Source organism: Lodderomyces beijingensis (assembly GCF_963989305.1).
Source record: "Lodderomyces beijingensis strain CBS 14171 genome assembly, chromosome: 5".
NCBI classification, from domain to species: domain Eukaryota; kingdom Fungi; phylum Ascomycota; class Pichiomycetes; order Serinales; family Debaryomycetaceae; genus Lodderomyces; species Lodderomyces beijingensis.
Genome location: NC_089974.1, coordinates 1 through 978,490, shown reverse-complemented (window position 1 = coordinate 978,490; position 978,490 = coordinate 1). Strand labels below are relative to the sequence as shown.

Sequence of the window (978,490 nt, the reverse complement as noted above, 5' to 3'; positions counted from 1 at the left end):
ATCCTTTTCCCGCAGATTTTGCACACTTTATGATCGACGAATCAGTGCTCCACCCTTGGTGGCGCAATGGAAGAGTTGGAATTCACCAACGTCGTCATGTTGGCCCACTCTGTTGCTGCCGATGATAGTTATGATGGGGTTGTTGTTGTGTCGGTAGTTGTTGTGCCTGGTACGGCTGATCTTGCGTTTGCGAGATAAAATGAAATGGGAGTAGTGTTTGAAAAGTTTGAGCGCTTTGAAGATCCATCGGCACCAGGTTTCGGTTCTGATTGAAATTGGTTGGATTCGCCAGCATTTCAAAAAAGCCCTGTCTTTGAAGACCCAGTATCTCATCCGGTTGAGTTGCCGACATTGGCTGCATATGATGAAAAATTATGAGTTTGCTCTAGATCCGCTCGATAATGTTGATTTGGGAAAGATTCCAGTGTATTTTACCGGGGGGGGGAATTGGCTGGCGCAGCGTGTTTCCCCCTAGGAGACCGCTTGTATATTATCTGCTTGAGCATGAACTGCTTGTATATAAGCTGCTGGTGCTTGTTGATGCTGGAACAGCAGCTGCACTTGATATGGATCCAAATTCAAATCATCTCGAGTTTCGCATGTGGAAAGCCGTTCCGGGTTCACTAGAAACAATTTATTACCCCCAAATGCATGCAAATTTTGCGCGCATCTCGTCGTGATTACAATTTTTACGCAAGGCTTCGAGAACACCTTGCATGACGAAAGTTCCAATCTTTCAACTTGTTTGCGCCGCCAGCGAGTATTCTCTATCTGGTCAATTGAGGTGGTGCTAGCTGGAGGTGGTCAGAGAGTGCAAGAAGAAAGCGTTAGTCTACATACCAAGGTCAACACAACTAGGGTGTTGCCGTGTTGAGATCTGTCTCTCCAGCCCAGCCCCTCAAGTTGCGCTTTAAGCGGTTATTTCTGAAGAAACGGGTCTCCGCGGGCACAATCTTTACTATTGATCTCGTGCTTGCAAGTGACAACTCCACTTACAAAAATTTGCAAACTACATTGAGATCCCTTTCTTTTTGGGGGCTAAATTTTCAATATCACGTCAGTTAGTGCCAGGAACTCTGGTAAAAACTAATAATGAGCGTTGGACCTATCTATTGGGTGTTACGGTGTTGAGACATCGACGGTCAAATCTCGAAAAAAATAGAAAGTTAATAAACCATGTCGTTTCGCAATTTGCAGCCCTCCCCGGTAGATGGTATATTTTGTCGCATGACACGATGATCTGAGATATGGCCCTTGGACTTTAGGATCCGATTCGGTAACATTTCTCTCCCCTTTTTTTTTCTCACCCCTTTTACTTCTTACAAACGGTAATAACTGGCGATAATGAATTCGTCCTCCTCGAGAAAAACGAAATTTTTGCAATAGCTTGCACATACGAATTACATGCAACTATTCGTTACCATGGCACAAAATACACTCAGCGAGATACGGTTGCCCTCAACGTCACCCAACCACCCTTTTGTAAAGAATAGGTCTTTTTCTTTAAGGCTCGTCCATGTGCGGCACGTGCAAACTAATTTTCTGTTAAAAATTTACTCTGGAGGTGAGAGGTTTAGATTTACGCCGCCTGTTGAGGTGAGCCGTAAATATCGTCAACTGGATTCCCCTATTCAAGGCGACCATCGATATTTCCGACATGACTTGGGGGTTTAGTTGTATCTTTTTTTTTCTTTCTTTTTTTTTGATGTTGGAATAACGGTAATCTAAAATGGTGGCTTTGATCTGAAGTAGCTGGGGAATGGTAAACTATTGCGAACCACCCTCCCCCCAATGTCCCCCAAACTTTTGGACGTTGCATGCGAAAAACTTGAGACTTATGAGATGACTTTGTCGGAATTTTTTTTCTATTTACTAGATGTGTTCACTTCAGCCTGAAATTGAAGGTGGATCAAGTCTATTTGACCTGCTCCAAGACACCTGTAGACGCAGCGTCTTGCTTCTCCAACTACATATCTTTGAACAGGTGAAAAATCGTTCAAGCCGAGAGGTTAGCTTTTTGTCTTTTTCCAAACCCTCTGTGAAATTCCTAGCGCATGACATCAACAGCTCGTTTTATTGAACCGGGTTATGTTCTAGGAACCACTCCACCAGTACCACTTCTCTATTTCTCCTCCCCCCATTTTATTACGTTTACTTGAGATTTGAAACATCGGCACTCCTCCTTCATTGACATCACCACTTGCAGGGCAACATCTCACCAGCTCGAGAGATCTCAATTTCTTTTTCGCCTCTGCCTCCGTTTACAGAGGTTGCATAACACGCAAAACTATCTAGATACGAAACACGAAATGGACGGGTTGCGATGCACACCAGTGTGAGATCTCGAGTTGCGAGGCTCAGCTTGGCTCAGCTCAACTAAGTGCAAAAAAAATTTTCTGGTAATACGCACGATCTAGTGATCTAGTAATCTCGGGAGGCTCTCGAGAACGACATAGTCATGCTCTGTAAATCACCGTTTTTCGGAACCTGAAACAATCATTTGGCGACGTGAAGAATGGATATGTGAACCCTATTAGGGGGTGCTACATGGACACCTATATATTACCTCCTTTGCACTTCACAACAGGGACGCGGTTGCAAATTTTCTTTTTTTTTGCTTTTTTTTTCTTGCTCTTTTTTCCCCAGAGTTGGAAAGTAAGGGAGTCGACGTTTCAATGACGATGACACCGGCCGCGTCGTTGAACATAGGCTAAGGTAAACACTGCCCCCAGTGGAAAGGGGGAGTTTAAGGGGGGAGGGTAGAGAGGAGGAAAAAAGAAGGGAAGAGTGTTTCGACGGAGGAATGCGAGACAACAGAGGGTTGCAACTGCTTCATCTCAAAAAAAATAACAACTGGAGCCAAAGAGTACTACTGGACTGTTGGTTTGGCGGATGTGGGATCCAAAAGTTTACCTGGTCGTGCAAGACAAAAAAAGAGCACGTCGGGTTTAGTTCGAGGCAGGGCGATCAGGACTCATTTTTTTTTTATCTAGTTTAGCTTGCAGTAGGAGTAGAGCATCTAGACCATGCTTGGGCGTTTTTGGTTCTTTGTGCGTCGGCTCTTGTGACTTGTAGCATAGGCAGTGAAGGTTGCAATTTGATGATGAAAAATATTTTTGGGCGCCGAGTCAGAAAAAGAGAAAGAGTCTAGAACTCAGCCCTGAGATTGACTCTGGTGACTTTAGGTAGGTCTATACAGGGCCCAATAATATCAGTTTTGCTATCAAGGGATGGTTGAATTTAAAGTGGCATCACACTATTTAGCCTATGAAAGCTGAGACTCGGTCTGGGGAGCGAGGGTCACCATATGTGCCTCGGTGACTATGTGAGTGTATGCGTCCTCTGCAAGCCCATGTAAACTGTAGAAATGCATGAAATATGTGGAATGTGCGTTGATGTCTCTGGATTAGCACTTCGCTAATATTTACGATGCTCGATCTCGATCCTGTGAGCCTCACATATTCTCCATAAGCGTGGGTTAATAAAAAAAGGTCGTGCAGCACGGACAAGTTTTACACATTTGGTAGCACACGAGAATAATATATTTTATTCTGTATTTTTTTTTCTTGTTTGGGGTGAGGTGGAAAAACAAAAAACCTTTTCAACAGGGAGAGCCAGCTGGTGACAATTCCCACACAGGCAAGAGATTTACCTTGCAGAAAACCCCTTTTCGAGACTCATTTGAGACAAAAAGGGAAGGCTAAGTACCAGCGTTATGTATATAAGCAGCATGATCCCCCTCGGGCGTAACAAGGCGTAAATTCTGCTCCCAAATGCACGGAGTACAGACAAAACAAATGAACGAGCGTCAGCCTGTACCCCTATGGCAAATCACAAATCAGAAAACATTGATCCAGATCTGTTTCAGCGCTTAACAACCTTCGTTTATGTAGTTACTTGAGAGAGGGAGGGAAGGAAAGCATCATGGGATTGAAGAACAAGGAGCAAAATTTTAGATAATATATTCCCTCATTTACAACTAAACAACCAAACCGTTTCAGCGAAGATCTATGCTTTCGAAGAATAGCTAAAACTTAAGCTCAACGCAGCCGTAGTGCCGACGTCGTCTGATCCTTTCACACTGGCTAGTCGCGCGAATGCAAACTCCAGCTTGCACTGGACCAAGACCAAGACCAAGACTAAAATCCATGGAGGGCACAGAGAGAAAGTGAAAAAACAAAAAGTCAAAGGCTAAATGCCAAAATGCCAGATGCCGAGAGGCTTAATGCAACTTGAACAGGAGTCCTTTTTCCAAGATGGAAACGGTCTAGACTCTTCCCATGTGGGTTAGGAATCAAACAACACCGCTTTGGATCTGATTCGGGCAAACTAATTGACAAAATTTTTTTTCTCATCTTCTTCTTCCTCTCCTTTGTTCACACGGCATACGGCATGCAATCTACATGGGTAAACTGTGGATGGGGAAATCACTCTTGTCTGTTGCATTGCTTTTGCTTTTCCCCAGCCGCGAGTTTTTTTTTCTTGTACTGTTACTTCACAAATCATGGGCCATGGGGTTAACAAGAGATACCTCTAGGTTTAGGTGGTTGGAATAGCCCAATAGCCCATTGAACCACACACCTGGTTCAAAGCGACAAAAGAAGCAAACAACGCCAGTAATAAAATCACTTCCACTATAATCCACACTATTATCATCACTATTATCATCACCATTATCATCACTATTATTTTGTCTATTTTACACTTTACACATTACACGGTTATTTTCTGGGCCACGGTGCACTACCCTTTTATTTCTTCTCCAGTGAGCGTATCTATTAGGTAAGGTAGCGCTCCCGTTTCTAACACAAAGACACGAGGCTGCAGTGAGAATTTTAATTTTAAATTTTTTTTTTTTGGTTTTTTGCATCCACAACAAACAACAACAACAACGACAACTACAGCAGCGACAGGTTGGATGCCAAACACAAACAGTTATGAAACAAATTGAGTAGTGACATACTCGGACTCTTATGGGTTACATTTTTTATTTTCTGTTTCAATTTTGGTTAGTATTTTTTGATTTTGACCTTCCATGGTTAAGTATATTACAGTTGGATGGCTAAGCTTGATTTCTTATTCTATTCCCTCACCACATTATCATTCTCCCTGCCTCTCCCCCTTTCATAATAAAAATAAATTATACTTGTGTTCAAGGTCGAAATAGGATTATAACAGCGCCGGTGTGAAAATATACAAAATCGCAATTTCTAATATAAACAAATGCAAATTATCAACATTTTTTCAATTGTGCTCCCCTTACTTCTACTTTTGCTTTCTTCTTCTTCTTCTTCTTCCTTGTTTTCATACCCATTAGCCAACAGCTTGTTAACTCACTCAAGTCATTCCTTTATCAAACTGCGATCAAGTTAATAATTCAACAGCTGATCCTCTATCAATAACTACTTCTTCAAACCTTGCCAGCTATCTACACTCATTAAAGTCCATAACTTCAAAGGTTTTACACTCATTTAAAAAAAAAAGCAAAATGAAATTCACTCAAGCTTCCATCTTGGCGTCATTGGCAGCCATGGTCATGGCTGCTCCAGCACCAGGCCAGCAACAGGACCACAAGTTGGTCAAGAGAGAGCAACAGGACGGCGACTGCCAGGACCCAGTCTTCCACGGCCACCACAAACACAAGCGTGCCATCATTTACGACTACGCCTACATCACCGTGACTGTTGATGCCAAAGGTAACCCTCTCACCACGGTTAAAATCGAGTCAACCAGCACCACTGCTTCACCCGACCAGGCCCAAACCACCTCGACTGCCGAGTCCTCCTCCACCACCATTGTCCAAAACACCTCTGCTACTCAAAGCCACCCCTCACCTCAACCGATCCCATCCGGTACCAACACCGCTGTCCCTTCATCAGCGAACGGAATCTTTGGCGACTTGGCCGACTACCAGAACCCAACCCAGGAGTTCCCCGATGGAGTTTATTCCTGTGACCATTTCCCCGTGGGACAAGGTGTCATCGCTTTGGACCAATTGGGATTCGGTGGCTGGTCTGGTATTTACAACACCGACACCTCGACTGGCGGTACCTGTAAAGAAGGCTCCTACTGCTCCTATGCTTGTCAAAGCGGTATGTCCAAGACCCAATGGCCCGACGCTCAGCCCGCTAATGGAGTCTCCGTTGGTGGATTGATCTGCAAAGGCGGCAAATTATACAAGACCAACTCGAGATCCAACTACTTGTGCGAATGGGGTCTCAACAAAGCTGACGTCAAGAGCGAGATTGGCCAGAGTGTCGCTATTTGCAGAACCGATTACCCTGGTACTGAAAACATGGTGATCCCCACTGTGGTTAACCCCGGAAAAACTTCAGTCATTACCGTTGTCGACCAACATAGCTACTACACTTGGAAAGGCGGTGCCACCTCGGCGCAATACTACGTCAACAACGCTGGTGTATCTTATGAAGACGGGTGTTTGTGGGGTGAGCCAGGCTCCGGTGTCGGAAACTGGGCCCCATTGAACTTTGGTGCCGGATACGCTAACGGCGTCGCTTACTTGTCCTTGATCCCTAACCCAAACAACTACAGCCCCTTGAACTACAACGTCAAGATTGTTGCTGCTGACAGTAATTCCATCGTTAGTGGTTCGTGTGTTTACGAAAATGGTAAATATAACGGTCACGGCTCCGATGGATGTACCGTTGGTGTCACTCAAGGTAAGGCCCACTACGTCTTATACAATTGATTATAGAGAATAAAAGACAAGATCAGATATGATGAAGTTACCTTGAGTCGGCCGAGTGTGTGTGTGCTTTTTTCTTTCTTGCTAGTGGTTGCTTGAACTCATGAGATAAAAAAAAAATCATTTGATACCCGCCATAAAGTTTTTGTTCTTTTTCTTTTCATTTTCATCTTTCCCTGTTGTTCTTGTTTCCACTTGGGAAAAAATTGCACCACTCGAACCAACCTTGACTCAGTCAAAGTGTGTGTTTTTTTTTTTTTGTTTTTGTTGTTGTTGTTTTATATAGTTATAGCTCGTTGTACCACTAGGTTATACGCAAGCAAAGAACTATGCTTGCAGTAATTGACCCACCCTTTTTTAGAATAGATTTACTAGATTGATTTTGTTGAGAGAAAGTATGTTTGACTTGTAGATGTGCCACTTTTTCCACAGCAACTTTAGCATGTGGTGGTATGATTGACTATGCCGTCCATCTTGGAAAAGAGGCTTAGGCAGAAGTAGCAAACTTCACGGATCAAGTGCGAATTGTTGTGTGTTATCACCACCACCATAAACAGGAAGAAGGCTTTGGCGAGTTGCACGTGCTATGTTTTCTGACGTTTTTTCCAACGTCTCCGCAACACATGAACAGTTAAACCACGCTTTTTCAAATATGATTGGTGGCGGCATTTTAATCTTATCGGGAGTAGAGCTGTATGAATCACAGCTGCATGGTTTACATCTATAGGAGGGACATACCTAGAGAAGGTCTAAGCTCAGTCTAATCAGAGAATTACCGATTTACTGAGAAAACTGGATTGATCTTGGATTCCAAGATTTGCAGTCCCCACGCGGGTAGGTTCCCACTTTGTAGGTCTCGTCAGAGGAAGAGACAGTAGACAAGTTTGTAAACCCCAAGAAAATCTCAAGCTCGATGGCCAAGGCGCCTTGCCTGAAGGAAATCTCTTTCAGAGATTGCCCTCGATTACTTCTTCTTCCCCAGAAAAATTGAACCCTGATCTCGATTGAACATCAACCCAGAAACTTTGCAATATCTGACCGCTGGCTGCTCTCTTCAAGAAAAAAGAAACAAAAAAAAAAGAATCGAAAAAAGGAAAAAAAAGGGTTGTCCGTTTCTTGTGGTTGTGGCTGTTCGTAGAGATTTACTGCAAAAAAAAAGAAAAAAGAAAATTTCGAGATCTAGCCGCTGTGGAGAACACAGGCAAGAAACCCACATGGTTAAACCAATGTTTCAGGAAAAAAAAGGAACGACATCTTTTGGAGAACAGTAGGGGTTTGTTTAACCACGGCGTAAGTCAATTGAAAGACGCGAGGACAAGGTGGGGGATGAGAAAGGCAAGATGATATTTAGAAAAATTTGGTGCATTGCAGGCATATAATATAAACGAAAATCAAGATGCCATATAACCAATTGGCACTCACCCCGTCCAATTAGAAAAAAAGAAGATGTACAGAAAAAGCTCGTTTTTACCATGGCACACAGGAGAAAAGGGGCCCGCTCGCTATTTCCAAAATTGTGTCCCATGGTCTTACATACTCGACATCCCGTCAGCAAAATTCTAATTTGCAAGGCGAGTGGTGCAGTTCAAACCACACAGAGAAGAGAGACTTGCAGTGAGGCACAATCTCACATGGACACAGGGGTGGGGAGATCTGCAATATGCTCGGGTAGTAAAATGTTTTTTTTTTTCAGTTTTTGTGGTCAACCGTTCTTGTTGCATTACGCCAAGTTTCCGAGACGGTGAAAGTATGGAGACCAGATTGATCAAGAGATGCTTCCTGTACGGCATTTTGCAGCTTTTTTTTTCTTCTCTTTCTCTCGGATGTTTTTCGGTAATGTCAAGGCAATTTATGATTCTTTATTTTTTTTTTGCCATGACTTTCCCGCCGCCCTGCGCTCCCCCGCCCTAAATTCGCCTCCTCTCCCCTCGGTGTTCTCCCCAGCTTCCCCCCGTCCTCTCGCATTCTCGCCCGGAGCCACGTCGTTAAGTCCGCTTTTTTCGAGAGAAGAAAAAAAAAAGAAAGAGAAAAAATAGACGCAGCGATGAGGGGATATATACGATGAGATGGGCAGAAATTTACAGCAAGAAAAAGAGAAAGACGCGGCAATTGACCAGATTGAATTTTTTTTTGCCTTTGCTGATATTCAAAGATAAGGAATCTGAGTAACCTGGTTGATCAATCACGCGAGGGTTAGGTTTTTGCAAAATTGTGTCGCTTAGCGGTCTCATAATGTACTTTTTGCAGAGAGTAAAAAAACAAGGAAAGCTGAGCTGAGCTGAGGTGAAATGCTGCTTCTGCTGTCGCTGCTTGACGAAGCAACTGCGGGAGAACATCGAGCGGGGGGGGGGGAGATATTATATAATTGGTGGTGGGATCAGGCAAGAGTTTCTGAGCGCGCTTATTCACCTCTATCACACTTCTAGTGCAAATAAAAGAGGACGAAGATAAAGAGAGGGGGGGCAGTCCTATTATTCCCACCAACTCGGGGGTGTTGTGTCATACAATCTGGTGTGTTCTGAGCTCTTATCACTGGCAAAAGTTGCTTTTGAAGCTATGGGCTGTACAGGCAGCTTTCTTTCCCTATTGTAGCGAAAAAATTATTTAGTTTTTTTAGCTGCGAAATGAATTAAATGCAACTTCAAATCACCTGTAGCAAAACCATCGCAACCACTACCGCCACCACCACCACAACTGTTCGGCCACAGCAGTGTGAAAGAACCATATGGCACAGGTGAAAATTATAAAAGATCGTCTATAATTTAACGAAACAATGCAAGACAATAGGGCTTTACAGACTCCAAAAAAAAAAATTACCCTCCTCTTCTTTTCCCCCCCGCTAACGTCATGTCAGAAGGCATTTTCTTGTTAAAGTTACTCCAGCGTTTTCTTTTCTGTGAAAGTCGCCTTGCTAATATTCCACAAGCGCATTTCTCCGAGCTATCCTTGCCGTTCAAAGTTAAATGAGTCGCCCAACCTCCCTCTCTCCTCAACTGTCTAAACAAACCCACGGCACTGCTCTTTTTTTTTTATGCATTTGTTCCCAGAGTTAAGCAAACTCCTCTTTCAACCGTTTGCTCATCTTGACAAGACGAGAACCCCATCTCTCTTCTCGATATAGCCTCATCGGCGCATCGTCTTGCTTGATGAAGGGAGGGGGTGTTAAGGAGAGCAAAGAAAAGAAATAAAAATTGATGCCTTGGTTTTTTTAAGGCAACGTACTTTTTTTTTTATTTTGGTTATTTTGGCTTAAGTTGAGAACAGCAAGAAGGTGTAGCACGGACTATATGTCACACAAACAATTAACATAACATTACCGCATGCGAATTGCGACAAACGTCACAATAATATCAGAACTGGACGACGATTGATGATGATGTGTTAGTGTGTATCTGTGAGTGGGTGTGCGTTATCTTTTTCTTTGATCTCCGAAGAATATATATCTGGAAATTTCACCTCGATTCTGAATTTCTTGGAGAGATGCTCCGTTACGAAAGACTCGGTTCAAGCAGTTCCAATAACATTAGCAATACCCACCGACTTGCTGAGATCCAGTTGTTAGCATCGACACAGACTATGAATTCGCAGGAGAAGGATGCCTCTTCCGTGGCCACATTTAACGAAACCAACATCCACGCGAGCGAGTCCTCGTCGACAGCCATGAAAAAGAGCGAAAAGGGTCACGATCACTTTCTGACGCCCGATGATGTCTATTCGGAGCCCGACGCGGGCCTGGTGGCAGAAGTGCAACGAGGATTGAAAGCCAGACACGTTGCCCTACTTACAATTGGAGGAACCATTGGAACGGGGTTGTTTATATCCACAGGTAGAATGCTTGCTGACTCGGGGCCCGTCTTGTCTCTTATCAGTTTTGCGTTCATGACGACCATATCACTAAGCGTCACTCAATCCCTAGGAGAAATGGCCACTTTGATCCCGCTCCTGGGTTCGTTTGCCCAGTTTGTCACCAGGTGGGTGCTGCGTTCCTTGGGCGCCGCCAACGGTTACATGTATTGGTTCTCATGGGCCATCACATACGCTCTCGAGCTTTCCATAGTGGGACAAGTGGTTGAGTTCTGGACCGATGCCGTTCCCCTTGCCGCTTGGATCTCGATCTTTTTTGTTATCATCCCCATCTTTAACTATTTCCCCGTTAAGTACTACGGTGAAGTTGAATTTTGGATTGCGCTGATCAAAGTGGTTGCCATTGTCGGCTGGTTGATTTATGCATTGTGCATGGTGTGCGGTGCCGGCGAACAGGGACCAGTGGGGTTCAGATACTGGAGAAACGGGTACGCTTGGGGCCCGGGAATCTTGGTCCAGGATAAGGCTACTTCGAGATTCCTTGCCTGGGTCTCGAGTCTTATCAACTCTGCTTTTACGTTCCAAGGTACCGAGTTGATTGGTGTCACCTGTGGAGAATGTACGAATCCAAGGAAAACCGTGCCCAAGGCCATTCGATCGATTCTTTTGCGAATCTTGGTGTTTTACGTGCTTTGCATGTTCTTTATGGGTTTGCTCGTGCCATACAATGACCCCAAATTGAGCGATGGAAACTATACCAGCACTTCGCCATTCATCGTGGCTATGCAAAATAGCGGCACCAAAGTGCTTCCGCACATTTTCAACGCCGTGATCTTGACAACCATTATTAGTGCCGCCAACTCCAACGTCTACACCGGCTCGAGAATCCTTTACGGATTAGCCGAGGCGGGCGTGGCCCCCAAGTTCTTCATGAAGGTCAACCGCGGGGGCGTTCCATACATCTCAGTGACAATCACAGCTGCGTTTGGTGCGTTGGGCTACTTGGCCGTCTCGGAAGGAGGCGCTAACGCGTTCAACTGGTTGTTGAACATCACCGCCACCGCCGGTTTGATCTGCTGGGGATTCATCTCCGTGTCGCATATCAGATTCATGCAAGTGTTGAAGAAGCGCGGCATCAGCAGAGACTCGTTGCCCTACAAGGCCATGTTTATGCCCTACGCCGCATACTATGCATGCTTCTTTATCTTTTTAATCACGTTGATCCAGGGTTTCAGTGCATTCTTTGGCTTTGACGTGAGTGCGTTCTTCACCGCGTACGTCTCGTTGATTTTGTTTGTTGTGTTGTGGATCGGGTTCCAGTTGTTGTTCCATGGGTTCAGTCTCAAGTGGAGCGACTACTTGGTGCCTTTGGATGACTGTGACATTGACACCGGAGTAAGGGAAATCGACGAATTGGACTATGAGGAAGAGGAAAAGCCAAAGAGCCTTTGGGGCAAAATTCTTGACTTCGTATCGTGAATAAAGTGCGAGGTAAAATGTACATTAGGGACAAATATATATACATAATTATAATTAGAGGGAATTTTTCTTTTTAGGCTTTACTTCATTTCACTCAAACTGGCGGACGCTTCATGATAATGTAAATGACGTGAAGATTTGGGGGTTTTGAACTCACACCGTAGCGGAATGAGTCGTCAGTGTGAGATAAGGACAGACTTTGCGACGCAATGTGGAAACGCCACTGATGAGTTTGGGTGTGGAAAGAGAGGGCCCTCTTGAAGCTGCGGCAACAACTTGCAAAGAGGAGTAGGAAGTCAATCACCGACAAAGTCCTTCTCTTGAAAATACTAAGGAGCCCAATCAACGCCTCATTCGTGCTTATTTTTGATGCTCTTCTCTTGATAAGAAAAAGAAGAGGGATGTTACGAGAGCGTTCTAAACAAGAGGAAAAACAGATTTACTGAAGCTTGAAAATTGGGAAAAAGAAAAATTAGCAACACAGACTTGAAGAAGCAATGGATATTTGAAGAAATACGTATATGAAAGTGACTGCGCTGCTCTTGTTTCTTATGGGCAATGGGTGGTGGCTGGTAGACTGCTAGAGAGACGTGTTTCTTCTGGTGTTTCTCCCTCTCTCAATCCTCACTGTATCTTCCTCTCTACTACGATATAATATAAGATCTGCTCTGTTCCTCTTCCTCTCTCTCTCTCGCTTTTTCACTCTCTACAATTCTGCTTCCATCTGTTGCCAAACATCGAAACAAGCAGAGTAAACAAGTACAACCGCTGCTACAACCACCACTATAGGCATAGCCGCGTAGAAAGACCTATCGCTATACTGAGAGGAAGAAGAGGAAGAAGACGGCACCATTATCGCTAGGTTCCGACTCAGTTTAAGCTACATATCGCGTCGATTTTCACGCTCGGCAGCAGTTCGACTCCTACCATATTTATCACCAATTGAAAAACTCGATACTAGTGCTGGATCTAGTATAAACAACGGCAACCACGGCAACAACAACAACAATAGCAACAGGAACCCGCCACCAAGGACTTGCGCCTTTAGGATGAGTGACTCGGAAGAAGACGTTGCTTTATCTCAATTGACGTCAAAGTCAGAATCAGAATCGCACTCAACAAATCCTACTTCAAATGACTCAGATTCAGATTCAGAGAGAGATGAGCTCCCCTTGTCTCGAGCAGCACGTAAAAAGAAGGCCGTTGATTTGGATTTTGAATCTGATGACGATGAAGATGAGAAGCCGCTAGCCAAACGAAGGAAAACCAGCAGTGCATCCACGAAGGCTAAGACCAAGGCTAAGGCCACCGCCAAGGGCAATGCCAATGGCAAAGTCAAAGCAGAAGCGCCAAAGAAAAAGACAACCACCAAAACAGTTAAAAAGGAAAAGGAAACGGGAACGGGCACTACGACCAAGACCAAGGCAGGTTCAAAAAAGACTGCTGCTGCTGCTGCTGCTGCTGCTGTGTCCAGAGTCAAGAAGGAAAATGGTGTGAAAAAGGAGCCCTCTGTTAAAAGTGAGACACCAGGCTCTGAAGAAGACGAAGGATACAAATGGTGGGAGGAACAAGATGAACACAACGGTGAAATCAAATGGACTTCGCTTGAACATAATGGGGTCATGTTCCCGCCTGAATACGAGCCATTGCCTTCTCATGTCAAGCTATACTACGACGGCAAGCCGATAACATTGCCACCTGATGCTGAGGAAGTTGCTGGTTTCTTTGGGGCCATGGTTGAGACAGACCATGCGAAAAACCCCGTTTTCCAAAAAAACTTTTTTAATGATTTCAAAGAAGTTCTCAAAGAATGTAATTGGGATGGAGTTGCTATTGTTGATTTCAACAAATTGGATTTCAGCAAGATTCATGCCTACTATGAAAAGCAAAGGGAAGACAAAAAGGCTCTTAGCAAAGATGAAAAAAAGAGGATAAAGGAAGAAAAAGAAAAGACCGAAGAACCGTTCAAGACGTGTTTGCTTAATGGCAGAAAGGAATTGGTTGGCAATTTCCGAATAGAACCTCCAGGTTTATTCCGAGGACGAGGTGCTCACCCAAAAACGGGGAAATTGAAAAGAAGAGTTAAACCGGAACAAGTCACCTTGAACTTGAGTGAAGGAGTTCCTGTACCGGAGCCACCCGCGGGACACAAATGGGCAGAAGTGAGACACGATAATGAAGTAACGTGGTTAGCCATGTGGCGAGAAAATATCTCGGACTCATTTAAATATGTGCGATTTGCAGCTAATTCATCGGTGAAAGGGCAATCTGATTTCAAGAAGTTTGAAAAAGCCAGAGAACTCCGCAAATATGTCGATACGATTCGAAAAGATTACAATAAAATGTTGAAGTCCGAGAAAATGCAGGATCGTCAGATGGCCACTGCTATCTATCTTATCGACGTGTACGCGTTGAGAGCTGGTGGCGAAAAGGGTGAAGATGAGGCCGATACTGTTGGTTGTTGTTCTCTTCGATACGAACACTTAACGTTGAAACCACCCAACCAGGTGATTTTTGACTTTTTGGGTAAGGACTCGATCAGATTTTACCAAGAAGTTGAAGTTGATCGACAAGTTTTCAAAAATTTGAGGATCTTTAAAAAGGAACCCAAAAAGCCAGGAGATGATTTATTTGACAGGATTAATCCTTCCTTGGTGAATAAACAATTGCAAAATTACATGAAGGGTCTAACGGCAAAGGTTTTCCGTACATATAATGCTTCGAAAACCATGCAAGACCAACTTGATCTCATTACAAACGAGGGTACCGCTGCTGAGAAGGTTGTTAAATTCAATGCTGCAAATAGAACAGTGGCTATTTTATGTAATCACCAGCGTACCGTGAGCAAAAACCATGAAAACTCAGTGCAGAAAATCAATGACAAGTTGCGAGAATTGGTTTGGCAAAAGATTAGACTCAAGAAGATGATTCTTGAACTAGATCCAAAGTTGAAAAAAAAGGATGCCAAATATTTCGAAGAGTTGAACGATTTATCGAAAGAGGATATTGAACACGTTCATCATTTAATTATTGAAAGACAAACGCAACAAGCTGAAAAGAAGTTTGAGCGGGATAACGAGAGATTGAAAATGGAGAAAAAACCAGTTTTAACCAAGAAGGATTTGAAAGAGAAACTAGACAAGATCAAAGAATTGGCCCAGGAGTACAAGAAAGAGTTGAAAACGGGCAAGCCTGAACTACCTCGCGGCGCAACAGTTGACAAGTTGAAAAGTCAAGTAGAGACGATTGAGAATAGAATTGTTAGTACAAGTTTCCAGTTGAAAGATAAAGAAGACAACTCCGAAGTGTCATTGGGAACTTCCAAGATGAATTATATTGATCCTAGGTTGACTGTGATGTTTTCCAAGAAGTTCGATGTGCCGATAGAAAAGTTATTCACCAAGACCTTGAGAGAGAAATTTAAATGGGCCATTGAGTCAACTGATAAAGACTGGAGGTTCTAGCTGTCACCGTTTTTTTTTCCCACCTTTAATTATTTGTAAGAATTAGAAATAAAAAATAGAATGAAAATGAATAAAACGAATCAAACAGAATGAACAAAAGTGTTGAATGTTGTCTTGTGAGACCACACGTCCGCAAAAAAAAATAATGGGTATTCCAAAACCTTCTCTGCAGATATTGTTGAAAACTAACTAGCTAACTAATCGAATGACAGTGCTCTCTCTCTGTCTCTCTATCTTTCAGTTTACGATTAACAATACAATCCCAATTTGCAGACGTATATTTACGACCTTCCACATCAAATTGATGAATTGACAAATTTCATCGCGCTGTTTCTCAATTGGATGATGCATGCTGTAGTGGGCTTTTTTTTAACGCGCGCCCTACTCAAGATCATGATTGGTGGGTACATCAAAGTTACACATCCAACTACCGCATCCCACATCCCGTGTCATCTTAACCGTATCCTCAAGACCCCCCCAGCTGAGAAAATTTTGATTTCTTTACTCCTATCATCTCTCTCTCCTCACCAAATCCCACCCTAGGCCGCCTACCACCAGCGTCAGTGCAACAATCGCAATCTCTCAATCTCCCTGTACTTCCCTTCGCTCTGGAAAATATATTTGACGCGACAGGGACTAAAATCTGACAACAACAACAACAAAAAAAAAGTTCAAGACGTGTCAGTTTTTTTCTTTTAATTCTTTCCTTAACCACCCAGATACACCCATACGGCTCAGTTGTTGTTGTTGTTGGTGAGGGAAAGGGAGAGAGGGGACCGTTACTCGTCGCTATCGACCCGTAACGCAACACGTAAAAACGATGTATCGTTTCCTAAAAAAAAGAGGAAAAAAAAAACGAACCCAATAAATAGCAAACAATGCCATACCATATCATTATTACTGGGGATTGTGAAGGTGTGAAGTGGTGGACTATGTGGAATTCGGCCATTTGCCTCAAAATCTTGAGATTTTCCAGCTGGTGTTACCTATCACATACACACCACAAGTTTGAATAAAAAGCAGTTGGAATTTCCTTCTTCTTCCTGGTCTTCGTCACCATCATAGTCATCATTGTCAATATCGCATTCCTCTACGTTTGAAAGTTGACATAGAGACCTTGACCCTCACAAACACAACGCATTGAGAACATGACTGCGATACTATATCACCACAGACACCACAAAAAACGGGCGTCCATGCTATCCATTACGCCACTAGCGCCATCGCCGACGAGACTAGCGCCACGAGATAATGATGACTCGAATAGTCCCACGGGGATGCCCACAATATCGACTCAGCAAGATGCAATAATCACAGTAACCACAATACCAATGAGATACAACCCCTACATCAGCAACCCGACAGCACCACAGGGTCTAGTATTTATCATCGTGGGAGCTATAATTGGCTTCATTCTACTTGCTTCGTTAGCGTACCGAATAGTGACCCATTTCTACTACTCGGCGAAAGCGCAAAGGGAAAAAGAGACGTATTTCGTCAATGAAAACCCCCAGCATGGATTCGTCGATGTGCTACTGAACCATTATAGTTTCCCTCACCATAGATCACATTCGGCGCTTTCGTTATCGACAAGCTCGACTTCGTCTCAGGGCAAGAGTCTCCAGAGCCACTTGTTGAGTGATAAAAAGCAGTATCGCCGGCCGATGTTTGAAAACCCGAGTTTGGACTATAAGAAGTTGGACTTGCTGTTGGGCGATTTGGCGAGTGGCTCGATGGGGTCTGCGCTGACGTTGTATGCGCACAAGAACAATTCATCTGTGGGGTCGTTTATGATGATGAAGCAATTTGCAGGCGGTGGTGCTACTGGTGGAGGAGGAGGAGGAGGAAAAGGAGAAGGAGACGGGCTCATGCCGCAGATTTCTGTCAATGGGATCGAGATGAGGGATTTGGAGTCCGGTGCTGTGTCGACTGTGGGAAGTACCACGGATGCTAGTGGGAATAACCATAATGGCAATGGCCCACCTGCCGCCATTTTGAGACCACCTTCTTTATACCTTGAAGATTTATTGAACTAAGCACCTTCCCTGCGTTTTTCATTTTCGAGTTGTGGTTTCTAACTTTTTTTTTTTTTTTCTCTCCTTCATTTGAGAAAGAGAGGTGAGGATGGAGATTTTTGATATAGAGCTTCAATTGATGACATTTACAATTGGATATGGAAGTAGTAGAAAGAGATCTACATCATCATTGGATTATGTATTTTGGAGGTAGACATCACGAGCCGCATCTTGAACCAAATTTGGAAGTGCTACCACCTTTCTCCTTACTCTCCGCATTTTAATATTGCTCCCCTGAGCTGCCGCCTGCCGACGTAGTGTCTCCCCGGACGGAAGGAGATAGAGAAAGAGGGAGAGAATTATTATTGATGTAACGTTTATTACCAATGCGATTAATACAACGACAAAACGTTGACAAATTTGATCATTTACCCGAACATCGCATTTAAACCACCCACACCCACCGGTCCAAAACTGAAGAACAGCAAGACGAAAAATCAATTGATACATATCCAATGTTTAGAACATCACTCAGGTCACTCGCCACCGCGAGATTGTTCCACACCACGAGAGTCAATTTGGCCAAAGGCGACTCTTCCACCATCGACTCGTTCAAATTACCCTCGCAAACCTCGATTAACGAATGGGAGTTCAAATACGATTTCATCCCCAAGACGTCGCAACCGAAAGTTCCCCCCGTGACGAAAGAGGCGGTGAAGCAGGACATTGCGCATGAGAAGGCCAAGTCCGTCGAGCGCGAGCTTTTTGCGAAGGAAAGCAACTCGTCCGTTAAAGTTGAGGCCAACGATGCGAATGTGGTTCACGGGGGTGAGGACGTGGGAGCTGTGCCTGAGTTGCATGAAGATCGCGGCAATGCTACCCCCGTGGACGTGAGCCGTCGCAACGTGGGAGGCGGCGGTAGCAGCGGCAAGCCCCGGAAATCTGCCAACCATGATCGATACGTGCAGTCTTCTGTCAATCCCAAGATTAACGAGGCGGATGTTGTCAATTTGGGCGATAATGAGGTTGATCACAAGACTGAGACGGTTGGCAAGCAGACTCCCGTTGTTGATGATATCGAGCATGATAACTTGACTCACCAGGGGCAAACGTTGCCGGATAAGAAGAGCGATGCTGCTGGTAGCGGTGGAGTTGGCGGGTTGTTGGTGTTGTTGGGATTGGGCGGTGCCGGCTACTGGTACTACTCATCCTCGTCATCGTCATCGTCTGAGAAGCCAGCTAAGAAATGAAAGAGAAAACACATCTCACCAACATAGATTCATATAACAATAAATATTCCGTCTTTTTTTTTTTTTATTTATTCATTATTTTCAACCTACTATATCAGTTCTATATAAACAAGCGACTTTCACCTCATCTCCCCCTTTTAAATTTTCTCTTAGTACTGTCTAAAAGCTTCTTGACATGCTTTCAATTGTTGCAAGTAGAACCCACAATTCTGCACATTTCCATCGGTTTCCTCCAAACATCTAGTAAAGTTTCTAGCGTCCATGTCACAGTTTCTATTCTGCTCTTGGCTCTGGTACTGTGCAGGCTGTTGTTGTTGTTGGTAAGCAGCAGCATCCTGTTGCTGAGCCGGCGCTGGTGCTTGTTCACGCGAGCCGCCGCCAAACATACCCGTGATCCCGGCACCCAAAGTATGGCCAATGGTCGATCCCACGGCAACACCAGCAGCAGTGGAAGCCATCTGGCCAAACAAGCCTGGCCCTTGCGAAGCCTGCACTGGTTGAGCTGGGTGTGCTGCTGGGGACGATGGCTGATGTGGGTGTTGTTGGTGGGCTGGGTAAGATGCGGTATGTGCCGATCTGGTTTGCTGTCTTGGAGCTGGAGCCGATCTTCTTTGTCTAGGCATGTTTATTTTCTTGTCTTTCTTGCAAGTTTTCTATATCTACAAGTTGTTTACACCGATGGCGATGACTATGCTATGGAGTGGATCGGGGAACTCGGGAGAGTTTTATAGGGAAAGTTTTTTTTTTGGTGGGAGCCTAGTGGCGACGAACGTGGTGGCACTTGGAAAGAAAATCGTGCACGTGGGACCAGAAATGTCGGTCCTATTTCCTCCCCCCCCCCTCCCCTTCCTCTTCCTCTGTGCCCTATGACCTCCGAGCATCATACTGACCTCCCTCAACGTTTCCAAAAGCCGGAGGCGTTGAGTGTGATGTTGAAACAGCTGGTGACAGGTAGATCTCTTTGCTGGTGGATTTGCAAAGAGGAAAAATGGACGTAGTTTGGGTGGACATTTTCTCGAAGCAATAGTATTCTTCAAACTCCTGGTTCCTAGGCCTCCTTTACGCAAAGGCCATCAGAAATCAGAAAATGCACATTTTCGAGTCTTGCAATCTACTGGCGTTTGAATTGATGTGAAGAAGACATAGAGCCGAAAAGAGCCAAACCCAACGCCTCTTGTATTTAGAAATTTCTTTCAATTCGACTCTTGTCAATTTTGAAACCTGGGGTAAGTTTCAAATCGAACCGAGCCAATGAAAAATTAAGATATGGTAAGCAACGTAGACAGCTTCCGGTACATACGCCTTTGGTTTCAAACATGTAAAGAGTTCCAAAGCAAGCAAGCAAGATACAAAAAGAGAAGATACAATGTAGTTCTGCTTAACGTAACAGCTGGCCACTGGGAGCTGAACCACCCAATGTCAAGCTGAGCTAAGTGCCACCCCGCGAGGGCAATTTTTCATCAACAACCCACACACACAACAGAGACAAGAAGTGGATAGCCCGAGCATCCTGTACTTTTACACATGTCGACACGTGTAATCTTCTTTCTGAAACTGGTAAATGCCTCAAATGACGCTCTTGGTGAGAACGGAGGCTGGTGGCTAGTTGCCATTATCTCGACAATAGCCAATTACCTCGTCCTTCAACATTACACACGCACTAACAGGCAAACATGGCTTTTGCAAATACACTTTTTGTCACTGGGCGAGTGATTTTTAAAAAGTGGACATGTCTGCTCTTCCTTCCTTTCCACCTTCTTCTACTTCATCCTCATCCTGGTTGTGTGTTGTATTTTTTTTTTGGTTGTTGGATGGCGTTCTAAGTTAGTGGCACACTACTCATGGATACTACTGTTGCCACCAACTTGTCCCAACCGCCGGAAATTGATCTAGAATTGTTGAGCAACTTTTTCCTTTAATTTTTTTGATCACAAGATTTACATCCACAACTGCCACCCCCTTTCTCCGCAATCAATTCTCCAACCCACCCATTCCAAAAAGGTATCAAACAGCCGTGATGGATTTTGAAGAACGTTTAGAAACTGCCGAGAGATCAGAATCGCCCTCCTTGGTGGGTGCCTCGATTAGATCAGCCGATGATTCTCCGCATAGAAACTATATTCACCCTGAAAAATACCAATCTTCTAGATCAAAGTCCAAGACTAGACACAGTAAATTGAACCAAGCCATATCGGCTTCGTTAGACGATTTGATCAACGAAGGCGCATTGCTAAACTCCGATGCTGACTTTGATGAATTCTTGGATAGTGACGGCGGAGTCAAGAAAGATGCTCAGTATACTACCAAAAAGAGAGACGACCAAGCCACCAAGAACGAAATCGAAAAGGCGTTGGAGAGCAAAGAGCCAGTACGCGCAAAGACGGCAAGAACTGCTGTCAACAAGGACAAATTGGATCGTGAAAGTGCAAAGAAACCAACTGATAACTCAATCGAGTCTTCAGCCGACTCTTTTTCTTCAACCACCGCCACAAAGCCCACGGCTGCTTCGCAGTTTTATCAACAAGAGGACTATTCGACCCCCAATTTGTCCGAGTATCAATTGGACCAGGACATCAAAGACCACAAGGACTTGTTGAGCCATGTGCAATCGTATGACTTGGAGAAGTTGCCGCGCTCCAACTTGTCTTTGAGGCAGGAGGACGACAACGAGCAGCCACGGTCAAGGCCCTCTGCTAGATCGAATCAAACATTGTCGACGGTGCAGCAGCAAAGATTAGAGGGCAATTTGCACACTCCAGTGTTTCACACCGATAGAGCTAGGTCTAGATCAAGATCAGCTAACCCAACTGCAAGAGCTGCCGATCGCTCGTCTTCTAGATCATCTGCAAACTCGTCGAGACCGCACTTGGCCAGAGGTGACTCATACAAGAATGTTCATGGCGAGGAACCTTCGAAATACGAACTCCCACCATCATTCTCCACCAAGGAAGAGCAATTGAAAGAGGAGGATGAAGTTGAAAAGAAAGATGGTGGTGATGGCAGTGAAAATGACGGTGGTGATGGCGATGGTGATGATGATGATGATGACAGACGCACGAGACATTCTAGACCTACCATGGGAGAATCAATTGCTGCTGCCGAGGCTAAAAAGGCTGCCGAATTGAAAGCAATTGACGAGATCAAAAAGAGAAACCCTGCTTTTGTATCAGACTTTGAGTCCAACCCAGTCACCAGGGACCCGTCGTTGGTCACCTCCGGTGATTACACCAACTTTGAAGTTGACTCGCCTTCGACTGAGTTGCCAGCTTCTGACCACTTGTACGCAGCAAGATCACAATCGTCGACAAATTACTTGAGGTCCATCTCAAGGTCAAGATCGAGAGCTAGACCACTTAACAATGCCCAAGATGAAAAAAATGATGCCAACACCGATTCTTTGATTGAAGAAGGTGCTCTTGTGACTGATGACCCATATGCGTCGATTACTCAGTTGGATACGATGGTGAACAATGTTTTGCAAGGTAAAGAAACACCTGGAGTAAATTTTTTACCGTTGACCGAGGAGACAGAAAAGGAAGTGGAGGCTGAATCGACAGGAACCGGTAATAATTCAGAGAAGAATCACAAGAAGGAAGAAGAAAGAAAAGAAAAAGAAAAAGAAAAAGAAGAACCCGTTCAAGAGAAAAGTGTGACTGTTAAGCCCAGTACTGATGCAAAAAATACAAAACCATCAAGCGAAAAAAACCCTCCGAAAAATGCAAGCCATGCATCAAGTAAGCCAGAAAGTGAGAAAACCACCTTGGAACTGGATACTCACGAGAAGCCGATTGACGAGGATATCGAAAGGGCAAAAATCCATAGCAATGAGAAAGACGACTCAAATACCGACAATCTCAAAGCAGAGGGTGCGCTAGTCAGCGATGATCCGCTAGAGAACGTAGAAAAGGTGGACGAGGCGGATTTAGAAAAGGAAGGAGTAACCAGCGGCAAGGACGTGTCTCAACAAGAGACCGAATCAGAAAGAAAGACTGAGACTAACAGCAAAGGGAAAACGCCGAAATTGGAGCACACTAAGAAGGACCCCAAGGAAAATTTGTTGGCTGCCTCGGGTGATGTCGATGGGCCTGAAGATCTAGAAAAAATGGAAGAAGAGGCAGAGGGAGAAAAAGAAATCAACTTGGAATCGGCCGAGGAAGCCAAGGGCAAAATTCCGGCCGACGAAAAAGCCGAGTTGGAATCGGCCGAGAACAATGAAAAGGAAAGCGAATCTGCAGCGGCAAACCACAAAGTCAGGACGACTGAAGTAACCAAGGACGTCAAGTATGATTCAGAAGCAACAACACCAAGCAACGACGGCGATGACGGAGAACAAGATGACGACTTGGAGAACTTGAACGTTTCGCCTGAAGAAATCCGTAAACATCTTGAGTCACTCCCCATTTACATCTTTACTTCCCTTGCCGGTGGAATGCAAATCATGCCACGAACCAATAGATTGGCTACAATCTTGCAAGCCAACGGCATCAAGTTTGAGTACAGAGACTTGGGTACCGATGAAGCTGCCAAGAAGATCTGGAAAAGACAAGCTGAAGGCAAGACGCTACCTGGTGTTGTACGTGGTGACGATTTCATCGGCAATTGGCAAGCTATCGATGAAGCAAACGAGGAGTACAGGTTGAAGGACTTGCTCTACGAGAATTTCTAACCTACTTACATACGACTAAATTGATCCCATTCGGTTTTATGATTGACGAGTAAAAAGGCTGCCACTCGCTACTCTCTTGTCCCTCTCTTCTGCCGACGTTGAGGGTCCCAATTTTTAGCCTCTCTGTTCTAGCTCCACTTCATCTTAAACCAGCCTGGCTGCAGCTCTCAAGATGCAATTTCTAGCGAATGGAATATGCTCACTCACGCTTAGATCAACCCCATACGGCGCTACAAAAAAAAAAAAGAACACCTCTAAACCTTACACCAAGTTGACCGCTAAAGGTTTTCCTTAAAAAAAATGCGCAATTTCCCGTTGATCAGAAAGTATATCGCTAAGATTAACACACAGCTACATTTCAAGTGGCTCACGTGACACGCCTCGATGCGCCGCATCACTCCCACTAGAGCTCTACTCTCCGTATCGGAATTGGTTGCCTATTTTGGACCATAAGAATTTGCGCAAACTACTAGCCACGTCAGCCGCACCACCTGCCCCTTTCAGCCACGGAAGTTGCTCACTCTCTCAAACCCGCTTTTGGTCTTGTATAGTAAACCCTCGCAATGGCATGTTATGAGCAAATAAATTATCCATCAACCTCCTCCAGCAGGAAACACCAATCGATGCAAGTTTTTATACCAGGAAAAGGTCTCTCCACTTTGAAACATGTCGGATGCTGATTAAAAAAGCAAACCCCTTCTTTTCTCTTTCTTTCTTTCCTCTCGTTACGGCTTGAAACACATTGAGCAAATAAAGTCCTGGTGCAAGTCACAAGATTGCAAGAAGCCAACAAGTATATAAGTACACCAATCCAGCACCTGTCCCCTGGAAGATCTCGATTTGAATAAGCATATCAAACAAGCACTGTTGAGTCCAACTTCAAGTCAGCATTTAAAGGCTAGAAAAAAACAAAAAAACCATATAGATACAGGTAGAGTTTCAGCATGAATTTTGCAAAGAGACACGGCGATATGTCAATGGACATGGCGACATCGACAATGGCGATGGCGATGGAGACGGCGTCAGCAGCAATGGACATGGCGCACGCCCACGAGACGGGGTCAACGGAATCGTCGTCCGGCATGGGGATGCACATGTGGTTCACCGCCGAGTTCAAAGATTACCCCGTGATATTCCGCAGCTTGGCCGCTTCCACCAAAGGTGAAGCGTTTGGCATATTCATCTTGTTGTTCGTGATCGCGTTCTTGGCGCGCTTATTGGAGTTTGTCCGCAATTACTTGGAAGAAGTTGTGTGGCACAATCCGCAGTATCTGGAGTTTGATAATGGCGTCGTGAACCATAGCGCCAATTTGAACCCTACTCAAACTCAAACGCAGATTGGTGCTACAAGGACCAGTGGCGATTTCTCGATGGATAAGACCTCGGGGGTTAATGACGAGGCGCATTCGCAGCCTACCGTGACTAACACCAAGACAAATGTCGGCACGGCGAGCCGGGTGGTTAGAGATGCCATCAGATTGGCCTTGTGCATCATCCCGGATCTTTTCGGGTATACTTTGATGTTGGCTGCTATGACTTACACTTTGACCTACTTCTTTGCGGTTGTGGTTGGTTCTGGTGTCGGTAGGTTCACAAGTGAGAGATTGACTGAAAGGTTCAGATTGAAAAGAAAAATCCCTACTCGCTGTGTTTGCTAGGAGAATTATATTGAGAGAGTCAGAGGCGGTATGAAGATAAAGCCGTTTGGAGTGGTTTTCAAAATGTAATTAAATTAATCAAGGATTTGGTAAAAAAATTCCTTCTCTTACTCTTTTGAACTCTTTTTTTTTTAACTCTTTTGCTACTTTTGTTTTTTATTTTTTTTATTTTTGGCGGGGTTCAATGATTGACTATGATCTGTTCAACAGTTCATCCAACTTTTTAACAAGCTCACTATACTTGCCCTTGTTGAATTGAGACCCGTTACCATCAGCTAGTTTTTCACTGTAAATCAACCGGGCAAGATTATGGTACTGTTCTCTAGTGAAATCATGGCTGTTGGCCTTGGCTCGATTCAATAAACTAAACTCATTCAAGGTAAACATCTCAAAATACTGCGATGACTTGTTGAAGTTAATGTTCTCGGGATTGGCAGCAAGACTTCGCAACATTTGCTGCAAAGTTGAGATATTCAACAAGATCCGTTTGATACCATTCGCGTTGATCTTTTTCACACTCGAGGATTTATGTATCACCAAGTCGTTGAGAAATTGGCTTAGACCGATAAAGATCCGGTCCTTCTCGCTCTCGTCCAAACTCTTGGCCAACTTGTTATCCATGGCAAAGACTTCCTGATTCAACGTGACAATGTAATGGTCTGCGTCGCTTGGCTCAGTTGCAGGTGACCAATCAACTAGTGAAAACGACAAGTCGACGTAAAACGTGGCCCTGCTTCTCAACTCGTATCTCAACGCGAGCATCGCTTGGATGCGGATATCTTCAAACGTGGACACGTGGCGCTCAAACTCGAGCACTTTCTCCTGGTTCAACGCAAGGAAAATGCTGTTTTGGGTAATGTCGCTCGTGTTGGCAGTAAAGGTGATTGAAGGACGGCCATTTTCTAAAAACGACCAGTTGTATCGCAACTTTTCAACAACCGAGATATCCACCGACTGGTTCTGGTCGTCGTCGTAGATGCTATAGTTGGAAACTTTCTTGACCAATTTAAGCCACGATAAGATCCACCTTACCGTGATCATGAGATGCACAATCTGCGAAACAGAGTCATTGTCAAGCAAATCATCTTCCCTGATGACCAAGTTCCTGTTTTGAAACAAGAGCACCTCGTTTTCCGTGTGTATTAGCGGTAACAAATCCTCAACCTCGTCATCTTCCTCAGCGAAAAGTATGCTTGTGCTGACATCTTTCAAGTGAGTACTATTATTACCACCACTGCTGTTATTATTATTCATCCATTTGCTAACTTGCAGCACGGGTCGACTCGAGTGCGCCGCTTCGTTTGCTGCCACTATGTCCCGGAAGAGTTTGCGGTACTCGGTTGCAAAACTTGCCACCGTTTTCAAGGCTAAGCTGGAAATCTCTTCTCTATAAGTTAGCGAAGTGTTTAATATGAGGCACAATTCAAGAAAGAGTCGCTTGAAATTGTATGCATTCTCAAATACAACATGGCTCGATTCGGCTTTGCTCAACGTCGGATCACCAAGCATCTTTAACTCGGAATTTTGATTCAACGAGATAAGATTAAGTCTCAACCCCGAGGGTTCCGATGCGGGTGTTGAGCCAGAGTAGGCATAACTGCCTCCAACTTGCTCTCCAAAAGCCAATTGTATGCCATCTTTGAGATATTTCATGAAAAAATTGTTCATAAAGGACTCGAAAAATTCAAATGCTAGCCCCTTTTCTGTTTTTTTATCTTCTTCAACAAAGTTTTCAAATATTCGGTTGGACCCGTCAATGAAAATAAGGAATGGCTCCAAAATGATTCTCATATTGAACAAGCTTTTCGGCACCAACACTTCAAGCAGATCATTGAACGCCTCGTCTTCAAAGTACGGAGTTTTCAAAGTCAAAGCCTCTTTTTCATCCTCTTCATCAATGTGGAACCCGGGGAAAATATCACTTAAAGAGGTTGCCAACTCCTGTGCCGATTTGGTTGATCCCCAATCGACATTTTCAAATTTAAACAACATTTTCGGCTTGAAAGAAGATGTGATGATCTTGTTATCACTGTGCTCGAGAAGCTGCTGGGTGCCTAAATTGAATTTTTCTTCGTCGTAGATGTAGCTCAATATCAAATTTTGAATTTCGGCTTTGGTAGTGTTCCACACGTGAAGTAGCTCTTTTGAAGGTTCTGCTTCTCTACTGGAACCACCTGATAACAATTTAACCACTTCGTTCGCCACCTTGTGCTTTTGGAAAGTGATCAAGCATTTTACAATTATTGATCCAAAGAGCTCCTGCAATACCACCACTGCCGAGTCGCTAAACGGACTACGCAACATCAGATCGAACAACGAATCCTTTTCCAAATGCAGGTACTTGGACATTTTCGAGAGCGCATACCCGTTTTTGGACTTGACTTCCTCTGTTGTCCTATTGATTAGCCCCTGCAATTCCAGCAGATTGTTTTGGAGCAAGGACGCGACTACTTGCTTCAATCTCCCCAACTTGGCAGCAGTCTGCAATAGTTTGTATATGTAGTAGTACGACTCGGTGCTCGAGTTCAGCGTGCTCCCCAACAACACCTTGTAGTTTATCTTGGAGTCCTTATTAGTGCTGTGGCTGTGCAATTCGGGCAACTGCTCGAATAAGAACTGCTCTAGAGGGCTAGTGAGGAAATTGACAACTTCAGAAATGTCAAAGTTTGCCGAGTTGTACACATATTGTTTCAAGCTCTCCAGCTTTATCAACGCAACAAATGACGCCATTTGCGGGCTGTTGGAGGAGATCAACGTCTGCCACACGGAAGCGCCGCTAGTAGTAATCGACCGGTCGTTTTTCAGGTAAATTTCATTTTGCAACTCATCAACAATCATATCGTGCAATCTGTTTGTTTGCTCCTCGAGATAAACCTTGATCCCGCTCATTGCCGGCAACGACCACAAGCTGTACCGCTCAGCGGTCTTGTAGGCGTCGGCAATCACGTCGTAGATTTCGTGAATCTTTTTGTCTGCGGTCAACTGCTCTACTTCTTCGGGGATATCGTTCAACGTCTGCATTGCATCCAAGATCTCAATCATTTCCTCGTACTTGACCGAAGACTGGGACAACTCCTTCAACACCGAGTTCCTGTCGGCGACATCCTTTGACGAGGTTTCCAAAAACAGTTTGATGTTTTTCGAGTCCTCTTCCGATTGGCCCAAAGTGGACAACAACATGTGGTAGGACCCGATACTATTGCTGAATAGCTCATAATGTTCATCCACAACGTTGCGCAACACGCCTTCTGTGCGTTTCTTTACCGCCAAAAACTCTTTTAATCTGTGCGCTAAGCCAACCGAGGTGTCATCTAGCAACGAGATCGCCGTTTCGATAGGATTGGCATCGGCTTGCAAGACCTGTGGCCAGTCGTATTTGAGTTCGTTTAAAAGCATCTTCAAATCGGACACGGCATAATCGGCGGATTTCAACTGACTCTCCTGTGGCGGTAGCACATACGAGATCCTTCTGCGCGCCATTGTACTTCTCTTTTTGCTTTTTCCTTTTGGTCTTGCTTTGGCAAAACCGGCGACCTAGTGACTTGATGACTTGGTGTTAATAGAGTGTATCCCCTGGTGACAAGGTTGCACATAAAAGTCTCTGGTGACTTTGAATATCTCACGCAGTTGGTAGCGCGCCCTTCTGACTGGGGAGCCAAGTGGGTTCGAGTTTTTGGTTTGAACAGAACCAGGATGGTCACATAGTACACCCGTAGCCCGCCTCTCCGTTCTTGAAAGTTGCTGGTGCGAGTTCAGATTGTTTTGAATCAAGAGTACTTTGTTGTGCTGGAACGGAACTTGACACCGGATCAATACAGTCGGTGTCAGATCGAGTTTCCTAGAGTGTGCTTCATGATCTTGTCAAGAGAGAGCGGCAAAAAAGAACGCGTCCCCGTACCTCGTAAATCAAAGACAAGGGTGCTTTGAAGATCAATACAGTCTGTAAGTGCCCCGTACGCTTTCCATATGAAGGTTGGGCTGGAATCACGGCTGGTCGAGACGCAAGAAGGGCTGAACCTGAGTCTACCGGGGGGAAAAGCTCCTGCTCCATATGGCAACCCCATCAAGACCACCACCCCTTCCGTATTGCAACGCGTATCCAGATCGAGCAGTTCCAGTGCGGTGAGAAACCCTGCGTCCGTGCGAGCGCCAGCTCGGCCTTATGCACTGGCAGTGGCAAGGGAGTACCCGGCTCTGGCTGCGGTGCCTGCCAGGAATATAAGAGTCAATGGCAGCATCAGGCCTCCTCCGCCACAAATGAATGATTCCCGGCCTCAAAATAACACACCGCGATATGGTGTTTCTAGTGGGCCTTCTAGCACTTTGAATGCTCTATTCCATCGTCCTTCTGCTGGTGCTGCTGCTATTGACGATTTCGACCAAGTCTCAAGTCTGTCAATGTCATCTTCCCCACATGTGCCCAGAAATCGCAATCAACCACACAAACAATACCACCAAAAACATCAAGAACAAGAACAACCATCAATGCATCAGGTTGACGTCCCGACAAATCGTGAGTCCCAAGAGCATGCCGTGACCTTTGTGGCCAGCCAGTCTAGTCCCGCTTCACATGCAAGTGCCCAACAGCAGAGCCCCAAAGCGCAGCCATTGCATCTCACACCATCACCAGCGTCAAAGTCAAAGTCAATGCCAATTTACTGTCCGAGTGCACCACGGTCTAATCATGGCGCAGGTACTTTTGTTTTGCCAATCCGGCAGGAGCCGACTTTTTTCCAAATGAGTTCATCCCCACTAACTCGTCATGTCGTTCACGCGAGTAGCAGTACCGATGAAAATCGCAAGTCGGATGTTCACGAGGTCCAAAACTTGTACATGTATGGTTCAGTAACGCGGAAAAGCTCAAAAGTGAGTGAATCTTTTGAAATTGAAGAGATTTCCAATTCATCAACTAGTCATGTTCACCGTTCCCACCCGCTGCTGCCTCCCGTCGTGGCTCTCGTCACCAAGACGGCAAGTGCGTCAGATAGCAGAAGAGGTTCAACACCCAGTAGAAGACCACTGCTACGAATATCGGGAGATAAACCTTGTCTGGACAGTGAAATTGAAATCATTGACCTTTGCGATGACGAAGAGCCCGAGAGGGAAGGACAAGCAATGGAGACGAGGCTGACTCAGGTTCAGTGTCAGGCTCAAGTTCAGGTTGAGGATGAGGTTGAGCATGCGGTTGTCATTATTGACAGTGACGAGAACGACTACGACGAATCGGAACGCAAATCAAGATTTGCCGTATCCAGCAAGAATGAACCCCAAAATGGCCCAAAGTCTTTATTACCTAGAGAGCTTCCAATATCCTCCCCCATTGTTGTTAGCAGACATTTGGAAGTTGCACAGTCCGTGCAGTCGGACGTAATTGTGGACTCTTCCTTTACATTCCTGGATTTGGTGGGTGATGAAAACGGTAAGACCAACGTAAACAAAGATGGAAACTTGAATCAAAACGGCTCACTTGCTATTGCAGATGTTGTTACTGTTGGGAACGATGGTCACAAGGCTATCGAAAGTCAAACTAGCCGTTTCAAACCCATTTACAAAAAGACCGACCTTCCCCCAATGCCGCAATTTGTTAAATGGATGAGTTCAGACGAGGAAAAAGTTGAAGATGAAGAAGAAAAGAATTATGATCCACTTTGTCAATATCGACCAAAGGCAAGGAAGAATGCGCCTTTGCAACCGTGTGACTTGGAAAAGGAACGAGTACAAATCTCGAGAATTGCTAGATTGTTTGCCAACAACTCAGTGGTGAACACCAGCTCACGAAAACAACAAGAATGGTTGTCTTCTTCCACCAAGAATACCAGCGATGCATCAGTCACTGTTCACGTTTCCGAGCCTGCTTCTGCTTCTGCTTCTGCTTCTGCACCTGCTTCTGCTTCTACATCTATTAATGACAAAGATGATGCCACGGGTTCGTTTGAGACACAGGCTAAACTTGCAAAGAGAACCAGATCAGATCCGGAAGGGAAATTGAATAAAGCACGCAAGGCAAAAAAGACCAAGCCCGAGACGTTGTTTGCCCAGTTGCCACAAATTGGCAACTTTAGATACTCAGCAAAGCAGCTTCAGGAAGCCAATAAAGTCAACAGGACAAAAGACGAATTGCATGCAGAGATGAACTTGTATGTTGCCTCGAAACCTCTAGCATTGCTTCGTGAATACCAACAGGAAATCAAGCTGTCGATGCACGAGGTACCTAGCGATGTGCCCATTATCTATTGGAAAAGAAACATCAAGGCCGAGTATATTCCCGAGAAGGACTATTTCATTCCCTGTACACCCAAGATGGTTATCCAGAGGACATTTGTAGTGTACTACTTGGCTCATGATCTCATCGCTGGACTCCAACAGGGTTCTTTGAAAAATGACATTACCTCGGCAATAGAGCACATGCGTCTGTTTGCCCCGATTCAGTACCACGTGATTTTGATGGTTGAAGGGTACGATCAGCTCGTGGGCAAGATCAAAGCACACCGGCAACGGCAATTCAAGTCGCAAGTGTTGCAAGGCATGAACGGAACTGAGCAAACAACAAGGAAACGCAAAGAAACCGATGAGCAAATAGCCAAGTATCCCGATCCGCGTCAAATTGAGAAATTGATCAACCATGCGCAATTGGATCTCAAAGTCAACATTTTCACGGTGCGGTCGCGGGAGGAGTCGGTCAATTGGCTAAACTCTTTTACATACACGATTGGCTCATCCTTGTATGATAAATATGAGCGAAACCAAAACTTGGCCAATTTGGGCACGGTTCGTTCGGGAAACGACACCAAGGCTACTTTTTTGAAATCGATCCTGCATTTCACGAGAATGACTGAGGCCAAGGCTGAAATCCTCCACGAGTCGCACAAGTCCATGTACCTGTTGTATACAAAATTGAGAGCAAGTGGAACGTTGGGCAAGGACAGATTGGGCAGGAATGTTGTGCCGCCTACAGTCGATAGTGCAATGTTGAATTTTTTCACAACCGATGACCCAAACAAGGTCATCACTTGATAAATATATTTATAACTTATAGATAGAAGTATGTTTAGTGTTAATTGTTATTGTTATAGAGTTACTCTAGGGTTTTTGTTTTGCACCGTTCAAGTCATCAATGTTGAGTTTGTCACTCAAGCCCTCCACGACCTGGATACCTCTATCGACTTCATACTGCTCTTTGTCGGTGTAATTGTACTTGTCACGGTTCAACTCCGAGATTATATTCAACGACTTGTCAACCACGCTAGTGACCGAATCCAAGTTCAAATACGCAGCGAGATGATGAACCAAATTGAGGTCTTTAAACTGCTTCTCCAAGTCGACAGTCAATCCATTACTCAATGCAGACGAGACCAAAGACAAAACCCTCAAGTCATATTTCGCATCAATGCTGTTGCCGTTGTTGTTTTCGCCAAATTGAACCAATTTCCATCCATTCAACTTGTCAAACTCCTCGTACCCAGGCTTGTAATTTCTTATAAACGACGAGATGGCGTAGAGCGCTTTCAACTGCAACTGCTTATCTTTGGTAGTGCTTGCAATCTCAATCAACGCCTCTAACCCTTTGGTTTTACCGAATGCCTCTTGCGACTTTGGGTTATTCTGCACGGCCACACCAACGATGCCACACGCCAAAACCCTCAATTGAGAAGCAGCACTGTTGTCGCTCAACAAGCCCACGATCTGGCCCCAGAGCCCCAAATTGTCGATATTGTTCGCGTTATCCAAATTCTCAATCAACATTTCGAAGTTCTCCAATGCAATCACCTTGTCCTTTTCGTCGACTTTGGGGTTTGTCGCTACGTGCAAGCTCTCCTTCATCAAGGCCGCTTCATCTGGGCCGCCGAATAACTGGTTCAACGCTTTTTGATCCGGTTCGCCGACTTGGTCGAGCGCTGCCTTGTCGCCGGATTGCTGTGCAATTGACCAATGCAACAATTTCTCCATTATGTGGTTAATTCGTGGAGAGATGGGATGACGGAAAGAACAAAAGACTTTTTTTTTTTTTGTATTGGGGGGCTATACAAGCATCAACAACATTCAAAAGACGGCGTTCAACTGAAGAGCTTATATAGGCTTTCAAGGCTTATCAAGTTCCGTGGTTTCAATTGCTACTGTTCGAGAAGGTTCCTCTCCATCTTCAGGAGGGGGCCCCCATACTAAATTTCAAAAGTGTTGCAAATCGGGTGTCGTGAGTTGTGTCGCGACATTGCATGATTTTCGAATTTTCTGGTTGCTGCACAATGGCAGTGGAGCGGAATCATCAACACCTGCTACATATTGGGTGCGTGGATGGTGGTGGGTTCCAGCTAATTCATCGATATCGAGGCAAAAGCAGAACAAGCAACCCATTGGAGTCCCGTGGGCTCTTCAAAAGCCACCTCTGCGCTTTCTGCTATATACATACACGTATATATATGTATAACACGTAGCATGTGGTTTGCGGCAATCTGAAACCCGGGGAAATCATCCCTTGCTCTTTTTTTTTTAGAGGAGAGAGAGAGAGCACACATGCGCATGAAGGAGCTGGGGGGGGGGGGGGGGGGGGGGGGGGGTTGACATTGGCCCGAAAAACATTCGATGAAATCGTGGGGGCTGCTCTTTTTGACAGCTGGGGGGGTCTACACAACACGTCACTATCTTCAACCCGTGTAGTCACAGTTCCAGAGCAAGACCACACCTTGTCTGTTCCCCATCTCTCCCTCTTTGTCTCTTCGTCCACCCTCTCGTCGCGGTTTCTTCCGTTTCGCATTAAAGTGGGTTTTCGAGTGTGTGCGCTACCAAGTGTCGCACCATTGTTGATTCGCTGGGGCGCTGGCGGGTCCTTGTATTTAAAGCAATTGTCCGGTCCCTATATCCCATTCCCCAGGAACTTCCGATACCCTTTCCCGTGTCCTTCTTTCTTCTTTCTTCATTTTTTTGAACGGTTATCAGCTCAATTGCAAAGAGAAAGACCAAATAAGCCCTCATCAGTGACAAAAAAAGAACGCTAGAAAAAAAATGTCGTTATCGAAGAAATTATCAGTCAAAGACCTCGATGTCAAGGGTAAGAGAGTCTTTATCAGAGTCGACTTTAACGTGCCATTGGATGGTAAAACCATCACCAACAACCAGAGAATTGTTGCTGCTTTGCCAACGATCAAATACGTTGAAGAGCAAGGCCCCAAGGCTGTCATTTTGGCTTCGCACTTGGGTAGACCCAATGGTGAAAAAAACGACAAGTACTCGTTGAAGCCCGTTGCTGCCGAGTTGGAGAAATTGTTGGGTAAAAAAGTCATCTTTTTGGACGACTGCGTGGGACCAGAAGTTGAAAAAGCCGTCAACTCGGCCAAGGATGGCGAGATTTTCCTTTTGGAGAATTTGCGTTTCCACCCGGAAGAAGAAGGCTCCACGAAGGACAAGGACGGCCAGAAACACAAGGCTGATCCAGCCGACGTTAAGAAGTTTAGAGACCAATTGACCTCATTGGCCGATGTCTACATCAACGATGCCTTTGGTACCGCCCACAGAGCACACTCGTCCATGGTTGGTCTCGATGTGCCCCAAAAGGCGGCCGGGTTTTTGATGTCGAAGGAGTTGGAGTACTTTGCCAAAGCCTTGGAAAACCCAAAGAGACCGTTCTTGGCCATCTTGGGTGGTGCCAAGGTGTCCGATAAGATCAAGTTGATTGACAATTTGTTGGACAAGGTCAACTTGTTGATTATTGGCGGTGGTATGGCTTTCACTTTTAAGAAGGTCTTGGACAAGATGCCCATTGGTAACTCCCTCTTTGACGAAGATGGAGCCCAGAAGGTCGAGGACTTGGTTGCCAAGGCCAAGAAGAACAATGTCGAGATCATCTTGCCCGTGGATTTCGTCACTGCTGACAAGTTTGACAAGGACGCCAAGGTGGGCACCGCAGACGACAAGGAGGGTATCCCTGAAAACTGGATGGGTCTCGATTGCGGTCCAAAGACTGCCAAGTTGTTTGACGATGCCGTGGCTAAAGCCAAGACCATTGTCTGGAACGGTCCTCCAGGTGTCTTTGAATTTGACAACTTTGCTAAAGGTACCAAGAACTTGTTGGATGCCTGTGTCAAGTCCGCTGAAGAGGGAAACATTGTCATCATTGGTGGTGGTGACACTGCTACTGTTGCCAAAAAATACGGCGTTGTCGACAAGTTGTCCCACGTCTCCACCGGTGGTGGTGCCTCGTTGGAATTGTTGGAAGGTAAGGACTTGCCAGGTGTCGTCGCCCTTTCAAACAAGCAATAAAACTAGTATGTAGTTTGTTTATGAAAAAAAATCAGAAACATGGTATTTTGAAATTAAAAAGAAAACAAAAAAGGAAATGAGAAACCAGTTGACATTCTGACGATAGCAAGGTTTATCTTGTATCTTGTCACCCTAGCTCTTCAACATTGATGGTGTGGGATTTAATACACCAGTCTCTCAGATAAGTTGTTCTCGAGTTTTTCGTTTCTATTTTTCACTCTAACAAGGTCTAGGTGTATTCTGTAACAAAAAAATATATATATAAATAATATAGTATAATATAAGAGACTTTATCTATAATTTTGCTTTACCGGCACAGATTTTGTTCCAGTCTTCAGCAGTCAACTCCTTGTAATGCTTTCCATCTAACCAGTAGATCAATTCTTCTCCGCTGTCACCCTTGGGCAATTTCTGATTCTTGAATTGGTTCTTTGGAACCTTGTGATTGTGCGAGACTTCAATAGCACCAATCTTGATGAATGCAGGCTGAGCATAAGAAGGCAACGACACTTCCACGTGGTCCTTGATCTTTTTCAAAATCTCATCGTGTGTCAAGTCGTCCTTTGGCTCAATAACGGCGAAACAAGCTCTACCTTCGTGGTTGGGGACCTTGACACCAACAACAACCGATTGTTTAATCGCGTTGGATCCCATCAACTCATTTTCAACTTCGGTGGCAGAGACATTTTCCGACTTCCAGCGGAAAGTGTCACCTAATCTGTCAACGAAATAGAGCAACTTGTCCTCGTCCATCTTTAACAAATCACCGGTTCTGAACCAGGCGTCACCTTTCTTAAACACATCGGTCAAAATCTTGCTGCTGGTGGCCTTCTTGTTACCATAATATCCTTGGAAAGATTTCTCAACGTTTTGAGGGTTCAAGATTCTCATCAACAATTCACCGGGCTCATTGTAGTCGGCCTCCACGCTGAACCCTGTAACGGGGTCCTTGTAGATTTCATTTTCGTCTTCTGGGTCCATCTTGAGCAAAACTTGCTGGGTGCCCAACAACAAACTGATCAATGAGCCATATTTACGACAAGCGCCTTTGCCATATTCACCGTATTGCAAGTTGGTCGTGGCAATTGGCGACTCGGTAGCGGCGTAAAACTCGCCGACACCATCAATGTGGAATCTCTTTTTAAAGTCCGACCAGATATCACGACGCAACCCGTTACCATAAGCAATTCTGACATTGTGCTTGTCCTGGTCTGGGTGAGGCTGCGAGTTCAACAAGTAACGGCAAACTTCACCGACGTATTGGATGTGGGTAGCACCAACCAATCTAGCCTGGGTCCAGAAAGACGTTGCTGAAAACTTTTGTGACACCGAGACACAGCCACCAGACAATAAAGTAGGGCAGACACCCAACATGGCTGCCGTAGAGTGGTACAAGGGCATTGCCGTCATCACGTTTGAATTGTGGTTGATTTTCATAATGTATCCAAAGAAAACCGAGGCCATAAATGCTTTCCTCCAGGACATGATCCCGGCTTTGGGCAAACCCGTGGTACCCGAGGTGTAAATCAAGGCACATGCAGACGAGTCAGTATCCTGGGGTCTTCTACTCTCGTCTGGTGCTCTGTATTTAGGAGTTGCCTTCAGTTGGATTCTGGCGAATAAAGTAGCCTCGTCGATATAGTGCAACTTTACACTGGGCAACTCGTCGTGGAGTCGCGCCTCGGTATCCCTGATTGGCCCCGCGCAGTCGGGGTCGACAAACACCTGCGACACGTTTGCAATCTTGAGACAGTGCACCAAGGGCTTGTCCTTGGTGTTGTAGTTCAAAAACGCGGGCAAGGCACCAATGTTCCACAAGGCCAACCACAAGACAATAAACAACGGCTTGTTCATGCAGTCGACACCAATAGTTTGCGCCGAGGTGACTCCATACTCGTTCTTCAAGATGTAGGATAACCTCAAAACCATGTTGTACAACTCCTTGTAGGTGTAGCTCTCAACGCTAAATTGCTCGTCATAGATCTTGAATCCATCGGCATCAATTTCGAGGGGCGGCGGGTTGGCCTTTGGTCGTGGGAACGCCAACGCTTGGTTGTCCTTGTACTTTCTGCACGAGTCCTCAAACGGGTACCAGTACGACGCCTTGCCTCGTGACGCTCTCCACAAGTAAGGAAGAGCGTTTCTCACAACGTGTTGAGCCAAGGCCAAGTCATCCTTGATCAAGTATTTCGCTTCCAAAAGCTGGCTTCCAAGAACCACGGCTGCGGCAATCTCAAGCCCGGACATGACCAAAATGTTATTCACTGGACAACGATCTTTTTATCGAAAAAAGCTCTAGAAAAAAGCCAAACTTTCCTATCTGAAATACGTTCTTCTCCAACTTTCGAAAAAAAAAAAAAGGAAGAAGATCGAGAATTTGAGAACCACGATTCTAAACCCGTTTTAAATCTGCTTCTTGCAAACGAAATGAAGTCGAATTGGGACAATAGTGAAGACAACTCTTTCTTTTTTTTGAACCTTCCACTGCGCAAAGTGTCTGTTCTCTCAAATAGTTATCAAAGAAAGAAAGTTGAACTTGTGCTGACGAGAATTGTTGGAAAAAGATATCACCGGCTTAAATTCCCCAGTGATTGTGACGGTGTAATATAACCTTCCTTGTTCTTCTTCTTCCTCCACATGCTATCTCTATTTTTTCTCCGCAAAATTAAACCAACCAAAAAAAAAAAAAAAATAACCGTTGTGAAAACTCCTCCCTGTCAAGCACCATACAGAAAGTGCCCCCCCTCGTAGAAGAAAAACAGTAAGCAAGTGGAAAAGAAAATATAGCAAGGGCAAACGAACCAACAGTTGCAGTAGGAATCTAACGTGTTAAATCCGGTATCATTCACCGTTCTAAGTAATACACACACATGCACTCACTCACTCCCTGGCATATATGTCGAGATGATGGCGGCGTGAGGTCCCACGCTTGCTGTTGAGTTTATGGACTTGCCGTCGGTAATTTTGCCTTCCCCTCTTCGCACCTCCCCCACTGTGGAATAGCAAAGGGCCCCTTTTATTGGTTGTTTTCTTGTTGTTTATTTGAGCCTGCTCAAGCTTGCCCATGCGGACTTTGCTTTTTCTTTTCTGTATCGCCTTGCTTGCATGGCAGAGCCGAGGTCCCCACGCTGCCTTTCGAGCGTCGGCTTTTAGGGTGATATTTCCTCTCTTGTTGGTGGGTTCCGCAATTAGCCGAGCTTTGAGTTGGGCCCCCTTTTTCTCCCTTTTTCACATGGTAGTTGGGTCAAGCCGACCGGGCAATGTCGTATCGTGATAATACACACACGCACACACAAGGGGGGAGAGGGGCAAAATCTCCAGGCTTTCGAGACACACGCACGACCGAGACTCAGTTAGCGTGGGAGGACGGTAGTAGAATTAAAAGGGTTCGCGTCATCTACGTTTATGTCGAGTTGGTTCGATCCAAATTAAAGAAAACAAAAAAAAAAAAGGGAAAAATTGAATAAAAACAAGTATGAAAGAAAAGTCACTTTGTAATCGTGGGAATACTTTTATTGTTAGTCCAAAGACCCGTTTTCCAGGAGTCGGAGCTGTCATTATCGAGCTGGGGTAGCTCTTTCTCCGTCGAGTTCTCGGCTTCTGGAATGGTAGGGGTAAAGTATTTCTCCACATACTCACTGGACAAGGGCAACGGGGACATCATGCTCTTTTCCTCGCTGTTCAACTCAATGTTCCATGCTTGTACTACAGAGTGGTCCTCAAGCAAAGTTTCGTAGATCTCGTAGGCTTTCCTTCTGACTCTCTCCAGATGGAAAGACTGGATTCCGCTTTCAATCAAAGCCTTCAATTCCAAACTGGGGTCCTGGATAATCTCGTTCATGCAGCATTTGCGGTGTTTTGCAACCAAAAGTTTGGTGATTTGGAAAAAAAAATACACAATCTCATCCCTGTTTGCAAGTTCGACGGCTCTTGTAATCAACGGGATGTAGTTGATATAGTCATTGCACATGCTCTGGAATATGAAGGTTCTGGTGAGGAGCCCCAACTTGAATTCGCAATCGTCATTCTCGGTGCCCACCGTGTACATCCCCAACTGCAAGTTACACAAAATCTTGAAAATGGTAGTTTTCGACTGCACCGATGGCAGGTGGATGTTCCATGCTCTAAACTGCTCCTTCATCGCAGCGTATCGACTTTCATAGTCCAAGATCTTGTTATGGGACCAGCAATAGGTGAATAAACACTCGAATATCAAAACCTTGAGTGTCACGGGGCAATTGGCCAATGTGTCGAAAATCAGACTCGAGTCTACTAGTTCTTCAATGCACTCGTTGAATGCATGTAAAAAGATGTTGGGGTTGTCAAGAAGGGTGTCGCCTCTACCGATGGAGCAAAGTTGCAACGCAGCCAATGTTTTTTCCATTGTACATTGAGATTCACTTAGAATCACCTTGATTTCCAGGATCATTCTCGATGCATTCCATGCGTTTCTAAACCTCGTGGCAGGTAACGCAACGGAGGAGCTAATCAACTTTGACATTCTAAGCTTTTGTTTCCCAATTGCTTGTCCATAGGAAATGTTTGAAGTCTTGATCACGTTGAGCTTGAGCATCTCCTCCAACGAGTACTTTTTCGTTTCCGGGGCAGTCAAGTCGCGCTCATTCAAGTTGGGCAACAAGGGCATGTATTTTTTGCGGTATTTCGTGATGGACTTGTCGCTGAACCCACCGGTATTGGCGCTGGAGTTTTTGTCGGAGATGGTGCTGATGGCGCTCACAATGCGACTTTCAAGATCAAACCTTCTCAATCCAAACTGCAGCTGGCTCTTGTCGCTGCCCATAAACCCATCGTTGAACTTGGTCAAGCCTGTATCTGCGTTGCCGCTATCCTCGGCGATTTTCTCGCCATCTTGAATCACATTGCTCAAGCTTTGCATGTCGTCGTCCTTTTTGGTGATTTTCAATTGAGAAAGGTTCCATTCGCTAAACTTTTGGTTGCAACTGTTGCCCGAGCACTGTCTCCTGCGAAGGTTGAGGAGATACTCCCTGAGCCCAAACAGCAACGCGGCTAAAATGATCACCACCGCCATCATTGTCATAAAGATGTAAAAGGCACGCGTGATGACCAGATTGTCAAAATTGATGGCGCTTGAAATCACCCGAGGCTGCGACGGTTTGTTGTTTGGCAACCCGAGTCTCAAATACGCCTGCTCATGATGCTTTCTCAAATACCAAGGCACCTTGTTGTCTGAAAGCAAATGCTCATGCGGCAAGCCTTTATCCTTTAAAAAATCCCTATAATGCTCCAATTTGGACCTAACGCTTCGCTTATCAATGCGATTCATGACCGTCTGCAACTAAAGAAGCCCTTCAAGATTGAATTGTAACCAATAAATCAATGTAGAAGCAGTTGATCTCTGGGTGGGTTTTTTTTACAACCAAAATCAAAATTTGTATGGGGTACCATTTGGTAAGCACAAAAAAACCCCCCTCCCCCTACTATGTACGTAAGTATGGATCTTTGTGCCAGAACCTCTTTCCTCAGTGGAAAATTCAGTTTTGGTGATCCACATCAGCTCATCATTAGCATCAACACCAACTCCACCAACAACATCATCACCAGTAGGACTGAGACATTTATTTTCCCTATTCCCCTTTCCTACCAAGATGTTTTCAAGGTCGGGTTTCTTCTTCACGAGGAACTCTTCAATCTTACGTTCGCTCGCTCGACATCCCGGCTGCAATCAGTCGATATGCGCTCGGCCATCATCTCGCTACTTTGCCAGGACCAATTTATGGAAACTTTTCAACGCAGTAAAGTCCAGGAGACTGTACTCTTCAGTTGCCCAGCTGTCAACACCAGCACCAGCGAAAGCAATCTCAACGTCGTCGTCCATTAAGACCGCCGCACGGTTGCCGCCGCCGCCGGTTGTACCCCCCAAATCTGTGGGATACTGGCTCGTGGGGACATCCACTTTGATATTCGGTATTGTCGTCTTGGGAGGGCTCACGAGATTGACTGAGTCCGGGTTGTCAATAACAGAATGGAAGCCCGTGACAGGTGCGCTCCCTCCCATGAATGAGCAGGACTGGATCGATGAGTTCAACAAGTACCAAGACTCGCCCGAGTTTAAACAATTGAACTCGCATTTAACCCTCGAGGAGTTCAAATTCATCTTTTTCATGGAGTGGAGCCACAGATTGGTTGGAAGAGGCATCGGCCTCTTTTTCATCTTGCCTGCGATTGTCTTTTGGACCAGAAACAAGTTCACGCCGAGATTGACGAGAAGAGTCGTGGGCTTGACGGGGTTGTTGGGGCTCCAAGGTGCCATTGGTTGGTGGATGGTCAAATCCGGCTTGGACGAGGAGCAACTAGCTGAACGGAAATCGAAACCTACAGTGTCGCAGTACAGGTTGACCACGCATTTAGGAGCTGCGTTCTTGATGTACCTTGGAGTACTATACACGGCGTTTGAGATATTAAACGAAAACAAGCTCATCAAGATGGTTCAAACGGGTAAAGAAAATGTCGCGCAAAAGGTTATGGCGCAATTGGAGAGTCCCGCTTTGAAAAGGACAAAAATTATCGCTGCCGGCCTTTTAGCATTGACGTTTGTCACTGCCATGTCCGGCGGAATGGTTGCTGGATTGGACGCGGGACTCATCTACAACACGTTCCCGCACATGGGCGACGACTGGATCCCGCACCCGAACGAGTTAATGTCGCCGATGTTTGCCAGAAAAGAAGATTTGTCAGATTTGTGGTGGAGAAACTGTCTTGAGAACCCAACAACTGTGCAATTGATACATCGAATTTTGGCAACGTCCACCTTCTTTGCGATATTTGCTGGTCATATGTATTGCAATAGGCAAAAAGCCATCATCCCGCGTGCAGCTAATAATCTGATGAAGACAATGATGGGATTTGTAACGTTGCAAGTTGCATTGGGCATCACGACGTTGATTTACTTAGTTCCCATCCCACTAGCTGCAGCTCACCAGGCTGGTGCATTGGCATTGTTGACGACAGCGTTGGCCTTCACTGCGAAATTGAAAAAGCCGAGACCAGAGTTTGTCGCTTACATAAACAAGTTGATGAAGGATAAGTTGATCAAGGCAACACGTTAAGAGAGGTGGTCAAAGCGTAAAAAAAAAATTTTATATTTCCATTTGTAAATAGAGACATATCATGTATATAACAAAGGACATAGGCGAGGAGAGTGGGTCAGACAAATGTCACCATATTCGCTTGCTCGACATTTTATACCTCATCACCTTGGACAAACCTTCGTCTCCATCATCGTCCCTCCAATCATGTTCATTTAGTGGCCCATTGAGTAGTTGGTTGTTTCTTTTCTCTTCCGGTGTAGGAGGGACAACTTCATCAGCATCGTACAAATGAGCTCTGGTGCTGGGGTTGATGGAAGAAGTCTCCGGGTTGGGGGAGCCCGGTAAAAAGGATAAATCGATGGGGGAAGAAAGCAGTTCCAGAGTCACGTTGACTTCTTTTGGTTCCTCTTGGGCTAGATTTGGCGTTTCTGGTTGTGGTACAGGTGGTACCGTGGGAGACTCCTGGTTTTGGCCGTGTAAAGATATCTTCAGTTTTAGTTCGTCTTGTATTCTTCTATGCCTGGTGACTGCACTAGTTGCAATTTTAAAAATGGCCAAAACGAGGAGAATCCTTAGTAATAATAAGGTCAAGATGATGGCGGCCATCATGCTAAGCGTCCCCAAGAGGTTATAAATGGGGCTGGACGTGTTGAGCACGACAACGTGTTTGAAATCGCCCAACGTCATTCGCAAAAAGCAAACTGCAGATGCCAACAAGGGCAACCCGATTCTCCTGGTGAGCACAATATAGTCGGTGAATTCGTGGTTCTTCTTTTTTTCACCCTCAGCGTTGAATTGAAACACTTGAAGAAAGTCCAAACACGAAACGTACAAAAAATTGCGGTAGACTTTTGGTTTAATCTTGTTGAATTTTGAAATAAAGCAATGCTTTAGCCAATCGACAAACAATTCACTGCCAATAACAATGATAAACGGTTTTAGTATCACGCCAATGCAAATGTTCCACGTAGTCCAGCTGCTGCTCAGTGTAAACCCGTTTGATGCTTGAAATTGCAACAAGTTTCTAATTGCAATTATCCCCAACATGACAGTCAACTGGAATCTCTCGGATAAATCCGCCATGGTGATTTGAAACAATCCTTCTCGATCGATTTTTTTAAAAACGGAGCTTTTAAGCTCGGCAAATTGGTTTGACAATAGCAAGGTAAACAAGGCGTTTGAGTAGGAGTTTGCAGCAACATTTAGTGACACAGCTTGGTAGATCAAGATGTATGCGTGAAATGACAAGTAAATCACCGACATCAAATAAAAGAGGGTGAACCGAAAGCGATGGGTATCGGAGGAAGTGTGATGCAAGATGTTGAGCAAGTCCTGGCCAATCGAGGAGCACAATTTCTCGGCAACTTCAAGCACACCAAACATGACGTACAACTTTATATCGGCTTGGCCTCTCACATCGTGGTACATTTTGGAAATGTCAAATTTGCCCAAATATAGCACGGCTAAAGATGCAAAGATGAGTGTCAACGTGATGACATCTTTTCTCACAGTTGCAAGCTTGCATAGTCGCTCAGTTTTGGACTCCCTGTTGAACGCACCCCTGATTACTTTCGAGATGACGATTATAATCTTGATTGGAGCCAATGTGAATAGCGTGAGGAAAGAATTGAAGCACACGATTAGGCCAAAAATCATAAACTTTTCCAAATACCACGGGATGCTCAACATATTGACCAATTCTTGATATGACTCTTCATCTGTTAAGTTGTTCGCCTTCACCTTGGCGGGGTCCGGCGCGGCCTTTGAGTCGGATTCTTCATGCACAGAAGTCAAGTTCAATTCCATCACGAGCAAAGTGTACAACGAAATGCCGTCGCCATGTCTTTGCGGCGGTGGGATCGAATTGGGAGCAATGTGGCTGAACAAGTATTCAAGCATCGACCTCGACCTAGAGGTGGCGCGAGGCCGTATTGGCCTCGCGCACGCGCGATCATGTGAGCGGACCAGCTCTTCTTTCTTGTCACTTACCAAGGGCGTGTCGTTGGTTGTCACTGTTGACAGCTGTTTCCCTTCAGTCGATAGTTTCCCATTCTTATGGCCTGCACTGTTTCTTTTCCGACTCATCAACTCGAATAAAAACCGTATCTTTTTCCTTTGTCCTTGCTTGTTCAAGTCATAGGGGCTTGTTTCGCAAAGATGAAAAGAAAGGGTGGCGATGTCTTTGTTAGTGTAGGGGGTCACCGCTGTGGTTGGTTGTCTGGTGGATGCTGCCAAAATTGCACGAGAGTGATAGGTATCGATATACAATTATATAATAGCGTACACGCCGTATTGCTCCAACGTGGAGGAGAGACAGCCGGAGAGACAGACATGAAGAGATGGAGCAACATGAGTCGAGCTGAGCTGAGTAGAGTTAGAGGTAGACTTCGATACTAGTTCCTGCTGCTAGAATTGGGCGCTTTCTGTGGCTGCTGGACTGTGCCGGGTAAGTTGCGAGAGTGCGCTCATTTGGGTGGATGTTATGATATGCTTTATCTCCTTTGCAAAGACCTTCTCTTCTTCGACCCTTTGCTAGATTTGCCATCTTCTTCTTCTCTTTCTGCTTCTTCTTCCTCTTTTTCCAACCAACTCTACATTTATGACTTCAGTATCTCCACGACAAGTTGAAATCCAATTAGTATTGAATAAAACAAAACGAGTGGAACTGAGTCAAAGTCTGCTGCTAATACCTCTGCCATCGCCACTACCACTGCCACTACTACTATAGCAAAACACGCATTTTTCTGCCACTATTTACTGCCTCCAACACCCGCCACCGCTGACTTTCTACAAGTGAGTTCTGAGTGTGGAATACGGACTGTAAACCCACTTGAAAGAGAGGAAAGAAAGAGAGAGAACCTGAGCGACGGCAGCATCAAGCCCATCCTCAACCTCCTTTCCTCACTGCCCCCGCTTCCCCACAAACTTTTCAAAAATTACTTGTTCTTCTGACAGCTTCAAAGAATCAGCGAAAAACATATAGTCACATACACGTCTATATTGCTTAGAATCAACTAAACAAGACACATTAGAAGAGTTATAGGAAGAAGAAGAGGAACCAAATTTTTTTTTTTTTTTTTATATATATATGAGATTGAGGATGGAGTTGTTAACGTTGGAAAAGTTTATACCCTTGTTGGAACCTTTTGCCAACAAAGAGCACCTTTCACCAGCCGAGTCGATACAATTGACTTTGTTGATCACGGAGATTTTGGTTGACAACCACATCGACTTCAAGTTGTTGAAGTTTTTGAGTCGGTATTTCACCCAACAATCGTTTGATGATGTTATCGAGGAACGCAATATCGAACACCAATGCGGTTATGTTTTGTGTAACAACCAGCCCAAGCTGTTGGTGAGAAGGTTGAGCTTGAACAGCAACGGCACAACAACAGCGCAGCTCTCAGATTTTGGAGCTTCAACAAGATACCAAATCTATAATAGAAAGCCATCGATTATACTACCCAACACTTATTTAAGCCAATTCTGCTGCAAGGAACACTACCAAGCGAGCACGTTTTACCGAAATCAATTGTCAAACGAAGCCCTATTTACAAGAAAAAACATCACGGTGATACCCCCGTTTGAAGGCGGCAGAATGTATTTTGAAAACTCGATAACCTTGCTCGAGGAAGTCTTGGCGAAGCACAAGGAGTTGAAAGAACAGGGCAGGACCATGGCCGAGGTTATAGCCATGATGAATGGTTTGAGCATTGATGGAAATGAAATGAATGACGAAACAAACAAATTGATCAAGATTATTGAAGATTTTGAAATTGTCGAAAAGGAACCTGAACTGCAATCACAACCGGTAATGTTCAGGAATAGTAATAATAACAATCGATTGTTTGAAGTGGGTGATGAGGCAACGAGTGAGGAAGACCATAGTAATGGTGATGATTTAGCACATCGGCGTATCGAAGGTTACGCTTCAAAGAGTTTAGGAAGTCATGTGGTGTAGAATGTATCCCCAAGAATAGTTTTAATGACAAAGTTACGAATCATCTTGAATGTTTTTTTATTTTAGTAGTTTTATTTTCATTTCACCAACGACGACTCAACTCTTTCAACATTTTATCGCCATCTTTTTCAATGACATTGCCAAATTGAAACGAGCGCAACTTGTGCAGTTTCATAAAGTCGCCCAATTTCATTCCTCTACCAGCACGATCTTCCGCACTATAATATCGCTGGGGCATCTTGAGTTTCGCTTCAACCGGCACCGCCGAATTCGGCGGCGAGACAATCTCACTATGCTTCAACACCTTGTACTTCTTTAGATCCAGAATCAATGCATGGTACCGCTCAGCTCGAGCGCAATACATCTCATCGCACAGTTTTTGGAGTCTCTCTTGCTCCAATTGCAAATCAAAACTCAACGGCCGACCGCACGCGTCAGCTAGCTTATCTCCAATCATCTGCGTCACGGCAGCCAACTCGCTAGTCCAATCAATCGCCAGCCCCATGTCCTCTTCCTCTGCTGCTGTTGCTGTTGTTGCCTCGCGTTGCTTCGTTGCACGCTCCAAAAACCACTCATACATCTCTTCATCCTCGCCATAACGTTGATAAAACAGGCGCGGTCTAATCAACTCGTCATCGCCAAACCCTTTACTGCCCTTGACTCCATACATCCCCGACTTGTCCATATTTTCCTCAGCCACTGGCTCCGTGGAGTTCCAAATGTTGAGTATTCGAGAGCACAAGACCTGTTCCTTGATCCTTTGACTAACTTCTTTCCTACCGATGGCATATTTAAAAGGCGACATTAAATACGGCACCCCGCGAACGCCAGCTTGTGTGACTTTGGCGACGGCTTGATACGGGCCATGTTCATTCACTACCCGCTGGAGCTGGTTCATGTACATATCGTTGATTTCAAACTCCATATCGGGCACTAGCAAAGCCTCAACCATGTCTTGGTCAAATGCTTCATTCACCAGATCTTGATTCAGCGCGGCTACCACGTGCGAACTGTGGTAGGAATCTCCCGATGCTCGCAAGTTGTCACTGGTATATGGCAATAGTTGCGGATTGGGGATCTTGCCGTCAACGATTAGTCGATTAATGTATCGTAGCAACAACATTTGACCATTCTTGCTAGCTTGATGCCGCTTGCTTTTCAACAAGTCTAAAGTTGACAATTTGGGACTTTCAGTCAATGGCTGACCGATTTTCTGCCTCTTTAAGTGGGCCAAGGAGTAAGCCTTGCCTCGTTTCAAATTGATGCTCCTATCGTTGATTTCTTTCTTGTTGTGCAAAAATTGCACTCGACGTTTCTGCCATTGCCATAGCGAGTCGTGGTAGTCCTGGACCCACCGGGTAAGAGGCGCCCAGTTGCCAGTATCAAGCGCTGCATCTAAGTGTTCCACTAGATGGATTCCACGTTGGACGCCTTGAGCAATGCCAAACGTGGTGTGGTAATTCTTGGTGAATGCTTCATAAGCCCCGATTTTCAATTCCCAGTAGAGTGTTTTGCCTCGCTCATCTCCACATTTTCGTAGCCTCACGGCCTTGCGCAAAATCACTCGGTATAGATCGCATATCGCTCGTTTATGAGCTGGATTTGACTTGAGTTGACTTAGCACATGTTCCATGGTCTGAATATCATGGAGTAGATTTTTTTGTTTTTGCAGCGATAAGATATGCTTCCTATTCTTTTTCTTTCTTGTTAGTGGGTTTGACACTTTCCATCAGAATATACGCGATCATTTTTCACCCTAGCTTCACGGCCGTAGACAACTCTCCCCACTACAACTTCACGAACATGGTACGTTTCAGACCAATTGATGATTGAGTAACCCATCAAGACCCATGACTAACTCGACGAAAATATGAATTTAGCCGCCAAAGAAGAAACTCGCAACAATAACCATCCTCAAACTCAAAAAGGGGAAACTCACATATACGCTAACGGTGCAACCACCAATAACGCTCGACGCGATCAAGACTCAGCTTGCCGTTGCTATAAACAGCTCAGGAGGCTTGCAATCTGCAGAGGAGGAAGTGGTGGATGAGGAAATAGACGCCATTGAAGACGACATAGTCGCCGACGCGGATGGAGAAGATGAGGAAGATATACCCGTACCGAAATCCGAATACATCGAAGAAGAAGAAGAAGAAGAAGAGGAACAAGGGGAGCAAGTGATGGAGGAAGTGAGTGGGGAAACGGTTGAAGCTGACGATATCAGAGTTGCCGTGCCGCGAAATCCCGCTTCTCCATATGATAACGAGTGGGTAGAATTGGATGACTCGAACGTCGAGGAAGTGGCGTTCAAGGACTACTACATTCTCGCGTTTGCGACTATACCGGGCGAAGAGTTTTCCATAGTTGAAGCAGCTTACGAAGAATAGATTTGGAAGAGCAATAATATACGCCCTTGTTTCTTTCTCTTTTCGTTCTCATTTATTTATACTATATTCTATACTTTCTTGCCGCTCAATTTTCTGACTCCCCCCGAGTTGACTCGACGGCCAGAGTATGATGGGTGCGACCCCAGTTCTATTCGTGGCTTTGTCGATCTCGATTTCGAGACTCTCAAGCCATTGGATGGTGACGGTCCTGGTCCAGGCGACGATGACATTGCCGTGCTTGTTGTTTTCGTTGTTGTCACCACGGTGGTTTTAGTTGAATGGTGTTGCTGCTGGTGGATGTTTGCCGACAAGGAGCGTAGGGCGCGCCAGTCGGACAGTTTTCTATAGGGTGTGCTCTCGGCGAACCTGCCAGGGGAGCTGTGCACTATTCCGTGCATGGTGTTTTCGTCATCGGAATTATTGGCCATTTCAACGCTGGGCACTTCTCCCTCTCCCTCTTCTTCTACTTCGTCTACTCCTCCGTGTTGTTGTTCTTCTTCTTCGTCTGGTTCCTCGATGTATTTTCTAGGTTGACCTGGAGATTCCAAGGGTACTGCCGTTTGAATCTTTGTGGCAAGAGCACCACTGATCTTGCGTCTTCTGATTGGCGTTGTCGAGAACGAAGAGTCGTTGGCTATAGAGGAATTGACTTGGCTCATGAGCTGCATCTGCTGCTCCCTTTGAGCTCTCTTGGCGTCTCTCATTCTCTGCTTGAAATCTTCGTAGGCACACAAGGGATATAAATTACCAATAAATTCATCGGGTCTGTTATCCAACACCATGGTGTGTCTCCAGTCCCTGAAATAGTTCTGGTTGAGGTAGAGCCAATGCTGCTGCGGCCCAACAACCATCCCGGGTCTGATCATCCGCATGTATGCTATGCACTCGTTTGCAGTGAATCCGTGCGTGTAGATCAAATGGGCTCCAATCAAGCAGCCGGTACGGCCCAAGCCGGCTTTGCAGTGCACGGCGATTTTGCCGCCCTTGTTGATGATGCATTCTGCCGCGCCAATGAATTTCTGCACGTACTCCAACGAGGGGCAAGTGCCATCTTCAAAGATCATATCAATGTGTTTCATATTCCTCTTGGTGAACTCGCGAGCATCGTACAAGTGGGAGTTTAGTCTCACCACGAGCTGCACATTGTTCTCGACAAAATAATTCAAAACCTTTTTGAAGGGCTCATTCAAACTCGAGCTTCGTTTCCCCTGGACGGGAGATGCAAACGCAATAAAATCCTTGGATATGACGTTGAAGTCGCCTTGGTCGACTCGTTCATACTGTTCGTACTCTTCAAGATTAAACGTCGTCAAATTGATCATGCCTCTTTCCTTGGCTCTCCACATGGCGTAAACAATGTCCTGGATGGTGATTTCGTAGTCGGCACTCGAGTACCCGGCATCTCTGAAGCTCGAAAAGGGAGGCTCAAATTGGGCTATCGGCTGCAAGACTTGGTGCGGCGACCACGACTGCACTAGTATCATGTAACAGCATAACAAGCACGCGGCATTGGCGCGCTGCTTGGGGCAAGAACTGCTGTAAAAGACAACTCCTTTCCCCTGGTTCTCGTCTTCATTCAAGATATTGTGAAGCACCACTGCAAACCGATACAAGTTGCTTATGTTTAGAGGACCAAAGTCCAAGTGGAACGCATTATAGGGCAACGCGTCCTCCACGGTGAAATACACTAGATCCTTGGTGTCGGCTGGCGCATAGTCGTATGCTCCGAGATAAATCCTATCTAGAAACGACTGGTTAGTCAACAAAGCTCTTTTTCCACCCGTCTGGTTCTTCTACTTTTGTTGTAGCTGCATGGGTCACATACTCTTTAAGAATTCAATAAGTGGAACACTGATCTTACTCTTTCCCATTACTGATACAATTCACCGAGGAAAAAAAAAAAACAAAAAAAAACAAAAAAACAACAAGAAAACACTTGGGAAATGGCAAGGTTTGCAGAGGAAACAGATTGCTATTGTGGGTATCCGGCAAGAGCTGCTCTTGAATCAGTAGAATTGTGAGATCTTTTGATGTTCAGATGAAGTTTCCTTTTATTTGATCTTTGAAAGCTGCTCTAGTACCATATTGCAAAACATGGGTGTTTTGATTTTTCCAGCGGGAAACTGTGTGTTTACATTGTCCACCAGTTGGGATCGGAATTGTGCGCCGCCACACGACCTTGCTATTGCCACCTCTCCTTCCACAAGTACACATTTCGCGATAAGATTGGCCCAAGCCAGAGACAACGGCCAAACAGCTTGAACAAGCCCAACGAACCCCGAAGAGCCTCGTACCCGGACTCCATATACACATTGCTATGGTATGTATCGCGCTAGGAGCTGCTAGTAATTTTGAAAAAATTACTAACCGGAGTTGCAGTCATCGAACTTGTACTCATTTTCGTCAGAAACATTGTCTGATTTGAAGAAGTTCAGATTCCAAAGCGCGAGGGTGGACAAGATCCAAGCAGTGATATGTATGCAATAAAGGACTGTTGAAACGAAGCATGTTTTTTCCGAAAAAAAAAGGAAGAAAGAACAAACGAAAAAGGAACCACTCTTGCTAACTCTTTTTTTTTTTTTTTTTTTACCAGATTCAATTGATAAGGAGTCTCATGAGATTAGGAAAGAGGATGAAGCTGAAGGGCCGGTAGACTCTACGGAGTCGTTGGTTGAAGAGTTGCCAGATAACAGTCCGCGATACGTGGTGATGTCATACCCAATCAAGACCAGAGACGGGAGACCTCAAACGCCACTCGTGATGATATACTGGATTCCACGAACCGCAGGCCAAGCCAGCCGGATGCTCTACGCTGGTGCTGTGCAGCAGTTTAGAGATAGAGCCGGGGTCTCAAAGTACGTCTAACTGATTCATTTTTTTTTGCCTTTGTTTGAGAACAAAAACATTGAGGATTTAGAGACCGACTAACTAGGTTTTGCTTTTAGGCTTATTCAAATAGAGGAAGAAGAAGACTTTGATGATTTGGAATCGCACTTGGTGTGAATTTCCAATCTTCTAGATGGGGGGGAAGGAGCGCAAGTCGCAATTTAGCCAGGGCATATTCATTTTGGACCGCATTTACTGATAGAGAATAGTATAGAGGGTGCAATAAAGGACGGTTCTTGGAATGAGACGTGTTTGCGTTGGTGTTGGTGGAGGTCAAGTTTGGCAGCACAATTTGGCAGCACAATTTGGCAGCACAATTTGGTGATTGCCTGTCCTGGGACGAATACTGCATGCAAATCTTCTCACGTGACTAGTCGCGGGGTAGTGCACTTTTGCACCAAAAATGAGCTCTCATGAAGTTTTTTTTTTCTCTCTTCCCAGAGGTAAAAATTTTTCACTTTTGCTGAAACACTTTGGATCTAGTTCAGCCCTTCTTTCCTTCTTCACCAAGTCAACTCAATAGAAAACAATCAGTCATCATGGGTCGTATGCATTCATCTGTATGTGGCATCCACTTTCAAGCATGGGGCTAAACCGCCTTTCAAAAAGATACAGCTTTCTTAGCATGCAACTGGATTTAGACATGAGCCTCGATGCTTCAAGGATCTTTCTCAAAGTAAACAACTCGCCTACGGTCGATAGTCTTTTAATGTACCTAGAGTTGTTGCTATATACGCTTTGATTACTTGATACCCTTGAACGTCTTGCAGGATTCTTTTGTTGGACCTTTGACCTTGTGCGCTTGACACTGGACTTTTGGACGTGGAAAAAAAACTTTTCATCGTCGGTCCGGGACCGGGTGTACAGGTCAAGGCCATCTGTCTTCAGTTTGGCACTAGTTTGCTTTACCTTTCTCATTGTTGCGTTCCCTCCCTTGCTACCTTTTTTTTTCAGTTGTAAAGGGCTAGGGTTTAGGGTTGGGATCTGTGCTACTTCAGCGTCTTCTGCAACTATTTCTACTCTGGGACGAAGTTTACTAACATTTTTTTTTTCTTTTTTTTTCAACAGGGTAAAGGTATTTCCTCATCTGCTATTCCATACTCAAGAAACCCACCATCATGGTTCAAATTGTCTGGTGATGACGTTGTTGAGCAAATCATCAAGTACGCCAGAAAAGGTTTGACTCCTTCTTCCATTGGTGTCATCTTGAGAGACGCCCACGGTGTTTCTCAAACCAAGGTTGTCACTGGTAACAAGATCTTGAGAATCTTGAAATCAAACGGCTTGGCTCCAGAAATCCCAGAAGACTTGTACTTTTTGATCAAGAAGGCTGTCTCAGTTAGAAAGCACTTGGAAAGAAACAGAAAGGACAAGGACTCCAAGTTTAGATTGATTTTGATTGAATCAAGAATCCACAGATTGGCTAGATACTACAGAACCGTCAGTGTCTTGCCACCAAACTGGAAATACGAGTCTGCCACCGCTTCTGCTTTGGTCGCTTAAGGGTGCTGTTGAAATATATCTACATATATGCATCTATGTGTGTGTGTGTGTCATCATTTGTATATTCACTTTTAATTGTATCTTAGGGCTTTAATTTCGGGGTTCTGTTCTATTTGAGTGTTGGCAAAGCTCTTGAATATTCCTCTCGATGTGTGTCGTTGGCGTCTTTTGTTTGAAATGTCGATGTCTATGTCTCTATTGCAGTTGATCTGCGTTGGTGCATCGTGATGTATTCTAATCGCGCTTCAACGGTGAAACCCGCTCGAGCAACAAACACCACCACCACTACCACTACCTCTACTACCATCTGCAGCCGACGGTCATCCTTCCCCCCCCCCCACAGGCAATGGATGCGATAACAGAGAGGATCTTCACTGAAACGTCGCTTGAAACAACAACAAATGACGACCCTTCTTTGCTTGCAATCATACTAGATGTGTCCCCGCAAGGATGGTACAACCTACGCAACACAATAACCCTCGTTGATGTGGCCAAATCCCTCCTCGTCTTTCTCAATAGCCACTTGTCACTAAACAATTCCAACCAAGTAGCATTCCTAGCGAGCTCACCTTTGAAATCGGAGTTCTTTTACCCTCATCCGAATGCCAAGTCCACCACCGTCGAAAACTCCAGAATCTCCGCGGGGATGTATCGCCAGTTCAAAAACGTCAACGAAGTCATCATCGAAGAGCTCATCAAATTCCTCGAGTTGACATCGAAGCAGGAATCCTTGCACAAAGTCAATAATCGTCATTCAACAATCACGGGTGCCATCAGCATGGCGCTCACGTATACTAATAGAATCCTCACTTTGGATCAAAGCATCACCACCACGATGGCATCAGCAATGACCACGGCCTCGATGAACAAGTCCGGCAACGCGAGCAGCGGCTCGAGCGGCAACATCTCGACTACGTCTGCAACGCCGATGAAATCCAGAATTCTAATAGTCAGCGCCAGCGACAGCGATGACAATTTAAACTATATCCCGCTCATGAATTGCATCTTTACGGCGCAGAAATTAAAAGTCTCGATAGATATCGCGAAATTGGGTTTTAAAAACTCATCCTATTTGCAACAGGCAAGCGATGCTACAAATGGCGTCTATTTGCACATTGAGGACCCGCGCGGCATCATTCAAGTGTTGTCAACTGCATTTTTCATCGAGCCTAGTCTTCGGCCGTATGTGATCCTCCCGACTAACACACAAGTCAATTATAAAGCTAGTTGCTTTCTAACTAAAAAACCTGTGGATTTGGGGTACGTGTGTTCTGTGTGCTTGTGTATCATGAGCAAGATCCCCGAGGACGCCAGGTGTCCTGCTTGTGCTAGTGATTTTGACAAGAAAATCATCCAGTCCTTGTTGAGGGATCCTCAGGTTGCCCCCAAGAAAAAGAGGAAAATAGGCGATATTGCAAAAGAGGATGGTGAGGAGCCAAACAAGAACGGCGAGGGTGATTTGGTGTGACCTAGTGTGACCTAGTGTGACTCAATGTCAAATTCCCGTTGTTGTAATCTGAACAAATGGATAATCATGCGGGTACTTGTGTTTTTGGATCAAATGTAGTCTCCTCTCGTAGTGGTTGTGAAATTGAGCGTCGCATGTTTCGACAAAACAACGAAACGTCTTTACGCCGCGTGATTTTCGTTTCAATTCAAGAATCGGATTGTGGACTTCATCAATGTGCAAGTATAGTATATGTTCACTGGGGAAAACCTTGTCACATGCTGTACATGAATTTTGATGCGCCATGATGATGTGGGACTCACAATGCAAATACGTTCCAAATTCGAGTCCACAGTATAAACACTTCTCCTTCAAACTTTGGGTCTTGTAAACCACCCGTCTATTTTCTTCTTCATCGTTGTCTTTGTCCTCTTCCCTCCCACGTTTCCTCATGGTGGTGGTGGCATCATCATCACCATCGTCATTATCAACAGCACACTGGGGCACCGAAATTACACTCCAACACGAACCAACGCTACCTCCATACGTCACGTGCAGATATCGCCAACTCCGCCATAAAAGAAAACTGCATCTCTTGATTCACAATCGACCTAAGCCCTACACCTATACCTTCAACAGGCTCCTTTGAAAACCTCTCATACTCCAATATCTTCATTCCAGCACTCGGGATTTTCGCGAATAAACTTCTGCATCAACTCCCTACATTTTTCATCCTTCAAATTGACAACTTCGACTCCTTTCAGTCTCAAATAATCCTCTCCACCAACAAAAGTTTCATTTTCACCCATGACGACCCTCTTGATGCCGTAAAGTAATATGGCACCAGTGCACATATCACAGGGCGATAACGTGGTGTACATGGTGCAGTTCTTGTAGGTTTTACCAGGCAACCGCCCGGCATTTTCCAACACGGACATTTCACCATGTAATATGGCTGACGATTTTTGAACTCGTTGGTTGTAGCCTCTAGATAAGATTTTGCCGTCTTCGGCAACGAGACAGCCTCCTATGGGTATGCCTCCTTCGTTGTATGAGATTTGGGCCTGCTCGTATGCGATTTGCATGTTTTGTTTGTCGTCAAAGGTCATGATTGCCGATAGTTGAACGCTTGCTTCTTTATGAATTTTCTGTTTCTGGAGTGAAAACACTGGCGGAAGTTTAAGTGTATATATGTATTTTGACAGTAGGCGCTGGTGATAGGATGAGGGGGGGGTCAACTTGATTGAAGGTAAGCCGACGTGTTTGCGATGGGCGACGTATATCTCAGCTCCTTCCTGCCCCCCACCGCGAAGAGCGCATTGAATAAATTTCAGTAGCTGCACCAAGAGTAGAACTATAGAGTATTCTGAGATTACAAAAAAAGAAAGATAGCTGATCCCGGTCCAGAATGTCCATTAGTGAAGCTGTTTTTCATTTTGTTCACTCTAGTCGAATGAGTCGAGAGCAACGGGCTGTCTTTGCGACCTATATATATATTGAACGCAGGGTGTTTTCACGGGGGTAAAAGCTATTTGGTGAAGCTAGATCCCATCGTCGAATAGGAATAAGCTGTTAGGTTCAACTTGCGCTTTATTTCTCGATTAGGGCGTCTTTTTGCTTTACCAAATGTTCACGTATAAAATTTTGCGTGGGAATAGTGTGAAATATGACAAATGGAGTCAAGTCCTATCAAGTTTGGACCACATTTTTAAGTCAAAGAGGTGTACCAAGTTTGCAATTGCCCAAGTTATTACAGTGTGACTGTGGAATACAACTATGCTGGCGGCATCTTCTATTCTCATTGCATTGGAGGGCAATTTTCATCGGTTTTGTTGAGTAATTTAGCTGCAAGGAGGTAGCGATTCGCCGCCCCCTACCTTCTTCCACCTCCCTTTCCCAAGTACATGATATATGATCTCGACCAAGTTGTCAAATGAAAAAAAAAAGACAATTTCTTGATCTTTTCACTTTTCACCGCATTGATCCAACAGATAAAAGAGACGTTTATAACACAACACGATTTTCAATCACTTGAATCAAGTCATACAAAAAAAAAACCAGCTATAAAAATTCAATTGCTTTTCGCGCGGACTGCTCCTTTGTGACTTCAACCAACACGCATTTATACGGAAGCACCACCCCGTTTCTTTGCAAACTACTGCATTCCATAGAAGGTATCTCCCAAACGCTTTGCATTTCCTCAAGCTGGCTTTTCATACGAATATGCAACCGGCCCTCTTTGTTTTTAACCTTGGCATCCTGTAAATTGGGGAAAAGCACCTTGACCGAGGCGATTGAATCAACCAAGATCTTGCTTTCTGAGCTCCTAATCTCAATCTGCCACGACTTGAGCAAAAGTTTAAACCGCAAGTCCCAAAGCGACAAATAGCCCTTTTGTGTTGCCACCACGAGCCAAGTAGGGTACGCGTCTCCCAAGGCAAAGTCGCTAATCAATCCAAATGCAAGTGGGTTCTGAAGTGAAAACAATTTTTCCATGGTTATCATGTCGTAGACGATGATTCGCAGCTGGTAGTCGATTGCGTAAATGAGATTGCCACAAGTGCCCAAGTGAGTAATGAAAGTTGGTGACAACGCCTGGCGTATAACAACCGGCTTGGCAATTTTGGAAATTTTGCGATTCTTGTTTCGGATAACGTCGAGCTTCAAGATTCGTATCATGCCGTCTCTCGTGGTGACAATTAGGCAAAATCTGTTCTTGAGAAAAGTCAAGGAGGTGATTCGTGACTTAAAGTCAACCGATTGGCTCGGGTATTTCGCTCTTGCAACGTTGTCCAATTTGGCGATATCCCATACCTTGACAACACCACTCTCGGAACCAGTAGCGAAAATCTCCAGATTAGGAGCCATGGTCAAACATGTAAACGCATCAATATCTTCCGATGATCTGTGCACATTCAAGTCAAATATACTTGGCTCCTGCGGACGCACAACGTTGGGTCTTGCCTTAAGGACTTTCCCAAAGCTGGGAAAATCATTCAATGTTGGGGTCATTGGGTAGCTTTTCAAGAAATTGAGTATGTGAGGGTTGGACCCGTTATAGTCGTGCTTAATGTGGCACGTGGTGATCTTCGAGTCGTCGGCGTGGAAAGTCTTGTGGAAAATATTGGCATCGTTCAACCACGACGGCTTTGAAATTAAACTGGTGCTTTGTTCCATTTCACCGAAAATGTTTGCTTCAACCGTTTGCACTGAGGCCAAAACGCGCTCCATGTTTGGTAGAACGAGCATCGGCTGCTCGCCATGCTCAAAGCTTCTCAACGACACGGCAGCCTCATCGTCAGACTTGCGCACAAACTTTTCGTTGCGCGGCTGATTATTCGGAGCCAACGCTTCTGTTTTGTACACCACGTCGAGAAAGTAGTTTCGTGGCGTCACCAACTTGTCCTCAAAGTCAATGGCTTGGCTCGGCGGAGCTCTGCTCACACGAAAAATATACTCTCTTAACACCAACAACTTCCAGTACGATTTTTCCTCTAGGCCTAACGATTTCAATTTCAAAAGCCACTGTCTGTCTTCTGAACTTAGCTGCATACTATCCTTGCTTCTGCCGTTATTGTATGAAATAACGGTACTGGGTTTCGGCAAATAAACTGAGCGACCCATGCTGTTTGATATCCCCGGCTTTTTCCTATCGAAGCCCTCGCGATGATTCAATAAAGAAAAACTGCCCTTTTGCTGCCAAAACAAAGACTTTGTCGTGAAATTTAACGCCCAACTTTTCATCATGTCAAATGCTTGCTTGCTGAGTGGCCGAGTCAAGCTAGGGTAAAGGGTAGACCAGTTGAACTGGAACAAATCAAACTGCAAATATCCCTTGACCAAAGGGTATAAAAAACAATACCGGTCGGCATCACTCAAGTTGTCGCTGATTGAAATGATCAAGCACACAATCGACTGGCGGATCCATTCATTGGGGTGAAGCAATAGGAATATCGAGCTTGACAAGATTTCCGTGTATATCTCCAAGGCATTAAACTCCAACTTGGAGTTGATGAGTTTCTCCAGCACGAAAAAATTGAAAATCTCGAGCACTTTCAAAGCAACCAATTGTTCTCCTTCGCCCACCGTCTGGATCAAAAGCGGCAAGATGTATTGCTCAAAGGACAATGCTCCAATAAAAGGTCCAATCTCCAACACTGCTGAAAGAAACGCTAATCGCAATGTTGGCGTTGGGTCGTTCAAATACGATATCAAGTGCGGCAAGACTATATCGTTGGTTTTGTCCTTGCCGAAAAACTGGCATAGAGGAAGAATGTTTTCAAGCAAGCTGACCTTGACCGAGGCCTCGGAGTCGGTCAAGATGAGCAATGTCAATTCTTTGAATTTCAGGTCTAGCTGGCTCTTTGAAATGTTCATCGTCGTCACCGACTTCATGACATCGTCGGGAGAATGCATGGTAAAATGCGTTGAGTTGCCAGCTTTGAATGCTTTCGACATGATCCAAAATTTTTTGGCAACAATGGCGAGATACGGTAAACACGTTGCCACGCATCCGTTAACGAGCCGCTTCGAGCGTGCATCGACCTTTATATTCAACAATGCATGTACTTTGGGCAAAAGGTACTCTGGAAAAAGAAGCACGTTGATTGGGGTGATGTAGGAGCAAGACATGACGAGCGTGGTGATGGCGTAAAGTGCGGTGCAAACGACTTTTGGAGACATTTGTTCCGTTTTTTGAAAAGCAGCACCTTCAATGTACTCGTCCAACATTGAGCAAAGGTACGGTAGCGAGCGGTCCAATTTTGACTCGTCGTTTATGTGGTCTGAAAAGGCTAGAATCAACTCGCAGCATTTGATTTTAGACTCGACCAATTTCAAAGATCTCGACAAGGAATTGACAAAGTCCATGATGATGAGTGCCGACTCGTGTACGTCCTCGTCTATGTATCGCTTGGTTGTCATTCGGTAGTTCTTTGGTATTCCCGGCAAGATGAGTTTCATCGGCAAAGGGTCATTTGTAGTAGTGGAAGTAGTAGCAGAATTATTAGTTTTATTATTGGTAGTAGAAGTATTCGTAGTGGCATTTTGGTCAGCGTAGACAAACCCAAGGCTTTCACTTATGTCTTTGAATCTATCAAACACATAGTTTATTTTCTCGTCACTGATTGATACCTCCTCATTTCGCGAGGCCATCTTTGGCACAACAAAGTTGCTTCCGTCATTCAATGTCTCCATCAATTCGTACAAGTAGGTGTAAAAAAACGTTGGGAAACAAATTCCTCTAAATTCTTCAAGCAACTCCCTGGCGCCGGTTCTCTCCGTGGGGTTGACTTTTATCAATTTTTGAACAAGTCGAATCACTTGCGGGTTTTGAACACTCGATAGCTCGGGCACGTAGTCGCCTTTGATGAATTTGAAAAGCTGCGATAGCGTAAACGTGGGCTCGCCATCTAGCCAGAGTTCAGCAATCACGCAGCCCAAGCTGAACAAGTCCATCTCGTCGGTGATGGAGTGGCGCAAGTTGAATGCGCCATCGTCGGTAAAATTCAGGATAGTCTTGGGATTTTCCTGGCTATTGTAGAACCGCTCGGGTGCGATGTAGCACACACGTCGGTCCGAGCTGTTAAAGTAGAATGAGTATTGGCTCGGGTTGTCCTCTGGTAAGTAAATAGGTTTGATCAAGCTGGCAAAGTCCGTGAGCAAGATCCAGTTTGAAGACGTGACTAGAATGTTTTCCAATCGTAGGTCTCCGTGGTGGACATTCAACGAATGCAACTCGCTCACCGTCTTTAATAGCTGGAATGTGATAAATAGCTTTTCAATTGGCTCTAGAAAGGGCCGCAAGGATAGTCGGTCGTATAAATTGATTCTGCCCATGGGTCTGATCAAGTAGCCAGCGCGATCTGTCTCTATTAGCTTGTGCCATGCCAAAACGTTCTTAAAAGGGTACAAGATTGATGACTGTTTGACCAAAAGCTCCAAAATATCCTGGAATTGTATAGTGTAGGAATCTGTCGAGGGCTTGATTAGGATCTTGATGATGACGAGGTACCCCGAGGTTCTATCGATCGCCTTGATGGTCTTGAGGAATCGCGAGTCATTGAGAAGCTCAACAAACTGGTACCTCTCTAGCGCATCAACGTAGGATGAGATGGCCACTGTAGGAGCCGATGGTGCTAGTAGTGATAGCCTCTGGCCCATTGGTCACTTTGTTATGGGGCTTTGGGCTTTGGAGAAGAAGGGAACTAGCTACTGGTGCGTTTATCACAACTTCAACATTTTGAGCGGCGCCATCGGGCTCAACATCGACGAATCAACACTCCCAGTAGAGAAAGGGCGAAAGGGCTGCTATTCCGTCACTCTCTACAGAAATGCCTTATCATGATGACGATGACAACGGAAAGAATATCCCCGGTGCTGCTATAGCTGTCAACGACGCCAATGTTGAGAAAGAGGTGCTTAGATACATGAAAACCGTGCAACATGAAGCCGACGGCATAAACTTGTTCACGTCCTCAGGAACCACATTCACCACCTCCAGCGCCAGTACGCAAACTTCAACAACGGGGCTACGTGACGCTGGAACTAATGCAGGGGCAAGAGAAACCAGAACCAACCCGTGGTCCCTGGAGGTGATGAATGAATTTTTGAGGCTCAAGAGTGAGATACTACAGTCGCAAAGCAACCTGCCCAGAGCACCCGAGCGAGTTCTGGTCAACCTCAATTCCAATGCCGTGTTTACGAAACAGCCTCCCGAGCTCAGCTTTTTCATCGGCCAGTTATCGCGGCGGAAAAGCTTTGAGGCCTTGCTGAAGATGACCCAGATAATGAGCTCCACGACGACGACGAACGCTGCATTCAGCAGATGGATTTGGAACTTGTTCCTCAAAATCGACTACATCTTAGAGGCAAACGAGTGTTTCATACTACGAGATTTGGCCAAGAAAGCCAAGGCCCTAAAGACACAGTTGCTAGAAGGTGGAAAAGACAAAGAACCGGCCTCGTCCGTCGCCTTGTTCACTTTGGATATGATAACACTACTTGTGGGCACTTATTATCGCCAAGCTGACCTTCTATACAACACCTCCTTTGAATGCTAAATTATTCTCCTCTCTCTTTGTCTTTCTTTTGCTTCCGTGGGAAGGAGGAGGGTGCTGGTGGTAGATTGTAGACGCTTGGTGGTGCAAGTTCCCTACAATCTCATCGGGTCAACGAGAACTCTCAACCATTGCATTTTTTTCAACACTCACCACCCTCCACGCCCGAACAGCGCAATCAACCACCACGAACGGCAACAAGATGTCATCAAAGCAAAGAGAAGACTTGGTCGTACCGTATGTTCAACAGCCAGCACAATGGGGTCCCAAAAAATAGGACAACAGTGCAGTACTAACGCTCATTCGTTCAGTTACAAGCATGTCGCTTCCAAACCCAGAAGAGACGCATCCAACATCATAGCGCAATCGTTGCCCATGGCAGCGATGTTCATGAAGAACAAGGTCTTGGCGTGGGCAGCCTTGTTCCTCGCAGTGCAATCGTATTTGCAGGAGCCGATCAACAAGCCCCAGACGGATGACAAGGGACAAGCTGAACAACCAGCGTTGTTGAGAATTTTGTTTGCTGTGGCTGCAGTGGGAACTTGCTATATGGACCTTTTCTTTCCCTCGACGAATCCAGCGTTGAGAAAGGCTGCTAGTGTTGCAACGGAAACAATGACTACGATAGCTGCGGCTGCTACTAGCTAAGAAAAGGTGAGATTAAATTTCTTGATTAATACATATTGATACATAATTGAAATGACAGATGATGAATATGAAAATGATGATGACCTTGATCTATTCCCCAATGGTTGCAAGAGCGTCAATTAAAACACTATCTAATCCGACGTATGAGGCAATCAATTTTCTAGACTGTGTATCCCATTTTAGATCGCACAATCCCCTTGTTGAGTCATCTTGCGTGCTTTCAGGGATCGGAGGTGCATAAATGCCAACACATTTGACAAGGTTTTTCTCCTTCTTCTTTTCATATCTCCCCTTCCTTTCCTTCTCCTTATCTTCCTCCGCCTTCTCTCTAGGCGACTTCTGTTGCGTGACATCCCATATCGTAATCTTTCCCAAATCATCCCCGATGGCTAAAAGCTCGCCACTCGGTGCAAGTGCCGAGATGAGAACTAGCGCATCTTTATTTACAAGTGAACGTTCGTGCTCGCTGAAGTTGTTTTTGCTTCTGAATAGCTCGGTACTCTTGATGACATCACCGGTGTCTGCATCCCATATATTTAAAACGGCATCCATTGAAACCGATAGCAAAATGTTCCTGCTCTTAGCTGGTATCCACTCTAAATCAATAATCGGAGCGTTATGTAGTTTGCAGAAAGGCTGCTTCTCCAACCGAACGTTTAGATTTAAACTCGTTTGACTCGATGCTGAGCTCCACACTTTGATTTCGTAATCAAAATCGGAACAGGAGGCAAGTAGCTTGGCTTCATTGTGGCTGTTCAAACTTAGGAGCAGAATTGGATTGTCGTGTCCCAATAGCGTACCAAGAGTGTGCACTTCGTACAAACCAGCTCCAAATGGCGGCGGTTTAATGTCGTTGATTTTGATGGTGTTGTTAGTCGACGAGATTGCAAATTTATCGTCGGTAAGCCACGCCACCGCCAGGAGCGGCGAGTTGTTTGCGTCTGTTTCATTCTTGAGCTGGCCGATAAGCGATAATGTCAGTCCGTCAAATATGCTCATCACATTTTCGCTATCCACAGTCATGACAAATCGGCCCAGCGGGCTCCAATAAAGATTAATAACAATGGTTTTCTTGGCCTCCTGCCGTAGGTCTTCAACAAACGCATTAGCAATGTTCTTGAGCCGGCCCTGTGGCGACCAGGCCCGTAGCTCGCTGAATGCACCCGCAGTGACAATGAGGTCGCCCAGAGGCGCCCATGATACCACGTTGATTTCGTTTTTCACGTTCAAAATATCGGGGTGACTCAATTGTATCGACTCCACGACCGCGCCCTGCCGTATTGTGCTTAGTGTGGCCTTGCCATCACATCTACTATACGCAAACGCCTGACCGTCAGGGTTCCAGGAGGCATTTACACTGGGGAGGAAACTGATCTGGGGCGACATTTGGCGAGTTTCGAAATCGCGAGAGTCCTGCTTGTCACCGTTGTTTGCATGGCTTCGATGTATCGGCTCTTTCCCGTTGGCATCGTGCATATCCACATCGTTTTCAAGGCCGTTGACGCTGGTTTCATTCTTGAGCTTGAACCTTGCTTGATCCACTATCTGCGAGCTCGAGTGGCCACCAATGTTGTTTTCGATGCTCTTCAACTCATTTTGAACTAGCGAGCCCAAAAACGTGTAATCGCTGTCTTCTTTCGCCTCGGCTTCCGCTATGGTATACAAGATCCCCTTCTGAACAAGCTCTACTAGACACCCCGGCTGTATCTTCTCAATGATTTTGAAATTATCGTCGTTTTCATAACTCAGACACTGCGACTGGCGATCAAATGTGTAAGCAGACAAATCGTATCCTGTTTCCTGGAAATACCGCCATATTAGGTAGTTTAGTTCCTTGCTTGTTAAAGACATCAACCCTGTGAATTACAGCTTATCAAAGTAAGGAATGAGTCGACTTTGCTGTACTTGTACAGATGTATATGTGTATATACCCTCCTGTGGTGGTTGTTCTGGCTTCTTGTTGGTGTTTTTTTGATCTTTACTGGTGTCGCAAGTGAGATGTCGCATTTGGTTTTTTCACGACACCGTAGGCGCCCACTGCACTCAGGAACCACCAACCCATTATTGAACCGCTGTCACAATGTATATCCGCAGGGGCCTTGATCAACAACAACAAGAGCAAGAACGACATCTACGTCTATCTACTCGTTGCATGGGAGTCAGAATGAACAAGATAGGAGAGAGGCGAAAGAGCAGGGCAACGTGGCAGAAGGCAGAAGTTGTCAACAATAACCCATATGCCAACAACAATTTGACTCGAGTGGAGACTAATCGAAGTGTCTTTAATGCTCCTGAACGTGGAGACTCATTTGGTGCTGGTAATGGTGGTGGCGGTGGTGGTGGCGGCGGTTTTGGTGCAAACCCATATGCCAATATCAACACATTGCAAGTGCCTGGCGCGAACTCGGAAGCGAACCCAAATAGAGCCCAGAGCAGAAGATTGAGTATTCACGTTGCAGCACACCAGAATGGCCGGTCTTTTTCACAGGGTGGGGAAAACTTTGACGTGTCACGGGCTCCGCCACTCCCTGACAAGTTTGTGTCGAGGCCATTGACCATCAAGCAAAAGATTTTTCAAGAGTTGGACCAGGGATCGGCAGCCGAGATTGATGACTATTACAAGACACTATTGAAGCAGAACCAAATCATAACGCGAGATATCAAGGAAAACATCAACCAAAATCAAAAGAATATTTTGGAATTGACAAATGACTTGAAAGAGACCCAGGAGGAGTTGTTGAATATGAGAAATACCACGAGCGAGCTTTTCAAAGTCTTGGAGGAGTTTAAAGAAACTGCCGAGCGCAGATTGAATTTGGAGTACGAGCCACAGCACCAGCAGCAACTACAACTGCAGGGAAATGTGAAAAACGTGCAAAACAAGCTCAAGGATAGGTCCTCTGTGCTTGTTCTTGAAAATGCATGGGCCAAGCAGATACAATCCTTGTTCAAAAACGTCGAAGGTGCCTCAAAGTTTATTCAGCCTTTACCCGGGAGACACGTGTTGGCCGAGAGCGGCAGGTGGCATGAAGTAAACCCCGGTACTTGGAAACGTGGCAACCCGAGCCACTTGTTTGTTTTAAACGACTTGATCCTCATTGCGGGCAAGAATGCAGCAAGCAATGCCAATGGAGTTATTGATCCGAGGAACAGTGCGCGAAAGTCAAGTAAACTACAAGCACTACAATGCTGGCCATTGACTCAGGTTTCGTTAGCTCAGGTGAAGCCTCCCACGGAAAAGGACTCGTTGTACTTTATCAGCATCAAGACGAAATCCTTGAGCTTCATCTACCAGACTGAGAGGTATGAGCATTTGGTCAAGATCACTGATGCTTTCAACAAGGGCAAAAGCGAAATGATCCACGAGCAACGAGTGCAGCGTGGAAGCATCAGCGTGGAGAATAGGCGTCCGTTATCAGTAAACGAGTCGAGAGACGAGAAACGACAGTTGAGAGAAAGTTTGAGAAATTCAGGATCACATGAAACGGGTGGCATAGTGGATGAGCAGGGTAAGAGAAGAAGCGGTGGCGGCATTGTGAGCAGAGGAGGAGGAGGAGGAGGAACCATCCATGGCAGCCCAAGCAAGAGAAACTCTTCCGATTTTGTTCTCGATGATATCAGTGCGCGAGTGCATTCAAGAAACCGGTCGCATGATTTCGGCACCAGCGGTGGTGGTGGTGGCACGATCAAGTATTCCGGTTCCGTGAATGGCAAATCTGATTTTTTCCACAATATCAAGAGATTAGAAGACAGTCTAGACGATGTCGATATCGAAATCTCGCACAATGATTACCTGCACGCGGTCGACTTGCTCGCCACCATCGAGTCGAAACTCTTGCATTTCGAAGCAGTGTTGAATAAACAGAAGAACACCAGTGTGGCATCCAGTGCCGCTGACGAACTCTTGCTTATTGATGTCACAAAATTCAAGATTTCCAACAGGAAAGACGAGATCATCCAGTGCCTATTTTTCGATCTCCTGAATAAAGTCTGCCAGTTAACGGCGCAGGAGATATCGCGAATAATCAAGATTTTTGATCAACTAGATAGTCTCGAGCCTGGTATCCAGGCCTATTTGACCTCGACCTCGCTCCACCTTTCCAATACGGTGTCGAAATTGATTGTGGGGCTCCAGGGAAGCACCAAGATCGACGTGGTCAACTACTTGTCCAACTTGATGGTGATCAACGTGGCCATCGTGAAGAGAACGATTGAAATCTACAATTCGAAAATCATCCCCGTGTTGCGCAACTCGCTGACAAAGAGAAAAAACACGCTTGACTCGTCCGGGTTGATATTTTGGTGTCTAGAGGAGTTTACCAAGTTGTGCAAGACTATAAAGAAGCATTTGTATGGTACATTGTTGATTATCGATGGGCACAACTACGAGACGGATGAGCCCGTTTACAAGATCAAGGATGCTAAATTGTATGCTGATTTCTTGAATATCATGCACGAACAGTTGGATGAGTTGAAGGATGTGGGGTTGGATGTGGATTTCGTTTTTGAAAGTATTTTAAACTTGGAATAAAATGGCCATGACTTTGTTGCAAATATCTTAAAAAATTCTTTCTGGATTTTGCTCTTTTATAATTTATCATAAAGCATCATCAAGTCGTAGTGTTCTCGGAAATAGGCACCGCGACGTTTCAAGTAGACCAAAATCACACTGGCAACAGTCAAGATGCCCATCAAGATGGAAAACAATATCCCCGGCCCAATGGCGCGAAGGAGCGGCTCCACGATAAACGTAGCAATGGCAGCCAAGATCTGCCGGATCAAATTGTTCAACGCCACCCCCGTGGCGCCCTTTCCCGGCAACGAGTCCACCAAGTAAGTCACGGTGGCACCAATGACCAACATTGATGCGAAACCACATATCGCGGTGCCAATCAAGGGCACGAGCCAAAACTCGCCATACTTGATGGTCCAGCCAAAGATGAGACACGCCATGGGGTACAATATCACGGCGAGGACCAAGTTCCACGAGATGCGCGACTCTGGAACGAGCTCGCCGTGTTTCTTGGCGTACTGGTTGAGCAAATGGTCGTTCCAGCGGCCGCCAATCATCGATGCCGCGAGGTAGGTGACGGAGTTGGGGATGTACATTAGCCCCACGATGATCTGGCTGAAATGATAGGGCTCGCGCGCGTACTCGTACGAGATGGTCATGTTGAAGAAGTAGATTACGGCGAAGGATATGCCGGAGTAGATGATGACGAGGAGTACGGGTGGATATCGGAGTAGGACGAGGGAATGGAGCGGGCGTATGAACAAGTCGTAGGCGTTTGTTCTAAACTCTTGCATTTTGGTCCTTGGTCTTGATTCTTCTTCTTCTCCTTCTCGTTCTTGTTGGCCTCCTTCAATGTTCAGTTTGACTGACGGGGTCGCGGTACCGGCACCGGCAGAGATGCGTGGTTCCAATGGCATATTGGACATGGAGCGACGGATTTCCCCCGCGAGATAGTTCTGCTGTATCCTTCGCAGATAGTTTGATCTATTCGTGGTGAGCCGTGATAACGTGGGCATCACTGGATCGTAGATGGGGCCCTCTTCTTCCTCTTCTTCAATAATGGATCGTATTGATCTCGTGCTCGATCTGCGGCTCATGTTGGTGGCGACTCTTTGCAACTCATTGTCGTCTATAGTGTCTGTAGTGATGCCGCGGGGCTCTACGTCGTGAGGTTCCAATTTCTCGCCTTGCCCGCTCGAGTTGCTGCTGCCGCCGTCGGCGTGTTCCTCCTTCTTTTCATCAACGTGCTGGTGTTGATCATCATGACGCTGCAATACGCTTTTCAACACTGCCAAGTTATCGAGCTTTCTTAATGTCTCTGGAAGCATAAAGGTGATGCTGAGCAAGTTGCAAGCAGCGAAAATCATCAATAGCCACTGGGTGGCTCGCCAGCCCCACGCTTGCGAAACGGCACCACCAACAATGGGAGCCAAGAATGGGCCCATCAAGGGGCCCAAATAGTACCAGCCCATGGCTTTGCCTCTCTCTTGCGGCGCAAACAAGTCAGCAATGGTTCCAGCGCCTACTGCTTGGACACTAGCAGACGAACCGCCTTGAAGCACTCTCAATACAATCAAGGCACCAATACTGGGGGATAATGACGTTCCGATACTAAACGCCACGAAAAGGACAAAACTGATGAAATACACAGAGCGTCTTCCAAATCGTTCGCTAAAGGAAGACCACCAAAGTGGGAATATGCCCAAGGACAATAAATATATACCAACGGAGACGTTAACCATGGAGGTTGTTGTATGCAATTTGTCCACAATGTCGTCAATGGCGGGCAACATGATGGAGGTACCCATTGGTCCCGTTATCGATGCTAATGCAATGATGCAGACTATAAGGTATTTTATTCTTAGTGGATAATCTCTTGCATCGTGGTATTCTGGAACGATTACTAGACCTGCTAATAATCCTCTTTTTTCCAGATGTTTGACGCGAAGCGATTTTCTCGAACTTTGCGTGAGATTAGTTTTAGAACTTTGGTTTGTTTTTGCAGTTTGAAATCGGTCTAGTTTCGCCTCTTCTAGTTGTTGTAGTTGTTGCTGCTGTCTCTGTTGCTGGCGTTGGAGTGATTCAAATGACGTGATACCGCGCTCGAGGTCTGCCACTGGGCCTAGTATGGGGTTTGGGGGCTCATGCATGTGGTCCTCGTCGTCATCGTTGCTATGAGAATGAGCAAGACTCCGGTCTCTTTCCGTGATGGGTTGAATCGGGTGGCTTGCAGATGCCGCGTTTGATGATACCGATGCTAGCGAGGCATTTTCTTCCGTTGGAGCTTCGTTGTTCCCAAAATCATGGTGACCACTTGCAGAGGTCGCTAGCGAAGCTGAGTCTGTGGGTTTAGGTGCTCCTTGGGCCATCGCAAGATTTCTCTACAAGTTTTTTTCAATTTTTCTCTTCTATTGAAAACAAGCCGTCTATTCTAGAATGAAATGGTTTGGTGAGTTAGGTAGAAATGTAAAAGGCCTAACTACTTTGTCATGTGTCAAGCTAAAGCCGTGGTTCACAGTGAGAAACAATAAATGTTGAAATTCTGAACAGAAAAGGGCACAGTGAAAAAAATAAGGCAAGAGTGCCAATGCGGGGTGGTGGGTATGAGTCAAAGGAACCGATCTCAAGACTTGCTGGAGTCTATACCAATCTCAAACAACACGCACTTTCAAAAAAGTGCTCAACAGACCAAATGCTGGAAGCGAAGCGAAATGAAAAGAAAGTGAAAGAAAGGGTGGTGAAATCAATCACCAAATTCTCAATCGACTTGCTTCCTTTGCTTTAAGAAAAAAAACAAAAGGGGAAAAAGCGGAAACCTGCCTCAATAAAAGACGCCAGAAAGCAGAACAACAGCACTACAGTACAACTGCTAAAGAACAGCTAGCCTGTTGGTGCATGTGGTGGAGTTGGCGGAATTGGCGGCAGAAGGAGAGGCAGGTGAAACGGAGATGTATCATGGGCGGCAGTGGGATTATCTTCGGCGGAGAAACGGAGTTATAAAAAAAGCCCCTTTTGGAATCGGCTCGGGACAGTGCTCAGCACCAAGCGCACGTCACGTGACATTGGCTATAACGCCACGGGGTTGGCTTGCGCCTTTTCCTCCATGCTTATGCAATGTGTCAAAATAACCATGGAGCTGCCCCTTGCCACATTTATGGCTCTTTTGTTTCAAGCAACGCATGTAAAAAGAAAAGAAGGACGAATCGAAGAATAGCTCGTGTGTTGGTCATCGCCGCTGTCAATTTGAAGAGAGCGAAATAGAGCGAGTTGGCTTGCTCTCCTGGGCTCGTTTGTTGGTTTGTATGTGTGTTTAGCCAGAGACTGTGCAAGAAGTGTGGCATCTGTCATGGTTTTTTCCTTTTTGAGCTGATCTACGATCGTTTGGGACTGCCATCGTCGGCAATAGTTTCTGGCTGTAGCGAGTTTTGCTCCCTGCGTTCAACCTCAAAGCTTCCCAGCTGTCAGCAGGAAAGTTGATTAGCTATAAACGTTTGCGACGCTGCTAAGCTTCAACGGGGCATCGATGATGCTACTAAGCTTCAACGGGGCTTCGACGCTGCAGCTTCACTAGTGCCAGCAACAGAGGAGGGCCACGTTTATAACAACAGAATACTTTCCATCATTTCTATTTGCTGCTAGACTTATAGTGATGTCAAAAGATTTGATATCTCCAAAACCCGCAGTCACGTGATCTTGAGTTTCAGTTTCCACTCGTTCGTAGCAGAGAATATCATCATATGATACACAGCTCTACCCCCATGCTCTGTCACCTATCAAGGTAGCTGACATCTCAGCTTCAGTCCCCCCCTCTCTTCACATCTTCATCACTCTCCGAAGTAATAATTGATGAAACCGAGGCAGTCTAAAAAAAAACGAGTTTTGACTGCGTTGGCTCACGACGTCGATTAACGAGCCAAAATAGCCCATAATGTACCAATGTTTTTCAAGCAGAATCGACGTGAACTTCCTAGGTTTGTTATTCGGCTCAAAAGTCGCGTTGAAGAACCGGCTCTATGCCACCGGGGGAGGCGTACCTTACATATACTTACATGACACCGCGGACTGCAGCATCACGTTGCGTGAGGAGTTCCAAATCAGGTATAAACGCAGGTTCAGATACAGGCTCCAGTAGTAGTAGAGTAGAAGTCGCAGACGTAATAGCTACTCGATCCAATACCAGTTAATAATCACATCTCTCGTGAGGAGGTTTGGCTGTTGCCACTTGGGTGTGTTTGTTGGGAGAACTCTCTCTCGTGAGTGAGACGCGTACAGCTCACACTACATGGATCTTGTTTCCAGGTCAACACTCGCAATACATGAAATCCAAAAAGTAGACGTACGAAAACACTTGTAAGTAGGACCTTTTGCTCTCAACAATCGTAAGCTACAAGCTGTCATTCCATCTCAGCAGAATGGCTGATTTTTGTGGGGTTCACATTGAAAACAAAAAAAAGACCAAACTCACAGTTGGTTCATTAACAACATTTGGTTAAAGCCGGGCAGAGCGAGCCTGTGACATCAAGGCCCCAGAATTGTTGGAACCAACAAACGCCATCTGCCAACAAAACAATTCAATTTAATACATAACAAACGCACTACACTTTGGCTTCCTCTACATTCACTCACTCATTCACTAGATTGGCCATTGGCATATAAAAGCTCAGTTAGATAGAGAGACCTCGCATCCCAAGATCAACATCCACTGCAAAGAAAACCAAAAAAAAAAATAAAAATAAAAAAAAAAAAGACTCCCAACTCCCCACGATATTTCACCAGAGCTATAGATCACCTAGATCTACGTATAATTCTTCGCCAGGTCGCCACGGTTGCCACGGTTTGCCACTCTTACACCCCGCCCTTCTCACTTGTGTCGTTTTTGAAGAATGAGTCTACAGCAAATAGCGCCACTTGCCTACCTAAGAGCAGCCATAATAGCCCTTACCTTTGCCATTGGAGCACTATGCATTGCATCCTTCCAATGGATCTGCGTGCAACTACTCCAAAGCTCCCCATCGACACTATACGCGATAATAAGCACCACCAAGACCCATTTCGTCATCTTGTTGGGGTTCTTGACCTCGATAGTGAATCCATGCAAGATTGCAATCACCATAGACACGCAATCAGTGCCACATAGTCAGCAGTTTAAAGTCGATTCCACCGGCCACATCCACACTTTTCTCGACCCAAACTCGATTTTAATCTCAAACCACCAAATATATACCGACTGGTTGTTTATCTGGTTCCTCACGTACACGTCCAACCTCAGCAATAGCGTCTTTATCATCCTCAAGGACTTATCGAAAATCCCCGTGTTGGGCTATGGCATGAAGAACTTTAATTTCTTGTTTCTTTCGAGGAAATGGGAAAAGGACAAGGTGAAATTGACTAACCAGTTGTTGGAGATCGATGCCAACGCGAGAGGATTGGGTCCCGCCAACGGCGTCTCGATTCTAAGTTCAACCGAAAAGGAAATCAAGAAATGGCCCAAGGGGACTTGTTCAAAGCTGAAAGATCAGGCCGTATGGCCATACGAGTTGATCTTGTTCCCCGAAGGAACGGTAACGTCGGATCGAACCACCAAGAAATCGGCAGAGTACACCCTGGGCAAAGGTTTGCCTCCCTTGAAACACGTATTATCTCCTCGGGTACGAGGCTTGTACTTGTCGCTCAAGAAATTGCAAAACACAATAGAGGAAGTTTATGATATAACCACCGTGTATGGAGGCTTGCAACCGCACGAGTACGGAGAGATTAAATTCTCACTAAAAAATGTCTATTTACGCGGCCAAGGACCACCTGTGGTCAACTACTTTATCCGTGCCTACAAGATCAAGGATATCCCCGCATTGGGTGCGCAAGATGACGAAATCGACGATCTGACGCATGAGCAATTGCAAGAGTTTGAGAAATGGTTGTTGAAGATTTGGTATGAGAAAGATGCTTTGATAGACGGCTTCCACAAGACGGGGCATTGGCAAACCGATTTGAGTACACGCAAGATTGTGGGAGATTTCAAATTGAAGAACCCGTTGGAACTTGTGAGACCCTTTTTGCCCATCGCCACCATCGTCCTGGTCTTAATCACAATTGGCTACTTTGTTTCAGTTTTGCTAAGGTCGGGACTTGCCGAGTATCCCATCATGGAGTAAGAAAACCAACAACTAACTGTCTCCCTCGAGATTCTCACATGTATCCGTATACATGTCTTGCTCATTGCTAGCTTTTCAAGAGTATACATAGTTGGCGCTTGTTTTAGAATCGTAGAGGATAAGCATTAGATTTTTGTTTTACATACATACTATTTATCTTTGTGTCATTGGACGTAATATGTGTGGCCGCGAGTGTGCGCTGTGTGACAGACTTGTTTTGCACCCAATGTGAACAATTGCAAAGCTTCAACGAATTCTAAACTTTCGTCCCTGTCCCCCTTTGAGTTGGTTACCTAGTATATGACTGGGAGGAATTTCCCGCCTACTCACCAGGGGGATGAAATGAACGCACCACACCCGGGCTCAGTCATCCACAACTGAGATGTTTTTCGTGTCGAAAATTGCACTTTTCGCAACACTTCTAGTCCAGTTCATATCCACGGTGCTCCTCGCTTTCCTCCTCCTTGGCTGTATAGACTCTTCATCAAACTACTCCGACGTTTACTTGTTCAACTATTCATTCAACTCATCGTCAACCTTGTACCAGGAACTCGCACTCAACTCCTCCGCCACCTCACCAAACTCCACCACCACCTCACCAAACTCCACCGCCATCACCGCAACTAATAGCCAACTATCAGACGTCAATGTACGCATCGGCTACCTCGCGGCATGCATCGTGATCCAAGACGAGTCAGACTCGAAATACTGCGCCTACTACACCCACCTTTCGCAAATCCAGGAATTCGCCATCTCGTTCGAGGACAACACCACCAACTTGCTCGATATCGCATTGGCTTTCAGCAACGTGTGCCACTCGCACCTCTTGATGGCGTGCATCTTCTTGCACTTGTTCATGGACTTGATGCTATGCTACTTGATGCTCCCCGTGATGTGCTTCAAGCCCATAATCGAGCGGGTAGGATTAGCGGTAGCGTTCGTTAATGTGTTGTGTTGGGGGTTAGGCGCCATGTTGCAGTATCAGAGCGTGAGGACTACGAAGCGGATGATTAGCCAGGCGAGTTTCGGGACCTTGATGGGGAGCGGGGGAGGGAGAGCTGAAGCGATGACGTGGACTGCGTTTGCTTTTTGTCTTGTTGTTTTGGCTAGTTTCTTTGTTGTTTGTTGGGGCAGAGGGAGAGACGAGAGGGCCAAGGCGAGGGTTGACGCGGACAAGCTTGGTGAGCCTGCTGGCTATCCTGCTGGCTATCCTGCCGGTTATCCTGCCGGTTATCCTGCCGGTTATCCGGCCCAGTATCGATATGAAAAGGCTTAATGTAGAGGTGAGAGTACCGGTTTATATAGGACATTTAAATTTAAAAGAAGAACGATAACCCCCCCCCCTTGCTCGAATTTAGCGTGTAAGGGGGACCTAGTCTTGCAAGTTTATGGTGAAAGAATCCAATCTCTTGATTCTTACATGTAACACCTATTCCCTGCTTCGAATTGAACAAAGTGGCTCTTCGGCTTGCTGAAAGTACTCGTATCGGACCAGCACGTGACTTTCACGCCGATCTCACGTGACTTTGAAAAGTTTTGGCAAAGTCGATTTCCTCCCTTTTCCTTCAGAATTTTTTGCAACTGATAGATGTATAATACATACACACAACAGACCAGCCCCACGCTAGCAAGCTCAACCATAAACACACACACACGCAGATAGATACACTGCTGACGCCTGGCGGAGCAGTCTTTTTCCTTTAATTTATCCATACCATGTCGCACACACTGCAACTAGACGCGTTCGTGTGTCGGCTCCAAGAAAGTGAAGGCGATTACCGGACCAAACTCTCGATTCTTTCAGAGTTGTTGGACACCATTGAGACCTTCAATGGTGCCTCGGAGTACGAGTACTTTCTCAAGATCCTTATACCGATTTTCCTCAAGGAGCTAGATGAAGTTTCCATCTCGTTTGTATCGACGAGCCCCGAGCAGAAGTTGAGAAACAGTATACTCGAAATTTTGCATCGGTCCATCATGAATGAAACTTTCCAGCCTTATGCAAACCAGATCTTGGAGACTTTGACCAGTATGCTCACGAAGGAGAATGAGGAGAACGGGGTCTTGTGCATGAAGATCATCACTAGCTTGCACAAGGCGTACAAGGCCAAGCTTGCTGAGAAGGTGCAACCGTTTATTAAGATCATCGAGCAGATTTACGATAACATGGACGAATCTGTGAAGGAGGTCTTTGCCGATGACTCTACGAGTAATGCTGCTGCTACTGCCGGCGCGGGTAGTGCAGACGACAATAAGGAAGATGCCGATGAAGGAAAAGTAATGTCGCCAGCAACCTCGTTCAACGAGGAGACCCCGACCAAGTCATTGCGGAAAGCCGTTTACTCGTTCAAAACGCTAGCAGAATGCCCGATAACAATGGTGTCCTTGTACTCGTCCTATAAACAGCTCGTGGCCACCTCGCTATTGGAATTCCTCCCCAAAATTATTCACATTCTTCAACTTCAAGTTGAGCAACAGAAACAGTACCGTCAAGAGTCACCCAACGAAATCGTCACTTCCATCTCGCCAAAGATCAAGAATAGACAGGCGTATAGCGATTTCATCTTGGGCCAAGTCAAAGCTGCATCGTTTCTCGCATACGTCTTTATAAGAGGCTACGCAAGCCAATACTTGAACCCGGAAGAGAGCAAATGCGTGCCCGATGTGATTCTAAGACTATTGCAGGATTGTCCCGCAGATTTGTCGGTGGCCAGAAAAGAGCTCTTGCACGCCACAAGACACATTCTTTCGACTCCATTCCGAACCCAGTTTATCCCAAAGTTGGAGTTGCTCTTTGATGAGAAAATCTTGATTGGTGATGGCTTGACTTCGTATGAAACGTTGCGGCCATTGGCGTATTCCACCGTGGCTGATTTCATCCACAATGTGAGAAACGAATTGTCGCCTCCTCAAATTTGGTCAACGGTCAACATTTACTGCGACCTTTTAAAAGACGATTCTTTGGCGTTGACCGTGCAAATCATGAGTGCCAAGCTACTCTTGAATTTGGTGGAAAAGATTATGAAACTCCCAAACAAGTTGGAAGGCAGACAATTGTTTTTGATTATTATCGATTCATATGCCAAGCGATTCGAGAGCTTGAACCGGAAATACGACTTCATCATCTCCAAGCACGAAGACCACGAAAAGAAGAAACTTGCAAAGGAAGAAGACTCCAAGTTGGCGATTGAGAGGTACTCGTCGAAGCGGGATAGAAAGGAGAGTCAAGTACACAAGGTGGAGGAAAAAGTCAATGATGATATGGAAGTGGAAAAACTGGATGCTGAAAAGGAAGAACCCCCAAATGCAGATGCAGATGCAGACCCCCAAAAGAGACAAGAGGCTTCTCCTTCTACAGGATCGGAGCTCAATATCTTTAATCTCGACTATTACTCGCCCATCGCTACTTCTTCCGTTTTGAACAACTCGGATGTGCTCAAAGACGCGCGGTACCTTTTCAAGACGTTAATGACTTTTTTGAAATCAGTGGTGTTTGGATTAAAGAATTGCAACCCGCCGGTTCCTCCACAACCAGTGTCCACTGACCCTAGCAAACAACAGCAAGTCAACTACGACAAATGGAACGATTCGGCAAAATTAATCTCTGTTGAAGAAGTCAGCATCTTGCGCTCTTTGTTCCGAGGCGGCATCAGCTGTCTCAGATTCTTTGCCGCTTCTAAACCGAAAATTGCCGTGCCTCAAAAGGCGTTTGATTATTCAACGGGGGGCACCAACTTGCCCATCACGTCTTCCAAAGAGGAAAAAGACTTGATGGAGATATTCGCCACCATCTTTATCAACATCGATCCTGCCTCGTTCAACGAAATCGTCAGCAACGAGTTGCCATTCATGTTTGACTCGATGTTGGAAAATGCCGCGCTATTGCACTTGCCGCAGTTTTTCCTCACGAGCGAAGTCACCCTGGCCAACTTCTCGAGTATATTGATCTCGTTTCTCAAAAACAATTTGGCTCAATTGGGCAAATCAGACATTGTTAAAACTAGCATATTGACTAGACTATTCAAACTCTGCTTCATGTCGGTGAATTTGTTCCCCGCGACAAATGAAGCGGTGTTGCTACCGCACTTGAACTATCTCATTTTGGAGTCGTTAAAATTGAGCACGATGACCGAGGAGCCCATTGTTTACTCATACCTTGTGCGTTTATTATTCCGCAGCATCAGCGGCGGCAGGTTTGAAAACTTGTACAAGGAAATCATGCCCATATTGCCTATACTTTTGGAAAATCTCAACAAGATGATTGCTAACGCCAGACGGCCATATGAACGGGACATCTATGTTGAATTGTGCCTCACAGTACCGGTCCGGTTATCGGTATTGGTTCCTCACTTGAGTCATTTAACGAGACCGCTTGTTTACGCGTTGAATGGCTCGCAAGAGCTAGTTAGTCAAGGTTTGCGCACTTTTGAGTTGTGCGTGGACAACCTCACTGCTGAGTATTTCGGCCCCGTGATTGAGCCGGTCATCGATGACATCATGGCTGCCTTGTGGAAACATTTGGAGCCCGTTCCCTACCATCATCAGCATAGCCACACCGCGATCCGGATATTGGGCAAATTGGGCGGAAGAAACCACAAAAAGATTAAGTCTTGTGAACATCTAAACACGTTGAGTGACGTTGACCAGCAGATCAAGGCGTTGGTCCAAGTCTATGGCTTAGGCGACAAGCTTCCCTTGTCGGTTACCCCGGGGATCGAGTCAGCTATCAAATTGTTGGACGACCCGAGGTTGAAAATGCACTACCGGGTAAGTGCGTTCAAGTACCTTGCCAGTATATTGAAGCTATTCATCAACACCACGCCCATTCCGGACAACTTTGTCCAATACGCCCACGAGAGCGTTGAGTTTTTGAAAAAGGAGAAAATCGAAGATCTCGACGTTCAGTTGCAGCCGCTGGATATCAAAGATGCTGAGAAATTGGATCGTCAACAACAGTTGTTTGCCAAGTTGCTCGAAAAGCTCTTTTATGCAATCTCGGTTCCAGAGTTGAACCAAGAGGCCAAAGAACTCATCGATGGCTTAACCGTCCATTTCACCTTATTGCATCTCAGCAGCTCCGTCATTGACAAGATCAAAAAGGAGCGCAAATTTTCGGTGCAGGATAACGAGGGCAAGGCCTACATCAGTGAAAACGCGTTTCTCAGTGCCATTACTTTTGCTTTAAGCTTTTGGGATAAAGACGTGCGCCAGATGGGGATAGAAGTAGTCAAAAGAATTTACGACACAACGGTGACCACTTTTGGCTCTGAAGAAAACGCGTTATATTCATCCATCTTTAGGTCCTTGTTCTACAAGTTCACCCACTGCTGTTACAACGAATACTACAACGTGAAACTAGGCGGCGTGATTGGTCTCCGCACCATTTTCCGCGACTTGAATATCCCTCATTCGTGGTTTTACAAGAGACAGTTTGAGCTTGTTCGTGCTTTATTCTTTATCCTCAGAGATACGCCCGACACCGCCCCCGCTGAAGTCCGCGAAGCGGCCAAAGAATTGGTACTCGAAGTCTTGCGGAAATGCAACGGCGATCTCACAAAGGAAACCGTGATGGACAAGCCCTTTCAGACGCTTGTAGGCGCCATGGTCTACGATTTGGCTAGCCCCACGCCCGCAGTGAGGGAAGTGGCTCAGGAATGCTTAAAAGTGTTGTCTGAAGTCACGTCAACTCCAGTGGCGTCCATCATTGGACCATGCAAGCATTTGCTTTTAACTCCAATTTTTGGGAAACCTTTGCGAGCTCTTCCGTTTCCGATGCAAATTGGGAACATTGATGCAATTACATTCTGCTTGGGCTTACCGGATACCTTTTTGAGCTTCAACGAAGAGTTGAACAGGTTGTTATTGGAAGCGTTGGCGCTAGTCGACGCCGAGGATGAATCGTTGGCCAATGTCCATCGCTTGAGCGAGTATCGAACGTCGAAGCAGTTGATTGAATTGCGAGTGGTTTGTATCCGATTGTTGTCGTTGGCGTTATCGAAACCAGATTTCGCCATTGGCTCCTTGGCTGAGGCCAGGATCAGAATCTTGGGGGTGTTTTTTAAAGCCTTGTGCAACAAGTCCACCGAGATTATCAACGCGGCGCATCAGGGACTTGCGTCTAGCTTGCAAGAAAACGCCAAAATACCCAAGGAGTTGTTGCAGAATGGGTTGCGTCCGATGTTGATGAACTTGTCCGACCACAAGAAATTGACGGTTTCGGGCCTCGAGGCACTTGCACGATTATTGGAATTGTTGATCTCGTATTTTAGAGTAGAAATTGGAAGGAAATTGTTGGACCATCTCATGGCGTGGGCTCAAATCAATACACTCCGTCAAATTGCCGGTCAGAACTTGGGCAACAACCACACTGTGCAAGTGGTGATGGCCATATTGAACATTTTCCATCTATTACCCGCCAAGGCATACACATTCATGGAGGAAATCATCAACACGTTGCAATATTTGGAAGGACACTTGGATCGTCATCAGGACTCGCCATTTAGAAAACCAGTCTCGAAATTTCTCAACCGGTTTGCTGAGAACTGCATCGAGTATATGGTGAAGAATTTCAAGAATAGGAAATTGGGAAACATGCTTGCCTCAATTGCCGGCACCGAGGGTTGCGAAAATCTCCGCAAAGCTGCTCTGGCCCAGATCCAATTCTTGGCAGGCGATCTCCGTGCAGAAACCGACCCTGAGACCAAGGTGGTTAAATTTGCAAACTTGATTGACCTTGTCGATGCTATTGCCATCCACGACAAGGAGTGGTTTGGCAACCAAAAGGATTTGCTCATTGGATTATCTGGAATTGTAGGGGACATCAACGAGATAACGCAAGCACCAGTGTTGACGGCTGCTCATTTTCAAGGCGACCAAGCTACTGCCAAGTTGCAGCATCTCGTAGTGGAGTTTTTAAAAGGGAATGCCAAGAATGCCACCGATCTTCTTTTCATTGTCGTTGATCGCCACTGTCGCTTGAAGCGCAAAATTACCAATGAACTAGAAGATTATATTTTTAACGGCATTGTCGCTTCGAGCGACTTGGAGTTGAGAAACACGTATTTGACCAAGACTATGGAGTTTGTTAGCAACTCCAATCACTCGTTAAAGTCCAAGATTTTCTTTTTGAAGAAAGTCTTTGGCCCAATTTTCATTTATGAATCTGTAAAGACCGGTAACGTGGACATATTTTTCAAAAGTGGTGATTCCGATGAAGGAGAGACACCTGCATGGCTTGCCAACCTCAACAACAACATTTGGAAATCTCAAAACGATGTTATAACGGGCCACACCTCGGGCAAGTTGGACAGCTACCGGTACGCGCTCTTGGAGATTACTGCGTTGCTTTTGAAACTCGCTTCGGTGCAAGTGGGCAAGTTGCGCAAAGAGATTATCAAGTTTAGTTGGAACTACATCAAGTTGGACGACAACATTACCAAGCAAGTTGCATATGTGACCACGTCTTATTTCATTGCTGCATACGATACACCTGGTAAATTAGCGACGCAGGTCTTTGTGGCGTTATTGCGGACCCATCAGACCGACTCCAGGAATTTGGTTAGACAAGCCTTGGACATCTTGGCGCCGGTAATGTCGGAACGAATGAAGGACGAGTCGCCCGACAGTTGGTTGAAATGGCCGCGTCGTATCATATCCGAAGATGGCTTTAATGTCACCCAAGTGTTGAACGTCTACCAATTCATCGTGCAACACCCGGATTTGTTCTTTATAGCACGAGAACACTTTATTTCCAACATCATTACCGCCATGGGCAAGTTGACTATATTGGCTAATCCTGCTATCGAGAACCAGGTTTTGGCTATCGAGCTTGCCGAGTTGATTCTTTATTGGGAAAGGAAGGCCAAGGAACAAGGGGATAGGAAAAAGATAGAAGCGGGAGAAGACGATCAGCAAATGGAAGACGAAGATGAGCAGCAAAAAACAAAAGAGGAGAAGAACCAGGCGGACGGAGAGAAGCAACAAGAAACGCAACAAGAAACGCAACAAGAAAAGCAAGGAGAGGAGCAGAAGAAGGAAGAAGAGGAAGGGAGCAAGGCAGATGTCGTAAATGAGGAGATCAAGAATGCAGTTAAGGAAGTGAAAGAAGAAGAAAAAATAGGAGGAGACTTTAGCACTTCTGCTTCCTTCTCGGTTCCTTTTGGTCAACGGGAAGCATGCGTTACGTTTTTGATTAGATATGTCTGCATCAGTCCGCAAAGAGCATCTGAAAGTGAATTGGGGCAAAAGGCATTGGGCATTCTTTACGACTTGCTAAGTCCAGACTATTGGCCAGAGGTGACAATCAAATTGAGCTTTTTTGAGAAATTCTTGCTCTCAAATGACCTCAACTCGAGCAACTTGATAGGCTACTGTTTGAACGCGTTGGAAGTGCTTGGAGTTGTATTAGAATGGAAAACTCCCGAGTGGATTGTTTCCAGCATTTCCTATTTGCACAAATTGCTCGAAAAATGTATCAAATCGGAAAACCATGATATTCAGGAAGTGTTGCAGCGAGTCTTGTGCACAATCTTGGAAGCGATAAACGATCAAAGAGGCACAGAGGAAGAGGACGACGACGACGACGACGACGACGTCAAGGAATTCATTAACATGTTGACCACGTCTGTGTCTGAAGACTTGGGTGAGATGCCCTCAGTGGCCGCTGGCGTTACTTTAGCATGGACGTTGGCGCAGTATAGACCGGCCACATTGGACCCGCTCCTTCCTACAATAATGAAAACTTTTAGTAAGCTTTGCAAAGACCACATAACAATCACGCATCAAGGATCACAAACATCGTCATCCAACAAGGACAACACTAGTCAGGAGTTTGAGGCCAAAATGACAACCAAACTTTTGGAAAAAATCTTAAATTTGTGCTCGATGAGAATCTCGAACCTTGGTGACCAGAGGAGAATCTTTTTATCCCTATTGGCCCAATTAATTGAAAGGAGTTTGGACAAGGAAACGTTGGAGAAGATTATCAAGATTGTGAAAAACTGGGTCTTTTCAAGGACAGATTTATTCCCGACTACAAAGGAAAAAGCGGCAATCTTGACCAAGATGATGGTTTTCGAAGTTAGAGGTGAACCAACGTTGTCAAAGGAGTTTTACCAGATCATTGTCGATATTTTTGAAGACGATTCTTTTAGCTGCACCGAATTGACGGTTAGGATGGAGCAGCCATTCATGGTTGGAACAAGGTCGCTTGACGTGTCAATCAGAAGGAAATTGATGTCTATTTTGAACAATAGTCTTGAAAAAGACATTGCAAAGAGATTGTACTACGTGATACGCGAGCAAAACTGGGAGTATCTAGCCGATTACGACTGGTTGAACCAAGCCTTGCAGCTATTGCTTGGTTCTTTCAACATGGATGCGAAGATTGAATTTGCAGCCAATGAGAACAAGTTGGCTCCTATTGGGACATTGCCAATCTCGTCATCAACCGACAACATGGAAGTTGACTCGAATCAAGAGTTGAAGGAAATGTTGGAAAAACACGCGGGTTTTTTGTCGAGGACCAGTGCTTTGAAGGCGTCCGACGTGTTTGAACCATTGATTGACATGTTTTATCAAAGCAGCGAGTCGATCCACAAAACATGGGCCTCAATTTTCCCCGTTGCATTCCAATCGATTCCGAGATCGGAGCATTTGGACTTTACGCGATTCTTGGTGATTTTGTTATCCAAAGACTATCACACCCGTCAAACGGACATGCGTCCCAATGTGATTCAATCTCTTTTGGAAGGCATTGCGCGCTGCTGGAACTTGCAACTTCCGCCGTTTGCTGTTGAGTGCCTCGCGGCAAATTATGAGTCGTGGTCACAGGGACTCCATATTCTTGAACGCATGAATGAAGAGTCTGTCAATGCAAATGCAGACGTTCGTGATGTGATCCAGGATGCGTTAACCAAGCTTTATGCCACGCTCAAGGAAGACGATATGTTTTACGGCATTTGGAGGAGAAGAGCCAAGTACAATGAGACAGTGAGCGCGTTGTCGTATGAGCAAATTGGGCTCTGGGACAAGGCACAGCAGTTGTACGAGACTGCGCAAATCAAGGCTCGAAGCGGTGCTTTGCCATATGGCGAGTCCGAATATGCATTGTGGGAAGACCATTGGATTTTGTGTTCAGAAAAGCTCCAGCACTGGGACATTCTCACCGACCTAGCAAGGCACGAAGGTTTCTCTGATTTGTTGTTGGAGTGTGGCTGGAGAGTTGCTGACTGGTACAGCGACAGGGAAACGTTGGATCACACCGTGAAGAACGTTATGGATGTTCCAACGCCTCGTCGCCAAGTGTTTGAGACGTTTTTATGTCTACAGGGATATGGTCAGGAAAAGGAAACGCTACTGGATTTGTCTCGATTGTGTGACGAAGGGATTCAGCTTGCGCTTCGAAAGTGGCACGGCTTACCGAAAAGATTCACCAATGCGCACATCCCACTTCTTCACACTTTTCAACAGTATGTTGAGTTTATGGAAGCTAGTCAAGTGTATTCCAGTTTGGTCAGCACCAATGCTCAGAATTTGGATGTCAAATCGCAAGAGTTGAAGCGAGTCTTGCAGGTGTGGAGGGAAAGATTACCCAACATCTGGGATGATATCAACATTTGGAACGACCTCGTTACTTGGCGTCAGCACGCGTTCCAAGTCATCAACAAGGTGTATATGCCGTTTATCCCCGTTTTGCAGCAATCGAATTCTGGAAGCAACGCCAACTCCTACGCATATCGAGGTTTCCATGAAATAGCCTGGGTCATCAACAGGTTTGCCCATGTAGCGAGAAAGCACAATATGCCTGAGGTTTGCATCAAGGAGTTGACAAGAATATACCAATTGCCGAACATTGAAATACAAGAAGCTTTTTTGAAATTGAAGGAGCAGGTCAAGTGCCACTACCAAAATCCAAACGAGCTCAACACTGGTCTCGATGTTATTAGCAACACAAACTTGGTTTACTTTGCAACGCAACAAAAGGCTGAATTTTTTACGCTCAAGGGAATGTTTTTGAACAAGTTGAACCAAAAGGATGAAGCAAACAAGGCATTTGCCACCTCGGTTCAAATCGACCTCAATTTGCCTAAAGCCTGGGCCGAGTGGGGTATGTTTAACGATCGCAGATTCAAGGAGAACCCTGACGACATGGTTTATGCCAATAATGCAATCAGTTGCTACTTGCAGGCAGCTGGATTGTACAAAAACGGCAAGACGAGGAAGCTACTTGCGAGAATCATGTGGTTGATAAGCTTAGATGACTCTTCGGGCACTTTGGCGCAAGCGTTTGAAAATTTTAGAGGAGAAGTTCCCGTGTGGTATTGGATCACGTTTATTCCGCAGTTGTTGACCTCGTTATCGCATCGAGAAGCCAAGTTGGCCAAGCAGATCTTGGTGAGAATTGCAAAGAGCTACCCGCAGGCTTTGCACTTTCAACTCAGGACAACGAGGGAGGATTTTGCAGCGCAGCAGCGGCAAGCCATTGAGTTGGCTCGTCAACAGGCTGCAGCTGCAAACGCTGCCGCTGCAAATGCTGCAAATACTGTAGCGGCTGCCAATGCTGCCAATGCTGGAAATGCCTCTGGCAATACAGTCAACGGTGGCAACGACAAGGACGGAAACGATCAAGCAAGAACGGATTCCCAGGGAGGACAACAGTCGCCCAAGTCCAATGTCTCTCAATCACTATCGCCAGGACAAGGTGGCTCGCAACCACCGCAACCATCGCAGCCATCGCAGCCATCGCAGCTTCGTGCACAAGCCCAGATTCCTTTATCTGTTCCCGCGTGGGTGCGTCAACCGTTGGAGCACGTGGAAGAAATCATGGCGATATTAAAAACCGCGTATCCATTATTGGCGTTGTCATTGGAATCTCTTGTCGACCAAATCAACCAACGTTTCAAGTGCACTCCTGACGAAGACGCCTACAGATTAGGAGTGGCATTGCTCAACGATGGTGTCCAGTATATGAACAGACTTGGAAATCCCAAAGACGATGCCAAACTTCCACCAGTAACCGAGGCCAACATCACCAGATTTGCCGAGACTGTTTTGCCCAAGCAAATCAGAGCTGAATTTGAAAAAGATTTGGTTCTTTCAAAGCCAAACTTGAAGACGTACGTTACAAAGTTGCGGAAATGGAGGGATCGGCTCGAGGATAAATTGGACAGAAGGTCAACAAAAGTCAACTTGGAGAATTTGTGTCCACATCTAAGCGAGTTTCACCACCAGAAATTTGAAGAAATTGAAATACCGGGCCAATACTTGTTGAACAAGGACAACAACAGTCATTTCGTCAAGATTGAGCGGTTCCTTTCCACGATTGATTTGGCTCGTGGCACCAATGCGTGCTACAAGAGGTTGAGGATCCGCGGCCACGATGGAAGCTTGCACACATTTGCCGTGCAATTCCCAGCTGCTAGACATTGCCGTCGTGAGGAGTCCGTTTTCCAATTGTTTCGAATCTTCAACGATAGTATATCAAGAAAAGTCGAGACTAGACGGAGAAACATCCAGTTCACTTTGCCCATTGCCGTACCCTTGTCGCCCCACATCCGAATTGTCAACGATGACGTTAGCGATATCTCATTGCAGAAGATATATGAAAGTTTCTGCAAAAAGAATGGCAAGAGCAGGGATGAGCCATTTATCTACACCGTGGACAAGTTGAGAGCCGCGTACGACCCGAGATTGCCCAAGCCCGATTTGCCAAGTATCCGGGTTGAGATATTGAGTGCCATTCAAACATTGCTCGTGCCCTCGACGGTCTTGAAAAACTACTTCTTGGAGCTTTATCCAAGATTTGACGATTTCTGGTTGTTTAGAAAGCACTTCACGTCGCAATACGCCTCCTTCATTTTCACCACGTACATGATGTGCGTCAATGCCAGACAGCCGCAAAAGATACATGTCAGCAAAAACTCAGGAAACGTTTGGACTTCAGATATGCTCCCTTGTAAGATCCCCAATAGAGCAGCGATTGACCCCAACAATCCACAAGTGAAGCAGCCGACCCCCATCTTTGTCAATGCCGAACAAGTGCCATTTAGATTGACTCCAAACATCCAAAAGTTGATTGGGGAAAGTGGCTTGGAGGGGATCTTGGCAGTCAACGTGCTTTGCACGGCACGCGCGCTCTTGGAGCCAGGTTCAGATTTGGAGCAGTATTTGACCTTGTTTGTTAGAGACGAAGTTATATCTTGGTTAGCGCAGAGCAAAGAGCACAAGCACGCGTCGATTGCAGCCCAGGATAAGCAATTGCGAGACGTGGTCAAAGTCAATGTTGAGAGTATCACCAAAAGAGTGATCAACATGGGCCACATTCCTTCCAATGGGGCAGTCACCACGCAAAACATGCTCGAGTTGATTTCTCAAGCCGTCAATCCTCGAAACTTGGCAGCTGCCGACACCTTGTGGATGGGCTACTTTTAAAAAAAAAAAATTGAAAGATAATGTATCAGAGTCGAATATGTATATATCCTTTTTAGCATTATTGTGTTCGTAGCATAAATAAATATGTACCATTAGGAACCAACCTCCTACTTGCATACCGGACCTCGGACCTCACATCATATCATTCACATTGCAAAATACTTGTCTTGGGAACGGTTAAGCCTAGCCAAAGAGAAACTACTGATCAAGTTCTGCGTCTGCCTCGTTGCCTTGATCGTTCTGCGGTCGACTTTGCAAGTGATGTACTCCAAGGCTCTCTCACAGACAACAACAAGTCCAAAACACGACATGGTGGCCAAGATTGAGAAAACCATTGCTCCAATACTAAAAATGTTCACGTACAATTCGACATTGGTCCTGGTGATCTTGGCGGACCCCCTCTGTTTTTCAATTTGGAACATTTCGCCCGCATTCAAGTTTTGAATCACTGCCGTGATATTCAACGACATCCCGACTGCCTCCAAAATAAATGAACAAAATAAGCACCTCAATGAAAGTAAAGTAGGTATAGTGCTGGAACATAGTGGAAGAATGGACGCATTGATTGCAAACTAAATAGAAAACAAAAAAGGAAAAAAGAAAAAGAACAAATGGTTAGCAAAAAAAAACGAAAAGGGTCTTGACACATGTGGTTCTGGGAGTTGCAGAACCCTGTTGATCTATATTTTTTTCGTATCGGTTTTCTTTTTGTTTCACGTACCATGATCAATGTATAGATGCTGGCAATGACACACATTGCAGGTCGATTCTCAATCTCTTCCAATGGGACACACGCATAAATCAAAATGTACTGAACCAACAAGAATGTGAAATACATAATGAACAAATTCTTAAATAGCTGCAAATTGTATATGCTCTCTATACTCTCAATGATTGTATTGTTTCCCACATTGATTCTTTGACCCTCGGGGATTGGAGGATCAAATAGGACGTTGTGAACCATGGTCGTTTCTCATCAATGTTCAATGGTTCAAATGTTCAAGGTTCAAGAGTCGGTTGGCGAAAATAATATTCCCTGGAAACCGGAATCCAATCGCTGTTTCATGGCATATATTAATAAATTAAGCAAAAAAGTTTGGCAACCTGGAACTTAGGTTCTTCGTATGCAATCGTTCTGTGCAAAATGCTTGAAGCATATCAAAAAAAAAAATTGAAAAAAATTAAAAAAAGTGAAGTCCAAGAAAATTCCATTTTATGATGTTTGTGAAGTTTGTGAAGTTTGAAAAGTTTCCTCAGACCTGTATGTCTCTCAACCTCAATCTCGGGCTCCAAGCGATTTTTCCCTCGATTTCCCTTGAATGTAAGAAAGAAAAACTGAATTCGTCTAGTCTATTTCCACTGATGAAATTCTTCTATTCTGCATTTGCAGGTGTAGGTGCTGGTGTTGGTGTTGGTGGAACCCAGGGCGCCGCTGGTCGTGAAGTAACCAATCGATTGTACAATTCCCGCTCTAGTTTCGGGAACATCTTGTTGCTCAATTCCACCCCGGTGCTGATCCAACATCCCCAGCTCCCCATCATATTCGCCATGAGCATGTCTGTAAACAACCGGTCGCCAACAACAATGATTTCGTTGGGTTTCACATCGAGATCAGCAAAGTACCGCTTGATTTCGTCCAAGCAACCGGGCTTCTTGACACTGTGGCGCAAAACCGTGACCCCCGTCTTTGATTCGAGAACTTGGGCTTGCTCATGGTTAACGTCATCGTCGGTTCCTGCTGAATTGCTGACAATGAGTAGATTCCTGGCCGGGTAGGTGTCTGTTAACTTTTTCCACGCTTGCTGCAAGAAAAGTACCCACTTGTTAGTATGCGGCGACCATTCTATTGAAAACACAACGGCGTAGGAATCAGCGTCTTGCCGCTGTTTGTTTTTTATTACGTACTTCATAGTTGGGCCACACTTTATCGTCGTGGTCTCTGGCAAAGCAGTTGTCCTTGTCTAGGACCACTCCTTTGATCCTGACATCGGGACGATCTGGTATCTGAAACGGTATCGTCAACTGGTCGAAAGACAGCGCTGTGAGATGCGGAAGACATAACGCGGGGTTGTAAAGCAATCTAGACGCATTCAAAGTGGCACTCAAGTTAAAAAGCTGCGGCATTGGGAGAAGCAAGACGAAAAAGGGCTGTTCCAGCTGTATCTGTTGGCAATCGACCTATGTCTGTAATCTCATTGCAAGATGTAGTGCCATCCTTCGGGTTTCAGCAAAAGTGTTGAAAAATCCCCCCAGCGAGTGGGTTGAGAAAAAATTGAAAAAAAAAAAACTTGATCAACATCCGTTTGGAAGATTTGAATAGCATAAAGCTCTACACTTTCACCGCTTTGGCACCATAACGGAGAAGTAAAGGTATGTCGCCGTCCGAAGATTCAATTCAGCAACCTAATGGTTCTTCCACGTCTGCCAAAACGCGCACGCTGCGCACCGGCAGAGGGGGCAGAGCAGCGGGTTCAGGACAGCGAAGAGGTGGTGGTGGAGGAGGAGGATACCCTCGGAACGAGGAGGTTGCATCGTTGGCACCGCCACCGGGTCTCGCCAGAAGGTCCGGAATTGAACAGGACGAAGTGGTGCCTGAAGGCGAGCAATGTGTTATTTGTGCAGAACGGATTGAGTATGCGGCATTGACCCCCTGTAATCACACCACGTGCCATAAATGTACATTCAGACAACGAGCGTTGTATGAAAAGAACAACTGCTTGATTTGTCGTAGCGAAAACGAACGTGTTGTGATGACGGAGTTGCTCGATAAGGAGTATGACGAGGTGAAACAGCTGGGCGTGGTAAACTGCAGCGACGAAACTTTCAACATTGATTTTACACAAGAGTACGTCAAGAGGGACACTTTGAGATTGTTGGCAAACGAATGCTCGATATGCAATGAGACGCTTGCAGCTTTTAAAGACTTGACTGAGCACGCGAGAGACGCCCACGGTAAGTACTATTGTCTCATCTGTTCCAGGTTTAAAAAGGCATTCAAGATTGAACTTAAACTATACAACTATAAAAATTTGCAAAAACACCAGAGCCAAGGCGATGAGTCTGGATTCGGCGGACACCCCGAATGCAGGCACTGTCGAGGCAAGCGTTTTTATTCGGAGGACGAGTTGAATGTACATATACGCGAGCGTCATGAGAGATGCCACATTTGCGATCAAACCACACCCAAGACGGCCGACTATTACAGAAACTACGAAGAGTTGTACAGGCATTTCGCGCAGCACCACTACGTTTGCACAGTTGCTTCGTGTGTGGAAAAGAAATTTGTCGTGTTTGGGGATGACTTGGACTTGACGGCACACATGTTGAAAGAGCATGGTGGGTTGAGCAATAATGGTAATCGAGTGGTTATCGGCTCCAACTCCCATCATACACACCAATACCACCATCATAATAGTAGTAGTGCCCCACGTCAATTTGGCCAGTTGTCGACGTTCAACAATGCGAGATGGTTGAGTTCAAACTCAGACCAAGAAGAAGACCAGCAGTCGCCCGAGATCAAGAAAAGAAGATTTGAAGAACGAGCAAAGCATTACCTCAACTACGACCACAACAAGTACAATGAGTTTGTCAAGTTGAACGAAACGTTTAAACGCAAAAGGATCAACGCCGAGGAGTTGTTGCAAATTTACAAGCAAAATTTATTTATTCATCAAACGATCGAGGAGTTGAATCTTTTAGTAAAAGAGTTTTTGGAGTTTTTCCCCGAGGGGAGCGATTTGCAAAAGGATCTTCTTTCTATCCTAGTTCAAGAAAACGAGGAGACTCCAACTGAACAGTTCCCCATACTAGGAGGCAGGTCAGCTGCAAATGCTTTCAGCACCGGTGGCTGGTTGAATGGCAATCGCTCGGCATCGCCAGTAGACAACTTCCCACCGTTGAAGAAGCCAGTCAAGGTCAACTACATCAATCCCAACGAACAGCCCATCAGGTACACCACGGTGGTCAAAAAGACACCACAACCAAAGAAGAAACCCGCTGTCACAATGGCAAGCCCGTATCTCCCAAATTATCTCGATAACACGAGATCCAAGTCCAACCCGTCCATAAACGAGACGCCGCGCTTGGGCCAGAGTGGTTCATCTTCGTCTTCTGCATCTGCATCTTCATCGAAATTGAGCCTGATGTCTAACCAGGGCATAGATGATGGCAAGTTTCCCGCATTACAGAAGAAGAGCACAAAGAAGGTCATTCCTCGAGTCAACGAGGTCAAGGTGATGGATCCTAAAAACTGGGGTCAGCCGCAAGCTGAATTTTTAGTTGGTAGTTCCAACGGCAATGATAGTGATGATGGCGGCCTTGAGATTTTCGACAAGAGGAAGCAGAAATTGAAGAAGAAACAAGATAGGCTTTTGTTCAGTAACGCTTTTTAAGGACTCCATTGCATCTACGTTAGTTGCATAGTTTATACATGGAACATGGAAATGATATTTATACAGATGAGAAAGACATGGGCGGGGCCTACTCCTTTCTTTTTTGTAAAGAAGTAACTGGATGATTGCTAGTTATAGTCTGCGGTACCTCCTCTCTCACCCACACGTCTGAGAAATGCTTTCTTTTTTATTTCCTTTAGTCAAATGGAGACGAGGTCCCTACTGGTTTTTACCTGGCAATAGCAAGCCCCGTGCCGTCCCCATTTGATGAGAGCAATGTTTTCACCGCAAAGGTGAAGTTCTTTTGTGCGACGCGGTATCCAACCAGCCAATGCCGGTGCTGGAGAATAACCTCGGGCAATAAACACACACATAAACGCCGGCACATTGCATTCTTTTCTGACAAAATGCACCCCTAGCCCTCTTCATATCAGGGAAACATGCTACTCAGATCGAGGCTCAACTGCAAGAGGGAGAAAAGAAAAGAGAATGAAAAGAATGGATATGGATATGCCGTTGCGATTTGTTCTGGAATGCGAAATCTCGTAGATTCCGTAAATCCCGCTCGACTTTGTGTTCTTCAACAGTTGCCGGCTATTTGGGGGGGTCCATTCAGAGACTCCTCAATTTCCACACTTCTTGAGACGGACGATGGAGGTGACATTGGACTGGCTCGTCATACTCCAGGCTCTATATCTAATAGCGAATAGTAGTCAACGAAGCCACTGCAATCGCAGAATGCAAAAAAGCAAAATGCATCCGCAAAATGCCAAAACGCAAATGGACAAGGGTCATGAGATATTTTCCGTCTTCAAACCTTGCATTGTCAAATAATACTACATTAAAAAAAAAAAAAAAACAGAAAGCAACTCCGGTTCTTGTTCAAAGTTACCATAACCATATGGCCTTCTATAACCATCACGGCTGCAGTGGCAAATAAAAATCTTGACAAGATGGTGGTTGATTTGCCGATGTTGCATACACAACAACGACAACAACAACCTCATCGTCGGGAAACATAAATAGATATATAATGATGTCGATATCCTCTAAAATCTTTGCAACGGGGGAGGAAGTTGGAGGGGGGAGAAGGAGAAGGAAGAGGGTCCTACCGTCCAAGCTCAAGATGCCATTGGCGGAAGCAGTGCTCAAAGAACTTGCAATCAACTCGCCAACGGGGCAAAGACTCCAACAGCAAAAAAAGATCAAGACCAAATACTCCATCTTTTACACCCCTTACAAATGGTTGTTCAACTATTATTACTCCTCACCCATGATTCTTTACTCGGCGGGTGAAACGGTGCTTTACAATTTGATTACGCTAGGTTTGTTTTCGGTATTGGCGTTTTATGTCGTGTGGGTCTTGCCTGCTGCTTTGATTCAATCGTTGGAGAAGTTTTATTTTTACTTGACTGGCTCTCATTACCAATAAGTGCTCCGAGACCCACGCAACACTCCTTCCAGTTAGATCCGGTGTGTTTCTGGGGGGATAACTCGCAGAAGACTTGAGTCATAAGTACGAATTACGCTAACATTTTTCAGTTCATAAACTTTTGCACGAGTGTTTCAAAGAACAAGATGTAGGCGTTTTTGAAAAAAAAAAAAAAAAAAAAAAAACAGAGAGAGGGCAAGTCAAGGAATTATTCATTCTTGTTTTTTTCTTCTTCGTCTCTTGCAATCTTGGCATCATGGTTTGTCCCTGATGGCTTCAACTCTGGTTCATGAACTGGTTCTTGGATTGAAACAACGCATCCGTCGGTTCGTTTTGCTCTCCCGACTTTGTGCAATCTCTCGGAATTAAATCCGTCTCCCGCTCCGGCTGCTCGGGTTGATGCCGACGCCAATCCTTTTTTCACACCCCAGTCTCTTGCCTTGCGCTGGTCTGTTCCCAGCAAGGTATATGCTCGATAGACTTTGAACCCCTAAATAGTATCATTTGCGTCGCCCGCGCGACTTGCTTTTTCCTAGAATTGAATCGACCCGAAATCTCTTTGTAAATTGCTGCAAAATTAAGCCAAAAAAGCGTCGACACCTACTTGTTTGAACTGAATTACCTTGATAAACATTTTGCTTTTGCCGTGTCAAAAACTCGTTCTGGGCTTTTGCTCAAAATGATTAACCAGGTGCAAACTGACTCAACAAGCTGCCGTTGTGAACTCACAATTTGCAGCAATTACCCAATCGGGCAACCCACGCGGCGTTCGCCTAAAAATGCCAAAAAGGGCACCAGGGCGACGAGTATACTGCTGACATGTATCTCAATGCGCCCACGGATACTCCTTGCCACATTTTGCAAATTCCACCCTACACCTTATATCAACTAATCTTTATCGACAGATACATATATATAACCTCCAATTCCAATGCAGAGACACCGAGCAACAGTTTACTATCCAAAGCTCAGCCAGCACAACCTAATTGAGTCGCTAACGTCCACAAACCTCAAACTTCAAGCGCCACCAAATGAACGTTTTGCAATCGAGAATAGGTATATGTTACCTATAGCCACCAAGCCTTTGGTGCACATACACCAATTGCGCATCCAGTCGAAGCCACCGCCACCAGACACAGCCACGGCAACGTCGCTGGAGCTGGAGATTTTCCCCTTTGAGTTCACACCCGGGTTGAACATCCACGTCATTCCCAAAAACACCATCGATGATTCCGATAACGATGAATTCTACGCCGAGTTGAAACTGGTGCTACTTGATTTGGTTGAGATTGAAATTGGCGATCGAGAGTGGACGTTGAGCAACGGTGCTCTTTTCCATTTCTCGACGCGCGCAAGCCCACTCCACGCCAATTCAACGTTGTTGAATGTGCCCAATTTGCCAAGTTTGCCAATTTACGACTTGATATATAATGATGGACTGTTTGTAGTTCGCAACTTGGATCTTGATGTCGATGGAGTTGAGTACGAAATGGAGTTGGGCACGTATAAGGAGATTGGCCTTTTCGCTAAGGACACCAAGGTTTCCATCAGTAAAGATGACGTTGTGTTGAGTGGGATGCGAGTTGTGCTTGATGGTGTCACTGAACAACAACAGCAGCAGCAGCAGCAAGCACAGGAGGGAGAAAATAGACACAAGACTTTGTTCCATTTGAAACCGAGACATCGTTATTTGACCAACAAGGTCGAGTCTAGGGTTTTGTCTGCGGGGTTGCATCCCGTTCTCAGCACGAGTTTCGAAAGAGACGCACCTCTTTTAGGTGGTGGTGGCGGTGACGACGATGTTGAACAATGCCAGTTGTTTTACTATCTCAATTTGAACAGGTCGTTGATTTTTGATGAGTACCAGGACGTTCCAGCAGATGCAACGTTGTTGGTCAATGAAGGCATTCATAATTTGGAACTGCCAGAGTACAAGATCGAGCAATGGGGGAACGAATTGATGTTTGAACTAGGCGAAGGCAGTGACAACGCCGGAGCACCACCACAGGGAGTCAACTTGACGCTTCACTCGAGGTATCAACTCCCGCGAAATAACGAGTCGTTGGTGTACACGGAAATCTACAATGCCCATCCACAGCTATTCTACGCGTGTCAAGTCAAAGAAGGGCATTTATTAGCGAAGCAGCCATTTGACACCAAGAAATTTAGCAGGTTAGGTGGCAATTACGAAGGATACTTCAACAATGACACTGTCTTTTACCATTTTGAACAAGTGAACCCTAGTCCGTTATTGTCATTCAATATCCCCCATGGCACCACCACATTTGATAGAATCAATTCATCGACATTCATTACTTTACTAATTGGAATTCTAATTATCCTAGCTGGAGTGTGGAAGAAACTCGCCAAGTCAAGTACGCCAGTATCTCAAAGCAAAAAGACTGAATGAATACATCAAAGAAAAAAAAAAGCAGCACCACGAACAACAATCAATCAATTTGCCATCTTTTTGAAACCATCTAGGCAAATAGATCCCATTCAACAACTTTAAACGATTCGCATGTATTTTTAAAGAACCGGTAGTCTTCAAGAACCAACTTTTCAACTTGACTCCTTCCCTTCTCATCCTCCTCTTTTTGTCCATCTTTTTGAAACCATCTAGGCAAATAGATCCCATTCAACAACTTTAAATGATTCGCATGTATTTTTAAAGAACCGGTAATTTTCAAGAACCAACTTTTCAACTTGACTCTTTCCCTTCTCATTCTCCTCTTTTTGTCCATCTTTTCCATCTTTCACGGCGTTTTCTTCTTGTACAAGTTTCCCAAACTCTACATCTTTAACCCCATCCTCGCTCTTGAAAGGTATATTATACTGCACAACGACGTCAGTCTCAACAGAAGTCAATCGAATCAAACATATAAGCAAAATGATCCACTGAGCCTGTCCCTGCGCCTCTTGTCGTTTATATTCAGGCTTGAACGAAACATAGCTGAAATATCGCTTGATCCCTTCGAGTTCAACTTGTTGAACTGAGTGGTTTTCAACGTTTGCAGGCGCTATATCTTGCATGTGTTCCGCTATGGCCATGGCGTAGTCCACTGAGCTGACTTGCTCCAACAAGTCAAATATGAGCGACTGGTCGTAGCATACTGCGGATTCTGTCGTTGCGTCGTCGGGGATCTGGTGGATGAATACCTCTTGCGTATCTGGCACTTGACGGATTGTGGATACGTCTATGAACGAGGGTGGTAATTTTGCAATTTCAATTGCTCCTCCGTATAGTTTGTCAGTGGCCATTTTTTCTTCAGTTGCTGTTGGTGATGATGCAGCCGAGTTGAGTCGATCAACGGGTTCCAGTGTTTTTGGTATAGGAACAAGATTGTATCCTTGATGGCTGAAGCAGACGTGGGTAGAGATGTGTGGTGTGAATTGAGGAGGCTTGGATCACTGGAATGTCATCAAGTTATACCTACATGTAGCAGATGAAATGAGATGGATAAATGTATATTCTCTGCCCTTCTTCTCTTCTTGTTCTTCTTCTTCTTCCCCGCCGTCGTCTTTGTCTTCTCCTATTTTCACAAGAAGATGAAATGGTGTACCAGTAGTAGCAGCAGTAGCATTGTTGGGGTCATTGCGACTACAGAGACAATGGTAAATAGGAGTAATGGTCAAGCAGTTGCCGTTGCTACATCTTCAAAGCTACAACTGCCTTGCATTTCGTATATCGCAAGAGAAGATTAAAATCACACATGGAAATCGGAGATTGAGAGATCCCCACCCTCCCCTCATCCACTATCAAGCCGACTGAGCACAGTCCGGGGGGGTGGTGCCATGATGCAACGATCGGCCCTCCTTTTGGTCGAAGATACGACGTTCGTGACCCTGGAGTGCATCTTTATCCATATAGGCTGGCCAACGTGAAAAGACATATATACATTTACCGCCATCGTCTCGAAAAAAGTTGCCAGGACGAAGCACATGGAACATCCCCCTCTTCAGCTCAGCGCCCGTCGTTTTATCCCTCGCCGTTGAAAGAGGAAGCAGAGAGGTAGACGAAGGATTCATGCACGTTGATGCAAGACGAGACGCCGACACCGACAACCACGGCAACAGCAACAAGGCCAAGGCCAAGGGCCCGACCCTCCAAGAAAGCGCGATATTATCGCGGACCAGAGACGATTATTATATGTAATTTGCACAGACAGATAGAGGGGGACGCTGATTTGTAGTTTGCAGCCACACACGTGTTGAAAAGCTGTCAAAGTTGTATCTAGAACTCGAATACAGTAGAAGGCTGCTGGGGACATCAGAAACTCATCCTTCTGGTGGACATTTGCCCATGGTGGGTTTGGAGAGCGCGTTTCTTGGATGAGGGTTGCTGGCGTGCTTTTCCATGGAAGTGTCCCCCCTTTTTATTATGAAGCAATGAGCCTCGTCTCTTAAGCAAGAAGAGGCTAGTTGAGATGGGGCCATTCTGCCTTTCTCTCGACAAGAGTCTGTCTTGTCGAGACCGCTTTCCTTTCTTGTTGGTTCCTTCAAATACTACAGACTTGCAGAGGGCGGGTAAGAAACTGAAGGTTAGGAAAAAAAAAAACAAAGCCAACGACGATCTTTCACGAGATCTCACCAGATCCACTTGCAAGACTTTTTGCTGCTACAACAAGCTTATACACGGGCCGCTTCCCTTCCCGTCTAGACCAGTACCCCGGATTCTTTGATCCACTTGCTAGAACTAAATAGGCTTTTCATTCGCTATCATCTTTTTCTTTTTTTTTTGGCTGCGGACGGAGAAATGACCAAATATCAAGGCCAGAGCGGCAACGGCAGGAAGTTCCTTGTGCTGTTCACGATACTCTTGATAATCGTGGTCAGTCTAGCATTTCTCAATTTTTCGTCGCTAAACTCGGCAAAGGATATTCTGGAAGCTATCACTTCCTTGCCCAACGACAAAATTTTGGGCTTGTCGAATTTCCTAACATCGGAAAACAGCAGAAACCAGGACGAGCTTCTCAACAAGATTGAAAAACTCAACAAGAGATTCTTTCAGGATCAGGAAACTCGAATCATCAGACTTGAAGAGCAGAATCGGGCTATTCTTCAGGAATTGCGGCTGTTGAAAAAACCGCCAAGCGATGCTTCCATTAGGGATAAATTGATGTACCTTTACAGTTACGACTCGGAGCTGAAATTCCCAGCTTACATCTGGCAATCGTGGAAACACGGGTTGAACGATGAGAGATTTGACCCCAAGTATAGGCAAGGAGAATCTCAATGGGCTTACAAGAACCCCGGTTTTGTTCATGAGTTGTTTAACGATGACACAGCGCACACGATGATTAGATACTTGTACAAGCAAATTCCCGAGGTGATTGAAACTTTTGAAATCTTGCCCGAGGTTATCCTCAAGATGGACTTTTTTAAATATTTGATTTTGTTTGCCAAAGGAGGTGTTTTCGCCGATATCGATACCTTCCCCTTGCAACCAGTGCCGAACTGGACACCGGAAAATGTCAGTCCCTTGGATATAGGAATCATTGTTGCCTTGGAAACCGACTCATCTTCGCCAAACTGGAGAGAAGATTCCGTGCGAAGATTGCAGTTTGGACAATTTGTCATTCAAGCTAAACCGGGCCACCCCGTGTTGCGTGAAGTGATTGCCGAGATTATCGAACTGACCAGGGTCAAACGTGTCGAAAGCCAATCCTCACCCGGTGGAGAATCGGCTTTGAAACTTACCGGCAACACCAATCAAAGATCAATGAAGATCAGCCAATGGACTGGCTCTAGTATTTGGACCGATGTCATCTTTAAATATTTCAACGATTACATTGTTTCATCGGTGTTTCAAAAAGTCACCTGGAAAGAATTCCATGAATTGCAAAGACCCAAACTAGTAAGTGACATTCTCGTGTTGCCTGTCAAGTCTTTTGCTAGCGAGGTGGAAATCACCGATGAAGGCAAGATTACCGATGATCCCTTAGCATTTGTCAAGCACTATGCTGCCAAAATCTGGAAAGGTGAAAAGTAGCAGACAATTGAGGTGATAGCCTAGTACTCACAGCGACTTTTACTCAGTCTTAAAGTGCCAATTTTTGATCAGTTTATTCATTTCACTTTATTTCATTTTATTTCATTTTATTTAATTTTTTTTTTTTTTTTTTTGCAGCCATTTTTGCAAACTTTCCATTTTATGGCATAACACATCATCATCATTACCAGAGATCCATATATTTTTATACAAGTCAAACACATTCATTCAACAGCTGATTTTCATCCTGTTTCTCTCTACTTTTTTCATTATCGATTCTCCGCCACCCCCCGCATTCTGATGTCGAGAAGAGTTTCATCAATTTCGATTAACCTGTACGACGAAAACGCCAGAAGTCGCTTCAATTTCGACCCGCCAAACGATCCAATCCTCCATCCAACAACTCCCAACCACGGCAGCAGCACCGGTCACAACAACAACATCAAACACAATACCTTTTCAGGTCTTGCCAACATATCAATGCCGATTTCCACCTCAAACAATGAAAATTTATTATTGTCACCACCAACGCCACCACCACCGCTTCCACAACCCACCATCGCATCGATTCCATCGATGCTTACCCCAATCCACTCCATGTTCACCACCAAGATGATCTACCATCCACCGAGCTTCACCCGGTTCTCAGAAAACCACAATTCATGCGAAGCCAAGTTGAAAAACATGATGATGCTGGATGAAAGCTACGATTTCGTGTTGAACCCCTGTTGTGACCGGCCAAGCTGCAAATTTGTTCGCAATGCCATAATTAAGCAAAGCGAGAAAATGGGCGGCAGCATCGTTAGTTTCATTGGCTCAATTGACTCCGAGGAGAACGACGAGAAGGAGGAGAAGGAGGAAAACAAGGAGAATGAAGGAGAGGAGGAAGCGGTGGAGGAGCACGATATGGAGATGAGTGACGTGGGTCAAGATGGCAACGAGAGCCTGGAACTCGCCCTTTTGGCTAAAGCCGGATCAGGTGAAGCCGAAGAGGACGACGACGTGCCTGAAGTTGACGCGATCAGAGTTGCCAGACGTGAAGAAAGGGAATGCACCGTTGCGCCATTGCGCACTGATTCAATAGAAAAGATTCTCCGTTTTAAATCAGTGAGTGATGCAAATGACGGAGAAGACGACGAAGAAGAAGAAGAAGAAGAAGTTAAAGATGGTTGTTCAGCTTCGATTGATGATGTCGATGGGTGTATCAGACAAATGACATTCCAGGCTCAAGTCGATGAAAAATTAAAGAAATTAAAGAGTATTTTCCGTGGAAGAGGCTTGCATCGCCATCATAGACATCGGGCCAACTCAGTTTCAAAAGCATAGGTTAGCGGGGGAAATCATCCATCCACTCAGCGGGTTCTATAGTATCTGGTCTATTCAACATAAACATCTCTACAAATAAACATTTCGATCCTGTGAATCTACTCGTTAAATGCTGAAAAATTGGCACCTGAGCTACTCCTTTTTCTTTTCCTTTGAGTTTCAACTTTTTTAGAACCATTATAAAGGCCTGGCTGCCATCTTTTGCAACACACTGGATTCTCAATGGCATGTGTGATAGAGATGTTTGCTCACTCCAAGAGGAGAAGGGAATGGACCATTGGAACTTGAGCTCAAAACGTAGAGCAAATTGTTGATAAACCGTGCACTTTGAAAGCAGGGGAGCAACACAACTTTCAAGAACCAGTCAAGTAGCAAATATCGAGTCAATGGCAGGCACCAAAGAAAGAAAAACCCAAATTCACCATGAAGCGAAACTCACGAGTTATCATCTACCGCAAATCATAACCAGGAAACTTGTTCAAAATGAATCGTCTACACAAGTAAAATTATCAACCCGTTTTCGTCGCTATCACCGCTCAAATTTACACCATATGTGTTGCGAGTTATCACTCCACCCGAAAGATAAGTTGAGTCCCCTACCAAGGGGTCCATATACCCCGAAATTGAGTCAATCATCTCCTTCCGTCTTGCCCATCCATTCAGTCAAATGGGACTTGAACGTTTGAAACTAAACCGTCCCGAAATCAACGCCGATTTTCCTCCGCGGACCAGGAGGTTTAAAAGTAGGTCCTCTTTTGAAACACCTTCGTTTGCAACACCGACACGCGCAGCTCAGGATTTTCCAGCACCGTTGGACTTGCCTCGGGCCTTGAGTAATTGTCGCAAGTGAAGGTGAATCCAAGTTATGAACCAAAAACTTTATATATTTTGCTCAAATTCGCAATATTTTAATAGTCACAGGTTGCAACTTAGATTTCCTAGTTCAACAGAAGAACTTCCTCTAATGATATCGATTTTGACACTTTTGCCGCTTCTTTCCAAAACTTGCTCAAGTGCCGATCTCCAGAGTCGCAAGCAATAACCACTATGTTGTGACCGGGTCCATATTTCATTGCAGTTTTCACCGCAGCAACGCAGTTCACCGCTGCCGAAGAGCCCCAGAACAAGCCATCGTTCATGCAGAGATACTGAGCCATGCTGAGCGCTTCTGCGTCGCTGACTTTGACAGCCTCGTCGATATAAGCTTCAGCTTGTTTGAAATTCTGCGTTAATCTGCTCAAGCCAATCCCTTCAACCAAAGTGTCGACCTGGTGCCGTCTCCTCGTGCCCTCCTTTTCCACACTATCGTACAACACGCCAAAATTGACTCTATTAGCTAGCCCGCTTCCTTGTGGGTCAGCCAAGACCACCCTAGTTGCCTCGTTATGCTCTTTCAAAGCTCGCCCCACACCAGCAATGGTGCCGCCCGTGCCACTGCCATTGATAAACACGTCGACGCGATCCAACTGCCGCAAAATCTCGGGCCCCGTCGTAGTGTAATGCACGCGCCAATTATGCAAGTTTTCAAACTGGTTAGCAAACACAGCTCTACGAGGATCATTGGCATCGTTATTGATCTCGTCCGCGCCGCGCTTGGCGGCATTGACATACTGGTTGGGGTCAACGATGCTCGCGGGCTTGACTTTCTCCACCACGGCGCCCAACGTCTGCAACAACTGGACTTTTTCCGGGGAAGTGTCATCTGGAAGACAGATGTGAGCCACGTAGCCTAGCGCGTTCGCCAACGCCGCGAAGCTGATCCCCGTAGACCCCGACGTGCCTTCGAATATCACGTCGCCCTGTCCGGGCACCAAGTCGCCGCGAACCTCAGCGGCGCGGATAATCGCCAACGCGACGCGGTCCTTGGCGCTGCCGAAGGGGTTGCAGAGCTCCATCTTGGCGTAGATCTTGCATCCTGTCTTTGCCGATAGCGATTTGATTTCGATCAAAGGCGTGTTGCCGATGCGGGACTCGATGCCTCGGGTCGTGGGCGGGAGCGGCGTGAGTGTGTTTTGCTGCTGCTCTAGCCTGTTGTATGCTCTCCGGAGCTCATTCACGAGGAGGAGGAGGGATATTACTGTTGCTGACGCTTGTAGTGTTGATCTCCACGGCATTTGCTCATCGGGTGACGCTATTGCAAACAATGTAGCTGGTAACTCTTTTTGTTTTTCACTACTGTTCCTCGGCCGAGGTTTTCCGCGGAGACATAGAGGGGGGGGAGGGTGAAAAGTTGCAGAACTAGTGATTCAAGAAACTCGGTTGGTTCTTTTACTTACGTGGGTTCCGTTCCTTATGGCCTTTTCCCAGAGTAGATCAATGACTCGGCAGCTAAAGCTTTTTACTCGAGAGACGGACCATCCCCGCTTGCATGGCATGATTGCACGTGTGCAAAATGCGTTTCATTCTAGGATCATCCACCATCTGGCTTCTGGAAGACGGTGCACCGCCTTTTTCTATGTAGCCAGAGCTTCAGAATCACCAGGAGATTCGGCATCTTCTAGTTAGGTCTGTATAGACACATTTTTCATTCAATCCCTGCAATTTTTGCTTCTTGGATTTTCCCCTTTTTTTTTATTTTTTGTTTTTCGCAACCACGGCTTGAATGAAGATCTCCACCAATCCCAAAACCCCGAACTATGCTCAGAACATGAAAGATGTAATAAGACAAGAGCTGATTCTCAGCCCTTGTCCCTAGACCAGGCTTATCACCGTTGGTGTAATTCCCCTTCGGGGGTCGTTGTTGGTGGCTCCATTTGGTCCTGTTCGTTTGGCTACCCCGTAGCCAATGAAAACAAGCCAAACGTAGCGGCCCTATGCCCGCGAAATCTCGCGATGTTGGGAGTCCGGGGAGAAAATGAAAAAAAAAAAAAAAAGTAGACAACGAAATCTTCAACTTTCTTCAGAAAGCACATATTTCGGGCATTTTTTTTTAATTAAGGAAGTATTATTGGGATACCAGGATGTCAGTTGAAGAATTGAAAGAGACAGTAGCTAAGTTGCACGACAGAATCCAGCAATTGGAAAAGAAAATTGGCATTGTCCCAACAGGCGCAGGGCCAGATTTCGCTAAACAGTTGAGATTGGTGTTGATCGGAGCGCCCGGCTCAGGTAAAGGCACTCAGTCCACGGACCTCAAGGACAAATTCTGCGCTTGCCATTTGGCTACTGGAGACATGTTGCGTTCGCAAGTTAAACAAGGCACGCCGTTGGGATTGGAGGCCAAGAAGATTATGGACCAAGGCGGATTGGTCAACGACGAAATCATGATCAACATGATCAAGTCGGAGTTGGAAAGCAACAAGGACTGCAAAAAGGGCTTTATCTTGGACGGGTTCCCCAGAACTATCCCTCAAGCCGAGAAATTGGACTCGATGTTGCAAGAGAGAAAAACTCCTCTTGAAAATGCCATTGAGTTGAAAATCGACGACGAGTTGTTGGTTGATAGAATCACCGGCAGATTGGTCCATCCTGCTTCAGGCAGATCCTACCACAAGATCTTTTCGCCACCAAAGAAGGAAATGACCGACGACATCACGGGCGAGCCTTTGATTCAGAGATCGGACGACAATGAGGCTGCTTTGAAAAAGAGATTGGTGACTTATCACGCGCAAACGGAGCCAATTGTGGAGTACTACAAAAAGACTGGCATCTGGCTGGGCATTGATGCTTCTCAAAAGCCTGCCAAGGTCTGGGGAGACATTTTGAAATGTTTGGGCCAGTAGAGCCTGTGGATATTTTGGGGTCCCCAGAGTGTTGATACTGTCACTCTAAAAGAAAGAGAGAAAAGGAAAAGAAAATGAAAAAAAGATTAGCCAAAAATTTCTACGTACATATATTTTTTTTAAAAAAGAAGGGCTTCTTCTCCTCATTTACATACATGCACACATGACACGGTTTAAATCTTTTCTCTTTTGATGTTGAATGGGTTCAAGTCGGTATCAGCGGCTCTTTTCCTGTCGTTATAGCAGCTCACATGCACAATTCTTCGCAGGTTTTTCTCTCCCGACTGTCTCATACAATCGTTCCAGACCCACTCGCCGATTTCGTCGTTGTATTTGGCACGAACTTGTTCTCGACAAATGAGGCATCTGTTGTTCATGTTGGTGTCGTTTGAAGGAACAACAACGTAGGAAGCTTGTCCTCCAGTGCCGTTACCGGCAGCACCAGCACCAGCACCAGCACCAACACCGTCTCCTCCACCTCCTGCTCCTTCATCAGCAAGGAAAGAGTTTTCCTTCTGATCAGTTCGCTGTAGCACGGTTGTATTTTCGTCAAATTGAACCCAGTCTACGTCGTCAAGATACCAATTTCGCGATTGGATATTGCCTCCCTTAACGCTCAGTTTCTTGTTCATCCTGAAATGCCAATCCAAATGCAACCTCTTGCCTGTGGTGCCCTCGGCATCGGTCGCGAACCGTTTGCCACAAATGGAACATTTGGAAGGCTTGGCATCGTAAAGTAGGTCGGTTAAGCTAGACGAAGGCTTGTTGCTGTTGATATAGTGCTGCAAGTCGCCGTCGGCCGTTTTCTTCATCACATTCATCAATTCGACAAACTTTAACTTGTCATACTCCGATCTTGGTATCGAGCTGCTTTGAAGCAAGATATCTTCCAAAGTGTCTAGATCCATCATGCCTTGATCGCGCGAGTATTTTTCTTCTGGGAACATCAAGGTGTAAACCGGCTTTGAGCCTGGTATCGGCTCCTGCTCCTTTTTCACCAATCCCGACAAGATCAAGTCTTGGAATAACCCCATGGCAGGGTTGACTATAGCTGCAGGCGATGGTTGTGGGTGTGGTGGTGGGATAGGAGTGGTGGCAGGAGTAACTGTCTGGGCCTGGATGTTGACAATGTGGGTCTTGATAGCCTCCAACTCCACCGGTTTCATCTCCTTCGACAGCAACAAGGTCTTGAGCTTGTTCAACGCCTTGAATCTGTCGTGAACCTTTGCATCTCGGTTATTGTTGCCGCGCAACTGGGCTTCAAATATCGGTATCAAGTGATCAATGTCGTTTATTAGCGATTGCTGAAGCGATACTCCCGGTCGAGGAGGAAGAACCCCCGCCGCCATGGCCACCGGTGTTCGTTGTCGCGGACTGGTCACCACCGGTCTTGGGTACTCGGCCTTTTTCAAAAACTGCTCAATCTTGCTGAGCTGTTCCTTCGGGAAAGTCAAGATGTCTGTGTTTCTCAACGTGCTCACTTTCCAAGTGTTGAATAACCGGACCATTTTATCTCGAATCGTGTCGTTGTTCATCTGAAACACATGGACAAAGATGCTGTAGATTTCGTCTCCAATCAAGATGTTGTAGGGGTTGCCTATCACTTTGCAAATGTCATCGAGCACATACAACGCATAAAGCTTCTGCTCGGGAACGGTATGGTAGATCCGCTCCGAAACCAAGTCCATTATTTGGTCTGCAAGTTCCGGGTGCTGTTTTGCCTTCTGGGTCAACTCTGTTATGATGGGCTGCGAGTTGAAGCTCAACTCTGAGAGCTTATTCTTGTACTCGGTAAGAACATCCGTCATATCAATTCACGACCGCCGCCAATCCAAGTTCTGGCTATTGTTCTTGTTGCAACTAGAGCCAGCGGGGAAGAAAAGGGCAGACAGGAGATGCTGGTTTCATAGACATTGGTGTTTTGAAAAAAAAAGTGTGAGAGGTGGGCCTGCCAGTTGGAGCCGCATTGTCCCGTTTCGGACACCGCTTGTCGTGAAAAAAAAAATACAAGTCGCGACACGACACTCCCATCTCCCTTGCCTTACTACTAGCTGAGCCATCTGAAGGCAGGAATCGGGCCTTGTGGGAAGTCCATGGGTTGGACTTTATAGAACTAGCAAAGTAGATCTGATCTTAGAATCGCCATGGGAAGAGTAAACCAGAAAGAAAGGAAAAAAAACTAAACTTTTTTACAAACTCGGCACGGCTGTGAGTGCAAGCTTTGTTCCTTTTGTTGAAAGGGAGAAACCTCATACGTTCCAACCACGTTAGTCCTCAGTCTTCTATTCGTTCTACCAGTCCTGTTGACAGCCGTGGTCTCCTGGCTTATTCAAACCTGTGGAGCTTACAAGAGCACCAACATACGGTGGGAAATTCCAGAAAAGGAAATCCAAATTCGCTTGTGATTTGAGCTAACCGCGATGTGCAAAAGACTCACCCGCTCCCTCACTCTCAATCACTGCGAAATTTTTCAAGCAATTTTTTCTTTCTACTTTTCATATATCCACAATAGACCAGGTCCATTAGCATCAGCACCACCAAGGAATGTCTCCTACTGCTCACTCTACCAGCGACAAGAAGACCTCGGCAGCAGCCAGAGTTCTCGGCTCTGCAGCTGCAGGTATCGCCGAAATTGGAGTCTTTCACCCCGTCGACACCATCTCCAAGAGATTGATGTCGAACCACACCAAGGTCACCACCTTGCACGAGTTGAACCAGGTCATCTTTAGACAAGCAGCCGCAGAACCGTTTGTCAAGAGATGCTTCACGTTGTTCCCCGGCTTGGGATATGCTGCATGCTACAAAATTCTACAAAGAATTTACAAGTACGGTGGCCAGCCATTTGCCAATGAGTTCTTGACCAAGAACTTTAAAGATGACTTTGATGGCTGGTTTGGCCCCAAGAACGGCAAGGCTTTGATGAGCGCCACTGCCGGGTCCCTCATTGGGATTGGTGAGGTTGTCTTGTTGCCCTTGGACGTGTTGAAGATCAAACGTCAAACAAACCCCGAGTCGTTTAGAGGCAGAGGGTTCTTGAAGGTGCTTGCTGATGAAGGGTTTGGGTTATATAGAGGCTGGGGATGGACAATGGCTAGAAACGCGCCGGGTTCCTTTGCGTTGTTTGGGGGAAACTCGTTTGCCAAGGAGTACATTTTCGGATTGAAGGATTATAACCAGGCTACCTGGACGCAAAATTTCGTTACCTCGATATTTGGTGCCAGTGCTTCCTTGATTGTTAGTGCGCCATTAGACGTGATCAAGACCAGAATTCAAAATCGAAACTTTGACAACCCCGAAGGAGGTTTCACCATTTTGAAAAACATGTTTAAAAACGAAGGCATCACGGCTTTTTTCAAAGGATTGACTCCAAAATTGTTGACCACTGGTCCTAAATTGGTGTTTTCATTTGCCATGGCTCAATCTTTGATTCCTGCATTTGACAAATTGTTGCGTAAGTAGAGACTTTTTTTTTTCATTTTTTCTTCGATGGTTCCTAGGTTATAAATTGTCGAGTCTTGTACATAATATATAGAATTTTGATTTATACAAGTGAAAAACAAAATATTTAATTGGTGTTGTTTGGTTTTTTGGACCAGTGTCCAGTCGGCCACTAGATTTCGGTGTATGTATATGTGCCATGTAGCAGTTGATCTGGCGGAATTTAACCAAAAATTTCGGTAGGAAATAGAACGGAATTGACTGGAACAAGAGTAGAGCAAATTCAAAACATCACGAATACTAGCAAGATCAGCAACACGTAAAACACGACAATTGCGAGAATTGTATATATTAAATGGTCCACAGCTCAATGATATTGTCTTTGACACAAGTGTCAAGCTGTCACGAGACCCACAAGACATCACTTTTCCGGTGGGGAAATAGCCTCTGCTGGAGTATTTCCTCAAGTACACCAGAATGAGGAGCAAAAAAAAAACATCATTCACGGAAATGATAAAATACATCAAGCTTCATCTCACGACTCGGATCTTCCCCCTCCTGATCTACATCCTTCCTTACCCCGTGATTGACTCTCAAGTTCTGGCGGTGGGGTGGTTGTGGGTGCTGTTCACCTGTTTAGTACCTCGGATATAGTCCCAATCGGGCATCCCCACGGAACTCGGCTCTTACCCAATACGGAACACCCGCGCGGCCCTCCACCCAAACACGTGTTTCCTCTTTCGCACCCTGAATTACCCGATTCGTCTCCGCCGCACCAAAAAAACGTGACTTGCTTTTGTCTGTGTCTCTAGGGGGCCGTTTCAAGATGATATAATAATACCACGAACCGTAATCTCATATCAGAGAGCAAGACGAACAACACGAGGGTATTTTGCCAGATACATATAATAGAAGCATCAATAATAATATATATAGGAAAGACAACCACCGTCGTACGTCAAGTGAAAAATTTTTCGCTTTTTTTTTTTGTTTTTGGCTTCTTCCTTAGCTAATTCGCCAAATCAGCATCTGAGCAAAGCAAATCACCCACTTTTGCATAAAGTTCAAAACGGCAGCGTAAACTTGAGTCAAGGGAAATGAAGGTGGCGTGGATCATACATCTAATCAAGATAAACATCGTACAAGTGGTGTTGAATAGCTCGAGGAACCCCTCGATCAGTCTACAATATCTAGATTCGCCCATTTTCGCGAGCCGATGCTCGCCTGCTGAGCCGGTTAATGGCAGCGGTGCCTTTGCCGAACAGTACTACAACAATTACTGGAGCAACAATTTCACTGACATACCTGATGGACTTGAGGATATCGTTGTTGAGGTTGGCCATGCTGACGCGCTTGATGTCCCGGTATAGCATTGAACAGTACTTTTAAATTACTTTTTTTCATTTCATTTCATTTGGTTTTGGTTTGGTTTCGGCTGAGTTGGGTTGGCTTTTTGGTATTAGAGCTGGTTATTTAGATACAAAGGACCATCATGACGATGTCATTTTCATAGTATGTTTTTGAAGCTTTTTTTTTTTTTTTTGTTTGTTTTATTCCTGCTTTATATAGAGTCAAAATATACATTATTTTATACAAGGGTTTTCACTCCGCTGGCAAATGGGCAATGAGTGAATCATAGTAGCCCAAGTTCCTGATCTCTGGCACCTGCTTGATCCATCGGGGCCGCGTCATTATCTGGTCCAACTCGTCTATGCTGCTCTTTCCTTCAATCAAACACAATCTGAATATGGCTTCGCTCAATTTCGTGTCTCGATTAATCTTTTCCGTTTGTCTCTCACGCAAACCGCCACTGGTATTGGCCAAGTTGGCAGCTGCTTTAAGCAAAATCTTGACATTTTGCACCAATTGAGACGCGTGAGATGCCGAGTTAGGGAAATCAGGTATGCGGCTCATTTGAAAATTGATATCGGCTCGAGCTATTTTCAAACCGGCAATTTGGACTATTATTGACCCAATACCTAACTCGACCCCCAGTGGTGCTTTTCGTTTCGCAGCTAAAGTTTCAGAAAGTTGAGCCTCAGCTGATTGGAGGGTTGCATTTTGGAACTTCAACGCCTGCCAAAACAACTGCTTGCCAGCGTCCTGGGGTTCCTGGGGTCCCAAGATTATTAATTTATCCAATCCCACCTCGTTTCGCTCTAATAGTGTCTGGACGTTATCCGACGCGACCATGTATTTTTCGGCAGTATTGGCGATGGGCGACAGCTGCCACATTTCAACCGCTCTCAGGACGTCATTTTGACTCAACACCGCGAGGCTCGTGTGGGAGATTGCCAAACTAGACAACTGTTCTTCACTGATATTCTCAAGCATACTGTTCTTGTCGGTTGCCTGTGCGCTGAACGATTGAGTTAGCACGCGCGTTACGCCGTTCATCAATTCAAGACACAGGCTCAGTAGATTTCGCGAGTTTTCAACTTGGTCCCTGTCTGAACTCTCATATAGAGCTTGAACCAACCGGTGTCCAAGCACAATGGTCTCGTACAAGTCCACCGGCTGGGTAGTTTCTTCACTTTCATACTCTTCTTCCTTTTGCCCCAGCTGGGGCGCGCTGTTGTTGGTGTCGGTGTCGGAGCCTTGCGGCCGGGTGTCTGTGATTTTTGCCAATTCCTCAACGAAATTCTCCAACTCCAGCACCTGTCTTTGCACCAACATTTCCAAAAGCACCCAAGCTTTGCTGAACACAGCGCAAATTTCTTCATAACTCGCACCGCCATTTTTGGACTGGTCAGACTCCAATGCCTCAACGCAAACGGCAATGGTATTGAAAACCAAATCCGACAGCAAGTCACCCAATGGTTGCAATATCTCTAAGCATTTAAAATGCAAGTCGTAAATCTGCGATAGTTCTTGAACTACGGAATCTTGAGCAAAGATAACCTCGTCGACATTCTCCAACGTCTCCACGTCTAACCCGTCATTGTTCTTGAATAGCAAATACACCTCCAATGTCAACCGACATAGATTGTAGTATGCATCGGGATTGCTCGTCGAGCTCAATCTGATGCATTGTTGATACGATAAATAGGCCTTTTGGTAAAAGCGCAATGCTTTGGATACGTCGGAGCCAAGCCATCTATCTCCACTTTCTTCATCTAGCGACCCTTGCTCCAAGATGTCTTCAGCAGTCACCGGCTGCGTCGTGGTTGATTCTGTTTTGGAAGCCGACTGTTGCTTTTTGGTAAGCTTGGGGATTTTCTCTAGCGGATCATCAGTATATATTTGGAAAAACTAAAAGAATCGTAACAATGAAGGTGTGAGTTCGGGGTGTCTTACGTACTCTTCATTGATGAAGTTCGTTGTTTTCGACAAAGTCAGCCAGCGGTGGTGGAGGAGGGGGGGATTTTTTTGACAGAAAGCGCATCTCAAATCTCGAAATATATCTGAAGCCCATCCATCATCACCACCAACAACATCACCGCCACCAGCATCGCCACCACTCATCCATTCATTTAATTATTCATTTACTGTTCGCTTCCTAAACCTCCTCACCAACTAGCCGCGGGTCTGCTCAATTTCGAGAGAACACCAGAATAATGGCGCTCAAAACAACAAGAACAATACACCACGGCCCGCTAAATACCCTTCCGTTTCCCAAGCAGATCCAAAAGGAGACGCGTATAACCTTTGACATACCAATGATAATAACCTACATCAAAACATGGCCCCACGAAAACTCCACTTCGTTATTCCTCATCACCGACCTCACGACACCGCATCGACGCACATGCGTAGCCCAGAATGTGCTACCGCCAAAAGTCCGCGCCGAGTATTTCCCCATGGACCAAATCTGGGACAAGTCGCAGATTTTCAGCTTGGAGATGGATTCGAGCCAATTTGAGTCGTTTGTGAATTGCGAGTTTGCGAATGTCGGTGGTGAGCCTCGGGATCCGATCTTTGCGCGTGGTCGGTTTGATTTGCGGGTCAAGAATTCGACGTGTGTTGATGGGTTGAGCACTCGGGTTGAGTTGCTCCAGGGGAATGATCCGCGCACGGTTATGCGCGGGATTGAAGTTGAGTTTGTTGATTTGATGGATCGGTTCAAGAGGCGTCGAGGCGAGAGGGAGTTTGCTTCTGCTGTGCATTATTTCGGGCTTGCGCTGTTTCTAAGGGAGTTTGGCGCGATGGAGGATATGATTGAGCTGATTTCGCAGTACCCGGGGTTCAAGGAGAGCCAATGGTTGGGCGAGACGCAGAAAGCGGGGGAAGAAGAGGGGGAAGAGGAGGAGTATACCATTGATGGCGGCGACGAAGACGCCCTTGCTCAAGGTCACGATTTTTCAAAGGAAAACCATGAGATAACATCAACGACGCAAGTAGCTTCGACTTTTGCTGATGTTGACTCCACGTCGCATGAGAAGCGGCCGAGTCATCAAACGACTGTTCAGTCGCAGATCCCCGCTGGGTTGGATAATGATAGCGATTTCCAATTCCTGGATGACGATTTGGATGTAGAGCACGTCTTGAATGCAACCACCACCACAGCATCATCATCATCATCGCCATCGAAGCAATGGTCAACTCTGAGTCCGAATGTGCAGTCATCGCAACCAACCCTGGATCCCCCATCATTCAACATACCCGAACTAAAACAAATCAACTCCAAACCGGATCAAGTTAAACTTGTCAACGTGCAAGTTGCCGGAATACTCCCATTCAAGATCTTCACCTTGCGACCCCATGGCCAAACGATGCAATTTGCACCATTCAGAATCATTTTGAAAGACGAGGCGCAGCAATCGACTCTTTTCGTGGAAGTCTCAACCGATGACGAAGCATGCTATTTTTTCGGCCTTGATAAAATCAAAGATGTCTTGATTGGAGATAGATTAGAAGAGATGTATCATGCGATGAACCGCTTCGTGACTTCGTCCACTCCCATCGACGTTGAGGTGAAGCAGGCTCTACGACACCTAAACGGGGGGCTCAAGATGCGGTACTGGACCTTTGCTTCAACTTTCAATCAGCTACTATCACGACAATAAGTAAAAAAAAAAAAAAAAAGAATAGAAGTACATCACATGGCAAGAGCTTGCATGCATATCTATATTTCTCAACCCGTTTCAGATTATATATATTAATAAATGTACAAAACGCTACTCTTGTTTCCCTCGTCCTACCAACTTCGACTCGATTAGATGTAACCAATCTTGTTGGCAATGTCCAAAGCATCGTGGTCAGCAGTCAACTTCAAAAATGCCTTCTTGGTGCCGTTGGGTCTGATCAAAGTGTTGACATAGTCGACATCGACATCGTACAATTCCTTAGCGGCAGCCTTGATCTGGTGCTTGTTGGCCTTGATGTCGACTTGGAAAACCAAGGTGTTGGCGTCCTCGACTTTCTTCATGGCGGTTTCACTAGCAATTGGCGAGATGATGATCTTGTAAGCATCCAATCTGTTGTAGTGTGGTACGGATTTTCTCTGGTATTTGGGAGAACGGGCCAACTTCAAGGTCTTTGGCAATCTGAATGTGGTCGAGGTTCTCACCTTGGTGACTTTTTGGGAGTTTGTACCTTTAAGAGCGGCTTTCTTTGCTGCTGAAGCTTTTGTGGTTGCTAGAGATGGGATATTGTTAGTAACAGTTGTTGGAGGGTTTTTTCCTGGAAGAAAGGAGAGGAAAGGGAGTAGACTGAGACGTGGAACTGGGGACTGCGGACCGGATCATAATAGCTGGAGGAAAGACCCTGGCACACCATGATTTCCTCGACCAAATGATTCAATTTTTTTTTTTTCGAATTTGAACTTGGTCAGTACACCCAGATTGTTGCCCGTCGATTTGGTCCTCACTTTGCATTGCATCGCCAGTACTCTCCACTAATAAAACCAAAATCCTTCATGAGACCCTCGCCTCTTTTTCAAAAAAAAAAAACCATAAACAGCGTCTCCTTGCACCTAAAGATGGTCATTCCAAGGAGGTGCATGGTGGTTTTTTTTCAGTCATGAACATCAATGATTTGCTTGTTCTCTTTTTTTTTTCCAAATTGTCGATGCTCCCACTCATTCACATGTCCTCAATCTCCCCTACTCTTCCATTCAAACTGCTAGTGTCTCCGAAACATACGAGCCATTTTTGATGATGATGATGAAACGAACTGGTCAGTTGAAGGTCTCTGGATATAAAAAATTTCAGTACTGCCAGAATATTTTTCGCTTCGTGCGCCCACTGCGGGAGAGAGTGTGGCACGGGCAGAGGCTCTACCGCGAGGAGGCGCCGCGCTCGGGGTACTCCGTAGCGAGAGTACTGCGCGGGAGAAAATTACGCTACCACATGCATTCCAATGGGGTCGTGCACTGGGCTATAGAGGTTGATTGCACGTGCACGGAGATAGGGCTTAGGGCTTACTGCTGAGGGGGGCTTGATCACGTGATTATTTGGTAGTCAAGTATACTCGGAAAGGAAGTTGTTATTTGTAACTTGTTTCTTGCGAACCAAGCCTGGCTAAAGTCAAGGTGGTCAATTTGGTTACTCCCACAACAACAACAACAAAAAAGGGATTTAAGATATATATATACAGACTGTCGGATGCGCCCAGGCCACTCTTTTCTCCAGCTTCCTTGTTGCAGCTTACAAACGACGTAATTTCTTTGCTCTGTCACCGCCAAACTTGAGCTTGGTGCCTTCAACGACCCTGACGATGTTCTTTTTGATCCTCGAGCCTTCCTTGCCCAACAACGCCGCTTGGAAGGCTTCACGCCCCTTGCCGAAGTTGGTCAAGACCAACTCGATCTTGTCGTTGGGACCAATGTAGCCTCTTTCTTCGATGGTCCTGAACATCTTGGCGCTGACCTGGAACGCAGCCTCGTACTCCTGTCTCTGCGACTTTTTGAACCCCAACATACCGGCACTGACGTTGTATTTGACCTTGTGGGGCAATTGCAAGTAATAAAGCACCTGGTCGTTGTAAGACAAATGCTGGTTATTTTGCATAAAGTTCAAGTCTTCCACTACGGCGACCAAGGTGCATCTGGTGTTGTGTCTGTTGAATCTTGCGTAAAGTTTCCAAAGCACGACTTTTTCATTGGCCTGGGCCTTGGTGGGTTTGGACGAGGAGAAGGCAGACGCTGGCGATAATGGCGATGGCTCAGGTGAGCTTCGTTCTGCTGCTTGTTGTTCTAGTTTGTCACTCAAGCTGGCTAGCGAGCTTCTCGTGGTGCTGGTGCCAGTGGCAGTTGTTGCTGCATCTTGACCGCTTGGTTTCGTTGTGGAAAAATAGTGTGTTGATGGTGCCAACGTCGGTGGAGTTATGCGTGTTTTGAGGCCATGCCTGAGTGCTGGGGTTATTATCGATGAGCCTCTATTTAGACACCCGAGGCTTCTGTGGAGAAACATTGACCTATGTGTTTATATATTTGTTTTGGCGCTTCGACCAGGCTGGGTTTCCCTCGTTGGCCTCTAAAACTCGTCTCTCTGCACGGTACGGTTTTGAAAAATTGATCCGTTGATCGCCCCAAGCAGCGGTGCTACCAAGCGACCTTCCTTTTTGGATCTACATCAGCTGTAACCCGAGGCACGGTATATGCCTTTTACGAGTAGTTCCCTTATCTTTATGCCAAAATGAAACGATGGGGGGGGGGGGGGGGGATAGGGGGGGGGAGGTTGCTATCAATAATTCCAATGTCAGCGAGGAGACCACGAGAGGGAAGCCTCTCGCGGGGCCTGTCGCCTTTTCCAATTTGGTGGTAGTAGAGTCCCTACTTCTCAACAACAAGTCAGCTATTGGACGAGAGATCATGCTACTAAACAGGGCGCTGAAAAGCAGGAGAATGTTTGAATGAATTTGAATTTGAAACGACGGGGGTGGTTATCAACAATTTCAATTTTAATTCCAGCGAGGGGAGTGTTTTTGGGCAACCTCTCGTGTTTCCAATTTGGTGGTTATTCGGTAGTAGAGTCCCTACTTCTCAACAACAAGTCAGCTATTGAACCAGAGATCATGCTACTAAACAGGGCGCTAAAAGTAGGAGAATGTTTGAATGAATTTGAATTTGAAACGACGGGGGTGGTTATCAATAATTTCAGTTTCAGCGAAGAGACCAGGAGAGGGAAACCTCTCGCGGTGCCTGTCGCCTTTTCCAATTTGGTGGTAGTAGAGTCCCTACTTCTCAACAAGTCAGCTATTGGACCAGAGATCAAGCTACTAAACAGGATGCCGAAAAGTAGGAGAATGTTTTAAATCTGTCGTGGTGTGTAGCGTCAACTCTGTTCCACCAGTATCGTCTTGTTGGCTGCAAAAAAAAAAGAACAGGTGAATACGAAGCGCGTGGCCGGGAGAGAGAGACAGAGAGGCGCAATATCAAGGGTTAAAGGATTTGCAAACACTTGAACCACGCCATCTTTCAGCAGCTCTACAGAGATCCAAGGTAAAAGCAAAAACATCCGCGGTAGTTTCCAGGTCCAAATTAAACCTTGCTTGTTTCACCAGCCACGGCAGGGGTTTTCCCTGCCTAAAAACGTGGATAGAGACTTGCAGATCTAGTAAAGCGCCATAGATCCCACTTGAAAAAAAATCAGCTAGCTTTGGTCTTAGTCTAACGCAACTCTCTACTGCTGCTTGTCCATGGCTTATTCTCCCACTGTGCCTGTAAAACCTCACTCAAGCTCACCCACGAACTTGATATCGTGGGCGAGAGGGGGGGGAGTGCCCATTTTCTCTAGATAAGTCGTCTCTTCAACCAATATATACTTACTTTCACTCCCACTTTCAGCCATTCCAACTAGTAAATCTCAGTCTGCTGGGTCACGATAGCTCCTCACCCCCGCTCTAACCACAACTGGTGCCCGTGACGTGGTTCTCCTCTACAGTCCTGTGATAAATCAATAGCGCATTCAATGAGCCGCAGGGGGGGGAATCCGAAAGGGCGTGTCGCGACACACGACGCGACACCAAAACGCGACACCAAAACGCGACACCCACCAGTCGATCAAAAAGACACCAACTAAAAAAAGCCCCAGCGGAGTCCAACGACTTCATTGCCACCTACAAACACCCAGTCCATAGAGTCACCAATCAACAGTCACCAGGGACTCTTTATCAGCTGAGATAGACACACGCTTGCACCCAGTATAGTCGCAATACACCCTTGTTAGAGTCGGAGGATACCCCTGCCAGATCAAGGAGCAACCATCCCTCACACTTGCCGCTTATCTAGGAGACCAACGAGCGCAGTAGCGGGTTCCTTTTTTTATTTAGAGAAAGGGCAAATTTAGATTTACATTTTTAGAGACACCACTCAGTTGAACCCTCCCCTTTACCCTTGGCCGTTATCTCCTACAGCCACACACTCAAACACGTCTACATATACCCTATACACACGCGATCGATTGCCTGGCAAGTGGTTGGATTTCTTCGGGCAAATTGAAGCAAGACAATACACCTACAAATACATTACAGTACAGATACAGATTAGAAAGAGAGAGAGAGAGAGATGGCGCAGACGGCAGCACTTGTCAATGAATACACTTTGCCGCAGGTTTTTAGCAACAAGACTTCGGCGCCGAGCCGAATGACGATCAGAGAGTACAAGAAGATTGGTGAAGGAGCATTTGGAACGGTGGTCGAGGCGGTGTTGCGCTACGAAGATGGCGGGGTTCTCTCGGAGCAGAATAGCAGCAGCAAACTGGGGGCTAGCAACAAAAACCTCAACAATGGCGGTGCAACCACAAGCAAAGACGAATGGTTGGGACCATTTGCCATTAAGCGAGTGCCCGCTCAAACAGAATACAAATCAAGGGAACTTGAAATCTTGCGCGTGGTCCAGCACCCAAACATTGTCAGCTTGAGGTTCTTTTTCGACAAAAAAAGCTCGTCCGATAACAAAATCTACCAAAACTTGGTGATGGAATGCTTACCGTCCAACCTCCAAACAGAGATTAAGTTTTACCGACAATCGAAATATACCATCCCTTACCCACATATGAAAGCCTACACTTTCCAGTTGGGAAGAGCCATGTTGTATTTGCACGGGTTTGGAATAAGCCATCGAGACATCAAACCTTCGAATATCCTTGTTGACCCCAACACGATCAGATTGAAGATATGCGATTTTGGATCCGCCAAGAAACTCGAACCGAATCAACCCTCGGTGAGCTATATATGCTCGAGATATTATCGAGCCCCCGAATTGATTGTTGGTTGCTCTTTATACACCACCAAGATTGATATATGGGGGTTGGGCTGTGTTGTTGCCGAGATGTTTTTGGGGAAACCGATTTTCCAAGGTCTGTCGCCGGAATCGCAACTCAAGGAAATTGCCAAATTGTTGGGTCCACCACCAAACACTTTTTTCTTCAAGAGCAATCCGCAATATCGTGGCAACATGTATACAACGAAACTATTCAGCTGCACCATTGAAGAAAGATTTAGACAGATTTTCAGTAATTCGCCTGCGGATGCAATTGATTTGTTGATGAAAATCTTGGTTTACGATCCTGAACAACGAGCAAGCCCAAAGAGAGTTATGGCACATGCATTTTTTGATGAATTGAAAAGTAGAGAATTTAAAGTATACCCGAGAGGTTCTTCGACCCCGATTGAACTCCAATTGTTTAACTTTAGTGATTTTGAATTGGGGTTATTGGGTCCATACAAAGATGAACTAAAGATACATTGACCACCCTGAGCTTCCACCCCCACCATTTAACCACAACCCAAGGCCACAACTGTCATCATCCACACCACCAATGCCACCCTACTAGTTCACCTTTCTCCCCGCTCTTCCCTTCCCCTCTCGCCTTCCTCCTTCCAACCCCATAGCATCAAATGATACCTTTACTTCTGCTATGATTCTAGAAATCTCTCGAGTATTAGTTAATGAAATTTACAATAATTTATAGAATCCTTAAAAAAAAAAAAAAAACCTAAAGGTCCTCTCTACAGGCAAATCATTGAAACATGACAATTGCTAATCTTTCTTTCGAATCAAAAAAAAAGGAGAACCTCTGCCTATAAAGCCAAGCTATAACTATACTCATCCTCGATGTTTTGACTCAACCACAACACAATGCAACTCAACATCACACACCCATTACAAACAACATTGGCAACCCCCATACTCAACGTGGGGAAAGTATAATGATTCATCAAATATTTCAAAATGAGAACCATAAAACTGCCAGCCAAGCCACCCGCCAACAAACTGAACCCCAAGAACAAGATCACGCGAGCTGCCCATACATAGTTCCCCTGGTCTCCAAACATCCCCGCTTGTTGCCCATCAAGATTATTATTCATCAAATTGTGTTTCTCAATCGAGTTGACAATCAACATCCCCAAGCCCGAGCAAATAAGGGGAATCCAGTCTATGAACGTCACGTGCACGTCGCTGGCGTTGACCGTCTTGGAGTAGATTGACGCATCTATCAAGGACCAGAAGCCGATGGAGAATAACGCTCCTGATAAATAAATTCCGAACGAGCGTAACCTTGCTGATTTCGGAAGGTGGAGGTTTGATAGGTTGAATTTGAACAAGTTGTTTTGGTATTCCATTCTAGCGTCGGTTGTAGTCTCTGTTGTGGTGGTAGTGGTTGCTGTTGAGACCGTTGGATGTCGGTTTCAAGGGTTCGCCTTTCGTTTGTCATGTTGACTCTCGCAATTATCAACAAATTTGGGGATTTCCGAATGCGGCATCCCGTGCGGCTTTTTGCTTCAAACCTCCCTTCACCATCTGAAATGTATTCAAAAGAAGTTGGCGCATCTCCCACCACCGTTGCATCATTAACAGAGCCCACGAATGACAGCAATGGGTCATGTGGGAAATCGGGACCCGCTAACGTCGCAACTATACACACTCAAACACAAATTGCAAGAACTGGCCCCCGTCACCGCAGCACGAATATCACCCAATGGCACCCACTTGGCACTCTCCACATCGACAAGCATAAAAATCTACTCTCTAACGTCTTCTACGGCACCATCACCCCCCGTCCTCATATGCGAGCTCCGGGGCCACACGCGAGGAATATCAGACGTGCAATTCCTGCCCCACAACCCCGAGATTCTCGCCTCCTGCTCCGACGACACCACCATCAAGCTCTGGAACGTGCCCACCGCGAAATGCATCAAAACCCTCCGCAAACACACCTACCACGCCACCACGCTCCAGTTCGCCCACCGCGGCAACCTCCTTGTGTCAGGCTCATCGGACGAGACAATCACGATATGGGACTTAATTTCGGGTCGCCCGCTCACGACGCTCGCAGCGCACGCAGACCCCATCTCGAGCATCTCCATCACCCCGGACGACTCCATCATTATATCGGCGTCGTACGATGGCTTGATTCGGTTGTTCGATACTGAGACGTACCAGTGTTTGAAGACCCTCACCACGAATAGCTCGCATGGCACGGCCACGTCGAGCTTGGCGCGCATGGATATGCACGCGGTGGGGTACGTGGTGGTTAGCCCGAATGGCAAGTATGTGTTGAGCTTGTGCTTTGATGGCTGTTTGCGGTTGTGGGACTTTGTCGCGAATCGCGTAGTCAAGACGTTTGTGGGGCCGGAGCGGACCAAATCGCCTGAGACTCAGAGCGGAGCCGCGGGGGAGGATCAAGAGAAGGCGAGTGACGAGATGGAGAAACGGATAGATAGGACAACGACAACAACGACGAAAACGGCAGCGATAACGCCAATCTGTGAGAAATACAACTGTGAAGCTCGTTTTATTACCTATGGTCTGAACGCGTTGATCGTCAGCGGCAGTGATTACTCGGGGATATTATGCTGGGACATCAAGCTGAAAAACCTAGTGTGGCGCCACCGTGATGGTGATCGCGGCCACAATGACGTTGATGACAACAACGACGACACGGGCAAAAGCTCACCTGTTTTGACTTTGGATACGTTTGACGAGGGGCGGGTGTTGGTTAGTGGCTCGCTTGATGGTGTCGTTCACATCTTCGAGATGAATCGCGAGCCACCCAAGAATGGCTCGCATGATGAGGGTGTGGGTGAGGTGAAAACGGGCGGTGATGTTGTTAATGGCGGAGACTCCACCATGAATGGCAGCGGTGCAAATGAACATCCCGAGCGAGACCTGGAGATGAACGGGCAGACTAGCGAACGTGCCGAACTTGCTGATGATTCTCATGATGATAAAGATTACATGAATGGAGTCGCAGAGGATACTTAAACAAGATCAAGACACACTTTGACGTGGGTGCCTGGTTGATGCAAATGAAAACAAAAAAAAAATTTTAATACAATTTGGGTCTAATAAACGCACATGATTCAATCATCCTCCTCTAAGCATGAAACACACGAGTGCGTCTTTTTTCGAATCTGTCGTCCTTTTTAACTTCTTTATCCATCATCCTGAGCGCGTCATCCCGGCAAAGCACCCGATCTTCAAAAAAGTAGTAGTCGCCACCTTCGCCGACGTCGACAACAGCCTGCTTACATTCAGAACAAGTCAAGCATTGAATATGCCATTTCTGGCTTAAATCATTCTCAATGCATATCCCCTCGATACCAACTCCACATGAAAGACACGTGGACTCATTCAACAAGTGGTAGTGTTGGAAACAATACGGCGAGTCTTGGAAAATATAACATTGCTGATTCTTGTTTGAAAAATGTATAGTGCATCCATTGTACGAACATGTGAAGCAGCCACGGTGCCATTGGCCCAGAAGTTCGCCCGGGGTACGTGTAAATATTGGTTTGAGCGACCCTTTTGCACCAGGGTCGATTATACCATTACAGGCACGACACGGACCCGCACCTGGCGCATAAATTTTCCCCTTCATCATCTCGGTGATACTACTGTTACCGCTATTCTTGCCAAATTCGTCGTGTTCTGGTGGAGGTGAACGCGTAAAAGCGAATGATGGAGTTTCGTTATCTGCGCGCATTTCCTGTTCAATGACATTCAACTCATTGATAATCTTCTTGTACTCTGCCGAGTCCTTCCTTGTCATATTCGTGGGGTCATCCGACGCGGGCACAGGTTTGCGTGTGGGTGATACGGCAGAGGGCGACACTGCAAGCGGTTGGATGGATTCAATCGATGCAATCGACATTTCATCGCAATTACTGTCCTTGTCATCAGCGCCATAGCCATCGCCATCGCCATCGCCGCCAACATTACCACTGCCGCCGTTTCGTTCGTCAGTGAGACGCACCCCGCGTGAAAACACCCCACGTGAAGGCACCTCCACTGCCGCTGGCGAGGTACCGCGAGCGCCATCGTAGACGGAATAATCGTTATTTCTCTCGGCAGATCGCTGGCTAGTAGCAGCACTCTTTAACTGATCATAGCTTCCAGCATCCTTCAAGCTTCTCAATCTATTCTCAAGCTCTTCTTCAATGCGCTTCTCTTTTTCCGCCGCGGATGAAGTTTTAGAAAGGATCGAACTAACAGTCGACAATTGACTTGCCCTATTTTCCCTGTTGCCATTTTCCATATCGCTGAACGCGTCTAGATGCTCATTCCCGGACTCATCGTAGTGAGAAGTTGGTGCTTTGAAACTGTTATTGTTTCCGTCGTGCTCCAAACGCTGGGGAAATTTTGAGAATCCCAGCATGCTGGGAGACGAGTTGGGCAACTCCGGTGATTGTGTCTCCATTTTTTCTTGTCCTTCTCCTCCTCCTGCTCCTCTTTCTCCACCTCTGTGTTTATGACTTGCAATGTCGAGTTTCAAGTCATCCAAAGCACCGGAAAGTTTGTCATCTCTGATCTCAGAATATCTTGCTCGTTGGGTGTTGGCAGTGAGTGCAACAAACTGTTGTTGCTGTTGCTGTTGTTGTTGTTGTTGTGACTGGGAGTGCATCATCACTGCTGGAGCTCTTTCTTGCAGCCTTGGCGGATGACTATACCCCAAACTCAGCTGAGATTCTTGATGTCTCTGGGAAAAACCTTGGCTTTTCAGGTCCTGCACGCTAGGAGCCGTGGTAACACGTATTTGAGGCATTGGATGTGCTTGCATTTGAGGCATCAGTTGCATTTGTCTGAGTCTCGGGCTTGAGCCATTTTGATGGTGCATATGAAGAGGCAGCTTAGGTCTCCCGCTATTAAAGGGTTTGTTAACAGGAGTCAATTGTTGAAATGGCAAATAACCGCCCTGGGCCAATTGTGGATTAGCGCCCATTTGTCGCTCCATGTGATACTGCTGTTGATACTCCTGAGTTGTTGGAGAGCGATGACGCTGCTCAGGGAAGCTGTGCTTCCTCGGCGTTAGGCTCGCCATTGGTTGTTGCGGATGTTGTTGCTGGTATTGCGTCGGCTGAGCAGAATAACCCTGGGGTTGACCATAAGGTGCCCGATTTTGTGGGTAGTACTGGCCCGCACCTGCTGGTGCCAGTTGAGGCTGCTGGTGCCTCAATCTTCTCGGGTCAAATGGCTGTTGCTGTTGCTGTTGCTGTTGCTGTTGCTGTTGAGGACAACCAATTTCGATGGATGTCTCCTGGTTTTGAACATGGTACCCTGATTGACCATAAATGTCTTGTGCGCCATTTTTCGACGCGAGCGCTGAAGGGTATCCAGGCGATTTTTCAACGCGCCCGTTGCCAAAATTAGGGTCTCGCGGGTGAGACAGTAGGTTGAGTGCTTGACTATGGTACGATTGTTGCGAGGATGAAATTTTCGAATGCATCGATTGAGAATCTCCGTTTTCCAACTCTAGAGTCAAGTTCTTGACATTCTTTTGCGAGCTTGCACCGGAAGACACTGGGCTGATTGAATCGAGTACGCCCGGATGCTGCACCTGGTAAAGGTTGCTGTTGGACGACATTCTTTGGCTTCTTGCGCCCGTGGACAGTCCATTTCCAAAGAGTGTTTCCGAGGGGGTTCCTGCTGTCAAAGGGTGGTCGTAAGAATTGTGGAACGAGGTGACTGTTGTGGAGCAGTAGATCATGTTGTTGCCGTTGTTTCTGCCCATGAGATTTGAGCTCATAGACAGAGACTTGCTCGATCGTGACGAAGACGAAGAAGCTGGCGCCGAAGCTGGGGCCGAACCGGAACGGGAACCGGAGCCAGATTTTCGCAATGAGTGTAGCGAGTCAGCAGTCCGCTGTTGGTGCAAGCCAGATGAGATGTTGTTTTTTTCTCCTCCTCCTCCTCCTCCTCCTCCTTCCTCCTGTTGCATCGTCGATTTCCCAATTGGCTGGTGTTGCAAAAAAGTCTCCGACCTCGAAGTCATTGGCTGCAGAGGTTTGCCGCTGCCATTGTCTGAAAATCTATACTCCGAGAGCGGCACACTGCTGCTGGAATCATTTGCATGGCGCGGTTTCCCATGCTGCCCCCTGTTGATGTCAAACCCGGCTCTCTCGTACACGCTTTTGTAGTGGTACTGCGGGTTAAACGCCGGAAACGCGTTGTCCAACGGTTTTGTATTCTTTTCCGGCGCCCGGATAAAGTTGGGGAACGAGTACATGGACGGAGATTGGTTCAACAGCATCCCCTACTTCTTTCCTCTTTCCTTGAAGTTGTGGTTGGCAACTTGTCGCTTTTGCCCTGTGAAAAAGGAGCTCAGTCGGGGAAAAAGGTGATGACGTTTCGAACCGAGCGGTAACAGCAACAGCTATAGCAGCAGCAGCTTCACTTTTGACGGGTCTTGACTCGTGGTGGCCCTTCCAATGCTGTGGTTGTCAAAAATGTGTAAATTGTGTTGCCAAACCGTTACTTGCAGTAGGAAAGAAAAAAAAAAACTGTAGGGAGCGCCTCTGTTTTTTTTTCACCACCAGTGCTATTCGAGGATGGGATATTGAAACGAAACGACCCTGAATTGACAAGCAAAAAAGAGAAAGAAACAAAGGCCAGTGGGGTGGGACAACGGCCAGAGAGTGGGAAGTTCGATTCAACAGGTTGAGTTTAGGCCAGGACTGGGTCTGGGGCTCGGTTCGAGTTGCGGTGTTTCTTTCTGTTTACTTTTAATATTTGTTGTTGTGGGCAATTTTGCCGTGCATATTCTCACCTGAACGCAACCACCACCACCACTGACACCAGCACTACTGCTACTGTCACTACAACCACAAGCTCCTTTCCCACTTGGTAAAATCTTACAACTGCAGACTTAATGGGCTTTCTTTGCTTTGTTTTTTTTTTCTTTTCCTTCTTCTTTTTTGGCCATTTTTCGCAAAATGAAAGCTCTTGGAGGGGGGACGGACAAGCGAGAGGAGAAGCATCTCCCATTTGGAAGTCGTCTCACTGCTAAGTGCTCCGATCGCTCACTTTTGACTTGCAGAGGTGTGTCTATGTTGTGTTGGATTGTCTACTTTCAAGTTTTGCAGTATCAGCATTACAGTATGAAAAGAAGCGTCGTTGTTGGCATCCACCAGCAGGGTCTTTCTCCCGTACAAGTGAGGTGACACAACTCCACTTGGTTTCAAGTGGGGTGAGAGGGGAGAGGGTCGGTCTCCTTTCCTCCAGTTGTTTTTATCCATGTTGGGACAATTTTCTTTCTTGCAGTGTATATTATCTTTGTTTGTTTGGTGGTGAGAAGACGTGTCTGTTTTAATTTTGCACCCATTCGCAGGAGCTGCAAAAACTGCAATTTTTGGCTATTGCATTTTTCCACTTTCTGCTATGACTCCTACTTGCTGCTAAATGGCGAGCTAGCTCTTGCGAGTTTTTTCTGTTTTCTCTAACCAGGATGCAAGATTGTCGGTGGCAATCATGCAATTTTGGTTATATTGTAGGGAAACTTGTTAATTACGGGCTTTTTGCGCTGGTGGAGTCTCGTCTTGCAAAGAACTACGCTGGCCATAACATTGTTTGTTTCCTCTTGCCCAAGAAAAGTCGAGTACCCCCCCAAAAAAGACCGTTTGACTTGGCATTCGTTCCTAAGGCTTGACGGATTATAACATGGCCCCGAGTGAACAAGCGACCGAGGACAATGACTTTCTTGTTGTTTGTCTTGGTGAAATAGGCTTCACCCAGCTCTGGGTAAACAACTAAACAAAAACCGGCTCTAGGTTTCTAAACGGATGAAACATTTACCTCAGATGTTACTCAAAAGGACACGAAGAACACAGCGTGGGGGGGAGGGGGGTGCTTGCGTTGCGTTGCATTCAGTGGATTGCGCTGACTTGTGGGCTCTCTGTGCTATGGCACGTCTTGCTGAAAAATACTGTCGCGTTTTTATGTCGTGAAAATGTTGCGCTACCAATTGCTGATTCCGCGACATTGCAATTTGGCGAGTGTCGTTTATGCTGATGTCTCATTTTTTCGTTTCATTTCGCGACAATAGATCACGACACTGAGATCCACTGATAGCCTATCTATGAACCACACCTATGTATCACTTTACTTAGTAAACGCCGCCATGGACAATGTGTATACTGCGTTGTCGATATCCTTAATAGCTAAGCGAAGACTCGTCGTCTCATGTGAGGACTCGTGTAAAGCAATTCCGCATTTTACAGCAGCTGTCTTGAAAAATTGCGGGCTCGAGCCCGAAGAGTACACCGTGGTTGACTTGCTCCAGCACCAGACTCTAGAGGCGATAGTCGACAAGCTGACTCTGGTTGCAAAAGACGGTAAGCGCTACTTTAAGCAGATGATCGTGTGGCAGAACTTACAGCGATCTAGCCAGGAGTTGCAGAAGCAGTTGTACCAGATGATTCTACAAATTGACCACTATGAAATGAACAAGGCCAAGTACATGGACAACCCACCGGCCAGTGTCCACATGGGCAAGAGCGTGGTCCAGATTTACAAACCAGAGATTTTTGCCATTGTGCCATTTCTCGAGTACCGTTTGTTTGACGAGGCGAAGCTCTACATCTTTCTAAAGGAAAAATTTTGGCAGAGCGTCAATTTCCCCAATTTCGACGATGCATCTATTCCAGTCTCAGTCTCGGCTGGCTCGACCCTTGGCCCGGATAGATACAAGCCCACGATCCTCGAGCTCCGAGCCAAGATGGCGTCGGTCTTTATATCCCCGGATATCAAGGGCTACATCTACTCCTTGATTGTGTTTATCCGGTGCCATCGAATGGCGTCGTTGGCCCCGAAACAAGTGCGGGTGCCCACCATGACCATGGACTATGTCAAGGACTTTTGCCGCGCATGGATCCTATGGAAAACTCACCTTTTGCAAAAGCCCACCGAGACCGAGCTTGCGTCGGCGGTTGACCGGTCAAAAACTCTGGCGCCCGCCAAGAAGGCCACTTTGACCGAATTCACAACCAAAACCGAGCAAGAGGAAGATCTTTTCGTCACCCCGGAATATGTCAAGCTTGCCGTTCACAAGATCTGCTACTGGCTAGTTGATTGGCAGTACAACAAGAAGTTTGCCGCTACCGACGATCCCGATCTCGATGCCAAAGGTAAACTGGAAAAGGAGATCAAAGAGGAGGAGAAACTGATAGCAAACAAAAAGTTGGAGATCAGCATGCTCACGGGCGACTGGTACGGCAGTGAATATCTTTTCGTCAACGAGTACTTGAAGACGCAAAAGATGGAGAAGGACTACAGCAGCCCCACCGGTTTCACTAACAAGATTGTTGACGACTGTATTCGATCGGTAAGGCCCCCATTGTAAAAAGAGAGCCAGCTCAGCTCTCTTTCGATACCAAAGGTAAACTGGAAAAGGAGGTCAAAGAGGAGGAGAAATTGATAGCAAACAAAAAGTTGGAGATCAGCATGCCCACGGGCGACTGGTACGGCAGTGAATATCTTTTCGTCAACGAGTACTTGAAGACCCACCGGTTTCACTAACAAGATTGTTGACGACTGTATTCGATCGGTAAGGCCCCCATTGTAAAAAGAGAGCCAGCTCAGCTCTCTTTCGATACCAAAGGTAAACTGGAAAAGGAGATCAAAGAGGAGGAGAAATTGATAACAAACAAAAAGTTGGAGATCAGCATGCTCACGGGCGACTGATCGGTAAGACCCCCATTGTGAAGAGAGCTAAGCTGGCTCGTGCTAGTCGCATGATATAGATATATAGAGGCGTAATCTATTCCTCCCTTCGGCTTGTTTCTTACCTTGCTATTCCCTCAAGGTGGATGGAATCGAACCGGTGGCGGGAGAAACCACCAAAAAAAAGAGTGTCAAGTTTTGGACAACGGCTCGAAAAAAGTGAACAACAATCTTACAACGCTTTTCCCCTACCACCGCTAGAACCATTCATTTTACATCACCATCCCCACATTCAGCCTTCAATTGATAGAGCAAAGAGTAATAGAGTGATATAAATACAAAAGAAAGAGACAAAATCTGGGTGGTGTTGAACAAGTGGGAGTTTTTTTTAGGGAAAAGAAACAAATACGATTTCCAAGCACCACGATTCCAATTACAAGGAAAACCAACCAATCGATAACGGAACGGAAAAAACAAGAGCAACAAGGCAAGCAAGATGGGCGATATTCCTATTGATTTCACCGAGTTGGCGCAATTGACCCTGTTGGGTATCTCGCCCTCGTCTTTGGACTTCAAATCCACCACGATTGAGTCGGACCACTATGTGTGTTGCCGTGAACAGGGCCCCCAGGGGAATACGGTTGCCATTGTTGATCTCACGAACAACAACGAAGTCACGAGAAAGAACATGACTGCCGACAATGCAATCATGCATCCAACCGAAAACGTGATCAGTTTAAGAGCCAACGGCACGACTTTGCAAGTGTTCAACTTGGGCACGAAGCAAAGATTGAAGGCGCACACCATGAGTGAAGCGGTGATATTCTGGAAATGGCTCGATAACCAGCACTTGGGCTTGGTCACCCAGTCGTCGTTGTTCTTCTGGAATGTCTTTGACGGCACCAACAACGGGCCGGAGAAGTTGGCAGAGAGGCACCACACGTTAAACAATGCGCAAATCATCAATTTCGTGGCTGAGCCCGATTTGAACTGGTTCGCGGTGACCGGTATTGCTCAGGAAGATGGCAGGATTGCCGGCCACATCCAGTTGTACTCCAAATCAAGAAACGTGTCGCAGGCAATCGAGGGCCATGTGTGTAAGTTTGCCTCGCTCACTTTAAGTGGAGCCTCGCAGCCAACCAAGGTGTTTTGCGTTGGTAACAAGAATGTTCAGGGCCAAGGTAACATGCACATTATCGAGATTGACCACGTGAATGGCAACCCTGTTTTCCAAAAGAAGGTTGTTGACATTTTCTTCCCACCAGATGCATCAAATGATTTCCCCATAAGTTTGCAAGCTTCAAACAAGTATGGTATTATTTACATCTTGACCAAGTATGGGTTCATTCATTTATACGACATGGAGACGGGTTCGAATTTGTTTGTAAACAGAATCACCGCTGACCCCGTGTTCACGGCGACTAGCTACAACGATGGCACGGGTATTTTGACCGTCAACAAACTGGGACAAGTCTTGAGCGTTGAAGTGAGCAGAGATAAAATTGTTCCATACGTTTTGGAGAAACTAGCTAACGTGCCCTTGGCGTTGGCATTGTCATCGCGTGGTGGATTCCCAGGGGCAGAGAATTTGTTTAGCCAACAATTCCAAACTTATTTGAGCCAAGGCGATTACACCAATGCCGCCAAGGTTGCTGCCTCATCGGATCAATTGAGAACTCAAGACACCATCAACAAATTGAAAAACATTACACCACAACCGGGCCAGATCTCACCCATCTTGCAGTATTTTTCAACCTTGTTGGACAGAGGCACCTTGAACAAGTTTGAGTCGATTGAATTGGCCAAACCCGTTTTGCAACAGGACCGTAAACCTTTGTTTGAAAAATGGTTAAAGGAAGACAAGTTGACCTCTTCGGAAGAGTTGGGTGACATTGTCAAATCCTATGGGGACACCGCTTTGGCTTTGGCAGTTTACCTCAGGGCCAACGTCAACATAAAAGTGGTGTCGTCGTTGGCGGAATTGGGTCAATTTGACAAGATTATCCCTTATTGCGAAAAAGTTGGTTATAACCCGAACTATACAAACTTGATTCAGAATTTGGTTAGAGTCAATCCAGACAAGGCAAGCGAATTTGCCACTTCCTTATTAGCAAGTCCCGATTCGCAAATCAACGTTGAGCAAATTGCTGATTTGTTCTTTTCTCAGAATTACGTTCAACAAGGAACTGCGTTCCTCTTGGATGCATTGAAAAACGACCAACCTTCTGAAGGACATTTGCAAACCAAAGTGTTGGAGATTAATTTATTGCACGCGCCACAAGTCGCTGATGCAATCTTGGGCAATCAAATGTTTAGCCATTATGACAACCCCACCATTGGCAAATTGTGTGAAAAATCGGGATTGTTCCAAAGAGCATTGGAGCACTACAATGACTTGAAGGATATCAAGAGAGTCATTGTCCACACCAACGTGTTGCCAAGCGATTGGCTTGTGTCATACTTTGGCCAATTAAATGTCGACCAATCCATTGCCTGTCTCAAGGAATTGCTCAGCCACAACATGGCCCAAAACTTGCAAGTCATCATCCAAGTGGCTACCAAATACTCTGACTTGATTGGTGCTATGAAATTGATCAAGTTGTTTGAAGAGTATAAATGCAACGAAGGATTGTATTACTACTTGAGCTCGATTGTCAATTTGACGCAGGACCCCGATGTTGTCTTTAAGTACATCCAGTCTGCGGCCAAGATGGGCCAAACCAAGGAAATCGAAAGAGTTGTTCGTGACAATAACGTCTACAATGGTGAAAAAGTCAAGAATTTCTTGAAGGAGGCCAAATTGGACGATCAATTGCCATTGGTTATCGTTTGCGACAGGTTTAATTTCGTTCACGATTTGATCCTCTACTTGTACAAGAACCAATATTTCAAATTCATTGAAGTATACGTGCAATCGGTCAACCCTTCCAACACTCCGCAAGTCATTGCTGGTTTGTTAGACGTTGACTGTGACGAAAGTGTCATGAAGAACTTGTTGATGTCGGTCTTGGGCCGCGTTCCAATCAAACCTTTGGTTGAAGAAGTTGAAAAGAGAAACAGATTGAAAATCTTGCTTCCATACTTGGAAAAAACCTTGGAAGGAGGATCCAACGACCAAGAAGTGTTTAACACTTTGGCGAAAATCTACATTGACTCCAACAACTCCCCTGAAAAGTTTTTGCAAGAAAACACTCAATACGACACTTTGGTGGTTGGTAAGTACTGTGAAAAGAGGGACCCATATTTGGCATACATTGCATACTCCAAGGGCGGCAACGATGATGAGTTGATCAACATCACCAACGAGAACAAGATGTACAAATACCAGGCCAGGTACTTGTTGCAAAAATCCAGCCCTGAATTGTGGAATAAAGTCCTTGATTCCGAGAATATCCACAGAAGACAGTTGGTTGACCAGGTCATCTCGACTGGTATTCCAGAATTGGACGATCCAGAGCCAATTTCAATCACAGTCAAGGCATTCATGGAGAATGACTTGCCCGAAGAGTTGATGGAATTGTTGGAAAAGATTATCTTGGAACCATCTCCATTCAGCGAAAATGCCTCTTTGCAAGGATTGATGATCTTGACTGCAATCAAAGCCGACTCTTCTAAAGTTTCAAACTACATTGAGAAATTGGACAAGTTTGATCCTAACGAAATTGCCCCCTTATGTATCGACAATGGCTTACTTGAAGAGGCCTTTGAAGTTTACGACAAGTTTGAACTTCGATCCGAGGCAATGAAAGTGTTGGTGGAAGACATTGTTTCTCTTGATAGAGCCGAGCAATATGCTGAGAAATATGACACTTCAGAGTTGTGGTATCAATTGGGTACTGCGCAATTGGATGGCTTGCGTATCCCCGAGGCTATCGAGTCATATGTGAAATCCAAGAACCCAGAAAACTTTGAACAAGTGATTGATATTGCCGAGCACGCGGGCAAGGAGGAAGAGTTGATTCCATTCTTGGAAATGGCCAGAGAAACTTTGAGAGAGCCCGTTATTGACGGTGCGTTTATCAACGCGTACGCCACTTTGGACAAACTCGGCGACATGGAGAAATTCGTTGCTGGCTCCAACGTTGCTGATTTGGAAACCATTGGTGACAAGTTGTTTGAAGCTAAAAACTATAAAGGTGCCAAGATTTTGTACTCCAACGTTTCCAAGTACTCCAAATTGGCAACCACATTGGTCTACTTGGGCGATTACCAAGCCGCGGTCGACTGCGCGAGGAAAGCTTCAAACACCGAAGTGTGGAAGCAGGTCAACAATGCATGTATCGAAAACAAAGAATTTAGATTGGCTCAAATTTGTGGTTTGAACTTGATCATCGATGCCGAAGAGTTGCCCGAGTTGGTCAGGCTTTACGAGTACAACGGTTACTTTAATGAATTGATTTCCTTATTCGAGAGTGGGTTGGGATTGGAAAGAGCCCACATGGGTATGTTCACCACCTTGGCCATCTTGTATGCCAAGTACGCTCCACAAAATGTGATGGAGCATTTGAAATTGTTCTGGTCCAGAATCAACATTCCAAAAGTGTTGACTGCTTGTGAAGAGGCTCATTTGTACCCAGAATTGATCTTTTTGTACTGCCACTACGAAGAATGGGACAATGCTGCATTGACCATGATTGAGAAATCCGAAGTTGCATTTGACCACTCTTCGTTTAAGGAAATCATTGTTAAAGCTCCAAACTTGGAAATCTACTATAAGGCAATTCAATTTTACATCAACGAGAACCCATCGTTGTTGGTTGACTTGTTGTCAGTGTTGACTCCCAAATTGGACTTGCCTAGAGTTGTAAGAATGTTTATCAAGAGCGATAACCTTCCCATGATTAAACCATTTTTGATCTCGGTCTTGGACAAGAACAACAGTGTGGTCAATTCTGCATACCACGACTTGCTTATCGAAGAAGAAGACTACAAGTCACTCAGGTCCTCGATTGAAAATGAGTCCAACAATAGATTCAACAAGTTGGATCTTGCCGAGAGGTTAGAGAAGCACGACTCGATTTTCTTTAGACAAATCGCGGCCACCTTGTACGCCAAGGAGAAGAAATACAACAAGGCAATTTCCATCCTCAAGACCGACAAACTATGGGCGGACTTGTTGAGGGTGGTTGCCATTTCCAAATCCACCAAGATTACCCACGAAGTACTCGACTACTTTGTCGAGACAGGTAACTATGAATGTTTTGTTGCTTTGCTTTACACCTCGTACGAGTACATTGCCAACGACTATGTGTTGGAGTTGTCATGGTTGCACAATTTGGCCAACTTTATCAAACCTTACGAGATCTCCATCGTGTATGAGAATCAAAAGAAATTGAACGAAGTTTACGGTGACTTGAAAAAGAGACAGGAAAGAGAAAATGGAGATGCCGAAGATGGAAGCGGCGCTGCTGCCAAGACGCCATTGATGCTCACGAATGGACCCTTGGGATTCCAAAGCACGGGTTTCCAGTCTGCTACCAGTAGCTTGGGATTCCAGCCTACCGGTGCAGGATTTGGAAATTCCTTTTAAGAGATGAAGCTGGAATTTATTTCCAAACATGTTGATTAGATAGTTTATGTAAAAAAAAACAAAAAGAAGAAAGAAAGAAAGAAAGAAAGAAAGAAAGAAAGAAAGAAAGAAAGAAAGAAAGAAAGAAAGAAAGAAAGAAAGAAAGAAAGAAAGAAAGAAAGAAAGAAAACATGGTGGTAGTAATCTGAGTAAGCCGTGCGCTGGATATTCATGGTTCCCCTTGCTCTACTCTTTCTCAAAGAAATGCGCAATGCACGGATCAAAGTATGAATGCTTGATAATGGGCACCTCCCAATCCAGCTCATTGGGAGCCTGAACCGCGGGCTCCTTGCCTCGCAGTTTCTGGCTTGGTCCGGGCTGGTGTTGCCGCTTCTTTTTGAAATCAACAGCAGCTTTTCCCTTGGGTCCTCCATCTTTAGAGGAGTTTCCAGACTCCTTTGTAGTCACGGAGCCGTTTCCCATTTTCCGGTTTTCATTCGGCTGTTGCTGGTGCTCTACTATATGCTCTTTGAGATGGTGATGGATTCAAAGGCAAGCGGTGAGCTATCAAGGGCGGGAGGGTGAGCGCCTGTTGGCCTTGATCTTGGTCTTGATCTGCTTGATGTCAGGAGCACCAAGACGTGTTTGTTGAGTAAAGATGATGCTGTGTTCTGGAAGCTCGAGAATTTGCCTAATGCGGCTCAAACTTGATACTGCGAATCATCCCATTTGCAATCAATCATCCCAAACAACCAACCTAGGTTATCTCGTATAAGATCATTCCATTCTGCCCCCCCCCCCCCCCCTCAGTCAATCCGCCCTCATCTTTCAGAGCTGAAATTGAGTAGAGGTGCCCCTTAATCCTCAAAAGTTAGCTTAGATGTCCGACTCCTTTGCTAATAATTTCTGGACCGCAGATTTCATCACCGGGTTGAACCAACTCCAATCACAATCGACAACATCCATATCGCAACTACATGAGTTTCGCAAATTGGTATTCAGTTTACTTAAATATTATCACTCCAACAGCGAGTACTTGACTCAAACCAGTACTGAACTCAATTCGCCGAATGGACCATTTCGCAGCAACAAGAGCGATGCCGAACGACTAACGTTGGACCTTTGCTTCAAGAGTTTTATTGATCAAATGGGAGTCGAGGCGATAATTTTGATGAACTTGGCTGCTGATATAGACAAGCATGTGCTTGATGACTTGACGCAGTACCTCAAGTACCATGAGTCAAAGATACGCAGGGAATTTGACAGGTTGGAGACTATCTATGGCGACTACTTGGATTTACTGGAGAAGATATCAAAGACAAAGAAAAAGTACTTTGAGCAGGTGCGGTTGCAGGAGTATGCTGAGCTGTCACGGGAAAGCGGCCATATAGAAGCCAATGACCTGGCGAGGATGAAAGAGGAAGTAAAGGATGATGAGAAGGGAGACGAGGAAGAGTGGGAAGAAGAAGAAGAAGAAGAAGAAGAAAATTACAGTAGTGATGGGGAGTCGTATGCGGGAGAAGAAGAAGAAAATGACCCCAGCATAGCTAGTCAAAGTGGACCCGACAAACTGTTTAAATTCCCCTTGCGCGTTGGACCAGTTGTATTTGAAAAAGTTGACGAGTTGCAAAAGACCCTAGCTCGGCTCATTTCAAAAGTACCCACTTCCAAAAGGTCAATAACACTTCCAGGTTACAAAGCCGACATATTTTCAAGCGATTCATTGTGTGAGATCTTGGTGAAATCTCCCGTGAGCGGCTTGGTGCCGCCCTCGCGGTCAAACTTGGAGAAATTTGGACAAGCGTTGGTGGATTTGAAATTGATCACCCCGACGAGCATTTTCCTGAAAAAATTTAAAAGTGAAGGTGTCTGGTTCGAATGGTCGGATTTGGCATCTGACATTGCCACTGCGAAAACTCAACTTGCTCCACCAGCGGCGACACCTGCAAGACTATCAGGAATAACACCAACTTCCACCCCTAGCAGTGAAAATAAATTTTTGAAAAGAAACAAAATGGCTTCGCCAGCTGAAAAACTCAAAAGCGATATCGCGGAGACGACTGCCCGATTCAATAGTATGTTCTCTTCGGTCAAGAGCTCAATCATGAAAACAAACCACGCTGAGTTGATTCGCAGTTTACTCGAGCAGTATAACAAACAGATTCTTGAACTAGAGGATTGCGTTTATTACTTGGAAAGAGGACTCATTGACATTTCCCAGTATTTGGAAAAGTTTGAGAACAAGAAGTTGGAGATTATATATGACAGTTCTGCGAAACTACTGCAGATACTCAGCAGATCTTTCCAACAGCAATCGGGGGAAGTTACAAGATACGCAAAAGCTGTGATTGATTTTAATACGAAAGCCAACATTACTCTGGATTTCAAGAAAACCCTCGACAGTCACAAGTCGGGGCTTTATTTCCCAGTTTCGCTCCCGCAAAAAGAGCGCGAAGCTATTGGGAACTTGCCACAGGATTTAAAGAGCCAATTTGACCTATTTAATGATGTGCAGTTGCAAGTGTTGAACTCGCATCTAACCCCAGAGGAAACGTCGATGGCCAAATCGTCAGTGCCGGTGCTCCTCGATAGTATGCTTCTTGAACTAAAATCAAGAGATCTTGCCCGTGTGAAACTGTCATGGTTGCAACCACTCGATTTCCAAATGCAGTGGAGATTAAAGCAAGAACTCACGCAATTGATTGGATCAAACATTCAAGACACAAGCGATACGAATGCCCATATTAGTGAATCACCACTCATGTATGTAGTGGTTGAGAACTTGAGAGCTAAGGAACCTGAGGAAATAGTAGCGTTTTTGAAATGCTGGTTATTGGAGATGAGAGATTCCACAATTCCGTTTCTCAATTACGAGACCATCACCGCCGCGTATTCGGGAGCTAGCGAGCAAAAGGACCGGTCCAGTGAGTTGGTGATGCATTTGTCTACTGTGCCGCGAAGTAACTTGGCCTCGTTGATTTGCATCATTGAACACATCTGCCTTGCATTTGGCCTTGCTTCGTTGGAGAACCACGTCGAAGAAGAGGAAAAAGAAGAAGCAGCAGCAGCAGCAGCTGAAGATGACAACAAATTGGCCCTGATATCCAAGGAGTTGAACCTGATGGAGGCAATTGGTGCTGTTCCCTTTATGCATTTGCTAATGAGACCGTCAACTACGAAACACGCCACGGGGTTCAAGCCACCATTGGAAACGTATGAGGCTGTGTTGATCGATTTGTTGAGCACAAGGATCCGTCGCGAGCTCTTGAATATCTTGGTAAAGAGGGAGTTGGAAATTAAAGAAAAGAAGGAACACGAAAAGAAAGCCGCGCTTTCATCGAGGAAAAAGATTTCCCATCAAGAGGTTCCCAGGACGGCGGACAATAGTGTTTTGTATGATGATGTCTCAGAGTTGTATGCGGATCCTGACAGCCCGTCGCCGCAAAAGATGGCTCACCGCCACACGGCAAACGCAAACGCAAGCACAAGCATGAACCAAAACGTGGATATCAAGGCTCCGCGTCACTTGAGTGCTGATGCATTCGAGTTGAGACCGTTTAAAACCCGCTCAACTCCACTTCCCTCGCCTCAAAGTTCCCCCAAACCTTTGAAAGAGTCCACGTTTGACATCCACAAGGCAACTACACCCTCCAGCGCTGCCTTCTTGGCACCAAAGATGGATATTCAATTTGAAGGTAAATAAATAATTTCTAGTATTAAAATCTTTCACGGCGAGCGAGCTTTAAAATTGGTCATGGTTATTTTCTCAACTTTCTTCAACTGCTTCAAGGAAATCAACAACAACACAAGCAAGGAAACGCAAGAACACACGACAATTGCCTCAAATCCACCGTCTGACTCCTCGATGAAATTCTCCAAATTCATACCGTACAACGCGGCCAAGTACAACGCAATTCCCATCGAGAGCATCCCCGTTGAGAATTTCAACCCAAGTAGCATTAGCTCGTTTCTATTCGAATCCAAGACAATGTTGATAATCTCTTCCGTTGTTTTAATCTGCGATCTCAAGTTCTCCACCGTTTGCACAATCTCATCCGTGTGCGTGTAGTAGGACTCTAGCAACATTTCAATCTCGGCGTGGTCGGTCCCTACTCGGGAATCAGTCAAGTACAACTCATTCAACTCGTCATCGCGCTCGAGCAAATCCTCTAATAAATCCCGAATCAAAGTGACCTTTTGTTGAAACAGCGCCAATTTCTTCAGCTGGATCAATAGGTACCGCAACTTGAACCTCTCGATGCCCTCGTCCAACCCAAGGAGCACATTGCTCACCACCGTCTTGTGCACTTTCATCTCGGTGGTCAAGTTGGCAATGACTTGCATGAGAATAGCCTCCAACGCTCGAAACTCGTAATATAGCTCTGCTTCTTTCTGAGTGACGTCGTCCTTGTGTTTAAGCTTATCGCCCAACTCTTGCAAGAACTGAATCTGCGACCTGCTTTCATGGACTCGCGTAGAGTGGGTGCTGCTTGCGGTAGAGTCAAAAATAGTCACCTTGTCCTTTTGAATCAAGGCCCGGATATTCAACAAGTTCAACATGATGCACTGTCTCCGGGTCACTAAGCTGGGAACTAGCTCAATGCCATGCATCGAAGATTGTGTCGTTGTTGTCGTGGTGCTATGTTTGGAGAGTTTCCGGAAATCGCGAGGCACCAAATGGTACTGTTTCATAAACTCTGACTTGGCGATCTCCTTGCCGTGCACAATCATGTGCCCATCGCCATCAAATATCGTGCAGCGAATAAGCTCGTTGTCGGTGCTCTTGGCGGAGCTCAAGGTGTTGTAAATGTACAAGTCATCGAGGTTCTCTTGCTTGGATTGCGACTGCCGCAGCTGCCCGCTGGTTGTTCTCGATAAATGCCGACCCGCGATGCAAGGACCTAGTAGTCGCAGTAGCAGTAGCTTAGCAATCGGGCTTTTCAATCCAACACTGAGCAGTAGCGTTATCATCGGTAATAAATGGTTGGTCTTATCTTCAAATCCCAGATGGATCTCAGGAGGGTGGTTTTTTTTTATCGCAATCCATAACCGCCAGAGCCTTTTTTTGCGCTCTCACCAGGAGGACTACATGGAGGGAGGGAACCAAATGGCAGATTCACCCACCACCGGCAAAAAGCCCTCACGCAGCCAAATCAAGATCAACTCGATTGACCAAGTTGAGTTGTATGAAGAGATAGGACGCGGTGGGTTTGGGGTGGTATACCGCGGAATAGAGAAAATTGCATCGACCGAAGTCGCAATCAAGGTGATTGACTTGGAACAGGACGCGACCGATTTGATTGAAATCAACAAGGAGATCCAGATTTTGAGTGAGTGTCGGTCGCCGCAGATCACTTCTTACTATGGCTCGTTTGTCAACAACTACCAGCTATGGGTGGTGATGGAGTACATGGACTGTGGCTCCGTGTTTGACTTGTTGAAGGCAGGCACGATGGACGAGACCACGACTGCTGTCGTCGCCAAGGAGATCTTGTTGGCGTTGCATTACTTGCACGACCTGGGCAAGATACACCGGGACTTGAAGAGCCAGAATGTCATGGTCAACTTCAGGGGAGAGGTGAAGTTGACCGATTTTGGCGTGAGCACCCAGTTGAACTCGAATTTTTCCAAACGAAACACCACGGTGGGGACGCCGTATTGGATGGCTCCCGAGATCATCCTCAACTCGAGTGGCGGCCACAGTTTCAAAGCCGATATTTGGTCGTTGGGGTGCTGTTGTCATGAAATGATAACGGGGAAACCGCCTTTGCAAGAACATCACCCCGCGATGAAGGCCTTGCGCATGATATCCCAGTGCGAGAACGATGGCGATTACGTCAAGATGATTGGTTTGGCTGATAATTTAGATATGAGCGAACAGCTCAAGGATTTCCTAAGGAGCTGCTTCATTGAGGATCCGCGGGCCAGATTTAGTGCTCGAAAGTTGTTGAGACACAAGTTTATCACTGCGAACACCCCTGAAGGGTCTGAGGGCCACCATTTGGTCAAGAAGATGATTGAAAGGAAACGGTTGTGGGACCGGCTGAATTCGAGTGGCAGGGGCCCAAAAAATTTCTACGTGTCTGCTGCGAAGAAAGTGCCGTCGCCGGCAACAATAGTGAAAGAACCCAGTGTGGCGCGATTCGTTTTCGACGACCACCATCATTCTGTCAAGGTTAATCGGGAAACTGAAAGAGTGCTAGATAAATGCTTGCAGAAATTGGAATCGAAAATAGCGTTGAGCAAAGAAGAGCGAGACGTGGTATTGCGACTAAACCAGGGCTTGGGTAGTTTAAGCAGCGAGATCTTGACCACGTATGTCAGGATATTGTTCAAGATGACGGCGAGCGAGGAGAGGAATGGTGAGCAAGGGAAATCCACGAGAAGAGACAAGAGGAGGCGACTGGGCAAGAACCCCAAAATTGAGGAAATTGAACGCAATTTGTTGAATTCCTGGATCAAGAAAATGAAAGAGTCGCACTGATACCTGGACCAGGGGGGGGGCGTGGCGTGGGGTGTCAATTGAGCTGGAAGGGAAACAAACTAAGCATTACCGCGGGATACAAAAGTTGACTTTGAACAATTTGACATTAATGTCTATCGGGTTGGTTCCACTTTTGAATTTAGGAAAATGTTGATTGAGAAAAACCTATTAAATTGGAAAGCCATTATATAGATATATATATAAATGTGTGTTCGCATCTTTGTAGTGATAACTTCAACTGGGTTGGTGGACAGTCTCTACAGTTTCGATGACTCGATGTGCTTTCTTTTTGTAAAATCTATCGGCGATATTTCATACATCCTAGAGACAAAGCTAGTACTGATTGGTATGAAACTCGGGCAAGTACTCGACCTTGACATAAGAACGGTACTCAGGCTTCCACATTTGAGACTCGACCCATTTTAGACAAGCGTCAAACGTTCTAGGCACCTTGACGTTACCGCCACCGGGCATTTTCTCAGTTTCAACCTTGGCTGTGCCTTCTTCGACACTCTGCAACACGACAGCAGTAGCAACGTTGGCGCTGACTTCGTGGATCTCTTCGATATCGGGCAACAATCCCGCCTTGGGGTCTTTTAGTTTGGGTGACATGTTACTCAACATCTCCACGGCAGCGGAAATCATCTCGTCAGTGATCTTGGTGGATCTAGCCAACACCGAACCGAGGACGATACCGGGGAACGCAAAGCAGTTGTTGTTTTCCGAGATGTTATAACCGTCTACTGGTTCAAAAGGTGATCCGGTGGCAATGAGGGCTTTGTTGTCTGTCCATTTCATGATGTCAACGGGGAAAGCCTCGTGCAATCTAGTAGGGTTGGAAAGGGGGAAAACCACTGGTTGTTTGTTGTACTTGTACATCTCTTTAATGACTTGCTCGTTGAATGCCTTGGGCTGAGTCGAGCACCCAATCAAGATTGTAGGCTTGATGTGTTCCACCACCTTGACCAAGTCATGCGTGTCGACTCCTTCCCATTCCTTGTCGGGCTTGGCAAAGAGATGCTGTGATGGAGATGCCTTTGTCGATTGGGTGATCAATCCAAATCTATCCATGAGCCATACGCGAGACCTGGCTTCCTCGACAGATAACCCGGAAGTCACCAAGTTCAACACAATCTGCGACGCAATACCCATACCGGCAGAACCAGCGCCATAGATCAAGATCTTGCTATCGGTAAACTCACGGTGGGAGACTTTCAACGCGGCTTTCAACGACGCGACAACAACGCAACCAGTGCCTTGAATGTCATCGTTGAAGCAGGCCAACTTGTCTCTATACGTCTCCAACAATGTCTTGGCGGCTTCGGTGCTGAAATCTTCAAAATGCAAAACCGACGAAGGGAAACGTCTATGATAGGCCGTGATGACCTTGTCCATAAAGTCATAATATTCTTTGCCTTCAATTCTAGGGAATCGGTTCCCCATGTACAACTCATCATCCAACAATTTCTTGTTATTGGTTCCAGCGTCAACCCCAATGGCAATAACTCTTTGCGGGTCAATGCCGCCCGCCAAGGTGATGATGTTTCCCTTACCGACAGCGATCAAAATCCCCTGGATCGACCAGTCACCAATTCCCAAAATGGCAGATCCATCGGTGATAACAGCCATATCCACGTCCGTATCGGTGCCAAAGCAAGCTAAACTGGCCTCGATCTCGTCTGGCTTGGTAATGTCCAAAAAGCAGCCCTCGGGTTTCCTGAACCGGTGCGAGTATCCTTCAATGGCGTCGCCGATGGTGGGTGTGTATATAATAGGCAACATTTCCTTGATGTGTCTCTTGACCAATTGGTAAAACAAGACCTTGTTCTGGACACGAAGCGAGTCCATAAACGAGTTTTTAGCCAAGTCATCGGCCCGGATCGAAAACTGGTCGTAGGCTCTGTGGACCTGTTCGTCGAGCGTGTTGACTCTCGAAGGCAACAACCCCACCAAGTGGAACGCTTCCCTTTCCTCCAAGCTGAAAGCTGACCCTTTGTTGTAGAATGGCGAATTGAGCAACGCGAACCCTTCCAAAGGACAGTCGACGGCACCTTCAGTCGACAACCTGGTGGTCTTGGGCTTCAACAGCTGGATTGCTGCCTCGCGGCCAATGGGGGTCTTGACGGCTTTCATCGTCGCCGTGGACGACCGCCTGTGTATAACCCTGGACATGTTTGACGTGAACGTTGCTCTACTCATCATAAAAACAACTCAATCGCAGATAGGTGTGAGCCTCCTGCTCTATCTATATATCTTTATATATTTGCGTATATATAAATAACGAACAAGAAGGAAAAAAAAAAGGGATTAACGATTAATTTGCAGAATCTTGCTTGAGTCAACGTCAACGTGGTGGTACTTCAATGACGTTGTTGCTAAAATTTTAAAGTTCCAGACAAATGCCGCTCTTCAAAGCCATCTTTTGCTAATTATACTGCTCTCCCTCTCTCCCTTTCTGCCCCTCTATCTCTCTGTATAAGATCTACATAGCAAGATTAGCAATCCCTGAGAACCCACCAGAGAAGAGCCAGTTGTGTGGGAGAAAAGGGGGGTGTGGCTTTGTGTCGCGAAACTGCCAAAACGGAACAAATGATTGGCTCGGGCCGGAGATGATCCGACGGAGAGTTTTTCCCGTTTTGTGTCCCATCTGTCAAAAACGCCGACGGGAGAGGGCGTGGGGCCTTTATCGTTGAGCCAGAGATTGCAAAAAACAGCCATCAGTGGGTGTCTCATTCAGGCAAAACCCCATTGAGATCCGTTGGAAAGTAGGAAGTGGTCTTGCATGAGTTTTGCTTTTTTTGAAGTATAGATCCAAATCATACTATATCCAACGCACCTTAATGCGAGGGAGGGTCTTCTTTTTATAGGGGCTATTAATATATGGCTTGATCACCGCCAGTGATACGATCTATGTTCCTTTTTTTTTTTGTTTTTCTTTCTTTACTATCTACATGGTCAACAGGACACATTGAGACCGCGATCGAATATTTTCTACGCTTCAACTACGTTTTCTTTCGATTGACATAAAAGAAGTGCCCATTCCTTCCCTCGCTTGATAGGTGCGCGAATAAAGAAAACAAAAGCTTCATGAAGCTCTTCACGTTCTCACACAATTGCAATCCATTTCCATCAAATTCACCTGGTGAATAGCCAAAAGAAAAAACAGAATAACACCAGTGCGATTAAAGATCTTAACTGGAGAATAACAGCGCATGATCAGCTATAGTGGAGCAACTTTGTTCAGTGCATGGCACAGTTCATATACACCTGAAATACCTTTTTATTCAATTCACCGCATGTGTTCATAATGATATGGAGTCATTGGGAACAGCTGGCTGGGCTGCAATCTTAGTCAGAGAGAACTATCTTGCAAACTAGCGTGAAAGAGCCTTTAAGTTCAATAGCATCAGCAAGTCTAGTTTCGTCTTTCATAAGGGGGTAAAAAGGGGTTGTGGGTTCCTACAAAAATACTCTTTATAATTTTTTTTCATTTTGTCTTCTAGTAGACTTGTACTTTACGGTCAACCAAGCTTGAATCAATGTTTCCCTTCTTAACCATGCTCGTGATGAGCTCAAACGCAATTTGGGCACCGTTGGTCGACGTGATTTCAGCAATGTCGTATGCAGGGGCCACTTCTACAACATCGGCACCTACAATGGTCAATTCATCCACTTGACGCAAAATGTGAAACAACTCCCTAGGCATCCATCCACCGGCTTCTTGCGTTCCTGTGCCTGGGGTGAAGCCTGGGTCTAAAACGTCAACGTCAACAGAAAGATACGTTGGAGTGTCCTTGGGGATCGTTTTCAAGATCTGGTCCACCACATACTGCGGCCCTTTCAACCAGATGTCGTCTGCTTCAATTCGCAACCAGTTTTGAGAATCGTCATCTTGGTAATCTTCAATCCCAGCAAGCTTGGTGCGGATGCCAGCGTGCACATTATTCTTGGTGGTCAATCCTTCTTTATTGGCGACCCAGAGCATCGAACCATGGCTCAAGTCGTTCTGATCGGATTTCCAATACGAAGGGTACTTGTCGGGACTCCACGTGTCCAAGTGAGCATCAAAGTGCAAAATATTCAATGGCCCGTAGATTTTCTTCAAGGCTCGAATGTGAGGCAACAACACCGAATGGTCTCCACCAAGGGCAACGAATCGGGGCGGAACTCGCGTGTCATTGGACGAAGATCTCGATAGCAACTCCTCGAAAGCTAGATCCATCTGCGTGAATGCCAAGTGGTTATCCATCGGCGTCACCGGTATATCTCCACAATCGACAACTCTCGCCCAGCTCTTGTAAGGGTTGAACAAGGCCCGGTGATTGAATCCACGTAGTCCATATTGACGTTGCGAGGCATCCCTGATTGCGCGAGGACCAAATCTTGCGCCTGGCCTGTAGGAGACAGCTGTGTCGAACGGCACGCCAATCAACGCCACGTCAAAAGTCTGGTTTGGCTCAACTAGACACTGGAAGTGGTCCAAGTGAGCAAACGTAGACACGCCTTGGAATTGCCAGAGACTGCCCCATTTCTCCTGCAAATCAGAGCCACAGCAAACGGTAACGCAAATGGAAAAAATGAGAAGAACAAATTTCCACATTTATTTTCCGTCTTTTTGAAGTAAATTCGGTAGATGTAGGTTTGAATCGGCACTAATTGGTATTTTTCTACTTTTAACTGCATTGGAAACTGCATTCCTCTCTCTTTATATATATACATTTAAACCGTCAAGCCTGATGACGCGGAATTTTGCAACGGGAGCAACTTCCCGCGTTATCGATAGCAGAAAGCGCAATTTTGGGGGTAGATTGCGTTGGTTTCCGAATTCGGATAAATTTTTCCGGGAAAGCTGTGCGGAACAACTGCTGCTGTTGTTGTTGAATTTTTTTTCATTTGGTTGAAGCAGCTGGAAGGGTATTGCTAAATGATCAACTAAAGTTGAAGAAAGGGGTTGACAATATGGGCTTTAAGGACTTGAGAAATGCGTTTGAACGTATGAACATTCACCACCATAAGGAACAGAGTGCGCTGGGTGCACTGAATACACCGTTCCAACAACCGTTTCAACGGCCCCTCGACAACGCCGATAGGGTTTCAGGGATTTCTGACCCCGAAAATATATTTGCGACCCCAATTGCCACGGGAAAGCCACCAGAGATCTTTAAGCGGGCAAAGCATAGCGAAGTTCCCCAGGGATGCACATTGGACGAACCGATTCAGACAAACAACTTTTACAATAACCTCACTTTGGGCGACCAGTGCTGTCCAGTGTGGACTTTGCCCTACTCCCTCTGGTTAACAAAGGACCCCGAGCAAAATCATGGATTAGCATTTAATCACACAGAGGCAGCGCAGCGTGTCTTTGGCCCGGAGCCCAATGCAAACCCGGCACAATTCTACTTTAATCCACCCAGAATAAAATCATTTGTTCTATCAAGCGACGATTTCCGTCATGATGATGACATCAGATTGACTCTCCATGAACATAAAAAGATGTCAGTCACGGCAAGATTAGAGAATAGCAAAGGTTGCATTGTGGTGCCCTTGGTGATGGGGATGGGATTTATCACCGCAATGTATGACAGAATTTGTCCCTTGATAGCTTCACAGGTTGGATACCAAGAGTTTAAAAAAATCGATTGTGTTGACGCTCTTCAAAAGTACCTGGTAAAATTGTTTAACCAGGTGGTATGGACCATCTACAGTGACATAGAGTTGAAGTTGCGTGATCCCAACCATATCGTTGGTGCCAGTCCGGGAACCATCCAGATTGCGCGAGGTGACTCGCTGCATTATGATGATACCGCGGGTTGTTACCCAGTGAGTATCGACTTGACGGGCAAAGTCGAGGGACAAGTTGGCGAATATAGATTTGTTTACAATACAGTGGGTAGATCGAGATCGGGTGACACGTTGGTATGGACTTTGCCTCACCAACTGGAAATTATTGCCTGCTCTTCAGGACTGCGTCTTGATCTAGTCCTCGACTCGCCAACAAAGGGGCCCATGACTGCATTCAAAACCAAGGAGCTCGTGATGCGAGAAGAGGAGTTGCCGGTTGACATTCAGTGGGACCCTTGGAATAGCTGTTCTAACAGCAACAACAACAACCCAACAGGATGGTCCGATCAAGCCAAATACGCTTTGATCCGGCAAGCAGCTGCTGAGGAAATTCAACAGGATGTCATAGGTATGGCCAACATCGACTCCATGTACACCTCGGGAAAGATACTAGACAAGTTTGCCTATATTGCATATGTGTGTCATTTCGTTCTCCATGACGAGCAATTGACAAGCAATATCCTCTCCAGAGTCAAACAGGCCATCGAGATATTTGCCAAAAACCAACAGAAATTCCCGTTGGTCTACGACACCACATGGAAAGGTTTGATAAGCTCGGCTGAGCCCGGTGCCGATTTCGGTAACTCCAACTATAACGACCACCACTTCCACTATGGCTATCACATTCACGCCATTGCACTAGTTGCCAAAATCGACAAGAATTGGCTTTTCGAAAACGGCAACTTAGTCTACAACTATGCAATCGCCCTCTTGCGGGACGTCGCTAGCCCGCAAGCTGACCAATATTTTCCACAATCGCGCTCCTTTTGTTGGTTCCACGGCCACTCTTTTGCCCACGGGATATTTGCTCTGGGTGATGGCAAAGACGAAGAATCTTCTAGTGAAGACTATCATTTTGCATACGCGATGAAGTTGTTTGCCCTTGTCGTGGGCGACTCGGCGATGGAGAAACGCGCCAACTTGATGCTCGCGATAATGAAACGGGCGATGAACATGTACATGCTCTATTCCAACGACAACAAGATCCAGCCTAAGCAATTCATCCCGAACAAAGTAGCGGGTATCTCTTTCGAGAACAAGATTGACTATTCGACGTATTTTGGACGCGGAACTATTGGCGACGAGTGGATCCATGGTATCCACATGTTGCCAATTACGCCCGTATCGAGCTATATAAGAGGTCCCACGTTTGTCAAAGAGGAATGGGACGAGAAATTGGCTCCGATTATCGATAGAATCCCCGATGGGTGGAAGGGTATATTGATGTTGAACAAGGCATTGTTTGACCCCAAAAGCTCGTATGAATGGTTCGCCAGCGAAAGTTTTAATCCGGCACAAATGGACAATGGAATGTCTAGGACATGGTCATTGGCCTACACTTCTGCTTTCTTGTAGGAGACATAAACTGAAAGATGTTAGTATTTATTAGGAAAACTGCTCAATGTGAAAAAATATAGTATACACTTCAGTTCATTTCACAAATAACCACCGTTGCTTTAACTGAAAGAGTGATGTTAGTTGAGCCGTGGAAGTTTTATTTTCAAAAGAAAAAGGAGCAATCTCGAGATATCACCAAAAAAGAGTAAGAAAGCCGGTTTTTTTTTAATTATATTCTACTACTGTTGTCTACTCATGGCTTTTATCCTAGCACTAGTTCTAGTTTTCACTGTTTTATGCTCCCCGTCTTTGCCATTGCTGACTGAGGCTTGATCAACTTTTTGGCGTTTTGAGGAAGTTGGTTTCTTTGGTTTACATGGTTGACTTTTGGAATCTTCGTCATCGTGTGACAGTAAAAGCCGCTTCCTCTTCAGTGTGGTCTCTGTCTCTGTCTTTACAGCAACAGGCTTCGGTTTCCCCACTTTTAGAAACTTTTGCACCTCTGGCGCAAAGCAGCTCGTTCGACCGCCGACGGTAATGTGATCCAAGACGTGCCCCTCTTCTGTTTTCGACGGACCTTGCCTCTTTCTAGCCTTGCCCCATCGATGCCGCATGAGCCAATGTTTCGGAAACTTTCTAACCGCACCTTCCACTTTTACCGACTCCTCACAGACGTAAATCAAGGAGTTGTACAAGTTTTGGATGACGGGATGTATCAGGTCTCCTTCTTCGTGGCTTATTTTCAGCGAGATCACTTCCTCGGGGTGCAACTTTGCGTGAAATATAACCTCGTCTCCTACCCAGTTCCCCACTCCTGCAAATAGCGCTTGATCAAGGAGCAAGGTCTTGATTGCTTTTTTCCTCGATAGCACAAGTTTGCTAAACGCCTCTACCCCTAGCCTGGGTCGTCCATGATGGTCTGGATCGGGATCGCCAAACTCAAACGCAGCAGCCTCAGATGATGGTGTTTTTGTGGTTTTTGCGACATGCTGTGCTTTACTATAATCCGGACCTAGAGCGTTCAAGGGCGGTAGCTTCAAGAGCCCCTCGTCGGTTTGAGCTTTGTCATCCTGTACAAGACGTGCTCTACCGAGTCGTCTTGCATCTACAAAGGCAACTTCCAACTTGACGCCGTCCTTGAGCAATTCCAACTCAAACTTTGTGAACCTCGGCGGCCAACTCGTATCTGGCTCTGCTACTTCCTCTTGCAAATTAGCCGCCATTTTCTCTTGTTCAACCAATTTTTTGTCCCCGCCGTTCTCCATAAAGATCAAGTGAGACTTTACATTTCGGATCTTGATCATTCCCGTCATGCCAAAGTGCATGAGCAACACGTTTGTACGGTCAACATCTTTGGGTTTCAATCTCAACCAAAAATACTTGCCATGCCGACCAGTAGAAATGACGCTTGAGCCTACCAATTGCGTTTTGATTCTTTCTGCTTCATCTTCAGCGTTCGAAGCTGCCTTTATCGACGGCCATAGCAAGGAGTCAACCGGAACTGAGGCCCCAACAACTCGGAAACCGAGGGTTTGCCTTCTCAACAACGCGCAAACATGAGCCACCTGGAAAGCACAGTTAGAATTACCATTAAAAGTTTGATTTTTTTTTCAACTCGGCAATAGAAAAAGTGATCTTAAACATACCTCGGATACCTCTGGCATTCACCGCGTGTTTGGGGTTGGGTGGTGGTGGTGAATGTGGTGGTTCTGGTAGGTTATACAATGGCTGAACCCATGTAGAAGCTGGATTGCGAACCGCAAAATAAGCGGCTCTTTATACCCTTTTGGGCGTTGCTCGAAGATGAGAATCCAAACCAACCCAACCCGATCCAGGTTCATTAAGATTGATGAACTTGCCATCATCTATCTATACACCCAACCCCCATCCCTATCCTCCGCGCATGGATTAAAAAGTGAAAAATGAACAGACTATTTGGAACCAAGAGCACTACACCGAAACCATCGTTGAACGATGCCATAAAAGGAATCGAGGACCGCGTTGGTTCCTTGGATGTTAAACTTAGCAAGATCAACTCCGAATTATCTACATATCAACAGAAGATTGCTAGAATGCGAGATGGCCCAGGCAAATCTGCTTTGAAACAAAAGGCATTGAAGCTTTTGAGACAGCGGAAGCAGATAGAAGCGCAGAAGGACCAGTTGGAGAACCAATCCTGGAACATGTCGCAGGCGTCAATGACGACGGACAATTTGCAAAATACCATGGTCACGATAAATGCAATGAAAACGGCAAATAAAGAGTTAAAGAAAACCTACGGCAAGATCAACATTGACGAGTTGGAAAACTTACAAGACGAGATGCTAGATATTATAGACAAATCGAATGAGTTGCAGGAGGCTTTATCCACCAGTTACGATGTGCCCGATGAAGTGAGTGAGTCCGAGTTGGACGCTGAGTTGGAGGCCTTGGGCGAGGAAATGGATTTCGAGAATGAAATGGCCCAGAGTGGGATAGGTGCACCCAGCTATCTAGATATCAACAACAACAACAATGCTGAGCCGGCAGATAAACTCCCCACGTTTATTGACGAGGAACCCGAAAAGGAAAAAGTTGCCAACTAATATTTCCGTTGAATGGCCATGAAGTAATTCCCCACATCTGGACATGAGGTGAATTTCCAACCATAAGCTGGTAAATAGATGCAGCCTTTAGTATCTTCAACTTGAAACTGTCTTCTTCTCTGTGAATCTTCCTCGAGCCAGTCTCTGATCTCGTATTGATTAATGTATTTTTCCAATGTATGTGTTCCAACGGGGACTATTTTCAAGACGTGTTCGCCCATAAAGATTGTTGTGAACCAACTTATCGGGTCGCGGTTTATCGTAGAAAGAAACAACCACCCACCAACGTCCAACCGCAGCAATCCTTCTTCCAAAACACGCGCAGGGTAGTCGACATGTTCCAAGACCTCAAACATGGTGACCACGTCGTATTTTTCGTCTTCAGGTACACCCTCGATTGACGTTTGCTCGTACACCAATTTGTCGGCCAAGATGGGGTCCTTTTCCCTATGCAAATTGGCTGCTTCGAGCACATCTCTGGACAAGTCGATGCCCTTGACGCTTTGCACAAAGGCAAGTCTGGCCATCGACTCGGCCAAGATCCCGCCACCGCATCCGACGTCCAAGACCCTCAACCGAGTATGTTGCAAGAGCTGTTCCGTCCTCAACTCCTGGTCCTGTGCAATGCGACCCCTCACATGCGGAGGTAGCAAGTCGACATTGAAAGGCGGGATGTAGACGTCGTCCAACTCTGACCCGCTATTGGCATTGAGCTTGAGATGCAGCTTCAAATTCTCGGTGATAAAGTCCATGCGCAACCCGTTCATCTTGTGGAGAATACGTTGGCTGCCGTTGACGTCCCACCAAGTGGACGCTAGGGCGTTGAAATGCGACATTTCAGATGCCGACGACTGCGTGAATTTCGACCCATTCTGGTGCAATCTAGCTGGCGTCCTACCAAATAACCGGATGAACTGGCATTGACCTCGCTGCACAGTTTTCATGGAGATACCCTATGTGTCTTGTATGTTTCCCTATTCTTGGAGTATGAATGATGGGGAGGAAAAGTTTCAACAAAGGGTCATTTTTGGTGGGTGTGCGTGAAATGACATCTCGCGGGTTTTGCAAAGGACTACTACCACCCTTTGTCTTAAAGCACACCAACACATTAACACACGCAGCCCATTTTTGCATTACACTTATGAGCGACTCGGAGGATGAGGAGATCTTTGAGAGTCTAATAGCGACAAGGGCAAGGCGTGCCAATGCCGGGTCAAGGTTGAAGCAGTTGATAGAGTTGGAGGAACAGGCTCCTGAAACACAAGCATCTGCGAGCCGGCTCATTTCAGAAGATGACGAGAACGTGAACTTATTGTTCCAAGAAGACGGAGACGACCAGGATTTTATTGACGAAGATGTAGAAAATGCGAACCTAGACGGGTTGGATGAGGAAGAGGGAGAAGAGGACGAAGAAGAAGTTGACCAGGGCGATGGCGGCGAGGAAGATACCAAGGGAAACTCGGATGAACAGCTCTCCGACTCTGACCTCTCCGCGTCGGATTCAGATGAAAGCGAAGGTGAAAAAGAGCTTCAAAAGCAAGAGAAGATTCTGAAACGGCGAAGGAAAACCGTTATCCCAACCATCAAAAAGACTGCAGAAAAGTCTCCGGCCAAGAAAAAGAGAAAGATTGAGTTGGTGACGTCTGAGTCGCTACTTTTATCAAACCGACGGTCATCTTCGCGAGCCTCGGCTTTGGAAAGTAAGCAGGCCCTCATTGACAGATTGAAAGAAAGCGAAAAGAGAAAAGAGAAATACGTGCACGTTGAGCGCAAGAAAGAGAAGGCCCTCACGCAAGAAGAGCGGTTGGCGCAGGCTGTAGAGACAGAAAAGGAAAATATCGAGTCCCTCAACCGGTTTAAGGAACAAGAGATTGTCAAGAAGGAAAGGCAACGGCTATCGCTCTTGTCGAAACGAGTCAAATTGCAAAATGTCCTCCGCTTCACTACTAGAGCAGAGTTTGTGACTCCGATGGAAGAAGTTGCTGAAGCTCGCCATCAATATGAGCTCTATATGAGGAAAAGAAAGAGGCTAGGGAAGAAGAAGAAAGGGCTGTTTGTCGACGAACTGATGCATTTGCAGATGCCTTTCTCTATAGACTATGATTCTCCTTATCAAAAGGCATTGGCGAGGGAAAGAGACGAGAAGATGAAGAAAGAGTTGGACAAGTTGGAAATCATGAATACAACATTGATGGAGAAGTTGATTGACAAGGCGGAGGAAACGTCTGAACTCTGTGAAAATTCGGCAGCAAATAGCGGGGAAAAACAGATGGCCCCGGAAGAAATGAATGCACAGGAACTGCATGCCAATGAAGATGGTAATTACGACGATAAGGAGAAGGAGAAGGATGAGCAGAAGGTGGTGGGAGAGGAGCAGGTTGGTGAACTTTGCAACCCGCCTTCTGTGCAAGCAGTACCACCCAGCAATGAGAATGCAGACCCACATGATGAGTTGGCTGCAGTACAGAGCAAAGAACAGACGGTGTCTGACATTATGCAAGACCTGAAAAGCGAGAAGAAGAAGAAAGTTGAGACTATCTCAGAGGATGTTGTGGACAAACACCAGCAAGATAAAGAGCTTTCTGAAGTGCAAAACAGTAATTCCAAAGAAGGAGAAGTAGAATTGGCAGACCTGCTAGGGCCCGAAGAAGTTCCAACGGAAGATTTTGTTGACACTCCTCTGGGGAATCCTTCTGAAACGGTGGACCAAGTAGTGAAAATCGAGGATGCTGCGGTAGTGCCTCCGACAGATGACAACTTGGAACTTGTTTCCGGCCGTGTTCAAACCTCCAGTTTAAGAGACAAGCAAGGGAGTATGGAGGTTTCTTCCACGGAGTCTACACCGGCACCTTCCAAACGCGTCAAGTTTGTAGATGAAGTGACTGACACTTTGTCGACAGAGAATACCCCACATCCTGAAGAAGCATCGAAAAAAGAAGACAATTCACCAAGCAATGATCAGGTGGATTCAATTGTCACTAACACCGCCGCCAGATCTGACGCTCCACAAACAGAGAATACATCACCACCATCACCAGCACCAGCACCAGCAGCACCAGTTGAGGTGCCTAAGCCAATAAGCCCACCTCCGCAAGACGTCGAGATATTCGAAGGGCCCTTGCAAAAAATTGCACGAAACTTGATCACCTTGGTAGACTTTAACGAAGAAAAAAGAGATCTTAGATTGACACCGTCCAACATCAAGACTATATTCTTTGGTAAACAATCCCTACTACCGGCATCACGAAGGTCGAACGATGTCAAGACTATTTTAACCATCGGAAAGAAAGAAAACCCTTATGCGACACCCGAAGCCGAAGTGAACGATGCCGATTGGATATTCACGCCGGCTTCCCGCATCACCGAGGACGATCCCATGTTTGACGAGTTGAAAAAATTGCCTCGACTAGGAGTCAATCAAGACATTGTGGAGATTGAAGAAGACACGGAAGTAAAAGACTCGGCTCAAGTTGTCATCCACACGGAGGCACCAACCGGGTTGTACCTCCCTAATGGGAACAAGAAAGCATGTATGATCACGGGGACAGAGGTGAAATATTTCGATCCTTCAACGGGTATACCTTACAGCTCAGTCGAGGCTTACAAGACCTTGAAGTTGATAGAGCAAGGACAAGCGCAATGGTTGAGCTTAGATGCAGATGCCAATGACACTGGTGCCTTTGATCTTTACTTGGGCTTTAAGGGAGAGAGTGCCAGGCATGCCAAGGGCGTTCCAGAAGGCTTTGACGGCTAGACCAAAAAAAAAAAAAATTCAAATCCTCACCACCCACAAAACAACTTCTTCTATATCTGTAGTTCTTGATTATCTATATATATTCGTTTGTATGTAAATAAGTTTATGACTTTCGTTTTTTGGTTGTTTTTTTGTTTTTTTTGTTTTTTGTTTTTTTGGTTTTCAATTGATGACAAGTGATGGTATTTACTGATCTGATGCGTGTTGCACGTCCTTAGCATGAGCATCTAGCAAGTCCTGTTGGAATCTCATCAACTTGGACCTCAACACCGGCACGAGCGATTTCCTAATCTCGGAAACATGATCACCCGAGGACTTGATCTCAAACACGTACTCGTCTTCTTCTTCGTCATGGACAAACTCGGGCAAAGTGATGGTCCCGAGAATAGCCAGCGCATCGGTTTTCTTTTTGTCTGAGCTCGATACCGAAAACTCGAGCCTCATATCGTATATACACAACACTTTTCCCTTTCTCTGCGTGACGTCGCAGTCTCCTGTCACTGAGTCTACCTCCGTTATGATGAACTTGTACTGCTCGTTCTCAAACGTGGTGTCCTTGATGTTGGCTTGAAAATAGTCCTTGGACCATGGAAGACAGTTTTTGTCTATCCAGTGCCTTTCTTCAACGTTAGTTGGTATTCAATTTTTTCACTTTTTTTTAAAATAGAAGAACAAGGTATTTGGGTTTTTACATACCAATTATTTGGGTTATGTACCACCATGTTGAAGTGAGTTGGTGTGTTTCTTGGTTGGAGGAGAGGTTTTCGATGAAGGTCAAGCCTCTTCGACTTTATGGTTGTGAAGAATTTGGAAGGTTCCAGAAATGATGATGTTCCCCGTATCCGGGTGCGCTCGCGTTCGCGTTCGCGCTCGAGCAGACATCGAGACTTACCACGAGTGGAACCACCGAAAGGAATAAAACCCTATAAGTTTCATAAAAATCTATCAGTTCGTCTTTCATTACTCTATCCATTTTTATCTCTATAACTCCTCTAATCAGCTTTCGCTCCAGGCATAGGGGCTTCGTGCTCTTAGTTTGTCGCCGTATTTATAGAATAGGAAAGGTACGGGTATCAAGAGAACTGCAACAAACGCCAACAACGAAGTGGCCCAATGGATGCCGATGCCTTCATACATCTGTTTCCCAAAAAGCGGAAAGGCTGCAGCCATTGCAGAGCGCACAAATGAGTTGCACGCCATACTTGACGCGGCGTAGAGTCGATACGCTTCGACGGTGTAGGAAAAGATTCCGTTAAACACCAATATGGTGCCGGCACCATAAACAGCTGAGCCCATGATTGGTCCCATCCAGTGTACGTGTGAGTACGAAGTCCATGCAATGATAAAGAGCCCCACGGGTACAATGAATACGCCTCCTATCAAAGGTATGAATCGAAACTCTGGTCTTGAAACGCCATTGTTTTTCTCCATCAAGCGCAAATAAATCTTGTCCACAAAATACGGCGATATGGCACATGTGACCAACATACCGGCAATTAGTCCGAGAAAGGACATCCCTTGCGCTGCCGTGCTGAAGTCGTACACTGTTGAAAAAATGTAGGGAAACGCCACGAAAAACATGTAAACGATGGCCATTGTGAATCCCGTGTAGAAGCAAAGCACCATCATCATATTGTCAAACAATAGCAACAATATGGGCCGCTTGGAGCTGGTAAGCACACTTTGGTAAAAACTCGTCTCGTTACGTTCAACCGGGGCATAGTACCGATCATCACCAGTTTCCTTTCTCAACCTCTTGGCTTTCCTCTTTAAGTTTATCGGTTCATAAGTCTCTGGAACAAACAAGATGACCAAAGCAAGAAGCAAACACGACCACATGATGAGCACGTAAAAAGTCCATCTGAAACCCAAGTTGGAATTAATAAACCCACTGAGCAACGGGCCAAGGCCAGGCCCAACAAAGGGTGAGACTGAATAGACAACCAATGCCAAGGCAAGCTCTTTATTAGCATCCAGCACTCCCTCCGTGTTTTTGTTGGCTTTGAAAAGGTCGGAAAATGAGCCGGAACAAACACTCATAAAACTCAGGCCAAAGAACCCACTCATGAATCGTCCAAAGACCATGGCGCCAAAGTTGTTTGTAAACGCCGTGAGGAACTCAAACGCAATCATGACCGTAAGTCCCAATATGTAGACAGTTTTGCGTCCGTGGAACTCACTAATCGGTGAAAGGAAAATCCCGCCTGTTCCCAAACCGAAAATGAAAAACGATATGCCCAAGACACTAGCTTCATGGCTCACTTGGAAATGCTCCATTATGTGCGCCGAGGCCAAGGACCACGATGAAGATATGCAAGTGACGCATAGTCCACCAAATGAGATTATCGCCACAACAATCCATTTGTGGAATCGGGAAAGCCTCGCGGCGTCTTCTCTATCGTCGGAACCGTCAAAAGCCACCAAAAATTCGTCTTTCTTGTCAACCTTGTCAACCTGCACAATCGAAGTCAGTTCTGAAATTAAGGAAGAGCTTGGATCTTCTGCAGACACGGTATATAGTTCCAGTTTCCCAGTTTCGTCGACCTTTTCATGCAACGACATTAACACACTTTCCTTTTTTTTTCTATTTTCCTTGGTCACAACGACACTTTTCAGCAGCAGAGGCACCTGAATTGAACCAAAAAACTAAAAAATGGGAAAAAAAATTGATTCTGCCTCACCTTCTTCTCCTGCTTCTCCTTTTCCTTATATGATGTAAATGTTCTGTTTATTGTGAAAAACCAGTTCGGATTTTCATCTATTATATAATATTGAATCCCATGGAGAAGATGAAGATGAAGATGAACGAAATCAGGAAGCCGTTTCCGCGATATCGGATCGAGCGAACAAAGTACGTTTTACGGGGTAGCGTTTGCATAAGCCGTGGCCAGGAGCCACGAGCCAACCCATAAATATGGAAACAAGCCTTCTTTTCGGTTTTTTGGCAGAGAAGTATGAATGTTACTCACCTGGATAACATAGTTATAACATAGTTGTAGTTTCAAGAAGCTCTGGCTCTTTCAGCGGGAAACGTACCTCGAATGAAATTGCGAGTTCAAAAAATTTGACCAAAGTGTTGCAAAACTCATAAACTCTCCTATAAAAATAAAGCGACTCTATAAAAACCCGGGGTTGCTTCCCACGCGTTGAGCTCCTCTTTCACATCAGAGCTCCAGCATTTCGGGACAAGCAGCAGCTTCCAGCAGTGTATTGAAGATGGATTGGTTGAACCAATTCCAAACTCCCACTGAAGCATGGGCGGTGGAACGTGAGAATAAAACAAAAAGAACACTTCATCAGAATTACTTCCCCGAGACTTTTCTCTCTTTATATATTTTTTGCGCCTTGGATGAAACTTGGAAATTTCAACCGTCCTAGGGACAACTAGCACCTCCAATTACTGTTCTTTAAGCTGCCGTCCCCCCTCCCGGTAACGATTTTGGTCTTTTTATCGGCTTGCAATGACTTTGCCCATGAGCAAGGAAAAGATCAATCTCGGTGATCTCGAGAAATCATCGGGGACGTTTTCCCCATCGTCAACCAGAACCGCACAAGAGCACCACCACCATCACTTGCATCCGAGCTCCAAGCACATTCTCAAAAAACTATACCTGGCAATGCTCATAGAGGCAGCGATATCAATCACCATATACTACAACTATCTGCGCATTGCCTCTGTATACCCCATGGTTGCGCCCACGCTATTGGGGTGTTCTACTGCCGCGTTGGCACAATCAATTAATCAGTTTCTGAGGAAAAAATTCACTTTGAACAAGATCTTCAAGTTTATGGTGTGGGGGTGCATAAATGGGTACTTCACAGTGGCGTGGATCAACGTTCTCATGGTCAATTTCGATAACTTGTTTCTTCGCATATTGGTGGACCAGTTGGTGGGCTCGCCAACGTTCCAATTGGTGTTCAACGTCTTGAGCACAATATGGGACCAGGGAGAGGTGTTTTCAATAAATGCATACATAAAGTCGCTCAAGTACAGTTTTTGTTTCTGGCCCATTTTCAGCACAATCTCCTTCACATTCATACCTCAGGGGTTGATGTTCCCGTGCAATTGTCTAGCTAGTCTAATCTGGAACATCATATTGAGTAAACTAGGCTAGAAAGAAACAAAAAAAAAAAAAAGAGGAAGAAAAGTGTTTCTATTTCGTCTTTTGCACAACTGGTAAAAGTCTAGAAGGGTTTTCTTATACTAGATGTAAATAAACTGCATTGATTTTATATTTATTTATGGCGTTCTTGTTTCTTTTCTCCGTGTTCACTTTTTAAAAGACTTTAATGGATCGTGCTTCTTCTTGCCCTTGCTTGCCTTTTTACGGTGCTTGTTTACTTTGTTTTTATGAAACGGCACAAACCCGATATTCTTGACGTCCAGTCTAGCGCTCTCAGGTAGAAGATACTGGGGCAAGCGCTTCAAGTGCGGTTGGATTCTCGTGGGGTGGAGTTCCTTATCGTGTCTTAAACTGGCCAAGTCCTGAGGGTTTTCTTGGAAAAACCTCTTTAATTTCTCAGAGTTGATCAATTCATTCTTTAATTCTTTAACCCTTGCTTCCCTGATTGCAGTCTGCGTCACGGCTCTAAACGCATCGTCAGCACGGTATCTGAAACCTTCAACTTGCTTCATGTCGAACTGGTATGGTTTCACCTCAAGGCCATTCTTCAGCTGCTGCTTGACTACTCGATTTAGGATCTTTTCGTCCTTCTTGGCTGACGCAAGCGATGCAGTCTTGTGTTTGCCAACTTCCTTTTCGGGCACCACGAACGAGAGAGCCATGCCTGATTTTCCTGCTCTTGCAGTTCTCCCGACTCTATGCACATACGCCTTGGATGTGGTGGGCAAGTCGAAATTTAGCACGCATGCAACGTTGCGGAAATCAACTCCTCTCGAAACTCCATATTCCTTGTCCTTTCTCGATTTTTTGGTCACCGCTTTGGACTCCTTATCTTTGCTCTTCTTGTCTTGGGACTCCTTGACTTTGGTCTCCTCTTCCTCACCGTCGTCGCCGTCATCTTGTTCCTCTTTCTCCATGGACAAATCGTCCGTTGCGATAAGTAAATGATACACATTCTTGTTGAACTCCTCTACAACATGCAACCTCGAATTGATTGGTAATTCACTGTTTAAAAGACAACACCTGATGCCAAACTGCTCCAAAAACAACTTTAACCTATAGCCTCTGTCGATATTATTGACAAACACAATCGTTTTGCCTTTGATCAAGTTCAACTTGAAAATCACATAGCACAACAAAAACTTATCAAACTCGGTGGTCCTAGCATAAAACTGCACCAACTTGTTGGCGCTGCTTTGGGCGTCATCGAGTTTCAAAATGGCTGGCTTTGTGCAGAATTTACTCTTGAGGTCATTGAGATCATCATTGATTGTAGCAGACATAAGGAAAGTTTGTAAATTCTTCTTTACAGGCAAATATTTTTCCAACTTTTCTAGATCCTCCTTGTACCCAAAGCTCAAAATCAAATCCACCTCGTCGATAGTGAGACTTTTGACGTTGTTCAAATCGATAATCGTACCTTGTTCGTCACTAGCCTCCAAGGTTTGAATCAACTTGCTTGGAGTTGAAATTATAACCGCGGGTTGACTCGTCAATAGCAATTTCAACACTTGATCACTATAATTCGACGCAAGGTTCAATATGCCAATCTTGTTATTGCTAAACTTGATGAGTTTCTCCATAAATTGGTACACTTGATTCGAAAGTTCTCTCGTGGGGACAAGTATGATAGCTTGTGTCCCCAGCAGCGACTTGCCATCGGTGCAAGCCAAGATGTTCTGTATTATAGGTATCGCATACGCGGCAGTCTTGCCTGACCCAGTAGAGGCTCGTGCAATGATGTCTCTCTTTTCATCCAACGCCAAGGGTATAGCACTACTTTGAATCAAAGTGGGACTTTCAAATCCCAACTTGTCTATAGCCTGCAAGAGCCTCGCGTCCAAGTTTAGCGAGTCCCAAGTAGTGTCTTCGTCGAGATACTCTGGAGACGCAGCTGGTGCAGTAGTCAGAGACATTGGCTGGTTATTTTACTGATTTTAATGATTTTAATGATGGAGGGGATCGTGATGAGATGGGGGATCACTGTAAATTCGCACGCAAAAATCCCTATAATTTAATAATTCTGGCGAGAGATGCGATTTCGAATCCCGTGAGTGTTGTACATGCAATTAACTGTGTGCTTAATAGAAGACGAAATAGTCACAACCGTTGCAAAAAGACAGAAATTCAAAGAAGACAAGGCATGGTAAGCCATGGCTTACCATGCCTTGGCTAGTCTGAGTTTGGACTGCTATTTACACCAATAGGTGTTTCGTACTTTCTAAAAAACTTTCACATAGTTCCATACATTTTCATCAATTTGCAGCAATATAAAACCAAAAAAAAAAAAAAAACAAAGTTGGCCAGTGGCACACCATGAAAAGCAAAAGAGCGTCAAGATTGTTGAGAGAAAGAAAGGCATTAATAACAAATCAATGCAAATAATATACACAAGGTAATCTCTGATGATCTCTTTCCATGAAGAGGGTATTCCCTTAATCGAGGATATTGTTGCAAAATCCGCAAAATATATTCTATAAGTTAAACACTGGTGCAACTTTGTTACATAGTGGGGCGTATAGCTCAGTTGGTAGAGCGCCTGCCTTGCAAGCAGGAGGCCTTGAGTTCGACTCTCAATTCGTCCATTTTTTTTTTCATTTTTTTTTTCCAGTTTCATCTTCATTATTTTCCATCACTACGGCAAAGGGGTTGTGACTGCATCCATGGTTCTTTCGTATTTTCTATTTTTTTTTTTCCTTCTTGAAGTTGATTACGGGCGTTGAAAGTGACGGGTGAGGGAAAAGGATTTAGGTGGCTTGCGTAAACAGCCACCCTCCTGTTTTTAAGGGGCTTCACAAGAAGTTTTGCAGCATGCAAGACAGTGTTTTGACGAACCTCCCTGTACCTTGTTTTTACATGTCAGAGTAGTTTGTGCGTATGCGTGCGTGTGTGTGTGTTTGTTTCGTCTAGGAAGCAATTTGCTGTTGACGAGTTGTTCCCGAATTTACTCTTAGTTTATTACAGACACTACCAACATCACCATTATTTTTATCTAGTTTTCTTTATTAGCCAAGTCGTCATCGTGTAAAAGCAACGGCTGGTTTCAGAAGCGGCGGGCTCGTACCATTTGTTTGTGAAACAGTTGACTCCAAATCATCCGGATGTCTTCTACCAACACTCGACCTGCTGCTCATGAAGCGCCTCAACTGATTCCGAATAGAAGTGGCTTCAATTTGAGGTTCTTCTTCGCCGTCATCAGCAATACTCACCCGCTCGCCTCTTTCTTGCCCCTGTTTTTCGCCATTGACATCGCCTGCGATGGTCCGTTCCTTGGCATCAGGCATACCCATTCCATAAACTGGGAAAACCCCCTTTGGTGATCTGGCAGATCTCAGCGACGTCGCACTGCGAGTTGTATCGCGCGTTCTACTTTTTTCAAGCTCGTAGTTCCCGTCACTGAAAATCGGCACGGGAGCAGCATGTTTATCAAAAGACCACTCACTATCCGGCGTATTATCTCCAAGTTTTTTGTCGTCGTCGAGGGGATACCCAGTGCCATGCTGCTCAACAACATCTTGGTCAAACTGCGGCTTCTTCTGCCGAATGACCCGGGAGTCCTGGTTCTGTTCCGGTTGCTCATCCCTAAACTCGTACTCGGGGAAATCCAAGCGGTTTCTATCCATTTCAACCACATATATATGCAAATACCAACAAATTACAATGCCAAAGAAGGAGCCCCCGATGATGTTTCCCAACGCTGCGGGAAGAAAAGTTTTCCAAACGAGCAACTTCATCGGCACGGGGGCACCTTCGATTTTGCCGATTATTAGCACCGTCATGTCTGCCACGGCGTGAGTGAACCCAAGAGACACAAACGTAAACACGGGGAGCATCATCATGAAAAACTTGACGTGCAATGGCTTCACCATCATCTGGAGGTATATAGCCATGCACACGAAGAAATTGCCAGCGATGGCTTTCAAAAGGGTTTGCGTGAATGAAAATGCCGCCTTTTGCATCACAATCTCGCGAGCCGCCCTCACAACGTCTATGCTTGTGCCTGGTGCTGTTTCATTTGAGTAATGGAAAATGACGTATCCAATGAAAATGTTGCCCACTAGATTGAACCAGTAGCTGATGAACCAACTCGTCAACAAGTCAACCACCAACACGGCCCTTCGACACAAGGCACAGCTGAAAAATAGAATATTGGAATTGAACAAGTCGACACCCATGATGACCACGTAAAAGAGTCCAATGGGATAAAAAAGACCGTTGAGCATGTGCAACATGCCCGGATTCAGGTTATAAACCTGCGGCAGCTGCCCCTGGATCACTATATGTAGCATCCCACCGGCACTGAACAACATTCCTCCAATACATGAATTGATAATCAACACTTCTAGTCGTAAGCGAGACTTCTTCATGGCCGTGGCCACGACAGCCAATGCGGCCTCGTATGTGGTGAGGTACGAGTGGTCGTCCATTTAAGGCGGGGGGGAATAAAAAATCTAAGACTATGCGGTTTTTTGCACTGCAGACCATGAGAAACCTTGTAACCAAATAACAGGTGGGACCTGGTGTCTACGGTTCAAGATCTAGGTTCTTACGGGGCATCCGGTTCAATATAAAGCGAAACCGGCGAGGAAGAAGAAAAATATGTCATTGCTGTCAAAAGCCGTTGCGCATCGCATGCCCCGATTCGGATAATTTTTGCTCGGGCTCTGCTCTGCTCTGCCTGTTTGTTATCAGATCAGCTGATAGCATCAAGCAAAAGATCTAAAAAATAAATTGAAAAATCGGAAAAATTCACTCGGACCCAGGCGTATGAGCCCGGCCACCAGGCTCTTTGTTGTACGGTAAAGCCTTGCAAGAGTAAAAGAAGAAACCTTTGATCCACGGCTCAATAAATGCCGTAGACACACGCATAGAGACAAACACGCTTTATAATCTTTTTTTTTTTTTTCCATTCAACATCAAAAAAATTATTCAATCCTACCTCTGAGAGCATTGCTTCTCAATCCTCAAAAAGAAAACTACTCTCTAGATCTTGAACTTCACCAGCTGTTGCTTTCTCCACGCTTTCTCCAGGTTGAGGCTCCTTCTCTGCATGAGTTTCACCAGAATGCCCATTGGATTCACTTTTTGACTCACTTTGTGCATCGGCTTGAACATCAGTCGTTCCATCCTCTTCTTGTTCTTGTTCTTGTTCTTGTTCTTCCTTGTTTTTCAAAATGCCATCCTTATTCAGGGCAACTTTATTCGACATTGATTTTCTCGCCAGTTTCACCAAGTCGTCAAATTCCAGCTTATACTCACTAGTCCACTCACTGACCAGGAAATTCTTATCGCTAATCGAGCGACTGCTAAGCAGTCCATTGCCAAACCCAGAACTGCCGCTTTTTTTGCTAAAGCTCAGATGCGATAGTTCCCACTTGTGGAGCCTTTGCCGCAACACTCTTTCCAGTACGGGATGGTTACTATCAATGTTGGAGTTGAAAAGAACAAAATATTGGTTGTATCTCAACTCGAGTTGGTTGCGATTGCCACTCATGGGGAGATGCAAATGTGCCAATTTTTCTTTTAGTTTCACGGTACTGAGTGAGGCAAAGTCTAGTTTTGCTAGTCGTTTGGCTTCTTTTGGAGGGTGTCGGGAACTTTCTTCAAGACGAGCTGAAAGGTCTTTCGAAACGGGCAACACCAGTGGAGCCAGTGGAGCCGGGGGAGGCGAGGGTGTATTTACATGTTGAAAAAATGATGAAATCGGTTGCTTTTTAGACCTGCCCACGGGATGCGGACTAGCCGGCTTGGAAGCTTGGCCACTCAAGCAAGCATCCAAATGCGTACCTTGCAACTTTCCTGCCGTCATTCGTCGCGAGCAAACAGGACACGCAACTAAACCGTCATCAATAGGTTCAACAACATCAACTTTTCGCCGTTTCAGCGCGGGTTCATCACCACCATCATCATCATCACCTGCTTCCTCATTGGTATTTCTAACGACAGCATCGGAATTGGCCAACTTCCGTAAAGCAGTTGCCCCTGCGTCGGCCAGCTCACCGCCATTTGCCGCATTCAGAACATCATGCGAGGCGCCCTCATCACCCCTTCTCAACTCGCTCAACAAATACGGCCGAATCCTAGCATAGCATCGCACAATCTCCTCCAAAAGTCCATCCTTCTTCAAATTACTCTCGTAAACTTCGCTTTTGCACAAGGGACACGAGTTGTTAGTGATCAAGTACTCTCGAATACACTGCGAGCAAAAAGTGTGATTGCAAGACGTGATGACAGGCGCATTGAAAAACTCCTTGCAGATGTAGCATCTTTCCAAAACATCCAACTCTTCTAGTGCCGGTATCTTGCTCGTTCTAAAGTCTGACGGATCGGTTATATCGTCAAGACTGCTGGGAAAACGGGACATAGATGAGACTGAAAATGGTATATGTTTTTCATCTGACGAGTCGACTGGGGATTCGTGGTGTCAAAGGGCCCCAGATCCAGGTTGCTAAATTTTTCTTTTGACGGTTAGGCGCGTCCAGATATGTTTTCGCTTAAAGATCTTTCCTTTATCCTGGATGGCTTTTTTCAAATCAAGTTTTCCCGTTGAGGGTGAGACAGAAAGAGAGATACGCCACTTTCAAGAACATCCTCGTCTTTTTACCTTTCAGGAACAAATGTCACATTTCTTCTTTTTTTTTAAAAAAAAAACTATCATCAGGTCTATGCTATAAACAGTACAGGATCTACATATTCTAAAGTTCATCCTTTTCAGCGGGGTTACTTGTTTTAACTCTTTGCTTAGTCACGGTTCTGGTAACTTTTTTTGTTTTCTTTTTAGTTGGAGTCACGGTTGATGCTTCTTCCACTGGGGGCTGTAGTTTCGCCAGAGATGATGCAGCTTGGCTTGCTGCTGGAGTTGACAATTTGACAGCCGGTTCCTGTAGCTCTTCCACAGGTTGTGGTTTTGGTGTTGGCTCGTCACGGCCGGTTCCGGCCTCAGATTGAGATTCGGTATCACGCTCAATGGGTAGTGGCTCGGGTTCTTCCGGTGTTGCTTCCACTTTTTCGGACTCAGTTGTTTGTTTTTTTCTTTCATTGGAACTGGCCTCAACTTTGCTCACTTCAGGAGATGAGGCTGATGCAGGGGACGAGCTGGTTTCAGTCAGACCCAGGGCAAGTGCTGTTTTTTCTTCAGCAGCATTTGCATTGGCATCTGAATCCAAATCTTTGGTGTTGGCTTTTGGCTCGTCGACGACGATAGCCTCAGCTTCTGGTTCAACCACTGTCTCCTGAACCAATACGGTGGACTCGCTTTGTCCCAGACGACTTGGCTCTTCATCAACTTCCTCAGTCTCAACTTTGTCCGCAACAACAACTTCCTCAGTAGGAACAATTTCTTGTGAAGCCACCAAGACCTCAATGGAAGATGAAACAGGTTGCAAATTTGCAGCGGAAGGTTCTTTCACTTGCTCACTAGCGTCAGACAGAGTGTTCTCTGGGATTTTTTCAACCGTAGCATCTTCAATCGTTGCCTCCAGTATCTGTGTTTGTGCTACTTCTTCTGGAATCTCGGGCAAATCTCTCTCATCGGGGGTTTCTTCCAAAATCACTTCCTCGATGACTTCATCTGCATCAAAGTTATCCATTTCGGGAACTTCACTTTCCTCGATTTTCGATGCAACACTAAACGGGGTATGCTCGTCAGTTTCATATTCTTGAAGGAGCTCTTCAATGATAACCTCGGTGTCGGAGTCTCCTTGGTGCTCGAGTGGTGACTCCAGGCTTTCAACAGAATTATCTACCGGCTCTTTAGATAACACCGGGGATTCATGCACATCAGCCAGTGCATTGGCACCAGTGGGTTGACTTTCAGTTTGCTCAATCTTGGTTTCGTCATCTTTCTCTGGGCCAGTCTCGTACACTTCCTCAATAACCTCTTCAAACTCATCTTCATCTTCAACTTCATCTTCAACTTCAACTTCAACTACAACTTCATCTTCAACTTCATCTTCATCTTTGACTTCAACTACAACTTCAGTTTCTGTTGACACATCGTCTGTGAAAGTGGATGATTGAGGTTCGGTTTGAGATTTGGACGATTCCACAACTGGCAACTCAGCACTTTTATCGACGGGTTCCAGAACTGGCAACTCAACTTCAGGTTCAACTTGTTTGTCCTTGACCACGGGAGTATCACTCACGTTTTGTGAAAGTTCAGCGTCAATAGCAGTGTCATTTGCCGCTGGTTCAACTTGGCTATCTTCAAACTGGATGGGCTCAACAGATGCTTTCGATGCTATGGTAGTTGAGGGGGAACTACTAACAGTTTCTGTCTCTGTCTCTGTCTCAACCTTTGTCGATGACAACGTCTTGTCCTTGCTAATGATAGACTGAGTGACAATCTCTTCCTCGAAAAATTGTTCACTATTGAAGTTGGGGCCACCTGTAATATGCTCCACATCCTTTGTTACTTCTGTCACAATGTCATTCAATGTGCTTTCCGCAGGAGCAGAATCAACAGCAGCATCAGCAGAGGAGGAAGTGGAAGAGGCAGTTTCCGTGCCAACTTTGTCTTTGTTACTAAACTCCTCGTAAAGCTCAAGCGCCTTGTGTGCATACTCTTTTGCCTTGACTGCATAGTCCTCGATGTAAACTTGGGCAATGTCGTACCCAATCTTGCCGTATTTTTCCGCCAACTGGTACCCGACTTTTGCATATTCCAAGCCTACTTCGCTATACTGGCCCAGGTACTGCATCAATTCATTCAATTGGCCATTTTCGCGTCCCTTTTGAATTCCAATTCCCAATGCCAAAACTAGAATGATTGTGAACAAATACTGCAACAAGGTGCCAATAAGTGATTTGCCCGAGGCGTAATTCGGCGGGATGCGCACAACGTGTAGGATATTTGCTGCACTTCCCGTGGCCAATTTATTACCATTCGGGGAGAAAGCCACACTTGTGATTGCAAACGGATGCAATTTCTTAAACACATGAAGGACTTTTAAATTTGAAAGTTTAACCAAGGTGACTGATAAATCGTTCCCTGCTAGCGCCACGAGGTCCTGGGAAATGGACAAGTCAATGGCAACCACATTGTTGAATTTTTTCGAAAGCTGTTGTTCCTGAACGATTTTCTGCGTCGAGAGCTTGTACTTGAACAAGACCGCCCCCTTGCCATCCTTGCCACTGGCGGCAATCAATAGCTCCTCATTGCTGATAAATCGAACTTTTGATAAAACAAAGTTTTGCAATTGCTTGCTTAACGCAATATTTGCTTTCGAAGTAAAAGTGGTCATGTTTGTCTTTGTTGACAAAGTCACGATGGAGTCCAGAGTGATGTAACAAAAAGTTTCTCCACCTCGCGGACTCAACGCAAAGTCCTTGATCTCAACTGGCTGTTCTGGTATGTACTTGAACTTCAACTCCAAGGCATTGGGGTTGAAAAAATATATCACCGAGGGCACACTCGAAGTCATCATGCACCCGACACTGTTGTCCTGGGCAAGCTTGATAATCTTTGGGTATTCCTCAGCGTCGCCGTTGATTGCCTCTTCAAACTGGGCCGCGTCCACAAAGGTCAAGTGCTCGTCTTTGTTGTAGGAGTATTTTCTCACATTGTTGTTGATGCTCATCGACTTGATCAACTGGGAGCTTTGATTGCACCCAATAACAACATTGAACTCTCCTTCGTCGACGAGTTTCGTGGTGTCGATACACTGCGGAGAGTCCTCGTTTGATGGTAGTTGCACTTCTCGGAATTTCTGTAGTTTCCGCTTGCTATCTTTCACTTTGAAGCTGCATTTGACCGCCGTGATTTTGTTGGGGATACCGTTGTTGCCCTCGCCTCCTCCACCGGTGACCAATATCGTCTTGTTGTTGACGAATTTGGCCCCCATAATGGGGTAGCCAACATCAATTGAAACCGACTCCTTAAGTGACATACTTTTAAGTAGAAGATGATAATGACGGACTTTGGATTGTCAATGGGTCGACGTCGTCGTTGCTCTTGAGGAAATTTGCAACCTTGGTTAGCCGATGATGATCTTGTGGTGGTGGTGGTGGTGTGGGAGAGGAGAGGAAAGAAAGATGTGTTCTTTATATTTCAGGTTGTATACAAAAGATGTACGGGAGCTACCAATCGAGCACGAAGACCACTTTGAAATGAGCTGGTCATCAAAGTACCTACCAGACACAGACATGTGAGTAGATGACGAGGCCGGATGCAAAATGACATGTGACGTGGTCTACTTCCTAGAGCTAAAATGGTAGGGTAGGGTCAAACGAGATCACTAAGCCAAAAAAAAAGTGTTTTCAGTGTGGAAAAGTTGTGCGTTTGAGCCATCCACTGATAATCTCATGAAAGCACGATCTCACTAACAGCTTGTAACAACTACCCCCACCACTTCTCCTCTTCCCTCTATGGATCTTTATCGCCGATTCTTAAGAAGATGGAGGCAGTGTTGGAGCTGCTTGGTTTGTTTGTTTAATTTGTTGATTGTGAGAGGGTGAAAAATATCATGAACTTCATATGTGAGAATCGCATATAAATCCCGACTCTGCGCGGCAAAGTTTTCAACTCACAGACCCTTCAGACTTTACCATCTCCGCCAAACAGACAGGGGGGTAAGGAACAGGGGAAAAGTTACAAGAGACAAGAGTAGATCCTTTTTCCTTTCCTTTTCTTTTCTTTTCTTTTTTCTTTTTTCATTTTCATTATCATGAAGACGTTACTTTCAATCCTGTCGCATGTGGTGCACGGCTACGTGGGCAACAGAGCAATCACATTCCCCTTGCAGTATATGGGGTGGGATGTAGATGCAATCAACACCACCAATTTCTCGAATCACCCCGGCTACGGCTCGTTCCAAGGCTCGAAGGCTAGTGAAGCTTCAATTGAGCAAGTCATTCATGGACTAGCTGCCATTCTCGACTTGGGAGGTTTTGATTTGATCTTGACTGGTTACTGTCCCAATGCTGATGTGTTACTAATGGTCAAGGAAAAGATTGTGGAAGTTTTACTGGCACGGACACTGCGGGGCAGCAGTAGCAGTAGCGGTAAACCACACTGGGTCGTGGACCCCGTGTTGGGAGATAATGGCAAACTATACGTGCTGGAGGAAGTGATCCCGGTATATAAAGAGATATTGTCGACTGGTTTGGTGTCCTTGATCACGCCGAATCAGTTTGAGTTTGAAACGTTGAGCGGATCCAAGATTAGCGACTGGCCAAGCTGCAAAGATGCATTGGAGAGGTTTTCCACCGAGTATCAAGTGGCAAACATTGTGATTTCCTCGGTGGCAATTGAGAACCAACTCTATTGTGTTGCGTACAGCCTGCCGCATTCTTTTTCCCACTTACCGATAAAGAGGATAGATTGCCATTTCAACGGCTGTGGCGACTTGTTCACTGCCTTGGTTGCTGATGAGTTTCACAACGATGGGCACCTCATTACTCCGCAAGGGCTAGCGAAGGTATTGAGTAAACTACACAATATCTTGAAATTGAGCTATGATATAGAAGTCAAGTCAACAGGGCAGGCACCCAAGCTTGTTAAAGATATCAAGCTAGTTGCAGCAAAGGACTTTCTACTAGAAGAATAAGGGCAGGAAACGAACTACAAGGTTTACACACATCTCTATATACAAATAATCATATATAGCCACCATCGATGGTGATGTCTCTTTCTTATCATCTATTTATCACCATCTTGCCACTGTTGGCGGAGAGAGGGTGATAATATAACGGCAAGAGGGTCTGACTATTTCTCTGTTTTTCTCTACGAGAGAAATCTTGCCCTTCGATAAGCAAAGAAAGGCCAGGTGCTCTTTTGCCCCAGCTTCAACTTCCAAAACAGAAGACCACTGCTACTTCCATTTACAACTTTATGAGCCATAGATTGATAGACATTGTACAGTTTTGATAGAGGGAAAGCGATATACACACACACACACAGATATATAGACCCACAGCATGTCCATGGAGAAGCAAACACTGCGGAGTTTAACCAGACAAGCCACCACATCAGCCAAATACGTGTGGCTTTGCCTTCTTTCAACATGCGTGTTGGCGACATATTACCTACTCAAGCTTCTACCGATCTATCATACAAGTTTAGAAATCCCCGACTTGCCGCTGCTGGAACGTGGTGACGCGGGCGATTTTTTGCAATTAAAACACATTTTCCATCATGGCACTGGACCTAGGGACTACAGGATCCACAAGAGATTAGACATTACCCCAGAATACCTTGGCAAACACGCGGGATTTTTCCAAAAACAGGCACAAAATATGGCGCACGAAACAAGGCCAGGGCCAACCGATGCTGAGGCACTGGACTCGTCATACACCATCAACACCAACGACTACGACTGGCCGCAAGTTTTCGCAGGCAAGAATCCATTCGACATTCGACTCCCCTTTAAGCAACAGGATGGCACAATCACGAGACTACGAGATAGGAACGAGCCCGAGTTTGTCGAGAGCTACTTGGACTATGCGCGGTCCGTCAATGGCAACGCCCAGATTCTAGACAAGATCAATTTAGCATGGATCGATGACGAGGTATCGATCCCCAATATCACCGATAAGGACACCATAGTCACGCTAGCTACGATTTCGTCGAACGCGTATGTGCGGTTCCCGCAAGATGACGACGAAAAAAAGAAGTCGGACTGGACCGATGTGGGAGGCTGGCAGCCCGATGAAAACCACCGCGATGTCAATTTCGGATGGCAGGACATTGGGCTCCGCGGACACGTCTTTGTGAGTCTGGATAACAAAACGGTTGTTATTGGCATCAAGGGCACGTCAGGCGCGGGGTTGCCTGGTGGCGGAAGCGACGAGACTGCCGGCAACGACAAGACCAACGACAATTTGCTCTTTTCATGCTGCTGTGCTCGTGTTGGGTACATGTGGACCACCGTGTGCGATTGCTATGAGAAGGCATATACTTGCAATCAGGACTGTTTAGAACGAGAGCTTCGGCGAAAGGACCGGTACTATGAAGCTGCGTTGGACATTTACAAAAACGTTACTGCTATATACCCAGCTGAACTGACAGAGATATGGGTCACGGGCCACTCTTTGGGCGGGGCATTGGCGAGTCTATTAGGCAGGACATATGGATTGCCTGCGGTGGCGATTGAAGCACCTGGTGAAATGTTGGCGATGAAGAGATTGCATTTGCCGCAGCCCCCCGGGTTGCCCAAGCATTTGGAACACATTTGGCACATTGGCAACACGGCCGACCCTATTTTCATGGGTGTGTGCAATGGAGTTTCGAGCAGCTGCAGTCTTGCTGGGTACGCCATGGAGACTGCGTGTCATACTGGGTACCAGTGCGTGTACGACGTTGTCACTGATTATGGCTGGCGGGTGAATCTATTGAACCACCGAATCCATACCGTGATTGACGACATCATCTTGGTTTATAACGAAACGGCGCCATGTGTATACCAAGCTCCGTGTCGGGATTGTTTCAATTGGCGGTTCGTGACTCACGATGAGTATGAGTAGGGAAACATTACCCATGGCTGCATTTGGAAAATAGATTTATTTATATATACACATGTATTTTCTGTTTTGTTCATTTGGTTAAGGTACAGAAGTTGAGAAGATAAATATATAAACCTTTATATTCAAATAACCGTCAAATTTACCGAATAAAAAGGCGTGGGTTCCAACTTGAGTGCAACGAATTTGAGATTCAAATTTAATTTTTTTTTTTTTCGAAATTAGGGGTAGAACAGAATATCAATAATGGAGCTCTGCCCCACACCCTTATCTCGAACTTTCCCCAGTCGCTCAACCGTTGAAAAATAGGGGCGGAGAGAAAGGGACAGCTCCTAATAATAACCACTCCCAGAGGCTTAAAAGTTGCTCACAACTACAAACGGCTGTTTCCACCTAACTCATGCTCTCTCTTTCTTTTTAGTCCCGAGGCATAACAGAAGCAAAGACGAACGGCGCACGAATAAACCCGTTGCTCCCATAAAAAAAAACCACCTGAGACTGAGTTGTTGTTCGGTGTACGAGAACTAGACGAGGTTGTTGTCCGTTAAATGCCGCGCATGACTTACGCTGCGCTAATTGTGCGCATTACCATGGCGGAGTTGTCGAGCTGAATCCAGGGTGATTAATCTCGACAATTCGGCTGTGTTTATGTATGTTTTCCCTTTTTTTTTTGATTTCTCGGGTTGGGCCAGGGTAGGTGCTTGATATCATCCATGCGGAAGTTGGCTCTCTAGGCGCAAGGTGTATCGAGTAAAGGGATGGGTTGAAATAAAAGATGCCTTGAGCTGGAATACCCACTACTAGCAATGCATTTTTTGGTCCCGTAGAGATTGGGGATTCGACTAAATCAACAGCCGCGTGCCCTTGCTTTTATTCACTTGCTGAAGAGAACAAAACAAAAGAGAAAAAAACAAGAGAAAAAGAATGCCAGAGCAAGGGCAGGTATGGCATGGAATTACTTCATTTGGACTCGTATACTAACCATTGCATGAAAAAAAGTTAGCTCATGTTGCCTATGGACCATGCCTGCTGTGATTTGTATGGTTGTATGGGAACTTGCCTGTCTCTTGTTAGCAAAGTTACTTCTATCTATTTATCTTTGTTCTCGATTAGGCTGCGAAATCTCTTTTGGAGAGCAAAAGACGGATGCATACTACACTAATAAAAATACAAAAAAAACCAAAAAAAACATGTCTTTCTTTTAACCACTCTGTTGGTAGATTCTTCAACAGCTCGATGGAACTTCTTGCTAAAGATAGCCCTGGAGAAAACGAAATAAGGAAGAGGGGGTTTGAATGCTTGAGTTTGTTTTCAACTGCTTGGTCACTGCCATGCCAAAGCGGCGGAGATCTTGGTAGCGCTTGATGCTATAAAAGGAAGAGGACATATGACACAAAGCCAAATTTATAGATTTCACCAAGAAACAACAACAACCACAACCCAGCTCAAACCCCCCCCCCCCCCCCCCATTACAATTCCAGCCAAAAAAAGTGGGCTCCTTGAGTAGAAGGGAATGAAATGCTGACGTAGCTCATGCATGCATGTTTTTGCCCGCAACACTGCTACTTCGCCTAATAAGGTTTTTTTTCTTTTCTTTCTTTCTCTCTGTTAAGACGAGTGCGGTGGTGCTGCTACGCTGTGCAAAAATAGAAGAAATAAAGTGGGAAAAAAGTGTAAATAATAACTCATTAATCAAAAATTTCATCGACATCATTCACCTCCGTCAGTCATCTTCCTTGTCACCAATTTCCATAGCCTCTCGATGTTTTTCAGAATTATATATATGTTAAATTACTCACATTTCCCTCTCTCTCTGCTTGCTTTCTTTTTCTTTTTTAACCTTGTCAGTGTTCATTTCGCCTTTGTTTGCAACTGGATACTGTTGTTGAGTCCTCACTTAGTACTACTACCCACGATGAAAGTAGCAGTAACCTTTGTCAATCTATTTTTCCTTGCAGGGGCCATACTTTTGTTACTATTCACCGTGTTATCGGGCTCGTCCAAGCACTCTCCGCTCGATAAGTTCTACTGGCTCGAAGCCGACACCACCAACATCAGAAACGCGCCCGCTAACCGATCGGCCTGGACGTTCTGGGGAGTATGCGATAAAGAAGACTATTCCAATTGCTTGTTGGGACCAGCTTACCCCATTTCACCGGTGGACAATTTCGACACCACGGAAAACATCCCCGATTTTTTCATCAACAATGAAGCGACTTTTTACTATTTGAGTAGATTTGCGTTTGCGTTTTGCTTGATTGCATTGGCATTTGCCGGATTAGCGTTTATCATTTACCTTTTTGGCTTCTGCTTCAGTGTGGTTGACAAAGTCACCATCTTGTTGGTCACGGTGGCGCTTTTTTTTATGGCTGGCTTTGCCTCGTTCCAGACTGCCGTTACTGTCTTGGCCAAAAATGCGTTTGGCCAGGAGGATAGATACGCGCATATTGGAGCCAAGTCGATGGGGATGATGTGGGCTGCGTTTGTCTGCTTGCTCATTTGCTGGGTGCTTACATTTTGGGCCAATATCGTCAACAGCTATAACAAGCATCTCGACAGGGTCAGAGAGAAGAAAGCAGGTGCAGGAGGCGCGGATTCAAATCAGAAAAACGGGGTAGCTCGTGATGATTCTTCCTTCACGAGAGCTCACCCTAAACAAGACCACATTGCTGACAATTCTGATACTGGTGGCATTAGATTCTTCAAGATCAAGAGAAACAAGGTCTCCGATGACGAATCTGCATAATTCAAGATCGAATAACCGCATCGTTGGTTGTTTTGTTTGGTTCAAGACTTGTTCCATCACGGACTCTGGGATTAATGGATAATTAATTGAGTATACCACATAACTTTCTGTTGTTTGTTTCAACCTTCTCTGCCACGCTGTGTATAATTCTAATTCACCCTCATAATGCTTTTTTTTCTTTTTTGCAGAACCTCTCTCTCTAACCAACAATTCACAGCCATCATCGTTATCATCACCATCACCACCACTTGCACCACCACTAGGGCCTTGTTTATCGACGGAGTTGTCACTTTCGCGCAAATCCGTCCCTCCAGAAGAAGAGAAACGAGAAGAGCTGTTATTTTTTCTGTATTACTGTTCCTTCTGCTTTTAATATGTATTCCAAACAAGACGAGCTCTCCTTGTTTGAAGCCCTCGAGGAACCCCCTCGGAAGGTCCTCGATTAGCGAAAAAAATACAGCCCTGCGCCGGAAAACAATAGTGTGGCGAGAAGGCGTCCAAAACAAAAAGACAAAAAAAAAAAAAGCAAAAACAATTGAACGTTGTTGCTGCTGTTGTAGTTGTTATTGACAGGCATTTTGGTGCAGCAAGAGACAGGATTCGAAAACCACAGCCTATGGAGAAACCAAAGTTGTTGTTGGTGATAACAAGACGCGGTCCGAGTTTCATCTAACGAGCCTTTCCCCCATGACTTACAAAAAAAAAAAAAAAAAAAAAAAGGTAACCGGGATACATTGACTCGCTTGAGCAGCATCACAGATCAAGATCAGTTCATTTTTCTCTTATCCAAAGGCTCGTTTCCTCGGGAAATTCGTATCTGCTTGAGGTGGCTTTTTTAGTTGTTGTTGTAGTTGAATGGGTAGAGATTGGTGGGAGGACTCGAGGCGGGAATGGGTCGAGATCGAGCTTTAAGCTTTCTCGTAGTAATCTCCATGGCCTCACCATCACCATCACCAAGGGGGTAGATGGTGGTGGTGGTGGTGTGGTTGTCCTTGTAAATACCATGAGCTCATTTTTTTTTGGCACATGTGCCCTCTCTCTTGATCGATTCTCTTTCACAGCCCTAGTCATAGTCATGGCAAGAGTGCAAGACAATCAGCAGACTTTGAAAACGACGGAGCAGGCGGAGGAGAAGGCGGGGAAAAGAAATCATTCACTTAAGCGAAAGGATGTAAGTTGGAGGAGCATTTCACCATTTAGCATGCAGCAACCGACAAGAAAGAAAGTAAGAAAGTAAAAAAAAAAAACGACTCATCAACCAAAACCCACGTTGGCGAGAGATTGCAAAGTCCACCTTTCATTAAATGGCTTTACGTTGTAGGTTCCTAAAAAGAAGCGGAATGCACATAAACTCTGGTGTAAGGATGAACTTGAGTTTACAGTAGAGATGGATGGGCCATCACAGCGTTGAATAGATCCTCTTGTGAAAGAGCAAGCGCGGGGGGGGGGGGGGGGGGAAGAGCGATGGTTTTGGAGATTTATTTTCTACTGGATGAGACATGGCCTAGGATCTGGACTGAAACAGATGCTCGACAGACTCTAGCTGTAGTCGATCCGATCACTCTGCTCGGAACAGATTTTGAAAAGCCGCCTGGAACCATGCTCGTGTTAAAACGTGGGTGGGGGGAGTTTTAAAGTGGCGAGGATCTCGCGGGGGCCACGTTCCGCAGATTCTTTCTGACAAATACAAACCCACCACTGATGCTACTGACGCCACGAAGGTGTCGTGTTAGTAACGAGAAGCAATGGGCGGTGGCTTGTACAAGATGGCGGTTTCGTTGACAAATCGAGATGGGACTGTCTCTGTCTCTGTCTCACTGCTTTGGCATCCGTATCAGTTCTACGCCAGTCGGAGTCAAGTTTGCTGTTTCCACCCAAGGTAAATAAGCTGACCTTTTTTATTAATTTATTTCCATAATCTCTCCCTAACTCCACCAACCACCCCTCCACCAACGCTCTTTCTCCCGAAAGTGATTGCTGTGTTTCTCCTAAAGCGATCCTGCTGCCAGGGAAAATATACGAGTTTCAACTAGTGCCTATTACTGACAATAGAGATATAAAACAAGTTGAATTCCACTACTTTTGTCATCATAAGCCGTCAACGCTAGACACAATACATATATATAGCTACATTTACACCCACATATATATCTATATCTACCAAGGTTCAAACCAGATTTATTGAGGAATCCTCACCATTGCACCGCGTCGCGCCACCACCACATCCACCACAGTCTTTGCTCTCTACAGTCTACTTGTCCATTGAAGTCAAAAAGTCAAAATTTTTTTCTTCTTTTTTTCTGTTCTTTTCAGTTAACGAAGCCGAAGAAGAAAGAATATAATTTCGACTAATTACCATCTCCTCCATCATCAGCTTCAGCATCACCTTCATCATAGTAATAATAACACATCACCCGCTAACTTCATCAACCACCCGTTTGCCAGACAAAAAAAAATATTCCAAGGACCTCCTTTTTTAAACAACTTCATACAAGCAAAAAAAAAAAAAGGTTGCAATTCGAGCTGAAGACCTTCAAAAGAAGAGTAGAGGAGATTAGAGAGTCAATTATTCAACTCACAAATATTCAACAAGTGCATTGCCCACAAAGCTCCATCCATAAACTGCCCTCCACCACGAGCATCAAGCGCAGAGTTTTCCCGACTGAAACTGTTTTTCCGCCAATTGACCCACCATCATCATCATTATTCGAAATAAGGTTTACAATCACCGCAACTTCCACCTGAGTTCAATTTTTTTTTTTATACTTAATTTCATTTTGGAAACTTGGTTGTAAAAGAAACTTTGCAAATACAACCCTGGATTCGACAGAGATTATCAAGTGTATAAAATTTGGTTTTTTTTTTTTTTCATAAAAAGTTCAAATTTGCAATTTCAAAGTTGATTGCAGGAACCCCGTTTTATACTGATAATTCTGGGAATCTAGAAGCTGTCTAGAGAGTAGAGAGCAGCAGAAAGATGACACAGACCAAGGAGCATATCCATCATGGACTACAGAAGTTGTTCAAGAAAGATGAGGTGCCAGCAGGAGCTCTAGCTGCGTCAGAATCAACTTCATCTTCCCACACGGGGCTCTCCAAACTATTCCATCATCATCATAGCAACAAGGACAAAGAAGCACCATCACCAGCACCACTGCCGGCTCCGGCACCACTGCCGCAAGGGCCAAAACGCACGGCATCGATGTTTTCACTAAAACGTAAAAACACCAACCCATTGAATATGAATAGCTCGGCCAACGAAAGCCGGTCGCGAAGCAACTCTGCTGTGCAACAACCTACTCAGCAGCTGCAACTACATCATCCTCAACCTCACTCTCCGCACGTGGGACCGGCTGCGGGACACAAGAAACTTTCGAAAGCGGAAACTTTTGCTCATTTGCAACAGTTGGATACCAGAAACGCCGCAAAGCAGCAATTGAGAAATAGCCGCATCCCTACTAACCAGGGTAATAATGGTTCTCCCGCTGTGAATTCACCCGGGTTGCTCAATCACGAAAAGATTGTTTATAATCCCTATGGGTTGAACAAGTCCCCCACCGTGGAACAGCCTCGCCATGCAAGTTTTTATCTCTCGGGTGTGATTGATGGAGAACGGGTCTTGTCCAATCCAGTGGCCAATCCTAATGACTATCTTCCTCCTAATTTGCAACAAGCACATAATAATTTGTTGGAAGATTTTGAAATTGATGTTAGCAGCAAAAAATTGGGAGATGGAGGCTCGGCCGATGTCAGAATCATCAACTCGGCAAGCCATAAAAAGGACTTTTATGCTTTGAAAAAATTTACATTGTTGAACAAGGAAACCGACGAGGATTTTTATAAACGGGTGCTGAAGGAGTATATTATCCACCGCAAAGCAGCAACGTCTCGACACGTTGTTGACGCCATGGCCTTGCTACGTATCCAAAGCCAAGGCGCTTTAACGCGAGGCTGGGGTGTCGTTATGGAGTATTGCAGTTGCGGAGACTTGTTCTCCCTCATTACTAGACCCGGTTGGAAGCTGGCTCCCTTTGCTGAAAAATACTGTTTGTTCAAGCAAATATCATTTGGATTAAAATTTCTTCACGAACAAGGCATTGCTCATCGCGATATGAAGACGGAAAATATCTTGCTAGACGCCAATGGAGTTGCTAAATTGTGCGATTTTGGTGTCAGTGATTATGGCCACGAAATACCGGACGACTTGAAGAGCCCCGTGAAAATGTCTACCTCGTATGTTGGGTCGCCACCTTATTCAGCGCCAGAAGTAATGCTTTTAAAAGACAAGAGCCACTCTGAAGCCAAGAATTTCGCTTACAACATGTTCAAAGCCGATTGTTGGGGGTTGGGAATGATTTTATTCTGTCTTGCTTACGCGGGTGTTCCCTTTCAACAAGCCAGCGTCAATGACCATCAGTACCGCGACTATCAGTTTAGCCACAAGAGATTTTCATCCGATCATCCTAATTTCAAAAACAACAAGGGTATCAACAAAGGTCCCGGCTCGGAGTTTAAATGGGCTGCGAAATTCGAAAGCACGGGGGCTTCCCGCGTCGCTTGGAAATTGTGTGACCCAACGGTTTCTTCGAGATACACTTTGGATATGTTGGTTGAGGACCCATGGTTTGTCGGATTGGAAATGTGCATATTCGAAGATCCGGATCAAGAAGTGAACCCATTTGTCTTGCCTGGTACTGGTGAAAATGCACCTTTGTCTCCGGGACTGGGCACTTCTTCAGCTGCAAACTCACAAGCTCCTTCAAGAAGGTCAACTTTCGTGGGCAGAAACAGCCATGTCAATAACAACAGCATCGACAACAACAACAGCAATAACAGCAACAGCAGCAACAACATTAACATTAACATTAACAGCAACAGCAACAGCAATAACCACAACGGCAATAACAACAACACCAGCGGTGTATCTCAAGAAGCTTACGATAGCAGCTACGATGAGTCGAGCCAGATCAACAATTCATTCAAGAGCATGCTAGACTTGAACGAAGTTTCAGAAAGGATGCAAGAACACAACAATAACATCAGCAGCAACTCCGGCGCCAAGAATCCGGCTTCAGTCTCGTCTAGTAATGCATCGGTGCATTCCAATGAAAGCACACCAAAAGTGCGCTCGATGCTAGATATGGCTGGAGGAAACAACAGCAACAATGCATCAGTTTCCTCGTCGCCTCAAATCCAAGCACAACCACAAGCACAGCCTCAGCATTCATCACCCAGCAACAACAAAATGCCCGCTTTGGAAGAGAGCGATATCGAGCATGAACCAGAGTCGAGACAAGAAATGTTGGAGCAGCAACAGTTGACACCACAACGGCAGCCACATGGAGGCCATGTGCCTCCATCACCTTCATCCTTGACCAACTATGACTCTTTTCCCTTGCCGCCGCCAGCAGTGCAAAGCGATTCACTTCTGTCCATGCCTGAATGTGATGGCGAGAAGCCTGGCGATGCGAGTGTTTATTCACTTGCTGAGCTAAAGCATAAACCATTGAGGAGCATCAGTGATTTGAAATTGAGTAATGATGGCACTTGTTGCTTGGGTTATAAGTTAAGGAAACATCACCACTGCGACGTTAGTAAAGTTGCTAATAAAGCTATAAAAAGGTGATGCAAATAAGATTTACATCCATTGATTCATTCCATCAAATTTCATTTTTTTTTTTTTTTTTTTTTACAATAGATTACATTCGTTCATCTTTTACCTTGCTTTAATAGAAATCGTGGCATCTCAAAAGAGAGGTATTAGCTAGTATTTATCTCTATTGAAATTCTTTTTTTGTATGGGCTTGGAACCAGACGACACCAGACCTAATGTGTGTGTTTCCTGTCCTCAAGTGATCGACTCTGGGACCGTACGGCGATAATCACAACGAACAACCCCTCCACATCTCCCGTCTCTCAACCGGTTCACCTACCAACCGCACTACAATCTGAATTCCAAAACCTACTGTACAAAATATCATTCATTATACAATGCTTTACAAAAAAAAAAAAAACGAAAAAAGTTATACCCAATAACTAATTACAACAACAACGACATCATCGTCTTCTATTTTGCTAACCACTGAATAGCAAGACTTAGGCTTCAATAGAGACTCTTCCCTTAGGATTAGTAACCTTGACACCAAACTTCTTAGCCTTGGCAACAATTTCAATTCTGTTCTTAGCACTAATGTTGCTAGCGATTTCAGCAGCATAAGTCTTTGTGTGCAACAACAAGACGTCCAAGTCACCAATGTTCTTGACTAAAAAGACCTTGTGTCCCGAAGGGGTCATGAACTTGGTCTTTTTGTTGGAACCGTAACCAATGTTTGGCTGTGGGATGGTGCCTCTGAATCTTCTACGGACACATGAGTCGATACCTTTTTGCTTTCTCCAGTTCTCGGCGACTCTGTCGTATCTGTCGGAGTGGTGTCTCTTGAACTTCTTGGTGTATTTCTTGACGATCTTTGGGTGTGGTACTGAAGCGGCCACTAGAATGATGGGGGAGTTAGTATTTTTTTTCAATTTACTTCTGAGATGAGGTCGATCAGGGAAGATGAGGCACGAAAGACGAAGGTGGGTTTGAGAATATGTTTGAAGTGGAGTCAAGTAGTGTTTTTTTTTTCTCTTTGAAAGTCCTGCTATTGCTGCATGGTTGAAATGGGAGGTGCCTTCTCAAGAATGGATGTTGATGAGTTGGTCGTGGATCTTGCAACTGGACAAAGACACTCCATCAAAAATCAAGTCAGACCTGGACCATATAGACATGGGTCTTGCCTTCCGTTCTTTTGACGAACAGTGCTCTGCTGGTGCAAACACACATGGACGTTCGTATTACCCTATTCTTCGATGAAGATGACATATTGTTTCTCACTGGTCTTTTCCCACGCTTCCGTCCCCCTTCCCTTGCTCTTCTCTCCCGACTTGACGCCTTGAAGTCTCTTGCACATACTCTTTGTTGTGTTGGTTATAGGATGAATAGGTTAGAACGCGGATTCGCAATATTCCATATGTATATGAATCTTAGTGGCCCCTAATCAAAAAATTTTCAGTGAAGCGGGAGCGAGAGTCTGGCGCACCCACTGAGACTGCGGGAAAGAGAGCCAGGGAGACACACACACGGCGCGCAGTAGAGAGCACGTGAGGCAGCGCGCATGTGGTAGCACCACGTATGGGAAGTCCAATACATTTAATGGTTAATGCACGCCTCTGTTTTTCTCTCTTTCTCGTTGGCTAGGGCTTAGCCCTACTCTTGCGGCGCGTGTCGCTTTTCACCGATTTCTTGCTTGTCACGACACTGGAGACGCATTCACGACAATGCCAAACTTGACACCACTTACGACATTGCGGTTGCTTGAGCACACAAACATAGCTAGTGCGAGTTTTGCACCCAATGCGGAAGTCAAATTAGAATACGACTACGGCCCAAGACAGGGCGCAGGGCAAGATCCTCTCCGCACATCGTGGGTGCTGACACATCATACACCACAGCAATGGTGTCGGTTATGCATTTTGCTAGATAGCTCCCAGTGCGGTTCTCTCTCTCTCTCTGCTCGTTACCCGAAGATTGCGCCGGATAAAAGACACTTTGACGCACTATTCGATCTAGGCAATGTCCGCTACAAACCAGGTAGGAGCAGCCCCTAGACGCAAAAGGACACCACGTCCACTGGCTCGACCATCATTATATCGTCTTTGCTTCTGCTAGCCCGCCACCTCTTATTTTCCCCCGTGCGGGTAAGATCTTTGACCTTTAAGTTGTCCAGCGTTTTATTTTTTTTTATTTTCGTGCTTGCCGAAGTTTCAATTTCTAGACGGATCCGTACTGAGTGCTCGTAATAGCAAGCATACACATTTCACCACCAAAATACCCACCATAGACCCCCCAAAATATCCCTCACCTCCTGGCCCTCCCCCCAGCAGCAACAGCAGCAGCAAATGTGCATAAAAATATATATTCCAAAATGAACTAGCATTATTTTGCGATTTTGAGAGATACTAGAGACCCCTTTTCACCTTTGAGTTGGATTGCGTATAGAAACTACGTGTTCTACAGATAAACAGTCGGGGAATCTACACATAGGCACACCAACCAGATTTTTTGGCAACCACATTTGACTTGTTTTTTTGCTTTTTTTTTATACGAACAACACCAACGTTTTCAACCACTCGGTGTCTGTTGAAGCGATTTCTCAGTCCTAGAGAGAACAGGAGTTGGGGCTGGTCCTTTTTACCTTGTGCTTTATCCATGAAATGACACCCACATCCACCATTGGCACGAATGGGTTGCTTTATTATCTATTGCGGTTGGTGCTTGTTTGGATAGCCCTGTGGTATCTCGTGTATTTGGTCACCGGCTTCCACCTCCAGACAATTACAATCAACAATGGGATATCCTTCAACGGAATCACGGTAAAGACGAAAAAATTACAGATCAAGATTAGATCGCTCCGGTTTCGATTGTGGGGGAACTCCAAATTGACCATTGTGGATGAATTGAGCGTCAAGCTATATCCTAGGGATAAACCGAAAAAGACAGATACAAAGACAAAGACAACATCCACAACAGAAAACAAGTGTGATGGCTCGAGTGAGCAGAACTCATCTGGAGGCAGCAGCAACGACTCGCACATTTGCCTATTTCCTCAGCGCCGGATACTCAAATCCATAGTGGGCTTGCTTTTGCGCAACTTCCCCAAGGTTGACCTCGAGTTGAGAAACACAAACATCATATCTGCATTCAACTATACAACCACAATCCAATACCTCAGATTCGACTTGAGTTCCAGAAAGAGCCGAAGACACGAGGACAAAATCAAGTTCAACACTGGTCTTTCAGTCAACGAGGTTTCGCACAAGATTGTGCCTGGGGACCAAGACCGAATCCCATTCCAGTTGGGTGCATTCAGACTCGATATCAAGTTTCTGATCGATAAGCGCTCGGGAGTGCTCGACTCCTTGATTGGCAAAGTGACAATTTCAGATGCATACGTGCTGGCTTTCAATGCTATCAAGTATTATCTTTGGCACGACGAGTTGAAGCAAGAAGATGCCCTGGCGGAAGCTGAAACTGAAACTGAAACTGAAGCTGAAGCAGACCAAGAGCCTAGTGGCGAAGGTAAGCGGAGAAAAGGAAAGCTAGACAAGTTGGAGAAAACTTTGAGATATCTCTATTATCTCGTATCTGACATCACCATTCATCTCGAAAACGCCAAGATATCGGAATTGCCATTTGTTTTAATCAACGACAACTTGAGCATCAAAGAATACTACAAGAAACTGCGACCGAAAACGTCGTTGGAGTTCTTTGCCAAATCGTCATCATTTAACTTGACTCGAATATTTGAAGATGCCGCGGGGTTTCAAGTTCTTTTCAATCCAAAAACAGACCATCCTTTCCACTGGACGTGCACCGTGCAATTGGTCAAATTCTTCTTTGTGCGAAGAGTCAAATTACCCACTGGCCACTTTGGGCATGAGACTGATGAGATTTTGAATATCCCGAATCTTTCCTACACCCACAAGACCAATTTATTTGGACAGCTAGTAAGAGACCAGGGTTTTAAAAACTGTGTTATGGAGACCTACTTTTCGGCAAGCACTCCCATATTTGATATCGACGCTTGGCAGTTGAGTGCTATTCTTTATAACTTGGTGTTGCTTAAAAAATGGACTCAATTGAAAAAACTACGCAAGAGCTCCGGTAACGGAAAGGAAGTTCTGGCGAACAGCAGGGGAATTGACTCCACTGGCAAAGATCAACAACAAAAGCCACCCACCGAGGTCGAATCATTAAAGGAGAAAATATGGAACTACGTTTACGAGTACTATCCACGATTGGATATCAAAGTGGTGGTTGAACAACCAAGATTGGTCTTGCGGCATCACGTGCCGGGTAAGAATACCCAAATCTTGAGCTTCTCCTACTCCTTGCTAAATTTCAATTTGTCAACCACAGAATCGAGAGATTACTCATCGGTTTTTGGAATCTTGTACCCCAGTATTCTTTACCACGAGAAATCCGCTCTCGATGCACCGGATTTCAACAATGAAATCATCAAGAAATACATTGCCAAGTCGGATTACTTTAACATCAAGTTGGACATTTTCAAAAACTTGACCTTGAAGGCATCTGTGGAATTGAATAAAACTTTTATCAATTTGACAAATTTTGAAATCTTTAAAGGAATCCATTCATTGTTGATGGACGTGACAAAATTATCCGAGACTGATTTGCAAATTGGCGTGATCAACAAGGCATTCAATGAGGAAATCGATAGTATCAGGGAAAAGCTCAAAAGGCGTGTGAGCTCTGGACAGCAGCACGCCGGAGCCTCTGAAAGTGTCAAGAATACTACATTGGAAGAGAAACTCTTTAAATACTTGCCATCTTGGGTGACCCAAATAGACGTCAAGATTGACTCATTTGACGCGCTCATTGGAGCCAGGTCCGTTTTGATACCCACGGCCGACTTGTTCCGCTCAAACCTGCCTGAAAATATATTGGACTATGATACAGACAAGAACAAGGACTTGAGAAAAGTCAATTGGAGATTCAAATCGTACACAACAACGATTTTGAATCACGCGGCGCTGAGCTTGCTCCGCAAACGTAGCCCCAGCATGAGCTCACATGACTCGGAAGAGTCCCTGAAATTACTGGACTCGCTGGAAACGCTTACTTCTTTGCATGAAAACTCGTATTGGTCGGTGTATTCGAATTTGAAGGAGTTGCAACTTTTGATGCCCGATGATAATAGTGAAAAACACTCGGCAACGATTCCATTCTTTGAAATTCCGTCTGTTGAGTTTACGGTGAACTCCTTGTCTACCAGCAACGACCAAAACCAGCTAGTGCTCAATGCGGATATGGACAAAGTAGATGTCAACTTCAACATGTACAAGTTATTCACGTTGGTTGGATCTATCTATCTAATTCGGGAGTTTATCATTTCGCCTCTCAAGTTGATCAAGCTGAAAGTCAGAAAGGATATGAAAAAATTCGACAATGACGACGTTGGAGGCGAAACGCCAAAGTTGCAACAAGCGGCGCCATCAAAGTCACTTTTGGACTTTTTGCTTTTAAATTTCACGCTCAATAACCTGGATTTCAATCTCAAATTATCCGAAGACTTTACATTGAGACTTCAATTTTCAGACTTGCAGATCGACTTGGCTCACAAAAGAGCCAAGCTTGCGCTTTTTTTCATCCGTTTACTTGCTAACTCTCCAATTGTGGAGCACAAGTGGTGCCGCTTGTTATGCCTAGACTCGTTAGCAGTCGGTGCAGATATACCACAAGTCCGCGATGATTTAGTCATCAATGTATCTACAGATGCGATTAGATTGATACAGCCTCACAACTTTGTGGTTTACAAGTTGTTTCAAAATGTTTCGATAGTGCAGAAGCTGGCTAAGCACTTGATTAAGCTCCTCCAAGCTGGCGACGACAAAGAAGGAGCCAATGTGGTTCATCCTCACGCACAAAATCCCGTGCCGTTACCCGCTATCAAGATCAAGAGCAGGCACTTGAAATTTGCCATGGAAGACGACCCCTTTGAGACCGAGTTGAACATGATATACCAGCTAGGTCTTGTTGAGCAGAGGAAAAGACTCGATCTTTACGATATCTTTGAAGCAAGGGAAAAACAGCGCGGCGACAGTAAGGACTACTTTGACAAGCTCAATCGTTTGCAAATAACGATTGCACGGTCGTGGATTCGAAAAGTGCACACTTATCAGCAAAAGTTGCGCCAGGAGGTAACGGCTCACAAATGCTACCTCTTTGGCAATGAGACAAGGTTTGACTCGGACTATAACAAGGATGTTGTTGCCTACCCGTACCGTGCTCCATTATTAACAATCGGCTTTGAAGATTTAAATTTGGAAATTGAAAGACCGCAGTTTGGATTGGACCATGTTGCCGATTTTATCCATGACATTGGCCAAGGAGTACCAAAAGACACAGTGTACTCGTTGTGCGTTCCCATGTTGATGAACTTGAAAGTTGCCGAGATGCGAATGCAGCTTAGGGATTACCCACTCCCCTTGTTCCACTCACCGCGATCCAAGGATCCACTTAGTCCAAGTTTACTGTTGACTGGACCGTTGATAATCACGGAACAGATGGTGACGGCCGATGAAAACTTGAACAAGATGGAGATCCCCTTGGTTCCCGTTAAGGACGAGGACAAGGACAAGGACTTGAATCGTTTTGATTCCTTGCTAGTTGAAAAGACAATGTCGAGCGTGAAGTTGTACACGAATTTGCGCTGTCACTTTGACTCAGACTACCCAACGCGAATCGTTTGGGGAACCTCGTATCAATTTGGAATACAGCAGTTTATGTTGAAGTTTGACTCGTTTTCCAAACCGCCACTCGACCCTTCGCCCAAGTTAGGATTCTGGGATAAACTCAAGTACATCCTTCACGGGTACTGCTCAATCAAGACCCGAACAAGCCTTGAGGTTGGATTCAAAGGATCGAGGGACCCATACGACTTGTTGGGAACATCAACCGGGTTTGTCCTTTGTTTTGAGAATAATGTGATTTGGGATATCAACAGGGACGACGACCCAAGAACCTTTTTTGACATTCACGCTGAAAAGGCCTCGTGGTATATTCCAAACTACTTGGGAGCGCCCTTGTTGGCATGGACTAGAAACAGTCTTGATTCTGTTTACTTGCCAGACTCGCCCAACTTTATCAGTTCTTGTTTTGCATATTACCTCGATGATTCCACCACAAAGCCCGACTTGGACCGCTTGAAAGATGTTTTCGCTAAGGACTGCATCAGTTTGAGTGGAGGTATAAGATACACTGTGGGTTTTTTGTTACAGCGGAAAGTCGATGGGAAAAGGGTGGATTATTTCAAACCGCATTATCAAGTCCAGCTTATGAATCCAGATTTTTGCCAAGAGGGACACCACGACTCTTACGAAGGATTCCGAAGTCAATATATACACATGGCGATTTCGCTCACTGCAGATCATGAAAACACCTATAACACCATCCATTTGAGTCCCGGTGCCTTTACCCATTATTTTGCATGGTGGAAGATGTTTGCTGGAAATATGATGTTGCCCATCAGAAGAGGGCCCATATTTGGCGAGACCAAGAACTCGGTCAAGTTCTCCCAGCACTTGTTCACAAACAAGTTCTCCTTTTATCTAAAGTCGTTGTTCATTTCCCACATATATCGTGACGAAATTGTTGATGTCGACAAGGACAGAATCGAGTGCGTGGGGCTCAGAGCCAGAGTCGACGAGTTTACTGTTGACTTGCACCAGAGGAAGCAGCCAGTGACGTTGTATCACGAGACACTTTCCAAAAGCTCAAAAGTGTTAAAGATGGTTTTCAACATTGGTGAGGTTTCACTTGCCGGGATCGACATGCGCGTCGTTCACACAACTTTTCTGCAAAATTTCTATTCTCAGCGCGGCGACAAGTATGATGTCAACAAGCAATCAAAGTACAATATCTTTGGTGGAGACAAGCAATGGTTTGACATTCGAGACTATGAAGAGGCCTTCTTGCCATCTGTTAAGGAGTGTCCTCGCACAGTTGTAATATATCCATTGGGGTATTCGCGCAAGTTTACGTACCAAAGAGACACCGAGGATGATTCGAGCCACCTTGAAAATGAGGACCCATTTGGCAACGAGGATATACATTTCTGCAGATTAAACACTTCGAATCCCGTTGAAGTCAGAATTGGCATCTTGAAACAACGGCTAGCAGCTTTGGAGCAACATATTCTGAAAGTCAAGGCGAAGAAAGGACGCTCGATAATCACAACACAGTTGGAAGAGAGGGCAAACTTCTTGCAAAGGGAGATCCACGGCGTTACCAAGGAACAAAAGATACTTTTCAAGCGCACGCCCACGATGGCGTCGATTGAACCAAATGAGCATTTCCACAACAAGTTTTCCTGGCTCAGTATGCAACTTAAATGGAACATTAAATGCCGGGATTTGATATTGAAATACTCCCATTTTGTGCAGTTGAAATCCAATTTGAGGAAATATTTGTCGCACGACTCGATTTCCATGCTTGATAAGGTGATTGATAAAGCAAACAAGATGGCCGAGAGCGATCTGTCGTCGCATGAAACTCTGGATCAGATGGCGATTGTGGGCGATGCCAATGTTTTCAAGTCAAAAACCAAATCAGAAGAGAGGAGTTCTGGAGAACGATTTAAAGCATTCAACAAGATCTTGAAAGAAGTCAACAAGGCAGAGTCGTTGGCTGAAGACTATTTTATTGAAATTGTTGGCCCGCAGATCCAGTTGCAGAGTGATGAAGCACCAGACTCGGTTGTGATTATCTCTGCACCAAGCATCAGCACCAAGATTGTGTCGATCTTGGACTCCAAGGATGAGGCTTCTGCGGATGTGTTGGAGAAGCGGTACGGTAACGTTCTTCGCAAGGCCAATGTGTTTGTGTTGAACAAGAAAGACGTGCTTGAACTGGACAATTTCATCACTGTTGAGCACCCATATGGAGCCGAGTCCAACTGGCCGCCTTGGCTAGGGGCTGAAATCACCGATAATGGCGAATGGGCCGGCGAAAACCAGTTGCTTATCAAGAACATGTCAGTGATGGCTTTGCTTTACGAGACGGAAGTCTTGGGATCCAAACTAGCAAAGATGAATAATGATGCTGGTGGTGGTGCCACTACTGATAATAGCACTACTACTCCATCCCATGGTGGCGAATCTGGACTCAACAACGCCAAGGGCCTAGAGGCGCCGAGAAGGCTAAAGATTGACATGCCGTCCATCATTTTGACTTCGACATCGACTCAATATTTCACACTATACATGATAGTCATCAGCTTGCTATTCTACAGCGAGCCCATGAGCAAATTCATCAAGGACAAGATTGAAAAGATGAAATTTTCCATAGATTTCGACAACATTCACTCGATCTCGGAGCAAATACGGCAAATGCAGGCATATTACCACGTATTGAGGAGATTGACAACCAACTACAGCTTCAGGGCTGGCCATCTCAATAACGAGGCCTTGAATGAATATTTGCAAATCAACCTTCAAAGTGCAGACACAGCCAGCGACGTTTATTTAATGTTGCGGACTTTATTCACGGGAGACTTTTTTGACGATGCGTCAAATAACCCGCAAATGTCGTGGTTGATCCGAGCAGATGAGCTCATTTTGCATATTTTGGAAGACGACAGGACCCCGATCTTGGACTTGGCGATGGCAGATGGCGTTTACGAAAGGAAGGAGTTGGAAAGTGGGTCAAACATTAACAAGATCCAAATAGGAATGATGCAGGGTTTCAATTTGATCAAAAACGCGCGGTATCCCGATTTCATTAGTCCCTTTGATTTGGGCAAAGACCAGTTGAAAAACTTGGTTGACTTGGAGTGGACTATGAATCGATCCGTGGGTGGAATCAAGATTGTCGAAAACATTCAATTGAACTCGTTACCGTTGAACATCAAGATTGACGAGATCACTGGTAAGAAGCTTTTAAAGTTTATATTCCAGAGTGACTCTCTTGATATTAGAGAGAGCAAAGTGATGAAATTGACCAACAATACGCAGGCAAAGAAGGAGAAAATTGAGGACTCGCTGGACAAGGAGGACGAGTTTGGGTTTATGCTTGAAACCCAGGGAGCTAATAAGAGCTCCAAGTTGGACAAGGGTTTGAAGCAAGAGCAACAAAGCAGTACTCAAAGCTCACAAAGAAAGTCGAGACTCAATTTGACAAAAGTTTCAGATAAGCAGCCGCTGACGATTAAGGATCCGCAGGATGATGACGAGCAAATCGATGAGATGGTTGAAAGATCGAAAAAGTACTTCTCCGTTATTTCATTGGTGATCAGAGCCATTACCTTGCGAATCACAATCAGATTGAACAAGGGCTTTAGAAGAATTTTGAATGTAAACAATTTCAAACTAGATCTACCCGAGTTGATCATCAGAAACAGGATCATCTCGTTTGTCGACTTGACAGATATGATGAAGAGAATCATCATCAAGACCTTGATGAGCCATCTCGGTAAATTGATATCTAACAAGTTCCAAAGCAGCGCTGATGACCCTGATGCTGATCTAGGTCTGTTGAGACAGATTAAGCATTACGACAAGTTCACGCCAATAAAAGCATTAACCGTGGCTGATTCATTTACAGCATCACCCACAGCACCAGCAACACCATCACCCCGAAGTTAGATTTACAAAAAAAAAAAAAAAAAAAAAAGAAAAAAGAGAAAAATTCCTTATTTATTTGCATTAGATGTATAAAAACTGAATACAACGTAGCATTTTTTGAAGATATATTCGAGATGTCTCCCGGATCTATTTCCCGGTAGTATTCCCTGGTGCTATCTCACGGTGCTATCTCACGGTGCTATCTCACGGTGCTATCCTTGAGTGTTCACGTCAACGTGGGCCTCGTGTCTTGCATGTGCATATGAAACCACACCGGTGTGGTTCATACAAGGCTTGACTCAATCTAGATACACAGCAAATAAATTTTTAGCTCTAATTCCACCACATCAATCTCTGGTCAAACACGCTGCCTCTTCAAATCGCCACCGCTGCCAACACCAGCACCGCCCAACTTCTTCTTCCGCTTGCCTTTCCTCTCATCATCATCATCGCCAGCACCGGAATCAGCAGTGATGGCCAAATCCGCCGGATCAAACCCCGGTATGCCATGCAAGGGCGTCTTATCGAAATGCAACGCCTTGGCAAGCACCTGGGCATCTATCTCCTCGATGATATCGGGGTACTGCGCAATCATGGGGTCCATTAACCCCACCGCGATCTGTTTCAGCGGCGGAATCTGATGCTTTCCCGGTAAGTCTTGGATGTGGGCCTTGTATGACTTGCGCAACTTGACGTTTTTGGAGCCGTCGGGGTTGGTCCGCGCTAGTTGTCGCGCTGTCTCTTCCAAGTTGTACAAGTGGAGGAGGTTCTGGAGCGGCGTGGGACTTGATGGCTTGTAGGGTGCTGTCGTGGTTGGAGTTAGTAAGTTGCCATCTGAATTGAAATGGCATGGGATCGTGGTTGGAGATGATTTACGTACTTGAGGCGGTGTCTATTAGATAGAACTCCTGCTTGGCTTGATCACCAGCTTGCATGATCGACGAATGGGTGGATGGGTGGATGGAGTTACCCCGTTCATCAATCAAAGGTCCCAAGACCGTGCTACATATTTTTTTTTTGGCAATGTTTGATGCGCGAGTTACATCTTCAACCTTCTTTTCGTTTTTTTTGCAACTTAGTAAAATTTCTTACGTATAAATACATTACTTACAGCTAAATCTTGATTCTTCGCCAATAAGACAACAACCTGAATTGAAACCAATGCATATTGATCAAATCCTCGCTCTTTTTTATTAATCTGTTTATCTGGTTTTTTTTTTTTTTTGTTTGTTTGTTCTGTTTAGTATAAATGAAGAAAAAAGTATGTAAGGCGCCCGTTGCGTGTTGTGTCTTGCGTGTGTGTGTGTGTGTTCATGGCTCTATAATGGACGAAAATACATAAATCACGTGTCTCTACTTCTTGCCAACCACTTCCCAATCATCTTCATTTTCAGTAGCTGTTGTTGTTGTTGTTGGTGCTGGTGCTGGTGCTTGTGCTGGCGCTGCCGTCAGTGCATCGTCTGAAATGGCCAATTTTGCAGTAGTAGCTTCCAACCCAGCAGTCACTTCTTCTTGTCCGGCTTCTCCTTCTTCCTCATCATCATCATCACCTTCCATTGATAACACGCTATAGACAGATTTCTGCGGACCCTGAGCTTTTTTCTCTTCTTCCTTTTTCTCCTCCTTGTTGTGTCTATTTACATGCTGCGATGATCTCGTGCGCAGCTGTATTGGTTGTCCCCTCTTCCAATCCAAATCAGGCTCGGATTTTTTACCACCAGCGCCGCTTCCACCGCTGGAGAAAGACCGGTTGGATCTTTCTCTAGGAGGTAAAGTTGCAGTTGTAGATCTAGCAGCACCCCAGTCAAATTCAGGCTCTTGCTTTCTAGGTGTACGTGACGACTGCGAGAATCCATTAGCTTCATTGCTGCTGCTATTGCTGTTGTTGCTATTGTCATTAGTATTGGTGTTGGTGTTGTTATTGTGATGGTGATGATGATGGCTCCTGTTTGATCTTTCTCTTGGTGGCAACTCAGCCTGTGTACCTCTAGCAGCACCCCAATCGAATTCGGGTTCGTCTTTAGGCTTGAATTCTCTTGGTGGTCTGTCGCCACCACGGTCTGCTCGGTTGGATCTTTCTCTTGGTGGTAACTCGGCTCGAGTGCCTCTAGCTGACCCCCAATCCAAATCCGGTTCATCTTTAGGCTTGAATTCTCTAGGTGGTCTGTCGCCACCACGTTCTCCTCGATTTGATCTTTCTCTTGGCGGCAAATCCGCCTGTGAGCCTCTAGCAGACCCCCAGTCGAAATCATCACTCCTGGGCTTGAATTCTCTTGGAGGGCGATCACCACCGCGGTTCGAAAACTCCCTCTTGGGCAACTCAGCCTGGGTGTTTCTAGCAGACCCCCAGTCCAACTCTACAGCAGGCTCTCTAAGGGCTCCCCCGGGGCCACGGTCACGGCCATCGGAAGGAGGAGCAACATTAACAAAGATTCTCCTGCCATTGAAATCCGATCCGCTCAAGTTCAAGGTCTCTTCCAATAATTCACGCAGGACAAAAGTGACAAACGCGAAACCACGAATCTGGCCCGTTTCTCTATCCAAAGGTAATCTACACTCGGAAATGATATCCTTAGCCTGCATTCTATCTTCCAAATGACGAACAACGTCAGCATCGGTGATGTCCCAGGGCAAATTCGAGATACGTGCTTGGTATGGTGGACGGTCGGGAACGGGGTATGTGACTCTCTCCCTCTTCTCGTAGCCTAAACCAGCACCGGAGCCAGAGCCCGAAAAGATGGGGGCACCGCCAATTGGAGCCTCGGTGGTGCCGCCGGAATTGTCAATGTTGAAAGCAATCGAGCTCATGTCGACTTCTTCATCGGCCCACGAGTTCCCGCCTCCAAATGAGTCATCCTTCAAGAATGAACCCAAGTCCATTTTGATGTTTTTCTTTGGTCCCATATTTGCAGCTTTAGCTTCTGTTTCTTAAGATATATCTTGGGCAAGTCTTTTTTATTTGAAATTTCTCTACAGCACGAATGTAGTGCGAACAAGTGCTGTTATAGATGATTTTATTATCCTCGAGTAAAAAAAAAAAAATGTCGACAGGTATTACTAGTTGAAAGTTTGAATCCCCTCCCCTGTCTTGTTTTTTTGTTTTGTTTTGTTTTGTTTGTATCAAACGGATGTTTAGATGGAGGTTTCAAGCAAGATATGAGAATCTGAAAATTTTTCGTTTAAGCAGAAAAGTGGTGATTCTGTGTGTGATTCCTACTTTCTTTTTATTTGCTTTTCTTGTGTCGTTTTTTGGTGTCGTTTTTTTCGCGTCAATGGGAGGAAGTTTCATTCGTCATATTGAGGACTTCCCATGATACAACTCCATTTCTATACCCTCTGCACCTCCTCTGGGTTGAGATAGTGATGGTTCAGAGGATGTTTCGATAAGCAGGTAATATCAAATTAGCTACATACATGTCGCAGGCAAAGCAAAAACAGAAGAATAGACCAAATTAGGGCTCAGGTATTAGAAACAAAAACCCCGGCCCACCCACTCCAGGAAAAAAAAAAGCAAAGCCTAACCGTGTTTATGCAATATCTTCAACCCATCTCACACTGCTTCCTCAATTTTCTTCAAATTCCTTTTTTCAAACCCTGTTTTCGATGATTTCCATGGTTTCTCTGGCATTCTCCGGGTTCGATGTTTCCATTGGCGAACCGCGGTTGGAAGCTTCTCCGGTTTCTCCAGCGTTGGCGGTCACATCCGTGGTGTCAGTAGCACCTCTAGTGCCCGGATGCAGAGAACCAGCCCCCGTTCCAGGCTCGAGATTTTCAACGACACCACCGGCACCGCTGTCTTCTTCAGCTCCCGAGTCTCCAGACGACAGTTCTTCCAGGAATCGATGCCCCCTAGCCAAATGCAAAACAGCCCAATGGTACAAATCGAATTCGGAAACTCCCATCAACCTCCACCAAAAGCGACGGAACCAGCCACCATATTTCCTCTTGGCTAGTTCACCAGCTCTATTTTCCAAGTTCAAGTCAGCATACCTAGGATCGTTCAAAACCAAGCGAGCCCGCTCTGCAATGGGTAGGAACTCATGCATCATACGCAATTGGCTCGAGTCGAGACTTGTATTGTCATCATCATCGTCATCGTCTTCATCATCTTCATCATCCTCTTCTCCCTGTCCCTGTCCCTGTCGCTGTTGTTGCTGCTGCTGTTGTTGCTGTTGTTGCTGTTGTTGCTGTTGTTGTTGTTCTTCTTCTCCTTCTCCTCCTTCTCCACTGGCATTTTGCCCCCCGGTAAGATCTCCATCCCGATGGAAATCGCGCTCGAATAAATAATCCCGTTTACACATGGGACAACATGCACGGCGTTTGGTGAGCCATGGGTCTAAGCAGTCTGCATGGAACACATGACCACATATGAGCCCACGCACCAAGTCATCTTCTTCAATCAACTCAAGACAAATGGCACATGAGCCGCAGTCGTAGTGTATGCTGTGTGCAACATCAATTTCGTCTTCATCAGTGACAAATGAGCGCCTTGCTGTGTAAAGTTCAGTGGAGGTGCTCTTGGAACATAAAGTGGAGGTATGCACTTCGTCACTCAAGTCAATTTCTTCCACTCTGGTGGCACAGCTCTTTGATTCCGCTTCTTTGATGCTGCTACCAGCACCGCCATCAGCTTTCAATTCCAATTCCTTCAGTACGTTCGAGTCCGCACGTTCCCTAGCGAGATGGTATAAAGTATTGATAGAAGCGCCATCTTTTTGTTCCTCCACCATTTCATTCAAGCTTTCTTCCTCTTGTAATCTGCCCTTACGTTTTTCAACATCGCGTTCCTTGCCGCCATGTAGCCAATCATAGTACAGCTTACGCGGAAACAATTTTTCAACTTCCTCCTCCGTCAATTTCTTCATCTTGTTGAACCTACGGTTTCTTCTTCTCCTTCTGCCATTTCTGCGTCTGCCTTGATGATTTTGATGTCCCCTATTCCTCCTATTCCTACTCCTATTCCCCCTCCTTCTAGCCTCGCTGTCTTCCGCACCTTCTCCATTCCCATTGACATCGGCGCCGAGTTCATCGTCTCTATTCCTGATATATCCCAGATGTTCCTGATATTCAGTATTGGTGAAAATATGAGTAAAAGCACTCACACGAGTCCGCCCACCACCACGACTCGCCAGATCGTCACTCGAGTCACTTGAATCGTTAAAGAACCCAGCACCAAGCCTACCGCTACCGCCGTTTCTCCAAGCACCACGGGGCGGAGCAGCAATTCCATATTTAGCCCGGATGAAACACCTCACGGTAAAGTATATAAATAACAAAGCAATAAAAATGCCCGCCCCTAAAGCAAGAAAGAAGAGAATGGTAGATGGGGTGCTGCCGATGAATGAGTAATTGCTCAGGTTGTAATTTGAAGAAAAAGCTGAATCTGAATTTGAAGTTGAGCCTGAACTTGTACCGTTGCTGTTGCTATTGGGCCAAGTGTAGAAGTAATGGTCTCCTGCTGTCGCTGAAGTCGAAGGTTGGTATAGTTGATGGGTGTGAGTCAGGTGAGAATGAGCAGCAGCAGCACCAGCAGCAGCAGGAACCACGTTGGTTGTAGTTTGAGCGGAGTCCATTCTGATGGGTTGATGCAGGTACAAAAGTTGAAATCGGGTCCCGCCAATCAATCTCAAAATGGCGCTGGCGCTGATCAATTGATCCCCCGTTTCTAGCTCTCCTCCTGTTCTGGCCGTTGTTTTTGAAACGAAATAAAGTGAATTGAAAACCGGCAAGTTGTCCCCCCCTCCTCAATTGAACTTTTGTAAATTATCGAGAAGATATGCGTGTGTGTAGGTGTGTGTTATATTCCCGCCTCGTCAATTGAGTATCAATGTTGCGAATGAATTAAGCGGCAGTGTTTATACAGTGATAGATCAAGCATTCATCCTTCTACCACCACCACCAGCGTAGGAGTATACGTGTATCTCTTGTCTGTGTATGTGTGGCCGTCAAAACAGAGGGGGGAAGGCTGCTGGATTACGGGGCGCCCCTGCGAGAAGCAATCGGGATAAATTATACACTTGTAAGCAGACGGGTATATCGTTGTGTCAACACCCCCAATTTGTTCAAATTGGGGAATAACACATTCATCTACAACACACGCAGAGACAACGCTTTCAACCCCACCACGAGTATACGCCTCTACACGATTCCTGCGGTTTCCATCGAGCTTGTACATCGCGTGGTGGGTGGCAAACACAACTGGCCAATGAAGATGGTTTGTCACTTCTTTCGAGCCCCCCTTTCTTGCCCCTTTAGATCAAATATAGGGGTACCAGCTAGACTAAGCCGCGAGCGCTACCATATGTCCCCCCCTCGCAATATCCCAAAGCGGCATCCACAGTGCTAAAAAAAGCACCCTTTGAACCTCCTCCTCTCTTTCTCTACTGTGCAAGTTAGCTCATATGGCCAGTGGATGAACAGGTCTTGAAGGAAAAGGACCAAGTAAGAAAGCCCACACGGGAATTCACAAGCAGCGGACGAGGATGTTCTCGTGGATTTGACTAGAAACGCTGTTGCCTTGACGATGCCGGATTCGCCTCCCTTGTCACTCGCGGCGCCGTTGATCTCTAGCTCTTTCTCACCTCTCGCAATTGACGTGTGGCTCTCTCCTCTAAACCAAGCAAAGCCGTAGTTTTCCAAATGACAACTACATGTAGCAAGACAGCAGGTTTTTAAAAGTTTTTAGCGTGGTTCAGAGAAGAAGAAGGAGAAGGGTATGGCGGTAACGGGAAGGTAGGGTGCCTAATACTCTCGTGATGCCATACTATATTGAGCCCTGGCTAAGCTCCGCCAAAAAAAAAAAAACATCACGAAGTGTCAACCAGAGCCCTTTCCAACTTGATTTTAAATATACAAAAAACAGAAAAAAAAGGGGACCTTAGTTCAAGTTTTTTTGTTTCAGTACAAGTGTAGATTTGATGAAATTAAGTAGAACAAGTATATATATATCCCGAACACACAAACAATCATTAAATATTCGTTTTTTTTTTCATTTTTTTCATTCATTTACAATACATCAAATCTAGTTTTCTACCAAAAAAGACAACAGCAAATTACTTCTCACAACAAAACCAAAAATAAATGAACTTACGCCCCCCACCCAATTAAACGATACCACTGGGCCAACAATAAAGGAAAAAAAAAATTCAAAGGTGTCCTCGATAAATATGGAAACACAATCTCTCTTTTTTTCCCCTCTTTATAACGCGTAGTATAAGGGCGAGCAAACAGATTGTTTATTGTTTTGGAGCATCTTTGAATGAGATAGCAGCTTCTTCGCCCATAGCAGAAATAATAGAAACGATCAAATCCTTCCCTTCGTCAAATTCGGATTGGATCTTCTCGCCCAACTCGCCTTCTGGAACCTTGACGTCATCCTTGGTGTCGCCCTCGGGGGTCATCAAGCTCAAGAAGCCGTCGTCAATGTCCAACAATTGGTATTCTTGTCTTCTGACGTTGGGGACCTCCATATTGTGGGTGGATGGCGACAAATCCTCCAACTTCTTGCCGGTAAAGATATCAATGGCCACCAAGTGGACCTTGGCGTGTCCGTGCTTACCGGTCTTGGAGGTGGACATGTCGACAATCTTGCATGGTCTGCCCTTGATGACCACATGGCCATTCTTTCTCAATGCGGAACATTGCATTGGGAAAGTCAAAGCGGCACCGGCATCGGCGGTCTCGAAAGTGTGCTACAAAACATGGGAAAAAAACCTGTTAGTATCAAATCGGGAAAAGCCATTTCCACAAGTCCCTCCCGCTCATCTGCTTGTTGGTGAGAAAAAAAGAAGGAAAAACAAAAAAGGGAATCCATCGACGAGGAGTAACAATATTTAGGGGGGGATCAGATGAGCAGAACCAAATGATGTTCCTCCTCACGCCTTCCTCTCCCCTTCCTCTCCCTCGGGAGACAAAGACATAGCTTTGACCTTGAGTTGGAATGAGACAACGTCATCAAGACAAGTTTTTTTTACTCTTTCAAAATGAAAAAAAACTTATTGATCAATTTGCCTTCTCGTTGCTGAAAATGCCAAAAGAGACTTTCACACTTGACTAGAACTGCTGTTCCACTTGTCTTTCCGTTCAAAAAAATATTGCCCCCCTCCCCTTCTCCCCTTCTCCCTCTCTTTTTTTTTTCACACAGGGCGATAACGCGAAACTAGACGACCAGACTTAAATGCTTTGGGAATAGAAACATACATCTTCTTCAGCCATGGTTGTTAATTTTTGTTCTTGGAATCTCTATGGAAAAGGGAAGTACTAAGGAAAGAATCAAATTTTTGCAAGATTGTTGAATTTTCAATGAAAAAAAAAAAATTCTCTCTCTCTCGTTCTCTCTCTTTCTCTCGTGAAGACATAGCGACACACACCTATACACACACACGCACACGCACACTACTCTCCCACTCGCTAGCGTGTTGGCGGGGTAGTGCGCGCGTGTTCAAATTGGCCAATGGTTGATCCAGCGAGCGGCGAGTTATTACTAGGCACATATTCCATTCGCACGACTTCTAATTGGGTTCAAGCGCAAGGTGTGTTTCAAAGGTAAGGGAAGCAAGCAATCTCCTTTTTTACGTTAAGCATGCGTTTTAGTTGTTGTCAGTATCGGTAATAGTACAATAATATACAAAACATTACAGGTGGTAGATATATATAGAAATGGGATGCACTTTAAATTCTATGTAGAGAAACAAAACAGCAAAAAAAAAAAGTGGGGACTTTTACTCCCCGCTGGTGGAACACTTTTCTCAGTTTTTTTTTTTTAATCGGATAAGCATATCTTTGAGAGTATCGGCAAAGTTCAGCTCGAGGGTTTTGACGTGTTCTTTTTGGGTAGGTCGGGTGTGGTTAGTTGGGTTTCACGTCAGGACGGCATCGTATTTCGCCCTGGTTTCGCGAGGAGCAGAGGCTGCCATGGGTGAGGGATTGTTTTTTTCTGCTTCAGCCGTCTTGTGCTGCAGCGCATTCTCGTCGCCATCTTTTTCTTCTCGTTTATCCTGATCTAGTTCCGTCGCGTTCAGAGCGTTCAGGGCATTCACTTGGTGGGATTTGTCTTGAGTGCCGTTTTTCTTGTCTTGTGTGCCATCCACATGGGCTTCGTTTACCAGCACATCAGTTTCCTGTTCAGCCTCGCCCTTTTCGTGTGCGTCGGTCCCGTTTTCCGCTTGAGACGGCTGTCGCATCAGCTCCTGCTCTCCTTCGTCTTTTGCCTCTCCGTCTAGTTCCGCATCTGCGTTCTTCTCCGGCTTTTCTTCCCCGTCCACATCCGTTTTCTTGTCCTGGTTTTCAGATTCCTCCTCTATAACACCATCAGCTTTTGGTTTCTTATTCTCTTCTTTTTCGCTTTTCGCATTCTTTGCAGTCAAATCCTCGTCTTCATTCTGCTCATTCTGCTCGATATCAGGTAAACTTTGCTCGATTCCACTAACTTCTGATTCTTCCAAATTGGTATGATCACCATTTTTGATTGCAAGAAGCTGCGAGCTCTTCAACTTCTGATCTCCCGCACCCAACTTTGCCTGCTGTATTCGTTTCTCCTCGTGTATTTGCTCAATCAAAGGGTTCCACTCGCTTAAAAGCTCCTTACATCTCTCATGTAGTTTGAAACTACTGGGATACTCCAAATTGGGGTCTTTTATAATGCATTTCAATACTTTATGGATTTTTGATTTTTGCAACAAACCTTTGGTCATGGTGAATTCGGATAAGCGGTACAAAATCAAACGGCAAACCAGTAGATCGTCGGCTGAAGGCGAATCAGGTATATATGTCGGCTTATTTTCTTTCGATGTAGGAGTCCGCGGTTGCTCTCCAGCTTTTTGCTGTTGCTGTTGTTGATCTTTCGAATTTGGTTGATGCCTTTGGATTAATATGGTCTGAAGTTTATATCGGCAAGTAAACAACTGTTGAGATTTCTCTGCCTCGGTCAACTTTTGTTTGGTGTTTGTCAGCGATGCCGCGGATGCTGCTGCTGCTGCTGCCGCCGCTACACTTGTAATGTCGTCTTCACTGCTACTATCCGCTTTAGCTTTCTTTGCAATCTGACTCGTTGGCGTAGTATTTTCTTCCAAATTTCGCTTTCTACCATTCTTTGATGATGGAGGAGGTGTCATTTCGTTTCTGCTGCTTTTGGCAACATCTTTTGACTGCTGCTGTCTTGAACCTCTCCTCACCCTTCGCGACGACTCCGAAACAGAACTATCATCGTTTCCTTCTTCAACATCTCCATATTCTCCTTCGTCTTCTATTTCCTTACCATTTAACGGTTTCTTGATTTTCATTGCTTTGCCCTTGGCCAGTTTCAGTTTCCTTGATTGAGCTTTTGGCTCAGAATCTTGCTCGGGAACAACATCCTCCATATTATCCTCCTGATCTTCTTCCTGTTCCTCTTCCTCCACCTCTCCATCTTTTTCTTCATTTCCATTTGCATCTCCATCTTCATCCTCGGAGTCTCGGAAAAGGTCCATAAAACTATCAAAATCTAAGCCAGATGTCGCAGCAAACGCCTCCAGAACAGTGGTGGCTCTCTTGTTTGCAGCAAATCTTCGTTCTTTAATAAATTTAAGATTACCCCATTTCTTTCGCAATGAAGCATCAATCTTCTTTACTTCCTTATCTAGTTCTTCCTGACTTAGAACCTTGATTTTATCCTTGCTCATCCAATAGTAATCTCCATCAGGTATGAAAACCACACAGATATTGCTGCCTTTCTTTTTATGTTTTCGGACTTCATCGGGGATATACTCGTCTGGTGTTATAAACGAAGGCCATGCTTTATAACCAGGCATTTTGCTGGTGACCAATTGCTTTGGCTTGAACATCCTGTCTTATACAAAAAAACTGACTCTTTCTTGACCTAGTTTTTTTTTTTTTTTCCTTCGTTGAAATTGGAGTCAATTGGGCTGCCTGAGATCTTGAACGTGGTAAATTTTTTTTCTCTATTCTTTTCTTTCTGATCTTCTCCAACTGCAACAGATCTCTTCTGACAGGTCTTGCTATAACTGAACACAACCCAAAAATTTAGTAGAAATACTATGTTTGCTTTCTTTCCTCTTTGCAAAAGACTTGAATATTCAATATCTTTGTAGATTAAAGAAGATTTTCAGGATAAATAAAAAAAAAAACAAAACTTGGTTGCCACTAACAACGTATTTTTTGGTCAACGTAGGAGAGAGCGTCTGTTGAACTTTTTTTTTTTCGGAAATTGATTAGCAAACAACCAGTTCGTTTTTGTTGTTTGTTTTGAATGGCGGCAGGCTAATTGAGAGAGAACCTTTTATAAAATGGTCGGTCGAAGGAAACTGATTCAACTAAAAATGGTGAGAAGGGCGAATGAATGTGGACGTGAATGTGGGTGTGGATCTGGATGCACGTGTAGGTGTGAGTGCAGGTGTTGTTGATATATTGCCACAATCTCCTAGAGTATTGGTGAAGATGGTGTAAAAAAAAATTAGAAAAGGAGGTTTTCAAATAGGAATTAAAGGGAGGAGAGACAGTGTGTCGGAGAATGAGATAGAACTTGGTAGCGATGTGGGGGTCGTGTACTTTTGTATCAAACAACAACAACAATAACAATAATAACAACATCAACATTAAGAGAGAGACTCCAATGGTACCTCTACTTCTTCAACAAACTAACCAACTACAGGAGCAACTAATTAACTAAATAACTAACTGTCCTCTCTTCTTTTCTTTCTCCGGTCGAGGAACGGAATTGAGTGCCTCGATGAATGCGCTACTTGTTGCCAAATTCTTTTTTTTTTTTTTTTTGTTTTTTGTGGTTTGCAATGATTCTCACGGCAGCAATCTTATTGGAAAATTTGATGAAATTTTTATTTCTACATTGTATCCAGAATACGCCAGCTTAGAACGCGTGGCTTCCAGAGTCTTACATCACTGGCTCGTCAAAGAGCCCGTCATGTAAAACTGGTTTAAAATCTATCCCAAAGCTACACCACCTCGACCAGCAGCAGCAGTATCCTTCTTTTTGATCTCTGGTTTCAACTATGCGAAAGCCATGAATATGAGTAGCATGATAAATGCGGTGGCTCTCTGTCTTACCCCAGAGATGCTCAATCCAGTCAATTGACCACTTGATAGAGGCCTTTTTGCCGTGCTTGATTTGTTGAAATGCTGTCTTGGTGTGTTCTTGGTTTCTGTGTGTGTGTGAATCGGCTCCGGAAAAAAGAGCCTTGGAATCGAAAAGAAAGTGGGTGCGAAAACGGCAAAAAAGTTAGGGGGTATTTTTTTGGCGTGCCCATATTTCACCCGGCGCTACCAAATCTACCCCCTTTTACTCCAAACCTCCTAGGTGATGTAGAAATTTCAACCTCATCCACCTGCTCTTCTTCACTGAGGTCCCCTGTACATTGGGTATCAAATCAGTACTTGTCCCGAAAACTCTAAGCTATTTTTTTTTTTGTCAGTAAATTTTTGGTCTAATTTTTTGGTATTGAATTTATTGCAAACTGTTGTAGAAGCATGTGTTTTTGGTCACACCAGCTTGAAAACTTCTCTCCATTACTTGTTATCCTATGGCAACAGAGAGTCTTACACCGTTAGGGGGAACATTCAGAGGCACCTGGTCTTCACAAATCGTTATCTCCACTGACTTGTGCCAAAAAACAACTAAAAAAGAAAAATAGTCACCAACTCTGTATTGGCTTTTGAGAGATTTGAAAACTTTGCAACCCCTGTTTCCACTCTTTCCTCATAGAAGTTATTTTTGAGCATTCCCTCTTCTATAACGTTTCATCTTATTAAGTGAAAGCGCACTTCTTGTTTTACAAGGTTGTTATTCTGATTAACCACCAGAAACAAGAGACGAAGGTAACGAAAGTAGGGAAACCTCAAATCTCAAGACTGTTCTCTTTTTTTTTTTTTATTTTTTTGGCACCAAAAAAAGAGAGAGCCAAACTTTACGGTAAAGAGTGCACACCTTCTCTTATTTTGCAAGCATATATTTAACCACCAACTTCACCATCTTTCACAACCAACAGGGGGACAGGCAACATAACAACCTTTAGTTTTCCCTCCCCCCTCTACCTTCAGAATTCGTATAATACTAGAGACTGCATTTTACATATTAATAAGAAAGAAAACTGAATAACAACCACCGGGATAGCGCTTTTTTTTTTTTTTTTTTTTTGCCCCAGAATATATCCAGCTTTATCGGCATCCAAAAGATATGGATCATTATTCCAATGTACGCAGTTTTAAGAGGCCAAGTCCGTTTGAAATACCCACCAAGGAACAACTAGTCGCTATTTTCAATCCGCCCATTAAGAAAAGGAAACATGGACAAGACCCGGCTGCAACAAACACTTCAATAAAATCCATTCCTTCACCTGCATTATCCCCACAACAATTCCCTGGATCCAGGAGAATTTCTTCTTCTTCTTCTTCTTCATCGTCGCCATCATCATCGTCAGTATCACCATCATCAAATTCGGTGGATGCAAAAAAATTTAATGAAAATGGCATGACGACGCATTTTCACCCAATGACACGAGTACCCATCTTGAATGCGGTACCGCCCGATATCATCCCCATAATCCACCCACCTTCGATAACATCGGACTTTTTCACCGATATCAAGACAGACTTAAGCGATCGCAGGACGTTGGAACAGGTTTATGGTATATTGAAGAAATTCCCCCCGCCATTACCGCCACCGCCGGTGGGGAAACCTTTTTCCTTCATGACTGCAAAAAAGGAAAAACCAGAGAGTCTAGCCTCTGCGAAAAATGGTAATCGACGGAAACCTCGTTTTTTGGAAGGTGGTGAAGAAATTGAAGATTTAACCAACAACAACAACAACGACAATGACAATGACGAGGCACTGGCAGCAGCAGATGGCGATGGCGAGGGCGATGGAGAAGGTTATGGTGATGGCGAAGAAGAAGAAGAGGAGGAAGAAGAAGAGGGAGACGAGGATGCCGAGGATGATGAAGACGACGAACAAGAACAAGAACGGTACCTGGGCGGTGTAATGGTGCCATTCATATACCCGCCTCCTCCCGTAGTGGATTTCGACGCATTGCCATTCTCACTCGGCGCCTACAAGAAGCGATACGAGGAAGCACTCAAAACCTTGAGTGAGAATGAGATGAAGGAATTGATAAATGGCACTTCATCGCCCATCCCCGAGGATCACCGGTATCCTGAACGAGTCATTCTTAAAAAGAGGGCTCTGGCGTTGAGGAAAGGGTCAATGAGCGCAGAACCACCTTCACCGGAAGAGAGCACCAGCCCTCAACCTAAGTCGTCAGCGTCGCCTGAAAAGAAACAGGACAAACCATCACCATCAGCACCATTACAGTCACCACCACCACCGCCACCACCTCAACAAACACAACCACCGCTACAAAAACCTGAAGCTGAAGTCAAGGTTGAAGCTGTGAGCAGTCAAAGATATATTCAAGCTCCCCCATTACCATTTCCACCGCCAAATTTCATGGCGTACCCCTTATCGGCACAACATTCAACAATGACCCCCGAGGATGTATTTGAGGCTTTCCTTGACGCCAATCTGAGACTACCGCGTACAGACATGGTCGTTGCTAGCGCTGCTGGCTCGATTGCCGATATGAGGAAGCAGGCGACAGAAGAAGGCTTCAACCTACGGGATCAGAAGATATCGAACCGGGTAACAAAAGGAGAGCAAGCTGAGGATGAACCTTGTGAAGTCAGTTCAGATAATGATGAAGAGGACGAGGAGTTGAGCGAGGGTGAGCTTGAAGAGCGGACCTACTACGATCGAATAAGCACAAATGTCTACGAGGACCTATACGCCGAGGAGTGGAAAGCAGAGGACGAGAGCCTGCAGAAATACACGGACCCAAACTTTGCACATGTTGATGCCAGACATAGCGACATCAAGCACGGGGAAAAGGGAACTACCATGCATATCAAGCAGAGGCCCGTTGAAGACATTTATTCATTCTCTGATCCTCCTCCTCCGCCTGGTCCAACTTCTAGATCGGGATTCGATCGAATCAATCGCATGGAAATATTCCCCACCCATTATCGAGAAATCACCTTGAGCACGGGCAACAATAAACAGCGCAGAAGGAAAAACTTGCGGTCTTCGTTGGACACGTATGAAAACTGGGCTCGGGAAAACCGAGACAGGATATATCGCGCTAAAAAGAGCCAACTCTTGCGTCGGTTGAAACTTTTGCAACTGACGCGAATAGGATTTAGGGAAACTTCAGCAAGTATTAAGGACCCCGAGTTGGCAAATTTTGTCCATCAATGCGAAGTTGAGCGGGACTATGAAATTACACGCATCAAATTATCTGAAAAATACCAATTGTTGAAAAACTCGTTGATTTTTTATCATGATTCGAATCACGTTTACAAACACATGAACTCACTCTTGATTAATAAATTGGAAAAACTCAAGAACTTTTTCGGGTATCAGCGTGATTTATTTGAAAAGTATTTGAAGAACCCCGATTCGGATATTTTCGATATCGCAAGCAAGGATTCTTCTAAGTTGTTTCACAGTATTGCGACGTCCTGCGATGGTAATGCCAATGGTGGCGTCAATGGCACTACGAGTTACACGCACCCCGACACGCGAATATCCAACCTCGTTCAAACAACATTCAAACACGCCATAGTCCACGACTTCATGCCATTGATAACCCAGCGTGAATTTGTCCTCATAACAAGCGACTTGCACAAGAAAAACAAGCTGGACGCTAGTAAAGCGGGCAACTCGATGAAACACAAGATTTTCAAAAACCCATTGTACATGACCTCGGGTTCAGATACAAATGCCAGTGATAGCAATGCCGGTGGTACGACTGGCACGAGCGCAGCAACTTCGGGCAAGAGCCCCGTTGGTCACCCCCCTAAACGTCGTGGCCGTCGCGCCGCTGCCGCCACCACCAATACATCAACATCATCAACAACAAATGGTGCTGCGAGTGCTAATAATAGTAATAGCGCATCGGCAGCAGCGGCAAATCAAGCTGGGTCCGTCAGTGGCTCAGACCGGAACTCGTCGCCGTTCTTATTCGATTTGGAAATTGGCCGAGATGAAGAAATCAGCGCCAAGAGCACCGATTCCAAACATGCCTTCTTGATGAACCGGATCCATAAGCATTGGCAGCCCAACTTTGGCGCCAGCAGCGATGAAATCGACCACGATTTCAAGTTGATGGGCATCGAGACGAAATGGCCCGTTGCAAAATGAAAATGAAAAAACGAAAATCATATGATTCTAGAGTTGATAAACGCGTTTGATTAAAGTACATTTATATATAATGTATAAAAAAATTAAGATTGCAAAAAAAAAAAAAAATATATATATATATGTGTGGATATATATATTTAAAACACCGACTATGATGAAATTTCGGATCCAAAGCTGCAAATCTTCGTTTCTCTTCCTCTCATCTCATGCTTTTTCTTCCTCAAAAATAGAATAAAGTAAGGGGGGGGAAGGGTGTGTGTATTTGTTTCTCCTTTCTCTCTCCTTCTGCTGTTGTGTAGGTATATATGGGGTTTGGGAAAACGGGGAATAATCAGAAATTAATAACACAATTTATTCAAATATGAAGTGAAGATGAAAGAAAAAAGCAACATTAACAGCAGAAAGAACAGCAAAAAATGAAAAAAAAAGCAAAATGGCAAAAAAAGCAAAAAGCAAGTGAAGAATTTCTTCAGGTTTGAAAATTGTCTAATCCTTGTCGTTGAGATTGGTAAGAAGCGATAGTTGTTGATAAAGATCATCATCATCATCATCCATTCCTCTCGTAAGATACATATAACCGCGTCGCAAAAACACTTCTCGCCTTCTCTTTTTCGTCTCCCCCCTCGTAAAAAACAACAGCCTCTTCATTCACTGATGAATTTGGTTTTCTCTTGCTTTAAAATTCTTCAAATTGGGAGTACAACACAATCAAGACATTGACACCACCTAAAACATAAGGCAAGCTGCCCAAGGTGGAGACAAAAGAGTGGTACAAGCCCAAGTGCATCAAGAACTTGTTGAAATAACTGCTGCACCAACATTCACCGGTGGAAAACTCAATCATGGCGCTTTGTCCCACCAAGTAGTAGATCAAAATTTTGGCAAGGGCAAAGATGAAAGGGTCGAATGAATGGTATCTAAACACAAACTCTTCGTCGCCGATCAAGACCACTCTCGAGGTGAAGTTGACAAAGTAGGAAATGAGCGAAGGCAAAATCAAGGCCGAGACGAACCAGGTTAAACCCGTGGCGATTGCCTTGTATTCAAGCAATCCCGCGATTTCTAGTGATGGGATGGTTGAATTGGCGAGCAAGGGTAAATTGTCGTGGAAGATCTGGTGAATGGCTTTGTTTTTGTTCAAGGGCACAATTGAGGTGAAATTATACAAGTAGAAGGAAAACTCCAATAATAACTCAAAATAGTTCAAGGTCACCGTGGATGATAACTGGTCTCTTAATCTCTCGGTGTATTCAAAGAAGGAAATGCTGAGGGAATCGCTCAATTCGTAGATTTTGTCAATGGCTTCTTCTCCTTTGGCCAATACGGGATCGAGTACGGTTTCTTTCAAGTTCAAAGGTGGAGGCGCATTGTAGTCTGGGTCTGCCTCTTCGTCGTCTTCTTCACCCTCCTCTCCTTCACCCTCGCCCTCTTCATCCTCCTCCTCATCCTCTTCATCATCTTCTTCATCATCATCATCTTCTTCTTCTTCAATTTCCTGGACTACTTGGAGAACTTCTACACCTTCTCCCACCTCTTCTTCGTCATCGTCGTCGACATCGGCCTCTTCAACAACGGTGACTTCCTCCTCATCAACCTTAGAAGCTCCAACTTCTTCCAAAATGGCCTCGACCTGCGCCAACCCTTGGGGGTTCTTGACGAGATAGTTGTCCAACTTCTCAACCATGATTTTTTTAGTATCCTTAGTTAACGAGTGAACTCCCAATTTCTTCAAGACTAATTTCAAATCGGCTTTCTTAAAATCGCCAAAACTAGACATCGTTGTAGTTGCAATAGTAGTTCTGCTGCTGTTTTTTATTTTTATTTGTTGTTGTTGCAAGTTTGCTCAATTCTTCTCAGACGGGGGTGGTGTTGGGGGTGAATACGATATAAAATTGCTTTCGAGCTCGTTTTTTTTTTTCCACAACCACCTTTGCTGTATCCACTGGTGAGATTTTTTTTTTCCGTGGGGGAAGGACGGAGTACTTGTGATGAATTGAGGGAAAGGGGGGGGAGTCAAACGAAATTTTTATGTATCTGGAGCAGAGGATGGAGGTTTTAATTTCGGTGATAAATTTATATAGTTTTATAATTTTAAGAGCAGAGCAGGAGCGGTGGCATCAGCAGCAGTAGCGGTGGCAGCAGCAGCAGCAGTAGCAGTAAAAGCAAGACCGGCCTCCTGCTGCAGTTGTTGATGAGATTTGTTTTGGTTTCGAGATTTTTTTTTTTTAACTTTTGTTTGGAGGCAGAATAATTTTTATTCCACCGACGTCTGCTTGCTTCACCCAACGGTTTCCGGGTTTCTACCTGAACCACTGGACCTGAAGAGAGATGGGGAGAGGGCTAGAGACGTGTCTTGTGTTTGGAAAGAGAGAGGTCTCACTGTAGAATACCCTTTCGAACAAGAAGGCAAGTTTCCACAGTGACCTTTTTTTTTTTTTCACAACTTTGCTCCTTCGTACCCTCATCCACCGGGGTTTGACGTCATTCATCCCCCGCGTCTCTCTCTCGCTCTCCGGCCAAGGCAAGGGCCCCTTAACTTCCTTCGTAGGCGAGGGCAAAATAGAAAAACGAGTCTGAGGTCTTTCATGTGTCTATCCTCCCGCTGCTGGAGCTGTCCGGAGGATACCATGAAAGGACGCTCCTATGCTGGTGGTTGTGGCTCTGTGCCTCGTAAAATTTATTTTTGCTGCCTACCCGGCCTATTTTACCCGCAGCTCCCCCCTAATTCTCGCCCCCGCGTGGCTGGCCTCTCGACGTAGGGGGCGGGCAGATTGGCGAGTGCGCATTTTTTTTTTTCTCGCTCTCTCTTCGCGATCTCGAAACGGCCGCGCGCTACCACATGCACGCGCCATCTGCTCCTCTGTCGCGGTATTTTGAAAGTCGACTAATCGGGGAGGAATGCGACATTCACACTTGTTGTTTACACTTTGGCTCCACTGAGATCCCCAGCTTGTCCCAACAAAGCTCTCCGTGTAGTTGGGGGAGGTGCTGCTGGTGGTGGTGGTGGTAGTAGAAGCACCGATGAACGTTCCTGTTGAAAGTGTCAAAAAAGAGAAACAAAAAATTATGACAATTGATCGTTCCAAAGTGCATCTGATCGGCGTGACCATGCGTGGCTTTATATATATTTGACAGATTTTGAAAGCTAAGGACGCAGCCAACCGGTGTGGTTTTCCCCCCCCCCCCTCCATCAAAGCATCCGGTGTTCACGCTGAACCCCTTTTATGTTTCCTGTTCTTCGATTTCATCGCCGTCTCTAAATCTGCTCCATTCGTATTTGCTTCTTGATCCCCAAAGTGGTTTTGACTATGGATCCAACTTTGTTGCGCCAGAGGGGAGCTACCAACTGTGCGCATGAGATTTAACTTTCGAGACGGATGCAACAAACACCCATGAACAACCAGGAGTAGAGTTGCCATCCAAGACTAACAGAAACCCCCCCGTAACTTCTCTTTCTTCAATACTCTTTCTGAAAACCATTGGGAATACATTTCACAAACTATTCTACTTGATTACCGCTTCTCGACAGTTTCAAGGGGAAGAAATCAAAAAGCCGAAAAAAGAATCTGTTCATTCATTCTTTTTTATTTTTTTTTTTTTTACAACCAAGATTCTGTAATCCTGTTGCTGCCAAACGGACCCAACTTCTTTATGCTAGATAGATAGATAGATAGACAGACACCAGTTCAAGCTTCCGGAAAAGAGAAAGATCTATTGAGAGAGAGGGAGGCACAGACCATACACATATACGTTTACCGATGAGCCGACGGCCGTGTCGATATACAAGCCAGCTTTTGCAAGGGCTACGATGGAGAAGAGCCCTTACTACTTCTATACAGTTACAAAACGCAGCACGACAACCATCCCTGTTACAGTTCAAAGAGGAACCTCGGATAAATCAAGTTGGTATCCAGTACTTGTCAAAGCAACTCCACGAAAAAGTTTTCCCAGGGACCAAAACTGATGCCTATCTCACCCCAAGGCATCGCGAACTACTAGAGATATCCAAGAGACATTTAAAAGAGAATGAGTTGCTAGGCAAAAAGACTCAACTTCGAGAGCCCATCAACGTGGCAAACTTTCCAGATTTAGTTGGCAAGTCCTTGGATGAGCATTTCTACAAAATTGGCAAAAATTCATCAGAACCGTACTTGACTATGGCACAAAGTTTCCTCCTGCCCGATAGCCAGATCCCACCAATTCCCGCGCAAGAGACATGGATCATGCAATCTGGATGGACGAGATATGCCCCAGGAGAAGAACCTCACCAAGTGCCGTACCCTTTGGAAGACGAGTTGGTATTTGACGTGGAGGTATTGTACAAGATTGACAAATTTGCATGTCTCGCCACTTGCGCTTCTTCAAAAGCGTGGTACGGCTGGGTCTCACCGGCGCTTATCGAAGTCGAAGAGGGCAGACCCAAGAGTAAGGTCGACTGGCACCACTTGATACCCATGAACTGTGCCAAACAACCAAAATTAATTATAGGTTATAATGTGAGCTTTGACCGAGCACGAATATTGGAAGAGTACAACGTCAAGATGTCGAAAGCATTTTATTTGGATGGCATGGCGTTGCACGTGGCTACTAGCGGCCTATGTTCTCGCCAGCGGCCGCAATGGATGAAATTTGATAAACTGCGGAGAAAGGGAGAAGAGGAAGATGAGGAAGATGAAGAAGATGGAGATGGCGGTGTTAGTGCTGGTACCGGTACTAGCGATGGGTTATCTCTTGAGCAGTTTATTGAGCAAGACCCATGGTTACTTCAAGGTACAATGAATTCCTTGAGCAGTGTTGCCAAATTCCACTGCGATATAAACATGAAGAAAGAAGATCGAGAATTTTTCGCCTCCCAGGACCCCAGTGTTGTTGTTGAAAATTTCAACTTGTTGATGAACTATTGCGCTCACGACGTTGATGCCACCTTCAAAGTCACTAGGAAATTGTTTCCCGATTTCTTTGCAAAGATTCCTCACCCGGTTTCCTTTGCCGCGTTGAGGCATTTGGGAGCGTTGATCTTGCCAACAACAAAGAAATGGTTAACCTATATTGAATCAGCTGAAGCCTGCTACAACAAGAACAGATTGGAAGTGACGCACACGTTGGAAGAATTGGCTGCCAATCTCATCAAATATATCAAAGAGGATAAACCAGAGTTGGAGCCAGACCATCAAGAAGACCCTTGGCTTGCCCAGTTGGATTGGACATTGAAACAGCCCCGGTTAAAGAAAGATGGCACTCCAATGAAAAACAACGCCTACATGTGTGGTTACCCGGAGTGGTACCGAGACTTGTACAAGACCCCTGGAGAGCCTGCCGGCACGGTTATGTCATTGACACTAAAGTCCAGAATCACTCCGCTCTTGTTGAGGTTGAAATGGGAAGGGTACCCTTTATTTTGGGTCGATTCACAAGGATGGTGTTTCAAAGTACCTTTTGACGAGGATATTATGGAGTCTTTGAAACAGAAACACTATGTGCGAGCCATTTTGACTGAGGAGGAAATTGACGCAACATACGATGCGTTGAATCAGCTTGGAAAGTCTTTTGTTTTATTCAAGGTGCCACATCCCGACGGACCCAAGCTGAGGTGCACCTCGGTGCTTTCCAAAAGTTATCTCAAGTATTTTGAAAACGGAATAATGACCTCTCAGTACGAGTACGCCACCAAGATTTTAAAACTCAACAATACTGCTTCGTATTGGACGGGAAACAGGAGACGCATTATGGACCAATTTGTTGTGTTCAACGAAAAGGGCAAGAACAAATTTTTCGACACCAAAAAGGAAAGCGAAGAGCATAAGCAAATGGGGATCATCCTTCCCTCATTGGTTTCCATGGGTACTGTAACTCGCAGAGCAACGGAAAATACTTGGCTCACCGCGTCCAATGCCAAAAAGGATCGGATCGGGTCGGAGCTCAAGTCGTTGATCGAAGCTCCCCGGGGCTATTGCTTTGTAGGAGCCGATGTCGACTCGGAAGAATTGTGGATAGCTTCGCTCGTGGGCGACTCGATGTTTGAAATGCACGGGGGAACAGCGATGGGCTGGATGACGTTGGAGGGGGAAAAATCGGAAAAGACCGATTTGCATTCTAAAACAGCTGCTATTTTGGGGATTTCGCGAAACGATGCCAAAGTGTTCAACTATGGAAGAATTTATGGCGCAGGGTTAAAATTTGCCACACGACTATTGAAACAGTTTAACCCGAGAATAAGTGACGAAGACGCCGCTGCGACGGCCAAGAAATTGTACACTAGCACCAAGGGTATGATCCAGGGGTCGAAATTGTTGGAGAAAAAAGTTTATTACGGTGGAACGGAATCCATCATGTTCAATGCGTTGGAAGCCATTGCTCAGCAGCAGGAACCACGAACACCCGTTCTTGGTGCCAAAATCACCGACGCATTGAAAGTGGAGAATTTGAACAAGAACACTTATATGACCTCTCGTGTCAACTGGACGATTCAAAGTTCAGGCGTTGATTACTTGCACTTGTTGATTGTCTCGATGGAGTATCTCGCCGCAAAGTACAACATTGAGGCGAGGTTGGCCATCACCGTGCATGACGAGTTGCGATACCTTGTCAATGAAAAGGACAAGTACGTTGCCGCTTTGTTGTTGCAAATTAGTAACTTGTGGACCAGAGCAATGTTTTGTGAGCAATTGGGGATCAAAGAGCTTCCTCAATCGTGTGCGTTTTTTTCCGAAGTTGACGTTGACCATGTGTTGCGAAAAGAGGTTAGTATGCCGTGCGTAACGCCATCTCACCCGGAACCGATTCCAGTTGGAGAATCATTGAGCATTGAAACTTTGCTCGAGAAAACCAACGGTGGTGACGCATTAAAGGAATACGATCCGAAACCGTTGACGTTGAGAACAACAAAGTATTCAGTGCGTGATCCAATAATCCACGACTTGAGTAAAGGGTTGTCAGCAGAATGCAGAATTGCTTTGACGCGACTTCAAACAGCTTTAGATAAGGAGGACTGGAGGAGCAGTTTACGGAAATACAGAAGCGCCAAGAATTTTGCAGACTCCCAGCTTCGAAAAGGATTCTCTATGGAGGTGATTGATGCTAGAATGAGAAACAGAGACGAAAACAGCGCAAGCGTTAAGGAGGATGAACTTTATCACAGGAAAAGAATATCGTCAAAGACTCAGGCAATGAGTGCTGGAATAGTGAGCAAACGACGCAATGCTTCAGGAGCATTTATTGCTGAGTACGACTTGGAAGAAGAGCACAAGAAACAGATGCCAAATGGAGTTGCAGGGAAGCCCAAATATAAGAAGGTTCCAGACAAAGTGGCAAAGAAGGACTCGAATGGTGATGTAAGTAGTTTTGCACCCAGAAAAGCTACGACAAGTGAGGCCAAACCAAAGAAAAATGTCACTTTTGACAAACAGTCGAAAACTAAGAAGACCTCCACCTCGACTTCAAGTCGCAAAAATACAAGAGCGGAACCAGCCATTGCAACAGCTTCCGCTTCTTTTTCTTCTTTTTCCCCACTAAAGTCCAACGGATCAAAACCTGCATCTGGCACAAGCTTGGCACCTAGTAAACGAAATCAGCAGGGCAATACCAACTTCACACTCCCATTTATTCCATTATTACATGCACCACCACCACCGCATCCATTACCACCACATCCACCACAAATGGGCAATGCAGCGCAAGCGGAAACAAGTCAATTTGTGGTTGACTCCGGTTTGCTGCATAGTAGGCACACGCACAAGCACACAGCTGAGATTGACCGAGGTCACCTTGGACGGCGACGACGAGAAGAAGATCAAAGTTTGGAATCAATTGGCAGTCAAGTTCAGGATAAGATATCATTATCTGCTGCAGATGGATACGAGCCGCACGTAGCAAAAGCGAATGAGGCTCGCAAAGATGAAAAACTATACCACAAACCATTTCGAGATAGATTTAACCAAAGTGGGAAACTATTGTTATGATGATGTTTAACGATAAAAATTGATGATGAGGATGATGAAGAAGACGATGATAATGATGCTTGATGAAGATTTAGTCCAATGAACTTTTTTTTTTTTGATTTATGGCCAATGCCGTGACCTGCCGAGACATTAGCGACGTTGTTTTATTATGAAGATATAACGTGTACCATTTTTATTGCCTGGTGGATGGATTTATACCTGTGTGTGTGTGTGTGCGTTTTTCCCCCCAGCTTTGTTTGATGAACGCCGCTGTTGCTCCAGACAAGTTTCACCCACTATCAAAACCAACGACATCAACGCCATTGAGATAAGATAAAAAATAATAGGAGAGAGAGAGGATACATGAGATTGCAATTGATTATAGATGTTTTTTTTAAATGTGAGCCATGGGATATACAATCATTGGTTCCCCAAGCAGGGCGATTTATTGATCATTGACACATGGAACCTGAAACTCCGATCCAATGCACAGGAATGCTCTTTCATCGATGAATGTAAAGAGGAAGATTCCAGTCGTTTATAAGTTTTGCTCCACGGGGTATAGTATATGTCCTGTTACCACAACCCCACACCCCTCCAACCATTACAGTACAGTTCCTAAGTTTTTAGATTCTTGCTTGCCCATTTTTTCAGCGACTGACCAAGATGATGTGGCGAGGACTGAATTGCGCTTTGTTCTGTACTTAGGTATGTGTATAGATGAAAAGAAGAAGTATTTAAATGAATAGATGAATGAGAAGACGGTACATTTCAAGATTAAAATAGTGCAACTTATTTTAATGTAAGAGCTTCATAACCGTCGAAACTAGACGCGACAGAGTGGAAAAATTCCCACTTGCATCATCTCTATCATTTACTATCGACACGAGATCCCGATATATCGAAAGAACCAAACGTCAAAATGATGAAGCCGATTTTATTTTTCAAATTGGTGCCGCTCCCATGTGAGAGAAGTCACTAAGCAAATTGACCCATTACAAAGGACAATTTATCCATCACGGCAGGCAAACCAGGCACCCGATCACTAGTATTGTTTCCTTTTTTCTTTTTTTTGCAATTGTTTCAGATGGGAGGGTATAAAGATCCGGACAGAACTATGCTCTTCGAGTGTGGGATCTATCTGAGGGTTGTCTGAGCCCAAGACACATCGATCTGCGCTTGTCCAAACAACAAGGGAGAGGAATTTTTGAAGGAATTTTTTTTTTTTTTATTGCCGACTGGAACTTTGCAACCTCCGAGCGATGTACGCAATTTCTGAACTTCTCTAATGTTGGATGGTTTCGGGTTTTATCACGTAGGTTCTGCTCGCATGGCTCCAAGATGAGCCAATGGAGCAGCCAAGAGTGCAGAGGGGACGGGGAAAAGAGGGTGGGGGACGTGGTGTATTCATGACATCAGCCATAGCGGCAGGCTTGTCTGCTTGTGAATACACGCTGCTCTTTCGTTTGGGACCGAGATTGCAAAACGGTGCGAAATTTCTTCTTCTCTCTCTCTCGTGAGTCGAGCCGCGACGGGAGTGCGCGAGGTGCAGAACGGGAATGTCTTTATTCCAAGACCATCTTTTCAATTACCATGTCCTCGGCTCGATTCGAGATTTCGAAGCTATCGATGAGACGTTTACTGCATTCAGCAAAATCCCGAAAGCTGTGAACACCTCCTTCCCCAGTGAGCTTTTGCCCGTACAGGATGACAAATAATGGTTACGTTAGGGCCAGGGCCAGGGCCAGGGGACCCAAATTAAAAGATGCTGTATTCTTTGTTCACGAGTGCATCAGCACAACACAATGGATGCACTCGGAACCGCTTGACAGCAATAAGGCCACAACGGATCGTCGGTAAATGTAGAGCTGTGCTAGACATGTACGTGCCGATGTCATCGCCGTTGTTTTTATTTCGTCCCGCGATAGCCGTTGTTCCCTACTTTTTTTTTTATTTACGCACACCATGGGGGGAAAAACGAAAACTAAAGTTGATGTTTAGCACGGACTTTAGCCAGCGGAACACGGGTGGTGATGAAATGGGCCATCGCGTCCCCCTCTCTGCACTTCAACAATTCGACAACAGACGTTGGATGCCGGTCGGATTTCTAGATATTGAACGTCCAACGGCGCCACAGGTGTACCTGAACCACGTATAAACTCGACATGTTTGTATAGATACATCCTCGGAGTTAAGCCCAGCCAATACCGGGAACCGTTGATAATACATCAAGCATGATACAAAGAAAGAGAGTAATCCCTAGATGGGAAAGCCCTCATAACGTAAATAAATACCAGCCGTGATATAAGCGGCTATCTTTGTAGCGGGCCTATGTGTGTGGTGTGGGCCAGACAGCACCATCTAGGCTGGCATATACACCAGCAGCAGGTGCTTTTTTATTTGTTGATAAATTGACTCTAACCGAACCTCGCGTGGGCAACGTGCACGACCCCAGCAGAAAAAAAAAATTAAAAATCGCTCATTTCTAAGAAAATTCCACCCATCGCAGTGCGTCTTTGTTTCTAGCGTACAGTACGGTGCTCGTCTATTATCTGCTATTATCACTAGTACAGCAGAGAGCGGACGCTAGGCTAAGTGAGGCAGGCAACTAGCAAAAATACAACCAGTGGGTGGTAATAAAATTATTAGCGTTGATTTTTTTTTCCAACAACAATTTTTATAAATTCAATTGCTTTCGCTTCTCCTGCTTCTTTTCTTTTCTTCTCCTTCTTCTTCTTCCTTTTATTCTGTCATCAGCCCGACGTTTTTGGTTTCCTTGGTTTTTTTTGTATCTAATAGCCAACGATGTTCCCAGCTGGTGTTATTTTAGTCTTTTGTTTGATCTTTGTTGCCTTCTTGATTGTCACTGGTGTGTTTATCGCCAAGAACATGAAGAAGAAGAAGTCCAACCAAAGATTCTAAACTAGCGTTTGAAAAGAGACTTCCAGCTTTGCCATGAGGTTGAACCGTTCAGACGTTGTTGTTTTATTTATCACCACTTGGAGAGACGAGGGTGCCTGAAGCACGGGGTGAGCCATGGGGCATCCATTTTTTTTATATATATATCCATTATTTTCAATTACTTCTACAAAAATATTTGTCTAAATATCATTTATCGTTATCATTGTCAAGTCCATTTATCAACTTGATTGGGGAATCAAATTGACCAAATGTTTTTTTTTTTTTGTACTAGGGGGTCAAAACAAAGTCAACTGGGAAAACATATTGGTATCCATGGGAAGTAAGAAGAAAGAACGAAAAAGAAAAACCATATTTCATATTTAATTGCGTCCAAGAGAGAATTGTGAAAGCGAAGAAATGATTTTTTTTGAAAGAAAGAGGAGGGTTTAGATGGGTTTCTATGGTGGAAGTGAAGTTTGAAGGGATTGGGGAATCCTGGATTCATTTTCCACCTGGAAACTAGTCTACCTCTTATCTTTTTTATCTAGTTTTTTGTCACACATGGTTGAAAATCTTCTTCTTGGTGTGGTTTGTCATTGGCCAAAGTTGTTTTTTTGCTTTGGAATTTTTTTTTTGGTTGGAATGATTGGGGAATCGTTTCGACCATTGAGTAATTTTTCCAAAGCGTTGCTGTCCGTTAGGCAAGTCATGGAAGATGCAACCCACCAACACTCTATCGCTATTGTTGATTGTTCGTTTTTATATATATATATACATATATCTTTACTTTTCATAGCTAATACTAATTTACAAAAAAACGCCTAAACTCAATTGCAGCCGTGTAGAGTAACAAGAGCAGATTTCAGGATGTTTCTCCTTGCTGTTGTTGAACAATATGCTATTAGCCACGAGAAAACTCAGGAAGTTGAACTTGTACGCCGTTCCTCAATGGGAGACAAACACACAGAATTTGCAGCTTGCGATTGCGATTGCGACTGCGCTAGAGATAGACATTGCCGTGGGTCTACCGTTCAGCGGCAGCAATTTCGCTCGCATATAGCAAGGAGATCCGACCAATTAATAACCAAAAAAAAAAAATAAAAATCTTCTTCTCTCTTTCTCTTTCCCTTTCGTCTCGCTAATGACGGAACATGATATCCCACTTTCATCTCATCAGTTGGCCATTTACATATACTACCGCTCACCTTCTTCCAATCACGAGGTTGCAATATGGCGAAAATCTGGACAACTGGATTATCGGCTCGTTGCGTGCGACTAAAAGTCTCGGCTCGATATTCTCTGCCAGCGACAGCGAGAGCGAAAAAAAAAGAAAAGAGATGGAGCGAGAGCGAGGGGGTATCGACGTTGTGCGTGGTAGAGATTGTGCAACATCGATTCTATTCATTAAAGCCTTGTTATTAATTGATTGGATTGGGTTTTTGACCAAGAGATACCGGTAGGACAAGAGAGGCGTGGGGGATTAAGTTTGAACTTTGAGAATTAGAGTTGATAGACTTGCTAGCGTGCTGCTGCTCAGGTCAATCTTTGAAAGTCTCGTGGGAGATTTCGAACCGATGCTTGCCCTGTATCTGACAAAACGCATTCCAGGCACTTAGAGTTAAAAATTTTTTTTTTCAGCCGTTGAGTTTTTTGGCGGTTGGCTCCGTCACAGGTAATTAATTCCCTTTCTATGTTAGAGTGAGTTGTACAGTGGCCTCTTTCGCTGAGGCATTTTCTAAAGGGAGACGTTTTTGTCCTTCTCCACTAGATCCAGGGCAATCTCGACTTTGGTCTGGTTTTTTTTATTTAGGATCAGCCGTCCCGAGTTGCGTTCCCCGTTATCGTCAAGATCGAAAAAATTTTTTTAAAATTTTCTCTTGTTGAGGTCTTGTTTGGAATAATAATTTGTAGCTTTGCTGTAGGTACGTGCACGTGACATCAGGACGTCAACTGAGTGAGCGAGGCCATCCAGCTCTTCAAGAGCTAGTTGTGGCGTCGTTTGTAGGAAAAAGGGCAATGTGGAAGTTTGAGCTTAGGGTTGGTTTTTGGGTGCAAAAACCTGGTGAAAACACTGGGGATTTTTTGCAAACTTTTTTTTTTTTTCGCATTTTCGCAGCTACTTACCTACCAATTTTGGATCAATTTGTGAGAGATAAAGCAAGATGACGCTTGCATCTATATTTTTCTTAAATGTGTCTTGAAGATGATTTCGAGTCTATTAGGCTTGACTAGTATCGACATCTCAGACTTTGTGATTCACACCCGCGCGTCGCTATTACTTTGTTCAGCTCGATAAAAGGACTCGGACGAGACTCGCTTTCGCTATGGAGTCAATTCGCAGCTTTTTTCCTTACAAGACACCCCTTCTTCATGTAATATGTCCCTCCCCCTCCGACTTTCCCCCCCACCCCCTGCATTTAATCACCTGAACCTTGAAAATGCAAGCGCCCGGCAAAATACGAGATTTTCTTCACAATTTGAAATTTATCAGTGACATCAGTAGCATGTGGGAAGCCACGGATTTGGACTTCCGCGCGGAATTTGGTAAGCAAAAACCCAGGACCCTTCCCTAGCGACCGAACAACCCCCCTCCTCCCCTCTCAAAAAAGAAAAAAAAAAAAAAAAGAAAAATATTTTACCGCTTACCCCACGAGATTTCAGAGAGGTCGGAGTTGTTCAGCATGAGCATCTATCTGACTCTGTCTATTAAGTTCTGCTTTCAAAAACCGTCCACCGCAACCGTTCAAAGGAAAGAAAAGCAAATACAAAAGGTAAGGGCTGTTGATTGAGTGTTCCATTTCTCAAAATCGCGTGCATTTCAGGAGCTACCAAAAAGAGCAAAAGCGCATCTTGGTTTCGTTTTTTTTTTTTTTTTTTTTTTTTTTCAAGTCGAGCGATTTCTTTTACACACATCTCAAGATAACTGACGCTAGAAAGATGACGAGTCAGTTCTACCACAATCTCTCCAGTAGTAGAGTTCAAGCCGGAAGAGGATGATGATGGTTCCACGACGCAGTAAAAGTCAAGAAACGCTCACCACGCTAATCAATAGTACCCACGAGACTGCCGCCTCGCGGACAAGCGCCGATGCCTCGTTCGATCAAGCGTCACTAGTATCATCACAAGATACGCTAATCCAACCGACAACCAAGATATTCAACCATCCCATCTCGCAGTTCCACAACTATAAAAAATTACCACTAACTTCATGCTATCTACGCCCGGGAATAACGCTATATTCCCCCGAAAATCATCCGCAACAACAGCCCTTGTTAACGCGAGATCCCAAGCTCTTTTCCAACTTGTTCAACTTTACCTCGCCATTCCTCGCCATTGAGACCCCCACCAAGCAGCAATACTGCCGCTGCGACTTTAAAATCTATTCCAACCACATCACGTACTACATTCTCAACTTCCCCACCACCAAACAAGTCTTGTATTTAATCAACAACAATAGCCATTATCCGAGTGTAGATTTCGCGATTCACGGCACGCACATGCGGATAACCCAAGGGGTATCGGGCACGTCGACTGCGTTCGCTTCCAAGTCCGGCGTCATTGAGATCCACGTGATGCGCAACGCAGCGGGGATGTTGACGGAGGGAATGGTGGTTGATGACGCCAAGAGGAAAGTCAAGCTTGATTGTGAGTTGGCGCGGTTGATCCAGCTGCAGAACAGGCGCGGCATTGATGAAGTGATGAGGCGCGCGCGGGATAATGCGGTTGTGAGTGAGCCGCTTGCTGCGTTTGTCGATCATGGCGATATTAAGGTGAAAGGTGATGGGGGAAGTTTCGTTGACCATGGGGTGATTAAATTGTGGGATTATTTGCTGCTGCTGCCAAATGAGCCAGAGGGGTTAGAGGGGCACGCTTCAGTGAGCGAGGAGATGATGATGATTTGCTGTGTCTTGTTGGTGTTGCGGGAGCAAGAGAGCAGGAAGCATAAAGGCGATAAGAAAACCGGGGGCTGCCATGGGTTGTAGGAATGGAGTCCCCCCTCCTCGAGAGATAAGGCCAAGGTCAAGTCACTTTTTCGCTATTGACGTTGTTATAATAGTGGAAAGTAAAAAGAAGAAGAGCAAGGAAAGCCCATCATCAACCCCACTTTCTCCCATGACTCCCACCTCTTATTCTCTGACTTCACCGCCCCTGAAACCAGAGATAAGTAGCTGAGCATCCACCATCCACACGCGCGCATATCGTACATATGCTTCGACTTAGAACCCCCCAGCACAATTGCTAGCTACGATAGTGTTGTCCTGAACACAGTCCTTCTGAACGACCTTTACTTTCTTGCCTTCATGGGGCGCCCCATGCCGTAAGTTTATCTCTCTGATGTCAGCCAAGTGGACCCTCCCGGATTCCGGACCCCTTATTTCCACTACCAGAGGGAGAATTTAGTGGCGCGTACGTTTAGAGCAGAGCCTAAGTGGGGCAGCGATGTGGTCGAACGTTGCCATGGGGTGTGAGCTCCAGCTCCAAGGGCAATGCTTGCGACTAGAGAGCAGGGCAAGGGCGGAGGCAAAGGGTGGGCCATACAAACGTACGTTTTTTCTGATTTTGTATCCCAGCGTGTTTGCTGACGGATCACTTGGTGATAAAGGCACTTTTCTTTTTTGGTTTTGCCTATTGAAAATGTTACCTAGTGGTAGTTGTTACTCGAGCAACAACGAGATCTCGAGTGCTGTTTTCTTGAAAGCCGCTAAAAGGAACCAAACCACCATCTAATTATAATCGCGCTTCCCCCTTTTTTATTTCTGTTTTTTTTTTTTTTTTTTTTTTTTTGGATTTTGCAGTTTTTACTCAACTGGGGCAAAAGTTTCAACTTCCACCTCCAAGTTGGGGCTGTTTTTTTTTTTGAGTGAGGGGGGTATCAACCAGAATTAGGTGTGGGAGATGGAATTCAATCCTGGAGCAAGGATCGTCGAGCAAAAAGCTATAAAGATGAAGTTGAGAGAAAAATACCGCGCACGGATAAATTCCGGGAAGAGGAGCTCACTGCCATTTGCTTTTGTGCGGATTTTTATCCCGTTTGGACACAAGGATCTCGCAGACAAAGAAGATGCAACTTATTCTTTTTCGTCCGTATCGCTGTTGTCGATTCATCTGAATGCAAACTCTAATTGTTCGATTATAGAACGTCAGTGGGGCGATGGAGGAGGGCGGGGGGAGGGGGGGGGAGGGCGAGCTCTACATCTCTCTACATCTCTCTCTTTGTCTCTGTCGTAACTCTAAATTGTTTGTTGGATGATGCCCCGATAGTTGGATTAAATCCTAAAGCTTGTTGAGCCTTACACCCAGACTCAAAAAAAGCTTAGTTTACGGGTCTCACCGCCATCACTAAAGATCGAAAGCTTGTGTAAAAAGGTTTTTTTTTTTTCACTCCATCCTCCAAGTTGAGGCCTGTTGCATACTTGTGTTTCACTTTCCGATGGTTCTTTGGGGCCTTTTCGTTGTTTTTTTTTTTTGGGCTCTTTTGCACCCAAGAGGCTAAATGCTTGCTTCTTTGTTTTTTTTTAATTTATTGTTTTTAGCTCAGGTTTCATAACCAAGAAAACACAGCACGGATAAAACCTTGTGCAATGGATATACTCGTAAACAACATGAGACCTGGGGCCATGCAAAGTGGAAACTTTTCGTCGCTTGAGATAGTTTTGCCTAGATGAGACAATACCCGTTTGGTTGAAAAAAAAAAAAAAAAACGTGGTTGTAGGGTATCAAAGTGGCAGGAAGGAAGTCAAAATTTGTGAGCGTTGAAAACAAAAAGTTATTATACTTGTCCTTGTTCGTGTGTGTGAGTCGGGCACAGTCACGAGCTGCCTTACCCCACTGTCTTTTGGCCCTAGTTGCCAGCCAAATGAACGTTTGTCCATGTACATGTAAAATATCCCACCCTTTATATGACTTACCCACCACCGCCCACCAAAACGGCGATCGAAATTAGGGGGTTACAGGAACCAAAAAAAAAAAAATTTTATCCCGCTAGTAAATAATGTGGGATGGAAGTAAAGAGAGGGGCAGGCACGCGGTTGAGGTGGCTTGGTATGTGCACCGTGGCCCTTGCTTACACTCGATGACCCACCCGTAAAAGCTCATATCTTGAAAATTTTTCTGGTATACATCCTCCCACCCACAGCTGGAAGGATCTACGTATCCCGGGTGGGTTTTACGCTGCGTGTGGTGATGGTGATGGCGATCGACTAGGACTAATTTTTTTTTTTATTTCACGCGAAATAAAAAAAAAAGAGGGAGAGAGTGGGGAGGGCAAGGAGGGGTGGATTTTTCAAGGCAAGAGAGCCCGTGAGAACAAACCATACGGAATTTTGACTCTTCAACCGTCTTCTTTTATATATTCATGTGTGTGTATATATATATGTATGGAGTTAGACGTATACATAACCATGTCAATTACTTGTACGTAATATCTCAAATTTTTGGTTTGAACCCGTTTTATTCTTTGAAAGCGGAGGGCACTTATATACTCACCTAGCTGGCTGGCCTATACTACTGACTTGAGCTGCGCTTGATTGGGGTAGAGTATGGGTGTTGACGGATAACAACCTACACTTGACACCTTGTATACACATATTTTCAACCCACGATCCTACTCGTTTCCAGCTCCGCCACAGACTCAGCATACATATATATATATATTCGTCCTGGGACCCAATTCAGTATCATCCTCGTCTGCAATCAAAAGCTGATTCCCGATTACCGACCCCCTGTTGCCCTCCCTGCCCGCCCCTTCGCGTGACTCACGAGAAACTTTATGCCACTGAAGCTGAAAATCTTGCGCCACCCCCTCCCCACGTCAGATTTGAAGAAACAGCTAATTTCGTCAAAACCCTGCAAAATTCCTCCATAGGAACGGATACCAAACACTCGTGTGATATAGATTGTTTTTAAAGGAAAAGATGCCCCCTCAGAAGAAGTACATTTGCGGGTTTTGCGCCAAGGCATTTACTCGATCGGAACATAAACAGCGCCACGAGAGATCCCATACTAATGAAAAACCATTCCATTGCTTGCACTGTACTAGCTCCTTTGTTAGGAGAGATCTACTCCAGCGGCATTGTCGAACCGTGCACCAAAGTCGCAGCCAACCCCACGACCGCGATCTTCTTGCTGGAGGTGGTGCTGCTACAAACGGCGACGGTCACGTGACGGAACCTCCTACGCTGAGGCTGCGGCTGCAGCTGCAGCAGTTGTTACCGCCACTACCACAGTCGACACCAATGCAACATCTGACGAGCACGCCTCGGCAATTCACTGACCCAAATCAGATGTTTTCTCCACTGCATCCTGATGGTGCCAATTCAACACAACAGCAACCGCAACCGCAACCGCAACAGCAACCGCAACTACATCTGCACTCGCAACTGCAGCTGGATTTTGCAGCCATCTTGTCCCCGAAAAGTACTGCCGATGGAGAAACTTATCGACTGAGTAAAAAACGCAAGAAATCTGAAAGCTTGGACTCGCCGAGAAGAGCATCGGCGTCAACGAGAAAAGACCATGAATTGATTAGTCTCTTGTCAATCACAAAAAAATTGGACAAGTTGATAAGCACCTATGAAGGCACGCAGCAGCAGACGCACACCTCTTTGATTTGCGAAGGTTTCCTCATTGGCTACGTTGCCATACAAAAACACGCGTTGAATTTCCCAATCTTTGATCAAGTATTGAAGGATTTGATCCACTATCTCAACACGTTTGTTCATCTCGATAGAAGCGCTACCAAGTACCACCCTAAACGCCACCACCACCACCACCACTCCAAACAACCCCCTGCCACGTCGTTGTCATTGCCGCTATCATCATCATCGTCTTCTTCATCATCTTCATCATCTTCATCGTCTTCATCATCGTCGTCATTGTCATCCCCCGCGTCACCCTCGAGTGAAGTGAATCTTTTCAAAATTGGCGTTATTTATTCAATCATCTCATTAGGGTGTATCATCAATAAACAGCCGAATGAAGCACTAGTATTTTTCAAAAAGGCATGGATCCTTCTTATCAAGAAACTCATCCCCAGATATAACAATCGGAATGTTTCATTTGACCAAATTGAAATCACCAGCAGTTTATTCTTGATATCGTTTTTGTACCTTCATTACGACTTGGAAATCTACAACATCAACGAGACCCCCTTGGATAGCAACGATGAAGACCCCGAGAACCGAGTCTACCTCAACAACAAGGTGATTCTAGATTATCTCGACCAAATAAGCTTCATAATAATCTCCAATCTCACCGATTTCAGCAACCCAAAGGAAAAAATCGTGGACGGGAATATCAAGTTGTTTTGGAGCGTCTACATTATCCTATCGACTTACTTACACGATAGAATTCCCAAGATTCATGAGCATTTCATGCACAAAGTTGTTGGTAGTCGCGGCGAGGAGGAGGAGGAGGAGGAGCAGGAGGAGGAGCAGGAGGAGAAGCAGCAGCAGCAGCAGCAGAGCCAGGAGATGACGCTCGTGCAAATGATGCACAGGTTCTCAAAACAACATTGCTTGATTGAAGAAGAGTTTCTCAAGATGATTATTGTTTCGGCAATAACCAATGAGTTGAAAATACGCTATTATGCACCAACTTCGAAAGAGGGCAGCAAGGATCTTCGTGTGTATGACTCAAAAAACACCTTGCACAACTCGGTTATTCTCATCAACAAGTCGATCAATTTTTTCCCGCAATGCCAGGAGACCCACAATAACTCCATCGAGGTGAAGATGTTTGAATTGTTTAGAAAACACTTGATTGTGTCGAGTCCTTTGAAATTCCACGAATTGCTCAGCAATTACCTTTTCCTTCCTGAAAATTTCTACAATTGGCAATTGATCCATTCGACATTGAAGGAAACCACATTAAACTTCCCGCTCAACGAAACACTACGCGCGCTTGTACAAGACCAATCATTTTTCCTCAGCGTAGAGAAAACCCTTCGCCAATTTTTAAGTTTCAAGACAATTTCCTTGGATATCAACAACAACATTTCAATTGTCTCGATTCCAATCATCTTTTTTGCCAAGTTTTTGGACCTTGGCATTCTCAAGAGTCTCGACGATTTCAATCTCCTCCAATTGCAGAGCATGTTTTATTTGATCACCGAGTGGTATATCGTGATGAACAAGGTCTTGATCATGGTGTGGTGCGACGATTTCTGCCCTTTTGAAGAGGACTACATCTTGCAAACGCTTATCTTTATGATCTTGGACGATAAGTCAGCTTCGCTTCTACAGAAGTTGAAAATTGAAAGCAATTCAATCACATCGCCGCCCCCGGACGCTGAAGATGAGTTGAAACTCAACAAGAAGTGGTTTTGGATGATCAAGACTAAGCTAGACCGCATTTTCGAGCAATGGATATACCATGTAAAGGCCAGGCTCGTGCAAAAAGGCTTTGGAGGAGAAGAGCAGCAGGGGTTGACGATGTGCACTCTTTTGATTAGCAAGTTTTTCAATGAATATCTTGCGTTAGAGGAAGACCTTGTTTTCAAAGAGGCCGACATTGACTTTCGTCCACCAGCAGGAACCGCACCAGCAGAAACAGCACCAACAGCAGCAATGACAGCAGTACCAGCACCAGCACCAGCACCAGCACTAGGAACAGCACCAGCACCTACAGCACCTACAGCGACGACAAACGCAAGCACACCAAACCTCAACCATAGCATCCGTAACGAGAGAAGCCTCTCAATTGCATCTTCAACCAACATGAACCCTTCGTTGATCAATTATAGCATACCTTTACCACAGTCGCGCCAGCAAAGCATCACCACCGCGTTAATGACGGGCTACGGCTCTTTTTCATTTGGATCAACAGCAGCAATGATGAGCCCCTTGAACCATTTCGACAAGAGAAACTCAGTTGTCTCCAATGATTCAAGCATCACCACCACCACCAACGGTGGCGGCATGGCTTCCACGGCAATGAGACATAGCATCAGCTCACAGTCGCATCAGCTGAGTGTACATGGTTTATATCTGAGCCAACATACCCCTTATAATTATGCACCCATGCCTCAGACTCAGCCTCAGCCCCAGCCACTAACTCAGATACAGCCGCAGCTGCAGCCGCAGCCTCAACTGCAGCTACATCAACAGGTGGTGAGGGATTTGGTGTTGCCTCCGTTGAGCAGTGAGCGAGTCAAGGAGAAAAACGGGATAACTCATAGGGGTTAGGGTTAGAAAGCGAAAATATTTAATTTCCAAATGCGTCTATGTATAATCTAGTTTCTTTTATCGCGTATCTATAATTTTGAAGGCTCAATCAAGATTTCGGTATGGAACGGCTTCAATTTCCATAGATCTGCAATGTTGGAATCGACTGGGACCTGAGTCACGCCGTTGAGGATTTGGTCATAGCAGTAATTGATCATCTCCACGGGCAAGACAAATGTCAAGTCCGTCATCCTCTCACTCTCTGCCTTAGCTTTAGCCTCCTCTTTTTCATCCTCCTGGAATCGACGCGGTTTGGCCACTTCAGCATTGGAGCAAATCAACCCCAAGAATTCGCCCTGTGTATTCATCAATGCGCCACCGGAACTTCCATTCCAGCACGAGGCGGAAGAAATAATCATCCCCTGAGGATATATCTGATTGATTATACCTTGCGAGATCAAAGGTTGCAAGTGCCCTTCATTCAAAAATAGCCCGAACGAATGCGTTTCGACGTTGTCGCCAACTCGATAAGATGAAGCCGGCTGTATTTGATGGTGATTCAATTGTTTCTCGTGAAGGAAGATGAAAGCGAGGTCCAAGTCACGCGAGGGAACCACGATGCGGTCACGATGCAGCAAGCTAATCGTTGCGTTTCCCATCAGGAGCACCACCTTAGCTGACCTTGAGCCGCGGCTCGAGTTGACAAAGGGCGATATGACGTGAGCATTAGTAATTAATACTTGGGGCCGATACCACACGCACGTCCCCCACGTGTTCTGATTCCTTCCATCGGAAATCAAAATCGGCATCACGTTTGTGGGTTGAACTTCACCACCCTGTTGACGAGTCGATGGTTCAGCGCGAGATAGAAGATGGGTGATTTTAAACCAGGGTAAAATGAGCACCACGTCTCCATCGCCGTTCAATTTGCGCAAGTTCCCCAATACCAACCCCACGGCATCACCCTCGAGTGTGAGCACTACGCCGCCGTGCATATCGTCAAGATACTTCATGTCGCTCAAGTAGAATGCGCCACCACCGAAATCGTATATGATCGACGCCAGACTGGTGAAGTCGTGGAATAGCATCGAGTTGGTGGCGTTGAAGGGCGAGCTTATAACTTGGATTTTCGCACCTACAACAACATCGGATCTCCCCCTCACCGCCTGATGCATTATTTGCAAGGGACGCGGTTTTTTCGTGATGTTGACGTTGGCTTCAATTATGCGTAGTTGGAGAAGGGAGATGCGGCTGGATCCGGGGATGGCATCGCGGGGAAATATCGCGAATTCACGCCGCAAAAAGCTCAATTCGTTGATGTCAACGGGGCATTCCCTGGAGATCTTGCATCGATGCCACAATGACACGCGTGCTGAATCATCATCACCAGGACCATCAGCGGGACCGAAATTGACGTAGATGCGAGATCGGAAGATGGAAGGGATGTGGCTGATGGTCACAATGTAGCAGTCGTCGCTGGTTGTGATTTGGATCCCCGACGATGCGTATGTTGTTGAGTCATCGATGAATTTTATTGCTGCTGTGGTATAGTTTAGCATTTAGTTGGTGATGAAAGCTGTTGTACGTGTGTGTGGGGTAGCCAACGGCTAGTGTGGGAGGTGCGTGCAATCCTGCGGGGGGGAAGAAGAAAAAGAAGTCGGCGGCGGTGGGGAAAGTTGACGATGTTGGCTTTGATCTTGGGCTGCACATCACCTTTTCATTCCAAATGTGGTTCCTTTTTCAATGATGATCTGTTGGTTTAATCCGGAGATAAAGTATCTGACCAGCGATTAGCGGCAGAGGACATGTCACGTGATCTTCGTAACGCTAGTCACGTGATCTCCAAAGCATTGGTCACGTGATCTCTGAAACACTGGTCACATACTTGCAAGCTCAATACTGCCCTACCAGTGAAGCTCCGAATTTCAAACTATAGCAGGCTCGATCCGAAGCATATTCCGCGAGATCTGAGATCTGGCGACGCCACTTGACCCAAGCGCTAGGTGTGAAGATAGACACCAGACACCACCAAACCAGTTGCGGCCGTTGGCGGCGGTCCTATTACCCAAAAGCGGCAACCCGAGCTCCGACAAAAAAGGGCAAAAGGTCGTGCACCGTGCTACCAAATGGTTTCTGTCGGAAGTTCTCTTCTTGCAACTGTTGACGTGTAAAATTTCACTACCAAGAGTCAAACCAACAGTGCAGAGACCGTGGCCAGATTGCAAAAAAAAAAAAGACAAAATAGAGAAAGACCCAACCCAGCCCATTCCACGTTGAGGAGAAAAGCTAGCACTGCCAGCCAAGTCCATACCATCCACATTAGCATAAAGAGGGTCTTCAAAACACAAATAAGTTAGTACCCACAATGCAAATCACGTTCATTCTATCGACGATACTTCTATCGCTTCTATCGCTAGCGGTAGCCAAGAAGGATTTCTACCAGATTCTAGGCGTGTCCAAGCTGGCGCTGGACAAGGAGATCAAACAAGCATACCGTCAACTCACATTGAAGTACCACCCCGATAAGAACCCGGGCGACGAAGAGGCCCACGACAAGTTTATCGAGATTGGCGAGGCGTACGAAGTGTTGAGTGACGAGACCAAGCGATCCAACTTCGACAAATACGGCGACGCCAACGGCCCCGGCAACGGTGGCGGACACGGATTCGACTTTGGCGACATGTTTGGCCAATTCTTTGGCGGACACCATCAGCAGCAACAGCAGCAGCAGGTGAAAAAGGGCGCCAACACCCAGATCGAGTTGCATTTGTCGTTGAAAGACTTCTACACGGGCAAAGACGTGCCCTTTGACGTGGTGATGTCCAACGACTGCGAGGCGTGTCTGGGGACGGGCTCGCTGGACCGCAAACGACACACATGTGAAAAATGTCGAGGCACGGGCCAGATCACGGTGCATCATCAATTAGCTCCCGGTTTCGCGCAGCAGATCCGCATGGTGTGCGATGCATGTGGAGGTTTGGGCAAGACGGTGACGTCGCCGTGTAAATCTTGCGCGGGCGCGGGGGCCGTTCGCGGGCCCAGGCATTACGAAGCAAATGTCCACCCGGGCCAGCCTAGAGATAGCCACATTACGAAACAAGGCGAAGGAGATCGAAATCCGCAATGGGTCCCGGGCGACTTGATCATTATATTCCGCGAAAAGTTTGAGCAAAGTTGGGGCTATAGGAGAATCGGCGACAATTTGTACCGGACCGAGGTGTTACTGTTGAAAGAGTCGTTGAATGGCGCATGGGTGAGACGTATTCCGTTTTTTGGCGATGGGGATGACGACGATGATGAGCATCATGAGATTGTGTTGCAGCGGGCCGCGGGGGTCAGTGTTTTGGATGGCGAAGTTGAGGTTTTGAGGGGCAAAGGTATGCCCATCATGACCGATCATGACGAGGAGGAAAAATATGGTGATTTGTTTGTGGAGTATAGAGTTGTTATCCCTGGTGGTGCTGAAGCTGGCAAGAAGAAGAAGGAAGTAGCAAAGGATGAATTATAGAGGTGGAAGACTTCCCTGTGTTGTGTGTGTATATATTTTGTAACTTGCATGAATTCGATAGAGCTTTTATGACAGATGCAGGGGGAAGAAGCAACGGGGGGGGGATTTGCCAGGAGCTCGAGCTGAGCCTAAAAAAAAAAGGAGCCAATTAAGAGATCCGTTGATCCCCTTTAGCTTCAACCCTTGGATCGTTCTCTAGACTTCTTCTTGCAAGTTGCGTAGCTGCAAGTCAAGTTACATGCAAGGCCGTGCATCAAAAGCCGAGATGCCCCAAACACACAAGATCAGAATCAAAATCTCGCTCTTACGTGAGAGAATTTCTTCTCAGTATCATCCACAAATGAAAGAAAACGCACTATCAGATATCCGACGGCACATTAAAATTAAAAAAAAAGTCCCTCTTTCTTGAAGCTGGAGTCTGGAGAGTACAGCACCCCCCCTGCAAGCATAGCCGTCTTAAGCAAAAGCAGTTACTTTCTTTATACCTCACGATAAGGTTTCCCAGGGGGTGGGGGATACACTTCACCATCACTATCAGTTTACTTCTCTTCTTGTGTTTCATTCCATTAGTTTCGTGAAGGTTTAATTGCTACGGAATTCGTGTGGCTAATTTTTCCCTCTATTGTTCCTCTGCCCCTTTATTTCTCGTGGATGGCGGTGAAAGCTGGATCCAACGCCCCCCCCCCCCCCCCCCCTCCGTTCTCCTGCCCCTTTTTTTCTTCCTTCCTGATTGTTCTGTTTTTCAAGAAATGACGACAGCAGTTGAAACGTCTAGACCTTCACCTTCCCCAGAACCGATTCCTTGCATAAAGGACATAGAGTTTTATTGCTCAATTTGCGATGAAACCGGGCAAACAGCACGGCGTTTGAGGATAAATTTCCAACGTGGCTAGAGCTCTCTAACGTCCCAGCACGAGTCTAATTGTCATGGTTTGTACAAGGTTTTGCCTAGGAAGGGGACACCCATGCTATACTTACTTGCAAATCATACTTTGGGGGCGAGGCAAGGCAATAGGCGGTATGGGTTGAAGCCCAGGCTAGGCACGGGATTCAGGTAGCGCAACCGATCGCAAAGTCCACCAGAGGTCTGGGTCATAAGTTGTGGTCCAGCTTCGGACTTGATTTTACGAGGGGCTAGAGCAAAAAACAACAGCGCCAGTCCGAACGGAGGTCCACTTGCGGTTTTGGCGAGAGATTCGTCTCGCCTGAATGAAGAGGAGAGACAGACACGAAACATGCTTGTCTCTTTTGGTGGTGGCGATTCAAGTCCTCCGGCTAATAACAATGCCAAAGAAAGCTTTGCTATCCCGACTGTAGCGAGGGCAATGCGAGTGTGTCTAATAGCTGATCCTTTTCTTGAGTCTCCCTCTCTCTCGAAGCCGAGACAAACCCGAGGCATAACAACTTGAAGCCACTCTCCTCTCTGGCCCCCTTTTCCGTCGAAGCGCATGGTCAGGATTGATGCAAACGACGCACGATGCAACAGCACCGGCATCTAAGCCAGAGGATCCAGAAATCCAGAAACCATTGGAAGCAAACCCCCAAAGCCCTGCGTTGGTAAAACCTCTTGATCTTTCATCCGCACATAACAAAGCCCCCTCTCGCCAAAAATACCGCTTAACCGCGCGAGGCTTACCGGCTTCACAAAGGGTTCCAACAAAACAACAGCGAGAGAGGTCTGGAGAAGAAGAGAAAAAAAAATTGACGCGAGCGAACGGAAGAGGCTCAACAAAAACAACCGTGACGACGAGGAGGAGGAGGAGGAGAGGGAGGAAGTGACAGAAGTCTGCGCCATTCTCCGCCCTGGGGCTTTTTTAAGCTGGTTCTCAACACTCGCCAGCTGTAATTCTCTTTTTTTTTTTTTGTTGTTCTTGCTACTTATCAATTTCCCCCATCAGCATGTCAAAAACCCGTATTTCGGCACGGCTCCAATGAGATCTCCCACGTTCGGCTCGACCTGAGATTGGATGAATCTTCTCCCCCCTGCGATGAAGTCGTCGCCAGTTGGTCAAGTCTCACTCCAGCTTTGGAAAAGCACAGCTTTCAATGCCGTGGTGAGGCCGACGATTCTCATCAATAAAACAAAAGGCGGGGAGGAACTGGAGAACAAACAACATACAAGAAATGTTAGAAAAGAAAAAAAAAGACAAAGCTCATGGGGGAGAGGGTGGAAATGTGGAGCTACAACAAATTCCAAGAACAATGTCGAATATTCTGCACGAAAAGTAGATTTGGGGAAAAAGGAGCACCCACACCACCCACAAATGCAAAATTAAAAGTGGTCTAGAACTTACGATGTCCCATAATGAAATTTTTACCAAAAGTCCAAGAACTCAAGACCCCAAGAGCTATTTCTCCCCGTGGCGGTGCTTTTTGGAACTGTGTGCTTATGCGCTGGATGAGGTTTTCCCTTGCGGTTTGCTTCTCTCAGTCCAAACACCCCCATCTGCACTGCCCTCTCCCCTTTGAAAACCGGTAAAAGTGCAGCGCTCACGGAAATGTCACCGGGTCTAGACAATCCAGCCCAGTCTAGAGACTGCCGGAGAAATACTCGGTGTGTGCAAAAAGTTGTTTGTTGAAATCGTTCTATTTATTTTTAAATTTTTTTTTTCTCCATTTTGCAGCCTATGTATTTTTTTTTTCGATCGAAGGAGGCACAACTACATCGGCACGGGACGGGGGATGCGCTGAAAAAAAAAAGCCTGGAACTCCAGCATGAGACATTGTGGTCACTACTATTGGGATGTGGTTAGGCGGGGAGGGTTTGTAGGTTTCAAAACCAAGCCAGAGCTACTCTGGGGTGAAAACTGTTTATACGTAGCAATTATATCCTCCCCATCAGAAATTCTCAGCAACTAAGTTTTTTTAAATTGTTAATTTTGGGGGTGGGAAACGAGTGAAGAGGTAGAGGAATAGAGGCACAGGAGGTGGAGGTAAAGGAGGGAGGTGCATCGATGCCTATGTCCATCTTATACCGAGCTTTTTTTTTTTCTAATCTTTAATTTAATTTGGTTGTGTGTTCGGGGTTCAGTGTTGGTTACGCGATTTTACCACTCCTTACATGACTTTTTGCTCATGCTGGGCGAGCTGAGCATGAACCTAGCTTCACCGCATGCTCGTGGTGGAATGAATAGCGAGCATTCGTGCATAAGGCGACTGGACTGACAACATAAATCTGATACGTTCGAACTTCTCTACTTCTTTTTATATATATTTTTTATTTTGTCTTTGCTTGATTTCATGATCACAGGTATATAAGTGCTCGACCTTTTCCATCTCCACATTACTTATCTGCTTTTCGAACCTTGGTCCAATTGAGATATTATCACACTTGACGTTTTTCTTGCATTTTGAATTTCTTCTTTTTGGTTTTTTTTTTTTTGCAATCAATCAACTACTTTGCACCGCAGCTTTATCTAGTACACTATTCAAGATACACCGTTCTACAATTTTTGATACAGTTACAGAATCAAACTTCGACTCGAATAACAATACTTTGATCATCACAACCACCATGTCTGTTCTATCTGCCCAAAGCATCGTGGCCAACAACCACCCCACAGGCAAGGTTTCAGTTAAAAACATACCTAGTCTCAAGGACACCTTGCCCTTGTCGTCATCATTGTCCTCTTCACTACCAGTAACGTCACTTCCAACACCAACAACACCAACAACACCAACAATACCAACAGTGCCATCTGCAACCCACAAGGATATAGCCACAGCTTTCTTGTCGCTACCTGTTTCGCCCCAGCCAACCAAGCAGAGCCTCACACCTACCAACCTCCACCACCTTGCAAATTCGATTGCTCACACGGGAACAGACCGCAGCCTAGACTCATACTACAATCGCCGGTTTGGCAAAAACGAAGATGGAGAAGAAGAAGAGGAGGAGGATGAATCAGAAAGTATTGCATCAGACGTATACAGTCTCCTTACGCCGGACTTGGCTAATGACAGAACATACAAAGCACAAGAGACTCAAGTGCAGAATGACATGATTGCTAAGGCGGCCTTCATCAGCGATGTGAAACAAACGCTTCCCTCGATTATTTCCTCCTCGTCGCATCCCTCGCAAGTTTTGGAATCCTATTTCTCAAACCAAATCTTTTACGCCAACAACCTCATCAACCTCTCTCAACACTTTATCAATAACGAATTCACTAGTTTCAGCCACGAGTTGGTCCTCAACCCCAACATCCCCAAAAATCCTGCATTTCACGAGGAAATAATCAATAAACTTGATCTGTTATACGTATCCTCCGTCGAGTTGGTATCTGTGATAACCATGTTCAACTGCTTCATTAAGAAAGTAAACTACCACGATATCACCTTGACCAATCTCAAGACGATGAAATCGCAGTTTGACTATTTGTTGGATAACCACTTGAGCCAGCACGTGCATGAAGTGTTGGACACTATAATTGACGCATTATACGAATACAATTTGATGATTGAAGAGATGCTTGACAAAGAAGCTGGCCTCGAGAGCAAGACTAAGAACACCACCGACACCACCGGTAGTATCTCGGAAAAGGAGAATTTGGAAATTATCCAGGGCTACTATCACGAGATTGAATCTACGCTTACTCTCAGGAATGACAAGTTGACTCAACAGGCTTGTGGTAAACTTTACGATTTCTTGGATGGCGAGATTATCAGAAACCCCGCGTGGATGAACTACATTGACTATTTGAAAACCATTGTGTGAGATGGCAAAATAAACAAAAAAGGGCAACTCTAGTTACCAACGATGGCAATTTTCATATTTTTCCTTTGCTAGTTTGAAAAAATTACGTAGGAGCAGAAAAAAATAGTTTTAAATGAATGACTTTATGACTTTGAACTTTGAACTTTGACTGTAGAGACGTTGTAGGTTTGCAACAAGAAGATAATCGCGAGGCAGTGCTCAAAAGAGGGGGGGGTGTGATTACTAAGATTGCCGGTGTTTGCAACACCCAGGGGTGTTGTGCACGTTAAGGGGGTGGGGTCAAATTCCGGCCATCTCTATCTTCAAAACGTTTTAAACAACATGCCTCGTGATTGTGCAATCAACCAAACACACACACACACGGAAGCTGTTTTTTTATTTCCTTTATCCCCAGCACAAGAAAAGGTCCATCACGTCATATGTGATGGTGTTTTTTGTGTTTCAACTATTTGTAATCCATCGAGATGCCCTCAGCGAGTTCGGCCGTTTTTTTTCTTTGGGAGAGTGGCTTGTGTTTCCCGCTCGGGAGAGTTTCTCCGAGGTTCCAGATCGGCAACCTCACACAAAAGCCACGGAAAAATAAAACCGTTGAAATATTATATGTGTCTATATATTACAGTTGCGAAATCTCTTCCCACAGGGGTATCCTTTTTGCTCACCACAAGGAAACCAAAAGGAAAAGAAAAGAAATCACCACCATGCCAGAAGGTAAAGAGCAAATCACTGCCATCAGGGCATTGGGAGACACCGAGCTCTTCAAGCCAATCCAATTGGGTCCAAACAAACTCGCACAGAGAATAGCATTTGCCCCATCGACAAGGTTCAGAGCAACTGAAAACCACGTTCCCACGGATCTTCAACTCGAATACTATACAGCACGAGCACAAGCTCCAGGAACACTCATCATCACCGAGGCCACGTTTGCCTCGCCGCAGGGAGCAGGCTACGCTCACGTTCCTGGGATATTCACTCAGGAGCAAACCCAAGCATGGAAGAAAGTCACCGACGCCATCCGCTCACAGGGCTCCTTCTCATGCGTGCAATTGTGGCACTTGGGCAGGACCGCTGAGCCCGAGAACTTGAAAAACGAAGGCCAGGACTTTGTCTCTAGCTCAGCGTTGTATTATTCCGAGGAAAGCAAAGAGAAGGCAGTTAAAGCCGGCAACCCCATCCGCGCACTCACTGAGGCGGAGATCGAGGATATGATTGAACATCAGTACCCCACCGCGGCGCGAAACGCGTTAGATGCCGGTTTCGATTACGTGGAGATCCACTCGGCGCACGGGTACACCTTGGACCAATTCTTGAATGCGCTGAGCAACCATCGTGAGGATCAATGGGGCGGCTCGATTGAAAACAGAGCCCGCTTGCTCCTCCGCGTCATCGACAAGCTTATCCCCATCGTGGGCGCTGATCGTCTCGCGGTGCGATTATCCCCCTGGGCCAAGTTCCAAGTTGACGAGTGCGACGGCGCTGAGGTTCATTCGTATGTTCTCGAGCAGCTTCAAAACCGGGCTGAGTCGGGCAACCAGTTGGCGTATGTGTCGATTGTCGAGCCGCGGGTGTCGGGAATATATGACGTGGACGCGCAAAAGGGTGAGAGCAACGAGTTTGCGTTGAAGATATGGAAAGGGGTGTTTATCCGCGCGGGCAATTTCACTTATGATGCCCCCGAGTTCAAGAGTTTGATCCGCGATGTCGATGATGGAAGAACGATTATTGCGTTCTCGAGGTTTTTCTTGAGCAATCCTGACTTGGTGCACAGGTTGAAGGTGGGGTTGCCCTTGACTAACTATGATAGAGATACTTTTTACCAGTTTTACAACTGGGGGTACAATACTTGGAATGGCGAGGCTGATGCCGACAAGAGCTACGACGAGGAGAAGGAGAAGCATGTCTTTGGGAAAGCGTTGGCGTGATTCGCTTGGGAATGCTGCTTGTTTATATAGAGAGCATAGAAAGTGATGGAGTTTTCAATAGACCTCAAGTTTACATACAAATTGCAAAGGTGTTACAGCGCCGGGCTGGTGCCGATTTTGCAGCCTCCTCTCATGCTGGGACACACGTCTGCGGATGGTGCGGGTTTATCGTGAGTTTTTTCTGTACCTTCCGTGAGCCGTTTTTCCGTTTCCAGATTTCTATTTTTTGGCAGGAGCCCTCAGGCCTAAAACAATATGAAAGTGATCTAGTGAGTCAAGAGCTTTGCTAATTGGCCAGATCCAAGGTCAAACACTCTTGCTCATCTTTTTTTTTTCAACATTTTGGTATCTATTACTCATACTGTTCGTGAAGCATGGCAAAGATTGCCAAGACCAACATTAAACGATCTCGTAAAGGGTGCCTCAGTTGCAAAAAATTACGAATAAAAGTATGTTGATGCAAGATTTCATTTAAGGGCCTCCCTGCCACTTGCCCCTTACCCCTTCCCAGCAAGGACTAGAACTAACCAATTTTACTCAAAGTGTACAGAGGAGAAACCCGCATGTGAATACTGTGTACACACATCTAGAGAATGCGTTTACCCCTTGTCCTGTCAAGTTCAGTCTGCGCCGGACCCTGAGCCAGTAGCAGCAGAGCTCACGGCTCTGCCTATAAGTGAAACTGTGGACCACCAGTCTCGGTTTTCAAGCAAGGGCAGTACTATCAGCCACACATCGGACGCGGTGCACCCCGCCGATGACTCCGATCGATCCACCGCTTCACCAACATCTTTGGAGAGAAAAACAGACATGCAATCATCATTAACCACAGATTCATGCCACTTGGTGGACACTGTTGTTGTGGTTCAACCCCACCAGAGTGGACTCGATAGTAACCAGCCTAGTGAAGTGGATCGACTTATGCGAAACTTGATGCTCACCCAGGCTTCAACATTGTTGGGGATCCTGCGGTTTGAGCTCCGACTATTAAAATTCTTTGACGAGGAGTGCGCCCAGGTGTTCTCCTACGGAATCAGCAGAGAGATTTACGATGCTTGGAAATACAAAGTGCCGCCGTTGTTTCTTGAAAGCTCGTTGGTGAGACAGCTGATTTTTTCATTTGCGGCCTTGGGGCTAAGCACCAGAGTCGACTTGAGATCGCTCCAAAAGAGCGACAATGGGATTAACCATTGGGTTTGGGAGAAAATCGCACCCAAGAAATTTTCAAATTTAAAGTCAAGCTTACCTGTGAGTTTATACGATGCCTATGCTGACAATGGCAAATGTCTCTACGTGAAAACGACAAACTATTTCTTGCAAGCATTGTCCAAGTCGAGACAAAAGCTCAGTGAGGCAACATCATTGGTGGAGAGGGATCTTGCAGCCATGGGTTCGTTTGAAAACCCCGTGGTGGCCAAAGAACTCGTGGTGTCAAGTATCTTGATGTTTACCTTTTTAGGCACCCAACCCCACGGCTTGATAAAATTGATCAGCTTTGACGAAAGCGAGTCGGACTTTATATCGATAGCAGCAGGCTGTCGAGATACAATTGCCAACTACAGCAACGCGGTGCTACAATCCGACCTGCGCGGGTTTCTCTATTTCAAAGTCGAAGAAGATCAGCTTGAAATCTCATTAAAGGAGTGCGAGTATCCCGTGATTATGGATTTGGTGCATCATTTGAACGACTCAATGGGTACAGAGATAAGTGGAGAATCGTCGCATATCACGAGCACATTGCAAACAGCAATTGCATCCATGGCGAGAGCACTAGTTGCGTGTCTGCATTTCAAAATGCCCATCCCCGTGTTTCGTTTTATCATGATCCTCAGTGACGATATGAAGCACTTGCTACATAGCAAACACGCTTATGCACTGAGGATTCTATACGTGTACTCTTGCCTATGCTCGATAGCAAGACTTCAAATGTTTGAAGACCATAACATCTGGAGGGACTACATCTTGTGGTATCAGGGAGAAGCCGTGGCCCAGAACTGGGCATGGTATCAAATGGATGAAGCGTTGTACGTTTTGGTCATCAAGAAGCATTTCCAATTTTTGGACTTTGCCAATTTTGCAATGATCGATCCTGTCGCGCTTCGTGATTGTGACATTGACGAGGATGGCGAGCTTGTTCACGGGTATGAAAAGCGCACATCTATACAGCCGTAATATCATGAAACCGAGCCATTCTTATAATTATAAAGGGGGTTGCGAGAGAGCTCAACACCGTCACCGTAGATCACCAAACACAACAGTTCCAATGAACAAAAATCAAAAAGAGAGAAGGCTGGGACAGTTCCCCAATCCGACTCTTTTTTTTGGAAAACCCCGTCCCTGGTGTGGTTTCGCTAGTGCACCGAAGAACTCAGCTCATCTCAAACACTCAATTCATCCACACATAAATACACACGCTTGTATCCAGGGCTCGAGATGCTGCGAAGCGCCATTCTTCTACATGAAGAACAATTGAGCCTGTTCTTCTCTAAATTTAAACATAACCATCGTACCACGCGCTAGCGCAACTCGATCAATAGATGAAAGCCGTAGATGTTGAAGGAAGGGTCATATAACAGTTCTTCTTCTCTTCAATCCAGAACTTCACATCCCTTATTAAACTCTCTGCGAAAATGGGGATCAAGAGGTCTCGTAAAGGCTGCGTGAGCTGCAAAAAATTGAGAATTAAAGTATGTGGATGGGGCCAACGATGAGAGACCGAGCTTTGCAGTTGGCTCTTGTCATCTGACCTCAAAATATGTACTAACGTTAGCAACCAGTGCACTGAAAAGAAGCCTTCGTGCGAGTATTGTATTGTTTGCATACCTCTAGAGAATGCGTCTATCCAGTCGGGCCCACTTCAAGGAAACCGTCACCGCCAGCAGTAGCACCAGCAGTGGCGCCACCGCCAGCAGTAGCAGTAGCAGTAGCAGTAGCGAGTGTGCAGATGAGAAACGATCAGTCGCAACTCACTGAATTTGATCGGCTTACAAGAGACCTTGTGCTAACTCAAGCATCAACCATGTTTGGCATTCTGAGATTTGAACTTCGCTTATGGAAATACTTTGATCTGGAATGCGCAAAAGTGTTTTCGTATGGCGTCAGTCAGGAAATACACGATGCTTGGAGAATCAAAGTGCCCCCAGCTATTCGTGGAAAGTTCGTTGGTTCAAGCATGAGCAAGTCAGCACTCAATCTTTACACATCATGACCCACGTTGCAATCAGCAATTGGATCAGTCATGAGGGCGTTCGCAAGGTGTCTGGATTCCAAAGCTCCCATTCCGCCATTCCGATATATAATGATGCTACGCGAAGATTTACGAGACCTTCTATACGCAAAGCACCCATATGCGTAGCGATTTTTGTTCGTTTATGCGTGTGTATGCTCGATTGCCCGGTGACAGATGTTTCGCGACCATAATATCTGGAGAGATTATATATTGTGGTATCGGCGAGAAGTAGACGCATTAATTGATGTTAATTCACCGTAGGCTGCGGGCTGTACCCTTCTATTTATTCTTGAGCAATGTTGGCAATGGCACGAAACGGATGACGCCTTGTTCGTTTTGGTCATTGAGATGCATTTCCGTCATTTGGATTTTGCCAATTTGCCGTTTATGGACCCTATCGCGCTTCGTGATTGCGAATTGGACGAGAACGGTGACCTTGTTTAGTGTTGAATGAAGGTTTTTTAGCATTTTCAGGGATAGAATCTTCGGCCCGAGAAGCCATTGTTTTAAGATTCCTCTACTACTGCGCCTGCGCATGGTTCTTACAAGCAGTCTGGGTTGACTCATTGACAATGTAGTAGAAACAATCAACGGTAAAACGGTCTCGTCGAAATCGGATCAAATGTTTCTATTTTTGCGCGAACATCTTACGGCCGCTCCAGATCTCCTAACCTCACTGGTCGATTCTATTCAACAACCAGAGATCAGTGAATTTTATTTCTTTAATACAAGAGACCAACGACCCTGCGCTCTTTCTGCAGGTATCAAGCAAGTTGCTCTTTACTTGCACGGCAGTGTGACGCAGTGTGACGCATTGGGAGGATCTGAGATCTTGAAAATCAAAAAGGGGCGGCTGTAATTATCTATGCTTGGCAACGTCCGCGTTATCTCCGCCCGGAGCCGCATGGTTCCGTTTTAGGGCGCACGTCACAGCCCCAGGGAAATTGGTATATCAGGAAGCCATACTCTTCCATGTTATACATCACCAAGCCAGCTAATACACAGACGACATAATGACCAAGGTCACCAAACCCAGAGCCAAGAGGTCTCGTAATGGCTGCGTAAGCTGCAAGAAATTGCGCATCAAGGTATGTTCGCTGGTCCCCCCCCCCCTTCGATACTAGAGTTGTGTCTCTTGATAGTTCAAGTATACTGACTGAATCTCAAAACAAAAAAAAGTGCAGTGAAGAGAAACCAAGTTGTGAATATTGCTTGCACACAGGCCGCGAGTGCGTTTATGCGTTGAGTTCTGCATCGTCGTCGTCGTCGCTGATATTGGCACCTCCTAGCGTCCCGTTAGAACCAAGATACTTGCCCAGGTTTGAAAATTTAGAGCCATCGCCATGTTGTGCGAGTGAATGCTCGACAGAGCACCCTTCTTATCAATCCAGTGTAGCATACGATGATTTCCGATCCAGCAATTCATCATCATCACCACCAACAGCTCCAACATCAGTGCTTGATCATTTAACTCCTCAAATGAAAGCCATGTTGTTACATAGAAAACGGTCCATTGAAGAAGGCAAGCCAACGGAACTCGACCGACTTACCCGCGAGTTGGTCTTGACTCAAGCTTCAACAATGTTGGGAATACTGAGATTCGAACTACGACTATTGAAATTTTTCGATGCTGAGTGCGTTCAGCTTTTTTCGTTTGGGATAAACGAGGGCATTCACAATGCGTGGAAGTTTAAAGTTCCCCAGCTATTTTTGCACAGTCATCTCGTTCGACAACTGATGTTTTCATTTGCGGCTTTGGGGCTAAGCACGACGATGGACTTGGAGTCGCTACAATTGATCGATAATGTGGCGGCAAGTGGCGATGAAGAATGGTGGGTTTGGAAAAAATTGGGTCGCGATAGCGACAGCGATGGTGACTTTACTGAACCCGCTTCAAGTATCGCGTGCTACGACCTTGACAATAAGAATCGTGGTAGAAGCCTATATTTGCAGACTACCGCGTATTTCTTGGAGGCATTAGCGAAAGCCAGAGAGAAATTGGGCGAGGTTGCCGCCGCCACAACAGCAGCAGCAACAGCAGCAACAGCAGCAGCAGCAACGGGTGCTGCTATGTTTCAAGACCCCATAGTAGCGAAAGAATTGGTCATTTCCAGCATCCTCATGTTTTCATTCTTGGGGGCACAGCCTCACAATTTGATCAAACTAATAAACTTTGACAAACAGCGCCGGGATGAAGAATCAGATTACATTTCGGTTGCCGCTGGATGTAGGGAAACGATCAAGAACTGCGGCAGCACAATCCTCCAGACGGATATAAGCGGCCTCTTGTTCTACAACCCCGAAAAAGAATTGCTTGCTCCTGGTTTGAAACAATGCCGATACCCCGTAATTCAAGATTTGCTTTTGCAGTTGAATAATTTCACACAACAAGTACAACTAGAACAGCTAGAACAGGATCAGGTTGTGAGCCTGCAAACGTCATTTGAAAGAACCACATTGAGACTCACAATTGATACGCTTGTCAAGGCCCTATTTGGCTGTCGGCAATACAAGATGCCAATACCTATGTACAGATACATTATGTTGTTTTCTGATGACTTCAAAAATTTGCTATATAGCAAGCACCCGTATGCGTTGCGAATATTGTTTGTTTACGCTTGTCTTTGCTCGATTGTCAGGTTTCAAATGTACCGAGAATACAACATATGGCGCGACTATATCTTGTGGTATCGGGCGGAAGTTGATTCGCAAAACTGGGCATGGCATGAGATGGATGATGCCTTCTATTACTTGGTGGTGGAGAAACACTTTATGTTTTCGCAGTTTCCAGATCTACCGTTTTTGGACCCGATCGACCTTCGAGGGAGGGAGTTCAATGACGAGGGTCAGCTTATCGATTGATGGATAGGGTAAAAAATATACAAGTAGGCTGTCGCTATTTTTGTGTCACACATCCTGCAACTGTGACTGCGACTGCTCCAACACACATCAAACACTTGATCGGATTGTATATCTATATCTTCTCTATAATTTCTCTATCTGTCCTTTATATTCTCTATACTTGCTAGCGCCAAAACAGCTAAGCCAAGGCCCTACCAAACACCCGCCTCTCGTGCGCCTCGTCCCAAACTCTATCCTCGTCATGCGAGTTCCAAGTATTATACCCCCAATTATCCTGATTATAAAACGTATCACGCTGATAATGATTCAACGCAACACCATGCTTCAACCTCCAAACCAAATCGGGATTGCTGATAAAGAACCGCGAAAAGCCAATAATGGTGCGATCATCATCCAAGTCACGTAACAAAGTGTCAAACTGCGGCGCGTCGTAGGTATAGTTCCCAGCGCGGATGACTTTCCCTTGCCATATCTTCAACGCAAACTCATTCGATTGCGTTACGGAGGTATGCGCGTCAACGTCGTAGCTCCCTTGCACGCGCGGCTCCACGAGCGAGACGTACGCTAACTGGTTCCCTGAATCAGCACGGCGTTGAAGCTCAGTGAGGATGTACGCGTGCGTCTCGGGGCCCACGGCAGATGTGACTTGGAACTTGGCCCAGGGGGATAATCGCACCGCGAGACGATCAGCGCCCACGATGGGGATGAGTTGATCTATGATTTGCAAGAGTACGCGCGTGCGGTTCTCGATGGATGCTCCCCCGTATTCATCGTGGCGTTTGTTGGTTTCCGGGTTCAAGAATTGGTCCAAGGTGTACCCGTGCGCCGAGTGGATCTCCACGTAATCGAAACCCGCGTCCAACGCGTTTCGCGCCGCGGTGGGATACTGATGATGGATCAAATCTTCAATTTCTTCCGTGGTGAATGGCCTCAATTCGTTGTCAGCGGCGTGCGCAACACGGTGTGATTCATCCAGGACGTATTCCGCTGAGGGAGCAACAAAGTCCAACCCTTGCGACTTCAAGAGGGCGGGATCAGCGACTCTGCCCAAGTGCCATAATTGCACACAGGAAAATGAGCCCTGTGAGCGGATGGCATCGGTGATTTTCTTCCATGCTTGAATTTGTTGAGATGTGAAGATCCCGGGAACGTGCGCGCCGCCTCCTGCTTGCGGCGAGGCAAACGTGGCTTCGGTGATGATGAGCGTTCCTGGGGCCTGGGCGCGTGCCTTGTAGTAATCCAACGAGATGTCCGTCGCGACGTGGTTGGAAGTTGCTCTTCTGCGTGTTGATGGAGCAAATGCGATGCGCTGGGCGAGGGTGTGGCGGCCTACTTGGATCGGTTGGAACAACTTTGTGTCGCCCAATGCTCGAATCGGGGTGGTTTGGGGCTTATCCTGGGGCATTGCTGCTTGGTGGAGGAAGAATATATTCGGTTGGTCTTTATCTGGCTGCGAAAGTTTCACACTATATATATTTCACAGTGGGAGAAGTTGGCGAGAAGAATGGCTTTAGCAATTGCAAAAGCCACAATCTATTTGTAAGCAACCACATCAACAATTCCGCAAGAAACAAAACAAATCGGGAAAAGAGTTGCGGCACGGGTAGAATGGATCATCAGACGGTATTTCACTACACGAAATAGTCCAATTTTATTTTCAGGGATATCAAGGATAGCAAACAAAACACTCTCAAAAAGGCTTGGATCTGTTTTTCCGGTTTGCTTTTTTTGGGGGGGCAAGTGTCCCGCAATCTTCCAATTGAAGTCTTTTTTTTTTTAATAAAAGGCAAGAATTTGAATTGAAAACAACGTATCATATACATATATATATGTGTGTGTGTATAAATCTAACGCACGTTGCACCCTCTAGTCTTGTATTTCCTTCACCATCTTCAGTCTCGTCTCTCGGTACAACTTGACACTGCTCAAGGCACTAGCAGCAATACCCATCCAGATCTGCCACGTGGGGAAAGGCAACGCGATCTTGAACACGGTATAGGTGTTGAATCCCAAGTCGGCCAAGTTTTTATAAATATCTATCCAGGCGTTGTTCTTTTTAAACTGGATCTCTACTAGTTGTTTTTGGTCTTCGCTGTTGGAGCCTGGGTTGTTCTGGTGGAGTATATTGGCTCCGCCCAATAACTGCTTGGAGAGAATCTTGGCTTTGTTCTTGACTTGGATAGAGATCTTGAGATCCATTTCCTGCTGCGTTAGATTCGAAAGGTTTTCATACGCATTGTACAACGCAATCCACGTTTCTGCGTACCAAGCGTAACTTTCGTGTTTCGCGGCAAAGTCCTTGTAGCTGGCATTGGTGAGGAAGTTGACCTTGTAAAGCAAGAGCGACTCGTCGTTGATCCCATAGTACAACGAGGCAAACATTGCCAATGTCTTGCGGTTGAAAATCTCCGATCGGTTAATTTGCAATTCGTTGTTACTCTTGAGTTGAACATTTTGTTGAAATTTGACTACTATATCGCGGACTCGGAACGGGGTCTTGCCGAATCTGAGAAATTGCCGATACATGCCTAGCCCCGTGATCAAGCCAGCGACCCTGGTTTTAAATATCGAAGACACGAGAATAACGATGATCCGGATGAAGTCGGCCGGGTGTTTGATGAAGTTGCGAATCAAGTCCAATTGCTTTTCCGAGTCATTGTATCTTAGATTTATGCTCTTGATGTTGAGCACGTCGTCGGACAAATAGTGTTGGGTGGAGTTGGCGTGGAAAACCAAGAGTCTGAGAGTGTATTGGCCGAGTTTGGCAAATTTGTCCTTGCCGACAATATCATTCAACATGGCCCAAAAAATCTTCCATTGACTAATTCTAGCCCCTCCCCGCTGCTGCGTCATTTGTTTTTGTTGTTGCTGTAGCTGCTGTGATGGCAAAGTCGAAGACGAGGCTAGGCTCGCGTTGGAGTTTGACATGGAAACGTCTGCCATCGGCTGTGGATCCAAATCCACGACGCGATCAGACACGGGCGTGATGTAATTCAATCCCCGCGACATCGACGTGGAGATAGCTGCTGCTCCTCCGTCAGCTTTCAATTTCAACGGCGTGGTAGCCATGGTTTGAGCAGGTATAGTAGTTGCAGTTGTGGACATTTTCGCTTCAAGGTGATTTTTCTTGCCCGTTGGTGAATTTAGCGGGGATTGGATATCGTCGTCTAGCCACTCGGAGTTGAACACTTGCGGGGGCTGCGAATATAGCTTTGAAGATGGATGCAACGGCGATTGCCGGTAGTGTCGAAGATTAGGCTGGTTCCACGCCGCCAGCGGGTTCTGATGAGGCGGGATCAGACGGATACTGGTTGTGGTGGTGCTTCGTTGTGGTTGAGTATGTAGCACCAGCGGTGAGGTATTCGCGGAGACGGGCGATTGTTGCTGTAGTGGTTGCCGGGGCTGGTTTAGGTGCTGGTTCTGGGCGGAGTGAGACGGATCGAGCTGGCCTTGGCTGTAACTCTGGTTGATATGGTTACGATTACTAGGATAAAACTGCGAATTGACCAAGGGGTTCTGGCGTTGTATAAAGGTATTAGATGGCGACGCCGCTGAATCTATATCGTTCATCATATATAAACATAAATATTAAAATATATATATATGTATATGTGCCAGTGTATTTTTATAGGAAACGTGGTTGGATCTGTTCAGATGTGGTATATTGGCACTGAAACCCTCCTCCAGATGGTTGAATGTTGGCATAAAATCTTCCAACATTTTTCTTTTGATTTTTTTTCCTTTAAACTTCGACCCTACGCCGTTGCCATACGCCATGCGGTAACATCAACCACGAGGGGGCCCGCCGTGAAACAACCAGTGTCTGACAACCACTACTGCTACTGCTACTGCTACTTTACTCATACACTAGAGCATTGAGTACACTGCAAACCCAAGTGTACCAAGTCACTTCAAAATGTGGTAACAAGAAAGGAAAAAAAAAAGGAAAAATTAAAGAGCCGGTTCATACGGGGAGAAAGTAGATCCTCCCCGCGTGGGCAATTCAACTAACTAACTTAAAAAAAGGAACCCCCACCGACATAGGTGTGTTGATTGGTTCAACTCTCTAGCTCCGCGGGTGAAGAGGAAAGACCCGTCTCTAAACTCTTGGTTCCGTGACCATACCATCAGAAGCAAGAGCGCGATATCCATCCTTGGAACCACTAACTGTCCCCTTCATAAATCTTGTATTTTGCAACTGATCCCTCACACGAGACATCTTTTTTTATTGCTTTTCCAGAAAAAGCCAGGAGTTTTGCATTCTTAGTGAAACTGTCCACATGTAGCATGGACTTGACTGAATGTTACATTCTACAAAAGAAAATTTAGAGTTGATGCTGCAGAGTTCCTTCCAGCATGGTGGTTGCGAAAAAACCAAAAAAAAAAAAATTAACAAAAAGGAGAATGGAAATGAAAAAGCAAAATTGTCCTCTTTTCCTGCTTTCTTCAACCCTCCTCCCTCCCCTCTTTTCTCTATCCGGCACTAACAGTAAAGTCAAGCTCAAACCCAGTGTAGTTCCTTTGTGTCTACCGAAAATCAAAATACTTTTCAATAAATAGGTGCATTATTTTTGCAGGGGGGAGCCCCGAATATATATATATAAATACAAACTAATCTTCGTAAGAGCTAATAAAATTTTAATTCCCATTGCGTTGCAGCTTCAACATTTCCCGCTGCTTGTCACGCTCGACGTCGTTAAAAGCAGGCCCCATCATAAAGGCACCCACACTGCCCAAGAAGCCTTCGTGTCTCAAGAAATAGCTCTGCATGTCGCCATTTGACCAGAAATTGACGGCAAAGCTTAGTGTGTGTATCGTTTGCATGTGGCCCGAGATGTAGCTGCCCCCGAAATATATCCGCTTGAGGTTGAATCTCAAGGCTTGCAAATAGGCAATTTGGCCGATATTGTTGGAAATGGAGAAAAGAAGCGAACGTGCAATATCTTCTTGCTTGAACTGGGCCAATTTGGCGGCCGACGAAGTAGGCTTGGCCTTGTTTTCATTGGTGAAGCGCAACTTTTTAAACACCTTGGCAAACGACGAGGCAATGTGATTTGCTTTCAATCCAATCTTGTTGTAGTTGGTTCCGTAAATGTCGCCAACCAACAAGTCGATATTCTCGTTATCCCCGCGCTGGGCCATTTCAAGCATCTCATTATAGTCCTTGGCATCGGTCAAAAGCGAAAGTAGACCCCATAATGTTCCGCCCCCGAGTGAACTACCGCCAATTCTTTCAAACCCACCAGGGCCGGGGCCCGTGACTTTGATCATGGAGACCCCGCTACCTATATTCACCAACAAATATGGGTAAATCTCATTTTCCTTTTGGAGCGGCTGGAATTTAGTGGTCACCTCTTGTAAATCGTAGATGAATATCTCCTGCGGGATCTTGGTGATGAGCCAGTCCAAGCCGCGAATCAAGCATTCCATTTCATCCTTGGCTATAATCTGCATCGGTAAGTTGCGCTTGCGGAAAGTCTTGGTCATCAATTGGTAAAACTTGTGGGCGCCGCCGCCAGTCGCCATGATATAAGTGATGGGTGGTCTTTTACTCTGTTTTGAAATCAGCTTGGTGATCAATTGGATCATGAATTTCATAGCTTCATTTTTGAAGTTCTCCGTTTGGAAATCTCGAAAATAAATCTTACCGCCGCCGCTGCTGGCGTCGCTGCCGCTCGATCGATGTCGAGATTTGCGGAAATAGACCAACTTGGTTAATGTGCCGCCAATGTCAACCGAGATGTGAATGATTTCCTCGTTGTGCGAAGGCAAGGTGATGTTATTCTTGGTGATAACCTCACCGCCAGAACCACCGCCATCGCTTTCATCCTGTTCATCCGCCACGTTGTTAGTTGCCCTTGCGCCTGCGCTTGAGACTGCTCCATCTTCGTCGTCAGAGCCAGCATTGCTCAGAATCGGTGAAGGCGAGCCAGAAGGCGAGCTCGAGCCGGAGCGAGAGCTGGAGCGAGAGCTGGAGCCCGCGCTCAGCAGCGACGAGGACAGCAGCACATCGGGTTCCATCACAATGGAGCTGCGCAACAAGTCGTCATTGGCAATAAAGGCTCCGCTGCAGTCGATTCGGATGGTGCCGGGGTCGACATTCTCGAAATTGATATCCTCGTGCGATACACTGAGCCGATGCCGACTTAGCGAACTGTGAACATGCGACGTGTTTGTTATCGTTGTATGAGTGGTGGTTGCAGTGGCAGTGGAGGTGGAGGTGTGTTTGCTTTTGGATGATTCCGGCGTCGAGATCTTGGCTATGGGACTATAGCTTCTGGGAGCTTCTTCACTCTCTTGTTGTTGTTGGTGGTGGTGTTGTAGATTTGGTGGATCGATTAGTGATTGCATTTATGAGTTTGGATGCGTTGGGGGAAGAGGACAATGCTAATGCTAATGCTTGCGCTGACGCTAATGGCGAGGAAAAACAAGGAATGAATAGATTGGATAAATTGCAAAGGAATGATGCAATTGCACTGTGAATGCGTATAAATAACTACAGGGGGGGATATGGACAGGGAGTGGATAATTATTCGTGGGGCCGTGGGTATATATTTGGCTGAATAAATTGTATCATTCAATTTTCAAACTTGTGGGTTGTGAATTTTTTTTTTCACTTCCACTTTACATTTAGGTACAGGTGGTGGTAATGGCGGAAGCAGCCAGTGGAGAATAGCAGGAATTTACGTCGAAGTGGTACTTGGGGTCGGTAGATGTGTCCCCTGCTTCTGCTGCTGCTGCCTACTGCCTACTGCCCACTGGCTACTGGCTACTACGCTCGAGTAGTTGGCTCGTTTTCAACGGGGATTTTGTAATTTTTGTTGAGTCAAAAGATAACCGCTATGTTTGAACCACCAAGCCGCCAAAACGCTCGTACACCAGAGTCTCCCAAGAACAAAGCACTTCCTCGACTGCCGGATCCGTTGCTCAAGGCCTCTATCCAAATACAACGCTCTCCGTTGTCTCCTTTATCTCCCAAAAGAGCGTCTCTTATCCGTCTGTCGTACAACTCACACTAGCTCTGTTTCTGTTGTTTTGGCTCCTTCTTTTTTGTTGGTTTTTTTTCCGAGGTTTGTTGCCAAAAGAGGAAAGCGCCGCACTCCGGTTCACGTCCAACTTGCGCCCGCGCGCGCCCGAGGGCCCGCCATAAAGAGAGAGGAAACCCCGTTGCCGAGAGCCGCCGCGAGTTTCGGCCGCGATCATCACGAGACACCAATTGCAGAGAATATGGTCATTCAAGTCCCCCCTAAACCCCCACCAATCCCTACTTCCTAGCTTCCCGACTCTCTGACTGCCCTCCACTATGGTGTTTTTATCTTTCTGACATCTATCAAGTCCACTGACACGGGGCTTTCCTCACGAAAAAGACCTCTCGTATCATATATGAAGAGTCCGATGATGTTATTTTCTTTTTTTTTTGCTTTTGGTATTTTATTTTTACAGCGGACTTTTCAGGAATGCCATCCCAAAGCTGTCGCTAGACCTTGTTGTCTTCTCTTCTCTCCCTTTCGCCCTTGTGGGGGTTGTAAGAACGAGGACATTTGGTCTCGTACGAACAAGCCGACCTGAAGATAAAAGAGCGTACCTCTCATCTCCAAGCGCGAGTGGTGTCTCTTCCATTCCCCAAGTCCTAAACCCCGTTGGATGCGCTATTATGCAATGAGCCCATTTTTTCGAGTTGAGCAACTATCCGCTCAACTACCTCTGCTCGTATCAGCTCCATAATTACCCTCTTTTGCATTCTGTCAAAGGCTTCATCTTCCTGTGTGTGGTTTTTCAAGAGCAGCCTCAACCTCTTGTAACGGCCCTAGTCGCGTCTCAAATTGGTCAATGTGGAAAGTCTTGAACTTCAAACGGTTCTGGCTGCTTAAGGTTTTAAAGCACTAAAATCGTCATCGTCTTCCTCCTTCTTGTTGTCGAGTTTCATCATCGTTATCCTGGGATCCAAAACACGTGAACCCAGTGTCGGCATGAATCAATCTCCATCTCCTTCGCCTCGTCATCGTTTGCACATAGCATCCGCTAAGAGCAAACCTACTCTTTTTTACTGCTTTCGTTCCATATGATAAGCAAAAAAAAAAAGGAAAAAGAAAAAAAAAAGGACATTTTAGAACTTTGTAGATTTTTTAGTAGGTCATTATCAGCGTCGGCTCAATTGGTTTAGTCTTTCCTGGTATAGTTCAGAAAAATAGGACCAGATCTTGGCCCAGACCCGTATATGTATACGATACGGTCCATTACTGGTGTAATACGGAGCTGTCTTGAAATTTAAGAGAGTTACGGAATGTATCTGTGTGCATAGCACGTCCGTTATAATTTAATTTCTCGCTATCGTTTGCACGTGACCTGTTCACGATAGAACACCAGTCTCGAACTTCACGAGAGAATAAGGTTGGAACCAAAAACCCACATGGCAATTGCACTGGAGCATGTGATCTGTCAATTAGTCTTTATTGAATATGCAAGGATTTAACTTTGTTGAGTCCAAGAATCTCATCAATGAAAAAAGAAGCTGGATATCTCTTGCCCCCCTTCTTGGTGCCAACCTCTTTTAGTTCTCGAGCTAATGAGAGTAAAAACTTCCAAATTGTCAATTTACTTTCTTCTTGCTGACGATAAAAAACAAAGAGACAACAGAGCCTGCACTAAATTAGTTTTGAGACCTAACAGACCTAATATCATCGGCATGTGCAATGCGCGTTTTGAAAAAGCCCACCTTCCTTCGACAAGAGAGAAAAGCGAGTCTCATGAATTTCTGAATTATGCACATCATGCAGTATGGTGGCTTAACGAAATTTTTCTTCAATTTTTGGGCTGGTGCCCATTCTCGAGTAGACAAGTTTTCAAGTTTGCGTGGTTGTATGAACTGCAAACTATTCATGTAGAGAAAGAGGTGGGGGGCGAGTTCCAAGAGTGTTTGGAGCTAACTATGTCAAACCGCAAACACTGTAAATCACCAGAAAACGAAAGTAACCAACGTATATGTATAAATAATCTCTCTCTCTCTTTTGATGTCTCTCTCTGAGTCAAGCAGAAGCTAGTCTATGTACGAACCGCGACGTAAAGAACTGAAGTAAAAAAGTGAAAAAACGAATGAGTCAAGTTTAAAGTAAAAAATGTTTCAATTTACTAACTCGGGTATATCAACAATATGCCAACAACAACAGCGGAAAACAAAGTGTCTTACTTTTTATTTTTAAAATTCGGAAAAAACAAAAGCGAATGGATTGAATTGAAATGAACTGAAATGAACTGAAATGAACTGAATTGAAGTGAGATGGTATGGAACGAAGCAAGTCAAACCAGTTGACTCTCCCCCCCCCTCCAACCACCACATGCTAGACTCAAAAAAAAAAATTACACCACCATAGCTCCTTTCTCTCAAATATCCCACGAAATATCAGACTTGCTAACAGCACTCAAGATGCGATGCGCCAACATTTCATCCACGTCGTCATCATCGTCATCAATATCACCGTAGCCGCGCCTCAGACCATACCGACGCGCATGGCCATGCTTGAAATGGTCGTCGCTGCAAATCGAGCTGTTCTTGGAGTGGGTTGTAGTAGAGCATACAGAGTTGAAATCGTGGATATCGGGCAAGGGCGGTATGATGGTCTCTTCATGGAAATGGAATTGGTCGTCGTGATGATGGCGGCATTCGTGATCTTGATCATGATCATGGTGATGGTGATGATGGTCGTGGTGGTCACCGCTTGCGAAATCCTGCGTCTGTTTACGATAGTGATCATGGTCGTGGTCCATGCCGATATAAGCGTAGTCGAAAGCGGTCGTCTTGCCGAGGTAGACTTCGTCGTATACCGGTTTCGTGGTCTTGGACCTGTGGCTATGGATCCTGATGAGCGAGTTGGAGAGCGACCGCGTGCGCTGCATTGCGGTTGGTGATCGAGGACTCAAGTCGGTGACGGAGTTTGAGAATTGGCTTGCTTGCCAGAGCAAAGGCGAGGTGTTTGCCGATTTGCTTCCGGTTAAATTGTCAGTGCGATTCGAGTGTGAGTGCGAGTGCGAGCGGCTGGACTTGAGTTCACCTCTAAAAGATTGGAGTTTGCTCTTGAGGTTGAGTTTGCCCTGTGGTTGACTTGTCATGGTGTGGTTTTGCAACTGTTTTCGTGGAATTTAGGCGGTAGTGGTATCGGTAAGTCTGGTTCTCAGTTAGGAGGCCGCTAAAAAGGCCCTGCGACAAATGACAATAAGCCCGGCCTTTGGAATAGAAACCTTTTTTTTTTGAGCTATACAATTGAAGAGTCGACTAAAACACAAATGAAAGAAGGTCTATTGTAAGAAATGTTTTGATGAATAGGTTGATCGTCACTGGAGTAGTAATATAGCCAAACGGAGGAGGGAAAAGCACGGGAAGAGGTTGTGAAAAAAACGGAATGAAGGCTTTTTTTATAACTTTTTTTTTTTGTTTCATTCAATACCACAAGTGTAAGGCTCCAAGTGCCCATTTCGGGTGTGTTTTAATTTCTCTTTTTTATTTCTCCTGAGTATAAGTTAGATACATTTCAGCTCTAATAGAACAAAAGCCAGTCTTACTTGCCAGCTATGCTGAATGGAAGTATCAATTACAACAACAAGAGCATCGACATATTGCATCCACTGGTGAGTATTTTTCCCACTCAGACATTTAGGCGGTGGAGAATCCTTTTTTTTTTTTTTTGATTTAACCGCCGCTTTCAGTTTTGTGCCACAAAGCAAAAACCTGGAAATGCGACTTGAGAGCAGCGAGTTTTTTTTACAATTTGGGGATTTTTTTCAGCAAAAGTGTAAGAAAGGGAGGTAAAGGGATAAGAAGAGAAAGCCAATTCACTCACCTGTTTCTTTCTTTCCCAGCTCCCGTGTCGATCAATCTCCGTCAAAAACGAAAATAACAAAATGAAATAAAAAAAAACCCCACTACTCCGGCGTCAATCCCCTTGTAGTGTTTTATTTTTTTTATTTCAACTTCACTTGTAAATCTCCGTAACTCTTTTTTAAATGAATGTTTGTTTTTGATGGATGAAATCTAGAACTGTCTCAATAATCTTGTCTTGGAAAGAGAGAGAGAGCAAGACTACCAATTTAGTCCGAATTGGTTGAATGGTTGGTTGTTAGGAGGAGGTGGTGCTGGTGGTGATGATGGCAGTGGAGATTCTTCTTCTGACATTTATTATTCAGCTCCAGCTGATGCTGCATTGAAACAACCACCCCTCTTGTCTCTACGAAGGCAGAGCATTAGGGAACTGAACCGAAAGGGAAGTTTGGACGTTGTCCTCCGGCTGCTTCGCCTTTACCCGTACTACCGCATCGACTTATAGCTCTTCTTACTCCTCCAACGTTGGCCCTCTCCTTTCTTTTTTTTTATATATTTTGTTGTTGTTCTTTCTTTTGGAGAGAAGAAGAAGAAGAGGGACATCGGTCTGATTGTATCTATCTAATCACCCTTTAATTACTTCATGCCGTTTACGCATAAGTCGTGGTTATGAACCCATTTTTGGGTCCTCTGAATCTGTCTCCCTCCCTTTTTAAAATGAAAATGAAAGAAGAGCCCGGCTATTAAATACCACGTATATTTCTGTTGTAGCACGATACCCCTATTGTCCCGTGGCATTGCGAGGCATTGTTTGTCCTTTTCGATGGTGATTCTGGCCAGACTGGGGTGAAAAGGATTCAAATTCGAAGCCGAAATATTGTGTTTCAGCGCCAAAAAAAAAAATTCGTGGGATGATGGCGCTTACTGTGTTGTTTCTTTATTTCTTTATTTCATTTCGTGGATGGGGTGGGCCACGGGCTCACCCTGGAGCAACCCCCCCCCTTCCCTCCTTGCCATTGCGCAAAAGACTTGAGACTGGGTTTGTCGACGCAAGTTATCGAAGCGAATAGGGGGGGGGGGGGTCGGCGGAGGATCTACAGGGAATTAGAAAGAACTAAAAAAGTTTCAGACTATAGACACTTCAAACCGCAGACCCCCCAAAACCCGCAAACCGTTAGGAGCCTTTCAGTGGTCTTTCAATTGACTGCTCTCGCCCTGGTCTCTCGCCCTGTCTCTGTCAAGAAGTAAACAGCAGACTTGAATCATGGGTGATTAGCTCTGTTGAGATTTCGCAAATCGCAAATCTCACACTCTCTCTCGCTGTCTCATTTTAATCAAAACTATCCAAATACAGGAAAGAATACACACCAACGTGACACTATTTAGGAGTTAAGACATGCACTTATTACATGTGTCTGTCTCTCTCTCTCTTTCTTTTCAATTGTTTCCAACCTACGTATGATGAGCTCGCAGCGAAACAAAGAGCCAGGGGGAAGGGGACGAGGGAATAGAGGACGCGGGGTATAGAATCTAGATCATCATGCTTCGAGCTTTTGCTTCGTTCTCAAAATGGAAAGTAATGAGAAAACCCCAAGAAGGCAGTAATGTAGAACTATCAAGCACTAGCAAATACCAGAATTGGACGACATGAACATGAAAAATAAAAAAAAGGGTGCGTTGAGTTTAGTTTTCTCCACCCTTGGCCCCCTTCCTCACTTTCTTCATTCATGGTCCCAGGGCGGCTTTCAGTTCGTCTCTGTTCTCGCCTAATCATGATTGTAGCGGTGGAGTGGGTGATAGTGGGGGAGTTTGCCGTTTAGTCAAAATCTTTAATCTAATTAACTCTTAGACCATCGTCTAAATGATGTCCATTTGGTTCAAAAGCAACCTTATTCCCGATCAACAGCGAACAGCAAACAGAGAACAGAGAACTCATCATACGGAGATGGAAATATCAATTTGAATTGGCGTTGAAAAAAATGCAAAAAAGAGGGCAGAAAAGATAAGACAGTTGTTCGTTAGACTTGACATCCCCCGTCTTCACGCCCCACTTCTCCCTTCTCCAGAGATTGTGGAGAAAAATAACATGATGCCGTCCGATCAATGGTCAATTTGTCCTAACCCTTGCCTCGTCGATAACAACTTCTGCATTAATAAAAAAGCTGTGTTTCCCGCGGTGTTGTCGCCACAACTGACATGTTTCTTTTCAATGTTTTATATAGTTTTTGCTCAGTCCGCAGCCAACGGAAAACAGTTTGAGGCTGTTGGTGACCAACGTCAGCGACGAGCCCCACCAGACAAACTCTAGAACCCGTAGGGGTCGAAGCCTTGCAAAAGCAGAAAAAAGGGCAAGAGGGTAGAGCAGTAACCAAAGCAGTTTCAGCATACCCATCGTAATCGATCTCCCTCCAGCTCCCATATCCCCCGTAAACCATCATTATAGTGCTCAAGGATCACTCTTCTGGTTCAGTCAATCAAGTAAACACACTACAACAACAATAACCATCAACAAGGCTAGATTCATTTATCAACCCTGGTGAGATCTTGAGATTGTCGAATACTTTATTATATTCCAACGCACGGGACCAAAAAAACAACTTGTACAGCTCGTCCGTCCGTATGTCGCCTTAATTTTAAGCGATATCAATATGTTTTGTCTTTCTTTTCAGCCTGGTGCCGTTTATTAAAGGTACATCCTTCAAAATGAAATAAATGTAAAAAAAGGAGAAGATTTACCGAGCCGTGTCAGCCACATCAACCACAAGATGTTTATAGGATCTTGTGTAGTATTATCAACCTGGCGAAAACACAGCGGTTACCCAACTACAACCGCTTCCCACCTCCCCTCCCCCCTCTTTCCTCCTCTTCATAACCAGCCTCGAAAGATGTGTGGTTAAATTTGCAGGAGACAACAAACGAGGCTGAAAAAAAAAAACGTGGCAAGATTTCACTGAAAAATTTCCACAAGATTCATCAGATGTAAATTGGCAAAGAACCGCAATCCCTGAGACATTTGTCAAATTTTTTCACAGCCGATCCTCGTTGATGCTTGATTCGGAGCTAACGTCGTTCAATTCATCGCCTCGTTGTAAAGCAAAGCAAGCATGGGAACAACAAACTCTGGTGTAAAATTTCACAGGCGTAGCGGTTACACTACTGTGCTTTTCCCCAGAAGCCGAGGGCACAATTTTTTATAAATCTAGAACAAAGCAAGGCTTGCCTTCACTTTCACGAACGATGAATCTTGAAAGATGAAAGGTGAAAGGTGAAGAGCGAAAACAGAGCACACCCAAACATATTTTCTTTATCAATTGTTTTCATGAGTCCCAAAACGCTGGGGTCGGGAAAGGGGAGAAGGAAAAGGGAGAAGGAAAAGGGAGAAGGAAAAGCAAGGGCCACGACGTTGGTTGTTCAAGTGACAGTTTTGACACAGGTATCGACTAAATGTTTTCTTCCTTCGTTTTTCATTTTTCACCTCTTGAAGCCACCTCGGCAAGGACGACTTTTGCAGCTAACTCAACAACTGACTACGTCTCTTATCTAGCTGCGTTCTAGCCTGTGCTTTTGGATCCACCAGCAATGTTTCAAGTTCCTCTTGTCTGATTGACAGCAGCTGCCCTTGCTTTCGTTGACACCAGAATTATATCGCCAATCTTTCATCCATCCATCGCTCTTGCTCGTAGCTTGCGTAAAGCAAAAAGGATTCACAACCGAGGTGGATTTCGTCTCAATTCGACTATGTTGCTAGTTGAAATTTCACATTCCCTGAGAGAGAAATAGAGTAGTCCCTGCGTTTTCTGTCAGATGAAGAAGGGCGCGGTAACATATCTCAACCTATTCTACGGCAACAGCAACAACACCATTCTACATGTTTCGTTGTTGTTGTGGAAACTTCGTCATACTCGTTGCACGGAGATCACGTCAGCTTCGCCGTCGCCAAGCGACGGAAACCTTTATTTTTTCTTTCAATCTGGGCTCATCCACCAGATATTGGATGAGAAAAAGGGACGGGACAAGTGAAATTTCTCTAGCCCCTTGCATTGCCCAGCTGTTAACTTTTCAGCAGTTCCTGCCTTGTGTTGTGCGGCCTTCAATTTTTACTCAGGATCGAGCCGGTTTGTAAACTATTTCTTCATCACACGGCAAAGTGTTTTAGCGGCTGCTGAATGTAGATCGAAACGTTTTCCTACTTTGAGCCGTGGATATGATAAGATCAAATGTAAACTCTAGTAAGGTTTCCAATTAGGAGGTGAATTTCTGAAATTTCAGTAGCCCTCTTATCGTGAAGAAAGTTCTGATGGTTTTGGCTGCAAATCCAATGAAAAAAAAAAAATTTATTCCTCGGTGCATCCACAGATGAAAACTATCACAGCAGGAAGGAGCCAGGACGATGATCGCCACGCACCCCCCCCCCCCCCACCACGCCAATTTTGGACTGATCTGATGAACCCAACTGAAACGTTTTTTTTTTAACAAAAAAACAGTGCTTATACGAAAACTCTAGAGGGCGCTTTTTTGTTTACTACAAGTGCTGAGAGAAAAAAAATCAACAAGCTAGAAGATTTAACAGATTACAGTGCTGCAGTGTACCTCATTAGTAGCCACAAGTGGACCTCAAGGATCCGTCTCCTTGAGCTCAAGATGTCTTTTGTTAAATTTGCAGTCGTTCATCTTGGTTCAAAACATTGTCAGGAGAGGTTCTGGTCACGTGAGGAGTTAACAAAGACAATCTCGCTGGGCTCGTCTATCAAGAACTTGCAATTCCAAGTTCAACAACCTGGGAAGGTCTGTGTTGGACAGTTTACTCTGGATGTTCTTGCTGCTATACTGCCAGCAGCAGAAACTTGTAGCTATTCAAATGAGAGAGTATGTGTGTGCCTGGATACGCTGTTCTTGGTACCTTCATGGCTACACCCGCGTTGACTTCGGATCACGGCCGAGACATTTCCTCCGAGATTTTTTTCCTCTCTCTCTCCCGGTCTTCATCAGATGCATAGAGACTTTCACTCTGGCGTAATAAATGGAGGTGCCAGTAGCGGATATCTTGATGGTGATCAGTTAGGCAAAAAAAAAAAAAAGGCAAGCGCGTCGATACATCTGTAGTTGATATCATCGCCTCTACTTGGTTTGCGTTTGTCCTTTCGTAGACGTGAAGTTTTACCTATTCACTCTGACACTCTGACCTGCCATGGTGCCAGGGGGTGACATTCATGGCAGGACCCATCCTCTAGCAGCACATGCCATCTGATTATGCAGGAATGAAAGTAAAGGGAGTGTGTCTAGGCAAGACTCTCATCGAAGATGATAATACACATATTTGAAGCGTTTTCCAAGAACAATCACGAGGGGTTCTGGCTGCGAAAAGAACTTGAACAAGCATCTTCAAAGAGCCAAAAGAGTCAAGCACCAGGCCGGATGAAATTTAGCCCAATAAGGCCCATGGTTGGCTAGGCATCTAGAGAATTGGTTCAGCAACGTAACGCTTCTTGTTGCTTCCAAATACCTCTAAAATTGGCCGTCCTGAAGCAGTTCAAACATGGGCGAAATGAGCGTGAAAAAGATTGGGAATTTCAATGGGTGAAGGCGGCCGCATACACCCACAGTCGAATCTATACACATCTGCCACCCGGCAACAGAAAAAAAAAAAAACAACAGAACCAATTTTTTTTTCCTCAATCAACATCCTGGGGTTTTTTCTCAATTTTGTTGCTTCTTTGCCCCTGCTGAATCCACCTTCCCAAAAGACCACCTTCTCCTCCACCTTTCACCACTAGAGACCGCAGCTACTTCTTGACTTTGACAGCCACTTGCTTCTGGCCATCTTACATTACATAATTGCCACAAAACACGCACAGGTGTGTGAGATTTTGCAGCTAAAAAAGTAAAATTAAAAAACGGTTCCATGCATCATCATCATCAGCTTCAACAACAACAATAACAACAACAAGATCGACATCGACAACGACATTGCCGGCTGACAACAACTTTGAATCTATTTACCCTTTTTTTTCAATTTTATATACATCTACTTTGGGAACAGACGAAAGAGACTTCCCCCCCCATTTAGAGATTGGATCGTGTTTGATTTTTGTTTTTGGTGTTTTTTTTTGTTAATTGATTGTTTCATATTTTTCCATGGTGTTGTACAAGAGGAAACAAGTGCCCTTCACGGCCCCTCCCGAGGTCCCTCTGGACTTGACAACTCCCGCATGGGTGATCCCCAAGACACGAGAATGGTTTCTCAGCTACGAAGACTACCTTGCGCGATTGGATTTCTACAACAAGCGCAAATTTGTCTGCGAAATCACCGGCAATTCGTGTCTCACCTATTTCGAAGCCTTGGAGAGCGAGGAAAACGAACGGAAGGAAGTCGATAAAAACTTCCCCGAGAACTTGCGCGAGCACATTCTCCGATATTTGCAGTTTAATCGCGTGTCAAGGTCGGATCTCTTGGTTGACACCGTCTACCAGACGTTTAGAAACGACTATTTCCCCGGAGAGTCTGTTTTTTTAAAAGGTCTCGATCAAAAGGACCCGTTGGCAAGACTGCGAGGCATCGTTAGGGAAAAAGTGCAATACGGCGCTGATCAACCGACAAAATATTTGGTGGTTAGAGCGAGCGATAAACACCAGGCAATCGTGACGGGTGATGCCATTTCGCGAGATCGCAACCAGTTTACCAAGTGGTTGATTAAAACGTTTATCAAGCTCACAATGTCGAGATCGCACAAGGTGGGCGCACCGTGGGTGGTGAAAACTAATTTTGCCAAGCAGTACGGTATACCCATGACTTATCCCGAAGATCTTCGACAGTATATCGAATCGACACCAACTGGAGAGCCAATATTCATGCAGCCTAAAAAGAGGAAAATTGAAAAGCAACCGGAAGTAAAACCGGAGAAAAAGGCACCTCCTGCAGGGGTGGAGCATAAAAAAAGGAAAATCGTCAAGGAAGAACAGGCAAAAAACTCGGCGACTCCCTCGGTGGATATGGCCGCCACCATTCCGTTTAGAAAGAAGTTTCCCACTCATCACATTCCGGAATCGTTGCAAAAGGAAATCGAAGAAGAAGAACGCAACGGGTCGCAAACCATTGTCCTGTCGCTGTTCCAACCCACAAAGAAAACCATTGTTGATGATCTTGCCATCAAATTCGATATCCAGAATTCAAAGCCCACGGCAAAGAAACTACAAGTTGTTCAATACGCGGGGAAAACACTAGATGGCAAGGACGAGAGAAAAAACGTGATGATCAATACCCCGGTTCAAGTGCAAGCGGTGCTGGAGGCGTTGCAAGTGTGGGTGTTTATGAATGTCTACCATACCGTGTTAAACATCGATGCGTTTACATTTGACGACTTTATCACGTCTTTAAACCTTGAGGGGATGAAAAACACCCCTCAGCTCGTGGATGAGATTTTTTGCGCTTTGCTTTGCAAGATTATATCTAATGAGATCCCGAGCCAAAAGGAATTGAAAGAGGCAGAGGCAGAAGGTAAAATATTTGGATTGAAAGTCACGATTCCTGATAAGAAGGATTTTGCAGAGGCAGAAGAAGAGGATGAGGAAGAGGAGGAGGAGGAAGAAAAAGAAGGGGCTGAGGAAGAAAAGGAGGAAGAAGAAGAAGAAAAGGAGGAAGAAGAAGAAGAAGAAGAAGAAGAAGAAGAAGAAAAGGAGGAAGAAGAAGAAGAAGAAGAAAAGGAGGAAGAAGAGGACGACGACGACGACGACGACGACGACGACGAGGACATGGCGGACGAAGATACCATCGACACCGAAGAAAGCAAAAATGGCGAAAAAAACGGCAAAAAAGTAACTGCGGTTGACAAAGATCCCAAGCAAAAGCTGCTTCATTCTGCATATGATCTACTCAACTATAAAGGCATCTCCTGGCATGATCGATTGAGGAAAAGGAATTTCAAAGATGGGGGCTGGCAATGCCTGCTCTTGGGAGTGCTATCCTTAGTTGAGCACGTCCCCAAGTATAAACCAATCATCAACGAGATTTACCAAACTTTAGCACCAAGAGGCACGCTGCCCATTCTAGCTTCGTTAAAGACTAATTTTTTTGAAAACTTGGGACTCGATTTGAAATTACACGCATTGTGCATTTTGACTGATTTGCTCATACCGACACCCTTGGTGCGCAACTACATCGAAGAAAGTCTAGAGAATCAGACCAACTATAGAAGAACACGGCTAGAGAATATTAGAGAGTACAAGGTGTACTTTGACGCTGCAAAGGAAGCCCATGATTATATCTTGAAGGAATTGCCGCTTGAGCCAGAAAAAGCAGAATCCACTACCGATACTCCAAATCAAAATGAAAATCAAGATCAAGATAAAAATCAAAAGCAAGATCAAGAACAAAATGAGTCAAACCCTGGTAAAGAAGGAGCTATCCCTGTTGCGGGGGAACCCGCAACATCCCTAGCCACAGCACCTACTAATCCGCTAGCTTTGAAATCGGTGGAAATGTCAGATCAAGAGCGAGAATATGCAGCAACGCATCCTGAATTTGCCGCCAAATGTAAAGTCCGAAAAGAAGCTCTACTCAAGATTAACGAAATCAAGGAAAACAAAAAATTCATTGAACAGAAATTAAATGAACTCGATTGTCAACGAGTGAAATTATTGGGTAAAGACCGCTTGTTCAATCGATATTGGTGGTTTGAAAATAACGGATTGCCAACGTTGCATGCTGGCTCCAGCAATGATGAAGACGACGACGAGAATGAAAATGAAAAAAAGAATGAAGACGAAATTGAATCGCACGACGACGGGATGGATGAAGTGCGAGATGAAAGCTATCTCATGGGGAGACTATGGGTCCAGGGTCCAAGTGACAGTGACATTGTAGCGAACTTCAAATGCGAAGTTGCTCATATTAATCAACTCGTGGAATCGCTTAGTGACGTCAATTGTGCCGTTGTCGATGCTGCTGCTGATGTTGTTGATGGCAATGGTGAAGCGGTGGAGTTTGCGGGAAAGACCAAGATTAAGCAGATGAATTTCAAGAAATTGCCTACATCGTTGAAACAAGCCGCCAAAGGGTTTGGAGTTAATTTCACTTTGAATGAGATTGTCAAAAATGATGATGGCGAGGGAAAAATAAAAGAAGAAGAAGGATTAAAAGATGCAAAAGATGCAATAGCAAAAGCAAAAGCAAAAGACTCAATAATCATTGATCATGAAGGTTCGCTATTAGCTCCAGTATCTCAAGTCCAACCGATGCAGCGCAAATTCATTGAAGAATATCGAGATCCGATTTTAAACAGCGATTCGTGGCGATATTACGACGAGCCTCAAGATATAGCCAAGTTGCTTTCATGGTTGAACCCCTGGGGCAAACGTGAGTCCGTTTTACGTAAGGAGATTGTGACGCTTAAAGAAGCGATAACTTCAAGCATGATTGCGAGAAAGAAAGCCCTTTTCATCGGAGTAGCGTCACCTGACGAGCAGGTGATTCTCGATGATATAACCAAGCTTCGCAATAGACTTTCTGAAATCCAAAATGCTGATAACGATAATAGTGGTGGTGGTGGTGGAAGTTTAGTCAAACAGGAACCACAAAGTAAAGCCAATACGCCAGACGCAGACGCCGACGAATCCAGCGACGTAAACTCGAGACGTAACGTGAGACCTAGCAGGAAACGAGGCAAAAACATGAACTTGTTCGAGAATATAGTGAAGTATGGAGATGTGGAAGATATCACAACCCATCTCAAATTACTCGATGCCAAGCTTGAGTTGGTGAAGCAAGAAAACGAAATCAATCGAGTCAACGAATGGGTCAACTCACTGGCTTTGGAACAGTTTAACAAGACATTGTACGAAGGAGGCGACAAGCTGAAAAAGACCAAAAAGAAGTAACAGTAACAGGACTACAAAGAGCAGTAGTAGTAATAAATAAAAAATATGAAATGCAACGATGTATGGATAAATACATCAAAAAGAGCCAAATTCAATATCTCCTCCGTTTATTCCTTCTCGCAATCTCACGAATGCGAGCTTGTCGCTCCTCAGCCTCTAACCGATCCCGCTCTGCCCTCATCTCGTTGCGCACCTGGATCTCCCGACGAGCCGTGGCGTCGGCGTCATTCAAAGCGCGATTCAAAGCACTCAACTTCTCAACATTAATCATCTCTTCCCCTGCTTTATCCTCCTCCTCCGCCTCCACCTCGCGCACGCGCTTACTTCCCATCATACGCTTATCGAGCCCGATCACGAACCCGTGGTTGTTCTTCCAGTTCGATATCGCAGCAGGCACATCCCATTGCGCGCGCTCCTCCTTGCTCAACTTCGCGCCCGATGAGGCATCGTCTATCTTCAATATTGGCGTGGGGGCCAGCGGCCGTTCGTGTCTGTTTTTGCTTAGCTTGTGCTTCGGCGGCAACATGGGGTCCTCCGTGTATATTTTGGTGCGGCCGTCGTTTGCGACGTATGTCGTTCCTGCTTTGTGTGGTGATGGAGCGGGGGGAGATAATTTGAGCTCGAATGTGCGTTTGGTGGCTTCGATTACGTCGTGGTCGGGTTCGGGGCGCGGGAAGTTGTGGATTAGGTTGGGGAATCGTCGTTTGAGGGGGATGGTGGAGTCGTATTGTGTGTGGTGTGTTTCTGTTAGTTTCGATGTCGTTAGGATTTGCGTGTTCTTTTGGTGGTGGTTGGGGTGGTGATGGGTGGTTGTGATTCGGGATAAGATTGGTTCGGGAGAGATGTACTCTGCATGCTTTGGTTTCGGTAGGAGTGTGGTTAACATTTAGCTGCTTTGGAGTTGTGGATACGAGGTGTAGATGGTTGATATCTCTGAGATGGATATATAGATGGTGGTGGTGATGGTAGCGTTTTTTTTGAAACACTTACCGTAGAAGGTTTCCTCCTGGCGAAGCGCAATCTGCGTACACGGTTGACCAGCGACGCCAAAACAATCTTAAACTTACGCGTACCATGCCAGCTTGTGTGACGATGATTAACTGTATTGTTGCCCGACAGGAGAGGCCAACCGCTCCCGCCGGGGTGTGGGTGAAAAAAAAAAAAAATTCAAGCTCTCATTGAAAACCTTTATTTCCTGGATGGAGTTCTAGAGCGGACACTTGGACTTTGAGTAATCTTCCTGAGCAATCGGTCTCGAGAATTGAGAATTGATTTGGCTCTCTTTTTCCCTCCCTACACGGCATTGCCAATCCGCCGGTGATCGTCTTGTGCCTGGTTTGGCCCATTTATTCTTTGACCTTTTGTCCTTTTGACTGTTTGTTTTCTATGGTTGCAAATTGCGCTTTCTCCCCAATCAGGGAAGCGGAAATTTTAGGCTCTTTTAGGAAGGCGGTGATGCGGTTTTCCTCCACCTCCTCCAAGAACCGTATATCAAGGCTTCTTCTTATGCTCATCACGTTCTTTTTTCTTGAATCACGTTAAAAGTGTATATATATATACCGTTGGACTCCTAACCCAACTCACTAGGGCGTATCTCCAACTCAAACAAAACTCGTGTTTTTTTCTTTATTTTTGATCAAATTACAACTTTTGCTGGTGTACAAGATCTGAAAACGTTATGTCTGATTTGCAACAACAACAACAACAGGAAATTACAAAATATCCAATGTCAAGTTCCGCAAAGCTGAATAGTATACGTCAGTTGACAAATAAAGACGTGACGAAAGCAGCATGGACGCTATTAGAAGCATTTGAAGAGGACTCGCTTTCAAAGCTCTTGATGAGGCACATCACCGACATAAGAGAGCGTAAATTCTGCGAATTGAGCTTGTATGAGGCGTATTTGAGACAACATATAGCCAAAGGGATCGTCTTGGGCCAAGGGGAAACAAGCGCGGGGTTTGAAACTGTGAGTATATGGTCTACTCCCGACAGTGAAGCCCGCGGGTTGGATTCATTCACGAATTTGATGGAAGCCGGTTATGGCAAAGTTTGGAATTTGAGTGGTGCTGAAGGAAGAGAAAAGATCTTTAATGGCATGTGGCCCTTGCTTCACGATTCCTGTGAAAGAATCACTCACGGTGACGTCAGGTTCAGGGGTAAAGGTGTTTACACCTTGGTTTACGTTGGCTCAACCGTGGCTGCAAGAGGCAAGGGCAATTTGAGGAAGATGTTCAGCTACATGTTTGAAAACTACGTCGATACTGGAGCTGGCAGCTTGACTTACTTGGAGAGTTCATCTGTCGTCAATATCCCCATCTATGAAAAATTTGGTTTCCATGTGGTGGAAAATATAATGCTTGGGGAGAAGTTTGAAGGTGCTGTTGAAGGGGAACACTTTGCCGTTATGAATGTAATGATTAGAGGCATCAAGGGCCATGACTGGACTAAAGACAGTGCTGACGCTGGCAAATTATAGAGAAAACTGTTTTGAAATAATGAAAATGAAAAACGGGAGTCCTTTAATTCCTTAAATATATATACATTGATTTTTAATGGAAACAAAAATGGGACGAAAAACACGGGGCACAACAAATGATTTCTTCTTTTTTTATTTTATCACTCGTCCATTGATAAAACAGATTGATGTGATGGTTGAGTCATTTGAGCGAATTCAGCTTTGGTTTTTTCCCTTATCAACTCTTCTTGGTGTTTGGAGATTGGTGTAACCACTTGATCAGGGGGCACAAACCTGAATTTCCCGAAACCAAAGGCTCGATCCGACATCTTGTTCAACACATACAACTGCGACCGGACATAAACCAACAAGGCCTCCACGTGTCTCACATCCACGTCGTCGCTGGCACTAAACACATTTCTCCACAAGGCGGAAGCAAGCGTGACATCATCGGTCATCAACCCTTCGTCGTAACTCAAAACACATCCCAAGAGTTGGGTGTGGAAATCTTTCAAATAACCTTCAATGATTCTATTGGACTTGATTGCCAACTCGGTGCTCATTCTCGCTTCTAGATCGCTAAAGATACGATCGACAAGTTTCTGTTGGTACTGCTTTGAGTATTTAAAAGGCAACGCTCTCATCCGAACCGATAAAATCCAGTAATGCAAAATGATAATCAGCACCTGCTGTGAAAACGACACCGGTAAGCCCAAGGTTTGGTAGTAGAATTTGGCAGTATCGCTCATGGGCTCATCGGGATAAATAAGCGCTTGCCTCTTGCACTCAGCAAAATATATACCGCCGGCAACGGGCCCGCTTCTCGACTTGTCCATATCCATTCCAAATGTTGAAATGACCCATTGCCCAATCTTTTGTTTGAATGTTGATAAATGTGCGTTGGGATCATCTTCCTGCTCCGACAAAAATGGCGCTTTAGTTGTCGGCTGACGCGGGGCGACTTTGAAATGGTGTTCAACTGGCGCTAGGTGTGAATCTTTGGCCATCTCGATTGGCGATTCCGTAGCTTCTTGCTCTTGTTTCAAATTCTTGAGTATCGATGGCTTCGACTGGAAGGACAAAATCGAGCTTCGCGACAAGTGTCTTGTCCACGGGCTACAAGCCCTCGAGTACGTTCTGAGCATCACCTTGAATCTGTCTAGGCACCTACCAAAGCTGGAAAACCGTGAAACTTTTGGAGGTTGAAGGTTTGACCGGTGAATATTTTCTTCCAGTGTGTGGGTATGTCTTGATGGATACCTCAGCTGCACGACTCACATTCTCTCGCTGGTGAAAAATTTACCAGCGGGTAAGAGAAAACAAAGGGATTTGGTGTATTTAAAAGTCCAACGATCTTACCACTTCCAGGGCAACCTGCTACTTTTTACTTTTCAAAAGTCTTGCAGCATTGATGAGTTCTGCAGTTGTTGATGCGTTCAACAGATTGAACCTTCAATTAGGCTCTAGCCCATCAGAATACGAAAAAGTGTACGGAGTTTCGTACGAATACTTGTCAAAAGTAAAGAACTTTGACGATTTGCAAGCATTTAAAAACTGTTTGGTGTCCTTGATTAATCTAGACCAGTATGGAAAAGCTGAGCAGCTCGTTGCGAAAGTGCCCAAGTCGTTGGAGAAGCTGTTGATTTTGGAAATCTCGTACATTTACTACAAAGTTGGCAAGTGCTCGGAAATTTTGAAACTTTATGAGACTTATGAGTCCCAAGTCGAGTCAAAATTCATACAAGCAGGATTGGTTCATGTCCTCATACAAACTTATTACAAGCTTGGCGACTATGCAAAAGCATTGCAATTGAACCATCGTCTACTTGGGAGTGGTGACAGTGGCGATGAAAAGTTGGACTTGGCCATCAACGAGAAAGCAATCGCGTCGCAATTGATCTTGCTGACTGGCGAGTCTGTTGATTCCTCTTTGGAGCTAGCCGACGAGAGCAGCTACGATTTGCTATACAACGAGGCTATTGTGCAATTGGCCAAGTCGAATTTGGCGGAAAGTTTGAGCTTGCTTCAACGGGCGCACAAGCTTTGTTTCGATAACCACGTACCGGAGCAAGAGTTGGAGGCTGAAATTCTTCCCATTAACCTTGCAATTTCCTACGTTTACCAATTAAAAGGAGACCGTGCAAAAGCACAGGAGATTTTGGAGTCCATAAGTGTGGACAAAGTGGCAGACGCATTGCTCAAACTTATTGTGCAGAACAACTTGTACTCGCAGAATAGTATCCAAACAGGCGTTAGCCCCAATTTTATTGAAAGGGAGCTCGACATTCAACAAAGAATTCAGCAGTTGAAACAAAAATTAACCATTATTCAGTACGACACCATCTTGCACAACAGCATACTTTTGAGATTCGCAACTGGAAGCTTGAGCTCCTGTCAATTGAAAGCGCCACTGCTTGCTCGGGGCAAAGGTTTAGTTGCGCAGGCTTACAAAATCTTGACAGCACTCGACATTACTTACAAAAGCATAAACGACCCGTCTCAGACCAAGGCAATAGGAAGGAAACTCGTGCGATATATCACCCAGCAAACCGATGCTCAAGTAAAAGAGGCCAGTGTGTTGCTCTTGGTGTTTGTAAATTCCAAATGGGGCAACTTTGACCAGAGCTTACCAATTTTGGAGAAAATGGCGCAAGAATCGATGAATACAATGGCAATTTCTCCTGGGATCGTGGGCACCTTGGTCAATGTCTATGAAAGTACGCAAAACATCAACAAGTTAAAAACTCTCCTTCGAACATTGGTTGAGAAATTCTTGTACAGTCCACCAGATGCCTTCAAAAAGGCAGATTATTTCAACACTGCGAAAATCATTGCAATGAAAAACATGGCATTTAGCAAAGACTCGCGACAATTGTTTGAGTATTTGCATGAAGCCAATCCTCAAGACGATCTCATAAACTCCGTTTTGTCAAACTCCGACGAGAAGTTGACACCGATAGAAGAGCTCGCATCGAGCAAATCAGTAGAGGAGCTTTTAGCTGTCAATATTGCAGATTTGATTCCAAATAAAACACAACCAATCAGAACCGTACACCTGAAGAATGCACCCAAAGTCACAAAGAAACAACGCAAGCCGACATTTGGCAAGAGCAAAGTTGTAAAGCCAGAGGGAGAATTAAAATTGGATGAAGAGAGATGGTTGCCGATGAAACTCAGAAGCTACTGTAAGCCGCTGAAGAAGAAGAGAGCTGGTGGACATCAAGGTGCAGTCGAGCCAACTGCATCTGTCCAATCAGCAACATCGGCGCAGGGCACTTCTTCTTCTACTTCTTCGAGTAGCGGGAATAAGAAAAAGAAGAAGAAGGGAAAGAAATAGATTTTGTAGAGATGAGTTTACTTTAAGATCACTGTGACTTTTAAGAAGAAAAAAAAACCCCCCGGTGGAGCGCAAATTTGCAGCTTCTTCTATTTTTGTCTTTCTTTCTTTGTTTTTTTGTAGGAAACAACAAGAACGTTGTGAATTGAGCCCCTGAAAGGAATAAAAGAGTGAAAGTCTTTGTATGGTTCTCTGACCGCTGAACGGTTGAGCAATTTGCGTTCTTTGAAGCCATGATTTTGTGTTGAATGAGATTTACCAGAACGACAACTAAGATAATGACAATGACAATGACAATGATAATGACGATGATGAAGATGACGACGACGATGTACATCCTCTTGAGCCTCCTTTGCCTTTGCCCATTTGCCAATTGCTCGGTGCTAAATCTTCTTCCACCAAGCCAAGATCCATTTTACCAGCCTCCACGCAATTTAGCAAACTTGGACCCGGGAACCATAATCAAGCATCGCCCCACGCCACAGAAACTATCCAACGTCTTCTTCACCTTCAACTTGAAAAACTCATGGCAGTTGATGTACCGAACAACAGACACATTCGGCAACGCAACAGCAACAATAATCACGATCATGGAGCCGCACAATGCCACAGCGGATAAAGTCATCTCGTATCAAACAGCCGAAGATTCAGCTCACATAGATTGCAGTCCCAGCTACGGCTTCCAATTTGGAGCGCCGCATTCGACATTAATGACGCATTTGGATATGCGGTTCATGATTCCGGCGCTATCACGCGGGTTTTACGTGATCAGTTCCGACTACGAAGGTCCCAACTCGGCATTTTTGGCGGGGATGCTGCTGGGTTACGCCACGCTAGACGGCATCCGCGCTGCTTTGCAACTGGGGAACATAACGGGAATCAGCAACGAGGCCCGCGTGGTGATCTGGGGGTATTCCGGCGGGAGTGTCCCCACTGGGTTTGCAGCGTGCTTGCAGTCTAGCTATGCGCCAGAGTTGCTGCGCTCGTTAATTGGATGCGCCATGGGTGGCATCGTGGTCAACATCACATCAGCAGCTCAGGCAGCTGATTGCACGGTGTTTTCCGGATTGATCCCCTTGGCTTTGAACGGGTTATGCAACGAGTACCCCGTTTTCGAGCGTGAGATATATGACAACATCGGCCCCAACCATCTTGAGAATTTCATATGGAGTCAGACAAATTGTTGGATCCCCGGGATGTATCATTACCAATACACGAATTTCTTCACTGGCGACAACCGGACTTTCCAGCGTGGTTTCGATATTTTGCAAGATGCGCAAATTCGCCGCATTGTGAATGAAAATTGCCTCATCAATTTGAACCAGAGCTACTTGCCTCAGGTGCCCGTGTTTGTCTACCACGCCTTGCTTGATGAAGTCACGCCCTTGCAAGACGCGTTGCAGTTGTACCGTCAGTGGTGTGACTGGGGGATCCGTTCATTCGAGTTTGCCGAGGATTTCTTGAATGAACATGTTTCGGAACAAGCTTTCGGAGCAGGCGCCGCCTGGACTTGGATCGAGGCGAGATTCGACGGCGTTGAACCCGTGCTGGGTTGTGAGCATACACTGAGATGGAACAATTTGTACTACCCTAATGTTAGTCAAGACGTCCGCGACCTCCTTACCGGGTATAATCACACCTTGATTGACTTGTTGGTTAAGGATGAGAAATGGGAGGTCTAGCTAGGAAAAAGGTTGTACCACGATCAATTTGGTGTTTCAAGTGAGTATCTCTTGTACAACAAAGAACGAATCTTCGTCGCTCCCTCTCTCCCTCTCTCTCTTTAGAACCCTACGGCGTTAGAACTTTGACTTGCCGTGTTCCTTCAACACGGTGTCCGTTACTACTAAGCGTTGACTTTCCTCCCTCATCGGTGGCAAAACCGTGATGCGCAAACGTTTTCCCAAAATGGTTAACATTTCCGCTCATCGCATAAGAGGCACGTGCCAGCGCGATTGCACCAGATGCCAAATCGAAGTCTAACAATTGCGAGATCAACACTACACATGAAAACTTGATTTATTGTGAGAACGGACGGAAGTTTAAGTCCTATGCATATTTTAGTGATGTGTCTGTTTGCTTGCTTGCTGGGGTTTGGCCCGTGGCTAAGGCGATTCACATGAACATATCAGCCACCAACGGTTATAATTTTTTCCATAGTCTGCCAATCAGGAAAGTCAATCTTCAGTGCTGGTTATTTTTTTTCATTTTAGATTGTTTTTTTGCTATCTTAGTTCATCTTGACGGTTTTCACCCTGATCTTCAAAGAAATCGAATTGGCAAAAGTTTCCCTCCCCCCTGCGCGATTGAGAATAGCCGATATCAACACCTTTTAACTCGACGTGCATCCACAGAGAGCGGAACCGACGTTGCAATACGTCGCTTTGTTCGGTGGCCAATAAGTTGCTGCTGCTTCTGCTGCCGATGATGACAAATTGAGAGTGGAGGGAACGGCGATGACGGTGGCGGCGGTTGTGTTAGTTGTGTTGGGGGGAGGAAACTGGGAACGCACTATAAATTGATTGGCAATGCCGCCCCGTTCCGATTTGGGGAAAAAGAAGACCATTCTAACGACTCTTTTTCCACTCGTCATTTACAAGAGCTAGAAGGAACCCACCCCCTTATTATTGTTTTTTTTACCAGAATGCCCGAAGCAGTACCAGATCAATTCCAGGGATTTGCCGTTGACAAGAAGGAAAACTGGAATAGACCAAAATTAACCTCGTATGACAGAAAACCCATCAATGCTCACGATGTCGTTTTGAAAAATGAAACCTGTGGGTTGTGTTATTCGGATATCCACACCGTGCAAGCCAACTGGTCGCCCATTGCCAGGGATAATTTGGTTGTTGGCCATGAAATTGTCGGTAAGGTCATTGCTGTGGGTGACAAGGTGACGGAATTCAAGATTGGCGACCGTGTTGGAATCGGTGCTGCATCATCCTCCTGTCGTGAATGCAACAGATGCAAGAGCGACAACGAGCAGTATTGCAAGACCCAGGCGGCTACTTACAACTCCAAGGACGTTCGATCAGATGGCTATGTGACGCAAGGTGGCTACTCGTCTCATTCCATCGCTGATGAGCTTTTCTGCTTCAAGATCCCCGATGACTTGCCTTCGAAATACGCCTCGCCATTGATGTGTGCCGGTATCACTGTTTTCTCGCCTTTGATTCGTAACTTGGGTGGAGCTGACGCCAAGGGTAAAAACGTGGGCATTATTGGTATTGGTGGATTGGGCCACTTGGCTTTGCAATTTGCCAATGCCATGGGTGCCAATGTCGTTGCATTTTCCAGATCGTCATCGAAGAAGCAGCAGGCTTTGGAGTTGGGTGCGCATGAATTCATTGCCACCGGTGAAGACAAGGACTGGGCCGAGAAATACGACGATTATTTTGATCTTATTTTGAACTGTGCTAGTGGTGTCGACGGGTTGAATTTGGAAGAGTACTTGTCGGTTTTGAAAGTTGACAAGAAGTTTGTTTCTGTTGGATTGCCACCCGTTGAAGAAAAATTCGAGGTTAGTCCTTTTACATTCTTGAAACAAGGTGCTAGTTTTGGCTCTTCATTATTGGGCTCAAAGGCTGAAGTTCAACAAATGTTGGACATTGCTGCCAAGCACAACGTCAAGCCCATGATTGAAGAAATTCCAATCAGCGAGGAAAACTGTGCCAAGGCATTGGACAGATGTGAGGCCGGTGATGTTAGGTATAGATTTGTCTTTACCGATTTCGACAAGGCCTTCACAGCCTAGAGCTAGTTATTTATATAAGTATACATTATAGAAGTATAGAATAAAATTTAGAGTCAACCTTGATAGTAGCCACAAGGGTGCATGACAAAAATGCTCTTCCTACAAGACTCACGAGAAATGAGAACAGTCATATTTTTCACGAATAAATTAATGGATATCATATTAAACCAGCAAAAGCAGAAAGTAGAACTAAATAAGAAGACAGAAAGGATATTAATTGCCAGGCTTGTTTTTTCATGCTAACTTGAATTGGACAAGATGGGAAAGCTGTTCTTCTTAATCAATGTCCGTTTCATTTCGTTCTTACCCAAGGACATTGACCTTGAATGTTTTTGAACGCGGCCCAGGATTTTCTCCAGCGACAAAGACCTCACCAAATACTTGCCGCGGTTGGTGCGACTAGGCGTCACGAATCCCGGAGCATCAGTGAACTTGTGCAACGACTTGAAATCGTTGTTGAAATTGGCCGGTTCGTACAAGGTGGTCAATTGCTGAGTCGTAGACCCTTGCGTCACGTAGCCTCTATACTTGTTGACGCTCAAGTCCATCAACGGTTTCCGGGCACCGATACTTCTGTACACGGGCACTTGTTTAGGTTGGAGGATATTCTCTTGGTCGTTATGGTTCAATTTGTTTGACGTTGCAGGTGGGAAATCACGCGCAGAAGCGGCTGCAGGGGCGGGTTTCGGCGAGTCTTCCCATATTGAAAATCCCAAGCTTGGCGATATGGCGACTTTTTTATTAGGTGAGGGACTTGCGGTTTTGAAGAAATTGAAAGAGTTGGTGCTGCTCAACGATTTGGTCCTCGGAAGCGATGATGTACCGGATTTGCCTAGCGGCGACTTCTTGTTGTTGACGGCATTATTGGACGATTTGGGTGAGAGTGCTGGTCTTTTACTTGGTGACGATGAAGGAGTGGACGACATGGAATTGTCAAGCATTAATGAAGTAGTGGGTGAAAAAAAAAGAATAAGCTGACAGACCAAGGGGAAAGGCAGTGGAATACAAGTTGAATTTTATAAGATTGGTTTGCGGCCTAGAGGCTTTCAGCTTTTGCAGTCTTGCGCTCTTGCGGTCTTGGGGTGTGTGTTTTCTTTAACTCCTTTGGAAGTCGCCAATTCGTGTGCCTCGTGAACTTCGCGATATTGACAAAATGCCTAATCGGGTTTGTGCGATATTCTCAATTGCTGCAAAATAAATCAGATCGCGTTCCTTTTTTCCTTTTAATCTTTGGCCTTGAATAATCCTCCTCCTTTGCTTTTATTCTTTTTGTTTAATACAGCTTGGAACGTGGACTGTGGAATGGAGTTAGGAGGGAAGACATGTATACTGTAGTACGAGTTTTTTTTTTTTGCAGTTTTGGAAGAATTGGAGATTATTTTCCTCTTAAGGACCATCCTTTCCCTACAGGTTCCAACCGCGTTAATTCGAACGTCCCCCATTTGGCGCATCTTACCGTGTTATATATATATATATATCTACATATATTTGTCAAATTTTATAACCCGTCACGCTGCGTGTCACGGGCCCACAGTGCATGGGTGCCTTCAAAAAGTTGTTTCTCCTTCTATGCAGATAGAGCTGGCCAGGTTATCGCGATTTGCAAACTACACGCTGTGGTTTTTCTACTTTTTTTTTTAAAACATCCTTTTCTCCTTTTATTTGTTTTGCTTGTTTTGCTTGTTGCTCGAAACTTGGGTAAATCATGGTTTATATAAATTACTTGGAACAAAGGGCAACTTTGCAATTACCGCATCCCTCAACTTGCCCCTGATTTCAATCTTTACATTGGAGCCAATCTTGTGCTTTTTGTCAATGTAGGCCTGGGCAACATTGCCTCCAATGGAAGGCGAAGGCGAACCCGAGGTAACGTACCCAATTTTAGTTACACCATCCTCAGCGAAAATGGTGTTGCCTTCTCTAGGAGAGGGCCCCTTTGAAGTGATACCGATCCTTCTACGCGTAGTGGATTTATCCTTGATTTGGCTGAGAATCTTTGCCGCGCCATTGAAACTAGACTCGTTCAATTCACGACGGGTTTTAGGGATAAGCCACGTCAACGATGCTTCAATGGGAGTAATGTCTTCAGCCAACTCGTGGCCGTATAAGCACATGCCTGCCTCTAGCCTCAATGAGTCTCTCGCAGCCAATCCAATCGGCTTGACGATATCGGGGTATTCTTGAATCAAAGTGTTGAAAAAATTCAACGCTTGCGCCTGCTCTTCGGCATTTGTCGATGGGATAGACAACTCAAAGCCATCCTCTCCCGTGTAACCGGATCTAGCGAGATGCACCGTGGCTTTGATGGGCGACAAGTTCAAGAATTTGGTTTGTCCGAAATAAATCTTGCTCAAGTCTTCATTGGTGAATTTTTGCAACAATTCCTGTGCTTTTGGCCCCTGGATGGCCAACAATGTGCCTTCAAAAGTCTCGTGTTTGACGCTGTTGAAACGCTCAGCTTCTTTCCTGAGAAAGTCCAAATCTTTGGCCCTGCACCCGGCATTTGTAACCATGTAGAATTTGTCGTCCCCATGCTTGGTGATGATACAATCGTCGATCACCCCGCCTTCATTATTCAACAATACCGACAAACTGGATCCATTCTCGGGCAAGATGCTGAGATCAATCGGGGTCACTTTTTGCAAGAAGTTTGCGGCATCTGGGCCGGAAACGTTGTGCTGCAACATGTGGCTGACATCAAAAAGCCCAACTTTCGACCTGACCCAATTGTGAGAGTCCACGTGTGATTGGCCCTTGTACAACACGGGCATCTCGAATCCAGCATAATCCACCATCTTGCCTCCCAACTCGACGTGAGCGTCATAAAGCGGTGTCCTCAAGAGCCCCGCCGTGGAGGCCAATCTCTTTTGAACAATGAATGCGGCTTGGCCCTTGATCATGTCTGAGCTTAACTTCGTGATGCGATGCGATCCTGTGCTACGCTATGCTGCGCTTGACGGTATTAGAAAAAATGGTTATACTCTTTATACTACTGAAAATCCGGGGCAATAGAAACCAAAAAAAAAAAGTAGTTGATGAACTGATAAATGGGAGAGAGTGTGGCATACTTTATACTTTGACTTCTTCGGCCGAAGAAGTCAATCTTTTGGGGGAGGACCAACCGCTGTCAAAAAAAGAGAAGTAGATTACAACGCATTTTCTGACTTCTTTTGATGACTGCTATCTCTCTCCCATTCGCACTTCTTGTTCTTTTTGCAGCCATTGCAACCCACCCCACCCCCATCTACAGCTGAAGCAGGTAGAAAAATTCACCAGTTCCAGGATGAACAGGGCGCATGAAACAGAGCAGGACAACTATAAGCGCAAACAGGGCGTAAATCACCATAGCCAAGACCAAATGTGAAAACCATTGCCAAAGCTCCTGCCTATTTCTCCGGTGCAAAGCAGATCCGCCAACGTCGTGAAAGACGAACCGTTTCTTCTTGAAAGTGGACCCCATTTGAATGCAACCATCTGGTTCACTTTTCATTTTTTCGCCTTTCTGAAATAAAAGTGTGGTGGTTTTGACAAGACAGTAGATCCAAATCAAGGGGACTATCGAACCGAAAATCCAAATAAACACTTGGCTGCTCTTCGTGGCTTGCCAGAACGAGCAGGGCTCACACAGGCAATCTTCCTCATTGAGGGTCGCAGCATCGTCACAGTCCAAGAATCCAACACCATACGACTCTCTGCGCGGAAATTCCGTTTCGTGAAGGACAACCGTGTCGTCGTCGTCGTCTTTTTTATCTGGTAGCATCTTGATTGTGTTGGCAACAGACAAGTTTTTTGGTTGGTGTATCCATGGATATGTTTTCAAGAAATCCTATTCATTAGCACCTGGATGATTCAAGACTTATATAACAATCTCCCCAGAACCACTTACTTCAACCAAAATCGTGCCAGGAAATCTGGTGTAGCTGCGGAGAAAGTTTGAGGGGGTTTTGCCTAATTGAGAGGTGACAATCAAGACCATTTCCCACGCTATCCAGACACGAGAAGCATCAAGCATTCAAATGCACTATATCTATCTGGACCCTTACACTTTACAATCTTAAAAACACCCCCATTTGCTTTCTTTTTCACTCTTTTTCTGGCTCAAGGTCAACATTTCTGTATCGTGAAAGCAGGCCTGCAAATGGGAGATGAGCGATTCTCACGAACTTTTTATTTTTTCGGCTGCGCTACCATAGGGAAGTTTCTCGCTCGCGCGTCTCTCTGAACTCCCCTTTTCAATCAGCCTTCAGGGAGCAGCCAACCCACCAACCAAACAAGCAACCACCTCCTTTCCCACGACAGCTATGAGCAGAGCTCATGACTCCCTTAGATATTGCCAAGTTGGCCTCGTCACTACAGTCAACGAAAGTAAAAGAGCGAAATGACGCGTTGGCGCAACTTGAATCTGTTGCTGGCTCCAAGTACAGGTTTTCCCTGAAAGGGTTGCGAAGTTTGGCAGCAGCCATTTTCAAGCTGATTGAACTCGAATCGCGAGCTTTCAAAAGCAGCCAGCTGAATTCCAAGTTGTCATCTTCGGTCGACTCTCGGCTCAACTTGGCCAGCTATTCCTTGCGTTTGGTTGTGGAGAGGAGCATCGAGGACCGTATAAATATCAAGTACAAGGTTTTCATGGAGATTTGCGCCTTTATCAAGCTCTTTTTCCATGTCAACGGAGAGATTCTTGCCCCGTGTGCTGTTGACTTTGCCAAGATCTTGTCCAAAGTTCTTGCTGTCCGGTACTTTACTGAGCATCTCAATAGCAAAGAGTGGACGACTTTATACGTGTTTGTCATCTCCGTTATTGAGCACGGCCTAGATGATGTGCACTTGGACGCGCACCTTAAAAGGTCCCACGAACGAATAGGCACCGAGTTTTGGAAAGCAATGGAAAACCTCTTGATGTGCGATAGCTCGACCTGTTGCATCCAAATGTATCAGAATCGACACTATCTCAAAATCGTGCCGCTAATGAAGAAAACAGCAGCGGTTTTCCGCAAAGAAAGCCCCATCTACGTGAGTCTATTCAAGATAATCAACAAACTAGTGCCAGTGATGGCAACGGAAAACTTTAAATTCGTGCACAACTTGATAAAGCTAGGTTTCAAACTCGCTGTCACTTCGCAGCTGACTAAATGGGAAAGCTTGCAAGATGTAATCTTGACATTTTTCAACTTATCCACGACGCATCGCTTCATTACTTTAAACAACCTCCCGAAGCAAGTGGGAGGTGAAGATGTGTTTTTGCATATGGTGCTTCCTGATGAGTCCCTGGACTCTTCCCCTCTTTCGCCAGCAGGTAAGGAAGACGAGGATCAAGAAGATATGATTTCCCGTCTTGAGCAGTTGGTGTTGTCCATGACTGAATCAGGTGGTGCAAGTTTATCGCCCGAGTCCGTGGGCGTAAACCCACCCAATAACGACGACGTTGATTGGTTCAAAACAACAAACATCCACCTCCTTCCAAGGGTTGATCCCAAGCCGTGGTTACATGCTCTAGCGGTAACCAAGCTCCTTCAATCTTACTTTAAGCTCAAAAAGAGCGCGTCTCACTCGCTGCTGCTGCTGCTGCGATCGCTAAAGTACCTACGGCGGCCCCATTTAGACGTAATTCAAACGTGCCTCTTCAAATCATCGAGCGTTTTAGAGTTTTGCAATGAATTGTTGAATACACGGGCCATGGTTGAGATTCAGATTATGGGTTTGAAAGTATTGACCTTCTATGTTGAACTTTTCCACTTTCCAAAAGAAGAAGACTGGAGACTAGATACAAACGATATCCCGCAAGCTGATGTGGCAGATGATTATTTTACCAATAGTAAAAACAATAATAACAACAGTAACAACATCAACAATAGCAAGGATCTAAGTTTTGACTTTACGCTCAATGACCATCTGGGCACTGACTTCACGGTCCAGTCGTTGCTATGTAGCATCGTCAGCACTTTTGATCTGGACGCGGCAAGATTTTGGAGCCTATTGCTGGCAAGATCTGTGATTATGCAGTCTTTGCCCCTGGCTGCGAAAGATTTCATCAGGCTGTCCTTTTTGCGACTGCTGTTCATGTTGGCCCTAAGTTTGCTCAACAAAGAAAACACCTACGTCATTGCGTCAAACTTGATTTTCAACATAGTCGAGAGCAACGCGATGAACCTCAACACTGTGTTGGACGAGTCTTCGCTCACTCAGTTGGATGCGATTATAGATTTACCCGAAATCAACGGCCCCCATAGCATCCACGACGAGAGTTTCAAGTTTTGGTACGCCTTGCATAAAATGACGTCTCAACTAAACTTATTGAAGCGTGCACTCTTGCCTCGCAAGGTAGAAGATTGGCTCACGTCCAAATGGAACAGCACTTTTTGTTCGACAAGCAAGCAACTTTCCCAGTGCATGACGATTCCCCTGTTTTTACTCTGGTTGGAGGGAAGCGACATTGAGCTCGTTGAGACAAGTGATGCATGGACAGATTTCTGTGCGGGTGATTTTTCAAACAACATTTCGATCCTTCAAAAAAGAGAACAGGACAATCTAGAAAGATTCTTGACATTGGAGGCCCCCGTTGAAAAGAGGTGCCCCAGAGTATTTAAATTTGGCGGGAGCTTAGGTTCCCGACACGAGAGATGTTGGATCAAGGTTATTGACACATTTAAAGAATTCAACTGTGAACGATCCAGCGAGGAGAATCGTCTAAGATGGCTCTTTATCATCATGAGCGTCCATGACATGTTGACAACAAAGGCCCACGCCCACGATCACAACCACAACCGACAGGATTTTTCATCGGTGGTTGAAGCATTAAACGCGCAAATCACTAGCGGTTACGATGTTGAACCCGAGACTGACGTTTTCGCGACAAACACTCACGATATCATCCAGGTATGGCTCCGCGATTCGCCTCGAAATAAATCTCAACGCAACACGTCCTCAGTGAAGGTTTTGTATGAGCGCATGAACCAGATGTTGGATGCTGAATATGTCTCCGGTGTGGATTTCAAGCGGAAACGAAGATTGCAGCAGCACGAGAATGAGGAGGACCAGTATCAGGATCAGGATCAGGAGCACTACATTGACCCTGAATTCTCCAATGTGCGAGTCTCCAACTCAACTCCGTCCGAGGTTTCTATAAACTGTGACCTTTCGTATTTGGGTGTAAAATACAACGAACCAGCTATTGTTCAAACTTTTAGATTCAAACTTTTAGCATCCCGGATTGAAGACAATGTTGGGTGGACTGGAGTCTTGTCAAACATTGTGCGTTTTATGGAAAAGTTGAGAGATGAACACCTTTTGCCAGCACTATTGTTCACTGTGGAAGAAATTTTACCCGATGCAGTTGAATCTCCAGAGCTGGCCGACTTGGTGAATGCATTGGTGAAACTCATCGGTAGCCGCTTGTTGTCCGAGCAAAAATTTGAAAAGAATGAATTGGTGTTGGTTGCTGTTAGCAAGCTTCTAACAACTGTGTATCCCGTGCTATCGAGTTTTGACAATGCTGAACTAACCCAGAATTGCAATGACGTACTCTCCTGGATCCATAGATTGGGAAGTGAAGGTTTCATCACCATGATTGATTCAAGTTTGGCTTACGTGAACTTGCTATTACGTCTCGCGCTAGTAAAGGATGCAGACCACTTCTGTGTGCAAACCGGTGTCGAGGAAATTGGCCGTCAATTCAGTGCAGCAACAAACAGCATGAAGGTTGGATTGGTTAATGGATTCTCGAGCCTAATACACGGTCTACTGGTGCTGCTGTCGCTGCTGCTGGCACTGCTGCTCTCTCAGCAAGAGAAAATTTACGCGACTGTATTCAACGCATTTGGTGACCCACAGTCGTCGGTGGAATTGGGAGGCTCTTACATGATGTTTTTCTCGAAACTAGCGCAATCGCTGCTGGAGATTTTCCGGTTAGCCTTTTTCAACTTGCTCGAATGTTTCAAATTCCCGTTTCTCGTCCCCTATTTGAGAATGGCATTGCAACAGATGATCAAAGGCTCGCAATTTAGGGATGCACAAGATGTCTTTTGCAAGTACAAGATGGAATTGTTCAGGAGCTGGTGGCTATACGGCTCCTTTCCAGCTTTCCCTTTCCAGGTTTTCGGTTATGAAACTTTGGAGGACTTTATGACTCAAAATTACCGGGATCTCACTGCATGCGTGCTTGCCACAAAGTGCCCTCAAAATGAGGAGTCGCGACTCGGTGGAGACGAAACCTTTTTAAGCAAACTAGCCGGTTTGATGAAAGTGGAAGTGAATGTTCTCGTGGCTGATAGCATCCCGCTTGCTATCGCCCAATCATACACTAGAGATGGAGCTAAAAATCAAGTGTTTGAAATATTGGCTGCTCAAGTCAGCAACTTGAGAAAAGAAGTTCAAACTCAATTACCCTTGATCGTGTTGGAGATCATCAAATTGATGGGCTTCCTGCGTGAAGCTCACATTGATGTGCAGTTCCCCAAGAACAAATTGGTTCAAAGCTTGATTGATCCAGATTCCAGAGACATTACTAGCTCATCCAACTTGGTCGTATCTTTAAAATCGGGAAAAGATCTAATTGAACAACTAACGACTAAATATTGCCCAGCGCCAACTCCCTTTTGGTCTGCAAAAATGGTGTATTTTTTGCTTCGCCGAGTGTCAATGATGCTCGGTTCTGAATGTATTAGCTCAGAGCAGCGCCTTCTTGTTCTTCGGAGAATTAAGTGGATAATATTGGTGGCGGGAGACGAGGCATTACTACTCCCACAGACGGTGAAAATGCTTGCCTTGAGCATTTCACCCCTTTTGACTGATGATGTAATGACCAGCGATGTACTACGCATTTTTGCCCTGTTTGGTAGAGTTTATTCGACTTGTTGGGCCTCGCCGGAGACCTTGAACACGGTGATTGAAGTGACTAATGGCTTGATGTCTATTTTCAAACCCGGGTTTTGTCCTCTCCGGTCCACAATAGTGGGCCAGATAGAGGAGTATTTGCATAATTGCCAATCCTCAGGTATAAAAGCAAACCCAGCGATTCGGATCATTGAAGGCGCGATCAAGGTGCTCAACCAGCAGCAGCAGTTGACACTGAAAGTTTCCATTGAAAGCGTTATGGCGTGTCTTGGCCGCAATCCATCAAAGTCACTCTTGCTACTTGTGTCCAATATATTCGACCATGTCGACTCAAAGCAAGATCCCTCCAGCAATTACGGTCCCTCTCCAGAACTCGAACTCGAATTCGAACTCGATCTTAGTCTCGACCAAGCCGTCACAGAGTACTTGGTATCACTTCCAAACTCGCGTTTGAATATCTTGTCTGAATCTTTCAGGCTTTGGATTTCGACATATTTGGCAAACTTTTATTTCAGCTGCCAAAACGCCGAACAGTTGGATGTGGTAAAGAACCGGGAGTTTGAAGGCCTATGCAACTACGATGACCCCCCAGAAGTTTCTCACTATAGCGATGCAATCTTGAAATTGATGGAATATGCAGAGAGCGACAGTTGCAATTGCGAAAACGCAGCCACAGCTGAATCGATCATTGCAGTTCTCCTAGATTGTTATTATGCGAGGCCGCAAGACATACTGCCATTTGTCAACGGGCAATTGTTGGATGACCACTTTGCGTTTTTCATCTTGCCCATGAATCTCCGCGTTTGTGCGCTACTTATCGACGAGCCCAAAATCAAGTACCCACACATTACTCTCTCTGAGTTTGCAAAGGACTTTGAAGAGCTGCTCTTCACTACGTACCGGGACAACAAATGGTGTGTCCTGTTTTACTTGGCAATCTTGAGTGAAATTTCTGCCTACACTGAAATTGGTATGATAATGGGCGCATTCGTGATTAAAGTCCCCAAATTTGCCGAGGAAACCCTTGATTCGCTTATATGCTGGTATCTAAAGCTTGCCGACAAAAAAGGAGAGGCCGACATCATCAAAATCTTGAATGCATTTCCTCGTGTGAAAAATGCCCCAATTTCAGCAACTAGGATTTTCCTCAAGGTAATACTCAGCATCCGGCTGCTCGGGAAAAAAAGCACAGAGAAAGGATGCCATCTACGAGTGTTTAATCAATTAAATGTAGGTCAATATTATCAATTGGCCTCAAAATGCAAGGTTTTCAAGTCTGCCATCATGTTGTTTGAAGACGTCTTTTTCAATGCAGAGGATGCCCAGTATGCTTTGGAAAGCCGCTATGACGACTTGCAACGAATATATGAAAATTTAGACTCGCAAGACTTGGTTTACGGCTTGCCTGTTCGGACAACTTTGGATCATGCACTCAGCACGATCAACAGAGTGGGCATGCCGCAGACTAAATCACGCTTCAATAGTGGTTGCGTGGATGTGAGCTTGAAATTGAACGAAGCTCCCGACCAGTCTTGCATTCAATCAATGGCCGCGTCTGGAATGTTGGGCATTTCTCAACTCATGAGCAAAAGCCTAGATAGTTCAATGGGCACAGACGAAAGCTATGAATGGAGTTGGAAGTTGTCGAAATGGGACATGCCAGCTCCAGCACATCCAACGGGAACCAACGAGACTGTTTATGCGGTGTTGAAACGCATCCGTGACAACCCTTTTAAAAGCAACGAAATATGCAAAGATTCGTTGTTGAGTATCATGAGCAGGCAAAGGGGTGAGGAAAAGATTGTGAGCCCAAAGGACTTGAAGCTAGTGACAAGAGACTGGATCAAGTCTCTAGCGGTTGTTCACTATTTTTCAAATGCTAAAGTTGGCTATGACGCTGTGCAAACAGCAATGAAGGGCGAAATGGGATTTGAAATGGTGGAAGATGCGGTTCTTGCACGGCAAACTTATTTCCAATTGATGGCAGAAATCGATCCAGCGCAGAGCAGTCTGAGAAAAAAAACTGGTGTCTGGTGGAAAGAGTCGCTCATCGAAGTAGTCAAGTACAACAACTTGGCTCGAGTGGCCAACGAGGAGCAGAAAATGATCTCATCGGCGTTGCTTATTGATGGCTTGATCAAAAAATTGCAGAAATTTGACACCTCTGCTCACCGCAACATGATGAATCTTGCGATTTTCCAGCAAGCGCAAACATTGTGGTCTCAGGGAAACGCCAATGTTGCCGTGTTAATGTTGAAAGAATTGTACAATTCGGGTGGAGTTGATGCTCCAGACCCAATCTTGAAGGTGGACAAGTTGCTCATTTTGGCGATGAGGACGCAATGGATGTCCGAGTCTCGACAAGAGTTGGCTTCCTCATTGATGGCAAAAAGCGTTTTACCAACGGCCGAAAATGCCAAGAAGCTAACCGATCCTAGGCAGCAAGTCAGGATATTCCACATTTTTGCCAAGTTTTGCGAGTCTCAGTCCAAATCAAAGCAGTTTTTGGAGAGCATCAACGTGAAGAAGAAACGGGTCCATGAGCTTTGGAAAGATTTCAACGACACGAAGCGCCATCCGCCGGCTACAGTAGAAGAGATAAGAAGTTTTAATCGATACCTCAGCAAGATGAAAGCAGTCTTTGAAAAGGAAAAACAGGAACTATATCAAGCAGAGAATGATGTTAGGCAATACTCGATGAAGGCAGTCGAGTTTTACTTGGAAAGCTTATCGATGGGGAGCGATTCCGAAAAGGATTTGGACAAGTTCGTAGCACTCTGGTTGGAGTTGTTCAATGTGAAGGACTTGCACAATTTTATCTCCGCCAAGCTTCTTGCTTTACCGACGGCAATGTTGTTGAGCTGGTGCGCGCAGTTGGTTTCACGTCTTGTTGACGAGCAGCTGCCATTCCAAGCAATCTTGAAGAGCATCATTTCCAACATGTGCTTTGATCATCCTTATCATTCCTTGCACATGCTCATCTCGCTCAAGATGCAAGAAGAGCTAGCAACCAAGGACTCCAACGCCATGCTCCACTCGAGAGTCAGAGCAGCAAATTCCGTTTGGGACTGCTTGCTAGCAAGGCAGCAGGAGCCGCGTTACGTCAAGGATGTGTTGTTGCCTGTACACCGTTTTGCACAGGAATCGGTGACATTTTCGAAATGGAAACAGAAGAGTAGTGGAGGAGGCTCATTTCAATTGGCAAGACTGAAGTATGCTCATTATTGGCTCGAAAACTTGGACGTGGTGCCACCGCCAACGATGACAATTAAGGTTGAACAAAGTCTCGATTATAGTAAAGTGCCCTTTTTGAGCAGCATGGACAAGACTGTTCGAATTGCTGCATCTGGTCTTAGCCATCCCAAAATAGCCAAGTTCACTTTAACCAACGGTTTCCAGCATGTCATGATATTTAAAGGAGGAACCGATGACTTGCGCCAAGACTTTATCATGCAACAAGTTTTCCAAAAAGTGCAAAATCTCTTCCAAAGAGATGTAAGTGGTAGGAATACCACTAGTGGTAATATGAATCTTACAATAAGGACATATAATGTTGTGCCACTTGGACCTTCGTGTGGGTTGATTGAATTTGTGCCCAACTCGGGTGCATTCATCGAATGCATTCAGCCGTACCATGACAAGTATGACAAAATGCGCGTTGCTGATGCTAGAAAAGCCATGGATAACGCTAGGGCGAGTGGTCGAGGTGCTCGCTTGTTGGCGTACGAGAAAATCGAGGCAAATATCAAGCCCGTCTTACGGTTTTTTTTCCAGGATTCGTTTCGAACACCGGAGACGTGGTTTGATAGCAGGATCAAATATTCCCGTGGTCTTGCAACATCATCGATTGTGGGGCACATTCTTGGCTTAGGCGACAGGCACTGCAACAACATCTTGTTGGATAAGCGGAGCGGCGAGCCGATCCATATAGATTTCGGGGTTGCGTTTGACCAAGGCAAGAACCTTGCTATACCGGAAACCGTGCCCTTTAGATTGACTCGAGACTTAGTCGACGGTTTGGGCATAACGGGCGTCGAGGGTGTTTTCAAGAGATCCTGCGAGCATACAATGAGGGTTTTACGGGAGAACAAGGAGCACATCATGTCGTTCTTGGATGTTCTTCGATGGGATCCCTTTTATTCCTGGACTTTGTCCCCGCTCAGAAAGAAACGATTGCAAGATGAAGAAGGTGGTCTTGGTTTACAGCCGGAGAAGGACGGCTCGGAAGCTGAAAGGGCACTCCTGACAGTTTCCGAAAAGTTGGACGCCAGCGGGTTGAATGTGGAGGCTGCTGTTCGCGAACTAATACAAGAGGCCACCAGTACAGAAAACTTGGCGGTGATTTTCAAGGGCTGGTCCCCCTTCTTTTGAAAAAAAGAAAAAAGGAAAAAAAATGAACAAGTACTTTGTTTTCTTCGCATAGAATTAGATAGAAATATATTCAATCTGTAATGTATTTAATGACGCCTCACTGTAGATTAAATGAAACTCGCCCATGTGATAACACCTTCAAGGAAGTACAAAGTACGCGATTCATCCAAGAGCATAAAGTATCAATCATTCTCATTGTGTAGTTGGCAATGGGAGAATTGCACGGGCAACCAGTTCCAGGCAGTTCCTGAAAGCTGCAAAAAGATTAATATACATCATGCATTTCAAGCACGGCGCGGTTCAAAATTTTTCATACGTTTCGAACATCTCCCGCTCGAGAATCAATATTGTTCTATTCCACCAATGCGAAAGCTAGCCGGTATTCGAGTAGTAATAAAGATGAAGCCCACCTTGACTCTTGAGGATTTCATTCAAAGATAAAAAAAAAAGAAGGAAAAAAAAGTGTGGACGAATTGAGAGTCGAACTCAAGGCCTCCTGCTTGCAAGGCAGGCGCTCTACCAACTGAGCTATACGCCCATTCACATGAGTGAGGTGGTCCCCGTACCAATGTCAGGTAAGCTAACATTAGCTGCTGCTATTCAGATTTTACACTGTCATTGCTAACCAAAGTGAAAAGCAAATAGCATTTCACAACCATTAAACTCAATAAATAAATATACATATATAAATATATGACATGCCTTATAAATATTAACGACTTTTAAATATTAATGACTATTTTTTTTGCTTTTTGCAACCACCCGTCAAGCCTGCTAGCTCTCACTCTTTTTCCTAAGTTTGTTGACGATACTGGTGATGTTACCTCCAGCTCCAGCACCCGCTGCTTCTCCAGCCTCATTACTAACCAACTCAGCACCCAACTCGCCATACATAAACGCATCAAACAACCCCGTGAAATAATCAAGTGTTGTAGAACTAGCATTGGGGTAAAAGAAATTCTGTAGCCTTGCATCATGTTGACACCCACGAACCGGTTCTTCTCCAGCGAATCTCCGTTCAAGCCACGTCCAAGCAGCAGGCGCACCAACCAAAGTTTCGGTAATGTGCGTGCCCAACACGCCCTCGGTAAATTCAAGCGATTCAATTCCCCAATCGCACCAATTCTTATAAATGTTGCGCACGTCCTTGATGGGGATAACTTGATCCAAGGTTCCATGGTATACAAACACGGGCATTTCGGGCACATAGGTCTCGTTCATGCACACAAGACAGTTTTCGTGCAAGATTTCCGCTATCTGTGGATGTTGCAACAACTCCACGCCGCCGGGGAACATGGGCGACTTGCCTTTTAAAATTGGTGCGGCTACATAGTTCAACACTGCGCCGAACAAGCACTGGTGTGCAGCATAATCCAATGCGTCAGCCTGTGCTGGATCAACATAGATATCCATCAAGTCTTTCAAGTGCGGATATTCATTAGCCAAGCCGTGGAGTGCTACGGGTATCAATCCTGAAAATAACCCATTGTCGACTGCTTCGGCCACGGCAGTGATGTTGGCCACGAGTCCACCGAGGGCAACTCCAATCAAATTTTCCTTTAGTTCAGGAGCATAGCGCAGCTGCAACGAAGCTGCCCATCCACTAGCCACCGAGCCACCACTATAGCCCCACATGGCGACTTTTGCATCGTTGCTGATACCAGTAAAGTTCCCCGAGTGTAACGTAGCCCGAATCGAGTCTAACGTGGCGTATCCAGATTGTCTCCCCACAGCGAACGTCGATTTGGGGCCTTCGTAATCCGGCGAGACGACGTAGTAGCCGCTTTGCAACGCCAAAACCACAAACGTCATGTCGATTTGTGTAGCAAGGGTGGACATGGGAGCTCCTTGAAGCATACCGTACGATGGTGAGCAGTCTATATCTGCACTATCTTGAAAAGTTTGGTAGCTCAATACCTTACCTGGGTCGGCGTTATAGGGCTCCATGATGGTCGTAACGATGTAATTCGGCTGGCCAAACGAGTCCAGCGATCTAACCATAATCTGCCATGCGTTCTTGATATTGATTGGCAAGTATATACTTCTAAGATCTCGAGGCGGACTTCGTATTTTCAAAATCGTTCCAATTTCTTCATCTTCGAACCTAGCAGGAGCTTGGTAAAACTCATCTTCGCTGGGCGGCACCAACGGCGGCGGTGCGGCTGCAAAAGCCGTACTGACAAAAAAAGCGAGCAAAAGAAAGGGATTCATTTCAGGCCTGCTTTCTCCCACTCAATCAAACTGCATGTTGGCTAAAAAAAAACCCGCTTGGAGGGGGGGAGGGATGCCTGGTGTGTAAGTGCTACTTTAGCCCACATTTTATAATATAGAACTATCGTAGATCAGCTGCAAAAAAACACACACTCACACAACATGGTTCCCTCGTCCCTGAACAGTTGAAACCCAGATTAAAGCGATGCATTTTTTTCCCTCTTTTTTTTCTTTTCTCTTATTTTTCTTTTGGACTCATAACTAGTTATGGGCAACCACCCTCGGAGCCATATATGGAATTGTTTTGAACAAATGTCAAGCTTTTGAGGGGGGGGGGGGTACCTTGTAATCTTGATAATTGTATTCTTTGTAGCACGCTACCACTATTTCCGAAACGAGATATCTTTAAGATGAAACTCCTCTCACGGCGACCACGCGACGATTCCGGATCGCGTTGGCGGGGAACGCCAGAAGAACAACGTAAAAAGAACTGGTTGCAGTACGAGCACCCGCGTGCGCACCGACCGACGGGCTTTGCGCAGGGGCTCACTTTCAGTGGCGGAGATAAACTATCAGCGACTCAACAAACCCAAAAAATAACATTCATCGTCAAAAAACGTGAACCTGGTTCAAGCAGGTTCAAACAGGGTTCTAAACGATTATAACAGCCTGGATAATGACATGTGGGTTTTCCCTTACTGATAAGGTTTTCCTTTTTCTCTCTCTTTTTTTCTTTTTTTTTGTTTCTTCTGAGTGGTGATGCCGGCGGTTGTTTGGGAAGTTAATATACCCACGAGAATGACCACAGATTTGGCGTTTTTCTGTAACAAGAAGACCGCGGTAGACTTCGTCAGTATGTTGGAAACCGTGGTTGCTCAATGAGGGGGGGGGGGGGGGGGGGGTGTAACCACCCACACACCCGAAGCGCTTGCTTCTTTTGAAAACAACCCAATAAGCAGTTCGTTTGTCAAAGGTTGATATCGACGTAGTGGTTCAGCGTTACATACCAATTGAGAAACCGGATAAAGACCTTCCTCGATTGTGAAGCTTTCCTTTTTTTTTTTTTCTTTCTTTCAAACATAATGGGTTTTGATACGTAGCTCAACCAGCGGGTGTCGACTGCTATCGCATCTCGACGTTGCTTGCTCGTGAATACATTGGAAAAATTTTGAGTATATATTTCAAGCAGCAATCATTCATGAAGGTTACAAGTGACAACAGTGCCATCGTTGTAAGTAACATACAACAAATAACTGCAACCACCATCGTTATCGTTCTCGTCATCACCAGCGAACCCGACACCGTCATCGGCATTCCCTCTTTTCCTTGCAGACAATCCAATAATAGTACGGTAGCCATTAGGTCCAACTGCCAAACTCATGGCGTTGGGGAAAACATGCTCTTGTCTCATGCCATAGACTCCCCGATAGGTGCATAACCGCATGATCGCCACCAAGCCTTGTTGCGACACCGCGATAAAGCAAGACAATTCTGGGATAGCCATGGCGATGGATAATCTGTTGGAATGCTTGCTTTCTTCACGAAAGGGGACGTTTAAATTGAACAAACGCAGAGTGGCACTACAGCAGTAAAGCGACGTGCTGCGGAACAAGGCAACTTTTTTGGCAGTGGTGACAACGAGAAATTCCATTGCATCTTCTGATCGTGAAGCTGTCAACTGTTTATGGATCCTGCGATATTCGTCATTAATATTCGTCATTTTCACAGGGTCAAGATGTGTATTGAAGTACATTGCTGTAGCATTGGTGGCATTGTCATTGGTGGTGGTAAAATCAATGGTGGCTGGCTTAAAGAATTGAAAAGATGCAGCGGCACCTAGACTTGCACTGGTGCTGTGCCAATCACCGTGGTTCTCTAAAGCCGCGCTTTCTTTCAAGATTCGTTCCGTTTCGTAATCTTCGTCAATTTGGTCATCGCCAAATACGCAGCTCAAGGAACCAACGGGTCGGAACCAGCTGGCTTTGAAGAGTTTGATTGTCCAGCAATCTTCATTCATCACGCATCGCGAAATAACTCTTGGGTCGTCGAATGTGACTCTACAGAATCGACGAGTTTGATTTGGGGAAAAATTGCGCTCCGAGGCCGTTGATGGAGTGGTGTTGTTGAAGAAGGTTGTTGCTGTTGTTGTTGTTGTTGTTGTTGTTAAGCCGGGGTTTTCGCGAGACTCCATTGTTTCAACAATGGGATCGGTATAATATACTTTTCTTGATTGGAAATGTTCAACTTCATCCTTGTTTAATGGACCTTGGTTGATGACAAATTTAAACACGAAAATCACCAACTCTCCCGAAATCGAAGCACAGGCAACTTGAACTTCATCTTGGGCAAACTTGATAATCGAAACGTCGGGGATGTTATGGAGCACTTGGTGCGATGTAATGTGGTAGAATCGGTTGTATGTCGGATCAAAATAGATCAACACGACGCTTTGCGAGTTGTCCGAAGCAACTATAACATTGTCTCTAAAGTCTAGCCCCCATAGCGAGGCGCTAAGTTTGATCTTGTGATCCGGGTTCATTCTCAACCGCGAGAAGTCGGGAACTTTACCATCGACGCGAGCATATTTCTCAATCTGGTGCATGATCTTTTCCGTATACCAAATGAGAAGTAGTCCATCATCAACGCACGCGAATAAAGTCAACCGGTGATTAAACTCTCCGCATTTAATGTAATTTATCGTATGCGGGAAATATGGCCAAGTAGAAATCAACCTATCGGTGCTGGACGTAAAGGGCGGCCTCGTATCAAAGCGCAAGCACGGCACAGGCAGCGGCAAATGGGTTAGTGGATCGAACATGTAAAAAAACAATTCCGAGTTGGAAGCAATGACTAGTAGCTCCATTGGTCCAGAATTCATAATGCATGTTAAATTGTTTTTATATTTCTTGGAATCTTCAAAGCCAGCAACCCGTCGGAACCCAAGTGATTCAAGTTTCAAGCCGTTATGGAACTTTTCAGCCGGTGAACGCTGCACCAATTTCACGGGATCATGCGATTGGGCATTGCCAAAGTCTTGATTGCGAAACTTGTCTGGTTGGAAAGGGAAAATAAACTGCTTATTGTCGGAGATTTTGAGATCAGCTGGTAAAGTAAAAGCAGCAGCACTTGATCGTGCATGCACATAATGAAACTTGTGGTCGATATCGTTAGATTCCGCGGATGCTGATGCTGATGCCGATGCTGACGCTTCGTGCGTTTTGGGAGGCACATTGTAAAAAGTACGGGCAATACGGACCTCTTCGTTTCGATCGAAACTCTCTCTTCGTGTATCATAGAAGTGGTCAGCGTCATCTTCATCTTCGTCGTCTTGGTCGCCGTCATCCCCAATTGCTATACCTCGATCCAAGAAATGATCGCTATCTGAAATGTACTCCATAATTTCCATCATTTCAGTTTGTAGATCGGTGATTCGCTCGTGTGTAGGAGGGATGTCGTTGCCGCCATTGTTGTCATCAACTTGCACTTCATTATCGTTTCTTATATTGCTCACTAAGAATGGGTTGCCAAGATATTCAATCGAATGAACTTGATCTTCCATCTCGCGGTCACTCTCAGCATCTTCCTCCTCCTCTTCCTCCTCCTCTTCTTCTTCATCTTCTTCTACGTATTCTGCTTCGTTGCTACTGCTATTGCTTGTGGTTGTAATTGCAGCTTGGTGACGATTCCTCTCCCTTGATTGCCGCCGAGGTTGACTGCGATTCTGGTTGTTTCCGCGCAAAGAAAGTCGTTCGACACCTCTAAGGGCTAGAAAAAGCTCAAATCCATCCATAGTTCAAACACCATTTAAATCAAAAGAAATTCCCTTGCGTCTCTTGCAATTGACGTTTCAATGAGTTGAGACTTTTGCAACCTAATTGTGGACCTCAATAGTAAAGGCTGTTTTCAACTTTGATAGAGGGTTTCTCCTGACACTTGGTGCGGGATCGATAAGACGGATATAGCGCGCAAAAGCCGCACCACCCGTGTCACGTGCGCACGTGATGCGTACAAGACATCACGAGATCCATCTCGATGCCTCACCAAGGAGGGGTCCCCCGAGCCAACAACACCATCATCGTCACGATTCGTTTTTGAAAAGCTGCATTAGGCTATGAGCAAGCTACACTGATCTGTATCCACATCCAACCACCCGAATCACCTCGTCGCCAAAAGTGCCCCAAAAGCCAAACGCAAATTTCCGCACTTCAGAAGCGCCACACTCGAATCAATCGAGATCCCCAAAAGGAAGGTTTATAATTTTTTTTTTTTTATTTCAAGGTCAGAACCATCCACCACCTTCCAAAAAGAAAACCTCTAGAAACTTTTCTTCCTCCTTTCTCTCCCATCACTCAATCTCACAATGGGGTACCACGCAGACTACTCCTCAACCGAGAACCTCACCAAGAAAGAAACCCTCCAGCACGTGCTCGACTCCTACACCGCGCTCGAGACCTCGAACTGGGTAACCAACCTCTCCAACTGCTCCTCGCTCCTCTGGCACGCCTACCACTCGCTCAACGTCCGCGTCAACTGGACGGGCTTCTACCTCGCTTCCGGTACCAACACCCACAGCCAAAGCAGGGAGTTGGAGTTGGGGCCCTTCCAAGGTAAAGTCGCGTGCCAGTCGATCAAGTGGGGCCAAGGTGTATGTGGCGTAGCGGCGCTGTTGAAGGCGACGCAATTGGTGGCGAACGTGCATGAGTTTCCGGGCCATATCGCGTGCGATGGGGAGACGCAGAGCGAGGTTGTCGTGCCGATTGTCAAGGGGGATGATGTTGTGGGTGTGATTGATTTGGATTGTTTGCTGTTGCTGGGGTTCGATGAGGTTGACGTGGAGTATTTGGAGAAGTTGGCTGAGTTGATTAGCCGTTGTCTCTAGCTGAAGATGAGGTCAGGATCACGATGATGATGGACTCCCACGCTGCTACGCTGCTATGCCGTTGCAAAGTTGTCTCTAACAACTAATGAGGCCATGTTTATCGTTCATAATAAAATACAGTTGGTTAATTACTATACACACATGAAAAAAAAAGAACTCAACAAACAACATCAACATCAACAACACCAACACACTCTCATATATATATAAAAGGGGGACATACAATTTTTTTTTCTTTCATTTTTCATTTTCCATCTTCATTTTCATTTTCTCTTCTCTTTTCCACTACATCCCAAAAAAAAAGAACAAAAAAAGTGAACTTACTCGCTAGCTTCGGCTCTTCTTTGCTCTTCTCTTTCCATGTTATGATATAATAACCCCTTGGCTTTTTCAACAGCTTGCTGGGTTCCCGTAATCGTGAATACTCTTTCGTCGGAGCCGTCGGTAGCTTCACTTATGCCAATCATGGCACCGCTGACTTTCCTTACCCCTTGGATTCTGCTGCCGTTTTTACCAATCAAAGCACCAACCATGTCGTTAGGGAAACTTATAGTGGCAGTCGACTTGCGGGTTAATTGATGGCTTCTAGGAATATAGTAAGTCGTGCCAACGCTGGAGCTGAAGTCTTCCATTAAGCATCTGGAAATCACTCTCAAGCAATCGTACAAGTCATCGACGGTACCTTGCAACTCCACCAATCTCTCGTTTGATCCGGGCAAAAACGATTTGGAAGCAATCATGGAAACACCAAAGTTTTGTTGAATCTGTTGGATTCTGGCGCCCTTGGATCCAATCAAGGTCCCCATTTGGCTATTGGGGATCAACAATCTCAAAATGGTGGTTTCACCTTCTACACACGGAGTCGAGCTCAATTGCTTGAGTGGGAAGTAGTTGTAGACTTCAATTGGTGCATTGCAAAGGGCCTGAGCGAAATAGCTAAGCGCCTTGGCACTATCGTCCAATTTCCCCGAAACAGTCAAGATTCTTTCGTGAGTTCCTGGGGTCAACCTTGAAATGCCCGCCTTGGTGTTGGTTTCGTTTCTGATGGAGTCAATCACTCCACCGTTTTGGCCAATCAAGCAGCCTGCTTCCTTGGCCGACACCAAGACACGGTAATTTATCAACACGTCCGTGTTGGACTTGTCGTCCAATGATGGCAAGGAAGTAGAATGATCATACCCGTTGCTATCTGCATGGGACTCTTCTTGGTCAGCACCACCAGCACCGGCGGCTGACTGAGCGGCGGTGCTGTCTGATGAGACATTGGCGTTGCTGTTGTCAGTGTCGTTGCCGTTATTGTTGTCTTTGGTGGCGGTGGCTGCAGTTGAAGCTTGATCAGCAGCTGCTGCTCCTGCTGGAGCAGCTGCAGCGGCGGCAGCAGCACCAGATGTGGGGACCGTCGATGGTTTTGGCTCATTTTCAGACGTGAAATTGGTGTCAAATAATGATTCAGTCATGTTAGGAGAGTCGAAAGATGAAGATGGTTATCGATGAGGAAAAAAGGGGGGAGAATGGAATTGGAGGGTGGCGGAGGGAAAAATCGGAAATCGTGGGCGCAGGGGGTGGGTTATTGCTATATCGTGTGGCTGTTCGTGTGTGTAGTGGCAGGTTGGCTGTGGTGTAGCAGTAGCAGTAGCAGCAGCTGGTGGTTGTAAGTGTACTATATGTACTGAGTTGAAGCGTACATATTTTGTTGTTGAAAAAAAAAAAATTACTGCCACTGACGACCGAAGGCTACCAAGTGTACGTGTGTGAGTACACGAAGTGCGGCTCTTTCCTGTTCTGGCGCAGTGTCGCAACAGCGTGCGGTGTCGTGTAGATTTTCGCGACACTGAACGTTACCCCTGCTTCCTACCTAGTTGCTGCTTCTGTTGTTTGTACACTAGAGAGAGAGATCCGGGATCCACCACTACAACTCTTTGTTTCATCGTTGATTCATAACTCATTGTAGATAAAAATATTGAAAACACACACCCACACACGCTAAATAAAAAAAACCTCGCTCGGATCGACACCTCTATCCTCAAACTTAAACTCCAATGTAATCTTTGGCACTGATGGTAGCGTAGCTTCCTCTTCTGTTTGGTGGGGGTTCCCTAATCAGACCAATACCGCTGCCAATATGTGCATCTAAACTTGCAAATTTCCTTGGTTTACTCAAGGGGTCAATTTCATCGTCATCGTTGTCGTCGTCGTCATCATCATTATTATTGTTATCATTAGTTTTGTTACTTTTGGTCTTGATTTTATTCTCGTTATAGTCATCGGCTTCCTCATGCAAATAAGCCAATCCTTCTTCGTCTTCGTGGCTTATCATGTCGGCAAATGAATAAAACTCAATAGCTGGCGAAACACCGTTGGTATCGGCGACCTCTCTGGGGTTACTTCTGGAAAAGGGAGTTGCTCCTGCAAAACTCGATGATCTTTTTGTTTGGAAAAACAGGAAAGGTGGAGGAGGAGCAGTCTGGTGGAGTTGTTGCAGTTGCAGTTGCAGCTGCTTTGCACTCAATTGAATACCTGGGGTAGATTTCGATAGATTCAGTTTGCAACCTGCGTGATTACTAAATTTCGACCCATCCAAAGTGGAAATAATCAGTTGAGATATAATGCTTCTTGCTCTAGGTCTCAATGTTGGCGATAACGAAACAGGAGGACTCAAGTCTGCAGGGGTCACCGAGTTTTGACTACTATTCTCGGGACTGGTATGAGTTCCTGTATGACTCCTGTAAAGAAAATTGTTGCCTTTAGCGAGGGTGATCTCGTCGCAGTAGCAATTCAATCTCACTTGGTCTAGTTGAATATTTGGATTTGTCAAGATTTCAGTTGTAGTATCTAAAATGGGACTAGTGTAATTCTCAATGTTATAGTGGATGGGCGTCTCTGGGTTGGATAAACAAGTCAAATGGTCATTGTTTGAGACTGATCTTTCAAATATGTCACTTGACGAGGAGCTACACGAAGCAACTGAGTTGTGATGGCGTGAAGCTGGAGGACTACTCATGGCAAGCAAATTTTGCAGTTGCAGTTGCTGCAGTTGCAGTTGGTGGTGTAAACGTGGTTGAGCTTGAGACTGTGACTGAGACTGCAGAGATTGCAGAGGCTGTTGATGATTTTTCTTTTCAGGGGTTGTCAACGACTGGTGATGCCGAATAGCTGGCGATAATTTAAGTTTATTAATGGTTTTTCTAACGAAATCATGGAGTTTTTCAATTTCATGGGGGTCTTCTTTGAATCTGGCGGGGTTATTTACATGGGTATCTGATTGACTCTTGCTAGTGGTAGGAGCAGCAGCCGCACTCACACTCGCTCCTACCCCGGCTCCTACCCCTGCCCCTGCAATATTCTGAGCTTGTCTTGACGAGGATGAATTTGACGATTTCATGGTCTTGACATTGGGACCTGTATTTGCAGAGTTGAGTTCATCTACCGATGAAGACAGATTACTGTATAGATTGAAGTTGACATCATGCGTGGACTGCGACATTTAAAATGGTGGACTATATTTGAATGAAATGGGGGGGGGGGGGGGGAAGAAAGAGTTTAACAAATCTCTTCCAAAGGGTGTATTAGTGTATTAATGGAGTAGTGACAGTAGTGATAGCAGTGATAGTTGTGACTTGTGCACGGTGACGGTATAGATTGTTGGTTGGTTATACTTTAGCGAAAAAAGTTTAAAAGAAATCGTGTAGATGCTGTGTATAAAGTTGAAGTACGCGGCTGGCACAAGGAGGGGGGGGGACCTAACGAACAAGTTGAATAAATAGGGAAATAAGGAAATACTCGAGGGTGATGATTATGGCTGATTATTATGGCCGAGTGTCTCGAGTAAAGCTCTGTTTAAGTGTTTTTGTCGGTGGACTGAAAAGATAAGAAGCCTCTGCTGTGGTGATATGGATATAGATATAGTAAGATATATATATATAGATCAATGTTGAAGTATATGTAGAAGTAGTAAGTGCAGAAGTGAGTAGGCGTGACTTGTTGGAAAATGAAATGTTGTGTTGTGGTTGTATTTGAAGATGACGATAGATGTTGGCTAGTGTGGTAGCAGCAGTAGTAGTGCTATGGTATCACCAGAAGTATCACCAGTAGCCGAGAGAGCAGTTGAATAAGTAATCTACGGCAAAGAAACTATGGGTTTCAAAAAAGATGATAGTGGTGAATGTGGTGAATGTGAGGAATATGGCAAAGAAAAGACAAATGTGCTTGATGATATACGTCTCTCGGAGACAGAGTAAGGAACGATGAGTCTATCTATGTAGGTGGTGTCGAGGGACAGCGTGACAGAGAGATGCCAGGGATGGACGATGTGTAGCAGTAATGTGAAATTGCCAGTGACTGAATGGAGAGATCATCTCCATCTGTTCCAAAATTAAAAGTAACCACAACCACAAGCGAAGCAGCTCAAGTAGCTCGAGGCATGAAGCAGAGAGATCTACCAACTACCAACTACCAACTACCGCCACTGCACTTGCTTATAATAATATCTGGGTTATTATTACAGCACCTGTTGTTTGTTGTGGTTGTCGATGTCATTCATTTTGAATTTGGTCCAATGGTCCAAGCAACCAACAATCCCATCATCGTCCACTTATAAATATATAACCACATCGAGCACGATATGGTGATTTGTGCATATTTCTCTCTCTCTCTCGCCAGTCAAGGTTGCAAACTCTGATACCAGAAGGCAAAGAACCCCTTCCACAAGAGCAGGGCAACAACTCAACATCCCCTACATGAAAGAGCAGACACGCCGAGGGCGGTAAAAAGTGGAGACAACAGCAGCAGCAGACTCTTGTTGAGGAGTAGGATATACAAGTGCTCTGTATTGGGTGTGTTGTGTGACCTCCACCTTCAACTCTCACCGAAATTTCTAAATTTCTGAAACGGCTACGAGTCCTCAACCACGCCACGTCCTCTTTTTCGTAAAAGAAAAACATAAAGCCAAAGTTCTTGCGCTCAAGACAACTCCTGCTTTGGAAATATACCCCTTCCAGTTTATGCAGTGGATCAGAGTGCTCCGTATCCTTCCTCGTCCCCTCTTCTTCCTCCTTCACGGCTCTCAAACGTTTTCGACGCATCACCCTTACGGTCTCTCTCGTCTTTCTCAACCTCCATCACCCCCGCCCCTCAGCAACGAAGAAGAAGAAAAAAACAAGGGATTCTCAGTCAACAAGACTCGCGCGTTAAAGTTGCTGGAATGATAAAACCCAAAAGGGATGATCATTTTTAAATTGGTAAAAAAAGGTTCAACAAAGGAGAATAGGAGATGGAGAAGGGGGAGGGGGGGAGAAGAAGAAAGTAGGAACAAGAAACAAGGAGGTAGATATGGCTGACGTTCTTGCAATTTTGCCAAAAAAGAAAGGAAAGAACCAGCAGTTGAAACATCTGCAGAGACAAGGATTGCTTCAAAAACAGCAGCAGCAACTGCCACCACCTCTTACCTTCTCCCCCCCTCCTCTACAAGTAAAGATTAACCTTTTTGGCAAACTTCGTCGCTTCCGCTTCCACTTTCGTATGAACAAACCACATTGAGTTAATCTGATTGGAGAAACCAGAGTCCTCTTTGGCTGAAAATCTTACCAGAAATCGGTCTAAGGCCCTTTCTTTTCCGGACATCTCTGTTGAAAGATTATATTCGCCGGTTAGTGCTTGTCTCTGGTAAACTGTTTCAATCTCGTGACGACATGGCACTTTTTTTGATTCATCGACTGCAGCCAAGGTGGTCTCTCACTCTTGCAAGCAACACTCTCTTATCAAACGGCACTTGAAAACCTGGGTGAACAGATGCCAGGGCCAGGGCTCCTCGCCTCTCGCTTACAACAACACTGCCACATTGGTTGCTTGTTTTTCTTTCGTTTGGTGCAACCAACATACCGATCCCAAGAGAGCCAGCGCAAAAACCCTCAACTTTTTTGATAATCGATAAAAGTGCTCGTTATGGCGCTTGCGTTGGTTAAACACGCCATTTCTGTTGTTCAACCATGAGTTTAGATTGCACTTTCATCTGCCACGTCACCAATTTTACGAAAGAGAAAGAGAAAAATCATACGACGGCGATGTTCATATCGCGGTTGTTTGAGCTGAGTGGATTGCATATTTGCATGAGGATCGGAGTTGGTTCATTCCAAGGCAACTCTATCTTGATTCACCACCAGACTGGCAACCCCAGTGGTACTTTTTCTCTAGTTTTTCACACCAACGACAGCACTTTTTCTTTTCCTGAAAGTTGCTTGAAACAGGGCGGTGCCCAAGACTTAACGTCATAACGCAAACGGACTCGTACTCTTCAACCAAAACTCTCAGGGGTCCAAGATAACCTTGTCCAGCGTTCAAGACTTGTGCCGTGTAGCTCCTCACCCACCTCAGTTGTTACTCCTCGAATTGCACGCAGCCCTTCAGTGAAAAAAAAGGGCCGCGGCATCATGAACTCTAACAAAATTCCACATAACCCCACCATCAAATGACAAGCACCAACAAACTAGAAAAACAGATTCTAACTCGATGCTACGACTCGCAGGCTGAAATATTGGCGATTTTGGAATCGAGGTACTCAACCACGGGCACTCAAAAACCTCACATCTTCTTCAAAAAGACAAGCACCACCAATACCACTCCCTCCACCCTCAAACAGACAACCACAACCATTAAGAGGCAAGATGTATCGAGCCAGCGTCGAAAGACAACACGCACAGAAGTCAAATCCTACATCACCGCAACCCTCAAATCCCAACGCAAACTAATCAAAAAGATCCAAGCGAACCGCAATTTAGCGGTAGAAGAGTACTTGCACCGCTACAACATCCCCAAATTCGAGCATTTTCTCGAGATGAACCACCTCTGGCACCAATACATGCAGAGCCTCCTCCTGCTTTCCAGTAGTGGTGCATCATCGTCGTTGTCCATCCCGTCCCAATCGATCTTGCCCAAGTTGGCCAGCGCCGATTTCAACGGGTGTCTAGTCTCGGTGATCCAGTCGCGCAATACCAATCTCGTGGGCATACGCGGTATTGTAGTATGGGACGCGCAGCATAGCTTTATCTTGGTGTGTCCGCGCGGTGAAGAGTCGAGGGAGTGGAATGCTGGTGTGGCGAGAGGCGACATTAGTGCCGGTGATATCGTTGGTGGGCTTAAGATTGTACCCAAGAAGCATACATTATTTGCATTCGATGTCGTCTTGCCCTGCGATGATGGTGCTGGAGACGGAGACGGGGTTGGTGACGGGGAGGTGGAGAGCCTAGGCTTTACTATACTTGGATCGAGATTCGAACTTCGGAGCGTGGATCGCGCCGCTCGAAAGTTCAAGAACCATGCCGTGGATGATATTCTATAACAAAGTATATACATGTACATATATGACCTGTATATTTCCTCCGAGGTTGATCATTTCTAAAAACAATTAAATTGGATGGCTGTGCTCTGCAAATGGATCTTTAAAGCCTCTTCGAGCTCGTAATCACCATGATGCACCTCAGCTCCAACACCGGCACCATCTTTCCGCATACTTTCAATTTCATTAACGAGCACATCGTACAATTTCTTACTCGCGTCATTAAACCGCAAAATATTCGAGCCTTCAAAGATTTCCCACAAGAACCACACATCAAGCATCAAATTCGATAATCGCGCCCTTGACAAATGTTGCTGGCTGTTCCTCACACAGTCCAAGATGTTCTTGAGAAACGACAGTTGAAGCTCATTCAAGATCGTGACAAACACTTCCTCGCTCGTTAATGGCTTCATTCGAAACACAAGCTTAACGAAATGCATCAACACTTGATAGACAAACCCGTCAACCATGGGCATATTCTCCAACGGCTCAATTCGTTCGCCGCGATCTCCAAAATTGCTAGGGTCGAATTTGGCAAAGAAATCCAGGGTGAGGTTTGACACGTAGCCCTTTTCGTTACTGAGGATATCTTCAATAATAGTCAAACTGGCTTGATCAATGTCGGAAAATAGCTTCAAGTTTTGCTTCGATAAACTCTTGGTGTACTGTTTATCAAACTCAAAAATTAAGCGAGGATACGTGATTCTCGATAGCTTGTCGAAATTGTTCATGGTTAATATCTTGAATAACTCAATATTGGCCCCCTTGGCAATCTCCGTTTCGTTGTAAATTTGCCGGTCGATATTGTATTTTTTCATCATTGAGTCAACCACAATGTTCAAAGTTCTCATAAATTGAATCTCGATACTCATTAAAATCCGTTTGCTTGGATAATTGGCAACCACGGCAAATTCCGAGTTGATATTGCTATTACTACCAGTGTTATTGTTATTGGTATTTTCCTTTGCGCTCGTCATGGTGATTTTAGCAATCTTGCGAATCATGTAAAGCTGATAATACTCAATGATATTCATCAATTTCGTACATGATCCATCCTTCGTATTGTACTTGTCTTCAATTTTCCAATCTTCCATTTCGTAAAATTGAGAACAATCGTTAACCCACGTTGAGCACACAGCTTCCAAGATCTTTTGATTGATTTGAAGCGATGAGTTTCGAAGCTGCTTGAGGTTGCGATTGGTATCCTGGAATTTGCTAATGTTGCCAATCACACCAACAATGTTGCCCAATTTCTGCATAAAGTTATTGATTAGCACCTGGATCCTGCCAAGATGGTAAACCGAGGATAAGGAATTGGCGTAACAGGGCACAAATTGTTTATAATTGGAAGGCGACGATTCCAATTGGTTGACCCCATCTGCATCCTTGGTTTCATCATCAAACAAGGTGGTCAAGATCGCCACCACTTGATTGATCATCACAAAGAATTCATCGCGTATTTCACCATTGGGATCAACTCCCAATCGGTAGTAATGCGAGTAGTTGTTGACAAACTTATCGGCAAGCCGAAGAAACAACACCTCCAAGTAGTTTAGAAAGTTGAGCAAGACCAACCACGTCTCATTAATCAAGCTCAAATCCAACGAGTCGTTGCTTTCAAAGGCCTCATCTATCGTGCGCAATTTTTCGTCATTGGTTTTGGCAAACTTAATCTCCTCTTTGTATTTTTCATACTTGTCGGCAATGTAATTCACATGCGAGCCGCTTCTTCTCTCGGCTTTAAGCGAGGAAACGTAATCGACTAGCTTGTTTTGCATAAGCAAAAACCTGCTATCGAATTTACCAACTTGATATTCAAAGTCCTTGTTGATAATCTCGATTTGCTTCAAGAGGAAATCCCGAACTGGACCAAGCTGGCCAACACCGTGACCCTGGCCTTGGGACTCGGGGCTTTGGGAAGTCTCCTCGGTGGTCAACTTAAGCAAACTTTCAACAAGAGTCATAAACTTGGCGTTGTCAGTGGAAAACTCAGTTCCGTTTTTGTTTGCCTCGTGGTCCAATGACAAAAGCTCGGCGTGCACTTTGTTTCTATATTGCCGGGCAATCTCATCGACTTCGTTGAAGACCGTACTGATCAATGCCAACTTTAACGTATTGTCATTTTCAGAATCTTGTACAAAAGAAGCATCAGTGTCAGCAGCCGAGCTCAACTGCCCTTGGCGATTATTTTTGTCCTTTTGCGTTTTAGACATGTCATTCTCTTTAGCTATGTTCGATTGAAACTTTTGTAAGAAAATCTCCTTTTCCCTCACGTATCGGTTGTACTCATTTATAAACTTGTTATCATCGTTGCTTGAAAGTGCCTGGATCAAATTGGCCGACAAATTGAAAAAAAAACTGTTTTCCTTGACAAATTCCACAATGGTGGCAATCTTCCCCTCTCTGGTCCTGTTATCAGAAATAGGCCGCAACATGAGCGAAGTTGAAGTTATCAAATTATTCAACGAGAGCTCCAACTCAGAGGACAATTCTTGTCCGCCCGCGGGGCCCCTGCCCGCGATCTTGTGTCGACGAGGGTTGAAAACCTTGGAGTTGTCCTTTTCCTGCTGCATGCGGGTCTTTTGGTTGACAAACTCATTCAACGACCGATCAATTCTCTGTTTACAATCGATGAATCTGTCAAAGTTTTGCTCAATCGAGTGCTTTAAATCATCGGTGTACAAATGTATCCCATTTTCCAAGATTCGAAGTGCTCCATCCAACTCCTGCAAGGATGTATCCTTGTGCACACTATTGAGATACTTGTATGCATTGAAATCTCGTGAACTCACAAGGAAACTTTCCAACCTGGGATCGTCATGAGCCTTGACTATTTGTTTCCGGAGCAAATCCTGCACGATGTTCGAGCCTCTTCCCTTCAAAGGGTCCTCAAAATCATGTGTGTGGTTTGGTACCTCCTTAACTCCCGAATCGTGTAGTTTTTCTAGTAGTTTAAACTGTTCTTCTGTTGACAAACTGGTCAAATCTTGCGAGTAGTTGTTTTCAATTCTGGTCAAGTCCTCTCTTGCCGTGGGATTTAACGTTCTTAATCCGTAAACTGCTAGCAATTCGTTATCCGTTGGTCGATATTCCAACATCTCTTAAGTGCTTGTCTTCAGCTCCTGCGCCTCCAGATGTGCAAATAGCGGGAGGACGAAGAGGGGGGTGGTTCTCTTGATATACACTCTACAATATTCACGTATCGTACCAAACTCGGCGGTATACACCTCCGGTGGGAACCAAAATGAGACCAAGCATTTTTGGCAACCGCTGCACTACCTTGTCTCCAGATCAACAAACAGAGCAATGGTTGAAACTGATCCAACGAAGCCGAAGCAGTGCCATCCCCCATCCAGTTACTCTTTGACGTGACCACTGGGTGTAAATTGAAAGCTGATCCATAAAAGAGCATTACAGGCTTCTCAGATTTTTTTTTTTTCATTCACCCGACCTAAAATCTCTATTTAAGTTTTGGACGTTGACTCATCAAGGTTCTGTTTCACAATCTTTTGGAATTTCATTTTCGACGATTCCTTACCATTGGTATTATTCTGATCACCAAGCGGTAACACCTCGTCTCTGAGATAATTCTGAAAGTCCTGCATTTGCCAGCCAGGTTTGTCGCCGATATCATTTGCATATTTCCTCATTAGCTTCCCCCATTGGATATCATCGGCCGAGGAATAATTCTTCTTTTTTAATCTCTTCAAAAGCCAGAGTTTGTCCAAGTGGCCCATACGCGGTGGATGGATCCTACTCGCTGTCTCATTGAGCAGCAGCCACTTGTCTCGGCACTGTAATCGTGACCTTTGTCCATCCATTTTTTCACTCACAATTGTCCAATTGACTTTTTCCGCACTCAATGGTGAACTATCGCCAAGCTCTCTCAAATCCTGTATTATTTCATTTACTGCGTCAACCAACCGCTCTTCTTCGTCGCGCGACCACCGCTGCGATTTCCTGGCATCGCCACACTTGAGATAATTTCTCCATCGATCTCGACAGTCCTCGGGCATCCTGCCCATGATTTCGCCAATTTTTTTCCATTGGCTCGGATTTACAATGGCCAAATTCAGTAATTGCGCGTCTTCGTCTTTGGTCCATTTGCCTCTCGCGTCAAATATGTGGTATTTCCTCCTGATGTGTTTGTAGATGCTGGAGTTTGATCGATAGGGAAACGCCTTGCGGACATCGATCCAGAAGTTATCAGTTACACGTTCATCGTTCCATATTCGCCGACACAATTGGTCGCGATTCCAATTCCTGAAATGGCACACGCCTGCAAGGTAGTAGTCGATGATTGCGTTCTCTTCGGCTAAAAAGGGTCTAGACTTGGTTTTCGTCGGTGATGCAGAATTTTGCTCAAACCATTCGTTGGATTTTTGTGCAGTGATGGACACGAGATGGTCCTCGTCTATGACTTTGTTAAAGTCGTGAGATGAAGCTTCAGAAGAGGCCAGCGAGCCTCCAGCTTGAGCCTGTTTCAGTGGCGACTGTTGAACTGAATTGTTACCCTCTTCTTTTTCTTCAACCAAGGAATGCGCCGCATTTGGAACTTGCTGTTGCTGCTGTTGTTGTTGCTCGCTGGACTCACCTGACGAGTCCCGTTGTTTACTCTGAGCAGGTACTTCTTTTTTCATTTTTGGATCGGACTTGTTTCTGCTCTCCTGGGGCTTTTCCACTTTTGCAACACTCGGCACTGCGCCATCAAACACGTCCTGGTTTGGTTTAGATTTCTTCAGCTTCTTTCTTGGGACCTCCTCGTTGACCTCCAGTTTCTTTTTTTTCCTCTTTTTATCATCACCTTTTCTTGCACGATTTCCGCCTGTTATATCCACCACGTTCTGTTTCCTTTCGATAGGTTCTTGTTCAGTTTGAACTGTGCCTTCAACTTTTCCTTTTCCGCTGTTCGACCTTACTTGTTCAACACTTTTCACGTCATTTGCCTGCTTGCGCTTTGCTAACTTTGCCTCATGATTGCCTTTCTTTTTGGACATCTGTTGACCATTCGTTTTTACCTTAAACACAGGTTTCGTTGCCCATCTTAGCATTAGGTCCCGATGATTCCCGCGTTCAACGCATTCGCTGGCGATGAGTTTCGCTTGCCAGGCCCCGATGGATGGTTCATGTGTTGAGGTTCCAGCAGACTTGCCAATGACGCGAGGCATCAAGTTTCCCGTTGCTACCATTTCACTCTGCCATACCCCACGGTACGAAGCTCTGGGACCACCACCAACCTTGCACCTTGCACCTTCCGCTACTTTCAACGAGCCCATCTCCCATCATGGCACATTACTTTACCCAGTATCTCCCGTCAATCAGTATTCCACCTTCGATCAGACTGGGGGAGGAAAAACTCGCTGCAGATATCCAAGTCCAACAATGCCAGATACTGCATATGGCAATATTTTCAACACATGATGGTGGTGACAATCAAGGAGGAGGAGGAGAAGATGCTGCTGGAAACAACGCACCAGCAAGGTCAAATGATGCTGAAGAAGAATTGAATCGGCTGATCCTCATGTTTATTCTGTGTTTGGAAAAGGAAAAAGAAGAAAGAGAAGGAGAAGGAGACGCAGACGCAGACGAAGACGAAGAAGATGAAGCAAATCTGCTGGGCAACAATACCGGGGCGAAAATGCGAATGGTGGGGTTGATGCGAGGAGTCAAGGCATTTGCACAGCAGTTTCAGCAAACAATTAGAGGAGCAAGTGGAGATAATGCCATAAAAAACCCCGATGCCTCGCTCGTGATCAAGGCAACTACGGGCTCCTTCTTGGTTCTCGAGTTGGAGAAAAATTATCATCTCGTATGCTGCATATCATCAACAGATGAGATTGTGATGAAGCAATTGGAGAGTTTGATACGACAAAGATACTCAGCATTTAGCTTGCTGAACAAGTCCATTCCGGTCTTGACGAAAGATATTGGTGCTCAAGCCGTGGGGGACACCCTTGGCAAATTCTGGCTCCACTTTATGGCGTCGTACAACCGCGCCAACGTCAAGGTAGAAGGGATGAAATGGCCCAATTATTTAAATCCAGGCGGAGCTTTAACACTTTTGGCAGAAAGCGGGAACATCAAACTCTTGCACAAGAAATCCTCTTTTGGCCTACAGCCAAGACTTCAAGATGAGTTTTTGAAAATGTTGAAGAATGAAAACACCGTGCCACAGGGAATAATAGTCAACTGCATTGACAGGTCAAATTCGAAACTGCTAGGCTTGATATTTGCACGCTTAGTGACAGATTGCAAACTCAGGGAAGAGTCGCTTATTGGTTTGTCTAATTACATCGAGGAGGAAGTCATGAGCGGCGGAAGCACGGATCCCAGAGACGAGAGTGCATCTTTGCACGAGTCACCATCGTCACCATTGTTAGCACCACCACCACCACCACCGTCGTCAGCATTACCGCAGCCTGGCCAAGCGCAGGACTTGTCTCTTTATAATCCGCTCAGATACACCGACACTTTGATGAGTCCCTTGTACTCGGTATCCAACATAATGAGATTGAAAAATGTATATGATCCTTCAAACCTGGCACCGGAGAGAGAGCTGGAAGTGAACGGGAACCACGTGCAGGAACAACAAGAAGCAGGTGGAAGGTGGTTTTCAATTCCTGCCGTGTTTAGCAACAAGCTTGCGTCGCAACCACAGGGCCAACTTCAACACGGACCGAGTGAAGTTAATGGGCTTCTCAACAACGTTGATGCAAACACGGATGCAACCGAAGAAGGCCATGACGAAGCGCAGCATGACGTTTCAGAAGAAGAGGAAGCGGAGGAGCCCGCCAGTTCCGGGATCTTTATTTTTGGAAATAGGGCCAATGATACTACGACGAAACGCAAGATTATTTATTTGCCTTTGCAGGAGTCAGAAGAAGAAGAAAAAGAGCAAGGAGAGGCATTTTGCGAATGTGAACTTATCAGCTATTCGCACGACGGCATCGTGGTGACTTTGATTTATCAAACACTGCAAACTGCACCTGAAACTGAAACTGGAGAGTTTTATGACCAGTTGGCAGAGTCGATATTGGAACCCTTGATAGAAGAGATCCATGGTGAAGTCAACAACGGCAGTGTATTTAGCAGGAATCTCGCCAGCAGCATGGGCTCATTACGAACATTGAACATACCGTATGAACTGGTGTCAAGAGTCGATAACGATTTCTTCTACGCCATCTATGATCTCCGTGACAACTCGTATCGATCGTCACTACCGCAATTGCCACTCGTGAAGCCCAACAATGAATCAATCTACCACATTCACGACCAGTTGGTCAAGATCCTAACTCCCGTTTTCAAGCTGAGAAATGAGGCGAGTGCCGTTAATGAATATTTCCACAAGTTCACCACCAGTTACAAGAACGACTGGATGGTTTACTATATCAAGTACGGGCACAAACTAATCCTAGTCATAAAAAATAAAAGCAAAAATAAAAATAGCAGCATCAAGAACAAGAACAAGGCATTGAACGGCACAAGTGGTGCTGAACTCAACATCGACAAGGGCTTATTGGATCAGATGACTGGAGCATTTTCAGAGTATGCAAATTTGGGGTTTTTGGATAACTTGGGTGACGATGTAAAGTATTGGCTAGGTTTGGTGGCCGAGGATGCAGAAACTTGAGTGCCAGGAAGCTCTTTGGCACTCGATTCCATTGCCAACACCGGGGATTGGACTTATATCTTATCTCCTCGGCGAATATATCATAATGGCAGAACTCAATTTTTTCCCCTGAATCGGATCATATTCTAAGCCTAAGGACAGGCCATGTGGCATGGTGAACTTTTCTTTTTCTTTTTGGCTGCCGTGGGCCGCGCGGGGACGGAAAAAGCTCAATCTGGAAATTTTCCGAGCAACAATAGTTGCTCTGAGCCGCACAGGCAATGTCTACAGTCCAGAGCATCTTTCACTTGCTATACAGTGATGCTCTATTGCTTGCCAAATTGTCAGATTCAAACTTTCATCGCATTTTCAAAAATTTCGCGAATCACTACAAACGGTACTTACTAGCCAGGACATTGAGCATTGGGCATTGAGCATTGTTGAAAGTTGACTAGAAGAAGGTTTCGGATTGCTAGACGTTCCACAATTGTTTTTCTCAATATTTTCAAGTTTTCCAGACACCTCCAGTTTCGGAGGTTTATTTCCAGCATGAGAAGCATCAAAGAGTATAACGTCGGTATGACCATCGAAGTCAATGACAGGATGCAAAAGGACTACTCCTACAAATTGACGGAAAAGATGGGCGACAAGGCTGACGACTATGGAGACGCTGGATTCGAGCCGGAGTTGACACCAGAGGAGATGTTGGCGGCGGGCGTATTTGAAGGAAAGTACTTGAACGACTGCACCGAGGAATTCCCCAAGGAATGGTTTGAAAAGTCCAAAAAGAAGCGCGTGGAGGTAGGGAAGCCGCCCGATTATAAGTTGAATCGGTTCAAGATCAAAAGCCGACAGTCGTTGGTGATCTGGCAGGAAAACCACTGGGTCTTGGGCGACGACCCTCGTGGATGGTTCCAGTGGTACTGCAGGTACTGGCTAGGCCGGCGTGCGGATGTGGACGGGTTCCAAAAGAAGAGGTGGAAGGCGTTCAAGCGTCACCGGGGCCAAGTGAAGCACAACTGCGAACCCGGTGATTTGGAATGCCGTCCCAAACAGCGGCAGGCATTGCTTCAGTGGGCCTATGACCCATACATCTGACTCAATATAACAAAAATAGAATCCGTTTTTGTTCCAGTTGCATGCATATGGAAGATTGACCCCGGGGACGTTTGATCGTTACTACACATTTGCAAAAAAAAACAAAAACAAAAAACAAGTAGACAAAATAAACGACCTCATCTCTTGCGCAATGGCAAACACACTTACGTTGAGCTGTAACCCTTCCAACCTCTTGCTGGCGGGCTTCCCGTCTGATGGTTGTTCGACATGTCTCCGTAGTTCAAGTGTCGAGGCCGAAAGGCTCTCGCCCTGCATAGTGGTCGAAGGTTCGAGAAGGAAAAAAAAAAAGACGACCAGTCGCTTGCACCTCGACTTGCTATGAAGATCTTAAAAGACCAAACCCCCACCACCACGCTTGAACCAGGACAGGTTTATTTGAAGGAGGATAAGTCTGATCCAGCTCTAGGTTTTAAGCACGGCGAATAAGGATTAGCAATTGACCAGTGTCAAGGCGAAAGAAAGCTAAGGAAAGAAAAGAACCGAGGAAAAATTGAGAGATATAAAATGTCGACACACACCCCCACAGTATTATGGGCACAACGCTCCAGTGATAGCGACGCAAGCAAGAATGTGCTCTTGTTGACCGTTGAAATTGTCGACGCCGCCGACTTGAAAATCGAGTTGAAGCCCACTCATCTTTCGGTCACGGCCAAGTCGCCAAACTCGCCCCAGCCTTACGACTTGACGATTGATTTCTACGACGAGATTGATCCCGATGAGTCGAAAGTCAACACTGAAAACGGCAACCATATCTTTTTCGTGTTGAGAAAGAAGAAGTTGCAGGCGGAGTACTGGCCCAGATTGACCAAGGAGAAGTTGAAGTACCACTACATAAAGACGGATTTTGACAAATGGGTAGATGAAGACGAACAGGACGAAGTGAAGAACGACGACGACGACATGATGGCCGGCATGGGCGGCGGAATGGGCGGTATGCCAGGCATGGGCGGTATGCCAGGCATGGGCGGCATGGGTGGTCCAGGTGGAATGGACTTTTCGCAATTATTGAGTGGAATGGGTGGCGGCGCTGGCGGTGCTGGCGGTGCGCCAGACTTGAGCGCGTTGGCTAGCCAAATAGGAGCCGCGGGTGGTGCAGGAGGATTGGACCTCAGCGGGTTGGGCGGTGACGACGAGGGTGATGATCAAGAAGAAGGCGAAAGCGAGCTTCAGGAAGAAGTGGAGACGAGCGGCGATGGTAAGAGCACCCTGACTGAGAAGCTTGAGGAAATCAATTAGCCAAACATAGCAAAACATGGCATACCTTGCTACGGATTAAACAAAGGAAAAACAGAAAAGGAAAAATTTTTGTATTTTTATCAGGTTTTACCTAGACCCAGTGTGGACTCTAATATAGCAAACCATTTTTGCATTGAAGCTCTTAGCGTTGTGTGTATTTGTCCCCCTTTCAGAGAGTAGACATTCGGGATCACAACTAGATCGAGCAAAGCCTCTGTGGAGTTGTTGTAGCTGTTTCTTCTTGTATCTTCAAGCGCTAAAGACGGATGGTCAGCCATGAGCACTTGCACATTGTTCCTAGCGTGGAACGTGAACAACTTGTGGAAGTATTGGTTCAATTCATGAGCGCTGAATTGATCCTCCACCATAAAGTCCATTGACTCTTGCAAACCCTCTTCGACAAACCTGCTTAAAATCCCGTAGAGAGCCACCACCTTCACTTCTTGGATCGTCTCGAGCAACTCGTACATTTCCAGCCAGGATTCAATCAACACCATTTGCAACGCATCACACCCGTGGACGAGACGCGGAGACAACTCGGGCAACTTCAACTGCGCATGATATAGGTCTGCATCGGCCACCACGATATAGCCACGGCCCGGGGCAATAGCGGCAGCTAGGAGGATAAACTCTTCAAAGTCGACCTCTTCAAGAATGTACGTGAGCATTCATTCATTCATCCATTCGTTGGTTCTTTCATTCATTCCCCGACGTATTGGATGTCGCAAATGTCGTGTGTCTTGTTCTACGCAAACGAGACACTGAAAAATGTGAATTTTTTTTTTGGGAGTCGACCTGTTGTTAGACCAATTGTAAAAACCCATCTCCTTCTACACCACCACCGCTGCCGCTAAGTGTCACGACAGAGATGAAGAGGATACTCTGTGGCACCCCGTCTCCGTTAGGGAGACTGTTTCTGAGGAGTTGCGTTAAGCTCAATGCGCAGGAGGCTCAAGCAAAGATCATGGAGCACAAACTTTCCAATAAGGAGTTGAGAGAACAAGCTATCGCCGATGCATTAGCCAGGGAGGAAGAAGCCATAAAAAAGGCCAAAGAAATCCGTGAGTTGACCGCGCAGTCGCAGGGGCTCATTGGGACGTTGAACAAAACCCCTACTGAGCTAGTCAACGAGCGGATTCGCCAGTTGAACCGCAGTCTAGCAAAGCTACCCGAGGAAAAGGTTAAGCAATTAGATGAAGAGTTGCGCGATTTTATAATCAAAAACATGCAATTACCTCAAGATATCGTAGCGGACCGCCCTTGGGCTCAAGCTAAACTGTCTCAAAGAGTATCGCGCACTGGAGAAGGAACCACCACCGCAACCACCACCAGGAGTCCAGAGTCGAATGAGTTCATTTCCCAGTATCCGAACTTGAAACCCACGCCAGATTACAAGAGCTACTCAGAGCAAGAGCTCTACATTAGACAGCTCAATTATCTCAGAACTACTGGGTCTCTCGGATCCAAATTGAGCGACATATACAAGCCGCAAAGAGATACAACCCACCCGGCCAAGATCTCGGAAACATCGCTAAATACCTTGCTCGCTGCTGGCTGCCATTTGGGCCACGCTACCGCGTCGTTTAGGGCTAGTTTCCAACCATTCTTGTACGGAGTCTACAACGGTATCCACATTATAGATTTGAACCAAACGTTGAAGCAATTGAAAGTCGCTTGCAAAGTGATTGAAGGGGTCAGCGAGAAAGGCGGCATCATCTTGTTTGTTGGTACCCACAAAAACTGGTCTATTCAGCAATCCTTGGTGGCTGCCTCCGAGAGATCCAGTGCTTACTACGTGTCAAAGAGGTGGATCCCAGGTACAATCACCAATTACATCGAGGTGACTAGTCAGATCAAGGACCCGCAACTGAGACACAGAGCCGATATGACAAACAAGATCGTCGAGTCGGGCAAGTACATCCCTCAATCGGTGATCAAGCCCGACTTGGTTGTGGTTTTGAACCCAGTGGAGAACAGGAACTGTATCAAAGAATGCATTGCATCTTGCATTCCAACGATTGCGCTTTGCGACACGGACATGGAGCCAAGCTTGGTGACGTACCCCGTGCCATGCAACGACGACAATGCGAGGTCCGTGAACTTGATGCTTGGAATAATGTCGAGAGCCGCCGAGGCTGGCTTAAAGACAAGACTCAACGTCATCAAGGAGTTGAAAGAAGCAGAGAGGCAAAGAAGAGCCAATGAGCTTGCAATCCAGGCAAAGAGAGAAGCAGAAGAAGAGAGAGATGCAAAGATCGCTTTTGCTGATTTAGGCGTCGACACTGTGGCGGCATAAACATTTGTAAATAGAATTTTATCCAAGTTTTTTTTTTTTCAAAAAGAATCAATTAACTCTTGCTTTTATTGCGCCTTAGTAGGGAAGGGGATAGGAGCGGGAAGTGTTCAGCTGGATTGGGATCTTGAAAATATTACGCGTGTACATCTACTTATAATTTCTGTCTAAATAACTCTGACACTTGGTCAATAGCTTCGTCGATACCACCTGAATTGTCCCCAGTTCCTTGAATGATGTTGCCCTTACCACCAGCTTTGCCACCTACTTTCCCACTGACAACATCGGCCAAATCAGTTCCATTTATTCCCTTGGCAATGGCCTCGTCACTGATGTAGCATCCATGTGCAACCTTGTCGTCGCCGCCCGTGAATAAATAAATTGATCTTGTCTTGTCCTTTTTCTTGACAAGATTGAATGCTTCGGTGATGGCTTTGGAGTTGGCGCTGATGGGGACACGAGCAACAAGATAAGCCTTTGGGTTTTCCTTGTCGTCGAGCCACTTGTTCACCAACTCGGTCACTTTCTTGGTTTCTTCCTTTTGTATCTGCTTCAAACTGTCCTTGACAGATTTGTCTACCTTGTTGAACTTGTCGCTCAACTTTTGCTTGTCCAAGACCGAGATTGTCAATTTTTTCAAAGCAGTTCCCAACTCCTTCACTTTGCCTTCCTTGGCAGCTCCGTTTGGCATAGCATTGGCAGCATCCAATTCGGATTCAAACTCTTTGGCTGCTCTTTGCACGGCATGAGCGTCGTGTCCAGTAACAGCAACAATTCTCCTTATTCCCTTGGCGATACCTGATTCCTCAATGATGACCAAGTCTTTGATTTCGCTCGTCTTGGCCACGTGCGTACCACCACAGAATTCGATGGAGATGGATCTCCATTCCTCATTTTCGGGGTCACTCAACAAATCTTCCACAGGAACACCAATGGAAACTACCCTCACAGGGTCAGGGTATGCCTCGCCAAACACAGCTCTCAACCCATTGATTGCCTTTGCCTCTGCCAAGGCGACATCTTTGTAGTAAACTTGCTTGTTGTCCCTGATGTATTGATTGGACACTGCCTCGACATTTGCCAACTCTTTGGGAGTCAACGCTTGCTTATGACTAAAATCAAATCTCATCTTTTCTCTGGCAACCAAGGATCCTTTTTGGTCTACACTGTCGCCAAGAGTCTCTCTTAAGGCGTAGTTTAACACATGAGTACCTGTGTGGTTATTCCTGATTGGCCACCTTCTTAATTCGTCGTATGCGGCAACAACGTCGTCTCCGACGCGCAAGCCTCCTTCAAGAAGATAACCTGTGTGTAGCACATATCCTCCGTAAACTTGGACATTCTCCACGTTAAACTCGGTCTTTCCGTCAATCACTAGTTTACCAGTGTCATACTCTTGACCACCTTGCTCAGCGTAAAACGGCGTCTTGTCCAACAAAATCCCGCATTGCTTAGGTCCCAGTATAACTTGTTCTTTCCCCTCGGCATTTTCCTCAGCGTTATTATTATTATCCTCCTCCTCCTCCTCCTTCCGTTCGATCGAATCAACAAACAGGCTGCCGTCGTAAATTGCAAGAACTTTGGCCTTGATATTGTCAAGTCCATACTTGGCCTCATCATCAGTCTTGGCCACACCTTTGCCATCCAACTCAGATAACGCGTGCACGTCCAACTTGACCAATGTCGCACCGTCTTTAGCACCTGCGCCTTTCGAGGCTTCTCTTGATGCTTCTTTTGCAACTTCAAACCCTTCCTCATCAATCTTTAAGCCGGCTTCTTCCGCCATCAATCTTGTCAAGTCCACGGGGAACCCATATGTATCGTATAATCTCCATACATCTTTACCAGACAAGGTCTGCTCGGGAGTTTTTGAAGCAATAATGGCGTATTGTTCAAACAATTTTTCACCACGGTCCAAGGTCTTTGCAAACGAAAGCTCCTCTTCGTTCAAGATCTCTTTCAAGTCTGCAGCACCGCTGCTTATTTCGGGAAAAATCGCCTTGTTTTGGTCAATCACAACGTCGACCAACTGCAGGAAAAAAGACCCAATGGGATAGTTCATGTATTTACGAACATAACGCGCTCCTCTCCTCAAGATTCTTCTCAACACATAGCCTCTGCCTTCGTTATTTGGCACACCGCCGTCGCAGATTGCAAATGTCAAAGTTCTCACGTGGTCGGCAATCACCCTATACGCGGTATCAATACCGTCAGTGTCCTCAAAGCCAAATTTCCCAGTGTATGGTCTGACGCCGGTGATGTCTCTTATCTTCTCGAATATCGGCAAAAACACATCGGTATCGTAATTCGAAGACTTGTTTTGCAAGACAGACACCAATCTTTCAAAACCCATACCGGTGTCAATGTGCTTGTTTGGCAATGGTCTCAACGAGCCATCGGCCTCACGGTTAAACTGGATAAACACCAAGTTCCAGATCTCCAACACGTTGGGGTCGTCCATGTTCACCAAGGAGGCAGCGTTCCTGCCTCCAATTCTATCATAGTGCACTTCGGAACATGGACCACAAGGACCTTGGTCGCCCATTTCCCAGAAATTGTCCTTGGCGTTACCGGGCAAAATATGGTCTTCGGCAACACCGACGTCTAGCCACAACTGCTTAGCTTCTAAATCTGGCTGCAACCCCTGCTTGGCGTCACCTTCAAAGTAGGAGACGTACAATCTATCCTTCTCCAAGCCATAAACTTTGGTCAAAAGCTCCCAAGCCCAGCCAATGGCTTTCTTTTTGAAATAGTCTCCAAACGACCAGTTACCAAGCATTTCGAAAAAAGTGTGGTGATACGAGTCTCGACCAACATCTTCCAAATCGTTGTGTTTACCGCCGGCACGGATACACTTTTGCGAGTTGACGGCTCTCTTCAAAGAAGCAAAGTCGCTCGCAGGGTCCACTGTTCCCAAGAAAATTGGCTTATACTGGTTCATACCGGCGTTGGCAAACAACAAGGTAGGGTCATTGTGAGGAACCACCGACGACGAAGCGACATAGGTGTGGCTGTTGTCCTTGAAAAAGTCCAAAAAAGTTGACCTTACAATGGGTGCGGTCCATTTCTCACCACCAGGTGTACTCAAAAGGGAAGACATTATCGTTCGTGTTGCCCTCTTTGCCATACAATTGCGACCTCGTCTCAGGAGGGGAAAAGACCAAATTCTTTCTTATTTCTAAAAAGAAAGGAAAATAATTCCTTTCAAGTTTGATCAATGGGTCTGAATCAATGTGGATCTGGAGGAGACGATATACATTCCATCAAAGAAAAAAAAAATGCCTTTGACGCAAAATCTCGTGTCGCGTTTTTTTCGACACTGCTCAAATCTGGTGTCATACCACATTAGCCACCACTTGCACTTGAGAAGAGTAATACACTGACATTGAATGAACGTACCAGGTTGATTTTTGTAAAGAAGTTCATTGTTGAGGTGGGTGGAGTGCTTGATAATGGAGCGGCTTTGATTTTGATTCTAAAAACTCGGACTGGCTGTTGGAGAGCAGCATCGAGTAGCAACCTCGATCTCAAATGTACGGCTTCCCGACTTTGGGAAGTAAGCCAATTTTGGAGGAGGAGAATTTAAAAGAGGGAGAGGAGGGTCAGCTCTATCAAGGTCTTATATTGATTGTTCTAAACTTCTTCTATAATCTTCAAGTGGTGGTGGTGGTTGTTGTTGTTGTTGTCCCCTTCATCTTCATCACTATCAAGTTTCTTCCTTTTATGTCGGTTTGAGTAGAGCCAACAAACCTGGCAAGCTGATTTGATCTTTTGTCAAATCTGAGCCTAACCCGGCTCCTGTGACAGCTTTCAATGCACTCTTGAAGTACTCCAACACCGAGGGCGCAATGCCAGGATACTCAAAGTTGGAAAGACGCTTTGATTTGATGCACCCAGAAACAGGTTGCTCGCCATTGAACCTCCTTGTGATCCAGGTGAGTGCCGCGGGAGCACCTACGATTGTCTCTGTAATGTGTCCATTTGAAGCGTCCTCGTTGAATTCACCAGACTCAAGTCCCCAGCTGCACCATTGTTCAAAGGTGGTCTTTGAATTTGGAAGCGGAACAACCCTATCCAAGGTCCCGTGGTATATAAAGATTGGAATCTTGGGTAAAAACTGCTTGGGCTGGTAAATCAACCCATTGGCTTCGATGATGGATTTTGCGGGTGCCATATCCATCAAATTCCATCCATCTCTAAAGTATTTCACGGGTCCGTTGAAAAAACTGTGACCAAAGAAAGCAACGAGCGAGTCGGCCAAGCAATGGTCGTCGATACCTTGAAAAGCGACCGATAGCAACGGGCTCACTCTTTGGTTAAGAAACGTTTTCAATTCCAGGTACTCGTTTGTTAAACCGGCGAGAGCATTGGCCACGATCCCGGCAAAGGGGGTCCCGTCAGTAGCCACAGCGGTGGCGGTTATGTTGGTGACAAACCCACCTAGAGCCGCGCCGAGCAATGAAGGGCCCAACTCGGGAGCATACTGAGGCTGAAGCGCTGAAGCCCAACCTGATGCTAGTGATCCACCGGAGTAGCCCCACATGACCACTTTTGCAGCTGGACTGATACCCGTGGTGTTGTGAGATGCCAATGCCGCGCGAATCGAGTTGAGTGTTGCTCTTCCTGCTTGCACTCCAACTGTAAATGCACTTTTAGGACCTTCGTAGTCGGGTATGACCACGTAGTAACCCTGTTCCAACAACGCGGCAACGAAATACATCTCCGCTTGAGTAGCAATGGTGGAGATATCTGAGCCGTACTGAATAGCATAAGAAGGGGAACAGTCCAACTTGCCAGAATCTTCATAAGCCTGGTAGGAAACAACTTTCTCCTTATCGGCTGCGAAAGGCTCAACAATGGTGGTTACAATTGCATTGGGATTGCCAAAAGTATCCTCCGATCGGACGAGTAGTTGCCATGCATTCTTGACCTTGACTGGAGTAACGACGCTAGTCAACGGGTTTGGAACATTTCGCACCTTCAAGATTGTGCCCAACGGTTGGGACTCAAAGTTGGAGGGAGCGTTGTAAAATTGGTCCTGAGTGGGCCTTTTGGGAAGCAAAGTCGCAGCCAAGCAGCATGTGGCATAGATAAGCAAAGCAGCAAAGTTCATTCTGTCTGCTTTTTCTAGTCTTCATCATAGTTGTCAAAAGGCATCCATCATCATCTTTTTTATATATTCATTTCCTCTTCACTTCTTTCCCTCCCGGTTCTCAGCTCTGACTTTGTTTTTTTAGTTCCAATTAAGGACATTTTTTTAATAACCATCATCATTATCACTATAATCAAGCCCATTTTGATGAGGGAGAGAGGAGATTGGAGGGGGGGGTTTCCAAACTTTGTAATTTCTTGTGAAAAAAAATAAAGCATCTAGCACATCCAAGGTTTTGATCGGCGGGGTCTCCGTCATCGGATGACAGGCAACGCTGGCAATACCCCTAATGAGGTGCGGGGTGGGGTCTTGACTTTGGTTCCATTGTGGACGGCCAACGTCCTCACTGACTAGTCAACTATTTTAGTTCTATTGTTGGGAAAACATTTTGCGCTTTATCTTTTGAGATGTAGTAGTTAGGACAAAGAATTCCACTTCACCGCCACCACTAGCAGAACCAAATAACCCAGGTCTAAACGGGTATAGCCTTGCCAAGTATTCTTGACATGAATTCAACGCTTGGATGTTTCCCTCAACTCTCAACCTCAAGAGAAATTGGTGAAATTAAACGAAATAGCGAAACCGCTGGCCAAAATGTAACCGGTTTTGAGTGTTCCAAAAAGAAAAACGTTTGAAGCGCATCACCAAAAATTGTACGTTTATACCCCACATTCTTGATACAAACTTATCTCATTAATGAACGGCAACAGCTTCGAAACCTTGCACAATTGGTTGAACATACCAAACTGAAACCAACTCGTGTTACTTTACAGGCTTTTGCAAAATTTTGTTGAAGGGTTCTGAGCAGGACTCTCTCTCAATCGGAATAAAATCCTGAGAAAAGAACGCGGCTTTCGAAGTGTGCCTCCCCTTTCCCAACCTCTCTCGGTGTAGACAGAAGCACGACATGAAAACGACTGAACAGTTAGATGTTGCATTTCGTAGAATCAAAATAGACGAAGCTGGAGAAGCTTGATCATAAAAGTTATTGTAGTACATATAGTAAAGTAAAAAAAAAAAGACAAAAACAAAAAACAAAGGGGCTGTTGTCTGTGAAACCTCTAGACTCTCTATTCAGCAATACCATCTTCTCAAAATTTTACAAGTGCGTCAAGAATTTTGTACAATTTCGATGGGGAGATTGACATCTCCTTTGAGAACCTTTCTGCCCCTAATTCCTTGTAAGTGAGTGATTCCTTCATGCCTTTGAGATAGCCGATTAGATTCTTGGTTCCACCTGGGTAGAAGAGGTTTCCCAATCTCTTGGTATGTTTACAACCCTTAACGGGAGCTTTCCCCGCAAACCTTGCCTCTATCCAAGCCCACGCTGCTTGCGCTCCAAAAGGAATCTCCGTCGTGTGGCCGTTGATTTTATCCTCGGTAAATTCCAACGACTTGATCCCCCAGTTGCACCACTGTTTGACAGTTAATTTCACATCAATAATCGGCACAACTCGATCCAATCTGCCATGGTAAAAAAAGACGGGAATCTGGGGCAAATAAGTCTTGTTCATGTACAACAAAGAGTTGTCTCGCAACGCTTCTGCGATTGGCGGCTCAGCCAACAACTGGTACCCATTGGGGAACAATGGGTTTTTCCCCGATAAAATGGACCTTCCGAAAAACTTCACCATTGCTGGGAAAAAGCAAAGCGTATGAGCCATACCAAACAAATCAACTTGTTTCGGGTCAACGTAAGCCTCGAGAAGGTCATGTATCTCGGGGTATTCGTTTGCCAAACCGATAAGGGCCCTGGGAATCAAGTTTGCATGCATTTGATTGTCATTGCTGATGAACATGCTAGTAAGATTCATAACAGCGCCTCCTAAAGCAGCTCCAATCAAATTTCGACTGAGCTCGGGGGCGTAGCGACTCTGGAGCGCCGCGGCCCACCCCGATGCTATGGCTCCACCGCTAAAGCCCCACATGGCAACTTTTGCATTTTTGCTTATTCCAGTGAAACTTTCAGATTGCAACGCGGCCCGGATTGCATCCAATGTTCCATATCCAGCTTGTCTCGCTGCCGTGAACACCGATTTGGGGCCCTCGTAATCGGGAACTAAAACATAGTAACCTTTGCGTAGCGCCAACACTGTAAACGAGATATCCGTCTCCGTGAAAAGATGTTCAATTATTCCAGCTCCTTTAAGAATACCATACGATGATGCACAATCCTGGTGCACACTGTCTTCAAACGTCTGGTAGCTGATCAACTTCTCAGGGTCTGCATTATACGGCTCCATGATAGTAGCAACGATATAATTGGGGTCACCAATTGAGTTCAGTGACCTAAACATTATTTGCCACGAGTTCTTGAGGTTCATGGGAAGGGCAAATGTTCGAATGTGTGCTGGGGTAGGCCGTTTCTTTAAAATCGCTCCAAGTGGCGCATCTTCAAACCCTGGTGGTTCCCTGTAGAAATCGTCTTGGCTTGGAGGTAGCAACTTCGTGAACCCTCCATAAACGGTATTGAACAAGAGACTGAGTAAAAGTAAAAAAATCGTTTTTTTTTCCAAATTCAGGACTGTCAACATGATGTGCTTGAAGAGGCAGCACTTTTTTTTGGTTTTTTTTTCACTTGCATCTTCTTACGCTTCCCTTTTATATAAGATTCTTCTACTCCCGGTCTTTTGTCCCCCCCCTCCTCCCCTTGAGCGACATTATGTCAAAAGCTGGTGGAGTAAATCAAACCGCAACCTGCAGCCTCCAGAAACCTTTGATAAATGCGTCACCTCGTTGACCTTGGCCTTTCTCAGAGCTATCCTAAAAGCTGTTCTCAAAGAGGCCATAATTTCAAGCAATTCGCTTTAGAGCTGCCAGAATTTATGCGAGATTGGCAAGTTGGAGTGCTTTGGGCATTGAAGAAACTAAAAAAAAAAACTTTGCATCATTTTGCAGCCTTAATATAAAAGATCCACGATCTTGATTGTATCGCGCACAACAGACGACTTTTGTAACCAGCAACCATTTTGATTTTTTTTGTTTCTTTTTTTTTTGTTTCTTGTTTCTTATCCAGAGGAGTCAAGCAAGATCTGGATCGCTTGGCACAATCATGGAAAAGCCATGGGGCAAGAATAAAATTGGAACAAACTACGATCTCTTGCTTTGTTCCGACGTTGATATCTCTTATTTCTTCCTTAACAAAAGTGTTTAAAATAAAAGAAAAAAACAGCCGCCCAGATTCAATTTTTGCTGGAATTTTTTTTTGTCCAGTATTGGCTGCAAAATCAAATCAAAACTGGTAAAACTTCCTTTCTCCAGGCGCATAGCTTCCTCATTTTGAACAATTGCGAAAACTTACAGCTCTTTCAACTTTTTGCTATTATCTATGCCCTTTTGGTTTTCAATTGGAGGAAAAAATCAGGCTAATGAAAGCTAGAGGGCAGTTTTTTCTTTTGCTAGTTTTCCCTAGCAATTTCCCTGCAGAGATTATAGTCAAATCAAAACTACCGTTCTGTTCATTTTTCATTCAAAGTGGTCAGTCACCCCCACACATGAATAAGGGAAATTTCAATCAATCAACAATTTCCAAAAATCGTCTAGCCACTCATTAGTGGGACATTTCAAGCTACCGGAGAGATTACATTTTCTACCCCCTTTCTATTTTCACATTCTATATTGAACAAGAGTTTCATCAAGCCTGTTTAGACAAAAGTTTAGAGTCTGGCTCAGTGAAATAGTCACTGCCAGAAATCAAATCAACAACATTGGGAACATCTTTAACGAGGATACCGGCCAAGGCATAGTTTGAAGCCCAATGAGGAATATTGCCACCGGCGCCGGAAGTAGAAGCAATCAACCATTCAGCAGGACCATCTCTTTCAGCTTTCCAGCTCAACTCTTCAACAGTGACAGCTTCGCCCAACACGGAATCGGGAAAAAGCGGTCCCTTGATGGGCAAACTGACAATCAAAGCCCATCTTTTGATGGGGTCAACAAAGACGTGGACCAATTGATTAAAAGTTCTCTTGCTAAACGGGAAACTGAATGAGTACTCGGTACGAACTTTGTAGCTCCAGCCATTAGCGAAAGTGGTGAATTGTTCACCTTGGACTTGCACTTGCGAAATCTCATGCTTGTAGTGTGGCTCGTAATCGGAATGGGAAAAGCCCGCTTCTTCAGTGCCAATGATGGCTTTGCGTAATCTTTCCAAGTTTACATCCTGAAAGTGGGCCTTGGCTGCAACCCAGAAATCGTCATCGATGACCTCGCCTTTTGTTTCCGTCTCGTGGGTGGTGCCTTCAAAAAATGTCTTTCCCTCTTTCCATTTGGGAATCGTTTCGAGCAAAGCTGTTGCGTCTTGGAAAATGGTCTCGCGAGGAGTGTCGACGCTGTACTGTTTCAATTTCATGGTGGCTGACATGATGAATTTGACTTTCAATAGGAAAAAGAAAAGGAAAAAACAAGTAATAAAAAAGAAGCAATAAAGATTTAGAGTCTGAGTCTATATGTCCCTCACTCTCAAGCTCTTTGTCGAAATGTTGGAAGGAAAGGGGGAGAGGTAGGGGATCTTCTCCTAGTTAAGTATATGGGCTGAGTCTATTGAGGTTGCGAAAGATTGAGTTCAAAGGGGGATGGGAGGAGGGAGTAAGACACTACCAATCAGAAATCGATGGAATTACAAAGAAGCATGCACGCCATACGCTGTTTGGTTCAAATTGGAGAAAGAATCAAGTGTAATGACTACAATTGAACTCCCGTAGCAGCCGATTAAATAGATTGGCAGTGGTAAGCCTCTGAGCCCTACTTCTTTTTTGCTTGATTGCTGCTCTGGTTGAATGCATTTCAAATTGCAAAAGTACAGCGACAACGAGGTAAAGAGAGATGGAGAGACCGGGAAAGACCAAGAGAAGAGCGTTTAATGATGCAACCTACTAGGGCCTGATTGAGATCCTCCAATTTCGCCGTCATTACATCTTTTTTCTAAATAACGCTCATAAACCCGATGACCCATCCTCTTACTCCTTACAACAGCTTCTTGAAGTGTCCTATGTAAACCCTCTCTCTATCTTTATTTCTATCTCTCTCTTATTCAACATCCTCAAAGTGCTTCGAGTCGCCAATCAACTTCAAAATATTCGGCACGTCCTTAACCAACGCACCAGCCAAACTCATATTCGTCACCCAGATAGGTACAAACCCACCAGCGCTCGACGTAGTAGCCACATACCAATCGGCACTCGCGTGCTCTTCGCTCCATATCAATTCTTCAACAGCAACGTACGCACCCAAGACCGAATGATCATAAAGCGCGCCTTCAATAGGCAAGCTGACAACCAACCCCGACAGTTTCCCCGCATCAGTAAACACGTGAACCACCTCATTGAATGTCCGTTTGGCTAATGGGAATGGGAACGTGTATTCTACATGTATCGCATAACTCCATCCGTCATCATACGTGTGCAATTGCGAAATTTCCACCTTGGATATCTCATGCACGTATCGTGGTTCATAATCCGTGTGCGTCGAAGTGCCGATCTGGGTAGTTCCAATGATTGCCTGGTGCAATCTCGCCACGGCGATGTTATCCAAGTGCGATTCCCTCAAGGCCCAAAAGTCGCCATTTATGGGCCCCAGTTTGGTAAGCACTGGATGCAGCGATGACTTGTAGTATGTTTTGCCGCTTGGCCATTGCTTGGTTGTTTCGAGGAGCGATACGGCTTCCTTGTAAATGGTTGCACGGGGCGTGTCCACGCTGTGCTGTTCTAATTTCAAAACTGAGGACATGGCAAGACGTAGTGGGAGACAACCAAGGTTTTTTTTGAGAAAAAGAGACGCCTATTAGAGAGGTCTTTGTCTCTGCCTCTGTCTCTTTTTTGGGAGCTCTGTTGGGTTTAATAAAATCGCGTTGATGTGAGCTGGGGGCATTGTTGTGGCTGATCTTTCTATGATTGCTGTTGAGAGCCAATTTCCCGTGAACGATGAGGAGAGAAGCTTCAAACGCATCAGCCCTTAATTTTATGTCATGGAACCCTCCCACCCCCAAAAGCCTCCTAAGATGCAGGTTGCTAGGGTTTTTTCAAAATATAGGATTGGAGCTGGAATTGGAAGTATTTTCGATGAAACATGGGTCCGCTCTCTCTGTGTACAACAGTTTACCCATGTGATGTAGGATGATAATATCCAAGGGAATCGAGTGTGTGTGATGTAATTTTGGGCGCAAGCAAGGAACAAAGAAGACGTCTTTAGCACTGTTGTCGTACCCGATCTCATTAATCCCCAGAAATACATATAAATAGCTACAAGTTGATAGCAAATCTGAGACGTGGATTCCAAGAGACTATTAGTTTTTGAGACCAACCAAAACATCGCCTTTCAGATGTTTTAAAGCCAAATTTTAATCCAGAAAAGAAAAAAAAAAAGAAAAAGGAAAGATGAATTCATACAAGCCTCTATCTATCAACCAGTCCCCAAACGCAAAAAAGAGCACAGCTCTCCTGCTTTCACACGATTATAAAAATACTTTTCCCTCTCACAAATCACTCGTCATCGCTTTCTTCATCAATCAATTGCAAATATTCAAAATAAAAAGCAATAATTTGCAAATGCGAATCAAACAAAATATGTTCATCAACACCATGAGCATGGCTTTCGACACTGGTCATCAAACCAGGTCTGTACCTGAAAATGTTTCTCGTCAAGTTCCAGTAAAATTTAGTGTCAGTGTTACCAGTTGCAATCCCCGGAGCAACAACCACAGTTTGGCCATGATATTCCAGTTTGGGATCACTGAATGCCAACTGCTCATACACGTGACGAATATTGCCCGAGAACAATTCCCATACACGTCCCGTTGTTGGTGTAACTGGTGCTGGAACAAGTGTACCTGACGATCTAATGGTAAAGTAGCCATTCTCGGTGGGCTCTCTCAATGTAGTGTTTTCGGAAATGACCCCCAAATTGAAGCTTTCAGCAATTTGATTCACGTGGTACAAGTCGTGGTTGTAAACTTCTTCAACTGTTGATTCAACAGCGACACGGTGGTTTATCACCGCTTCCACATATTCTGGTAATGCATTCGACTTGACTCCGCCCTTGATGATATCAATGGCCTGGGACAGCGAAATCAAGTAGCGTGAAAGCAACGACTTGTCAAAGAGCCAGTTTTTGGCAACGCGGTTGGCGCGCGGGTTATGCTCAGCTTGTAGTATGCCCCATTTCAAATGCGATGGCAACGAGGAAGAGTACTTGGCTACGCATTGGTACTCATGGAATGTTGGATTCTTGGGGGTAAAGATTGGTGGGAACGGATCCTCTTCCAAACTCTCAAGCAATTTGGAAATTATCCCAATCGACGTGTGGTTTGGAGGCACACTGGAATGGCCGCCGGGAGTGTTTAACCCGACATGGATGTTTGTATACCCTTTTTCGCCCGTTCCGGGCAATGCGAGCAACACGTCATTTTCATAAGCGATACTTTGTCCACCTTCGTCGACAATGGCATAGAATGAATCGTCGCCGTATTTGGACGTGAGGTGGTTGGCAATGGCGCCAGCGCCGCGGTCACCGCCAATCTCCTCGTCAAAACCAAATCCAAGCACGATTGACCTCTTGGGTCTAAACTTGAACACATACAATTGCTCCAACGCTTCCAATAATCCAACAAGCAAGTTTTTGCAGTCGGAAGAGCCACGGCCCCATAGCTTGTCACCGTCGTATTTACCTTCATAAGGTGGATATGTCCACTGGTTCAAAGTTGAAGGCTGGATAGGAACAACATCTTGATGAGCAGTAAGCAAAACCGGCTTCAACGATGAGTCCGAGCCTTGCCATGTAATTATGATCCCATGGGAATTGACCAACTCCACTTTAAAGTGAGTGAATGCAATGGGGAATGTCTTGTTGAGATAGTTGTAAAAAGGTTCAAACTTGTCTTGCCAATACTGGGGGTCTTCCTCCACACTAGGATCCTCATCGTACACGTCAGTAGCTACTTGCACTGCACCAGAAAGTTTTTTCGCTGATGCGTTCCTAAATGTAGGGTCAAATAAAATCTTGAGCACCGTCGAGTTATCCTTCTTGTACGAAGCAGGTGACTTGTAATCGTACTGTTGACACACTTCAGTGCGCAACCCAGGTTCATCAAGACTGAGTGAGCTGAAAATCTGTTCTTTGCTGCCGGATTGCTCCCAACTGGAGAACCGATGTGTGAGAAATAACAATACTACCGTGGCTAACACTAGAGTGGTGACAAGGGCCGTTAGGCGATGTGTTGCTCTGTGTCTCTTGACAACTGTGGATCCATTACTGGGACGACCTTCTTCTATCCAATTCTTTTCCCCTGGCATTGCTCAGTGAAGGAAAAAAAGAGTCCTATTAGAATTGAATGAATGAAGAACAATCTTGAAGTATTATACCTCTCGAAATATGAACAAAAGAACGTGGTTCGCCCTATCCCTCCCTCTCTTGGTTGTTCCTGCTTCTATTACGAAAGTGCAAGCAATCTATTAACCACGCCGCACATCACCAAAAACGATCCTGTCCGGAAAAGGAAACTGAGGCTCAGGGGGCCAAAAAAATGTCACGTGATAATCAGGTGACCTATGCAGCACAGGTACTACCAGTCGTCTCTCCAAGATCCAGATGATGAATGAAGCATCGCAAAGAAAAAGCCCCACCGATACACTTCCCCTCCCCACTTCTTCTGCCAAGTTGTCTGTCTGTCTGAATAAACTTCAACAACCTTTACCATTTTCTTTTTTTTTTTTGATTTTTTTTATTGCTTTGCTGAAGGAACTTGTTTTGATGTACCGTGGAAAGAGAAATTGCAGACGCAGTTGCAAAAAAGCTGATGATGACATCAGATGTTTCTCTCTCTATCTCCCTACCACATAGTGTCGGTTAAAACCCGAGAACAATGCACAGCTGGGTGGTCCAGTTAGTACAAGATACATGATGTTACATAAATCTGGGGTTTTCCCTCTGCTTTTCTTTTTCTTTTCTGTTTTTGCTTTATCTCACTGCAGAGTACGTTGGGGATATAAATTGCTCCGTTCGACCCACTTTGTTGATTCTTATGCACTTTTTTTTTTTAGTTTTTGAGACGACGAAGGAGGACTAGAAGGAAGGGCTATATATCTGAAGCACTACTGCTCTCTCTTCTCTTCTGCCACACTTTGAAAAGCTTTCTTTGTTGAGAAAACTGTCTTAAGGCCCGATTGCTCAACTTAGGTTCCTTTTCACATTCATCTTCACAGAACAACGGCTTAATCTTTCCTTTCGGTGCTACCAACTTCAGCGGCGAATTCCATCACCCCCCATCCCCGCTATTATCAATCAAGTATACCATTTAATTAGAATCTCCACCAACCAAGGCCCCATTCCCCAAGATAAAACATTAAATCAGCCTGTCAAGATGTTAATGAACCTACCGTTGGAGATCCAGATGAAGCTCCTTCACATGGTGCCGCAATCGAATCTCAAGTACGTCAACTCCCATTTCTACATTCTATATAATGACTTGTTTTACCACAAGATGAGACATGCGTTTGGCGATGACACTTTGGAGGTCGTCATCAAGGTTCTACCTTGGTTGAAGCCCTATATCAAGTCATTAGACTCCTTTAGATATGAAAATAGAATGATTATTGCCAACCGGTTGAATTTGGTTGACGATTTGGATGTTGGTGATGGCGATGAGGCATTAGATGGAACAGACGGAATAGATGGAAGGTTGAATGGAGCGAGTGGAGGAGTAAATGGACTCAATAAACTTGCAGGACTAGACAGAGTCGGTGGAGAGCTAGGCAAAGTGCATCAAGAGCTGAATCCGTTGAATGTGCAATTTATCAAGGATTCATGGAAATATGTCTATTCGATATTTAGAAACAAGAGACTATTTGCCGAGTATTCAGACTACAAGATCGACGAACCGTCCAATTACATCTATAACCATTTTGTCGAGATCAACAGAACCTATCTCCTTAGCTACTCCAAGTACGTGTGGCTTGCTCCTGGAACCTACAATTTGAACATTGGCTTGGCAGTAAAACACGGCCATGGGTTGGGCACAACAAAATTTGAGATCAAGTACAGATTAGATGACGATGATGCCGTGGAGAGCGATAGCGAGGCGACATCGAGTGCAGAACCACTACAGGAACCACTACAGGAACCACTACAGGAACCACAACAAGAGCAAGAACAGGAAGAGGCGAAAATAGTGGTTAAGCTGTTTTATCCACCCACAAACATAAACGAAATCCTACCCAAGAACCAATTTTGCTTTTTAAAAATTGGCTCATTTGAAGTGCCAGCCAGGAAAAACGCCACGACCAAGTCCAAGAACAAGTTGCGCCGCGTCGAGATCAAGATGGAGGAGATTGGCCTTTATTTGAAAAGCGGATTCCGCATCTATTTCATCGATATAAGCCAGCCTTCGCTTCTTTACGATGAGTTTGACTTGCTATACTACACCATCAATGAAACCAACTATAAACTATTCATCAACATCTTGCTCAAGAACCTATACAAGGCCATCAACTTTGTCCAGAATGGCGGGTGTTCGGACAACACCAGTATTTCGTGCGCTCCCCATGCATATGGCAAGGGCGACCCTTATCAAATATGGAACCAATACGACAAGTCCTTTTTGAAAGAGTACAACACGTCGCGTCCAGCGTCAAAGTCGGGTTCATGCACTTCAATGTCTTCACTCGTATCATCGTCGTTGTCGCACTCTTCTTCCACGTCATTGAACCAGCAACACCAGCATGTCCATTTCCACTATGATTTGCAGAAACTAGAGAACTACGCTCGATTTTATGTCAACTCGACTCGAAACACCAAGAGGTATTTCAAATTCAGCACGATTTACCAGCAGCGGCAGTTTATCAATCGATATGGCGATTATGATTTAGACTGGAAGGACGACTTGGGCGAAGAAGAACACGGTTTTAAGAAGATTAGCGAGATTGACGAAGATGGCAATGAACGGCAGAAGCAAAACTCGCAACAAGGCAATGGATCTGGCGAGAGTTTGATGCTTGGTATGGGTCTCAATGCGATTGACGAAGAAGAGGCCAGCACCCCGCGGTTGAGTATGGAAGTTGCCGGTAGCAAAAAGAGAAGATTGTCCAAGAGACGATGCCGGTACGACCGACACGGGTTGAAGTGGAAGATACCGATAATTGGAGAGTTGTAGAAGCTAACGACACTGCAATGACTGCAATGAATGAATTAACGAAAAGGTCCGGGGGGTTTAGTGGTGGGTCTAAGAACATGACGTTGCATGGATTTTAGAATCTTCTTCCTTTCAAATCAAATTCTATAAACTGGAACCTTGCTCTGCCCTCTATAAACTGCTCTATCAAGTACACCGTTCTTGTTACTCCCTTTTCAACCCATGGTTGCCCCGGTAATCAACGACTTTAGGCTCGCTCCAACCCTTCAACACCGCAGCCTCATCATCCAACAGATAAACCTCAATCTCCAAAGGTCGACAACAATCCCTCATGTCCCCCTCTTCGCCCTCTCCCGTCTCGCCCCACCCCCACAAACTCAAATCGCCACCCGGGCACGCACTAATCGCAACCAACAACTCGACCTCGGCAAACATCTCCAAATAATCTCCAGCTCGCGCAGGACACGTCTCCATGAAATACTGATCGTATTCATTCAACCCCGTCACCTGAAACACATTCAACACATCATGCACGTCCATCTCCCCCAAGCCCCAACGCGTAACGGCGCGCGTCAAGTTCAGATGGCAGTGGTAATCGTTGTCTTGCCCCAGGATCAATTTGTCGACGTAAGGATCACAGCGCGTACCCAAGGTGTCATGCACGCGCCCGCCGTGCTCATCATGCCGTGCGCCCGATGCCGCCATGGTGTCGTGCGTGATGGTGCAGAGGGGCCGCAAAAAGGGGAGGTTGGACCACAAGCGGTCGAACGTGGATAGGTGCGCTGAGTGGAGTTGACGCGTGCGCGCGGCCCAGAATCGTTCTCGGGTGTCAGCGAAGGACCAGATGTTCAAGTCGCATACTTGTGGTCCCAGGGGGGTCGTGATGCGGAAGATGGATTTGGCGGGGATGCGGACCGCGATGCCGGATCGCGGTTCGCAGCGGTGGCGCGATGCGAGGGTCTTGCGGGCGTCGTGGATCGCGGTGTAGAGGGCGCGGTTGGCGTAGAGCGGCGAGTTTTCGTGTGGGTAGTATGCTGGTTTCGGGCGCGGCAAGTTGTAGGTGGTTTTGGTGGGTGTTTGCGATGATACTGCTGACTCTGCTGTCTTTGCCTCGTGTGACATTTTTCTTTTCTTTTCAAGTGACTGGTGATAGTGAGGATGCAAGTGAGGCTATGGTGGTAGGGAAGTTGTTTTCTTTTATTTCTGGTTCAACTCGGCGCCGTTGGGCGGTTCGCAGTGGTCCATAGTCGACTCAATAGCCATTTTCCTTGTTGCACGAGATATCGCGAAGATGCGCGCCGTAGATCTCTGGCGCAAACTAATTTTGCGCTTATTGCCTAATTTGGGGTGCCACAATTGATCGTCTGGTTGGTTGGTTTTTCCCGTTGATAACTTGGGGAGGAATAGGCTAAGCGAGGACTCAAATGGTGACTGTCCTTGTTGTTTCAATCAATTGTGTTTAGGCTAGCGAGGACTCAAATGGTGACTGTCCTTGTTGTTTCAATCAATTGTGTTTAGGCTAGCGAGGACTCAAACGGTGAATGTCCTTGTTGTTTCAATCAATTGTGTTTAGGCTTTCTCGCAATCTCTCAATGGCCATGGCTAATGCACCAGGCACTGGTCACTCCCAATTCAAAGAGTTGAAAATGATGATCCAGTGATCCAGTCCGCGAGCTTCTCTACGAGTCCTTAAAAGTCTGGTGAAAAAACGAACCAGAATCATAACCAAAATCCTACGTTGTTACTTTTAATTTTGATTGCCATGCTTCAAAGTCAAAGTCCAGCCAACCGTGGACTGGATTCCGGCTCGGGTGGGTGTAAAACATACAGAATTCCTGCAGCGTCACGTGACTCACGCCAGAAGAAAAAAATAAGAGCGAAAAAATCACGTGCCGAGAGGAGGGATATCATATCGTTTCCAAAGCCCCAGCCATATTGTTTTTAACCCGCTACAAATGTTTGAATTGCCGTGGGAAGGACGGGATAAGCACTCGATTCGTTTCCGGTGGAGACCGCGGCGACGACGACGACGACGACGACGACGACGACGACGTAGGAGGGGGGAATGCTTTACTTGTAGCTGAAACTGGCTTTGGCAGGTGACCAAAAGTTATAAGATCCACCCAGAGAAACCCCGTCACTCCTCCCCACCGCACTTGCTCTACCCATCTGCCTAATAAATAGTCGAGAGTAGAACGTCATCCAACACTGTTCTGACCTTCATGAAACGTGTGAATATGGACTATGAATGCATGTGTCCATATCCAAGGGTACGAGTGTGCCAGTGCGTGTGAGGGATTGTTCCGGTATCGGCCCCACACGGGAACCGTGCCGTTTTGTACGACTTCCCCGCTTTCTTTCACGGTAGGGGCGCTCAAATATCCGGGGATAATAATTCCTGCTGCCGTTGCCCTCTTCGGCGGATTAGCCGCCAGAGAGAACCTGCCCTCGACAAAACCTTCTCGCCTAGTTTAAGGTGGCCTAAGCTGGCCTAACGGACTCAAGCTCGGAGCATGTTTGTTTTGTTTCGAGGAAAAGTATAATAAACAGGTGTCAAAAGCATGGAATAATTGTTCCTCTAGGTCTAGCGGTTGATGGATCCCGAGAACTTTTACAAGTCATGGGACCTAGGGGGATCTTCGCTAGCTTTAGCTTTAGAGCTCTACTGTGGGTGTAGTTAGTTCTCGCACGAGCGATGAAAACTTTTCCTTCTTGAGGAAACAATTGCAAGTTGAACCTGCACTCCATGCACCTTCAAACAGCGAATAACGTGTACGTGTGTGGGATACACCACGGTCAGAAGGCCAAATATCGAAACCAAAGCAGCGGTTTTCTAGCTCCTCGCGCTCTAAGCGGGAGACGACTAGGCCCAGAAAAGTCACCACCAACTGAGCTTGCTGGTTCGCCGGTTATTGCTGTTTTGCTTGCCGTTGGTGGGGCCTCGGGAGCTGCAACTGCAACTGCAACTGCAACTGTAGCAGGGACTAAAACCAAAAAAAAAAGAAAAAGCACACTCTTTCTGATTTTCTCTCAGATTAAAGCCGACCTGTCACGAACAAGTCCTCCAGTGAGGTCTCTTGGAGCAAAAACGGCCATATTTTTGAAACAAAAGGTGTAACTGTGGTAAAGGTGGGAGCCCCGTTTCCCCCCCCCCAGGAATCGAATATATAATTCAGTGTGACACAACTAAAAAACGCACTTCGCATTACACGGCATCCGCCCTTCCCTTTCTCTGGACCGTGCCCTTCCCCTTCCCCCACGCCTAAACATAAGCAGCAGGTGCAGCAGGTGCAGTAGGTGCAAAAAGGTGCAATTGGTGCGAGGTTCCTCCCGCTTCTCCTGCTCTGGCTGTACGTCTAAATTTCACCCCTCTGAAAAATTTCTTTCCGTGTCAGCAGCACTCGTTGTCTATATAAAGCTCCACATATACCCTCCCTCTTATACCTCCTCCCCCATACACTCTTTCACATACGCTAGCTCTTCAAGACTTTTTCCAGAAAATCCCCTACACCATGTACAGAGCACTTTTCCAAACAGGCAAACGCTCAACCAGCCGGTTGACGGCAGCAGCTTCTTCCCCACACGCCAAACACTTTTCCTCGCAATCGCACCTCCTCACAAACTATGGCTTTGTCGGCTTGGGCCAAATGGGCCAGCACATGGCCCGCCACATTTACGAGCAACTCGCCCCCGAGGACTCGTTGTACGTCTACGACACCGTGCCCGAGGCCGCCGCCAACTTTTACCACACCGTGACCTCGCAAACCCCGCAGCACCAAGAGCAGCTCACGGTGTTGCCCGACTTGAAGTCGTTTATCACGGGCGTCAATGGCCAGTTGGACTTTATCGTGACGATGGTGCCCGAGGGCAAGCACGTCAAGGGCGTCGTTGAAGAAATCGTCACTGCCTACGAGCAGAATGGATATTCGCCAGAGTACAGGACCACCATTATCGACTCTTCCACGATTGACATCCCCACCTCGCAGGCGGTGCACCACTATGTCAAGTCCACCTTGCCCCAGTTTGACTTTATCGACGCGCCCGTCTCGGGCGGTGTCGCTGGTGCGAGAAAGGGCACCTTGTCGTTTATGCTCTCGCGTGAAAACCACGAGGACATCTCCCCCGACCTTGTGACCCTCCTCAACAAGATGGGCAAGAATATTTTCCCGTGCGGCGTGAACCACGGCACGGGCCTCGCTGCGAAATTGGCCAACAATTATCTCCTCGCCATCACCAATCTCGCTACTGCCGACTCGTTCCAGCTCGCTAAGGCGTTTGGGTTGAACTTGCAGAATTACGCTAAGCTCGTAGCGGTATCGACTGGTAAATCGTGGGCCTCTGTAGATAACTGCCCCATTGAAGGTGTATACCCCGAGAACAACTTGCCCGCGGACGTCAAGTTCAAAGGTGGCTTCATCACCAAGTTGACGAGAAAGGATGTGGTGTTGGCTACCGACTGCGCTAAGCAGCAGCACCGTTTCTTGTTCCTTGGCGACATTGGCAGACACTGGTACGACAAGGCGTGCGAGAGACCCGATGTGGCCGAGCGCGACTTGGGCGTGCTCTATGAGTGGTTGGGCGACTTGGAGCAGAAGCCTAATGGGGATATCGTTGATGTCAAGAGGACCTCGGCTTAGATCTTACTAGATGTATTTAAAAGATACCGTTTGAAATAAAAAGAAAAAGAGAAAACAAGCACAGAGAGGAGGGAGAGAGGAGACTCTTTCTTGTAGAGAAGGTTTGTCTTGCGAGATCACTTTGTTTATCTATTTTAAAAGGTTTTTGATCGAGTCGGGGGCTGGGAAGGGGGGGACATCCCATATCATATCTAGCCTCAACTTCGAAAAAGAAATACCGCTTAATGCCGCCTAATTTTTCTCACCGGTAGCGCGTTCACCCAAAAGAAGAAAGAAGCGAGGCGGGGTTTCGGCTGATAACCTGGGGTTATTGACCAGAGACTGAACAACGGCTCGTATTTTCTTATCCCGTCGATAAGATCAACTTGGTTCATTTTCTCATGGGATGAACCATATTGGTCTCTACCCGTTCCCGTTTACCTACACTTGCAATTCCCAAAACACACTCTCTGAATAAATAGTTTGTTCTAAAGATGAACGTAAGCTTCTTAAGCTATACAATATTGTGTGTTCAGTCTATAACGTATCCGATTTTGAATCCTGGTATGTTGGCCGGCACACCGCCGGTAGCAGCACCGCCACCAGCGCCAGTACCTGCACCTCCGCCACCACCAGCACCAACAGCACCACCACCACCAACACCTCTCCGTTCACGACTCTCATTCGTCTTGTCCATGCTTCTTCCACCTTCAACTCCACGTCCCCTATTGTCGTAATAGTAGTGATGTTGACTCACTTCGTTGGAATTGACACTCGAGTGTTCTTCATTCAGATCGTCTCCCGCGGTGTCGGCGCCTCCCGCAGTGATGGCGTCGTAACTGGTTAATCCGGGCGAAGGTGAACGCGGTTTGGCGGCGGAAGTGGACGAAACTGGCAACGTGGCCAAATCGCCCTCGATTTCCTTCCCTTCCTCCTCCTCGTATTCCTCTTCTTCTTCTTCTTCTTCCTCTTCTTCATCATTGTCGCCATCATCATCATCGTCAACTAATGTGTCCTGATAATGCGTTCGCAATCTCGGGTTACGCAAATTCTTTAAACTTGCCGACTTGTGGAACTCGTCGTCGTTGTTCAAAAACTTAGCTGGTTTCAACCCATGCGGACCCACTTGGCTTGGCCTCCGCAAGGCGAGATCGTAGATGGATGACGCAATGGAATGGTTTCTTTCCTCGTCTTCGTAGAAGGATTGTGGCAATTGTTGTGATTGCTGTTGGAAAGTCAAGATGGAACTGTTGGAAAGGTTGAGGAGAGGCATCGTCTGCTCAATGGGCGCGGTGTCTGAAGTGACTGACGAAACCGACGAGGATCTCGAGGACCGGCCACCATTTACTTGGTGTTTCGATTGGAAGGATGATTGTAAAGGTGAAATTGAGGCAGGTGTTTGCTGATGTTGATGATTGCCGTTGATATTATCTTGGAGAGATATTCTTGTGGGTGATGGTGAGAGCTCGTGCCGGGTTCGGCTCCATTTACGTGCATGGTGCACGGGAGGTAACCTAGGTGAAATGGGTGAGATGGGATCATCAGCAAGATCTTCCTCATCTTGCACTGCTTCATCCTCGTTCACTTCATTTTTTGGTGGCGCGATGCTACTTCGTTTAACCTCTGACGCTTCGTCTGCTTTAAATATGGAGATTTCTGGCACAACCAGAGAGCCGCTTCTTCCGTTGATTGCCGGAGTCGTCGAGTCTGTGTGCTGTTGCTGCTGTTGTTGACTATTATTAACGCTTGCACGACGAGTAGATCCGTTCAATTGCAGAAATAACAAATCACGCACCGGTGTCACAGATCCGCCCGTCTCGGTGGTGATATTCAATCCCCTTTCTATGCCGTCTTCTCCACCGGCATGGAGAGGATTGGCGAAACTTTGCTCGCTAACCTCATCGATCCGCAAGGGACTCAAACTCAATGAGCCTTCGTCTCTCTCTTGATACGTTGGCGGATGCAATGGCCGATCACCCTCGACAAATGGTGGCGGTGCCGTCGACGGCTGTCTGATCAAGTGTATCGGTCTCTGGACAGGAGAGTTTAAAGGTGACGAAAATGTGCCGCTATGGGGCTTGGCCTGCGGCGAATTTATCGCGGTAATAATCTCCTCATCGTCTGGCTTGTACAAATTGGCCTCCAAGTGCATGTCTGCGTCTCTCTCGACACCTTCAAGGTCAAGAGTCGAATTAATGTGCTGAAACTCGATTGACCTTGCTGGCGACCCAACGTCACCGGTCAAGGCAGAGTCAAGACCAACCGAGCTGGATCTTCTGCTTCTGGCACTATTGTTAAACATGGATCTCACGACCGCTGAGGCCGAGGATGCAGAAGAGGACGAGGTTCCCGTGCCGTTTAAAACATGGTCAACGGGGATGACCTCGGGGGACAATGGGTGGTTGGAAAAGTCTGGTGGGGTTGTGGTCAGATTTGGAGGTGCCACTGGAGGCACGAGATCGTCGTATGCGGGAAGCATGGTGTTTCCGTGGGCTGCAAGTGGGGACAAAATATGCAATGGTGAGTCAATGGAGATCTCGTAATGTTTTCTCTTTGCTGGATTCTCGGGGTCAGTTTTGCTTATCCGGAGACAGATTTTAATCCAATGATGAGCCTGGATGTTCTCGTACGAGGTATCCGGGTGGATTTGAGCTCCCGGTTTGCCACTCACGTCTCGCGGCACATATAGTTGAAATTCCAACTCCTTGGGTAGAACATCATCTTCATATTGATCCAAGCCAATGTCAGATTGATCATGAGGGTTCTTTTGTAACAATGACCTCCCTTTTCTCGCCTTGTGCTCCAACAACAAGTATTTTTTGGAAGGTTCCATTCGATGCACACTTTTATTATTACAATAGTACTCGAGATTTTCCGTCAAGTAGATGCGGATTCTATGCAAGGCCACTTTACCCCACAAGGGCACAAATCTAAAGGCCAATGGTAAATATGAGTTTAGCACAACCGATTTTGCTCCAATGACAAGATCGTAGCGGATCTGGTCTTCCCAATCTCTAGTAATGACGATGGATTCGTTTTCTTCCAAATTGGATTCCGATGGCGTGCGAATAATGTTGATGGGCAATCTCCCCGAAAGATTCGATTTGAACGTGCCCGGTCTTTGAATTGAAACTTCCAAATGGTATTCCGTTGAGCCAAATGTCACTTTACAGGATTCCGGAATCGAAGGTGGAAGTGGATGTTCGAAATTGTACAAGTAGTCGCCAGGGACAAATGCCATATTGACATTTGGGTCGTTAACGCCTGGCGATATCGAAGATGTCAAGTCGCTGAGGGTACTAGCGTCAACCGAACCAATCGAGGGGGATTTCGCTCTTCGCATGAAATTGGGCGACAAGTTCCTGCTGAAGAAATTGTCATGCACCGATAACGAGTTGGAACTGTTTCTCTGGCGGATATGGCCTGACGGCGCGGGAGAGTTTGATCGCACTGCACTTAGCTCCTCAAGGTCCTGTTGATGCGGAGTGCCGTTTTTTTCAATAAAAAGATCGGCGCCGTTATTCGGTAGAATCGCGGCGGCGCCATTGGCGGCCTGGAAAAACGGCCAAGTGTGGGTGATGATGTCGTTTGACTCGTGAAACTGGTTCTTCTTTGGCGGTATACCTTCGGGCCATTCTGTCCTTTGCACGCCTTTGAACGACAAGTTGATTGCCTTGATCTTTGTAGGCTTCAATATCCTGATAAATAGGGCGCCTCGTAAAATCGTGGGTGGTCTAGACGAGTATTCCTGTTGGTCAAACCCTTGAACAAACAAGTTTTGCTCCGAGGGGACGATATATGCAGCAATAGATTGAGTCGAAGCTGTTGGTTTCTCCGGCAACGTCGGTATGAAGATGTTGGGGTTGTGCGCCGTGTTGTGGTCCTGGTTGGTCAATTGCAGGGGCGGGAACAACGGCGAGTTTGAATGCTGGTGCAGATGAAGCTGATGCATGATGTGGGGGAGACGATAAGAACGGAAAATGGAAAAGAGCCCTAATGACTACCTCGTTGAAGGCCCGGGGAAATGAGTCTTGTAAAATGTGCCCAACCGACAAATATCGTCGATGATGGAATGAAATCAAGTAAAATGAAATGAAATGAAAAAAAAAGAAAAAGAAGGAAGCCAAAAGAAAGCCAAAAGAAAGCCAAAAGAAAGCCGAAAGAAAGCCCCCAAAAGAAAAAGGGGACGGGCAGATTGGATATCAAGCGCAATCGAAAAATCTAACAAAGTTGGGGTTAATTTGGTTGATTCAATATGCCATGAATATGTGAGATGTCTCTCCTCCCTTTTTTTTTTTTTTTTTTTTTTGAACAAAAGGTGATCTCCTTTTCAAAAAAAAACGTCTCCCACAAGCGAACAAAACAAGAATTTTGAACCCTACTGAGGCAGTAGCCCACTTGAAGGTGATGGATTGGGGAGGACGAGTCGTAAAGAAAGAAGAGGCAGCGGCGAAGTGTAAAGGTTTTTTTCAATTTTTGTCCAACTCGATTCAACGCTAAAGGTGACGGCATTGGGGCTCCCGTTGGCTTTGTGGCTATTGTAAAAAGCGGAATCGGAATTTTCTTGATTGCGTTTTGAGCGCCGCGTCCAAAGTGCACGACCCGCCCTTTTCTCCGTCCGCCCCTGTAATCTCCGTCCGAAAGCACTCTTATCAGTTCCAGTAACAACCAGTAGCAGGCAGGCCGTAACGGCCATATAGCGACTAATAGAGCTAGGCCCTAACCAGACATCTATACGTATATATGACTCACTAGCGACAAGAGAACACAACGGAGTTTTTCAAACTACTCCTATATTTCCAGATTTTTCATTCTCATGCGAGTTCATGTACAGGAAGAGATGGCCATCGGAGATGCGATGTTTTCTTTATTTTTGACATATTAAATGAGAGATCAGGTGTGTTATATTTTGGTTTGTGGTTCAGTAAAGGGGCGGTTGGTATGCAATTACCCGTTGCAGGCTCAACTTTTTCCCTAGCGTTTAGAGGTGGTCGATATCCATTTATCGTGGTGTTCTTTTTTCATTTTTTTTTCGAGATTGGAAAAAGATGGAAACTTTTCGGTCTCTCTCCCCTTACTCCGGTGTTTGTAAACCAAAAGTATGTGTTATTCATGCTGTTGCAGTGGGTGCACGTCATCGCGGTGCTGAGATCGGTCAAAATTGTCAGGTGACACAATATTTGATTGCTGTCCCAGGGGTCTCCGGCCTGTCGTCTTTGCTCGTGCCCCAAAATAGAAAATATAAAACGTTAGTTGAAAACCTTTGTTTGATTAAAAAGGGGTGGCTGTGGCCCTCCACTGTCGTGGTACTTGAAAAATACGTTTATCCACCTCTCACTTGCGGTCGAGCTCGTGATGATATCGCATCTCTCTGTATATATTTTTTTTCACTCCTATTTTTTATTTTCGGTAGTTTTCTTTTTTCTTTGCAACATTACATTTGGCTCAGATGGCAGAAGATTTCCAAGCCAAAGCAAAACAGGCACACCGATAGCCGATTCCAAACCCACAACGCACAGGGTGGAAGCAACTACGATTTGCAGAGGGTTCTTTTTTTTTTTTTCTTTCTTCTTCGCCAATCTGGTAAAAAAGAACATTGAGATTTTGCGCTTTTTATTTTTAAATTGGGGGACGACCTTTAGACAGGTGCGGTGCCCTTCCGGCGAACTCTGGGCTGCTTAACTAATGAGCACGCTCTGTTCTTTTGCATATTCCATCTTGTAAGGTCCAATGGAACAATAGACGATCAATTGTTTTTCCGGCAACACAGTTTATAACAAGTTGGTATATACCATTGAAATGGGCCAGCAAAGTCCTCGATCGTGGGGCATACTCAGTCTGCCTTGATAAATGGTATAGGTTCAACGCAACTCTTTCCCCAGAGGTACCACCAGGATTGCAACATCTTTGAATTTCCGGCCGTAAAAAACTATCGTCTTCTCTACAATTTCAAGTATACTCTCAACTGTGGAAGAACTCCGTCTTATTCAACTGGTTTCACTTAAACCTCGTGTAGGAACGAAAACTGCTCTGAAAGTATCGATTTATAAATATTTTGCGCGTGAAATTGAAACAATATATGGTTGCAAGTTCTAATCAAGTAAACTGTTTTTTTTAATATTTGCAGCAAACAAGGCTTTTTCACCAAAGTCACATCTACGATACAGGGAATTTACATAGGGACTAACTGATGTCAAGTGCGAGATACTCTTCCCATGGCAAGTGGAATGTACTCAACCGGGTCGGTGTTTGAGGGCCAGAACCTGTCAAATTGTATACTCGACTCCACTCCACTCCAACTCTAAGCCTCCTTCATGTCAGCAACAACCCAGCAACAGCCTATTGTGTTACACTTGTAGACAACTCATTGCAGCTTCTTCTGCTTCAGAATAGGTCAACAATGGAGAGGGTTTTTTGTTTTGATGATGGTGGTGTCTACTCCGCAACGTTGGTCCACTATATTTAGCAAATTGCGCGCGATGACAACTGCGCCAAAAAGCGAAAAAATTTAAAAGAATCTCGAGACTCATCACGACAACATCTTCAACTCCCATTACCTAGACCTCTCTCTTTTTCCCACAAAAAAGTTAAACGAATGCTACGATATTCCACTAGATGCACATGTAGGAGGTTTTCGAGAATTCTGGTATTACATACACCACTGCTATACAGGCCGTACACAACTGAAACTACTACTACTACTACTACGACAACCCCACCACCAGTAAGATCAGCTGCCGACTTGACAAATGAGCTAGCGAATATATTCAGACCGGCACTGATTAAAGAGAAGCCTATTAGACCTTCATTATTGTGGCGGAAAAAAGGAGGAGAGTTTGACCCGCAGAGATTCCCAGACCAGGCCTCGGCCATCCATACCAGTTTAGGATGGTTCTTTATTCCACCACAATGTAATCAAAGTGCCGATAACGCCAAGGAACTAGACTTGGCTTTAGCGCAAACAGAGTTTACTCAACAGACTAACCGTGAAGAAGTCCAGAAGTTTGTATATGAATGGTGCGCAGATTGTAGCAAACAGGCGGAAAATGCACCCCAACGGAACCCCAGATCATCAATTGAACGGAAATCAAGGGAACGCAATAAGACCTTGAATGAATTGTATCAAGAGCAACTTGATTATGGCGAAAATGATAGCAACAACAACGAAAGCAAAAATGGCATAAATCATCTCGAGCCTCAAAGACTCTTGAAGCGTGCCCTCAGGGACCCCGAATTTAAATTGCGATTCAAATGCATAGATGCGACCAAGGGCAAATATGAAGTCCGGGGCTTGTTATTGGAACAAGACGTGTACAAATTCTACGAATACATCAAGAAGCAAGAGCTGAGCACTGGTGCAATCGGAAAGATTGACTCGATTAAAAAGAGCTGGGAGCAGTTAACCGGTGCTCAACAGATGGAATATGCCGAAAACTACCGCGAGTTATTATCAGATGGAAAAGCCGTGGCTGGCAAAATGGCCATCGACTTGGCATTGGCGCTAGACACGAGCCAAGTTCTCGAAGATGGGTGCTACTACCTCAAGCCTAAGCTGGTGCTACGCAAATACGCCTCGGAACTAACCATGCAAGAGCAACTGCAATTATTGCTCAACCATAAAGCTAAACGTGAAACGAGCAAGACGAAATACGACAGAATCATACCGTCATGGTCGGAACAGAAAGCTATGCGCGATGCCCACAAGGCAGAACAGGAGTTGAAAACAGCCGAAAAATTAGCTATCAAGCAAGCAGAGCTTGCTAAACGAAAAGCCGAACGACAAGCTGAGCGACAAGCTATACGCGAGGCAAAGCTAGCAGAGAAGCAAGCGGCTGCAGAAGCCAGGGCTGCCGCTAGATTGGCCAAAAAGGAAGCGGCTGCAGAAGCCAGGGCTGCCGCGAGATTAGCCAAAAAGCACGTGGCTGCAGAAGCCAGGGCTGCCGCGAGATTAGCCAAAAAGCAAGCGGCTGCAGAAGCCAGGACCGCTGCAAGATTAGCCAAAAAGCAAGCTGCTAAAGACGCAGCCAGAGAAAAGAGTGAAGATGGGAGGAATCCAAGCGAATAAAAATGGAAGCTGGTGCTGCTGCCCGAAAAAAAATTGAAAGAGAATGAAAAGCTGCGTTGAAGCAAAAAAAAAAGGAGAATCGTGATTGTACATAGACTTTTAAAGTTCAAGACTTTTCTTTCCCGGGGTGTGTGGGGGAATTTTGACCAAGAGTACGTAGAAACATGTAAATAAATCAACTTCCTCAACCTTTTGATGTGGGGGATGGATTGGCTCCTGCTTTGACCAATCAGTGCTGATGCTCTCCGTTTAACTTCTACCCCGTCTTTTCCAACAACGTCAAAAGTGTGATCAGCACAAATCCACTTGGAATTTGGTCCAAGACGAACTACTCTTTAAATTGTTCCCTCTGTTGGTAATTATCAGAACATACAACACAGCAGCCATTTAGAGAGAATCGTTAGTTGTTGACACTATCAGGAGACCACCAAAGACGATATTCATCCTTGCATTCATAGGAGAAAAGAACACACACACGCAATCCCAGATGGAGAAACTCCACGTCGTCAGCCCCTTGCTCTCCCTCTCACTCTCACTCTCGTGAACCTTTTTAGCTTTTTTCTTCCTTGCAGCCCAGATGACCAACTCAATTCAGATACTAGAGGGGTTGTAAGCGAGCTGTAGATGGGGGGGGGGGGAGCAAGTGAGCGCAAGTATAAATACACTTCGTTTTATTCCTTTCTGTTCCCATGTCGGTACAGCCATGAACAGCTAAATAACTCACGAAGAGAGCGGTTTGTTGCCAACTATAGCAATGCCGCGATGCCGATACTGCGGATACGTTACTCATAGCGATAGAGACTTGAGGTGGCACGTTTATCATTGGCACAGAGGAAGTTGATAATGTGGATGTGGTCTGGCGAGTGAATCGCGATTATGTGGGGAATATGTGAGGCAGGTGGTAAGGGGAAGGGGTGGAGCATTTTAGGCGGTATTGTTTTTGGCGGTGGACCAAGGGTCCTTCTTCTGTTTCTTTGGTGTATTTTTCTTTAACGCAATAAAATGTTGACTGACTTTTTCCATGAAAACCATACAAATTGTCTTTTTATCTCTCATTGCTTTGAGTAGGTGAGAGTGTTGTTGGCTGAAATTACGGCCCTGGGCATCTGGATATTGGCTCTGTCTTTGGCACTCTTTGCCGTTTCCAAACGGGCTGCAGATCTCGTCTGCGCAAGTCGTGAGGATCTTGACTCGAAAAAAAAAAAAAAAATAGACAAACATCGAGTATCTGTTACGTCCTAACGACTAAGCATGCTTCAAGTTTTTCAAGTGAACCAGAGATCCGAACGTAAGTGAACGTTCACTTGTAGTCTAAAATAAAGGAAGACATTGATATCAGAAGGCTCATTTTTCACAACCGCAAGCTGTCAAAGACCAAACTCATCACTAACCTCGTCCCAAAGCTAAAAGAACAAGATGTAAAGAGATACTTTGTCGCTTTGCGAATAGCGCAATCGGCACCAACTATGACCGAGGAGGCCAAGTTGGCGCAGGGCTTGAATGCATGGCACCAGAAATCGTCAAAACAAAAAAGAGACATTGGCCAAGTTTTTGAAAATGTTGTGGCTGACAGTTTGCGTAAACAACGATCCAACATGAAACAACTTGAGACTATAGAAACAGCAGAAACAGCAGAAGCAGCAGAAAAAGAGCAAGAAAGAGATGTCGATAATATTGCCATTTCTCGAGTTAAAGTCACACGACTAGGGCAAAATGACCGAGACAAGTCCGGAAGGCGGGTGCCGTATCAAACGGCCAAGTACTGGTATAATGCCGTGGCCGACGTGCGATATATCAAGCGCCCGATTTCCAGTATGCGAGCACTTCAATTTTTCACCCACTTGCAACTACAAAAAGAAAAACAAAAAGAAAATGGCAATGCTGAATTGACTTCAGTTCAAAGAGCCAAGATCATCCAAAAGTCTACGAGGACATGGGCGACGTTTCTGTCTTTTCAAAGAAATCCATTTTTCTTGATGCTCGAGTCGAATTTGTTGTTGGGGTATGATATTGACCGCGAGTATAATCTAGTCACCGTGGAGGAGAAAGATGGATATAGCTCTGTGTTGAAGAAAAGGGCAGGGATGCCCGAGCCTCGCGGTGGTGCAACAGGTGAAACCAACAAAACCAACGGCAGCGGTTCGAGGCGAGTTTATGGTATTGACCAACATGTGCCGAAGTTGAGGCTTCTTTGCATTGAGCTGACGGGTTTCACTCTTGTTGATGGATTAACCGACGTCCACCTCTGGAACTATTACTTGGGTAAGCAGTTTCGGCAACAAAAATCGGAGATTGAATTGTTTACTTGGCGCAACTACCAAAGCGATGGGGCGCAGTACGGTGAAGTTGTTCGAGAAATCGAGAAAACTTGGTTGGAAATGGATAAAGCGGGAAAGGAAAAGCTACGACTCGAATATTTGAATCTTCTCCATCAGGGTAAAGACATGTATGAGGGTGAGATTGTCGAAGTGGAATTTAAAAACAAGATGATTCAGAACCGCGCGAGGTACGTTGCTCACAAGGTTAGATTTGGCGACCCGTTTCTTCAACTTGACAAGGGGAACAGTATCCGACGGACAAATATACTGCGACAGACACAGCTACGTCTCGTCAAGAACTTGACAGTGGGGACTATTTCTATAATTGATCAGGTCAAACCTGTACACGCTTGGAATTTCTACATGTTTAAGCATTTACTGAAGTTGCAACAACGACACAGCACCACCACTAGTGACCGAGAAGGTTATTATCGCAAGCTAGTTGCTCGATGGGAAAACACCCCCGAGGAGCATGAACAATGCGCCAAGGAATACAAAAACTTGCTACTTTCAGGCCGCGATATCTACAAGGGCCGCATAATCCAACTTGCATCCAGTCAAGCTGTTCACGAGATGTGGGGACGACCAGTTCAGCAAGTTTACGAGAGCGGCCGATCAAAGAGACTCGAGCCCCTTGCGATGCTTGTTCATCCTCAAACTGGGAAAGTGGAGATCCTCAGTCGAATAACCGCGGACCATGCCTTCAACTACTATTTGGCAAAGAGATTGAACGAGTTGGACGAGACTCACAACTTGCCAAAGCGGAATACGCTAATACCAGACTTGGAATTGGAGTGGCTGCGAAAGTCCAAAGACGAGATGCAAACTTTGGCGTTGGAGTATCGACAACTTCTCCAAAGCGGGCAGGATTACCTCGAAGGGAAACTAGTGCCTCTTGAACAAAAACAGGAGCGGTGCGACCAAATGAGAATGCTACGGGGCCGTGGCACCAAAGCCGCGTTGCGATCGCCACTGGAGACACTTTGGGCGGCGGAACAACAAGCAAAAAGGAACGGCCAGGCGTGGCAATATTACAAATACGCGAGAATACAGTTTGACCACGTCCACGACGTAGACGAAATCACCAAGGAATGGGATGAGATGAGCATTGATGAAAAGAATGACGTTTACGAGAGTTATAAAATGTTGGAGTCGAGTGGTAAGGTGTTGATCAACGGTGAGTTGGTCACTACCAATAGTAGCTTGAACGCGGTGACGCTGCTGTAAAAATAAAAAAAAAAATAGAAAAAAAAATGAAAAAGAGGAAAGTTACGAAAATTATAGACGAATGTGTAACATGATGGTGGTTTCTCTGTTGACTAGTGACTGGGCATATAACGTTGATTTTGAAAGGTCCACGTATAATTTGTTGCCTTGCCCCTTAGCTGTCCCGCGCGTCACGTGATATAACCACTCGCACTGAAACTTTCATTTCCCGTTCCGATGGCCTCGGCTCTTCCCCTCCCCACATTCCTGTTAAGACAGGGTTCCTTTTACCCGCAGCAGCCGTTGGCTCGCGTCCAAATTAGGCAACTTTAGACGCCCACAATCAACCACGACGCTACCAACTGTCAATGCTTCTTTTTTTTTTTTGTTTGCCAATTTCACATTCAGTTTGGGAATGGAGATATTTGGATTTCAGACGGAATCAACCGTACATACTTCTCTTGCTTTCCCACAGTCAAAACCGACAAACCACACACTTTCAACTGTTTTACTGGTCAAAACCCCAATCTGGTCTGAAAGTTAAGACAGAGCACACAGACGTATACACACAGCTGAAAAATGGTTGCCGACACAGTACTTTACCACCCAACATTAACCAAGTTGGTTAAATTCTGGGACGTGACACCTCAGAGAGAAAAGACCTATAGGTTATTGGCTTACCTTTCCAGGTTTCTCGGCTACTATGCCTACAGAAAAGGCTACTCCAAGGAGACAATCGACATGTTCATCAACTTGAAGAACCAGTTTTCTTTCATCAGGAAAGGGATGAGATTTTTCAAGCCAATCTCACATTTGCAAGCGGCCGCCAAGGCCTTTGACAACAAGTTGATGGACCCCGTGTTGCAAGCAACCACCGTCATTAGAAACTTGGGCTACGCGGGCTACTTGACCATTGATGCGTTCTTGTTTGGCAAAATGTTGGGCATTGTCGACAAGTCGAGATTCCCCGAGGCCGCGAAATACGCCAGCAGATTCTGGTTGCTTGGCTTGGTTGCTGGTGTCGTTAACTCGTTGAGAATCATCTACACGTTGAGCAGCTACGAGCAGAACCCCGAGGATGAAAAGAGCGCCACCGACTTGGCCACCATCAAGCAGAAGTTGTACCTGGCCAAGAGGAAGTTGGTGTGGGACTTGCTTGATTCCTTCATTGCTTTGAACTCCTTGGACTACTTGCACTTTACTGAGGGTGACGTTGGCTTGGCTGGTGTCTTGACCTCGATCATGGGTTTGGAAGACTACTGGAGTGCTCAAAAGGCTTAAAAACTGGGGGGTTTTTTTTTTGGCTTTCCTTTTTTTGGTTTTAGTTTTTGCAGAAGTGGGGATGAGGGATGAGTCAGATGACGTTTGCTCAAGAGTGTTTGTGTAAATTGAATTGATAGAATATAGTTAAAATTTGTCGGTATGCTCGATCATCATCTTGACTTTACGTGTATGTATTCTGATGTGCAAGTCAGTTTCAACTTTGCCATTTTGCTCGTGTCTACACCTACTAGCAGATCTGAATGCACGGTGGTTGTAGAGATTAGAAGGTGTCCCCACAAATCTGTTTTTCTAGGAGTAATACACAAGCTCGCCTTTTTTTGGTTCCCAGCAGCCCATGTCCATCTTTATTGAAACTAGCGAAATCAGGGGTGGTATACATAGGAGGACCCTTGAGTTTCAGCAGCGTGTCAAAAAAAAGTCCCACTAGCAGAAACAAGGGGAAAGAATTTTTGGCTTTAAATCACGCTTGGTCTGTAGACGCCACTTTCCCTTCCCAACAAGCCCTGAGCTCCAGGCAGGTGATGCCTTTTTTTTTTTTGTTAGCTTTGTTTAGGTCAAGTTTCCCCTTAGTTCGTACCCGGCCCAATAATATTTCGCGAGCAAGCTCTTCAACTCCAGCTTCAACTCCTCGCAATTCGGAGTCAGTTCAATTAGTTCCAGAAGCAACGGGATCTCGTCTGCCAAGTCCATTTCACGAACCTCACTTGCATGATCCAGCGGTGTGTTTGCAACAGCTTGATACTCTGCTTCGACATGGGGATCACTTGCTAAGTTGTTTGACTCTGCGTACAGCTTATATAGTTTATGCCACGATCTCAGTGCTTCGTTATCCAATTGCGACATCTTTAGCGTCCACGCGAGGTTTCTGATGCCATGGGTCGATGGTCGAGGGTCTTTCTTGGGAGGGGGTTGGTTATAGGTTCGAAGTTGCAAGGCCTCTCTTTTTTTTTTTTTCCCTTTGGTTCTCCATGTTGTGACGATTTTTCAAGCATCGCGTAGATCCCAGGGTTTTTCCATTTTTGACAACCAAAAGATTGCACATCACGAGGGGATATCAGTGCTCAAGTCAACGTTTCCTGGGACTCGATAGTTTGAAGATGGCGGATTTGAAGGAGATAAGGGTTCACATAGGTAATATTTCGCCGAAGCTTCGAGCGAATAGCACGCTGTTGGAGCAGAGACTCACGAAATATAGCGACTCGATCATCTCACCGCTCGAGTTCCACACCAAGCCTTTACAAGATAGCTATTTTGCTTATGTTACGATTCTGGCTTTGCAGCTGGAATTTGAAAAATTGAAGCAGGCGCTTAATGGCGTTGTGTTTATGGGGATGAAACTCAGTGTCGGCGTTGCGAAACCTTTGTTTGCAGAGAGATTAATGCGAGAACGAGAGCGCAAGGAGAAGTTGAGCCTGAGGAAGAACTTGGCGAAGAAGGTGAAGGAATCCCAGATTGTTGAAGCGAGGAGGCAACGAATCCAAGAAGCTCGAACTCGTTTCCCTACCAACGATGTAACGGGGACCGTTCGAACCTCCACGTATTCACCTCAACTTGACATTGTCTCGAAATCTGAACATACGCTCAACCTGGGTTCCTTAGGCAGTACCAGTACTAGTGCCTCAACAAGAGACAAACACATGACACCAACATCGCGTAGGATTGACGGTACCAAGTCATACGGAGCATTTACCAATAGCCTCATTTACAAATATCGTTCAGGGAAATCGAATAGTGTCATCAAGGGAGCCCATCGACGCACACCACGCAAGGACCCTCGTCTGCAGACCTTGCGTGTGTTGGTCAACGGCGAGCTCAAGACTTTTAAACATTTCAAGACGAAGCTATGGGGGGTCGAGAAGAAAACCGCTCGAGATTTGACGTATCTGTATGATCCCAACTTGGGATGGAAAAGTGGCGATGGCCATGTAGTTGAGGCAGCTGCTGGTACATCGTGTGGAATCAATGGGAGACAAGCTATGAACTATGGTCGGGATAGTGATATTGAGGGGGTTGATGGCAGGGGGCTAAATGATACTAAGGAGGGCGACGAGAGTAGTCAGAATAAATCGGTGTTGGCTCTGATTTTGAAAGATTATGATTTCGATAAGCCGATGGAATTGGATGATGCTGATGATGACGAAATGGGAGACGATGGAGATGAGATTGAAGTTGATTCAAGGGGACGCAAGAGGATCCATCATTATGACTACGAAGTCGAGGGAAAAATAGATGATGAGCAACGAAGCGCAAGCATGGAGAAACAGGCGGATGTGGATGTCGATGTGGATGACGTCATCAAAGTGAGCACGCAGGAGTTGGAGAGACCAAAGGAGGAAGTTTACTATGATGAAGACGATGAAGGGAATGATATTCTGGATTTGCAGTTTATCGAGAATGCGAGGGCAGACCCCTACCTGGAAGAGCCGACGACAGTACCAAAGCAGTCTCCTTCTTCGACTACCGGAGAAGCAGCAAAAGATGAAGAAAACCAAATAGAAGAGGATGACTCAGATTCAGAGTTTATGCCCACGTTTGGAGTTCCATCGGAACCAGAACCAGCGGGAACCACCGAGTCGTTGCGATCCTTGCTTAACCCAACCACAGCAGCAACTTCCAACCAAGAGACAACGGCACCGGCAACATTCACACTAGCATTAGCAGAGGACGACGAGGATATAGACGAAGCCAAAGCCGAGGCGCAACGAGTCCAAGATGAAGAGCAACGTCAACTTTTGAAGCAGATCCAACGGAAACAGCAAGAGCTACTCAACCAACAACAACAGCAACAACAAGAACAAGTTCTACAAAAAAGACGCAACCAATTTGGTTTGTTCTGGCCTCATTTTGACTCGCCGTTCCTTTCGACACAATCGCAATTATCCAAGATTGGCTCAGTTGACGACGAGTATAAATACATGTGGGCAGTCGAGTCGAGTGGTCCTGCCGGTGCCACGGCAATTGACCATTCTCATGAAGGAGAACTGGCGTATGAGAAGTGGTTCTGGAGTATCCGGGGTGAGATGACACGGGAATGCAAACGCCGGAAACGAGATTTGATGCGGCACTTGCGCAAACGAAAATAGAAAAAAAAATTATATCGCATATTTCACCTAGCCATAGTCGTCTTCCTCTTCCTCTTATTCCTTGATAGATCTCGATTTCAGCATTTTTTATAGTTATAGATAGACGCAATGCCATCGACGAAAGACATCGGCGATGGAGAAGTCGCCGCGCCGCCGCGGCAACAAGACCTACCCCCCAAACTCACCCCGTTGAACGTTGGAAAAGACATCATCACGGGAATCCAAGCCCTCCTAATCAGCCCGCAAGCCCTCCGGATCATATGCCCACTCGTCATATGTCTAGCTTCGCTCGTGTGCAAAGTCGTAATATACCAGATCCCCTACACCGAAATCGACTACACCACCTACATGCAGCAAGTCGATCTAGTGGAGAAACAGGGCGAGAGGAACTATGCTGAGATATACGGCGATTCGGGCCCGCTTGTCTATCCCGCGGGGTTCATCGCGGTGTATAGCTGGATCGAGTGGCTTGTGGGCGACCTGATCCGATCGGCCCAGCAGATTTTCGGGTACCTCTATACGGCGAGTGTCGCGTTGAGCTGTGTTGTCTATGGACAGGTGTGGGATATGGTGCCGTGGCCTATTTTGTTGTTGGTGGGGAGCAAGCGGCTCGTTAGTGTTTATGTGTTGCGGTTGTTCAATGATTGCTGGACTACGGTAGCGATGGTGGCGGTGGTGGTGTTGTTGCAGCAGGCTGCAGTTTACAAAGAGACTAGGAAGGTGGGAAACCGGGGTGGTGAGGTTGTTGTTTCGAGTCGATGGCTTGATTTGAGCTTTTTGTTGAGCTTGGTTGCTGCCGACTTGTACAGTCTCGCCATCTCGATCAAGATGAATGCATTGCTTTATTTGCCCGGGTTTGTCATTGTGGTGTATTTTCTAAACGATGAAAACTTGGTCAAGTTCTTGATTGTTGTTGCTGTAATACCGGTGATTCAAGTCGTTGTGGGTTGGAAGTTTCTTGTGCCTTTGTATCACGATGAGACTGCGCGAGAGATTAGATGGAACTACTTGACGCGTGCCTTTGACTTCAACAGGAAGTTTCTATATGAATGGACGGTGAATTGGAGATTTGTACCCGAGGACATCTTTAGCAGTGACGTGTTCGCGAGGGTGTTACTTGCTGGGCACGTTGTCGTGCTTTTAATGTTTACCTTCACGAGGTTCCTCAACAAGCGAATCACGGGCAAGCTGGTGTCTCAAGTTGTGCTTGACGCGTTCAAGCCGTACGCGACCATGTCGCCGCACAATATTTTCAACAACCGCCAAACTGCTCCTCAGATCATCTTCTACATCATGGCAATTACAAACTTGATCGGGGTGCTATTTGCTAGATCGTTGCACTACCAGTTCTTGAGCTGGTACGCGTGGTTGCTACCGGCGTTGTTGTATTTGAACTTCCCCATTTACATCGGCGTGCCGTTGTGGTTTGCTCACGAGTGGTGCTGGAACGCGTTTCCCTCGACGCAGCTCAGCTCGGCCTTGTTGGTCGCTTTGTTGTGGGCCGTTGTTGCTCTGAGCTGGTTGAATTTCGACGCGTGGTTCCCGCTGCAACTGACTTTGGATGAGTACGACCAATGGGAAAAGAGCACCAAGCAGAAGAAAGACGAGTAGAAACTAGTTTGAAGAAACTTTATAACTTCATAGAAGTTTCCTCTAGCTGATAGAGCTGTAAAGATCTCCGAAACGTGTTTTTGACAGAACTGGACGGACATCTCGAGAGTGTGTTTTAAGTGGGTTCGCAGATGCGGCTGATACTCAGACACTCATCGGTAGATGCATATATAAACACACACGGCAATCGTGGCGACGAATCTCGATACATAATATACGACAATGCAGACCAAGATCGACCACCATCACCAAAACCACCACCACGGCTGACTAATGCCAACCAAGACCAAGACCAACAAGAGAGCGACAACCGATGAGGACGATGATGAGGTTGATGACAAATACACCAGCGGCAGTGCATCACGTGACACCACCCATAATTTTTTTTCTTTTTCTCTTATTTTTTTCAATGGGTCAGGGGGTTTCATTTAAATAGATCGCCATGTGCCTCTATTCCAGTTCTCATGATGCATATCTCTCCAAACTTTTCTAACCTCATAGAAGACTAGAGATAGAGAGACAACGACACTTGCGTGGAAATGAGATTGATAAGCAGTAGATTCCGGTCGGACTGGAACCAAGTCTTGAAGGAGATGTCCCTTTTGGACAAGCTCCTTCCCTTTTTAATCATCCTCGCCATGATCATCGGGATACTTTTATCGATATACGTGCCTAATTCCAGGAGGGTGTTCACTAGCTCCGACGGCGAGAACAAGTTGACCACGGTGTCGATTCCGTTGACGGTGGGGTTGATCATCATGATGGTGCCCCCCTTTTGCAAGGTGCAGTATGAAAAGTTGCTCCAGTTGAACAAGAGCAGCACTAGGCATACCAAGTATATGCAGGATATCTTGATTTCGCTTGTGTTGAACTGGGTCGTGGGCCCGCTTCTTATGTTTGGGCTCAGCTGGGCCGTCTTGTTCAACGAGCCCGAGTACCGCGTGGGGGTGATTATGATTGGCATGGCGCGGTGCATCGCGATGGTTTTGTTGTGGAACCAGCTTGCGTTGGGGCTGAATGAGCTATGCGCCATTTTGGTGGTGTTGAACAGCTTGTTGCAGATTGTGTTGTATGCGCCCTATCAGATTTTGTTCTGTTACGTCATCACGGGCGAGCCGATCGATTTCGACCTGCTGGTGACGATGGGCGATTTGTTCTTGATGGTGTTGAAGAACATCGCCATCTTTTTAGCGATGCCGTTGGCTTTTGGCGTCTTGATCCGCGTGGTGGGGTTGGTTACTGTGGGGCGCGAGACGTTTGAAACAAAAGTTATGCCCTGGATTGGGCCGTGGGCACTCGCTGGGTTGCTCTATACCATCCTCATTATATTCATCACCAAGGGCGACACCTTCATCCATGAGATCCACGAGAGTTTGAAATGCTTGATCCCTTTGCTGCTTTATTTCTTGATCATGTGGTTCGGCACCTTCTTTTTGATGCGGTTCGTTACGAATTACCGCAACTTGCGCCAGTACCGGGCAAAGAATAAGCACAACGAAGAGGAGGAGGTGGAAGAGGAGGGCTTGTTGACGTGTGGATGCGAGGAGAAGTTGACCATTGAGCAGCGCGAGAAACTGCACAGCTTGAAATGCAACGCCAATTACGCGAAAACGGTTACTCATCTGTTCACCTCGGCGTCGAATAATTTCGAGTTGAGTTTGGCGATGGCGATTGCCTTGTATGGCGACCATAGCAAACAGGCAATTGCCGCAGTTTACGGTCCGTTGATTGAGGTGCCTATCTTGTTGCTCCTAACTTTTGTAGCTAGGTATTTTAAAGTCAGATACGTTTGGCACGATGACTGATCTAGAGTGGGGTTGCTTAAACTGTTTTATATATATATAGTAGTTGATATTTGCAAATAACCATCTACTTAACGTTTTTTTCTCTGCGCTTATCCTATCACACCAGAGTTTGCAAGAAGTACCCGTCCGCACGTGATCGTGTAGCAGTAGGGCTACAGGGCCCCAGGGGCGTGAGAGTTTGGTGTTTTGCGTGTAGCTTCCGAATTTTTGCAGCCACAGCCGCTGGTGGAAGTTTTCCAAATTTTCCAGCTAGAGAAACGGAGGCAGGATAGAGCTGATAGGGTTGGCAGTTGGGGGTTAGACGAAGGCGGGCAAGGAAGGCAGGCGGTGGGGAGGGGAGCGGAGTGCGAATGCGCGGTAGGTGGTGGTGGTGGTGGTGGTAGTTCCAGCGGGGAAACAACAACTTGCTTATCGCTAACGTGGGCAATTCGGCACGTGAAGATAACCTTGCCCCTGCCTCGAGACAGCATGCTGTTTGAAGGAATCGAGCCTTTTCAGCAGTTTGTACGTTGAGTTTGTACGTTGAGCAGATACGAAAAGAAACCCCCCCCCCCCCCCACAAAAAAAAAAGGAAAACAAAGCACATTCTGAGCTGGAGGGAGCTTAGGTTGCAACATGGGAGAGATGACAAGGTGGGCACGGGCCCGCCTTTGCATCTCGTGGTCGCTGGTGCGTGAAGGTGTGCTGCACAAGCAGAGCCAGCCATACCCAGCCCAGTTCAACCGAGCGCAGCTCCAAAATTTTAAAACGCATTCTTTGGCAAAAGCCAACTTTGAAGTGCCAGTAAAGTTTTTTCTCGATTTCAGTAGAGGTGGTGTCCCACTATAGCTCATGATAGAGAGGGTCTGCTGAGAAGACGCAGGAGCAGGGGTCTCTCTGGTATCAGGTCTATCAAGTGGGAACCAATCAGGTGATAACGCTGTCACGTGACCCCCCTTCTCTCTCTCTTTTCTATCCCTCTGTTGCTGCTGGTGTGTGGGCTGGGGGCAAAGATCCAAACATACATAGTTACCAGTAGCAGTCGAGTTAAAATTGTGGCAGGAGTGCACTACTCGGCCGCCTCTCGGAGTGCAAACTACGCTGCTGATAGGGGCGTATTCACCGGTAGATGGGCACAGAGAGAGATAACAAAGAACAAGGGCCAAACCCCACGGGTCAAAAGTAAGCTGAAGCCAGGAATTATATGGCCCACTAACGAAACAACAGTAACTACGGGAGTTAGATCCCCCCTCCCCCCCTCTCTGGAATCTGTCGACTTTACTTTGCGTGAGTGTGTGGGAAATACCTCACTAGTGCGGTGCCAGTTGGTAGCACAAACCACCACGAACCAAAGACAGAGAGAGAGAGAGAAGACACTCCAGTGGAGGAAGACGGAGAAAGGCAAGAAACCTCTTCTAGCAACCCCTTGTTCATCCCTACTCTCTTTTGGCCTCTCTTTTGACCTCTCCACCTCTCGGTTCTCTCCTAAACCGACCAACCCTCTCGCAGCAGGTATCACCAGCGTGGTTTCCTCTCTTTCTCTCTACTCGGAAACAGCGTCTTTTATTTTCTCCCACCTTATTTTTTTTTTTTGATTTTTGACGACCAAAATTGCCAGTGGCATTATCACCAAATTAATCACTACGGGAAAAACAACAGAGAGCCAAAGCCAAAACCACCCACCCTTGTTGTCTCCAGTCCCCTTGCCCATCTTGCAACAGCACCCTCCCTATCCGCTTCGCAAGAGAGACCATCGGCACCACCACCCGCTCCCCTTTTTTTTTGTATACTGCCTTTGACACCACAATCCCTGTTCCTTTTTTTTTTTATTTTTTCCACATCAACGTCCCAACTACTTTTTAAACTGTCCAAGCTGTGAATTAGAAAATCTGTCTAGTCATTTGTCCGTCACTTTCTTGTTTTTGTTTTTGACTACGACCACTCCAACGACAAAACCAACAACAACAACAACAACGACAACGACGAAGAGCTCATCAGAACACCATTCGTACTAGTATGAATAATATCAAAGGCAGACCTCCTCCTGGTGCTCCTCAGTCGAATTCCATCAATAATAATCTTCACCATAGCCATCAGAATAATGCCCAGGGCAACTCTCCCAGCATCAACAGCAACATCAGCAACAACAACACTAATCGAAGTACGTCGGTAAACAAGGCATTGGACCTTTCTTCAGCAACATCTTCGCCTGCTTCCTCAATCAGCGTTTGCGACTCCACTGCTGCAAATGCCAAACAGCTCCTAAATGCCTACATTTACGATTTTTTGATCAAAAGCAGGCTACCTCAAACAGCCAGGATCTTTGTCAACGAGGCGGAAATACCCTCTATTGCCTCGTCTGCAGTTGTCAAGGATAAGCAATATGAAGCACCCACCGATGGCAGTGGTGGTGGCGTCAGTTCACCCGGTTCACAGCTGATGCAGTCTCCACTGCAATTACAGTTTTTCAAAGATTACAATTTGCCCCAGATGTCACTAACGATGGACTCGCCTCGAAGCTTTCTCTTTGAATGGTGGCAGATCTTTTGGGATATGTTCCAAGCTAAAAACGGGGGAAGAACCGATCAAGGCGGTAACAATACCAGCAACAACAACGGCAATAAAGCCAACCTTGCCATGAGGTATTACCAACTACAACTATTAAGACAGAGACAACAACAACAGATGCTATCAATGGTTATTCCTGGCTCGGTTGGGAATTTCCCTCCCCAGCAACAACAACAACAACAGCAGCAGCAACAGCAGCAACAGATGGCCAATCAACATCCTCAGTTCAATATGCAAGCTCAACCTCAGCAGCAAATGCAGCACCCACAACGACCCCCATCTCATGTTCAGCAGCAGCAGCAACAACATCTACATGTTCAGCAGCAACAGCATCCACCTGCTCCTGCTCCTCCTTTTCATCAACAGCAGCAACATGCAATGCACCCTGCACAGCAAGCACAGACACAATCTCAATCTCCGAATCAGATCCATCCTGCTCAACCTCAACCTCAAGCTCAGACTCGAAACCAGCCACAGGTGCAACCACAGGGGCAACCTCACTTGCAAGGACAGCCGCAGGGACTTCAACCGCAGTTGCAACCTCAGTTGCAAGCACTGACTCAAGCCCAGTTCCAAGCAGCTCTCAATCAACAACTCAACCAAAACTCCATGGTTGTACCTACTTCTGTCCCTCCTCAACAACAGACGCAGCCCGTGGCAACGCCGCAACAACAACAACAGCAACAGCAACATCCGGGCCAGCCTTTGAGGAATCCAAATTTCCCCAACATGGTACCTTCCAACGGCCAGCAAGCTTTCATGAATCAACAATTCCAGCAACAGGCTGCCATGAATCAGAATGTGCCCAATGCTCAAATTGATCAACAGAGAATGATGCTTCTAATTAAGCAACAGCAGGCGGCTGCTGCTGCACAGAGACAAATGAGTATGAATGCCGACCCTAACCACCCACAGCAACAGCAACAGCAACAGCAACAGCAACAGCCTCCCCCTCCTCCTCCTAATTCACAGCAGCAGCAGCAGGCAATGATGAATGCCATGGCTGCGAATCCTAATATTACATTGCAACAGCAACTTTTCCTACAGCAACAGCAGCATCAGCAACAGCAACAGCAACAGCAACAGCAGCAACAACAGCATCAACAGCAGAATATGCCAAAGAATACATTCCAACAGCAAGCTCAGAATCAGATGAATAGCTTGAGACAACAAGCTGCCGTGGCTGTTCTGCAACAGCAAATGGCACAAGTACAAGCTCAGGCGCAGGCTCAAGCTCAAGCTCAAGCTCAAGCTCAAGCGCAACAACAACAACAACAACAACAACAACAGTTTCAACAGCAACATAGTCCACCACCAGGAAGCTCGGCTGCAACTCCCATGACTCTGGCCCACAACGTTCCTCAAATGATGAGATTGAATTCCAACCAAGGCGCGCAAAAGAAAAACATCAAACTCAACGGGAAACCCAACAACGGCAACGCTAGCAACGGCACTAATTCAAACGGCCCACCTGGTGTGGGCAACGCGTTCAATGTTCCTGTAAACATGAACCAGGCCAATGGCAGGTCTGTGAATGCCTTGCAAGACTACCAAAACCAGTTGATGTTGCTCGAGACGCAGAACAAAAAGAGACTAGAGATTGCACGCAACACCGCGGGGTCCGACACCAATCTCATGGCTCTCGGCATGACGCAAGGGCAACTTCCTTCCCAACAACAACAACAGCAACAGCAAATGGCTGGTTCTTCGCTGCAGTCTCAACAGCCGACTCCCTCGATGTTTCATGCACCTGTGCCATCGGGTCAGCAGTTTAACCAAAGACCATCGCCTGCCGGATCAATTCAATCGCCCATGACCACTACAAAAAGTCCAGCAATGGGCAACAAGAAGCCTAAAAAGGAAAGCAGCAGCAATGGCAAGAGGAGCAGAAAACAAAGCGTTAACCTTGCCAATACTCCGAGCAACATTGAACCACCAGCACCAGGACCGGCACCTCAACAACAACAACAACAACAACAGCAGCAGCAGCAACAGCAACAACAACGCCGGGGATCGAATACTCCCAATATTGGCAAGAAGGATTTCATACCACTTACTCCTGTTAGCGAGCCAACCGGTGTAGATGCAAAGAAAAAGAGAAAGATGAACCTGGTGAATGAGTCTCCACGGAAGCTGTCTGCTCCCACGCCAACTTCAATCTCCAACTCTGCCAAAAACAACAATAGTGGCATGGCCGACAAGAAACATCAGCCTCCCATGATTAAAGAAGAATCGAAAGAGTCCAATAGCTTTGTCAAAAAAGAAGCTGGCGAGGATGATTTTGAAAATTCATTGATACCTCCTGCAGCGCCCACTCAAGCCACGTTTGACCACGACTTGCCATTCCGCTCCAGTGAAGCTACCGCTGGCATTGCCGGAGGCAACAACAACAACAACAACAGCGACAATTTCTTCAATGTGGACATGTTGTCGGACACGCCGCACAATCAGCACCACAACCACAGCTCGAGCAACGATAGCCTTAGTGGAAGGGGTGACGTCAACGTCGGGAACGGCGCTAGTCTATTTGAAGCGCCCGGCGGAAGCAGCGGTGGGTTTGACGATTTGGACTTTGACATTAACCAGTTGTTGGCCGAGGATGACGTTGGTGGAGACGGAAGTGGAGGAGACGTTGGTGGATTGGTGGGATTCAACTGGAATGTCGATTCGGCAATTGGGAATCATGAGTGAGAAAGGTTACGTGGAGGTAAACCAGCAGTGTTTGCCACATGGGATCAAGCTGAATCGCGTACTGGATCGAGGATCCCACACATTTTTTTCTTATTGGGAAAAAAGAATCCGGTAGTCCAGAGATTCAAGATTGAAGAGTCGCTTCTTGGTCCACGACTGTCGGCAGCTCTCAGTTGCCAGTTCCCACTTCCCAGTTCCAACCTCTCAAGAGCAAAAAGGCATACAATCAACAAAGAAAAAAAAATTTTTAATAAAAAAAAGATAGATCAAGGTCATACAACGCATGCAACATTCAGGATAGAGACATTACACATCATATTAAACATTTGTTACCCCCCCTCCCCCCCATTAGAATGCAAGGAACATTTTTTTTTTACAAACATTTCTTTAAACATTTTCTTTTTTCGAGAGATATTTTCCGTATCGTTTTATTCATTCAAAGTTTGAAAGATTTCCCTTATTTTCTTTTTTTATCCCCTTTTTTCATCACTTGAATTTTTGTCTATTTGCATCTCTTCATCGTTGAAAAATAGCAGAGATCGGGATGAAGATTGCCTAGGTTGTATAGGAATTGTTTTTCAAAATTGTATTAATACAAGGTTTTCATGTTTTGAATGCTACTAGTTTATTTCAAGAGCGGGCTTTGTCTATTTTTTTTTTTCGCTTTGCGTAACGCAACTGAACGCCCCGTGTAAATGTCTGCAAATCAACAACACACATAAACTCTGTTTCATGTGTCTGGTCATATACATCTACATGCGATTCTATCGACTTCACTTCAGATCTAAACAAGTACATGTAGAAAAGAAAAGCGTGCCCTCTTTCACTCCACTTTTTCACTCTTTTCAGTGTTTTTTTTTCTTGTTCTGGATGGAATAAACAGCAGATTCGTATCGGACGCCACCGCGACTCCAACCCCAGCGAACTCAACCATGGATCATTTGCGCATATCTAGATCTAACCTTGACCTCGAAAAAATTCCAACTGCCCCAAAAAAGACACGGTACATGCCGCAGGAAATCGACGTGGTAAAAAAAAAAACGCCATGTTCGAAATATTTTGACACTGGGTGACGCGTGAGTTTCGCCTCGCTAATGCGCATTCGAATTCCAAGCTGGCGTTGCTTGTTCTCGTTGGAGTTTAATAGTGGGAAGGTGAACTCTTGCAATTGACGCAAGGAGGGGGGACGGCGTCGATCTACGCTTTTGTACGACTGGGCGTTCCCAACGGTTCCCAACGGTGCCCAATCCATGTGGCCAGTATATCAACACTTGCAAATTTGGTCACGCTCGCGCAGTGAAGGTTTAATTTTCATTGTCACATCGAGGAGGGGGGGGGGAGCTCAAGCAACAGAGAACGGTTCAAGTGGTTCCATACCGATAAGATCTCTTCTTTTTTTCGTTCTTCATTCTGGTGTTTTCAATAGTGGGGAGGTTGATCGACGATTGCGGGATATTGGTGGCGACGGTTTCGTCATCGGGAAGCCAGGTTGTTAGTCACACGTAGGAGCACCTTTTGAGATCTTGGTGTTTTGGTAAGCTTGCGGGTCATTTGACCCAGACTTGGGGATAAAAGGTGCCATTTGAGGTGGGTCCGCTTCGTCGTCTATTTCGCACGACGAGATATCGTCTGGCTTGAAGACTAGATACGAGCGGTGGTGACGGTGGTGGTGGTAGGGTTCAGGCACTGCAGCGCTGAAATTCACAAATGTGCGATTCTTGAATACCCTGGGGTCAAGTCGCGATTCCTCAAGATTAGCGAGATGGGTGCTTGAGGTTCGATAAGCTGAGGGGTATTGATTGCGAGCTGTGGGTTTTTGGTAATGCGCTGGGGGAGTTATATACTTGAATAGTGTTGTTTATATGGGTATATGCATGTATACCCCAATTCTGACCCCATTATTGGGCGGTTTTTCGTATTTGTTAGACCAATTGAGCTGATCCGAAGGGGTAATTCACGCTGTATCTCCACTTTTCTCCTTCTTCTTCAGCCTCATTCACCCTCTTCCTGCCCTCCTTATCTCAAAGGGACGTCTCCGTCCGTAACTTGCTTCCTGGTTGTCTGAGTAGTTTGCAAGGTCTGGCGTTGTATAAATAGTTGATGGGAAGCACGAAAGCGATGATAATAATTCCTCCTCCCCCCAAAAGAGAAAAGTGATAAACCCGAGACCTGTCAAACCACGTCACCTTCAAGTGGCTCATATCTTACCAGGCTGCACCACCACATCCTCATGCTTGGAAAGCCTAAGATTCCGCTACTATGAATTCTTTCCAGCTACTCAAGGGCCCATCTTTCTCATATAGTATAGAGGGAGACATACCGACATTGACGTATCGCCCGCCCAATCACCACGCAGGCACCACTACGACTGACACTACAACTAACAATGACACTGACACTGACACGGCTTCACCCACAGAGCAGCACCAGTCGCATACATTCACATCACCAAAGCAGTACGAACAAAACACATTTATAGACTGGAGTCGAGAAAAGCTCTTGATTCCACACTTGAACTCATTTGGGAAGTCGATATCTTCCTACTTGAACATTTCAGAAAAATGGATCACGGTGCTTGTCCTGGCGATCATTTTGGGCTACGTGGCCGCTGCGATTGACTTGGTCTCGGTGTCGCTAAATGATTTGAAAAAGGGGATATGTTTCACTAGCAAAGCTGCAGAATGGAGCATATTGAACCCCTACCTGACCTGTTCTGGTGACGATTGGTATAGTTGGCTGCGGCTATTTTTTGATTCCACGGCGGTTTGGAGCAACGTTGTGATAAATTTGCCGATATATTTGGGATTCGCATTGGGGTTTGTCGCCTTGGCATCCTACTTGACCCTCAACCGTGAACACTTGATTCGGCAGTCTGGTATCCCCGAGATCAAGTTGATCATCTCGGGCTTCAACATGAACTTGACGGAGTATTTAGGCACAAGGACGTTGCTTTACAAGATATTTGGCTTGATCTTTGTTGTTAGCTCCGGGTTGTGGTTGGGCAAAGAGGGTCCGCTTGTGCATGTATCGTGTTGCGTATTCAACATCATCTACGGCGTGATTCTGAATTTCAGAACCAGGGGGTTCAAGAGCAGGGCCAATGAAGCGATCAGGCGAGAGATTCTTAGCGCTGCTACTGCCAGTGGCATATCGGTTGCATTCAATGCTCCCATTGGCGGTGTTTTGTTTGTGTTGGAAAGCATGCCGAGTTATTTTTACCCAACAAAGACCATGTGGATCTCGTTTGTTTCTGCTACGATTGCCATAATTGGCATGACTGGGTTCAACGCATTCACCGATGGCACTAGCAATTTCTTGGAACAGGATCTTTTCGAAGTTATCTTTGGTAACTTTAGTTGGTTGTTTATGGAGATTATCCCCTTTTGTGCCCTTGGTTTCGTTGGTGGCATTTACGGCTATGCGTTTATCAAATTGAACCAGAAGTTTCAACTGAAATCTTACCGCAAAAATATTCAATCCAAATTGGCCTCGCAATTAAGGATGGATGAAAAATTCGGACCTTATTTGGAAACTTTTGCTATTGTGCTAGTCACTTCACTTTTGAACTTCCCGTTGGAAATCGCCAAGTTGCCCTTGGGGGCATATTTGAAATTGCTTTTCAAAGAGTGTCCCAAAATCGTTGAAGATCAACCAAATGCAACCAATTTCTTGTGTCAACCTTCTAATGGCATCACCGTGCTCAAGCTATTTTACATCCTCGTCCTGGGTTTCTTTCTTACATCGTACACCTTTGGCATTGATCTCCCCGGTGGGATCTTGATGCCGACGCTAGTGTTGGGGGCCACGACCGGTAGGCTTTTTGGAATCTTGAGCCAGATTCTTCAGTCCAAGTTCAACTGGGACTCGTTGGCTACTTGCACCGAGAAATCGTGCGTCATTTCACCTTCATCGTACGCGGTGATTGGAGCAGCGTCGTTCATGACCGGTATCACCAAGCTCACAATGGCTGTTGTGGTGATTATGTTTGAAGTCACTGGCGCTGTTTCGTATGTCCTACCAATTATGTGTGGAGTCATGACTGCTAAATTTGTCAATGACTGGTTGTGCCCTTCAAACATCTACGATGCGTGGTTGCAGAACAACTACAACCAGCCGGGGGACCCTGAATTTCGCGGCAAGGTCAATGAAGGGAAAGGCACTGGCTTGGTTTCGTTTTCCAACTTGACCACCACTATAAAATCGAAATTACCTGACGTAACGGTGAAATCATTAATGGTTCCCTTTGAGCAGATGAAGTGTTTGTGTTTAATTAGTGAAGATGAGCCTTACACAATGAGCTCGCTATCCAATTTCATCAATGACGATGCCCATGAAGGATACCCCATGATTGTCGACTACACCAACCCGATCTACATTGGATACGTTTACAAATCAGAGATTGCCACGAGACTCGCCGGCTTAGATAAAGACGATGCGCATCAGCCAATCTCGATTCAAGTCGACAACTTGCCCAAAAGCGCATTATCCATACAATTGCATTACGAGCGCAAGCTCGAGAGCTTTATAGAATTTCACGTGAGCGTCGAGCCATCGTTGCTTTACACCAACGACTTATCACCAGCTATATTGATACTCGAAGAGTTTGAGAAACTACACTTGAACCATTTGGTTATTTTCAACCATAACAATATCCATAACAAATACATGGCCGGCTTTATTGACAGATTTATCCTTGCGTCAACTGTAAATGACAAATTTGGCAACTTGGTAAGCGAGTTGAATGACTTTGAGGCTATCAACGAATACGATTTGGAAACGGCAAATCTAGTGAGGCATGATAACGGCGGCAGAACCGGCGGCGACGACTTTGACGAAATGATGGTTCTTCGTCTTAATAGAAAGAGTATAGAGTTGATAACATGAATTGATTCTCTCTGTTCGCTGGTATGATGTCACGTGCATGGTGTCACGTGCATAAAGTCACGTGCAGCCCCGGAACCAAAAACAAACGCCAGAGTCTACATCAAGAGATCTTTACTGCCAGTACCCAGACCGCCGTTTGCAGCACATTTTACAACACTTTTCAGGGGTCTATACCCACATCCTTATTGATATACTAGTCTCCCACTTGTGAGCCAATCCAGTTCCCATTTTACAGAAAAGAAAAACAGATGGCCAAGAGTATACTCAAAGACAACACGTTACCACTACTGCATAATTCACGACGCGTGTCATTCGCGCCGGAAGTCACCCTACATACCTTCCCCGACCTTGAAGCAAACATTAACCCGCACAAGAGGCGGAAAACCGATGGTGGCGCTTCGTATGGCGATATCCAGGTTGGCCAAGAATACTATTATTCCGGGCCTCTGTCTTCGTCATCGTCATCTTCGGGGAGCCAGGTTGATGAGGTTGAGTCTTCAGAGGGAGAAGCTGAGATTGATAAGCCATTGAGTGATAGTTCAGATGAGCGTGAACGTGAGGATGAAAGTGACCAGAGTGATGATATTGATACGGATGACGAGGCTGTGAAGGATGTGCGGCGCTCGATTCAAGTGATGGAAAAAGTTGAGATTGTAGTCACAGGACGTCGACTCAGTGAGCAACAACAAGAAAAAGAGCAGGAGCAAGAGCAGGAGCAAGAGCAGGAGCAGGAGCAAGAGCAAGAGCAAGACATGCAAATTACTGAACCCTTGAATGTTCTACCACAATCGAAAAAGTTGGAAGATGAAGTAACGATGGAAATTACTCAACCGCAGCCATTGCCACGGGCACCACAGGCACCACAGGCACCACTAGCTAAGAAGGAAGGCGGGGAAGAGGTGACGATGGAATTGACCGGATCTATACCTGCCACTGTGCCCAACTTGATCCCAAGACCCCAACTCGAAAACTTGCCAGAAGAGAATCTGTGGTTTCATGAGCTGGCTGTTGGCAATGGCGACGAAGTTCAAGATGAAGGACACGATGGGGAGATGCAAATAAGTATGGAAATTACCGAAAGGGTTTCTCGCAATAATGTCACAGATTCAGCAGTTGCTCCAACTGCGAACCTACGGACATCAATAACCGCGGGAACAGCCAATGACCACGATGTAGATGTGGGCGTGGATGTGGGTGAGCAAGAAATGGAGCTTACAGAGCCGGTGAAATCAACCATTGTCAGTGGCAAAGATGCCGATGCTGGAGACAACGACGGAGCTGAGCCTATGGGGATTACAGAGCAGTTTAGGTTGTCTCCCATTCAAAGACCAGCGTTGATGGACATCAAACCGACTTTTGAAAACTTGCCATCTTCTTCGCCAATGAAACTATACGAGACGAATGAAGGTAAAATAAAGGAGAAGGATCGCGATGGTAATTATGATGGCGATAAAAAATTGGATGACTTCAAAGCACCTGACGGAGCACCTGGCGAAGCACCCGTGGAATCAGTGACCTCCACTACTCTATCTCGGGAGACTACTCCTTCAGGTGAGACCTCCGGGGAGCTAAACCCAAAACCAAAGCTAAACGAAGAAGTATCTGCGACTGGAGTTGACCTGCTGAAGCAAACAACATTGGCAAACGAGACAACCGCGAAGCAGCACCCGAGCTTGGCCAAGTTTCTCAAGGACATTTCCGTCAACTTCTACATTGAAAAAGTAAATGACTCATTTTCTCACAGTGCCAGTGATACCTCAATGCAATATGGCAACAACGAAAGTGATCCAACATTGGTTGACTATATCCTTGCTAAACCTTACTTGGATCTCTATGCCCAGTACCAGTTCTGTTGTCATGAACTTTATCGAAGGATAAACAATTGCGACAAGGCGTACGAAGAATATGTCGATCTCGTCGAACTGGATCCCGAGGCAGTCAAAAATATAACCGAATATTACAACCAAGATCCGCAAGAACGGTCAGCCACGAGTCTTCAGTTGCAAAACGTGCGAGATATCGCCATTTTGCAAAGCAAACAAAATTGGCACATCTGGAGCGCCGAACTAGCCACCACGATAATTGATTCGTTGCGGGTGTCGAAGAACGAGCTTATCAAGGATCGAGATTTGTTGAGGCAGGATAAGGACATGCTCCACAAATTGAATCAGGATGCAGCTGGCTATGTTGCAAAACTAAAGACGAGGGTCGCCAGTATTGTTAAGGCCAAGAACGAAATCGAGAAGTTGACTGACCCTGAAGACTTGAAACGGGTCAAGGATGATTTCAATCGCATGCGGTCGGAGATGCGCAATTTAAAGTTGGAACTACTGGAGAAACAAGCAAGGTTGATGATATTGGATGCCAGGATCAATGAAATCAACAAGAGCAAAAGAAACCGTGAGCTGCAAATTGCCGATCTCGAATTTGAACTGGACCTAGTGCGCGGCTTCACTGCTTCACAAGCTAATGACATTAAGCGACAGTTTCAGTCCGTTTCCAAACAGACTAGATTACAGTATTTGAAAACCACCCCCGAGATGGCATTGGTGTTTCTATTTGATCAAAGTCTTGAAATGACCTTTGATTTCAAACGCAAGAAACTTGAAGTTGTCGAAAGCAACACCAACAACTTGCATTTCAAGCAATTGCTAGATTGTGCATTCCAATGGCCAACTTTGACGCTTGATGAAAGGGGCAACAGTGTACCTGTTGCTGAACGGTTTGCATATTTCGTCAAGTTTTGGAACTGTTTGAGACAGTTGGATGACAAGTTGTATTTCATATCTTTCAAATTCCCCGTGGTTGTCGAAGTCAGTGATGCCGATAGTGGCAACGTCAATTTCACGATTGACTATTACAACTTCCAGCACCTGATGAAAGTGCCCATATTTGGATCGATTGCTATTCACGATGAGTCCTTGCTTGATTTGGAAACCAAGTTGCAATTCGAGATCAAGTCTTTGGTTGTTCCCGCCGAGACCCGGGCTGCAATTGTTTCCGATATGGTCAAGTCGTTGCGGTATGATGCTATTGCCAACGTTGCATGGGTTATTTAACAGTTTGCTCATATATGTTTTCTTGAAACGACGCAAACGGCTTTTCCTCCCTCGCTTTCTTTCACCTCCCCTCTAGAGTAGCTTGAACCACCATTTTTTCAGAAACATTCCATCAGGTCATGTCAATTGTGAAGAAAAAGAAAAAGATCTATATATTGTATATAAAACGCAACCTCCCATATCTTACAGAGACATTTTCAATGAGTAGCCCCAAGCAATAAAGTGGCACTTAAGCAGATAACCATAACTGCGCCGCCCCAAATCGCCAACGCCAACCCGCCATACTTGCAGAACTTTTCCAACGGCGTCAACTCCACCTGCGGCAGCTCGTGTTCGCCATCCGAGGGTTTGATCAACAAGTAGCCAAAGAGGCCCGGCAACAAGAAGCTGATGCTGACGCTGCCGGTACTGCCCACGAACGCCAACACCTTCGCCAAGTTCGTGACGCTAATGGCCACGGCGTAGCTCAACACCACGATGGCGGTGGTAATGGCGTAGAATTTCCTGGTTGTAAGCGGCACCACGATGGGGTCGTGGCCCTGCGTGTCGTGTGCCCCTTCCATTGGCGTCGTCGAGATGAAACTTTCATCCGCCTCCGTGGCTTCAGTAGCTTCGGTGTCGGCGCGGCTCGATGCCACGGACTCGATGTCGGAGCTCAAGCTCGTGTACCCCGCTGTTGTGTTGTTGCGCTTGCTCTTTTTCATCTTGAGCGAGTCGACTCCATGCTGGATAAAGTGGATCACGTGGTTGACGGATCCGCGACACGGGTGGCATTGGAGCGGAAATGATAAGCTCACCATCACTACGATGCAGAGGCGGCCCACGAGGCTCGAGATGGAGGAGCTGGGGTACATTGATATGATGTTTGCGTTGACGGTGGATCCGAACGTGAGGTAGCCGAATATGCCGACGACGAGGTAGGAGGCGAGCGCGGTGGCAATGGCGTTGCGGATGATGAGATTGGATTGGCGCGTCTGCGAACCCAGGGTTGGGTGCGGCTGGAGCTCGTTTAAGATGGCAAACATGTTCTGGTGGCATGTGTATGCAAAGACAAACATGGGGAATGAGGAAAGTGTTTTCTGGAGTGAGCGCGGGCCGAACCAGGTTATATCCTGGGGGATAGCCAGCGCAGCTCTCACCATTAAATCCGTGGTAGTGGTGGTGGTGGTGGTGGTGGTGGAAGTTGAGGCATTGCCCATCAACACCAAAGCGAAATATTTTTCCACCACCAAACAGATCAAATACGCCACACTAAACAAGGCAATGAAGCTAGTGTACTTCAAGCTATCCATTTTCTTGAGATACGAAAGCGGCGTAACCACCACCGCCATAAAGATCGTGATCCAGAAATTACGATGCATGAGCAACGTGTTCTGCCCCTGGCCCAACGTCTCCATGATTTTCGGCATCAAGTCGCCAATGACCACGAGATAGCTCACCCCGACGCCGAAGCACTTGATCGAGATGGCCAGGTCGAACAAGATGGAAAGCTTGGGGTACGTCAATTGCGCCAAGCTGAAGTACAGCACCGTGCCGCGCTGGTCGGTGTACTTGGCGACTTTGTTCTGCAAGTAGAGGCCAAATGCCGAGGTGAGCGAGGACCACACGATGAGGACGAAGCCGAACACTAGCCCGTTCTGGGCTAGACCAAAGGGCATGGCTAGGATGCCTGCTCCTATTATTGTGTTTAGAAGGTTGATTGTTCCTGACTTCACGGTGGCTCTACCCATGTTGATTTTCTGATTTTTTCGTTTTTTTGTTTTTGAAAAGTAGTGCGGCTCTAAAGCTGGAGCTGCATGTAGAAATCCAGGTTGTCAAAGTTTCTGGAGGGTTGTGGCGCCGTGGTGGTGAAGCTGGCGGACGAGTAGTAGCTTTGTTGATCTTCTACAATTGGAGTTTATGGCTGTATGAAATAACAACCCCCAATGCAATGTCGCGACACGTACATTCGCGACACTTGCTATCTTGACATTTGGCTCCACATTCATCAGGTTGCGAAAACCTCACGGCCCACTCTCCGAAACTGAATCAAATTGATGGCAGATGAAATTGAATACAAATACAGAAACAAAAAGAAAAAACAACATTATGGGCAACAGCGTGATAATACTATAAATAAGCAGAATAAGAAACTTTATTCAAAAAAAAAAAAAATGGTTAGCTAAAAGGTCTGAGGAAGGGAGGTCTGGTTGAACAAAACAAAAAGAAAAACAAACAATATTGGTGAAAGTTATCAGCAAATAGCAAAATATAGCAAAGATCTTTCTCCTTTGAGCGAGTAATGAAACCCCACTACAAAACCTAATCCCCGCTAGCGCTGTGTTTTTTTTCTTTTTTGTTTGCACTTAAAAGACCAACCAACCGACAAGGAAGGAAATCAAAATCAAAACCAAAGCAACAGGCAATGACAAGCCGGTAGCAGTCAAGTCTGAGTCAACAATAGCGGAGACTGGGCTACGGGAAGCGGCTTTTTCGTTCTGGTCCAACTTGTTGGACAAAGTTTGAACTTGTCTTGCCAAGGCTTCCAATTCACGTTGGACAGCTGGGGACGAGGCTTGCTGTTGTCCACCAAAACTGTTGTAGCCACCTTGTTGTTGTTGGTAGTGTTGCTGTGGAGGTGGTTGTTGCTGGTAGCCGGAGTAGCCATTAGAGCTATCGTTGGCGGATCTAGGTTGGTTGTAGGAAGCGTCGCCATTTTGTTGGTAGTTGTAGCCAGTAGATCCGCCAGCAGTTTGACCAAATGGGCTTTGTTGTTGCTGTTGTTGCTGAGGAGGTGCTTGTTGGTGGTGTTGAGGTGGTTGTTGTTGTTGTTGTTGTTGTGGGGGTGTTTGTTGTTGTTGTTGTTGTTGTTGTTGTTGGTAGTGGTTAGCGGCTCCGTAGGCACCAGCACCACCAGCAGCAGCTGCTGCTGGGGCAGCTGAGTCGTGGTGAGCTTGAGCTGGCTGTTGTTCCTGCTTATCTGGACCAACAAGGTAGCTGACTCTCAATTTCTTGGAAACAACTGCGCTCTTGTTTTGGGCCTCCAATCGGGGCCAGATTTCGCTGACTTTTGAGGCATCAGCGTGAGGAGGAGCTGGCACGGAAACTAACAAGAACTTGTCTTTACATTTGTAGTCCTGGGGCAATGGTTGAGAAAAGCCTTGCAAGATGATGGACACTTGCTGGGACTCACCTGGTTGGAGAACCGAAGCGTTTGGTCTGACACAGTACAATTTGGGTGCGGTGGTCTTGACCTTAAAAGCCAAAGGTTGTCTCGTTGGATTGGATAAAGTTAAATACTCAGTAGTCTGTTTGGTGAAGGAGCCTGTTCAAAAAAAAAAAAAAAAAAAAAGCAAGACGTTAGTAAATGCAAGTTGGATTTTTTTGGTTAAACACGAGACACATTGGCAGAGTCTTGGTGGATAGTTAAGCTCAAGTGCAGTCATGTGGATTCTAAAGAGCCTATTCCACGATAGCCGAGAAGAAGAAAGCAAACACGAGCCGTGAATGACCTTTTGAGGGTGGACGCCCCCTATTTCCTTGACTCCACCAGTTCTTCTCTCGAAAAATTTAACGAAAGGAGGGGCCGGTTGGCCAGTTGTATGCCCATGAAGTAAAAAAAAAAAAACATACCTGTGAACTCCAAAGCGCCTGGTGAAACTTCCATTTTTTGATATCTTTGCTTCTATATTTGTCCGCGTAGCAGATGCCCGTCTATAAAAAAAAAATCCCGAACGATATATACTCAAGTACTGCCGAATGGGGTTGATGCCAAAGGATGAAAACCAACAGTAGGTAGGAAGAAAGAACCAAAAACTAACAAAATGACCGGGTCGCTTGAAACGTTGTGGTGAAGTTCCTCTGTAGTATATATATAAGAACCAAAAAAAAAAAAAAGTGTGGTGATACCGGCGGCCATATATACCCCCCCGGCAGCCGAGTCTCCCCTCAATTTTCGGGAAGGCGGCGTGTGTGACCCAGCCCACTTGCAGCAACACTATCCAGCGAGAGAGACTTTCACCGCAATGCGTTTAATTAGAGCCAAGATCATAAGCCAATCTTGGGATTTGCCCGTTACTCCATCAACCCATCCACCAGTGAAACTGCCTTGACCTTTTCCTCTTTCGACACCGGTGTCTTGATTGCGGGAAAAATAAACCACAATCAAAAAAAGGGTTCAGCCATTATCACCTCCAGAAAGCTCCACGGTATTACCTTAAACGGTAGTGGTTTTTTCACCTCCATTTGGTAGCGCCTCTATTACAACCCGAAGCCGAAGATGGGCGTTTTCCTTCTGGCACCACTAGGTTCATTCCAGCTGCGTATGATAAAGTCGAGTGCAACAACAACACAACAAGGGCAACCTCGCCAGAGATATGCTCCTGCCAATCGAAGAGGTAAAGTTGGGGCCCGCGTGTTTTTGTGCCTGTGCTAGAGAGACAAATTGCACAAATCGCCAGAATCTCCGTCTTTCGCTTCCCCGCCACTACTAAATGACCCCACAAGCTAGACAGACGGGGAAAGCCAACTCGCAAGAAGAAGAAACCAGAAACCAAAAGACAAGACAAGTGAAACGCTGAAAAAAAAAAAAAAGAAAGAAAAGCCCACCAGGCTTCCAATTGGTTCAAGCTTGCTCCATTTCTCTCCGATTACAAGCTTGCTAAAATATTTCACTGACATGGAAAAGAAATGGGACCTTGTCTGCCCCGGTGGCTCTCCACTTTGATTTTCCCACTTTGTCCAAAACGCGCATGCGTCAATGCGGACTTAAAGAAAACAAGGCACCGCCAGCTGAAATAATAATATATGGATTATAAGCTGTGCTGCACGTGACTTGTTTCTATTATATTTCACCCACACTTTGCACAACCGATACGTAATAGCTACTGGAAACAGACACCAAGTGTGCAATAACCCACAGGCAGAACCCAAGTGTGCAATAACCCACAGGCAGAACCCAAGTGTGCTATAACCCACAGGCAGAACCCAAGTGTGCTATAGCCCACAGGCACAACCCACTTTAGCTTGTTGAAAGAGATACATAAAGCTGAGATTTTTTTTTTATTTTTAGTTTGAGGTTGTCCATCAATCACAGACCCGCAAGCGTGAAATTTGTAAATTTATGCTATATCCGCGACGTTGGGCCGTTTGCGGAATTAACCTGCTGGCACATTTCTCTCTCTCTCTGGAGATTATGTAGAGATGGTGGGTGTGTGAGATTAGATGGAGTGACTTTACTAGGCGTCTTCTTGCTGCAAAGTTTAGATTCGAGGTGCTTGGATTTGAACAAATCACGTGCTCAGTTGGAGTAAGTTCTTGTTGCTGGACAAGTCTAACATCGATTTCGACTACACTCACAATCTTCACCTCTAATAATCATCTCCCTTGGTGACAACCTCCTTCCGATGCGGATGCAAGATGATCGTATGCTCAAACTGGGCCGTGTAACTGCCGCGCTTATCCACAATCGGCGGGTAATCCTCAACAACACCGGCACGCACCAACTGGTTCAAGGCAAACAAGTACTTTTCCTCGCCTTCCCGCTCCAAATACCGTCTACACCAAGGCAAGGTGCCGAAACTGGCATCGATCTTGCTAAAGAGCGCGCGGGCCCGCTCGCTCAACCCCTTGACGCCCGCGTCCATGCCCGCGTTTAACGCATAATGCGAACACTCCCCCTCGGGCACCACGTACCCTTGGCCCGTCAGCCCAAAGGTCTCAATCGCAAACACCTCGCCTTCTTCCATCTTGGTCATGTCGCCATTGGCAATGATAGGCACCGACTTGCCGCCGTGGATCACGTAGTCCCCGATATTATGCCCATTGAGGTTCCTAATGCACTTGATGGCGGTGCCGTCGCGTGTCTCGTACGACTCCATCACTTCTTGAATCGCAGCGCCAACATCGTTCAACCGCACGTCGATCCCGGACTCCCGCACTCCCGTGTACGTCGCGTCGCGCACCGCAGCCAAGATCTCGTCGTATTTGCCCGTCTCGTCAAACGTCATCGTGAACGCCGAGTCGCAGATGCGCCCGTTCACGTGCACGCCAATGTCCACCTTCATGATGTCCGAGCTCGCCAACACCTTCTTGTCGCCCGTGTTGGGCGTATAGTGCGCCGCCACGTGGTTCAACGATAACCCGGTGGGGAAGCCGACTCCTGCAACTTTGGCAGCAACGTTCCCCGCGTATGTGCGGATCGACGATTCGATAATGTCGGCAATCTCGAGCATGGTCATACCGGGGCGGATCTGCGACTTGGCCTTGGCGCGCACCCGGCGGTGGATCTCGGCTCCCTTGCGGAAATCTTGCCATTTGGCCATGTTCTGGTTGTCCAAGTAGCGCATCTCTTCCAGCGTCGTGCGGTAAGTGTTGCTGTCCATGGGGTGGTCGAGCCATTGGCCCTCGGGGTAGATGCCGTCGGGGTACGAGTGCTCGATGCTCACCAATTTCTTCTTCTTGTTGCTCTTCTTTTTCTTTTTCTTGTTTTTGGGGGGGTCGCTGGTGGTGTTAGCGGAAACTCCTCCCCCGTTGTCGTCTTCTTCATCCTGGTCATCCTCATCGCCGTCTTCTCCGGTTTTCGTCGTCAGTGGAGAGGCGTTGGCGTTGGATGCGGATTTGGGTGTAGTTTCGACTGAATCAAGTTTCAACCCATCCGTTTTGGCTTCTATATCTTTGACCTCCGTTGATGCCATGTTCTTTTTTTTGGATGTTTATTCTGATGAAAGAAGATGAAAAGGAAGAAATGAAATTTTTAGTAATATCCGCTAGAAATCTCCTCTCCTTCGGCAATTCAGAGGAGCAGAGAGTGAAAAAAAAAGAAAAAAAAACTGTGCAACCAACCACTTCCCGACTCCACGGTTGCAAAAAAAAAAGGCCGTCACGGATACAAATTTTTACAATACAAATTTCTAGATATTCTTTTTTTTTTTTCCGTTTTTTCTTCCACGTCTAAATATCTCTCATACTGCCAGCCGACCCAGTAGTAGTAGCAGTGGCAGTAGCAGTAGCGGTAGCACCAGCACCACCAGCGTTACTAGTGGTGGTGGTAACGTTTTCAACGTTAGGAGGAGGAGGAGCGCCATGATTATTAAACAACACCTTGTTGAAATTCCACAATTTACCATCGCTGCGCTTTGCACCTGGCGTCTGACCACTTAGACCCCCGGCGCCGCTGCCACCGTTGATCACGCTGTTGAAATCGGGAGTCCGCAATAAATTCTGTTTCAACGCCTGTCCAGGTGACGGGGTGAAAATATTGACATAGTCATTCATGTTAAAACCCTGCGGCGTTAGAGTCAACCCCGAGGACGGTAAATTCGACCCCAAGTTGCCGCCCAAGAAGGGAGTCAACCGGTTTTGAGGTGTTCGTGCGTTGCTAGGATGATGCTGGCTTATTCTCTTGGGCGTTGCTGGTGGTAAAGGAGGTGGGACAAAGGTCGTGCTAGCCAGGAGCTGACCTTGTTGTTGTAATGGTTGTGGTTGTGATTGTGGGGCAGAAAGCGGCTGCAATTGCGGTGGGTGATCGCTGGGTTGTGGGTGATTTTGTAATGTGGCAGGCACATCGTTAAACGAGACGCGCGGTTTATAGGCTTTGGCGGGACTAGGCGATGTGGCAAGGTAGATTAGCAAATCGGCACCCTCGGTGTCGGCAGGTGCCGGCCGGGGAGTCTTGGTGACATCATGCGCTTCTCTCGTGCTTTCGCTGCTTCTCCTCCGACTTTGCGAGGGTCGAATTGGAGATCTGGACATGTCCAACGAGGGTTTCAATGCTGGGGTGTGGCGAGGTAATTGGTGGGACGACTGCAGACTCGGTGCAAGTTCAGCCAAGACCATCTTTGTAGGCGAAGAAGCACTGGTGCTAGTATTGAGTCCGGTTTTTCTTCTCTTTGTTGGAGAGTCGCCCATTATTTCATCGCCATCTTGGCCAAACGTTGTTGTGTTTTTCAAAGGGGACGAAGAAAGAAACACTGCTGCTGGTGTTTTCATGTGTGTTGGAGATCTGTGGCTCGGGGAGTAAAAATTTGGAGAGGAAGATAACGTGGTTGTGTCGTTTGCTCGTAAAGGTGAGTCTTTGTATTTGCTCTTGGTGGCACTGCTAGGAAGGTAATTTTGCAAAGGTGAGGAGGCCGAGGCCGAGGCCGAGGCGCTTGAAGGGGGCAAGCTGCTCTTCATGTTTGTTGGCGACAATGTCTGCTTTGCCGCGATGCTCGCCTTGGAGAGCTTTTGCTTTAGTTGCCGCGCGATCTTGTCGAGCTCCTCTTTTTTCAAGGGAGTCTTGATTTTACCCCCGCTCGAACTAGCACTTGGTGTAGTGGTGGTGATTGTTGACATGTTTCCACGTGGTGATGCTTTGGTAGTAGTTTTAGTTGAAGAGGACGGAGACTCAATGTCGATATCCTTACAGTGCATACACCAAAGTAGGTCCTTGGTTCTAGTGATGGTTTGGTGGTTTGATGGTTTGAAGGTGCTGAAATATTGTCAATATATAACAGCAGTCTAAATTTTTTTTTTTTTTTAGACGTGTCGGTTGATGGGAATGTTCAGTTAAAAGTGTCTCCTTTCAAATGTAGTGTTTCTGATACTGCAAAGTGACCAATAGTCTGACGAAAACTCACCCACTCGCTGGCAATTATGAGCAGTGCGTCCCTGGGCTGACTCGAGGATATATTCAGCGAGTAGCGGATCCTCTCCTGTAGTAGTAGCCAAGTGGGATTCAGCCGTCGTCTGGTTGTTACTGCTACTTGCAAAAGACCAAAAAAAAAATTGCCGGTGGTATTTTTTTTTTGGTTTAAATTCAATGCGACTGCAGTCGAACTTCGCTCCAACAGTTTCGCGACGGGCTAGTGGGTGGGAAGAAGAAAACAAACAGAGTAAGCGAATGTGTGGTAAAGAAAAGGAAAAACGAGGTAATTGAAGTTGAACGGGATAGGTGAGGTTTTAAAGTATAGAAGAAGGAGAAGTCGAGGCTTGTAAATGGCAGGTGACGCTGGGGAAAGGGTAAAGGTTGCTTCAGAGGAACTCCACTGCGTCAATTCCCGCGAGAAAGAGAGACGCGTAGCGAGACGTGTTAGCGACGTTTGGTAGCGCGTAATTTGGCCCAAATAAGCAAATCTAGCGGCGGCATTGCCGAAGGAGCCATATTTAATTTGATACTTGTTTGGCAGCATGAGGATACTGTTGGATTCGGATGAGAAAAACCCCCGTTCGTTCGTCAAATGTTGGATTTGCATTTGCGTCTTTTTTTGTTGAAATGTCTAGATCTTGGCAGTATTGTGCGGATACATGTCTGGTTACAGTTTGGAATTTGTATGAACCTTCATCCGACTTAGCCACGAACCGCGTTTCGCGCGGTTGACTGAAGATTTTTTTTTTCATCAAATTTTGCAGCCAAATCGCCAGTAACACTCTTTGTTAAAACAATTCAAAGCAAAGTGAAGCAGCGAAAAAGAATGCTGTAGGGTCGAGTATGCTCTCTTTGGTAGGCGTTGTGACTGCTTTGATGGACTGGGCATTACCCACAACCGTCATACGAAGTTTTGTTTTTTTTAAAAAAAAGTGGATACACCCTCTCATCGGCTGTCCCTACCGTGTAGCACTACACGTCCGTTGCTCTACTTCCTTGGTAACGACTGTTTCCTTTCAAAAAAAGAACAAGGGATCAAAGACTGGAGTGTTTTGTCTGTTTTTGCAACTTTGAACTTGCAAACCGGTAGATCACGTGACGAGCTTGCAGCTCTCAGGGTGGCACATACGGCTACGATTTAGGAGAGAGAGAGAAGAGAAGACCAGGGATGTGGGGACTGAACCTGAGACCTGAATGCAAAGAGAACCTCTTTTTCTCTTTCTATCTCAACTGAAAAAAGGCGTCTTGATTCGAGTTGTAAACTGGGCGATATCCTGTTATCGTTTGCAAAGGATGGGCCCTCGCAGCTGGCCGAAATTTTTCACCTTCACCACACAGGGAGAAAGAGCGAGAGAGGATAATAATTCGTTATCGCTTTCACGGACGCTAATCTCGCGCAGTCCATGATATACACCACAATTATATAAAACTAGAGAACCTCTTTGGTTGAGCTTGCCAAACACTCTTGTTGTCAATTTGTTGAACCACCACACAAGCTTTAGAAGACCCGTGCACGATGTTGTTGCTAACAGCAGTGCTTTTGGCCGTTTACCTCGCCTACCAGCTCTTCAACAGCATCCTCCCTCATTTCCTTCTAGTGCCGCCGCAAAGATGGCAAGACAAGTTCCTCAAGGTGATGAAGCATGACAAACCGATATATCTCAAGGTTGGAATGAAGCGTCTGAGCATGAGGAGGAGACTCGTGTTGGCTAGCAGTGTGCCGTCATTCTACACCAATTTCCGTAACAACAAACTAAAGATTTCGCCGCAGGATTCAGCCAACGAAAAGCAATTCATGGAGGAAACGCGAAGACGCGATGTCGAGGATCCTCAGCGCAGGATCATATATGGGTTTTTCCATCCATATGCAAACAATGGTGGAGGTGGCGAAAAAGTGCTTTGGCAGGCGGTGCGTGCTACACTTCAACAGGACGCGAAAAATATATGTGTCGTATATACTACAAACTTGGATGCCGAGCCATTGGATATACTAAACAAGGCTCAAGATAGATTCCATGTTGGGCAATTGGACTCTTGTCGAGTTGTGTTTATTTACTTGAGACAGTTTGGCAAATTGGTTGATGGCGCATACTGGAAACGTTTCACCATGATTGGACAGCTTGTGGGTACAATGTTGCTTAGTTTCGAAGCTGCGTTTGAACTTTCGCCCGATGTATGGGTCGATACCATGGGACTACCTGGCAGCTACATCGTGGCAGCCAAAGTCTTGCGGGTCCCAGTTGTTGCCTATGTCCATTATCCGATTTTGCAGGAGGACATGTTCAACAAGCTCAAGTACCGTAAATTGGGCGACTTGACCCTGATTCGCAGTGGTTGCGACGTGGTGAGCTACGGAAAACTCATCTACTGGTCAGCATTGTACTATTTTTACGTCTATTTGGGCTCGTTGGTGGACTTGACACTTGCCAACGGCACTTGGACGTATCGCCATTTGCAGAAAATATGGTACATGAACAAAGGCATGGGCCACTCGATGGAGATCTTGTACCCGCCATGTGGCACCGAGGAATTGACCAGTGGCACTACCAATACCAAAAAGAAAGAGAATAGGCTCTTGTATCTTGCACAATTCCGTCCTGAAAAGCGCCATATTTTGGTATTGAAAGAATTTCAACAGTTCCTTGCAAACAACTACCCCAACCTCGGAACCAAAACCTCACCCACGGCGGCTCACAAGGACGAAATACCAACTTTGGTCTTTGCCGGCTCGTGCCGCACAAAGGACGACACGGCAACGTTGGAGTTTTTAAGGTCGCAAGTTGACATTTTGAACCTCGGCGGGTTTGTCACTTTCGAAGTCGATATACCGTATGCGCGAGTCGTGGAGTTGTTGACGAGCTGCAAATTCGGAGTGAATGCCATGTGGAATGAGCATTTTGGAATCGGCGTGGTTGAATACGTGGCAAGAGGCTGTATCCCAGTTGTGCATGCTTCAGCAGGCCCCTACCTTGATATCGTGTTTGGTGGTGGTGGTGACAACAACCAGAGTTTGGGTTATTTTTTCAAATCTTTTGCTGATCCTGACTTTGATGGAAAAATCCAAACTCGAAACGAACCTGAGGGGTACTTGACTTTCAAAATCAACGGAGAAACAAAACAATTTCCAACTTTGGAACATCTCTTGACTGAAATGTTTGTCACTAACAGGGAAATGGTTCTGGATAGTCTCTTGGAGGCAAAGAGAAGATTGGGGCAGGAAATTGTCAGAGAAAAGTTTTCGAATGCCAAGTTTGACACGCAGTGGGTCTCATACATTGAACAAGCTGACGACCTCGAGAAAAGCTATAGAAACGATAGACGTGGCAAGCTAGTAAAGGTGTATTAGGGTTGGTATAGCTCTTGAAGATATCATGGTTGGGGGCCACATCTGGTAGCACCCCCATAAGTAGTGTATAACGTGTCCAGATTTTTTTTGGCAGTACGAGAGACGACCGAATGAAATGAACTCGAGTGTGGTGAGAAACCACAACCAGTACCTAGACGACGTTGATTTCAAAGGAACACCAGACCACCCAGACCTCCAACCAAGCAATTCATTGCGACACACGCCCACTCACGACAACAGCCAACCCGAGATCCCGTCACACGAGGTTTTTTCCGTCTCACAGAATAAACAATGAAGTTGGACATCTCAAAGACATTCAGCCACCATTCCGATAGAGTCAAAGGTATAGATTTCCATCCAAGCGAGCCCTGGGTGTTGACGACGCTATATAACGGTAAAGTTGAAATCTGGTCGTATGCAACAAACGCCCTCGTCAAGTCCATCCAAGTCACCGAGCTTCCAGTCAGGACGGGAAAGTTTATCCCGCGCAAGAATTGGATTGTGGTGGGATCAGACGATTTCCAAATCCGTGTTTACAACTACAACACGGGGGAAAAAGTGACTCAATTCGAAGCCCACCCGGATTACATTCGCTCCATCGCTATCCACCCTTCGAAGCCTTACATCTTGACCTCGTCGGATGATTTGACCATCAAGTTGTGGAACTGGGAGCACAATTGGAAGTTGGAACAGGTGTTTGAAGGGCACCAGCACTATGTCATGAGTGTCAATTTCAACCCCAAGGACCCCAACACGTTTGCTTCTGCGTGCTTGGATCGTACAGTCAAGATTTGGTCCTTGGGCAGCTCGCAGCCCAATTTCACTTTGGTTGCGCACGACACAAAAGGCGTCAATTATGTCGATTACTATCCGCAAGCCGACAAGCCCTATTTGATCACTTCGAGCGACGACAAGACGATTAAGGTATGGGACTACCAAACCAAGTCCTGTGTTGCCACGTTGGAAGGCCACTTGCTGAATGTGTCTTTTGCCATCTTCCACCCGGAATTGCCCGTTATCGTGTCGGGTTCCGAAGACGGTACTATTAGATTTTGGAACTCCAACACTTTTAAATTGGAAAAATCCATCAATTACAGCTTGGAACGTGTTTGGTGTGTTGGCATCTTGCCCAAGTCCAATGTCATTGCCGCAGGGTTTGACTCTGGGTTTGTCATTATCAAATTGGGCAATGAGGAACCCTTGTTTTCCATGGACTCCAACAATAAGCTAATATACGCAAAAAACTCGGAGGTTTTCCAGTCGATAATCAAGCCCAATGCAACTCAGGGTTTGAAAGATGGCGAGTCCTTGAATTTGCAACAAAGAGACTTGGGCACCATTGAGATTTTCCCGCAGTCGTTGCAGCATTCGCCTAATGGAAGATACGCCGCCGTGTGTGGAGATGGCGAATACATTGTTTACAGTGCGTTGGGATGGAGATCGAAAACTTATGGCAGTGCTCTTGATTTTGTTTGGAACAGCCACGATACTTCTGCCGCGTGTCCATTTGCCATTCGAGAATCAAACGTGAGCGTAAAAGTTTACAAGAATTTCCAAGAGCATTTGGCGATTGACTTGTTATATCAAGCCGACCGTATTTTCACTGGTGCTTTATTGGGTATCAAATCGGAAGGATGCATTTCGTTTTACGATTGGGATCGCGGAAAGTTGGTGAGAAGAGTCGATATCGACGATGACATTGTCGATGTCACCTGGTCCGATAACGGTGAGCTTGTCGCTATTATAACATCAACTTCATCTTCATCGTCATCGTCATCGTCAAACACGGGAGACAGATCAAGCGCAACTGCCATTTTGAAAAAGGGGGACGAGGCATATTTTTTGAGCTACAATCTGGAAGTGTTTGAACAGGCTTTGGCCAATGACGAATTGGACCCTGAAGAGGGCGCCGAGCTGTCGTTTGCTGTCTTGTACACTTTGCCAACTTCAGAGTCGATATTATCAGGGAAATTTATTGGTGATGTTTACGTCTACACCACTGCGTCAACAAACAGATTAAACTATTTCGTCGGTGGCGAAGTAATTAATTTGGGACATTTTGATCGTAAATTCTACATCCTCGGCTACAAAGCTCAAGAAGGGAGACTATTCCTCATTGACAAGGCATTTGATGTCATTTCCTGGTATTTGAATGCCCACATGTTGGAATTGCAAACTTTGGTCATGCGAGGCGACCTTGAGCAATTTGCCACTCACAATGTCTTGGATGAAGAGACTGGCGAAGAATCTCCGGACTTGAGCACCGTGTTGGCTGAAAACTTGAGCGAAGAATATACCAATTTGATTGCCGAATTCTCCAAGACGGAGTTGAACCAGTTATCGAGGTTTTTTGAAAAATTGGGATACTTGAACTTGTCGTTTTCCTTGTCGCAGGACTTTGACTCCAAATTCCAGATATCTCTAAACACGGGAGATTTGAAACAAGCATATGAGTTGTTATCCACGCAACAAAAGGAACAGCCTTCACTAGCTTCAGTCAATGTGTTTAAATGGAAAAAATTGGGAGACTTGGCGTTAGAGAAGTGGAATGTTGCATTGGCCCAGGAGAGTTTCTGGTTGGCCAAGGACTATTCTTCGTTGTTGCTATTACTATCGACCCTGCAAAACAAGGCGCAATTGATTAAATTGGCAGAACAGTGTGAATTGAACGGCAAATACAATATTGCATGGCAAGCATGGTGGCTAGTTGCTGATATCGACAAGTGCTTTGATCTTTTGATCAAGAGCGGGCGATACACCGAAGCGATCGTGTTTGGTACAAACTACGGCGTAGATAAGGAGAAATTATCAAACTCAATGAAGGAGTGGAAGCAGATCTTGAGGACTGAAAAGAACAAGGCCAAGATTGCTGACCGATTAATTGATGATTTCGCAAGTCTAGGTTTAAATGGTGAAGAACCAAGTGCGGTTGAGCAGCCGTTGTTAGACCTTGAGGAGCCCGTGGAAAAGCAAGAGGATGATTTAGGGGAAGCTGAAACCGAGCAACATGAAGTAGATGCCGTGGAAGCCGATGAAGAAGCCGACGATGCTGACGGTGACGCTGAAGAAGTCCAAGTAAATGGCCAATAACTTGTGAATCAGACATGAACAAGCAAGTTTATGTACATTACAGTAAATAATGTATATATTTACATATATATTGAAAACAAAAAAAAAAAAAAAATTAGATAAGCCGATTTTGAAAGATTTCAACTTTTTTTGTCCTTGCATATGAAATTAAACTCATTCTTCATCTTGATTTCATCAACGCGGTGAAACAAGTGATGCAATCTCCGTCTCAAGATCTCAATCTCGGAGTCCTCGGTGTCAATCCGGGTCAACCTCAACACAAACGTGCCCCCACGCTGAAGCACCAGATCCATCAACCCGACAGACGCATCCGCAAGATCCAAGCTGGCCTTTGTCGGGTTCAACAAGACCAGATTGAGGCCACGCTTGGTGTTGTAACGAGTGTAGGCGTTTGAAACTGAGTGGTCATAAAACCCGCTCTGTTGGCGTAACGGGGCTGCTAAATCGCTCAACACCAAATCGACTTTCCAGTCGTCATGATTATCACAGTCGTGATCCAGCAGCTCTGACTCCAGCGCCAGCGCGCCATCTACCCCATCCTTTCCCAGTGCATCGTCAATTTTCAACTTGCCCATTTCTACCGCTAATTCTCTCACCATGGCCTCCTGCCGCTCCCGATCGAAATAACTCATCTTGACCAACTCATCATCATCGTCCCTGGTTTCCAAGTCAGCAGGCACAGCGCGCTTCCGCTTCCTTGCCGCGTCACGGAAATGCCCCTCCACCAACCCCCGCGAAAACTTGCTGAACACATTACCCTGAATGGAACTCGCGCCCACCGGTGGCCGGCTGAACAAGATATCAAACCCCAAGACCATGATACCGCGCAAGTGCAACTTATCTTGATCCACACGGTGGATGTCGCAGAGTCGGTCGATGATATATTGGAGAAAATGGCCCGGGGCAAAGCCTATTTCCAAGATCTTGGTGGTGGTTGAGTTTACGAGGTTGTAGGTGTGGTCCAAGTGGTGGATCTTGTATTGGTATTCTTGGCCTATGGCTTCTGCTTCTTCTCGTCGCGTTAACTTGCGGAATTTGTCGAAGCTTTTGTATCGTGGTGGTTCTTTTTGCTTTTGTAGGGGTATGGTGGTGGTGGTTGTGTCATTTTCTGGGGAGGGGGAGGCCGACATGCAGCGGCATAGGAGAATGGTGTTTTGTTTCGGTTGTTGTCGCAGACGGCATGTGTTTTTGAATATAAAGATGGGCCTTGTGAGACTTTGACGAAGTAGCATTCTGAGTGGTTCCCGGTGTTGATAATTGACTATTTGTATCATGCGATATTTGGTGAAATATTCTGATGGATAGAGACGCCGTAAACGCGTCAGGATGCGTGCGGCTCACGATATCAACTGTTGCAGCACGTGATCAATTGGTGTCGCACATCTCGGTGTCGTGAAAACATATTTGCGACACTCGTTGACGCCAAGTACAGAAACAGCAGTCACAGCGCATGCACGTGACTGTGCACGTGATTGTCATTAGGTTTCTAGACCGCGTCAACTGGTAGCACACTGCCCTGCCTTTCGCACCAAGGTTCCCTCCGCCGTCTGCTCTCTCTCTTTTTTCAATTTTTCACCCATCGCTTGTCCCATACCTTTCCTTTCGGCTTAGCTCCTCATCCTCGTCGAATCAATCACATTTACCAAAAAGGTTTTTTTTTGGGAGACGAAACTACATCACGATGTCGAAAATCACCTCCTCGCACGTTAGAGAAAACGTCAAGAAGTTGTTGGAGCACTCCAACGAAACCAAAAAGAGAAACTTTTTGGAAACTGTTGAATTGCAAGTTGGTTTGAAAAACTATGATCCTCAAAGAGACAAGCGTTTCTCGGGTACTTTGAAGTTGCCTCAAGTGCCAAGACCAAACATGACCTTGTGCATCTTTGGTGACGCCTTTGACGTTGACAGAGCCAAGTCCCTTGGTGTCGACGCCATGTCGGTTGACGACTTGAAGAAGTTGAACAAGAACAAGAAGTTGATCAAGAAATTGGCTAAGAAGTACAATGCTTTCATTGCTTCTGAAGTCTTGATTAAGCAAATCCCAAGATTGTTGGGTCCTACTTTGTCCAAGGCTGGTAAGTTCCCAACTCCAGTTTCCCACAATGACGATTTGTACTCCAAGGTCACCGATGTCAAGTCCACCATCAAGTTCCAATTGAAGAAGGTCTTGTGTTTGGCTGTTGCTATTGGTAACGTTGACATGGACGAAGATGTCCTTGTTAACCAAATCATGATGGCTGCTAACTTTTTGGTTTCCTTGTTGAAGAAGAACTGGCAAAATGTTGGATCTTTGGTTATCAAATCCACCATGGGTCCTTCTTTCAGAATCTACTAAGCTTACTTTTTTTTTCAGCTTTCTTTTTCTTTTCCTTTTTTTTTTTTGGTTTAGGATGGTTTTGGTCGTTGAACTATTTATTTAGTCTGTTCAAATGTAATGTATAATGATCATTTTAGCTCAATTTTTGCTTTGAAAGTAGTTTGACACCCCAAGTTGGTGTCTGGTGTGCGTTCATGAGTGTCTTCTCGGCTTTTTGTTCTGAACATAGAGGGAAAAGGTATGTTTTTTACAGGGGAGAGATGTCGTAAACCAAGATGCATTATATTTATAATTGTCCCCTTCATCTCTAATACCCTACCACTCGAACTTTCTTGTCTTGTTTCTTGTTCTTCTTGTTATGTTTCTTGTCGGCCTTGGTGGGCAACGATATGGTCTTTTTATGGAATGGCGAATTGATCTTACCTTCGACGTTGTTTAGGGCGAAAAACTCCTCATCGAGCTCATCACCGGCGCTTTCCAATTTCGCCTGCTTACCACCGTAAAACAATGTTCGTGCCTGCTGGGGCTTGTGATCGGCATTGTTTTCGTCGTCGCCTACTTTGCCAATGTGCATGGAGAAGTTCAACTTGGCGATATCTTTCAGTAGATCAAAGTCATCAACGGCGATATTTCTAGTTTTCATCGCTTGGATAATTTGATGTTTTCGAGACTCGGGTAAGTGATTCAAGGTGTACAAGTCACGATTGAATTCTCTCAGTTGCTGCAAGTCGAGAAGTTGCCATTGGCCATCTTCACGTAGCACCGGTGGTGGGTTGACGTAAAGAAGTTTGCCGTTGACATAGTCCTTCAAGATGTATCTAGCTGCACGAGGCTCATCTGCGGCGCCAAAACCCTGAGTCATGTAGCCACGAGCTCTGGCATAGGCATTCAAAAGTTCTCTCGCGGTAGGGTATTCTCCATTCCCCCCATCTTCAACTTTTTGTATAGGTATGTGGATACCATACACGGCTTCAAGGAAGAACTTTGGTACACGTTGACACACGAGGGCCACTGGAGGGATATGTTCTCGCAACTGGTCGATGGGCAAGACACCGTTGCATACTAGTTCGGCATTGGTGTATGCGAAATTGGGGAATACTAGACCGGGACAATCGCAAAGGAGGACATCTGGTGTGAGATGTAGCGTTTGAAAGTGCTTGGTCTTGCCCGGCGTCGATGAAACGGAGACTTTCTTGGACCCAATCAATGCGTTAATGGTGGACGATTTACCAACGTTGGGGTAGCCGACTAACCCGATTTGTAGTTTACGGTCGGGAAATTCGGGATCTTGTTCAAATGTTGGTGCAGAGTCCATGAATAGTTGTTCCAACTCCTCAATCTTGAGGATTCTGATCGACTCATCATCCACAATTTCATCAATATCGTCATTTTCATCAATATCGTCATTTTCGTCACCATTGCCATTGCCATTTTCAGCTTCATGCTCTTCTCTCTTTTGCCCCAACTCTTCCATTTCCTCCCTTTCCTTCTCCAATAAATCATTCGCTTGCGCCGCAGAAAAGAAAACATAGCTAATTCCCTTTGTCTTGAAATACTCAGCCCACGCAATTCTCTGATCACGCGTTAGCAAATCAGCCTTGTTGACCAAAAGCAAATTGCGCTTTTGGTGATTAGCATCGGCATCGTCATTAAAACCCTCAACATACTTTTCCAAATCGACTGATCTGAAAAATAGCGGATTTCTAGCATCAACAATCTGCACCACCAAATCGCACCTTTCAACGACCCTCCACAACTGTTTCCAAACTTCTAAATTTCTTTCAAAGGGCGTCAACAACAAATCATTGTTCTCGGTTAAACTGGCTAATTCCCTCCTCCAAGCCAAAAAGGCCAAATTCTCTTGCCGTTCAACCTCCAATTTGCTCTGCAGCTTATCCCATCGGGGCCGCTTGGGGATGGTCAATTTGTTTTCAAACATCATGTGCTTTTGTCTCATGGCCAACATCTCGTCCGTGGTCAATAGCCCGTTAGTGTTGACGACGTTGGTGTTTCCAACTTTGATAATCTTGACCTGCTGACTTCGCTCAGCACTGAAATCGGTGTCGGCCAATTGCGCCGTGTTCAAAAACTCATCCAACGAGTTCTCTTGAGTCACCGACCTTAGTTTGACCCAGTTGGGGTCTCTCTTGTCTGTAGTGAACCGCATTTCTCCATCTGGCAAATACTGCACTTGGTTTTCCTTGGATCTTTGGTTGGCAATGCTTCGTCCTAGCCCAATCAAGTTCTTGTTCTTATGATGCACTGGCTTGGGGCCCTTGGGGGCCTTCCATTTCTTGGGCTCCGGATGAAGCGCCCCTTTGTTATTACCGTCACTCATATCTATATATATTGTGCTTTTCAAAAAGAAGAAGGCAGATCGGTGCAAGTATAGTGAATGGAACTTGACCGCAATTTCGTAGATGGTCCCCAGGTCCTTCTTTAAAAGGGAGATGAGCCCAAATTGCTGAAAAGAAAAAAAGGTGAGAGACGAAGCAGTGGGTTGCAGGTCACGTGACAGTTTGCCACATTACGTAATGGCAATTTTGCAGTGCACCTCCCATCTCATGGCCGAGGACAACTACTCTGGCTTTTATGAAGTTGCCCATAGTCGAAGAGCGATGTTGAAGTACGAGTAACACGTTCTAACAATGGTTGCAGTGTGGGTGAGTGAGTCGACCGATTTGTGAAAAAGAAAAAAAGAACGAAAACTGTTGGTCGGAGCTGGAGGCAAGCAAAAATGTTTACGGGGCCTGTTTCCCATTTTCAGCACTAATCTCCAGCTTTTCATTCATAAAGGTGAGTGCCAGAAGTTTTCAAGCAAAATTCAAGAGAGCTCCGTGTTATGACCGTAGCTCTATTACAAGTTAACTTGCCTGGAATCAGCTGGGAATCGTGCGGCATGAAAACAGGAATTGGACATTGACAAATCGTAAAGTCAACTTTGGCTGCACCTGAACTAAACGACGTCAAAGTGACAAACTCTTGGATTCTAGAAGCCCGTTTTTCTTCAGCAGAAACTAGCGACTAATGAGTTTGAGAGCAGAACCCCCACCTATTTTCCCCCTCGCATCTGAAGCGTTGAAATAATCTCAATTTCATCGGTTCACCACCATTCTCTTCTTCTATGTGCGGAAAAAATAGATACACGCAGATAGACCATCTTTTTCTCGAACGTATGCCCCAACCTTCCCTTCCCGTGCCTGCTAAGAGTTTCACCAAATTCGCAGTGTATTAACGAGAGAGAGAGGGGGGAAGGGAGGCGAATGTTGAAAAAAAGATATCAACCAATAGTTGAGTCGCTTGCAACGTGTACAGTTAGTGGCCCACCCGCGGAATCTGGCATGGAACCCCTTCATCCATGAACATTTCAGCACACATCAGCACGTTTGACCTTCTTTCTGCCATCTCATGTGGATGAGATCTGCGAAGACAAAATCTCGTGACAAAACGCCAGCTTGCCACGAGGAGAAGTGGATACGCGCGCTCTTTTTTTATGTTGGTATCTTTGTTGTTGTTAGCTCACAGCCTTGTGATCAGCTCATCCAACAGACCCCTGGGAGAACAGTTCCCACAGTTTCTATCAGGTATGAACTCTCAAAAAATTACTGATTGTAGTGGGTCTGCCATTTCTTACTTTAAACATGTGAAGTTTTGTTGTTTTTTTCTCCTCCCGCTTCCATTTAAGCTCCTTCTTTGTTGCCTTTGGATTCTAGAAAATGGGTTGAGCTACTCAAGAGCACTGCTGAGTAGGAGCCAGAGTTGTAACTTCGAAATTCAACTCGCTGGCAATAAGACAGAAACCTGCCTCATCAACCAGCCTTTGTTTCATTTTTCCATCTCTCACAACATGCATGTATCGTACGTTATATATCGTAAAGAACGGGGACCATTGAAAAAAAAAAAAGACACCTAAAGAATACAGTTTCATCATCAGAGTTGCCTAGCACATCCACAGCACAACAAAGCGTTTTTTCTCATCCTCTCTTCATCTAAATGTACTGAGATAACCATTTAAATGCTTCTCCGTAACCGGACCTCATAACAACAGAAACCATAAATACTTCAATAGGTCTAGTGCCATCGGGCAATTTCCCGGTGTCCTTACCCGTAGTGTTGTACAATCCCAATGCGTTTTTCAACTCCATCTCGCCGACGGCAGTGGGCACGTCGATCTTGTTGCCCAAGATGACAAAAGGCACAGCGCTCAATTCCTCAATCTTGAATAACGACTCCAACTCAGCCTTGGACTCCGCAAATCTCTCGGGGTCAGCAGCATCCACCAAGAACACAATTCCATTGACTTCAGGGAAGTAGTCCTTCCATAATCTTCTAGCCTGTTGATGTCCTCCCAAGTCGAAGGTCGTGAATCTCACCGAGCCAATAGCCAATTCTTCCGAAGTGGGATGCAAAGTAGGTTGTAAAGTTGCCAACCTGTCGTTCTTCAACATGTGCAACAAGGTGGTCTTGCCGGCATTGTCCAAGCCGAGGAATAGCAATTTGGCGTGTTTATTCCATAATCCTAATGACGCCAATACGTCTTGGACTGAACAGTTGATCAAATGTTAGTAATCTAAACCGGGAAAGGGGGGGGAAGAAGTTGTCGGGCGAGGAGCCAACCAAGTTTCGTTTCGTTTCGTTTTGTCTCGTGGGTGACGGTAAAGCTGGGGGGAGGAGCGGAAAAGCGGGACGTGCCTCAGTTGACAGTCAATTTCAAGATATACATACACCAATCGAAAATCCACATATTGGACGACGGGTGTGATGAATCAAAAGTGTCGTTTGCTCGAAAATGAGGTTGTAGGTGTCCCTCTCGTGAAATGACAGCCGGTCATTTTGGGAGTTTTTTTGGTGAGCAAAATTTACACCGAGGCGCCAACGATAACCACTGTGGCACGTGACAGAGCGCTACCATGCGTGTGCCATCAATCCAACAATCAATCAGCCACCACTTGTCGAGCTCTTGCTTCCTCTCGTGAGCTCATTACTTGATATCGACAGGTAGATGGCTTGCTGGTTTTGTCTGAAAGAGAGGGCTTTGGACTGAGATACCCGTCAATGGCAAAACGAAACGGTCCCAGCGTTTTTTTTTTTTAAAAGTGAATTCATGACGTGTCTAGAAACGCTACTCTGTTGAACAAGCGACAGTGCAAAAGAGCTGACTTGGCCAAAGCTCCAACTACATGCTTACGTCTCAACTTGATATCTTTTGAAAAGGCAGGACCGTTGTAGAGAATCACCGTTTTTTTTTTTTTGTTTGCTCAGTTCACTAGCTTTTGGACCACCATCATGCTGTTGTCAAACTGTGAAACTCGATACGAATTGCCCTTTTCCGAACCTGGTGATTCATGCATTTCAACCGTTATTTGTTGAAAAAGAACTGATACGTTCTAGTTGCTTGCCGGTTTATTCTGTAAAAGGTGTCCCTGATTCAAAGTGCAACATGCCTCGCGGAGATAAGAACCAGGACACTTGCGCGGAATCGGGAAAATCGAAACTCGCTTCTATTCCGCAATCGAATATCGCCACTTTCCCTATCTTTAAATCCCCCCCGAGTCTTTTCAAGCTAGCAATGTTGAAACTGCGTTCGACTCAAACCTCGCGTCTTCTACGGCTTCCGACCCGTCTCTGGAACCGTCACCAAACAACAAAGCCCTCTGGCACCACCACCACCAAAAACGCGAGGGCATGCGATGATGACGAAGATGTCACATCGTCATCACTCACAAACGAAGTGAACTCCGCAGTGGTAGATCGAATGAAACAGATCCTAGAAGAGAAAATCACGTCGCAGCTGAGCATCACCGACCTACGCCGCTCGCAGGACCCCGGCATCCAAACCATCCTCACCAAATACGACTATGGCTCGCAAGACTCACACACGCAAGCACAGTCGTATATCAAGAGTGAGCCCTTGCTAGCGCATAATAAACACGCACGCGACATATACAACGCCAAGCCCTGGACGGGCACCGAATCAACCCACGATGCAAATTTGCGGATGTTGGGGGACTCAGCTCCGCCGCGGCATGGCCCCGTGGGCGCCGTATTGCGCAAGAGACAGGTGAGCCCGCGGGAGAGATTGAGCAATGCGCGTGATGGAAGCTTAAACTATAAATTGGAGAGCAACAAGAGCTCGCGCGAAGAAGATGACAAGTTTCGCGAGATGTACCGTGAAAAACTCCTTGGACCCGCGGTGCTCCTCACCCCGTCAACGTCGATTGACTTTGTCAATAGTCTCGCTGGCAACAGGATCAATGCCGCGATAAATCAGCAGACTGGCAGATTCGATCACGCGGAGATGGAGTCTGTGCGAGGCAAACCTTTGACGCAGGAGCACTTGAACAACTGCACCGACCTGAACTACTTTATGAACCAGATCTTGAACAAGCAGGAGGTGTTGCCGCCGTGGATCGAGGCTCAGCAGAGCATAGATCGCAACGTGCGCCAGTTCCGCGTGGCGGTCGATGAGATGTGGTTCAAGTGGATCGTGAATCTGAGCGTGATGAAGCTGGTTGTGGATCGTGCGCACGTTGTCGATGAAATCTTGCACTTCTACGAGGTCAACGTTGCCAGGATCACGTTCCTGGACAGCAACACCTTAGCTGATCTGGACTTGAAATACATCGAGGCGAAAGTGAAATCGTTAAATGATCAAGTTCGCCATTATAATTTACAGTGTCCCAGCCTAAGTGGACATAAGATGAAGTTGGACGCGGCAAAGGAAATTAGGGATTCCTACTGGCGAAGTTTGGAAGATTTCCCCGAGCGCATTGAAAAATGGTTCCAAGTGAACAAGATGACGCGAAAGTCAAACTTGGTTGACAGTTCATCCTCCGGTGCCTCGAGGATGTTCAAGGCGTTGAGCATCAAGAACGGGCCTGAAGTTCACGTCAATAGGGACATCGACACCCGGTTGCATCTATGGAAGGCAATCAAGGATATCTTCAAACCTCAGCCACACCGAAGATACTGACAAACTTGCAAAATAAACAAGAAAATGAAATAGAAATGCATTTTACCCTGGTACCTTGGGGTTCTGTTTTTTTTTTTTGTTTTTTTGTTCTTTTTGTTGTTTACGTACATGTATATATAACGAACGCAATGAACGCTGCAATGAAACCGGGCAAAACCACAACCCACGCAGGGACAATCTTGGTTTTCGCTTGTTTCGAAGCCAACTCCAAATTCTCCATAAACTCAAAACTAGTTTCTGTGCGCGAAAACTTTTTGATGGCTCGCTTGTACCCGTTATCGCCCAATTGTCTCTTGACATGGTCGCCCGTTTCGTTATAGTACTTGATGAGTACCTTGGCCCACTTGTCATAATCACCTTCCTCGATGAACCCCGTGGCTTCATCTAGATTCTGTCCGTCGTAATGCACCACCGTCTCCAAGGGACCGCCAAAGTTTCTCGCTAGCACGGGGGTCTTGAACTGCATGCTTTCAACGGGCACGATCCCGAAATGCTCTCTTCCAGGGGTATATAGTAACAACTCGGCGTTTTTCAACAACGAGTTTTTAAGCGAGGTTTTGATTGAAGGCAAGAACAACACATCAGTTGACGGAGGCATGATTATAAGCTTCCCACGCACGGTGAAGTTGGTCAACTTGAGCTCATCGCATAGCTGAGTCAACTCCCGCAAGTACTCGACATTCTCCACCACTCGCAGATCGTAGCCTCCGGCTACAACAAGCCTGGGCTTGCCAGGCAAGATTTTCTTCAGCTTGGCAAACGCGCGAATCGCCAACCCGATATCCTTGATCCGCTCAAACCGGTTCACGGATAGGAAATAACGCGAGTCGCGGAAGAAATTGCACACTTCTTCATCAGCAGGCGTGATTTCAATCGTGCTCAAGCTGGCGTTGACGCAGGGGTAAATCACCCCCGGCTCCACGTGGAGATTCTTGAACGTCTCGTGGAATATCCCCCGGGTGAACTTGGAATTGACCACGATTCGGTCAGCGCACCCCGTGCTCCACTCCTCGACGAAATCAAACGGCACACGATACATTTTCTTCACCCAGCTCTGGCGACGCGTCAAGAGCTGGTCGGGGAAATGGCAATAGAACAAAGTTCGACTCGTCGCGTTGCTAAACATGGCGAGAATCGGCACGCAAAAGGACAATTGGTCCACTATGAAATAGTCAACGGCGCGGATCTTGCCCGTGGTGATCAACGTCACCACCAAATAAAATTGCCGTAATATAGCACACAAGATGTGGAATCGCCTGAAGACGTGGGTGGGTAAGAAATCCCCCATCACTTCCACTTTCAACTGGCCGCTGCTGACTTCATCGAAGCAGTGGGCAAAGTCGCAGTGCGACGTGTAGATTATGACGTCGTTGCCTAGCTCTTGCAACCCCACGGCTGCGTCTACTACTAATCTTTCGGCTCCGCCTATTCCCAAGTCGGGGTGAATGAATGCTATTCGTTTTGGTGGTTTAGTGGATTTCCTCACCATTTGCTGTTGAAGTGTCTCTGTGTGAACCAGTGGTGGTGGTGGTGGTGATGGTTGTAGTTACAGTTGTAGATTGAAAGCACGGGGCAATTGGTTACAAGCTCGGAAAAACTATCTCTTGACGTTTTCTGGGTTTTTTTTTTTAGTGAGAGTAAGGCCGTTGAGACGTAAAACGATCACGTCTCTGACACGTTCCAGTAGTTGAACTTACCCCCTACCATTCTCTTTTGAAATATAAATAACATGAAAAGAAAACTATATAGCTGTAACGGCTTCTGCTTTTTCCTTTTCTTTTGCTTCTTCTTCTCGTGCCAATTTGTTCTTTAATTTCTCCGCTTTTCTATCCCATCTCGTATCAACAGGATTGAACCCAGCTTCAGCTGAACCCCAAACTGCCCAATTGGGAGTGGGTTTCACATAATCAATATCAACGAAATCCTGACCGGACTCCAACAACTCAAAGAATCTAGGATAATCAATATGGGTGTGCCATTCTCCGTTGATTCTAAACTTCTCATGGGCAACAAGAATGCAACAAGAGTGTGCATGCTCGGCCGCAATATCGTATGCAAGCCCCCTCTTTTTCAACTCGGTGCTGAGGTTCTCCACAAACTCCTTACACTCGTCGTAGAATGGAATGTTTTGCATCGTTAGCGGGTTGCCATTGCCATTGGAAGACCCACAGAATGTAGCACCTTTGATTTCAATCTGGGAGGGCATGGCACGTTCAACCATGTCGGCGTAACTAGCAATATCACCCATGTTAAAACCCTTAACCAAGGTGAGTCTGAATACAGTACGTTGGTGCGATTGCACGGTGCGAAGAATATCAAGACACGACATGAGTCGTTCCCAGAAATCGCTATTGAGTGGACGATCGACTTTTTTCAAATCGGTTTTAGTTGGCGCATCAATACTCACGTAGAGCTGGGTGACTTTTGTCAATTTCGCCAAATTGTCTGGATGCTGCGCATTGCATACGAGGAACGAACTTATATGCTGATTGTGCAACATTCCAACAAACTCGTTGATGTGCGGGTAAAAGATTGGTTCGCCCACGAGCGATAATGCACAATGTCTAACTCTGAATGCTTCTTGGAAGCGGTCCATTTGTATTCCCGGCACACCTCGCATTTGCTTGATCTTTTGGTAGTGTCCCTGTAGTGCTCCCTCCATGACTTTTTCAGGTGGATCCAATTCCCATCTCCAGTTTGATTTGGCAACTGGGTTGGTTCCGTGTCTCCAACAAAAGACGCATTTGTTTGAACATGCCAACGATGGGGTAGTCTCCATGCACAAGTGACTCTTGATGCCGTAAAAAGCAAACTTGTAGCACGAGCCACGTCCACGCAAGGCCGATTTTGTCCATCGGCAAATCTTGACTCCCGAGTGAGATCCCACTATGGTGTATCCTTGCTTTGTGAGTGTCTTGTACGTTGGCGAATCCTTTGCGACCATCTGCTTAATTTCCATCTGAGCAACCGGTTTCTTCTGTGCCGCCGCCGATTTACGAATTATGGCACCGATATCTTCGACATCGACCAAGGTATCAGCATCATCACTAGTCTCGCTGTTTTCGTTTTCATTATCACTATCGTCAAACATCGTGTCGTCATTTTCATCAAGGTAAAATGGTTCTTCATCATTCAACAATTCGGCGAAATTTTGGATCCATTCTTGCGCTTTTGGCTCTCCTTGGTATTTCATGCAAACAGTACCTACGGGGTACAATCTTCGACCTCCGAGTTTTCCCAACCATTTGTCAGCTAGTTTCGCCTGCTGGCAGAATTTGTCACCACTCCAGCTTTCACTGTCACCCAATCCCAAGACTGCAAACCCGAGCAACGATCGAAGTGGGTACTTGTCGACTCTGAAATCTTGATAGGTATCAATCAAATGCTCAAGGAAATAATCTATGGGCGAGTCGGTGTCGTAGGAAGGTAGCACCAACAAATAAATACTCTTTGTATCAGCGGCAACACCACCGCCTTCATTTTCTTTACTTTTTTCATCTTGATCCTCGCTTTTGGGAGTTTTCAAGAAATATTTTTCTAGATCATCCACATCGTCATCAAGACTCATCAACTTGGGACTCCACTTCAAATCCAACGCGGAGAGTTTTTCGTTTAATTGTTTAGCTATCCGCAATGACGATCCAGTCAATGTAGTATAGAAAATGTAAATCTGAGTTGATTTCAAGTCCACTTGGGATCTAGTCAAGATTGGCGGATTGAGATTGCTCTTGCCAACTGGTGGTTTTTGAGCTTTGATGATTTTAGGTGATCTCCTGGCTGTCAGTCTGACCTTTCTGGGGAAGTTCGTGGTTGCAGCAGCATTGGCTGGAGTCGGAGTGAATGTTGTCGACGTGAAATCTACCGCGTATATAGGAGACTTGTCTGCTTTAGTCAAGGGTTTTGCAGGAGATGGTTGTTCAACCTCGCCGTGCAGGGTGTGCTTGTTTCTCTGTTCGAGTTTATACACGTACGATAGCACAGCAACTAGCAAAACAATCGACCATCTTCCTCCATGTAAGAGATAGACTATGCCACATGCAGCTAGTAGTATCTGACCCGAACCCATGTGTGTGTGTAGCTGTTGAACGTGAACGCCCCGGTGGTGGATTATTTGGCTGCAAGATGGGGAGGTTTTGGTTGTAAAAAAATTTCGTGTGAGATCACGTGACGGTCGCGCAGTCTGTTCAAAACTGGAATGAAGAAGGGGAGCAATGGCTGTTACCACCAGAGGATTACTATCGATATGTATACAAGTATACGTGGATCAGGTGTTGTCGTCCAATGTACGCGTTTCTTGAAGCTTAGTCTGAACCCTCTCTGGGAGCATATATGTATTTTCATGCAAATTGAGAAGCAGGAAGCGGGAACTGGAGTCAGCGAAGGAGCCTGACCTCGAACAGCTAGCCAGGGGAGGGAGAGGCCAAGATGTCAAAGTTCGGCAATGTAAAGTCTGCAACTTTTTGGAATCAGCTAAAGAGGGACGCGACCCTCCGTTCTTTCTCTGGTGTAAATACCCCCTCTCCAACAGTCACGTCTCTCGTGACATGCGCATGAAACAACCTTCTGTCCACCCCTAGCTGCACCTTCAACCACCTCATCCCCTCGCTCCTCGCGTCACTCGCTCGCGTCACCGAGGAGCAACCCCGATCCTCTCGCTCTTGGATCTGGTCTGGCGCTCCAGAACCGTGGAGTTGTTCAAATCGGGCAAGATATCGTTACCGCCAATGTCGGCGTTGTCCAGCTGGCTGTTCATCTGCTCCTGCAAGATATTCGAAGAGTTAAAGTCGCTATTATTCCGCGCAGTTTGGTTCTGGAAAGTAGACTGACTTTGCTGCTGCAGCTGTTGCAATTGCTGTTGTCCCTGAGCTCGAGATAGTTTCTGCCGTTCTAACGACTCATCGTACTCCAACACATCTTCCGGCGACAATTTGATTGTCGTGGCTTCTCTTCTTAGCATGAGCGACACTAGGAAATGGCGATGCTGGTGGTGGTGAAAGAGGCAACGGTGTGTGTGGGGGCTGGTTTGGTGAAATCAAAGCGCAACTTCAAAACAGAAAAAGAAAAAAAAATGAGCCACAACCTTTTGATAGTGATAGACAAGTCCGAGCAACCGGTTTCTAATCACGTTAAGCCAGTGTGTTTGAGATCTGTTTAGTCTGTGCGGGGACCAACCAAACACTAGTCAGTACTTGAAATCACCGGTCCACTTGCAGAGAGAGGCTGTGGAAAACGCTTGTGTGCTGAAGACTAGAAAGATTGTTTTGGTGCACACGTATATGGTGAAAGGAGAGGGGAGTTTATCAACACTACCATTCACCAAACCATCGTCGTTTTCATATATTGCACACGTCTTGCGTCGGAAGTTTTTGGTGGAATTTGGCCTGGAGCTCTTTTTGTTTCAACAACTGCAGGTGCTTTATCTACACGATTTAGATCGAACTATTTGCTTGTAAGCCCACTTGAAAGACCGTGCCGTCCCATCCCGTCCAGTCCAACACCGACCCACGGAAGAAAGAAAGAAAAAAAAAAACAACAAGAAAACAGCTGAAAGCTAGCACGCCACGAGCATCTCCAACAAGATAATGACCACTGCTTCAGACCAAGTGATCACATTGCAGCAAGTTAACAACAGTTCAGCCATTGATTCTCCTCAGAAGTCAGTGATTTGGAAAGATTTTGGAAATTACTTAGATAAGAAGATTGATATTGCAAGTGCGACTACCACTGCTAGTGCTAACAACGGCTCTTGGAAACCTCCGTTACTAGCATTAAATTTCAACTCGGAGCAATCGATACTTTCGCAACAGCCTATACCTTACAAAATCTGCAAGTCGTGCCGTCGACCAATCGGCTACCCGAGCTTAGACCAACATTACTCAAAGTGCACTGAAATGAAGGCTAAAAAGGAACAAGAACGAGCCGAGATTGCTGCTAAGCAACAACTGCAGCTGAATGGGAATTCCAGTGGCGGGAATAAGAAGAAAAGAAGCCGCATGGCCGCCGATTTGGAAGGCGGTTCCTCGGTGGATAGCTCGAGGAATAACACCCCGGGGCCAAATGCTACAAAGGATATGTTTGAAGGTGGCGATGGGAGTAGCAATGGCGGTGCCAATGGACTGGCAGCGTCGAAGCCGAAGAAAAAGTATAAGAAATCGCAGGCTCAAAAGGAGAAAGAAGCTGCCAATGCAGCAGCAGCAGCAGCAGCAGCGGCGGCGGCGGCGGCTGCATCTACGACCCCTGTGGAGAAGCCGGTGAAGAAAACCAAAAAGGGTTCGACTAGTGTTCAAACTCAATCTCTGCCGGTCTCGGCTTCATCTTCTACTTCTAATCAACACACCCCGCAAAAGACACCCGCGAATCAGCTGCAACAACAACTGCAACTGCAACTGCCACTGCAACCACAACAACAGCAACTGCTGCAACAGCAACAGCAACTGCAGCAGCAACAACAACAACAACAACAACAACTGCAACAACTGCAACAACTGCAAGCGAAACAGGCAGCCAAACCAAAGGGACCCGTTGACGTTGAAAAACAGTGTGGTGTAGCCTTACCATCCGGTGGGCTCTGTGCCCGCTCATTAACATGCAAGACGCACTCAATGGGCGCCAAGCGTGCCGTATTGGGGAGATCAGCGCCCTACGACGTTCTCCTTCAGCAATACCAAAAGCGTAACCAAGCCAAGATTGCCCAGAACAACGCCCTAGCAGCGCAACGGCGTGAAGCAGCTGCGTTCAACGACGAGAACGACTTGCTGCACGCTAGCAGCGCTAGCAAAGTGCTCGATCCAGATGAAGAGACGCATTTGGTGCTTGAAGGATTGAGCAAGAATAACCCGATCCCGTTGGAGCGCAAGATTATCATGCCGGTGAGGTATAGGCATCGGTTCTTGCAAGCGCGCGAGTTCTACGCTAATGCCTTGATCATCTCGGCCCAGCATACGCAAGCCCAACAACAAGCTCAACAGCAACAAACTCAACTGGGTGTTGGTGGAGGTGGAGAGCAGCAGACGTTAGCGAACCAGGCCATCTCGGGGTCGATTGGCGGCATGCAAGGACGATGCGCCTTGATCAACGTCGACGTGCCCTTGAACTCAAGCGAAGATTCGCAGACACAAGCATTCAGCGCCATCGCCGGTGAGATGTACCAGGTGCGAGCACCGAGCAAGGCCATTGGTAATACGGCCCAGCATAACGTGATGCAGCAGCAGGCGTGGCAGCAGCAGTATATCAAGTATCAGCAGGCTCAGCAGCTGGCTCAGCTGATGATGCGGCAGAGACAACAACAACAACAGCAGCAACAACAACAACAACAACAGCTGAAGCAGGCGCAGGGCCAGGCGCAGGCGCAGCTGGTTCAGCCGTGATTGAAGTTACAGCTACAGAAAAGTCGGGAACGGGTGGCACTCGAAGCACACGCTCTATCGAATTGAATCGCGAAATTTTATCTATGCTTACAATCCATATATCCCATCTCTTGCTCTTCTCTCTTTTCTTTCTTCTCTGCCTCGTCTCTGCCTCGTGCTCTCCCGCGCGACACATTGCAAAACTTGGCCAAAGTGAGCAGTGCGAGATTTCGTCAGTTGTTCCGGGTCGGCCACTGAGGCATGTGCTTAACGATCCACGGATGCTTCAAAACCAACCCTAAGCTCAACCGGTCCTCGGGTTTCTTCCTTAACAACCGCGCAATCAAGTCGCGCGCGTCCGGTTCAACGTGCTTATGATGGAGCGGGAACTTCAAATCGACCGCCGCGATCCGCTTATACGTGGCGTTCTTATCCACTTCTTCAAACGGTGGCTTACCTACGAGAAACTCGTAGCATAGGACGCCGAGGGCCCATATATCGACGTGGTGGTCGTGCGGTTTGCGTTCAATCATCTCCGGTGGGAGATAGTCGATTGTGCCGCAGAAGGTCAACCTGCGGCTGCTATAACTTGCAGCTCCATTGGTGGTGGTGGAGGAGGAGGAGGAGATTTTGCGTTTGGTGTATACGCTCCATCCAAAATCGCACAATTTCACCACGTCATTTTCGCAGCGCATGATGTTCTCGGGTTTCAAATCGCGATGCACAATGTGTCTGCGGTGCAAATACTGGAGCGCCAAAGCGATTTGGTAGATGTAGTAGCTCGCTTGCAAGCCCGTGAATCTCTTGCAGCGTTGCAAATGGTTATACAACTCGCCGCCTTCGCCGTATTCTAAAACGAGATAAACGTTGATCTCGTCGTGGAACCACGAGTATAACCGGGTGATGTTGGCGTGAGATAGCACCAGCTGGATCTCGATCTCGCGTCTAAAGTTGCGTTCGATTTGGTTCTGTTTGATCTCGGCGATCGACATCACCTTGAGCGCCACGAGGTAGTTGTAGGGGCGGTAGAGGGCGCAGTAGACGCGCCCGAGCTTGCCCTTGCCCAAGCAACGGCCAATTTCAAAATGGTGAAAGTTCAACGGGGTGGTGGTCGGGGCTAGCGCTGAGGCTAGTGATGGGGGGCGGTGCGTTTGAGGATGTTGAAGTGGCGGTAGTTTCGCAGCGGACTTTGTGCTGAGCTGATGGTCGTGACCGGCATGAGGCGTGTTCAGCGGTGCTGGTTCTTCGACAAAGGGCGACGATGACGATGAAGACGAGGGTGACCAGGTGGACGATTGCAATTCGCCGCCCCTGGTGGCGCGAGGAGTAGCCATGCCATGGTTGCGGTAATGGGAAGCTGGCTTTTGATTGACGGGGGTTTGCAAGACTCGAAAGGGGGTGATGGGCGTAGTGCTGGCTGTGCCCAGCCCGAGATGCTTGTCTCGTCGGCTCGGTTTTTTACCACCTTGAGGATCCACGTTTTCTTTATCCTTGCCCTCTCGGGTGTGTAAACTCTGCAACGAGGTCAGCTGTTTGTGGATCTTGAACTTTGCCGGGTCATTCTTGGCGAGTGGTTTCCTTTGCGGTCGGTGCGGGTTATTGATATATGAGCCACTAGACATGGCTGTCTGGTTGTTTGGTTATGGTGTAGACTTTGGTTGTTGATGTCTTATACAGAGGTGTGGTTAGGCTAAGTATACAAATTGGTTGGCACGTGCACGACCCTGCCAAATTCTGTTTTTTCACGGGGCCCTCTTGCGGGACATGTTCAGAGATTTTGCAGCCACGAGTCTCTAGACAGCACAGTCAACTCTACTGCTTTGATAGAGGCAATCTATGTCTTGCAACTAAAGTAGGGCATTGGCTTGGGAAAGTAGGATATTGAAATTGTTGAAAATCAAGCGGATTTGAGACAAGAGACGGGGGGGGGGGTGCGGCGCCTTTTCCAAATCTCCAATTGAAACTCAGTCTAGTCTCGGTTTTTTTCCCACCTCGACCGATCAAGTCAAACCTCTCCTACTTGAGAGTTGGTCTCAAGGGCAAGAGGTCACAAACTAGCAAGTCAACCAACGTAAAAGGTGTCTCTCACCAGCAACTTTGTAGAACTAGAAAAGTGCCATTTTGTTTTGTTGTGTCATTTTATCAATTTCGCGACACGACAGAGGCAAGAAGTTGCAGCTATACCAACAGCAATCGCCATGGAAACAACCAATGGTTGGCACACCATCCAACGCGTGCTTTGAGCTCCACCAAGGAAGAACAACCGAGAGAAGCAACGCCTGAACCACCCCTGGCGCGCATTGGGCACCTGCACTAGCGTTTGTGGAAGGTTCCGCCACGGCCATGAACCCTCCTTCCAATATAGCTCGCGTGCCGCTTACTGTCTTTATTTCTGACGCCGCTTCTTGTTTCAGAGTGAGATGCCCGGTAAGATTGACCAACTGCGAAACGCACCACGACAATCGAAGCAGCATGGCCAAAAACAAACGTCACGCCGCGTCTCATCTGTCTCTCTTGAAGATGACGCATGAAATACCGCGAGCCTCCCCTGCGGAGGTGGAGGTGGTCTAGAATTTTCTACACGGCTTACTCAGCGAGAGAGCTGTCTTTTCTCGTCTTTCATCTTCATCCAACTGTAGGAGAAAGAGATGCTATTGCATGCGGGATGAATTGACCACCCTGGTGTCAATTGAGAGGAGGGGGAGCGCGTCTCTTTTATTTTTCCATTGTTTGTGGTCCAAGGGGAGCGCATACGCGTCCAGTACAAAGATGACCACCGTCATGATAGTGGGTGGTGGTGGTGGCGATGGTGATTGTGTACCAACCTAGTAGTCGGGTGACTTTTGGCGGGGGGTGGGCACGGCGCTATTGAGGCACAAATGTCGCGTTGTTGTCGTATGCGGGTCGTGCACCGGTGCCGTTGCCCTTTTGTTTAAGCTTTGTGCTGACGGAGAAAATGGCGTGCGTGTGGAACAGCCGCGCGTAACCACTACTTGGAAAGAAAAAAAAAATCCCCCCCCCCCGTGCTGAAGGAGGAGAAAAGAGGTTCCCCAACAGATCGGAGAGGACGATGGTTACCGAGTCGACGGGCCCTCTCCGGATACCGAATGACTGTCGCTGTCCAATTTCTGGCACGGTTGAGCTGAGGAATGTCGACCAACTCTACCGGGCGTTAGCCAGTGGGGGGTCGTGTGCCGCGGCACAATCCGAGGGTCGCTGTGGTGTGACACTTTTTTCTGTTTTTAGACCCAGATTAAATTTTGGATTTTGACAAGGTACACGCAACCGGTCCGCAGAGGGAAATCGGAAACAGCCGTGGCTCTGCCTGCTCTTGTCCAAGTCAACTTGAAACAGATGTGGTCATGCAAACCTTGCCCTGTGGTCCTACCACCAGACAGCGCGCTGCAATTGCTTGCAAATTACTCGATAAAGTTAAACTCTGGGCCGAGTTAGTAGCACCTGCGCGGGTGGAGGGGAATGCTAGTTTTTTGTCTTGTCAACTTTCCTTTTGTTATTTTATTTTATCGCAGTTTATTTTATTATCTTGTTTTATTATGCTGTGCAGTTGGCGAGAGGCGCTGATGCTTCAAGGGGGATTTGCTTTCCACTCCCACTTAAACTCACACTACACGTCTCTCTCTCTCTAAGAGTCTCAAAGCAGAGTGTGACAATCGGCAGAGAGTATATATTAGAGCTCGACTTTCCTTAAATTTTTCTGGCAAAAAGCACATTTCCTGTTTTCATCTTTCTTCTTCTTCTTCTCCTCCCTTGTTGCTGTTTCAGACTATTGATCCATTTTTCTGCTCTCTTTGTTTCCCCCCGGAACACTCACTACAAGAGGCGCTATCTATTTATCTATTGCAAAAGAAAAATAGAAAAAAAAAAAACCTTTAAGGGGCAAGAATAAGACACTATACCACCTTATCGCGACAAGAGCCAGACAGCAACACCCACACTTTTTTTTGGTTCAAATATTCAACTTCCGCGAGCCAGCCAGTAACCATCCACCGAGACATAAATATATCTTGCAGGAACAATGACAATTAAGGACAAGGTTAGAAGAGTCTCCAAGATCTTCCACTCGGAGTCGAAGGAGTCGTTGGACAAGGTGGCTGCAGAAGGCGAAACCGCCGCTGCACCAGCCACAGAGACCGTCGAGGTTCCTGAGGCTGCACCGGCTGACGCGCCCGTCGAGGCGCCAGTCGAGGCGCCAGCCGCTGGAGTTGAGACCACCGAAGCTCCGGCTGCGGCAGTTGACGCACCGCAGGTTAAAGACGCAGAAGCTGCTACCGCTGCCGAGCCCGAGGCAGTCGATGCCACCAAGCCAGTTGAAGAGCCGCTTTCTACAGAAGTTGCACCAGTTGTGGAAGCAGCTCCCGCTGAAGAAGCCGGCGAGTTGGTGACTGAAGAAGGCGAAGCCGCCGAAGCAGCAGCGCCAGAAGAGGCGGAGGCTGCGGCTGAGGCACAGGAGGCAGCCGCGTCGAAAAACAATGCATTGAAGAAACCCCACGACTTCTTTAAGAAGCTCTTTGCCAAGTTCAAGAAGCCCGTTGTCGCCAAGGCCTAATTTTCCAAACTCGACCTTTTACGGAGTGGGCTTTTTAACTTTTGCATTACCTTGTGTATAATAGACTGACTTTTTTTTTTTTTTAATTTTTTTTATGCGATTGGTTGATTGATTGAAATTGAGAGGATCAAGGATGAAGAGAACCACAGTGCCAGAGACAACCGTGGGTATTTGGCATTGGGGGTTTCCAAGATTCGATTGTTCAATTTTGTTTTTTTTTTTTGGTTTTTTTTTTATACCATTCTTTTTCTTTTTCGGGGGTGGAGGGTGCTTTCTTTTGGAGGTTTCAAAGGCTTTGCCAATATATATATACTTACTTATATATGTACATATATTAATGAATAATTTCTCATTTATTGGGTTTCATTTAGCAGGATCAGGGAAGAGGTTAAACTGTGAATACCCACCTCTCACTTGATCCGACACGGGGCCCCAGCAGCAGCGGCATGGCACACTCTACGGGCCAAGTACCACCACTAGATGAAATCCAGCCAAGTTAACTATATCCTCATGCTAACATGGGTGGAGTCCTGGAGAAACGGAGGGTTAGCGAGAGGAAACACGTTTCCGTTGACTGCAAACTACAGTACAGTGGAGTGTGATGGATATACGCGGTTGAACCCAATTGCTGTTCTCTCTCTCCCCCCTATGTGTATATCGTGATTGCTGTCTCGGGTGATTTCACGATCCCTATGGTTGCGCAAGCACAGGGGGCACGAGAGAAAAATATATACATGTATACATGTGTGTATATATATAGAGCTGCAATTTTGGTTGCCAAAATATCCCACTAGGCCTGCTATTTCTTCATTTGATCCGGCCCCAACCTTTCGTATTCATGGAACGAAAGCAGAGACCACGCGAGGGTTTGATCTAGACCAGATCTTGATGGTCTTTGTAGTTTTTGTCCAAATTGTCGCTTTACCCTCTCTCCCTCTCTGATGCCTCGTTATCCGTACGAGGCATCTCCTGATTTCAATTTTTAACCCCATCCCCCCCACCCACCAAACTTCTGGCAAACACTCCAGTCTGGGCCAACACCCAACACGCTTCGTGGCTGAGACCAAGGCCCGACGTCCTCTCTGGTTCTCTGGTTCTGGTTGTTGCCTCTGCTTCTCCCTCACCACAAGTACACGACCCCCTTGCAATCCACAACTGCTTCTTTGAGAATGACCCACCACCATACACACGGACCCCCGTCCGTTACCACAGCGGAGTAATGGCACAGCAAAGATGATGAGCTGTCCACTTTGACCTGCCCTTCCCCCCACGAGTCGGCCACAGGCACAAGTAAAAACAGATCCGATCTGCTCTGTCTCTCCATAACAATTTAAACCCACCCAGTAACCCTTTGGCCTTGTCTCTCTCTGCGTGGCAGCAAAAATAAAAGAGGCAAAAAAAAAGACGGCAATGACAAGGGCCTCCCCTTCGCCCCCAAAAGCAGCCTCTGAGCTATCTCCCACCCAGTGCGAAAGTGAAGCAGCAGACGGAGAAGAAGAAGAAAAAAAAACGCCTGCTCTTGAAACCCACTCGCTACACACCAATAGTTACATCTTTATACCTTTGCCGCTCTCGACACAGGTCTTGCCTTTGTGAAGGTCTCGTCCGTTTATAACTACAGGGTATTCATCTAGATCTAGACTTTCACTTTCACCGCCAGCGCCGTTGTAGTTGTCGTTGTTATTGTTTCTGTCTGCCGTTTTCCCCCCAGCAAGAGTGATTTACCCGCCATCGGCGTCCCCCCAGGATGGACTTGAGAGTGGGCAAAAAGTACCGCATCGGGCGCAAGATTGGCTCGGGCTCCTTTGGCGACATCTACCTCGGCACCAACATCATCTCGGGCGAGGAGGTGGCCATCAAGTTGGAAAACACCAAGGCCAAGCACCCGCAGTTGGAGTACGAGGCCAAGGTCTACAAGGCGCTTAGTGGCGGCGTCGGCATCCCCTTTGTCAGATGGTACGGCACCGAGTGCGACTACAACGCCATGGTGATCGACTTGTTGGGCCCCAGCTTGGAGGACTTGTTCAACTACTGCAACCGCAAGTTCACCTACAAGACGGTCTTGTTGTTGGCCGACCAGTTGATCTGCCGCATCGAGTACATCCACGCGCGCTGCTTTATCCACCGTGACATCAAACCCGACAACTTCCTCATGGGCATTGGCAGGAGAGGCTCGCAGGTTAACGTGATTGACTTTGGGTTGGCGAAAAAATACCGCGATCCAAGAACTCATTTACATATCCCTTATAGGGAGAATAAGAACTTGACCGGTACTGCGAGATACGCCAGCGTTAACACCCATTTGGGCATCGAGCAGAGCAGAAGAGACGACTTGGAAAGCTTGGGGTATGTCTTGATCTACTTTTGCCGCGGCTCGTTGCCTTGGCAGGGCTTGAAAGCTGCAACAAAGAGACAAAAGTACGATCGAATCATGGAAAAGAAAATGACCACCCCCAACAATATCTTGTGCAAAGGCTTGCCCTCGGAGTTTTTGGATTACATGAATTACATCAAGACGTTGAGATTTGACGATAAGCCCGATTATGCCTATTTGAGGAAATTGTTTAGAGATTTGTTTAAAAAGGAGAATTACCGTTATGACTATGTTTTCGACTGGACTTTGTACAAGTTTCAACAAGAAAAACAAAGAGCTCAGGGCAACAAGGCCATCGAAGGTGAACAGCTGCAACAACAAGCCCAGCTGCAACAACAAGCCCAGCAACAGCAACAGCAACAAGCCCAGCAACAGCAACAGCAACAACTGGGTCAACAAATGCAAAATGAGGAACTGTCCCAACAACAACAACAACAACAACAACAGCAAAAGTCTGCGCAACAGTTGGCTGACCAACGTTACCAGAACCAAAAGGCCGTCTACACCCCAAACCTAAACTACTCCAGCAACTACCAGGAAAAACCCAAGGTTCCCCAACAACAACAAAATCAAGGTAACCCAGCATGGCTTTAGAAAAAGAGGAGAGTCTTTTTTTTTCATGTCATTGCTAGCTGATAAGTTTTTTTCTGAGACTATCGCTACAACCAAACAGCCACCCACCAACCGTTAAATGCACATGTCCTCAACATAACCACCCCCTTACAAATACACACGAGTTGTTAGAGATGATACTACACAAGTGTTTTCATCCTCGTTAATGATGCTATCCAATGGTTCTTTGCATCAGCCGGTATATGTGCTATAACTTCCCCCCCCCCCCAAAACACCCACAGGAAGGTGTGTTTTTTTTCCTCAGGATTTACATCAGTATAACGCAACGCAGCGTTGCTTGGACTTGATTTTGAAATTTGGAAAAGGAATAAAAAAAACTTGAAAAAGTTTGCCAGATTGAGATTAAGATTGAGCTTTTCTCATCGAGATTTTTAATCAAGATGGTTGATCTTTTGTGAGTGTGAGTTGCACGTGTTGTTGCTAACCCCATTCCCCATTCACCCAACTCCCTTCTTCCCCCACCTTTTTTTTTTGATATCTTCAATTGTATTTTCCGATATGTTTTGCTAAAGCCCAGCTACGGATGTATGACTTTGGCCTTTCGAGTTTCCGCTGCCTTTGAAAATGGCTCAGGCGGCTTGCACAGTGCCAGTTTCCCAATGTTTCTGTGTGCGTGTGTGGTATTTTGTGAAGTTTTTTTCATGCGTTTATGGTATATATGTATGTCCGAAGTGTATATCCTGCTAATCCTATAATGCTAGTTTGAAATGGCGCTGATGACGTAGTAGAGGATTCGCTGTGGTTACGGTTGGATGAAGGTCAATAAATTAACGTTCTCCATTTCTATACAAGTGTAGTATACCTCCCAGTTTTCAATCTTTCTTCTCATCCTCTTTACCGTCAACTGTGTTACCGTCCACTGTGTTACCTTCAACTGGCTCTGCGTCATCATTTTCGGCCAGCTCAAGATAATTATGCAAGAAATCGAATATCGTCGTGACATTGCCCCTCGCGTCCTCCGTGTCAGGCAATCGCCAATTGTCAATGTATCCGAAAAACAGATAAAACGTGTTATCCTTGACTTCATCAGCGTAGATCTTATCGTAGATATGCCTCATCTTGAACGCCAACATCTCCTCGTGATACTTGCCAAAATCAATGGCATCGTAGGCATTATCCTTAAGCTTGACGTTGTACGCGTCAAACACGGGGTTCTCCAATAACAACCCCAACGCTGGAGCCTTGGGGATGTTGATCTTGGCATTTTGGAAACACATGGGGATGACTTTGGCAGGTGGGAGGGAGCAGCGCACGACGAGCGCCGCCATGCATATCATCTTGCGGATCTGGTGCAACATGAACGACTGTCCGTGGATCTTGATCGAGACCCACTGGGTGCCGTCAATCACAAAGGGGTCAGATACGTCGGTGGAGATGATGTAGCGGCGTGCGCTGGTGTCGTGGTGCGGTTTGCCCACCGTGAAGTTGTGGAAGTTGTGCGTTCCCTGATACTGCGCCATGGCGAGTTTGAACGCCTCGAGACGGTGATGCGAGATGCGATACGAGCGGCGCGCTTGGTTTTCAATCTGCTTGACCTTGCGCCATATGGGATCGCTACTGTCCAAACTTTCCAGTGACTCCTCGTCTATGAGGGATGACATGGACTCGAGCTGCGCTGGCGTGATGCCGCTTTGCAACAATTCCAGCTGGACCCCACCCCACCACGCGTCGCCCTCGCCGCCATCATCCATGAACATCTCCCGCGGGTGCTCCCTTTGGGCCTCGCGAATAAGCGAGCTCAACCGCGTGCCGGGTCTCGGTTTCAACAACGAGTAGCACGGCAACAAGTACTCGTAGACACGCGACGAGCACATCTTGCGACAATCGAAACCTTTAGTCGTGCGCTGGATCCCCCACACCCGGATCTGCTCGGGCAAATGCAGATTGATCTTGTCCTTAATCTGGGCATCCTCGATGATCATCTTGAGACTCACGACGTTTCCCGCGGCATGGACGCCCTTGTCGGTGCGTGCTGTGCGCTGGAAGCCGGATTTCTTCAAGTCAAGCGCGTTCTCGCGGGATATGGCGCCGGCGCGATGCATGGCGTCGTAGAGATCGCGCTCGATGGTCTTGGTGGCGGGGTCCGGCTGGATCTGGAGGCCGTTGTAGCCGGTGCCGCAGTAGCCGATCATCACGGCCACTTTGCGCTTGGGCTGACGTTGCGATTTGGGGAGCGGCTGTCCGTTCTCGTCTAGCTCGGGAGTGTATTCGCTACAGGAAAAAATGGAGTTAGTATACGGCATTGGAGGTGGTTGACTGTTGAAGGTGATGTTTCGTACCTACGATTGATCGTATTTCTGACGTGCTTGTCTTTCTTTCGCGGCGTGTTTACGCGAGGCGATACCGGCGGAGGTGGCTGGTGGAACCGGAGTAGCTTGGGTAGCCTCTGTTTCATCCATCTTAACATCTTGCTCTGCTGCTGCTGCTGGTGTTGGTGTTGGTTCCGCCATTGACTCGCTAGGTGGTGGTGATGGAATTTTTATCCATCACTGAAATTTTTTTAGTGCGGGCTGAAGAAGGTGATGGCTGGAAGTGTTGAAAGGGTGGACCTCTTCAACGATTTGCAGAAAAAACACCATGGTCCTTTCTCCAGCAAAGCTTGAGGACTATGCTAAGTAATGTGATATCAAATCGACAACATTTGCTCCTTCTTTTCCCCGTTTTTCAGCCTCAATTACAATTGTAGCCAGCTGCTTTCTTCGCCTCATCTCGCGATGAGGCCAGTCCCATCAGCACCTCCATCGCGCGCCCTAAAATAAAAAAACGAAAAATCTTCCAATTCGAATCAATCATCTTCGTCTCACCACCACCAAAGCCACAATGAGACCACTAACAGAAGAAGAGACAAAAGTAGTGTTTGAAAAACTAGCGAACTACATAGGCCGAAACATCTCCTTCCTCATAGACAACCGCGACAACCCCCATGTGTTCAGATTGCAAAAGGACCGAGTCTACTACGTCTCGGAACACGTCGCCAAGTACGCCACCAGCGTATCGCGTCAAAACTTGATGTCGTTGGGAGTATGCTTGGGTAAATTCACCAAGACGGGCAAGTTCAAATTGCACATCACCAGCTTGAGCTACTTGAGCCAGTACGCGAAATACAAAGTGTGGATTAAACAAAATGGCGAAATGCCCTTTTTGTACGGCAACCATGTCCTCAAGGCCCATGTGGGGAGAATGAGCGATGATATACCGGAGCATGCGGGGGTCATTGTTTATAGCATGAGCGATGTGCCCTTGGGGTTCGGCGTGAGTGCCAAGCTGACGAACGAGGCGAGGAATTTGGCACCAACGGGCATTGTCGCTTTTAGACAGGGCGATATTGGTGAGTATTTGAGAGAAGAGGATACGTTGTTTTCGTGATGATGATAGAAACGTGTCGGGCTTTTTTTTTCTTTTTCTATTTACAATTGTTTATTTCGTTGTATATGTTGGCTTAGTAGGATAATAAGTTTTGTTTGATTAGTCCGTGGGGGTTACCCTGTGATATCACGTAGCTGGACTTGCAGATTTTCTCAAACTGCTCGTCGGCGTCGAATTCAGCTTTCGGATTTTCAGCTGGGAGATCGCCGTTGTTGGTTGTGGTTGTGGTTGTGGTGGCGGTGGCAGTAGTCGCAGAGTTTATGGAAAAGTCCTTTTTATGGAAGCTTTCTCTTACAAGCAACACATTTTGGTCTCTCCAAAACGACATCAACGCCCTAACTTCCTCATGCGTCATTGGGTCCACCCTAAATGGCTCAATCCTGTGTGTTTGCACCATCCTCTTGGCCAACTCCAAATCCAACTTTGGTTTCTTCAAATAGGGATCGACTTTGGGGTCTTGGTACACGGCCAAATGCACGGTTTTCCTATCGGGGCACACATCCTGCGACTTGCCCAATAAAACACCACCATGTTCGAATCGGGATTCTCCACTAACATATCTTAGTATGTAATCTGCCAATTCGAATTCTTGAATATCAATAGGCGCGTGGTCGCGATCAAAGTATTTGGTGATTGGTTGATCGGCCATGGTGTTGAAATCGTCAATAGCTAATAGCACAGGTATGCTCTTGGAGTGCTCTTGAATCTGCCTCATTATGAATTGGAAAGCCATCGTTGGCTGACCCCTGTTGATCTCCCGATTCGTCGACAAGTAGTCATACAAGGAATGCTTCCCCTTGCTCATCTTGACCTCCTTCTTTTTCTCAACAAATGTCACGTCCTCGGTGAGTTTCAAAGTCTTGAATAGCGCTGCATTCGAAGCGAGAATTGAAGTTAGCCATCTTTTGGTCGCCATTGGCTGCTGGTACAATCCCAATTTCTCGTTGCGGAAATAGTCCGAGGATCCATTACCAATCAACTCGGCCGTGTGTAGATGCAAAACAATGACCTTGCCGTCGTATTTGTCAAGCGCCAATGCTATAGCTTGATTCATTAACGTGGATTTACCACATCCCTTGGCACCATCGAGATAAACTCGATTATCGATCGAGTTTCCCTCTAATTTTTCAACAAAGCCATCGTTGATCTTAACGGTGTTGGACGTGACCAACGAAACGGGTTTCTTGAACATTTCGTGGTATTGAAATTTCTTGAACGCCTTCAGTGCCCTCAAACTGTCCTCTGTCTTCTGGGCGTATGTAGTCACCGTGCCCGTTTTCAACTCATTCACGCTCAAGTCCTTGACCCCGGTCAATGAAGGCGCCAAGTTTTCAAAACCCAAAACCCGAATCGCGTCCCTGAAATGCTTTGGTGTCAACGCTGTGGTCTTTTTCACCTTTTCCCTGGGCTTGTCATTTTTCCTACCCATGACTTGCTTGGCCTTACCTTCCTTTTGACGTGGGGCGGCATTCAAGATTGACAAAGTGGTGAATGAATGAGCGAAATTGAGCGACACGCAAACAGACGAAGCGCCTCTACCCTTGGCTGCACTTGCCGCACATCTCAACATCTTTATCTTTAATCCCTCGTGGAGCTTTTCTTTTACTTTATGGAATTGAACCGTCGACTGGGGGTGGTTGACTTGGTTTTGAATGGTATCGATTCTTGAAAAATTTTGGTAATGGCAGACGAGATCAAATACACTACCAACATTTGATTCTTCCAGAGAGCACATAAAATTTTTCACTCTTGCAATTTTTTGCATCCACATCGTACACCGTCTTTCTTCTTGCCCTTAGCCAGATGTTCAATCTACGAATACGATGTAGCTCCCAGCTTCGATCTTCAAGCCTTCAATGTGCTTATTATCAAACGAGATTGCTATCGCGGTATTCTTCCAAGCTGAAAACGCGAGCCAGACCTAATGACGCAAGAGGTGGCCATCGCAAGCAAGGGCAACAGCAGCTGAAGCAGCTGCGGCGGGGGACAGACGCTAGAGGATCAGGTATGGAACCGCTGCGGGTGTTTGAAACGGGCAAGTTTTCACAACTATACAACAACGCGCCCAGCTCAGCCGATGCCGCGACGAGCAAGATTACAAATTTCCAACAACTTCGAATCTTCCCCATGGTCCGCGAAGCCATGATCAAGGAGATCAAGTCACAGTACAACTTGAAAGGTCCTCGACACCAATCGGTGGATGAAATCGAGATCAAGCCTACGCCAGTGCAAGTTGCTGCCATTCGCAAAATCAACCAAGTGCGCAAGATTAGAAAAGACGTGGATGTGGATGAAATGACCGAGGGTGAGCGGATACAATATGAATTGCAGAATGAAAATGAGCTGAACAAGACCAAGGTGTTCACTATTGCTGCCGAGACTGGCTCGGGTAAGACGTGGGCCTATGCTGCCAATATCATGTCGAAGCTCAAAGAAGATGATTTCACCTGGTTTCAGAGGGACCGCGAGCAATATGCCAAATTCAAGAGCTCGGAACAAGTGCGCGCGGTGATATTGGTGCCCACGAATGAGTTGGTTGATCAAGTATATGAATCACTTCACAGGGCTAATAGTATGGCGTTGGATTACAACAACAACCACGATGGTAAAATTAAGGTTCCCGCGCATTACAGGGAGTTTTGTGAATTGCCAGGGCACAAGAGCTTGGGGTTGAGCATCATGAAGCTTTCCGCCGGTGATGCCCCCATAAGTGTCTACAAACGGTTGCGCAATCATGGCAAGATTGACATTTTGGTCACCACGCCAAGCAAACTCACTGGATTCTCCAAACTTGAAGCTGTTGACCGGCCATTCAAGATCTTCAAAAGTGTCCGGTACTGCGTGCTCGATGAAGCGGACACTTTGTTTGACAAGTCGTTCCTCCAGGATACCACTTCCGTGGTCAAGAACTTCCCCAAATTGCTTGATTTGATCTTGGTCTCGGCTACAATTCCCAAGGAATTTGAAAAAACGTTGGGCAACTTGTTCCCCGATGGCAAGTCGTTGATCAGAGTGGCAACACCATCACTACATAAAATCCCCAAGAACATCAAAATCTTGACCTTGGATGCAGATTTGGCCCCCTATAATGGCTCCAAACCTCGCTGCTTAGCACAAGCGATATATGCGATTTCGAAAGATGGCACCGAGCCCGAGCACGTGAAACGTATTATTGTGTTTGTCAATGAGAAACCGGAAGTTGAAGGCTTGGTGGATTTGTTAAAGACCAAGTTCCACGTTCGACAAGACGACATTGTTGGTATATCGGGCGAAATCAACGCCAAGGAAAGGAAAGAGCTACTTGAGCCCTTTTTGCGGCCAGCGGAGTTGTTGAAAGACGATCCCGTGGGAAGCAAAGTCAAGATCCTCGTTACCACCGACTTGTTGGCTCGTGGATTGAACTTTATTGGCGTCAAAAATGTCATCTTGATGGGCTTGCCCAAGAGCTCGGTTGAACTTGTGCATAGACTAGGCAGAACGGGCAGGATGAACCAGCTGGGACGTGTGTTTATCATTGTTGATCGGAAATCCAGAAAATCGTGGGTCAAAGGGTTGGGCACGGCGATCATTAGAGGAGTCAGAATCGGCTGAGAAGAAACGAATCGTGGTTTTCTTTCGTTTTACCATTAATGGTATGTTTTTTTTATGACCGTGTTTCCAGTTTCTCATGTGATGATATAAAAAGATATTTTTTCAGACGTTAGACTTCCTAGTTTCCACCTTGAGGAAGATGTCTAAGACAGCTGACTTAAAAACTGGAATTGCATTTTGCAAGAGATACTAACCCATGAAAAGTTTTTACGATATTTTGATTTTTTTTTATTTTTACGACAACGACGGCCTTTTCTTGTTAATAGACTAGACGGTATGTTACGAAAACCAAAAACCTCCCCAATTTGCAATGATGGTTGACTATGATGAAATACCAAACAGACCAAATTTAATGAACGCTTGACATCCTACATTTATCGTGGGGAAAAGTCTATTAAAACCAAATCTGAATCCATCATTACTTCAAGAGAAGGGGAGAACCAGGAAGTCGATATACTAACTATTTTTCTTTCAATTCATAGAATGCATGTACATATGGACATATGGATATGATGGAACTGAGATGATCACCATCAATCGTAGATGAGAAAAAAAAACCCTGGGATTAACCTTTGTCCATATACCTTTGAATTTTTACCCCATGGTATATTGGACTATACGCCCCAGGGAAATTGAAACTTTGTCAACTTTATACACTTTATACGTGGAGGACTCTTCCGTTCCTTGCCATGTACTGGAATTAGCTTGATACAGTACCTCTTGTAGAAAAGAACACAGCTGCTAAGTAGAATTTTCATTTAAAAGAAAGAGTATATGAACAATTCTGCCCCGGTTTGAATGGAGGTGGCCGTGATGAGGGTGGTGGTTTTATGCCAGTTGGTAGATCTCGCACGACGATCTCCTTCCACACGGAGACCGCAACCGGATAAATCTCTTAGCCGCGATGTCGAAACCCCCCCAGCTCGCCATCTCTCCCAACACTCCAACACTCCAGCAAAGAAAACCTCCTCCTTGAGCAACCACCAAGCTGTTTTCATTTCGTTTCCTTCACTTTTCCATTCATACAACAGCCTCCTCTCGTTCTACATATTCAAAAAATAGTTGCAAAGGCCAAAAAAAAAAGGAAAGAAAATAAACAGCTTTTCCCTCTCTCTTTGAATCTTCAATTACATGGTAAATAAACCGCCCTTCCGCATAATGTCACATTCGATCCACTCATCAATCAAGGAGATTCAAAAAGACATGTATTTCGGGACAGAAGTGCTCAACCGAGTCTCCTTCTTGCGCGAGGATAACGAGTTCATCACGCGCTCGTTATTCCACCCCAGCACCAGGTTCATCTTTTTCAACAGACAGCAGCCGTTGGTGTACAAGAACTATGGCACAAAGTTGGCGATTTTGACCAACGGCAACAACCAGGTCAACATTGACGAGTTGACACCAGGAGTGCATGACAAGTTGGGGGTCACGGGCACAAAGTTCCTCGCGAATGGGTTATACGAGGGTATCCCCGGTTGGAAACTGGTGTTGAACACGTGGAATGAGGATAATAGGAACCACGATAAGGAATTGAGAGCTGGCGGGAAGCCGATTTTCTTGTTTATGGGGCTATTGGACGAGTCAATTGGGTTAGATGTCAATTCCTTGAAAGGTGAGTCTGAGCCTGCTGTAAGCGAGGACGACGATGGTGAAAAGTATTTGGACCACCAGGGCCGGTACCAAGGTATCGCGTACTATGCAGTTGACGTGACGAGAAATCAAGAATTGAGCCAGCAATTGATTGAATTTGTCAACAGGTGCGTGAATGAACAACAGGGAACCGCCACAAGTAAGCCGAAACTGGCAGAGGAAAATGGAGTTTACTATACCCACTCGAGAAAACACTTTCTCCTGTTTGAACATAAAGAGGCAAGCTTGTACAGCTACGGCGCCATGTTCTTCAACTGGCTCAAGACCAACAAGTTCTGCCCCGGGTGCGGCCACCCCACCATCCCCATCCACGCTGGCGGCAAACTAGCATGCACCAACGACGCTAAAACCGAACCCACCGCGGAGAAACCCGAGCCCAGATTCATCTGCCCCGTGCGCAGCGCCACCGTGTCCAACGTCTCCTTCCCGCGCACCGACATGGCCATCATCTCCATCATCACCAACCGCGACAGATCCAAGATCTTGCTTTCGTTGGGCAAGCGCCACGCCATCACCAAGATGTACTCGTGCACGGCGGGGTTCATGGAGCCGAGCGAGACGGTGGAGATCGCCACTAAGCGCGAGATCTGGGAGGAGACGGGCGTCAACTGCGCTGAGGTTTCTATCGTTATGACTCAGCCTTGGCCGTTCCCGCTGAATTTGATGATTGGATGCATGGGTGTGGTTGATTTCAACGGCACCGATGAGGTTATCCATTTGGGCCACGATAACGAGTTGTTGGACGCAAGGTGGTTCGATACTTCCTTTGTGCGGAAGTTGGTTTATCCCGACGAAGTTGCTGCTGGCGAGGACGAGCTGTTCAACCCTGAGGGGATCTTGATTCCCATGTCGGAGAGTATTGCGTTTTCTTTGATTAAGCTTTGTGTGGATGAGGCGAGGAACGCGCACAAGTTGTGAGTATGAAAGGGGTAAGAAAAGATATGTAGTGAGCTGTTTGATGTTTTTTGGGGTAACTTGCAAGGTCATCTTGGAACTTGAGAGAGTTTCGCTTGAAGCTTTGGATGAGATGCAAACGTGGATGCGAAAGATTGGATATCTCAGGTGACTGCATGACACAAAGAGAATAACCACCACAACTGAAACAATTTGCGAAAAGCCTAGTCTGGTAGATTCCACCCCTACAACCATTTTATAAAACAAAACCTCCTCTCCACATCTTCACTTGTAGTCTCACCATTTAACAGATGATGCCGTTTTGCCGTGTTTTTTGTTTTTTGTTTTATTTTTGACTGCGGGCGTCGAAAGTTGCCGCTTTACTGAAGCAACCTGAGCGCTATTTTCAAGAGATGCGCCATTGCGCGGTATAGAGCTGTTGCAGACATAATACAAAGCACCGCTGAGCTTGTATAGGAGCTGAAACATGTGAGGGATGATAAAAAAAAAGTGCAAAATACGTAACTTACTTCTATTCGCGACAGTCTGTCGCTGGCACGCTGGCATGCAGATCGCTCATACGCTGCTTCTTTTTTTTTTTTTAAGTCTTGTTTGATAAGTCCGAAAAGATCTAGAAGAAAAAGAGTTAGCTCCGCTTCATCGTGTTAGGCTTGCTGCTAGACACTCCCAGAAGTACCAGTGAGAGACGTGAAGGTGGAGATTTCGGCTGGCTGGCTGCGAACTTCATATAGAACGATAGCACGGTTCGGAAAGCAATCTAGTAATGGGAGAAACATTGGCTATTGAGTCCCAGACTGACTCGGATATAAAGGGACTTGGGAAGCAGCAGTACGTCATATTGCCCCGTATTGCCATATTGCCCATACTGTCATGGTGCCATAGTGCCATCCACTGCGTACGTCAGCCCCGTTTCTTTTTAATTTGCAGCAAGGGGGATGCCTTGAGCCGAAATGATGGAAAGTTCGGTTAGGGAGTAACAAGTCTCCAGGCGCAGTCGGTGTGTATACGCCGACGCTGATGGCGCTGCTCATACTCCCGGGCCCCACTCGTTTCACCCTGGAACACCCAGCTCTGCTAGTTGGTTGTGGGAGCAGTCGATGTGTCATAGTCTCTTGAAGCGAGTGGAGGTTGGAGGAGGGACGCACGTGCTCTCCTCGTTTATTATCATGGGATTATATGCAGTCCAGAACAAGGGCAGTGGTTAGATTTCCCCCTCCACACTTTTGGCGCCCATTTGACAGCGGTATAAAACACCCTCCAGATCCACCACCCACATCCGCTAGGGCTACACTCAGGAGAGGAGGCTTGGTTGGAATGTGTCAGTAATCACGAAGGTGGTGCCACTTGTCAATTTTACCAGATTTCGCCAGAGAAACCCACAGCTGGTAAGTCATACAGGTTTATTTTTTTTTTTTTTTTTTTTGAAGAGAAGTTGTCTTTTCCACGGTTGTTCACCAAGCTACTCACGTGTAAAATGAGCCACAGCTTATCCTCGGCACCCAAACCGTCGTCGATATCGCCGGTGATTGTCGGCCACCGCGGGTTCAAGAGCCAGTACACCGAAAATACGGTTATTGGGTTCACCAAATGCTACGAGTCCGGCGCCACTGTGCTTGAAACCGACTTGTGGCTAAGCTCAGATAACGTGATTGTGATCTCACATGACCAGCTGACGAAACGGATATTTGTCGACTCCGAGGGCAACGATACCGACTACGTTATAACTGAAACGCCCTTTGACCCCGTGTTGAAGAGTTTGAAAACTAAAGAAGGCGGCTACCCGTTGCTCGCATTTGTCGACTTGGTCACGTGGTACCAGCAGTATGTCGCGAGCCACGAGGAGCCCCTGGATGACTTGTTCAAGTTGCAGTTGGACATTAAAAAATTCAACCCTACAAAGATTACCAAGAACATCTTGACCGACTTGTTGCTGGTGCATGACGATTTGAGCTATTGGTATAGTAGAGTGCAATTTGGCATTTGGGATTTGAAGTTTTTGAAATACTTGAACCAGGACGATTTCTTCCAACTGGAGATATTTGGCGCGGTGGACGCGTGGGGCAATCGCCAATTTGATGTCTTCCACATTAGTCTCAATTGGAGAGACTCGATCAACTACATCAACTACAACTACTATTTGGATGAAACAACTCCAAAAGACCGCAAACTGTTGAAGTTGACGGGGGTCTCCTTATTGTACATTTCGACTTGGTCGACTGAGTTTTTGACCAAATTCATCCCCCTCTTGCAAATCCAAGGCTTGAAGTTTTACTCGTGGACCATAAACAACAAGTTCCAGTTTCAGTACTTGAACAAAGTCGGTGAAATGGCAAAGTTGGTTGAATACGGTATCATTACCGATTCGCCAGATACAATGGTTGAATACAAGGATAGTTTACTCAGGCAGAGACTCGAGAGTATCGAGCTCCACGCGTCAGACTCAGCAAGCTCGGAAAAGACCTTGGTTGACTATGGCAGTAACCAATACTATAATGAAGATGGCGACTTGAATATCGAGCTCACGTTGAGGCAACAGGTGTTGTATTGGCTATACACGCAATTCACCTTGCTTAATGGTTCCAACAGGAAAATCAAGACCGAGTCGCAAAAATTCGCATACCCTGTTGATGGAGACAAGGTTGAGCCCAACAGAACTAACCCCTTGGCTTCTTGGCTTTTCCAAACTTGTCAAAAATACGGCATATTTTAATTGAAAATGGATAGAGACGGATTAGAGTTATAGAGTGTCACATAAAAGGTTTTGCTAATACATACTATTTGCATTTTGGGGTTCGCTTTGCTATGTTGTAGTCTCAATTACCTCCATTGGATCCCTCCCAGCCATGAATGTGTCTTGATTTGTATCGATATTCAGAAACAAGGCTTTTTCAAGTAAAGGAAAGCTGATAATTGGGAAGCCTTGTGAAATAGATGTTGGGATCTGATCATGGCGGACACTCGAGCTGTGAAAATCCTGGCCCATTGCATAGTTAACTATCACGTGAGAGCCGCATAAACTGCGGCTTGCGATAGCGAAGACAACAGACTCCTGTGCACGTGATATGCGCCGCAATTACCGCGTTGGGACAATTCAAATGTGTTTTTGACTTGCAACTATTCAAATCCAGAGACAGGTCTTGCCACGCCATCTCGAAACAAATTCAGAGAAAGAACAATCTAGTATAGAGAAACAGATCCATCAACATTCATCGACGCCATTCGAATTAGCAATGCAAGTTACACGATTCAATTCTTCTGTCATTTTGATCTCTAGCATCAAAAAAACAGCGTTGACCATTTTTGGGTGTGGGTGCTCTTTCTTCCTCAGTTGTTCAAAAACGAATCCATATAGACAAAATCGGCCTCCTCCTCGTAGTTCACCTTGCCCAAATTAAAATCAAACAAATTGTAACCCTTAGTCCTCTCCAAATACTCAAAGCTCGCCTCGGGTATAACCCCGCGCAACTCCTCCACGGCCTTAATATACCCTCGTTCACTTAGACTCTGTCTAGTGCACTTGTACAACTCGCCATGCTCATCGTGCCCAACTTGCTCAATCTTGTCGTCAAACACAAGCAAATTGCATAGACTCTGCACGTCATTCAACTCCAACTCCACCTGCAACACATTCGAGCTCGATAAAAACTGCATGATTTGGTCCATGTTTGCGCCCGGCGACCGCGCATCGTAGCTCGATTGAAGCGCGTTGCTCTCTTCCTTGGGGAAAGTGGCGCTATATATGAACCGCCAGATTATCATCAGCACCGTGTCGATGAACTCGGTGTCGAGCTCAGAGTCAGTGAACCATGCCCCGCCAGTGACTTCCAAGCTCGGCTGCAAGTTGTACAACATGTAGATCTTGCGCGTGGGGTACTTTACCGACTTGATCGACTTGATAAAGCGCTGATTCTCCAAGTTCTTCAAGCATTTAGTCACGATGTGCTGGTGCAAGTTGGTCTTGGCCTTGAGGGTCTTGGTCCAGATGCCTTCTCGGTTCAGCGAGGCTATGTGCGAGTATATCATTTGTTCGTCGGGGGTCATTTGCGAGATTATACGCGCGTAGTCCTGCGACACGGCTTGGAAGTGGAGCTCGTCGCCCTTTTTTATGAGCTTGACTTGGTTCGATGCTAGAAGGTCCTGGAGGAGCTGGAGGAGATCGTGGGGCGAGTCGGTTGGGACCAAGTGCGAGCATTCTTCCTGGCTGAATATCTTTGAGCTGGGCAACTCTCGCATTCTGGTTATTAGCATCTGGGCTTTTTCTGCCTGGGTCGACATTCTTGCGTGGTGGAAGTATTGATGATCTGGCTGGTGGTGATGATGGTGATGAGGGTGATCTGGAGAGTAATTTTTTTTTTTGTTTTCGGAGCGCATCGAGAGCGCAAGGAAAGATTGATAAACAATTACCACTGTCACATTCAAGATCAATATAACGCTACAAGTTAATAGGAGAGACTACGTTGAAGATGGATGAAAATGATTTTGATGAGTTGAGTTTACCACTACACAGATTCAACAAGTCCAAAGTTGTCTTTAAGAAGAAAACAATCACCAAATCACCACCGTCAGGTGTTTCAGGCACGAGAAAACGACGACCCGTGTTTGAAGAAGAAGAGGATAAAGAGGAGACGGAAGAAGAAGATGATGAGAGAATTGATGAGCTTGCTCGAGCCAATGCAGCATTGAAAACTTCAACTGCCGGTCGGTTCAAAGGGAAGGAAAAACCGGGGGTTTCCACTCAAACTACAACAACATCGAAACGACGAATGGACTTGTCGAGGTACATGAGCTCTAGCACGCCGTCAACCAATCCGCTAGATCCACAATCATCCTTGGAGAATATAGACGGAGAAGAGCTCAGCTTGCTAGAGTTTGACGAAGACGACCCCGAGAACAATCCCGTGATCGCCAACCTTGAAGAGTTCGATATCCTCCAGCTACCACCGCCTCCACCACCACCATCACTTCGACGACCGGAACCGCCGCGCGATCCACCCAAAAAATACGTTCCCATAGAGACAAACTCCATGCTTCGCACCTCGAAAAGACAGTACCTCACGGACTTGGGCAAGGAGTACCAAGATGAGCGCAATTACGATGATGGCACCGGCGATGCCGAGCCTAAACGACTCGACGAGCTTAATCGTGGCAACAACAACAACAACAACGACGACGACGTTCACGCGGCTGACGATCTCAGTGATACCGATATGGGGGTTTTGCAGAGCCGAGGCATTGATTTCGAAAACAAGTTCAACCGCGAGATTGCCAGCGATATCGAAAGCGATGACGAGACCCCCAAATTGAAAGTTGAAGAAGTCAAGATCTATACTGCCCGCGAGCAGATTGAGCGTATTGGGAGAATGTTGGAGATTGCCAAGCGCAGGAAAGAAGAAGTTTTGAAGAAACGGGCGGACGTACTCAGGATGAGGGACGCGGTGAGACGTAGTCGGGAGGACTTGATTCGACGGTTGAACAGCGTGAGCATAGAGTAGAGCTGCGGCAGCATTTTCTCTTTCGTTAGTACGTACATGTAGTGCACACGTGACTAAAGAACACCTTGTTGTCGTTGGTGGTGCACGGGGTGCGGATCCCTTGGTATAAGTTGAGCGCGCTTAGCAAATAGTCCCTGACTCATTGCCCAATCGGGCCACACACCCACAGATGTATAAATTTATACATAAAAAAAAAATTGAAAAAAATTTTTCAACATACATATCCTTACGCCAGGTTGTCCCTCCTCAGCTCCAGGAAATCAACTCACTTCTCTTTCTCTTGAGCCATCTGCAAAAAGAGGAAAAAAAAATTTTTCCTCTTTTCCTTTTTGATTTTTCATTTTTTGAAGCAGGGTATTATAATTTGCATACCCACTTTTCGCCCATTGCAAGAGCAAGAATTTCTAAGGAAAATCAGCTTCCCCGTTGAAGAGTGAGAGAAAGAAAGAAAGAGGGAGATGTCAATTCGAACCATATTGAAAGCCAATAGACTCATGTCAACTACAACTACTCTTAAAGCACCAGCCACAGCGACATCGACAAATGTCCCCACCAAACCTCGCCATTTGGTCAACATCTCGCAATTAACCAACGATGAATTCTCCAAGATCCTCAAACGAGGCCAGCAGCTCAAGCAAATCTACAAATTGGGAGACCAACTGGCGGTGTTGGCCAACCACCAGAAATTGCTCGGTAAGCTCGTTGCGCTTTTATTTTCTAAACGATCAACTCGTACTAGAATCAGCACCGAGGGAGCTGCTGCGTTTTTCGGCGCACAGCCCATGTTTTTAGGCAAAGATGACATCCAGTTGGGCGTGAATGAGTCGATGTACGATACTACTCGAGTGATAAGCTCGATGACCTCGTGCATCTTTGCTCGTGTCAACAAGCACCAGGACATATTGGATTTGTGCAAGGACTCGAGTGTCCCCATTATCAATTCGTTATGTGACAAGTATCACCCATTGCAAGCGATTGCTGATTTAATCACCATCAAGGAAAGATTCGGCGACAACACGCGCGGGTTGAAGTTGGCGTGGATTGGCGACGCCAACAATGTCATCAACGACTTGGCCATTGCGTGCTTGAAGCAAGGCATCAGCGTCAGTGTCTCGGTGCCAGACTCAATCGAGTTTGCTGAAGATGTGGCGCGCGATGCACGCGAGTTAGCTAGGGATGGAGGAGTCAAGTTTGAAGTTGTCCATGACCCCAAGGCGGCGCTCGAGAATGCCAATATAGTCGTTACTGACACTTGGATCAGCATGGGTGAAGAGAACCAAAAGCAGGCAAAGCTTCAGCAGTTTAAAGGCTACCAGATCACGCAGCTGATGGTTCAACAGGGCGGTGTTAATCGCGATTGGATCTTTATGCATTGCTTGCCTAGACACCAAGAGGAAGTTAGCGACGACGTGTTTTACAGTGACAACTCGGTGGTTTTCCAAGAGGCGGAAAATAGATTGTACGCTGCTATGGCTGTTATTGATGCCTTTGTTGTCAACAAGGGTGACTTGTTGAAGTAAAACACCGTGGAGATCGAGCCTATACGTAGGGATTTTAGTATAGATTTCAAAAATAGAGCGACAGCTCTAGAAAGAAATACAAGCATTATCATCTTACACGAACTTGGCTTTGGCTCTGGCTTTGACAATTGGCCTCACTCTTGGTTGAAACATAAAACCTGTTACAAGGTAAAAATAAAAAGTAAGCGGTACGACGATCCGATCCGATATGGGCATACGGATAGTATCTTGCTTGAAACCAACGTTGTACCGAGGGCTTGCAGATTCTTTTCTAAGCGGCTAATTTGCCCCCAGACTGAAACCCACTCACCAGCGTAAGTTATTCGGCTAGAAGGTTATGCCAGCAATTGCCCTGGGCACCTCACTCCCAAATTTCCGTCGTAACCACCCACGACAAAGCAGTTTCCTTCTGTCGATCTACTTCAAGGGGTCCTACAGTTAAGCTTGAGACCTGGATCTCGTAAATGATGGATCTGAGAGAGAGATATAGCTTACTATTTCTAGATCCCGCCCGCGCTTTGGCTGATACGGAGCAAAGGCTGGAACTTCCTCTTTGTAGAAAAAATATCCACATCTCGGAATTACTCCTCCTTTCCTCCATCCACAGTTTTGTCGGAATTATCCTCCATCCAGAGCACATATATAAAGAGCCATGAAAATTATTTGAGAAAACAACCAAAAAAAAAAAGTCGACGATAATTTCCACCTGCTAGGTTTCCAGTTTTTTCTTAGAATCAAATCAAGTTAGTCTAATGCCAGCAAAGATCATCTTATCGGGAGCTACCGGCTTCATCGCCCAGCACATAGTCAAGGAGTTGCTAGCCAAAAACTACACCGTGGTTTCAACGGTGAGATCGATTGCCAAAGGGGACCACTTGTTGCAATTGTTTGGGTCGTCGCCCAAATTGTCATACGAGATTGTCGAAGACGTCGCCAAGCCCGGTGCGTTTGACCAAGTGTTGGAGTCCAATCCCGATGCCACGATTTTCATCCACACGGCATCGCCATTCCACTTCAAGACCGATGATGTCGCCAAAGACTTGTTGACGCCGGCAGTTGAAGGAACCAAGAATGCCTTGAGTGCAATCCAAAAGTACGGCAAAAACATCAAGAGGGTAGTGATTACCTCGTCTTATGCCGCGGTGTCTACCGCTAGTGAGCAAAACGACCCCAAAAGAGTGTTCACTGAAAAGGACTGGAACCAAGTGACTTGGGACGAGGCGGTGTCGAATGCGTTTATGGGATACAGAGCCTCAAAGACCTTTGCCGAGAGAGCAGCTTGGGATTTCATCAAGGAGAACGACAGTCAGTTCATCTTGACCACCATCAATCCAAGTTTTGTATTTGGTCCGCAGTATGCTGACGTGAAGGAGAACTTGAACACTTCCTCCGAGGTCATCAACGCCATCACCAAGTTGAACCGCGACGACAAGATCCCCCCATTCAAGGGAGGCTGGGTTGATGTGCGTGATGTCGCCAAGGCCCACGTGGCCGCGTTTGAAAAACCCGAGGCTGAACATCAACGTCTCTTGATGAATACTGGTTTATTCACCGAGCAAACCATTGTGGATTTGGTGAGGGCCAAATTCCCCCAGTTGGATATCCCTCAAGGCACACCAGGCTCAGATGTTGAAACTCTTGCTGGATTGGCCCAGATTGATAATTCAAAGACGAAGGAGATCTTGGGTTGGGAGTTTATTGGGTTTGAGCAATCTGTTTCCGACTCGATTCAACAGATTCTTGATGCTAGAAAGAGCACTGCAAATATGTAGAGAATAGACTTTGATGAATTGAAGAGAGTGGTTAGTGCTGAGTGTTTTATCAGGTGAATGTGTCTGATGCTCTCTTTCTTTAATACATTTTGCTGCTCTTTTCGAGCTTATCGAGGCTGACTAGATGAAATTTTATTCAGCATTTCAAGTTAAACGGTTTACATAGAAGGCTCGAGCACGAGACAGATTAACGTGGTGCAGTTGTCGCCGGAGCCTGGGGCTTGAAGCTTCAAGACCGCCCATGCCGTTTCTCGTATTCAGGCTCAGTTTTTTTGAAAAAAATACCCGGGAGGGCAAACAGCAACTCTTGCTTCCTTCCAAAATCGCCCTTTTCCCGAAGGACCCTTCTCCAAAGGGCCCGAACAATCTTGTGAACCTTTGTCCTCTTTTTTTCGACTTGTAGAAGCAGGTTACGGATTTTTCCCTCCCATCCCTGCAGTGGTACAAGTCTGAGAGGTTCAAGCATCCTAAAAACGGTTTGTTTGATTTTTTTTTGACATCGGACTTTGAGGATATGTGACGCACTGAGTGTTGACGCAATTGGCTTTGTTTTTGGTTACTGCGAAGAAGAAGAAGAGCAATTACTTGAAAGCGGACAAGAGCCATGGCTCGAATTTGGCGGACTTTGCCGTCGCTTTGTTTCCCTTCTGTTTCCAAGGCGGACAAAGCAGTCCGCTCAGGGAATTACACTGCAGGTTTTGGCTTGCACGTGATCCTGCTGTCCCAGCCAAGAGAAGGCACGTTGCTGTTGCTGTTGTTGTTGCAACTTCGGCCCCATTATTGGACAAGCAATCTCCTGAGCCAGAACCACCACGTTCCCATCCCCCCTGGGCAAGTCTCGCAAACAAACAGATAAAAACGAAAATGAACGCGTTTCGGTGACATTCTGCTGGCTGGAATCATCCAAATCACCGGGATCTATCCAACTCACGTAAAGAAACACAACTTCACTCCGGCAAGAGCAAAAAGTGCATGCGTCTTGCTGTCATGTGTAGAGCAAGTTGCGCAACTGTAGCAATGGGAGCCAGGCACGTGACCTGCTTGATGTTCAAACCAACAAAGAACAAACGCGAGAGACGAGAGAGCAGGTTGTGGGTTACGAGCCATCCGTCTACTTACTAGTACTAGACACATGCCATATCTCATCTCCATTGCTTGAAAAGTCGGATCGCAGATGGGCTTAGCGGCGTATAGTTAAAAAATTCGATGCATCTACTATTACTACCATTGTTACTGTCACTTTTAGAACTGGTATATTAACTGAACATTTGCGAGCTTATTTTTCTTTGCTTATCTGTTATCCATCACGGAATTTTTACTTTGCTTCATACCAACAACTTCCCACAACTTTTCCCAGTGCCCCTCCCTGCGGTGCTAATCGAGAAATCCCTCCATCCGACAACATTCTACTCAGTCCTCCAATTTTTTAATTTTCTTCTTCTTCAACGCTGAAGCCAGCAGATCCCAAAACCAAAACCAAAAAAAAAAAAAAGGAAAAAGGAAAAAGATATCGAAGCCATAGCAACAAAAAAGAAAGGATGCTAAAGGAATTGAAAGGGAACCACACAAGCTCGTTCTTTAGGAGGTATCTCCCCTTGTTTCCCAAGTCTCGTTACATAAGAAGGAGCTATATACTCGTGCCATTCTTTGTCGCGATAATTTTTTTCCTACATTACATCAGCACCACTGACGTAGTGAGACTGCTAACTTTGCAGCTAACCACACCCAAGATCCCCATTAGTTCATTTCGTGTCGACGACGGCGGAGGTCTCGTGATTTACCCGTCGAATTTCGACGAAAACACGCCTGGACTTGAGGAGCCGGCGGAAGAGTCGGAGAACCAGATTGTCCAGTTTAATGGCGCCACGGGCCCCTTGAGCAGCTATATTAGGGACCAGAAATTCAAACCGCACGAGTTCACCCTTTTCGCAAGCAAAATCGAGAGTGCCAGTGAAGAAGAAACGCATTTGCGGATGGAGGAAGTTTGTCAAGGCATGAAGATCAAGAAAAACGTCACCATCACGCAAAGTATTCGCTTAAAAGAGGACTGGCCTTTTATTGTGGGCACGTTGATCAAACAAGTCAAAAATGAGCGTGCGTTTCGGGAGTTGCTGGATTTCTTTCAGGGGAAATTGCAGAGTTACATCGATAAGGATGAGTTGGATGAAAAACATTTTTATAAATTTGCCAGTACAAGCGTCTGGCTTGCCAAACACGGCGTGCATTTGATGGTTAGCCGTGTTTTGTTTTCACAAACCGCGAAAAAGGACGATCCGCAAATCTCGCTTCTTTACGCGCAATTGTGGGATGAAAATTGGAAAGAGTTGAAACGAGTCGAATTGGTTGTTCCCGTGATCAACGAGCATGGTGAGCGGATCTACGAAAATATGGAGTTTCCTCGATTCATGCCCATTCCCTTTTACCACAATGCCGACAGGACCAAGAAAAGATGGTACGGGCCAGAAGACACGCGCTTGCTCCTAACCAAGAACGAGTACGGCGACGAAGAGCCAATAGTGATCTTTAACAGCTTCCACCGCCAAGTTGTCGAAATCTCCAACAAGGCCTTGAATGACGATGTTGTACGCACCAAGTATGGATTCTTTAGAAGCATGTTTATGGGGTATTTGTTTAGGTACCAAATTGGCAAACAAAACACCGATGGGCAACAGGACAAGAAATACGAAAAAGTGAGGTATAATAAGGTGGCAGAATTGCGTATCGATGAGCAAAATAGGCAAAAGACGGAGAAAAACTGGACCCCTTTTATCAATCCCTCGGAAAGATCGACAGCTACTCACTATGGCGACAAGTACATGTACATTGTTTACCAATGGGACCATTTGAAAGTGTTGAGGTGCGAGTTGGCCAACCCGGGTCCAACGTCGCGTTGTACCGAAATATTCAAGCAAGATGACACGGCAATCAGAGTTGGTCCCGTGCGAGGCGGCACCGAGCTCATCCCCGTGACTCTCAAAAACAAAAAGAAGGTCAACAAGGGCTTGAAACAGGCCTGGATTGGATTCTTGAGAGCGCATTTGAACAGATGCGGGTGCGGGAAAGCCATGTACAGGCCAAACTTTATTGTTCTTGCCCAGCACCAAAACGGCAATTTCCAAATCTCGTACTTGTCGTCTTCAATCTCGATGAACATCCCCGTGGTTGGCTGGAATGACGCCAGTGTCCAGTGCGCTAGACGCGACCCCAACGTTTTGATCCCCAATGGAATCAGTATGTACGAACCACAATTGGACTACTTGACGCTCACGTTATCGGTGGCCGATAAAGATGACAATTTGGTGCATTTGAAAGGTATCCAGCAAATGATTGAGAATTTGAACATGAAATGGGATGGAAATTTGGGTCAAAGCAAGCAAGTCGAGTGCGTTGTGGATGAGAGTATTGATTTCTGCAAGAAGTACGCCGACTTGCAGGATAGTTTGGGTTTGAGTGAAGACCTGATTAATTTGGCCAAACAAGCCGGTAAGATTAGTGATAAACCACCCGCTGGAAGCCTGCTCAATGGAGAAGAAGCAGAAGAAGAAGTATTTCAAGAAGCATTTGAAGGATTAGACGATGAAGAGGGGAAGAGCCATCAACAGGATGAACATCCAGGCGAAGACAACAGGGATTCTGAGAAGGCACCGCAGGCCAAAGAAGTATCGAAACCAAAGCTGGAGAAGGTGAAGGGAAAGGGAAAGCCGGTGGAAAAGGAAGAGGATGACAAGGGATCAAGCTGGTGGTGATTTTTTGGTTCACGCATAAATTATTTATTTTTGTTAAAATTCTATCACATACTTAATAGTTTATTCATAGATTTTTATTTTAATTTCAATTTCATTTGCATCATCATCTATCTCAAGGCTGGAGTCGTAGCTGCTGGTGGTGAAAAAGACTGGTTCACTGCAGTTGCATGTATTTTTGAAATTTTGCTACTACTACCACTTCTGTTTATTATGTCAAGTTCAATTACAGCACATGGTGTCTCGCAGCCCACTAATGTGTCACGGCTAGGGCTCGATGTTTCATGGAGTCGAAAGACGCACGATGCAATCGCTGAATCAGACGCGTTCAAGCAAATAGCCCCAGGAAAGACATGTTTGATAGGTGTTTTTTTTTTTTATTTTCATGTCAGTGAGTTGTGAATATTAACTCAACTGCCCAGAACTCTCTTTTGCTCCCTCTGCTTGATATAAAAGTTGTTCGTCGCGTATCGATCGAGAGGACACGAAATCGGCGTTGCTTGGTCTGGTGATATTATCAAGAGGTTTCCCGATTTTTCGTCTTTTTTTGCAGCAAAAAGCAGACGGTGGGACCCTTCACAACCAGTGGGGTTTTGAGCGTCTCACGGGGAAGGACAACAAATTTCCCAGGGCGCCCAAGTTCAAATTACTTTTCCATTCATGTTTGCCGTCGTCGTTGTTTTGTTCTTCTCCTCCTCCTTTCGCTATTGCAGAATCTGTATCTGGAGTATGCCCTCTCGATACAAAATGACAAACCAGTAAGTTTTCGCAGCGACGACGAAACTGTCAACGATCAGGTGTTTGATGTTGATCATGCCACCACCCAGCCTTTGCTCTTGTTTCCGCATGGCTTCCAAGATGTGGCAGTTTACAAGCTGCGATATCAACCGGATGACAAATTAGTCATGGTCCATAAAGACAATTCCAGCGCGATGGCTGCCGACGTGACGGATTTGCCAACCAAGCGACACAGCATCCAGATTTCAAGCTCCTTCAAAGATGGCAGCTGCGAAAACTTGGAACTGGATAAGAGTTAATCATCAGTGATGATTTCCTATTTAAAGACGATCTCACGAGCATGATTGATATTCTCATGCCGCAGTTGCGAAACGATGCTGCATTCACGCATCTTTTGCCGTTTTTCGCTGCGAATTTGTTGCCGCAAATCATCAAGGCGCAAACTGCACGTACCCATTTCTTCAAATTCGCTGGTGCTAGTGTATGGCTCGAAGCTTATGGCGTCCACTTGATGGTGAGCCGGGTAATGTTCCTGCGTCTAGGTAGGAAATGGGAACTGCCAATCTCGCTTCTTTACGCGCAAATCTACGACGCCAATTGGGAAGAGATTACCAATATCGAGCTAGCCGTGAACACCATGGGCCCCGCGGGCGAGAGAAGCTGGAGGAATTTGAAATTCCCGCAGTTTCTACCCGTGCCATTTTACCACAATAGCTTGTTCTTGAAACAGCGGTGGTACGGTCCCGAGGATCCGAGGATGATTCTCGTTCGAAACGAGATGGGGCAAGATGAACCGTTGATTGTGTCTAATGCCGACCACAGAAACATCAAGGACTTTGTTGAGCGTAAAGGTAACATTGAGAGCGGGGGCAGAGTTGTAGGCGGCGACTTGGAAAATGAAGATTAGGTTCGAGATCAGCCGCAGCATGTTTCTCGGGTGGCCGTTCCGGTACCAATTGGGCAAAGCCAACATTGACGGGATGAGCGATGCAGATTACGACGGCGTAGAGTTTATGAAAATCATAGAGTTGAAGATTTTTGACCGGCCGAGGAAGAGAACAGAGACCGTTTATTGGTCCCATGGAGCGTAACAACATCCGGGGCGGGAACGAAAACGGAGGCAAAACCCAAAGCAGAGGTGAAACCCAACACGAAGGCGAAGATGAAAACATTTACCTTGTCTACAGATGGGATGAACTACAAGTTCTAAAATGCGAATTGACCCGGTTTGTCGAAGGTGACGTTAGCAAATGTGGATTTATTTACAAACCAATCCGCTTGCACGAGCAAACGCGCAAGTCGGCCCCATTAGAGGTGGAACTGAAATCATCCCCTTCTCCACAGTTACCAAAAACAACCATGAACACGCCAATATCTACATTGGCTTTTTAAGAGCCCACTTGAAATATTGCGGTTGCGGCCAAGTAATGTATCGGCCCAATTTGTACATTTTGCAACGTGACCCCGTTGCAGGAACTTTCAAGGCTCTATATTTATCGTCATCAATATCGTTCGATATACCTGTGTTTGGGTGGAGGAATCGCAAGTTGCTATGCAGCTCCAATGCGCCTTCGGCACTCATACCGAATGGAATCTCGTCCTGGGTAGTCGACCCGGTGACTGGGAAAGATGTTTTGACACTAACGCTCAACGTTGCCGATGAAAATAACGAAATTGTATACCTCTACAATCTCAAGTCGTTGGTGGAGGAGTTGTTGCAAGATGCAGAAGAGTTGGGTGGGGACAAGTTAGGTGAAACTGGAGAGTCTGCGGTTGATGCAGAACGGACACGAAATGACCAATTTATGGATTGTGTGGTGCGGGCAAGTACCAAGTTCTGCAAGAATTATGGTGATGAGATGACGGTATTGGTGCTAATGGAGAAGGCATATGCTGCTTTCAGGAAGAAAGAAGAAGAAAAGGAGAAACTTCGAAAAGGAACTCAGACCAAAGATACGAAAATTCAAGTGGAAATGGAAAAAAAAAGGTAATTTCATTATAACAGGCTTGGTCCACAAGTGCTGCTCTGTCCACAATGTGACCAGTTGAACCTTTATTCAACTCCTCTCCCCCCCCCCCCCCCCCCCTTTTAGTAGTTGTCCAAGTCCAAAATTTAAAAATTGGGGTTTCTTCAAAGCAGCAGCATTTCTGGAATTTGCAGCCAAAGAAAAAAAAATAAAAATAAAAAAAAAAATTAAAAAAAATAGGAATCATGTCACGTGCAGATATACTCCAAAAATTTTTCAGATGTTGTACTATCAATGCACAACCCGTGATATTCCTCCCACTTCAACCCCCCCTTCCTCGCTGCCATCATGACAAAGAACGAAATCACATCGCTCAATGAGAAACGACTAGAAACATTACACCACTATGGCCCGGTAACTGCGCTCAGGATTTTTGGTGAAAATCACATCTTGGTGGGCTACGGCCCCATACTCCACATCTACAAACTCGAGCAAAACCTCCACCACGACCAAAAAATGGAGCTCATATTCAGCCGGCAAGTGTTTAAAAGAAGCAAGATCCACAGCATATCAGTCAACCTCCATACGAAGCTCGTGGTGCTAAGTGGAGCCAAGTCATTTGCAAGTTTCAACTTTGATGATCTTCCTCATGCACAGTTTAAAGAACGCGGAATCCATGAATGGATCATCACGCTGAGTTCGTTAGACGACGGGACTATCATCTTGCTCAATGCTTACAATATGGTCTACCAGATTGGAACTGATGGGAAAACCTTGGAAAACAAAATTCATTGCGGGGAGAAATCAATCTTGTACAGCGGATCCATCAATCATACTGCGAGCGGCAAAGTGGTTGTTGCTGCGGGCACCGTTATGAACGGCGTGATATTATGGGACTTGAACTCTCGTGAAATCTTGCATCGCTTGGTAGACCACGAAGGATCGATATTTGGAGTCAAGATGGACCCAAGTGGCAGATATATCATTTCATGTTCTGATGACCGAAGCATCAAGTTGTATGAATTCGAGTCTGGCCATTTAATAGCGAGTGGATGGGGCCACGGAAGCAGGATATGGGGGTTGGAGTTTTATCGAGTGCTGGATGATGACCATTTGGAGATTATGAGTATTGGTGAAGATTGCACGATGCGCATGTGGCGGTTTCACAGCGGCGATGAGAGCCTAACCGAGATTAAATGCATTGAGAATTGTCATAAAGGCAAACATGTATGGAGCGGTGACGTTTTGGCGCAATTGGGGGTATGCGTCACTGGTGGTGCCGACGGACGCGTGAGGCTACACGATTTGAAGCTGGAGAACCATGAAACTCGTCAAATCACATTGCTGGAAATGAGCACCTCAGTGAATATTCAATTCAAAAAAAGCGATTTCATTCGCGATTATTTCGAATTGAGCAAAAAACTGAGCAAGTTTTTGGTGTGCTTGACATCCAATGGCCATGTTGTCGTTTACGATTACAAAACACTGGCGTTTGAACATTTGGGATTTTACCAAGCATTGAATGGATTTGGAATCGTGCATGGATTCGAGGATATAAGCACCGTGGTAGTCTCGAGCCGGACGGGGGATTTGCTCTGCATCACCTTCAACCACGACGGAGTGCCATTGCACCACAAATGGATTGCAAATTCCCAGGAAATGAAGATTACCAACATGCTAACATCCTCGCCATGCGCCGGCAAGTATTTTGTTTTACTAGAATCGCCAAATCCGCAAATTCCTTTTATTTGCAAAGAGTTTAGTAGCTTTGGTGAGGGCGACTTTAACCTTGTGCAGATTTTGCACGTGCCGAAACCGACCATGGGCAATTTCCTGGTAACAGCCATGACGATTGACGCCAGAGGCTGGTTGATACTCGCATCCAAGAAAATGTCCCTTGTTGTGGTGGACATCCATAACCTCCTGCGGTGTTTGTCGTTGAGGAAAATCGCTCCAGGTGACACAGTCAGCTCAGTTTCCGTTATTGACACGGGGGACAATTTCATGGACGCGTTGATACTAGCGAGAGATGGAACCTATCTCATTGCACGATTCAGTGCGGAACACACTGGGTTTGCGTTTACCATTCCCCAAGAGAACAAACTAACTCGAGGCTTCATTGAAGGTGGATACTTGGACCAGCAAAAGCAATTAATCTTGTACGGATTTAAATCTTCCTACTTTTATCTTTGGAATGAGACTAAGCAGGTTGAAATCTTCAGTGAGCATTGCGGAGGCAATGGGCATCGCCATTTCCATTTCCAAAGGACAACTCGCGAGGAGCGTTTCAGCTTTGTCTATCTGTTCAAGAGCGACGTCTACATTTGCTCGCATCTTTCAAGATTTGGCAATGTGAACCATGGCTTGATCCATGGTGGAGTCCAGGGACGCGAGATTCGCGATTTGAGCATCCAAAGACGAGTGCTAGATGACAACTCACGGTTATTGGTCTCGTCAGCTGAGGACTCGACCATCTTGTTGAGCAAATTGTACCCCAATGGCGAAGTTGACGGTATATGGAGTATGAACAATCACATCTCGGGAATGCAAAAAGTCGAGTTTTTAAACAATGACTATATATTGAGCTCAGCTGCCAACGAAGAGTTTTTCATTTGGCAACTTCTGTGGTTCCAAAATGTTCCAACCATCAGGGAAATTGCCAGGTTGAAAAGCGATCAAGAAGTGCCGGATTTGAGAGTAATGGACTTTGACGCTGTTGAGCACCCAGACTCGATATTCATCGTCACGGTGTTTTCAGATTCCCAGATTAAACTCTGGAACTTTGACAAGAGCAAGAAAACTTTCCAGTTGATTAACCAGTGGTGCTATTCCACGTGCTGTATTTTGAATTGCCAAATTTTGGAAATTGGAGACGGCGAGGAGTTGAAAAGATGTTTGATGATTGGAACTACGGATGGATTTGTCACCACATGGAACATCACCGATCCAACTCATGCCGAGTTGCAGAGTACGGAGCAACTCCACCACAGTGGAGTCAAGGCCACATGTTTGATCCCGGGGGACAATACCACGTATTTGGTCACTGGCGGGGACGATAACGTGTTGGCTTTAAGCAAGATCAACGAGGACTTGACAATCACGCCGCTCACGCACGAAATAAATGCCGCTTCAGCTACAATCACTTCCATTGCGCCCGTATCCAGAAAAAGGAGTGAATTTGTTGTGGTCTCAGTGGATCAAATCGTTCGCGTGTGGTCACTCCAAGATGAAAAGTTGGTTTGTCACACTGCCAAATATACTACTGTGGCTGATACGGGATGCTGTGATGTGGTTGATGATTTGTTGGTTGTGGGTGGCTCGGGGTTGACTGTAGAGAGAATCGGCGTATAGACAAGACACACACCATTTAAAACTGTGCACAATATTCTTATCGTTTCCTATGCTGATTTTACGCTCCATCTATTTCCGGTATGAATTGGCGATGATCACCTCTTTGCAAAAGTTCGTTCTGGTACTGTCGAGACACACGCTGGACTGGCTTGCAGGCTGCGTTGGACTATAAGTTGTATGGACGTTGCGATCCTGATATTTGGGTCTCCAATCCTGGTGTATGGATGTGCCAACTCGGATATATGTGTGTGTGGATGTTTTGAAATCCTGGTGTTTGGGTCTTGAAATCTGGTGTTCGGGTCTTGGATCCTGGTGTTTGGGTTTCGTATCTGGTGTTTGGGTCTCATATCCTGGTGTTTGGATGTTTCCAGATCTGGTGTATGGATGTTTCAAGATCTACTAGATATGCATCCGAACACCAGCCTTTAAACACGCACAAAATCTGATGTTCGAGTCTCGAATCCTGGTGTTCGGGTCTTTTGTCTGATGTTCGGGTCTTTTTATCTAGTGTATAGATGTGGCAATTCTAAAGTATGTGTATGTGGATGTTTATCAATCTGATGTTCGGGTCTTGGTCCCTGGTGTTTGGGTCTCATATCCTGGTGTTCGGGTCTCCTTCCTGGTGTATGGATGTTTCCCGATATGGTGTTTGGATGTTGCAAGATCTGCCAGATTTGCATCCGAACACCAGACTTTTTGAATAGGCGTGAATCTGGTGTTTGGATGTTGCAAGATCTCTCACAAATGCATCCAAACATCAGACTTTGTGCAAGTGTAAATCCAATGACATACTTCTCCAGTTCAGGCACCTACTATTCGATTCTGTCAAATCTAACATCAAGAGAGTTTTATCCAAGCAGGAAAAAACATCCACCGAAAAGTTTCAGCGTCTAAATTAACGAAAAGCGTTTGCAATTTTATTTTTGCAAGAGTTGAGACAAGCACAGCTCCCCCATGAGTTGGCCAGTAACACTTTTTTTTAACCCTACTTGTTTGTATTTCAATCCCAAAAAGGTCTAATTTGCAGCATCGTTGCATCGTTTATAATTACAAAAATTCTATGTAGAGTTTATCATTCGTTTAAACTCTGAGTAACGACAAGTTAAACACAGTGTCATTGATGGTCTGTTCTTCCGTAACAACAACGTCATCTTCGTCACCGTCAACTTCTTTCAATGGGAATTTAGTAGTCTTGAGAATCAACTCTTCATTCGCACTAACACAGTCTTTAAAATTCATTTTATCCTGAATGAGCTTGTAAGCAACAATGATGTCGTCAGTAGACTGCAATCCTGCCTTTTTACGTAATCTTTGAATACGATTAAGAATTTCTCTAGCCAATCCTTCGCTTTCCAACTCTGGGTGAAGATTGGTGTCAAGCAAAACAAGCGTGTCTTGAGACGAACGGCACTCCAAGCCATGAGCGTTGTCGCCCAAGCCTTTTTGAATTTGAAGATCAGTGTCAAACAAGTCAACTCCATCAACTGTAATCTTGCCGTTCCTGGCAAACTCCTTGACTTCGTCAGAGGTGACATTGGGTAATGCAGCTTTGACTTTTTTGGAGTCACCCTTGAGTCTCTTACCCAACACAGGCCAGTCTGCGAGTAGGGAATAGACAACGCCATATTTGTCTTCGTCATCTGTGATGATGATATCACGAACATTCAACTCGCCGCTGATGTATTCCTTCAAAGATTCAACGTCCTTACGGTATTCGGGGTTGGAGTTTATGATGACAAGGGTCTGCAAAGGTGTCTTGAGTGAAATCATATTCTTTTCCCTAATGTTTCTTCCCAAATCAATGACTTTTTGCATTCTTCCGACAGCAACTTCAATTTGCTCATCGAAAAGCTCATTTCTTACACTTGGATACGACAAGAAATGCACAGAGCCGAAATCTTTAATCTTTGGGTTAACGGTGACGCCTGCCAATGTCTTTTCACTGAAATACTCCTTGATTCTTTGGTAGATACCGTCAGCCAAAAATGGAGTGAAAGGGGCCATTGCTCTCGACAAGATTAACAAGGCTTCAACTAAAGTGTTGAGACCTTTTTTGGTGTCATCGATATCCTCGGCTGCGTAACCCTTGATTCTACGACGGTTGAATCTGATGTACCAATTGGTCAAGTCGTCGATAAAGTGAAGCAATCTTGGAACAACAGTGTATAATCTGTAACCCTTCATCTCTTCGTGGATAAACTGGATCAAAGATTGGATCGAGGCCAACAACCATCTATCCATCACGTTTTCCGATTTCAAGCTAGCGTCGTAAACAAACTTGGTGCCGGTGTTTTTCTCAAACAAGTCGGCACTATCTTTGAAGAACTTGAACGAGTTGTACCATGGCAAAAGAACACTCGAAACAATCTCCTTGACACCTTCCTCTTTGAACTTTAACGTTTCCGCCCTCAAGACAGGCGAGTTGATCAAGTACAATCTCAAAGCATCTGCACCATACCTCTCCAAAACGATGCCCGGGTCAGGATAATTCTTCAACCGCTTCGACATTTTCTTACCATCGGCAGCCAAAACGATACCTGTGACAATAACATTCTGATAAGGCGCAGTCTTGAACAAGTGAGTACCCAAAACCGTTAAAGTGTAAAACCAACCTCTGGTTTGATCCAATCCTTCAGATATAAAGTTTGCAGGGAATGCGTTCAAAAATTTATCCTTGTTTTCAAATGGGTAATGCTTGGATGCGTAGGGCATGGAACCGGATTCGAACCAGCAATCAAACACTTCTTCGATTCTCTTTAAATCGCCTTTACCCTTCTTTGATGGGATGGTCACCGAGTCGATGCTCTCACGATGGATGTCAGTGATGTCATCACGACCAGACAATTGCTTCAACTCGTCAATGGAGCCCACACAAACAATTTCTTCAAAGTCGTCACTGACCCAGATTGGGATCGGGGTACCCCAGTATCTGTTTCTGGAAACATTCCAGTCTCTGGCATTTGCGATCCAGTTTGAAAATCTCTTTTCCTTAATGTTTGAAGGCACCCAGTTGGTTTTCTCAACATTGTCCAACATCTCTGGAATAACTTCACCTACTCTAACGAACCACGCGGGAACCGTTTTGTACATCAAGGGGGTATCTGATCTCCAACAGAACGGATACGAGTGCTTAGATTGAGAGTTGACCAAGATTCTACCTTGGTCAACCAAAGTTTTGATGATGACCTTATCGGCATCCTTGAAATACATTCCGCTCACCAATTTGGCATCGGCCGTCATTTTACCAACATCATCGACGATGCTGGGAGGAGGTCTCTTTTCATTAATGACACCAGCAGCGGTGGCACAGTTGAAATCCTCTTCACCATACGATGGAGACTGGTGCACAATACCAGTACCCGAGTCGTTGGTAACGTATGAACCTGGGATGACTTTGAAACCATAGTCCTTGAAAGTATCATAAAAGTAGTCAAACAAGGGCACATATTTCAAGCCAACCAACTTGTCGCCAGGGATCTTTTCCACCACCTTGTACTTTGCTTGAGCTGGCTTTTTGTAGAGCGTGCTGATCAACTCTTCCAAGAGAATATAGTGCTTTTTGGCCTTTTCATCGTAGATCTTGACATAGGTGAATGCAGGGTTGACTGCCAAGGCAATGTTTGCCGGCAACGTCCATGGAGTAGTTGTCCAGGCAACCAAGATGGTATCTGGGTCATCGACCAAGGGGAATGCAATGGTGATGGCCGGGTCATTGACCTCTTTATAATTCTGTTGCGCTTCGAAATTGGACAACGGGGTGGTACAGCCCGTTGAGTAGGGCATGACTCTTAGTCCTCTATATACAGCATCCTTCTCAAACAATTGCTTGAACGCCCACCACACCGACTCCATAAACTCGGGGTACAAGGTCTTGTAGTCATTGTCCATATCGATCCACCTGCCCAATCTCTTGATGGTTCTTCTCCATTCGTCGGCATATCTCATAACGATGGACCTACACTCGGCATTGTACTTGTCGATACCCATGGCATAAACGTCCTCCTTGGAAGTGATGCCCAATTTCTTGTCGATCTCGTGCTCAACTGGCAAACCGTGGGTATCCCACCCGAACCTTCTTTCCACATGGTACCCATTCATTGTAGCGTAACGAGGGATGATATCCTTCACTGTAGAGGCCAAGATGTGCCCATAATGGGGAGTTCCTGTAGCAAAAGGCGGACCATCAAAGAAGGCAAACGGTGGCAAATCCTGGGTGAGTTGCAATGTTCTCTGGAATGCATCCACTTTATCCCAGTGCTTGATAACTTCTTCTTCCTCCTTGGGGAAACTGAAACCTCCTTGCGGAGTAACACTCACCTGCTCCTGATCCGTCATTGTTCCTTCAAAAGAGTATTTAGACTATCCAACAAAGGAAAGAAAGCAATTGTAGTCTTGGAAGTGGATGTGGAATGATATTTGGTTGTAAAAAATTTGGTTGTAAAAAAATGGCAGCCAATGTGTGGCTATCGCAGTCAGTGTGAGTCAAATTTTTCCAAAACTGCATAGAGACCTCCAGTGACTGATAATTGCATTTTGCGACACTACTTTTTTGCGACATACACACGCATATATTAGTCACGTGACGTCTTCTCTGGTACACTATTCACTCGTTTACTCGTGTGGGCATTATCTGCAACCACTGGGGAAGAAGAGGGGAGGACATCTTCACAAGCGACATGCCAGTGAACATATGACAATAACAACTGAAGTATTTGGGGAGATTTTGGCAAAGTACTTTGACCGCAACTTGCCTGCCAGAATAGGCATTGGACTCTCGGGCGGACCCGATTCGATGCTTGTGACCTATCTACTCAAGGAATTCAATCAACAGCGATCGCCAAGAAACAGAATAGAAGTGCATGCTATAACCATAGATCACAATTACAGGCGCGGCTCGACTGAGGAGGCTAGAAGCCTAACTGCTCAGCTTGAAAAATGGGGTGTGAACCATGTTGTGAAGACGCTAGACTATGGCAATGTCGATCCAAGAACCATTTCAAATTTTGAAGAAGTGGCCCGGTTCAAGCGGTACGAGGCAATAAACGCAATCTGTAACGAGAAGGCCATCCCGTATGTGTTTTTGGGACACCACAATGACGATCAAGTGGAAACCTTCATTCAGAGACTACAGGGCAACTCGTCGATTTACGGGCTAGCATGCACAAGAGCCATCTCGCCGTTGCCCACCAGCAAGGACTTGTCGCCATGCGAGCTGGAACGGCTGAAGCCGGTCCATTTGGCTCGTCCTTTGCTAAGTTTTGACAAAAGTGCCATTGTGGAGGCGTGCGAGAAATATGGCGTTTCTTTCGTTACTGACATCACGAACAAGGACCCCAATCTCACCAGACGCAATTATTTGAGACACTTGTTTAACGAAATACTACCTGAAATGCATCTGGTGAACGTGGAATCAGGAGTCTCCGGAAAAGGCTTCCGCTTTGCATCAGTTTTAAAGAATGAATTGTCAAACTCGCAAGGTCAATGCCTTGATCTAGTAGAATCGTTCGAAAGCAAAGCTGATACCTTGCATCGACAATTGCTTGCGGAAAACAAAATTTGGGAGGAAAAACAGTTTGGGCGTTTGTCCTTGGAATTACCGGCAAAGTGTTTTCTAGAGCCTCATAACCTTGTCACGAGCAGATTCTTCTATCAGATGCTCTACCCCTACTGCACTTTGAAGCACTACCATTGGGCCTATGCCAAGCTCGAGCGAAATGTGATGCCGCAAATTGAGCAATTTTTGAGCCAAAAGAATAACCCTTTGGATAGTTGCTCGATAAACATGATGAACTTGATGTTTCGAATCAGCAAGATCGAAAATGGTTCTCTGCTCCGCATTGAAATCTCGCGGGCGCCGTTGACTAGAGACGAGGCCAAATTCGAAACAAGGGTAACGCTTCAAGATACCTGGAGCAAATGGGTATTGTTTGACCAAAGGTTTTGGCTCTCCCTCAGATCAAATGCAAGGCCTATGAAAGTCGTTCAAATCGTGCCGTACAACCACAAGCTGCAAAGCCAAGTCATCGACGCTGACTTGAAGAGATACACTCCTGTACAAATAAACCAGAGCTTAAACACGCTACCGGTAGTGGTTATTGACGGGGTGGTTCTGGCTTTCCCAACGTTGGATCTCGCGTGCCCTGGCGTTGATATCCGGTGGCAGATGAAAGAAAATCGGTTCAGCTACTGCAACCCCAAACGCTTCGATTCGGTGTGATGACCCACCACCGAAACCTACATGTGGGCATATGTATATATAACTTGTAAATAGATATAGAGTAGACCTTTGCAGAAGAGGAGCCACGGGAGAGACGACCCAACTAGAGGGATGACGACCCAACTAGAGGGATGTGGAGGTTTCAACCAGCAGACTCGTCTCTTGCAAAAATGCCCAAAACCGCTACCATGTGCTGGTAACGGTTAATTTTCGAACTCCAATGTTGTGACCTAAGCTTCTTTCCATACGGGCAAGACGAGGTAATACATCAAACCAGAAAGAGCACATCACAGGTCTGTGGTGGCTAGAGATAGACTATGCCATCTACTACGGTACAACATGGACCTACAAATGATGATGTATCCGCAAGGTATTTTGGACCGGCAGCAGCAGCAGCAGCAGCAGCAGCAACAACAACAACGGCCACCACCCCGAGGCCAAAACCTTTGACGGTGTTATCGAGTGGCCCTGCGTCATACACACAACAATTGAAAGTGGGCCACCAAAAGATCAGTATTGATGTGGACCTTGCGTCGAATTCGGTCGAAGGCGTGACCGAGGTAACAGTGCTACCGCTATCCAACAAGTTGAAGGTGATTAAGTTTGATTGTCGAGAGATGAAAATCAACGCCATATATGTCAACGGCCATCGACATCATAACTACATCTATAACGACCTATTGTACATGGCAAGCGAGGGAGAAGACGAAGAAAAAGATAAGGAAAAAGACATAGAAAAGGAAAGGGAAGAGGGCAAGGGCAAGGACAACGGGAGCTACAAGTTGAACTTGTTTGACCTATACACAGACAAAATCGGCATCCACCAGAGCCATCTCATCAAACTGAAACTATCATACATCTTCCGAGAATCATACTCCACCGACGATGAATCAGGCACCATTTCTACTGGAATACTCGGGGATACGCAAGAGCTCAAGATCTTACTACCCGATAACATGAAGTTTGAACTAGTTGACTTGAATTCGATAGGAACCCCTCGAGGGAGTCAGCCGGGGACGGTGACCCCGTCTCACCTCAAATCAAAGGCCACAGCGAGCGAGACGTACTCTCCCATCGAGATCAAAATAGAGTATGAACTCAAGAACCCCAAAAACGGATTAATTTTTGTCACAAACAACGATCTAGATAAGCGACTGTGGCACGCCTACACCACAAACCCCGAGTACAATATCAGCACGTCGTCGTGGGTGCCGTGCATTGATAATTTAAACAGCCGAAATACGTGGACTTTGGAGGTGAGCATTCCGAGAACGTTGAAGGATATTGGGAACCCGAGAATCATTGGATCCAAGGAGGCCATCCAGTACCAGAAGCAGATCAACGAGAGGTCGCGAAAGATGAAGATCAGCGGCGAAGAAGGAATTGATGACGAAGACGAAAACTCGGACTTGATTGCGTGCACGGGCGATTACAGCAATACTCGAGAAACGCCGCATCCGATTGATTTGTCCAAGAAGGTTGTTTCCTGGTCTATTTTCAACTCAGTATCCGCCCACCACATTGGCTGGGCTGTTGGCTGTTTCAAAAGCTTTGTTTTAAACGCTGCCACCGTCCAGGAAGAAGATGAAGCAAATTCCCTAGATAATAACGATAATAATAACAACAATTTTGGTGCCAACAACAATGGTGCTGATGATCACCGTCATCATGATGACGATGATGACACCAATGAAAAAACAAGCATGAACTGCCCCGTTACAATTTACGCGTTGGAGGAAGACCTAACGTTTGCGAGGGACATCTCGGCCGTTACGAGCAGAGCTCTTGAGTATTTTCTGAACGAGTTTGGTTCTTTCCCGTTTAGTTCATACAGCATTGCATTTGTCAAGCATCCAGTCCAGGAAAGCAATTCTTTTGCAGGCTTAACGCTCTTTTCGGCGGACGTTCTTTACCCACCAGACTTGATTGAACCAATGTTTTCAACGACGGACAAAGTCTTGACGGCGTTGGCGACGCAATGGTCGGGTGTCAACATCGTGCCCAATACATTCAACGACATGTGGTGCACCGTGGGAATAGCCGGGTTCATGGCCATTTCCTTTCTTCAGAAATTGATGGGCACAAATGAGTACCGGTATAGAGTCAAGAAGTTGATTGAGCGTATCGTGGAAGAAGATGTCAATCAGAGACCCATTGGCGACCAATTTTTGAAGTTCCCCGTTTCCAACCAGGACTTTGAGTTCATGCGGCTCAAGGCTCCCGTGGTGTTTTTCATCTTGGACAATAGAATGACCAAAACCGACAAGTCGTTTGGGATGTTGCGTGTGATTCCAAAATTGTTTCTTCATGCCATGTCGGGGGAGCTCCCCAATGGCACTTTGAGCACGGATCATCTTCAACATGTGTGTGAAAAAGTCAACCGAAACAAGTTGGAGAGCTTTTTTAAGCAGTGGGTATTTGGCGCGGGAACTCCCAGCTTTATCATCACACAGCGTTTCAATAGAAAGAAAGGGATGCTTGAGATGACTATTCGCCAGGTGCAGCATTTGGAAAAGGGAGATAACCAACACAAGATGATGAAAAAGGAAACGTTCATCGATGACGCTCTTTGCTACCTCAACAACGAGCCAAGCCGTCCAAAGCAAAACGTCTTTACAGGACCCATGACTATCAGAGTCCATGAGTCTGACGGTACGCCATATGAGCACATCATTCACATCAAGGAGTTGAAAACCACGATGGATATTCTGCTTGCAAAGAAGGTGCGAAAGATTAAAAAGAAGGACGAAGGTGTTGATCCGGGTATAGGGTTTAATCAATTTGGTGATATTCTCCCCACTGAGAGTAGTACTGGTAACAGCGGCGGTGGCATCAGCAGCAGCAGCGACTTTAATCTCCAAGATTGGGACAAAAGAGATGAAGAATCTTTGAGTTCGTTGCCCTTTGAATGGGTTAGAGGTGATGTTGATCTCGAATGGATCGCCAAAGTTGATGTCCGGCAACCGGACTTTATGTTTGCCAGCCAGCTCGTATACGACCGAGATGTCGAGGCCCAATACGATGCCGTCCAGTTCTTTGCCAACGTGGAAAAGCCGTCCGTCATATACTGCACTTCCTTGTTGCGGACTTTTTTGGATCGGCGATACTTTTACGGGATCAGAATCGAAGCAGCACGTGCTCTCGCCATGTGTTCCAACCAAGGCAATGAGTTTATAGGCGCAAAATACTTGATCCAAGCATTCAAGTTCCTTTACTGTTTTCCCGGAAGCTTGATCCCCAAGTCCAACGACTTCTCCGACATCAAATCGTTTCTTGTCCAGCGGGCCGTGCCGGGTATTTTGAGTACAGTCACTGATCACGACGGGAGAGTTCCTCTGGAGATCCAGCAATTGTTGTACAATTTGATCAAATTTAATGACAACTCGATGAACCAGTTTCTGGATTCCTTGTATGTGAATGAGCTAATCAAGGCATTGGTGACGAGTGCAATCAGTGGTTGGCGCAAGAACTCGGCAGAAGGAAGCATCAGCAGCAACAACACTGAGTTTGCCGACAAGGTGATGGTTGAAGTAAGTAAGCTACAGAAACTAGACGAGTGGCAGCCGTCCCACCAGAGATTGGTGCAGGTGACTTGTGTTGAGTCCAAGGTTCAAATGGCCCTTGCTGGTGCTGCGCTGTCCTTACTGCTAGAGGATCTCGTAATGTTGACTTTGGATAAATACCCAGTCGATGGTAGAACTGCCTCGTTCAAGGGTCTCTTGCTTTTGAGTGGGTTGAATCTGCTGGGCATTTTGAAATACTTTCTGAAGGTTGCCTTGCTCAGTTTTGGTCGCCCCAACTTGAAGAGGAAACTAATTGGTACCTTGATTGATGCTATCGTCACCATTGCAATTCATGGAAGCTATACGCAAGAGAGCAGAACGCGCGAGAGAATTCCGCTCGCGAGTGGTGGCGCGCAGGAACACCTGAGTATGGTGATCATTGAGGACAGTTCCAACTCGGGCATGCAGCAAAAGCATGATCAGTTGGCAAGAGCCACTATCAAAGGTTCGATTGATTTAATTCGACGTGACCTTGCCCAAAACGGCGCATTGAAACAGACCATCTGGGAATTGCTTCACTCGTCGTTGCTTAGCACCTATGAGAAACGGAACGTATTTTTGATTACTGCGATTGTATTTGAAGAAGTAGACTCGCTAATGGTTAAATTGCCTATTCCAAGTTTGCCTGTTGCCGAGTTGAAAAAGAAGATAGTGGCCAAGCAAGTCGGGGAGACGGAAATTGTGTTTCGCAGAGAAGGTCGTTTCAAGATCCAGTTGGTTTCGAGGAAACCTTCGCTGGCTGCGACTGCCACCAGAAAACTGGTCAAGGACGAGCCTCTGGCTCTGCAGCATAAACCTTTGATTAAGTTGTCATTAAAGTCAGCACCTGCTGATGCTGACATTGGCGATGACTCAGAGCTTACCCAAAACCCGGAAACCGAGCTGGTGAGAAAACATACCACCAAGCCACAAGTCCATTCCCCTCCGAAGCCATCATCGTCATCATCTGCAAGGTCTTCGGTAAAACAACACACAAAGTCTTTTGGCAAGGTCAAGTCAGAAGCGGGTTCTGCAGCTCAATCACCAACCAGACCCCCCGCGAAAGCCGGCCGCCGCCGCAGCATGGTATCCTTGGACCATTCGCGTATGAAAGTGAAGCTCAGACTACCTGGTGAAAGACTAGCGCAGTTGCAATGGCGCCAGAGGCTGGAGTTTGTGGCAGTGTATGGATCATCGGTCAGAATCAGGCTACCTAAACGCATGCTTGGCCAAGATGACGCTCGTGATGTTCATGTTCATCGGTATGTCAGGATAAACACGAGAAGGAAAACTGTTGAAATATCAACCGACCCATTCTTGGCCTCGGCAGTTGAATCGGGGACACAAGAAACACAAGAGAGCGTGGCGAATGGATCGGCGAAACCAATGGCTGGTCTGCCAGCACCGAAGGAAGTGCAAGTGAAAAAGGAGCCTCAGGCCACGAATGCCAATGGCGAGCAAGTTGAACACACTAATGAAGAAAAAGTTGGCGCTAGTGAAGTGAGCACCAATACCGATACTCGCGCTCCTATCAAGACCGAACAAGAAGAAGAAAAAGGAGGAGAAGGAGAAGTTGTTGCTGCTGACGTTTCAGAGACGAAGTCGGGAGACGGCGATGCTGAAAAGAATGAACCTGTTTCTGTCCTTCAAAACGACAGCCTTCAGAATGAAGCAGACAGCTACACTTTTGCGCATTCAGAAGAGCCGGATTCGAAACCTGAATCATTTCCACCAACTACCCCAAAGGCAGAGTCTGACAACCTCCCAGAGAAATCTGCCTCTGAGCCGATCCGCTCGATTTCCACTTCTCCCGAAGGCAAAGCCGACAATACTAAACGCAAATTCTCGCTGTCCGAGCCGTCAAACGGGGTAAGAAAGAAGCCAAAGATCTACATCCACTTTGGAGGCAAGAAAGGTAAATAGACTATTAATTTTTTAATGTACGTTAACGACTGTAGTATATATTCATAATAATTAGAAAAAAAAAGATCAAAGTAAAAGATCAAAAAAAAAATCCAACCAGCAGCGGCAGTAGTTGTAGTAGTAGCAGTAGATAACCCTTGCTTGGCCGAAGACGGTCCCTACTACCGATGGTCAGCTAGAGAAGACGTGTTGCTGCACTGTGCTAGAATTTCCTCGTGGGGTGGGAGCCAAACGGTGGGATCACGAGGGACACTGGCGTGGTAGTAATACATGCGAAATGCAAAATGCGCAAATCAGTTTGAATTTAAACGACCTGGGACTTCTTGAAAGTCAGGTATCGGGATTGGGAGCACTATTTTGGCAGATACATGGGATACACACCCAGGATCAAACTCGAGTCTATCTGTATTTGGTAATATAAACCAGCTACGTGTTCTCCGTGCTTTCTGCCATGTCCTTCAATAACCTCGCATTCAATGTATCAAAGTCGACGCCAACAACTTCAACATCGACAAATTATGCCGATACAACCACATCTGCCGTGGGCCGGACATCGTCCAAACTACATACAGGCGAGACTTTAGGATCCAAGTCGCCCAAACTCAACAGCAAGCAGCTGTCGGCATTAGATCAAGGCGTGGGGAAACCAGCTTCTCCCGACCAAGATTCACACTCCCATGCCGTGGGCGGCTCCGATCACACGAAACCGCATGTGCAAAACAATCCCATTGACACGAAAACAGCAACTACAGCGACAACGGCAACAATTTCCCAGCCAAGATCGTCGTCGTCGGCAGCAAGTTCGAAATTGACCCTCAGTCCCACAATAGCTGCCCCCGCAGTAGTCACCATCAGCAACGAAACCAAGAAACTGGAAAAGCCCACGTCCAAAAGCTCAAACTCGTCCAAGACCGACTTGATTGGGCTATTTGACAAGTTTGACTTGAAAGGTAACTCAGAAGACCAAGTTGAGGCCCAGCAAGCCGCCGGGGCCGAATATAAGGAGAATGCCAATGAACACAACCACGGCCATGACCATGAGGAAGTGCGGGAGAAGCCACATAATGAATTAAAGATTGAAAAGATGGACTCTGATCTTGAGGATGAAGAAGACGATCCTGTTGTACCTTCAGTCATTTCAGAGAAACTGAAGCATCATCCTGTGGAAGACCATGAGCTGATTCAAAAACCTAAGCAAACCGTGGAGAAGGTAAACAGCTCTGCGCATTTGATGATGACTATGCAACCTTACTTTCCCCCCAATGAGCGGTCGCCAGAGGTGGATCTCGAGCTGGAGCTGGAGCTGGAGCTGGTCAAAGTCAAAGGCAAAGACAAAGACAAAGACAAAGACAGCGAACCTTTATTGAATGTTGAAGGCTCTGCCAAGAAAGACGGAGACGAGCAGAATGTCATAAACAATAATAACAACGAAACTAACAATGCTTTTGACTCTACACCGAGTCGAAATGAACACGTCCAAGACTCGGCACAAGACTCGGCACAAGACTCCGCGCAAGACTCGGCGCAAGACATTGACGCCAAGGACGAGGTTGGCATCGTCAAACACTTGCACGGCGATACCACTCCAACCCAGAATGCACCAAATGAAGAAACATCCAAACTCGATCGAACCGCTGCCACAACCGAGCCCGTTTCTGAGGATGAACAAGGCACACCGCAGGCTGGTAATTCTCATGCAACGCCAGATAGCACTCGCAACACTCCCAAGTCGTCGACACTTGAAGATATCGAAGGAACCGAGACCGATCGCAGTGGGAACGAAGACATCAAAATCAAGTCTGAGGATTTGCCTGTAATGCCAGACGAACCTAAACCCAAGGCACCATTGCACATTGAAAACAAAATCAACCCAACCGAGCAGCATCAACAGTCTCACAAGGCATTTGACTTTCAGACATTTTTAGTGCAATTGAGAAAGAAATCCGCCGATCCAATCGTTCGATACCTCCGATCTTTCTTAGGTTCTTATATCAAACAGGGAGCCACATTCACTGCCGAGCAACGAATCAACGTTATCTTTGACTTCAAACTCTTTTTGAATGATAAATTCAAACTATACGAACCGTTCAAGTCGATGGACAGTGTCGATTTGGAAAACTCCCGCGAAGGATTGGAAAAGCTTATAATGAATCGGTTGCACGACTTGTGCTTCCCACCCGAGGTGCTCAAGAACTCAATCCACCAGGAAATTGAAATACCAGAGGTTTACAGGCAGGACTTGCTACAGGATCGTGAATTTGCAGCACAGTTGGACAAATTCAGCTGGGTCAATGGGTCTCATTTCGATATCGATATGACCCAGTTTAGCGCTGTTAGCATCAAAGATGGCCAGCATTTCCTCGATTACGCGATAATGGAATTGAACAAAATCAACAAATACCGGGCACCTAGAGATAAGATCATTTGCATTCTCAACTCATGCAAGATTATATTCAGTTATTTGAAGATTAGCAAGAAGGAGACCAACGCGGATTTCTTTGTGCCCTTGTTGATCTTGGTGATTTTGAAGGCGAAAACCCCACACTTGATCAGCAACATTCACTATATTGAAAGTTTCCGTGGCGAGGAGTGGTTGCTACATGGCGAAACCAGCTACTACTTGTCCTCGATCCAGGGAGCAGTGAACTTTCTCACAAATATGGACAAGGATGACTTGACTATATCGCAGGAGGAGTACGAGGCGCACATGGAAGCATGGGAAGCACAACAGAGGCAATTGAAGCAGCAGGAGGAAGAGGAAAGGGAGAGGAGAAGATTGGATTTGCAACGCAAAGAAGAAGAAGACGAGAGAAAGAAAAATGAAGCACGAGCTAGGGCTCAAGCTGAAGCTGACTTGGACGCTAACACTCAAGCACAAGCACAAGCACAACAGGCTCCGGACGAGACACATCTTCAAACTCAACCACTAGCGCAACGGCAGAGGCTGAACTCAAAACCGCTGTACCCACGACGCTTATCACAGCCCCAGCCACGCCATATTCCAAATAACCACCGGCCCATGGCCATGTCCGGCTCTACGCCGCCTCAAACCAGCGGTCTCTCGCCATCAAATGTCCTATTCTCTAGCGCCGAAATGTTCTCAAGGTCAATCTCAAACTTCTTATCTCCGCTGCCTCAATCTGGAAGTCCCGTACGCAAAGACCACTCCCAGAACGCGCCGCACACCCCAATCAACTCACCGCCTCCACCTGCACTACCGCCTAGAAACCCACTGTACAACCACACCAACCAAGGGGTCCTGGCTCCAGCACACCAAAACATAGAGTCATTAAGAGAAGAGTACCAACCAGCACTGCCTGCAGAAGAAGAAATCAATGCCGAACAAATGAAAAACACATATGACATCTTAAAGGAGGTGTTTCCCACGCTTGACCAGCACATACTCAAAGATGTGGTTTTCATAAATAGGGGAGACGTTGATGTTTGCATAGATGCTTGTCTACCTTTAGTTGATGGATAGATATATATCAATATTTCCAAGGCCACTTTCTCCAAGTGTCACTTTACTTTTACTTTTACTTTTACTTTTACTTTTATCTTTTTTTTTTTCAAATTTCTTTGAGGATCCTGTGGTATCCTGTGCAACCCCAGCTGTTAATACCTCTGTGGGTGACGAACCCTCCCCTCCAAGACCCCCTGAGAAACTATTAATTTTTTTTTTTTTATTTATTTTACGCAATTGATGCCTCTATCAAGTAAGGAACCCTATCAAGTAAGGAACCCTTTGGCAAAGTGATAATGGTGGGCTCGACATGCACCATGCCTTTGGGGGGCTACACTGTCCCGAAAGATAACCGCGCCAATAGCTTCCAAATTCGGTCTTTGTGTCACTGCTTTTTGCAGCCATGGAAATTGCAGCCTAATCAGGAAAAGATATCCTCCGCCACGTTGAACCTCGTCTCTCCACTCCTCTCCCCTTTCCTTCTCCTCCCCCAAGAATCGACTTATAAATACCACCTCCAAGTCCTCATCAAAGTAACCAGATTAGAATTGATTTCTTATCGCCAACTTTTTGCTTTTCTCTAGGAAAAAAGATTGACAAAAAACTCAAAAAAGAACCCTATTTCAAGATGCCTATGTTATATAAACCAGCAGCTGAAGCCCAGCAAACTAAACCACCACAAATCCCATCCCCAGGCAATAACTCGTTCTTGGGTGACATCTTCACCTCAGACGCTCCAGAAGATAAACAGATCTCGTGTGGTTTCTACAAGCAAGAAGCTGGTGAGCCTTTGGTCTACCACTACTCATACGATGAAATGAAGATCATCTTGGAAGTTGAAGGTGAATACACCATAACTGACGAGACTGGTTACAAGGTTAGTGTTTCGCCAGGTGACGTTTTCTACTTTTCAAAGGGCACCACCATCACTTTTGAAACTACCGGCTACGGATTGGCGTTCTTTACTGGTTTGAGACCAAAAGATGCTCTTTAAATCATAGGTCCTATTTAGAAATATATACAAAATGATTTTTGGTGAAATTTTTGGACAAGGAAAATAAAAATGTATCATTTTTTGACTATTTGAAAAATAGACAAGTAAACATGTAGACTCTATCATTGACGTGGCACTTCTAGTTCTGACTTGATGAAGTTCGGGGCGAAAGAGTCAGGGATATTCAGAGGGGGGGTATGGGGAGTATGGGGAGTGTCGTGGTTCGTAGTGACGCGATTTGCGTTTCGCGACACGTACACTGCCTGAAGAATAATCTGGAAAATAAAGAAAGCCATTTTGGCAAACTTGCAACCACCAATCGATAGACCACCACCATTATCTCTTTACCCTTACTTGACCACTACCACGACCAAAGATACAGAACTCAACGATGCCCATTGATTATTCGAAATGGGATAAGATAGAGATCTCAGATGACTCGGATGTCGAAGTGCATCCGAACGTCGACAAGAAATCGTTCATCAAATGGAAACAAAGAGATATCCATGAAAAGAGGGCGCAACGTAATATCGAAATCAAGTCAATCTTGGTGCAATTGACAATGTACGCCAAGTTGAATGAACGGGTTGAGTATTTGTTAAAGGAGCTTAGACCCGTGCAGCTCTTGGACCGCGAGTTGGTGGTGTCGAAACTCAACTCGCAATTTGATCCCAAAGAAAAATTCAACTACCAAGAATTGATCAAGTCAAAGGGGGACTCGTTGAGAAAGGGGTTGAAAGATTTGCAATTTGGTAAAGAAGAGACGGAAAACACTCCGCCTTACAATGAAATGATTGAAGACTTATTCACCCAAGTTCAAGATGACCACCCTGACGCAAAAACAGATGGTGTGAAATTGGTTGAGTATTTGAAAGAGCACCGGGCTAAGATTGATGATGTATTGAGTAAGCAAACTGTGAAATTGGATGACTTGTTGCATGAAAAGGCGCAGTTGATTGTTAGCGACGATTTGCACACGGGATTCGACAGGTCTTTTATGAACAAGGATAAGGAGGAAGATGATGATGGTAATGCTCGTGGGGGAGCTCCCCGGGAGGCAGCAGCACCAAAGAAGAACAAGACTGTCACAACTACAGAGACGCTTAACTCGCCATCATCTGCATCGCAAAACCAGCAGCCTGCTCCATCGCCCCAAGAGACAAAATCAGACGCAGAACTCTTGGCCGAATTGAACCTCGACCCCGCCACGGAGCAGTTTGGCAAATTATCGACACTGGACCTTCTGGCATCGGCCAACTTCTTAATCAAACACACCAAGATATGCACCGAGCAACAAAAAGACGCGTTGATGATGTCGGCATTCGATGCGCAATTGGAAAACAATCCGCAACGCGCCAAACAAATCATCCATCAAGCTATAGTGTTGCAGTACGTGGTGCAATTGAAAGGCCGCAACGTATCGCGCGATGACACCATACGTGCCATCAAGCTATTTTTCAGCAAAATCGAAAGCGGAGAAAAACTACAGCAGTTCTTCCAGGAAGAATTCACAAACACCGTGAACCATATAACTCAAAGATGCGAAATTATCAAACGAGAACAAGCTGAAAGAAGAGCAGCAGAAGGCGGCGCCGCGGGAGACGAAGAAGGCGAACAGTTGATCCAACTAAGGGCATTGGATGATAACACGACACTCTCGGTGAACATCCCCGAGGAAGGCACTCATGAATACGAAGTGTTTAAGACGAAATTGCCTGTCGAGTTCCAAGAAGCAATCAAAACGCAAAGCTTGGATAAAGTCAATGAAGAATTTGCCAAATTGAATGTCGAGGATGCTGAAAAGATTTTGGAGATCTTCAATGAGTGCGGCGCTATTGGCGTCAATGGATACTTGGAGAATGAAGATGAGTTTGAAGAATTGAAAAAGGATTACGATAAACAGGAAGAAGCTCTCGGTCATGATCATCAGCATGTAGATACAAATGATGAAGTAGATTGATTCTTGCAAAAAAGTGAAAAAAAAAAAAAAAAAAAAGAAAAGAAAAGAAGCACTGTTAAAGTAAGAAATTGTATAAGTTTCAGCTCATATAAGCAACTCGAGAGAACATCAGCATCTTACTTTCTGCTCAATTTCTGTAGAGTTTCCAACAACGACTCTTTCGAATTCTGCTGCTGATACTGCTGCTGGTGCTGTTGCTGCTGTTGTTGGGGTGGTAGTGGGGCCTGTTGCTGCAGCTGCTGTTGAGCTAGGATTTGAAACTGCTGCGCAAATCCCATCGGCTGCTGCAAAGGCGGCTGAGAGTTGAACCCAGCTCCATATTGCAACTGAGAGAGTAGTGCATTAGCCTGGTTACCGGGACTCTGATGCTGCTGCTGCTGCTGCTGCTGGCTCCGTGGACCCAGCGGTCTGACCAGCCGCGGAGCCAGATTGAAATTCGGGGGAGGCACATTTCCATATGGTTGTTGCTGCGCTCCCCTATTTCGATTGTTTCGAGGATTGCCTCCGGAAAATCGAGCGTTGCGAGAGCCGCCGCCATTACGATTGCCGTCACCATAATTGATTCTGGGCGGTTGACCGTAAGGTTGCGGCATTTGCTGCTGTTGCTGCGGATGCTGTTGAGGCTGGAGAGAGGGACCTGTTGGTTTTTGTTGTTGTTGTTGTTGAAGCATGGCAATCATACCTTGTACTTGGTTTGAGTCAAGACTTTGCAATAATTGCATCACGTTTGCATTTGGGTTTTGATTTGGGACCTGATTGGGAATTTGGTTGGGGATTTGGTTCATGACGGGATTAGTAAACTGATTCAATTGCTGCTGTTGAGGATAGCCATATTGTGATGGCATTCCCGAAACGACCGGCACTTGGTTTTGCATTTGAGAAAATGCTTGTGGGAACATTTGCTGTTGCGGTTGTGGTTGTGGTTGCGGCTGTTGCTGTTGCTGAAGAAAAGGTGAAAACTGATTAGGAAACTGTTGCTGTTGTGGTAGTGGTGCTGGGGCTGGGGCTGTGGCTGGTGCTGGTGGGAATGCATTGTAGTGATTTTGATTTGGCAGCAGATGACTTGGGTAATACCCCATGTTGTTTTTACCTTGCCCGCCACGATTTTTGCCACTTCGATCGTTCCTGTATTTATTGCGTTCTCGACGGAGGTCACGACTCCTGTCTTCACGAGAACCACCCTCATAGTTGTCCGTTTCAGATTGAAAATAAGGAGGTGGGTTTCCTTTATATCTGTCGTTTTTGGCCCTGGCTAAAACTTGTGCTGCTTCCTCTGGCTCAATGTCGGCATACTCATCAAACTTGATTTCGTCATCGGCCGTGCTTTCATACGTTTGAACATCCACCTTGTGTTCCTTCACAACACAAACTCCAAGAACGCCAGAGTAGGCTGCGTCACTTAATACATCATCAATGTTTTTCTGCGTCACATCTTCAACGTCGATAGACACTTGCGCCGCGGCCAAGGCCTTCTTGACTTTGCGAACAAAAAACACCGATGACTTGCCATTGACAAAAACGATGCAGTCGACACTTTTCCTTCGTTTCTTTCTTGGTAGATCGTCATCTTGCATCATCTCTCGATCTCTTCCCCTTCCACCTCCAGTTCCAATTCCGCTGCCACTTCCATTCCCGATTCCGCCTCCACTGCCGCTCATATTGGGATTGTTGATTTCCGGGTTTCTTCGCGATTTTTGAGGCTTTGATGCATCGAGCCTCAATCCTTTATTGTGCAAGGGCACGTTGGTTTCGCCCTTGACGCACTCGAGGCAGCTTTCGGCGCTTCTGAATTGGACAAAGCCATAACCTGCTTTGATGGCAATCTGAATCACTTCGCCGTACCTGGTAAAGATTCGAAACAAGTCCTGTTTCGAGATGGTGTTTGCCGGTAAGTTGCCTATGAATAGCCTCGAATTATCAGGGAACTCATCCCAGTTTTGTAAATTCAAGTAATAGTTTTCTCTCTCGATAAATGACTCGTATTCATTATCTTCCTCGGGAGTTGTTGGCAACGTGATATTGGGTCTGCGACAGAATTCATTAACGGGGATCAATGGGATTGGGTCCTTCAAATTCTTGAAAGGTTTGTTGTAAGAGTAAACCTGGTCATAGTTGGCAAATGAGCCCTGGAGGTCGATGCCCTGTTTGGCCAACTCTGCCAGTATTGTGCGGACTTGATCTTCTTGCGACTCCTGCAAAAAGTCTTTGTTTTTAGCAAGTTCGGCCTTCACCACAGCGTCATAGGCATGTTTAATTCTCTGCTTCATATCGTCATGATCGCTTATAGTCGCCGTGGAAGGGACGGTAGTTGCCTTTACAGCTGGCTTAGGTGGGAGTCCATGCACAGCAGGTGCAGTAGATGTAGAGTTTACAGTACCGGAGTCTGGTTCATGAGTTTCCTCGTCTTCATCGTCGTCGTCGTCGTCGTCGTCTTCTCCTTCCTCTTCTTCTTCTCCTTCTTCCTCTTCTTCTTCTCCTCCTTCCTCTCCTTCTTCTTGTTCTTCTTTGACGTCTTCATACTCATGAATGTCGACTTTTTCATGTGCATCGACCTCTTCATGACTATCATCTGTCTTTTCGCCACCATGCCCTTTTTTGGAAAAGGCATGACCTTGGTTTCCAGTTACAGCTGGAGGTGATACCTGAGTTGCCCCTTCAACTCCAAAAGTCTTTTCGTCAAGGTTTGGCGAACTTAGACTCTCTATATTTTCTGGGTCATAGTCATCGTCGTCGTCGTCGTCATTGCCTTGCGCTGCAATTTCTGGCGAGCTATCGTTACCTACTGAAGCTCGGTCGTCTAGTAGTTCTGAAGCATCAGCATCAGCATCAGCAGCTTCAACAGCTTCAACAGATTCAGAGCTATTACCTTGCTTCTCGTCGGAATCAGCTTTGTTTTCAGTCAGGGGTTCATTGTCGATATGAGTCGTCATAGAGCCATCAGAACCGTCGTTAGTAGAGGCAGCATCGAGTTCCAGCGCCGGCAATTCGCTTACATTCTGTACTGAAGACCCTGTTTCATTTGAATATAACTGGTTATTCAGATTCGCTTCGTTGCCAGATAGGGAGGGCTCATTCATTTCGGATGATCCACCATCTTCCTTACGTTTCCTGTGCAAGGAAACTGGAGTTACTTCCATGAGTGTATTTTCTGAAAGATTTTTTCAAAGTTAGCTAGAAACACGGACTGGACTGGTCTGTCTGTCTGTCTCTCTCTCTCTCTTTCTCTTTTGCCACAACTCTTATTGCTTTCGTTCACAGAGCAAAGAAGTGGTGAGTATAGGTGTAACTTTCATTCATCGGAATCGTCCACTGGCGATTTTTACAACCAAAGGCTGAAAAAAAAAAAAAAAAGTGTCTGTCGCAAAAACGCGACATTGGAAGTTGCGACATCCCGACTCTTGACTATAGATCATACCAATAGAGTTAAATTCAAAACATACGGAAATCACTTACTTCTTGTACTTCTCCTTCTTCTTCTTGTTCGTCTTTCTTTATGTTTCATTGAAATCGGTTTTTTGTTAAATATCAAGTGAAAGGTTTATTCTCAGTTATTGGTTTCTTCATTATCAAGTCCTACATCCACCACAATGGCGCTTTTTCAGAGCTTCAATACGCACTCATTAAGATCAACAAGAGGATTCGTGCTTAAACAGCCATCACCATTGTCAAGTCCACAGCACCAACAACAACAACAGCAGCAGCAACAGCCCACGCCGCTACAAACGTCGCTGCCGCAACAATCCCAGGATGGAACGCCCTACCAGACAGTAAACAAAGCGCCAAACCAGCAAGTGTCCTCGCATAAAGATATCAGAAACTATGCAGAGCAAACTTTGGGTTCGGATAATGCCTTGATCCAAGCGGTTAAACTCCCCAAAGACGAAGATTTGAGTGAATGGCTTGCTATCCACGTTGTTGATTTCTACAACCAAATCAACATGCTTTACGGTGCAATCACGGAGTTCTGCTCACCCTTGACGTGCCCTCGGATGATTGCCACTGAAGAATACGAGTATTTATGGCAAGATTCCAGCCCCACGAATGACGGCGGTTTGGTTTCGTCGACTTCGCCCAAGAAACCCGTTAGTTTGCCCGCGTGTGAGTATATTGAGAACTTGATGAACTGGGTCCAAAACTTCTTTGACAATGATAATATCTTTCCTTCCAAGATTGGTGCGCCTTTCCCCACACAGTTCCCCCTGCTTGTGAGAACTATTTTCAAACGAATGTTTCGTATTTACGCGCACATCTACTGCCATCATTTTCATGAGATCAGCGAATTGGGTTTGCAGAGCCATTTAAACACCAGTTTGAAGCATTATGTTTTGTTGGCCAATGAGTTCGACTTGATTAGTAGGAAGGACTACGGGCCATTGGAAGATTTGGTCGATACCATGCTCAATCGATAGAGTTGGCTTGGTTCTTTTTTTTTTTTTTCAAGTTCAAACGCGTGACAAAGGGAGTTGGGGGATGAACAAATGGCAAGAACTCAACGTTGAAACTTTTTTTCAATTTTTGGAGTCTTAGAAAAGAGATTACCAAAGAAAAAAAAAAATGAATGTTATGAAAAAAAATCCAACTTATTCAAGTTCGATTTCAGCCATTATGCAAAGATGATCAGAAGGATACTGGTAAATTCTCGGCTGGCCGTTGGGCTTTGGTCCCATTTCTTGTGCCGTAGGTAGTCTTAATAGCTTTTTTAGTTTGACATTGTAATTTTTAGCTAGTTCCAACGGAGTATCAACCTGTTTCTTGTTTTGACTCTTGTCCCACGGCACAATCACCAATATATAATCAAGCAAGCCGCTCCATTTGTCGACCCAATTCGAAAATTCGGCCTCTCCACGAGTGTTTTGGGCATTTGCCTCGTGGACAAGTTTATAACCCGCAGAATACAATGATATGGCCCTCAAGTTCATATCATTATGTGCTTCACATAGCTGTTGGATCAACGTCTCCTGTTCCTGCGTGGGTTCAAATTCGTCCGGTTCGGGATCATCGGGGTTGTTGCGCTGTCTCTCCATCTCCTGCCCTTCCTCCACTTCCTCCCCCTTCTGGGCCGCAGACGACGACGACGTTGACGATGATGATGATGATGATGATGATGATGAGGGGGAGCTATTTGCTTTAGTTTCCACCGTCTCCTGCGATTCCTCGGATCCTTCGTCTTTTTCGTCGTCCTCCTCGTCATCTTCATCATCGATGGCTCGTTCTTTCGAAAACGTGTAGCTTAGTGAACAACCCAAAACGTTTTTCGTTCTGCCCAGGTACTGCACAGGTTTATCGACAAGACTCAAATACGGAGCATCAAACGGTTCGGCATTCAAGTCGCCAGTGAAAAAAGTGTAAAATGGATAATCGTTGCGTGCAAGGACACGCATGGTATGCTGAAACTCGCGGATCTTATCTAGCACAGTATACATCTGTCTAGTACGCTCATAAGTCCCAAAAGGATGCCAAAAGGCATGTGTTGTTCCCACAATCACCCCATTGCGCTGGCGCAAATACGGGAATTTCTCAAGTGTAGAGCCTGTGAACTCGAGTAAGCACAAGAGTCCGACATTCTTGGTTTGAATCCGTGCAGGTGGAAGCTTCGACTCCTCCTCAGTCTCTTGATCATATTTGATGAAACTTTGATGCTTGACTTGGAAAAGTTCAGTTTTATACGCGATAACGAGTCCGTGGTTCTTGGTATTGTAGTGGTAAAATTTGCACTCGTACCCACGCTTCGCCAACTCTCCAGTCCAGAAATTGTGATATTGCAACTTGTCGGACTCTTGCAAACATAGTATCAGCGGGTCATAATGGGCGATTTCAGCGAGTAGTATCTGCGAGCGGATGTACCATTTCAAGATCTTGCCGTTGGTGGGGAAAAGCGAGCGGCGGATTAGACATTGCGCCAAGATGTTGTATGTCATTATCGAAATGCAAAGTTTCGATTCATCGTCTTCTGCGCCGGGGAGTCGGAGCATTGCACGCTTGATAAACTTCTGGGATGGTTCTGGAGTTGGGGAATCGAATATGCCCTGGGCTTCTTTTTCTAGCTTTTCTCTAGCCTTGCGTTCTTCTCGTAATCGTCGCTGCTGCTCAATGTATTCCGGGGTGAGTAGATTGGGGTCAATGGACTTCTTGGTGCCTTTCTTCTTTGTCATCTTTTGCTTGTTTAAGAAACACTAGGGTGTGCTGCTGCTATAGGACCAAGTTTCTGGGGAATTGCAAATAGTAAAATATAAAAAAAAGCCGGAGGTGTGAAAATTGGCAAAAGTGTGAGAAAGTTGAAATATCGCCAGCAGAACACGGCGGGACGCGATGGGAATACTGCTACGTCTGGGGGGGAGGTATACACTTTAAATAATAAGCAAAAAAAAGAGAAAGAGATGGACATTTATGAAAGACTAGATCAATTGCAAACGACAATCTTTAATGATTTGGATTCGCTAGTGCAAACGCTAGACGAGCCCGAGGATGAGCTCAAGCAAGCTACCGAAGCAATTCAATCGCAGATCAACCATCATTTACTCGAATTCAAGGATCTACTAAGTATACTCAAACTCCAACAGAAGCAAAAAACTACCGCCACCATTTCTACCAAGAGGAATTCTGCTTTACAGATTTACGAGTTGAAATATGAGTCGCTCAAGAAGAAATTCCGCAGTTTACAAGTATACATCAACGAAACTCAACAGGGTAAACTCCACGAGTATAGATTAAAACGTTTCAATCTTCTTCCGGAAAGTAGCAGTGGCGCCACTAACACCACCAACTCAACTAGTGAACGAGACCAGCTTTTCGCCCATAGATCCCACCGCAAACCAGACGAGAAAACATCCATCGCCCAGCAAATCAATGCGCAAAACACCAAAATCACAACCTCATTACAAACCTCACGCAATTTACTCCTGGCATCAATCTTGCAGTCGGAATTGAATATCGACGCAATAGACCAACAGTCGAAAGACTTGATGAAGTTGAATGAAAATTTCATCAAGTTTGGCGACTTGCTTCAGAAGTCTCAAGGCATCATCAAGTTTATTGAAAAACAGGACAAGGCCGACCGGCAACGGATTTACTTGAGTGTAGGGTTCTTCTTGTTGTGTTGCTGCTGGGTCATTTACCGTCGTGTCTTGAGACGCCCCTTGCGTGTTTTGTTTTGGAGTTTGTTTAAAATTTTCAACATCTTTGGCTGGATTTTCGGTGGGTTTGGGAGAAATATATCAGCACCCGAGTTTTCGCAGGAAGCAGCTGTTAAGGAAGGAGAAGATGATGTTGTTGCTGCTGCTGCTGCTGTTGTTACGAGTATTATTGACGCGTTGAGCACTACGTCGTTGGTGGAAGAGATCTTGAGCGCGGCAACTTCGGTGGTGACGGAGATTTTGACTGAGAGCAGTGGAAGTTCGGTAGCAAGTGAACTGCCATCTGTTAGTCTCATCGCGACAACAATAGAGAGGCTAGTTGATGAGCTATGAAAAAATGTATCAAGTCAATCTACGTTAATTCTAATTTTATTCTTATTTTTGATTCTAATTCATTTCTAACTCTAATACTCTTATGGCTTGCACCATATTAAGCGGATTCCACCTCGACATTTGATCCGCCATTCTTGGAACTTTCCAAAGCTGCTGCAACAATGGCCAAATGCTGGAACGCTTTTCTTGGTGTCACTTTGACTATGCTCTTGTCGTTCTTTAGCACGGCCTCGGCGAAATTCGTAAACTCCTCAGCAAAGGTGTCGACTTCATCAACTTCAATCGTCTTTTTCCCGCTGCTGCTCTGACCACTAGTGCCCAATTGGTATGTGATTGTAGGTTTGCTCAACGCGGGACTCCAATCGTAAACCACTGAGCCTTTAGTTCCAAAAATGGTGAAGAATGTCGATTTGTCGGTGGCACCAAATGCTGAGCCGTAAGTGAAAGTACCAATGACTCCAGATTTTAATTTAAACGTAGAGAATAAGATATCATCGGTGCCGCTCTGTTCTTGCACTTGTTTAGTAAGCGCAGAAACCGAGGCGACATCGCCCAAAACATCGGTCAATAATGCAAGTTGGTGGACACCACCATCGCTCAAGAACCCTCCAATATGCTCGGGCTTCAATCTCCAGCCAGTAGCTAAATACTTGTTATTTTCGTTCCAGGGACCCGTGGCGTGATAAGTGAACCCAATCACGTCGCCCAATTGAGGCAAGATTTCCTTTTGCAAAATGTGAATCGCGTGACGGAACGACCAATTCTCCAACACTCCGATTGGCAACTTTGTGGATTCGCTCAATTGCACAATCTCCTTCGCTTGTTGCAAATTTGCCGCAAGGGGTTTTTCAAAACATATGGGCTTGTCGTTGGCGATAGCCAACTTTACCGCCTCCAAATTGAACTGGACTGGTAAAAGCGCATCCACAAACTGAACTTGAGGATCCTTGAATGCCTCTTCGAGCAGGCTGTAGACTTTATCTGAAGGGATTCCAGCTTTTGTAGCGAACGCCTCAGATTTAGATTTGGTTCTATTGTATGCGGCAAATGGTTTGATTATATGAGCGAGTTTCTCAATTGTAGGCAAGTGGGTGTCAGTGGCAAAGATACCTGTTCCGACAATGGCTACGTTCAACTGTGTCATCTCTTGAAAATGGGGATAGACTTGGTTTAAGCAAAAAAAGAAGAAATTGATTGAATAAAAGTGTCGACAATGGTGAAAAACTGTGGGTCCCTTTTCTTTAGTAATCAAGAGGGTCCCTTGCTCCTCCCCCCCGTCCCTCTTCCCTCTTCCTCCCCTCTTTCTTTCCTCAACGAAGAAAATGCCCCCCCCCCCCCCCACGTCTAAATTTATCCGAAATTGGGGGACCCTGGGATGAACTGTGTGATCCATATTCTGAAGCCACCCTCCCAGTCCCCTCTTTTGGCTCCACCCTCTGCCTTGTCAGCTCTACATCTAGTCATCAGCTGTCTCGATCAAACGCAAAAGGTAAGGACCCACGACGCCCTTGCCCTCGAATCTCTCTCTCATATCTCGCGACCCTGCACCATGACGATGCTCGACACACAGCTGCAAAACAGTATATTTTGTCCGCACAATATCTGCCAATTGAGCCAACCCACCCCATTCGTAGCCAACTTCAATCTGCAAAATCTCGATAAACTTCCTCGTCCAGAATAGATTAAGCTCAATAAATTTACGCCCGGCAACGGAGAAAATGCAAGGCTGACGCGACTCCATTTGAACGTACCATGATACCAACAAGTAATCCCACGCTTGCATCAACTGTTCAAACTCAATCTCACTCGAATCTCTCGCTAAGCAACTCAACGTGAGGTGTTGCGTCCTGGTGGTGGGAAATGCGTTTGCTGGAGCTTGCGCAAAGATTGTATCCTTGCAAGCGATGGTGAAACTGCTGCACGAGTCATCCAGAATCTCAACTGCAACGTCATACTTGGCCATCTGCCAAAACTTGGTAAATCGCGTTGCTATTTGACTCACTACATTGTCATAATTTGTCGTGCGTAGCTGAATGTTGTTGATCATGAGATCAATTGCAATGCGCATTGTTGGTGCTGGAAGCACCAACGTGGATTCATCTGGACTGTTTACTTCTGTTGAATAACCTAGCTTAAAATACCGTTGGCCTTGTCTTATTGCAATGGACATTGTAGTTTGATTGGTGTCTGTGTGTGTGTGTTCGTGTGTTGTGTGACTTTTGCAACCAAAATGTTGAAAAACCAAACGCGTTGTGAAAAGGCAGCAATCACACAGTCTAGTCAATAAAACTACTCAACCAGAGTTGAACAAAGAGAGTGATCAGAGCGGGGGCTGCCTTTCAAAGTAGACATTCTCCTCCCCATGCAAGGTCACTTGTAGAGATTGCGGATTGGTTCGTTTTTTATCCGATTGGCCAGGTAGTAACAATCACTTTTGCAACTTGCTGATAGAGAGCCTCGAGACTTGAGAGTATAATTTACATTGGTAGTGCGATCAACTTTACCGTGCATTTACTCTTACCATTGCATTGTCTTCATGAGCAAAAGCAGTCAGACTCTTGAGCTCATCGTTTGTAGATCGTTGAAGTATTTGAGATCTTGGAGATGTGAGACTTTAGTTTTGGTTGTTTATTTTGACCGAAAGAGGTATTTGCGGCGTCTCCCATTTGCAAACCCTGCATTCTGTCAAAAGATACCATTTCCAAATAGGGTAGAGTTTACCGCGAGCGGCGCACAGATCTGCTAAAACACGTGACTGCAAATTATAAGCTCGGAAAACTTTGCCCAGTTTGGACAAATTGTTCCGAAAACCAACTTTGAAGCCGCCAAATACCTCCTAATTTATTGCCCAACTTCCAAGCTCCAGCTTTCTGCTATCGAAATGTGCTTGTTTTCACAATGACTTTCCTGCTCAAACGGCCCAACGCTTCAAGATCCGGCAGAAATCGTTTTGAAGTTTCAATGGTGGGGACTGCAAGTCCCGACATAATGAAGACTTTTTAGCCCAGAGGTTGGCGGAAAAAAAAGAGAGAGATGATTAACTAAACTCAATTACTACACCAAGAATACACATAAACACACTTGAGTTTATTCTCTACCCCCCTCCACCCCAATAACATCATCGAACCACTCACTTATTTTCCCACCCAATGAGCTCAGTCAAGTTCAAACTCAAACAGCACAGCCGAGCGCTACTATTCACCCAACCAGTAATAGACCTCGCTCAAACCCAACAATCCATCAAATCGCTTCCCAACTTCAAATCAAAACTTCGAGCATATTACAAACGATTCTATAAACTCCGCAAGTTTGAGATCCCACGGCATTTGCGCCTGACTTCAGACATACCAAACCAGGAAACAGACCTCGACTCCTATGCCTACGTTGCATTTGTACGCCGCCAATTCCAGCACCATTCCTACAACACCAAACGCCAGAAATTCCTCAACCTCGAGCCGCTCGACGACTCCCAGCTTGAAGAACGAATGGCCAACACACTAGCATTTGTATTCAACCACAGCGTGGGGTCCACTAGTGACTTTTCCGATGAGCTAGTGGTGACAGTTGAAGACGAGATCAAGTCGCGTGTCGATACCGTGGAAACAGGGATCCTAGCGACGTTGATGCGGATGGATTACGATGCGCCGGCGGAGATCAAGTATGACTTCCAATTCAGATGGGTGGATGAGTACAGGAAGAAGATGTCGCCACAGGGCACGGGTCTACAGATTCAGAATCGGATACAGATCAAGACTAAAAATGAGGGAGTGCTTGACGACTATACTTTGATAAAGTATTTCATGCATGGGGAGACGGTTATGCGGTTGAATGAGAGTATGAAGCTCTGCTTGTGGTGATTAGAGGATTGGTGGGTAGGTTCTGGCCTGTGACAGGCGAAAAAGTTAAGAGTTGCTGGACTTAAAGTAGTCGTTCCTCGCACATTAAGCATACAGATGGGTGGTGGTGATCCTCCTGGCACCACCTTCTACATCTCATAGTGTAAGTAAATAATTTAGAAAAAAAAAAATTTGATACAGACAGAGTTCCGTCTCCCTGCTAAGAGCTTTTTTTAACGACATCTCTTCTTCTCCCTCTCCTAATCTCGTTGATCGACGTCTCCCCAATAAACATAATATCTGCTGGAAAAGAATTCCACCAAAAATATTATTACCTGAGTCAAGAAACGTTGTCAATGAGCGGAAAATTTCAGAATTTGGAAAATTCCGAGCAACTGAACATATTCTTTTAATTTCAAAAAAAAAAAAAATAGAGAGCAAACCTCCATTTCCAACCCAACAGACCCCTACCCCAACTCAAGCCTGTCAATTGTGAAATAAAAAAAAAAGATAATCATGGGCTGGCTCTCATTCGGTTCAACAAAGGAGCAACCAACCTCGGCTCCACCACCTGCCTACCCACCAGCGCAACTTCAGCAACGTTCACACCATCAACTTTCCCCCACGCCGCAGCAGACCGTGCCTAAGCCTCCAGCAGGTGCAGATTCAGACATAGAAACAACATTGCACCAATTGAAAGGCACTACTCCTTCGCACGACATCAAGCTCCATACAGCGGACGATGCATCCAAAATCGGGGACTTTATAGCACACTATCCCGTTTCCAACATGTTTATAATTGATGGTGAAAAAGACACAAGGCAGAGCATTATATGTACAAGTAACCAGCTGGGAGGCAAGACTTGTTTGAAGTTGGGCATATCGGCCATAGAGCTATTTCGGACTATGCAAAAGCTCGAGTATTTCTGTTCATTGCCCAATGACATTAATGCTACTTATTTTGAATGTAGAAAGATTCAATAAAACAACAAATGAATGAATCATTGAATCAATGAATTAATGAATCAATGAATGATTGATTGTTCGTTTATTCGTAATAAAGTATCAAAAAAAATATGAACTTTACATCTAATCCTAGCTCCTCATACCATGAAACTCTCCCCGCAGCCGCAAGTTCCTTTACTATTGGGATTCTTGAAAATAAACCGCGAGCTCAATTTATCATCGATCCAGTCCATTTCGCTTCCCACGAAACTGAATCCTAGCTCCTCATACCATGAAACTCTCCCCGCAGCCGCACGTTCCTTTACTATTGGGATTCTTGAAAATAAACCGCGAGCTCAATTTGTCATCGATCCAGTCCATTTCGCTGCCCACGATACTGAATAGCGCTTTCGAGTCAATCAAGACTTTAACGCCATCCTGCTCAACCAACTCGTCGAATTTCCCGGGTTTATCCACGTAGTCCAAGTCATACGTGAGGCCAGAGCATCCTCTATTGCGCACTCCTATACGGATTAGCTGTGGTGTAGGTTGCTGGGATAGTGCAGCGAGATGCGCTATGGCGCTCGGTGTTAGTGTGATTAATTGTTTTCTGGGACGAAGTGTTCTCTTGAGTTTCTTTGGTGTTGACGCTGGTGCTGGTGCTGGTGCTGGTGCTGATGCTGGTGCTGATGCTGGTGCTGATGCTGATGATGCTGGGGTCGTTGTGGCAGATACCGACGGCATTGGCGTTGATTTAGGCCTAGGTTCAGCAGCCACTGTCACGCTAGCTGTGCTTTCAACGTTCTCTGGCCCTGGGGTACTGCCATGGAGGCTATTGAAGTCCGAAACCGTCTCCTTCTTGAACCTTGCCGTTCGTGGTCTACGCTGAGCCACCTGCTTCGTCTCTTCTTGCTGTTTGTACTTTGGTAGTTCTTGTCCCGTCGACGTAAGTGGATACGGAGTCAACGTAAACGGCTGTGACGATCTTTGCTGTTGTAGAAGTGATCTTGAAACTGTGCTAAATGACAATGATGTTGGTGACGATGATGATGGATTTATCCAAACACAGCGGAGCCGCCTCAATGACCTTGCTCCAATCATATTGTAACGGTTATACAAGTCCTACTCTAACGCTATGAGTATGAGGATCGAGTGCTAACTAGGTATTAAAAAGTCCTGATCTGAGATATGAATTGCTGTCAAGTTAAAAAAAAAAAAAAGAAGATGGTAGATTATTACAGACTTGTTCTATATATATTTAATAGAGAAAAAAAAAAAAAGACTTACAGTATGTATATGGTTTGGTTTCTATGATGGTGTTTGTTAGCCTTGGCCAAGTTGGCCGTGGGAGGGTTTCTTGTCTACTGCGCAAAAGTACACTACCCTCCCCCGTTTGCAACAAGGTGTGCTCCATAAAGCGGATGACTATTTTATCCAGCAAATTCCAGTCGTGGTCAGCTTGTTCTGGAGTAATCAGCATTCGGTCCATCGTGATTGGCTGCATTGAACAGCGGCCATTTTCGCATCCGAAAAATGGCAAAGGTCCAGATTGTCGTTTTCAGTGTCGCAACACTTGCATCTTGCACGTGACAGAGTCTCGTGCAAATCACGTGACCACGTATATTTGCCACTCAAGTCTTTTGCCTGGATGCACGAAGATGATTTAGTAGTAGAGGAACCACTCTTAGCTGGGTGTAGCTCGGTTTCACCAACTCTGGAAAGCTAGACTACGGTTACTGCGATTGTTTTACAAAAGGGAAATGAAAACCAGGCGTTTCTCACCGTGGAAAGTTGGCTCAAGTTTCGATTCTGTAGCATGTAGCTGCTATGCACTTGCTTAGTGATGAATTCAGAATGTAGAGGTTGGAAAATTACTGGTTCATCGATCCCCATCTAGAAATCATGCTTCAGCCTTTGATTTGTTTTCCCGCGGTATTGTTCCTCCAAGGAAATTTTGCCTCGACGCACAAGGTGGTTAAGAAGGGAGGAAGCGGGGCAGATGCATGTGCCAACTTTCCCAAAAACAAAAAAGAAGAGGTTTACCAGATTCTAGTTGGAGTTGTTTTTGGGAGAGGCGATTCAGCAATGAATGAGATGCGCGATTGATTACACATCATCTCTATGACTGTCTATTGTCGTTCTTGTTGTTGTTGTGACTATCTACACCAAATCCTTTGCCACGTCCACTTCATCTCGCGAGTCTGGTGCGCTTTCGTTCCTCGTGCTGACATCATCGTCGTCGTCTTCGATCATAAAATTATCCGTGTCAAAGTCGGCAGAATTGATATCAATCTCGTTATGACTCTCCATCTCCAACTCATCTTCAAAGTTGCCAAACACCAACACATCATCCGTGACCATGCCTCTTTGACGGAAACTAGCCAACTTAGCCTGCATTCTAGCGTAGATCAAGTAGGTGGCCAAAGACGCGGCCGAGCCTGTAACGATAATGCTGATGACATCGACTACTTTTGTCATATTCGAGCTCTCTCCCTGTCCAATCTCTTGTAGTTTGCTTCCGATGTACAAATGGATCAATAGTTTAGGAGAGGTGATGACTGTAGCGAGGAAATAAGTCAAGAGGGGCAACTCGGGTATACCAGCCAATGCTCCGTTTGATAACGAGTAGGGGGTAGGGCATAATCTGATCAAAATGAGTAGAACAAGCGAGCTATCATCACTCAAGATCTCAGCAAACGCTTGGAATATCTCATTGTGATTGATAAACCGCATGGCCTGATTCCGTAGCAAATATCGGAAAACGATAAACGAGGCTGTCGACCCCAGCACGCAAGCAATTGCCAATAATGGCCATCCATAGGGGAATCCGTAAACCATCCCCGTCAAGAGACTCAATGCCGTGAACCCAATCATGGGCGGGAAACTAATGACGAATATGAGTGTGAACAAGACAAGACTTCCATATCGCGAATCTCGCAACTTGTCGGAGAATAGTATGAGTAGATGGATAAGATAGGCGTGGAATATGAGGAATAAGATCCCCATGACACCAAGCATCACAAATCCCACCGCGATCAAGATCCTAATCGCCACGGATTGGGCAAAATACCATTGTTTTGCGAGGTGAAATTTCTCAACTAGGAGATATTTCACATTGGAAACTGTGCTGGTTGTTGGTCCACGGCCTTGAATATGCCCACGCCCTTGCCCATGGCTATGGCCATTGTATGGGCGGTTATCATGACCCTCGTCTTGTATCTGAGGGGGCATTAGTTCTTCTTTCGGAATCTCCACACCCAGTTCTTGCTTCTGCTTTTTCTTTTGTTGAAGAATGGGGGGGTTAATCCAGTGTGTAGAGTGAAATTTTGATGTATTATTTCGATACCAGTCGCATCTTTTGGATCAAGTTGGGAACTCGTTAACAGAAAGAGCAAAAAAAAAAAAGAGGCGAAAGCGTAAAAAGGGGATCTCTAAATCTACCTCGAAACTTTTGGCAACAACAGGGTCTTCTATTGTTGTTTGAAGATGTTGCCGCTATTTCTGCTCAAGAGCCGGTACACATACAGCAAGGAGGAAAAACAATTGAGGTTTTTTTATTTTCTTGCTAAGCTAGGCGGAAACAATTCCTGTTGGTTCAACTGACTTTGGCTATTTGGTGGAGTCCCAGCTTCAAACGACACCATCCACGGCCACGCTATTACCAGCCCCGGGCACCTCACATTTTTGAAGGAAAAGTCTGTCTTTTTTTTTTTGCTGTCTTGTCAAGCAATCATCGTGGAACTTAAAGTTGAACCCTGCATTAGCGTTGACGAAAGACTACTGGAAGGGAAGTGCGGGCTTCTGGAAAATTGAAGGGACCCTACATGAATGTGTGGATTAATTTTGGTGTTTCAAAACCGTTACCCTTTTAGTCGCCCCTCCACGTTTGACGCAACGTCTATAATCGAAGCCCTTAAAAGATAGAGAGAGAGAGAGACACGAAAGTCAGTAACGAATAACCATGCGAAACCCTTTGTTGCTGATGCGAAACCCTTTCTTGCCGTTGCAAAACTTTACTTTGACTCGAACATCAAATTCACAAACACCGAAAATGCATTGCCTAAAATGAACAAATGCGTAAGATTCGAGAAGATGTGCAAAGGAAAAAGCATCAAGAAACAATGTGTTTGCCAGTTACTCGAAGTACGCGCTCATGCATGCAACGGGAAGGGTCGAGTTCAGAATATCCCAAAACGAAAATAAAAAAATCACTTTTTGGCGTATCGAGAGTTAAACCAACCCAACCCATGCTCGTCATGAAAAACGCATTGTCACGGGTGTTGCAGGTGTCGTTATTGATCCGTGCTTGTTGTCTACCAAGCCTGGTTAACAATAAATCCCCATTTTGAGCAGTGCAATATCCAAAAGAAAAGCAATGGGTGTAACGACGTTCAAAGTGTGTCGGATCGGCGTGCTTTACCTCCAGATGCTTGCAGAGTAATGCCAACATGAATATCACGGCAGGAGCACAACACCACAGGATTGTTCCCGTCACTATTGAATGCTAATATACACATATATTAATCACGGTTTTTCCCCCATGGATTCATTCCCCCCATGCAAAGTGAGAAAAGAATGTTGATGCTTCAGTTTCAACACATTTTCACTTACCAGCCACTTCATCCACATTTGCAGAAATGAATCTGGGACTTGTCCTCCTGTTTTTTTTCCTTGGTTACGCCGTTGCCATTTCCTTCTTCAAAAGCAGCAACATTAGTTCATACGCTCCCCAGAAAGCAATATGCCCGCTGGGCCAATTGACAAGGTCGTCTACCACCGGGTTGAATTCCAACGAGAAGCTGTACATCGACAGCAGGTATCCCATAGCGAAGCTGAACTTGGCAACGTTTTTAAAAGATGCCAATTTGAAAAATTTCAGTGTGGACTCGTTTTTGAATAACGCAAACCCAACCATTGGCCTCGCATTTTCCGGCGGAGGCTATAGAGCACAACTCACAGGAGCGGGCCAGTACGCTGCCTTGGACTCGCGCAACCAAGTTACAAAGGGAAAGGGGCTTGGTGGGATCTTGCAACTGGCTAGTTATATCGCAGGCTTGTCCGGAGGCGCATGGCTAGTCGGATCCGTCGTCAGTAATGATCTCATTTCCATCGACGATTTGGAATCGCAGAGCAAGTTGTGGCAAACACAAACGTCGATCCTTGACTATTATGGCGTTTTCGATGTTTTGGACAACCAAGGGATGTGGCTCAACATTGGCTTTGACGTGCAAGCAAAGCAATTTGCTGGATTCGACACGAGCATCACCGACTTGTGGGGCAGAGCCTTGAGTTACCAATTGCTCGCAAACTACCCCAATAACGGTGCCGGTTTCACCTTCTCAAGCGTGATGGACTTGCCGCTGTATCAGAGCCACCAGGCGCCATATCCTATTTTAGTGTCGCTAGGAAGGGAGCCCGGCACTTCAGTCATCAATGTCAACAGCACCATCTTCTCCATGACACCGCACGAGTTGGGAAGCGAGGATCCCTCGCTTCAATCGTTTGCACAAACAAAGTACCTTGGTTCCAAACTCGACAATGGCTACCCGGTTAAAAACTGCTATACTGGCTTTGACAATGCCGGTTTCTTTATGGGCACGTCTTCGAGTTTGTTCAATTCCATCATCACAACCTTGAGCAGAAGCTTGGTCCCGAAATTCATCCAGGACCTCATTACGAATTTCGCAGTGGATGCATTCGAGGGGCTCAACACTGATGTGGCAAACTACAACCCCAACCCATTCTACAAGAGTCAAAACCCGTCGAATTCAATTGAGAAATCCCAATCTTTGCATTTGGTTGATGGTGGCGAAGACGACGAAAATATCCCGTTGGTGCCCTTGGTGCGTAAAGGCTTGAGTGTCATTTTCGCCTTTGATGCTTCTCGTGACGTTGCGGGTTACCCAGCAGGCTCTTCGCTAATCAGCACATATCAAAGACAATTTTCATCGCAGGGAAACTTTGCTTTCCCCCACGTTCCTGACCAAAAGACGTTTAGAAATTTGAATCTCACTGCAAAGCCTTGCTTTTTCGGCTGTGATGCTAAAAACATGTCAGACTTGAGCTCAAACCCGTTGGAAATCCCCTTGGTGATTTACTTTGCCAATAGACCATTCTCGTTCTGGTCAAATACATCGACTTGGAAGTTGGCTTACCCCACAGAAGACCGCAATGCAATGATACAAAACGGGTTCGAAACTGCAACTCGCTTGAATGGTACCCTCGATGACGAATGGAACGCTTGCGTTGGCTGTGCAATCATTAGAAGAGAACAAGAAAGATTAAACATCCAGCAAACCGAGCAGTGTCGAAAGTGCTTCCAGAAATACTGCTGGGATGGACTGTACTACACTGGAGACCTGATAGGAGATAATTTCGATTACAACGGGATGACAGAAAATGGCGATGTATTCAACGCGCAATCCATTCCAGGGTTTGACGACACCGGTGCCGATGTCAGCGTACCGAACCAATCGAATTAAAAAATTAGAGCCCATGTTTGAGGAGAGGAGAACAAAAAGAACAAAAATAAAGGAAAGGCTGGTCGTGATTACAAACATCCACGGGCAGCAGCAGGGGCGGTACTTCCACCATCTGGGTGTTGTGGGGAGGAAAAAAGGGAGGACGTCAAAAAAGTATACATATACTCTAAAGCTGTTTAATTTTTGTTTTATATTTTTCCAAGATGGTTTGGACCATCTAACTAAGTACGCTTTTTTCATTTCGTTTAATATCAATAGAATACATTCAACAGTTTTGAGGAGCATGACTTAGCTTCGGCCTGAAGCGTAGAAAGACCTCATGATGCTAATAAAAAGAAAAGAAGCCATCTAAGATGGTGAGGAGGGTCGCGAATTTCAATCTCTCTATCTCTCTCTTCGCCGCCTTTTTCCTTTTTTGATTTATCGCTTGTTCTCCAGAGAAGCGCATTTGAATGACATTCTTATTCGATGTCTATAATGTCTCCATATTGGCCTTGCACTGCTATAAGCCACTGCTTTATGGGGCCAATTGGCTCGTTGATAGCGTGACTTGCAAATGAGAGGATGCAAAGTTTTGGACCTTTTGAACTTGAGAAAGCGTGAACTATAGACGGCCTTTTTTTCAGGGTCCCGATAATTTTTCCACCCTCCGCTTCGCCATATCTCCCGATATCAACATTGGTCACAGTTGCTTGAGGAGCTTAGTTTCAATAGTGATATGATGACTAAAACAGAAGATATTTTGAAAGCGGAACTCTCCGGTGGAAACTGGCAGTGAATCCTCGCTATTGGAAAAAAAAAGTCGTTTTCGCTGATTTTACATTGCGCCAATGTCCCCCTCCCTGAGACGTGTTGGCTGTTATGAGACCTGGACTGCGTTGCATAGAAGAACTGTTGCGATGAACGTTAGCCTGGCTTATTATGAGAAGGCGAGGCAACAGCTGAAAGCTGTCACGCGAGAGAAAGGGAGAGGGAGGAAGAGCACGGCGACGTACGATGCTTGAGAGCCGTTTCGATCGCCAGTGTCTGCGATATCTTACTACAGCAGGATTCAATGCATCATTCGATGCATGATTTGAGAAGGCTTGGCTGAACATTTCGAAGGTGAAGAGCTCGCAAAGTCGGAAGACCGAGTGTGTGTGTGTGTTTTCCTTTCATTGTTCATGTTCTAAGTGATGGCCTGAAAATTTGATTTCGACAAGATTAGCGACACCTGCTAGAGGATGCTCAATTGATAGGAGTCGGTAAAAACATCGAAACACTCTTTCTACGTGCCGTTGGATACGATCAAAGAGAGGAGGCATGGTTACGCCGTACGACATCTTTTTTATCCGAAATCGGGTTTCCAACAATTCGCTTCTACAACTTACCAACAGCATTACGCTGTTATTGTATCATGCTTCCAGGTGCAAGGTTGAGACGTCTCCTTTCATGATGTGTAGAAGCTCCTTCTACATCATCCATCAATGGCGTGGACAAGACCACCACTGAACCGCTACAGTGATATCGCTACATCTCGAACCATCACGTGACCTCAAGTATTTATACCGTGGCCAATTTTCCTACATAAATTCGGTTGCAAAAAAACCTCACACCTTTGCCTCCTCCTCCCAGGTCCTCCTCAAGATCCCACAGATCTCTCCCCTAGTTTTACTTTCATCAAATGAAGATATCCAATTGGCCATGTCTCCTAATGCCCACCTTCTGGTGGAATTTGTCGAGCCCTGCAGGTTATCCACCGCAGACAGTCACTTGCCCTCTGGGCCCCTTGACACGAAGTGCTTCCACGGGACTCAATCCAAACGAGTCGAGCTATATGGAGTCGAGATACGCTGTTGCTAAAGAGAATCTCAGGACATACTTGAACTCAGCCAAACTTGAAGACTTCAACGTTGATGGGTTCTTGATGGATGCCAACCCCACCATCGGGTTGGCTTTCTCGGGAGGAGGATACAGAGCACAACTTGTTGGAGCCGGGGAATACGCCGCGTTGGACTCGCGAACTTGTGTCACGAATGGAGTTGGTCTAGGTGGGATATTGCAGCTGTCAAACTACATTGCAGGTTTATCGGGAGGAGCGTGGTTGGTTGGTTCTTTGGTCAGCAACAACTTGTTTACTATTGACAACATGTTGTCCCAGGACATCCTATGGAACACCCTGAACTCGGTCTTGGACTTTTACGACAACTTGCTTGAAACATTGGAAATGTGGGTGTTGATTGCTTTGCAGGTGGAGTCAAAGGAAGACGAAGGGTTCTCTGTGAGCATCACCGATTTCTGGGGTCGAGCCTTGAGCTACCAGCAGTTGGCTTTCTTCCCACACGAAGGTGCTGGTTTCCTGTTTCCGAAAGTAATGGAAGTCCCCGTTTATCGAGATTTTTATGCCCCCTTCCCGATCTTGGTTGCCGATGGAAGAGAACCAAACACGACGATTGTCAATCTCAACAGTACTGTGTTTGAATTGACTCCATTCGAGTTGGGAAGTGGCGATCCGTCCTTGGAGTCATTTGTGCAAGTACAATACTTGGGATCGGAGTTGGATGGGGGTTTCCCAAGTGGCCGCTGTGTAAATGGTTTCGATAATGCCGGGTTTTTCATTGGCACGTCGTCGTCCTTGTTCAACGAGATTCTCATCACGATTAATCAGGAGTACATTCCGGTATTTTTGCAAGATATAATCGAGGAGGTACTCATCAATCCGTTTGAAAAATTGAATGTTGATGTTGCCCACTACAGTCCGAACCCATTTTATGTCAGCGGCCAAAATGGAAATATGTCGAGTCCAATAGAAGCCTCTGAAACATTGTTTTTGGTTGACGGCGGTGAGGACGGCCAGAATGTTCCGTTGGTTCCCCTTTTGCGGCGCAACTTGAGTGCTGTTTTTGCCTTTGACAACTCGGCCGACGAAAACAACTGGCCAGATGGCACGGCATTGATTCTGACCTACGAACGGCAATTCACCCCGCAAGGTGGCGATATAGCGTTCCCCTATGTTCCAGGCCAAAGCACGTTCATCAACCTAGGCTTGACGTCAAAGCCTACATTTTTCGGATGCGACGCAAGCAATTTGACCTCGCTAACCGCAGACATTTACAACGTGCCCGTGGTGATCTACATTGCAAATCGCGCCTTTTCCTTTTCGTCAAATACCTCAACGTTTCAGTTAGAGTACAGTATTCCAGAAAGGAATGCGATGATCACGAACGGGTTTGAAGTTGCCTCGAGGATGAACGGCACTCTAGACGAAGAATGGGCAGCGTGCGTGGGGTGTGCTATTATCCGAAGAGAGCAGGAACGGATGAACATGGTCCAAACAGAGCAGTGCAAAAAGTGCTTTCAAGAGTACTGTTGGAACGGCACCGTTTATGAAACGTCATGATTGGCAACAACAACAACAACAATGAAATTGAAAAGTAACCGTCCCGTACGATTTTGAAGCCGTGGGAAAGGTTGCGGTGTTGCTAAACTACGCTTGATCTCAACAGAGCTTGGTTTTTGATTTTTGACTTTTTACGAGCTTTCACTGGTGCTAAGCCACCTAATTACATCAATTGTTGACCACTGAAGCATTTTGACTCACTCTTGGGTCCTATTCATGCTTTTGCTTCCATTATGAAGGGGGGGGGGGGAAGAGGGAGGAGTGTCTTGCCATACACTTTAGATGCTTGCTGGTGATACCCGTGAAGCTCATCGGTTTTTCCCTGTATATTTCACCAAAGATTGTCTTTATTTATTAATATATAATGATTCCCCATTCGCAGCCCTCCTCGCAAGGGTCTGCCTGTTTGGCGTCTGATGATTTGCGCTTTTTCAGATGCTTTTTTTTCTCTTTTCTCAACACTACGCGTCGATATTTGAGCTATTTTTATGCCCCACGAGGTCAGGGTTGACGTTTGAAACTTTTAGCATTTTGCAGAACTAGATTATTTTTGAGCTATTGTTCAACAAGAACATATGTGTGTGTGGTTTGGAACTATGGGATAGGTCTTGATAGGACAAAGAGTTATAGGGGGGTTTGGCAAGTGTGTGCGTGATGGAGCATTGTCTCGATCATCAACGCGTTTCGTTTTATACAGCCAAAAAAAGAAAGAAAGACGTTGTTGATCTGGTCAGCTTGTGTAGGCCCAACCCAGGAATAAACGGATTCCTCGTGTCGTTGATGTGCCCCAAATTAGCTATTGTTTTTCAAAAAGTAGGCAGCTATGCCTCATAAAAATATCATCAATGAGAGTGATAGCTGCGAAGAAAATTGATTAGAATGGTGCAGTCAAATGATCGGTGGGTTTTGGCAGACGAATAAGGAGCATATCCTCGCAACACAATGCTTCGAGTCCAAAGCACGGGTCTATAACTCCGATGTGAAATGCATATTAGGAGAACGGGTAAGGGATTGGCGCCTACCATGCCGCACAGGAATTGTTTTGCATTTTGGAAATTGTGGCCCAACCCCAAGGTGGAACCCTCGTTGCATATGAACGTGGTGTAACTTTTCAATTTTTCGATAACTCTGAGATGAATGGGAAGGGGAAATGCCTAACTTGCAAGAATTAAATACGAAAATCAAGTTCCACATTTTAACGTTTTCCGCGTTTGCTAAATGTGCATATTTAGATGAAGTTTAGAAACAAAGAAACTGGACTAGCTTCAAAAAAAGAAAAAGAAAAGAAAGAGTTTATGGTTTGGATGTGGTTCTTATGATCGTCAGAGCAGGAATTGAGATATAAAATGTGATCGGCATGCCACCTTTTATCCAACCACATGCCCGACCGGTATGTAGCCGCTCGTTTTGTTTCTTTTTTTTGTTTTGTTTTTGGTGGAACGCTTGAAGTTTCTGTTTCGTTTGGGAAAGTTTGATGCTTTGTCTTTTCATCATTTTGATTTTGGAGTTGCAGCTAGCATTTGCCGGCGATGATGGCTACGCTCCAACTAAAAGCGCTTGTCCCGGAGGCAAGTTGACCCGTGCTGCCCTGGAGGGGCTCAATCCAGAAGAAAACGCATACATCCAGCAGAGAAATGCTGTTGCAAAACAGAACCTAGCATCGTATCTTAAAGGTGCCAACTTGCGAGACTTTGACGTTGATTCATTCTTGCGTTCGGCAAACCCCAGCATCGGTCTTTCGTTCTCTGGCGGTGGGTACAGAGCTCAGTTGACTGGAGCTGGAGCATACGCGGCTTTGGATTCAAGGACCGCAGTTGGCAAGGGAAAGGGACTTGGCGGAATTTTGCAATCGGCGCAGTATATCTCCGGACTAAGTGGTGGTTCTTGGCTCGTGGGTTCACTAGCCAGTAACAACATGATCTCCATTGACGAATTGTTGCAGCAAAATACGCTATGGCAGACAGAGCACTCCATACTTGACTTCTACGGAGGTATCCATTTCATCAAGAACACGGAGATGTGGATAGACATTGACGAACAAGTGCATGGAAAGAAAGACGCTGGATTCGACGTTAGTATCACTGATGTGTGGGGACGAGCCTTGAGCTATCAGTTGCTAGCAAACTCAAACAACAAGGGAGCCGGAACCAAGTTTCTGGATGTCATGAAGCAAGACCAGTTTCAAAACCACAAAGCGCCTTTCCCTATCTTGGTGGCTGACGGTAGAGCACCAGATACCGACATTATCAACTTCAACAGCACTGTTTTGTCTATTACCCCGTTTGAGTTGGGCAGCGAGGATCCTACTTTGCAGACATTTGTCCAGTTGAAATATTTGGGAACGGAATTAGATGATGGAACCCCCTCTGATCCAAACTCATGCGTCACCGGGTTTGACAATGCGGGTTTTTTAATGGGCACAAGCTCCTCCTTGTTCAACAACATTGTGTTGTCCATTGATAAATCCAGCTTACCTCTGTTTTTGAAAAACTTTATCAATAACGTGCTTGTGACCCCGTTTGAAAAATTAAATGTTGACGTTGCCAAATACGACCCAAATCCATTTTACAAGAGCTCCAGTCAAGATTCGACAATTGCCAAGTCGAAAACACTATATCTTGTCGATGGTGGTGAAGATGGAGAAAATGTCCCCTTGTTGCCCTTAGTGCATCGGAAAGTCAATACTCTTTTTGCCTTTGACAATTCCAACAATGATTTGACATGGCCATCGGGGAAAAGTTTGATCAAAACCTATGAACGGCAATTCACTCCTCAGGGTGCAAACTTTGCGTTTCCCTATGTTCCCGATGAAGCGACTTTTTTAAACTTGAACCTTACCGCCAGGCCAACTTTCTTTGGCTGCGACGCGAAGAACCTCTCGTCCTTAACGAGCAACATTTACGACGTCCCACTTGTCGTTTACGTCGCCAACAGGCCTTTTTCCTACTGGTCCAATACCTCAACTTTCAAGTTGGAGTATAGTCAATCCGAACGTCAAGCAATGATCACCAATGGGTTTGAGTTGGCAACAAGATTGAACGGAACGGTCGATCCAGAGTGGCCAGCTTGTGTAGGGTGCGCGATAATCCGGAGAGAACAGGAAAGGTTGGGGCACGCGCAAAATGATCAATGCAAGAAATGCTTTGAGCGCTATTGCTGGAACGGCAAAGTTTACCGTGGTCCTTCCATAGGTGACAATTTCGATGAAAATGGACGTACTGTGGATGCAAATGTTTATAATTCCAGGAATGTGCCGGGCATAAACGATGGCGGTCCGCTGGTTAAAAGGAGAAAAATTTGAAATGACGATTGATTTGTTGGGACTTAGTTCGACCTCGGTGTACTTGTGAAAAAAAAAAAACCCAGTTTGTAGAAAATCTAAAAGTTTGATATTCATTGGACCTTGTCTGTTGTGTAGGGGCGAGGGGGGTTTGAAGCAAGGACGCTGAGCCTAACTGGATAAGAGTATGGCTTTATGATGGCTGCTGCTGCCCAAGGGTTTAACAAAAGTTGATGACTTTGAAAGTCTAATGTTGAGACTTCTTTGAAAGGTTCCATTTCAATCTCGATTGCACAGTGCAATTTCATGACGTCAAATTGGGACATTGCTTAGCTTTATTGCAGAGGCAGCTTTGAGCACATTTCTGCTTAATGTTGCAAAACACAATCGCTTTTGAAAATCAAGATTGGCTGAAGGATCGTCTTTTTGAGTTGATACTTATGAGATCCAATCCGTTTACGTTCTCACCCTACCAGACGTCGAGTTGAAGTGAACTTCCCTCTAATGTTTCATTTCTCGAATCTCATTCGTGATTGAGTGAAATCCGGAAATGGCGATGCTGCCAAGTACAAAGCTGATTACTTGCCTGAAATGTTCATCAATCCACGATGCCAGAGAAATTGCTCAGATTGTCCAAATGTCCACTATTGCAAAGATTGGACCTACAGGTGCAACTAAAGGGCCGATAGAGAACTGCCCTTCAATTTACCCACGTAATGTAATGAACAAGACCACAACAGGAAAGGGTAGCATCACGTGATGGTTGCAACCTATTCAATTTGTGTATTTTTATTTTCTTTTTTTTTCGCAGCCAAACCTGGGAGGGGCCGGTCGAATTCGAAAGTAGTAGAGGTGAGAGAGAGAGATGAAAAGCTCACGGCCTCGTCCCTCGCAATTATCTCATCTGGAAGCTGACCGGGGCCTTCAGCCCACACCCTCTTGCAAAGAAGATTGCCGACTTCGAGCTCGTTAGTGTTAGCTTGAGGCCTTTCAAATCGCTCAGCTGAAGTTGAGAGAATTCCTACAAACAAAAAAACCAATCAAGTTAGACAAAAGGGGGGTTCAAATATCAATTAATATGCATAAATATAAAATAGGATAATAAATAGCAAATATAGTGAAATCACTCTAGAATCAAGGGTGCCTGTTTTTGTTGGTGTTGGACTTGGTGATGGTGTTGAAACCCCATGACTCATCCATATATCCGAATCCCATGAAGACTCTTCCATATTTTGTTGATGAGGCAGCACGCTGCTTCTCACGGGGCACAGCTTTACTCTTGTCCACCTCGACACACTTGTTAACTAGTGCCTCTTCGTAGTTCAACCAGGAACGTCCGGGGTTTCTTAAAGTCTCGATGCTTTCTGCAGATAATCCTTCGGTGTCAAAGAGTAGTCCATGGTTGGACTTCAGCTTAATTTGAAACCAGCCCGTCATCTTGCTTTGCAACCTCATGAACTTTGCCTTGACTTTTTGGACGTGGTAACGACACGGCTGAGGAACCAACACTTTCTGTTGTTCTTGCACTTGCACTGGTTGTTGCACTGGTTGTTTTTGTTGTGGAGATTGTTTTGCTTGCACAGGTTGTTGCCCTTGTTCATCATCATCGTAGGTGACTTCGACGAACTCATGTTCAATCACATGTGGTGAGAATTGAACTAAGCGGGCTCGGTTCTCAAAAGCATCAAGAAGCCTCATGGATTCTTCACTGTGGCCATCAGCGAATAATTCAAGAAACTTGGGCTTGGTGTTTGAAGACTTGGAGCTTGAACTGGAGCTAGAGTTTGAATTTGAACGTGTAGCATTTCTTTGATATGCTTTGTTTGTAGTTCCAAAAAGGGATGAACTATCAAAGCAGCTCAGGTGGGAAACATCGCGGGCGGCGTTCAAGACAACTGCATCTGGTTGGAATTTTGGAGCAGCTGACTTGATTGAGAATTGTCCGGCAGTGAATGATTGGACCTTGACAGACTGACACTCGGACACGGACACGGACTCGGTCACAGGCTCAAACTTGGTATGCTTTTTAATACATGGTCTCAACAATTGCGCGGCATTAACTGATTCGGAACGGGACTCAATCTTGGTATGCTTCTTAAACACTGACTTTAAGAAGCGGCGCACACCAAATGACTCGACTGTGGTATGCTTCTTCTTGATAACCGACTTTAACAATTGGTGGACATTGAATGATTTGACTTTGACTGACTCGGACTCGGACTCGGACTTGGTTGAACCATTGTCCTTGGTGCCCTGGTTTGATTGAGGTTTTTCAGCTTCACCAGGTGCAGTAGTTTTCTTAATCGTAGTTTCCTTGCAGTTCAAATCAAAATCGGCATTAACATCAACAGTAACAGTTGAAGTTGGTAAACCCTTAAACTTTGACAAATCGTTTGGGTTTGCTTTGAAAAAGCGTTTAAAACTCTTTGGGGTGGATGCAGAAGGTGCATTCAAAAATTGCGTTTCGTGAGTAACTTGCATTTCGTGTTTGTTTGTTTGGAAGTTAGTTGAAACGCTGATAAAGTATAAAACTTGTTTGTTGATGAAAAGGAGAAAGGAAGGAAGGAAATAAAGAAGATATACAAACTGGATTGAAAGCTGAAATTCAAAAGTTGTCCTTATATATTGTTGTTCTGGGACTAACAAAAAATATTTTGCAGCCATTTCATAAGTTGCGTATGCCTGCAAAAAATGCAGCTGGTAGCAGCACCCAGAGGCCGGTGTTGCAGTAGAGGTACATGGTCAAGCAAGACTGGGCTCCTTGAAGAATAAACACCATCCAATCCGAGTTTCCCCTTGGCGGTTTATGCTTCAAGGCTGCTACAGATAGCAATTGCGAATAAGCATTTCTCTAGGCTTGGCTTTTTAGCACTATTAATGTTTCTTTCTCTACAATAATAGGGGTCTCTACAATAATAGGGGTATACGAAACTAGAATTGGAGCAAAACTGCGCCAAAAATAACAAAATCACCACCAGCACAATCAAGCTATGCAACATCAAATGACTCCTTGCCAAAGTCGGGCTTTCCTCCCAAGGTTGCAAAAATGTCACCCACGTAATTCGATGAAGCGTAAACTTTACCTTTGGCATAAACAAAGAGGGAGGATACGCCACAACCTTGCGTTGGTACTTTTTGGAGAAATATTCACCCTGCTCCGTCGACCCTAACAAGCCGTACTCTTCTCCGTCGTAGCTGTGCAATATAATGGTTCGCTTGAATTTATGCCCGGCTTTTTCCAACTCGCCTAGTGCTCTGGCCACTTCCAATAACGTCGAAGACCCGGTGTTTGGTTCTTCGGCCCCACCTTTGACCTAAACAAATTTTGCAGCAATTGGTGCCAATCATAGTCCGACCCAGCATATCAAACCTCTCCATCTTGTAAAAAGAATTATTAAGGCTACGGCATTCCAAACATTTATTGAGCCTGTAGATTTATTTTCATGGTTTTCTTCTTTTTTTTTTCTACCTTACTCCAATCGACAAGTCAGTAATATTCAACTAGCTTTTTTCTGAAACTGTCTCGAAAATGACCAACGAAGAGTCCATAGAAGTCAAATTGGTCGAAAGCTTGAACTTGATCAAACTATGCTTAGCCTTGAGAAAAGGCGAAACACACACGTCAAACCAAAACCAAAATCACGATTTCACCGCCGGTACACACTTGAACGAAACTCCAGCTATACTTCTGTCCGTTGCCACAACAATTCCGAAAAGTTCAACAAGTTGTTTACTTTAAAGCTGGAAATCAGAGATGATGAGACGGGTGTCCGTTATTGGAAGAGATACTGCTGTGAAATGGAACAATGCAAGTGAAGATGAATGTGCAGTGGTAAATGCGCCAGATACAGAAGCTGTTTTATCTAGTAACTCACGGTTAGATGGCGATGTTGAGGAGGGTTCATGCCCACCTGTGAAGATTAACAATTCGGTTATTTCCGCTGTTGGAATCATACACCAGAGACAAGCTATGTTAAGATTTTTTGGATATATGCAGCACACACATTTTCGCGAGAACAAGATCTTCCTGATGGTGATTTTTTTGGGTCACCAAAAGTATTACCCCCCACCCCCCACGGAAACACGGGTAACCCCCCCCCCCCCCCACGGCATAAAGTGACTGAATTTTATCACTTGTCTCGAATTCGTGCAAGAAGAAAAGAAGAAGGGGAAAAGAGGGGAGGAAAGATTGTGATCCACCATCCTTCTTTCAATACCAAGCGTAAGGTACTTGTGTGAAAAAGGCAAAGCTCACGGTTTATAGTTGTAATCTTGCAGATTCTGAACGGCTGACACAGAGTTGCCAGTTTTCCAAAAACTCAGTTAATGAAAGAAAAACCATTTTGTCATTTTCTTTAGTATCATCGCGGGCCATTTCCAAGCTCTCTCCCCTCTCCACTAAGCTTAACATTTCGTTTCATGCCGTTAACACATACTCGCTGTCCTTGAAAATAGCCAGCACCTTTACATAACCTTCCAACAATAGCAGTGCAACGTTTACTACTGCAAAATTAGTGCCATTTCAAACGCGGTTGAGCTTCCAACTTCTGAGTCGTTTTCCCTCTTTCTTCAACGGAGGGGAGTAGTCAAGAGACTTGACCATGGTCTTTGTATTCAAAAAAAGAAAAAACGAAAAAAGAAGATGAAACTCTGCCGAGATCTAGACCCAGTGTGTGCCTGAGATCTCGAAGGAGCCAAAAAGAAATACAACGGTTACACAAAATCACATTTAGCAACCATAATTTTTTTTTATTTATCCGATGACGTCGTTGGGATGAATCGGAAGAAGTGAAGGTTTTTCAAACTTGAGTCAAATCAGGATCGAAATTATAACGTCGCAGGTCAACTGAGAAGCCAGGTTGAGTGAGCTTTGAGTTTTCTTCATGTGGGGGAGGATAAATGGGTGAAATGAGGAGACCAAAGAGAAGCCGTCATTCGTGTGGTGGGTGTGGACCAAACGGATCCTTCAATTGTTTCCAAATTCAAGGCAAGAAGCAATTGCATCTCCTTTCATCCTACAGATGGTTCTAGGTCCTCTACCTTCTCTCTCTTCGTATCAATGGAACACTTGCGTTGTTGTTAGTATTGTTTTTTCTTTTTTTTATTTTTGGGTTTGCATTATCAATACGCGGTGGATGCTGGTTTCAAAAGAAACTCATCTCATCCAGGTGGTAAATGCCTCATCCAAAAATATACTTAGCATTCACAACCCAAAAGCTCAACTTCACCCCCCATTCTCCTCCTCCCCTCAGCAAAGTAGGTAACCTTTTTTTTTGCGAGAGAAAGAAAGAGAGGGGTGCTGCTGCTAAGGGCAATCTTTTGAATAGATGACTAGACAATTGGGGGCAGGCTAGCCCCTCCCTCACACTTTACTGAGATGGCTCGAAATCTGTTCTTTTGTTGAGCAAGCTGTCGTAGACGCCTGGCAACAGATACGCCACGTAGCTGTGTGTTATCCCATGAAATCTACTGCTGTGTTCGACACGGTTCAAATTTGTCCCAACTTTGAGCAAGAAAAGCCTGGGGCTGTAGGGCCTCAAAGTCTGAATACGTCGTAGCTAGCGTAAGGGCACTTCTTAAGTAGATGGACTTTGCACTTTTGTATTTCTCGGAAAAACTTGGCCTAGGGCAAAAAAATTTAGAGGGGTAGGAGGAGGAGGGGGGTTTCTTTTGTGCAATAGTGCATACTGCGTATGCCGGAAGATAAACACCCATCTCTTGATGTCGATGTCGTAGCTGTTACTTGTACCATAACTTATTAGTTGGAATGAGATCGCATACAAACATATATATAGGGGCATCTCCTCCTAATCTATTTCTTTTCCCTCTGTTGAATGTGTGTTCTGCAACTCTATCCCATTTTATAACATTCATTATCCGAAAACTCATCCAAAAATGACAGCTTCTACACCATATGAAATTGAAAAACCCTTCAAAGTCAGTATAATAGGCTCCGGAAACTGGGGCACAGCAGTAGCCAAGCTAGTAGCTGAAAACTGTGCTGAGAAACCACAGATTTTCCAACGTGAGGTCAACATGTGGGTGTTCCAAGAAGATATAGATGGCAGAAAACTCACAGATGTGATCAACACCGACCACGAAAACGTCAAGTACTTGCCCGGCATCCAATTACCAGACAATTTAGTCGCCAACCCCGACGTGGTTAATACCGTCAAGGATGCAGATTTGCTCATCTTCAACATTCCTCACCAGTTCCTACCCCATGTAAATAAGCAATTGAAGGGTCACGTGAAGCCCACCGCGAGAGCAGTCTCGTGTCTCAAGGGCTTGGAAGTGGACGCCGAAGGGTGCAAGTTGCTATCCACGTCCGTCACTGACGATTTGGGCATCTACTGCGGTGTCTTGTCCGGCGCCAACATTGCCACCGAAGTGGCCAAGGGCAACTGGTCCGAGACCTCCATCGGGTACACCGTGCCTCCCGACTTTAAAGGCCCCGGTAAGGACATTGACGAGTACGTCTTGAAGCAATTGTTCCACAGACCCTACTTCCACGTGAGAGTGATCCAGGACGTCGTGGGTGCTTCCATTGCGGGTGCATTGAAGAATGTCGTTGCCTGTGCCGTGGGTTTCGTTGTCGGCGCAGGCTGGGGCGACAATGCCAAGGCTGCAATCATGAGAATCGGAATCAAGGAAATCATCCATTTCGCCTCGTACTGGGAGAAATTCGGTATCAAAGGTTTGGCACCACCTAATCCAGCTACCTTCACCGAAGAGTCGGCTGGTGTCGCTGATTTGATCACAACGTGTTCTGGAGGCAGAAACGTCAAGGTTGCCAAATACATGGTTGAACACCAGGTGGATGCTTGGGAAGCTGAAAAAATCGTGCTCAATGGGCAAAGTTCCCAAGGTATAATCACCGCTAAAGAGGTTCACGAGTTGTTGACTCATTTCAAATTGACCGAGGAGTTCCCCTTGTTTGAAGCTACCTACAACATTATCTACGAAGGCGGCAATGTTGAGGAATTGCCTCACTTGTTGAACAAAGAAGACGAAGAGCGATAAAGGAAGAAAAAAAAACTGGAATTGGTGGTTAAATTAGAGTAGAGATAGAGATTTATACAGTAATATACTTTTTTTTGGCTTTTTTTCAGAATAGTAAACCTGTCTAGATGTCTGCTTTTGTAAAAGACCAGTCGTATATATTTCTATCTAACAAGTACTCAGTAAATACCAGATATTTCTTTTTCTTTAATGAAAGTCGTCGTCGTGTCTGTAGTCGCGATACATCTCGTCCCAATGATGGTCAACAATCTGCCCTTTTCTCCAAGGTCTAGTCTGGGGCCTAGCCGTCTGCGCGTCATTCGACAACCAATCATCTTCATCCATCCAGTCCCTCGTTTGCACCTGTCCACCACTAATGATTCTAGCCGCAGCAAGCGGCTCGACAATTCCCTCCAATTGCCCATCAGCCACATGCGCCAACGGGTCAGGAAGTCTATTTTCCTGTCGAGGCTGCGGCTCACTCTGTTGTGGCGGAAGTTGCGTTTCCGGGTAATTGACAATCGCGTAGCGATTCCATTCTACGGGAGATGCATTCGAGGCAGCTCTGTTTCTAGTTAGTCTGGAAGCTGGTGGTGGATAATTCGGGATCAGTTCGTCTCCCCAGTCTTCCATATCTTCATGCACGGGCGCATGGTAATCGACATCATTGGTGAATTTCACTTTTGGTGCTTGCGCCGTGGCAGAAGCTGAAGCTGCAGAAGCTGTTGCTGATGCTGCTTCTTCTCTGATGTCCTGCTTGTTGACTGCGTTCACCAACGCGTCATTCTGCAATTCAACCTGTCTATTCCCAATCGAGCTCATCAACTTGAGGAAATCCGAGTTTTTAAACTTGGAAGCCATGGCCGCGTCAGTGGTGTTCAACGAGTTCATCGAGGCTTCAACTTTTCGAGCCGTCTGGGCAAATAATTCATTGTCTGCCGTATCTTGAAGATCCTGTTGGAGCTGTGCCTCTGCCTGTGCCTCTGCCTGTGCCTGAACCGGTGCCTGTTGTTGCAACTCTCGTTCAATAGCATCAAATTCGCTTTCAAACTGTTTCTGCTGGTCATTCAACTTGTGTGCCTGTTGGTGTTCAGACTGTTGCTCATACTGTGGCACAGCATTAACTTCGGCCATCCGCATACTCCCCATGGCAAAATTAGGCCCCATATACTGCCGACTCTGCTGGATCAAATACGGTTGCTGCTGCTGCTGCTGCTGCTGCTGTTGTTGCTGAAGATGGTGGTGTTGCATGGTTTGCGCCCCTCCCTGTTGTGCAAACTGCTGCTGCCAGTTATTCTGCACCGCCGAACCTTGTTGCCGTTGATCTATACTCATCTTTGAAAAATCATTCACCCATCCTTGCTGATGTTGTTGTTGTGGTAGTGGCACATTCTGCATCATCTGCGGCCTATGCATCTCTGCAAAATTCTGGCCCTGGAAATCAAGTCCACCGTTGAACTTTTGGAAGTCATGATTTAGATTACCATCGACTCTTTGGCCCTGCCTGAAATCATGTAACCCTGGTTGTTGCTGGTGTTGTTGTTGTTGTTGACCGGCGTGTCTCTGGTGAATTAGTGACGAGTCTCTTTGAGCATGCTTATTGAGGTTTTGTAATGCACTTGAAGGTCCACAACTTGCTGCATCCATCTTTTATCCTGGATCCTTTATTGTAGATGATAAGGAATTGCATTGAGGGCATGGCCGATTTGCCGTCTCCACTTGTTCACTTCCCCAAAGAGATTAAACCGAGAGAGTGAGTCAGGTGATCAGCGGGTAGATGGAAGGAAAGAAAGGGAAAAAAAAATAGGGAAAGGTCATGTGATAAGCACGTGATATGTGTACTCCGCATAAAACTATCACTTCCTATAACCTGAATATACTACTATCATCAAACAACTCCAAGAACGCCTCATGGATAAACTCGTGGATGTTGGAAGTTTGCATAGACCGGCCGTATTTTTTGTAAGCCTTACCCGCGGCAACCCTCACTAGCGAACCAGCAGCATAACACGCCAAAATGTGAGCCTCATTCGCATCGAGCTCGACTTTATTATCCCAAAAGGAATCTAGGTAGTTGTTAGACCAGTTGACCAAGGTAGCTATGGCTCCAGTTAGCGTATCCCCCTGGCCCCCGACTCTCTTGTTGGAGCCAGGACTGTTATTGACCACCACGGTCTTCGTATTGGCGATGATGTCATTCTCGCCTTTTCTATAGACCAAGACATTGCCCAATTTTTCAGACACGCGTTGCGTTTGGTCGATTAGCACTTCTTGCGAGTAGGCCTTGGACAAGTCGACTTCAATGTCAAAATTTTTAGCTATTCTTTGGAATTCAACCACGTTGGGAGTGATGATTGCCTTGGCATAGTTTTTGATGAGCTGCGGCTGGATCGAGAGCAAGTATAGCGAGTCGGCGTCCAATACGATGGGTTTGTTCAAGACTTTGATCTCTTCGATGATCCGCACTAGTGTCTTGAGCATCAAGGGGTCCCTCCCGAATCCTGGCCCCACAACAACAATGTCGATTTTCCCTAGCAAAGTCTGCACTTTTGGTAGTATCGAATCGTCGATAATCTTGTTCAACACGCCATTGTTCAGCTGCAAGATCTCCTGAATCGACAAGGACTTCAAGTTGTTCAACTCGTCCTGCCCGATATTCAACGCCGAGTTCTCCAAATTGAGCAAATAAGGATGGACCATCAAATCTGGCGTGTATGACTTGATCACGGTAGCCGCTTGCTGTTCACATATAACATGAGACAAATCGGCACCAACCAAAGCAGCCGAGTGGCTCGAAAAAAAGGGTGCTCCCGTGTAGTCCTCGCTTCCGCCAATAACACATACTCTCCCAGCTTGGCCCTTATGGAAGTTTGGCAATAGCGGCTGAATCAATTGATGCGACAAGTGGATCAACTCCTTGTGCGACTTGTTGCGGAGCATTCTTGTGAAACTCGTTGGGGTAGCTGGCAAAAACGGAGTAAGATATTTTAGCGACAAAGTGGCTCTATTTGTAATCATCTACTAAAAAGTAGTAAGCCGATGGAATGGGATGAGACGGGACAGGATGGGACGGGTGTGGATAGAGATTTATCATTTCAATTGCTGTGAAGAAGTGTGCTTCTACTGCCTTTGGGGCCTTTGGGCATGCTCAATTACGTCAGCATGTGCTACAGGATTACGTAAAAAGCTCGGCCCTAAGACTCTCGGAATTCGGGATTCGCTTCTACCTCCGTCGTCCTCTAGAGGGATGGGGAACTGTGGATGGACGACGAGGGTCCAAATGTTCCAAGGAAGGGTATTAAAACTACGTCTTTAGGAACAGGGTGACAACCCTTTATCTAAGCTCTTCTTTCTGCTGCACACCGTTCTTCTTTGTCTTTTGTCTTTTGTCTTTTTGTTTGGTTGCCAAAGAAGTTGTGGTTCTCAGCCTTTAACCAATAAATTGCTCCTCCTCAGTACTGCTGCTGCAATGCGCTCTCTCTCTCTTTTTTTTTTCCCAGTCCCATCCACAGAAATATTTCTGCGGTGGACGATTTCCAGTATAAATAACGCAATTGGCACCCGCAGTTTTTATATTTTCCAACCCCCAAGGCAAGGTCAATTGCATTTCCATTCGGCCCTCAGGATTAGATAAACTTCAATTCACTTGTTCTAGAGGATGTCAGTTTCAAGAATCTTTCTGCCAAGGTTCATGTGGCCATTGGCAGGCGTAACAGTAGCCTCCCTTGGGTTGGCTTACTATTCGACCCAACCACGTTTCCAGATTAGCAACGAAAGCAAGACTTTTACCGGTGGGGACCAGCAATGGGTCGACTTGAAGTTGAAAAGCAGCGAGCAGTTGTCGCACAACACCAAGCACTTGACTTTTGAGTTGGCCAATCCGCAAGACGAGTCCGGTTTGGTTGTTGCTTCAATGTTGATGACCAAGTTTGTCACCCCCAAGGGCAACAATGTCATTCGACCATACACCCCTGTCTCTGAGCCAGAGCAGAAGGGAACCATTGATTTTGTCATTAAGAAATACGAGGGTGGCAAAATGTCGACTCATATCCACGACTTGAAACCAGGGGAAACTTTGTCCTTTAAAGGTCCCATTGTCAAGTGGAAATGGGAACCAAACCAGTTCAAGTCGATTGCTTTGATTGGCGGTGGTACCGGTATCACTCCCTTGTACCAATTGTTGCGTGACATCACTGACAATCCCGAAGACAAGACCAAAGTCTCCTTGATTTACGGATCCAAGTCTCCAGACGACGTTTTGCTCAAGGACCAAATCGACGAGATTGCCAACAAGCACAAGGAACAGGTTAATGTGACTTTTTTCGTTGATGAGAACAAAACCAACAAGGAGTGGGATGGCGAAGTTGGATATGTTACTAAGGAGTTTTTGGAAAAAGAGTTGGACAAGCCAAGTCCCGACTTTAAAGTCTTTGTTTGCGGTCCACCGGGCTTCTACAAGGCCATCTCCGGTGTCAAGGTGTCTCCATCCGATCAAGGTGAAGTCGAAGGTGCTTTGAAGGACTTGGGCTACAGCAAGGAACACGTTTTTAAATTTTAGATTACAGATATCATTAGATCTGAAAATAAAATTCTAGTATAGAAAAGAGGAAGAAAACAAGAGTTAGAAAGATTGTGCCTGGTATGTATTGCCTCTTTGTGGAGGCTTTCTAGACATCTCTCTCGAAAGTGATACTACCGTTAAAAACAACAACGTAGTATTTGTTGTCCATTTATCTACGATAATCCTTCTCTTGTCTCTATCGTCTCTATCGTCTCTGTCTCTGTTGGTTCTATCGTCTCTGTCTCTGTTGGTTCTATCGCCTCTGTCTCTGTTGGTTCTATCGCCTCTGTCTCTGTTGGTTCTATCGCCTCTGTCTCTGTTGGTTCTATCGCCTCTGTAGTGTCTGTCTCTATCGTCTCTGTCTATAAATTGGCATCGCCGTGGCCAATGGCCTTGGCGTATCTCTGTTTCTCTTGTTCTTCATCATAATGGCCGCCGTCATAAGTGTTGTACCCCCAATTATAAGGCTGATAAAACAACTCCCGGTCATACTTGACCAAACTCATAGGATCATCCCTCAACTTATAAACCAAGTCCGGGTTCGAAATGAAGAACCTCGAAAAACCAACCAAGGTGCGCCCATTGCTGACATCGTGCTTGATCTGGTTGAATTCCGGCGCATCATACGTGTAATTGCCGGCTCTCAACACGATACCCTTCCAAACTTGGTCCACAAACTCGTTGTTCCCCTTCATGGTGCTCATGTCGGCAGTCACGACTCCCTGAACACGAGGCTCGACCACGGAAACGTACCCCAATTGTTTGCCCGCGTTGGCTCGTTTCTGCAACTGGTCCAACAAGTACGAAAACTGCGGGATGGGGCTCGTCTGTTCTTCAACACCCTGGATCTCAGCCCAGGGCGATAACCGAATCGCCAATTTCTCCACGGGGATCACGGTGCTTAAATGGTCAATCAACTCCAAGATGAACCGCGCGCGGTTCTCAATCAGGCCACCGTACTTATCAGTGCGCAAATTGGTATTTTCATGCAAGAAAGTATCCAACAAATATCCATGCGCTCCATGCAACTCAAAGAAATCAAACCCGGCGCTCATGGCATTCTGCGCCGCCACTGTGAAATCCACGTGAATGATCCTGTCGATTTCATCCTGCGTCAACGCCTCAATCTCCAACCCTGCTTTTTGGGCAATATGCTTAGAGCGCCCATCGGGGTACAAGGCACTAGGCCCAACCAACTTCTGCCCTTCCTTTTTCAAGACGCGCGCATCGGCAACTCGACCCAAGAACCAAGCTTGACAGCTCAAAAAACTGCCTCGTTGATGCACAGCATCGACAATCTTGCGCCAGGCGCGAGTCTCGTCGGGTGTAGCGATCGCGGGTGCGCCATCGTATCCGCCAGCGGCACGGCTGACGAAGGTGGCCTCCGTGACGAGAAGCGTGCCCGGGTACTGTGCGCGTTGCGTGTAGTATTCGAGCATGAGGTCCGAGGGCATGTGGTGGCTTTGTTCATTTGGGGTCTGCGCTGCTCTGAATCTGGTGGTAGGGCAATAGACTATTCTGTTGGAGAGCGTCACGGGGCCGACCTGGATTGGATCGAAGACCAAGGTGTCTTTGAGTGGGCTCGACGGCATCGCTGGTGGTGGTGGAGAAAGAAACAAAAAAAAAAAGAAAGATAAAAAAAGATAAAAAAAAAAGTAGGTGATGGGACTTGGGGCAAGTTCGTTCTTGAAGTTTTGGTTGCGAAATTGTGGCGGCTGCTTAGATCTCTCTCCACCCCGCCAAAGATTCCCCAACCTCCACTAACCCTCGGCAAGCGGGAAAAGTGAAAAAAAAAAAGAGAAAGGGGGAACATTGCAGTTCTGAAATTTTGTCAACCCATGTCTTCCACCACCATCAAAATTGCAATCCAAGGATGCTGCCACGGAGAGCTAAACAAGATCTATAGCTCGATTCCGCGCGACACGCAACTCTTGCTAATATGCGGCGACTTCCAAGCGTTGCGAAACCAAGCAGACTTCCAAGCACTAAACGTGCCCCCCAAATACCAAAAACTAGGCGACTTCCAAGATTACTACAAGGGCAAACGCCAGGCTCTTGTGCCAACTATATTCATCGGCGGTAACCATGAATCGTCGCTGTACATGCAAGAACTCGCATATGGAGGCTGGGTGGCTCCCAATATTTACTACTTGGGCCAATTCGGCAGTGTTTGGTTTCGAGGCATTCAAATATGTGGGTGGAGCGGCATATACAATCACAACACTTTCCATCGAGATGAGCTCAGAGAGAAGTTGCCGTTTGATGCGTCGTCTATACGAAGCGTCTATCATCAGAAACTAGCGAGTTTCATCAAGATGTACTTGATGACGAGGGCGACGGCGACGAGGAACCAGCGGATCGATGTCGTGTTGAGCCATGATTGGCCCGTGGGGATTGAAAAATACGGAAACGCGGCGCAACTCTTACGCCAGAAGCCGTTTTTCAAAAACGATATCAAGTTGGGCCATTTGGGCAGTCCATTGAATCGGATCTTGTTGCATCATTTGCAGCCTCGGTATTGGTTTAGTGCCCATTTGCACGTTAAATTCGTGGCGAGCGTTGGTAGGAGATGGCACCTCCAAGAGTCATTTGCAGGTGCAAGAGGTGAGCCTCGACGGAAAGTAAAGAATGCCAATGAAATCGAGCTAGATATGGATAGTGCTTCTGAAGAAGATGACGGTGGTGCTGAAAAATCCGATTCCAATTGCAATAAGCGCCGCAAAACAGATCAGGAAATGCCGTGTGATAATACAACGTCTTTTATTGCTCTAGATAAATGTGGAGCCAGGAGGCAATTCTTCGAAGTGGTCAATATGCAGGTGTCACCGCAAAACACGAGCCATCCCTCGGTAAACAGCGACAGACTATACTATGACAAGCGTGCCATTGCCATTACCAAGCTCATGGACAAGACTCTGGGCCCGGAATTTGATTCCGTAATCCAGGATTTAGACTCGAGAACCGTGGTGAAGAAACCGGAAATCTTGAATCAGTTGCTCCCGTTGCTTGAGAAAGAGATGGATAAGTTGGACCACTTGAGTGATGATGAGTTTATCGTGCCTGAGAATTTCGAGGTTGTGGCTCCTGCCGATTACAGTGGCGAGCTAAAGTATTTCCGAAATGGCCAAACTGACGAATTTTGCAACAGATTCGGTTTAACTGAGTTGGAATTGTGATGGCGTGAATAAAAAAAAAACAAAAAAAAACTTATATTGAGCGCAATATCGAGCCCCCAGTTGTTGGTTTGATTTTACGAATGTTATTTCAAGCATCTACGTTTAATGACAGCAGCAGCAGTAAAAGAAGAAGAAGAAGAAGAAAAAGAAGTTCCACGACTAGAATAATTTGATTCTTGACCCGACTCAGCGTAGATTTTGAGGGGTCCAAGTTGGCTGTTTTTTTTGTTTCAATGAATAAGGCACGTGCCCGGCCAGCTAGAATCGGGGGAGCGTGTTGCGCCAACCAAGTGGATACTTTCCTCGGTTTCAAAGAATTTAGGCTCTAACCTTTTCTCAGTTCATTTTGCCAGTATACTTTGTTCTACGCCAGTCTTGCCTTGCCGCTGGATGGGCTGGTGTACGTGCAGCCAAACACACTCTCTGGTTCAGCTACGCACCAAGTACAAGATCTCAGCGATTATTATCTACTTTCAACACCGTTTTCTTTTCTTTTTTGTTTTTTTTTTTTTTTTTCCTTTTGATAGGATGGTGAAACCAATGACGTTGTCTTATGAACAAGTCTCTTATTTTCAACTATAACTATAAAGCCGTTGTGCTCGAAGAAGTAAGTCAGATTTAAGAAATTATTTTCGTCTCAGTGGCAATTTTTTGGAACTATAGAGAGAGAGAGAGCGAGAGGCGGGCCAAGGCAAAGCAACGCAAAGCAACGCAAAGCAACGCAAAGCAAAGCAAGACAAGACAAAGTCAAAGAGCCATACGCTTGACACTCGCACCCGTCTCAGCCTGGATTTTCTTCTGTCTCAATCGTCGGTCGAAATATACGCTGCTCCAGAAGCAAGCCCGTCGCTTAGGCTACCTCGGCAAGATCTCGTCTCCATCCGCCGCGATTTGACCTGCCTCTTTTCTTTTTCTTATCTTTTTCTTTTTTGTTTTGAGCCAGCGTGGATGTGTGGTTACATCCCATGCCCAGCTACGGGATCTACTCTATCGTGTATATGTTGAAGTTAGGTTTCGTCAGCTGATTACGCTCTCTGCCACGGGGTGCGTGTGTAGAAGAGAGGGGGGTGTTTTGGTGTGTTGTATGCTGATGATAATTTAGCAGCTGGGTCATGTGCGTTTTTTCTCTTCCAAGGGAATTTTCACTGGTGGCAAAACCGCGGCTGGCGAGAGTGCTGGGCCGGGAGGAGGGGCTGGGGGGTGACGATTGGGCTGAGAGGGCTGGCGGCTGGCGGCGGGCGCGCGCGCGAAAAAGGCGAGGCAAGGCGAGGCGATGTGGCTTTGAAGTTTAATTTTATTCTTTTTTCTGCTGTTCTGCTAGCACGACTGGTGGTATCTCGTGGTGGTAGTAGTGGTACTGCCCGCACGAGGAACACTGGCACCGCCATTTCTCTAGCACGGAAGTATCTACGCACCTGTTGTTATGTTTTCATGGTTTTTTTCTTCTCTATTACGGCGCTGTGTATTGGGATCTACACCAAAATTAAGCAACCAAATTCCATTTCCATTTCCATTTCCATTTCCAACTTCAGCTTCAGTTTCTGAACATTTCTACCAAAACACCCGGGCTTGCTTTGCCTAGCTACATCTCGTCTTGGTCAACTAGCTTTGCTCAGACTCAAACAATCATTTCCGTTCCGTTGCTTTCTGCCATCGTTTCAATTCCTCATTCTCCATTCTCGATAATAATCTCCTTTCAAGATGCCCTACGATACGCACAACCCTTTGACGGTGTCACTACCCTACAATTTTGTCAATAACCATGACTATCCAACCGAAGTCATGGCCAACCGGTTTTCCGCCTGGCGAGCTTTCATCAAGGAGATTTTGAACTACTTTAAGGAATACTCCAGCGTGCAAGAGGAAATAGTGCGACAACAATCTAGACTTCAGCAATCCCTCAGTGCCACTGCCCGGAGCTTACTAGTGCCTAATGGAGGCGGGGGCGGAGGATCTGGAGGAATAAACTTGCCCACGTCGCCGCTACTTGGCGGCGGCGGCGGCGGCGGTAGTGGTAGTCATAATAGTAATGGTTCTCAGGATATTGAATTGATTAACAAATTCTTTTTACCAGTTGACAATGGATCAGTCCAGGATGTGCCCAATGTCTTGTTCAAATACCACCAGCAAAACGTGGCATTGGCATCTAGAACGTTGAAAGATATCAACACGATTATTATTCCGAAATTAGAGGAATTGCGCAAGGACTTGTTAGTCAAAATCAAGGAAATTAAAAACCTACAAAATGACTTTAAGAATAACTTGGGTAAAGAAATGAATGAAACAAAGCTGTGCATTGGACAGTATAACCAAGCTATTGACACGGCTGGCAAATTGGATAACAACCACAACTTCCACACTGACGGAGATCCAAGCAAGTATGACCCCTATTTGGTTAAAATCAAACTAGATAGACAGTTGAAACGGCAACTAGTCGAAGAAAACTACCTCTACGATGCATACTCCAATTTGCAGACCGCGGGGAAGCAATTGGAAGGCATTGTGGTGACGGAGCTCCAAAGCTACCTCCACATGTTTTTGAATTTGGTGGGGGAGGAAAACTCCACTTTTACCAAATATTTGGTGCCCCACATTACCGAGGGCTTCCTTTCCAAAGAATCCAACTTTGAATGGAATGCATTTATCGAACGCAACTTGCCCACGAATAACCTCAACGTTAGTGCCGTGGGCAATCATACTACTTCCTCGATTAAAAACGGCACCTTTATTGATTTGGACATACCAAAGCGCCATTTCCTGGATATCATCATCAACAATTACTTCTCCAACTTGAATGTTGCCGTGCGTGAAGGGTACCTCGAGCGGAGATCCAAATTTCTCAAGAACTATTCTAGCGCGTGGTATGTCCTCACATGCTCATTTATCCACGAATTCAAATCAAACGATCGGAAAAAGGATCCGCACCCAGTGATGTCATTGCCATTGAACTCGTGCACCGTCAGCGACCACTCCAAAGATGACGGCAGAAACGAGGGAGCCTACAAGTTCATCCTTACGTCGAAACTGGCGAATGCCTTAATGCACAAGACTCATAAATGGGTGTTTAGAACCAGCACTTATCAGGACATGATTGATTGGTTCAATGACATTCTCAAATTGACAAAACTACCTACCCCTTCGTCTCGAGCCAGAACATTGCCCGAAAGGTCTCGTGAAAACCTTCAAACGGCTGCCTTGGGGAAAACCATGACAAATTCTTCGTCTATACGCTCCCCGCCAAAGTCCTTGAGAACTTTTGAGTCCAACCAGTCACAGCTCCAAAGGGGCGGGTCTCGCAGCGCACGAGCCACCTCGGAAACCACCTCGAACGTGAAACGATTATCCTCCACGTTTTCGCAAAAGAACCAGTCTCCAAGAATCGCCAATATGGTCAATAGTGACGGTACAATTATCACCCCGGTTGATACTTATGGCGACCTCAAACGTAATTCGAGTAGAATGAGCCATCACGATGTTCTTTGCTCCGAGCAGAATCAACACCAACAACAACATCAACAACAGCAGCAGCAGCAGCAGCAGCAGCAGCATTATCCAAATATCCCTCGTAGCCAACTGCCGGCTCTTCTGTATCAACCATATCATTTGATCCCCGTTGAATCTATGGGTGGTGCCAACGGCGGAAATCATTACCAACACGAGCAACTGTTTGGTTCGAACCCAGCAAGTGTACCCTACTATATTCCATCGACACCACAGCAATTCTACGATCCAGTTCAACAGCAGTACTATACCATCACCCCTTCAATGCCCAGCACGGCTCAGCAGCTGTCAAGAGCTCCATCCTTGATGCAACACATCAACCCGCAACCGCAGCCTCAATATTTCAACTCGGGCCCGCATGCAGGTTCTGATCCAACTGTAACGAGTTCACCCAACGTACAACCATTTGGCTCGGCTTATTTTGCCAATTACAACAATCAACAACCCCTCCAGCAACAACAACAACAGCAACCACCCCATCAATCGCACCAAAGTGCAATGCGGAACCCTGCTGCTGGTGAATCTGTCCCATACCCAACGTCCGACCCGTCCAATAGCGAAGTGGCAGAGAACTCGGGTGAGATTGCAAGTCAAACACTCGTCAATAACGAGCAACTCTCAGCTGAAAGAGCACAAGCCCCCTTGAGTGTACCACGACAATTGTCAGCAGATGAAGTCTCGACGTTGAAAAGCTCAAATCTCCCTCAACCTGAAAGCGTAATTGGTAACGGAAGCGGAGACATCAACATCGTCATCGCCAAAGACGACTGATACGCTAAACCTGGGCATTACGTAAACCAAATCTTACATATCGCATTAACTTTGCAAAATTTATAGCAAAGACTAGTTGAAAAAAAAAAAGAAAGAAAATCAATTTCAAATGTTTGTACCTTTATCTTATATTAAAACAAATAAAATCCATGCTATATTCTCTCAAAAATATTTTCATCCGTCCCCGCCGCTTTTCAAACAACAACACCAGAGTTTGAAGCGATACGAGGCCACAAGTCGGCACATTCTTTAGCAACAGGGCCAGTAATAGCAGAACCCTTCATTTCACCCTTGGGGTTAACAATAACACCAGCATTGTCTTCAAAGTACAAGTAGACACCATCTCTTCTTCTCCAAGGCTTGGATTGTCTAATGACGATAGCGGGCATGACCTTTTTACGCAATTCGGGTTTACCCTTCTTGACGGTGGCCATGACCATGTCACCGGCTGATGCAGCTGGCAACCTGTTCAATCTAGCGCCGATTCCCTTGACGGCCAAGACGTACAAGTTTCTAGCACCGGAGTTGTCTGCGCAGTTCATTATTGCTCCGACTGGGAGTGCCAACTACAGTTATATCACGTTAGTATATTTATGTATATTTGGAGATTTGCGGTGGGTGGGGAAAAGGCGGAGCTCGACGTGACTCCTCGAGAAATAACGACTTTTTCAAATCATCGTGGTGTCTTTCCAATATTTGAGCATGGCTTCATCCTGTTCTTGAACAATGTAATTCACGTTATCTCCTCCAGTTTTGAACTGTGTGTCTCCCCCGATGGTGATGGTGAAGGGGGAAAACACGATCGATCCGTTAAATTTTTTTTTTTCAAACTCCATCACTCAACCAAGATCCAACATTCTTGCTCTCCCAAGTCGCTCATTCCATTTGAGGTAGTTTCGGTTTCATATTTCACATACTGACATACGGAATTTGTTTCCTGAAGCTCCTGATCCTGACATTATTGATGTATATGCTTACTCGTGTAGCTAGCGTAGAAGTGTTCGTACTGGAATTTTTTTTTTAATGGCTGATGATAGTGTGGAAAATTTTCAGTGCGAGAAAGGGCGAGAGACACCGTGTGTGTGTGTGGGCGAGAGAGAGCAGCAGCGGCAGTAGTGGCAGTAGCAGCGTACGCTGGAGGGAGATTCAGAGCGTCGATGGCGTGCTACCAGATGCTACTGAAAAAAGTGCCGTTTTGAGAATCGAATGCGGCGTCGAATAAATTGGGTAGATTGGTGGTTGTAGCCCTATACATCACGTGACATCTTCAAGAACTTTTTCGCATTCGCCCACGGCCAATCTCATTGCACTCTCTGGCATCTATGAAGGTAAGTCGATTGGAGAGGACACCAGAAATATTTGAGACACTTCCGAATCAGCCATGGGGATTTGAAAAAAAAAAAGGAGCGCAAGATGAGCGCTTAGATAGTGGGCCATCAAGGTTGTTGCAATCTTTTCGTAGAAGGAGTGTGTTTTTGGAGAGATTCCCGGCTATTGACTCAGAGATAAGCGTTCGGAAGCTCCTGTACAGTGCAAGCGTTGCGCAGCACGGCCGCACGGCCGTTCAGATTTGGAAACACCATCTTGTAAACCCAAGCGAAGAAGATTTCTCACAATCTTATCGTTGTCGATGATACTCGATTCTTTCAGATTTTGATTCCAATTTTTTGGTTGCAAAATTTGGGGGGTATAAGGTTTATGTACTTGAAATCTCTCGTGATTTCTGCCATATACTTGCTGGGTCTAGTTTGAGAGAGCTATTGTCTCCTCTGGTATCTTTATCTCATTTCCGCGATGAAAGCGCAACGGCCAAGTTTTATTCCACTCACCAGTCGTGATGTCAGCCTAATCGGGTAGTTTGCGACGTTCTGATAAGGCCCGTTTCAAACAAGAGCGCCAATGCGCAAGTTGCAATTGTTGATGTGCGTCCATCGCCCTTTCTTATCCTTCTCCTCCTCCTCCTCCTCCACCACTTTCTCCCCCACGCAATTCTCTTCTCCACGTTTAATTGTATTGATAAACATGAAGACAGTATAAGAAGGAAATCAAATGCCCCGAGTTCAATATTGAGATGCTAGGAGGGGACCTCATATCATGGGCTATTCCAACTTCACCAAACCATTTGCTGTCGTGCGAAACGCACTATGGGGCGTCCCTCCCAGTGATCCCAAGGAGCGACGCTATTTGCTCAAACTAGACATCTTTGTGCTATCCTACGTGTGTCTCATGTACTGGGTCAACTATCTAGACCGAGCCAACGTTTCCAACGCCTACGTCTCGGGGATGAAGCAGGATTTGAACATGGGCGGCGATGACTTCAATTTGGTCAACACCATTTTCTACATAGGCTACATCATCTCCATGGTTCCGCACAATATGATCTTGTTGAAAGTGAGACCTAGGTATTGGCTAACCATCTGTGCTGCCATCTGGTCGATCTTGACGCTTGCAACGTACAAAGTCACCCACTTCTACCAACTTTGCGTGATTCGCTTCTTCCAAGCCATGTTTGAAAGCTGCATCTTTGGCGGTGTCCATTTGATCTTGGGATCCTACTATACAAACAAGAAGGACTTGATAATCCGGAGTTTTGTCTTTACATCGAGCGGCTTGGTGGGCCAAATCTTTTCCGGGGTGATCCAAGCAGCAGTGCACAAGACCATGAACGGATGGCACGGGCTAGCAAGCTGGCGAGTGCTCTTCATCATGGACTTTATCTGCAGCTTCCCCATTGTCATCTACGGGTTCATCTTTTTCCCCGACGCCCCCGATGTGGGTAAACCGTTCTACTTCACCGAGGAAGAACACCAAATGGCCCTCGCGAAAATGACCAAGCCCAAATACGACAAGTTCAACACGGACTTGATCCGGCGAATCTTTGGCCGCTGGCACTGGTACCTCTTTAGCATGCTCTGGATCGTGGGCGCCATCAACGAATCCTTCGCCACCAACAGCATCTTTGCCCTTTGGTTGAACCACTACAATTACTCCGTCGAGGATCGCAACCATTTCCCCATGGGCGTATTCGCCGTTGGTGTTTTGGCGACGGCATTATCGGCGTACTATATCCGCTACGTGGGCAACGGCAAGCTGCATTGGCACGTGAGCCTCGCTATCGCTGCCGTCATGGTCATTTCGCCCGTGATCCAACTATGCAAGCCCTTCGACAAAACGGCCGTGTTTGTCGCGCAGTATTTGCTGGGGGTCAGCTACGCGGCCCAGACTGTTTCCTTCAGCTGGGCCAACGTGGTATGCGCTAATGACTTACAGGAGCGTGCCATTGTGATTAGTTCCATGAACATGTTGGGCAACTGCATGAATGCGTGGTGGTCCATCACGTTTTTCGGCGCAAAGACAGCACCTCGGTTTCGAAATGGTGCTATTGCGTTGATCAGTTCCGCTGCTGCCACTTTGTTTGTCGTTGGTCTTATTGCCTGGTTGCAAATGAGAGAAGACAAGAGGAGAGGTGGAATTGTTGATACTTTTGACGCTGTTGAGGCTGCTGAAAGCGGCGAAGATAGCACTTGTGGTGGTGGTGATAGTCTTGCCGAATTTGACGAAAAGAAGTTGGCTTCTTTGCCTCGCGTGGAGTACTAACTGAGAAATTAAAATAAAAAGTGCTATACTTTGAAAGCCACTGGGAAATGGTATCGTGGTCTCAAAATGCTGTCAAATTGGATAAAATTCAATAAAACTCGCTGTCCTTTTTGAGGCTGTTCATTCAGAGGCTTTTTGATTTCATCGCTGACCAACAGAACCAAAGTTGCAAAAAAAAAAAAAAAAAATTCCATTCCTACTTGTATCATGAGACTAGATTAGGTGAAGTATGAGCATGATTTGCGAGACTGGGAAACTTGATGCGACGAGAAAACGAGTTTATACACCCCTCCTCCTTCCTTCCTTCCCTTGGGCTCATTAGAAGTGAGTCGTGCTACTTGTATAGCTACAAAGTATACTAGGAGAGCATTTATCGCTTGTATGCTGCGTCATGTGACGGATCTTGCATCTTTCCAGTCTCACCATGTCGATGCGATCCGTGGTGGTGTCTGCACTCGCTGATTCACTTTATAACGTTTACTGCCGAAAAATTTCTGAAAGGTTTTTATATCCAGATACGTTTTAACCTTCCTAACCCCTTGGCTACCTGACTTTTGCAAAACCGCAGGTATTTTTGACGTCCTTTAAACACACATGGTTTTTTGTTGTTGTTTTGAGTTGTTCTTATTTTCCAGTCGGATTATGCCCACAATAGCGTAATCCATTCCCAGCCGTGCAACTTTTTGAATGGAGGCTCGGGCTTACTCTGCACATCATAAAAGAGAGGCTTCAAGCTCACTTCGCTTGACCTGATCCATTTCGTCTTGAAGAAAAACTTGGCAAAAATGTAAAACACCAACGTCAAGGGGATGATAAAGTATGCACTGAACAATGTCGAGAAAGCCCAGTATCCATGGATAAAAGTCGAAAAGCCTCCCGTCAACAAGAACAACGTGGAAAAGAACAACGAGTAGTAGCCGCAGTATGAACCAATCTTGAACGTGTACGGCAAATCTTTTCTCGAATAGCCCTGGACTTTCAACGCGCGGTTTAGTCTGATGTGGTTAACGGCAATGGCAATCCAGGTGATTAACAAGTCGGAAGATGTGATGTTTTGGAACCAGGAGAAAACGGTTGATGCGGACTTGTCCACGGACATGTAGGCCAACGGGAGGAATATACAAGGCACTGCAACTGCAACCCAGGGTAACCCGTTTCTGTTGACTTTTAAAAAAATAGCAGGCAATTGGCCTTTGGAAGCGAGGGCAAAAATGTTCCTGCTTGCCTTGATGATGCCTCCGTTCGATGCACTGAGGGCCGACGTGAGAACAACGGCATTTATAATGTGGGGCAAGATCTTGATTCCTGCTAATGAAACAGCTCTGACCCATGGTGAACCAGAAGCTGTACCATTGGGATGAGCAATGATTTTATCATTGTGGGGCACAATCATGGAAAGGATAAACACCATGAGGATGTAAATGACAAAGACCCTCGTAAACACCCGTTTAGCAGCACGGTGGATTGCCCTGCGAGGATACTTGGTTTCTCCTGCCAACATGGTGATATTTTGAACACCGCCAAAAGCATACACAACGGAGCTCACTGCTTTCCAAAATCCCAAAAACTTCCCCAACGACCCCGTGGCGTACCTTTCTGCAAAAGGACCCGGGTTTCTCCAGTACTGGAAACCAAGTCTATGCTGTCCCGGAACCCCTCCCAAGTCAATGATCAACCCAACCAAGATCAATCCAACACATAGTAACAATTTGATGCATCCAAAGAAAAACTCAATCTCACCAAACCAACGAACATTGTAAATGTTAGTAGCGACAATAAAGAGACCGAAAACAGTAATCCATATTGCCGGGCTCAAGTCTGTCCAATATGTCATGAGCACGCTCACCGCGGTCAATTCGCTAGGGATTATTGCATTATAAGTGCTCCCCATACCCCAGGCAAAGCCAAGTGCCTTGTCAATGAAATGTTCCGAGTGCGCAATATAGGCACTGGTGGCAGGGTATAAACACGAAACTTCCACCATGCAAATTTGCGATGCGAAAACCACGGAGCCGACTAAAAGGTACGCGAGGATCATCCCCACTGGCCCTGCTGTTGCCAATGTTCCACCACTAGAAAGGAAACTGTTTAAAATAGAAAAGGGAATATGTTAGTAAAATTGTTGCCCGTAACCAACGATACAAAAAAAGTTTTCATTTCATATCATTTCGTTTCATGCAGTGTACATACATTCCGGTACCAAAGACTCCCACCAAGGATATCATGGCAATCAACCTGGCGTTCAAGCTAGAACTTAGTCTCTCCTCATGAAAGAAGATCTCTTTCGACTCCTCAACCACTTCTTTGGAAAACCCAAGAAGTTCACTGTGATCGGAGTCGCTGTAGACACTAACCTGTGGATCATCTTTCACTTCTCTAGTTACTGACTTGGATACTTCTTTAGACATTCCTAGTACTTGTTTTGTTTTGATGTTTGTTTCGGTGCACACGGTCTCCAGTCCAAAAAGACTATTACGTTGGAAATTTTGCAACCCTTTTATCTTGCATCCCAAGCGCTTGTCATCCCTGGAAAAAATGGTGGCTTTTGGATCTCAATGAGCACACCACGGCGATCGAGAAACAATATAAGTGGAATGAATATGGAATGCAATTTAAAACCCACAGAAGGGAAGGGGAGGAAACGAAACGAAATGAAGCGAGGGGAGGCGAAAACTTAGCAACATTGCATGATACCGACGTACAGTTTTCTTCGATGGGAAATCATTACTTTTTATGACTACACCTTCGTCATAATCGGTGTAGTTTCCTCGCAAATTCAAATGAATTAAGATCCCGGTTCCCCCCTCGTATGAAAAAAATCTTCTTCTTGAGGTGAAATGGAGGCTTTTATCAGCCGAGAAGAGAGGGAGGGAAGGAGGAACAGGGAAGGCGACGAAGTCGATTCACACCCCCCTGGTCAATCAGCAAAATCCACTTTGAACATTTCTCTCCAAACACCCATGGTCATCTAGCTGACAATCTCCTGCACATACATCTTATGCGTATCTAATAAATATATTGCGAATTGTGGATGTTCAAAGATATGGAAAAAAAAAAAAGAAAGATTTGACAAGAGCGCAATTTGTAAATTGGATACGAAATTGATACTAAGCGCACAAGACTGTGGCATTAGTTTAGATGCGAGATTGCTACTGATAAATAATAGAACGATCACAACCTGCAAGCCATGCTCAGGTAAAAGAGCAAACTGGGCCGTATGTGCCCTTTGGAAAATTGTCGTAGGCGCTGTCTATATGCGCCACAGACTATTGCAACTAGAAAGCAGAAGTGGGGGGGGGGAAGGGGGGTTTGAAAAGAAAAGTGTTCATTGACGTTCGCTGAAGGTCACGTGTTTTGCTCTGTTTAATGGTTGCAAATTCGTAAATGTGGCTGTGAAAAAAAAAAAAAAAAAAAAAAAGAAAACGAAAAAATTTAGGTGGGCCGAGAATACGTTGAAATTTTTCAAAAGCATGAAAGAATTGCACTTGTTATCTTAATGCATCATGGTCCTCGTAAAGAACTGGGTATTACTCATCTGAGGTAGGTCAATTGCTTATCAGCGACGTGTCATGTCGCACTTGGTCCCGCAAGCCTGTGGTTTTGAAAGAGATAAATGGAATTCCAGCCTTTGATTTCCTGTTCGAGACATTGTGCCGGGTAGGTTTGCATTGTTTTTTTCTTTTTTTGTTTGGAAAGCTGTGACGAATAGATTTGCTGGAGGTGAAGGGATGAGTTGACACACTCAATCAGCGAATCAGAGTTGACGGGTGCGTATTGCACTTGTGTAGTAGTCTCCACTAAGTTGGTCTGAACAATGATAGCTCCCCGCAGGCTAAACCTCTTGCGCCATCTGAAGTTGAATTGCTTGCAAAAAAGCCTACTCACTGCCACACACAGCAGTCCCTAATTGTGATCCTCTCGTGAGGATACCTCCTTGAACAAGATCTCTCACAACCTCATAAAGTTTTTGGTTTTGCTTTTAAAGTTCAATCAGCAACTTTTGACTTCTGAGTCATTAGAGTATAGAGTAGACTGAGAATGGTTGAAATTTTGGATTCATTCATTGGATAGCTTCTTTGGACTATATAAATTTTTTTCAGTGTGTGAATGTTTTCCTTAGTGGTGCCTGCTCTTGCACTATCTTCAGGCAGGTTTGATTCTCTGCGATTGTCGGGGGCTTTGGCCCAAAAAAATAATGAGAAGAACCATCAGAGTGGTGTGAACGCCGCAGCGACCACCAGAGCCTGGGTCGAATTGGCAGCATCCAGTGGTATACCAGTTATCCCAGAATAGAGGTAGAGGAGACAAAGACTACAAGAATCAAGGTAATTCACAACAAGCCAAGGAGAATATGACAACCAAAAACAAACCAAAGCAAACAGCAATAAACCAGTGACCCACCAAATATATAGCCAACGCCAGCCAGCCAAAGCCATCGAGCCTTATTCAATTCATCGAACCTTACTGAATTCATAGAGCCGTATCCCCCCGCCGAACCATAACCATTAAGCCATATTTCAATGAAGCCTTATACCATCCAGTCTTTTTTTTTTTTTTTTTTTTTTTTTTTTTTTTATGCAACCTTATCCCGTCCAGCCGTTTTTTTTTTTTTTTTTTTTGGGGCAGCCCTTATCCCGTCCAGCCATACTTGGCAGCCTTATCCCATCCAGCCATAATTGGCAGCTTTATCCCATCCAGCCATAGTTGGTGCAGCTTTATCCCGTCCGACGAGAGATCCTGCAGCCTTATCCCATCATCGAGCCATTCTCCCCCTCCTTCCCCTACTCTCCTCGCGCAGCCATGACCATCCAGCCCTATATACATATGGCCCTATATACATGCAGCCCTATCCCATCCGACAAACATTTTTTTTTCTTCAACAACCCTATGCCATCCTTCAATTGTGCACTGCACTATTCCTGGCTGGGGTTTTTTTCTCATTCCTGTTCGTCTTCCGGTTTAGTTGCCCCATCTGTGTTTTGGCTTTCTGGTCTGGCTCCCCACTCTCCTCATCCAGCCATGACCATCTAGCCCTATATACATGTGGCCCTGCAGTCTTATCCCATCCGACAAACATTTTTTTTTCTTCAACAACCCTATGCCATCCTTCAAGTGTGCAGGTAAACCATTGGCCCTGCAGAGAATTTTGAGCCGTTGCAGTTTCCAACGGGACTCGTTGATTCGCCGGCTGAATCGAGAGTTGGTCCGAAGGTCGGCTGGCTCATTTTCGTCTGCTTTACGGGTCTGTTCGTTTGGCCTCACTGCACTATTCCTGGCTGGGGTTTTTTTCTCATTCCTGTTCGTCATCCGGTTAAGCTGCTCCCTCTCTGTGTTGGCTTTCTGGTCGGGCTCGCCACCTTTCCTTTTCCTTTCTCTCCCCTTCTTTTTTTTTTTTTTTTTTTTTTTTTTTTTTTTGGCTCTCTGGTTGAACTGCTTTGTCCCTGTTCGTCTTCTGGTTTAACTGCCCAATTTCTGACCTTCTGGTTTAGCTGCCCTGTTTTTTTCTTTTTCGGCCTTCTGGTTCGGCTGCCCTGTTCTTGCTTTTTCGGCCTTCTGGTTTAGCTGCCCTATTTTTTTTTTTTTTGTCGGCCTTCCGGTTTAGCTGCTCTATTGATTTTTTTTTTGACCTTCTGGTATGGCTTCCTTATTCCTGTTTGTAGCTCTCTGGTTAGGCTTTCCTTTCCCTGTGTTTGGCTGTCTAGATTGTCCCATTCCCCCTTTTTTTTTAGCTCTGATCTTTTGCTGCCCTGTGCCCCCCTTATGCTCACGAACTAAAAAGTGTGCAGAGAATCGCACCACACCCCATAAGCACGAGCAACCATTGCATATGTCGTAGGGGTTCGTATCCTAACTGGAGCGATGATGGGGGGAGCTGGGTCAGCTTTTGGCTTAGCACGAAAACAAGCAACAAGGGATTGAACAAGCTCAACTATTCTCCTAGCTATTGACTTTTTGGTTTTCTTATTGTCAAGAGCTGAATCAACGGAGGGAGCACGTTCCATTTTTCGGTTAGCTTCGGAGGAATCAACATTGTTTGGTTTTTCGGCCTCCGGTTCCTTGTGTCTCGTTGTTTCAACGGCTGTAGCAATGGGGGAAACAATCTCATTTGGTTTGACAGCCTCTGGTTCTTTGGGTGATTTGGAAATAGCGGCTTCACGTTTGTCAGCTTTGGATGTAGGTGCACCTCTCTTCTTAGGAATAACTAGCTTTGGCGTTTCACGTCCCAATGCTGAATACTGGTGCTGGGGCTCGTCGCTGTTATTGCTGCAAATGCTTAGCAAGTCCGCATCTCCTTCTTCTTCCTCAACCTCTATAGCAAAAGGCAGCATGGATTCTCTCAACCTGCGGAGAATTCTGTCTTCCAAGCTATGCGAGGAAGACTGACCATCGGAATAGCAACTGGACGATGTTTGAAGTTCACGTGGCTCATAGGCCTCGTGATTGTCCAGATTGGCAATGTTTGTCTCAGCAGGTCTAGGTTGAGGTTGGATAGCGGATTCAGCAAATGTAGTGGGTTGAGCAAATGCAGCCAATGCGGTGGGTTCGGCATACTCAGCGTACTCAGCGGGTTCAGCATATGCAGTGGGTTCGGCATATTCAGCGTATTCAGTGTATTCAGCGGGTTCGGCGGGTTCGGCGGGTTTTGCGTTATCAGCGGCGGGTTTGGTGGCGTTTTCAGCAGGTTCATCCAAATTAGCAGCGGGTTCAGGATGATCCAAATTAGCGGTGGGTCCACCAACTGGTGGACAGTCATTTTCTTCAATCGATGCAGATAATGCATCAGCTTTCTCAACTTTTTCTCCTTCAGCGGCAATTTCACCAACTGGTGAACATTCATTTTCTTCAATTGATGCAGATAATGCATCAACTTTTTCTTCTTCAACAGCAGTATCACTGGCTGGTGAACATTTCTCTTCTTCAATTGATGCAGATAATGCATCAATGGTCGTAGTTTTTTTCATATGGAAAAACTTTCTAAACTTTTCCTTTTTTGAGATGTGCTCACCGCTTGGTGAACATTCTTCTTCTGATGCTGATGCTGATAAAGCATCAACTGTCTTGGTTTTCTTTATTTTGAAAAGCTGCTTGAGCTTTTCTTTTTTTGATTTGTGCTCATCGACTGATGGGCACTTTGTTTCTGTAGTTGATGCTAATGAGGCATCAACTGTTGTTGCTTTTTTGAAGTGGAAAAGTTGTTTAAACTTCTCCCTCTTTGACGTATGTTCGCCAGTTGGCGAACATTTGGTTTCGTCTGATGCTGATGAGGCATCGAAAATTACTTGAGTTTGATTGATTCTTTGCATTTTTATCTTCGAAATGCAGTAAAAAATTTTATTGATTGGTGAAGAAGGAAAAGAAGAAGGGAAATAAAAAAAGGTCCAGTTGGTGGAATTGGAAATGGGTCCCAAAGGTTGTTCTTAAAATATAGTTAATTTGCAAACCATTTCACGTATTTGCGTATGCTGCTTGTGGGGTGGGGGTGGAAAAAAGCAGGAGCGAAATACATGGGGTTTTTTGCAACCATTTCATTCATTTGCATATGCTGCTTGGTGGGGGTGGAAAGAAGCAGGAACAAAATACATGTGGTTTTTTTGCAGCCATTTCGTATATTTCAGTATGCTCATTTCCACCCCCAAGCAGCATTCGCGTAAAAAAAATGTCTTGCATTATCTCGACAGTTAGTAGCACTATATGTCACGTGGTTCAACTAGAAAAGTACACCAGAGCTGCACACCATCCTGACTACTTCTGGGTTCAAACAATGACTTGCTCAATCAATCCAGGACCCTGACGCGCTTCCCTCAATACATCCAATTGCAACGATATAGAAGTGGTGCCGCTGTCGAGTCCAGTCGGCTGACTGGATGTAAATATTCTCGCCGGCTCCCGTGGCCGATTGAATCTAGTTGAGCTTGCAAACCGTTGCATGATTCGAAGCTACAAAACAATTTGTATGATAAGTATAAATGAGTATGCGACTTTGTCACGAATCACGCATTTCTCTCAAGACAAAAGAAAAAGTTGGCATGAGTGTCACGAGTGCCTTCGCTTCTGTTACAACCCAAAAGCGCAATCATCTTAAGCATCTTCCATAGTCATCCTCTTTTTTTCACGTAAACCACACCGAAAATACTATTGATTTCTTCCCAAACGATGATCACACACATTTGGATCATTTTTTTTCCTCTCTTTTTTGACAGACATTGTGCCGGGTAGGTTTGTAGTAGTTATTCTTCACAATTTTTTATGCCGGGTAAGTTTGCATTGTTTCGAGACTGTGCCGGGTAGTCGTGAGTCTTGAAAGTGTCTGTGCCGGGTAAGTTTAGTTTCTTTTGGAGGAATTGTGTCGGGTTGGTTTGTGGTTTTTTTTCTGATAGATTATCTGTGTCGGGTACGTTTTGTTTCTGGGTCCGACAGTTTTTTTTTTCCACCAAACGGGCGCGAGTCAGTAAACTCCGAGCGGAGTTAAGAGAGATCCAGCCCACCCACATGCCTATTGTTTTTTTTTTCAATTTGACATCATTTAACTAACCTATTTGTCTACATCGAGTACTTCAAAACTTGATCCCATCCCAACTATGTCTTGCTCTTGCTTCGCTTTATCTTGTTCAAGGCCCTTGTGTCCCTATTTCCGTCTCAATCGATCTAAATGTTATGAAGCAAAGTGACAAAATATGCATTGGTATCGCTTCTTCCGCAATATCAATTTTTAAAGTCTAGATGTCACAGAGATAAGCCAATTATTCGATTTTTTCGCAACTTCAAAATATTTCGTTTCAAAGGGGAATGTCAAAAACAGAGCGAAATTTACATCTAGCTTGCATGCGATCTTACAGATACTTACTTTCAAGTTTCTTTTAAACAAGAGCATCTTCTTCAAGTATATGTCGTATGCATCAACATCACCAAGTGAGCATGAATAACCCGTTAATAAAACATTTTTAAAAAAAAAAATAATGTAGCTTAGTAGTAGCCAAGTAGTATAAAACGCCCTACTCGTTTTCGTTCAACGTTGAAAGATTTATTTCCATAAAGAATCAAAGAATAAAAAAATAAAAATAAAAAAGTGACAAAAAATTTCCATGGTGTCCGTTCCTTTCCTCCTCGTAGTCCTTTGCTTCCTCCATTTTCCATCTATCTTCTCCTCCTCCATGCATTAATGTATGATGAATCTCTTCTCATTAGTCAGATGTTAATTATTGACAACTTTCAAAGATCCAGGTTCTCGAGCAATCATATCCGGCAACGATCCATTACTCAATTTCCTCCTGGTGTAACCGGGTCGCGGGGTATGTAAATGTCGGGCATCATCGTCGTCATCTACGTCGTCGTTATCTAGTAGTGATCCATACGGATGAACCATTGGTGGATGTTGTGATTGGTTAATAGGTGAAATCGAAGGTGATGAATAATTAACGTTGTTGTTGTTACCGCGACTTGCGGCGTTATCTTGGAAAAGGAGCAAGTCATCTCCATTCTTGTATGAGTTCGTGCCTCCCAGAGAGCTATATCTGTGGCTATTACTGGTATTATCTCTTCCTAATGCTGCAGTTGCCACTTGAGATACACTTGGCCCACGGGAATGCTGTTGTCGCGGGGTACTAGCATTTAGATTATTTTGGTGATGCTGATGATGATGATTACTTGAAGAATCATACCGCTGTTGCTGATGAGATGGTGACTGTTTTTGTTGCTGTGATGTATCAAAGTGGTATCCTCCGGCAAGTAGGAATGGATTAGGATCTTGTTTAGTTGGAGCTGGAGCTGTAGGTGATGGGATTGCTCCCTTTTCTGGACCCGACAAAGTGAACTGATCGTCGTAGTAGTCACCGTATTCGTCGTTTTCTTGATTTTTTCTTCGTCTATACCAAAGGAATCCCAATAGTAATGCAATGAGGCCCACGCCTCCAACTGAACCAACCACTGCCCCAGCAATTACACCACCTGAAGTGCCCTTGTTTTGATTCTGGTTTTGGTTCTGGTGTGCCAGTGCAGCGGCGGAGGACGATTCGGTTGAAGATGGGTTGGATTGGAGTTGCGAGGGTGAGTTATTATCGTTTCTACTGGGTGAAGACGTTTGTGATGGCGAAGTAGATGGTGTTTGAGTCACTGTTTTGAAAACTGTCGATTGGCCATTTCCTGAAGCGGATACGATGGTTGAAACAACGATTATCGACTGGACTGGCGTGGCCGTGGTTGTAGAAGCCTGAGGTGTAGTTTGAGATGCAGATGATGGAGATGATGTTGAGGTGATTGCACTATTTGACAGCGACGAAGTAGACTGGCTAGTCGTGCTAGACTGCTGCTGTTGTGTTGACAAAGTGCTGTCACCACCAGTAGAGGCAGAGCTGGAAGAAGTCGAAGCACTTGTCGAACTAGATGACGAGGATGATGATGATGATGATGATCTTGATGATGTGCTTGAGCTTGAGCTACTATCTTCATTATTTTCTTGATTTGGCACGGCAGTATTGACAAACACGGTATAATAGCCATCACCACCACACACAGCTTTATCATACCCGGTACACCCCATGTTACAGTTTGATTCATCCGCTTTGTTCAGGGGGTCACTATCGCCGCAAAAGCATTGGTTACCATTAATCAAGGCTATAATTCTCTTGCCCGGGCACTGTTGTTGACAATAGCCCGAGGACTGCCAGATATACGAGCCTTTGGAGGATAAAGATGCAACATCGGATGCCTTAAAGCATCCTAGTGACGACCACGTATCCGTTGCCGAGACCAATGGGATGAAAATGAACGGGAATGACAACGGAATAACGATCAATTGTCCGGTCTTCATTCTGGAATATGTGGTGAAAACTCTGTCTAACTTTCTCGATCTATCTATCTGTTATTTTATTTTCTTGTTCGTTGGTTATCAAAGGCACGCCAGTAGGATGTGAGATCGAAGCTATAGGGACATGAAAAAGGGGGGAACGATGGAAAACGAAATGCGCTGATTGATCTTGAAAAATGAAGGGGAAAAAAAAGGAATCAAAACAAACGAAGTCAAGTGGATATGTGGATATGTGGATCTAGGTGGGTGTGAGTGGATGAGAAGTGGGTTTCCTGGAGTTGACGGAATCAAATCGTTGAAGTCTTTTTTTTTTTATGTTTTTTCTTTAGAAAAATTGGATCAACGAAAAGTCAAAAACAAGCGTCCAAAGTCGAAGGTCCAGCGTTGTGCCTGTTATCTGACCGGGTGGGATGAGGGCACTGGAGTAAAATCTATGAGGGTGGGTGGTTGTAGTAAACGATGGGAAAGAATCGTAGTTTTCTTTGAAAATTTTCCAGTGTTTCTGTTCCTCCGTGTGTGTGTGTCTGTTTGTTCATTCATTCTTCTTCATGACTTGTGACTACTTACTAACTTACTAACTAACTTAGTTAGTAGCACCCGCTGTGTCTGTTACTACATCTGCTGCTGCTGCTGCTGTTGTGTTGTTGTTGTTGTTGTTGTTTATGTTTAGACGCTGTTATGAGCCTCCTTCCTTTTTTTTTTTTGCCCGACTGTTTAGTGGGCTATTTTTAAGTCGCTTTAAAGTTTTACCCTCGGCTCCCTTTCCGCGCGCTGTTACCTAGCTCGACCTAATTTCCTGAGGTGGTAGTGGGCCCCGCGCAGAACTATGGACTGACAATTTCAGTAACTACATGATACTCTTCCACAGCCACCTCCTCCAAATACAACATCTTTCGACAAAACCTCCTTGAAAAAAAGCCAAAGTGTACAAAAAAAGCTTAAAAGACCAGCAAGATATCGATGTCATCACGAATCGTATTTCCGTCGCTCGCGGTGTTGCTTTAAGTGGTTATTGTTGTTGTTGTTGTGTTTCTTCTTCTATAGCCGAGTTTAAAAATAAGGGGCGATATTTCACCACCCTATTTAGACAAAATTGCATCATGGAAGAAGACCTTAACCAAGAAAAGCTTCTAGTGGTTACCGGTGCTGCTACAGCTGCTACGACCACTACTACTACTATGCTTTCCCAAGGGTTACCATCGTGCCTATAAATAAAGTATACTTTTGGAGCGGGATGCCCATGACTTGGCTTCAACCACCTTGAGGTCTCCCATTAATTACCATACGCCTGCCGCCTCTTCCTACCGCCTCTTCCTGCCCCCTCTTCCTGCCCCCTCTTCCTGCCCCCTCTTCCTGCCCCCTCTTCCTGCCCGCCTCTTTTCCCCTTTTCTTCTTCTCTTTAACCGATTCAGGGAAACACTAGTGAGTGCAATTTGGTGGTGAAACACTCGAGGCCCGTTTTAAGGGACCGAGGTATCAAGAAATTTAAATAAAAAAAAAATTTAGAGTGCCACTAATGAGGGCACCCTCTGAGTTTATATCCACCTATTACCAACGCTTTACTCTTGCTGCTGCTGCTGCTAGAAAGAGTCTGGAAACAACCCCGACTAAGGAGGGCAAGCAGAAGGCTCGTGGGTCTGGTAAAGACTGACGGGGGTTGCGTTTGTATGTATTTTTCCAGACACGAAGGTTTCAAGACACGCAACATCCCCCGGTAATTCTCTCAGATCATCTTGAACCGCGCAACACATATTTTTATATTTATATATACACACATGCGTATGTATGTATGTATAAATGTTGACCGATATAAACCTTGTCATCTTACATGCCAATCGTGAAAAAATACATAAAGTCATCTCTTCACCCCTTCACTTTGAGGGTTTCTCCTCGAGCTAGCGCTTTCATATATGCGACCCAAGTCCAATCACCTAGATGCTAGCCACACCCCTTCCACCAACTGGCAACAGAAGATCGCAGGATAGCAGAATCGCCTGGTAACATGCCCCTTGTGCTAAACAGCCACAACCAGAACCAGAACAACAACAACAACAACAAAAACAGCAGCAGCAGCAGCGAGAAAAGACTTGCTACTGAAAATTTCACATTTATTGCTCGATTCAGATTGGAAGTCCATGCACCAACTCTTGAGTGGAATCTAAGTTAGTCCTGGCCAATTTCTAATCGCGGATTTGAGATTTTTTTTTTTTTAGATTCTATTCATTGATTCCACTTATTGATTCGCTATTGACCGCAGCAATTTCCTCCAAATATGGTTTCATTTCTGACACGAAGTAGAATAAAGGCAAGCAACGCAATCAAGAACCCCAGAACCCCTTACTGGTGCCCCCCTTCTGCCGGCTCCGCTGCCTCCCTATATAATTGTTACTACTTTTAGGACCCTGCTCTAACCTACATGATCTGGCATCTTGACACCACGAGCGAAAAAAGAAGGTATATAATATAAAATCGTGCCCGTCAAGTCGCCAACCTATCTACGGTCAACACCACCCTTCCCTACCCTTTCCTCCTCCCTACTTCTAAATTCTCATCTTTTTTTTTTCATTATCAACATAACCTCTGAAGTGAACCGATTTAGAAGCTAGAAACGTGGATCGACGCATCAGAGTCGTCCTTGTCCAAATCGAGTAATCTCCAAATCAAGCCCAGTCCCGAAAAAGAAAAAAAAAAAAAAAGGAGAAATGGGGAAGGGTAGGGAGTCGAAACACCCCCTTTCGTAATCAGGGACAATTTCACTCCTTGGTGTGAAATTATGGTAGACGGGGCTCTGAGACTGTGATTCGCGTGCCCCGGGTATATCGAATGTGTGTTGGATTGTCATTGAGATCTTAGCTTGAAACGTCAAGGCCCAGGGCCAAGCCAAGGGAAGAGGGGTGCAAGTGAAAAAACGCGAAATCCCTCGTCAAGTGTGCAAGTTTCGGTATATCTTTCACAAGAGGCTGTATATTGTACCCATAGCAAATGTCCAGAGGAGCGACTGTTGCTGCAATTTAGAACCTTGTGGGTGTTTTTGGTCTTTGCGATGTTTCCAATGATTTCGCAACCAATCACTCCAAAAGTTCACTTCAGTTTGATAACGAAAAAAAAAGATTGCACTCTAAGAAGCGATATGTGGTTTGACAACCAATGCTCGATCGAACTACTACTCATCACTTGTAGCTATAACATCGCCGAGAACCACAGTGTGTTTGTTTTCCATCTTCCATCTCTATTCAAGTTGTGGTCCCTCGTCATTTCGAACCCCGGCGATGTTCATCCAGAATATATTTTCGTGAAGTAAACTGGTAGTGACACAACAATTGCCAGCGAGTTTTTCTTTTTTTTTTTTCTTCTTGAATTTCTTCACCATCCATTTCACCTCTTTTCTCTTCTTCTTCTTCTTCTTCTTCATGTCATATAGGAGATAAAGAGACTACAAACTGGAAAGATTTTAGATTGCCGTTTATTCACGCGATCGATGACATACCTTGCTGAATCTTTCTTAGACTCCTTAAAACAAACCTCAATCCAGCCCTTTTCGCTAACCACGATCATTATTAATTTAAAATTTTTCATTCGTAGATCGTTGTTTGATAGTAGTTGGGCTTACATTTTTTCCCTGTTTTTTTTCTTCGGTAAAAGATGTTCGTAGCCATGGGGTAATTCTCTGTAGACAGTATATGGGCTATGAGCCATATTTGTGATTCTTGAAATTCATCTCGAGCTTGGAACTCAACTGGCGGTGAATTTGAAGGTCTAAGCTCTAGAATATCTCTCTGAATTGTTTGCGCGACGAAAAGTCCCAACTTGAGCCCGTAAACTTTAGTCCGTGAAGCTCACGAAGGTACTGTACCCCCCACACATCAAAACTGATATAAATGGTTTCAATACAAGCAGCAGAGACAATAGTAGACAATTACTCAAATGAAATCACCCAGTTGAACTTGCCAACCCTCAAAACCCTACATCATCACCACCACCATCACGATGGATCCAACACCAACACCATGCCATATCTAAACACATCGCCCTACATCGCGAAATTCAAGCTTCAGCTCCTTCAAAACTCCCTCCTCCAAATCTTGTCCCAGTTGAACAACGACCATCTGAAATCAGCCAAAACGAACAAGTCTCTCATGCGGGTGAAACTCAAGCTCGAACATTTGCTAGTTGACGAAATCGACGAGAAGTTGTACGTAGTGGATGAATTGATCAAACTCTACAATTTCCAAAACACCCCGCCCGTGGAAACTGAGCCCCTAGGTGACCTAATAGAGCTGAACCCGAACACGAACCTGAACCTGAACCTAGCACAAAAGCTAACGCGCCGATCCACCTCTTCGTCAACCACCATAACGGGCGACGAAAACCTCCTCGAGTTGAAACAGCGACTCCTCTCCAACTCAACCAAGCACCAAGACACCGCACACCAGCACCAGGACGACGACCCCGAAAAGCTCAACGCCTACCACGAGTCGCTCCAAGAAGACATCTTGCACGAACTATCGCAGCTCACGTCGCTGTTGAAACAGAGCGCAATCACACTAAGCTCCAAGATCCTAAGCGACGACTTGCACATCTTGAACGAAACCAACGAGAACATGATCAAGAATTCCAACTTGTTCAAAGTCATCGACCGCAACTTGAACCACTACCTCGAGAACAAGACTGGCAATCGCATCAGCTTGTGGTTCTTACTCAAGCTTATCGTGGTTGTCGTGGCGGTGTTTATCGTGATGGTGCTCTTTGTTGGTGTTGTGCCTCGTATATTGTAAAATGAATTTTTCAACTTACAAAAGGAGCAAGATACTCTGTCGTTGATGTATGTATATCTTGTATATATATATGGTATATATGGTATATATGTATGTAGCTTAAATAGTAACCGTCTGAAAGAAACATAATCTCATTAGCGTTATTGTTATTATTATAAAAGTTGTATGTAATTTTGTTTAAAAAAAAAAAAAAAGTTTGAAGAAAATGATGAACCAATGCAAATGAATGTATATATATAGTATATAGTTGGAAAGATAGTTTATAGCAAGATTTTATTTGAGTGGGTGGAGAACGGGGAACAAGGGGGAAGAAGGCAGGGACCTTTCAAAAAAACATTTATTGTCCATTAGTTTGAATTTCAAATCCTTCCAAATTTTGCAATGATGGTTGATGTTGCTGTCCCTGCTGGAAAGATGAAGGTGTGCCTCCACGCTCGCCTTCTGAAAAGGGACTTGAAATTAACCCACCTTGGTCTCCAAGAATACCCAAGGCTCCACCATTCAACGCCATCGAATGCTGCTGTTGCTGGTTTGCATCCGAGTTGGGCGTTTGTTGACCTGGGTCGTAACCTTGGTTCTGACCATGTGACGAGTTGCTATTATCATCATTGCTATTATTATTATGATAATGGTGATTTTGATGATTGTGATTATGATTATGATTATGATTGTGATTGTGATGGACATTATTTTGAAATTGTCTCGGTAAATTACCACATCTATCCTTACCAAAATTAATCTTCAAATTCTTATAATCAGCAAATGACTTGATTCCATCAATGGCCTTGATGGCATTGGCGATATTTACAAAATTGATAAATGCACAATTCTTCTCTTCCAAATAATTAATCTGCTCAATATCTCCAAACTTGGAAAAATCGGCCCTGAGCTTTTGCGGGTTGTACAATTCAAAATCATTATTCAAGTTCCCAATATAAATGTTTCTAGAGGCACCATTCGAAACCGCCAAGCTCAAGGCATTGCTCAATGGTCCCGAATGCTTGCCCCAGCCAACTTTGATTCTTCTATTGTGGATGGTTAATCCATGCAATTGACACATGGCAAAGAATTGCGCAGCAGCAATGGGATCAATAAACGTAATGAAGCAAACGTGGCGTTCCTTGAGAAAACGTATGCTTTGAAGCAACCCTCCGCGAACAACATTGCAAATCTCCTCAACCGAAGATTCTTGATGCAAATTGCCCAAGTAAACAGTACGGTTCCCCAAGTTATTGGCACCGCCAGCTTGCGTGGCAATCTGGGCAGCTGCTGCGGACTGTTGCACCAATGCACTGGAAATGAATTCGCGGTCGGCAGCAGTGACAATATGTTCCATCCCTGGCGCCAAGCCCAAGTACTGAGCGGCATTATGCTGTTGCGTCTTGGTGATAAAAGCGCATCTATCCTTACCGTAAAAGCACTTCTTGTCCAAGTATTTTTCCTTGAGTGGCAAGTTGGCCACGCATCGTATAGCACTCAAGATTCCAAGAAAGTGAATAAACGCAATGCCCTTCTCGGGTATGATCTTGATCGAGTCAATGATGCCAAAACAGGACAAGTCTTCTCGAAGTTCCTCCTCGGTGATCAACTCACCCGTAAAAGGATTATTCAAGTTGCCCAAATAGACATTTCTCGTGGCACCATCGCGTTGGATTGCTTCTAAAACAGCAGGCAAGATTTGGGTGTTTTTGCCCCAGCCGATTCTAATGTCGTGGCCTTTGATGTTTAATTTCTTCAATATACAATCCGAGTGGAACAATAAAGCCAGTTGGTGGTCAATAAAAGAAATGAATGCGCAATTCTTGGCGGGGATAATCTTGACGTTTTCCAAGATTCCCGAGCGCACATAGTCCAACAACTCGTTGGGTTGAATGTCGCCGGGGATATTACCCAAGTATACCGTTCTTGAAGGTGCAGCAGCAGAAGGCGCATTAACTTCATGATTGGCAGCTTGAAAAATCTCTGGCTGCTGTTGCTGCTGTTGCTGCTGTTGTTGCTGTTGCTGTTGCTGTAACTGCTGTTGGTGTTGAAGCTGTTGAAGCTGATGTTGTTGTTGTGGTTGTTGCTGCTGATGTTGTTGATGTAAAAACCCAGCATTATTTGCACCTTCATTGAAGTCCAACGAAGATGGATTTTGATAATTCAATAGTCCATTTTGTAAGTTATGTACATTGACAAACGCGTCATCGGTATAAAACTCACCGCCAACAGTAGTGCCAATAGAAGGAGCATCGAGTCCACCATTGTTGCCGTTGCCGTTGCCGTTGTTGTTATTGCCATGAAATCCCAAATTAGAATCATTATAAAACATAGCCGAGTTCAAATCGACTCCATTATTACTGTAGATATCAGCCTCCATCATTTGACGATTGATATTGTCCTGAGACGCACCATTTTGGAAATTGCCGTCGGATCCATTATAGCCATCTTCGCCTCCCAATTGAAAGCGCTCGCCGCCAACGTCGTCATATTGGCCCTGTTGGGGGTAATATTGCGGATAAAACTGTTGGCCAACATATTGCTGGGACATTCCTTGGTAAGGATCGTAAAATGACATGCTGTTCCTTTTCGTGCTTGCTTGCTTGATTTTTTTTTTATTTAAATTTCAATCTCTCTTGAAATACCAACAGTGCAGTTCCTTTGGATAATGCAAAAAACAAAAAAGAAAAAAAGTTGATGATATAATGCAACAAAATATTCAAAGAATCAAAGATTTTTTTTAGAATCGAAGGGCCCGTTTTTTCTGAGATGACAACAACGTCAGGGCCTCTTTCTTTTTTGATTTTGATTTTTTCGTTCTTTTTTGAAAAAAAAAAAAAAAGATTGTATAAATGTATGAAAATTTTAATCAAACAAACCAAGTGTTTTTATGGTGAAAAACTTTAGGAATGGGGGGCTCGAAATGAAAAATTTTATCAAAAGTACCACCAGAATGAACAAAAAAAAAAAAAAACAAAAAACCAAATTTTAGAAAAGATTTATGAATGTATATATTAGTTTTATGCAAATAAGTAGATAGGAAATTTTGAAGTGAAGAATGGGAGTAGGTTTTGTTTGGATTGGATTGGATTGGATGGGATTAATTTGGTTTGATTTGGTCAATTTTTTTTTTTTTTTTTTGGGAAAGGGGGAGAAGGAAAGTCAAGTCAAAAGTCAAGTTGAGTTGATTTATTCTGAAAGTTCTGACTCCACCTGTTTCCTGATTTGATCTTTATTCCTTTCTCTTTTTTTTTTTCTAGAACCTGTTCGTGGTGAAGAATGTGGTGTGCCAGTTCCAGTTGGAGTTGTCGTTGAAGTTGGTTTGGGGAAAGAAGAAAGAGAAATTTATGTTGAAGAGAAGTTGTCTTGAAAAATTTGAGACTTTTTTTTTTTTTTTTTTTTGATCTGGCCTCTGACCGTCAGCGTAAACCACACCACCATCACCGCCGCCGCCGCCACCGCTTTCGCCTACACGCCAAAAGAGACACGTACCGCCCACCAACGCCAACATAAACCCTCTCGCTTCCCCTGCTTTACTTGCAGGGGTTACTCTGGAGTTTATGGCAGTTTCAGTGCTGCGCCAACGTCAATACATGTACATGTAAACGTCTATATAGAACTCTCAATGGTGGGGAATGCTGGACGGAAGCACTACTTACTACAACAGCCTAGTGGCTATAAACTGCTTATCCAGACAAGCATGGTCATGGTCATGGCATCCAGGTTGGATATCTTTGCATTTGGGGTCGGAGTAAATACTCGGTAGAGATAACACAACATATTATTTCGAGTCCCTTGCGCTAACTAGAGGAGATCTTGTCAAGATAATTTCCAGCAGCTGGTGCTCTCCTAGTGTTCTCCTGTGTCTGGTTCCTGCGCATATTCTCTTCTATATAAACCAAAATTCCACTTCTGCTGCTTCTTCTACTGATGCTGTCATTGTTCTTGATGTTGTGGTTGTTATCGTCATCTTTACCGTGTATCAAGAGTCAATCTGATAAAGAATGCCATGCAAAAAGACAGCGGAGAGATTGTCTATTTTTAAAACACTATCTCTGTTGGATCTCCGGCACAAGCGTCACGTGACAGTCTTTGTTTTTTACTGTTCGCTTGCATACACACACTATACACACCCTCTCTCAATGATCACTTAACCATCTTCGGAACTTCCGTAGTCAGTTTCGACGTCAGCTTGACTCCGATCATTATTAGAGCCGGAGCCGTACCCAGTTTCTTCTACTTCTGGAGATTGCGGTCTTGCCGAGGTATTCATCTCGCTCTCCTCGCTCCCCGGGTATTCTTCACTACCTGGAGTTTGCGATCCCGATCCCGATCCTTTTCCTTGCCCTTGCCCTTGCCCTTTGTCAGCGGTTTGCAATCTTGAATTCAACAAGGGGCCTTGCCAATTACTCCGCAAGTGGCTTTGCTTGCTGTCTTTTCGTGGATCGTTCCCCAAGTCGCTATTGGAATCGTCCTCAATGTCGTCGTTGGCATCAGCTTCTTCATCAGACGAGGAGCCAAGAGCTTCACGCACAAGCTCCCTGTCCGACCTGCCATTATATATATTCGAGCGAAAATGCTGTGACGAGGACGCTGCGCCATCGTTTACTTTCATGGCAGGAAACTCGGCCATCGTGAAAGAATCCGTGTTCTCTCTCTCTTGGCTCACTCCGGGCTCTTGCTTCACTTTTATTTGAACTAACCTTTTGTCGTCTACAGTTTCTGGTGGCTCCAAGTCATCCTCACTTGCTCTTCTTCTTATACTCAAGGGTTCCTTCTTAATCTTGGTATGTGGAAAGGTTTTCTCTTCTTCAGATTCGTGGTCTTTTTCATCCACGTCGGTACTTTCGTCAGTCTGATGAATGCTGCTTTCCTCATCCAGTTTCTTTTTCCTTCTCTTCCCCCTCCCCTTCCTACTTGACGCCGCTGTTTTCCGTCGCTTTGGAGTCACGTTTTCCGTTGGTTTATATTTCCCCCTTTTTTTCTTAGTGTCCTCTTCATCTTCAGAGGGCAATGCATGGTAGTCGATATTTCGAAGTTTGCTATATTTCTCAACAAATCCCCTGTTTAATCCGATCAACTCATTCTGCGGCCGAGACTCGTATGTTAACTGGTAGATAACGTCCTTTTTGGCATTAAGAGCTAGATAAAACTTGGATTCCAAGTCAGTTGCAAGATTGTCAAAATCCCGTTTGGCGGCTTGGAGACTCTTTTGTAGCAACCTGTTGTCGTCTTCTAGCCTGCTATTCTCCAATTTGCACTGGACCAACCTGTCAACCAACTCTTTGTTCTGACGGTTATACAAGTCAAGCCAATTGAACGTGTCTGTCTCGTCTTGGAAACTGCGGCGATCCACAAGCTCCTGCATTTGAAACTGGCCCACAGTGGGCTTAAATTTGGAGTTGCTCTTGATCAAAATGCTGAGATTACTCCCACGCGACGCACTTTCGGCATTCAACTCGCCGTTTTCATCATAGTCCTGCCTCCTGCCCAAGAGCTTGGCACTGACGAGCAAATCCTGGTGCACTCCAACTTTCTCCTTGCTTTCCAACAAGTCTTCAAAATCAAAGGGAAACAAGTCGGTAAACAAGTCGAAAGCGTCGTCAACTAGCCCATCTTTTTTGAACACAGCTCCCACATTCCTTTTGGTAATGGTAGCATGATAGAGCCCATCGATGAAGATGGCTACAATCGATATATTGGTGAACGCGGGGTCGGCACTGGGCTCGTAGTCGGCTTTAGTAACATGAAGCCATATCGCAGCGGTTTTGATCACTTCAGACGTATCTTCATCTTCAATCGTCAACGGCACTTTCAAAATGGTACCTTCAAACACCTCATCTTGCGCGTCGCTCATAATTCCCCAAACCAAAAAGGACCATGCATGCTGCCAATCGCGTATATACACCTCTCGATTATCAAATAAAGAAAAGAGACTTGGGAGGTTCTCGATGTAGAAATTAGAAAATCGAGCCGCACGTCATTCCTCTTTGGGCTTCGGGATTTTCTTACTCAATAATTGTACAAAGTCAACGCGCGGAAAGACATTCAATGGATTCACTGAAAGTTGTCCCTACGCTGTAAAACCACCAAAGTACGCGTTTCGTTTAGATAAAACTTGGCCAATTTCCCAAGAAAGGGCTGTTCAAATGACTTGGTTAATCACTATGGGCGAGGGATGTAGACGAAATAAAAAAATAGGGAAATTGCTAAGGGGCAAAAAAGATGGATCACCTATCTTTTTTCCCACACCGAGTCTTACAGTCCATCATTTACGAAGCAAGGTGAGGTTTGAACAAAAAAAAAAAAAAAACAGTTTCTTTGACGCCATTAGCAGCCGACATCTCACTCGTGAGCAATTCACTACAGGAGTCACTCTGACCAAAAGGTAATGAACATTATCATTCGTCACGGCACAGGGCCTTTTTTTTTTCTTCTTCTTTGATAAGATAAATATGTCCTTGCTTCATATTACATAAAAATTAAAGTGCATCAAGTTGCAAAATAATTTGGGCATTTTGCGACTTAAGCCCATAAAAATGGATCAGGGGAGGTATATAAATATAACGAATCGCAATCTCATGTTTTTCCTACCGTATACCTCCTCCTCCCGCTTTAGCCATCTATTGATATCGAGTTGAAAAAACCCAATTGCACAAATGTCATCTGCTGCTAATCCTAGAGAAGCAGTGGTGCTTGATGCATCACTTGATGTCCCCGAGGCATCCTACGAACACCTCACTCCCCTTTCAGCCAACAACATTCCATCGCGCTCCCTATCACCAGCCATGTCTCCTCCCAGTCGAGGCACCTTGTTATCCGACACCGAGCATACGGTGATTGACAATGAGCGAGTCTTGAGGGGCGACTTGCAGAAGCCCTCGGCAGCAGATTTCAACCCGGGCTACTCGAAATGGCCCGTCCACCAAATGGGTAACGCCGCATCGATTGGCTTGGCTGGGTTTGCCTTGTCTGCATTCTTGGTGGGGCTCTACCTTGCTAAAGCCGGAGGTATCACGGTGTTGAATGTCATTATTGCCCCCGCTTTATTTTACGGCGGCGTAGTCCAGTTTTTGGCGGGCGTTCTCGAAATGATCAAGGGCAACACCTTTGCCGGCACTGCCTTTGTCAGCTTTGGTGCATTTTGGTTATCGTTTGGCGCATTGATGGTGGACAGTTTTGGTATTCTTGCCGCGTATGGCGACGATACCGAGCAATATGGCAATGCCTTGGGGTTCTTTTTGTTGGGCTGGGGCATTTTTTCCTTTCTCTTGCTCATGCTCGTGTTGAAGCTGACCTGGCCCTTTATTGGTCTCTTTGTCACTTTAACCATGGGCTTTTTTATGCTTGCTGCTGGCTTCATGACCAACACTTTCAGAGTGATAAGAGGCGGAGGCATTTTGATTCTCATCAGCGCCTTGTTTGGCTGGTACTCAAACTTCTCGGGTGTCTCCACAAGACAAAACACCTATTTGGTGTTCCCCACGGGTGCAGTGCCAGTATCGCACAGGAAGGTGCCTATCTACGCATGACGTGCTTCTTGATCTGGAGATGTTGCTGACACCATTCTTCTAGTTTATATGCAATAAATGGTCATAGTTTCGATGATTCGATGAAACATGGGGTATTTCACTTTTGAGCCTGTTGGCGTCCAGTAATGTCCTCTCAGCATTCCCAAGTTGACCGAGATCAACTCGACAAGAAGAAATTTTGTTTTCTATGCATCTTTGGGTACTCCACCTCTATCTACCTCATGTAATTAGCTTTCTTTTGGAAATATTGAAGTTAACGATTGGCTACAGACTCGGTCAAATCTTTTGTGCTTCAACCTTTGAGTCCATCGAAGTCCATTGAAGTCCACTGAAGTCCACTGAAGTCCACTTTCCCCATTATTTCGTTGTTGTTCCTCAGTTATTTAATTATGTGTTTAGTGAATCGTTTCAGGTGGTGGTAAAAGTGTTTATCAACTAAACTAACGAAAAAAAATCACCACCACGCCGCCCTGCCGACTTTGCAGCATACAGCCAGAAGGAACAACGACAGAACAATACTCCAATACACGATACCCTCCACGAGAATGACATTAAGCTTATCCAAGGTCAAAGACGAGTACTTTCAGCGTCTATTCAAGTCTAGTGATGTCAAGGGAATTGGCCAGAATCAGCTAAATAACGAGACCTCAACAAAAAGGCCCAAGGTCTTGCTTCTCGACAACTACACCACCACCGTGATTTCCACATGCTACTCTCAGTCACAGTTGCTAGCAAGCGACATTGTGCTAATAGAGTTGATAGACTCGTCGAAGGATCTCTCCACAATGAAGCACTTGGACTGCATTGTCTACATCAAGCCCTGCAGCGAGTCCTTCCAGCTGCTCCTCGCGGAACTACGCTCGCCCCATTATCGAAAGTATGAGCTATATTTCAACAATACAACCAGCAAAATTCAGATAGAGCAATTGGCACAGGCTGACGAACACGAAGTTGTCGACAAAGTTGTCGAGCTATTCCAGGACTATTCAACGTTGAATGACGATCTTTTCTTGATCAACCCTTCGACGCAAGCAGTGAACCCCATACTACAAGAAGCCGAGAGTTTAGCCAGCTTGCTTCTTTCGTTGAACAAGACGCCCTTGATCAAGTTTGAGACCAACTCCATCGAGTTGAAGCGGCTCGGGTCGGAAATCTTGTACAATATAAATTCCAACTCCAACAACAACCTCTTTGACGACTTGAATAGAAACTCGGACGCGCCGCCGATCCTATTGTTGTTGGACCGAAAGAATGACCCCATCACCCCTTTGCTCCTGCCCTGGACGTACCGGTCAATGATCAACGAGTTTTTGAAAATCGACAAGAACGTGGTCAATTTGAATGGGAGCCAGGTGGTTCTCTCCGAGGAGGACCAGTTCTACTCAGAGGCCATGTATTTGAACTACGGCGACTTGACCGAGAAGTTCAAGCAGTACGTGGAGAAGTACAAATCCGAGACAAAGCAAAGCTCGATTGATAATCTAACGTCGCAGAATTTGGCAGAGTTGAAGAAAGTGATCACCAAATTCCCCGAATACAAAAAGTTTTCCGTCAACGTGTCGACCCATTTGAGCTTGATCAGCGCCATCGATGCCCAAATTACGCAAAACCTGTTGTGGGAGATTGGAGAATTGGAGCAAACCATAATTGCTGAGTTGGACCAGCAACTGAACATCAAGCCGAAAATTTTGCAGATATTGGAGAGTAGGAAAGCTTCCACTGCCAACAAGATCAAGTTGATTTTGCTCTATTCCTACAAGTTCCACAATCCAACCGACCTATCCGTTTTCATAACGAAGCTCAACAACCCCGAGTTGACGTCTCCGCTCCCCACCTTGAACCAGCTCGAGTTGTTGAAAAAATTCGCCACGCTATACGACACCAGCAATATACAAGCGGGCCAGAGCCAGCAACAACAACTGCAAGGGTTGAGTAACATTTTCGCTAACAAAAAGGTGAATATCCAAAACATTTTCAACAGAAATACCGGTGTGACCAACGACAACATCTTTATGCAGTATACACCGAGGTTGAATGGCGTCTTGGCCAATTTAATAGATCCCGAGAACAACAGCAGCAATAACAACCAAGCACTGCGCAACAGCTTGTCGACTTTGACTCCAGACAGAGTCAAACAACAATATGGAACAACAGCGACAACAACTTCAAAATACACTGCACGTGACATTATAGTGTACATCAAGGGAGGCGCCACCTATGAGGAAGCAAGATTAGTTCACGAGCTCAGTCAAAACAACAAGCATCTCAACATCATCATTGGAGGAGACGCAATGTTGAACAGCTCGCAGTGGCTAAACATCATGTGCGATACAGTTGCGCGAAACGAGCACGAGGATCATGACAATGATGACGACGCCAAAGCACAAACTCGCGGAACTGCCGCAGGTCAGAATAGGCAGGAGATGCTCCGTGATATCTTGTAAGAAAATTAGGAAAATAGGAAGTTAAGAGAATAGTATAGTATAGTATATAATATATATATATATAACTTGCTAAGATGGTGCGTATTTCCCAAATTGCAATTCCCATTCGTTGATCTTTTGTCTCAATTCGTCAATCATGGCACCTTTCAAGTCGAAAGATTGCTCCAATGCCCTTTTCTCCTGCTGCACCTGGAGCGTATCGGGAGTGAAGGAGAACAATTCCAACTTGTGCAGTTTTTCATCTTGCAACTCGCGTTGCGTGCGAGCTATCCATTCAATGATGGCGCTTGTGCGTTTGCGGAGGTCGTGGAAGGTGGCCTTGTCGTTGACGAACCGGGGCTTGAATGGTAATTGTATGAGTTCTTCTTTGCTCGTGGCTGACTCGGCGTTATCTGACTTGTGATTATGTTTAGCACCACCACCAGACACTGATGATGATGAGGAGGAGGACAGGGACGAAGAGACCGTGGATGTTGAAGTGGGGTTTGGATTGGACAAAGATGAGTTCGAAACAACGGATTTCTTGCCGCCACTATCTTTCTTCTTCTTCTTTGATTTGCTTCGTGATTTCGGCACGTCAGCTGCAAGAATCTCGCTCTTATTGCTAGTGCTTGCTGCCTCGTTTTCAGTTTCGGCTTCCGTCTCCAGCTTGATGCGCTTTGGTCTTGAGCTTGCCATATCGTCCACTTGCTCCGAGGTGCTTTTTGAATTCGAGCCTGACCCCGTGGTGCTTGCCCCTGCTCCTGTTGCAGTTGCTGTTCTGTTTGGTCTCTTTCTCGGTGATATGCGACCACTGGTATCGGCCTCCTCGACAGTGATAATCCCCGACTCCTTTGCGCTTTCCCGCAACGCCTTCTGCAACTGCTTATCGTACTCATCCTCGTCTTCATGCTGATGATGCAACCTTCTGTCCTTGCGTTTCTCCTTGACTGCAGCAAGGGTTTTTTTCTTCTTGTCCAGGGTTTCAGGTTTGACGTCTTCAGGCTTGCCAAACTGTTCAATCTTTTTCCGATGATCATTCACTGGCTTGTATAAAGTTCTATCCAGAAATGGGTCCTGGACAATGATATGTAGCTCGGGTTTGCACCTTTCACACCAGTACTTATCGGGGACATCATCATTTTCGTAAAGTCCCACACAGTACCCGTGTTGCCAAACGCTACACTTGTCGCATTGAATGAATAATCCCTGGTCGATATCAATCTTGAACTCCTTTCTCAAAAACTGAGCCAACTCGGGGTTGATGAGATTGTTTTGTAGTTCGTCTTCTCCACATATACACCTCGTGACTTCCTCTTCTTCTTCTTCTTCTTCCTCTTCTTCCCCGTCGCCGTCGTCTTCTTCGGCTGAGATCTCTCGTTCATGGCGACGATCTCGTAAAGATGCATCGGTTTCGTGCAAGCCTAGCTCAGACCGCACCCCGCTGCTCTTCTTAGAGTCCAAATTGACTGACCTCCTACCTGAACGACGGGACATTGTTTCGCTTTAGTTTTGTTTTTGTTTTCAAAGTGGTTGTAGTTTTTACGAAGTGATTGGCGTTGTGGGTGAATAGATGAGGGAGCTCTCTTGTGAGAACCACCACGCATTCCACTTAACTGAAAGATGCTTGTTTATCGGGGCCTTTTTTTCAAAACGAGTGTCGGGATTTCAGTGCCGCGAAAAAACAGAAGAAAATGCGACACCCAGGCTGGACTCTTTGGTGGGGAGAAAAAAGAACCAATTTGCTAAACCCACCTCGATAACCCGATTGTCAGGGGAAAGGCAGCTAGCTTTTGGGTCCACAGCGAGACGTGATTTGCGTTTTCAGTATTACAAGCCAGAACCGGGATACGCCTCTTTTCAAGTAATCTCAACGTCAGGGTGAATTCATGTTTTTCTCCGTGTTTGCATCTATCGGTGACAGAAAACAAGGATTGTTTTTCTTTTTTTTTTTTTGAAAACCTCAAAGAGCCTCAATTTATTGCCGAGTTATCGTTGTCGATTCCTTGCCTTTTGCTTCTTCTCCCTGCCCTGTTCTTCTCTTCCATCCTCTGGTATTTTTCAACGTTCAAAAGTTGCCCATTGCTGCCGCCCGGGGGCCTCCTTGAGCGAGATGCAAGATAATCAAGCGTGCAATTCTCCATCTATTGAAAGAAAAGACATCAAGCTTCTTCGAAGCACTACAGACTGTAATCGCTGGTTTGTCGACACCACAGTTCCTCGGCGTCGTTGCAAAAACGGGATTGGTGTGGGTTCCTCTTACAAACCAAACAAAAAAAGGGGATACTATTCTCTAATCCGTTTCCGATAAGTGGCCGTGCTTTAAAACCGAGACGTCGAAATTTTCCCCGAGGATTACGAGCGACAGCTTCCCACAGCACTTACATGATACCCTGATATCATGATACCCTGATATCATGATACCATGGTATCATTTTGTTGAGCCGATGAAGCTTCGGTCCTTGTCTATCCTTGATTTTTTTTTGTGGCTAGTTGTCACTTTGTTGTCTTTGTTGAGGTACAGTCATCTGTACCAGCAACTGCTCACTGTGCACACAATATTGTTGCTGTTATTGTTGCTGTTGCTGTAGTCGTTACCCCAAAGAAGCAATCAACAAACTGGTTTTGACGGGGTTTTTTTCCAAACCCCGTCAAAACCAGTTCCTTTTTTTTGGTGGTGGTAATGGTGGATGTTCCCCCCTTTTAGGTTTAAATCCGATTATTGCATCGGATTTAAAGAAGAATCTTCGCCCCCACAGTTTTTAGCAAGGTATCCAAAGCAGAGTCTATAACCACTGGTCATCTCACTGCATTGAACATTTCAACCACATCGGCGGAGTAGGTTCTAAAAAAAAAAGGACCTTTAATGTTGTAACTATGTGTCTGCCTAGTCTACTTCGAAGCCCGAAAGTGTGTCCTTCCCCCGCCTCCTTCTTTCCTCCTTCTGGGTTTCTTTTTCGCATCTAGCTGTCACTTCAAGCATACCCCACATTTTTCATTTCCTGATGCCGACGTTTCCCATCTGATCTATCTCGCTCTTATCGACTTTGGATGCAAAAAAAAAAAAAAAAAAATTCCTCGACGACGAACTGTGTTTAGTTGCAAATTAGTATTTTGAAGGGGGAGGGGGGGTAGGGGGGGTATTGGGGGCATAAGGGAAGGAACAGCGAGTTGATGCACGACGTAACGAGAAGGTGGACGCAGAGGACACATAATCGAGTTCAGTCAGTAGTTGGAAACGATGACTTCGCACGCATGGCCAAACGACGCAAGCCCACAACGATACGTTACTATCGTACTAGATCTAACTTCAGGGAAGGGGGAAAGGCAGTGGTAGTGGGAGTAGTGATAGTGCTAGCGGTAGAGATGGGGCAACTAAGCTGCGTCATGGATTATGTCAAGTCCGTCATGCTTCTTCACTTCCTCCCCCGCGCTTAACATTTCTCCCTAAATCATGACGTCTCCAAGCAAGCAAGAGTTTCAGTGTCGCTGTGTTGTTGCTGTTATTGGTGTTGCACTGTCTATGGGTTCGCGACTATCTCTTGCTCTAACTCTCCCTCTCGCTAACTAATTTGAGAAAATGTGGGGAAAGGTCGCGAGGAACAAAAAAAACAAATAAAAAAAAAAAAAAGAAAAAAGAAAAAGTCGCGAGTGAGAGGGTAATCAGAAACGAGAAATGTCGTACTGATGATGATGGTGGTGACGGTGATGATGATGAAGCTCGGCAACAATGGAAGCATGCTGCAATTGGTTGGAGATAGATCTACGGTTGAGTTGTCAGCATTTACCAGCTTGTCCGAGAAACTGAATTCTCAACGTAAACGGTACCCACCAGTGTATAAATCGTGGTACTATTCTATGCGATCAAGTTTATGTAAAGAAAAAAAGAAAAAAGGAAAAAGGGCCAACAAGAATAAATAAAAGGATTGGTTTCTAAAATCTAACTGTAAACAAAAAATTAAGAATTTTTAAATAGTATATTGGAAAACTCGTCTCTATCCAACAACACCAAGAAGAAGAAGAAGCTTGGTCTGCTTATGCTTGTGCTTATGCTTGTGCTTGTGCTTGGGTTACCATGTCTCATCAATTTCACTTCATTCTGATTCTCTAATATTGTTTGTGTGGTTGTTTTTGTTTGTTTGTTTGCGTGTGTGTTGTTGTCTTTTCTTTTTCTCTAATGTCCCACGGTTAATGAGTGATCTCTATCATAAATACCTGGATTTCTAATATAAGGATCTAATTGAATGTAGTTACTTGATAATGCAATGTTCAAATCAATCTTGTCTTTCAAATATCTGTCTGAAACTTGAGGGTTGGTCGATTCAATCCATTTCTTGGTTGTTTCGTAGAATCTAGCAAAAAGCAAATCTCTTTCTCTTCTCAATCTGGCATACTCAGCATCCTTCTTCTTTGGTGGATATTCATCTTGTGGTTGTGGGATTGGGTAAAAACCTTTGGTGGTGTCTTCACCGCCCAAGTAATCAGGGATCAAGCTAGGGTCAATAAATTTACTCATCTCCTTGGCATTCTTGGTAAAGTGAATCTTGGAAGCAACAACGGGATCTAACCAGTTCTTGATAATGTTCCAAACGGTGGAGAAAATCCAAGGGGCATTGTGGATCAAAATGAAACCCAAAGTCTCGGGGTAGTGAGCTTCAAACACATCGGCCAAGAACTTGATAGTAGCATAATCGGCATTCTTTAACGAGAACCCAGTCAAGTCAAAGACAATGGTACAAGTGTCAACAGATTCACTAACTTCTCTCAAAAACAATCTAACCCATTCGATAGTGACAACGGCATATCTCTGATTTTGTGGCAATGGTGAATCTGAGGTCAAATGTTTCTTGGCCTGGAAGGTGAAAATTGGGTTATTGTTCTTGTCTCTACCTTTGATCCACGATTTTTCAGTGGTGAAATTCTTGATGAATCCCTGGTTAGTACCGTTGCAGTACGATGGCGCATCACCTTCCATAACCCAGTCGTCACTGGGCATTTCGTTGGCTCTCCAGTTCAACGACTTGGTCAACATTTCAATGGCCTTTTCCGTGTCCCATTTTCTAGCTCTAACGAATTTAAGAATCAAATTGTCATACAAATCGTTACGGGTGACCTTGTATAGAGCCAGGTGGATTTCTCTGGCGTTGTATTGGCTGAACTGTGGAAGCAACCCACTGTCAACGTTAACCTTAAGAGGGCGGCCAGAAGTAGCTTGGAAAAGGTCAATGTCCGTTCCAGCGGCACCGCCGCCATTTTGTTGCGGTGGTTGCTGGTGCCTTTGCTGATTTGGATGTCCGACTCTTCCGCCATATGCTTTACCATTTTGTTGCTTACCGTTGCTAAAGATATGAGCTGGGTAATCGTCATAATCGGTTAAAGTGGTCGATGCAGTAACAAAACTTTCAATTGAAGCAGCATCGTCATTGTCATAGTTGCCGTTGGAGAAACCGCCTGCTCCGCCAGCTGTACTGCCGTCGTAGTCGTCGGCATTTTCAAAAGCTTGCTTATAGTAGTGAGCATAGATGGAGTAGAAAATTTCACTGGGGACCTCAACAGGCTGGTACTTTTCAGCCGAAGAGTGAGATTGGATTTGCATCATTCTCTTTGAGTTTGCAGGGGGAGAGTCGCTTGCAGTACCGACATTTGAGTTTGAAACACTAGCACTGGATTTTTTCGAGCCAAACAAACCTTTTTTCTTAGAAGCAGTGCTTTGCTGAGAGTTCAAAGAGCCTCTAGTGTTTGACTTGCCCAAGGCATTGTTGGTAATACCTTGCGACTCGTCGAAATGGGCAGTGGAAGTTGAAGCAACAAAGCACTGCCTGTATGCCAAGTCTTGGTCACTAATATCAATGGGGTAGCCCAAATATTTCAAAAGATAGGCCCAAACCTGCTTTAAAACGACTTCCTGGTCTCCGGTAAGAGTCTGGATTCTTGCCAAACGGTACTTGATGTTCTCGTTGGACATTTTTCAGATTTTAAATGCTGTTGTTATGGTAAAAAAAAAAAAAAAACGGTAAAGGGGTTGTCTTTTTTTCTTTTTCTGTAAATATTCTAATAAATAAAAAGGAATCGTAATGGAAATCTCTTTTTTTTTTTGTTTTTTTTTTTTTCTTTCTTTCGTTCTTTCTAATCGCCAGATCTCAAAAAAATTGTGTTTTTTTTTCTGTAAAGAATGAAGAATTGAAAAAATTATCAACACCTATCACGCTATGGCTGTATCGGAAAAAATGGGGGAGGGGGGTAAGAAAAAAAAAAAGGAGTGTGTGAGACAGAATTGGGGAGTGTAGATTTCAATCGGATGGGTGAATTGTCTCGAGTGGGTTGGCTAGTTGGTTAGTCGGTTGGGTGATCTAGTAGGAACCGTCAATTCGAAATTGAATGTAGCAAAAATGAAGCAAAAATAAAGATGATGAAGGTGGAGATGAAGATGAAGATAACTTAGTTTTCTCTATATATATATAAAAACAGAAAACCAACAAAGGGGTGTCTCTTCAAGGTTCAACTGAGTTGGGGTTCGTCGGTTGGTTGGAAATTGTCAAATAAAAAGTAGTTATCAAAAATTCCGGAAAGGCCAGGAGAAAATCGCCCTTATATATATATATAAGTATATGTATATATGTATATCGCTCTCTCTACTATATGGACAAGCGCCGTCGGGTCAGTCGCAATCTTAACTGTGATAATTTTTTTTTTTTTTTTTTTTTTAAATTTAATTAAATTTTTTTGGCCACTGCGTAAAAATGTATTTATTGCGGAGGGGTTTGGGGAGTACTGCACTGTGCTGCCTATACACTGTGCGCTGTGATGTGTTCTGTTGGCAGTTGGCAGTTGGCAGTTGGTAGCAGGGTTTTGGTCGAAATCGGTTTAAATTTTTATTTTAATTTAATTTTTTTTTTTTCTTTCTGCCAATTTATCACCAGTGTGGTGATATCGCCAAATAAAGTAATTTTTGCTTTCACCACTAGTGAACCAACCAACCACCACTTCCTGCTTTGAAAAAAACAGAAAAAAAAAAAGAAAACAAGGAGACAAAGACGGTGATACAACCAGTGGCTATTGATTTGATGAATGGACCATTGAAAATTCATATGCTTCCGAATTGTCAATTGTGTGTTTTTTTTTTTTTTCACCAGCCTCCTCCGGCAACCAGTACACATATTACTCTCGCTCGCTCGTTCTCTCTCTCGCTCCCTCTTACACACACTAAATCTAGCGATTTCAGATCTCATAATTTACTACTACTACTAACAATACTCGTGTACTTGCTATTTGGTCTTTGCTGGGTACTTTCCAAATAAGTGAAACGTCAAGACTCGGTTCATATTCACAGTCCCTTGTTCTGCAACTCAATATAAAGCAAATTGGAAAAAAAAAAAAAAAGAGACAGTAGTTAGGGTCCCCCCCCCCTTGATTCAAGCAGTGCGGATCCTTCCACCCTATTATTAACCACCAATGTCGCGCTCCGTATACTCGCGACATTTTTACCTTCTATTATTATTATTATTATTATTATTCGATTGGCGGTGGCGATTGCTGGGTGTTTCTTCCAAACTTTGACAGCTTATAACAGCTACACGAAGCACACCTGAGAGCGTATATGCCCCCACTGTAGCCATGGTGAATGCTTCAACCAGGGCCAGCAAGGAAGAGAGAAGGGGGGGGTAAACGACGCTTCTTAGTAGCAAACAAGTCGGTCAAGTCGGCAGGTTTACTGCATGTTCAGTCGATGCTGTCACCCCAGATGAGAAGATAGCTCGGCTTTTTTCTGTTTTTTGCCTGGGGTTTGCTGCCAATTTCAAGACAAAATTTCAAGGTATTCCTTCCGGCCCTACCCCCTCCTCTTCCATCCGCTTGATCGAGTAGTTTACTTCTCGTGCCTTGACCGAAGCTCGATACAATTTCCGCCCGCTGCAGTGAATGTTTTTCATCCCCTATTGTCTGGTACGTGTTTACCTTGCTAGCTTGTTTCTGCCTGTTTGTTTTCTACCTGCCTGCCTGCCTGTTTGTTTGTTTGTTTGCTTGCTTGCTTGCTCTTTTGGTGTTGAATTTCTTCTTCTGCCCCTTGTCTCCGCACTCACTCACTCCTCCGCACAAATTACAGCCATCAGAGTTGGAGTCTTTTTACATGGGAGAACGCCCTTCACCCGTCAAGCTTTCCAGGCTCCTCGGAGGGTGTCTCGGATCGAGGACACCACGAGCACTACAGAGAAAGAGCGAAATGGAAACCCACAAATGTCACCTTGCGCTCCTCCCCACAGTTGGTCAAAAAAACTCCGCGTAAAACGTACTAATTGGATGGCACTTGGTTAAGAGGCTGTGACATCATCACCATCATCGTCGAAACCCTCAACTACTCTTTGTCGACCAATCCACTCCACAATCTTACATAAATTTCATTCGAGCAATCGATCACATGACTGCTGCTTCTGTTTAGCCATCTAAATGTGAAAAGTTTAGCCTCATCTCCCCCCCCCCCACCTCTATTTTTCTTCTTCATCTACTTTCTGCCGTTTCAACCATGTCCCTTCTTGTTTTGCAACCCTGCGCAAACGCATGCCAATACAGACAACTTTATTTTATATCCACCCCTCCCCCCCCAGATTATATTACTTGAAACAGTATTTGAAATTTTATTTTGCAGCTTGTTTACGCACAAAGGCCGCCGGTCCTCATCTCCATCCCCGTCGCCTCGCCTCGCCTCGCTTCCCCTCCTCAAGGACATAGCACCCGAAATAAAATAGAGATCGTCTCCCTTTACCTCTTTCTACCTACTTCTCAGAAAAAAATGAACTAAATTGGTTTGTCTCAGCGCAGCAAACATAATTTACTTTTATGGCAATCAGGGACCAAAAAGAAAGTGAAAAAAGTGGAAAAAAAAAAATTTGAACCCCTCTCTCTTTCTCTCTCTCACTCAAGGTGATACAAGTATTTCATTGCATCTTAATACCCACAGCATTAATTCCCTTAATTCCGTCCATATTAAGACAAAACAAAGAAGACATATATCCAGATCTTCCTCATTGACAGTAACCATATCGACTCGACTGCAACGTTCATCATTGGACGCTGGCATCCAAATTGATTACAATCTTTTTTTTTTTTAATTTCATGGCGCATATGCTTCAAGGGAGTGGGAATTTACATTTCCCCAAGTTCCTCACCACCTCCACCATTACAACTAAAGCCACGGGATCTAAATTTCATGTGTTTTCTAGCATGTAGCACGTTTGTAAAACACCACCGACGATATCGAACTCTAAACAAAATCTTCGCGCGTGCACGTGAACAGTTACCAGAATCAGATTTTCCCCTAGTTGTCACTGCCTAATGGGGAAATTGTTCATCGGGTCTGCCCTCTTTTTTTTTTCCATTTCTTTTCTATTCAGCACTATGGGTTGGAAGATTGGAGTGGTTGGGGTACTGGTATCAACAGCCGTTTATCTGATTTTGCTCTTTGCCAGTGAAAACACCTGGTTGAGTAGCGGTTAGGCCACCTCTCGCCAAAACGTAGACTTTCAAGGGTGTCTACACTAATCATTCTCTCTTTCTTTTTCCTCTAATTATCAGATTAAAAAATGGTATATTCTCTACTGTATAGCTACTTGATTCGTTTATCGTGCTACGAATCCCAAGTCAAAAAAAAAAGAAATAGATGTTTACCTTTTTCTCGACTTGGGGATGGCGACTCGTCGCGGATTAGCTTGAGGTGGAGTCGGAGCAAAGGGCAAATTCGGCGGTTGAGAAGACATCCCCATACCCATGCCCATGCCCATGCCCATTCCCATGGGGGCCATGGGACCCTGGCCCATAGCCTTGTTTCCAGCATTGGCACCGCCAAAACCAAACGAAAAGGGCGTCGGCTGAGCTATTCCCATACCAGATTGTGCTTGCTGCTGCTGTTGTTGTTGTTGTTGTTGTTGTTGTTGTTGACCAAACAATCCACCCTGCTGGAACGCCAGCTGCTGTGGCGGTGGTGGCTGCTGGCCAAAAGCAGGAGCAGACGATCCAAATCCTCCAAATGATGTATTCTCCCTGCTAGCACCACCAGCAGGAGCAGGAGCGTGATTACCAAATATAGTAGCTGGATCAGGCGTTGCTTCTTTGCTTCCCGTGAAGTTAAACAGGGGCGCCGTGTTTGGCTTAGTGGCAAGCCCATTGGTACCGAAATTAAAAGCGGGGGTCTTGGATCGCGTTTCAAGCGGCTTATTAAAAGCGGGTGAGTTATTGCTGGTTCCAAATGCAGAGTTCGTCGAGAAGCCACTGCCTATACCTCCAAATGGTGAGTTTGTCGTGGCGGGGGCGGTGGTGGCGGTAGTGGCAGCTGGCTTATTGGCGAAAGCATTGGCGAATCCCGAAGATGTCGATTGACCAAACCCGGGATTGACGTTGGCCTTGGCGTCCGTCGAAACGTTTGGATTCGCTGCTGCTGCTGCTGCTGTTGTCGTCGATGAAGAAGACGATAATGATGACGCAGGTGCAGCTTGACTGAATCCTGAAAATACACTCGGCTTGGTCTCACCAGTGGTTGAACTCAAACCTGACCCAAAAAGCTGAGGGGGCGCCGATGCCTGCTTCGGAGCTGCCACTTGCGGTTGCGGCAGAAATTGGAAAGGCGACTTTGATGGCGTGTTTCCCGAACCAAACAGGATCGATGGCAATTGAGAAGAAGATTGAGGAGCAGCAGCGGCAGTGGCAATGGCACCAGGCGCAAACTTAAATTCGCTCGATGTAGTCGACGCGGGAGACTCTGATTTCTTCTCCACTCCCGCCTCGCTACTCTTGACCAAAGATTGCACATTCGGTTTAGCAGCAGGGGTGAATGAAAACGGTTGGCTTTTCCCACTGTTGGCGCTGGCACTTTCCTCTCCTTGCAAAGGTTTGAAAGAAGAGCCAAACGTAAAAGACGGCGTGGGCTGTTTATCTTCCCTTGGCGCCGACGTTCCAAACAGAAATGGAGGCTTGGCGGGCTCACCAGCAGGCGATGGCGACTCTGTCGTGGTTGTGGCTGGTGCCAGCTTGACCGCGCTGCCAAAAGAAAACAACGGAGCCATAGCCGTACCTGTAGGTGCAGCAGGTGCAGCTGCGGGTTTTGGCCCTGCTGTAGCTTCCTCGGTGCTCCTTTTATCATTATCATCTTCATCTCCGGGCTTGCGCTGCTTATCAAACGAGAAGGTCATTGCACCGGGAGATTCATTTGGTTTATTAATCTTGTCCTCATGTAGACCTTCTGTGTCTCCCGTTGATTTTGCAGTGTCAGCATTTGCAGGTTTTTTCCCAAATTCAAACAAAGGAGACGGTGAAGCAGTCAGCTCTTTCTTTTCGAGGTCCAAGTTTGCTTTTGGTCCTAAATTAAACGAAAACCCACTAGAAGCTGGCGGATTCTGTGCAAACTTGAATTTTTGGGTTTCAGCATTGTTTTTATTGCCATTTCCGCCAGTCGGTGCTGCATCAAATGTGGCCGGTTTAGCCCCAAAGAGCAGCGGTTTGTCGAACAAGGAAGTGCCCGATTTTGGTGCTGCAACAGATTTCTCCTCGTCTTTGTCTCCTCCTCCAAATCTCGACCTTTTCCTCAGTTGCTCCTCGTCGCCTTCGCCTGTGCCCTCGTTTGCTCCAAGGGGTGGCTGGGGGCTAATGTTAAACATGGGCTTTGACGAAGGAGCCGGCGCCATCACTGGCGATTCCCTGTGTTCTGTAGCTTTGCCCAAGTTGAAAGTATTCAGCTTAGAAGTCGAGCCCGAGGCAGAAGCATTTCCGGAAAACGAAAACGAAAATGTCGGTTTCGTCAGTGCGCTTTCAGATCGAGCCGAATTGGCAAAAAGTGACGAGGTTTGACTTGGATCTTTTCCAAAACTGAATTGGCTCTCAGATACTTCTTTTCCACTAGCCCCAGGTTCTGAGGCTTTAGCACCATTATCAAGCGAGGTGTCGCCAGCACCAAGTCCAGCTGCCTTGACATTGCTTTCTCGCTTCTCAATTCGCAGATCCTCCTGGCTGGAGTCGCTCAAAATCTTCTCGACTGCTTTGCTGTCAATGTTGAATTTAAACGACGAGCTCGGCTTGGAGTGCAGTTTCCCCTGATCCACACGAGGCTGCTCCTTGATCTTGATGACGTCTGAAATGGACCGTGCTTTTTGCACATAATCTTGCTCCAAGCTCAAGTTCAATTTTCCCAGTGCAAAAGGTCGATCGGCTTTTGATGATTTTGCAGCCAAATCAAATCCATTACCACCACTAGCACTAGCACCATAACTGCCACCATTGCTACCACCACTGTTATCGTCATCCTCCTGGGGCCTAATATTCGTCAAACGCACCTCATCTTTCTTCTTGGTGCCAAACTTTGGTCTAGGAATCTGACTCGCATAACTAGCTGCATCCGCTTTCAGCTTGTTTTCCTTTGGCTGCAGAACGTCGTAGTATAGTTCACCCATGAAAAAGCCCTTTTTCTTGGGTCTCTTCGCGGTGGGGGTGGTGGTGGTTGTTGTTGCGTGCGAAATCACGTCACTGATGCTTCTCTCGCGCTTTTTAAAGTTCAAACTCCTTTCTAGAAACACCACATCTCTAGTTTGAGTGCTGGTATCGACCCGGTTGGTGGTCCTCGAAGATTCGCTCACCGTTTCGTTTGGATCAATCATATACTTCATCTTCTTTCTAGTCAGTTCGAAGATGTCCATTGAGCGCTGGAGTCTTATTCTCTTGTTCCTTTGATGTGGATCGATATGCAAGAACCCCGGGCGGATCGACCGTTGCAGCAGTTCCTCTTCCTCCTCCTCTTCGTCTACTTCCTGCTCCTGCTCCTGGTCACTAATCAGGGCTGTTCGCAGATCAAACATGTCGTAGTTCTTTCCCGCATGCGCTAGATTCGACTGTGGCAAATTAAAGTAAGGAGACTCGCCTCGCTCAAAAATGGAGTCCTCGGCAACTGCGAGGTTGCCATTCAAACTCTCTGTCCTCAACGACTTGCGTCTTTCCAAATCATTGTTGAGCTCCTGCTCGTTTGTATTGTACGTGCTCAAGATTGTCAGATAAGAGCGACTGGCTGCACTGTGCTCTCTCCTCGGTTGTGATATGGACAACGAGCGCGGAATCGCCGCGACGCTGGGGTGCCCTTGTATCGAAAGTCTCTTTCTCTTCTCGGAAGAGTTAAAGTCACTCACAAGCGGTTCTGTCCACTCGATGTCAATGACTTCGCTGGGTTCTGCGACGGTGCTGTTCTCGGTTGTTGATTCTTCTTGGTTGCGGCGCTGGAATAGCACCCGTTTGATTTTGTCGAAATAGCCACCTAAAAAAGGCTCAGCTTTGGCACCCTTTTTCGATTCGCCGGAATCATCAGCACGGCGGTCTCGTGAAGCCATGAGGGGGGAAGGATAGGTGGATGAGTAGGTTCTAAGGTTTAAAAAAAATTGCTATTGACAATTGCAGATAGAGTGAGTGAGCGAGCGATGACATATATTCTCGAGATCTCGGAATTTGAGAGACGGCCTTGTTTTCGCGTCTCTCTCTGTTTTTTGGCCTCAAGCCTCAAGCCCCAAATTTTTCAGACTTCCAAACAATTATGATACGACATCATGGACGACTCACCTCAAGCCATTGCATTCGCTCGGTCTTCAGCGGATGTAGCCGGTGTGCTTCAAGTACTCTGAAGATTGATTTTAAAGCTCTTGACGAAAAATGGAGGAGCAAGTGGGAAGATGACTCGTTCAAGACCAAGACCAAGACCAAGATCTCAGATGGAGACAAGGGAGACTTCTACTCCTTGGTCATGTTTCCTTATCCGTCAGGTAACTTGCATTTGGGACATCTTCGGGTCTATACTATTAGCGACGTGGTTGCCAGATTTAAGCGCATGCAAGGGTATAATGTCATCAACCCGATGGGCTGGGATGCGTTCGGGTTGCCTGCAGAAAACGCGGCCGTTGAAAGGGGGATTGATCCCGCGGTATGGACAGAGAGCAACATTGCACTGATGAAGGAGCAAATGCGGTGTTTTCTAGCGGACTTTGACTGGGACAGAGAGATCAGCACTTGCTCGCCGGAGTATTACAAATGGACGCAAAAGATCTTTCTTTTGTTGTTTGCCAAAGGTCTTGCGTACCAGAAGGAGGCGGAAATAAACTGGGATCCTATAGACAAGACGGTTCTTGCCAACGAGCAAGTGGACGCGGATGGAAAGTCCTGGCGAAGCGGAGCCGTTGTTGAAAAGAGGAATTTGAAGCAATGGTTCATTGGGATCACCTCCTACGCCGATAGACTCGTTGACGATTTGAAGCATTTGGAAAACTGGCCCCAAAGCGTCAAGACAATGCAGAAGAACTGGATTGGGCGCTCGCTGGGAGCGCTGATCAAATTTCCAACCAACGATGGCGACCTCTTGAAAGTCTACACCACGCGCCCTGAAACTCTATTCAGTGTCCAGTTTATCGCACTAAGTCTAGATCATCCTAAAGTGCAGCAATTGGCAAAAACAGACAAGGAGTTGGCTGTCTTTTTGGACAAGGCAAAGGCTCTTGATTCAAATTCAAAACTGGGCTACAAGCTTCCAAACTACAGAGCCTCCATCCCGATGGATGTCGATGACAGCAGTCGCCAGCAGTACGAACTTCCCATCTATGTGGCACCCTACGTGTTGGGCAGTTACGGTTCGGGCGCAGTTATGGGTTGTCCTGGGCACGACGCCAGAGACTATGAGTTTTGGAGTCTACATGAACCGCACCAACGTGTGGTTCAAGTTCTTGGTCCCAAATCAATCAAGAATGCGGAATTGCCCTATGTCTCCAAATTCGGCGTGATGCGTGATTCTGGTCCCAGTTCTAGTTCTGGTTCTCTCGAACACGGTCTTGGTGACTTGGGCAAGTATGCTGGAAAACTGGGGTCTCAAGCTGCCGAGCTTGTTGTCGAAGCCCTATCTAAGCTCAAACTTGGGGAAAAGACGACTCAGTTCAAGTTGCGAGACTGGTTAATCAGCAGGCAAAGATACTGGGGCGCGCCGATTCCAATCATCCACTGCGACACTTGTGGTCCAAGTGCAGTTCCAGACGACCAGCTCCCCGTGCTACTCCCCAAAATCGAGCGTCAGCACTTTGCCAGCGGTAATCCCTTGGAGAACGTGGCTGAGTTTGTCAACTGCAAATGCCCATCGTGCGGGGGCGAGGCGAGAAGAGAAACGGATACCATGGACACGTTTATGGACTCGTCTTGGTACTACTTGCGTTATTTAGACTCGCGCAATGAGAACATGATGGTGAGCAAGGAAGCTAGCAACGCCATGCCGGTCGACTTGTACATCGGTGGCGTGGAACACGCCATCCTTCATCTCATGTACTCCAGATTCATTGCCAAGTTTTTAAGAGACGAAGGTATTTGGAGCGGTAAAAAGCCCCATGTAGACGAGCCGATAACAACATTGATCACCCAAGGGATGGTGCACGGGAAAACATTTGTTGATCCAAGCAATGGCAAGTTCCTCAAGCCGACGGAGCTCGATTTCACAGACTCAGAAAGCCCCACGATCAAGGGCTCTGGAAATAAACCACTCGTGACATACGAAAAGATGTCAAAGTCCAAACACAATGGAGCAGACCCCGGTGAATGCGTTCGAAAACACGGCGCCGATGCCACGCGGGCTCAAATCTTGTTCCTGGCTCCCGTTCCCGACACGCTTTTATGGAACGAAGACCAAATAGCAGGTGTGGATCGATGGCTCCGGCGAGTCATCTCGCTATCGGCTCTCGTCGCTGACTACGAGCCGAACGGCAAGGACAAAGAAAACAAAGGAGGAGAAGGAGGAGCTGTTCATGCCAGCGTTTATTTGCAGCATGCGAAAAATGGCGTGAAAGTAGACCTTGGCGAAGCCGATTTCAAGTTTTACAACGAGATACAGCGCTTGATACAGAACATCAACAAGTCTATCGGCGAAGTTCAGTCACTCAACACGGTCGTTTCGGATTTGATGAAAATTACCAACATTATCCTGGAGGCCACCAAGGAAAACCAGTGCCAGAAGGAATTGATCAGAGACTCGTATCGCACGCTATTGGTTTGCATGGCGCCCGTGACCCCAGTAACGGCGGAGGAATGTTGGGAGTTGCTAAATTCAATTGAAAATCGCGAGCAGGCATCGATTTTCCACGAGCGTTACCCTACAGGGCAACTCCTCGAATCCTCGTTTGAAAAGTACAACATATTTGTGAATGGGAAAGCAAAAGGAACGGTGGTATCTGAAAAGAGTCTCGTGGACCAGACTGATGACTGCGTTGTTGAATTCATTCAAACAAACACCGACTGTGGGCGTCTTATTTCTGGGCAAATCAAGAAGCTCATAAAGAAAAAGGGGTTGATAAGCATAGTGACTTGCAAATAACGATGGAGGTCTAGATATTCTTTTATGTGTATATATTTAGATTAAAGACTTTTGTAAATAGTTGAGTTCAACAAGAAGAAGTAAAACTCGAAAAATCGTGATGGGGAGGGCTTAACAATGTTTCTAATGCTGTTGGGAACCTTGAGGATCGAGAACCAAACGCTTACAACATCTGGGATACGAGACTCGTGACTCGCGGACTTGTGTTTCGAATAATATACATTGGGGAAATTCCCCCCCCCCCTGCGGCAACAATCTAATCCATATCTATTTACAATTCTAAGCTCGCAGGTCGAGATGAAGATCTGTTCCATCTCGGACTCTGCTTGCAACAGTGGTATCCTCAACTCCTTTCCATACGCATTTGAGAAATGAATTCTCTCACTCTTTCTGCCGTTGTGCGGTCGCCTATATTATCAGCTGCATACACCAAAAACCCGAGTTCTTTCCATCCCCATTGGAAACTTTCCTGAGACAGAATAGCGACAGCGAGGGCATCGCTGAATAGACCCAAATCCGCATAGCAATGCACTAGGGACTTTGCAAAATTGAAGTCCAAATCCACCTGTTTTCTTATAGGGAGAGCCGCGTAGGACGGAGATTTCCTGTATAAACCCCTCTCTGCAACCACTTTTTCGGCAAGGGGAAAACTTTGGAACTTAGCTGCCGCCTTGAGCGCTAGACTATAGAGTGCAGTCTCCCTTGGAAGCTTGGCCGAGTCCCGGCTTTGATTTGCGGCAGATGAATTGTCGAAATTGTCCAACTGCGCTTGAGATGAATCGGAAGCTTCTTCTCCATCTAGACTTTGTAACCGGGTTTTTCCAACGTTGGCGTATGAACATTTATCAAACAACGACTCGAACTCGGACAAGGTTCCCAAGTTGATCGTGGTGGTCAAAAGTGAAGATATAAATGGGAAAGTCACAAAATCGGGCTTGTTCTCCAGCACATAAGACCAAACTGCCAAGCACTCTGCCAAAATCGCATTGCCCTCAGGTAGTGTTTTGCTGGGGAGAAACGGAAACTCGGCAATGGGGTTTGTTTCGAAATCGACACTATCCAAAACGCTTTGTCGGAAAAGTCTACCGCGGTCAGTTATCGTAATAGTTTTGAACCGATTGGTCAGCTCCAGTGGGCTGAATCTCGAGTACGATAGCATCAAAAACGCAACGGCTTTCGAAGTCACTGATCCGCTCTGGAGCATCTTGTAGAAGATGGCTCTTGCAAGGTCAACGTCTCCGTCTTGGGAACATATGTAGATCATGGCTTCGTAAGTGGCCAAGCTTGGCGACCAGCCCAAGTCGTAGATTTTAAACACCAACTCCCAGGACTTTGCTCTGAGACTCTTTTTCTTTGAGCACCCCACGGCGAGGGACGACAAAACTTTCTGATCGACATCCACGTGGTTTTGCAACATCTCCTGGTAGAGGTCCAACGCCTTTTCGGTCTTATTGTTCAAGACACAGGCGTTAATCATATCTCCGTAATTCAGAGCATCCGGCTCCGTCTTGTCGGACAAGAACTTCATGGCGTCGAAAGTTTGCAACGCCTTGTCGAAATCTTTTGCGTAATAAGTGTATCCGCGAAGAATTGCGTTAAACACTGGTTTCCCAATCTCCAAACCTTTGGTCTTCATATCCTTCAACAACTGCTCAACTTTCGCCATGTTCCCTGTCTTTACATAAGCTAGCACCATGGTTTCGTAATGATCTGCTTTCAACCGATTCTCCCCGGCAATCATTTCAAAGTACCGCTCCAAGTTGCTCACCTGCGCATCCAGTAGAGCTCTTCCGCTTGCAAAGGACTTGAAGAAAAGCATTTCCAACTTGCGCAGTACTGGTATAGCTGCATCTTTGCACATTCGCTCCAAAACTGGATATTGTGTCCTGCGCTCGCGAGGTGGAATCATTTTTGCCAAGCGATAAACAGACTCGGGTGTAACTCCTTCCAAGCCCCCACTAAAACGTAGCTGGTCGATGATAAAGCTCCAGTTGCGCTCTTTGTTGTATTCAAGAAGCAGATAATCCAGTAACAACCCCAATTTCTCTTGAATCTCCGCTGGCAAGGGCGCTAGGTCCAAATCCAGAGAGGCTAAAGCTTCCAATCTTGGCTCTTCCTCCTTTATCGCATCGTACACTGTTTCAGCGGGAATCTCCCCCGAGCCCAGTTGAGGATTGTGAATTTGCAACGCCATTTCTTGTGACAAACTTCTGAGGCCGCTGAGGTCTGGCTTCTTCATTTTTGTGTTGAAATCCGTACAATACAAGGGGTTCTTTTGTCGTCGCCTACGCGTGGGTTTACCTCCATGCCGAGTGTCTCCAGTCTTGTCGAATCGTGGTGGGTTTTGTAGTTTAACTTTTCCTTTTACACTTGGCGATGACTTGCGAGTGAATCCTGGTAAGAATAGACCACGGGAAAAGCAAACACAAACAGGGGCAGAAACTAATGCACTGGTGGCTGCTTTGCGAAGCAAAAACTTGTTACTCGCAGTGTTCAACAACCATTTCATACCGGCTTGCCACTCAATGTCCGTGGAATTGATCGAGTAAGATCTTGTTCCTCCTCCTCCACCCAGTTTTGCAATCACTGATTTTTTGCAAGATGCAAGATGAGACGACATCGCTACCAATTTCTGTCGCTCTTAATTTTAGAATAAAATTTCATACGTTACTCTAGCGAGAGTGTGTGAGTGTCTGTCTCATGATCCTCCCATTCTTTCCTTTCTTTGCCAACTCCACTTCTTGCCAATTTATTCTTTTTAACATTCCCAATAGACGGTTTTCAACTTCGTTGACAAAAGCAACAAGTTGGTGGAGCATTTGAACGAGTTTGGCTTTTTTTTCTCCCCCCCCCCACCTCCCCGTTTTCATTATTATGGATCTATGTCGCAATCCAATCTAAGTCCAATATACCCTTCATCGAGACAGAGATCTATTTCAGAGGCAACGATTCATCCAGACTTGGGCACACTTACAGCGAAAGACCCGAGTTTAATGATGGCTGACACTTCAGGGTTATCACCCGGCGTCGGGCCCAACGCTATTGCCGGAGGAGCTACCGATATACCCCCGGACCTTGCAATACTACTACAGAAATTGGATGAGGACTTTTTGGTCAACAAGACCATCGACCAGTGGAGTTACATCAACAGGCGCGAGGCCATCTTGCAATCAATAGACAAACTCCACAAACAGCAAAACCAGGAATATTTCCCGCTAGATCCTTCAAAGTTGGAACTACCGTTGAAGGCACGGAAGCCCCCCACCACAACCCCCGACGGCAAAGTCACCGATGATTTGATCGACATTTTGGCGTGCAGGGCCAACATCTACAAGTCGGACTTGGCCTTTGTGGTCTTGGATGCGAGAGGAAAAGAGGTCAGTTCCATAAGCTGGGAGAAGATCTACCTTCGCGCTGTCAAGATTGCTTATGAGATCCAGCACAAGGTGTCCATGAAGAACAATGACACCGTTGTTTTGCTTTACAAGGACGGAGAAGTTGCCGAGTTTGTCACCGCGTTGTTTGGATGCTTTATAGCCGGAGTTACCGCGATTCCGATACATCAAGACATTTCGTTGAATGAGGTCATCAGCATCTTGAACTTGACGTCATCCAAGCTTTTGCTTTACTCCGAGACGGTGGCGAAGGAGCTAGAAAGACTCAATGCGCAAAGCCTGCGCATCCAGTGGCCCTCAAAACTCATACGGTGGCGCACAACGGACCTTGGCTCTGCCAAAAAATCCGAAATCTCGTATTGGAACATGAAGCGGCTGCAAAAGAGCAGCGACAAAACCTCCAGCATGCATCTCGCGTACATAGAATTCTCAAGGTCACCGGTGGGAGAGTTGCGGGGAATTGCGTTGAGCCACAGAACCATTTCCCACCAAATGTACTGTCTTGAAGCAGCGCTTCTGAGTTTGCCGAATTCGGGAGGCGGCTTGCGCCGAAGCTTTCGCGAGTACCGCGGTAGCAAGAAGGTTTTCCTCGCCACCTTGGATGTTCGGTTCTCAATAGGACTCATCTTGGGGGTCTTGTTCACGGTTTATACTGGAAACGCTCTCTTTTGGGCGCCCCAGCGAGTTATGGAAATACAAGGGTTGTACGCAAATATAATCACCAAGTGTCGAGCGTCGCTTTTGCTTACCGACTACTTGGGTTTGAAGAGGGTGACCTATGATTACCAGCAGTCTCCGAGTGCCACGCGGTACTTTTCCAAAACGCAACGAGTGGATTTTTCGTCTGTCAAGTGGGCGTTGGTAAACGCTTTGACGATTGACGGGGAGTTTATGGAGATATTGTCGCAGCGGTACCTTCGTCCCTTGGGCTGCCAGCACCCAGAGAATGCCATTATCCCGATGTTGACCTTGAGCGAGTACGGAGGAATGGTGATCTCGTTGCGGGACTGGATTGGACTAAAAGAGCGACTAGGGATCACGTTCACAGAGGAGGACTCAAACGAGCTTTCGTCGGTATTGATTGACAAGGAGGCTCTCAGCCGGAACCTTGTCAAGATTGTTGAAACCAACCCGTCGACCTCGGATGACATTGCGAGCGACCTTTTGCGCGTGGATGCGTTTGGATACCCACTCCCTGACGCCACTTTGGCTGTTGTCAACCCCGAGCTGTCGACTTTAGTGCAAAAGGGCGAGTTGGGCGAAATATGGATCGACAGTCCTTGCTTGTCGGGAGGCTTTTATGGCTTGCGGAAAGAATCGAAGCTGATTTTCCACGCCAAGTGCCGTGGTCCCAATGGGTTGTTGGAAATGGATTTCTTGCGAACCGGCTTGTTGGGTTTTGTTTACAACGGGAAAGTCTACGTGTTGGGGTTGTATGAGGACAGGATCAGGCAAAGGGTCAGCTGGATTGACCAGGCAATGTTCAAAAAGATGGGCAAACCTCTTGAAGGCTCAGGGTCGCGGTACCACTACTCTTCGCATCTACTCGCAACGCTAGCCAGCGAAGTCAAGCAGCTTTACGATTGCACAATCTTTGACATCTTTATCGGCAACGAGTATCTCCCGGTGGCCATTGTTGAAGCCGAGGTCATTCGCAGCCAGTTTGACGAGCCAAACGACGCGGAAAATGCCACCAGCGGCCAGAAGTTGAAGAATGGCGAAACCGACAACATCAGCGGCGCCCCGCTCAACGAGCCGGTGTTGAACGCCATTGCTCAGAAGTGTTTCGATACCCTTTACAAGCGCCATTTTTTGAGGCTCTATTGTGTGTTGGTGCTGGACTGTGACACTTTGCCCAAGATTATGAGAAGTGGCGGACGAGAAATTGCAAACATGTTGTGCAAGAAGCGGTTCCTTGAAGGCACGTTGCGTGCCGACTTTGTCAAGTTTTTCGTCCGCAAATCGATAAGTTTGATCCCACACGGGGAAGACGTTATCGGTGGTATATGGTCGCCTTATGTATCTGAGCTCCGCAACAAGGCGCTTTGCAACTTTCCGGACCAATACTCGACCATAGACTACAGAGCCAAATCGGTGGACGACAGAACAGGGAAGCTGTTGTCTGATTTTGCCACCATCCAGGACATTATGAAGCTCCGGGTATCTAAAATGGGCGACTCGGTTGCCTTCCACAGCGTGGACGTTAGTGGCAAAAGCAAGCCGCTCACTTGGAAAAAGTTTGAGCACAAGGTGTATGCCGTTTGCCAGTACTTGATGGAAAAGACCACTTTGAAACCCGGGCAGTACGTTATTTTGATGTATTCGCTTTCGGAAGACTTTGTCGTTGCTTTGTACGCTTGTTTGATCTGCGGTATCATACCAATACCGATGCTTCCGTTTGACTCAAACAGAATCGGTGAGGATTTCCCAGCTTTCATTGGCGTGATTCGCGACTTTGATATATCCGAGATTTTAGTCAACGACGAGGTTGAAAAATTTTTGAAAAACGGACCGATTGCGGACTCGTTGAAGAAGGTGACGCACAAGAAGGTCAAGTCGTTGAGAATCAAAAACACCACAAAGCTCAACAAGGTTTCCAATTTGAGTTCTTTGCAATCAAAGATCAACCAGAGCACTGGGCGACACACCGATGAAAAATCAACTGTTTTGATCTGGCTCAACTTTACTTCGGACCACTACCGGATAGGCGCAACTCTTAGCCACAAGGACATCATCGGCATTTGCAAAGTGTTTAAGGAGACGTGCAACCTCAGCTCCAACTCGTCTCTTGTTGGCTGCGTGAGACACGCTTCAGGAATCGGCTTTGTCCAGACCTGCTTGCTTGGAGTGTTTTTGGGAACCACCACTTACTTGAGCTCGCCGGTGACGTATGCCGAGAACCCGTTGTCCTTTTTCTTGACGCTAGCCAGACACAAGGTCAAGGACGTTTTCGTGACTGAGCAAATGCTAAAATACGCCGCGATCAAATTTGCTCCGAAAGGCTTTAACTTGTCCTCGTTGAAGAATATGATGATCAGCACGGAAAACAGAGTCGAGGTGGACTTGTTGAGAAAGATTGCCAAGGTTTTCCAGCAGACGAAATTGAGTGCCGCGTCCATGTCCACAGTGCACAGCCACTACTTCAACCCCATGATATCAACCCGGTCTTATATGACCGTTGCGCCCGTGGACTTGTTCTTGGACCCTATTGCGCTACGCCAAGGTTACGTGTCTGTGGTTAACCAGGCCGAGGTGCCCAATGCTTTGCACATTCAAGATTCCGGCATGGTTCCTGTTTGCACCGAAGTCGCGATTGTCAATCCTGAAACTCGCAAAATATGTAAAGAGGGCGAGTATGGAGAGATTTGGGTTTGCTCAGAAGCAAATTTGTCGTCTTTTACAAACGGGCCCAAGGGCCCCGTGGACCAGTTCAGCCAATTGCAGTTTAATGGAATCATTGAGGACGGTAATCCAGAGGTGACTTATCTACGAACTGGCGACTTGGGGTTCTTGCACAACATCTCCATCACAAGAAACAGCCGCGATACTGGCCAGCAAGAAGTTTCCTCGTTCCAGCCACTTTTTGTTCTTGGCAAGATTGCCGACACATTTGAAGTCATGGGACTTCATCATTTCCCCATAGACATTGAGAACACGATAGAGTATTGCCACGCGGACATTTACAAGAACGGTTCATGTGTCTTTCGGTGCGCCGACTACACTGTCGTTGTCTGCGAGTCGAAGCGGACGCGCTATTTTGCGTCGATTGTGCCTTTAATCATCAACACTGTGCTCAGCAAGCACCACCTTGTGATTGATGTTGTTGCATTTATCAAAAAGGGAGAGTTTCCGATATCTCGATTGGGGACAAAGCAAAGAGCTAGAATTGTTGATGCATGGGTGCAAGGGGTCATCCCCATCAGTGCGTCCTACGGGGTCAATTATGGAGAGAACAGTATGATCAAGCTCATCAAAGAGATTGACAAGGCATCCCTCGATGATCCATTTATCGGAATCAAGAACCCTGCTCTTTCGTATTATGACGCAGAGGACTCAAACGTTTTCGACGGAGATGGGAATCTGGTTTTGAGGTTGAATGAGGCCACGACTTCGTAGCGTGGCTGTATCGGTATTCATTTTAATGTTAATTTTTATTTTTTTTTTTTTTTTTTTTTTTTTTGGTTTAGACATTAATGGAGCAGCTTTTCAATCGGTTCCACCGCCGCCACCACTACCACCATTACCAGCAGCTTTTTCCAATCTCTGTCCGACCAACGACTTTAGCGAGGAAAATAGCAAGTCGCCCACGCCGGGGAAACTCTCGTCCAACATTTGTAGAGTCCGAAGATTAATTTCCGCCGGTGTGTACGGTAGCCAGCTGTCAGCTTTCATGATACTCTCTTCTGTCACCGGTCCTTCATGGCGCGCACCAAGATTGTCATCTACGTCTTCCATGGAGCGGAAATTTGCAACTGAAAGAAACGTGGTTGCTGGGTTAATGAGTAATGCTCCGCGTTCTCCAAGCGGGACGGGGTCGCTCAGAGTGCCTCCGTCAACGGTGCCTGAGATTGCAGATCTCAAGTAGAAAGCCTGCTGTTTCGAGTTTAGCTTGCGGTCGAGATGGAGAAACTTGTTCCGCCATAGCATGTTTAGGCAGTCCATGATGTACGAGTTTTGTATTGCCCGTGCCACCTGGCCTTCGCATCCGACCTTCTTGTTGAACGCGAGCACATGGCAGATGAAGTCCAAATGGTTTAAGTCCCCGGAAAGCACACCTGAATACACCAACGAGCGGGACAAGGGTATCCGGACTCGGCAACTATCCTGGGACTCGGCATTGAACCTCTGTAGTAAAAGTATCAACACTGAGCTCAAATCTAGTTTACTATCCCCACAAAACTGGCATAGTTCAATGAGTTTTTCTAGAATGCAAGATTTTCTCTGGTTGTCAGATTCCATCGCAAGAATCGGCCGGATCAGACTCTGGATAAACTCCAGGCAAGCCTTTTCACCGGCATGCGGATCCTCAAAGTAGAGGGACTTCAATGCGGATGCCTTCTTTGCTAGAATTTCTTCGACCTCGCCATCTGCGAGGCGGCCAAGTTGCAACCACTCAAAACCACATGTTGTCGTCGCCATAATTTCAGGTCGTTCTTCTTTGTCGCGTGAGCCCATAATGTCTGCGTAGGCAATCAGGGGAAAGTTTATCTCACCAGCGCTATACGAGGATATCATCTTGAGTACTTTTGACTCCACCACTTTCCTTCTTTTTTCGTCACCGTCCAAATTCGCAAGACTTTTGGAAATGGCGTCATCGAGAGCAACATGTTCGTCTGGGTGCTCAACCACCCTTCCAACCAACAGAATGCATTTAGTTGAGTTTGAAAGAAAAGAGTCCAGAGCGAGGGAGTCGCAGAGAAGGTCCCGCCAGAAGGCCTCGTTGGAAACCGACAATTTTCTCCTTTTCAAAGGCGGATCCTCTCCAGGTTCTCGAGTGTCGTCCGGTATGAGCCTCGACCCGACTTTTCCTGGCGGATGGATATTTGTATGCCGGTCAAAGTTCTTAATTTCTTTACTTGATGGCAAGCTGGAGCATTCTTTGTTTTGGCCGAAATTTGGATCCTGAGGTGGTACTATTTCCCTATGCCGGTTCCGTATTACTTTGGCCCTGATTTTTGACAGAAACTTTTTGATCAGGTCGAGTGCAAGCGTAATGTCGTCACGCAAGTAGACAAAGTTCAAACAGCGCGATAAGCACGGCACCAATACATGATGAAACTCTTTAAATTCCTCAACATGTTGGACAAGTTCTTGTCGAACCCATGCTGCCAACGCCACTTGGATCCGCTCTGAAACCCGCCTCTCTTGCAAGGTTCTTCTCCTTCTTCCCCTGCTTCCCTTTGCTGGTGTCAATTGCAGTGGCCCAAAACTTGCCGTGATTTGTAAAATCAATCTGCATGTTAGCCTGCCCCGCGGTCTGGAGCAGGAGCTGATCAAGTCAAGCTTGTCCTTCTCGCTCAATGGCATTTGTGTGTCCAAAACAACGGTGAGTAGACGCGACACCAACGGTTCCAGAAACGTCTGCTTTGTCAATAGCGAGACCAACTGTCCATACCTTGAATCCCTTTTAAGCTGCAGCATGCTATTTCCCAAAACCCTGCTGTGATGTTTTTATTCTGGCCTCTGGCATTAGCAGGACATCCGTGGTAAAACACACGGCACTCACCCCTTTCTTTGATAGAATCCCTCGAGAGCGGCCCTACTTCCTCGCGGGGGTGGAGGGAAGGAGGTTTTCGTTTTGTTTGTTTATTTTTTTTCTTCTTTTTCTCTCGCTCCCCAAGGCATGTCACCTCACCTGACGATGCGAATGTGTCAAAGTGCTCGTAGACAGAGGTAGAGGTAGATAGACGAGTCAGGGCCCCTCGGCTATGGGAGACGAATTTGACAAGGCTTGGTCATACAGGAGAAATGAAGGTAACTCTAGCGTTGTAGAAAAATCTGGGAGGAAAAGTAGCCCAGAGCTTGTCACTGCACGTTTCCCGAACTTTCGGTTATATCAGTTTGAATAGTGCAGGTGAGAGTTGAGCCAATCTACGTAGTTGCAATGAACCTCTGAAATCTCTCCATACATAATTTCTAGCAGACACAGAGCATCCCTGTCCTTCCTCTTAGGAAGATGTTCTTGCGTGTGTGTGCAATGCTAAGAAGTTCAAAATCGAACTATGGCTTGGAGTATGGTTGCCTCTGGACTCTTTTTGTGCTAATTTGCATCAAATAGGTGCAAAATTTCAACGCTTACGGATCAACTTGTCAACCCTTTTTTCGCTATCACCATTGAGAAAAGAAGCAAATTTCTTTTAAAGCTTGACCACTCTCTCAGAACTGATTTTCTTCCCCTCCCCCCCTCTTGCTTGCTTGAACACACATACCAGTGTCCAGATGATGGAAAGTTGATCGATTGAGCCTGTAATTAGGTTCTCAAAAAAAAAAAAAAAAAAAAAAAAGCCTCTTAAGACGAGAGAAAATTGTTGCATTTCCCCGGTAATAAAAATCGACGCAACTCAGTAACAATAGCAAGAACAACAAGAGTTCTCTTTGAAAGATACCAAGACGCTCCTAAGCAACCATGACAGACTATCAGATTCCGGCAGACTTCCTTGAAGTATTAAGAAAGAAATACGACGACGCCGTCCTGAACAATTTTGTCTTGTATAACGGCGAAAACGCCGTGCACGAATATGAAAAAGTTGCCCTAGGTGCCTTGACGGTTCACTTCCAGTTGACATTGCTCACGTCTTTGGTGCATAGACCGGAATCAGGAAACAGAAACGAGAACCCGTTTGAAAAGCCAGAGCCGGAGTTGACGGTTGTTCCAAGTTTTGGACCGGCAGGCGAGTTTCGGATCGTTTTCAATAAATTCCCAGTTGTGCCGATGCATTTTTTGCTCGTGACAACCAAGTTTGCCTCACAAAACACCCCCTTGACACCTTCTGAGTTGTTTGCTTCGTTCCAAATATTGAAGAAAATTGAAAAGTCAGAGGCCGGTGTGTCGAAATGGTTTGCCTTTTTCAACAGTGGTCCTGAAAGCGGTGCATCGCAGCCACATAAACACATTCAGTTTATGACCGAGCCCCTGGACCTGCAGTTCAAGTCAATTGCGGATACAATTGCAGAGCAATTGAGCCAGTTTGACGCTTACAGCGAGTCACCCCTGGCCGCGGAACCGTTCCTGGCTAAGGGCATACCCTTTGCACATTTTTTAATAAAGTTGCCCACTGGAGCTGAAATCTATGAGATGAGACTAGCCACATCTTTTAGTGCACTTTTGCAGCGCACGCTCAGCGTACTAAAGCTCAATGACCAAGCTGGAATTTCGTACAATTTCATCATGACGACAAGATACATGTTCATGGTTCCCCGTTCAAAGAGTAAATTTGAGGATCGGATTGGAATCAATTCGTGTGGTTTTCAAGGGCTTGTATTGTGTAAAAACGAAGAACTATTTGAATTTGTAAAAAAGACCGGCCCGTTAAACATCTTGAGTTCAGTATCTTTGCCAAATATACCAGACGATAGAGAAGGGGTTTCTTATTACTAGCACCAACACAACCCGAGTCTTGCAACCTTTTTTTTTTTTTTTAGCTTCTTTAGATAGATAGATTGTACATAGAGTTCCATGAACATATTTGAACCACTGATTGCTTTAGCCTTTGATTTCAAGCTGTTGCTATATATAGAGACAGAAAATACTTGAAGTGTTTCTCCATGCTGAAGAGGATGAAACGGAGGTTTTACAAAAGGTGGAAAGAGACAATGTTGAGGCTATTCTTGTAAACTGAAAACAGTAGCTCTAGCTTCAGCTCTCTCGCTCTCAAAACTATGCGACTTGATGATTGTTGATGGATTGACCTGGCGGATTCTGTTGGGACTACATAGGTTGATCAACAAGCCTATCGGCCGATAGACGTGCTTTTCATTATATATATAAACCTTGCTCGTGTGTACAGGCTACGCGTAATACATTACCAAATTTGGAAGTCTACACATTGAGCCAATCGTGTAACAACGAAACCTGATTATTGGAGGGGAGAACAAAAAAAAAAAAAAAACCAAAACCAAAGAAAACCAGTAAATCGAACTGAATATTGCTCAAGCAAACCTTGAAGGAAAGTGTCGATACACACACAGAACTGTTTAGAGAATGCTGTCAATCACTTCCGTCGTAAAGGCGGCCAACTTTATAACATCCAGACCCACATTGGCCAAAGTGATCACTCCCTTGGCTAAGAAATTCACTGAATATGCCGGATACAGGGAAATGGGATTGAAGTATGTTGAAAATTAACTAAACCAGTCAACAACAACAACTACAACAAACACACACAGACACACACACACAGAAAGAGCACTTTTGTACTAACAAATCGTCCTAGGTTCAACGATCTCATCATGGAAGAGACCCCCGTGATGCAAAAGGCCATCAAAAGATTACCATCATCGGAAAGCTACGCAAGAAACTACAGAATCCTCACGGCACACCAGTTGGCCTTGTCTCATCAGATCTTGCCCGCTGATAAAGCAGTGAAACCAGAGGAAGATGACCACTATTTGATTCCATACATATTGGAAGCAGAAAAGGAGGCATTCGAGAAGGCCGAGTTGGACAACATCGAAGTCAAAGCTTGATCGGTTATTGGTGAAAAATTAATAAAAATTATAAAAAGATAAAGGACAAGGTGAGACCGCTTTATTGTCGGGGGTCATATCGGAGCAAGCATACAGTCTATTTTATCAATTCTATAAGTGTTCTATAAATGGTGTTGCAGTAGTAGTATCCCTTTTTCTTTATTTTTTTTTCTTTCTTTCTCTATATGAAGCCTCTGGTCACATCATCCCCACCCGGAAATTCCTCAATTGCTCCAAGACCAAGAACGTCACTATCGTGTGCGGTCCCAACCTCATGAACGATGGAAGCCAGCCTCTAAACATGAATCCGACCCCTTCATTCTTCAATGCCGACTTCAAGATGGAGAGTGCGCCCTGCCCGCTGCCTTTGCTGTTCATGATTCTGGTCTTTACAACATCCGCTGGAGAGCACACAGTCGTGGCAACCAAGCCGGCAATTAGCGATGCACTGAAGTGGGTGGATTTCTTTGCCGGGTCCATGGACAATTGGTCCATTAGCACGCTCTTTGCTCCGTCGTAGGTAACCACCTGGGACGCGGTCATAAGCACGCCTCTCACGAGATTAGGGGACAAGCCTCTGAACAAAGAACGCGGTCCTTCGCTTTTACATATTCTGTACAACCCGTCAAACGCGTTTCTGTAGTTCCGTTTCTGGTCCGCTGGTAGAGTCGAGTCGTTCTGCATTCTGATATTGACCACGTCCGACGGATTCCCAACTAGACCGCCCAACGCTCCAGCAATCATCGAGATCGGTAGCAACACCGACATCCCGGGCGTGCCGTGCATGGCCTTTATGTAGCTTTCTTTCAAAAACTCATATACCCCAAAACGAGTGGTGGAATAAGTAGCTTGTCTGAGAAGAGATGCCGTCAATCCAGAGTAGATCTTCGTAGGCCCTTCTTTCGCCACAATCTGGTAGATCATAGAAAACAACGACTGGCCCGGCTTCAGCGCCGTTTGGAGACGCACTTTGGCGAGGTCGAGCGGATGTGTCACCAAGCAGGCGACCATACTGGAGGCACCCCCATACCAGAATCTATCGCGAAAGGCTGTTAGTCTTTTGGTTGTTTTTTTTTTTTTCATTTTTTTTCTCCAATTGTTTTTAAGGTTTCAAATGTTCAAAACTTTAAAAATACGTACGGATACTGCGTCTTCAGATTTGCAGATACCATGAGGGTGGACTTTGGTACTATACTCGAATGAAAATCCTAGTCTCCTTATCAGATCTCTTCACATTCCATCCAGTGACGCAGATACGAGTAACAGTTTTTTTTTGTTTTATTTTTTCCAAATCCGCACCATCTCTCGCTTCTTGACAGAAGAGAGAGAGTGCGTGTTCGAGAGCGCATCTGCAATTCAAGGAGATGTCCGCTCCTAGGACTTTAAGCCTTTAGTTGTGTTTCCTACGACGAGTCTGATCGAAAAAAAAAAATTGGCGTGGTAAATTTAGTGGTCTTCAAGGGGACTGAATCTGGGCTGAATGAATGAGGAGAAGGCAATATCAAGTTGAGTGGGGAGTTGTTGATCGGTATCTTTTCCAGTAGGGAAGGGGGGAGGGGAAGGACGCTTTGATGAGACACAACACAATTTGAAACTAAACAATGCTGTTACTGCTCATATCACACTAATATTATCGCATCGAGCTCCGAGGAATGGATAAAGGCACAGATCAATTGGAAATCGCCCGAGAAAAATCATAGATGTGTACCAATCGTCGTACCTGTCAATTTAAAAATGTGCAACAGCAGAGAACCGACTCGTTGTCCTCTCAAGGTGTATGTGCTCATTTCCTGGGCAACGTTTTGCCATCAATTGGTTATCAGAGCTATCCCAGCCATAAAATGCAGAGGCGTTGATATCCTCAAGCCAATATAGGCGGAGGACATTATACTCGTCAGCTACGTCTGCGGATCGAAGAGAAACACAATTATTGGCTGATCAGCATTATCTGGAGTCATGTGGAGGCCCACTTTTGGAAGGCACAATGGCAGGCAGGCTATCTGGATGGCTTGGGTTGTTTTCTGGAAACACCGCTGATGGAGGGCCTTTGCCTGTCACCCGCTTGAAACTGTGGTTCAGCCGTATTTGTTTATTGCCCAAACTCACCAACGACCTCATTCACCCATGCTAGCGACCGATACCATGCGAACCTAATACAAAGGATCTACCGCATCATTCGCACTTATGGACCTACATAAACTTCAATGATCTACTCCGTGAAAGTCCACAGGCCTTGCGACACATTCCACATTCTCAAGTGATGTATTTCGCAAGGAAACACAAGTAGCACCGCCACCAAAGCATTTTTAACTCGCAGTAAGCTCGTTTATCGCAAAATTGGGCACACAATGGGAAATCCACCACACACACACACACATGGCCAAAAACATCAATCAAACATAGATATGGGGAAAATAAGTATCAAGCAACAGACTGTCTGTGTGGATTGCACCGTCGAATAAATCATCAAGCACAATTCTGGAGGGACTACTTGAGGTATTACTTCCACTTCTACTACCTATATATTGCATGCATCGTGTCGTGTGGAACGATCCTCACGTCTTGTGCCGGGATCGCTCATCTTCAAAGCTATTCACTTCGGACGTCGCTTGTAAGTAAATATCCCCCCTCGCTTCGTCCTCCGTTTCCCTCCTGTAAGCATTTTTTTCCCATTAAGATGAGAATGGAAGGGAAGAATCAAAGGAAGGGTAAACCGAAAAATTCAGTGCGTTGTTCTGGATACTCCAGGCTTACAATACACATTTTCTCGCAAATACAAATGACAAAAGGCATTTCCTTCGGCACAAAACCGCTCACAACAGAGTTAAAGATGATTTCACGAGTGACTGTTTCAAGTCCAGAGTGGTTTCAGAATGAACTTACTCTCTATCCGCCAACAGAGCCTGTGATTGTTGACAGACAACAGCAAGGGACAGAATTCACTCTCGAGCAAAGCGCAGAGTTAAATCCCAAGCAACTGGATGATGATGCTTTCAAGAGTCGGTGGTAAACACAACGACCACAATTAAAAACCCTACCTTGATTAGTTGTCGCAATTTATCTATACCAAGGGTATCAACAATTAGTGCCTGCGCGCAATAATCGAACAACGATTCACTCAACTCATGGAGATCTCCGAATCCAAATAGCCACACAGAACATACTATGGGGCACGATCCTCTACACATCAACACACGAAAATTTTTGAAAGATGATATTCGGGTGTCTAGATATTCATTTGTAGGACAAGCCAAGCAGAGAGAGTGCGGAATTGATTTACGAACCAAACTTGAACAACTTCTTTGCAATTTTTAATCATGAACCCAAGCTCTGATGGCCTTTTACTAAAGAACTCTTCCATCAATTTTCACATTGCTGTGTGAGTGGCAATGACCTTCCATTACAAATTGCTCAAGTTCTATGCGTGAAGTAGTCCTGTTAACTTGATGATTTTCATTGCATCGTTTGGCTTTATACCGTAAGCAATTTGCCAAGAAGAGATCCAGCGAAAAAGTCAGCATGAAAAAGAAGGTCAAGATGCACCAAAAAAGCAAAGTTAAAAGTCCTCGGTCTCCCAAGGAAGACGAAGGCGAAGCACCTACTACCTATTTATTGGATCGTCAAATTGGCAATACTTGGTACGCCATGAGCAAGATTTCAATCCAATTCTAATTGAACAAATTCACACCCAGATCTGGTCGTACCACCGATAGAAACGACGAAAACTATGCAATCAAAAACTTTGCAGGAATAATTCAAGCATATGATTTAGCAAATGCCGAGATTCTTAATGGATAAGCTCAAAAACCATGAGTCTCGTTGTCATAATAAAGGAAAAGTACTTGATTGAGTGCAACAACATGAACCAGTCGTCAAGGTTAGCTCCATTCTTTTATTTTTTTGATATTTTGAATGGCACCTTCCACAACTCCATACTTTTTAAGTGGAATGACCAGGTCCTCTCTACATATTGGACATGGATATCAAGCGTAAAAAGCTGCATCGATTTTGGATCTACTGTCCCTATTAAATTGAAAGTTAAAAAACATCCTAATCGATCTTCTTTCAAAAAATATGCGGCCTTTTTGGGATCGTACAAAATCAATTTTATATTGAAATTTGCACAATCATTATGCGACATATCAAGCAGGATAACAAAAATGAACCTCTACATGCTAAAAGGCACAATTTCATTCCCGTAAAATCAGCCTTTGACAGTAAACTCAAAATCTAATGGACAAAGCATAGAATAGAATTACATTGTCACCAGATGCATACTAGATAGAAATGTTTGCGTCCAAATCATTCTAATGAGATTTACTAGCGCAAATTTCATTTGCACGAAATATAATCGCCCCTTCTTAATCGAATGAAGGGGCCATATAAAACGAACACATAGCGCCAATTCTGTTTTTAAACATCACTTGTAGTCAGAGAACACAAACAGAGAATCTCCATCAATATACTATAGATTGACCAGTAATGTAGAACAAGCAACAACCAATAAACTCTCATCACAATTTTGAAGGGTGCTAAAATGCTACTTGAGCTAGTGAACAACCGATATCACTTTAATTCGTAAGTGAAAGTAATCTTCATGCTACTTAAAGCAGCAATTCCCTCACAAGCAAAGACCCCTTATGTTTCTAAAGTCTGTTTTTGCCTGAAGGTACGCACAAAATAGGTCTTCAATTCACAAGATCCTAATCAAAGCCACAAACGTGAAAATTTTCTTCTCAGATAACTTGAAGCGTAGGACCAGAAAACATGTTTAAAACAATTTATCACACAATATGCAGAGAAACAATGGGATCGAATGCGCACAGTGAAGACGTACTGGACAAAGATTAGTCAGTATGTCATCCAAACCACTATTTCAATATTAAATTACTAAAACGGCAACGGGCATCACAACAACGGCAATTATAGCATTGAAACTCGTCATCCTCGTAAGCTGTGAACAGCTGAGAGTTCAGGAATTATGCAGGAATCTGGTGTATCAAGGATGATGTTGGGTCATGAGAATGGTAAAAGCACAGAGGGCAGCAGCGCATTGTAAAGCTCGGCCTGCAATTGCCGTCACTTTAAATCGAATTTGTCTTTAAAGATGCTATCGTTATCCTGAGAGTAAATTTTGGGCCTTCATGCCGATGCATTTTTGTATAAAAATAGGTGATTAACGTATTACGTTTTACAGTATGGATGCTTCATAGATCACTTTGGGTCTTAGCGGTTGCCAATTTGAATGGTGAATTTAGAGTAGGAGCTTTAATCTCTACCGCTCTTTACCCGTTGTGCGAAAAAGCCATTTTCCCAGTCCAAAATTCGGGTAGGTTTCACCTTGCGAAATGTCCGGAACATTGAAATGAATGGCTCGCAAAAATCATGAAATTGTTTCAGCAATGACAATCGAAAACAGCAGTGTCTGCGTTTCGTCTCTGTCAACAGTGCATTTGGGAGACGACCCTGTGTTGCAGGAAACTGGTTTCAAAAACTGCGGTATGATCGTTACCGGGACGACAGAGTGATCGGAATTCGCAAGCTTTTCGGCGGGCTGCGTTCGAGGTTACGAACTTTGTGGAAAATGTGCGTGGAAAATTTTCTTTTACTTTTGATTTTCCTAGTAGTCCAAGGTTCTACGTGATGAGATGTAGGTTGAGATTCGGGTTATTGAATATTTTGTGGCGTTACGAGTAGACTCCGAACAATCTTCTGTTACGAACCGACTCGGGTAGAAGGAGTGGATGGACACTCATGGCATGTGTATACTTTGACAGGAACTTTTGTTTTGTTTGCAGTAGTTTCCTGTTTAACCGACAAGCCCATGTTTGAGTTTTTCGTTTTTGTTTCTGTGTTTAAAACAGGTGACTAGTTGCGTGGTTTTTGTGTTGAAAAGATATGTTGCATGTAGAGGCTTTTTTTTTCAAGTTGCCAATTTACTGGTCCCCTCTTGCGGAACACAGGATACATTTCTGTATAAAAAAGTAGAATTGCATATTCTTGAAGAAGGTTTGTTCACTGTCTTGCTCAACTGACAGCTTTTCTGGCTTGCTTGATGTTTTTGATATATTCGACACCTTCTAGGGTCGTTTTTGACATACCAGTGATTAGAATGTAGAAATATGATCGTCATGGGGTGCGTTTACTTCCTTTAACTAATTAAACTATCTAATTACCCTCCGCTTTATAGCCCTCCAACTTTCTTACATTTTGAGGTACCAGAGGCTCGGTTGTTGCAGCGGCGACACTCAGAGTCATTGGTGCTTCCCTCCTTGAAAATCCGGAGATGGGTCTGAATTTGCGAGTCGATGTGAAAAGCGTTGGAAACCAGCGATGCATTCCGAGACACATCTTTCTCTGTTTCAGAACCGAAGTTCTCCTTGCCCATAATAGGTAACCTCTGATATATATTGGGTTTGCCCAGCCCACCTGGTAAAAAAAGATTGCTTCCCAATACTCAAGGACTCACGATGACAGGTTCTCCTCCTGCCTCGATTTAGTCATCAGCTCTCTCATGCACTTTCAAATTTTCAAAATTTTCTGCTTCAGGAAAGTCGCATAACCTTTGGGGAGGGGGGCATCTAGTTTAGTTTGATCAGTCACTAATTCATCGCAACCTGGGATTCATTTCACGAGATACTCTGTCTGATAAAGAATAGTCTATTCAACTCTAGCTAGTCTTTTTTCAACGGTTCCCTTCCCCCCCCCCCCCCACGTTTCCAATTCACCTCAATTTATCTTCCTCCTCCTGTGAAATCTCTTTGGCGTCTCCTCCAACATTTTCTATCAAGTCTCCAACTATTCCGTTCAAAACGCTTGGGTTTTCGAGGTCTTTACCTATGATGCTGATTGTGTTCACCTTCAGGTCCATGTGTGGGTAGCTGCCGAGCTTCACTACCCCTTCACCGTGCTTGGCTATGCAATCCTGTTGTAGTCTAGTGAGATAGGGAGCTAGCTGGGTCTCTCCCGTCTTTGTCACCACGTACCTCCGGCTCAAGTTTGTGGGAGCAACTCTCCTTTTCAAAAATGGCTCCATGTCATTTAAAAGCTGCGTAAAGAGTTGCGGCACTCCAGGCAAGACATATACCGATTGGTCTATTTCCAAAATGGGGAACCACAATTTTTCATCAAAGAATAGGTTCTTTGTTGAGATGGGGCTATCCTTTGAAGCCACGGGCAATGTCGCCATTCGGTAGAACGCACCCAATTGGTCTTTGCTTAGTGTTGACAAGTACCCGTCTCTTAGCGAATGCATTTTCTTCACCACTTCCTCGTCTAGTTTGTAGTCGAGATTGAAATAGCTGGCCAACACTTGGTAGGTGATATCGTCATGCGTGCTGCCCAAGCCGCCCGAAGTTACTACAAAGTCCACTTTGTCCTGCTTGAGCAACACGTCCAATGAATTCTTTATATCGAGCTCGTCGTCCCCACAAACGATGGTCCTTTTGAGGGGAATTGCCAAGTTGTTGAAACAGAAGCGGGCAAAGTGGTAGGAGTTGGTGTCTAGTATTTTCCCGTTCAAGATTTCGTCTCCAATTATCAAGATCGCCGCGCTTCTGATTGGCTTGAGTGTAGAAGGTGGTGTTGTCGTTGTCATTCTCCGTCTCACTAGTCGTAAATGAAGATCAGTGCGTGTTGTTCTTCTTCCTCTTGCTGCAAGAGAAAGCATCAGGCTCTAGCACCGGGATGTGGGGACAATTTTGTTGCTTGTTGCGATCAAGTTTTTTAGCCCCGCGGGCTCCACGTTTTTTTCTTTTTTTTTTTTTTCTGTTTTCTCGGGTTTCATCTTCGGGTGAAGTTCAGTAAGCTACGGACTTGTAGCAGAGATGAGAAGGAAGAAGTAGAGAGGTAGATATCATTGTAGGGTTTTTGAAAGATAGACCGCCGAAGAGGATGTCAAATTTGCAAATTAGAGACTGCAAACTGTGTATTGACTTTTGGTGCAGATTTTGCTGCAAATTCCGCCAAAACAATCATCATGATGATGGGTCTTCTGCAGAAATTTACTCAGAGTAGATGGACCTAACCTGGTAGTAACCGTGGGAGAGATTTACGCCTGAGATCGATCCAGTTGGCCTTGGTTGTAGTTGTAGCAGTTGAAAAAATTGAAACCAGAAACCAAAAGGAACCGTGGGGGGTTAGTCAAAGCCTTGCCCTTGTCTCTCTCTCTTTCTTATTCACTCACTCATAGGGGTAATAATTAACTTTGCATGAGATAGCCAATCAGGAAATACCCGAGATTTGTTCCGATAGCTGGTGGCTTGTGTTATTAGCGTGTGACACAATGGCCACCGCACATATCCCCTCTGAAGTCTCAGGACTAGAGCTGGTGGAATCAGCGTTCCCTGACAACATGTCCACCTTCTGTCCATGTGAATGAACCTGAGTGTGGCGTATTTGTCCGAAGCTACAGCGTCCCATAAACACGTTTTCCGCGTAAAATTGTATACTTTATTGAGTGGCGTTTTACTCGTCTAAGACACGCTTTTCTCAACTACAATTTGCCTCCCACTACGCCAAGAGCATTGAGTATTTGTTGAAAGCTGCGAGTGCAAGCCTAGTTGTAACGGTTACTGGTGAGAAATCCTTCTTCGTCGTCTTCTTCATCTTCTTTGTTTTCTTCGTTTTCTTCGTCTTCGTCTTCTACGTGTTCTTATACTTGTTCTTCTACATCGTCTTCTCTTTCTTGGTGCAACAGAAGGCAAAGAAAAAAAAAAAAAGGGAGACTTAAAATTGTTCTCATCCACACTTCAATCACCATCACCACCACACACATAGCTACTACTAATACTACTACTAATACTACTATTACTATTACTACTAAATAGCGCACTTTTTTTTTTCATAAATCAGCGCTCTTCGTCTACTTCAACAACACCAACCACCGACTTTCTCTCGTTCTTCTTCTTCTTGTCCACATATCCTTATCCCAATACCCCAACACCCTAGAAAGACAGCTAGGTTTTTTTCCAGCAGTGAGAGTTTTTGTTTTTTCTTTTCTTTTCATTTTTGAAATTTTACGAAATATCAAATGGGAAATAGCCCGTCCAAAAATGAACCCCTACCGAGATCCTTAAATTCGAATACAACAATAAGAGGAGGAAATGGCACAGGCGACTCCACCGCTTCCGCCGTGGGTGGAAACAGTGATTTGGATCCAGATGATATAGCCCTTGGGCTGTCTATATCATCAAATAAACTCCAGATTCCACCCCAGAATCACGCAAACAAACCTGCCGTGGGTGCAGCTGCAGCATCTGCAGCTGCTGCGACTGCTACAGCTACAACGACTGGCACTGTTGGTGGGAAAAGCAGTCAGCACGCTACTTCTGCAGCTATCGAAATCAAAGGTGCACGTCCAAATTCAGAAGCTGATCGTGCTCTAGGCTTACCTCCGACAAGCAAGAAAAGCCAAGCTGCGAGATCAATCAACAGCGTCAGTGGTGGCAACCACGTGAGTACGAGTAAGTCGAGGTATTCGCCTGTGCAAGACGTCACTGCGGAGCTTGATGCTGAAATAGGCACGTCGATGGCGAAATTGTTGAGGGAGCAGCAAGATGTTTCTTCTTCAGTGGACTCACTGGAAGGATCTGTTTCATCTCCAGTGTTTACCACGATTGGTAGTGATTTAAAGGATACCGACCTGCTCCTGTCTTTGAACTCAAGTCCTGGAAACTTCTATGCCAACGGCAACGGCAAGAGCCTTTCAAGTTTGGATCATCAAGATGCTGCAACAGGGGTTGTAACTCGCTTGGACTCTATTGCAGAGAATAGCCCGTCTTTCGAAACCGTTCCTCAAGTGAAAAGGCTTTCCAAGGAAAACTTGAGGATACTCAATACCGAGTCTGTTACCAACAAGTCTACTGCCTCGAGATTAACTAGACCCCCGTCTTCGGCTTCAGCTTCGACTTCGGCACTGTCGATCCCTACAAACAAGAAGCTAGAGGTGGACATTGACGGTATCATACAAAGATTGTTGGCCACAAAGAAGCGCTCGAGTCTGCGCAGGGCCAAGGACAGGCTTGACGTCGATACCAACGACATCAAATACATCTTGGGTAAAAGTCGACAAATCTTTTTAGATCAGCCCACCTTGTTGCGTCTTTCACCGCCAGTGAAGATCGTGGGCGACATCCACGGCCAGTTCCACGATCTCATCAGAATTTTCAATTGTTGCGGGTACCCACCTCACTCAAACTACCTATTCCTTGGAGATTACGTTGATCGTGGAGAAAAATCGTTGGAGACCATCTTGCTTTTGCTTTGCTACAAGATCAAATACCCTGAAAACTTTTTCATGTTGCGAGGCAACCATGAGTCGGCAAACATCACCAAAATCTATGGCTTTTACGACGAATGCAAAAGAAGATTGAAAACACCCAAGTTGTGGAAAAACTTTGTTGATGTGTTCAACTCGTTGCCAATTGCCGCAACCATCAACGAGAAAATTTTTTGTGTGCATGGCGGTCTATCGCCAGAGTTGGAAAGTTTCAAGCAAATCGAAGACATCAAGAGACCAACCGACGTTCCCGACCGAGGCCTCTTGGCCGACTTGTTGTGGTCTGATCCAGATGCGCTGGTGAAGAACTTTTCACTAACGAACTGGCCAAAGAACGACCGCGGGGTCTCGTACTGTTTCGGTAAAAAGCATGTCGACTATTTCTGCTCCAAGTTCAAGTTGGAGTTGGTTGTGAGAGGCCACATGGTTGTGGAAGACGGCTACGAATTCTTCAACAAGCGAAAGTTGGTTACTGTTTTCAGTGCCCCCAACTATTGCGGCGAGTTCAACAACTTTGGAGCCATCATGAGCGTCGATAAGAGCCTATTTTGCTCTTTTGAGTTGATCAAGCCAACTTGAACTCGGCTGATCTTTGCATTACCTCTCGTGCATTCTCGATCCTCTGCATATATTCTTTACATAGAATGAAGTAATTCGAGGTAAATTTATCGCCTTTCTTTTATCTTTTTTGCTATTTATGTTCTTGCCTCGAAATCGCCAAAACAAAACAAAAAGAGCAAACGGGGACGGGGACGAGGACGGGGTCAGTCTGTTTTCCCTGGAACACTTGCAAGATTAGCGCCTAGTCTCTTTTGTATCGTTTTAGAAGTAAGCGACGTGATCTTCACTAGCTTGGCAAATCGAAGGACGTAGTATAGCACCATGCAGATCAAGGTGTTGAAAGCAATGTACGCGACGAAAAAGCTGATGTTCCGCCATCTAAAGGAAAACTTTGCACCTAGTGTTGCCAAGAACTCGTCGGCATTGTTGAATTGGCAATATCCACAATTGGAAGAGGCGCCAGGATCCGATAAATACCCTCCAGCACGATTTAGAAACCCACCAGCAAACTGCTGGCACGTTTGACCCGGAGGCGGATCAAAATAGGCCAATTCCTGTTGCGTGCAATTTATCTCTCGCCCATGCAAAAATGACGTTATCAAATTCTGGATAAAGTATGTGTATGGGGAAACTCTATTCATGAAAATCCAGAACCCGGGCATCAACTCGGTTGGTTGGACAATGCCCGAGAATACCACAATAAACGTGTACAAGAAGGAAACAAGCACCGCGGCACTTTCCAAATCAGGCGCAATGTACAAGACCATCAAACCAAACGACACGGCAAAGCCTTGCAAAAAGATACCCTGCGTAAAGTAAAACATACCCGAGTGCAGTGGTTGTCTATCTACTTGAGTCGGAAAGTAGACGGTAACAAACATGAAGGCCCCGCCAATGAGCAAGTAGGGCATCTCGTTCAATATCTGGGAGATGATCATCAAGGACCAGTGGTACGTGTTGGACAACTTCTCTCGCACTTCAAACAAGTCTCTACCGGCAATTGCCTTTTCTTGGATTTGATTAATGACGGGTGCAGACACCACCACCGTCAAAAATGCGCAGAACATACCATTCTGGGCACCTGTTCTGGTATACTTCAAACCGAAAAACGTAAATCCTATGAATAAGCCTGATATGGTCATCAAGAACAATTTGGCCGCCACATAATCTGGGTCCCGGTAAAACTGCAACGCGCCTCTATTGCATACCCACCTGAACTGGTGCCAATACGGAGTAGCATATTTATTTTTCAACTCCTCCTCTTCTTCCTTGCTTAGATCGGATTGCGCCTTGCTCAACCTGTCAATCAACTCATCTCTCTTTTCATCGGTTGCTCTTTTTTCTGGAGAGTCTGACCACGTTTGGAACCAATCAATATCGGTTGAAGCAGTCGCACCAGCACCAATCGCCTCGAGGATGTATTCGGCTGGGTTCTCGGTATCAGCACAACGTCTTGCTCCGTTTCGCTCAAAGTAGTCCAAAATGACCTTTGAGCGCTCACCAATGTCTCCAAAGTACACAGTCTGTCCTCCTTTTCTCAAGAGCAAGAGCCGGTCAAACTCTTCAAACAACGTGGCCGAAGGCTGGTGGATGGTGCACAATATCGATTGGCCGGCACTGGCCAAATCGCGAAGTAGCTTGATGATAGCCCATGAAGATTGCGAGTCCAACCCAGAGGTTGGCTCATCAAGAAACAACAATAACGAAGGCTTGGCCACTAGCTCAACCCCAATGGACAATTTCTTCCTTTGCTCGACATTCAAACCGTTGCCTGGTCTTCCGACAATTGCATCGGCATAGTTGGTCATGTCCAATACCTCAATTATTTTCTCAACATACTCCAACTTCTCCGCGTCGCTCACCGTGTTTGACCGTCTCAACCTTGCTGCAAACTGCAATGATTCGCGTACAGTGATTTGGGCAACGTGAATGTCTTGTTGAAGAACATACCCAGTCCTCCTACTAAAAGACAAGTCCAACGGCTTGCCGTTGACCAAAATGTCTCCCGATACAATACCAAAATCGATCCTTTGCGCCAACGAATTGAGCAAGACAGTCTTACCGGCACCGGACTCTCCCATCAAAGCAGTCAAAGTACCTGGCTCACAGTAGCCGCTGACACTGTCCACAAGCTTCCTTTGCTCACCGTCGTACGGGATATCGTAGTTGACGTTCTTCCAGACAAAAGTGTCCTTAACTCTTAGGTCTCCTCCTTCCAGATTAAAGCTCCTCTCGTGTTCAACCAAGTCTTCAATCGAGGGTCCTTCGTCGGGACCTGCTTCGGAACCTGCCTCGCGTCTGTCCTGGTCCACAATTGTGTATGGCACTTTTCCCCTCAAGTACAAAAGTTTGTCACCGCCGCCTGTGATCGGCTTGATGTATTCGGTTCCCAATGATGTTATTGCCAAAAAGAACGCCAAAAATCCAATCAAGATTCCAAAGTTTCTCCAAACATGTGCAAAGCTATATGTGTAAGCCACTCTCAAGTAATCGTCGCCCAAAACCCAGTCTCTTCCAGGAACAGACCCCGGAAAGAAGCAGACTTGATTGCCCGGCTCTAGACCCTCATAGCTCGGTCCCGACGGTACTAGGTATCTCCCTGTGCAGGTCATGTGGCGTCCGTGAAACTCAGATGTAATGATAGCTTCGAACGCGTACAACACGGGGTTGATGTAGGAGATCCACTTGAACCAAGGGTGCATGGAGGGCCGCTGGATCATGTACGAAGAATACATCAAAGATGCCAACACAAGCACTCCGCCCAAAGCGTTAGCGCCCGCCACCGACTTGTTGATGGCTGCCACTGCCTGGAACATTGAACCCATCGTCAAATGTAGCAAAACGACAAAAAGAAAGCAGATGAAGAACTTGCCCGCTTCCCTGGCCAAGTTTGACAAAAAGTACAAGATGACGACAAAGCAAACATTGACGAAAATGCTGATGGGTATCGATGTGACAAAGTTGGAAAGCGAATCGGCTGATGGATGGTACATGGAGTAGTTTTTCTGCTTCATCAAGATTGGTCGGCTGGCGAAGGAGGCCGAGATCTCGGCTAATCCCATCAACGACATGAACAAGACGGCAAAGAACACGACACCTCCTCGTGAAAAGGCTCCCGTGATATCCTCGGGCGTGTTGTAGTATAAAGAGCCAGCAATAAACGCTTGGCATACACCGGCTCCCACAAGAGTCGCCGTGTACGCAAAGTCTCCCAAGATCCGCTGGACGCTTCTCCGACTACACAATTTCAATTGTTGTAGAAAAGATATCTTGAATCTCGAGGATTTGCGGGCTCCCTTCATCTTCTCCTGCTGTACCGAGTGGTAATAAGCCTTCCTGACTTCATCGACGTCGGTAGAAGCATTGAAATCCAGAATCTCACAAACTAATGACTTGTACTCTTGCGAGCGCAACCAACGACTTTCAAACTCATCGGCGGTTTGAGGAACTTTCTTCTCCCAGCCCGACTTTGCTCTCCTGCCCAACGGGTCTGTCAATGCCGTAAGAAACTCCGCAGTGGTCTGTCTTGGCGGACACTCCCACCCCATGTCCTCAAAGTACTTCTTGGCCTTGTTTGCGGGGCCAAAGTATATCTGTCTTCCGTGGTACAACACCGTGACCTTGTCAAAACATTCGTAGATGTTTTCTCCTGCCTGGTAGATCGACACAAACGACGTGGTCTTGAGAATCTTGGTTGAGGTTCGGATAGCCTGCGCAAACTCCAACGCAGTCGAGGCATCGAGGCCCCTGGTGGCATTGTCCCAGCAGTATATTGTCCCGTTGCACGCCAAAGCCTCGGCGATGGAAACCCTCTTTCTCTCGCCTCCAGATACACCTCTTACAAAGTCGTTCCCGACTTTGGTGTGGTAGGTGTGTCTCAACCCAAACACCGTGGCCAAGATTTCCTTCTTGGCCTTGACAAACTGCTCCCGGCTCACTCCATCGACCCTCACGTCCGGCGTCTTGCATCCAATGGCAAATGACAACGTCTGGTCCACCGTGAGGTGCGGAAAGTGCACGTCCAACTCCGGGTTGTAGATCAAGTCGTTCCGAAAGTGCTTGAGCATCTCCTTTTGGCTCAATCCGTCGTACCTGACGTCCCCTTCCACGCCTCGGTAGAGGTCAAAGTCGGTCCCGCTCACGCTTTTCAAAAAAGTGGTGCACCCGGCCCCTGGTCTGCCCAACACCAACACCACTTCGCCAGGCCGTGCCATTCCGTTGAGGTTATGCAAAATCTTTTTGGGTGGGGTCCTCAATCTGGATATGATCTGTTGCAACCCTCCAATGGGTCCTTTCAACAAATCAAGCACCGTGGGCACCACCGCAAACGTCTCGTCGGTACCGTAAACAGAAAGATCTTGAAACGTGATTCCGCTGCTCCTCAATGCAATCCCTTGCTTCTTTGAGAAGTAGACAAAGTTTGACAAGATTCTGATCAAGTTGAACTCCTCCAACTTCAACTGGAGTCCGCCCTCTTTGTTCGATATCTGCCGCGACAATTCTCTTGACATCGAGTCCAATTGATCGCCTCCGTCTTTATGACTTAGCGAGCTAATAGTTCTCACCAAGCATAGCCTTCTGCTCTCGTAATCATTGTCGTCGTAGTTATCAAACCCGCTAAACTCTACGGCTGGATCATTGGTTGCGTTCTCGTGTCTGTCGCTCCCGGTATACTGCTCAATTTCCAACGGGGAAGGGTCAGTTAAGGGTCTTTCAGTCATATTTTTGGCGGACCCGGTCAAACTTGATTAAACACAATTTTTATCCTAAGACCCCCCTAGTTCCCACTTTCTTTACCTCGCTGCCTGTTGCTGCAAGGTTTCGGCTGATTATCTAATGGCTGCCGGAAAAGTGAGCGCTGAACAAACTCAAAAAAAAAAACGGGATTTGTACTAGTTGTGCTCTGTACCAACGAGTGTCTGGACCAACTATCTGTAAGCGTCAACTGTTGAGCAAGATTTTCAGCAGCTTGTATTTCCATCGGCCTCGGCAGATCCAACCCTCGAGTAGATTTGCAAACCTTTTATTTACTTTATTTATATTATTTTTTTATGTTTTGACCGTTGCAGAAGTAAAATATAATGGGTAAAGCATAAAGCTTAAATGGACTGGCTTCAGTCCACGAGGAGCTCATGTCGTCAGATCGCTTGTTCTGGTGGTGCGATGGTAAGGGTAAGGGTAAAGGGGGAAAAGCGTTGCGTACTTTATGGTGAAGTTGGAAGGAAATCTTCAAGGCACGCGGAGAAATTCAAATCACAAAAACGGAAATGTACGGCTTTAGCTCGGAGCCGAGATGGCCAGCGACACGGTGCAAGCTTGTAATTAAGGTCTACATCCCACCCACCCCCCTCGAGACGGATTCAACGTATTAGAGTTAAAGCCTTTTTCTTTCACTCTTTTTCCGCCCGCGTGCTCTTTTTCCCCTTTTGCCGTAAATATCAAAACTCGGGAGGTCACCGGGTTCCTATCCGTTGTTTCTTTCCCCAGTCACGGCCGAGTTCTCCACAGCATTCTCAAACATTGTGTTTTGGGCCGCCGACAGAGTCTAGTGAGGTTTGGGTTGGGGGGTTTTTGTAAAAGTGTATCTAACAACAAAAGGTATCCAAATTTAAACTCTATAAACTCTATAAATCCGCGATAATAAACAATGTTCTGTAATTTCCGTGCTTCTGCTCATCACTTCTTCGCCTTTTTGAAGCTAATCTTTGATATTGAACCCTTAATTTTATTCGTGAGCTTGCTGAACCTGAACAAGTAGTAAAGCACCAAGCAAAAGATGATGTTGAAGAAGATGTAAGCGAAAAAGAACCCCACGTTTCTCCATCTCAACGAAAACTTGGCCCCAAGGGTTGCCAAGTATTCGTCGGCGTTATTGTATTGACAGTAGCCACAGTCTGAAGTAGCACTAGGGTTGGACAAATAGCCAGTGGTACGTTGCAAAAAATCACTAGCGTATTGCTGACAAGTTTGCCCTGAAGGCGGATTGAAGAACGACAATTCCTTGTTGTTGCAGGTGACCAGCCGGCCATACAAAAACGACGACACCAAGTTCTGAATAAAGTATGTGTACGGTGAGACTTTGTACATAAAAGTCCAGAACCCGGGCATCAAGGATGTTGGTTGGACAACACCGCAAAAGGCAACAATGAAAGTGTACAAGAAGGAAACAAGCACCGCGGCACTTTCCAAATCAGGCGCAATGTACAAGACCATCAAACCAAACGACACGGCAAAGCCTTGCAAAAAGATACCCTGCGTAAAGTAAAACATACCTGAGTGCAGCGCGGTGATGTCGACTTTTGTGGGGAAGTAAAGCGACGCAAACATGAATCCTCCACCAATGAGCAAGTAGGGCATCTCGTTCAATATCTGGGAGATGATCATCAAGGACCAGTGGTACGTGTTGGACAACTTCTCTCGCACTTCAAACAAGTCTCTACCGGCAATTGCCTTTTCTTGGATTTGATTAATGACGGGTGCAGACACCACCACCGTCAAAAATGCGCAGAACATACCGTTCTGCATTCCGGTTCTGGTGTGCTTCAACCCGTAGAAAGTGAACCCGATAAACAAACCCGAGATGGTCATCAAGAACAACTTGGCCATGACGTAATCTGGGTCCCGGAAAAACTCCAACGCGCCTCTATTGCATACCCATCTGAACTGGTGCCAATATGGAGTAGCGTACTTTTGACTCAATTCCGCCTCCTCCTGCTGACTTAATTGCGTTGGCTTATTTCTCAACTCCTCGATCAACTCATCTCTCCTTTTGTCGGTGGCTGCTTTTTCTGGAGAGTTTGACCAAATGTCAAACCAGTTGCTGTTTGTAGAAGCAGTCGCACCAGCACCAATCGCCTCGAGGATGTATTCGGCTGGGTTCTCGGTATCAGCACAACGTCTTGCTCCGTTTCGCTCAAAGTAGTCCAAAATGACCTTTGAGCGCTCACCAATGTCTCCAAAGTACACAGTCTGTCCTCCTTTTCTCAAGAGCAAGAGCCGGTCAAACTCTTCAAACAACGTGGCCGAAGGCTGGTGGATGGTGCACAATATCGATTGGCCGGCACTGGCCAAATCGCGAAGTAGCTTGATGATAGCCCATGAAGATTGCGAGTCCAACCCAGAGGTTGGCTCATCAAGAAACAACAATAACGAAGGCTTGGCCACTAGCTCAACCCCGATGGACAATTTCTTCCTTTGCTCGACATTCAAACCGTTGCCTGATCGTCCAACAATTGCATCGGCATAGTTGGTCATGTCCAATACCTCAATTATTTTCTCAACATACTCCAACTTCTCCGCGTCGCTCACCGTGTTTGACCGTCTCAACCTTGCTGCAAACTGCAATGATTCGCGTACAGTGATTTGGGCAACGTGAAGATCTTGCTGCTGGACATACCCAGTTCTTCTGCTGAATGATGAGTCCAACGGCTTACCATTCACCAACATGTCACCTGTGATTGTGCCAAAGTCGATTCTTTGCGCCAAGGTGTTCAACAAGGTCGTCTTACCGGCACCCGACTCTCCCATCAAAGCAGTCAAAGTCCCCGGTATGCAGTATCCGCTAACGCTATCCAAAAGTGTCCTCTGTTTGCCATCGTAAGGAATGACGTAGTTGACATCTTTCCAAATGAATATATCCTTGACCTCCAAGTCGGCGCCGTCGGGGTTCATCTTGTCAACCCGGTCATCCAAATCCTCCATGGCGGGCCCTTCCTCGAGGTCGCCCTTTCCCTTTTCGGCAGCCAGCACAATTGTATGGGGCACTTTTCCTCTCAAATACAAAAGTTTGTCACCGCCTCCTGTAATCGGCTTGATGTATTCGGTTCCCAATGATGTTATTGCCAAAAAGAACGCCAAAAATCCAATCAATATACCAAAGTTTCTCCAGACATGAGCAAAGCTGTAGGTGTATGCCACCTTCATGTAATCGTCTCCCAAGATCCAAGTTCTGCCCGGAACGGATCCGAAAAAGGTACAAACTTGCTCACCTGATGCTAAGTTCTCGTACCCGGGTCCCGATGGGGTAAGGTACTGTCCCACACATTCCATGTGACGTCCGTGAAACTCCGACGTGACAATCGCTTCAAACGCGTACAACACCGGGTTGATGTAGGAGATCCACTTGAACCAAGGGTGCATGGAGGGCCGCTGGATCATGTACGAAGAATACATCAAAGATGCCAACATAAGCACTCCGCCCAAAGCGTTAGCGCCCGCCACCGACTTGTTGATGGCTGCCACTGCCTGGAACATTGAACCCATCGTCAAATGTAGCAAAACGACAAAAAGAAAGCAGATGAAGAACTTGCCCGCTTCCCTGGCCAAGTTTGACAAAAAGTATAAAATAACAACGAAGCAAACATTGACAAGGACACTGATGGGTATCGATGTGACAAAGTTGGAAAGCGAATCGGCTGATGGATGGTACATGTAGTAGTTTTTCTGCTTCATCAAGATTGGTCGGCTGGCGAAGGAGGCCGAGATCTCGGCTAATCCCATCAAAGACATGAACAAAACGGCAAAGAACACGACACCTCCTCGTGAAAAGGCCCCTGAGACATCATCTGGAGTATTGTAGTATAAAGAGCCAGCAACGAATGCTTGACAGATACCAGCGCCCATGAGTGTTATCGTGTAAGCTTTATCTCCCATGATTCGTTGGACACTTCTTATTCCACATAGCTTCAACTGCTGTAAGAATGAGATGGTAAATGCGGATCCTTTTCTAGCGCCCTTCATTTTCTCTTGCTGCACCGAGTGGTAGTATTCCTTTCTGACTTCATCGACGTCAAAGGAATTGTTAAAGTCCAGGATATCTTGAAGAAGCAGTTTAAACTCTTGCGAGTGCAACCAACGACTTTCAAACTCGTCGGCGGTTTGAGGAACTTTCTTCTCCCAGCCCGACTTTGCTCTCCTGCCCAACGGGTCTGTCAATGCCGTAAGAAACTCCGCAGTGGTCTGTCTTGGCGGACACTCCCACCCCATGTCCTCAAAGTACTTCTTGGCCTTGTTTGCGGGGCCAAAGTATATCTGTCTTCCGTGGTACAACACCGTGACCTTGTCAAAACATTCGTAGATGTTTTCTCCTGCCTGGTAGATCGACACAAACGACGTGGTCTTGAGAATCTTGGTTGAGGTTCGGATAGCCTGCGCAAACTCCAACGCAGTCGAGGCATCGAGGCCCCTGGTGGCATTGTCCCAGCAGTATATTGTCCCGTTGCACGCCAAAGCCTCGGCGATGGAAACCCTCTTTCTCTCGCCTCCAGATACACCTCTTACAAAGTCGTTCCCGACTTTGGTGTGGTAGGTGTGTCTCAACCCAAACACCGTGGCCAAGATTTCCTTCTTGGCCTTGACAAACTGCTCCCGGCTCACTCCATCGACCCTCACGTCCGGCGTCTTGCATCCAATGGCAAATGACAACGTCTGGTCCACCGTGAGGTGCGGAAAGTGCACGTCCAACTCCGGGTTGTAGATCAAGTCGTTCCGAAAGTGCTTGAGCATCTCCTTTTGGCTCAATCCGTCGTACCTGACGTCCCCTTCCACGCCTCGGTAGAGGTCAAAGTCGGTCCCGCTCACGCTTTTCAAAAAAGTGGTGCACCCGGCCCCTGGTCTGCCCAACACCAACACCACTTCGCCAGGCCGTGCCATTCCGTTGAGGTTATGCAAAATCTTTTTGGGTGGGGTCCTCAATCTGGATATGATCTGTTGCAACCCTCCAATGGGTCCTTTCAACAAATCAAGCACCGTGGGCACCACCGCAAACGTCTCGTCGGTACCGTAAACAGAAAGATCTTGAAACGTGATTCCGCTGCTTCTCAATGCAATCCCTTGCTTCTTTGCAAAGTAGACAAAGTTTGACAAGATTCTGATCAAGTTGAACTCCTCCAACTTCAACTGGAGTCCGCCCTCTTTGTTCGAGATGTGCCTGGAAATCTCCCTTGACATGTTGTCCAACTTGTCCTTGCCTTCTGATTGGGCCAATGAACTGATTGTCTTGACCAAGTGCAATCTTCTACTTTCAGGGTCATTTTCATCGTAGTCACCTTCAAAGCCGGTGTCGCCCTTGATATCTCCGTAGCTAGTGATATTGCCCTGTACTCCATCATAGTTTACGATTGAGGACGCAGACGAGTTCGAGGTGGTGATTTCTTCCATCTCGTAAGCTTGTTCAAAAAGGAATTGAACGAATCTTTTCCTTGCTTGTTTGTTTGTATCTGGGTCAATTAAGCCTGCTGCTTGTCGCTTCAAAGATGGTTTGTATATCTACGTGTGTGTTGTCAAAAGGACCCCGTTCGTTATGGATCAGAGGTGGTTCCTGTCGTTCCTATTAAAAGAAATTGAACCCATCTCCCCATAGAGGGGGATCTTGGACTGCTTAAATACTTAAGTACTATCCATGTTGTAATAGACGCTCGAGGTGGAAAAGCCTTTGCGCTTATGGGGGGGTCCTTGAAAGAACGGAGATTGGAAATGTCGTGAAGTGCACTAGTATTTTGCAGCAGTGCTAGCACTAAGAGGAAAAAACCTTTGAGTGCTCTGCAATATTATTTCAGCGGAAACTGTTATGTATTTCCATGCACTTAGTAATGAGATTAGAAAAAAAAAAAAACAACAAAAACCTCTCTCATGCAAACAGGTACAAGTTGAGCAACTGAAGCTAGAAAGGTAACGGATTGCTTCTTCAGTTCCAACGGTTGGAATCCAAATGCGGACTTTTAAACGAAATTTTGTCGATTTTCGAAAGGTTTGCAACTTTGCACAAAGCCACTATTACTAATGGTTCCCTGTCAGATTGGGTAAAAAAAAAAAAAGGCATATTGCAAGATGGAAAGTGACAATCCAGCTTGTCGTTACTTTATTCACTGCGAGATCCAGGGAGTATCATCCTCATTGGGGGCCACTACAAGTTTTGATGTCGGGCTTGCTACTTAAGCAACTGGCGAAATCACTGGGGGAGAAGTCGGCGCGATTTGGGTAGATCTCAAAAGAACTAAAAAAAGACTATTTTTAATTTTATTTTCAGCCGCCGAAGTTGCTGCCCACGTCAATCGACAAAAACCATTGCTACTAAAAGTGAAGTGTGTCTCATTCGCGACTTTATTGTGCTTGGTATTTAGTTTCAACATAGTTGGCATTTCGCAACATAACGGTAACTCTGTGTATGTATGTGTGTATGTGGCTGCCTGCAGCATCGATCCGACCTTCCCCCGTCCGCCGAAAAATGAACCTCTTCTTCACAAATGAAGAGTTTTTTTTCTGCTGGCGACATTGCTTATGTCGCATCTCCCAACAGTTTATACCAATTCAAGTGAAGTTGAACACCGTGTGACATTTTTTCCTTAATTCTTTACCATCCATGTTAGATTGCAAAAAACAAAAAAAAAAGGGAAGGGAATGTCCATGTCGCGTATCGCCGGCTGCTTGTCGCTTGTTGTGTGTTGCATGTCGCTCCGACATCGCCGTCTCTCTCAGCGATGAGGTGAAAAATGGCGTATTAAGTCCGAAGTGCGGAGCTAGTGCTCCTGAAACCGCGGCGACATTTGCATATTAGAAGGCTATAGCATAGGAGACAATGCAGCAAAGAGACAAAAAGCTTAAAACCCTTGGCATCATGGCCCCTTCAATTGCCGATGGACACCGGCTAGCTAGCATCCTCTCTCCCATGTGGGTTTTCGGGTGAAATTTCCCTATAAAATACGGATATCCAAGAGCAACAACTGAAACCCCAAATTTGGTACAAGTCAAGGCCCGAGTCTGCTACTACTCTTTTGTATTTTAGGGAGCATCTCCTCTCCTGAATGGGAAGCTGCTGGATACGGTGTGATTAGCTGCAACGTCTTCTTCCTTCTTTTCCATGGCATGTGTATTTTCCTTCTTTGAAAGTAATATGTGCTTGGAATTGAAAGTGCCATGTTGAAGTGCATCATCAAAGATCATCATAGACGTGACCTTGTTCTTCGCAGGTACCACTAATCACAAAACATGAAGCTCCTTGCTCGCTGTCAGCTCGAATCTGTTCCCGCTTCAACGCCTTAATTTTTGCAACACGCGAGAAATATTGATGCAAAAGTTTTTTTTTTGCACCCAAAAACTTGCCAAATTTTTGCAAAACTATAGTGGGCCCTACGGTAAAAAAAAATACAGTTTCCGCAACTTCGTAATTTGACAGCAAAGTGTGGTTCAGTTTATTAGGTTTCGAATCTGCATTCTAACACCACTCCACAAAGCCGCCTATGATGGTTGAAGTTTCCCAGTGGGGTCTATGGGACCAAGTGCCCTGGGAGAAAAAAAAGAAGCAAACGAAAGAAGATGCAACTGCGAAAGATGCCAAGGTTTGAGTACACTTTGGAAATGGTGGTGATGGTGATGGTGATGCACTGGTGGCTACCGCACCAGCGCCAGCTTATACTTCATACAGTTTCTATACCATGTATATATATACCCTTCCCCTCCCTTTCCCCCTTATCAATCACTGCTGTATCTTCTTTTCAAATGAGGAGACGATACTCCATTTAGGCTATTACCGTTCTTGTCGTAAATGCGGAAATCAGGACCAGTGTTTTTAGGATGGTAACCATACACCTTGACGTTTTCCTCGTCGTTCTCTGCGTCCCTCTCCTCGTAGTCATCCTCGCTGCAGTAGATTTCCTCGTCTTCGTCGTCGTCATCATAGTCGTCATCGTCCTCGCCATCGTCATCGGATTGGTCATCATCATCATCTGGCTGAGCCAGATCTTCCCCGCCATCTTCTTCATTGACTTCTTCCGATTCGCCAGAAGAATCTCGTTTGCTGTTGATGTCTGCTTCGTCTTCTTCTTTCAAAAAATGCAACTTTTTGCATGCGCCATTGGCGATTTCACTTTCATCGTGCACAGTGTTTTTACCCATCAACTCAATCAACTGACAATAGTACAATTTCAAAACGTCCTTGGCATAGTTGATCTTGTTTTTCAAAACACCAGAGGATGGATCAATTTCTTGCTTTCCCGGAACACATCTCCAATCTACCCGCGATAGAAAATCCAATTCCAAGCAGTTTAATTCGCTCAAGGCTACACCTCCAACTTTAGCGTAGTGGTCGTTGGTGTAAAAAAAGTCCTCCAACGATTTTTGGGCAATCATGGTTGCAACTAGTAGAAATCTATGAACTGTCCATGAGTTTAGCGTGAAAAAGGGCTGATACTGGTGCGATAGCAAATCGATGTAGTAGATGGTTGTTAATAGAATGGTGGGGTTGAAATTGTTGAATTTCGTCAAACGAGTCAAATAGGTGAATGTCGAAATCGCGGGAGGTGTTCGAGAATGATACCTCGTCAAGAGGTTGTTGGTAGGCTGTTGCGCAGTTGACACCGAAGCAGCCGGCGGGTTTGATATCGAGGTGGGGACAGATTTGTCATTTAGCGTGATCAACGATTTGAGCATTCTCGATATCAAAATGATTAGAAAATCAATGGGGCAGTCCATAAACTCGCTAGTTAGTCGTCTGGTGATTATAGGTTCAGTAATGGACGTGTCTTCTCTCGTGTATTTCAGCTTCTTGGGCTCGCCCGGCGGTGCCTTGGTTTCCACATCACCTTGACGCCTGTTCAAGGTTTCTGTGCGAGGACTGATACCGGGACTAATTTCCTTGACATATTGTTGATAAATGATATCCTTTTTGTTTTGTTTTTGAAAGTAAAGATGGTATTTTTTCTGGGTGTTTTGGTTCAAGTACTGTTGATAAATATCCAACGGACCTAGTTTTCTTTGCTTATCGATCGACTTGAAATATAGCAGGTGGTCGTTTAAAGTAGTCCTCATGTCGGGAGACTTTAAATAATGTGACAAAAACTCATCGTCGTTGTTGTTGTTTTTGATTGTTAAATGAGACGATGTTGTGAGACCACCTGGGTGATGGTGGTGACGGCGAGGGCTCTGGTCATGGTTCTGACTCAAGTTCAGGTTCAAGTTCAGGTTCAGGTTCGAGCTCAGGTTCTGGTGATGGTTCTGGCTATTGTTACTGGAGATGGATAAAGGGTGGCTGCTTCGTCGAGGAATACTGGATTTTCGTGATAAGCCTGTTGGAGGTGATCTAGAGCAAGATTCAGATAGCGCCATTGAAGAAGGTGATAAAGATCTAATGTAGTTTCCGGGACTAGGTGTGGTTTTTGTTGAAGTTGTATAAATCATCTTCGAGTGGTCAGTTGTGGGCTCATAGGTATATTAGAGTGTCATTTGAGATGGACTTTGAAAAGACTGATAGTTGTGACAAAAGGTGATGAAATGCGAAGCAAAATACTTGAAAAAAAGTGATGGATAGCCTTGTATTTGTCTTTACTTTTTTCTGTCTGTTGTTGCTGCTGCTGTTGCTGCTGTGCTGATGATACTGGGGATGTTGAATGATGATGTCGATGGTGGATCGTAATGAGTATAATAAAATTTCCAACCCTCGTGCGTCCCTCTCTCTTCTCTTTCTCCCTGCAATGTAGTGAGTGCGTGTTGGGTGTGCGTGGGCCCTATCTGCCGTTAATTTCTTTTTGTATTGGTGTCACGTGTTGTGTGTCGCAAAACTAACGACAATCTGCAAAAAAAATTCAAGACACTGCCGCCGGATCCGGCGAAGTCGGCATTTTTGCAACAACCGAGTCTTGAGTATACATTTTTTCAAAGCGAAGCTATTTCTTATGAAACCACTTATGACACCCAAAATCCAAGCTCTTTGAAAAGTGAAAAAATGCTAATTACAATTACAGGGCCCACAAGTGGCCCATTTTTATTTCCCTAGTTTTTTGGAGAGATTATCCGGTAAAATTGTGGTCGCGACACGTGACCTGAAGTTTGCAACCAAAAGAGGGAAAGCACGAGCTGGCGCAATACTGTCAAAGACGCAAATCCAACTCGCTCACTGACCCCTTGCGCAACCCCTTCCCTCATTCAACCAAGTGTTTAGCGCTGGTAGAGTATACTGAGCTGAACTGAACTGAACTGAACCAGATCACGTGACAATTGCTATGTCAAAAGTTGTATTAGGACACGGGGTAGTGCATAATGTACAAAAAGATAAACAAAATCAAAATAGACCAAATGTGGACGTGTAGAGAGAGAGAGAGAGAGAGAAAGAGCGACTATCAAAAGAGAAACCCTCTTTTTGGTGACACTTCAAGGTAAACACTCTCCATCAGCAACCTCCAATCCATTTCAGAACCCAGTTGAAGCTGAAACAAGATGGATCACCTCCAGCCAGGTACGTTATAGACACACACACAGATACGTGTGTATACTTGTTGGATTTGGATTTGGATTTTGGGATCCACATTACTAACACAACGTTTAATATATAGGATTTAACCCCGCCTCTGTTTCAACGGCCCAGTTGCGAAAAATCCTCAATTTGCATACAATCTCATACCCTAGCTCTGCAAAGAAGTCAGAGCTAGTCCAGATTTTTGAGAATGAGGTCAAGCCCAATGCTGGCAAATGGTTGCAGGAATACGAATCGAAAGTCGAGAATTTGCATGACCAGGGATTTGTCAATGCCGGTGGCGCCAGGCAGCAGAGACCGTCTCCGAAAACCCAGAGCAAAATCGAAGGGCCAGTGGTTGCTAGTGGCAAAACCGCGATTAGGAATGCCAGCTCTCCAAAAGCTAAATCAAAATCTGATGTCAAAACCGAGGCTGAAGACAGCAACTTTAGAATCACTGCTACTGCACCACCAACACCTGCAGCAGCAGACCAAGAGGGACGCGTTTTAGTGAATTCGGCTGAGGAAGAAAAGTTTAAAGAAAAAGAAGGAAACGAAGTGAAAGGTTCCGGCAAGGAACTGAGCAAACTGGTGGCAAAGTCACCCACTGTAAGAAAAACAATAGCATCAGCTGACAACAAAACAAAATCACCATTGGCTTCTAAACCACTTTCAGAAGTAGAGGATTCGCAGGATGAGCACAGAGACTCAAGCACATTCAGCAGCGACAACGTTTTCCAGTCGAAATCAGACTCGGCTCGCAAACGGAAGCGTAAACGTGAAGCTGACGAGAAGCCCACCAGTAGCGCACCGGGCTCGGCCAAAAAGATCAAATCGCCGTCGTCCGGTGGTAAAGGCGATTTTGAACATTCGCTTGACAAGTCCATATATGACGACAGCGACTCTGAGATTTTCCAGTACTCCATCCTCAGTAAGAATGAAGTTGACAAGCTCAGAAGCTCACCTGCAAAATCCGCCACTCCCAAGTCCCCAAGACAGAGAACTCAAGCACAAAGCCCGATCAGCTCGAAACCTGGCTATCAGGTGGAAACGGGGCCCGATCAGTCCCTGCAGGGTGCCCTGAAAGGAGCCCTGAAAGATGCACCAAATTCGAATTTAGAAAAATCACAAGAAGGTGCGTCTTTACCCACGGACGAACTAGCCAGGCTGTTGGGCGTCACTATTCAAGGTTTCCAACAAAGGCCCGGCTCGGCGCTGAATTTGACCACGCAACAGCTTTCTGATAAATCAGAGCTGTCCAGCCAGTGGCACCCAAACCCCAGTGAACTTGAAGAGCCCGATTTCCCGAAGCAGGAGGAGCCTCAACCAGTTGAAACCCCCAGCCGTGAAGCAACTGGCCGCGACAACAAGCCCACAATAAGCTTGGGGTCTGTCAGAAAGTCCGAGGCAAAATCCACCCCATCTACCTCTGAAGCCAAGACTCCAGATGCAAGAACTCTTTCATCGAAAAAGCAAAGAGTCAAGAAGCCCGAGTCGAGAAAAACCAGTGCAACTGCAACACCAAAATCAACCAGGACCTCCGGAGGTGCAGGAGCCACTCCTGCTTCCGCCAATGCCAGCTCGGCAACAAGAGCGAAAAGTGCTGCAGCTACCCCTGCATCCACAAAGAACAACACCCCCGCGCAAGCTTCCAAAACGACTCCAAAGATAGGATCAAGTGAAAGGTTGGCCAGAAGCAAAAATGCGACTCCGTTATCGTACAAGACTACCACCACCACTCCCAAACGCATTCGGACTCCCGTTGGCAGGTCTGCATTGACACCAAAACCCCGATTGCTCTCGATTAGTGCGTCCAAGATTGAACTGGACGATGAAGAAGAAGAAGAAGAAGAAGATGGTGACACGGAGGTTGCTGCCGCTTTGGGAGAAAAGAAAAAAGAGACCAAGTCGCTCGTCAACAGAAATTCATTGTCGAGTATGCTCGCCACCTTATTGACATGGACTGTGGTAATCACAGCTGCGTTATTCGGTTATTGGTTCCACGAGCAGAAGTATTTGGTGGGGTTCTGTGGCGAGGGAATCGACCAGGGGAGGACGCTTGGCAGCTATCACAACGTGGTTTTAGATACCTTGGGGGATGTGCTTGTCAAGTACTGCCAACCCTCGTGCGTGCCATGTCCTCCGCACGCTAGATGCTTCCCCAATTTGGAAATTGGGTGCTACGAAGACTTTGTTGAGTATCAGCCTTGGTACGACGTTTTGTTTCCGGGCCACAAGAAGTGCATCCCAGATACAAAGAAAGCCGAAAAGTTGGAGATCATGATTGATGTCGCGCTCGATTTGTTGAGGAGCAAGAATGCCCAAGTCCAATGCGGCAAGGGGCAGGATGATTGCGAGAGTGGGATCTTGTTGGCGGATTTGCACGATTTGCTTTTGTCAATGAAAGCCTCGTATATCACAAACGAGGAATTTGAAGAGCTCTGGTCGAGATCGGTTGTCGAGTTGGAGAAAGAACCCGAGATTAAAGTAAGGCAAGTACGAAACATCTAGAGAGAATCCCAATTATTTCAAAAAACTTACTTACTAACATATTTTTTTTGTAGTCCAAATTTGACTGTGTTTTGCAAGCTGGACAAGACGCATTTGGTGTTGACGACGCTGAAGGAGAGGTACAAGAAGAGGACAAGGTTCTTCGATCAACGTCCTTATCAAACATTAGCTTGAAGTGCCAGTTGCAGAACAGCATCATGGGAAACTTGACCAGGTACAAGTACAAGATTTCCCTCGTGGTTTTGCTCATTGTGTTTTTCAAGTTCTTGCAGTACAAGTACCGGAAATACCAATTGCTGCTTGTTAAAGTGGACATTATATACCAAGAAGTCATCAGCAAATTGACGACGCAGTTGAGACTCTCAAGAACCAGTAGCAACATCAAGCCATTCATTGGGTCGAACCAGTTGAGAGACCTCATTTTGGGCAACGAGCATAATTTGGGCGAGAGGTTGCGATTGTGGAACCAGGTGAGCAATAAGATTGAAAACAATACAAACGTAGCTACTAATGTTGTTGAAGATCACGGCGAAATAATGAAAGTATGGGAGTGGGTAAACGAATTGTCTTTAGAAGGGTGTATAGATTAAAATAAAATAGAACGACAAACCAAGAAAAATTGATTGTTGAATATAAATATTGTACTAGACAGGACCAGCTTCAGCGCCAGCTGGCGGAGGTCTCTGTCCCACATGCTCAGCCACGATATTGGGCATGCCCCAGCACAGGTACCCCAAGGGCTTAGCCAAGTAGCAGATCCCTTCAGTTTCAATTCCATCGTAGCCCTCGGATCTATCCCACGTGGTGCCGATGATATAACTAGTGGGGAAAATGGCGCCTTGTCTGAAGATGATTGACTTCATGAACAAGACGGCACCTCCCACGGAGTCCAAGGGCTCGAGATGGTTCAACTTTAGCTTTTCAGGGTCTTCGTTTCCAGACAAGCTTTTGAAATGGAACATTTGATCGGGCACATCCATGGGCACATAGTCGAATTTGTCCCATTGGTCCGAGTCCAAAAGGGACAATTGCTCCGGTGTCGGTTTTGTTCGTTGGCCACGCCACGAGTTTAAGTCGTAATCGGGGTTGGGATCGTGGCCGCGGATAACGACGCGGGGCACGATGATGTCCTTTTTCGAATTGTAGAAGATGTCGAGTAGTTGCGGTGCTTGGTCAAAGGATACGATATCGGTATCGAGGAACAAGATGTACTGTTGGTTTTGCAACGCTTGCAGCACGAGAAAGTTTCTGCATTGGGCAATCAATCTTCGACGAACTCGTTGAAAGGCGTCTTCGTGGCGCATCTCGCGTGATACCCCGGCAATCTCTTCCAAGGGGGGCGCATGCGCCAAGGTCATCTTGGAGAAATACTTGGATAGTTTGGCATTGTTCTTGTTGAGGTACTTTTGCACCTTGTCGTGTTCGTTGCGGAAGTTGCTCAAGATTCCAATGGAAAAGTCGAATTTGGATAGATTACCGTCGAGTAAGGTGAAGATGGTTTTGAAAAAATCGTCTACGCTTCTATCTGGACCGTAGGGCTCCGACTTGCCGATGGTCGACAAGATCAAAATGGTGGGCTTTTCGTGGGATGATGATGATGGACTCTTCTTTTTCACCTCATACTCGATTTTCTTGAAATTGAATGCTTCGTCGAAATATGAAGTTGTAGTATATGGAGAGCCGTCTGCTGCTGCTGGATCTGCATTTGGATGAGGCGACTCGGTAGTACCCTTGGACGAAAGGTGAGCACTTGAAGTCGACGGGCTTATGGTTAAAAAATTATATATGGATCCAACAGCAAGCACCACTAGCACCACGGTGAAAAGCGACCAATATCTACGGAACTTGAAATCACCCATGGTTCTGAGCATTAAAAGAAAAGGTTCGATACGAGATGCAAAATGCTGTACTTGTTGGTTCTTTTTCTTCTTTCGTCAGTTGAACGGGATCGGATAATCTTGCAGTTGGTCTAAGTGTAGATTTGAAGAAAGGGCGACAAGACCATGTGTTTAAATGCAAAAAGACGGTAGAAAGAAAAGAAGAAGAAAAAAAGACCAAGTGGCTATAAGTGATGCCAGAATGAGGGCACACGCTCACACACAGGGATAGGAGGTGCAGTGCTATCTCAGGTTTATCAAGAGTAGTAGTAGTGGCAGAAGCAGTTACAATGGCAGTGGTCAAAACAATGCCGATCTCATAACCATTTCTCTTTTCTTTCTTTTAAATAATGTGCATACAATCAACAAAATGCAGCTATTAATAATTCGGGTTGTTTGACAAACAAACGCCGCAGAAGAGGCAGAGGGAGAGGGAGAAAGAAAGGGAAAGGTAAAGGGAAAGGGAAAGGGGAAAGGAGGCTGTTGTTGCTGTTACCGTGGCTGTTGCCATGGTGGTGATGGCATGTATGTACCACTACTACAACTGTGAGGTCAGAAGAGGTTGGATTCAAAAAGTGCTGAGCAAGTCAAGCAAGCCGATTCCAGCAGAAGCTAGAAGCCCTTTTTTGCCACCAACTGCCCCCGGCTGGTCCTCCAATTTTTTTTTAAAAAAAACCTTCTTATCAAACGATGCAAAAACCTGAAACCTGAGACAAGTCGAATGGATGGTGTTGTTTGTGATGATCGACACTAGTGGGGACTTTTGCCGTGCGGTTCGTCAATATGGGATTCCTCGTTCATTAAGGGGCACACACTGCTTCCATATACACACAGCAGCGCCGATATGCGAATTTTAATTTCACCGGAGTTTTAAGTGAGTGGGCGGCAACAAGAGTCACGTGACATGGGAATGATTACCTTCCCTCCGGAGAAGTGGGCGTGGAGCCCCACACAGTCGAGTGCGAGACTTTTGACCGATAAATAAGGCTGTTGGAGACGAGACAAGCAACGACAAGCTTTTCCCGGAGATTAAGCGTGAAAACTACGCTACTTCTTCGGTAGTCATCTGTTAACTCTCGAGATTCGAATGGTGGCATCGTCCAGTCTCCCATAGTCGTTCCCAGCGTGATCTAGAGCGATAGAGGTTGAAGTGTGAGAGTTGCAGCGGTGTGTTGTTCAAGCATGGGAGTTTTAAGTGAGTGGGCGGGAACAGCGCGTCACGTGACATGCAAATGATTGGAGAAGTGGGCGTGGAGCCCCACACAGTCGAGTGCGAGACTTTTGACCGATAAATAAGGCTGTTGGAGACGAGACAAGCAACGACAAGCTTTTCCCGGAGATTAAGCGTGAAAACTACGCTACTTCTTCGGTAGTCATCTGTTAACTCTCGAGATTCGAATGGTGGCATCGTCCAGTCTCCCATAGTCGTTCCCAGCGTGATCTAGAGCGATAGAGGTTGAAGTGTGAGAGTTGCAGCGGTGTGTTGTTCAAGCATGGGAGTTTTAAGTGAGTGGGCGGGAACAGCGCGTCACGTGACATGCAAATGATTGGAGAAGTGGGCGTGGAGCCCCACACAGTCGAGTGCGAGACTTTTGACCGATAAATAAGGCTGTTGGAGACGAGACAAGCAACGACAAGCTTTTCCCGGAGATTAAGCGTGAAAACTACGCTACTTCTTCGGTAGTCATCTGTTAACTCTCGAGATTCGAATGGTGGCATCGTCCAGTCTCCCATAGTCGTTCCCAGCGTGATCTAGAGCAACAGAGCATGGTGGGTGAGAGTTATGGCGGTGTCTTGTTCAAGCATGGGAGCTGGGCGGCAACAGCGAGTCACGTGACGTACAAGTTTGCTCCCCTCCGGAGAAGTGGGCGTGGAGCCCCACACAGTCGAGTGCGAGACTTTTGACCGATAAATAAGGCTGTTGGAGACGAGACAAGCAACGACAAGCTTTTCCCGGAGATTAAGCGTGAAAACTACGCTACTTCTTCGGTAGTCATCTGTTAACTCTCGAGATTCGAATGGTGGCATCGTCCAGTCTCCCATAGTCGTTCCCAGCGTGATCTAGAGCGATAGAGCATGGTGGGTGAGAGTTATGGCGGTGTCTTGTTCAAGCATGGGAGCTGGGCGGCAACAGCGAGTCACGTGACGTACAAGTTTGCTCCCCTCCGGAGAAGTGGGCGTGGAGCCCCACACAGTCGAGTGCGAGACTTTTGACCGATAAATAAGGCTGTTGGAGACGAGACAAGCAACGACAAGCTTTTCCCGGAGATTAAGCGTGAAAACTACGCTACTTCTTCGGTAGTCATCTGTTAACTCTCGAGATTCGAATGGTGGCATCGTCCAGTCTCCCATAGTCGTTCCCAGCGTGATCTAGAGCGATAGAGGTTGAAGTGTGAGAGTTGCAGCGGTGTGTTGTTCAAGCATGGGAGTTTTAAGTGAGTGGGCGGGAACAGCGCGTCACGTGACATGCAAATGATTGGAGAAGTGGGCGTGGAGCCCCACACAGTCGAGTGCGAGACTTTTGACCGATAAATAAGGCTGTTGGAGACGAGACAAGCAACGACAAGCTTTTCCCGGAGATTAAGCGTGAAAACTACGCTACTTCTTCGGTAGTCATCTGTTAACTCTCGAGATTCGAATGGTGGCATCGTCCAGTCTCCCATAGTCGTTCCCAGCGTGATCTAGAGCGATAGAGGTTGAAGTGTGAGAGTTGCAGCGGTGTGTTGTTCAAGCATGGGAGTTTTAAGTGAGTGGGCGGGAACAGCGCGTCACGTGACATGCAAATGATTGGAGAAGTGGGCGTGGAGCCCCACACAGTCGAGTGCGAGACTTTTGACCGATAAATAAGGCTGTTGGAGACGAGACAAGCAACGACAAGCTTTTCCCGGAGATTAAGCGTGAAAACTACGCTACTTCTTCGGTAGTCATCTGTTAACTCTCGAGATTCGAATGGTGGCATCGTCCAGTCTCCCATAGTCGTTCCCAGCGTGATCTAGAGCGATAGAGGTTGAAGTGTGAGAGTTGCAGCGGTGTGTTGTTCAAGCATGGGAGTTTTAAGTGAGTGGGCGGGAACAGCGCGTCACGTGACATGCAAATGATTGGAGAAGTGGGCGTGGAGCCCCACACAGTCGAGTGCGAGACTTTTGACCGATAAATAAGGCTGTTGGAGACGAGACAAGCAACGACAAGCTTTTCCCGGAGATTAAGCGTGAAAACTACGCTACTTCTTCGGTAGTCATCTGTTAACTCTCGAGATTCGAATGGTGGCATCGTCCAGTCTCCCATAGTCGTTCCCAGCGTGATCTAGAGCGATAGAGGTTGAAGTGTGAGAGTTGCAGCGGTGTGTTGTTCAAGCATGGGAGTTTTAAGTGAGTGGGCGGGAACAGCGCGTCACGTGACATGCAAATGATTGGAGAAGTGGGCGTGGAGCCCCACACAGTCGAGTGCGAGACTTTTGACCGATAAATAAGGCTGTTGGAGACGAGACAAGCAACGACAAGCTTTTCCCGGAGATTAAGCGTGAAAACTACGCTACTTCTTCGGTAGTCATCTGTTAACTCTCGAGATTCGAATGGTGGCATCGTCCAGTCTCCCATAGTCGTTCCCAGCGTGATCTAGAGCGATAGAGGTTGAAGTGTGAGAGTTGCAGCGGTGTGTTGTTCAAGCATGGGAGTTTTAAGTGAGTGGGCGGGAACAGCGCGTCACGTGACATGCAAATGATTGGAGAAGTGGGCGTGGAGCCCCACACAGTCGAGTGCGAGACTTTTGACCGATAAATAAGGCTGTTGGAGACGAGACAAGCAACGACAAGCTTTTCCCGGAGATTAAGCGTGAAAACTACGCTACTTCTTCGGTAGTCATCTGTTAACTCTCGAGATTCGAATGGTGGCATCGTCCAGTCTCCCATAGTCGTTCCCAGCGTGATCTAGAGCGATAGAGCATGGTGGGTGAGAGTTATGGCGGTGTCTTGTTCAAGCATGGGAGCTGGGCGGCAACAGCGAGTCACGTGACGTACAAGTTTGCTCCCCTCCGGAGAAGTGGGCGTGGAGCCCCACACAGTCGAGTGCGAGACTTTTGACCGATAAATAAGGCTGTTGGAGACGAGACAAGCAACGACAAGCTTTTCCCGGAGATTAAGCGTGAAAACTACGCTACTTCTTCGGTAGTCATCTGTTAACTCTCGAGATTCGAATGGTGGCATCGTCCAGTCTCCCATAGTCGTTCCCAGCGTGATCTAGAGCGATAGAGGTTGAAGTGTGAGAGTTGCAGCGGTGTGTTGTTCAAGCATGGGAGTTTTAAGTGAGTGGGCGGGAACAGCGCGTCACGTGACATGCAAATGATTGGAGAAGTGGGCGTGGAGCCCCACACAGTCGAGTGCGAGACTTTTGACCGATAAATAAGGCTGTTGGAGACGAGACAAGCAACGACAAGCTTTTCCCGGAGATTAAGCGTGAAAACTACGCTACTTCTTCGGTAGTCATCTGTTAACTCTCGAGATTCGAATGGTGGCATCGTCCAGTCTCCCATAGTCGTTCCCAGCGTGATCTAGAGCGATAGAGGTTGAAGTGTGAGAGTTGCAGCGGTGTGTTGTTCAAGCATGGGAGTTTTAAGTGAGTGGGCGGGAACAGCGCGTCACGTGACATGCAAATGATTGGAGAAGTGGGCGTGGAGCCCCACACAGTCGAGTGCGAGACTTTTGACCGATAAATAAGGCTGTTGGAGACGAGACAAGCAACGACAAGCTTTTCCCGGAGATTAAGCGTGAAAACTACGCTACTTCTTCGGTAGTCATCTGTTAACTCTCGAGATTCGAATGGTGGCATCGTCCAGTCTCCCATAGTCGTTCCCAGCGTGATCTAGAGCGATAGAGGTTGAAGTGTGAGAGTTGCAGCGGTGTGTTGTTCAAGCATGGGAGTTTTAAGTGAGTGGGCGGGAACAGCGCGTCACGTGACATGCAAATGATTGGAGAAGTGGGCGTGGAGCCCCACACAGTCGAGTGCGAGACTTTTGACCGATAAATAAGGCTGTTGGAGACGAGACAAGCAACGACAAGCTTTTCCCGGAGATTAAGCGTGAAAACTACGCTACTTCTTCGGTAGTCATCTGTTAACTCTCGAGATTCGAATGGTGGCATCGTCCAGTCTCCCATAGTCGTTCCCAGCGTGATCTAGAGCGATAGAGGTTGAAGTGTGAGAGTTGCAGCGGTGTGTTGTTCAAGCATGGGAGTTTTAAGTGAGTGGGCGGGAACAGCGCGTCACGTGACATGCAAATGATTGGAGAAGTGGGCGTGGAGCCCCACACAGTCGAGTGCGAGACTTTTGACCGATAAATAAGGCTGTTGGAGACGAGACAAGCAACGACAAGCTTTTCCCGGAGATTAAGCGTGAAAACTACGCTACTTCTTCGGTAGTCATCTGTTAACTCTCGAGATTCGAATGGTGGCATCGTCCAGTCTCCCATAGTCGTTCCCAGCGTGATCTAGAGCGATAGAGGTTGAAGTGTGAGAGTTGCAGCGGTGTGTTGTTCAAGCATGGGAGTTTTAAGTGAGTGGGCGGGAACAGCGCGTCACGTGACATGCAAATGATTGGAGAAGTGGGCGTGGAGCCCCACACAGTCGAGTGCGAGACTTTTGACCGATAAATAAGGCTGTTGGAGACGAGACAAGCAACGACAAGCTTTTCCCGGAGATTAAGCGTGAAAACTACGCTACTTCTTCGGTAGTCATCTGTTAACTCTCGAGATTCGAATGGTGGCATCGTCCAGTCTCCCATAGTCGTTCCCAGCGTGATCTAGAGCGATAGAGGTTGAAGTGTGAGAGTTGCAGCGGTGTGTTGTTCAACCATGGGAGTTTTAAGTGAGTGTATCCGCTCTGGTTGAGCTGTAGGCGGGATCCGATCTGCTTTGCAGGGGCAGATATCAAAATTTTATTGATTTAGGATGTGGTGTGTAGATGCCTGTCATTGTACAAGATGCATACAAATATATATCTCGGTAGCCGATGCTCTCGGATACTCCGCTGATTTCACGAGGAAACCACGTAGGATTAAATAGATTCGAGCTGCAGCTGTTTTGGATACCGATACCGATACCGATACCAGTGGCCTGGACTGGAGTTTTTTGGTGCCATCTTCCAACAACAAGTTTTCCTTTTCTCATCCAGTTGATGGTCCATGTCCCAATGGTACATTTCAATCTGGTTAAAATAGGTTGATATCTCGTTAAATTCACCACCCAAGGACCTTGTTTTGGCGAGAGAATCAATTTCCCGGCTCATCACATTTTGCTCGTCTTTGCCCTAGTTCAAATCTACCCCATAAGTGATACAGTCATAAGATTGTTGAAATAAAATATACAGAAGTGTTGAAACCTAAAAAACATGAAGTGCTAAAACCCAGAGTTGTTACGACTCCATTTGGGAGTAGCAACGATAAAAATTACTTTAACAAAAGGCAAAAAAAACGCAAAAACTTGATGCGTTGCGTAAAACGGACCTCAACAACCTCAAAAAAGTGCAAAGAAGCTGTTGATTTTTCTTATTTTTGTTCTTTTTTTAAACAGCCAAGGGGAAAGAACCAGCCCATTCGGAAATCTCCCTTTTGGCATTTTCCAAGGTTTCATCCGATTCATTCAACACTTTGTTCTTGAAATCCTTCAACTTGTTGGCATCCTTTGGCAAGTTTTGTTGAGTTTGTTTAGCGTAGTTGACAGCAAAGTCAATGTAATCAACAATTCTCTTAAAGTCTTCTTCACCCAAGCCTCTGGTACTCATAGCGGGGGCACCGATTCTGACACCACCGGGCACCAAAGCTGATTTATCACCGGGGATGGCATTCTTGTTCAAGGCAATGTTGATCTTTTCACAAACGGTCTCGACTCTTGAACCATCAATCTGCTTGTCCTTCAACGAAACCAACACCATGTGGGAGTCGGTACCGTCACTGACCAATTTGTAGCCCTTGGCCTTGAATGCCAGTTCCAAGGCCTTGGCGTTCTTCAACACTTGTTCTTGGTACTCCTTGAACTCGGGAGTGTTGGCTTGTTTCAAAGCAGTTGCTAAAGCAGCAATGGTGTGGTTGTGGGGACCACCTTGGTGACCGGGGAACACGGAAAAGTTGATTGGGTTCTCCAAGTCGTACATGATTTCTTGGCCATTCTTGGGGTTGACTGATCTAACGCCTCTTCTAAAGAAAATCATGGCGCCTCTTGGTCCTCTCAAGGATTTGTGAGTGGTGGTAGTGACGATATCGGCGTATTCAAATGGCGATGGGATAACGCCAGCGGCAATCAACCCGGAAATGTGGGCCATGTCGACAACAAGGTAAGCACCAACCTTGTCGGCGATTTCTCTCATTCTCTTGTAGTCAATCAATCTACAGTAGGCACTGGTACCAGCAACCAAGACTTTTGGTCTGTACAACACGGCGGTCTTTTCCAACATGTCGTAATCGATCAATCCGGTCTCCAAATCGACACGGTAAGGCATGGTTTCAAAGTAAGTGGAAACAGCACTGATTTTTCTCAGGTCAGTCTGATACCCGTGACTCAAGTGGCCACCGTGGGGCAAGTCCAATCCCATTAAACGCTCGTGCGGTTTCATGATGGCTTGGTAGACTTGCAAATTAGCTGGAGATCCACTCAAGGTCTGCACATTGACTCCCCACTTGTCCGGGGTCAAGTGGAAGGCTTGCAAAGCTCTTTCTTGACATAAAGTCTCCATTCTGTCAATGTGTTCGTTACCACCGTAGTATCTTGCGCCGGGATAACCTTCAGAGTACTTGTTACACATGGGAGTTCCCAATGCATCGAAAACTGCAGTGGTGGTAAAGTTTTCACTGGCAATCAACACGATGGAGTGCTTTTGTCTATCGACTTCATCCTTGATGATTTGGTCAACTTCGGGGTCGGTGTCTTTCAAGTGACCCTCGGTCAATTGTTTGTGAGTTTCAGATAAAGCATAAGATGACATCCTTGATAATTATATGTTACTTTTTGAGGGCTTGAAATCGTCTGTGGAAGAAGATCGCAAAAAGGGTGATGCTGAGAGGCGGAGATGAAAAAAGAACGAGGTATATTTTTCAGTCATCAGTAGTACGATGTGATGGTACCATCAGAAAAGAGATCCCACGTGACATAAACTATTTCACCTACTACTGCAAGATAGAGAGAAGTCAATAATCAATAAACCCCTCGCCAATTTAGTAATAAAATACCCCATCCATCTCAATCACAACCCCTTTGCTCCTGTATCTCGATGATCTCTGAGATGAATCTCAATGTTGCAATTTTGAGGTCAAGACACCCAAGCTAAAGGATAACTAAGCACCATCCAGAGTATACTTTTTTTTTTTTTTTTTTTTTGGACTTGTAAACATATATCCAAGGGTTAGTTTTATTTAAAGAACGTAAACAGATATAAGTATATATATATATAATTCTCGAAAAAAGACCCACTCAAACCCAACTAATCTAGATGCCCTCATCTTACTTTGGATCCACGAAAACATCAGTTGAATTTCATCTCTTTAAAACCTTTCAAGGTAGGTGCTGGCAAATTGGGAGGTTGGCTTTTTGCGGGCTTTTTAGAATAGAGTTACTCTCAATCTATGGGCAAACGCCAACTTTGGAACCACAACGCAAAGGCAACTGAGACCATTCAACAAAAACAAATATAGGTTATACCTTGAATAGTGGGTACTAACCAAAAACAATCCAATGGGCACCAACATCAAAAACTTCTTGGTGGGAGTATACTGATCGCCATTGTCAATCTGCTCCCACATGGTCAAGTTGTCGTACGCACCGCTGTTGAATTCAAAAGGTGTCCCTTTCACTTGATGAAACATAATATAAGATCCAATGTCATAGGTTAAATTGGTTAACGTCCATTTCCAATCGTTGTCCAACACGCTGATAAAGTTGTAAGAAATCTTGAGCAATATGATGATGACAATGTGGATGATCCAAGCCCCCTTTTGATGCACCCAGTTGGCATTGACGTTGGGGTTCAACGCTTGGTCAATCTTGGTGTCTAATGTATCTGGCTCCAAATGCTGTATCAACGAGGAAGACCTGCGTTGTCTCGTCACGATGTGCGCGGGCTGGTGGTGCGATGGCGTGGGGACCAAGTCGGGGTCTCCTGGCGAGCTATTGCTTCTATTGCGTGATGGCGATGTGCTGGCGTTGGGGATGTGACTGCTTCTTCTCGACCGAGGCGAGCCTCCGTTGTTATAAGCTGCTGGTGCAGAGGCAGAAGCAGATGACGAAGAACCAGAAGCGGGCCCGAGGGTTGATGAGTTTGCTGCTGATGATGATTGAGCCAAGTCATTGACACTTGTCTGCTTGCCGTTGGATGACCCAGAGTAGGATGATAATCTTGCAATCAAGGGAGGCTGTCTCAACTCCTGCTGTTGGCTAACGGGAGGAGTGATTTTGATCTCAGAGGGCTTCAGCAAAGCGGGGTTTCTATTATTTGGTGATACATCAGTCATCCTTGTATAGTCTATGAATCAATTCCCTTTGTTTTTTCTTTTCTGGAGATGAGATGTCAGGTTTTGATTTTATTCTATAAAGCAAAATGCAAAATGAGACTCGTCAGTGTTGAATGGTAATGAGTTGGTCCTTGAGAAAATCAAATAAGCAAGTCAGTCAAATTGGAGTTTCGGGGGGAAACGCAAAGTTTGGTAAAGTGGGGGGGGGGTTGATTTGGGTGTTCTTGACTTCAATTAGTTAATTGCGGTGAAACGGCGGTGATTGTTTGGCTGGTTGTGTTGGTTGTGTTGGTTGTTGGTGAAGTGGCGATTTCGATTTCTAAATATAATCAGTAAATTTTTTTGTTGGTGGGTGTAAAAAATGTAGAGTGTACAGCACTTCTCTATCAAGCATCACTACCACTACATAAGCTTCGCACACCTACCTGTAAATTATTACGATTTAGACAGTGAGATTCCACGGTGTTGACTTACATCTGTGATGAGTCTCTTGGAAAGGAGGGGACCGGATACAGTTATCAATTGATATTAAGTAGATATACGGACTCTACTTGCTCTTCTCCTACAATATGCCAGGGTTTGGAAGGGATATCACTCAACCAACGGCTCCAACGCCGCAACGCCAAAAAAAAGCGACTGCGCTACCTGGGTCATGATGACAACGATAGCTCAAGCTTGTCAAATCACCATGGCCACGTATTGTATTGGCCCACGAGCTTTCTACTTAGTACAAGTTTGTTTATTCCTCATTTGGAACGTATACGCCACCGGAGTGCCAGCCACTAGCAGCAATGCAAACCCACTTGCCCTTCTCCCTATTTGAATCCCTCGCCAGACTCCGATACGGGTCCTTGACTTTCATCGGCAGCTCGAGCTCCAAATTGGCGCCTCTAGCAAAACACGTGGTTGGATGTTCCTCTAGCGCCAATTCCCTGGCTCCGATCCCTAAACATCCACAGCTTCGAGACTCGGTTCCCCAGCTCAAGATGGCGCCATCGTTTGTCAATGCTAGATAATGATAATCGCCAATTTCAATCAGCTTTATGTTTTGGCCTTGTAGTTGTGGGATTATGATCGGGGTTGACCCTTTTGCAGATGATTCTGGCTCATCCTCCATCACGTATTGCAAATGGTCATCGAGTCCAATGAGGACTTGGTCATGGTTGGTGAACACGACAAAATTGGCCATGCAGCTGTTTAAACGAGTGAATTGCACATTTTCAACTTGATTGTCCAACCAGGTGTTGAAGTTAGCCATGGGGTAGACTTTGGAGTTGAGTTCCTCCACTTCAATAACATCATCTGCGTCTCGTGACGCAAATTCATGGGCGTTGAATCTAAACTGATATAATCTCGAGTCGGATTTCTTGATGTACAACACATAGTCAGCCCCAACAGTAAAGTCAACCACATCGTTGTTTGTATGCGGTATAACAATGTAGCTTGCTTCGCATTCAAACTCTTGGCTTTCGAATTGCTCTCTTGTTGTAGGTTTTCTCGTGTACCACACCACTAACCCTACATTGTCAATTAAGCACGAGGACAAGTTCCAGCCCGCGGCAATCTTGTTGATCAATAGCTTGTTGGAGATGCCCTGGAACTTGACCTTGATGCCGATATTTGAATTGCAGCCCGCGTCCCATGTATAGATATTGTTGTGATTGTCCAATGCGATGATATGTTCTCTTCCCGTGCTGATGGAAACGAGTTTCCTAGCGTCTTTTGAATTGAGCGAGACAAAACCCGCCATGCTTTTTGGTGACAGTGGTGGTGGTAAGAATAGCCTCGATAGAAAGTTTGTTTCTTGAATGTTGGAGGGCGGATGCGTTAATGGCGGCGACGGGGGCTGGAGCTTGCGCCTCGACTGCGGGAGATCTTGCAACGACGAAGAACCTTCATTTGTCACCTCTTGTGTATCATCATCATTATCATCACCGCTGCTGCTGCTACTATCTTGTGAGTATCTCATCCCCATCAAGGGGATGGGCATCACTCCAAATCTCCCGTTGCCGTGATTATGATGGCGATGTTCGTCACGTCTGAGGTTCCTTCTACCGCCAATGTTGTCGTCTTGGTTATTTCTGCTTATACTCAACAACGCCGTTGTGCCAGGGTTAGGCTTGTAGTCCTTGCCACTGATTGGCCCCGGGGTCGATAATCCTTGCTGGGGTCGTTTCCAATCCATCCCCGTGAACCAGAGCTCTCCATTGTTCAATAGGATGATGAAACTGTATCCGTTTGCTTTCAAGTCCACAACCAAGTGGTTGTTGAACTCGGCAATGTTGGTTGGGGTGTGGACCGACCATCCGCCTAGCTTTTTCGAAACGTGAGACTGGTCGATTCTTGTGGAAAGGTATCCCAACCGGCCCCCGTTGCTTTCGCCCCAGGTAAACACCTGCTGCGCTGGGTTGCATCGCAACAAGAACAATTGCTTCCAGTTTATCTGGTCTTTCAAGCTCAACGTGTAGTTGTTTTCATTGTTGGTGAACTTTTTGTTGTACAAGAGTTGGTAGATCGTGTTGGAAGTGTCGTAGATTTCATATAGTAGCTTGTTGAGGGTGAAGAATTTGAAAGTCTGCTCAGGGGTTAGGTACTGGGCAATGGCAAAAGTTAGTATATCCTCCCCCAAATCTGTAATCTTGAGAGACAGTGTCATAATAAGGTTAGTGGTGGATGGTAAAGTGAATTGATCGGTGGTGGTGATGGTGATTTGCCATCGACTTGCTTTATCCTTATTTGAAATTGTGCGACATCAAACCCCCTTATTTACTTAGTCAGTACCACTACCCGCTCACTCACTCACTTACATGCGATGTCTGTATCGAGGCCAGGGGGGGACCATAAGAGATAGAGAAGATGGATGAAATCAAGAAGAGAATAATGTAAAAACGCTATCATCAGGACCGTCTGGGGCGTAAAATGAAGTCGATGGCCGTTCCTCTCCTTTTTTTTGCAGCAATTTGGCGCGAAAAAAGTCATATCCAAACCCCAAATCTGCGGCAATGATTTTGATTGGAAAGTGTCGTAATTGGGATCTCGGTAAAAGAGAAGGTTTCGAGTGCTAGACCGGGGGGTGGCCTCGCGATGGAGATCCACCTGATCCCCCACTCTAAGAATCCTCAATTTGAAACCTAGAATCATAGGTATAATAGGATCCCCAACAGGCCAGCCTATAAGCTAGAGATTACTCGTTAAAAAAGCATTGCATCTGGCCCGTGACTGGTAAGGGGGATTTAACTAAACATCCCACCGTGCCCGTAACCCAGCAATTTTACTCAAAGTTGTCCAGATTTGAACACACAGCTAGACCGGTCATTTTGAAGAAGGGCACACTAATCATCAACGAAACCCAAATTTTCACACATTGAGGACAATCACGGCCAAATCTCATTTGCAACATATGCCATCCCGGGTCGTTGATTTAATGGCCTTAAAGTTGGGTGCTGACTTCCCCGTGCTTCTCAGCCTAAAAAAAAAAATTAGACTCCTTCATCCACTACAAATACACTCTACGACATGTGGAACTGTACCAGCGATATAGCTGATTGAACCTAATCCCAATTCATTTCGAGTCATCACCAAACTCGGTACCTTTTAAAAACCGTCAAGGGCGACGGACAGGACAGAAGAAGTCTCACAACGACGTAGCCTAAAAACCAAAAAGAACGGAGGGAACGGGGGGGGGATCCAAGAAACGACCGTTGTGGAACCACCGGGTTCATCTCCACAGGCAATCAAAGCGAAAACCTAACCTGGACACGGCACCAAAAAAAAAAACGCTACCCTCCCTCCCGCTTCATTCACTCCCTCTATTTTCACGAAGAACTAAAATCTAATCTGATTGAATCTTATCAGTTTCGATCAGCGCACGTGACGTATACCGAAGCAGTCCCACCTCGTCTACATATGCGACAACAAATGAAGCATGCGGCATGTAAATTTTCCGACTAGAACATTAGGCGCCGTTTCATCCAACCACTCCACCTCTCTTTTTGTCCATTCCCGAAGCTCAATTTTGGCTTTGCTTGCACCGGCTATGATTGGCTGGATGCACCTTGAAAACTTCAAAGCCTCTTTTTAAATTACTTGACATTTTCTTTTTCCAATACAGCGGATGCTATCTTGATGGGTGGGAAACTAAGATGCATCGGCTGCAAAATTGAGAGAACAGGGAGTAACGACACATTGGTTTACGACAACTACGCATACATTTAGATGCAAATTATATAAATACCCATAGAGTATCCACATGGAAGCCACTTCAAGTTGGAGGGGGTTTCTGGTTTCCTCACCTGCCCCTCACCCCATTTCCAGTCACATACAACTCCCTTCAAAAAAAAAAAAAAAAAGAAAAAGCTTAGGATAGGATGGTTAATGTATTCAACGTGCAGATCTTCTTCATCGTGTTCCGCGAGTGTCTCGAAGCAGTAGTAGTCGTCTCCGTCCTCCTCGCCTTTCTCAAACAAGGCATAGGCAAATCATCGAGCGACCCCAAGATCTACAAGAAGCTACGCAGGCAAGTGTGGCTAGGGGCCATCATTGGCGTCGCGATATGTATCATCATCGGGGTCATCTTCATTGCGTTATTCTACACTTTGGGAAACGACATCTGGTCCAAGTCCGAGGATCTATGGGAGGGGATCTTTTGCATGATTGCCACTGTGTTGATCTCGATGATGGGGATCGCCATGTTGCGCATCAACAAGATGAAGGAGAAATGGAGGGTCAAGTTGGCCCAGGCGTTAACTCGGCCACCGGCACATAAGAAGGACCGGTTCAAGATTGGGTATTTGACGAAGAAATACTGTATGTTCATCTTGCCCTTGATTACGTGCTTGAGGGAGGGGTTAGAGGCGATTGTGTTTGTTGGCGGGGTGGGGTTGAACTCGCCCGCTACCTCGTTCCCCATCCCCGTGATCTGTGGTTTGATCGCTGGTATCGCGGTGGGCACGATATTGTATTTCTCGGGCTCGTCGATTAGTTTACAGGTTTTCCTTATTATATCGACGGGGATCTTGTATCTTATTTCCGCGGGGTTGTTTTCGCGTGGTGTATGGTATTTCGAAAGCCATGTGTTTAATAATCAAACGGGTGGCGATGCCTCGGAGAATGGATCTGGCCCGGGCACCTACGATATTAACAAGTCGGTGTGGCATGTCAATTGCTGCAACCCCGAGATTGATAATGGGTGGGATGTGTTTAATGCGTTGTTGGGATGGCAGAATAGCGCCACTTACGGCTCGGTCTTATCTTATAACCTCTACTGGTTAGCCATCATCGTGACGTTGTTGTTGATGCTTTACGAAGAGAAAGTGGGCCATTTGCCCTTGTTGAAGGGGGTCACTTTGAGATCGATGAACCCGATGTACCACATTAAGAATAAAAAGAAGCACGAGTTGACGCAGGCCGAAAAGGATAAGTTGTTTGCCGATTTGCGCAACGCGAGGTTCAATGCTGATGGCGGGGTCGAGTTGGATGATGTCGACGAGGTGAAGAACGAGAGGGTCAGCTTGAGCTCGGAAAAGCGTCCTTAAACGATCACCACTTGACAGACGCCGAGGGGTTTGGCTCGTGGCCTACAGCTGAAACACACACACACACACACAATGTAAAGCTGGGTAGGTCCACGAGCTAACTCTCACGTCGTTTCAAACTCGTCTGCTTTTAGTTCATTCAACGTTGATTTTTTTTTTTCGTTTTATTTTGGCAAGAGGTATATATATTTTGGCTGAATAACGGGAGGGAGACCGGGGGGCGGTCGCTTTCTTTTTATATCTCGTTTGAATTTTAATATAGTCACCGTGGTAGACACTGAAACTGTAATACTATTCGCTATTGAAGGCAAGCTGTGTTGCGAGATGAGGCCCCGGCCCCAGGCACAATCTCCCACCGTCGCACATCCCAGAGTTTTAGGACAAATCACTACAAAGTCATTTCTAGTAACTTCTCAACAGTAAAATTTATATACTAAATCTCAATCCAAAAAAGTCTAGTGATAGCATCCTCTACCTGATGATGAAAAAGTTTTGAAAAAAAAAATTAAAAAAACCATTTATAACCCTGTTAACTCAATGATTTCAAAAAAAAGTTCTTGAATAAATAATTTATGTATGTATGTACATATATCGTCGCTGTTGAATGTTCTCTTGTCCCATGTTTCATTATTGTCTTTTTCATTTTTTTTTTTTCATTAATCCTATTTGTTGATTTTTTTCATTGTCCTACTTCATGCCAACAAAGACACCGTCTTCAAGGGACATCGTCAAGTGGATGCATTTTTTTGGTGGATAGGTGTCGTCTCTCGACTCCAAAGTGGGGAACAATTGAGCTAACCTGGCAATGACATAGGAGGCTTCAGTCAAGGCAAACTGCTGGCCCAAGCAGATTCTAGGACCACCGTTGAAGGGCAAGTAGGCCCAGCCCAAACGCTTCATGTCGGCCCATCTCTCAGGTTTAAACTCATAAGAGTCCTTACCGTAATATTCTTCCAATCTGTGGGTCTTGTAGATAGTGTAAGCCACAGTCGAGCCTTTGGGGACAAAGATGGGTGAGTTGGCGTCGGGGCCACCACCGCGGGGCAAGGTGGTGTCTCTCAACGCGGTTCTGAAATTGATGGGCACCGATGGGTATAATCTCAAGGCCTCATTCAAAATCCACTTAAGGTACTCGCATTTTTTCAAAGTTTCAAACGAAATCGAGTCAACTTCAGCCTCGGTGGCACCAGCTCCAAAGTTTTCGAAAACTTCTTCTCTCAACTTTTGCCATATCTTGGGGTTTCTAGCCAATTCATACATGGTGAATGACAACAAACCAGCAGTGGTGTCTCTTCCGGCAACCATAATGTTCAACAACTGGTCTTGCAAAACCTTGGGGTTTCTAGTCTGCTTCACCAACTCGTAAAGGAAAATATATCCGCCTCTCGATTTTTCTTCAATTTCTTCAGGGGTAAAGTTTAATGCATTATTGACAAAGTATTGAGCCAAGTGGTGGACCTTGGCATTATCCTCACGAAAGCTCTTGCTGTTGAACAACCAGTAAAAGAGTTGGGAATAGGTTCTAGTGGCAAGGTAGTGCTGCGATCTGTTAAAGGCATCGGCAAAGGCTTCTCTTCCAGGAATGTCATTAGGAGGAGGAATGCCCAATTTAGAGTCGTACAACGAGTGAACCGACTCACCAAACAAAAACTCAGTGGCAGTGTCAACGGTGAATCTGAAAAACAACTCTTGCAAGTCAAACGTCTCGAAGTTGTGCATTCTAATGTGCTTAGCCAAGACTTGAATATGAGGTTCCAAAGACTTGACATGGGCAATTTGTTCTCTAGCAAACTGGGGTCTCAACATTGCCCTAGAGTCCTTCCACCCGCTGCCGTCCAAAGTGAAGATGCCATCACCCAACAAGGGCAAAAAATGAGCATGTCTCGTGCCCAAGCCGTAATCGTTAAACTGGGTAGCCAAAACTGCCTTGATGTTTTCCGGGTCAATGGTAAAGACAATCTTCATGATACCGCACACCTTGACGTAGATGGTGCCGCTGCTATACTCACTAAACCACTTATCGCCAAACTCAGCCAATTTTCCTTGGTTCTTGGCAGAGACAATCATGTATAAACCATTGACTCCCGTGTATCCCGCGGGTGCAAAGTGGGCGGGGTTTTTGCAGCCCAACTTCCAGCTCATAAATGCATCCTTGAGGTTGAAGGAGACAATGTAGGTGACAATCAAAAGGGCAATGATCGAGTACCATCTGGTCAAGTAGGGCAATATCTCGTGGCCCAAGTTTACAACTTGCTCCGTGAAACTAGTGGACATTTTTTTATATATAGTTAGTCAAATACAGCAATGATCTTGCTCAGTTGTTGAATGAAAAAAGAAACAGGAAAAAAAAAGGAAAAAAGTGAACTAGAAGAAAGGATTTTTGTAGTTATTGGTGGTGGGATGGGTTTTGTAAGAAGGACAAGACGGTGGAAAATAGCCTGAAAAGAGGGTTCATGGGCTTAGAAGGAGGTGGGGGAAATTGGAGCTTCTTTATAGTAGTCTCATTGGGAAATTAAATTGAAGGTTGGTGGGCTATCCCACTGCCTGCTATTGTTCGTTTACCCAGCTTGTACTAACCACTCCCAATGTACCAATGCCTACTATTTTACAACCCGCACTATCATAGTCCTATAGTGAGTACTAAGCAGTAGGCACAACACAGTAGGCAGTAGGCAGTATTGGCTTCCTTTGCGTTCAGATCAGCTTAAGCTCAAGCTTCAGGTTTTTTTTTTTTTTATTTTTTTTTTTTAAATTACAAAATTGGGTTTTTTGGAGCTGATTGCACGACCCGTACTTCTCACAGAGAGGGAAATTTCCATGTGAAGGAATAATGCAGGGCGGGGTATTATTTACCCCACCATTTTTTTTCACAGTCACTATACACAGGTGTTTGTTAGTGGTAGTGAAGTAGGGTTTTCTAGTTTTCCCGCACTGCGCGTCTCTTTCCCTATCCAGTGCATGTTTGTGTAATATTATCGCTGAGCACATGACATATTTTGTTTTTTTTTTCACATGAATTAGACTGGCGGGGGGTTACGTAATTAGTTGCTCTCACTGCGAGCAACATTTAACGGGCGGGTTTTTAGTCCCACCAAACTAAACGAAGCAATAGACAAGAGGGGAGATAACAGCAGTTTACTAACGACACGACACTGGAACAAAGACAAGGCTCCAACTTCCACCACCCACAAGACTCAGCACGTGATGGGGTTACGGGATAAAAGGGGGATTAGAGTTTGCCCCAGATTCCAAGATCGAGATGGAAATAAAAGCATAAAACTCAAATGTCAAAGTCTCCCCATGAGTGGGCCAGAGTAGAGTGAGGGTAGTGTTGGAGTTTGCGCGCTTCGGCATACCCCATCTTTTTCTCATGTTGCATCGCATATGGAGTTAGCGAGAGAGACAGTAAGAGAAAAGACACCAGGTGGAGGGAAGTATCGGGATGTGCACAGATTGGAAAGGGGGGAACGGTTTACCCCAGTTCCAACTGCTTTCTGTAAAGTGTTCTGTGACCATACCTTTATGAGGTTGCAAGTTGGCACTTTGGCTACTTTTCACAATACCAAAGATTGGCACCAGTGAAGTGCCTGCTACTGGGTGGGTTTAGGGCATGAAGTGAAAGAAAAGAGAGTCGTGTTCTTTGGCTGTTCCCACTAAAAAGAATGCGGGGGTTAAAGAAACAAGAGGGCGGTGACTACAGTGTTTAGGACGGAGTTGTTTTTGCTTTGTTTGGCAAGAGCACGCCCCAAAAGAGGAACCCAGTGGGAGGGGAGGGGGTATAACTTGCCCCAATCGCCTCATCGCATGTTCAAATTTGCTACGTCCGCCCCCATCACTTTTCATACCTTGAGCCATCCAATCAGAACATGAACTGAGCTGAAATTAGGGGAGATGATGAGTTATGGTGGTTCTTTTCAGATCCATCGAGAGATCTTCTAGATTTCGATTCGAGGCTTGATGTGCCCCCCCCCCCCCCCCCCCGTTTTCTCTCGAGAGTTTCTGCTCCAAGGGCGTTGTTTCTATTGTTCGCTAACACTAACAGCAGTAACAAGAACTGACACATGTGCAGTACTCTCGGGGAGTCTGGTAATAGGGGGTTGCTTCTGGGTTGGCGTCTGCCTCCAACAATAAACAACCACAAGGCATTCTTTTCTGACCTTGCGCCTAACCATCGCGCTTTGTTCGACAATAATACCCTTATAGTCAATATGTGCCTCTTTGTCGTTGCTGCAGAATTGCAGAACTGGTAGCGCACGCACACGCACACGCACACACAGACTAGTTTGCTGCAAATGGAAAATTCACATGCATTCTGTTTGTTTGGTAACTTTAAAACAAAGCAGTTTTACTTGTGATTGTATTGGCTGGTTGGATGATTGGTTAATGCATGGTGTGCTCAACATTTTCATGGCTTTGGAAGGCTCCAGGTTATAACGCAGACATAGCCTCTGAAGATGCAGGACTGAAGCTGAAACTGAAGCTGGTGGCAAGTTTGTCTGAGTCTCACCCGATGGGTATACTAATAAGGTCACAATGAGTTCGTTTCGATTGGCCGCAATAGAGCAACACAGGCCTCACACCACTAAACAACAGTGTCAGAAAAGGGCAAGAGATGGAGATGGCCACCAACTAAAGTATACAGCTTTGGTGGTGGTGGTTGTGTCAAGAGACGAGCGGAAAAAAATATCGCCGGTTTTCTTAAACTCCGTAGATTGCGTCAGGCTTAGTTTGATTATACGATTTACCCCTCAGTCCAACGCTTACCTCCGTGTTATCTCCGGTACCCCCTCATGCTCAACAGTCACAACAATCACCAGCAACATCATCTGTCATCAGATGTCATGAAAGTGTAATTGTAATGTCATGAAATGAGGCAAATTCGAGTGATAGAGACACGTCACGTGATCGCTCCCTTCACCCCCCCCCCCTTTTCCCCGTCACTCGAAATTCGAAAATACTATGTTGTTTTCCCTCTCTTCGAATCCTCATGAGTTTTAATAAAACCCACCGGATCGTGCGTTTCAACAAGTTTGAAAAGTCTGTGATATCTCAGACACAGCTGAAACACCACCAAAGCACAATAAGACACCCAATTTTTTTAACTTCCCCATCCCGTGCTTCCTATCTAGTAGCTATTGTCTCTAAATTGGGAACACTACTTGAGTAAGCCTAACTCTCACATGCTAGTTGGAGTGGGTGTCAAGTTTGAGATAAGGTTGATAACCGTCGATCTTCTTTTGGCTCAACTACTAGGAAACCTCATCAGATGAAGAAGAGTAACCACGTGTTGAGCGTCACGTGATGGTCGTTGGTGTGACCCGCCAGAATCATCTTCATTGATGGTGATGTTTTTTTGTTTTTTTTTTTCGCCACGATTGAGTGTGAAGTACTAGAGTGATGCTCACCACATGGAGTATATGTAGATGTAAGTGTAGTAGATAGACGTTGAAAAAATTTCGAGCGAGAGTAATACCACACCAACGCCCATCTCTTCGCATCATCTCATCTTATTATTGCAATATTGCATCTTTATCGCGGCCATGATGGTAATCACAACAGAAGAAATACTAATCCGCGCACCACCATACATCCAACCATCACTATGCCGCGTGAGTGACATCCACGCTCGGATAGAGCACAGCTTGACTGCACCACCACCACAAACCACGATCAACATTAGCGACGTTGTGCTCGACGTGGAGAACTTAGCTGATTGGACCCACGACGAGGTGGTGGACTCAAATGAGGCTAGCGAATACATCGAGTTTCAGAGGTTGCACAAGTTGAAGTTCTTGAAAGAAGTACGTGATCGCGGCTTGGTTTTGACTCTGGATCGTAATGACGAGGGTGGTGGTGCGAGGAGTAATTTGGCGCACACGTTTATGAATTACTGATGTGATGTGTTTATTCATCTATCTATTCAACGCTTATTCTACCTACTATCTATCGATGGGGCAATTGGGCAATTGAACAACTGGGCGACTGGGCAACTGGGCAGTGAGTAATTGGGCAATTTGGGTTATTTTGGGTTAATTTGGATCAGATGTATTCAAAGTCGGTGCTCAAGTCGATCTCCTCCTTATACTCATGGCAATAACTCCCATACATCTTCAAGTCCCTAGTTGGGATAAGATTCATGTCCAAGTAGTTGCCATTGTGGGCATCGCGTATCCGTGTAACTAGCTCGCTACAATAGAAATTATACATCTCCTGGTCCTGCGCCTTGGGCTTGAGTTTGGTGGTGCTGGACATGGACACGTTGGATGATGCTTTTTGCATTTTTTGTCTTTTCTGGTTCATGATTGTACTGCAGTCGAATTGCGCTTGGTATAGTTTGGCGTCTTCGTCGCTGACTCGAAAACGCCAACACCCAACTTCATCATCATCGCCATCATCATCTACTTGTCGTTCTGGTTCTCTTCCACCTCTTTCTTGTTCGTTGTCGTCACCACCGTTGGAGTTGCTCTCGCGCGAGCTGGGCGAGTTGCCATCCCTCGAGTAGGCCCCTATCGCGGCATACTCCCTATTCTTCAACTTCAGCGTAATCTTCGAAGCTAGGAAATTCTTGATGTTCTTGGGATTGTACTTGGTCATCGAATCGTCGGCCTGCGCCACATTGTCACTGCTATCGTCATGCTCGAGATACGACAATTCCTGCTCGCCAACCCGCTTATCGCCATTGCGAAACTTGCGGCTTTCAAATGGACTGTAATCGAAGCAAACCAATTTGCCGGCGCCGTTGGCCTGGAGTCCCTGTACTCCGCCCAGTGGGAAATACCGCGAGTTGGAGTTCATCCCGTATTGGAAAATCTCGCCAAATGATTGGTACTTCCGAGGAATGTAGCACTCATTGAACCACTTGTCGCTTATATCGGTAACTTTAGGGAGCTCATCTTCCACCTCGCCTCCTTTTGTTTCTGGCTTCACGTCGATTCTGAATCTCCCCCGGTCGAGGTTTCTTTCGTTGTACCAACACGTATAACTCCTCTTGGCCCGCGAGTTGTAATCAATCGACAAGTCATTATGCAACGCAAAGTCACTAGCCAAGTCCCAAAGTTTCGGCATATCAGGCGAATACTCGTAATTACCCAAAAAGAGATTGATCGACTCTTGCCGTATCGTGTCCATAAACGAATTCGAGTACATCCGCTTGATACTGTTCAACATGTCCCGCGTGTGCGACGACCACTGATTAATCCGCCGGTACGAGTCCATGGTGTTGACCAAATTGGATCCGCCGTATTGTATCGCGATAGTATCGCCATGGTCATGAAATATTTCCGTCAAGATGTTGATCAAGTCCGAGTCGTAATCGAGCGTCTTGTCCTGCGAGATGATTTTCAAACTTTGCAACTGCTTTGTGAGGGCCTCTTTGCCAATGATAAACTGCGCCGCGTTGGTCCGGTCCAAGCAGTCTATACAGTTGGTGCGAATGATCCCCAGTTGCAACTTGGTCCGCGCCAAAGTGGTGCCGTTGTGGAAAATGCCAATTTGGTCGATGGCCTCAGTGGCTATATCCTGCAAAGGGGTAATCACATCAAGGTTCTTTTTCGAGTGCTTCGACATGTCAAACGCATGATACTGGAGTTTACTCTCCTGGGGGAGAAATTGGTTGAGGTACCTGATGCAGTTGATATACTGCACGTTCAACTTCAGCTCCCGCGGCTGTTTCTCCTTCTGTTTGATCAAGTTCAATATAATCACCGGCGAGCCGTACCGGTAAAACAAGTTATCGAAATGGAGAGCCGAGCTCTGATAATAGGGGTCGGGCAAATTGACCTTGATCGGCGGTTTGGGCAATTTGTTCATGTCTTGAGTCCAGTACAACGGGATCGAGCCTCGGTGCTGGACAAAACTGGTGTATCTGGGGTTGTTGTACATGCCGTACTTGGTATCGTGGAAACTCGTCGTCAACATATCGCTGACAATCTGCTCGGTCTCAATCTCGTTGGCCACATTGCCCATATTGTTGGTGCCCCGTTTCAAGAACCGGGCCCCGGCAAAGTGGTGCGATCGTCGCGCAATGATGGTGATGTAAAACTTTTTGCCGTAGATGCTGATGTTGGCCTGGTCGATAAAGCCATGCACGATGGGCTGGAACCATTCGTACGTTGCCACGTCTTCATTCTGCAACGGCGGCCGCAAAAGCAAATTGTTCCACACAAACCTATCGTTATGCTCAAAGCTGCGGTAGAGCTCATTATTGTTGCCGCAGCCGCAGCAGCCGCTGCTGCTGCTGTTGTTGTTGTTGCCAGATTGAGCCGAGTCATCGTGGTTGCGCATCTTGTGCCGCATGATGTTGGTTTGCAACGAATTGGTAATGTCGTAATTGTAGCTGAAATAAAAAGTCTTGCCCAAGTCCATATACCTGAATATCGACAATAGCTTATCCTCATCGCTGTATTTCTCGGGTTTCTTGTAGTTGGTGCCCAAGGGCACAAGCTTGGTCTCGTCGATGTGATAAATATAATGGCCCCCGATAATGGCAACCTGGGAGCATTTGGTGATTAGACTTAAATAGTACCCCTTGGTGAACCTTATGAGGCCAAGCAAGCCATAGCCATGCGCCAACTTGTGAATGCCCCCATCTATCGAATCGTTTAAAGAATTGAGCAACTCAATGACATCCTTTCGCGTATAAAAATAGTTCTTATCTTCAATGAAAGAAAGCAGCGTTTCGTCCTCGGAGTCCCTTCCAATCTCCATTATCCGGTACAAGGACTCCTTGGCGTTGCTCCCGACTATGTAGATGGTATTGGTGGAGTTGTAGATGGTGAACCGCTGGAGCAAGATCCGCTTGTGCACGCGGTTATCGTCGCCGTTGCGTCCGTAAAAGTCATCCTCGTCGTTCCTGGCAAAATCGTCGTACCTCTTCTCCGGCTCAATGGAGGCGGCCGTGGCAGTGGCAGTGGCAGTGTCTGGTGATTGCATGAATGCCCCAAGCTGGTTGGTTTCCACAAAAAAGAAAAAAAACTGCGTGGGGTTCGGGCTAGGAGGTGATGCCTTGGTGGAGCGGGAGGAGGAGGAGGTTGCCTCGGGATATTGGGTGAATCAGCGTATGTGCGTATATGTGAGAGAGAGTGTGTCGCAGATACAAAATCTCTTGAAAAGTCTCTCCCTCGCAACGATCTCGTTCTAACCGTTGGGGAGTTTCGGGTTCATATAAAATAACGAGACCAAAAGAGAGAGAGAGAAACCAACTCCAAAAGGGCCAGTATATATATATATATAGGTTCATTTCTAGTGTGTGTGGTCTACTATAAAATCTATAAATGGGAGTGTTCGTAATAGAATTTAGACAACGCGCAAACAGGCTTGGGGAAGCCACCTGTTGAGCGTGCGTCTCTAAACTCATCCACGGATCTCACCAATTGCCCCGTTGGGTAATTCGCCGGTATCGGCTCTTCAATCAAAGATTGAATCTGGTTGCAAAACTCCTGATAGTTTGTCGGTTTCCCGCCTCCGTTACGCTCGACTTCGTGAGCAAACTGCTCGACAACCGACTCGATAGCAAGATTGTCCGAGGAGAGCTTATCGATAAACTCGTGATCCACCGTTGCTCCGTGCTTGTAGCAATAATTGGCCAAGGCACTTTGGATCCGCTTATTCTCACTCACTTGGGCATCAACCTGCGACTTCAAGTGGATGATCAACTTGCCTGTCTTTTGCATCAGCCTGTCGCCAAGGTACTCGTTATAAAATTTGATAAACTCCGCCTTGGTCACGCTTTGCAATATCGACACGTGTTTCAGTCTCGAGTCAAAGTCATAGTATCCATCGGTGATGGAGTTCCATAATCTATTGGTCTCTTCTGAGAGGTGCTTGATTCTCTGCAACTTCAAGTCCTTCAAAGCGTTTTTGAACTTGGCAAAATCCTCTTCGGTCAACTCAGAGTTGACAAACTTGCCAAATTTTAGCAAAAACTCGTCGATTCGGTACTCCAAATAAGCGCTGGGACGTTCTGACTGCACGAGTATTCTGAACCCTAACGAGGTTCTACCTTTTTTCAACCCAGAAAACACCACGTATCCCAACTGCTCTTTGGTTCTCAATTGGTCAAAGCACGGCTCGCGTATAGTCACGGCCAAAAGGTCAATCAACACACGCAATCTCGCGTCGTCATTGTGCGGGCTAAACTGCAAGTAGTACTCGATGCACGAGTTCAAATTGTCCTGGTCCTTGAGTGTTTTTTCGTAGCGAACAACCTCGCCTGGTTGCAAGACAAAGTTTTGCAAGTGCAACTTGTCCTCATGGTCCAAGCTGCTGCCATCGTCAATTGGCCTAATCGAAGCAATGTGATTGTTGATCACTTCTTTTATCTCATTGGCATCTTTAATGTCAAAGTTACCATGAATCAACACTTCAGCAAAGACACCAGCGTCCCAGATGGATCTACTGACAAACTCTTTAATGTGGTCAAACTTCAACTCCTCCAACACTCTGATACGGTCCTCGTGCTCGTACACTTTTTCATTAACCAATTGCAAATGGAGCGAGCTCATTTGATAATAAGGGACCTGGTAGCCAAAGTTTTTAAACTCCTTCAAAAGCTTGAATATGCTTGGATCGAACCGGCTTGCGTCGGGCTCGAAGTTGAAAAAATTGTCCAATACTTGGCCAAGCAAGAGAGGCAACTTGTCGTTATACCCAGTAACCACAATGGCAAACCCGTCACGCCAGGTGTTGATGCCAACTTTCAATCCAACCAAGGAAGCATAGTAGGTGATTTGGTTGAGATGATCAGTCAACATCTCTACAAAGACAGCCGACTTTGTAGCAGAAACAAGATCGGCATTGGAACTAGGGAGGTGAAACACAACTTCAATCGTTCCCTTTGGAACTTCAAACTGGTCATCTTGCTTAAACCAGACGTGGGTCTTTTCATCGTGAGTAATCAAGTACGGTGCAATCTGAGGCTTTGCCACTTTTCTTTTCGAAATCTCGAAATTCGTTGGCACAAAAGGGTTTGGCTCGGGATAGTGGAGATGTTTGTTAGGCTGTGGATGCAGTATTGAATCGTACAACTCCTTTGACATGTCCTCAAACTCGTATTCCGTACCGTACCATCTTTCACGCCTAGTCAAATCGGTCAAGTTCTGCGACACCAACGAGATGCGGAAGTTGTCAGGGTTCAAGTATCGACCAAACTCCTTGATTGCCTCTGGATCAAACTTGCGTAGGACAGACGAGTTCAACAAGTTTTCCGCTGGGATGAAATTGTCAAATTTGTACAACGTGCTGCTCATCTGAGAAACAGTTGACGACGCATCGATTTTCTGCCTGAACCGGAAGTTGACCTCTGAGATATTTCTGATTTCGTCCCAAATCTCCCTCTTGGGCTCATCTTTGAGGATAAGCTCAAGGTACTCAAATGCCGTGACTACAACCTTTTCCCAGTTTTCCAATCCACTAGGAGTAAGCTGGAACTCGAGCATATACACCGAGTTGCCCTGGCAAACCTTCATATTCCCTGACGATAACTCGGTGACCCAACCTTTGGCCTTGGTATGGTGCAAGATGGAACCCTCGCTCTCGTGTCCTAGCAAATGGGAAAAATAGCCCTGCGGCTTGCAGTCCCACTTGTCCTCCAAATCATCGGGGATCATGAAACTGAGCTCCAACTGGTGCAATTCCTTCACGGGCTTGGCCTTGAGCAACTTTCCCAACTGCTCTTGTTCATAGATCAACTTGCCTCCGTAATGGGGCCGTGGCAATTGCTTATTTAGAATAGGTGAGAATTTTTCAATCGCCCACGCCGACAACGTGTCCAAGTCCTCCTTGCCCAATATAACCAAACTCATCAAATTGGCCGAGTAGTTGTCCTTGTGGAACTTCATCAACACGTCTCGCACATTGACGTCGCGCAGTTCGGGCTCAACGTGCAACGTTTGATAGTTCCCAGTCGAGAATCCATTGTAGGGGTGCTTTGGGTTACTCTTCAGCTTGTCCAACTGGTACAACCTCCAGTTGTCATTCTGCAAATTCTTTTTGTTTTCAGAGTCAACCGCATTGATTTCTCGGTCTTTGCAGCTCTTGCTGAACAAGGGCGAAATGAAAAACTGAGCAAACCTGTCCAAGGCTCCTTCCAAATAATCCGAGCCGACTTGAAAGTAGTAGTTGGTGTGTTCCGACGAAGTGTAAGCATTTGAATTCCCCGAGTGCTTCGACAAAAAGCTCGAGTACTCATTCTCTTTGGGGTACTTTTCCGTGCCCATGAATAACAAGTGTTCGCAAAAATGAGCTAGCCCCGGGATGCTATAGTTTTTGTCTGCAAAAGAACCAACATTCACGTCTAGTGCCGCCGCCGACTTGTCTGCCTGCGGGTCATGGATCAAGAGCACCCTCAAGTCGTTGGAGTTGAGTTTCAAAAAACGGTAATGCCTGTCGTCAATAATCGGCTTGCTCACCTGGGAGTCATCGGCAAGAATAGTGTACTGATCGCTCAACTGCGACATCTTTTCCGCTGGATTTTGGTAATCTTGATAGGCCTGGGCGTTGAATATGAATTGGCTTTGCGAGGAAAACGAGGAGGAGTTGGCGGAGTTGGAGGCGGAGGAGATGGTGCTGTATGTTCCTGCAATTTTATTTATCGACGATGACAGTGGCGGTTGTTTGAAATTGGCGATGAAATATTTTCGTATGGCCCAAATTAACATCAAAAACAGCAAGGCCCGTGTTATACTCAACTGATTTCTCAACAACTTTTATATAATTTATCTTCAATGGCAAACAAGAATCGCAAGTAAGAAGTTTGACCGATTGCGTGTTTGAAAAACCTTGAAGGTTATGGAGGACTATACTTGGAACCCCAACTTTTTTTTCCTATTCTCTGCAGCGATAAGTGAATATATATTGCACGTCTGAATGTGCAACAACAACTACAACTACAACTACAACTACAACTAAAGGTACAACTACAACAGCGAACAGCGAGCCGCGAGCCGCGAGAAGTTAGCAGTGAGCAGTTAGCAGTTAGCAGGCAGCAGCAGCAGCAGCAGAACAAAACTGAGCACGTCATATCTTTCGCATACATTTCGAGAGAAAACAGCCTTCTAGAGTATGCACCTGTACAGCTCTATTCCTACACCGTCTCAAGAGACTTACGTTGATAGACAAAAAGACAACACGCTCTAGTTGGTGGTCTACTGTGCCATGCTACTTCTTATGACCAACTCGGGATAAGTAAAAACCTTTTGTTCACTTGTTTTTTCCCGCTTTCCTCTACCCGGCCCCGGCATAGTCGAACTAATAATTGTGGGGAAGCAGGAAAAATAATAAAAAAAAAAAAGAAAGCAAGGCACGTGATATAGATATATATATATACATATATATATGTACATATATCCTTACGCGCATTGATACTGCTCAGGGCCAGCCCGCTTCAACCGGTCATCATTCAATAACATGTCAAATCATTCAAACTTTTCAAAAACTTTCTGATGAGATACTCGATGGTGTCCAACTTGGTGAAGCAGCTCACCAACACCGGGTCTTCCGTAGACACCTCGAGCTTTTTATTGACCATGACGACGATGCCGTCATAGGTGATGCATCGCGTGATATAGTCCATCGGATCGTATTTTGGTTTGAAATGACTCATGACGTTGCTCAAGAACCCACCAGCACTTGCACTGCTGTCGTCTCTTCCGTGCGCTGGTGGCTTCTCCAGCACTTCAGAGCCGTGCTCGACTTTGGACGACGATCCCGTCGTGGACACGGAATCAGATAACGACTCCAACTGCCTGTCCTCAGGGGCGTGCACGCTACTGGTACTGCTGCTTGATAGTTTCATCTCGTCCCTGACTTTATCAACGTGTGATTTCCCCGTTCTAGGGTCAACTTCCGACCAGGGCTTCTCGACGATTTTGTATAAACTCTTCATGTCAATGCAAATTTCAGCCTGGCTAATGTAAAAATCAACTGTTATTGTCTGCGGGAGTATGGGAGCAAACGCGTCCGATGGGGTGATTTTCAACGGAAACACCAAGTTGGGATCGGTCGGTAGTTGTAGGTTGGTTTTTGCGGTATGGATGTTGCTCAATAAGTTTTCAAACGATTTGATCAACTTCTTGTGGTAGATATCGTGGTCCTTTTGGTCAGCTAGCGTCTCTCTCATATTCGATAGGTCTTGCATCAACTGGGTAGAGTCATCAATGGCAACCTTGGTATTGATGATCTGGTTCAACAAGATTGGTTTCACCAAGTGCACTTTGTTAAAGTACCTGTTGAAGTAAGGGTCCCGTATGGCAACTTGGAATTGTGTGATGTAAGCTCCATCTCTTACAACTATGCCCTTCAACGACTCCAGCTTGCTCGAAGACACGGGGAGTTTAATCGCGGGCCCTCTTTCGATCCTGTTTTGGGGATCGGGATGCTGCGGGGAGTTGTATAGGAGCAAATTGGAGCAAATGTGTAGCGTTTCCACAATCTGGGGAAACTCAGGTATGACGATTTCGTCTACGAACCAGTGTAGCTCGTTATCCTCGCGTTGATTCTGGATCTCCTCAACGAGTTCTTTGAACCGGGATTGCCCATGAACTGACATTTGAACTGACATAGGAGCAGCTAGAAAAAAGTATCAATAGGGAGGGGGGGATCACGGATCACGGGTTCACGGAAAATTCACCCCAGAATAAGCACGTTTCCGAGTATTGAGTTTGTTCGGAACGGGCCATATAAAATTTCAATGTCGCGTTTGAGCTGTATGTAGACAGCAGCTCTGAAATTTCGTGTCTACACGACAAGAGGCGCGACAAAGGCACGTGAGTGGCAACGACTGAATATGACCTTAATCCAGGGCAACTATGGTCATAACCGTCGTTTTGAACTAAATTGATCTGGTAATCACGACCCGAGCCAAGGTGCCGATGGTTGAAATAAATGGCGATCCAATCTATGCGAGACAGCACGTGAGCCTGGCCCTGCCACTTGTCCCCGCCCCTCCCTGGTGCATAAACAACATCATTTCCGCGTGTAAAACCGGTGTCCTTCTTTACACTAACAACTTCAAAACAAGCTTATCTAAATGCAAAAGCCAATTATATCGCTATAGAGCTCCCAAAACGCATACTGGGTCGTTGGTAAACCTCTCAATGGGCTCTCCCTGGAGAAGAGAAACACGTCTTGGTGTTTGCTTGCTTCATCCATCAGACAGTACAGTGGCGTGGCCCCTCTCAGATGGTGTCGAATTTGCCATTATACACGACCCTGTCCAATGGGAAGAAGAAGAAGAGGAGGAGGAGGGTCACCAGCACAACAAATTTACATTTTCTGTCGGGCATCATTTTATGATAACTGAGAAGGGGGGTCTGCTTTGACTTTTCTCTTTCATCCATCATCCATCCGTTCGTCAAGTGTGATCCAGAGCAAAGCAAACCCTACCTGAACTTTATCTGGAGGCAAAGATTTCACCTCACAACTTTCCCGCTTGACAAAAGACCAAAAACACGCTAGCAATCATCTATACAGGATCATATCTTGTTCATCCTGCAGACTAGTCCACCACATTTGCAACACACACTCACACCCACACACAGAGAATACTCAACGGCAGTAAGATTTGTATTTTGCAGTCATTGATTCCAGTCAAATTCCTTGAACTCATTCTTGAACTCAGAGTTACACCTTCAGCCCGGGCCTCCATCAAATTGTTGACTTGGACCGGTTGAAGGCCTGGCAAATTTTTTTTTTGCTTTTTCTTCTTTTTTTTTATTGAAAAAATAGAATATCCCGTGGCAGCTTGTTGGTGAACTGACTTTTTCCAGTCATGTCAGCTAATCCCAATAGAGTCCGAGGCAATAAGGTCAATCTGAATGAGGTCAAGGATGTCTACGATCCCCATGTGTCGTATTTAGCTGCGGCAACCGCCGAGGATCCTGCGTTGGCCTTTACGCAGCATCCATCTCAACACCAGTCTCCCCATCAGCATAACCCGTACGCTTCGTACTCTGCAGAGTTGCAGCACCGGGCCGAGTTGCAACGAAGACAGCAACAGATACAGCAGCAGGAGTTGCAGCATCAGCAGTTGAAGCAGTATCAGCAACAGCGCAGAGAATTGGCTCACGCCCAGGCGCAGGTTCAACAGGCGCAGGTGAGGGCACAAATGGAAGCGCAGGCCCAAGCCCAGGCTCGTGCTCAAGCTCAAGCTCAAGCTCAAGCTCAAGCTCAAGCTCAATCGAAATCTAGAGCACGAGCCCAGGCTCAGGCTCAGGCTCAAGCGCAGGCTCAAGCTCAAGCTCAGGCACAGGCGCAGGCACAGGCGCAGGCACAGGCGCAGGCACAGGCGCAAGCCCACAGTCAAGCGCAAGCACGAGCTCATGTCGAAGCTCTTCAAGCTCAGGCAGATGCTCAAATACGAGCTCAGATGCAAGGTACCAACACGCCGCAGCCGCAATACCAGACAAACCAACTCGTTGGTGACCCGTCCCAGCAACAACGACAACAACTACAACTACAACTACAACAGCAACAGCAGCAGCAACAGCAACAGCAACAACTGGAGCAACAGCTGGAGCAATCACCACAACAAGCAGTAGCTGGGCTCGGCGATGATTTCAATCCCAATGCAGATTTGAAATCGCGATATTCCGAGAATGAAATCATCAAAACGTTTAGCAGCAAGCCCGACCTTGTCAAGTACGTCAAACATGTGCTAGGCCCAGAAGAGAGCAGCAGAATAGTCATAAATTCCTCCAAGGCAAAAGCTGTGTATTTCCAATGCGAAAGGTCGGGCTCATTTCGAACTACGGTTAAGGACCTTGAGCTGAGGCAGCGGATTGCCTATACCAAGAGAAACAAATGCGCGTTTAGGTTAGTTGCCAACTTGTACCCTTCGGAGAAGGAGCAGCAAAAGAGGAACCCCAAGTTGGAACGGGAAATTGGCGAATATAACGAAATCAAAAGTCAACACCCCGAGCTTGATGGCGGGTTGGGCGAAATGTGGATTTTGCGAATGATTAACCCGCAACACAACCACCCTCCTGACCCTTCGAGCAAGAAGAAGAGACAGAAAACGTCGAGGACATTGGTGCAAAAGCCAATCAATAAGCCACCGCAGAGATATCGACATCAGTCTAGTTTGCAGGACCAGCAACAGCAAATCACACAACAACCACACCACCACCACAACCACCTCAACCAGCAACAGCAGCAGCAGCCACGTCCACAGCAGATCCAACTACACCAGCAGCAACCGGCTCCACAAATGCAAATGCATCAGAACCACATTTACCAGCCGCAATCACAGCACCTCGAAACTGCGTTATCCGGTATGACCGCCAATTATTCCGAGTTGATAGGACATTTGAGCAATAACTTGTCTCATCAGCCTCTGCAACAGCAACATCAGCAACATCAACATCAACAACCGCAACAACAATCACAACCACATCAGATGCTACAAGCAGCCCCGCAAGTTCATCACCTTCAGCAACAACCGCAACGTGTTGGTGTAGTTGGCAGTAGTGGTTCTGTTGGTGGTGGCTCTGTCGGCGGAGGCGCAGGTGCACTGTTGGACCCCACGGATACATCCGTGTATGCGGCATTGGAAGCATCTGCCGGCGAGGGGTCCTCGTCTTCGAACCAGACGGGTTCAAATAGCCTTGCAGCAGCAGCAGCTGCCGCGACTGCCGCTTTGAACTCCCAAAATACCCCGGGTTTGGATGCTTCACTTGACCCTAACGTTGATCCTAATGTTCAGGCTCATGACCATGCGCATGGGATGAGACCGGGGGAACTTTTGTAGAGACATGAATTAAAAATATATTTTTGACGATATTATGGTATGACGTTTCTTGCGGATATCGGTTTGAGATTAGAATTCTGTACTTTGAATGTATTACTAGTGGTGAACTACAATGTATGAATCTGAAGTTGCCTCTGAGACGGGGCGGATAGCCATCGCTATTGCGTTATCGCAAAAGCTGCATTAATCTTCTCATTGAAAATTTGTGCCGGGTAGGTTTGGGTTCTCTGTTTCCCAATCTGGAAAGGTTGTGAATAGGTGGATATGCTGGACGTGAATGAACGAATTGACACACTTACTCAACGAGCCAGAATTGACGGGTGCGTATTGCACTTGGTGTAGTAGCCTTCACTAAGTTGGTCTGAACAATGATAGCTCCACGCAGGCTAAACCTCTTGCGCCATCTGAAGTTGAATTGCTTGCAAAAAGCCTACTCACTGCCGCACACAGCAGTCCCTAATTGTGATCCTCTCGTGAGGATACCTCCTTGAACAAGATCTCTCACAACCTCATAAAGTTTTTGGTTTTGCTTTTAAAGTTCAATCAGCAACTTTTGACTTCTGAGGCATTAGAGTATAGAGTAGACTGAGAATGGTCGAAGTTTTGGATTCATTCATTGAATAGCTTCTTTGGACTATATAAATTTTTTTCAGTGTGTGAATGTTTTCTTTAGTGGTGCCTGCTCTTGCACTATCTTCAGGCAGGTTTGATTCTCTGCGATTGTCGGGGGCTTTTGGGGGCTTTTGGGGGCTTTGGCCCAAAAAAAATGAGAAGAACCATCAGAGTGGTGTGAACGCCGCAGCGACCACCAGAGCCTGGGTCCATTTGGCAGCATCCAGCGGTAGTCGAAAAGTCATTTGAACATGTTTAGCGAGTACTGACCAATACCACTTATCCCAGAATAGAGGAGACAAAGACTACAAGAATCAAGGTAATTCACAACAAGCCAAGGAGAATATGACAACCAAAAACAAACCAAAGCAAACAGCAATAAACCAGTGACCCACCAAATATATAGCCAACGCCAGCCAGCCAAAGCCATCGAGCCTTATTCAATTCATTGAACCTTACTGAATTCATAGAGCCGTATTCCCCGCCGAACCATAACCACTAAGCCATATTTCAATGAAGCCTTATACCATCCGGTCTTTTTTTTTTTTTTTTTTTTTTTTTTTTTTTTTTTTGCAACCTTATCCCGTCCAGCCGTTTTTTTTTTTTTTTTTTTGGGGCAGCCCTTATCCCGTCCAGCCATACTTGGCAGCCTTATCCCATCCAGCCATAATTGGCAGCTTTATCCCATCCAGCCATAGTTGGTGCAGCTTTATCCCGTCCGACGAGAGATCCTGCAGCCTTATCCCATCATCGAGCCATTCTCCCCCTCCTTCCCCTACTCTCCTCGCGCAGCCATGACCATCCAGCCCTATATACATATGGCCCTATATACATGCAGCCCTATCCCATCCGACAAACATTTTTTTTTCTTCAACAACCCTATGCCATCCTTCAATTGTGCACTGCACTATTCCTGGCTGGGGTTTTTTTCTCATTCCTGTTCGTCTTCCGGTTTAGTTGCCCCATCTGTGTTTTGGCTTTCTGGTCTGGCTCCCCACTCTCCTCATCCAGCCATGACCATCTAGCCCTATATACATGTGGCCCTGCAGTCTTATCCCATCCGACAAACATTTTTTTTTCTTCAACAACCCTATGCCATCCTTCAAGTGTGCAGGTAAACCATTGGCCCTGCAGAGAATTTTGAGCCGTTGCAGTTTCCAACGGGACTCGTTGATTCGCCGGCTGAATCGAGAGTTGGTCCGAAGGTCGGCTGGCTCATTTTCGTCTGCTTTACGGGTCTGTTCGTTTGGCCTCACTGCACTATTCCTGGCTGGGGTTTTTTTCTCATTCCTGTTCGTCATCCGGTTAAGCTGCTCCCTCTCTGTGTTGGCTTTCTGGTCGGGCTCGCCACCTTTCCTTTTCCTTTCTCTCCCCTTCTTTTTTTTTTTTCTTTTTTTTTTTTTTTTTTTTTTGGCTCTCTGGTTGAACTGCTTTGTCCCTGTTCGTCTTCTGGTTTAACTGCCCAATTTCTGACCTTCTGGTTTAGCTGCCCTGTTTTTTTCTTTTTCGGCCTTCTGGTTCGGCTGCCCTGTTCTTGCTTTTTCGGCCTTCTGGTTTAGCTGCCCTATTTTTTTTTTTTTTGTCGGCCTTCCGGTTTAGCTGCTCTATTGATTTTTTTTTTGACCTTCTGGTATGGCTTCCTTATTCCTGTTTGTAGCTCTCTGGTTAGGCTTTCCTTTCCCTGTGTTTGGCTGTCTAGATTGTCCCATTCCCCCTTTTTTTTTAGCTCTGATCTTTTGCTGCCCTGTGCCCCCCTTATGCTCCCAAAACAAAGACGCGCAGATGATCTGGCCACACCCCATAATTAGCAGCAACCCTTGCATATGTCATAGGGGTTCGTATCCTAACTGGAGCGATGATGGGGGGAGTTGGGTCAGCTTTTGGCTTAGCACGAAAACAAGCAACAAGGGATTGAACAAGCTCAACTATTCTCCTAGCTATTGACTTTTTGGTTTTCTTATCGTCAACAGCTGAATCAACGGAGGGAGCACGTTCCATTTTTCGGTTAGCTTCGGAGGAATCAACATTGTTTGGTTTTTCGGCCTCCGGTTCCTTGTGTCTCGTTGTTTCAACGGCGGTAGCAATAGGGGGAACAATCTCATTTGGTTTGACAGCCTCTGGTTCTTTGGGTGATTTGGAAATAGCGGCTCCATGTTTATCAGCTTTGCATGTAGGTGCACCCCTCTTCTTGGGAATAACTAGCTTTGGCGTTTCACGTCCCAATGCTGAATACTGGTGCTGGGGCTCGTCGCTGTTGTTGCTGCAAATGCTTAGCAAGTCCGCATTTCCTTCTTCTTCCTCAACCTCTATAGCAAAAGGCAGCATGGATTCTCTCAACCTGCGGAGAATTCTGTCTTCCAAGCTATGCGAGGAAGACTGACCATCGGAATAGCAACTGGACGATGTTTGAAGTTCACGTGGCTCATAAGCCTCGTAATTGTCCAGATTGGCAATGTTTGTCTCAGCAGGTCTAGGTTGAGGTTGGATAGCGGATTCAGCAAATGTAGTGGGTTGAGCAAATGCAGCCAATGCGGTGGGTTCGGCATACTCAGCGTACTCAGCGGGTTCAGCATATGCAGTGGGTTCGGCATATTCAGCGTATTCAGCATATTCAGAGGGTTCGGCGGGTTCGGCGGGTTCGGCGGGTTTGGCGTTATCAGCGGCGGGTTTGGCGTTATCAGCGGCGGGTTTGGTGGCGTTTTCAGCAGGTTCATCCAAATTAGCAGCGGGTTCAGGATGATCCAAATAAGCAACGGGTCCATTAACTGGTGAGCATTCGTTTTCTATGTTTGATGCAGATAAAGCATCAATATTCTCAACATTCATAGTTCTAGCATCGTTTCCACCAACTGGTGAACATTTGTTTTCTTCAATTGATGCAGATAAAGCATCAATATTCTCAACATTCATAGTCCTAGCATCGTTTCCACCAACTGGTGAACATTTGTTTTCTTCAATTGATGCAGATAAAGCATCAACTTTTTCTTCTTCAACAGCAGTATCACTGACTGGTGAACATTTCTCTTCTTCAATTGATGCTGGTAAAGCATCAATGGTCGTAGTTTTTTTCATATGGAAAAACTTTCTAAACTTTTCCTTTTTTGAGATGTGCTCACCGCTTGGTGAACATTCTTCTTCTGATGCTGATGCTGATAAAGCATCAACTGTCTTGGTTTTTTTTATTTTGAAAAGCTGCTTGAGCTTTTCTTTTTTTGATTTGTGCTCATCGACTGATGGGCACTTTGTTTCTGTTGTTGATGCTGATGAGGCATCAACTGTTGTTGCTTTTTTGAAGTGGAAAAGTTGTTTAAACTTCTCCCTCTTTGACGTATGTTCGCCAGTTGGCGAACATTTGGTTTCGTCTGATGCTGATGAGGCATCGAAAATTACTTGAGTTTGATTGATTCTTTGCATTTTTATCTTCGAAATGCAGTAAAAAATTTTATTGATTGGTGAAGAAGGAAAAGAAGAAGGGAAATAAAAAAAGGTCCAGTTGGTGGAATTGGAAATGGGTCCCAAAGGTTGTTCTTAAAATATAGTTAATTTGCAAAACCATTTCACGTATTTGCGTATGCTGCTTGTGGGGTGGGGGTGGAAAAAAGCAGGAGCAGAATACATGTGGTTTTTTTGCAGCCATTTCATATTTTCCAGTATGCCCATTTAGTATGCCCATTTCCATCCCCCAAGCAGCATTCGCGTAAAAAAAAATGTCTTGCATTATTTTACAGTTGGTAGCATCTACTACATCACGTGCCTCTACTTGAAGAGTGCACCAGAGCTGCACAGCACCCAGATGTCAGAGATAACTGGTTCAAGTAGTGACTGGCTCAATCAATCCAGGACCCTGACGCGCTTTTCTCAATACATTCAATTGCAACGATATAGAAGTGGTGCCGCTGTCGAGTCCAGTCGGCTGACTGGATGTGGAAATTCTCGCTGGCTCCCGTGGTGATAGATTCGGGAAAGCTTTCATGCCTGTTCAACAACACCAGATCAGTACGAGGTGATTTAAAAGATAACCCCAGGGAGATCAATTAAACAAAGTATCAAAGATTCAACTGCAAATTTGGGCTATTTTGAGTAGTATATCAGCAGTAATAGATACCTACACCAACAACGGCACAACTTTATCTTCAACTGCTCTCAAAATCAGGCAAGACTCGTATCACTAGTTGACTCAAAATCTGTCTATGTAGTATTTGAAATTTGCAATAAAACTAGCCTACGTGAATGGCCAGACAAGTTTGAACCTTGTTGTCTTATTCAGAGGTTGTGCCGGGTAGGGTTAGGATGTGCCGGGTAGATTTAGGATGTGCCGGGTAGGTTTGGGATGTGCCGGGTAGATTTAGAGTGTGCCGGGTAGGTTTGGGCTGTGCCGGGTATGTTTGGGCTTATAAAATTTCGACTTGAAAGGCCATGACGAATAGATAAGTCGGTATCTTCTTCTAAATTTCCTTATTGCATTTCAATCTATAGACAGGACTCTAAACTTTGCTCGTCATCATCAGCTCCTCCTTGTGTTGTTCAGCAGCGTCGTTACTATTACTACTCACATCATCCTTAGTCTCAGCGCACTCCTTTTCGAAATCATCATCGTCTTCAAACAATCCCAACTCTCTACCGGCCTCATCGATTTGCGCATGATCCATCTTGGGCGTCGTAGCGGCGACTCTCCAAGGCTGTCTCTTTTCCACGTAGGCCTTAGCAAAGATGATGTCGATTTCCTCCAATGATCTCCCTGCTGTTTCAGGGTAGAAGAAGAAAATCACGGGGATGAAAGCGAAATTCACGGCGGCGAAGAACAAGTAGCATCCCCATTTGGACTGTTCGAGGAAGCGAGGCACAAACATGACCACGGCGAAATTCATCAACCAGTTGGTGCATGTCGAGACGGCCGAGGCATAAGTTCTCGTTTTTAACGGGTTGATCTCGGGTGGGTAGATCCAAGGTAAGGGCAAAATGGTGAATGCAAAAAAGACAATGAACAAAAAGATTCCAACGGCGGCACCTTTGGCGTTTTCCGGGGTGGGGTTGACTAAGCACGCAAAGGAAATGGTGAACGCGACACCTTGACCTGCGGCACCAATAAGGAACAAGTTCCTGCGTCCCAAGCTGTCAATAAGGAAAAACGAGGGGATGGTGGCAAGGGCGTAGATTGTAGCGAAAACACCACCCAAGATCATTGATAATCTGTACTGCGAATAGTCAAAGATGGTTTGGTAGAAAAGCAACGTGGAGTAGTAGATCGCGGCATTGCACCCTGTCAATTGCTGGAAAAACTGGGCACTGGCACCAATGGTCATTCTTTGCCAGTGGGCCGTCTTACCTCCGGTGAACAACTGGGAGATGCCGCCTTTGGCAATTCTAGAGAATCGCTTGACGGAGTCGAGAATTACCGAGGCTTCAGCTACAACGGCGTCATCGTCAACGGCGACCCCCTTCATTGCCGCCAAGACGATATTGGCGTCGGCTTCGTGGCCATTCTTGATCAACCACCGGGGAGACTCCGGCAAGCCCCACATGCCGAGAAAGACAAACACGGCAAAGAAGCATTGGAACGCCACGGGGAACCTCCAAAGCACCGAGGTGTTAGTGTAGGAAAACCCGAAATCGACCCAGTAAGCGACAAATGTGCCTACGGCAATGAAGGCACCTTCCATATTCACCAAAAACCCCCGGTTTTCAGCACGCGACATTTCCGACTGCCAAACTGGGATCGTGGCCGTGTTGAGCCCATTGCCGAGGCCAGTGACGACTCGCCCAACGACGAATTGTCCCAATGGCCAATGCGGCCTCACGGGAGTTGCCGAAATGATGGCGCCAATGATGATCAATACGGACCCCACGAGAACAAGTGGGCGTCGTCCGGTACGTTCACCTTTAATCAAGGCGAACAACGCGCCGAAAAAGCAGCCAAGTTCGTAGGATGCGGTCACGGCGCCTTGAATGGTTCCGTTGTTTCGCGTGGCGGGGAATTCCTCGTTGAACTTATCGGCTGAGATCAACCCCGACATGAGACCTTGGTCGTAGCCGAAAAGCGAGAACCCACACACGGCAGTGGCGGTGATGGCCATGCGGAGCGACTTGCCCTTGAGTCCCGATGTGTTTGTTCTAGTTTGGAGAAACCCGAGCACCATTTTCGTCCGTAGTTATTGATTTCATCAAGACTGGAATCTTGAGGTTGCAAGAAAATGCAACCCGTTTTTATACTTGACGAGGAGGCTCCATGTTTCTTCAAAAAAAAAAAAAAACCTAGCATGTGGAGACATCCATTTGCCTTCCAAAGCGGCCAAGAAAAAGCATCTGAAGGCAGTTCTCGACAGCTAACTAACTAGCCTGAGTCTGCATAACCGGGGTCTTTAATTTTGACTTCTACACGAAGACGAGTGGTGGAGATGAAAAAGGTGACAAGGTTCTAAAATTTTGCAACTGCTACCTTGTACTATAGATTGTCGGCAACTCGTTTAAAACGCGCTAGTGAGCGGGACAAGAAATTGACAGGAGAGCCCAGAAGCCAGAAACGTACGGCAAATCACGGCCTCCTAACCCCACCACCATCCCCCACACGCACTCATTCCGAGGGTTCTTGGCTAGTTCAGCCTTGGCAGGAATGGCTGCAACCCTACAACAACAACAGCTCTGAAGTTGTATCCAGCGAAGAGCACAGCAAATGACGTAATGGGAAAATCACTGTGATATTTGACAGTTGACAGTTGACAGTTGACAGCTCAACTTCACCAAACTGGGGGAAGTCAGACCAGGCCAAGCCCGGCTCGGCCGTGCCCTGCATACATATGGGCAAGCCGCCTAAGACCATGCCGCATCTTGCAGCACAGCGAAGCGCAAACCAATTTTTGTCATTTGCAGTCACATTTCGCAGAAAAAGAAGGTCAATATCTGTCATTCTATTATTACTGTATTCGTCTCTCTCTATATTTATATATATATGTGTATCTCTACTATTTAAATTTTCTTCCTTTTTTTTTTTTGAAAAAAAGAACGGCAGTATGGTGGGTCCTACCAATTTTGGGAAAAAAACAGAAATTAAAGCGAGTTATTCAAACATCATGAGGTCTCGACGTTGGAGTAGCAGCCTCATCGTCAAATTGTTCTTCTGTGTTTGGTGGTTTTTCAAAGACTCCGTGGTGTTGAGCACTAGAGTCGTCACTAATGTCTTCCTTAGTTTCGAAATTGTCCTTTTCAAAATCGTCGTCGTAAAGACCCAAGTTCCTACCTTCGTCCTCAATGTCTTGTAATGACAATTTGGGCATGGTGGCGGCAACTCTCCAAGGCTGTCTCTTTTCCACGTAGGCCTTAGCAAAGATGATGTCGATTTCCTCCAATGATCTCCCTGCGGTCTCGGGGTAAAAGAAAAAAATCACGGGGATGAAAGCGTAGTTCCAGCAGGCAAAGAACAAGTAGCAACCCCAACCCGATTTCTCGATAAATGCTGGGGTAAACATGACAACGGCAAAATTCATCAACCAGTTGGTACAGGTGGACACGGCAGAAGCGGTGGTTCTTGTTCTCATGGGGTTGATTTCTGGTGGGTACAACCATGGCAAGGGCAAGGTGGTAAATGCGAAAAACACAATGAACAAAAAGATTCCAACGGCGGCACCTTTGGCGTTTTGTTCGGTGTCCTTGACCAAACATGCAAAGGAAATGGTGAATGAGATGGCTTGGCCCGTGGCACCAATAAGGAACAATTTTCTTCTACCCAAGGTTTCCACGAGGAAGAACGAAGGGATGGTGGCAAGGGCATAGATTGTGGCAAAGACACCACCAAGGATCATCGATAATCTATATTTGGAGTAGTTGAAAATGGTTTGGTAGAAAAGCAACGTGGAGTAGTAAATAGCTGCGTTACATCCGGTGATTTGTTGGAAAAACTGGGTAGATGCACCAATGAGCATTCTTTGGAAGTGCTGGGACTTACCACCCGTGAACAAGTCTTTGAACCCGGTTTGAGCATTGGCAAATCTCTTGACGGTATCGATAATGGCCGAAGCTTCAGCAATGACTTCGTCGGAGTCGGGCGCGATGTTATTCAAGTATCCCAACACTTCAAACGCCTCCGGTTTCCGATCGTGAGCAATCAACCAACGAGGCGACTCTGGCAAGTGGGTGATCCCGAAAAACAAGATCAAGGCAAACACGATTTGGAACGCAACGGGGAATCTCCACTGCACCGAGCTGTTGATGTATGAAAAACCGAAATCGATCCAGTAGGCCAAAAAGGTACCAATAGCAACCACGGCACCTTCCATATTCACCAACTTACCTCTATTCTCTGGACGCGACAACTCGGATTGCCAAACGGGGATAGTCGCGGTGTTCATACCGTTACCGATACCAGTAACGACTCTTCCGATAACAAACTGACCTGTTTGCCAGTATGGCTTAATTGCAGCGGTGGAGATAACAGTACCAATAATGATGATCAAGGAACCCATCACTATAATGGGCTTTCTGCCAATGGCGTCACCTCTAAACATGGCAAATATAGCGCCAAAGAAACAACCCAACTCGTAACATGAAGTCACGGCACCTTGGATAGTAGCATTATCTTTTGTAGGAGGAAACTCGTAATTAAACTGATCACCGGAGATCAACCCGGACATTAAACCTTGATCATAGCCAAACAACGAGAATCCACAAGTGGAAACGAGGGCAATGGCGACTCTAAGTTTTCTGCCTCTTAATCCTGCCGTGCTTGTTCTTGCTGAGAACCAGCTAAATTTACTGGCGTATTTCCCCTTAGGTGCCATTTTTCTTCTATTTTTAGCAAGAAAATGCAGAAAAAAAAGGGTATTGATTTCACCTAGTGTAGGGAGGGGGAGTAGGTGCTTGATGAGGAAACCTGGTTAGTCGGTGAAATTAAGCGGTTCAAATATTGGGACGCGGAATAATTTGCGTTTTCTTTTCTGGGCAGGAGAAAGTCTTGGAACAGATAAGTCTTGGAGAGGAGACGAAGTGTGGAGAGGTGGATCGGTTTCTATATTTATAAGTCCAAACCCTCCACTCAGTACCAGTCAGAGTTGGATCGCAACTCATTGCTCTATGTTAGTTGTCTAGATTGTTATTGAAATGTATTGGTTTTGCAAAAATATCAGATTTTCTTTTTTTTTTTTTTTTATTTTCCAGTGGTGCAAAACGCAGAAATAAGAACGTATGTAGCACGCGCTAATCGAATTAAACCCACCCACATCGTCTTCTTCTTTTTGTTAATACAACAGGCAAAGAGAGACGTGAAACAATTAGCTGTGGTTCAGGGATATGACGTAGCTCGTGGACTGTATACAGCTCGGACTTGTTGCCAGCTGCAAAAGAGAGGAATAGCGAAAAAGAAAAACAACGACGCTGCTGGAGATAAACAAACGTTTGTGTGTTGAATAATCCGAGGAAGCACTGCAGTGCAGTAGACTTGGCTTGGGAAGGTGGGGAAGGAGAGATGCTCGGAATAGTTCGTTCTTTGGGGTTATCTTGGGGGTTACTCGGGTAAGAACTGGAGGAATTTTTAGTGGGGAGAGACACACAAGAGGAAAGCTGAAACCACCAGGGCTCGAACAAAAAAAAGAAAAGAGGCCAGCAGTGAAAAAGACGGTGGTGGTGGTGGTGACGGTGATGTAGTAGCGCATAGATCGACCCTCTAAGTACGACTGGGAACGGCAATATTGGTGCGTATATATGGGAAAAGTTTTTTTTTTGTACAATTGCTATTTCACGTCAAGCAGCAATTATGTGCCATCAATATAGATAATAGCGTCTCAAGCCGCTGGGTCTTATGTTATCTCTGTAACTAGCAACCAACGAGGGGGTTTCTTGGTTTCATGGGTCATAAAAAATGAAGCAGCCAGAGCCGAAGGTTTTCAAGCGAAAATTTTTCCTTTTTCTTTTTTGTCCACTAGATGCTCCTGTAAGCTGAGGACTAAATTTTTCGATGCTATTAAAAGATGGTATTATGAACGTTGACCTTCCTCATGGAGTGTATATTGACGACGATTCCGTTTCCTTTTCTCCAAGAATAGCTTCGACTTTTCTAACCTCGAATCAAAGACACTATTGTCTTTTGCTTTTTTTTTATTTAGAAAACAGGTTTCGCGTGGTGGTTTTCGCAATGGGGAATCTGGGGATATTACCGTAGATTCCAGGGTTGAGGCGAGGAAGCACTCAAGTCCCACAGCAAAGACAGAGATAAACTTTTGAGTATGTTTTTTTCAGAGATCCCTCTTATCATTTCCCTAGGGGAAGAGACCTGAGCGGTTTCAACAAGCTTACCCTCATCTCGAGTGAGGTCTGCTCTCGAACTGCCCGTGGTGGTACACAAAACAAGGCTCTGTTTCCAGCTAATCCAATTGGCTGGAGGCGGGGCACCTCTAAGCAGTGGACGGAGACTCTTCTTTTACACACACGTATTTTAGGGCTAATAAAAAAAATGTACCATGTGCTAAAAGTTCAGGTGGATGGGGATAATAAATACATATGAGGTGGAGGTTTATACAATAGAAAGGTGGCTCTCCCGTACTGTGCTGGCCTGTCCTGGCTTTTGACCCCCCAATTCACTCTCACCGCGTTCCAGAAATACCTCATCACCTGACCATGCTCGGTTTTGTGTCACTTCTGACGACATCTAAGGGGGAGAGGGAGGAAAAATTGTTACTTTACACAAAACGGCTGCTGCTCTTGGCAAACTGCGAGGCAATCTGCTTGAAGCAGAAAAACAGAGGCACCTCTGCCGTGCCCTTGCAGAGTGCTTTTTTCAAGAGCTGTCCAAGAAACCATTATGGAGTAAAAAAACAAAACAGCTTCATGCCAGACCTCTGATGTTGTCTCGGGGTGGTCTTCAGGTGTTTCAAGATACTCAAAACAAGAAACTAAACTAAAAAGTAGAGATGTGTGTGGGGCACGATGGTTTCTTTTAACATTGGTCAACTATTGAAACCAGAGTTTTATGAGCTATGGGAGCCATGACGTAATTTGACATATCTTATATTTACCGCCTTTCCTAACAATTTTGTTTTTTAACTTTTATTTTCAGAAATTTTTGACAGATATCGTCCCGGCTAAATTTTTTTTTTCACAGTGGGTTAATATAACCATGCGGAAGATCCCGAGCACAAAAGTTCTGACTGGGACCACATTGCTCGACAATTTGCGACAGCCCTTCCCTTTCCCTGTAGATTTACACCATCAAGCTTGGGAAAACAAATAAAAGAACAAAAGTGTGATGAGACAAACTGCTATTGTCACTCGTATTCTAAAGAACTCAAATTTTTAAAGCCTATTCTATCTTGATTGTTCTCGTTAGTAAGCGGCATGTGGGGATGCGTGTATATAAGATATGAACTACAATCACCACCACCATAAGAGGAACCACGCTGTCGATCGTTTAGTGTCACGAAGGAACGTGTTTATCGTCAAGTAAACGAGCACCATAACGTCATTCAACTTCCGTCCTCCCCACCACCACTTACCCCCCACTTCATTGCAATATCAAGCACCACCCGATGTGTCCAGTACAAGCTTCATTGAAGGAGCTTGGGGCTTGACTGGGGAAGCCTTAGGCCAAGGTCCCAGTGTAGAGAGGTTAGTTACGAGAAAACTTACTGATGAGAGTAATCTTTACAAAGACCAACTCCAGAGCTGGTCAGAAAGGAGTGTCTCCCTGACTGGAGGAACGAGTAACGAAATGAAAACTAGACGTACTGGTCCTCTATATTTGTGAGAAGAGAGTGGGGAGAGGGGAGTAATAGTTCCATCATCACGATCGCAGCAATTGCATCACGTGACTATGTGTCGTGAAACACCCAGGGGCTGCCCGGAAACACGACAGAGAGAAATTCGCGACACACCCAGAGCGAGTAGCTCAACAAAAAAAATAAAGCGAGCGGATTTCTCTTCGTTCCCCGCGCTTGTGAAAGAGATTTGGGGACGGAGACCACTCTGGATGTTTCTTGGGTCTCAGCGAGGAGAGACAGTTAGATCCAGGCTGGATGTCTCCTGGTTGGTGCTGTCTGTGTGTGTGTGTCTAGGCAATGTAGATGTCAAGCTATTGCATCTGGATAGTCAATCGACCTGAAGAAATATGTGCTGGTATATAGGGACCCCAGGGCCCAACTCCCAGCTGAAATTTTTTGGCAACCCCTTTCTCCTTCTCTCCTCTCCTTTCACCGGCTTTAAGATTCACATTCGACTTTTTTCTTTATTCGTATAAATTGAACACCACAACCACCAGTGACGAACTACACCTCAACAGTCAGCTCCCCCCCTTTGCCATTGGATCAACCTTTTCCAAAACCTCCCTCCTCCCCCCCTGTTCAATCGCTAGACTCCACTTGCTTTATATATATATTTTTGGTTTTTTATTTGATTTTTTACCACCACAGATGACGAAATACGCCTTGATAACAGGAGCCTCTTCAGGTATCGGCTACTGCTTAGCGGAGGGGCTTTCGCAGCGCGGGTACACCGTGATTGGATGCTCCCCCCCGCAAGTCTTGTACGGGCAGAAGCCATTGGAGAAAAAATACGGCTTGATCTCGATCCCGCTCGACATCACCAACGTGGCCAACATTGACGCCGTGGCTAAACAAGTGGGCGAAATCACCCAGGGCAAATTGGCGATCTTGTACAATAACGCCGGTATATCTATCGCGGGCCCCGCGATTGAGATTGACGAAGACGCGTTGGACAAGTTGTTCCAGGTGAATGTGCTTGGCCACATCAACGTCACTAAGGCCATGGCTCCCTATGTCATCAACGCCAAGGGCACGATCGTGTATACGAGTTCCGTTGCTGCGCGTGTGCCCTTGAGTTGGGTGAGTGCATATAACGCCACTAAGGCAGCCATCGATGCCTATGCGCAGACTTTGCACGGCGAAATGAAACCTTTTGGCGTGCGTGTCCATAGCGTGATTACTGGTGGCGTCGATACTGCCATCTGCGACGCTAATGTGAGAACGTCGTTGGGCGAGTCCTATTATGAAGTGCCCGGGGTCTATGACTCGATTAGATCTTCTGCGATGATGAGCCGTGATGTTAATATCTCTCCCGAACAGTACGCGAGGGAAATCGTGGTTGATTTGCATAGATGGAGAGACCCAGGGTTCAATTTGTACCATGGCGCGAGAAGTTATTTGTTGCATTGGGTGAGTCGCTGGTTGCCGTTGTGGCTTGTAGAGTTTGGTGTCCAGTACCATTTTAAGCAGTTGAAGGTGTTGAACTATGTTGCCAAGTTGGTCAAGCTGGGTAAATACACTAGAAAACACATCAAGGAGGATTAAACAGACAAAACAACGGGGACTAAACAGAAAAAACACCGAGGACAAAATTTTTAATGGTTGCAAAAAAATTGCCGTTTAGACAAAAGTCTTGATACTTTAGCGTATTTACTTCCCCCATAGTATATACACATACATTCCCATTCCCATAACCCAAATTACGTATAAAATAAAAAAAAAAAATCTGTCGAGTCAATACTTTTTCATCATGTCAGCGCCAAGATTAGCCAACCGATCAGCTTCTTCATTCCCCTGCTCCCCCGAATGGCCCCTGACATGATGGAAAGACAACGGCAGCCAACCTCTATCAACGTACATCACATCAATCTCCCTCTTCAAAGCCACGGCCTCCTTGATGATATCGACGTTCGCAACCGGTTGGCCCGTCAGAGTTTTCCATCCGTTGCAGCTCCAGCGCGGGGCCCAGCTGCAAATGCAGTCCATGGCATATTTGGAGTCGGAGTAGATTGCGTATTGCACCAGTTGCGGCTGAGCCAGCTGGAGCATCTCGCGATGGATGCATTTGAGAGCGTGATTGATGGCGTGGAGTTCTGCCCGCTGGTTCGTTGCTCGGTGGGTTTTGATGTTGTCGATGGCGTCGAGCGGTACGGCGGCGTTGCGCGGGTCGTTGGGTCCGTAGTAGACGCCGTAGCCTGAGGCTGCTGTTTTCGATTTGCCGTTGCCGCGGGATGCGCCGTCGACGTAGATTCTGTGCCTCGAGGGAGATTTGGACGTCGATGTGGATGTGGATGTGGATGAAGGTGGTTTCGACGTTGACGTGGATGTCGATGGCTTTGAAACTTTGTATTTCGGCGCATGCAACGACGATGACGAATCAGAAGAGGAATGAGATGGTCTCGATTGTGTGCTGCTTGAACTTTTTCCGCCATTGACAAACAGTTTAGCTTCGCTTAGCGTGGTGAAGCTCTTGAAAGACGCGCCGCTGTAGCCTTGCACTTGCACTTTACACTCGTTCCAACTTGAGTAAACTCCTTTGTTTCGGCCTTTGGCTACTGCATAATACTTGCCACTTTTTCCCATCTCGGTGTTGTTAGCGTCGTTATTGTTGTTTTGTTGAAATTTTTGGAATTTTCGGAGGGAGCGCGTAATGTATAGTGAACGTGGTGGTATACTCGTGATTAGATTTTGGAGTAGCAGGATTGGAGTCTGGGACATGTGGGAAACGTCAGTGATGATTTTCCTTCCTGGTGGGGGGGGTGGTGTTCTCGAAGGTCAATCTCGTCCTGGCTAGGATGTTTTTTTCGATCCGACCTCTCTTTTTTATCAAGTTTGAGGTACGATGTAACTCTCGAGAGATAGCTGATCTACTTGTGCACCGGAAGTGGAAAAGGTCTTTGTCTCAAGCTCAAGTGCTGTGAGTGTAAACCATTGCCAGAAGGAAAAAGAAGATGCACATGCCGCGGGCGTGATCCAACCACAGTTGCAACGGAAAATCTGAAACACCAAAACAGTCCCTTAAAATTAGTTATACAACGAAATGAACTTCACATACTACATGTCTCTATTAAAAATTATCTCTGAACAAAACGATAGTGTCTTTGTTTTAATCAAGTTTGTAAATCGTCAAACATCAGCTTAACCACAAAGTAATGTCCCACAACCCCCAACACGACGCAAACGTGCCAGATGTTATGGCTCTGCAAGGCGTAATCGACCCACCACAAGCTTCTAAAGTCGTTGGCGTAGGGGGTCTTGATTGGCTCGTTGCGGAAATGCTTGTTGACCAACTCTCTAAACTCGCGTTCGTCTTCATCTTCAATAAGGAAACTTTTATCTGGGTCGTCGTCGTTGTTGCTGTTGCTGTTGTCTATCTCGTCCAATTGGTGGAGAATATCGTCATTGTCCATCTCTGATAAACACATCGAGCTCGATCTCCGATGCGATGATGATGAGGATGCCAAGGCGCTGCCGGCTTCAGCGTCGACTGCAGCTGCTGCTTCGTTGACGTCTTCCTCAACTGCAATTGCTGGAGCTCCAGTCTCGTTATGATGGTGGTGGTGGTGGAGATGCAGTTCTTGTCTCAAGTCCCTCAATTCCAACTCCAACTCCTCCAATTCTTCACGGCCTGCATGGCCCACTCGGTCTTCCAACACATCTTCAATTCCATAATGGTGCTGACACGTATTAGCCTCCAAATTGTTTTCAATTATCACATCGTATCTCCATCTCTCTGGGATCAACCCACCGTAAAACACCACTCCAAGCAAATACCAAACAAAGCTCTTGTAAGTTAGCGGGATGAAAAATTTCAACGCAGCAAAGACTCCATCGTAGTAGGCCTTGCACAACACCGCGGTGGCGCCACATGCACTCAACCCGATAAAGAACCCAATCCGCAAGCTTCTACACTCGGGCCTGTCGAAATACGACGACCAGTTGAAGAAAAAACCAAACAAGCCCATGGCTAAACTGAATCCCATGTAAAGCCACAAGAGATTGGGGTGGTTATACAATGCACAGTATTCCACCGCTATAATGGAGCAAGTGATCAAAATGGTGATCCCCGTGTAGTCGATGCAGGCAAAGTTTTTCCGCATGGGGTAATGGGCAAAACACGAATAGGTGTGCCACACGGATGAACTCACGAGACAAACCATGGCAGCAGCGAGAAATTGGTACATGGCCAAGTTGTCGCCCCATGTGTTCTTGTGGAATGCCAGGCTTTGCGGGAAATTGACGAGGGCAAGGTATAGAACCACGCCGAGCCCCGCCAAGTGGGACCAAATGTTCATGGTTTCGTTGTGCCAATGGAAAACTGATTTGAGCATTTGGCTGTGTTTCAAGCTAAATCGGTAGCCTTCGATGATGTACTTGTTTTCTCTCCAGCTGAGGGGGAGTTCGTAGTAGTGGATCAACCCTGAAGGGTTTTCGTTGGCGTTTTTCAAGGCCCGGTTAAAGTTGAAAAAGCGGAGTTTGTTGTAGATGGCATCGTTGGTGTCGAGGTCAAAGTCAGCCGAGGGGGTTCTTTCCTTGATGTAGTCGTCAATCTTGACCAACTTGGCGTCAAAGTAGCTGATGGTGTTGATGATTTTCTTGGAAAGGATCTCCCGGTTCGACTCTGGTGGTTCTTTTGGCTCTTTGGTGCTATCGTTTTTGCCATTGTCATTGTCATTGTCATCGTCCGATTCAATGTCAATGGCACTGGAAGTGCTGCTGAATAAATAGTTGTATTGATCGTCCAACAACGCGTATAAATAGTCCAAGTTCTCCAAACCTTTGCTCAAGACCGACTGTTTGATCAATCTCAACCGTTCTTGAACCAAGTTGAGTTTCAAGACGCTCACGTCTCTGAAACTGACGAGGGAGCTCGTGCTTCCTCTTCGACTGCGGCTGTGGCCGGCAAGTTTGTTATTTTCTTGTCTTTTTGTTTTAAAGTAGGAGTCAAAGTGGTCCAACTTGATTTCAATCGAACTGACAAAGTAGTCCAATTTTTCAATCAACATTTCCTCCATCTGGGAAATGGCTGACAGGGGGCTATTCCGCTTGTAGCCTGAGCGGTGGAACCTGTTGGTGAGGGTCGAATCCTCCTTTATTACCGTCTCTGTAGCTGTAGACATGGCTTATCTGATATTGAGCTTCGCTGAAGGAAAGAAACGTATGGTGCGTGCTTGGAAATGTCAATGTCTATGCTTTTATATATATATGCCGTGTATATGCTGTATATATGCTGTCTGCTAGGTGATGAGAGTGGGAAAGGCACGGGGCGTTGGAATAATGTCTCAAATGTCTCAGAATAAGAAACCTGATCGTAGCGGGGGGGGGGGGGAGGCAGAGGCGTGAGATGAAGTGAGGTGAAGTGAAGTGAGGTGGAAAGTGCTATCAAGAACCCTGGGGGGGTGCAAATGACGTCTGTTATAAATCACTTGAAGATAAAGCAGCCGGCTCCCAAGGTCAAGTGAAAAAGGGCCATTGTCGGGGGAGGGTCGCGTAATTTCCACCAAGCAATTTTTTATCGCCAGGGAAACGAGAGACCAAGAGGTAATAATTATCTCCCTCCTCCTCGCCCTATCCCCGCCGCAATCGGTTGAAACATGTGCTGGCCGTGGTAGTAGGTGGCAAGTGAGCGAGTGAGCAGCATCTATCAGATGCTTCTCCCATAACCAGTGCGGGATCTTTTCCGCCAATCACCGTGAAGAAGAGAGATCCGCTTCCAGCTTATCCTTATAAGCGTGCCCATCTTTTCCGATCCAATCCTTTTCGAACTTTTCCCAATCCCCCTTTCCTATTCCCATGGGAGACTGTTATTGGTCCTACTACTACTACTATTCCTCGTAAACGCTTATCATCTGGACATTTACTCTAATCAAACATACGAGGTTATATTCATTTCTGGAACTGGTTCTGAAAGGCGATGCTGACGGGAGAATAGGGGTAGGGGTATATCTGGTCGTGTAATCTCGCGGGTAGTGCACTCTGGGACAAATACATATGTAGCAGATTAAATTGCTTTTCCTTTTCCCACTTGCAGCCGAGCTATACACACGCCCCGAGAGCACGTGCTGCCACGGCACCTGTGATGTTGATAACAAGTCACGTGCAACTATTTACTAAGAGAAAAAGAAAGAAAGAAAGACAGACTATCTTTCATCGCTTACTCTATCGCCATTTCCAACCTGAGAGAAAGAGACATGATTATCTTTTTAGGAAGCATACGGTAGGTCACGTGCACGCGCTTCTACTGCCGAGAATATCAGTTCAAGACCGCGTGTTTTTACTTCTGGCATTGGAAGCGTGGTGGTCTTATAGTTAGTACTTGGACTTATTAGGATGAAAAAAAGATGGCCCATGTGGGAGGCAGAAGGAGAGAGGGTCCGTTGAGCAGTACCAAGTACTAACCAAAAGTAGCAGCATAAAACCGAAAAGAGCACCGCAAGTTGGCCAGAACTATGCCCAATTTGTACGATGCAGCTTCTTGTTCAAGTTCAGCCAACATCCATATATACGTATACGCGCCACTTCCACATCCATTCATACACACTTTGGTTCTTTGCAAACTCCGCCCACGTTGGCACCAGTCAGCTGGCTCTTTTCTAATTTTGGGTACATGTTGGACTAAAACAGCCCTCTCAAGAGATACCCACCATAACCCATTTCAATCTAACAATATCGCTTATATTTTAGTTTGTTCTTTAATATACAAAAAAAAACGGCGTCTATCCCTTCCACTTCCTAAAAAAAGCATATATATATACTTTGCTATCTATTTCTATGATACTTTGATCTTTCTAAATGTTCATAATCCCAGAGAGCTTTCCGAAGTGGTTTATTTTCAATCTTTTTGAAATACTGGTCCACCAACTTGTGATACTTGGCATTGTCGCCAATCAACATGTACTCCATCTCGAGATCGTGCAAGTCGGTGAATTTCTTGGTCTTGTAATACTCAATCAAGATCTCATCAATCTCCAACAATTTGAGTATATGGTCATCGGTCAACAAGTCGAGCTGGAGCAAGATCAAGTCCTTTTCGCTGGTTTTCCCATCTGGCGAGGGCTGGATCGCCGATGCGGGCAACACGGAAACCAAGTGGTCGCGATGGACCCACAAGTTGATTTGCTTCACGTAGTACCATTTGGCATACTCATAGTCGCTCAACCCCTTACTGTACTCAAATTGTAAGCGCGAATTGACTTCCAGCGGCACAAATACAGGTATACCTTGCAACATGGAGTACTTGAGCGGGCTCAATTGGTCCAATTTGTAAAAATGTTTTCTTCGGTCGTTGTAGATTTCGTCTTCTTCGCTTTGTTTGTTGAGTTGGATTAGTTCCAAGTTTTGCAACTCTTCCTCGGTGAGGGAGTCCTTGGGCATGGCTTTGCTCTTGCTTAAACCGGTGATGTCGATGTATATCCCCGAGTCGACATCGATGAACCGCGCATCGATATAATTGTCGCCGCGGGACATGTCACGGTTATAGATGTATGTCCCCACGTCAATGAGGTACTTGCCATACCCCTCGGTGGGATCCTCCACCACGAGCGTCTGGTTATAGCTCTTGGCCAACTTGTACAAGTCGGAAACGGGCATTTGGATATCAATGTCGACATCAAAGGGGAACATCAACCCATTCCAGTACCACGACAAGAGCGGGCCGTGCATGATCCACCAGACTATCCCCTTTGTTTGCGCGAATTTCGCCCAGTTTCTCAATAACCGGTCGAGGATAATTTGGGTACGATAGATGTTTTCTTGCTGGTTCCAGCCGTCTTTGGCATAGTTTAAAGCACCATTAAAAAACCGCCAGTCGTAATGCCAGCCTCGGTCGTAATCGACATTCTTGGGGTCATCGATCCTGATGGTGGCCATTTTGAAATATCGAGGCTCAACATTGTTCAAATGCTGCAGACAATCAACGAGCCCTTGGTAAAAGACCCGTTCTTGCGGAGTCAACAATTTCATCTTTTCAGCTTCGGGCAAATCGCTTCTTCGAAATTCCTTGGGGAACGACAACATATGCTCAGCGATAGGGACGGGGTGGAACAGACTTTCACTCAAGTTATACTGGGTTAAAGTCATATCCAAACCGGTCTTGGCGCGTGAATAAGGGATGATCATGCTTTGCAAGTGTCTCAACTCGTTGATATGGTTCAAAGTGACCTCGGGCACGTCTTCTCCGATTCGGTTGATATTCAAATACCGCTGCCACATCCGGCCCTTTTCAATGCGGTTCCTGTTATTCTGGTCAACGTCAAACTCATAAGTGCCAAACTCGTCCAATATAATCACCTTTAAAGGATTAGGGAGGTGGATCATGGCGTAGCTTTTGCTCATCAATACTCTTTGATCGTTAAAAGAACGGCGATTATGGGGCTGGTGGCCAAAGAAAATGTACCCGGGCAACTGTTCTCTTGTATACCCCCAGTTTTGCAAGTCCTGCTGCAGCACACTATCCAAGTTTTGGCACCACTGTTCCATAAACACTTGTTGAGACTCGGTGAGTTCTCGAATGCTTTGGCAATTTGGTCTTGCTTCGGGCGGCATGCGGATATTTTCATTTAAAATGGTTAGATCTATCCAATCGTACCAGTTGAACGGCAACGTTATTGGCGTGTCCAACTTGTTCAAGTCCACCGTGCGCCCATGAGCCAAGTACTGGATTTTCAACTCGTGCAAATACACCAGCAACGTGAACCTTGGGTCATAGTAGATCAAGTTGCTCTTGGCTCTTTCCTGGGTATGGTTTCGATGCACGGTGATATCAACCTCGGTCAAGTCGCTGTTGATCATAAAGAACCGTCTTTGGTTCTCTGGCTGCGTGAGTAAATCGATTTTTTTCAGCAACTGCTTTGATATGGGTCGAATGTTTAAATCGTCCACCAGAAGCGAGTCTTGGGTCGATTTGAGATTGAGGTAGCTTTTGCCGACTATGGCTTTAAAGGACAGCTTCAAGTCATATTCCGTTAGTATTATGTATGTCAAGTTGATCACCACCACGGTGAAGAATAGGTATCTGAGTAATTTCAGAGGCTTTGTTACCCCAATATTTGCAACTTTTAGCATCTCTTTTTCTTTCTTTTTATTAGTTTTTTTTTTATGAGATGGACGGGGTATGAATCATATAAAGGCAACTAAAAGTGACTTGTTGATAAGAAGGGAAAGAAAGAATGACGGGTCTGGCTGATAATGCTGATGGGTGGTTGGTGAAAAATCTGAGATTTTTCTTTCTTTTTTAAGATTTAAACGAATGACTTAAAGTGAGGTTACTTCAGCTTAGCGATTGAAGCAAGTGAAGCAAGTAAAGCAAGTGTGTTGGAGTTAATGAAAAGTTTTGATCAAGATTTTGATCAAGAACCAAACTGCTGGAAATGGGCTGCTTCTTGGTTCAGTGTACTTGAATATGCAAAATGCAAATTTGAACAACCTAAAACGAAGGAAAAAAAAAACCCCCGACGACGAACTAAGTAGTCTTTTTTTTTTTTTAATCTAATGACGGAGAACTTTTTGAGGCTAGGGATTGGGAAAAGGTGCTCTGGTTCTGCCCGAATTGTGATCGTGTGACGTCTCCTTGGATTAAAGATGGCGATAATAGCGTAATGTGTGATTGGTGATGAAATGTTGTTTTTTAAGTATAAGAAGGTCTGGCCCAAGCACTTTTTTTTAGTTGTATATAAATATGTTATACTTTATACTCAAAGTTCAAGCGCCTCTATCTTTGATGAAGATGTACCTCATTTTATTTTAAGTAAAAAGAAACTACAACTTCTTGGTGGTGGTGGTTGTTGTTGTTCAAGATATTATTAAACTTTGTCCAGGCCTTGTTCAAGTAAATATTGACAAATTTCCCAGTTTGCAAGGATATTATTTAACACAATTAGTGAGCGTGAGTATTACAAGACTCGAAAAGGGCAGTCCAGAAGAGTATTAGTGGTAATAGTTGAACATCCAACTACAGAGAAAGAGGAAGAGAAAGAGAAAGGAGACAACCAGACGTGCTTGTAGGAGTTTTTCAGAACCGGGAGTCGTTCGAGCCCACGGCTGTTGAAAGAACTCTTTCATGCGGGTGTGCCACTTCAAAAATCAAGAGTCAACATCCAGGATTCAAAATTTTTGACTCAGTAGCGTATATAGCTCCAACGACCCCTTTAGGGTTGTAACAAGCTTTACTTTTAAATTTCGTTACCCATCAACTAAGGAGCCACCGGCAGAGAAGCCCTGGGTGTGTTTCCCCAGAGAAACACCGAAGTAAAAGAAGGAAGCATGAAGAGAGGGCTCTTCTTGCCCCCTCCCCTCAAGGAACTCAATTAAACCGCCAGGACATGACCATCAACCAACTCTAAATCGAGCTCAATCATTAGCTTTTACTCCACGCCTTGGCTGCAAAAACGAGACAATACGAAAACTGTTAATTGGTCTTGGTTATGAGCTTGTTCTCGCCGTCTCTTTTTGTTTTTAATTTTGGCTTTTACGCGTATCTGCTGCTGAAGGGGTTAAAGTCACGTGACCTAACCTAGAAGCAACAGAAACTTTCTTAAGATCGTGTGACCCACCATCAACCAATAAATAATTCTACAACAACAACACGAACAAGAACAACGTCAGCAACTATGATGGTGACAGTAACATCGGCTAAGAGCCAAACATTTTGACTGATCACCGATATAATTTCATATTTTGCAGAATCAGCAGTTTACTTCTTGCTTTTTCACCTTTATCTCTGTCTCGTTTTTTCATTTTCTTTCAATCCCGTAGTGCCAGATCCAATGACGTGTGGGGGTTCTTGAAAATGCTCCAAACTATATACATCCAATGTATGTTACAGACAAGTTTTGCAAGCAATCACGATGATGTTCAACACTTTCTAGCTCAGTGCGTTTTTTTATTTAATGCAACCTGGTTTTCTACGGGCTGCAACATCCACGCGTTCAGATCCATACACGCGACACCCAATTCACGCAATTCACGCAATTATTTTCGTCGTTCACCTCATTCACTTTTGGCCTTCTCCTCCCCCCCTTTTTCCAGTTATTATCTCAACTGGTGTCCTGTCACTGTCGAGATCCATCTCTCGAATTTTTTCCACGCAAACAACGCGTTCACTGCAGGGACAGCTTTGGTCACAGCTGGTTATTATAAAGGGGGTTTCGCTCGAAGATAAAAAATTTTTTCTCTCTTTTTCTTTTGGCTTCTTTCTCGTGGTGTCTGCGTCATGAGCGCACTCCATGGGTCTCTGGGATAGCATCTGTTGATATGATGTATCTTGATGCAAGGTGTTTTTTTTTTTTGTAAATAGAATACATCTTGAAGGAGGCTATGTGGTGGGATGGGTAGAGGAAGAGAAATAGGGAGAGAAGTAGGGAGGGGCCAGTTTGAGACTAGTATGGATGTTTTCATCGGCAGTGGTCGCTATAAATGGTCATCTGATGCTTTCTCTCGATAGAATTCAGCCCATTTCAGCTCAGTTCAGTGTAGTGTAGCTTGGTCCAACTTGCTTATTCGGCGGGGGATGTGATCTAGATAGCCAACGTTCACCCATTTTTACTTGACGTTGCTCCTCCCCAAAAAACGGGGACCAACCAGAGACTGTCTAGTAGCCATACCACATCTGCATCGGGACAGGAATTCAAAATGGGATGGTAAAAATATAAAAGCCAGCTAAAAAAAGGTTGTCCGAAACTTGTCTCTTCCTCCATATCGACGCATGTTGAAAAAAAAATGTCGAGTTGATGATTTAGCCTTGGGTCGACTTATCAGCAGTGAACAACCGGTTTTGCTTTAGAGGTAACGTCGTCTCTCTCAAAGCAGAACCAGTAAAATCTAACCTCTTTCGATCCCGCAACATTCACAACACGAACTACGTAATAATCACACATGTCAAATTTCAAACGTCTCCATTAAGTCATACTTCAGTCCTATAAAACGAAAATCATCGTATCCTCATTCATCATCATCCTCACTCTTCTTTGTTTTTTCCGCCAGTAACAAATTTCCAAAGCAACAACACCACAACGAAAATCAAGATCCAGCTACTCAAACCCCACTGCTGTTGCTGCAATTGCGGGTCGAGCTCAGCATCTCCTAGTCATTTCGCATCTCCCAATTTTGGAGGATAACCTTCCAAAGCAACCGAGCCACTAGCAGGCTCACAAGTGCACCATTGGTCCTTGGGAAATGCACTCATGGCTTGTGGAATATGGCAGCCACATCCGTACCATGTTTTACCTTCTAGAATAAAAAAAAACGTGAATATGTCAGTATGGAAAAGAATTGTTGGGATGCCGCGGGCATGGTATGGTGATGGGGAAATACATACGACACACTTTGCAATCTGCTGTCTTACACATCTTTTTTTTTTTTGAAACCTTGATTTGATATTCTTATCTGATGAGATTGGAAGTGGAAATGGGGTGGGTGGGCATCGTCTTCTTTTTATGCTGCAATGGTTGCTGGGTCTATTTGTAAGCAACGTGGACCAAATGTGCACGACTCTAACTCTCATCCTCCCCCAAGTTTTTCGAACTCCCCGCTCTTCATTTTCATTATCAAGAGACTTAGAGCTACGAGACTAATTTCAATGCAGGAACATGATCTAGCCAGAGGCAGCAAGGGGAGTGGGGGGTTCGAGTAGGGAACGGCTTTTTTGCATGGAGAAGGAGAGAGGGGCAATGGGGGCTTTAATCCGTTGCCATTGCCCGAATTCACCGACCACATTCGCATTCGCACTCGCCGTCGCTCGATCCTCGGGGAACTTTCCACTTCGGTTTCCAAAACAGAACAAAAACCCGAAATGAAAGAGCGCATTCCATTAAGCTTGTTTTTTTTCTAAGTAAGGGAGGGTAAGTTAGTGAAGGAAGAACGCAGCGGGATGCAAGATGATGTACTCGTAAATATATCATCCGCGTTTTCGGTGGTTTGTTCATTTTCGCATGTCTTCCATTTCGGGGAATGGATTTTCAGCCGAGCCGCGTTTTGATAGTCTCAACTCAGAACCCGAGAACAAAATCTCTACTTACTTTTTTCAGGTAACTTTCCGTGCGGGAAGGAGGGCCTCTATCCGAAAAGGCATCAGTCACCACTCGTAGTCTGGTCAGCTAACTCGGATCTTGGTCTAGAATCACGCAGCCGTTTTCTTTCCTGAACCGGATTCTTTCTGCCCCACTGGCTGGATTTTTCATGTAGATCATTTGTTGAACTTGTTGCTGCTGCACGGCGGGTGGAGGCTCACAGCAGATGCAAAAGAAAAGGGGGCTTGTTGTACCCTGGGGAGTAAATTCAAACCTCGGGGGTACGTATTTCTCAGGTTTGGTGAGTAGACCATATATTTCCCCCATGGTGAAATGAGACAACTCGAGATGTGTATCTCGGAATAGATGCCCATTGTGGCTGTCACTCTCCGTTGTGGAACTCGATGAATCAAATCGGCCGGTATTATATTATACAAGCTATATTGAGCCGTACCGCCGAGGCGCTTTTTTCTTCCGCAGTTTAAAGAGACAGCATTGCTCCTCAACTTTATAGCTACGGCACCGTGTTCTTTCTAGATGAAATCCCAAGTGGGACATACAACGTCAACCTTTAGTTTTGAATAATATTACGAAAAACCCATGTGTATACAAGCAAAAATCCAAGCGGGCCTCGTTAAAGCATTCGTAGTTTCCCTCTATCGCCTATCAAGTCGGAGCCTGACTGACTGCAGCTAAAGCATCAACATATACGAAACGATAGCCAACTTAAACCACTGCGTCTCGGCCCACTGAAATAACACTAAGCAGGCAATATAATGACGTGCTTGATAAAGCAAAGCGAGCAACATTGGCAACTAGGAGACTACCAATCCGTTGAAGATAGTTTTCAATGAGTAGCTTAGACAAAGAAACGAAAAAAAAAAAAAAAACAAATGAAAAACCCTTGGTTGAAATTTCAGTTTTTTTTTTTCATTTGGAAATTTAAGGGTTCTCAGTCGTCTATTTATGGATGTCCATGTCCATCCTCGAAATTGAGGTATAAGGGGTGAAGAGGATAGCAAGGGGGGGAGTAGGACGAGTAGGTGGGTTTTTTGGTGGGAGTGACGTATAACACAAAGTTAACTCATATTTCCTTTTCTCCCCTCTTTTATGTATACGGCGGAGGAGTGCGAGACGAGGCGAGAAGGAAGTAAAGAAAAAAATGGGCTCACTTCGTGGTATATTCGGTAAGTTTTTTATTTGGCTCATTTTGGGAAGTGGGTGATGGAAATGGTAGTTTATGCTGTCACGGTATTGGAGCAATTTCAGCAAAGAGTATACTCTGGCAGGAGGTGTTTTTTTTTTTGAGGAGCACTGCAGAATTGGGACTCAACAAGATATGTGGTTTGATGGTCTTGGTGTAAGCTGTCGCCGTTAAATAAAACAAACAGGCACTTAAACTCATGAAACTTGTCAAGATGTCAAATTGTTTTGTTTAAAAAAAAAGTCTATTACTACTTCCCTCTTCACCGATCCACACCATTGCGTCTCTTTTCTTCCTCAAAGATCTTCTTCGCCTTCTCTTCTTCCTCTCGGATCCTTTCCTCCTCTTCATGTTTCAATTCTTCTTCAATGTCCAAATTTTCCTGAATGTTCCATAATTGAGCATACAAGCTGTTTTCATCGCTCAACAACTCGGCATGTTTGCCTTCCTCTTGCACTCTGCCTTTGTTCAAAACGATAATCTTGTCAGCGTCAGCAATGGTTCGCAATCTATGAGCAATGGAAACATTGGTCTTTTGGTCCTTTTTGAAAATGCCACGAATGGTCTTGAGAAGCGATTGCTCCGTGTGGGTGTCCAAGGCCGAAGTAGCCTCGTCGAAAAAGGTGATGGGGGCGTTTTTAAGCAAAAGACGAGCAATGGCCAAGCGCTGTTTCTCGCCGCCTGAAATCATCATTCCTCGCTCACCAACGATGGTATCTAATCCATCGGGGAGATCATCTATAAGTTTTTCTAGTTGCACTGCCGAAACGGCGTCGTTGATCTGTTGGTCACTAGAGTCCAAGTCTCCATATCGGATATTTTCCCTGATGGTATCGTTGAAAAGCGGTGTCTCCTGTGGCACAACCCCGATTTTCCTTCTCAATGACTCCAACGACACTTTGCCAATATCTTGACCATCAATCAAGATTCGCCCTTTGTCAACGTCGTAGAACCGAAACACTAGTCTCAAAATTGTAGATTTCCCGCTACCGCTGGGACCAACAATGGCAACTTTCTCGCCTGCGGGGATGGTGAAGGTTGCATCTTGCAAAATAGGTCGATCTGGATGGTATCCAAATGTGACATTTTCAAATCTGATTTCACCGGGGAACTTGTCATGCAAGACCAAATCCGAGGCTCCTTGTTCGGGGTCCTTGATTTTGATTGGTACATTCTGCAACTGAAACAAGTTTTCCATATCCAAGAGACTTTGCTTCATATCTCGATAGACGCTTCCCAAAAAATTTAGTGGCACGCTCAATTGGAACACCAATTGATTAATCAAGACCAAATCACCCACGGTCAACCCGCCACTTACTACACCTTGACATCCCATATACATCATCGCCGTCAACGCCAGCGTGAATATAAAGTTTTGCCCCGCATTCAAATAGGCTAAACTGGTGGCAACTTTCACGCTAGCCTGTTCATATTTGGTTAAGGCCCGGTTGTATTTTTCGCATTGAAACAGCTCATTGTTGAAGATCTTGACACTTTCGTAGTTGATCAACGAGTCGAGTGCCACTGAGGCCGCTTGGTTATCGGCATTATTGGCCTGTCTTCGAAATTTCGTTCTCCAGGCCGTGGTCTGGATCGTGAATATCAGATATGCGAGCATGGTGGCAAACGTCACTGCTGCAAACGAAGCACCGTAGTTCCAGCTCAATATCCCGCACACGATGCTGATTTCAAAAGTTATCGGGATGATGTGGAACACCATGGCAGACAAAACCAGGCTGATCCCCTTGGTACCACGGTCGATGGCTCTAGTTAACCCGCCCGTTTGCTGAGACAAGTGGAACTGCAAGTCCATGTTCAACAATCTTTGGAAAGTGTCGGAGGCAACTCGCTTGATTGCACTTTGCGCAACCCCAGCAAAAATTGCATTGCGCAATTCTCCAAATAGCACAGCACCAAATCTTGCTCCACCATAAGCCAAGATGAGCGAGCCTACGACTGAAGCAAGTAGCCCCACATCGTCGGCCCAGTTGACGTTCATTTGGTCTATAATCTGTTTGAAAAAAAATGGCACTTGCACATTGAGTAGTTTTGATCCGATAAGCAAGGACACGGCCACAATGACTCTGATTTTGAATTTGGGGTTGTTCTTGGGCCAGATTGTGCGCACGAGCGAGCGAAGCATGGACAATTCCGAGGTTGACACTTTGCGCCCGAATAATGTGTGCGGAGACGCCGAAGCTGATGCTGGTTCCTGGGGCTTTGCCTGCGTTGCAACGTAAGGGTTTGCAGCAGGCTGGCTTTGATCTCGAGGTAAGTTTGTCGTTGGTGCTTTGCCGGGCCGTTCGGGCTGCTGTTTATTGGCCGTGTATTTCAAGAAAGTGCACGATTGGAAAGATCGGATCGGCTGACGGTGAAACTTTATTGAGATTGAACTTGTAGCCGCTCTCATGGAAGCTACGCTCAGCCCGCGGCTGCTGCTGCTGCTGCTGCTGCAAAGAAGCTGCAGTAGGCCTCGTATGTTTGCGCTTCGTAGGAGCATCCTACTGAAGCTTTACAATCCTGTATGGGTTGGTTGAAACAAATGGAATTTTAAATATTCTGAGTTCTAGAAACCACCATGGTTGAAAAAGGAGATTAAAGAAGTGCATCTAGTTTTTTTTTTAAAGTGGTTACGAAAATATCTCGAACCCGATTCCGGAAAAATGGTTCATGAAAAAAAAAAGTGTGGCTTCAGGAGACTAGACTTCGTGTGACGTTTTTTTTTTGGTTCCTTTCTGAAAGCTAGGCGGGTATAGCAGCAGCGAACCATCGCTGGGGTTGAGGTGTCTTTTTTATTTTTGATCGACTCTAGTTACCCTTGCAAGAGATGTTGGAAACGATGTTGGAAACTTCCAAGCCGTTGCCTTGCGTCAAGTGTTTTTTTTTTGGTGTCCTTTTATTTCAATTTAGTGTTAGTGTAGTTCAATGTCTATTTACTGCTTCAATTCCTTCAACGACTCTTCCAAGGCTTTTGCAAAGGCGTCAAGGTGGCCAGCATAGGATGAGTAGCCCATGTGGCCAACTCTGAAATACTTGCCTGGCAATGCCTTGTGGATTCCACCGGCAACAACAAAACCCTTTTCGCTCAATTTCTTCAATAAAGCTGGGCCATCGACACCCTCGGGGAAGTACACGGCAGTCAAACCATGAGCAGCAACTTTATCGTCAACAGGCAAGATGGTCAAGCCTAAATCTTTACATGTCTTCTTAAACTTGTCGGAAACTTGAGCCTGCTTAGCAAACCTCTCGTCGAGGGACTCGGAGAAAATCTCATCGAGCGAAGTGCTCAATGCGGTGATGGTTTGCACAGCTGGCGTGGCAAAATATGCTGGCTTGGCAGCTTCGTATGATTTCATAATTGGGGTCCATCTCTTTAACGAAGCAAAGAATGTCGTTTCCTTTTCCCTGTTCAACGCCTTGGCCAATGCCCGTTCACTAATGTAGAAAATCGACAAACCAGCAGGCACACCAATGGCCTTTTGAGAAGCGGTCAATGCGAAATCAATGCCCCACTTGTCAAACTCCAAATTCTCGACACCAATGGAGCAGACACCATCGACAATAATCAAGGTGTTTGGGCTCACCTCTTTGACAATCTTGCTGACGCCTTCAACGTCACTTACAACAGAAGTCGAGGTGTCAACGTGGGTGATCGTGATTGCGGCATACTTGGTCTTTTGCAACGCGTCCTTGACCTGGTCTAAAGGCACAACATCGCCAACTTTTGCCGTGATGACATCAACTTCGATACCGTAAACTTTCAAAGCCTCGGCAAACGAGTCGCTAAAGAAACCAGTCGACAAAACCAACACCTTGTCACCTGGCACCAACAAGTTGGCGGCAGCGACATCCCACCCCAAAGTGCCCGATCCACTCAACACGTAACCCTGAGAGTTTGGATCGCTGGACTTGAACAATTTACGCAACCTCTTGAGCACGTATTGGAAAGTGGCAATGAACTCTGGGGAAGTGTGAGCCTGCGAGGGAGTAGCCATCGATGCCAAGACATCGTTGCTGAACTCAATTGGACCCGGGATAAGGGTGAGCTTGTGCTTGGGCTGTTGGTATTTGAAAGGTGGTGGCGACATTTTGTTGAATCTTAAACTTGATGTGGCAATTGCACGAAATTGGAGTCTAGAGTGTGAGGTGGCTGTAGTAGGCTTGATCAAGCTCTTGTACATATATGAAGAAGGAAAATAAAACGGGCACACGCTCTCTCTGTCTCTTTCTCTTGACTTGAAAGAAAGAAACGGTTTTTTAAGTAGTTGAAGAATAGATGTAAAAAGGGTCCTTCTTTTTTTGCAAGAGCAACTATTGGTGAAAAATGTGAGAAATTTTGTGGAGAGACAGTGAGAGTAAAGTGACACGAACGTGGGGGTTTGGGCTTGGGGGAAAGAAGACGGAGGCAGAAAATCTACTATTTTTGGGGTCAGAAACAGGACAAAAGACAAGGGGACCTTGGTGGTATATATCGAGATTTGATAACCACAGGAGTGAAGGAGAGATAGATACCGATTCATCCCCAGTGGTGTAATGGAATTCAACTGGCTATCTCGTGGAGAACCACATGCTCAAGAACATTTTTGGTTCACTCCTGGCTCCAGATTTAAACGTAGGGCGGGTAGGTGAATGATGGTGTTCTTGCCAGCGGGGGGGAAGTTGAGCGAATGCGCTCACGCGGCGCGGCTCGTTGGTTCCGCTCTATCGGCGACGGGCATATATTCCTAATTCAGTTAATGTTTACGCAAGTGCCCAGCAACAATAACAATAACAATAATAACCTATTATATAAGATCATGGCCCATTCTCATAATCGTCAAGACAATAAATAACCATTGCCAATTGCACATTGAAAAAAGAAGAAAGCTCCGCTGTTGATGAGAGCGAGTTTCCCTCGATTTTCTCATTCTCTTCTCGATCCATCCGCAACGGGCATATTTGTGTTAACAAACACAACCAAAATGAAAAAAAAAAAAAACTGGGGAATCCAAACACATCTTTTGCGATTTCACAAATCAAGATTTTGAGCAGCAGCAGCGGGTTTAAATAGGGGGTCATCTGTCCCACTCCAGCGACGAGTCGAGGACAAACGCAGATACGCTTTGGCATATTTTTCTTAGTTCGTCGATAATAATGGTCAATACGCTTGCTCCTGCTCCTTCAAAGAGCCGTCGTTGTTTGCAATTCGTGCCCCTCCGTGCGTTGTTGCTGCCGTGGCCTGGAGCAATAGGAGTCTGCTTCATATATAACTTATACTTTATTAGATTGTTGGTGGCTTTTTTGCGTAAATCCCCGCGAAAAAAAAGTTCAATTTGGGAACGTGAGAGGTAGGTAGTGGGGGTGATGAGTGCAACTGTCAAGACACCGACCCTCGCTTGGGCTTTTTGACTTTAAGTTTTCGGTTTTGGGTTTTCGTTGCAACTGGTGTTGGCCAAATTGATGCACTGTCCTCGGCGCTGGTGATAGGAGAATTGTAAAGAAAAAATGGCTGCAAATTTCCACCAGTAACAATTTCTCGCTCCTCCCCTCCCCTCTATCCCCCCTCTCTCCCTCTTCACTATGTTTTTTTTTTTTTGCAACCTTTAGGAAACAACAAGGTAATATGCAACAAATTCCAAAACTTCGCCATATAAGAATCCAGTTTTCTTCCAAACGGATGGGAATGCATCAAGTAAACAATACATTTTTGTTATGAAGGAAGGTGTTAAGGATACAAGCGAAATTTTTTTTTTTTTTTTTCATTCTGTATTTTTTTATGGGGAATTTACTCCGAATCTACAAACAGCTGTTTGTTGAACAGACGCAGTAATGAGTACAAAGACCCCGTTCCAAGTGGGTTGGATTCGGGGAAACTCTAGAATATTTGGCCAATGGTTACTTTAAATATAATTGAAATCTTCCTGCTCATGTATTGGAGCAAACAGGAAAGCAGTCACCAAAATAAACCAGAATACCCACCACTACCACAACCGCCGCCACCATTTGACACCAGCACCAACACCAACACCAACGTCACCGCCGTCTTCATCATAATCTTCATCGTTATCATCTTTGTCTTCGTCATAATCTTCTTCTTCTTCTTCTTCTTCTTCTTCATTTTGAATAATTTATCCCACCCGCAACGCATCAACTTGAAAAAAACAACAATCACGTTCGCTTAAAACCCCCTCCCCCTCCCCTCAACTGAAATTTTTACCAAAATTAGTATTACGTTTGAAGAAAATAATCAATCTTCTTGATGGTGGCTCAACGTATACTACCACCGCCAAGCCCTCCGCCTTTTCCTCCAGCGTGGAACAAGCAGTATAACAATGGGGTCCATGACCCACCGCCGGATATCATCAGTAATATGAGTGACATTGAAAGTGTCGATCCCGAGGTGAAGGAGTTGATCAAGGGAAGGGAAAGTTTGACTTTTGGCTCTGATGCTGGATGCACCCATATTGTTGAGGAACCTTTGATCGAAGACCAGCAGCTTCAAAACACGGTAACCAGTGAAGACTCGAATTTGCCCTCGGCAACGTCGCTGTCTACGAGTATCAACGAAGTTGGCTTTAATCAAACTCGACTAATGGATCAATATGGGAATGTTTTTACCTTGCATCCGAATGGATTTGTCACCCCTTTTAAGCAAGCTACGGGCCACATTGGTGGCATGGGCTACACCAATCATTTCCACTATCACCAGCAGCAGCAGCAGCAGCAGCAGCATCATGCGAGCCACCAAAATCGACACTATCCATTCCTGCAAAACACAATTGCCATGTCATCGTCTGCAAGACACTTTAATCACTCTGCACTTTCATCCTCAATGTCATCCATCAATTCCCCTTATCGGAGACAACTTCAGAAATTCAGAAATTTGGCGTCGCAGTCTAGTAAAGCATCTTCACGTCTTTATTTATTCCAGAATCATATTTTGAAACAAGCACAGTTTTGCGGAGACTTGGATTTGGGCACTTCGAATCGATATGGAGATGTCGATTCAACTTCCATCATTATCAATCTGAGCAGTGCCAATACTAGCTCCAGGTCGAGTTATAGAAACAGTTTACGGTCAAGCTCACGAAATTGCACTAGCTCGCGGGGCACAAAGCTGCCTCCACTGTCCAACAATGACGATATAAAGGAGGTGGACGAGGAGGAAGACGAGGACGACGACAACGAGCGGGAAGAGGACGGCGAGCCAGATGAGGACCATGAACAACGTGAGCAACGTAAACAACTCGTGGATAGAGAATTGAACGCTGTAAAACCAGTAGTGTCAGCGCCCAGACCAGTATCAGCGCCAGTACCAATGCCAGTACCAATGTCAGTGCCAGTGCCAGCATCAATGCCAGTATCAGTGCCGGTGCCAGCCTCAGTACCAGTACCGCCTCCCATATCGAGCATTGTAAACGGGGCGAGTCAGTGGGTTCCTATGCCTATGCCACAGGATGCTTACTCCAATGCAATTGTTGTTGACGATGAAGATGCAGACGTAGATGAGAATCCAGAGCTTGAGCAAGCAGGCTTTTGTAGGTAATAGTTAATTTATAGTAAAGCATAGCATTAGAACACTCATAGAACTTTCTTTCATGGCAGCCGGTCTAAAGGGTGGGAAAACGCCCCCGTTGTCCTTCATCATCCCCCCGGAATGAGCCAGCCAGCCAGCCAACCAAAGGTATCAGTTGTAACTTTGAACATACAATGAATGAAATCCAGTATTACAACCACCATTCTCTACATACTCTGCTGCCTCACAGGCCAAAAATCGCTGCTTGAACTTTGACATTGAAAAGGCAACCAAATTAGCCTCGCGAAGTCGTGAAAGTCGTGCGATAGAAGAAATATAAAAAGGGGATGATTCGGATCAGTCACAGTGAATTGGTGAAACTTCCGCAGGCTTATCACACTTCCTCCCCATTAATGGCCAAAAGGTTCAAATCCGCGTCGCTGGTGCTTTTATATTTTAAGATGAGAAGAGCAAGACTACAAGTTGGAAGAAAATGTTTTGGTGGTATTGAGAGGTGACTTCAAAACTTTGGTGTCAAGTGTGGAAATTCGGCAGCCAAAATTTTTGATGATGTGTTTCGACATGTCACCAGGTTGAAAATGGATGCGCTCAAGATAAGCAACGGGCCTCGATCAATCCTGTACTCTTCAATCTATCCAATATTGAAGACCTTCTGAATGTCTCAAGGCTCCACATTCTTCAACTCCAGAGGATAATGGATCAAGCTACAAACGAAGTTTTATGCGCTACCAAATGAGAAATATTCCCGCCTCGAGCACACACAAAAAAGTACAAAAAATGATGGGTGCAAAAAATGATCTATATTCACAATGTTTAAGCATAAAGTTTTTTGAGATCAATTTACAAATGCAAAAAAAAACTACAGATTTTAAACATAACGATTTTTGCAAATCACATCCAAATGCAAAGAACACTATAGAGCCTTTTTTCCATCTTTCCACTCCTTCTTATTTTACATCATCAATCAATTCAATTCTTGTTTCAATTTAAGGATATGTATTATTGAGACATTTCATTATTAACATAAACAAGCGCCGTTTATCCAATCGAATTAACCTCGAAATATAAACCACTTAAATATTCAACGAGCTTCACGTAATTGCAACACGATGCAATTCACATCAAACTCAACTAAGTCATCCACCAAGAAAATGTCCAGCGAATCAGCAAACAATTCGCCATTTACACCAGCTGGACCACAATCAGCAACCTCGGATGAGTCCGATAAATCTGTGGACGGGTTCAAGCACTTTTTCCAGCTCGCTAAGCAGAAGATGAAAAAATTTTCAAAACCTTCAACTGCCACCACCAAGAACATCCCCGCCGGAGGTTTCGACTGGGATGAGGTGGAAAATAACAATCACAACAATAGCTTTAACAATAACAAGCCAATTCCCCACGAGCAAGAGCTCGTTCTCAACAAAGGAGATCAAAACATTGGCTCATCTACCGGTGTATCTCAAGCTGATCCCTATTACGCCCTTACGTACCAGCCAAGATGACGCCTTGAAAACTTATTGCTATAATAAAGTCACCGAAATTCTCACAAACCAGCAAGTCCGCATGGACGCCATCGCCAATGAACTTGAGGATATTTGTCTCCAAGGGAAAATAGGCCAGAAAGCTATTAGGGAAGATCGAATGCCATAAAACCAATGATGAAGAACCAGCACCAATTAAGCTATACGAGACTGGAGAACTGTCGATTCTGCAACTTTTCGACAAAATTAATGAGTACCAGAGAGAGAAAGGAAAGCAATCTCCATTCCCCAAACAAGGACAAATGATCCGAAAACGCCTCCTCCTTTTTTTTCCCGGACGGAGATGCTTGAGCAGCTTCTTAACTATCATCCACCAAGCTGTAAAACAACAGAAGCTGCCGACTCCGAGGACAAAAGGGCACCACTCCGGATCCCCACCACCGCCGCTGAAACATCTGAAAAGACACATGCCCCCGAAGAAACTTTGCCAGCTCCAAAAACAAGGCTGCCTCAAGACAACCACGCTACAACCGTTGCTGCCAACCCGATGACGAGTGGGCACCGCTCCGCATAGTCAAAAAAGATATGGTTGCTCAAGAACCAGTCAACCGCAGTATGAATCCAATGACGCGATTCATCCATTAGTGGCGACAACAGCGAGCCAAACATTCACGGGGAAGACAACAATTGCTTGACTATATACTTGTCGGATATGCAGGTGTTGCTTGTCTTGAAACGCAGCCACTGGAGCAGATTAAAGCAATACTCCAAAAAGGAGGTGAAAAAGACCAAGGGCTTTTTCAGTCGACATTTCCATCGCAAAAGCAAATGAGGAGTCTGCTCATGAACTAGCTAGAATGAAATGGGCACTCCTTCGAGTATTCTTCTTTAATCAATTACTAATCAAAAGCTGGGAAAGGGGGCATATGGCAGCTAAAAACCACAGCTAAAAAAAGGCGGTATGGGGCAGCCAAACCAGGAGGCCAAAAACAGTAATAAGGAAGTCAAACCAGAAGGCCAGAAATAGGGCAGCTAAACCGGAAAGCCAAAAAAAGGGAGGGGAGAGAAAGAGGGGAGCCAAACCAGAAAGCCAAAACACAGATGGGGCAGCTAAACCGGAAGACAAACAGGAATGAAGAACAAAACCCAGCCAGGAATAGCGCAGTTAGGCCAAAAAAAACAGACCCGTAAAGCAGATGAAAAATGAGCCAGCCGAACTTTGGTCAACTCTCGATTCAGCCATCGATGACCAGAATGGCGAGTCAACGAGTCCCGTTGGAAACGGCAACGGTTCAAAATTCTCTGCAGGGCCAGTGGTTTACCTGCACACTTGAAGGATGGCATAGGGTTGTTGAAGAAAAAAAAATGTTTGTCGGATGGGATAAAGCTGCATGTACATAGGGCTGGATAATTATGGCTGGATGGGATAAAGCTGCACCAAGTATGACTGGACGGGATAAGGCTGCATAAAAAAAAACCGGCTGGACGGGATAAGGCTGCATCAAAAACACGGCTGGATGGTATAAGGCTTCATTGAAATATGGCTCAATGGTTATGGCTCTATGGCTATGGCTGACTGGCTATGGCTGGGTGGAGGGTATCGCTTGATGGAGAGGGGGTTGGCTTGACGGACAGAGGGGGGGGGAATGCTGCTGAACCCGAACCAAACCCAATTGGCTGCTGAACCTGAACCAAACCTAATTGGCTGCTAAAAAAATGAACCACCAGATTTCAATCCGATTCTTAAGTCGTGGAAGTTCACAATGACGGGTGATAGAGTCCCTTTGAAAACAACAGTGGTTTCATTTAAATATTGGGAGAGTCGCTGGTTCCTTGCTGCTTGCTATTTGCTGTTTGCTTTGGTTTATTTTGAATGTCATATTTTACTTGGTTTGGTTTGTTTTGTTGTGAATTACCTTGATTGTTGTAGTCTTTGCCTCCTCTATTCTGGTGGGGTGACTGGTATTGGTGTGTATGCCACTGAACACGTCCAAACGATTTTTCAAAACTACCACCCAATGCGCTACCAATTTGAGCCCCCCCCCCTCTGGGTGGTGCCTGCGGCTTTCACACACCACCCCCGATGATGTAGCTTCCCCGTTCCCCGACATTCACGAAGATTCAAGAACAAAGAACAGGCACACCCATGAAGGAGATCTCACAGACCACAGAGAAGCTACGATTGGAAATAGTTGGCCGGTCCACACCGCAAATTCCACTCGTGACTGTTAAAATAGCCAAAAACGACTCGATGAAATCGAAAATTTCAACACTTCTCAACTTGCTACTGCCCCCGGAGTCCAACTCTGTCTTGTTGGAAGGGTTTGCTCGAGATATATCGAAATTGATTTCAGTTGTAGAGATTGTGAAGCTGAAGCGACCGGGGTTGCGTCAGTATAATCGACTTTTGAAGTACCTGGATGAAACGGACCCGTATGCGAAGGAGGGGAAGCAGCAGCTGCAACGGCCGATACATGTTGTGGGAGGTGATGACATTGACGTGGAGGCTTCTGAAGCAAGTGCCGTGAACGACGAAGGAGCTGAAACTGGAGCTGAAGCTGAGGCTGACAGAGTTAGGCAAGTGGCACAGGAGGTTAAAGGTGCGAAAATATTCGACTTGCCTGTTCTATACATTCTACTAAGTCCCGTCCAATTGGATGAGTTTCTTGACGAAACTTGGACTGTGCAGAGCTGATTCCAAAGGACTTTTGATAGCAAAGTTTAAAATATCTTCTACGCTTCAGCAATGTGTAAAGTCGGCTTAATATTGCTTCGCGGCTGGAACTGAGGAGAGCGAAACAACACTGCTAGCAGCTTCTTGAGCTTCAAATAGCTCAAATAGCTCGACCAGGCGGAATAGCCCATAGGCTGTTCTGTTCTTGGAGTTCGGTGGGTCCATACTTGGGAGGGCCGTTATTATTACTGGTGTTGTTCCGGTATATGTTCCTGTATAGAACCCAGTATCCAATAAGATGTACAACTTCTCACCTGACAGAAAATCTCAATGGCTGCCTCTCAGCCCAGGGCACGCTGGAAATTAAAATTCACCTATCGAGACAACTACAAGTGCTTACAACTAGTAACTACTACTACTACTACAACTACAACTACAACAAGATGGCAATTGACGCAGCTACTTTCAAATTCGAAACTCCGCAATTCGACCCAAGATTCCCCAACCAAAACCAGTCCAAACACTGTGCCCAGTCATATATTGACTACCACAAATGTGTAAATGTCAAAGGTGAAGAGTTTGAGCCTTGTCAAATCTTTTTCAAGACGTTTACCTCCTTGTGTCCTTTGGCATGGGTTGAGAAATGGGACGACCAGAGAGCTGCTGGAACTTTCCCTGTCAACTTGGATGCTTAATGTGATTTCCCTGGTTGAGCTAAATACAGGATCTGAAAGATGAAAGATGAAAAAAGAAAAATGGATTTATAGGAGAAAGAGAATAGAGATGTGAGTTGGATAAAAGAGGCATGGACATGAGATGGGCATGAGGATGAAGAGAGTGGGAATTTGACTTTTTTTTTTTCTATATATATATCTATCATCAATTTCATGATATTTTTATGATCCATTGAGGACTTTATGAACACTCCAGTTGTCCCTTTTGATTCTACCTGGGAGGGTTTTATTTTTTTGTAGATTAAAAGGAATATCTCGACGAGTAGCTTCTACCAGAAATCATCTTCATCTTCCCAGTCAGCAGCCCTCCGGTTGTTTCTACTCAGTTGGATATTTTCAGCAGAAAAGAGATCAGCATAAGGGTCATTTTTCAGTTTCTTCTCCTCTTGCCACTGTTTCGACAATCGTTCTTCCTCTCTTTCTTGAAGTTTCCTCTCGTTGGCCATTTCATTCGCGAAATCCTGTTGGTTCTTGACAAACTCTTCCGTCGAGCCTTCGGTTTTCGTCTTGTTTAGCTTATTCAAGACCGCGTTCTCCTTCTTGGCGACGTTGAACCGCTTGAGAAGTTTGGGGTTGACGTATTCTACAGTTCCAGCATCCATCGACCCATCGGTATGCAAGTTTTCCACTGGAGTATAGATGATGGTGACGTTGTTTAGCTTGTTTCCCTTTATGCTGTTGGCTTTAGTCAACTGACATAGCTGCAGCAATAGTTCTTCCTCAATTTGAAATTGGTCAAAAGACTTCCAAGATAAAATCTCGGGCTTGGTCAATTGTAAATATATATGAGCTGAGCTTAGATTGTCCACGTGAAACCAGATGTTCTTGGGGTGCGAGTGTTTTATCAAAGGTACATTTTCAAACTTGTCCTTGCCCATGTATATCTTGTATTCTTGAGTCTTGGGGGGATCTGTGGTTATATAAGAGTCCAGGTCATTGTCTTTCCTAGTGATTTTAGCTGTAAAGTAGTAAACCATGGCTCGAGATGGGAGCAAAGATGCAAGAAGATGGTGATGATGATGATGATGATGATGGTGGGAATAGAGGAAAAAATCGCGAGGTGTATCATATCTGCGCGAGATATGTACAGTGCACATAGTGGAGGATAGAGATTTTGCAGCCATGTTGGAATCAAACAAGTAGGTGCCCACACGTAGGTAATGTGTCACGTGAGCCGTTGTAAGGGGGGGGGGGGGGCAACTACTGCCATGGGCTGAATATTCGAGGGCTACGTCCATGTCAAGGTCGAGATCCAGGTCCAAGCCCTGAACCAGCTTGTTTGCAAAAGCCGTGCTTTTATTTGCGCGAAAGGACCTCGACAAATGTGGATGGATGCGGGAACTTTCAAAGGATTGAGAATTGAAGTTTGAGTAGTTGTTTAGCAATTACGAAATGCCCGGCCTCAACCACGAAGATTGTCCTAGCTATCCATGATAGCGCCATATGTCAACAACTTTAGCCCTGAGCCCGAACCTGCCAAAGATCAAGGTCTAAGGAAGGCAGAATTTTCAAAGACTTTGACGTGAAAAAAGAGGGGAAGTTTTTTTCTTGTTCTTCTTCTTCTTTCTTCTTCTTCCTCACGCTTTCGTTGTTCCTTGACATATACCTCATGTTATGATTGGTATAGTCCTCCCCCCTTTCTGATTCAAACCAATATGTGTGTTCGCGTGTGTCTTTTTTGGAACAACTGGCGACGGTGTTGTTGTGGGTAGGTGGATTGTTGATGGTCACGATGGGCAAACTGCCCGAAGGAGTAAAACACGACATTTTTCAGGCTGCAACTGGTAGCACCCACAGCCAGCTGCCAAATACAACAAACAAACAATAGCTGCGAATTCCCGTAATGGGAGTAGGGAGTTACGCCAGCAGCAGCAAACTTGATCTTTTGATATATATTCCAACTGACTTTCAATTACTGGCAAAATTCCCCTTTTTTTGGGTTGATAAACCTGCAAGCTGTGCTCCTCACCAACTGCTATTCCTTCATTCATCCAGTTATCCATTTATTCACTCATTCATTCATTTATTCATATTTTTTTTTTGTCATCATTATTATCGGGCATTTTGCTGTAGAAAGTAAAGTACCTCGATCCAATTCCCAAACTTTTCAATCACCACTTCAGATTAGCCTTTTTTTTTTTTTGAAAGAGATGATTGATTTTGAGTCATTGTTAGAGTTTGAAGAATCCTTGGGCCAGAGCTTGAATCGTAGTCACAAGCTCATTTTGCTTGCGTTGGAAGCCAAGATCGATCAAGTTCGGGAAGATGATCGAAACTTTCACGACGATGTGGATCCTGCTTTGTCTTGTTGTTCAGAAGCCCAACCTTCAGTTGAAGAGCTAGCTGAGAGCTACGACGTGCGCGAGGATGAGTTTGCTAGATGCAACACATGTGGACAATCGTTGGCTCGCGCGGCAGACGCAGAAGCAGAAGCAGAAGCACCAGCACCAGCATCTTGCTGCAAAATGGCCATGGACAAGAACAAGTTGGCTCTGTGGTCTCTGCTTGATAAACTGTACTGGGCTTCGTTCATGGACAATCCCTCGAGAACCATCAACACTTTGCCAAACTACACCGAGTTGTCGTGCTTGAGGCAGGGCATCCCCAACTGCTTGAGGTCTTTTGTTTGGCGAAAACTATTCTTATTGAACTCAACCAAGATCCCAACTAGTATCCAGCTCGTATACCAAAACTTCCAGCACTCCTACCTGGTTGAGGTGGCCACCCAGATCAAGAAAGACTTGAGCAGGACCTTCCCCGCGGTTGAGTTTTTCAAAGAGGCACGCACGATTGAGGATTTATCCACCATATTGAATGTTTATGCAAACTACGACGCCGAGTTGGGCTATTGCCAAGGGTTGTTGTTTTTAGTCGGTGTCTTGTACCACCACCTCCAACGCAATTGCGAACTCACGTTTTACGCCTTGACCAATATCATGGCGATTGAGCTGGAGTTGCACGACGTCTTTACGCCGACAATGATGTCGACGATCCTGAACCAATGGGCCAACGAGTTTGCAAGCATTTTCAAGCAAGTCGATACCGAGTTTTACACCCACTTGTCCTCGATTGCCGACATGCTGACGTTTCTTTTCCAATGGTGGCTATCCTTCATGTCGTCGCATGTGCCCGACCTTTCGATCATCAGCAGAATTATGGACTTTTGCCTCTTGCAAGGTTGGAAAGTGGGCATTTTCAAAATCAGTCTTGGCTTGCTCGTGAGCAACAGGCCAATCTTGATGAGTCTTGTCGAGGGCGACGAGGAGGTTGTTTATCAGCACATGTTGAACGAGTCGAAATGGGGAACCGTGATGGGCAATTTGGAGGGCTTTTTTGGTGAGTTGCTTTTCTCATGGCAAGACGACTTGTTTATCGATTTCCAACGTATCGAGTCGATGTCGAGCTCAACCTCGACATCAGACACATACCCATACGCGTCACACGCACACCCATACACTTTGCAATCACTCAAGTCTTTGCCGTTGTTCAATTTGAAATCTCCCACAGCCCCGGGCAGACTTCGATCTAACACTACTAGCACAGGTGCTACTAACCAGTCGCAATCGTCGTTGTTTTCATTTAAAACCAGCAGCAATGGGAAATACGCCGAATCGATCTATTCCAACACGAGCGAAGACAGCTTGGAGACAAAGTCATTCACCGATTTTCTCAAGTTGCCCACTTTTGCCAAAAAAAACCACAATTCCAACGAGAAATCTTCCGGCAAGATGGAAGATGATTTATGGGCAGAGAACAAGAGCTTGCGCTTGGAAAACGACGAGTTGAAGATGATGTTGGGCAAGGCCTTTGCATTACTCAACGCCCCCGCTGGCGAGAACGAGATGGAAATTGCATTGTTGAAGGGAGAGATTTTGCAAGTTATCAGCGAAGAATAAGGAAGCAAAAAAAAAATTACACACCGGGGGAATACTTTATAGGGTTTTGGGGGGTTATTATAGGGTCTCAATGCATTGATTGTACTGGATTAAGAAGAAAAAGAATCGCGTTTCTTGTATGTTGTTGTTCTTCGTATCTCTTGCTTCTTACCTCTTGCTTCCAGCAGTGGTAGTTTGTTGGTGTTAGTGGTGTGCACTGTGGTGAAATTTTTTTGCAGGGTGAGTGGTGAACAACATCAACAACTGAGATCGTTTTTATTTTTGGTGGAAAAACTTTACAACCAGAGCACTTTCCATACTCTACAAGTAAAGAGGGAGGCAAAAGACAAACATCTAATACATCAAAGCCCGTTGATTTTGCGCAGCAAGAGTACAACGTACCCCCTCCCTTTTTTTGCTTTTTCATATTTGATTAATTGATCAAAATTTCAATCACGATATAGAGGTCAAGATAGTACGGGAAAAAAGAAGCTCATTAGACAACAAAGCGCAGGGCTTTTTTTTTCAATTTTTGACAACCAACTCAACATCCATAGCGAGTAACCCTTTTTTTTTTTTTTTGACAAAAGCGCAGCACCAATTGTGTCGAATCAAACCGTGATTTCGACTTCATCCGCAGAGAGCCCCAAGGGCAAGAACCAGAGGCAGCTGCATCCAAATCAGAAACCAAGGTCAAAACCAAAACCGAAATCACATCCAAAACCAGTTGAAGAGAGTAAAGAGAACCAAGAGAGCACAGAGAGCATAAAAGTGGACCCTGAACTCACCAAAGTCATCATCAATCAACTATCAATTCTTTTAACCACAGTCGACTCGTCGAATCTTGAATCGTACCATAAACAAATAAGATACATATTAGCGAGAGAAGGTGGTAGCCCCGTCGTAAGAGCCAACTACATTGAAAAACTAGTTAATCTCATCCGATTCAGCGACTTCACTTCAAAAGAGTTAAATCCAGTAGAGAGCCTATTCGCCAAAGAGTTGAACCTTATTGCCTCCAATTTGGTCGATACAGAAGTCCTATTTGCCCAGTTTGACCAGAAGCTAGAGTTTTCGACTAGAAACAACATTGTTGAATTTGTCACCAAGTTCGACTGCGATTTAATCTTTCTGTTTATACTATTGATCAAGTATAACAGCAAGTCAAACCTAGAAGCAGCAAGGTTATTCATCAAGACCCATTCGCTTGAATTATTGAACGCATTAAGAGATCGCCATTTCTCTCCCGACTACAACTGGAGTTTGCTATTAGAGTCGATTCTCAACACCCCTTACTTCCCATTTTTGCATAAACTATTGATACTTAGTTCACTCAAAGCTTTCAGATTAAGCATCGAGCCCATCAACACCTTCTATCAAAATATCTTGAAAATGACGTTCCAGGAGCTTTTAAACGAAGTTGGCTTTGACAATTTGATTCCTGAAAAATTATTGCCCAGCTTGCTACAAATCAAGCCCAATGAGATTGACCAGAGCGTGGCCTTGATTCTATCCGAGGTGTTGATCCCCGGGTCCCAGCTAATAAACCAGCACACGTATGCCCAGACTTTGCCCGAGGCTAATGCCAAAGGTGCACAGCTTCAAGCAAGTTTCAGAAGTATCGAGCAACTGGGGAAATTAAACATCAACTGGTACGAGGTTTTCAACCACGTCCACCAGAATCTTTTCGACTCGGGCCAGAGAAACATCCAGCCCACTGTGATTAGTGTTACCCAATTTTTTTCATCCTTAGATTTCAAGCAGGAACCGATTGATATCTTCCTCAACTATGAGTGGTATTTCAGCAAGACCTTGTTGTACATCCTACAAACCACGGATGCTTCTCAGGGAGCCTACGATATTGCATTGCTGAATAATTTAGCCCTATGCTTTGACGAAGATAAACTTTTACTCCAGCAACCGCAACCGCAACCGCAAAGAAGGAATATTTTGAAATTTATAAATGTCGCTAAATTGGAAGTACTGGTTGTCATCAAGCTCCAAGCGCAGCAGCAGCAGCAACAACAACAACAACAACAACAACAGCTGCAGCTTTTGGAACAAGATGCGAGACTCAACACTTTTATCAATCAAGTGTTTGAACACGACTATCGTGCTTATCCCGAGTATGTTCTTGCCGCAGCAGTGGCCATCATTGACAAGACACCATTTGTGAATGAATTGATCGATACCTTGTTTGGCTTGCTTGCAGACAACCAATCGCCGTCGTTGCCAAAAGTGTTGCGAATGATGCTGGAGTCGGGCTTGGCAGTGCCGAAACTTGTGAGCTATTTCCAAAACAGGCTCACCATTGACGCAGCACAAAAGGTGGCTAGTATTGCCTCGCGCGAAGGCATATTAGCCGAGGTCATGTCCCAGCTATGGTCATCATTGGGTGCCAAGACGGCAGTCAAGGTGCTCATTGAAACTAGTTTTGTTGACTACGACTTTAATGCAGAATTGGATTCAAAGCTCAAGGATCCTCAACAGGCAAAGAAGTCGGTTTACAATGCATTGCTCGAGGCACTCTTTGAAAGAGCCCAAAGGGACTCGGAAACAGGGCAGCAGCACCAGCAACAAGACGCTACTTCTCAGTTCCTGCTTCCTCCATCGCACCCGCCCGTTTTGAGAATCGCAACCGTCAACTCGTTGCTCGAGAAATTAAAGAATAGCAACGGCGCCGTGGATTTGAAAAAGCTCAAAGACTTGCAGATCTTGTTGCTCACGACTTACCCGAGATTGATCAATTTCGGTACTGGCCACGACGAGGTGATTCTTGCCAACGAGGCCAACTCTGCGTTTTTCCCACAGGCCGTTGAGTTGGAAATGAAGGAGTACTATTCCAAAATGTACAGTAAAACCGTTGAGATACCTGAAGTTGTCGCTGCCTTGATCAAAATGAAATCAAGCGACGATCCGCATCAACAGGATGTCTTTGCATGCATGATCCACTCTTTACTCGATGAGTACAAGTTTTTCGCTGAGTACCCGCTAGCGGCATTGGCCTCGACATCTTTGCTATTCGGTGCATTGTTGGAGAATGATTTGATCCAGGGCACAACGCTTACAGTGGCACTCAATTTCATCTTTGAATCGTGCAACCAGCCACCGGAGTCGAAGCTTTTCAAATTTGCCGTGCAGTCGTTGTACAACTTCAAGTCAAAGTTGCACGAGTACCCTATCTATTGCAAGCATTTACTAGAATGCAACTCGTTGGCTACGCATGCGAAAATGTACCAAGTAGTGAAGGACGCTGCCAACGGTATCCCTTGCGGCGGCACGGGCGCCAATTCTGGAGCGGGCGCCACGCAAACCTCGACTCCAGATGTGGGGCCAAAGTATCAATCTATCAACTATGTCGAGCAAGCAACTGGTACAATGCAACAAATGGAACCCCCAGAGGAAATCAAGGACAAGCTTTTGTTTGCAGTGAATAACATGACAAAGGAGAACTTGAGATCATCGGAGATTCAGGAATACTTGCAAGAACCGTACTATGCGTGGTTTGCCGATTACTTGGTGGCCGATAGAGCGAAAGCCGAACCCAACAATCACGAGCTATACTCGGATCTCGTGCGGTTGTTGCCAGATGCCGTTTTTTTTGAATACATCATGAACATAACCATGAAGGAGGTATTTTTCTTGATCAAGAACTTTAAGGACTCCACCACCCAGAGAAACCAGTTGAAGAATCTTGGAGCATGGTTGGGCAGAATCACGTTGGCTAACGACAAGCCTTTGCGAAGGGACCTTGTTGCGCTCAAGTTCCTCTTGGTTGAGGCGCATGACTTCAACGCATTGCCATTGATCATTCCCTTTGTCTGCAAGATTTTGGACCAGGCCCAGTATTCGAAAGTCTTCAAGCCTCCAAACCCGTGGCTCTTGGGTGTCATGAGCGTTCTTGCTGAACTATACGAGTTTGCTGATTTGAAATTGCAGTTGAAGTTTGAGATTGAGGTTTTGCTCAACTCGTTCAAGATGAAAGTAACGGATTTGGAACAAAGCAGCATTTTGAGAGACCACAACAAGGACCCCACTGCGCTTGCGACCTTGTTTGGGCTTCTTCCAAAAGCTGGAAACGCACAACTCGCAAATGAATTGTCTCGTCTCAGCTTAGATAACGGTCCTGCTTCTGCGGCGGCCAAGTTCAACACCGCCGCTGCAGCGTTCCCGCCACAAGGTGTCGATAAGCAGTTTCCTCAAGTCCAGCAACCCGTGTTGCAACAGCCACAACCACATGTTCCTCAACTTCAGCAAGCACAACCCCAAATACAGCCACAACAACAGCAACAAGAGCCAGGTTTGGACACAAGTTTCAGCACACTCGTTGGAAACTCTATTTTCACGCAACATGCTAATTTAAGGAGAGCTTTCCAAGCGTCGTTATCCAGAGCAGTAAGGGAATGCGCTATACCTATCATGAATCGGGTTTCCGAGGCCGTGTTGGTGACAACCGAGTTTTTAATAAAGAAGGATTTTGCGACTGAAGTCGATGTAGACAAGGTCAGAAGAAGTTACCGTCGGTTGGCCAAGCAGTTGTCTCACAGCATGGTGTTGTGCAGCGGGAAGAAGTTGTTGTCGGAGACAATCGAGGCCACGATGTTGCAGCTTTTGGGCAACAACCCGAATGAGATTCCAATGTTGGAGTTGAGCAATGCCATTCAAGCCAATGTGGGTCTCTGCGTTGGCATCGTGGACAAGATTGCCTCGACTAATGTCACCGACTTGATTGAGGAGAGAATGAGACCTTACATTATCAATCGCGAACGCCATAACCCGGACCAGCCTTATGTTGAGAAAGGAACACCAGAATCGTCGTTGAGATTACCGGAGCCATTGGGCTTGAGCACAAAGGGGTTGAGTGTTCAGCAGTTGCGGATTTACGAACACTTTGGCGAACTTGCAACTGAGGAGAGATCATTGCCTCCTGCACTTGCTTCTATTGCGCAATCACAGCCTCAACAATTACCGTTGCAGCAGATTCAGCAGCAGCAACAGCAAGGTCCACAGCAGCAGCAGATTCAACAGATTCAACAACAACAGCAACAACAACAGCAACAGCAGCAACAGCAACAAGGTCCACAGCAGCAGCAGATTACTCAGGATTTCCCATTGCATCAGTCAACGCTTTTGCAAGAGGATTCTGCATCTATGGACCAGCTCTTGTCTGTGATCACGCAGTATAGCGAGAAGGCCATCCAGTTGCTCTCGGAGGTTAGCGAAACGAAATTGGCAGACTTGGCTCCAAACCACCCCATCATGGCCGCTTTGACTCAGGCATTGACCATTGCCCAGGTAAATGCAATCAAGTACCCCGACTTGTTGTTGAAAGCAGCCCAGTATGCAGTAAACTGCCTTTTCACTCAAATCCACGAGAACCCTATGAGCAACGAGATCTATGTGGTCATGCTCGATAAATTGTGTGAGTACTCCCCATCTACAGCCAAGGATGTTACTTGGTGGCTCGTTCATTCGGTAGACCAACGAAAATTCAACATGCCCGTGATTTTGTCATTGTTGCGAGTACAATTGATCCAGCCTATCAAATTGGACTCTTCCATTGGCAAATTGATCAAGCAGTCAAACAACCCCGTTGTGGTGAAATTTGGTGCCTCGTTGTTGTACAACATCTTCACCGCAGAGGACTTGGCGCGTCCCATTGCGTTGAGGTCGGAGTTTGCAAACACCTTGGATGCCTTGTATGAGTACCAGAAATTGGGTCCTTTGGCTGGCAGCGAGAATGAAAGTGCCAAAGAAGAGGTGGATCGATTGTTTCAATTGCTCCACAATGCCGAGCCAGTTTCCAATGAATTGTTTGCACAATTGGGCTATGTGTTTGCAGAGTGGGTTAGATTACTCTCTCATGGCAACGAGTCCACTTTTGAGTCGCAGGATGATTTTGTTGCCGGGTTAGTTGACTCGGGTATTTTGAACAACCCCGAGCTTTTCAATTCGTTTTGGAGAGCAGCAATTGAGATCTCGACGGCGTTGTTTAACACCGAGCACGAATTGAGAACTAGAACGCAGCACGACACTTATTTATCTGTTGACTGTTTAGCGCTTTTGATTGTGAGGATAGTGTTGAGCATTGAGGATGAGGAACAGGCCATCCAGTATTTCAAAAAGATTATCGGGGTGTTGGTGTTGAATATGGTCACAGAACACGAAGAAGCCATCAATAGCTGGAGCGAACGTGCGTACTTTAGGTTGCTTTCATCCTTGTTGTCGGCATGGAGTGATGCTTCAACTTTGGACGCCAATACAACCAAGAGCCTCGACGTGCAGTTTTACGAGTTTTTGGGCGAAATCTTCAACTCCTTGCAGCCGATTGTGTTCCCCGGTTTCACTTTTGCCTGGATTTCCTTAATCAGTCACCGGATGTTTTTGCCGAAATTGATGGAGTTGCCCGAAGGCCAGGGCTACCTGGTGGCTGTGAAGTTGCTTACTGGGTTGTTGAAGTTTCAACAAACTTACCAAAACAGAGAAAAGAATCACGATGTGTTGAATGTGACGTTCAAGTCCATCACCAGGTTATTTGTTGGGTTGTTGCACGATTATCCCGAATTCTTGGTCGAGTGCCATTACCAACTCGTGACTGCTGCTCCAAGAGGATACATTCAGCTCAAGAATATAATCTTGTCGGCGACACCCAAGTCGATTTCAGCTCCGGATCCTTTTACCCAGGGGTTGAAAGTGGAGCGGTTGCCAGAGATAAGCAACGCTCCCGTTGTCTTTTACAAACCTATGGAGGATCTTGCTAAAGTTGGCTTGCGCAAACCGGTTGAAAACTACTTGAGAATACCAGCGCCAGGTCTCACAAGAACTATCTACAACAGTCTTAGGCTTGCCCAGCCTAAACAGTGCGATGACTTTGGATATCCGGAAACCATTAACTTCGATCTCAAGTTGGTCAATGCGTTGGTTCTTCACGTGGGAATGAATGCCGTGGCCGAAGCGTTGCCAAGCAATAGAGGCTTCAACACCAAGACATCCCAAGTGGCACTTTTGGTGGACTTGATGAACTATGGCCCGAACGAGTTGAAGTACCTTCTCATCAACAGCATTGCCAACCAATTACGTTATCCAAATAGCCACACCCATTGGTTTATTGGAATAATCTTGCATTTTTTCAGCTCCAACACCTTGTGGAACACTTCCGCGTCGAAACTTGTCGTGCAAGAGATTATCACTCGCGTGCTTTTGGAGAGAAGAATCGTCAACAAGCCGCACCCTTGGGGTTTGACCATTGTCTTTACCGAGTTGGTTAAAAATGATAATTTTGGATTCTTTGAATTGCCGTTTGTTAAGAATAGCGTCGACGAGATTAAAACGATTTTCGACACGTTATCCCTAAACGTGAAAGGTTCAAGCTAAATTTGGAAGGAGTCAAATAAATAAGAAAAGAAAAGAAAACACAACCCCCCCCCCCCCCCCCCCCAAGGTTGCTAATTTTATAAATGTATATAATGAATTTACGACCAAATTAGAGAAAGAAAGAAAGAAAACGACAAGTTCTGTTCTAGAGATTGTAACGAGCATGTGTGGATTCTGCAGCTGCGAAATTCAGCTGGCTGATGATAGCGAACGGGGAGCTTTGAGAGGGGGGTGTTCTTAAAACTTCCGTTCGTGGGATTCTCGGTCACGTGCACACCGATCTAAAAAAAGCAGTGTGGGTTGTCAGACAGGTGTCTGTCGCTTAGCCAGTGAGATGCGAAAAATTCAAAGTTGAGCAATCGGATGGGGCAAAAGCCCGTGTCAGAACGGTACAGCAACGATGGACCGGCGCTCAAGATGAGATATAAAAACTAAGGATCGTGTGCATCAAAGGGCGGTACCGTGAGGTCTCAACAGAGTGGACTCGCTAGGGAGGAGGGGGAGTTTTGGCGGAGATCCAGCCCGATCCGCTCAGTGTGGTAGCACCGGTGTGGGCGGGGTGTTGGCCCCAGGGCAGGAAGGGCAGTTGAAAATTGCGTATGTGTATCAAAATGTTCGCCAACGCATAGTCTCACCACCGAGGCGTCCTGAAGTCAAACAAACATCCCCCCCTCAGCGGCCACGCTAGCTCAAGCTCAAGCTCAAGTTCAAAGTTCAAAGTTCAAAACTTCAAGTTTAAGTCTCCTGTCACTTGAAGCATCATTCTCGCAAAATTTTTTCCAGAACATCAACCAACCTACTCCCCAAGAGATTCTTTTTCTTCTTCTTTTTTTTCACACACACACATATATATAACTCTTTTATCATTAAATGTCTCGCGTCAAGAGAATTGCCAAAGAGCTAGAAGAATGCCGCCAGGATAAACAGTCCGGCGTGACGTTGCAGCTCAATAATGACAACGACTTAACCAAACTCACGGGCTTTTTCCAAGGTCCACCGGGCACACCATATCAAAATGGGGTTTTCCAGATTGCCATTGACATACCCAACGAGTATCCCTTCAAGCCGCCACAGATGAAGTTCACTACCAAGGTCTACCATCCTAACATCTCGTCGGTCACGGGCGCCATATGCCTCAATATCCTCAAGGACAAGTGGACCCCCGTGTTGACGTTGAAATCGACGTTGATCTCGTTGCAGCTCTTGCTACAATCGCCCGAACCCAACGACCCCCAGGATGCCGAGGTTGCCAAGCACTACTTGAGCAATAAAAAGGGGTTCGAGGAGACGGCTGCGTACTGGACTAAGCTTTACGCGCAGGATGTCCTGGCGGATGGCTTGAATGGCGGTGCAGGAGGAGGAGGCAGCGGGTTGAATGCTGCTAGCGATGCTGCGTTATATGGAATCGACGATGAAATAGTGGTCCAGTTTGAGAATATGGGGTTCCCTCGTGACAAGACCATTGAGGTCTTGAGAAGAATGGGCATCAAGAGCTTGAAGAACGTGAATAATAAGAGCGATTTGGAGAATAAGATTTTGGAAGAGTTGTTGAGAGAGTGTCAATAGATTTCTATTTCTTTTCTTTTCTTTTCTTTTTTCTTTTTTTTTTGATTTTGGCTAGGGTGGTTGTGAAATATACGTAATTTTGTCATTTACTAGGTTTTGCAATGGACCTACTACTGCTATTGCTTCCCTTACTGCCTCTTGCGTGTTCGAACTCGCTGACTTGGCTCGTGGCATCTGCTGGTGGTGACGTGGGTGGCAGTTTGTCTTGCAAATAAAAAAAATTTCGAAGGTGAGAAATTTTGAAAAATTATTTTGCATTGCAGGCAGACACCACCCAACCACCCACCAACAAGGTCCACAACCAACTACACTTCAACAGCGTTGAAACGTGAAACAAGTCAAGGGCTGGCATATTCTTCTGTTCAATTCAACATCATTTTGAACTCTAGCCAATCCTGCCGTACATACACTGAAACCCTTGTATTAAGCACCTTTCATTTATTGCTTGATTCGCCGGTTAAATAAAAGAGCCTTTGTTTTCCCACAATTTGCATTGCTACTCCACGATCCAGCTCCAGATTTACAGCTTGATCCATTTCCAGCATGACAACTCCCGCGCCTCCACCACCACCGAAGGAAACTGTGGCTCAGCCACAGCAACAGTCACCACCGGTTTCCAAGACTGCAACTGACAAGTCTCAATTAGCCGAGGAGAGAGCATCAAACATTGGATGGTTTTTTATCAAGTCTTACTACGATTTCTTTGTCACCAAACTCGATGAGATCCACAAGATCTATCATGAAAATGCCACTGTTATCCATGATGCATTCCCTGGTCTCCACCCAAAAGTCGACGACGAGGCTCATAATAACAATATTGACAATAATGACGATGACAATAGCGAGAGCGATGGAGTTCCCGTGTCATACAAGGCCACGGGCACTGAAGCCATTAAGCAATGCTTTGCTGACCACTTGTCCAAATTGAACAAGGATGGGGAGAAAGCCACCAATAGAATTGTCATTACTAGCGCATGTTTTCAAGTCTCGTTGGAAAAGAACATTCTCATCGTTGTGTTTGGCGAGTGGTCCAAGAACGATTCCCCATACAAGCAATTCACCCAGACTTTTCTCTTGACCCCAGGGAAGAGAAGTGCCACCTATGATGTTGCTAATGACGTTTTGAAATTTATCGAGGCCAATGGGTTTAAGGAGAACCTGAAGGTCGAGGAAGTTGAGCCTAAACAGGAACAACCAACCGAGATCAAACCGGAGGAAAAAGCAGCTGCCGTGGAAGCAAAGCCACATTCCGACTCTGTTGAGCTCAATGGGGTCAAGGTTGAGGATAAACTCGAGAAGGAAGGTGAAGAGACGGAAGATGCAACATTGAATGGTGGTACCAAAGAAAAAGGTGAAACCAAACCTGGACCAGCTGTCGAGGTTGCCAAAGAGCCAATTCCTCAAGACGAAAAGGAGGAAGAAGTCAAGCCAGAAGCAAATGGAAAACCAGAAGAAAATGAAAAGCCAAAAGAGGCGCCAAAAGAAGCAAAGAAACCAGAGGAGCCAAAGAAACCGGCTGACCCGCCAAAGCCAATGACTTGGGCCGATTTGGCACAACAAGCAGTACCAACTGCCTCACCAAAACCAAAATCAGCCTCAAGCTCTGCCGCCACCACCACTGCCAACAACAACAACAACAACAACAACGGCAACATCAGCGGCAACACCAGCATCAACAACAACAGCAGCATTAACAACGACACCAACACCATGACCACTGCTAAACCAACCACCGCTGCAGCAGCAACCAAGAAACCAGCACAACAACTAACAACTGCGTCGCCAGCCACGTCATCGCCAACAACAGCCACCTCCTCATCCACTTCAACTCGTCCATTCAGCAACGGCAACACCCAAACTCAACCAGTGTCCAAGTTCGACAAGTCGGAATGGAATTCAATCTACATCCGCGGCGCACGTGACATCTCCGACGAAGCGTTGAAAGAAGGCATAGTTAAGGAATTTGGCCCTTTGAAGTTTTACAAAAAGACAGATAACATTGCCTTGTGTGACTTTATCAATAAGGACGACCAAAAGAGAGCATTGGATGCCAAGGAAGCAGTTGTTGATGGCATCAAGATTAAAATAGAGAAAAAATTTAACAAAAGGAGAACTAATAATAGTAATGCCAAATGAATGAACTAATCAACCAACCACCAAACAACCTCCCTTGACCGTATAGTTTTTTTTTTAGTTGTTCTGAAATACTACGTTATTTACGACTAATGGCATTTGACGTCCTCTGCCGTGGGCTTGAGAAATCGACGCGCTCGATAATGAGATCACGTGACATGTCGTGTAATCCACGACACTCGCGATGCGCGACACTCTCTCCGTCACAGCCAATGAATAACCCTCCCCCCACCCCGTGCAAAAAAAGATAGAAATACTCACGAGAGTGTAAGTCTTACCTCTACGATTTCTAAGTCGGGAGAATCCGAGCAATCCAATCCAATACACACATATATATCTATATAGAGTCAATTTGGAATGTCGCAGATACTTCCTTTCACAGAAGCAAACACGAGACGAGTATCGTCGTTGTTCCGCCAGGCGATGCGCACGGCGTTTGACCATGCGTTGAGGTTCGACTTGTATCGTCAAGCGACCCAGGATATCCGGGCCCAGTTTGAGGCCAATCGAGAAGTGTCCGACCCTGAGGAGTTGGAAAGGATTATTGGCGCCACGAGGGCCAAGTTGAGGGAGTGGAAGCATCCTGACCCGTATATCCCTCCTTGCAGACCTGGTGGAACTAAGTACCAGCGGAATATCCCTGTTGCTCGTGAGCCTTTGGTTCCTGGTGATTGGTAGGGAAAATTGAAGCCAGGGTTATGAAGTTAATGATGGGCGATGGTTGTTTCGAGTTTGAGCTTGTTTGGTGAAGGTGAAGGTCTCCGAGTGGTTGGCACACACCTCGTGTCGAAGTTTCAAGAATGGACGCTTGGAGGTGGAGATAGAGATGGAGGGTGTTTCATACATGTATACTACGTATAGTTTTCAAATTGAAAAAAAAAAACAAAAAAACAGAAGAGCAGATAGATGAGTCTTTACTGTAGATATTAGTAAATTAAAGCGTCACCGTTACCATCCAGGGTTCTCGTGCCAGGCACATTAACATACCCCCACCTCTTTTGCAACATCTGCACCGAGATATTGGCTGTCGACGCCCCGATTTGGCCAACCATGGCGAAATACTTCAAAAGCAACTGCTGCTGCTCCCTCTTTGTGCTCTCTAGCCCGCTGACGAGTAAAGGCCACTGGATCATCAACAACAAAAAAGGCGAGGCGTGTTGTTGCACGTCGGAAAACTCGTGCAAGTAGTGTATAAACGAAACCAATTTATCCACCACCAAGCTGACGTTGGGGTTCGTTGCGCTTAGTTGGAAAAAACGGGTCAAAATCATCACTATGGAACTAAGCACAAACGCTTGATGCAGGATATCTTGCCAGCTTAGCCAATATATCTGCTCGCCCACGCGGATTTCTTCAATGGGCAACCCGGGTGTGTATTTCAATTGAAGCTCTGACTCGGGGACTATCCCTGCTGAATCCAAATACACCATTCGTGCCTGGTTATAGAATTCCGCGAGGATATTCATGTTTTGGAACGGGTCGATGGAGTCTTGGTTTTTGCGGTGCTGGTTGAGCAATTTGAGCAAGTCGCGGAAGCTCGAAATGACGGTGTTGTGATACCCCATCAAGATATTAAAGCCTTGCTCGGTGATGATGCCCATTTCTTTCAACACCGAGATCTCGTAGTCGCTTCCATCGGACATGAGTTGGTCTATCTCGGTATCGGTTTGCAACGTGCCCCCGAGATTAGTGCTTAGCCCCGCGAGTATTTCAATTGACAAGAACCAGTATTTGCAAAATACAAATACTCGAGACACGGGATGCGTGCTGGGGGAATTGGTCTGGGTGGAAATCTTGAGGAGTAAGTCTTTACATCCCGTGAGATGTGGTCTCCATTGCTGGGTACTTGTAGCAGTGGCAGCAGTGAGTAGTAGCAATGTCAACAAGACAGCTTCGATGTTGGCACTTAGGTCATTTACTTGCTCCTTCTTTGCTGGTTCGAGTAGTTTCAAGCATTTGGATAAGTAGGCACCATATGCTTTTTCGTCTTCAGGTTGCGAATACTTCATGTAGCTGGTTTTGGCTCCCTCAGCGAGCACGGCAGCTAGCAAGAACGGTTCGGTGCTTGCTGTTTTCAAGATTATATCCCGGGCTGGGTTTGAGATGCATTTCGTAGCCGGGTTGTAAGCGTCAAATGGTTCGATTATGTTTGCGAAATTGTTGTAAAACTGTTCCAAGTAGAGGACTTCGTGTTTGCGTTTAAGTTTGATGTAATCGAGGGGCAAATTGACGATAAACTCTTCGTCGTTGTGAAGTAGAGGCTCTTGGTGAGGCATAAGCGGAGGGTTGGCAGTATTGGTGTTCCAGAAATCAAATTGGAAATCATCTTGGAACGGCCGTAGATTCAGATACTCCATTAGCTCATTCACGAAATTCGACAAGTCTGTAGTTAAGATGTTTAAGTCTGTGCCACTTAGGAAATCAAATTGCTCACCACCAGCACCACTTGGCCCATTCTTGGGCATATTGGTGTTGTCGTTAATTAGATTCTCAATGTTCAAAGCTGATCGTTTCTGTACGTCGCCAGCGCCAACACCACCACCGCCTAAAGAATTTATCTGGTCTTGTTGCTTATTTTCAGTAAATTGCATCACCTGTTCATGATCACTGGAAACTTTGGAACGAGCAGCTCTTTTCGGCATGTCGTACTGCACAGGTAGGAAATGAGTCGATTTGCCCAAATTTTCAATCTCGTCCCTGATCAACCTACGTGATATCCTCAAGACTTTTTCACCAGCCAACGGATACGAACACGTCTTGCCTAGTCTCACGCATGTCTGGCAGCTTGGTTTCTGCTCGGGGCATCGGATTTTACGCCTCTTGCATTCTCGGCAGCCTCCTCGAGAATATGGTTTCTTGTGTGCTTCCTCTGTCACCAGCATTGTAGATCTTGGGGTGTGAGGGGCATGTGGAGCGGTATGTGTGACGTCTTGGTGTGGGATGTCTTGGTGTTTGATGTGGTATGGCGTGGTATGTGTGGTGGTGATTATTCGTTGCGCGAGTAGAAACAACAAATGCAAAGATATTTCACACCGGCCTTTCCCTCTTTCTTTCTTTCTTTTCAACGACAATACAACTTATCAATGGCAAGTTTTTTCAATAGATGGCATAAACGATAGGTCCAACGCTTTGAGAGGAAGGAGTTGCTCCTTACTGACTGTTTGGCTACTTCATGGTTTTTTTCCAGGTTTCTCATTCCCGCGGCATTCTCTTGACCAGTATCGCTGGCAAGTGAAAATGTTGTTTTGAGTTTGAGTTTGAGTTTGAGCAAGTTGCAGGCTCAATCATGCTTTTTTGGAAGTATTTATATCTATGCGGTTGATCGCTCAAGCTGGAGGGGAAAAGGTATCAAAGATTGAGACTTGATGCCCGATTTGAACATTGCTGGTGGATGGTTTGGAGGCTGTTTTTCTACCCGTTGAAATATCATGCTTCATCACCCATCCCAATGGGGCATCTCATCGTTTTTCTTGCTTGCGTATGGTGGTTCATATATCCCTCGAAACCTGTTTTCAACCACCCTCCACGCTAATTCGGTACATGGCAAAGACTCAAGAAGAAGAACAACCGCAAATGACCCATGGATCTTTAAATCTAGCTTGAATAGAGAATAAGAATTGATACTCTGGAAAAGGTGATACAGTGTCATCCCCTGTCGAGTCACAACCGTGACTACTTCCAAAGCTGGATTCAGATGCCGGTTCCTTTTAGAAATGGCCGTTCCATTGCCCCGCTTTGGTTGTTGCTGGTATAACCTCCCAACTCTACAGCTATAAAATGCTAAAGAGACTAGCTGCATAAGATCAACGGAAGGTCGTAACCATCACATCTATCCCATATAGTTTTGTAGATTTGAATATAAAACGGTACTTCTTCGACATGTTGTTCGTTAAGGGGGCCGTTAAATTCAGCCGCCTTATCTCTGATGAAAAAAATCCGATCTACATGCAGGACACACCTACCAGCTTTTCTCAGCTCTTCTCCAAATGCAAAGAGAGATGCCCATCGATTCCATCAACCAACCCTTTCAACATCACCACTGCCGCTATAGTCATAGAGCAAAAACATGCCCAAGTCGAAAAGATCTAGATTGGTGACCCTCTCGCAAACGGACAAGAAGGGCAAAGAGTCCAAAACCAAATTGTTCGATGACATACGCTCAAGCTTAGACGAGTTCCGCTACTTGTGGATACTTCAAATGAACGATATTCGAACTCCCGTGCTCCAGGATATCCGATCCGACTGGGGCGAGTCGTCAAAATTAATCTTGGGCAAGAAGAAAGTGATGCAGAAGGCGTTGGGCGAGACGGTCGAAGAAGAATACCAGGCTAACCTCGCTTCCATCGCTAAGATCCTCGCTAAGCATGATGGATTGACACCGGGGATTTTGTTCACTAACGAGGAGCCTCAGGTTGTTAAGGATTATTTCGCGGCGTATAACAGGAAGGACTATTCGCGCGTCAAGACTAAGGCCCCCATCAGGTTTGAAGTGCCTGCTGGCGTGGTTTATTCTCGAGGCGGGCAAATTCCAGTTGAAGAGGATGTTGTAATGAGTCATTCGCTCGAGGAGACGTTGCGGAATAAGTATAGGATGCCTACCAAGATCAAGTCGGGGAAGATTGTGTTGGAGAAGCCGTATCTTGTTTGCGAGGCTGGCGACGTTTTGGATGTGAGACAGGCGTTGATTTTGAAGCAGTTTGGTGTTGCGTTGAGCGAGTTTCGCGTTCCCTTGATTGGGTTTTATGATAAGAGCAGTGGTGAGGCGCAAGCTTTGGATTTGGAGGAAGTCGATGCCGAAGTTGACGCTGAATGAGGAACCACGAAATGAGCGCAAGGGGGAGAGGAGTATAGACTTGTGAAGATGCAAAAAGAAAAAAGGAATAAAAATAAGATTGTTTATTGAGAAGATGGGCGATTGTAGACTACTCTGATTATTTATTAAATAGAGTTACATTAATTACACAGTAGAAAGGAGGAGGGTAGGGAACTGTTTGGCCAGAATGGAAATTATGTGTTTTCTACAAACGAATCCTGGATGGCGCCACCGCCTTCAACCTCAATCTCCTCGGGGATACGAACCTGGATGAAAAACAACACGGCAGCACCGTTGCCCACGTTCCTGAACCCGTACTCGTTGCCATTGGGTATTCGAAACACACAGCCCTTTGTAGCGATAAACAACTGATTGTTCAAACTCACTTGAATCACGCCGCGGTTCACCGTGAAGACATAGTTGCACGTGGTCATCGTCACGGGTGCCTTCACTTCGCCGGCGGGGATCTCCAACATGGCTACCGAACAGAAATCGTTGTCCTCGTTGAACAAAATCGAAATGCTGAATCTTGTCCCCCGGGCTTGTCCTTGACCTTGGAGTTGATCTTCATCGCCACCAACGTCATCGTCAACGGCGTTATCGGTGGGGAATTCGATCCCGTCTTGATTATACGCCACGATCTGTTCCACAGGCTCGCCATTTTCAATCACAGTTAGTTTCAACTCTGAGTCCTGCTTGATCCATTCCGCGCCCGTGATGTCATTTTCCAATTCGTCTTCTGATGGTCGAGGAGACAAGGGAACAGCAATGGTGTTCTGTCTCTTTCTACCTCGGTTCTTGGTTCTTGGCTTGTAGTTTCTCGCGAGCGCAATCGAGTCTGGAACATGCACCACTTCCTTAATCAGCCGCAAGGGCAAATCTAGTATGTCCCTGCCGAGTGTCGTGTCTGCGATGTCGTCTTCGACTTGGCTCGGTTTGGAATAGACGATACGCTCGTTCCTCCAGTATGCTAGTGGTTTGATTCGTGTGCGGCGAGAGCGTCTTATCCCATCGGGAGGAGGCGATGGTAGCAGTTCAGTGTCATATGTGGTTGTGATGTAACTGGACAGTTGTGATTGTTGCAGCCGTCGATTGCGGTTGTGGGTGCGCGATGATTGTGATGATGAAGAATTGGTGTATTGCGAGCTTGAAGGGTCGTCGAATTCCAGAAACTGCGACGCGGTGGCTTCCTCGGTAGTGGGTTCTTCCTCACCTATGAACAACGAAGGCGAATCTTCAACTTCTTCATAGTCTTCTTCGTCGCTCGGCACTCTCCGCCTCTTGGCTCGTGCAGGATTATCAATCACTTGAGCTTGAAATGAGGGCGAATCGGATCGTGATGATGATTGCGGCTCGGGCGAGTCCAGAGGGGATGCCGCGCGTGGCTTCAATAATGCAGACGGGAGCTCTTCCAGCAAAGGTGCTTCGTCGTGAGCGTAGCTGCCATCGTCAAAGGCACCGGGGTCATATTCTCCGTAGTCCTGATGGCCTTGCTGGTCCTGATGGTCGTCGTAATCGTCGTGATCGGGGTACTCCTCCAAATCATCGTCTTGGTCTTGTCTCGGTTGGTTCTTTTGCTGTTCGGGCAATGGCGATCGCAAGGGGGACTGCTTATTGCTGCTGCTCAACGTCGGCGACTTGCTGGTGCTGGCCATGGCACTTTCACGACGGTGGTCCCCCGAGTTACCATGATCGACATCGATATCGTTGTCGTTGTCAAAGTTTATCCGTCGGGCCACGTCAATAAATGAAGATCGGCCCGTGTCGTCCTCGTTTTCGTCGATGTAGTCCGGGATCAGCGTTGCTGGCTGAAGCTCCTCTTCTCCTTCTGGTGCAATGTCTGGATTGTGGTCAAAACGCGTGATGGGAGGCGGTGATGCAGGGTGGAACTTCTCGTTGTAAAACGGGTGCCCCATTGCTTCTAGCTCTGGGTCTAGTTCTGGTTCTAGCTCGGTTTCTCCCAATGGTTGGTTCAATGGCGGGTCGTATCCCATCATTCGTCTTTCCGCAGCAGTCAACACTTCCTCGTAGCACCCATCCAGGAAGAACTCGTCCACGTCCTCCATGTCGAACTCGTCTCTTTTGATATCATCTCGTACAAGTAAATGCTTTTTTCTTGATCTTTTCCCAAGAAGTAGTAGATCCATTCGCCCAACCTTTTTTTTTTTTTACTCCTTTGTTTCTCTTTTTTCAATATCGGCTGTTTGGTGAAACGTGTCTCATGAATCTTGCGGTTGTTGCGCCTTGGGCTCGGGGGGTCGTTTGTGGAGGAGGGCACTTTTGGAGATGGTCACTGCATCACTAATGTTTTGATTTCAGCAGATTTCGGTTTTGTGTCTATCACGCCAGAACAAACAACACATGTCCGTGTGTCGTAAAATATATCGCGACATTCCGTCAATTTTTCACGACACTGCCTGCGAAAGCGCAATTTCTCAAAGCGCAATTCCATCAGAAGAGGTGAAGTACACCAGAGGATACGCCTTTATGGAAAAGAGGAACAAGCCTCTACTTTTCAATCTGTTTAAAGCGAACGAATACATATATTTGTCTTTGTCTTGGTTTTCTTTTTTTTTTTTCCTTTTCTGTTTTTCCTTTGTTCCTGGTTTTTCTAGTCTACCTTCTTTAATACTATAGCTGTTCTAGTAGGTATATATACAAACAACGAGTTAGCACGATGGTTCCAAGCGTCATTGTTGGTGAAGAATTTCTGTTTCTGACCCTTGTCGTCCAACTCATGGATTCTGCCGTGGCCGCCGAATTTGGCATCGTCGGAATTCAAGATGATTTGGTACGTTCCGGGAACTTCAACACCGACTTTGTAGTCGGCAAACGATTGCGTGGGGTTGAAATTGAAGATGAACAAGAGGCCATTTCTTTCAAACACTATCACCTTGTCCAGCTCGTGCTTCAAGGAGACGTACGCTTGGGGCGAGTCCAACACGTCCAAATGCTGCATGGCGGCATCAAAGTCAAAGAGAAACCTGTATCGCAACAAGTCGTCATCGATCAAGTTGAATTGTCTTCTGGCGTAATGATAAGATTCGCCATTGCCAACACGCGGGAAATCGAGCCATTCAGGGTGGCCAAACTCGTTACCTTCGAAATTCAAGTATCCCTCGCCTCCCAAGGCAAAAGTGAGCAATCGGATCATTTTGTGCAAGGCCAAGCCTCGGTCTACAATGGGGGTCAAGTCGGCCAATTTGGACATGTGGGTGTACATCTCCTTGTCCATGAGCCAAAAGGCAATCGTCTTGTCGCCCACCAACGCTTGATCGTGCGATTCGCAATAAGCGATACATTTCTCGCCATGACGACGGTTGGTTAACGTGTGCACGATATTGGCCAAGTCCCATTGCTCGTCTTGCAAATGCTTCAAAATCTTGATCCACATGTCGGGTATAGCCATCGATAATCGATAGTCAAAGCCGATACCGCCTTCGGCAATGGGACGACACAAGGTGGGCATGCCTGACACGTCCTCGGCGATGGAGGTGATTTCGATATTGTCAGCTTGGCTCATTTCGTCCATCAACTTGTGGGCCAACATGAGGTAGACAATGGCTTCATTGTCGACCCAGTCCTCGTTGAAATACTCATTGTAGTCACCACTAAAGCCAAAGCTCAACCCGTGGTGTTTATACAACATGGACGTAACGCCATCGAATCTAAAACCGTCAAACCCGTAAACGTCAATGAAAAATTTCAAATTTGATAACAAGAATCGTAAAGTTTCATAGCTGGTATAATTGAACAATCTCGAGTCCCACAAGTCGTGCTGGCCTCTGCCGCCGCCGTGGAACAAGTAGTGGTCGGTGCCGTTAAACATGTTCAATCCGTCTTCAACGTTTTTCGAGCTGTGCGAGTGCACCACGTCCAAGAGCACGCGGATGCCATAGCCGTGCGCCACGTCAATCAACTCCTTCAACTCCTCCGGGGTGCCGTATCTCGAGCTGATGGCAAAGAAACTGGTGATCTGGTAGCCAAACGACGCGTAGTACGCGTGCTCCATGATTGCCATCAATTGGATGGTGTTGTAGCCCAACTCGGCAATCTTGGGCAAGATCTTCTCGGTGAAGTTCTTGTAGGTGCCAACCTTGGGCTCCGGGGTCGATATACCAACGTGGGCTTCGTAGACTTTGATACCCTGCGATAATCTCGGTTTCTTGTTCTTGAAGTGGTAGATTTCCAGCTTGGGCGGATTCCAGAATCGGCCCTCGTATAAATTGGTCAGCTTGTTGTAGGTGGCTCTCTTGCACCAGGGGTCTAATCTATAGAGCCACTCGCCCAGGGCGGTCTTCATGGCGATTTTGTAAGTGGAGTCATGGGGGATGATGCCCGGCTCATCGAGTTTCAACCCCCAGAGCCCGAAATCGTTGAGCTTGTTCAACTTGTGCGATTGCGTGTTCCAGTTGTTGAATTCGCCCACGAGACTCGCTTCTTCAATGTCGGGGATGTATTCCAAGATTTCAGCTCCTCCAGTTGCAGTGGGGTTCAACCCGTACTTGTGGTACGAGTCGGCAAACTTCATCAATGAACCTTCGTGTGATTCCAACTTGTCGACCCATTCGCGTAATTGAACTTGTCTTTTGATGAGTGATTCCTGGAATGGTTCTAACCAAGGATCCAAGTCCAAGACTCCTTTTACTAGTTCTTTGTTGTCGGTCATGATGGTCGAGGATACGCTAAAGCCAATTGATCAGTGTTGGGGGCTGGAATTGGAGTTGTAGCTGGAGGTGAAAACTGTGGAAAATGTCGAAAGTAGCGGAAATTATGGGGCAACTTTTGGTGCCAGGAGAGAACAATCTTATCATTTAGAAATTATTCGACGGGGGGCGGAAGGGGAAGGCGCAAATTGCTATTTCAGGATCACCACCACCGCCACGTTTCAAGATACGACTTTCGATACAACAAGATAGCTGAGAGCAAGGGGTAAGGGGAGAACATTACAATTGCGGGAGGCAGGTTTTCATGTCGCTTGCTCGCTTCAAACACTGACTACGCCTACGAATGCCCCACCCTCCCTATATCGGTACTCCGATCGTCAGAGCAGACAGAGCGGACTTGACATAAATTAAAGAGGGGGAGGTGGTAACAGACTAGGAAATCGTGGTTGGTGTGACGCATATACTACTACTTAACACCCAACGATCATATCACACTTGTATTTGTTCTCTTCTTTGCTTTCTTCGAGCCAGAAAACCTCCACCTCTAGCACCACATGTTTGAATCACTTTCGATGATTCTCATGCGGGGACGCGGTTGGTTGTATCTCTCTGGGTTTCCAGGGCCACCAGTAAAAAGTTCTCTGGTGATATTCTTCAGATTGGGGTTGGACTGCCCCCCTCCTCCGACCCCAGGGAGGGGGATCACCTAAATCTCTGGTTTAATATCCGTTCTTCGCCCTCTTCATTCCACTCCTTCTCACTCACCCACATCTGATGGAAACTGCCCAAGCTCGCCAACACCGACGCCCCAATCCAGCTCTGGTTGATCCGCTCCATGGCGTTGCCCACGGCATGCAACCTGATTTTCAACCCGGGGTTCGCGGAGCTCAACTCATGGTAAAGACGTTCAGTTAGCCCCATTACAAGACTGCCTCCACCACTAACGATGATGTTGTTCGATAATCCTGCGCGCAAGTCGATGTCGATGATGGAGATGACGTGCGTGATCAACTGGATCAAGCCGCGGATGGACGGCTGGGAGTCGTCTTCTTCGTCTTCTTCGTTCTTGCGCTGGCGCTTGAGTGGGCGGTAGTCTTGGATTGTGTTGAGCTCGATCCCGGGTATCTCGCCGTTGGACAAGGGCGGTTTCAAGTGAAGGTTGTGAAATTGGTATGATTCCGGTTGGAATATCGTGTCTGCCATGGAGAAGCGCTCGGCGCCGAGAGTTATCGATTGGCCCGTGGGGAGCTCAAAGGCGCGCGGGGCAAAGATGGATTTGTCGCCAGCGTCGTATTTCTTGTTCATGTCCTGACTGGGCACTTCGAGCATGGTTTCCTTAAACTCGTGCCATATGCGGGAGTTTTGGAAGTTGCGGAACAGCGGCGTGATCTCTACTCCGTCGCTGAGCTTTTTCAATTCGAATTTGGCGGGCTCGGGGAACATGGTGGGCGTCTTGCTCTTGATTAATACGCTGGGCTCAACTGCAAGTTTAACATCCCCTGTTTTATCTCCATTTTCTTGAGTTTCTTTATCTCCTTCGTCTCCTTTGTCTCTTCCTGCGGCAACTTTCTTTGGTGCTTCGAAAAAGTCCTGCACCACGTTATCGAGGAACTTCCCCGCATAAGGCGTACGCAACGTGCTCTTGATCAAACATATCCCATCAACAACGGGTGTAACGCTGACTGAATCGCACCCCACGTCAACAACAAGACAATTGGGCCTCCCCTGTTGGAAACTGATACAGCTGGGTACTTTCGCCAAGTAGACAGCGGGGAACTCGAATTTCTCAAAGATGAGTCCAATGAGCTTGGCTCTGTAATCCGTGGTGCTCCAGATGGGCTCTGTTATCAAGATTGGCTGATCGCGTTGTTCAATCTTGAGTAGCTTGAAGTAGTGCTCGAAAAGTTCAAACGCGGCATCCCAGTCGACAATCAATGAGTTTTCGACGATGCGGTGGACTTGTGTGCCTCCTTTTCTTAGCACATCGAGAGACTCGCCAAACACGCGGTCTTTTGTTGTGGAAGTGGAAGAAGGGGAGGTGACTGTGCCGTAGTGGGATGTGGTGATGATCTTGGGGAAGTCGTCTCCGGCGTAGCCTATGCGAATAGTATGCGATCCTATATCTAGTATGATGGCGTTGATTTCGTCTCCTCCGTAGACGGTATTAGCGTTGGATGAGGACATTATTGCAAGTTGAAAGAACGAAAACGCGAGAGAACGCCGGTTGTGCTGTCGTTGTTGGGGTTGTGGTGGTGGTGGTGGTGGTTTTTTTTCTTTGGTGTTGGTTGGAGGTTGTTGAAAATTGTTTGGTGACGACTGCGAAAAATTGAATTGCAATGTGGTGAGTTTAACGCGCGATGCCAATGGTGGTGCCAACTCAGCATCCAAATACATGGTAAAGTACAACCAAATGAAGGCAGAGAAATGAACTAACGAGCCAAAAAGAGATCAAGGTGGTGTCATCATTAAAAGCTTGCTCTCGCAATTGAAACATCTCTTCAAAAAAAAAAAAAAAAAAGGATATACGATATAAAAGGGCCATGGAATTATAACATTAAAGATGCGAAAGATGCCCGTGGCCTTGGACCCATGGCACACTTCCTCTGCTTTCCTTGCCTCTCTCCCGGTTCAATGCGTCAACCCGCGCATCAACAACAGGTCAATCATGAGTAAATCCAGCTGAATGTTAGCTGCGTAATAGCCACTGCACCCACCGACCACCAACTCATCGTCGTCGTCGTCATCTACATCCTCCAAGAATGTAAACGATAGGTCTTTCACTGCTGATGCTGTCAGTAGACACCGCTGTGACTCTATTTGAGGCGTCTGCACGCACATCTGCTGTTGTTGCTGTTGCTGTTCTTGTTCTTGTTCTTCTTCTTCGTCGTCGTCTTCTAGTAATGCCATGTTTATGCAGTCGTAGTTGAAATTCAGGTAGGCGCGGGGCAAGTTTGGGTGGTCCAAGTACTGGAAACTTGACTCGTGAAGGGGACCAGTCTGGTTGGGTACAAAGTTCAAGGGTGTTGTGGTTGTTATGGGGGTGGTTGTGAGGGTATTCGGAGATGGCCGTGTTTGACTTTGGTTCCTGAAACGTGGGAATTTCAAAGGCCGGTTCTGGACTATTTCAGCTTGCTGTCGTGGGGCAATGCCGCACTTGCCATTGGCCATGTGGGTGGTGGCTGCTGTGGTTGGTGGTGGTGACGATGCTGCTGTCGACGAGCTCTGCGTGCAGAACCTGTCTTGCTGGGTGAACAACTTCTCAATGTCCTTGATGGAAGTGCTGAATATTTCGTGTTCAATCTTACATCGCTTTGCCGAGAAGAACTTTGTCGTTGACGTTGTTGTGTATGAAGACGACGACGCCAATGTGCTTGAAGTTCGTTTCATTTGCGATGGTGCCGTGGGATCAGATGGATGATAAAAATGAAGAAGTATAGATATGAGTCTGGTTTAATTGACCAGTCCAGGTAAGTTAAGTTGAGTTGAAGAAGGGAGGCCAATAAATATATACACGAGGTTCGTGTCAAGATTATGCCAATAGCTGCAAATTCAGAAAAGACTGAAAGAGTAAAAAGAGAGCCAGTGGGACAGCGAGAGATATTTCAATCTTCTTATAGTCGCCAGTTCCATTTGGGGAATTGAGTATGGCCGAAGATTACAACCCAGATACCCACCCCCATGTACCAGGAGCTAAAACCAACCCAAATCGAGACATGCTCCGAAATGCCAATCGAGCTTTTTTTTATCATCGCCGTCGGAAATTTCCAACTGACAACTACAACCAAAGAGCATAATGTTGAGCCTTTTTTCGCAATCTCTCAGCGGGCGAGGTGCCTCATAAAAGACACCGCGGTAACACTAAATGCCTCAACCTGTTAGATCTAGAGGCAAAATAGAAAAAGGGTGGACACCGTCAAGGTTGGAAAAAGGAGATACGAAATGCCCTCGAGTGCGGTTGTAGCGTATGGCTTCTTCTTCGGGCTGTGGTGGGTTTTTTATTATTGGTGCTGTTTGCTGTCTTCCTTATCGGAAAATTACCTGTCAAAAATAAAACAGAAAAAAAATTTCTCTTTCTCGAGAAAGCCTCACTTCTAACCGTGATCACCAGCGCCATCTCCCCCAACGCCATCACCGTCACCACTGCTAAAGCTATTCAGGTGATAGCATAAGCAGCATGCATCTGGGTATAACTTTGGTTGTTCTTCTTATTGTTCGGGTTTTGGGTTGTGAGGTGTCCGTGCGCCGTGGGAGCTGTTAATTGGTAGCGCAGGGTGCTTTTCTTTTGGGTGGTGGTGGTGTGATTGGTGCTCTTCTGAGATGTCACGATATATCTGCCCTTGGCTCAGGTTGCATGTAACCCAGTCATTTCCTGAAAAACCTACTATGCTCTTTGAAGATGAGATGCGAGAATTTCACCGTATTCGTGGGGACGGAAGAGGGAGGAGAAAGAGACACCGATGTCGTAATCTTAAAACCGCATTACACGCTACGCCACAGCGCCTTACATGTTGATGCGGATACGGGCGGAAACACCCTCCAAGTTGAGATTGCGCAAACATCGGCGGACAAAGATGAAAAGCTAACCTAATCTTATCGCCATATTCATGTGCTCATGTGCTCTGTTCACGGTTGTGACTGATGTTGGTGTTGTCTCTTGTAGAGATTCGGGCTCTATCGTGGTCACTCTCGAGGGTGTCGTCTCAAATCCAATGCAGCAGTGCCTACTTTTGTTATCTCTGTACTTTTGTTATCTCTGTATCTCTGCATCTCTGCATCTCTATCCTCCCAAAAACAGGTGACAGCTTACCTGCTTTACGCTTTTCGGGGTGGATCAGCTGCTTGTTGTGGGGATTTGGAAGAAGGAGGGGGACGGGAGCGTAGAGAGATGAGGCGTTTTTGTTTTTCTCCGAGAGATAATGAAATTATATCTTCAATGTTGAAGATGAAATTTATGACAGATACTTCAATCCTTTGGGAATATAATTGCCTCGATTAAGCAACCTCTGGCGTCATCTAGCGTCGGGTACCAAGTGCGATATCAAATGGAACCCAGCAGAAGCGCATAGAATAGGGGATGGGGAAAAGTCTGGGGGGGGGGGGGGCACTGGATTCAAGAGACTATAATATTATTGTCAATCTGGGGTAGGTGGATTATCCCACTTTTTCAACACGTTCCTCCTTTTCGGTTCTTCCTCTTCCAACGGAATTCAGCTGAGGGGAACTAGGCTAGCGGTTAAAATTCAAATAAGTGACGGGTGAAGAAGTAAAAAAAGCTCACCCACGTCAACACGCCGTTATCAGCAGAAGATCCCAAGTTTTTTAAGGTTGCTGCTCTACTCCTTTCTCAATCGAGAATAAATACACGTTCAACTTCTCGAGTCTGGCGGCGAAGGAGCCAGCACGAATAAGGAAAGAAGAAAAACGAGCCAGAAGCCAGAGTTTGCACAATGTTGCAGTCTGGCTCTGACTTTGAGTTGGACTTTCTCTCTGTTGACGTCACTTTCTGTTGTTTGCTTGTTTCTTGTTGATAAGAACCAGGTCGAGAAAGGCGATTTGAGAATAGACTCCTTCATCTCAGAGGTAGAGATAACATTACGTTACCGTGGTGGGGTGTCATGTTACACGGGGATAGAAGATAGAAGGAGTAAAAATGGGGCTCCCAACTCCCGCGGCACTCCAAAGCTATGCTTATCTCGCTTTCCACGTTACATAAAAAACCCACCAAATGACCAACGAGAATGGCACACTCTTTTCGTAAAACGGAATGAAACGAGGCGAAACGAAATTTACCAAGACGCGTCGTGGGATTTCAGCTCAATCGCAATTTCAACCAATAGCAGTAGCTCCAACAATCAAAAAGAAAAAAAAAAGGTGTCAAGAGATAAGAGAATCGCAGGGCATGAAATTTTTTCCTCTTTTTTTTTTTTTTTTTTTGCTTTAACTCGTGCCACACATCCAACTGCCATTTTAGCATCTTTTTCTATTTTGGTCCTTCGCAATCTAAGCAATGTTGCATCTGATCACCCACCTGAAATGCGCATTCCGGATGTGTGTGTGCGTGTGTGTGGTGAGTGTGGTGAGTGTGGTGAGTGTGGTGTGGGCGTATTTGAGTATAGTTGTCACGGTTGCGAAATATTGCGCCTTTTTTCTTTTGTGGTGGTGGTGCCGTGGGAGTACGAACCTGAAATTCTCCACGGCAAAGAACAAGAACAAGAAGAAGGTGGTGGTGGTGGATGGTTGAAAGGAGGCTCACTGTGTTTGGGGTTCCCCATCCTGGTGTTTCACACGGCACACATCTCACGCATGAGGTAATACGCCACACTTTTGTCTTGACAGTTTTTTATGTCTTGAGGTGGTGATTCGGTGTGCAATACAAGGGACTGGGATGGACACAGGACTCATCGCAGTTACAACCTGGATGGTTTAGTGAAATGAGTTTTCAAGTATGTTGAAGGAATTCCTGTTGAGCTCTTGTAGCTGTAGTAGTGGTGGCAAGCCCATCCACCCCATGCTCGCCCCAACGTGAGCGCTGAAAAAAAGAGAGAAAATCAAGAAATTGAGGCCAAAGAGATGCCTTATCTGATCAATCAATCAATCTTTGGAGATTTTCCCCGGCCTCAACCGAACCAAGCAATCAGAACCGGCGCTGAAGTGGTGGTCCTTATCTAGTCGGATCCATTCAATCTAGTAAATTGCATGCGCCGCCAGATCTCTCTATTTACACCTCCAGGAGCCGTGGTTTCGGTTCCCATTTCCACTTCCATTTCCTCTCGGCGTTTGGCTTGTCTTGCTGCTTAACTCATGGTCCACCTGCGGCAGACACTTTTCTTTCGCAAGTGGAGTTTATATAGGCTTTGGGAGTGCTGAGTGGGCATGTCGACTGCAAAAGGAACCCTCCTCTCTGGCAACGGCCCCTCATGACAAGTGCCCTACGCCATGGGGCCGAGGCAGCAGAGATTGAAAAAGCTAGCCACGCCTCGAGCTGAAAACAGCATTTCTCAGTTGAGAAGCTTGAAGGAAAAAACCGCGAGGCAAGGATTTCCAAGGCGAGCGGTTGTTGAAACTAGGACTATGAACTAAAGAGTAGCTTCTGCGCTTTTTGAAAGAGGGAAACGGGACCAGGAAAGTAGAGTGGTATCGTAAGTCCAAAGAGATACAGCTGTGGCGCGTTGAAGTATCGTATCGAAAGTCATTCTCCCCACTCTGGAGAACGAGTGGAAGCGGACCTCGTTGATCTCGCCCTCAATTGACTCAGGTATAGGAACAGAGTCGGACTCTTGACTTTTGACTGTTGACTCTAGAGAGACTGGCCTCGTCTGGCACGTTGCCTGTCTCGTAAATCAATGAGACGATAGCACATGCTCTTCGTTAATAGCAGCTAGAAAACAAAAAGAGAGAGAAGATGAATCGCGTGTTCTCTTTTTTTTTTTATTTTTGTTGGTGGATTTTTCCAACACTCAGTTATAAAATTTCCACCCCCAGCGCATGAAATTTTCACTTTCACAATTGGCCAAACCATACTTGATCCGTCCATTCCTCCAGTTTTCGTTTACACGCTCAATTGCCATGTCTCAAAATCAGTATAAGCTTGTCTGTTTGGGTAACCCCTTGCTCGATCTTCAGACCAACGTCCCCCAGGAGTACTTGAAGAAATACGACCTCAAGGACAACGACGCCATCTTGGCTGACGCCAAGCACTTGCCCATCTACGACGAGATCCTCAACAACAAGGACTTGATTTTAGTTGCCGGTGGAGCGGCGCAGAATACCGCGAGAGGTGCCCAATATATCCTCCCACCACACAGCGTGGTCTACTTTGGCTCCGTCGGTAAAGACGTTTACGCTGAACGGTTAAACGAGGCCAATGCCAAGTACGGGTTGGCTACTAGATACCAACTCCAGGACGATTACGCTACCGGCAAATGCGCTGCTCTCATCTACGACCACCATAGGTCGCTTGTCACGGACCTTGCAGCTGCAAACCATTTCAAGCCAGAACACTTGCAAAAGCCTGAAAACTGGGCCATTGTCGAAGCAGCTACTCATTATTACGTGGGTGGATTCCACTTGACTGTTTCCCCCGACGCGATCAAGCTCCTCGGCGAAGAAGCCGCCAAAAACAACAAACCCTTGGCGCTCAACTTCTCGGCTCCGTTCATTGCCCAGTTCTTCAAGGACCAATTGGACTCGGTCTTGCCTTATGTCGACTATGTCATTGCCAACGAGTCGGAAGCCGAGGCCTATGCCGAGTCGCATGACCTCAAGACTAAGGACGTGGCCGAGATTGCCAAACACGTAGCGCAATTGCCAAAGAAGAACACCAAGAGACCTCGTACGGTTATCTTTACTCAGGGAACTGACCCCACCATCACCGTTACCCAGGGCAAAGATGGGGAATTGCAAGTTGAGACGTACCCGGTGAAGCCATTGGCGAAGGAAGACGTGGTGGACACCAATGGTGCTGGTGATGCCTTTGCTGCTGGTTTCATTGCCTCCTTGGTCCAAGGTAAGGATCTTGCCGATGCTGTTGACGTGGGTCAATGGGCTGCTGCGTTGTCTATCCAGGAAGTCGGGCCATCCTTCCCGTTCCCAAAGAAGGAGTACACCAAGTGAAATTACCCCGTTCCATTGTAGATAATGTGTATAGAGACGGAATAGAAAAGAATAAAAAGAAAGAGAGACCGTGTATGATTTGTTGTTTTTTTTTTCATTTTGAGTGTTGGAGTGATTGGAGTGATTGGAGTGACATGTGCCTGTGCCCGTTGGGCTAGGTTGCAAAAGGGGCTCACTCAAGTTTCGAAACACCGAGCCTCGCGTTCAAGAGGTCGATCACCCTCCTTTGAAAGGCAATACAAGATAGGGATGAACCCAAGCCTCCTCAGGGAGGTTGCAAGCAACGTTCCTAAACTTGCGATGGCACTGGGAACAGGTGGCGGCGGCGGCTAAAGGGGGAGCGGGTGGTTAAAGGGAGAGGAGAGGTTACAGCTGGTGGTGGAAATTCCCATTTTCGTCCATCTCCGTCTCACGTGTGGGTGTGTCGGCGTTTTGATCTTTAATTGAGTTGAACTTCTTTTTCGAAGAAGCAACCGGCTAATCATTCAAAAAGTAATTCTATTGTCCTTGGGAAAATCAAGATGGCTTTTTTATTTGGCACGGGAAGTTTAATCCCGTCAGCCTCCTTCCTCTCGTTGAAGTGGCACGGAGGTCGTTTCATGGAGAGTGGTGTGTATTTTTTCAGCAACATGATCCACTATCGGGTACTTTGATATTGCACTTGATGTAGTTGATTTATCTTGTAATTGAGACGGAGCATCCGCGGGTGGTAATGTATATACCGACATGAGGCTAGTTCAGGCCAACGTTGTTCACCAAAAGTGTCAATGTCAGATGCTTCAACCGTTATCAAAATGCACCACCACTTAAAGACAAAGTTGGAGCCAGTGTTGTTACAACAATAGCCATGGCAGAACAACCCACCATGAGGTCACCAGTGGCTCCTGGGCTATCCTAACGCAAGATAAACTCACTGTGCGAAACACAATAGAAGAAGAGTGAGAAGCACTACCTGTATTCTCCAATATTGAATGCAGATTCAGGACCGTTGGTGATCGGAAAGTGGCTTATTTGGGCGAAAACAGAGAGACAAATCGGAGGATCATGTTTTAAAATATGCGAAAATTTTGATCACCACGCTGGGAGGGCGAATTAGTTCGAGAACAAAGGTTGGTAGATTAGGAGGCTGTTGACCCATGGAGTCGAGCGGCACTTGGGCAATTATGCCGATCTTCAACATCATCAAATTAAACTTGTAGAGTTGTTTTTTTTTAGTGCCAGAGGTTGACGGTTACAGGCACTTCATGTCTCAACCACGTTGGTGCCGTAGAGGAACGGACTTTTGAAAGGAGCAAAGGGGGCAGGGGGGCTGTTGCCAATATCAATTCAAGTCGATCCAGTTCCATCTCAAAGTCCACTATAAATGCAACTTAGGATGACCTGGTTTTCTTGGGGTGCTGGTTTTGCTTTTCAATTCATCAACACGCATCTCTACTTCAGCAACGGATACAATCATCAACAATGGTCTCGATTTTCTCCTTATCCAAAAACGCTTTGACTGCCCTCGCTTTCGCTGTTTTAGCTCAAGGTATCGCTATCCCTGAAGGTCTCGAAAAAAGAAGCCCCGGGTTTGTTTCCTTAGACTTTAATGTCGTTAGAAAACCATTGAAGGTGAACTCGACTGTTGCCCACTCCAAAGACGGCAAGAGACAATATGTTCCATTATCCTTGGTTGATGAAGGTGGCTCCTACGTTTCTCAAATCACGGTTGGGTCAAACAAACAGCCACAAACAGTCATCATCGATACTGGATCCTCGGACTTGTGGGTCGTTGACGTGAATGCGCAATGTCAGGACAACGTTGATTGTACCAGTGACGGTACGTTTGACCCTAGCCAATCTTCCACCTGGCAAAACTTGGGCACCCCATTCTCCATCGAGTATGGAGATCAAAGCACATCTGAAGGTACTTGGGGTAAGGACACTGTTGGCTTTGGTGGAATCTCAATCACGGGCCAACAGCTTGCCGATGTTGACACCACCTCGGTCCCACTGGGAATCATGGGAATCGGATTGGATACCCTTGAGGCCTCAAACACTCAATACCCTAATGTCCCTGTCACGTTGAAGAATCAAGGCATCATCTCCAAAAACGCTTACTCGCTTTACCTTAACGATATCAATGCCGCTAGTGGTACCATTATTTTCGGAGGCGTTGATAACGCCAAGTACACCGGCAGTTTAATCAGTGAGGACGTCACCATGTCCACAAGGTTGACCATTGCATTGTCAAACGTCGACTACAATGGCAACTCCCACGATGCTTCCAACGCTGACGCGTTGTTGGACTCCGGTACCACCTTGACCTATTTGGACCAAACCCTCGCTAGCGACATTGCAAACCAAGCTGGTGCATACTGGGTCTCCTATCCAAGCGGCGGAGGAAACTACTTCATCGACTGTGGAGCTTCGACTTCAGGCGACGTTGTCTACTCCTTTGCCAAGGGAGCCAAGATCTCCGTGCCAATGAGCGAGTTTATCTTCCAAAATGGCGATGGCACCTGTCTCTGGGGTATTCAACCAAACGGTGACGGAATTGGATCGCTTACCATTTTGGGAGACAACTTCTTGAGACACGCTTACTTGTTGTACGATCTTGACGCCATGACTATTGGTATTGCTCAAGTCAAGTTTACTTCAGCATCAAGCATTTCTGCTGTTTAAAAAAAAAAAAAGAAGAGAAAAAATTGGATGCAAATGACTTGGCTTTTGTGTAACGGATCAATTGTTGCAAATCACCAGGTCTTTATTTCCTCCAAAAAAATTTCACTTGTTGGACAAAAATATTTAAATCGTTGCCTGTCTTTGACTTTGGAAGCCTATAGGAGTTTTAAAATAGATATTTATACCTTAGAATTTTGAAATATATACATGAGTTGATCTTAAGCTTTTGTCTCAAGGTGGTTTCCTTTTTTTCGTAGTTTTTGAAAATTTTTGCAGCAATTACGTGCCATATTCATGTGAGATCACATAGTTGATTTGAAATGTTTATAAATCTATTAGCGAAAAGAACGCTGAAGACGTAGGTTTGAGCCTACCCTCTCACACATCTATCACACCACGACGAATACCGCTGACAAAATCAAAGAACGTCTATTGTTGAACTGCGCGCCTTTTCTTACAAAGGAGTGATGAGTAGAAACTAATAATTTAGAAAATGATTGGGCATCTTTCGGAAACCTTCAAAAAGCCTGATTTTGCATCAATTGTAAGTTGTTCTCGGACTCACTCGTATGCTACAAACCACTCACTTTGTTGCAAGCGGATATTCATACAACCTTATAGCTCGTGAATTTGCGAGCCACACCTGCGATTCGTTGATTCCCACGCGAACGTATTTAGACTGGATTTGATGCACCATCACTTAAAGGCAGAGCTTTGAACTGCTGCTGCGACAATAGAAGCGGAGGGAGGGCACTACCAGTGGTTTCCGATATGAAATGCAGATGCAGGACCTTTGGTGATTGGAAAGAGGCTTATGTTGGCCCAAACATGGTGAAAAATCGGAGGATCATGAAAATTTACATCATCTAGCTGGAGGGCCGGCTGGTTATGGTTTATATAAATTTTTGGGGTTATGAAGGGCACTGTGACCCACGGAATTGAGCGGCAACTGGAGGGAAAGGGCATACGGTTGATGAGACTACGGTTAAAAGTTGTGTTTCTGGATCAACACAATGAGCCTCAAGGTTTTTTTTTTTAATTAGCGCCAGCGGATGATGGTTATAAGCATGCAATGTCTCAACCAGGTTGGTGCCTTGCACTTGACTTTTGAAAGGGGAAAGGGGGACTGTTTGCCGATGTCAATTTAAGTTCCAAATCGATGTCGCCTATAAATGTATCTTAGGATGGCCACATTCATCGACTCTCACGTTTAGCAACTAATACAGAAATCATCACAAATGGTTTCGGTCTTTTCATTATCCAAAAACGCATTAACTGCTCTCGCATTCGCTGTTTTAGCTCAAGGTATCGCTATCCCTGAAGGGCTTGACATTGCCCAAGGTCTCGACAGGAGAAGCCCTGGGTTTGTTTCCTTAGACTTTAATGTCGTTAGAAAACCATTGAAGGTGAACTCGACTGTTGCCCACTCCAAAGACGGCAAGAGACAATATGTTCCATTATCCTTGATCGATGAAGGCGGCTCCTACGCGTCCCAGATCTCTGTTGGGTCAAACAAACAGCCACAAACTGTTGTTATCGACACCGGGTCCAGTGACTTGTGGGTCGTAGACATCAACGCTGAATGCCACAACAATGTCACCTGCAAAAGTCATGGCACGTTTGACCCTAAAGAGTCTTTGACTTGGCATAGTTTGGGCACCCAATTCTCCATCGAGTATGGAGATCAAAGCACATCTGAAGGTACTTGGGGTAAGGACACTGTTGGCTTTGGTGGAATCTCAATCACGGGCCAACAATTTGCTGATGTCAACTCAACATCCGTTGCGCAGGGAATCTTGGGGATTGGATTAGACACGCTCCAAGCTTCCACCACGCTGTACCCAAATGTTCCCGTCACGTTGAAAAATCAAGGCATCATCTCCAAAAACGCTTACTCACTTTACCTCAACGAACCAGGCTCTTCCACCGGTACCATTATTTTCGGCGGAGTCGACCACGCAAAGTACTACGGCAATTTAATCTATGAAGAAGTGACCTTGCTCACCAGATTGACTATTGCGTTGATGAGGATTATCTACGATGGTACCACGTATGATAACTCAGCGGGTAACGTATTGTTGGATTCCGGTACCACCTTGTCCTATTTGAGCCCAGACCTTGTGAACCAAATTGCAAATCGAGCCGGTGCTTACTGGGTCCAGCCTCTCCATGGCGGTGGACACTATCAAATCGACTGCGACGCCAATCTTCCAGGCGACTTTGTTTTCAACTTTGCCCTCGGTGCCAAGATCTCCGTTCCATCAAGCGAGTTGATATACAAAAACGACGACGGCAAGTGCTTGTTTGGATTGCAGCCTGAGCTGGGTGGAGAAGTTCTCGGAGACAATTTTCTCCGCCACGCTTACTTGTTGTACGATCTTGACGACTTGACGGTGGGGATAGCTCAAGTCAAGTACACGTCAGAATCCAACATCTCCGCTGTTTAAAAAGAAAATAAAAAGTGGATGCCAGTTGGCCTTGCTTTGCCTTCTTTTTGGGTGTTACTTTTTACTTTTGACAAACGTTGTTGCCTGCATTGAGCTTTTTTGGGAAAGCCCGTAGTAATTTTTAAACTAGATCTTACGCCGTGAACTTAGAAGATACATACGAGTTGACGTTGAATGCATGAACACTCTGCTTTCATTCGTTCGTTCGTACGCACGCTCTGCCGTCTGTATAATAGTTGCTTCAATTGATGTGGTTTTTTTTTCATTGTTTTAGCAGTTTCCCGATTCATGAAATTTTCGCCCATCTTGTCGTCAATAACAACATTGCATTTGCATCAAAAGTGATTGATGGCTATTACAAGCACCAATAAAACTGAGCCATGCTGCTTGACATTCGTTAAAACCAGTTTGAACTACGCTCAAATTGAGCGAATCTCGCTCCTTGCCGTTCCCCCCTGAAATATGAAGCACATATGTGCACCGCGGTAATCTTGAACACTGGTAATGGGTTCAAGTGGAAGTGCCGTCTCTCTCCCCTTGTTTTTGGTTCTGGTGTGTACCTGAAGAATACACGGCTATCTAACAAGCGGGCTCCCTTTTGAAGGAGTTTTTCATTTAGATGCAAAAGTGATGGAAAGGGGACGAAGGGCGAGCCTGAATCGAGTCTTTTTCATGATCGATCTTGGGGTTCCACTTACTACCACCATTCTGCAACAGAACTGAAGCGTTTACATTCACTTTCTCTTTGCTGTAGCCTAAATGTCACAACCCAATTTGTTTCGAAAAAAACAACCCCCGATTTCAACATCTGTATTGGTTAGGCGACCGACACATGCAACCTTCCTCCCTTCCCCAACACTTCATTTCAACTCATTTTATTTTCGGAAAGTAGTCTTTCTGCTTTTGGATGGAAATTTCACTGAAATGAGTTGTCTTGCGTTGAAAAGGGGACGACAGCGCAACGCCGGTCCTTGAAGAACGCATCAAGTTGGAAAGCCATGAAAAAAAAAAGAAAGAGAGATGGATTGCTGTGGGATGCCCACCCACGTTCCTACTCGATAAATAAATGATAAAACTATACCCGCAGCCTACGGCTCCGGGGAAATATAGCTTCCTTGGTGAGTTTCTCTAATGGCCCACTGGTGGTGGGTGTAATGCAGGACCTCCTACACGTCATGTGGCCTTGTTGTGTCCTTTCGCCTCTGAGCCTCTGGTCTTTATGTAGAGTACCATTAGAGGATGACGTGATGTGGCCAAAGAATTGTCCCACTTGAAAAAAAAATGTGGTGATTCCGTTTGGCAACACCAAGTTAGGAGCCAATATACAAAGTTCTTGACAGAACAAAACGTCATTCCAAGCTGCACAGAAGCGACTTCCAAATGATGCAACTTTTTACATTGTTTTTGTCGACTCTGGCTGGAAACGTGCTCGGGATACTTAACCACTATACTTCATGCAATACAAGTTGGAGCTGAAACGAGTTCACAATCCAGTTTTCGTAAAAACGAAAATTGAGAAAAAACAAAGCGAAAAAGAACAAATAGCAGTAGCTGTTGTTCTCATGGACGGAGAGAGGATAGAGAAAAAGGAGGAAGATGGGAGGGAACTCAACACTTACAAGGTTTGTCTTTTTTTTTCTTTCCAAAATCAGAACATGATTGTTCAGGTGCATAACCACTGACCCCCCTACTCTCTTCCCCTACCCTCCCCCGTGTTTTCAGCAAAGTAAAAATACTATTGTTTTGATTCATCTGTTGGGTGTGGTTTCTTGAATAACAATAATGTACGAGAAATTAGGTACCTTATGGCGAAGCAGCCACGGGGCGAAGTATGTTTTCCGCCCCGGCTACTTATCAAACTGAACCGTATTACTTAGGAGTCACAGCCGGAATAATAGAATCGAATTCGGAATCAAATCGCCATTTTTTTTTTTGCAATAATTTTTCTTTTTTGCAACTTTTTCTCGGAGTCGTATTTGATCCGTGATACAAATACTCCAGGAATCACCAGGAGGAGCCAGGACCCTGGGTTGGCTGGGTGCCCAATTCAAACGAGTTGGGACTTGCTCCTCACATGAAAAAGGGTAGAGGGTGGAAACGGTACTGCTCAGCTGCCACTGCAGACGGTTGCCTCCCCCCAGGGCTTGCTTTATATTTTCCCACAAGTTTGCTTTGTTTATTGCCGTTACCAGCTGAAGATGGGGTCTGGTCGTTTCACGTTCTGCGGTAGGCTGCTAGGGCTAAATGCATCAAATTTATCAAATATGTCAAATTTGGAGTGGAATTCAATGCAAATGGTAAACGCAAATAAATTTTAGGGGTAGAGGGGGGAGGGGGGGTAAAAAAAATAAGCCACCAGCGTTTCATGTACAATGTATTGAAAGTATTCGGTAAAAATATTCAACTGATATTTTTTTAAGCGATTCCACATTTCAATTGTTGCAATCCTGGATTTGATTTCGCAGCCGGTGAATTGACTTCTTCAATGTGGAGGTTCTCCTTTTTCTAGCCCCAAAACAAGGCTCCATCCATTGATGTTTTGTTTCGTTTCTCGGAGTTGCTTGTTTACTTCATTGCCTTTTGCTCTCCCGCTCACGTTTTCTGCCATCGATCCTAATGGTGAAAAAATAGATCCAAATCTGGAAGACTGGTTGCTCTTGCTATGGGTGGAGGGACGCCAATAGAAGGAGGAGGAGAAGGAGGAGGAGGAGGAGGAGGAGGCGTGGGAGGTATAAATACAAGTTGAATTCTTTTCCACCACTTTCGGGGGCCAGGTATTCCACAACGCAAACCAAGATCGTTCGCTTTCACTTTCGCTTTTTCAGTTTATTAGATCAACAGAATGCAATTCTTGAAACTTGCCGCATTAGCTGCCATTGCTGGTTCAGCCGCCGCTGTTGCCGCAGACATCAAAACTACCATCGTTACCATCACCTCCTGTGCTGAAAACAAGTGTTCTTCGGTTCCAGTCACCACTGGTGTCACTACCATCACTGACAAGAGCACGGTTTACACCACCTACTGTCCATTGACCACTTCGTCCTCGCTCCCCCCTTCTTCTTCTTCAAAGCCACCGCCACCACCAACTTCGTCTTCAGTCCCACCTTCATCATCATTCAAGCCACCACCACCACCAACTTCGTCTTCAGTCCCACCTTCATCTTCAAAGCCACCACCACCACCAACTTCATCCTCAGTCCCACCATCATCATCCAAGCCACCGACCTCTTCCTCAGTTCCAACCACTACCAAACCTGCTACATCAACCACTCCCCTCAGTACCGTGTCCAGTAAACCAGGAAGCTCAACTCCAGTGTCCAGCAAGCCTGTAAGCTCAACTCCAGTGCCTGCTTCTAGTAAGCCTGTTGCTCCATCCTCATCCACCACTCCCCTCAGCACCGTGTCCAAGGTTTCCACCACAGTCATCACCATCACTTCATGTTTTGAAAATAAATGTTCTACCGTTCCCGTCACCACTGGTGTCACTACTGTGACTGATGTCCACACCACATACACCACTTACTGCCCACTCACCAGCTCGACCCCAGTGTCCAGTAAACCAGGAAGCTCGATCCCAGCTTCTAGTAAGCCTGTAAGCTCAACTTCAGTACCAGCTTCTAGTAAACCTGCTATTCCATCGTCATCCACCACTAAGGTGTACACTTCTGGAACCTCGGTTGTCACCACCACTATCCCAGTCTCTTCAAAACCTGCTATTCCATCATCATCCACCACTAAGGTGTACACTTCTGGATCCTCGGTTGTCACGACCACCATCCCAGTCATCCCAGTCTCTTCCTCAAAACCATCAAGTTCAGCAGTATCTGTTTCCTCGAAACCAGCAACTTCAGCGCCAGGTTCAACTTCACCTTCTGCTTCAACTACTTCATCTTCTGCTCTTGTTTCCACACCAAAACCAACTTCACCAGCAGTTCCTTCAATTACACTTGCCGGTGGTGCTGCTGCCAACGCTGTTCCTGCTTTTGCTGGATTGTTTGTCTTGGCTGCTTTCATCTAAAAGTACTAAGCACCCAAAAAAAACAAAAACTAATAGGAAAGAAAGAAAGAAAAGGACTTGCTTTCCCCCTCCCTTTCTTTCCCTTTATTGCAATACCTGTTGTTACTTTCTTCATTTTCAAGGTCCCTTCCCCCCCAAAAAAAACACTGGTTGGCCTATTTATTATTCAAGTTTTGATTTGACATATTTTTCGATATCCCCTTTCCCCCTTCCCTTTGTTTTGGATTTTAAAACGTGACCTGGTTACCGCTGCTTGGAGTTTGCTACTCCAAACTTGGTCTTTACCTCCATTTCATTTCATATTTCCAAAAAAAAAAAGAAAATCAAAAACAAAGTCGTTGGCTTGTTTCACTTTTCCATTTCTTTCGTTCAATTTTCGGTTTCGATAGATTGTCGACACTTTGATTAGTTTCTGTATAAATTACTTTATGTAATATATGTATTTTCATTCTATTTCGATGAGCTTGAACTTACTCTTTAGAAACTATGAACCTTTCAGGTTTTGGGGATTGGAGATGTGGAGAGTTGAACATGCTAGATATAGGTAACGTCAGGTGATGCTGCCTCGCGATCCACTTCTCGTAACTCCGCTCCAAATCGGGAAGCTCTTCTTTACTTACATTTTTTTCCTTACCGGAAATCGAATCGAGGTATCGGGCCGGAGAAGTCGATCGTGGGGCTCGAGGATACTGGCTGTTGGGGGAAGGTGATGACTCTCGCAATTTAAGAGGACCTCGTAAGTCTCTCCACTAGGTGGGTGAGTTCCCAAGTGCTTTGGGAGTTTTTGGGGGAACAGCTATTCTCAAAAGTTTCCCGTTGGGGGAGACTATTTTGGGAAAACAAGTCCGGGACAAGCTCGTCGTGGCTTATCTCGCCTCCAACAGCCTTATTTATCTGCCAAAAGTCCCACACTCAACTGTGTTGGACTCCTGGTCCTATTCTCCCGTGTTTTGGTGGAGGGGAGGTAATCATTTGCACGTCACGTGACTCTTGTTGCCGCCCACTCACTTAAAACTTCCATGCTTGAACAAGACACCGCTACAACTCTCACCCTCCAAGCTCTGTTGCTTTAAGTCAGGCTGGGAAAGACTATGGGAGACTAAACGAGACCACCACACGACCAGACTCCAACCCGGTTTCGGCGGTTGGAGATGCCGGAAGAGGAAGCGTTCTCGTGCTATAGCGGCATCAGCGGCTGCAAATACCCAACTAGGAAAAAGAACCAAATTTGCAATTTTTTGAATGACATATTATTTTTCTGGATTTCTTTTTCTTTTTCTTTTTTTTTTACCCCCTTTTAGACTTTCTACTTTGCTAGCGGGGAGGGGGATGGTGGGGACATTGCGGGGTTCGAAGTGTGCCTTGTTCCATTGCAGCCTAAATTTAGCCTTCTCTTAGTCTGATTTGCGTCAGCTGGTGAGTACAAGAATAATAGAGTTGGTGGGTTTGATGATCTGCGACTTTTGATCAGTCTGTTTCCCGTCATCGAGAAAGAAACGAACAGCAGCAGCAGAAAGCAAGCAAGCTTGACCAAGCAACTAGCTGAAGAGCTGAGTTGGTGGCGGTTGTGTTGATTGACAATTTGAATGACATATTTTTTTGTTTCGACGCGTTGGAATGTGTAACTGGTCCTTCCCCTCTTTTTTCTCTCCCGCAAATGTGGGTGGTGAGGGGCGCTAGCTGTTATCCCCGCCACGGCTTATCTCCGTGCAGTTGCAACGGAGTATAACACCAACGTGTCCTCGCTGATTCAAATCTCAGCAGCTATCCTCCTTCACGAGCACGGTAGCAAGTTCAAATGCTTTACAAAGCTGTTCCGTTGATATTCTGGAAAGCTGTGGATGAATGAATAAATAAAAAAGTTGTATAAAAGACGCAAGTTAGCCAATTGGAGTATACACACACACACCCTCTCTCCTGTTGCTAGACGAGTGTCGACAACTCGCCAAATCCAGCAGTTGCGAAACCACCTCGGCTTTCCCACAGCTGTGTGAAATCCGTCTTTCAACACCAACGGCAGCTAAAAAAAAAAAAAAATGCCATTATTCTAAAAAATATGAACGATGCAATGAAGTGAAAAATGAAAATGAAACATAAACCCATGTTTCTTCTTTTTGCTCTGCCGGCTACTCTAGTGAACTTTTCGGTACTCAAGCAAAACGCACCCTTGAAGCTTGAGTTTTTTGGTTTTTTGTTTTGTTTTCCACACTCTTGATGTGAGCATGACCTCACGGGGACTGGCTCAGTTTATGTTATTATGCAACTGGTGCTTGATAGCACACACGATAATCTCATACTTGTAAAGGGCCGAGTTGATCGAGTCGATCACCAAATCGCAAAATATAAGCATCATCAAGACAAGGTTCATGAGGTAATATAGACACAAGTCAAACAAGTCATAAACTGCATCGATTGTGCTTGCAGGAGCACTTGTCTCTTCAAAGGTGTCATGCGTGGTGGTGGAACCACCACCACTACTGAGCTTACTATTGATGCTGCTACTGTTATTGTTCATGTTCTTGGTGTAGTGTTTGTTTGAATGGAGTTTCCTATCGACTATGTTTGTCCAGGTCGTTATTATGCTCATCTTTTGCGGTGTTTGTAAAAATGTGTAATGTAAGTTGTATGAGTGGTGGGGGTTTTGGTAGTAAGGGGCTTGGCGGATGCTGAGCGGGTCAATCTAGTGCAGTAAAGAACAAGCTCTAAGTTGAAGATGAATTCGAATCGATGAGAACAGCTAGTCGATAAGAGGAAAGGTAGTTGGAGAAATTACATGGCATTCAAGAAACTCAACCAAGAGGATATATTGGTTGTGATAAACGGAGGGGGGGGTGGTATCCTTATATATGAACCAGATGTAGCAGAAGTAGCAGAACTGGTTCTACTAACTGCCAAACATTTTTTTTTTTTTTTACTCCACATTTGTCACTGTGTGAGAGTGTGTGCACCGTACAGTGCCAGTTGTTATATTATATTATATAAGCAGCTGTGCAAATGTAGCGGAATATTACATAAGCTCTTATCTAATTCGTAACTCAGCACAGCTATATCCGCTATATCAGGAATCGAGCACACGGACACTACCCCCTCCAATTTTGATTTTACCACACCAACTGCTTGTTCCTTCAAGTTCGTTTGTTGTTGCAACCAGGGCGCCACCAAAGAGTAGTTCAAATCTGGTTCGAATGCTCCAGGTGTTAATTTACTGCTTTCAGCAGAAGATGACTGCAACTAGGAAGAGGCTTGCACACTCTGCATCGTTGTCATTCCCTTGAGCCATCTAAATGACCTCAACAACAAGAGAAAACCCCGCTGTAGAGGCTCTGTTCAGAGAGTCAAGAGAGTCGCTAATCTCGCTGTTCGTTGGGGGTTGAGCAAAAAGCTGTGATGTTACAGACCCCCCCCCCCCAGGCACAACTCATCGAAACAAAAAACAAACACCCAGAAAACACCCAATTTTTAGAAACTGCCCATCCCCCAATCTCCCATCCCGAAAAAGAACAAAAGTACAATAGCAACGGCACTATTGTTGGGATTTTTTTTCTTTCATCTTGTCATTAGTGGAAGTTGGGAACCCGACTCTGTTGTGTTGATGCACTGTTTTATTTGTTTTGTTGTTTGTTTCCCTCGCAAATAGATCAGCGCATGCAATCTACTCCCAATTTAAATGATAAAAAAAAACTCGCGTCATTTTTCCCAAACCCATCGCTTTTCTTTTGACAATATCGGGTTAGAGTTTGTCCCCCGTCAGATATGTTCCATATTCGAAGTGTTACGAGTATCTGCGAATAAATAATGGATATTTTGGAACTTTTTGATGGTGGGAGAGAGAAGTGAGAAATATGGAAATTCTTTCCTTTTTTTTTTTAGACGATTGGCCGTGCGACGCCAGAGTTTTCAATTTTTAGAAAAAACCCATTTCGATTTAGTTGATGCTAATCTGGGCCAGATAGCTGATCTGGACGTCCTAATCAACTATGTTGTTGTTTCTGAGCTTGCCTTCAGGATTGCCTCTAGGGATCAAATCATGAGGCGTTTTTTTTTCTATTTTTTTGTTTCCTTCATCTTGCGCTCTTAAGCGAGTTGGAATCCACGAGGTGACGCCGGTTTAGAAGTAGGCATGCAGCAGAAGCCCACTTGCCGACTTTGTGTGACGCTTGAGAAAAACTCGGCCGGATCCATCGTGAGATGGTGATGTCTAAGGTTTGCTGAGAAAGCGAGGTTGATTTCGGTCATTTTCTCATCTCGCTTTTTTTCGAGAGTGGCGATGACAAAGCCTGGGATGTTTTTGGTGTAAGAGGCAAGTTACGAGGCCCAAGTACGAGGTTGAAAATCTTGGAATGTTTTCCTTTCTTTCTTCCACTGCTTAGGACAATGTGCATCTACATCACTATTGAAATTGAACTCGATATTGACTGAAAGCGTGATCCGGTGAAGTTGCTACTGCGGGGTACACCGTGGCGTTTTTGACCAACGAGCTTTTTGGCCAGCGAGCTTTCTGGCCAGCGAGCTTTTGACCAGTATTCCATGCGTCATGGATCTTCGACGATTGCTACTTGCCTTGCTCTTCCCTCCCCCACAATTTCCTCGACACCGTATTCACGCCCGTTTCTCTTGCTTTCGTCGTTTACTCTCGTGTATTGGTCCTGCTGGATGCAAACGTTTGGAAATTCCCAAATACCGGGGTTTTGCCTGCGGTAAGCAATAGAGTATATCCAATGCGAGATAAATTTCGTTTCTGGAGAAAATGCTCCATTGCTTTCATCTGGCTGGTTTCTTATCGCTTCGTGAGAATAAGCTAGTGATGATTGCACCTGTTTTCAAGTTTGACGTGTTGGATCCTGGGGTAAGGCAGTCTGAGTCTAGAACCACGCTGTATTCAAGTAAATCTACGCTAAATGCAACTTGCAGATACACGCGGAACGACGCACCCCCCTTGGTTCGCCTCCCTTCCTGCCATTGTCAGGTTCATGTGAATTGAAACCTTTGTCTGGCATCCGTGGGACTCTATTGTCTGACTTTTGTGCGTTGTTCTTTGTCTCTTGTCTATTGTCTCTCGTTCCCGCCCTGGCTATATAGTTTGAATTATACAATGAAAGGAAAGGGGTTGCCTTGTCTTGCGTTTTGCAGAGTTTGGTTTTCGCTGGTGAGATTCAGATAATCTCACATGCTGCTCGATTCAATTAATTAAATTGATGCAGGTTTGGTTGTGAGCAACGGGCAATGGAGATTTCCACACATAGGAACAATCCATTTTGCTCCCACAGCTAGCGATTATGTACATTTTTGGCAGCTAACGGTTTCAATTGTCTTGAATAAATTAAATTTTTTGTTTTCCATTCTTTCTAAAGATTTTACAGAGTTTGTATCAAGGTTATACACCCTTGGCCAATTCGGATCTGACCCAGCCTTCTAAGCCGCCCTTGACAATAATATCCTGTAAATTCGTACCCAACTCGCCCACCTTCTGCTTCAAAATCACTTGTCCCTGCGAATCAACAACTTCCACCAACGCCTTGGTAACATCCCACTTTAAAAACCAGCCGGTGCGAATAGTCAACTCCTTGGAATCGGCGTATTTAGCTCTCAACTTGTTGATCAACTCGGGGATCTCCAACGTGAGCAAGGCATTGTTGATTGAATTACGACTGAAGATGTTGCCAAATGATCCTGCCACAACGAGTTTCATTCCACGCGCCAAGATACAGGTGGCTGCTTGCTCGCGCGAAGATCCAGTTCCGAAATTGAAGCCCGATATAATAATGTCACTTGATTTGGTCTTGTTTTTAAATTCAGGGTCGTAGTTCTCCATGCACACTTCAGCCATTTGCTCCCTGGTGATATCATCCTGATACGTGTACTTACCGGGGTAGATTCCATCGGTGTTGATATTGTCGGCATTGCATAGGATAAGCTCTCCCTCAATGGACTTGGGGAATCCCGGCAACACTTCCACCGATCCCGTTGATTCTGATTCTGATTCCAATGATGCCGACTCGTCAGCGTTGCCCTTTTCAATCTCGATGCTGGTAACTGTGGCTGTGCTTGGCTTGACGGGTTTCGACTCAATCTCTTCTGGTGCTCCAATACGACCCAAGATAGCCGACGCTGCTACAACTTCGGGCGAGGCCAAGTAAGCCAAGGCATCCTTTGAGCCCATTCTCCCTTTGAAGTTTCTATTCGTGGCACTGATGCCCACTTCCCCGTCTTTCAACAACCCACTTCCCAAGCCGATACATGGACCGCACCCGGCCGGTAATGGAATAGCGCCAGCTTCCAAGATATCCGACCAAGCTCCACAATCTTCTGCATCCTTTTGCACCAAAGACGATGCGGCAGCAACGTAAAACTCAACGTTGGGGTCAACTTTACGGCCTCTAAGGATCTTGGCTGCCGCCTTGATGTCCGACAATCTCGAGTTGGTGCACGAGACCAAATATGCCTTGTTGATGGCAATGTTGTTTTCAGACAATTTGCTCAATGGCGTAGAGACTTTCACCGAGTTTGGCCCCGAGACGTGGGGCGACAATGTAGACAAGTCAATCACCAAATGCTTGGCGTATTTGGCGTCGTCGTCGCTCTTCATCTGCTCCAACTTCAACGCTTCCACAGTTTCATGGTTGATTCTAGGATGCTTGTCGCCAACTTGGCCCAATCGTTGTTGGTAAAACTCAATCAATTTGTCATCAACGGGGAATAACCCACTCAATGCGCCCCATTCGGTGGTCATGTTGGCAATAGTCAATCTGTAATCCACTGGCAACTGTTTGACTCCATCACCAACAAATTCAATAGCGTGGTTCAAGACTTCGTCCTTGTTAAAGAGCCCACACAAGGCCACAATGATATCCTTACCAGTGACACCCTCAGCCAACTGACCTTTCAATTCGACTTTGGCCACGGGTGGGATTTGCCACCACGTTTGGCCAGTAGCCCAAATCGATGCCGCATCGGTTCGCACAATGGGGGTTCCCAAACTTGCAACTCCACCATACGTATTACTATGGGAGTCAGATGCCACCGTCATATTCCCTGGGAAAGCATAGCCTTCTTCAATCATAATCTGGTGACCGATACCTCTACCAGCAGGGTAGAAATCGATCCCTTGCTCCTTGGCGAATCGCTCGATATTCTCGTATTTTTTCAAATTGGACTCGGACTTGTTCTGCACATCGTGGTCCAAAGTGGTGACTATTTGTCGATTGTCCTTGACATTTTTCGCTCCCAACCCCATGAACTTTGTCGCCACAGGCCATGAGTTGTCATGGGACATACAATGTTGTGGCTTGATCGTGACATAGTCTCCACTCACGACTTTTTTAGTTGATCCTGGGGGGAGAATTGCATATTTTTGGACAATTTTCTCGGTGAGGTTTTGTCCTGCAAAAAACGGACCGGTGGTTGAAAATGTGCGTAGAGACTGCTGCGCAAGTCTCTGTCTTAGGCTTAGGCTTTGGCGTATGTTGAGCATTTGCTTTTGTAGTGAATTGTTTAGCTTGAATGAACTGAGATGGAAGAGTAAACTATGATCTCTCTCTCTCTCTACCCGCGCTAGATGCTGGAGAAAGTGAAAAATTTCTTTACTCGAGTGGGTTGGTGCTGCATACAAGCGATAAGAGTTTTGCGCATCTTATGAGTCAGACAATTTGCAATCAAATCCATTGGACTGTGGGCCGTACTTGGGTCCCTACTTGGACCCTCACTTCGAAGTCATGCCCTTTACTTGAAACAAGCAACGAAAAATTCGCCATGCAAAAAAATAGTACTTTTTTTTTCCAATGGTGTCCACTTTGCAAGTGAGGCCTGTGGCTGACACTTTGAAAAAATTCCAAAATTTTTGCATCATTTTCGGTGATAATCTGGATCGCGTAGTGAAGCACTCGACGACTGGTCGCCAGGGAAAAACAACTTTTGCATGCTTCTGTCCACAGCATGTTCAGGAAAAGTGCCCGGTTTCGGGGTGTAAAGATTACCGTTGTCCAATGTCGGGCTTGGCGGTTTGAAATGAGCCTCGTACGGGTTTGCACAGGGCCGGCTCACGTCTCTCGTGGCAACTTTGTGTAAAGTCATATGAGCTTTGTCTCTGAAACGGTCTATGCATTGTTTCACTCCCAAACGCTCGTGGTGCGGGTGCAACGTGCCGAATAAGGTGTGGAAGTTTTCTTTGAACCTTACTCGCTTACGCGGTTTTTGTGGCATTGCTGCTAAACTTTCACTACTCGCTTCCAAACCCTCCTCTTGCTCCTCTTCGTTCTCCATCTGGTACTCAACCTGGGTTTCAGTGTGATTTTCAGGGTGGTTCTCAACCTCTCTCGCCGAAAAAGCACTCCGATCATCATCACTATTATTATCAACGCCACAACCACCATTAGCTGATGATGGTTTCTCTTGTAAAAATCTCGTCTCGTCGTCTTGTCTTTCTAGTATTCTTTTATCGTGCATGACGTTGAGCTCATCAACGAGAGCAACAGCTAGCTCTCTTTGATGTTCCCGTATTTCTTGTCCCCGTTTAGCTTTTTCTTTTTCCAATTCGCGTGCTCTCTTTGCCTCCTTTATCGTGGCAATTTCATGGTTCACCTTTTGAAGCTGGTAAGGATCGTCGTTAAATTTAGAAGCGGGCATGGGGTTTTCTGACCCTGGTCCAAATTTCTCGTGTATTGCAGTTAGCTGCTTAACATGCTCTCTCTTATCCTTCAAAATTTGGTTGTACAACTTCACCATCCCTGAATTTGGCCGCCTGGCTAAAATAAACTTTGTCGGGGTCCCCTCTAGTTGATATGCTTTGACATGCTTTTCAATCTCCTCGAGGCGGGCCAATTCATCGATAACCTTCTCTGCCTTAGTTTCTGAATGAACCAACGTGTTTGAGCTCGCGGGACTAGCAACGGATTTGTTTTTTAACCCTGCAAACATGACTTTGTTGGCACGGACACTTGGATCATTGTCGATGTGGTCAAGGTCAACCCCGTCCCCTGCTGTTTCAAGGTCATTACCGATTTCTGATTGCTTACCCACTGAAGCTTTAGCCTGATCAAAACCAGCAGTATCTGACAACATACTCAACCAAACTCTTCAGCCACTTCAAGAATTCTTTTCTTTCTTTCACCAGGCAACGATGGCATTGATCGACAATGCCTGCTTGAGGGGGGCTTCTTCCCTCAGGTAAGTTTTGCAACCAAAATTGACGTGTGTCGCATTATTCGTGACAAAAGAATCGCGACACGAAAAATGACAAACCATGTCCGTTAAAGATACCTCGGGTTATACACTCCTAGTTCATAAACGGTTTCCTCCTGATCATTATCACCACCACTACTGTTAAGACCTCATGCCTGGTGAAAGTGCGGTAAAGGTAGGCTACTACGATCCGTTTGGGATCTGGCCGAGACTCCAAGAGCAGGTCACCACCAAGCTCCCCTTCCAAAATTTCCACGTGAGGCTAGACCCACGACAGACGCTCAAGACCATCAGCCAGCTAGAAGTGGGATTCGAGGAAGAGGTGCCGAAAAAGGGAGAATACCACGCTTTTCAAGATGACCGTATCAACAGCTCCACTTATGTGCGCATGATGTTTGTGACAATCGAAGACATGGATAAATACCGAGGCCAAGTTCGACCGTTGATTCGCGAGTGGTTGAAAAATCTCGTCTTCAAGACCCACAACCTCTCGTGGATGATTGTGCTATATATACCTCCTGACTCCAAGGATAGGAACAGCTCTCTTATCAAGACTTCATTTTTCGATAAGCTAAAGATTGACTTTGGGCCACAGGGTAAGCAATTGCACACGATCTTGCCTGGCGCGGAAGAGATTTTGAAAATACCCGGCGAAAGGTGTTTTAAACTCAAGGCAAATGCCAATGAAGGGAACGAGCTACTAAACCAGGTCAAAATCTTGCTCGGGTCTTCTTTTAGTGGGAGGTTCATTAGATATAACGAGCTAATTTCGCAAACTGGTTCTAAAGGCAAGACCCAGTTGTTGGCAAGACTCGAGTTGGGCTATCTTTTCCAGGACATGAAGTTGCTACAAGATGCTTTGAACACGAACGAGCTGCTATTACAGGATTTGAAGCTTTTGATTGCTCAGCGTCGTCCTGAAACCTTTGATTACAAGGTGACACTACCAGACTCGCTTGATGATTTCGAATTTGAACAACTTGTCGACAAAACCAACAGTGAAGAGCAGTTGCTCTCTGCCGGCGCCGTGAATCTATTCCAGTTGCGGTGCCTTTTTTTCCACATTGAAAGCAATATATTAATGGCCATAGCTGAAGAGGCGATGAAGAAATCGTTGTTTCCCACGGCGTCAAGGGAAATATCTCGGTTATTTCAAAGAGTAATGATGTTTCTCAGCGAAATTGAGGCCGAGTTTACTCGCAGTTGTGAATTGGAGTATGTGGTCACCAAGTATTTCCTCGAGTTGCCCACACCCGTTGGAAAGTTGCTTGAATTGTTTGAAAGTAATTTAAACTCCACACAGGAGACTAAAGAAGAGCTGGTGCAAATGCCAGACTTGATGGAGATGGTTGCTGAATTAAAATTGTTTCAGAAATCGGTGGTCAGCAAACTCGCACGAAGCCGCGGCATCGAGATCGAAGGTTTGGACGTGGTGGTGCTTGAAGATATCGACTTGAACCAAGAGACTCCAGACCCGCCTGCTGCAAGGTTGGAAACAATTCCCTTGACAAACGGATCGTTGATGGCGATACTCAAGGACAAGTCCACCTACATGGACTATTTTGAAACCACCACAGAGGAAGCCATTGAGTATTTGGTGAAATGCAACCGAGATCGAACCATTGACATTCTCTCGTTGGACTTGGCAATGGTAAACTACGCAAGGGGAAACTACCGAGAGTGCATTGCTTCCTTGTCGTACGAATACTTCACGCTGAATGGATGGAGTCTCATCGGAGGTGTCCTCCTCGACGTCTATTTGAAATGTATCGAGAAGTTGGAACCCGAAAACAAGAAGGAGATTTTGGATGCAAGCGTGGTGCTATTGTCGCGGACCAAGTCGTTGGCGATATTGCAGGACAAGTCCCGGATCGAAAAGCTTTACAAAACTATAGTCGAGACTCGAGGCGACAATTTGCAAAAGCTAAGCTATCCACTAGATAAGATTTTCGACAATGTCATGGTGGACTCTTTTGTTTACCCAGACCTTGACGTTGACGAGGACAAGTACATCATCAAAATCACACTTGTTAATCCGTTTGCAATCCCCATTACTTTATCGCACGTGGCACTAACTTTGCAAGATAAGAGCGAAGGATCCAGCGTCGTTTTTAGCTGTTCTAATCTCCAGTTGAAGGAATCCAAGGGTAAGCAAGACTTTCAACTAAGCACCAATGGAATCAAGTTTGGTGTCTTTGCATGCCATGAGTTGGAAGTCTCCCTTGGCGAGCATCTTTTGTTGCAACGGGTATATAAATCAGAGACTACCAAGGTCAACACGCCCTTGGTCAACCAGAAACATATTGGCCCCGGTGATCTCTTGATCCACCAAAGTGTTGAGAAACTCCAGGCTAGATTCATAAGAGCCTCGTCGCGCACGTTGAAGGAGAACCATCCAATTTTGCAAATCACCAATGGGAACAATTGCATTAAGAAGTTAAAGATTACATTGACTTCCCACCACATAAACAACAACAACACCCAAATTAGATTCAATGAGCCCGAATTAGAGGTGAATGAACTTTCGCCCGGAGAAACTAGGCAAATCACTACACCTTGCACGGTTTCACCAGAGGCCAAGGAGGCTCATTTACAAGCTACTGGAACTTACGAGATTGGAGGCGAAGAATTCAGCTTTCAAATTTCAAACGGCATTGATATCAGCTTGAGCATCGCTGTGTCGGTGCAAGATGTGTTTAAGCCCAAATTCCTTTACTCGAGGTTCCACGTTAGCAGCGTCAATCCTCATATACCAATCAAGTTGATTTCGCACAGTTTGGAGAGCTCAAGTTACAACATCAGAGGTGGCATACAAATGCCGGGTGTGATTGCTTCTGGCGAGCAACCTGCATCGCTCGTTTACCGCATTGAACCAAGAGCAAGAACTCAAGAAGCTGTTGATTCAGTGTTGAAGTTGACGATCAATTACAAGAATGTGGAGCTTGAAACCCAACGGGCGTTTGTAAATTACTTGAAGGACCTTTTTGAGAAGCACAATAAGGACATGTTGAAGTACTGGTACGTCTGCGAGGATTATCTCTTGCCTCATGCCAAGTTCAACTTGGACAAGTACATCACCTCGGGCGAGCTTGAGATTACAAACTCGAAAAAGTTTTTGGATGACGGGAGAAAACTATTAGCTCGATACGTTGACGGGTCCCTGGATCGCAATACGCTTTTGGATTTGGTTTCAACTTTTTTTGGTTCAGATCAACTGAAACATCATGAAGCTGCAAGTAAAGACGATCAATTTGTGGAAACTTTGATTATCGACGTCGCCGTGCCGCAACTCCAGTTCCTCCACTCTGTCGAGTTCCACTGCTCGCGGAAGCTCGTTGTTGTGGGCGAGCCCATCCCAGTCAAGATCACAGTTGACACCACTACGAAATGGGCCGCCGCAAGCACGCAAGTGGGGGCAATTTCCGAAAATGGCCACCAGGTGGTGGGAAAAGACCGCGATGCCAGGAAGAGTGCAAAGTTCAAATTGGAGATCATCCAGAGCGCAGAGTATCTTATCAGCGGGCTCACGAGCCACGTGTTTGATGTTCCCTACCTCGATTCCAGCTTTGACTTGGACGTGATTATTATCCCGCTCACCGTGGGCAAATGGAAGTATCCGCGCGTGGTGATCAAGGCAGTTGAAGCGGGACCAGTTGACGACCTTTCGTTCTCGGATGTCTATTTGGTCAACTCGGGGGAATTATTGACAGTTGTGCCCTTCACCAACGAAATTACATTTACGTTTTAGCATTAAAAAAATAGAAATAGAAGAAATAGAACATTCATCACTTACCTCCCTACTCAATCGTGCAGTTTTTTTTTTTTTTTTTTACTGCTTTTACTGATGAGACAAATTGGATTAGTTTCTATAAGTACAAGAATACATAGCTCATTGCATGCTAACTACGCGTAAACTACATCATCGCGGGCGAGTCTCAGTAGTTCATGCTCAACCAATCCCACTCGCCGGTGCCAGTGCCGTTGGCACTGCCATTGTTGCCGTGGTTGGTGCCGCCGCTCAAGTGAGAAGCCAAGTCGTCGTCCATCATCATCATCATCAGGTGGTTGTGCGCGTGGCTCGAACGATGTGTTCCGGTGATACTGGGTCCGAATCCCATCACGGGCGTCGTCACGGTTGAAGTGTTGAAGTCGTCTAGTTTGACCGAGGGGGACGATTTCAAAAATGTTTCGTTGCTATTCGCCGGAAGTTGTTGTTGCTGTAGTTGATATGGATGCTGATGTTGAAGATGAAGATGATGGTGGTGTTGGTGTTGGTGATGTGGTGGCGTTGGGTTATTGAGGCTGCTCTGGTTCTGGTTCTGGTTCTGGTTCTGGTTCTGGTTCTGGTTCTGGTTCTGGCTCATGAATCCGGAAAAGGTCATTGAGATTGGAAGTGATGACGGTGTGGGGTCTGCAGTCTTGGCAAGAATAGTGTCTGCTACTCGTGTACTTGATTTGTTCCTCTTCATACTTGGTCGCCTTGCCTTTCGCACTCCTCCCGTGGCGGCCGAGGGTCCTCTTGTAATCGAGCCCGAGGGTATTGGTTTGCGGTCCTCGCGTTTAAACGACGTGGGATTGAGGTCATCGCCGTCGTCTCTTTCCTTCCGGTTGTCGCTGTTAGTGTTGTTGTTGTTGTTGTTAGTTTCAGCGGATTTAGATTCAGAGCTGGCCCCACCACGTTGTCGCTTTTTAATCACATCAGTCTTTAAGCTCAATGGTCTCACTACTCCATGCAATTTCAAAAATAGTCCACAGGCATTACACAATGGCTGGCCCTCAGGGTTTCTTCGCCATAATGGAGTTGTTTTGGTGTGACAGTTGGAACACGATACTCCGGTATTGTTGTTGTTGTTGTTGTTGTTGTTGTTGTTGCTTGCCGCTCCTGTTGACGAAGACAATGATGCTGCGCCTGCGCCTGATCCAGATCCCGAGCTAATGACCCCTTCCAGCGGACTGCCCCCCTTTTTGCCCGGTCGATTATTACTGGGCTGCTTGTCAGGTTTCTGCTTCTTACTTTTCTTGCTTGACGAGGAGGTAATGTCTCGTAGTAAAGGGTCTACCTTGTCATCGTTCTGGCTTGGAAGCGTGAATTTCACATCACCTCCCATGTTCGGCGGCCGCGGAGGGTCCAAAAAAAACTCATTGGGGTGCTTATTTTTGAGCATTTGTCCAACGGGGGTTTGGGTTCTTGATCGGCTATTGGCGTTGCTTTGAAACTCATGTATCGAGTTGTACTCAGGCAACGAAGCAAGCGATTCCTGTCTCAACAAGTTCGATGGCGTCGTTGTGGTGGTCGCTGTATCAGTTGGTGGGTACTGGCCGTGGTTGCGTGAATGGTAAAAGTTGGATACCGGAAGCGAAGTGGAAAACTGAGTCGTGGACGGGGTAATGGTGGGCACGGAAGAGGCGGCGGTGGCGCTCTGGTGAGTAGGGGTATGTATAAAGTCATCAAACAAAGGTCGCTCGTACGACGAAGTGATGCTGTCTTGGAAAGACGAGTGCGGCTGGAGACTCTGGAAATTGGTGTTTGGTCCTTCAAAAGCCAAGGGGTCCAATGAAAACTCAAAAGATGTGGATTGGGGAGGTATATGGAACTGCCCTTGATTATGAGGGATATCCATCAGATGGTCAGTGTTTCTTTTTGAAGTTGCAAAGCTCAGCAGCTGCTGATTAGCAGGACTGGAAAAGCCATGATGGAAGTGGTGGTGGCCGTCATGAGAATGAGACAAGTCTATTTGATGAAAGTCGTTCAACTGTTGAGACAATTGCGAAAGCGGTTTCGTTGCATTCATCTCTGGCGAGAACTGGGCCGCGCGCTTCTTTGGTAGATTGCTTATTGAAGTCATCCCTCCCATAGTTACCTCTTCCTCTTCTTCGTCTTCGTCTTCGTCTTCTTCTTCCTCGTCGTCGTCGTTTTCTTCATCAATACCGTCCTGAGTCTTTCTTTGGTGATTTGGGAAATAATTAAAGTCGTCGTTAGCATGTAGCCCATTTGCCCCCATTTTTCTTATATGAGCCACATAATCAAAGTCTTCTGCCCCTGGATCAGATGTCGCGTTGCTATTCATAATCCGGCGGGAACAATCTGACGTGATGTTTAGACTCTTGTTGTGGTTGAAATTGTCATTATTGCCCCAGCGCTGTGGCTTTTTACTTTGGAAAGAGCTGTTATTAGGTTTGATGTTTGGAGTAGAATTGGTGGTGGGTTTAAACGGGTGTGGCGTATGACGATCATCTCCGTGCTTCAAATGCGACCTTGTACTCAAATTTCCGTCACCGTTTACACTGTCACCCTTGCTGGAGTCTCTATTTGACAAATACATCATTCTCCACGTCAAGTTTTCCATTCTGGTTTTATAAGGTAAAGAGTCCTTCGCCTTCCGGTACATCTTCCACAAGCCCTCTATATTGTCCTCTTCATTGGATAACAAGTGGGCCAAACTGACTGCGTTGTTGTTCTTACTCGTGCTAAGGTTGAATTTGAACTTTGGCTCGACAGGTGATGGATGAAGAGAGGGGTCAGAGCTAAACTGTTGGGTGTTCCGTGTACATAGCGATTCATTGTCATCATTCTGGCGGCGGTGGTGGTGATGGTGGTGGTATGAATTTGGTGAACCGGCAAACGAGGACGTTGTCGATGCCACGTGCCGCTGGTTACCACCATTACTTCGTGTATATGGAGAATTGAGGTTCATTTGAGGGAGGACTGGAGATCTGGAGAAAAGAAGAACCAAAGAAACGTTACATAAACTGCCGTTGAAATCGATGCCAGTTTTTTGTTTCAACTTCGTGATCGGGTGTGTGGGTAATTTTTTTTCCCCCTCTAAAGTCCCATCCTACCAATCCCACCAATACTGCCGATACTACAACTACTACAACACTATCAGTTTTTCGAGTCCATTAGAGACAACCTTTTAGTCTACTCTGCTCGCTGGTGACAGCTCCAACCGTTTGAGTCCGGTTTACGCTCTTGGCGGAATCACCGACTAAACGCTCAAGCGCACGGTTCTTTGCCTCATGGGCCCGTGTGTGGGAACTATCCACCACCATTACTGGCTCTTGGTGCCGGGACACGCAAGTACAAGAGCAAGCGAGGCCGAGGAGGAGGGTAAATTGGCTCCTTTTTTCGCGGCTCGGCTTCAAGACGAAGACCTCGTCTTCTCGGGAAGTCCAGCACACACAGGGTTCAGCCTCACAGCAAGTGCTGGCAGCCCGTTGGGTCCAACCTTCAAACCCAAGAAAAAATAAAACCACCTCCTTTTTCGCAGCCTCGAGACGAAAACGGGTTTCAATGTGTTTATCCGGCCAATCAAAAAGACCACTATCGCCACGCAACACGGCCAAACCAGCCAAAACAGATCCCGAGCTCCCATGAAGCGGCCCTTTGTCCTCTAGTGAGACCGCTTTCAGGAAGACACTGGTCTACCTCGCGAAGTGTTTCGGCTAGTGTGCTTGGTTTCTCTCTATCGCTCTGTCCAGCTCTGTTATGTGCCATATCAGTTGGTTAAAACCTTTCCCTCCCCCCCTTCCCCCCCCGGGCTTGTTCTCGCTGTGTTTTGTTTTTCGCAGCCTTTTTTTGGTGGTGGTTAATTAATTGGGTATCGCGGGGTTTGTCCTGCCCCGCGTGCCGCACTCTGATTGGACGATAAGACGCAGCCATCTTGCTGCAATTGGATTACGTAAGATCGCCAGCGATAAGCAGCGAGTGTCGCATTTTTGTTGGTGTCGCAAAGATTTCAAAAAAAAAGCGCGTCACTGGATTGTCGCGGAATTTGCAAATGCGACATCGAGCCACGACACAACCAAAAACAACCATGTCACGAGTCGCGTTCCTCACTACTACAACTTCACCAAATACATGTGTGTGGTATATACACCCACTTTGCAACATCCAGCAATTGTTGCCTTCACGAAGTCAATTCAAGGTTGCATTGCATTTACCAAGATTTAGTATCCGAGACCGGTGCTTTTTGATTGCAGTATGTGTTTTCCCCTTCCAAACTCCATGGGCTGAGCTGAGGAGCCAAATGAAAGTGGTTGTGTCACCAAACGGAAAAGTGCTGCCAAAAATTTCAAAGCGACTTTGCCACCCCCCCTCCACTTGAAGCTCACTCCACCACACATGAACCACTTCGATTCTCACTCATGCGATATAGTCATCCCTTGTGTGGCTCAAGCTTTTAAAAAGCCAAAAAAAAGAACCAAATTAAAATGTTTTACATTGTGAACCGATTTGGAGCAGCTCCAGCTCCTCCAGGGTGGGCCGCGTGCAAGGTGCTCCGCTCAAAGGGAGAAAGATCTATGTGACATGACATTGGGTTCTGCTTTGTCTCTGGCTTTACCAAAGACGGGGGGATTTGGTGGGGGTTTTTTTTGGTTTCCCAATCGCAAACGTTATACCAATGCAACATCAGCTTCAACAAACCTTAATCTCACCACGAGTATGCGCTTAAAACACGCAACATCTACATTGTTCTTTTGCTTTTGCTTTTTTTTTTTTCTTCCTTCATTCCAACGTTTTTGGTGAGAGTGTTTATGAATCATCTGTTTTTTGGACTTGTTCAAGAATGTCCGTAAAGCATAGCATGGCACGGCATGGCAAAAGAAAAGCAAAGCAAAAGATGGTATTCCATTCCGATTAAAACTTGGTAGATGCCGTCATCGACTGATGTGATCAGATCAAATCAGCGGCACCTCACTTTGAAATCCCGCCTGGCCTACTTCTCCTTCCCGTTTCCTGACGAGTGGTCACATCCAAAGGACTGACAAATAAGGTTTTTTTTTTTCGATCCAATGTTGCATGAACCTTTCCCAAGCCAAACCGTTGGTCTTGATCTTTACAGGGACCCAGTCTCAGCCAGGAATCCTTTTCCAACTGTGGTTCGAAATGAACAGCTTAAATGATGCAAGGGAAAACGAAGCGGGTTGGGGAGGGGGGTATGCAATGCAATAAAAGTGAGTAGGATTACCCCCCTCCACCCTCCTCTTTTTGCCCACAATTTTCCATTACCTTCCCTTCCTCCTCCTTCAATAAGTTCAACCCCCCCCCCCCCCCCCAACAGCAATGCTTTACCGATTATGGATAGTGCTATCTGCTCTAATAGCATCTGCATTGGCCGTGGACGTCACGCAAAACACCGTTGTTCGAGGCCAAATCACAGTCGAACTTTCCGGAGCCAATGTGTTCCCGGGAGTCTACTTGTCAATCGTCGATAACTACCTTTTGAATTGCGTCGGGAACGTCAAGGTGGGTGTAGGTGGTGGATTATACATCTCCAGTAACTCAAATATGTTCGCATTGAGAGTCACATTCCTCGGTGGAATATTCTCGATCGAGAATGACGGTATCATATCCTTAAATGCAATGAGATCGATGGTTTCTCCAAGCTATGCCTTGCTTGCGAGTTCATTCGTCAACAATGGCGAGTTTTACATGGCGGGAGATGATACTTTAGGTGTGCCAGTTTACGAGCTTCAGTCGCTCACTTGGGCAAACAACGGGCTAGTGGTGATTTCTCAAAAAGATCCGCTGGAGGCTTTGGCTTCCTTGGGTGCCACTGGAACCACAATCAATAACGCTGGAACGGTTTGTATTCGAAACGTTTATTATAGACAGACCACGGGTATCATGGGCAGTGGTTGCTTCGTGTTGCAAGAAGCAGGCATTTTTCAAGTACCCAATGCCTTATTGGTATTCGGCCGGGGCCAGTCCATATTCATGGAGGACGAACAATCTCAAATTATTGTTCAGGCATTGTCCACCGCGCAGACGTTTAGAGTGTACAATTTCGGAAATAACAATAGAATCGCCTTGACGGCTTATTTGTTGCCTACACTTGTTTTCCCGGCCTGGACTTATGAAGCATCCACAGGGATCTTGACTCTCAGATCAATGGCCTTGCTGCAGAGATTCATCATTGGACTGGGCTACAATCCATCTTTATTTGTCGCAGACACACACGGGATACGGTACACGGGAAGACCACCAAGCTCAACCAGACCCGCTGCTTGCCGGCCCTGTAAGGAGGTACCAGACGGACCAGGACTGCAACCCACCGAGTATGAAACTTCAGTCGTTGTCACCAATACCCGGTCGCGCACCTACACGAGATCGGCAGTTGTCAAAATCACCACTGACGAGAATGTCAAGTGGTATACAACTACTTCCTATTATCCATGGACTTCAACAGAGCAAGTAACCACCTATGTCACTCAATATCCCACCACCGATTCCGCAGGGGTTTTGCTCACAGAGAGTGCATTGGTTGCTGTCCAAGAATCAGAAGACGAGCTTTATACGTCTTCATCCCTCTACCCTCGACATTACGCAACGAGATACACCACTACAAATAGCATTGGTGAGAATGTCCAGGTCTTGGTGACCCCGAACCAAAACAATGTGTGGACTACCTCGTTGTCGACCATCCCCCAGTATTTTACCGAGTACACATCTACCATGCAGGTGATGAGCAACGGCGTAACGTCACCAGACGCGGTCCATGTCATTGTCACCACAAATGAGGAAGGACGGTGGACAACGATTGTGAGCGATATTCCAGAAGACTTTTTGTTGTACACAACTGTCTATTTCACACGTATCGATGGAAATCCCACCTTGGTTTCCAGGGAAGTGATGGTGACCACGGATTCAAATGGCCATTGGTATACTACCACGCAACCTCTTAGTCCCTCTTTTACAGAAGCCACGCTTCAAGTAACCTCAGTTCTGAACGGAATGATGGTAGTGCAGACTGTGGTTCAAGTTGTGACCACTAACGAGGCCGGCGAGTGGACAACTTTCAGGAGGTCGATTGCCGCACAAGCCACCAGCTACAGAACAACATACTTGACGACTGATGATCAAGCGAATTTGGAAACTGCCATTGCTCAAATTTTTATTTCCACCGATGAGAACGGCGTATGGCACACTTCCCTGTTTATAGAACAGTTCACTACTTACACGACGACTTTTGTTGGCACTGACACCCTTGGAGCAACCGGTACTTTTACCGGTGTGGTTGTCGTTACCACCGACCAGGACTCGCTTTGGTTTGCCACAACATCAACGATTCCGCGTACCCCTACCCTCTACACCACGATCATCGAACTGACGGATGAAGGCATGAGTGCCGCCACTGACTTGTATGAGATATTGATCACCACCAACGAGGATGGAAGATGGACTACGCAAACCAGACACATTGAACCGGAGGCGACCGAGTTCACGATGGTTGTGTCTGAGGACGGCAAGGCCGTGACTTATGCAGCTTTGGTCTCATCGGATGCGGAAGGAAACTGGTTTACTTCGATTCGAGAAGTCGACCCTCTTTACACATCGTACACCACGGTGTTTGAATCAAACAGCGACCTCGTTACTGCTCTCGTGATTAGATCCACTGATAGATTTGGAGAGTTGTACACTTCGACAATTATTCAAGAACCACTCACGTTCACGCAGTACACCCAATTGTACACAACCATGAATAGCCTTGGCTACGTCGAGACCAGAGTTGGTGAATTTATAGTCACCACGGATGATCGAGGAGTTTGGACCACGCAAGTGACTGATCCATCACCAACAGCGACAGGCTATATCTTGCCGTGGGTTATAACAAACAGTAATGGAGATGTGATTAGCGAGCAGCATTCCATCTTGGTGAGAACAAATGTTTATGGAAATTGGTTCACTGGTGTTTACAAAATGTGGACTACCTCCCACACGGAGACGATTTTAATCACAACCACCAATCCCGATGGAAGCAGCACTGTGGCCACTGTGCATGAGATCTTGACCACCGATGAAAGCTCAAGCTGGTATACCTCGACAACCACCAAAGTGGACGAGGCGACGGAGTATACCTCTCTCTACTTTGAGACAAGCACAAATGGTCAAGTCCAACCGACAAGCGTTTTCAATATCTTGGTGACCACGGACGCCGAGGGGAATTTCGGAACTGCCACCAACAACATTGACGCAAACACAAGATTCACTACTCAATACGAAGTGCCTGACCCCAGTGGATTCACAGAGACTATCAATTTGGAAGTGCTTGTTACAAGCAATGCCGAGAGTGGGTGGGTAACCCAGTTTTCGCGCTTGAGTTGGGTCACCATGTCTAGTTACACCACCACATTCGAAACCACTGATCCGGACGGAGCAACAGCTACTGACTCGGCGTATGTTGAAATTGTCATGGACCTTGAATCTTCAACCACTACCATATCGTCCGTTTATCCTCGACCAACGCCTACCGTGACAGGCGAAACGGAGGAGGTGTCAACTACAACAGAAGCAAGTCTTCTGATCAACGCAGGAGCATATTACACTTTTTATTACACCACTTACACTACCACGACCGACGAGTCGAGTGAGGTTGTTGAGACTGCTTACGTTGAGATCAGTGCTGATGAGAGTGGGCAGGTTGTAACCAGCACGCTGGTGCTCACAAACGGGGAACTGGTGATCGATGAAACCTCCTTGGAGGAAGTCACCTCCTACTACACCACTTACACTACCACGACCGATGAGTCGAGTGAGGTTGTTGAGACTGCTTATGTTGAGATCAGTGCTGATGAGAGTGGGCAGGTTGTAACCAGCACGCTGGTGCTCACAAACGGGGAACTGGTGATCGATGAAACCTCCTTGGAGGAAGTCACCTCCTACTACACCACTTACACTACCACGACCGACGAGTCGAGTGAGGTTGTTGAGACTGCTTACGTTGAGATCAGTGCTGATGAGAGTGGGCAGGTTGTAACCAGCACGCTGGTGCTCACAAACGGGGAACTGGTGATCGATGAAACCTCCTTGGAGGAAGTCACCTCCTACTACACCACTTACACTACCACGACCGATGAGTCGAGTGAGGTTGTTGAGACTGCTTATGTTGAGATTAGCGCTGATGAGAGTGGGCAGGTTGTAACCAGCACACTGGTGCTTGCTGCTGGAGCAAGTGAACTCTCAGAGGAGGAAACAATTAACGGCGCAGAGTTGACCATGGAAACACTAGCGGAAAGCATCTACGAGAGCTTTGATACAGTCGAGACCGAGGAAGTCACCTCCTACTACACCACTTACACTACCGCGACCGACGAGTCGAGTGAGGTTGTTGAGACTGCTTATGTTGAGATCAGTGCTGATGAGAGTGGGCAGGTTGTAACCAGCACGCTGGTGCTCACAAACGGGGAACTGGTGATCGATGAAACCTCCTTGGAGGAAGTCACCTCCTACTACACCACTTACACTACCACGACCGACGAGTCGAGTGAGGTTGTTGAGACTGCTTACGTTGAGATCAGTGCTGATGAGAGTGGGCAGGTTGTAACCAGCACGCTGGTGCTCACAAACGGGGAACTGGTGATCGATGAAACCTCCTTGGAGGAAGTCACCTCCTACTACACCACTTACACTACCACGACCGATGAGTCGAGTGAGGTTGTTGAGACTGCTTATGTTGAGATTAGCGCTGATGAGAGTGGGCAGGTTGTAACCAGCACGCTGGTGCTCACAAACGGGGAACTGGTGATCGATGAAACCTCCTTGGAGGAAGTCACCTCCTACTACACCACTTACACTACCACGACCGATGAGTCGAGTGAGGTTGTTGAGACTGCTTATGTTGAGATTAGCGCTGATGAGAGTGGGCAGGTTGTAACCAGCACACTGGTGCTTGCTGCTGGAGCAAGTGAACTCTCAGAGGAGGAAACAATTAACGGCGCAGAGTTGACCATGGAAACACTAGCGGAAAGCATCTACGAGAGCTTTGATACAGTCGAGACCGAGGAAGTCACCTCCTACTACACCACTTACACTACCGCGACCGACGAGTCGAGTGAGGTTGTTGAGACTGCTTATGTTGAGATCAGTGCTGATGAGAGTGGGCAGGTTGTAACCAGCACGCTGGTGCTCACAAACGGGGAACTGGTGATCGATGAAACCTCCTTGGAGGAAGTCACCTCCTACTACACCACTTACACTACCACGACCGATGAGTCGAGTGAGGTTGTTGAGACTGCTTATGTTGAGATCAGTGCTGATGAGAGTGGGCAGGTTGTAACCAGCACGCTGGTGCTCACAAACGGGGAACTGGTGATCGATGAAACCTCCTTGGAGGAAGTCACCTCCTACTACACCACTTACACTACCACGACCGATGAGTCGAGTGAGGTTGTTGAGACTGCTTATGTTGAGATTAGCGCTGATGAGAGTGGGCAGGTTGTAACCAGCACACTGGTGCTTGCTGCTGGAGCAAGTGAACTCTCAGAGGAGGAAACAATTAACGGCGCAGAGTTGACCATGGAAACACTAGCGGAAAGCATCTACGAGAGCTTTGATACAGTCGAGACCGAGATCAGCTCTAGGCAGGCTGAGTCTTTGGATTTTTTGGCATCATTGAGTGAGCTGGAGGAAGGACACGTGTTGACATCGTATCACAGTACATATGAGGCGACGAAATCGTCGGAGCCTTTCGGTGGTGCATCTGTCATTGTCATAGTGGATGAAAATGGAGTGACTAGCACCACATCCATTATCGAGTCTTTGACCGATGAAAGCAGCGGAGACGGGGAATCAACAAAATCTATTAATGTGGAGACTGTTGATACTATAAGCTCGATGGAGAGTGCTCTGGTAGGCGTAGCTGGTGGGTATCTTGTCACTTCTTCTTATATCATCGTCTACCTGTTTATTGAAATCACAGCCCAGGGATTGGAGTCGGCATACGTTGAAGTTGTTGTCGATAACGACGGCGCAACCACAACATCTTCGTCCATTATTGGCAGATCAACAATCCTGATTGGACCAGATGAAACAGAAACAGTGAGCGATGCATTTGATTCGTCGTTAGAGGAGTCAATGGAGGAGTCAACAGAGGAAGCAACGCCTACTAGCGATAACGGATTCCATGTCACTTCATATTTCACGACGTACTCATTCTCGGAACTGAGCGAGGAAGGCTTGGAGTCTGCTTATGTTGCAGTTAGCGTGAACAACGGTGGAGCAACGACAACTAGGACATCGATTCTTGGAAGGTCAACTGTTGATCATCTATCGACTGGTTTGACTGAATCTGGATATGGTTCCGACATACCATGGGAAGAGACTGACTCAGCACTCACCACAGAGAGTTTTACAACACCAGAAAGAACAAATGTAGCTACAGGTTCCTATATTACTTCATATGTTACCCTGTACTCGTTCTTTGAATTGAGCGAGCAAGGTCTTGAACTGGGTTTTGAACTGGGTTTTGAACTGGGTCTGGTTCTGGGTCTCGAATCCGCATATGTTGTAGTGCGCCTCGATGGATATGGTGATACACGCACTTCATCATCAATCATTGGAAGATCTACCATAACGGGCGTTGCACAGGAAACTCTGAGCGAGTTGGACCTAACACTGATGGCCGCTTTGGCTAGTTATTTCACCACTTACACCGTCATAGAGTCGGGCTACGAAGTTCTCGAGACTGCGTATGTTGAAGTTAATACTAATGAGTCTGGAAGCACATTAACTACGCCGCTGATCCTCAAACATCTGAGCAGCATAACCGATGGTGATGGAAGTGAAACAACGGAAGAATTGAAAAATTCTACGGAGTTTGGAGACTTTGAATCGAGCATTACAGGATTTGGGGAAACAACACTTGAAGTGTCGGAGATGCTGGCGTACTGGGAGAGCGAAAGTGTAGATTCCCAACCGGGTTATGGTCTGGGTCTTGAGCCCACTCTGTCGGACTCAATTGACGACAACGACGACGATAACATTCGCTATAAAAGTTCAATAACAGAGGCAGAGAGTTTTGAGTCCGAAATGGGAACTGAAATCGAAACTGAAGCCGAAACCGTCAATAACAGCGCCGAGTCGGTTTATGAGAGTGGAACAGAAATTTTAACTAGTGGCGAGTTCCTATCTAGTTATGTTCTGGGTACACTGAGCGGACAAGGAGGACAAAGTTACGGGTTCAATTGGAGCCTGCATGGCGAAAACGGCCTTACTTCCGGTGTAACGTCAACGTCCAACCCTTCAGCTTCAGATGATACGACGCAACTGCAGCATTCTGACGGTGGAGGAGATTTTTCAGAAAGTCACGAATCATCAATCGATGAAAACTTGGAGTCGACTCTCTCTGAACAACTCGTTGAAACTCAAGAGAGCGGTTTTGATTCCGAGTCGTTTGGCTGGTTCTCCCCTCTGGATGAGGCAGCAGCATCCACCGCAGGCTTCGAGGGAGAGCTGCAAACTGATGATTGGTCATCTACACAGGTGGATGAGCAAACATTTAGCATTTTCACTACTACAGACGAAAATGGGGACCGATCAACCGTTGTTGTTGAGATATTTGAGACGACACATCTGGATGGCCAGGTCTTGACCACGTCTGACGAGGTAAGTGCCGATTTTACAACTTTCATTGTTTCTCAAACACTATCGGAGGACACGATGCTTTTCACACAAGCAGTGTACGTCATCATAACCACTGACTCGGATGGGGAGTGGCAAACTCATTTCTTAGTCGATGAGGCAAGCTATTCGTTGCTTCCAGGTCAAGTGACTCTCACTCTGCCTGCTGTCCAGGAATCAATGGGAACAGAGGATTCGCTAGCGACACCACTGGATGCTCAGTTTGTGACTGTGTTGTCAACCACGGATGAGCTCGGCGAGCCTACAATGGCGTTGGTTGAAATTTCTGAGGTCACCGACGAAAATGGCTCTGTTGGCACAACTACGACGTACCCAGTTCCCCCCGTGGAGACGGCGATGACGATACCTTGGGTTCAATCCTACGAGAGCACTACTATCACACAAGGGGTCTATGTTGTAATCACAACTGATTCTGATGGAAATTGGACAACTCGTTTTTCCATTGACAAGCTTTTCACGTCAATAGAGCAAGCAATGACTGTGTACGTTTCAATTGATATCCTCGGAGAGCCAAAGACGACGAAGTTGCTTGAAATTTCTAAAGTTACGGACGAAAATGGATCAGTCCTGACCACCACTTCGTATCCTGACGTTTCCGCGCTGACTACAGTGGTTGTGCCTTGGATCAGCTCGGATGAGAGCACTACTATTACACAATCAGTTCATGTCGTTATCGGAACAGACTCGAATGGAGAATGGGTGACGCTGTTCTCGATCGATGCAGCGTTGCCTTCTTCCACAGATGCGCACAGTATTGGTATTACCATTCACACGGAGACTTCTATAGTTGTTTTCACCTCCATTGATAGCCTCGAATCACCCACGACGATATTGGGTGCAGTTTCCGAGGTCACGGATGCAAATGGCTCGATTGTGACTACTACCTCACCATTCCCCATGGCATTTACTTCGATAATTGTCCCCTGGATTGACTCGGAACCAAGTGGCGCGGCCGTGACTCAAGCGATGCACGTTGTTGTTACGACAGACCCGGACGGAGAATGGACGACTGTTTTTTCAATTGATGAATCCAGGTACTCCTTGTTACCAGACGGTTTTGCTGCGTCTTCAGTGGACTCTGGTGTCGCTTACAGTGGAGCAGCAGCTGGACCGCTGGCAACAAGCTCAAGTATTTCAGAGTCTCAAAACACTTCACAAGAAGCTGGTGCTACGTTCTTTAGTTTACCAGATTCTGTTTCTGGTGAAGTTGATTACGGGGAAACGTTATCCCCTGATGAATCCACTTGGAGGCAAAGCTCATCACCCTCTGACTGGCCGATTGTTGAGTCGCCAAATGTGGAAAGGTCAAGCAGCCTCCTGGGAGTCTTGTTGAGCGAGATCTTTGGTGGAGAAGGCACGAGTGTTGCAGACCCAGTGGACGTGGAGTCTGAAACTCAAGTGGATGATGGTGATTTCAATAATGCAAACTCAAAGAAGATACCTGGTTTCTTAGTATTGCTCAGTTCCTTGTTACACTTGTTGGTGCAGTAAACTTTCAATTTAGAATGAAAGAAAAAATAAAAAAGAAAAAAAATAGAAAGCAACGATTTGTATAAATAAAGTATTAATGGATTTCATTTCATGTACATGGTTCCTGACGACCCGCAGTCAAAATCAAGTTTGATTTTTGTATATTTGAACGCCATCACTTTTCGAAACATTCTTTTGTTAAGAGTTGAGTCCTGGCAAAGGAAAAAACAGATTGTGTGTGAATAAAGCTCCCGTTTATCAAAAGAACTGTAATAGAGATAGAACTAAACAACCACAGGCGAGCATCCCGGCCACTCGCGACGAGCTACTGTAAACCACCCCCCACTTCCCCAAATGAATCAAGTGAGTCAAAATGAAGCAGTTCGGATCACAACGGGTCCTCCAAAAAAAAAACCAAAAAAAAAAAGGAAAAACATCTAAAACACCGTCAAGGAACTTATACACGCATTGGAATTGAGAACTTCAAGAATACACCTGTCCAATCCGTAAAGCTTTGACTGGCCCCAGGCCCTTGACTTTGCATCGTCATCGTCATTCTTCCCGCTCCCTTCTGACGCGCGCTTGCTGCTGCTGCTGCTCTTGGGCACTTCAATTATATCCAAATCGTTATCAACAAACTCCGACTCGTAACGGTTCAACGAGACGGGGGCCAAATCCCTCACTGTAGAAGGCAACTGGTGGAAATAGGTTGACGAGTCAAACGACTCGAACTTCAGCGATTTGATTCTCCAGTTGCATCGACCCCAGCGCATAAAGTTCAAGTCCTCGGCGATACCGCCATTATGGAGTACCACTTTGGTCACTGTAGCTTTTGACGAACTTTGGTTCGTGGACGAGTTGGACTTTTGCAAGTCGTATAAGATATCAATTCCGTATTTGTAGTAGTTGTGAAACTTGCATGATCTTAACGTGGAAGTGGCAGTAGTAGAACAAGTAGTGTTAGTGGTAGTATTACTACCGCCATTACTGGTACTACAAGTGGTGCCAGTACCTGGACCACTTCCTGCAGTATGATCAGGTAGTTGGTTGTGTATCAGTAAACGAAGGTCAAACTTGTTGAACGACTCATCGGGCGGTCCCAACATGTGAACTATATCTTGTTGGGTTGACTTGCCAATCTGGATCACTTCCTTTTCGTTTAAGCGTACGACTCCCTCGTCGAGATCGACCAAGATTTCCTTGGACTGGTCTGGCGCGGGCTCTTCTTTATACGCATCCCATGACTTGCCCTTGAACAACGCAATTGACGAGCACACAATTTCATCGACTCCATCCCAATTCAACAACTCATCGACAATCACATCACCCTTTTTATCTGCGAGTCTTTTAAGCAAGTCCCTCTTCAAAATCTCAAACTTGAAAGCAATGCCCGGATAGGACAAGGTATAGGTGCCCTTGTCCAAATTGAGCTTTCCCGGGTACGTCGGGCCAAAGATTTTGTTGTAGATAGTCTTGAACGACGGCCCCACGGATACCAAAGGACGCGAGTGTTCCGAAAACGAGCTCGTGGGCATCGACGGCGTGCTAATGGGGGAAAATTCCTGGTTGACACTGCTGCTGCTGCTCGAAGTGTTGGAGACATTTTCAAATTCGTTCAAGCGCTGGTTCTTGTACGATAACCTAAGCGGGAAATCCAGGAATGCCAGCTGATCCAAGTTCAAGATTTCAATCAAGGTCAATTTCTGGTCCATGTTGCTGCTGAACGTGAGTCGTATGTGCATGTTTTTGATCTCAATCATCAAGGGCGCTTCATAGTAGTTCTTAGCATCGTAAATCACCGAGTACTTGTAGTTGTATTCGTTTAGATGCTTGATGGCGTCGAAAAGCGTCATGCCCAAATCAAGATTGTTGCCTATTCCATGGCCAGGGTTCACGTTTGTATCATATATCATTCCAAACGAGATCGTGGCGTTCTTCTTTATATCTATCGGAAATACTTTAACGCTACAAATATATATACCTTTATCTAAACTGCTCAATTGAAGGTAAAGCCTTGCTTCTATTGGTACTTGATGTGTGTGTTCTAGATGTTTCCTGACTCCTCAATTGATATCATTCCAGGGTTCTCCGTCTTATCGCCTGGTGGTTATCTGTTTATCAGATTGACCCAGCGTACACGACCACGGTCTGGGTCACGTGCAAGTGCAAGTAGGAAAGTCAAATGGGCCATATGGGCCATGGCCCCCAAGTTTATGGTGCCTGTGTTCAACAGAGATGCTTCTGTCAGTATTTTGCATTCTCCCAGCAACGTCTACAAGATTCCCAGTTCTTTCCTTCTTTCTTTTGGTTCCGTTTTTTTATTTTTTTTTTCCGCAACTAACTCGATTCTATCTAGTCTAAAATATCCCCCAACGAAATCTTTGACCGCACAAGCTCGGGTGGGGTCAGAATCATCGCCTCGGTCAAGATATTTGGCTTGTAAACGTTCTTCAACGAGTCTTGCGGGTTCTTGATACCATAGTTGGAGCCATCGATTGGTGTTTCCAACACGGCGCGAAGCGAGGTGCTCGATTGCTCGTGGTTGTCCGCGACCACTTCGTCCTGGGAATGGTGGTGACACGATTGGCATAAAGACCCCGGCCACCAGATGGGAGAGGTTGTAGTGGCACAAACGCTGCAGGATGTCGATGATGGTTCCAGTCCAGCTTTGCTAGTTCCATTCTCGCACGAGGTGTCCGACCTATTGAAAAAAAAGCTTCTGTTTTCAATGTACTCCCTTGAGCGAGCACGAGGACCGCTGGTGCATTTCAGCTTGTGGTTTTGCTTCACCGTTTCCTCTAGGTATAGTTGCACCAACGGCTTGCTTTCCGTATCGCCGCGGCTATTAGCTCTAGTGCCAAGTGTGCGCAAATTGAGAATAGTGTCCTCCGACTGGTCATGCTTGGGGCAAACCAAAATCGGCTTTAGCTCGCCAGATTTCCCATTGACAATGACAGTATTAGCGGCCCTTGTTCGCGGGATAATCGAAAACCCCAATTTATAGTTTGGAGTGTCCTGGGCGCAAGTTGGGTGGTAAAAGTGATTTTCCAAACACAATTCGCACTCGACGAGGGCACCATTGGCGGTGTTGCAGATTGAGCACTTTTTCTGATGATTGCGCAAGAATACCTTGGCCACATCACCAATGGCAATCAGGCTATATTTGAGGTTACCATAGGCCTTTTGAAATACCGTGCTGACGCGACTAAACAAGGCGCAAAGAAGATGGCACCAGTTCCCTTCCAGCGTGGATTTCAAAAAATCGGGCCGCACCTGATGCGATCCAAAGATCGCCAACTCAAAGTTTGTTTCATGGGCAAGACATAAACAGCAGGTATAAATCGCAGAATTCACCGGCTTCAAATCGTTGACACAAGGCTCGCATAACCATTCTTTGACTGGCTTGCTCAATTTTTCAGGCAAATGGTACCCCGCGCACGAGGCGTGCACATTGACTCCACAACATGCACAGATCAACATTTCCTGGAGCGACGTCTTGTTTGTATCGTGTTCTCGGCACATGCAGCATTTCCTCTCGTGCGGCAGGAACGGAACTTCAATTCCCGCGATTGTGGTTTCGTTGGGGACTTGAAGCACGGCCTCGGCATTGCTTAGTTGATAGTTTCTAAACGCCTCAACCCTGGATTGGAAGCTTTGCTGATCGTCGTCATATTTCAAAGCTGGCGCTTCATATTTGAAGTTGAAGAGCATCTTTTTCACTTTCTCTCCCAATTCCTTTGCAATGACTTCGTCGATGCGAGCTTTCGGTGATGGGATATTTGGCGCAGCAACCGCAGCCGGCTTTGCAACAGGTATTTTACCACCAAGTCTGTCACCTGCTTTCGACATTGCCAAAGTTGTTGTTGTTGTTGAATTTGATGATGAAGATAATGATGTTGTCGATGATGGTGATGCTGCTGCTGCATTTGTTGCTGCTGTTGCTGTTTTTCTCCTTGAAGAAGCCTTACTTTCGGGCCGGGGCGAGTCGGTGAGACTCGGTGAGCTTTTCGATTTCTCCTTCTCAAAATGAACATCCATTTCATTATACGAATGCATCTTGTCCAAAATGGCGTGTGCATCTTGCAAGAGCTCCCACTCAACACGCTTCTTTGAACCGCTAGACTTGCTAGCGCCGCGTAACACATCGTTGGGATTTTCCCAAACTACCCCGTACCGACGCCACAATCTCGCACATCGGAAACAAAGGGCCAACACAACAGGGTTGGACTCTAACTGCTTAGCGTCGTGTCCCGCAATCCTGAACCACTGCAACGACTCCGTGGTCGAGCAGTGTTTGCAGCTGAACTCAGCTTGGCTCATGTCAATCTTGCTTCCCTCGTATGAGGAGTCATCATTCGGGTCCGCCAACTCGTCAAGAATTGTGGGGTGCTTGGAGTCCTTTGTCGGGTCTTCTTTCACAACATTCTGCACTTTCTTGTGGCTTCTTCCTTCAAAGTTTCCCCATATGTTTCGGCCATTGGGTGTCTTCTTCCAAAGGTAGTAGAACCGAACAATTTGTCCTATGGGCTGAGTCTTGACTTTTTGTTGAACATGGTGTAGCTCACTGCCAAACTCCTTGACCCCCGCCTCGAATCTTCGTATCTCTTCCTTGGTGAACACAGGTTCGTGAAGCTTCTTCTTGGTAAGATGCAGAACTTCATCATAGGCAAGAGCCCTGTCGCCATTGTGTTTGAGGTACAGCGCAAGCACTGCATCAATAAAGTTGGGGGAGTTGGGAGATAAGCCCAAGGACTTTGCCACTGGAGCACACGACTCCACAAATGCGTCCAACTCTATAAAGTCATTTTGTAGATCAAATCGCGGGCTCTTCCATAGCAAGGCGCAAGTTTGACCATTGCCATCGTCGACACCTCGTTCAACGTAACCTTTTGGTCGAGGCTGGAGCCACAGCGGATACTGGTCTGGTTCCACGCCAATGAATTCCTCTGGTATGCTCAACTTATCGCTCTCTTCGATTTTCACCTTTGGCTTGGACTTGGTGGGACTCGATTTTTTTTTCATCAGCGACTTTTCAATGTCGTAGTAAACAATCGGATGACCATTGCACTCGGGAATGTAAACTACTTGATGCCGAGCACCAATTCTAGTGGAAGCTCTCGGATAAGGTACTTTCTCATCCAAGTCCACGACTTCCTCTAATTTCGCGTTCAAGCCGAGATACCGCATGCACCACTCTTCTTCGTTTCTTCGCTCCTCGATCGTCTTGTCGGCATCGTTTTCCAAAAACTCAATAGCCTTCAATTCATAGTTGGGCAAAACATTTGCATTTGCAATCATGCCTTCCAAGCTAGCATCTTCTTGGGAGCTTTCGTTTGCCCCCGTGGAATGGAGTTCCAGAAGTTCTTCTGTTAGTTTCATCTGGTTTGACGACTTGTTATCGTGCAGCAACATGGGGATTTTCTTTCGGTGGTATTCAATCTCCTGTTTCTTGGCACAGGCCGCACATGACCATGAAAAGCCACGACTTGGTTTCTTTAAAAGTGGCGGGTCCAAGCAGGTCATGTGGAAATACGACTGGCACTCGGCACAATTAACCGAGTCCGCCGTGTCGCACCAGAGCCCGCATATGGCACAGTTGCAGGTGTTTGCCTTGAGCGAGTTCACCAAGGCCTTTGTCTTTTGAGGCTCACAGAATATATACTTGAACCTCTTGTTTAGTGCAGTCAAGAAATTCCGCGATGTGTTTTCTTCGTTTTGAGCATATTGCAATAAGTTGTTGGTCAGGAGAACGTCATAGTATCTAATCAAGAATCTATCGTATAACCGGTCGAAATAGAAGCGGTTTGGTTCGCGTGTGTAGGCGTCAAGAGCCGCAAGCTCTGCCGAAGACGGAGACTCCAGTTTGATCTGCTGCTGATGCAGTTTCTTGAGTCTCGGTTTTTCCAGCTCTCGTCGTGTTGCGTGGGCATCTTCAATGTCTTGCTTCAACTCCACTGTGACTGTGCCACGGAAACTATGCAACGGGCAAGTGTCGGAGTGCATTGTAGCGTACAAAAGTCTCGAATCTGAAGAAGTCCTCGTCACGTCCCTGGGCCGGAAAAACCACTGGATCAGAAACTCGTATCCTTGAGCAGAAACAAACCGCTCGTCTTGCGCTGAGTTTGGTACTTGTTCGAACTGCTCATTCTTTCGCTTTGCAAAGCCTTTTATCCGGCCTATGAAGTAAGGGTCGCCCGCCGGTTCGCTGACCATGTAAATGCACTGATCCTTGCGCAAGGTAAACACTTGCTCCTTCTGCCTCTTGTTTCCCGAGTTCGAGGGGTGCTGCACAACATGGTGAGGGCAGTATAAAACGTGCTCCTTCAAGTCTATGTAAGCGTCTGCTAGATTTAGTCGATTGGAAAAGTAGTCTTCTGGCTTAGGGGCCGGCTGCCAGTTCATCTGCGAAGCAGGGATTGCTCGAGCATCGTTCTTCTTGCTGCTGGTGCCATTATTCTCCTTCGCCGAACTTGCAGCGGATGCTCGGATTTTTGGTTTCTTTGTCTTTGGCTCTCTCGGGAGCGGCGTGGAGCTCAAGCTGGAGCTGCTTGAGTTGGACGACAAATACGCCGAGTAGTCTTCCAGAAGCACATCTGCCGAGTCGTAGTAGGATTTGTTCGTGGCTGCCTTTCGCTTGGGTCTATTGCTACTATTACTAGCAGTGGTGGTGGTTGTCATCAAGTCAAAAATTTGAAAAAAATGAAAAAAAAAAAAACGAGTTGGAAAAAAGATGCTAATGGGAAAGTCAGAGTAGGCGCTTGGTTAGACCTAAGGGAAGCAATGACATATATGCTCAGTTTCCGCTTGTTGAAAAGGGGGCCCCTCTATGTCGAATACTTGTGCAGTTTTGTAGGTTGGTGAAATGGATGGTTGGAGTTGAGACAAAATGGAGAGCGGGAAAAAGACAATTCTGGTGATTCAATTCTACTCCCATATTCCAACATGACAGCAAGATGGTAACATCATTATAACATGATTATAGCATGATTATAACTTCATTATAAGATCATTTTGACCTCGCCATGACAGGATCTATATAGATATATAGGTATAGACATGCACAGGCTCCTTCAGGTTATACTCTGCCTGAGCGGATCATGTTCTCGATCTGTTCTATTTCCTCAATACTCGAAGCGTTCTCCAACTTTCTCAATAGCTGTTGCTTGTCCGTTTCCGAGAGTTTATTCACCACGGCATGCGCTTGTTTATCCAGCAGCAGCAAAGCAACGCTCTTTTCGGTCAGTTTGGGCTCAATGTCGAGCTTGAACATTTCCTGGACAGCACCTGATGCCAACACCCGCTCCTCTCCAAATTTCCGGCTAGCTGCCTGTCTCTCGCTTCGGCTGACTTTCTGAAGGTCCAATGCTCGGAGACTGGGGGCGAGCCAGATCATGAAAAGTCTATAGTCCCGTAGCTTCGTGATGGGGTTCCCAACGAGAACCAAACTTTCAATCTTCTCAAACGACCGTATAAAGCTCGGCTGGAAACGGTGGATGTTGTTGTTCATCAACGAGATAGACCTTAAGCTGCCGGGATTCCGAAACTCTTCTTCAACGTATGTGATGTTGTTGTTTGCAAGGAGCAAGACCTCCAATTGGGCCACGCTATCCGGTGGTAGCCGTGCCAAAGTGACCAACTCGTTACCACTCAAGTCCAAGACCTGATACTTTGTTGAAGCGGCTGCAATATTGGTGATGTCAGATAACCGTAGGTTTCTTAGCACAAGCGTTAGCTTGCGCTCCGGGTTCAAGACTAGAGGGGCATCTTGGATCTGCCGAGTCGTTAGTATCATCCCCTTCCCATCCGAAAGCCCTTCTTATGGGTCAAACTTGCCTGTCGTGATGGTGGTGGTGGTGGTATTGGTGATGCTACTGCTGTAAACGCATCAATACGACAAAGGGAAAACGGTGACATGTCGCGACACTGATTCCCAATTTTCACGACATCACGATTTCTTTGGACCGACAGCTCATCCAAACTACTAGCACCAGGAAAGGAAACCAGCCCCCCTCCAGTTTATCAAGTGGATACTTCACTCCTTGGATTGACTGAGACCAGGCTGGCGTCTTCAAGATGATACAGCTCGAAGAGAGAGATATTCCGGTTATCCCCGGCAACAGACTAGAAGAAGTGGAGGCGCGGGAGCTACGCCTAATGGTGTCGGAATTGTTGGGAAGACGAGCCACGGGGTTTCCAGGCTCACAGCCGGTTTCGTTTGAACGGAAGCATCTCGAAGAGACGTTGATGCAAAAGGACTATTTTGTATGTGAAAAGTCCGACGGTTTGAGGTGTCTCCTTTTTCTAATCCACGATCAGCAAAAGGGCGAAGGTGTGTTTTTGATCACCCGTGAAAACGATTACTACTACATTCCCAACATCCATTTCCCGCTCACTGTGAATGAAACTGCCGATAACGTGTCCTACCATCATGGCACTTTGCTAGACGGAGAGCTCGTGTTGGAAAATCGAAACGTCAGCGAGCCCGTGTTGAGGTATTGTATCTTTGATGCCTTGGCCATCAACGGCAAGTGCATCATTGACCGCCACCTTCCGAAAAGATTGGGATATATAACGGAGAATATCATGAGACCATTTGACAATTTCAAAAAAACGAATCCCGAAGTTGTCAACTCGCCAGAGTTCCCGTTCAAAGTTGGGTTCAAGAGCATGTTGACCTCGTACCATGCCGATGACGTGTTGAACAAGATGGATCAGTTGTTCCACTCCTCGGATGGATTGATATACACTTGTGCTGAAACGCCGTATGTGTTTGGTACTGACCAGACTTTGCTCAAGTGGAAACCAGCTGAGGAAAACACGGTTGATTACCAATTGGAGTTTGTCTTTAACAAAGTCCAGGATCCAGACTTGGACGAGAGGGACCCTTCTTCGACTTACACCGACTACGATTCGAAACCGGATTTGATCAAACTACGAGTGTGGCAGGGCTCCAACGTGCACACGGACTTTGCCCAACTAGATCTCAGCGATGAAGACTGGGAGAGGCTAAAGGCATTGAACCAGCCTTTACAAGGGCGAATAGCCGAGTGTCGACAGTCTACTTCCAAAAAGGGGCTATGGGATATGCTTCGGTTCAGAAATGACAAGAGCAGCGGCAACCATGTCAGCGTGGTTGAAAAAATATTGATTTCAATTCAAGACGGGGTCCGCGAGCCCGAGGTTATCGCGAAATGTCCCGAGATTCACAGGGCTTGGAAACAGCGAGAGCAGGACCGGAGGAACAAGCACCATCTCAATGGCGCCAATCCCGCTCGCGCATCGAACTCTGTTGACGAGCCCCTGTTGAAAAAAGTGAGGCCCGAATATAGGCGAGGCGAGGACCTGGCATCCGCACAAGCACAACAATCTGTATCCCAGCGATCTTTGAACCAACAGCCAAATCAGCTCGATGAGATACCATCGTACGTAGACAGCGATGATGAATGAATGTACTAGTATTATTATTATTATTATTGTTATTGTTTGTATATGTATACATATATCCTATTTCGTTTCATTTTCATTCTCATTTTCATCCTCGTCCTCCTCGTCTTCCTCTTCCAAGCTTTTCACATTCCACTGACAGCTAATATCCCATCTCGAACCCTTAGCGTTAATACTCACATACTTGACAAACTTCAAGATGGAAGGATCACGCACCATGAGCGTAAGTGAATTCCATTTGCATTGACTGGTGTACAACATGCTATCATCGTCATCCCCCTTGCTAGATCTATAAATCGCAGGATCATCCGCTTCGTCTTCCTCTTCGCCATCTTCGCCTTTTCCGCCTTCTCCGCCTTTGTTTTTGTCTTTGTCTTTGTCGTTGCCAGGTTGCATCATGCATAGTTCATAGCCTCCAAACTCTCCCGACAGCCAATTACTTCTATTGTCTGCCGTGGGCGTGAGGTTCAATGTTGCTTCAAGCAAGACGTTTTCATCCTCGCTGTTCTCGCGCGCCACCTGCAGCTCCGTGGTGGTGGCTAGGATAAAGTCGTTGCCGGGTCTAAACCTTCGTATGAGGATGTTTTCTGACGTGGGCACCAATTCCGTGATTAGCTTGAGCCATTTCTTAAACTCAGTGGATGCAAGGAACGCGGCTAGTTCCAAGAGTTTGGTGTCGGCTGACGACGTCTCGGTTTGAGTCTGTGGTAGTTGGGCTGCTTGTGGGTGTGGGTGTTCAATGTACAAGAACCTTTGCTTATGTGGGGGCACAGCTACGCTCCATGGGTTTTGCACTTGGCTCGAGTGTTGAGGCGTAGGTTTGTTGATCTCTTCGTCTCGCAACAATCGTCTCAAACTAGCAGCAAACTCGTTGTTCAACACCTCGTTGATTTCAACAAAGGAGTCCTCGATAAATGCCTCGGTGAGCTTCTTGTAAACCACGTCCTTCTCCAAATAGACGGGGTTGAGATATTTTCGCAAATACTCCACGTCGCTCTGGGAGAGCTTGTCACACGATTCAATCAACTGCAAATTGTCCTTGCTGACGTCAGACCGCACATTCTTTGGCGAGTCGTAATTTTGCAACTCCTTACTTTGCAACTGCTTCAACGTCGACAATGCCTCCGTCTTTTCCTGTTCTCCCTCGACAAACCCGTCTTCGCCAGGCTGAGGGATATGGAACCAGCCCTGGATCGATAGCCTGTGTCTATCCTCTCTGACTTCTTCCACGTCGTGGAAACTGAGTCCCGGCTGCACCGTGAAAAATGCAATCTGGTTAAACTGCGGCACTAACTTGCACTCGTGGTCCGTGTGAGGCACGTTGGGGACAACAGCTGGGAAAAGCCTCAATGCGCCTCCGTACTGCGGTTTCCAGACTTTATCCGGCTCAGGCAAGTACAAGATGAAGCTCACCCGCCTGCTCCCAATGACATCGTCGTGAGTTAGCAAATGACACCCTTTGGTATAGGTGTTGACGGACATGTCGGTTTTGACACCGCTCAATTTGCCGCATCCCGTGATCTTGGATATCACGTCGCGGAACTCCTGGGAGTATATCGCTGCTCGTAACTTATAAAGTGAAGGTAGACGCGATAGATCGTCCCAGTCTAATCCTGATAGATTAGCGAGGTCTCCCAGCTGGTAGACTTTGTAGATGTCGGTTTCCTTTTTGGTGAACGCTATTTCCGACAAGACTTCTTTGCGCACTTGGCGCAAGAGCGTGTCGTCCATGAGGTTCTTGATGGTGCCCCATTTGTAGGGTGAGCTGTGGCTGACTTGATCCTTAACTGAGTCTTGAAACTTGGTGTTCCATACTTTGTGGTTAAAGAATGAGCTTATATCTTCTTTGCTGAAAGCGGTATTTGTTCTCTTTTTTGAATTCAGCTGCGTCTCCCCCTCATCATCATGATTGCAACTTGTAGCTCTCTTTGCTGCTGTAGTCATTGTCGTGTTATCTGAAAAGGAAGCTCTTGAACTCTGGTTCTGGTCCAGGATGAAGAACTGAGAGGATCATCTTGAACCGCATCGTTTGAAAAAGTTTCACAAGAGAGAGCCACCCCACCATCATCCCATCATCCCAAAATCACACCACTAAATCTCGAAACTCGAACCCCCATTGAAATTTCGATCTACAAACGGTTAAAAAGGCCGCCAAAAGTTGAATTGAACTTGCCATATAAAGATGTAGTCTCTCTGGTGCTATACGTTGCTTTGGAGATCCTAACAGTAAGGCCAAATCTAGTAACCATGAAAAAAAAAAAACAACGCCCTACGACCAGCCTTCAACCTGTTCAAAAAAGCTCACCTTGTGAGGAGTCGAATATAGATTGTCGGCCACTGCCAGTCTCAACTCGTGAATCATGGTACAGTTCCCACATGCAATATAAGCTAGCGACGCATCAGTTGCCCTTGTTTCGTCTTTAGCCAATGACGCCATGACTGGTTTCCCTTCCACAAACTCCACGTGGGATAAGCCAGTCTTTAGATCGTCAACTGTTAAGCTGGGCGACGAGGGACAAGACATTCTCTCTTCATGCAGATTCTTATCCTCAGAACCGGAATTCGAGCCTGAGTTTGAACCTGAATTTGAACCAGAACCTAGACCTATGGCACTCTCCTTTTCCGAATGGCTCTCCGACGGTAGCTTACTCTCGCTAAAGGACTCGGTGCCGCTTAGAGCTTCCGGGTTGGCAACGTACACCGTTGCCTGTATGCGTGTAGTTTGAAGTTTCAACAAGGCTTCATAGAACCAAGCGATTGATTTCCAGTGCTTGATAATCCAAATCAACTTAATGGTCTTGTTCTGCGGTGCCCACTTGTCAACGTCGATGCACTCCGAGTATATCCCCGGTATTCCCGTGCTTGCTGCAACGTAAATCAAGTGGCGTGAATGGTATGCTTTACTTGCAAGTCCATAGCTGCCCTCGCACATAATCTTGATGTCGGCCGCGCAATCGGGCGTATGGCATAAATCATGATACAATTTCCTCGTTATTCCATTTTTCACCTTGAGGTAAAAAACCAAGTTGTTTGATTCTTGAAAATAAATATAGTCAAATGGATGCGACTGCCAAAAGTTTGTCTTCAGCAAAAAACGTATATAGGCATAGCTGCCTGGTTCCACTCGCCAGTGCCTCGGTTTGGAAACTGTGAGCACAATGGTTTCATCGGCTACCAACGCGATGCGTGCTGTCTTGATGCCAAATAACGCCAACCTAATCAATCTGAGCACACGATCAAAAACCCAAATCGCGATAGCAGACCAGTAGTAGATGGCAAACCCCACTTGAACCGTGTGTCGATACGCAGCAACGATAAACACCGTCACCAACACCAAGTGGATGATGTAGAACACCTCGTACGAGTTTCTTCTAAAGTAAAGGAGAGCCTGGACCAAGATGATGCCTCCGCACACCAAGCCCACGATTCCCCAAACGACAATCGATCGCGCCAATTGCGAGTAGTAATCGCCGGTTCCTTTGAAAAGCAACGTGAATGAAATGGCATGGATAAAGATTAGTGCTACCACCAACCTCGAGATCCACCTATGGTACATTACAAACGTGGAAAACCTCCATCTCGTGACCCATTGGAGAAAGTTGTTGCGGCCGGCGAATAAGATGAGCAAGGGTACCAAGTAGCTTGCAAGTATGCCTGTTCTATAAGCAAGTAGCGAGCTAATTTCAACCTGTCGTGACGGATTCAAAGGGTTATCGTTGATGGAATGAATGTTTACCGCACAGGCGGCAACGAGGACAACTATGAACCCCAAAAGGACAATTTGTTCCAGCCTCGTTGGTATGAGACCCACGGGGATCTTTTTGCCGTTATTTCTAAATAATTGGAAATTGTATGTTTTGCGGTTCTTGCACGGGGGTGAAATCACAATGTGCTTCAGGTACGCTCTCGACAAGGGTTTCCAAAAGACGTTTTGGCTCGTGGGACAGCACCAGCTTGTGTTGATTCTCGATAGCGCATTGCTGATTACGGCAAGCACAAAGATCATACCCCAATAGCTCAACAAGATGCCGCCGTACTTGATTGAGCGGTCCGTGTTTTTATAGTACAACTCATAGGAGTCCTTGTACACCTGGAATGTGCCATTGGCATAGTCAAGAAAGACCGGGGTCGCGGATAGATCCAGCTCAGCTATCTCGTCCCACCTCTTGGACACCGATTGGTTCTTCGGCAAACTTTGCAGGCTTTGCAGGCTTTGCAGACTTTGCAAAGGTTGTGGGGGTTGCGAAGATGGTGGTACGGTGTAGATCAATGCCGCGTAATATTTCACAAACAAGGCCTCTGACGTGGTGTTGCACACCTTCGCATACTCGTTTATGGTCCTTGTATCGTTGCCATACCCAATGACCAAACAATCCATCATCGAGGCAACAGCAGCGGTTTTCCCGCAGTAGCAAGCATAGTTGTGGCTGCCCCATTGCTTAGCTGGCAAGCACACCGGATCCGAGTTGGTGATGTATTTGTCACACGCTAACGCCGCAATGTCTAGCTGAGAGTACCGGTGAGGCCGTTTGACTGCACACACCAACGTCAACAACGCTAATAGCACAAGTAGCTTTTTCTGCATCCTCCCTGTCTTTGGTTCCTCTTTTTTTTTGTCTCTCTTTCTCTCTATATTCGTTTGGGTTTAAGTGGCTTTGACTTTGATATATAAATAGGCATGTATGTTCGTCATCGTACTTGGTTACCACGTTGAACCCATTTGTCATCAACTATTATGAGGGAGGGAGGGGGATCAACACAGTAAAAAAGACGCAGCCAAATGGGATACGCTCTTGAAAGTATGAAGTTTGTTCTTTTTCTGAAAATATCAATCAAGCCCAGTCTATGTCAAACTGCAAAAAAAAAAAACACTAGGGTGCTCTGGTCAATTGCATAGGCGGTATCTATTGCTGCTTACTCATCAAGGGTAGATGCAATTTGAAGTGAATGAAAGAAAACAATAAAAAACAAAGGTAAGAGCTTTTGTTTAACTCATACTGGATCATGCATGCGGTGGGTGGGGAGCTGAAAGTTCAGCCGTTATATGTCACTTTGACCCAAATTAAAAAAAAAAAAAATTCACATTCAGTTGTGTTTCATTCCTTCAATGGCAGGTCCAAGAAATCTTGTGGAAAGAACCAGAAGGCATCTTCTAGCAGAAAGTTAAGAACATAACCCCCCCCCCCCCCCCTTCCCTATCTCAATTGACTCTCATTTGTCGTTTTTTTTTATTTGTAAAGTTCAAGTATTTTGTCAATTCCAGCTCCAATCTAAAGTGTTTGTTTGAGACGGAGACAGCCTTCCACGATTAGCGAAAAGTGTATCTCTGACGTACAACTGCCGGTCCATGCATCCGTCTTTAGATCGTAAATTAAAACCAAAAAAGGGTCAACTGAGTGTACTTGTTGCTCAAATGCAATACCCGTTATCAAGATCGATGTATCATCACTAGGCCCACTTTTTCTTTTTTGATGATAGCAGCAAGCCAATATCTGAATAAGCCCTCAATTGCTCTTTGAAATTTGTCAGCCATGTGAGCGGATTGCGTCTGGTTTCCGTGAGGACACAATCCGTTTGACAATGGAAGGGCTGTCACATACTTATTTTAAGGAAGCAATAGCGTGGGGGGACGGGCCAGCGTGGAGGTGGATATACTCGCACGGCAATCCCGCAATCAATCACTCAATCATGTCTGAATTTCGACTCCTATTTCTTATTCATTCCAAGAATATACCCAACGGTGTTCCTTACTGCAATATGGTTTCTGTTCTCAGCTGAGGAGGTGGTCCACGCGATTTCCCTCTCACGAAGTGGATCATGGTGGCGGCAAAAAAAAAGAAGAGGTCCGGCGAGCGGCACTCTTGGTGGGGCCCCTGTAATGCTCAGAGATGTTTCCATGATAGCTCGTGAAAGTGAAAGCCATTGCACTCTGCAGCTTGCCAGAATTGTTCGACTTCACCACTTTGTATAGATCAGAAAGCTTCTACAAAATTTCATCGAGATTTGCAAATTTTTGATACCCCCATTGGATAAAAAGAGTGGTACATAGGCCCCTGGCCAAGTCGCTAGTTAATTGTAAAAGACCTCTTCAATGCCGAAGATAACGGTCCTTTCCAGCTATTCCATCGAGGCCTTTCAGGCGCAAGCTTCAACATTTTCTGAGCAGTAAACTGGGGTTCCGCATAGCACGACGAATCGAACGCGAGTCCCCTCGTCAGCGCACCTCCTATATACAAGCACAACCTCCTCCCAATTATCGCGAAATCGCCAATCCATTCATTTGTTTCATCCCCCCCGTAGATTTCCCAGCGCGCCCTCATTGGTGTCTCTTCAAGGACTCCACCACCAACTTGTCAAAAGTGTACATCTGCGAAATGGCAGTCTGCCGCGTCAACAACGCCAAATTGTCGATCCCTTCGTTGTAAAACTTGGCAATCTCGTCGGGGTTCGTTAGTGATTTATGTTGTTTGAACATGTCTACTGTGCGCCTCTTGGCGTATTCTCGAAAGTTGTAGTTGTCGAAACCGTGGGCTTTCTGGAGTAGGTTTTTGTAGAGTTTGAGTATTTGGGATCTGTCTACCATTGCTATGCGGTTGATGATGAAGATAAAACCTGTGGATAATAATGACGATGAAGATGGCGATGGTTTCGTGATCGTGATGATTCATGTGTGGCATCTTTTTGTTGATGGTGGCGGGTGTGCGGCGCGGACACGACCCACGGCCCACGGCCCGCGACACGGGGTTTCTCGGACCGATCCTCCGAGCTACATCGACAGCTAAAGACAAATCTATATCAGTTATCTCTACATTCCTCTAGTGCTCTTTATATTGTTAAAAAAGAGAAAGGAAATGGTAAGGCTCTATATTTGTAACAAGCGTCGTCCAGGGGTGGGTGAAAGTCTGCTCGAGTTCAACGTTTGCCTCCAAACACATGATGGTTATGCTTCGACTCTGCAGTTCTCTTCTTGCTATTATCCTTTTTGACCTTGGCATCCGCCATCATCTCCTCGAATATGCGCGCGTCGTCTTCTTCCTCCTTCAGTCTCTGGGTAGCCATGAACTCGCGCCCAATCGCCAAGAGGGCATTTGCCCGCGCGACCCGTTCCTTCTTAGCGAGCCCCTTTTCCAGCAACACCCGCTCACAGACTTTCTTCAACACGTTGGTGACTTCAAACTTGACCAAGGACCACGCCGTAGCCAAGACTTTGCCCGTTACAAATCTCATTCTCTCCTCCTGCGCCGCGAGCTCCTCGGGTGTCGGCTCGTACCCCAACATTTCCACCCTGATTTCGAACTCCTCGTGTTCAGCCATGACTTTTTCCGAAGCTTCTTGTGCTTCGAGAGCCGTTTTCACGATCGAGTAGCCGTTTCGCATTGTTTCACCTGAGGATTTCATCGAGGTGTAGAGCTTGCTTACGCCAAACGTTTTGCTCGACGAAATCACGGCTTTGGCTTGGCTGGTATAGATCTTGCCGATCAAGTGGATGAGCTGGATGCCAAAGCTTTCCACTTTCATGTCGTTGAGCTCGTCGCGGAGCTTTGCGGTGAAGCGTTGGATTGCTTCGGGGTTCAGCAACGAGGCGGTGCGGTAAGTTTCGATGCGCTGGAGGAGCTTTGTCGAGAGTTGCTCGATTCGTTTGAGCTGGGTGCGTTTGCTCTCCTCGTGGATACGGAGGACTTCTTCTCGTTGCTCCTTGGTGATTTTCTGTTTCTTTTTCCTCTTGAGTTCCTGCGAGGACATTCTGTGCTGGGGTTTGGAGTTTCCTGACGAGGCATCTTGGCTGGCTTGGTCCACGAGTGTCAACGAGTCCAAATTCGAGCTAAGCGACGCGGGGTCGCTCGATGATGAGCGGCCTGGCGAATCTGGCTTGCCCAGAGTATGCAGTTTGTTAGCAGAGTGTTTTGGCACACCACCGGCCTCGACGGTGTTGGTGGCGCCGGCACCAACGGCTTTTTTGGCAGCCTCTGCTTCGTTTGCCTCTTCCTCTTCCTCCTCATCCAAACCCAACACCTCAGCCGATTTCGTCAAGTCATCCATCACGGCAATTTCGCCGATCCACTCCTTGAACGCGACTCCTCCAAACACCAATTCAAAGAATTCGCTGGGGTTGATGTCTTGCTCAGCCACTTGCTGCTGCTTCTTCATCCCCTCGACCCCAAACTCGTCGTATATCCTTCTCAGCTCGGGATTGGACAATACCCCGTACGCTTCGCCCAATTCCTGAAATTTCTCAGCTGCCTTGGGGTCATTGCCGTTTTTGTCCGGGTGCAACTTGATCGCTTGTTTTCTGTATGCCTTGCGGAGCTCGGCTTCGTCGGCAGTGGCTTCCACTTGTAGGATCTCATAGTATGTCGTCTCCACCACCATTGTGGAATTGCTCTCCGCCTAGTTAACTGGGAAAAGTTACGAGTAAAAAGATAAAGTGGTAGGAAAGTTCCAAGTTGAACTCGTTTTCAAATGGAAGTATTGATGGAAAACGAGGAGGAGGAAAAAGCGATGTGTGTCAGAGAGAGCGATCTTGGGAATCACGCAGGCCGTGAAAAAATAGAGAAGCCCAAGGTGCTTACTAAAATTAGCATCACCGTCGGTATCAACAACAAGAACTTCATCAGTAGAGAGTCTTGGTTAAAGTAGCAGGAACAACTGGCCAAGACGCCCAGACTCAACCTTGGAAACAGTCAAGAGTCTATAGCTTACTTGCACGAAAATCAAAAAAAAAAGACAAAACCACACTGGGCGGACCAAATTTCGCAGCCAAAAGCACCACCCATCTTTCCTCTCCTTTTGCAGTTGTTTCGAGAATAAACTCGTCAGCTCATTAATGGTCATATTCGTCGTATATAATTCTACACAATTTAGTGTATATATGTGTATGTTAAATGCCAATCACCCTCGTGTGGGACAAGCACTTGAAACAACAATCTCCCCTCTCCCGTCTACCCTTTCCATACTCTCCGCTCTCTTTCAACATCATGAGAACACCACCCAGTCAAGTAGGCTTCTCGCCGCAGCTGTGAAGGTTGTTTTTTTTTTTTTCAATCATCTTCAGTATGGAAGGCGTAGTTATAGCTGCTCTGGTCAATCTCGCTCCACCCCTTTGCAGCGACAACATAAGGCAAGCTCGAGCCCAAGATGCCGAAATAGATCAGGTTATTGGGGAACCCCAACAACTGCTGGTACTGCTTCATGACAAACGTGGGGCTGACGTTCTTGAGTGGGATCGGGGTGTTTGCCGTGGCGTCTTCCAACTTGCGCCCCATTAGATGATGCTGTTCGGGAGGTAGCACGCCTGCTGGATTGCCTGCGGTCATTCCACCTCCGCCATATCCAAATTGCTGTTGTTGAAGTGGTGAATTCGATGCTGCTTGCGCTTGTGCTTGCGCCTGTGCCACCGCGGCCATGTGCTGTTGCTGCTGCTGCTGCTGTTTCTTGGTCAACGCAGCCATGACGTGGTGGCTGTGGTTAGCCAGGGCGTTGATTTCCTTGGTGATTTGCTTCCACTTGTATTTTTCGCCTGCAATCAAAAGCTGACGCAAGATCTGTATGTCTGTGTTGGTAAATTTACTGCTGATCTGGGGGTCTATGGTGTATGTGCCTGTGTGGGTAGTCGATGCCCCTGTGCCTGATATCATCTGGGGTACAATTGTAGCTGCCGAGGGTTGGTGGTTGTTTGCTGTCCTGGTGCCATTGCTGGTTGCTGCTGCTGTGTGCGGGTGTGGGTGTTGGTGGTTGAGGCTATGACTGTTGTTATTGTTGGCGGGGGTGTTGTTTGGATCAAGATGCGAGTTGTTGGTGGTGGTGTGATCGTCGGTATTCGATGAGGGTGCTGAAGTTGCGTTTGAGGTTGAGTTTGAGTTTGAGTTTGCGCTTGAGGTGAGTGAGGATGTTCCTGCGCTAGTTCGTAGTGGAACTAATGTGGATGTACGAGATGTGCTGGCAAAGTAGTCCTGTTGCTGCTGTTGCTGTTGGGGTGGTATTTGTTGTTGTTGTTGTTGTTGTGGAGGAGGTGGTGGATACTGTATCCCATTCTGACGAAGATGGTTTGACATGATCTCCGGTAAAATTGTCATCTGGTCTGACCTAATGGGTTTGGCCAGGGGGGGGGGACTTAACTACTCTTCGGCTATAGTTAACTGAAGGCTCTATTTAGGTTAAGCTTTTGATTGTTCTTTGGGTTTTGATATTTCCAAGTGCAGGAGAAGGGTCAGGGGGGCCTTTGGTGATGGTTGGAGCAGGGCTCTGATGGAGATGGTTTTGAGTATGTGGCAGGTGCAAACTGTAAACTGCAAAGAAGAAAACGGAAGCGGAAACGGAAAAACAAAGACCACAGGGTCAGTGGGCAGGTTGGAGATGAAATGGACTGTTGGTGAGCCTCTACAAGACTTATAACGGTAGTTGGACTAGTAGGGGTGCTGCTTGAGGTCCTGGAGGTGGACGGTTGTTTGATGTTTTGGGTTCCAAACACCACTAGCAGAGATCAGCTCACGAATATAAAATCAACAACTTTTCAAGACAAGCGTCGGTTCGATCAAGTTGGAATATTTCTACAACGAATGTAATTGCCAAATGGGAAAAAAATATGCAATAAAATCTCCCGACCTCTATCTCCACCACCCATTGTGTATTACTGTTTCAAAAGTTTTCAAAATGAAACTACTTTTACATCTACTTCAGCTATAACTGGATACTTGGATCGACAATACTGAGAGCGGTAATCATATGCTGGACACTACAGCCAACACTCCCAAGAAAACCATGCAAGATCATGCCACTTGATGCCAGCGTGTAGCTTTGCTCCTCCCCGGACTGCAACACGCTTATCCTACGTTACTCACACCCTCCACCTTGGACTTTAAAAACAAAAAGCAAAAATTACACTTCCGTAAAAAAAAAAAGGTGATATTTTATCATCATCGACCGAGCTAGATAATAATCTGGCGAATAATATGGTCCAAGGCTAGTTGTCGCTGTCTCTGCGGTTTGTTTACGTTCTACTCAAACACAATAGTCTCTTGCCATCTACCGGTGATTCTTTCACTACGGGGCAACTCCAGAATCCAGGTATAGCAGTGCTGTCATTAGAAATTGAAAAAAAAACTTGAAGATGTGTGGGGAGGAGGAGGAAGAGGAAGGAAGAGGTGACTGTGGCTCGTCAAAAATGCTATTCACATATTGTAAAAAGACTTTCTCATGTGGGAAGGGCAAACGTGCAGTGGTTGCTTGCACCACCGTTACAAAACTCTATCTTCTTGCTGGTCTTTGCTTTGCTCCATGGCGTCTTCTTCTTGCTCATTTTTCACCAAGCAATGTGCTAGAATGGCCTACGGAAGCAGAGCAGGGAGGGCAAAACATCCAAATTAGGCACCATTTTAGTATACAAAGGTTTGTGTTTGCTTCCCAGCCAGCCAGTTCACAGCCTAATCTCCTCCTTCCCCTTGCTTTTGCTGTAGTTTTGCCCTATGCAAGCCTACTTCTCAAGAATGGTTATCCTGTTCTAGTTTTGCAGATGTAAGGGGAAAAAATATAATGGGTGCAACTTAGACCACCTGCCGCACGTCTCAAAATCAAATCTTTTTAGAGGATTTTGCCACCACTGTCACAAGTATTGGGCACCACCATCTTCACTGAAGGAAAAGTAAAAAAAAACAACCAAGGCAAGAATTTACTAGTGTTGAGCAAAGCTAGCCTTCCGTTCAAGTGGTTTTCTTCAATCAGCTGCAGAAGTTGCGTATCTGCACGTTTGCAACTTCTACATATCACGTAAAATACAAACTTTAAACCTGCCATCAGCAAAAGGGTCTTCCTTTGGTTCCCTCTTCCCCTCTGCGGGACTACTGAAACAAGAGCCAGCACGAGTTAAAAAAAAAAGGTGGGGAGTGTTGATAAGGGAAAGGCACAAGTCTCGATTGCGTGGGCTTTTTCGTATCTGGTCCCCAAAGTGGCTTCCCCATATGCGCTAGAGGAGGGGAGGAACAAAAAAGGAGACATATTCTCTTTGCCAATGTTGGTCAGCGATTTGAAATATTGGTGACAGACCCGAGCTATTTCACCCAATCACTGAAATCTCTCATGGTCTTCCCCCCCCCCCCCCCCAAGACTTCTCTTTCTCCTCCCTTTTTTTATGACGAAATAAAAGGGTTCGGATCGGATTTACATCGACGTACCTTAACCGGAGTCAAGGAGTCAAAACAGAAGAAAAACATAGTCACTTACGATCTATATCTAGTGTGAGATTTTTGTCGTTGTTTTCTACTGGGAGAAGGCTAAAGGTGTTGATGTATAAGGAAGTATTACAGTTTGATCTGGAGACCCCTTCCTTCTGCTATAGTAAATGTGCCCCCTCTCTCTTGGAGAATAAAGAGTAAAAACGGGTCCTCTAGCTCTTCCTTTAACCCACCATATAAATGTCTCCGAGTCGGACCCTTCTGGTGGGACACACTCCCTCAAGTTACCGCGAAGTCAAGTATGCAAAAAGGTATTACGTAATACACTGACAACGCACTTGGTAGCATCCTCTCCAACAAGATCCATCTCATCATGGAGCAGACCACGTGGGCTGCTCAAAGGAGCGAAGTTGGGGGGGGGGGGGGGGGGGAAAGCAACCGGGCTTACGCATAGTGAGGGAGTGAGAGGCATTAAAGTATTAGCCGGTGGATAGTCTCGCAAGCCAGGGAGAGAATGCTTTACTCGCCAAAGTTGGTCTCGCGGGAGGTTTTCCGAGAAACTTAAGGCCAAAAATCTCGGTAAATGATGGGTCGAAGAAGAGGGAGAAAGAGGCAGGAAAAAGCTGATTTGTCGAGTGAATTTTGACCTCCAACCTATCCCTACACTCACCCACCCGTCTCCTCAATTTCCTCCCGTCTCGGTCGAGAACAAAAAGACCATCCTCGTCATAATCGTGGTGGTTTGGTTATTTTATCTTGACCAAAAAAAGGAGGCACTCTCCTTCCCAGTGAGAGGAGGAGGAGAAAAAAAAAACGGTGAAGTTTGAGACACAGCGACAAAAACTACCCACGAGTTGATAATAAAAATATCAAGCAACCATTTTTGCAGAGCCCAGTGTTTGTGTGTGTCTGTTAGTGAGTTTGTGAGAGTCCGGCCCCTAAAGCAGAGTCAGATCCCGCGTGAACATTTGCATCCCGTTCTACTAGAGACAGGCCAGAAATATTCCAAGACCCACGTTGCGTGAAAAATTTACCCCCATCGTGGTCGTTATCAACAAAGTCAAAATTTTGGGAGTATTTGTATATTAGATCCCCGTTGAATTTTTTGGAAAAGAATCTCAGGGCAAAAAACTTAGCAGAAAGGTATCCACTTGTCTTCCGAGTTTCGCAGAAAACTCACTTCCAATTCAGATATCTATATTCCTCTTGGACTCAACGGTTGTCAAGGGAAGATAGAAGAGCTGATTTGACACGTGAAGCTCTTTTCCTTTTTTTTCCATTTTTCAGTTCAAGACTAGAGAGCACAACCATGGAGCTGCAAGGTTGGAATACGACTTTTTCGCCCGACAACCAATTGAATGGGTCCTTGGCTGGTGACACGCCTGGAAAGTCGCCCTTTTACCCGGATATTGACCACCAAAGTGTGAGCGGTGGTGCTGGAGGAACAGGAGGAGGCCCGAGTCACCACCAGTCACATCACGCGAACCACTCGAATCATTCGACACCGGGTGCAAATTTGAACAACGGCATGGGCGCACCTAGCCAGTTGACTCCTCAACAGATGCAATCTTCAAATACGCCGAATCACTATTCGGAGTCGGAACAGATATTCCTACAGCACATCGAACAAAACTTGTACGAGCATCAACAGTTTCAACAGCAACAGCAACAGCAACAGGCGCACCACCACCATCATCACCACCACCATCATCATTCTCACCCGCATCACCAGCACCACCAACAGCAGGCGCAGCAGCAGCAGCAGCTGCTGCTGCTGCTGCAACTGCAGGGTGGTCCGCATACTCACCCGGGAGGCACGCCGCTCCATTTAGACGCAATGACGCCGCATCATCCGGGACAAGTTGACCATTTCCGGGCAATTGCTCTGGATTCGCCTTATAGTAGGCACGAGCACCCCAATTCTAGAGAAGGGACCATTTCCAGCCATGCCACTCCTTCAAGTATGCATGTGAATTCCAATCTGATTCCTATGCATCAACAACAACAACAACAACCACCCCAGCAGCAGCAGCAACAACAACAACCACCATCACAGCAGCAGCAGCAGCAGCAGCAGGTACATCAACCGCATCAACATGGGCCATTGTCGAGTCAGCCGTCGCAGCTGTTTGAGTTTGGTCTAGATAATCTAAATTTCATGATCCCCGAAGAGTTGAACTTTGATGCCGATACAAGCCACATGTCGTCGGCGTTCCCGCCCAATATACCCTCGGAACAGACCCCGAGCTTGATGGCTGTGAATGCACTCAGAAAGCAGGAAATGAACGCGAGCGATTTTGCGTCTCCTATACTACCGGGCCAAAATGAGAAACTGTACAACAACCTGCATTTTTATCACCGGCAGAATTCAAGTAACAAGATTTACACCCAGCAGCAGCAACAACAACAACCACAACAGCAGCAGCAGCAGCAGCAGCAGCAACAGCCGCTACCACACGAGCTGGAGGCGCCTCAACAACATGTGAGACCCGATGCTGTTTTCACGCCATTGGTTAGTCCTGCTGTGACTCCATTGGATAAAGGTGCCAAGGGCCAACTGTACCTGCAACAACAACAACAACAACAACAGCAGCAGCAGCAGCAAAATCCTGTAAATATCAACTTTGAGCCACTCACGTCGCCGGCCCTCAATGCCCAAGTTGCCTCCAGCTCATCTAACAACGACAAGAGGAGAACCTCGAGCTCGGTTTATGCTCCAAACACTTTGGAAGAGCAGAAGCCCAACAAGAGAAGAACGCCTCACGGCACACCGGTGCTCATGGCTAGCAACAAGAGCTACACTTCGCCGTCGGTCAAGCCCAAGTTGAGCAGTTCCCACTCATATAACGGCCTGCAAAAGCTTCCCGAGTCTTCGATTAAAGCCGAGGCCAGTGGCGAGATGTTGCCTCCCACCGGCGGCAAGCCTTTGGGCATAAGCGACACGCCAATGATGGGCTTCACCATGGGCAAATTGGCCGAGGAAGAACAGAACCAGAGCAGCCAATCGCTGCTTCTGCTGCTGCGTAAGCCCAGTTTGAAGAAAAGCAAAGCCGACCTATCGCGCAAGTCGTCCATTTCGAGATCCAAGTCAAACTCAAGCTCGCTGGAGTGCAGTTCGGTTGCATCGTCGCCGAAATTGACGAAAAAACCTGAAAAGTTGGCTACGAAGAAGGCGTCGCATAAATTGGCTGAACAGGGGAGAAGAAACAGAATGAACACGGCAATCGGCGAGTTGGGCGCGTTGATCCCGCAGACGTATCACGACGAAGTCGCTATCCCTTCCAAAGCCACCACGGTGGAGTTGGCTTCGAAGTATATCAGGCAGCTTTTGGGCGAAATTGACTTGATGAAGAGGGGTGCCATCGACGGAGGAGACGACGCTGGTAATGACAACAGCAATAACAATATTCACGAAAATGACGACGACGACGACGACGACGACGGGGACGACGAAGCTCTTGCTAACGGCGGCGATGTCGACATCGACGATGCCAACGATGACGCTATAAAAGTGGAAAAAGATTGACTTCAACGCTAGGTTTCAACTTTTTACAGATGGTAAATATACATATGTTTGTCAAATAAACAAGGCAAAAAAAAAAAAAGAAAAAGAGCCATATGATCTGGATCCACGCCGGGTCTTCCTGTCCAGATTATCTACTCAGATATGTCGATATACTCGCCAATATACTCCTCAGAAGAGAATGGCCATCTTTATATATCTGTCTCTCTAGTGTCTGGTCGCACTGGTACCAACCACACCACTCGCTTATTTTTTTTTTCTCCCTCAGCGTTTTGGTTTCTTCCAAAAGATGACAACGAGTTGAAAAATACACGTATCCAATTCTTACCAAGGCCCTGTAACCCCTCGAAACCCACCACCAAACCACACTTTGATCACGCCGAATATTGTTGAAAAGTACCGCCATTGTTGAGATGAACTTTGAAGAAGCTGAGGATATCAACGGGGTGAGATTTGCCTGGAATGCATTTCCCTCAACCAAAGCCGAGTCCAACAAGATTGTGGTGCCCACGGGAGCGTTGTATACGCCCTTGAAGCAGCGTGAGGACTTGCCCATTGCCGCGTACGACCCCGTCTACTGCTCGAACCAGAGCTGCAAGTCGATCTTGAACCCTTACTGTGCCGTAGACCCCAATGGGTTCTGGCGCTGCCCCTTGTGCCAGGGGCGCAACTCGTTGCCGGCGCATTACCACGGGATCAACCCCGAGAACTTGCCGTTGGAGTTGCAGAACACGAGCTCGACCGTCGAGTACATCACGGCGAGACCGGTGCAGAACCCGCCCATCTTTGTGTTTGTCATTGACTTGTGCCAGGATGAAGAGAATTTGAAGGCGTTGATTGAGGACGTCATTGTCAGTTTCAACCACTTGCCCCCGAATGCCCTCGTGGGGTTGATCACTTTTGGCACGATGGTGCAGGTGCATGACTTGGGCTCGGAAAAGATTAACAAGAGTTTTATCTTTAGAGGCGATAAGGAGTACAGCGATAAGCAGATTAGCGAGATGTTGAATCGCCCCATTGCGCCCCTCTTGAACCAACAGGGCCAGCAGGCGACGATGATGAACCAGCACCAGGCTAACTCGTTGACGAGGTTCTTTTTGCCGTTGGAAGACGTTGAGTTTCAGTTGACTTCGCTCTTGGAGAATTTGAACAGAGACCCCTGGGCCGTGGCTAATGGTGCGAGACCGTTGAGGTCGACGGGCAGTGCGTTGAATGTCGCTATTTCGTTGTTGGGGTTGACCTTCCCGGGATTTGGCGCGAGAGTGATGTTGTTTGCCGCAGGCCCTGGCACGTTGAACCCCGGTTTGATTGTGGGGAACCAGTTGAAGGAGCCTATTCGCTCGCATTCTGATATTGACAAGGATAACGCCAAGCATTTTAAGAAGGCCGGTAAGTTTTACGATGCGTTGGCGGCGAAAGCAATGAAGAATTGCCACACGGTTGACATTTTTGCTGGTTGTTACGACCAGATTGGGTTATTGGAGATGAAGAACTTGTGTAATAACACCGGTGGTACCATGTTGTTGAGTGATGCTTTCACCACCTCGATTTTCAAACGGTCGTTTTTGAGATTGTTCAACAAGGACGAAGAAGGGTACTTGTTGATGGGATTCAATGGCAGTTTTGAGATTAGAACCTCGAAAGAGTTGAAAGTTAGTGGCTTGATTGGTAATGCTTCGAGTTTGAATGTCAAGACTTCGAATGTTTCCGAAAACGAGTTGGGTGTTGGTGGCACTTCTCACTATAGATTATGTGCCACGTCGCCACGTCACACGTATGCCGTGTTTTTCGACGTTGCCAATACTCAACAGTTGCCACCGACTGCCCAGAGCTATATCCAGTTTATCACCCATTACCAACACTCGAGCGGAAGCTATAGAATTAGGGTGACCACCGTGTCAAACTACTTGACCAGTGACGAGCAATCGCTCACAAACTCGTTTGATCAAGAAGCTGCCGCCGTGATTATGGCCCGAGTGACGCTTTTCAAGTCGGAGCAAGACGACGGCGCCGACGTCTTGAGATGGGTCGACCGTATGCTTATTAGATTGTGTCAGAAATTTGCCGATTACCGTAAAGACCAAGAGGAGAGTTTCAGATTGGGACCCCAGTTTCAATTATATCCACAGTTCATCTACTATTTGCGGAGATCGCAGTTTTTGCAAGTGTTCAACAACTCGCCCGATGAAACGGCTTTTTACAGACACGTGTTGCTCAATGAGGACACCAACAACTCGTTGATTATGATTCAACCCACGTTGACCTCATTCACCTTGGACGGCGAGCCGGAAGCGGTGTTGTTGGACTCGGTCTCCATCAAGGACGACCGTGTTTTGCTCTTGGATACATTTTTCCACATTTTGATCTTCCACGGCAAAACCATCTCGGCGTGGCGCAAGGCCAATTACCAAGAACAAGAGGAATACGCCAACTTCAAGCAGTTGTTGGATGAGCCCAAGCAGGAGGCCGCAGAGTTGTTAGCTGACCGTTACCCCTTGCCTCGATTCATTGACACCGAGGAAGGGGGCTCGCAAGCGAGATTCTTGTACTCCAAGTTGAACCCTAGTGTCACGTACAACACCAACGAGATGATTGGCGGTGGCTTGATGGGCGGTGCTGCTGGAGGTGCCATTGTCTTGACTGATGATGTCAGCTTGCAGGTATTTATGAGCCATTTGCAGAAGTTGGTTGTGAGCGGCTCGAGCTGATTGGAAGAAAGAAACTTTATTTACAGATGTAGTAGAAAAAAATTTCAACATGAGAAAAAAAAGTCGATAAATCACACTGGAGGCCATGGTGAAGCTCTTTTAGTGGTAAGGGAAGAAGAAGAGCGGAGCGGAGTTGAGTCCGTGAGGGAAATTGACGGTACTTGAGCGTGGAAAGATGTACCCGCGCCCCGTAGCTCAGTTTTGAAGTTGCGCCGGGGGTCTCTCAGATGGACAATGAGCCAGAGTATATTCGTTTCTTTAGTTCTCTTGTTCAATGTAGTTGGACCCTTGCGTTAATTGCATGAGTTATAAAGTTTTTCTTGAGGCAAGTGGAGAAACCCGTAGCCCGGGGCTCTCAACGAACCGCTTGGAGGTTTTTGTATTTTTGAGGGTAGCACTTTCGATATGACCTTGGTGAACGTCGCGATGCCTCTGCTGTTGACCCTGACAAGTACTAAGATGGAAACAAATGAAAGAGAGGAGGGCAAAGTTACGCTAGATGTGGGTTCTTGCGGTTCGCGATTTTCATCTCACTTCGGTTAAACCCACCCCCCGCTAGCCCCCATCCAAGGCCTTCTCTCTTATCTGATCAGAGATACGCTAGAGAGAACTTGAGACCCGCAAGCGGGAGGTTAAGCTTCGCGAAAAACAGACCGCCTCCTCCAGAAATCACGGGGTAAAATCGACTATCCTTCCCGCTCTTCCAGATTACCCGTCCAAGAAAACAAAAAGTTCTTCTGGACTTGACCTACTTGGGTATGGGTTTCATTTCACATCTTGACGATTGGAGATTGCGTCGGACATCTCCGAAATCGCTTAGTTTTGAGTAATCTTTTTCGTGCTGTGCACGTCCAATCATATTCCCGCGTGTGGTGATAAAATGCTTATCCTCATTGTTCTACAACTCAAAGCTTTATTGCAAACACTTTGGCGTCCGAGAGCTTAGGGTTATAGAGCGAGGCATATTATATGAAGCCGGGTTGACCTTATCTTGATTTTGAGTTTTGGGGCGCTCTTGTTTGGCGGATTGCAAGAAGAGAAGTGAAAATTGCGAAAAGACCTTGATAGACAAGCAGGCAGGCCGGGAGACGGGCAGAGCTTCATCGGCTGATTCCGTAGACGCCTCCAATCGCTTTGCTTGTTCTTTTTTGGTTTCTTTTCTGTATTGTTTCTGCACTTTTGGGCTGATAGCGTTAGCCCGGTTGGTGGAGGATCTCGCGAGGACTTGCAGTATATGTAGAACGTCCTGTAGCAGCAAATGTGCATGCATTTGGTGATGGCGGTAATGAGCCGGAGCGTACGCATGGTTCAGGGCGTTTCTCTCTGGCGGAGATCGCCATTGCCATTGCCATTGCCATTGCCATTGCCATTGCCATTGCCATTGCCATTGCTATGCGCTCTCTTCAATTTGTCTTCTGTTGCTTCCCACGTTTAGTTGCCGTGCTTTGCAGCTCTTGGGGTGTGTCCGCGATGCTCTCGCCCTGTGCTTTAGGCTCTTGGGCGTTATCAGCAGCGGTTAAGCTTCATCGTCTCTGCTGCCCATCTTGTCCCGTCCCGTGCCAATTGATAAACTTCACGGGCTGTTTCCTTTATCTCTAATTTTTTTTCCTTCCCCTTTGGCAAGTGGTGATGAAACAGCCAGAAACACCCCCGTATCTCCTTCCCCTGCACTATCTGTTATCTTTGCTCATTGCCTGCTTGCCGCTTCTGCCTCATGTCCCTTGACAAGTACATCATGCAAGGTCTCTTCGCTGCTTTCCATTTGACCTTTGTCTCTTTCTTTGTCTCTTTCTTTCTTTCATCTTGGCAGATAAGAAACCCAGGTTTTTTTTTCATTTCATCTTGGTGCAGCATATGGGCCTGTGGTTTGACAAATATAAATACCTTGCTTGATCTCCCCCACCTTTCCATCTTTAGTATCACCCTCATCCAGTTTTCGATCAAGTTTATCACAGACAGCCTCTTTTTTCTTTTCTCAACATGGTCGATATTCAAGCAGGAGTCAGGCGGATTTTCCGCAAATGGACTACTAGAGATGGTCTCTTGGGAGACTACGACTACGGCTACTTGTTCACGCCCGATATTCCCTTCATCACCAAAGAGCCCAAAGTGCAGCCTTTCTTTGGGTTGGACTCCGATATGCCCATCTTGTTGGGGGCAATCTTGGGCTTGCAGCACGCGTTGGCGATGGTGGGTGGATTGGTTGCGCCCCCAATCTTGATAAGTGCTGCTGCCAACTTGGGCGCTGAAACCCAGCAATACCTTGTCTCCACCGTGTTGATTGTCTCCGGGATCTTGTCGTGCATCCAAATCACCAGGTTCCACATTTGGAAAACGCCTTACTATCTCGGGACGGGCTTGTTGTCGGTGTGCGGGCCCTCGTTTGCCACGTTGGCCGTCACTGGAAACGCCTTCCCCATGATGTACGATAGCGGTGTTTGCCCCATGGGCCCCGATGGCGAGAAGTTGCCCTGTCCCGACGGCTACGGTAAGATCTTGGCTAGTGCCATTGTGTGTGGGTTATTGGAAATCTTGTTGTCGTTCATGCCTGCGAAAGCGTTGCAAAAAATTTTCCCTCCATTGGTCACGGGACCGGTTGTCACGTTGATCGGAGTGCATTTGGTTGAAACCGGGTTCCAGGACTGGGTTGGTGGCTCTGGCTGCTACGGTGCCACTTGTACCATGGGGAATTTCTCCAAACCATGGGGCTCGGCCAATTTCATTGGATTGGGCTTTTTGGTTTACGTCACCATTATCCTTGCTGAAAAATTCGGTTCGCCTATTATGAAGAGTTGTGCCGTTATTGTCGGTTTATTGGTTGGTTGTATCGTTGCTGCCGCATGTGGCTACTTTGACAGCGAAACCGTCTCGGCAGCCAAGTCTGTTAGTTTCATCTGGGTGGAAACCTTCAAATTGGAAGTTTACGGTCCCGTCATCTTGCCCTTCCTTGCCGTGTATGTGGTGTTGATGATGGAAGCCATTGGTGACATCACCGCCACCTCCGACGTCTCCCGTTTGGAAGTTGAAGGTGAAGTCTACGACTCGCGTATCCAAGGTGGTGTGTTGGCCGATGGTCTCAATGGTATCCTTGCCGGTTTGATGACCGTTACCCCCATGTCGGTGTTTGCGCAAAACAACGGTGTTATTGCCATTACCAAATGTGCCAACAGAGCTGCCGGTTACTGGGCTGCCTTCTTTTTGATTGTGATGGGCATTTTCGCCAAGTTTGCCGCTGCCATCGTCTCGATCCCCAAACCGGTTCTCGGGGGGATGACCTCCTTCTTGTTCTGTTCCGTGGCCATTTCCGGAATCAAGATTATCTCCGGTACCGAGTTCACGAGAAGAGACAGATTTATCTTGACGGCCTCGGTCTTGCCGGGTTTGGGCTCAACGTTGGTGCCCACTTGGTTCAGCCACGTTTTCACCTACACGGGCGACAACCACGCCTTGACGGGTTTCTTCAACGCCATTGTCTTGGTCATGCAGTCCGGATTCGCCGTCACTGGTATCGTGGGGGTCATTTTGAACTTGCTCTTGCCGCAAGTCCATGACGACGTTGAAGAAGTGGACGAGTTGGTTTTGGAAACCGTGGGCTCGGCCGATGAACATGCAAGAGAAGAGTATGCTAGAAAGGAGGGTATCACTTTGGAGCAGATGAAGAGCGGTGTAAGCCACAAGATCAACACAAAGAGCACGGATGGCATTCCTGACTCAGCTTAAGACATTTTTAGGACAGTCGTTGTTTTTTAATTCATTCATTATTGTCAAAGGGAGGTTTTAGTTCTGTGTATACAATTTTTTTTTAAAAAAAAAAGATTTAATTATGTTTAAGATGTGCTTCCTTGTAGATGCATAACTGCATAATGTAGGTTTTCACAAGATTGATCTCGAGCTTATTCGGTGCAAGAACTATAAGCCGTGAAGGGTCTGTCTCACGAGAGTCCTCAGTTGTAATACGCGTAAAATGACTTTATTTTCCATGGGAACCCGTCGAAAGCACCTCCAAAAGAAAAACAAACATCCTAGATTCCGACAAGAATAGACACTGCAGTGCAACTTCCATCTAGTGGTGTCTTCCCCTTGATCTTGATCTCATCGGGCCATTCGTGATGAAACCACTGGTCGGGCGCAAAGATAAGCCCGGCACGAGATGGGGACCGAGGTTCCTATATGGGGCCCGAGATCCAAACATACATACTTAAATCCCTGGTGAAAAAAAATCGTCAGTAGAGACGCAACAACAACAAATCTGGAGAAAGTCAGGTCTATAAAGAAGACAAGACCGGCTCTGTTCTCCCATTACCACAGCTGCAACCCTCGCAAAGGAGAATAAGAGATGGCCATAAAGACCCAGATGCAGGCGCTGCTCAAGGTCAGCCCCTATATCCTCCCCGTCAACGTTCTCCTTCAACTCATTCATCTCCTCAAGAAATCGATCTTTAGCAGGAAGTTCTATCAGGAGATCAACGACAAGGTATTGGCGAAGTCGCTGACAGTCGACCAGAACTTGTACTTCTTGTGTTATTTTTCGTTGTTGGTGAGCTCGGTCTTGAATAACAGGTACAACATCCTCGATTTCCTCCGCAAGCAGCAATGGCGCATGTTGCAGTTGGTCAAATCGGGAGCCAATGGAGTCGGGCTCGATACGAGCTCGGCTAAGTTGTTGAACCAGCCGCAACCGCAACCGACCCCCGCGAGCGAGAGAAAAGAGCTGAAGTTGGCTTTCCATCTCAAAAAAATCAACTCCTATCTTGCTGACGTGAGGATTTTTAACCGGTTAACTGACACCATCAAGTACATGCCGTGGCTAATTGACGAGTTCCACGGCTGGCGAAGCGCGCAAACAGCGGGCGGGCCGCCCAAGTTGGACCGGTTTGTCAACTTTGTGCAGGCGCTCAATTGCGTGGTGTTGGAGGCGTTTGAGAATATCGGGTGGCTAACCGACCACGATTGGATCGGCACGGGCGATAACGCGTATTGGTGCATCGAGACGTATATCTGGTGCTGCTACGTCTGGGGTGCGTATCTTGTGATTGAGATTGTCGAGATCTTGAGACGCACCCCCGTGAGCAAGTGGGGGGACAAGAGCTGGCAGATTAACTTGTTCAAGAATGTGATCCAGTTGCCGTTGGTCTTGCACTGGAGTTTGAGGAATGGCTGCTTGACTCCGTTCTGGGTGGGCGTATGTGGCTGCGGTGCTAGTTGGTGGAATTTCAGAGATATGTGGCGCAGTATAGACTTGTCTTAAAGTGAAAATAAAAAAGAAAGATACACTCATCGAGCTTGCTGTTGGTGAGTCGGTTGAGTGTCGATATTTATATATATATTTATGTGTGTGTGTGTATTTTAATACAGTACAGTTTCAGGAAAATAAAACATTTACAGTTGAGGGAAAGAGGCGGGTTTAGCATCCTACTCGAATCCGCTTTGACGGTCGGCTTTGGCTGCCTTCTTCTCCATTTCGTCCCAGTCTTCGCCACTTTCCTCGCTCTCGGCTTCGCTGCCGCTGCCGCTGCCACTGCCGGAAAAGTCACTGCCGTCTTCATCGCTGGCGTAATCGTCTTCACTGACCTCGCTCTCATCCTGCGGGTCTTCATCACTGGCCTCAAACTCACTCTCTTGATCTTCAGAATCACTTTCGTCCGACTCCCCCGCGCCCGTCAAGAACGACCAGCCGCCATCCAAGAAAAACTGGTATGGGTCAGCTTGCACTGTTTTGATGATTTGCGCCCAGTTCAAATTCATTTGCCCTTCACTGATGGGGATGTCGACATCAGTCAACCATGTCTTGACATCCTCCAACAACTCCATAGGGATGGTGTTGATGTGCACCACGGGCTTAGCAAAGTCCTTGAAAACAAACACCAAGTCGAAATTCTTTAACCCAAACTGGACTCTCTCCAAGTGGGCAATTTCAACTTCTTCCAAGGTGACAACGAGGTAAGGCGGATCAATCAATGACACGAGACAGTCACGCGTGGGAATACACAACACTGAGGACCTGAAGGGCACACCTTGGAACCCCAATTCTCTAAATGGTATGTCCAAGTCCACGATCCCGTGCGAGCTTTCCGCGATGGCCTCGGCGAATTGCTTAAACTCTTTATCCAACAACATCTTTCTTCTTCTCTCTTCTTGCTCCTGCTGCAATTCGTCTTCATCGCCATATCTGTATTTCCTCTTTCTGCCGCCCGTCTCATCAAACGCCATATCGCTCGCTTCTCTGTAAAACTGCAAGTCAAAAGTCTTTCTCTTTCCAATCATGATGGGGTTCTTCAAATGGCAATGTATAAGCACAATCAACTCGTCTTTACTTGGCTGGAAGAACAAGTGCTTGATGTTGGAGAAAAGCACGTCAATCTTTTGGTCCATATTGAAACTCGATTGGTATCTCAACCCGTTTTCGTGTATTTGCAAAACGCCGCCCAATTTTTTGGTATCTGGAGTTGGTCTAACAAACACATTGTCCAATTTCTTCACTCTTGAGCCTTTCAACTCAACAAGATTGGCTTGCGTAACCACATCGGCCAACTGTTTCCTCTCCTGGTCTCTCTTGACCGAATCCTTCTTGAGCTCTTGAATTGCTTTGAAAACGTCAATCATTCGGTCGTGATCCTTGGACCTAATGGTGATGGACCTTAAAAAGGTGTTATCGGGTGCATCCTCATAGGGAATATCGGTTTTCCTCGTCACGTTACCTCCAGCACCAGGGGAGTTGAAATTCAATCTCAAATAGGTGTAGTCACCTTCCTCATTCTGCGATCCGCTTTTATATGCATTGATGTGGAACGGGACGGGTCGACCTGAGATGGGCAAGATGATTGTTTGGTTTTTGTAATCAATGTGGATCCGCAAATCCGAAACGCTATTGGGGATCTGAGACTCTCTCACATACGACTCGTATTTCTTGAACACGGATTTAAAGTCCGATGCATCGGTCGCATCTGCCTTTGAGAATCTGGCCAACCCTTCCTGAGTTCTCTTTTCATGCAATTTTAATTGAGTCTCTTGCCTCCTCTTTTCTGCATTCTTGTCGTCGACATTATTGTTTTCGTGCCTCAATTTCGACTTGAGAATCTTGGAATTGTCCGCCGGCTCAACTATTTTCCTTTCTGGTTTGGCCTTTCTTTCTGGTTCATCTTCATCGTTGAAGAAAAACGAGATATCAGATCTGCCCTTGGGTGAATTGGTCATCAATATTGGCAAATCAACGCTTATCTTGAACGTATCTGTGAGCAAAACGGCATTTGGTTTCTTTTTACCAGGCAAGTTCTGGAATCCAATGGTGAGCGATACAATCTGTCCGTCACTGAGAACTCGGTCGGATTTGGTATTCAAGATGAATGTAGAGTCTCTGAATTCAATACCAATCAACCAACCACAGTTTTTGGTGAAGTTAGCAGCTAGGCTCGGCTTGTGCTTGTTGATGAACTCCAATGCACCAGTGTAGACTTGGCTCGCTTTCACGCCACTCTTGAGCAAATTCTTGGATATGTGCTCTTGCAAACGTAATAAGAAATCGTAGTTCTCCTCCACGTCTTTTGCAGGGTCAATCAAAAAAGTACGACCCACGTTAGCACAGTACGATTTGTACCTCAACCCGATCGAGGCCAAAATCACCCCTTCCCCAGCCAAGGCCTTTTCCGTTGACTGTGCACTTGGCTTCAAGTCGTACTCGCCGCCACTCTGGATGATTGGAGAATAGCACCATTCCAACAACTCCGAGTCAAAGTCCTTGACCAGCTGCAACAAGTTTTTCCCGAGCTTCGACTTCAAGTACCACTTGTTGTTTTCGATTTTATCCTCGATTTGATCCGTCAATTGCGAATTGGTGATTTTCTTTTCCTCGTCGACAACGGTCATCATCTCAGTGACAAACGAGTCCATCATCACCACGCTGGCATTTGCGGCAATCTTGGTATTCTCAAACTCCTCCGAGTCTTTAATCTCCATGGCCTTCGAGGCAACCAAGGCCAAATCAACCTGTTTCAACCCGGAGCCATTACTGGCCTCTTTCCATTCCTCGACAAACTTGCCCTCGTACGAATCCTTCAAGATGGTGCCGTACTCGTGGCTCACCTTTTTCATTTCCGCTACCAAGTCAACAAACAATTGCTTGTTCTTCTCAACGTCTTTGGTTCTTGTCCACAACTCAACCGTGTCGGGCTTGTTTGTCAAGTTCTTCAAGTACTTGGCCTTGCCCTCGGAGGTGATAAAGACGCATCGCGTCGAGGTAAAGTACATGGCCGTGTGGACAAACTCGTATCCGAGAAGCCAGTTCTGCAACACGGTGGATTTTTTATAGGTGTTGTCGTCATTTCTAGCACCAACAACGATTAACCCTTGCGGCACCGACCCGTCCTTGAGTGCTCGTTGAAGAATCGCCAACCTCTTATAGAAGACATTTGCATCGATGTGTACGTCCGACATTTCTCACTCACTTGCCTTGCGTACCTGCTTTGCTCTTGGGTTTTAAAAAACAAAAATCTGTCCTTCGAAAGGCTTTGTCTTTTTCCTTTTCTTTGCGAGAATCTCCACTGATAGATGAAGTTTAGCTAAGGCGGCGAGCTGAGTTTAAAGCAGACGTGGATGGACTTGGGCCTGTTCCTTTCCAAACCCTACCCGTGTATTGAACTTGCACTCGTTGGTGCCACTTGCAAAGAAAAAAAGACAGAGCCGGGAGTGTCGCAAAATTTCCGCGACACTGCCATTTGCGACAACGCGTCTGGTTTGCCTTTCAACGCGTCTATAGCACAGTGGTAAAGGAAGAAAACACACCACATACACCAACGATCCATTGGTGTTTTCTAACCACTTTCGCCTCAACAGGAGTCGCCAAGTTTCCAAAGAGATGTTTCGTCAGGTCAAGAGAAAGACTGCCGGCAGGAGGAACTTTGAAGAAAAGCAGGCGTCGAGTGCCCAGTATAACCTCCCCAAGCTCTTTTCGTCGAGGCTATCGTTTTACGATTTGCCGCCAACCGAGGAAATCACACTCGAGGAGTTTGAAAAATGGGCGATTGACAGGTTGAAGATCTTGATCGAGATCGAGTCGTGCGTAGCAAGGTCCAAGAGCCAGGCAGATATCGAGGCCGCAGTGCGGCCGCTTTTGCTAAAGTTCATGCCATTGAGCGCCTCGGGCACGGGCACCGCGGAAAATGTCATTATTCAAGAACGAATGAAGGATTACTATAGCCACTTTATTCTTAGATTGGTGTTTTGTCGAGGCGACGAGTTGAGAAGAAAATTCATCAAGAATGAAACGATTTTGTTCAAAGTCCGCTACAATTTGATGCAACCAAAAGAGCAGCGCGAGTTTATCGAGTTGAACCTGTACAAGTTGCCGTGGTGCTATATTTCGGCCAAGGAGAAGGATGAGCTTTTCGACAAGCTCTATGCTGCAAGTGGGAGCATCTTGAAACAGCATTACGCTTTGGAGGCTGTAGACGCAACAGTCACGAATGACCAGGTCAAGCAGCGCATGGCTCAAAAGGAAAACTTTATCAAGTTGCCGTTTGAGAAAATCACCACCATGGTATCTAGTAGGTCGATATATTTACAAAAGGGGTACGGCTATTTGCCCGGCAGTTTGCAGCTAAACTTGCTCGCGGCCGAGTTTCAAGAAAACTTGGACCAGATCTTGATCAGAACATTCCAGGCTATCCCGAGACTAGACGAAGATGACAGGATCGTTCTCTTGCTCACCAGCTTGTCCAAGAATTTCGCCAGCTTCCAGTATGACACTGATGCCAGTAGCGAGTTCAACTCAGACATCAATGCCGTCACCGTCACCTCGAAAAAGATTATGCTGCACTATCCACTATGTGCCACTCATTTACAAAGAGGCTTAATGACTACGTCGCATTTGAAATACACAGGAAGGCAACAGTTGGGCATTTTTTTGAAAGGAATAGGACTTGATGTCGATGAAGCATTAAAGTTTTGGTCTACCCAGTTTACAAAAAATAGCAAGCTCACCATCGACACCTTCAACAAGGAGTATAAATACAACATTCGGCACCAGTACGGACTCGAAGGAGCACGAATCAACTATAGGCCGTGGGACTGTGCCACCATCTTGAACAAGCCCAAGCCAAGCTCAAGCGAGTTCCATGGATGTCCCTACAGAGACTTTACTCAAGCGCAGCTACAGCAAGCCCTTGGCGAACGAGGCATCAATAGCCAGCAGGATCTCAATGCCATCATGGACAATGTCAAAAACCACGAGTTTACCACTGCTTGCACCAGGGTGTTTGAGTTGACGCACCAGAAAGAGCTTCTTGCGAGCAGCAAAACGGGCCAAGCTGCTCAACAGGAGCACATTAACCACCCCAATCTATACTTTGATCGAAGTAGACAATTGGAGCGGGCAGTTCTGAAGAAGGACGAGGAGAAGCAGCATTCAGGGAAATAGAGTTTTTGAATAGATAGTGGAGAAAACATTTGATTGCAACCAACGAACAAGGTAAAACAGAAAAAAAAATCAGATCTGTCTCTGTGTGTTTTTGCAACTACATAAGTTTCCCAAAAAGCTTGCTCTCGACGTAAGGAATAACTGTGTTTATCCCAGCTTGTAACGGTCTTTCTCTGTAGCTAGATGGCTCTAGATGGCTCTAGAAAGGCCGAGGTGTCGCAATAGACCAATGTCGCAATATCAGTGTCGCGACAGGCGGGAAAAAAAAGACACGACAATTCTCTCCTCTCACAGTTTGCCTCTGTCTCTTGAAAAGCCAGTGGATTAACCATCCCAAGTTGGTCCGTTACATTCAGTGAATATTTCACACTATCATTTACAGACATCGGCCATTTCTTCTTTTCTTTGTTTTTTGAGTTCTTTACAAGGCCAAGATGTCGTTAGCTCAAGGCATGTTAGGTTTTAAAACCCGAGGTGCTCTAATGAGAAGGTTCGTGCAGTCTAGAAAAAGTTACCACGGAGGAGCTGTTCATGACCCATGGAGGGCAAAACAGCCCGTCCCCGGAGCCATGCCCACACAGACAACCGTTTTTAAGGGCAAGCCGCTTGTTCACGCCAGGTCGGTTTCGACTTCAACGCTTCAGGCCCAGGAGCTTGCCGCGAATAAGCATTTGAACCATCCGCAGGCCCAGTACGAGTTTTACCGGTCGTTGTTGGCTGCTAATTATCCCCAGGTTGTCATTGAGCGGTTTGAAAATCCAAACGTTGCCTCCTCGCCCGAGTGCAACGAGCTTTACCTCGAGGCGTTGAAGCGTGTGGGCCGAGCACCGCCTGCTCATTTGGCCGCTAATGCGCAAGGCCAGCAGCTTGGTGGAATCTCGCCTGTGTTTGGGTCGCGACACGAACCGGTGCATGTCATTGTCAGTGAGTCGATATGGACCATCTTGTCCAAGTGGTTAAAGTGGTTGATCCCTATTGGATTGATAACCTATGGTGCAACCAATGCATTCAACTATTTGGTTGAGAATGGAACCATCTTCAAGAATGTTGAAAGCAACGATAAACTGGTGGATGTGTCGCAAAGCACGGTAAGGTTCAAAGACGTGCAAGGTGTTGATGAAGCGAGAGCCGAGCTCGAAGAGATTGTTGATTTCTTGAAAGACCCTTCCAAATTCACTTCCTTGGGTGGTAAACTCCCCAAGGGGGTCTTGTTGACCGGTCCTCCAGGTACTGGTAAGACGCTTCTTGCTCGTGCCACCGCGGGAGAAGCCGGTGTTCCTTTCTTCTTTATGTCTGGCTCTGAGTTTGACGAGTTGTACGTTGGTGTTGGTGCTAAGAGAATTAGGGAATTGTTTAGCCAGGCGCGCGAAAAGCTGCCTGCGATTATATTTATTGACGAGTTGGACGCGATTGGAGGCAAGAGAAACCCCAAGGACCAAGCTTATGCGAAACAGACCTTGAATCAATTATTGGTTGAATTGGACGGCTTTTCGCAAACACTGGGCATCATCATTATTGGAGCTACAAATTTCCCCGAGAGTCTCGACAAGGCGTTAACGAGACCCGGTAGATTCGACAAGGAAGTCATTGTTGACCTTCCAGACGTTCGAGGCCGTATCGACATTTTGAAGCACCACATGGAAAATGTTGAGACTGCTGCAGATGTCGATGCCTCGATTATTGCGAGAGGAACTCCCGGGTTGAGCGGGGCCGACTTGATGAACTTGGTCAACCAAGCTGCCGTGCACGCGTCGCAGTTGTCGGCGCCCGCTGTCGATATGAACCATTTCGAATGGGCCAAGGACAAGATTCTCATGGGAGCAGCCAAGAAGAAGATGGTGATTACCGAAGAGTCCAGAATCAACACTGCCTACCATGAAGCGGGCCACGCTATCATGGCCATGTTCAGCGACGGTGCTACCCCATTGTACAAGGCGACGATCTTACCTCGAGGCAGAGCGTTGGGTATCACTTTCCAGTTGCCCGAGATGGATAAAGTCGACATGAGCAAAAAGGAATGCTTTGCTCGTTTAGATGTGTGCATGGGTGGCAAAATAGCAGAAGAGATGATCAACGGCAAGGAAAATGTAACTTCTGGCTGCTCGTCCGATTTGAGCAGTGCCACGGGCACGGCAAGGGCGATGGTGCTATCTTTTGGTATGAGTGACAAGATTGGACCCGTCAAGTTGAGCGACGATTGGGAGAGCTGGTCGCAGGAGATTAAAAACTTGGCTGATAACGAGGTGCGCGATTACTTGCTTAGCAGCGAAGAGAGAACAAGGACGTTGTTGAAGGAGAAGAAAGTAGAGTTGAAGCGATTGGCTGAGGGTTTGTTGGAATACGAGACGTTGACGAGGGACGAAATGGACAAGATTGTCAAGGGTGAAAAGATCAGCAAGGAGAAGATGGTGAGCAACACTGTTATAAAGAAGCCAGGAGAAGCGAAGGAAGGGTATAGGGGAGTCTTGGGGATGAAAGATACCGTGAGAGCTGTTGATGTGAAGTAATAATAGCCCGTGTAAATATAAATAAATATATCTATATCTATTTTACATATAAAGTAAAGAAGAAACCTAGATCAACTCGACCCACGGCACAACTTTTGTCATACATATATAATACATTTTTTTTTTAAACTGTCTATCTCTAATTGACTCTACTTATAGCGTCTTTACCATCCAAGACGAGTTCGATGTTCTTGAGAGCTTTTACCGCAGTGTAATCGAAATTCTCCACCGTGCTCGCACCAATATGAGGCGTAACCACCACGTCGTCCCGATTGATCAACTCGAGATTCAAAGCCGGCTCATTCTCGAAAACGTCCAACCCAGCAAACAAGACCTTGCCCGACTTCAACCCCTGAAGAAGTGCATCTTCGTCAACCACGGAGCCGCGGCCGATATTCACGAGCCTAAACGGTTTCGCCATGGCGTCAATCACGTGGGAGTTGATCAAGTGGTGCGTCTCCGGTGTTTCTGGACACGCGATAACTATCAAGTCCACGGGTCCAGTTTGTGTGATGTGAGGAGCGTAAGTGGCGCGGTATCCGAGATGATCATGGTCTTGTTGGGTCAAGGGCGTGCGTTTGATGCAGACAATGTCCATTCCTAGCGCGTCGAGCTTCTTGCCGATCAATTGGCCGATCTTGCCGAAGCCGATGATGGCGGCGGTGTGTCCTGCGGGGCTGCAGTTTGCCCTGCCGTTGATGGTTTCTCCGAAATGGTACCTGCTTCCACCATCACCCTCGCTAGTGGACATCTGCAGTTGGCCCCTATCGTGATCGAATTTCCCCTGGGCTAACCTATGCCGCAAGTCGATCGTGTGGGGGATTTGGTTGTAGATGGGCTTGGAGTACATGTGGAACTGACGGAAAGCAAGTATCGCGTAATAGACAACGAGGTCCGCGACGGGGTTAGCTGCGCCGTCGCTGGGCACGTTGGTCATGACGATGTCATGTTGAGCGAGCGCTTCCGCGTCTTGGTGGTCGTATCCCACTGAGCAATAAGCTATGATTTTTAAATGCTTGGGTGGTGATGCAGCGGCGGATTCGAGAACGGTGCGGAAGCCTCCAATAGGTAAAAATCCTAGCCATGCGCCGTAGATGGCGCTGATGTTGGAGAATTTCGTTGCGAGGTCAGCTTGGAATTGCTCGCGCGTGGTGAGGACATAGTCTAAGCAGTTGAATTTTGCAGCGAATGATTTGTATTGCGGGAGGTCCTTGTTTAGGGTGCCAACGAAGAGGACCTCTGGTTTGGTCATGTTCTAGCGTGGTGGTGGTGGTGGTGGTGAAAACGGAGGGGTGGGTGGGGAGCTAGTTCAACGTGGCTGAGAAGGAATCCTGGTTTTTGAAAATTTCCAGATCGGTAAACGTCGGACTTGGAGGAAAAGTCAGGCACCACTGAAACAATTTTTTTTTTTTTGATCATTTTTTGCAATACCAAGGAGATGGGGGGGATAATGAAAGACCGTGGATCGGGGAGTCATTTGTTGCCTCATGATGAGCTCAATTTTTGTGTGGTTTGGGATTTTATTTGAAAGTTGGAATGTAAGCAAGGGCATTTTGACCTGTTTTGCAGCCAAATCTTGCAACCATTTTTTGAGTTTCACGAGACTCAAAATAAAGTCTACTCTTTTTTTAAATCGAGAAACTCACATCACCGGTGATTCCAATGAACAGATGAACAACCCAGAGTGAACAAGATACGAGACTGGACAACAGATCTCTGTTGTGCAACATGTGGATCTAAGGCAACTAACAAGCAATGAATATACCAAAAATATTACTTCAAGTCGTTGCTAGTGCTAACAAAACCGCTCGCTTAGCTTAGTGGTAGAGCGTTGCACTTGTAATGCAAAGGTCGCTAGTTCAATTCTGGCAGTGAGCACTTTTTAATTCCTTTTTTTTTTCTTTCATTTTTTCATGTCACTAGAGAGACAAAGGGCACCAGATACTTTTCGCAGCACTTACTACGTGCATTCTTCACGACTTTGAACGTGTCACTGACATAGGTTGATGAATCTGGCTAACGATGTGAGTTAGCGCTGCAATCTGAACCACAACGCTGGAAATGTTATATGTAAGCAGCGAGATATGCACAGTCAGTCCATTTCTAATACATTGATCCCTAAATTTATGTACTCTATGTCTACTGAAATCACTTATGCTGTAATTTCGGGATTTCTATAAATCGCTGTCTGTTTTTGTGAAGGTCCAGCTTTGGTTCTATTTGCTTCGTCCTCGTCCAAGTCAATTGAAATCGCATCAGAAGCGGCACCACCATCAACGTCACCATCAACATCAACATCAACGTCGTCATCACCATCATCTTCATCATCATCATCCTCATCATCTCCATCCTCGTCTTCATCTTCATCTTCATCTTCATCTTCGTCTTCATCGTAGTCATCAATATCGTCGACATGCTCGTATTCGTCACTTGCTCTCCTCATTTCAAACGCTTCAGGATTAATCATATCTTCATCTTCAAAAATCATCTCGTTCCCACCAAACCCGTTCATGCTCTCGTGGTGCTCTTCAGTTTCTCCCATAGCAAGCGAGATCTCCTCAACTTCAGCTCCTTCTTGCTCAGTTTCTCCCACGGCTTTGCTGCTGCCTCCATCTTCGCTTATATGTTCCATATGAAGAGTATGATCAACCAAGTTCAAGTACGCATACATGAAATTCGACAACAATACTTGCTCCCGAAGCGATCTCTTGGGATTGGCGAGCTTAAGGTGCGAAAGACGATATATGGCACGCTCAACGTGAACGGGGAACCTGTAATCGAGCATCACAATGGTTGATTGTGACGGGGGTGGAAGCGGGAACCCAAATGCCGAATCTGTAAATTCAATCGGCTGATTTGCCTTTGATGTACGGCGTATCGATTTTTTGAGTTTTTCTTGAATGTCCTGTTTTTGAAGTTGTTCTTTTGCTGCAAGGGCTTCTGGTGACTCGGCAATGGCTTTTGTAGGCGAAACGGGTTCGCCTAATTTTGGCGAGTCCTTCTTCTTGTGACGGTTGCGCTTGTGCTTCCTCAAGGTCAGCTTCTTCTTGATCATTTTCTTTTCATCGAGTTCAACTTCATCTACTTGGACAACTTCCACTTGCGCATTGTCGTTCGTATCTTTGTCATCATGTTGTTGTACCTGTGAAATTGCAATGGGTGAGGTGGCAGCAGGACTAGGCGATTGGTCTCGGGCCTTTACGGGCAACGCTTCCTCGTCCACAATTTTAATTGTTTCTTTGGTTCCTTCTCTAGCACCAGCAGCAGCACCATTCGACTGGAGCTCTTTCAAACTAAAACGATGAACCTGAGGCAGGTTATCATCCACAACCGCTGCTACAACATCAGGTTTTTCATTGGCCGCCTCGCTTTCCAAATCCATTTGGGGTTGTTGCACATCGGGTGCTCCTTTTTGCTCCGTGGAGATCTTCCTTTCTGCAACCAACGTCTTTGCTGAAAGACTCAGCGGTTTCAGTTTTTCCTTACTAGAATGATCAATCAATTTCGCCTTGGACTTTTTCTTGAACAACCCACTTGATTTTTTCTTCAAAGGTTTGTCTTGATCAGATTCATAGTCAACAGTGACACCCATCTCGAGACTATCGCGAGATGCATGGTTTGACGACTCGTCAGTATTTGAAACCAAATTAGCTTTCGATCTCTTCTTGAACAATTTCGAGAGCACATTTTCCTTGTCCGAATGCTCGGCATTCTCAGAGTGGGACGAGGACAGCCTCTTGTGGTTGGGTTCGAAATAGTTGGACTCTCTCGAGTCCTTACCGACTTCTGGGCTCGAGAACGACCTCGAGTAAGATTTGTCGGCTGGTAGAGGAGGCAAGTTGGACGCATCGGTTGAAATCGAAGATAAACTAGCCGATCTGTCTCTCGACCAGATCCAGCTCTTCTTCTTCTTCAATTTGGACTGGTCCTCTCCTACTGCAGCAGGTTGGTTGCTCAACAATCCAAACGACTTCTTTTTCCTCAAATTCGGAGCGGGCGTCTCGTCTTCAGTCTTTTCAGAGTGTTGTTTCTTGTGAGACTTGATCTTGCCTTGGTAGTTGTTAGAGTCGATAATCTCCACGCTTGTCTTGTTGAAAAGCTTGGTGTTGACCTTGGTTGCCTTTGAGATCAACTTGACGGATGCTGAAGCAGAAGCAGAAGCAGAAGCAGAAGAATGAGGATCCACTTTTTCAGGCTCCGGTGCCTGCTTGTCAAAAGAGGACTTTTGCTGAGGGATCGAAGCGAGGGAGACTCTCTCCGGCTCCAATTTGACAACTTCTTTGGTTTCCTGGGTGAAAATTTCAGGACCCTTCATGTCGGTATCTGTCTCATCCACAAAGTACAAATCCTTTTCCACCGTGGGGATACCTGCGAAAATCCCAGTTTGCATGTCTGCATCTGGTGCCAACTGCGCCATTGGCAACCGCCTATCCATCGCCTGTTCAACCAAATGGTCACTCAGTTTTCCCGGCGGCTCTGCGGTAAAGTCCGATGCAATGCCCAACGGATCGTCAGTTGACAAGTCTTGGTAGCTCAAATCGAAACTGATATCAGGTTGTGCGTGCTGCCCTCCTCCGCTAGTGGGGTCTTCTTGGTGATTCCGCAGTTGCTGAAATTGATTAGGCTCGGTGATGTTTTTCTTTTCATGACTATTGTCACGCAAACGAGCTCTATAATAATCATCGAATTTGGCTTGTTCTCTCTTTTTTTGTTTAAGCAATACCGGCTGATAGTGTTGTTTATGTTGTTCTTGCTGTTGTTGTTGTTGCTGCTGCTGCTGTTTTTGCTGTTGCTGTTGCTGTTGTTGTTGTTGCTCCTCACTTTTGTTTAGACTTTCCTTAAATTCGTTAATTTCCGATCGTAACAAATCCAAGTTTTGACGCAATTGTTGAGAACGCGGTTGCGCGCTCTTTGTGGTCAAAGGTTGCCGTTTTTCAAGAGAAAGAGTGTGGTTCGACGTGACGTCGTTCAACTTTGGCGCACCACTTTGAACCTTGTTGCCGTCCATGATCTTCGTGGGAGTCGCTGGTAAAGCCCGGCTAGAAGATTTAAGGATCTGCACCATGAAATCACTCTTGTTGGAGTTAGATGCAGATACAAACTTGTCGGTAGATCTATATCTTTTTGATGGCGTGACATGAATCGTTGGGGCTGCTTTGTGTGAATTATGGTGGGGACGTGGTGATCCACCATCTTGGCGATAGTCGTGCGAGGTTTTGTGATGGTGTAGGCCGTGTGGACCGTGGCCATTCGTCAATTGCAGCTGATCAAGGAGCAGTGGCAGGGAAGGACGCACTTGCTGTTGCGCTGGAACTTGCGCTGGAACTTGCGCTGGCACTTGCGATGGCACTTGAGCTTGAGGATTTGTTGCATTTCTTTCTTGTCTGCGATGATTGTAACTTTGTCGATTGCGTTGCTCGTCTCTCATCCAAGCTTCACGCGACATCCTGTGTTTGTTGTTGTTGTTGTTGTTGTTGTTGTTGTTGTTGTTGTTGTTGTTGTTGTTGTTGTTGTTGGTGGTGGTGGTGGTAGTGGTGGTTGCAGCGGCATTGGGAATGGCATTTCTCGCAGAAGAGGCCATAGATGGATTCGATATTGGCACAAGATCGTTTGTTTTCTTCATGGGTGTACGACTGAAGTTGACATTTGTCGCTTCAGACATGTATGCACTATGACCCATTCCCGCGCGCAAGGTTTCTTTGGAGGACACGTCGAATGCTTGAGGAGACTCGAGTGCAGTCGACTTGCCTCCTGCAACTGGTCCTGGTCCTGCTCCTGGAACAGGTCCTGACACCGAAACTGGAACTTTAGCTGGATTTTCGCTCGGTCTCTTGTAACTGAATAGATATTGCGAGCTTCTTGAATTGGGTTTCTTTTGCGGGATACTGGGCAACATGATCAGAGGTGCTTGCTTTGGTTTGTTGACTGGCAGGGGCGCGACCGGCACCTCATGGTCGCGCTTTCGATAATCAGTTCTTCGGCTTCGTTTTAATGCAAAATTGTTGGAGCCACTTCTGGCATCGGGAGCACTGGTAATGCCATTGGATGCAATATTTTCGGGCTCGTGCTCGCTTTGGTGTTGGCACTGGTGGTCACGCTCGCGCTCGTCCTCATCCAATCGAGCCATCGATTGGTTGAATTTCTGCTGCAAACACTGCTGCAAATATAGCGTGTTTGGGGCGGCTGCATCTTCGTCTCGCTCGCTGAGTTCGTCAAATGCCATCTTCTCCACATCCGTATAACCTAGGGAGTTTGACGATAATGTTCTTGCAACGGTGATGGCATCCGACTTGTCCAAGCCGGCCTTTTTCGATAATTGCTGCAACTCCGAGGTCAATTCCTTTAAAGAAGGGTTCAGGATTCTCTTTTGGCTGCCATACCACAGTTCACGCTTGGACAGGTCCTTCAGCGGGGACAAGGACGCCGAGGTCGACCTCGACGAGGCTGAAGCTGCCGAGTTGTGCTCCGAAGTATCCTTTTCAGGAGATTGCGATTGTGAATGCGGTTTTGAGTTTGTAGATGAGTTGATTTCAGTAGTGTCATCAAGAGTTGACTCGGAAAGCGAAGACGAGCGCGATAATGTTGATTTCCGCGATAGGGATTTGCTTCTAGCCAATTTTTTGTCGAGTATTTCTTCCACTTGAGATTTGATCAAGGTACGAAAAGACTCGGGATCAACCTGCGGGTGCATGTTTGCCGGGACCCACATGAGGCTTCCCGACGCGTCGTAGACCTGGTCTTCCGAGGCATCGTAAAAGACATCCTGGCTTTCTGAAGTGCTGATGCTAGCATTGTCATTATAGGTGCTTTTGCTTCTATTGACGGCGTTTAAATGATCTGTTGCGTTTGGACTCAAATTTGGACCTGAGTTTGAGTTTGAGGTTGAGGTTGACGCTGATCGCTCCAAAGGGTTGTGATTTCGAGTAGGACTCGACTGATGCAAAGTTTTGAATCTGTTTGGAGACGGTGATTTCGAGTGCGGAGGACTATGCATGCTGGAGTCGTCATCCTGCGGTCTTCCCAAGGATTTTTTCCTCTGCGGAGACGTTGGAGGCGAGTTAGATGGAGAAGCAGCTGTGCCGTAGGGGTTGATCTCGTCAAAAGACCCCGGTGGTAGGTCGGGATCATACGACATCAAGTGCCCAATCGACAACCGTTTCAAGGCCTTGACCATCTGTTTCTCCTTCTCCAAGTCCTGCACCGCCGACTCGTAGACCTGATCATGTTGATGTAGGGACATTGCCATCTGAAAAAAAAGTATGAGCCATACGACGTATCCAACTATTCTACTTTTTTCTAGCTTGAGTATGGTGTGTGTTCTTTTTCCAAGGGCAAGACAAACCTACCTGACTATGCTCTATTTTTTTCCTTTTTTTTCCCTTTTTTTTATTTTCTTCTAAATCTATTATTCTAGCTAATGAATGTAACGAGTGTGAGTAGTTCTAGTACCGGTTTGGTGGTATTAGTGTGGGTTAAAAACAAGATACCTCTGGCGTGGTGATATTTGGTTGTAAAAAAGATGTTGATGTCAAACTGTCTCTCTCTCCTTTACTCGCAAATAAGTAAAAAAAAATCAATTGCCAGAGAGAGTAATATGCCCTATCCACATATACGCTTCACGACAACAACAACAACAACAACAACAACAGCAGGGGCCAGAACAATAACTCTACTTTTGCTGGAACAATCAGAGAAACAGACATACAGAGAAGTGAAATGAGGTTCCGCAACAACGCGTAGCACACTGCTGGGCGATACCACACATAGGGTCCAAGTTGCTGACTTTTTTCAGCAGCGCTCTACGCTTTGAAAGTGACTTCCAACCTTTTCTTTCTGGTGGCACGTCGGGATCAGACAGACACAGAGACAAAGGTGGCAAAACAACAGAAAATGGCCCTGGCTTCCCCCCCTTGCATTCATCTAGTTTATAACAATAGAAGGGAACTTGTAGTAATTACGATGAGAAAAAAAGGGTTGTTGTTTCTACCAGGACGCGCTCTGTCTCTCTCTGCCTCTCTCTTTCACTCCTCCGCTGTTGATTTCGTTTGACTTGGCCGCTTGCAGAGATGGACGCAGAGACACACCAGACACCAGACACCACGCGCATTGCGCAGGTGTAACTCGTGCAAATTGCTAGCTGGTGCTTCACGCGGGTTCGCTAGTTCAAGTTGAAAAGAAAACAAGATGCGCGTCTCTCTCTTTGCAGAATAGGAGATAGAGGGATAATCACGTGAAAATCACGTGACCTTTTTTTTGAGAAATTGCGCTTTGGTCCTCAGGCGAAGAAGAGTATTTAGGTACAAGGTGGGTCCGGTTATCAACGGCAGAATTTTTGAGGTTAGTGGTCTGGAATGGTACACCAGGTTTGTTACCGCAGTGCTCAGCTATATAACAGCGTGCTCTTTTTAGTTTAACCCAATTGTGCCAGTTGTGGGTGCAAACGAAAAGTATATCAAATCCCACATGCTGTTAGCTCCCACTCCATTGAACAACAACCAATTCAACAAGGAGTCAGCAATTCCTCGGCTGACTCCTTTGGTGGTGTCGTGAAAAATTAAAACACGACATTGAAAAATTAAACGACATTGCATGCCATATGGTCTTACTAAGCTAATGCAGCGCATCTTAGTCACCATAGAGATTGACTCACACACATACAATTTTTCCCCTTTCCTTTTTCCTTTTTTTTTTCACCGAAATGAATCATTTTAGTTGGAAATTTAACCACGAGATTCCCATTTAAAAGCCCTGAACCGGAACAACTACTTACAAAACATCGACTTTCAAGAAACCTTTTGCATCGGGTATATTTTTTTTTTTTCTTTCACTTTAATTTTTTGGATTTTCAGCAAGAGCTGGTTCGGTAAATATAGACACATCAAGCCGCAGGTCGCTATAATGGCAACGTCACCATCATTCCCGTCGGCAAGATCATACAATTCGGTGCTCGACTTCAAATCGTCATCGTCGGCGGTGAGTCCCGTCACGTCGTCGTCGTCGGCCGTGAGCAGAAACAGCCAAGGCTGGATAGTGCAGAAGTTTGGAGGCACTTCAGTCGGCAAGTTTGCCGAGGACATAGTCGAGAACATTGTGCGGGTGTTTAACCAACAGAATAAAGTCGCCGTGGTCTGCTCCGCGCGCTCGTCCAACACCAAGAGCGAAGGCACCACGTCGCGCTTGCTCCGTGCTGTCGAGTTGGCCTCGCAAAATGGAGACTTTGCCAGCTTGCTAGACGTGATTGAGGTGGATCACGTTGAAAACTGCGGTTGCAAAATCAAGTCGCTGGCGATTCGCAAACAATTAACCCACGATATCAAGCTGGAGATTCAACATGGGCGAGAACTATTGCATGCGTGTCAGATCATTGGCGAAATCAGCCCCAGAAGTCTCGACTCGATCATGTCCTTGGGTGAAAAATTGTCGTGCTTGTTTATGACTGCTTTAATGCAGGACCACGATTTAAATGCCGTTTACATTGATTTATCGGATTTGATCCCCTTGACCTACAACTTCAATAACGGGTTTGACGATGCCTTTTACCGGTTCATGTCTGATGAAATTGGCGCTAGAATCAAAGAAGTTACTGAAAACAACAACGAAGACGACGTGATCCCCGTGCTCACTGGTTATTTCGGAATCGTGCCTGGTGGATTATTGAACGGGGTAGGCAGAGGCTATACTGATCTATGTGCCGCGTTAGCTGCCGTTGGAATCCAAGCCGACGAGCTACAAATCTGGAAAGAAGTCGATGGTATATTCACGGCCGATCCACGGAAAGTGCCCAATGCGCGATTGCTAGACAGCGTCACCCCGGAGGAAGCCGCCGAGTTGACCTACTACGGAAGCGAAGTTATACACCCATTCACCATGGAACAAGTGATCAAGGCCAAAATACCGATTAGAATCAAAAACGTGGAAAACCCCAAGGGCAAAGGCACCGTGATTTACCCCGACAACATTGCAAGACGCGGAGAAGAAACCCCCCCGCATCCACCCGCCGCTTACGAGACCCTTTCCTCGAGCTACATCTCGCTGCACAAGCGCCGTTCCGCCACCGCCATCACCGCCAAGCAGGACATTGTGGTGATCAACATCCACTCAAACAAAAAGACGTTGAGCCACGGATTCCTAGCCCACATCTTCACCACCTTGGACAAGTACAAGCTCGTTGTCGACTTGATCTCGACCTCGGAAGTGCACGTCTCGATGGCACTCTCGGTGCAAATCGACCAAGAGTTGCAGCTCAAGAATGCCATTCACGAGTTGACGAGAATGGGCTCGGTGGACGTGACGCGGAAAATGACGATCATCTCGCTCGTGGGCAAGCAAATGGTGAATTTCATTGGCATCGCGGGCAACATGTTCAAGATTTTGGCTGATGAACGCATCAACATCGAGATGATTAGCCAGGGTGCCAACGAGATCAACATCAGTGCTGTTATAAATGAGAAGGACACGTTGCGTGCGTTGAGGTCGGTGCATGCGCATTTGCTAGAGGGCAACCATTTTGTCTACGAGCTGGAGAACGCTAGCGCTGTTGACGTTAGATTGGAGGCTTTGAAGATGCTGTAGAAGGGAATATGTAAATAGACTCGATAAAGAGAAATAATTTCATCTAAACGAGCGTTTCTTTTGAGAATCTGCTGAGGTTCCAGGAATGGGACTTAAGTGATTTCGAGAGCAAAAAACTAGGGCTCTTCTTTAAGTGAAAAGAGAGGGGGAGGGGGGGGCGTAACTCGCAACATCCTTGAGTAGAACCCGTCTTCATCTTGTCTAGCGTCTTGACAATTTGCCTGTGTCTGGGTGAGTGTGTATATTCAAGATATTGAGTGTCGCGGGGTTGTGTCGTGAAACCCACCCGCGGTTTGCGACATTGAAACTAATCACGGTGTCCTCCTCCTCCCCCCCACCTCCAAACTGTAGTTGTAATTACCGACTTATCGCACACTCACCCACTCCTTGAAAAAAACAAAAAAAAGGGAGCCTATAAATAAATTGCCCTCCTTTGCCAATCACATGAATAAGCAAGTAAGCGACCGCAATTAAGAAGGAGATTCCCATCATGTCATTCAACTTTGCCAATTTCACGAAGGATTTAAAGTCGTTTGGGGACAGATTGTCCAACGACTTCAACAAGGAAGTGGTGCCATTTGCCCAGAGAACGCAACGCATGGTGCAGGAGAAAATCGGCAAAGTGTCAGCAGACGATATCTCGCAATTGCCCGTTGAATATACCGAGCTTGCCACGAAATGCAACAACATCGAGCAGCTCTACAAGAATGTGTTGAAAGTCACCACCAACTACGAGCTGGAATCGTATGATTACCCCGGCAATTTGCAGGAATCATTCACGGAATTTAGCCAGAATGTCGCGCTGAGATTCGCTCAATTGAGCAAAGCCACCACCACGGCTGAGGCGCAGGCTGCGTTGGTCAGCGACTCTTCGGAGGGCGCGTACCGCCCTCCGAAGACGCTCTACCACGCCTTGAGCCGTGCTGCGGACGCGAGCATATTGACCAAGGGCACCGCGGGCGATGGTGGCGCAGCGCACGCGGCGCAAGCGGCAGCGCGCATCGACGACAGCGACCTCTTGATCAAGGGCTTGGACCTCTACTCTTTGAACTTGAACAAGATCGCCAACGCGAGAATCGGGCAGGACCAGTTGATCAAGCAGAAGTTCAATGCGCCGTTGCAGACGACGTTGAGATCGTTGATTTCGCAGTCGAATCATATCCAACGCAAAGTCGAGCAAAAGAGAATCGATTACGACTTAACGAGATATAATGTTACCAATTGCCAGAACCCCGCGAAGGAGAGCAAGTTGCGCGTCGAGATGGAGAATGCCGAGGACGAGTTTGCTAATACGGTGGAGGATGCGATAAATATCATGCAGAATGTCGTTGAGAATGCCAAGCCGTTGCAGGAGTTTTTGAATTTGATCCAGGCCCAGTTGGCTTATCACAAGTTGGCTGCTGAGTTGTTGGGCAATATGGTGGGCGAGTTTGAAGAGTTGATTGTGGAGCAGGAAAAGAGTTCCGTTGCTGGTGGTGGTGCTGGTGGTAGTGGTAGTGGTAAAGGCGGCGATGGGAAAGAGAATGGGGATTTCGATCTTTAAACAGGTGAAGCGATACTGGCTCTCGTGTATATTATATTATATCATTTGTTTTTTTTTTCTTAATTGTCAGTTACTGCAACAGTTTAGAACTTTTCGCCGTTGTTGTAAAAGTCAAGTATAGCATCGGTTAATCGCTTGCCACTTTCAACTATTTCAGCGTCGTCGTTGGCCGGAGCATAGCATAACCGGAAGAAATTGCTTCTTGCGGCGCTGAATTTAGAGTCCACAGCCATGTTGCTCCCGGGCACAACAGCCACGCCGAAATTGATGACTTTCCAGAGCGCCTGTTTCATCTTGGCCACAATTTCATTCTCGGGTCTTGCATCGAGGAACTTGATCTTGAAAGTGACAAACATGCCGGCCTTGGGGTCAATCACGTCGACTAATCCTTGCTTATACGCCTCGGATTGATATATAGTGTGCAAGAGCAAGTCCTTTCTCAACGAGTACCTTTGTCTCATTTTCAAGATCCATCCGATCCAGCCGTCGACGCCACCGAGTTTGCCATATACCACGTTGTTGACTGCGAGTTGCGACAACCCCGAGGCGCCTCTATTGACGACTTCGCCGTAGTTTTTGATTGCTTTTATGATGGAGGCGTGGGCAATGATGAACCCCAATCTTAGACCAGGAGCGAAAAGCTTGGAAAACGTTTCAACTCGAATCACTCGCCCCGTAGTGTCCAATTCCAAATACGAGGGAGTCAAGTGGTTGGCAATGTAATCGTCAATCGTCACATCCAGCTTGACCAGGTCATTGGTGGGGCGCTGATGTTGATACTTTGGCAACGTCAAGTATCCATATGGGTCATCTTCAATAATGATAAAGTCATGCTTTTCAGCCAACTCATAGACTTGCTTTCTAAATTCAACAGTTTGGGTGTAGCCAGTGGGGTTTTGACCAGTGGCAATGGTGTACAATGCCTTGGGTTTAGGCAAGTTTGGCTTGAGATCGTGCCAATTGTCCAACAACTCGCGCAAATAACCCAAGTCAATGCCATTTGACTCATTGCTGAAATCAATCTTGACTGGCACGGGGATAGCTTGGGCGTGGTCCGAGAACCGGACAAAAGGAAGAAACGTGAATTCTTCAATCAACACCACGTCGCCTGGATTCAACACTGCGTCGCATGCCTTGTTCAAACCGTCGCTGGCGCCCGTGGTCAAAATCAGCTCCCATTGGTCATGTGCGGGGTTATGGGTTCTCTTGATGAAATCCTTGGTGAACTGGAGTAGCGGTTTGTGGCCTTCGACGTTTGCGTATTGCAAACCTGTAGACAAATCAACGATGCTTGGATCCTGCGTGTGTCTAACCACTTCGACCGAGTTGTCGTATGATTCGGCCTTGCCATTTTTGCCATTTGAGGCGGAGTTGGAGGAGGAGGCGGCTAATCTCTTCAAGGATTCGCCGCGCGCTTCCTTCTTATCCTGGTGCTCGAATGGATAATGGACCAAATTGATATCGAGCGAGTCAATGGGGAAAAAGCCATTGTTGGGAGTGCCATAGGATAAAAGCAAAGGTTTTGGGTGTGGCTTGAAACCCAGCGGCGGTGCTTCCAGCGGTGCGCTGGTGAAATGGGAGGAGACCCTTGATTTGGCTCTTTCGGAGATAAGATGGTCAACTGATTTGGTCATAATATCCCGTCGAGAAAAAGTCCGTGTGGTATGAAAAAAGTCCATCCCAATGAGCAATGGTGGAGGGACAGTTTCACCGAGTGCTTATATAGTGGAGCTTGCACCTACTGGTTTTTCCAACATGGACTCACACTGTGTGTGTGTGTATGTAGGTGCGTAATTACTAATTCATCCAAGCTGTTGTTGTAGCTGTAGTAGTAGTAGCAGTTGCTGTTGAAGCCATAGCTTATCTCTGAAATTGAGAGATTTACCCCTTTAGTACGCCAAACCCTTCTGCAGCTACCCCCCCCCCCCCCAAATCCCCGAAAACATGGATTAATTAGCAAATTCCGTCTTGCAATTAAGCAGTGCGGAATCCACAGTTTTTCGGGGGGGGGGGGGGGGGTTCAGTGGTTGGGTCCAACGTTCAAGGTTGAGAAAGGTGTGGAGTCCCCAGTTAGTAAGCAACTCTCCATGGTTCAAAGTCTGGCGTACCAGGGAACTAACGCGGCTTTTTTTTTGGCAACACCATTGTTTAGTAAGAGAAAATGAGGACGATTGAGATTTCAAAGCTCTGTTGGCGACCTCCCCCTTCAGCTGTTCTCTGAAATCTCCAAATACTGATTCTAGAAAAGAAAAAGAGCTCTAGTCTTGCTTCTCGTGTGGTTGAATCGTGGGCTACTCCTGCCACTCGATGACGACTGGAAGAGTCTTGGGGAGAGAGAAGTTTGCGGATTCGGAAAAGAGGCTCCTCACGTTCTCAATTAGCTGCAAGTAGCTCCACGGAGGGATTACATCCACGGACAAGGAGGACTTGGAATGGTTCTGGTAATATGGCAGCCAACCATTGACCACCTCTTGATGGTGGTTGTAAAAAAGAGTGGCAAGTGAGCAGTCACGTGATTCTAACCCCACGGAGATTAATCTCCGATGGGCATCGGGAGTCTGTCAACCATTGCAATGGCTCAGCCAAAAAAGAGACTGTGTGCAGGACCCCATACATTCGCACGCATCCACGAGAACGATAATCTCATTTGACATTGGGCTGTTTCCCAAACGACCACGCCCATTAGCATCTAGTCCCACTTGACAGTTTCAAGTTAAAGCCCCTCGCTCCCAGGTCCTGATACAGACTCAATTACAGTTACATCTACAGCTACAGTTGCGTAAACAGAGATAGGAAAACCAAGGGCTATTATGAGTCGTCTAATCAACACGAGCAGGGCCGTTGCTGCTGGTTTAACTGCCAGGTGCCACAACATTGCTTCTACAGCCAGACCGATCAGAGCGTTGGCCACTTCTTCCGGTGACGATTTGGTGGAGATTGAGTTGCCCCCTACCTCGTTCGAAGGCTACAATTTGGAAGTTCCCGAGCTTTCGTTTGAAACGGAAAAGGAAACCTTGTTGAACATGTACAAGGACATGATTGTTATCAGAAGAATGGAAATGGCTGCAGACGCATTGTACAAGGCGAAAAAGATTCGGGGCTTTTGCCACTTGTCCGTTGGGCAAGAAGCCGTTGCTGTTGGTGTTGAGAATGCCATTGACAAGAAGGACACCGTGATCACTTCATACAGATGCCACGGTTTCGCCCATGTAAGAGGCGCGTCAGTGAAGTCGATTTTGGCCGAGTTGATGGGCAGAAGATCGGGCGCCTCGTACGGTAAAGGTGGCTCTATGCATATTTTCGCACCTGGCTTTTACGGCGGTAACGGTATCGTTGGCGCTCAAGTGCCCATGGGCGCTGGCTTAGCTTTTGCTCACAAATACCGAGGAGACAAAAACGTCACGTTCGCCTTGTACGGAGATGGCGCTAGTAACCAAGGCCAGGTTTTCGAAGCGTACAACATGGCCAAGTTGTGGAACTTGCCCTGTGTTTTCGTTTGTGAGAACAACAAGTACGGTATGGGAACTGCTGCTGCGAGATCCTCGGCCATGACCGAGTACTACAAGAGAGGCCAATACATCCCCGGCTTAAAGATCAACGGTATGGATGTCTTGGCATGTTACCAAGGCTCCAAATTTGCCAAAGACTGGGCTGCGCAAGGCAACGGACCCCTTGTTTTGGAGTTTGAAACCTATAGATACGGCGGCCACTCCATGTCTGACCCTGGTACCACCTACAGAACCAGAGAAGAAGTCCAGCACATGAGATCGAGAAGCGACCCAATTGCCGGATTGAAAGCGGTTCTTTTGGAGAAAAACGTAGCCACCGAGGACGAAATCAAAGCATGGGACAAAAAGGCTAGAAAATACGTGGACGAGCAAGTTGCCGAGGCTGAAGCCGATGCTCCACCTGAAGCCAAGATGGACATCTTGTTTGAAGATGTATATGTGCCTGGCTCTGAGATCCCCGTTTTAAGAGGAAGAATCTCGGACGATTCTTGGGATTTTGCCAAGAAGGACTTTTTGAACAAGGTCTACTAAGCTCTACCCTAAATAACTAACTCAAGTATAGGAACAACCCGCCATTTGTAAAAAAGGAAAAAAAACCAGAGAAAAGCCTTAGATGTTCACTCCCATATGCCTCTGCCACTTCTATTTTTTTTCCACCGCACTTGGTGCGGCGCGCGACCCCATTTGGAAAAGTAAAAGAAGATCGAAAAGTATTCAATTTGCAGCACTTGCCCAGGGACAAGCCAAAACATTAACAACATTGGACTAGACTTCAACGATCAAAGGTCAAGTTAGGGCGGCTCTACCTAGACTTTTCAAGATTTAAAAGCATTCTTTTACTCTCCACCTCCAAGATGAACGGGAACGGGAACGGGAACGGGCACACAATTAGCGAGCAACTGCCGTCTTCTCCTCCCCCACCTCCAAATGCAAATCTACAATTTGAAGAGATTTACGACCAGTTTCTCAACCACATACGAATACATCTACTTGACTTTCCACCAGAGACAATCACCTCGGCAGTGGACACGCTTTTGGAGATCCTTGGCTCGCAAATCAACGTGTATACCAAGCGAAAGGAGATTAACGAGTTGTTGAATATCAAGATCAGCGACGATGAGTTGAGCCTGTTGATCCAGCTAGCGGTGGCGCATGGTGCCTATTTGCAAAAACATAAACTGGCGATGGCGAATGGGGAAGAGACGCGGGACCAGGTTGTTGCTGTTGACGTGGATGAAATGGATGAGGATGAAGAGGAAGGGGAGTATGTTCGGGAGATTATCGAGAGTGCCAGTGCTAGTGAGAGTGAAGGTGAAAATGAGAACGATAATGAGGCAGTGGTTGCGAAAAGACGACGGATTGAAGATGGAGTTTATGATTGGCGCACGTTTGCGTCTGATACCCTGGGACTTGGCGTGGATTCCAGCGGGGAATTGTATAAAATCATCAACGATCGAGACTTGAGTGAGGCTCAGAGGAGGCAACAATTGAGCAAACTAACTTCAGACGACAGCTTAGCGGAAAAGTGGATCCAAAATCGATGGCGCATCGTATTCACAAAAAAATTGCAGGATAATGAGCCCAAGTGTCAGATTCTAAAAGAAATGTACCATTTACGACTATACGACTTGGCTGCTGAGCTCCTTTTCGGAAACGTTGAAACTGACCACTTGATAAAACAACTTCAGAAGCGAACTTTTTACGAAGAAAAAGCGAGCGATTTGAAAATCGTTTTGCCAAAAGGTACTTTCCAAGAGAAACTACCCAATTACGATATAATAACCGTACCAGCACCAACTGCAACCACCACTGCCCAAGATGATCTACTTCCAACTGCAACATTGCCACCCTGGGCAAGAGAAGCGTTTCCCACCAACGAAACAACGAGCTTCAACAGGATTCAAAGCAAAATATACCCCATGGCGTTTGAGACGGATGAAAATTTGCTAATTTGTGCACCCACGGGTGCCGGTAAGACCAACGTTGCTATGCTTGCTATGCTTCGCACGATTCTGAACCACCAACAAGATGGCCACATCAACAAGAACCAGTTCAAAATAGTTTACATTGCTCCATTGAAGGCTTTGGTGCAGGAACAAATGCGGGAATTTCAAAGGAGACTCACCCCTGTGTTTGGATTGGTGGTGAATGAACTAACTGGTGACAGCTCTTTATCGCAGCAACAAATTCAGGAAACAAACGTCATTGTAACCACGCCTGAAAAATGGGACATCATCACAAGGAGGAACCATGACTATTTGAAATTGGTCAAGTTGATGATCATTGATGAGATCCACTTGTTGCATGACCAAAGAGGACCCGTTTTGGAATCCATTGTGTCGAGGGTGAACAGAAAAAACGATCATGATGACAATGACCAAGAAAAAGATGAATATAAAAAAGAGGTAGTACCGGAAGCAGTCAGGATTGTGGGGTTGAGTGCCACGTTGCCGAATTACCACGATGTTGCCAAGTTCATCAGAGCTGAAGAACGCGGGGTTTTCTATTTTGATCAGACTTATAGACCGTGCCCGTTGGAGCAAAAGTTTGTCGCAATCAAGGAACAAAAGGCGTTGAAAAAGAAAATTGCCATCAACGAAGCATGCCACGATCAAACTTACAAATGCTTAAAGCTGAACCAGCAATTGATCATCTTTGTCCATCTGAGAAACGAGACCGCAAACACGGCGGAGTATTTGATTGATAAATTTGCCGATCTGGACTTGGATATCATCACGGAGGATAGCACGAGGGAAATCTTGGCACAGGAGAGCGCCAGGGTCACTAATGCAAAATTGCAGCGGATCTTGAGCTCTGGCATTGGCGTGCACCACGCGGGGTTGACCAAAGATGAGAGGACCTTGGTTGAGGATCTTTTCGCCCAGGGCCACCTCAAGGCTCTTGTTTCAACGGCAACTTTGGCATGGGGTGTGAATTTGCCCGCGCACACTGTCATAATCAAGGGCACAGAAGTTTACTCTCCTGAATCCGGTTCGTGGATCCAATTATCGCCTCAGGATGTGTTTCAAATGTTGGGAAGAGCAGGAAGACCGAGGTATGACACGCACGGTGAAGGTATAATCATCACCACTAAGGACGAGTTGCAGTACTACCTTGCCATTTTGAACCAACAATACCCCGTTGAGTCTCAGCTTTTGGGCAAGTTGATTGACAACTTGAATGCTGAGGTTGTCCTGGGTGCCGTAAGAACCATTGAACAAGGAATTGACTGGTTGGGCCACACTTATTTATATGTTCGAATGTTGCAACTTCCGTCTTTGTACCTAGTTGGTGGACCTTCCCAAGATGACCAAGCAATGTTTGTCAAGAGAGCCGAGTTGGTGAATGCCGCGTTCAAAGTGCTTAATCAACACAGATTGATTGAGTACGAAAATGGACAAGCCAAGGCTACCGAGCTTGGAAAGATTGCCTCGTACCATTATATCAGCTACAACACAATCAGCAAGTTCAACAAGCTTCTCAAGCCATGGAACCGAGAAGGAGACGTGATCCAGGCATTTGCCCACTCTGACGAGTTCCATTTTGTGCCTGTGCGACGCGAGGAGAAGTTGGAAATCAGCAAGTTGATGGAAAAATGCCCCATTCCAATTCGAGAATCACCAGTTGAGCCGCTTGCAAAGATCAACATATTGTTGCAGACTTACGTCTCAAGAATCAACCTTGAAGGGTACGCGTTGGTTGCAGATATGATATACATTAAGCAATCGGCCGATCGAATACTCCACGCTCTTTACGAGCTAGCTATTCTCAAGAAGTGGTCTAGTTTGGCGCGGTACACACTCGAGTTGTCAAAGTCGATCAAGACGCGAATGTGGTTGAGTGACTCCCCCTTGCGGCAATTTGGATCGTTGATTCCACGCGAGATTGTGAGAGCATCAGAGTCGTCGCATTTACCGTGGCTGCAGTATTTCCACTTGACCACGGAGGAGCTTGCAGAAGTGCTCAACTTGAAAGGCGGCAATGCGCAGTTGGCGACAAAGTTTATTAATGCATTCCCCAAGATTGACATTGTCGATTACGCTGTGCAGCCCGTCTCGGAAACTTTTATGAGGATCAAAGTTGAATTCAAGCCACTGTGGAATTGGATCTTTGAAGTTCATGGCAAGTTAGAAACGTTTGAAGTGATCTTGGAAGATGTCAATGGTGTGGAATTACTCCAGTATCAGCAGGTGGTTGTGCGAGAACATGATCTCAACGAGTCTCATATTCTAGAGTTTTATGTCGAAATGGGGAAACCACTAGCACCAAATTTATTGTTGAGTTTTATCAGCAACAAATGGGTGAATTGTACGTGGAAGACGGCAATAATCACCGATTTGATTTTGCCAAAAGACCGCTCGTATTTCACTGAAAGGAATGAAGACAAAATGGATGTTGATGTTGATGTTGATGTTGATGAGGGTAAGGACAAGGACAAGGACAAGGACACGGACTTGCCCCCAGTTTTCAGTTCCGAAGTGAGACAAATTATTTGTGATGATGAACATTCAAGTTGCTTTATTGGAGTAAACAAAAGCGACGAAAAGACATTTACTCCCGACTTGGCCATCGCGCACCACTTTAAGAGTTTCAACTCGAGAGTAGTCTACATAAACCCGGACAAGAGAGTTCTTGAGGCGAATTTAAAGCGATGGTCTAGACTAGAACAACAACAGCAGCAACAACATAAAGTTGTGAAACTAAGTGGCGATTTGAAAACGGACGTGAGAAACTACAACAGGAGCAGCATCATTCTTGCCACTCCCGAGACTTTCTATGCTTTAGTTAAACGTTGGAAGACATGGAAATCTTTCAGTTCAGCAGGTTTGCTCCTTCTAGACGACTTGCACACTATCGAGAGCCACGTCATGTATGAGTTTATGGTGATTCGAATCAGGCTACTCCAAACGCAGTACATGGACAAAAATCCGAAGTTGAGGTTGGTTGGTATCGCTTACCCTTTGTTGGACGTGCGGGATGTTTGCTCTTGGCTCAGCATCGGCAAGTCGAATATCGTCAATTTCCCTGCCTCTATCCGACAACGTGAAATCCAAGATATTAACTTGAACATTGACGACAATGAGTTTTTGTGCTCGATACCTAGTTTTGACAAGAAATCACACCAGAGCGTGGTTGTCTTTGTCAGTTCGAGTAGCGACGCAATGAAATTTGCCAGATCCTTGCAATTTGACGCTGAAGTTGGTGAAGAAAATAAAATTCTTGCGAAAGTGGAAAATGCAGCATTGAAATTTGCCCTTTCCAAAGGTGTGGGGTTGTTTCTTTCCGAGTTTTCTGACCTTGAGCAGAGGATAGTCTTGAGTTTGTTCAACAACAAGAAGGTTCCCGTGTTGATTGCCACCAAGGACTCCAGCCAATTTGCCATCAATGCGGATGTCGTTATGATTGACAAGACTCAGTTTTACGATGGGTACGAACACAGAGATGTTGCATATGACTTGGTCACACTTTATGACATGGTGGGCACTTGTCAAGAGCAAAAGAACCAAGGCCGGGTTTTCATCAATGCGTCGAGTGGAACTATAAACTACTACTCCTCTTTCATCAACATTGGCCTAATGGTAGAAAGTCAGTTGCGCGCAGCGATGCACGAGTTCTTTCTCGCGGGAATCGTTGATGGGTTGTTGAGCAAAAAGGAAGAATGTGTCGACATATTGACCCACTCGTTTTTTTACAGAAGACTATTGAGCAATCCAAGCTACTACCACTGCAAAAACACTTCTTCAGAGGGAATCTCGGAGTACTTGTCGATTATGATTGAGGATGTGTTTGAAGAACTTGTCAGGAACGAGTTCGTAGAAGAAGTTGGCAAGATCGATAATGATGATGAGGAAGAAAAGGAAGATGAAGAAGGTACTTTTGAGTTTAGTCCCTTGAACAAAGCTCTTATTGCGTCACACTACAACTTGGCTCATGAAACCGTTAATGCGTTGGGCATGATGAATGAAAAGAGTAAATTGCGCGAAACACTACACGCGCTAGCCAATGCTATCGAGTTTGAAAAAATCCCAATCCGCAAGGGCGAGGAAACGGTTTTGAGCGATATTGGAAGAAGAATGCCGATGAAGGTTGGTTCAGTTCGAACTGTGACTCCATCTTTGAAAGCGTTTATTTTGATTCAAGCATACATTTCCCGAGTTAAACTTCCGTTACTTTTGCAGCACGACCTCAAACAGATTCTTGAATTGCTAGTACCGAGGTTGTTGAATGCTTGTGTTGATGTCGCGGCGGGAGAAGGACATCTATCTGCAATGCTAGTCATGGATCTCTCGCAGATGATTACGCAACGCACGTGGTCAATTGACAACCATCTCCGCCAAATCCCACATTTCGACAACGACGCCATCTTGAAACGAAGCGAGACGCTTGGAGTGGCCAGCGTCTACGACTTTATGAGTTTAGAAGACGACGAGCGTGACCAATTGTTGGAGATGGATGAAGACGACGAGAGGTTGAGTGATGTTGCCAATTTCGTTAACCTGTACCCCAACGTCAAGCTCACTTATGATATTGACAGCGCCACCACGGCGAAAGTGGATGAGCCGCTCACTTTGCACGTTACTTTGGAAAGGGACGAGGATATGGAGTCGTTGGAAGTGGTGAGTCCCTTGCCGTTTGCTAAAACGGAGAATTGGTGGATTGTGATTGGTCAGGCTGCTACTAACCAACTATTTGCCATTAAGAAATGTCAAGGTGGCAAGACTGAGCAGAGTTTCGACGTTGAGTTTACGTTGCCCAATGCGGGAGAGTTTGAATTGACTTGTTGGGCCGTCTGCGACTCATACCTTGATGCTGACAAGGAAGCCTCGTTCCAAATCACCGTCACGTGACAAGTCGTGAAGGGGATTACTCTGATACGCACCTCCATAGATAAACTGATGTATACATATAAGACAATTGGTGACTCAATTCGTGGCATCTTTCATGATCGCCCCTTCTCTTTTGTCGGTTGTTTCTCAGAGAACATCGATCTTGGTGTGGATCTCGACTCTCAACTTCTTTGGCCTGGCAATATTAAAAAAAAACTCCTCCACACACACCACATCACGCACTAGGAAGTGAAAAATTATAAAAAGCCAAAGCTTGTTATGAATCATAGTTTATACATAAACCAACGTCGAACACTGAAGCCTCTAACAATTAGACGAAGTATTCTATTTACGATTCCCCTTTGAATAAAAAACAACGGAGAGAAAAAAAAAAACAAAAAAGAAGTCCAATGAGCAAGACGATAGCTACTACTACAACCACCAAGAGCAACGACGCTTCATTGGATTCCGCAATGCCGATACCAAACCCACAGACGGACAGGGTGTTGACTCCCTACATCAAGCTCTTGCTACCGACACCACCGCAGCTCCAGCCATCGGATCTCTCGTCAGTCATCCGGCTAATTTTCCAGAGCCGCGCCCTGGAGGTGCAGATTGCCTCGTTTCTTTCGCTTTTACGCGCCCGCGGCTTGGACCAGGACTCGCTGTTCATCGCCGCGGCCGTGGACGCCGTGTTGGAGTTTGCCGAGACTATTCAGGGCCACTTGGTGGACGAGCGTGGCTACATTGACATTGTCGGCACGGGCGGCGATGGACAAAACACATTCAATGTCTCTACTTCTTCGGCGATTGTTGCTGCTGGGATGGGGTTGCCCGTGTGCAAGCATGGAGGCAAGGCCAGCACGTCGACTTCGGGCTCGGGCGACTTGCTCAAGCTGTTGGGGGTCGAATTGTCTCGCATCAACGTGGTGACGTTGCCTGATATTGTGCAGCGGCTGAAGTTTTGCTACTTGTTTGCTCCGAGTTTCCATCCGGGGATGGGGATCGTGGCTAATGTCAGGGCCCAGTTGGGCATACCTACCATATTCAACATCTTGGGCCCCTTGATCAACCCCATCCCGATCCAGTCTAGGATCTTGGGGGTTTACAGCGAGAAGTTGGGCGAGAGTTATGCTCGTGCAGCGTCGATCTTGGCTCGCAAGTCTCATATCCACAAGCGCACCATGGTTGTGTTTGGCGAGTGTGTCTTGGACGAGATTGCTCCGCTGGGATACACCAAGATCTGGATGGTTGAAGAAGACGGAGAGATTAAAGCTGATCGCATCTGCCCCAAGGATTTCGGGTTGGGTGAACACGAGTTGGATGCGGTTAGATCAGGCTCGCCTGACCAGAATGCAGAGTGGTTGGGCCATATTTTGAGGCAGGACAAGGACGAGTTTAAGATTGTCGAAGGAAGGACGAACCACCCTATTGTGGATTACATCTTGTTGAATACGGCGGCGTTGGCTTTTGTTGCGGGTCTCTCGCGGGACTGGGCCGGCGGGGTTGAGTTGGCGAAGGAGTCGATCAAGTCGGGCAAGGCGTTGGAGGCTTTGCAGGATTTGAAAGATGCCATTGCTTGAGAATTGGGAAGAGGGGGGGGGGGGGGAAAGCAGCTTAGAATTTGTACTTAGACTTTTAGAAATAATGCAAAAAAGAATAAAGAATAATGATAGTATGCAAGTGGAGTTTGAGGGTGGAGGCTAAAGGAGGCTAAAGGAGGCTAGAGGCTGGAGGCTAGAGGCTAGAGGAAGGAACAGAGAGAGGACTATTCAGAATACTACTGAACTTTTTTAAGTACATTCTACATGTTTCTATAAAAGAATCACCTTCAAGCTGCTACTGCTGCTGCTGGCGCCTCGCAACAGCTTTCAAACAAGGTCTTTTTCCGCCTCAACACTTTTTGATCGTAATTGCTGCTCTTGACCAATTTAAACGCACCGGTACCGATAGCCATAGTCTGTCCCAATATGATGCATTCACTGACACCTTCAATCTTGTCCTGTTTCATGTAAAAAGCAGCGTCGAATAAATGGTCGGTGGTCTTTTCAAACGAGGCCAATTGCAAGACGGAGTCTCTCATCTTACTCAAGCCAAATCGAGTGATTCCCAAAACCTCGCCTTTATAAGTCATAACGTCACCTAGCAATTGAATGTGACGCGGGTCGACGCTCATACCGTGGTTACTCATGGTGTAGTCAATCTCCTTAACAATGGAGCGACGCGCAGCTTCAATGCCGAGAACCTCATTGACTTCGAGAATGTGGTTTGTGGTGGTCTTGGTGCCGACTATACCTTCGGTGTTCATAACTTCCTTCAAGCCGTACCCTTCAACCAAGAGCTCCTTCTTGCCGTCGTCCTTGATGTTGATGACGGCCCGAAAGATCGAGGGCAAACCTTTGATGCAGATATCGGGCACCACGCGCTTGAGGGATTGCATGCGGAAAAACAAGGCGTTTTGCGTCTCTTCTGCTGTAGCTTTGAGTGACTCGGTCTTGGATTCCTGGATTTTGCAAAGGATGTTGATTCGGTCCTTGCCGTGCACGTAGACGTCGCCGGGGGCAATCTTGAGCTTGGGAGCACACACAATGGCCGAGGCAATGTTGTTGATGTCCAACTCCAACTGCAACTTGTCGATTGTCTCCAAGTCGATCTTGACGGACAAGTAGGCCATGTTGTCCTTGTAGACGTCCTCGATGAAAAAGGCGACATCTTTCAATAAGGTCTTTTCGATTCTGCCCTTGGCGACACGCGCTGCGATTTCGTCTTCGTCGTTGACCAAGACGGCATTGATGATGGGCGTGGAGATGGCCTTTGACGCATTGATGATTTCCTTAATACGCGGGACACCCAAGGTGACGTTCATCGAGGCAACACCAGCGAAATGGAACGTCTTTAACGTCATCTGCGTACCGGGCTCACCAATGGATTGCGCACCAATTGCACCAACGGCTGTTCCTGCTTCCACTTTGGCTCTGGAGTATTTGTAGAGACATTGCTTGAGGAAAACTTGCACGGCTTGGTGGGAGATTTTCAAGATTTGATTGACTGCATTGGTGAGCTGATCTCTGTTGTCTTGATTGTTTAGGTTGGGGTTTTCAATGTCAGCCGACTGATAATTGTTAAAGTATGCTCGAAGTCCGCGTTCTTCTCTTAGTCTCGCCAAGGTCTCTGCTTTCTTCACCATAAAGTCACGCACCGATTGGTAAAACTCACGCTCGGCGTCCTTTTGGTCAATCAATTGTTCCTCGGTCTTGCCTTGTTTATCGACACCTTCATCCAATTGCGCCTCCAAAGGATGTAATATTTCATCGACAACTGCGATAATCTCATAGGGCAACAACGGTTGGTCGTGGATGTTGTAGGTCAAGTTGTAAGCGTGGTCCCACTGCCTGATGAAATTTACGGGTCTGGCATCTCCTTCCATATCGTAAGGGTCTAATCCGTCACCCCCGTAGGTGAATTGAACTATACCGTTGGAGGAGTTTCTCACTGTATTGTCATATTGCGAAGAGAGATCCTCTAACGACTTCATCAAACGACGCGACATGTAACCGGTCTCGGCGGTTTTAACTGCGGTATCGACCAAACCTTCTCTACCGGATATAGCGTGGAAAAGAAACTCTGGCGGGGTAAGACCACTGAAAAAGGAGTTACGGACAAAACCCTTGGATTGCGGCGTCTTGGAGTTTTTGGTAAAGTGCGGGAGCGACCGGTCTTGGAATCCATCGGGGACACGATGGCCCGAGATGATTTGCTGGCCCACAACGGCCACCATTTGGGAAACGTTCAACGTGGAACCTTTGGAGCCACACGTGGCCATAATCAATGGTGCATTAAGCGAGTCCAACTCCTTGATGCAAACGTCACCTACTTCTTCTCTGACTTTGGACAAAAGACCACCGATTTTAGCTTCCAATGTTTGCTCTTCGTTGCAACCAGGCTGGGTTTCCAATTTGCCCCTGTTGTACAAGTCAATCAACTCGTCACACTTGAGATAGGCTTGCTCCACCATCAATTCCTTCTTTTGTTTCAAGTCGTCCGCGGGGGTAACGTCGTTGATACCGATGGAGAAGCCTCTGTTGCCCAAATACCTGGCGCACAATTTGGCCATTCTGTTCATGGCAGTAGCAGCCTCGACGGGGCCATAGTCTCGTAGAATGGTGTAGAAAACCGAGTGTTTCTTTCCGTCTCCGAGCGTGGACTTGTCCATTAGCCCACTCAAGATTTGCGATCCTCGAATAATGACAAAGCCATCATTGGGCGACATTTCGCTGGGCAAGCCCGGTGCTGGTGCATGATATGTCTTGTTTTTGGCGTTTAAATTGATGACGACCTTGCTTTGCTTGTTTGGTTTGATCAACAACGAAAACACCTGTTTGCCGGTCCACAACATCACCGGTTTGAAAATCGCCGGCGGTGGTATATCAAATTGGACATCTGCATCAGACATCATGCTCAATAGCTGAACTAGCGACGCGCGATCCAAAAATGTGTCCTTGTGGGAGATCAAGTACGAGCCGGTGATGAAATCCTGGGTCGCGGCAATGATGGGCTCACCCGATTTGGGCGTCAACAAGTTGTTCTTGACCCCCATCAAATTGATAGCTTCCGCCCTTGCTTCTTCCGTTTGCGGCACATGCAAGTTCATTTCATCGCCGTCGAAATCGGCATTGTAGGGAGTGCACACGCACTCGTTCAACCGGAACGTTCTCCAGGGGCGGATCTTGGCGTAGTGGGACAAGATCGATAATCTGTGCAACGACGGCTGTCTGTTGAAAAGGACAATGTCGCCGTCTTCAATGTGACGCTCTACAACGTCGCCTGGTTGCAATGACTTTGCTAGTCTGAAGCGATCGCCAAATCGCAAGTTTCTCTTGCCAGGCTCGGTTTTCTTTTGTAGGTAGTTGGCCCCCGGGTGGTGGTCGGGACCATTGATGATCAACTGTTGGAGTTTCTTTCTGTTGTAGCGAGTGCATTTTTCAGGATAGGTCAAGACTTTGGCTACTCGGTCGGGAACTGCCACTTCGTCGATTCTGAGATTTGGATCGGGTGATATAACTGTTCTTCCTGAGAAGTCAACTCTTTTGCCCGACAAATTACCTCTGAACCGGCCCTGTTTCCCTTTCAATCTTTGGCAGAATCCTCGGATTGGCTTGGCTGATTTGGAACTACCACCACTACCACCGCCGCCTGCACCGGGCATCAATGCTGGATTGGCCGAGTCGGAGTTGATGTACATGGCCACGGACAACTGCAAGTAGTCCCACTGCTCCATCAAGTTGTTCATCGATATGCCCTTGACGATGCCCGCTTTGATCATCGATGACGTCCACACGATTTCCGTCAACTTGACAGTCAAGTCGTCTTCGTTCGACTGGGCGTCCATCGCCACCGAGGGACGTATGCACACGGGTGGCGCCGGCAAGTATCTCCATATGTACATTTCCGGTCTGCCGCCTCTCGCGGGATCCATGCCGAACAATTCGCAATCGGATGGCGTAATCTGCTTGAACAAGTTGAGAGTCTTGAGCGGGTTGAAGTCTTCGCTTATCCTCTTGGCGAATTTCTCCAAATCTCGGTTTCTTCGAAACACGTCCTCGAGCTCTTGGTCCCATTGGGTCTTTTCCGGGGTGTTTTTCTTGCCGATCCATCTAAACGTGTCATGGACAATCTTGAACGCCGCGGGCCCGGCACCACTAGCGGCTTTTTTAACGACACCGTTGACGTGATTGCACAGCAAGCATCTTCGCTGTTTCTTGCACTGGTCCAGGACCTTTTTAAGCGTCTTCATCCGTTTCAAGTTATCGATATCGGGTTTTCTCAACTCCAGCAAGAACTGGCGTTTGGCTTTCTCGTCTAGGAGGATGGCGGCGCAGTTTTTGCATATGCATTGCAAGACGGTGATGATGGCTTTGAAGTAGCCCACGTGGAAGACGGGCAACGCCAACTTGATGTGGCCAAAGTGACCTTGGCAAGAAGCCAAGTTGCCGTGGCACGTTTGACATTCCTGTGCATTTGAAGATGTGCCCATGCGGGGGTCCAAGGCACCGCCCGTCTTGGGTATGCGGCCTTTTTCCAAATCGTACAAGTCCCGAGTCTGGATCTCGACTTCGGATTGCGCTGCTATATCCTCTGCGGAAAGAGTGCCAAACTCCAATCCGCTGATGCATTTGGGAGTCTCTGCAACAACAACCTCCTTCCCCATTTTTTCTTCAAAAATTTGTTTTTTTTCACTCTGGGTAGATTTTTTTTAGTAGATTGTTGGGGGGGGGGGGGGGGGCTATATTTGCGTAGTGTTCATGTATGACCAGAAGGGCTTGCTTTGATAATGCTGTTGCCGCTGGGAATATAGTTGGTCTTGAGGTGGTTTGTAGGAGAAGAGGTGTCACTATGTGGATCAGCCTCTGGCCTGAAAAAAAAAAAATAGCGAGGGCATCATCGCTACTTAATTTAATGGGCCATCACCATGGACAAACACCATGGACAAACACCAAGGGAGAGAGTGGGCACCACCAGGGGAAGAAAAGGTAGTGAAAGGCACTAGAGTATAGTCAGTCAGTTGCTCTAGTGTCATATTTCGTGTATAAAGAACGTTCCTCTACAAATCTTCACCAAATGTTAAATAGGATAAAACCAAGAGCACCACCATAGAAGTCCCAAAATTGTTGTCCAAATGTTTTCAAAACCAGCATAGTTTGCTATTTTCTTCCCACACGAGCTGCCCCCGTCTCAACTTGTCATCTTCACTAACATCGCACATCAACGCCGCGCTCCGTGACCCGTTTTCCGCGCCCGTCACGGCGCCGTATCTCTCCTCGAGGTAGAGCTTGACCGGGCCGCAGACTTCGGACTCCCAAATGACGATCTCGCTAGTTGACTGGCCTTCGATCTTGGTGGCGGCGATATGGGCCACCATATGGTCGAGCAATTTCTGCAAGACTTGGGTGTCGTCGTGCAACGAGACGAGCTTGATGACGGTTGCTTTGTTTGACGTGGGAGACGACCAATCGATCGTCCAGATTATGAACCCAGCGAGACTTTCGGTTGATGTTGTGGTGGTAGTAAGCTTGATTCCAAAGGTTTTGGGGTGGGAGTGTTGTAGCTGCTCGCGGATTTCATTGTATGATCCTGAGGTAAAGTCGATGTTGGGTGAGTGCGGTGGGGGGAATAGTTTGTAGGTGACGTACTTTGCACGGAGATGGAACCAGTCGATGATGTCTGAGTTTGGCACGAGGGCAACGCGCGACTTGTTGTCGGATTGCACCTGTTTCGTGATGTCGGCATCGAGCTTGGCGGCGTACAACTCCATCAAGTGTTGAAACTGGTGGTATTCCACCAACTCGAAATGGTCATCTTTGCTTGTGGCAACTTGCGGATCCACTGGCGCGGGTTCCGTGGTCTTGATCTTGATCTTGATTAGATCCACAGCAAAGGACTTGAACCCGTTTTTAGTATAGTACTCTCCGATTTCAGAATACAAAAACACAAATCCGTCCGTGCCCAAGACATCATTGCGCTTGGCGAATTGGACCAAGTGATCAACCATGATCCTGGCGTACCCGTTGCCTCTGTGGTCTTCATAAGTATAGACCCCACCAATGCACCCACTCAACACCTGGCGCCTCTTGCAGCTCCCGTCGATGTTTTCATATTTCCACGCTGGCCGGATCAAGAGCTCAATCGAGCAAAGCGGCGTCGCGTCGTCGTCCTTCAGCTTGAGCATGAACACGAGAAGCTTATCTGCGGTCATTTGGGCCTTGCCCAAGACGTGTTCACGGAGCACATAGTCCTGCGTGCTGAGGGCACCTTTCCACGATTGGCTGTTTTGCACGCGGGTGAAGTCAATGACTTGCTGGTCTGTCAACTGGACCAACTCGTAGTCAACGGACTGTTTTGACGCTGGGGGTTTCAAAGGTGCAGAGCTAGCAATGGTTGAGTTTGGCGGCGTCGTGGGAGTGCCGTGGGTGTTTACTGACGTGGGCGACATGATTGTTAAAAAAAAAAAAAAAAAAGTCTTGAATTTATGTAATAGCGACTGGTTGTGGTTACTTGGTTCAAGCTGAAGCTGGGGGTTGAGAATACGGGGGAGTATTTATATATCCAGCATTTGAACCCACGTTTCTAATTTTGGAGCCCTGTGGGGTATTGGTTAGTTGAAGTAGAACCCCTGCCACCGGCTGTTCTTGATGTTAGCGGAACACATTTCTTATCGCTCGAGATCCACTAACGTCAAGTGATCGCGACATGTTTGCCGCGTGGTATTTTACAGTGCCAAAAGCGCAATAACTGGGGTCAGTTTTCATTTCACCGTCTCAACACCACTCGAGCGATTCATAGATAGGTGATGTAATCTACTTTTTTGCATTATACAAGCCTGTCTTGGTTGCTGGAGGAGAAGTGAAGGGGGCGGGCCTCATGAGCTTGTGTAGAAAGATAAGGAAGAAGCGCATTTTGCGGGTTCTTCGGGGCGTCCACCAGAGTGTAGTAGACGGTTACGGGACCACTTTCGAATACGCTAATGATGGACTGGGGAATGCTAATGGACTTTGGGTTAATCAATTTGCTAGCTCTCAACAGGGAGGGGCTACGAAGGGGTACAGTTTTAGTTGAGTGGAGTACATCTGGAGAGGAAGGAAGAGCGGGATAAGGAGAAGAAGAAGGAGAAGGAGAGGAAGAGAAGAAGGAATGAAATGAGTTGCATCAGAAGAAAGTAGTGGGCCAAATCATGAAAGAGCCAATCCATGAAAGAGCTCGCCGTTGAACAGTCAATCGCATGGGCTGACTGAGGGTAATGTAAGTTGAGGAAACAGAGCACTTTGTTTTCAATTGTAAGAAACTAACCGGCGGGAGCCCATACTGACACATGCTAGAAGGGAACAACAGCTAAAAGCAGCTCAATCACCATAAATTAGTGACAAATAAGGTCTCAATCGCTTGCATTGCAAGATGGACTAGCAGTGAGAGCTTAATTATGACATGGCTGCAAATTATTGAAATTTGCAGCATTTCTCGCCCAAGAGAGAAAAATCGTCCCAACACAGGTCATCAACAACCCACTTGATCGACTTTCGCCAGAGCTTAGAGGAGAGTTTAGGAAAAGAAAGGGCTAATAAGCCAGGAAAGCAAGGAAAGTTGGCCTCTCCTGGGGTGATGTGGCATTGCAAGGGCATCACGTGATTACTCTCCAGCTAGAGTCAAAAAATGGGCCAGAAAAAGCAATATTTAACCGTGCAATAGAAACAAAGGACCAAGTGATTCCAGGCTTTCCCATAAGACAAAATACTTCACTTTGAGAAAGGGCCACCTCATCCCTTGCACGAGGAAGAGCCCTTTCCCTTTCCTCCATGTTAGCAAAATACAGGCCCGTCGCGCGTGCAATTTTTTTGTTATTTTATTCTCCCGGCACGGCCGTTGGAAGTTTCACAGGGAGAAGCAAGTCGATGCCAGCTGTGTCAAAACACAAGAAGAAAGTGTAGAGAGAGGGTTTTGATTTCTGGGGTGAGGGCATCTCAAGTTTGAATCCGATGTCTCAAGTCGTCAAGCTTTCAAGTATGGGGGGAGTCTTTGTGCTGTTTTCTTGTCTGCACGAGTGCCGTTTGATGTCTGTTTCGGCGATGACACTCTGAAACTCTGAAATGGCTCCGACTTTCGAAAACTCCTGTGGTATCTACGTGTCTACGTGTTTATGTGTTTAACCATCGCATCTAAAACCCACGTCTCATCTCGTGCCATTCCCGGCAGATTTCCCAACCCCAGTATATATAAAAAAAATAAAAAAAAAATTATAGTGACGGCACATGAGGTATATTATACTTCAACCTCGCCGGAGTTTTATGCTGTAGTTTGGTTCGTTTTTTGTCGTTTTTTGGAGTCTTTTGGCGGCATCAAGGAATTTTTTTTAAAAAAATCGGCTGGCTCGGAGATAAAATAGATGTCGGGTTGAAAAACCTGGTGGATTGTGAACACTGGAGTCGACACGAACTGGAAGGGGGAGGCAAGACCAACTTGTGCATCAGCCTCCAACCTCCAGCTCCCAGCTCTCACCCGCTATCCTCTAATATCTCACAACATCACATATACCTGGATAGTGATACAGTGTCGGTTGAAAACAGGGATGAAAGAAAACGGCCCACCGACTCAAAGGGCAAAGTCCGCTTTGTTGTTGTGTGACTCGAACGAGACACGGGTATTTCCAAAGCAGAAAAGACCGTGCATGAGACGACGACGGTTTTGATTCCTCGATACGTTCCCAATTTGAGAATCTTGATTCCAACTGGGCCGATTAATTAGTAGACGACATTAAGGAACGAGCGGGTAAACTAGCATTGTCAATTCCCACGGGTGTGTCTGCGTGTCTGTGCGCTGGGCCCTTAGGGAGGGTTCCCGTGGTTGCTGGCTGTGTTTTGCGCGGGCTAGCGGGCAAGCGGGCCACCACCGGTAGAGCCCCCCCCCCCCCCCGCCACCTTCGTGCTGCTAGGGGGTGTCTTGTTCCGTGGAATAACCGACAGCGTGGGCCACTGGCAGTGTCGTGTCTGGAAAAGAAAAAAGCAGACACACCGTCCGTAAAAAACCGGAACGGAATGTCGGGGCGTGGGGGGCAATGAAAATTTTCTCTGATGGTTTAACCCGCGGCGCACTACCCGTCCTCGCCCGGCTGCTTTTTAACGAGGAAGCAATTTTATGCGGGGTGTCTTAATCAGCCGACGGAGGAGGATTGGTAGCGAGAGTGTCGGATACCGCGCATCGGCGTATGGGTGCAAGTTTAGGTGTCAGTGGCAGATGAGGCATATTATCTCTCAATGTTGAAGGAGAAGACCAAGAAGCAGAAGCAGGTGCTGAAGCAGAAGAGGACGATTGTTGGTGCTAGTGTTCGTGCTGCTGCAGACGCCGCTGGAGATGATATATTATGAGCGTTGTTTTTCTCTGTTCCAATGTGGCCGGCTAGTGCACATCTGGACATTCTAGATATATTTTCATTTCCATTTCCATTTCTGCTTCCACTTCCAGGTCATTTCGGCTTCTTCTGCTTATACCAACCACTCCTGTAACATGTTCTTCTTATAAGAGAGCACATCCACTTTCTCCATCCACAGCTCCACTCCATCTCCCATCTCCCATAACCCTCAGCCAACCACGAAAATATATATTCAAAAAAAGATCAAGAACAGGCCGCCAGGCTCAACGGTTGAAACAAAACAAGCTGTATGTTGAAAACCTTTTTTTTTTTTCCTATGTCCAAGCAAAGTCAACTAGGGTAATCCAGAGCAGCATCCTTCAAATATAGCACCTCCAGCTAGAACACTTCTAGGCACATTCACTTCCTCTCTCCTTTCCCTTTCCCTGTCCTCCTTTTCCCACACTGAGTTGAAAAAATGGGCCACGATTTGGCAAAATAAAAAGGAAAAGGGGGCGATTTTTTTCAACGCATTTAAAAATATCCAACTTCGACAACAACAGCAAGAAGCATCTCCATTTCCAATGCAACACGGAAACCTTCCACCAAAACAGCTTTCCTTTGTTTTTTTTCATCCTTGTTGACAAAGTTTAAAAGTGGGGACGGCTTTTATCTTCTCATCTCTTTACATTTTCACTCACCATTGGTCTTGACAAGAGAGTCATCTCATCTTCAGAGGGGGGGGGCATCAATTGACCTCTTTTTTTAAAAAAAATACTACGCATGCTTGCGTTTTGACTATTATTCACTGCCAACTGCTTATTGCTCCTTGCTTCTTGCTTCTTGCTTCTTGTTTAGTGTCTAGTGTCTAGTGTCTAGTGCTTTAGTCTCCTGCCAGCTGCCAGCTTGACTTCTCCTGTGGACATTTTTCATTTATATAAAGCTCACCTTGAGAGCGTTGTTCCCATACTAACTGTTATTTTGCAGCAAACATATTCAATACAATACGGTACACTACAATACAGATTTTTCAGCAATTGACGCCAGGCGAACCGCATATTTACAGCTCATGATGGCACATGTAGCACAGACAACCGCCAGCTTGCCCGGCTCGTTTGGTGCTGTTTCAACGCCACCCCAGAATAGCCAACTGCAGCCACTGCATCTGAGCATACCGCCGCCGCAAGTGATCAAGACCTCGAAAGAATGGATACTACCTCCAAGACCTAAACCCGGGCGCAAACTAAAAGACCAAAGCAACCAACCAGCCCATGCCGACTCATTGTCCTTGTCACCCCCTGGCTCATGCTCGCTGCTGCAAGCGCAGAAGAAGAAGAAGAAGAAGAAGCCCACGGCACCAACGTCGCACTCTGACTGTTGCACCGCCGCATCCAACTGTCATCGGAACAGCAGCAACAGCCTACTTTCATCCGATATCAGCACAATATCTTCGCTCTTGAAAAACATTGCCATCATTGATGGCGAAAACATGTCCCTCAAGTCCAATCTACTCTGTTTGATTCACGAATATAAGCATTTGAAAAACTCGGTGCTAAATCCGATAACCACCACCATTGCAACCACCAGCTCCACTTCCTCCACTGCATCTCAAACTACAACACCCGTTGCCACTACAGGGCTCACCACCAGCACTAGCAGCAACAGCAATAGCAACACCACCACCACCATCAACGCTAGCACCGCGGCATCAACACTTGAATCGGGCGAAGTGCAAGCTGTGCATAAACGATCCTTCAACGAGGTGCAAATGATGTCCTCTGCAGCAGCGGCAGTGCACAAAGTTGAACTTGACCTCGACGAGTCGCAAATTGACGAGGAACACGAACTCACGCACTTGCTCTCCCCGTTGAACAAAGCCATCTCGCTTGACTCGTCGGTGATCTCCACCACGGTGAGCACACCATGCTTGCAGCCAACCATTGCTGAGTTTGACGAGTTTATCAAGATTGACGAAATGGAAGACGAGGGGGTTATGCTTAAGAAGTGCAAGACCAACGATAGCACGCCTTTAGTTACGCGTCGCCAATTCAACTATGAAGGTGAAGTCGAGGAGGAAGAGGAAGAAGAGGAGGATTCCGACTTGGATATCAATTTCGAGGAAGAGGAAGAGGAAGAGGAGGAAGTTGGTGGCAAGGACTTATCGCGCACCACGAGCCCATACTCTTCCGACTACGATTCGCATTCGCTAATGTCGAGCTTGACTCGTCTGACCACAGTGCTGAGCATCGGCACCACCCAAGATAAACCCGCATTTAACCTCAACGCCAACGCCAACGTCAACGCCAACGCCAACCCGTACCCGAGCTGCTATTCGTCATCTTCGGCATCATCGACTCCCTTGGCCTACCTGGCTCATAAGCACGCGCCACCATTCACCCTCAAGAAGATGGGCACCTATTTTGATTTGCCCAAGTACGAGGAGTCGAACGGCTCGTCTCCGTACCGGTTTAAATTCGACGCTAGTTTTAGCGAAGATAAGAAGCATGACGATGCGTATAACTACGTAGCGGATTTCTTAGAGGAGAAGTTGGTTATGAATCATTTGAGCTATTATCTGATTGAGTGCGATGATGAGGCGGGCGATGCTCGCTGTGGGTTAGAGTTGGCGTGAGCCAACGTGTCGGAAACGAGTCGCACAACGAGTCGAAGACAAAAACATGAGTTAAAGACGGAAGAGGAAACACGAACGACGAACGACGGGAGAGTGATGCTATAACGCGATTAATGATTTATTTGAAACGCCTGGGATTATACGGGGGGGAAGGGGGAAAAGATTGGGAAGATGATTTTTGATATGTAATTTTTGTTTGACTAAAAGTTTATGATGCAAGCAAGACTTGAGTGGACTATTGATGCGATTGATTTATATTTATTTATTCAGTGAAAAAAGAATCTATTTATTCTATTATTCATCTTGGTGTAGAGCGGAGATGTAACTCTGACGGTGTTGGATTTGAGTTGAGCTTCGACTTCCCAATGAATCTAATCCAACCTAATCCAACCTAATCCAACCTAATCCAACCTGGCTCCTATCACGTAGGTGGAAAACACACTGGGCCGTGTTCTTTCCAAAAGCAGGCATGCAGGGTCGCATGTGATGACGGGATAAGAAGGGACTTGAGAGAACCGTGGTGCGATAAAAACTTTGCGGTGCATGCCCCGTGCTTCTAAAATCGCGGCGTTCGGCATCAGCTGATTCTAGTAGTGGACACGGGTGGATCGGACACGGCCGACATCAGACACCGCACTCCGTGGTGTCTGATGTCGGGCTCGTGGATCTCAATAGGAGAAAGGCCACATATTATATTCATCGTGATTTCTCCAGTTGTGGTTAAGATTGCCGGTTTTTGGAAAATGTGTCTGATGTCTGATTGTTGATGTCTGGCGTCTGGTGTCGTGCATGGAGTTCGAGTTCCTATCTTACTGAAAATGCTCCAGCTTGCGCCCGATGTCCGATGACCCCCCCGCGACGTTCCCGCGCGACGCCCAATTTGCCTTGAACTCACCTTGCTGGCTCTGATGTCCATGCTTCATCTAGACCATCATCCCGCAAAACGAGATGGTTTGATTTAGCTTTTTCTTTTCGCGTAGGCAAGAGAAGAAAGTTTAAAATCCAAAAGATTAAAGCCACGTCGGTTGGAGTTTCACTTGGGATGCATCGAGTGTTCAATGATGCTGTGGGTGCGTTTTCGAGTTGCTTCGGCTTGAACGATTAGCGCACGGCTCGAGATTTGTCGTTTTCTGGAGCGGTTTACTTGCTCGTTACCGTAGCTTCGGTTGATGACGGGTGTGGATGCGAGCTGGGGGGGGGGGGGGGGGAGCAGCTTGGCTTATGCGGTGGAAGTCACTGTACTGTAATGTTTTCGGTGAGACTGGTGATGGGGTTGCTAGGGTTGAGATGGCTAGATCCACGCTGTAGACACGGCGTGGCGAATGCGTCATTGTTTTAGTGGGGCGTGATTATGAACAAGATCGAGGAAACTTTAAGCAAAGGGTGGGTCAGCTGAACAAACAAGAACGTGGGTAGAAAGCTACGAATCGTGAGGTGGTTGAGTTGATTGCTTTTACTCGAGCTAATTTGTACGGTTGAGGGCCACCCAGATGGAGTCGCAAAGAAAGATAATTTTCAGTGTTGGAGGACGTTTTTAAGCTTGGTCTGCTTCGAGTTAAAGTCCGCTCTTTTTCGCAACTTGAAACTCAAAATTTCGCAGCCATTTCTTGGGGTGCACCTTAAACTTTCAATCACATCATTTATGAGTTTTTTTTTTTTTTTTTATTGCTTCATATCAAAGATGCGAATGAAACTCCATGGTTTTGTAGGTTGGTTTCGCAGGATTTAGCACAGGTTTCACTTCTAGACTCAAGATCGCCCCATTTCGTCACGATGCGTATCCCCTCTTTTTGTTCTGTATTCCGGTTGCTGCAAGCTTGTTGTTTCCTAAACGTGATGGGAAGGAGAAGACTATCGACTCAAGGAAGCTCCTGGAATCGGCCACGCTAACTCAAATGACGCCATTTCCAAGATTATGAACGCGATCTTATTCAAGATATGATTGCTCGTCAATTTCAACACTTTCTGCAAATTTGAATGTCTGTTCACGACGAGTTGACCTTGCGCTTCGAAACGACAATACCTTGACAGATTGGCTTATACTGTCCACCGCTCTTGCCATGAAATCAACTAGATAGAATAGTTGGTTCTAGGTTCTATAGTGTAGCTTGGTTATCACTTTCGGTTTTGATCCGAACAACATCAGTTCGAATCTGGTTAGGACCTGCTTTATTTTTTTTGGCAACATCTGCATTGTTTTGAGATCAGAGATGTACAGCGGCTGCTGCGATCCCTTCCACGGAATACGAGGGAGGAAGTAATAACTGTCTGAGAGTCGTGTAACTATCTCGCAGCTAGAGAATATGGCCACGGCTCCCCTTTCCTCACCTCCAAATTTGTCACTCAGAGCTCCACTCGAAAACGACTTTCAATGATGCTATGGTATCGAGTACGTTTCTTAGCGGGGCTTACACAAAAAGAGGCAACTTGTCCGAGTGGTTAAGGAGAAAGACTTGAATCAATTCAAGGTTATCTTTTGGGCTCTGCCCGCGTAGGTTCGAGTCCTGCAGTTGTCGTCATTTTTTCCCCTTTTTAACCTTTTTTTTGGATGAAGTGAGATTGAAAGTTGCGGGCCGCTGGGGTCTTTATTTGACATGTGCCTCGATTCATCGGGATTGGACTGGTACTTGACTCGTGTGCGATCTTGATGGAATTGCGAAGGTGGGCTGAGTGGAAGTGCTGCGAGACACAATGTAGAGAGAAAAATTCAAATTTGTGTATTTGACCCGAGTTGCAAATTGCGAGAGCCAAGAGCCACGCTGGATGAAAAAGAGGGGAAAAGTTGCAGTTGAGATAAAAAATCACTACAAAGTCCACCATCTTCTTGATCAAGTAAAAAGATCCAGCTCTAGATGGTGCCTTCCCCTATATCCCCTGTGTTGGTTGAGCTGTGGGGGGGGGGGGGGGGGGGTTCCACGGTATTTGACGGCATTCGGCGGTAGCTTTGAGTTTCATCGCCTAGTTCCAACAGACAAGATGAGATAATATAACCCTACGGCTTCAATAATTTTAATCTATCAAATCTTGCTTTGCCTTTTTATTATTTTTTGTCTTGACTAACCAAATCTATATATAAATACTAGTTCCTTATCACTGCCACAGCCACTGCTCTTGCCCTTTTTAGCTCTCGCTTATTGCTGAATAGGCATGGAGGTACTTGGTTTCAAAATCTCGCCATCGGAAGTTATGGAGTTAATCTTCCAAGCACTAGTGATGGTTTTTGGCTTAGTCAAGAAGGTGATACCGGCTTTACCGTAAAAGTTCAAGTCACCAAGGAAGGAGCCTCTCGAACCAGTAAATGAAAACATGGGCAATGGAACAGGGATAGGAACATTGACACCAACTTGACCCACGTCGATTCTCTTGGTGAAATATTGGGCAAATCCACCTGAGCTGGTAAAGATGGAAACACCGTTACCATAAGGATTGTTGTTGATCAACTCAATGGCTTCGTCAATGGTGTCGACATTGACCACGGCTAAAACGGGAGCGAAAATCTCTTCGTCGTATGCGCGCATGCCTGGCTTGACACCGGTAAGCACGGTGGGACCGAGGAAGTTACCCTTGGCAAATTTAGCATCTTCGGGCTTGTATCCACGGCCATCGAGCTCCAAAACGGCACCTTGAGCAACAGAGTCGGCAATGATGCTTTCAGCTTTAGCGAGCGACTCGGGGCTGATCAAGGGGCCCAAGTCGGATGATTTGTCGAAACCGGAACCGGTCTTGAGAAGCTTGGCATCCTTGATAACGTCGGCGATCCATTCCTTGGTCTTGCCAACGGTGACCAACACGGAAATGGCCATACATCTTTGTCCAGCGGCACCAAATGCAGCTCCGTTTAATGCATTGACAAATTGTTGCTTTGGTGCATCGGGCAAGACAACAAGGTGGTTCTTGGCACCCAAGTTGGCCTGGACACGCTTACCCAAAGCGGAACCCTTTTCGTAAATGTACTTACCAGCCTTGTCACCACCAACAAAGGTCAAGGCCTTGATTCTTGGGTCTTCAATAAGCTTGTTGACGGTGGCGTGTTTGCCGTGGACAATGTTGAGGACACCTGGGGGAACACCGGCCTCGGCAGCCAACTGGCAGATGATCATGGCGGCACCGGGCACTCTTTCCGAGGGCTTGACAACGGCAGTGTTACCGGTCACCAAAACCAAGGGGAGGGACCACAATGGCACCATGGCGGGGAAGTTAAAGGGACAGATGGATCCAATGACACCCAAAGGCTCACGAATCATCTTGGTTTCCATATCGGTGCTAACCTCCAAGGTCTCGCCCTTGAGGTCGTTGGTGATGTTGCATGCAGCCTCGGCAACTTGCAAACCACGCGTGACATCTCCTTGAGCATCAACAAAAGTTTTACCTTGTTCCAAGACAATCACACTGGCGATCCGGTCCATGTTCTCACGCAACAAAGCGACAAATTTAAAAGCAATGCCTTGTCTCTTAATGATGGAGGTGTCTCTCCAACCGGGGAAGGCCGCATGAGCCGAGGCAATAGCTTCTTCCAACTCAGCATCCGTCGACTGTGGCACACGCGAAACAACGTTGTTGGTGGCGGGATCGTGGATATCGAACCATTCCGTGGCGTCCGACTTGACAAACTGGTTATTAACAAACGACGGAGTGAGGTAGGGCTCATCCTGAGCCGAGGTGTGACTCGTTGGGAACGAGGTGGTCGTTGAAGATAAGGAAATGACGGATTTGAAACGCATAATTTGCTGGGCAGAGGACTTGAGACCTCTTGATTTGAGCACTCTCGACAACATCATCTTTCCTTGTAAAAGACCAATGATAGAAAAAAAGAAAAAAGGTAAGATGTAATGGAAGTAACTCGAAGTATATATATATATATGTATATTAAAGTAGATGAGTGTGATGAATTGTGAGAGCGGGTATAAGAGAGTGTTGAAAAAAAATGTGCTGGAATTTCATTAGTAGAGAGACCACCATGTACGAAGGATAGCCATTCCCGCTTCGACTGCATATAAAAAAACTACTACCTCCTTCTGCTAAAGAATGTGGGGAATCCCAATCCCTCCCCCCGCCATTGCCGTTGAATACCCTGAGACTCCCTATCACCGTGGGGAGAGAGATAGGGAGAAAAAATCACGGGCGAACGATAGGCACGTGACAAAAGAGAGGTTATGGCGGGCCAGGAACAACGATGCCGGCAAGTCTCGGGTGGCCGCACCCATATGCTGGACAGAAGGAGCGCTACCAATTGCGCCGGAGGCCCGAGATCGGCAGCGAGCTCGGCGCAGTGTCGCGATTTTTTTTTCGCTTGTCGCATAGGGGATCTTGACATTGAGCCGCACGGTCGTGCGTGGCCCAACGCAAACACGCTGTCACAACCACCTCGTTCAAAAAAGCCTCGAGACACCAACTTTTGATTTTATCCACATACATCCACTTTTTTTGCAACAGAATTTGGCAACAACGCGTTTCGTTTGCTGCCACTTGTACGCCTTCCTGTTGTCGATCATGGTATGTTTATCGACATCGGTTGAATACGAAAATTATCTAGACCGATGAATCTGATTGACGTTTATTTCGTCGATTGTGGGTTTTGGCGTTTGCTTTTGGTTGCTAAATTCTGCCTCCAAAAATAAAAAAGAACACACATACTCACACAATTGGACCAACAATTGCCCTCAAACGAGGGCAGTTGAGGAAAAGTCTTCCCCTCCCCTCCCCTCCTCCTTGTTGACCTCAACTTGTCAAATTGGCAAGCATCATGGCGCACAAACCAGCCTTCTTAAAAAGCATACAAGATCGAGTCTCTTTTTCCCATCTTTGTGGACTCAGATATCCCTTACTGACACTAACTACACGCTAGAAAATACCCTAAACCAGTTTTTTGCATCTACGGAAATTACTTTATGCGCTATCATGTTGGTACCGGAAGCAGTGGTGGTACGTGTTATCTTCGGCAATGACGTAGCCGCGGTTGTGCGGTTGTGCGTTTGTGCGTCAGTGTGTGTTTGTGTGTCTGCGCGTGGGCCTTGGATTCTCAATACCCTTTGAAAAACAACAACTTTGGCCAGGGAATCCATTCAACTGACGTGGCTGACCTTCTGGATATCAAGGAGTTGGAAATGAAAAGCTTGCATATTATAATTTCACTGCCGGCGTGAGATTGGAATATGTAGCCCACTAGCTTTCGACAAATTGATTGATTATGCTGGTATCAACGCAGTTACAACAACAACAGAAGCTGCAGCTACATTATCATCAATTGAGCTGCGATCGAAACGTGCAGAAATACCCATTTGAGAGTGCTTATTACCACCACCCCCACTGATCTCTGTGGGAAGGAAAATCTCAAATATGGTGCGGCTATGAAGACTTTATCCTTAAAAAAAAAATCCAAACTGAATTGGTAGCGCGTGACACTATACATTGATCGGCAGGGGGGGTTTTTTTTTTTTTTGGTTGCATATTTGATTTGTTTGTTTTTGGACATTTGTGGTAGTACGACACGTTACCTCTTTTGAATCCAGAAAAGAGAGGATCATCAGTCCTATTGACAATTTCAGCATCCAAGATGAACCTTTAAAAACCCATTCAGAAGTCTTGCTCATGCGGTCATTCATTGATGAATTGATTCACTCAGTCGTTCCTTCAATACCCGTTTCCAACAAAATTTGTCGAATGCGCTTAAGAATATTACCAAAGGACCAAAATATTAGCGATTTATTATATTTCGATCAACCTACCCACACCATCATATCTTGAACTGTTGCAAATTTTACAACAGCCAGCCAAAAAAAAAAATTACACTCCCCTCTTTAGACTCGGAACGGTTATTAGGCATTTTTCTTGATCAACCGATACCATATCAAAAACGCATACACGCATATATATATATCAAGTGTGTCTCCCATCATCCGTCATTTTGCTGTTTTTTCGTTGTTTTTCGTTTTTGTTTGGTTTTTTTTTTTTGGGCAGTTTGAAGAATGGACCGGAAGCTAGTATTTCAACAACACACTTACGACAGCACGAAAGCCACAGTCGCTACAATGGAACGACGCCCATCGGCTTCAGGACTAGTCTGGAAAAGAAGGTATTGGAAGAAAGCGCTTTACGTCATTTCATTCGCCAGCATAATCTACTCCCTCACTTGCTGCTTTCTGTATATATTGGGCCCACCACCATCACCACCATCACCACCACCGGCATTAGCACTACTTCAACATCATGATATTGATGTGCAACCCACACAAGGAGAGCTAGAGACAGAAAAGTCGCTGCTACTACCGGCTGCAGAACTGCACGCCATGAATTATACTGATGAATTGCATACTTTAATCTCGGCTCATTTCAGAAATCCACCAAAGCTCACCAGTATTTATGAAAAAAAAACCGCCGAGGTTCACCGCCTTTTAGAGTCGTCAAACTTTATGTACCAGGACAATCGGTTGACTTTTGGACTCATTCTTCAACATTTAAATGAGAATCAGAGTCTGAATCAAGACACAAAGACTATACCCTTTGATTGGAGGGACTGGATTGATTTCACCTATTTCAACACCCAATTGGCCAAACCGGCAGAAGAACGGATCAAATGTGAAGATATCTACCATCACATCAACTTTGTCACTCCCAGCAATGAGAAAATTGCAAAGAAAAACTCCAGATTATGGGGGTGCATCAATTCATACGACTTGACGACAACAGAAATGGCAAGAATGGGGTTCAAGAATGCCGACCACCTACCAGGTTTTGTCCAATTCAAGTATGCCCCATTCACGGCGAGTGAATGCGTGCGGAACTTACAGGGCAAGAGTTACTTGTTAACCAAACAGCCAATACCGTACAAAGTCATCTTTTTAAACGACCGCGGGGAAGACCTCATTTATGATGTGAGGAAAGGCCGAATTTTGGAACTAGCCACAACTTATGAGGATAGAATTGACCCAGTGGAACAGTTTGACCGACTCATCTCATCACTCAACAACAGTAATGATAACAATAACAATAATAATAACAACAACAATTACAATTACAAGCCGAAACCTTTACTTGAGATACCCGAGTCTCTGTTCAGGTATGACAGGCTGAAGGCGCGCAAGATAGCCAAAAGATTGGAGCAAAAACAGACTGTGCTAACAAGAAACGAAAAGTCCTTTCTTGATTCCATTTCCACTACGTTCAGCGCGACTCCAAACAAGAATTCCGAACTGCGATATTTCAAAGAGGCTACAATGAGGCTAAACGACGGGAATCGCGATAGCGGTTGGCACTACGATTGGAGGTTTTTCAATGGCAAGCTCTCCTACAACAATCACCGCACGGCCATTATATTGGAGCGGCTAATGCGCAATTGGTTCAAATTCACAACAAAGCACAATATAGTCAGCTGGATAGCCCATGGTCCACTTCTTAGCTGGTATTGGAACGGCGGTGTTTTTCCATTTGATAACGATTTGGACATGCAGATGCCCATCGAACACTTGATAAAATTGGGAGAGCTTTTCAATCAAACGATAGTGGTTGAAGACATGCACGAAGGGTTCGGCAAATACATGATAGATGTTGGCACATTTATCCATAACCGGAAAATCTCAGAACGAGGCAACCACATCGACGCGAGATTCATTGATATAGAAACTGGAGTGTACATTGATTTGACAGGAATTTCATCGAGCGGTGCCGTGCCTCCAGGAAAGTGCTATCAAAACATCCAAGACGATAAAGACGAGGGGCCACTTTTGCAGCACGAGGAGGAAACGTTTAATGATCGACGAGTCCACTTTTACCACTTCAGTCAAATATCACCATTGAAGTTGTCCATGATTGACGGCGTCCCTTGCTATGTCCCCAATAGCATCATTAAGCGTCTCAAATACGAGTACGCGGAAGATTCCTTGGCAAGATCAGACTATGACGATTGGTTTTTTGTCCCACGCTTGGGCAACTGGATACATTTTGACGACTTAGAACAAGTTTTCAAGCCTGAGGACTACATCAAAGCCAATGGCCGCAAGAACAAACATAGGTTCCTCAGACTTATTGACAATCTTTCGGACCAAGAGATATACCAGCTCCTCATCAAGTCTTCTGCTGAAACGGGGATATCCAGATCCAATTCGGTGCTTATCAATTTTTACAAAGCGCAGCAAACATTCCATGATGAGGAGAAAAAATTTCTTTTCAAAATTGATGCTACAAAGAAGCGGAACAAGAACGACGTAAAGGAGGGCAAATTAATGGATGACAGTTCCAAAAGTCAAGATGAGCAGTACTTGAAATTTGTCGAAGAACGCGTCAAGTTGTCTTCTCCAATTCGACAAAGTCTTTTTGAGTACGAAAAGATTGAAGGTTCAATCCAAGAATTCTATGCTAGAGCTGAACGCGACATGAGCCAAATCAGAATCAAGGGGTTAAAGAAGGAGCAAGCTGCAGTTAGTCTGCAAGCAGAAGAGTGAGTCCACGAGTTCTGTTTCGTTGTCATTGGGTTTTTTTTTTTTTCAATCTCGACTGTGGGGTAAGAATAAAATTCCTCTATTTCTTGCATACCTGAAAAAAAGGAAGGACCAAATAAAAAACAAAAACAAAAAAACAAAAAAAAAAGAAAAAGAATTAAAAGAGTGCCTAACCAATTTAGAGGGGTTTTTTTTTTATTCTTTCGCAGCTGGTGCTTTGGTTCTTACCCTTTTTTTTTTTTTTTTTTGCTTTAATCGAGGTATCAGATAGGGCGATGAAATTAGATAATAAGGATAGCGACAGCAACAACAGCAGCGCCGCGTGGCAAAAGAACCAAACTGAAAGTGCTCAGCAGATGCAAACGGGACATCACTATCTAACAAAACAGCAATCCATAAGGAGTTTATTTGAAGTTTCTTCTTCGTCACTGGCAAATTCCCATAGTTCATCTTTAAGCTCAACGGTATCGCCACAATCGCATTTCAATCGAAGCAACACGAGTTCAATATCGACATACGAGAAACACCATCAACAACATCACCAGCATCTGCAGCACCATCAGCACCATCAGCACAATCAACTCCAGCAGCACAATAAGCAGCACAGTCAGCAGCACATTCGCCATCAGCACAATCAGGAACACAATCAGCATCAGCCCCAACAGCATGACCACCGCCATCTGCAACACCAGCACCCGCAACAAGATCATAACAATTTGAAAAAAAGTCTGAAAAAAGAAGAAGAGTCTGCTGAACCGAAAGCAAAAATAGAAGAAATGAATGAAGATGGCAAGGAAGAGGCTGCAAAGAGGCACAAGATGTTGACGGGAGAGGAAGTTGTGCTCGAAGTATATCAAAAAAAGCTTTCACCTGTTTTGTCTCCACAAGTGTCTGCAATAAGCAAATTTGACTTTGAATTCGATAACTGGAGCTTGGACCCAATCAGTAGCCAGAGGATAGCCAGTACTACTGAGCCAGTGGAAGAATTGAGAGAAATCAATCGCAACGACTACGATTACGACTACAACTTAGACTACGACCACGACCAGGACAACGACCAGGACAACGACCAGGACAACGACAACGACGAAGAAACAATGCCCCAGATTCCAAACCCAGTGGGAGACGAACATCAAGATGAGGACAAGGATCAGCAAGGCGATGACGACGACGCGTTTTATGGAGAAGTCGAGTCCATGATTGAAAGTTTAAAAGAGTTGACGTTGCTCGACAGATTCAAGGGCATGATCAAGAAGAATTCCAGTGGGATGATGCGGAAGCTCAATGGCGGAGGTTCATGCTTTGACTTATCGGGGCTTCGTGCTAGCACCGACTCCATACCAAATTGCTCAAGTGCTGAAGTGTCGTCCTACCAGTCGACCAGTAATGCATTTACTGCACCACAAGCTGACGGTGGCAAGATTATTCAATTCCAACAGGACCAATTACCGAAAAGCTTGGAAATGAAGGAGCTCAAGCCTCCAACTCCATCGCCTATAACTCAACAAGAAACATTTCCTTTACTAGGACCGAGACGCAAGCGATCACTTCTTCTCAATTTCGGCAAATTAGGAACAGAAGCAGGAGGCTCACTCACGGACCTCGGTGCCATCAACACCAACACCAACACTACTCCGGAAGGCGCATCTTCTTCTTTTTCCACCACCACCACCACCACCTCGTCCTCCCCGCAAAAAGCCCGGGGCAACAAATCATTTTTATCATCGTCATCATTAGCTCATCGTAAACGCAGATCATTTCAGCCTCGTCACCGTGAATCGAAAACGCGGCCACCGACACGTGGACTCAAGTCGATATTGAAGAGTAAAATTAATCACAATTTCACTGTTGAGTTGGAAGAATCTATAAGACAGGATTTGGTTCAATTTGATGAGTTTTGGCACAAGTTTGAAATGATTGAACAAGCAAAGAATAATTTAAGCAATGAGGAATTGCTTAATCTGATGCGGTTGGAGCAGGTTCGGAATTACTACCTGGGGTTATGAAACACATCACACCACTGTTGATAAAACGCAAGAGAAACGGAACAAAAAAAATAGAGTGAAAAGAAACAACCACAGCGTTGAGAAAGTGCGGGCACCGGAAAGTGGGCGTTGGGGGAGGAGGTACTAAGTCTCAACACTTTAAAGTCATCGGTGGCCCAGAAAGAAGTTCAGAAATAGAGACGTTGGTGATGAAAAAAAAGTATTGATTTCAACTGCTTTTCACGTTTTGTTTTGGAGTTTGGGACAAAGATTGTAGGAAATACAGAAATAAGCATTTTTCGCCATAGATGATAATATCTCTGGTGTCTTTTTGTGCACAGTGGAGAATGTAGGTATTGTGCGGGTGAAAATAGGTGCACGCGGGGCGACCTGCATTCCATCGAATGTATACTTTAAAGCAGGGGTCCCTACATTGTAAGGATCATGCGGGTCCAAGAAGAAGTCAAGAGCCAGAGAACCAGAGTTTGAACAAATCTAATCTAAATTTTCTCTAAAAAAAGCATCTAAACAACAGCAAACCCAATGGAAGAGGGGGGAAAGAAAGGCCTGAGATCAGTCCAACATCAGTCCCAATCATTCAGAAACTTGTCCACATTTCCATCTTCATCATCATCATCATCATCATCATCACCACCACCACCACCACTGCCATCTCCACACGTTGACCCACCACCTTCATAAGCGCCGCCCTCGCCTTTCTTTTTATCATAACTACACCCTTTTTCTACACCCCTTGAGCAATCATCTTTTTTTACAGGCACATAATCCTTGACATCGCCCTCATCACAGCACCCAATGCGCATCTTGCCCAAACAGCGCACTTCAATTTCTTCGTCCCAGGGACAACAAAACCTCAAATTGTCCATGATGCCGCCATGGTAGATATAACTTACACCATCTGCTTGGTGTTGGCACAAGCTCCACGTTGCCCAGTTCTTGTAGTAAAGCAAATTTTCCACAATCTTGAAATCCAGAGAGGCATCGCCCAGCGGGCACAATTTGAGTCGATGAGTCATGGAATCCACACGCAAAAAATGCAAGTTTTCATGGCAGAGATTGTCCACCTTGAGACTTCCGTTAGCCAAGACGCGTCCCGATATAAAGCTAGCTGGATCTGGACTCTGGGTGTCCTTGCATTTTGTTTGAGTATGATTGATAAATACTCGCGATAAGTCGTGATTCAATTTCTGGAGCGGTGACGACATGAGATTATCTTCGACGTTGTCTGCGTCGTAGCTTGGATCAAATGCCGCGAGGCTGAATGGTTCCGAGGCGCTATAGGTCAATCTTGGCGCACAGCTTCGTTGCGATGCACATGACCCCTGGCGTTTGGTTGGTTTTGGGGCCATTGAAGCTGACGCAGAGAGCAGGTCAAAGTATTTCTTGATGGCGCCCGAGTTGACGTCTGGCTGGCCGCTTGCGTTGGTGAATGCTAGGATCACGAGTAGTAGGATGTATTGCAACTTGAACATTTTTGCTTTGTGGGATGGAAGAAGAATTTTGGAAGATTTTAGAGAACTTGGGGGCATCTGGCGGGGTGCATTTATACTTTTTTTCGAGAGGGGATCCAGAGATTGGGGTTACGGTGCATACCAAAAAAAAGAGGCTTGAAAGGGCTACCGAGAGGCGGTGAGCCTCCAGGGTATTGGTCCCAGGTTACAAAACTTGAAGAGCTACAGTGTCTGTTTTGTTTTTGTATGTTTTTTGCAACTCGATCTCTGAATTTTTTTTTGCAGCTGTTGTTGCAAATTTCGTGGTAGCGCTCTCGATGCTGCAAAATTTTTTTCTCCGGTTTTGTGATCGGTTTCACAGCCTGGCTAAAAACCCACCAATTAAACGGACATTTCGGGAAGAACTATCCTTCGCGAGTGAGGGAAACCATGGGCCGGAAGTTTCGGCAAATGTGGAAAGAAAGAATAAAAAGCTCAGGATGGTCCAGGATTGAATTTCCAAAGTCAGATTCAACCTGCAAAATTTTTTTCTCGACAGTTGTTGCCATGCGGATGTCGATGGATTTTGATGAAACCAGAACGTTTGACACGCGTGGTGGTTATTGACCGACTCGATATAGATCCCGAAAAAAAGAAAGAAAGAAAAAGAAAGACGTGTGTCGAGTCGTGAAGTTCCCTTCTTCTTCGTGGGATTTGCAAAAGGATCTACCTCAATGCAGCCCACGTCCCCCCCCCCCTCTTTCTCTCCCCCAAGTACCTTCTATGTTACAAGTGTAATTGTATCAGTGAGAACAATCCAGAGTATTTCACTCTATGCAGTTTCAAGATCTATTGCCCCATAATAAGCCAAGAGATCCAACTTAATTGGCTCATCTTTTCCCACGTTCTAGAGCATTCACGAGTTATACTCCTCGATGCTACTCGATGCAGACGCTTCTAAATCGGGAGATAAGTGCTAGGAGCAAACCAAAAACGATTCAGGTTATGGCGCAACTATTGGGGATTAAAATAAAAAAAAAAATAGTAAGTAAGCGGAGATACGCCAGATGCGCAACCCCCAAACTTGCCCAGTTCCAAAAATTCTAGATTTCGTATGTTGGCAATTGCATGGCTGTGTTACCTAGCGATGGTTCGGTTCACAAGATGGAAATTGGATAAATTTTGACGACTTTACTCTGTAGTTACTCCTACTATTTCTCTTCTAGTAGACACGGCAGTTGGGGTTTCAATCATGTTATTGTTGAGACAGACGGTGTCACTACTAATCCTACTACCGACGACAATCTCGTTCAAGCTCGATTTCCAAATCCACCAAGTGCAGCATGACAAGTCGCTCGCGAAACGAGATGTAACTGCGCCCTTCCGCTTGGACAAAAACGTCTACCTTACACAACTAGAGCTCGGGTCCAACCATGATAGGGTCACGGTGTCGCTAGACACGGGGTCGCCGGATCTTTGGGTCATGTCCAAGAGCGCGCAATGTTTCAACGTTTCCGATTTTCACACGCTCCTGCGACCCCACATCCCCGAATTGTTTGACGACTTGGATCTGCAGTATTCGTGCACTGCCAACGGCACGTTTGATTACCAGGCCTCGGCTACTTTCCAGGAGAAGAAAGTCGAGCCCGATTTCAGAGCCGGGTTTGCTGACGGGAGCGCCGCTACGGGGATATGGGGCGTTGACGATGTGCATCTCGGTGGGGACGTCACGTTGCGCGAGTTGAAGTTTGGCATTGCCAATGCCTCGAGCATCGACGTTGGCATTTTGGGGCTTGGCCCGCAGCCCGAGAACGAGCGCGGGTTTGTTGCGCTCTTGAAGGAGCAAGGTGTCATTAACCGCACCATGTATTCCATCTACATGAATCTGAGTCTGGGCAGCATTGTGTTTGGACTGGAGTTGGACGAGTCGAAATACGCCGCGGGCCAGATGGCGACTGCGTCCATGGATCAAAATGTGGGTGTTGATGTGAGCGAGGTTCTGATTGATGGCCGCACCGTTTCCGCGGGGGAGAAAGTCAAGGTTTTGTTTGATACGGGCTCGACTTTTTCCACGATGCCTCATGACTGGATCAAGATTTTGGGGGAGTCATTGAATGGCACCTATGACGAGGACCAAATGGCTTATCAAGTGAGCTGCGAGATGGAACACGATGCAAAGAATTTCACGTTCAAGATTGACCTGGAGCCCGAAATGTCGCTTCCGATTCGAAACTTGATTGTTCGAGCTGGCGGTGGAACAAGTTGCTATTTGGGGATTATGGACGAGTCGCTTATAGGAGGCGCCATTTTCGGAGCTGACATTTTGCAGCATTTCTACACGGTTTATGATTTGCAGGAGGAGGAATTGTCGATTGCTCCGTTGAAGTTGGGTGCTAGTGCCAGTTCTGACGCCGGTTCTGGGGCCAGTTCGAGCACCGGTTCTGGGGCCACTGAAAGCAGCCGGAGTCACAGTGGAGCTAGCGCAACGTTGCGTGTTTACTGCATTAGCATGATACCATTGTCGATTTACATTTTCTTTATATATTGATTAATAGAGAGGTTCTGGCAACAGCTTATTTCCTCGTGATGTCTGACCAGTCAGGGGACTCACTGTTTCTTCCACCAGCGGTCTTGTCTACATGCTCTATTCGATTACTCCTCGACTCCTCGTACCCTTTGAACCCTTTCCCTCATCCCGTGTCCACTTTTCAATTTGTATAAAGTTTTTACTTGTCAAAGAGTTGCGCAAGGCAGGTGCGTCCCGCTGCTTTCTTCTTTCCAACCTGCCCTCTATGCCGATCAAACCCTTGGTAGAGGCTAGAGACGTGTTTGTTCTTGTTATGGAGAGGCTGCCTTGGGGTACGAGTATGGGTATGTGATTTGTCGTTGCCTCACATCCTGCTGCCCCAACACGTGACAAGAACGCGTCGCGAGGATGTGAGATAACCACCATACACCCGCGGAAGTAGCCGATGAGAAGCCCAGTTGATATCTGAATACACCCACGAAGAGGTTTCCCCAAGAGCTCTACTGTGCTGGAAAAAGAGTTCCCTCTAGTAAATCGCCGTTCCATCTTTCGTGATCTGCTGGAATGTAAAAAGAGGAACCAGTTGGCAAGTGGAAGAAGCTGTTCCTCGTCTCACGAGAAGCAGATGATTTCTTAGGAAACATTAAGAGTGCAGCATGGACCCCTTTTTTCGGAAACTCATCTGTTGCACCTACGCTTCGACTTCTTGTTCTTGTTCGTATTCCTGTTCTTTTCGTGTGTTCGTCTTTCTATGTGTATGTGTGTGTTTTGGTGTATGTAGAGATGGTTTGTTTACATGTCTCGACCCTCCTTCCTTGTTTCGGTTAGCGCGTTTCATGCAAAATTACATGAAACTCGCAATCTCCTTGACGTTATAATATAACCCCTCTTGATACACGTAACATGACAAGAACAGGAAAAAGCCCGTGTGTGGTGCCTGCCGTGGGCGTAAACTAGTAAACAATTATACAAGTCACCGAGTCATATATATATATTTGTGGATGGGAATCTCAGTTTCCCTCATTAGCACCAACCCCGATTTGCTAGACTCACACGATTTGCTGTACTTAACATTGGACTCACACACATTTGACTGAACTATGAAGGGAGCCGAAGAATACACGGGACTACTCGTGTTTTTCTCGTTATGTTGCTTGTTCATTTTGGTTGCCTTGTTTTATTTTCTGGAGATGACTCCTGTTATGAGTTATGGTGAGATCAGGGAGGAGATTGAACGACAGGAGAGGCAGGAGCGTGGCGAGTACAGGGAGGGTGACGTAGGTGACGCTGGACGTCGTTTGGATATGGCTCAAGTTTGAACTTCAAGGAATGAAAAAAAAAGACGGGGATTTCAGTTTGGGCAGTTTTAAAGTTGAGTCCAGGGCCGGTGAAGATCTTGAACGAGTTTAGACAAACACGGGAATCTTGAAGGAAGAAACCATTTTCAGATCAAGCTAGACCCCGGATATTATGAAGAAGAGAAAGACGGGGGACGAAAAGCAAAGTAACAAGGTGGGTTGCTGTTTTGCGTTATTCAGTTCGAATTTTAAGCCGAGAGGAGAGCCAAACATGCTCTACATCGGTTTTATTTCTAGATTTCCCTTTTTTGAAATAGTTTTACGAATGCATGATCCTTTCTAGACTAGTGAGTGAGGCCAAGCGGCACTTCACGGTGGGTGGCCTTCACGATGCCCCCTCCTTTGTCTATTCAAAGCTAGGTCGACGTGAAGCCATGCTGGTGGAAAAGAGAAATAGACCACGGTTTCCCCCATCTTTCAACCCAACGGCATCGATACCTCCCCTACAGCCACTACAGATTCCACCAACAAAGTAGTTACACTCTAAGTAAGAGCACGAGTTGGCTATGGGTAAAGCCCTGGATATTATATATTGCACGTGATTATCACGTGACTGCTAAAGTTGTTCTGGCTCGGCCTCAGTGAGTATCGCACAGACTTTCAAAAATGAAAAATTTCAAAACCATTTCCACCTTCATCCACCTAACCTCATTATCATCGATCATCAAAACACACAATGGCTCCAATCGTATGTATCGTCAAGATGAAAATGAATGTCAACCAGTGATACAATGCTCACGCGCAAGCGTAGCAAACCTAACTCCCCACAGGCACCATCAAAAAAGTGGGAATATTTTTAATCCAGTACAGAGAACGAAAATATTGATGACCACCCACCCTGGTGTTAAATACAAAGCTTTGCTGTCGAAAGAGTGTGTTCACTGAGCTTGAAAAACATTCTTTTCACATAGTGCAGTAGGCCCAAAACCTGATATTAACAAACTTCCCCCCCTCCTTTCTTTTTCTTTTTCTAGACCACTAAGAAATCCAAGCAAGCTAAGAAGTTCACCGTTGACACCTCGGCACCAGTTGAGAATGGTGTTTTCGACCAAGAGGGATACGTCAAGTACTTGGTTGAGCACATCAAGGTCGACAACATTGTTGGAAACTTGGGCGATGAAATCACGGTTGTTGCTGAAGGCTCTAAAGTTGTTGTTGTCTCCAACACCAAATTCAGTGGAAAATACTTGAAGTACTTGACAAAGAGATACTTGAAAAAGAACCAGATCCGTGACTGGATCAGATTTGTTGCTGTTAAACAGAACCAGTACAGATTGCAATTCTACTCTGTCGAAGAGGATGAAGAGGAAGAGTAAGCTCATCAATTGAAAAATATGGATTTATAGTCTGCTGGGTTTACTTTTTTTTTTTTCTTTTTCTTTTCTTTTCCTTGTATTTTTTGTTCTTTGGGGTGGGATCACATTGGTTCTTTGTATAAATTATTAATATTCGCTTTTTTGAACAAATCTCGTGGTTGTAGTGTTTTGAAGCTCTCCCAGCTCTTGACTTGAAATGGTGCCGTGGGCCAGGCACCTAATCATGTCCGACCGCTACCACCTTTGAATCGAATTGCTCAGCTCCAGCAGAGAAGGCTCCGAGGTGAAATTGTTATCATCATCAGCGACAGAACGCAATTCCTTTTCCAATACATCCTCCCCGCGGTGCAACAACGATGGAACTTCTACCAGAGGGGCAGAGAAACACCGCGACAGAAGTGGAGTGGTCCGACCAGCAGAAAATCAACAAGTTTTCAAGGCTCGTCTCCAAACAAGATAAACTCCAACACACGCTAGTCAAATACAAGCAAGAGAAGGAATATTTGGACGATTTACAGCTAGAGTTGGAACTACTAGATGAGGATGAGCTGATTCAATATAAAGTTGGCGATTTCTTTCTATTTATGCGCGTGAGCGAGGCGCTTGACAAGATTGAATCCGATGATAAGCTGTTGCTGGGCAAGATTGAGCTGGTTGAGAACGAGTTGGAGCAATTCGAGGACGAGTTGGCGCTGTTGAAAAAGGAGTTGTACGCCAAGTTTGGCAAGAATATCAACTTGGAGAGGTGAAAAGTGGGCCGCGTGTGGGAATGGGTAATTATGACGATGATCTTAGAGGTAGAGGCGAGATAGGTATCTGCGAAAGTATACGAGTTCTGCTTTTTTTTTTTTTTTTGTTCTACAGCTTGCTGCTGTTCAATGACTTCCTCTCTGATAGGAGAACCTTTGTTGTTTTAAGCAGAATTCACGTCCTTGGGTCTATCTATGCTATGCCTGGATGTTCCTCCACGCAAGCGCAGACTGGTGGTTGATATAATACCGTGATGTGTACGGGTATAATTGCCTATTTGGGTGAAAAAACCCGGCGCGTTCGCGAGACCAACCAGGGGCTCTTTCTCTCAGAGCTGAATGAAAGCCAGGGGCCTTTAACGTCTCCTTTTGAAAGACGATTGAAGTTCAATTCACATGCCATGGGATCCCAAATCTAGTCAATCTAAAATGGTCTTTCTCTAAACGGTGGTTTGTCTCTCACTATAGTCAACGTTAAAACCTCCCCCTAGTGTCCTCCAGTAAACTTGCCCAGTGGTGCGGCGCTTCTCCAACTACAACAACCACGGCCGACAAAAGGGAAAATGGCACGTGACACTCGCAACCAGCCAATTTAAATACCCCAACCTTTTCCCTCCTCCCCCTATACGAAGAAATTTTTCCTCCAGAATTCACCATTTCATTTCCAACCACCACCTTTTAAAAGAGAGAAAAGGAACAGGAGATAAGCCATGTCGGAAACAGTTAGTAGTGAGGCCAATCCATTGGTGGTGTTTGCCACTTGTGCCACCATCATCATCACATTCATTGCATTTTACTTTTTTAGACAAACGTCCAAGCCTCGTCGTGGACCAACGTTGATCCCCGACCAGTTCCAGAAGTTTCCCTTGATTAAAAAGACGCAGGTGTCGCATAATTCGGCGATCTACAGGTTCGGCTTGCCCAACCCCACCGATACTTTGGACTTGCCCATTGGACAGCACATTTCCATTGGCACGATTATTGACGGCAAGGAGGTTGTGCGCTCGTATACTCCCATCTCCTTGGGCGACGTCCAGGGCCATTTCGATTTGTTGATCAAGACGTATGACAACGGGAACATCTCGAAGCACGTTGCCTCGAAGCAAGTGGGCGACTTTGTCGAGATACGCGGACCAAAGGGGTTTTTCACCTATACTCCCAACATGAAAAAATCCTTGGGCATGATTGCCGGCGGTACCGGTATTGCGCCCATGTACCAGATTGTCACTGCGATATTGAACAACCCCGAGGACAGAACCACGGTGCACTTGTTGTACGCCAACGTGACTGAAAATGACATTTTGTTGAGACAGGAGTTGGAGCAGTACGCGAAGGAGCACCCTGATAGATTGAAGATCCACTATGTCTTGAACCAGGCACCCGAGGGTTGGACCTACTCCACGGGGTTTGTCACGCCCGAGTTGATTGATTTGCATTTGCCCAAGGCTGGCCCTGACACCAATTTGTTGTTGTGTGGCCCTCCCCCCATGATTAGTGCTATGAAAAAGGCTGCTGTGAGTTTGGGCTACGACAAGGCTAAGCCTGTTTCCAAGTTGGGCGACCAGGTCTTTGTCTTTTAGTCTATTAGCTGAAGACAAAAGAGGACGAAGAAGCCAAGACAAGCTGAGTCATGGCTACGGATGTTAGAATAGAGACTAGGAGCAGTTCTTGTTGGTCTTGTTTTAGATAGAGGTTGATGGAGTTGAAATGGTACAATCAGTTAGACACCTTGCCTTGTGAGTGGTTTGTAGCAAAACAAAAAAAAAAACATACAAAGAAAAAAGCCCTTGACTTTATAGCCTGGGTGAGCCGCCACCTCTTTATTCCGACCTTGGGTCTACCTTCTCACCCACCCCAGTCCATGGGAATATGGTGATGGTGGTGGTGGTGGTGGTGGTGGTGATAATGGTTGGCCCCGGGTCGTGCACTTTTAACCAAACTAAGATCGGTCCAAAAAACCCGCAGTTACCGCCCGTGGCCCACTTTGAGCCTCCTTCTTCTTCCCTACCCGGTTTACTTGCACTCTCCTACTCTTGACCACACATATAGACAAATACGGGCCAGCTTACACCAAGAATCTTTCCCATACAAGAGATATTCGTGTCAATAACTGATACGTTTCTCGATATCTATATAGTATAGCTTACGGTTGGTTTGCTGAAGCTGACCCCTTGGCCCAGCCTGCTTCACTCAATATATCTCAAGCAAGCCCACGGCAAAGAGAAAGAAACAACAAGCAACAACCACGACAGACACGAGCCATGATGCTACTGCTTCCAACGGTAGCCTTGTACACACTGGTACAGCTACTACTGCTAGTGCAGCAGTCGCAGGGCCAGGCGTATTTTGACGTGACCGACAACGGCGACTCCTACATCCTCAACTCGCTAAACGACCACCACGTGGAGATGCAAATCTCGAGCATCCTCCAGAACGAGGCCCAGAAGTACAAGGACTATCCGCCGATTGTCTCCTTCCCCACGAAATCCCAACGCACGCTTGAGCCGGGACACATTCCTCCCTACGTGTTGGACTATTCGCCCTTGGTTTATTTATATAGCGAAGAACGATATTTACCATATGACATTGGCGAGTTTGTCACCAACTTCCACGTGCGGTACAAGAATGGCACTGTTGTTCCGGGAACGCAGGAGGGCATGGATATCGGCAAGTTGGCTGCATTGGGCGACGGTGGTAACTCGACGAAGAAGATGTACTTGACGCTGAACTCCAATTTCGACGCTGACCCCGACTGGATCACTGGTGTCAAGAACAAGCCGCTGTTGATCAATGGCGAGATCCGCGACGCGCCCGCGACGTTGATTGTGGTGGACAAGGGCAATGGCTGGGTTGATGCTTATTGGTTCTACTTTTATTCGTTTAATTTGGGCCCGTTTGTCATGGGGCAGGGCCCCTATGGCAACCATGTGGGAGATTGGGAACATTCGCTAGTTCGGTTCTACAAGGGGGAACCTGTGATTGTCTGGATGCTGGCGCATGGCGGCGGCGGCGCGTTCTACTACCACAATTTGGAAAAATGGCACATGGATGAGCGCCACCCCATCATTTTCAGCGCGATGGGCACCCATGCCAACTACCCGAGTGTCGGACAGCATCCGCATGACTTGCCCTATGACATATTATCCGACTTTACCGATCGCGGCCCGTTATGGAACCCCGAGCGCAATTATTTGGGGTACACTTTTGACGGCAAGAATGTGTGGCCCGCGACCAACAACTCGAATAAGAACTATATCGGACGCGAGTGGGCATACGGCAACTGGTTGCGCTTTAAAGGTCACTGGGGCGATCGCCAGTTGCCCGAGGATGACCCGCGGCAGAAGTACACCTTGATTGGCGGGCACAAGTACATTGACGGCCCCACGGGTCCGCTTCGGAAGAACTTGATGCGGATCGTGCCGTGCGAGCGGGCCAAGTGGTGGAATTTCTGGCGTGGCTGCAACGTGCGCCAGAATATCAAGTGGGGCGTTGGCGTTGAGAGTGAAGGGTACAACTGTGGCAACTTGTTTGTCAAGGTGCAGCCGGGGTGGGTGCGCAGTGCCTTGAACAAGATCACTTGGGGCGGTGGATTTTGCTACATCGTGGATCTACTTTACGGGTAGTGGGGAAAAAAAAAAAACCAAAAAAAAAAAAAGAAAAAGAGGGTATTGGGAAATGGAAAATGGGAAATGCTTAGATGTTTCTATGGTTGAGCACTTGCATCAGAAAAGATATTGTAAAGTAAGATTTTTGGGGGGGAAAGAAACGGGGTTGGGACGGGGGTTGTTTTATATTTTTTTGTTTATTTCTGTGAATTTATTAGACTTTAATGCAAGCGTTTTTGAATGAGAACTTTAGGGGCTAGCTACCAGAACCAAGCCAAACCAAACCAAACCAAACGTAGAACTGTTTATGTTCACTGACCTTGAAAAACTATGGTTTCCGTCACCTTGACGTCAACAACCGCACCTTTCTTTGTCCTCTTTGTCTCTGTCTCTGTATCTGCCTGTGGCTCAGGCGGAGGATCTAAGCTCGGGAGATTTGAAAGCTCATAAAATAGGTAAATTAACGATACCGCGATCAAACCGGTATACAACCAGAACCCTTTGCGTTTAAACTTGTTTAGCAACCTGTCTATGGGCGTATAGTATTTTTGGTAGATGATAATCAGCATTGCCGTGGGCCTCAATTCTTTTTTTTTTTTTTATAACGGAAAGGGGTTTGCTGATGGTTCAAGGGTGCAATTGAGCGGACTGGGTAAACTGAGTGAAGACTGGTGGAAACGTCTTACGAGTCTTGGGCTCTCTTGATCTCAATTGGATAGTTGATACAGTTGATATTGCTGATTGCAAAAGGGGGGGTGGGGGGATGGTTCTCTTTGGTCGTGCACTTTTGCAACAAAGATCACGTGCGTCGGAGACTCCGCGGAGTCCCCGAGGAGAGCACCCACAATAGCAATTTACCGACTCAGACGTTGAAACAAGAGGCAACAATACTTTGCCATTGGGGGGCGATTTTCCACAGTTTGTCCAGCTGCAAAGACCCACTTCCTTTCCACCACTATAGGCCCATTCACTTACTTGGTCAGAAGAAGAAACATCGCTAGTACTAGAATGTCAGACGTTAAAGGATACATTATTACGCTCAAGGAAGACACACCCGACTCGACTGCCGAGTCAATCAAGAACAAAATCAAGCAGATTGGGGGCAAGATCACCAACGAGTTCAGCTTGATCAAAGGGTTCGCGGTGCAATTGCCTGTTATTCATGCTGAGAGCTTGGGCAAGGACCACCCCGAGATCGCCAACGTCGAAGAAGATAAGGAAGTCCACACTCAATAGGGGGCTCATTGGAGCCAGCAAACTGGCCATAAATGCCTGTACGCGGCAGAGGTATGTCTTGTGTATTTCAATATACAATAGAGCAGTTTTATTCTTAGAGAGAGATCCGTGGTGGGGGTTCTGGGCAAGGTGTAGGCTCATGGCTCGTGCTGGTGCTCTTGTCATGGGGGGTGGTTGGTTTAGGGGGCAAGCGTGTGCCACGAGCTCCCGCGGCACGGTTTACGAGAAAAGGGGGCAATCATTTCTGGCTCTTTTTCTTCACTTCTTGTTCGACTCTAGGGGCAAAAGACAGCCAGTTCCTGAGGCATGGTGGTTGTAACTCCCGAATTGCGCCCCCCGCTTACCTGTCCCTTAAAAGAGGGACAGGTAATGTGGCGACTTGCAAGGTGGTTCTCGCGGGTTTGGTTATCGGCACATGGCTGGGGCGCCTCCCCCGGGATTTGAGGAAATTTCTCACCCCACCATTTTTCATTCCCCAATTCGCCTCCTCTTTATCTTGTTCAAAAGGCAAGAAAGAAACCCCCTCCACTTTTCAACATCCACTCGTTTCTTTCTGCTTATACTCACCACCATCGTAATCTCTTAACCTCCGAGCTGATTTCCTCGAAGAAAGCAAAAAAAAAAAAATGGGGTATGATCCGTTGAACAGACAGCCCAATTTCAAACCAATCGACCACCTCTATGACTCCCGTCTCCGGCAGTTTACAGATAAAGGGGGCCAGTACCCCCACTTGAACTTGCCCAAGTTCTACGATATCCACAGACAAGAGCTCGGCAACTTGCAGTCGTGGCGTGTTCCCGACGTCAACGGCCAGACCCAGAGACCGTTGTTCAGGGAGATCGATTTCGAGAGCGTTGAATGGGAGCATATCGGCTTGGGCTACGCTTTTGGACCCAGTTGGAAAACGTTTTGGGTGAAGTTTGAACTCGATATACCCAAGGAGTGGTTGAGTTACCAAGGCTTGGAGATTGAATGGGACTCCAACTCGGAGGCCTTGATTTACGATTCCAAAGGCTTGCCCTTGCAGGCATTCACCGGTGGTGGACAACGTAATTTGTTTGAAATACCGGCAAAGTTCCAAAAAAGTGGCAAGCAGTTGTTTTACATTGAAGTTGCCTGTAATGGCATGTTTGGCAATGGAGCCGAAGGTGAGCCCGACGCTAATCGATACTTTACCCTCAGCAAGGCGCACTTGGTGGTGCCCAATTTGGAAGCTAGAAAACTCTTTTGGGATTTCTGGATCTTGGGCGACGCTGCAAGAGAGTTCCCCGGTGGGTATTGGCAGAAACACCAGGCTGCTGACGTAGCCACCAAGATTATGAATGCTTTTGACCCCGAGGATTCTGCCAGTATTGGCAAGTGTAGAGAGTTGGCCAAAAGTTACTTGGGCCCCGATATCGACTCGGAAGAGGTGTTTGAAAAGGGCAAGAAAGTCGATGTGTTTGGCGTGGGAAACTGCCACATTGACACGGCGTGGGAATGGCCTTTCGCTGAAACCAAGAGGAAAATCGTTAGATCGTGGACCACCCAGTTGAAAATCGCCGACAAGTACCCCGAGTATGTCTTTGTTGCTAGTCAAATGCAACAGTTTAAGTGGTTGAAGCAGAGACAACCGGAAATTTTGCAAAAGATCCACGAAAAGTTTGCTACAAACCAGTTTATACCCTTGGGTGGATCATGGGTTGAAAATGACACCAATTTGCCCAATGGCGAAAGTTTAATTAGACAGTTTGTCTTGGGGCAGAGGTACTTGTTGGACGAGTTTGGTTTCCAGTCGAACATCTTTTGGTTGCCTGATACGTTCGGATATTCTTCTCAAATTCCACAAATTTGCCACTTGGTTGGTATTGATCGATTCTTAACTCAGAAGTTATCATGGAACAATATCAACACGTTTCCCTTGACGACTTTCAATTGGAAAGGAATCGATGGGTCCCAAGTTTTGGTCCATATGCCCCCGGCCAATACTTACACTGCTGAAGCCCATTTTGGCGATGTGTGGAGATCGCAACACCAACATAAAAACTTGAGGGATGTCCCCACCGGGTTGTTGCTTTACGGACACGGTGACGGAGGCGGCGGCCCCACCGAGGAAATGATTGAAAAATTGCGGAGATGCAGAGGTGTTAGCAACGAAGCTGGATTGTTGCCCTCTGTTGCCTTGGGCGTCACCATTGACGAATTTTATGATCATTTGTTGGAAAAGAGCAACCAAGGAGCTACATTGCCTACTTGGACTGGAGAAATCTATTTGGAGTTCCATAGGGGCACATACACTGTCCAAGCGCAAATCAAGAAGTTCATGAGACTAGGCGAGATTAAGCTTCACGATTTGGAGTACATTGCAGGGTACGTCAGTTTAGCTGAAAAGAAGTACAACTACCCTAGTAAACAGATTCAAGATCTTTGGGAAGACTTGTGCTTGTGCCAGTTCCACGATGTCTTGCCTGGAAGTTGTATTGGCATGGTTTACTATGAGGAAGTTTTCCCTATGTTGGATAAATTGTTGACAAAAGCCGACCAGTTGATTTACGAGGCCTTGGAAGCCACCACCACCACCACCACTACCACCAAGGGGGCAAGCAGAAAACAGGGCGAGGTCAAATTGTTGAATACTTTGGCTCATGACAGATTTAACGAGATTGTGGAAGTTGCCAAAGACGAACATCCGCAATTGTTTGAAATATTGGAAAGAAAAGGCCACCGCGCTAAAGATGGCAAGGTGAAGCTCAATGTCGATAGCGTCGATGGTCAAACCAGGATCAACAAAAAGGTCAAATACCCCTCGAGTGTCAAGACATCCGACGAGGGTTTTGTCTTGTCAAATGGTTTACTTGTTGCCAAGATCTCGTCCACTGGTATTGTCACGTCGCTTTATGATACAGTTGCAGAACGAGAAATCATTGACTCGACCCCCACTGCGCAAACCAAGCAAGATAACGAAGACGTGGGAGGTAACCAGTTTATCTTGTTTGATGACGAGCCCTTGAATTTCCCCGCTTGGGACACGGAGCTTTACTCGCTTGAAAAGTTTAAGCTTCTCAATGCTTCGAGCGCCAAGATTTTAAGCGACGACCCGTTGGAATCATCAATTCTCATCAAGCACAAGATTAGTCCTCATTCACATATCGAAACGGTGATTTCACTTGCGGGTCTCACTGATGCCCAATCTGAAAACAATTTCTTGAAGTTCAGCTCCACCGTGGAGTGGCACGAGACTTACAAGTTTTTAAAAGTGCAGTTCCCCACCACGATCCACTCGCAACTCGAAGCTAGTTACGAGACGCAGTTTGGTATCACCAAGAGACCAACGCACTACAACACCACGTGGGACGTGGCTAGATTCGAAGTGTGCCATCACAAGTTCATGGACCTTTCCGAGCCCAATTACGGAGTCAGTGTTTTGAACAATGGCAAATACGGAGGCTCGATCCACGGCAACTTGATCCGCTTGTCCCTTTTGAGAAGCGCCAAGGCCCCGGATAACCGTGCCGATATGGGAGTCCAGAAATTCGAATACGCCTTGTATCCGCACGCCGGTGCCTTGGGCATGCGCACCGTGCGTGCAGGCTACAATTTCAACTACAAATTGATCCCCACTACGGCTAATGTTTCCTTTAGTGACGCTATCAAGTTTGAAAGCCCCAAGAACCATTCTTCGTCGATTGTGCTCTCGCATATCAAGCGCGGTGAAAACGACTCTGACGTGAGCCAGTATCTGAAATTGACCAAGCGGGAGAAGTCCGTGGTTGTGCGTGTCTATGAGGCGTTGGGCGGGCAGAGCAGAGGCAAGTTGGTTATCGATGGGCTGATTTTGAAAGTTGACAAAGTTTACAAGGTTAACGCTTTGGAGTCGGAGGTTTTGGAGGAAGTTGAGTTTGACAAGGGGGTCGTTCCGTTTGTTTTGAAAGGGTTTGAGATTGGTACGTTTAAGATTTTGTTAAAATAGGTAGGTTTGTGTGGAGCTGATTTTACTCATCTGGGATGAGCTTTCTGGATTAAATTTTTTTAGATTTTTGTCCTTTTTTTTTGTTTTTAGAATGGATAGTATAGTGATAAATAAGTTTGAGAAGAAAGACTCCGGGGTGGATGATAGAAAACACTGCCAAATGGATAGTGCGGTTTCCTCTATAAATTAGTTTGTAGTGATAATTGAAGTGAAAAAGGGGTGGGGAACTAGTTTGGTTGTGACTACCGGTTGCAATTTGTTCCCTGTTGGCTGCAAAAATCACCCAACTTTAAAAACAATAACATCACGGTGGTTCCAAGGCCTCACCCTGGACTGAAGTAGACCGCTTGGTGCAAGAAACACAGCAATGGTAGTATATGAATCTACAAAATGTATTAATGCTGAGTCCATAAAGGGAGAGCTGCTGCAGATTGTACTGAGTGTTTCTAGGTGTTGCCCCATTGGGAATATTGCGCACTGAGGTTACGTTTATGGCTGCGAAAAAGCACAGGAACCATTTCGACTATTTGGCATTACAATATATACATTTTTAGAAATGCCCCCCCTCCCCGCTGACGCTTCTCCGCCGCAGCTATTCCCACCATCTTCTTCAATTTCACCACCATTAGATTTGGGCTCAAGCTCTGCCCTGCTTGGTACAGTAGAAAGCATCGACCTCCCACTTGAAATTTCAGAAATTGGACGAACTGCGAAAATGGACTCGTCCTCCTCTTCGCTTTTCTTAAACTCACCCACTCCTGCGTCGTCTACTATATCTTTACCACCACCGCCACCACCATTACCAGAGAAGCTTGAGTTTCCAAGCTGTATGAAACTCACCGAGGAACTTGAAAATGGAAAAGAGGATTGTACTTGTACCCATCAGAATCGAAAGTTTGCCAACAAAAAACAACAACGACCTGGAGTTAGATTCTCGGAGATAGTTGACGTGTTTGTCTATACTACTGATCTGACCTACGATAGTGACGATAACGACGTTGATGATGAACAAGGGCATCAGGAAAGGACGACGACGGCGTCGATGCACAACGGGCATACCTACAGAATCCAAGAGAAGCTTCAGGAGCTGAAGTTTTCGCGACGCCAATTTGGGAGTGAATCCCGCTCCATTGCCAAGTTTGAATCTTGCTATCGCGAGACGTTTGACTTGGAGCAGACTACGGATAGTAACACTTTATGGAACTCGTTCTTCTGAAGCATCCTCCCCCTCATTCGCCCCATTGAGTGTGAGTGCCATGTCTACTTTTTTTTTTGCTAGCTTATTTATTGCTCACTATGTATATTGCATATTTAATTTTCACGAATAGTTTTTGCGTGTGTGGGTTCGTTCGTTAAAGAACGCTGGATCGAATCAGCAGTTTGATGAATGTAACAATCTAGTTTATACAGAAGTGGGTATCAATTGTGCAAGTGATGTTTCATGAAGTAGGATTAGTTGAGAGTCTTCACGGGGCCTTCAAAAAACGAAAAAAAGCATCGCATCGCGCGCGATTCAAAGGTTTAACTACCACCACCACTGGCATACTTCACCACACCACTGGCATAACTCCAGTCCTCTTTGAAACAAGCAATGTCGATATCTATAGTAATAGACCAGCTCAAGGCGCCACCGCGGCCCTCAATAATACCAACGCTCTACCTCCTCCAAACTTCCAAATCCCAAATCTCCACCCTTTCAAAATCGCAGTTGCAGCACTTGACATCGCGCACTTTGCAGCTCGTGCGATCCCCAGACACGTATACGAGATGGTATGGGTTAAACGTGATGCTGGTGCTAGTTTCAAACTACGTGATCCTCGCTAACGACGGAGCCAATTTCATGACGCAACTCATGGCGATTTTGGAGAATTACAATTCCACCATCGACATCGTGATCTTGCGCCAGACGATTGAGTGTTTGATGGTGATGATGCGCGAGGTCAGGGATAAGCCCACGTTAACGAGAGAAATCTTGACTCCAAAGTTGGGCGCTGTGATTGCGTTATTGACTGAGCTTGTCCAGTTTGATGCCACGTTGTGCATTTCGAGCTTGTTTGAGATTTTGAGCCACCACCCCACCACGTTTAGACCGCATGCTAATAAATTCAGGGCGAAGTTGGTGGGGTTGGTGCGGGATGGGTTCGGTGAGTTTCCAAGTGATTTGAAGATGTGCGTGGGGCGCAGTTTGGCGATGTTGCCCGTTATTGAAAAGAATGAGCCCGAGGCTAAATGGGGCGCCGATGTCCGCGGGCTCATTGGAGAGATTTGCGGGTTGGTGAATGTTTACGCAGAGTTTTTGAACTTCAGAGATGATTCAAGCTTGGCTGGGTTGATCGCAAAGTTGCCCCAGGGGAAAAAGAGCAATAACAAGGATAATGATGGTGGTGATCAACAAGTGATTTTTGATCCGTTGGATATAGATTTGAACAGATTGGAAAGCGTGTTTGGGCTAAGTGACCGTGTTGAGTGTTTGATGGAGTTGTTGCTGTGCTTTTTGACCACGGGCGGAGTCTCGAGGTGCAAGGTGCCCTTGGGAAGTGTGCTCGTTTTGTGCGAGTTGATTTTCTCGATCAATACTCGATTCTTGAGCTTCAAGCTGGATGTTAGGGATAGTGAAGTTCGTCAAGTTGTTCAGGCTACGTTGAATCGTAACTATATTGCCGCGTACAAGTTGATGAATTCGTTGTTGAGTTTCAGAGGTGCGCTTGTGCCTCACTTGGGCCAGATTTTAAACATGATGGAGTTTATTATTCCAATGGTTCAGAATAAGAAGATCAACAGTGAAGCTGTTAAACGCTACGACGAGGTTTATGTGGAGTTGATCTCATGTGTGAGCAATTATTTGGATTTGGTTGGGGTGGTGCTGGACCAGGCCCTGATTTTACCCTTTGTTGATGTAGCATTGATCTTGATTGAGCCTAGAAATTTAGAGGCATCATCACAACCACAAGATCAGCAACAGCAACTTACCGGCGGAAACACAGACTCGACGGGGAAAAAGCATGCAAAAAAGAGAAAGAATCAGTCTGCTGCGCCGTTATCCGATATCCTCTCACACCAGCACTTGTTCCAATCCAGCGTGCCCCAGCAGAGTCTCACAGTCGTCGAGTCGTTTTTGAATCGCGTGATCCGCAAGGCTCCGCTTCCATCGAACCAGCATTACAAGATTTTGAAATTCATCATTCGTGAATGTATCCAGTACAAAAACTCGAGTTTGGAACACTCAGTCCCGAAACAATTGCGAGAGTTGCTAGTTGGTGCCGTGTTGAACCCTGGATATGGCAATAACAACATCTTGCCTATTGTATCGCTGATTTTAGGCCACGATGAGACCGTTTCGGTTTTCAATAATCCGCGATTGCCTGCGTTGCCGCAATATCGAAGTGATGCTGTTGATGAGGATTTCTTGGTGGAGGAAGAGGAGAGAGAGGAAGGAGATGGCGGCGAGGTGACGAGGGAAGTTAGTGCTAAGGAGTTGGCTATTCAGAAGTTATTGAAGGAACAACAAGCTGAGAAGGAACGAGCAGAACGGGAGAGACAAGCTGAAGCTGAAGCCAATGCGCGAGTGGGCACGGATGCTGATGCTGATGAGGGCAAGGAAACAAAAGTTGACTACAATTTCAGTATAAAGAGGCCATTGGAGGAAGAAACTGGACGAGCTGTTATTGAAAAGAAGGCAAAAGTAGAGGAAAAGAAGGCGGAAGCCGTGGTGGAGACAAAGAATGTCTCATCTTTCGTTAATGAAACTGAGCCAGCTGGTGAAAACAAAAATGATGAAGAAGAAAATCTAGATGATGGGTCCGATTTTGAAATGCCCGAGATCAACATGGAGCTGGATACGGAAGAAGAAGAGGAAGAGGAGTAGAGGAATAGAGGAGTAGAGGAATAGAGGAGTACATGTCGGTATAGATGTAATCTAGAAGGGGAAAGTTGGCGTCGCGCCGCACGTCTTCCCCGATTAGGATCAAATGCGCAGCACCTCACTCTCTTATTCTTTTTAAGAACAGTTCCAACTTTACCAACCTGCCCCCGACTCATGCCCTGGAGACAGCCATCCAAAAGGACAAACAGAGGGTAACCAACCTGCCATTAGATTAAAGATTGGAAAAAATGTCCAATGGTTTTAATTCCAGTTTCAATTTCTATTTGTTTGAAGACATTTCGCCGCTAGATATTACCATACTCATAGCTATCGGTCTCCATAGTTCATATAAAACGCGCGAGGACCTATCGCCACGGGATCTACTCCAGATCTGCAGACTAGTAGAACACAAGCTAGAGCCCGAGGAGATACCCAAATACAATGACTTGGGTACATTTCTCACCATTTTTGATTCGCGGTTTGCTCATATTTTACAAGCCGAATCGTGGCGGATCCAAGATGTTGAAGATTTGAATCTGTTGATTCGACACCGGCGCGAATCGTTGTCGGACTCGTCCAACGCCGTGGTGCGGGACGCGGTGGGTGTCAATTGGAAAATTGGCGCCAAGTCCGTGTTTGGCACGTTTGTCATGCGTGTTTGTGCCCAGTATGAATTGTTGGAGTTTGATGGGTGTGCTCAACTTTACCAATCCTTTGTTGGGTTTCGAGAAAGCACCAGCACGAAATTTGTTAATACTAGGACCCATTATCGTCACCACGAAGAACAAGAAGAAGAAGAACAAGGACAAGACGAAGTGAATGATGATGATGAAGACGATGATGTTGTTGGCGAACGGCTATACAACGCGTTGGAACACCAATTGAGCAAGATTGGAGCAAAGAGGCTGCGGAACAAAAAGAGTGCCGCGGTGACTATTTCGCGATCCAAGCTCGATATGGAGAAATTGGTTGATCGGCAGATTGCCGTGTTGGAAAGCCACGGCACGCCCACGCCGGGGTACTTGCGCGAAATCTTGAACATGATGACCAATGTCGGGACAGGGTCCGGCGGACACGAGCCCAACTTCCATGCTGTTCCTTCGTGCTATTACTTGAACTACTTGGAGCATCTAGCATGCTCAGATTACAACTCTGCTGTCGACTCATTACACCAGTATTTTGATTACATGGTGTCGAACAATTCAAAATACTTTTACCATTTCGCTTTGGTGTCCAAGGCTTCACTACACCTGTTTTTCGGGGAGGATAAACAGGCAATCGATGCTATAGTTGAAGCGATCAGCGTTGCTCGAGAAAACAAAGATAATGCAACGTTGACCTATATACTTAGTTGGTTTTACAACTTTATGCAGAATAAACCCTGGTTGTGGCAGCTGCAGGATTTGTTCAGTAAAGAAAGTCAAGAACACCTATTGGACTTTTTGATCAAAAAAAGCTCGAGTGTCAATTCGCTGTTGCTCGCGATAAATCTTGGATTTGAAACGATGCGTTTAGTTCGCAACGGATCGTGTGGCGTGGATGAATACATGGGCAATCTCGCCAAGACCATGTTTATTGCTGTGAATGACGACATTGGCGCAACGACGTTTGTGCGGTGTGCCGAGTTGGCATCCTGCGTCTGGCAGATGGTGGGTGTAACTCCACTAGCTCAGGCATACGGAGATTTGGCCTTGCGATATAGTTTGAAATCCTCGGACAATGTCAGTATTCTAAGCAGGAGACTCTATCGCGAGTTTTCGCAGGGCCGAGACCGAGACAAGTGCGTGCTGGAAATGGCTGATCTCAAGCTGAGTTATTTCTTGCACAATGACGATGACTCGTTATATAACTCGATCCAGATCCGGTACTTGATGATGCAAGCGAAAATCAGTTTGATCCAAGGCCGCGCGCGAATGGCAAGAGAGTTGATCTCGGTGTTGCTCGACTCGGATTGCAAGGACTTGGAGTTGAAGACGGAGTTATTGATGCTCGAGATTGAAGTGTGCAAGGCGTTTGGCAACTATCTGGATGCCTTGGATAAGCTTGCTGCGATTCCAGTGCTGGATGGGTATTTGATGCTTCGGTTGAACATTTTGAAGTGCGAGATTTTCCATCTTTCAGGCAACCCGTATCGTGTCTTGTCCACTGTGGTTCAAAGCATCGAGCTGTGTAGGAGATTTGGGTTTGTTGCGTTGCTTATCCAAGCCCAAACGTGTCTTATTCTGATGTTGAGCAGCTTGGGTTACGAAAAGGATGCCGCGAGATTGAGAGATGAGATTATGCCCACCGTTGAAAGCTACGGCAATGAAGATTTCCGAAAGATGGCTATAAAACAAACTTGAACCTTGAACCCTCTCACGCCAGGGAAAACCGTATCCATCAACTCCACTTACAAGTCTACGCTTGGGTAAGATTTTCTTTTTTTTTTTTTTTTTGAACAAATCTATCTAAATCTTTAAGAATATTTCCCACTCTGTGTATTATCTATAGTATCTTGAATCATCATCATCACCACCATGAGCTCCTAGTTCCTCTTTATCCCCGGTTATCATTGGCTCCTCTTCTTATTATGCTCGTCGACATCCAATCTAGCCAATATCAAAGAAGCGCTCTGCAACTGAATCACATTGGCAATCTGCTTGAAAATCCAAATCGGGGTACTCAACACCGCCATAATGGTACCAAGATAAAAGAAGCCATAGTATCTCAAATATATGGCCACGTAGAACAACTCGTTCAAGGCACAAACGGCAAAGAGCACCTTCCTGTTGGTGTAGTACAAATTCAACAACTTCAGCTGCGAGGCCTCGACATTCTTGTGACTAGTGGAGCCGGCCGACAACATGGCGTACATGTGGATATAGTGCGACGCCAAGTCCAAACTCACCAACACCTGCCAGACAAAGGTGAACTGAGGATACAATACGGCCAAGTAGACGATAAGCGACGACGTGGCGCACCGATCAGTCACCATGTCCAACACGGCCCCAAACCTCGTCCCTTGGTTGAACTTGCGGGCCGCGTAGCCGTCAAACGCATCGAGAATCGAAGATATCCCGTAGAACACCACCGTGGGCACGGGGTAGCGGGGCATGCATAGGAATGAGATTATTGCCGTTATTATGCGGAGGTAGCCTATCTGGTTGGGAATATATAGGAGAATCGTTTGCACGTCGACCTTTTTCTGGGGCAACGACATGGTGCAACAACGTGAAACGAGGCCGTGTAGCTAAATAAACGTGGTCTATGTGCGGTTTGAAGGAGGTGTGCTTGAACGAAATCAAGTTGTTGAATGGAAACTTCGGGATCGGCGTTGAGCAATCACAGCGAACCGAGACGGGCGGTTATCTCTTTCTGAGTGCTCCTTTTTTCTGCTCAATTGTAGATTGAACACCAATCTGCTATGACAAGCCTGGAGGGGACGGGGGATGGGCCAGAGAGGGAGCCAATGGAGCTGGGACTTGGGGGAGTGGTTTCTTGAACTGCAGTTGAAAGAAGTTTGGTCAATTTTTTTTTTTGATTTTTTTTTTCAGCCAGAGAGGAAGTTTACCACCTTGGGGAATACCGACCAACAGCCATCACTGTAGACACCATCTATTACCACCAGTATTGCCGTTACCACCGCCAGCAAGAGCAGTCGGGATGATTGATTTCCTACATTGCAAGGTTAATCTTATATTGAAAGACGGCTCCGTGTCTTCGGGCACTATTTCGTTTGTTGACAGCCGACAAATCACGTTGAAGGATGCCGTAAATTCCAAAGACCCATCGATCACGTTCCCGTCGTTGACGTTGCCCAACTCGAATGTGGCAGACTTGAGTATAATACAGTTGCAGCAGAATAACGGGAACAACAACAGCAAGAAGAAGCCGAAACAACAGGGCAAGAGTGCCGAGTTGACAGACGATGCCATCTTGTTTGCTTCGAAACCGTCGAGGTCGGGCACGGCAACGCCCAAGCCCAAGTCCTCGGACAGCTCCAACAACCAGCACCAGGGCCAGAGCCATTTGAAGGACTTGGATGTGAAAGTTGAAGACGCCAAGCTGAAGGAGTTTGATTTTGAGGCCAATTTAGCCATGTTTGATAAAAAGGCCGTGTTTGATAATTTTAGAAAGAAGGATCATACTCAGTTGAACGATAGACTAGTGGGTCATAACAGGATCGAAGACGTGAAACTCCAACACCAGCACCAGCAGCACCAGCAGCAGCAGCAGCAAAAACAGCAGAAGAAGGAAAAATATGACAACGATGAAATGGTGTTGGGTGCCGTGCCCAAGGATAACTGGGATGCTATTGGACAAACGATGACGGATAAGCGCAAGGAAAGCACGCCAACCGACTCCACTCGAGCAACCTCGCAACGTCAAAACAGTCAGGACAGATTTAAAACGAGAAACTTTACATTTGTCAATTCAAGCGATGGTAAACCTGTTCAAACAGCCTCGCCCGTGCAACTATTGGAGATTGAGCGATTGTCCGAAGATAGCACCGGTATTACGCCTTTGATGATGGCCGAGACGTTAGCTACCAACCTAAGCCAGTTGATTATGGACAAGTGTCTCGGTGGATCCGTGCGCTTGAGCAACCGAAATAACCACAACTTGCCTCCGTTGGTGTTGCTATTGATTGGTAGTGGCAGATGTGGAAGCAGAGCATTTGCCACCGGCCGCCAGTTGAGTAACCATGGCGTGAGAGTCTTGGCATTTGTCATATCCTATGACGAGTCCGATGCTGAATTACAACAGCAGTGGAAACTTTTCGAATCCATTGGTGGCAAAGTTGTCACTAGCAATTTTGACGAGTTGATCGACATAACCGAGAACCAGTTAAACACCCCCGTGGAGTTGATAATTGACGCTTTGCAAGGTTACGATGACCATTTAGAAGACATCTTTTATCAAGCCGACGATCAAAAGACCTTGGCTAAGGTTATCACTTGGTGCAATTCCTCGCTGCAAAGACTGAAGATCATGTCCTTGGACTTGCCCTCGGGGATCGATGGTGGATCAGGCACCTTGACGGAAGAAAACCAAAAGATCGAGTGCCAATGGTGTATCTCGATGGGATTGCCATTGACTGGAATCTTGCTCGGTTACAAGAATGAAGTCTTGGAGTATGACATGGAAGACGACAGCAATGGAGAACAGCAAGACGAAATCGTCCACTACTTGGTTGATTGTGGCATTCCAAACAAGATATACCTGATGAAACCCAATTTGAGAAAGTTTGACAAATTCTGGTGCTGTGCCGAAAGCTGTATTAAATTGAATGTTACCACCACTTAGGCGGTGGAACACTGCTGGCGCCTACTAGTAATACTACAGTGTAATACAAAAACCACTTTCCACTTGGCTCTTCCTACTAACTAGGGTTAGTACCTTGGTGTTTTCAGACTTGTTGTAGTTACATTGGAAGTGAAATATTTGAATAAAACAATCTCGACGTCTTCGCGGTCTCTGGCAAAACATCACCAACTTTTTTTTTTAACACCACCAACAAACCGTCATCACCAACTTATCCCTCATCCACCACGGTCGAATCGCCACAACGACGATGAGCTCACTAGATAGGGACAATTATTATCAGCAGAATCAACAGCAGCAACAGCATGTAGAACCAGAATTCAATTTATTTGGAAATTCACGTAATAGTAAACCAAAGACAACCACCACCATTGGCAACAACAACAACAGCAACAGCGACAACAACGGCATATTCACGAAGGCTACGCCAGGCGCTTGGAGTTTTAACAACTCCCCAATAGACCCATCAGCAAACCATTCCACTCATGCATCGCCTTTTGACTTGAAACCAAATGGGAACCTGCTGCTGTTCAACTCGTCATTTTCAACTAGCGCAAGGCCGTCCAGGACCAGCGGCGGGAACTTGCTCAATTCATGGACTAGAGACAGGATAGGACAAACTGCGTCGGCTGCCAACTCTTTCCGTCCTTTCAAGGACTTGCCTGACCACTCATCGTCATCATCATCAAAGTTAAACAACCTCGTTCCGCCTTCGAGGAACTTGGTGATTGATGATGCATCGACAAAGCCCAATTTATTCGATTTACAACCAGATAGTAATGGTGGTGTTGGTGGTGCAAAGATGACGAAGCAAGAGGTGGTCAAGCCTCAAGAGCAGCAAAGACCATGGTCAAGATTGGGACAATTGTTTAGTTTGTTTTCCAAGAAGGATGACAAAGAGAAGAAGAAGAATAAAAAAGACGGCACGACGAGGAGTAAAGTGAGCTATCACACTCCAAATACAATCACACCGCGAGGCTTGTCTACTCCTTCGTATAAAGCAGTTGATATCAGGCGTACTGGCCATATGAAACGGCTTGTCTTGAAATCCAAACCTGTAAAATATCATCTTATCGATGTCAATAAAGTTCTCAGTTCTAGGAGAAACAAAGTTGTAACATACACAAAGTCTGCAGAGCATCTATTGAAGAATGAAGATAGTGATATTGATATTGACGATGATGATGATGATGATGATGATCATGACGAAATTGAGAATGTAAAGGAAGAGAGTCAACGAAAGGTTTTCTCAAAACAGACCTTTGATGTGCCGGACATCAAAGGAAAGAAAGATAAAGGGAAGGAGGAGGAGACGATGGTAGAACCCAAAAAAGGACAAGAGACGGATTTTGAACTGAGGGTTAGTGATGCCGGGTACTGGACTTCACCCCTGATTGAGGAGCTTGCGGGCTTGAGCGAGAATGAGCTTTCTAATGTGGAGAATTTCATTATTGGAAGAGTTAAATATGGACAAATTGCATATGATTATCCCGTTGACTTGAGCAAAGTTAAGCGTGAAGCTGAATTAAAAAACATACCGTTTCTGGAGCAGTTGTTTGAAAACACGGTGCAATTCCAACCACAGACGATATTGACGTACAAGAACGAAACGCACAAGCCCAGTTTGGGCACCGAGTTGAATGTCCCTGCAACCATTACTTTAGAAGGAATCGTCAATGGGAAACCAAGCCTTCATGAGCAAATTGAGTTTTTAAAAAGCCAAACTGGTATGGAATATATTTCGTACAATCCAAAGACTTTGACATGGGTGTTTAGAGTCAAACATTTTAGTATATGGGGATTAGTGGATGCAGATGACGAGAAGCAAAAAGATTTGGTGACACTCAAGAGGAAGCAGGATGCCAAGGAGGCGGAGGCGTTGTTGGAGTACTCTAGAATATACGAAAGTGAAGACATCAACCAGGAATTGAAAAAGCAGAAACTAAATGAAGATGCAAAAATTGTGCCTGGTGGATGGAAGTATCCTACAACGTCAGTGGTAGGTAATGACATTTTAGACCTTAAGCGAGAATTGGTCAACCGTGAGATTGAACAAGAATTGAGCCGGTTCAGTGACAGTGAAGCAGTTGATCTTAGCGGCAAAGTTGATGGCATCAACATTGATGATTCAGACGTGGGAGAAGAACCAGAAGAAGAGGAAGATGTCGAAGAGACAAAAATCAATGTGTACGAGCCCATTATTGAAGATGAGTCGGTTTTCAACAAGATCAGAAATGACTTGGTTGTTTCTACTGCTAGCAATTGGTTGCTACAATTGGAATTGGCAAACCAATTTGATTCTGCCTTTTCGCCGTTGGCAGTGGAGGCAGACCAGAGCAAGGAAAAGTTGACTTTTTCCAAAGTGGATGACATTCTTTTCTCCGACTTCAACAACAAACCCAGACAAGTTAGCAACCTGGAACTATTTGCTCCTGTCTTTGAAGCTGCCGATGATGAGCAAGCTTTGTTTGACGATGGCATTTTGCTTTTGTTTGAGAAAATACTCGGCAATTGTGCGTCGTTGAGCACAACTAGAAAGAACGGTATTCCCAAGTTGGCCCCTAAAGCGGACTTGACCTTTGCCGAGCTTCAGCCTCTGGCTGGTCTGGCTGGCGCAGACGACATGCAAATTGATCTAGCCTCGATTCTTTTTGACGACAATGGCCCACCATCCAAAAAAAATGAGCAGCAGCAGCAGCAGCAGTTGCACAAGTTTGCCCAATGGCTCAAGCAATATAACCAATTCAGCGTCAGTGACCTTCTAAAAAGGCACAAGTTTGACTATCTAGAATGTGCCTTGGTCTGTCTAGTGACCAATGACACCGTGAGGGCAATTGAGTTTGCCCTAAAGTCAGGAAGCGAGCATCTTGCCGTGATTCTAACTTTGGCCAATGCTAGGAGTCTGGTTGTTGAGAAATCAGCTAGGGAGCAACTACAGAAATGGAAACAGATTGATTCCAAACTTGTTCCCAGTGCCATTGTGAAAATATACCAGATCTTGGCTCGCGATTTGACCAGTTTGTCACAGAAACTACCCTGGAACTTAGCCATTGGCTTGAACTTGTTCTTTGGCGACTTCACAGATTTGAAATCCTTGGTAAGCGAGTTTGAAGCTGTATTACCGGGAAAGGATGCCGTTGCAGAGATGTTGAAGATTTTTATTTCAAACGAGTTTCAAGTGGCAAAATTGCTGCAATCTGCATTGCCTATGAAAATGCAATGGTTGCTTTGCTTGGTTTTGGCGAAACTGGACTATGACAATATCACTAGAGCGTTTGGATCACAGTTGGAGTCTAGTGGATTCTGGATCGAGTCATTAGTGGTCTACTCTAGCATGGCCAACGATGAGCAAGCTCACCAGCATATAAAAGGTGTGCTCATCAAAAAGATTGGCCAAGTGCACCAACTCACCAATGTCGAAGAAAAGTATTTGGTTGATAACTTGAAAGTTCCTCAATCGTTGATTTACGAAGCCATGGCTATTGAGAGACGCAAACGACGAGATTACTGGGGCGAAGCGGATTTGCTCATACTCAATAGCAAGTGGGAAGACGTCCACAACACCATTGTAACTGAATTGGGGCCCGATGCTGCAATCTCGTGCTCGAGCTGGGATATAAACAAGCTAACAGCGGTTTTCCACAAGATTCCCGAAAACGGATTGATTGTATCGCAGTGGAACAAAGGTGCTGGGATATATGAAAACTTCTTTGCCTTGAGAAGGAACAACAAGGACTCCGAGGTGATTAATTTTTTGATCGACCACTTGCCACTCACTACCCCAAAATCAAAGAAGGAGAAGCTTGCTTTGAACTTGGTTGGTAAATTCGTGGGTGACTTGGCTTTAGAGAATGACAAAATCGGAGACCCGAAACGGAAAAAGATTTTGGAGTTTCCACTTGACGAAGTGAATAGAAGTTACTTCAGCTTGAGATTGAACCAAGCCAGGAAGTAAGTAAGTAAGTAAGTAAGGAGTTGTTATAGAAATTGTAAAATTTAGACTCTAAGTGCCATCGCCTGAACATCATTGAAGGGAGATGGAACTCGTGATAATTTGATCTTCTGCTTCTGGAAAAAAAAAGAGAGTGCGCGGTGCTTACAAATTTCCATCCACTGGTGCTTCTCATCAGTCAACGTTCTTTGCACTGGATAACAAAACAAGGATGGCACCAAGTCAACAAGTACAAGACGTAGAGTCCCAGCTTGTGGAGGAAGCACCCGAGCACTGTCCCGGCCCACAGTCCGAGCTCGCGGGTAAGCAAGACGCATGTCAAGGCTGCGCAAATCAAGAAATATGCTCCACGCAGATCCCCAAGGGGCCCGACCCGGACTTGCCCCAAATCTACACGCGGATGCAAGGCATCCGCCACAAGATCTTGGTGCTACTGGGCAAAGGCGGCGTGGGCAAGTCCACATTCACCTCGATGCTCAGCTGGGCCATCGCGGCGGACGAGGAGTTGGAGGTGGGCGCGATGGACTTGGATATCTGTGGCCCGTCGTTGCCCCGCATGCTCGGGGCGTCGCTGAATGAAACCGTGCACCAGTCCAACGCTGGCTGGAGCCCTGTCTACGTCGCCGATAACTTGGGGGTGATGAGCATCGGGTTTATGCTCCCTGATGATGAGACGGCCGTGATTTGGCGCGGCGCGAAAAAGACGGGGCTCATTAAGCTGTTTTTGCGTGATGTCGATTGGGGCGCGCTCGATTACCTTGTGGTGGATACGCCGCCGGGCACGAGCGATGAGCATTTGTCGGTGACGTCGCTCATGAAGGAGGTAGGTATCGATGGCGCGTTGATTGTGACTACGCCGCAAGAAGTGGCGTTGTTGGACGTGCGGAAGGAGATTGATTTTTGTCGCAAGGCCGGTATTAAGATCTTGGGCGTGGTTGAAAATATGAGCGGGTTCGTGTGTCCCGGGTGCAAAGGGGTCAGCCAGATCTTCAAAGCTACTACTGGTGGCGGCGCCAAGTTGTGCGAGGAGTTGGCGATCCGGTTCTTGGGAAGCGTGCCGCTAGATCCCAGGATTGGGCAGTGCTGCGATGCCGGAGAAAGCTTTTTCGACCGGTATGCTGACTCGCCTGCCGCGGGGGCGATTTTGGACGTTGTGGATAGCCTACGGGACGAAGTTGAAGGTGTAGCTGATGGAGGTGGTAGTGAAAATGGGCTCGATGTAGACGGGTTAAGGATTGAGGATTGAGGAGTAGATTTTGCATAAAATTGTATAATGTCGTTAATGAAGCTAGACTTGTAAACTGCAGAGACCTCTCTTGAGCTTGGCCGCTCCACTTATTAATAGCAAGAATCATCGGCGGACCAACTGTCTTTGTTGAAGAAAATGGCTGCAAAATTTGTTTTCGGTTCCAGGTTGCAAAAAAAAAAAAATAAAAAAAAAAAGGAGAATCGAATTCCATTTAGGGGACATTTGAACCAGCGAGTTGTTAATGGAAAGACCAGTTGGGTCTTTACCTTGGGCTTCTTTGCAAACTCGACTTAGAAGATCAAAAAATCTGAATAGTTTATGAGCAAAGCTTGAGCTTATACGTAGAACTCATGAAACCGAACATAGCAACCTCTACGGTCCTCTAGAGAGAGTGTGTTCTTCCTCACAAGCCCCGATATCTTAAGCTATTCTGCGACTAGACCTTCTCACTTGACCACAGTGGATTGCAGAAACAGAAAGTTTGAAAAAACCGGCTCTGTTTGGATAAATGCGCCACCACACAAGCAACCGGGACCTTTGGCTTTTCACTATCGTCAGTTGCGCTGCTAGCCTCGCCTCGCCACGCCAAAGCGCAAATTTTTTTTTTTTTTAAAAAAAAAGGAACCCAATTTCATTGTAGTTTTCTTCTCCAGCATCCCCAACCTCCTTCCCACGGCTTCCAGGATGAACGACATCCAAGCTTTACAGTCGCAACTACCAGAGTTCCGCGAGTCTCGACTACGGTCGCTCTACTCCGACTTTGTCAAACTCAAGCAGTTGAACCCCGAGGGCTACGAGGCGAATTTGCGTGCTTGGAAGGCGCTATTCAGCAAGGTCATCACTAGCGATTTCTTCCATCAGCACAGCGCGATAAGCCTACGTGTCAACGCGGCGGGTTTTAGTATACCGACTTATGGCGAGCCGCGGAATTTGAAAGAGGTGGTTCAAGAGTTTGTCAATGATAGATTTTTGGTGCCGCGGAAATTGTATGTACAAGCTAGTACCGAGTATGGTGCTGTTGTGAATGGTGGATTCGGGTGGGGAATTTTGAAAAACTGGAGCGAGCGAATTCGTTTGAACTCGTACCGCGCGGATTTGAACGACGAGTTTATTTACTGGGATGGCATGGTTCGACGAGCTTTGCAATTGGCCCAGATGATTCACGTTGATCCTGATGGTGATGATGGGGGCAAATCGCGAGCAAGTGGGTATTTGGGTCGATTGTTTAGTTTGCAGTCGCTAGAAGCCAAGTTTCCCTATGTGTCACGGCTGGACTTGGAGCTATACGTAACTTATTGGCTGAGAGATCTGGGTAAATGCCGCGTCAGGCACGTCGAAGACCGCATTTACATCAAATGGGGTGGCGAAGAAGCGGTGAGTGACGAAGATGTGGCTGCGATAAACATCATGTCCGTGTTGCTGAATCTTGAGTCCAAGATTGGCCAACTTGAGTCGCGAATCGGTGCCATTGAATATCTGCTGGTTTTGAAGTTGAACAAGGAGTTGCAGCGCGGGAAATTGGCGCAGTTGATGAAGCGGCGGCGACAGTTGATGCAAATCTTACAACGCACACTGGACCAGCACGATGAGATCCAGCGTGTGTTGCACAAGCTAGACGAAGCCCATTTCAACGCCAAGTTTGTTGATGCCTTGGGCGAGAGCTTAAAAGTGTTGAAGTTGATGAACAATAAAGTTAGTTTGGAGGATGTGGACAAGATTCGCGAGGAATTGGACGAGGAAGTTGCTAAAGTTGATGATGTTGGTCAACGATTGGCGGAAGGTGCCGCTGAGTCCATGGATGAGGTTGAGATTGAGCAAGAATTGGCTCAACTACAGCGGGAACACGATGCCGTTATGAACCCACCGGCGCTGGAGAAGCAAGAGAAGCAAGAGTCTGAGGATGCCACCACCGTTGAGGATGACGCGTTGGTGGAGAGATTAAAGAAGTTAAAGATGGAACCTGTCCCTGTAGAGGAACCAAAGGCTGAAGCAACCAAGGAACCAAAACCTGAAGCGTTGGTAGAGTAACTGGAATAAGTAGCTATTAAACATCAGGGTAATACAGTCATTTTTTTTTTTTAATTCATTTTTCATTTTTTTTGTAGATATTATACATTGGACCGACCCTATTAGTCCTGTTGTTGCTGTTGTTGCTGTTGCTGTTGTTGCTGTTGCTGTTGTTGCTGTTGTTGTTGTTGTTGTTGTTAATTTTCCTCTAGATAGATCTCTTCAAGCTTTTATCCCAATATTTGCAAAATTTGTTGAGTCAAGTTGTACAACTCAATCTTTGGATCTTCGTATTGATCATCTCCATCGCCATTACCATTACTGTTGCCAACACCACCGTTTTTAACTTGCATGTCGCCAGCATTTTGCTGTTGTGATTGACTCATTTGCTTGATACCGGTCAAGATTAACTCATCATCCGAGATCAACTGATTAAACTCGGGACTATTCGATTCAAGTAGTTGCAAAATAGTCCACAACGCAATGTGTTCAAAGGTAGCACTACCAGATTCCAAAAATCTAATCAAAAAACCGTGTATGCCTTCATCTGGCAACGACCAGTTGTTCAAGATATACTGCTTATGCTCGGGTGAAACTCGTGAGCAAAGATTAGCCAAAGCGGCAGCCGAGTTGCCGCAAACTTCACCATTCTCGGAAAAGGTCAAGGGGATAAGCACGTCAATGATGTGGGCTTCGTATAATTTAGGTTTCAAGTCATCTGCCAAGGCGAGAATGGCAAAGCATGCTGAGATTTCCGATTGTACACTAAGTGGCACTTTTAAAACCAAGTCCTTGCATTTGTCAACTGCACCAGCAGCCAATAATGCCGTTCTGTTTTTCTCACTCGATGCAGCCAAGTTACGCAAGGTGGATACCGCGTGGCACTGAATTTCTTCAGAGTCGGTATAGTCTAGCAAACCAACCAAAGGTTTCAAAAAGCCTGCTTCAATGATGAGTGCTTCGTTTAATGGGTGGATGGAGATGTTTCTAATGCAGGCGACAGCGGCAAGGATCAATGGCTGGTGGTTGCACACGAGAAGTTGAACCAAGTTCGGAAGACCGCCGGCTCTCACTATTTCCACTTGATAGCCAGAATCGGAAGCGAGATTTCTCAAGGCAAGCGTGGCTTGACACTGAACTCTAGGTGAGGGGCTGTCCATTAAACTCACCAACTGGCTCACCAATTTCGGTTCCGTGTTTGCCAATTTCTTCCTGTTGGACTCGTCGACGGCGATATTGGACAAGGCCGTGGTGCAGTAGTACTGGACATCTGCGTCATCGTTGGATAATAGACTCACCAAGACTGGCACTGCCCCCGCATTGACCAACTCTTGTCTGTTTTCGCCCAGATGCGTCATATTCAACAATGCACCAGTGGCATTCCTTTGCACTCTGATATCCTTCAGCTTGGCCAATTTGGTAAGCGGGATCAATGCCCCGCTTTTGGCAATCTTCAGCTTATTGTCATCCTGCGTGGCCAAATTGGTGATACAGCCAACGGCATTACACTGGACTTCGACATTTGTCGACAACATTTGTCTAATCAAGGGCTCCAACCCACCCATCTCGACAATCAAGATCTTGTTCTCGGTGTTGACGGCAAGGTTGCCCAAGGCACCACATGCAGCTCGTTGGACCTCGGAGTCGCTCGACTGCAACAAGATCAAGATGGGCTCAAGCACGTCTCTATTCACTTCTCTAACGTCCTTCTCGGTAATCTCTGCAAACGCCAACGCGGCACTTCTTTGCAAGTCGATATTTTCAGAATAGACCAAGGTGCTGAGCGCCCTCAAGGGCCCATTACTGAAGAAATCGACGTCCGACCGGTTCTCGAGATACTGTAGTAACGCACTAATGGCCTCTCGTTCGTTCTCAGCCAATAGTAACTGGTTGTGGCTGCCATCGCCTCCGCGTCCTGATAAGCAACTGCAACAAGCCCCCATGTTGTGTTTTTTTTTTTTTTTGCTTCTTATCGAGTAATCAAGTCAAGTTGGTGAGAAACTATTGCAATCAAGCTAATATATGTGAATATATATGCGTATATGGATGCTGATTGCCTTGAAGTTGGCTTGATGTCTTCTTGTTGAAGGTTTGACGGGTGCTTCGCGTGAATTTGTTGATGATTTTTGTTATCAGACGGTACGTGTAAACGAAGAAATTGCTGGTGAAGTTTAGCGAACGGCTCCTTTTTCTCTCTGCTTTTTCGTTGGTTTCTTTCCCTCCGGTCTTTTCCTTTGGACTGGAGTTTGGTTCTTTGATGATCGATGGGAGAAGAGGCTCCAATACGTGCTGCTCGTGCCTCCCTTTGCGTGTTCGGTAGAAGAGATTGGCAAAAGGAGCAGGCTTGAGTGACTGGTTGGTTAGTGGCCTCCTTTTCAAAACGAAGGGGGGGGGGCACTTCCTCTCTCTGCAGAGTGCGGCTTGTGTCTTGATTTCCGAAAAGGGAAAACCACGTGACATGCACGTGTAGTGCACGTGATGTGGGTGCACTTCAGCCCCAGGGTATGCGGCTTATGTCCATATTTCCGAAAAGAAAAGTCACGTGCAAATCGTGTTGATACCACGTGACAAGCACGTGCTGTGCACGTGACGTGAACAATAGTGAATATATTCTTCATACATCACTAGTAGTTGAATGTCAGCTTAACCATAACTAGCGAATACAACCATCGAGTTCAGCTGTAGGATCTTTCCATCCATTTACTATCCGCTCCCTCCCGCATTCTAGGTCTGGGGATGTATTTAGAGGTCTAGCCATTTGTGCCCCACTCCAACTAGATACAATGACTGCTGAAACAAGACAAAGCACTTGGAAAGACAGGATCCACGAGCTTCTGCATGTCACGGTTGACCCTTTCCTCCAGGATCTAAACAAGTTTGGTTTCCAGGATGAGTCCAAGAGAAGGTCGCTACTTACAGACTCCGAGGGGAAGGTGGACAATATCTTCAAAGCTGCTATCATGCAAGCTTTGGAACTGTCCATCTTTCTTCCTCCTGCATTGAGGAACAAGAGGAAAGCAGAGCCGCAAGGCGAAGACGACCAAGCGACGAAACGAGCGAAAACGGGAGGCACCCAAGAAGCGGAAATCACACCAGTTGATAAAGTCACGTCGTTGCGGTCACAACGCGAAACTATAGAGGCTGAAATGGAGATGTTTCTCAAGACCGATTTGGACCAGTTGGACGTGCTATCGGTGCCCGAACACTATCCTTTGAAACCACTTGCAGCTTCGTCGTTGACCGAGATCTACTACCTAACGCAAACCTTGCCGTCGAACAAGCTAATACCGGGAACTCACAAGGCTTTGATGACGGATAATTACGAGTTGGCCTTGTTGGAAGGGAAAGTTGCCGTGATATACTCGCGCATTGAAGAACTCAAACGGCAAGGAAAATGGTCCTCGCGGCAGCCAAAGATGTACTATGATCCCATCGTGTACAAGAATCAAGGAAGGAAAAAGACGTTTGCATGGGACTACATTTTACAGGAAGCACTGTGGATGTCGGAAGATTTTAGAGAAGGGTTGAAATACAAGAAAATGTGTGCCGTGATTATTGCTCAGGCTGTGCAAGACTATTGGAGTTTGGGTAAAAGTGCCACTTGCGTTGCGCGGAAAGTGCCACCGGCAGAAGTTACCGACGACATGGAAGTTGATCAAGAAACAAGCGACACCGCGCACGCCCCACAAGATGAATCCGCGAAAGAAAAGACAGCAACAGCAGCAGCAGCAGCAGCAGCTACAGATGTGCTTTTAACAGATATCCCGGAAAGCACCAACAAGGCAAGCCGTGAACCGGCGCTGAGAGAAAAGATTAGGAACGGCGCGCGTGATATTACGATTGCGCCTACGCAGTTGTTGAATTACCCAGAATCCCTGGCTAGAGTTGAAAGTGTTGCACACCTCGACCCCAAGGCGTCGAGTATATTCAGCAGCTTGGACATGGCCGATATCTCAACCACCAACATGCACATTGACGACTTCAACACCCATGCCAAGTCCATCTTAAAGTCATTGCCAACGTACAGATTCAACTCCCATTCCCCTGGCAAGTTTGAAGTGCAAGAGCCACCAATAATACCAATTTCAAAGCTTCTACTCCCATTCGAGAGCGACAAGGACTGGCATAAAATTGTCCTACGCAAAGTTGCAGATTGGAAAATCAACACCCAATCAGCCAAACTACCCGAATATCAAAAGGGTCTTTTTGGAACCCAGTCGCATCGGCGATTCCATTCACTTAAACCTCCCAAACCACCCTTGGTGAGCAACATCGAGTTCAGATCACCTACAGTCTGGGTCCCCGAGGACGACAAAAGACTCATTCATTATGTTGCTGAGTTCTGCTTCAACTGGGATTTGATAGCCGTGCACATGCTGGCGGTTTCATTTGCTCCCGCGTTGAAGAAATATGAGGCAAACGTCGAGAGGCGGACTCCGTGGCAGTGCTTTGAAAGATACATCCAACTCAACCAGAAATTCCAATTCTCAGACATGAAGGGAGTCTATGCGTTCCATGCACAGCAATGGCTCGAGCAAGCCCACCGGGCGCAATCCACCACCATCAAAAGGCGCGTTTCTCCTCTAGGTGTAGCTAACGATAGCATCCAGCGAGGACACAGGAAACTCAGATGGGCATCCATGTTTGACGCCATGAGGAAATGCATGAAGAAGAGAGAGATTGAAATTGCCAAGGTCAACCATCGCAAGTCCACCAACGAGTTTCAAGCGAATCAGCAACAGCCCCAGCTGCACTCGAACCAATTGGCAAATGGAGACAAGAGAAGTAATGTTGGGAAAGTGCCGACCCCGTTGGAATTGTCGAAATTAAAGTATGAAAGAGACAAGAGCATTCAAGAGGGATCAAGACAGCGGATGTTGGCTGCTGTGGCTCAACAACAACAACAGCAGCAGCAGCAGCAGCAACAACCACAACCACATCAACAACGTCAACAACAACAACATCAGCAACATCCACAACAACAACATCCACAGCAACATCAGCAGCAACAGCAGCAACTTTCGAGAACTACTCTGGCTCAGCCTGTGCCACAGCAAAATCTGCAGGCACATCATCCGCAGCAGCAACATTTGCCACAACAGAAGCTACCCCATGCGCAAGTGCAAGTGCAAAATCGCGTGCAACAGCAGATACGGCCGCCAGCACGGGTGGCGTCAGTTGGACCTGACGGGCAAATGCCCCAACCTATACCGAATCCAATTGCGAATAACGGTATGGGAATCAAGGACGGTCTGCATACTCCTATGAAGGTTCCAATGGGAAAAGATGGTAAACCCTTGACGAATGAGCAACTTCAGCAGTTGATGCAGATGGAAAAAGAGAGACGGCTCCTTCATCAGCAACAACAACAGCAGCAGCAGCAACATCATCAACAGCAACTTCAACCGCAGAATTCGCAGCTGCAGCCGCAACAGCAACAGCAACCGCAACAAGCTGTTGATTACAATCAGCAAGCCAACTTCCAAAACCCCGTGTACTCCCAGCAGCAGCAGCAGCAAAATAATTCACAACAGTTCCACACGGGTGCGATGCAACAACAAACCAGACACAATGCAAGCTCGCCCAACATGGCGCAATACCTGCCCACCAAATCTATTCAATCAGCATCGCCATTTCTTCAACAAAACACGACACCGCTTTTACAGCAGCAGCTCCCACATGCAATGCCCCAACATTCTAATACTATCCGCTCCCCTCATCCGCACCAGCCACAACCGCAACCGGTGCACCACCAACAGCACATGATGCAGCAGCAGCAGCAGCCACATCCGCAGCACTCCACACCGCCGCCAAAGCAGCAGCAGCTACATCAACACCAGCTTCCGCACCAGCTATCGCATCAGAATCAGCTCCAACAACAACAGCAACATCATCAACAGCAGCAACATCAACAAGCACCTCCACCGCGAAGAATGCAATTCCAACCCGCTCAAATCTCTGCTGTCATTAACTCAATACAGACGCAAAACCCGGGACTTTCGAAAGAGCAAGTGACGAAATTAGCAGCGCAGTACCTTGCTGGGTTGCAACAGCAAGCTAGGAACAAACAAGCTGCCAGTTTACAAGCTCAACAGCAGCAGCAGCAACACATGGTGCAACATCAACCGCAACAGCACCAACCGCAACAACATCACACCCAACAGCATCAGCCACAGCGTCAACCGCAACATCAACCACAACAATCACAGCAACTATACACTAGTTCTACAAATAATGTTGTTCCAAACACGAGTCCGCAATTGACCCCACAACAGATTCTTGATGCTGCTGCTGCTGCTGCTGCTGCTGCCGCCGCGGCTGATGGAGGTAATATCAGTGCTAGTGCCAGTCCCAACGTGAGCCATGTAAATCATAGTCTTAATTGATGATTAGAGGTGTCGATGACTCGGTGAAATTTTTTTTGGCGAAAGATCTCTAGTTTTTCACGGTGCGACTCTACTCTAGACCACTCAAACATCAACGGGGCACCTACCATCTTCCAACGTGTCCTCTTTGTCATGAAGTATAGTGTTGTGGTGGCCATTCGAAATGAGGTTTGGACATCTCCCAGCCAGTGTCGTGTCTCGTTTTGCCGCCCCGCGACACCTCGAATTTTTCAATAAAAAAGGAGTCTCCAATGTAGTGCTCATCTCTCATCTTCACCACCACCCCACCACTGGCCATCACAACCAACAATTACACCAGAAAATGTCATTGACTCAAACTGATCTCGAAGGGGTGTTGCCATTAGTCAACAAGGGCAAAGTCCGCGACATCTACCAGCTCGACCCCAGTACCCTCTTGTTTGTTGCAACAGACCGAATCTCAGCGTACGACGTCATAATGTCCAACGGTATCCCCGACAAGGGCCGCATCTTGACCCAATTATCCCAATTCTGGTTTCAATTCCTCGAATGTCCAAACCACTTGGTTGATGTGGATTTGTTTGCTAGGTATCCGCAGTTGGAACCGTATAGGAGCCAATTGGAAGGGAGAGCGTTGGTGGTGAAGAAGATGCGGTTGATACCTTTGGAAGTCATTGTGCGTGGCTACATTACGGGTTCGGCATGGAAGGAGTATGTCAAGTTTGGCACTGTGCATGGGGTCAAGATGGAGCCGGGGTTGTTGGAGAGCGAGGAGCTCCCGCAGCCGATATTTACCCCTAGCACCAAGGCGGAACAGGGCGAGCATGATGAAAACATCTCGCGTGCGCAAGCTGCCGAATTGATTGGCGAGGAGTTGTGCGCGAAGGTTGAGGCTATCGCTGTTGAGTTGTATAAGCAAGCGAAGGAGTATGCAAAGTCCCGCGGCATCATTATTGCGGATACCAAGTTTGAGTTTGGGTTGGACGAAAACGGGGAGGTGGTGTTGGTTGATGAGGTGTTGACACCTGACTCGTCGCGGTTCTGGAGCTTGGAGAAGTACGCGGTGGGCCAGTCTCAGGATAGCTACGATAAGCAGTTTTTGCGGGATTGGTTGACGGAAAATGGCTTGGCTGGGAAGGATGGCGTTGCTATGACGCTGGAGATTGCTGAGCGTAGTAAGGAGAAGTATGTGGAGGCGTATGAGTTGTTGACGGGCAAGAAATGGCAGTAGAGTGGGTGAGAGGGGATAAGAGACGTTCTGGGTGGATGAGAGTTTGTTGGTGGAAATATATGCTAGCTACATAAATGATTTTTTTCAACTTTTATTGAGCTCTTCTACTGAGGCAAAAAAAGAGTCAGTGTCTTGGGTTTTTTTACTACATGTCCTCAATTCACACGGTATTTCCTCACCTCGGCGTTTCTGGTGCGCTCGTATTCGTCAGTGACTCTAAACTTGTGCCCTGCGTTGAACTGAGGCGAAATAGGCGTGGGTGACTCTGCATATAAATTCAAGTTCTTTGTCCTCAAGATATTTGAGCCATTGTCAGCGGCCAAATCGTTCAAGTGTTGCGGACCACGAGGCCTCAGCTTCATCCGTTCAGCGACTTCCTTGTCCACTGCTTTCTCCACCACACTCCAAAACTCCTTCTGGTAGTTTAATCGCACCTCCTTAGCTTCTAAATCCAACGCTTGCTTTTTCAAATTAAACTCTCCAATCATGCTGTTTTCCAACTTGGTCAAACTGATTTCCTTTTCTTTGAATTTCGATTCTTGTACTTGGCAGTACGTTTCCCGTTGTTTCACTTCCGCGTCGAGCGAAGCTAGAAACTGTTCCTTTTTCTTCAACTCCTCGTGCTTGTTGATAAGCTCCATCTTGAGCTGCGTTAGGTTTCGATTATATTCATTCAACTCCATCTCCTTGCGTAGGAACTTTATACTTAGTGAATTGATGAGATCGTAGCACAGCGGGCGCAGCTTGGGGTCGACGGTGATGCACTCCTTAATAATTGATCTCAATTGCAACGAGTACAGTTCGGGCAAATTGGGGATGACCCCGCGCTTGATCTTGGACTGGAGCTGGAGATGCGTCTTGGCTTGGAACGGGGGGCTCAATTGACACATCTCGTACAAGACGCACCCTAAGCTCCAAATGTCGCATACGGGCAGATAGGGCTCATCCATCAACACCTCGGGCGACATGTAATAAGGGGTGCCCACGTAGGTCTTGGCAAAGTCGTTCTGCGTAGTGAGCATCTTAGCCAACCCGAAATCTCCGAGCTTCAACACGTCGTTCTCGATGAAGATGTTATCGGGCTTGATATCTCGATGGATGATTACGGAGTCGGAGTTGATCTGGGGCGTTGTGGGCGAGCTCTTGAACAAGTTGACCTTGTCGACGTCGCAGCCATAATGGCATCGATAGAGCGCATTAAGCATCTGCACTAACACTTGCCATATGAACTCCTCGGGCACCTGCGTGCTGGTGCTCTTGTATTGTCGAATGTACTTGGCCAAGTCTCCCCCCAGACAGTATTCCATGTATATGTGGATGGACTTTTGCGATGAGACGTGCTCGTGTTTGAAATATCGCACAATGTGCTTGTTTTTGAGTTCCTTGAGGATCCGAAGCTCCGAGATAATCTGGTTCCTCTCGTGGTTGTTCATCTGCTTGTATTCGATTTCCTTGCGCACGCATATCGAGCGCGTTTGACGGTGCTGCACCTTGCGCACGGTGCCGTAGGATCCCTTGCCGATGATTTCTAGCGGCTCGTACTCATTGCTCATGGTGGAAAAAAACGCGAGGCCGTGGATATCGCGAGTGAACGGCAAGAAGGACAACTGTGAATGGGATAAGGTGTGGTTGGGTGTTTGGTTTGAGGGATCCGGTTTTGGTGGAGATGAAAATAATGACACAAAACTGAAATTCTCTGCAAGTCTTCTTTCGCAGCTGCCGTCACGTGACCGTGCAGAGTCACGTGACTGACGTTCCCGGCTGCAAGGCAACCAACTATCTACAAGCAGAGGCTGGCTATCCAATGAGTTTTGAAGTACATATGTCCAATTATAGTCTGTTATACAGTTTAAGCCCAGTTACCCAACAAGCTCATCAACAATAAGCCGGCAACCAAACTGGCCATGGCTAAGCCAGTGTGCAACCATCCCGCGTGCCTCAAATGGCCCCAGAGCCAATCGTGGGCCCACATTTCAATCAACCCGGTCCAGAGCAAGACCCCCGCGGAGAAGGAGTCCAAGGTGCCCAACGCGATGATGGTACTTGGGTCGTTACCGTTGAATTGGTTCAATACTCCGATTCCAATACCCATGCCGAGCGGAGTAATCAATGCAAAAGCCAACGCCATCGAACATTTCACTAGTAAGCTCGAGTCGAGATCTGCGATGCGCGAGCCGAGGGCCAACCCTTCGAAAAACTGGTGAAAGACAATAACGATGAACAAGGTGATGAAATAGGAGTCTGCTGCCACCACCAATGTTATACCGATCAAGATTGAGTGGAAGATTATGCCTGCTTCGAGAATGAGCACCGAGATTTTGTCGTTGATGGGGTGGCGGTTGTTGGAATCTGGGTCCGAGTGGGATGAAGTTACCCCGACTTGGGTCTCGCTGTCGACCTTGTCATGCGAAGGGCACGCTTCAACTTCCTCGCACTCGCTGCCTTTGCCGGTGGGGTTGGCGATTTGGTTTCTGCAAGTGAGCGACTTCAGCAAGAGTCGGTAAGCGATGTACTCGATCAAAAATGCAATGAATAGTCCCGCCATGGTTATGGCGGGTCCAGTGGCTTCATAAGTGAGATGCAAGCATGAGTTGCCCCAGATCAACGCTGCGTGAGTCATCAAGTGGACAAATGCCGTTGATATTACCACCCCCGTGCCGAATTGCTTGATTATAGTAACGATAATGTTGTGCTGTGACAACCGGAATAGTTGCTTGAGCACCGTGGGGCCAAAGGATCCGATGGACGAAGTCACCAAAATGACGAAAAGCAACCCGATCCGTAATGGGATGTTATAGTCGCGATCAATTGGCTCGCACGCTTGGGCATCGAGATTGGTCAACGAACTGTCATCTTCGCAATGTTCCACCCCGGCATGGAAATGGCAATTTTGCCCCGAGGAGGTTGTGCTAGCGGACATGACGCCGAGGATAAATTGAACTTCTTGGGTTCCGTACAAGCAATAAACATCTTCTCCATCGTGTTGATGACAGCCGGTGTAGTTTGATGGCGCGTTCAGCTGGGCGGGTGCTGGTAAGATGTAGCCTTCGTTTCCCTCTGGATCGTGACAGTATTGCACATCGTCGTCGAAGTGGCACTCGGTGACCGAAAACGTCGCCTCGTCGTGGTCGTGCTCTTCTTCTTCATGGTCGTGTTCTTCTTCTCCTTCTCCTTCTCCTGCTTCAGCATCTTTTGAACCCAAGACGAATTGGACTTCCTGTTGTCCATTCATGCAATAAGTTGCGTTTCCATGCAAATGACACCCCGTGTAAGTAGAAGGTGCGTTCTCGGGCACGGGGTCGGGGTCGATATAGCCCTCATTGCCTTGAGCATCGATGCAATATTGGACTGCGTCGTGGAAATGACAGTTTGTCACTGAAAACGTGACACCCTCTTCCACTTCTCCTTCTTCATGGTCGTGGTCCTCTTCCCCTTCTTCATGGTCGTGGTCCTCTTCAGCTGCAGCGTCGGTTTCTCTAGTCACGAGATTGACGACATGATGGCCGGTGTCGCCTCTCTTCTTGACCAGCTGATGCAACCTGTCGGCTTCGGCAACGCCGAAGCCAACTGAGAGCGCTGATGTGGCTGCTGACAACGCAAGAACTAGTGCTAACCTCATGGCCCTTATTTGCTTCTGCTTCACTTCCTCTTGATGATGTATTTGCCAAAGAGGGAGATGCCAATGCCCTTTTATACACTTTTAGATGGAACAGCGTAAAACAACTACCACCGGGGAGTCCATTGAGGTAGATTTATGCCAAGACTGGGAAAAAGCTCTTCGTCTCAGTCAAAAAATGTATGGAGCCTTTATAATATTGCTGCCAAAAGACACCTTGGAGCGCCTCGTGTGTGTGCCTGGGGGGAGAACCAGCCCCGATAAAAGGTCTCCCGGCTCTTTCATGTGGTCTTGAAGGTGGCCCATCCTCCTGGCATGCTAGCCATCAGCTCCAGCATTGGATTCCCCGGTGGCTGAAGCGGTGGTGAGTGCAGGTGGCTCGTCACTGCAACATGGGCGTATCGGGAGTGTCGTACAGTTTTAGATTTGGGTTTCAGATGAGCGAGAAGGTGCAAGAGATAGACAACCACCAAGGTGGAAAGCCAAATGCCGCCTAGCGCAGCCGTGAGAGCAGCCCAAGAACCAAACCAGACGACAGTAAACGATGGAGACAGCGATAAAGAAGACGGCGAGGACGATAAAGAGGATGAAGAAGACGATGATGGAAACGATGATGGAAAAGACGAGGAAAGCATTTGAACCAAGCTCGCCATAGCTGTTTGAAAAGCAACTGTTGAAAGAAAGTCCACTAGCAAACAGACCTCGGTCCATGCGACAGCTCAGTTTGCTCGATCAAGAACAAAAAATAAAGCTTTTTACAGTGCCATCTCGTCAAGCTTTCTCCAACTGGTTTGAATAAGCTTGCAGAGGAGATTTGCGCACTTTTGAGCTTCGAAACCTTCTTCCTCTCTTTCTCTTTATTCTTTTTTCTTATCATCACCAAGGTTGTTTCCAGAAGGAGCACCGGAGCAGAAATATCACCGGATCTCGCCAATTGATGCAAAGTTTCCGGGCAAGACTTGGCACACCCAAGAAGAAGAAGAAGAAGAAGAGGAGGAGGAGCTGCCGCTGGATGAGCTAAACGCCTTGTCTTTTTTTTTTTCTCTCTCTCTGAAGACGACTCGTGACTACTAGAATGCCTCGGGGCTGCTTTTAGACAGTGGGTTTAGATATCAAGGATGTGGAGGTTGGAGGAGCTGTCCAGCTTTATTTTGTAATCTCTACGACAGGGTTCCCGTTTTCTAGAGAGTAAGCTCCGGGATCTCTTGGGTATTTCAGGGATATTTCAAGGTTCAAGTGGCCCGGCGTTGGTTACGCTCTTTTTAGTCCACATGGGGTCATGCTCGTGTGACTTATCAAGCCGTATAGACCAAGTTGAGACTTGGTCAAGCTGTATAGACCAAGTCTCAACTTGGTCTATACGGCTTTTGGCAAGTTTTTAGTCTACATTGTGTGGAGGTGGGAAAGGCCCCATTGTTGGAATTTCTTGGGCTCTCGGTGGAGAACCAAACGTACGTGTGGGAAGCGGCAGGCAAGAGCAGAGAGTAGATCCACCCCCAATCGACTGAGTTCAACCGAATGGTGTGGTTGAAGGACTTTGTCGGATTTGTAGGGCTTGTTTGCCAGTGGCTCTCAGGCTTGTCTGCCTACTTGCAACCGAGGCATCAAAAAGCAACCACTACGACTCTAGGTGCCCATTGAATGAGGTTTGAGCCTCGAAACACGCGTAAAAATATACAACTCTGCTTTGCAAGTCATTTAGAAGCAACATCTATCCAAAACAGTCAGCTTTTGAGAGAAAGGCTTGGTGTTTGTTGCATCTTGGGGGGATTTTGTTGGACCGCACGGCAAGCAAAAGTGCCCTGGACAGAGTTGAGCCAGCCCTGAGGAAAAATTAGTATGGTGCGGTTTTTGCTGATTTGTTTGGGATCCGTCAACTTCAACTTCAACCTCAACCAACCAACTCGTACTTCTTCTACAGTCGATCAATTTGGTCAATTGGCAACCATAGTCCAAGGCTAAAAGAGTACAAACTTTGACTGATTTCCCATAATGCTCAGACAACTATCAATTGCAAGGCCTTTCTTGCCTTTCGCGCCACTCAAGACTCCCATTAGACTATTGGCCACCAATGGACCAATTGCCGTCAAAACCACCAATACAAAGGCCAACGCCAAAGCACGTGCAACCACCAAGGCCAAACCTTCTAAACAGTTGACTCAATTGCAAGCAAAGCTCAGCAAAGCCAAAGAAGCCCAGAAACAAACATCAGAAGCCCTCAAACTCAAACAACAGGAAATCAAACAAGCCATCAAGCAACGCAAGCAAAAGCAAGACTTGTTGGCCAAAAGAGAGCAGGATAAAGCGACAAGAAAACCGCGTCCATACAGATTGGTCAACTTGTACATGAACCAGCGCAAGGGGGCGCTCCAAGACGCCCACAAGGCCATCTCGGCGTTTTCAAGCGACGAACGTCAAAAGTGGCAACAAGCAGTACAGGAGTTCAATCGGCAAGCGGCCCGGTTCTTCACGCCCAAACCCACTTTTGGTCCGCGCAATGCAGCACAACGGTACCTCAAAGAAAACCTCCAGCTGATTGGCGACGATTCTCATTCGCCTGCTGAGCGGTTGACGCTTGTTATGCGCCAATGGAAAGCGTTGCCCGAGTCGGAGAAACTAAAGTATGGCGTGGATAAGCTGCAAGTGGTGGAGATGAACCGAGCTTTGAAGGACTGGAGAAATTCGAGAGTGGTTGAGTACCGCAAGTACTTGGATTTCAAAAAGAACTACAAGCTCGATCTTGATGACTATTAAGGGCGGAAAACTTGGAGGAAAAGCGGGTTTGCAAGATTATCATCATTGATTTGATAGTAAAAATTTAAAAAGCCGTTTTTTTTTTTTTTTTTTTAATAGGATTCTGCCCTTGGCTTTGTTGTTTTTAATATTTGTAAGAGTATATGAATTAAAGATTTGTTGAAATTGGAGTCCTGGACCTTCTTGCAAGTGGCAAGCTGGGATCTCATCGCTCAGCCCAGCGAGAAGAGGTCAGTAATGAAGGCCTCCTGGATCCACCGTCTTGGAACTCGGGCTACCCCGGCAACGGTGGACACATTTTACATATCGTTTCAAGAGGGACAGGAACCTCAAATGCGTCACCTTGACCGTGTCCCCACCCTGTAGCGAGTGGCTTGCCCGTTGTTCGATTGGTTCGGGGACTTTGACCCCAGAACGCCATAAGTTTCAATTGGGAAAAAAACACCACACAGTACCAGACAAGACGCGTCCCAGGTGCCAAAATTTCACCCACCAGCAAACCATCACCCCCATCCTTACCACCAAAACCAACCTACACACATAGACCCACACTTGGAGTCAAACACACGGCAATCTGTATTTCTTTCTCCTTCTTCCACCATGTCCACGACGTTTGAAATGAGATTCGCCAACTCGGGCGCAGAGCGGACCTTCATCCAAAAACTCCGCGACAAGAGCCCCCAAGACATCCGCTTCCTCGACCACTACAACGGAGAGTATTTCAGCTGTTTAGAACAGGACGCCGATTTGATCGCGGACGAGATCTACAAGACGCGGTCGGTGATCAAGACGCACAACGGCACGCGCTTCATCACCATCTCGCCCCAGGTGTTTGCCAACGTGTTGAAATACGCCTTGTTGGACCAACGTATGCGCGTGGAGATCTACGATGCCAAGAGATACGAGTTGCTCGTGAGTGGCACTGCTGGAAATTTGGACGCGGTGTCGGAAAAGTACGCCGTGAATTTCGAGTTTCTGGATTTTTCGAGCTCGAGCATCGCGGCCGTCAAGATTGTTGCCAACACGGTTGGGGTGTGTTTTATCGATGATGGCGAGGACAAGATTTGGCTCTGCCAGTTTGAGGATAACGAATTGCTCTCGCATTTGGAGCTGTTGCTTGTCTCTGTTGGCGTCAAGGAGGTGTTGATGACGCTGCTGAGCCAACTGGGAGATAATAAGAAATTGGAAAATGTGGTGAACAAGTTGGGCAATGTTGTCGTGAGCACTTCCACTCAGTTCAACACCAAGAACGTTGAGCTGGACTTGTCAAAGTTGGTCGAAGAGGAGAATTTGGAGATGAGTTTGAGCGCCAAGGGGATCAAAATGAGTGAGTCTGGAGTGGCGTTTGCCTGTTGCAACGCGTTGATCTCCTATTTGGGCCTACTTGAAAAAGACGACTTGGGAAGTTTCCAAATTGATCAGTACGACTTGACGAGTTTTATGAAGTTGGACTCGGCCACAATCAAGGCGTTGAATGTGTTTCCCGAGTTTAAATCCTCCTCCATCAATTCGGTTTTCGAATTGTTGAACAAATGCAAATCTGCGTGCGGCTCGCGATTGTTGAGCCAGTGGTTGAAACAACCACTTACTTCAGTAGTAGAGATTGAAGAGAGACAGCAGTTGGTTGGCTTACTCATGAATGATGCCGGTTTGAGAGTCTCGGTCCAGGATATCCTTGGTCAGGTACCTGATATCAAACGACTACTCAAGAAAATGAACATTGGTATGGCTAAAAACGGTCACGATAATCGGAAATTGGAAGATTTGGTGAGATTGTACCAATTGGTGTTGTTGCTCCCTGGTTTGATCCAGCTTTTGCAAAAAAATGGAGATAGACGCGAGCTGGTGAACGAGTTGGTGGAGAAATATTGGCGCGAGCCCATCCTGAAGCTGTACTCGTCACTAAGGAAGTTCCAAGAGTTGGTGGAAACCACGGTGGATTTGAAAGGCTTGCACGATTTGCACTCGAACTTTGATATTCGCCCCGAGTTTGATGCTTCATTGATTGAAATCAACGACAAGAAGAATGACGCCATGGACCAGATCAAAAATTTGCATCTCGCCGCTGCCGATGATTTGAACATGGAGGCGGATAAGAAGTTGAAATTGGAGCAACACCAAGTCCATGGCTTTTGCATGAGATTAACGAGAACAGACTCGGTGGTGTTGAGAAATAATACTCGCACATATATAGAGTTGCAGACGGTCAAAGCTGGAGTTTACTTCACCACTGCCGAGTTGAGGAAACAGGCCCAGGCGTATGCGCAAGCGTGCGACGAGTACAACCACAAGCAACGGGAATTAATCCGGGAGGTGATTTCAATCTCGTTGACATATCTGTCTGTGTTGACTAAATTGAGCTTGGACTTGGCCCATTTGGATGTGATTATGAGCTTTGCCACCGTGGCACTCGTTGCGCCCACTACATTTGTCCAGCCCAAGATGATTCCACTCGATTCTAAAGAGCGCAAGATGCAAGTGAAAAACTCGCGGCATCCGTTATTGGAAGTTCAAGATGATGTTGACTTTGTCCCGAATGACGTTGACATTGAAGAGCAGTTTTTCAACATCATCACGGGCCCCAACATGGGTGGCAAATCCACCTATCTCAAGCAAATTGCCACCCTTGCACTCATGGCCCAAGTAGGCTCATTCATCCCCGCGGATGATAATGATGGTACTAGCGATGGTGTTGCTACATTGCCAGTATTTGACGCCATCTTGTCGCGGGTGGGGGCAGGTGACTCCCAACTCAAGGGACTTTCCACTTTTATGATTGAAATGTTGGAAACTTCGTCGATTCTCGCTAGTGCCACGCTGAACTCGTTGATAATCATCGACGAGTTGGGCCGCGGTACTTCGACCTACGATGGCTTTGGTTTAGCGTGGTCGATATCTGAACATTTGATTCAACAAAAGCAGTGCATCTGTATATTTGCTACCCATTTCCATGAACTTAACCAGTTGGCCAACATCTACCCACAGCAAGTGAAAAACTTGCATGTGGTTGCATACGTGGAAAACAAAGATGATATCACGTTGATGTACAAGATTGAGCCGGGCATTTCATCGAGGTCGTTTGGGATCAATGTGGCTGAAATGGTCAAGTTCCCGGAAAAGATTATCCGCATGGCCAAGCGCAAAGCCGAGGAGTTGGAAAACGACAAGAGCAAAAGAGTCGAGGACGTCGATATGGATGCCAATGAACTCAAGCTTGAGGTGGAGCAATTGAAACTGGTGTTGAAGGAATGGAGAAACAAGAATCAGTATGATGTCGAAGAGGCATCGCGCGAGTTGCACAAGCTATTAGATGAGAACTCCAACGGGTACATCAAGGAGCTCATTGCCAGTTTATAACGACAACAACAATTTCCAACCAGTCAATAAAATATAAATATATGTATATATATTTCTATAGTTATTTAGATTCCATTTTTCTTTTTGTTTGAAACAATTTCTATAACTCTAATCTCTTTTTTTTTTCGTGTTTTCGTTTTTTCAATGCTGCTTCACTTTCAAATCATGTTGGTGATGCTTTGCGTCTTCGTTGTCTGCTTCAGCCAATTTCTGAACCGCCAAATACCTTTCCAACCCCCACGGATCCTTGCAATGGACAACGGGTAAGAAGCCGAAATAATACTTTAAAGTGTAAAACTTGTCGGTGCCTCTAATGAAACATCTTAGATACTCCTCATAGATCAAGCTGAAGTAGACCCCCGTGCCCGTGAAGATGTGCCACCACCCATGGCCTTCCAAGATGAACCCATAGGGTATGCCCCAGTCTTGGCGAATCAGTCTCACTTCATCGCAGAAATGGATATCCAAGTTCCAAAGAAAATAGCCAAACAAAAAGATCCCTACGCCGAAAATGGCCACCCCGTCCATTTGGCTGCGGACTTTCTTGTCGTGGACGTGTTGCCAGCTCAACACCAAGGACTTGTAAATGATGCTGAAATTCAACACGGCGTACGCGGCTTGGTGCAAGGTCGGGTTGGTGTAGACGTAGAGATAGACGTAGCTCAACGCGGTGGTAGCGGTGAAGATGGAGATGGCGATGATGGTGCTGGTGGTGCGGGACTGGAACGAGGAATAAACGGACCAAAAGGGGACAATCGTGGCGTATAGCATGGGCAATTCGTCCAAGAGTTGGTATTCGTACCGCAACGTCATGTGGAACAACCACGAGCCGATCCCCACTAGCAAAAACCCCATTGCGGTCACGATGAAGCGGAGCTCGAGCTTGTTGCTGTAGGCCGAGAAGATTGCAAACACCGCGAGCGACATGAATGCGCCGTTGGTCACGGTGTTGACTGCTTCGGCGATGTAGGGGGTCACCGCGTAGTTCAATTCGCACCAGTCGATGGTGCTCAGCGGCTTGCCCCAGTAGCCCACGGCTTGTTCTTCGGCGTATGGCCAGGCGAATGGTAACATAAACTCCTTGATGTTGAACTAGTGAATGCTAGCTGTGGTGCGGTGTAGTTTGGAGCCAGTGGAGTCCGGATCAACTATACTTGCTTTGGCAATGGCAATGGCAATGACAACTTCCTTATGTTCAATAGAAAACAAAAAAAAAAGTAGACAAGTAGGGTGTAGCTTGGTTAGACAAGTTGAAGTTAGGTTCCAATGTCCAGTTGCGGCTATTCGGCGAGAGAATTTCCAAGTAGATCAGATGGGATGAACGCCGGGGGGGGGGGGGGGGGGGGGGGGTAGAGGAGGACAAGCGTTGAAATTTTAACAGGCGAGTGGTTTTATGCGCAGATAACCCACCAACTGTTCTCTCGCTCTCTCGCAGCAATATAACCACGAGGAAATCTAGAGCTGGAGAGCTGGGGGGTGCCATAGAAGCGCCCAGCGCGAGCAAGAGACTGAGACAGATAGTTAGAGAGACCCGGTAGATAAGCCGTAAGCCACTTTGCTAATAGTGGATAGTAGCGGTAATTCCTACTGATTGTTAAAAAAAAAAAGAGAACACTGTGGAGGCGTTCTGCTCTTCTACAGTTATCTATGCCCTGCCGGCCCGACCACCTACTCACTCATTTTACACACGCCTTGGTTAAAAATAAGCAGCGCCTGCGACTCAAATGCATTTCAAGAAGAAAGAGTCTTTTTTTTATATTACTTTTCTACTTCTTTCAAGTCAGCCCAATTGCCGGTTTCGGTTTGTCATGGGCGGGTCGGGTGTAAAAAAACGGCCACGGGTATAAACCGTTGATAATATGCCATCGGGCCCTTTTTGTGTCGATGTAGCCTTGCCGCAATTCTTGAGGGGTTATTTCCGCAATTTTTAGGGGGTTGGGGATGGAGAATAAAAATACGCCTCAGTTTTCAAACCAGCGGAGCCAACACTCGTCGCCTACGGGACTGGTTGTATAATAGTCGTTCATGCACATTAGGTCTTGGTCAGTGACGCCAGGGGATGGGACGTTGTCTCGGCCCAATTTTATCGGGTCGTCATTGTCGAGTACTTGGCACCAATCGTCGTCGATTTGCGAGTGGAAATGCCAGTAGAGGTTGGCTATGGCTGCTTTCATTTCAATCTGGGCAATGTTCATGCCCAAGCACATGCGGATACCTTTGCCGAATGGCATCATGTATTTCTGTTGGAGCTTGATTCGAGAGGTGTACGCTTCGTGCAGCTCGTTTGCATTTGAGAGTGGGAGCCACCGGTGCGGCTTGAACGAGTCTGGATCGGGGAAAACCAGCGGTTCTCGATGCAATGCGTATGGGAGGCACGATATGATGGTTCCCGCGGGGATTTTGAGGTTGTTGACTTGGTATGTGTTTTGATCCACAACTCTTGGTTCTGCTCCCGGGATCGACGTGTGGACGCGTGAGTTTTCCAAGATTAGTGCATTGAGAAACGGGAGTTTGTCCAATTTCTCCAAATCGTCAATTACATCGTTTTTGAAAGTTGGACGGCCGAAATTTGCAACTAGCTCCTGTCTCAATTGAGCTTGTAGTGGTGCATGCGCCGGCCGTGATAATTCATACGCCAAGTAGCACAATTGCACTGCCGTGGTTTCATGTCCCGCAAACAAATTGTCGGTGAGGAACGAGTAGGCATATTCGCCGTGGAGCCCGTTTGCGTTTAGTGCTTGCAAGGTAGTGGAATTCTTGCCGTTTGAAATTAGATTCTTTTCTGCCAAGGCATACAAGTTTAATTGAAACTGGGTGATATCAACCAAACACTGCATAACCAACTTTGTAGCTGCCCATTCCCAGAACCGCGGCATCAAAGTCGTCCAGAACCCCATCGACGACACGATTCTATGTTCCATCACTATACGGCGCTGTTGAGGGTTCGACATTAGGTCCAGACCGTTGTCTTTACCGAGCTCAAACCGAGACACCACGTCCATGGCCAAACAGCCAAACAAGGTAAACGTCTCAATGCCCAAATTGCGCACTCTACCGGACTTGTTGAACCACGCTTTTCGGTGGCCCTTTGCATGCAAATTGAACTGCGGCTTGACGCAGTGTATATCGGGCTGTTGGCCCGATATTGAGCTTTGGTGAACCACCTCGATCAACTTGCGAGTCGCGTCTACAATGACACCTCTCGTGTCGTTTTCCTTCGAGAAAATGGCAGATTTGCTGTATAGTTTATGGATCATCTTCTTGTAGTGTAAATGTTTGTCATTGGCGAGACTAGCGAAAATGTTGTCCTTGCCACCATGGTTCGTGAAGTTTGCATAAAAGTCGGATTTGGGCAAGTTGTGCGTGTAGATGTCGTGGATGAATTTGTCGGAACCATTCACGCTGACCTCATTGGGGGACAACAACACCACGGGCCCGTATTGCTGATGGAGCTGGCAAACTCGTCGGATCCAGGCATGTTTGCGCTGGTAGTTTAAGCTTGGAATGCGCGAGACCCGATGGATGTAGGGGCCAGGCACGGCCCACATTGGCGACCTTATTGGTGCAATTATCACAAAATAGACAGCTAGCGCTGCTAGTAGGAGGAGTTGGGTCTGGTATGTGTGTGATTCTATCAAATCATAGCCTGACCAAAACAATTCTCTCAACATGATCTAGTGAATGATTTTTTGAGGGCGTGTTCTGAAGCAGCTAGGTAGATAGTTTTGAGCTTTCACCATTGATAAAGACTTGTCAGGCGCTTTTTTTATATTACCAGAATGGAAAATAAGGACATGTTTCCTCGGCGTAATCTGCCGATTCATGGGACCATGAACAAGTACGAAAGATAAGGAAGACAATGTTCTAAAATTCGAATTCCGCTCGCTCCCTAGAAGAGAAAAAATTCCGCTTTCTGCAACCCTTTTTTTTTCCCTTTCCTACTGTTGCTCATTGGGTGGACAAAGGCTATACCACCTTAGCGAGAGAGCTATACCAAATCCGAATGGCAATTCCAAAAGACACACTCCAGTATCAAAAGAGGTCATAAAGAGACTCTTATGCAATTGATCAATTTTTTTACCAAGAAGAACATCTAGATTATTTTATATCCTAGTCTGCGAACCCTTTAGATGAATAAATATACAACACTTTGTTCGATTTTTTTTTTTTTTTTTGGTTTCTATATAGCTTTTGCAACTGAAGTCTCTTTGATGGTGTAATGAGTGAAGTCCTTTGCAATATGGATACCACACTCGGTCTTGACTTTATCCTTCCATCTTCCAGACCTTTCGTCCTCGCCTTCGGCCACGGGCACCGTCGAGTGCCAGTCGCCCACCGATTTGTAGCCTAGATTCAACAATTCGTTGAAGGGCACGTTATTGTCGTCGATATACTGCTTCACTTGCTTAAAGTCCCAGTTCCACAATGGGTTGATCTTGATTATCCCGTTAGCTTCGTCCAACTCCAAAATCGCGAGCTGAGATCGGGCTCCGCCTTGAGACTTTCTGCGGCCCGTCAACACTGCATTGACTTGCAATTGCTTATATGCTCGTTGACTGGGCTCCACCTTCACCAAGTAGTCGTAGTATTGGTCATCGGTCTCCCATAGCTGGTCACCGTACTTGGCCACAAATTCCTGCTCTGTGTTGACATTCTGGGGCTTGAAAACGTTGACGCGGGAGGTTGGGTAGCGGAGCTGCACACGCTCGAGCAAGTCATACGTCTGGGGGAAATGGTACAATGTATCGAGAAAGATGAGGTCAATGTCACAGCCTAGCTTGGAAATCATGTCGGAAATGGCCAATCCCGTCAATCCAAACGCGGTAGTCTGGTACAAGTTGGGGAACGTGTAGTACGCCCACTTTATGAGGTCCTGCGGAGATAACTTTGCCAACCGCTTGTTCAAAAACTCAAGATGTTGCTTGGTTATGGATATCGATGCGTTTGCAAGCATTATTTATTTCGGTCCTTGTTTTTTTTTTGCAAGCGAAGGAAGAAAGAAAGAAAGAAAGAAGAAGGAAACAGGTAAGGTATTTTGGTGTGGATTCTGAACGTTTTGGAAAGGAGCAAGCTTGTTGATTTTTTTTTTTTAATATATATAGATATGGATATTATCACGGGTGGGTTTCCCAGTCTTTACTTCTTCTTGCTTCCTATTAATAAGCCCTATGATGGGTGTGGCCCGTGTGGGCCATATAACATTGCTGAGGTGAAAATTTAGCACCCATTTCACACTCAGTTGTGGCGATTTGCGGCAGATATTGCAACGGGTCACGTGATGTTGCAAAAATACAGAGATGAAAAAGAAACCAAAATCTCGGGAGCCCCACTGCAGTGTCGTGCAAAAACTAATTGCGACACTTGACGGATTCCTGACAATGGCACGTGTTGGACTTGTCATTGTCGTGGAAAGCTGACGAAACCACGACACCGAGGTTCAAGCCTTTACGCGACACTGTTTCTCTGTGGTTCTGTTCTTGTCTAAGCAACCAGTTTCCATATGTTTTTTTACAACCAAATATTTGGGGAACTCACCAGACTACAAGATTGACCTTGGACATCTACAATTCCTCTGATGCTTCTATAGTTCAAGTTTATACTTTGAATGTCAACAACGAAGCAACATCCCGAACTGCTACGAGAGGTACTAGCTGCCGCACCTCTACTACACCTCGTGCCACGGCAGAATGTGGCACCCTTGATCCATCTACGGCTGTTTGTACCGCTGCCCGATGCAGCTGTATTCACTGAGGGTGTATGTAAAGAGATCGAGGCATTTGATGCTACGGATGAACTACGACGCTTTGAAAAGGAGTGTCAGCAAGAGTTGTTGGCCTTTCTGGATGGTGAGTTGGACGAGGTGAAATTTAAAACACATGCTGCTACTGACGAGTTACCTGTAGAGTTGGAATACACTGCATTTGAAAAACAAGTTTTGGCCAAAGAAATTTTAAAAGACGGCACGGTTGAGTTTGCAAAAGAGGAAGTGGTCAAGATGGATGAGCTTTCTGTAGAGACTGATTTGCCAGTGTATGATTCTGAAAAATTGGCGCAACATAATCAGAAATATTTCAGTAAATTCCAAAATGAGATGACATCAATAAAGAGCTTAGATGATGTTGATGCTGCGGGTCATAAACTTTGTTCCGTGGCGAAAGCAACACCTGTGCATGTGGCCATAAATATACCCAAGAATAGCGAGCTGCTACGAAATAAACAGGAAGGATTGTTTGCTCCGTTTGTTGCATCGAACGAGACCCCCGGAATGACCTTGGCCAGCATGGGCCTGCTTTGTCGATTATTACAAAAACCAATTCAACCAAACGACAACGATTTGGAAATTTTGCTTGTTGTGCAAAAGAAATGTGAAGAACAAGTGCAACTTTCGTATGACAAATTGAAACTGGAACTGGAACTGCAGGTAATGAACAAGGATGAAAAGGTTCAAGATGAAGTTCAAGATGAGCAATTTGAAATTCTGCAAGCTTTATCCATGCTTAGTATTGTTTTCGCATCCCGCAGTATATTGCTGATTCTTAAATTGATTCCGGTCCAAAATATCAATACCGGTTGCGTGATATTGGGCCTTGAATTGGTAATTGACCAACTCATAGTGTCAAACAAGGAAAAGGCGAATGTACCAAAAGAAGATCCAATTGATGACGCGGCGGCGGCGCTGGTTTTGGTAAGCACCCAGCGCAGTGTGCTCACAGAAGTGAGCAATTGCTTCAAAGATTTTGCATCCATTTGCCACCTTCGACCGTTTGATGATACACACTTGACCAAACTTGAATCAGTCTGCATCAAATTGGCCCCTCTGCCCGAGTTTGAAGATAAAGCTGTTTTCCTACCATGGGACCAGCTTCGTTTATCTTGTATGACTCTTCTCGTGTCAATCTTCAAGAAATTGCAAGATCAGAGATTATATTTGTTGATGGAAGTTCTCCATTGTTTCCCAGGTCTATCGTCGAAGCAGAAAAACATTGGCAAAATGTTTAGCACCGATCGCGGTTTCAAGTGCCAGTTTTTCTCTGTTACACTTGTCAAGTTTCTTCACTTGTCCGAAAATCCTCATGTCGTGGCCGACCATATAGCTACAGAATGCATCAAGATGATTGAAAATGACCCCACGCGTGTGCAGCAGCTTTTGTTTAATTTTGCAGAAGACCTTTTGAAATTGGCAATGTACCCTGAGTGGTTGGGAGCAAAAATGATTCTTTCAAGTCTTTTGCATCAGGCTGTTGCAATTTTATTGCCAGATCCAAATGATGATGCAAAGCCTGCTGAACAACAGCTTTGGGATTTCATGCTATCGATATCAGAGAAAGTCATCCTGCTAAATTTTAAAGCTGATACTGTTATCGACGAGCGTGCACTTTGTGAGATAGTGTCAAATTGTCGAAGTTTCGATAAAGATGACGCGGTTGAATTTCTAAAAGCAAACTTGCGCAAGCTTGCTGGGTTCGTTGTTATCGACAACGGCGAAACAACGAAAAGCGAAAGCGAAAGCGAAACAAGAAAAAGAAAAAGTAGTGGAAATAACGACGGAGTCAACAAGGCCTACCACTACCTTATTATACGAGAGCTACGCACTTTTCTATTATTTGGCAAATATTCCAAACTCGTGCAGGACCTGCTCAACTGCAAGAGGGCAAGAGTTCGCAGCAAAGCCATCAAGGCATTGTCCGTTTTAGCAATTGAAGAACCGGACGTGATATCCCACCTTCATGTACAGAAATCGTTGGCAAACGCTATTCAAGACCAAGCTGCCACGGTGAGGGATGCAATCATTGACTTTGTCGGTCGCTATATCAAGGCCCATCCCGTTGGGGGCGAAATATTACTTTCGCCGTTGTTCTCATCATTGAGTGACAAGAGCACTCTTGTGAGAAAAAAGAGTATTCAGTTATGCATGGGCGTTTACCATCAGCTTGACGATCAGCATCAACTCAAAGTGAGCTTGAGAATTTTTGAAAAACTTGGTGACGACGAAGAAAGTGTTTGCAATGAAGCCACAGAGGCCCTCATGCAGATCTATTTCCCCACGGACGGCAAACAATTGAATTTTGTAAAATTATCGAGATGGATTAAACTAGCATTGGATCTTAATGGGGAAAAATTAATGTCCTTTTTGCGCAAAGCACTTTGCAATAATGACAAGCTCGTTGCCGTGACTGACTCTTATAGCGACATGGCCTTGAGTTCTGCTTTAAGCGAGGACAATAAAACTGGTGGCTTGCGCGTTCTATTCTTGTTCACAAAAGTGAAACCCTCGTTGATCACACAGGACAGGTTGGAGATGTTGAAGCCGATTTTGGTTGATCCTGCAAATGGAGATACAGAGGAGTACTGGTATGCATTGAAGATTTTGAATTGTGGAACCAAAGTGCTTCGCGTTTTCCGCTCAAATTTTGTGGAAGAAATCATCAATCTTCTCTTGAAAAGGTTGCCAACGGCAACCAAGAGAGAAATGACCGAGTCAATCCCCGTGTTAGCCACCTTGACCAGGTACAACCACACGGAGTACCGAATGGTTAACGCCACCACCGCCGTCATGAACAGACTCAAGTCTGTCTTTACCACACCGAATAACCACGTTATGGTGAACAAACTACTTCAATTGCTTGCTTATTTTGCCAAATACTGCAATTTGGAATCGCTAGAGCAAGAGTTTCGGAATATTGGAGCTTGCACTCGTGAAGAAGACAGAATAATGAAGTTGATTGGTATGTACATTATGATCTTCACGGCACATGAAAAAATGCCCATTGAGATTACCAGAGTGGCGTACCCCTGCATCATCGTGTGCATGACCAATGATCCCAAGCATTTGTTGACAGACCAGATTATGGAGAGATTCGATGCCATGTTTTATTATGAAACTGATTTCGAGTTGAAAAAGAGGGTGATTCAAGAGTTTATCATTTTTCTACAGGAGAATGGAGCTGGTCTAGATCAGCGTGCAGTTTCCGACGGGTCCAACCTGGACTATACTCAATTGAATGGATTGAAGCTGCAGCAGCAACAGCAACAGCAACAGCAACAGCGGCAACAGGCATGCACTGTGCTAGTGCAGAAAAGTTTGCAGCACATTTTGGCACTTTGTCTCATTGACGACGGACAGATGGCGTTTATGCCTTTTGGGTTTGTTGCATTGGCTCTAGATTTGGGCTATGCTAATCCAATCTTGTGCGTATCCACCTTGATTGCTTTGCAAGGATCCCCGCAGGCTGTCGCGAGACGTGCAGCTCACGAAGTTTACGTTAAATTGTTTGATAAGCATCGGTCCTTAGTGGATACCCATTATCAACACGGAATTAAACTCGCTTTCGAATCAGAGTTGACTGCTATTGATATGTTTAGACTATTGTACGCACCAGGACAAGATTCCAAACTATCAAGAAACAAGTTTGTCAAGGCGTTGACCAAACTGTTGACTCCTAAGCCTAGAAACAATTATCAATCAGAATTGAAGATGCTCATTTTTGTGGTTGAACGCATGACTCGAATACCGTTCAAGACAGTTGAAGAAATCTACATCATCATGGACCACCTACAGTCGAGCGTGCAAGAAAGTGCATCCGATTTCATATTGGACTGGCAGTCACAAGCATTGGCAATCAAGAAAGAATTGGCGTATTACTGGGCATTGAGCATTTTCTTGCTCAATGATTTTTGCAAATACCTAGCGGAAACGTATCACATCAAAATGGAGGATGTGGAAAATTTTGGCAATAGATGCTTAGAATACAATCCTAATCAAGCCCCCAAAAAATTCAAAAATGCGCCATTGAATTTGAAATGGGTTTTTGAAAATGCAAATGAGGCGAATGCTGAGAATGTTTTTGAAACGTGCATGAAGGAACTAGAAAAGATTTGTTTGATTTATAAGAGCCACGATGAACTGACCGATTAACAAAACAGTAGACAAAAACAAATCTTTTTTATTTCAACCGTCGTAGACCTTGAGGAAGCTGGAATCCAGTAATTGATGCCGGGATATCTTGAAAATCGCAGCCAAATATGTAGTCGTGAGGAGTATCTGTCACAAACAAGTTGATATCAGCTTCCTTGCCCACTTCTTCCAATTTCTTAGCCCTCTCCAAAGCCAGGGCTCCCTTTACTTGACTCAGCTTCGGCGTGTGGACTTTCGGCAGCGGAGGTGGACCCAACTTTAACGTCAATTTCTTTACCCGCGGAGTTTCCAATCCCTTCTCCTTTTCCTTCTTGTCCTTGTTCTTCACGTTCTTGTCCTTCTTTTTGTTTTCGTTGTTGTCCTTATTGTTTTTGTTGTTACCCGATTCACCAAACCGCATCGATTTCTCCCAGGCAACATCATACTCCAAATCATCATTATCATCATCATCAACCACATCAAAGTTTTTCATTTCCAACACAAACGCATCTTTCTTTTTGCGCCATTCAGCCAGCCGAGCCATGATCCGTTCAATCTCAGCCACGGTTAGGTCCCGTTTGAGTTCCATTTCCTGCAAGTCGTTCTTATCCTGGATATGAGTGATTTGGGGTAGGTGCCGGATCCAATCGTATTGGTGTAATAGTGCTAGGTTATGCTGGAGAGTATCTAGTTCCGACAAGTGGCGGATCTTTTCGTCGTTGAGCATTTGCTTTTCGTCCTTGCGCATTTTGCGGTGAAAGATTTCGAATTTGGATGCGGGGAGGGGGTCATTCTTTTTGGTTCGAAATAAAGGCGGTAATGATGACGATGGTGGTTGGCACAGAGCGTCGAGCTTTATGATTTTGAATTTTGCCGGGTCGATGCTTGGTTTGGGAGATAAAGACGCATCATCGGTGTAGAAATGATATAGGGGCCAATTCGGAGATGCGTCGGCTGAAATTTGGATCGGTTTGGCGTTGTACAAGTACTGATTCACCTTGTCGAAATTGAACAAGTTGTTGTTCGGATGTGGATCTTTTGCGAGGGTATCGTTTGATCGTAGTCTTCTTGGTGAGTTCATTCTTTGGTTGTAGTGTGGTTCTCGTTGTTGTTGTTTTTTTTTCACCTTGTGTGTGCTTGAGATTTCGGTGATGTTTGGGAATCGCGATGGTTTTGGCATGAGGTGGAGAGAAGGGTGTTGGCGAATTCGAGCCTACGCACGACGATCATCCACCAACGACGAGTATTTATTCGAGGTATAACATTTTTCTTTTATAGTTTTCCTAGTGGGATCCTTGAGCTTGAGCCAGTGAATAAAGGCACTTACAAATACAGACCACGGGTTGGATAACGGTAGACCAGTATCATTGATCGGATCACCCTTAATCCAAGGAGGAAAAACATAAGTATAGATTATCGCGTTTGACTTCCCCTACTTGCCATTTTGGGGTCAGGAGTCCAGAAAAGGAAGCTGGTGCGGCTTTTTTTGGTGGTGTTGGTCTTGGGGCCATGAGGCTCAAAACCGAGACCATCTCTGCACAACGACGAGAGACGGAGGTGTAGCGAGAGCAGCGAGAGGTTATATAAAGTAGCAAGATGGCGTCAATCGTGTAAACCCGTGGAGTGGCTTTGTTATTTACGTTTTGAGTCAGTGGTTGATTTTAAGATCGACAAGGTTTTATCGGATTCAGAAAGTTCTCGCCAAGATCGATACCGGCAGTTTGGATGTGTGGGTGCCTTCTCAGGGGGGTTCATTGTAGCGTTTCAGGGTGTGAGAGCGGTGGAGTCTACCGTCCAAACGCTCAACTTGAGTCCCGGCTATTTATTGCAAGGCATGGTGGTGGCAATAGTGGTCGTGGACTACTGGTTCGCCGATAGCGCCAAACTCCCGCAGTTTCAAGTTGGAGTGATGTATGAATCGGCAACTGCATATGCCTTGTTTGGAATTGGGAAACTTGGAGGAGAGTTTGCGGATCCGACTTGTTCTAATTTCCCATGTCATTGACAAGGCCGCGTATTTCTTCTATTTGAACTAGGAAAAAATACAAAAAGAGAAAAATAAAAAGAGAGCGTTTGTATTTCGTTGGCTGACATAGAATTGCAAGTATGTAGAAAAAGTTGATTTAAAATTTCCGTTGCCTTACTTTCAACATGGTGATACTTTTGACAAATGTTAACATCCTTTAAAAGGACTTGGGAGAGAATTTTGCCGCTGATAATTGCAAAAATCCTATCCTTAAATTTTTCCGATGAATTCGACAAAATTTGACATCTTTACAGTGGTCCCGTAGTCATCCCTTTCAGTAGTAAATAGTTTCTGGACCCTTTTCTTCTGATTTGAAATGTGCCAAACGGTCTCCTCAACCCACTCGTGATTATTGGTACCACAAAACTTAAGTTGCTGCTAAGGGGCGTTCATTTCAGCTCCAGTTAGGGAAAAAAACCAAACAGAAAAAAAGAAAGAAGTCAGAAGCGAGCGAAGGAGTCAAAGTGTTGAGAGCACGTGCACCACGGATATTTCTGAAACTCTCGAGTGGGCCGCGGAAATGCCACTTTTGAATGCTCCTAACAAGTCTGACAGTCTGGTAATATTGGCTTAATCTAGTCTTGGAGTTTAGGCTTCGGCAGACCTGGCACTTCCATAGAAAATAGCAGTACAGGGAAACTACATAGCACGCGGTTGATTTTGCTCCACTGGTTGTTGATCATTGCAAGAAACAAAAGCCAACCAGGAAATATATACCAAGACGAACCCCTGAGGTATTTATCAAGGGACAAGTTGTAGTTGTAAGACACCCACGTGAGAATTTCTATCACGTGATAATCACGTGGTGCTCATCTGCGCCCCCTTCGGCGATAAAAACCCCCACACTTTCCGTTTTGTGTCACACTCTCAGTAAACCCACACCGGAGTTTGTCCTCAAAGAAGAGGGGGAGGGGAACCACAGCGGTTAAGCGCAGAGATACGTTTGACGGAGCAATACCTTTCCAAAAACATCAAAATTTCAGGGAGTCAATGGAGAAAGTATCAACAGCCAATTGGAAGGAGAAATTGCAGCTGACAAGCGGGTGTCATTTCTTGCGGGGAAAGTCGGCAAAACTCTCACGGAGGCAAAAGGAGGGGAGAAGACTCGACAATAGTTTATATATTTAAGAATCCCCTTTTGCTGAGCATAATCTCAACAGTTTTTTCTTTGATTGACGTGGAGGTAGTTGACAGTTAGCACGAGTATTTTTTTTTATTTGGAGACTAGAACTTGAAGTACGATATGGTTCAGTCCTTAGTGGTGCTACTTGCCGCTACTTTCTTTGTCTACACCGTTGTGCGGTTCGCGCAGCGTCGCCAGCTTGTCCAGAAATACAACTGTGAGCCCATTTCAGTATGGAAAACTCTGGATTGGGTATCCTACTTTGGGTTGGACGTGGTTTTGCACAGGCAACAGCTCCAGAAAGAGGGCCGAATGAATTACCAGCTCTGGGAACGGTTTCAAAAGGTGAAATCGTCGACGTTTAAGCAGTCCACAGTGTTCAGATACGATATCATGACCACCGAGCCCGAGAATCTCCGGCACATGCAGAGTTCGGCAGCTTTCCTGAGCTGGAGCAATGGGTCTCGACCCAAGGCGCTCTATCCTTTGCTCGGCGATGGCATTTTTTCAAGTGAAGGCGCTACTTGGAAGCACAGCAGAAACATGCTCCGGCCATTTTTCAACAAGGAACACATCAAGCACATCACCTTGATGGAGCCTTTTGCCCAAGACGTGATCAAGTTGTGCGAGCAGCACGGCACAAACGGGTTGGACTTGCAGGAGGTTTTCCAGTCGTTCACCATGGACTTTAGCACCATGTTCTTGTTGGGCGAGAGCTGCGATTCTTTGAAGGACGCCTTGGGGGAGGGAACCTCGAACCCGATAAACAAGGAATTGAAACGCAAGTTCCCCGCGGCATTTGACGCGGCGCTGCTGGTGTTGATGGTGCGACTTATTGTCGGGGAGCTTTTCTTGTGGATGATCAACCCCAAACCGTTCCAAGACGCAATCAAAGTCCAGCATGATTTTGTTAGGTACTATATCGACAAAGCGATAGCCATGGACCACGAAGAGCTCGAGAAAAAAAGCGACGATGGTAGCTGCTTTTTGTATGAGATTGTCAAGCATACAAAAAACCCAAAAATCTTGCAAGATGAAATCATGAGCATCATCTTGGCCGGGAGAAACACAACCAGCTCGCTTCTCTCGTTTCTATTCCTCGAGCTCGCAAGAGAAGAGAACCAGCACATTTGGAACAAGTTGAAACTGGTTGTTGGGCGCTGTTTCCCTTCGATTGAAAGCATCACTTATGAAAGCATGAGTGAATGCACTTACTTAAGATGGTGCCTATTCGAGACTCTCAGGTTCAACCCCTCCGTGCCACTATTGAGCAGGTCGGCCACCAGGGATACCGTCTTGCCGCGGGGAGGAGGCAAAGACAACAAGTCGCCCGTCTTGGTGCACAAGGGCCAACGGGTGATTTACTCGTTATTTGCAGCCAACAGGAACCCCGATTACTTCGGTGCCGACCCCCATCTATTCAACCCTGAGCGGTTTGCCACTTTACCGCGAAATGGGGGCCAAGCATTCATGCCGTTTGGGGTGGGATTGCGATCATGTCTCGGACAGCTGTTGGCATTAGCCGAGGCGAGCTACCTCACAATTAGACTAGTGAACCATTTCGACTCGCTAGAAAAAGTCGGCGACGCGCAGTATCCTCCTAGATGCACAAGCTCGGGGACCCAAAGGCTCATGGATGGCTGCCACGTTAGAATATCGAAGCTCGTTCACGATTGAGGAAAAAAAAAAAGGGGAAAAAAGGAGATTTTGATCAGAGGATGTGGTTGTTACGAGTTTGCTGATGCTCCAGCAAGCATGAAATCAGTGCCAGGCGAGTTAAGAATAGGAGTAGTTGTAGTTTTTTCTTTCATTTCTTTTTCCTTTTTTATAGCCATACCGAATCGCATGAGAGATCTGGTGATGCAGGGCCACGCACGCGTGTAAAGCTTCTCTTTCAAGCACATCGTTGCGACCAAAAAAATAGAAGGAAACAAAGAAAGATGAGCATCGAAGCGCCAGCGTGTTGTTTGAATCTACCTGCTTATTATCTCACCTTGCAAAAGAAACGTTGTATTTTTTCAAAAATGACAAAATAGTTAATCTGGAGAAGTTTCCTTCTGTCAGGCACGTTTCAGAGATGCATCATGCCACATGTACTAAACTGATAGAAACAACGCGCAGCCAACTGTTTAATATTCGTAAAAATTGTATAACCTTGAGGTGAGATGGCATGGCCTTTTTGTTCTCTTGCATCGCAGTGCAGTTCGAATGTTTTCGGTCCGTGTCAAGCTGCTAGATAGGTCCCTTTCTATTGCATCGCTAGTTTGATTGTAAAATCACTTTTTTTTTTGCCATAGATACGATTGTAGCAACTGGGGCTGGTGCGCCAAAGGGCAACGATAACAAGATCTACGATGATTCCTCAGTTTTTTTTTTGTTTTGACTGAGTTGAATTAACGTGTGGGTGAATTATCAAGGTCCCTGTTTCAACGGGGCCACATATAATAATGTGTCAGCAACGAGGGCACTTGCAAAATTTTCCCGACGTCATAACTTCGGGATCACCGTTTGTATTAATTTTCTCTCCCCCCCCCCCCCCCCCCCCCCGTTGGTGTATTTTCATAGATTTTTCTAGGTGGTTTCGGATTGAAAAAAGAAACCAAAAAGCCTCTTAAAATTATCCTTGAAATGAAAATAATCGTAGTGATCTCACAAGATTCAATCGCCAGCTGGGGTAGAATAATCTAGGAGTATTGGATGGTAGGGGCGCATCATTGCATCGAATAAGGATCTCCACTCTAGCAAATATTTGTTTTCGGTCAAAAATTTCCAAGCATTTATTGATGGTATTGGCCAGACGACAACGTGACTCGGGTGCCGTCTGAAACAAATTCCGGATTTCCTCCCTTCCTCACTTACCCCCTTCTTGATAAAATGGTTACGAAAATTCTACCTCGTGGTTGATGTTCAACACTAACACCACATCACGTTTCATGTCAAACAGATCTCGATATAGCTTCTTTTTTTTCTTTTCACTTTTTTTAACCAGAGAAGCTTTTTTGAGCGTATTATTTCTCTAAAAAGCAATTTGCTCGGTTTGAACGATTGTGAGATGGCCTTGGTAATCAGGTAATAAAGTACATTTCACTACGTTAAATATTATGCCATTACCTTTTCTTTTTTTTTTGATTTTTTATGCTGCCCTCGATATAATTATTGTACTTGCAAGATCCACGAGATTGTTCTCTTGCAAAGTGGGGTATCATAAAGCAAGGACCCTCAGATGTCTTTGGTTTTCAAACGACTGTGTGGATATCAAAGTCCATTTGTGTCGTGATGTTGGTCCATGCACATGTCGGTATAGACATGTATATACTTTGCCGAGATCGAAAAAGATGGAAAAGAAAAAAAAAGAAATTGAAATTGAATAAACCCGTGGTATGTTGCGTGAAAGATCATCCAGATGGAAGAGGGCAAGTGGGACGATTACATGTTTTGAGCCTCCTGTAGTTGGGTTAATAGATCCATAGATGCTAGGTTAAAAAGGGTAATTTTACTTGGACTCGAAAGTATCTTCCAAGGTGTTACCATCATCATTCAAGTTGATACCGGTTTTGGCTCGGAAAGGACCATGCCAATGTGGGGATTTAGACTAAACCTGAAACATTTTAGATTCAAGATTTGCCAAATATGGTTTTAGTGTCCCTATTTTCGATAATAATTGTTTTATCTTTTACTCCTTACTTTTGAAAATGTCTCTGTAAATTCGGTGAAAAATCAGTGCCTCGCAGCAAATGACGTAAAACGGCTTTCTTTTGCGTACTGAGCAAAAAGTCTACCTCGAAAATTAAAGAGGCCCCCTCCTCTCTCCCTCTCACACATCCGACACTTCAATATTGAGACAGACTTTGAGGGCTAGCAAGTATGTGGACTTTCAAGACAAACTGGCGCGCGGTTATGGACTGAAATCATAACCAACAATTTGGTCCGTTGGCTTTTGTTTTCTTTGTTTTCATTTTTTCAATCAATAAGCCATGTTTAAAGGATCGTTGTTGAACAGCTTCAGTAATAACGAGCACGTTCCTCATTTTAAAGTTGAAAATCTAAATACCCGTAATTATTGGAGGTATATGGTCCAAGGAGTTGAGAAAGGGAAGTGGAAACTGAGAAAAATAAGGGGGGTGGTGGTTTGCAACCCTCTAATTGCATAATTCAGAAATTGACCAACTCCTTAGATGGAGGAGACCAATTAGGGTTGATTGGCTGCTTGCAACATTGGTAAAACACATGCATAGCCCGTAAAGTATAAAAGCAGGTCCAAATAAAGCTCCCAAAATGTAGAATCGTTCTTTCTTTTTTTGTTTTTTTGAATAATCAGGTCAACATCAAGGTCCAACACAGCTCAACGATGGTTGCCACATTTTTGCTTGCTAAGCAAGTCTTATCCATACTTGCGTTTGCACTTGTTGCAAACGCTATTGCTGTTCCTAAAGTCCTCGAGGCAAGAAACGAAGCAGGTTTTGTTGCTTTAGACTTTGACGTTGTCAAGGCTTCCCCCGAGGGAAAAGAGGCTGCAGCGTTCTTTAGCGGTCGCAGACTCTTCAAAAAGAGCAACGTTCCAGTAGGTTTGTTAAACCAAGGTGATACATATGCCGCTCTAGTCAAAGTCGGCTCAAACAAGCAAGAGGTGCTTGTTTCGCTTGATACAGGCTCGAGCGATTTCTGGGTTGTTGACGCCGATGCAGTTTGTCAGGCTGAAGTAGAGTGCAAAAATGATGGTGTTTTCAATACGCTGGACTCGTCAACCTGGCAGGATCTTTCAAGCGAGTTTTACATCGAGTATGGAGATGGCACAACTTCGCAGGGTACTTGGGGTAAGGACTCGGTTGAGCTCGGAGGTGTCACTATCAACGGACAGCAGTTTGGAGACGTCACCAACACAAGCTCAGTTCAAGGTGTTCTCGGAATTGGATACCGGGCTTTTGAAGTCAACGGTGCAGACTATGACAACGTTCCCCTCAGCTTGAAAAATCAAGGAGCTATCGCAACAAACGCTTACTCCTTGTACTTGAACGAACCTGGTGCTAAAACAGGGAGTATCATCTTTGGTGGCGTCGATCACGAAAAGTATTATGGCGAGTTGAGCCTAGAGCCAATCACCCACCCGGGAGTTGTTCCCACAATAGCTTTGAGCGACATCACTTACGACGGGACAACCGCAGTTAGTAACAACGACCAAAGCGTCTTGTTGGACCTGGGCACCACTGTCACTTATTTGACCCCCAGTGTTGCTTCGCAAATCGCTGCTCAAGCTGGTGCTTATTGGGTCGATTCGGCTGATGGGGGGTACTATGCCATTCCATGCCACGCAGACCTCACGGGTAATGTCACCTACGCATTTGCACACGGTGCTGAGATCACGGTTCCGCTTTCCGAATTTGTCTATGCCAACGACGTGAGTGCCAACGACGGCACCAACAACTGTGGTTGGGGGATCCAGCCTCAGCTCCTGGAGCCTCAAACAGTGGGGATCTTGGGTGCCAATTTTCTCCGCCACGCATATTTGGTCTATAACTTGGACTTGAATACAATCTCACTTGCCCCCGTGAGATACACCACTGCTTCAAACATCACCTCGGTGTAGATTTCGAAAACTGGGGAGGAGGAAAGAAACCTTTCTTTAGGGTCTAAACGGCGTGGCTATTAAAAAGATAAAAAGACAAAAACCAAAAAATTAGAAAAAAAAAATTAGAATTGGAGTCGAATCCCCCCCCCACAGGCAGTCTGTTGGCCTTTGCTAGTATCCTCAAATAGCCTCTTGTCGATTATACGTTTTTGTTGGTTTTTTTTTTTTTTGAAAATTTATGGTTATACTTTTGGGAGCATATATCTGGTCGAAACCTTCTTCCTGGTAAAGGAGCCACATCATGGCCTGTTTCGCCTGCAGGCCAACAAGCTTAAGCTCTTTAACCCTCAACCCTCGACCCCGCTCCCCCCCCCCTCACCTCCTTCAGCTCATTAGCACCACAGATTGCTCTTTTGCTGCAACTGAGCTGGTAAGTTTTTAAACAATTCTCGGAGAACAATAAGGAGTTCCATGCAGAATAAAACCTTGGTTTAATTTTTTTAGGCTAAGGGGGGCGGTGGCCACTTGTATAAACGCAACATGCACACGAGCGTTAAATCCTGGGAAATCGAGCAGCAATGAATTATATTGATAAGCAAAATTGCCGTGCAACACCGAAATTGATAAAGACGTGAGATCTTTATTTGCAGCCGCCGTTTTTCCCAACCCCCGTCCCAGTTTTCCCGTTTTTCCCTCCCCCAGTTTTCCCGTTTCTCACACTTCCCGTTGTCCCCGTTCCTCCCACTGCATCTGAGGTCCTGTCTTTTAAGAAAAAGTAGCAGCTCTCTCAGATAAATTCACATTCCCACCACCATGGCTGATTCGAGACTTCTTTTCCAAGACAAGCGTGCTTTTGACGATGTGCGTTCTGGCTCGCTGCTAAAAAAAAAACAGAGCAGAAAAAAATCTTGAAGGCAAAAAAAAAGCAGCCAAAATGCAAACACGTCAAAGATAAAGCGGATAACATTGACTTGAGCACATTCGCCCTTTGGTGAGTATCAAAATACCGAAAAGAGCCAGTTCAATTACTGCATATTTGCCAATCCCGCATTATCTTCTGTTAATTTTGGTGCCTTGACAAACTGCTGCCAGAAAGTCGACGTTTGGCAACAGATGAGCGACATGGCCGCCGTTCGTGGCTAGATCTTCATGAACGAATATTATTAACATGACAAGTAAGAAAATTGTAGAAATCAAAAAAGGGAAAGCGGGGGAACAGCATCAACAACAAGAGGCAAAAGAAGGTACATGGTCGAGGACAGTGGGAAGGAGATACAAAAAGCTTAGTTCAACAAGGGCTTTACAAGATTAGACAAGGTATACAATAAAAATTTTTTTTGTTTCACCAAGGGCAGGGGGCACATTTACTCTTGTACAATACTCTGGGGAGGGGGGGGGGGGGGCAAGAGAACAGGCGCAGATGTCATCATTGCAAGAAGGAAATAATTGTGTTGGTCAAATTTGAAAGAAAAAAAAAAAGAAAGAAATGAAAAAAACAAGCCAAAAAATATATCAAATTTTTTTTTCAATTGGACTTATTGCCCTGGCCATATGACCCTGACCTTGGTGGAGGTGGAGCGGGAATCCTAGAACGAAAAAATGTCTTCTACTTGTGGGTTGCTTGCTAGATGGGTATACCATGAAGATGACGTATTGGTGGGAAATTTTGTGTACGAGGGGGGAAGGAAGTGAGGAGGTGAGAGATCTTCGCGGTTACATCAAGTTTGGGCTTCGGATCTAACGCGCGATGTTCAGCAACCCAGAAAAGGCTATAAACTTTTTTGTTTTTATGGAAATGCAACACGAGGAAAATTGTCTCAAGTAAGTTGTTTGTTCACGATGTATATCCCACTTTGTGGAAAGTTTGCTGGTTTCAAAAGTCTTTGAGCTTATTGGCTGAGGGTGGTGCAATTTCACTAGTCTACCACAACTTTGAGCTTGTCACGTAGGATGAAATTTCTTCAACCAAACATACAAGCAAGACATAAAAAAGAAAGCTTATACCGTGGCCTTGGGACAGAAAAAAAAAGGTTGGGAGCTGCTATTATATTTTCCCTTCCAAATCTCGATTGCCTGTTTCTTTTTTGACTGGATAAGATTATAATTTTGGGGAATTCATTATTTTTTTCAATGGATGCTTATTATTCTTGAGGCTCGGCATATTTTCAATAATAAGGAAGACGTTGAACAAGTTGGTGTTCTTTTTAATTTTTTTTTTTATTTTTCGGCTTACGGCTGGATTCTTGGAAAGATACTTGAACCACTGTTATTGACAAAAACAATGGAGCAGGAAAAACAAGAGAACATATATATATCCCAGCATCTGCACCAGGACTAAACTTGGGGTCTATTTTAAAAGTCACACGACTGTATCGGACTATCGCGGTGGTAGCCACTTAAGTAAAGACCGCTGTTGCTTTCAAATTTGTATCTGTTTTTTTTTTTTTGCTTTTTGCTTTTTGCTTTTAACCAGCGGGGCAGAGGGACGTTCATAACAAGGCTTGGAGATATTTAGCATCTACAAATTGCCATTTTTCGAACTGATTTGCAGAACTAAGTGTTGGAGCTAAGAGCTAGAGCTAGAACTAGGACTGGGACCATCAGTTTGGGAGATTTCTAAATATCCACGGAGATTCACCTAACCTTTTTTTTTTTGCATTTGAATTCATGGCACAACTAATATCAATGCTACATTCGCTGCTCACGGGCATCAACCGACTATCCGACAAATTCAACAGCAAATTGGGCGTCTCAAAGACATCGCGGCGGCATGTCCAGCTATTAGCCATCACGACGTTGATTCTCATCGTCACCTTGCTGATCATAATATTCACACCTTCGAGGCAAAACCTCCTCTATCAACTCACCCCCAAAATCAACTCATTCGATTTTTTAATAAGCAAAGTATATGGCAATAGGAAGTTGAGTGGGGACTTGCTGGCTACAGAACCGGAGAGCGAATTCAATTTCAAGGTCAAGCAATTATTCACAGAGAGACTGAGCACGGATTTTGAAAATGTCTACTGGTCGATGGGTTCAAGTACATTGAGACAAACTGAGTTGACAGTTCCATCGTACTACCTGCTGGACGAAGAGACCAAGCCATTGGTTCAACCTTTCGACCCCAGGTTCACATTAGCCATGTACTACCATTTCTTAAATAAAAAGATGCTCGATGGCATGAATGAAGAAGTCTCGATTCCTTTCAATTGGTATGATTGGGTTGACATGAGTGATTTGCATAAATATTTGTTGGCTGAAGACGACGCAAAGCCAGGATGTGGCTTTGTTGAGGCCAAGGAGGACGCGCAGAGGATGAAGGAGTACGAAAACATATTGAAGGAGAAGGAAGAAGCCTGGGAAAAGGAAAGAGAAAAGGCAGAAGAGGAGAAGAAGAAGAACGGGAATACTACGGAGGACCTGGAGGAAGAGGAAGAAGAAGAAGAGGAAGAGGACGAGGACGAGGAGGAGGACGAGGAGGAGGAAAAGGATGAAGCTGAAGTAAAAGAGGAAACTAAGACAAAAGAAGAAGAAACCAAGGCAAAAGAAGAAGAAACCAAGGCAAAAGAAGAAGAAACCAAGGCAAAAGAAGAAGAAACCAAGGCAAAAGAAGAAGAAACCAAGGCAAAAGAAGAAGAAACCAAGGCAAAAGAAGAAGCAGAAAAAGCTAATCAGGAACCAGAGAAGGAAGCAAAGGAAGAGCCAGTAAACATAAAAGACACAGACATAGAGGGGATCAAAGATGACATATCTGCGGTGGTTGGTGGTGACGCGAAACCGAAAGATCCCCCAACTCAGGCAAATGCCGAAGAGTTTAAAAAACGCTCTCATCAAACGGACGAGGAAACACAAACTTCAAAAAGAAAAAGAGAGGATGAGCAGGAATCTGCCAACGATGAAGGGGCAAAAAACTTGGAGCAATTAAAAACTAGGAAAAAAGAGTTTTTCTTTAAAGATGTCCATGGCTATAAAGAGTTTTGCATCCCAGATAGCGATCTCCCCATTCGTCACGACGATGGACACAAGTTGCATCCTGGCTTCAATGTACATAAAAATCCAGGAAGAACCACTTCGCTCAAGGCCAAGATCACGGGCAAGTCATATCTTTACTCATTTGCACCACCACCTTCGCAAGTCTTGTTCTTGACTAAAGATGGATCGTACTCGGTAAGTATTGATTCAAACAAGGGCTTGTTGGACAATTTATTGCCTGAGTCTTATGTTTCTGCAACAGGCAATGACCAAATCGATGTATTACAGGAGTTTCGCCAATTGACAAGGACACATCCACCAAGCTCTCAAAAAGTGATGAACTCGTATTTGGTCGAAATACCCGAGTCGAGCTTCCATTTCGATGGTGGAGCAGCGTTGGCAAACTTGACAAGGCTTGAAGATAAAGGGATCAAGTTGTCAAATAAGGAACGCTTGTACAAGGAGTCGCTTGAATATTCAATTGAAAAAGTTGCCAGTGGCTCTACCTCGAAATACTTTTCTGAGGCTAGACTACTTGGATCAAACAATGGTGATCATTACGATTGGAGATTTTTCAATGGAATTGTCTTGGGCACCAAAGAGCAAGAGTTGACGTTGCATCGCTTGATTCGCGCCTGGTTATCTTTTTCGAGAAAGAATGGGATAACAACTTGGATTGCTCATGGCTCGCTCTTGTCGTGGTACTGGAACGGTTTGTCTTTTCCCTGGGATAACGATATCGACGTTCAAGTCCCCATTATGGATTTGCATAATTTGTCTTTGAATTTTAACCAAACATTGGTGGTTGAGGATCCAGAGGATGGCTTTGGCAGATTTTTCTTGGACTGTGGAACTTTCATCACGTTGAGAGAAAAGGGGAATGGGTTAAACGCAATTGATGCACGTTTCGTCGATGTTGACACTGGGATGTACGTGGATATTACAGCACTTGCGTCTTCAAATACAAAGCCACCTTCAGAATACTATGATAACCATTTGCCTCAAGGTTTTGTCAAAGGTAAAAAGAGCTTTGGCGAGTTGAACAAGTTGGCCCAGATTTACAATTGCAGGAATGACCATTTCAACAGTTATGACGAGTTGAGTCCTTTGGTCAAGACCGTTATTGAAGGAGAAGTGGGCTATATTCCAAGAAAATACTCAAAAGTATTACTGGAAGAGTACCTGGCCGGCATGTCCTTGAAAGTGTTTCACAAGCATGTCTTTATCCCGAAATTGAGATTATGGGTCCAGGAAGAAGACTTGTATTACTTTTTAAAGAAACGATCCAAGTGGATTAGGTACTATTCATCGCAAGGACCACACAAGGAACCCACTGCAGCCGATTTCATCGACCACTCATACGAGTATTCCGACCAGGAGATGAGCCTATTGAGAAAGGGCCACAATCCATACAAGAAAAACTCCGAATATTTATTTAAACTCACCAATCGTCAGCTTGAGCAAGTTGCAGATTTCACCTACGAGGACTTGGCTGATTTGCTTCTCAGCGACAAGATTTTGATGGACTTTGTGCTGACTCGAGAGTTTACATTTTTCCATGAGGAGGAAATCATGAAGTTGACATATGGGAAACTGACGGCAAGCTTGCACAATTCTGGTGTTGACTTCCCACCATTGAGATATGAACCCTTTTTGTATGGATTAAGGAGGGATTTGGACTCATACGAGGAGAAAGTGGAAAGAATCAGAAAATTGATTGAAAACTCAAAGAGGAAATATGGTGCTGCACTGGCTGAACCATTCACTCTTGAAGCAAAAGATGGAGAGGACATCGAGTAGGTGCTCGAAAATGTGGGGGAAAAGAAAACTGGTTTTGAAGTTTGCTTTTGCAAGTGTCCACCATTCCCTTCTCCCTCCTCCTCCCCTCCTCATTCCTGTTGGATGCTTAAAACGCATTGTGTTTTTGGTTTTGGTATCATTTTTTTTTTTCGGCAAACTCCCCCTTAACTTATGTCACTGCTAAGGGGTATGATTTCATTTATTTTGGTTTTTATAACGGATGGCGTTAGTTTTAATCTAGAATACGATATTCATTAATGTCTATAAAAGCAAGTTAAGCAAGTTTTTCCTACATTTGAGCGTTGGTTCTTTCCGATAGTTTGGCTTGAGCAACCAAATTAGCAGGAGCATCCATTCTAGCCAACATGACTTCTATCATTCTAATCTTGTCTGGTACAGCAAAAGCTGGATTGGCAAACAATTCATTCAACTCACCCACTGTGGCCACTCTGATACACTCGTAGTCCTTTGCATTGAACAAGGGCAAGAGCTGCAAATTATTCCAAGGTTGTATATCGTTATACCCTGCGTTTTGCCCGTGGATCAATCTTTCGATCGTGTACCCGTCGTTATTAAGCACGTACAAGTATGTATTGTTGCATTCCCATTTGCACAAGGTCGAAATCTCTTGAACGGTAAGTTGCAACGAACCATCACCCACAAACAAGACAACACGCTTGCTTGGGTCTATTTCTTGAGCTGCCATCGCAGCACCGCATGTAGCCCCTACCGTGTAACCGATTGAGCCCCAAAGGACTTGCGATATTCCAATGGTGTTGTTGGGGAAACGAGATTGCACAATTCCAAATGCCGATGTTCCTGTTTCGGTGATTATAATGTCGCCTTCTTTGAACCAGGAGCTGACTTTGGTCCAAAGGTACTCTTGAGTAAGTAGCGCATCTGGTGCCGCAGGAGAATTGATGAGTTTTTGTTGTGGCACTGGCGCTGGGATATAGTTTGGACCAACGGCATTTTCCACGGTTTCAAGGAGCTTATTGAGGGCCTCTTTCATTTGCACTCCTGGGAATGTAGCTTGTCTAATTTTGGTATAGTCCGAATGGAATTCAACCACGTTTTTGGTCTTGTAGCCATACGAAAACGAGCCAGTGTTAAAGTCGGATAATAACGCCCCGATGGACAAGACCAAATCTGCATTTTCAACAAAGGCTTTAACGTCGGGTCGTGATAATGAGCCCACGTAAACACCACCGAATCTTGGATGCGACTCGTTGATTCCTGATTTGCCCATGGGGGTGGTGAACACTGGGAACTGGGTAATGTCAACCAATTTGGCAACTTCACGCTTACAGTTGTGCCTCGAGGCGCACGCATCAACGAGGATGATTGGGTTATGCGCTTCTTTGATGAGTTTCTCAACCGTTTCAATAACTTCTTCTTGGGCCTCTGGGTCATTTGGCTTAAGACTTAGTTCAATGGGGGTTTCCAAGAGGGAACTTGGCACCAACAAGTCGACCAAGTTTGAAGGTAAGCCCACGTAAACGGGACGTTGATAAATGTACGCGTCTCTAATGCATCTGTCAATTTCCTGTGGTGCTGTATTGATATCGGCAATGAAGGCACTGGTTTGACTAATGTTCTTGAACATTCTGTGGAAAACAGTGAAGTCACCGTTACCCAAGGTATGGTGCAACAACAATTGTTTGGCTTGAGCATTGACCGATGGTAATCCAACAATATTCAAGACGGCACAGTGTTCGGCAAATGAACCAGCAATGGCATTGGTCAATGATAATTCGCCAACTCCAAAAGTTGAAACCACGGCTGATATGCCCTTGACTCGAGCGTATCCGTCGGCCGCATAGCCGGCATTCAACTCGTTGGCGTTACCTGCCCATCTCATGCCTTCGATTTCGTAAATCTTGTCTAGCAAGGATAAGTTAAAGTCACCGGGTAAACCGAAAATCGTGTCGATTTTCAACTGGTGTAATCTTTCGAAAATATATCTTCCTAATGTAATCTCTGACATGGTTGTTGTAGTTGTAGTTGTAGTTGTAAGTTGTCCCTGAACCGAAAAGTGTAATCAGTCAGAACCCACCTGGTCGATCTCCAACACCGACCTTATATATATGTATTTCTATCTAGATCTAAGATATATTTAGAAAGAAATCACCAACAAGAGTGGATGGAGGTATGAACTCCGGATGTTTACAGCATGATTTCAATACGTCGCCAGTGAATGGTGTCATTGCCACGAATCGCAAATTGCTACATCAGTTTGGAGTTGGGAATAATTTTTTAGCACAGAACATTTTATGCAAAATTTCTCATGAAGGTGGTTGGTGGTGCCTGAGTGATGCTTTGAGATTATTGGTTGGACTTTAACCCCCGTGGTCTTTTAAACGCATAATTTGCAATCAGGTACACGCGTAATCGCATAACCACCTGGTTTGCATTAAAATCTCGTGATTGTAATACACCTTCTAATTTCGGAGGGGGTTGGGCGAGAGAGAGAGAAGGGGAGGGTTATCGACTAAAACTGCAAGTTCCGTAGGTTGTAACGTGAAACAGTGTTGCACAAATCCTTTGAGATAATCCGAAGTTAATCCGAAGCTGCACCACCTGTCGACGATGCGATTGATTTTCGCTACGACTTTGTCCGGCATTGTTCTAAATTTTTTTGTTTTAATATGCACAGGAAACGACTTCGGGTGGCTGCAACGGGGAGAGTCCGGCAACCTGCCAGAGGCTTGAATTTTGTTTTAGATTCGGAGACCATCGATGCGCACTCGTATGATGATGATGATTATTGTCGCCCTGTGTTGCTCGAGAAATTATCTCCCTATCCATGAACTAATAATATGCAAAACATCTTTGGCAAAATCGCCCGGACAACAGAGCTGTCAGTTACGTGAAAACAAAAGCAAAAAAAAAATCTAGAACACCACAGCCCTGTCCCGACATTTTGTAATCCAGTTTAGGGAGGTTTCCGGCTGGACCCGCGACTGACTACCGTCAAACCCGGATTCCAAAAGAAGAATGTCGAAGCGCAGAGCACGTGTCCAGTCTCACATGGTAGCAACAACCCAAAGGTAGTGCGCCGGTGCTCAAACACCACTCCAAAGTATCAACAACAACAGCAACTTTTTTTTTTCCTTTGGTCTCATGATAAAAGCGTGATAAACGGATGACCTGCCCATACACACATACAACCTTACCAGTACACACTTGAATACGTCAATTGAAGTGGGTTGCAAGGTATACTATTGCACTATCTATTTACATTGCAAAGTAGGTTTGAAAAACTTACCATTATAAGCAAAAAGTATGTATATTGACAGTTCTGGAACCTGCCACTTCTTCGTGGCGCAGAGCACTTTGACCGGGAAGGAAAGCTGGATATGTGTGTGGTTTACAGTCTGCCCACGTTTATTCTCCGCGGGTCACATGTGACCAACGCTTTTTTTTGCAGCCAAACCCTGGAACCACATATATTCATGTAGAACACCAACAACGACGACGATGCTGACACATTAAAAAGAAAAAAATAGGAAGGAGACACCATGAGCAAAAGGGAACTTGACGACGAGGTAAAGGTCGAGTCGAAAGTGAGAAAACTCGGCGAGGATATGGCTATCGACTCCGAATTGATGGCACATCATACCCAGGAACCGAACCAAGCTGAAGGTCAGGGCAACGATGGAGAGTACCACGCTGCAACCACGGCAAATGCGGCTTCTTCTGCTAGCACAGACGTGTCCAAGGACCAAGAGGAAGAGGCTCAGAAACAACAAGCGTACCAGCAGAATATTCGGAGACAAAACGTTGAAGCTCAACAGCAACATGAAGCCCGTCAAAAGGCACAGCAAGCGCAACAGGCTCAACAGGCTCAACAGGCTCACCAGGCACAACAAACACAGCAAATGTCTCCCGAAACTCAACACCACCTGCCCCTGGCTTCCGATCATGGCTCGGGACATGGTACCCCTGCTAGTCCCGAGACTGCTTACAGGCTATCATTATCTGGAGAAAAGCCTCAACACGGATCTGAAGAATGGCACCGGTTGAGAAAAGCAAACCACAAGGAAGTTGAAAGAAAAAGAAGAGAAGCTATCAACATTGGCATCAAGGAATTGGCTGAGTTGATCCCAACAAGAGACACAAACAAGACCCAGATCTTACAAAGAGCTGTTGAATATATCAAGAGATTGAAGGAGAATGAAAATAACAATATCGAGAAATGGACGTTGGAGAAATTATTGACTGAACAAGCTGTATCTGAATTAAGTGCTTCAAATGAGAAATTGAAACAAGAGTTGGAGAGAGCTTATAGGGAGATCGAACATTTGAAAGAAGGAGGTCGCAAGTGATGCAATTCTTGGTTGTTTTTTCTTTTATTTTTTTTTTACTTCTTTGTATTTGTAGGTGGTGAAATATTTCTGTTTAAGTTGATGTTGCTGCTGGCTCGATGAGGGGAGACAGTTTATGAGCAAATAGTCGGTTTCGTATATTAATCACATGTATTATTTCTTGAGTGTGTCACTAACCCCCGGTTCCCTAGAGGAACCTGCAGCCTTTGAGGAGAAGGTGAGTTTTTCCTATTTTTGGCGAGCTTCTCACCCAAAGTGTTGGTACCCCCAATAAAAGAGCAAAAACATTTCTGGACTCTTTTTTCGTAGATATTGTTCAACACGATATGGATCTACGCCAGCCTGCCAATTTCAAAAACTCTCATTGAGGGTCATGTCTCCACTCGGAAATCGCTTTTCGTTGCCAGAGGCATCAATTTGGAAAATACTCCTGGAGTCACCTGCGTCAAATCCCGTGACTTTATCGGTTTTGTGATTTACAACACGAATCGCGGACCTCACTAAAAAGGGGGGTTTTTTCCCCCAGTGTATTTTTCCGGTTCATTTTTGAAATGGTGAGCTCTTACTTCACTCACGACGACTGGCTGATAGATAGTTTGTTGCTATTTACTTTGGTATACTGTCTACAGTTACAACTGGCGTATTTTTCCCAACAGCGTAGATTACTTCGTTGGCACACACATTTGAACATTCGTTGGTGGCCCTGCTGATGGCCTCGACGGAAATAAATTGGTTTTCCAGATGCACATTAGAGAAAGTAGGATAAACTATTCTCTAGCAAAAGTATCTCATCGTCGTCTTCCATTTCCAAAGTGCCGGGCGTATCCGAGGGAAACACAACGGACGACTTGAATATCAATGTAATCCCGTTGCAATTCAATTTCCTGTACCGACAGTGCCGTTTCATGAGTTTCCCCAAGGTAACATTCTCGCCCAAGCGATAGGTGTCCACTAAACCATCGACATTCTTGATATGCAAGATTATCTTATCGAATTTCTTATTGTCTTCAACTTCGGACGCAATTGATGCCAATGTATCTGGCAACGCCGATGGGAGAGCACCTGCTGCGTTTGGTTTTGATTTTGATTCTTGAGCACGCAAAGTACTGTCTTGTTGGCTTCCAACGCGTGAGGTTTCTGAAGTAGGTGTGGCTTCCCAACCAAAAGGACTACTAGCGCTCACTTCGACCATTGGTCCAGGAACAGTTTCAGGTACAGTTTCGTCTTGCATTGCTGTTATTATTCTCTTGCTTGTGCTAGTTGCATGGGCTGAATCTGTTGCTTCGGTTGCTGCCTCTTTCAACAATTCTGTGTTCGAACGTGCTTTGAAAGCAGTGGCTCCTACCTCTTCTGAAAACACATGACTACCCGCTGTGTGTGTGCTTGCGCTAGTTTTTGTTGCAATCTTAAACCCAGGCGATGGTGGTATCGACCTCGGGCTTTGGAAATTATCAATGTCAGTCGCAATAGTCACATTATGCTGTGAATAGTTTGTCTGCACGTCACTTGTGCTATCAACACTTGCTCTGCGGCTCGGGTGCATAGCGTCTGCCCATTCACTGGTCAGCTCCTGACTAATTGCAGTGCTTTCAGCTGGGTTTAGCTCGGTTTCTTCGCGTGCAGGGGAATGAGGCTCCTTTGTGCCAGAATTGATCTCGTTGCCGGTGGCTGCAATCTCGGCGTCAGACTCAAGATCCATATCCATGTTCTTATCTGCACCTTCATCCAGGTAACTGTCACTATATTCAGCGTGGTTATAGTTCTCGATGTCGTTGTCAACTTCGTTCTCGACTTCGTGCTCAACTTCGTTCTCGACTTCGTGCTCAACTTCGTTCTCGACTTCGTGCTCAACTTCGTTCTCGACTTCGTTCTCGACTTCGTGCTCAACTTCGTTCTCGACTTCGTTTTCTCCATCGCCTTCTTTGTCAGTTACAACCATGTCTTTATCGAGATCTTCGACGGTATCGCCGTTTAAGTTGTCACCAACGCTAGCGTCTTCTGTATTGACGTTGTTTTCGACAGTAACAACAACTGCATTGACGAGATCATCTTGAGGTCTTGGTGATGTGGAGGTAAGTACGGCAGTTGTTCTGTTATCTTCAACAATAGCATCGTGGACAAAATCGGTCTTGCTCAGTGAAGGGCATTCATCAACAGTATTGCTAGGGTGCAGATCATGGACAACACCCTTGCCATCGCTTTCACTGGCTATGGGCTCATCAAGACCCTTTTCGCCAACGTTGGGTTTTTCACTTGGAAGAATATTCGCCTCTTCAGCACACGCTAAACTTTCCCCACTCTTTACAACGCTCTCGCTCAGCCCATTGATGCTGGTGGCAGTGAAGCTGGTGGCGTTGGCGGCAGCAGGTTTGAAGAACAAATCTATCCCATAGTATCTCAGGAGTTGAGGCCTGCTCTCCAATTCCAAACTCTCATAATAGGTGGATTTTTCTTTTTTTAAGCGTCGCATCTTACCAAGGGAATCAATCCGAAAGAAATCTGTCTTTGCAAAGTCAACGTCATATTTTGTGCAAAAATCTTTCAAAACCTCACTTGGTGGAAGATCTAACCGTTTTGAAGCTTGCCATGTTGTTTTTTCATCAATTTCCACAGTGGTTGAAATACTCCCAAAAGTAGCAACAACAAGGTCGCCCTCTTCTATTCCTATTCTGTGTGGGGTATCATGAACACTTAGACTAGCACCCTTGTAGGTGAATGAAAGTGCCTCTCGTGCACCACGTATCGGCAATCCCATTTCTGCCGTGAATTTATCTATAGTATAGCCTAGTAGGCTGTGGCGGCGAATAGCAAACGGAATCGTTCGTATCCCTGGCAATTCTATTTCAAACTTTACGCGATCACCGGGATCCTTCTGTGACAAGAAGCAGTGGTTTGCGTCTACTTCGTACATGCAGATTTTGAGGCTGTCTGTAGTCTTGTCGCCGCCACCATATTCAATGCTGGAAGCACGGCTGGTCAGGTCCTCATTTTGGCGGCGTTTTTCATCAAAACCTTGAGATCTCAGTCTCTTCGTTTTGCTGTCATTGTCGTGAGAGGCAGCTTGATTCTTGCTCGTAACCGTGTCCTTGTTTAAATCAACGGGCTGGATGTCGGTGTTGGCATTATCTTGGTTAATCTCATTGTACTGGTCGTTGTCATTGTCGTCGTCACTGGCAACTTTGTCAATATCTCGACTGGCCGACTCCGTGTTTTTGTCATTTGCATCCATTTTTTCATTGGCATCACCTTGGATACTGTCGCCGTAGGTAGGCATGACGGACACTTTGAAAGTCTCAGTAGCTGCACCATTGTCTGGACGGATTTTCCCATTCTGAGCAACGGTTGTTGGCGTGAAACCGGTAGGAGTCTCTCCATGACGACCGCGAATTTCCAAATCTAGTGGAGGACAAAGCATTGGTCCGTTCTGAGACTTCAAACTCTCATTCTCTTCTGTCAATGGGTTCAAATGGTTTCTCGAGTTCTCAACTGCAGGTCTACCGACCACAGAAACCTCGTAGAGGTTCGGATTTTGACCCAGGTTCTCCAATATCAAACTTGCAAACAAAATAGTATCATCTATTTGCAAAAGCCGTTCGTTGCCCAGGCCATCGATTTGGTAAAAATCGGTTTTCAGCAAGTCAATACTCCAGACCTTGCATAAGTCGGACAATACGTCCTTCGTGTTCTCGTCCAAATATTTTTGAACAGTAGACGAAACGTCATTGAATTTTGCAGTAATTCGAACTTCGGGAAGCATATCTGCGGTGGAATCTGTGGTGTTATCTGCGGCTTTGCCGTTGCCGGGTTTCTCATTCGAAGCATTGTTGATCAGGTAAGCGTCACTGCCAATGCTGGTCATACTTGAATCCGGTTTGCAAGTATCGGAAATGGAGTCGCTATCATTGATGGTGGTGTCTCGCAGGTCCTTCTTTGCCGTGCTGTCATCACGCAGGTCACATCTGTTGCTGTTGCTGTTGCCGTTGCCGTTGCTGTTGCCGTTGCCGTTGCCGTTGCCGTTGCCGTCAACAACATTGAGATCCACCACGACCTCATCATCATCGTTAAGATCGTGGGCAACAGCAACATCAGGAATGCCCTCGTTGACCTCCTTATCGTCTTCGTCCGAGACACCGTCCTTAATCTCTATGGCATCTCTGTGACTGCCACTCGCATCTGGAGTGGAGTTGACCTCGACTGGATTCGGATGCTTTGCAACCTTGACACCGGCACAGTTGACCGTGCTTCGCTCTTTCGGGTGTGCCTCTGTTGTTTCCTCCTTCACAACCACGTATACTCGCCGTCTTTTATGCCCAGCTTGTTTCGCAGTTGTTTGCTTCTCCACCATCTCTATTTCTCTACTTTTGAGGTTCTTTTCGCCCTTGCTCCTCTGTTTCAATTGGTGCACTTGTTGTCTCCCGGGCTCAAAATCCGGGCCACTGCAACCATCGTCATCTTCGCCATCAAGTTCCTCACCACTTTGACTATCACAGTCAAAGTTTTCCAACTCAGGAGTTTCGTCACGTGGATAAGGTCGCTTTTTCACCCCACGTCTACCCTGTGCTCGACCAGAGTATATAGCAGAGCCCGTCCGCAACAACTGTAAGCTATCCACTAGATCAACTCTCACAATGGATCCGTCTCGCAAACCAGCACTGAACCCCGTTTCCAAGCTGGATATCGGGGTTCTGCCATTGAAGAACCGGTGCTGGAACAAGTCCAAATGCAAGCCGCGACAAAACTCATCAAACACTACAATCAACCGGTCCATGGTATCGATTTCATACTGCCGATTTGTGTTGGCATCCAAATTGAGTGTGATTTTGATCTTGCTTGAACCAACACGTCTTGCGCTTGCGCTTGAGTGGCGCAGATAAGCAGCAATTGTCGCAACATCACTCCCTAAGGAGGGGGTACGACTAACTTTGGACCTCTTTGCCATTCTTTTCATTTTTGTTCTTTTTTTTTTTTTTTTTTTGCCCTGGAGCTATCGTTATCACCACCCAACGGCTCTTGAGATCCAGTTGCAATTGAAGCTGGAATTGGGATATTGCTTAACTGTACTTTTTTGGAGGGGGGATAACTGGGGTTTTTTAAGACTAAAAGGGACGGGTTAAGGGTCGTGTAAACCTCCCTTAGTTGAAAATTATTAAGGCCCCACGCCGCCTATATGGTGCTAATGGTTAGTCATATGTCCTGGGGACTATCTATTCATGTAATTGCCATGGGCTCAATAACCCTTTCGGAGGTCCACGGCTCCTAGTTGGCTTTAGATGCACTTTTTTACATGCTCAGCACTGGCACGACTAAAAAAGATTGCATCACGTTGACGTCTTGCAAGTTGCTCCAACCCATGCCGTGATAAATGTGCTTCCAAAATTTTTTTTTCCAATTTTCGTTTTTTGGTGGTTGCTTTCTACCCTGCTATCTAGCAAGCCAAAGACGACGTCTCCTGTGAGCCTAGTTCCAACCCGACGGCACTTTTGGCTTTCATTGAAGATGTTGGAAACAAATTCGTCTTGCTGGACTTCTTTAGCCCAATAAAGTCGATACGCGGATCCACTGACGCCATGGGTTAGGAACCTTTTTCTTTCTCTTTTTTTTTTTTTCAATTTCCTATTTTGGGCTCGTGTTGGCCGTCTAGTTGGAGACCGGTGCAATCATCATGATTGGATCGTTCGCAGAGGTAAAGTGTCAAAAATTTACTGGAGTTAAATGCTCTGAAGAAAGAAAGAGTTGACCAACGCTTAACTCAGGATAAGTAGGGGAAGAGTTTTTTTTTTTTTTTTTTCCAACCCTTGAGGATGTTGAAATTTGCGTACATTCTTTTCCCCAAACTAGCTTATTGAACCTAGTAACCTTTATGTATCTCCTCGTACAACATTTGCTTCAATTCCTCCACCGTCAACTCGTCTTTCCTCTTGTCGAAATCGAAAAAGTCCTCCGGGATCTTGGCCGACACCGGTTCATCATTAGGATCATGGTACAATTTCAAATAGGGGTGTTGCAACGCGTCTTCCACGGTGATTCTCTTTGCCGGGTTGAAGATTAGGAGCTTTTCTAGCAAGTCGATGGCGAGTGGGTTTACATCTTCGTTGCCCGATCTCTGGTGGAACAACTTTGCAAAGGGGATTTTTTTGCAGAACGGCAAGGACCGGATGTACTCTCTTGCTCGTTTCAGCTTGATGTTGTAGTAGTCTTCCATATTTGGCGTACCCAAGGTCTCCATGATGAGCCACAACTGGTTATGGTAGTCTCTGCCGGGGAACAAGGGTCTACCAGTTAGCATTTCGGCCAAGATGCAGCCAACCGACCACACGTCGATGGCGGTGGTGTATTCTTGGAACGTCAACATGATTTCGGGCGCCCGGTACCATCTCGTGGCGACGTATTCCGTCATGAATCCAAAGTTGTCCTCCAGCAGGGCAATACTTCGCGCCAAGCCGAAATCGCAAACTTTCAAATCGCAATTGGAGTTCAATAACAAGTTCAGCGGTTTTAGGTCTCGGTGAAGCACATTGGCCGAGTGCATGGCTTTTAAAGCTCGGAGAGTCTGGTAGGTGAAATACTGGATGTGGTCATCGGTCAAAGTTTGTGTTCTAATCACCCGATGGAGGTCTGTCTCCATCAATTCCTGGATCAAGTAGATCTCGTTGAACAGTTGGTAATTGCAAGGACGTTGGATGGCCAATATGCTAATGATGTTCTCGTGGTTGAAGTGTTTGAGAAGTTTCAACTCGCGCAACGTCCGCAAACACAACATGGACCTTTCAAACGGCTCAATCTTTTTGATTGCCACTTTCTGCTGGGAGGGCTTGTGGATGGCGGAGCAGACTATCCCGTAGGCTCCTTCGCCCACTATCTCCAAGATCTGGTAGTGCTCAGAGACATTGAATGAAACCTGCCTCTGGGAAGACATGGCCGTTGAGCTGTGAGCTTGCTGTTGCTGCTGCTGCTGTTGCTGCTGCTGATGTTGTTGTGGTTGAGGTTGAGCATGTGGGTGGTGCTGCTGCTGTTGTGGTTGAACGTTCATCATCGTGATGGGGCAGGAGGGGGGCTGTGACCTATATATCTTGAAACGCGATCTGAAGGAACCAGACGCTGAAAATCTTTTGAATGTTTCTGGACGGGCCCGTAACGTCAAAGATACGTCTACTCCAGAGTTTACCGCTGCTGCCTTCTATAAGCTTTAGGACGTGAAAAAAACAAAAGTTGGTTAGTATACTGAAGAAAGGCAACTTGATGCTGGTGAAAACGAGGGACATTTATACCACGGTATAAAGGACGGTTGGTGCTTGTAGTATGACGCGATCACTTTTCGGAAAGGAAGGCAGTTTCGACCGCTAGTGCACTACCCTCTCTTCACCCCCCTCGAGGGCCAATACCAAAGCTCATTCCACATTCAAACCAAACCAAAAACCAAAGCGACGACTATGCTTATTATTTACTATTGTTTCAACAGACCAAAGTGGTAAAATAAAAAAGTCCCACGAATGGTTAGATGTAAAGAAAATTAGTGAGGGGGGGGGGAAAGAAAAACAGCCCAACAATGTGCGTGGGTTTCAGCAGAAATAGAACTTTTCGAAGTGGACGCACATAGGACAGAGAAATCCACATGAATCGCTTATCGCTTTTAGATTCAGCTGTGTGGGTTTTCAAGGTCCCTATCGAGTCAAATGGTGGAACCAGCGTCTCCTCGCTCTTCTTCTTGCTCCCATGAGAGAAAGAAATAAAGGCCTTCACGCGCGGCATACGTCATCGCTTTCCCGTCCCCCGTTTCCCCCCTTCAATTTACGAATGGTGTTTTAGCGCATTTTTGAACTCAGCTCCTTGCTCCGTACTATGTAATTTTCCAACACGCGGAGAGCTATACGAATTGGGATTCACGTTCACAAATTGTCGAAAGGAAACGTTGTCCCTCAGGTTTTTGCCGTGCGCCTCCTGAGAACCTTAAGTTTCAGAAGTAAAGAAATATTAAAAAACAAGAAATAAGAAAAAAGGTTTCCTTAATTGATTCTAGACTGCACTATTGAGTATTTCCTTTCATTATTTTGGGATGGTCTTTTTCGAGCTTTCCTAAGATTAAGATCTGGGTGAGAGATACGGCGTCGATGGTTTCATCGAGTCGGATAGAGACGTGGCGCTTTAGACTGTGCTCCAAGGCGCATGGAGCATTACGGTCGAAACGCGTCTTGAGTTTAGCTAAAGTTACAGCACAAGAGATGAATTTTAGCAACGCAGGAGTGTGCCTGCTGCACCACATGTAATTTAAACTGTAACATGGATTGTCTCAACGCGGAATGTCGCCTGTGGTGGTGGCAGTGATTGTAGAGTAGCAGTGGGATGTGTTGGTGATAGACTCGAGAGGAGTTGCACGTGAAAGGGCCTTCTTGTTTTTTGTGTAACACTCTGAAACATCGGCCCGAAGTGGTTGCAAAAAAGAAAAATCGAGCCGCTTTGATTTTGTGTAGCACTGCAACTCACGAGCCGTGTGTCGGAGGAATGCATGGTGTTGCAGCCAAACGAATCTATTCACTATCGTGCTCTCTATCTTGTGTATATATATATAAAAGAAAATCTAGTTACAAATCTGAATCAACAGTGGTGAATTTTATTTCCATTTACCCCTTATTCCTCCTCATAGCTATCGTCGTCATCGTCATCTCTAGTGGCAGTCTCGCTGATGTCATCGTCATCGTCTTCCTCATCACTATCAAAAATAGTGACAGTTTTCGTCTTTCGATGTCTAGTCGTCTCGTTCAGTGGACTAGCACTTCTAGCTCCTCTCCTGCTTCTACTTTCCAATACTGGAGCTTTCTCACCCATGATATCTAAATCATCCAACTCGTCAAGAATGGAGTTTTTGCTTTGCTTTTTGGATTTAGGTGCCGATTTAGGTGCACTCGATGAAAAAGATGACGAAGCACAAGAAGATGAAGAAGATGACGATGCTTTTGATGTCTTGGATGAAGACACCGTGGGGCCATGAGATGCCACTTCTACTAAATCATCATCGTAATCAATACTGAGATCACCGTCGTCATCTACCATGTCAAAGACTGATTTTTTCTTCGTAGAAGTTGCAGCCGAGGAAGAGACCGGTGTCTTGGACAAAGGTGAAAAGAACGACAAGATGCCATCTTTGGGCTTGGTCTCTTGTTGTTTGGTGGTTGTTTCCAAAGATGAAGCTTTGACAGGTTTAGCAGCTGGTGCTTCGGTTTTAATTACGGGCTTGACAGATTTTGCGACAGCAGCGGCAGTAGGTGGTGGTGTTTCCAAAGTTGCAGTCTCGCCAACCAAATCCACTTCCTTTTTCACTTTTTTGGCTGCTGGCTTAGGTTCAGCTTTGGCTCTCTTTCTCTTACTGCCCTTATTTCCCTTGGACCCACTGCCTAAATTCTCACGCTCTTGTTCCTCCTTCTCCAAGAACAACTCGTACCCTGCCATGAAATCATCAAGGTCACTTCTCCATAAATCAGTCTCGCTTTTACCAATCAAAATCTCCAATTGTTCTTGAATCTTGCCCTTTTCCTGAAGCAACTTCTGGTATCTTTCAAAAGTCAACGACCAAAGTGACATCCCCAATAAGTACTCGTACGACGAGAATAAAGAATCTGGACGATGTTCACCCTCAGGGTTGGTATTGACTTCCTTAAGATTCAACGCCGAGACATCGCCTGCCTTTTCAATCTCCTCGTCTTCGCTATCTTCTTCATCAACAAACACGGGCTGCTCAACTGGTTTGCCATCTTTGGTGAACTTGACAAACAGGTGCAGTTCAAGCAACTGAACCAACTCCTTCTTTTTCCTGTTGGCAACCGATAACTGTTTTTCAATAATCATCTTGATGAATCTTGCTTGCTCACTAATCATGCTCAACTTGTGCAGGAGGATCTGAAGAAGATGTTCCTTTCTCTTCATATAGAACTCCAATCGCACGTAGTAATATTCTTCAAGGATCTCCAACGGTGACGAATACCGCTTCAAGCTGCCGTGACTGTTGAATGCAACCATGTTGGATAAATTGATAGTCAGCACCAACTTGAACCGCTCGAGTAATCCCATGCTCAAGGACTTGGCCATTTCCGCGTCGGACAACTTGACAATAAACCTAATCGAAGTTGTATGCTGCTCTTCCATGTCTTTGATCCAAGCGGGGGTCTTTTCAGTTCCAAAACCCGCGAGCAAAAACTCCTTGACCGAGTTTGTCCACGTTTTAACTGGGATCTCCGTGATTTCAAGCGTATTGTCGTTGATTTGCTCAATCCTCCCGCTGACTTTATACTTTTGCGGTCCTATTTTTTCAATCTCTCCCGTCCAGCCTTTATACCATGGCAACATCTCTTGCATCGGCTCGTTGTTCATGAGTCTCTTGAGATTGGCAACGATATCTCTGGGGTTGTAAGATGGGATATTGGTGGACCACCCGGTGCCAATACCTTCTGTTCCATTGACCAAAAGCATGGGCACTACGGGCAAATACCACTGTGGCTCAACGTTATCTTCATCATCTTGCATATAGTTGAAAAGAGGATCGTCAGCGGGGTTAAAGATGGTTCTTGTGATATCGTTCAACTCGGTGAAAATATATCTCGCTGCTGCTGCATCCTTACCACCAGTGGCTCTAGAACCGAAAGCACCATTGGGTTTCAACACGTGGATGTTGTTGGAACCAACAAAATTCTGGGCCATGCCAATGATGGTTTGAATCAACGACGCTTCTCCGTGGTGGTATCCCGTGTTTTCACTGACGTACGCGGCTAATTGTGCAACCTTGATTTCACTTTTCAAGTTACGCTTAAAGCAGCCATACAAGATTTTCCGCTGCCCCGGCTTCAACCCATCGAGCACTGAAGGGATGCTTCGAACGTTATCGCTCATGGAAAATAGAATCAACTCCTTGTTGATAAAGTCACTAATTGGGATTTCGGCAATCTCGGGATCGAGGGTTTCACCTGGGATGTAATTCTGCAACCAATCTTTTCTATCGTCGGCTTTCTTTTTCGAAAAAGCCAAATCGATGCAGCTACTATCCTCGCCTTGCAAAGCATGGAATCGTTTCAAATGCTTGTCCAAAGCGGTGAAGTATTCTCTTGCCTCGATGGGAGTCGAAGTACCCAAACCTTTGTAGTACTTGTGGGTCCAACGACATCGAGCACCTTCGTCTTCTCTCCAGGTTTCAAACTCGGGCATGCTATAAAATGGAATCACCTTCTTGGCACCACGGCCTTTGACCGTGACCTTGACAATGGGGGTGATGAATTGGAGCAAGAATCCGGGGACATCCAATAACCCGGGAAATGAGGTTTCCAAAAAATTAATGATCAAGCCTTTGATATGCGAACCATCTTGATCTTGATCAGTCATAATCATGATATGGCCATACCTCAACGACTTGATATTCTCCTGGGTATAAACCTTCTTGTGCTGTAAACCAATAATCTGCTTCAAAGCGTTTATTTCTGCATTTTTAGATATTTGGTCAGCAGAAGCTTCACGTACATTCAACAATTTACCTCTCAAGGGGAAGCAGCCATAGTAGTCGCGACCAATCACACTCAAACCAGCCACAGCCAAATTCAAAGCCGACAATCCTTCCGTTAGGATCAAGGTGCATTTGAGCCCGTCTTTTGTGCCTGCTTTATTGGCATCGACCAAATTGACCTGATTCTTGATCCGCAGTTTCTTGCTTCCATCGGCCTTTTGCAACGCCTTGTCTTCGTTGGCATTGGCAATAGCGCGAATTTTATCGGCGATTCCAGTCTTTAATATTCTGGTGATTAAGTTATCCGAAGCAACAAACTTGTCCTTGCCTCCAAACTGCGACGGCTTTGTTGTTAGCTGCTCTTTTGTTTGTGAGGTAAATGCCGGGTTTTCAATAAGCGAGTTGATAAAGATAAACATGTTGTCTCTAACTTCGTTTGGCTTGATCATGAGTTTCTTTTTGCCCTTTTCTTTCTTGGACAAGGTTTCCACCAATTTCGAAATGATCTGGTCCGCCACGTATTTCACATGAGTACCTCCTGCTGTCGTAGCGATGGAGTTGACAAAACTGACTTGATTAAAAGTACCGTCACTCACAGCGAAAGCTACTTCCCATCGATCGTTAAACACCTCGTGAACAATTGTTGTGTTGTTTTTGGGCCCATCTCCTACTCCATCTTCTACAGGTTCCGAGCTTTTTTCCTTAATGGCCTTGACGTACATTTCCACGTAGCTCTTGAAATTCGAAACAGATAGCCTCTTGTCGTTTAAATATATGTTACAGCTTTTAACTGTGCCGCACAAGTCATAAACTCTTCTCCGCAAAACCGATAACAAGTCCTCATCCAAACTGTCCATGCCGAATTTGCTCAAGTCGGGCTTGAAAGTGATCTTGGTGTATTCCTTTTTCGTCTTTAATGTCGTGATTTTCGGCTTGACGACTTTGGTCATGTTATCAGTCCATGTTTGCCTGTACAATTTGCCCGTGTTTAAATCCGCGGTTTCAACTTCAAACTCGGTGGAAAAGATGTTGCATAGTTTTGCACCAAACCCGTTTCTTCCACCAGTGACTTTCTTTTGGTCATCGTCATAGTTCGACGATGTAAGCAAATTGCCAAAGATCAACTCGGGAATGTAAATTTTCTCCTTTTCATGGATCTCCACTGGAATACCCCTTCCGTCATTCATCACTTGGATAATGTTGTTTTCCGGGTCGATCTTGACGCGCAAGTTTTTCATTGCCGGGTCTCTGATCTTGTTATCTGCAGCGTTAACCAATATCTCGTCGAAGATCTTGTATAAACCAGGAACGATGGTGACTTCTTGAAACTTCATTTGTTCCGACTCGGCATCGAAACACCACATTTCCATCCTAGTCTTTTCAATTGACCCGATATACGTGTCTGGCCGTTTCAAAATATGCTCTAGCTGAGAGAGCTTTTGATACGTCTCAGAGGCATTGGTCGGCTTTGGTGTTGCTTGCGTTGTTGTTGTTGTCGTTGTTGTGTTGAGGGACACGTCTGTTAATGGCAGCTTCTTCTGGGACGCCCTGGCCTTTGAGGAAGAGGACTCGCGAGCGTCAGAACCATCTGAGTAGTAATCTGATTCATCAGACATCACGAAACGATAGCAACACTCTCAACTTTCTTGGTGGTGTGGGGGGCAATACACCAGAGTTTGAAGGCTGAAACACGTCTGAAAAGTATAGATGAGAAAGGCTAACTAGCTTCGCGGCGTGAATGTCTTTGTAGATCAAGAGAGAGAGGGAAAAGAAATTACCAGATCGGGACTGATCGGTGCGGCGTTTGCTATTCCTAATATCTCATATACTCTATATACCAAGCTGTGAAAACCGGCTCTCTTTCATTTATTATCGTGGACGTTTCTTCATTTCTTCTTTTTCATGAGTTTCAGCTGAATCCTTTCAAACTCGTCCTCGTCAATTTCTTCGCTGCTTCTCTTTTTGCCGCGTTTCTTTGCATATTTTGATTCCAAGTTTGCAATCAAATCATCCATTCGATGGTTCTGACGACTCTTGATTAGGCTCTTCAAGTCCAGGCCTTTGCTTCTCTTGTCCTTGATTAGTTTCTCCAACTCCTTGGCTTCCTTCGCTTCCTTGGCCAATTTGTTCAACATGTTGCGCACTTTGGTTTTCCTGGACTTGGTGTATTTTTCCCACGATCTGAGTATCGACTTGTCCAACCCCGGTATAGTTGCCACTTTAGCCTCCACAATCTTGTAGACCCTTTGCTCTTCAAAAGGGGTGAACTCTAGATGTGGTATCGACTCAAACAATTTCAAGAAATCTCCGTCGTAGTAGACGAAATTCGATATTATGTCCTGCTCTTCTTCGTCTGAACCTTGGTACTTCAACTTGTCCTCTTCAATCATCTCTATGGTTATCTTCTCATTCATGGATTGGAAGTATTCTTTCCAGTCGAAAGCTTCGTCGCCATCGCCATAAAAGTCAGCGTCGAATAACGAACCCAAGGTATCGTATCGGTTTCTTTTAATGGGATCGTTTAAGATGCTATATGCAAATTGTATCTTGGTAAATAGCTCCTGTTCTTGCTCTTGTCCTCCTTGCTCTCCTTGTTCTCCCACTTCTTGTGCTTGTTTAGCCTCGTCGTTGGATTTGCTTTGTTGGTGTTTCTTATCAGGGTGATGCTTTAAACATAGTCTTTTATAAGTTTTCTTGATTAGTATCGGCGATGCGTCTGAGTCGACCCCTAAGACTTCATAAGGGTTGATATCTGGGAAAGGGACACCCATGGTTTTAAAAGCTTAGACAAGGAACAATAAAAGAAAACTGATGTAAGATTGGTGGTGAAGATTGATTATATCAATGATGTATAAAAGAGCTTCGCGTGTGTAGATGTCAGTGCACACCGCATGCTACTAGGAATAAAATTTCACGATCGTCACACTATGATGCGGGTCACGTGACTCCACCACAAGGGTGACATCCAGAGTCGGTATAAACAAATAGTACACCAAAGCCAAGGAGCGTGAAATAGCAGATAGAAAGAGCTTTATGTTTTCAAAAGATTCAATATTGATGAAAGTAAAAACCTATATATATAAACAACTGGAGATGAAGCCAAAAAAAAAAGTCAAATAACAAGAACTGAAACAAAAAGAAAAAAAAAAGAATAACAGCCATGGGCAGATCCAAGTTTGCGTTTAGATTCACTCAACACAGCTACTTCTTTCTACCAAAAAGCCCACGTTTTTGTTTCTTCAGTTTCTTGTTGTTGTCAGCTTGTAGAGAGCTGGCACTGTAGTTGCCAGCTTGGTAAACAGGCTGGTTATCGAAATTGATAACGGGTCTTCTGCCTTCCTGCTGCTGTCTTGCTTCTCCAGTCAAGTTGTAGTAAGGGAAATCCTCGTGGAAACCCCAGCCTAGTCTACCACTTTCTAACTGATCTCTATAAGTTGAGTCGCCAGTAACGGCGTATTCGAATCCTCGGATGGTATCCAAGGGTCTTTCGTTTCTTGATCTGGTGGGATTCGACATATCGGTCTGACGGATGGCTTGACCAAAGATATCTTTCAAGTCTGCCGAGTCTTGCGAAAGATACGAAGGTCTGCGGTTATCCAAACGCTGAGCTGCTTGTTCAAAAGGCTGAGCTTCGTTGACTGCCGTGAGTATAGGGTCGTGGACATTTGTGGCGTGGTACTTGTACTGTTTTTGGTCTTCTGCCGATATTTTAACGTTTATATCGTTGACAGAATGAACGGTCTGGGTCTTGTTCGACGACTTGCTTCTGAAAATAGCCATCTTGGTAGCTAAATTTTTTGGGAAACTATACCACTCTAGTGTGGACAGGTTATGTGCTTGTTAATGATAACTTGATAATAACGAATGAAATTCAAAAATGACCTTATCTTGAAATACCACAGATTTTGGAAATTCGCGGTGTAGTAGCAATAGCAGTAGCAGTAGCAGTAGCAGTGGTTGTGGTTCTGATTTATGCTTACGGTGGTGATGCCTGGGTATATAACTGTAGAAATTCACAGGGGGGGAATCAGTTGGAGCTGCAGGGTTGGTGTTGTTGCAGTGTTCCTGAAGGAGAGATTTTTAACTATGAGGTGGAGCCCGAGTGCTACCAAGTGCCACTGATTTCGGGTAAATACCCCCAACCACCACGAGGAAAAGGCCACTCTCGAAAGCCTTTTACGTACTAATGCACAGCTCACGAGAACAATAGAGATGCATGTAGGGGGGGTGGGAAGGAAGAAGAAAGAATAAAGAAGCAGTAACATCACAGTATGCGGTTAAGTCAGAGGATATCTAGACGAAGATTGTGTATGGAGAGATTTTCTTTCCTTTTTGTAGTTCATTAACACAGCCTTGTCGTTTAGCATCATAATGAACTGAGCCCGGTCTTTTTATCTGTGGATTGACCCTTGTTGGAGTGAAGACTGGTTCCGTATAAGGAAAAGCAAGTGGCTATGCTTCGGAGTGAGTCTCGTTTCATAGGGTGCTGAAGTGTTCACACACACACATACACATTTTTCTTCCATTTCCCTTCACTCAAATCTCAAGACAATTATAGACCAGGACGAATCAAGACCCCGGTCGTTCCTGAAGAAAAAGAGAGATAAAATTATTTCTCTTGCTTTGCTCATGACAAGTGGGAAAAGAGCTGAGCTGTTGTTGAGATTTAAAAATAGCCATTAAACCTCCGCTCCCTGCCTGCTCCCTGCCTACTTCCCTCCTGCTTACGACATGGTTTCAAATAGGCCTTGCGGCAGGAAATTAATGAGCAGATCAGGGTAGCTTAACACTGCCTCTATTAACGAGTAGCACCGAGAAATGCATGCTTTGAGCAGAAAAGCCACCGAAAACTGACCAGGGTTTGTTGTTCTGTTATGGCTCGAGCGGAAGACTTGCGTTGACATGATAAGAACATTTCCATCCAACACACACTCTCTCTCACTCACTCTCCCTCTCGACTACACACCGAGTAGCAACCATGATCCTTGCTGTTGTTGATCTCGGCTACTTGTGCTCTTAGATTGCTCCGTCTGGTTCCGGAGATAAGAGATCTCTGGACTCTAGAGTTTAGCGTTTGCTTGCCCGTCAGCTAATTCTTTCTTCATGATGGGAATAGAATCGACGCGATCAAACGCGGTTTTAGTAGCTTTTGCTGTAATGTCGACCTTGTCGTGTGGAGAGGTACACCGGGCTTTGCCTCTTAACTTAAAAAGCTTATCAACTTCCGTTGATTTCGCAAAGAGCAAGCGGAGTTCATAGTGTCGAGGCCGTTTGTTTCTTATTGCTTGTAGCTTGTTGGTTCGTGGTGATAAAAAAGAGCTCATTTTTGGCTCCAATGACGTGTCTTTTTTTCGACACTGATTTGCGACATGCGGCTTCTGTAGATGATATTTCCCCTTCCATCAACTATGAGTGTCCGCACGACACGGTGAATAAAACAGCTTTGGTAGTATAAGGAAACCGCCCAAGGCAAGGAAGACACTTTTAACCACATCTACAACGGAAAGAAAAAAACCACAGAGTGTACTACGGAGTAGATGGCATCGACCCAGATTAATGTGCAAGCGAGCACAGCGACGAATCCAATCCAGTTTATCTCGCTAATATCAAGATCAGACGAACTACTATACATCCAGTCATTCCAATCCGCATCCAAAACCACCGCCGCAAAACCGACACACTCGGAAACCAACCGGTTTCTCAGATTCAATTTCTTCAGCCACATGGCACTAGACATTTTCCTCTCGCCGACATCACTCGCACTACGCGAGCAGCAACTGCAGCAGCAAGGAGACGACCAGTATGATGGAGTGCTACTTTTATTCATCCAGGATCAAGTCATGGTGTATGGATACGAGTCGAATAACGGGTTGAAGATTATCGTTGGAGTAGACCAGGCTATCCTGGTGGACGTGCGCCGGTTGCGGAAGTTGATCAATGACGTTTACCGACTTTATTTGCGCATTCTTTGTAATCCGTTTAGGAATTTCGGCAAAAATTCGGCTGCGGAGAGAGATGAGAGTGGTGCTGAAGCAGGTGGCCATGAGGGTGAAACGGAGATTTTAAAGGGCACCAAATTTGATTCTGGGGTTGAGTCGTTGGTTGAGCTGTTTGTGTGAGATATTAGAGTGTTGTGAAAAACAAAGATTTTATGGTGGAGTCGCGGTGTACTATAGGCAGGCTTTGGCATTCGGGGGTTGCTAATGTTGTTAATTTTTGGTCTGGCGTATGAACCCATGAGTTCAAGATATACTGGAAGAATCCGTGTAGGGACAACTCTTTCATGTATAAATTGAGAGATAAATGTCGAAAAAAGCTCCTGTCTTAGAAAGAGGGTTATCTTTGATTTTTTGGCTCGGTATACAAGAGGCACAGCTCAATTAAAATTTTCCCAAGGCTCAACATGAGTTAAAATCAGCCCTTCAACCAAGCATCATGGCATCTGCTCTCTCTTCTCTCTGCTATCTTGAAGAGTTCTAGAACCAACTGGGCCTTTATTCTTGCAGGGTTGCAAACAAGAATCATTTCAAAACCACGTTGGCACCCCTGAGCTCCAAATAATTCTGATCAACCCCGGGCGCAATATTCTTAATCACCTCCTGATAAATCTCCACGTTATGGAAACGCAATTGATTCGATGGATTGCGGTACTTGCCCTCGAGACCCGTGATGTCGCAGTAATGCTTGCGCGGCCATAGACTCGGTGGCGCCGTCACTGATAAATAGGTGGGCTTGTCCATCGACAAGTTGGGTTTCGATTGGATGTATCTGATTTCGTCCGCTATGAGCTGTCTTGCTGGTTTGTATCTGCGGTTCGTGGGTGGTTTTCGGTGTGGGTTTTGTTTGAACGCGTGCGGTTTTGTTGTTGTCTCTGATAGCGCGTGGAGCTGGGGACTCGCCTGTGCTGACATTCTCTATATTCTTTTTTTTTCTTGATTTCTTCTTGTGTGAAACTCAAAGCTTGGAGCTTGAAGGCGTTTTCGTTGTTTAGGCCGGTGGTCGATAGTGTGATGATGGTTAGTGGTGTGAATAATATGGGTATCGGTTGACTTTCAAGCGAGCCGAGTTGTCGTGGAAACTCAAGTGTCGCGTTTAAGCATCCGCGACAATGGCACGTGCAAGCTACCGCGACATTGTCACGTGCTTCTTCTACATAAGCTCTAAGTTTGCACGGATCTTGCTGCTGTGTTTTGGCGAACAATGATCGACGCCCAAGTGCATTCTCCACCTCCATCTTTTTTTCTTTCTTTCTTTTTGGCTTAGACTTTTAAGATTTCTGCTTTGGCCTCTTGTGGTTAAAACAGTCGCTGGCACTGGTTCATCGCGGCGATTCATGGCGCTGGCGGGTGGCTCGTTCGGTGGGATACGCCGGAATTTGCGCCCATTTTTTCCCTCTCTCTCTCTGAGTTTTGTGATGGCGACATGTTTGTCGGGTCATATTTATGAATTTTCACGATTTCTCTTCTACCGTGGAAGTTCTTCCAAATTCCGAATATCTGACTTCCCCTGCCCGACATAGAGCTTCTGTCTCGAGAGTAGTCAAATGTTTAGTTCAACTCATGGATGCAGAGATAGACAGTTACTAATATAGAAATAGATAAAAAAAAATTGTTCCTTACCCTTCCCCACATAACATAACTGCGAAACATTTCATCCAATTATGAAGTTTGTCACATTAAACACGGTTGCACATTTCCGGACAATTTTTGCATCTTCAACTTCAATTGTTTCGTCTGCTAGTTGCCTTACGTTGCTTGAACGACGAAAATTCACCACGAGCGCAGGGACAACGAACGAAAGCTCTCCATCTTCAACCACAGCAACAGCAACTACACCACCTTTTGTCAACACCGATAACAAGTCCCCGTTGGAATTGTATGACTACCGAGTAGCGCAGGGCCGATTGCGTGATGATCCATACCAGCGCAAGATCATCACTTCGTTGTCTCAGTTGCACCAGCTCTTGTCGCAATATACCCCACCGCACGTGGCGATCCCCACCGCGGCACCCTCACCGAGCAAATTCAGCATTGGTAAAGTATTTTCGTCCTTCTTTGGCAAGAATGGCGGCGCCAACGGCCACGACAAAACGGAAATCGATTTTGAGAGAGACTATGAAAATGTCGATGGTGTCAAGGGCATTTATCTATACGGCGATGTAGGATGCGGCAAGACGATGTTGATGGATCTATTCTATCAAACGATTCCGGGGCGCATCCCCAAGATGCGAGTGCATTTCCATCAGTTTATGCAAAAAGTGCATAAGCGGACGCATCAGTTGAAAATGAAATACAAGAACAAAACGGGGCATGATGACGTTGATGTTATCCCTATTCTCGCGGCTGAGATTGCTAACCAGGCTACTGTATTGTGCTTTGATGAGTTCCAAGTCACCGATGTTGCTGATGCCATGTTGTTGCGGAGATTGTTGATGATGCTCTTGAGCCCGCAGTACGGCGTGGTTCTTTTCGCCACCAGTAATCGAGCACCGGACGACTTGTACTTGAATGGAATCCAGCGAGTAAGTTTTATTCCCTGTATCCAGTTGATTAAACACAAGTGTCGCGTGATTTATTTGAACTCGCCTACCGATTATCGAAAAATCAGCAAGCCCACGAGCCCCGTTTACTATTTCCCCAAGCCGGGAGTCAAGTGGGATAGCAAGATTAACCAGGCCAATTGTCGCAAGCATGTCGAATCATGGTACGAGTATTTCAACGCTGACAATGAAGAGCAAGGGAATGTTGCAAAGTTGACTGATTTCAGCTTGGATGTATGGGGTAGAAAACTCCACATCCCCGTGTCTTCTCCACCAAACGTGGCCCAGTTTACATTTTTCGAACTATGTGGCACCCCCATGGCCGCGGGCGATTATCTTACTCTCGCGGAACTGTTGCAATCGTTCATCATTACCGATATCCCGTTCCTATCCATCAACGAGCGGAACCAGATCCGGAGGTTCATCACGTTTTTGGATGCCGTTTACGACGCTCGGGGAAGATTGGCTGTCACCGCCGCGGCGCCATTCAAGGACTTGTTTGTTGAGCCTGAACAGTTATCGAGTTCGGGAGACCATTATGAATTGTTGTATAAGCTGAAGCCGAAAACGGAAGAGAAACTCACCACGACAAAGAACAAGAAGAAGAAAAAAGAGGCCGTGGTGGAAGAAAGTGATGATGACGAGGACGACGAGTTGGTCACGAAGCACGGATTCGATAAGCTGATTGCGAAAAAGGCCAGCTTGTTTGTTGCTAACGACGAGGAAAAATTTGCCTTTGCTCGAGCATTGAGTCGGTTGTCGCAGATGAGCACTACTGAGTGGATCGATCAGAATTAAAAGGGGCGCGGGGGGCGGAAGCTCAGCAAGATGATTTTTTTTTTTTGATTGGTGTAAGGACAATGTCGGTTGGTGGTATTTATTTGAAACGAAGATGGACCCTGGAGGATAGACGCTAGGAGGTGAAACGAGGAGAGTTGTAAATATGTCAAGCGTGTGTAATTAATACTTGTTCAAGACGATCCAATTTAATATGCATTGACAGGATGGAATAATTTTCACATTTCATGTCTGGAAGAAATTCCTTTCTCTTCTTCTTGTCCTTATTCTTCTTGGCGTCCAGAGACTAAACTTTGCCTCTAAATTAGATACATGTCGTAGAGGCAACTCATGCTAGAGTCCTCCTCATGAAAAATAGTAATTTCATGAAGTGCACACGTCCAGCTTGTTTTTATATCTTGCGTCCCTAAGAGATGTAAAAGTACGAGTACTTCTAAAAAATCAAGATAAGATAAGAGAAGGAATAAACAGACAGATAGGCGGGACAGGAGCATGATCCAAACTTTTTATGAGATGACGGAAGCTACAGATCTGACGTTGTTGTTGTTTCTATTTGTCTCATGAGTAGTATCGGCTGCAAAATTCTTCCCGCGATTGCGTGTTGCTATTTTCAGGTTCCCGAAAAAATTGCTTTTTCTTTTTAGGAGTACAGGGGCTTTTTTTTCCCTGTGGTTGTGAGACTTTGGCCGGTGCAATCGTTGGTACTTTTGGTTGGGATTCTCTGGTCATACGAGTGAAACCAGTAGCTGGCTAGATGGCCATTGCGGAGATTGATGCGATTGACTCTAACTGAAGTTAGACGGATCTTACGGACTTTGTAACCCCACTGGGCTCTAAAAGCTAGGAGAGAGAATCTATCCGTTGTATAGCTGAAGATGTTGCGGTTTGGATGGATGTTTGCTGTTTGCTTGCTACCTCTCGAGATGTAAGTTAATCTCCAGTTTAAGCAAAATAGTAGAGCAGATGGTTGTAACAAAGTACAGTTCAAAGTTCTCGCAGAGGATGGCGAGGGGAGGCCAAGATGTAGGAAATTCAGGTCATAAAGCCGATGTGTTGGATTCTCTTTTTCAGATGCTTCCGGAGACCATATGTCGACACTTTCAAGACAATTGTTGAGTTGTGAAATTGCTCTACTCTGTATGGTTCTGAAAGATAAAGAGTGAGAGTTGGCAGTTACTCACAAGGGATGACGCGAGATGACTCGAGCTGTAGTTGATGCAGTTGTTGTTGTTGTCGTCGTCAGTGGAGTTGCAGCAATAGTAGCTGCAACTGTTGCTGCGACGGCTTGTTTGTTTCGAATTTCTGAATGTTTACCTTGTGCACATGTACCGCGCTTTATATGGATGTATATCGGTTGAAACCGATTGCCGTTTTTGTTGTGAAAATTACGTCGCTGAACGAGGAGCAAGGGCCGGCAACCGAGGAATGTTTGGCCAAGTCAAGTGATAAGAGACTGGTTGGACAGAAGGTGATCAGTTTCAAGAAAAATTAGTATTGATCCGGCTCCTTGCTCTGAGATATGTGCTGGTTGTACTAAAAAAAGAAAAAAAAAAAAAAAAGGACCTGACTTGCCGTGGTGTTGAAATTTGGCGACTGTGATGGGTTCTTGTTTAACATGCGCAGCATGAGGCTCTCTGCAGAAGTCGTTTCGCGACGGAAGCCCTTTCGCAGGAAGGAGTAAATTGGCTCCTGGTTTGTACTACTTGCCTCATATAACCAAAGCACTGCCGGAAACAGATTTCTGAGAAGAGGTCGTTTCATCTGTGGGTCAGTTAAAGGCGGCGAATGGGTTCTATCAAATGGGTCGGATTGCCATTCCCTTTGTTATCTGTAGGAGGAGGGGGGTGACGGCCGAAATTTCCAGCAGATAAGAGGGACCCTAGTCTAATCTTAGGGCCGTGGGATGAAAGATAATGGCATTCCACATGTGCTTGCTCCCAGGTGCCAGAGGTGACTAGCCACATCTGGTAGCGTCCGGGTAGCTACAGCTCCTGTGAAATAGCTGTAGCAATGCACACTACCTTCTATCCAAGGGAACTATCAGCTACAACAACAACTACAGCGACAACAGGGAAACTCTCTTGCAGGAAGGGTGTGATTCTGGGGCCTGGCCAGTTGGTGAAAAGACCCGAGAAGAAGCTTCCTTGCCCCTAGCCCAGGCTCCTCTTTCTGTCTGCTAAACTTGAAGGTAAGGTGTACGGACGGACTCTTGCATATCTATACGGGGCTAAACACAGGCGTCCTTTAACCGAGCTGTAAACCACAGAGCTCAGCAGGCTCTTATTGTCAAGGCGTTGGCTCCTGGCTGCTCATCTTGGTTGGACAGTGGGCTCTTGTATGCTAGTGACCTGAACAGTTATAGTAGCGTAGGGCGACGCTACCAAGTGGCCCTATTCTCGGAAAAAAGCTTTCAAAAAAACCTGCATATAACCACAGGTTACTTAATCGAGACAAAGTTGTTACCAAACAAGAGACCCACCCAAACGAAAACCACAACAGAGGAACACCCACCACCTCCTCATATATAACCACAATTGCTCACCATCCCGGCAGGCCAAAGGGAGGAAAATATATACCAGTCCAACTCCATCCAAGAGTCTTTCTACGTCCTTTCGCTTTTTCCCTTGGCCCAGCTGCTGCGACGTGTTCTTTTCAAACTGGGGAACGGCAACCTACTAGGCAGTTACGTTTAAAAAAAAAAGAGGCCCCTATATTCATTTGTATACTCATATATATTTTTTACAACCAAATTTTTTACAACCACACCAGTAATAATTTTTTTGTATTTTTTACAACCAAATTTATTCCCAACAGCAACCATCCACAACTGCAACAACAACCACCACCGGAAAGATCTTGAACCTTTTGCTTTCCGTGTCAAGATCACTGGCATTTGAGTCCACCGCCGCGTTCTAGAGCTTCATATCCACCAGCATTGCATTTTCACTCCCCGTCTTTCATATGGTAACCTCATAAGCACACCCGCAATCTCATATTCTCATATAGGCACACACACACAGCATACGCGTCGAAAACCAGTCCAGAATGTCAGTTATCTCCATCGAGGATTCAAGTAATAGCCAAAATCTATATGATATCGCGCTAATTTCAAGACGAAACTCGTCCAATTCCAAGATACATCGAATCGGAAGCAGCAGCAATATAGTGCAGCAGCACTCGTTCTCAAACCCAAAGAGAGTGGTGTCCGCATCTTCATTGTCGCCTCTAGAAGAAGATTCATGCAAGCTAAAGAGCAGTAATGGGCCATATCAACAACACCCAGTCATCAATGCAAAGAGACCGGGCGACTACTACATTCAAAAGATTCATTCAAAATCCTCTCTTAACCTACCTAGAAACCCGCCTCCATCAACTCCAATCAGTTCGCTTTCAATGCATAAACCAAAACAACCTAGTTCACTGCAACTGCAGCAACAACAACAACTGCAGCATCAAAATCTCCCTCTCGATTACAAAAAGAGAATGTCTCAAGACTCATTAACCTCTTTCCAATCTTCAATTTCAGACGACCACTCCCTGATTTTATCCTGCCAATTTGATACCCCCACTCCAAGCTCATGTTCTCAATTGACGCAATTTTCCTCTACATCGGGCGGTAAGCTGGTTGAATCAAGAATTTGCTCCATGAGCTCGACTTCTTCCACTACCGTTAACACAATAGCTGAAATCGAACCAACAAATCCAGCCAAGAAAAGACCTTCGCCTAGTTTAAAGTCTGCTTCAACAATTAATGTACTTAATGACACATTTATACTACCAAAACCACCCACCATCAAAAGCAATAGATCCAAATCAATGGCTGCCATTCCTACAATAGATACCAAGTCGAAATCAACAACCACGATGCCAATGTTGAACAGAAGCAAATCAAAATTCATGAGTTTGCAAGAAAGTAAAGAGCGTCAAATATTGAGAAAGAAAAAGTACGAGGAAAATGATCTCGACGATGAAATACTATCCAACGGCTTGGATCATCTCATCTTTAACGTTCCCGTGGTCAAGAACCAAAATATGCTTTACTCGTTGAAAGGGAACAGTTCGGTTAAATTAAATGGCAATGAATCCTCGAGTCTGAATAGCTCAGCCACGATATTATCAAGAAGCGACTTGGTCAATGAAGGAGACAAGTACAATATCCGGCCATGTCCATTGCCTGGTAGATTGAGCACAACCAATCTCCCTCAATATCATGGAAATCCCAACGAAAGCATACTTGAAGAAAGTGAAGAAAGTGAAGAAACAGCGGGAGAAGGAGGAGGAGAAGGGGATAGTAGCATCCTTACCGACGACTCCATCATTGCCCACAACATTTCTGAATTGTATTCTCAGCACAGTGCATCAGTTTCCAAACTCATGAAAATGACCCGGGAACAAAACCTCATGTATAAACTACCATCATACATCAAATCACAATCGTCATTGGATGACTTGCATTTAATCTCACCTGAAAAACTCACATATTTAGACCAAACAAGGCCCATTAATTTACCACCGAAATCACCAGCCGACAAGACTAGACACAATAAGCAATTTAGCTGCGCTTTGGATCTGTTTCAAATAACAATCCAAAGTGAAGTCGATTCGCGATTCAAGAATGCTCAATCTAAGCAAGTCAAATCGCAACAGTGGATCTCGATAATCAACTCCCTACTCAATCTCGACCCTAAACAGTTTACCAAGAAGTTCACCACCGACAAGAATCAGCTTCGGAAATTGACTTGGGACTGCAATGTCCCAATGACTCACACGTTTCAATTCTTTATTAAAATACTTTCAAACAATCACTCATCTCAAGATTCCATAAATACCATACGCCATCTGTTTGAATTGTTTGATTGTAAATTGCAAAACAACATCACCGAGACAATGAAACAAAACAAGGATGCCGAGTTTAGCAAAATTGTCAGCTTGATGAGCACCCAACCGTTGGTTTCCAACTCCGGGATCAACATGGTGGAATTCAGGCAGAAAATGATGCATCTTTTGTACATCAAAAGCATCAGTGAGTCTGGTCTTTGCGAGAAGGATACTTTGCTTATCAGCATCTTGTTGACTCTTTTTCCCCTGGTTGCAACTATCGACCTTTACTGCTTACTAGAGTTGATTCAGCATGAAATCTTGAATTCATCCTTTTTGCAAACCCGCTTGGGACTGAACAATAGTGGTGATTGTGGTGATGACAATGAAATGGCCAACTTTACAACAAACCATTTGCTCATGTTGATGTTGAGGTTCAATGATCACCAAAAATTGACATCTTTGGCATTGCGACAGCAACCACAGCAGCAGCCTAGATCGCCGCATCCATTACAACGGGAGTCGACACCAAATGAAGAGGAGACTTTTCGCGAAATTAAATCTTCAAGTGTAGAGATTGTGATGAAATTGTTTACATTGTTAATCATCAATTCTCAATCGACAAAGTCTAGAGTCAAGAACAACATCAAACTAGTCAAGGCATTCACCAGAACTGTTTTTGTCAACTATCATTTGGGATGGAACACATTTGACGATTTGCTTGAAAGCGAAGATGGCGACGCTCATGGTTCCATTTGCGGTAGCAGCAGCAGTATCAGAATCAACCACAGCCACGATCAACTTTTAAATATGGATAAGTTTGTTGGTAGATGGGCCAAGCACCATTTCGGATGATGGACAAAAAAAGAAGAAAGAGCGGAAATTGTAACGATTACGAAGTTTGTATTTTTTTTTTTTTATGATAGATCGTGGGAACTCAGTAAGCAGGTCCTACTCCCCACTTGACATACCAGCATGAGGATAATTTTCATGGATAAGTTTTTAATACAAGCATCGATTAGAAGTTCTGAGGAGAAAGATGTTATATCGCGAAAGGTGGAATCTCTAGACCAAGCTCATCTCAGAGCCAATGTGCATGGTAATCAAGTGCAACTTTGAGACGCGTGAATGTATCACCGACTAAAATCTGGTGAAAAGTTCAAACGCGCATCTTTCTTTTTACATTGTTATTATCATTTATATTATAGCGAGTAGATGCTAAATTTGTTTCATGTCATGACGAATGGGGTCTGGACCTGGGAGATCGTGGGCACAGAGGTCCAGAACCAGAATTCCAATTGTAGCGTCACGGCTTGCTGTGTTGAAGTTGTTTGGGTGTGCGTGGATCTTGGGTCCTGGTGTCCAACTTTAAAAAAAAAGAAAGGAAGCAGGGGTAGTGTTTATCAACGACGAAAAAAAAAAAAGAATAGCTGCTCCCAGACAGGGAATTGAACCCTGGTCTACCACGCGACAAGCGGTAATTCTAGCCACTAAACTATCTGGGACTTTTTAATGACAAAAGTAGCTAGGGGATAGAGACATTTGGCAAGTCATAGAGTAGCATGCTTGGTGTGTTAAAGATTACTTCCTGAGGTTGTATCTCGGAGTGGCATTTCATGATGTCTTTGGGGGTTGCGTCAATTTGTTTCTGGGTGAAAGTCCAGAAAGTGATTTTAACAAGCTTAAGCCCGTATCTTTTCCTCGAAGGATAAAGTGCCTATAAGCCTTGAGTAAGGTAGTTGCCGGTTCTGGAGGCAAGATGAGAAAAAAATTCAAAATGGATAAAGGGGAAAAAAATGGATATATTTACTTGAACTGAGCTCCACCTATACTGTCACTAGTTTCTTTTGTCAAGGTGAGTAATTTGTATCTCTAGCAATTAGCATAACGAGCTGCTTCCCATGGCATATCCACCGGTTGTATTTTTTTTTTTTACTAATCTAGATTATTGAATCTCTCTTTTATGTCCTTAACGCGCTCTTTATTGTCAATCAACGGCAACTTGGTCAGGTACACCTTCCAAATCTCCCTCTGGATCAACTCGTCTTTGAAAATCACCAAAGCTCGCTCGTATATACTCAACAGTTTCTCAATCTGCTGCTGCTCTTCCAAAAACAGTGCGTATTTCATCATCGTGTTCCCCGAGGCAATCTTTAAGCTAATCATTTGCTCATACGCCTCCACTACTTGGTCAGCTTGCTTGTTCCCCAACTCACCATCATCTATAAATGATTCAAGCAAATCGATATAGAATTGCCATAGTTTGATGGACTTGGTGATGCGTCTTTGCACGCTAATTTGCGAATCCAAGTAATGGAAAGATTCAGCTTCTTCTTTAAAGAGAATCTCTTGAAACAATTCCAATGCCAGCTCTTCGGCAAAATAGTCATTGCTTAGTCTCATTTCACCCCAATAAATGTACAAACCGGCTAGCTCGTCAGGATGCGGATATTGAGATTGCACTGATTTGGACAATATGAAATCGGCAGTTTTGAAATCGGACGAGGAGCTGTATATCTCGGCGTACATCTTCCAAATGTCTGATAGCTTGTGGGTGCATCCGCGCGGGATTTTCAATGGGTTGATTGATTTAATCGACTCTGCAATGGCCTTGATCTTGAGTGGGAGTTGAGCTTGATGGATTTCAAACCTCGTGAACCAGTAGTCTACGTTGTTGATGTCTTTGCGAAGCTGAATGTCGTTTACAAGTAGCTTTCTGTCGTTTAGTAGTTTCTCGTACTCGTCTAGGGCACGTTTTAAATCTTTTGAATCCTTTGATTGCGGGTCGGTTGGAATTATTTGTTGTTGGATCTCATCTTCTTCAAACTCGGCGAGGCCATTGTAGATGTCTTTGAAGTCGTGCACGGTTTTGCAATCGGCGAGTGCTTGCTTGTATAGCTTTCGTATCTGAGACTTGTCCGGGTTTTCAGCTGCTAATAAATACTTGATGTAAAGTTGTTGTAGTCTCATTGACTGATCGGGGAATTTTTTCGTTGCTCGCAGCACAATCTCGCCAAACTTTTTATCGCTGGTTGAGGATTTACGATTTTGAATCATAAAGTTCAAATAGTCCAAGTGGATTGCGAGTTGAGAGGCCGGTAGCTTTGAGTATGCATTTGACGCGGTGATCTCGTCGTATAATTTCAAGACCGTGTCCACGTCTCCAAACTTGTTGAGCTTGCTAATGAAATCGAGCATGTTCAACGACGTTTCAGTTTCTTCGCTATCTTCAAGTCCCCTGAGAACGCGCGGGTCGACAAATGTGATAAACCTCTTGTAAATATTGACAGCTGTTTTCCCACCAATCGAATCCGCAAAGGACAACGCCAACGGCCAAATCGATCCATGATCCTCCACCGGCAAATTTTGCAAACACTGGTTGAACTTATGTCTTATATAGGTTACATGCTCCACGTGCTGCTCAATTAGAAACCCCAAAACTCGGGACCACAAGCTTAAAGCCCACGGCTGGTTCTGTATTTTGGCAAACTCATCAAATGCTGAAAATTGGTCCTCGGGGCCTATATCGTCCAGTTCCTCTAGCACCAAGTCGAGGTAGATCTTCCATAGTCGTGCATCCTCTCTGTTGGCCTCAATGGCTCTTCTAATGACGAACAATCTTGACCCAAGCGACTCATTAATCTTTGAGTCGTAGTATGATAACCATGTATCTACTTGATTTGCATTTTTCGCTAGTTCTCCCTCATAAGTCAAGTCGGTATCTTCCACCAAGTCATCAATAGAGATCATCAGCAAATCCTTTTCTCTTTCTTTCTATCTTCTTTTTCTTTCTCTGGTGGTTCTTGTATCTAGCCGGGCATCGTGCTAAGTGGTAGGTGATGGGTCTTTTTTTTTTGTCAACTCCTTTTTTTTCTCTTTATTGTCTTCCAGTGGAGACAGTCGAGTTTCAAGATTTTGTTGAAAGATTGCTAGCTACGGCAACAAAAGCGGCCAGTTTCAATTGAAGCCATATCGTCTTTATATTGCGATAAAACCCGTAGAAGACATTGCGTTAAATAAGGGCAATTTAAAAATGTCAGGTGCTGGTAACCGTGAGCAAGTGTTTCCCACACGTATGACGTTGGGGGTGATGAAATCCAAGCTAAAAGGAGCACAGCAAGGCCACTCGTTGTTAAAGAGAAAGTCCGAGGCCTTGACCAAGAGATTTAGAGATATAACGCAGAGAATCGATGATGCAAAGACCAAGATGGGAAGGATCATGCAGACTGCGGCGTTTTCTTTGGCCGAGGTGCAATATGCCACCGGCGACAATATCGCTTACCAGGTTCAAGAATCGGTCAACAAGGCCCGTTTCACGGTCAAGGCCAAGCAGGAGAATGTTTCCGGTGTCTACTTGCCCACGTTTGAGAGCCACATTAATGAAAACATTAACGATTTCAAGTTGACTGGGTTAGGAAGAGGTGGTCAGCAAGTGCGCAAGGCTAAGCAAGTTTACGCTAAAGCCGTCGAGACGTTGGTTGAGTTGGCCTCGTTGCAAACGGCATTCATAATCTTGGATGAAGTTATCAAGGTTACCAACCGGAGAGTCAATGCTATTGAACATGTCATTATTCCAAGAACCGAAAACACCATCGCTTACATCAACTCGGAGTTGGACGAATTGGATAGAGAGGAGTTTTATAGGTTGAAGAAGGTGCAGGAGAAGAAACAAGAAGCGGCTGCTGTTGCCGAAGAGGAAGAAAAGTTGGAGTTGGCTGCTGCCGAGGGTTTGACTGATGTGAAAGGTGTCACGCTTAATGATCAGAAGATGGACATAAGGGCTGATGCTCAGGGTCCAGTATTGGATGAAACTGAAGACGATGTCATTTTCTAAAACTGAATTAACTTGACAACTACATCAATGTTAGACGAAATGTGATTTTACTATTATTATTTATTATTCTTCTGCTTCTTCTTCTTCTTCTTTTACGGTAAAGTGTATCCACCATCGACAGCCAAATTGGCCCCTGTAGTGTATGTACTTGCGTTTGAAGCCAAGTATAGATACGCACCCACGAGTTCCTGCGGCAACGCCTCTCTGCCCAAGGGAGTCAACTGCCACCATTTGGCCTTCATTTCCTGTGGGACAAACTCGGAGATTTCAGTAGCGATATACCCGGGAGAGACCGAGTTGACTCTAGCAAACGGGGCCCATTCCACCGCTAAGGACTTGGCCAAGTGTGTGCAGCCAGCTTTCGCGGTGTTGTACGCAGCTTGCAACTGCGGAACATTGACTATAGTGCCAGACATGGACGAAGTGATGATGAATGAGCCGCCCGTCTTTTGCGCTTGGAAAACCTTGCCCATGGTATGCGCACAATAGTAGACTCCGTTCAAGTCAGTCGCGATTATCTTGTCCCATTTCTCGTAGCCCTCGACGTAGACCTCGGCGCCATATGTCCATGCGACGCCTGCGTTCGCGACAAACACGTCGATCTTGCCGAAATCTGCAACTTGTTGATGGATGACGCGAGACACCTCGTGGGAGTCGCTAATGTTGCAAGGGTAAGCACGGGCCTTCACGCCGTATCTCTCGCGCAAGTATTGGGCCTTGTCGTCTGCTGGATGGGAGTTGTACCATATCGCAACGTCGGCGCCTGCTTGCGCGTAGGCTTCAGCTACGGCCCAACCTATCCCGCCCGATGAGCCTGTGATGGATGCGACTTTGTCCTTGAGGGAAAACAAGTCCAATACGTGCGAGGCGAGTTTGGGAGGCTGTGTGGGCAAGGGACCGAGTTCTTCGTTGCAGTATGATTTGATGTCACTCATGTTGGTGGATGGAGGTGATAAACAAGACGGGTAAGGATTTTCAGGAGGTATTTATAGCATTTGACGGCGAGTATCAGTGTGTGGGGGGGGAAGGATGTGCTTGGTGACGTTTGTTGATTAACCCTTTAGCAACTTAATTCTCGGGAAAACTCTTGCATGGTGACGATATGCATGGGTGGGAAAAGAGGTCTGGATCGGTATTCGTTCCGACTCGAGGCTGGAAAAATGAGACTCGGTCTCGACGATGGATGGTTGCAAATCACTTTTCGCAGTTTTAAGCAGACAAGAGTCAAATTTGGGCACAGGGTCAGAGTCGAAATGGCGTCAAAGGTCTACCATTAACACCTTGTCATGGTTATTCATTCTAGATATTTTTATGATTCTCTATATCGGTGTAATTGCCATATCTATTGAAGAGGGAGGCAGGAGGTGAAGGGGGTGAAGATTTGGGGGCTACTCGTGGGGGAGCCGCGACACAAAGCAAATGCTGCAAAAGTTTGCCTTTGTAAGCACCACCTAGATTGCTTATGGCACAGTGTAACCCCCGTCGACGGCCAAGTCAGCACCCGTGGTGAAGGAGGCCGCATCAGAAGCCAAATACAAATAAGCACCCACCAACTCCTTAGGGTTGGCTTCTCTGCCCAACGGAGTCAATTGCAACCATTTGGCAGTCAACGCCGGGTCGGCAAATGTTGTCAAGTGTGTAGCAATGTACCCGGGCGAAACCGAGTTGACTCTGGCGAATGGCGCCCACTCGACAGCCAAGGACTTGGACAAGTGCTTGACGGCGGCTTTTGACGCATTGTAGGCAGCTTGAGCCTGTGGAACGTTGACAATGGTGGCGGACATCGAAGCGGTGATCACCAAGGAACCTTTACCCTGCTTTTTGAAGATTGGCCCAATGGCATGAGCACAGTAGAAAACCGAGTTTAAATCGGTGTCAATGATGGTTTTCCACTTGGTTAAATCGGGCACGTCGATCAAAAGACCGTCGGTCCATGCAACGCCGGCGTTGGCGACGAAAATGTCAATGACGCCGAATTCGGCCGCAATCTCGTCAACGGTGCGTTTCACGTCGTCGGCGTCGCTAATGTTACAAGGGTAAGCACGCGCCTTCACGCCGTATTTCTCTTCCAAGTACTTGGCCTTGTCGTCCGCCGGATGCGAATGGTACCATATGGCCACGTTTGCTCCTGCTTGCGCAAAACCCTCAGCCACTGCCCAGCCTATACCGCCAGATGAGCCCGTGATCGAGGCGGTTTTGCCCTTGAGCGAAAAGAGGTCGAGGATGGGCGAGTCGGTGTTTGGTATCTGTGTTGGCAAGGGCCCCAACTCGGGGTTGCAGTAGGACAAGATTTCTGGTTTCTTGTCGGAGGAAGACATTTGCGTGGAGTGGAAGTATCTAATCGAGCGTGCAAGGTGAGTTTCTACCTGGTGGTGACGGTGGTTGCTGCTGTTGAATCCTTGAGAAGCAATTGATGAAAATCGACGTCTGGTGGGGAATATTTTGAGGAAGGTTTCTCGAATGGTGGAAATGACGTCAGGTGGTAGGAGGTTATGTGTGCGAGAAAAAAACAAATGTGCTCTGGGCGTCGTATGAGCAATGAAGTATCGCGAGTGGGAATCGAGGCGGGAATCGAGGCGGGAGAGTAAGAGCAGAAGAGCGGAAGTAGAAGACAGGGAAAGGAGTCGGTATTTATAGTCGGAATCTGGATCTGAGGACTGGACAAATTAACGTAAAGTACAAAGGGAGGGAGGTTCGAAGCAAACTAGACTGGTTATGAACGAGATTGCTATCCGAAGCTGGGTTCCGAGTGCTGGTTGGTGGGTGGGGTGTTCCTTAGACGGTATTAACCTACGGTGCATACGGGAGGGAGATTTTTTGTTCTGGGGGAAAACAACCCCCACCGAAAATTAAGCCCGATCTTCCCCCCTTGCTTTTCCCTTCCTTCGGCCTGTCCCCCGTTCCTTCGCCCGATGATTTCAGAGAATTGAGGTGTCCCCCTTCTTAGTTGAATGCGTTGATGTCTTAAATATATATATAGTATATATGTGTGTGTGTGTGTGTGTTTGTTGAGTTTGTTCAATTTATTTATTTATTGAATGGCTCTTCTTTTTGTTTTCTTCATCTTGTCTAGTACACACGCTTGGCTGGTGGGACTGGTTTACAGTCGTCATCGTCCAAAGTGTGCTTCACGACATCTCTGTAGTCTAACCTGACTGGGGCTCCAAATCCGTCTTGGTACGACAATGTGTGCTTTCTCCAATTCACATCGTCTCTGTCGGGGAAATCGTCTCTGGCGTGAGCACCTCTCGATTCGGTTCTAGCGGCAGCTGAAGCAGCGGTCTGGGTAGCACAAGTCAACAAGTTTTGCAATTCCAAAGTCTCAACCAAGTCACTGTTCCAGATCATGGAACGGTCGGTGGTCTTGACGTTGGCAAAGTCCTTGTCGACTTGGGTAATGTGTTCAACACATTTGTCCAAGGTCTCTTGAGTTCTGAAAACAGCACATCCCTTTTGCATGGTCTTTTGCATGTCCAATCTGATTTCGGCAGTTGGCTTGCTACCATTGGCGTTTCTCAACTTGTCCAAGTTGGCAATTGACTCGTAGCCGATATCCTTTGGATGCTCAGGGATTGGAGTGCCTGGTTTCAAGTTTCCGGCAATGGTGTGGGAAACGGCTCTACCAAAGACAACCAAGTCCAACAAGGAGTTTGCACCTAATCTGTTAGCACCGTGGACCGAGGCACAAGCAGCTTCACCACAGGCCAACAACCCGGGCACAATCTCGTCTTTGCCTTGTGCGTCTTTCTTCAACACCTCACCTTTCCAATTGGTTGGAATACCACCCATGTTATAGTGGACAGTTGGCAAAATGGGGATTGGTTCCTTGGTAACGTCAACACCGGCGAAAATGTGGGCAGTTTCGGAAATACCGGGCAATCTCTCTTTCAAAACAGCAGCTGGAATGTGGGACAATTGCAAAAACATGTGGTCCTTTTCAGGTCCGACACCTCTTCCTTCGTTGATCTCCATGGTGATGGCTCTCGAGACAACATCTCTTGAAGCCAAATCTTTAGCCGAGGGAGCATAACGTTCCATAAATCTTTCACCTTCAGAGTTGACCAAAAAGCCACCTTCTCCTCTAGCACCCTCGGTGATAAGACATCCAGAACCATAGATACCAGATGGGTGGAATTGGACAAACTCCAAGTCCTCCAAGGGCAAGCCGGCTCTGGAAACCATGGCGTAACCATCACCGGTACAGGTGTGGGCAGAAGTACACGAAAAGTAGGCTCTTCCGTAACCACCAGTGGCAATAACGGTTCTGTTGGCAAAGAATCTGTGCAAAGTACCATCTTCTTCATTGTAAGCAACAATACCAATACAAGCGCCATCTTGCATCATCAAGTCCATGGCAAAGAACTCGATAAAAAAGTGGCAGTCGTGTCTCAAAGATTGGCCGTATAACGAGTGCAACAAGGCGTGACCAGTTCTGTCAGCCACGGCACAAGTTCTATAAGCTTGGCCGCCTTTACCGTATTCCTTGGACTGGCCACCAAAGGCTCTCTGGTAGATTCTGCCTTCTTCGTTTCTCGAAAATGGCACACCATAATTTTCCAATTCGTATATAGAGGCAGGTGCTTCCTTTGTCATGTAGTGGATAGCATCCTGGTCACCCAACCAATCGGAACCCTTGACGGTATCGTAGAAGTGCCAGTGCCAGTCATCGGGGTGCATGTTACCCAAGGCTGCATTGATACCACCCTGAGCAGCCACGGTGTGGGATCTGGTAGGGAACAATTTGGAGACACACGCGGTCTTGTAACCCTCGGATGCCAACCCAAACGCAGCTCTCAAACCAGCACCACCAGCACCAACAACCAAACAGTCGTATTCGTGGTCCACAACGTGGTATTTCTGGCCCATGAGTCTAGCAGCATTAAAGTCCTTTCCCTTGACGTTTGAGCCGATAATCTGGGACCTGGCCAGAGTCGTGGAGAAGAACTTGGCACCAGCTGTAAGCTTGGTGGCTCTTACTTGATGACGAAGCGAAGACAACATTGGGACGTGAATCTCTAATTTCTAAAGCTGGCCTGACCAATGGAAATCGCGTCAATTGTTTTAATTGAAGGAAAAAAAACAAAAAAAAAAAAGGACAGTGAAAAGGGGTGAAAATTCCGTCCTAGTTATTCAATAGGAAAACTATTGAGTCTCGTGTGAGTTAGTTCTTTGATAGTCTTGTCGTCCCCACAATTTTATGGCGAAACTTTTTACCTCTGGGTGTGGTTGTTGTTGAAGGTAAAACGAAGAAGAGGATCTCGGTATGAAATTTTTGAAGAGATTCTGATTCTGGCTTTTTTTTTTTTCCTTGCGTGGAGAAGCAGCAGGAGGGCACCAGAGAGAGAAAAGTATGCCCGTAGTTTTAACGGTTTCCGGGGGGCAGGCAAACGGGCAGGCAGAGGTCGAAGTTAGAAGAAGCGCTAATTATGAAGGCGGGCCGTGATTGGAGGATCGTTCGTGTTCCCTCTTGATCGACGGGTCCAGGGCCAATGAAAGTTGTGGGAGCCTTGATGGATGCCCTCTCAGCTGGAGCTTCATGACAAAAGCACCAAATCTAATAGGCTGAAATTGTCTCTTTTTTATCGTGCTATTTGGGAGCCGCACCGATTTCCCGATTGGGAAGTGCGCCGTTTTCTTCCTCGTGTTCCTTGAAATTCCGGGGTGTTGTGTGCGCTACCATGTGTTAGGCTGTTTGTATAACCGGCCGGAGTCACGTGGGACGGATATAAGGGCGAGAAGCAAAAGAGAGGGTCCTATTGCAACACTGATTGAATGGTACGGTACAAGCCTTTTCATTTTCGACTCTAGTGCAGTATACAGAGTTGGAAGTTTCTAAAAACTGGAACAGCAACCGCGTGCAAAGGGATTCCACCATACGAGTCACCGATAACAGCAGCATAGGATTCATTTGAAATTCTATATGGGTCATGGATGTTTTTCGCAGCATATAGTGAATCACTGCCATGGAATTTCAAGATACCGTCGTCCCCGCGAATTTCGACTGTTGTTGGACACAGTGCACCCATTTGTAGAATATATCCCATTCTGTCGAGAATAGATATCTGATTTGGGGACTCACTTGGTAGTAAAGCTCCTGCGCTGCATCGTCGTATGTGATATCAACCGGGGGGGATTGTTTAGTGAGCAAATAGTGGTTGATCGCGGCTCCTTCGTGGAGAAAAACCAAGGGCTTGCCCTCGATTTTTGACACTCAACACTCGACACTCAACTAGACAGATCTGCAATGCATCGCCCTGTTTACTAACTGTATCCTACAATTAGATGCGTTTTTGGTTTTCCTGATTGACCACGAGGTTGGAATTCTGCAAAAAAAAGAATAAAACAAAAAAATTCTACATTTGTAAGTTGCCGCTTATTGCCGCTTACTTAATCTGAATTTGCAATCTACTCGACCACTTTTTGCTTTTTTTTTTCCTTCGATGCCGAATGGGAAGAATGTTTCGAGAATGAAAGGTGATATCATTTTCAACTCGTTTTACTCGTTGTGATGGGGTTTATCTCGTGTGGGACGAGCGAGATTTCCACAACAATGCGTAACAGGTTGTTTATATTTAGAAACTACCTCTCTCGTCCTTCTTCCCTCCTGCCTCCTAACCATCGCAACCACCGTGGGACAAACCACCGTTTTGCAAAGATTGCATCGAACACGCAAAGGTTAGGCTTTGATTTCCCCCAGATGCATTTGGCTGTTCTTTACAAACCTCAAGCAAACATCTAGTGAAATCTAATAGAATTTAGGGGACCTTTAACCCCATGAACCCTGGTTGCGAAACAAAAAAGAAAAACAAGATTAAAAAAAAGGTGTTTTCAAGAAATCAAGAAAAAACTCAAAGGAGATCAGGTGGATCAATTAGAAAATCAAAAACTCTGGTTTATTCTATAACTCTGGTTAATTCTATAGCTCTAAACGACGAAGATAGTGAAATCAAGCAATCTAAACTTCAGGTTGAGTTTTTTTTTTTTAAGCAGCTTTGGCATAGATTTCAACAGGAGTGCCACCTTGACCATCACCAACAATAATAGCATAGTTTTGCTTTGAGTATCCATATGGATCGTAGCTAATGTTTTTAGCAGCATGCAAGATATCACTTCCATTGAACTTCAAAGCGCCGCATTCCAAAATTTCAACCATGTCTTGTCCAACAACACTAACTTGCAAAGTGTCATACCAATGGTTCAAAAGATACTTGTACTGTGGAGTAACTTGAGCGTAGACGATCTTGGCTTCGTCGTCATGAGTCAACTCAGCGGCGGATTAATCGTTGGAGATGAAGAAAAAGTTGATGCCTGCACCTTCGTGGATGTGGTACAACCCTTTGCCGTTGATCTCTGGCTCGTTTGATTTGGCATAGAGTTTGATTTGGGATAAGGTTGCAAGGGATTGGGTTGCTAATGCGAATAAAGCGGCGGTTTGGAAGACCTTCATTTTTATTACTTTGTAGTTGTCTGGTGTTGGTGTTGCTGAAGAAATTTGAGAGTGGATCAACTTGGAGGTGGGAAAGCTTGGTGCTTATTTGTAAGGGATATGAGTTTTTAGGTGGTTGTGGTGAGAGTATTGGTAAAGGCGTTGCTGATTGTATCGATTTCATGTCTTGAGATGAAATTTGCTATTTACCAACACTGAGTTCTAAATTTAATTGGACATGTCTTAGCGGAGTTTACTCTGGATCGGGTGAAACGTAACTCCATTAAAAATTGTCTGGAAAAGATGATTGTTGAGAACAATAGGAGATGAAGAACAGTTGGAAATATTTCGCAGCCGATTTTGACTTAGTTCCAAAAATAAAAAAGAAAGGAAAGAAGGGGGAAAAAAAAAAAACAAGAAACGGCTCCATCAAGCAAGTGCAGTGTGTTTGTAAGATAGACGAGCCAATGACTGCTCTCCGAGTCTCATCCGACGCTGTTGCTGTGCTTCTACCATTGAGTATTGGCGTAATTGAGATGGGTGTGTTTTGGTCTCCGAAACTTGGGAGATTGCAAATTAGAGGTTTAGAAGGGAATGCACCCCGCCTCTCTTGCACCCCCTGTTTCGCAATTGCAGCCTTCTCTCTACCGTAACTCTCTAATTATATTGTCACGTCAGAGACAACTGTGTGTTAAGCTAGTTGGACCACGTAGCGTAGGACATTAAACTGCAGAAGATATGCGCGAAAGACATATCAAAGAGTGCTATTATCAACTCAATTTTCTAGAAAGCAAACAAACCTTTTATTGTATTCTAACCTACACTATAGAATCAATTTAAACCCTAAGCAGATTGAGCAACTATTTGCAAGGGGGAACCACCTTTATCGCCAACGACAACCGCGTACGAGTCCTGGGAGTAACCGTATGGATCGTTGATATTCTTGGCAGCTTGCAAAGCGTCACTGCCACTGAAGCTCAAGACTCCATCTGAGCCAATTTCAACGGCTTCGGGAGTGAACACACTCAATTGGACAATGTCACCTTCAGTAGAAAACTGGAATCTGATTTGTGGGTTGACTTGCGAGTAAATGGTCTTTGATTCGTCATCGTAGGTCAATTCTGCGCCAGCGTCTGTAGTCGAGACAAAGAAGTAGTTGATTCCAGCACCTTCGTGTCTGTAAGTTAACCCTTTACCGTCAATTTCCTGATTCTCTGATTGGGCGTATAATTTGATTTGGGATAATGCTGCAAATGATTGCGAAGCCAAAGCGAACAACGAAACGGTTTTGAAGAATTGCATTTTTATAAGTACTTATTAATTGTGTTGTTATTTGCGACTGATTGTGTTATTCCTTTCTTTTTTTGCAGATGAATGGATGGATTTCGAGACCTTTTTATAATGCTTGAAACTGAATGAGTTCCGCGAGTCACGTCAGGGTGTGTCTTCCTGTAAGACCGATTGTCATATTGCATCGAAACTATACATGACCACTGTAGTTTTTGCTATCACCCTATTGCCAAGACCATGCAATCGTGGTGGAGAACAAGTAAATAACAGATGGCAGATGATTAATGATGGATGGATGAAAATGACGAAATTAGGCCCTTCTTTTCGCAGCCACACGACGTTGAAATACACAAAAACTTCATCATCGAGCATAATGCCGTAGTAACTCCAAAATGCCAGCTGCCACTACTGCCGCTACTGCCAATTTTGCAATCAGACGTTGAACAGGTGAGTTAGAGAAGACCATACAATGAAAAACGTACGCAAAGGGTTGCTTGTTTTGTTTTTTGTTTTTATTTTTGGCAATATTCAATCGCCGTCAGAGACACACACCTCAGAGCTATCCATTTTTGGTGGAAGCAGGTTAGTGGGTGGTTCAAGGGGGGGATCTGCGCCGGGGCTAGTTCTAAATTTGGTAACGTGTTTACTAGAATTTTGACGTTTTAGAGCGGGAATCATGGACCTTTTGCGCTTTTATCTGATGACATCACACTGTCACTACGTCGTTGCTCCGCGTCCGGAATGTTTCTCAGTTCTGATTTCCGAGTAAATGACCTGATATGATCACCTAGGGAAGAGTTTGATCGTTTGTGCCCTGTACTGCCATGGTCACCCCCCCCCTCCGTCTTGTGTGGAGGTGGTTTCTATCAAAATACGTTTTTACAATGTTGTTGTTTCTTGGTTGACGTCACATGAAGGTGTCTATTTATGACAACTTTCTACACCTTTTTTGAAAAAATTCCTTCACTAGCTTCATCATGGATGGCGTATATTTAAAGTTGATCACATTTGACGGTTTTGGCACATGCATATCACGTGACATCCAGTAGATACCAGCAGACGATAGCAGGAAGTTTCTTCAATGGCTGAAAAACTCACCCAATTCACTCGTTTTTGTTGACACAAGACCAGCACACCGGCAGGGCTTATACTTGGACTGTAGACAGACATAAGAGTCTGAAAACTTTTCGATAAATGGCAGATCCAACTCAAAGTCACGGTCAAAGTCCATGTCGAAGTCCAGGTCTGATGCGCATGCGGCTCAATTCTTAATTAGGTAACTACGACCTGTCTCTACCTGAGGGGGAAAATAAAAAAAGAACAGGTGAGTGAGCGTGTATGTATGAGTGTTCACCACTCAAGAAGTAGATCACGATTGATTCAAATTCTAAATTCAACACACCAATCAATGGAGGAACTCACAAAGTCTGTTTGGGATGATGATAATCCACTAGATGATAAAAGCGAAGAGCACACTTTGAAGCCACAGCTTGAGAATGAATTCTCAGCTCAACCTTCGACATTCAATCCAGACGTATCGCCTTTAGTCAATACTTTTAACTCGTATTCCATCGATGATCCCTTTGCTAATCCGTTTGATGAAGCCAGTAAAGAAGAAGATGAACATGAAGTTGATAATATAGACAAGGAACAAACTAGTGTTGAGGCACCTTATGAGAGTTTCTCGCCGCAGCGAGCCCAGGAACAAGATCTACACACGAGCCAGAGACACCAATTGCAGAGTCAGATTTTATCGGAACTCACTCAGGGCTCCAACGAAGACGACGATGATTTGGAGCAATCGTTGCTTAAATCAGACTCGAGAACTATCAAGAATTCAGACGAATTGTTTCACGATAAGGACTCGCCGTTGAAGATTATTGGTCTGGATGCACATACAACAACTTTGAGCTCGCAACTGAGGCCGATAAGCGTGAAAAAATTCAAGGCTGCAAGACCTCGAAAATTCAGTGCAAAGACAAATGCGCAACACTTGTTGGGAGAATCAAGTACATCGCCCAAGGACATGTTGGGTCCATTGGCGCTCGAGTCGGAAAAATTGAATGCCAAGAGCGACCAGCAACAAGGAGAAGAAAACGAAAGAGAAGGAAAAGAACTCAAATCAAGGGAACCAATAGGTAAGGATGGATTGGAAGAAGCAAAATCAGAAAACAGAGCGGCAGTACTGCAGCAAAAAGAGGAACAACAGCAAAAGATTGTCGCTGAGACTAAACGCAAGGATAGCAATAACCTTGAGATTTCAGTTAGTGATCCAATGAAAGTTGGCGACATCACCACGGCTCACGTTGTTTACACAATTAGAACCAAGAATAAAAACTTAGATTCACCGCACTTTCCACGGGTGGAGACTGCCGAAGTGCAAAGGCGTTATAGCGATTTCAGATGGTTGTACCATCAATTACAAGCTAACCACCCGGGCAAGATTATCCCTCCGCCACCTGCAAAGCAGAGCTATATTGGGAGATTTAATCAAAAAGTGATTGAGCACAGGCGAGTTTCGTTAGAAAAGATGTTGAACAATATTGCCAACAAGCCCGCACTAAGCAATGATCTTGATTTTGTCACATTTTTAACCAATGACAGAGAGGGATCATTTGACGATTCTGGTCTCGATGAATCTGCCATTAACGAGTCCTCTTATGGTGGAACAGCTTCGGCAACGTCTGCTGCAGCAAATGCAGCTGCTAATGTCGCCATTGCCTCGACGGGGTTCATGAGTTCGTTGTTTTCATCCAACAAGGTGGTTGAGCCCGATGCTTACTTTACTGAAAAGAAGCACTACATTGACGACTTGGAGAACAATTTGAAACAGTTTTCTAAAACAATAGAGTTGATTGGCAGTCAACGACAGGATATGATTAACATTTTGGAGGAGCTCGCCATCACGTTGGAAGAGTTGTCAACTATTGAAATAAGCAGAGCTACGAGTGACTTGTTGATTGCCTTTAGTGAAGTTGAATTTAAAATAAGAGACAATTTGGAAAGACTTGGCATATCGGACCAATTGACCATTGGCTTCACTATTGAAGAGTATTTGAGAATTATTGAGGCAATCAACTACATTTTCCAAACTAGGATCAAAATGTACCAGCTGTTGACTTCGCTAAAGTCTCAAATTGAAAAATTGTCTAGAAAACAGCCGATACTGCCGGATAGAGCGTTTGAACTTGATAGACTAAAGGAAAGAGAAACCACTTTGCAAAAGCAATTTGACGATATAAGTCAAACCATCAAGAACGAATTTGACGAGTTTGAAATGAGCAGAATCGACGATTTTAGAAACAACGTTGAAATTTACATTGAAAGTTCCATCGAATCTCAAAAGGAGGCAATTGAGATATACGAGACTTTCTATAGTCGATATATAGCTGTTGGAACTGAATAAAAACAAAGAAGCAAGTCGAGCTAGTTGGTTCCTTGAAATGGGCATGAGTATGAGTCTTGACGGGGGGTATTTGAGGGGTCTTTATGAGTAATTCCCTATTTTCTGTTTTTCCGCTCTCAGTTGAGGCGAGCCACATTTTCAACGGTTTGTATACCGATTAGAACCAGCAGCGGCTATAGTGATGATAATGAAGAAGGTACGAGTCATATCTCTGTCCCTCCAAACGCTCCTCCTTTTATCTCTGAATCTCAGTTTTCGAATAAAAAACCCTTTTTTAAGCTGACAAGTTGTTGGAAGCAAAGATTTCAAAGAGCATGAATTATCTTGCATGAACTGAGAAAGAAAAGGAAACTGCTAGAAAGAAGAACTATAAGGAACTCATAGAACGCCTGGCATCTAAAGGCTGTCATCTAACATCTAAGCTACGTCCGAACTCCATCATCATCATCATCAGGGTTTACTATTTTTCCACAGGGTAGGTTTTGCAAATATGAGTATTCAAGTGCATTTCAATGAAGTTGAATTGTCAGTGCTATCAATATCACGGACCAAGCTATGGATTTTCGCAAACTCGATTCTACACCTACTATATGACTCAATTGATGAACATCCATTCCAAGAAAATGACGTAGATGAAGATGCGAGTGTTGTTGCACACGACTCGAGGCAAGGACGAGGGAAGAGGAAAGATGGTGCTAAATCTGGTCATTCTTCAGATAATGAAGAGTCTGAAATAACTCGAGTTGACAATTCAAGCAAGAGTTTATACCTGGACTTTAACTCATTGCAGCTACAGGAGTCGAGTGCAAATGCCAACGCCAATGTCAGTGCAAATGTCAATGCCAGTGCAAATGCCAACGCCAATGATACAGAAGACAACAATTTCATGCACATTGCCATATCGCCATGTGAATGCACCATAATCTGCTCCACTTGGCTCATTGAAAAGTTTTTCAAAGAGCCCTTGGCAATTTGTCAACGGCTAGAATACGATGATGTACACCTCTTACCTGATCATTACTTGAGTTTGATTGTTGATTCAGATGGAGGATGTGATAAACTGTTGAGGATTTTGGAGCTCACCAAGCCATTGTCAGAGAATGGCATCTCGATTTTCTACATTTCCTCGCATTTCAATGATATAGTGTTGATTCCATTCGACTCGAAGCAGGCTGTTATGGACGTGTTGACAACAAAGAATTTTGAATTCTCGGAAATCTCAAACAGCTTCATCTCCAACCATCGAGCGCTTGACCCTGGTGTTGTTGATGATTTATCGCAAGTGTCGCCAATATACGAGAAAACTTTTGAGATATTTGCCGCGGCTGATATCCACCCTGAGATTAACGAAAAGCACGAGTTATTGTTGACGGGATCACGGCCTGGAGACGTCAAGAGTACCACGTTGAAAGCTATAAAGTTATTGTCCCTTGCAACTACAACGCAGCCAACGTATTTTGTGCTCACGAGAACGTTTTCCAATGAATTGTCGATAATCATCCCTGAATCTCAAAAGTTTAGACTCAAGTATGGATTCGACTCGACGAGCTTGATTGGTTCTACCCAGGACATCATCGTGCCCGTCACCATGGATTTCTCCAATCTTCCTTTGAACTGTACTGGTATTGTGGCTGGCTTGGCCAATATGTTGATTACCAAAGGTGGCAATTTGATTGAGATTGGCTATTTGTCCATGGCCAAGTCTGGTGTCATCATGATCCCCCAGGAGAATCTAGAGTCCGTCAAGGATATCATGAGAAATATATGAAGAGAAAAGAAAAAAGCAGAAGAGCAAAAAGGGCAAGGGTCAAAATGATCCACCTAAGGAAGTTGGTGTAAATTTTTGAAAACCCACACTTTATAATTCTTACTGAAACAATGTCCCTTCCAACTGTTTGTTGTACCTTAATCCAGTGATTGGGTGTTGTTTGAATATCTTCTCCATTGCAACCAAGTCGTTATCAGTCAACTCAACAGTACTTTCCAAATTATCCTCTACTCTCTTTTGAGTGGAGCCCGATGGGATAGGTAGGATCCTCGTCACGTGCTCGACTCCTCTGAAGTTGCTCTGGCCCGAAATTTTCAATATCCACGAAAGTGCCAAACTCTCCAAACTTGTATTCTTTTCGTTATGAGCAAAGTCATAGAGCGCTCTTAGTGCCTTCAAATTGTGCTTGAATGTCTCGGGCTGGAATTTATCCAAGCGAGTTCTGAAATCTTGCTGCTCTTGAAGTGTCTGGATAAAAGTGTCCGCGTTCTCCACTGTGTAATCGGTCAAGAGACCCCTGCACAATGGCGAATAGGCAATTATGAAAATCTGCCCCCCCCCCCCCCCATTGAGGAGGAAAGCTCAGCTAAAATCCCATTGTCGATAATGTTCTGGGTGAAGAGTGAAAACTCGAGTTCTACACATGAAATTGGAGCTATCTTCCTAGCCTGGCGGATGGAATTTATGCCGACTTCAGAAAGAGAGATTCCGTCTATCGCACCGTCGTCTAGGAACTTTTTAATGTAGCTGATTGTGTTTTCCTCGTATGGAACATTCGGGTTGACTCGTGCAGTTTCGTAAAGTAAGGTTGGTCCCTCTCCCTTGCCGTCTTGTCGCGGAAAATATGAAATGATATTGGCTATTGACTTCTCGATACTGGCTTGAGATCCATCAGGTTTGAAAGTCTTGCTATCGATGCCACCTTTAATTGAAATGATGAGCTCGCGGTTCAACTCGGGCTTGTTTTGGTCTACAAATTGCTAGAGGAGTTTCAAATTTGCATCATTGGCACCGTAGAGTTCAGCATCGTTCAACAACTTTGTAGCGAAACGCAGGTTTGTTGTGATGAAATTAAGAAGCTCAATGGCATCTTGCGTCGATGGTGAAGTGGGGCTACCTGATAGCAACAGGGTGCCGTAACCAAACTTGCCTGGGATTCCAATCGGTTTTGACATTCATATGCTATATCTTTTTGCCGAAAGATGTTGAACGTCGAAGCAAACGGCACCCGGATTAACTCCTTAGTTTGCTTGCTCATAACGCAGCAGCTCGGTTAAATGTCGCTTACGGGGTGAGTAAATGAAGCCACTTTACTACTGGAGAAATTGCCGAGGACAGGAAGAAGGGGGAGGGGTTGAGAATAAAATTTCTATTATTCAGTAACTATGGTATCCGTGAAAGTCGTAAAAGACTCAAACACGTTCAATTTCGAAAGAAATATCTCTAGTGATCGTTTTAGCTTACTCTTGATGAAACGGCGCGTCCCTGGGTATAGAAAATTGGAAGGTCTCCAGGTGTAGATACATTTGCCTTTGCTCTTGACTCCATCGAACCTCTTTTTGAGCCACATCATTGACGCAGGCACACCCGCAAATGCCTCAACGATATGGTTATAGCTCTCGTCCTCTGCAAACTCCACTATGACTCCGTTGGCGCACCAATAATCAAAAACTTTTCTAATTTCCGCTGCTGGGATCATTTCATTAATTGCAGAATGGTAAATAAATATCGGCATCTTGGGCACGGGCTTGCCATCTCCCATGAGACTGTTTTTTTTGAAAATGGATGTAATCACCGCATCACGCAGAAAGTTGCGGTATATGTCTCTATTGAAACTTGTGCCGAAATAATGAGCGGCGGCAGACATGAGGCAATAGTTTTTCAAAAACATGCCGTATTTTCGAAGCGCTAGTCGAAATTCGGGGTACTCATTGCTGCACCCGTTCAATACACTCAACACCAAGCCGGCATAGGGGCCTCCGTCGACGCATTCTACCAACGCACTAATGTTGGACACCAATCCACCGACAGCAGCGCCCACAATGTTCAATTCCGGGGCATATTTCGGGTGTTTGATCGAGGCCCATGCTGATGCAAACGCGCCACCCGAGTACCCAAACATGGCAAACAGGGTGCTTTGATTAAGGAAAGTTTGCACGCCTCTCATGACATTCAAGACTGCAAAAGCGGACTGGTTGGCGACTGGGAACGCCAGCTTGGGACCTTGGTAATCTGGAATGACCACATACCATTTCATAAAGAGGGCCATGGCTATAAAGGACAATTCAACCTGCATGTGAAGTGTGTCAAACGACGGCACAAGCATGGCGTAAGAGGGACAACACGTGATGAGTGCTGAGTTCTGGAACGGTTGGTAGGATAGAACTTTTGTTGGGTCGGCATCTCGCGGTTCCAAAAGAGTAGCCACGATGGCATTGGGCTTGCCAAAGGAGTCCTCGGAGCGGATGAGCAATTGCCACGTTATAGCGTCGATTGTCGCCAAATACGACTGAATTGGCCCCGGGGTTTGTCTGCTTTTCAAAATGTCGCCAAGCGGCCGATCTTGAAACCCTCGAGGCGGCTTGTAGAATTCATCCTTTTCTGGCTTTTTGAGGGCTAATATCCCGACCGCTAGGAATCCCAAGAAAAAACCGTACCTCATTCACAGCTTGGTTTGTTTCTTCTCTTTTGTAGTTGGTTTTGTCAGGTGACGCGACCCACAACGTCAACCGTGGTATTTCTTCTTCTTCATCACCATCATCTTGAAATACCAAAAAATCGAAACTCCTGGTGCTTGATTCAAAAGCGTGAGTCAGAGAGATCTCTCCTTGATGTTGAGATCACATCACAAAATCTGGATCTCTGCGTATCGGTGCCGTTGCCCGTTGCCCTTTGCCCTTTGCCAGACCTATGTGGAAAGTTTTCTTCCTGTAAACACCGGCATATATCTCTCAAGTCAATTTCCGAATCGTAGCAACAAAAAAAGAGTTGTACTTGCTGGTAATGATGCCGACGATGGCGATGATGCAAGTCTACAATTGACATTTGGCATCCTCTGGGAACCCGCCGTTTGGTAGCGCGGCTCTTTGGTGATATTGGAAAGTGAAAATTATTTCTATATAAAAAAAATTTTGAAGGCCATTGAAACCCAACCCCAATTGTTAAACAAACAAAAACCACCACCACGAGAAGTATTCACAGACTCTGACACTTTATCTGACCTTCAAAAGACGAAAAGTTTGAGAGGTTTTCATAGTATCGGAATATTTTAAGAAAAGAAAACACCAAAAGGCACCAGCTACTCACGAAAGTCATCGAAAGAGTTTTATTGCAAAAAAAAAAAACGAAGAAAGAAAATGTTTTCAAGATCAAGTAAGAATCAAGAGCATTCACTCCATGGCATTTCAGACGACGCTTCGGGCTCGCTTGGCTTATTCAATTACCAAACAGGTGTCAACTCGCAACTCAACTCGAGTGGTAATGGAAACCAGCATACTAGCCATTACAAGAACAGCCACCATAATCACCAGTTTGATTTCGATAACCGCGTTAGTACCAAGAATATTGCCGAGAATAAAGAGGGCAAACGCTATTCGATGGAGCAGGTGTTTCAGGTGTGGTATGACAACAAGGACAAGATCTTGAGCTCCGAAGTGAAGATGAATGGTGTTGAGAATTACAAACTGTCAGAACCGGAGCCCATTTATCATCTTATCTTGCAGGAACAGAACCAGAAGTTGAAGAACAGCGAAGATACTCGTGGAGCGGGGAAGGCTGCGGCGCAGACTGCGGCTGAGGTGACTCAGCATGTTTCAAACGACCCAGCGCCGGAGAATTTTGCCGACAGTGTGAAAGCTGGCGCGACTGGCACGACTGGCACGACTGGCACGACTGGCAACACTGGCGAGAATGTTGAATCTGTTGTTGTTGGTGGATTTGATAGTCTAAACTTGGGAGGCAGCTTGAAAAGCTTTCATGACCGATTCAATTTAGACAAGAGTCTCGTGGATCCGTCGAGCCCCCAGGCAAGTATCAGCGACTTGGTCTCAAGCAACCCAGCCTCGTCCCAGGTTGAATTTCCTCCCGGTATCGGTCCAAAGCCGTTGATTACCTCTGACAGACTCGAGTGGCATTACATCGACCCCTCGGGGAATGAACAAGGACCGTTCAATGGCGACATGATGCAGGAATGGTTCACGGGTGGCTACTTGGACTTGAACTTGAGAATCAGAAGAAAAGACGAGTCTGAATACCGCACCTTGAGAAGCTTGTGCCAAAGTGTGCAGAACTATACCCAGCCATTTAAAGTGCCACTACCAGACTTGAGTGCCCCCGAGTCCGCGAGATTCCCCTTTGGTGCGCCAAACACGGGGTTCTTGGACAACAACAGCAGTGCTATTCGTCTCCCGTCTTCGAACCTTCAGCAATCGATGTTTGCGAGTGATTTCATGGCTCCCGGCGCCAATGATGCGTTTGCACAGGGCCAGCAGCAGAGTCACATGAACGCGGGTTCTGGTTCTGGTCCACACCAAGGTCCACACCCAGGCCAACATCCAAGTTCTGTCTCTGTTTCTGGTTCCGTTTCTGGTTCCGTTTCTGGCTCTGGCTCTGGTTCTGGTCCAGGTTCTGGTTTCCCCAATGGTTCAAACTTTTCTGGACTCGACAGTTTCCGCCAGTCAGCCACGACTCCTGCAGCGTTTGACCAGAACTTCAATTTGCCCTCGATGCCGACGTTGTTGCAGCAGCAGTTGCAGCAGCAGCTGAAGCCGATGATGTCGAGAAGCAACAGCGGGTGGGCTATTGACACGTCTGCGCCGTTGATGGCAAACATGACTGCGCCTGTTTCCGCGAATTCCACCTCGGGTTCTTTCATAAATGGCTTTTCCAACACTGGTCAAAACTTGAGTGGTATCAATACTGTTGGCACTCCTCAAATCAGTCAGCCTGCCCCAGTTCCCGTGTCACCTTGGGTGTCGAATGGTGCCACTGGCCAATCCATTTCAAGAATGTCCTCGCCGTTTATTTCCAGCACTAATCTACCAGCAGCACTTGCGGAGAATGTCCGCGGCGCCGAGGAAGAGCACGATAACACCGTTTTAAACTCCGTTGTGACCGATATCTTGCAGGATGACGTTGCTGTGTCCAAAAACGTTGTGCCTGAACCACGCCTAGAGACAACGCTATCACCATCAGACCCATCATCATCAGCACCATCAGCACCATCAGCATCATCGTCTAACCCTGCAAAGACAGATGTTGAATTGCAGCAAAAGGATACATCAAACGATGAAGAGATTACTGCACCTCCAATCAAAACCGTTGATTTGAAACCATCCAAGCCCCAAGCATTAGCACCTTGGGCCGCCAAAGCAAAGGAAGAAGGAGAATCTCCAAAACCAAATCTGTCGTTGAAGGAGATTCAAAAAGTCGAAGCCGAGAAATTGTCGCAACAGAGAAAGTTGCAGAAACAAATCAAGACCGAGCAAGCTTCCAAGATGTGGGCATCCGCTGCCGCAGCTGAAAAGGCTGCAGCTGAGCAAGAGAAACAAAAGGCCAAATTGCCTTTATCTTGGGGTACTACAGCCGAGAAAACGGGGCCCATCAAGTCTTTGGCTGAAATTCAAAAGGAAGAAGCTGAACTTGCAAAAGCCAAGAGTGCCGCCGCCGCTGCTGCTGCTGCTGCTGCAGCCACCACGTCCGCTCAAGGTCAAGGTCAAAGCCAAACTCAAGCATCCACTTTGTCAGCTGCAGGTGCATATCCTACGAACTTATCATTTGCCAACGCTTTGGCTAGTTCGGTTCCAAAAGAAGACACTACAGCATGGACCACGGTGGCAAGCAAGAAGTCCGTTCCTGTGAAGAAGCCCACTTTTTCAACGGCTTCTTCGGGAATCCCAACTTCGAAAGTTACTCCTCAGTTGTTGCGTAATGTTTCCGCCAGCAAACCAGCGTCCACGGGAATCAATTTCCAAGCAATCAGAGAAGACTTTTTGATCTGGGCCAGGTCTCAAATGACAAACCTTTACCCCAGTGTCTCTAAGAATGACTTGTTGGAAATGTTTATCACGTTGCCTTCCAACTCGAGCGATACTCAACAGTTGATCTCGGAAACAATCTATGCTTCGAGTGCTACAATGGACGGGAGAAGATTTGCTCTGGAATTCGTCAAGAGGAAAGTCAGAGCCGACCAAATGTTGGGAGGCGAGGGCGCAAGAGATTACACGAGCTGGTCAGCCGCAATTCTTTCTAGTGCTGATAAAGTTCCCACAGTAGATGAAGATGGATGGAGCACCAGTGTCAAGGCCAAGAAGAAAGGTTCAAGAAAGTAAATATAACCTGAGTTACAGAAAAGAAAAGAAAAAGAAAAAGAAAAAGTTCAACTTCTTCACATTCGTTGGTGTTTTTCAGACAAATTTTTTCTCTTTCTACTTAAAGACCCAACCTCTTTTCAATCTCACTATGCATATCGACGCCGTTGTTATTCCCACTCATTAGTCCGTTGGGGTAAACGTCTTCCCAGTCCAAACTCAGATCTTTACCCAAGAGTATGTCCTTGTGCATGATGGAGCTGCCTCCCAAACACTCTGGCTTGAAATCTGTATTCTCAACAATGGCCGTTTCCATTGCTCTTTTGATCGGAACACCCGAGCCAAACATGCGTCTATACGTCTCCATTCTTGATTCTTGTTGAGTTTGCTCCCATCCTGTGACTCTAGATTGTAGAGGGTGAAGGTTGTTTATCCTGGATGAGATATTGACCGGGCCCGATTGCGTATGCAATGTTTCTGCTAATGCTGGCGTGTTTTTAGATGCAGTGGTGGCATTTGAGGTTGAGACTGATGATTCTCTTGCGTCTTGAGGGATTATTCTTAAAGACTAGCAGGGTCAATGTTAGTATCTTCATTGAAAAAAAAATAGAGTGATTCGGTGCTGAACCGGGGGAATTGCATACCATCTCTTGCGTTTGGGCTTTTGCGTGGTAGGTTTGATTCTAATGGAAGTCTTGGTGGTGGTTGTAAATTCGGAGGCAAAATTGGCTGTAAGGTGAAAAGTTCGCGATCCACTTTTGCACCCTTCTACACGACTGGTTCATACCACGTCCGCAATCACCACCAACACCATCACCACCATCACCACCGCTTGGAAGCTTTGTAAGAAAGGTTTCCGGTCTTATATATCTTATGAGTTGACGGATAGCTCCAGTTCTGAACCAAGTTTTGCCTCGATTAAGGTGAGTGTCATGTCACCAGTCCTGTTCGCCGTAGATGAACCCACCAAGGGGGGGGAGGGGGGGAAGAACATTCAGCATTGCAAAGCATAGTTTAAAGATAGTTGTTTCATATGTAGGATTTATTCGTTTCCCGCAATAGTTCTACCGACGTTTGTTGTAGTTTGACAAACTGGAAAAAGAGGTTGGACATAACTCTTTTGAAGACATTGGCTGCAAATTGGTTGAAAGGTGGATTCTTTTTTTGATGCTAAAAGGAGAGGTCACGTGATACAGATGATGTCTATCCAAATCAAACCCAGAACCAAAGAGAAGAGCTCCAACTTCTGGCAAAAGTCAGAGGCCAAGTTCTTTGCTGTAGAGTAAGAGTCCTCATGAGTCTCCCTCCTTGCGAAACCTGTCAAGGCTAGCGGGGAGCGGAGATGGATCACTAGCTAAGCTGCCCTTGCGTTAGGGGTAACAACTTTCCGCTTCCTTAGCCCGACAAGAAGAAAACGCATGGTTAAAGCAACCACGTATTGCAGTTATAGCAATGTGGCTGCTTCTATAGAAGCTGGAGGAAGAGAGGGAGGGAGGAAAGGAAAGATCCTTGCGAAACCTGTCAAGGCTAGCGGGGAGCGGAGATGAATCACTAGCTAAGCTAGTGATTCTTTCAGCTTCCTTAGTCCGACAAGAAGAAAACGCATGGTTAAATCAACCACGTATCGCAGCTATAGCAATGTGGCTGCTTCTACAGAAGCTGGAGGAAAGGAAAGAGTGTATGTGCTTGAAAGACAGTGGTGGTGGGTCTCACATCGATGAGCAAAAAGGACCTCGAGGCAGGAAACGAAAAATTTCTAAATCGTCATCTCTCAAAATTATACAACGGTGTTGCCCTCTCCCTCTTTTTCCTTTCACTTACTCCCCACCCACACACACGTGTTACTTGTGCAAGATGACTAGTATATGTGCGGCACCGCAGTGTGGTAAAGAGACGGAGTCGATGCTCAAGTGCCCCGTGTGTCTCAAGGAAGGAATAGACAATGTCTTTTGCAACCAGACTTGTTTCCGAGGAAGCTACGGGATCCACAAGGCCCAGCACAAGTCCGAAGATGGCGAAGAATCCTATATTCCGTACCCGACATTCAACTACACCGGGGACGTGAGACCTCGGTACCCTTTATCACCTAGACGCGCCGTGCCCAAACACATCAAATTGCCCGACTACGCACAACAGGGGAAACCCATAAGCGAGATTAAGAATGACCGTATTGGCAGAATACCAGTGTTGAGTGCCAAAGAAATCACCAAGATCCAGAAAGTGAGCAAGATGGCCAGGGAGATCTTGGACATCACTGCTAGTCACATCAAGCCCGGGATCACCACCGACGAATTGGACGAAATTTTGCACAGAGAATGCGTCAAGAGAAACGCATACCCTTCGCCCTTGAACTACTACAATTTCCCCAAATCCATTTGCACGTCGATTAACGAGGTGATTTGCCACGGGATCCCCGACAAGACCAAATTGAAGGACGGCGATATCGTCAATTTGGACGTGACTATATACTACTTGGGGTTCCACTCCGATTTGAACGAGACTTACTATGTCGGAGATAAGGCCAAAGCTGACCCCGACACTGTGCGGTTGGTTGAAACCACGAGGGAGTGTCTCGACTTGGCCATCCAGGCCGTTAAGCCCGGAGTTGCTTTCAGGGAATTGGGAAACATCATCGAGAAGCACGCATCCGAGAATAACTGTTCGGTGGTGCGGACTTATTGCGGCCATGGATGCGGGACCTTGTTCCATTGCCAGCCGAATATCCCTCACTATGCAAAGAACAAAGCCATTGGCGTTATGAAACCGGGCCAGGTCTTTACAATCGAGCCCATGCTTAACTTGGGAACCTATAAAGATGTCACGTGGCCCGATAAATGGACCGCGGCCACTCAAGATGGCGCCAAGTCGGCCCAATTTGAGCAAATGTTGTTGGTTACTGAAGATGGTGTCGAAGTTTTGACTGCTAGAAATGAAAACTCACCAGGTGGTGCTGTACCTAGAGTATAATTTACAAGATTTGAAAGATTAAAAAACAAACAAAACCCTTCAGTGGTAGTTCTTTTTTTTTTTTCTTCTTCTTCTTTCATTACAAACTATAGTATTTCCTTGTCGCTTATCAAAAGGTCAACTAGACAAGTCTCTATCTTCTTTATCGAGGCCTGAAATACCAGCAATTTCTTTTTGAATGCGATGTTGCTCTTCAGATTTGGCGCGTCGTCAAACGCGCCGTGATTGATTGAAATCCCAGGGTAGCAGGCGGTCAAAACGGTGTAGTGTTTGTACAATTGCATGAGAAACTTGTAATTGGACAACGTCTTGTTCATCTCAAGTGCTCCGGCGTTGTTGGTGGACAGCAGGATCACCATGCGCATAACCTCTCCCGTGCAGTCAAATAAGCCCATGAGATAGTCGCATTGGTCAATGAACTCAAGTGAATGAGTTTCGACGTCACTCGGGAGCTCTTGTTCCCGCATGATGTAAAGAACAACGTCTTGAGGCCTCGAACTCATCAATAGATCCACGACTTTGGAAAATTCCACGTATGACATCAACCCACCGTGGTACTTGTAGTACCCGAATGTGAAAAACTCGACCATTTCCTCAACAGCACCGGCAATGGATCCACGGAGACTTTGGTTTTGCATGGATATGCTGTTGACAACCTTCAACTGCTTGCTGATCGCATCCAAATAGCTTATCAATTCGCTGGAGATCAACTCGGGCTGGCTATCTGCTCGGTGTAATGTGAAAATCGCCTTTTTAGAGTAGCTCGTGATTTCCCTACATGCTCTTATGACCTGCTCTCTTCCACCTTGCTGCTCAAGTAAACTCTTTCTAGCCGGCTTGAATATCTCCTCTTCCAAACTCATTTTTCACAAATCATACATCATAATCATCTGCTTGGTTTCACTCTATTTCACTCCTTGACTATGGATTCCACCGACTTCTACGGTGTTCGCGCGCGAGAGACGAGATGTCAATTTTCAACGCGAGATTTTTTTTTTATTCTTTTCCAACCAACCTGTTGAGTCCAAAGAACCGGTACGAACTTCAAAGCCAGAAGCAATCAAGCAAGCAAGGAAGCAAGCAAGGAAGCACGGGAGAAGTATTTTCATTATTCCCCATGTCATCATCTATTCAATTGCTTAATCCCAAGGCAGAGTCGTTCAGGCGTGCCCAGGCTCTCCAAGTCAACATCAATGCAGCGCAGGGTTTGCAACAAGTGTTGGCCTCGAATCTAGGCCCCAAGGGAACTTTGAAATTGCTTGTTGATGGGTCCGGTGGATTAAAGTTGACAAAGGATGGCAAAGTCTTGTTGACTGAAATGCAAATCCAGCACCCTACTGCAGTTATGATTGCGCGAGCTGCTACTGCGCAGGACGAAATCACTGGCGATGGAACCACCACGGTGGTGCTCTTAGTTGGTGAGTTGTTGAAACAGGCTGAACGATTCATCAGCGAGGGTGTCCACCCAAGAGTCGTTGTTGATGGCTTTGAAGTTGCCAGGGCGCAGAGTCTAAAGTATTTGGATGAATTTAAGACGACATTGGAAAGCTTTGATCGGGAATTTCTCTTACAGATTGCTAGGAGCTCATTGGTCACAAAGGTTACGCCCGACTTGGCCGATGTCTTGACGCCTATTGTCACCGATGCCGTTTTGACCGTTAAAGATGACGAGCTTGCACTCGACTTGCACATGATTGAAATCATGACCATGCAGCACGGCGGTGCCAAGGAAACAGAGTTGATTAAAGGGTTGGTCTTGGATCATGGCGCGCGTCATCCCGATATGCCTCGAAAGGTGAAGAATGCCCACATTTTGATTTTGAACGTATCGCTAGAATATGAAAAAACCGAAGTCAACTCGGGTTTTTTCTATTCGTCAGCTGAACAGCGTGAAAAATTGGTTGCTTCCGAAAGAAAGTTTGTCGATGAAAAATTAAAGAAAATTGTCGATTTGAAGAACCAAGTTTGCGGAGATGTGAATTCAGACCATGGCTTTGTCATTATAAACCAAAAGGGAATCGACCCCATGTCGTTGGACGTGTTGGCCAAGAATGGCATCTTGGCCTTGAGAAGGGCAAAGCGGAGAAACATGGAGAGATTACAATTAATCTGCGGAGGAGAAGCTCAAAACGCAGTAGAAGATTTGACGCCGGAGATTTTGGGTTTTGCCGGACTCGTTTACGAAAACAGCATTGGCGAAGATAAATTCACTTATGTTACCGAGTGTAAGGACGCCAAGTCGGCCACTATACTAATCAAAGGTTCGAACCAGCACGTTTTGCTGCAAACGAAAGATGCAATCAGGGACGGGTTGAGGTCCGTCGCCAACGTGATTAGAGACAAGAGCGTTGTTCCCGGGGCGGGAGCGTTTTGGTTGAGCTGTAACAATCACTTGCTCAGTGACAAGTCGATACTAAAAGGCAAGAACAAGCCCGGCATCAGAGCATTTGCCGAGGCGTTGTTGGTGGTGCCAAAGACATTAGCTGCCAATGCTGGGTTGGACCAATTGGAAACAATATCCACTTGTCAAGACGACATTAACGACGGCCATGTAGTTGGAGTTGATTTGACCAGTGGCGAGCCCTTAGATCCTGCAGTGGAGGGTATTTGGGACTCATTTAGAGTTATCAGAAACGCAATAAGTTCCGCCACGGGGATCTCGTCCAATTTGTTGCTTTGTGATGAGTTACTCAAGGCTGGAAGGTCGTCATTGAAGGAAGGCGCCGGTCCAGGTGGTTCCCCAGGAGGCGCTCCTCCCCCAGGCGGAGCTCCTCCGCAGGGAATGATGCCGCCAGGAATGATGTAAAGACGGAAAAAGAAAAGAATACCTTTTGAGATAGAAATATAAGGCAGTTTAACGTTACGTATTTGGTGACATAACCGTAGGCAATAACCAAATACCAATTTTTATCCATTTTTTTGAAAGGAAGCGACGGATCAGCCCGATCTTCTTGCGTTTACGGGTGAAGAATGTTGGTTTGTTTTTCCTCAGCCGTTCTGGGTTAAATAATAGAGAGCTCTCTGGTTGATAATGCAGAATGCCTTATGCAACTCTGATAAAAATCCTGTTGTTTAGAGGAAGGAAAGAAAGAATGAACGTCGGCTAAGAAACAGAACATCTCTTCTTCTTCTTCTTTTACTTTTGGATCCAAGAGGGGGGACCTGGGAGACGCTAAAAGGTCTAATGATATAGGTCTCTGGGTTCACAATTTTCTTTCTTTAGATAAAGCCCATTGCAGATATCAGAGGTATAAGAGGGAGTTTTTTTTTTCTCCCATTTTTTGCAGTGCCCACTTTTCAGAGCAGGACGATATAATCCGGCCACGTCTTTCGCCAATGCTAGATTAAATCCAGAGTGGTCTTGCATTTGTTTGCCAACCTGTGCTACTTGGTTTATTCAAACCAGGGGGGGCTGCTCGCGAGGCGTATGTTGCTGCCCTGTAACCACACGGCGTTGCCTGGTTTGTTTTAAGGCATCTCCCCAACTTCAAATCACCGACTGTATTGAGAGGAGAAACAGGAAAAGACGGAAGAACAACCCAACTATACGGAAACACCACACCCAGTTGAGACATGTCGGTTCAATGACATAATAGTCAGCACGTCAAAAGAGCTCGGTTATGAGCTCTTGTTATCTTGCTAGTTACTAAGAAGAAGAAGAAGAAGACGAACAGGAAAGTGTCTGTGAGAGGGAACTCCCACGATGGACAATAGGAGCTCAAAGGAACGTATGCTGAGTGATTTTTTTTTTTTGGATTTTCACAACACAATCTAGACAGGAGGAGGCAAACGCATAACCAGCTGTGCATGTTTATTTACCAAACTGTGCCGGAACCATGGAATAAGAAATGAAAATATCCGGAGCAGCAAAAAAGGTGCGTTGGATACACGAAGGTGGGAAGGGGGGCTTTTGGGTTTGTTGGAAACGTTCCAAGATGAAACTGGTGTTCTTTTTTTTTTTCGAAGATTCGAGTGTCACCGCCACATGTTTGATTTGCCCAGCTCGGTTTGGGTACCTTCCATGCAGAAAGTTTTAGAGTCTGCTAGAGCTCTCTTTCTTTTTGTTTCCTGTCTCGATCTTGATACAGTGAAGTAGAAGAGATGTAAACTACCGGTGCTTTTGCCTCGGTGAATCACATGGTCAAGGGTAGGGGAGAGAGGAGCGGAGTGGTGGTCTTTATTTTATTTTTTTTTCCCCCTAAAGTTTAAATCACGGAGTGGATCGTTGCAGAGATCTCGACTGCGCTATGTCGTTTGGTGGAGAAGGAAAGGCTCCCATGGCCCTCCAGCTTTCAGCTTCTAGATTGCGTGTTGTTGTTTTTTTTTTGGTTATCAAGGCGGACGAGCGTATCAGCAAGAGACCCCCAACTTCTCGTATTTTTTCATGTGATTTGGCCAATTTTTATCGGGCTTTTGGGAATAATGTGAGATTCGGTATGGCAACAATTGCCGAGTTTCTGCTGTGAAGATATTTTCGAACAGCCTCGAATCAGAAATTATTAGAGATATTGCCTCATTTTACGGCGATTGGTATGAGATCGTGATAAGTTGATAACTATACATCCTGTGGATAACGCAGCAAAGCAAATGCTTGTTCTATTTGGGCTTTTGGGGCTTTTTGGGCTTTTTGGGGGTTTTTTCTGGCTTTTCAGAGCCCGCAATGGGAAAGCAGTCTTACGTTCTAACGTGCTCGTTTGTCGGTTAAGCTTTACCCCAAGCGAGGTGCTGGCAATCTCAGCTCGCCCAGGACCATCGTTATTATCCTTGAGAAGACGCCACCGCCCCTATTGATGAATTTTACATTCCAATTTTTTTTTTTTTGTTTGTCTTGTCTTCAACTGAGGCTTCGCTTGTCTTGTCCTGCTTTTGTCCTCCTTCTTTTGCTTTATGGAGGGTTAGCAGTGTTAGCGGTGTCAGCAGTGTCAGCAATGTGAGCTGTGTGAGTTGGAAATGCATCATGCTAAAGTTGCTCTAAGGCAACCAGCACAAGTTGTTTTTGACGCCTGGTGATCTAAATTAACTAATCTAAAATCTTCAACAACCAACCAATTAATGCTTGATAAACAAAAAAAATGAGAACAAGACATTTTACATTATACATTTGTGCAAACTACATACAGCAATTTTTGGCAAAAAAAAAACAAAGAGTTGGATCTTTTTTTTAGTAGATAGTATGCTGGCAATCCCCAAGGAGATCTCCAATTTGGCCATCACCGTGGTTAAGAAGGTTGTTTTTTCTTTATATTTTATCATCTTTTTGGGAAAAATTGCAAATGAGTTTTAAGCAATGTTACACACGGTTTCTAATTGAACCAAGAGGTGTTGCGGGTTAATTTTAGTCATAAATCTGCCTTCATGGCGCTTTTCCTGGTGAATTATGCTTACACGCTTTTTGTTCCTGTTCTTGTTCCTCCTCCTCTTCTTCTTCTGCTTCTTCTCCTGCTTCTGCTTTCTGCTCTAGCGGAGTTTTTCAAGGAATATTTATACTTGTTGATACTTCCCAATTATCCTATTTCCCGTTAAACAACCCCTCTTGTGATTGGCATTTCCTCACACCTCGGTCTACCCGATCTCCCCATCCTCACCATCATCATCGACAACGCCAACAACATACCAAAAAAAAAAAAAAAGAGAAACCCGCTATTGCTTGGGATTGTTTCCGAACCTTTTCCTTATTATCACCCGCTTGTCGAAGACATATAGACAAGCGATTTGCAGATATTGGAAAAAACAAAAGCGCATCTTGAATAATCTTGAATAATCGACTTCAAGGTCTGCTATTCAAAGAAAGAAAAATCCCCCAGCTAACAACAACGGATAACAGCTCGTGGCCGGTTTTTTTTGTCCAACTGTTTTGAAATTGGGGATAGAAGATAGGAGCCCATCACCGACACCACCCTCTCCCGCATCCTTAGTGAATATAGCTTCCCAAGTTTGGACAGCTTCATCTAACTGTGTAAAGCAAAATCTCCCCCTTCTTGTCCAACACCCCTAAAACTATTTTCAAAGAAAAAAAAAACCCTCACCAAGTTGATTATCAACAAATTTTCCACCACCCGTTTTCATTGAGAGAATTTTTTTTTGAAGCTTTTGCCATCGCAAATTTCCGACCAACAACTGGACCTTTCACTTAATCCAGGCTTTTGCTATTCAAAAAAGAGTTCGTTAGATATATATTTGAATCTATTCAAACCCATCTCCTAACTAAAAGAAAGTCAGCTACTAAAAGAAAACGTCTAATACCACAGCTAAAGGCATTTCCATAGCCCAAGTTACACATTTTTGTTTTCCTACTTGAAATCACGTTTCCCCATTTTTTTCACATATACAGTTTTGAGGGGAGGACCAAGAAAGTTAGAGTTTATCCTTTCAAATAGAAGCAACTGTAATCCTTGTCGTCATCATAATCATCAGCAGCAACCGCAACAGCAACACTTTGAAGGTGGTTTCAAGAGTAACTGTGTTGTGTTTGTTGTAGGATCCGTTGAAATCCATTCAAATCCTTGAATCGAAAAAAGAAAAAGCCCGAGGCGTTGCTCGATTGAATCATACAACCTTCAAAGTTGAAACTAGATCTTTTCGCTAGAGAGTTTGAGAGATCCCGAGACAGTTCAAGAAAGCAATTGCATTAGCTTTTAAGGAATTTATTTTAATTACCTTTTTCCCAACTTCACGTACCGGAGAATTTTCCTTTTTATTTCTTTTCATAAAAAAGGAAGTTCGCCCCAGATAAGCTTATCGTCATCGTCTTGGTGAATCGATAAAGTAAAAGGAATCAAAGAATCAAAAAAAAAAAATAAATAAAACATCAAGAAATCGATTAAGGTTACCAACACACATTTTTTTCACAAGAAGGAGTCTGTGATTAAGGGGATAAACTTCTGCCACCAGACGAAAAAATAATAATAAAAAGAAAGGCACAATTGAATCTTCAAGTTCAAAATCTCCTAAATCTTTTTTTTTAGAAAAAGGAAGTGTCTATTGACCTCAACCCTTAAGAAACCTATAAAAATTGGTCATTCCTGGCGAACTTCTATAACATCGACAAGGGCATTTCTATATCAAAGAAAAAAAAACAAATAAGAAGGTATCCAACGTGGCAGCTTCTCCACATTAAACAAATAAAAAACTGGACTTTATTAGCTAGAAGCTTTTTCTTCTGAACAAGAGGGTGACATTCATTTGAACAGTGGCACATTTTTTTTTCAAACACTTCCCACATTTTCCCATAATCTTGATAATTATTTTTTTTACCAAAACAGTCCGTCCGTTTTTACACATTTCCACACATTTCCACACATTTTAGGACATTCTTTGCTACCACCACCAGCAATTCCCCCCCCCCCCCCCATATTTTATGAATTCACTATCAAATAGTGATTCCAAAATGTCGCAACAGAATCGACAAAGGCAGGCATCTCAGCAACAGCCGGCTGCTTCCCAATATAGCGAAGTGCCCAGACCCAACACGGGAGGCTACCCTTACTCGGCAAATCCAATCATAGGCACTCACCCATTGACTCATATCCAGCAACAGCAACAACAGCAGCTGCAACAGCAGCTGCTGCTTCTGCAACGATCTACAAGCTCATACACCCAGACATCTAATTCTTCTCAAGATGGACAAGCAAGTAAACAACAAACGGGATTCCATCTGTACCCTCCTCAGCCACTAGCATATCTATCCCAAGACATGTTCAATGCCACGGCTGGACCGCCACAGGGCCAGCATGGCGATTATTCTCAAGTAGGCCAATTACCTTCGCAGCAGTATGGAGCGCAACAGAGGCAGATGCTTCAACCAAATCACCACCAGCATCTGCAGCATCTGCAGCATCCAGGCATGATTCCAGCTCCCTTGGCCCAGTATCCTTCGGCAGACCAGTACCCGGCAGCGGGAAATCCAAACTCCCAACCGGGCCAATGGGACGGTGTTTACAATCAAGGTCAACCACAACAGCAACCACAACAACAACAACAACAACAACAGCAGCAGCAGCAACAACAACAACAGCAACAACAGCAACAACAGCCACAGCAAGCAGCACAACAACAGCATCCATCACTGGTAGAGCAGTACGCACAAGCTGATAAAGTTGCGGCAAAGAAACCGGGCAGGAAGCCACGTGCAGCCAAGGAAGACTCCCTCCTAGATTCTCATTCTACATCATCTGGCTCTACCATACCGAGAACCACTCCAGGAGCAGGCGTGAGTCCCACTACGGCTTCTGGCGAATCCAAAGTCATAACAAAGAGATCACGTATGGGCTGTCTCACTTGCCGTCACCGCAAAAAGAGATGCTGCGAAACTAGACCCAGATGCACCGAGTGTTCCAGATTACGGTTAACTTGTACTTGGCCTAAACCTGGAACCGAGCACAAGAACAAACCCAAAGACCAAAAGGAAGATGAAAATACCATTGACCATGAAATTTACGGTAGGATAAAAGTGTTGAGAGGAATCGTTGAATACAGAAGCAAGTGAATAACGTGAAAACGCTTCCAAAACTGTTGTTGGAGTCCCATTTTTTCTGTTTTTTTTTATTCTTTTTTGTTTGTTTGTTTGTGAGTAAGGCTGTATTATTAGAAAAACATAATGAAATGTGCATATATATATATTTAGAGGTTCAAACGTGGGATACATCGTAGTTGGAGATGATGGTAAATTCTGAGATTCTAAATGCACTGGAGTGAGTGAGTGAGTGAACTTTCCGCCGTGTGGTTGTTATTCCCATATATTACCCAATTAGGAAGTCTACGAGGAAAAGCGCATGGCAATTTTTTTTGAGTTTTCGAGTGCTGTTCAAACTACAGAACAAAGAGAACACTTGCCATACAGTCGACAGAAACAGACAACTCAACCCCCGCTTGCCTTTTGAGCAAGGAAAACATAACAATGGCTTCGGAAGTGTCTAGGAATCTAAGAGCGCAGCAGATCTCCACGTTGGAGCGAATGCTCCACCTCAATAAAGAAGGGTCAGCTGATTTGACATTGGCTTCAAAGTCAGAGGAGATCATTTGGAAAGCGTTGGTTTTGGACCAGAAATCGAGGGATATCCTATCGTCGGTGTTACGGGTGAATGACCTCCTTCGATGCGGGATCACGGTACACTCGTTGATCAGCGGGCAACGGTCGAAATTGCCCGATGTTCCAGTGATATATTTCATTGAGCCCACGCGAGAGAACATTGCGTTCATCATGGACGACCTCAATGAGGACAGATATGAGTATTTCTACATAAACTTCACTTCGAACGTGGACAGAGCTCTTTTGGAAGATTTTGCTAAGCAAGTTGCTCTTCTGGGAAGGGCGAGCCGGATAAAGCAAGTTTGGGATCAATACTTGGACTTTATTGTCACCGAGCCTAATTTGTTCTCGTTGAACATTGCCGAAATATTCACAAATTTCAACAAGTCCGGCACGTCTGAAGATACCATACATCGGTTGGTTGGGAAAATCTCCGACGGGATCATGTCCTTGATCATCACAATGGACGTGGTCCCCATAATACGAGCTCAGCAAAATGGGCCCGCCGAGTTTGTCGCCCAGGAGTTGGATTTAAAGATTAGAGAATACATCAGCAATGCGAAGCTGCTGGGGCTCGGGTTAGACTCCAATGGATCGTTGTCGTTGAGCCAGAGGCCGGTGATTATTCTATTGGACAGAAACTTTGACTTGGCTTCCATGTTTGCTCATTCTTGGATTTACCAATGTATGGTGAGCGACGTTTTCCTGCTCAAGAGAAACACCATCAAGTTGATAAAGCCGGGGAAGGAAGGAGAGGCGGCATCGGTTAAAAACTATGATATCGACCCTCGTGATTTCTTTTGGAATAAGTATTCGCAATTGCCCTTTCCCGATGTCGTTGAAAATGCAGATTTGGAGTTGAATGCGTATAAGCAGGATGCCAAGGACATCACAAACAAGACGGGGATCAGCTCGTTGGATGATATCGATCCAAATGCCAATGCAACTGCAAACATACAACAGGCGGTGGAGAAACTCCCTGAGTTGACGGCGAGAAAGGCAACCTTGGATATGCACATGGACATATTATCGTGCTTGATCAACGAATTGCAAGAACGAAACTTGGACACTTTTTTCGAGGTCGAGCAGAATGCCAACAAGGGCGACGCTAAGTTTCTAAAAGAGTTTTTGTATTTGTTGCAAAAAGATTCGACAAAGGACACTGCGTTGGACAAGTTGAGAACTTTTATCATTTTGACCTTGGTTGGCGACATGAACCCGGATTTCGTAGCCAAGGCAAGGACTATTTTGAAGGAAAAGTACCCCGAGTTGGACATGTCGGCACTAGACTACATTCTCAAATTCAAAGAAAACTCCAAGCTTGCAAATCTTTCAAACTTGAACGACTCCAATAACCAAAACTCATACTCCAGTGCATCCAACTCGTCGCAAAACTCGTCGGCTTTGCTAAGTGGGTTGTCTTCGAAGCTCTACGGGTTGACCGAAGGTAAGATCTCGGAAGGAATCAGCTCCATTGCTTCTCGAATCAAGAATTTCATCCCGGAGAAAAAATCCTTGCCCATTACAAACATTGTCGATGCCATTATGGATCCGCAAAACTCTTCAGCACAATCATTGCAGTTGACCGATGATTATCTTTACTTTGACCCCAAATCGCGCGGAGGGGGCCATTCCAAACAGCCCAAGCGCCAGTCGTACCAGAGCTCCATTGTGTTTGTCATTGGCGGAGGAAACTATCTCGAGTACCAGAATTTGCAAGAAAAAAGCCACGAACCGGGCAAGCCTCCAAAGAGTATCGTTTACGGCAGCACGAGCATCTTGTCACCCAATGAGTTTCTAAAAGAGTGTGAGAATTTAAGTAAGTAGAAAATAACAATTAATAATATTGTACAGAATTTTTTTTTACATCTTTTCTTGCTTTATTCTTTTTTTTTTTTGTATGTATATGTATGTATATATCACTCACATTTATGTGCTCTAGAGAAACGTCTTTGTTTCAGTCAACACTTTTGTTGAGCGTGTTGAATCCAAAAACAACAACTCACAATCCTCAATATCTTGAACTTCAATTTCGGAGCGGCCTGCTGTTGAGCTTAGTATTCCAGCTGGAGTCAATAGCTGTAACGAGTACCTCAAGGAAGTGCTGACTCCCTTTTCCGCAAGCTTATTCAAAGCATCATTGGATATGAGCAAATTCTCCAACTGGGCCCTCTTGGATACAATTGTTTTAGTTTCTTCAAAATTATAAGGCAATGTCCTTACAATGAGCAATCTATCGACCAAGTCCGGTGGACACCCGTGTGGAGCCTTGGTGTCCAAGTCGTCTGAGCCTCTCACCACAGTCAAGCCTCGATTCGAAGCCAAGATGACAATGGGGGCAATATTGCTTTCCAACGCCTTGTTCAAATAAGTAAAGATTTCCAAATCCAACATATTGACTTCATCGATGAACAACACCCCTGGGATCAACTCGGCTACTCCTTGGTCAATGTATTTGGAGACAACTTTATTGACTTCACCTCTCAACTTGTCGGTGATTTCAGTACGCTTAGGTTTCAAGAGTTGGCCCATCATGCTCAAGACGTCTTGGCCACCTTGAGGTCTCGCATTTGCCACGTCCAAATCATGCAACGTGACATCTTGGACAATCTCCTTCTTTTTGTGGACGTCGCCTTTGGGGAGAGGTACGTATTCGTCGGCTTCTAAATCGAATTCAGTCGCATAAGCATCCGAACGGCCGACTCTCTTGACGGCGCCTGTGTTTGCCTCGATGTAGATGACATCACCCACGGAGACGCGTTCTTTTTGAAGTGATTCGTATATGCTTGGGTCTAAGCGCAAGTTTTTGGTGCCTTTTGCAGACTTGAGGCCGACAATTACGTGAGATATGGTTTTGCCGTATCCACCGAGCGGGTTCTCTGCCTCTTCTGGGGTCAACTCGATCACTTCGCCTTCGTATACTTCTTTTGTTTCCTTTATACGTAATCCAATGGCTTTTCTAAAGTTTTCCATCAAGGCACTCGTTTTCTTGATTTCGGCGGAGTATAGTTCTGAGCCAACGATGGGGCAAAAGGGAACTTTGGGACCTAGTTCTTGCGAGACTGCGAGAGCCAACGCGGTCTTACCGGTGGCCGGAGGACCAGCTATCAACACGGCCTTGCCTGACATCTTCTTGCTTTTGATTAAATCCACGATTATACCACATGCTTCTCTTGCATCTTTTTGGCCTACAAATCCACCGTCGATTTGTTTTGCTATCCCGTGCTCGTTTAATCCTAGACCTTTGATGTGGGTGTGTGCTGCGGTCCTGTTTTCTCTTTGGGAGACTTGATTATCGTTTACCTCTGCAATCTGGACCATGGTTGTGGATGGAGACGGCGCTTGTGGTGGTTGGTGGTGTTAGTAGTGGTGATGATGATGTGTGATGCGTGATGGTGGGTTTCTGGAAGTGGTGGTTTCTGTTTTTTCGCGCAATGAAAAATTGAAATGAAAAATTGCAAAAATTGAGAAATACCCCAAGAGAAGATGTTGACAGAGGAAAGGATGAAATATCGGTGGGAGAAAGAGAAACAGAAGAACGAAAACAAAGTGTATGTGTTGAATTAAATTGAAAATGTCAAAATGCGTCGTCGGGGATCTCTATTTCATCTTGCGGTTCCCTTGGTTCTTGCGCCTCGCTCCATTGGGTCACGTCGTCTATATAGCTCAAAATAGTAGCAACGCTTTTACTGTCCTTTGAGCAGTCGAGGGGCAAGAACTGAACCATGCCAAAGTCGTCGATTAGATTCGCTATGCTCTTGGTCAATTTTTTGAACTTTGGGTTGACTTCGTCTTCTTCTTTTGCTAGCAAGTAAGGGTCAGGGTTGAGAAACTGTTTGAGCTTCCGCTGCGATACTTCGTCCTTGATGAGATCAACCTTGGAAAGAATGTTCAAATGGGGCAATTCCAATAGAATCATCGAGGACATGGCACTTAGCGTGCCGCTGAAAAACTTTGAACTGTCTATGATAAAGGGGGACTCTAATAAATAAGTGGCACATAGATTGAAATGCAAGCTAGTCTTGAGATGCTGGACGATGGTGGGTAGAACTGGGATGTGCGTATATAGTTCGATTTGACCTGGCATGTCGAATATTAGATACTCGTCGTTGTATTCGCCAATCTCTTCATCCAACCAATCGAGGTTGTTCAACAAAAACTCAAAACAATAGATTAACCCTCCATTGGGACCAAGGTCCATTTCCTCCATCACGTCCTGAAGTGAGATCAAGTCGCGAATATCTATCGTGAATTCAAACTCAGTTGGCTCTGCCGCGGGGTCCAAGTTGACTATATGAGCCCGGCGCCCAATGGTTTGCATGTGGGAGATGATTGAGTTGCAAAAAGTCGATTTGCCCACCCCGGCGGGGCCCATGACTAACACACCTGTTCTTGACATGGTCTGTTTTATGTTTAAAAGCGTTTGAGTGTGGGTGAGTTGAGAACTATGCTGTGATGAGATGATGATGTTGATGATGAGGCTTCTGAGCTGTGGAAGCTTGAGGAGTCAATCCAAATGCTATATAAAAAAAAAAAAAAACTGGCGCTCCCAATTGCTCCCACTCCACAGATCCCACTTGCATTTCTCCTAGCTTTTCCTACACCAGCAGTCATCGTAGTCGTTTTCCACTTGGATCATGACGGAGTCAAACTCGTTGACTTCAAAAAGCTTTTCGGTTTGTCGCTTGATGAAGGAGGAGTTTTCACCACGGTAGATTTGCACATGGATGTAGCCGCAAAGCTTTCCTCGCTTGTGACTAGGCCAGAACCTTGGGATTGTGATGGACTTGATTCCCTTGATCGTTGATACTTCGTGTAGTGTGGTTCGTATCATTGATTCTTGTTTCTTGGAGATGGATAGAAGCAAAGTCGACGCCGTCGATTTGATCAATGGGACGGCCGAAGTGAAGATCATCAAGGCGATAACCACTGAGGCCAAGGGGTCAAAGCCTTGCCAGTGGAAGATCTTGGTGAGGATAGTAGATATCACCACTCCAATTGAGCCCAATGCGTCAGCTAAGATGTGCAAGAATATACCTCTCATGTTGTCGTTGAGTTCGTCGTCATCCTCAACTGCACCGTCACCGTTACAGGCCTCGGGTGAAGAATGCGTGTGCGAGTGCGAGTGCGAGTGCGAGTGCGAGTGTGACTGTGAATGTGAATGCAGTGAATGCGAATGTCCATGGCTGTGTCCATGGCTGTGTCCATGGTTGAATGCAAATATGCCCACCAAATTGACCAAAAGGCCCAAAACTGACACAACAATCAACTCGTTGGTCTTTTGCAACTCCACAGGGTTGACCAACCTCCCTATCGCTTCAAACAAGATCGACCCACTTATCCCCATCAACAATGTACCATTTGTGAACCCGGCCAAGATTTCTAGGTTCTGCCAGCCAAACGGGTATTTCCCATGAGGATCAATTTCAGATTTGGAAATGACCCCCGCGACCAACCCCAAGGCTAACGATAAACAGTCTAGTAGCATGTGGAGCGAGTCTGAAAGAAGTCCAAGCGATTTAGACCTAAATGAGTAAAGGAACTGAATCACCATGAAGCCGGCATTTAGCAATAGGAAGTTGAAAATGGCTCTTGTGTCCTTGTGCTTTAGCACTTCCGACAAGATGGGTTTAGTCTTGGGAAGAATCCGGAGACTAAGGTATTCATAGATGCCCATGGTCTTGCTTGGTAGTGGGAGTGTGTGGAAATAGCTATTTGAAGTTGAAGTTGACCTTGAAATTGGATATCTGGTGTAAAAAATAAAAAAGGTGCTGTGCCAGGGCTGTCTATTCAAAGCGCGTTGAGGAAATTGCGCGTTTCAAGTTGTGCTTGAAATGCTCTTTTTTTGCTCCAAATCGACGAATTAATAAAGTGAACACGGCGTAGGCCAGTTAAGGGCCAGTTGCAAACCAGGCCAAGTAGGATCGTGTCAATGGCATCTGAGGCCAACTTTTGAATCGATAGTGGTGTTTTCTTCCTTTTTTTTTTTTTTTTTACTAGTACACAATTTCTATTTCTAAGGTATATGGACATCTGTATAACTCTATAATAAATTTTATTTTTATATATCTTTTCTAATTCTTTCCCTCTATATTCTAGTTTTCTTTCTATTTTATGGTGAATTTTTCAACATCAAACTTCTTTGGCGATATACCCATGTTGCCAATGTATTGCCTGGCCTCTTTTCTCAATTTTTCCTTCGTGGCATCGTCCCATTTCAAATCTTGGGCCATAATCTCCACAACACCGTCCACGGCACTCATGGCTTCTCTTGCATTCAAAAAGGCCAATCTTGTCCTTCTGGCCAAGAAATCCACGGGGGTTCTAGGATACTCGTATTTAAGTGAATAAAGCAACTCGGCAATGGTGAATGGCTCATCGAAAGATTGGTAACTCAAGGAGTTTTGCGGTGAAATCGAGGTGTGGCTTGGAGTAAAAGTTTCATCAGCAGCCAAGGTAATGGGGAGTTTATTGTAATCGCTCGAGGCATACAAGTCCAAAATCATGGGTGCTCTTGAGCCATAGTTGTGGGACAAGTGCTTAGCCAATTTCAAGGGGATTTTGTACTCGTGGATCAATCTGGCAGAGTAGTTCTTGGAGTAGTCGTCACCACCAATAAGTATCAACTCGTTTGTCTGGCATGGTTTAATGTTTTTGCCGTGGAAATCAAAGTGTTTAACCACGTAATCAATGGTTTCTTGAGCCATTTCTCGATACGTGGTCCATTTACCACCAGAAATGGTAACTAAGCCAGATGGAGATTGAATCAATAAATGGGATCTAACCAAACCCTCGGTTGAGCCAGTACTTTCTTTGCCTTTTGGAACGGTGGCGGGGTCTCTAACCAAAGGTCTAATACCGGACCAAGCAGACAAGACATCGTTTCTGTCAATGGGGAACACCAAGTATTTTTGCATCTCCTTGATGATATCTTGGATATCTTCTTCGGTTGGGGTGGGGTTTTCAGGAACGGTTTTCAATGGAGTATCGGTGGTACCCGCCAAGACCTTACCTTGCCATGGCAAAAAGAACATGACTCTTCCGTCTGCAGTGGCCGGGTCCAAAAGACCCATTGTTGTTGGACAATAGTATTCGGGCAAGACAATGTGGACACCACTTGAAGGCACAACCATTCTGGGCTTTTGCTCTTCCTTTGGAGGCAACCCTTGTGGATCTTCGTCCATTTCCAAGATTTTGTCAGCAAATGGACCCGTGGCGTTAATAATTGACTCGGCTTTGATTTCATATGACTTTTTGGTTTCCAAATCGGTTGCCTTGACCCCGTACAATTGGCCCTTTGAGTCCTTCAACAATTGGTCAACTTGGAAGTAGTTTAAAACGGTAGCACCATTGTCAATGGCAGTGATGGCCAAAGTGGCATTCATTCTGGTGTCGTTAAACGAACCGTCGTGGTAAACACAAGCAGCTTTCAAGTTGGTGGTGTCCATCATGGGAGCCAAGGCCTCGGCCTGCTCTCTGCTCAAGATGGTTGAGTTTCTAATATTCTGTTTACCAGCAAACCAATCGTACATTTTACAACCAGCGAAAAAATAGGGAACTTGCCAGTAATTGTAAACGGGGATCATGATGGGCAAAACCGAGCACAAATGAGGCGCAGTTCTCAACATGTTGCCTCTTTCATTCAAGGCCTCGATAACCAAGTCCAACTGGGCTTTGCTCAATTGGAAAATGGCCTTTTCCAAGTAACGCACACCGCCATGGGCCATCTTGGTCGACTTGGATGAAGTGCCCGAACCAAAATCGGTTTTCTCCAAAAGACAAACATTCAAGCCACGTGTTGCTGCATCAACGGCACAACCAGTACCAACAGCACCGCCGCCAATGATCAAAACATCAAACTTTTTGCCATCGTCGCCACTCAAGTTTTTAACCAAATCTTCTCTACTAGGAGGAACGGGGTAGTTCTTCTTCAAGGGCCGGTAGGAAGTGACAATCTCGGGCTTTTTCTTGGGCTTGATAAAGTCTAAATACAAGATGGTTCCACCAACGACTGCACCGGCGGCAGCTGTCGATCTAAATAGCGTCGATTGGAAAAATCTGGCTGTTCTGCTGCTCATATTCTCATACAAAATGTTGCAAGATATCCGATATTCTCGATTTAGTGTAGATCTGGGCTCGTGTCGATCTCTCGTGTCGTCGTTGTTGCCCTTGTTGTCGTTATCGTCGTTTCTTCTTCCCGCGGTTTCTGAAAAACAAAGTCAACGGTAGTCTAACTTGTCTCTAACTTGTCTCTAACTTGTCTCTAACTCAGTCTAACCTGGTTTGGTTTGAAAAAAAAAAAAAGAAAAAATTGGAAAGCTTTTGACCTAGGAAGAAATTAGGATCAACAGCAAATCAAATAAAAAAAAATCGCCTGAATATACAACGTCGAAATGGTTTTCAACCGGCAAGAACAGAAAGCCTGTGAAATCTGTGAAATCCGGGGCAGGATTTCTATTTTAATTTATATACGGAGTGGACGACACAAGTAAAGACAGTGAAAAAAAAAGAATAAAAAAATATGCTTGGAAGTAGTAGTGGTAGTAGTATTTGGAAGAAGTAATATTAGCACCGGCTACTTTGCTGCAGAAGCTGCTACTAACCAGTGGGTTATGTTGTTGTTGATGTTGTAGTAATAACTCTACTTGCTCACTGCTGTTGGTGCAATGGCCCTTCTCTCTCTCTCTCGCTGTCCACTGATGATATCACAAGAAATCATGTGGCAATTTAAAAAAATATAAAAAAAAAAAGCCCCATCCCGATTCCGTTCCCCCAGGCACGCGCAAGTTGCGTTTATCTTTGGCTGGGATCTACATATGCCAGGGTAGGGTTTTGTCCATGATGATGACGAGGAAGAGGAGTTTGAGCATCAGCTTAATACCTGGACAGAGTATCTATTCCGCGGATTACCATTGGGCGAAAAAGATAAAAAAAAAAAAAAAGAAAAAGGGCGGGCTGTTGGATCCAAGAGAAGCAAAAGAAAGAAGCCGAAATTGCAGTTGCTAAATCGACCGAATCGCGCACGACTCTTTCTCCGTCGACCCACGAGAGCTTTCCTTGAGGTGAGAGAGAGCCAAATGTGTCTCATCTCTGGGTTCCGTTGGAGAAGCAACTACTCGGGCTCGTTTCCTCTCCTTTTCGGTTTTGGCGTTGCTGTGTTTGCGTCTGGGAGGAAAAATTTTCATGACTCCTTGCAGCCGTTGTCTTTCGGCTGGAGAAGCCCTTCTCTTCCAAAAACAAGGTTCCTCTTGCTTGCAAAAGCTGATTCCAAGAAGTAAACTTTATTCTTTCGCGCCGTTGAAACGGCAGTTGTAGGATCAAATGTTCAGCCAACGGTACATTGACTTAAAAGAACGAAAAAAAAAAAAACCGAAAAAAGAGAGAGCTTAGCCCAAAGACTTCCTTTTCTCCAGAATTCTTACTGGCCAGACCCTATTGTTACGTTATCAATTTGTCTATCTTTCTCTCTATCGGTTTTTCATGTGGGAAATTCCGTCACCCCTTGAAGTGTGTTCCAGATCCTGACAATTTCCTCGTGTTTGTTTTTCTTTTCGTCTTGCTTTTTTTTTCACGTTATACTTCTTGTTCAGGCTTTAGATCTTGATGCGTCCGTCCCTCGTCCGTCCTGGGCCTTTCCCACCTGCCCGTGCCTGCATTCGTCATGGGTGTTTTCTCCACTTTTTCCTTTTTTTGTTTTTCTTTTTGTTTTTCGCAGCCGAAACCTTGGCTTATGATTTTTTTTTTTTTTGCAATTACGCCAGTTGTGCTTGCAAAATAAAAAACTTGGGGTTTTTTTTTTCGTATGGTTTCTCGGTAAGATATAAGATCTGAACAATAGAGTCATTAGGTTGAGATAGAGAACAGAGCACGTTTTTTTGTAAAATGTGCTTCGGCCAAGGCTCGTGTTTGGGTATGAGCATGAGCCAATTGCTGGAAACTGACTGAAACAGAAAGCAGGCAGGCAGTCTGGTTGATCTTGAATCAAGTTGTCTTCTTTTCGATGGTTGGTTTTTGCTTCACGGTGGCTGCCAGTTGGTGTATGAGATCAAGACTCTGTTGAAGATGGTGTTTTGCCATGTGGGCCAGAATTTAACCGAGGAACCAAATATCTCTCCCGAGCCGTAGCACAAGCTGATAATCCTGTCAAGTTATTTCCAATTTTCCAATTTTGTGTTTCTGCGGCAGATCACGTGCACCATGACAATGCAAAAGATCACGTGCACTGCGTCTCGGCATACTCCACCCACTTTAACCCCCCCTACCCAAAGCCCCCTACCCAAAGCCCCCTACCCAAAGCCTTTCAACTGTAACTCGCTCTGCTCCGTGTATAAACTGACAAGAGAAAAATATCATGTCTTGGACATTGGAAATTTTGATTACGCTGTAGGGAAAGAGTCCCAAATCCGGGGCCACCCTTGGGGGTGCCCCGGGTTTTGAATAACTGACGTGGTACATCTCTGATAACTGACGTTGTGGATCGCAACCTGTTCATGGTTGATAACAGCTGAACATGGCTATTTGATTGACAGAATGGAGCCAGCATTCTCTTTGCAGCTACACTCAAATGAATGTCCTCTTTTCTCTTATTTTTTTTTGCCATGTTTCGCAGCCAATTTTTTTGGAACGAGTTCGAATGGATGCCGGTTCTTCTCAGGTTTAAACACTTTGTTTCCCCCAGTAGCCGAGCACCTCATCTATTATATGCTAAACACTAGTACACTTAAATCATGCAGTTTATTTCGGCTTCATTGTGAAACCCTTCTCTAGGATGTCTTTTCCCAGCGTCTCTGGCATACCTTTTCGACCAAATCGAATATTATCCCAAGTTGCACGACCTGTGTGATTTTCAACTTTATTCGCCTGCCAATCCCTCTCCTTGACCGCTTATAACACTTTCACAACGGGAGGAGAAAGTTTGCCACGCTTCGGAACCCCATTTTAAAGAGTAAAAAGTACAAAGACATGGCAGAAAGCATCCAACAGGAGGCACTAGAGCAGTTTAAACTTGTCACTGGTGTAAATCCAGGAGAAGAAGAAGAAGAACAGGAAGATGTCAAACTCAAGATCCTGCGCTTATTGACGATCCACGACTATGACGTGAACAATGCCGTGTCAACTTATTTCGACACTGGCTTCGAGAGCGTCGAGAATCCGGCATTCACACCTACAGCAGAAGAAAGCAGTGCCAGCACTTCGGCATTGGACACGTCCGGTTTCTTGGATGCCATCCCCGATGAAGAAATGACCCACCGCTCGTCTTCCAGCTCTTCGGCTCGACGTGAAATGATCAATTTGCAGAATCAAATGATTATGAACTCGCTCATACCGAGACTACCTAAAGCACCACAAATCTCGATGCGATGGCAGTTGGATGTGGGCATTTACAGTTCCTTGATTCATGATCGAGAAGAAAAGTTGAAAAAGGAGAAGAAGGAGCAGCAGGAGGATGATAAAGACAAAGACAAAGACAACGACGACGACTTGAATGAAAAGACGAGACAGGTGTACAATGAAAAGAAGGAGAAAAAGCCCCAACCCAAACCGAGATCTGCCTCGAGTATGATTCACACGTTGTGGTTCATACTAATGCTTATACCCAAAAATTTCCTACTGATGCTCATCACCTCGATCAATTTCTTGTTTGGCTTTGGATGGAGTGATGACGATGGCAGCAGTTTCCAAAAATCGGGCTTGCTGTTTAATTTTGACAATTTCCACCCCAATTACAAATTCTTGAACAAGATTTCAAAGCCCACGGTTGAAAAGTATTCCCTTGCAGAATCCGAATTCAACAATGTGCTCAAGTCGTGCCAGACAGATTACCACTGGTTGTTTGTGATCTTGACCAACGACTCATCCGAGGGAGCAAACTTTGTGGAACTGCTCTTGCACAATGAAACGTTTCAACTGTTGTTCAGCAAATCCAAGGGCAGCAGCAGTTATGACACCACCAAGATTTTCGTTGGCAATGTCGATCGGTGCCCCGAGGCATTTGAAGTGGCGAAAACTTATAAAGTCAAGAAATTGCCCTACGTGATGCTCGTGGCCAACGTTTCTCCCGCACACGATATAATGCCATCAATGTCCATCGTTTATAAATCAAACTTGTCGCGACAGTTTATAACGGGGGACGAACTAGAGATTACCATTCCAAAGATTGTCAAGCATTTGAGTCGAAATTGTGAAAAATTCAACCCGCAGTTGGTATCTGCACGATACGACAAACAAGAAATGGATTTCAGTCGAATGATTAGACAGCAACAGGATGACGCCTATGAAGAATCACTTGTCAAAGACCGGGTTAAGAAAAAGCAGCGTGAAGATGAGTTGAAATCACAACGCGAGGCTGCAAGCTTGGTGAATATCAAGCGTTGGCTCTTGCTCGACTTGTTCAAGTCTGGTTTCCTTGACAAGTCCACCAAGGATGGCGAGGAGAAAAGAATGAGAGTAGCGGTTAAACTACCCAGTGGGAAACGAATAGTTGACCAGTTTAATAAAAACTTGACTATCGTGGACTTCTACGTATTTATTGAGCTAAAGTTATTTGTGGAGGAATTGGTGACTGAAGTAGGGTCAGAAACAAAATTGACCGAGCAAGTGGACTCCTTGATGGAAGAGCTTGAAATTATGGAGCATGTCAGGGAAAAGTTCACTACCGTTTATGAGTATTTTGCTGAATACGATTTCAAATTCGACATTGTACAGCCATACCCAAAGAAATTGATCAAAGCTGATGACTCCGTGGTTATTGGAGATGCGCCAGATTTCAAAGGCGCCAATTTCCTAGTGGAATATAAAATGGAAGATGATGAAAGTGAAGAGGAGGAGTAAAATGGCGAAATAGATAGAAATTAGAGCGTATATAGCAGGAATAATGCCCTTGCCAATGTCAATGTCAATGTCAATGTCAATGTCAATGTCTGCTAATGTCCAATGTCGTGTAAGTTGGTGAAAATTTGATAAAAACATCGATAGTGACTCCTCTCAAACTACACGAGCAACTATTATCTTAGGCTTACCCCCCTTCACTTCCCCATAGCCTTGTTCAAAGACAATAGAACAAGACTTCATTCCGTGTTATATATATATACTTGCTTGATAAATACGCGTGTGTGAGAGAACATGGCTAGTCGTCAGTCTCGATTAGAAGCGGAGAGGTATGCTATGATGTCTCGAGGCCGATCAATATCACCAGGCGCAGCCGGTATGGGCGGGCGCCACAAGAGCAGGTCTCCTTCCATTTCCAATGAAGATTTCAACAGGGACCTAAAATGGTCGATTGCCAACCATGACCCGCTGGAGAGGATCAGAAAACCAGGTGAGACCGAAGAAGACTTTTCTTGGGAGAATGAAGTGAGCGAAGAAGAACATATTAGCGACGATGATACAAATGAAAAATTTCAATACGACGACACGGGCAACATTCTACCCAACTATGCTGTCAATGACGAGAAAATAAACGAGGTGAGTTCCATCTTGGAGCACTCGAATTTAAACGACAACTCAACGCTCCGGAAATTAGAAGAGTTGACTGCTAATGAACGGGCCTTGGCGGCCGCGCGCAACGCTGGGACCAAGATTGACCAGGACGTGTTGGACAAGTTGGCCAATGATAAGCACAAGTTGACGGGACTGGAGTCGTTGAACTTGAGAAACGCCGATCAGGATGCAAATGCTAGACGACAGAAATTGGACAATTACCAGGCTTATAGGAGGAAGATTATCGAACAAGAAAATGGCGTGAATGTTTCTGAAAGCGTTTCTCCCACTAGGGAACAAGATGGCGGCGACTATATGGCCCCGTATACTTCGGCAGTCGAGGATAAATTGGACAGCGAGTTTGCCTCGCAGTTGAATGAAACGATTAGAGAAGGCGAGATCGACTCCAACAGGTCGCACTCGAGAGTCATTCAAACGATCACGAGGGGCAATTTTTTCCAATTGGTGAACCCCAAGATCAAGCCCAAGATGTTTCTCCTCTGCATGGATTTTTCCCCCGAGTCTATTTTTGCTTTGGAGTGGGCGTTGGGTACCGTTTTAGTCGACGGGTCGGTCTTATTCATCACCTGCGTGATTGAAGACACAGACACGAACCATCATCTCAAGGGAAACGCCCAGAATGAAAATGCGCGCGAGCAGCAGCGACTTGCCATGCTAAACAAGGCCAAGCAGCAGGTGCTCAATTTGTTGAAGTTGACAAAGTTGCAGATACACATTGTGATTGAGATTGTTCACCACCCTATACCAAGACATTTAATTCTTGAATTTATCGACAATTTGCATCCAACTTTAGTGGTTGTTGGCTCAAAGGGTCAAAGTGCGATCAAGGGCGTCCTACTTGGGTCGCTCTCGAACTACTTGGTCACCAAATCAACCGTACCGGTTATGGTTGTGCGTGAAAAGTTGAAAAAGATCAACAGGTTCAAGACGGGCTCCTCCTTGTTTTCCAACAACATTAAACCATTGACTTTATCAGAGGCCAGAATAGATTGAAATTCTATAATTTTTTTTTTTTTTTTTTCATCATCATCTTCTTCGTGAACTGAATAACTTTCTAATATACAATTTTTACCCCTAAAAAACAAACAAACAATAAACAAACTAACACTTATTTATTTCTTGATACCGCTTCTCATGTAACGACCAACAACGATACAGTGGTCTCTTTCGTACGGCTCCAAGGTCAACTGTTCCAATGGCTTTATCCTTTCTTCTCTCAATTTCTGCACTTCTCTAGCGAAAACAGTTTCAGCGTCAACGGTGGAGTCGATACAGTTGGCTTTGATGGAAATCACCACAATACCGCCGTCTTTCAAAAACAAATGCGAGTTCAATGCAATGATACGGGCCTGATCTGGTTGAGCAACATCGGCAAACACACAGTCCACCATCCCAACCAACATTCTGTACTTCTGTGGGTGTCTAGCATCGTCAATGATGGGGATCACATTAGGTCTCTTTTTGGCCATACCAATCAACTCTCTTCCGGGTCTGTGCGAGAACTCCACTGCGTAAACTAAACCTTCGGGACCAACAACATCGGCAACGTGGGACACGGAAGTACCGGAGGCAGCACCCAAGTACAACACTTTTGAGCCGGGAGCAACACCCAACTCATCGATACCACCCATGATACCAGCAGCCAACTTGGATCTAAATGGATTCCACACACGGTATTCAATCTTGGTGGCTGGCTGGCCCTCTTCCTTGCTTGGCTCCTCTACACTGATTCTTTTTTCTCCGTATACTGATTCACCAGGCGCAATGTTTCTGGTAACGAGCAAATCTTCCTTTCCTCTAGCAATGAAAACACCGGCGTGTCTGTGTGGTTCAATGACGACTTTTGCGCCTCCCTTTGCACCGCCACGGGCACCACCACGGGCACCACCACGACCACCACCACGGCCACCACGGGCACCACCGCGGCCACCACCGCGACCGCCGGCTGATGCACCACCACGGCCACCGCCGCGACCACCTCCGAATCCACCACGGCCACCACCGCGACCGCCTCCGAATCCACCACGGGCTCCACCGCGGGAACCGCCTCTACCTCTTGGAGCTCCAAATGCCATTATGTTTGATATTTGATAGATTGATTAAAGGGGGGGGGGAAATATCTTTGAAAAAAAAAAGGTTCTTATTTTTTGAAGGAAGTAAAGGAAGGAAATTCGAAAATTTTTCGGGATGATGAGCGAAGTGATGGAAGAGAGGAAAAAAAAAATAGTATGTGCGTTGAGCGAGCGAGCCAGCGAGGGAGATCTTTTTTGCGGAATTATGATGAAAGCAAAGATGGGTTTGGAATGGGGATTACGAGAGCAAACTCTAGGTATATGCGGTTTAGAAGATGTCGATATGGAAAGTGAGGGCCGTAGAACACGATCGGATGCTTTTTTGAGAGGAAAAATGGTCGTTTTGGATAGAAATGGTGGCGATTATTGTTTACCCCACATGCAAATTTGTCCTTTTGATGAATTATTTTGACACCAGGGAACTCCGTAGAGAATTGCAGGTGTCGTTTTAAAGCTGACGGCTGGAAGAACTTGCTGATGCAGCTTTCAGAGTGGTAAAGGCATTGCATGTGGATATATTGGCGATTGGGCTGATTGGAGGAGATGCCCATCGTGAGGCTCAGGATGGTCACGTGGGCATATAAGGGCTAGCGCAGATGAGAGAAATTAAAAAAAAAACCCGCTTCAAAAAGGAATGAACCTTACAACTGCAAACTTTGGTCTCATTTAGATAAACATGTCAACAACACACTCGAAAAGAGCTTTCAATCTATATCTATAACCTCATATATTCAACTATGTAGCGGCTTCCAAGTCCTCGGGTCCAAAGCTTAGCGGCAACAAATCTTCAAAATAGACCTTGATGAACTCACCGTTCTTGTTGAACAAGAACACCACTATATTTTTGCAAAACTCGCGAATGAATTGACGACATACTCCACAGGGGACTATGGGTTTTTCCGTATCAGCGGCAATGGCAATAGCTTTAAACTCGCGATATCCTTCACTCTGGAGAAAATTCAGTTAGTATCTAGCTTTTTTTTCGCAATGGTGAAACGGGGACGGAAACATACGACAGCTTTGGTGAATGCCGTGCGCTCGGCACAGATTCCTGCGCCGTAGGATGCATTTTCCACGTTGACTCCTGATATCAACTCTCCTGATGATGTCAAAATCGTGCATGAGACTCTAATGTTTCTGTTAGCGGTTTGTCTGTAAATTGAAGGGGACGGGGGTTCCATTTTATCGCGTACCTAAACTTTGAGTAGGGGCAATAAGCTCGACCTTTTGCTGCATAGAAGTTAGTAGCTTGAAACTAGTGAGTGATGGGGGGGGGGGGGAGGGAAGGGAAGGCTACCTTTTATTACTGCGTCTTTTATATTATGGAACTCTTCATCCGACACGTCAACATGATCATCATATATTGGGATGCCCATTTGCGCCGCGGGTAGCAAACCTAATAATTCGACTTGGCTCTTATCTGGTGTTGTAAAAACCCTTGGGGGCATTCTTCGTTGATTCCGACCGGGTGTAGTGAAATCGTTGTCGTGTGAGACAATCGTGCTGAGTGTCGTGAATTGGTAAGACGCGACACGCGTTCTTGCGACACTGATTATTTTCTCTCTCATTTTTTAAGCAAACAGTGGCAACAGAATACGTTGGATTTTGAAGGTTGACCATAGAGTTTACCAATAGTTCAATTGAAGACAGAAACAGTAGACACGGCATCTAGAAAATGGTAACGTTGGAAGAGTTGGAGTCAAATCAGCAGGGTGACGATGGTATTGACATGGAGATACTACAGTCGTCAACTTCGGACATAATAAATCGAACCAAGTTGTTGGACAATGACATCAAAGTAATGAGATCGGAGTCTCAAAGGCTAACACACGAAAAGACGATGATGTTGGAAAGGATAAAGGATAACCAGGACAAGATCAACAACAACAAGCAATTGCCCTATTTGGTCGGCAATGTCGTCGAGTTGTTGAACCTCGATGTCGACAAGGAGGCCAGCGAACAAGGGGCCAACATTGACATTGACGCTGCGCGGTCGGGGAAATCTGCAGTCATCAAGACCTCTACTAGACAAACGATATTCTTGCCCATGATTGGCTTAGTCGATCACGACAAATTGAAGCCTAATGACCTAATTGGGGTCAACAAGGACTCGTATTTGATTTTGGACACGTTGCCCTCTGAGTATGACTCAAGAGTGAAAGCCATGGAGTTGGACGAGAAGCCTACTGAAAACTATTCAAACATCGGTGGGTTAGATAACCAGATTGAAGAGCTAATAGAAGCAGTTGTTTTACCGATGAAACAAGCCGAGAAATTCAAAAAGTTGGGAATCAAACCACCAAAAGGTGCGTTAATGTATGGTCCTCCAGGTACCGGAAAGACGCTTTTAGCCAGGGCCTGTGCTGCGCAATCGGGGGCAACGTTTTTGAAACTAGCAGCTCCACAGTTGGTGCAGATGTTTATCGGCGATGGTGCCAAGTTGGTGCGAGATGCTTTTGCATTGGCCAAGGAAAAAGCTCCCACCATTATCTTTATTGATGAATTGGATGCTATAGGTACAAAGCGATTTGATTCCGACAAGAGTGGTGACCGAGAAGTCCAGAGAACCATGTTGGAGTTGTTGAATCAGTTGGATGGCTTTGGATCCGATGATCGAGTCAAAGTCTTGGCAGCCACAAATAGAGTGGATACCTTGGACCCGGCCCTTTTAAGATCTGGTAGATTGGATAGGAAAATCGAGTTCCCCCTACCTTCCGAAGAAGCTAGAGAGTCGGTGTTGAAGATCCACGCGAGAAAATTACATTGTGATAATAACTCGATCAACTGGAGGGAATTGGCCAGGTCCACGGATGAGTTTAATGGAGCACAATTGAAGGCAGTCACTGTGGAAGCCGGTATGATTGCCTTGAGAAACGGGAAATCTATTATTAGACATGAGGATTTTGTTGAGGCGATTGGCGAAGTGCAAGCCAGAAAATCAAAGTCGGTGAATTTCTACGCATAGGTTGTGGGTATGTGTATAGAAGTAATTGGCATAAGGGAAAAAACTCCATTCACTGGGAGATATTGTAGGAGAGTGCATAAATGATAGCCAAGGTGCCACGGTCTAGGTCAAGAAAAGAGACGACAGAAAGCTCGTAAAGTCAGAAGTGTCTACAGAAGTGAGTACCCCTGGCGACTCTTCAAGAATGGCCCTGGCTTCACGAGAGTACAAATTGTCAAGCCATTCATGCCAGTAGGGCGTAGTTCGAAAATGGAAAAACAAAAAATGCCCTTCATCATCTACGCGGTTCGTATTCAATGAAATTCGTTTTGCCGGACCCGTGGGGGTTGGTTGATCCCCACTGGGAACACCGAGGGAATGGAGTCGGGGCACACGTGCCTCAAACTTGACTTGCAATAGTGTGCGTGGCGAGTCTGAGTTTTTGCAACAGAAATTACAATCACTGGTTTTGATATTTCCCTTTTTTTTTGATTTTTAATTTGGCTTTAATTTGCTGCAACATGGAATCACGCTGGATGATAAAGGATGGTATCTTGGCAGGTGGACACACATGTGTCGTTTCATTGTAACCCTTGCAGCTGTCCGAATCAAGGGCCAAAAACAGATTGTGACAGGTTCGTGAGGCTTTAATTACAGAATCGAGCCCCAGGTGCCACCGTTTTGAGCTGGATTCTTGGTAGGGTTAGCCTCCAGTACGGGTCTCCCCTTTTTCCGCCCTCAAACCCGCATATTTGGTTATCCTTAGGACTCAAAATAGAGTCAGAATTTGGAAAACTTGGTTAGTTGAGCTGGTGAGCCTTGCCCGAGATTATGCAACATGCCAGTCTCGAAACCCATTTTAGAATATAACCCCCGGTTGGTTATAGCCGTATGGGATATGTAAGTATGGAGGCAAGCCAAGGTTTAAACGCCATGCCGAGGGTTAAATCAAAATTGATGCAAATCTTGTTGGGAACTTACCACGTCTACAAATCAAGAATTGGTGTTGACTCGGGGGTGAATATGTATATAAGGAAGGAGATAAAACTTACCATCCTTTATCGATTCATTTTGAAAGTCTGGTGCCATGTCTCATGTTGTTGCTTTGAAAGGTCCATTCGTTGGTTTTCGTTTTTTTTTTCCATACAACGAAGTTAAGTCAGGCTCATGACGTCTTCGGTGGCGACTCAGGCTGATGAATCAATGGCCAATTCCGATTTCGATGTCAATATCCTCCATGATCCGTTTGAGAATCCAAACATTGATTTGAAATTCCCTTTGCCCATCGACAGGGACACGTATGTTGACGTTGACGACAATTACGAGTCCCTCAGGCAATCCTTTAGCATTCTCAACTCGGCCGTGCGGTTGATCCTTGGTGGGTCCAAGTACGACAAGATCTACACCAACAATGAGTACAAGTACTTTATCAATAAACATTCGGATGAGTTTCGCGCCAAATTCAAAAATTACATGAACAACAAGTTGGAGCGCGAGGATGGCATGCTTGACGAAATCGTGTATGGGTTGGTGAATCAGGAATTGAACATGCACTTGATCAAGGCGAACGATTTCAAGCAAAGGTTTAAGGAAGTTAAGGAGTATATGGTCAACTTGTACAAGCAAAATAATGAGAAAAACTTACCAACTTACCCGTCCCACAATTTTGTCAGGTCTGCATACGCAACGGTCATGGCTGTGACTAGAAGGTTGTTCCCCAAGGGGATCTGGGTCTCGAACCAGGACATTTCGAACTTGTATCGGAAATACCTCGCTGATCCAATGTCGGTCATTTGGGTCCCCTCACATCAATCGCACTTGGATTATGTGATTTTGCACTTGGTTTGCATCAGATTCCAATTTGCGACGCCTACACCCATTGCGGGAGAGAATTTAAACATTGCCATCTTGGGCGGCCTATTGAGAGGTCTTGGTGCCTTGTTTATTCCGCGCACTTTCAACAATGAGCTTTACACCGAGCGCAACTTGAGCAACGCGTTGGAGTTTTTGTTGAAGAACAAGGTCCCCATCGAGGTATTTATCGAGGGGACCCGTTCGAGAGATGGGAAGTTACTACTCCCCAAATACGGCATTTTAAAGACATTTGTTTCCATTTACTTAAGACAACGGTTTGAAGAACATAATCCAAAGTTCAATATCTTGTTCCAACCGGTGTCGCTTACTTATGAACGTGTTTATGAAAATGACGAGTTTTTAAAAGAATTGAAAGGTGACGACAAAAAGCAGGAGAGTTTGCTTGGAATATTGTCGGTTGCCGGAAGTGCTTTCAGCAACAAGAAAGATGTCATTATTCGTGACGAGCAAGGTTTCACTGATAACAGCACGAGGAAATTAACGGGCAAGATTTTTGTTAAATTGGGTGAAAGCTTCACTCTTGAACAATTTATTGATAACCCTGAGGTTAGAGAGGAAAAAGATGTCAATTTGAAGAAGCTTGGTTTTCGGATCTTGCATGAGGTGAATAGAAACTCGTACATTCCTGAAGTTTCCATTGTTGGGACTGCATTACAAGCATACGTCTATTTTGCGAACAAGCAGGAGTTTGCAGTGCAAGAGTTGATTCTCGTGTTTCGCATCGTTGTTGACGCATTGTTGCGAGAGAATGAGTCGTCGACTACAAACAAGACCATCTTGGAGAACTTGCACGCTTCATCTGACGAACGATTATCGATGTTGATTATCGAGCAAATCACCAACTTTTTTAGACACATCAAGGTGAATGACACAAAGAATCTTGTTAGAATTGAATCCCCAATTGAGTTACTTTACTACAAGAACTTGACCATTCATTTAATCATCCAAAGATGTCTCGTTATGTACATCATCACCTTGCTTAACGGGACCGAGCATTGCAACAGGAGAATCATTGGCAAATTATTTTACATTCTCACTGGTTTCCTTAAAAACGAGTTTCTTTTCGACTATGATGAAAATGAGAGAAACGGCATGTCGTTTATCATCCAGGATCTCACTGACCTTGGCGTGATTTCCAAATCCAAGGCGGAAGACTCTGAGTATACCATATACACCGTCGATGACCCTGACTTTGTCAGACTATTTGCCAACTTGGTTCAGCCATTTTTGGAATCGTATGTTGTTTTGATCACCAACATTTTGGAAATGACTAGCAACTTGGCCAGCAACTATGCTAGAGCCAAGCAACAACAAACGCACGATCAAATCATTCTTGACGACGACGAATTGAAGTACCCAACAACAAAGGGTCTTCTCAAATACATCATTGCCCAACTGCGGAAAAAGGCGCAGTTCCAATCACTTGAGTCCATCAACAAGCAGTACTTGGTGAACGATTTGTACTACCTCAACAATTTGCAATTGATCAAGATCTTCAAGAACAAGGCCAAGACCAAGGCGTTTGTCCAGATTTTGAACCCTAGAGATTTGCAAGTTATCAATAGGTTTTTGATCCAGTTGTTGCATGTCAACACCGAGGAAAAGAATCTCTTAACCGACGAAATCAATGTTAACTATGTTATTGACATCACTGATAAGAACTTTGATAGGGATCTCGAATATTTAGAAAAACCTCCAACAGTTAGCAGAATATGAGTGGAAGAGGTGGTGTATAGATTTAGATGAAGCTTGATCTCTGGACTTTTGTATTGCAGAGGATTTTTCTGATGCGGTGTAGGTGTGTTTCCATAATTTTGATTTTTGCTAGATTTTGCAGCAAATTCGTCCAGAATCAAAGATCCACTTACAACTTCACGTCCGAAAGCACCCTCTCAAGCTTTCATCATTCGGTAGATGTACAGTTGGTTCCTCACTTTTCCTTTCCTTAGTGAGGATAATATGATAAATTTAGTCGAAACGAATGTCTGTGCGAATATCAGTCAACTTGTCCTACAGGGAACTATGGCTTCTGGGTGGTGTATGGGTGCGCTCTACAAAAAGAAAATGCAGCGCAAGCTTTTCTAGTTTGGAGCTTTGTGTTCCTTCTTCAGGGCTTTTCACGTGATCGCAAAGCATCCTTACAGCTAAGGCGTCACGTGCATCCTGACATCGACATACAACGAATTATTGCCGGGGTCGTGTACTGTGGCACATAAACTCTGGTGTAAGGATGCACATAAACTCTGGTGTAAGGATGCACATAAACTCTGGTGTAAGGATGCACATAAACTCTGGTGTAAGGATGCACATAAACTCTGGTGTAAGGATGCACATAAACTCTGGTGTAAGGATGCACATAAACTCTGGTGTAAGGATGCACATAAACTCTGGTGTAAGGATGCACATAAACTCTGGTGTAAGGATGCACATAAACTCTGGTGTAAGGATGCACATAAACTCTGGTGTAAGGATGCACATAAACTCTGGTGTAAGGATGCACATAAACTCTGGTGTAAGGATGCACATAAACTCTGGTGTAAGGATGCACATAAACTCTGGTGTAAGGATGCACATAAACTCTGGTGTAAGGATGCACATAAACTCTGGTGTAAGGATGCACATAAACTCTGGTGTAAGGATGCACATAAACTCTGGTGTAAGGATGCACATAAACTCTGGTGTAAGGATGCACATAAACTCTGGTGTAAGGATGCACATAAACTCTGGTGTAAGGATGCACATAAACTCTGGTGTAAGGATGCACATAAACTCTGGTGTAAGGATGCACATAAACTCTGGTGTAAGGATGCACATAAACTCTGGTGTAAGGATGCACATAAACTCTGGTGTAAGGATGCACATAAACTCTGGTGTAAGGATGCACATAAACTCTGGTGTAAGGATGCACATAAACTCTGGTGTAAGGATGCACATAAACTCTGGTGTAAGGATGCACATAAACTCTGGTGTAAGGATGCACATAAACTCTGGTGTAAGGATGCACATAAACTCTGGTGTAAGGATGCACATAAACTCTGGTGTAAGGATGCACATAAACTCTGGTGTAAGGATGCACATAAACTCTGGTGTAAGGATGCACATAAACTCTGGTGTAAGGATGCACATAAACTCTGGTGTAAGGATGCACATAAACTCTGGTGTAAGGATGCACATAAACTCTGGTGTAAGGATGCACATAAACTCTGGTGTAAGGATGCACATAAACTCTGGTGTAAGGATGCACATAAACTCTGGTGTAAGGATGCACATAAACTCTGGTGTAAGGATGCACATAAACTCTGGTGTAAGGATGCACATAAACTCTGGTGTAAGGATGCACATAAACTCTGGTGTAAGGATGCACATAAACTCTGGTGTAAGGATGCACATAAACTCTGGTGTAAGGATGCACATAAACTCTGGTGTAAGGATGCACATAAAATCTGGTGTAAGGATGCACATAAACTCTGGTGTAAGGATGCACATAAACTCTGGTGTAAGGATGCACATAAACTCTGGTGTAAGGATGCACATAAACTCTGGTGTAAGGATGCACATAAACTCTGGTGTAAGGATGCACATAAACTCTGGTGTAAGGATGCACATAAACTCTGGTGTAAGGATGCACATAAACTCTGGTGTAAGGATGCACATAAACTCTGGTGTAAGGATGCACATAAACTCTGGTGTAAGGATGCACATAAACTCTGGTGTAAGGATGCACATAAACTCTGGTGTAAGGATGCACATAAACTCTGGTGTAAGGATGCACATAAACTCTGGTGTAAGGATGCACATAAACTCTGGTGTAAGGATGCACATAAACTCTGGTGTAAGGATGCACATAAACTCTGGTGTAAGGATG

General features: G+C 45.8%; 374 protein-coding genes across 374 annotated transcripts; 192 read left to right on the top strand and 182 right to left on the bottom strand. All coding sequences in view use genetic code 12, as the record gives it.

Moving 5' to 3' along the window:
* Positions 1-5,488: 5,488 nt before the first annotated feature.
* LODBEIA_P43010 (uncharacterized protein) lies at positions 5,489-6,709 on the top strand (the record flags this gene model as incomplete). Its single annotated transcript, XM_066974508.1, has 1 exon — positions 5,489-6,709. One exon carries the CDS (start codon positions 5,489-5,491, stop codon positions 6,707-6,709), a length of 1,221 nt encoding a protein of 406 aa, XP_066831239.1.
* A 3,477-nt stretch (positions 6,710-10,186) lies between these two features.
* Positions 10,187-11,989, top strand: LODBEIA_P43000 (uncharacterized protein; the record flags this gene model as incomplete). The annotated part of the gene is made up of 1 exon (XM_066974507.1): positions 10,187-11,989. The coding sequence occupies one exon, from the start codon at positions 10,187-10,189 to the stop codon at positions 11,987-11,989; it is 1,803 nt and encodes a 600-aa protein (XP_066831238.1).
* Positions 11,990-13,038: 1,049 nt separating this feature from the next.
* LODBEIA_P42990 (uncharacterized protein) lies at positions 13,039-15,453 on the top strand (the record flags this gene model as incomplete). The annotated part of the gene is made up of 1 exon (XM_066974504.1): positions 13,039-15,453. The coding sequence occupies one exon, from the start codon at positions 13,039-13,041 to the stop codon at positions 15,451-15,453; it is 2,415 nt and encodes an 804-aa protein (XP_066831237.1).
* Positions 15,454-16,649: 1,196 nt separating this feature from the next.
* Positions 16,650-17,489, top strand: LODBEIA_P42980 (uncharacterized protein; the record flags this gene model as incomplete). The annotated part of the gene is made up of 1 exon (XM_066974503.1): positions 16,650-17,489. One exon carries the CDS (start codon positions 16,650-16,652, stop codon positions 17,487-17,489), a length of 840 nt encoding a protein of 279 aa, XP_066831236.1.
* Positions 17,490-17,983: 494 nt separating this feature from the next.
* On the top strand, positions 17,984-18,718 carry LODBEIA_P42970 (uncharacterized protein; the record flags this gene model as incomplete). Its single annotated transcript, XM_066974502.1, has 1 exon — positions 17,984-18,718. The coding sequence occupies one exon, from the start codon at positions 17,984-17,986 to the stop codon at positions 18,716-18,718; it is 735 nt and encodes a 244-aa protein (XP_066831235.1).
* Positions 18,719-18,867: 149 nt separating this feature from the next.
* LODBEIA_P42960 (uncharacterized protein) lies at positions 18,868-19,341 on the bottom strand (the record flags this gene model as incomplete). Its single annotated transcript, XM_066974501.1, has 1 exon — positions 18,868-19,341. One exon carries the CDS (start codon positions 19,339-19,341, stop codon positions 18,868-18,870), a length of 474 nt encoding a protein of 157 aa, XP_066831234.1.
* Positions 19,342-20,735: 1,394 nt separating this feature from the next.
* Positions 20,736-23,384, top strand: LODBEIA_P42950 (uncharacterized protein; the record flags this gene model as incomplete). The annotated part of the gene is made up of 1 exon (XM_066974500.1): positions 20,736-23,384. The coding sequence occupies one exon, from the start codon at positions 20,736-20,738 to the stop codon at positions 23,382-23,384; it is 2,649 nt and encodes an 882-aa protein (XP_066831233.1).
* A 944-nt stretch (positions 23,385-24,328) lies between these two features.
* On the top strand, positions 24,329-25,042 carry LODBEIA_P42940 (uncharacterized protein; the record flags this gene model as incomplete). Its single annotated transcript, XM_066974499.1, has 1 exon — positions 24,329-25,042. One exon carries the CDS (start codon positions 24,329-24,331, stop codon positions 25,040-25,042), a length of 714 nt encoding a protein of 237 aa, XP_066831232.1.
* A 192-nt stretch (positions 25,043-25,234) lies between these two features.
* LODBEIA_P42930 (uncharacterized protein) lies at positions 25,235-28,522 on the bottom strand (the record flags this gene model as incomplete). Its single annotated transcript, XM_066974498.1, has 1 exon — positions 25,235-28,522. One exon carries the CDS (start codon positions 28,520-28,522, stop codon positions 25,235-25,237), a length of 3,288 nt encoding a protein of 1,095 aa, XP_066831231.1.
* A 1,005-nt stretch (positions 28,523-29,527) lies between these two features.
* Positions 29,528-32,056, top strand: LODBEIA_P42920 (uncharacterized protein; the record flags this gene model as incomplete). The annotated part of the gene is made up of 1 exon (XM_066974497.1): positions 29,528-32,056. One exon carries the CDS (start codon positions 29,528-29,530, stop codon positions 32,054-32,056), a length of 2,529 nt encoding a protein of 842 aa, XP_066831230.1.
* A 66-nt stretch (positions 32,057-32,122) lies between these two features.
* On the bottom strand, positions 32,123-32,989 carry LODBEIA_P42910 (uncharacterized protein; the record flags this gene model as incomplete). Its single annotated transcript, XM_066974496.1, has 1 exon — positions 32,123-32,989. One exon carries the CDS (start codon positions 32,987-32,989, stop codon positions 32,123-32,125), a length of 867 nt encoding a protein of 288 aa, XP_066831229.1.
* A 1,053-nt stretch (positions 32,990-34,042) lies between these two features.
* LODBEIA_P42900 (uncharacterized protein) lies at positions 34,043-35,296 on the top strand (the record flags this gene model as incomplete). The annotated part of the gene is made up of 1 exon (XM_066974495.1): positions 34,043-35,296. One exon carries the CDS (start codon positions 34,043-34,045, stop codon positions 35,294-35,296), a length of 1,254 nt encoding a protein of 417 aa, XP_066831228.1.
* Positions 35,297-35,590: 294 nt separating this feature from the next.
* On the bottom strand, positions 35,591-37,543 carry LODBEIA_P42890 (uncharacterized protein; the record flags this gene model as incomplete). Its single annotated transcript, XM_066974493.1, has 1 exon — positions 35,591-37,543. One exon carries the CDS (start codon positions 37,541-37,543, stop codon positions 35,591-35,593), a length of 1,953 nt encoding a protein of 650 aa, XP_066831227.1.
* A 1,240-nt stretch (positions 37,544-38,783) lies between these two features.
* On the bottom strand, positions 38,784-40,601 carry LODBEIA_P42880 (uncharacterized protein; the record flags this gene model as incomplete). The annotated part of the gene is made up of 1 exon (XM_066974492.1): positions 38,784-40,601. The coding sequence occupies one exon, from the start codon at positions 40,599-40,601 to the stop codon at positions 38,784-38,786; it is 1,818 nt and encodes a 605-aa protein (XP_066831226.1).
* Positions 40,602-40,923: 322 nt separating this feature from the next.
* On the top strand, positions 40,924-42,384 carry LODBEIA_P42870 (uncharacterized protein; the record flags this gene model as incomplete). The annotated part of the gene is made up of 1 exon (XM_066974491.1): positions 40,924-42,384. The coding sequence occupies one exon, from the start codon at positions 40,924-40,926 to the stop codon at positions 42,382-42,384; it is 1,461 nt and encodes a 486-aa protein (XP_066831225.1).
* Positions 42,385-42,492: 108 nt separating this feature from the next.
* On the bottom strand, positions 42,493-44,265 carry LODBEIA_P42860 (uncharacterized protein; the record flags this gene model as incomplete). Its single annotated transcript, XM_066974490.1, has 1 exon — positions 42,493-44,265. One exon carries the CDS (start codon positions 44,263-44,265, stop codon positions 42,493-42,495), a length of 1,773 nt encoding a protein of 590 aa, XP_066831224.1.
* A 1,189-nt stretch (positions 44,266-45,454) lies between these two features.
* On the top strand, positions 45,455-46,327 carry LODBEIA_P42850 (uncharacterized protein; the record flags this gene model as incomplete). Its single annotated transcript, XM_066974489.1, has 1 exon — positions 45,455-46,327. One exon carries the CDS (start codon positions 45,455-45,457, stop codon positions 46,325-46,327), a length of 873 nt encoding a protein of 290 aa, XP_066831223.1.
* Positions 46,328-46,409: 82 nt separating this feature from the next.
* LODBEIA_P42840 (uncharacterized protein) lies at positions 46,410-47,960 on the bottom strand (the record flags this gene model as incomplete). The annotated part of the gene is made up of 1 exon (XM_066974488.1): positions 46,410-47,960. The coding sequence occupies one exon, from the start codon at positions 47,958-47,960 to the stop codon at positions 46,410-46,412; it is 1,551 nt and encodes a 516-aa protein (XP_066831222.1).
* Positions 47,961-48,130: 170 nt separating this feature from the next.
* On the top strand, positions 48,131-48,717 carry LODBEIA_P42830 (uncharacterized protein; the record flags this gene model as incomplete). The annotated part of the gene is made up of 2 exons (XM_066974487.1): positions 48,131-48,133; positions 48,208-48,717. The coding sequence occupies 2 exons, from the start codon at positions 48,131-48,133 to the stop codon at positions 48,715-48,717; spliced, it is 513 nt and encodes a 170-aa protein (XP_066831221.1).
* A 68-nt stretch (positions 48,718-48,785) lies between these two features.
* On the bottom strand, positions 48,786-50,588 carry LODBEIA_P42820 (uncharacterized protein; the record flags this gene model as incomplete). Its single annotated transcript, XM_066974486.1, has 2 exons — positions 48,786-50,458; positions 50,543-50,588. 2 exons carry the CDS (start codon positions 50,586-50,588, stop codon positions 48,786-48,788), a joined length of 1,719 nt encoding a protein of 572 aa, XP_066831220.1.
* A 1,554-nt stretch (positions 50,589-52,142) lies between these two features.
* LODBEIA_P42810 (40S ribosomal protein uS15) lies at positions 52,143-53,106 on the top strand (the record flags this gene model as incomplete). The annotated part of the gene is made up of 2 exons (XM_066974485.1): positions 52,143-52,163; positions 52,672-53,106. The coding sequence occupies 2 exons, from the start codon at positions 52,143-52,145 to the stop codon at positions 53,104-53,106; spliced, it is 456 nt and encodes a 151-aa protein (XP_066831219.1).
* A 346-nt stretch (positions 53,107-53,452) lies between these two features.
* On the top strand, positions 53,453-54,574 carry LODBEIA_P42800 (uncharacterized protein; the record flags this gene model as incomplete). Its single annotated transcript, XM_066974484.1, has 1 exon — positions 53,453-54,574. One exon carries the CDS (start codon positions 53,453-53,455, stop codon positions 54,572-54,574), a length of 1,122 nt encoding a protein of 373 aa, XP_066831218.1.
* Positions 54,575-54,601: 27 nt separating this feature from the next.
* On the bottom strand, positions 54,602-55,006 carry LODBEIA_P42790 (uncharacterized protein; the record flags this gene model as incomplete). Its single annotated transcript, XM_066974482.1, has 1 exon — positions 54,602-55,006. One exon carries the CDS (start codon positions 55,004-55,006, stop codon positions 54,602-54,604), a length of 405 nt encoding a protein of 134 aa, XP_066831217.1.
* A 203-nt stretch (positions 55,007-55,209) lies between these two features.
* LODBEIA_P42780 (uncharacterized protein) lies at positions 55,210-55,662 on the bottom strand (the record flags this gene model as incomplete). Its single annotated transcript, XM_066974481.1, has 1 exon — positions 55,210-55,662. The coding sequence occupies one exon, from the start codon at positions 55,660-55,662 to the stop codon at positions 55,210-55,212; it is 453 nt and encodes a 150-aa protein (XP_066831216.1).
* Positions 55,663-56,614: 952 nt separating this feature from the next.
* Positions 56,615-60,715, bottom strand: LODBEIA_P42770 (uncharacterized protein; the record flags this gene model as incomplete). Its single annotated transcript, XM_066974480.1, has 1 exon — positions 56,615-60,715. The coding sequence occupies one exon, from the start codon at positions 60,713-60,715 to the stop codon at positions 56,615-56,617; it is 4,101 nt and encodes a 1,366-aa protein (XP_066831215.1).
* Positions 60,716-60,885: 170 nt separating this feature from the next.
* LODBEIA_P42760 (uncharacterized protein) lies at positions 60,886-61,614 on the top strand (the record flags this gene model as incomplete). The annotated part of the gene is made up of 1 exon (XM_066974479.1): positions 60,886-61,614. One exon carries the CDS (start codon positions 60,886-60,888, stop codon positions 61,612-61,614), a length of 729 nt encoding a protein of 242 aa, XP_066831214.1.
* Positions 61,615-61,813: 199 nt separating this feature from the next.
* LODBEIA_P42750 (uncharacterized protein) lies at positions 61,814-62,259 on the top strand (the record flags this gene model as incomplete). Its single annotated transcript, XM_066974478.1, has 2 exons — positions 61,814-61,848; positions 61,923-62,259. The coding sequence occupies 2 exons, from the start codon at positions 61,814-61,816 to the stop codon at positions 62,257-62,259; spliced, it is 372 nt and encodes a 123-aa protein (XP_066831213.1).
* A 90-nt stretch (positions 62,260-62,349) lies between these two features.
* On the bottom strand, positions 62,350-64,110 carry LODBEIA_P42740 (uncharacterized protein; the record flags this gene model as incomplete). Its single annotated transcript, XM_066974477.1, has 1 exon — positions 62,350-64,110. The coding sequence occupies one exon, from the start codon at positions 64,108-64,110 to the stop codon at positions 62,350-62,352; it is 1,761 nt and encodes a 586-aa protein (XP_066831212.1).
* Positions 64,111-64,339: 229 nt separating this feature from the next.
* Positions 64,340-66,790, top strand: LODBEIA_P42730 (uncharacterized protein; the record flags this gene model as incomplete). The annotated part of the gene is made up of 1 exon (XM_066974476.1): positions 64,340-66,790. The coding sequence occupies one exon, from the start codon at positions 64,340-64,342 to the stop codon at positions 66,788-66,790; it is 2,451 nt and encodes an 816-aa protein (XP_066831211.1).
* Positions 66,791-66,846: 56 nt separating this feature from the next.
* Positions 66,847-69,141, bottom strand: LODBEIA_P42720 (uncharacterized protein; the record flags this gene model as incomplete). The annotated part of the gene is made up of 1 exon (XM_066974475.1): positions 66,847-69,141. The coding sequence occupies one exon, from the start codon at positions 69,139-69,141 to the stop codon at positions 66,847-66,849; it is 2,295 nt and encodes a 764-aa protein (XP_066831210.1).
* A 2,514-nt stretch (positions 69,142-71,655) lies between these two features.
* On the top strand, positions 71,656-72,924 carry LODBEIA_P42710 (uncharacterized protein; the record flags this gene model as incomplete). The annotated part of the gene is made up of 1 exon (XM_066974474.1): positions 71,656-72,924. One exon carries the CDS (start codon positions 71,656-71,658, stop codon positions 72,922-72,924), a length of 1,269 nt encoding a protein of 422 aa, XP_066831209.1.
* Positions 72,925-73,306: 382 nt separating this feature from the next.
* On the top strand, positions 73,307-74,200 carry LODBEIA_P42700 (uncharacterized protein; the record flags this gene model as incomplete). Its single annotated transcript, XM_066974473.1, has 1 exon — positions 73,307-74,200. The coding sequence occupies one exon, from the start codon at positions 73,307-73,309 to the stop codon at positions 74,198-74,200; it is 894 nt and encodes a 297-aa protein (XP_066831208.1).
* Positions 74,201-74,640: 440 nt separating this feature from the next.
* LODBEIA_P42690 (uncharacterized protein) lies at positions 74,641-86,355 on the top strand (the record flags this gene model as incomplete). Its single annotated transcript, XM_066974471.1, has 1 exon — positions 74,641-86,355. One exon carries the CDS (start codon positions 74,641-74,643, stop codon positions 86,353-86,355), a length of 11,715 nt encoding a protein of 3,904 aa, XP_066831207.1.
* Positions 86,356-86,501: 146 nt separating this feature from the next.
* On the bottom strand, positions 86,502-87,319 carry LODBEIA_P42680 (uncharacterized protein; the record flags this gene model as incomplete). The annotated part of the gene is made up of 2 exons (XM_066974470.1): positions 86,502-86,927; positions 87,077-87,319. 2 exons carry the CDS (start codon positions 87,317-87,319, stop codon positions 86,502-86,504), a joined length of 669 nt encoding a protein of 222 aa, XP_066831206.1.
* Positions 87,320-87,728: 409 nt separating this feature from the next.
* LODBEIA_P42670 (uncharacterized protein) lies at positions 87,729-88,479 on the bottom strand (the record flags this gene model as incomplete). Its single annotated transcript, XM_066974469.1, has 2 exons — positions 87,729-88,157; positions 88,261-88,479. The coding sequence occupies 2 exons, from the start codon at positions 88,477-88,479 to the stop codon at positions 87,729-87,731; spliced, it is 648 nt and encodes a 215-aa protein (XP_066831205.1).
* Positions 88,480-88,727: 248 nt separating this feature from the next.
* On the top strand, positions 88,728-90,746 carry LODBEIA_P42660 (uncharacterized protein; the record flags this gene model as incomplete). The annotated part of the gene is made up of 1 exon (XM_066974468.1): positions 88,728-90,746. The coding sequence occupies one exon, from the start codon at positions 88,728-88,730 to the stop codon at positions 90,744-90,746; it is 2,019 nt and encodes a 672-aa protein (XP_066831204.1).
* Positions 90,747-91,779: 1,033 nt separating this feature from the next.
* Positions 91,780-92,178, top strand: LODBEIA_P42650 (uncharacterized protein; the record flags this gene model as incomplete). Its single annotated transcript, XM_066974467.1, has 1 exon — positions 91,780-92,178. One exon carries the CDS (start codon positions 91,780-91,782, stop codon positions 92,176-92,178), a length of 399 nt encoding a protein of 132 aa, XP_066831203.1.
* Positions 92,179-93,109: 931 nt separating this feature from the next.
* Positions 93,110-94,588, top strand: LODBEIA_P42640 (uncharacterized protein; the record flags this gene model as incomplete). Its single annotated transcript, XM_066974466.1, has 1 exon — positions 93,110-94,588. One exon carries the CDS (start codon positions 93,110-93,112, stop codon positions 94,586-94,588), a length of 1,479 nt encoding a protein of 492 aa, XP_066831202.1.
* A 209-nt stretch (positions 94,589-94,797) lies between these two features.
* LODBEIA_P42630 (uncharacterized protein) lies at positions 94,798-95,439 on the bottom strand (the record flags this gene model as incomplete). The annotated part of the gene is made up of 1 exon (XM_066974465.1): positions 94,798-95,439. The coding sequence occupies one exon, from the start codon at positions 95,437-95,439 to the stop codon at positions 94,798-94,800; it is 642 nt and encodes a 213-aa protein (XP_066831201.1).
* A 1,495-nt stretch (positions 95,440-96,934) lies between these two features.
* LODBEIA_P42620 (uncharacterized protein) lies at positions 96,935-98,170 on the top strand (the record flags this gene model as incomplete). Its single annotated transcript, XM_066974464.1, has 1 exon — positions 96,935-98,170. One exon carries the CDS (start codon positions 96,935-96,937, stop codon positions 98,168-98,170), a length of 1,236 nt encoding a protein of 411 aa, XP_066831200.1.
* Positions 98,171-98,470: 300 nt separating this feature from the next.
* LODBEIA_P42610 (uncharacterized protein) lies at positions 98,471-99,496 on the top strand (the record flags this gene model as incomplete). The annotated part of the gene is made up of 1 exon (XM_066974463.1): positions 98,471-99,496. One exon carries the CDS (start codon positions 98,471-98,473, stop codon positions 99,494-99,496), a length of 1,026 nt encoding a protein of 341 aa, XP_066831199.1.
* Positions 99,497-100,434: 938 nt separating this feature from the next.
* On the bottom strand, positions 100,435-101,610 carry LODBEIA_P42600 (uncharacterized protein; the record flags this gene model as incomplete). The annotated part of the gene is made up of 1 exon (XM_066974462.1): positions 100,435-101,610. The coding sequence occupies one exon, from the start codon at positions 101,608-101,610 to the stop codon at positions 100,435-100,437; it is 1,176 nt and encodes a 391-aa protein (XP_066831198.1).
* Positions 101,611-102,456: 846 nt separating this feature from the next.
* LODBEIA_P42590 (uncharacterized protein) lies at positions 102,457-103,218 on the top strand (the record flags this gene model as incomplete). Its single annotated transcript, XM_066974460.1, has 1 exon — positions 102,457-103,218. The coding sequence occupies one exon, from the start codon at positions 102,457-102,459 to the stop codon at positions 103,216-103,218; it is 762 nt and encodes a 253-aa protein (XP_066831197.1).
* Positions 103,219-103,391: 173 nt separating this feature from the next.
* LODBEIA_P42580 (uncharacterized protein) lies at positions 103,392-105,026 on the bottom strand (the record flags this gene model as incomplete). Its single annotated transcript, XM_066974459.1, has 1 exon — positions 103,392-105,026. One exon carries the CDS (start codon positions 105,024-105,026, stop codon positions 103,392-103,394), a length of 1,635 nt encoding a protein of 544 aa, XP_066831196.1.
* Positions 105,027-105,762: 736 nt separating this feature from the next.
* On the top strand, positions 105,763-106,677 carry LODBEIA_P42570 (uncharacterized protein; the record flags this gene model as incomplete). The annotated part of the gene is made up of 1 exon (XM_066974458.1): positions 105,763-106,677. One exon carries the CDS (start codon positions 105,763-105,765, stop codon positions 106,675-106,677), a length of 915 nt encoding a protein of 304 aa, XP_066831195.1.
* Positions 106,678-107,753: 1,076 nt separating this feature from the next.
* LODBEIA_P42560 (uncharacterized protein) lies at positions 107,754-108,026 on the top strand (the record flags this gene model as incomplete). The annotated part of the gene is made up of 1 exon (XM_066974457.1): positions 107,754-108,026. The coding sequence occupies one exon, from the start codon at positions 107,754-107,756 to the stop codon at positions 108,024-108,026; it is 273 nt and encodes a 90-aa protein (XP_066831194.1).
* Positions 108,027-108,258: 232 nt separating this feature from the next.
* Positions 108,259-109,964, bottom strand: LODBEIA_P42550 (uncharacterized protein; the record flags this gene model as incomplete). The annotated part of the gene is made up of 2 exons (XM_066974456.1): positions 108,259-109,877; positions 109,958-109,964. 2 exons carry the CDS (start codon positions 109,962-109,964, stop codon positions 108,259-108,261), a joined length of 1,626 nt encoding a protein of 541 aa, XP_066831193.1.
* A 249-nt stretch (positions 109,965-110,213) lies between these two features.
* Positions 110,214-111,662, top strand: LODBEIA_P42540 (uncharacterized protein; the record flags this gene model as incomplete). The annotated part of the gene is made up of 1 exon (XM_066974455.1): positions 110,214-111,662. The coding sequence occupies one exon, from the start codon at positions 110,214-110,216 to the stop codon at positions 111,660-111,662; it is 1,449 nt and encodes a 482-aa protein (XP_066831192.1).
* A 149-nt stretch (positions 111,663-111,811) lies between these two features.
* Positions 111,812-112,746, bottom strand: LODBEIA_P42530 (60S ribosomal protein uL23; the record flags this gene model as incomplete). The annotated part of the gene is made up of 2 exons (XM_066974454.1): positions 111,812-112,233; positions 112,740-112,746. 2 exons carry the CDS (start codon positions 112,744-112,746, stop codon positions 111,812-111,814), a joined length of 429 nt encoding a protein of 142 aa, XP_066831191.1.
* A 497-nt stretch (positions 112,747-113,243) lies between these two features.
* LODBEIA_P42520 (uncharacterized protein) lies at positions 113,244-114,008 on the bottom strand (the record flags this gene model as incomplete). The annotated part of the gene is made up of 1 exon (XM_066974453.1): positions 113,244-114,008. One exon carries the CDS (start codon positions 114,006-114,008, stop codon positions 113,244-113,246), a length of 765 nt encoding a protein of 254 aa, XP_066831190.1.
* Positions 114,009-116,104: 2,096 nt separating this feature from the next.
* On the top strand, positions 116,105-117,289 carry LODBEIA_P42510 (uncharacterized protein; the record flags this gene model as incomplete). Its single annotated transcript, XM_066974452.1, has 1 exon — positions 116,105-117,289. One exon carries the CDS (start codon positions 116,105-116,107, stop codon positions 117,287-117,289), a length of 1,185 nt encoding a protein of 394 aa, XP_066831189.1.
* A 332-nt stretch (positions 117,290-117,621) lies between these two features.
* On the bottom strand, positions 117,622-118,164 carry LODBEIA_P42500 (uncharacterized protein; the record flags this gene model as incomplete). The annotated part of the gene is made up of 1 exon (XM_066974451.1): positions 117,622-118,164. One exon carries the CDS (start codon positions 118,162-118,164, stop codon positions 117,622-117,624), a length of 543 nt encoding a protein of 180 aa, XP_066831188.1.
* A 244-nt stretch (positions 118,165-118,408) lies between these two features.
* Positions 118,409-119,806, top strand: LODBEIA_P42490 (uncharacterized protein; the record flags this gene model as incomplete). Its single annotated transcript, XM_066974449.1, has 1 exon — positions 118,409-119,806. One exon carries the CDS (start codon positions 118,409-118,411, stop codon positions 119,804-119,806), a length of 1,398 nt encoding a protein of 465 aa, XP_066831187.1.
* A 112-nt stretch (positions 119,807-119,918) lies between these two features.
* Positions 119,919-123,047, bottom strand: LODBEIA_P42480 (uncharacterized protein; the record flags this gene model as incomplete). The annotated part of the gene is made up of 1 exon (XM_066974448.1): positions 119,919-123,047. One exon carries the CDS (start codon positions 123,045-123,047, stop codon positions 119,919-119,921), a length of 3,129 nt encoding a protein of 1,042 aa, XP_066831186.1.
* Positions 123,048-124,895: 1,848 nt separating this feature from the next.
* Positions 124,896-126,158, top strand: LODBEIA_P42470 (uncharacterized protein; the record flags this gene model as incomplete). The annotated part of the gene is made up of 1 exon (XM_066974447.1): positions 124,896-126,158. One exon carries the CDS (start codon positions 124,896-124,898, stop codon positions 126,156-126,158), a length of 1,263 nt encoding a protein of 420 aa, XP_066831185.1.
* An 816-nt stretch (positions 126,159-126,974) lies between these two features.
* LODBEIA_P42460 (uncharacterized protein) lies at positions 126,975-132,008 on the top strand (the record flags this gene model as incomplete). Its single annotated transcript, XM_066974446.1, has 1 exon — positions 126,975-132,008. One exon carries the CDS (start codon positions 126,975-126,977, stop codon positions 132,006-132,008), a length of 5,034 nt encoding a protein of 1,677 aa, XP_066831184.1.
* Positions 132,009-132,867: 859 nt separating this feature from the next.
* LODBEIA_P42450 (uncharacterized protein) lies at positions 132,868-135,690 on the top strand (the record flags this gene model as incomplete). Its single annotated transcript, XM_066974445.1, has 1 exon — positions 132,868-135,690. The coding sequence occupies one exon, from the start codon at positions 132,868-132,870 to the stop codon at positions 135,688-135,690; it is 2,823 nt and encodes a 940-aa protein (XP_066831183.1).
* Positions 135,691-135,713: 23 nt separating this feature from the next.
* Positions 135,714-136,958, bottom strand: LODBEIA_P42440 (uncharacterized protein; the record flags this gene model as incomplete). The annotated part of the gene is made up of 1 exon (XM_066974444.1): positions 135,714-136,958. The coding sequence occupies one exon, from the start codon at positions 136,956-136,958 to the stop codon at positions 135,714-135,716; it is 1,245 nt and encodes a 414-aa protein (XP_066831182.1).
* A 136-nt stretch (positions 136,959-137,094) lies between these two features.
* Positions 137,095-138,471, top strand: LODBEIA_P42430 (uncharacterized protein; the record flags this gene model as incomplete). The annotated part of the gene is made up of 1 exon (XM_066974443.1): positions 137,095-138,471. The coding sequence occupies one exon, from the start codon at positions 137,095-137,097 to the stop codon at positions 138,469-138,471; it is 1,377 nt and encodes a 458-aa protein (XP_066831181.1).
* A 333-nt stretch (positions 138,472-138,804) lies between these two features.
* Positions 138,805-140,643, bottom strand: LODBEIA_P42420 (uncharacterized protein; the record flags this gene model as incomplete). Its single annotated transcript, XM_066974442.1, has 1 exon — positions 138,805-140,643. The coding sequence occupies one exon, from the start codon at positions 140,641-140,643 to the stop codon at positions 138,805-138,807; it is 1,839 nt and encodes a 612-aa protein (XP_066831180.1).
* A 1,327-nt stretch (positions 140,644-141,970) lies between these two features.
* On the bottom strand, positions 141,971-143,071 carry LODBEIA_P42410 (uncharacterized protein; the record flags this gene model as incomplete). The annotated part of the gene is made up of 1 exon (XM_066974441.1): positions 141,971-143,071. One exon carries the CDS (start codon positions 143,069-143,071, stop codon positions 141,971-141,973), a length of 1,101 nt encoding a protein of 366 aa, XP_066831179.1.
* Positions 143,072-143,430: 359 nt separating this feature from the next.
* On the top strand, positions 143,431-145,668 carry LODBEIA_P42400 (uncharacterized protein; the record flags this gene model as incomplete). The annotated part of the gene is made up of 1 exon (XM_066974440.1): positions 143,431-145,668. One exon carries the CDS (start codon positions 143,431-143,433, stop codon positions 145,666-145,668), a length of 2,238 nt encoding a protein of 745 aa, XP_066831178.1.
* Positions 145,669-145,889: 221 nt separating this feature from the next.
* LODBEIA_P42390 (uncharacterized protein) lies at positions 145,890-147,314 on the bottom strand (the record flags this gene model as incomplete). Its single annotated transcript, XM_066974438.1, has 2 exons — positions 145,890-147,215; positions 147,297-147,314. The coding sequence occupies 2 exons, from the start codon at positions 147,312-147,314 to the stop codon at positions 145,890-145,892; spliced, it is 1,344 nt and encodes a 447-aa protein (XP_066831177.1).
* A 258-nt stretch (positions 147,315-147,572) lies between these two features.
* On the top strand, positions 147,573-148,235 carry LODBEIA_P42380 (uncharacterized protein; the record flags this gene model as incomplete). Its single annotated transcript, XM_066974437.1, has 1 exon — positions 147,573-148,235. The coding sequence occupies one exon, from the start codon at positions 147,573-147,575 to the stop codon at positions 148,233-148,235; it is 663 nt and encodes a 220-aa protein (XP_066831176.1).
* A 159-nt stretch (positions 148,236-148,394) lies between these two features.
* LODBEIA_P42370 (uncharacterized protein) lies at positions 148,395-149,179 on the bottom strand (the record flags this gene model as incomplete). The annotated part of the gene is made up of 2 exons (XM_066974436.1): positions 148,395-148,431; positions 148,515-149,179. 2 exons carry the CDS (start codon positions 149,177-149,179, stop codon positions 148,395-148,397), a joined length of 702 nt encoding a protein of 233 aa, XP_066831175.1.
* A 197-nt stretch (positions 149,180-149,376) lies between these two features.
* On the top strand, positions 149,377-151,989 carry LODBEIA_P42360 (uncharacterized protein; the record flags this gene model as incomplete). Its single annotated transcript, XM_066974435.1, has 1 exon — positions 149,377-151,989. The coding sequence occupies one exon, from the start codon at positions 149,377-149,379 to the stop codon at positions 151,987-151,989; it is 2,613 nt and encodes an 870-aa protein (XP_066831174.1).
* A 186-nt stretch (positions 151,990-152,175) lies between these two features.
* Positions 152,176-152,711, bottom strand: LODBEIA_P42350 (uncharacterized protein; the record flags this gene model as incomplete). Its single annotated transcript, XM_066974434.1, has 2 exons — positions 152,176-152,605; positions 152,686-152,711. The coding sequence occupies 2 exons, from the start codon at positions 152,709-152,711 to the stop codon at positions 152,176-152,178; spliced, it is 456 nt and encodes a 151-aa protein (XP_066831173.1).
* Positions 152,712-152,985: 274 nt separating this feature from the next.
* LODBEIA_P42340 (uncharacterized protein) lies at positions 152,986-154,551 on the bottom strand (the record flags this gene model as incomplete). The annotated part of the gene is made up of 1 exon (XM_066974433.1): positions 152,986-154,551. One exon carries the CDS (start codon positions 154,549-154,551, stop codon positions 152,986-152,988), a length of 1,566 nt encoding a protein of 521 aa, XP_066831172.1.
* Positions 154,552-155,450: 899 nt separating this feature from the next.
* Positions 155,451-156,104, top strand: LODBEIA_P42330 (uncharacterized protein; the record flags this gene model as incomplete). The annotated part of the gene is made up of 1 exon (XM_066974432.1): positions 155,451-156,104. One exon carries the CDS (start codon positions 155,451-155,453, stop codon positions 156,102-156,104), a length of 654 nt encoding a protein of 217 aa, XP_066831171.1.
* Positions 156,105-156,259: 155 nt separating this feature from the next.
* Positions 156,260-158,029, bottom strand: LODBEIA_P42320 (uncharacterized protein; the record flags this gene model as incomplete). Its single annotated transcript, XM_066974431.1, has 1 exon — positions 156,260-158,029. The coding sequence occupies one exon, from the start codon at positions 158,027-158,029 to the stop codon at positions 156,260-156,262; it is 1,770 nt and encodes a 589-aa protein (XP_066831170.1).
* Positions 158,030-159,130: 1,101 nt separating this feature from the next.
* Positions 159,131-160,540, bottom strand: LODBEIA_P42310 (uncharacterized protein; the record flags this gene model as incomplete). Its single annotated transcript, XM_066974430.1, has 1 exon — positions 159,131-160,540. The coding sequence occupies one exon, from the start codon at positions 160,538-160,540 to the stop codon at positions 159,131-159,133; it is 1,410 nt and encodes a 469-aa protein (XP_066831169.1).
* Positions 160,541-161,070: 530 nt separating this feature from the next.
* On the bottom strand, positions 161,071-162,477 carry LODBEIA_P42300 (uncharacterized protein; the record flags this gene model as incomplete). Its single annotated transcript, XM_066974429.1, has 1 exon — positions 161,071-162,477. One exon carries the CDS (start codon positions 162,475-162,477, stop codon positions 161,071-161,073), a length of 1,407 nt encoding a protein of 468 aa, XP_066831168.1.
* Positions 162,478-162,808: 331 nt separating this feature from the next.
* On the bottom strand, positions 162,809-166,000 carry LODBEIA_P42290 (uncharacterized protein; the record flags this gene model as incomplete). Its single annotated transcript, XM_066974427.1, has 1 exon — positions 162,809-166,000. One exon carries the CDS (start codon positions 165,998-166,000, stop codon positions 162,809-162,811), a length of 3,192 nt encoding a protein of 1,063 aa, XP_066831167.1.
* Positions 166,001-166,777: 777 nt separating this feature from the next.
* LODBEIA_P42280 (uncharacterized protein) lies at positions 166,778-167,659 on the top strand (the record flags this gene model as incomplete). Its single annotated transcript, XM_066974426.1, has 1 exon — positions 166,778-167,659. One exon carries the CDS (start codon positions 166,778-166,780, stop codon positions 167,657-167,659), a length of 882 nt encoding a protein of 293 aa, XP_066831166.1.
* Positions 167,660-168,035: 376 nt separating this feature from the next.
* On the top strand, positions 168,036-169,574 carry LODBEIA_P42270 (uncharacterized protein; the record flags this gene model as incomplete). The annotated part of the gene is made up of 1 exon (XM_066974425.1): positions 168,036-169,574. One exon carries the CDS (start codon positions 168,036-168,038, stop codon positions 169,572-169,574), a length of 1,539 nt encoding a protein of 512 aa, XP_066831165.1.
* A 1,912-nt stretch (positions 169,575-171,486) lies between these two features.
* On the top strand, positions 171,487-172,317 carry LODBEIA_P42260 (uncharacterized protein; the record flags this gene model as incomplete). The annotated part of the gene is made up of 1 exon (XM_066974424.1): positions 171,487-172,317. The coding sequence occupies one exon, from the start codon at positions 171,487-171,489 to the stop codon at positions 172,315-172,317; it is 831 nt and encodes a 276-aa protein (XP_066831164.1).
* A 2,977-nt stretch (positions 172,318-175,294) lies between these two features.
* Positions 175,295-177,943, top strand: LODBEIA_P42250 (uncharacterized protein; the record flags this gene model as incomplete). The annotated part of the gene is made up of 1 exon (XM_066974423.1): positions 175,295-177,943. The coding sequence occupies one exon, from the start codon at positions 175,295-175,297 to the stop codon at positions 177,941-177,943; it is 2,649 nt and encodes an 882-aa protein (XP_066831163.1).
* A 470-nt stretch (positions 177,944-178,413) lies between these two features.
* LODBEIA_P42240 (60S ribosomal eL32 domain-containing protein) lies at positions 178,414-179,267 on the bottom strand (the record flags this gene model as incomplete). Its single annotated transcript, XM_066974422.1, has 2 exons — positions 178,414-178,808; positions 179,192-179,267. 2 exons carry the CDS (start codon positions 179,265-179,267, stop codon positions 178,414-178,416), a joined length of 471 nt encoding a protein of 156 aa, XP_066831162.1.
* Positions 179,268-180,570: 1,303 nt separating this feature from the next.
* LODBEIA_P42230 (uncharacterized protein) lies at positions 180,571-188,520 on the top strand (the record flags this gene model as incomplete). The annotated part of the gene is made up of 1 exon (XM_066974421.1): positions 180,571-188,520. The coding sequence occupies one exon, from the start codon at positions 180,571-180,573 to the stop codon at positions 188,518-188,520; it is 7,950 nt and encodes a 2,649-aa protein (XP_066831161.1).
* Positions 188,521-188,857: 337 nt separating this feature from the next.
* LODBEIA_P42220 (uncharacterized protein) lies at positions 188,858-189,434 on the bottom strand (the record flags this gene model as incomplete). The annotated part of the gene is made up of 2 exons (XM_066974420.1): positions 188,858-189,303; positions 189,380-189,434. 2 exons carry the CDS (start codon positions 189,432-189,434, stop codon positions 188,858-188,860), a joined length of 501 nt encoding a protein of 166 aa, XP_066831160.1.
* Positions 189,435-189,852: 418 nt separating this feature from the next.
* Positions 189,853-191,403, bottom strand: LODBEIA_P42210 (uncharacterized protein; the record flags this gene model as incomplete). The annotated part of the gene is made up of 1 exon (XM_066974419.1): positions 189,853-191,403. One exon carries the CDS (start codon positions 191,401-191,403, stop codon positions 189,853-189,855), a length of 1,551 nt encoding a protein of 516 aa, XP_066831159.1.
* Positions 191,404-192,086: 683 nt separating this feature from the next.
* Positions 192,087-193,364, bottom strand: LODBEIA_P42200 (uncharacterized protein; the record flags this gene model as incomplete). Its single annotated transcript, XM_066974418.1, has 1 exon — positions 192,087-193,364. One exon carries the CDS (start codon positions 193,362-193,364, stop codon positions 192,087-192,089), a length of 1,278 nt encoding a protein of 425 aa, XP_066831158.1.
* Positions 193,365-195,734: 2,370 nt separating this feature from the next.
* On the bottom strand, positions 195,735-196,713 carry LODBEIA_P42190 (uncharacterized protein; the record flags this gene model as incomplete). Its single annotated transcript, XM_066974416.1, has 2 exons — positions 195,735-196,190; positions 196,699-196,713. The coding sequence occupies 2 exons, from the start codon at positions 196,711-196,713 to the stop codon at positions 195,735-195,737; spliced, it is 471 nt and encodes a 156-aa protein (XP_066831157.1).
* Positions 196,714-197,357: 644 nt separating this feature from the next.
* LODBEIA_P42180 (uncharacterized protein) lies at positions 197,358-199,319 on the bottom strand (the record flags this gene model as incomplete). The annotated part of the gene is made up of 1 exon (XM_066974415.1): positions 197,358-199,319. One exon carries the CDS (start codon positions 199,317-199,319, stop codon positions 197,358-197,360), a length of 1,962 nt encoding a protein of 653 aa, XP_066831156.1.
* Positions 199,320-201,685: 2,366 nt separating this feature from the next.
* Positions 201,686-204,703, top strand: LODBEIA_P42170 (uncharacterized protein; the record flags this gene model as incomplete). The annotated part of the gene is made up of 1 exon (XM_066974414.1): positions 201,686-204,703. The coding sequence occupies one exon, from the start codon at positions 201,686-201,688 to the stop codon at positions 204,701-204,703; it is 3,018 nt and encodes a 1,005-aa protein (XP_066831155.1).
* A 676-nt stretch (positions 204,704-205,379) lies between these two features.
* LODBEIA_P42160 (uncharacterized protein) lies at positions 205,380-206,480 on the bottom strand (the record flags this gene model as incomplete). Its single annotated transcript, XM_066974413.1, has 1 exon — positions 205,380-206,480. One exon carries the CDS (start codon positions 206,478-206,480, stop codon positions 205,380-205,382), a length of 1,101 nt encoding a protein of 366 aa, XP_066831154.1.
* A 1,981-nt stretch (positions 206,481-208,461) lies between these two features.
* LODBEIA_P42150 (uncharacterized protein) lies at positions 208,462-212,661 on the top strand (the record flags this gene model as incomplete). Its single annotated transcript, XM_066974412.1, has 1 exon — positions 208,462-212,661. One exon carries the CDS (start codon positions 208,462-208,464, stop codon positions 212,659-212,661), a length of 4,200 nt encoding a protein of 1,399 aa, XP_066831153.1.
* Positions 212,662-218,534: 5,873 nt separating this feature from the next.
* On the top strand, positions 218,535-219,524 carry LODBEIA_P42140 (uncharacterized protein; the record flags this gene model as incomplete). The annotated part of the gene is made up of 1 exon (XM_066974411.1): positions 218,535-219,524. One exon carries the CDS (start codon positions 218,535-218,537, stop codon positions 219,522-219,524), a length of 990 nt encoding a protein of 329 aa, XP_066831152.1.
* Positions 219,525-222,455: 2,931 nt separating this feature from the next.
* On the top strand, positions 222,456-225,725 carry LODBEIA_P42130 (uncharacterized protein; the record flags this gene model as incomplete). Its single annotated transcript, XM_066974410.1, has 1 exon — positions 222,456-225,725. One exon carries the CDS (start codon positions 222,456-222,458, stop codon positions 225,723-225,725), a length of 3,270 nt encoding a protein of 1,089 aa, XP_066831151.1.
* A 68-nt stretch (positions 225,726-225,793) lies between these two features.
* On the bottom strand, positions 225,794-227,263 carry LODBEIA_P42120 (uncharacterized protein; the record flags this gene model as incomplete). The annotated part of the gene is made up of 1 exon (XM_066974409.1): positions 225,794-227,263. The coding sequence occupies one exon, from the start codon at positions 227,261-227,263 to the stop codon at positions 225,794-225,796; it is 1,470 nt and encodes a 489-aa protein (XP_066831150.1).
* An 806-nt stretch (positions 227,264-228,069) lies between these two features.
* On the top strand, positions 228,070-229,212 carry LODBEIA_P42110 (uncharacterized protein; the record flags this gene model as incomplete). Its single annotated transcript, XM_066974408.1, has 1 exon — positions 228,070-229,212. The coding sequence occupies one exon, from the start codon at positions 228,070-228,072 to the stop codon at positions 229,210-229,212; it is 1,143 nt and encodes a 380-aa protein (XP_066831149.1).
* Positions 229,213-232,726: 3,514 nt separating this feature from the next.
* On the top strand, positions 232,727-233,923 carry LODBEIA_P42100 (uncharacterized protein; the record flags this gene model as incomplete). Its single annotated transcript, XM_066974407.1, has 1 exon — positions 232,727-233,923. One exon carries the CDS (start codon positions 232,727-232,729, stop codon positions 233,921-233,923), a length of 1,197 nt encoding a protein of 398 aa, XP_066831148.1.
* A 698-nt stretch (positions 233,924-234,621) lies between these two features.
* Positions 234,622-235,842, top strand: LODBEIA_P42090 (uncharacterized protein; the record flags this gene model as incomplete). Its single annotated transcript, XM_066974405.1, has 1 exon — positions 234,622-235,842. One exon carries the CDS (start codon positions 234,622-234,624, stop codon positions 235,840-235,842), a length of 1,221 nt encoding a protein of 406 aa, XP_066831147.1.
* Positions 235,843-236,216: 374 nt separating this feature from the next.
* Positions 236,217-238,014, top strand: LODBEIA_P42080 (uncharacterized protein; the record flags this gene model as incomplete). The annotated part of the gene is made up of 2 exons (XM_066974404.1): positions 236,217-236,291; positions 236,386-238,014. The coding sequence occupies 2 exons, from the start codon at positions 236,217-236,219 to the stop codon at positions 238,012-238,014; spliced, it is 1,704 nt and encodes a 567-aa protein (XP_066831146.1).
* A 2,070-nt stretch (positions 238,015-240,084) lies between these two features.
* LODBEIA_P42070 (uncharacterized protein) lies at positions 240,085-241,933 on the top strand (the record flags this gene model as incomplete). The annotated part of the gene is made up of 2 exons (XM_066974403.1): positions 240,085-240,159; positions 240,251-241,933. The coding sequence occupies 2 exons, from the start codon at positions 240,085-240,087 to the stop codon at positions 241,931-241,933; spliced, it is 1,758 nt and encodes a 585-aa protein (XP_066831145.1).
* Positions 241,934-242,111: 178 nt separating this feature from the next.
* LODBEIA_P42060 (uncharacterized protein) lies at positions 242,112-243,338 on the bottom strand (the record flags this gene model as incomplete). Its single annotated transcript, XM_066974402.1, has 1 exon — positions 242,112-243,338. The coding sequence occupies one exon, from the start codon at positions 243,336-243,338 to the stop codon at positions 242,112-242,114; it is 1,227 nt and encodes a 408-aa protein (XP_066831144.1).
* Positions 243,339-243,799: 461 nt separating this feature from the next.
* On the bottom strand, positions 243,800-245,506 carry LODBEIA_P42050 (uncharacterized protein; the record flags this gene model as incomplete). Its single annotated transcript, XM_066974401.1, has 1 exon — positions 243,800-245,506. One exon carries the CDS (start codon positions 245,504-245,506, stop codon positions 243,800-243,802), a length of 1,707 nt encoding a protein of 568 aa, XP_066831143.1.
* A 1,065-nt stretch (positions 245,507-246,571) lies between these two features.
* LODBEIA_P42040 (uncharacterized protein) lies at positions 246,572-248,284 on the bottom strand (the record flags this gene model as incomplete). Its single annotated transcript, XM_066974400.1, has 1 exon — positions 246,572-248,284. One exon carries the CDS (start codon positions 248,282-248,284, stop codon positions 246,572-246,574), a length of 1,713 nt encoding a protein of 570 aa, XP_066831142.1.
* A 3,030-nt stretch (positions 248,285-251,314) lies between these two features.
* Positions 251,315-252,040, bottom strand: LODBEIA_P42030 (uncharacterized protein; the record flags this gene model as incomplete). The annotated part of the gene is made up of 1 exon (XM_066974399.1): positions 251,315-252,040. The coding sequence occupies one exon, from the start codon at positions 252,038-252,040 to the stop codon at positions 251,315-251,317; it is 726 nt and encodes a 241-aa protein (XP_066831141.1).
* A 6,841-nt stretch (positions 252,041-258,881) lies between these two features.
* Positions 258,882-262,619, top strand: LODBEIA_P42020 (uncharacterized protein; the record flags this gene model as incomplete). Its single annotated transcript, XM_066974398.1, has 1 exon — positions 258,882-262,619. The coding sequence occupies one exon, from the start codon at positions 258,882-258,884 to the stop codon at positions 262,617-262,619; it is 3,738 nt and encodes a 1,245-aa protein (XP_066831140.1).
* Positions 262,620-262,710: 91 nt separating this feature from the next.
* Positions 262,711-263,505, bottom strand: LODBEIA_P42010 (uncharacterized protein; the record flags this gene model as incomplete). The annotated part of the gene is made up of 1 exon (XM_066974397.1): positions 262,711-263,505. One exon carries the CDS (start codon positions 263,503-263,505, stop codon positions 262,711-262,713), a length of 795 nt encoding a protein of 264 aa, XP_066831139.1.
* An 840-nt stretch (positions 263,506-264,345) lies between these two features.
* LODBEIA_P42000 (uncharacterized protein) lies at positions 264,346-265,098 on the top strand (the record flags this gene model as incomplete). The annotated part of the gene is made up of 1 exon (XM_066974396.1): positions 264,346-265,098. One exon carries the CDS (start codon positions 264,346-264,348, stop codon positions 265,096-265,098), a length of 753 nt encoding a protein of 250 aa, XP_066831138.1.
* A 140-nt stretch (positions 265,099-265,238) lies between these two features.
* LODBEIA_P41990 (uncharacterized protein) lies at positions 265,239-266,222 on the bottom strand (the record flags this gene model as incomplete). Its single annotated transcript, XM_066974393.1, has 1 exon — positions 265,239-266,222. The coding sequence occupies one exon, from the start codon at positions 266,220-266,222 to the stop codon at positions 265,239-265,241; it is 984 nt and encodes a 327-aa protein (XP_066831137.1).
* Positions 266,223-266,488: 266 nt separating this feature from the next.
* LODBEIA_P41980 (uncharacterized protein) lies at positions 266,489-268,414 on the top strand (the record flags this gene model as incomplete). The annotated part of the gene is made up of 1 exon (XM_066974392.1): positions 266,489-268,414. One exon carries the CDS (start codon positions 266,489-266,491, stop codon positions 268,412-268,414), a length of 1,926 nt encoding a protein of 641 aa, XP_066831136.1.
* Positions 268,415-268,692: 278 nt separating this feature from the next.
* Positions 268,693-270,096, top strand: LODBEIA_P41970 (uncharacterized protein; the record flags this gene model as incomplete). The annotated part of the gene is made up of 1 exon (XM_066974391.1): positions 268,693-270,096. One exon carries the CDS (start codon positions 268,693-268,695, stop codon positions 270,094-270,096), a length of 1,404 nt encoding a protein of 467 aa, XP_066831135.1.
* A 962-nt stretch (positions 270,097-271,058) lies between these two features.
* LODBEIA_P41960 (uncharacterized protein) lies at positions 271,059-272,168 on the top strand (the record flags this gene model as incomplete). Its single annotated transcript, XM_066974390.1, has 1 exon — positions 271,059-272,168. The coding sequence occupies one exon, from the start codon at positions 271,059-271,061 to the stop codon at positions 272,166-272,168; it is 1,110 nt and encodes a 369-aa protein (XP_066831134.1).
* A 239-nt stretch (positions 272,169-272,407) lies between these two features.
* On the bottom strand, positions 272,408-273,109 carry LODBEIA_P41950 (uncharacterized protein; the record flags this gene model as incomplete). Its single annotated transcript, XM_066974389.1, has 1 exon — positions 272,408-273,109. One exon carries the CDS (start codon positions 273,107-273,109, stop codon positions 272,408-272,410), a length of 702 nt encoding a protein of 233 aa, XP_066831133.1.
* A 762-nt stretch (positions 273,110-273,871) lies between these two features.
* LODBEIA_P41940 (uncharacterized protein) lies at positions 273,872-275,068 on the bottom strand (the record flags this gene model as incomplete). Its single annotated transcript, XM_066974388.1, has 1 exon — positions 273,872-275,068. The coding sequence occupies one exon, from the start codon at positions 275,066-275,068 to the stop codon at positions 273,872-273,874; it is 1,197 nt and encodes a 398-aa protein (XP_066831132.1).
* Positions 275,069-276,482: 1,414 nt separating this feature from the next.
* On the top strand, positions 276,483-285,368 carry LODBEIA_P41930 (uncharacterized protein; the record flags this gene model as incomplete). The annotated part of the gene is made up of 1 exon (XM_066974387.1): positions 276,483-285,368. The coding sequence occupies one exon, from the start codon at positions 276,483-276,485 to the stop codon at positions 285,366-285,368; it is 8,886 nt and encodes a 2,961-aa protein (XP_066831131.1).
* A 774-nt stretch (positions 285,369-286,142) lies between these two features.
* LODBEIA_P41920 (uncharacterized protein) lies at positions 286,143-287,579 on the bottom strand (the record flags this gene model as incomplete). Its single annotated transcript, XM_066974386.1, has 1 exon — positions 286,143-287,579. The coding sequence occupies one exon, from the start codon at positions 287,577-287,579 to the stop codon at positions 286,143-286,145; it is 1,437 nt and encodes a 478-aa protein (XP_066831130.1).
* A 1,192-nt stretch (positions 287,580-288,771) lies between these two features.
* Positions 288,772-291,138, bottom strand: LODBEIA_P41910 (uncharacterized protein; the record flags this gene model as incomplete). Its single annotated transcript, XM_066974385.1, has 1 exon — positions 288,772-291,138. One exon carries the CDS (start codon positions 291,136-291,138, stop codon positions 288,772-288,774), a length of 2,367 nt encoding a protein of 788 aa, XP_066831129.1.
* An 801-nt stretch (positions 291,139-291,939) lies between these two features.
* LODBEIA_P41900 (uncharacterized protein) lies at positions 291,940-292,458 on the top strand (the record flags this gene model as incomplete). The annotated part of the gene is made up of 1 exon (XM_066974384.1): positions 291,940-292,458. The coding sequence occupies one exon, from the start codon at positions 291,940-291,942 to the stop codon at positions 292,456-292,458; it is 519 nt and encodes a 172-aa protein (XP_066831128.1).
* Positions 292,459-292,778: 320 nt separating this feature from the next.
* On the bottom strand, positions 292,779-293,915 carry LODBEIA_P41890 (uncharacterized protein; the record flags this gene model as incomplete). The annotated part of the gene is made up of 1 exon (XM_066974382.1): positions 292,779-293,915. One exon carries the CDS (start codon positions 293,913-293,915, stop codon positions 292,779-292,781), a length of 1,137 nt encoding a protein of 378 aa, XP_066831127.1.
* Positions 293,916-294,487: 572 nt separating this feature from the next.
* On the bottom strand, positions 294,488-295,942 carry LODBEIA_P41880 (uncharacterized protein; the record flags this gene model as incomplete). The annotated part of the gene is made up of 1 exon (XM_066974381.1): positions 294,488-295,942. The coding sequence occupies one exon, from the start codon at positions 295,940-295,942 to the stop codon at positions 294,488-294,490; it is 1,455 nt and encodes a 484-aa protein (XP_066831126.1).
* A 2,979-nt stretch (positions 295,943-298,921) lies between these two features.
* Positions 298,922-299,791, top strand: LODBEIA_P41870 (uncharacterized protein; the record flags this gene model as incomplete). Its single annotated transcript, XM_066974380.1, has 1 exon — positions 298,922-299,791. The coding sequence occupies one exon, from the start codon at positions 298,922-298,924 to the stop codon at positions 299,789-299,791; it is 870 nt and encodes a 289-aa protein (XP_066831125.1).
* A 56-nt stretch (positions 299,792-299,847) lies between these two features.
* On the bottom strand, positions 299,848-302,886 carry LODBEIA_P41860 (uncharacterized protein; the record flags this gene model as incomplete). The annotated part of the gene is made up of 1 exon (XM_066974379.1): positions 299,848-302,886. One exon carries the CDS (start codon positions 302,884-302,886, stop codon positions 299,848-299,850), a length of 3,039 nt encoding a protein of 1,012 aa, XP_066831124.1.
* Positions 302,887-303,252: 366 nt separating this feature from the next.
* On the bottom strand, positions 303,253-305,064 carry LODBEIA_P41850 (uncharacterized protein; the record flags this gene model as incomplete). Its single annotated transcript, XM_066974378.1, has 1 exon — positions 303,253-305,064. The coding sequence occupies one exon, from the start codon at positions 305,062-305,064 to the stop codon at positions 303,253-303,255; it is 1,812 nt and encodes a 603-aa protein (XP_066831123.1).
* Positions 305,065-305,186: 122 nt separating this feature from the next.
* Positions 305,187-307,418, top strand: LODBEIA_P41840 (uncharacterized protein; the record flags this gene model as incomplete). The annotated part of the gene is made up of 1 exon (XM_066974377.1): positions 305,187-307,418. The coding sequence occupies one exon, from the start codon at positions 305,187-305,189 to the stop codon at positions 307,416-307,418; it is 2,232 nt and encodes a 743-aa protein (XP_066831122.1).
* A 528-nt stretch (positions 307,419-307,946) lies between these two features.
* On the top strand, positions 307,947-308,495 carry LODBEIA_P41830 (uncharacterized protein; the record flags this gene model as incomplete). The annotated part of the gene is made up of 1 exon (XM_066974376.1): positions 307,947-308,495. The coding sequence occupies one exon, from the start codon at positions 307,947-307,949 to the stop codon at positions 308,493-308,495; it is 549 nt and encodes a 182-aa protein (XP_066831121.1).
* A 525-nt stretch (positions 308,496-309,020) lies between these two features.
* On the top strand, positions 309,021-309,752 carry LODBEIA_P41820 (uncharacterized protein; the record flags this gene model as incomplete). The annotated part of the gene is made up of 1 exon (XM_066974375.1): positions 309,021-309,752. The coding sequence occupies one exon, from the start codon at positions 309,021-309,023 to the stop codon at positions 309,750-309,752; it is 732 nt and encodes a 243-aa protein (XP_066831120.1).
* Positions 309,753-309,832: 80 nt separating this feature from the next.
* On the bottom strand, positions 309,833-310,420 carry LODBEIA_P41810 (uncharacterized protein; the record flags this gene model as incomplete). Its single annotated transcript, XM_066974374.1, has 1 exon — positions 309,833-310,420. The coding sequence occupies one exon, from the start codon at positions 310,418-310,420 to the stop codon at positions 309,833-309,835; it is 588 nt and encodes a 195-aa protein (XP_066831119.1).
* A 200-nt stretch (positions 310,421-310,620) lies between these two features.
* On the top strand, positions 310,621-312,048 carry LODBEIA_P41800 (mitochondrial 37S ribosomal protein uS2m; the record flags this gene model as incomplete). Its single annotated transcript, XM_066974373.1, has 1 exon — positions 310,621-312,048. One exon carries the CDS (start codon positions 310,621-310,623, stop codon positions 312,046-312,048), a length of 1,428 nt encoding a protein of 475 aa, XP_066831118.1.
* Positions 312,049-312,199: 151 nt separating this feature from the next.
* Positions 312,200-315,145, bottom strand: LODBEIA_P41790 (uncharacterized protein; the record flags this gene model as incomplete). The annotated part of the gene is made up of 1 exon (XM_066974371.1): positions 312,200-315,145. One exon carries the CDS (start codon positions 315,143-315,145, stop codon positions 312,200-312,202), a length of 2,946 nt encoding a protein of 981 aa, XP_066831117.1.
* Positions 315,146-315,766: 621 nt separating this feature from the next.
* On the bottom strand, positions 315,767-317,158 carry LODBEIA_P41780 (uncharacterized protein; the record flags this gene model as incomplete). The annotated part of the gene is made up of 1 exon (XM_066974370.1): positions 315,767-317,158. One exon carries the CDS (start codon positions 317,156-317,158, stop codon positions 315,767-315,769), a length of 1,392 nt encoding a protein of 463 aa, XP_066831116.1.
* A 1,130-nt stretch (positions 317,159-318,288) lies between these two features.
* On the bottom strand, positions 318,289-319,731 carry LODBEIA_P41770 (uncharacterized protein; the record flags this gene model as incomplete). Its single annotated transcript, XM_066974369.1, has 1 exon — positions 318,289-319,731. One exon carries the CDS (start codon positions 319,729-319,731, stop codon positions 318,289-318,291), a length of 1,443 nt encoding a protein of 480 aa, XP_066831115.1.
* A 1,100-nt stretch (positions 319,732-320,831) lies between these two features.
* On the bottom strand, positions 320,832-321,560 carry LODBEIA_P41760 (uncharacterized protein; the record flags this gene model as incomplete). The annotated part of the gene is made up of 1 exon (XM_066974368.1): positions 320,832-321,560. The coding sequence occupies one exon, from the start codon at positions 321,558-321,560 to the stop codon at positions 320,832-320,834; it is 729 nt and encodes a 242-aa protein (XP_066831114.1).
* Positions 321,561-322,225: 665 nt separating this feature from the next.
* On the bottom strand, positions 322,226-322,924 carry LODBEIA_P41750 (uncharacterized protein; the record flags this gene model as incomplete). The annotated part of the gene is made up of 1 exon (XM_066974367.1): positions 322,226-322,924. One exon carries the CDS (start codon positions 322,922-322,924, stop codon positions 322,226-322,228), a length of 699 nt encoding a protein of 232 aa, XP_066831113.1.
* Positions 322,925-323,676: 752 nt separating this feature from the next.
* LODBEIA_P41740 (uncharacterized protein) lies at positions 323,677-325,485 on the bottom strand (the record flags this gene model as incomplete). The annotated part of the gene is made up of 1 exon (XM_066974366.1): positions 323,677-325,485. The coding sequence occupies one exon, from the start codon at positions 325,483-325,485 to the stop codon at positions 323,677-323,679; it is 1,809 nt and encodes a 602-aa protein (XP_066831112.1).
* Positions 325,486-326,558: 1,073 nt separating this feature from the next.
* Positions 326,559-328,340, top strand: LODBEIA_P41730 (uncharacterized protein; the record flags this gene model as incomplete). The annotated part of the gene is made up of 1 exon (XM_066974365.1): positions 326,559-328,340. The coding sequence occupies one exon, from the start codon at positions 326,559-326,561 to the stop codon at positions 328,338-328,340; it is 1,782 nt and encodes a 593-aa protein (XP_066831111.1).
* A 183-nt stretch (positions 328,341-328,523) lies between these two features.
* Positions 328,524-329,441, bottom strand: LODBEIA_P41720 (uncharacterized protein; the record flags this gene model as incomplete). Its single annotated transcript, XM_066974364.1, has 1 exon — positions 328,524-329,441. The coding sequence occupies one exon, from the start codon at positions 329,439-329,441 to the stop codon at positions 328,524-328,526; it is 918 nt and encodes a 305-aa protein (XP_066831110.1).
* Positions 329,442-331,831: 2,390 nt separating this feature from the next.
* On the top strand, positions 331,832-332,956 carry LODBEIA_P41710 (uncharacterized protein; the record flags this gene model as incomplete). The annotated part of the gene is made up of 1 exon (XM_066974363.1): positions 331,832-332,956. The coding sequence occupies one exon, from the start codon at positions 331,832-331,834 to the stop codon at positions 332,954-332,956; it is 1,125 nt and encodes a 374-aa protein (XP_066831109.1).
* Positions 332,957-333,467: 511 nt separating this feature from the next.
* On the bottom strand, positions 333,468-336,887 carry LODBEIA_P41700 (uncharacterized protein; the record flags this gene model as incomplete). The annotated part of the gene is made up of 1 exon (XM_066974362.1): positions 333,468-336,887. One exon carries the CDS (start codon positions 336,885-336,887, stop codon positions 333,468-333,470), a length of 3,420 nt encoding a protein of 1,139 aa, XP_066831108.1.
* A 2,643-nt stretch (positions 336,888-339,530) lies between these two features.
* On the top strand, positions 339,531-341,000 carry LODBEIA_P41690 (uncharacterized protein; the record flags this gene model as incomplete). Its single annotated transcript, XM_066974360.1, has 1 exon — positions 339,531-341,000. One exon carries the CDS (start codon positions 339,531-339,533, stop codon positions 340,998-341,000), a length of 1,470 nt encoding a protein of 489 aa, XP_066831107.1.
* A 1,466-nt stretch (positions 341,001-342,466) lies between these two features.
* Positions 342,467-344,545, top strand: LODBEIA_P41680 (uncharacterized protein; the record flags this gene model as incomplete). The annotated part of the gene is made up of 1 exon (XM_066974359.1): positions 342,467-344,545. One exon carries the CDS (start codon positions 342,467-342,469, stop codon positions 344,543-344,545), a length of 2,079 nt encoding a protein of 692 aa, XP_066831106.1.
* Positions 344,546-345,103: 558 nt separating this feature from the next.
* Positions 345,104-345,805, top strand: LODBEIA_P41670 (uncharacterized protein; the record flags this gene model as incomplete). The annotated part of the gene is made up of 1 exon (XM_066974358.1): positions 345,104-345,805. The coding sequence occupies one exon, from the start codon at positions 345,104-345,106 to the stop codon at positions 345,803-345,805; it is 702 nt and encodes a 233-aa protein (XP_066831105.1).
* Positions 345,806-346,357: 552 nt separating this feature from the next.
* On the bottom strand, positions 346,358-346,651 carry LODBEIA_P41660 (uncharacterized protein; the record flags this gene model as incomplete). Its single annotated transcript, XM_066974357.1, has 1 exon — positions 346,358-346,651. The coding sequence occupies one exon, from the start codon at positions 346,649-346,651 to the stop codon at positions 346,358-346,360; it is 294 nt and encodes a 97-aa protein (XP_066831104.1).
* A 254-nt stretch (positions 346,652-346,905) lies between these two features.
* LODBEIA_P41650 (uncharacterized protein) lies at positions 346,906-348,891 on the top strand (the record flags this gene model as incomplete). Its single annotated transcript, XM_066974356.1, has 1 exon — positions 346,906-348,891. One exon carries the CDS (start codon positions 346,906-346,908, stop codon positions 348,889-348,891), a length of 1,986 nt encoding a protein of 661 aa, XP_066831103.1.
* Positions 348,892-348,999: 108 nt separating this feature from the next.
* LODBEIA_P41640 (uncharacterized protein) lies at positions 349,000-350,502 on the top strand (the record flags this gene model as incomplete). The annotated part of the gene is made up of 1 exon (XM_066974355.1): positions 349,000-350,502. One exon carries the CDS (start codon positions 349,000-349,002, stop codon positions 350,500-350,502), a length of 1,503 nt encoding a protein of 500 aa, XP_066831102.1.
* A 539-nt stretch (positions 350,503-351,041) lies between these two features.
* On the top strand, positions 351,042-352,307 carry LODBEIA_P41630 (uncharacterized protein; the record flags this gene model as incomplete). Its single annotated transcript, XM_066974354.1, has 1 exon — positions 351,042-352,307. The coding sequence occupies one exon, from the start codon at positions 351,042-351,044 to the stop codon at positions 352,305-352,307; it is 1,266 nt and encodes a 421-aa protein (XP_066831101.1).
* A 1,995-nt stretch (positions 352,308-354,302) lies between these two features.
* On the top strand, positions 354,303-357,545 carry LODBEIA_P41620 (uncharacterized protein; the record flags this gene model as incomplete). The annotated part of the gene is made up of 1 exon (XM_066974353.1): positions 354,303-357,545. One exon carries the CDS (start codon positions 354,303-354,305, stop codon positions 357,543-357,545), a length of 3,243 nt encoding a protein of 1,080 aa, XP_066831100.1.
* Positions 357,546-359,804: 2,259 nt separating this feature from the next.
* Positions 359,805-362,429, top strand: LODBEIA_P41610 (uncharacterized protein; the record flags this gene model as incomplete). Its single annotated transcript, XM_066974352.1, has 1 exon — positions 359,805-362,429. The coding sequence occupies one exon, from the start codon at positions 359,805-359,807 to the stop codon at positions 362,427-362,429; it is 2,625 nt and encodes an 874-aa protein (XP_066831099.1).
* Positions 362,430-362,677: 248 nt separating this feature from the next.
* Positions 362,678-365,488, top strand: LODBEIA_P41600 (uncharacterized protein; the record flags this gene model as incomplete). The annotated part of the gene is made up of 1 exon (XM_066974351.1): positions 362,678-365,488. The coding sequence occupies one exon, from the start codon at positions 362,678-362,680 to the stop codon at positions 365,486-365,488; it is 2,811 nt and encodes a 936-aa protein (XP_066831098.1).
* Positions 365,489-365,685: 197 nt separating this feature from the next.
* On the bottom strand, positions 365,686-367,146 carry LODBEIA_P41590 (uncharacterized protein; the record flags this gene model as incomplete). Its single annotated transcript, XM_066974349.1, has 1 exon — positions 365,686-367,146. One exon carries the CDS (start codon positions 367,144-367,146, stop codon positions 365,686-365,688), a length of 1,461 nt encoding a protein of 486 aa, XP_066831097.1.
* A 687-nt stretch (positions 367,147-367,833) lies between these two features.
* LODBEIA_P41580 (uncharacterized protein) lies at positions 367,834-369,134 on the bottom strand (the record flags this gene model as incomplete). Its single annotated transcript, XM_066974348.1, has 2 exons — positions 367,834-368,792; positions 369,101-369,134. 2 exons carry the CDS (start codon positions 369,132-369,134, stop codon positions 367,834-367,836), a joined length of 993 nt encoding a protein of 330 aa, XP_066831096.1.
* A 1,702-nt stretch (positions 369,135-370,836) lies between these two features.
* LODBEIA_P41570 (uncharacterized protein) lies at positions 370,837-372,162 on the bottom strand (the record flags this gene model as incomplete). Its single annotated transcript, XM_066974347.1, has 1 exon — positions 370,837-372,162. One exon carries the CDS (start codon positions 372,160-372,162, stop codon positions 370,837-370,839), a length of 1,326 nt encoding a protein of 441 aa, XP_066831095.1.
* Positions 372,163-372,418: 256 nt separating this feature from the next.
* LODBEIA_P41560 (uncharacterized protein) lies at positions 372,419-373,801 on the bottom strand (the record flags this gene model as incomplete). The annotated part of the gene is made up of 1 exon (XM_066974346.1): positions 372,419-373,801. The coding sequence occupies one exon, from the start codon at positions 373,799-373,801 to the stop codon at positions 372,419-372,421; it is 1,383 nt and encodes a 460-aa protein (XP_066831094.1).
* Positions 373,802-375,609: 1,808 nt separating this feature from the next.
* On the top strand, positions 375,610-377,439 carry LODBEIA_P41550 (uncharacterized protein; the record flags this gene model as incomplete). The annotated part of the gene is made up of 1 exon (XM_066974345.1): positions 375,610-377,439. The coding sequence occupies one exon, from the start codon at positions 375,610-375,612 to the stop codon at positions 377,437-377,439; it is 1,830 nt and encodes a 609-aa protein (XP_066831093.1).
* Positions 377,440-377,730: 291 nt separating this feature from the next.
* On the top strand, positions 377,731-380,529 carry LODBEIA_P41540 (uncharacterized protein; the record flags this gene model as incomplete). The annotated part of the gene is made up of 1 exon (XM_066974344.1): positions 377,731-380,529. One exon carries the CDS (start codon positions 377,731-377,733, stop codon positions 380,527-380,529), a length of 2,799 nt encoding a protein of 932 aa, XP_066831092.1.
* Positions 380,530-380,648: 119 nt separating this feature from the next.
* LODBEIA_P41530 (uncharacterized protein) lies at positions 380,649-381,659 on the bottom strand (the record flags this gene model as incomplete). The annotated part of the gene is made up of 1 exon (XM_066974343.1): positions 380,649-381,659. One exon carries the CDS (start codon positions 381,657-381,659, stop codon positions 380,649-380,651), a length of 1,011 nt encoding a protein of 336 aa, XP_066831091.1.
* A 551-nt stretch (positions 381,660-382,210) lies between these two features.
* On the top strand, positions 382,211-382,864 carry LODBEIA_P41520 (60S ribosomal protein uL1; the record flags this gene model as incomplete). The annotated part of the gene is made up of 1 exon (XM_066974342.1): positions 382,211-382,864. One exon carries the CDS (start codon positions 382,211-382,213, stop codon positions 382,862-382,864), a length of 654 nt encoding a protein of 217 aa, XP_066831090.1.
* A 289-nt stretch (positions 382,865-383,153) lies between these two features.
* LODBEIA_P41510 (uncharacterized protein) lies at positions 383,154-385,184 on the bottom strand (the record flags this gene model as incomplete). Its single annotated transcript, XM_066974341.1, has 1 exon — positions 383,154-385,184. One exon carries the CDS (start codon positions 385,182-385,184, stop codon positions 383,154-383,156), a length of 2,031 nt encoding a protein of 676 aa, XP_066831089.1.
* Positions 385,185-386,835: 1,651 nt separating this feature from the next.
* On the bottom strand, positions 386,836-387,590 carry LODBEIA_P41500 (uncharacterized protein; the record flags this gene model as incomplete). The annotated part of the gene is made up of 2 exons (XM_066974340.1): positions 386,836-387,389; positions 387,572-387,590. The coding sequence occupies 2 exons, from the start codon at positions 387,588-387,590 to the stop codon at positions 386,836-386,838; spliced, it is 573 nt and encodes a 190-aa protein (XP_066831088.1).
* A 696-nt stretch (positions 387,591-388,286) lies between these two features.
* Positions 388,287-389,819, top strand: LODBEIA_P41490 (uncharacterized protein; the record flags this gene model as incomplete). Its single annotated transcript, XM_066974338.1, has 1 exon — positions 388,287-389,819. One exon carries the CDS (start codon positions 388,287-388,289, stop codon positions 389,817-389,819), a length of 1,533 nt encoding a protein of 510 aa, XP_066831087.1.
* Positions 389,820-389,919: 100 nt separating this feature from the next.
* Positions 389,920-391,308, bottom strand: LODBEIA_P41480 (uncharacterized protein; the record flags this gene model as incomplete). Its single annotated transcript, XM_066974337.1, has 1 exon — positions 389,920-391,308. One exon carries the CDS (start codon positions 391,306-391,308, stop codon positions 389,920-389,922), a length of 1,389 nt encoding a protein of 462 aa, XP_066831086.1.
* Positions 391,309-391,560: 252 nt separating this feature from the next.
* LODBEIA_P41470 (uncharacterized protein) lies at positions 391,561-393,885 on the bottom strand (the record flags this gene model as incomplete). Its single annotated transcript, XM_066974336.1, has 1 exon — positions 391,561-393,885. The coding sequence occupies one exon, from the start codon at positions 393,883-393,885 to the stop codon at positions 391,561-391,563; it is 2,325 nt and encodes a 774-aa protein (XP_066831085.1).
* Positions 393,886-394,446: 561 nt separating this feature from the next.
* LODBEIA_P41460 (uncharacterized protein) lies at positions 394,447-394,776 on the bottom strand (the record flags this gene model as incomplete). Its single annotated transcript, XM_066974335.1, has 1 exon — positions 394,447-394,776. The coding sequence occupies one exon, from the start codon at positions 394,774-394,776 to the stop codon at positions 394,447-394,449; it is 330 nt and encodes a 109-aa protein (XP_066831084.1).
* Positions 394,777-395,401: 625 nt separating this feature from the next.
* Positions 395,402-397,186, top strand: LODBEIA_P41450 (uncharacterized protein; the record flags this gene model as incomplete). The annotated part of the gene is made up of 1 exon (XM_066974334.1): positions 395,402-397,186. One exon carries the CDS (start codon positions 395,402-395,404, stop codon positions 397,184-397,186), a length of 1,785 nt encoding a protein of 594 aa, XP_066831083.1.
* Positions 397,187-397,398: 212 nt separating this feature from the next.
* Positions 397,399-398,787, bottom strand: LODBEIA_P41440 (uncharacterized protein; the record flags this gene model as incomplete). The annotated part of the gene is made up of 1 exon (XM_066974333.1): positions 397,399-398,787. The coding sequence occupies one exon, from the start codon at positions 398,785-398,787 to the stop codon at positions 397,399-397,401; it is 1,389 nt and encodes a 462-aa protein (XP_066831082.1).
* Positions 398,788-401,201: 2,414 nt separating this feature from the next.
* Positions 401,202-401,732, top strand: LODBEIA_P41430 (uncharacterized protein; the record flags this gene model as incomplete). Its single annotated transcript, XM_066974332.1, has 1 exon — positions 401,202-401,732. One exon carries the CDS (start codon positions 401,202-401,204, stop codon positions 401,730-401,732), a length of 531 nt encoding a protein of 176 aa, XP_066831081.1.
* Positions 401,733-403,479: 1,747 nt separating this feature from the next.
* LODBEIA_P41420 (uncharacterized protein) lies at positions 403,480-404,700 on the top strand (the record flags this gene model as incomplete). The annotated part of the gene is made up of 1 exon (XM_066974331.1): positions 403,480-404,700. The coding sequence occupies one exon, from the start codon at positions 403,480-403,482 to the stop codon at positions 404,698-404,700; it is 1,221 nt and encodes a 406-aa protein (XP_066831080.1).
* An 851-nt stretch (positions 404,701-405,551) lies between these two features.
* Positions 405,552-407,189, bottom strand: LODBEIA_P41410 (uncharacterized protein; the record flags this gene model as incomplete). The annotated part of the gene is made up of 2 exons (XM_066974330.1): positions 405,552-406,950; positions 407,023-407,189. 2 exons carry the CDS (start codon positions 407,187-407,189, stop codon positions 405,552-405,554), a joined length of 1,566 nt encoding a protein of 521 aa, XP_066831079.1.
* Positions 407,190-407,559: 370 nt separating this feature from the next.
* On the top strand, positions 407,560-408,105 carry LODBEIA_P41400 (uncharacterized protein; the record flags this gene model as incomplete). The annotated part of the gene is made up of 1 exon (XM_066974329.1): positions 407,560-408,105. One exon carries the CDS (start codon positions 407,560-407,562, stop codon positions 408,103-408,105), a length of 546 nt encoding a protein of 181 aa, XP_066831078.1.
* Positions 408,106-408,178: 73 nt separating this feature from the next.
* LODBEIA_P41390 (mitochondrial 37S ribosomal protein mS29) lies at positions 408,179-409,675 on the bottom strand (the record flags this gene model as incomplete). The annotated part of the gene is made up of 1 exon (XM_066974327.1): positions 408,179-409,675. One exon carries the CDS (start codon positions 409,673-409,675, stop codon positions 408,179-408,181), a length of 1,497 nt encoding a protein of 498 aa, XP_066831077.1.
* Positions 409,676-410,112: 437 nt separating this feature from the next.
* On the top strand, positions 410,113-411,696 carry LODBEIA_P41380 (uncharacterized protein; the record flags this gene model as incomplete). Its single annotated transcript, XM_066974326.1, has 1 exon — positions 410,113-411,696. One exon carries the CDS (start codon positions 410,113-410,115, stop codon positions 411,694-411,696), a length of 1,584 nt encoding a protein of 527 aa, XP_066831076.1.
* Positions 411,697-412,854: 1,158 nt separating this feature from the next.
* Positions 412,855-414,264, top strand: LODBEIA_P41370 (uncharacterized protein; the record flags this gene model as incomplete). The annotated part of the gene is made up of 1 exon (XM_066974325.1): positions 412,855-414,264. One exon carries the CDS (start codon positions 412,855-412,857, stop codon positions 414,262-414,264), a length of 1,410 nt encoding a protein of 469 aa, XP_066831075.1.
* A 1,471-nt stretch (positions 414,265-415,735) lies between these two features.
* LODBEIA_P41360 (uncharacterized protein) lies at positions 415,736-416,971 on the top strand (the record flags this gene model as incomplete). Its single annotated transcript, XM_066974324.1, has 1 exon — positions 415,736-416,971. The coding sequence occupies one exon, from the start codon at positions 415,736-415,738 to the stop codon at positions 416,969-416,971; it is 1,236 nt and encodes a 411-aa protein (XP_066831074.1).
* Positions 416,972-417,585: 614 nt separating this feature from the next.
* LODBEIA_P41350 (uncharacterized protein) lies at positions 417,586-418,536 on the bottom strand (the record flags this gene model as incomplete). The annotated part of the gene is made up of 1 exon (XM_066974323.1): positions 417,586-418,536. The coding sequence occupies one exon, from the start codon at positions 418,534-418,536 to the stop codon at positions 417,586-417,588; it is 951 nt and encodes a 316-aa protein (XP_066831073.1).
* A 188-nt stretch (positions 418,537-418,724) lies between these two features.
* On the top strand, positions 418,725-419,753 carry LODBEIA_P41340 (uncharacterized protein; the record flags this gene model as incomplete). The annotated part of the gene is made up of 1 exon (XM_066974322.1): positions 418,725-419,753. The coding sequence occupies one exon, from the start codon at positions 418,725-418,727 to the stop codon at positions 419,751-419,753; it is 1,029 nt and encodes a 342-aa protein (XP_066831072.1).
* A 458-nt stretch (positions 419,754-420,211) lies between these two features.
* Positions 420,212-421,273, top strand: LODBEIA_P41330 (uncharacterized protein; the record flags this gene model as incomplete). The annotated part of the gene is made up of 1 exon (XM_066974321.1): positions 420,212-421,273. One exon carries the CDS (start codon positions 420,212-420,214, stop codon positions 421,271-421,273), a length of 1,062 nt encoding a protein of 353 aa, XP_066831071.1.
* A 752-nt stretch (positions 421,274-422,025) lies between these two features.
* On the top strand, positions 422,026-423,045 carry LODBEIA_P41320 (uncharacterized protein; the record flags this gene model as incomplete). The annotated part of the gene is made up of 1 exon (XM_066974320.1): positions 422,026-423,045. One exon carries the CDS (start codon positions 422,026-422,028, stop codon positions 423,043-423,045), a length of 1,020 nt encoding a protein of 339 aa, XP_066831070.1.
* Positions 423,046-424,583: 1,538 nt separating this feature from the next.
* LODBEIA_P41310 (uncharacterized protein) lies at positions 424,584-426,791 on the top strand (the record flags this gene model as incomplete). The annotated part of the gene is made up of 1 exon (XM_066974319.1): positions 424,584-426,791. The coding sequence occupies one exon, from the start codon at positions 424,584-424,586 to the stop codon at positions 426,789-426,791; it is 2,208 nt and encodes a 735-aa protein (XP_066831069.1).
* Positions 426,792-427,866: 1,075 nt separating this feature from the next.
* On the top strand, positions 427,867-428,433 carry LODBEIA_P41300 (uncharacterized protein; the record flags this gene model as incomplete). The annotated part of the gene is made up of 1 exon (XM_066974318.1): positions 427,867-428,433. The coding sequence occupies one exon, from the start codon at positions 427,867-427,869 to the stop codon at positions 428,431-428,433; it is 567 nt and encodes a 188-aa protein (XP_066831068.1).
* Positions 428,434-428,776: 343 nt separating this feature from the next.
* Positions 428,777-429,517, top strand: LODBEIA_P41290 (uncharacterized protein; the record flags this gene model as incomplete). The annotated part of the gene is made up of 1 exon (XM_066974316.1): positions 428,777-429,517. One exon carries the CDS (start codon positions 428,777-428,779, stop codon positions 429,515-429,517), a length of 741 nt encoding a protein of 246 aa, XP_066831067.1.
* A 324-nt stretch (positions 429,518-429,841) lies between these two features.
* Positions 429,842-432,844, top strand: LODBEIA_P41280 (uncharacterized protein; the record flags this gene model as incomplete). The annotated part of the gene is made up of 1 exon (XM_066974315.1): positions 429,842-432,844. One exon carries the CDS (start codon positions 429,842-429,844, stop codon positions 432,842-432,844), a length of 3,003 nt encoding a protein of 1,000 aa, XP_066831066.1.
* Positions 432,845-433,924: 1,080 nt separating this feature from the next.
* LODBEIA_P41270 (uncharacterized protein) lies at positions 433,925-437,179 on the bottom strand (the record flags this gene model as incomplete). Its single annotated transcript, XM_066974314.1, has 1 exon — positions 433,925-437,179. One exon carries the CDS (start codon positions 437,177-437,179, stop codon positions 433,925-433,927), a length of 3,255 nt encoding a protein of 1,084 aa, XP_066831065.1.
* Positions 437,180-437,534: 355 nt separating this feature from the next.
* Positions 437,535-439,061, top strand: LODBEIA_P41260 (uncharacterized protein; the record flags this gene model as incomplete). The annotated part of the gene is made up of 1 exon (XM_066974313.1): positions 437,535-439,061. One exon carries the CDS (start codon positions 437,535-437,537, stop codon positions 439,059-439,061), a length of 1,527 nt encoding a protein of 508 aa, XP_066831064.1.
* A 317-nt stretch (positions 439,062-439,378) lies between these two features.
* LODBEIA_P41250 (uncharacterized protein) lies at positions 439,379-444,526 on the top strand (the record flags this gene model as incomplete). The annotated part of the gene is made up of 1 exon (XM_066974312.1): positions 439,379-444,526. One exon carries the CDS (start codon positions 439,379-439,381, stop codon positions 444,524-444,526), a length of 5,148 nt encoding a protein of 1,715 aa, XP_066831063.1.
* A 451-nt stretch (positions 444,527-444,977) lies between these two features.
* On the top strand, positions 444,978-448,007 carry LODBEIA_P41240 (uncharacterized protein; the record flags this gene model as incomplete). Its single annotated transcript, XM_066974311.1, has 1 exon — positions 444,978-448,007. The coding sequence occupies one exon, from the start codon at positions 444,978-444,980 to the stop codon at positions 448,005-448,007; it is 3,030 nt and encodes a 1,009-aa protein (XP_066831062.1).
* Positions 448,008-448,617: 610 nt separating this feature from the next.
* LODBEIA_P41230 (uncharacterized protein) lies at positions 448,618-448,983 on the top strand (the record flags this gene model as incomplete). The annotated part of the gene is made up of 1 exon (XM_066974310.1): positions 448,618-448,983. One exon carries the CDS (start codon positions 448,618-448,620, stop codon positions 448,981-448,983), a length of 366 nt encoding a protein of 121 aa, XP_066831061.1.
* A 391-nt stretch (positions 448,984-449,374) lies between these two features.
* On the top strand, positions 449,375-450,943 carry LODBEIA_P41220 (uncharacterized protein; the record flags this gene model as incomplete). Its single annotated transcript, XM_066974309.1, has 1 exon — positions 449,375-450,943. One exon carries the CDS (start codon positions 449,375-449,377, stop codon positions 450,941-450,943), a length of 1,569 nt encoding a protein of 522 aa, XP_066831060.1.
* Positions 450,944-451,059: 116 nt separating this feature from the next.
* LODBEIA_P41210 (uncharacterized protein) lies at positions 451,060-454,080 on the bottom strand (the record flags this gene model as incomplete). The annotated part of the gene is made up of 1 exon (XM_066974308.1): positions 451,060-454,080. One exon carries the CDS (start codon positions 454,078-454,080, stop codon positions 451,060-451,062), a length of 3,021 nt encoding a protein of 1,006 aa, XP_066831059.1.
* A 450-nt stretch (positions 454,081-454,530) lies between these two features.
* LODBEIA_P41200 (uncharacterized protein) lies at positions 454,531-455,352 on the top strand (the record flags this gene model as incomplete). Its single annotated transcript, XM_066974307.1, has 1 exon — positions 454,531-455,352. The coding sequence occupies one exon, from the start codon at positions 454,531-454,533 to the stop codon at positions 455,350-455,352; it is 822 nt and encodes a 273-aa protein (XP_066831058.1).
* A 171-nt stretch (positions 455,353-455,523) lies between these two features.
* On the bottom strand, positions 455,524-457,095 carry LODBEIA_P41190 (uncharacterized protein; the record flags this gene model as incomplete). Its single annotated transcript, XM_066974305.1, has 1 exon — positions 455,524-457,095. The coding sequence occupies one exon, from the start codon at positions 457,093-457,095 to the stop codon at positions 455,524-455,526; it is 1,572 nt and encodes a 523-aa protein (XP_066831057.1).
* A 225-nt stretch (positions 457,096-457,320) lies between these two features.
* Positions 457,321-458,409, top strand: LODBEIA_P41180 (uncharacterized protein; the record flags this gene model as incomplete). The annotated part of the gene is made up of 1 exon (XM_066974304.1): positions 457,321-458,409. The coding sequence occupies one exon, from the start codon at positions 457,321-457,323 to the stop codon at positions 458,407-458,409; it is 1,089 nt and encodes a 362-aa protein (XP_066831056.1).
* A 97-nt stretch (positions 458,410-458,506) lies between these two features.
* Positions 458,507-459,553, bottom strand: LODBEIA_P41170 (uncharacterized protein; the record flags this gene model as incomplete). The annotated part of the gene is made up of 1 exon (XM_066974303.1): positions 458,507-459,553. One exon carries the CDS (start codon positions 459,551-459,553, stop codon positions 458,507-458,509), a length of 1,047 nt encoding a protein of 348 aa, XP_066831055.1.
* Positions 459,554-459,865: 312 nt separating this feature from the next.
* Positions 459,866-460,579, bottom strand: LODBEIA_P41160 (uncharacterized protein; the record flags this gene model as incomplete). The annotated part of the gene is made up of 1 exon (XM_066974302.1): positions 459,866-460,579. One exon carries the CDS (start codon positions 460,577-460,579, stop codon positions 459,866-459,868), a length of 714 nt encoding a protein of 237 aa, XP_066831054.1.
* Positions 460,580-461,558: 979 nt separating this feature from the next.
* LODBEIA_P41150 (uncharacterized protein) lies at positions 461,559-462,266 on the top strand (the record flags this gene model as incomplete). The annotated part of the gene is made up of 1 exon (XM_066974301.1): positions 461,559-462,266. The coding sequence occupies one exon, from the start codon at positions 461,559-461,561 to the stop codon at positions 462,264-462,266; it is 708 nt and encodes a 235-aa protein (XP_066831053.1).
* A 1,209-nt stretch (positions 462,267-463,475) lies between these two features.
* Positions 463,476-464,291, bottom strand: LODBEIA_P41140 (uncharacterized protein; the record flags this gene model as incomplete). Its single annotated transcript, XM_066974300.1, has 1 exon — positions 463,476-464,291. One exon carries the CDS (start codon positions 464,289-464,291, stop codon positions 463,476-463,478), a length of 816 nt encoding a protein of 271 aa, XP_066831052.1.
* Positions 464,292-465,350: 1,059 nt separating this feature from the next.
* LODBEIA_P41130 (uncharacterized protein) lies at positions 465,351-466,421 on the bottom strand (the record flags this gene model as incomplete). The annotated part of the gene is made up of 1 exon (XM_066974299.1): positions 465,351-466,421. The coding sequence occupies one exon, from the start codon at positions 466,419-466,421 to the stop codon at positions 465,351-465,353; it is 1,071 nt and encodes a 356-aa protein (XP_066831051.1).
* Positions 466,422-467,827: 1,406 nt separating this feature from the next.
* Positions 467,828-469,672, top strand: LODBEIA_P41120 (uncharacterized protein; the record flags this gene model as incomplete). Its single annotated transcript, XM_066974298.1, has 1 exon — positions 467,828-469,672. The coding sequence occupies one exon, from the start codon at positions 467,828-467,830 to the stop codon at positions 469,670-469,672; it is 1,845 nt and encodes a 614-aa protein (XP_066831050.1).
* A 1,663-nt stretch (positions 469,673-471,335) lies between these two features.
* Positions 471,336-473,051, top strand: LODBEIA_P41110 (uncharacterized protein; the record flags this gene model as incomplete). The annotated part of the gene is made up of 1 exon (XM_066974297.1): positions 471,336-473,051. The coding sequence occupies one exon, from the start codon at positions 471,336-471,338 to the stop codon at positions 473,049-473,051; it is 1,716 nt and encodes a 571-aa protein (XP_066831049.1).
* Positions 473,052-474,525: 1,474 nt separating this feature from the next.
* On the top strand, positions 474,526-476,352 carry LODBEIA_P41100 (uncharacterized protein; the record flags this gene model as incomplete). Its single annotated transcript, XM_066974296.1, has 1 exon — positions 474,526-476,352. One exon carries the CDS (start codon positions 474,526-474,528, stop codon positions 476,350-476,352), a length of 1,827 nt encoding a protein of 608 aa, XP_066831048.1.
* A 1,113-nt stretch (positions 476,353-477,465) lies between these two features.
* LODBEIA_P41090 (uncharacterized protein) lies at positions 477,466-478,812 on the bottom strand (the record flags this gene model as incomplete). The annotated part of the gene is made up of 1 exon (XM_066974294.1): positions 477,466-478,812. The coding sequence occupies one exon, from the start codon at positions 478,810-478,812 to the stop codon at positions 477,466-477,468; it is 1,347 nt and encodes a 448-aa protein (XP_066831047.1).
* A 3,414-nt stretch (positions 478,813-482,226) lies between these two features.
* On the top strand, positions 482,227-483,354 carry LODBEIA_P41080 (uncharacterized protein; the record flags this gene model as incomplete). The annotated part of the gene is made up of 1 exon (XM_066974293.1): positions 482,227-483,354. The coding sequence occupies one exon, from the start codon at positions 482,227-482,229 to the stop codon at positions 483,352-483,354; it is 1,128 nt and encodes a 375-aa protein (XP_066831046.1).
* A 186-nt stretch (positions 483,355-483,540) lies between these two features.
* Positions 483,541-484,980, bottom strand: LODBEIA_P41070 (uncharacterized protein; the record flags this gene model as incomplete). Its single annotated transcript, XM_066974292.1, has 1 exon — positions 483,541-484,980. The coding sequence occupies one exon, from the start codon at positions 484,978-484,980 to the stop codon at positions 483,541-483,543; it is 1,440 nt and encodes a 479-aa protein (XP_066831045.1).
* A 216-nt stretch (positions 484,981-485,196) lies between these two features.
* Positions 485,197-486,273, bottom strand: LODBEIA_P41060 (uncharacterized protein; the record flags this gene model as incomplete). The annotated part of the gene is made up of 1 exon (XM_066974291.1): positions 485,197-486,273. The coding sequence occupies one exon, from the start codon at positions 486,271-486,273 to the stop codon at positions 485,197-485,199; it is 1,077 nt and encodes a 358-aa protein (XP_066831044.1).
* Positions 486,274-487,024: 751 nt separating this feature from the next.
* LODBEIA_P41050 (uncharacterized protein) lies at positions 487,025-487,891 on the top strand (the record flags this gene model as incomplete). The annotated part of the gene is made up of 1 exon (XM_066974290.1): positions 487,025-487,891. One exon carries the CDS (start codon positions 487,025-487,027, stop codon positions 487,889-487,891), a length of 867 nt encoding a protein of 288 aa, XP_066831043.1.
* Positions 487,892-488,256: 365 nt separating this feature from the next.
* Positions 488,257-489,486, bottom strand: LODBEIA_P41040 (uncharacterized protein; the record flags this gene model as incomplete). The annotated part of the gene is made up of 1 exon (XM_066974289.1): positions 488,257-489,486. The coding sequence occupies one exon, from the start codon at positions 489,484-489,486 to the stop codon at positions 488,257-488,259; it is 1,230 nt and encodes a 409-aa protein (XP_066831042.1).
* Positions 489,487-489,732: 246 nt separating this feature from the next.
* LODBEIA_P41030 (uncharacterized protein) lies at positions 489,733-491,070 on the top strand (the record flags this gene model as incomplete). Its single annotated transcript, XM_066974288.1, has 1 exon — positions 489,733-491,070. One exon carries the CDS (start codon positions 489,733-489,735, stop codon positions 491,068-491,070), a length of 1,338 nt encoding a protein of 445 aa, XP_066831041.1.
* Positions 491,071-492,771: 1,701 nt separating this feature from the next.
* Positions 492,772-495,342, top strand: LODBEIA_P41020 (uncharacterized protein; the record flags this gene model as incomplete). The annotated part of the gene is made up of 1 exon (XM_066974287.1): positions 492,772-495,342. One exon carries the CDS (start codon positions 492,772-492,774, stop codon positions 495,340-495,342), a length of 2,571 nt encoding a protein of 856 aa, XP_066831040.1.
* A 194-nt stretch (positions 495,343-495,536) lies between these two features.
* LODBEIA_P41010 (60S ribosomal protein uL14) lies at positions 495,537-496,301 on the bottom strand (the record flags this gene model as incomplete). Its single annotated transcript, XM_066974286.1, has 2 exons — positions 495,537-495,908; positions 496,260-496,301. The coding sequence occupies 2 exons, from the start codon at positions 496,299-496,301 to the stop codon at positions 495,537-495,539; spliced, it is 414 nt and encodes a 137-aa protein (XP_066831039.1).
* A 1,135-nt stretch (positions 496,302-497,436) lies between these two features.
* Positions 497,437-498,939, top strand: LODBEIA_P41000 (uncharacterized protein; the record flags this gene model as incomplete). The annotated part of the gene is made up of 1 exon (XM_066974285.1): positions 497,437-498,939. One exon carries the CDS (start codon positions 497,437-497,439, stop codon positions 498,937-498,939), a length of 1,503 nt encoding a protein of 500 aa, XP_066831038.1.
* A 640-nt stretch (positions 498,940-499,579) lies between these two features.
* On the bottom strand, positions 499,580-501,347 carry LODBEIA_P40990 (uncharacterized protein; the record flags this gene model as incomplete). Its single annotated transcript, XM_066974282.1, has 2 exons — positions 499,580-501,023; positions 501,130-501,347. 2 exons carry the CDS (start codon positions 501,345-501,347, stop codon positions 499,580-499,582), a joined length of 1,662 nt encoding a protein of 553 aa, XP_066831037.1.
* A 3,363-nt stretch (positions 501,348-504,710) lies between these two features.
* Positions 504,711-505,901, bottom strand: LODBEIA_P40980 (uncharacterized protein; the record flags this gene model as incomplete). The annotated part of the gene is made up of 1 exon (XM_066974281.1): positions 504,711-505,901. One exon carries the CDS (start codon positions 505,899-505,901, stop codon positions 504,711-504,713), a length of 1,191 nt encoding a protein of 396 aa, XP_066831036.1.
* Positions 505,902-508,132: 2,231 nt separating this feature from the next.
* On the bottom strand, positions 508,133-509,746 carry LODBEIA_P40970 (uncharacterized protein; the record flags this gene model as incomplete). Its single annotated transcript, XM_066974280.1, has 1 exon — positions 508,133-509,746. The coding sequence occupies one exon, from the start codon at positions 509,744-509,746 to the stop codon at positions 508,133-508,135; it is 1,614 nt and encodes a 537-aa protein (XP_066831035.1).
* A 3,875-nt stretch (positions 509,747-513,621) lies between these two features.
* LODBEIA_P40960 (uncharacterized protein) lies at positions 513,622-514,518 on the top strand (the record flags this gene model as incomplete). The annotated part of the gene is made up of 1 exon (XM_066974279.1): positions 513,622-514,518. The coding sequence occupies one exon, from the start codon at positions 513,622-513,624 to the stop codon at positions 514,516-514,518; it is 897 nt and encodes a 298-aa protein (XP_066831034.1).
* Positions 514,519-514,855: 337 nt separating this feature from the next.
* LODBEIA_P40950 (uncharacterized protein) lies at positions 514,856-517,075 on the bottom strand (the record flags this gene model as incomplete). The annotated part of the gene is made up of 1 exon (XM_066974278.1): positions 514,856-517,075. The coding sequence occupies one exon, from the start codon at positions 517,073-517,075 to the stop codon at positions 514,856-514,858; it is 2,220 nt and encodes a 739-aa protein (XP_066831033.1).
* Positions 517,076-518,647: 1,572 nt separating this feature from the next.
* Positions 518,648-520,354, bottom strand: LODBEIA_P40940 (uncharacterized protein; the record flags this gene model as incomplete). Its single annotated transcript, XM_066974277.1, has 1 exon — positions 518,648-520,354. The coding sequence occupies one exon, from the start codon at positions 520,352-520,354 to the stop codon at positions 518,648-518,650; it is 1,707 nt and encodes a 568-aa protein (XP_066831032.1).
* An 802-nt stretch (positions 520,355-521,156) lies between these two features.
* Positions 521,157-522,029, top strand: LODBEIA_P40930 (uncharacterized protein; the record flags this gene model as incomplete). Its single annotated transcript, XM_066974276.1, has 1 exon — positions 521,157-522,029. One exon carries the CDS (start codon positions 521,157-521,159, stop codon positions 522,027-522,029), a length of 873 nt encoding a protein of 290 aa, XP_066831031.1.
* A 545-nt stretch (positions 522,030-522,574) lies between these two features.
* On the top strand, positions 522,575-524,473 carry LODBEIA_P40920 (uncharacterized protein; the record flags this gene model as incomplete). The annotated part of the gene is made up of 1 exon (XM_066974275.1): positions 522,575-524,473. One exon carries the CDS (start codon positions 522,575-522,577, stop codon positions 524,471-524,473), a length of 1,899 nt encoding a protein of 632 aa, XP_066831030.1.
* A 69-nt stretch (positions 524,474-524,542) lies between these two features.
* Positions 524,543-525,949, bottom strand: LODBEIA_P40910 (uncharacterized protein; the record flags this gene model as incomplete). The annotated part of the gene is made up of 1 exon (XM_066974274.1): positions 524,543-525,949. The coding sequence occupies one exon, from the start codon at positions 525,947-525,949 to the stop codon at positions 524,543-524,545; it is 1,407 nt and encodes a 468-aa protein (XP_066831029.1).
* A 2,677-nt stretch (positions 525,950-528,626) lies between these two features.
* LODBEIA_P40900 (uncharacterized protein) lies at positions 528,627-530,417 on the bottom strand (the record flags this gene model as incomplete). Its single annotated transcript, XM_066974273.1, has 1 exon — positions 528,627-530,417. The coding sequence occupies one exon, from the start codon at positions 530,415-530,417 to the stop codon at positions 528,627-528,629; it is 1,791 nt and encodes a 596-aa protein (XP_066831028.1).
* A 3,691-nt stretch (positions 530,418-534,108) lies between these two features.
* Positions 534,109-537,807, bottom strand: LODBEIA_P40890 (uncharacterized protein; the record flags this gene model as incomplete). The annotated part of the gene is made up of 1 exon (XM_066974271.1): positions 534,109-537,807. One exon carries the CDS (start codon positions 537,805-537,807, stop codon positions 534,109-534,111), a length of 3,699 nt encoding a protein of 1,232 aa, XP_066831027.1.
* Positions 537,808-538,007: 200 nt separating this feature from the next.
* LODBEIA_P40880 (uncharacterized protein) lies at positions 538,008-540,812 on the top strand (the record flags this gene model as incomplete). Its single annotated transcript, XM_066974270.1, has 1 exon — positions 538,008-540,812. The coding sequence occupies one exon, from the start codon at positions 538,008-538,010 to the stop codon at positions 540,810-540,812; it is 2,805 nt and encodes a 934-aa protein (XP_066831026.1).
* A 343-nt stretch (positions 540,813-541,155) lies between these two features.
* LODBEIA_P40870 (uncharacterized protein) lies at positions 541,156-543,432 on the bottom strand (the record flags this gene model as incomplete). The annotated part of the gene is made up of 1 exon (XM_066974269.1): positions 541,156-543,432. One exon carries the CDS (start codon positions 543,430-543,432, stop codon positions 541,156-541,158), a length of 2,277 nt encoding a protein of 758 aa, XP_066831025.1.
* A 373-nt stretch (positions 543,433-543,805) lies between these two features.
* Positions 543,806-548,323, top strand: LODBEIA_P40860 (uncharacterized protein; the record flags this gene model as incomplete). Its single annotated transcript, XM_066974268.1, has 1 exon — positions 543,806-548,323. The coding sequence occupies one exon, from the start codon at positions 543,806-543,808 to the stop codon at positions 548,321-548,323; it is 4,518 nt and encodes a 1,505-aa protein (XP_066831024.1).
* Positions 548,324-548,413: 90 nt separating this feature from the next.
* Positions 548,414-550,348, bottom strand: LODBEIA_P40850 (uncharacterized protein; the record flags this gene model as incomplete). The annotated part of the gene is made up of 1 exon (XM_066974267.1): positions 548,414-550,348. One exon carries the CDS (start codon positions 550,346-550,348, stop codon positions 548,414-548,416), a length of 1,935 nt encoding a protein of 644 aa, XP_066831023.1.
* Positions 550,349-551,333: 985 nt separating this feature from the next.
* On the top strand, positions 551,334-552,305 carry LODBEIA_P40840 (uncharacterized protein; the record flags this gene model as incomplete). Its single annotated transcript, XM_066974266.1, has 1 exon — positions 551,334-552,305. One exon carries the CDS (start codon positions 551,334-551,336, stop codon positions 552,303-552,305), a length of 972 nt encoding a protein of 323 aa, XP_066831022.1.
* A 603-nt stretch (positions 552,306-552,908) lies between these two features.
* Positions 552,909-553,393, top strand: LODBEIA_P40830 (uncharacterized protein; the record flags this gene model as incomplete). Its single annotated transcript, XM_066974265.1, has 2 exons — positions 552,909-553,036; positions 553,141-553,393. 2 exons carry the CDS (start codon positions 552,909-552,911, stop codon positions 553,391-553,393), a joined length of 381 nt encoding a protein of 126 aa, XP_066831021.1.
* A 198-nt stretch (positions 553,394-553,591) lies between these two features.
* On the bottom strand, positions 553,592-554,565 carry LODBEIA_P40820 (uncharacterized protein; the record flags this gene model as incomplete). Its single annotated transcript, XM_066974264.1, has 2 exons — positions 553,592-554,429; positions 554,534-554,565. 2 exons carry the CDS (start codon positions 554,563-554,565, stop codon positions 553,592-553,594), a joined length of 870 nt encoding a protein of 289 aa, XP_066831020.1.
* Positions 554,566-560,117: 5,552 nt separating this feature from the next.
* LODBEIA_P40810 (uncharacterized protein) lies at positions 560,118-560,990 on the bottom strand (the record flags this gene model as incomplete). The annotated part of the gene is made up of 1 exon (XM_066974263.1): positions 560,118-560,990. The coding sequence occupies one exon, from the start codon at positions 560,988-560,990 to the stop codon at positions 560,118-560,120; it is 873 nt and encodes a 290-aa protein (XP_066831019.1).
* A 1,434-nt stretch (positions 560,991-562,424) lies between these two features.
* Positions 562,425-564,251, top strand: LODBEIA_P40800 (uncharacterized protein; the record flags this gene model as incomplete). The annotated part of the gene is made up of 1 exon (XM_066974262.1): positions 562,425-564,251. The coding sequence occupies one exon, from the start codon at positions 562,425-562,427 to the stop codon at positions 564,249-564,251; it is 1,827 nt and encodes a 608-aa protein (XP_066831018.1).
* Positions 564,252-564,436: 185 nt separating this feature from the next.
* LODBEIA_P40790 (uncharacterized protein) lies at positions 564,437-568,954 on the bottom strand (the record flags this gene model as incomplete). Its single annotated transcript, XM_066974260.1, has 1 exon — positions 564,437-568,954. The coding sequence occupies one exon, from the start codon at positions 568,952-568,954 to the stop codon at positions 564,437-564,439; it is 4,518 nt and encodes a 1,505-aa protein (XP_066831017.1).
* A 955-nt stretch (positions 568,955-569,909) lies between these two features.
* Positions 569,910-574,391, bottom strand: LODBEIA_P40780 (uncharacterized protein; the record flags this gene model as incomplete). Its single annotated transcript, XM_066974259.1, has 1 exon — positions 569,910-574,391. One exon carries the CDS (start codon positions 574,389-574,391, stop codon positions 569,910-569,912), a length of 4,482 nt encoding a protein of 1,493 aa, XP_066831016.1.
* Positions 574,392-576,701: 2,310 nt separating this feature from the next.
* On the bottom strand, positions 576,702-578,333 carry LODBEIA_P40770 (uncharacterized protein; the record flags this gene model as incomplete). Its single annotated transcript, XM_066974258.1, has 1 exon — positions 576,702-578,333. The coding sequence occupies one exon, from the start codon at positions 578,331-578,333 to the stop codon at positions 576,702-576,704; it is 1,632 nt and encodes a 543-aa protein (XP_066831015.1).
* Positions 578,334-579,440: 1,107 nt separating this feature from the next.
* LODBEIA_P40760 (uncharacterized protein) lies at positions 579,441-581,967 on the top strand (the record flags this gene model as incomplete). The annotated part of the gene is made up of 2 exons (XM_066974257.1): positions 579,441-579,459; positions 579,557-581,967. The coding sequence occupies 2 exons, from the start codon at positions 579,441-579,443 to the stop codon at positions 581,965-581,967; spliced, it is 2,430 nt and encodes an 809-aa protein (XP_066831014.1).
* Positions 581,968-582,164: 197 nt separating this feature from the next.
* LODBEIA_P40750 (uncharacterized protein) lies at positions 582,165-582,557 on the top strand (the record flags this gene model as incomplete). The annotated part of the gene is made up of 1 exon (XM_066974256.1): positions 582,165-582,557. One exon carries the CDS (start codon positions 582,165-582,167, stop codon positions 582,555-582,557), a length of 393 nt encoding a protein of 130 aa, XP_066831013.1.
* A 54-nt stretch (positions 582,558-582,611) lies between these two features.
* LODBEIA_P40740 (uncharacterized protein) lies at positions 582,612-583,826 on the bottom strand (the record flags this gene model as incomplete). Its single annotated transcript, XM_066974255.1, has 1 exon — positions 582,612-583,826. One exon carries the CDS (start codon positions 583,824-583,826, stop codon positions 582,612-582,614), a length of 1,215 nt encoding a protein of 404 aa, XP_066831012.1.
* A 6,568-nt stretch (positions 583,827-590,394) lies between these two features.
* On the bottom strand, positions 590,395-591,810 carry LODBEIA_P40730 (uncharacterized protein; the record flags this gene model as incomplete). The annotated part of the gene is made up of 1 exon (XM_066974254.1): positions 590,395-591,810. The coding sequence occupies one exon, from the start codon at positions 591,808-591,810 to the stop codon at positions 590,395-590,397; it is 1,416 nt and encodes a 471-aa protein (XP_066831011.1).
* Positions 591,811-592,423: 613 nt separating this feature from the next.
* On the bottom strand, positions 592,424-593,332 carry LODBEIA_P40720 (uncharacterized protein; the record flags this gene model as incomplete). The annotated part of the gene is made up of 1 exon (XM_066974253.1): positions 592,424-593,332. The coding sequence occupies one exon, from the start codon at positions 593,330-593,332 to the stop codon at positions 592,424-592,426; it is 909 nt and encodes a 302-aa protein (XP_066831010.1).
* A 739-nt stretch (positions 593,333-594,071) lies between these two features.
* On the bottom strand, positions 594,072-595,988 carry LODBEIA_P40710 (uncharacterized protein; the record flags this gene model as incomplete). The annotated part of the gene is made up of 1 exon (XM_066974252.1): positions 594,072-595,988. The coding sequence occupies one exon, from the start codon at positions 595,986-595,988 to the stop codon at positions 594,072-594,074; it is 1,917 nt and encodes a 638-aa protein (XP_066831009.1).
* Positions 595,989-597,699: 1,711 nt separating this feature from the next.
* Positions 597,700-598,866, top strand: LODBEIA_P40700 (uncharacterized protein; the record flags this gene model as incomplete). The annotated part of the gene is made up of 1 exon (XM_066974251.1): positions 597,700-598,866. One exon carries the CDS (start codon positions 597,700-597,702, stop codon positions 598,864-598,866), a length of 1,167 nt encoding a protein of 388 aa, XP_066831008.1.
* Positions 598,867-599,553: 687 nt separating this feature from the next.
* LODBEIA_P40690 (uncharacterized protein) lies at positions 599,554-601,140 on the bottom strand (the record flags this gene model as incomplete). Its single annotated transcript, XM_066974249.1, has 1 exon — positions 599,554-601,140. The coding sequence occupies one exon, from the start codon at positions 601,138-601,140 to the stop codon at positions 599,554-599,556; it is 1,587 nt and encodes a 528-aa protein (XP_066831007.1).
* Positions 601,141-604,406: 3,266 nt separating this feature from the next.
* Positions 604,407-604,760, top strand: LODBEIA_P40680 (uncharacterized protein; the record flags this gene model as incomplete). Its single annotated transcript, XM_066974248.1, has 1 exon — positions 604,407-604,760. One exon carries the CDS (start codon positions 604,407-604,409, stop codon positions 604,758-604,760), a length of 354 nt encoding a protein of 117 aa, XP_066831006.1.
* Positions 604,761-604,905: 145 nt separating this feature from the next.
* Positions 604,906-607,797, bottom strand: LODBEIA_P40670 (uncharacterized protein; the record flags this gene model as incomplete). Its single annotated transcript, XM_066974247.1, has 1 exon — positions 604,906-607,797. One exon carries the CDS (start codon positions 607,795-607,797, stop codon positions 604,906-604,908), a length of 2,892 nt encoding a protein of 963 aa, XP_066831005.1.
* Positions 607,798-608,132: 335 nt separating this feature from the next.
* Positions 608,133-611,522, bottom strand: LODBEIA_P40660 (uncharacterized protein; the record flags this gene model as incomplete). The annotated part of the gene is made up of 1 exon (XM_066974246.1): positions 608,133-611,522. The coding sequence occupies one exon, from the start codon at positions 611,520-611,522 to the stop codon at positions 608,133-608,135; it is 3,390 nt and encodes a 1,129-aa protein (XP_066831004.1).
* Positions 611,523-612,262: 740 nt separating this feature from the next.
* LODBEIA_P40650 (uncharacterized protein) lies at positions 612,263-613,411 on the bottom strand (the record flags this gene model as incomplete). The annotated part of the gene is made up of 1 exon (XM_066974245.1): positions 612,263-613,411. The coding sequence occupies one exon, from the start codon at positions 613,409-613,411 to the stop codon at positions 612,263-612,265; it is 1,149 nt and encodes a 382-aa protein (XP_066831003.1).
* Positions 613,412-614,632: 1,221 nt separating this feature from the next.
* LODBEIA_P40640 (uncharacterized protein) lies at positions 614,633-616,609 on the top strand (the record flags this gene model as incomplete). The annotated part of the gene is made up of 1 exon (XM_066974244.1): positions 614,633-616,609. The coding sequence occupies one exon, from the start codon at positions 614,633-614,635 to the stop codon at positions 616,607-616,609; it is 1,977 nt and encodes a 658-aa protein (XP_066831002.1).
* Positions 616,610-618,976: 2,367 nt separating this feature from the next.
* On the bottom strand, positions 618,977-620,293 carry LODBEIA_P40630 (uncharacterized protein; the record flags this gene model as incomplete). The annotated part of the gene is made up of 1 exon (XM_066974243.1): positions 618,977-620,293. One exon carries the CDS (start codon positions 620,291-620,293, stop codon positions 618,977-618,979), a length of 1,317 nt encoding a protein of 438 aa, XP_066831001.1.
* A 1,412-nt stretch (positions 620,294-621,705) lies between these two features.
* On the bottom strand, positions 621,706-623,358 carry LODBEIA_P40620 (uncharacterized protein; the record flags this gene model as incomplete). Its single annotated transcript, XM_066974242.1, has 1 exon — positions 621,706-623,358. The coding sequence occupies one exon, from the start codon at positions 623,356-623,358 to the stop codon at positions 621,706-621,708; it is 1,653 nt and encodes a 550-aa protein (XP_066831000.1).
* A 921-nt stretch (positions 623,359-624,279) lies between these two features.
* LODBEIA_P40610 (uncharacterized protein) lies at positions 624,280-625,992 on the bottom strand (the record flags this gene model as incomplete). The annotated part of the gene is made up of 1 exon (XM_066974241.1): positions 624,280-625,992. The coding sequence occupies one exon, from the start codon at positions 625,990-625,992 to the stop codon at positions 624,280-624,282; it is 1,713 nt and encodes a 570-aa protein (XP_066830999.1).
* Positions 625,993-629,610: 3,618 nt separating this feature from the next.
* LODBEIA_P40600 (uncharacterized protein) lies at positions 629,611-630,507 on the top strand (the record flags this gene model as incomplete). Its single annotated transcript, XM_066974240.1, has 1 exon — positions 629,611-630,507. One exon carries the CDS (start codon positions 629,611-629,613, stop codon positions 630,505-630,507), a length of 897 nt encoding a protein of 298 aa, XP_066830998.1.
* A 189-nt stretch (positions 630,508-630,696) lies between these two features.
* Positions 630,697-631,680, bottom strand: LODBEIA_P40590 (uncharacterized protein; the record flags this gene model as incomplete). The annotated part of the gene is made up of 1 exon (XM_066974238.1): positions 630,697-631,680. The coding sequence occupies one exon, from the start codon at positions 631,678-631,680 to the stop codon at positions 630,697-630,699; it is 984 nt and encodes a 327-aa protein (XP_066830997.1).
* Positions 631,681-632,072: 392 nt separating this feature from the next.
* LODBEIA_P40580 (uncharacterized protein) lies at positions 632,073-634,082 on the bottom strand (the record flags this gene model as incomplete). The annotated part of the gene is made up of 1 exon (XM_066974237.1): positions 632,073-634,082. The coding sequence occupies one exon, from the start codon at positions 634,080-634,082 to the stop codon at positions 632,073-632,075; it is 2,010 nt and encodes a 669-aa protein (XP_066830996.1).
* Positions 634,083-635,721: 1,639 nt separating this feature from the next.
* LODBEIA_P40570 (uncharacterized protein) lies at positions 635,722-638,025 on the bottom strand (the record flags this gene model as incomplete). Its single annotated transcript, XM_066974236.1, has 1 exon — positions 635,722-638,025. One exon carries the CDS (start codon positions 638,023-638,025, stop codon positions 635,722-635,724), a length of 2,304 nt encoding a protein of 767 aa, XP_066830995.1.
* A 5,407-nt stretch (positions 638,026-643,432) lies between these two features.
* On the bottom strand, positions 643,433-645,580 carry LODBEIA_P40560 (uncharacterized protein; the record flags this gene model as incomplete). Its single annotated transcript, XM_066974235.1, has 1 exon — positions 643,433-645,580. The coding sequence occupies one exon, from the start codon at positions 645,578-645,580 to the stop codon at positions 643,433-643,435; it is 2,148 nt and encodes a 715-aa protein (XP_066830994.1).
* A 523-nt stretch (positions 645,581-646,103) lies between these two features.
* LODBEIA_P40550 (uncharacterized protein) lies at positions 646,104-647,258 on the bottom strand (the record flags this gene model as incomplete). The annotated part of the gene is made up of 1 exon (XM_066974234.1): positions 646,104-647,258. The coding sequence occupies one exon, from the start codon at positions 647,256-647,258 to the stop codon at positions 646,104-646,106; it is 1,155 nt and encodes a 384-aa protein (XP_066830993.1).
* Positions 647,259-649,408: 2,150 nt separating this feature from the next.
* LODBEIA_P40540 (uncharacterized protein) lies at positions 649,409-650,695 on the top strand (the record flags this gene model as incomplete). Its single annotated transcript, XM_066974233.1, has 1 exon — positions 649,409-650,695. One exon carries the CDS (start codon positions 649,409-649,411, stop codon positions 650,693-650,695), a length of 1,287 nt encoding a protein of 428 aa, XP_066830992.1.
* Positions 650,696-651,837: 1,142 nt separating this feature from the next.
* Positions 651,838-652,188, top strand: LODBEIA_P40530 (uncharacterized protein; the record flags this gene model as incomplete). Its single annotated transcript, XM_066974232.1, has 1 exon — positions 651,838-652,188. One exon carries the CDS (start codon positions 651,838-651,840, stop codon positions 652,186-652,188), a length of 351 nt encoding a protein of 116 aa, XP_066830991.1.
* Positions 652,189-654,313: 2,125 nt separating this feature from the next.
* LODBEIA_P40520 (uncharacterized protein) lies at positions 654,314-654,862 on the top strand (the record flags this gene model as incomplete). Its single annotated transcript, XM_066974231.1, has 1 exon — positions 654,314-654,862. One exon carries the CDS (start codon positions 654,314-654,316, stop codon positions 654,860-654,862), a length of 549 nt encoding a protein of 182 aa, XP_066830990.1.
* A 245-nt stretch (positions 654,863-655,107) lies between these two features.
* On the top strand, positions 655,108-655,536 carry LODBEIA_P40510 (uncharacterized protein; the record flags this gene model as incomplete). The annotated part of the gene is made up of 1 exon (XM_066974230.1): positions 655,108-655,536. The coding sequence occupies one exon, from the start codon at positions 655,108-655,110 to the stop codon at positions 655,534-655,536; it is 429 nt and encodes a 142-aa protein (XP_066830989.1).
* Positions 655,537-655,844: 308 nt separating this feature from the next.
* LODBEIA_P40500 (uncharacterized protein) lies at positions 655,845-656,552 on the bottom strand (the record flags this gene model as incomplete). The annotated part of the gene is made up of 1 exon (XM_066974229.1): positions 655,845-656,552. The coding sequence occupies one exon, from the start codon at positions 656,550-656,552 to the stop codon at positions 655,845-655,847; it is 708 nt and encodes a 235-aa protein (XP_066830988.1).
* A 1,173-nt stretch (positions 656,553-657,725) lies between these two features.
* Positions 657,726-659,471, top strand: LODBEIA_P40490 (uncharacterized protein; the record flags this gene model as incomplete). Its single annotated transcript, XM_066974227.1, has 1 exon — positions 657,726-659,471. The coding sequence occupies one exon, from the start codon at positions 657,726-657,728 to the stop codon at positions 659,469-659,471; it is 1,746 nt and encodes a 581-aa protein (XP_066830987.1).
* Positions 659,472-659,589: 118 nt separating this feature from the next.
* Positions 659,590-666,824, top strand: LODBEIA_P40480 (uncharacterized protein; the record flags this gene model as incomplete). Its single annotated transcript, XM_066974226.1, has 2 exons — positions 659,590-659,604; positions 660,093-666,824. The coding sequence occupies 2 exons, from the start codon at positions 659,590-659,592 to the stop codon at positions 666,822-666,824; spliced, it is 6,747 nt and encodes a 2,248-aa protein (XP_066830986.1).
* Positions 666,825-667,694: 870 nt separating this feature from the next.
* LODBEIA_P40470 (uncharacterized protein) lies at positions 667,695-668,390 on the top strand (the record flags this gene model as incomplete). The annotated part of the gene is made up of 1 exon (XM_066974225.1): positions 667,695-668,390. The coding sequence occupies one exon, from the start codon at positions 667,695-667,697 to the stop codon at positions 668,388-668,390; it is 696 nt and encodes a 231-aa protein (XP_066830985.1).
* Positions 668,391-668,933: 543 nt separating this feature from the next.
* Positions 668,934-670,526, top strand: LODBEIA_P40460 (uncharacterized protein; the record flags this gene model as incomplete). The annotated part of the gene is made up of 1 exon (XM_066974224.1): positions 668,934-670,526. One exon carries the CDS (start codon positions 668,934-668,936, stop codon positions 670,524-670,526), a length of 1,593 nt encoding a protein of 530 aa, XP_066830984.1.
* Positions 670,527-670,880: 354 nt separating this feature from the next.
* LODBEIA_P40450 (uncharacterized protein) lies at positions 670,881-671,201 on the top strand (the record flags this gene model as incomplete). The annotated part of the gene is made up of 1 exon (XM_066974223.1): positions 670,881-671,201. One exon carries the CDS (start codon positions 670,881-670,883, stop codon positions 671,199-671,201), a length of 321 nt encoding a protein of 106 aa, XP_066830983.1.
* Positions 671,202-671,449: 248 nt separating this feature from the next.
* On the bottom strand, positions 671,450-673,405 carry LODBEIA_P40440 (uncharacterized protein; the record flags this gene model as incomplete). The annotated part of the gene is made up of 1 exon (XM_066974222.1): positions 671,450-673,405. One exon carries the CDS (start codon positions 673,403-673,405, stop codon positions 671,450-671,452), a length of 1,956 nt encoding a protein of 651 aa, XP_066830982.1.
* Positions 673,406-674,589: 1,184 nt separating this feature from the next.
* On the top strand, positions 674,590-675,336 carry LODBEIA_P40430 (uncharacterized protein; the record flags this gene model as incomplete). Its single annotated transcript, XM_066974221.1, has 1 exon — positions 674,590-675,336. The coding sequence occupies one exon, from the start codon at positions 674,590-674,592 to the stop codon at positions 675,334-675,336; it is 747 nt and encodes a 248-aa protein (XP_066830981.1).
* Positions 675,337-675,530: 194 nt separating this feature from the next.
* Positions 675,531-677,402, bottom strand: LODBEIA_P40420 (uncharacterized protein; the record flags this gene model as incomplete). Its single annotated transcript, XM_066974220.1, has 1 exon — positions 675,531-677,402. One exon carries the CDS (start codon positions 677,400-677,402, stop codon positions 675,531-675,533), a length of 1,872 nt encoding a protein of 623 aa, XP_066830980.1.
* A 545-nt stretch (positions 677,403-677,947) lies between these two features.
* Positions 677,948-680,005, bottom strand: LODBEIA_P40410 (uncharacterized protein; the record flags this gene model as incomplete). The annotated part of the gene is made up of 1 exon (XM_066974219.1): positions 677,948-680,005. One exon carries the CDS (start codon positions 680,003-680,005, stop codon positions 677,948-677,950), a length of 2,058 nt encoding a protein of 685 aa, XP_066830979.1.
* Positions 680,006-680,705: 700 nt separating this feature from the next.
* LODBEIA_P40400 (uncharacterized protein) lies at positions 680,706-682,187 on the bottom strand (the record flags this gene model as incomplete). Its single annotated transcript, XM_066974218.1, has 1 exon — positions 680,706-682,187. One exon carries the CDS (start codon positions 682,185-682,187, stop codon positions 680,706-680,708), a length of 1,482 nt encoding a protein of 493 aa, XP_066830978.1.
* A 444-nt stretch (positions 682,188-682,631) lies between these two features.
* On the bottom strand, positions 682,632-683,390 carry LODBEIA_P40390 (uncharacterized protein; the record flags this gene model as incomplete). Its single annotated transcript, XM_066974216.1, has 1 exon — positions 682,632-683,390. The coding sequence occupies one exon, from the start codon at positions 683,388-683,390 to the stop codon at positions 682,632-682,634; it is 759 nt and encodes a 252-aa protein (XP_066830977.1).
* A 4,098-nt stretch (positions 683,391-687,488) lies between these two features.
* Positions 687,489-688,616, top strand: LODBEIA_P40380 (uncharacterized protein; the record flags this gene model as incomplete). The annotated part of the gene is made up of 1 exon (XM_066974215.1): positions 687,489-688,616. The coding sequence occupies one exon, from the start codon at positions 687,489-687,491 to the stop codon at positions 688,614-688,616; it is 1,128 nt and encodes a 375-aa protein (XP_066830976.1).
* Positions 688,617-690,077: 1,461 nt separating this feature from the next.
* LODBEIA_P40370 (uncharacterized protein) lies at positions 690,078-691,280 on the top strand (the record flags this gene model as incomplete). The annotated part of the gene is made up of 1 exon (XM_066974214.1): positions 690,078-691,280. The coding sequence occupies one exon, from the start codon at positions 690,078-690,080 to the stop codon at positions 691,278-691,280; it is 1,203 nt and encodes a 400-aa protein (XP_066830975.1).
* Positions 691,281-692,518: 1,238 nt separating this feature from the next.
* On the top strand, positions 692,519-693,727 carry LODBEIA_P40360 (uncharacterized protein; the record flags this gene model as incomplete). The annotated part of the gene is made up of 1 exon (XM_066974213.1): positions 692,519-693,727. The coding sequence occupies one exon, from the start codon at positions 692,519-692,521 to the stop codon at positions 693,725-693,727; it is 1,209 nt and encodes a 402-aa protein (XP_066830974.1).
* A 3,018-nt stretch (positions 693,728-696,745) lies between these two features.
* Positions 696,746-697,159, bottom strand: LODBEIA_P40350 (uncharacterized protein; the record flags this gene model as incomplete). Its single annotated transcript, XM_066974212.1, has 1 exon — positions 696,746-697,159. The coding sequence occupies one exon, from the start codon at positions 697,157-697,159 to the stop codon at positions 696,746-696,748; it is 414 nt and encodes a 137-aa protein (XP_066830973.1).
* Positions 697,160-697,246: 87 nt separating this feature from the next.
* Positions 697,247-697,741, bottom strand: LODBEIA_P40340 (uncharacterized protein; the record flags this gene model as incomplete). The annotated part of the gene is made up of 1 exon (XM_066974211.1): positions 697,247-697,741. One exon carries the CDS (start codon positions 697,739-697,741, stop codon positions 697,247-697,249), a length of 495 nt encoding a protein of 164 aa, XP_066830972.1.
* Positions 697,742-699,987: 2,246 nt separating this feature from the next.
* On the bottom strand, positions 699,988-700,332 carry LODBEIA_P40330 (uncharacterized protein; the record flags this gene model as incomplete). Its single annotated transcript, XM_066974210.1, has 1 exon — positions 699,988-700,332. The coding sequence occupies one exon, from the start codon at positions 700,330-700,332 to the stop codon at positions 699,988-699,990; it is 345 nt and encodes a 114-aa protein (XP_066830971.1).
* Positions 700,333-703,119: 2,787 nt separating this feature from the next.
* Positions 703,120-705,018, bottom strand: LODBEIA_P40320 (uncharacterized protein; the record flags this gene model as incomplete). The annotated part of the gene is made up of 1 exon (XM_066974209.1): positions 703,120-705,018. One exon carries the CDS (start codon positions 705,016-705,018, stop codon positions 703,120-703,122), a length of 1,899 nt encoding a protein of 632 aa, XP_066830970.1.
* Positions 705,019-705,587: 569 nt separating this feature from the next.
* Positions 705,588-706,802, bottom strand: LODBEIA_P40310 (uncharacterized protein; the record flags this gene model as incomplete). Its single annotated transcript, XM_066974208.1, has 1 exon — positions 705,588-706,802. The coding sequence occupies one exon, from the start codon at positions 706,800-706,802 to the stop codon at positions 705,588-705,590; it is 1,215 nt and encodes a 404-aa protein (XP_066830969.1).
* Positions 706,803-707,073: 271 nt separating this feature from the next.
* Positions 707,074-710,670, top strand: LODBEIA_P40300 (uncharacterized protein; the record flags this gene model as incomplete). The annotated part of the gene is made up of 1 exon (XM_066974207.1): positions 707,074-710,670. The coding sequence occupies one exon, from the start codon at positions 707,074-707,076 to the stop codon at positions 710,668-710,670; it is 3,597 nt and encodes a 1,198-aa protein (XP_066830968.1).
* A 187-nt stretch (positions 710,671-710,857) lies between these two features.
* Positions 710,858-713,617, bottom strand: LODBEIA_P40290 (uncharacterized protein; the record flags this gene model as incomplete). The annotated part of the gene is made up of 1 exon (XM_066974205.1): positions 710,858-713,617. The coding sequence occupies one exon, from the start codon at positions 713,615-713,617 to the stop codon at positions 710,858-710,860; it is 2,760 nt and encodes a 919-aa protein (XP_066830967.1).
* Positions 713,618-715,986: 2,369 nt separating this feature from the next.
* LODBEIA_P40280 (uncharacterized protein) lies at positions 715,987-724,833 on the top strand (the record flags this gene model as incomplete). The annotated part of the gene is made up of 1 exon (XM_066974204.1): positions 715,987-724,833. The coding sequence occupies one exon, from the start codon at positions 715,987-715,989 to the stop codon at positions 724,831-724,833; it is 8,847 nt and encodes a 2,948-aa protein (XP_066830966.1).
* Positions 724,834-725,249: 416 nt separating this feature from the next.
* Positions 725,250-726,725, bottom strand: LODBEIA_P40270 (uncharacterized protein; the record flags this gene model as incomplete). Its single annotated transcript, XM_066974203.1, has 1 exon — positions 725,250-726,725. The coding sequence occupies one exon, from the start codon at positions 726,723-726,725 to the stop codon at positions 725,250-725,252; it is 1,476 nt and encodes a 491-aa protein (XP_066830965.1).
* Positions 726,726-727,164: 439 nt separating this feature from the next.
* Positions 727,165-731,490, bottom strand: LODBEIA_P40260 (uncharacterized protein; the record flags this gene model as incomplete). The annotated part of the gene is made up of 1 exon (XM_066974202.1): positions 727,165-731,490. One exon carries the CDS (start codon positions 731,488-731,490, stop codon positions 727,165-727,167), a length of 4,326 nt encoding a protein of 1,441 aa, XP_066830964.1.
* A 397-nt stretch (positions 731,491-731,887) lies between these two features.
* Positions 731,888-732,604, bottom strand: LODBEIA_P40250 (uncharacterized protein; the record flags this gene model as incomplete). The annotated part of the gene is made up of 1 exon (XM_066974201.1): positions 731,888-732,604. One exon carries the CDS (start codon positions 732,602-732,604, stop codon positions 731,888-731,890), a length of 717 nt encoding a protein of 238 aa, XP_066830963.1.
* Positions 732,605-732,885: 281 nt separating this feature from the next.
* On the top strand, positions 732,886-734,259 carry LODBEIA_P40240 (uncharacterized protein; the record flags this gene model as incomplete). Its single annotated transcript, XM_066974200.1, has 1 exon — positions 732,886-734,259. One exon carries the CDS (start codon positions 732,886-732,888, stop codon positions 734,257-734,259), a length of 1,374 nt encoding a protein of 457 aa, XP_066830962.1.
* A 57-nt stretch (positions 734,260-734,316) lies between these two features.
* Positions 734,317-736,200, bottom strand: LODBEIA_P40230 (uncharacterized protein; the record flags this gene model as incomplete). The annotated part of the gene is made up of 1 exon (XM_066974199.1): positions 734,317-736,200. One exon carries the CDS (start codon positions 736,198-736,200, stop codon positions 734,317-734,319), a length of 1,884 nt encoding a protein of 627 aa, XP_066830961.1.
* Positions 736,201-736,525: 325 nt separating this feature from the next.
* Positions 736,526-738,841, bottom strand: LODBEIA_P40220 (uncharacterized protein; the record flags this gene model as incomplete). The annotated part of the gene is made up of 1 exon (XM_066974198.1): positions 736,526-738,841. One exon carries the CDS (start codon positions 738,839-738,841, stop codon positions 736,526-736,528), a length of 2,316 nt encoding a protein of 771 aa, XP_066830960.1.
* A 1,731-nt stretch (positions 738,842-740,572) lies between these two features.
* On the bottom strand, positions 740,573-740,839 carry LODBEIA_P40210 (uncharacterized protein; the record flags this gene model as incomplete). The annotated part of the gene is made up of 1 exon (XM_066974197.1): positions 740,573-740,839. One exon carries the CDS (start codon positions 740,837-740,839, stop codon positions 740,573-740,575), a length of 267 nt encoding a protein of 88 aa, XP_066830959.1.
* Positions 740,840-741,168: 329 nt separating this feature from the next.
* LODBEIA_P40200 (uncharacterized protein) lies at positions 741,169-742,626 on the bottom strand (the record flags this gene model as incomplete). The annotated part of the gene is made up of 1 exon (XM_066974196.1): positions 741,169-742,626. One exon carries the CDS (start codon positions 742,624-742,626, stop codon positions 741,169-741,171), a length of 1,458 nt encoding a protein of 485 aa, XP_066830958.1.
* Positions 742,627-743,294: 668 nt separating this feature from the next.
* Positions 743,295-744,329, bottom strand: LODBEIA_P40190 (uncharacterized protein; the record flags this gene model as incomplete). The annotated part of the gene is made up of 1 exon (XM_066974194.1): positions 743,295-744,329. One exon carries the CDS (start codon positions 744,327-744,329, stop codon positions 743,295-743,297), a length of 1,035 nt encoding a protein of 344 aa, XP_066830957.1.
* A 3,403-nt stretch (positions 744,330-747,732) lies between these two features.
* On the top strand, positions 747,733-749,949 carry LODBEIA_P40180 (uncharacterized protein; the record flags this gene model as incomplete). The annotated part of the gene is made up of 1 exon (XM_066974193.1): positions 747,733-749,949. One exon carries the CDS (start codon positions 747,733-747,735, stop codon positions 749,947-749,949), a length of 2,217 nt encoding a protein of 738 aa, XP_066830956.1.
* A 410-nt stretch (positions 749,950-750,359) lies between these two features.
* LODBEIA_P40170 (uncharacterized protein) lies at positions 750,360-752,654 on the top strand (the record flags this gene model as incomplete). The annotated part of the gene is made up of 1 exon (XM_066974192.1): positions 750,360-752,654. The coding sequence occupies one exon, from the start codon at positions 750,360-750,362 to the stop codon at positions 752,652-752,654; it is 2,295 nt and encodes a 764-aa protein (XP_066830955.1).
* A 1,980-nt stretch (positions 752,655-754,634) lies between these two features.
* LODBEIA_P40160 (uncharacterized protein) lies at positions 754,635-756,374 on the top strand (the record flags this gene model as incomplete). Its single annotated transcript, XM_066974191.1, has 1 exon — positions 754,635-756,374. The coding sequence occupies one exon, from the start codon at positions 754,635-754,637 to the stop codon at positions 756,372-756,374; it is 1,740 nt and encodes a 579-aa protein (XP_066830954.1).
* Positions 756,375-756,990: 616 nt separating this feature from the next.
* Positions 756,991-757,902, top strand: LODBEIA_P40150 (uncharacterized protein; the record flags this gene model as incomplete). The annotated part of the gene is made up of 1 exon (XM_066974190.1): positions 756,991-757,902. One exon carries the CDS (start codon positions 756,991-756,993, stop codon positions 757,900-757,902), a length of 912 nt encoding a protein of 303 aa, XP_066830953.1.
* A 164-nt stretch (positions 757,903-758,066) lies between these two features.
* LODBEIA_P40140 (uncharacterized protein) lies at positions 758,067-761,084 on the bottom strand (the record flags this gene model as incomplete). Its single annotated transcript, XM_066974189.1, has 1 exon — positions 758,067-761,084. The coding sequence occupies one exon, from the start codon at positions 761,082-761,084 to the stop codon at positions 758,067-758,069; it is 3,018 nt and encodes a 1,005-aa protein (XP_066830952.1).
* Positions 761,085-761,505: 421 nt separating this feature from the next.
* On the top strand, positions 761,506-763,065 carry LODBEIA_P40130 (uncharacterized protein; the record flags this gene model as incomplete). Its single annotated transcript, XM_066974188.1, has 1 exon — positions 761,506-763,065. One exon carries the CDS (start codon positions 761,506-761,508, stop codon positions 763,063-763,065), a length of 1,560 nt encoding a protein of 519 aa, XP_066830951.1.
* A 569-nt stretch (positions 763,066-763,634) lies between these two features.
* Positions 763,635-765,572, top strand: LODBEIA_P40120 (uncharacterized protein; the record flags this gene model as incomplete). Its single annotated transcript, XM_066974187.1, has 1 exon — positions 763,635-765,572. The coding sequence occupies one exon, from the start codon at positions 763,635-763,637 to the stop codon at positions 765,570-765,572; it is 1,938 nt and encodes a 645-aa protein (XP_066830950.1).
* A 139-nt stretch (positions 765,573-765,711) lies between these two features.
* LODBEIA_P40110 (uncharacterized protein) lies at positions 765,712-766,824 on the bottom strand (the record flags this gene model as incomplete). Its single annotated transcript, XM_066974186.1, has 1 exon — positions 765,712-766,824. The coding sequence occupies one exon, from the start codon at positions 766,822-766,824 to the stop codon at positions 765,712-765,714; it is 1,113 nt and encodes a 370-aa protein (XP_066830949.1).
* Positions 766,825-767,724: 900 nt separating this feature from the next.
* On the bottom strand, positions 767,725-772,812 carry LODBEIA_P40100 (uncharacterized protein; the record flags this gene model as incomplete). Its single annotated transcript, XM_066974185.1, has 1 exon — positions 767,725-772,812. The coding sequence occupies one exon, from the start codon at positions 772,810-772,812 to the stop codon at positions 767,725-767,727; it is 5,088 nt and encodes a 1,695-aa protein (XP_066830948.1).
* Positions 772,813-774,470: 1,658 nt separating this feature from the next.
* Positions 774,471-776,144, top strand: LODBEIA_P40090 (uncharacterized protein; the record flags this gene model as incomplete). The annotated part of the gene is made up of 1 exon (XM_066974183.1): positions 774,471-776,144. One exon carries the CDS (start codon positions 774,471-774,473, stop codon positions 776,142-776,144), a length of 1,674 nt encoding a protein of 557 aa, XP_066830947.1.
* Positions 776,145-776,634: 490 nt separating this feature from the next.
* Positions 776,635-777,687, top strand: LODBEIA_P40080 (uncharacterized protein; the record flags this gene model as incomplete). Its single annotated transcript, XM_066974182.1, has 1 exon — positions 776,635-777,687. The coding sequence occupies one exon, from the start codon at positions 776,635-776,637 to the stop codon at positions 777,685-777,687; it is 1,053 nt and encodes a 350-aa protein (XP_066830946.1).
* Positions 777,688-777,770: 83 nt separating this feature from the next.
* On the bottom strand, positions 777,771-779,321 carry LODBEIA_P40070 (uncharacterized protein; the record flags this gene model as incomplete). The annotated part of the gene is made up of 1 exon (XM_066974181.1): positions 777,771-779,321. One exon carries the CDS (start codon positions 779,319-779,321, stop codon positions 777,771-777,773), a length of 1,551 nt encoding a protein of 516 aa, XP_066830945.1.
* Positions 779,322-780,497: 1,176 nt separating this feature from the next.
* LODBEIA_P40060 (uncharacterized protein) lies at positions 780,498-781,727 on the top strand (the record flags this gene model as incomplete). The annotated part of the gene is made up of 1 exon (XM_066974180.1): positions 780,498-781,727. One exon carries the CDS (start codon positions 780,498-780,500, stop codon positions 781,725-781,727), a length of 1,230 nt encoding a protein of 409 aa, XP_066830944.1.
* Positions 781,728-782,050: 323 nt separating this feature from the next.
* On the top strand, positions 782,051-788,044 carry LODBEIA_P40050 (uncharacterized protein; the record flags this gene model as incomplete). The annotated part of the gene is made up of 1 exon (XM_066974179.1): positions 782,051-788,044. The coding sequence occupies one exon, from the start codon at positions 782,051-782,053 to the stop codon at positions 788,042-788,044; it is 5,994 nt and encodes a 1,997-aa protein (XP_066830943.1).
* A 389-nt stretch (positions 788,045-788,433) lies between these two features.
* Positions 788,434-789,606, top strand: LODBEIA_P40040 (uncharacterized protein; the record flags this gene model as incomplete). The annotated part of the gene is made up of 1 exon (XM_066974178.1): positions 788,434-789,606. The coding sequence occupies one exon, from the start codon at positions 788,434-788,436 to the stop codon at positions 789,604-789,606; it is 1,173 nt and encodes a 390-aa protein (XP_066830942.1).
* Positions 789,607-789,854: 248 nt separating this feature from the next.
* On the bottom strand, positions 789,855-794,231 carry LODBEIA_P40030 (uncharacterized protein; the record flags this gene model as incomplete). Its single annotated transcript, XM_066974177.1, has 1 exon — positions 789,855-794,231. The coding sequence occupies one exon, from the start codon at positions 794,229-794,231 to the stop codon at positions 789,855-789,857; it is 4,377 nt and encodes a 1,458-aa protein (XP_066830941.1).
* Positions 794,232-794,705: 474 nt separating this feature from the next.
* On the bottom strand, positions 794,706-796,013 carry LODBEIA_P40020 (uncharacterized protein; the record flags this gene model as incomplete). Its single annotated transcript, XM_066974176.1, has 1 exon — positions 794,706-796,013. The coding sequence occupies one exon, from the start codon at positions 796,011-796,013 to the stop codon at positions 794,706-794,708; it is 1,308 nt and encodes a 435-aa protein (XP_066830940.1).
* Positions 796,014-799,703: 3,690 nt separating this feature from the next.
* On the top strand, positions 799,704-801,552 carry LODBEIA_P40010 (uncharacterized protein; the record flags this gene model as incomplete). The annotated part of the gene is made up of 2 exons (XM_066974175.1): positions 799,704-799,711; positions 799,908-801,552. 2 exons carry the CDS (start codon positions 799,704-799,706, stop codon positions 801,550-801,552), a joined length of 1,653 nt encoding a protein of 550 aa, XP_066830939.1.
* A 3,131-nt stretch (positions 801,553-804,683) lies between these two features.
* Positions 804,684-806,330, bottom strand: LODBEIA_P40000 (uncharacterized protein; the record flags this gene model as incomplete). Its single annotated transcript, XM_066974174.1, has 1 exon — positions 804,684-806,330. The coding sequence occupies one exon, from the start codon at positions 806,328-806,330 to the stop codon at positions 804,684-804,686; it is 1,647 nt and encodes a 548-aa protein (XP_066830938.1).
* A 2,631-nt stretch (positions 806,331-808,961) lies between these two features.
* LODBEIA_P39990 (uncharacterized protein) lies at positions 808,962-810,989 on the top strand (the record flags this gene model as incomplete). The annotated part of the gene is made up of 1 exon (XM_066974170.1): positions 808,962-810,989. The coding sequence occupies one exon, from the start codon at positions 808,962-808,964 to the stop codon at positions 810,987-810,989; it is 2,028 nt and encodes a 675-aa protein (XP_066830937.1).
* A 272-nt stretch (positions 810,990-811,261) lies between these two features.
* LODBEIA_P39980 (uncharacterized protein) lies at positions 811,262-812,992 on the top strand (the record flags this gene model as incomplete). Its single annotated transcript, XM_066974169.1, has 1 exon — positions 811,262-812,992. The coding sequence occupies one exon, from the start codon at positions 811,262-811,264 to the stop codon at positions 812,990-812,992; it is 1,731 nt and encodes a 576-aa protein (XP_066830936.1).
* Positions 812,993-813,555: 563 nt separating this feature from the next.
* LODBEIA_P39970 (uncharacterized protein) lies at positions 813,556-814,464 on the bottom strand (the record flags this gene model as incomplete). Its single annotated transcript, XM_066974168.1, has 1 exon — positions 813,556-814,464. The coding sequence occupies one exon, from the start codon at positions 814,462-814,464 to the stop codon at positions 813,556-813,558; it is 909 nt and encodes a 302-aa protein (XP_066830935.1).
* A 1,210-nt stretch (positions 814,465-815,674) lies between these two features.
* On the top strand, positions 815,675-816,970 carry LODBEIA_P39960 (uncharacterized protein; the record flags this gene model as incomplete). Its single annotated transcript, XM_066974167.1, has 1 exon — positions 815,675-816,970. One exon carries the CDS (start codon positions 815,675-815,677, stop codon positions 816,968-816,970), a length of 1,296 nt encoding a protein of 431 aa, XP_066830934.1.
* A 1,079-nt stretch (positions 816,971-818,049) lies between these two features.
* Positions 818,050-818,268, top strand: LODBEIA_P39950 (uncharacterized protein; the record flags this gene model as incomplete). The annotated part of the gene is made up of 1 exon (XM_066974166.1): positions 818,050-818,268. The coding sequence occupies one exon, from the start codon at positions 818,050-818,052 to the stop codon at positions 818,266-818,268; it is 219 nt and encodes a 72-aa protein (XP_066830933.1).
* Positions 818,269-818,983: 715 nt separating this feature from the next.
* Positions 818,984-819,623, top strand: LODBEIA_P39940 (60S ribosomal protein eL22; the record flags this gene model as incomplete). Its single annotated transcript, XM_066974165.1, has 2 exons — positions 818,984-818,995; positions 819,282-819,623. The coding sequence occupies 2 exons, from the start codon at positions 818,984-818,986 to the stop codon at positions 819,621-819,623; spliced, it is 354 nt and encodes a 117-aa protein (XP_066830932.1).
* Positions 819,624-819,979: 356 nt separating this feature from the next.
* On the top strand, positions 819,980-820,372 carry LODBEIA_P39930 (uncharacterized protein; the record flags this gene model as incomplete). The annotated part of the gene is made up of 1 exon (XM_066974164.1): positions 819,980-820,372. One exon carries the CDS (start codon positions 819,980-819,982, stop codon positions 820,370-820,372), a length of 393 nt encoding a protein of 130 aa, XP_066830931.1.
* A 710-nt stretch (positions 820,373-821,082) lies between these two features.
* Positions 821,083-821,952, top strand: LODBEIA_P39920 (uncharacterized protein; the record flags this gene model as incomplete). Its single annotated transcript, XM_066974163.1, has 1 exon — positions 821,083-821,952. One exon carries the CDS (start codon positions 821,083-821,085, stop codon positions 821,950-821,952), a length of 870 nt encoding a protein of 289 aa, XP_066830930.1.
* A 681-nt stretch (positions 821,953-822,633) lies between these two features.
* Positions 822,634-823,995, top strand: LODBEIA_P39910 (uncharacterized protein; the record flags this gene model as incomplete). The annotated part of the gene is made up of 1 exon (XM_066974162.1): positions 822,634-823,995. The coding sequence occupies one exon, from the start codon at positions 822,634-822,636 to the stop codon at positions 823,993-823,995; it is 1,362 nt and encodes a 453-aa protein (XP_066830929.1).
* Positions 823,996-824,985: 990 nt separating this feature from the next.
* LODBEIA_P39900 (uncharacterized protein) lies at positions 824,986-825,213 on the top strand (the record flags this gene model as incomplete). Its single annotated transcript, XM_066974161.1, has 1 exon — positions 824,986-825,213. One exon carries the CDS (start codon positions 824,986-824,988, stop codon positions 825,211-825,213), a length of 228 nt encoding a protein of 75 aa, XP_066830928.1.
* A 626-nt stretch (positions 825,214-825,839) lies between these two features.
* On the top strand, positions 825,840-829,163 carry LODBEIA_P39890 (uncharacterized protein; the record flags this gene model as incomplete). Its single annotated transcript, XM_066974159.1, has 1 exon — positions 825,840-829,163. One exon carries the CDS (start codon positions 825,840-825,842, stop codon positions 829,161-829,163), a length of 3,324 nt encoding a protein of 1,107 aa, XP_066830927.1.
* A 1,591-nt stretch (positions 829,164-830,754) lies between these two features.
* Positions 830,755-833,028, top strand: LODBEIA_P39880 (uncharacterized protein; the record flags this gene model as incomplete). Its single annotated transcript, XM_066974158.1, has 1 exon — positions 830,755-833,028. The coding sequence occupies one exon, from the start codon at positions 830,755-830,757 to the stop codon at positions 833,026-833,028; it is 2,274 nt and encodes a 757-aa protein (XP_066830926.1).
* A 245-nt stretch (positions 833,029-833,273) lies between these two features.
* On the top strand, positions 833,274-835,367 carry LODBEIA_P39870 (uncharacterized protein; the record flags this gene model as incomplete). Its single annotated transcript, XM_066974157.1, has 1 exon — positions 833,274-835,367. One exon carries the CDS (start codon positions 833,274-833,276, stop codon positions 835,365-835,367), a length of 2,094 nt encoding a protein of 697 aa, XP_066830925.1.
* Positions 835,368-835,573: 206 nt separating this feature from the next.
* Positions 835,574-836,224, bottom strand: LODBEIA_P39860 (uncharacterized protein; the record flags this gene model as incomplete). The annotated part of the gene is made up of 1 exon (XM_066974156.1): positions 835,574-836,224. The coding sequence occupies one exon, from the start codon at positions 836,222-836,224 to the stop codon at positions 835,574-835,576; it is 651 nt and encodes a 216-aa protein (XP_066830924.1).
* A 443-nt stretch (positions 836,225-836,667) lies between these two features.
* Positions 836,668-838,311, top strand: LODBEIA_P39850 (uncharacterized protein; the record flags this gene model as incomplete). Its single annotated transcript, XM_066974155.1, has 1 exon — positions 836,668-838,311. The coding sequence occupies one exon, from the start codon at positions 836,668-836,670 to the stop codon at positions 838,309-838,311; it is 1,644 nt and encodes a 547-aa protein (XP_066830923.1).
* A 268-nt stretch (positions 838,312-838,579) lies between these two features.
* Positions 838,580-842,284, top strand: LODBEIA_P39840 (uncharacterized protein; the record flags this gene model as incomplete). The annotated part of the gene is made up of 1 exon (XM_066974154.1): positions 838,580-842,284. The coding sequence occupies one exon, from the start codon at positions 838,580-838,582 to the stop codon at positions 842,282-842,284; it is 3,705 nt and encodes a 1,234-aa protein (XP_066830922.1).
* Positions 842,285-842,492: 208 nt separating this feature from the next.
* On the top strand, positions 842,493-843,527 carry LODBEIA_P39830 (uncharacterized protein; the record flags this gene model as incomplete). The annotated part of the gene is made up of 1 exon (XM_066974153.1): positions 842,493-843,527. The coding sequence occupies one exon, from the start codon at positions 842,493-842,495 to the stop codon at positions 843,525-843,527; it is 1,035 nt and encodes a 344-aa protein (XP_066830921.1).
* Positions 843,528-844,214: 687 nt separating this feature from the next.
* On the top strand, positions 844,215-845,558 carry LODBEIA_P39820 (uncharacterized protein; the record flags this gene model as incomplete). Its single annotated transcript, XM_066974152.1, has 1 exon — positions 844,215-845,558. The coding sequence occupies one exon, from the start codon at positions 844,215-844,217 to the stop codon at positions 845,556-845,558; it is 1,344 nt and encodes a 447-aa protein (XP_066830920.1).
* A 209-nt stretch (positions 845,559-845,767) lies between these two features.
* LODBEIA_P39810 (uncharacterized protein) lies at positions 845,768-847,480 on the bottom strand (the record flags this gene model as incomplete). Its single annotated transcript, XM_066974151.1, has 1 exon — positions 845,768-847,480. One exon carries the CDS (start codon positions 847,478-847,480, stop codon positions 845,768-845,770), a length of 1,713 nt encoding a protein of 570 aa, XP_066830919.1.
* An 840-nt stretch (positions 847,481-848,320) lies between these two features.
* Positions 848,321-851,923, top strand: LODBEIA_P39800 (uncharacterized protein; the record flags this gene model as incomplete). Its single annotated transcript, XM_066974150.1, has 1 exon — positions 848,321-851,923. The coding sequence occupies one exon, from the start codon at positions 848,321-848,323 to the stop codon at positions 851,921-851,923; it is 3,603 nt and encodes a 1,200-aa protein (XP_066830918.1).
* Positions 851,924-852,245: 322 nt separating this feature from the next.
* On the top strand, positions 852,246-853,133 carry LODBEIA_P39790 (uncharacterized protein; the record flags this gene model as incomplete). The annotated part of the gene is made up of 1 exon (XM_066974148.1): positions 852,246-853,133. One exon carries the CDS (start codon positions 852,246-852,248, stop codon positions 853,131-853,133), a length of 888 nt encoding a protein of 295 aa, XP_066830917.1.
* Positions 853,134-853,288: 155 nt separating this feature from the next.
* LODBEIA_P39780 (uncharacterized protein) lies at positions 853,289-854,686 on the bottom strand (the record flags this gene model as incomplete). The annotated part of the gene is made up of 1 exon (XM_066974147.1): positions 853,289-854,686. The coding sequence occupies one exon, from the start codon at positions 854,684-854,686 to the stop codon at positions 853,289-853,291; it is 1,398 nt and encodes a 465-aa protein (XP_066830916.1).
* Positions 854,687-854,982: 296 nt separating this feature from the next.
* On the bottom strand, positions 854,983-856,752 carry LODBEIA_P39770 (uncharacterized protein; the record flags this gene model as incomplete). The annotated part of the gene is made up of 1 exon (XM_066974146.1): positions 854,983-856,752. One exon carries the CDS (start codon positions 856,750-856,752, stop codon positions 854,983-854,985), a length of 1,770 nt encoding a protein of 589 aa, XP_066830915.1.
* A 1,989-nt stretch (positions 856,753-858,741) lies between these two features.
* LODBEIA_P39760 (uncharacterized protein) lies at positions 858,742-859,503 on the top strand (the record flags this gene model as incomplete). The annotated part of the gene is made up of 1 exon (XM_066974145.1): positions 858,742-859,503. The coding sequence occupies one exon, from the start codon at positions 858,742-858,744 to the stop codon at positions 859,501-859,503; it is 762 nt and encodes a 253-aa protein (XP_066830914.1).
* Positions 859,504-860,103: 600 nt separating this feature from the next.
* Positions 860,104-862,860, top strand: LODBEIA_P39750 (uncharacterized protein; the record flags this gene model as incomplete). Its single annotated transcript, XM_066974144.1, has 1 exon — positions 860,104-862,860. The coding sequence occupies one exon, from the start codon at positions 860,104-860,106 to the stop codon at positions 862,858-862,860; it is 2,757 nt and encodes a 918-aa protein (XP_066830913.1).
* Positions 862,861-863,001: 141 nt separating this feature from the next.
* LODBEIA_P39740 (uncharacterized protein) lies at positions 863,002-863,934 on the bottom strand (the record flags this gene model as incomplete). Its single annotated transcript, XM_066974143.1, has 1 exon — positions 863,002-863,934. One exon carries the CDS (start codon positions 863,932-863,934, stop codon positions 863,002-863,004), a length of 933 nt encoding a protein of 310 aa, XP_066830912.1.
* Positions 863,935-864,821: 887 nt separating this feature from the next.
* LODBEIA_P39730 (uncharacterized protein) lies at positions 864,822-866,408 on the bottom strand (the record flags this gene model as incomplete). Its single annotated transcript, XM_066974142.1, has 1 exon — positions 864,822-866,408. One exon carries the CDS (start codon positions 866,406-866,408, stop codon positions 864,822-864,824), a length of 1,587 nt encoding a protein of 528 aa, XP_066830911.1.
* A 632-nt stretch (positions 866,409-867,040) lies between these two features.
* On the bottom strand, positions 867,041-867,814 carry LODBEIA_P39720 (uncharacterized protein; the record flags this gene model as incomplete). Its single annotated transcript, XM_066974141.1, has 1 exon — positions 867,041-867,814. One exon carries the CDS (start codon positions 867,812-867,814, stop codon positions 867,041-867,043), a length of 774 nt encoding a protein of 257 aa, XP_066830910.1.
* A 651-nt stretch (positions 867,815-868,465) lies between these two features.
* Positions 868,466-872,776, top strand: LODBEIA_P39710 (uncharacterized protein; the record flags this gene model as incomplete). Its single annotated transcript, XM_066974140.1, has 1 exon — positions 868,466-872,776. One exon carries the CDS (start codon positions 868,466-868,468, stop codon positions 872,774-872,776), a length of 4,311 nt encoding a protein of 1,436 aa, XP_066830909.1.
* Positions 872,777-872,804: 28 nt separating this feature from the next.
* On the bottom strand, positions 872,805-873,836 carry LODBEIA_P39700 (uncharacterized protein; the record flags this gene model as incomplete). The annotated part of the gene is made up of 1 exon (XM_066974139.1): positions 872,805-873,836. One exon carries the CDS (start codon positions 873,834-873,836, stop codon positions 872,805-872,807), a length of 1,032 nt encoding a protein of 343 aa, XP_066830908.1.
* A 2,188-nt stretch (positions 873,837-876,024) lies between these two features.
* On the top strand, positions 876,025-877,581 carry LODBEIA_P39690 (uncharacterized protein; the record flags this gene model as incomplete). The annotated part of the gene is made up of 1 exon (XM_066974137.1): positions 876,025-877,581. One exon carries the CDS (start codon positions 876,025-876,027, stop codon positions 877,579-877,581), a length of 1,557 nt encoding a protein of 518 aa, XP_066830907.1.
* Positions 877,582-880,252: 2,671 nt separating this feature from the next.
* LODBEIA_P39680 (uncharacterized protein) lies at positions 880,253-881,488 on the top strand (the record flags this gene model as incomplete). Its single annotated transcript, XM_066974136.1, has 1 exon — positions 880,253-881,488. The coding sequence occupies one exon, from the start codon at positions 880,253-880,255 to the stop codon at positions 881,486-881,488; it is 1,236 nt and encodes a 411-aa protein (XP_066830906.1).
* Positions 881,489-884,155: 2,667 nt separating this feature from the next.
* LODBEIA_P39670 (uncharacterized protein) lies at positions 884,156-887,242 on the top strand (the record flags this gene model as incomplete). Its single annotated transcript, XM_066974135.1, has 1 exon — positions 884,156-887,242. One exon carries the CDS (start codon positions 884,156-884,158, stop codon positions 887,240-887,242), a length of 3,087 nt encoding a protein of 1,028 aa, XP_066830905.1.
* A 289-nt stretch (positions 887,243-887,531) lies between these two features.
* LODBEIA_P39660 (uncharacterized protein) lies at positions 887,532-889,229 on the bottom strand (the record flags this gene model as incomplete). Its single annotated transcript, XM_066974134.1, has 1 exon — positions 887,532-889,229. One exon carries the CDS (start codon positions 889,227-889,229, stop codon positions 887,532-887,534), a length of 1,698 nt encoding a protein of 565 aa, XP_066830904.1.
* A 1,534-nt stretch (positions 889,230-890,763) lies between these two features.
* LODBEIA_P39650 (uncharacterized protein) lies at positions 890,764-891,570 on the top strand (the record flags this gene model as incomplete). Its single annotated transcript, XM_066974133.1, has 1 exon — positions 890,764-891,570. The coding sequence occupies one exon, from the start codon at positions 890,764-890,766 to the stop codon at positions 891,568-891,570; it is 807 nt and encodes a 268-aa protein (XP_066830903.1).
* Positions 891,571-892,318: 748 nt separating this feature from the next.
* On the bottom strand, positions 892,319-896,509 carry LODBEIA_P39640 (uncharacterized protein; the record flags this gene model as incomplete). Its single annotated transcript, XM_066974132.1, has 1 exon — positions 892,319-896,509. The coding sequence occupies one exon, from the start codon at positions 896,507-896,509 to the stop codon at positions 892,319-892,321; it is 4,191 nt and encodes a 1,396-aa protein (XP_066830902.1).
* Positions 896,510-897,418: 909 nt separating this feature from the next.
* LODBEIA_P39630 (uncharacterized protein) lies at positions 897,419-898,603 on the bottom strand (the record flags this gene model as incomplete). Its single annotated transcript, XM_066974131.1, has 1 exon — positions 897,419-898,603. One exon carries the CDS (start codon positions 898,601-898,603, stop codon positions 897,419-897,421), a length of 1,185 nt encoding a protein of 394 aa, XP_066830901.1.
* Positions 898,604-900,195: 1,592 nt separating this feature from the next.
* LODBEIA_P39620 (uncharacterized protein) lies at positions 900,196-904,668 on the bottom strand (the record flags this gene model as incomplete). Its single annotated transcript, XM_066974130.1, has 1 exon — positions 900,196-904,668. One exon carries the CDS (start codon positions 904,666-904,668, stop codon positions 900,196-900,198), a length of 4,473 nt encoding a protein of 1,490 aa, XP_066830900.1.
* A 270-nt stretch (positions 904,669-904,938) lies between these two features.
* On the bottom strand, positions 904,939-905,823 carry LODBEIA_P39610 (uncharacterized protein; the record flags this gene model as incomplete). The annotated part of the gene is made up of 1 exon (XM_066974129.1): positions 904,939-905,823. One exon carries the CDS (start codon positions 905,821-905,823, stop codon positions 904,939-904,941), a length of 885 nt encoding a protein of 294 aa, XP_066830899.1.
* A 430-nt stretch (positions 905,824-906,253) lies between these two features.
* Positions 906,254-906,832, bottom strand: LODBEIA_P39600 (uncharacterized protein; the record flags this gene model as incomplete). Its single annotated transcript, XM_066974128.1, has 1 exon — positions 906,254-906,832. One exon carries the CDS (start codon positions 906,830-906,832, stop codon positions 906,254-906,256), a length of 579 nt encoding a protein of 192 aa, XP_066830898.1.
* A 1,757-nt stretch (positions 906,833-908,589) lies between these two features.
* On the top strand, positions 908,590-909,171 carry LODBEIA_P39590 (uncharacterized protein; the record flags this gene model as incomplete). Its single annotated transcript, XM_066974126.1, has 1 exon — positions 908,590-909,171. The coding sequence occupies one exon, from the start codon at positions 908,590-908,592 to the stop codon at positions 909,169-909,171; it is 582 nt and encodes a 193-aa protein (XP_066830897.1).
* A 402-nt stretch (positions 909,172-909,573) lies between these two features.
* On the bottom strand, positions 909,574-909,963 carry LODBEIA_P39580 (uncharacterized protein; the record flags this gene model as incomplete). The annotated part of the gene is made up of 1 exon (XM_066974125.1): positions 909,574-909,963. The coding sequence occupies one exon, from the start codon at positions 909,961-909,963 to the stop codon at positions 909,574-909,576; it is 390 nt and encodes a 129-aa protein (XP_066830896.1).
* A 749-nt stretch (positions 909,964-910,712) lies between these two features.
* LODBEIA_P39570 (uncharacterized protein) lies at positions 910,713-912,389 on the top strand (the record flags this gene model as incomplete). The annotated part of the gene is made up of 1 exon (XM_066974124.1): positions 910,713-912,389. The coding sequence occupies one exon, from the start codon at positions 910,713-910,715 to the stop codon at positions 912,387-912,389; it is 1,677 nt and encodes a 558-aa protein (XP_066830895.1).
* A 3,045-nt stretch (positions 912,390-915,434) lies between these two features.
* Positions 915,435-918,062, top strand: LODBEIA_P39560 (uncharacterized protein; the record flags this gene model as incomplete). The annotated part of the gene is made up of 1 exon (XM_066974123.1): positions 915,435-918,062. One exon carries the CDS (start codon positions 915,435-915,437, stop codon positions 918,060-918,062), a length of 2,628 nt encoding a protein of 875 aa, XP_066830894.1.
* Positions 918,063-919,142: 1,080 nt separating this feature from the next.
* On the bottom strand, positions 919,143-920,957 carry LODBEIA_P39550 (uncharacterized protein; the record flags this gene model as incomplete). Its single annotated transcript, XM_066974122.1, has 1 exon — positions 919,143-920,957. One exon carries the CDS (start codon positions 920,955-920,957, stop codon positions 919,143-919,145), a length of 1,815 nt encoding a protein of 604 aa, XP_066830893.1.
* Positions 920,958-921,282: 325 nt separating this feature from the next.
* On the top strand, positions 921,283-922,041 carry LODBEIA_P39540 (uncharacterized protein; the record flags this gene model as incomplete). Its single annotated transcript, XM_066974121.1, has 1 exon — positions 921,283-922,041. One exon carries the CDS (start codon positions 921,283-921,285, stop codon positions 922,039-922,041), a length of 759 nt encoding a protein of 252 aa, XP_066830892.1.
* A 92-nt stretch (positions 922,042-922,133) lies between these two features.
* LODBEIA_P39530 (uncharacterized protein) lies at positions 922,134-922,976 on the bottom strand (the record flags this gene model as incomplete). The annotated part of the gene is made up of 1 exon (XM_066974120.1): positions 922,134-922,976. One exon carries the CDS (start codon positions 922,974-922,976, stop codon positions 922,134-922,136), a length of 843 nt encoding a protein of 280 aa, XP_066830891.1.
* A 525-nt stretch (positions 922,977-923,501) lies between these two features.
* Positions 923,502-924,359, bottom strand: LODBEIA_P39520 (uncharacterized protein; the record flags this gene model as incomplete). The annotated part of the gene is made up of 1 exon (XM_066974119.1): positions 923,502-924,359. One exon carries the CDS (start codon positions 924,357-924,359, stop codon positions 923,502-923,504), a length of 858 nt encoding a protein of 285 aa, XP_066830890.1.
* A 751-nt stretch (positions 924,360-925,110) lies between these two features.
* On the bottom strand, positions 925,111-927,042 carry LODBEIA_P39510 (uncharacterized protein; the record flags this gene model as incomplete). The annotated part of the gene is made up of 1 exon (XM_066974118.1): positions 925,111-927,042. One exon carries the CDS (start codon positions 927,040-927,042, stop codon positions 925,111-925,113), a length of 1,932 nt encoding a protein of 643 aa, XP_066830889.1.
* A 3,268-nt stretch (positions 927,043-930,310) lies between these two features.
* LODBEIA_P39500 (uncharacterized protein) lies at positions 930,311-930,769 on the bottom strand (the record flags this gene model as incomplete). Its single annotated transcript, XM_066974117.1, has 1 exon — positions 930,311-930,769. One exon carries the CDS (start codon positions 930,767-930,769, stop codon positions 930,311-930,313), a length of 459 nt encoding a protein of 152 aa, XP_066830888.1.
* Positions 930,770-932,165: 1,396 nt separating this feature from the next.
* Positions 932,166-934,163, top strand: LODBEIA_P39490 (uncharacterized protein; the record flags this gene model as incomplete). Its single annotated transcript, XM_066974115.1, has 1 exon — positions 932,166-934,163. One exon carries the CDS (start codon positions 932,166-932,168, stop codon positions 934,161-934,163), a length of 1,998 nt encoding a protein of 665 aa, XP_066830887.1.
* A 490-nt stretch (positions 934,164-934,653) lies between these two features.
* On the top strand, positions 934,654-935,931 carry LODBEIA_P39480 (uncharacterized protein; the record flags this gene model as incomplete). The annotated part of the gene is made up of 1 exon (XM_066974114.1): positions 934,654-935,931. One exon carries the CDS (start codon positions 934,654-934,656, stop codon positions 935,929-935,931), a length of 1,278 nt encoding a protein of 425 aa, XP_066830886.1.
* A 99-nt stretch (positions 935,932-936,030) lies between these two features.
* Positions 936,031-937,106, bottom strand: LODBEIA_P39470 (uncharacterized protein; the record flags this gene model as incomplete). The annotated part of the gene is made up of 2 exons (XM_066974113.1): positions 936,031-936,425; positions 936,944-937,106. The coding sequence occupies 2 exons, from the start codon at positions 937,104-937,106 to the stop codon at positions 936,031-936,033; spliced, it is 558 nt and encodes a 185-aa protein (XP_066830885.1).
* Positions 937,107-937,303: 197 nt separating this feature from the next.
* Positions 937,304-938,593, bottom strand: LODBEIA_P39460 (uncharacterized protein; the record flags this gene model as incomplete). The annotated part of the gene is made up of 1 exon (XM_066974112.1): positions 937,304-938,593. The coding sequence occupies one exon, from the start codon at positions 938,591-938,593 to the stop codon at positions 937,304-937,306; it is 1,290 nt and encodes a 429-aa protein (XP_066830884.1).
* A 694-nt stretch (positions 938,594-939,287) lies between these two features.
* LODBEIA_P39450 (uncharacterized protein) lies at positions 939,288-942,260 on the top strand (the record flags this gene model as incomplete). The annotated part of the gene is made up of 1 exon (XM_066974111.1): positions 939,288-942,260. The coding sequence occupies one exon, from the start codon at positions 939,288-939,290 to the stop codon at positions 942,258-942,260; it is 2,973 nt and encodes a 990-aa protein (XP_066830883.1).
* Positions 942,261-942,360: 100 nt separating this feature from the next.
* LODBEIA_P39440 (uncharacterized protein) lies at positions 942,361-942,886 on the bottom strand (the record flags this gene model as incomplete). The annotated part of the gene is made up of 2 exons (XM_066974110.1): positions 942,361-942,807; positions 942,884-942,886. 2 exons carry the CDS (start codon positions 942,884-942,886, stop codon positions 942,361-942,363), a joined length of 450 nt encoding a protein of 149 aa, XP_066830882.1.
* A 1,207-nt stretch (positions 942,887-944,093) lies between these two features.
* On the top strand, positions 944,094-945,206 carry LODBEIA_P39430 (uncharacterized protein; the record flags this gene model as incomplete). Its single annotated transcript, XM_066974109.1, has 1 exon — positions 944,094-945,206. One exon carries the CDS (start codon positions 944,094-944,096, stop codon positions 945,204-945,206), a length of 1,113 nt encoding a protein of 370 aa, XP_066830881.1.
* Positions 945,207-945,292: 86 nt separating this feature from the next.
* Positions 945,293-946,069, bottom strand: LODBEIA_P39420 (uncharacterized protein; the record flags this gene model as incomplete). The annotated part of the gene is made up of 1 exon (XM_066974108.1): positions 945,293-946,069. The coding sequence occupies one exon, from the start codon at positions 946,067-946,069 to the stop codon at positions 945,293-945,295; it is 777 nt and encodes a 258-aa protein (XP_066830880.1).
* Positions 946,070-946,323: 254 nt separating this feature from the next.
* On the top strand, positions 946,324-948,012 carry LODBEIA_P39410 (uncharacterized protein; the record flags this gene model as incomplete). The annotated part of the gene is made up of 1 exon (XM_066974107.1): positions 946,324-948,012. One exon carries the CDS (start codon positions 946,324-946,326, stop codon positions 948,010-948,012), a length of 1,689 nt encoding a protein of 562 aa, XP_066830879.1.
* Positions 948,013-952,563: 4,551 nt separating this feature from the next.
* LODBEIA_P39400 (uncharacterized protein) lies at positions 952,564-953,691 on the top strand (the record flags this gene model as incomplete). Its single annotated transcript, XM_066974106.1, has 1 exon — positions 952,564-953,691. One exon carries the CDS (start codon positions 952,564-952,566, stop codon positions 953,689-953,691), a length of 1,128 nt encoding a protein of 375 aa, XP_066830878.1.
* A 411-nt stretch (positions 953,692-954,102) lies between these two features.
* LODBEIA_P39390 (uncharacterized protein) lies at positions 954,103-956,061 on the top strand (the record flags this gene model as incomplete). Its single annotated transcript, XM_066974104.1, has 1 exon — positions 954,103-956,061. One exon carries the CDS (start codon positions 954,103-954,105, stop codon positions 956,059-956,061), a length of 1,959 nt encoding a protein of 652 aa, XP_066830877.1.
* Positions 956,062-956,172: 111 nt separating this feature from the next.
* On the bottom strand, positions 956,173-957,555 carry LODBEIA_P39380 (uncharacterized protein; the record flags this gene model as incomplete). The annotated part of the gene is made up of 1 exon (XM_066974103.1): positions 956,173-957,555. One exon carries the CDS (start codon positions 957,553-957,555, stop codon positions 956,173-956,175), a length of 1,383 nt encoding a protein of 460 aa, XP_066830876.1.
* Positions 957,556-957,811: 256 nt separating this feature from the next.
* Positions 957,812-958,633, bottom strand: LODBEIA_P39370 (uncharacterized protein; the record flags this gene model as incomplete). The annotated part of the gene is made up of 1 exon (XM_066974102.1): positions 957,812-958,633. The coding sequence occupies one exon, from the start codon at positions 958,631-958,633 to the stop codon at positions 957,812-957,814; it is 822 nt and encodes a 273-aa protein (XP_066830875.1).
* A 189-nt stretch (positions 958,634-958,822) lies between these two features.
* Positions 958,823-959,911, bottom strand: LODBEIA_P39360 (uncharacterized protein; the record flags this gene model as incomplete). Its single annotated transcript, XM_066974101.1, has 1 exon — positions 958,823-959,911. The coding sequence occupies one exon, from the start codon at positions 959,909-959,911 to the stop codon at positions 958,823-958,825; it is 1,089 nt and encodes a 362-aa protein (XP_066830874.1).
* A 430-nt stretch (positions 959,912-960,341) lies between these two features.
* LODBEIA_P39350 (uncharacterized protein) lies at positions 960,342-962,312 on the bottom strand (the record flags this gene model as incomplete). The annotated part of the gene is made up of 1 exon (XM_066974100.1): positions 960,342-962,312. One exon carries the CDS (start codon positions 962,310-962,312, stop codon positions 960,342-960,344), a length of 1,971 nt encoding a protein of 656 aa, XP_066830873.1.
* Positions 962,313-965,196: 2,884 nt separating this feature from the next.
* On the top strand, positions 965,197-967,065 carry LODBEIA_P39340 (uncharacterized protein; the record flags this gene model as incomplete). Its single annotated transcript, XM_066974099.1, has 1 exon — positions 965,197-967,065. The coding sequence occupies one exon, from the start codon at positions 965,197-965,199 to the stop codon at positions 967,063-967,065; it is 1,869 nt and encodes a 622-aa protein (XP_066830872.1).
* A 375-nt stretch (positions 967,066-967,440) lies between these two features.
* LODBEIA_P39330 (uncharacterized protein) lies at positions 967,441-968,727 on the top strand (the record flags this gene model as incomplete). The annotated part of the gene is made up of 1 exon (XM_066974098.1): positions 967,441-968,727. The coding sequence occupies one exon, from the start codon at positions 967,441-967,443 to the stop codon at positions 968,725-968,727; it is 1,287 nt and encodes a 428-aa protein (XP_066830871.1).
* Positions 968,728-968,846: 119 nt separating this feature from the next.
* On the bottom strand, positions 968,847-969,809 carry LODBEIA_P39320 (uncharacterized protein; the record flags this gene model as incomplete). The annotated part of the gene is made up of 1 exon (XM_066974097.1): positions 968,847-969,809. The coding sequence occupies one exon, from the start codon at positions 969,807-969,809 to the stop codon at positions 968,847-968,849; it is 963 nt and encodes a 320-aa protein (XP_066830870.1).
* A 1,105-nt stretch (positions 969,810-970,914) lies between these two features.
* Positions 970,915-971,254, bottom strand: LODBEIA_P39310 (uncharacterized protein; the record flags this gene model as incomplete). The annotated part of the gene is made up of 2 exons (XM_066974096.1): positions 970,915-971,036; positions 971,104-971,254. 2 exons carry the CDS (start codon positions 971,252-971,254, stop codon positions 970,915-970,917), a joined length of 273 nt encoding a protein of 90 aa, XP_066830869.1.
* A 227-nt stretch (positions 971,255-971,481) lies between these two features.
* Positions 971,482-972,771, top strand: LODBEIA_P39300 (uncharacterized protein; the record flags this gene model as incomplete). Its single annotated transcript, XM_066974095.1, has 1 exon — positions 971,482-972,771. One exon carries the CDS (start codon positions 971,482-971,484, stop codon positions 972,769-972,771), a length of 1,290 nt encoding a protein of 429 aa, XP_066830868.1.
* A 1,146-nt stretch (positions 972,772-973,917) lies between these two features.
* LODBEIA_P39290 (uncharacterized protein) lies at positions 973,918-976,341 on the top strand (the record flags this gene model as incomplete). Its single annotated transcript, XM_066974093.1, has 1 exon — positions 973,918-976,341. The coding sequence occupies one exon, from the start codon at positions 973,918-973,920 to the stop codon at positions 976,339-976,341; it is 2,424 nt and encodes an 807-aa protein (XP_066830867.1).
* A 468-nt stretch (positions 976,342-976,809) lies between these two features.
* Positions 976,810-978,447, bottom strand: LODBEIA_P39280 (uncharacterized protein; the record flags this gene model as incomplete). Its single annotated transcript, XM_066974092.1, has 1 exon — positions 976,810-978,447. One exon carries the CDS (start codon positions 978,445-978,447, stop codon positions 976,810-976,812), a length of 1,638 nt encoding a protein of 545 aa, XP_066830866.1.
* Between the last annotated feature and the right edge of the window lie 43 nt (positions 978,448-978,490).